This window comes from Drosophila kikkawai, chromosome 3L, assembly GCF_030179895.1.
Source record: "Drosophila kikkawai strain 14028-0561.14 chromosome 3L, DkikHiC1v2, whole genome shotgun sequence".
Taxonomy (NCBI): Eukaryota; Metazoa; Arthropoda; class Insecta; order Diptera; family Drosophilidae; genus Drosophila; species Drosophila kikkawai.
The window spans coordinates 9,250,745-10,206,530 of NC_091730.1; the positions used below are offsets into that span (position 1 = coordinate 9,250,745).

Below are 955,786 nucleotides of genomic sequence, written 5' to 3' on the forward strand. Positions count from 1 at the left end.
AAAACAATTTGGTAAGTTTTCGAATATTTGCCGAGTGTGCGAGCGAGAGACAGCATCTAATCCGGTGCAAGCGGGATGGCCATATTGTGGTCCTCCCTTTTTGGCCCAGAGTGAAGGCGTTGGCGGAGTGGAGTGGTAGAGTGGACTGGAGAGTGGAGAGTCCATGTACAAAGCTTAGAAATAGACAGACAATAAAAGCTTCATGAAGCGACATTGCCGACGCCATCATTTGAGTGAGTGTGCGAGCGAGAGGGCGCACGACAGAGCAAGTGAGATGGCAACAGGGACGAGGAGAGCATCCATGAAGTTTCTGTTGATTTTTATCATTTATCGATTTCGAATTTGTGTCGAGGGACAATTTAGTAGAGCGCCCAATCCTGCTCTAGTTCAAACACTTTAAAAAATGGTATTTTACAATATGATTTCGTGTTAAAATCAGTTGGGAATTATAAGAATTTCATTGGAAAATGATTTATAATTCAAGAGGCTATTTTTAAAAACATTATAGGTTTTTTTCAAGAATTTTTTGAAAGTTTTTTTTTTATTCAGATGGAATTTTTTTATTTTTATTTTTTAATTATTAAGTGGGATAAATTCAATAAAATAATCTTTAAGCTATTTTACATTTATTGTCTTTCAAAATAAATAATTTTCTAAATTTCTAAAGTTTCTAAATTTCTTGACTGTTTTTGTTTCGAGTGAATGTGTCCATGTTTTGTCGCCCATATTGCCTCCACTCCATGGACATTCATGAGGTGTCACCCCGAAATCCGCTGTCCGAAAGGGGTGATGGCTCCAGCTCCACAAAAACTCCACACTTCCCCGCTCCACAGCACCAAAACTCCGGCCTGTCATTGTCAGGCTAAACTGCTGCCGACTGGAGTACATTTTTGGCCAGCAATCCCGGAGAGAAGCCCTTGTTGGCGTGCTATTTATGGCCAGCACACATTCGAATGCGAATACATAGCAGCCCGTCCTGGTAATTCCCCCGAAAGGGGAATTCCCCCCATTTCAGTGGGTGCAGCTCCTCCAACTCGCTATCGTATCGATTTTCGAGGAGTGCTCCTTAAAGGCTGTGCCGTCTTTTTTAACTTTCTTGAATGCTGGGTTGAAATCATAGGAGACGCAGCGATTTTCTTTCTTTAAAATGTGTTTGGAATAATGTTTAGTACAAATTTGAATGATTTAAATTCTCTAAATGTATCAATATTTTTAAATCACAGTTTATTAAAAAAGCAACTAACGGTTTCTTTACAGCTTTGCAAGTTTCTGATTCAAATTATAATACCCTGTAAGAGATATAAGTGTACTAGAATATTGTTTCCTTAACATGTATTAATACGATTAAAACAACAAAACATGCATAAATCCAAAGGCTCTGAAACATTCCTTTAAAATCCAAACCAGATCAGCAACTAAGCCTGATAATACTTAAAATCCTTTTAAGTGTTTAATTTTCAGAGCTCTATAATCTTATGCAAGGCCAATGCTGTTGAGCATTCTACCAAAATCCTCAAAAACAATAAAGCAATTAATCAAATTATATTTGACAGGAAGAGAACACAAACAAACCGAATTGGCAAGCCCCTCGTTCTGGAAGTCAGTTTGCAATATTTCAGCAAGGAGATTAACACAGGCCTGAGGTCCTAAGTCAAATTGTCCTCCTGGGACACGTTCGCACACAGTCACAGTTTATTGTGTTTGCTTTCTTTTTGCCCGAAATTCTATTAACCTCAGCGTCAATAAGCGGCTTAGACGGGATTTACCTGAAACCCAGCCGATCCGATCCGAAATCGATCCTCATCCGAGTGCCAAAAGGGAAACCAGAGACGAGCACGTTCGCAGGACGCCTGCGCAGCTGGCAAAAATAGAAAGAGAATAAGTAAACCTGATCTGAAATGGCAAATTCAAAGGCAATTCACACTTGGACGTCAATTGCTGGAAGTTGACTTTGGGCGCGTACTCAACACAAAGGTGAAAGAAATACTGCGGAAAACTCACCGGAACTGTGCGGAAGTTCATCCCAATTGAAGGGGGAAACGTGCCAGGTTCAATAGGTTACATGAGTTTGCAGAATTCGCATAGAAGAAGCCGCCGCTCCATTCTTCTTGTATTCGAATCACTCCAAGACTCATCTCTTCCTATGAATATCACGTAATACGGCTGCTGTTTACGGAGTTGCCGCTAATGGCTCCCCTAGGTAATTATCGCCGGTATGCTAATGGCATTTTGAATCGAAACCAAAGCTATACCATTCCCCTCAACCCAAGGAAAATACAGAGAAGAGTTACGATTGTTTGCCATTGCACTCGCTGTTTAAAGCATGATTAATGTGGGTGCTCCATTAGATGCGAGTCAACAATGGCAGTTCGGTAGTTGCAACAGTCAGTGCCCCATAGAGTCATTAGCCAGTTTCAGTTCAATGAGTCGCGGATAGGCCAAGCTACTCACTCGAAATTCATTTGAAATGGTTGCGAGAGAGGAGAGTCGTTGGTGGTATTTAGAAGCAAGAATAACTCTCAGATACATCACAATTTTATGGGATTTCTGGGTGACTCTTCTTTTTATATTTTAAGTTTATAAAAGTGTCTTTATTATTCATTACCTTAGTCACACTATAAACTCCTTATTCACGCTTTCATCCTAGACTTCCCATCATTACTATATCAGCTTGTTGCATTCCTACTTTGTGTTACCACATTGAAGGGGCGGCATTCATAATTTAATGATATTTATTGTTATTTCGCCCCGTTGAACCTGCTTCGATTCCATTCATTTGGCTGTCCCATGTCTTCTACTCATATGCTCACTTGATTGACAGTTAATCAATCTTATGGTTTTTGGTTTGATTCTTTTCACACATTTCCCTTATTCTTCGGTGACGTTCATTCATACATTTTTTCCGTTTTCGGTTGTTTGTCTGCACCTTGTTGGCCAGAAGAAATACTTTCGAGTTAATCCTTTTGACTTTGTCCGCTTGACGGATTGTCGTTTGACTGACTGACTGCAGTAGAGGAGTGCCTAAAGCAGATTTCCGGTCTGTAATTGTTATGAGTTTTAAGCCGTAAGAAGAATCACTTCTTAATTCTCTTGTAGGAGTTGGCTGATCGGATTTAGTCGAACAATTCATAGGTCATTCTTGGTCGTCCTTGCACCTTACCAAAATTTTTGTGTCGGAGGTAAGGGTTTAAACTTGGCCTGATTTGAATAATTCATTAAATCAGTAGAGAAAACTAGAGTTTAATTTATATATTATAGTTGCAGATTCAATGATATATTTATTTTAGAAAATATTTATAAAAACCCTAGACTCTACAATTCATTAATTTATATTTATTCCCTTTTCCAACCCATTCAAAAAAACTTTTCACTTTAAATTTTATATTTTCCTTGCATTTTATTTTGTTTTTATCAATTCGAAATAATTAAAATTACAATTTAATTTAATTTAAGTACATTTTACATATTATTTACTGCAATAGTTAATCAATCGTCTTTCGCGTTCAGTGTCATCATCATCAATATTGTGAATATTGTGTGGCGCAATCTCAGTTAGCATAGTTAATCGTTAATAGTTTATATATATATATTTTAAATGTATGAACTAAGGTCTCTTCTAATGCACGAAATTACATTAAAGTTAGGGTTTAAAAACTAAACATACAATATGTAATAAATTCAGTTTAATTTTTTGTGCTTGTGCCTTACCAATTAGCGACGTTAATTAAGCTTCATATTAAAGGTAATTCTTTTTTTATTTGTATAAAATTAACATAAATATTTACACACCTAATAAACAAAGGGGGGAAATTATCAAGAGACAGAGGGAAAAAATTAAGTCTTCAGAAGACGGTAAAGTGGCAAAACCTTAAAACTCAAACCCGAATAATTTAGCTGCAAGTGTGTTTAGCTGCTGCTGCTGCTGCTTTTGGCTGCTGGGTTCTCTCTAGCTAATTAGCTGGCGCTTTGAAATTTATTTTAAGTGTATTCCATTCCATTTCATTGCGAGTTTCGTCCGTAGTTTGTAAATTCGTTTTAATGGCGATAATTATCCTGCTGCTGCTGCTGCTGCGAGGAGCCGGAGCTATTGCTGCGACATCTCTTGCTCTGGGCGGGGGACTCCCCCAAGTCGATGCTTTCGTTATCGCTGTCCATGGTCTCGCTGCAATCGCCATCGTTATCGCCACCCATGTCGTCCTGTTTCCTCTTCGCGGTGGCCATTTCCGCCGCATGCCGCTTGCGCCATTTGGTGCGACGATTCTGGAACCAGACCTGCAAAACGAAACAAAGAAATTTCAATTTAGTGGGTTTCCAGCAATTTAGGAAATAGGGATGGACAAATATAGTGAAACAATTTGTGTATCGATAAGGATTTTTAATCGAAAAAATCGTTTGAACAACACATATTGACAGGGAAACAATTTTTAAATTATAAATGAAAGGTGTAAACGACATTATAATTGTAAATCGATACATATTTTATATTTTTTGGGGTCTTTTTAAACAAAAAACGTATTCGATTAATATTAAAATATTTAAAAAATGATCGAAAGTCCCTGTCAATAAATTTTGATCGATTAATCCGATAAATTAAAGTACATTTTGATTTCTATAAGTGAATTGCCATAGTTCGACACATGAAGTAAACGAAATTTCCTTATAAAACTCTTATTCGAAATTCAATTTTAAACATCTATATTTCTAGTCCATCCCTAGAAGAAACTCAAGTTTTAAGTCGAAAGCTCCCTGCATGTGTAATTAGGCGAGCCACATTGTCAAAGTCATTAAGTGGCCAAGAGGAAGGGATCGTGGACGAGGGCGTGGGCATGTGGGCCCATAAGTCGCATCATCAACGCCGGTTAACCCTCAATTAAGACAATATTAAGCCCTGGGCAGCCAAATGGCGAAATGTTGCCCGGCAGCAGCAACTGTTTCAGCGGCAAAAACTATGCACAAAACCATGACTAACGTCTTTGGCTGCGCTTCATTTTGCCCGGCCTCGTTTTCCTCGCTCTGTGGCAACATATGTTGGCCAAAAACCCGCCTCATTTCCCACCCTCCCCCTCACTCTTTCTCCATCTTCTGGCTGTTTTAAAAGGGGATTCACCAACACACCCCAAGGCCCAGTCACGTTTTGCAGCTTGTTCCTTGTTCCTCGAAAGCGTGTGCTGCCTCAAAATCGGCATAATTTCTACATTTGCCTGATGATGGAGCAGATTTTTGGTAGCTGTTTGCAGTTAGAATCATTAACAAAGCCTATAAATGGGCATTTAGTGTTGGAGTTTCTGTTCAGATTTGGGATTTTATGAATTTAAAGGGAATTATTTGATTTAAAATTATGTAAAAGATATTTTAGAGAAGACTTTCTTCATCTATATTGTATATTAAATATGTATTTTCATTTGGAAAAGTTACCTTAAGAGTTTATTGACATTTCAGTTAATTTCCATTATGCCCTATCAACAGATCAACGTAATTACCTATCCCAGACCATGGTCATAACCATTTTTGTTAAACATTTTCCTGCCCCCCCGAACCCATAACCTTGACGAAATCAACGTCGAGAAAACAACAGCCCAAAGGTGCAATTAAACCAGATACTGGATAATTTACAACTTCATTTGCACATTTGTGTAATTATTATTTGCAACATTATGCGAAATAAAAATACAATTAATATTTTCCGTGTGTTACAAGCCGCAGTGGAAAAGCAGACAGTGCCTGCCTGTGTCTTGGTCCTTTTCGGAAAAACAACAGACAGCAGCCAACACGGCGGCAACAACAACATTAGCCGGCATCATTAAGGCTGCTTTTCATGGTCATTATTTTTTGGTAACATCTGTGTCCATGTTGTTACGGGATTTGCCACTGAGCCATGGGTAAAAACGGAATATTGAGCAAGTTGTGGGGCAAGTGGCGGGCTTCCTCTAGCATTTTCCTTTAGCTTTTCCCTAGGTTTTTCCTCTCCATCTCCACTTCCACTTGGTCGTCATCATATTGCGAATGGTGAGTGCGTCATCTAGCACCCACTAAAGCATAGTTGATGTGGCCGTTGGTTGAGTGAGATTCTTTGACAACAGATTGCCAATGGTTTTCAGGGCAAAAATATTGAAGTTGAGAGGCATTAGTTGGGTTTAAATTTATGGAGATACTTTAAAATGTGTCTGAGAAATATTTATATATATTTTAAGTAAGGTTTTTGTGGAATATATATTAAAATTGTAGCTAAGAAAACAGGTTAATTTAATAAAAAAATGTTTTGGCAGGCAACTTAATTTAATTATTTACTTTTATTTACCCTTTTCTTCATTTAAATGTATTAAATTCACTTTATTAGAGTCCCATTTTCATGTCTTAGGTGTTCTAAGCCTTATAATTCCTGACTGAAATTTCACAAATGCTTGCCACAAAATGTTTATGACCACAAAAAATCGGCAAAGAACTTAGAAGCCGCCTTTGCCAGGTACAGACAGGTACAGATAGCCAAATTCTGTTGGAACCAGGAGATGGTCAAGGGAACAGCACACAATTTATGACAGCCAACATGTCAAAGTCAATCAAATATTGTGGCAATCAATTTGACTTGGTCACGTTACGTTACGTTACGCTTCCAATTCGTATTTGGGATTTATTTATGGCGGCAGGATCGGGATAGCACCTCCACCTTCTACCAAAAAGGGAAAATGTTATAAAACATATTCGATTTTGGCACCACAGCGGGAGAGGAGTTTTGGAGTCGGCGGTGTCAGAGTCGGAGGTCCGGAGGTGCCCTTTGTTTCCTGGGCCATCCGTCAGGTGGGCACCACAGATAAGGATAAAAAGTGTTATGTAAATTTCGTAGGAACGGACAGAGGGGAATGTCAAAACCAAAAACCCTCGGCATCGAAATATATGACTCTTTGGGCAAATTGGAAATTTATTTGTTTACGCGTCCTGTGCGGGGAGGATACTTAAAAGTCATGAAAATTTACAACATGGCCAATGCACACACACACACACACTCTGCGCTTGGCCAATGCCTTTTTGGTAACATCGACCCTGACAAGTTGGCTTCTACCTCGTTCACCTTTTTCCTGTCTCACTCCTGCTTTTTTTTGTTTTATTTGTTCCTATTGGTCCACAGAGTTTTTTATTTATTTATTTGAGTATTTCTGAGTGTGTGTGCTTTGTAGTTCTGGATCGTAAATTTTCGAATTCGTATGGCCGGCTCGCCCTCGCTCCTTATATGGGCTCGCTTTCCGTATTTATGTGAGTTTGTGATTTATTTGATTTTGTATTTTGTAGCCATAAACTTGAAGCCAACTCATGGTTCGAGCAGTGCCATAAAAATGTATTTGATTTCTGTTGCTCTTTGGTTTTTTTTGAATTTTTTCTGGGATATTTGACTAATTGTTGGGCAACCCTAGAAATCGTCTTCAAATATGTAAATTCCAAAAGGTAACCCCCATTCATTAACACACAATCAAATCCATTAGACGGCCACAATGGAATTCTTGTTGGGTTTGCCGAGGAAAATCAATTAGAGATTATTTTCAAATTTCTGTCATAAGTTTTTATGAACTGGCCACACCATTGTTGGCCTGTCACTTCTCGTCGGGCATTGTCATTGCCAAAACTGTCACTTCTGACAGTCGCCTCGAGTTCGGTTCCATAAGCTTTCATTATTCTGGTGCTAATTATGCGGTCCGCTCTTTGTCTCATCGAGAGTAACAGATCGTAAAGAGGCATTTTAGCCATAATAAAATATTGTTTCCTATTACGACCGATATCACTTAGCTGGATTCCTGAAAATAGTCTTTTATGGCAGCCTGATGGCTTCCTAGAAATGCTGAATAGAATCTTGATTTGGATATATTTATGCTAAAAGCTTTGAATTTTATACTTCAAAGTGTTTATTTGTCAGATTTAGCTGATTTCCAAGTTGATTTTATGCAGGGTGAAATCGATTTATAAATCGTTTTTAATTGTGAGCTTAGCAAAGTCGATTGTAAAGTTGTTTTTAGATATTTTTAATTATTTTAAAGCCTGCATTTTGTAGGTTTACTAACAAAGTCAGCTTTGAATTTGCTAAAGAATTATTTAATTTATTAAAATACATTCACAAGATTCTTATTTAAAGACAACAAAATTCCAAACCCCATCTTTTCTTATATTTCCATCCATTAAAATTTTCTGAAATATTTCCCCATTCCTCCCATTTAATTAATTCCCCAAATTATCTTTTGCTTTGAGCCAATTACACATAATGGCAGCAGGCTCTCTCCCTCTCTCTGGCCATTATTCCCAACCCACCTACCGTGTACTATTTGCAAAACAATCCCAATCCCAAAGTGTTTACATACATTGACTGAACAATCAGAGAGGAACCCGGACCCCAAAAATGCCATTACATTTATGCAAAACAAGAGTTGAAAGCGGGCAAAAATCACGAAAAAGCTATAACAACAAAGCATGCAATAATTTTATTGCCCGGAGTGGACCTCTTCCTAACTATAGCCACACACCCACACACACACATGGTATGTCATTAATAATGGCCACAGACGCTATAATTCACTGGGCGGCGGAAGGGAGAGTTCGGGGGGAAGAGCAGCACCGGATTGGGGCTCCTCTCATAAGAGCGTACAAAATGGCGACCATTTGCATTAAATGATTGCTAAAACGAAGGACGAAAGGAGTTCGCTCTCGGCCCCCCTCTCTGGCTGTGTCCAAAAACGGTTTTAATTATGATAACAGCGCAATTATTCTTGTCAAGATCATTTGGCCAACCACCCACGTCCATATGCAGGCACTGCAAGAAATTAGTTTTTGAAGTTAAGAAAATAGAACTAAGAAAACACAAAGAAAAGATTTAGGGAGGAAGCTTATATTTTAATTTTAGGCAGATATATTTTTGAGATTTTTAAATAAGTTTTAAAAATATTTTTTTTATAAATCTTAATTTTAGAAATAAAAATAAAACTCCAGAAATTTCAGAATTTCTCTCAAAATAAATCTAATTTAAAACTTTACACAAAGAAAATGTGAAATAAATATTTAAATATAAGGAAAATGTAGTTCCAAGATCTTTAGATTACTTATAAATATTTTTAAAAATATATTTTTATTTAAGGAATTTAATTATAAGCACCGAAATGTAATGCAAAATTCCCTTAAAAGTGTTTTTTAAAAATGTATAACTTATTTATTTGTTTGATTTCAGAAATATTTTAACCTTTGGCAGTTATAAGTCTTATTTTACTTCTTAGCATTTCTTAAAAACCCTCAAAGACTACTCAATTTCTCTCAGTGCCCTCGTCCACTTTGCATTTTGTCTGTCTGTCATAATTTGGCTTGGCTTTTGGGGGCGGCTGTTGTCCGGCTTGTGCCTTTTTGTTTGTCAATTTGCATACTATCATCGTCATGGCTGTTTTTCATCCTTCTCTGACTCTGGCCAACACACACACACACACACATATGCACGCACACTAATTGAATATGTATGAAGCTGGCAGGATGGCTGGCCATCATGGATCCACCATGTCCCCTTGTGCATTTCGTGCCATCCCGGGTCCAGAATTTAATTTACACTCACCCAAAAGTCATGCAGTCATTTGGCATGTCTATCAGGGCGACGAGACGAGGCAAGTTGAGACAGCGCGAAGAGAAAGCGAGGGGGGGAAATTGAGGGGGAGGAAAATTGAGAGCCGAAATTCAACCCGAAATCCTGCAGTTTCCATCCATCTCTCTGTCCATTTGTACTCGTCATCAGCGCATTCTCCGCTTTCCCCCGTGGCTCCATCCAGCATCTCCCTGTTTAGTCCTTAGCACAAAATGACGCATATTTAGCTGCAGCTCAAGCCATCAATCCTGAATGTTCATCTATCTATCTCTATTCCTGTCCCTGTTGCTGTCTCTTTCAGTGTCTGTGTCTCTCTCTCACTCTCACACTCTGCGATGTGCCTCATTCTTTGGCAATTAATCATTTTTCCTCATCATAAACGTGATTTCTTTTCCACTCCCAAACTGCGCCCAGTTGTGTGGCGAGAAAAGGATTTCCCTTTTGGTGGGGGGAAATGGGAAATCTAGGGGGAAATGTCGCCCAAATGAGGCAATCATGTCCTTCTAATCAGAAAATCTTATTGGGAAAGCACGGTCAATGATAGTCAAGTGATTTCGAGGAATTAGAGTAATTACAGGGGGTTTTTTTTTAAGAAAGTATTTAAGAGTAAAATCTAAAGGGTTTTTATATTTATTTAGCTTTAAAACTAAAGTATTTTAAATACTTTTCAATATTTTTTAGCCATATTTTCTTGTTAGTTAATTAAAGAAAATACTTTAAACTTGTATATTTTAATATTAAAATAGAACATAACACTCCCCAACTCTTTCCCTCACAATTTACGATTTAAAAACTCACCGCAACCCAATTAACTTTTCCCGGCTTACAACTAATTCAAAATTAAGGGGCCAGCGTGAAGGAGACCAACGCTCAGATACAGATACAGCTACAGCTATAGATACAGATACAGATACGGATGCTGAGCGGTGGAAGATACGAAATCCCGAACGACACACGCGACGGAAACCGTGACACGTGCGTTTCCCCGGGTCGGATTACAACAAAAGTTGATGACAACAAATTTGACGACACAAAGGATTTATTTGTTGATAACATTTCCCTCGTTTTTTCGTAACCAAAAAAAAAAAAATGGGAACTTTAAAACGGTGTTTCCAGCGACACATTGCACTAAGCCTTTGGGACGAGGTCCTTTCCCGGAGGGGGGAATGGGCACCATCGAGACCCATTGGCGCCATTTTGTATTTCGGGGTAAGGCTGGAAATCCATGAGATTTGCCTTTCAATAAAAATGTAAATTTTCGAGAAAAGTCAGGGGTAAAATAAGAGGAGTTTGTCTTAGTCCCGTCTACCTTTTTTTTGGGAGTCAGTTTCTCTTTTTTTGTTTGGGATCCGCCATTTTTATGAGTTTTTAATTGCATTTGCCAGCGTTTTGAGTAGAATCTCTTTTAAAGGATATATCTTTTGCTTACCTTAACCTGCGACTCGGACATTCCTAAGGCATAAGCGAGCTTGGCACGCTCTGGTCCGGCCAGATATTTGGTTTGCTCGAATGTCTTCTCCAGGGCGAAGATCTGCTGACCACTGAATGTTGGGCGGGTGTGTTTCTTCTTGCCATCCTTGTCGTTGGAAGGATGATGCTGGTGAGACTGGGACAGATTGGCGGACACTGTAAAAGGGTTAAAAAATTATTTATTATTATAAAAACGATGCTTATTTAGCTTACAATCTCAAAAATATATTTAAATTTTTTGTTCAGTTAATTTTTCACTTTATTCATTCTTTGAGTAACTCTCTTCTCCTTTCAATAATGCTCCAAAAACTTTTCATATTTCCACAATTAAAACACTTTGAGTACCTTGTTTACAAGCATTTCTCCAAAATGTGTACACCTCCCCCAAAAAATGTGTAATTATGAATTGTTAAATAATGTCGCATCGTAAAGATGTGGACAAAGTTGTTAGCGCATCCTAAGGGTGGTTGCAAATCGGTTTCCTTGTTGCGGCAGAAAACTTTTCCTGACATTTATTAATTGTTTACGAGGCGACAGCTGCTAATTTGAGAAGAAGAAAGTTTTTGGGCGACACAAAGGGAGACACTGGAAAAGGTGTTTAGGGGTTGTTAACTTACATGAAATGATAACTGAAATAGTACCCAAAATTATATCTAAAATGTATATTTATAAATTCTTGAATTCTTTATATTTTATTTAAATAATATTCAAGAGAAACTCTTATTTCTTTTATAATTTTAATATATAAACTCTTGGATTCCTATTTCTAAATATTACTTAAGATTCCCAAAAGTTTTACAACATCTTCCTCTAGCTCATATTATTTTTTCCAACCGTATAATAATTGCACACTAATTAATTGGTTACAAAATATATATTTTGCTTCCAAATGAAAGCAGAAAAAAATCCCTATGCACACGTTTGCCCAATTAACAAACCGAAATTGACCGCAGCAATTTATGGTAGGACGACAAGCGAAGGATGAGGACCAAAAACTTTGCCGTCGAGGGTCGTCGTCGTCGTCGTCGGGAGCCTTCATTAAAATCAATTAGCCAAAGCGATGACGACGACCCCGCCGCAGCAAGAGGCCAATAAAAGAGAGGCAAGTGGGCCAAAAACAGACCACGCCCACTCCTCCAGAGGGGTATTATTCAGGGGCGTTGGCAGGGGGAGCTACGTGCCCCGTTTGGCTCGTAAAGTCAGTCAAGTGGACATGGGCGGTGGAGGAGGAGAAGGAGGAAGAGGAGGGTGGCCATAAAATTAAACGGTAGCCGTGGGAATGGGCAGTGTAAGGGGGTGGCTACTGGTGGGCGGTGGTGGGTTGTGTGTGTGTGTGTGCTTTCAATTAATGTCACCCCATTATTAAATGATCCCTAATTATGTGAAATGATTTAACTAAATATGCACGACGCAGCGAACCCAACCCGGAAGGGAAATGAGTTCCGGTAAAAAGGTAAAGCCACAGACAGCCGTTGTCCTCAACACACAAAAAAATAAGGGTGGGGAGGAGAGGGTGTGCTGGGCTGGGTATGTGTGTGCAAACTCTGGGTCTGAAACTTTGTGTCCCTTTATGATACTTTGGTGCCATTTGCTCAGAATTATTAATTTAAATTGTTATTTCTAACAGCTTTCATATAGATAAGGTTATTTTTTGTATTTTTGCTTAAACCCTGCACTATGAAAAATGGTCTTGAAGGGTTGAAAGAGTGGGGAAATGAGGGATAAAGTAATGTAATTTAAGAAAATTTTAAAATTTAAAGGTGAGAAAATGTAAAAACAAGTTTAAGGAATTCAGGAAAATGTGAAAATTAGTTGGAATAACTTTTAAATATTTTAAAAATATTTTTCAAATTGGATTTTAATGAAGAAAATATAAGAATAATTGAAAAAACTATTCATTTGTTCAACTACCATTTAGAGCATATTTATATTCTTGCGGGATATTCATAATTTCAGTCAGAAGATAAATATATATATTTCTAATCAGCAACAACAGCCGAATAAATTTAGCTATGTCCAAAGGATTTTATTTTGATTTTAACGATTATTTAACTCAAAAATCCCTAAAGCCTAATGTTAAAGTGCATCCTGCATCTTATCAAATCTTTATTCTTTTTCCACAAAGCCAGCTTTTCCATTTCCATCTCAGCTGCTACTTCTGTCCCAGTTTGATTGTCCTGCTCGTCGAATTATGAAAACAAAAAGCCCGCTTCAAATAAAAATGTGTGTGACATTAAATATATACGTCCTTATTTGTTTTGTTTGGTTTTTTCCTATATTCATTTATTTTTTTTTTTAGCTTTTCGCAGACAATTCTGGAGCTTAACAAGTCTTGTCAATAAAGGGGGAGAATAGGATGTCCCTTCGGCTGTGGGGGGTCCTGGAACATCCACATTGTAACAAGCGTAATCCCTTGCAAGAAAAATTGTAGCAGTGATAATTTTTTTTATTCTCTTTCGGCAGCACAGCGCTGCTCGGCGGTTGGCAGCTGCGTCCTGCAAGGACCCTCATAAATAACCGACAAATATGAAGCGTTTATTTGCTCATGTCACGGCCCTTAAAAGCAATGCTGCAATGAAAATGGAAATGGAAATGGTAGCGAGCAATGTGGCCTCCTCCTGCTGCCCCCTTTTTATCTGCTGAACGCCCCGCTTTTCCGCCGGTTGACTCAGTCAGCGGCAGTTGTCTATAATCGCATAAGTCACCCTGTTGGCATCGCTGCATTTGCACTTTTTCCAGTCGAATTCGATGAGTTTTTATACCCTAACTTTGATTAGAGTCCATACTTGACTATATAGTTTTGATCAATATAAAGTTGATAAGGGAAAATAATTAAAATAATTAATTTTCGGGCTTATAAAGAGAAAGAATCAGTTTAAGAAACATAAAAACCTTCTACAATTTAAAGTTTTTATGCTGGAAATATTTTGTGGTTTGAAAATATATTAAATTATTGTATAATTTATTTGATTTATCATTTTAAAATAATTATATTTGTCTTGATATTTTATATTCTATTATTTCTATTAATTCCTTATTTTAATAAGCACAGTGAGTGTATTTACACTTCGACTTCTTACACTAATCCTCTGTTTCCGTATTTATTTCCTCTCTAAATCCAATATTTTTTATCGGCATTAATAATTTTTTTTCTCCGGGGTGGTAAACTGAAGTCAAGGTGGGCGTGTGCTGTTTTGTGTAAATGTTTCCCTTATTGAAAATATTAAAATGTCATTTATTATCGAGCGTTATGGCAGGAAAATTAAGGAAGGCATTTATAACATTATGAGATGGGATGAGGGTATTTTCTGACTCAAAGCAAGACAATCGTTAACAACAAATGTTGAGAGAAAAGAGATCATTTAAAGAAAATATAGAAGAATGAAAAGGAATAGCTAAGGGACTTTTGTGTAGACTCTACAAAAATAATAATAATTTTCTTCTTAAATTTGTTTAATAAGCTTTAAAATTAAATTCAAATTGCAAAACATTTTACTTGTAATCTTGGCTTGCAAATATCTTCGAAATAACTTAAAATTTTAATAAGCAAAACCATCATCCTGGCAAATAGTTTAAGCACTCGTTAAAATTGTACAATAAACCTGCGAAATTACCAGCCAATTAAAATGTTTGTCCTTGTTATAAATCAATGTGAAAAAGGAGGCTCCTTCTGGCAGCCAGAGACCTTAATCATTTCCCGCCGCTTCTCACGTTGATATAACAATCTTGTAAAATGTTAATGCCAATCTGGTTGCTGAGCAGTAAAATTCCACACTCACTCACAAAAATACACAGACAGACACACGCAGAAAAGTTGTGGGGCGGATAATCCGCACCTTTTTATACACCCCACAGGTAAGGGATATACATACATATGCGAAATACAGGTGGTCTGCTGCTGGCTCATTAAGTGCCACTGTTGCCGTCTCAGTCTGGTGGAGCCTTGTGCAATGTTTTATGGCCTGTTTTATGCCCGATTATATGCTTAAAGCACAAGTTTCACCGGGTTCCGAGGGGAAACTCCAGAGGGGATGACACAGAAAATGCCACTTGAATTTTAATTAAACGCAACAGCTAGACAGCAGGCTCGTGCCGTCTCACTCGGCTGTCTTCATTAAGCTTAATGAATTGTGTCAAACGCCGACTGCGGTTGCTGTTGCCATCCTGTTCTGGCAGGCTTTATGGTCCATCATCCCACCAGCCTCCCCCCCTGTATTTACTTTTTATGTTCAAGTTAATTATTTCATTAGCAGAATGCGGTTGCCTCGCTTTATTTTAATTTTGTTTTTAATGAATAAAAGGGAAGCGAGTGAGAGAGAGAGTCCTGTTTTGATAACAAAATGTGGCAGGAATATATAAATAAATGTTTGAGTACACCAAGGAAATTTAGGGAATTTATAATTAAAGGTTTTTTAATATAAATAGCATTTTGCAAATTAAACTCTAATTTAAAACTATTAAATTTCTAAATTTATATTTGTGATGACTAATATTATCAATACTTTCTTCTACTGACCCATTTGATAAATAATCGATATACCCACAACGATAAACTAACCCTTCTCTTTCATGAATAATCACTGATAACAATTTCAATGCGTTGTGTAAGCCAACTTAATCCATTTCAATCATTATGAATATGAGAATTCCGCAATGAACTTGCATAAATTGAAAGCCCATAAATTGCCATTAATGAATTGCCTGGCAAATATTGATAATAAACAATCAAAATAATCGCAACGATAACAATAAACAGGTGGAAATAAGCTCAGGCAATTGCAACCAAATGAAATGAAAAATTCCGGGGCTTAATCAAAGAGTAAATAATGCCGCAAAAAGCTAATCAAATGCAATTGCATTATTAATAACAAATAAAATGTGTTGACAAAAAACACAAAAAGAAGGGGAAAATAAAATAAAATCATAGCACACTTTCGAGGGCAGCAGGCAATACAAATACAGTATTTAAATATACACGGCCATGTTGGTAAGCAGGAGGTGTGTTTTGTGTGTGTAGGTTGTGCGCACACGCTGGAAAAGCTTTCTTGTTTCTTGTTAACATGACAGCCTACAAGCACATAAACACACACACCCAGGGAGACCTATATGTTGCTCCATTTCGGGATAGAAAAAGGACGAAAAAAAAGCTGAATAAAATAAAGCAAAAGGAAACCACCCCGTCCTCGTCGTCAGATAATAATGTGGCAACATATTCTCCCCAAGTCTGTGTCTGCCCTTATCTTCCTATATACATTATATATATACAAAAAAAAAAAAAAAAATGTATATACTTTTGTATATGTACAGGCAGTCTGCTTTAACAGCTAGGAAAACTTCTTTCCGTCTGGAACCAACAGCTGTCGCATCTTTGCAGCCATAAATACGTATATACACAAATAAATAAAAAATAGATATATGTATATACAAGGAGAGGAATAAATGTTTATGTAAATAGGGAAAGGCGAGAATGTTTTACGTGGGCAACAAAGTTAACCAAAACAGAAATGATGTGGAAACAATGAGCCCGGTTGCAAACATGACAATTGAAACATGCTTTTCAAATTCTATTTTATTTTTATGGCTTGTTATAGTCTCAAGTTGGGAATCTTGAATACATAAAGGTATTGATTTTTATGTGGAGGAAAAGAGAAGGATTTAACATCAAGTTAAGAGAGAGAAGCTTTAAGGTTTTAGATAAAAGTATAAAAAGTATCTGCAAGAAGGATGAATATTGAATTTTATATTGATCTTGATTTAAAAGAATATTTATTTATCCATGTAATTACTTCCCTACTCTTGTTATTTATTTTATAAATATTTTTATATATATCCCAGAACATGTGCTCCTTTTAGTCAAACTCCCTCACTTTCAGCCTCCTTTTCTTTACTTTTTAAAGTTGCTGCTCTGTTTAGCAAATCAATTAAATCAATATTTGCTTTATGTTGGCCACGTAGCTACCACAAGCGTGAAAATTCCACAACCACCTAACGACACACTTCAGAAATCAAATCGAACACAAGATAAACATAAACACGGAGGCTGTGCCATGGATCTCGATGAATCTCTCTCCTCCTCCTCCTCTCACTTTAGGTGTAAAAATTATGAACGATTTCCGAGTTTCTGTGGTCAAGACACGACCTTTCTGCCGAGTCATGGCCGCAATTAAAAGGCAAACAGCAGCAGTAGCCCCACAGCACTAAATCAAATCAATTGCCAATGCGAACCAGAAGGCGATAATGACGATCATGGAGCTCGAGCTCACTGCTCACTGCTCCCTGCTTCCCCTTTAAACAAATAAATAAATAAAAAAAAGGAAAACGAGTTCCATTACTTAATGAGCTTAGCGCGCTCTCTCGCCTATAAATAGATGTAATAATGAAGTAACCAGATCAGAAATCAGAAATCAGGGGACCAAGTAGTAAATTAATTTTTCATATGTGCGCGGTGATGCGGTGCCATCATTATCGACTTTTGTGTGGAGTCATTCTGCGAGAGCTCTCCGCAGACCCTCTCTCTGATCGTGTCAAAGTGATTCCTCAACACTTATTAATGAGTCGGACAATGGACGAACGGACTGACTGGACTGCCTGCAGCCTGCCCCCGTTGTAAGCCATATTGGTGGTAATCACTTGAGATCAAGCCCCTGATCATTAGTTGGGCATTCGCTGCGCTTTGTTAACGGTTCCCGATCGATGGCAGTTCAATACCCATTCCAAAACCCCCTTTTTTTTCTGAGCAGGAAGTCCAAATCGCAACGAGGCGTGGCGACTGCTGATGACAATTGTAACCAAATTACGCGCTTGATTCAACGCTTTCTGATTGCATCGATTTCCGATCGATATCTGATCAATTGCAAATTAACGGTTGTCCAGTAACGATTGCCATATATTTTTGGGACAATTTACAAGGGAAGGAATATTTATATGCCATATAATTTTCTAAAAGCAATTCTCAATTTTCCCAGTATATATATATTTTTTTTTAATATTTTAAAATAATCTAATTATATATATATTTTAAATATTTTAAAATAATCTTAAATAGACCCTTTTTCTTCAGTGTACTTTTATAATTTCCCCTCGCTACTCACTTGTATTGGAAAGTCGCTCGCGCCACGCAATCGGATTGGCCACCAATCCCTGCAATCCCGGCCAGTACAGGTGCGTGCGATCCACAATGTGGCCAGCATGGGTCTTCAGGGGGGCACCTTGGCTCTGTGAGAGATACTGGGCCATGCCAGCGGCGGCGGCGGCAATTGAGAAGCGGGGTATACCAGCTATAAAGGATATAGGAAGGAAAATTCATAAATTAGTAAAAAAATTAAAAAGGAAAAGAAACAGAATTCTACAGCTTATACAAATTTGTTGAATCTTATATTATAGGAAGTTAAAATAATAATATTTTGGTGTTGATATTAAAATTTATTTATTATTATAGTAATCAAAAGTCTTATTTCATTTTTTAAAATCAAATAAAAATGATTAAAAATAATATAACAAAAAATATACCCGAAAGATCACCTTCTCTTCAAGACTCTATCAATTGTTATTGTCACTTTTAAATTGCTCCACTTCATGATCGGTTATATAATCTCTATCAAGCCATTAACTAATCCTCTAAAAAAGAGGTTTGCGTTTCCCTTTCATGAGATTTTCGCTCAATTTGTTCTCAGTTGGCCAAATTTTGTGCCCACTCATTCGGAACTTACACACACAATGCGGATTTCTGTTCGAATTAATTAAAAGCCATTAAATAATTTGTCATAAAAAGAATGAGAAACATTTTTGTTGACCAAAAAGCATTTGAAAAAGAAAAAACGAAAAAACTATTGACGAATCAAATCACATAAACGCCCTCGTTAAAAATAATTAAAAATGTTATGGCAAATTGTCAGCACCCTGTCGTTGGCCGCCCCTCTAGCCCTCCTTTTGTCATGGCTCACAATTGGTCCACATTTAACTGTCAAAAAATTCAGAGACCCAAAAAGGCAGAAAAAAACAAAATCAAAATCATTTTAGTCACAAATACACGTAAAGTCCATGGTAGATTGCCCACGTTTTTCGTGTGTCATTTTGATTTAATTACAAACAATTTGACAACTAATTGCTGCAACATTTAACGTTAAAACGCGTATCTTATTACGTTTTGTGGTAATTTTGCAATTGGATATTATAACAATTTTCGGCTGTGCCCAATAACTGAAATTGGCCTGATTAGGTAAAAGGGTTTTTCTGGGGGGAGCAACAGCAGCAGCAGCAGCAGCAGCAGCAGCACATAATGACCAAGGGGGAATTGGAATTGAAATTGCCTTTATTGAATCATATGGAATCATGCCAAACCGGATTCGTAAACAAAACACACACATTTTCTTTCTTTTATATATACATATGTATAATTTTTTTGTTTGGTTTGCGAAACGAGTTTTTGAAGCATTTAAAATATTTCGCGTTTTGTGTGTCTGCTATCTATTGATTCGTATATAATATATATATTTGTTAATGTTGCATAACAATTTGTTGAATTGAATTGGGTTTATGAGAGTTAATTGTAAGAGGTTGTCGGGGTTGGTAGTTAAGAGATCCTTTGAAGCGTCATTTGAAATTATTAGATCATTTAAAAAGGGTTTAGACAAGTAATTTGAAATAAAAGTATTTGAGTTAGGCGATTTTAAAAGTATTTTCTAAACAAAACTATCATTAAAAATTATTTTTATAAGGATCTTTTTTATACAGTCTTAGAAAAATCTACAAAAAAGGTTTTCATCAAGTAAAAAAGTATCGTAAATGTATCAAAAATAAGCATAAAATGAGCTTTTAATGTGAGTAAACAAACCTAATATCATTAAGTAGCAATTTTCTTACATTTTGTTGATGATATTTGTCATAAAAGATTATGAAAGGCAATCACTTTGAACTATTACTTATAAAGTTAAATATAAATCAATTATTACCTGTAATTTTATAATTAAATCTCAAACTAAATTATAATTTAAAAAAATCTTTTATAAATAAACATCTTCTCTCACCTCCCGTTAAAGCACTTAGACCCGCCGACGTGACTGGCGGCGGTTTGGACAGGATCGTATCGATGCCATGCGGATTGGCCGCCCCCTGGCTATTCGTGGTGGTGGCCGTCGTTGAAGAGGACGAGGAGCTGCCTCCCGAACCCCGATCGCTGATCAGATGCGAGTTGGGACTATGGCCATAGGACAAACCATTGCCCGACGAACCCACACCCCCGCCCTGGCCACCCTTCATTTCCGTGGTCATCGAGTGAAGAGCGGCCAGCGGGGGACCCAGGAAACTCAGTGGCAGCTTGTGATCCATGCTGCTGCTGCTGTTATTATTGTTGTTATTGCTGAGGTGGAGGTGATGGTGTCCAGGATTCCCACTGTGGTGGCCCAGCGGATTGACGCCATGATGGTGATGCTGGAACTTGGCCCGCTGACTGCTGAGATTCTCGGGACTAAAATCACCCACTGCCTGAGGCGGCGGACTGGCTGACTCGCTGTTCTGGCCAGGATCCTCACCACCACTGCTCCTTTGGCTGAGGGCATACGACTTGGCACTGTCCACACCGGGACTGGAGTTGTGCTCATAGCGCGGCGATGGCGAGGAGTCGGAATGGAGACGGGAGGAGGCAAGCGGCGGCGGCGTGGTGGATGGTGAGTCCGAGTCCTTGCCATGTGCCGCCTTCAGCAGCATCAGTGGACTGCTGTTATTGTTGTTACTACTATTATTATTATTGTTATTATTGTTACTATTATTATTATTAGCATACACGGCCGCAGCGGCGGCTGCACTGTGATAGTCGGCCAGCTGCTGCTGGTAATCCGCCGCCGCCATCGCATGGGCATGGACATCGGCGAATCCATTGCTCATGGCCGCCGCCAAATGATGGTGACGTTGCGCCGCCGACGGAGGACTCCCCTGGGCGGCAGCCGCAAAGCTGTGGTGTCGCATATACGGATTGATTAGGTCCATTTCCGGCGTGTCGTGGTTGTTATAGTCCAGGCACTCCGGGAGCTGTTGCGGAAGCTGAATCTGCTGCTGAAGCTGCGGTAATTGCTGTCTGTAGAAGCTCGGCGGCAAAGCCAAGTTAAAGGCTGAGTTGGCGGACAGCTGGAAGCTCTGGGCCAGCTGCTTGGCCGCCACCTTGGCGTCCAATGAGGCCGCTGGAGGCGTGGATGTGGGCGAGGGCGAGGGATTGCTGCTGCTGCCACCCGCCGGCGTGGTGTTCAGGAATGGACTACCCAGCTTGGGATCGGTAAGGGCAGAGTTTTTATATATCTTGAATCTTAAATCCTCTGGTTTTTCCAATGGGGATATTTAGATGGCAGATCTATATTAATATTTGATCATTTGTTGAATCTATAAGGTGGTTTTCCGTATTCCAATTGCAGATTATTTATAAATGTATATTTATTTTTAATATTATGTTTTATATTCCGACGTATTAGATGATTTTCCAATATTTTTATAGTCTTTCAATGTGTTTTATTTTTGTTTTTAGTGGTTCTAGGCTTTCTTATTTACAATCTCAGCAGGTTTCTTCACAGATTTTAAAGCATTTATTGAAGAAATTCAGATTTATTTACGAAAGTTCCAAGTCTGCGAATTATCCTTTGCAGTTTAAGATGAATTTTTTAGGTTTTGCTCTTTAATTTATTGTTTCTTTCATAATGATCTTGTTAATGGGCACTTTTAAGTCTTGACAAATAAAAATCTAGGTTTTTTTTAGTTTTATTTTTTAGATTTTAAAGTTAATCATAACCGATCAAATTAGTTTTCAAATAGACCAAAGATCACAAGATCTAAAGTTCGTAATTCACAAGCACTTTTCGATAACGACTTTCGATAACATTTCACGTTCAGTTCGTAACTGTGTTTGGTTTCCTTTGGAAAAACCACACTAAGATCCACCGATCAGATTCTCGCTTTGGTATTTCCCTTTTTGGAAAAGCGCCGGAAAAGTCGGCTTGAAGACCCGCGTGTGTTTAGGCCTACGAGAAAATTTCGACTGACTGGCCAAGCGGGCGAATGATTTCGAAATTGACTCAGTCGCACAATCTGGGCATCGTTTCAATCGTTTCAACCCCTCGCAGCATCGCTGGGCTGCCCAGTGCGAGTGCAAGCGAGATGGTCGCCTGGTTAACTTACCTGCTCGCACTCCCTGGTGAGTAAATCAGGGCATCGCTCTCTCACTCTCTAGCCACCGGAAGCAGTGTGAACGAGCGGAATGCAGACGGGGAACGGTGGCATTGGCACAAAACGAATGGGAATTTTATTATGTACATCATTAAAATCAACTATTTCGGATTCGGATTGGAGCCTGGGACTGAAACGCCACTGATCCCGGCACTGGCTGTCTCTCTCTAGCCCCCTCCCACTCTGAGTGCATTTTCATGGGTTTTTCCGTGAGTTTCTCCTGCTTTTCCCTGGGATTTTGTGGGTGGCCTTTTTGCCAGCGAACTGCGAACTCTGTTTATTTGTTTAAAAAGCTATAAATATTGAGAACGGGCTCTGCTGTTGGTTTTTTTTTCTTCGTTTGGCTTTTATTCATTTAAATAATTAAAAATTGTGCTGGCAATAAATGAGAGTAATAAATGTTGAAGGAAAATGGAAATGTGGGTAGTATAAATTGGTTATTAAATATTAAGAGCTGCTAGTTATAAGGGGTTTGTAATAAATACGATGGTAGGGTTTACTAAGGAAGTTTTAAATAATTTTTAATAAATAAAAAAAGTGATATTACAATTGGTTTTATAAAATATATTTTTAAGTTCGTTTAGTTTTTGTTGTAATTACATAAATCTTTACTTTCAACAGAAAATTACGGTATAGATAATCATTCTCTGGAGGACCATGTTGTTTTTATAGTTTTTATTATTATTATTAGTTTAACTAATTCAAATGCTTTAAAATTAATATCCCTAAAATGGCATCCCCCTACTGTTCTTTCAACGCCGAACTGAATTAATACGCTAATTAACATTTTAATATTATTATGTGCCTTATGTCTGCGGGCTTGCGTCCAAGGGGGGCACTCTTAACCCACCGACGACCCACGATTTATTTTATGTTTATCTATATAAAAATGCCGCTGTTGCTCACAATGCCCACACACACACACATACAAACTGGCACACAGACAGACGGACATTCAGACGGTCCACATACAAATACAAAAATGCGCTTCATTTAATAATAAACTACACCAAATTTTAATTTACTCAGTCAAAGTGGTAAGCGGCCATAGGAACGAAATGGTAAATGAAACCATCGACGGAGGCCACACCCACAAGAGCGAGAGAGCAAGCAGACCGTTAACCATTGATGCCGCCATTGTTGAATGAGTGCATCAATGTGAGTGTGAGTGAGAGAATGGAAACTCAACGCTTGAGTGAGTTTTCTCTATGAAGAAACTTAATTTTCCACCACAGCTTGTTGATTTTCGACTGTGTTCCCTATTTAATTGACTTTGCTCCTTCCATAAAAATGTTAACTGCTAAAATTTTAAATCCACTAAAGAAAGTTCCACCTTTTTCTTTGTTTTTCACTATTTATGTTTTTCCTAAGCAGCCCGCATCTTTAGCTTTGATCTAGACAATTCAATATTAATTTATGCATGGCAGAAAACATGTCATGGAATTTTCTTTTATCGCACTTAACAGATCTCAAAAAGAAAATGGGGAAAAATGTACACTAAGATTATTTTGAAGAATTTTATTGATTAAAATAAAAACTAGTTAAATTAATATTAAAATATATTTTAAAATAAATAGTAATTGTCCTAAAATAATAATATTTATTATAAGAAACAATCAGCAAAATGTTAATTTACTTTTTTAAATCTTGTACTTTTCTGGTATTATTTGTAATTTATTATTATACTTAATATTATAGCAAATTAATGTTTATTTTATCCCCAAATTTTGTCCAGTGTTATTACAAGGCCTTTTAAAATTTGAGCCCTTAAAAAAATCTAGCAAGACACTAAAAACTTGGTTAAAGATAACAAAAAAACACAACACACAGTCCTAACTGTGATTGATTTATTGTTTTATTGTGCCAAAAAAAAAGAAGAGAAGATAGAAAACCAGAAAGAGGCTGGGGAGAAGAAGAAATTACAATTTACAATAGCGATAAGCAGAGAAAAATACTACTTTTGAGGCCTACACTTTGGCTTTAACTCTCGGTCCACAACCTCTGAGCAACTCGAATCAAGCGAGGTTGTGTGTCGGGGTAATTAATAAATAATTTGTGAGATTTTTATTTTCTTTCACATGTTGGCCCTAAAAAATCGGAGCTCGTCTGTAGCCAACTGAAAAGTAAATAGCCATGGCTAATGTCAGGGGATTGGGGTTTATGGACGGGCGGGATATAGCCCCCCGCACTCTCAGTTCATTAAACTGTATGTGGAGGAAAAGAGTTTACTTTGGAGGCAGCTGAAATCTTTATGATTTCATTGTTGCATGTTTCAAGGTGGACAATGGCTACTGGGCATTGTAAATTTTGAAAAAAGATGGTCTTGGAAAGAAAACCTTTTTAAAAGTGTTGGGAAACATAAATAAGCTTTGAAATATGAATACAAAGAAAAAAACAGGAAAATAAAAAGGACTGCACTATAAATGAAATATTGATAGGAAGGTTTTACCTTTTTTTTAAATATTATTTTAAAGTCTACTTGCAATACCTTAATTATTTTCCAATGAAACCCTACTTAATATATAAGGTAATTAAGATTAAGAATACTTTAATTTGACATTAAAATTAATACAACACCAACTGTCTTAAACAAAAGCGAATTCAAACACTTAACCCACCCGGAGTCTCAATCTCAAGACTTAAGCAATCCCAACCAAAATCCAAGCCATTCCACCCCAGAAATGCAGCCAATATTTGGTCAATAATCCTTTTCCAAATTTGAATTTCCCATTGGCCACATAACATCTGTGACTTTGTAGCGCTTTTAACCCAAATCCTCCCACCGCTCCCAACTGCTGACCAATCTCTATACACAACAGAATTTTCATTTCACACCTATTTGAAATTTGCTGTCATCTTTGCTTACTGTTATTATTATTATTATGATTATAATGCGATTCGGGATTGGAATTGGGGCAACCGCAGGCGAGAGACGAAGACAGGAGGAGCAGCTGGGACACACACACATGTGTGTGTTTTATATATATATATATTCGACTTCTTTTATACTCTGGTTCGGTCAGCAAAACAAATCTCAACATTTGGCATACAATTTGCATTGTTTGAGATTGTTTTTTCAACCGTTTTCTAACCTTTTTTGTTTTTATTTTTTGCGCAAAGTTAAGTCTGGTTGATGTATGTCAAAGTTACGTGCGCGTGTTAAAATCCTGTCTAATTTAATATCTATAAATCCCCGGCTATGACAGGAGAGGGCCCAAGGGGCAAAGGGTTACAAAAAAACCAAAAAAAAAGGGTTATCATCGTTGGAGGGTTGCTTATCAACGTGGCAAATTGATTTGCGCTCGTTATGCGGTCACTTGGGGTACATTTTTGTTGGTCAAAATTGTAAAACCGAAATTGGCCAAACGTGCGTTACAAATTAATGTTTGTTCGGGATTTTGTTTCTCTCCTTTCACTGCGCTATTATTATATTTATTTATATATATATATTCCTTTTTTTATTATTGGTTTTTGTTTGCCTTTTTGCAAACACGCCATAAACCCTTTTATACTTCAACAGGATGTGCACGGGATGTGCCGCCTGATGCCGAGTTATGTGGTGCAAATGCCTTCGTGGGTGCAGTTCCCTTGTCCAGGGGTTGGTCAGGCAATCAATATGGTATTAGTTGGGCTTGTCATTCAATGACATCGATATGGCTTATTGATATTGATAGGAAAGCGAGGGGTTAACTTGGCCACACATGGAAGCGTAACCATACTATATAAGTGTATCTAGTTATTGTAATGGAAAATCAATCAATGGAGTTTAGATATATTAATTTAAAATTTTCTGGAGATTTTTAGTCTAAAAGTTGATTTTTAAAATGTTATTTTAGATGTTGTTCTATTTTATTTAAGAATAATATTTTAATTACGAGTAAGTAGGTTTCTTTGATAAAATGTCTTCTTTTTTGGGCAGATATAAATATTTATTTAGTTTTAAATTTATTTATATTTATTTTCACTCTTATTTGTTGTATTTACGGAGGTTTTTCTGATAGTATCCTGGTTTTTAGGGCAGCAATAACTATTTTGTAATCTATCCATACACATATTTATATTTTGTATAAAGAAATATCAATCTAATTATTATTATTTTACTTATTTAACCTCTTTTATCACTTCTTATTTGAGCTAAAATATCATAAAATAAACATTATCTATTCTCCTCCTGCCTTTAACCTCATTTTAGTACAATGTGAACACTTCTTTTAGCAACAATTTTTATGTGCAATCATATTATTTTCCACATGATACTCTGTGCCACTTCCGCCCCTCCTTTATCCATAGCGCTCAGTCGCTCGCGTCATCATATTTTTTATAGCATACTTTTGTGCGCACTCACGTTAGGTTAGAAAATGTCGCCTCTGATTGTTTTCTTATTTGTTTACACATCCGGGCTATTGACACACGCCAAAAGTACAGGAAACAGTGTCACAGAGAGATGGAGGTGGAGACCAAGGAGGCTGGCTGGCTGGCATATAGAACGTGCATGGCATATCAAAAAATCGAAAATGCCCCCCAGGACACATGTTTCAATCATTTTCCATTTTTATTTATTGTCAGCATTTATTCTGCTGACACTTTTCTATCTCCATCTCGTTCTCTGGTTTTCCTATCCTTGTTTGTGTGTGTGTGCTTAGAAAACAATTTGCAAATTGGTTGAAAAATCTGCCTTATGCCAAGTGGAAATCTTTGCATGAATCACTAAACTAAATGGAAATTTATCTGACTGCCGAAATGAATGGGTTTCTATGTATATTTTTCTGCCGCAGTAATTAAACAAAAATTTTGCCAAACTGTTAATCAGTTTAAGAAAATGGCAGCTGCTGCAGATTTAATTTCTTAAACATGGCTCATAAATTTCCTGTCTACGCCTGTTTGGGGGAGGGTAACCGAAAAAAACGTATTGAAATCCATAAAAAGTCAAAGAAGTAAACAGAATGAAATTGGAAAGAATTGGAAATATTGCAAGGGGGTAGGTTAACTTTTTTAAGAGTGTTTGGACTTGGAAGTGATTGTTTAAATAAAATACAATTAAAATATTATATATATTTGTTTAAGAGTTTTGATTATGAATCAGGGTTATTTTGATGTTATTATTATTAATTTTTCTAAAAGCTTTTAAACATTTTTTTATATAATTTCTAAGGCAATTACTTCTTACCTTTATGGAATATTTACATTTTGTACTTAAACGCTATTGATTTGATAATGTTTTAACCAGTAATAGTTATTTTTTTCTTAGAATTTTGGATTTAAAACAATAATATAATAATTAACAACATTTATTATACATTTTTTGACTTCAAAAAGACTATTCAGTTCAGGGTTTTTTTAAATTAAAATTCTTATTTAAAAATAGAGTATTCCTGCTTCCACTTTCTTGTTAATTTTCCCTCCACTTCCGTCGCAGTGTTGCCAATTTATGTGTAAAGTAAGCAAACGGCGGCTGATTGGGGAAACTGGGCTGTCCACTGGCTTGGCTCTCCTCCATTTTGGCAGTGCCACTCCACTCGGTTTTTCACCAGCCTCCCTTTAGCCCTCAAGCCCCAACAGTTTTTCTTTAGCCACCGCACATTGTTGCTCATGCAATTTCAATTACGTTTTCTGTCGATTTTCGAATACGTTTCGGCGTTTCAATTCGATTTGCAATCCACCCCGGCAATCAACTTTTACCCACACCATTTTCACCGCCCCCATCAGACCCATTTTCCAGCTTTCCCCCTTGCCACTTGATTTCAATTAAACTGAGTTGCCATTGGCGCTGACGCTTTTCGACGTGTCGCAAATGCTGCATTCAGTTTTCGCTTTTCCGCTTTTGCACTGACTTCACTCCCCCACCTTTTCCACGCCCCAAAATTTTCCAAGTTTATTCGCTTGTTTTGCTTCTGTCGACTGTTGGCTGCCGCTGCTTCTTGCCATTTAATTGTTTTTCTTCGTTTTTCATTTCGTGATTTCCTCTTTGAATCTTTGCTTCTTTTGCCATCGAGCTCCTCCACTTGACCACTTGCATTTTATGGGCGACGCGGAAAAGCTGTTTTTCGCCTTCAGTGGGGTGATTGGTGAGGGGAAGAAGGAAAAGCCATGTATTTGATGATGTTATGTTGGTGTTAGTTGGGTGGGGCAGATGAACAGTGGATAGTATTGATATTTTCAGTGTAACTAACAGTGTCATTTTATAGTTTTCCTATTCACTAACTTTATCCGTCTTGCCAAGATAAGGGTGCCGGCTTTCTTATTTGTTTTTTTAAGAAGGCAGTATAGCCCTCTTTGTTTTCTTTTAATTGAATTTTTGTGGGGTAATTTCCTTATGTATTTACAAATATTAATTCTTCATATAATTTCCCAAAAATAAACCCATTCCATGCCATAGTACACCCCCAAACCCTAACAAACTGTCCGAAAATCGCAGCCAATCGGGCGCTTTCCAATCGCCAATCGAGCGTCACAAATAAAAAGCAATGCGCTGCTTGTTTAAAACAAAGAAAATTGCCATTGTAAATAAAATAAAACAAAAAGAAAAAATACAAAAATCAAAAGAATGAGCAAATGGAGAGAAGTAGAAGGAATTGAACACCAAAGAGCCAAGAATAAAGTTTTTCAAAAGCGATAAAAACGAAATGTCGCATATTTTTATGACAAGCAGGGGGGAAATTTTCGGGGGTAGAAATCGAGGTGAGAGGAAATTCCTACGCACATTGGTGCAAATTGAATTTGTTGAATGGGAAACAAGGGTAATGAAATGAATAAAATAAGGAATTTTATAAGAAAATTTAATGAAAATTAAATTCTTAGAAGTATTTTTGATTAGTTTTTGCTTAACATGATTTAAGGTTCATAAAATACATTCTATTTGAAAGTCTAAAAAATCATAAAAAAGACTATTGCATTAGAAAACACCACTCTTTGTGAAAAAACAAACATTTTATTATTATTTCCCCATTTCAATTACAATAATTTAATAAATACAATTCATATTTTCTCGCTTATTAAGCTTATAGCTTATTAATTTCAACCAGGTACGCTCCACATTAGTCATAATCCCCTAGACAGTCACTCCTCCTATAATTATCTCTTATCTATTAACCCACATATATCATTATCAAATTGCTTTCATTGCCGCTGTGGCACTTGTGGTCTAAGGAAACTTTGCCAACTATTCCAAGTTCCTTGACTTGGCATAATTCACAACCACATATACATATGTACATCTTTATATATAGAGTATATATGGAGGCTATAACTCACTCAGTCCGCTCAGTTCAAGTATCCACACCCGGGCACAAATCATAATCCTGATGGCCTCAGATAGAGATAAAGTAATGCGGCTGCCTTCGCTCGCTAAATGGATTTCCCAAAACATTTGCCAAGTTTATGAAAAATAATCACAGAAACAGTGGGCGGAGAGGGGGGAAGGGACTGATCTATATCTATATCATGCAGCGTGTGGCTGGCGTATAAAGTGCTTTTAAAAACATCCCAACGATGTCGAGTCCTGGCCAAAAAGTTTTTGGCCAGAGCTTCTAGCATCTAGCTCTGGGCTGGGATGAGTGAGAGTTCTTGCCTTGCTGGAAAAGTGTTTTTCATAAGCAATAATAATAATTTCGAGGCCGAATTTTAATTGCACCCAATGGACTCGTTGAAAAGAGGACGGGTCAGAAGAGGGAAGCCTCACGATGAATGGCAATATAAAGTAAGCAATGAAGCGGGTAAACAAAAATGGGTTAGTTGCTTCTGTGAAGGAGTCTTATCGGGGAAATGTACTGGGAATTTTAAATATTTTATTATATTTTATAAATATGATATTACAAATAGGATTTCCTAATTAAATTGTGTTTAAAGTGCTTTATTTATGAATTATTGAGGTAAAAAATATAATTCCAATGATCTTAAACACTCTTAAAAATATTTTCCGATCTAAGTTAAAGCTTTATATATTTTTATTCAATTGTTTTACCTTCATAAATCGTTTCTTTAATTTTTAAAAATTTAACTTCACTTAAATTCTCTTAATTTAAAAATATCTAAGCCTTCACCTTACCCTCCCTAACAATTATTATCCTTGGAAAAGGCTTTCATCAATCACATTGGGATTTTCCAGCGCTTTTCCTTATGTCTACCAAACGCAAATCCATTAAAATACAACGAAATTAATTATTATGTAGGTCTGTCTCGGTGCCTGTTTTGTGTGCGTCAGGTGGGTGGTGGCATGGGTTAAATGGGTTAAAGGGTTCGGTGTCGGTGTCGGTGTCGGCTTGTTGTTTTTATGGCCACGTCTATTGCCTTGTCGCGTTTTGTTTCAACGGCGCCAACTTTCATGCTCAATTAAAACGTTTGTTTAATGAAAACAAATGCGCTTAATTAATAAACACGCATTTTGTGGTTCTCCCAGGCCGGGGGATTGCTGAATCGAGGTTGTAAACGGGGTTTTCCCTTCTATAATATCCCATGAATGTTTTTGGTAATGCAGAAATGTCGAAAACTGTCGCAGCTGTTTACGCCGCGGTTGTTTGTTATAATGGTTTGCTTTCGGTTGGTATTTTTTAATTACATTTTGTTTTACTTTTATTCCTGCGGTTATTGTTGGTGAGATTTATAAAAATTAAGTGCCAGCCAACAGTAGGAACAATTTTAAGAAGAGCACCCTGTATTTAGGGAAAATAATATTATAAATATCAAATGCATACCTTGAGGCGGTCATGGAAAATCTGTTTAGTTCGCAAAGTAAACGTAATGCTGGTCAGGCGCCAGAGTCTTGAAATAAATATAATAAAATAAATAAATAAAATTTATAAAAAATATACTTTTCAAGGCCTTATAGGACCTTGATTCGTCAAAACATTAATCTATTCACACATGGATATATTTACATTTAAAGAATTAAAATATTTTCGGTTTTCTTGAAAAGGTATTATGATTTTAGTCAGTGAAGGAGGCATTTCCCACCCTATAATTCATATATATTCTTCATCAGGAATAATAGCTGAGTAGATTTAACCATCTCTGGAAAAAAAATACAATTTTTAAATTTTGGAAAATTTTATAAGGGGTTACATCGTTAAATTTTTGAAAAAATTGTTAAAATTTTAAATTTTTTTACATTTAAAAATTTAGTATGCAGATTTAATAACCTTACAAAATCTAGCATAGGAAAGTTTTCAGAACTAAAATTAATGCATATTTAGCTTAGCTATGATTGTTTTTAAATTAAGTCCCTTTTTCATGCTTTTATTTTTTAAATTTAATTTATAACTGCTCTATGAACCTACATACTATTTATACAACTCCCTATACCATATATATTCTATGTACATAACTCCCTATAAACTAGATTGCTCAACTTCCTTTCCCTTGCACCATTTTATATCTGTCATATTTGCAGCAATTCTATTAATACTTGTAAATTAATAAACCAGCAGACCCCTTTTTATTTTTCTAGTGTCCCTGTTTTATTCGAGGCATAAATGCATTTCCGGAACTCAATATCTCCCCCAGTTTTTGCCCAATTTGCGGACTAGACGAGGCCTAGGCTATGACTTTGGCTTTGATTGCGAGTGCGCGACTGACGAGTCGATGGAATGGAATTGCATGGTCGAGGGCTACTCATATTTATTCGTATTTTTTACCCACTCCGCAGTTGACACATTTCTCGCTCGACTATCGCTCAACTTTCCCAGACTTTCTCACATAGGTCATCAGAAACGTTGCAAAATATATATTCGGTGAATGTCTAGGTGGAAATTTCGATAACATCTCGTATTACCCGAGCTTATTGCCAACCCCGCTTCGGTCTCGCTTTGTCTACAATTTCAGTGGCGCTATTTTAATTATGTTTTTTTTTCTGTTGCGGTTATTTGGGTTTTTTTCGTTGCCCCTTTTTTGCAATTGGTACCTTTTTTTAAATTAAAAATTTCGTCATAGGCCCGCACACGTGTCTTATGGGTGATAAAATTGGCGGGCCAACAGTGCGTATGCATAATTGATTGTGACTTATTTGGGTGCATTCTATCAGCATTAAATGTTATTTAATTATATTTATACATATTTTTTCAGACAAAAACAGCTCGAAATCTTATATATATACCTTTCCATCTTAATCATTTTAACACCTATTAAAAAGTCATGTAAACACCACCGAAAAATTCGTATTTTTAGGCTTATCACCTCGAATAATATCACCCACAGTCCCCGCAGAAATCTCTTGGCCATTTCCGTTGCTCATTAAACGATAAGCTGCAAAGCCCAATTAAAATTCATTAAAATGTAAGACGTATTTCGACTTCTTATCAGGCAAGGTGTCGAAAAAAAATGCTTAATGCGCAAAAAAACGAAAAAAACTGTGAATGAATCCGAGAGTAAACATTATGGTATATTACACCAGCTGAAGATCGGATCCGCTGAGGGGGAGACCCATGGAGATCCCACTCAGACGCGCTCCGCGGCCACTGATTAATTATAGTGGAGCACTTGTGCATATAGTACTCGTTACTATAAGGCATGATAAAGCAAATAAAGAGAGAGAGAGAGAGAGAGAGGAGAGCATAAGGAGAGATTGTGGCAATAAAGGGCAGATCGTCTTGGCTGCCACAGCTGTGGCTGCTGCTGCTGCTGCTGGGTCAAGTTCAAGGACAGGCGGCTGTTCGTTCAACAATAATAAATTGAAATGAATGGAGGAGGAGGAGGTGGAGCAGCCAGAAATGGGGGTAAGGGGTAATGGGAGCATGTGTACAGGGAGAGAAAAACTACAGAATTTTTATTAAATATTTATAATTTATTTTACCCAAGTAAATATATTACAAAACATTTTATATTTAGGTTTTTTAATTACTTACGATGAAAATAAATTCTAAACATATTCAGAGTCATATAATTTAACAATTTAAAAATAGTTTATAAATTCTAAATTAGTTTACTTAACTTTATAAATTAATTAAGAGCTCTAATCTATTTGATTTCACTTTTATTTCATCCATCTCTTTCCTGTTCGACTCCCTATCTATCTCTATCCCTGTCTGCCTTGTTATCTTTCGGAAGACCGCGCCCTTTGTAGATCATTGGGTCACTATGCGTCCCTCAGCGTCACTTTACCGCTTGCAACTGGAACACAAGCAAAGGCGGCAAAAAAAAAAAAAAGTAGCAAAAAAAAGTAATAATAAAAGAATACTGACCACAAGAGGGCCCCCGAAGGCTGTCTTCTCAACGATTCTGCGAAGAAAGGAGGCGCAGAAATGAATTTGCAGCCTCGTGGGGTAATCAAGTGAGGCAACTGGTAACGATGCCACTTGTGCTTGTGCGCTCACTCAGACAGCGTGGAGCTTCTTCCATTGTGAACGGTGTCTCGGTGTGTTGTTCTGGGTTGGCGCAGCTCCTGGTACCCTATATAAGGGAATATGAATGTATGAGAGAGGTTTTGGGGTATACCTAAATATATTTAAATATTTATTTTTATATTTTAAATAGAAAAGAACATTTTTCTAGGCTTTTAAAGGTTTAAAATCTATCTGATTCCAAGTTCTAAAATTTTCAAAAATTGTTTAAGTAATATTTTTACAGAGCATTTGGGTTACTTCCCTATTCAGCAGCTTCAGGCGACTTCTGCTTCGTCTTCTGCCGTAAGCCTCACGTTGGAGTATTCTTACTTGTTATCAATTGTTGTTGTTGCAGTTCTACACCCTCCTCCCCAACACCCCTTCTCTTCCTTGACTTCCCTGGTTGTTGTTGTTATTGCATTTAAGTGCAGCTTGTTAATGCTCATTAAATGTTAAGGGAGCTGTGAGCTGTGGAGCTGTTGGCTCTGAGCCGCAGCTCTCCAGCTCAGCTCCATGGCACTTGTCAGAGCCTGAGCCCTGCCACAAATTGTGGCAGAGTCGGATCCCCGGAGCTGTGGGCTTTAGTTTCATAAAATGAAGCGAGCCAGAAAGTCGCGGCGGGCGCGTTGAAAGGAAAACAATTTTGCCTTTCGGCATTGAAAAATCGGAAAACAACCGAAAAACGATCAATGTCAAAGTGAATAAAAGTTGAAGCTATAAAATCAATAAGAAAACAACAAACCAAAAAAAGGAAAATAAGCAATTGAATATTCAAAGCAAGTGTGCTATCTTTTAATGCACAGAGAAAAATAGGTTCAGTAGAAAAATGAAAATAAATCTTTACGATAATAACGTATTTTTGTTATATTTTCTAAAAGGCTTCAAGGACTTTAAGAGCTTAAGGAGAGCCTTAGTTCACTATAGAGTCTACTTTTAGGCACTTGGCAAAGTGATTTGAAATTCTCGCTTCCAAATCCTTTTTCCTTTAGAACTTATACTTTAGCTTGTACTTTATTCTCTGTGCATCACTTCATCATCGTGATCAGTTCATCATTATTGTGATCATCAACATTGTTGTCGTCGCGTGAAAAACCTGTTCGCTTGGGAAAAGGCTTCGTGTTGTTGTTGTTGCTACATCTTGTGGCTGTGTGAAGCTAATTGAAAAGAAGTATTAACAACGCTGCCTTTTGTTTTTATACCTTTTGATGATTGACTGACCGACCGACCAACACGAAGGAGTCGCACGAGTAACAGGGGCAGTCCAGTCTGCCGGCATTCTGGCATGGCATAATTGTGGGATCAACCGGCAGCAGCAGCAGCAGCAGTGGCAAGCCGAGCCGGGCAACTGCCCAGCTAATTAGTAATGCAAAGCCAATGCCTACTCAGTCACTCAGGCAGGCAGTCATTCAGTCATTCAGCCATTCAGCCATTCAGTCACTCAGTCAGTCATTCAGGCAATTGCTTAGAAATTCGATTTGTATTTCCACTGATCGACAGGATAAGAATTCATCCGTCTCGGAGGAGAGCGTGTGAATCCCCCGACCAGAGATGAAGATACGCGGGAATCGTATCTAATGTGACAGCTGAGGGTAGCCAGATAAGTATCTACAAGATAATAAGAGGCGGTAGGATGTCCAAACGGATTTATATATTACGAAGGGGAATTGAATTGACAGAAGGTGAGGCAGGTAATCTTCAACGATGTGATTTAATAAACTGGATTTTCTTAAAAATAAAAGATTATATTTATAGAAATATCTTAGATAATTGTTAGAAGTATGTAATAAATATTACAAAAATGTGAAAATAATTCAAACAATTTTATATATCTCGGTTTTAACTTTTATTTAATTATTAAATAAATCAATACGCATATGTATCAATATTCTTCCATGTATCTTCTTAAAATCCTAGAAAGTCTCTCTATTGATTTTATATCTCTCACAACATATCCTTACCCATTTCTTTATAAGCAACCGATTGCTCCATAAACAACATCCATATTGTTGTGAATGAGATACGTCTATTTCCATCTTTATGCATCTTGTATCTATATATCCTACACCGATCCAGACGAGCGTGTACACATGCGCATTGTTTGGCTTTAAAACAACACGACCACAACTCTAATTCGCATTAATTTAAAACTCAATCAAGGCAATTAGCGCGCACACTGGAGCGACACTCACGATCACTTTGGCTCCCAGCCCCTTCTGGTGTTCCTGTGTCCCCTCCTTGATCCACGTCCCTGCCCACACACTGCACACGCATGCGAAGGATTGATGGGTTAATAGAGGAGGAGTGTCCGGGCTATGGGATATCCTGGGAGATGGTGGTAACTTATAATTGTTTGCTTAAAGTTTGGATTTTTAAATATTATTTTTATTTAAAGGGTAATTAAATTATTAAATTTTTTTTTCTTTTGATTATAAAAATCAAATCAAAATTCTGTTTGTAAAAAAACCTTGTATACTTTCTGGGGGAGGCCACAAAAATAGTCCTTAAAACTATTCCAATGGAAAATAAAATTAGGTTGGTTTAGAAAATTTTCAAAAAGGCTTTTAAAAAAATTAGGAACATTTGATCGGGACCCTGATATAGCAAATATATTTCAAATAAATTAAATAATTTTATAGATATTTTTTTAATCATGGTTCCTAAGATATAGTTGATTTGACCAAACTAATTTCCCGATTGATGTGAATTTTGGTATGTAAGGAGGTAAACAAATTTGTAATATATTATTAACTGCAAAATATAATTAACTTTAAAACTTTAACTAAACAAGCAAAGTATAAAGCGTGAGAAAAATTTAAAAAAATCAATCAATCCGCTTTAGAAAAACTCCCAACTCCTTGTTACATACACTGCCAGCATACCCCTGAGCTGCTTGAGTGGCCGAGGTACTTACATAAATCTCAGCCAGTGGCAACATTGTAACATAGTCGACTCTGTCGGATCAGACGGAGCGACATCCGGACAGCCGGTCGCACAGCTGATTTCGGTTCTCGAGACTCGCTCGACACCGCCGCCGCCTGGGCGAACCAGTTATATCGTCGCACTATACTCTATATATGCTATGTTATATGGAGTGCAACCTACCTCACGCTGACAAGCTGACACAAACACACGCGAACAGCGAACACACCTCCCTCTATCTCTCTCTCTATCCCAAACCACACATATGTACGTACACTCGGAAAAATTATTATTATTTTCAGTTTTGTTTTTGAAATACATCGACAAAAATATTATTATTGCTTATTTACAATTATTTATATAACAAATATATTATTATTGTTTATTAACAAAAGCTTAAGCCACAAAATAAAACAAGAGTTTCCCTAAAAGTAACTCCATTTTTCCTAATTCATGAAATATTACCCTAATGTAAGAATAATGAACTTAAATATTTTTATGAAAAAAAAGAAAAGTTTTTCCCATATTTAGGAATTTAAAATAAGATTCAACAAGATTCCTGAAACATCCTTTCTAAACTGAATTTATAAATGTACTTACATTACGCGACTTTTTAAGGTCGTTTTTAGGTAGCAATTTTTCTGAGTGCACGTACTACGTACAGCTGCCGTGTGTGGTTGTTGTGTTGCATAAATTTGCCAGAAGTAAACATTTCAATAAGCCTTGAGGCATTGTTTCTTGGCAAACTTTCATTGAGATTCTATATGCGAAAAGAAGAAGAGGCGGGCGAAGATTACGCGCACACATGGGTTCTTATCAGCGGCATGGGGAATACGAGGAAGAGGAAGCAACGGGAGAGCAAGTGTACACAGAGAGCGAGAGTGATCGATACAGTGGAGATTCAATAAATGAAATTTAGAGGAGTTTTTGCAGATTAATAAATTCATAATTAATATTAATTTGATATCTAATTAATATTTAATAAAAACCTCGCGTAGTTTATTTTTATGAATTAATTTAATATTAAAATTATATCCTAATGCCTTTTAAATTACTCTTAATTGTTATATAAAATTAAGAAAATTCCAATGTTTATTTATATGAATTTATTTGATATTATTGATATAATATCTCAACTATTATCAAAATTAAAACATCCTAAAGTTAGGAACTGATATTTACTTTAAGGACATTTTCAAACAATATTTAAAAGGAAAATAATTTTCTTGATATTGTATAGTCTCCTTAATTTTAATTTCCATAAAATCATAAATAGCCACATATCTGTGTACTCATTACCGAAGTTCTACTGTAAATCTCTCACACAGAGAAGAACGTCAGGGGAACCCGGCAAGCGGGAGCAGCAGGCATTAAGAACCTTACTCACTGCAAACGGATTCGAACAGCTGGTCCGAAGATCGGTTCGAGATCGGCCACAGATCGATCTATTGATTCGATGGATGGATCGATCAGCGGAGGCACTTGTTGCGTGGTTGGTGGCTCGGTTCGGGTCCGGGAAATGCGATGGTGTGCGAGTGCCGAGTGCTCGAGCTATATTGGTGTGTGTGCCTGCGTTGGGCTCGGCTCGGCTCAGCTCAGAATTTCCCCCCATTCATAGTCAGTCTTTGACTTGACGTTGCTGTCGTCGCAACAAGTGACGCAAAACAGGGATCGCGGAGGAGCTAGGCGAAGATCGGAGATCGCGCTGGGACTGGGATATTGATCGGGATTAGATTCCGGGAGTCGATTTTTTGGGACTCTGTCCGTACGGAAAGGTGTCACGTTTTATGTTGATTAATATTAAATATTAATTCCATTAACAATTATGATTGATCGTCAACGAAAACAACAGAGTCCAAAAGTGCAATGTCTGTCTGTGATTAGAAGTTTCTATTGTGTTTTCCTCACCGCACCAGAAACTGCGATTAAAGGTTGCTTGGAATGCCAACGACAAAAGCTTTAAATAACAACAATCCATAAATGTGTAATATAACAACTGAAAGTGATGTTGAAATATTTTTAAAATATTTGCAATGTTCTAAATCTAAAAAGTTCAAAGTGATAAGCCAAGCATAAGAGATTCAGTGTAATTAGAAATGTCAACGATTCGGATCTAGCCGGTAAAAGGATATAACTTATTGGATTTAAAACGAGAAAACCCTAAAGTGGTAAGTGGAGTTAGTTATGTGAAATGTTTAGATGCTAATTAATTAAAGAATGAGGTTTTAGAATAAATCTTAAAGTCATGGCTTTGATTTAAGCTACTTTAGTGGTGTGATTCCCAGAAATTAACAACTAATCTAGATTTTTTTTACTGATTTCTTCTAAATCCGCTGACTTGTGACAGTCACCGAATATCAAGTAAATTTTTAAAATATTTACACAACCGCAGTAGTTAATCTTAAAATGCAATATGATTAAAATAACACCGAATCGAACTTCAACAAAATATATATCATATGTATAAAAATATACACAGGTGTGTGTTCGTGTGTATATATCTTGGAAAAATAAATCGTGTTATACTTCGGCAAACAAACGCATTAAATTGCAATTATCCGCCTCTCAGCTCCAGTTCTCTCTCTCTCCTCCCTGCTCCCTCCAACTCTTCTCACGGCTGTCTCGGGGCTCCATTTATTTATTTATTAATTTTTTCTCCATTATTATTTCATATTTATCAGCGAGCACGAGCGTTTTCAAGTGTAACGCAATGAGAAGAAATAATAATAATAATTTTTTGATGATTTTCTTTTGTTATCAATTATGTGAGAGAGCTTCAAGTTCATTATCATCGTTAAAAAATACAAAAAAAATCAACATCAACAGCTGGAGCCTCTCGTTTTTTTGTTGTTATTTCATCTGGTTAGGGGAAAAAACGGATTGTAAAATCATAAAATATCTCCTCTTCCCAAAGTGAATGTCAGTCGATTACGTTTTTATTTGAATTTTTGTATTTTTTGTTTTGTTTGTTACAAATTGCGAATGCAACGTGCATTGACCGAGGGATTATAATTATTTTGGGGTCGATGTCGATGATGATACATTTGCCTCTGGGTTGGGTTTTTGGGGAAACAGTGGCTGCAGGTTTTGGGGTTAATATTTAAAAGTTAATAAAGGAATTTATAGGTTTTTAATGAGATATTATTGTAAAGAAGATGGAAAATGTTTATGTTTATTAATAATAAATTCTGTTACCTCTTTACCGTAACATTTATTGATTATTAATTCCAAAAATCAGTACAATTTATTCACTTTTCATTGGCCTGGTTCTACTGTGTTCAAGTCGCACGCCTTCTCACCTTGTCCGAGTGTTATATAAATATCCCTCCTGTTTTTTTTAACCGAAACTCCACGCGAATTCCGCGACATTGTTCTGCGATCATTTTTCACCTTCCTTTTTCGATTGGATTTCGATCGGAACGCATTTCGCTGACACATCAAGAACCCACCTTGGGTGTTGGGCCAAAAACTAAATTTCAAAAATATATTCAACCTTTTGGCGACAGGCTGTCCAAAAAGGCACCTGCAAATAAGGGCTAGAAGAAGATATTCCAGTTAACAATATAATTAAACGTAAGTGCGACGTTGCCAAAAAAAAAAGTAAAGAAAAAACCACGCGACGACAGGCCAAAAAATGTGACACAAAAACGGAAAACTGAAATAATTTCTACCAACTTTTTTGCAAAATAAACAAGTTTATGTTTTCATCAGAATTTACATACATCTATATATAAATGTACATATATATGCCGAGTGATTCTTAATTCGGCATTTATCCGTGGCTATTTTTATTGGCACATTTTTCACATTTATGCAAATCGAATCGAATCGAGAACCCATATCGTTTGGGCCACTGCTGCGCAGTTACAGAAGACCCAAGCTCAGCTCAAACGCTTTGCCGATCCGCGATTCGCAATCCGGAGACCCGACATCAGCAGATTATGTCACTATATATATATACACGTTCATATATAGAGTGCACGAACGCCGCACGGCGAGATATCGGCCGCGATATGCTGGCTTATGGCTCATGGTCACGGCCACCGTCGACAAACGGGAAACTTGGCTTAACAATTTCTTTCCTCGGTCAGCTGTTCCCGCCAACGTCTCCTGCTCTTGCCAAAAAAAAAATACAAGTACAACAAATAGTTGGATAAAAAGAGTTAACAGAGAGTGGCATACAGAGGAAGAAAAAAGCTTTAAAATTTAGAGAGAAATATTAGCTATTTTAATCTTAGATTTTTCAGGAAGAAATAAGACTTTACTTGCGATTTTTAAAATTTTTATTTATTAACCAAAACTTCATTCTTGAAATTTTGTATGTTTTAAATAATTTACAAATTGTTTTATTCATATTTAAATTAATTTAATGCTCTAAAATAAAGTCTAAAAAATTATTTTAAAAGGGTTTCTATTTCCCAATGGCTGCTTAGCTTATCCATTATTGATTTAAACATAATTTTAAATTAACTAAAATATTTCGGAGTCTCTTATTCATTTAATCTGAATTTATATACAATATTCTCCGTGTATCTACCATTATCTAGACTTTGGCTTTAGCCAGGTTCAATGTACGGACAACGATGTGCCAACGTCGAACGACAAAGTAAGCCTCGCAAATAGAAATAGAGAAATTTTCTCATTAGATTTTTGCCATTTTGCCGCACTTCTATATTTCTTTTTCTCTTTTGCAAAAAAAAAAGCCTTGTCCAAACCAACAACCAAACTTGCTTTCCATCCTAGAACCCGCCGAAGAACCAAGTTTGGCTCAAAAGCTGGCCTCGTACATTAGAAAGGCATTAGAAGTTGGCTTGGCTAAAGAAAAGTGAAAGAACTAGAGAGAGAGAATTATATAAAAGTCTGAAAACTAAAGATTATATCTAGATTTACTCTGTGAAATGAAAACTTTTACAAATAATTAAAAGTATCTAGGAAAGAATGCTTGCTGAGAACCTAAGGAAACCATTTCTTCAATCTCTAAATGTAACAATTTCAATTCAAACTCTTAAAGAAAAACCTTTTCCTTAAAAAACCCTCTTTCCAAGCGCTTTTTTTTTTTGGCCATAGACAACATATATTTAAAGTCTTTCACATAACCAAAATCCAAGACCGATTCGATAACGCCCAAAACATTCTCGTAGCCATAAACTTCGTTTTCTTTTATGTCATTTTTGTGTTTTTGTTGTGGTAAACAAAAAGCCAAGTTAATGACTGCAGAACCATCGGAATAATCAATAAGAAAGCAAGACAACAAAATCAAAAAAATCGAAATTTTTATTTGCGTCTTAACCCAATTAGGGGAACCTGGAGAAATGACGGCCAGATATTGTGAAATTCCAAGATCAAAACAGAGCCAAGAGAAAGACAACAAAAAAAGACGAGAAAGAACTTTCCCATCGATTCTCGCTTTACATAATAATCGGTTACATAATATGCTTTCTACCCACCGCTGGGTGCTTTCTTCTCCTTCTTCTTTTGGCCTGGAGCTGGTAGCTGGTTTCCAAGCCGGTTTTGGCCAGATGCTTCCTCCTACCTCGCTTCTTCTAACGCAACTCTAACGATGAGAATGGAGTGGAGCTGAGCTGGCGGTGGATCCATCTGCATATTAATCAGAGAGTTAGCCGGAGCGAAGAGAAGGGAATTCGCAAGAATTCTTATTAAAAAGCGAGTTTGCGGCTTTGTTGTTCTAACCACGTTGGAAAAGTGAGAAGCGCAAAGAACGGCGCACGCGTCGCGCTGAGAAGCGATCTCATGATGAGATGAGGAAGTGATTAGGCCCCCAAGAAGGAAGTGCTCGACGCAGATGTCTATGATTTGTATTTCCAGTTTATTTTCTTCTGTGTTCTCTATATCTTTTTTTTTTGCACAGAGGCCTATCATCGAATTTGCATTAATAGCCATGGATTTGCCACACCTTTTCCCGCCCAAAAAAAAAAAAAAGAAGTCCATGTGACGGCTTCACGTAGATAAAGACATCAGTTACCTGGCTTCTTATCTGGTTCTTTTGCAAATACCAACTGCTCCTACCAGTTTTTCGGTAGCCCAAAGTCACCATGAGGTTTTCTTTTCGTATTCCGTATATATATTTATATTTATTTGCCCATCGATCGTGTGTCTGTGTGGCCCGGGCAAATATTAGAATCGATCATCTATCTGTTTTCTCATTTAGTTTTTTTTTTCTTATTCATTAATCACTGCGAGCAGGTAACCCCCTCGAGCTATAAATTGGTTACCAGCATATTTATTTAGTTTCGTTTTATATCCGGTTGGCAATAGGAAAATAGAGGAGAAAAAGGGTAGAGTCTAATAGGAAAGGGGAGAACCTTTTCCTTTTTCATATCTGTACCTTATAGAAACCCAATAAGAAAAGTATTCTTGTTGCGTTTTCTTTACCTTGAATTTCTGGAAAAGAAATGAAAAGAAAAGGGATTTATTGTGATTTATTTTTGGGTATAAAATAGTTAAGGTTAAGGTAGGCCTACAACTGATGACTTTTTGATAAGATAAATACTAGTTTCTTGTTAAGTATACTTTGATTTGGTTTTACTTAAATATTTAAATTAAAATTCCATTTTTATTATTATTATTCCCATATTTTCATTAATTTTCTGTTCATTTGTATTTTTATACCTTGAAGACTTTGTGGAATTTCGGTCTTGTTATTATTATTCCAGACATCTAAGGCTCTATAAACTTTATATTATATAGACTTTAGCAATCTGACGAAATTCGCAACGCAATCATTACACAAATTTTTGGGTTATTAACCTTGAACTTTATCACACCTGCTGGCTGGGCTTTTTATCTTATCTTGGTGTGGAAACCACGCATAAAGCTTGTTTCTTTTTTTCTCTGTCTTGCAAAAGAACCCGAAAACCGAGAACGAAGTGTTATCGCTTGCCTGTGTTGGCAATTATAATGCAAAATCGATGATCAACCAACGGGTGGGTTGGCCAAAAAATAAAAATACAAATTAGTCGACCGGTTGTCTGGCAACGGGCCGAAACGTATTGAATTTTAAGGCCAGACTTCAATTAAAGGCCTAGAATCAATTAGCATAGCATAAGTCTGGGTCAAGTGGATTAAACAAGTGAGACCCCCCGGCTTCCATTTCCATTGCAGCGTCCCCATGGTAATGGCCGTGATACTGTTGCTGGCCCTGGCACTGGTACTCGGCTGCTACTGTGTTCTCCACCGTCAGAAGCTGGCCGAGATCTATCTGCGTCCGCTGCTGAAGGACACGCCTCTGGAGGACTGCTACCATGCAGCGCCAATAGAGTCGCCAGAGTCAACCAAAAGAAGGCGACGCCGTGGCATCTGGGATATTCCGGGACCCCAGAGGATACCCTTCCTGGGCACCAAATGGATATTTCTTGTATTCTTCAGGCGCTACAAGATGACCAAGCTGCATGAGGTCTATGCGGGTAAGGTGCCAGGAATTTTAAAGGATTGCAAGCATTAAATCTATATAAAAATAATATCATTACATAAAAATTAAAAATTCTAAAAAATAAATAAATATCTATTCTCTACTCCAGATCTCAATAGGCAATACGGCGACATAGTCCTTGAGGTAATGCCCTCGAATGTGCCCATTGTCCATTTGTACAATCGCGAGGACTTGGAGAAGGTGCTGAAGTATCCCAGCAAATACCCCTTCCGACCGCCCACCGAGATCATTGTGATGTACCGTCAATCCCGACCGGATCGCTATGCCAGTGTGGGCATCGTCAACGAGCAGGGACCGATGTGGCAGCGCCTACGATCCTCGCTAACCTCCAGCATCACTTCGCCAAGGATTCTGCAGAACTTTCTGCCCGCTCTAAACGCAGTCTGTGATGACTTCATAGAGCTGCTCAGATCCCGACGAGATCCGGAATCCTTGGTAGTGCCCAATTTCGAGGAGCTGGCCAATCTGATGGGTCTCGAGGCTGTCTGCACTTTGATGTTGGGCCGAAGGATGGGCTTCTTGGCGGTGGACACCAAGCAGCCGCAGAAAATCAGCCAACTGGCGGCGGCCGTCAAGCAGTTGTTCATCTCCCAAAGGGATTCCTACTACGGACTGGGCCTGTGGAAGTACTTTCCCACCAAAACCTACCGAGAGTTTGCCCGGGCCGAGGACTTGATCTATGAGTAGGTACACACACCTATCTTGGGCTTTTATAAGATTTTCCCTGAAACTAATCCTTCAATCAAATAACTCCAGTGTGATCTCCGAGATCATCGATCATGAGCTAGAGGAGCACAAGAAGTCGGCGGCCTGCGAGGATGAGGAGTCAGCCGGCCTGCGCAGTGTCTTTCTTAATATCCTAGAGCTCAAGGATCTGGATATAAGGGACAAGAAGTCGGCCATTATAGACTTTATAGCTGCGGGCATTGAAACGGTTAGATCATATTATATACTTTGGGAATTTTCTATAATTAATTGGTTAAATTTTCAGTTAGCCAACACCTTGCTGTTTGTGCTAAGCTCTGTCACTGGCGATTCTGAGGCCATGCCTCGCATTCTCAGTGAATTCTGCGAGTATAGGGATACAAATATCCTGCAGGATGCTCTCACAAATGCCACATACACCAAGGCCTGTATACAGGAATCTTACAGACTGAGGCCCACGGCCTTCTGCCTGGCCAGGATCTTGGAGGAGGATATGGAGCTGTCCGGTTACTCGCTAAATGCAGGGGTGAGTTAGAGTATTTAATGTAGGTTTAGAACCTTAAACTCTTCAATTAATGTATCCTTAAGTTAAAAATTATAATATAAATATTTTCTTTATAAACTTTTTCTTTTTAACCTCCCCAGACCGTAGTGCTCTGCCAAAATATGATTGCCTGTCACAAGGACAGCAACTTCCAGGAGGCCAAGCGTTTCTGCCCGGAGCGTTGGATCGATTCGGCCACGGAGAACTTTACGGTCAATGTGGACAGTGCCAGTATTGTGGTGCCCTTCGGAGTGGGTAGGCGGACGTGTCCGGGCAAGAGATTTGTGGAGATGGAGGTGGTCCTGCTGCTGGCCAAGGTGAGTTGTAACTTCAATCACCAAAGATCCCTAAGCTAGACTCACGAGCTTTCCTTTCAGATGGTCCTGGCCTTCGAGGTGAGCTTCGTGAAGCCCCTGGAAACGGAGTTCGAGTTCCTGCTGGCCCCAAAGACCCCGCTCAGCTTGAGGCTTAGCGATCGCGTCTTCTGATGGTCGCGGAGCTGAGGCTCAACTGTCCCAAAACATTGCCTAACCTTGGGCGTTAAAAATAGCTAGGAACTGAACCACTAAGTGAAGTATAGTGTAAAATATGAATAGAAAACTGCGCACATATCCCGTATATATCCTTGATGAGCCCAGCATCAGCAGCAGCCTAGTCCTGTGAAGCAATCTAAAGCAATTAATTAAACGCAATCAATATACATTTACATATTTATGCTGACTGGATGTAAGTAGTTCTGTATATGAATGTCATGTTTGTTTTTAATAATTACGTAAAGTTCTTTTAGTTATTGTTAGTAGCTAGAGCATAAGTAGCAGCAATTGTTTTTGAAAGACTGTGTTTAAGTTTTGTGTTTTGATATTAACCGAGTTCTTTACATGCCTCTATTTCCTGTATATAGTCTTGCAAATTTGAACATTCTATGCAGTGTGTATGTACAGCCTAATTTTAATTGTATTTATTCAAGTGTTTATACTATAGCAAAGTTTTTATTTCGTCTCTGTATCTGTGAATATTTTTTGTTAAAAAGAGAGAACTAATATTCAAATGAATTGAAATTATAAGAAATCAAAAAGTTAAAAACGAAACTATGAAGTGTCTATTTTTCTGGGATTAACTTTATGTATGTATATATATTTATTTTAAAGGGTCTACAGTTCAGTCCTCTATAACAGGTTTGAGAATAAGATATTTATGTAATTTCCTGGGATTTATTTTGCTGACAAAACTGCTGACATTTGCTTGAAATATCCCTTTGTTTTTACAGTGCCTTCCTCGTATATTAGTAACTTTAGTGAGGTGGTTCATGACTTTACTAAAAAACCCCTTGTGCTGAATGGCTTTTAAGTTTTTAATTTATTAGTAAAATAATCATAGATCAAGATTCATAGTCATTAAAGTTTTAAGTAAATTTATATTTTATTTTTTAAATATAGTTACTTCGATTTAATTATTTAAATAAATCCCATCTTTATTTGGTTGAAGTCTCCAATACTTAGGGGAATTTTTATATGTTTTATATACAGTCGTGTCCCATAAAGCCTTTCTTATTCCTTTATTTAATCGGTTAAAATTAAAAAAAAAAAAATTATATATAAAAAACAATGAGGAAGTGGAAGCAGAAAAAAAAATTCACACTTTTTATTATTACATGTTCTCCTTCATTTTTTGTTTTCCTAAATTTGGTTCAGGTCCCTTCTATCAATACAGGGAATTTACATATAAAGAACAGTCGCTTCCCAATAAATCCTAAATGTTTAACTTGATCAAGAAATATTTAATTTTATTTTAGTTAGAATTAAAACAAAACCCACAGTTGAATTGTTTTATTTGCGTGACATGCAGGTGTTAATTTGTATATCCCCATAATATTATTCAATATTTGCTTAGTGTTTGAAAAGAGAGTAGATACACACAAAAAATATATGAAAATACCCATTTTTTAAATTTAATTTTTTATTTATCATTTTCTGGTTAAAAGTAAAACATATCTTGGGTTTTGTAAGCCTCAAGTAAATAATTTCTGTAACAAAATTAAATTGAAAAAGTCAAAACTTCACTATAGATTTTACTTATTTTATTCCGAATTTCTTTTACTGTGTAATTTTTCTCTCTTCGCTTAAATAATATGCTCTTTCATGAGCTCATTTCGCTCTTATTTCTTGGGCTGTGGCTGTGGCTTGTTTGGCGGGCTTTGAGATACAACAGTTGTCGTTGGCGTGTCGTCGGTTTCAGAGCGTTTCGAAAATCCCAATTTCCAAGTCGCAGTTGGAAAAACAGAGCTGAAAATTTAGAAAAAACTATTTAGCGCGCGCGGAAATTACTTGAAAATACTGTTTGTGCAATTTTAGTGACGGAATAAATAACTCAAAAGCTAACACCCAAAACCTTTAGCTGCACTTGTGTTCGCACCTTTCGCAAACTAAACGAAAATATTCTGAATTTCTGAAAAATGTAATTAAACAGTAACCCATATTTAAAAACGAAAAAAAGATAAAAACTAAAACCAGTTTGTCATTTGCTCAGCAATAACTAATTTTGTAGTAGAGTTGGAAATGCACCGAAGCTCCGCCAAAGGGAATTAATCATCTTCAGAGTCGATCTGGAGATCTGCGGAGTCTGTGAGGTCGCAGGGCCCCACCCAGAGCTAATTGTACAATAAACAGGGGACAACAAAAAACTATATACATACAGCAGCAAGACGATCGCAGCACTTTTGTTGTCGTTGTTCTTTTTGTTAGACATGCTAATTTTGCACAAATTACACAGACACTGGCTAACACACAAATTAGTTTGTTTAATGTGACTCACTGACAATTTTCTCACCGTCAACACGGCCCCTCCCCTCAGATGCGACAGCTTTAATTAGTTGACAAATACTTGGGGTTAATGCAACATATATATAGAGATATATATTTAATGATTGCATTTGAAATATATCTTGAACTTAAAAATTATATTAGGAAAACCAAATATCTTACTTATTTTTCAATGGAAATATAAGCAATACTCTTAAGTTTTGCCAAAAAAAGTTCCTATCTGTTTAATATGTTAGTATTATTAGTTTTTAAATTAATAATTATTATTATAACTAGAAGCCATAGAAATACAGACTAATTTTTTTAAACCAACGCATCGTAAGCTTATCTCTGGCTAAAATACCTTCTGATCTCAAGTTTATCAAGCTAAGAAACTATTTTTTTATGAATAGCATATTCCTTGATATGCTATAATTCACAAACAAATATTAGTTTGCTTAACACTCAATTACAGGACCTGTCCCCCTTGGGAACTGAACCCTTTTCTATCCTATACCAATCCGCTTTATGGACACTGACCTTCAATGACACCCCCCTAAGCGAACCCCTCTGACACTAAGGTAACAACAAAAAGCGAAACAAAACAATAAGAGTGACAATAACCCCAGTGTGCCTGTTAGTGCCTTTAGTAAATCCCGACCAGCCTTGGCCAATTGCTTTGGCATTGAATTCGCCAGTAACAACCCCCGAGAGAAACTCCCTCGCACAGGCAACCACCCCCAGGTAGGGGACCCATCCCGCCCACATCGCAAATGTTGCATGTTCACAGCTAAAACAAAGCTCAAGTCGGTGGCTAAAAGCGGTGTGGGACTGAATGAGGTCAAAAGCAACAACAGTAGCCTGCGCCACTATTGGCAAGAATATATGGAAAAACCATTGCAAAAAAAAGTGCAGCGTGAGGTTGTTAATTAGACAATGACACTTTTAGATACCCTTTAAAAGGGAAGTTTTTAAGAATAATATATAAAGGATTTTATAGTCTTAATTTAATTCGAAAAATTCGAAAAACAATTAAGCTCAAACTAACAAAAGTTAAAAATTTTAGTGAAATTCATATAATATTCTTGATCAGCATCAACAGGCGAGTTGATCTGGCAAAGTCCAATATTTAAACATTGTATAATGTTGTCAGAAATTGATAAAAATTTTAATTCAATTTAAAATATTTAATATTTGGCTTAATTAGGATACATACATCGGCTTTTCTAAGCTAGCTTCCTTTCTTGTTTTAAGTCTTAACCTGGCTTAATAATTTCTTTAGTTGAACCAAACCCTTATTGCCCAATAGATACACCCCTCCATTCAAGGGGTATTTTCCTTGTTAAGGAAAATGCAGCTGGAAAATCGCAAGCTACGACTGCCCTTTCGATGGGTGAGAAAACTTGGGCGCTGGATGGATGACCAGAGTCAAGTACAGTAGGCGCCTTACATGTGTACGTGTGCTTCTCGCGGCTCTGCAACCAGTTTGCCGTTGTGCATATCAATCCGAGCGTGTGAGGGGGAGGCGAACGCAGAAGGCGGGCTGAAAACGAGTTTTGTTGCATTTTTCAATTGCCCAAGTTGGCGGCGATTGAGCGCTGTAAGAAATACAAAGATACATTCTCAGATCTCTCTAGTTGGCAGGAAATTGCAAATGAGGTTTAATTAAAATGAAAAGCTCCTCAAAGGGGCCCCCTTGGAGAAGCCAGGAACCAAAACAAAACCGAGAACCGAGCTGCTGGCCAAGTCATTGACCCAAAAGTCGGACGCAGACAGACCAGTTATAGGGCTGCTTTAGCTCGGAACAAAAGGAAAAACAAGAACAAGAGTTCCTTTCGAAACGAGGTTAATTCACAGTGAGAGCCAAAAAGTTAGGCCCACCTTTTCCTTTTCAGAGAAAATTCTCTCTGAGGGCGCGCAAACTCAATACAGGTGTGGCAGGTATTAAAGCCTCTCTTTATGACTCTCTCGATCTCTCTTGGATCCCCTCTCTTAGCCAAGTTCTCTTTGGTTTCCCAAAAAAAACCTGTTCTTCTTGGCCAATACAAATTTGTTTACATTTTTTTTCGTGCTTCGTGGCTTGTTGCGTGTGTTTTGTTTGGTTTGTGCTTTTTTTAGGCTTTCTTCTTCTAAGCGCCGCCAAAGAAAACTTGTTTTTTTGTTTTTCATTGTGGGTTTTTTGGTTCAGGGGGGTCGTGGTGGCTTGAGTGTGGGCCAAAACGTGAAACATTCGTTAGCAGCAACACGACACACACATATCAGTTAACACGCAAGCAGCTAAGAGCTGGAATTCCAATCTTGGAGAGCCGCAAACCCGAAAATTAGTGAGGAGTTTCAGTTTGAGTTTTTTATGGGGATGAAGTTATGGGTGGTTTTTTTTTAATATATATTTTTTAAGGGTATGTTCTTTTTGAGGTATTTTAAAGCTAAATTTTTCATAAATTTGTAAGCTTTCAAAATTTAAAGAGAATAAACTAAACCTCCTTTGAAAATGATTATAAATACACCCTAATCTTCAGTTCCATAAATACAAGAAACTAAAAGAAATGTTTTAGATTTTGTATCTTTATTTATTTATTTACTTAAAACCCCTCCTTTAAACAAATAATTACTTAGGTTTATATTTATTACTAGCACGAGCAGTAGTCTCCGTAATCAATTAGTGTTTACCTTTTGCCAACCAGAACCTAGACACTAAAATGTTTATTAACTTCAGAACCCTAAGTTTATTGACAGGGAGTGTCTGTCTTGTGCCCACTTTTCCCTTTCCTATCCCAATGTTTGGATATATCTTTCATTTTCCCATTTTACTACCGACTTTTTACGCAGTGAAAGTTATGCGTGACCCTTTTTTAGGGTTTGAGCTTGGCGGTTTCCAGTTTCGTTTCAGGTTTGACTTATTTTTTTCTGGTTTTCTGGTTGCATTTTAATTGTTGTTTATGGGGTTACACATCGCGGGGTTAACTAGTCCCCACCTCCGCACGTTTATTGTACGTGCCTCTGGCTAATTTCTGTTTTTTTTTTTATATTTTGTTCTTTATGCGTTGCAATTAGCTTCAATCAATGAGGGGGACCGACGGACGACCCAACCATGGAGTGATTCCATTGTTGGTTATGAAGTGCTTGAACAACCAGTTCTCCCCCTTATATACACAGAGAAAATAATTTGTTTTATTATTTTATTATAATTTAAAATATGGGTAAATAAAAAATACATAAAGTTTTAACAACGCCAAATTATATAAAATTTTCTAAATATTTAAAAAAAGTGTTTGTTAAACTATCGCTTCGATGGCATATGTAGATTTTATATTATTTATCATAAAGAACTCGAAAGTAAGTTCAAGATACACAAACTTTTTGTTATCTCAAGTTCAGATATAATCAAATTTATCTTTAAGTTATATATTGGAATGTAGAAGATTATAGATCAGAGGTCGGCTCACATACCTACAATAAATTAATAGCATTCATTAAGCATTCCAAAAACAATCCAAAGACGTATATTTAAGTACCAAAGTATCGTTATGCATCTTAAAATTGTATTGTCTTTGCACGTTCTGGGCTTTAATAAGCAGAACGCCTTCCGAAGTCTTTTCCATTTGACTAAAATTTAAAATCTAAAATATTAGTATGGAAAAAGTATAAATTCTCTGTGTACAAACTACACATATCCAGCTGGCAGAAAAGGTATTCAATAGAAACCAAAAGAGGTGACAATTGAGATACACTATTGTGTCCATTGTGGTTTGCCTTTAATTAATAACTGAATTGTTATTGGAATTATAGATTAAGTGTGGCAGGCCTGCAATCATAGGTGGTCTTAAATATTCATAAGCAAGTAGGTTGCTCGCGTTCCCAGCTCGAATTTGGTATGCATCTCAGAACCTCTATGGTACGATAGAGGATAGACCCCACCCAAAAATTCCCACACATCCGACCGATCGGATGAGATCATCGCCCATATATATGCCCTTAATCAGTTTGGGCTGCACTTCTCATGCCAGAAGTGGATACATTTTTCTCATGTGGGAGACCTTCGGACATCAATTGACACAAATCCACAACAGAACGTAGTTTTATTTTATTTTATTGCACGCTCCACCGAGCATCCAATAACACACATCCGATAACCCAGAGTCGGCGGCCAAATAAGGTCATTCATTAAGTCCGGACTCTAAAGTTCCACCAAAAATAAACGTTCCAAAACTGAAGATGCCGTTTCCTTTGTAGGTCGAGAGTGTTTCCAACAGAAGACAAAAATGAGTTACTTGCGTTCGATAGGTACATAAAAACACAACATATTCGCGAGCAAATGCCAAAGTGGCCCCAAAATTCAATTGAATTAATGTTGTTCTTTAATTAATTAATTAATTAATTGTTTAATAATTGTTTTGTGCAGAAATCTCAAGGGTGGAAATGTCGCCGGCAGATGATAACTCCTTTGCCACAACGAGTGGCAACAAGAAGGCCACCTACACGCTGATATGCATTAAAATTGTGGAATTGGTGGGTGTTTTTACTTGGATTAATTAATATAAAATTTATTTTATTTTATTTATATATTTTATAGTGCCTGCTAATATGCTGCCTGGGTTTGATCGACGAGCCGGCCACCAATTCCCACCTGCGAGTGTTCATCACTCCAAGGGTAATGGCTTTGTGCTATGTGACCTTTGGAGCCTTGGTCATCTACACTGCAATCTATCTGATAATGGCACTCTTTGGTGATTTGTGAGTTCCCGAAATTATTTATATAAATTTATTATTAACAAGTAATATTCTCCTTAAAGGACTCCCTGGCGCACGGCCACCCTGTGGTCCCTGGTCGGCTTCATTCTGTTTGTTGCCGTCACCGCTCTGCTCTTCCGGGACTGGAGCACCACCAAGGATCGCAACTACTGGCACCCGAACATGCATCGTCTGGACCTTGTGATGGCCTCTGCCTCCATTTCCTTGGTCACCTCGCTGGTCTTCTTGCTGGACATCCTCATCACCATTCGCTTTGGCGTTCATGGAGATCTGGAATGACATGGACGGACCTGGTCAAGAGGAGCATGGCGTGGACTGTAATATTTATAGCTCCAGCTTAGTTGTAAGGACACACATACCCCCCCAGTCTCCCAGCTAATTGTAATCCCACGAAACGAAAGAAAAAAGAAACAAGAAAAATCTGAATTGCCATCATCGAATCGAAAAATGTACAAAAAAGACGACGTCCGAGGAGGTTTAAAGTTTTCTACGCATCGCCTGCCCTGTTTTTTTGTTTTTCTTTTTATTATTTAGCTTATAAAGAAAGCATCACGAACGTTTTATCTAAACCAATTAATAAGTAAGAACCCAACACGAGTAAAATTTCAACTATTTAATGTGCAAAATGAAAAGCAAACAGAAATCGAATATATTTTCTTAATGTTTTATTGATAAATTACTTATTATTATATACAAAATTGAAACATTAACGATAAAAAAAAAATTCTTTAACTCTTTTAACAAGGCGAAAAAGCACTTTTCGTTGTGTGTCGAAAAGTCACTTGGATTCAATGAAATATTTCTCAATATCCTGATCGTTGTTGATCATATCCAGGCCATGGAAGGTCTCCTTGATGTAGCATTTACCAGCATCGCCGTCACCTGGATTAATAATACAGATTTAGAGGGTATTATTTAAAGGGGATTATAGTTTATAACCTACCCAAACTGCCATCGCAAATCCGTTGAGTTAGCAATTTCGCCAGGGCCTTGAAGAGCTCCTTGGTGGCTATCTTTCGTTTATAATAGGGATTCAGCCACTGAACTACGTTTTTGCTTACATCGTTCTTTAGCTGGTTCTTTTCTGGTTTTCTCTTTGAGTTGGAAGAGTCCTTGGAGTCTTTTCCTTCTGATGAAGAGTCTTTTGAGGGTTTCTTTTCTGAGGAAGAATCTTTTGAAGGTTTCTTTTCTGACGAAGAGTCTTTCGATGCTTTCCTTTCAGAAGAATGGTCTTTCAAAGTTTTTCCTTCTGATGAAGAATCTTTCGAAGCTTTCCTTTCCGTTGAAGAATCTTTTGAAGCTTTCCTTTCTCCGGAAGATGACTCCTTGGCAGTTGCTTCCCTTTCTCTTTTGTAGTCTGCTTCCTCCTTTCCCTCTTTTCTGTGGGAACCCAAGTCCTTTAAATGCTTTTCTGTTTCACTGGACTCTTTCCCCTTGTCTTTGCTTTCCCCTGATCTTGACTCCTTTTGGAAACTCCTGTCCCCGTCTTTACCCTCTATTTCCTTACCTTCTAACTTTTTAGGCTTAACTTCCTTTTTATCCAAACTTTCCTCCTTAAGTTTGTTATTTTCCAGCATTTCTCGGGCTGAAATGAAACCCAGGGTTTCAGTTTTGTTATTTGACTTTTCCCTCTTCTCGTCGTTTTTGAGTTTGTTTTTCTCCAACATTTCCCGGGCTGAAATAAAACCTATATTTTCAGGGGATTCCTTGCTTTTATCTTCCCTTAATTCTTGTTTGCTTTCCAATTTAGCCTTCTTTTCATCAAGAATTTGTCGAGCAGTTTTAAAACCAATTGCAGGCTGATCCTGCTCCTCTTCGGATTCACTTTTGAAGGAACCGAAGAGATGCTGCATGCTGGTCTTGGCCGTTTTCTTGGGTTCGTGCTGATGGGAAACTCTTTTCCGGCGATGCGTGTCATAGCTGCCATCGCCATTCGGCATCAGTTTGTATTTTCTCTCGCCGATTATGCTGTCGGGTAGGGGATCGAGTTCGGAATCAGGCTCAGTGCTCTCTTCGTCCATAGGTTCATCTTTGACGGGATTGGAAGAGGGCTCTTCTGGTTTGTTATTATCCAAATCCTTCTCAGCTTCTTCAGGTTCTTCTTGATTTGAGGAATCTGATGTTGGTTCCTCTTTCAGCTCTTTTTTGAAGAAGGAGGAAATGGAAGTCTGCTTGCTGTTGCTGCCGTCCTGCTTGAAACCCTTGCGCTCCTTCAAGGCTTTTGGTACTTCCTTGAGACTCTGTGGTCTCTGCTCCTCCAGTTCCTTGAGTTTCCGCTCAAAGTAGGCCACACTACCACCGGTCCAGGCGCCTTTTGCACTCGTTTCCGGCTTGGGTATATAATCAGCCAGCAGAGGCATCAGCTGCATCTTTCCCGTGAGCTGTTTAATAATGGATATCTGCTTGGTTAAGGCATGTCGGTACATATTGGCCACTTTCTGCTGGCGGAACACCTCGTACTCCATGTCCACGGCAATGGCTTCGTAGTCATTGTATTTCAGGACACTTTTCGGCTGCTGTTCGGGCTCATCCTTGCACTTGTCCACATTGGCTTTCAGGGCATCGATAATGGCCGTTAGATACTTCTCCCTGTGTGTGGCCTGGAGGCCAGCTATTTTCTTTTCCGTGGCCTCCGCCTGACGGATGCGAGAGATTTGGGCGGCTGTATCCTGTTCCAGCTGACGGGCGGCGCTAATTTGCTTGCGCAACTTGAACTGTTGCTTAATGAAATCTTCCGTTTCCTTTTTGGCCTTCTTGGCCATGGAGGAGTGGGAGTCGGCGCCATCCGAGTCGGAATCAGCAGCTGCATAATCCTGGGCAGCACGCTTCTGACCAGGACGACCTCCTAAATAGAAATTAGAAATTAATAAAGAGAAGAAATAACCTTAAATCTCACCCACCTTCGTATAAATCCGCGCAATCCTGCAGCGAAATGTGCGACTTGAAGGTGTCGTCCATGCACAAACGATGAAACATCTCCAAAGCCTTCTCCGCTTTCTTGGGTCGCCGGCAGACATCACACTGACCGCTGCAGTCGGGCGCCGGATCCCCAAAGAAGTCGGAAAACAGCTTGTGTCGGCACGTGGTTCGCTCGCAGAATTCGGTGATCTTCTCAAATTGTTTGAGGGCTCTCGCCGTGAGCAGTTCCTTATCGCCGCGACCCCGCGCCCTGTTCGCATCGTTCTGCAGCAGAAATCGTATACTCCGCACGTCTTCACGGCCGTAATATAATCTACAGAACGAGGGCAAGCCGTCGCGACCAGCGCGACCCGATTCCTGGTAATAGGCTGCCACATTTTGTGGCACATCCCAATGGATGACAAATCGCACACTCGCCTTGTCCACACCCATGCCAAAGCTGTTGGTGGCGCATATAATGGGCTGATCGCCGCGCATCCATGCCTCCTGCACCTCTGTGCGTTCCCCCGTCTTAAGGCCAGCATGATAGGCCACGGCTCCAATGCCCTGCTTGGTAACGCCAATCGCCATGCGCTCCACTTGCTCCCGCGTGCGACAGTAGACTATGCCACAGCCCCGCTGGGCCTTTGGCTGCTCCTTGAACTCCTTGGGATCGCCCAGGCAATGCCTCGCAAAGTCCGCCAAGTGCTGGAAGTCATCCTCAATGGAATTCTTGTAGACAATGTCGTAGAAGAGGTTCTTCCGGAAGCTGGGCGTGCTGAATTGTGCCACCGGCTGATGCAAATGCAACTGCTTATAGATATCCTCCTTGACCTCCTGGGAGGCTGTGGCCGTTAATGCTAACCAGGTGATGTCTGGATATTTGGAACGTAGTTCGCCCAGCTTAAGATAGTCCGGTCGGAAGTCGTGACCCCATTGGCTGACGCAGTGGGCCTCGTCCACCGCAAAGTAGGCTAATTTCTTGTGCTTGTGTAATGTCTGTAGCAGCTCTTGAAAGAACTTGGTGGCCGCCTGTTCCGGTGTGATGTAGAGGAATCTCAGACTGGTCTTCACCGCCCGCAGATCCATAATCACGCGATCACGCTCCTTGGTGGTCATCTTGGAGTTCAGCGAGTCAGCCGGCACTTTCAGCTTGGTCAAATGGTCGATCTGATCCTTGATTAGAGCGAGAAGCGGCGAAAAGACAATGGTTATCTGGTTCTCGGACATCAGGCCAGGCAGCTGGAAGCACAGGGATTTACCCGAGCCCGTCGGCATCGATACATAGACATCCTGCTTTTCTGAAAGGCAAATTTTCCGGGGTTTATTATTATCTTCGAGATATTGGGTAAGACTTTTGTCCCATATTCACTTTTCACAGCACATCGCACGGCCCGCTCCTGTAGCTCGGACTTGAACTTCGAGTGGCCAAAATGCTTCTTCAGCGCCTCGGTCACCGCGCTCTCCTGCATCATTTTGTATGTTGTTTGTTGCCTAACTGCGTTGTATTTCAAATAAACAAAAACTCGGACCAAAAACTCGTTGCCGCCAAAACAGCTGGTCGAGGGTGGGACAGTGTGACCAGTGGCGGGCGTGGCAAAAATGCCGTAGCCGGCATTGATATCGATGTTTACCTAATTCGATATTTCGATGTTTTTCAGAAGAAACATCGATGTATCGATACATCGCCCGAGTTTTTCCCCAGCTCTAATTTAAGCGCCGCGCGCGACGAATAGAATTTAGTTTTTCGAAAAATTTCCACGCGTGAGCACCTCTGTGCTGCTTTCTCCGCCTCTCTGCGTTTCGCGCTTCGTTTTCAATTCGCCTTTCGTCGCGGGGTGCGTGCGTGTGAGTGAGTGTGCGAGTGTGCGTGTGCCGCTATTTGTTTATAAAATCGCCAGCCGAGAAAGCCATGTTGCACTTTAATTGTTTCCAAGCTCAAAATGCACACTGATAAACAACGACCACAGCAGCAGCTATAATGCCGGCAAACAGCCACAAAGCGGCTTATTAGTGTGTGGACGGACGACCGGTGCGTGTTTGTGGGGGTGACGAAAGTATTTACCGCAAATAGCAACAAACATAACCAAACAACAGCAATAAGCAGCCGGCGCAAATCGTATCTAGCTCTCTCTGTCGCTCGCCAAAAACAAGAGAGTTCGTGATTCTCAAAATGCAACAACAACAACAACGCCTGCCCTGCAGAAGAAAAGCGACGAAAACAACAAAAACAACCGCCTGCCTTGTGATATGTAGCAGTTATCTACTCCTCCTGCTCGCCACCCACTTTCCGCCCAGCGTGCAAGCGGACGATGGCTCCCAGTCCCTCCTGCCCGCAGTCGGCTATCTGGCCGCCCCCAATCCGGCGGGGGGCGGTGGGGGAGTCTCCTCCTCGATCATCGATCAATTCAGTCCGAATTGCAGTGCGGTTACGCACATTTTCCAGGCGCGAGGAATCGATGCGAGCGAAATACCACCAAAGCCCAGTAACGGTAAGTGTAGTAAATAATATTAGGGATTTTAGATACAATTTAATTTTAAGAGTGGGTTTGTTGTAAAAGTTATGGGAAGAAATTTTGGAGTCAAGTTAATTAATAAACAAGAATTTTATACTACATATTTTAATACTATTTTGAAGAGCAAGTTACCTTTGGTAAAATTTTAAATTGATTTGATTTATCAGACAGTCGGCTTTATATTGTTTACCTCAATAAAATATTAAAATAAAAGTCTATAACTTTATTGTTTTACCATAATTTTGCTCTTAAGCTAAAGGAAGTTTACGTTTTTATTAAGCTAGTTATCCGTTATTGCTGACTCTTGTAGTTGTCAATAAAATAGTACAAATTTTAATTTGAACAGATAAGAAATGAGGACTTTCCATTGATCAAAGTGCGAAAATATTTGAAGTGGTTGTCATTTATAGAGAAGGAAATAAAAATCAAATCATAAATAAACCGAAAGATAAGTTTAACATTTTAATTAAATCAGGGACAGTATAATGTTATGTTATACAGCAAAACGAATAGGAAATTTAACTTATTATACCTAGAAAATACGTTTTTTTTTCTATAGAACCCCTGCATAAAGGGGAAATTATAAAACATAAATGAAATATTTACAAACTTTAAAATAATTAGTCTGACATCGCGGAATTCCATAAATGTCTACATCCCTCATAACCAAATGCATTATATTCAGACATATTTGCATATTGATTAAAATCAAATAAAAAACGAACCTTTTTTTCAAATGTGAGAAGATAATACGAATTTGTGTTCATATAAATTCCTAATATTTCATAACATTGCTAAATCTGCAAAGATAACAAACCAGTCTGAATCACGGCGGAACAAAGGGAACTCGGGCTCAGATGGGACGATTCCATGATTCATGCCGCGCTCCTTCGTCTTGTGCTCTTTTTTTTCTGCCCTTTTACGCCTTACGCCCCTTGAAGGAAAAAAAATTCCACGCAAATCAACTCGAAGAAGCGAATGAGAAGCAGCCCAAGGTAGGCTCTAAATAAAAGAGAGTCCATGGCCGAGAGCGTGTCCATCCAAGAGATCTTGGCGCATGCGTCTGTTGCTCATCCGAATCCCAGGCTCTGCCCCTTCAGCGTCCAGCTCCGTGCCGCATCAAAGGGTTCCAGTTTCCAAGACCAGTCCAAAAGGCAGAAGCAGACGCAACGAAAAATCTCAAGACATTCCTTTTTGATGAACAAAAAAAAAAAGGAATAAAACGAGAAAAGAGCAGCTATGCATACAGTTGAGCCTCGTTAAGGTAGACTTTATCAAACTAACTTTACCAAAGATTTTTTGATAATTTAATAATATAAGATTTGTTATCATATTTAAAGTATTATTGCACAGATTCTTTGAAAGATCTTTGATACTTTTAAAAGTACACAACTTCTTACAATAAAACGTATAGGTTTTCGAATATTTAGATAATATTTTCGAATATTCTTGATCTTTTTAGGGATAGATTTTCTTGTAATGTATGGGATTTAATAAGCCTAAGTTTTAAAGGAAGAATTTATTAGATGTTAGATTTTGTTTATTTATTATTATAATTTTTTAAATTGCTTTCCAAAAATTACAAAAATCCGAAAATAAAATCAGGTTTTTTTTCGAATACTTTCAAAGAAGAAATCCTTTTCTTTAGGGATGTTTGCCTGTAGGACACACTCACAAAAAGGCTCTTTTGGCTGGTGCAAGAGCAAAAATGTTGTCACACCGCTTTTACACACTGTTCTTTGTAGGGACAGGGGGTGTGCGATGGAGGAGGGACCTAGTCTCGGCCTCGATCGGTCCACGGTTTTAGTTAATTTGTATAAATCCTGAATTAATCACGCTTAATTGCAATAAGTTGCTCGCTCGCTCCCTCCCTGGGCCCTTCTGTCTCTCTGTTTATCGTGCTCCTCGTCGCCTCTCTTTGGCTCTTTGTTTGATTTGTTGCCAGGTAAACTGTTGTTGTTGTTGTTGTTGCAGCCTCTGCCTTTTGGCCGCTTCTCATCTACCTCTCCCTTTTCCCCTGGCCCTTTACCTGCGCCTTACCTTTGTTTATTTTTGGTTTTCAACGTTGCTTGATTGGTTTTCTTCTCTTTCGCTCTCACACATCTTTCCCATATTCTTTATCTTCATTTTTTTTTGGGCAAATGCATTGCGCACTGCGTTTCGTTCATAATTTCATGGAAATGCAGGGGGGTAGGGGCAGAGGGGTCCGGTGACGGGGGAGGTGGGGCATACACACACACAGGTAGAGTGGTCAGTTCTTGAGTTCTCTTTTGTGTTGTCTTTGATATTAATCAAGGTGTCATTGAAATCGTTTAAATTATGCAGTTCAGGATTTTTATTCTCTGTCGGCATTTTTATGTGAACCTTTTACTTCCCGATCCGATCCTGTTCGCCCTCTCTCTTTCACACACAGTGGTGTGTCTGAGGTGCACTTGAAATAATAATTTTAATCCTTGTAATACGAAGTGAATATAATTATGATTAAGAAAGTTGGTGAGCATTAATAGAGTAATAAAATAGTTACAATATGGATATGTATATATAAAAACTATATTTCTATAGTTTATCAGTTATAAATGGAATTCTTAAATATCAAAATAGTCAATATTAGATTTTTGTTACAACATTTTAGATATTTTCTCCGAGTGCCCCAGACTCTTTCTTCTTTTTTCGCCGTGTGACTCATAAATTCTTATATTGCCTACTTTCTTCTCATTCGCTTCTTCTCATTCTCATTCGCTTCTTCTCATTCTCATTCTCATTCCCAAACCCAATTCCCCTTCCCTTTTTGATTCCAATTCCCTTTCTCCTTTTCATTCACCTGACCCCCCGCCAGCCTCGCCCCTGCCCCTTACACCTTGTCCGCCTGATAAGCGCCAGCATTTAGATAAAGTATCCGACCTGTGTTCCTGTTCCCACACCGTTCGAATTGCTTAACCGGGAACTACCTCTCGGCGATAGGTGTTTATAGGGTTCTCTGTCGGTGCTCCGTCGGTTATATATAGGTTAGCTAACCGGTGAGGCTGTGCTGACTGATAAAGACCAACTTCCAATTCTGATAAAGTTTAAAAAAAAATGAATTGACGTAAGCAAATAGAGAGCGAAAGAGTTTTGTGATGATAACCAGACTTTTTGGGGCCCCTTATATTGTCTAAGGGAAGTTATGAGACTTTAGTTAGGTTAAAATCTTTATGAAAAGTATTGTTTTCTTAAAAATTTTGAAACAAAAAATATAGAAAAATTTAATTCCAAACCATCACTACCTTTATACATTTTTTGTTCATCTACTCAAAGTGAAATTTTAATCAGTCACGATAAAGTGTTTTCCCAGCACATACATCATCACATCTTTAGGCGAATTCCTTTCATTGAACCATGAAAAACGCCAAACATTGAACCCAAAATCACAAAAAAAAGCAAAATACAAAAGATATCATATACCTTCCGTGCTGCAACAGCAACTACAACAACAGCTGGCACTTAAACGCTTCATTAAAGTTGCACTTCCTGTGCCACATCAAAAAGCTGTGAGCGAAACCCACTTTAACCCCCTCCGACTTGACCATTCACCATCATCATCATCAACATCGTTGGTAGGCAGGCACTTAGCTGAAATTGTTTGCACAATTTAAACAGTTCACAAAACATTAAATCGTTAAAAATAATATCAGAGAGTCAGCCAAGAGAGACTCAATGGAAAAGCCAGTTTTTGAATACAATGATCGCAGTGGTTATACTCTTACTAAAAGATCTTACTTGTTATAGGTTTTAATATAGAAAAATGTCTAAATTCTTTTATATTTGAATCAAAGGGTAAGCTTTTTATAAAATCCCTGTTTATGATCATCATCTGTTTATTTGATTAAAGCAGAGTATCCCCAGCAAGTGTATGTTTATCGTAAATTCGATGCAACCAACCAACCATTTCTCACACAGAAACGCTCAACATTGCTTCCTCTCATTCTCTATCTCCCTCGGTCAGGTTACCCATCTTTGTCTGTCTTTTGCCAAAAGAAATTTACAGCGGAGCTGATTTTTCATCGGCTGCTGTGGTTGCTGTTTCTCTGCACAGCAAAAAATTGGGGTAGTTAAGGTGCATTTTATATAAAATAAACTAGGAACAAGTCCACCAAAGATCTCTTTATATTTTAGATACACCACAAAATTAATAAATATTTTTTAAACTAAATAAATGTTTCCATTTTGTAACTATTCAACTTTGAGATACATTTTAAAAGATACTGAATCTTTAAGATACTTACATATATATATTGGTTTTATTTCTGTTCACTGCTGCTCCACTTTGTTGGCGTCTCCACTGGCGGCATTGCATTCGCCGTTCCTGCCTCTGATCTCCTCTTGCCTTGGCCTGCAAGGCAACCACCGCATGACTATTAATCATTTTCCAGCAACCAAAACTAAATGGTTCCATCTCTCTTACTCTCAGTTGGCCCTTTTTCTCGTTTTATTATTATTTTTTTGCATTGTCGCATTCCTTGGCCGTGTAAAAAGAAGAAACGAGGCGATCGGTTTATATGGCACTATATCATCATCATCTTCATCGGCGTCGTCGGCGTGTGATCATGTGATATATACTTTTGCAATTGTTGACCATTGTACGGAGGCTGGGTTTTGGGTTTCGATTGGAATGCAGATTAGATGGGGGATGTTGGGTATATAGAAAACGAGTAGGAGAAGTTCGCTGTTCTGAGTTATTTTATGAGGTTGTAAAGTGGAACCTCCTCTTTGGGATATTTAAGATAAAATATAGCATTCGTATATCATTTTAAAAGGGAGATAAATATGGTTTGAAAAGGACTTAAATACATTTTTTTTAGATGTATAAAAAAGCTCTGAAATAGATTAACAGATTAACAACCACTGATGATCCAATAAACTAAATCGTCTAGCACATGGCCTAACCTAAGGCCCCACTTGAAAGCCATGATCATGATCGATATCAAGCTATTTCACCATTAATGCGCCATAACAATTACTCGGTGTCTTGGGGCTGCTTTTAACCTATCGAGATCATCATCAGCGCCTGGCCAGCGATTTTGAAACCAGCTGTGTGCTGCTATCTGATCCATGAATCGGCCCGAGCATCCCAGACATTTCGCCTACAAAGTCAACACTTGCCAAGATTTCTCGCACCAGCGGATCGTCGGAGGAGATCTGGGCAATTTCGCGTAATTAGCTGACGATGCTGACAGAAATGGGATCTCCCAGGCTGCCGTCTTCTTGTTGTTGCTGTGACAACAAAGGCCGCGTCGTCAGCAAATTTTCTAAGAATGAATCCTGCGGATTGTGGATGGATGGATACCAGGCGAGGGATGAAATGAAAACGAAACCAAAGCGGAGAGGAGCTGAGCTGAGCTGAGCGATCCAATCCAACGACTTAATTGCCGGCAAGTGTCGGAGGAGGATACCAAAAATAGGTAGAGAAGAGAATCCCAGACTCTCGGCCAGCATTCCCAGCCATCCCGAGAGCAGGTCAAACGTGGCCACTTTATGGAGCGAGATAACATTTTGCTTGTGTGGTCTCACCTCTGTCTCTGTCCCTGTCGTTGTCGTTGTCCCTGTCTCTGGATTTCAACTCCTTAAACAAGTTCTCGGCGCATGCATTCCGAATCCATTTCGTGGCTTCATTCCATCGGAACAGTTGAAGCAATGACTTTCATATATGGCCAGCGTTGAAATACCTTTTTCGGGAGTGCAGTCAACCAAGTAAAAAAGAAAGAAAAATGAAAAAAGAAGAGATATTCGACCTAACCGAGCTTGCTTGCATTTTGTTGTTAATTTATTTTTGTGGTTTCCCTGGACCAACTTTGCCTTAACACCTTAGTGTAAAGATCGACAAAATGCCTTTCAAGGATATTCCTTGGTCAACAGATATTTCAAAAATCTTGTAACATTTTCTCACGCTCTGATTTTCGTTTTTGGAGTGAAGTCTAGGAGAAGTAATGAGTAACTTTAAATAGGACTTCAATTAAACTTTTCTTGGGCTTGTTCAGAAAAATATATTTTATATTTTAAATAATAAATATCTTCCCTTCGTATACTATATTATTTTCTCACGCTTTGATTTTTAGAGCCAAAAATTGCTTCGTAAAAGCTTTGGTAATTACGCAAACCCAAAGCCCAATAATTAGAAACGCCCCGGAAAAAACGGCAGCTCCGAATAACAATTACATTTAACATGTTTATTAATAAGCCAGAGGATAGATGGGAGGGGAAGTCTCTTTAACCATTTGGCGGCTTCATTTGACCAAAAAAGATAATTAAGCAGTTAACCAGCCAAGAGCCAGAGATGTGAAGCTGCGGCCGAGTCTCAACTACCTTGTTTGGTACTTGACTTGGGGGGGAAAAACTCCAAGCGTAAATCTCCAACCTTTTTAGCTTCACCCACTTTTGAGGCTCGAGCAAATGAAGCATTAAATCGTGCAAACAAACAAGCGAAACAAACTTACAACTACAACACAAAGTTATAAATGCCGACTCTAGATAATAATAGTAGGCAAAGTGCACGAGAGGCGACGCCAGAAATGGGGGAGTGGCTGCAGGGAGGAGCAGGCGGCAGAGCATTTACATAATGAGCATGTTGTGGGTTAAGACTCTTCCCCCGAGTTCTCCAGTTCTTCGGCTCTCCAGTTCTCCGGTCTAGAAATGCCAAGAAAGCAAAGTTTGCGAAAGATTAAGGCGGAGTGGAACAGGGAAAAACAGAGTCTGGTGGTTGGGAGCGGGGTTAAGGCAGTGGGCGGTTCTTGAAAAACTTTGCTTAGACATCTCAACTTGGGAAAAAGTTAAAAACAGCAAGCAGCAGACGTAAATTAAATGAGTGGAACAACGATTCTTGGGAAAATTTCTTGTAAACTAATAACCAGAGAAATGCAAGCATTATAGGGTTTAAGTACTTTAGAAAATCATTAGAAAATGTAGTTAAAGCTTTTAAAATACAATCTTTGATAAAGTAATTTTAATATATTTTTTTAATTATGAGCAATAATTATTTATATTGTATTATATAAGTGTTATCCCGTATTTATTCCCGTATTATTCATGTTGTGTGCAGTTTGCTTAGATATTTATCTTAATGAACCTTCTAAATAAGTCTTAATATATGAGCCGTACTTGTATATTTTTTTTCTATATATTATTTAATACTTTAAAAAAAACTTTGTGTCGTATATATCATATTTCAATTTAATTTATTATATATAAATATTTTATCAGTGCTTTTTCTATTGAATATTCTGAAAATATTACTTGGAATGCATTTTTATCAGTTCTGAAAATTTTAAGAGAATGATTTCCTATTAAAATCTTTAAAAATAAAAAACGGATTGAATTCATATAAAATTCTTTTGAATTGATAAACTTAAAAAAGTCCTTCAAGCAATATTTTCTGAGTACCCCATAAAAAACCCACTGATTTGTATACCTTTGCACTTGATCTAGAAAATAAACCCCTCGAATTAGTTCTCTGTGGCAAATCACAGACTTCTCCTTTAGTGATCCTCATTACCCATTTCGATGCACCGACTCCCTCATCAACCTCCAGTTGGTCACAGACGGTCCTTGGCCTTAACTGCAGAACAGATGCCAAGGCTTCCCATGGATCAAAGCACTGTGAAAAAATTAACCCTTATTTAAGCATAATTTAAAATGCATTTCAGACCTTAAAAACTTATCTTACTATTTGTGATGTTAAAATCATGTATTTTTTCTTATAAAAATATCTGCTTAGTTTTGCCCCGAATATAATTTCCTTATAAAAATTAATGCATTAATTTTTTTTGGATTTTCTGACGCCAAAAGCATTTATAAAATTTTATAAATAATAGTTTTAAATATTTTCTAGCAAACTTTGACATAAAATATCCTTAAAGAGGTCAACAAAAATATTTTCTTTAAACATTTTAGTTATAAAATGTTGTTCTCTGTGCACATCCATTATCCAGACATCGGCGAGGAGTGCCTTCGGTTATTTTCATTGCCTGGCGAGCATGACGAATGCCAAATTGCCGGGGCCAGCGGCTGGCGAGAACCGAAAGCCCAGCTCGAGAGTTGATTTAATTGGGTCACATGAAAGATTTGTTAATTTGCGCCACCTACTTTGATGGCGCGTTTGCAGATAACACGGCCCCGGCAAATGGATGCGGATGCTACGCCGGAGAATGCCTGGGTTGGAATATCAAGATCCCAAGCCCGAACTCCGACTCCGACACCGACATCGAGTCTGTAATTAATGCCGGGCCACTACGTGCGTGCCTAAAAGTTCATTAAAGACCTCGGGTCCGAGGAAGGGCTCTCCGTTCTGCTCTTACCCAAGACACAGAGACCTCGACTCCATCAAAGGTCGTTTTCCCAGCTCTGTGATCTGCTTTTAGTGTTTCGCAATTACAATAAAATGCAATTGCCTGGCCTGGCTTCTGGCCAGCTTCTTCTTCAATTTCCTACAGTTCGTTAAGGGTTCCTCTCCATGCAAATCCGCTCCTAACCTTGCCCATTTGTTATGCGTTGTCCTAATCTGGCAAATAATGGTATTCAATTAGTTTTGGTCCAGTTTCTGTTTATTCTTCTTCTTGGGCTCGGGCTCAAGTGGCGAGATGAATGTGTGCTGTGTGTATCGAGGGCAGATTACCCTGGATCAACTCAAGGGGATTGCTTTGGTCAAAGAGAAGAAAATAATGCTCCTTAAGCTGTTTCTCCTCTGCTTCTCACACACTGCGACACGCCATTAAATCTGTTGACAATTTCATTATGCCCCCAAAACCACCTCCAAGCCAAACACATTAAACGGCCGTTAAGAAAAAAACCCACAAAAAATTGAGAAAATTAATTTTTGTATATAAAATATTTTACAACGAACAAAACCACCGGCGACGGGTCGCACACAGCATTATTCAGAGGTCATAAATTTGTGGGTTTTATTGACCAAAAGCTACCGGAAACCCGTCCGTCGTCAGCGCCTCCTCTATCTCCCTCCAAAAAAATGGTATAGGTGCTGATAATAAAATGAAAACTTATTTTGACAAAGGCAAGGTAACAAATAGGTATAAAAAAAAAAATATTATAAAAAGGCAAAACCTCAAATAAAAATCAAAACATAAATGCGTAGAAGTCGAAAACGATGAGCGATAAATTTCAGAGACAACAACCCACATGAATATGAGCCCAAAAAAAAGAGTGAAGAAGACTCGAAATTCGAATCCGGCGGCGCTTGGAATTATAGTTTGAGTTGTTGAACTGAAACGGGTTTTTGAAATCCATCCTACCCACGCATCTACGAAATGAATGCGGAGATTGTTTTTTTTTCTCCTTCTGTGGCTGAGGTTTTGCATGAGGAAGCCGTCAAACAATAATCAAGTTATAAAAGTAAATATTTTAAATTGATATAAGCGGTAGTGGCTACCAGACGGAGGTTGTCCTGTATTAAATTATGATATTGGATGTGGTGGGTGAATATAAGGAAGGCTATAAGGGTTTTAAATAAACACTTGGCTTAATGATAAGTATTGAACTTAAGATTATAGAAAATATATTAAAGAAAGATATATTTCTATATACTTTCAATATAAAAATCCCTTTCAAAATCTTTTAATTATTTTTATAAAATTTCTCCAACCAATATCTCGTTCGCCTTGCCAACCTACAGTATCTGCCTCTCTTAAAGGCTTTTAATAAACTTTCAATTGAGCTTGTTGGATAACCCAAGGAAATAGTAAAGTAGGAACTAAATCCCATAAGCAGAATGACACATAAATTACACAAACGACTGCCAGCGGTCGTGGTATTGAATTCAAAGGCAAATAAAGACATTTCCGGCATCCTTAGAAGAGAAAGGAGATAGACGGAGATAGAGGATATTAACTATATAGAAAAGTTGCTGACAAATGGTTTACAATTACAGCGCAAACAACGAGAAGATTGTCCTTTTTTGTCCTATTGATTTTGGTATTAGGCAAACTAAAGTATCAGTTGTCCTGTGAGCAAGGCTCGTCCTTCTCTCTCTAATTTTCCAGCATACAGATACATCTACAAATTTGGTTTGGTTTTTTTTTTTGGTTTTTATCAGCTATTTGTTTTGGCTGTTGCAACATTCTGCGGCCAAAGAAAGGCAGTTCATTGAAATCAAATGAAAGACCTGAAACGGAATCAGAAAAATCTCTTCTTTCTCCTCAATGCAAACACAAAACGCAGGCTCGAACTCCAACTCAAACTCAACTCGAACGCGACTCGACTCGATTCCTTTTTGTAGTTTTACCGACGTCTGCTCGTATGTCCGCATCCTGTCCATCTGTCCGCCCGTCCGCCAGTCCGTCCGTCGCCCTCCTTCGGGTTACCTGTTTCACAGTTGAGTGGCCTTCCATAGTGTTGGATTCTTTATGGTCCCAGGGCCCAGAGATTCAGTCAGAGAGAGGCATATCTTTTGTCGGCATCATCCATCGTTGTAACTCATTTCCATTCATTTTTGCCTTGTAAATTGCACAAAAAGGATAGCGACTCATAAAAGGATATATTGTGCAAAGAAGAGAGAGAGAAATATAAAGAGAGCTTTAATGTCGATTTGGCTCCTTGATTTTAAAGTGTTTGAGGGTTATTTGAAAAAGAAGAATAACTAACTATTATTTGTTGGAAATTTAAATATTAAGGATACTTTCTAAAGCATCGATTAAATTGAATACTAATGTACTCATCATGGTAAAATTTCATTCAAAATTTGTATAACATTGTTTGCCCTCTTAGCTTTTTACATTCCACTGTAAACCCCCGAAAATCAGCTTAAATCTCTCCCCGACTTGGCTTTGATTATTTGGTAATTCAGGCAGCCAAAATTGCGGTTAATAAGCGAGTGAGGGAAAATCGTTCGTTGGAACACAACGAAACTGAATGAAAACAATTCAAAGAGATATTTTTTTAAGTAAACTGCTCACGCTCACGAGGCGATCGAAGAATTGCCAAGATATGGCATTAAAGGCCTTCCAGGGGCAAGATGTGGCTCCCAAAAGAGAGGTTGTAATGGAGGCTCACCCAAGTCGACTCTGAGGCGTTCGGCAGGAACTCAACCTGAATTTATGTGTTTCATTAAAACCGTTATAAGACGCGTGTTTTGCGGCCATTAAGGATCGCAGAGAGCGAGGTGAAATAAAAAATAAGTAAAAAAAAAGGGAGGCCACATTACAATGTAATGATGTGGCTCCTCTTGTCGGTATATTGCAGATTTCCTTTGAGCTCTTGGCCATTGCTTAAATGCCAGCTCTTGGCCCAGTTTCACTTTAGGGTTTCAATTATCTGAGATTTTTTTTTCATACGTTGCTGCCCAAGACAAGTTTTTGTTTAATATAAAAGTATTTCTTTGATGAAAGCTTACTTACTACTTAAATTCATTTAACGTAAGGCATAATTATTATCATTTAAATAATATATAAATCCCTGTAACTCTCCTGTATCAACCTTAAGGTATTTCCACACAATTTGTTATTCGATTTGCGGTCGCCGCCGCGTCTTGACTTCCTCTATTAGCAGTTCCTCTTACAAATCCCCCGACAATTGTCGGCTTCTACACAGAGTGAGAAAGGGCAAGGAGTATAGTTTTTACCTTATTTTGTAGGGACAAACATTCATGTTAATTTCACACAAGACCCCGCGATGGCAGGAGTTCAGATTTGAGAGTCAGACGGCAGCAGTCAATTGACGCTTTGTTTTATAACTTCCAAGACGTAAGACAATAAACAACAGTCAGACTCTCAACGCTTACCGCAGCCACTCCCCCACCTGTGCTGCTCCTCTCTCCCCTCCTCTCCTCTCCTTTCCCTACAGAAGGGTTCTCCACATACACACATATCCCCTGCCTATATCTCGGTTATTTTCGGGCTGCTTAGGTAGTTTTCTGGTGAGCCGGAGGAGAGAAACTTCTCTTCTCAGCAGGTTCACAGGGCGCCGACGACGACTGGAAACCACCAAAGGTGATGACTGCTGTAATTGTTGTTCTTGTTGTTGTTGTTGTTTCTTGGTAAAAGGTGTTGTGCACACACACACACACAAACACATCATAGCCACATGGCACTTGCATGGAATTGCTGTAAAACGCAACTCTCTGTGGGACTCTCGTCTGTGCATATTTCTTTTCCTCTGAACTTGGGTTTTTCGACTCTTCACGTCGAAGCCCTTCTTGGGCGAAATGGAAAACGGAGAAAAAATCGAAGAAAACATGAAAAAAATCAACCAGGAGACGCCGCCCCAGACCCGGCTAGACTTTTGAAGTTCTCTTAAGGGTTTTTTAGCTCAAAGATTGGTTGGCCCGCGACTTTGAAGGGCAGTCAATTGTCGGAAAATAGATGGTTAGAGAACATCTTTGTTAAAATTTCAGGGAAATAAAAGTCTTCGAGCTAAGAATCTAGGAAAATATATTGGCAATAAGGAATAAGTATTGAAATTATGAAATTTAATATCCAAACATAAAAAAATGTATAAAAATCCATAAAAACCATTAAAATTAGTTACCAAAATACACAAACCTTTCATCTTATTTTAAGAACTTCCCATTGCATGATCTTTTGTACTTAAAAATAATTTCTTACAATTTCAACATCGAGTCTAAAACAATTTTCTCTTGCTCTCTTTACAGGTAAGTTTCCAAGTTCCCAAGCTATCATCGTTACTTTCGATCCGATCCCAAGACAGTTTTAAGTAAGTCTACCATTTCCTGTGATCTATCAGCATGTTGGAGCCCCTCCGGCCCCGTTCATTAGCAAATCAAATAGGAAGGGAAAACATTTTTGGCCTGCGGTTGAAAGGCATTCTCATCAAGCCCAGACTTCCCCGCTCATCATCCAGTTTTGGGTCTGGGGTTGGGGCTTTAAACCTCAACGCTGGCGGCGTCTGCAAATTAATAATAATCAAGCCCAAATTACACAATGACACGCACTTGATGATGTCTCATCTTGTCGGGGAACGGACTCGTGCTCGACTATCAATTAGGCACATCTTTCAATCAACTGCGAGACACTCGACACTTGACGCGACGAGGGCTGGGATTTTGTGTTTTTTTATATACAAAGAATTAGCGCTAATAATTCCCCAACCGGGGGAAGCATGAGTATTTTTACCGCCAGCAATTACCACACGCCAACGCTTACCCTCGCTATATGTCGACCATCCAACCATCCATCCATCCCTTCTTGTTTGGTCCGATGTCAAGTGCATAATAATCATAATTTGTATTTTTATCTTCACTTTGACAGGTGCGCGGGCTGCGCACTTTTATTCCCTCGTCTTCTTGCCCCCCTTTACTTTGTTGCGGTCCATAAAATGTTCGAGTTTGCCCCATCGGATATATCTGAAAATTTATGTTAATCTCGAGCTTGTTGCATGTCATGCCGGCAAATGTCGCTTAATTATGAGGATCGCTCTGTCTTGGTCCCTCTCTAATCATAGTCAGTTGTTCTTCTCTGGGTTTCCCCTTTAGGTGTTTATTATTTATGGGTTCCTTGATATTGTTGCTATTGTGGAATGTGGAAAATGTTAATTAAATAGTAATTTATGGAGGTCTGGGAATAGGGTAAGGAGTAGACCTAAAAAAGAGGAAATTAGCAAAAGGGTAAATTGTTGAGACAGGTTGGAAGTGAAGAGAGGATATCGCTAAAATGTATCTTGACTTGTCCTATCTCTAGCTCATAGTCTTAGCTCTTTATAAATTATGTTTCTTAATTACTCAGGCAATGGAAATTACTTAAACTTTGTACTTTTAATATTCAACTTTATGCTTTATTTCTCCTTCTCACTTCTTTATCTGAAATGAATCAGATTGTATTTGTTCCCCCCAATAAATCATTTGATATTGGGTTACTAACCAGCAAACCAGCAAACAAAATGCGATAAGATAAAATGGTTTCTTGTCAAGTAAAAATTTTACTCTTTTAATGCATCATCTTTGGCTATATGGTTATATATTTTCCCTTGACAACTTCCAGTCGCATTCCACTCTCACGCATTCTCCACTCCTCAGCGATTTCAATGCTAATTTGTCATTTGCCATGGAAGCGTGTCTCAGGTCTCCCTGCTCATTAACAAATTATGCAATAAATGCAGGATCCCAAAGCTAACGATGTGCCAATAAAACCAGTTCAGTTCTCCCCATTCTGGAGCCCTTTTTTCTCCTTTCATTTTTCTCGCCGCCACTCGCACTTAATTAAGAACTTCATTTAGCACCTTTGGAGCAGGATCCGGTTTTTCGGTCTCGATGCTAAGGAATTTAATCGCGCTTTGCATATCGCGGTGCCCTGGTGCTCCTGCAGAACTCTCCCAAGTCTCCCTGAATCAATATTTTGCTTTCTCACGCTATTTTTTTTTTTCGGACCCACAACTCTTAGCATACTCTACTCCCAGGCAGAAGGCGAAGAAGAAGTCGAGCAGGCTCTCTGGAATGCAGAGCACAGTTGGCAACAATTTCGCCTGATTGCAGCCGGACCAGCATGCCACATGGTCCATGGTTGCCATGGAAGACCACGTTCCGAGCCCAGTCGACGAGAAGTCCAAGTCCAGAGTTGCAGTCCCCCAGGTTTAAATGGTATCACATGTCGACGTCGTCGTTGGTTTTTGCTTCTCAAGTGCATTTGCATGGCAGCTATGCCATTGATACTCTGCTTTTTAGGGCAGGGGTACTGTGAGTTTTTCTGGTGTTTGAAATCGATCATCATTATCTGAGGGTATCTAAGTCTAAGGCATAAATTTAATAAATTTCTAATGTATATTACTTTCATAGAATATAATATTTATCTACTAAAAAGTTTTGGTGAATGATTATAACCATTTATTGTGCTTAAAGATTGAAGGGATAAATACAAGTTGCTCTTATATTTTTCTGAATTTAATTTTATTAAAAAGAAATACACTAATATTTACCTGATAAGTTAGGGCATTCAGAAATCTGTTTTCTAAATATTTCCCTTTGCCTTTTAAGCAGCTGTCCCCATCCTTCTTTCCTTTTCTCCTTGTCGACTCCTGTACTCCATCTTTCCCTGCTGCATTTGATGATAAATAGGCGCAAAGGTAAAAAGCCAAAACGTGAATGCGAATTTCGTAAGTCTCGACTCATGTTCAAGGGGCAAATAGAAGAAGGAAGCCGGCAGGGAGAAGGTGGAGAAGGGTTCTCAGATCCGGGCAGGTGGGGCATATATATGCCGGCAGTCGCCTTTTTTCAAGTGCAACCCGGAGCATAAATGGAGGCGAGAAAGGCAGTCGAGGAGGCGGCGATTCAAGTGCTTCTTTTCCTGACTTTGACTCCTTTCGGAGCTGCAGCAGCTACCTTTTCACTGAGAAAAATATTAAGAAATGTTAAAAATATAACATTTTTAAAAAAATTATTAGTGTATGACATTATAAAGCTTATTTAGCTTGAAGATTTGCTAATTAAATTATACAAAATACCTTTATTAAAAGAAAAAACCTAGAGTTCTTTTATAAATATTAAAAAAACCTTTAATACTTTTTATATAAATATTTTTTCACTCTACATTCTTTGGCTGTTTCTGCGGGCTGTTTTTGTTTTATGCGCTGGCATGTTTGTTTGTCAACCTACACCAACAACACATCCCGACAGCAGCAGCAGCAGCGGCAGCAGCGGCAGCAGCTGTTGCCGGCAAACATTTGCAATTCCACGGGGCAGGAGGCGGGCACAGGTGGGTTAACCAGGGGCGGGAGAGATTGGGAGCCACATAGGTAGTCAGTCAGGAGGCGCAGGCGCTGGCACATGGCAATATTTCATTACCCACGGGCTACTTCTATACCCAGGATCGGAGGGAAGCCAGCGATGTCGCTCTGTCGTGTCGTAGCTGCCTCCGCTTTTTATACGACGCTTTGTGCCGGCATTTGTGAGCCCTTCCTTCCCCATGACCCCCTTCTACTATTTGTGTTATCTGTTAACTTGGCTATGAAGATGCAACGCTTACGCACACGTAAGTAGGGGGGAGGGATTGCAGCTGAAAAGCAGGCAGGGGTTTCCTCCTTTTGTTGCAGTGGGAAGTTGCAATCGGGGATTGTCAATGTCGTCGCCGGGGCCCACGATTTCTGAGTCTCTGTGTTTGTGTGTGGAGTCAAGGAATGCCAAGGGATTGTGTCAATGGCTGTGTTGATAGCAAATTTATGGTTTGTTAGGTGGAAAAAGATGCAAGAGATAACCATGGCAATAACAAGAATTTACCATAAACGAGTAGAAATAGGTATATTGAAGTTGGGTTATGAAAATAAATTCTTTAAAAATTGTAATATCGATTTTTCTTATTGGTATTGCTCTTTTAATTGTTTTATATTTATTTTTATATTTATTTTCTATTAATTACTTTTAATATTCGCCATAAAACTGACATTCTATGCACTGTCTCTGTTGCAGCTTCAAGTATTTAATTTTTTATGCCTCCTTTTTACTGCTTAAAGTAACTTTAAATAAACTATCATTAAGAAGATATTTTTAAAGTTACTTAATTAATTTCCCCTTTTAATGCTGCCATCATTTTTAATTTTTATTGATATTTACAAATTGCCTTCTGTTTCTGCTAAATCTTTACAAGTTTTCCCTTCACTTCCCTTTGAGTTATTTGAAGCTTAACTTTTGAAAATTCCGTCGTTTAATGTTCCTCATTCTTTAGCTTTATTGATATCCCTTGGATTGCCGCCTCTCTCGGCGCTTCTCATCCATTCAAGTTGGCAACATTTCAGGCTCTTTGCACCTGTCGCAGAGACAGGTGGTCGTCGTCGCCTCGTCTTTCTCCTCTCGGGCTTCCATCTCCCCAACACTACATACTATGTACCATATTGCCACGCCCCGTCTGATGGCATGACGGCTGGCATAACTTTTGCCACTTGCGAATAATCTCCATACCATATCCATGAGGCGGCGACAATAAAAACAAAAACGAGACAGAGCGAACCAACGAACAGATGCAAAGTTTTTCTTCCCACCACAGACTCTGTTCTCTGTTTTTTACGCGCATCTGCAAATTAAAAACGCATTTTATTTTATGTGTGGCAACAGCGGCAGCTGAATAAAAAAAAAAAAAAGAAACAGAAACAGAGGACCAGGGACTTTGACAATAAGCAAGGTGACTACACTGGGAATGTAGAAGTTATATGAGATTTTAAAGTATAAATATGATCAAGTATGGCTTTCCATTTGAGTTGTACATTGTAAATCCCATATATTTTCCTTTAAATAAATTTTATACATATTTTAGATCATAAAAACTGTCTAGATCTTATATAGTTTTATTTTCTTGTGGTTTAAATAACCTTTTAAAATCAATTCCTTTTTAATAATCACAATTTACATTTAAATTTTAAATTTCCCCTTAAATTCCTATACAAACTCTGCTTCCTGAATATTGCATAAAGTCCCCACTTACTTTCATGTAACATGCTTCCTTTTTTTGTGTGTGCCCGCGAGTGTACAAGAGGAGAGGCTTAATTGTTAGGTTGTGTGTAGGATACACGACACAACAACACTCGACAACAATGAGGATGAGACTGAAGGGCCACCAGAGGCGGGACGCATTGGAGGGAAGCCCTGTTGAAATCAAAGCTTTGTGATGCCGACACGATGTGTGGATGATGATGACAGGTAGCCGAGTGTTTAATTTATGTCTTTTTAAGCACTTTACTTGCTCGCCTCGGAGACATATACTCGGATACCTTAGCTTGGATAGCAACCAACCAACCAACCAACCAACAGAATCCATAAGTTTTTTGCCTCTGCAGTTTCAAGTTGCATCCATCTGGGTGGGTAGATGATAAAAAAAAAAACACAGCTGTAGCAACAACAACAGAAACTTTGCCTCAGCGAGTGGGTATTTTTCTGTTAATCAAAGACGCTGGAGGCCGAGATACATTTGTATCTTTTGGCAGGCGAGCGATAGACGCGGCCAAGATATTGATTAATAGTAATTAGTTTGACGTTGAGTCCTCAAATATGCAGCGTTGATGGACAGTTATCGCGTTATAGGTATTTAAAATTCAAGGTTTATAGTTGATGAAAACAAAAAACTGACCAAGATTTATAGTTAAGAATGTTTTCCAGCATTTCATTCTCCCTTTAAAATATTTTCTTCATAATACTGCTTATTTTGTAAGCATAAATCCTCCTGCAATCTAAGATCCATTTATTATATTTTATCCTGACCACTAAAAGCATTATTCCCTCCTCAAACGAAATAGAGGAAAATATAAATTTCTGCCTTTACTTCCGCTGGATAAATGTTACGACTCCTTCACCATATCCACCTTTGAATATTCGAGATATCCTGGGGCCATTAATAGGCGCGTACTCAATGTTCGGGTCTGGGATTATTAGGCCTAATCATGCAATGTTCCCAAAAGCGACGAAGGGCCAACGGGCCGAAAGGTGTGCTAGCGCTACGAATCTGTAACAAAAAGCAGGAGTTTGGTTACCAGGAAGAGGCGTTACCCAGAGCCCAACAATAGGAGTTGGAAGGGATAATGCGTAACGCAGAATAGAGAGCAGGATGAATGGAAACGGAGCGTTTAATGCGCTCATTATGGGAATCATTATGAAATCGTCCAGCAGCTACAGCCCCCGCACACAACATTTCATCGGGAACAAAAAACACAGAGAAAATCCAACTCAATGCGGCGCAACGAATCCACTCGAGTTGACACTTTTCCAACTTTTCCAACTGCCAGTGACAGCTAAGAGGAAAATGTGTCAATTTGCAGTAATCTAATCTGTGTGTGCGGTCCTCTCCTACTGCCACTTTCGCCTCATTCCTTTTCCAACCCGAATTCCATAGAATTACGAGTAGTTCGATAATGTGGCGTTTCAATTTTAATCAATTATTATATATTACATTGTTATCTTTTTTTAGGTATTTTGTTTGTACAAATCGATCAAGTGAAATGGAAGTGGCACACACACATAAAAATAAGGGGAAATGGGTTGAGTTTACTTTGAAAATCCTCAATTAGTTGTACACATAAATCACCTAACAAGTTCCTGTAGCATTTTTTCTAGAAAACTTTGATTTGGGTTAAAGATTTCTTGTCAATAAATAAAGTGACAAGGAGGAATGGTAGGGGTTACTACTGATAGCCAGAAAAGTATTACAATTGGGAATTAAGTATAAAGTTCAATTGGTCAAAGAAAATCATTTGCTTAATAAAATAAGCTCAAGATCACCTAGGTTTATTACGAGATTATTGCAATTTCCTGTTCCATTAAATATACATACACTCAAGTGCCTAGATACATTTGTAAATATCACATCTATGTGCCAGAAATGATTAGATCATGGCTGCCCGGCGACGACAGCTAAATATTTTCTATAAAAGCTTAAAAGCGAACGCTGAAATTGGCAAGAAAGTGCGAGTGTTTGTTGATTTCCGTTTATTTGAATTACCTTAGATCACCGCCATTAGATAGATATTTAGATACAAACAGCTGCAGCCAATCGATTCCCTTTTCAATTTGTTTATTTCCAAGATTTCCCAAGACCCATAACCACCGATGATATATATAAAATGTGCTAATGGATTAATTAATTACCTGTCCAAGGGAAATGGATTTCAAACCCCAAAATTCCAGTTCCACTCGATTCTGCTGAGAGCAAGAACATGCTTCGGTCTGTTTACATTTCCCAAAAAAAAAGTTCTCCAGCATCATCTCTCGGGACAGGGACAGGGACAGGGGCAACAAATATTATTTGATTTTTTAATTGTCGACATAAAATTGTCTGAGCGAGAGGCAGCAGAATGTGTTAATGGTTATAATCGGATCCGAGAGATCTCAACGAGTCTCTGACTGGGACTCGGTCTCAACCCGGTCTCCCCGGTTCCTATAATGCACGCAATTTGCCAAGTCATATCCTAAAGCGTCGGAGAGCCATCATTGCCTGTTATTAGTTGGCAAGGCGATGATCTTATCATTCCTGAACACAGAGTCTGGTCTGGTTTTCTTCGTTTCGGGTTCGGGCTCAAAGACTACAACTTAATTTCTGTTTGGTCTGTGGGAGCATCTCTCTCCCTGAATAGCTTCATTGATTGCGATTGTTTGATTGTTCAGTCCGGATCGAAATAGTTGTATATCATCCAATCACGTCCGGTATTTCTGTCCAACCAGTTTTCTAGTTTTTATTTCTCTGTGGATTTTCATTTCCCCCCACCTGCTTTTCGGGCAACCTGCGAATTAGACTGGTTCTTAATGGCTTTTCAATTGAGGCATTAAATTATTATTATTACTGCTGTCGGTTTATTAGGTGGATTTTGGTTGGTTGACATCTTTATGGCGTGAGAGAGTTGAGGGCATGACTAAGGGAGTTTTGAAAATATATAGGAAACTGTTTTGTAAACCTAATAATTAGCGTACCAGCATTTTTACCTGTATTTATTTATCTTTAAACTCCCATTAACTACTCATCAGTAGAGTTTCCATTCAATCACGTCTAGGTTTCGTCTCTTAACTTCCTCCAGACTTGGACTCACACTTTCTGCTCAAGAGTCTTGGCATCCATTCCATTCTCCCGGCAATTTCAGTTCACCCTGGCATATTTGAGGCCATTAAAATCCCACTTTAGTCTTAATAAACTAACACCCAGACAGATCAAAAGGCAGACGGATCGGCAGGGAGTTGGAGCTAAGCTAATTATCCTGCCAGCACGTAAAGCACACACAGAGGCAGTGGGCTTGGGATCAGGAACTGCAAGGCGATGGCGATGGCGATCTATTGCCCCCACATGCATGTCCAGCAACGCCCCAAATGCTGTCATAATTGCCCCCAGAGAACCAGCTGGGCCAAGGGGCTGCCTAGAGAGTGCGAGAGAGGGAGAGAGAGAATTCGCCTCCTGATCATTTTATAATACCAACACGTACAAACGTCAATTAAATAAATACAAGATACCAAAAGCGTTGTAAACGCCCCGAAACGCCGGCCAGATCGTGGGCCATGGCCCAGACAGACACCCAAGAAAAAGAGATTCATTCTCAAACCGGCAAGCGATTCATAAATGTATACACTAAACGTAAAATTACAAGGATATTAAGAGCAAAAGAGCCTTAAAATAAATTTAAAAGACTTTATAGTTACTTTTAAATTAATAAATAATTATAACTAAATCTTAAGACTCTTCACAAAATGAAGAATTCATCAAATAAGTTGCCCCAATTGAACCTAACCAAGTGCTCTTCTTAAACCAATAAAATCCCAGAGTTTCCAGTGTAATTTTCCCAGTTCTGTGACTCGCTGAGGAATGTGCTCCGGCTGGAGTTCGCTTCTTTCCCCCTTTCCTCCCCAGTTATTTTTGGTCTAGAACTGGTTTTCTTTGGATGCGGCTCCCCGTGGCGAGATGTGTTGCATCTTGTTCGGGACTTCGGACTCGTATCTTGCAGTGGCAACTTCCTGTGGACGAGTTCTGAGCAACTGGAGAGCCACAATCCGCAATCTGCAATCCGCAATCCACGACTGAGAGGAATTGTCATTTGGCAAAATTTAATCAAAGTGCTTGGGGTCAGGAGGAGAGTGGCCAGTGGCCACTCGAGGCTTTTCATCATTTTACTTGCCCACTCAATTAGTCCGTTGGTACCTCTCCGGCCGATCATCCTCCAGTTTGGCTTTGTTCTCCTTCAGTGTTTATTTGGTTTATCTCTCCACAAGTACCATCCAGCAGCCCCATCTTGGAGGGCCTTCTGGTTAAGATCCCAAAAGGCAAAAAATACAAATTTTTGCATTCCCTCCGAACGAAATGATAAATGGTGGACCAACTCTCGCATAGAGAACGCCCCATTGATTATACGATTCGAATCGATTTGATTATTCGATCTTCGATGTCTCTTAATTGTCTTGATTCGCTTCCTAATGAATTTTTAATCATTTTTCATCCAACCATCATACCCGAACCTCAACCTCCCCCCGAATCCCCCTCGTATGCAAATTAATTTGACACAATTCATATATTATTTCTGTGGTCAGAGAGCGGTTGGGATTGCTCAGATTTGTTCCGCTTGCGTCATGCGAAATCGATATCGGGTCAATATATGTATTAAAAATTAAGTTACTGAACTGTTTGCTGGAAAATATACACGAGTGGGTGGGAAATCGGGGGTATATATTATAAAAAGAATTTAAGGAACGTTTGGTTTAATACTTATACAATTTGTAATGCATTTTTCCAAGATGTAAATTTCTCTTCTCTACAAAATAAATATTTTGAATATTCCTCCATCAGATTTTTAAGAACTTTCCGGGCCTCTGGCCTTCGCCCCGCAGTGCAACCACCTCGAATCTTTTAGCTCCACTCGCCGTTATGGAGTGCAACACCATTCAATTCCGATCAATTGCCATTGATTGATATCAAGAAGCCAGGGAGTCGATCTTGCAGCTGTTGTTGCCTCGAATCGATGGCTGCTGGAGTTCGCTGCTGGCTGCTAATTAAAACAGCTGCAATTTGCGCCCCAAAGACTGACTGTGGGCATTTTGTAATAATACATAGTGTGCACCCCAAGGAACAATTGTTCAACACCCAGCCTCCCCCGCCTGTGGCTGTTGCTCTCTTGAACGGTGCTAAATTATACAACAATTTATGTGCAATAAATTTGCCTTTAATGCTCACACACAGAGGCATCATCGACTCGCTGTCTATGGAGTTTCAAGAAAGAAAAAACTGCAGGCAAATTCATCTAACACGAAGGAGTGCAAACAATGTAGTTACTCCATGAGGCAGACCTCTTTTGTATAACTTCTTTGTTGCATTTCAATTTAAATAAATGTCTTTGGTCTGCATTCGAGTAGAAGCTTTATGAAGAGGCGTCCCAACAACGGGAACACAAATGATGATGACGATGCGGAGAATGCCATTTCTCTTCATTTGCATCTTGTCAGCAGCAGCAGCAGTTATTTTTTAAAGAAATTCGAGAAGTGGGAGCATAATAGGAGCAGCTTAAGTTAGCTTAAGGAGCTTAGTAAATAAGACGAAGGATTAAATTGCAAGAGAAAATAATACTTTAAGCTCAGAGATAAGAGTGCCAAAATGCCTGCTAAATATAAGCTAGCTGTAAAGCCTTAATTAATGAAATTTACAGCCACTTAACTATCCTTAAACCTAAATTTTATGCGGTAGCTATCAAATATTTAAAAAATTGTAATAAATTTGTTACAAATTTGCTCGCTTGTCGCCAAGTGTCGCGATCCATCACCATTGTAATCCCATGTTCCCTCTGTAAGTTCGCCCCACACACTCATGATCCCTGCTCTGGCATATCCATAAATCGTTTAAACTATTTTCTTGAGAATTTACAAGCAGGGCAGAGACGGGGGAGACGGACAACGCCCACTTGTGGGCCAAAGGAGAATTACGTTATTAAGTCGGCAACAATTTATTTAGTTTAGTGCACTTGTCATTAAAGATAATTTATAAGTGGTGGCAGACACAGACGGCAGGCAGAGTCTGTACATATAATCACAAGAGTATCTCTCGGATGGAGGGAGCGTGGGCGTTGCAGCAACCAAAAGCGTTGTCTAAATATAATTGGGGTTTCGGTTTCGAACGGGGGGCAAAAGATACAAGAATAAGAACAGCGACGACGTCAAGTATTTGTGGTTTCTGTTGCAACTCTCCCAGTTGAAACGAGCCTCAAGTGATATCTTTATTTGATGGGCTTTTAAGTGCTATAAAAAGCGGTTGTCTGCGACATTTGACTTTTGCTTCGGTTGGCCAAGAAGCTCTCCAATTTGCCCATGTTAATTTATTCCCCCCGTCTGGAAAGGCCCGAATTTCTCCTCTCAACATTAAATGGCCATAAACTGTCAAATAAAGCCCGGTTATTAGTTGTTCGAAGCTCATTAAGTATGCGCCGGCCAAAAAGACAAACACAGAAATGTGTATGATTAATAATCATCATCGTCATCGGGTCATCGGGGGCTCATCAGCAGTGGACCTTAAGACAAAGTAGGGCCAAGCCCACAAATTATGTTGTCACATGCAAACATTCGAGCGGAGACCCGACTTTGGCATTCTCGTTCACGCGTCTCTAACAGGATTATGTGGCATGCAACATTAGCATTTTTCGGGTGTCGTCTGTGTTATATACCATCCTATATATATATATTCCATATACCGGACCCATCCTTTCCCTACTTTTTTCCACTACCTGCTCAAACATTGCCTAATTTGTTGTCGTCTCCCATATTTTTTCGACCTTTTCACCGCTTTGTTGCCACTCACAGCTTGACTCTTTGGGTTGCTTTCCTCTCATTTTCCCTCCTTCTTTTTTTTCTGTTTTGGGGAATTTATGCTCGATTATGTCCACATGGATTTTATAGAATTTATTTCTGGACTCCTCTGGGCTGCTCTCTGGCATCGATTATTGATTTAATTAATTATTAACGCTCCGTGTGTGTCTCTCGCTTGGTTGTTGTTGCTCTAATAAATGTTAATAAATTCCATTTAAGATTTTTCTTTATTGAAAATGGCTCTATATGGCATTGGGAAACCCCCCGAAGAGGGTCTCTTTAATGGCTTCTCAAGAGCGAATCAATTGTTACACAATCGAAATCGAAGTTCACCTGTTTTTCAGGTTCAAGAATTTATTAAATTTTCCCTAGTGTTCTAGTTCAAAGAAATGAGATCACTATAAGTGTGATTGTGTGTACTTCATGACTCATTTGTGAGATATATTTCCTATCCCAAAGATGCCGTATCTCTTACCAAAACCACAAGACAATAGTGGGCCCTTGTCTGGGCTTGGCTTTCATTTGAGCGATATTGAGTGCAACTCTTTCCCAGATTCATTACAAAAAGAATGAGGAAGAGAGGGAAAAAAGATCGTGGATCCAAGAAAATTAAATCATTTATGGGCTTTAAAATTTAGGCAATTTATTTCGCTTCCCCGACACTAAATTGTTTTGTGGTCAACACAGCAATTTTGACCAGGGGTAGATTTGGTTATTATATTTTTACGTCGGCTCTTTTTTGCGCTGTAGGTATAATATAGAAGAAATCTCAGCTTTTATGGATTTTGCGGTTGGGAGAGCTCTTGTGGTTTTGCCAAAGGTTGGCTGGCGGCTAAAACGGGGTAAGAGCCCGGCTTAAATGCTCTTTTATGGCTTAAGCGCAGGCTGCCAATTGATTCGATGACTCGTCATTGTTAACATTTTTAATTGGCACACAAAATATGCTGCTCGTGTTGGCTTCGAAACAGAGAGAAAAAAAAGGAAAAATCACTCAACGGCTGACAGCGACACGTAGTCAATGTCTTCGGCATTGCAAAAAATACAAAAAATACAAAACTGAACCGCAGGAACGTGCTTTGAATAAACACACACAAACTGGACGCTGGCTGCATTCGGTAAATCTCTGTCTTTTCTCACCGTCTCCCCGCGATTCGCTGGGTTTTTATCTCGTGTCCAAAATCGAATTTAAATCCAGTCAAAACATCAACCAGGCCATAACGTGTCTGAATTTGGCTTTGCGGCACTTTTGACCGTGGCCTAAGCCGTTTCTCCCAGTTCCCAGTCCCCAATCCATCTCTTCCTTGCTTTTCTCCCCAATTTAAATTGCCGCCCGATGGTGCAAGAATGTGAATTGAATAAAATTGAAATTAATGCTTATTGAAACACTGTGCAAATGGGGCTATAAAAATAAAAGGTTATAGGAAGGAAGACATCAGCTTTTGCAATTTACATGGAATTTATTTACAGATTGTAAAGGTATTTTATAAATTCGTTAGCTTTATTTGTTATTCAAACCTCCTCAAAAATTCTCACCTAATGTGATCCAATCAAATGTCTGATCCCATTCCATAATTCGATTAATAAAACCCACAAAACAGCAGACAATTTTTCCCAACTCACAACGGCGACCATGACAAATCATCGGCTGACAAACAGAAAGAGCGATGAATAAATTGCAAATAAATGCGAGAAGAGGAAGGCAATCCGAATACGAAAAAAAAAGGAATAATAATTGTCATATGGCGAGGTAAACAAAGACAGAATTTCGAACCTTTGCCAAGTTGAGCGGTTGGTTTCCTTTGAAATCGAACGTATTGAATGCCATTTCTCAGCTATTTCTGGCTGATTTGTTTGTTTTGGCCGCTGGCCCACCGCCACTGCCACCTCATCACCTCGTCCTCCTGCCCCTCCAGTGGAGTTTCGGTTCATTCAAGCGAAATTAATTAAACAATAAAATTTGATTAATGGCATTGTTGGGAGCGTGTGTATGTTTTGGTCTCTGGAAAGCCTCTGTTTAACCTGTTTGGCTGTTTACGCCGCTGCTGGCCCCAAAAATTGTACAACGAGGCGTATGAGCAATGTGCAAAGAGCCAAAAAATGTCGCCAGTAATTAGAGCAAAGCAAATTTAGTGGAAACTTGGGGATAAAGTTCAGCAGGGAACTAAAAAAAAGGAAAAATGTTGCTCTCTAGGGAGAGTCTTAAAGGAGGCTTTGCATTCTTTATAAGAAATTCTTATACATAAATTCCAATTCTTTTTCGCCACATGTTGTTGTGGAAGTTGTTAGTTAGATTTTCCATGTTCTTGGAACTTTTCTGCTTGGCTTGTAGTTTTAATTCTCCCAACTCCGCCCTTTTTGTTTCCCAATTAACAGATGTTTCAGCCGCCTAATTACGCCCAGGGAAAAATGTTTGTTTTGTTTTGCGGCTATTTCTGTATGCTCCTCTCTCGCATTTTCTCGCGATGGTGATGAAAAATCTTTGCACATTTCAAAATTGTCACTCAGCTGTGATGAAGATGGAGAGAGGTGAGTGCTGAAAGATGCAGCTTGGCCGCAGACATCTTGGCAGCCAAACAAATGGCTGAAACATGTGCAAAACTTTGCAAGTCCCGTCCGACGAGGCGTCGTCACTTCATCAGGCAAAAAGCCTGACGACGACCTCCAACCCCATCGACCAGGAAGACTTCTGGAATCATTTTTCTGATACCCTGTACTTTAAGAAAGGGTAGGATGTTTTGATTTTTAGATATTTAAAGTAACAAAAAAGAAGGCTAACTTTGAAACGCTGAAGTCTGTAGACCCTTGCATTTTGACATTGGAGATTTTTAGAATGGGTCCAGGATATTTCATAGTCGGATTACTTGGTTTCCCTTCCTTCATCTCCTTACTTCTCTCTCTGTTTACATGAAACGTGTTTGCAACATAAACATTCCGTATTCCGTACTGCGTACTCCTATTCCCCGCCCCTTGGAGTAATTTTAATTACGCCTAAAAGAGCCGCCTAGCAGCACGTGAAGAAAGCTGAGAAAGAGCGAAAGCCAGCTGCGAAGAAAGGAAAAAAATCTCCCATGCAAGATTTTAGCCTACGTTTTGTGTAATTACACATAGTCGAGGCTACGGTGGAAAATGTGGAGAGGGGAATTACGGGAAATGTGGAGTTTTCGCAGGCAGCATGAAAAGGTGGAGCTGGGCTAAATGCTGCACATGCACCCGGCGGATACAGAATTAACAGTCGACGCCTCCGCTCAGTTCATTATTCATTTGAATGTTGCAAAATGAACGGTTTTCACAAAACTTTTCAAAACGGCAAATAGTCCACAGAGAGACCTATTATGTCTAGGCGGAGATTATAAATGAAGGAGATTTATAAATAGAGACAGTTGGTGGAAGTTGTAATTAAGACAAGGAAAAAAGAGTTTAGACAAGTTAATTTATAGCGAGAAAGGTGTATTCTTTTTAAAAACTTCTTATATTATTAATTTTAAAAAATATTTGTATAATGTTATATCACTAATATTCATCTGAACCCTAGTATTTCCTTGATAAACTCTTAAATTAAATTATAAATTGGTATAAATTCATATCTGCCCCTTGAAACAGACGGGTGGCCGTGATCCCCTTACCAAACCCAATCTGATTTCCAAATCCCAATCCCAAAACGCCGAAACTCTGTTAAATTAATTAAGTGCGAGGCAATGTGGCGATGGGCGAAGTGTGCCAGAGGAAGTAAAGCCAATATCCATCGCAGTGGTTCAATATTTGTACAAATTTCTGCTTCGCTCCGCGTTTTTCTTTCGGATTTCTTGTTGTATTTTTTTGGTTATATCTCTATTTGCTTCGATCTTGGGTTCGCGGCGGGTGGCGGCGATTGAGTTATATGTGTTGAAAGTGCGGTCCACATGCAGTCCGAGCTGGAGGAGAGTTGTCCGGTTCCGCAGTGAAATAGTGTATGGACTTCCTCCGACATTTGTTTGTTTCTATTTTCGGGGATTGTGGAGTGCAGTGAAAGAGCCATAAAAAAAAAAGAAAATAATATAGGAAACCGAAAAAAGCCAGCCTGTTCTCTTTAAAACAATTGAGATTTAATTGCATTTGGCTGACCTGAAAAGAAATATAAAATAAACGCAAGTTTTTCACTAAAAAGGGAGAAACTGCTGCTGTAACGAGAGAAACCTTGCTGTGTGTTGACCCAATAAATTACACCTCCCCTCCCGGCTCATTATACGACTTTCCGCCAGATGTTGCTGCTGGAATTTGAATAATATCCTAGGAAAAAAAAATCATTTTCAATTTACGTGCGAATTAAAAACAGAAACTTTTGCTGCCGCTTAAAGACCGCCGACGACCATGGGTGGAAGGAAAAGCCCAGTGGGTGGTAGGTTTTGGGCTGAAATGGTGGTGGTTGTGATTCCTTTTTGCCCTTTTTGCCTGCTCTCGCTTGCTGGGCGCCTAATTAAAACTCATTACCATAAGCATAAAACTTGAGCAAGCAAATTTCCATCATCAAAACTGTTGGGCTAAAAAAATGGTGAGCAAAACAAAGGCAAAGCGATGAAGAAGAAGCTAGCTTTAGCTGGAAGTGCACTAAAAAAAATGGGGTACATTTAATGAAGGCAAATAATTTATTAAAAAATCGTTTTTATGATAAACTATTCAGGGTATACAGAAGAAATTATTCTGAGCAAGCAGTTATTTACTAGAAATCTCGATTTTGGAAATGATACTAATGGTATTACAATTATTTTTAAAAACAAAATCATAAAAATCTAAAAATCATAAAAAAATGTTATAATTTTATAAATAAAAAAGTAAATATTTTAACATTTTTATACTACTAAATTCTTACCTTATATTATATTTATTTTATATTTTAATATTATTTCTATTTATTCATTTCATTTATTTAATTTTCCTAATTTTACTTAACATTTTCCTTTTGCCAAAGAAATAAATTCCAGACAGCAAATTCAAGTCGAAAAGAGAGAAAATAGAAAAGCCAGTTGGCCGGCAAGACTCACAGGTTGTTTAACCTTTTCTTTGGCTAATGCAATTTCCTTGCCAGACGGCGACAAATTTTAGTTGTTTCCTTTTTTTTTTTGTCCTTTTTTTGAGGGTGACTCTGCTGAACTATCCCCCTGCTGGCTCCTGCCACCCCATGTCCTGGCGGAAAGTGAAAGCTACATGCGTGCAACGACCCCTTTCGCAGGCTCTTCTCTGCGCGCTCTCTCTCTCTCTCTCTCTCGGTCTCTCCTGCTCTCGTCTCTCTCCTGTCTGGCTATCCATTCTCCCTTTTTGCCGCACATTTACGAGCACATTTTTCTTGGCTGAAAAGTTTTCGTGCACGTGTGTGCAACAGTTTCGAAATCGTCCTGCGGCCGAGTCCTGGGCGCCTGGTCGCGTTGCCGGCTCGCATTTTTGTGCCTCGTCAAAAAGGACGAAGCGATGAGTGAGAATAGAATCCTTCTCTCTCTCCGCTGGCGCTCTCCTCTTCGCTTTTTGTAGTGGCCATTGAAACTCGACTCAAAAGTAAAGTTTTCCCTGCATTTTCCGACCATTGATAATGCCCAGATATGAAAAGGTGAATGAAGGGGTGGCAACCGGGTGGTTGAGTTTTAGTTTTTGGCGTCTGCCTTTTGTCCTGTCTGCAACTGTTGTGTTTTTTGTTGCCTTTTTGCCGGTTTTGGTTTTGGTTTTTGGTTTTCCACTCGCACAACAACCGTTTCAAATGTGTGTTTTTGTTGTTTTCTGCGCTTTTCATCTCCAAGTGGAGCACAAAGAGTAGATAGGGACAAAAAGAGAAAGAGAGAAGGAGAACGAGTGAGAGAGTGTGGTGGGGGTGGAAAAACTTTGAATGCACAAGTGTGCGGGCCTGGGAAATGGAAGTGGGACATTTCCGGCAGGAGTTGTGCAGCGGAAAATGCATATATAGTACATATGCAGCATAAGTGTATTTATTGATGATAACTAAATATTTTATTAGATGTTTAAAGTGCAGATAAGAGAGAATTTAATGTTTCTAGAAACTAATTCAATATTTTTTGAGAGTAATAAATTACTTTACACTTCCTAAAGTAGGTTTTCTTATAAATAATAACTAATAGAATTAATAATATTAAAGTTTAAAAAATATTTAAAAATTAAAAAGATGTCTAGTATGATTATTAATGTGATTTTATCATAATTAAAACTCTTAAAAATTCCTCTTAATTAAGTTTTTTATTTATTACAATTACTCTTCAGTTTCAAATCAAGTTTCTTTAATTTAAAAATAATTTTAAAAAATGTAACGATAGTCCTTGCTCATCTCGCAAACTACTTCCGCAATTAAAATTCCATATCTTAACACAAAAAACCCCACACACCCATGGTAAACACACCGTCAGTTTCGGTTTCTTTGTTTACGAAAACTACGACGAGGGTGCAGTTTCCCAGCCGGGTTTCCGTGTCAAGCATCCTGTTGAGCATCCCGGTTAGGGGCAACTTTTCGCACTCTTTAAGAGTCCTTCGCCCGAGAGATAGGCGACGGTGGCGATAAGCTTAAAGTTAACCTTGGGAGAAATGTCCGCCTACTGAGGGATTCTGAGCTCCCGTTCCCCACTCACCCCGAACTTATCGCTGCTGGATATGCGGGATATATACTATATACTATGCTGCATATTGACTGCGTTACGCCTGCTAAACTTTCGCACCCTTTTAAGCGACGCCCTTAGGGGGTTGACTCGTCGTCCTCGTGCTCGTCCTCATCCTGGTCGTCGTCGTTTGTCTGGGGCAAGTCCTGCGTTTGTTGATCGTTACAGTAAATCATTTGAAATGAAATTTCACTTCCACTTGATGGGTAGTCCTGCACGTAGAGAAAAAAATGTAGAAAATTATGCTATATATTATCTTGAAATTTTTAATAATTTTTATTATTTAAAAAAAATATAGAAAATGTTAGGTAAACTTGATAACACAGTAATCTTTATAATAAAAATATTAAAAACTTGATTTAAAGAATATTAATTATGCATGATATATGGATTTATGTTTTCCAAATTTTCACTTCATTTTCTATCTTAAGGGGGGGGTAAGGTATTTAATTTTTTTTTTCGTAAATTTTTTTTTATTTTTTATTTTAAAAGTTCAATATCTTAAGAATATTGTGTCCAAGTTTTACATCAATCAAAGTAAAATTGACGAAGTTATGCGGAGTTGAACGAAGGTCGTCTGGTGTTCAATGCATGAGAATCACAAAGTTTAAAGCGCTCTCCTGAAAAATGCCATTTTGAAAATCGGTGTACACGATAACTAAAAATATACTGAACCAATCGGTTTGAAATTTGGAACATAACTTCTTTAGATAATTCTACAGGTATTCTCGTCGAGCTTTTTTTAATTTTTAATTTTCTTATATTTTTTATTTAACAAATTTACTTAATTTTTTAGTCAAAAATCGAGGTTTTGACTTCAAATTTTGATAAAAAATAGGGAAAAAATTTTAAAAATAAAAACGCTTCGAGAATACCTCGGGACACTTATCCTTTAACGAATGAGGTATAATTTTTGTAGATCGGATGATTCTGTGGACAGTTAGGATGTACACCGCAAACCAACTTTTTTTGGAGGCGACTCGGGAGATTCCCTATAACTCCTCTACCTCTAAATATTTTTCAATACAAAATTTATCACAAACTGTTCAAATGTTGTGTTATTATATGGTATTTAATTCGTTAAGCTAGCTTTAGCCGTTTCGCCACAACATTTTTTTGAAAAGTGGGCATTTTTGCACCGAATTAACCTTACCCCCCCCCCCCCCCCCCCCCCCCTTAATTAAAACACTTTTCCTCACGATTCAATCCTTTTTTTCCTTTCTTATAATTTAATTTGGAAGCTTAAATACCACTCTTTCCCTCAGTGTTTAATCGCAGTTTTCCCTGGCCCGTTGCCACCCTCCTGGTAACTAAGTGGATTGCGCGTGGAAATGGGAAAACATGTGACCGGCTCACCCACAGGGGATGGGTGGTGTTTGTTGCTCCCAAACCTTACGCTTTTCCTGGGTGGTTTTTCGGTTACTTGTATTTTTTTGCTTGCTGCCAAAGTTTTCTATTAGACAACGGGGTGATTTTCACAGCGTCAGCTATAATAAAAAGGGAAACTGGCTCTGTGTGGCGGCATATCGGTAAGTTGAGGTCATTTATTATGCTCATGACACCTTCCATCCTTCGCCGGTTGGGCTTCCTTTTTGGGTGATTCCCCCCGGCCATCGCCTCTGCCGCCTGGCAACATTTGTTATCTGGGATCCCCCGCTGCTGCTGCTGTTTTCCCCCACATTTTCCATTTCCCACTTCCCATTGTTGTCTGCCAGCCAGCAGGGCAAAATTATGCAGCAATTCATAAAAATGGCTGGCAGAAGAATCCCCATTGCCGTTACTTTAATGCCGTTATGTTATTTTAACATAGATTTTAGCTACGGTCTATCGATTAGATCCAGGAACCGCCAAGAAGGGGTGACCAAACCAATCCAAACCGAGCTCTATGGCTGCTATGTGTGTTGGGTTTTTGTTTATGGCTGTCATTTTGCGTGGCATTTTAATGGATTTTTTATACTTTGGCTAAGGTGTAGGAATTATGGTCCTGTGGGGTTTTTGGGGGGAAAAGTTTATGGACTGATGATGGCCTGATTGAAAAGCGAAATATGGTTGTTTTATGGGTATTTATAGATATTAAGGGAACTTATTACTTATTTAATATGAGTTATAAAATTTTATTACAATTTATTTATCAATTTTAAAGTGGTTTTGACTAATAAAAAAATAAGTTTCTTAACAATTAAAGCATTCCAAATAAAATATATATCTCACTCAAAATAATATATCTCCCTCTTGTCAAAATCCTCAAAATATAAACCCATTTCCCACTATAATCTCCACTTATTTATTCCATATTTCAATTATCTGCTCAGTGTGATCTCTATCCCTTGTCCCGTATCAAATCTTAAGCCCTTTTATCTGCCACAATTTCAATTAACTCAAATGGTCTTCAGAACCACAAATCCGAGCCAAAACAGTTGCCATGCCAGTCACATAGTCGCCCCCCGCGACAGACAATTAAAAAGGGAAACCACACAGACTGTGGGCCAATTTAGATAAGCCCCAGGATCTGGGGAAACAGGACTCGCAGGACTGCGCGACTACTCCCCATTCGAAGCTCTATCTGTGCGCCACACTCAATTCATATCTTGTGCAACATAACAATTAGTAGAGGCCATAAAGCGGAGCAGTCGAGCACAGACAATAAAAGGAGGAAGTTGGGGAAAATTGTGGGGGGACTCGATGGAAGTAAACTCTGTTTACATTCGGCCGTCGAAAAAATGTGCACTAAAGTATCTAAATTTATAAGGGAAATAAACAAACGGAGCAACACTCCATATACTGCCCGGTATGTGTGTGAGTGTGCACAGCAGATGATGCATTTAACTGGGCAGCGGCAATTTATGAGCGCACAAAAAACGAACAAAATATAAATACAAAAATTCGGATTTAGATTCGAAACGAAACGAACTGAACTGAAAAAAAAGAACTTCCAACTTGTTTGCTTTCAATTAGTGCCGAACTTTCGGCTCGTCGATCTGGCCCCGAGAATTATCTAAATAAACACGGAACACAGAGCGTCTATAAAAAAACCTCACATAAAGCTGAGGGGGAAAATAGAGGTAGTCGTTGCAGGGAACCAATGCATATTTTCCTCTAATTTTCTCTCAAAAAATGTGTTAAATGTTTGCGTAAATAAAACAGTCGGCCAGAGAATGGGAACTCTCCAGCCAGCCAGCCTCTTCTCCAGCTACTGCCACGCCCGTATCCCAGCTCGGTTTTAGGTTTGAGTTGGAGTTTGAGTCTGGTTTCAGGTTCTGTTTCGGGTTACTTGCATTCGCCGGTAGCCGCGCTTCGTTTGTTTTTTGTATTTTTTCCAATGAATCGCTGTTAGCTGTTTAGGCTTTGGTTTTCACTGTTTGGTATTCAGAATTTGGTATTTGGTTACCATGTCAAGTGGCAAGTTGCACTTCTGAGCGGCACAGTGTGTGAGTTCCCGGAATGTGGAAGTGGATAGAGATGGCTGCCTTGTTGCATCGTTAGACTAGATCTGGAAAATGGGTCTAAAGTTTAAGAAAACAAATTTTAGTTGAGAAAAACAGATTGTACATAGTTGTAACTTGAAAAGTTGTTAAGTAAATGCTAAGTAGAACTAGAGAAGAAAAGCTAAAACATGCTTTGAGATAAAGAAAAAGTCACAGGTTAAGAAAAATTTATATAAAAAACGTTACGAAATTGTCTAGATAATAATTTTTAATGTAGCTACATTTATTAGATTTTTTAAACATACTTAAAATTCCTTAGTTAATAAGCATTAAGATCCCTTATCTAATAATTTCTTTAATATTTTCTCTTTTACAGAACGCGTCCTCCGTTACTGTGAATCACCCTCGGTAGGCACCTGCTGCACCTACGGCATGGAGACCCGAATGGCCATGCAGTCCCGCCAGCAGCTCGAGAGTCATACCAAGGACCACATCTCTAGGATGTCGGGCATCCTAGGCAGCAAGGCCACCAAGTTCAAAGGTAGGTTACGTCAACGATCCACTTGAAGATGTCACAGAAGCCAACGATTTGGGATTTTCTTTTTTTTTTGTGGAGTGTCAAGTGGTTCTGCCCGCCAGATTTGAGCTATAGATTCCAGATCAAGATACAGATGATGACAATGATGATGATGCGGGCCTCGAGTTACAGACAATGTCAAGTGGCAAGTGACTACCGCGACAATGCGGATGTGGCAATGAGTTCGTTGAGTATTTTTGCCATTGAAGCGGATGCAGGCCAGAAATAAAATCAAACTCTAAACAAACTCTAATTGTAGCGGATGTAAACCCCAACTCTGTGAAAATTCCTTAACTAATTAGAGGCTTCCCCTGTTTTGCAGAAATCTTCACCGCTTTGCTGAAAGAGTCCAGGACGCAGTTCAACAGCATGTTCATTCGTACCTATGGCGTGATCTATGAGCGAAATTCGTATGTCTTTTCCGATCTGTTCAAGGAGCTGGAGACGTACTTTGCCAACGGGCGAGTGGATCTACTGGAGGTCATGGATAAGTTCTTCAACACGCTGTACCAGAAGATGTTCACCGTGCTGAACACGCAGTATACCTTTGACGAGAAGTAAGTAACCCAATCTAGACGTAATCGAGACCGAAACTTCCAAGCGAATCCGATTTTAGAGGTCTAAAGCTAAAGACAAAACGTGTGAAACCGCAAAGTGTCTCTGCTGAGTCTGTCTCTGACTTGACTGGCGGTCGAAACTTTGACACGGCCTGTATACGATTTCAGTTAACGATTCCTATATACGATTACCTAACATATATCCTATAGAGAGCTCTAAAGTTGCTCTGGTTTTTGCTAGATTTTTTGATTGCGGTTGAAACGATTACAGAGATGAGGAAATAAGGAGTTGAGGAGAAGTTATTAGGCGACTAGGGAAATACTCTTTAGAGATGAAAAAGAAAGGATAAAGAATATGTAGGAAACTAAAAGATGAATCTACATCATAATACCATTTATAATCTAAAACCCTATAATCTTTTGATAATTAGAAATCCTTATCATGATCTTTTATACACAGGAACCTATCAAAGTATCTCAATGAACTTCTATCTCAGTCTCAAAATCTTCATAGAAGTCAACCTATATCCATCTCCTCACAACCCACTATATTATACCACCTACTACCTTATTTCCGCCAACGATTTATTCATCCCAATCCCATATAACCCACCACCACCACCTATGCCTGGCCACAGCAACTCCCCTTGCCAAGCCAATCCAATCTCATAACGCAGCCAAAACCAAAAACCGCACTTTATGCCAGTTCCTGTGTCAGCTGCTCGCATTTCCGCACAAAAATGAATGGCATAGAGCGAAAATTGCGCCCACTTGGCTCATTGCCCTGGAACGGGGAAGTCTCCGGTAACCGGCGACGACGACGACGACTTGGCCAAATGACTTTTGGTCGGTCGCCTGTCCTGGGCTGTTCTCCTGGCCCACCTCCTTGTAGCTCCCCCCCTTTGGGCTGGGCTCGTGTTACCCACGCGCTTTCCTTCAATTGATGCCCCGCTGCTGACTTGGCTCCATCTCCATCTCCGACTCGAAGTTCAACTCCAGAGATTCGCTTTTATTGTCATCGTTTTAGTTTGTCGTACGTGCTTTGGCACGTCGTCCGTTTATTGCCATTGGACAGCGGCGGCGGCAGCAACGACAACAACGATGTCGCGTAATTGCTGCCTCTTGCCCGGTACCCCGGCCTCTTTTGCACTCAGAGAAAATAGGGTATAAACTTAAAAACAAATTGCGGGATGAGAAAGAGCTATGATGTTAAAAATACATAAATTAGTATTATTATTAAATGTATTTAAAAGAGTTATAAGAATCTCCTATTATATTTTATTATCAAAATCAAATTAAGAATCATTTTATTTATGAATTTTCCCCAGTGTTTTACCCCCTCTTATTTGTTTGCGGCTGATGTTTGCTCTGTGCGGTTGGTCGGTCGCTTGAACGGCGCTGGTTTTGCCATCAGAATGGATCACATGCCTCATGGCAGAGCCCCCCAGTTCCAGCTGGACTTGGAGCTAAGGGGCTCTCCTGCTCGCTCAATGAGGGGGTAGCTCAAGCAGTTAGTTTTCGGTGAGGTGAGGGGAAAACTATGGGAAATCAACGGGTGTCGTTGTTTGGGCATAACTTTGATATGCGATATGGCCAAAATATGAAGCGACAAATGGAATGGCACATAAAGGAACGGATATCGTGCCAAGGGGATACATATAGGAGCTCCTGTAGAAGCTCACAAGGATGTTTATTTAGGAAGTATTACTTTACTACTATTTTTCAAGGTATTATTGTAATTACAGCAAAAAAAAGAGAGATAGAGTAGAGTATTTACTACTTTTTTTAGTTTACTAAATACCTTTTAAGACTCCGATAATCCCCTCATTTCAAACTCCTCAACCTGCCCTCCCATCAAGGAGCTACAGCAGCTGGTGCTGCCGCTTCACTGATCTGTCACCTCGGCGAATGCAACTTGCAGTAATTTCTAAATTGTTTAGCCTAAGTAGAGGGGGCCAAACTGCCAACTGCCAACAACAGAGGCAACAACTGCTGCTGCTGCTAGTGGTGGTGACTCTTACCGGCGACTTCTTGACCATAAGGCCGAGGGCAGCCGTACAAGTGCAATGACTGTCATGCCTGATGGCCAAGTCGGAGCATACACACTCTGCCACAGAGGTGCTATTGGGAGCTGCCACTGCAACAGCACATGGCTGGAGCAGCAACTATTTTTATGACTTTTCCGCATAAAAATTTTAGCTGTTGCTCCGCAGAGAGGAGAATGCTCTAAAGTCGAAGGCAAGGCATAGCAAAGGCGTTGAGCCGTACCATTTACAAGCGGAGATTTCCGCCACCGCACACTCAATGAAAAATTAATGAAAATATTTTTCCCAAAACATTCCGTACTTATTTTGTTTTCCCCTCTTTTTCAGCTACATGCGATGCGTCAGCGAGCACATGAAGGAGCTGAAGCCTTTCGGAGATGTTCCAGACAAGCTCTCCGTCCAGATCAAGCGCTCTTTTGTGGCCACTAGGACCTATGGTCAGGCCTTGGCCACGGCCTCTGAGGTGGCCAAGAAGGTCTTGAATGTAAGTAACTAAATTTTAATCTCTCTTAGCTTTTACTTTAATTTTTAATTTATTTTCCAGGTGCGTTTAAATGCCGACTGCACGGGTGCCCTGACCAAGATGCAGCACTGCGGCGCCTGCAAAGGCTACACGGAAAAGCCCTGCACCAACTACTGCGTGAATGTGATCAAGGGTTGCCTCCATTACCAGCACGAGTTCGATTCCGAGTGGGAGAACTTTGCCTTGGCCATGGACAAGGTGGCCGAGCGCCTTCTAGGATCCTTTAACATTGTGATGGTGGTGGAGCCCCTCAACATTAAGATCTCCGAGGCCATCATGAACTTCCAGGTGAGTGAAAATATTTAAAATTTATAAATTATATCATTAGCATTAGCATAAACCAATAGCAATTTGTAACTCGTTTTTTGGGGGCCCAGCAGCAGCTGGTACGCCTAAGTTATGAGCGCATAAAACTGTCAGTGCGTGCGAGTGGTTTATATGCGTGTTGGTTCTTTAATTCGCATACATTTTAAACGAGTCTCCCCGAGAAAAGAGTAATAGTTGGGGGAAACCCGCTCAGAGATGGTGGCAATTGATAGGAGAAGTCGGTGTCATGGTCTGGGTAGAAATTTATGGAGTTTTGGGAGCTGGAGAATTAAAGAATTATTGGATTGGAGGGAGTAGAAAATAGTTGGGAGTTTGGAGAGGAAATTAATATATCTAAGCGTCTTATTAGAATGTTAAATCCTTTTAAAATATAATTTTTTAGCTTCTTATCCTTTGAATATATCATTCCTTTTAGTTTTCGCTGATTCATTTCTCCTCAATCACATAAATTTCCTCTCAAAACTAACACAAATATTTATGCTTGACATATTTACATGGAAAGCTAAAGAATAATTTACACTCGGATGGCCATAAGTTATTGAATTTTGATTACTGCAATATTTCAAAACCCTTGCTGGTCTTTCCCGCTCCCCGATTTCGTTGGAACTATCGCTTGACTTTTGTTTTGTTTGCCATTTTTACGATTTATTTGCCCAACATTTGGCTCGCATATGAATTTAATTTATATTTCCATTTAAAATTTATACATTTCTTTTTTCAACCGCTGGTTCTTCTGTTTGCCTGTTTGTATCTACATATATCTAGTGTTTTTGTTTGTGTTTCGCCGATGCTGTTGTTGTGCGGCATTTGGCTTTTAATGTGTTTACTTTTTGCCCGTGCTGACGGCCCCATAAAAGGCCAACAGAAAACAAATGCAAAAATGCGAAATAGTATTCAATTTTAATTCTGATTAGCTTCTTGACGAGAAACCGCTTTTGATGATTGCCATCAACTCGCCCGGGGTCGACAGTTATTCCTCTCCTGCCCTGACCCAAACCCCGCAATTAGAGGAACTGTAAACGGTTGGGAACTGACACGGAAGATATGGGTGAGCTGATAAGGAGAGGTGACTCTTCCCAGAGGTCTCTGCTCGCTCGAGTGGTCTCCGTTGGCCCATAATGAGTAGCCGCTCGAAATCAATTCTTATCTGCGGAATGGGTCAATAAAAAGCAGCTATAAATAGCCATTAAGGAGCCACACACTCGACGGGGTGTGAATGGAATTGCTGTTGATTGTGGCGCAACTGGTTTTGAGAGCTAAAATTAAAAGCAAGCTTTCTAATTTCTACAATAATTAAAAGATATTATTACACATCAAAAGCTTTCACATTTTTCTAATGTTACATTTTTGTATTTATTTGTAGGATTCTGGCCAGGACATTACCAGTCGCGTGTTCCAGGGCTGCGGCAGACCCAAGCTCAAGAAAATGAAGCGTTCCATTAACCCCAAGCTGCAAGGCGTCCAGGTGCTCAATGCCAAGAGTCCCGTGGAGGCGGACATCCTGGACATTGATGCTATGCTGGATGAGGCCATAGTTTTGAGAGAGCGCAGAGCAGCTGAGCCAGGTTCCCAGGAGAGCTCGGGTCAGCAGTCGCAGGAACAGGGTGGAGCAGGAAAGGGTGGAAATGGGGGAGGAAACAATGGAAATGGAGGAGGCAGTGGTGGCAATGGAGGAGGCGGAGGCAACAACCGGCGTCAACAACAGCAGCGTCGCAAGCAGCAGCAACAGCGACGCAAGCAACAGAACAACCGCGACGACAACGATGACGATGATAACGAAAGTGGCGGTGGACGAGAACCTATCCTGGACAGGATTGTAAGGGATATACGCCAGCGGGTGAAGGACTACAAGAAGTTCTGGTCCAACTTGCCGCACTCGGTCTGCAGCAATGAGGATATAGCCTCTAGTTCTGATGTAGATGGCATGTGCTGGAATGGTCACACCATTGACAGGTTAGAAGGGATATAGATATATATAGAAACAGCTTTATTAAACCCAATTTCTCCTTGCAGATACATGCACTCAATCACCACAGAGCATGGCTCTAATCCCGAGTTTAGCGGCAATCCCGCCAGCACTAAGCAAACTGCTCAAATGTCCTCGCAGTTGGCTCATCTAAAGAATGCCATCAGTCATCTAAGGAATGCCTACAATGGTCAGGATGTAGAGTGGACTGAGCTGGGTAAGTTAACCCAGAGCCTTGGTTTTGATAACCATTTTACTTATATTATATTTCCTCTTGTAGAAGAACCCTATACAGGCAGTGGCGCTGGCTCTGGCTCCGGCTCCGAAGACGACGAGGACGATGACGATGGCTCTGGTCTGGGTCCTTTCGAACCCAGCCACAAGCCAGACATTGATCGTCCCACAGTGGATGCCGATAATGATGACGACGAGGATGGAGCCCGGCCGCAGGTGCCCACGCATACCTCACGGCCCACGGGCGGAGTGGATGACAAGAATCCTTTGATTCACACCACCCACTTTGACCAGGACCACAACACCATCGAGGAGGATCATGGTCAGCGCGGCGGCGGCGACGATGAGGACTCGGATGAAGGCCATAACGAGGTCGATGATCATCGTTCGTCCAGCGCTCCGGAGAAGATGACGCTGCGTCGCGCTCTGGTTGTCTACCTACTGCCGCTGTATATGGCGTGGTTCGGCGGCGTCTGCGCCGATTTGCTGTGATTACCCAACGTGCGAAGTGCAACCCCCCTGCACCTACACCACCCACACCTCTCAGTCATTCATCCGTGAAGCAAAAAACAAAAAAAGAAATGTTATTAGCAGAACTACAAGCATACGAAACATACAAACCCTACCATATATACGAAATGCGAGTCCAAAATTTTATAAAAACTTTTGAAAGAAGCAATCAAAACGCGAAATGAGAAAGGTAAATCAGGCTCCAGGAATTAAAAAAGCTATATATTTGAATCCTTGACATTAGGCTTGTGAAAATCATGAGCTGAAATCTGGAAATTGGAAATTCTTGGCGTCCTGACTTGGAGCGTAGAGTAGAGAAGTTTTTGAGGAGAGAGAATACGTAACGAGCCCATATTCTAGTTTAGTAAGACCCCAAGAGCCCCTGTGTCCCGCCCTCCCTCAATGCCCCCTAGATCTAAGTGCGAAATTGTAATTTGTAAGTCGGAGAGCGAGTGAGTGGAGCGTCGAGTGTGTGAATGAATGTGCGAGTGCCACGGAGTGAGTGCCTGTTCAATGTGATCGTTTAGCAAAAATTAACTATAAATAAACACTTTAGCCCCTAGAATTGACACATAAATACAATATTTAATTTGTATTATATTTATATATACAAAAAAAAAACACACCCGAACACGAACAGCAATAACTAATGTCTAACTCTAACTGATAACGCCTAAGCCTAAAATTATTATATATACGTTTAACTTTTGGCCATAGAGAAAGCGTCCGAGCCACAGCTTTTGTTCTTTGTAATTTTGTATCCTTCGTAGACAACAGACCTTTGCAAGCCATTTGTAAGCGCATTTCAAACTGAAAACAACAACAAACAAACAAAGCACACAGTTTAAGCCCAAATGCATTTTATTTATTTTTGATTTTTTATCAGTTTTTATATTGTATGTATTAAAATGAAATGGAAAAAGAAAAAAATACAAAAAATAACAATGAATTATGGATGGTGTTTTATTATTATTGTTTAAATATTAACAGGAAAGGAGAGGAAGCGGTTATATTCTTAAGTTTGGCCCCCAAAATGGTATAAAACTTTAAATATTTAAATATATCATAATTTTTAATGATAATTTTAATAAAAATTAAAGCTTTAACATTTATTAACTAAGCTAAAAATGCCTTAATTTCAAGTCGGAAAACAGTTTTATGTTAGTTTTTATTAGGCTAACAAATCTGCATACTAAATTTAATATTTTAAAAATTTTAATTTTGGGCCCATTTTTGAAAATTTTAATGATGTAACTAACCCCTTATCAAATTTTTGAAATTTCGAAAAAAATTTTATAATTTTTTTTTCGTTCCGACATGGCTAGATAGACTCTCCTGTTGATTCTGAATCAGAATATATATGATTTACAGGATCGGAAATGAGTCCTTTGGCCGAGAGATCGAGCAGTGCTGTCAACTCGGCGGAAAATGCTATCTCTCTCTTGACACTGCTTGCCCAGTTGGAAGTAAGCAGTTCGCAAGCAGCTTTTTAAATTTAATTGCAGGAAGCTGCCAGGAACTCATCGGATGCCGATGGCGAGACAGAGAACGTTGGCAAGGAGGATCAGAACGAGGAGGAGCAGAAGCGGACCAGGTGCTGATGCAGCACGACGAGGGTGCCACCAAGACCGAGCCGAAACCACTGGACACAACCTCTGACATTTCCACATACCTCACCTTTTCTTCTTTTATTTATTTAAAGCTGAAGTAAATAAAAAACCTTTAAAAATTTGTTATTTTTGACTTATGAGGAGGATGCGGTTTTTTTTTCGGGTGGGATAATTTAAACAGGCTCAATAGAAGGGCATCCTTGCGGTGGACAATGGAAAAAACATCAAATATTGCAAAATTGCTAGATCAGCATCACTGGCAGTTAGTGAGATGCCATTTTGCCTAAATAATGCAAAATAGCTAGATGAGCATCGCTGACAGTTAGTGAGAAATAAATGCAAAAAATTCAAAATAGCTAGATGAGCTCACTGGCAGTTAGTAGATGCCTTTTCGTCCCAATAATGCAAAATAGCTAGATGACCATCACTGGCAGTTAGTGAGATGCCATTTTGTCCCAATAATGCAAAAAAGCTAGATGAGCATCACTGTCAGTTAGTGAGATGCCATTTTGTTCCAATACGGCATAATAGCTGGATGAGCATCACTGGTAGTTAGTGAGATGCCATTTTGTCCCAATAATGCAAAATAGCTAGATGAGCATCACTGGCAGTTAGTGAGATGGCATTTTGTCCCAATAATGCAAAATAGCTAGATGAGCATCACTGGCAGTTAGTGAGATTCCATTTTGTCCCAATAATGCAAAATAGCTAGATAAGCATCACTGGCAGTTAGTGAGATGCCATTTTGTTCCAATACGGCATAATAGCTGGATGAGCATCACTGGTAGTTAGTGAGATGCCATTTTGTCCCAATAATGCAAAATAGCTAGATGAGCATCACTGGCAGTTAGTGAGATGGCATTTTGTCCCAATAATGCAAAATAGCTAGATGAGCATCACTGGCAGTTAGTGAGATTCCATTTTGTCCCAATAATGCAAAATAGCTAGATGAGCATCACTGGCAGTTAGTGAGATTCCATTTTGTCCCAGATGAGCATCACTGATGCAGATGAGCATCACTGATGCAGATGAGCATCACTGATGCAGATGAGCATCACTGATGCAGATGAGCATCACTGGAAGTGAGCATCACTGAAGGAAGTGAGCATCACTGATGGAAGTGAGCATCACTGATGGAAGTGAGCATCACTGATGGAAGTGAGCATCACTGATGGAAGTGAGCATCACTGATGGAAGTGAGCAAAACTTTTCATTCAAATTGGCCGCTTTCCAAACTGAGGTAACAGGCGAACAGAAACCAGCAGCAAGCAACTGAAAACTGGTATAAACTGTTATAAAAACATTTGGGCAAAAATAATAATTGGTATAAACTGTTATATTTCATTTTATGCATTTATACCTATTTGTTGCCGACAACAACAGCTTATGGCAACAACAACCTTTTTACAACAACATCCCTACAGCAGCCCATCCAAATTTCCGAACATTTTCATGCAAATTGCCCGTTTCCCAAATTGGGGTAACAGGCGAACAGAAATCAGCAGCAAGCAGCTGAAAACTGGTATAAACTGTTATAAAATGTCCAAGTTCCAAACCACTTAGGAGCCGGCGCAAGTTAGCGTAGACTCAAACCTTTTGAATCCAAATTTAGGGGTTATTTTACAACTGCACCTGGGCACACTAAAACTGATCGTTGTTAAATTCAAATTTGGCAGTTAAATTCAAATTCAAATTTGGCAGTTAAAATATTTAAAAAAAAATTGTTTAATTCTAAAAAAATTCTAAAAAATTTTAAAAATTCAGAAAAAAAATTTTACAATTCAGAAAAATTTTAAACATTTAGAACAATTTTTTAAAAATTTAGAAGAATTGCGCCTTCACAAAAAAATTGCACATTGATTTCACCATCTTTTTTTGATTCATATTTGTGTGTTCCATCAATTACATTTACATATTTAAATTGCATTTATAAATATTTTAATTATTTACGCCTGCTGCAGGGTTTTAACTAGTCCGGAGCCAAGATCCGATCACCGTCCTCCACTGCCATCGGGTTGAGATCTGTCATCCCAGCTGCTCGCTCCTCCAGCTTCACCTCTGCCGATCAGGTGATCATCAATCAACAATTACAATGAACTTGATGAACTTGTGCTTCCCAGATCCCTGCGCACGCTCTCGTTTTCGTTATTGGAGTGCTGTAAATATAAGAAATAAAGCTATGTAAAATTAAATTAAATTATAGGTAAGTTTTTAAGAAAAACTGAGTAAGCAGTTTTGTTAAGCGGAGAAATCCCAATTCAGAACAGCTTTCCGAATTGAATTTCATGAATATGTAAAGCTGGGAATGTAAAACTGAAACTGTCAAACTGTAAACATAATAAGTATAGGTAAAATTTAATGAAACTCTGTTTTGTGAGTGTTTTCAGCATTTAAATCTATAATATAAACATCGAAACCAATCTGCAAGGGTATACAAACATCGGCGTGCCGAAGTTAGCTTTCTTTCTTGTTATTGATAATTTTAATGAAAATTAAAGCTTTAACATTTAATAACTAAGCTAAAAATGCTTTAATTTCAATTCGGAAAACAGTTTCATGTTAGTTTTTACTAGGCTAACAAATCTGCATAATAAATTTAATAATTTAAAAAATTTAATTTTGGGCCCATTTTTGCAAATTTTAATGATGTAACCCCTTATCAAATTATGAAATTTCGAAAAAAATTTTATAATTTTTTTTTTTTGCTCCGACATGGCTAGATTGGCTCTCCTGTTGATGCTGATCAAGAATATATATGATTTATAGGGTCGGAAATGATTCCTTTGGCCGGAGAAAGCCGAGGGCTGCCCGAGTAGTGCTGTTAACTTAGCGGAAAATTCTCTCTCTTGGCACTGCTTGTCCAGTTGGAGTAAGCAGTTCTCTTTGCTTGAAGGTTCGCGTCTGCGCTAATGCACTGCTTGCAATGCTTCCCTTGAGAGCGGGGAGGCGGAGGACAAGGACGAAGCGGCGGCGACCGCTGTACCGGGGGAGGCGGCCAACACGGATGCCCCGCCCGCCCTGAAGTACAATGTGCACAAGACCAACTTCGAGAAGGACATCTGTACCAGTCCTCGCGCACCACGCTGCTGCCCTAGCAGCCTTAAGATGGAGACCTGGCTGCTAGATTAATGCTACCAATTAACGAAAAACCCCTAGAAAATAATATGTTTAGCACAATATTTCATAAAAATGTTACAAAATGTTACAAAAACGCAAAGAAATCATTTTTACTAGTCTTCTTTGGCCAAGTTAAAGTCGTCGCCAAGTGGCGAGTCCTCTCCGGCATCTGCAGCAACATCGTCTATCTTACTCTCCTTTAGGATGTTATCCTCAGAAGCTAGGATTAAATGCTTGGTTACCAAACATCGTGAACTCACCACCATACTTACCATTATTAAATTCGATTTCTTTCTGAATCTTCTCTAATTCTTCCTTAGAATCTGAGATATAAGATTCGGTTAGCCGATGTCTTAAGCTATTTTTATTTGTATCCATGCTTACTTTTAAGATCGGCAATTGCCGAATATATGGTTTCCCGTAGGTCGGCAACTAGTTTCTTCCATTTAATTAAAAATGGTACGAATAACAGCATCTCATTCTCCACAACTAAAATGGTTAAGCGATCGACACCTTTCTTTTGTTCAATGTAGAAATTAATAACATCATTAAAATATAATTTCATGTGATGTAACATATCCATGGCTTTCAAAACAGAAGAATGAATAGCCATGGCTTTCAGAAAAGAAAAATATATATTTTTAGTAGGTGAAAATATGTTTCGGTTTGGAGGTAAAATTTCAGACTTTGTTTGGAAAACTTATTCAAGTGAAATGCTGTACGCTATGGTAAAAGCACTGAATACGTTGACTCAACAGGATTTGCTATTTTCTGTGCACAACAATTTGTATTTTTCAAAAATATTGTGTTTATAGCTTCCTTTGATCACAATTCCAATTTGGTGACCAATTTCGTCTAAATTTTTCTCTATGCACCAAAAATTAAACAGAAAATTCATTGATGCCGGCTGCCGGCTGCCGGCTAGCTGAAGAGCATGAAAACTCCAAGATCGCGGAGAAACAAAACAATCTCGAGATCTTAGCCGCTCTGTACCCTCCGTTGGTATCTCGTATCTTGTGCTCTCCGCGCTTCTTTGGGTGCGCGGGGAGCTTCGTGGCGGCTTTTTCAGTGAGCGGCCGAGCGGCGAACGGTAAACAACAACTGCTGGCAGCGCAGACGCGAAAAATAGACGGCTGAAAAGAAAATTTCGAAACGAACGCAAAACCTGGAGGCCCCAGCCCGCCCACCCGTTGCTTGCACTCGAAAATGTATCTATGAGATGCGCGAATCTCAAGCCAATGCAAAAATATATCAAATTTGAATAATTACGCAAGGCGCACCGCGGCACACGTGAGTTCGGTCGGTCGGGAGATTAATGGAAGTGAAATGAAAAGTGGAAATTAAAGCGAAAGTGGAAATTGAAGTGGAATCTCAGCTGTGATCATCACCTTGATGACTAACCAATTAGTGCGAGTGAAAGACGAAGATAGATAAGAATATCAGCTATCGTTCGACCGCAATTCCGGGAAGTTTCATTAGGTAAAACATTTAAATTTCATATACAAATATTTGAACTTTTTTTCGGTGCTCCACCGGTGCTGTTCCACTGGCCAAGTTAACGTTTGACTTTTAAGACCCCCATCACCATCTCCATCGCCATCGTCCTCTCCGCAGCGCCGTTCATCTTGTATTTACAGCTGTTCGATAGAAACCAGTTTGCGGCCGACTGACTACCTAGCTAGTGTTTCTAATGATATTTGCTTTTTGGGCCGCATCAAACCGCTGAAAGTCTCTTGGCTTCTAACTGCAGTAAGTTGCGGTTGAAGGTTGTTGCTTCTCATGGGCCCAGACAATGGGGCCTCACAATTGATTTGGCTGTGCCTCGTTACCCGCGCAATTATCAGACAAACGAACAACAGTTGTCAGCTGTATCTTCTTTTAAAAAGAAATTACTGACATTAAAATAAAAGAAAGAAATGAAAAAAACAAGATGAAAACAGCGTAAACATTTCTTAGTGATATTATAAAACATGTTTCGCTTAACAGAATAATTGAATTTACCTTCAAAGGCTTTAGTTTAATTATTTAAAATATAATTTTAAATTAAAACGCTTTTATTTACAAAAGAAATACTTTGAAAGGGATAAAACAACTATTGCCAATCAGACTTCCACCATTAGAGCTCACTTATTAGTACAAAAACTTGTTTAAGAATTCTTAAATTAAGATTAATATAAAAAAATTAGTAATAAAAAAATTCGCACGCCACGAATTTACCTCATAGCAGAGCAAGGTTTCGATCCTCGGACCTCTGGGTTATGGGCCCAGCACGCTTCCACTGCGCCACTCTGCTTGTTGACGAAGTTGTGTCTAAAGGTACTTATACTATAAGGGGTTGAAAAAAAAACATAGTTACACATTTTTGGCTGCCATAGAATTTTATGCATATTAAAGCGTACAGATTGAATCTTTTTCATTTTTTGCAACCCTTTCCACACCCTTTTTAGCTGATAATCAAAATTAGTCTTAAAATTCAGATAACAATGTTTTTCTTAAACAAAAAAAGATATCTGATAAAACGGAAAGATAACGTTTGATTTTCAGCGTCAATGCAAAGCAAATAGAGACTGAAACACTCCCACTGAGAATAAATCTATTTAACAGAATAATAACAGCAAGTTGAACTGCTTGCAAGCAGTAAGTCACGATATCTGTTAACTTCTCTGCTGCTATGGTGCCGTTATGTTTCACCAGCTTTAGACACAGGGTAGAATACAAGCAGAGTGGCGCAGTGGAAGCGTGCTGGGCCCATAACCCAGAGGTCCGAGGATCGAAACCTTGCTCTGCTATGCAGTACGTTCGCGTTTGGCGGCTTTTTTTTTACTCTTTTTTCTGATTTTAAATTAAAATTAAAGATTTTTATTATCTTGCAGAGTTTTTCTCATAGTTTAGATCACCCCGCAATTAAATTTTAAATATAAAATGCTGTTTATAGGATATCTAACCTACTGCATTGTTTAACTTTATTCAGTTTTAGTATAAAAGTACAAAATATGAGCTAAACTACTAAGGGTTTTCACTAACAACTAAGGCGAAGAATTGTCCACCGCTTCCAGCGCGCTCACCCGCGTTCAGTAGTCCTCGTCGCAGAAGCACCCATCCCGCGAATTCTCCACGATCCAGTCCAGGTATTTCGTCACCCGGGTATACACCCCCGGATAATTGGGTCTGGCACAGCCATTGCCCCAGGATACGATGCCGATCTGCTCGAAGCGCTTGTCATCGGGCCGAAGACGCACCAGTGGACCACCGGAGTCACCCTGGCAGCTGTCCCGCCCACCAACTCCCGGATAGCCCGAGCACATCATGTTCTTGGTGATCATCTTCTGGGTGTAGTTCGTCTGGGCCACGCACTCGTCGTTGTCCAGCACGGGGACCTCAACCTCCTGCAGCAGGCATGAGGGTTTGCCATCCTCCTTCAACGTGCCCCAGCCGGTGGCAATGGCCTTGGTGCCCACGAAAAGGTCCTGGCGTTGCTCTACCCTTGGCAGGCAGATTGGCCGGATGAAACTGGTGATGGGGACGCGGTCGTTCAGACGCAGCAAAGCAATATCATTGTCAAAGTTGGAGAAACTGAACTTCTGGCTAAAGGCGCGCAGCACAAATCGCGTCTCTGGGCGCTCCTTGTCGTTGCAGCGATCGTGCTCCCCGAAGGTGACCTTGATCATGAACCACATGAAGCCCTTGACGCAGTGCGCCGCCGTCAGCACGTAACGATCATTGATCAGGGTGCCGCCGCAGTAGAACCTATTGAAGTAGCTTAGCCGGGCCATCCAGGGGTATTCACTTACACCCGTTGTCGTTCCGCCCACAATTCGTGATTCGTCGTTGCGTTCGCCGCACCTGAAGGGGAAACATAGGAGGAATTATACATTTTAATTCGGTATCATTTGACTTTATAGAGTTTTATCATTCATTTTAAGTCATATTCTAACATATCTGTACAACAGATTATAAAATTATAAACTAAAATAAAGAAAAACTGGCTGGGCCACCTCATTAACAAGTTCATGTTCGAGAAATAAATGGTATGGGTCAAGGGTGCCTTTCTCTACCGATTGGCAAGTTCAGAGGTCAGCAACCCCGGCCACAAAGAAAATGTTGGAAGTGTTTTATGCGACGGACATAAAACAAATGAGCGATTTTTGCAGATTTTATGGTTGTCCCACAACGACTACAACGCTTTACTTTAAACAGGTTTTTAATTACCTCCGGACACAACATGCAGCCTAAAAAAAACTTAAAAATTCTTCCACTGGGTCGCAAAAGGAAGCGCATCAGGTTATCCCTCTCTCTGTGTTTATTTTGGCCAGAAAATCAATCGTTTCGGCCGCAACAAGTATTTGGGATTCAGATTTTGTGTGTGTTTAATCGTGTCATTGCCCCAAAATGGTGGCCAGGCCAGTCGAGAGGCGTCCCGAAACAAAGAAGCAAAATGTGCGACGGCGACCCACTTAGGAGACGGAGACGGCCTGGCCAAAAGCTGAAGCCAAAGTCGAAGCCAGAGACAACGGCCACAACGGCATTCCCCTGCCGCCCGCACACACATTAAAATGACATGACGCATTGAGCGTACGCCTTCCACAGTATCTGCCTTCCCCGATATATACTATACATGTACATATATCTATATCTATAGCTGTATATCTGTATCTCCTGTATAAACACAGGCACGTTCTGAAAGGCAAACAGAGACTGTTATCAAATCGTATGCAAATCAGTTTCTTTTTTTGTTCTTTCATATGCAAAAAAAGAAAGAAAGAAAAACAAATAAGAAAAAAGTAAAAATTATATATAGAAATAAAACGGGTTTTAGGCCTTCATTAACAAATCGAAGAATTGGCTGCGTCTACATAAAGTTCCACTAATTTTACGGCTAGATTTTGATGCATAGGGGGAAGAACTAAATGGGAATAAATATAATAAAAATAAATAAACAAGAAACAAGATACTTTTATGCGAATGTTACGATCAGTTACTATAAAAAAATAAATAAATTAATATCTGATCAACAGACTTCTTCACATAACTTAACTTGGTGTCCATATATTTCCAATTGTTATACTATTTTTATCATATAGAAGTAGCTCCCTTTTAACTCCCTTAAGAATCCGCTTCCTTTTGATTTATATTTATACTCCCGACTCCATAAATACCCCAGGGAACTGGCCTCTGCTGAAAGCCAAGTGCCGAAAGCCAAAGTTCAATTCCCAATTGGCAATGCAATTTGTTTAATGGCCACATAAGAAATGCCTTTCGAGTGCAATTCTTCAGAGAGAACCTGACTTTTGGGGTCACGCGGAGAATTGGTATTTCAAAACGGCTAACAAATGGGCAAATGAATCTTTTGGACCCAAAAAGAAGGGGGTAAGGAGGTTTGAAGCCATTAACTTTAAAGAGCTGTTGTTAATTTAAGTTTACAAAAAATAGAAATATTATTAACTTTAACTTTAACGATTTAAAATAAAGAGCTGTTCTTATTTTAAATGTACAAAAAATAACAGCTTCATTTGTTCAGAAATTAAGGAAGTCGTAAACGGAGTGGACAGATGATTTAGTTTGATAAAAGCCATGGCCAAGTGATTCTTTAGAAAGTTGAAATGGGTTTAGACTGAGGCTTTAGATATATATTAAAATTATATTAGTCATGCTGACTTTAGGAAAAACCCAATTTGTTATTTTTAATATTAATTAAGCAGCTGTCTTAAAGGTTTATATTAATTGTAGGGATCTTTTAACAGAAACTCCCATCCAAACTATTGGTTTCTTTTCATTTCTAAGGCTTGTTTCCCATTGACAGCTTCCTATAATTAACTTTGAGGTGAGTTAGAATAGATTTCTCTATGGATATATCCCGTCGATGGCGTGCTCCTCCTTGCAGGCACTCGAATCTATCTGTAACTTTAACTGTTTGTGCCATTTGTATGCCGTGACAATGACAACGCCAGAGTGGTTTATCACCTACCCGGCCGTCTAACTGGAAGTTGTCATCATGACCATGACAGCTTTCGTGCATCTCTGGATCTTGAGATCTTTGCATCTGTAGGTATGAGCACACACACATAGCATATGCGAGAATGTGTCTCTGGGGGATGGGGACTGGGACTGGGACTGGGACTCACCTGCAGGAACATGTCGGCGACGTTTGGTTTTGAGCTGCCGGCGAATTATTGCGATTGAAGGCACCGAACCAATTCTTGATCGGATTTTGCCGGAATACAGGTTTGTTGCCATTGCCATCCCCAGAGGAGGTGGCAGATGAGGCGGAGGAGGAGGAGGCAGCTCCGATTTTCAGCTTCTTTGGCTGGTGATGGGCTGCACCCAAGGCCTGATATTTGCCCGGAATGGAGGATAACGATGATGTTGTTGATGTCGTTGTTGTCGTCGCTGCCGCTGCTGCTGCTGCTGAGCAGGAAGCGATGGCCAGCACGAGTGGCCAGTGACGTAAGTGGAGCATCATCTTCTCTTCTGGTTATGCAATCCGCTGCATGTAAACTTAATGAGTCTTCGCCACGAGCAGTTCCGTTATCGGAATATATTTCGATATTCTTGCTCGGCTTGTTCTTCGTTCTTTGCTTATAATTCTTCGGAGAATCTACCTCTGAGTTTTCGAAATCTCCGTTCGCACTCCACCACTTGTTAATTATGTAAATCAAGCACGGTTTCTTTCTGTCTTATTGTTGTTGCACTAATTGAACCACTTCACATGACTGCAAACTGTCAACAAGTCGCGCCCTAATCTCAGCGAATTTCTCGATCTGTTTGTTTGCAATTCTCGAATCGGATCTCGGATCCACAAATTCTCAGTCAATCCGCTCCAAATCGTGGCTATAAGCTAGTTCGCACCGCCGCACACGCGAAAGTCTGCAAGCCGACTGATACGGCGCCGAAGAGCGACGGTGCCAAGAGCCAAAGCCAAAGCCACATGCTTACAGCCAAAAGCCATTTCCATTGCCAAGGCCCGAACCGTAGCAGAGGCGTCGACGCAGACGCAGCAGCAGACGCCGACGCAGACGCAGGCGCTCGTTGAGCAAAGAAAGTTGCGCATGCGCAGCGCCGCTGCGTGCGTTGGCAGTGACGCGGGCAGAACAGAACGCAGAGAGGAAAACACTGAAAGAAAACACAAATATCAATATTGATTTGATATTTGATTAATAAATTAAAATAAGCCCCTAAAAACCATATGCAACCATAGGTATTTAATGTATTTAACAAAAAGAACTGTGGTAGATTTTTGGGGTTTGCCTTTGCTCATCGCATCGACTCTTAAAATTCCCAAAGGGTTCTGGTTCATATGTGGGGTTAAGAACCATACAAAATTTGTGATAGCAATTGGTTTTTTGGTTTGGGTAGCAATCGTAACCACAGCTGCTATTTAAAAAGTAATATTAAATTTCCAGAAATTTAATAAAAACGGCTCAAGATTTTTCTCAAAGTGCAGAGAGTGGGCCAAGCAAGAACGTTGAGGGCAGGCGTATTTTTGTAGGCTCCCCAGAGTTCCTAATATGCTAATGTGACAGTTTGCTTTGGCTGGGCTTGTTTCTTTCTTTTTTTTGTTGTATTTTTTTCGTTACCAATGAAGTGTGTGCGTTGGGGAGTTCTTCTCGATTCTGCCTCTTTTCTTCTGTCGCCGACATCGTCTGTTTAACGTTTGTTTATTATGCTCGAAACGTCAATACACCGTAAAAATTACAATCAATGATGGGAATTGATTTAGGCATTTGCCACACAGATAATCAGTTTAATCTTTGAATAAGAAAGCTGACTTGGAGGAAATTGGCTAATCAATAAAGCAAATAAAAGCCTTGAGTTCTTTGAGAGTTTTATTTGGAATAGGAAAATATAGGTTCTTATTACCTAAGTGATTGATATAAAATAAATATTTAAATTAGGTTAATAAGGCTTTAAAATAGCCTGAATATTTTCCCAATTTAATTCATTTTATTAGTAACTCTGTTAAACATTAATATTCCTCTCAGTGCACTTTTAGCAAATATTTTTCTAATAGCTCAATAGCTTACAAACTGGAAGTGGAAACCAGAGTTCACTCCCAACAGCCAACACAAACATCCTTTAGGATCGGCAAATATGAACTTAAAATGTTAAGTGGGCGAAAGAGAGATTTAAATTATATATTTCTGATCGGAATGATGTGCAGCTATAAGCCCACACACAGACACACACACTCGGCCACTCAGTGGTAGGCTCGTGGTATTTCACTTTAGTTTTTCATCATTGCCACCCTTTCATCTTTACCGACGCCTTTTCACTTGCCCAGAGGAAAGAGAGAGGGAAAACTGAGTTTTCGCATTTTCATGTTCATTTACCGCTGCATGAATTAACAAAAAAAAAAGACAGAGAGAATCAGATAATTTATGTTTTTGCATTTGTTCACCAAGTTGAAGTTTAATTTAAATTACTTTAAATGTGCAGCCACTGAACTCGACACCGACCACCGATGATGGGATGACCCAATTAAGTTAAATGGAAATTCATTAAAAATGTCGCCCCGTCAAATCATTTAAACACATTACGAGATTTGGTAATGTATCGAGTGTCGCCTGACATTCATTTCATTTGTGAATATTAATCGCTTAATTGTCATTAAATCGATTAATGTCTGTTAAAATGAATGTGATGTGCGAAATGGAAATGCATTTTCAGCTAAGTGGATTGAAAAATGTAGAAAATTATGACTGGCATATCAGTTTACTTTAACTATGTAACTTTTGATTATTTAAAATTAAATCTTTATACATTTTTAGCTTTTCTTATATGTAAATACCCAACTCAGCTTGGAATTCCACTTAAAATTCATGAATGCACCCAAGCAATCTTCCTTGAATAACAATTTTCCAAACCATTTGGACACACCTTATCCCTTTGCCTCCCCACAAAAACCCGTAGTGCAATTTTCTTCATTTCCATATGGGAAAATCGCTCACTCACTCACTCTCCTAATCAAAAGTCAACAATCCGTGCCGAAAAAAGAGTGAAGGAAAACTTTGCTTTTGATGGGCAGACTGAATGGGGTTTTTTCCTTATTAATTGAAAGCATGCAAATTTTCCCTCTTCTAATTTTCTAATTTCAAACTCTGATTGTTTCTTTTCGGTGCGGCAGGCAGACACCACCGGCACTCGTAATTGTTAATTGGAGGGAAGCGAACTGAGACACCACCGGAGGAGGCGGAGGGGGCGAAAGGTTAGCCACCAGAACCAGGGGACCAGAAAGCGATCCACCTGACATGCGAGGCAGCGCTTTGAATCCGTGACGACAATCATTGCATCACCGAGATTAACGAGCATTACCGGGAGTAGCCAAGCAAGGATGAGTGCCGCCGGCTGGCTGGACATAAATGCAGCTCTCCAGAGTCTCAACGAGAACCCAGAACCAAACTCAAGGCCTGGAGCAAGGCAGAAGCGAAGGAGCAGCTATGCCGGACGTAGTGCTGCCGCCGCTGGTGTCCATGGTCGTGGCAGCATTGGCAGTGTCAGTGCGGGTTTGTACAAGGCATTCCGAGAGCGTTTCCTCAGCAGCGATGATTCCTCGGGAAACTATCGCAAGCTGCGACAGAGAGACGCGGAGCTGGGACGTAATGCCTCCAGTTCCACGGACAGCTCTGGCGAGGATGGAGAGCCCAGCAGCAGCAGCAGTGTGGAGGATCTGTTTGCCAACGAGGCGGACCGACGCAAGTGGCAGCGGAAAACCTCAGAGCAGAGACGTCGGGCGGCTAGGAAGAAGGTAGGTGGTTTTTGTAATGGAAATTTGAAATATTTCCTTTTAAAAATATATTTAAAATATCATTGACTTTAATTTAAATTTTATAAAAATTTTATATATTCTTCTTCATACTTACTCCATTTTTACAACCAATAAATTACACATACTTTCTTGATATGCATAAATTGTAACAATTTAAGACCTGTTCACATATTTTCTACCTTATATTTAAAGAGCTTTCATCTTCCTCGGAGTTGCAGTAAAAGGTTTAAATTACCTGCTTTCCATTTTGATTTTCGCTCTCAGTTGATTTTTGGTATTCCCATCAGGTCTTTCCCCAAAAACTACAGTTACGTGTGCGAGTTTATCAGGCATTGATTTAGCTCCGAAATTGGTTCATTCTCAGCACGAACTGTCGCGTGAAAAACTATAAACTCTAAACATTCCATTTTCAAATTCATTTTGTATCAATTTCGTTTTCGATTTCGTTCACTGGCCCGGCTAATTTGCATTAAATTTTATCTAGTTCCCTCGGTATATTAGATAATTGCATTAATCGCTGTGGTGTGGTGAGGCTGGTTGGTGGGGTGGTGGGGTGTAGTGGTTTTTTTATAACTACTTAATGAGGAGTCATTTCACAATGGGGTTACTGGACGCCATGCTCTGTTTCTGGGACATATGGTTTCACTTTCGTTTGTCTGTTAAACCAATTAATTTGTGGGGGTTTTATTATATTATAGTATTATTTACATTTATAATTTCATTTTATGATGTGTAGTCAATTTAAAAATTTATTGGAATTTGTGAAACATTGATTGTAGATTTAGATTTAAATTTAAATCAATCAAAAAGTGGTTTATATTTTATATACACTTTACATATTTTGCATATATTTTCATTTCCAACCTTATATGTCATCTATACATCAAAAACCGATCTAATAAATTTAATTTAATTTGTTACAAAATTTTAAAATTGTCAAAAATGAATGAATAATTTAATTTTTTTTTTTTTTATTTTAAATGCCGAACATTTAAACCTAATAAAAACAAATTCAGAAGAGTTTACCAAATTTAACTTTGGTTCGGCCTAAATATAATCATAAAAAATGTATAAAATAAAATATTTAAAGAATATTTTAAGGCGTCTTGAGGGTTACTTTTCTTTCTTGTTTCATTTAAATTTCCTAAATTACCTATTTGTCCCACTGTATTCCACATGCCGCCTAACAGCTGTTGGAAAAGCTTTCACTTTGTTTACAAACAGCCGGCGAAAAGCTGCCCCATTCTCTCCCTCGGAGTCTCAAATTCTCAATTACTAGTCTCTTGGCTCTCTCGAGTGATTCTCCCAGTTGGCTTTCCGTTCCACTCAAAATCTCAGCATTGTCCCCCACTAAGCGACTTAAATCTGGTTGCTGGTCCAGTTTTAGTCTTGCGAGGATTTTGGCTTAACTCTGTTAAGCTGCGTTCTTCTGGGATTTCCCATATATATTTTCCATTTTTCTCTTTTTGTATTGTCACGTTGCGTTGGCTACCATTTCGTGGTCCAGTGGACTTTAAAGTAGCCACGGCTTAAAGTAGCGGCGCCTTTTTTTTTTGGCCCGTGTCTGTTTGCTAGGTTGCTTGTTTGTTGGTTTGTTGTCATTGCTTAGCCGCACCGTATGCCATGTTAGTTTTATTTTTACGCCGCTGCTCCTGTCTCGCTTGACTGCACATCCTGTTCATCCTGTTTTCCCATTTTGGCTCTGTGGCCATGCTCCTATTTTTTTTCGTTTTTATTTTTTGCGAATTATTCAGCTAGGCGCATTCTTTTTTAAGGATACACAAAGGGAAATGGGAAGACAAAGTGTGTTATCTTTATACAAATTGTAATTCGGTTAAACTAGACTTTTTTTTAATGAAAATGATTAAGTGTAGAGTATACTTTTATGTAGAAGTACAAAAAAATATCCAAAATAAATATAATAATATATATTAGTAATAATGTTAATAGGAAAAGGCTCTCTTTTCAAGTATATTAAAAATAATTCTTATATTTAATAATATTTTTTCGCAGTGCTTTTCTATAAGCATTTTGCAGCTGTGTTCACCAAAATAAAATGAGCGAAAAAAAGGAATATATAAATAAATGGCCAAAAATTGTGCGCCGCAGTGTCGCCAGAGGAAGTAAAAAAAAGGCGAATGCAATCAGTAGACCCAGATCTATGACCGGAACTTGGCCCCTGCTAGCTCCTTCCAACTAACAGGCTCTTTTCTTCCATCTCCCCTCTTACATAACTCCAGTTTTCAGTTTCCTAGAACCTAGAACCCAGAATCCTGCCCAAACCAGACCACTAACCATCTCTCTGGCATCTCGAACCCCCTGCCAGGTGGTGCCTTGGCCCGTCCACACATGTGGCCCCAATGATTTATGCACGCTACTTAATGCCTTCTTAATTACATTTTATGTTACAACCGAAAAATAATAATATCTTGCTGAAAAACAGCAGACAAGGAAGAGGGAAAAGGAGAATAGGATGCTGGCACACAAATCACATTCCTTTTCCTGGGGGGGCCGAAACAGGCGGAAGGACACGTCCCAGCTGCCAACACAATGCGGAAAACGCTTTCACTTTCACTTTTTCGGTGCAGCTGCTGTCCCGCTTTTCCCCCTTCGTCACACTCCTCTCTCTCTCTTATGCCCATCATATGCGACTGAAACAAAAATCTATTTGGCAATGGCCTTGGGCTTAGGGATAAAAGGGGGGTTTGGGAGGAGCTCCTGGAGAGTCCGGGGGACAGACTTTCCGTTCTTGTGTATTCAGTCAACACAAATTTGCGGGGCTTTTTTTTTCCGGATGGGGCTCCCGACATTTTTTTGTTGTTGTCCCCCTTGCAGTTCATTGAAATGTGTGCGACAGGCAAAATACAATTACACCATGGATTCATGTTCATTGTCTGGATGCGTGACGTCAGCTGGGAAGAGAGCCACGGGGGGGACAGGACTCGTGTCCTGGGGTGCATTCCAATGCGCCCCAATACCCTCCGATGACAGCGATAGTTGGATTGCATGGCGGGCCCAAGGTGAAAGTTCAGTTACGTGATGTTTGCGTTGCTTTCGATGGCAACAGATTTCAATTTGGACTTTTTGTTTTGTGTGAGGATTTAAATTAAAAATGGTTTTTGGGGGAAAATTGAGCTCTGAAAATTGTGGATGTATAATATATTAAACTTGTCAGTTTTTAAGTGAATTTTAACTAAGAAGCTAGCTTAATTATTTATATTTAACTCGGGGCAGAAATGAAATAAATATAAAATAAAGTGCTTAAAAATTTTTAGTGAGTTTTGAAGCATGGAATAGCTCATTTTCTAAACAAATATGATTACTTTTCATAAAGTTTAATCCCTTAAATAAGCTCATTAATTATAAAAAAAAGCTTAGCTATTTAAAATATGAATATTCTATATTAAAATTCTATAAATTCGGCTTTTAAGACAAATTAATATTAGTTAACTAAGAAATCTCCTCTTTTATTTACTTCATAGAACGAACAACCCAAATGGGATTCTTAAATAAATTTAAATATAATATGTATATATACATTGATGTGTTTTTCTTGGCATAAAGCTACCTCAAGCTCACCCAAGCTGCAAATGACAAAGCCAGGATCCTTGGACCCATAGACCTGGGTCGCCTGTCAAGTGCTTGCCATTGAGCCGGAACAAGTGGCGAAATTCCTTTTCGAATGAAAAACTGGGCTTATACATTTTTTGTTCTGTGCTTCAACAGTTCGTGTTTCACAAATTAAACACGTAGCCACGGCCCAGACCAGTGAACACCGAAAACTGGAAGCTGCAAATCCTTTCTGTCGAATGCCAAACTGGGACCCCGCTGTGGTCGTGGCCATTGTAACTGAGCCACGACTTTGCCCGGCCAGAACCGTGTTGTTAACTCGGCCCTCCCCTTGACTCCCCCTTCCCCAGATTTTGCCAGAAAGTCAAATTAGCGCTTCCCGTCCCTTCTGTTTCGCGTGAAAAATGCAAATTTTCTGTACTGTTCGCCGTTGTTGGCTGTTCATAATTCGCACTGGCCCTGACCGAAACGGAAGGTCAAGCCTAGAACCATAATTACACAATTTATAATTCACAAAACAATTGTTTCTGACAACTGAAATATTTTTGTTCGAGCCCTGTTCTCGCTTTCGGGCAAAAAGTTTCCCACTAAAATGGGTTTGGTAGTTCGGCCCAGTCCAGCGCGCCCAAGTTTTTAATTGAAATGCCTAAAGTGGGACCTCATAGTTTTCCATGCCAGTGGAAAGTGAATTGTCGCCAAAGGCGGGGAAAATGTTGTTGAATAGGGTAAAGGTAAATTGGAATGGGGACACCGCCCTGGAGCCCCTGAAGCTCCTGAAAACCCTTCAACCCTGCGTGGACCTTAGACTGCAGGGAAAAGAGCAGCTCTCTAGAATTTTCCATGTTACCTGGGAAATGCAAAGCCAAGTTGCCAAGGCAACAAAATAAACAATCAACTACACTTGGAAAACTAATTAATTATGGGATTCCCAAGGTAGCAGCATTTATATTTGGCAGAAAATTAATCACATAATACTTTGTAGAATGTTTGTGTTCCTTGTTTTAAAAGTTAAGCAAGAAAAATTGTATATATTATGCAAATATTACTATATACTTTACCATTTCCAATCCTAGTTTTTTTTGTGTGTAGCGTAGACCTTGGAAATCGTCAATATATCAATCTAGTAGTCTAGGAAATCCAATCTAAGCAGCTGTCAGCTTTGTGTGCTAGACGTTGTATTACGAAATCCTCATTCATTCGAAACCAGCCGAGCTAGCCAGACGCAAGCATCAGTTAAAGTGTTGAAAATTACTTTTCCAAATCTAAGAAAAAGAAAAAAAGTAGTAAGGAAAACCTAGTGATTTTTAATTTATCAGTGCCTTCAACCCGCCTCGCAAAAATGTCGATCTTCGACAATCCCGAGCAGCTGCGGCAGCTGCAAAATCTGCTAAATCCCAACCAAAGGAGACCCGGGGTCGACTACAGCAGTAGTGAAGATGAGGACGAGTCCATGGTGGTTCACAAGATGAGTGAGTAGAAAGAATCTTTTCTCTTCTTGGGGAATCGATTAAATATTTATTTGTTGCCAGCTCCTGGTGGCATTGGTCCCTCCAAGACCCCAGGTGCCTCTGGCAAGGCAAAGAGTAAAAAGAAGCCAAATCCTTATGCCACACCTTTGGTGGAGGAGCAAAAGAAGCTGCCGGAGAGCCTGGAAGAATGGCAACAGCAGCAGGAACGTGAAGACAATGACATACTCGAATCCCGAAAGACGCCAGAGTATACGATGACCTATCGCCAGGCAGTGGGCACAGAAGATGTCTTTCTGCAGGTGAAAATCTTCCACCTATATTTACATAACATTTCTGATTAGTAATAACTCTTGTAGATGGGAAATCGGACGGGCTCTTCGGCCAGCTGTGAAGATCTCATACTGGAGATCTCGCTGCCGGATGAAGCTATGACCTCTGATAAAATGTCGCTGAGTCTTCAGGAAACGGAAGTGGATCTGGGCACCAGCTTGTACCGGCTGAGGTTGCCACTGCCTCATCCTGTGGATGTGGATAGGTGCCAAGCCAAGTACGACAGCGAACAGAGAAAGCTCAGGCTTACTCTGAGGCTCAGAAGGGAGCTAGATTACGTTAATTTTTAAGAAAAAAAAGTTAGTTAAACGGTTGAGAACCATTATTGATCCATTCAAGTGATTGGACCTAAGCTATCCCAATACTCTTCTCCTGATCACATCCAAGTCAACATGAAGACTAGTTTCCTTTACACAATTCCCACAGTATACCATATTCCAAGTAAGTTTAACTGCAGTAACAATATTCAAATTGTAAATTAAAATCTTACAAAAGTCAAAGCTACTCTACGGGGATATCCATACCTGTCACATGATATGTTCTCTATAATCGTATAAAAACCAGATTTAACAACCATGAACAGCATTACAAGATTCCCACAGCAGAACGATTTTAGTAAGTTAATTGAATTTACAATATTAGAATTTTAAATATTTAATTACAAAAACTACAGCACTGGCAGCCCGGATTATATATATTCGATGCCCTTCACCTGACCACGGAAGATATATCAGCAGCCCCACATTAAAACAAGACAACTAACATGGAAAACATAACACCTATCCTCTAATCAACCCTACATTACATTTAAAACAAAAAAGGAAGGCAACACTAACACAAAGGTCGTCTTCATCATCGTTGGTAATTTAAGCAATACAATATTAACAATATTACAATTATAAATACGAATTTAGATCATTTTCATTGGACATTAACAAGACAATATTAATATTAACAATATTACAATTATAAATACGAATTTAGATCATTTTCATTGGACATTAACAAAACGTTTACACCAGCGCCACTATATCTATTTATCTATATCAGTAACACCGCAGTAATATTACAATTATAAATACTATATCTATATCTATATCTATATCTATGTATCAGGGTATATCTGTATCAGTACCTTTAACACACAAGCACAACAGTAACAATTATAGTATAGCAAGTATTGTAAAAGTTTAGGAATAAATTATCAAAATTTACAGTGAACTTAACAAATTTGTTTTATTTAATTTATAGATTTAATAAAATATTATAAAAAATAAATATATAAATAATTTAATAACAATATTTCCTACAAAAGCTAGTAAAAACGGAAGAAAAAAGCTATTTAGGTACTTGCACCAGAATATTCGGGAATAAATGATCAATATAAAAACTTAAACTTATCAAATTTGTTTTATTAAATTTTATAGATTTTGCATATAGTCCTTAACATTTAAGGAACTATACAACTATACAAATTTGTAATTCATTCTAAAATATAAAGCTAGATACTTGCAACAGAATACTCAAGTACCCATCAAACGTGAATCGTTCTATCCCAGATATGTTCAAAATTAATTTAATTCACTGACCCCCCAAGCTCCGTTAGACGCAAATCCTGAGAAAATATTTTGACGCTAGAGCATTACTCGAATTTGGCCGCAATTCCAATTCAATTGTCGGCACTTTGGGCTTGTTTTGCTACCAAATTGCGCATACGCCGCATGGTCCTTGCTGCCGGGTCAATCGCAAATTACGCTCAAACGAAGCATGAAGTATTCCTTGGGCGCTCGGGCAGCCTTTATTACGGCGCTGTCAAAAATCACTTTGGCTAAATATTTGTCAAGCACAGACAAACCAAAGTCAAATACAACACAACCCGAGGGGAAAAGTTGAAAATCGAGATTTTTACTTCCTTTTTTTTTTTTGTCCTCTTCGAGCCCTAATAGGCCATCCCGATTGTGGGATGTATTGGGAGGATTGAGAGGCTGAGGAGGGGAATTTGTGTTGTCGTAGGATTCGGGGCACACAATTACGTCCCGCCGGGTCTGCGGCTGCGTTTTGCCTCATTTACCCTGACTGACGCTGGCACATTTCAATTTGGGCGCTCCGGGCAAGCTGGGCCCACTTCTCGGCACCCGGGCCCGGTCACCGGCAGAGACATGATAAAGTGTCGTCCTGCTCGCCAAAGAATAAAAACATATAACCATACATATATATTATACATATATATTTTGTATGTTGAAGTCAAAGTTCAGACAGGCACATAGAAAAGTCACAAGGGCGAAAGATGAAAACTCACAAGTTTTGGGCAGTTTTCGGAAAGTGCGTGCCTGGCCTGGCGACCTCCTCGTTTTTTCCTAATGAAAGTTTTCGCCCAGGACTATGATGATAAATTATCAGACAAGGACTCGGCGGCTGTCAACGTAAAACTTTCCATTCAATTTAAATGTCTAAAACCCCCCTGGGCAGCCGGCTGTAAAGGGAAAGTGAATTATTTTTCAGCAAATTAGGTGCGGGTGGATTTTCAAAGAACAAATTATTATAATACCAGGGCTTACTCGCAGCTCAAGCAAAGCTTCGAGGATGCTTATTCCACCCACAAGGAACCAATTTCTCAGCCAGGCAAACGTTTGAAGACGCCAAGGTAAACAATCCGAAATTGTATCAGCAAAACTCCTTTTTCGGCTCTCTGGTGTTCGATGACATTCAACAGGGAAAACAAACAGGAAAATGAAAAAGAACGAAGGAAAAAAAAGAAAACAAATTACCATGTGTTGATGTTAGACTTTCCAAACAAACAAAAGGGAAAACTCTTCCCCAACCTAAAAAATAGAAAAAACTACGCAAAAACCAACAGAGAAAAAGGCTGACAAAAAAAGAAAACCCACATTTTTTTCAGCTCATTTACACAAACGCACGTTCCAGCATCCGTGATGATCATCCCGGCCAGAACCACACCCTTTTTATCATCTCTTAGAAAAGTTTCCATCAACACAAATACATGGAAATGGGAACACACAAAATTCAAATGCAAATTGAGCGCATTTTCCCATGTGCAATGCGGCCAAGTTTTGTGTTTGGGGTTTTTTTTTTTTTTTGGGTGGGAAAATTCAACCACCTTGGGGGCAGGAAAATTGCCAACTTTTTAATATGTGTAAAATGCCGTGTGCGAAATACTTTAAACCCCAACATATTTATAACCGAACCGGAGAACGCTTGTCCTTGGCTGTGTTCTTCTGGTCAGCAATAAATAATTGTTGCACTTGGCCACACTTGAAAAATGCAATAACCCAAAGGCCACACTTTTTCCCCTCAGCGATTCATGAGTGCCAAGGTTGAAAATCACGATTCTGATGAAAATTTAAAGTGAAAGACACACCCCGCTTAACAGTTTTTTCCCCCCTATAAGCTACGCTTTTCCACTTTCGATGTCATTCAGCTGGCTCCTTTCCCTGCTAATTGCCATCTGATTAAAGTTAACTCGGCTTACAGCTTACAGCTTTTCCGGCAACAAGTCACCCACCCGGCTGAATGCAACTCTCAGGGAACGGACGACTGTCGTTGTACTCGCCCATGTTGGTCACTGAAAGATTTTCCCTGGTTTTTTTGTTTCTTCCGTTCCACATAAATCTGCAGGTTTTATTTTTAATTACCAGTAAAACCATTTTCATGTCGACACAGTTAAAAAGTTAAGCCTCGAATAAATTTCAATGAAAAAGAAATGATAAACACACGGGGATATTTTTTGGGGTGAAAGTCTTTTAAGTTGCTGTCCATTTAAGTGAAAATTGGAGAGTGTTTAAGGGAAAGTATTAGGAAAATAAATATAATTATTTAAAGGTTAATTATTTAAAGTCAATATCCAAGTAACTATTCCTTACTTTAATAATCTTTTAGTCCCAGAAAAGGATCCCCTATAATTTCCTTAGCTGCCTGCACCCATGACTTGAAAACTTATTTCGGAATCATCATTATTTTCTCACACAGTTTGCTTCAACTGCCACAATTTACCAATTTTCGCACAAAACACTTTTCACAGCTCATTAGGGCTGGCAAATTAAATGGGGAAAACCAGGAAAAACACAGAAAGTTGGAAGTCAGGCACTGAAGCTGCAAGCGTTTAAAGGAAATAGCAGGGCGAATATCACACATACGCCATGTGGTGCTAGGATCTTTTGCAAACCGTAGTTAGGCAAGAAGATGCCTTGTTGCTACATGGCGAAATAACAAATTCATTGTGGAATTTAATTAAGTTGCCTTTGGTCGGAAGACGCAGTTGGTGCCGAGCAGAACAAAGCCCATTAACACATTTTTCAAGTTTAATTCAACGTAATAACAAATTTTCCTAGGCTGTAGGAAGAGAAGGAGTGTTGTGCGGCACTCAAGCAGCCATATAAATTACAGACAGACATGAGCAGCATATACGAGGACTCTGAGGATGCGAAAGTGTTGCCATTAAGTCGCACACGTGTTCCCCCAAACAGCGCAGGAGAAAGTAGAGAGAGAGCAGAGCAGAGAAAGACAGGAGAAAGTCAGACAAGTCAGTGCCAAGTGCCAGCGGCAGCTGATGGCCCTTCAAGCACATTTCTTCAAGTGGCTTCTATCCCTTAGACCGACACCTCCCCTAATTAAGACAAATGTAAAAACTAAAAACAAAAAACCTACCTAAAAGTTAGGAAGGAAAGTGAACACAAATGCAGGGAGGAAAATGTAAGAACTAGAAATGCATAAATATATTAAAAATGTTTTATAAGAAATTAGTAAATAGGAAAATCTTTATGTTGAGGTTCATAAAATACATTAAATAATGTAAGGATATTTTGTAAATATTTAATGTAATTTTTTGTTGTAGAATTCTAGAAACTACCACAAAATTTCTTATATTTTTCAATTACAATTTCTTTTCTATATTTTTAAGGTACTTTTAATACTTACACTCATATTTCGTAATAATTTTTAACCAAATTTTTCCCACTGTGCACATGTCAGAACCTCTCCCGAAAGTTGATAAAAAGACATTTTCACTTTAGTTCTTTTTGCGACCTGCATGTTGACACACGGCATTTATGTTTGCCCCGACATTGTCACGTGTCTCATCTGGCGCGTCGTCCTGCGGCAGCAGCAACAACAATAGCAACAACAACAAACAAATGTGAGGCAGCAGGACACGAAACAAAAACAAAGGAAAATGACAAACGGCAGGGAAAGGAAAGACGGCAACGGCAACGGAAAGTAAAGGAAAAGCCAACAGCAACAGCAAATGTCAATGTCTCAGCAAAGTGAATGGCTTTCACCTCCTCTGAGGAGCTGGGCGTGACCTTTTCGCATTAATCTCCAGCATGATGGCATTTTAATGCAGGAAACTCAACTATAACTATATGGTTATTTATTGTGATGGCTCTGACAGATGCTTCGCCACGCTACGGGATATGGGTTCATGATATATGTATATGTAGATGTGTGGAACAGGAACCGGAAGAGCACTGTGAAATGGTCTCGGAACATTCAATTAGATCATCAATTAGTTGTCTGCGTTGGTGGCGGAGGGAGCAACATGTTGCCAAGTGATTTGGACAGAGGATTAGGCAACAGCTCGGTCTCTGAGTGGCATAAGAAATGAGTGGGGATTCAAAGAGGGTTATTCCCTGGTAATTCGACATCGCACTAATTTAGATTGATCGAAGGGCGTTAAGTTTAATGGTCGAAGTGGGGAAATTTATTAGAATATTATATTTAAGGACTAGGTTTTTATTATATTCGGACTCCTGTATTGCTTTGCAAGCTTCTGAATAACATGCCTCGGAAGGGTATAAAAAAGTCTTCTATATGGTCTAAGAGTTTCTGATATTTATTTACTAATTAAGTGTATTAAAATTTTTTCATAATTTAAGTAGTTTTAATGCCAAATAATTTTTTTTTTCAAGGTCAGAAAAACCCTTTCTTTGTGAATCCATTTAAATTGCTTTGTTATTTAATCTCAAAAACTATTTTTCAAGTTACTTCCTTTTCCGTAGTGTCTCCCCACCAGTATATTTCCCACTACCAAGGACAGATATCACAGCCAGATAAAGCCCTCTTTTCGTGTGATTTCTACATTAGTTTCTCCCCTACCAAAATTCAATTTATTTCAAGCTCAAACTCTGCCAAAAAGTGCCAAGAGAGCGCTAGAGACAAACAAATAAACAAGGCCCGGCTGAAAAATGTTGCCTACTTAGCAGCGCAACGAGTTTTCAATAGCAAAAGCCACAAAGTGAAAGACATCGCAAAAGTCAAAGCCCGGCCACAAGGCAAATGCCAAATGGCATTATCAATAGTGGATTCAGCGAATCCCAGAAGAAATAGGAAGTCAAGAGTGTGCTGCGGCTCTGGGTGCAGCCATAGACATGCAAGCGCAAAAGGATATACATATACGAAGGAATATATGCCAGCGGTATATATAGAGACATGCCATTTATTCCATTGAACAAAAAGTCATTTGTAAGTGTTTTTGTGCGTAAAGGAATTTATTATAAAGGAGGAGCCGTTCCGCACCAGATTTATTGCTTTATTACGATGGGGATCGTGGGGGTATGAGAATGGCAATGGCAATGGGAATGGGTATGGGAAGCGGAATCCAGTTTGGCGACAAAGGCCAGAGTAAAAGTAAAGAAATGGCACTGGCAAATATTTAGCACATGAAGGCGAAAATAAAGGCGGCAAGGGAGCGAGGAAAATGGCGAGAGAATGAATGCTGCATTTCCGTCTTTTTCGGCTTTTGTCTTGGTCCTCTTTTTTTCTGCGTTCTGCTTTTCCAGTGGGCGTTGGTGTTGGGTGGGCCTTGAGGGCGTGCCACATTGTCGACATCGTCATCAGCATCATTCTCATTGCAGTCGTTAAGTTATAGACTTTGATTTCGTTCGTGGGACAACTTGCCATCCTCCAAGGCGAGAAGGAGAGACTCGTTTCAGAGATTTATTTGCCTTGTGCCCTGGCAACGACTGCCGACGACGACGACGACAACGACATCCATATCCTTGCGCCGTCTCGTCCTTTTAAATGGCTTTAATTGATTTCTGATTTTATGACCCTGCCGGACACATTTCACACTCGATTACACGCCAAGTGGGAGGCGCTGGCTTAAGGGATTTTGCATTTTCTTAAGACTTGAGACTTTGATCGTTAAGTTTATGGGAAATGCTATAAATATTCAAATATATTTCAATTAAATTTAAGTAAATAAATAAATAGGCTCTGTTTTTCTTGTCATTGCTTAAACTACAATCTCTCTCTGAGGTTTATTCATTAAATTCAAACTTCGTAACAACAAAAATTTTATATAATTTATCTAAAAATGTCTGACGATGAATTCGAAGAAGCTCTCAGCTGGGAGCCCATGGATGTGAGTCAGGACAATGCGGTCGATTCTACTGTGGTGCCTTTGGATCGCTCCGAAGATGCCCAGTTTTCGGAGCAGCAGTATAACAATATACAGGATCGACTGACGCGTATCAACAGACGTATTATCATGGCCAATACCGCCTTAGCCCAACTGCAGCAAAAAATCAGGGCCAGAGTCTCACAGCCTCCAGGAGTACCAACTGCGGCTGATAACTTGGCCGGAGGCGATAACCCATTCCGAGGGGATGAGACTGAAACCGGTGAACAGAGCCAAAACTAATTTAAATAAAACTAAAAACACAGAGATGATGATTCTCACGGGACCATTGTTTAGTTGAATTGTTGCTAATTAAAAATTGCCAAGCAGCTAAGTTAAAATACTTTTTTTTCTATAATTAATGGGTACTTAAAACACTTAAAATATAGCTTAAAAATATGTTCTACCTTTTCACAAATAACCCTTATAATTTATTCCAGCTTAGCCTAGAATAATACCCTAAAATTGGGATAGAATAACATTCTGCTCACATGCATCCTTTTCACCATAATTTCAGGCCACTTTGCCAGAGCTATTTACAATTTATTTGGGGTTTTCCCACACACACACACACACTCACTCGCACACACAATTGCCAAAAGGAACTTCCGCTGTGACTTCTTTTCGGGGCACAATATACTTTTCATTGACCGCCCTTCACAAAATGTTAACCCCCGAGCGATTCTGAGGCAGCTGCACTTTGTCAAGGGCCCCTTTGTTTTCGGCCAAGAAACTTTTGCCATGAGAAAACCCAAATGAAAGACAAAGTCGGAAAATTTGAGACGCAAAATTTGCATTCGCACACACACACACACAAAAGACAGATTGCCTTGGGGCCAAACAAATATGTTAAAAGCAATAAATAAGGAAGGACATTCTTCAAGTTCGTCGGCTGCCGCTCTCGACTTATTGCCAAAAAAAGGAAGTAACAAAAAAGCTGAAGAGTCAAAAGCAGAAACCGAAAATGAAGCTAAAAAGCTATGACTGAACATGAAACTGAAGCTGAGAGCTAAACTCTAGACGAAGTCAAACATAATTTGCCATAAAAACGGCGATGCAGCAACAGCGTTAAATTATATGAAATATTTTTATTGTTAACTTGCAAAAATGTCAGAAGCATTTTGTCAGCTGGCAAATCTCGGCGGCAGTGGCGGCAGCAATTGTGCAGCGCGTTTATCACTCCAGCTGGTGCAACTGTGGCATGTTGCAGCTGCTCCACGGATCCTGCGGCAGTTTGTCATAGTCGGGGGAATGTACTACGCAGTCCGGAGTCTGGAGTCTGGCGTCTGGATTCCCTCATTCCTTAGTCCCTCGGAGTCCCTTGGAGTCGCATTTTGTCGCAAACTCTCAGCTTTATGCTCAAGTAAACTTGGCCTCAATGTTGCGACTACGCATTGTGTATGAGATAACCGAGTTGACTGAGTGAACTCACCCGGCTGACTGAATGAGTGCCTGGCAGAACTCACTTCAAGTGCCAGGATAAATTCCAAACTTGTACGGGGAGTTAGAAGGCAAATATCGCAGATGAAGATATCATTAAAAAAACGAGATTTCTCACTTTGTTGTTCAAGAACAAAGTGCTGGAAATGTGATACATTTTAATGGGTAAAAAAATTAAAGCTTTGATCTGCTACTTTTTTTACTAAGAAAATAGTGATTTAATATTGTATTATTTTGTTTTTGATTGCTTTATTAATTTATTGAAATTGTAAACTAATAATGTTGACAGTTTCCTGCCACTGAAATTTGTTTTAATTTAAATATTCAATTTAATCAAAGAAACATATTAAACTTTGAGGAAAAATATGCATCTACTGTTGAAATAAACATTGATTAGTTTTAATTCAATTTAACAATGTTACCAAATCAAAGGCTTAACATAATTATAGGAATAACTAAAAACTTTGAATGCCAAAACCGAATTTTTAAGTATGCTTACATATACATTTATATTACTATAAATTAAACAAATAAGAATTTTCATAGCTAAGACAGTTTTCAGCAAAATAAAATATGTTGTTAACTATATACAGCTATTGTTCAGCAACTTAAATCCACTTTAACAAAAAGAAATTAATTCCTTTGTAAAATCACTTTCTTTCTGCATAATTCAACAAAGCAAATGGCAACAATTTAACCAAGAAACCAAGACCAGTTAAATGCACAAATTTCAGCTTTTAATTTCCGATTTGAAGCTTTGAAGTCTGGCCTGACGTCATCGATTCATTAAAATTTCAATATGAGCATCGAATGAAATTCAATTACAAAATGCCACAAAATTCAGGCCTGCTCCACGCACTCTCGTCGTCACCCTTTGCGACCTCAAAACAATTTAGAATATGGGGAAAAGCACCGGGGAAAATAAGCCGGGGGAAAATCCCAAGTTCAATGTAAACCTGTGTGTAACCTGTCACTGACAGCACAGACAAACTAATAATGTTGCCCGGCGATAATCGCAGCTGGGAAAACTGTTTTTGGGTGAAAACGAGGGGCATTCACAGAAAATCAAAAGCATTGAAAATGAAAACGAAATTGAAACTGAAACTGAGGCTCCTGCGGCTGATGGGTTTCGACTGGGAAGAGTGTCCAGTCATTTGGTCCTCACTCAACAGATATTTCGATACTGACGATAATGGTGATGATGATGATGATGACGATGACTAAGTCGCGGGGGCACAAAAGTCCCCAATGACTGGACATCTTTTAGAGAGTCGAGTTGAGTCGAGTCGAGTTGAGTTGAGCATTCTTTTTCCGCTGGTAATCTGTGGAAATTAGCATTTCAATCAAATCTACTTTTATGTGTCTGACTTGTTTTATGCCTCAACGACAGCTACAAAAGCCCCATCATCATCGTCATCACCATCATCATCATCCATTCGGGGCAAATGAAATTGTATCCATTCTGTTTATGCATTTGACGAGCCCCGAAAACGAAAACGGAAAATTGTCGAAATTGATTGATTAAATATTTATTCATACGGAAGTGCTTAGCGTGTTTTCTTCCCTTTTTTTTTTTCTTCTTTCTCTCATCTGGATTCCTACATATTTATGAACTGCGGCCTTTTCTGGGTAAATTTTTTCTTGTTTGTTGTCTACTTTTGGCATTTTTCTCCCTCTGGTTTGTGTCATTAATTCAGTTAACATGGAATCCCTTTTTGGGGCCAAGGCTCAGATGTTGGGATAGTTTTATTCCTTTAGCAAATAAGGATTTACTTGGACTTTAATAAACCAGTCAAGTGGAAAATAATCTAGAGAATATTTTGTAATAATTATTGGGTACACAAAGTAACTTAATTAGTTTTGATTTCTATTAAATCATAAGTAGACCCATTAAAGGGGAGTTTTCCCTAAAATTGGTCTAGCAAATATTTATTCATTCATTTCCCGCATTCTCATCGTTGACTTGCGGATGAAATTTCCCCAGGCGGAGGAGAGAGCTCATCTTGCTCAGCCCCCAGGGGGTCTGGGACGTGGCTCATTAATTCGGTTAGGTTCCTGGCACTTAAAGTCAATCAACTGGCCCGCAGGAAATCTTAATTAAACAAACTTGTTTGGCAAATCTTTTATAAATGGCCGCCCGACAACAAGAACAACAACTGCTGAGGCAGCCCACCAGCTCTTCAGCTCAAATGCCAATGGCCAAGCTCCGGATACACTTAGCCAGAGCTCATGGTGGCCGGAAGTGGGCTTCCACACACACAAACACAAGCATACACACACACCATTCAAGCCGTTTTCGACTTTGATTTTTGGCCGCTGTTTTTAGTTGGCAGACACAATGGCTTGGTTTGTAGGCGGCAGCCTAGGGTCCTTCACAAATTGCTAGAGGGTCTGGCTTTCCGGGGGCACTCACAGCTGCACTCGGTATTGCCTTGTGCTCCTGGGAGCATTCCACATTCTGCGATAGGTCTGCTACTCCTGCTGTTGCTACTTGCTGCGACTGGGGCCATTAAAGGGCTAATAAATTCTCATACTCATATCAATCGATGGCCGTGCGGAGACGTAGGCCCCATAAAGCGCTGTTTAATGGGCGAATGTTTGCTCTTGGCCCCCGCCATTGGGCACAGGAGCACGAGCTGTGTATAAATAACCAAAGGGAACTACAATATGTATATAGTTGAGTGCAACGAATATGGGATACTTGGTATATACATTGTAAATTGTATTAAAGTAAAGATTTTGGATGAAAATATTTTAATGAAATATTTGTTGTATTCTTAATTAAAAGGTAAACTAAATTGCACACAGAGCTAATGATTTTGTGGAGTGCTATATATTTGGATTCTGATTTAAAATCTGATCTATGATTAACCCCTTTTGTGACATAATAAAATGTGAATAAACGTTTCTTTTTAGCAGACTCTTTCATCTTAAAAATGTTGAAAAACCAATAAAATTTTTAAATTTATATAAAACCCTAAAATACCCTTTGTATTCTAAAAATACCTATCACAAAACCGTAAACTCAGGCGAATCGTCGTCATATTCGCCGAGGGAGAGCTGCAGGAAATGGTGCTAGCCAAAATTTATGTGGCGAATGCACCGGAGAGTCATTGAAATAATGAACCGATTTAAGGTGGAGCCCTTTATTGCAAGCAAACCAAATTAAGTTCAACTAATTCCGGGCTCAAGCTGCAGCCATTTCGAGTCCTTTATGCCAGCGTGAACTTGGTCCTTTGCCCCGCCGCCTTGGGAGTGACCGCAGCAGCATTCACTCAATGAACACCTTTTGAACCCAAGCCAGGCTCATGATGATGATGCCTTTATTCAATGTTCTACTTCGTTCCACTTCTCTCTCCCCCCTCTGGGGTAATAAAGCACAAAACAGAAAAAGAAACAAAAATAATAATAATGAAAAAGAAAAGTTTGTTTTCCCCTTGATATTACTTTAAATATGCAAAACTTCACTGTTTTATGTCCTTGCAGCTGTCCAGTTTGGCCGGCCACGACAAGGTCCTTGTTTTCTCTCTCTAACGAAGTGCCGGGGATTCCCCTTTTTGGTGAGGTAGCAACAAAATGCTCACAAATATTATGTTATACAAACAACAAGAAAAACAGAGAATAAAGTTGAGAAAACAGCGTTATGGAAAAGTTGCGTCTGGTCCTGGGCCACTTTTGCATTACATTATCTCAAGTTTTGCGCTGGCAATTTCTCATGTTTTCCCCTCATACTTATACTTCTCTCCTCGCATGTCCGTATTTGTATTTACCCATTGTCGTGCACATAAACATGCAGCTGACTTGTTACTGTCCTATCACCATCATCATGCTCAACGTCAGGCGAAAAAAACTTGTGTGTCGCGAAGACAAGAGGAAAAAGTAAGGAAGATGTGTCTGGGTGAGATGATAGACTAAAGGATACCTGGTGATTGGAAGAGTAAGGGGAAATTTAGAAGAAATTGAGATTAAAAAGGATACATGTCTATTTGTTATTCCTTTGTTCTTTAATAATTATCTTCTCTATAAGTAATAAATATCTGGTGTTTCTTAAGGGACTTCTTTATAGAAATATTGCATTATAAACTCTAAAATATATATCTTAAGTTCTCAAAGCTCCTTACATATTTTTTCTTTCTGTGTATTACCTATTTATGCACGACTGCAACATGCCCTTGTATATTTCTACAAGCTCTGACGGTATAAAAAAAACAGAGACTCTGATAAAAACTTTGCCTCATTTTCATGTCAGGCCAAATGAGTTTTGGAAAGTTGCCCTCTTGCCCAAGCCCAAGTCCCTGTCCTGCCTGGAAAGTTCCCTGTGCCAGTCGGCTAATGGTGACAGTAATTTTTAATAAAAGCTGCCAAGTGTCGACACAATTTGCAATTTGTGCACGCTCTCGGACTTTGACGGAATAGTTGTCAGGAATTATTTCATATTTTTGTAGTTTTCTAATGTCTGCAAAGGATTTTCTTGCGCTTCTTGGAGCTCTCCAGCATGTAATGAACCACGCGCTCCTGACGGTCTGCGGTATCTGCCACACGCTGGCAATGGATTAAGGTGCCATCTAGTTCCAATTTCATCTTGATGAACTTGTAGCGCACATCCACATAGGATTCATCCAGCTCCTGGGCACTACGAGCTCCATACAGCTGGGTGAGTATCTCCAGCTCCCAATCGGCAGCATTCAAAGATGAGCTATCGGTGCCCGAGCTGGCCACCACATAGTCTTCGTTGAAGGGTGGCATGGAAATGACATAGCGTCCGGGGGCATTGTACTTCTGGTTCATGCCCTCCACAACGGCCAGGCAATCCGCGAGATCGTCTTCAATCGAATGACAAATCTTCAGGGCATCGTCGATCTTCGGGGATTCCGTCTCAAGCATCGGTGTTTGATCCCAGGTGGGTTTCATTGTAGATGATCTCGAACTGAATTCAGAAGCTGACAAGTGTGACAGGGAGAACTGGCAGCTAAACTCTTTTAAAAGAAAATTTTGTAAAACCAAAATTATTACAATTTATTTTCAAGATATGTTTAATACAAAATTTAATAATAAAAAACCTAAAGTTAATGTTATTAACCTTTCTTCGTTTTAGGCGCAGGTTTCTTTGGTATGATCTTCTTTGCAGCAGGCGTTGGTTTGCTTGGAATCTTTAATATGTTACTGACTTTATCAGTTGTTGCAACCCTCAACTTGCTTGTGTATTTAATAACTTGGATTATATTATTAACATTTTTAAAGAGTTCATGCATCCTGGACACTACCTTGCAAGCGTCTAGGCATAAAGCTAATTGATTCTCCAGTTCTTTTAGCTTGTCCTCCTCAACATTATCCTGCTTTTCATGTTGCCGAATGTCTTCTAACCTTAACTTGGCTTTATCGAGGCTTTTCTGAAGATCATCTAGCAAACTATATTGGTTTGTTTCATTCAAGCTTTGGCCTTCCAGGTCAGATAATTGTGTATCCACTTTAACCCAAAACTGGTCGAGTTCCTGGACCGTATTCTCCCCATCATCAGTTACATTATTCTTGTTCTTTTTATTTATCAATTCATTAAGCTCGTCCTCTTGAACCTTTAATTCACTCTTGACCTTTTCCAGCATTGCTTGGAGATCTTTTAGCTTTTCTAATTCCTTTTGCTTATTTTTCATGTCAGCCAAAGTTTCGTTAAACTGTTTTTTAAGATCTTCAAGTTCCAATTTGTTTTGTTTTAAAATTTCCGGGTTGCTTTGCTGCATCTGTTTAATTTTACTTTGTAAATGCTCGACAAAGGTATTGATTTTGGGAATTTTATCACAACAAATCTGGGAGTCGTTGGCAGCTTGCTGCAAATTTTGTACTTCTTGTTCGAGTTTGTGAATTCGAGCATTTGGATTTGCATTAGGTAAAGCTGATTTCATTTTTATTACAGAGGCATTGTCAGATTTTAAGTTATCCAATTGGTCAGTGAGATCCTTGATCTTGGCCATTCTATTGTTATTTTCCTGGCAGTTATTACTTTTTACGGAATCCAGCTTATTAAGAAGAGACTTGACGCTTTCTTCAAGTTCCTTAAGTCTATCTAATAATTTATCCAAACAATTCTCACAGCAAATATGATTATTATTTGGTGTCTTGGTTAATTTTTCAAATACTTGCTCGCAACTTTCCAGCTCATTTTCCACAGCTTCTCCTTGAGTCTCTAGAGTGTTCTTGGCACTCTTGACTCTATTCTTCAGAGCATATAGCATAATTTCCATATCCTTAAGCTGACTCTCAAATTGGTTGGATTTTTCTATGGTTTCATTTCTTGCAGCATTTATTTGATTTTCCCAGTCTTTAGTTTTTGTATATAATTCTGCACAGCAGTGGTTTTGGTGACCAGATCTCATTTTTTTATTATCCAACGTATCCAAACGATCTTTAGTATCGATTATTTTTTCCCTCAATTTTTTGTGTTTTTCCTCCAACTCTTTTCTGTCTTGGTAAAGCTCATCGCTTGATTCTGATTTTAATTTCTCTTTGACATTTTTCAACTGTTTCCAGAAATCTTTTTTGTTTTTCTTTAGAGATTCTTCCATTTCTGAACAGCAATCTTCAAAACCCTTGGTGACGAACTTTTTAATCCTGGGAATAATTTTGTTTAAATCTTTTCTCAGTTTACCGCTGGGAATTAATGTTTTACTTTCATTATCACCATTCTGCTGGTCAATTTTCTTGACATTATCCATAACTGATTGCATGAGATCTTTGTCGTAGAAACAGCAATTTGTTGAAGTACCAGTCAGGCTTTCCAGTGCCTCCTCTATGTGGTTGTAATGTATTTTTAAACTACTGGCAGCAGCATCTTGCAGATCCAACCACTTGCTGATAACTTTATAGTCCGGGCAGTTTTCCATTGATGACTCTCTCATTTTATTGGAGTATCCATTAAGAGGATTGAATTCCATCGAGTTAATTGCAGATAAGAACGCCAGTTGCAGCAGTGACGCTATTGTAGTTGTGACCTGATATTACGATTGTTGAATAAACTGTGACTCTCTCCAACACCTGAGCTCACCTTCAGTTTCATTTTTATCAAGGTTGCTGCACTCCACGAACCTGATACGCCGCTGTGCCTAGTAAAACTAACAGGGTCGAGAAGGCAGCACTATTGGCCCCAGTTCTAGCCAAGTAATTGATTTGCATGCTGCGTCTATTAGGCATACGGGGAGGGTCAAGAAGTTTACAGAAATCTATGCTAGTAAGGTTCTTAATTAAATAGGTTTTTGAATTTAAATTTTCAAGTATATTATGGACTCAACTGTTACCAAGTTTTAAATACAAATGAAATCATATTCAAAGTATATTTATATATATTTATAGAAATACATTGTACATATCAATTACTCTTTTATATATTAAATTTCGTTTTATATTTCATCCATTCTAAAAGTTGAAGTACCATAGAACCGTAAAAAGAAACTCTCTTTGACACTTAACGCCCGAATACTATTGTCGGGTCCGTTATCTGCTTTTGGAAATCTACCCCACCTACTTTTACCCCTTCATCTTCTGGGCTGGCCCTATTAATTGTTACTCTTTTTGTCGGTTGCGTTGTAATTGATAATTTTACTTTAAGAAACAGTTCCAAATCCTCTATGTCGTCGAGAAAATCATCCAGTTGGTCTAGATCTTTGCAGGAGTCTCGGCACGGAGTAATTTGATTCTCTAGATTCTTTAACTTTTCCAAACTGGCCTTGTTGTGCTGCTCGGTGTTTTCTAGCTGCCCGATTTCTTTCTCTAATTTATCTATATCCTGTTCAAGTGGCTCTAGGATGTTTTTTAGATGATCCAAGCTTTTATTCGCAGCCCGTTCTTCTAAGAGACTCAATCTTTTGTCCGCTTTTACCCAGTTCTCATTGAATTTTTTCATTTGTTCCTTTAAATTATCGTTTAAATTATGGTTTCCAGAATTTATGGGTTTATCCTTTGGCAATTCATTAAGTTTATTTTGCATATTTTTTAAGTCATCCTTGGCCTTGTCTACCTCCGATTGGAGGTTTTTTAATAGATTTTGGAAATCTTCTCCTTTTGTTTGGCTTTGTTTGTTATCTGCAAGATTATCCATAGCATCCTTCAGCAAACTTTTAATTCCATCCAAGTCCGAGGCACTCTTTTTGATGTGCTCATCGTAGGTGTTATTCATCAAATCTATTGATTTCATTAAGTTGTCGGCGAGGGCCTGAAGATCGTCAATTTTTTCACAGCAAGGCTTGGAGCTTTTAAGGATTTCTGCCAGTTTTTTAATGCTAGCTTCGTGGGTTTCAAGCGGAGATTCAACTGTATTATTAGTTGTGGTGCCTCCTTTGGCTTTCCTTCCCATTTGTCTAATAACGTTCTTATTTTGCAATATTTTTTCAAGCTCATATTCAATTTTGGCCAGCTTTTCGCCATTTTCTTGGCAGAGAGTTAAATTAAGATGGTCTCTTGAGCCATCTATATTATCGGCATGTTCTTTAACTCGTTTTTCCAATTCATGAATTCTTTCTTCCAATTCTAGCTCTGAACAAACTGAACCTTTAGATCCCTTTTCAAATTTGTCTCCCATTTCTTTAATATTTTTCTCTCGCTTTTGCAGATTTTCATTCACTTCCGCTGCCTTTTTAGCCCTGTTTTCCAGCTTATCTTGAATTTTCTTCAGTTTTTCTTCAACTTCTTGGGTATTTTCATTAGCTTCCATGTTCAAATTCTTTACGTCATTTTGCAAGCTGTTAATTTTTCTATAGAATTTTGCACAACACTTGGCTTTAGAATTAGATCCCGATCCATCTTGAATATAATCTAATCGATTCTGTAAGTCTTCTAGTTCATCTACTAGGCTTTCTTGTTCTTCCTGCATTTTTTCTTTGATTTTGGCATTCTCTTTGGCAATATCTTTTGATATTCTCTTTTTGAGATCCTCCCATTTATCCTGAAGATGTTCTTTTAATTCACTAAGATCATTTTCCAGATCTTCACAGCACTTTTGCTTCTTGAAGCCCTTGGGTACTAACTTCTTGATCCAGGGTAAAATTTTATCCAAATCTTTTCCCAGATTGCCGCTCATTTTGGGAAATTCTCTTGATTGGCTTTCGTTTAGATATTTAATTTTTTCCACATTTTCAAATATTGATTGCATGGCATCTTTTTCGTTGTAATCGCACGATTCGTCTAGCAGTGTATCCAAATGTAAAATGTTTTGTTCCAGAATATTACTCAGTTTTAACTGCTTACTGAACCACACGTTGATTGTATCGTATTTATCACATTCTGAATGTAAGTCCTGAATTGGGGATTCAATTTGAGTGGGAAAACTACTGGACATAGCCCCGATATATGGGGATTCCACAGTGGTTATTGTAGATAAGAGAAGCAGTGGCAGTAGTAACATCATTGCAGTAGTAACCTGTTTTTTATAATATATATACATAAATATATATATTTATATGATAATATTGTTGAAGATTAAACTCACCTTTGGTTTCATTTTCATCACGTTTTTTGCGGTCCAAGAATGTTATTCGCCAGTGTGCCAAGTTGAACTAACTTGGCCAAAACCCGAGCAATATTGGTCACCTTTGAAGTCGAGTAGTTAATATTAATCGATTTGCATGCTATACCTATTGAATGCGTAGGGTAGTTTGAGAAGTTATAAGAATATTAAGGGAATCTAATATTAATATAAAACTTATTTATACAATTTTAAACTGAATGCTTTAAATTTAGTTCTAGAATACATTATTTTTTTCATATTTTAGTTTAAAATAATGAACCCAAACTTAGCTTGTAGTTTTTATAGTTGAACTTTTACTTCCATATTTATTTTACTTTCCCAAGAAGAAATATATAACCATCTTCTAAGCCTAGACCTAGAAAATGTACATAATATCTGCCTGCTAACGATCATTTATAGGGGCACAGCAAAGCCCAGATTATTTACGATATCCGCCGCTGTCGCCAAAACTCATTCCAACGCTTAAACATCCCCGAATGAAGCGGCATAAATTTGTGGGAAACCCAATGCAATTCGCAATGCCCTGAGCAGCATTTACTCGTTATCATCGCACAGGTTGCGGCTACAGTGCCACTTGAAATGGGATACCCAACAGGGAGCCGCAGTGGCGACTCCCAGGCATCCAGCTTTCAGCTTCCAGCTCCTGCTTTTCGGTCCCCGCGGGCGGGCGGAAAACCTGAAATGGAAAACAATTTCAGCTACGCAAACACGGCGGGAAAGCCAACAAAAAAAGGAGAGGAGAAAGAAATAAGGGAAGAACAAAAATTAAATTGCTAAGCGAAAAAAGCTGTGGAAAAAAAATGAAATCACAGCAAAAGTTATACCGCAAAAATAAAGTGAAATATATATACAGCCATTTCTGTGCAGGGCTCCTGCAGGATGTTGGGGGATTTTCGAATAATTTCAGCTCAAGGTGTGTTTGCCCAGCCATCGAGGCAAGCGAGGAGATTAGTTTAATTAGTCAACGTGGCGTATGCGTGATGCGGTGGCAAAGCCACCAGGAAACGTGCCACATACGCCGGTAGACAGACGCCACCCCGCCAAAAATGCAATTGAACTTTTCGCGGTCGCTCGGGAAAAGTCTGCGGGGAAAATGGCAGGAAGAGCCAGCGGAAACCAGTGCAAACCAAGGGACAAGATGCAAATGATAGGTGTTATGGCCTCGGGGAAAAGTGCCGAGCCACAAACTTTTTCGCAAGTAGTTGGGCATAGTTGGGTCTAGCTGCTCCGGGAAAATTGGCAAGTGGCGCTCTCAAGCCTGTCGAGCGTCAGTTAATAGTCAGAATAATGAGAAAAAGTTCAAGGCAATCTTAAAGATATCGAACGCATACTTTAATTTATTACCTCAACAAAATCTTCTTAATGGAAAATAAGCAGTCAAGTGTAAAATTCTCCACCAAAATATATTCAGCAGCCAATCTAAGCTCTTTTGTTGGAATTTCATATTGAAAAGGAAGTAGCTACTTAAGCTAAATGGTTTATGTTATAAAATTTCATTGAAGTGAAAAGGAAAGCAAAGATCTTTGAAAAGGAGCTTGAAATACACAAAATGTTAATTTATACTGATAGACCTTTTAATTTACTTTTTTTTCAGGTGAGTTTGAAGAGAATTGATACATTTGGGAGAGAGTGAGTAAGTATTTAGAAGATACAATAAAAATTTAAGTAAAATATTAAAAGTGTCTCAAATATTTCGATTAATTTAAGTATTTTTGAAACATTTAAGTTTAAACTATTATAAATTATTAAGTTAAGTTAAGATCCCTTCACAACACTTCTACTCAATTCCTTCTCGTTTATGATTTATTTCTATTGATTTTATTTCAATTAAGTTTTCTATATTCTATCATCTTTAGTATTGACCCATCTCAACCTTATTTTATTTATTATTTATTTTTTTGGCGACCTTTAACATTTAGTTCTCGTCATCAATTATGCTGGAAATACTGAAAAAGGTCGCCTTGATTGAATTACAACATAAAATTCAACAAAATATATATGTCGCATAATGAAAACCCAACCGAAACTTGATAAGCAAACAACGCAGACAGAGAAATAGAGTGTCCCTTGCCCTGCTCCATCCCGCAATAAATCACCTTTTCAGCCGCACATCAATTTCCAGAGGTTTTTGTGGAGTGAAGCGGGGCTGGATGGTGCTGGAACCTTAGTTAACTGCCGTATTCCGGCCAATCAATCAAGCTCCTGCTTTCAATTATTTTTTATTTCTTATCAAAAATGCCGTTTTTACTGCAAATATGTGTACAGTATGGCTTGAACTTTAACTTGGCCTGAATGAAAAATCTCAGCCATGTCCTTTGTTTATTCCGGATTAAAGTCAGTGTCAATTAAGGGCTTTGTTGTGTGAAAATTGCTTTTAATTTTCCATTTTCAACATTTCAAATATGCAAAGGCAATAAAGACAACACTATTTAGTCAATACTCTTATAGAATATTCTTAAAAAATGTTTGCTAACATAATTTTATTTATAAAAAATGTGAATTAAATTCCTAATTTTATTTAACAGCAAAAAATGCTACAGCTTGACTTATTTCCTATTAAAGAATAAAGTATAGTTTTCCTGATTCATTTATATTCACATAAGTTGAACGTTGAAGTTAAAGAAAAAAGTTGCGGAAAATTGGCAAAGCTTTTTCCTTTTGGCGATAAGACCCATCTCCCTCTCCCTGTGAGTGTTCAATGTGTGTGTTCGTGTGGGCATTAGTGTGGCAGTGTGAGTGCCTGCACTCATGCATAGGAATAAGCCGATAAAACCCTGACAATTGTGTCATGGAGCTGCGTTTTAGTTTCGGGATCGGACTTAATGCCTCTTGACTTCAATTTGCATAGTCGGCTTAGCAGCGTCAGAGGAAATGATTGAATGACAAATTGATAGAATTCGGCATTTACCATTTGACAGATGGGATGTTTGCAGGGAAATTAAACTAGAAGGAAGCCATTTAATGATGATTTTGGTTGGTCCTGGCCTGTGTTTGCTTTCGTTTTAATTATCCAAGTAGTTGAATATGATTTGCGGCGTGTATGTAGAAACCAATTCCATGGTTTAAATTCTAAAATAACATTGCTTTTGATTGGATTTGTGGCAAAGGGTAATTAATATTTGTTAAAGCAAAGTTTAGAAGATGGTTTTACACAAGTTATTGAAGAGAATTTGTACAAGGAATTTAAATAGCATTTAATATAAAGGTTAAATTTACATAAGAATTAGGAAAAATAAGTAAAAACCTCCTTTTACTCGGTTCTTGGATTTTCTATTTATTTTTCTATCCTTCTGCCTGCCACAAAGCTATCTGCAAATCTGACCTTTAACCCGCTGACAATGCAAAGGCTGACAGAGTAATGTGACTCTGACCCAGACCGCAAAGTAGCTCGGAACCCGCAGCAGCATTGACAATTAATCCAATTAGGACAAAACGTATTTGCTTCTCATTAAAAATGTAGGAACCTTGGACTTTGACCAATTACCAAGCATTTTTTCAGACACTTTGGCACATTTAAAAATTAAACAGAAGGGATGAGGGGATAAAGAGGAGTTAAAGAGGAGATAAAGAGATTGTGAAAGCGGCTTAGGAATTAGGAATCCCTTTGCCAGCAAACTCAAACGAGTATTAAGCCATCTGCCTTCATTTAGCTTAAGTGCTTATCCGGCGAGAGGACCCTGCCGAAGGACACGTTTGCCCACAGGACAATCAATTATGAATGCAACACCAAGCAGCAGCCTCCAGAGAAGCAAAAGATTTAGCCATAAAAGTGTATGAGAAGAGGCTGCCGCTTTTATGGGGATAATGACGATAATTATATGTTTCCTGTGACATTGATTTGTCGCCCCTAGGTTTGGGGCAGGGTGGAAAATTCTCATAATGTTTAATTCATTAGCCACCTAATCGGCTTACTCTGATAATTATTATAATTGATGTCAATCATCTAATTATGGCAACACCCCAGCAAGCCTTGAATCTCGCCTCTCTTTCAGAGTTTGCACAAAATCTCAGTACAGTCTCCAGACTGAAACCAAATAGAAATTATAGAAATTTAAACTCCAATATATAAAAATATATTATATTTTTTACATTCCAAATGAAGATGAACTCAAGCCCCGCCTACCGTTCGGTAGTCCTTGAATGTCTCCGTGAAAATGCAAGCAATATGCGAGAGGAGCACCAGAATCTGGCCACGCGCATTAACATTGCCTTGGCACATTCCCGAGCCAATCTGCTCAGTGTGGAGAAAATTAACCAGGAGCTAAAGAAAATGAAGGTAACTGTCAACGAGGCCATTCTGGATATACGCGGCACTAAGGGAACTGAATATATGAAAGTCGTATGCGGAAATATCTTGAGCAATTTAATCAATGCAACGGTCGAGTTTAATATGATGAGGGGTTCTGTGCCCAAAAATCAAATCACGGAGGCTGATATCAGAGAAACCATTCTAAATGTTTTGGGAAAAGATGCGTCTATTGAAGAGGTTTCTTGTGAAGAAGAAATTGATGCTGGTGAATCTACATATAACTCGGAAGAACTTTCAAACTTTGAATCGGAATGTAATGACGAATACGCTGCGGAATAGCCAATAAAATTTTTTAGAGGTTTAAAGTTTAAATTTATTTGTTCCTTAACACCATTCAAGAGCCTGAGTCAACTTTAATTGAAAAACTTCTGTATTTGTTAAGGAATTTTTAATACAAATCGACTTGAAAGAAGAAAATGATTCAAAGGTGATTAAACAATGGTTTAGAATAAAGAAACAAAACGTTTATTTTAGTTATATGTGAGCAATGCAATTCTAAAGTGCTTTGAGGAAAAATGAAGTGAATTTTAATTAGGCCAACGATTTCCTAAGGCTTAAATTGGCTTTTTTATGAGGTAACGCTTTCAAGGAGAAACTTGAACTCAACTACAAAAGAATGATTCAGGATTTGAGCTTATTTTCAAGACTCCAAGTAACCTTATCAAGGAAAACTCATGAACTGGACTTATATACTTAATAATTCACTTCTTAAAAATCCAAAAACCCTTAAAATAAATATAAAAAAGTTCCTTCAACTTTTCTATGTATTTTCCTCACAAATTATGTTTTTCTTTCACAAAGAAGTGTAATGCCGTGTTAACCCCTTGAACCAAATACCCAGGCATTTTCATAAAAACATCTAAATTATGGGCAAACTTTGCACTTGGCACGCACATTCGTGCAAATTGCTTGGCCGCAGGAAAGCCAAAGGCGTGAAAATTGCGTATACGCAGTGTGACACACAGCACAGGAAGAACGAGGGCGAGAAACAAACCCAACTGGTAATCCAAGTCACAGCTTCTCCATAGCCATAGTTACTAAACAATTTGTCGGCGATTTGCCGCCGCAAGCACACGCATACATGACACCCACACACACACACACACACATGAGCTCTGCATGAGCCGCATTACACATACGCCCCGTGTGACCCACAGAGAAGCTAACGAGGTTAAATGACCAGCAGCCGAGGCAACCTGTTGCGCTCTCTCTTTCTGTTTTCTCTCTGTTTTTCCCTCTTCCACTCTCAGTCACTCAGTTTTCGCTCTTTGTTTTGCTCTGCTCTTTCGCCGGCAACAAGCAACTGGCCCCCATTTCACTCGAAGCTCCACTCACTTCGAGTGCTTTTGGCTTGTCGAGGTTTCTCCAGTCGCAGTTGAGTTCAGTTGCCGCTTGTCAGTCGCCACGTGCGGTTCGGTTAAAACGTTGCGTTGCGTTACGTTACAGGCAGTAGCCGTCGCGCCGAAAATCCAGTTTACGTCGCATTCCGTACGTGGGAGTCAGTCAGCAGCGTAAGTGGCGTTCGCGTGCCTCGAGTCAGTTCCGATGGGGAGACGGATAGAGATACATTCCGATAGAGATCAATTTCGCCAAAGATTTATTTTGAGTCAAGTTTGTTTATGGCCCTTGGAATTTTAGCCATAAAATACTAGCCAAGTTACGAAGAAAAAATAAGGTTAATTTGAAATTATTAAGAAGTAGAGTTTTCTTTCGAGGAAAATTAAAATAAAAAAGAGGCACAATTTTTGTCTTTAAAATCATTGATAGTTTTGGTAAAGAATAAAGTAAAATGTTAATTTTATGCAAAAGTTTCTTGATGGAGCATCAGTACTTACTACTTATTATTATAAATAATATTAAATTTTGTAGGAAAAATTTTAAATTAAATACAATTTTAACAGATTTCCATGTGTCTACATTCTAAAAAACTCAAGTTTTAATATTTTTGTTCAACTTCTATAAATTCTTAACAACAAAATACATTTTTTTAATATTTTGAAAGCTATTTTAAATTATAAATAAATAAAATATTTCTTTGACAACATTTTAGAAACTCTTTTGAATATCTGTCTCCTATTTCCATCTCCCCAAAACGGCATTTATTTTTATTGTGCCCTCCGCCCTTTCGGATTCCATTCAAATTAACTAGTTCTGCAATTCTCATTTTGACTTCTGACATCGAAAGTAATCAAATTTTGCCGTTCATTTACAACTTGTTATAATTCCGTTGCCGTTCGCAACCGGAAACGTGCTCGCCGCCGTTTTGTCTACGCCACAAAATAGGAAAAGCCAACTGAGGAGAAGTGAAAACAAAAAAAAAACAACAAAAGCAACACAAAAATCTAAAACAAAACGAAACAAAAGAAAAATAAACTTTGCCAGCGAAATATTTCTTGGGCATTTTTCTTGCAGCATTTTCTTGTTTACACAAAAAATAACAAAAAAAAAAACAAAAGCAAAAAAATAACATGACCGAAAAATAAGGAAAAACCAATGCATGTGAAGACATTTTTGTCCGCAGTGTTATGAAGTGGTTAGAATCTTGGCTTGCACTGGTCTAAACAAAATACCACATACTCGTTTCTATATACATATATAATATATGCTGTGCATTTATGAATATAATATGTGCAGGAGGATGGATCCTTGGCTGGCTGCCGAAATGACAAAATGATGCATTAAACTAATTGGAAAAACTTTTTGGGGTATTTGTGCAAGTGCTCCGAGGAGCTGAAGAAAGGCCAAGTGGAGTGATGAAAAGAGTGCCTAGAATGGAAAGAATTTACACAGTAGATGTAATTGATTTTCTAGTAAAAACAAAATATAAATTTACTTGAATAAAAACACAATTCGTTCCATGAAAGTGGTTTTAATTTACCCAACGTAACAATCGCGTGTTAAAATCTAAACGGAAATGTGAACCACACATTATAATTTATTAATAAACAAAAACTGACAGCAACGGGAAATAGTTTAAAAAACGTAAACTAGTAAATAAAATAAATTAAAAATCAACTGTTAAAAAAATAAACATAAATAATAACTGTCAAAACTGGCACAAAGTTAAACATAAATTATTATTTTGCACAGATATATACGTAAGCAATTACAGCCTCAAAGTGGCAAGTAAAGCCACTTGTTTTCCCATCAATTTCCCATATAATTATGGTCCATGTTAATTTGTCACTAGCCTTGGCCTAAGGTTTTTGCATATATATTTACACAAGAGTGTCAGAGTCAACAACAGGGCGAGAAATAAATATTTGAGCAGAAATTAAAGCAATCAACAGGCCTTAGAGAGGCGGATATCTTGCAAAAACTTCGTGAGAAAATGGGCAGTTCTCCATGGCAATTGATTATACAAATAAAAAGGTCAAGAGACCTAAACAAGCAATGCAGGTTGAGTGCAAATTAGGAGCAGAGCCGAGATAAGGCAGTTGATAATGTTTATTATTTATTTTTTTGAGACGCGGAATTCTCAGAGGTGAGGGATTGTTGGGCGGGGGAAACCTGCGTGTGTGCACACATAATTGAAAAATAGATTTCTGTACACTCGACTGGGAATTTGTGAATGCTTTCAACAGCCAGCTGCTGTCCAAGAAAACTAGGCCGTATAAATTGCTCCACGTTCTCAACGCTTTATACACATAAATATATATCCCATGGCTATATTTTTAGACTTGCTTGATATGTACTACATGGCGTATGAGTAATGTTCCAAAACTGATTGGTTGTTAATGCGGTTGAAGCCTTCTTTTAATTTTATTTTTGTGATAATCTAAGCTAGTGGCTTATGAGGAAAAAAAATCCCATGGCAACAACAGAATATAAACAAATATAACTAGAAATTCCCCCAAAGGCAGAAAGTCATGAAACAGCAAAATAAAATAAAGCACAGACAAATGCACACACATGTATGTATATATGTATGTTTTTAATGCATGCACATATACGTTCTTCTCGCAGCTTATCAAAACAAAAACAAACATAAAAAACAACAACTCAGATTTGCTGTGGCACGCAAAGTTACATTTTATCAGTGGGCTTTACTTTTATGGAATGGATTTATTTTGTAAAAATCAGGCAACAATTGAACTAAAAAAAAGGAATACTAGGCTTTATTAATTAAGTCATTGTTTATATAATGTAATTAAAATAATATATGTTTTTTATTTAAAATCGTTATATCAATGCAATTAAGTAATTTATGGAGCGTGAGTAATTATTATGATTATTTCAAAAGCCAATTTTTTAGGTTTTTTATTAGCAAAAATTAATTCAAGGTTTGAATGTCAAAGAAAGAAAACTAAAAACCTCAGGGTTCAAAGCCCTTTTACTAATTACATTTAATTCAATAAATTCACCAATCAAGTTTCTTTATTACTATGTAAAAAAAAAGAAAACAAAGTGTGGCAATTGAATTTCATATGCAAATTAATAAGTGTCGGCCCGCCACGTTAAAACATAATAATAAAAAGGTAAAAAAAAAAATATTAATGGGAAGAAATTAATTGATTTAATTTAATGAGATGGCCAGAAAAGCCAACAGCACTCGACACAACGTTGCAGAATGAGCGGAAAACCGAGCGGAAAATGTGAAAATCTGACAAAATAAAAATGCACAGGGAGAGAAGAGAGGGAAAAATTATAAAAATAATTAAGCCGCCAGCAGCTAAAACAACAGACAACGATGGCCGAGGGCTTGACAAAAACTTAACAACTTTATGCTGCTGGTCCTGTCGTTCTGTAAGCTTAATTAACACTAGGATTGCGGTTGGTTCGGGGGCATTTCCGTGGGCGGGCTGCCTGCCTGCCGGCTCTGCTAAATGTCAACAATAAGCTCGAGTGCGGCACTGTTGCACTTTCCCTCCATTTTCCGGCCACATCCCTACCATTTCCCGCCTTCCCCCTGTTAACGCCCCACCGCTTTCGTTTCGTTTGAATTGTGTGAATTTTGAGCAGCTTTCGGCTGCAGAGACTCTGTGGCAACAAATCTCCCAGCGATAGTCGCGGAAATCGCTTAAATTGTGCAACAAAAAAACATATATATATATGTATGGATGGTGCGTTGAATTTATGCAAAATAATAAAAACTTTGCTGCGCTCTGTCCTTTGAATCCTTGTTGCTTTTTGACTCCGCTTTCGGTAGCTTCATTTCGCATTCAAGTGGCCCCGTTTCCCCAAATGAAAATAAAACCGAAAAAAAAACTTGGACACACCATGGCGCGGCGCTGTCCATGCCCAATTGAGTTTGGTTCGGTTTCGTTTTTGGTTTTAGGTCTGGGATATTGCCCTCGATTTTTTCTCTTTTGATTTGACAAAAGTACTGCATTGGTTTTTCTACTTTTTAGAGGTTTGATTCGCGCCTGACTGGCATAGTTTCTGGTACCTTCCCTGGGAAAACACACAAATTTCATAGCCTAATTTTGAGGCGTCGAAATTGCGTATGCATCGCGTGTGGCGAGCGTAAAATAAAAACACGCCAAGCGCGTCCCATTAAAAGGGAAATAAACAAGTCTGAGACACCCCAACCACATTGGCAGAAAAAAACAGGAGGACAGGAGTGCAAAACTCCTTTTTGAGTTGCTTCTTCACACGAAACCACATAAAAGTAAAAGGGACACGCAGGGTAACTAGGAGAATGGCAATTACTCTATGTTGGGAGATTAATAGTTAACCTAATTTAATATAATAAATATAATAATTATAAAAATAAAATATAAATATAATATAGTATGCTTAACCATAGATTTTTACACCTTTTTTTTTTATTTAAAAAAATGATTAGGCTGTCAAGGAACGTCTAAATATAACTCCTACTCGAAAATATATTTTGATATATATTTTTAAATCTTTAAATTTTCTGCTTCTATTTTTTAATATATTTTTTTTTTAATTTTGTAAAAGTTTTTTATATCATTTTTTTATGGCAAAGAAATCTAAGTGTATTTTTAAAACTATTTTCAGAAATTGTAGAATTTCTAAAAACTGCTATTTTAATTTTATATATTTTAAAATTCCCTTAGGCACACCTCTTCATATATTTACTTGATCCTTTCAAAAGAGCAACCAAAAAAAGGGAAGTTGGCCCGGTAATCAAGCCTCGCATTCCGCTTGAAATGAGCTAATTAAAGGACCATTTCGAATGGCCAACAAATTTTCGGTGAGCTCTCCGAAAAACCCACTTCCTTGCTGAGTGATTAACTTTCATATTTATAATAAAACGCTGAAAAGGTTGGACAAGCCAACAAACAAACAAACACAAAAACATACACAAAAAAAAAGAGCGAATAAGAAAAACACAGCCAAAAGGAGAAACGAGCAGGAAAAATAACAAAATGGCCTACACAAATGCCAGCAAATGGCTTTACAAGAGGGCTGGCATATGGGGAAAATCTGTTGAAAACATGCTCACTTTTATATGGTTTATATGCTCCATGGATCCCATATGAGCTGCATAATGAGTGGCATTGGGAGTGGTGGCAAAAAAAAAAAAAAAAAAGGAAAACAGAGGCGAGTATGATGAGGCTGGGGCCCAACAAGTATAATTAACATTGAAAGCCAGGGCTTGCGGGGGCGGGCGAGTGCGTCAAATGAGAAATGTGCAAACAAGTGCGGTTCGGGGGGGTATATATGTATGTATGTTTTAGGGGATGGAAGGGAGGATATATCAGCACTCAGTCCAACACGCCTGCTCAATGGCCTTTCACGCACACACACCTTTTGGTATTTAAATTAAAATGGCACACGCTCTGTGTCCTTCGAGCCGGTTAGCCTGATTAAAGTAGTTATTTTCATGGTGCAACAATACACTACTCTCACTACATTTTTTTTCCCCTGCCAAATTGTGCGTAAAATCCTAAATCACATTAAGGCAAACGACCTATGATTATGTGTAACATATATATTTTTGCCACTGCAGCAGCTGAACTGGGCTTTTCCATTTGCGGCTTTTGCGGGCTGCGGTCTTTCGGGTGATAGATTAGTTATTTACAGTCTGGGCGAATTTTCGCTTATATATCGGCTGACCCGAGAATAGTTAATCACATTTGCATATTTGCGGTGTTTTGTGTGAAATTTTCAATTACCTTGTATTTATATTAACTTGATTAGGATGTTAATTAAACGTGAACTAAAATATTTACTGAATAGCGCGAATTTATGGAATGTAAACATACTTTTTGTTTGACTTTCTGAGGTAATTTAAATTGAATTTGAATGGAAATAAATTTAATTAATTCAATAAATGATTTTTTATGGGATATAAGCTTTAGTACGGTTTAAATATTACTTTAAATCTTATTTAAAAATTATAATAAATTATTTAAAATGTAAATAAATCATTTTGTATGGTAGATAAGCTTTAAAAGGTTCGAATATTATTTTAAATGTTATTTAAACAAGAAAGGAAGCTAACTTCGGCACGCCGAAGTTTGTATACCCTTGCAGATATTATTTCATTACATTTTACCTATACTTATTATGTTTACAGTTTGACAGTTACAGTTTTGCATTCCCAGCTTTACATTTTGTATACATCTACCGATCGGTTTATATGGCAGCTATATGATATAGTTGTCCGATTTTTATGAAATTTATACCAAAATTCTAGAACAATAAAAAAAAGCCTATATCTCAGAGTAGATACAAATACGTTGAAAAACAACGAAGCTATAATTTTTTTCCTATTAATTTCCCGATCGTTCCTATGGCAGCTATATCATATAGTCGTCCAATTTTTATAAAATTTTTACCAAAATTCAGAAATAATATAAAATGGCCATATCTCAAAAATGGTGCAAAAATATTGAAAAACAGCAAAGTAATAATTTTTTTTCTAAAAATTTATCGGACATTTGTATGGCAGCTATACGATATAGTCGTTCGATCCGGCCCGTTCCGACATATATAGCAGTGAGAGTATATAGAAGACTATATGCAAAGTTTCATTCAGATAGCTTTTAAACTGAGGGACTAGTTTGCGTAGAAACGGACAGGTGGACAGACGGACAGACGGACAGACGGACAGACGGACAGACGGACATGGCTAAATCGACTCGGCTGTTGATGCTGATCAAGAATATATATACTTTATAGGGTCGGAAACGTCTCCTTCACTGCGTTGCAAACTTCTGACTGAAATTATAATACCCTGCAAGGGTATAAAAATGATAATAATCTATTTAAAATGTAAAATAGCCTTCGTAAGACTTTGCTAATGCCTTTTCTAGCTCAGTAACAGTTTGAGACTCCCCTCAGCGGATTATATAAGATATACCAGCTGAGTAAAATGCATTTAAACTAAAACAAAAACCGCGAAGGGCTCTAATGTAATACTATTTGGCAATTCCCCTTACTTTTAGCCACTTGAAAAAGCCAACCCAAATGGTTAGTGTTGCATCACAGCAGAGCAGCTCTTCCACAAGATTAAATACAATATATATAATGCTCTAACTCAAGCTCTGGACAATCTGTGGAAGCTTAAAATCCCAAAGTAAATACCAAAAACTAAAAACAATATCTGAAGCAGTGGGCGCGAGCCAAAAACTTTTTATTAAGCGCTTAGTGGCACATCCGACAATTGAGGGACATACAGGCAGACAGAGACAGACAATGGGGCAGCAAAAGAGACGGATAGATGCCAGCAGAGGGAGAGGGAGGATGGTTCATTCTCAATGGGTTGGATTTGGTTGCATGTACGCAAGTGGCACTCCAATTAAAATGATTGTCTTAATGCCGCGCAGAGCGTCAGTGGCTATTACAACGCGTCGAGTTGATTCATTCAGTCTGGTTCTCTCTCTATTTTTTTTGAGAGTGCTCCATCCGGTACCTAATTTACCCCTTCATTCATTCTTTCATTCATTCACTCACTCACTGGGCACAAAACAAAACTAGAACCATCACTTAATGCGCTGAAAATAACGCACTTGCACGTACTCGACTAATTTATTTGATTAGCCCTACAATTACGAGGGAGTCTACTTTTGTTTTTTTTTTGTTGTTAAGGAGTTCTCTCGAGAAATTCCGAAGGTGTTGAGTGAAGGGTTGACTAATTTGTTTTTTTACTCAGACTTTCTGCCGAGTTTTTCACTCTCTCTCTTTGGGGTGCCTATTAAGTCTAATCGGATTGTCAAGTTTATGGCCAAGTGCAGGGCAATTGTTCGGGTATTATCTAATCGTTGTATTAGACGAAATCCCATATAAATGTTACGAACTTTATTTGGAAATGTGTGCGGGTCATAATTTTAGAACGCTGTCGATAAGTGGAAACTTATTTATGGTTCTTACTTTGGGTGTAAAGTTTAACCAGAAATTTTTAAAGAGTTTTTAGAAATACCTGGGAATTTCTCGAAAAAATTATTTAAATACAATTTTGTTGAGGGTTTATCTAAGCATTTACCATTTAGTTTAGTTAGATATTTACTTTTGTTTATTATATTTAATTAAATATTTTGCCTGGCAACTGACTGTTTGAAACCTTTAAAAAGTGCTAAAATAATCTATTAAATATAAAAAAGAAATATATAAAATATTTATTTGTTAAAATGAAAGTGTAGTTTCTTTAATTTCTTTATTAATACATTTTTATACCCTTGCAGGGTATTATAATTTCAGTCAGAAGTTTGCAACGCAGTGAAGGAGACGTTTCCGACCCTATAAAGTATATATATTCTTGATCAGCATCAACAGCCGAGTCGATCTAGCCATGTCCGTCTGTCCGTCTGTCTGTCTGTCCGTCTGTCCGTCTGTCTGTCTGTCCGTCTGTCCGTCTGTCTGTCTGTCTGTTTCTACGCAAACTAGTCCCTCAGTTTTAAAGCTATCTGAATGAAACTTTGCATATAGTCTTCTATATGCTCTCACTGCTATATATGTCGGAACGGGCCGGATCGGACGACTATATCATATAGCTGCCATACAAATGTTCGATATATTTGTAGAAAAAAAATTATAACTTGGCTGTTTTTCAATATTTTTGCATCATTTTTGAGATATAGCCATTTTATATTATTCCAGAATTTTGGTAAAAATTTTATGAAAATCGGACGACTATATGATATAGCTGCCATAGGAACGATCGAGAAATTAATAGAAATAAAATTATAGCTTCGTTGTTTTTCAACGCATTTTTATTTACTCTGAGATATACGTTTTTTTTATTATTCTAGAATTTTGGTATAAATTTCATAAAAATCGGACAACTATATCTTATAGCTGCCATAGAAGCGATCGGTAAATGTATAAAATATATAAAGCTGAGAATGTAAAACTGTAACTGTCAAACTGTAAACATAATAAGTATAGGTAAAATGTAATGAAACTCTGTTTTGTGAGTGTTTTCAGCATTTAAATCTATAAAATAAACATCAAAACCAATCTGCAAGGGTATACAAACTTCGGCGTGCCGAAGTTAGCTTCCTTTCTTGTTATTAATGCCTTCTATTATTTAATTTGTTAAATTCCAATTAGGAACTCTTTTCTATTATTTTTCTAAAACTCCGCCTGGACAATATAAAATTTCTCCAGCAGTTTCTTTATTAGATCCTTTTCCTCTTTCAAATTACACTCATTATGCCAAACTTGTCTGTCAAAGTTGCAGCTAATTCGCCTCGCCCCCAGCACTCGTCAGAAGTTGGCAACTTAATTAACTCATTGCCCAACTATCCGCTCCCTCCTGTTACCCCTTTTTCCACTGAGTCATTTGAATAACGTGGCTAATTCTGGCACATTAAACGAATTAACTAATGAAATTGCACAAGGTTTTGTGCTAAAAAGTTGAAACAAATGAGTGGGCAGAATAAAGACTGGGCATTGGTAATGCCAATCAAGCTGGCCATATAAATCACATGTCTTGGCCAATCATCATCGATAGCGCCAAGACCAACTTGAGCCCATCGATACGGAGGAGAGCGTGATTATCGACAACCGTCTGCAGTACTTGCTTATGGAGAGTTTGCGGTTGGATTATCTAATCAAATATAGGACCCATAAATTAATTCATTGGAGCCTTAGTTTGTGCTTTACTAATTCCCAGAAATGCAGACAAACACAGACACAACAGGCATTAACTTCAAAGGGGCTTTCCCCCCTCACTGCCTTCGACTAATGCCGATTAACTAGATGGACAAGGCACAAATGTATCTTGCAGCTACTTATTTGCATTTGGAAATTTCCATTTGAAATTTTCATTAGGCACGCAAATTATGCTTGAAATGCCTAGCTGGGCGGGGGGAAATGGAAATGGAAATAACTTGGGTGCGAGCAAACAAAAGTATCTTGAACATGTTTGCCAATGGCCGAGAGACAAAAGCACAGCCTTATTTGATGACCTAGCCCACAGTTTTTTTTCTCTCTGTCTCTGTCTCTGTATCTCACTCTCTTTCTCCATCTCCGTTTCAGCTTTCTTTAGAGTCTTCAGTCTGAGTTGTAAATATTTGCTCAAAGCGAAACTGGATGCGACCCAGTGAGCGGGCCTAAAATCAATATTTAAATTGCAGGCAACTATTTTTGGAGGCCCTCGTAGAGCCTGTAGATTGTATTGGCTCTTCATAGTGCACACAAAAAAATTCTGTATCGATAAATATGTAATAAATTATATATAGTAATTTATCGATATATTATTGGACAACATCTGTGGGAAAGATTTTATTTAAATATTTAATTATTATGTCTTCAAACTAACATTCCAAAGGAATAGATAGATAAAATATTATTTATCTAATTTATCGATATTTATTTATCGAACATTAAAGCCATTAATCGGTTGTACTCCTGTGAGATGTTTTTATAATAATAATTTGAAATATTGTCTCGAATCTTTTAACCAGAACTTAATTTATTTAAAAAAAATTGATAAAATATCGATACTCTCGATAATTGTTTATGCTCCATTTTTCCTTTTTTATTTTTTCTCTCTCTGCATTCCTGGTAGCCCAAACCATTATGGATATGTAGGTTTGTGTTTGCCAAGAACAAAAGGAACTTTGCAGCAAAACCTTGTAACAGTTTGTTGTGCGAAAGAGAGAGTCCCAGGGCGAAAGAGAGAGAGGGGAAACGTCTCTTCTAACGACTGTTGCTAATTTGTTGTTCGGGCTTTCGTGGTTTGTTTTGATTTGGTTTGCTTTTATTTGTATTCCCTTGTAGTAATTTTTTCAGTTTTTTTTTTTTTTGCATTTTTCTTTTTCCATATTAATTAATAGTTTTGTTTTTTTTTCTAGTCTCCCATTGTCATTTTTTGGCAATGAGCTTGGGGCTCTTTGCCATGATTAGCTTGGAAACTGAATATCAAGGATTTAGCTGGGATTTTATTCCCTTTGCCAGAGCTCTTTGAATGTTTTCCCTCTGGCTTAAGGTATCTTTCAATTAATCTTGCAATTTAATTTGATTGAAAATTTTCAAGTTTATAATCCTTTCCGGCAAACTTATAATCTGCCAAGTTTTACCAAAAGTTTGTCATGGAACGCGTGCTTGAAAAAAAATATGGGTACCAGGAAAACGTAACTCAGCAAAACTTTCTTTCTGGCCGAGGGAAACCTGTGAAAAAATGTTTATTCAAAAGTAATAAAGTTTTGAGAGCAGCATTAGGCCAATCAGTTGGTAGTCCCAACTCGGTGGGTGCCTTTTTTTCAGGGCTATGCCCTGATTAAAATGTGTCCGTGATCTTTGTTCCATTGTTTCACTGTTAGTCACTCGCTTATTATTATCGTAATTATCAACTTGTCAGTGTTGAGGGGTCTTTTCGTCCAGCTGGGGGAAACTTTTTGGCTCCGTTCTATTGAAAATCTTTTTGTTTTTGTCAATTTGTTGACAGCTCCGAAAGATAAACTCGGCGTGGGGATGATGGTGCAGAGCCATAAATTGGCCAAGTGACTTGTTGGCAAGCTTAATTATGGCTTTATCGGTCAGGCCATATGACTTGGAAGAAAACTGAATAAATTATAAATCAAGAAAGTTGTGAGGAGCAAGTAAATAAAGTCGACCTAATTTGACTTTATCTCGAAGATAATACCACTGGAGCCTGTTACCATCTCCTTTGAAATGGTATATTTACACACATTGGGGAATTCGTATATTCTCTTTTATTTTATTTTAATGTATAAACTCATTTATAATGTTTTCTCAGTTTGTATTTCCCTTCAATTGGAAATTTGATATCCCGTAATTTGTTTCTCTCACATTTTCCTCCCTCTTCGCTCTGCTCGATTCGATTCCTTTAATCTCCCGGAGAATCCCCAAAAGGACATTTAACCTGAGGTGGAGCTCATCTGGGATGTTGTTTTTCCTCTCGCTTACATCCTTATCTCAACAAGGACACTGGCACAATTTTCCAGCTTTCCGCTTCAATTATATGAATACAGTAAATATTTGATTTTATTGTCGGTGTTTCTTCAGCTGGCTTAAGGATTTAAGTTTCGGTTTTGGTTGTTCTTTTGCATTTCCCGCTCCTTCAAAGTTCTGCAAGCCGAAAATTGGCAAGTACCTTCTAGCATGATACTTCCTTTTGGGCCAGCTTAGTTGTTGGCATTAAAACTAGTTTAACTGCTCGTCTAGAACATGGCGGGATTAATTTTTTCATTTCGCCATGCCCAACTTGACCCAAAGTTTGCCACTTTTTTATTACCCCTCGGCTTGGTTATTAAATGCAATCTCCTTTATGTGTAGGCGACATTAATAAGCTGAAAGTGTGCGTGAGGCTTGTACTTGAGATGGTACATTTTTCGATATATCGTTGTTGATGTCGGATTTTTATATAACTGTCGTTATTATAAATATAGAAGTTGTGACATAAATCGAATCACTAAGTAGTGATCATTTTATTGTTTGTAATATCGAATTATATTTTTTATAAGAAAAATCAAGAAATTTTAATTATCGATACTTTTGGTAAATTTTAAAGTTACAGTACAAAAATCTATACATCGATACTGTATATATTTGCATGAAAAAAATATATTTAAATACATTTTTTAACGTTGGGATATTTTTGGGATATATTTAGATATTTGGTTTAATATATCGAGAAAATAAAGATATAAATTAGATAAGATATTTCTGAACATTTTCAAAATATATCGATATTTGTATATATTTCGATATAACAAGTTACGAATTTTATCAAAATTTACAATATTTATAGAATATATTTTACCGATAATGTCTTATCGAACTTTTCATCTCAATATAAATCTTTAATACAGCATATCGTTTTTAGCTATTATATGTTCATAAAAGTAATTCAAGTAATCTTTATTTCTTGCAAGCAAACAACGATTTTAAATCGATAACTTTCGATATTTTTCCATCTCCAATGCACATCCCTTGCGCGTATTTTTATTTACCTCCGACACACACGCCTGTACACTTGTATGTGCGTGTGCAGCAAAGGAGGACATTGTTAAAGTTGACAGCACGCCTAGATCCCTGCTGCCTTACATTAAATTAAATTTATATGCTTATTTATGAACTTGCAACAATGAAATATTTTTGCGACAAATAAAACTTGAGCCCAACGAGGTGGAAGAAGTGGCGAAGAGGAAAAGGAACGCCAGCTGCTGCGCTGTGGGCCCCAAACAGAAAAAGGAAAGGTAGAGCCAGACCGACAGAGAGGGAGAGAAGGGATCCTTGGTAGTTTTGATGGGTTTTGTGAATGGCGTCGAGCAAAAAAAAAATGTATAAAAATAAAGAGGGGAAAGGGAAAGTTGGGTGGCATTCATGGACAGCTGTATGCCTCATAAGTGTGCTTTTGATGGCTATTTAAGTATTTTGTATTATTGCCTTTTTCCCGAAACGAGTCTTTGACGGACTCCTGTCATCGTAATGAAACTCCGATATGAGGCGAAATACGATCATATTTATGTGCTCAAGTAATAAACGGAAGCAGGCAGACATTAAAGGTGAATATGGGTTAAGTAAAGTGTGTAAAAAATGCTGTAAACCCCGGGTTATGGTTTCAATTATCCCTAAATAGGATTCTGGAATTTTAAAGCCAACATTATATTTTACAGGAGCTTATAATATCAGCTGAAGAGGTTGTTAAAATACACATATTATTAATATGCTTTCAGGATGAATGGTTTTGATTATGATATTTTTAAATTAACAAAAATATATTACAAAATATAAATCCTTCAACAATTTAAATTCCTAAAAACCTCTGAACCCTGAGAATTTATCCCCATTCGATTTGCATTCTAAATAAATGGTTATGGAAGGAAATCAATAAGGGATTTCCACCCTGCTTTACATTGGAGCACCTTGAAATTTAATTAGATTTCACACTTTTGCCGCATGAAATGGCCACGCCCCTTTAACCCCTTTTTGCTACACACACACACACATAACTCAATACCACAAATGCCAGAGTGGAGCCTAATTGAGCCATTTAATTGTCATATAAATCTCAAATTTTATCGCCCTGAGACAGCCGAAGGAGCAACCGCAGGGCCGCAGAAGTTACCCATGGGAGGGAGGATGGGATTGGGTAGGAGGTAGGGTGGCCATAACAACTCTCATTTGACTCCAGTCAACTCGAATCTGGCCATAAGAAGTGACTTCTTGTATATCGTAAACATTTACGATATTCAATAAACTTTTATTCCCAACTGTGGAAGGACATTTTAAAGTTTTTATTTTGGTCCGCCGCCTTTGGACAAACTGGCGCTGGTAAAACAGTTAATTGAAGTGCGTACTTGAGAGCAGGAAAATGGCTCAGAGGGTAGGAAAACCGTTGGCCACAGACAGGGAAAAGGGTTTGGGTGTGGGGATAGAACAGGAAAAGCTTTATGGACTCTTGGTCAGTAGTAGGCTTCTCCAATTTCTGTTTTTTATTTTTTGTCGTTGGTTGGTTCCTCTAAGCCGTTTTTCTGCCCCCTTTTTGTCCCACTTTTCTTTTTTTTTTTTGAGCCCACTAAGCTGCAACTCATGAGCGAACAATTTGCAGCCGTCGAGCCAGACTCCCGACATTTAAAAATATTTTTTTGTTCTAGCTCGTTTCTGGTCGCCTGCCTTACTTACAAATCCCCGAAAGCTGTAAATGGAATTCGTTGCAGTTTTTATACCCTTGTTAGAGGTATTTTTCTTGCGAAGTGGATTGCGATGCAGTTAAGGAGACATCTTAATATTTACAGAGCTTCAAAAAGTCCTTCAAGTACTCTGAAATTCTAGATGTTTGTCAAGCAAATCAAGTAAAAATTCTCTAGGGATTCCTTTAGCCACAAACTTGGTTTATTATTTTCAAGGAGTAAAAGGGTATCACTTACTCCTTTCTTCGATTTTAATTCTTGTTTATCCTGCTGCTTGAAATAATTTCTTTCTTGTGCAAAATTCGACTTTAAGTTTAGCAATTTGCTTTGACTATGATTCCATTTACTGAAACCGACGACAATTTCCATAGATTGTGGTTGTAATTGCTGTACGTTTTTGCATTAGCCTCATTTGGCTCGTAAGGCTCCTTCGGCTCGGCTTCCCCATATGAAATGTGTTCCAGCGCCCAAAAGTCGGCTGCAATTTCCAGCCTCTCTGCGCCTTGACATGTTTGGTCTCCTTTTAGCAACTTTCTATCTACTGCTCCTCCTTCTCTCCATCTCTGTCTGTGTCAGCAATGTCCTGGCAAACATTTTAAACTCTTGGCAGGCAAACAGAAGCCCGAGGAAAAGAAGGCGCTGGGCAAGGGGGGCACGGCAGAACCAATTCCAATGCTCATTGCCAGGCTGTTGACATTTTAATAAAAATTATTCGTCGCATTGCAGGGGCAGCGGTCTGGAGGGGGGAAAAGATTGCATTCATGGGCGGACATAGTCGCGATGAAATAGGGGTTCGCATTAGTGCAAATATATAGGAGGAGATGGAATGAAGCTGGCTATAAATGATTCCAAAGCGCATTCATTGCCAACTAAAATGTGTGTGCGAAAATTAATGCGAGAAGGCAAACCATTCAAAGAATCTAAAATGAAAAACCGATAAACATTAGCGATGCTGCATTCCAAGCGAATGGGCGCAATAAAGAGCCATGCCAAAGGCTGCAAATTGAAAATGTATATTTCAAAAGGGAGCATTTACAAATCAAATTGTAGACCTAGAAATATTTTATATACTTTTGCTTAATATACTTTTGCTTCTGACAACTAAAGCCTTGAAATAAATTAATTTTCCAAGTTTATTTTATAATAAAATTGTTAAAAACCCACAAGAAGTCACATTTTTCTTTCAGACCCCTACTGAAATATAGTTTTAATGTCCCTTAGCTTTCTGCTACCCTTCTCCGTAATTTGTAACACTCGACTAATTTACGACATAATTAAAATACAACACTCACTGGCAGCCAATATTTATTCATGTTAATATTGACAGCCGGCGACAGCAAAAAATACAAATGGCGGAAGCCAAAGCCACTTAAATTATTTTTTTAAAAAAATATATAAGGAAATGGACACTGAGGCTCGTAAATTTTCGCACAAACAGCGCAAACACATTGAACTGCAATAAAAAGAACATTTTTTCCCATTAAATGAGAGCAACGAAAAGGCAGCAAAAAAAGCTTTGACCGAAAGGCAAATATTCCAAATGCAAATGAAATAAATAGAAAGAGTGAGAGGCAGGCTCGGAAGACAAGAAAAAATAAGATGTACGCAAATAAATTGCATTATCGTTGATTTGCCCCAAAAATTTATTGCATATAAACAAATTGCCAAGGCAGCAAATCTATTGTTTGGATATTTGTGTCTGCCGACGAAAATTGCGAAAGCGACTACAACGAAATCAAAAGGCAATAAAATCCTCATATAACCCCCAAAAGCTGGAATTTCGTATAATATAATTCACTTTTACTATAGGGTCGTCGACGTCGTCGTCAGGCATAAAAAAGTCATGAAAAGTTGCAGGAAGGAAGGACCCGCTGGCATGTCTGCATAAAATATTGGCAATGTTGAGCTTGAAAGGATTGAAATTAGTTTTCCGTTCTATTTGGCCATGAAAAAATAGGTGAAATGCAAAATGTTTTTCCAAATAAAATCAATAATTGGATTCAAAAATAAGGATTTAAAAATATTTTTCTAAAGCAAATGGGTTTTTCTTTCAATTTGGATTTAAAAAAAATTTATTTTTCTATAAAAATAATAATTTGTATTATTTCATTATTATATACATCTAAAATATTCATCTTTATATATTATTTTTCAAATTTTAAAAAATATCACATTTTGTGTTAAAGTATTGATATTAAAAAATATCCGATTAATGTTATTTGTCCCTATTTCCGATTATCTCGGTCCGATACATCTACCAAAATATCGATATATATTATCTAAAATATCAAAAAATTCTCTATAGACTCTAGTGCATTTTTTAAAGTGCTTTCATAACCAAATAACTTCTTGACGGCCGCAGTTATAAACAGTAAAATTTCGCTTTTACAACTGATAGTTGAAATTGTCGCGTCATATCGCTTCGTACTATATATCTGCCATAAAGATTGTGTACCTGATAGAATCGCTACGACAGCTCCCTATCGGGAACCCAACTTGAGGTAATCTACGCCATACCGAGGCGTGTTCCGTGTAGATTGCATGGCCCAAGCACCTCCAATTATCGCAAACAGCACTGGAAACCCGTGAACAAACGAGAACCGGAGAGCTCTCCAGTCCTTAAATATTTCCGCACAGTTTGCTTTTGCAGTACTTGCACTTTTCGATGCCCCCGGGGTCTCCGTGTAGCCTCTAACTAATTTTTGCTTTTACCCCTTTTTTTTGGGGATACGAATGGGGGTTGGGGAGGGTGAGCCCAAGACCAAACATAAATTCTGTTGGGTCAAGCACGCACCGAAATTAAAAAAAAAGAAAGAAAAATTAAGTGAAAAGAATGGTGGAAGTTGAAAAATTGTTTGGGTTCCGTAACAGACTTTAAGGGTTCTCAAGGACCTCCTTCTTCTCGATGCTGCCTTAACCTTGCCGCCCACAACTAATGGGTTAAGGTGAAGCCTCTGCTTGGCAACGGATTCGTACATTCGGATTCAGGCAGCATCCGCGAACAATTCTCGTTAGGCGGGCTACCAATTGACACTGAATTTAATTCCGCTTGAAGTGTTTTGCCATTGCCTGACATTTGAATTGGTAATTCCTGCCACCGCGACTTGGAAGGCATTCAAGCCTCTTTGGGACCCCTTCAGTTACCCCCTTTTTTTGCCCTCCCTCCCACCGCACAACGGAAATTGCCTTTTTTGCGCGACTTCCCACCAACGGAGTTTTGCCAACCAACAGGGTATCCAGAGTGATACTTCAGTAAGTGACAGCTTGCCATTGCCTCATCATCGAGCCGCTACAGCTTCTACACTTGGCCAAAAATTATAGAAAATTGGGATAATAATAATAAGGGTTTCTAGAAATTATAAGGAGGTTTTAAACCCCTTTAAAATGTTTTTAAATATATGGAATATAACTTTTAAGGTACCTAATTCAGTGTAAAATTTGTTATCATTATTAAGGACACCTTTTTACAAATATATTATATTAAAAAATATATATTTTCAATATCTTAAAATTTTTGTAAATGTATTTTTGCTCCTCTAGCATGCTCCTGTATTGGCGTAGTCCTAGTTACAGCGACACTTGGCATGCCACCACGCATAAAGCTGTCAATGTCAATGTAACGTGTTAATTTCAAAGTGGTTTAGTTTGTTGACGCAGCTTGTTAGGCAGCTACAGCCAGCTACTCAGCGCAGAACCAGAAGCAACACCAAGACCAGGACAAGGGCAAACCATTTGGGAAAAAGAGCTGCTACTGCTTCTGCCATCTGGGGCATAAAATGTTAAGGCACATGTGGTTTTTATGCCATTCGTGAGCTCTGTCGGGAGTTACTCAACAGCCTTTATCCTTTTTGCCTTCTGCTTTTTGCTTACAGACTGCTCCTGCTGATGATTTCTATCGTGGCATTTGATTGATTGAAACTTTAGCCAAGTTAAGGGGTTGAGAGGGTTGAGAGGGAGTAAGAGCCGGCAGGAAAGCTGCTTGGGGGAGACCCAAGTTGCCTGGTTGTGGCATTTAGTTTATTGAGGCGTTTTGCAAAGCTGTCGGCTAAGTATTGGCAAAATATTTGCATTTTAAAGTGATTAATTATGGGGGTAACTCTGGTCTCAGAAGAGCAGAGCGATCTGCGTCACGTACAGTCATCTGTGAAGTCAATTTCGATGGCTAATAATTGAAATTCAATTCAATATCTGTGGGAGAGGGTTAAGAAATTCAGAAAAAAATATTATAAATATTATAGAAAACTCCTGCAGAAGACAGGATATATATTGGATAAAGAAAGAATATAAATTAAATAGAAAGAGATTTATAAAATGCATTTATCCACTCTTTACTATATTTTTAAGTAAGAAAATATTAAAAATAAGAAGCCTTTAAGATAGCAGACACACCACAAGGTTATATTCAAATACAAAAATATATATTATATATTAATAATACCCAAAGGACCAGCAGCTCAATTAGCTAAAATTAAACTCAAATAAATCAGGATTAAAGGGGAACCCCAAGTACAGTACACACCCTTCTTTGTTAGCTCGCTAAGTACAACGTAAAGTCAACGACAGAATGAAGCAATTCCAATAAGGTGCAGGCCCTCCAATTTGCTGATTCTCCGGCAAAGCCAGGACATAAAAGGACTACTTCTGCCGCCTGCCAAATTCAGCAGCAGGCGAATGCAAATCCCATTCACACGGAGAGCCCCCACATTAGCAGCTTGTAAAAACTGTGGTGCTGGGCGTGTGTTTGGTTGTCCTGTTTATGCGCCAACGCCTTCTGTTTGTCCTCCTACGGACCGCCTTCCCACACGCCCAAGCTCATTACAAGGCTCAGCACCGCCAAATGCCAACTGTCATGTGGTTAGGGGTGAGCCCCAGGAATATACCAGAACCAAGACCAGCATCAGCATCAGAAACACTGCGAACAGAAGCTGGTAAGGCGGGGGAAACACAAGAGCTCGCTGGAGCTGAACGAACGCCTGGGAAATGGGGAAAATCTCTTGCTTTCGGTTCGAGCATCAAAATTTTTGGCAGCAAATAAAATTTGCTTGTGTTTTTCGGAGAGATTTTCGTTGCCGTTGACAAAAGGCGAGCGTGGCAGGCTGAAATGGCAGCATATTGTGTGCGTTCTGGCAGCCAAATGAATGTGCAATGGCAAACAGAGTAAGAAATTTGTTCTTAATTCGAGAACAAAAGAGATTTCAGAAGCGCCAGGAAGTATTTATATTTAATTTATAAAGATTGAAAAAAGGGGGTTTGAAAATTATTTACAATTTAAGAGGGAAAATACGAAATAAATATTTTTAAAGCCACTAAAAAATCTATAAATTACTTTTCCTTGTTTGCAATTTCTTCTAAATTCAGATTCTAAGCTGTTTTTGTGCTCAGTGCCTCAAGACATAAAACGGAAATGAGCGGCACAACAGGAAGTGGGGGCCTTTGGCCCAATGTATTGTACAACGCACTCTAAAATCCAAATGCAGACTTTCATTGTCGCCCCAAACGGAGCTCATAAACTTGTTAACTGAAATTGCCGTTTTGGTGTTGGAATTTCAACTCCTCCTGCGTCCTGCGTCTTCTGTCTTTGGTGTGCTCTGTGGTGTTTTGTGTTTTGGATTGTTCATCATTTTGTCAGCCAGCATCTGGCATTGACATGCTTAAACGTGTTCCAAAACACCGAAGCTCCTGCTGCTGTTGCTCTTGTTTTTCCACAAAACAAAAGCCAATTATGTGGCCTGGAACTCAGACAAAAACCGCTGCTGACCTGAAAGACCAAAAAGCCAAACTGCAGAAAGTCATCTGCCAAATAGCATACTTTCCCTGCAGTACCATTCATCAACAATTCATCAACGTTTCATCAATAGCCGAAGGGGTGTTGTTGATGATTCATCGATGAATGGCCATACAAATTACTGATGAATTTAACATAGGCATGTCATAGGCATTCATCAACAACAATTCATCAACAATTAATCATCATTTCATCGATGAATTGTTGATGAATTACTGATGAAAGGCTGAAGAAATGTTGATGAATTGTTGATGATTCATCAACAATTCATCGATAAATCATCAACAATTCATCAACATTTCATCAGCCTTTAATCAACATTTCATCATCAATTCATCGATGAATTGTTGATGATTTTTTTTTTCATATATATAAATAAAACTTAAATTTTTATTAATATTATTTATTCTTACTAATTCCATATATTAAAAGGCCTTAAAGTCTTTTTGATTCTTGGTCTTCCGCTTTCTATTCATGAAGACCAAATTTATTGCGCAGTATCTTCTCTGGAGGCTCAGTTTTAGTCACTTGAGAAATTGCATCTACAGAAAAAATTATAATTAATCAAGGGAAAATATAATTTAATTAAATAAAAATTACCCAAAAGAGCCTCGTTTCAATATATTGGCCATTACTGCAGTCTGAAAAGAAAATACATACATACATATAGAAATATAATATATTAATATATTATATACATACATATAATAAATAAAATAATATATGTACATATGTACATTTATAGGCTTCTATTTAATTAAGAACAATCTTTTTACTCACCTTTTTTTATATTCCAATATGGCCCGGAACGTAATTATCGAATTATTTGATTTCTTAATATTTTAAACACACGACACTTCTGCAGTGGAGAACACTTCAACTTGTAATGCAAAGGGAATAAGAAGAAGCAAGACGAAACCGAAAACCGCTGCTCCGAAAATATGGAGTCGAACCTTCGAGAATCTATTTTAATTGCGTCTTCTACTTTGTTTCGGACTTCAAAAAACGAAGCCCATGCAAATTGTTTTTGTTTTTTTTGCATGCACCGACAAATCGGACTCGAAGGGAGTTCGGGTCTCCGAAGGGAGTTCGGGTTCAAGTAGCAGTCGGCAGAGCGTCGATTCTGTCGACGTCGCAGTCGGCGCGTTGATGAATTGTTGATGAAAAGGCCTATTGATGAAATGTGGTACTGCAGGGTTAGCTGTGCGGCGGCTTTATCTAAAAACTTAACACTATGACGGACAAATTTCATGGATTTTCTGGCGGTTTTATGGCCACTAGGACGCAAGCCAACTACTAACCATCAACATCAAAATTGTTTGCACTAAATCCAGGCGGAAATCCAACACGAACGGACGCCTGATCTTGTGGAAATGGATATGACAGTGTCTAGAAATTTGATTTCTGTGACAGGAGTGACAATAATCTTAGCCCCCATTTCGACCCCATTTTGTAGTTGACCGCAATATATGCACACATATACATACATGTATGTATATATACATTTATTTCGCATGCCATCCACATGGCGTATGCGCAATAAAAATAACTGTCTAACCGCATAACTGACTGGCCCGAGGAAAGCCAAGTGAGAGTGTTCCACTTGCACTTGAAGCAATTTGTCTTGCCAGCTACGTGACTTATTCCACTCGCCTCAGCACTCCATCAAAACCACGGATAACCGAATGCCGGTCCAAAAAATATTTTCGCTAGATGCTAGAGGTTACTATATACAATATATATATAAATTCCCAGACCGCCGCCCGCCTATTTCCATTACCTTACCTTTAGCATGCGTTACGGGGTCAGCCTGTCGCTGCTGTCGCTGCAAACGAAAATCCTTCGCGACGACCGGATGCTGAACTGATTGCGCAACAGCACACTGCAGCTTGTATATGTATGTGTACATGTGGCAGTCATTTCCGTTCCATTCCATTTCGTTTCGCGGCCATTGCCGCTAAGCAAAGCGGCGCTCATTAGGTTATGCAAGCTAAGCACGTAGATAAGGTGAAAAGAGCAGCAAAGGAACAGAATGAAAAATATAGTTTTAAATATAAAATAAAAACCAAAAATCAAGCTTTATATTATAACTAGATAAATCTTACTTAACCCAAAACATTTATCTAAAATTCACCCCTACAAATTCCAGTACTTTTCCTTGGATTATCAATGACTATCTCAATGTCAAGTGGCAAAAGCTTAAACAAGCCCAGTTGACAGAATTTTAGAATCAACCGAGAGATACACTTGAAGCTAGCTTAGACCGCAAAACAGCCACGTGAACTAAAATCCCACACAGAACACAGAGAGGTGAAGGGGCAAAAAGACAAGAACCAAAGCAAAAGTAAAGCAAAAAAGGCTTAGGTAAACACACTCAAGAGATAACCGACGCCCGCATTGTGGCAGGCAAACACACGCCACACAAAATGGTGGGCGAGGCGCTAGGTGGGCGTGGCAGCAAGCTTAAACACACTCAAGATACTGCGATGCATTTGTCTTAATTTGTGACAAATGCAAGAAAAGACAAACAAGCAGGCAACACTATGAAAAATGGGAAAGGAAAGGATGATCGAAAGCTTAGATACCCTTGGATTTTGAGATTTTATTTGGGTTTTATTTTATTACCTTTTTAATCGGTGTTTTAGCTTCATTGACAATGGGGTTTGGTGCTTAAAATGATATAAAAATAAAACTAGAAATCCTTTCTTTTTAACTTCCTTAAAAATATTGTCAAAAATATAAAACAACTCATCGTATTCCAAATATATAGAGGAAGAATAATAATAAAACTAAAAATAATAAAAACAAATACATCCTTTAAGTTTCTAAGACCTCTCTCTTATAACCCATAACTCTTACAAATTATCCTTCAGATGTCTCTTATTTACTACCTATCCTGGCACACCATATTTTAGGGTATCTTAATACAAACCACTTTGCTGAAAAGTGCAACCAAAGCTTGGCCTAAGAAATAAAAACCAAGACACAAAAAAAGGCTGACAAAAAGTAAGATACATGTGTAAACGCCCACGAACAACACAGAGCCAGAAACAAAGACACCTCCATTACCGCAGAATAAAAGGGCACATGCCCTTTGATTCGCAACTAGCTAAGAACCTATTGTCACTTTAATGCCCCTTTAAAAAAAAAAACTTCAAAATTATTCGTTGCGATACAAATTGTTGGAAATTCTTTTAAACTTTAGCTGGGTACTCGGAGGCGATGGCTGCGACTCAGAAAAAGGTTATAGTTATCGACTCGAAAAGTGTGTTTACCAAAATTCTGGAGGATGCTGGCAGCAAGCACGTCCTTGTGGAATTCTTTGCCACCTGGTGTGGTCCATGTGCGATGATCGGTCCTCGACTGGAGCAACTTGCCAACGAATACTCAACCCGCTTGATTATCCTCAAGATCGATGTGGACGAAAACGAGGAACTGGCGCTTCAATATGATGTCACAGGCATGCCCACGTTTGTGATCATTAAGAATGGGGTCACGCTCATACAGTTCGTGGGCAGCAATCCGGAGAAGATCGTCAGTGTTGTGGAGAAGTATGTGGGCAAGGTGGAGGACAATAAGCCTGGAAAACCATCGTCCGCCACGGGTACGGCGTCGGTGTCGGCACCGGCGGCCAACCGAGGCAGCTCAAACTAATACTCAAGTCCTCGCAGTAAATTCAAATTTCAATATCAATGTGTGATTTTTAATTAAATACTAATGACTTGGCTTGTGACATTGACCTTAAACCTTGACTTAAAGTGGCGTCCATTAACGAGATTCCCAATTAAGTTGATTCCCAGCTTGGCTGTGCACTTCAAGTTCTCCCCGCATCTTAGCACCCCGAAGACAAAGGACCTTTTGTGCTTCACCAGCATTTGTCCCCCCGTTGTCCCGTTGCAATCTGGGATCTCCTCCAAGCGGATCTGGCATTGTCCTAAGCCATTGTTAGGGCCGTAAGCCGGTCGGCCATATGTGTGACTCTCGCCTGTCGCTGGCATTATTTCAATTAGATTAATTAAGCCCGACCCGCACAGCTCGATGCCAGTGTGTGGGTCGCTATTTCTGCAGTGATGCCAGGCAACTATTTTTAAAGGGCACATAGAAATAATGTAATTAAATTAAAAGCCTCATTAAACAGGGCTGCATGTTGGCTGTAAATCGGATACAACTATATATTATTTGTAATTTAAAATTAATTAAGAGAAGTACCCAAAAATAACGATGTTTGCTAATTCCCCTGCTTCCTGTGGGTAATCCTTAAATAACACAGATTTTAATTCAAAATATACTTTTTAAGCATGCCATAAAATATTATTAATTAAAATTTCGCATTCAGATATTCTGTGTTTTAAATTATAATCGCTAATACCCCTACTTCCGGTGGGTACAAAATTTAATAAAAGCATTTTAAATACAACGAGTAAGCTATAAAAAATTGTTTATTAAAATTTCACATTCAAATATTCTCATTTTTAAATACTAATCGTATTTAATTACTTTAATTTCTCCCAATAAATTTCAAAATTCTTTCCAAAATCCCCCAAATTATCTGCTCTGCAATGCAGCGCCATCTGCTGGCCTCGACTGTAAGTGCAAATCAGCAACAGGACCGGAAAGAGTGAGACAGAAAGAGTGTGAGCGCGAGTGAGCGAGGAGGCTTATGTCCCTCGGGGAATGACAGCTGTAAACTGACACTTTGTTTTACTCAACCTTCAGGCTGGAAGTGCAATCCTCTATTTTTCGTTCCTTTTAACATTCTTAAGGACCTTATTGAAAACTTATTTGTCTTTTGCCGATTTTTCGCCTCTTTTCTTTTTATATTTTCCAAGTTCTTTGCCTTGCCTGCAGCCAGCAGAGTGGTAGTTGCCTTGCAGTTGCTTTCTTTTTCTTTTGTTTTCGTAATACCGTAAAATCGAAAAGTTTGCTGGCGTTTAATATGAGGCAAAAGGAAAGCCAGGGTATCAAAAGGAGCGGAAAAGAGACGGCTAAAGCGATAACAGAAAGAGACAGCTCTAGCGATGGCAAGCTTGACTTTCCTCAGCCGGAGACATTTGCATTTTTATTAAAATGAGAAATTGCAGCAGTTGCAGTTGACTGAAAAGCGCGCTCGCTCTCAGGTCCTTTTCCAGGCGCCACAAGGATGGACAGCGGGCTATTGGAAAAGGTTAACCCCCCTTTAACGGGGGTTTAAGTAGAGGGACGTTCCCTTGAAGACTAGGACACAAACTGTTAAACATCTGACAATAGAAAATTTTATTTGACAGCATAACAAGTAAAAACCAATAATGTTGAATTCCCATTTTCTCTTCTTATGGTTATTTCAAGTAAATATTGCAAATAAAGGACACTTGAGCTGGTATTGGAATATGAATATGTTATTTATGGGAATTTTTAAAGCTGATAAGAATAAGATTTGCTTAACATTTCTGCATATTTATTTGGTATAACGATTTTAAGTAAGATATATATATTGATTAATGCTTTTAAAACGTAATTAATAAACTAAAAAATTATAAGAAGGTTGCTAGCCACATCCGAAATCAAACTAGATTAAAACTATAAATTAAATTGAGTTAACAAACTTAATAACTATATAAATAAATAACAATAAGCAATAACCATAAGCAACATAATTCATATCCATAAAAAAGCGTATATTATTTGCTTACAAATTATCTATTAAAAGCTATATCTCTTCCCAATTTGCCATAAAAAAAACCTTAACGTTTAAATAGCAAAAGTTGAGAGGCAAAACCTCAGATAAACAATGGAAAGCAATTCCGAAACCATATGCTGGAATCTTGGTGGGCAAGGCATAAGGGTGTGAGCTATAAATTTGGAACTCGACCAATGCCGAGTTGAAATTTATATGCCAAGCTCTGGCCTGGTCCAAGCTGCAAGCTGCACACCCGCACCCGCCCCCAATCCGGCACCCCATCTCCTTTGTTATGCAAGTTAATCCTTTTTATAGCTATTGTTCAGCGCATCAACACGCCCCCTCTTGAAGGGAGAGGGAGCACACGCAGCCGCCCACATCCTGGGCATTTGTTTTTGTTTCAAGGGGGTGGGAGAGCCGAGATGCTTTACAGGGGCGTGGAAAATAAAGGGGGTTCCAGGGGGTAAGCAGCAGCTGTGGCACATGTCAGTGCATTTTTCAACGGCTCCAAGAGGCGACACTGCCAAGCCAACATATTAGCTGCCACACATGCCGCACAGTGGGTTAAGGAATAAGCGAGTGAGGAGGAAAAGAGATTACACTGAAGGGAAAACAAAGAACCTAGAACAATTCGAAAATCTATAAAAATTTCAAAGTTCTCTTTTAATTATTAACCTTGAATCCTCCTTTGTAAGCCACCTTTAAAGTCATGAAGCTAAGAAATCTGTTTCCTTTTTTCATACAGCATTGCCCAAGTTTGGTTTGTGTAATCCCCAACAGGTGATTTCGCAAACCCTTAAGGGCATTACTTTCCTAAGCTCTCCAGGAACGATCAGGTGTAAGAGGATATATAGTACTTGGGCAGTCTCAAATGTAATTCACAGATTTATTTCTCCGTGTGGGATTGGACTCCCGGCTGTGGAGCGCTGATGCATGTGCAGCTACTGCTGATATCCGGGGCTAAAATCTGGCGCATGTTGCGGCCGCAGCAAGTGTTTGTGTGGCATGCCGCAAATTCATTATTATTTTCAACTTGCCGCCGCCATCGCCGCCACCTCCCTCACTCAGCTGCATATAAACACTTTGCCCGTATGAAGTGGCAGCGGCTGCTGCTGTTGCTGCTGGGAAATCTAGGGAAAACAAAGATGAAAAGAAGGAAAAGCCCGCCCCATATCCCAGATGAAAAGGACTTTAAAGAGTTTTCAACAAGTTGCCGGGGCAAGAGAGTTCCTGGGAGTTGTTAACCATTTTTATGAGACCTACGATCTCTGTTGAACTTTTATGGCAATTGAGAAGATTAAATCAAGGCGAGGAGAATTTAGTATAATATTTACAAAAATGCATTTAACATTGTAAGCAAATATTTTCTATTATGTATTTCCATTTCTCTTTTAATTTCATAAAAACAAAGACTCCTTTTCCATTACCATGTCAAAAAAAAAATACTCTATAGTATATATAAATTTTAAAAATCAAAAACTATGGAAATTTAATGAATATTTAAATTAATTAGTAGGCCCTGGATATGACCACTCCAACAGATGGCTGGGAATTATGGGAGTAGCGATGCCATCCTCCTCGGCGCTGCTGCATTGGCTGCAATCGCTGATGCTGTTGCCGCGACGCATAACCTCGGCGTAGGCATTCGGTGGCACTTGCTCCGTCTCATGGTCATGCTCCTCGAAGCGAACACTTCTGCGTCGACGATTGCGACGATGGCGACGCTCGCTGATTGATGGCAGGCTATCCTGCAGATCCTGGATCATGCTATTCAGCATATCCAGGCGCCTAAGTCTGGCAGATCTCTGGTCAATCAACTGTGAGATGGATGTCGATGGCGAAGCCGAGTAGGTGGAGGATGGCGAGGGGGAGCGACTCATCGGAAGGATGCGACGTGCCTGGGGCGTGGTCAAATTAGTAGTTGCCGGCACTGTTCTCAGGGTCGAGCGCCAATCCGCCAGAGATTGAGGGACTTCAGCGGCTGCTAACTCGGCAGCGAGGGCCTGTTGTAATTCGAGTTCCGAATCGGAATAAGATTCCTGGCTGCCACCGTCCAGTGAGCTGATCGAGGAGGAAAACAGCGGCGCATAATCGCCCATTTGGAAATTCGGATTGGGACTTACCGGCCCCACAACGGGAATACTGGTTCTGGCCGAGCCCGTCTCTGCTTCCTCCTCCTCCTCCATATAGGAATCCGTTTCGTTGTCCGACATTGTGAGCTTGCTTTTTTCACCTTTTCTAGGAAGTTAACTTGGGATTTGTGAGGAAATGTTTATGAAAATGTTGAAAGTTTTGCCTACTAACCTTTTTTCCTGGACAGTTTGATATGAATTGTCAGAAAGTTAGTGATACTTTTTAGCTTGAACTATAAAAAGAACTTGTATTTGTGGCTTAGTGTCTTCCCTAGTTTTATTTTAATTTAATTACTTATCAAATACCACATATTCTCGGTCTTCACTTAATTAACTTCTAGTTTTAACAATCTGCTTCTGGCGGAAAAAGGAAATTCAAATGAATTGAAAGACTAAGTGGGGGATTCTCGTTACCCTTTCTAGGATTTTCTCTTCCTGTGACTGACGACTGCCTGGCCTTTCAAGTTAAGTGGATTGTGTAAAATTTATGAAACTTCTGTTGGTTTTCTGCGCTTTTCCCTGCGATGCGATGCGAGTATCATTCATTCCGCCTTTCCCCCAATGTTTGTTTGTCCATCGCCGCCTGTCGGTTGCCACTTGCAATTCCTTGTTCTCGCACTTGACAAATGCACAAATGAAAAATCAAACAGTCCTGCATCTGTTGGATTAGCAGAAAAGTCGGAGGGTTTCTCTTTCCTTATCCCCAACTAATCCTGGCTTCTATATCAATAACCCGGCGATTTGTTGGTTGTGGCTCTTATCCTGCAAAATGCTGTAATCCCTCATTCGGGGACAACAAATTACTTGCCGCTTTTAAACTCATTAATATTTAATGCATTTCGGCAGCAGGGACAGATGTGACCGCCAACGGCGCTAAAGGACATCAAATTCCAGGCTCAACCGCAAGTTAAGAAACTCAAATAAGACTTTGGATTGGTCAGTTGTAAAGTTACTTAATGGATAGTGTGTCGTTAGGGCTTAAAGTCAGGGAAATTTATTTGCTGAAAAGGCCAGAGACAAGCGTTTTTTTGTCAAAAGAGAGGAATTAAACTGCTGAGGAATGAGATTTGTCAAGGATCTCGGCAAAACAAAAAAGCTTTTAAAGCAATTGAAGACACGGGTTCAGCATCGGCGAATTTAGATAATTGAAATGAAAGCACATCTTAAATTTTTTGCTGCTTCATGAAATTGAATAACTTCAAAGTTGAACTACTTCTTTAGAAATTTTTAATCTAGTTATTTCTTTGAATTAAGCTAGGGATATAAGAATAATGATTGTTTTCTTTAAGTTTATTCAATTATTAAATAAATTAAATTATTAATAGGTTATTAAGCTTTTTTAAAATATGGTTTGTCCTACTGTAAAACTATATATAATAGCTACTTACTATTAAAGTAACTCCATTTCATGTACTATTACATAGTGACTTACCCTAAAAGTAACTCAATTTAAGGCTAAAATTGTTATGAATGTATTAAACTCTTTTAAATGTTTTTCTTTTACTATTTTATGCCTTCAAATCCCCTCAATGCCAGTATTTCTGTTGAAGAAACAAACCATGGTACATATTTTTGTACATTTTAGGAAATCGAAACTCACTTTATCTAGAGTCGCAAAGCAATATCCAATGGCAGTGCAGATTTGTCAAGAATATCAGGCCAAAGCCGTTAAGGCAAGGGAAGCCAGGATTCGATGACAGGGCTTTCGACATCTGCTCCGAATCCGAATTGAAACCAGATAATCGAAATACAAGCGCATCTTATATGCTGACCTCTTTTGCCAGCTTTAAAAGTTCTCTTTTTCTTTTCCATTTGACAATTTAGTAAATATATTTTATGCACATTACCACAAAGGGCGGCCCCTCGCATTTATCACATTTGTTGTCCTGTGTTTTTGTTGATTTTTCTGTCTTGTTTTGACTCCATTCCCCTTTGGGGAAAGGACAACGCAGAGGCTGGTCTTTTATCTCCTGTTCCAGTTGGCTTTGCTCCACTCACCTACGTTGGCTGTCTCTTTATAGTCGGCTACGCAATTCAATTTATTTGGTATTTCTTATTTATTTTACTTTTTACTTTTTGTACTTTTTGCCGCCCCCCTTTTCGGCTCTTGGACTCGCTTTGGCACTGACAATTGAAAACCGCAGCCAGGCAGCCAGCCAGCCAGGCAAACCAAACCGTCAGACAAACAAACAAACAAACAAACAAACTGGCAAACAAACGTTTTATAAACGCGGCCATTCTCGTTGTACAACGGGGCGTATGAGTTACGAGTTATGTGCAATGCGCACTCAGTGCCTCTGTATGTGATTGCATGATTGTGTGTGTGTGTCTCGGCCACAAAAACTTGTTCTTAGGTCTTCCATTCTTTCTTGCTTCCTTGCTGAATTTCGGATTTTCTTGGTTTGCTTGTTTGCTCATTTAAATTGTTTAATTTGCATTAAGTGACAGGCAGCAGTTATTTTCTTAGGATAAATTACACGGGATACCATGTGGGGCATCAAAAGAATGGAAAAACATTATTAAAATGTAATCAACGAGGCAGATCCCTCTTTTTAACTCGTAAAACTTAATTAAAAATAGCTTGGCTAAAGTTTTGCAGCAAAAATAAGCCACAAAAACATTTGAATCAGGACAGACAAGTTGCCTGTATGAACAATGTTTTTTTTCAATAAACCCACGCATCAATTAGAATGCAAATAAAAACGTTTTGAAACAGATGAGAACATTTTTGAAAAGTGTGTGAAGTGCAAATAAAATGTGTGTGCCATAAATCATTGCTAAAATGTCGGAATAAATACGGAAAAATGCCGAAGAAACGCGGAATGCAAATAAAAAATAGAAAAAACGGAATAAAGAGAATTGCCGAACTGGAAATTGAATGGAACAACCATATAAATCAAATCTATACAAATCAAACAAACATTTTATTATTTCTCTTTAATGCAGCTCTTGAAGAGTTGAGCTTAATGCAAGGTTAGAAGCGGAAAAGCGTGTAATTCAAATCAGATACAATGTCTGGTAATGATGTTTCGGTGACTGAAACAGCACAGAGCGATCAGGTATGTTGTCTATATAAACCTATATTAAATATTTACTATTTATATATTTTGATGCCACCAACACAAATAAAAAAAACAAGCTGATCCGCATGCATTTAAAGCTCACACAACTATGAATATTGTAATGAAACCCTTTGATCCCACCCAATTTAAGTATCAACGTTTATTTACATACTCAATGTTTGATTGCTGGCATGAGATATTACTATACTATACTCATATTTGCTATGATTTTCGCAAACCGATTTTTGGTTTGCATTTTGATCCGTATATTTACCAAAAACAATTGTTTGTGCTGCATATTTTATGGTTGCCATTGCCCTTTCCCAGTAGAGATGAGAGGGCATGATGAGGAGTGGCTAGTGTTGCCAGTTTTCCTCGTCCTTTTTACATTTGAATATTCATTTCTATGGGTGTGTGTGTGTGTTTTTTTTTTTTTCTTTGCATAAATTACGAGCATATTTAAGGCATTTCTGGGCGTTATTCACGTAGCACTTAAAACATATTTATGCATTTGGTTATTTTGTTGGAATTTTATTGCCTACATTTAGGTGTTGGCCACACGTACACGCTCTCATCCATACATGCGTGTCTAGTATGTGTGTCAAAAATATAATTTATTACGGCCACGCATTATAATTTTGGTGTTCCTGTGTTTAGAAATGAAAATGTTTTCAAAAGAGTGAAATTTTTCCTAAGGGAACCAGCCAACCAGCGAAGTGGATTAAACAAGGTTTATGGAGCGGGTATTGAGTCTCCATTAAGAATAAGAATTCCTTTCATATATTTTAAATATTTCTTTAACTTTTATTTAACTTGTTATACAACTTGATCCCCCTTGTCTCTAACTCTATTACGTATCAGTTATGACTACATTTTTGGCTCTGCTAAGCCTCAATTAAGTTGACTCGTTACAATCGTCCTTCCTCCTCCTCGAAATCCTTCAGTTTGGCTGCCAAAAAATCAAGCAAACGTTGCCTACTTTTTGGCGCACTGATCAAGCACTAATCAAATAAGGCCTCAAAGCAGGCATCCCAGCCTGCCAGCTAGCTCATGGCAAATTGTTTGGTATTTACATATCATTTGTGTGTGTAGACCCCAATCCTTTCTCTTTGCCGGAGAACTGAGAGACTGCTCATTACGCCAGACGACATTGGCGGCTTCGGCAAACGACAAACGGTGGGCAAGATTGTGGGGCGTAGCGTAGGTCGGAAAAGTGGAAAGCGACCGGAAAGCCTGGAGACTCGGAGCTGGAGAAAGAAGCCGTGACATAGTTAAAGGGCGAGAGTGCACAAATTTTTGCTGGTGCCCTGCCAAGTGGGCTAACGATTTTGTGTCCGTTTTGTCTGTGTCTATGAAGGGATACACTGAGAGAAAAAGAATTTATAGCTGGCTGTGGATTGAATACAAATTGGTTTTATTTATTACCACAAATTTTTGTAGGATTTGTATTTCTATGAAAGACAAACTGAACTTTAACGAACTCAGGGTATACATGGATTTATGCGCGATTTAGGCGGATTTTCGGCTGCTCTTAGTTTAATTTTATTGTTTTGTTCATCACTATATTTATTTATTTTTCATATTTCATTTTCTGATTATTATTTAGATTATTCATTCATTTTTGAGTATTTCAAGTATCTCTATTTTGTTTTTATCACCTTTTTCTCTCAGTATGTTTGAGAGCAAGTCGACATTTGGTCGTTACTTGATCATCATTAGCGATACGAATCGGTAAGGGTCCGTCCCTACGTACTACGTAGCTTCAAACTACGTAAGTATCGGTGAAAAGGGTGGCCTGCATGTGGGCGCCACCTCATTGTCCCCTGACCTGCTGTACCAACGGCAATTCCCGGCACCTAGCTCCATTGGCCGGGTTTCGGGGGTCGCGCCTCGATTTGCTTGGCTGCACCGAAAAGTTGCAACAAAAGTTTGGTTTATTCGTTCATTCGCTGCTGGCCCGGGTTTTTCTCTCTCCCTTTTTGTGTGCTGTGCTTGACTTGGCTGGCTCTTTGATTAAACCCCAAAATCCGGGGGGAGTTGGGTGAGGATATCCAGGGATCAAGGGGAGTGCACACACACACAGAGTGGCAGAGTGTAATTAAATAATTGCGGTGAGCACGGCACTCGCCAAAAACCCGAATCGAGCTAATGTATTTGGCGCAAAAATCTCTCTCGGCGGGGTCTATTTTCCCCCTAAGGTTCTACTATTTCGTTTTATTTGGGTTTTTCATCTTTTTTTTTCATAGTTTTTGGCTCGCTTCAAGTTTGATTTTGTTATTTACTTTACCTGCGACTTTGGCGCAAATTTCATTTCATAACTTAGTTTTGCGGGGCTTTCGGAATTGTTGTTGCCTGTTTAAGCAAGACTTGATCTAATTTGTTGAGGTGGAAATGTTGAGTGGAACTAAGTAGTTGGCCAAACTTTCTGTGAGCCAGTTAAATGTAGTTAACGAAATTCTCCATTGTTCAAGTGTTTATTTTATTGCGAATAAGTTTTAAGCATAATTTAGTTTGTGTTGTTATTTAAAGCTCAAAAAGCAGCTTAAAGTGCTTACAAGTATTGTTTTAATATAGAATAAGTCTAGTTTGTTTCTATAAACTGCACTTTGTTATGTCTTATTTATAATTAAACTTGCTAAACACTATATAAACTTTGTTATCTTACTTTTAAGTAATAACTATAATCCTTTGTTTAGTTTAAAGTATTTATTATAAAGGCACAAATACAAAACCTATAATAAATATGTGGTCCTTATAAAATAAGGTATTAAATGTAAACGATTCTTTGGGAAATTTTAAAAGATGCTCAGGAACTATTTACATCTTAATAAAGATATGTTATATTTTTCAAATATTTTATTTTTTCTTCTGATAATCCTTTAAAATCTCTTGAAGAATCGTAACTTAGACCTCTATTAAATTCTATTTTTCAACCTGAAAACTGGTTGCAGAATAATTGATTGCCTTTTGTGTTGCCTTACGTCTTGTAGTTAAAGCTTGCTCCTTTGTTGCTGCCTCAATTTGTGTTTGCCGTTCGATGTCCTTTTGCTTTGAGACCTCCCCACGTACACACACACACTTCAGCACAACAAGAGCACACACAAATGCCACCCATACCCCTGAGGTGATTTTACACACAGAAAAAAATATATATATAAAATGAGCGGTAACTTGTGTTTATTTAATATGGAAATAAAACAAAATTTGAAGCAATTCTTATCTAAATAAATATTACTCTTTCATTAAGAAATCAATTTCTAAATTAAATTTAAATTGCTATATTTAATAAAATACAATTACCAGCTCTTTTATAATATTTTTACTGTGTGCTTGGCGAAAAAAGCGATCTACCAGGAAGCTGTCCACAAACCAATTTTATGTGTGTTCCCTCTCTCTTTCCGTCGACAATAAAAAAACAACAAGTATCATCTGCCAACCACTGCCAATGCAGCTGCACATCATCAATATTATCGCTACCACAAGCAACAGCAGCAGCAACAGCAGCAACAATTGCAACAACAGAGCTGCCTGCGACAAAGGCAATTGCAGTGGGAGCAACAGCAGCAGCAGCAACACCAACAGCAACAGCTGCAACATCAACTCACCAATAGCTCCAGCGAGTTCGACGAGTTCCACTGGCCCAGCAAGCAGACGGGCGGCGAGAGCCTGGGCGGGAAAATCTATATAACACCCGCAGACATACCGCCACCACCTCAGCCGCCCCATCATAGCATCGGCGGCGGCAACAGTCATCACAGCAATGGAGGCAAGAGCCGGCAGCTCCAACAGCAGCAGCAGCAGCAACATCCCCACCTGCATCCACACATCCACTCACACCCGCATCCGCACCACCAACACGGACACCGGACGCCGCCACATCGCTGTAAATGCGAGCATCCCAGTATCGAGCTGATGGGTTACGAGGACGCGGCCATTGCCACTGCCACCGCCAGCAATACCGCTGCCAATGTGGGCGGTGGATCTGTTGGTGGAGTAGGAGGAATTATGGGCATTGGTCGCCACCAGCATCCGCCGTACTACTACAAGGCAGCGGTGGGACGGAGGCCGAGCGCCAAACATCACGAGTCCATGCTGGGCGGCGGAAGCAGTCTGGAGGACGATGATGTCGCGAGTGCTGGTAGCTTCGGGGAGGGAATGTCGCGGTTTAAGGTAAGCCAAGGGATACAGTGATGAGCAGAGTTTGCAGGAGCAGGAATAGCTGGGAAATTATTATGGTTAAGTGAAAATTTAACTTTGATTTGGGAATTCTTTTCTGTTTTCTTATATATTTTTTTATAATAAATTGGTCATCATACAATTATACAAATGTCCCTGAAATAGAGTGTAGAATAAGAATTTCAAAAGATTAAAATTGATCACAAAGGTGGTATTTAAAGTCTCACTTATAATTCCCAACTGGTTCTAACATTCCTGGAATGATGAATGGCAAGCACATATGGATATATTCTTATGTTGCTAATAAATATGTTCTATTACATAGTTATTAACTCTAACTCAAGTAATAATTTCTCTCATCTAAAAAAATGTAAAGCTAAATTGTCACCTCTATAAATCCCCTATATAAACACAAGCTTATTGTGTTGCGATTCAAAACATTGGCGAAGATTTCGCTTTGTGCTCGGCAGCCTTGGATGTGCTCTGTAATTAATTTGATTTGTTCATGAGTGCGAAAATGAGCCGCTGATTGACCGCAATGGCCCCACCCGATAAACACAAGATGAATGGGGGAGATGAGCAGCTAATATATCAATCGAATATGTGGCCATGCTCTGTGGTTTAATTGAAGCTGTTGGGTCATCCTCTTCATCGTTTGGTGGTTGCAGATCAACAGGTGGCTGATAAAGAGGAGTGTTGATTGCTGAAATTACCACAATGTATGGAGTGTATGGTTAATGGTATTAATGAACTATGTGTTGGGAAAAATCTGAAATGGGTCCTATTTACTTGGTTTTTTATTTGAATGAATATATAAATAACTTTGACATGTATTTTAAGAATATAGAAAGTCTAAAGAGAACTCCTTCTTTACTAAAAAAATAACCAAATTAACATTGTTTAAAGTTTTCAAAGAACATTTTCTCTTTAAACTTCTTAAATCAAATACCCAAATACCATTTGAAACATGTGCCATCTCTTGAGTATTTTATTTCCTCAAATAAATCATCTTTTAACAGCATAAAACTCCCAATTCTCCACTCCCTAAATGATTGACTCCACCCAGATTAGAAATTCCCCGAGACATTAACTAATTATGTCAAACCCCGAGCTCAACTTACGTGTATGCATTTGTAGCTCATTAGTTAAACACGATAAAATGTGTGTACAATTAGCAGAGTAAAAAACAGAAGCAAGAGCTGGAGTCCCCTCAGGAGCTAAACACACCCAGGACAAAACAAATTAATTAATTTTAGGACAGTTTAATGAAAAACCATGCGACAAATGAACAAGCTGCTGCTGGAAAAAACCCAGACTTCACCCCTAAGGCAGGGAAAAAGTAAAATGGCCAGACGAAAAGTCATCAATTTTTTTGTTCTTGTTGTTTGTGGACCTCAAAATAGTTGTTAAAACCCCCCTCACGTCGCAGCGATTATGTCCTAACAGCAAGGAGGAGGCTCAAGTAAGAAGAGGCTAAACAAAAACAAGTATACGACATGTGTACCATCAGCAGCAACACAAGTGCAAAATCCTATTGAACTCGGGGCGGTAAAAACTCCAACTAATTGCCGGAAGTCCACCCAAACCAAACTAATCCTGTTCCTGTGCTGAGGGATCTGCCTAAAAACAGAGTGCTCTCAATAACCTTTCAGTTTCATATTTATTAAATGAATCGAAGATTGCCGGCGGAGAGTACAGATACAGCTGACTAATTGCGCCACATTGTTCAGTGAATTCAATGGGAAATCCCAAAACAATCAATCTAGAGAAAAAAAAAACGTTGCGGGGTATATGAATAGTGTGAATGGACATTGATATGATTGGAGTTGTTCAAGCGTTAGTCATTGGAGAGCCAAAAATGGCCAAGAATAAACGGAAAAGTGTAACTATAGTTTATTTACGTGGAAATTAAAATGCTCTTACGGTTTTATAGTGAATAATATTTGAAAACTGTTTAGCAAGGAATTGGAAGTAAATTTATTTATATTTTCTAGATAATAGAATTCAGGTTAAAATATGAATGAAGCCTTAAAATTGTGTCATTATTATTTTAAGCATATTCAAATATATTTATAATTTATTATAATTTTTGGAAATAAGAAATTTCTTGTTTTATTTAAAATTATATAAAATAAATCAATACTGTACGGTAAAAAATTGATATTTGTAATTGTTTTATTGTTACGTTATATTTAATTTATATATTTAAAGTAACACTAAAATTTCCTTAAAATTGTTATAATTGTAAGCTGCAAAAAATCCAGCTATATATATATAATTTATATTTAAAATTTTCCTAATTTTTTCTAAAAATAAAGTGGCTTTCCAACTATTCATACTTCCCAAATCCCAAACCTCTCATAATTACACCTCACCTTCCCTATAATGTCTACATAAAATATAATTAAAGAAATTACAAGTCATAAAACCTTTATAATTTGAATAAAATCCCCATGGCTTTTTCGTTTTCACCAACTCAAAATCCCCAATGGCCCCCATGCAAATCCAAGAGGATTCATAAATTTCGTGGCAAAGTTGTAACTAACATGTCTTCGACGTTGTGCCAGTTGTGCCTCCATAGGGCTATATTTTATCCCAGAGATTTGCGGAACACGGGCTTACTCTACGTGGTCACTGGGGAATCCCCCACACACGTGTTCTTCTTTTTCGGGTTCGTAACAAATGCGATTTTGGCTCTCTTCCTTCGACAGTTTGATTCTAGTTCCGGCGTGGGGATTTCTGTGCAAAGCTTCAATAAAATTCGAGTATTAAGTCTATGCACTACATATACATATATATATTTGTATGGAAATGTGCTAATGCCAAAAGGTGCAGTCGAGTTGAGTGTGTTCGGAACTGGTTTTTCCAGAATTCTGGGTCGGCGCTCAATAATAACATTTTTTATATTGTTGGACTTAACATGTCGTATTTATTGTGCTTCTGTGGAGAGCCCAAAAGTGGTGGGAAAATGCCGATTAAGGCTTTGAAAAGAGCTTTAACTAAGAAAATATTCAATAACATGAATGAGAATAATTTAATTTTTTATTTAAATAAATTATTAAAAATAATAAAATACTAAGGCTGCATAAATGAAACTAAAAATAAAGAATCACCAAAGTTATAAAGCTTTAATTATAAAATAAAAATGAAAACACTTTGATTTCTTTGATATAAAATTTATTTTTATACATTTATGTATATTGTTCCTTCTCTTAGATATTTAATTCTAAAGAAATACCTACTTATTATTAAATTTTGTTCAGTGAACTGTTTTATTTTGGGATGCAGATATTTTTACAGCTGTTTAAATTAAGTTAATATGTATTATTCATTAACTCTTTAACAGAATTATCAGTCGCACTGCTCCATTGGTTAAATATAAACCTATAAAATGTATATAACGATAAAATTCCTGCAAAAAAATAATAAGCTGCACACAAAAGCCAGACCCACAATTGATCTCACCCCATAACCTTGAGCTCTAACAAATAAATCCCATTAAGTAATCACAAAAAACTGTCACGCTCCGTCAAAAATCCATTGGAGCAAAAAAAAAATAAAATAAATAAAAACAAACCAACTGAAAACAGAAATAAATACAACATAAAGTGCAAAAACATTTTCGTTTAATGATAGATTTCAACAGCTCAATTAACACATCGAAGTTGGGTTTAAAAACAAACAAAAAAAAGTAACAAAAAAGTGAAAAGACTAAACAAAAGCCCCAAATTTCCTTGTCTTACCGAGGCGTGGACAACTTCAATTATTTTTGTCGCGTAATGTTAAATTATGTAAAAGAAACAGCTCACAAACTTGGCGAAAATAAGAAACCCCAGACAGGTCCCAAATAAACACTCGATACGTAAACAGCAATTTCTGATTGTATTTTGCTTGCGTCATGCGGCAATTGAGACCCCTGCCAGCCCCTTTGTACCCCTTTCTATCTGCTCATATATATATTATATACTATATACGTACATCTCTGGTCAGTAGCATAAACCAGTTGTCGGCGACCCAGTCTTAACAAAAAACTACTTTCATTTTCGCTCTCCTCCAGCTTTTTGGGCTCACACTTCCAGTAGCCCCTTTAGGCCGAATCTTTTTGAGTGGAACGCGTTGAGTGAAGAGAGAAAGAGCAAAAAGAAATAGTCATTGCGCATGCGCAACGCCACTTTCCATATATATACAGACATACAGACGTGTCTGGCTTATCCGATTAGGCAGAAAGATCGTATCCAAATTGGCCAAAAGTGCGCAATATATAATTTAACCTGGCCAACTTGCACTTTTTTGATCAGCCCAGAAAGGTGCCCGATTCGTGAAATGTGAATGGAAAAGGAAATTGAGGAAATGAAAGCCCATTTTCCCTGCATGGAAAAAAGGGGGGTTAATGAACTTGATGGTTTTCGAAAGTAAATGAAAAATAAAACAAATTTTAGACACATTAATTCGTTTGGAAAGGATTATTTTTAATCGTTTTGCTGGTGATAAAAGAGGAAAAGCATTAAATTAAAATACTCTTACATATTTAATTTATATTTAAGAGAATTCCTAAAAGAGAAATTTATAAACTATATAACTTAAGAAAAAAATCAATTTGTTAAGCTCTTTTTAAAGGCTTAGACTTAATTTAATATATTTTGTAATCTTAAAATAATAAAAACTTAGCTTTAGTTACAATAAAATGTATAGTTTACATTTCTTTTAAAATTATTAAAATTTTTCTTATAATTAAATTATAATTTCTTTGTTTTTCCCACTCTAAAATAGAATCTAATGCATTCCAAGGAGAAAAAGCGCCGTATTCGAATTATTCTGAGCGTTGTGACCGCAGTCATTGCCTTGGCTCTGCTGGCCACTGCCTTGGTGTTCATCCTTCGGACAGATGAAAAGGATAATTCCGGTGATTCGGATAATAATAACAATAATGCCATTGATCTGGAGGATGTGCTGAGCGGTCAACTATATGCCAAGCGATTCAACGGCAGCTGGAGCAATGGTGACAGTCTGATATACAAGGAGAATGCGGTAAGGGAAACAATTTAAGTATTTAAATATGCAAATATTATTAAATTATTCAAAACAAGAGTAATAGAGATATAAATTTTGTTGCCCAGTCTCGTTTTAAATTGTATTTTTCATATAATTTTTTCCACAATACTCCTTTCTACCCCTTTACAGTCCATCATGGAGTTTGATGCCAAGACAGGAGCTCGTAGCTCCCTCCTCGATGGTGCCTCCCACTATGTTCTGTATGAGAAGTCCGCCGATGGACAGTATCTGCTGCTGGCAAAGAACTACAAGAAGAACTTCCGATACAGCTTTCTGGCAGAGTATGACCTGTACAATCTAAACACAAAGTCATTCACTCCACTGACCATCGAGGGCCAGCAGCTCTACCTGAGCATGGTGCAATGGGCGCCCGTGGGCAACGCTCTGGTGATCAACTTCAATCGCAATCTGTACTACAAGGAGAGTGCCACTGCTACGGAGATTGCCATCACCAGTGATTCGGAACAGTCGGGCGTACTCAATGGCATTCCCGACTGGGTGTACGAGGAGGAGGTGTTCAGTTCCAATGTGGCCACGTGGTTCAATCCGTCTGGAACCCAACTGGCCTTCATTAAGTTCGATGATTCGACCACGCATCAGATTAACTTCCCCTACTACGGCGATGCCGGCGATTTGCGCTATCAGTATCCTCTACACCAGGTGATTGCCTATCCCAAGGCTGGTTCCTCCAATCCTCGCGTGGAACTGGTAATGGTTGACCTGAAGAGAGCAGTTTCTGGTGGAGATTTCATTACTGTGATGCCCGTGCCGGCGGCTTTGAATACGGAGACGGATTACATAGTCACCGTGGTCAGTTGGGTGGACGATGCCAATGTCCTGTCCATTTGGATGAACCGCATTCAGAATGCCGCCTATGTGGTAACCTTTGATGGACTCAACAGGCGGGTGGTAAGTGATTCTACTGAAATATACATATATGAAGATTGCAGCTGGTTATATCCTTGATTCCTCTCTGCCTATCAGATCTACAGCACCGAATCAAAGACGGGTTGGGTGGACCTCTATACCGCTCCCTTCCGTAATCGCAATGGCTCCCGTTTGGCCTTTGTCCTGCCGCACAACAACTACAAGCACTTGCAGCTCCTTAACTCAAATGTGGCCAGCGCAGAGTTGCAGGTTCTGGAACCTCTGACCGAGGGCAAGTATGTGGTGGACAGCATCCTTCACTGGGATGGCGCCACCGATGTCATCTTTTACACAGCCAACACAGAGGATCATCCGGAGCAACTCCATCTGTATGCGATTCGAGCTCTGGCCAAGCAGAGTCCCAAGTGCCTCACTTGCAACCTGATCAAGTCCGGAGATGTGCAACAGACCTACTTCTCGGCGACATTCAATGACAATAACCACATTGTGATCACCTCCCTGGGACCCGGAATACCCACCACACACATTTACGAGTGGAAATTTGAGAACTGTAAGTTTTTAAAGATTTTAATTATATAACTTAAGTTTATATTTAAATCTTATTTTTCAGCTCAAGTTGTCATCTCGAATGTCCTGGATTGGGAGACCAATGAGGGCCTGCGTGGCAAGCTTAAGGGCGTGGCCCTGCCCTCTCACAAGATCCTGACATTCAATATTGATGGTGGCTTCCAGGCCAAGGTTCTGCTTCAGCTGCCACCCAATCTGGATACCAGTGGCAATACCAAATATCCCATGCTAGTGGATGTCTATGGCGGACCAGATTCCTATTCCGTAAGCTTAAAGATAGAGAAGAATTTAAATTCACCAGAAATTATAACCAACATCCTTTGTTTAGGTAACCAACAAATGGATGCTGGACTGGGGCACATATCTCACCTCAAATCAGTCTGTGATCTATGCCAAGATCGATGGTCGTGGCTCTGGACTCCGCGGCGAGAATCTTTTACATGCCATTTACCTGCAGCTGGGCACTGTGGAGATCACTGATCAGATCAAGGTTACGCAGTAAGTATGGTTTTCTTTTAATATTTTATATAAGTATTTAGAATACTCATAAAAATATTTGTCTATTATTTCTAAAAAATGAAAGAGAATATACAATTACAAATTTAGAAATTGCTGAACACGAATCTAAAGTCTATTTTACTTCCCTACATTTGGGTTTCTCATTTTTAAAAATATTAATAAATTTAAAATTAAATTTTTGTTTTTATAGAAACATCACTCAAATGTTCAACTATATAGATAAGGATCACGTTGGCATTTGGGGCTGGTCATATGGTGGCTATGCCGCTGCCATGGCTCTGGCCAATGATAACAGCCAGGTGTTCAAGTGTGCCGCCTCCATAGCTCCAGTCACAGACTGGGCTTACTATGGTGAGTTTACACTGTAAATTAACTTTTTAGCAGAAAATTTATTAAATATTTCTTATACAGATTCCATTTACACGGAGCGCTACATGGGCCTGCCCAATACAAACGAGATGGGCTATGCCAACTCCAGACTGAGTACACAGGCACAAAAGCTGAGGGGCAAGAAGTATCTGCTGGTCCATGGCACCCTCGATGACAATGTTCATTATCAGCAGGCCATGATCTTGGCCAAGAATCTGGAGCGTCACGATATTCTGTTCAAGCAGATAGTAAGTTCACCTTAAAGCTTCTCATAATTATATATTATTAAAAACAAAAAACTCTATTGCAGAGCTATGCCGATGAGGACCATGGCCTGTCCAATGTGCGTCCGCATTTGTATCATTCGTTGGATCGCTTCTTTGGCGAATGCTTTGCCAGCAGTCGCCTCATGAAAAGTGCCAAGTAGATTGGGCCAAAAACCATAATAATAAAAGTAATTCTAATAGCAAGGCAACATTTTACAGCTGCAACTAGCAAAGGGAAAAATTAAATACAACAAAAATTGGTACTTAAAAAGTTAATAGATTGCCAAATTAAACGGAAAACTTTAAACAAAACTAAATAATCCGAAAATTTAAATTGATATATAAAGTTAAAAACGCTTAAAGAATAAAACTAAATGAGAACTACATATAAATCAACATAAATGCAGGTCCAAAAGTGTTATATAAGATCAACTTGGAACAATAATCTTTTCAATTTGCATTTTAAAACATTTTAAAATTATATAGAAAGCAAAATTAGTTGAGATAGCTGTGCAATTGAGGAGAGAAAAACATTGTCTAGCTAGTGCCTGATTATATAAAGTGTATTGTAGATATATTGCAATTCAATTACAAAGCTACATATATAATCCACACTTTTTGCAAGCGCTCCTCCAATTTAAGCTTCCACCCGAACTCCCTATAGGTCCGAGAAATTTAATTTGTAACGAACCTTCCTGTAAATTTAATAATAACGAAACGAAAACCTATAGTAGTACGTAATATTTTTTTAGCACTTTAGTTTGCTAAAAAGAAAAACCTGTAAATAATTAACAAAAAAAAACAAAAGATTAGTTGTTAAATGGCTTTTTGTAATTTAGAGAAGACAAACATTGTGTATAGGCAACAGTTAAAAAGGCAAACAAACAATAAATAATTAAATTAAAGGTTGTACTTGTTTTTGGGGAAACACTCGTTTTTGGGGAAATAAAAACACATTTCACTGGTTCACTTTCAGTACACAAAACCGGCTCGCTTTTATTGCCTTGGCCCCAAAAATACTGGGTTTACATACTTGACAAATATATGTTTTCCTACGGATGGGATATATCCATCCCATTGATAATTCTAAGGGGCCCTTCTTCCGTTCTTCAACAGTTTTTTAAACAATCAGAATTGAATACGTTTTATGTGCGAACATTTCTTTTTGTTTCTAATTTGAAGTCGATATATATTACAATTTATTATTAGGTTTTTTTGATCTGCAAACTGACAATAATCACTAGTAACTACTGTCAGTGATTAATTATTTAAATATGTGCAGTTATTTTCTCAACTAGAATTTTTGATATCTGTATATTATGGGTTTAATTGTGTATGGTACAAAAATAATCTTTATTTAAACACTAATTAATTGAATTTGCCTTCAATATATATATGTAAATATTGTTAGATATATATTTTCAATGGAAAATATGTACTTTTTACCGAGAAAACTATGTACAAATTGGTAAGGTTTCAAATACAAATTTGGAGTTATGTACAATATTTTTCTGTTTGGTTTTTTCCAAAATGTGTGAGCAGTAATTTATAAAAAGCTAAATTTGATTAACATTTTGCAAAATATTTGTCTTTTTTTTAGACTTCAAATTGTTTGCGATTTCTGTGGTAGCTCTGATTACACGGAATCATTATATTTCTTTAAAATGTTAAGAAAATTAACAATTTAAGGTCAATATTTTGAATTAAATCATCACACACTTTGGGAATTTCCAAAACCTATGGCTTATTAAATGGCTAAAAACTTATCCTGCTAATGCTTAACTCTCGGATCGGATCTGTCTCTCTTACTGGAGATAAACCTCTTGGACAACGTCATGATGCTGCTGCTGGTGTTGTTGCTGTTGTTCCTCCTCCTGCAGCTGCAACTGGTGATGATGCTGCTCCTCGATCGTTCCGCCATCATCGACGTACTCGATCAACTGGTCATCCTCCGTCTGCTGCTGATGATGATCTATGATTATGTGCTCCTGTTCCAGCTGATGGTGTTGGTGGTACTCATGTTGCTGCTGCTGCTGTTGATGATGATGATGTGGGTGATGGGTAAATACTAGAGGCGGCGGCGATGTTGACGTTGCTATATGCTCATGTATAGCCGCCGTTGTCCCGGTCGAAGTCGATGCTGTGCTGGCTGTGGTCGTGTTCTGGTGATGATACGTGTTGGCTTGTTGCTGTTGGTTCCTTACAATATGACCGGCGGCTGTGACACTGCTCACGCTGGCGCGCTGATTAGTGCGCGTCAAGGTGACGGTCACCTCGGAGCCCAGGCCGGCAAACGAGACAGCTGGCGGGGAGCAAGAGGTTGTCCCTCCTCCCCCGCCGGATGATGATGCTGCTGCTGCCGCCGCCGAGGCTCTGGCCTGGAGAATCTTACGGGTGGTGGGCAATTGAGTTGATGTGCTCTGAGTGGCTACGGAGGATACGGATCCGGAAGCTGTTGCTCCCGATCCCGCTCCCGTGCCCGACTGCGGCACATAGTTAATGAGTAGGACACGCTCGCCGCTGGTGGTCTGTGCCGCATGACCGCGCAGAATGCGACGCTGGAGCGTTGATGTGGCGCCTCCTCCAGTTCCTGTACCAGTTCCAGTCGATGATGTTGATGTGGCTGGCGTGTTGCTCCTACTATTACCGCTGTTGCTGCTGCTTACGGTTGCCGCTGCCGAGGCACCGTTGTTGCTGACACTACCGCTGCTCGTGTTGCTAAGCTGCTGCTGCTGTTGCCCGCTCCCGCCTCCTCCTCCTCCTCCAGGGCCGCTGGTCATATCGTTGGCTCATCATTACGTATTATTACCGCCTTTCAAAATGAAAACCTTCTTTACCAAAATGTTCTTATTGTTGCCCTTTAGTTTCGATTGTTGCAATGTTTGGATGGATATTACAATATGGATTGATTGATTGATTGATTGATTGATTGATTGATTGAGATGCATTATGAACACATATATATTATATATTTGATTGGTTAAATGGTGATTTTATTATTTAGCGTGGCAGCGAGAAAGAGAGAAGAAGACAAGATAAAACGATTTGTTAATGGTTTAGTTTATGTGCCTCACAAAAAAATGGTTTCAGGTGTAAAAATGAGGTGAGACAATGCGTCGTGTGGTTGTGTTTTTTAAAGGTTTTAAAGCAATAACTCTCAAGTGCAGCTTAGTCACAAGGTTATGAATATTTGAGAGTATGGTCCAGAGTCTCTGTTTAAATTGGTCAAAAAATTTAACACAATATATTTTACAACAAATAATAAAGAAAATATTAAGCACATGCATTCAAAATGGTAATAAAAATACGTCATAAAGCCTTTATACACTTTGTTTTGTAAAGAACACAAGCAACTTCAACCATAAATTTTTAAAAATTATATAAAATTAAAAACAAAACTTAAAAATTACTACTTTTACTTTCTAAATTGTTAAATTATACATCTCCATCACCAAATCAAGCATTTAAAATAAAAAGAAAATACTTTTGGGAAAAGTTTTTATGTAAACAATTTTCGGTTTATTATTTTTCCTTACTATATTATTATTATATATAATATATGTTTTTTTTTTAATTTTAAATAAAATTAAATTTTATTTAAGTATATTTAAAAAAAGACTAAAAATAAAGTCACTCATCTTCAGATATATGGAATATATTCCTCTTGCTTTCTAATTTATACAATTAAATCATAATTTCTACGAGGCAATAAGTCTTCCATTTATCTGAGAACGAGAACGTAGGGTTTTGGTTTCCATATAATTATTTAAAATTTCCAACTATTAAAATTAAGAAATATACATTATTTGATTAAAAATGTACAATGAAAACGAACTAAACCCACAGAAAGAAAGGGGTTTTTTGGTGAGCGAGCTCTCTCATTTGATCAGTTCAACTCTCCTTTTTGAGCTGTATTTTTTTAAGTAAATATGGATTATAATCTGGGTTTATCGGACTAAACTAAGGTGTGTTTAACGTATTTATATTTAACTAAAGTTGCCATCGCTCAGGGCCAGCCCAGCTGGCAAAACGAGAGCAAGAGCATCTTTCACTGATCACGACACTAGAGAACCTCTGGGGCATTGGGACATGGGTTTAAAACTATACAAAACAGAGCTAGTAAATAACAGTTGAAAAATTTTCAATTAAAATACTCTTTCTGTTGAAAAATATATTTTTAAAAAGAATCTGTAAATTAGACCTTTACCGAAACAATTGTTATTTGCAAGCTCTGATACAAAACAAATATATATAATTGTATAAAAAGATATATATGTATATGTTTAAAAGTTATGCATGTGAATTCCAATAACCGTGGCGCACCTACAACATTAAACTCTAGCAACAAAACTAAATATAATATAGAGAAAATATATTGTAGGAGGAAAATCAACATGTAAAGTCAATAAAATTGTACAACTAAAGATGGTTCAACCAAGATATCAGAGGATATCAAGAGGTTTTTTTTTTTTTGTATCTTCAATTAATTTGAAGAATTCATTTAGAATTGGTCTACGCATTACTTAAAGCGTTTGGTTTGGCAAATCCAAAAATAATAATAGTACATAATGGATCTAACTACGTTTTTCCGTCCAATCAAAGCGTCTGTTGTGGTTGTTGTGTTTGCTGTTGTTGCTGCTGCTGCTGTTGTTGTTGTTGCTGTTGGAAATCAGTCATATTCACCTGATTGATATTGCCTATGATCTGATGACCCTGCAGCGTTTGCACCTGGGCAATGGACAGCGGTGTTCCGCCGCTCTCACTGCCATCGCCGGACTGCGCCACCAGCTGCTGTTGCTGTTGTTGCTGCTGTTGACCGGCGGCTGCCTGCTGTTGAGCTGCCGCCGCCGCTTGGGCGCTTGTCGTTGCCGTAGTTATGTTGCCGGAGGAGTCAATGATTTGGTGATGCTGTAGCTGTTGCTGCTGGACTTGCACCTGTTGCACCTGCTGCACTTGTCCACCCGCCGAGCCGCTCACTGCCATTGCCTGTTGTTGCTGTTGCTGCTGTTGTTGTTGCTGCTGCTGCTGTTGCTGTTGTTGCTGCTGTTGTTGTTGGGCATCGGGATCCTTTTTAACCTGCACACCCTGCAAGGTATGCAGCGACTGCACTGCCTGCACCTGGGGTACCCCACTGCTGGAGCTTAGTGTGCCGCCACCAGCTGATCCTGAGCCACTAGATCCGTTGCCTGATTTCTTGCCGCTGGGTGCTGCAAGGAAGGAAGCATTGCTGGTGAGTCGAGGTGCCGCAGAAAGGGACCAAAACTAGGCAAAGGTATAGGATTGATAGTACTAAGAGAAGCCGAGAGGACGACACTACTACGGCAACGTTGCAGGCCCAACAACTATAGAGACAAGACGACCTTCAGGAGACTACAACAAGTGAGAGAATGTGAAGTTGTGTGTGGAGGAGATGTAAGCATGAGAAAGTGTAGAAATAAAAGCACAAAAAAAAACAAAACAATGTTAAATAAAAATTAAAAATAAACAAAAGCAATGTTAAAGAAAACAAAACATTTAAAATAGATTTAGTTGTAAAATAAAAGTAAAAAGTAGTTAAAAAAAAATTGTTAAAAGAAAAAAAAGTAAAATCTATAAGATGTTATGGAATAATTCCGAAACATTAAAAATCCGAACAACTTTCGAAAGAAACGAAAGAGTTCCTTTGAAGAATTAACAACACATTTAGGATGCAACTTCCTCGAAGAAATGTTAGTAGCTTAGGAAATCAATCCACCAACAACAACAGTATTTTCTTGCAACAAAGAGAAACGATAAACGATAAACGAGAGAACAGCCAATTGGAATAAATTATAGAGTTCGTGCCACAGGCAGAGATTAATTTCGGGTTTTTCGGTTTGTTTTTTGGTTATATAAAAAAATATATAATATTTTATTAATTAAACAATTCGTAATATAATATTTAAAATAGAGAAACTTAAACTGATTGCGATCCTCGATTGTAATTGTACAATTATTAATTTTTACAACAATTATTTGCGACACTAATTCGATTATTAAGTAAATTATTAGTCGAGTATTTATTTACGTGGAGATATTATTTGCTTTCTCTGTCTCTTTCTATGCAAGAAAATACTGCATAAGAAAATTGGATGTCATGTTATTTATGTGAAAAAAAGCACTCTACTATCGGAAATCTTTTTTTGCAAATTAAAAACAAACTTACGCAGCAATTAAGTATGTGGAAAAGTTAAAAATGATACGGAGGGAAATGAACACAAATCATTCGGATCAGATCACGGGGAATTTTGTTTGTTATTTACAAATCGTTTCAGTGTGTGTGTGTGTTATGCGTATGTGTGTGTGTGGTGTTGGAAATGCGAATGACGGTGTCGTTGTTGGTGCGTTGGAATGATTGAAGGCTCGGGCAGGAGGCGCTGTTGTCGCTGTTGCTGCTGCTGCTACTGCTACTGCTGTTGCTGAGGAAAGACGACCTGATCGCCGACAATATGTATGACGTTCTGCATTCCCTGCTGTTGTGCCTGCTGCCCAGCACCTCCTCCGCCGCCGCCTTCATGTTTGATGTATGCCTGGCCGCCACCCGCTAACGTTGCCGTGGTCATGTGCTGCTGCTGATGTTGCTGTTGTAGTTGCTGCTGCTGCTGTTGCTGAGGCAGAACCTGCTGGAGTGTCTGAGTTGCTGATATCACTCTCGTTGGCGTTGTACCAGACGATGCTCCGCCAGCTGATCCCGCTCCTCCAGCTACCGCTCCTTCACTGCCCACCGTAGTGTCGCCCTCCTCAGCCGTGGTGTTCAGTTCCATACTGGTGTCTAGGGTGGTATCATTACCGGACTTACTTTTCTTTTCCTTTTTGACGCCCGGCTTGGCAAAGTGCCGCAGCTCAAGATGTCGTCGCAAGTTCCTAGATTGTCGAATGACAGCATAACAAATGGGGCAAGTGGCTGGTTGTTCCGATTGTGATCGCGACCGTGGTTCTAGGAGGAAAAAAGGGAGATGTCATTAAGGAAAAATCTTTACCAAATCTATAAACAAAACTCACTTTCCGTTCCAGGCGGATGCTTGGTACGTTTTGCCTTGGGTGTGGATGCGCTGCCGCTGGTGTTGCCACCGCCGGATGAGCTTGTGGTTCCTTGAGCCGTTGTTATCTCGCCCGTGGCCGCATTGGCTGACGTTACCGGTATCATATTATTGGGGTCCATGGTCACAATTGTCTCCACCTTTTGTCCTTCGCTCTTGATGATCGGTGTCGACGTCAGAAGTTGGCCTTCAGCTCCATTTTCGCCCAGAACCTGTTGTACTGATCCTTGTGCCGAGCCGTGCGAAGAGGTCGGTGTGCCCATAATTGTATCCATTCCGTCAACTTTGCTGATTTTCGGTGCCGTGGCTGTGCATGATAAAAAAAAAATTGGGATTCATTATAGAAAAAATTAAACATATTTTTTTAAGGTTTATTATAGATTATTATCGAACGTTAACTTACGTGACATTTTCTTAACACGTGGCTTCCGCTTCCGTGCCGGGAGGAATGCCTGAATCACTGCCTGGTCGTGCTTAGCCGCGTCCGTTGTCACAATCGTTTGCTGTTGTCCTGCTGCATTGGTCTGGGTTGTTGCCTGTAGAATCTGTCCCTGGTGATGGATATCCTCCACCACTTGGGCATGTACCGTTTGTTGGGGAGCGGTGGCAATCGTGGCAATCAGTTGGTCCTGGTCATGGTGTTGCGGTATCATGTGCTGTAGTTGTATCGAATGCGTGGTGTAGTCATCCTTGGTCACCGTCTGCGGTGCCAGTCCCTGGATATTGAGGCACTGGGCAGCCTGCAGCAGCGACGGCAGCTGGGCATGGTCAACGCTCACCTCGCCGCGATAGACAAACTCCAGCAATGCCTCCAAATCGTTGGCATTGACGCCGGCCAACATCACAACTGGGTGCTTGCATGGTGTGTTCTGTAATTAAAATGAAGGGAAAATAAATATTTAATAAATGGTAAAAAGTCAGAATAATAATTATTTCCAAAAATTAAATATATTCCAAATACTAATAAAAATGTAATAACGTACATTTCCCATATGTTTTGAATCTAAGCAACTTAAGAGGTTCTTTTTCTCAATCCTATAGCGGGATTCTTGTTTTGGTGGCTCTCTACATTTGGCGGATGAGAAGCGTGGTATAGGCAAACAAACAAAAAATAAAAACAAAAACAAACCTAGTCGGAGATGGAGACAGAGATGGAAATGGAAACTCACCGCCGCTCACGCACACAAGTGCCAAGCGCCAGCGACCGGCTTTTACTTTTCGCGCTCTGCACATTCTGCAGCAGGATTGGCGGAGATTTCGAGGAGGAGAGATGCTCAAAAAAAGAAAACAGAGCACAGCTCAAGAAAGAAAGAGCACTCACACACATCTACCTCCACTTACTCACTAGTACCGCTCAGCCAGTTCTCCCGCTCCCACTCTCACTCCCTCTCTGGACATTTAATTAGTAAGCGCTGCTCAGAGTTGAAGAACAACAAACCAACCAACCAACCACCCTCTTCTTCTTCTTCCTCTTAATAAAGACCAATGCCAATCTCTTCAAATGTCATCTACAACCTCCTCCCCTTTTCCTGCTCCTCTCACTTCGCTCTTTGAACTCTATCGCTCACACTCCCTTTGCCGTTTCGCTCATCGATTTTTCTGTGAGTTGCATTCTGAGTCTCGAGTCTGTGTGTGCGTGGGGGAGATGGATTGGGGGTGGGGTTGGAGGAAGCGGAAGAGGGAGCGGGAGCAACCAAGAGCGACCGCCATGTGTTTTGCGTGCGTGTGTGAGTGTAACGAGATCAGTACATCTTGTACATTTCGGACTCTTGCAGAGTTCACAGCCGCATTTTTCTTTTCTGTTTTTGACATTTTCCCCACCGCCGACTCTGAGCGGCGTTTTTAAAAATTACGCTCTGTTTACTTTTTTCAGCACCAGAGAGAAGAGGAGAGGACAGGAGAGGAGCGGAAAGGAGAGCTAGAGAAGAGAAGAGCCGCGTCGCCGGCGTCACATCAGGTGTTTTTATTTCGCTGGCCGCGCTCTGTTTTGGTCATCATTTCGATAAAAACCACGCAATAGGAACGGTCTATATAATGTCCGAATCGGATAAATATTCCATTTGGTGTGCATTGTGCACGCATCCATTAGAAACGTGAAAGCAAAGTGCAAATGCAAATCGAATCAAACAACTAAATAAAAAAGTACAGTATCGCAAATGTTCTACAGAATATAGGGAAAATAAAGAAAAAATAGCAAGCTCCACCGAAAAACATTCCCTTCCTGATATGAAATACTCCAAATACAAGCACAGGATGGAACCTATGAACGGAACTAATTTTATAATCACTCTTTTTTGGAAATTATAAAATCATGGAAAGTTCACCTGTGGAACATTATTACATTTAAAACACACTCATTTTAGAAATGTTTTTCATATTTTACAGTGTTTTAATGAGTTGGAAATTCCCCCATATCCAGTTTCAACTGTACAGTTCTGCCAGCGAAAAGAGGTCGCGCTCGTGTGCACCCAAAGCAACAACAGCAAGAACGGAAAGCGAGGCAAAAGCTCCAACAAAGCAGCAACAACTACTACAACAGCTCCACGCTGCCTTTATAGCGCTCTCGTTTGCGCTCGCTCTAACACACGCCAACGGAAAGTTGGCGCTGCGCAGCTTTTGCTTCTCACCCTCGCTTTCCCCCCAGCCACCCACCCACCACTGGCTCCGTCTGAACCAACTGGTTCTCTCGCTCTCTCACTCTCCATCTGCGCTCTGCGCCTCTCTCGTTCTCCCTCTCGCCAGTCACTTTTGTGAAACTTTACAACAAAAACGGCAGTATTTTTGATAAGAGGTGGCAAGAAGAAGGGGAGCTGGTGCCAACTCATTCAGCTCAATTGACAGTGGAAAACTTGTACGGAAATCTCTAGACAACTTTTGGAGCGGAGCGTAAATCTCCGAGATATTCGTATGCGAGTGTGAGTGTGCAAGTTTCTCTGCGCTCCACACATTAACCTATTTCTGCCATTGGATTTCTCTGTTTACAAACTGTACAGTGTACGCCACGTTTGAGGTTATGCACGACAGCGCCACTCTCTTTTTTCACCTTTTGGCACGATGCACTTCTTACACTCACCTTGAGCAAGTCCAGAAGGAAGGGGGAGGCGGCACAGAGGACTATCTTGTGGGCGGGAAAACTCCGCCCGCCGGCGGCCAGCGTGCAATCGACGAGGTCGCCATGGCAGCGCAACAATTGGATGGCCGACACGAGACTGGTGCCGTAATCGCCCCAGGTGAGCGAATACAGCGAGTTCATTGGCAGCGACATTAGGGCCGTCGCGTCCAAGTCCAACAATTGTTGTTCCTCTCCAGCGTTGCTAGCGTATTCGTTGCTATTTGTCTCCAACACGACGACGTTTTATTACACGGGTCTGGGGATAAATTCTCTCTTCCAAGTCGGGATTTCGCACAAATCCCGTCTGCTCCTCCTCCTGCTGCTGATTCTGCTTTTGCTCCTGCTGCTTCTTCCTTCTTCGCGCGCTGCTTTCACGAAACTGAAACGGTGTGCAAAAGAGAACAAGAGTTAGCTGGCTCGTACTCGTGTGCTCTCGCTCTCTCGCCCGTTCTCCCGCTCTCTCCCCCTCGGTTGGGGCCAGAGCGAGACAACACTGCTGCTGCTCACAGGAATTTTGTTGTTGGGGGGGCAGCAGCTAAAAAACTTTTTGTTTCAAAATTTGTTGCTGGGAAAATCACACAAAAATAGCGCGCCAACTGAAACACATTTAAAAACGCAGCAGAAGACACACACAAGCACACAAGGCACGCACACAGCCGCAGTCACATATTTAATACACAATTGTACAGTCAATCCATGAGACACGCATTTCGTTTTTTTTTCTCCTTTTTTGCCCCCACTCGCTCAGTTCTTGGTTGTTTTATAATCTCGGCCCTCTTGGTAGCGCTTTTTATTTTGTTATTGTTTTCCCGCTCGCGGAGCGCACTTTTTTGTGTGATTTTGGTGTGTGAAATTATCTTCTCACCGGAGCGCAAAAGAAAATTTTACTGCTGTGGGTGATTTCCCTTCTCTTTCTCTTGGTGCTCGCTAACTCGCTCGCTGGTTTCTCCTGCTGTCCGCTCGCCAACGTTGAAAAACTCGAACTGAGACCCAGCCAGAGCTCTTGTGAGAAAATCGCTTCGATCGAATTACGCTGCTGCCTCTGCTTCTGCCAGCGCGGCGGGTTTTCGTTTCGGTCTCTATACGGGGGAGAAATATTTCTGGTCATGCGCTCAGCTCAACACAGGCGCGCGTGGTGGTGTGTCGCCGTGTCGGTGTGGTGGTTGCTTTGCTTTTTGCCGTATTTGTGTATCTGTGAGAGCACTGGGCTGGCAACGCTCTTTGAAGTACAGTTGTCAAAAGGCATTGCCAGATGGAGCGGATTTAAGTGAGACGTTGTTCGTGGAAGAAGAGTATTTTCGGGCAGGCAGAGGAGAGGGAGAGAAAGACAAGCAAGACGGCGTAGATAGTAAACAAAACTATAAAAGGTGGTAAATATTGAATAATGGAAATATTCTGGTCGGAAAACACAAGCCCAAAACACATGTGGCCATCGCATCGCAGCACTGGGCCCGGAAAATGGTGCTTCTGGTTGAATGAGGCGATAAGAAAGGTCCAAGGGGTCTGGGTCCAAAACTATTCGGATTCGGGTGCAAAATACATGAACCTACAAAGACTTTGTCCCAATGTTTAATTATTTTTTAAGACAATAACAAGAAGTTATTCAAGTTTTTCAGGTCGCCTTGGCACTGCCACAGACAGAACAACAAAATTAAGTTAAAAACTTAAAAAATTTGGAGTGGTAAAGTCAAATAGCAGGAATATCTCCTACTTCTTTTACATTTTATTTCTATAAAACGAACGTAATTTTCAAAAACTTTCGAGTGGATTGGGATTGAATACTTTATTTCAAACAATTGTAATAATAATTGCTTTCAAACGTCAATAAAATTTTATGAAAATCATCCTAGTCTAATTAGTCAATTAATTTCACAAAATTTGATGAAGGAGATAAACCGGTTAAATTCACCAAGTCATTCGAGTATCAATAAATGTGCAAATTGATTTTACTATAGTTTCATGCTGAATAGATAGATAGAGCCAACGCGCACCTAAGGGTTATGGGAACCAAATGAAATAAGAAATTTATCCAACCTGTGAATTGGACGGCTCTTTCTTCGCTCTTTGGCTTTGATATCAACAGATCCTGTAAATAATAACAACAACTGGGAGAAAAGCCGGCTCGCTCTTGGACCCACTACTCCGCTCTACATGCTCTTTTCTCCGCTCCTCTCTCCTCGACAATCCATCCAATCACCTGTTACTTTTGACACATCTCAGAGACTCTGTCTGACCTATTCTCGCATTCTCATGCGGCGTATGCAGATCAAGTCCCGCTTAAGAGCGGAGACCAGAGACTGCTCCGGACTTCGGTGCCCGTGATAGGGGAGAGTGGATGTGGATAGGAGTCCAGGAGCGGAGCGGAGAGGAGAGTTCTATCCAACGCTCAGAGAAGGCAAGGTAAAATAAGTGAGCGGCATGCATGCGAGTGTCCAAAAAACAGCGCCAATTCAAGATTACAAGTTTCTCTGTTTTGATGCTGGGACCATGAGAAATGCCGTTCGAAAGGCCCCTTTAAAGTTCCAATCAGCGTTAAAGCAGTGAGCGTATTTCGCAGCTGGCAATGCCCGCCACCAAAGCATGGGTGCCGGTGGCAGGGGAAGAGCACGAGCAAGAGGCGGAGCGGAGGGTGGTGGAGCATGATATGGGTGCGAGAGGGAAGGGAATAGCGAGAGGCAGCAGAACGAGCGCGAGCAGAGGACAGTGGGACACAATAAGGACAATAATCAATATGCAGTTCTATTAAGAGGATTTAAAATAAATAATCAATTAAGACAAATATGAAATTTTATAAAGCAAGCCTAAAATACTCTTATGGTTTTTACATTAGGAAAAACATGTTAACCTTCTAATTGGAATACCCCATTAATACATGAGTTGAAACTGAAAAATCGTATGCAGCGAACGAAGCTTTTTCGCCCCACTGTACGGACTGAAATTCGAACGGCATGGCACGACTTTTGCCTGGCCTTCCCCACCGCGCCTTATCGCAGTTGTTGCTTCTATTTAAATAAAATAAAAGCAAAAACAACAACAGAAAACTGAATATACTTGAAACGAACGCAAAACATGAAGAATTCAGCACAAATTTGTTGAAAACAAATACGCAAATCGTTTTTGTAGTTTGCCCGTTGGTTCTGTGTGCATGTGTGCGCGCCTGGTTGTGGTTGTGGTGGGGCCATAAAATTATAACCTCATTTTGTATCACTAATTAATTGAACAAAACTCTATTATTACGCCCCGGAACTCAGAATTGGGAACTATGGAACCAGACAACTCATGTTGAATGTCGTGGTCGAAATAAACCCATTTTAGCTTGTGTACTGGCCACCATTTCCAACTGTGAGTGGGAGAAATTGTTGTTAGTGCTCCCCGGCTCTGCTCTGAGCAAGTCAGAGAAACGCGGAGAGGAGAGGCCGTCATCCAGAGAGGAGAGGAGATGGAGGAAAGTGGGAGCCAAGTGGCGCTGTGTCTCTGTTATTGTATCCAAATTGCAAAGAAAAAAAATTAAACACGCTTCAGCGCCCAAAACTACAACTCACTCTTCTAAACTTATAGAAAACGTATTTAAAAATTCCTATGGGTATCAGGGGGAACTAGAAAAATAATTGGATTTAATGAAAAAATTCCAAAATAAATAAGTTTTTTTTTTTTTTGTTTTGCATAGGCGGTATTACGTTTACCCTTGGCTGAATCATAATAGAGTTTTTAAATCATATTCCCCTGGAAATTAAATAAAGTAATCAAAATGTTTAGTCATCTGATTTGAATACTTTTTGAAGAGCTTTAAGGCTTTAAAAAAACGTTGTACAGATAACGTTACAGCACACACGCGTTACAGTGAACTAAAAATAATTTTAACAAAAAAACATTTGATTAACCCATCTTTAAATTTTTATATTTAAGCTCAATTAAACATGATTAATAGAAATTGCTTAATTTAGTTTTAAATTAAAAAACTGTAAGGCTTTTCGCCCTTGGAGTATCTGCAACATTTACTTACTTGCCATTGTGTTGTTCCTCACTTGCTAGGATTCCACCAGGACACCGTTTGGTAATGAATCTCCTTGCTATCTTCGCTATCATAAGCAAAGACGCAACTCTTGTTGACAATCACAGACAAGCGCACCTTTGCTACCAGTTCCAGGGGCTTAATTACAGGTGTATCCTGGACAATTACGATGTGCGAGGCGTGATATATAAGAGGATCTCCAGGATAGACCAGAAAGTCCGCTCCAAAAGCATCGCCAGAGGTCACAAACTTTCCACGCTTCCAAAGATCTTTAAAAATTCTATATTTAAGGGAGTTGGTGTCCACCAGGGGTCCGTAGATTTTTTCCCCAGCTGCAAATAAGATAAAAAAAATGGATTTAGTACTATATTACTAAGGAAATCCGATTGATTATATATACAATGCTCTCTTAAGTGTTCGCAGGGCAGCTCCACCAAGGCATTTTGACGATCAAACTTGAAGTTATCCGACATTTCTTTCAGTACATCTTCAGCGGTTAAAGCAGCAGCTGGAAAGTAAAATATAAATTTTAATTAAAATTAATTATTTAATTTTTGTTATATATTACTCTATTTGAAGAATTTAAGATAATTCACCTTTATCCATGTTTCCTTGCTTCAACAACTTGTTGCGCTTCCCTGTCAGTATTTTATCCATATATCGCTCTGTTTCCCGGAGCTTTTCCCTCTTGAGACTGGTTTCTTGTGCCACCAAACGTGACTCGAAATCTGCCTGATATTCTTGTAGTTTTTCTGGTGTGGGTGGAGCCTTCAGAGCCTGAGATTTATCCACCAATTGGGCTATGTGCTCATCCAAAACCAATTGAGTTTCGAATTTGGACAGTTCCACGGGGAGAGCTAAAAGATGTGAGTTTATAATATTGTATTTAGATAATTGGGCATTCCTGGAGCTAGTCTTTCTTTATTAAAGAAAGAAATCCAATCAGAAAACGCAAAACTCACTCGACTGATTGGGACTCCAGCCCTTGGTATTTGCCGTGCCCACAGGAGCACCCATTATTCGGTGTTTGCTACGCAGTTCCATGTAATCTAACCAAAATACATTTATTTAGTTGGTTTTATTATTATGTTCCGTAGTTAACAAGCTCACCATTGACGTTGAAAATGAAACCGGTGCCATTTAGCAGAGTTAAAATCATTTTTTCGCGAAATATCTTTTGTTGTTTTAATGCAGCCGCTGCCGGAGTGGGACCAGAGTTTTATACTAAAATATACCATTTCATTTTAAGATAAATATTTTTAAAATTATCCATATATAAATTATAAATTAAGCGCCCCCAAAGGGAAAATTATATAATAAAAATGTGCAATAGGATAAAATACACAAATACTCGACCCCAAAAACCCCAAGATGTAAATTGACATTTTACTTTGAAAGTCAGAGTGACCAAGGGAAAAATATCAGAAAATATCAAATGAAAATATCGCGGTTTCGGTATTTCGGTATTTTATCAACAACCAGTTGTTTTTTTTGCTCGGGTTTAAACAATTTCCCCTCCCCGTCGCTGTACATAAAAAATTAAACAATCGCGAGCTGCTGCAATAATTTACACCGCCTTTACATAACGCGCAAAGATGTAACAAGAGCCAGGCGTGGCGAAAAGTGCGAAACGTATGGCCAAAAACCGTGGCAGCACGAAATCGGGGCGAAAACGACGAACAGCAAAACGGCGTACAAAATCCATAAATGGATAAATAACCGACGACGAGACTCTACGTTCAATCTGTGTTCCTATTTAGTGCTTATTAATTTTGCAATTTCCGAGCTGCAATCAAATGTGAGTTAAATACATGCAAGGGCTGCGCCCGTGTGCGTATTCGTTTCCCCTTCCCCCTCCCCTTTGTGGTGTGCGTGCGTGGGTGCGAAGTTTTGGGTGTTGTTGTTTATTTACCTATTTAGCTTTTGCTACAATAATTGTTTACTTTCGCTCCGCGTTTGCTAAACGGAGTGTCAAGATTGAGATCCCAGCCCAATGGCATTGTTAGGGTTCGCACATATTGAACCGAAATCGATCGCTGATCTCGAATAGCCGATACCGCGGATAAACAAGGATAAGAAAAGGTCAATTCCGGATAACGGGATATTTCAATGTATAGTGAGCGCTAGAATTAAGAAGCTTTGTAAAAATACATTATTTTATTTATTTTTTAATAGATTTTTAATAAATAAATATTTTTAATAAAAATAATTTTAATAATTTAATGAAGCTGAACGCCAGAATTAAGTAGCTTTGTAAAAATACATTATTTTATTAATTTTTTAATACATATAATTTTTTAAAATAATAAGAAAAGTATTATTTTTCAAGAACCGTAAAAACACCAATATTATAACATTTTTTAGACTCTTTTTTTGAGACTCTTTTTATAATTGACCCATTAAAACCCTAGTTTTCCCATTAAAACCCATTAGATTAGGTAACTAATTAATTTACACATTTCATTAATGGCTTTAGAGCTTAGCACGATCCCTGTGGGATTTCTAATGGTTAGCCCTAATCATAGCTAAGGGAATCTAGCCTCACAAGTCCGCAGGCATGGATAATGATTTCCCTAAACGAACAGCATTCTCCTCCATTTTGCAGAGTCCCACCGATCGAACGCAGGCGGCGACGGCGCTGGAGGATAACAATAGCTTCCTGCGGGGCCCTTGGCCATGTAAGTCTCTAAGTCAACTACTATCATCGTCTTGAGTGCTCAGTATATAACAATTATTATTCCACCATCCAATCCATACCCACGGCCAGGTCATGTGGCGAGAACTGCGACAGCTGCTGCCACCATCATCACCACCGACGACGTCGACGTTGTTAATCCAACTCGGGTAAGGCAGGGCAAGGCAAGGCGGCCGTTAAACGGTGCGACCTTCAGTGCGAACCCCACCCCACCCCAGCCCACAACACTTGAAAGAAAAGTACTTTCCCAAGAACACAAATGTATATCGAAACCAGAGCTCATTATTGCTTGATTTCGTAAACATTTCTTTCGAATTTATGGGCCTCTGGTTTGCAGTTGAAAATAATATTTTTAAAGCTGTTAGTTTAACCATTTTTTTTTTTTAATGTGTATAAAAAACTATAAAAATTGTTTCTGTTATTGCAGTACCTGCATTAGTCATAGGAGGAATGAGGATGACAGCCGGCCCAAGGGAACGGCGACAGCACAACAACGAACCACCAGAGAACGAAACAGAAACGGAACCAGAAGCAAGAGCCAACCCAAAGGCGGAAGCTAAGCAGTTAGCTTAATTAAATATAATAGTGGTAAACCATGTTCAAGATTAGGCAGCGGAACTGCATGCTAATAGTGACGGCCCTGGTGCTGGCACCCTGCATAGTTATCCTGATGGTAATGGGACCGGAGCTATCCACCGAACAGTCGCTGACCCAACGCCTGGCCGAGTGCCATATGCGGTTGCAGTATCTAGAGTCCATGTATCGGGCCCGGCAGGAGGATGTGGCGCTGCTCTCTCAGTACCTGGGTCAAATACAAATCATTAATGGGAATGTGACTGGAGCTGGTACGCAGCCGTCGCCGCCACCTCCTCCATTGCCTGTGATTAATCTGCTGGATGGCCTGAGTCCCGAGGCTAGGCAGCTGCTAAAGAATGCCTCGCACATCAGCAGAGGTGGCGGTGGGGCAAATGGTTCAATGATTCGCGGCCAGAACATACGTCTGCCCAATGCCTATCACTTTCTGCCGCATCTACTGGATGATGCGGGATCCCTGCGTCCAGCCTACTTGCAAAGCAAAGGTCGTACGGATGTCAGCATTGTACTGGGAGTGCCCACGGTGAGGAGGGAGAAGCAATCGTATCTCCTTGGAACCCTGCACAATCTCATCGAGAACATGAACGACGAGGAGCAGAACGAGACGCTGATTATTGTGTATATAGGTGAAACGGATCTGGAGGCCGTGCAACTGATTGCCCGGCAAATCGAGGCTAGCTTTGAGCAGTATTTGGACAGCGGACTGATTGATATCATAGCCCCGGCGCCCAGTTACTACCCCAACTTTGAGCGCCTTCGCATCACCCTAAACGATCCGCTGGAGCGCGTCAAGTGGCGGAGCAAGCAGAACCTGGACTTTGCCTACCTAATGGCCTATGCCCACTCAAAGGGCACCTTCTACGTCCAGCTGGAGGATGACATCCTAACCAAGCGGCAGTTTATCACCACAATGAAGAAATTCGCCCTGATCAAGAGCGCTCTCACGAAGCCCGATCAGCCGGCCTGGTTTGTCTTGGACTTTTGCCAGCTGGGCTTCATTGGCAAGATGTTCAAGAGTGCAGAGCTGCCCTATCTGATCACCTACTTCCAGATGTTCTACAATGACAAGCCTGTGGACTGGCTTCTCACCTATTTCATCGAATCGAAAGTATGCCGCACGGACAAGGATCAAAAGCATTGCAATCAGGAGAAGGCCAAGTACTGGCAGCACTTTCGCAAGTCCCTGTTCCAGCACATTGGCACCAGTTCCTCTCTGAAGGGCAAGGTGCAGAAGCTGAAGGACAAGCAATTTGGCAGCAAGGTGCCGCAGTATTATGCCCACACCCATAATCCCCCAGCCTTGGTCAAGTCCAACATTGCTCCGTACAAAAATTACATTCTGAAGCGTGCCTATCGCGGTGAATCCTATTTCTGGGGCCTGCTCCCACAACCCGGTGATCTTGTCCAGTTCATATTCGAACGACCCACCCAGCTGCGTCGCTATCTCTTCCGCAGTGGAAATTCGGAGCACCCATCGGATAGATTCTACAACACCACCGTGGAGCTTCTGCCGGCGGATACCCTCAGCGAGAACTCGTCCGTTTGGAGTAACTTCAATACCACCACGGATGGGTATCTGGTGGTCGGTGCCTTCGATAGCCTAGGCGTTGCCGAGGGTCAGCTGGATGTGAAGATTGGTGCCATCAAGGAGCTGCGCTTGCACGTGCACAGCGACAGTGAGAATTGGGCTCTGCTCAGCGAGATTGAACTGCAGGAATGGGGGAGTGATCCCAAGTCGGAGGTGAATGCGGCGAAGCCCAGGTTTGTGGCGGGCAGCTGATTGCTACATCGCCACAGGGAAAGGCAGATGGACGTCTGGGAGGATTAGGAAGGAGCTAACAAAAGATCGCTGATCGAATCCGCTTGCCCATCCACAATTTGTCTATATATCTGTCTAGGAATGTGGTGGATTTTGTGGACCGAGAATCGTTGTGAGAGCAGAAAATTATATTTAAATTTCATTCAAGAATTTGAGAGCAGAAAGTTAAATTAAATTATTATTATAATTTAAAATTCAACATTCATTCTTTTTTTGAAATTTATAAATTCAAAAATGTAATAATTCTCAAAATATTTTCCGCTCTCTCTACGATTTCTCAATGTTTTTTGCATTCATCCCAAAATCGATCTATATGACCTAATGTACTGTACACATCTGTATGTATATTTTTTGAAAGATGCTTTTTACACCCCCCCCCCCCCTCTCGATTATATATCTAAATGTGTAAATAATCTCCCAGATAACTCTCTATCTCTCTCTCTGTAACCTAAACTGTAAGTGATTCTAGGACTATATGTTTGGCTGCTGACTAAACTTAGATGTCCAAATGAATTCCCAGAACCAAATTTGTTAAGGTTTCTTCAACTCTTGAATAAACTTTGTTAGTCAGCAGCCAAGCCAAGCTCTCATATCCCAGTTATGGCTATGTTATACATTTTACCCACTGCTTTAGTTTGTTAAGTGTTAACTTCTTTTTATATTGGCAGCTAAACAAAAAACGCACATTCCAATGAATATTTTGTTTTCCTTATTGCTGAATCTTCACAAAGAATCCCGAAGAATCTCGAACTACACAGCTGAAATCGATATATCTATAAAGCAAATGTTTAATATTAGTCCATGTATTAATTGGTTCAAGTATTCCTCTTTACTCTCTAATAATTTATCTTAATTTAGTTCAGATCATCCAACATATATCCTTGAATATGAAGCCATAAGATACATATAAAGACCTTAAAATAACGCCCATACACTTGAAATATACAAAGGTCTTTGATACATAAATATCATACATAAACCTATGCGAATGGATTTTTAGCATTGTTGCTTTTTTACTGTGATTTGTTGTTAATAGTTTTTTGTCTAAAGAACAATGAATGAACTAAATAATATATACGCAATGCTGATTAGCAAATTGTCTAACGAAATTCCAAAAGAACACTTTTTTATATACAAAACACACACGACAAATTTAATAATAATTGGTTTAACTAATTGGAAACGCCAAATTTTTTATGATAGTCTATAAACAAAAAGAAACTGAAGAACAAAGAAGAAACGAAGAATGATAAATATTTAAAAACTTGGTTCCTGTTGAGTAACGAGAATTGTAATGTGTATATAGTGGCATAGATTTGGTTCTAGCTATCGAAATATATATATATATATATATATATATATATATCTTGTAACCCATTTTGTGTTAATATGCCGCTATATATATACAAATAAAGGTAGACTGCTTTCAAATAAACTAAACATTAATTAAACAAATGTTTTGCATATATTTTTATATATGTATCCCTGTGTTATATGTGTGCAACAATAATTTATCGCTGCTCTCTCCAAAAAATCACACACTCACTCATATTTGGCCAAATTACGAACAATTATTAGCAAGCAACAATAATAGTTGATAGTTAATCAAAACAACTGAATTGCACAGGTCGACAATATTTAAAGAATTTGTAGAACTAACAACTGGAATACACGTTTTTCGATTGTTTTTGATGCACTGAAATTAAATCCAAAACATTTTCTGAGATTGGATTTGAGTTTAGCGCATCAAAAACTATCAAAAAAATGTAAACCAGTTCTTGGTTCCAAAAACCTGTCGTCCTGTGTTATACATTAAACATAGCTGGCAATATTATAGGCTTCCTACCACCACCACCCATTCAAATTGTAGCCGAAAGTTATTACAAATTATTTTTACAATATTCATAAGCCCTTGTTGGTTGAGAGAAAACTACAAAAAAACTTAATCGAAATCAAACAAAGAACAACAAATATATATATATGCGTGTAATGTGTGTGTATAAGCTTAATAAATAATTCAAAAATATTTCAAAACTCAAAAGTGTTTTAATAACCAAAATTAAGCTATATATAATAATAAAGCAACGATTTTTTTTACAAGCCAATCTAAGTGTGGCCTTCCACTGGCATTTTTAGCCCAAAGGAAGCGACGAAACCAGCTCAGAGTATCCTTCGAATCCTCTTTTATATAGTAGAACATGAAGTTGTCACTGTCTTTCATGGTGTGGCTCATAACAAACCCACAGAGTTTGGTTGAAGTGGCATTCTTATGCAAGATGGGCAACTTCTCCACCAGTTGCACACTGAACTCGGAGAGGGTCTTGGCTGTTTTATTGTGATTTCTTATGCGAAGCTCTGAGCTTGTGTACTGAGTTGTTATCAAATTCTCGATTATCTTGGGCATCTGCGGCATGTACATCCAAATGAAGGTTTCGCCTGGTTGCAGGTCGAGATTCTGTCGCAGGAGGGAGTTGCGATGGGAGACCACCAGGTTGAGGGGCTGCCGCAGATGTGGCAATCGTTGCCTTTCCAAATTTTGATTGAAAAAATGATCCTTATGATGCTGCTTCTTTCGCTCCAAGGAAGATAGCTGGCCCATGTGCTGAAACTGGGACTGGTCCACCCGGATTATCCTCGACTCAAATTCCCGCTGGCAGTCCGGTTTCGATATACTGTCCCAGCGGCAACTCTGCAGGGTCAGAAAGCTCTGGAGCAACCAATCGATGGGTTGGTGGTCACAAAACAGTTTCAGGTAAGTCACAAACGAGTGGAGCACCGAGCTGCGGAAAAGCTTCCCGATAAAGCCCAATTCAGAGAAGCTAATGACGATCCAATCGGGCTGCTGGTCAAAACGAAAGCTGCTATGCATGAACTCTGTCTTCTCCATGTAGTCCAAATAGCCCTCGTTGGGCATCACATCATCCTCCAGCTGCAGGTAGTAGGAACCCTTCGGTGCGGCATAGGACATTAGGTATATGTAGTCCAGGTTCTGTTTGGTTCGCCACTGAACTCTTGGCAGATCGTCGTGGAGCGTGGCATGGAGCTGCGTGAAGTTTGGATAGTAATGCAGATGTGGAGCAATCACATCTATCAGCCCCGACTTTAAATGCTCGGCGTGGTTCATTCTCAGTTCCCTGACTATGTACTTGCCGAACTCCAGGCTGGTCTCCCCCACATAGATCACAATCAGGCAAATGCTGTGCTGTTCCGGCGACATTCTTTGAATCAAATAATTGATCGTCTCCAGCACATAATTTCCCCCCGTGGCCCGCACCACCGTGGGCACTCCAATCACGAACTTTGCATCCTTACGGCCACCGTTATACAGAAATCGTGGTGTTAAATCAAATTTAACCAATGAAGACAGCTTCCAGGCACTGATTGGCGGCTGAGAGCGGCGGATTTCTGGTTTGTCAGTTGTTTTAAGCTTGGAATGTATAGGTTTTGGTTTGAGCTGGCTTGTTTGCGGCGATATTGGTTCACTTTTAGATATATAAAGGCCAATGAATATCAGTGTCAACACGAAGTAAATGAGCGCAATGCAAAAAATCAGGCAGGATTGCCACCGAATATTGATCACATTCATTGTGAAAACTAATAATATTTACAGGTGGCAGTTATAACTAAGATTACTTGGAGCAACAAGAGTTCTATTCTTGAAAAATTATACAAAGTTTGTATACCCTTGCAGGTAACAATTAAAATATATCATAACTAAGCCAAAAATGATTTAATTTCGATTCGGAAAGCAGTTTTGTGTTAGTTTCTATTAATTTAAAACAACTGCATACCAAATTTAAAATTTTAAGAAATCAAAATTTTTGGCCATTTTTGCTAATTTTAATGATGTAACCCCTTATGAAATTTCGCAAAAATGGCAAAAAAAATCGATTTCTTCCGGACATGTCTAGAAAGATTCCCCTGTTGATGCTGATCAAGAATATATATGGTTTATGGGGTCGGAAATGATTCCTTGACTTGGAAAAATATTATTTTGTATTATAAAATCTGATTTTTTATATTAAAAAACTTCTTGATTTTTTTTTAATTAAAAATATCATAACTCGACCAAAAGAGCATTAATTTTAAATCGGAAATCTGTTCTGTGCAAGATTTTCTACAGTTAATAAATCTGCATACTTCATTTAAAAATTTTGAAAATTCCATTTTTTATCAAAATCAAAAATTTTAATGATGTAACCCCTTATAAAATTTTGCAAAAATGGCCAAAAAATCGATTTCTTCCTGACATATCTAGAAAGATTCCCCTGTTGATGCTGATCAAGAATATATATGGTTTATGGGGTCGGAAATAATTCCTTCACTTAGAGAAATATTATTTTGTATTATAAAATCTGATTTTTTATATTAAAAAACTTCTTTTTTTTTTTTTTATTAATTAAAAATATCATAGCTCGACCAAATGAGCATTAATTTTAAATCGGAAAACTGTTCTGTGCAAGATTTTCTACAGTTAATAAATCTGCATACTTCATTTAAAAATTTTGAAAATTCCATTTTTTATCAAAATCAAAAATTTTAATGATGTAACCCCTTATAAAATTTTGCAAAAATGGCCAAAAAATCGATTTCTTCCTGACATATCTAGAAAGATTCCCCTGTTGATGCTGATCAAGAATATATATACTTTATAGGGTCGGAAACGACTCCTTCACTGCGTTGCAAACTTCTGACTGATATTATAATACCCTGCAAGGGTATAAAAATTTAAAAGCTTCAAAAAATTATTAAAAATTATCTTAAATAATATTTAACATTTTCAGTTTTAAACCTTTTTAGAGATTTCAAACCCCCCAGACGTTCTTAGAAGAAATTCAACCAAACTGTTATATTTTATGCATTTTATTAAGTGTTATAAATGTTTGACAATAATATCCAGTAGTGTCCATTGATATATATAATATTTAAATATACTCGTATAGAGTGGTTTGAAACGCTTGACAAATATCCCACATTAACATCACGATCACGATTCGTTTAGCTTCGAATTAAATTTCATATAACAGTTGTTAAAGACAATATTACAGTTACGATATATGATATAGATTACAAAATGATTTCGATATCCTCTCAAATACTTTTCATTTGTTTTTCTTTGCTTTAAATTGTTTGCAACAATGTCAGATTTGTAGAAATAGATCTTTTTTGCACACACAGTTAAATAGTTGTAAATACTCGATAAATCTTTAGTTATCTGCCACAATTGGTTGGTTCAGTTCAGTCAGTTTATTTAAGCTTCCAAAGGGCATCCAGTTCGTTAAGCGGATCCTTGGTTTCCTGCTGCTCCTTGGCAGTCACCTGCGGTGCCATTTTCATTTGATACGATGTCATTATGCCACCTTTTAAAATCATAAATAATACATTTAATTGGTTTTTGAATTTAATTAGTTAATTACTGGGTTCTTACGCTTGTTGAGCACATTATGGGCATTGCAGAGCACAATCTGCATGGACTGCTCCAGGATGGCCGAGTCTCTTAGAGAGTTTTGACGCTGGGCACAAATACGGGACCAAACATCCACCAAATCTGGTAAGAAAAGTAAAAGAAAAAGGTTTACATAATAACATTAATAAGTTTACCATTAAAATCTTCTTACTTATCAGCATAGGTTGCTTGGTCTGGGTGGCTATTTCGGCGCACACTCCAATGGCCACCAGTTCGGAACGCTCTGAGCCCGTCAGGCAGTTCATAATGAGCGGCGAATGTGGAGCATTAGCTGCCTTACAACGCTGGCGATGAGTCTCCAGGGCATTCTCAGCCACACCCAGAAGTTGAGCAGGTGATCTAAACAAATAATACATGAGTTATAGATTCAAATTCAATTCAATTTCCAATCCTAACCCCTTGGTCCACTGCTTCAACTGCAGCAGGGATAAATCCAAAACAGCGTCTGCTCCGTGCATGGACAACTTCAGTTGATACTCAGAACAGTGGCTGAGTTGCTGAATTTTCACACAGGTCACGCTGTAGTCATCATAATGCGCAGTCTGATCCAAGCTTTGTGGCCAGAATGGATCAAAGAGCTAGAAAGGAAAGGGGAGATTTCAATGGACATTAGTTTCAGTTTGTGGTAAAGCTAAACAAAAGCTAAACTCACCTCATTGGTGGTATGCAAACAGACCACTGTGCGCGACTTCTCCGACCAGATCATGGACCAAAAGTCGTTGATGGTATTTGCCTGCGGAGTCTGAGCAATGATGAAGTTCGGGCAGCCGGCACTCAAGTTCTGGTTTGAAATTAAAGGGAAATTTACAAATTATTTCCTCTACTAGTTAAACCATAAAACCACAACTCACCTTCATGTAAGCAGCATTGATATAGTCATCTGTCTGCTTGTCCAGCTTCACTCGGGCATGATCGTAGGGCAGACAATCGAGGGATCGATTCTTTTCGGGAAACAACTTAGCAATCGTGGTGGATCGCTTGCTGGCACTTGCCTCCTTGTCCAGCTTCTGCTGCAACTCGTGCCACTTGGCCCCCAGCTGGGTCTTTCCATTCAGCATTTTGACGTGGAGATTCTCCAGCAACTTTTCGTAGCTTTCGACCTCCTTTTGGAAATATTTTGTAGTCTTCTCATCGGTGAATGTTTCGGCTTGGAATGAAAAATTGTTGGGATGGCCATTGGCTCCAGCTGTTGCCTTAAGTGGCTGCTGCTTCTCGCTGGCGGAATGTGTGAGTGAAACCGAATCCCAATCAAAGTTCTCCAGAGAACTCAAATCGGAGCAATTGGAAAGATTATCCAGACTACCGGACTTGAGATTAGCCACTGGCAAGGGTTCAGGAATTGGGGTGATCTCCTCGGGAACTGCTGCTGCTGCTGGGGGAACTTCAGGCGTTGCGGGAGCTACGCTCTCCACCTGGCTGCCTGGCGGCGTGGGCTGCAGCACGGGTTGGGGCATCATAGGTGGCGGCACAGCCACGGATAAATCAATGTCCAGATCACTTAGCAGGTCCACATTGCTACTGGATACCTTGGGTGGGATTGCCTCCACCTTGGTCTCCGCCTGCGGCTTAACCGAGGCAGTGGAGGAGGCATACGGAGGTCCACTTGTGGTGGTCTGGGTGTTGGCAATGCTGCTGGCTCCGCTCTGCATGTAAATGGAACCCGATGTGGGATTCGTTGGCGCCAAAGGAGTAGGCTTTAGCTGCGTTTGCGCCTGCTGCTGGTAACCATAGGGAGTGGTGTAGTATTGGGACGACTCTGAGCGATTTCCATCCGCCGCCATGGGGTCCTGGGCTGGCAGGTTCGCCTTGGTGTGAGACACAATGGGCGACTGTTGAAAAAAGCGTTAAATTAGCTTTTGATTCCTCTAAAGAAAAAGTAAGCCTTGTACTTACATCAAATCCTGTGGCCGGATTAGTGCGGTTGGCACTCTCCGAGTCTGTGGTTCCAACTGCTTGCTGCTGGCCACTTTGGCTGAACTGGTAGCTCTGGGATCCTTGGGTTCCCTTCACCGAACTGCTGTCCTGCTGATAGCCACTGCTGTACTCGTACTTGCCCGTCTGGGGATTGAAGCTGTAGCCGGGATGATTGGAGTAGCTGCTGTACGTGGCTGAGGGTTGAGGTGGTTGAGCTTGTGTGGGAACGGGAGGATTGTTGGGAACTCCAGCTGGTATGGGTGCAGGAATGGGAGATGCCTCAGGAGCCGGAGCAGGAGATGAACCTGCCTGGGGATACTGCAAGGATTGGCCAGGATTCTGGGGCATCACAGGAGCTGATTGCGGCGAGGCTTGAACAGCCTGGGAGGGATACAGCGAGGGCTGTGCTGGATAACCCGCTTGTGGTTGCGTGTAAGCCTGGCCCTGTGACTGAGTCTGGGCTTGAGGATACCCAGCGGCTGCTTGGGGATGCTGTGGAGTCTGTGGATATCCTGCCGCCTGCTGTTGCGTTGTTTGAGTTTGAGAAAAGGTTGGAGCTTGTTGCTGAGGTGTTGGAGCTGGCGGATAACCCGTAGCCTGTTGTTGCGGCGTCTGGGATTGTGGATAACCGGTGACCTGTTGCTGCGGCGTCTGGGACTGAGGATAAACCGAAGGCTGCTGCTGCTGCTGTGTCTGTGCCTGCGGATATCCTGTAGATCCCGTCACAGACTGCGGATAACCCGTTGATATCTGCTGCGAAGTTTGCGTTATAGGATAGCCCGCCACCTGTGGCTGTTGATTCTGCTGCTGGCCATATCCTCCAGGTTGCTGCTGCTGATTTGGAGCAAATCCCATTGCCTGTCCCGCTGGATAACCCGTTGATGCCGCAGGATAACCCACTTGCTGTTGATTTTGACCAGCCTGTAAGTATGCCCCTCCCGGATAGCCTGCTCCCGCCGTTCCCTGGTAGGTGTTCCCCGCATAAGGAGCCTGGAGAGATGAGGGCACCTCACTGGAATTGTTATTCCCCGATGTGGCCACATACAAGGGCTGCTGGTAGCTAAATCCCTGGGAAGCAGAGCTAGCTGGGGCTCCAGGACCCACACCCGGCGCCGCATAGGCCAGCGGAGGTACCGCTCCACTTGGAAAGCCATAGCTATAGCCCAATCCCGCTTGATTGGGGTCCAAGGTTTGTGCCTGCAAACTCATTTGCGCCAAGGCTCCATGCAGCGTCTGGGAATTGGGTGATGCCTGAGCCTTGTAGGCCGGCGGAGCAACGTTCTGCTGCTGCTGATACATGGGATTCGTGTAGCCAGCGGCACTGGGATCAAAGTACTGCTGCTGGGTCAAGCTGTATGGCGGCGGTGGCTCATTTGGCGGTAATGCAGTGGCATAGGAACAGGCGGCCTGCGTGGGATTCTCCGAGCCCACGGGCACGGGACGCACTGTGGGCACATAGCTGGGATTTGAGGCATCCGCCATGGCTGCCTTGGCCTTTAGGTAATCCCTCAGCTTGGGCGTGCTGCTGCTAGTGATCGTTGCTTCTGCTAGGGATTTACTCACCGCAGGAGGTGTGGCTGCCGCCGCCTTAACACTCTGCATTCGCTGCTGACGCTCCTCCGACTGCACATCCCTGGCGGACCTAAATCTGGTGAGTAGCTTCTGTACGTTTCCTGCCAGCTTCTTGTAGAACTCCAATCCCTTCGCCGACTTGGCCATCAGATCCCCGTACACATCATAGGAGACGGCCAGGGAGCTGTAAAAGTGCTCCCTCTTCTGCTTCACATCCTGGAGGGTCTTCAGTACCGGCGCCGCCTTGGCATAATTCTCGGTGAGAGCCTGCAGTATGTTGGCCTGAGCCTCCATGTTCAGATCCAGCAACTGCGTCAACTTGTCGTGTTTACTTAGTTCTGCGGCAAAGAGAGCCTGGAGACCTTCCTGACCCCCATGGGCTATCACCTTGGTGGTTATGTCATCCTCGTTGATGGCAATCCTTAGATCGGCATGGAACTGAGCTCGCTGAGCCTTCATTTCGTTCACCTTGTTGACTATTAGCTTGACATCCCTGAAGATTTCCGTGGTGTTCAGCTCTGAGCTCAGCTTGGGCATCAGTTGCTGGATTTCCGGCAAAGGTCTGGCCAGAATCTTTAGGTTGTTGACGTGCAGGCTCATGGCATTGCGCAAAGTGTTGTTGGATTCACCAGCTCGGGCATGGGCCTCACTGTACTTTTGGAATTCTCTGGTCAGCTCGGTTATGTGAGCATTGGGGGTTCTTTGTACTCCACTGGCTGACTGGAACTCCTGTTCCGCCTTGGCCTCCGCCTCTAGCATCTGAGAAATCTCCCCTAAATTGGTCTCAACATCCGCTGTTATCTCCGCCAGCTGCGACATGGCCTCCACAAGGTCACTAATGGCGGTTTTGTTGGCATTTAGAGAAGCACAACGATCCACTATGCCCTGGGGCAGCTTGTTGGCCTGCTCCTCATTAATGTTCAGATTATCCAGGGTTAGGGAACTCATATAAGCCTCCAGTTGGGTGTCCTTCTCCTCCAGCAAAGCCCCATACTTTCTCAGCAACTTGGCCTTCTCCTCGCTGTACAAAGAACTGGCCTCATGGGCCTTCATAGGCACCAGTCTGGCAAAGATATCCGGGCCAGAGTGCTCTTCATCGGTGACTTGGAAGCCAATGCCATTGACCAGATTGGCACCTTGGACTGCAGCAATGGTGGAGAGTTCCGGCACTGCCTCGTGGTAGATAAACTCATTCTCATTCTTGGCATTCTTGCGCTTGGCCTCGACGACATCGGCGGTGAAACTGAGGGATTCATTGATTTCCCTCTGGTCGGGCAGGCCCTTGGACTCCTTGCGTGCCTCTTCCAACTTTTCCCAGGATGCCTCATACAAGGTCACACGCTCGCCCATCTGTCGCTTCTCCTCGGCATGTTGTCCCTGGTACAAGTACAGGATGCAGTTCAGATAATTGATCTTGAAGCGCACATACTTCTTCCACAGCTTGTAGACAGAGCTGTCAATGACCTGGGCCACGGGACCCTCATCTCCCCCGGTGAGCAGAGCCGCCAAAGCAGCTCCATAATAAACCACTATCTGGGCCGTAACCTTGGCCACAATATGCGGCTTTCGGTTGTCTATAAGCGACTTCTCCAATATGCATTCCTGGGCCTGGGCAAAGCACACCTGTTGCTGGAACACCAGCAGCTCCTGGGTCATGAAATCACCGCCACTATTGACATTGGCATAGCGCTCCCTCAGCTCTCCATAGGCCCAAGCAGCGGCCTGAAAGTGAGTACAGGCCATCTTCATGCCATCTACATCGCCACGGGTCACCGATGCTCCGGATTGTGTGTGTGAGGCGGCAATGTTGAAGAGAACAGCAGCACGCTCAAAGCGCAGATCGCTAACCTCGTGCACGGCACTGTGGTAGAGGTCCTTCCACGTAAAGGTAAAGATGCCGCGATCCACCAGCTGGGGAAAACGATTCTGGAGGGCGTGAAGCTGGCAATAGTAGCGCTTCATCACCGGTGCTCCATCCTTGGTGGTGCGCATGGCCTGGTTGCGCAGCGTCTCCAAGGCATGGACCTCTTTGGAGTAAGCTTCGGGATCTTCATGGTAGAATTCGGCAATGTACTGGGGGGAAAAAGGGGAGTATTATTTAATGTTCAATTATTCTTTTTTGAGCGTTATTTTTTTGCTTAAATGACTTTAGGAAGGTTTCTGTAATTATTCAGAAATTTATCTAAAATAATTAAAGCTTAGAAAATCCAAGTTAAATAAGATAATCCTAAGCTTCTTTTTCAAGTGTAAAATTAACAAAAACCCCAAAGTTCAAGTTCCCATAACTTCAAAAAGAAATTCACATATAAATATATAGCAATTTACTCCCCCACCATTGTTTGTTTATAACTTTTTGTTTAACAGCTGTCTGGGGGGGTCAGATGATGGCGGTGACTCAGCCGCCCCACACAAAGACAGCTTAAAAATGGTGAAAAGGCAAAATTGGAGGAGCCCCAAAGAATGCAATTGCAGCCAGAGGAACCCCGAAAAACAACGCAATTTTCCCCGGCATTGACTGATAGCAACTTAATTATAATATGGGCCACCTCTTTGTTTTGCCAACTCTCTTAATTTTCTTTCGCCTACTCCCCCTTATTGTCTCGTCTCTCTCTTCTTCTCTCCACACTCTTTACCTTTTTCAGAGCCGAAAAGGAGGTCCCTTCGGGACTCGATTTGAGGGCGAACCACAGCATATGCAAACGCGGCACCGCCTCCATTCTGTGTCTGCCGAGTTGCCGCTATTTTAAACGCACAATTTAAGCAATTTTCTTGCAATTTAATTAGTGGAAACAAAAAACAATAATTCGGCTACGGGTTAGAGATGTGAAAACTGCGATGGCTCATCATCGATAACTATCGTTGAGGCCGGCACGATTGGTAGGACTATCGCGAGGGCTAATTTGTGATCGATGATTGCGGATATCGATATTATATCTATCAATTTATTTAAATTTAATTTTTTTTAATGTTAATGACGGTTTATTTAACCATAAATATAAATAAATGAGGGTTTATTTAACCATAATTATTTCCAACAATTTAATCTTTGGAATATTAATTTCAAATGGTTTCTGAACTGAACTTATTGCATTTTTGGCTTATAATATTTAAAAATCTTTTATTTACCGAAACAAATATTTAAAAAATATATCGAATGATTAACAAAAGTCATATATATTTTGAGACGTTATTAAAATATAAAAAAAAAAAATTGGAAATATTGAACAATTAATTAATCTTATTTTTATATTTACTGAAACCCAGACTCCCATTTCTGCTTTTAATCTAAACACTCGACACTTTATAAAATCATTTTTTTATTATTTATTTATTAATTATTTATACATTATCAACTTAGGCCTAAACACAGATGGGATCTAGAGATGATATTACATGTCATGCGAGAGGTGAATATAATAACAAGAATGCAATTATTTGCTAATTGCCGCTTACAAAACTGACGATGTTACAATGGCAGCATTACGGCTAATTTAAGTTAAGGTACATACGTTGGTCGTACTTAAAACTAGTTACATAAGCTAATGGAAACGCTACTAGGCTTTGCCGCTTTGGAGATGTTTCGTTACAGTTCCTAAGATGAGACGGGACGTGTCTCCTCCTCCTCCCATTGTGCTCATTCAATTTCTATATACATATCGCTGTTGGGCGTAATGCTGGTGCTAAAACTCTGATCAACCTCAGGATCACTGAAGACGCTAGCATCTGACTCGGCCTCCAGATCAAGGCGGGCAACGAACTGCGGCGCTATGGATTTACTGTCCTCATCCACAATCGGTGTCTGCGCATCAATGAAGAAGTCTGTAGAGGATTGGGAAAAGAATAGAAATTAGTCAGGTTCCAAAATAAATAATTTCAGGCGAAATGAAATCGTAAAATTCGATGGGTGTTTGTGATTTACAAAATTTTGTAGCATTTACCTGCCAATGATATTTGAAAATTTGAAGACTAAAGTGGGTTTTATGAATTGCGTGCATTTTTTATAGTCGTTTTTTATAGATCTATTTTTTTAAGTGCTTTAAAAGGCTACGTCGTGAAGTTCAGGTGTCGTGGGCATAATTTGTACTGTAAAAAATGTTTCGGTGTTTGTGATTCAATTTATTTGTTTGCAAAAATGATAAATAATGATTTGTGATTTTTTGAAAAAAGAAATAACATTTTTTTTTAAACTACTAACCTGATTCGACGCCATTCCACTCACTCACCACAGTATTGTGGCTGTGCTGATGTGGATTAGGATGATCCTCGACGGAACCCTCGTATATCTGCAGATCTGTGGCCAGTTCATCGTGCTCCGTCATATCGAAAATCTCGGTCACTTTCACCTTGTTCGTATTGTTGTCGGTGTAATAATACGCATAGAGAGCATCGTTATGCGTTGTCATTTTGAGGACATGCTCAAAATTATCCACATCGTCCTCCAACGGGGTAGCTCCACTAAAATTTAATTTAATTTATTAGCAACTTGATTTGAAAATATATTTTTAAGTTTCCCGCTTACCATTCATCCACTAGAATGGATACCCGAGGTCCATACAGCCGGCTAGAGTGCAGGAGTCCAGTGGCATCAAAGTGGGGCTGATCATAGAGCTGCAAGAAAAATAATTCATTCATGAGTTTGAATTATTTTACTGATTGTCTTCTTAGTCTAAACAAAAATTAAATGAATGAGGAAGAAACAGTTTGGTGATTTATGTCTAGACAGTTGTAAGTTTTTTGTCCATTAAGGTTTTCATTAGGGTTAAAAACCAGGTCGTTGATTTAGAATAACATTTACATGACATTGAATTGTATTTAGCATTGAACTTACCGTAAATTTATTGAGCAGCCGTATTTGCATGGCATTATTCAACTGAACAATAAAGTCCTCCACCATTATTCTCGCTTGCTTCGTCAGCTTTGGCGTCAAAGCGGTTATTCTGCAAAAGGAAAATATATAAATAAGGATTAGTTAATAATTCTAGATGACTTTCCAGCAATATAAAAACCTACTTGGTAATGGTGGCCAGCAGAAAGTCCATTGGCACTGTGGCGGGCAGGGAAAGCAGCTTGATGCCGCGATGCTTGAATATCCAGTTGGCCAAACCCTTGTTGGCCTGTTCAATACAGTCCTTAATCACATCCAGTACTGTTTGTGGCATATTTGAGCTTAAAGCGTCCTGAAATTAAAAGTAATCATTAATATAAGTACATTAAATATTTCCTTACTAAATTTTAATAGATTTATGCCTTACCTTTCTATGCTTCTTGCACTCCCTGCACTCGGGATCAAACTCCTGGGGCTGGGCAACTGTTTCCGAGACCACGAACGTGGACTGAACCGCCACACAGCGCCGGCAATTGATGAGATTGTTGCGATGCAGAAATTGCAGGGCATCGTCGAATCCCTGCTGGCAGAACTTGGACAGGAACTCCGGACGTGGCGGGAACAGGATGCGTACAAAACGATTAATATTCTGCCTCGAGATCTCGATACTGGTGTTGGCCCAATTCAGATGAAAGAGCTGTGAGCTCTGGTCTCTCGGGCAAATATCACTTTCGCCACAGAACGGGCTCACCGTAATAGTGTTCTCGTCCAGAATGGGCAGGTTATCGGAAAAGGCACCATCCATGTAGCGAACACCACGGAATCGTGGTGGCAAAATGCCAGAGAACCCGGGTATAAAGCAGGCACACAGCAAGGCTTGAAGCACCTCCTCGCGGGACTCGAACTCCGAAATGATCACATTCTTGCCGTCATAAACACGGGTCAGTGAGATGTGCAGGCGTCCATTCACCCGCTTGTGGGCATCGTCCGGCAGATGCTTCTGTAGGCCCTCCAGCAGGCAGGTCTGGATATTAAAAGAGGGACTGAAGGGGCCCAGAGAATAGCGACGGGCCTCGTTTACCACCCTGAAGAAGTCGGAGGTCATGCTGCCTGTAAAACGAAATAAAAGTTGAGTAATTAGTAAAGATAAACTTTTTAAAAACGAACTTAATTATTATCTAGCTTATAGAAACCCGTTAAAAGGGTCACGCCCTCCATATCGCAGCTTTAACTATTTAATTCCTCTTAAGTTTAAGTCACTTTGAAAAGGTTAACGGCAAGTTTACTCATAATCAAGTTTTAGAAATGTTCTCTAAAAAAAAAGGCCTAAACCTATATTAACCTTTATTGTTAGTAGTATTATTATTAGAAATTATGACAGGGAAAACCAACTGCGTTTATTCGGCACCCTTGCTAATCAGACTTATACAATAATAATATTTATATTCATGAGTTCACATGGGCTATCTCCCATCGCTCTTCCCCCGATTTGCTGCTTCGCTGATCTGCCTCTTATGATGCCCGCGGCTTTTGCGTCATTGTGTCAACCAAAGGGTCAAGTGGTGCTCTTGGCAGTGCCTGTTATTCCCGCCCCGGTTATGGAGGGGAAATGACGTACAAACCTTGAGTGGTTTGGAGGTGTTTGTTTTGTTCTATTTGCTAGTCGACCCCCAACACAGTTTATGGAGCTGATAAGAAATTATGGATCCCACCATATGGCATAACTAGAGCTCAACAATGAAACGTAAAAACAAAATAGAGTGCGTTTCATAAGCGAATTCCACATCGTACGATGTGAAAATGAATGAAATTTATAGGACATTAATTTCCATAGAACCTCATGTTAGTAATTTAACCATTAGTTACATTTAATTTAATACAAAAAAATGATTAAAAAGGTGGTATTTGTAGAACTTCCTCCTGTATTTAACTAATATAATGCTTTTCGTAATAGAAATTTAAATATTTCCATTCACAAATAAATAAAATTGTATAACCTCCGGTTAATACTTTGACCCTTGGTTAAATTCCTTCAACATACTACATAATATTTTATTGTATGCTTTCCTGTGGGTATAAAAACCTATCTACAAACCTATGCTCCCATACTATATGAGTATATAGTATAAACTCATAAAAAAAAAGTAGTTTCTCGTGTGCTTCATACCATATGTTGATAAGAAATCAACCTCCCGGCAGTGCCACACGCTAGCACTTTCCAAATATTTCGATTAGATGGGAGCGGAAAGGCCTAAAGCATTGATAGTGATAAGGTTAGATGAATATATTCACGGAATCCGAATCGTATGTCTTTTTTTTTTCTTTTTATTCCAGAAATTGACGTAAAACGAAATCAGGCCATCAGACAAGACTGCAAAACGCGGAATAGCTAGCGAAAGCTAAGGTTAGGACCTGTCTCAAGTCAATGGGGGAAAACGATAGTTAGAAAACAAGTGACATAACGCTCCCCCGGGTGGCCGCTTATCGGGCCAAACTATTTAAAGCCGATATGACATTGAACACTACTAGTTTTTTTTTTTTTTTATTACGGGTGGAGTTTGGAACCATGCTTAAGAACCCGTGGCGGAACTCGTGGGGGTTCCAATTGCCCCCATCTCATATCAAATTTTGTTTTTGCTATTCGAGTGCTTTCATTTGTCAACAATAACAATAATGAACTAGGGAGGAAAATGCAAATAAACAACGCTATCGCATTACGTGCTGCCTTCTTAATATGGCTTGTTTTGCAAGCTTTTCTTGGGTAAATAACAAAAGTGCATGTGCAAAACAAGAGTCATTTTATCATTTTAAAAAAGTGGGCATGGCATTATTAGTGGGGTTAAGTCAATTGATTAGGCCCCTATTAAACTTCAATGAAACGTATAAATAGAGTCAAAGTCGAAATTTACATATATTCGAGAAACCATACAAACATATCAATTATTACATTTTTTTTTATTTGTTTAAATAATTTATACCAAAACCGCTTTAAATTCTTGGTCCCCACTGTACCTAACGATGTTCACTTGTCTGCCGTTTTACGTTACGTCAAACGTAACCGCAAGTCAAGTGCATCTAACACCCCAACTTGGAGGCTGGGCGGATAACGGCAAACCGAAACCATAACGAAACGAACTTGTAAACAACAGAAAGAGGAAAACAACACACAATCTATATATAGACAAACGAGAGCTGCACCAAAAATACAATATCTTTTGGGGGCTCGACTTGAATGGATAAATAAACAAGTTCCCAAGGCGCACAAAAAGGAGGAGGGGAAGTGGCATACACATGCAGTTGTTGCTTTTAGCGGCAAAAGGAAAGGCAACAAACTTTCAACGCGAGGCAGAGGCAGAAAGAGAGACAGAGAGAGCGACACACGCACACACCCCCATTTCCGTGGTCTGACCCCCAAAATCTCATGTACCGCTCTCTCATTCCGCCCTTTTTGTGCCCTTCCTGCTCTGCTCTGGCCCTGTCTCGCTCGCCCACAAAAAGGCCTCATCACGTGATATTGTGGTTGTATTCGACCGAGCACAAAAACAAGAATTCATGAATTTTCTGCTTCTTCCGCTTGCGCATAGTTTACGAAGCATTTCATACATAAATATGTACATACATACGCGCATATGTTTACAGTGGGCATAGTAATTATGTTTACACAGTTGGTTTGTTTATTCGGTGACTTGTAAGACTTCTTTGTTTCAAAATTCCCGATATAGCATCTGTCAATATAAGAAGCCCTTTACTTTCGGAGAAAACTAATTGGGGAAAATTAAATATATTTTAAGGGTTTGGGGTATTACTTCTTGGAACATTTCTATATAAATACAAACAGGGAAGAGTTATTAGCTTATTTATTTTATGACATTTTAATATTATAATAATTGGAAATTATTATCTAATTTTTTTTAGATGGTTCTAATTTCAAATCTACTCTTAATCCAATAATTGGAATATAATCCATTCAAGTAATTACTATAGATATCATTTATATATTTCACCAGGTGGTCATGATACTATTGGCCCAAACTGTAAAACTTTTCTGTGTACGCTTTATATAGGTCACATTGCAATGCCGTGAGTTCCCGGCGCATGGGAATATGGGGAATCGTTCGTAAATGTTGCTTTCATTTCTGTTTATGTTTTTATCGTTCTTTTTGTTTTATTCAGGGTGAGTTTTGGGAGGACGTTAGGGAGAAAGGAGAAAGGTTGGCTGGAATTGGGCCTTATGCAGCTGCCCTTCAGCTGCTTTCTTTCGGTTCGATCCATTGGCTACGGAAAATTTCTTATAGCTACCTTTAGGCACGAATTCTGAACTGTAATTTTCAGATACTAGAGAAGTTTCTAGATTGCTGATACATAAATAATTTAATAATGATCAAAAAACCCTATAGCTCTTCTCCAGGAAAGATAGACCTAACAATTTGAGATACTACAAAACTTTTGAATTAAGTCAAAGCTAAATTACTATGTCATAGAGCTTTCTATGGAATAAACAGACAAACAAGGTTCCTTTTAACTTTAACCTCGAATCAAGCCTTCCTAACACATGTTCAAACTGATTCCATTCGAAACTCGGCTTGTGGCCCACCAAGTGTCATCGTGGATTAGTTTTGTGTGCCGCAGAAACTGTGTCAATCAACAATAATGATGCTTCAATGATGATGAACGGCCCCATTTGCATTGGCGATTGATTGAGCGGAGGAGGATCATTGAAAGATACGCCACATATACGAGTATAGAGGACCCCGCAGAGCTGATAATGTGTCCAATACATATACAGGGTGTAAAAGCCCAGCTGCAAGTCACATGTAAATATATGCAGATATAGTATTTGCTTTGTACTCTAATCAACTGAAACTAGGAAACTAAGCCCAATGCAAAATACGTCAATCGAATGCACAACTACGGCCAGGCCATGTAGATGGATAGATAGCAATCGATTTGAAATCAAACAAAGAGCTCCAAGATGTGCGACTCAGAATGCTAAACTGCACTTGACTCATTTTGTACGTATTGCCTGCTGCAACGAAATCGAACCACCGCCATTCAGAAATATATATACTACGTAAGCGAATATCTGATACCACCCTCAACTTGGACTTTAAGCGACGGAAATCGGCCACAAAAAACATGACTCCCCCGTGATAACGATGTGTCCAAGCCCAATAAAGGTAAATCAAACCGATAAGCAATGAATATATACATATTATAAGAAGTGCTCGCCATGCGAACAATGAATTGCAGTTGAGATTTCTAAAAATTTCCAGATAGCCGTCGGCGGAGGGAACTTTACTGAAGGTCGGGCATTGGCTTTTCCTCTAAAAATAAACACATTTGTATTTACGGATTTGCATTTAGAAATGTTTGTAGAAATTTAGCTTATTTAATTTAGCGGCCTTTGATCCTTACCACTATAGCAGGGAGAATCCATCACAACAGGGCAATTTTCATCAACTGATAAGGCAGCTTGTTTATAACGTTATAGCTTTGTAACTATGCCCAGGATGAGGTTTTTCAACGTGATCGTAAATAAAAAACCCAATCATCTAAGAGGGGATTATGAAGGCCTTTCGGAGAAAGCTGTAGAGGATGTATAGTTTGAAGTGCCGTCATACGATACGATGACAAGTTCGCGTGGCGATCCCCACTAATCAACGACTAAAGTGCCATTTCTGCTCGTGTTCAAGTGGTTCGAGTACCAACAACAAAGAGGAAGTGCAAAATATCAGCTGATAAATGGGGTCCATAAAAGATCGTCATGAATGAATAGGTCTATAAAAGAGCTAGCTCCAAGAGGTTTTTTTCCAACACTATATCTAAATAACCCCTTTTGATTGAAGTTTGGACAATAGAAATTTATGACAATAGTGGGTTTATAATGGACACGACTTATAAATGGAAAATGCAATCATAAAAGATATTAAAAGCGTTTTAAATAGCAAGGGGTTTATAGAGAGTAACGTTTGAAATGAAAATATATTAATTTAAGCCCCTTGTTGCTTAGGGTAATGATGTATTGACCATTTCTCTTATTTAGGATACCCGTTTTTAACACGAAAAACAAGTAACAACTTTCACAAATCTAATCTGCCGGCGAAACAAAACGTCTTTTGTTGGTGTAACGCTACTGTACCTGTTGTGTACTTAGAACCCGAAACCCCATGCAAGGTATAACGACTTTTAAAGTCCACATTAGACACGCTCCGGGGCTGAGTAATCATTAAACAGGCCTAGATCAGAATGCAACCGACCAAATTTAATTGCGGCAATTAAAGTGGAAACTGAAATTACATAGGCGTTGCAGCGAAAAGTCTGGTTGCGCAGGTAAAACACCTGGCCGGGCTAACGAACTTTCTAGTAAATGGATGAGTGTTGCAGATCAGGTAGGTAAGAGAGTTTGCCACAAAGGCGAAGAGGTTGGGAATGCAAAAAGGAATTATCCAGAGCGGACGAATATAAAAGGTTCATAGAGTAAGTAACGATCTCTTGGAATCTCATAAGATCAAAATTAAGTACGCAAAGTTTGTAGCTCAGTTTAAGCAAGATTAATTAAATTCAACGCAGTCTTTACATTAATTGATGATGTCATGCCAAGTTTCGACTATTTCTTTTCATGAGTAAGAAAGATTTGTGACTGCTTTCCCTTTGTTTATAGAACAAATACTCTTTTTAATCCGATTATTTTAAGGTTTCCAGAAAAAGCAACCAAATTGAAAAGGTATTTTTTCCCGTGTGGCAACTTCAATGAAAGCAGAGTCAGTGGAAATTGAGCATGTTAAGCCCCGGGGGTGATGATCATCCCATTGGCACAGGAACAACAAAATCGCTTGATTATTTTAACGATCGAACGCTGTTTCTGCTGCTACAGCTGCTGCTGACGTTATTCCAGATTATAGCTCTCGATTGCCCTGGTCAAATGATAAGCCCTGCCGATCTGCATACTGCTGCAAAGTAGCCATGAGTAATCCAGCTGACATTTGTTTTTCTCTCTCGCTAGTTTTGTGTTCCCCCCAGAGTTTGATTGACATGTTTATACCCACGATACAAACGAAGCGTTACACAGAAAGATCGAAACGAAAACAAGAACTCGTGTTACACAGGCCTATATATATTTTATAGTTTTTATATATAGCCCCGATTCCACAATAGCACAGCTTTTGCCTCGCATTCCTCGGCAACTTTCGATGAACGCGCCTCCTAAGCAAAACAAATACATAAATAGGCACTCGACCTTCAGCTTCTTGATCAAAATATATGCTTGTATAGGTACAGTTGGGGCTAAAGTACTAGTATCTTTTCGTATAATTTGGTTTTCAGGAAGATTAATAATATTATTAAGTCACCATGACGAAAAATGTATTATCAAATATGTTATATAACCTTTATAAATCCCATGAACATACTATATCTATTCGATTAAATACGATTATTAAACTCTTTTTTAATTCAGATAAGATTATAACATTTAATTTATAATTATTGATTATACATATTTCTGCTGTAATTAGTTTTCTTAAGATGAAGCTACATATTTTCGCGCCCGCTGCTGTATTTTGTGTAAGCGTGTGTTTGGATAGCCTGTATATTTTCGGGTTGTCCCGCGGCCCGGTCCCCGGCCTATGAAACTTGTTTTTCTGTTTTCGTTAGGTTTTTCAACTGCGGCGTAGTTTTCCCCCAAACGGACGAGCCCCCACGATAATTTGACAAACCCACCGCTCACACACACACTCTGTCACGAACACAAGCACAGAATTATTAAGAAAGAGACCCCCATTGACTTCCTTGCGACCTACAAACGCAAAACAAGCTTATCAATTCAATGCGTTTTATATTGAGCCTCGCAGCATCTCGCTCTGCCTCCGTCGCTCCGTCTCTCTCCCGCCCACTAACAAAGTCACTGAACTGCCCAGTGGTTGTTTTTGCAGTCAGCTGTTTCGTCCGTATGTATGTATGTGTTTCGAGAAAGGGGGAGAGAAGTGGCGAAAATACCAGAGGAAGATGCAACAAAATTTTTCGAGGGGTTCTTTTTTTTAATAAAATATAAAACCTTAGGAAAGGCCATCAAATAATACGAAAATTGTATTATTTAACAAAAAAGATTATTTTAAATCTGATTAAACCCGAACAGTTAATAGAAATGGGTACTATTTTACAGGGGGGAGTTCAGAACCCCAAAACCCTCCTTGCACAGCCACTGTTTTCACGGGTAAAAGACTCACCCAATGGCAAATCGCAGAGGAGACAGCAGGCGGCCAAGGAACCGGCCGATGCGCCTCCAATCTTCTCCAGCAGCAGATGCGGGGCATATTTCTTGAAGCAGACGGCCACTCCGACGTGGTAAATGCCCAGAAATCCGCAGCCAGCGAATGATAGATTCATGCTTTGGATTCTATGTAGGTTCTATAAATTGGTCGATGACGATGTTTGCTCGCGTCACTTATTTTTTTCTGGCGGCCTCTCGCACTTTCCGCAGATTTGTTTCCGGCAATCAATGGCAACTTTTCCGATGTGTAATATGTGTTAAAGTGGGAAATTCGGTGTTCTAACACTTTTCGTTAATTTTGGAAATTCTCTTCGCGCACTCTGTACGATTTTACGTTTTTACGTCGTTGCTTTGCTTTTGCTTTGCTCGCGAACCGTTATTCGTATGCGCTCGCGGCGGCCTTTTATAGGTGTTGTTATCAATATATCAATATATCCATCGAAATCGCGATATTTTGTTTGATATTTTTAAACTTTTGTTCCTTGGTCACTCTGAATTTCAAAGCAAAATGTTAAAATGTCAAAACAAAGTTTTACAGGCTTACAGAATAACAGTGTCAAATTTGTTAGTTAACATTTTTTTGGGGTCGAATTCTCGTTTTTGGTCGAATTCTCATGTAGAATGTAAAATGTAAGTAAAATGGTGAGAGAGAAATTCTGGCTATCAAATTGAGAGCGGCTCTCTGGCTAGCGCTGAGCGAATCAAAATATCAATTTATCGATGGTGGATATCGGTATTTCGTGCTTTTTGTAGACCAACACTGGAATTGAGATACCGATATTTCCCAGCGCCGCCTGGCCACCACCAGCGAGTACACATCTAATCATTTCCCATCGCTAGCAGTATTCGGTTTGCAAAAAAGTAAGTTTATATGAAAAAATGGAATTAGCCATGAAACTACAGGAGAGCGGCTGGTAAGTTGAGCGTAAAACAATAGCGAGGGTGGTGGAGTAACCTTTATAACAGGCACCTGACAGAGGACGGCCTCAAAACCCTGACATCCGCCACTGGCAGCGAGGACCCCAAGAAAATCATCGCCGAGCTATTGAATGTATGTATGAGAATGAGGAGGCGTACCGGCGTCATCACCCATCTAATTGTGCGTTCTTACTTCTAGAGAGACATCCGTGATATAGGCGGTGGAGCATTGCCCGCAAAGCGTGAAGATGCCACTCTGCCCGGGAAGATTGTGCTGCAGGTGCAGAGGGTGCGAAACATAGCCGCTCCCAAGGCGAACGAGGAATCGAAGGCGGCGCCGCGTCTTCTGCAGCTGGAGCTGAGCGACGGCCAGAACTCGATCCAGGCCTTGGAGCTGGAGCCGGTGCCGCAGCTGAATCTCAATGTGGCGCCCGGCAGTAAGATCTACTTTAAGGCCGAGAAACTGCAGCTGATGCAGGGATTCCTGATGCTCCGTGCCACTGAGCTGCAGCTACTCGGCGGCCGGGTGGATGCCCTCTACGAGAAGTGGGATCTGGCCAGGACTATGCTCAAGTATGCTCGCAGTGGCCGCCCTCTGAGTGGGAACACAATGCCACCGCCATGGGTGGCATTCGGACGAAAAATCGACACCACCGCGGAGCGCGAGCGGAACTTTAAGAGTCTGGGATCATCCGGCGACAAGGACAAGCCGGCAAAGGAGAACGAGGAGTTTAATGCCATGCGCAACGAGGCAATTGCCGTGGCAACGAAGGCGGGCGGCAAGAAGGTCTTTGGCGGCGGTGGCCAAAACATCGTCGATCACAACATAAAGAAGATCCTGGACAAGGGTTTCAGCGAGGAGGAGGCACGCAGTGCCTTGCATGCCACCAGGAACAACCTTGAGCGTGCTCTGTTCAACTTGAAGCGACGCAAGGAAGCTGGTGGCGTGGGTCCCATTGAACCAATGGGCCGCCCGGGACGCGGAGAACGACCTGGCCGAGAGGGCAAGCGTGGTGCCACCGCCAAGGAAGAGGCTGAAGCGGCAAAGCCAGCAGCTAATGCCACGCTGTTTGATTTTCTTACTACAAAACTGCCCGCCACAGAGACTCCGGCCGCCAGCGTTGCTGAGACCTTTGCTCCAGCTCCAACTGCCCCACCTACTGCCAATCACTATAATCCTTTCAAGCAATACGGAAACTCAAGGTTCGGCGAAGCCGATAGCAGATCTTCAGCTCATGGCGGTGGCGGAGGCGGCGGCGGAAAGTTTTCGGATCGCTCGAGATTTGAGAATAATGTTTCGAGCAGCTTTGCTGCCCATCGCGGTGGTCATGCTGGTTCCTCTAGGGGTGGCGGCCGCAATCGAGGCGGAGGAAGAGATGACAGACCACCGAGAGAGGAGAGGCCACCGAGAGAGGAAAGACCTCCGCGTGAGGAGAGGCCTCCCAGGGAAGATAGACCGCCCCGCGAGAGGGGAGCAGGATCCTACAATGAGCGAGGAGGTGGAAGAAATAAACCGGAGGCCAAAGGATCTACGCGCAATGGCCCGGATAACGCCTCAGCCAAGAGCCATTCCGAGGTGAAAGTCGACCAAGAAGCAACCAATGGAAAAGATTATCCCGGCAATCGTCGTGGCAGCGATCGAGGTAACAATCGCGGAGGATCAAGTCGCGGAGAGAATGGAAATGCTAATGGAAACAAGCGTAAGCCGCAAGCAGGCTCGAATGTATTCAATGCAGCTGGTGCATCCAGCAAGCCCTCGACCAATTCTGGTGAGGATTTCAATGCACGTTTGAGCAAGGTAACCGAAGAGACGGCCAATCTCAAGGTGAGCAGTGCGCCCAAGCGAGAGAATCGCCGCCGTCAGGCAGGCAACCAGGGACAAGCCAATCGCCAGTCGGGATCAGGAACGGGAACGGGAACAGGAGTGGAAATCCAGCAGCAGCAGTCAGCACAGTTGCCTTCTCAAAAGCCAGAAAAGGCTCAGGCCACTCAGAAAACTCAACAGAATCAACAGCAGCAGCATCAACAGCATCACAATCCCCGGAACAACTCGCATCACAACTACAGTCAATTGGCGAATGGATATACATACGATCCCAGCAAGATTATGGGTTTCCAAAGCAAGGAGGCCAACGAGTTTGCCATGAGCCTACTCAAGAGTCAGGGCGTGGGCCTGGCCAATCAGGAATCGCCATCAACGCTGCCCTTTGCCTCAGCTTCAGCTTCAGTTGCAGTTCCCCATCCTCAGCAGCAGGCGGCGCCAAGGGAGCAGTACGGTATGACGCCTGGCGATGCTTGGATGTGGCAGAAGGGAGACTTGTGCATGGCCAAGTATTGGGACGACGGAAGAGTAAGTAATTTCTACAACCAAAAATAAGAAGTCTAATAATGATCCTCTAATTCTTTTAGTATTACGAGGCTGAGATCACGGGTGTTTCGGAAAAGACTTGCGTGGTCTTCTTTTTGGGCTATGGCAACCATGAGGAAGTGCTCCAGGTGGACATACTGCCCATTACAGATGCCCAGAACAGGCCGCTGAGCAATGCTCCACAGCGTCAACAGCAGCAGCAGCAACAACTCCAGCAGCAGCAGCAGCATTCACGTTACCGCGGCGGGGATCGCCAAGGGCAGCAGCAGCAGCAAGTCTATGTGCCGCCCCACAAAAGGGAACATTGAAAAGTGGCCGGGCCTGAATTCAACGTAAATCAATTGAAGTAATGTTTCGAATAAACAACTTTACATAGTATGGTTTCGCACCCTTTTCCCATGTACTTGCATGCGTAAAATATATGTAAAAAAAACAGTGCTGCCAGACTTTTCGGTCCCAGCGACCAGTGTTGCGTAACTTATATACGTAACAATTTTTAACCCTTCTTCTCGGCTAATTTTCGGCGTTACTCAAAACTCATCCACATCCACAGATGTGCATTTTTTCTCTCATAGTTTTGTGGCTTAACCATGTAAAATATAATTAGCCGTAGTGTATAAACAATAAGAATAAGTGCAAAGGTAATACCAGAGCGTAAGGGCCAGTGAAAAATCGAATTGGGCAACCCAAATTCGCCAAGTGACAGCTGGCGATGGCCGACATGCGATTATTGCCTTGAAAATGTGCAGCCGCCGCTGCTGAAGTCTATGTGAAATGATTAACGAGCTGTAAAAATAACCGACTAATCAGATAAAAGTGCATTGCTTTTGCAAAAAAATATATATATGTACAATTTATATATATGTGTGTATATATATTTGCCGTTTCATATGGCAAAATCATCATCAGTGTTGTTTTGTCAAATGGGCGCTCAGTGTTGGAAAACGCGGCCAGCCGATAATCGTGTTTTGTTTTGTGCATATAACTGGTTCTAATTGAGGAAAATAACCAAAAATTTGCTCTGTATTAAATTATTCCAAACTAGTTAACCTTATATTTTGACAAACCGCGTTAAAAGCAAATAACTATTGCCACATGCGATACTCGGCAGCGAGCGCTTCGGGCGTTGCCCAACACCGTCGACCGTCTGCTGTTTCAGCACGTAAAAGCAGAAAAATGGTAAAATAAATCCTTCGCATTTCGCGTGCATTGTGCAAAAACTCAATTAAATACGCTTAATCGCTGCCCCTAAGCTTAAACTTTGGAATAACCATGAGTTGATTAAGAAAAGTGCACGTATTTCGGCTGCAAGCGGCTAAGAACGCAACGCCTAAGAAAGAAAATTGTCCATGTATACAAAAAAAAAAGTGTAAAAGAGGCGAGAAAAAAAACAACATTAAATAATAGCCGAAGAATATTCTGTGTTTGCATTTTGCCTACAACCCACACGGATCGCCATTTAATTGTAAATAATTCCCTATTCGCCGCGTATAAATAAAAACCGCACAACAACAAATCGCACACACTCACACACACACACAAACAGAGCAACAAAAAAAAGTAGCAGAAAAAACCGAGAGCAAGCACCTCCAAAAGGAAAAAGAAGAAACGAAAAAGAAGCAAATTGAAATTTCTTTTAATTATGCTTGCAAATTTTCTCGCTTTCGTTCGAGTGCGTATGTTCTCGGCAGCCAGTTGGTTTTCCCCCCCACCCCACTGTTTTTCCTCTGTTTTTCCCCTGCCCGGCGGCTGGGGGGGTGGCCGGTGCGAGAGTGAAAATGACTTATGAAAATTTTGCGTAACCGATTTAGAAGAATGAAAATTGTGTAAAACGCGAAAATGAACACACGGCAAGTAGCACTTTGGATTGTTTACGAGATACCTGCGCACCCGGCCGGGCACCCTCCATAAAAATCCGAATATATACACAATTGTTTGTGATCCGATAAGCCGACCAATCGACCCACCGAGAGATATGTATGTACAAACATATATAAACAACTTCTGTTTTTGGCCCCAAAACAATTTTGGGTAAAACCAGGGAATTATAATCCTTTAACATTGATCGATTTGGTGACGATCTGGGATGATCTAGATCTTTGAAAGAAGTCAGGAAGATGGGAAAGACTCTAGGGAAACTCTAGGGAAACCTAGGGAACAGCTACTTATCACCAAAGTGATAGATTACAAATCTTGATTTAATTATTGTTCAGCAATGAGGAAATAATAATCTAAGATTGCACTTTCAAGATTTCTAAGGAGGGGATAGAATTTTTTTCCAAGAGTCACAGGGGAATTCCCCAGAAATTTTTGGAATTTTCTTTAGAAGAAAAATCACAGAAATCTTTCCATATTTAAAAGACATTTTTAAATACCTCATAAAATAATAGAAAAATAATAACAATAATATAATAAATTATAATTTACAAAACAAACAAATTCAAAATACATAAATATTTCAAATCAACAAATAATATACATAAAATATAAACAATATTTAAGATATAAAAATATAAATAATAATGTATAACAAAAAATAATACATAAAAAAGGTACATAATAACTTAAAAAAAGGGAATAAATTAAACAAAGTAATTCTACGGTATAAATAATTTTTAATAATTTATATTAAATAATAATATAAGAAAGTAAATAAATTAAACAAAGTAAATTCACAGCATAAAAAAACTATTTTAAATTGATATTCTATATTTATATTTAATTTCAGTAAACATAATGCCCGCAAAAGTATATAAATAATGAATTGTAAAAAAAACGCAAACAGATTTCTTTAATATTTAACCAACCGAAAACTTGTTAACTTATGTAAGTACACACTAAAGTGCAATTATTTAAATCAAATTAATATTCTTATTAAAAACTCTCCCCCAAATAGAATCAACCTAGAAATTAGACGAGCGATCAAGACAAGAAGGATCCAAAGGATCCATGAGTAACCAACAACAAACAAGAAGAAGAAGAAGCCATTAACACACACACACAATGGCCGCCGAGAAGGAGATGCAGGCCCACGACATGGTCCGCCGTCGGAGCTGGGCCCGTGCGGTGGCCCTCTACGACCAGCTGATAACCACGCCCGCTTCCAGTGGTGGAACAACGCGGGCACAGAAGGATCAACAGATTGCCTGCCTGCTGGGCCGTTGCGAGTGCCTCCTGGAGCTGGGCAAATTCGAGGGTTGCCTGGCGGATGCTTACAAGGTGCTCACATTGCTCTCCGAGCAAACCGAGTGCCTGGCCAGCGTTTCCAGGGCGCGACGATGGCTTGTCCACGCCCTCTTCAAGATGCACAAGTATGGGGTGAGTAAATACATTTGATTTTCCCCTGAAAAATGTCTATAAATTCCTGTTTTCTCATCCTAGGATGCTGAGATCTTTCTGAGCAAGTGGATCAATGAGCTGAGCGGCCAGCAGATATACTCGGACATATCCAAGACCCTCGAACGCTACAAGTCCATCATACAGATGATCATGAATGGCCAGCACAAGGCACAGGCCCAAAAGATTCCGCATGCCCGTCTCGAGGACGAGATGGCCATTTTGGACACCAAACTGGATCATTGGGCCACCAACAATCTGCCTTTGGACAAGTACAGCAAATTGCTTAGCAATAAGGGTCTGAAGAAGCGGGAACAGCAGCAGCAGCAACAGCAGCAGCAGCAACAACAGCAGCAACAGCAGCAGAATGGCAATGGAACCGGCAGTTATGCCAGCAGCAGCAGTAATTCCAGCACTGGCAGCAGCAGCACCATGTCCAGCTCCAGCACCAGCCTCCACAAGACCAACGATCTGCTGGCAGCCATGAAACTAACAGCCGGCAAGCATCAAACAGGCTCCGGCGATGGCTCCAGCTCGGATGGAGGCGACCAGGCGGCGCCATCAACCACCTGTAGTTACTGCGCCATCACCTTCCAGACGAGAAACGAGCTGCGCCAGCACTGCCAGACCGAGGCTCATCAGAAGGTGATCATGAGTGATGAGGGTGAGTATAACAATGTTTAGTAAACATTTACACATATTAAGTAAACAGGGATAAACAGTTTACATTATATTTTAAAGCTCACATATTTAATTTCATATTTTTAAGATACATTTTAAAAGCTAAAACGATTTCTGAGGCACCTCAGATAGAAACTGAAACACAAACTTCAACTTGACGATCTTGTTTATGAAATCTATACATTTTAATAATGCTTCCACACCCTAGACTTCTTTAAAAAAACGAAAAAAAAAATATATATATATAACATGAATACTCCATCACTCCGAAAAAGTAAAAATATTCCATCAATCTTTCGTTTAGGACGCGACTGGAAGTGGCGACCGCCGCCCCGAGGCTACACCCTGGACACCTATTCCCTGTGCGAGACATTCAGCGAGGCGCACACCTGCCATTACGGCGCCCAGTGTGTGGAGGCTCATGGCCAGGACGAGCTCAACGAGTGGAAGGAGCGCTTCGAGTATCGTAGGATGCGGGTGCAAAAGGCCTGCGAAAAGGAGCTGTATGGCAAGTCGTACACGGAACAGGTCCTGGAACGTTGGATCCAGGCCACGGCACCGGAACGAGTGATGTGCGAGCGGGTGCCGGATATGGAGGCGCGATGCGAGCAGCAGCTGGTCACCAGCATAAGTTCGAAGACCTCCAAGAGGGAGTGGCTTTTCCAGTTGGAAACTAAGAAACCCCTGAAAGCAGTGGCTTTGCTCCAAGATGCCCATCGGAATCACTTTGCCTTGAAGTCCATCAGGATGATGAAGCCCATGGAGACGGTAATGGAGCTGAAGTCCGATCAGGAGTGGGTGGCAGGCAGCAGCAGCAGTAGCAGTTCCTCAGAAGCTGGAGGCGAGGAGTCTTCTCCCACGCTGAGCCACGAAATAACTGTGGAATTCCAGACGGAAATCTATGGAACCTTTCGCCAGGCCATCTGCTTCGATGTGGGCCAGGAGCCGCTGCTGGTGCGTCACCTCTGCGTGGATGTGCTGCCTGTGAATGATGCGGAAAAGATTGAGGAGATCAAGCGGGACATAATCAACAGCTCGGCCACGCGCTGGGATGTGGCAAATACCCAGCTCACGCGCTTTGAGACCACCATAGGCACGCACTTGAAAACAGAGGCCTATCTCAGCGATCTGGAGCATGAAAGGGAGTTGTTGGAACGTTATCCCTGCCCCCGGGCGGCCACCTTTACGCTGACCCAGTCCACGATTGTGGAGAAGCGTTTGACGCAGAACAACTATCGTTCCCGCATCCACGAGCTGTTGTCCGTGGAGGAGATAGCCCGCTACGAGCAGATAGCCAGATATAATGTCCGAACCCGTCTCACGGTGGCCTCCAACTATATCCTAACTCCAGCTGGGATGGCCACCAGCACAGCGAAATATTCCCTGGCTGGCGAGCTGTTTGCTTTGATGCGCCTGGGCAAGGATATCTCGGAGGATACATCACCCGGCCGCCTGATCCTGTCCAATTGCAGCAGTGTTTACATCTCCAAGCCAGAGGAACCGGACTCCAAACCTAATCCCGATCAGCTGCGTCCCGTCTACGAGGCTCTCATCGAGGACAAAGGCAAGAATGTGATTTATTTGAAGCTGTCGGCCAAGTGCGTGGAGGCCATGAACCTTCAAGCGGACACGGAACTGGATGTGGACATACAATTCCAGCTGAATCGAATGCCCTACTGCGAGTGGCACAATGCCGTGGACAAGATCACCGATTTCCGACTGATCTTTCCCGCCACCGAGCTGGAGCCGAGCATACCCTGGACCCCGAAGAAGCAGTGGGCGGATGCCTGTGAGCCCAAGTTGAATGCCAAGCAGAGGGAGGCAGTGAATGCCATTACCACGGCACTGAGCATCAAGTTACCTCCCATCCTGCTGATAGGACCCTTTGGCACAGGCAAAACCTATACTCTGGCCCAGGCTATCAAGCAGTTGTTGGCCCAGCCGGAGGCCAAGATACTCATCTGCACGCACTCGAATTCGGCGGCGGATTTGTACATTAAAGAGTACCTGCATCCTTGGATCGAGGAGGGTCTGGAGGAGGCCACACCGCTGAGGGTGTACTACCACAAGCGATGGTCCGCCACGGTGAATGGGGTGGTCCAAAAATACTGCATCACCGATGGTGCCGGCAACTTCAAGCGACCCAGCGTGGAGGATATAATGAGGCATAGGATCGTGGTGGTCACTTTGAGTATCAGCATGGAGCTGGCCACTTTGGGTCTCCCGAAAGGACTCTTTACACACATCTTCCTGGACGAAGCTGCTCAGGCCATGGAGTGCGAGGCCATAATGCCTTTGGCTTTGGCCAATGATTCCACGAGGATTGTGCTGGCCGGAGATCACATGCAGATGAGCCCGGAGCTGTTCTCCGCCTTTGCCAAGGAACGCAAGCTGCATATTTCCCTGCTGGAGAGGCTGTACGATCACTATCCCTCGAATTTCCCCTGCAAAATCCTGCTCTGCGAGAACTACCGCGCCCACGAGGCCATCATACGCTTCACTTCCGAGTTATTTTACGAACAAAAACTGGTGGCCTCGGGCAAGCAGCCGCGGCATGAGCGGTTTTACCCTTTGACCTTCTTCACCACCCGCGGCGAGGATGTTCAGGACAAGAACTCCACGGCTTTTTACAACAACGCCGAGGTCTATGAGGTGGTGGAACGTGTCTCGGAGCTGAGGAAACGCTGGCCCAGTGCCTGGGGCAAGCTGAACGATACCAGCATTGGCATCATGACGCCCTATGCGGATCAGGTATTCCGCATTCGCTCGGAGCTGAGGAAACGTCGCATGGGTGGAATATCCGTGGAACGAGTGCTCAATGTCCAGGGCAAACAGTTCCGAGCGGTCTTCCTCTCCACGGTTCGGACGCGACGCACTTGCATGCCGCAGGGCAGCGCTCCGGGTGGTGGTGGTGGATCAACTGCCTCCTCCACGGCCAGCATTGGGGATGCCGACACGGACTATGGTTTCCTGAGCAACTCCAAGCTTCTGAATACGGCCATAACACGTGCCCAGAGTCTGGTGGCCGTGGTGGGTGATCCCGTGGCCCTGTGCTCCATTGGACGCTGCCGGAAGGTGTGGGAACGCTTCATTGAGATCTGCGATGAGCACAAGTCGCTGTTCGGTCTCACCTGGTCAAATCTTCGCTCGCAGCTGGATGGAGTGGAGCTGAAGCGGGGATATGTCTTGAATCCTCTGGCTCCCGAGTTTGTGCCGCGTGCCCTGCAGCCGGAGGCTTACCTGCGCGAGCAGGCTGCTCTCTATTTGAATGGACCCCAGCATGGACATGGCGGTGTGGGTGGCCATGGACCGGGTCCTGGTCCGCCGGCACACTTTGCCTCTGCCGGCATGCTGGGTCCCGGACCGGCGGCTGCCGCCCATCAGATGAACCAAATGGCAGCCGCCATGGCGGCCAATCAACAGCTCTCCCACATGTACTCCACCCACATGGCGGCCATGATGGCTGCTGCAGCGGCCGTGGGCGGAAAGTCTGGTAGTGGTCCTGGGGCTGGAGGTCCCGGAGGACCTGGTGGTCCAGGGCCACCACCCCACTTTGGTGGTGGCGGAGGCGGCGGAGGACACATGGGAATGCGTGGACCACCGCCGCCAGCGCCACATTTACGAGGAATGCCACCCGGTCCCGGTGGACCGCCGCCCGTTCAACAGCCAGGAGGAGGCGCTGGTGGTGGGGGAGGCGGAGGAGGTGGAGGAGGACCACCGCCACCACCCTATGGACAATATCCGGCCATGCAGCACTGGCGGCCACCGCCACAGGGTCAGAATCAAGGCCCGGGACCGGGACCAGGACAACAGCCACCGCAGAATCCCAATGCCAGTCTCTGGGGGCCTCCACCGCAAACGAATCCTTGGAGCGTGTTGCCACCAAACAAGCAGCAGCAGCAGCCCCAGCCGCCACCAGTGAGTGCTCCCGGACGTGGTCCAGGACCCCCACCGCTCAATGCAAATCCCTCACTTCCGCTGCGCGGCGGAAGTGTTCCTCCGCCGCCGCCAAATGCCTCGGCAGCCGCCCAGCAGCTACTGAGGAATCCCAGCGAACTGGGCTACCTGGCCAAGAAGACGCTGTACAATCATGGCCAGGCCCCGCCACACCATCAGCTTTATGGACCCGGCCAGCCACCGCCACCATCTCAGCAGCAGCAGCAGCAGCTGCAGAGGGGCGGCAGTGTGCCCAATGGACCTATGTCGCCCATGGAGAATGGACCACCGCCGCCGCCTTATCTGCGGCACAATGGAAGTGGCTACAATACGGGAGCCCCACCGCTGCCTCAGCAACAGCAGCCGCCACAGCAGCAGCCACCGCCAAATCCCTTCATGTACGGAGCTGGAAAGCAGCCCTCGCCGAGCTCCATGCGGTTTGGTGGTCCCCTGACCCATGAGCTACTGCCTCCGAATGTCAGCATCTATGAGATGGCCTTCAACCCCAAGGAGGAGCAGTACAAGTGGTACCTTAAACTGCTGGAAACGGTGGGCCAGGAGGGAGCCAACAAGTTTGCGGACATGTTGCGCCAGGTGATGAACTCCATGCAGCAGCAGCAGCAACACAAGCCTCCGCCGCCTCAGCAGCAGCAGCAGCAGCAGATGGTAAACAATCCCATGCTGAACAATCCCCACGTGCAGCGACCGCAGTATCCCATGATGTATCCGCAGCAGGGCCAGCAGCAGCAGCAACAGCAGCCGCCGCCGCAGCAACAGTCCGTAGATGCTTCACCGCCGCTGGAGAACTTCAACCAGCAGATTGATCTGGTCTTTAATTCCATCATGAATGGAGCTAACGACATTGCCCAGCCCATTCTACGGGATGTGCTGGGCATGGTGGCCGGAGCTGGGAATGCCCCAGGTCCTGGTCCCCCGCCCCTGGCCAATGGCCTGAATGCCGCCGATCTCCAGCAGCAGCAGCAAAGTCGTCTGTTTGCCATGATGCAGCAGCAGCAGCAACAGCAGCAGCTGAAGCCACCACCAGGACCGCTCTATCCGAATCATATGGGACCTGGACCTGGACCTGGTATCCATCAGGCTCCGCCCAATGGCAGTGGCAACACCAACTTTATGGGCAATGGTAAGGCAACTCGGATATGAAGATGAAGGATCAAATAGGATCACTTGTTTCCCTTGTTTTTCTCAAGAATACTCGGTGACACGTTATACAAGTTTTGTGTTTTATATTATTTTCGTATAATTATTAGTGCATGTGATAAAGTTGTTGGGTCATTAAGTACCTCTCCCTTTGGTTTTGTGTACAAAAATTGCCAACTTGCAATAAATGTTATTGCTCTTGTTGAAAGTAGGAAATGTATATATTTATGCAGATTTTTAAGCCTTGGAAAAGAAAATAACGAAGAGAATAATGAATGAGAATAACGAATAATTCAAGAAACTATTTGCTATGGAAGGAAAGCTCTTTTATTTGATATTCTACAGAGCTGAAATCCTTTAAAATTCTCAAGTAAGAATTCGACAAGAAACTCCAAAAAAAAAACTAAAACTAAAAAACTATATGAAAAAACATTTAGGAATATTTTAAAACTTGAAAGAACCTTCAAAGATCCGATTCTTCTCTTCCTTCCCTGTACTTATTTTAAATTACTTTATTTTATCCTTTTCAGCTGGCAATTCTCTGCTCAATGACAAGCCGTACAATAACCTGAACATGCATAACAACGTTGGCTTGAACAGCGCAGCAAACATGGGTATGGGAGGTGCAGGAGGAGGAGTTGGTAACCTCAATAACAGCAACAACAACAACAACAACAATGGACTGCTGATGAATGGCAACAACTCGGTACCTTTGTACCGCCGTCAAGCTTTGGCTGGGAATGGAATCGGAGGTGGCTACAACATGCCCGGCCTGGATACAGGCGCCAATTTGATAGAAGCCCTCTTCCAGGCCAACAACTCGGTAGTAGTGGATCATTCGGTGAAGTCACAGCCTTCGGATCACATGCACGGTTTGCTGTACAACAATTTCAATGCGATGAAGGGTGGCGGCGGTGGCCATGATATGGACCTGTTTCAGGCCATGCCGCCCAGCGTAGTATCTCACTCGGAGGCAGGCGGCAATCACCATCATCATCATCATCAGCACCAGCAATCGTCGGGTGGAGGAGGAGGCTCCTCCTCGGCCGCCACCACATATGCGGCTGTGCTGAGCCAGGGACACCAGGCTGTGGGTGGAGGCAACAATGCGGGACCTTCGCCGGGGCAATCGCAGGGTCAGGGGGGATCTGTTACAGGTGCCGGCATCGGTGGGGGCGGCAAGGCCTCGCAGGCAGGTGGCGGCGGAGGTGGCGATCTCCTAGAGAAGGATCCGTTTGCGGCCATAAGGGAACTGGGACAGGCCACCACCGGTTTTTACAATTATTTTCAGTGAGAGGCGGCAGCGACAACATCTCAAGCTGTGGCATCAAAGGGTCTTAACCTAAATGCAAACAAAAAAAAAAACAACAAAAAAACCTTAAAAAAAAATACAAAAACTAAAAAAAAAACAGAAAATTAACTAGAAAAAAAAAATGGTAAAATTCTTAGCTGAACAAACAACAAAAAAAAAAGCGTAAAAAACGTAAAAAAATACCCCAGACATTGGGAAAACAGAGGAAAAAGCTAAAAACAAGAAAAAGAACTGCTTCTTAATTATAGTTGTGCCCCCCTTTCCCCCCTCCTATATCCCTATTATCCTTATTATTGTTTGCTTTCGTTTAAATTGCAAATTATTTAATTACGGTAGCCTTAAGTTCAACGTGTGAATTATTATAATTAATTAATAATATACATAAATACCAATTTAGTTAATGTTTAGTAGGGTTACTAAAAAAAAAAAGAAACGTTCTTATTTGCCCAAATGCCGCAGCCGCTGGGATGTGTTGTTGTGCCACCCTGGCCACCTGTTCCGCATCCTCGCTCCTCCTGCTGCATCCAAGGGGTTGCTCTAAGCAGCCGCACCACAGCCTCTACACAGACACAAGCAAAACCTTATCGATTAGAGACTCTTGAACAACAAAAAATTACAAAAAAAAAACTAAAAAAAAAAAACAAAATTAAATAAATATAAAAAACGCAAAAAAAAAGAGAGATAATTATTGTAATAACTATAAAACTGCAGAATGCATAAATTTAGATTTAGATATGTAAGATATATATATATATATATACTTTGAGAAAAAATTTGTATTGTACATTTCTTTCTGTAATTTTTTTTTAGGCCTTCAGTTTGTTTGTAACTTTTAATTATTCTCAAAGTTATTAAATTGTAAAACTTTTCAATTTTGTACAGCAAACGTTGACGACGACTATATATTATTAACAACAACAAAAAGATATAAAAAAAAATCATTAAAAACTGAAATTTTGTCATGCACTCAAAAAAACATAAATTATTGTCCTTCAGATAATATATACCTATTATATATATATATTTAATTAATGGCTATAAGGGATATATGAAACTTTTTGTGTACGAATTAAACATATACTTACACCTACATATATATATATAGATATGCATATAAATAATAACATTTTGTGCACGAGTTATATTTGTTCCTTTTTGCCTGCGAATCCCCCGCCCCCCCCATAAATTGTCTATGTGAGTGTGTAAATTATATTACGATTGTTAAAGCCCCTCCCCTGCATCCTCGCATCCCCCTTTAAAAATTATAAAAAAAAAATATACAAAAAAAGAACTCCCAAAACATTAAAAAAAAAACAATAAATAAGAATCCTTTTTCAATAAGAGAGTACATATATTTAATCGATCTTTGAGTTTTATCGTAGTATTTTTGTCTAGCGACTTGGATATAGCATATATACATATTAACTTTATATATAACTGTAATAATTTAACCATCAAAAAAGAAAGAAAAAACAAAAAACGAAACAAAAATAACGAAATTTACATTTAATAAATCGCAAGAAATTGTACTTTTAATAATCCATCATCGCCCTCTCCACGCCAATCCACGTCTCATATGTCATGTTTGTTAAAAAAAAAAGATCTAGGAAATATATATACACCAGACACCGACTCTCACTTAGTGTTAAATTATATGTAAATTTAGACACACAACCAACTAACTAAAAACAATAATAAATACAACAGACACACACACACACACATCCACATTCTTCATAGAGCAAAGAAAAAACTAAGGAAAATTCCCCATTTCAAAAACTGTATTGTATATGTAAACCCCATTTATATGAAACCCAGCAGCGGCGCTGAAAATCCTTATAAAAAAAAAGAAATTACAAAAAAAGAGAAAACTAAAAAAAGATCCCCAAGGGACAGAAAAAAAAATCAAAAGCAAACTTTTTTTGGTCAGTGTGTTGCTTCATATCAATTGTCTTCGTGGTTTGAACTAATTCGTCTTTATTGGAGATTTCAACTTTGAGCTTTGTTTGTAAAGGGGACTCCGAAATATTATTTGGAAATTATAAGACTTCGTTGGGTATACCTCTTCTATTCGTTTTTGATATTATATCGGAATTATGAAGAAAATTTTGATATGCCTGGCGATATTGAAAACATCTTCTAGCATTTTTAAAAAGGTCTTCAGAAAAGTCTCTTGGGAATTAAAGGAATTTGTTGGTTACGGCTTTTGTGCTATTTTTCTATCGAAACTTTTAGAAGAAAAGGGTTTTATTTGTAAGCAGCAATTTGAAGTCACTTAAAAAAAGTGTAAAAAGTCAGACATTAAAAAATTTCAGAAAATGCCTTTTATAAAACTGAAAAATAACGTTTTTTTCAATATCGCTGAAAAAATAATTAGGAATTATAAAATTTTGTTGTTTCAAGTAGTTTTTACAGGATACTATTGATGTTTGAATAAAAGGGGGTACTTGTATTCTTAACGATGGTGCCTCCAAAATATATGTATATTAAAAATATATTGGAAAAACTGTACAAAAGTTAGATACTATTTTGATAACATTTAAAAAAGCATTTTTATAGAGTGAAAGAATTAGGTTTTGTTCGCGTTTATTCAGCAAACTTCTGTTAACTTAACTAGGACACTTAATTAGCAAACGAATCTACAACTACAGGAGGTCTTCCCTTAGATGGGAACATTCAATCCGGACATCTCCTCCTTGACCTCATCGTACAGATCCTTGTAGTCTTCGTTTTGCCGGATCAGCAGGGCAACTGTGCCGCGCTTGACACCCATAGCAGCTCCCAGATCAGCTCGACTGGGCGTGTAGGCATAGGGAATGCCCTTCTCCTCACATACAGCCGGCAGGTGGCACATGATGTCCACGGGTGTCACATCACCAGCAAATATGCAAATGCTAGGGTGAGCCAAAGAAATCATTAGTTTGTATTTACTTTTGACGAAATTTTTGAAGAAACTTACCCAGTTTCTCCCTTGCGCAGGCGAGTCTGAACATCCTTCAGTCCATTGCGCAGGAAGGTCTTGTGCTTCATCGCCTTCTTGACCAGCTTGTAGCACTTCTTGGCCAGTTTTTTACCTGCCATGGGCTTGGCAATGGCATTCACGAAAAGCAGCTTGTCGTCGTAGGTCTCCTCTTCCTTGATGGTCACATCGCCGCTGGTCTGCACGGAAGTGTCGGCGTCTTCTACTTTCACTTTGCCCATTGTTTTTTTGTTTAAAAATGTGAATATTTCAAGAAAACTGCGGTTCTGTGGAACAAACACGTGTTGGTAGTTTGCTAGAGATGGTATATCGTTAATAAAACTATCGATACCATCAATGTGTTTACAAAATGCGATATATCGATTGTTCTTTCTAAGCATCGATTAACGATTAACAATTTCCTTTCACACAAGGGCGGTTAAATCTAGGGCTGCAGTATTTATTTGAAATTATTAAAATTTAGTTTTAAGTGGGTTTTATATTTTATGAACGAGATGTATATGCATTTGTGAATATTATTAGAATAAAATAATTTTTTGTAAACTAAAGTGACATCTCTCATTAAACATTTATTATAAACGCACATAAATATTAAAATACACATGACATAGAACATTAAAAAAGGCTTAAAAACTCACAGGACACATACATATTAAAAGAATTTCTTGGCCAGCTGAATGATTTGCATGGCAACCTTAACCTCTCGGGCGCCGCGAACGCCCAGCGCAGCCAGATCCTCCAGAGTCATATGGATGAGCACCTCGATGTCGATCTCCTGGCGGGTGAACAGCTCCGTGAGATGCTCGTTACCCGTGCGACTTAGCAAAGATCGCACGCGAGGGCTCAGCGAGGGGTGCTCCACCGGGGAGCCTTGCTTGAAGCGCTGATGGTTGGGACTGCGGGCCGATTCCTCCGCCTCTTTTTTTACCTTGCTCGGCTCCTGCTTCACCCGGATATGTGGCTTCACCCGGCTCTCCTGCATTGTCCGTGATTTTGGGTCAACCGGAATGGACTTTTCCCGAGGCAGCGAGCTGCCTTCCATGAGGGTGCTCTGACTTGAGGGCGAGAACACGGATCGCGTGCGCATAAATGCTTGCGAAAAACGCGTCGGCTGACGGCGACTTCCTGTTAAGCTTCTTGCGGACGTGGCTGGTCGACATCCTGGCACCTGGAGATGATGATTGGCTTTTGGGATACCAAAAAGTCCGGTTCTAGTGCAGCTCTTAGTGCCACGAGGCCCGGTGGGCGTGACGCTGTCCTCGGTGGTTTCAAAGGTGAATGCCTGGGTGCTAAGGGGCGTCAATGGCGTCAGGGGAGAACCGGGATCTGGAAAAATTACAATTATTACATTTTGAAATATGGGTTTATATGGGGTTCTTTGAAATTACCTCTCCAGGCGCGATTGTAGCGATCCATTTTGTAAATTTTACAGCAAGTACAAGCACAAGAGAACATAAACGATTTACAAAATGCTCGCTTTCTACGAAAAGTGCGAAAAAAAGATAACTGTTAATTGCAGCTTTCACAAAGTGACCACTCTTTGAGCTCCAAAAAAACTCCAAATTAAATTACAAAAAAATATTAAATAATTTGAAAAATCTATAACATTTTTTTTTTAAACACTTAACAATATAAAACAATTAATTTTGTTATTTAAAAAATTATATTAAATTAAAAATAGTCCCCTTTAATTTTAATACAAATTTAAATTAACAAGAAATATATCAATTAGTAAAAAGTCTTGTAAACAAAATCCAAATTTCAAGAATATGAATCCCATTTTAATAAAGATGAATATAAAAAATCAATAATAAAATTTAAATAACCCAATATTTGTCTAATCAAACTGGAAATCTTTGATGTTATCCACGTGATTTGGTTGAAATCAATAAATATTAACGAAAGTTCAAGGAACCCACTACGCATTAATATTTAGCTTTTGGCATGTCTAAGTACCAAATGTGTCGTTCTTTATACTTTCTACATAATATTATTTAGCTTCTCTAATTAAAGCGAGTTTGGCCAGTTTCCAATTTTTGCGACGAAGTTTTTTGTGACGGACGTTTTTTTTTTTTATTTTTTGTTTTGGTTTGGTTTTCGAATTAGCAATCAGCAGATGAACCGATAAAAAGTAAACAATTGCAACACACGACGACGCACAATGATGCCAATAAAGTGAACAAAAATAATCAATTAAATTAATTTTATGACTGATGAAAATGCACAAAATTTTTAGTGATAAAATAATAATAATAAATACGAGGTTCCAATAATTGCAGAGAAAAAAATATATAACTTATGGGAAGGGTTAAAAGTTAGTTAAAAATTGAAACTTTAAGGTGGGTAAAAATAATGTTCAAATATGTATTTTTAAAAATGTAAGAAATTTAAATCAACATTTAATTTTTTATTATTTAATTCATTTATTTTATTAATAAATAATATGAAGAAATTTAATAGATTATGTATTGAACTAATTTTAGTTTATTAAGTTGTTGTTTAATATATAATCTTTAACAACTATTTAGTGAGTTTAAAAGGAAGCCATTTTCTGTTTGAACAATTATTTAAAAATATTAAAATAACTATTTTTATTTTTATAAAAATTCCCAGAATATAAGGATTACTTAAAATATTTTCTCTATAATTCATTTGATACTACAAAAATAAAAAAAAATTAATATAATACATAATAATAGTCTTTTTAAACTTCCTTAAAAAGCGTAAAACCTCTAGAAAATGTGACAAAAATTATGGTACGATACCCTAAAAATTTCATTTAATTTTAATATTTTTTGAAAAGTTACATTCAATTTTATTTTAATATTTTAAAGTGTTCTTACAAAACTCTAGGTCTTTTTAAAGCACCCTAGATATAGTTTTATAGTGTTTAGTACCCCCTTCCAGTAAAGTAAACCATTTTTCTCTCAGTGCTGCGAAATCATGACATTGCCACCTGTTAAAGCTGCGACTAGATACTCGTATTATTGGCTGCTGGCTGCTGCTATTTGTGTTTTATGCGCTTTACCTTGCTTTATTTGGTTTTTCGTGGGCAAGAACAACATGCTGGCTGGCTGGCTGGCTGGCTGTGGGTATTTTGTTATTGTTGTCATTGCGCATTCGGCATTGCCGAAGCTTTGGACATAACACAACCCCCCCGTCATGGTTACCCCTAAAACCGCCCGTCTTAACCTGGTAATAAAGCCACATGTGAAGGCTTGTTGTTGCCGGCTTTTGACCGAAAACAGCTGAGTTTGGGGCCAGCAGCTGCTTTGTGTTTATATTTTTTCCACGAGCAGAGTCACTGCCAGAGCGGAGGCAGCGTTTGCGCAGAAGCTTCAGAAAACCGAAGCGGAAAGCCGAGCTTTCGGCCGGAGAACGGACGTATAAAATAGCGATTCCCCGCCGCTGGGCGACTCAGTCGTCTAACGGAGTTCAAACCAAGCTGAGCTGGAAACTAAGGTTCTTCAGGTGCTAAAAGCCCCGTGGAAAATCCAACGAGAAGTCAGTCGTAAAAATTTGGAAAAATCATACCAAGTCATAAACAAGTGCGTTCGAATATATACATATATATATAAATATAAAAGAGGAAAAGTAATAATAATAATATATACATACGTGAGTGGAGTGTGGCCCCAACAGAAATTGTAAATCAATAAGGCACAGAGTCAAAGAAAAATATAAAATAATAAATCGCCATTCAGTTGGGCAGTGTTCTTGAGACATGCAAAAGTAGTAGCCAGTGGAGTGTTAAAAATTTACAACAATAAAGCGTCAGGCACTTGCGAAACGTATTTTTTGCGAGTGTTTTTTTCTGATATTTTTGCTACTATTTGCCGCCAACCTACCGACCGACGACGCTGCCCCATCGCCGCCGCCTCAACAAAAGAACTTTGGTAGGTTTTGCTTTTGTTTGCTTGCTGGATTTCATGCAAATTAAATTAAGCAATTAAATGAAAACACACACAAAAATTGTATTTGCTGCTACTGTCGCTACTGCTGCTGCTGCTGTGGTTCTTTAGATAGGTTTTTGTTTGGTTTTTTGGCGATTGGATTACCTCATGGTGTATGATTAGACCTCACCAGGTGATTGCAAAAGTTTCGTTATTAATTTTTTCTCTCTTGCTTTGGATTTGCCAATAATTACTGCCAAATTTACCCAATCGGTCAGTTATTGCAGTTGTTATCTGCACTAGTTTTCTTGCCTGCCCTCGTATGAGAATACACTTTTTACTGTTTTTATTTTCGCGCTTTTCTCGTCTCCCATGAAAATTCAAATAAAAACTCACAAAACTTTTTTAATAACAACAAACGAAACGAAAGCGGGGGTGGAGGATGGTTGCCTGCACTGGAATATATTTAATTGAACAACAAAAAGAGAGCCAAACAAACAATCATAGGCAGGGCAGGAAAGTGGATTGTTGTTGCTCTCTTTGCCGCTCAAACGATTCACAATGGATCAAGTGTACATAGTACGGCTGCCCACCTAGAACATAATAAATATTTAAAAAATAAATAATGTCAAAAAACGGGAGGGAAAATGAAATATTCACAAGTTTTTGAAGAGTTGACGGGGGAAATATGATTTCAAAAATAAATAGAAGGTTTACAAATTTTATTAAATATATTTTTAAATCATTGAAGCATAGGAAAGTTATGGAAAATTGTTAAAAAATACATACAAATCAGTAAAAGTAAAAAAATTACAATGAACAAATTGTTAATAATTACAAATTCTATTTAAAATATTCTGTAAGTCCCTTTTTATTATTATTTATTACTAAATTTGCTAAATAAAGTTGCTATAATCAATGTAAACAAACTAATAGTGTTAATAAATCCGCTTAAACAAGTTGATTTCTTAAATAAATCAAAACAATTATAGCAAGTGACTTAATTTCAATTCTAAAAATACTTTTTATAGCCCAAGAGATTGGCGAAATTTAATCAAAACAAATCAAATAAATGAGTAACCCAAAAAAATAGACAAACTCAAATTAAAAAGGTCAACATTCATAGAGTCTATGAACCCCATTAAAAAATATATATATATGTTTATAAGGACCCTCATTCTGTTCAAAAAAAAAAGTACAAAGGCATGTAAGCAAATTTGGAAATGTGCAAACAAAAATTGGCTTTGGCAAACAGATTTGAAAATAAACCAAAACAAACCAAAAAAGCAATAAAAGAGCTGGAAAAAGTACGGGGCAAAATTGTTGAAAAATGTAACAAGTCAAAGGAATTTTTTTCCACGTCCATCTCCCCAGTTACAGTCCCCCTTCCATTTCATTCTCTTTTCGCCAGGCCACATTTTTGCGATAATTTAAATAGAAAAGTTAACAAAAAAATATAAATAGAAAAGAAATTTTGTGTGCTCTCACTGAAAATGTAAATAAAACTTGAATATTTGAAAAAAAAGGATTGGTATGCATCGTATAAAGTTTTGTGGATTTTGTGAATTTGAATTTGATGGAATTTTTAAAAAGCCTGAAAGAAAGATACCCCCGCACTAAGCTTAAAGTTAATCAATCAAAATGATTTCAAAATAAAAGCAGATATTCTCTATGTCTTGCCTTGCTGTTTCCACGATTTTCCCCCCAAAAAGTTCACAAGACTTGAAAAGATTAGAATAAATGCAAAAGGAACTTTCCGGCTTTTTGATTTGGCTGATTTTCAACTTTTCTTTTAATGTCTTCCTGCTTTTTCCCTCCTTGAGCCAGGCAAATATGCAAATGGAATGCGTTCAAGTATTTGTTGAGAATTAAACGGAAATAATTGAATTATGCTTAAATCAAATGAGAAGCATTTCGATTCGATTCCAGGGAAAGCCAACAGATTGGATAAATAAACACGGTGGGAGATAAAAAACTAACCTACGGTAGGGAAATATAATGTAAATATTTGCATCAAAGGACCAAGGGAAAATTCTGAGAGCGAACAACTTATTTCTCTCAGGGTTTTGCTGTTTTCAGACCTGAAATTTTCTTCAAGTATAGTGTTTGACAGGCTGCAAGAAAAGCTGCCAATTAGAGCTGGATTTTCAGGCTGGGCTTAAGTCACAAAAGTGCACAAAAATGAAAATCTTTTAAATAAATGAAAACTAGATTTTTGGCAACACGAGAAGAGCAAATAAATCTTCACACGCTTCGGGCACTTGAAAAGATTTTCTGAAAAATAAAATCCATAATTAATGGCCAACATAAAAACATTTAAATCGAAAGAAAAGTTGAAGAAATGTGTGTGTAAATTTCGAAATTAAAGGATAAACTCACTTTTGTGTGGTAATTCCCCAAGGATGTGTTTCCACCCCGAGAACGAGAATGAATATGAATGTGCATCGTATGTTTGGGTAGCTTGAGTCGCCTGCATTGGGGATTTACCAGACCTCCAAAAAAAAAAAAAACCAAATATAAAATGAAACAAAATTGTTCAAGCAAAATTTATTCTGTTGTCGCTTTAGAATAGAGCAGCCACCAAGGACCAACTAAAAAAACGAAGGATAAAACACATAAAAATACAGATACAATTTGCCAGAAGCCAGCCAGCCAGTTTGTTGGCCGAAAAAATTGTTGCTGAAGGACTGCAGTCACTGTGGGCAAAGGAGGGGGATCTTTATTTTAAAAATATAATTTTTTTAACTCTTAAATATTGTGTGGTATTTTTATTGGAATTATATAAATACTGAGATTTTCTAAAGATGAGTTTGAAAAGAGCTTAAATATTATATCAAGTAAGAGCTAAAAATATTAGGATAGTTTATTTTATTGTAGCAAAAAATGAGTTATAATCCTCGATAAGGCAACGATAAATTTAATCCGATAAATAAATCTAAAGATATGGTAGAATTTTGAATATATATTAAGGTAATTATAATTGTTAGTAAATATACGTCGATTTTACATCATTTTAAACAAAATAAACTTGTTTTTTAAACATTTTTTTATTGATTGAAGGCGACTTTTATTGATATCGATTCTTTTTCTCGATTATTATGATAGGTCAACCGATAAAACTCGATTTATTACAATTTCTTAGGCATATTAAACTTATTATTAATTTTAGTAGGTATTTCATATCTCTGTCCACGACTTACAATTATTTTTTTATACTTGACACCTTGTTAATATCCGCTTTCTTTCTCAAAATAATCTATAGCCAAACCAAACCTCATTAAATATCATGCGTACCCCATCAAAAGGGTATCAAATGATGCTTAGAAGTCTTCTCTTTTGACAGCTTTCCAGCTCATTGTGTGCCCATTGTATGGGCGAGTGGAGACGAGCGTCAAGTGACTGAGCCAAAGTCACATGAGTGCAATTTTAAAACAGTGAAAGATATATAAAGCAAAGGCAAACAACTGATCAAATCTCGCCGCTATTGCAATGGGCGTCGTTTTCCGAAATGACAGCTTAGATGTACTCCCATAAAAAAATATAGACGAGAGAGAAAAGAGTAACCTGGCTGACTGGCTGCCTGGCTCGCTGGCTGGGTGGCTCACTGGCGACGAGGGCCAAGAACGAAGATGGCAAACAACTGAGGTTGCAATAAATCCCCGGCAAGACAAGCAAAAGGAGCTGCTGCAATTGAACCGCCTGCTCCTTGGTCCTTTCGGTACCCTCCTTCCAGTCGTGCACAATCCTCAAACGACCGCCATCCTTCGTCCTACGTCCTGGGTCGAATAGCGCAACAGAATGTCAATTACTTGAATGTGAGGTTAGGTCAAAGCTATATAGCCGAGGCTTGATTTTCATTTGGAAAATTCCCTGCCCTGGCCCTGGTCAGTGGGAAAAACTATTGGGAGCTCCTCTGATTGCCTCTCGGTTACTTTGACTAATTTCGGGTTTGTTGCAGTCGGAAAGCAAATCGTCTTGCGGAAAGCAATAAATTTTTGTTCAGGAAATTTAATGGATTAAGGGATGTGAAAAATTTTCCCTTGATTTGAGGTCTGATTTTTCATATTCAAGCTGCATTTCTTACCTCACCACCATTACTCCCAGCATTGCACTTCGTTTATGCACTTGGAGAAAGCGAGATAGTTTTGAAAATAAATGGAAACTTGGCAAGAAATTCTTTTTTTCTGTAAATAAAATTCTTAAAAGAAGCTCCTACAAATTTAAATTGAAATCTAAATATAAAAGAATATTCATTGGAAGAATTAAATAAAGTTTATGGCTTTCTAAAGCTAAGAAAATATTTTAAAAAATAATCAATAATTTAAATTACCTAAATCAAAATGTAAAAAACCATAATCTACCAAAGAAAATCCATCATGTTTCAGACTAGACTTCATTTTCCCAGTGTATACGGTTCAGAAAAAATAAGCTAAAGTTGAGCTTTTCGTTCTTGGTCCAAGTCCAAAGCGTTTTTCAGTGGGTTTTCCCCATTTATCGATGGCCTGCTTGCATGTTTGTCTGTCAATTGGATTTCGTACTGGAAGTGAGCTTTGAGTTTTGAGTTTCCTTTTTTGAGGTCCAAAGCCAGAGTCGTGGCATGGCACTTGGCCGCCTTTGAGCTGTGAACATGCAAGGGGCTGGCCTGGTCAAATGCCTCCTCGGCATCCTGGCTGGCTGGCTCCTCGTTTGCAGGTTTCCTTTGTGCCTGGGGGTTGGAATTCCGGCTTAGAATTGGAGTTTGAAAATTGTTCGCATGCCTTAAAATCGCTTCAGTCGTTGAATATCTGAAATATATATAATCTTAGGTTGAAGAAAAAAATAAACCTTGAACAATGGCGTGAATAATATTAATTAGCCAGCTTAGCTTAATCATTAAGTGGAATCAGCAAAGGGTTAATGAGGTGGGCTTATTTGAATAATAAAACCAGTAATTGTGGTTAATGTATAGGCAGTCTTTTATATAATTCTATTTATAATTTTCTAGTGAAAATGGAGACGAATTTGAATTGTAATTTTTTGTATAATTGTATTTTAATTCTTGTCTCATTAAAATATTTTAGAAATCATTTGGAAATAACAGAAATAATTACAAGTATAACTATTAAATAAAGATGTACTTGGTTTATTTTATATAAATTTCCAGACCAGTTAAGAACTTTCTGCTTTGGTAAATCTGTGCTCAACTTGATAAACAACGACAAAGGAACATAAACACAAAAAAGCCAGACCGAGAAGGACTCAGACTATGACTATAACAGAATTTACTTCGCGAAACCGCGCTATAGTTACACTTTCATTAATTCGAATGAACTTTGAATGAAAGAATAAAATATATAGAAAATATTTAATATTGATTTATAAATAGAAAAGCAGGGAATTGTAAGCCACAATAAAATATTTGAATATTTTTAGGGTAAATAGCTTTCTTTCCTTTTTATTTTCTATTAATTTATAAATGAATATTTACATTTTGTATAAATAAATTTTTAATATACAAAAGTTCTAAAAGCATTTAATGATTTTCACACCAAGAAATGAGAAATTAAAAAAAATATAACAAATAAAATCAGAGTTAATTTTCTTTTAAATATTTCCTTTCTTCAAGGCTGGAATATAATAGTTATATATTTTTTTTCTAATTATTTAACTTTAGCTTTAAATATACTTTTCCTCAAGTGCATATCCAGCTAGTGACGTCTTCTGACTGTGATGGAAGCAGTCGTAGAAGTCGTCGCATCAAAATAAATGGATATAGTTTAAGTGTATGAAAAACATGCCCGAAACGGAAGAACTAATGGATGGATGTATGGCTGGCTGGTTGGCTAAAAGATGGACTGTGACAGAAGGCCGAGGGAGGGCGGGCAGTGGTTTATATAGCCAGAACTGTCAGATCTGATGGGACTACTATTGCTGCTGTTGTTATTTTTGTTGTTGTTGCCGACTTTATTCTATGAACTCAGAACGCGTCGCGTCATTCGCAATTTTTCTATTGTTTGCGCAGTGTTTTTTGTTTTTGTTTTTTGTTTTGTTTTTGTTCCTTTTTTGCACGTTACGTCTGTTTGTCTGACAGCTGAGCACTGTTTATATGCCAGACATATACAGATATGTATGTTTGTACCTAACGTTCATATATATCCGGCTATATACGCATACATACAGACGGGTGTGTGCTCCGACGACTCCCTGTCGACGGAGTTCGCTCGTATTACCCTGTCAATCTTTACGTGAGCTCGTTTGTAACGTTTTCGCACTGCAAGTGAGTGGGGGAATTTGTGGAGGTGTTTTAGGCTGTTCGTTTTTCTCCCTTTTCGTCGAACTATATATAGTTCTGATACGGGACATTGACGGACAAGTGCGCAGCAAACTATTTTGGCTGTAGTTTGACAAGAGAAAAGTTCGACGCAGTAAGGAAGTAATTTTTGATGGAAAATTCTTTAAGTAATTACATAAATTATATGCTTAGTTCTTGCTTAAATTAGGAAACTCTTTAAGAGCTTTAGAAAAATATATAAACTCTTAATAGTTTTCATCCATATGGACATATTAAAAACCTTCCCAAAAACAAAGCCCACAAAAAAAGAGCAAATAGCGACAAGCCTTTGTCCATGTTCGCTGCTGGAGAAATGAGCAAAAATTCCACCGAAATGGCAAAAGGAAGGCAACAAGGACTGGGACAAGGGACTTGGGGGACAGACATGCACACACACTCACTGCCTTGTGTGACACAAGTGACACTATTTTCTGGTGCTGCCACCACAGTGCCACAAGTAGAAATTCGCTAATGCTCGCCGTTGCAGGCGGCACCACTGGGGGATGCAGCGCCATGTTGCAATTATTATTTCCGGCTGGAAGCGAAAAATAAAGTTGGATATGCAATGAGCAGGAAGAGCAGCAGCACACGCCAAAGCACACACAGGCGTGGCGTGCGAAAAAATGAGGCCTGCACGAATAACACTCATACGCAGCGTTGGCCAGCCACAAAATCGTATCGGTGATGAGAGCGTGAAAAAGGGGGATTAACATATAATGAGCTTGTACGATTTTGTTAAATGTTATGTTAGCTTAAGGTAAGGGAAATTTATTGGAATGATCAAGATTTGAAGAAAAAAGTGCCTTAAAAGTGACTTACAAATAGATTTAAGATTACTTCTTATTTTTGCAGGAAAGAACAAATCGATGTTTTATAGAAAACAAATTGCCCTCATAGCATTTTTATTATATTATTTATGATATCTTTTAACAATTGGAGATTTCCTAATAAATGTAGATTGACTTTAAAACCTACTTTTCTTATATTTTTATTTTTTATTCTGAAGATTAGAGGTAATCATAAATTCCCCAAAATTTATATTTTAGTTTGAGTTTTTATTTTCGAAGGCAGCTTAGTCCTATCCATCACGAAGATATCTCTTTATCCTGGGCCTTCACTGTCCTTTCTTTTTGCCGCGACTACTGCCTGGATTCCGGCCCATCATCAGAGGCAGCGAAAAAATAACCGTACGTAGCTGGTTCTGCGACGCCGTTTCCTTCTTTTGTTTGTGTGCAGCGCATAATTTGCGAGACAAACATGCAAAAATGCCCCAGAAGTGAAAAAAATATCCTCTACATCCAACCTACATCCCAGGATCCATGCATATATACATATACATATATGCACTGCGCGGCCCGAAAAGGGGAGAACAATTCCCCGGCAAGTTGAAGTGCAAAATGGCGGGAGCAAAGGACTCGGAAGGGGCGGTAAAAACGGAGGTTCTTCTCATGGAGGGGCCGGGAAAATGGGTTGTGCCTTGTGTGCGGTTGCAGGCTGAAGATTTTGAAGTTTTTTGCCGCCCAGTCTCTAGGCCGCTGTTCGTTTCGTTTCGCTTCAAGACGCAGAGTTTATCTTGCGCTTAGACGCAACGGCCGCGAGTTGCAACCAACGGCTTCATCTCAAAGGCTCTTTGCTGGTTCCAAGTAGTAGTGTATGTATGTGTGGTGTGGAGCACTGGAAAAAAGATTAGGCAGCTAGAAAATATTTATTAAAATTTTGGGGAATGATAATCAAAATAATAATAAAGTAAATAAGTATTAAAATATTAATAATTTATAAAAGAATTTCCAAATACGTATTCCACCGTTTTTTAGTATCCCTTTTACAAATTAAATAAATATATACCGAAAATTCAATAAATTAAAGTAATTTATAAACTTAATTCTAATGAAATTCCCTCCTAAAATTTACATATAACCTTATTGTTTCAAATGCACTTGATTATTTTCACCTGCGCTAGCTATGGGTTTTGTACCTGATTACCTTTCTTTTTTCTCTGCCGAGTGCCCATTCGGTGTGGCAGCTTTTGTGGGCTTTTTGACTTGTTTATGGCCATAAGTTGATTTCGGAAATGGAATTCTCAAAAAGGGATTTGGCTGCCGGCTCGGCCCGAAACCTCATTATGGGACTTCAAAGCGAATGTTAAATCCCGCGGCCAAAAAACCCGGTCAAAAATGGCCTTCGTTTATTTAAAGGAAAATAAACCGCACCGCCGGCAGTCAGTACACACACCACACCGCCATTATCTCCACACACACTTACCCAGACACAACAAAAAATTGATCAATTTTTTTTTATCCTGTTTCCCCTCTTCATTGTCTCGGTTCCAAGAGCAGAGGAAGGATATTATTGACTAATGGCTGCAGTCGAGGGAAATTTATGGTCCTCAGATGGATGGCTGTGTGTGTGTGTGAGTGTGTTGTGTGTGTACTTGGATGTGTGCGAGTTAATGAACATTTTTGATGGTAATTGAATGGGACGCTCGGGTTTGCCGCCGTAGTTATGCCTGATGTATTGCACGCCGCCCTCACCTCGGGGCATAAAATATATAATTTATACATGCGATTGATAAGCGAAATGAATTTGTCATGTCTCAGAAATCTGATTCCCAGATGCTGATTGCGGGTTAAGCTGAATAAAAAATAGAAAAAATAACCAAAACAAAAACCAAGTAGTAAGTAAATAAATAATTATTCCGAGGCGTTTCGTGCCTGTCACCGCAATGAAATCCAAAACTTTCAATTTGCTAGAGAATTGCACAGAAAATAATACAAATGAAATGGAAACGTAAAAATGGAGACAAGTTGCAAATAAACAAAAAGCCAAATCCCTTGTAGCAACAAAAAATACAAAATACAGCGGAAAGAAAACAGAGAAAAGGGTTAAAGTAGCAAGTGAAAGAAAACAAAAGAAAAACATTTGTTTAGCACTTGAAAAATGTGCTCGACTGCACAGGGAACGGCGAAAATTCTGCGGCCCCTGATCATGTGGTTCCCCTTTTTTCCACCCCATCCCTTCTGCCCTTTTCAGACTTGTCAACCTTTATATGAACATTTTTGAGGGTTTTTTTTTTTGGTTTGGTTTTTCCTAGTTAGACTTTGTGAACCCAAAAGGGGTCTGCGTGTGCCTGCATTTGTCGCTTTTCTATATGGGTTAAACAGTGGGCGGGGTTTATTTAGTGTTTGAATTTATTTTTAAAGGCTTTTATTTAAAATATTACTTTGGACCTAATTTTATATATTTATTTTATTTTATTTATTTATTAACAACATTTAAGAAGTTATATTTGCAGACGGAATGAGTTTTTTAGACATTTTACTTTAATAATTTATTTTAAAAATTTAAAACTAGATTAAATGAATATGTATTTCTACATTATTAATACACTTTATTATTTATAATTTCTAAATCATTTAACTTAATTTTTAAACATATAAAACATTAATTTGTAAATAATTAAAAAGCTTTTCCTTGTGTTTTCTATTCTTTACAGGTAAGATCTTAATTGAATTAAAGTATATATTTACCCTCAATATCCCTCTTTAATTAAAATATTTTCTTTCTAATCAAAACTAAATATTTAAAGTCCTGTTGACGCCCCCAGAGACCACTGTGACTGCCCATTTTATTTTTTTGTTTTTTGTTCGTTTTGTTTTTGTCACTGTGGTCACGCCGCTGTCATCAAGCCAGATGCTCCCCCGTCTCGAAAATTCCATGCCTTGTCCCTTCATCGGGCAAACACGCCAGCGTAAAAGGGAAAAGGCGGGAAACTGGGCGGGGAAAACTTTAGGGAAAACCGAGGAATACAACATAATTGCAATTTGCGTAATTGTGCCCCTAAAGCTGAATGAGAAATGAGCGGCAACGGAGTCGTGCTCGGAGTAACTGAGAGGCGCTTGCCGAGTTGAGTTTGCTAAGCGGCACGGATGACAACACGGACGGACAGACGGACACTACGGACAAGGGAGTCCGCACTCACCACTGAGCTAAAATATGAATATCCGAATGTACTTAATAAACAAAAATACAAAAGAAAAGCAGCCAAAGTAAATAGCATGTAGTATGCATGGAAGGAGCTCACAATGCTCGCATTTTTCCCCCTTGAATTTTCCGAACCCACAATATTTTGTGGAAAGAAGACCTCTCCTCCACCAAAAGGGGGTTTTCCGAGTTTGGTGGCTTCCGTATGACACCCATGGAAAACTGCACTGGAGTTTATTTGGTTATTTTTCGGGGGGGAAGTGCGATGGTGGGAGTTTGGTGTTTTTGGTTGGGAATATTTTTAATTTTAATATGCATGCCGGACGGCGCCCGGAGGCGTGGTTTTGGGTTGGGCAACATCAGCTGGAGTTTTCATGGGTTTTTGTATCTGTTGATGTTGGTTTTTTTTTTCCAGCTTTCATTGTTTCATACAAATTCGAAATTTACTGGGGGATTTGTATATTTGCCCGGGACTTCTAATTGAAAAATATTCTAAAGGGTTGGTAAAGGTGAAAATGAATAGGAAATCAAATATAGACTGGTTTTTGTATATACAATTTTTTTTAAATAATAAAATGATGGTATATAAAATATTTTTAGCTGGAAATCCGTAGAATATTCGAAAGATTTAATGGAATATCAAATTATTGCATAAATAAAAATATTTTGTTTTGTTTTCCAGAGGTTTATATTTAGTTGTTTGTTTAATGAATAATACAAATATATTAAATAAATTTATTCAAGGGAAAAATATACAAATAAAAAATGGTTTTACATTTTTTTACAAGACCTCTCCCATATTTTTTTTTAATTTGAATTTTGTGAAAAAGAAAAATAAATACGAATTATTGTAATCCATTAAAATGAACTCGACAGCTTTTGGAAATATTTTTTTAGGGGATTTATTTTGAAAGTTTAGACACTTAAATTAAATTATTTGTTAATAATATTATTTTACAATATTTTTAAATGTATAATAATCCTATTTGAAATAAATAAATATATACCTTTTTATTTTAAATAAATTTTAATGAATAGTTAATTTTATTTTATTTATATTAATTCGAATTTTTTACCAATTTCCATAAGAGTTTCCATTAATAGTTGTCTAAAAAATGAGTTTAAAATCACATATCACCTTTTAATCAAACAGGTATTTTTCCCACATTTTTCACATTTAATGTGACAGTTCATAACTTGGCGGCAAACAATGTTTGGACTCATTACACCTGCCGCATGAACCAGCCCTCTTAGACGTCAATTTGCCGCTTCGCCAGAGTTGTTGCCTTCACCTTTTTCTGGTTACAGCCATGTGTTTATTTGTGTTGGCCAGCACTTTGTGAGCCACTTCGCGGCAAAAGCCAACTGGAAAAAAAAAGACAGGTGGCAAGCAGCAAACAGCAGGCGGGCGGCAAAAAATAAAATTACTCACCGCCCCCGCCAAAGCAGCTGGCCAAAAAAAAAAAAAAGAAAAGGAAAACTCGTTGGCAAGCTTATTGTCAACTATTTAAATGCTGCAATTTCGGCCTTTTGTGCAGGCGGAATGTGTGTGAGGCCCGAGCAGCCATTACACTTGTGGCCATTGTTTGCCTTTATAGCCTTTTGTTGCATAAATCGTTTACAACAATAAAAAAAATAGTACAAAAAAATGGGAAAAAAGTTACTGCTGCTATCGCCACTCTGCGCTTCTTGTACTTGTTCTTGTTGTTCTGCTGGTTGGCCGTGTGTAATTTGTCATTCACACCACGTGCTTGGCTGAGAGCAGGAAGAACCACTGCAGTCTGCAGTTCTTCACCCATTTCTACCCCTACTTTACCGAGAATTTCTTTCTTTCTTTTCTCCCCCATTGCCAGCTCTACTTTTCCAACCCACTTTTCCAGCCCACTTTTCCGCAATCCATGCCCCCGCCCCCCACATCCAGCATTTTTAATGGCAGCGAATACACGCGTAAGACGCGACCATTTCCATAATGCAGCACAAGAGCCACCAGCATCTTCAGCTCGGATTGGTTGCACGTTGCACTGAACAGTGGTTTGGGATATATTTGAATTGGAATTTTGAGATAAAATATATTCAAAAGAATATACATATTTTTGAAGTAGAATATTGTTGATAAAAATATGGAAATAAATAAATAAAGTCAACATAATTTTAAGGGAAATTTTGATATAAAATCAAGCACTAAATAAATTTCTTACTATTACTTCTTATTATTAATAAATAAGTATTGAATAAATAATAATAAAATAATTTTTGTAGCAAACTTTCATAAACAAAAATTTATCCTTTTGTCTTTCCAAACTAATAATATAAATTTTATAGAGATTTGTAAGTTCATAATGTTTTCCTTCTTTTTTAGAATATATAAATACTTTAAAAAAATATATAAACCATTTAAATACTCGTTATTAAATTCATTAATTATACTTCATTAATAATCGTTGACTTCAAAAGCTTCTTAAACTTATTAATGATGATCTTATGATACATGATTTGATGTCTGAACAAATGCGGAAGTCTTCTTTTTGGTATTATTCTATATTTATATATCAATAGGCTTATTTACTTTTTTATTAATTTTTTTAAAATTTATTTTTTATGTTCTATATTTTTTAAATACATTATAACATCACACACTGTTCATTGGAACAGAAAAGTGCAAAACTTTATGCACTCGAGCTGTATTTAAATGGTGTGTGAGCATTCGGAACCCTTCTCTTCGTGTCGCAGCATCTTTGAGCTCTTTTCTTTTTGTTCTTCTTCAGCTTGGCGCACTTTTGTTCTTAAAATTCTGCGTACGTGATCGAAATGTTTGGCAATGTAATACATTCACTACTTTCAGTGCTTATATCCCCCTCCTCTTATAGCTGGAATAGAAATTTATTTGAACTTTTTTAGAGGAATATGTTTGGGGAATTTATGTGAATTTATGTAAATTATTCAGTGCGTTTTTGGCGGGATTTGATGGAGTGGAAGAAAAGGCTTAGGGGTCATTAAATATTGAATATAATAAAAGGTATTATAATTTTGAAGTTACTTAAAAATAAAATAAATAAATCTTGGAAATCTTTATTAAGTATATACAAACTTTATTCACTTATCAACTTTGTTTGTTTGCCAAAATTTAAAGTAAACACAACGTCTTGATATCACGTATACGCCACCGGTGGTGTACCTAATTTTATTTATTTAAATGCTCATGCTTGGCCCCCCTGTTGAAGATGATTAATATGCCTAATGGGTATTGTTTAGAAATAGGCCTATGAATAGACACACCAGGTGTAGTACCGTCCCGATACCAGATCGTCGGGCTTGGGCTCACCAGTGACCTTTTGTCTTAATTACAGACACACACACACACACCCAGAGACGACCCATTTCAAGGCAAAAACCCCGCCAAGAGCTGGTCTCCCATGCAAAGAAATATTAATGAGCTGCTGGCGACTTGGAGTGTTGAATAAACAGAAGGAGAAACAAAAACAACAACCGGCTGGGCGCAACGGCAAACAACATTTTGTCTGCTCATAGATTTTTGATTCAAATTTAATTACTTAAAGGAAATTATACTCAAATTGGCTTTCAGCCTTAGCTCACGCAAGTGGAAAATATTTTCATCTTCATCAAGATATTTTTGGTGTGTGTGCCTGAGTGGGGGATAAAGTGGAGTGGCTGGGACGACGATTGTTTTTGGGGGCGCCCTTTCCTCTGTGTGTTGTTTAATGCTATTAAAAAGGCTTTCAAGAGAATATATATTTTTCGGGTTATTTTAGAATCAATTAATCTATTAAATTGTATATATTTAATGGCACAAAATGGTTGTTGTGGCTCCCTTGCTGGCCATTTGCCATTTGCCCATTTTGGGCCTTTTTTGGGGCCAAATTGAAATGGATTCTTTTAAAAAGATTATACATAATTTGGGGGAATGTCCTTTTAGATTTAGCTTAATGAGAATTATGATTTAAAAGGAAAGAAAGCTAAGAAGTTTCTATCTTAATATTTACATTTATTTTGATCTTTAAAATGTGTTATATATCTTCTATAATCCTAAAATCTCTTCCATTCAAATTTATTTATTATTTATTTCATTTTTCCCCGATTCTATCTCCATAATTCATTGAAACATTGACAAGATTATCGGGGCAAAAGCCAATTTAGCCAAAAACCAAAATCAAATATACGATTTCAATCAGTAGAAAAGTGTCAACCGAATAGAAAATTTGCCAAAATTTATAATTGTGCCAAGAAAATGGCAAACAAATATAAGTAGAAATGTACGTTATATTTACCATATGTTTGTATACCAAGAAAATCATAGTTCAAGGCTGCATTTAATGCATTTTGCAGCTCGAGATGGCTTAGTTACAAGGGCGAAAACCACTTGCGCCTGCCAGAACTGAAATAAAAATGCAATCTTTTTTCTTATATATATGTGCAAGTGTGACCGCAAACAAATGTATATGTATATATACAGGACCACATTTAATACAAAAATAAATAAAAACGGATCTAGGTTGGCCCCCAAGCCAAGTGAGGGACAAAAAGACCACAGGGCGGGAGGGTGCAAAAAGTTACATCAGAAAATAAGAGCCATGCCTGACCTTGACTTATAAACACTTTTATAACAATTATTTTTGCATTTTTCTCGCCACTGCTTATAATTCCAACTCACAGCCATACAGAACAGAAATCATTATAGAAAAAAGAATGAAAAAAACGTAATAATAAAGAAGCGAAGCCCACTCGACTCGATGCAAATAAGCAAAGCAGCAGCAGCTGAATCGTTTGAGTGATGCTTGCGAAGCTCAGACCGCTGAGTGGGTCAGTTATGCCAGGCACATGCAAGCACAGTGGGCACTGGCTAAAGGGGATCATAAAGAAATGGAAATTATGGGAATTTTTATAAAAAGTTTTCAAGTAAAATTTTTAAAATATTTTTTTGAGCATTCTAACTATTCATCATTTACTTTTTGATGAAATAAACAATAATAAGATAATAAATAATAATGTAGAAATGTTGATATAAAGTTTGTAAATTTTTTTTATATATATTTTTCAACGATACTTTTTTTTATGTATTTAAAATCAAGTCCATTTTTGATAATAAATATATTTGGTTTAATTTTTAGTACATGATTAACATTCAGTTATTAATATTATTATATTATTTAAGAGAATGTTTGTTTTTAAGCTATTTATTTAAGGCTTTCAGTACTTTAAATAAATATTTAAAGCTTCGTAAACACACTTCTGACAAATTACCCTTAACAATTGCCATATTTAACTGACAATTTATCATCATTACAATCATTATTTTACTAAAAAATAATTTTTGAAAATTAAGAAAGCTTCTTTTTCGACAACAACAAGTGTCTTCCGTACCCTCAGACCTCTTATAATTGCACACAATCAGGTGACTCTCAGCTAGTTAAAGATTTGCCCATGTGGGTAGGGCCCACTTCGCCCCACCCCCTGGCACTGCCACTAGATGACTTTGTCAGTACCCAGAAACCCCCTTTGCCAGTCGGCATCCACAATAACTATGCATGAGCTGTATGAAAGTCAAATAATAATGATTGGAACGAACCACAAAAACCGACTGCGCCACAAAATCAATAATTAAAATCGCTGCAAGGTGCTTCTCTTGATTACACCAAAAGATACAAAAAAAAAAAAAATAATAAAAACCAAAAAAGTATATGCTAACTCAAAAGGCAGCCACGAATATCAGCAATTTAAAAAAGATGAGTATTAAACAACACAAAAAACATGATTCAAGCCAAGACAGAACACAGATGAGTAGTCAGTGATAGACAAAAAAATATATAGCTATACAGCACCATAGTTAGAATGAAAAAAAAAGAAAAGATAAAGCTTAAACCGCAAACAAAAAATGAGAAAAAATATCATCGTTGGATGCGCCTCAAGGTCAGGCGAGCATTTTTTATCGTATTGAATTCACGGCGTTGAAAATGAGATAAAGAAAAATATGAAAAAATAATCAAAATAATAACTCTGAGCAATTAAAGTCGTTTAGGAAAAAAAATAGCAAAGTGTTGCCATTAAGCGATGCTCTGAGAATGAGGCATTGAAAGTGTTAAATGGAGAAGTTTAAAGAATTAAATATAATTATATAGAATTGTATTTTTTTATATAGAGAACTTTATACTATTTGTTTTCTACATTTTTATAATATTAAATATTTACATCTCTAATACTTAATAATATAAACAAGTTAGAGAAAAAATAATTTAAAGTACCCTATGTAAAAAAATATAATTTAAAATCTGATAGTGTGAAATTCTACTATCATTAATAAGTACCTTAGAAAATGCATTAATAAAATTAATTAAATATAGAAATATAGGTATATATTAAATATATTTATTTATCTTTTAATACTTCATTAGCAAATAAAGCTGATTAATACTCATTTTAAAATAGAAAAGAGTATTTATACTTGAATCTATTAGTACTTAAGACCTTTTCTTAGTGTAACGAATTAAAATTAGTTTGTTGTGCCGTCAAGCTAAACAAAAGTTTTAATCTGTTTAATTGGTTTAATTTGCAGTTTTAAATATTGCATTTGAAATGCAGCTGACCTAGTATCTTTTACATTAAAATTAAATGATAAATGTATAGCTGTCACTTGTCCAAAACATAATTGTAAGCTGTGTGCAGAGATACTTAGATGCATTTTTAGGCCATTAAATACCCTTTATTAGATACTATTTTTACGCTGAATAACAGAATATTAATTTGTATTATTTATATTCCATAAAGAAGGGTAAATAATGCTTTGTATAGGGAAATATTAAAGCAAACTACTTAAAAATTCAAGCTAATTATATAATTAACATAAATTTAATACATTTATAGCCCAATAAATTTAAATCCAACAAATTTAATGAGATGTTCATTATATTATATATCTTTACACTTAATTTAACTTGGATAACAAAGCCTTCCCCTTAGAAGTATATCTTACAATAACTAGTGCAAAATCTCAAATTAATTGGTTAACTTAAAACTAATATGCTTGTCGCTTAGCATCGCATGTATAACTGTCTTAATCATGCATTTGACTTGGCTTTCATATACAGAAATTAAAGCCTCTCTTTATTTACCGAAGAATTACCCTCTAGGGCAATACAAATAGAGCAATCACTCATCGAAGACCCCGAAGCAATTGCATCGTTTTATGGCCCTGACATGTGTAAGCCAAAGGGCTTACAAACTTGTGGCGGGCTTTATGTTCTTCTCACATCTTGTGTACTAGAAGTTATAACTCTCTAATCTGTTGTTGTTGTTACGCTCTCAGGGTTGCTTTTTGTTTATCTGCCAACTTTGACAGACATTCGAAATGGAAGCCCAGCGAACGGAGGAGAGTGTCTTTTGGCAGCGACAAAAAAAAGTGTGACAGCATCCTCAAAACTATTTTACTCAGCCCAAGTTCCCCTCTGGAGGCTGGGCTCTCGAATCTCGGTTGGAATTCTCCGTCCTCTCTGAAGATATTGCAAAATTTTTCGCACTCCCAAAACGAAAGGCGAACAAACGCTATTGACACAAGCTGGATAAGCTGACAAAGGTGCTAAAAAATGTGAGAAGATTAAACGCTTGAACGACTCACCTGACTAACTGACTAGCTGACTGACAGACAGTTTATCGAATGATGAACGGCTGGCTACACTCAAAGACAAGTCTGGGGAACTCTCACTTAAATCAAGTAGAGGGGGCAGAATAATAAGAAGCAATCTTGATTTAAGTTTTCAACAATGCCAATGTAATTTGACTTGAAAACAAAGGAAAAATCAATTGAAACTAAAAGGAAATTGTCTAGGAATTCGCTAAGTTAAATTTAAATTGAATTTTAGATAAAGGAATTATTTTTAAAATATTTTTTTAATTAGAAAAAAAGGTTGCTGGAAGTATAATCTGTATATTTTCTAAAACATTTCTTTTGGTGTATTCCCCTCTCTTGGCTTTTACCGACTTTTTTGTTAGTCTAGCCCAGCTGCCAAGTAACTGAAACTGGAATTAACTGAAGCCATATTGAGTGACAATTAGTGAAGACAACAGCAGCTTAACAATTTTGAATTCAAGTACAAGTATTATGCGCCGAAAATGTGTAATGTGACACAGTTTGTGAAATGCGAAACTCGGCAAAAAGTTGACAACTTTATCTTAGGTAGGGGGGAATGTGTCGTGACACTTGGCACTCTGAAATGCAAATTTTGAAGCCGTCTCCCTGAGGATTGATGGGCTGAGCAAGTGTCAAACTAAAGCGGACCGTTTGCACCATGTAAATATGGGTTAAGCGAAGGCTACAGTATTAAATAACAATTTTCTTAAATATATTGAAAGATTCCAGGAAAAGCCATAATATTTACGTGGCTGCTTTTTTGCGCCATAAAATGTGGCTATAAAATAAAATATGAAGGAATAAATCTTTTCAGAGTTCAGCGAAATATAAAATCAATATAAAATATGGCAGGGAAAATACGGCAACCATATGAAAATTTATAAATCTTATACAAAATAAAGACTACGTGAAGCTTGAAAAGACTTCTTTGGCTAAGTAATTAGTGGGTTTCCTATAATCAAGTGTTAATTGATAGAAAACTTGAAGCTATATTTATACCCATTCATACATTAGATATATCTCCAAGTAGTTCGTGACCTAAAACTATGAAAGAAACTCGTAAAACCACCATAACTGAAGCTATCCAGTAAAACCGCCCAGTCTAATGATTTATTAGCCAAACACTTGGTATTCTGCTGTTGACCAGAGAGCAAAAAAAAAAAAATATAAATAAAATCTGTACCACGTTCATCTCTAATGACAACTGACAAGCGGCTTGTACTACCACCGACTCGGTCTCTAGCAAGTAGCATTGAGGCATTTAACGCGTTTATATTTAAAATGTATAGTATGACTACGCATATGGTGTCTGGCTAAGTACATAAATGTATGGGCATGGCCCAGTGTGTATGCATATATGTGTGTGTCGAAGCCGCTTCTGCTTTTGGCCAACACAGAGCACACACACTCGCAGTGCATACATAATTAATTTATAAATTGTTAAGACAACCAACGATACAACACTTGGCCGTACAATTCTTTTGATGCTTTATCAACTGACTGACATGGGGGATGGAGGATGGGGACTGGGGACTGGGACTCGGCATTGAATGGGGTGCGGAATGGGGTGGCACTGGGTGGCGAGAACTGACAGCCAACGTAACGCTTCGTTTGGTTTTGCCTTGACAGCTGCCCGCCTACTGGTGGAGGTTGGGGATTCCGGGTATCCCAACGATGGGCTGTACAGTCAGCCTGTCTCAATTAAGCGCAAATTGAATTAAATACTTTCACATGCGAAAACAAAGCTGGCCAAACACGCACACTGGCGGCGGCGGCGGCCAAGGAGACTATGAAGCGAGACGTGTTTTTCCTATTAAAAAGAAAAATGTGAATGGAGAGGACTTGAAAGGCTACCCAGGTTCGGGTCCAGCAAGGAGCTCTTCTGCCTTGAATCTGTGTGAGATGAAATAATAGCCTGGCAAAGCCAAGAGAAACAATGATAACAAATTGAACGTGTGTGCCAGTTTGGGGCTGATGGTCTATCATTTCTTATAGACTTTAAGGAAATCAGTGCTTGGATAGGCTACAAACTTAATTTTTGACGTTTTCTGGTACTATCCTAGCTTAGAAATTTTTTTAAAATATTTTCAACAGGTTATTTAACCAAAGTCTGTGGAAAATGTATACATTTATTATGTTAAACTCATTAGAAAATCTTTAAAAATATACATTTCATCTACAATTAATTTTTAAAATTGTATATATTATTTTTCACATCCCCTGTGCTTTTAAAATCAGCTTTTTATTTTGTAAGGGGCCATCAAATTTATTGATTTATTTTGTTGCCATCGTATTTGAATTTTAATGTTATTTTAAGAGGCTTAAAATTAAACTGGCAATCACAAGGCAGCGGTCTTTGTATTTATAAATAATCTACTTTACATTAAATTGTTTCAATTTTGTTATTAAATTCATTAAAATCAAATTTATATTATATTTTTGGGGAATTTATAAAGCCAACTAATTGGAGTGTTAACCAAAAAAAACAAAACTTTCTTTAAAAATTGAATTTAAGATTTAAATTTCTTAGAATATTATTAGGTGATTTTAAATAATGAAAATTATTGATTATAATCAATTGATAATTAATAATAATTATTTATTGTTTTAATTTTCCCAAGTTAGCCAAGTTAGGAAGTGATTTATCAAGGTTACTTATCTTAAATGAGGCTCGTGGGACTTGAGGCAATATTGTTTTAATTATACTCAAGGTGAATGTATACAAGATACGAATTAATTGAATTCATTTAAGGAACTTATTTATTTTTTTATTGATCTGCCTTTTTAATATATTATTTAAAATTTTTAAAATAAAATGGAAATATTATTATTATATTATAAATACTTTAAATATGTTTAAGATCTAAGTCCTTACCATTAGTCAAGTTTAAAGCCAATTCAATTAGAAAATGTAGTTTTCAATGCTCGAAAGTTACTTAAAAGAAAAATATACACTATAAATTCTACTTTTAATGTTTCAAAATTACCTCATGTTGCTCAAAATTCAAAAACTTGAAATATTTTCCCTACTCAATTTAAAGCAAATTATGTGAAAATCGAGACGATTGCACAATTTTCCTTAACTCAAGCCTAGAAACTGATTTAAAGCGGCTTATAATCTCAACTGAGACTCGCCCAGAGACCTGGACATACCTTTATTCCCCACTCGAGCTCAAATTGGTTTAATTATATGGCTACGTAAGGCCTTTAGGTTCGCTTCTGGCCCCACTGTGCTAAGCCCTGACTGCTGCCGTAAATCCGCAGAGCCGCCGAGACTATTACGTGGTTAAACGCACCATGTCCACATAGGTCTCAGATGGCAGATCTGCTCCGGCCAGTTATTCGCTCAGGCACACACACAATCAGTTGACCCACACCATGCATGGGCCAGGGCAGAGGGGTAATCCAAGGGGGACATCCAGCAGATACACGGACATAGATACAAATTCAATCTTTTACTGCCTGTGCTTTTTTCAATGGCATCGTTTCACTTTTGTTCCTACAATTTTGCACTTGCCTTTCCCTAGCATCACTCCATATACTACATATGTATGTCCTTTTCCTGAGTTTTCTCAGTTGCTGTTGCTGTTTTAAGCCTTGTTTTGTTTTGTTTTTTGTTTTTGCCTTTGCTCTGGGTTTTGTTTTTGGTGTGGCACACGTTTTTCCAACAATCTTCTGGCTGGCATTTAGTGCTAGTTTTCCATTTCCCACATAGGGGAAAAAATTAACAATTTCCCTTCCGCCTTGTACTGGGACACCCTTCACAAGTGGACATGATAATGATTTGGAAACTGGAATTTTATGGTTTAAGTTAGATTTTCATTTTACTTTGGTGATATAAAGTTTTAGAAATCTTAAGGATTTAGAAAAATATATTTTTATTGCTTCTAAAACGGATAAAAATATTTTTTAGAATTATTTTAATCAGCTATTAAGCTGAATTTGATGTTCTTGGCCTCTCCTCTCTCCTCTTTTTACAAATTCCTTAAATTCCCAGTCTAAAACTTTTCTCTCAGTACAGAAAAACGTTCGTTGATTTTTCTGCGTTGATTTGTCTTGGATTTCTTCGTCCGTGTGTGTTGGTTCAGCCTTTAATTCATTAGACCACAATCGTATTAAGTCTGTAGTTGGGGCTCTGGGCCTGCAATTTCATTTCATTTCAGCTCAGCTCACAGTTCGTTTCAGTTCAGTTCAGGTTTTTTGCCTCCTTTCAGTCGTGACACTTTTTTTTTCCCAGGGCATCGCTTACAATATCCGCACACACACACACACACACAGCTGTGGGACATGACAGCTTTTGGCTGTCATGTTTAGTCCGCGCGTTGTGTTGTGATTTCCGTTTCCGCTGGCAATCCGGCAAATGCATGCGGTTGTCTCTTTCACGCTTTTTACGCACCGCACGCTACGTGTCGCCGCCAATAAAAAGTACAAACAAAAAAAATATAACAGACAGCCGGCGGGAAGTGGGGTGAAAAAAAGAAAAAAATAAACGGAATTACAAGTTATCCCCCACTCAAGCACACACACACACATTCGCACGCAGGCCATAAAAGTCAATAACGTCGTTAGCAAAAAATAAAAAAGTCAAATTGAAAATATAGTAAGACAGCTGAAGAGAAACGGAAAATAAAATAAAACTTGAGACATCGCCTCGCTAATAAATTCGTCACCGGAATAATTTCGGGGGAAAAAAAAACAAAAGCAAAAAATACGAAAACAGCGAAAGATTAAGGCAAATCGAGGAGAGTTTCGACATTTAAATACTTAGCGGGAATGTTAAATTATATTGTTGTGGAAATCATGACAGTTTTTACTAGTAGGAAATTGAAGGTAGAATGGTACAAGTTCAAAATAATAGGGAAGGGATATTATTGTTTTGGTTTAGTTAACTTTGATTGATTATTGAGAGCTTGTTTATTTTAAAAGGGAAATTAAATATTGGTTATAGATTATTTTAGAATATTTTCTAGCTTACTTAAGGTAATTTTGATATTTTAATTAAATAACATTATTATTTTAATAGTAAATACTTGCTTAATATCTATTGCTTTTCTTTAAACTGTGCTGGCATTCGGCTTTTAAATTTATTTTCTTATTTATTACAATAATTTGTTTGAATATATTAAAAAAAGTTATTCTTTTCTATCCCTAATTACCATAAAATTATAAATTAGACTAAAATTATCTGTCTATAATGATATTCAAATATTTTATGAAATATTCTATTTCCTAAAACAAAGCCTAAATTTCCCTAGCTCTTCAAAGCTTTCATAGGACCCTAAGGGCTATATAAACCCTTGTCTGCTCTGAGATGTTTATTCTCTCAGCTTCAGGCTTTTCTTGCACAATTTTCATTGGTATTTTCCCCAGACTCCCCTGAGTTACATGCCCCACCACATAGCTGGGCATACCCTGTTCGGATTGCTTCTGGGTTATTGGGTATTAAAAATGTAGAGTCTCTAAGCGGATTTCAACATGCTTCATCCGCCGATTGAGATTGCCTTTCGTATTGGTATTGCTGCTTCTGCTGCTGCTGCATGTGCCACAAAGTGTGTGTGAATGTGTGGCACTATGTGTGTGGGAGTAGTATCTGTGTGAAGTGAAGTAGTATCTGTGTGAAGTGAAGTAGTATCTGTGTGAGAGAGGCGACGACTTTGTCGACGCCAACGCTTGCCTGTTACAGGAAATCAAAGCTTATCAGCGACTACAAGGACGACTGTCGTTGCGCTGATTTCGTTTGCGTGGCGTCCTCAGGATCTCCCATCCTTAAATCCCTCCTTGAACCGCTCTTCTCCCCCACCAAACCCCCCTTAAATACGCCCCCGCCGACACGCCACGCCACCCATGGCTCTTTAGGCCTCGCCTCGCCTTGCTATTTCAATGCCACTCGAACTGCCACCCAGAATTGGTGGATTCCCTCCCATTAAATTACATGACGATGGCATTTCGAGCATTTGCTTTTTTTTGGAGGAAAGATGCATACACACACTAGCATATCTACACACACACACCCCACGTTGTGGTAATCGCAGAGTGTGTGTGTGGAAATTGATGTCAACAGGTTAATAAGATCTATATTTATGGCGCATTTATATACGTTTGTATGGGTATATGTCTCCTCCAAGTGTTTTTCCCCGTCTCTTTGGAGTGTGTGTGTGTGTGTCTGTGTGTGCTGAGCAGATAAAAGATTATAGAGCTTCGCTTGAAGGGGCTTGAATGTATAATATAATACGCCACACACACGAGGTAAGTGGGCGGTTAATTAAGGAATGTTTTTTAAATACGTGAGATCTGGAATTCTTTTGAAATGTATATTCTCAGATACGTTTTAATTCGCATGATTATCTGCAGGGAGACGGAGGAGAAGGAGGAGGGAGTAGAAGGGAATTCCCCAGAATTTGTGGCTTAAATGGCTTAGAGTAAATAAATGCCAAATATGCAGATGGGGTTTCCCATTTCGCTTGTTTTATCGCGAAAATATTTCATTTAAATGCTTTACTTATTGGGTGAACATTCAAATAATATTAATGCTGTATATTTTCATATAATTTCAGTGCCTGAAATTAGATTAAATTTTATTTCTTATTATATTCATTTGCAATATTAAATTTAAATTGTATAATTACAGCCTCAGGTCTTAAACAGATATGATTTACTTTAAATACTTTTATTATACACCAGCTTAATGCATTTAAAATGATAAATGCAGGGGTATTATTTCATAATATCTCAATTTATCATTCAAATATAATTGAATACATTTCAATTCGCATGTTTATTCCTTGAAATTGTGACGCTTAACTGAATTATAGCAATTATTTTGGGGAACGATATGGTATATCTCATCATTCGAGTTGATTTCATGAAATTATTTAAACAATTACACCACCTTAAGGATTTATTTTAATCAAATAAACACATTAAATGACAAGTCAGTAAATGGGATAAGCAATTAAATATAATTTGATTTCATGCACACTGCGAATTTATAATAAAGCCAGTTGACATTTACATTTATTTGTGCATTTTGTCAGAATATCTGAATATCAGGCCAAAGGACATTTAATGCCCTCGAGCATACACACACACACATACACACATGTACCTTAATCCCTTTTAGTGTCAACGCTTGATTAAATAATGTTTACATCATTCCGCAAAATAAAGTACTCGACTTAAAGTCCGAACAATGGATTACAGATTTTTTTTAACATTGTAATCCTTAAAGTGAAGTTTGAAGCGCTTTATTTGGAAAAGCCACATCATAAAAAAACATTTTTAATTACAGCTCCCCAATCGACTTTTCCCTTGGCTTCCTTTCACTTCCTTTATAACTGGTGCTCCTCCCTCCCACTCTCCCTCTCGTCAGGAAACTTTAATATTAATACTTTGTTGAAAAGAAGCGATGGACGAAAATGAGGGGGAAGGACGACGATCATCGTTGGGGATATTGAGCAAAAATTTTTCACAGTCCATTTAATTTAATTAATTTTCATTCGTAATAAATTTTGTTTTTCTGCTGTGGCGGACATTCTTTCAGAAAAGCACCAACCAAAGACGATGACTACATCAAGAAAAAAATACTGTTAAATTTAAATAGAGGGAAACGGCAATACTGATTCGATATGACTGCATACACACCCGTCTATGATTGACTTTTCCACTTAGTGGGCGGTGGTATGGGAAAATCCAGGGAGACGGGGCATAGAAACCGGGCTATCTATAATCAATTTACACAATTTCCTCGTCATTTCCGCGATGCCGGCTCAGATCCTGGTCCAAACCGAGGCGGGCTTTTACAGAAGTAACTTGAATTAGTCTCTGCTGATTGCTTTCAGCTTTTAGTCCTTCGTTCTTCGTCTCGTCGTCCTCCTCCCTCTACATCTCCGATCCGTCTCTGTCATTTGGTGCCTTTGAGCCAGCCAAACAATGTTCCCTGTCAGCAGAAGTACTTCCATACACTAGACCCAACGACGGCCAGCAGTTTTTGTTAGCCGCCGCTCAAAATAGATTAACATCTTCACGCAGCGGCAATTAAACATGTAGCAGACACATAGATTTTCCCCGGCACAAGTGCTTAGCTCCATTCAGCTAAAAAATGTTCAGGAAATATGGGGAAAAACGAAGAAGGGGATACTCTAAGGGTTACTATTTGATATAATTTTAATAACTAATTTTAAAAAATTTATTTTAGGTGGTTTAGGTTCGGGTTTATGTTTCAGTTTGTCTTGATTTATTTATTCATTAGTTTATTTGTTTATTTAAATATTAAATAATTTAGTAAATTATTTATATATCTTAATCTTACCCTTTAGAGTGAGAAGTTTTCATTAAAAATAGATATTTTCGGAGCCCTTGCCTAAGCAGATCCTTTTTGAACCCTCAGATCTTTTAGCAATTTTAGCTGGGACTTTTACCACCCTATAAAATCAATAAATACAACAAAAATTGGCTATTTTGTACTATATATATAATCAAAAAATGTTGAATAATTTTATTTTAAATTCACACATCTCTCTAACATCTAAATATGTTTTCAAAACTTCCCAAGTTATGACTAATGAACTTCTTTTCCCTAAATAAAATCCTTCTTTCAACCAAAAAAAAGTTCGTCATCCAGTACTTCCCTTGGAGCGACCACTTCCGGGGCTAAGCTTACCCCAAGTGAGGGTATCCAAGACCAAGTACTGACCCCGCATATTGATACACAGACGCCGACGACGTAAAGTCGACTTAAAGGACAAGGGAACTCCGCCCCGTCCGGATGTGCGGATGTACGGATGTTCGGGGAAGCAAAGAAAAAAGGCATAAGACGACGGCAAATTCTTTTTTTTTCTTATTCGCCGGTCCTGGTAGTTGTGGGTTTTCCTTTATTTCCCCCGTTTTCCATTCTATTTTCCCCTAATTTTTTTTTTTTTTTGTTGAGCTGTACGTTCGGTTTAGTTGTGTTTTGTGGGCGGCGCACATGACTGAATATTATTATTATGACTGGAAATTATTTAAGCAGCTGTCAGCTTTGCACCGTCGCGCTTTGCCAGGACCAAAATGAGGAATCGGGGGATATATATGTATGCTATATATGCTATATGTACGCATGGGTCGGGTCGTTGGGGGTTAGCAAAAGACAGTCACAAATTGGCAGGCTGCCTTCGATGCTAGTTTGCTCCGTTGACTTTTTAAGCGCCAAGTGCTCACCCTGAACGCACCAAGATAAAAAGTGCGGAAATAATCTCTCTCCTTCAGTGTGCGACTTAACTACCCGTATGTCTGCATAAAAGTGAAGTTTAAGGATACGAAACGATGGTTGTCTGCCAAGTTCAAGTCTCTCTCCCGCCGCCCCCCAAAACTAAACCCAAGCCCGAAAAAAAAAGAAACCCGACTGAAGCTTGGAATTCAATCAGCCAAGAGTTCGAAGGGTTAATTGAAAACTTGGTTGGTTTGGTGCTGCTGCTGCTGCTGATGCTGTGCCATCACCCAGTGCTTACATAACTTAAATTGAAAATTCGGGGATACTTGAAAACAGTTTGGAAAACTTATGGTTCATTGGGATTGTTGAGATTTCAGGGGTTTCTAGTGGAGATTAGCATCTTTAGGAGGTTTTCTTTGATTATCTTAAGATTTTCTAGAGAAAACTGATAAGTTTACTTACTAATAGTAAAATAAAGGAGATTGTTGTCAAATTTAAACAGATACTCAGTTGAGTACTGACATATTTCCCTCTTGTAACCCCTATAAACTACTTGGTTAATGCTTAACATTCCATCACCTATTCCAATTCCATTAGCCCACCTATGTGTAATTGAAACCCTGTATCTTTATCTTGCCAAGATAAACCTTCCAAAAACTATTTTTTCCAGCTTTTAAGGTAAAGAACATTTAATCAAATAAAAGCTTCCCCAAACTCCTCTTTCGCTCCTTCAAAAAAAAAAACTTTCGACTTAAGGACTTACCATATGCATATTGCCAACACGCCACATCCTGGACGAAGGCGAAAAATACTAAAAAAAAAAAAATGTCAACCCAAAGGAGCCAGAAAAAATAGATGGGATAACTTGGTGCAGTGTGGTTAAAGTCAAAGTTGCTATCCACTTTCCACTGCCGCTGTTTGTTTTGGGGTGTTTGCGAATTTATTTATTGGCGCAGACTGGCGTCGTTTTTACCCCCAACTTTGGGTGGCTTTTGCGGAGGCAGCAGCCGGAGCCGGAGTCGTTGGGCAACATTTTAGTGCTGGCTTTATTTACCTGCAGCCAGAGTAATGGGTTAAATAAAAAGGTAACTGCTACCTGCTAACTGCTGGCCTTACGTTGCAGTACGAGCCACTCGCCGAGACAATGTTTTAACCATGGCTTTAAATGCTTAATTGTAAAATAGTTTTCCGCTAAGCGAGTCTGGGGGAAAAACTGTTGGAGAAGGAGAGCTACTACGTCTCCGCACAGCTGACCTCCTGTTGTTTATTCCTGTTTTCTACTCCGCCGGTCGCCTCGGTTCCGTTGGGGTCTAATAGGGTTTTAATGTAATTTGTGGATCTCTGGCTGGTAGAAAAGCTGACTCAGGCGGTGCTGTGTTTATTTATCGATGGAACCTTCGATTTCTTTGCTTGCATTAATTAGTTTTCTGGAGGAGGAAAGCATAAATATTGGTTTAGAAAATCCTTAAATTCTAGGGAATAATGTCCTGAAATGTTTATGTTAACTCTTCTTAATAATAAAATGATCGCTTTTATATAGTTTAAAAATGTTCAGAACTCTTATAAGCCTTTACCTATTTCAAATTAATGAATATTAATCTAAAGTGTCTGAATTGTTTAATTAACAATACATTTTAGCTCTAAGTTTGCTTTTTTTAATTATCTCAACTATAAACTTTATTACCCTATCATAATTTCCCACAAAATGAAATAGCTTTTCATCCTGTTTTCCACCACATTAGTAATTATCATAACACCTTATAATATTGAATTATTTAGAGCTCCAAAAATACACACATACAGACAGATGTTGTTCCTAGAAATTTTGATATCGCACACCGGAAGCCGCCGTGCTACCTTTTCAACAATCTCACCCCCAATTTTCTCCCACAGAATTTTTTAGCCTGCCACCACGGCAACAGCAGACTAAGAGCTTGGTAATTAAAGCGAAATAAAGTGTGGATGGGCGGGCGGCATCCTGCTGGCAATCCTTTAAATGTTTGTCTAGCTGTTTGGAAGTCATCCTTATCCTTGGTCTGCACCCTTTCCGCTTCCCTGTTGCTCCTTTACTCACTCCAATACTGAGGCCCATTCTCATGTAGATGTTGGAGTTATGGGCGTGCCCTGCATAGTTCTTGTTGTTGTTTGCTATTCATCGTCCTCGCTGGGAGGTTCCGCTAAAGCACTGAAAACAGTTTGTATTGAAAATGTAAAGTTGAATAGGTTGGAAAATATTTTTATAAGATTTTTAAGACGTGAGATAATAAAGAAATGTACAAAATATTATAAACTCCAGTTGTTTGCACTAAAATTTCCCTTAAAATAATTTACCTTGAAATTAGTTAATAGTAATACTCCCTACTTTTTCTCCCAGTGCTGTCACAAACGCAGTTACTTTCTGTTGTTCTTGTTACTGTTGCCATAGTTGTTGTTGTTCGTACAACGTAAAATTAATTTGCACAGCCGTTTTTCATTTCGTTTGTCGCTTCAATGTTTAATGTCTGCGAATGTGTGTGTGTGCCTCTGTGTGTGTGTGTGAGGGGTGTGTCTGTGTGTGGAGCGTTCCTTGCATATTTTAGCAAGATTGCATTCATTCCAAATTCATCGCTCTTATGCCCAGCCCAGCCCCCCATCTATCCAAGCCCACCAGTCCTTCCTCCGCCGGCACACCTTTCGCTTCAGCGCCTCCATTTCGCAAAAGGAGCTACAATCACTTACTACTTCACCTGGCGGCGTCAGGATCTGGAGCAGGCTCTAGGAGCAGGTTCGAAGGGTCGTCCGTCGGCAGGGTAGATTTATATGCGCTTAGTTGCCTTTGGAACGTTTACCGGCGAATTTATAACATTTTTAATGCAAATTGGGACATGAAAAGAGTTAATTTCCTTTATGAACAAAAGGCAGTCAACATTTTTCGGCTCTAAGAGTCCTTCTGCTCCTTGGCTTTTCTTTAGCCAAGTTAAATGAATGAAAGTCTTGACTTGCCTGGGCTAGATTTAATAGTATTCACTTAAGGGAATTGGTTCGTTAAAGAAATCGGTGGGATTTTGTTTTACTTAAAGAAAGGTAATTAAAATTAAATAAAATGTAGAAGCTACTGGAAATGATGTATTTATTTATGGTTATTTTATTATCTTGTTAAAGTGGCATAAAACTATAATTTTAATTAGAATTTTTAAGTGAAATTTATCAGTAAAATGCTGCAACATGTGGACATGAAATTTCTATCAATTTGATACAGATTTAGTTTTTGTGACTTAAAATCTAAAAAAAACAAGAAAGGAAGCTAACTTCGGCACGCCGAAGTTTGTATACCCTTGCAGATATTATTTTATTGCATTTTACCTATACTTATTATGTTGAGAGTTTGACAGTTACAGTTTTACATTCCCAGTTTTACATTTTCCCTATACCTACCGATCGGTTTATATGGCAGCTATATGATATAGTTGTCCGATTTTCATAAAATTTTTACAAAAATTCTGAACTTATAAAATAAGCTTATATCTCAGAGTAGATAAAAATAGTTTGAAAAACAACGAAGTTATAATTTTTTTTCTATTAATTTCCTGATCGTTCCTATGGCAGCTATATGATATAGTCGTCCGATTTTCATAAAATTTTTACCAAAATTCAAAAATAATATAAAATGGTCATATGTAAAAAATAGTGCACATATGTTGAAAAACAGCTAAGTTACAATTTTTTTTCTAAAAATTTATCGAACATTTGTATGGCAGCTATATGATATAGTCGTCCGATCCGGCCCGTTCCGACATATATAGCAGTGAGAGCATATAGAAGACTATATGCAAAGTTTCATTCAGATAGCTTTAAAACTGAGGGACTAGTTTGCGTAGAAACAGACAGACGGACAGACGGACAGATGGACAGACGGACAGACGGACATGGCTAGATCGACTCGGCTGTTGATGATGATCAAGAATATATATACTTTATAGGGTCGGAAACGTCTCCTTCACTGCGTTGCAAACTTCTGACTGAAATTATAATACCCTGCAAGGGTATAAAAATTCCATAGCCAAAATACAATTAATATTTAATCGAATATATTTTGAATCATTGTCCATAAATCAATATAATCTTTATATCTATAAATATATTTTGTTATATTTATTTATATAATTATTTAAATGTTTTCCTCTTTGCAGATTTCCCTCGATTGTAACGAATGATTTGCATGAATTTGGAGGCAAATTTGGAGCTGAAAGGATTAAGCAGTCGCATACTTTACGAGCCCAGTGAGTGTGAGAAACGAAACTCATTAACATTGTATAAACCCTCCCCGAATCGTGATATAGAACAGTCGATATATCATTTTACGGGGCCGCCGCCGCCATCAAAATAAACAACTTGACCAAAATGATACCCTTAAGCGGGCTGCAATAGCTGGCAATTTACCTCCTTTTTTTTGGGGGCTCGTAAATTCCAGACAGTCTGTAGAGAGAGAGAGGAGGAGGCGGAAAAAAATTTATAGACAAACTTGTGCTATTGCAGTGGGTCTGTCGGTCGGGCTTTTTGGATGGCAGAACTTTTGCTTGAATATAATATTCATAAATTTAATCCGAGCAAACACTTTTCGCGTATTTCGTGAGCTTTATTTTGTTTTTTTTTTTTCTATCTTTTTGCTTGTGCCCCTCCTATTTTTGTTTCTATTTTGCCGCCCACGTTTATCACTGAGACGACGTCAAGTATTCCACTTTTGCAACATTTTCCGGGTTTGGTTTGCTTACGCCCCTTTCTCTTCACCTCCCAAACCTCCCTCCGCTGGCTATGCCTTTGCCTGTATCTGTGTTTTCGTGGCGAAGAAGAAATAAACAAAATAAATAATTCATAATGCAAATAGGCCAAAACACACAGAGACAAACCGAATGCCAAGGCAACGGGGCAAAATAAGAGCCCGAGGCAGGATTGCAGCCCGGCTCGGACTCGGACTTGGTTTTAGGGATCCTGGTCCTGGCACTGATTCTGACTCGGACTTGGAGTCCTTCATCTAGCCTCCTCCAACTTGGGGCCAACTTTTGGAGGCAATCTGGCCTGTGTACATAAGCACTTTCAGGCGAAAGGATTATCAAACGAATCAGGTATTCTGTCCATTGTTGGCATTGCCCAAATGAGGGATCTCTGCCTGGGCACATAAACCAGTGAAACAATCACAAAAAAATTTAGGAAAATATAAAAATGTCAAGTGAGGGTGTACTACTAAACACACTAAAAGAAAATAGGGTAACTTTCAAGTGATTTTTTGAATTTAAAGGAATTTGCAGGAAAGGGTTCGTAATATTTTATACAAAATAATTGTATTACTAATTTTTAATTAAAAAACAATTGCTGTTATTAATTTTTTCGTGGTTTTCTTTTGTTAAAGAATAACTTTATGAATTATTTATAACAGTCTTAACTTTTATTTATCTAAAAACTAGTTCTAAACCTTAATTTTCTCTCATGTAGACTCTCTAAAAATTATATTAAATCCTACAAATACATATTTTTGTCCCAAGTTATTAAAAAATAAAGTTAAAGTCAGTTTAACACAAGTTTTCTATAAATTAACACCCCCTTTGTGTTAGTTTCACACCACATTTTCCCTGGTATGTTCCCCCCATTTCGAAAAAGCGTGTCAAGTTCGATGAACCTTTTTTCTCTGTGCACTCTCATTCCGGTTGAACTTATGGCCCATGTGGCTAAGCCACGGTTAAGGGTTTTACGGCTTTAAATAGTCAACCAAGGCTAAGCAGGGGCCGCAACATCAAAGTGATGGAAAGGGAGGAGAGTGAAAAGCGTAGGGAAACACCGCATATATTAAATAAAAAATGCAAAATCGTTAGGGCCGTCGTCTCAGGGTGATGAGGGTGACTCTCTCGCTCTTGGCCAGGGCGTGTGCAACTAAAATAATCAAAAAAACACAAAAAAATAAATAAAAAAAGGGTAAAAGTAGGTGGAAAAGCCAGAAGAAGCAGAAGAAGCATTACCAGTAGTACAGAAGAAGAAGACAAGGCAGGCGTAATCGCCAAGCAACACACACACAGGCACACACTCAGCATGGTAAAAAATGCAACAAAATCGGATTAAAAAGTGCTCACGGGTTGAGCAACCGAGCAAAAGACCAAAGCCAAAGCCAAAAGCGGCTGCCAGAACCCCAGAAACAGTAGTAAAAAAAACAAAAACCCTAACAAAAAACAAAGTTTTGTCAAAAAACTGGAGACTAGGAGATACCTAGTAGTTTTTTATTATATAAAAAAAATTATCAGAGGTAAAATTGTGTTTTAAGCTAGAAAAATAAGTCATACGATATTTCGTTTTGTATTTAATTTTATTCTTTCAAATATCTCGGAAAAACTATACTTTTTTCAAAGGAATCAATACAAATTTTATTTTAAAAATTAGTTTTATTTCTGTAAACATAACAAACTTAAACCATTCTTATCTATAAATATCCCTAAACCGTATACCCCTTGTACCCCTACTAAACCGCGGTATTTGCAAAAAACCCCACCGAAACCTTTGGCCCAAACCCGCCTCAGCAAAAGAGATACAAATTGCAGTAAGACGGTTTTTTATAGTTCAACGATGGATTTACGATGTTGCACGACTTTGAACTACATTTGCAATGCGAGGCGGGGGGAAATGGTTTTAAGGTTGAGGATGGAAAGCGCCCACCCACAGCGGTTGGAAAATCCCCGCGGACTGCTTAAGTTCGCGACTAGGGGTGCTGAATAAAACTGTTCACTGTACCACTATATCTTTCTATATCTAGAGCCAAGCTAGTTTGTTAACAGCTAACCAGTCGGGTGTGTTGTTCTGTTCCACCGGGTGTAACTGTACTTGCCTGCCCGTTCGACCGTTACGGCTCGTAAAAGTTGCAACTTTTTCTCCGGAAAATCGTTGGAGGGGGAGTAGGAATGGAAGGTCTTCCTTTGCCCCCTTGCAATTTTCCTCCATCCCTTCAAAACACTCGATGAACTACAAGTAGATGCAAAAAAGGCTGAGGCCAGGCGGCAAGGAGCATATAATACGGCCGTAAACTGGAATGCTACGTCCGCTGCAAGTTGCAACAAAATTGCAGCCATGTTCTAAGCCGGTTTACGGTCGCACCCACTGGGTAAATATTGTGAAGAGTGGGTGGAGAACACCCACTCTAAGGATGGGTATCGTGGGTGTGGTGCATGATGGCCTCCCAAGGAAATTACGGATTCAAATTAGCGGCACTCAATCTCAATCTGGAGAGAGTTCGGGCCGCCCACTCAACCGCTGGCTAATGCGTTTTATGATGCCCACTTTATAGAGCCAACTTAACCCAGTGAGAGCACTGAAAAATAAGTATTTTTATGTGGAAAATATCAGGATATTAAATTAAAATAAAAATAATTAAATAAACTAATTAAAACATTTGATTTTTCATTTAATAATGTTATTTGAGTATTGTACAAATTGCAAATTTATGATATTCCTTAATTATTTTGTTAAAATATGGCCAATTAAGAGTATTATTAAATCATATAATCTTCAAATCAAATAAAAATGTTGCGTTGTAATTAAGTTCAATAATATATATATATATTTATATATTTTCTTTGATTTTTGCGTACTAGAAATAATCTTTCGACTTCTCCAGACTGTGTTTTTCCTTAAAAATAAATCAGTTTTTAAAATCCCGACTCGTGCCTTTAGCCCTCAGTGTAACCAGCTTATAGCCCACTCTGGCTTTCGATCCATTCGGCCCACTTTTATGCAATTTAATCAACTTATCGCGTAAAATGCACAAAACGTTTTTCTTTTAGTTCTCCCAAACCTCCCTCATATCCTCCCCCAACCGCACCGCCCCGCCAAAAACAAACCCTCGCCAAAAAGTAATCAATGATTTTTCAGTTTGTGCATTAAAATGCAACCCACACCAAGAGGCCCACCCAGAAGCCCAACCCATTTTAGCCACATTTTACTCATTGGCTCTGTTGCTTATTTAGGGCTAATTAAGTTTCATTTAATGGCTGCCGTTGAGCGCGAGGTGCCGAGGTCACAGGGTGGTTGGCGGTACTTTACAGTTTAGCAGTTAGTTGTTGATGTTTTGCCATAAAAAAAAAACAGAAAAAATACAACAAAAACTGAAAAAAACAAAAAGAAAATAGAAAATTTCCGCGTGCCGCTTTTAAACTTTTCCCCGAGTTGGCAATTGAAAGTTTCTTGCGGCTGTGGAAAGGGAGCTGCGGATTGGGGATTGGATTGTGGATAGTGGATGAAATGCACCCAGCGGGTGGGTGTTTCATCTATATCCATATCTATCCCCCTTATGCAATTTAGGGATTTTAACCGAACTAGATGGCCAACTTTTGTTTGAATGATCCAATGGCTCTTATTTAGACAGAGTTTTTGTTATTTACACAGCTCTGGCTGAGTGTTTTTATCGTTTAAACTTGACTATCGCTTATAGAGCTTTGAATTTTGTGATTAACGTGGGATTTTTTGAAATTTAAAATTTTTTTAAAATTATTTAGGTGTTAAAATAATAAAAATAAACAAGATCTAAGAGCGGCAATCCAAATACTAAATAAATTTTAAATAAAAACTCCAAAGGGTTGTAAAATATTAATGAACTTAATATACATTTCTTGTTTGTATAGTTTTTCTCTATTTTCCGGCAAAAAATCCCCCTAGCAAGGTATTTATTTTGAGCTTGTCCTTAATTTATACGATTTATGTAAATAAAAAGAGATTAAAACAATTAAAAAAAAAGACAGTTAAAGGGGGGAATAAAATTACAAAGTCTGCTTTAAATAAATACCTAGAAAAAATTTTAAAATCATAAATATCTCATTAAAAAGTTTTTTTTTTACTTATTTTTAATATACATTTTTTATATCCTTTTTTTATTTCCTACTTATCGGCTTACATCTCCCTTAATTTACTATAATCTCCCTTGTAACCTCCAATAAATCCAACGACCACACAGAAATAAAAAAAATACGACTGGAACAGAACAAAGTAAAACATTTTTTAATTAAATAAATTAGCTGGCCACAAGCCAACCTTGTTGTTTCCTCTTCGGTTGCCATTAGTCTCTGTGGCTGCGATTCCATAGAACGAGATTAACACAAATAGCTGGCAATTTTCGATGGGCATTTAATGTCTGGCTTCAGTACAAGACTAATGACGACCTTCGAGGGGGTCAAATCGGAGAAGCCCTCCCTCCACTGGCTTCCAGCAATTATGGGTCTATCTCTCCCTCTCTCCCTGACTATAATGATGGTTATCTGTCGGAGTGAAGTGAAAAGTGCTCCAACGATTTCCCTTCGTGATTTGAATCATTCATGGCGATGATCTGCCATATAACTAACCGAGTTTAATGATTTATAATTGACAGAAAACACTTTGTTCTAAAACAAAAACCGAACCGATAGTCAGGTTAGCCAGTCGTCGTCGTCGGCGGTTGGTCATTATTCATTATACTTAGTAGTATATACACATATGACTAGGGGAACCGGTTCCTGTAAGGCATTTCTTTCAAGTGCACATACTGTAGGTTCTCGCTCACCCTTTACTGCGCGAAACCCATTCGAAACCACACTCGGACGAAACAAGTTTTCAAACAAACTGGCTCGGCTGGCCATTTGAATATTTATGAATTCTAGTGCAAAAAAAATTAAACAAAAAATAAATAAAAAAACCCAAAAGAAGTAAGAGGTAATAGGTGACGAAGTAATGTATACACTTTCCATAGAAAAAAAGCCTAATAAATGGTAATAAAATATTTAAAAAAATAATAGTAATTAAGGCAAGATGATCCAAGGTTAAACTTTTATAAGCTTTTTCTAAATTAACAAAAAATTAAATAAATAAATCTTATTGAAAGAAAAGTTAGAGGATTTTAATAGCTTCCTTAAAAACCGACAGACTTAATTTATGTTTAACTACAATTAATAAAAATAATTTATTTATGGCTCAATATATCTATAGAAAATATATACAACCCCTTCTGAGGGTATTAAAACCCCATATTTAACGACTAACCAAACCAAAAATCAACAATTGTAACTCATGTACATCTTTATTGGCTTACCTGTGGTCTCATATTTGACTTCTTCATTCACACCTCTGTTGGAGAATGAAATCATAAGTTATGGAGGCACTTAAAAGTGCCCACAAAAATGCCTGGTAAATACCGCGAAAAAATTAACCGAGACAAAGTACTTTGAAAACAGTTACAAGGTCAAGGCAGCCGCCGAGCCAGTCACCCACCAAACCACTTGACGAAAAAAAAAAAAATAAATAAAAACAATTCAATTGCAATTCAAACGTCAATAGCTTAAACAGCTGTTTTTTCTCTTATTTTTTATTTAACCATTTGACGCGGTACGCCTGCGCACAAAATATGCAAATTTCTGTGAATAAAAGCTGTGCGAAATTGCAGAAAACTTGAACAAAAGACAAGCGGCAACAGCTGACTCTAAGTACAAGTTTTATAATTTTAATGGAAATTTTGTGTGATTATGAGGGAATTAATTTGTAGATGTTAAAGTTTTCTTAGAGGTTTTAAAATTAAGCTTAAATTTATGGAAAAGAATTTCTCTGCTTGGAATTTAATGGCAATTTTGCTGCCAAATTTGTTAGAAATATTCGGTTAAGTCTGTAGCAAAAAATTCTCAGAGGAATGTCAGCTTCAGCCTAAACATTTCCTAAGAATTTAATAATTATTAAAATACCTGTAAGCAAAAAAATTCTAATCCAAATATGAAACACAATCCGAGATTTCTTGTTTCCAGCTGCAAACTAATTATAAAATCCTTCAACAAAATGATAGAATTTCTCGATAAATATAATTCAATTAGCAAATGTCTACAATCTGTGCTAAATCAAACACTGCCTGTGCATATCAAAATGTCTTCAATGACAAACTAATTGAATCTTTGTGTCCCAGACAAAGTGAAACATTTTGGCAACATTGTGGGCAAGGTGAAAACGTTGTTATTTTACACTTGAATTACATATGCTTGTAGATACATGTGTATCTGTCCGAGTGCAGGCAGTGGACAACAGTGCGTATTAGTAATTTATATGCTTTACTTCACCCAATGTCTGGGCTTGTTCACTTGTGTTTGTGCGCTTGAAGGATCCAGATTATCATCGGGCACAGAGTGAGCATCTGGCTAGCCCAGATATATTGGCCCTGGTGAAATATTTGTGCTCATACGGGAATTACTTAAATTGTTCATCTTTAATGCTGTTAATAGTCTGCAATCAAGCGGTTATTTGTTGTTCTTCTTGCTGTTGTTGATGTCCTCCTTTCCCCCTCCCCCCCTTGCATATTAATGCAATTTATATTAGGGATGGCGAGGGAATCTAGCTTCATTTCCCTAAGCCAGAGTTGTCTGGGACATGGACCAGCACCAACACCACTAACATCTTGGTTGTCCTGGTAACTGATGTTCTTTGGTTTCGTCCTGGGCGCGCACCTTGATAATTCTGCATTTATAATGCTGTCAAATGCATTCAGTGTTGTTTCTGGCTTTCACATAATTTAGTTTGGGGAGACGTGAAAGCGGTCAGGTGTATGGGAGATAAGTGACAGGATTTGTGAGCCAAAGACAGCTTGGAATAGATGTTGGGCTTAAGTACGTGATTATTTCTTTAAATACTGAAATAATTTCATAGGAAATGTATTATATTTGAAATGATTTTAATTATTTATAAATTAAAAATGGGGAATATATGAATATATTCATTGCATACTCTCATTGATTGTCTCTTCCACAAGTTACTCTGCAAATTACTGGGCAATTTACTGAATTTACCATAGCTATTTGGGCTATAATTTTGTGCAGAATCGTTTGTCAGACACTTGAGCGCATTTAATTGCATTTTCGTTACCTGTGATCTGTTATTTGCCTGGCAATTGTCGATAACTATGTGATCTGGCTGGGAATAAAATAAACGAAACCGGTTTTAAATACGTTTCCGACCAAACACTAAATGTATATATAAGCCTGTCTGTCAAGCTGTCGATCTGTACATCTAAACAAAGCCTACAATTGTATTCAATACATTATATCTGCGTTTATTTATTTGTTGACTAATTTAGCAAATAAGCCCGGCCAAATTAGCCTCGCACATCGCAAAGCTTATTTTTATTACTCATCAATTATGGTGGCTATAGAGCAATTCGATTTGATTCCATGTTATTGAATCTAATGTCTTACTCGGAGATGAAGAGGGGGAAAAAAAGGCAATTGCCCAACCCTTTTTTTTTTTTTTGGAAGTAGTGCCATAAATTCCTGGCCATATCTGCAGCAGCCATGTCTCAGGCTTAAAGGGGTTAACCGAATGTCTGTGTGTAATAAACATTTATGGCTGCTAATATTGAGTACATTGAACCGCCGCAGCGGAATGAGACTCAGGCAGAGCCAGAGCCATTCATAGGGCCAAGTTCAAGACACATAAATTACATTTGATTATCAAAAACAGTTACCAAAACTACTTACAGCCATTCTCATACTTTCTGCCATAACTTTGAGCCCAACACAACAGGGTACAAGAAAACAGAAAAAAAAAACACAGAATAGATGAATATACAAAGGAGAGACGCCCACAAAACTATGTCAGTCAGTATCTTCCCCTAGATTTTCCACCACCACCACCCCCCTTAGGTTCGATGTCAAGTTGCCTTGTCAACGGCAAAGTTTTCCCCATACACACACGCCATGCTGGGGCGATTTTCTTGGGGCTTTCCGCCGGGTTAGTGAAGTGTGGCGTCTGCATAATACGTATTTAGGTTTGAGGCGGACGGGTATAAATTTCACTTTGTATATTTCGTTGGGCCCATATTTATTTCACCCCCTCCCTACCATTCCCCTCCCCCCCCCCCCTCAAAGTATTTTCAATTATATACACACATTTGTACACATATCCACGCATGCATAAACAAAGTCACAACAACAACAAAGTCGACAGGTTGAAGCAGAGCGCAAAAAGCCAAATCGGAAGGCGAGGGGAGTGGGCTGGGTCTGAGGTCCTGAATGTTCTGAAAGGCAGCCGTGGCAGACAAAAGTTAACAAAACACAAAACCAATTTAACTTCTTGATTTTTGGTTCATTTTCATAAATAAGTGAAAAAGCGGCAACAGCAGCAGCAGCAGACGGAGCAGTCGGAGCAGAAGTCCCGGCATTTGGATATATCCTCCGAACAGGACGCCCCCTTCCCCATTTCAAGCTAACCTTAATGCCTTTGCACGCTCTTACGCCTTGACACAGGAAAATCCCCGATCCCCAATCCTCAATCCCCAATCCTTGCTCCCGTTCTGATATCTCCCCCAATCCGAAAAATCCCCAACCAAGCGTCCTTGACTGCAGGAAGAAAAATAATATGTTTGCTGTTGAGTTGAAAGAAATTTGTTAAATATTATAAAAAAAATACATTTTTCTAAAATTACAAACTAAAATAATAATTTTTTATTGTCTTAAAATATTTTTTAATGAATTATTTTACATAAAAAATACAAAACTAAAATTTTGAAGCTCTCAAGAAAATATTTCAACTTTGCTTTTAAATGTTAAATAGTATTATACTTTTTATTTAGTTATTTGCTTAGGATATTTTACTTTTATAATTATAGATTTATCATTTATTTAATTTCTTATAATTTTAGTTGCTCCGCTTTTCCTCTCAGTGTTCTTTTTGCAAGCATCATCAGCTGCTTTTTGTGTGCTCATTACGGCAACTTGACATTAATAGGCAGCAAACAGCAACACAAACACACAGCGGGCATAAATATATATTACATGTGTGTGCGTGTGTGTGTGGAAAAACACACGCAAAAATACACACCCACAAATACAACGAACAAATAAGCCCTGCTGGGCTTTCCTTCCCATTGAAAATAATTAAATTTTCAATTATAATCAGAAGTAAATGTGGGAATTTCTTTATATTTTTTATTTTGTGGCCTTTTTATTTCACTTTGTTCTTTGATGGGTGAAGCTGGGATTATGACGGGAAGGGTGTGACATCTTTATGAAATGGGAACATTTATTAATATATATTTAGATTTAAAAAAATCTATAGAATTCAATATGATTTTTTCTTTATTTTCACAGAGAATAAGATTAACTACTTATGGTCTTAAATAGAAGAATAAATTAATATTTATTCATCTAATATTTCTTTATTGGTAAATTCTAAATTAAAATTATATCTTTCAGATTTAATTTTACTTTGTAATCAAACTTGAACACTTTATGATCCTATAAATATGAGTTTTCTTGTTCCTTTTCCCATTAAATAACTCTATATTCATAGTTGATCGAAAAAAAGCTCATTACCATTCACAGATTGATTTAATTAAATATACTGCAACATAGTCAGACTGGTCTTTTTGTGATAAATGTAAACTTGATTTTGAAATTGAGTAAACTGCTAAATTAAGCAGAAAAAAAATTACCATAATTGCAAACATTATTTGCTTTTTGTATATTTAGACTATGATCCCTCTGTGTAACAAATGAATACCATGAAAAAAGGCAAAATTTGCAGTTGAAAAGTTTTTGCTAAACCGATTTCCATTTGTAAACAAAAACCTTAGTTGCCCCGTCGTCTATGCTCTAAAATATTATTTGCATTTTGTGCGTTTTTAGTAGTGTGTGTATATACGGGACAAAGTTTTCTGTCGATTCAACTACAAAAACACGACGCTTCAGCATATTTCCCCCACATAGAGTGGAAAATTTAATTTTCTGTTAATTATTATTCGCACTTTTATGTATGTGGCCAAGAGCAGGCACAGTGGCAGGCACAGTGGCAGGCACAGGAGCAGGCACAGGAGCAGGCTCAGGAGCATTGGCAGGATCAGGGGCTTTCTGCCCTTTACTCCGGTCTACTAAAGTGGTCAAAGTTTTATTGGCTTCTCTTTGGTTTTTGTTTAATTGCAAAATACCATGGATGCTGTGGACCAACTTTAACTGCAGACCAGTGACCAACGTCATCTGCTTCGTTGGCTCGTCCAAGACAAGGAAAGTTGTTTATGGCGCAGGTTGAGTGAGGCAAAAGTTTTCTTATTTACCTGTTGGAGCCCGGAGATGGGAGCTGAAGCAGACAATACTTTATGGCCTGATGATGATTATAAAGCTGCTGGCTTGGCCACCATCGCCTCCCGGATTTATGAGTCCTCCTGCTAAGCGGAAGTTGATCCAGATTGGAAGCGCGGTTAGTTGATTGTGGCAGGTGCCATAGCTAAATATCCTCCCTTTTTTTTATGGGGATGAAGGGGATTGGCTTAGTTTTCTGTGTAGTTTCAGGGGCAGAACCTAATAAATGTGCTTGTGTTGTGGTCTGTGGTTGAAGATATTCTAATGAGGAAGGTCCTGGGTTATAAGGAGACTTAAAGAAGGCTTTAAAGGAAGGGGATAAAGAAAATATATAAAATACATTTTGATTTTCAGATAGAATATATTAGATATTAAATGTATTACAAATTAATTTACTTCACGTTTTTATGGATAGAAATCCTTGGTTTAATACCTCATTGGTCTCCGAATTTATGTATTTCCCTTCTCAGAACCATTAATCGTTATACAAAAGCCTTAATACACCCCAAGAACTGTCCATCTGTCGTGGAATGATTCCCCCATCGATTATGTCTAAGCTCCAAGATGTCCAAATGGCTTATCAGTGTAAATATTCCGCACAGACAGCAGGATGCGAGGACACAAAACAATCGAAAACCATTTCGTCAACGTTCATTTGCCATAATAAGTACTCAATTCAAGGATATACTCAATATAGGGATAACTATCGGTAGCTGTATGGCGGCAATATCATTTAGCACTAATCCCCGATACAATTTGGCCATGTTAATGCCCACGACAGCTGACCCGAAAGACTATTTCAACACTTTCAATCAAGCGGGGCCAAAAAGGTTTCCCATTCATTTTCATTTTAAGACGCCAGACATCAGCTGTGCTCGCTCCCCTCGGAACTTTTCCTTGGGGCTTCATCTCTGGCCAAAATTGTTCGTTCTGTTGTCGGTTTTGTGTTGGCTTAAAGCTGCTTTTCAAGTGGCTTTCGAAGAGGAAGGGAAGGGGAGCCTAACTTTTACCCCGAATTTCTGCCGGTCTCATTGGTTTGCCTGGCCTGACCGTTTATTCGTTCGTTTTGAAGATATTCTTCGCTTATAAGTTGGAAAATTACAAAAATTTTTGCGTATTTGCCTCGGTTTTTTTTTGGCTGCTTTGACTTGGTGTCTGCGGTACACATGCTCAACTCTCTCTTGTTCTTGTCTCTGGTTATAGAGATGAAACTGAGGCTGGAGCTGATGCTTAAACTGGGATCTGGGATCTGTAGCTGAAGCTGAAGCTAGAGCAGTGTTGGTGCAACAAAAGCCAAAACGAAAATCAAATAAGCAACAGCCAAAACATCTTTTCTGCAGACTCCGAAAGAATAAAACTTGGGACAGAAGACGTAGAAGAAGAAGAAGGCTAAAGAAGCATGCAACCCGGCCATCAAAAGCCGGAAACTAAAATTTTGTGGCAGAAGTTAAGGCAGCGCGCACAACTTGTCGATTGTGCGTTGCTTTTGCTTCCTTGCCTCGCTTTTTATGCACTGGAAAAAATATATAAAAAAAGCTGTATAATATAGGGATATTAATTAATTAGTATTATTATTCTATTCTAAAATTAAAGAAACTATAAATATAACCTTATAATTTTATAAGATTTTTAAAAGTTTCTTTAAAGTTTTCAAATGTATAATGATAATTTTAGTAATTTATTCTTTACTTTTTCTTATATTCTCAATTTCTTAAATATTATTAAATTTTTTTCTTAATATAACTCCGTGTTTTTTTCCACTCTCCGTGTGTTTTTTCGTGTGTTTCTCCACTCTCTTGGCGGCGGCACCGAAACTTTGTTTTTCCTTTTTTTATACGATTTTCCTTGTGCTTTTTTTTTGCGATTTATTTTTGCTTGCAAAAATCGTGCCAACAACTGATTTGACTGAGGACTTTTACCGCACTCGCTGAGGCGGTGAGTGGAAATTGGGAAAGCGGAGTGTGGGCTGGTCTCTGCTCTGATTCGATGGGTGTTTTTTCTTTGGTGGGTGAGAGGCGGCTCTTATTTAGTTCTTTGCAGCTACTTTGGCACTGAGCGAACTGTGTTGGGGATTAAAGTGGAAATATGATGGGCCAGTGCCAATTCTTTAGCTTGGAATAAGAAATTTATGCATTAAGGGGCTAAAAAGGTGTTTATATGTTTAAAGGAAATACTAAATAATAAAATAAATAAAAATAAAAACAAGAAAGGAAGCTAACTTCGGCACGCCGAAGTTTGTATACCCTTGCAGATTGGTTTTGATATTTATATTATAAATTATAATGCCGAAAACAGACACTAAACAGAGTTTCATAACATTTTTTCTATATTTATTGTTTACAGTTTGACAGTTACAGTTTTACATTCCCAGCCTTAGATTTTCTCTACATCTACGGATCGCTTCTATGGCAGCTATATGATATAGTTGTCCGATTTTCAAATTATTGTTAACAAAATTCTGAAATAATACTAAAAGCTCATGTCCCAAAGTAGATGAAAATACGTTGAAAAACAACGAAGTTATAATTATTTCTATTACTTTCCCTATCGTTCCTATAGCAGCTATAAGATATAGTCGTCCGATTTTTTTGAAATTTATACCAAAATTCTAGAATAATAAAATAAGCTTATATCCCGGAGTAGATGAAAATACGTTGAAAAACAACGAATCTATAATTTTTTTTCTATTAATTTCCCGATCGTTCCTATGGCAGCTATATGATATAGTCGTCTGATTTTCATAAAATTTTTACCAAAATTTTGAAATAATATAAAATGGCCATATCTAAAAAATGGTGCAAAAATGTTGAAAAACAGCAAAGTTATAATTTTTTTTCTAAAAATATATCGAACATTTGTATGGCAGCTATATGATATAGTCGTCCGATCCGGCCCGTTCCGACATATATAGCAGTGAGAGTATATAGAAGACTATATGCAAAGTTTCATTCAGATAGCTTTAAAACTGAGGGACTAGTTTGCGTAGAAACGGACAGACGGACGGACAGACGGACAGACGGACAGACGGACGGACAGACGGACAGACGGACAGACGGACAGACGGACATGGTTAGATCGACTCGGCTGTTGATGCTGATCAAGAATATATATACTTTATGGGGTCGGAAACGTCTCCTTCACTGCGTTGCAAACTTCTGACTGAAATTATAATACCCTGCAAGGGTATAAATATAACAGGATTCTAAGAGACTTTGCTTCTAAAAAAGAACATAAAATGTTTGTTTGTTTTTACTCTTAATACAGATAATATAATGAAAATAAAAGGTTTAAGAAATATTTAAAATTAGTTTACTTTTTATACAAATTGAGAAAAAATATAAAAATAAAATATTCTTAGAAAATAAGAGTTAAGTGTATATAAAATTTTATTTTTTTCGATATTGATAGGTTTTTCTTACCCCCCAAAAACCCTCCCAAATATCGTAACCCAATTATTTTTAACCGCAAAGAATCTACTCCTCCCGTCGCTCAGTGATCTTCCCCCCTACTGCATTCTCTGTGCATATTGAAGCCATCTATCCAGACACCAACTCCGTGACGTGGCGAATGACTGCGATAGGAGGAGTGCTTGGCACTCAACTCAACTACTTTATTTGTGCTTTTGTATCTGGTCGCGTTATTATTTAACTTGTGAATGCTCTCTCAATGATGTGTTTTTCTCTGCGTATTTTATGCTGATTTGCCTCAACTCTCCGCTGGAATCTATTGTGTATTTGGGATTTTCCATCCATACAGAGCAACACCCAAGGATCACGCGCCACAGACGGCATCTGTTGGGGGGAAGAATGGTTTGGCGTACTTTTAACTTTCGTTGGCCATTTGGCGAGCATGTTTTTCTTTTCCATTTGTTGACGGTCCGAACACAACTTTGTGCCGCAAAAGTTTGTTTATAAATCAACTTTTTCGTTGGTGCTCCAGGCTGCGGAGGAGGTGGGAAGTTTTCTTTGACTACGCTGGCTCCTTGGCTGCTTGGCTCCTGGACTCCCTCTGGTAGACTCCCTAGGATATACTCCACCATCCATTCTACATCCATCTCTCAGTTGGATAGTTTGCATACTGGTACAACGCTGCGTATGCGCAACGTCAGCAAGTCCAGCGTAGTGCATCTCGGCGTTTGGGGAATTTCTGTGCGAAAATTTACATTCATTTCGGTGCAAATTATTGAGTAAACAGATTGCACCTCAGCACCTAAGAGGGTGAGAGCTCGTTTTGTAAATTTTCGCGCATTTACTGGAACTAAGCAGCAACGTTCCACGGTCCAGCATTTCCCCCGAAATCTCCCCACCCCTCTGTCTCCGTTGGCATGCAACAGTTTTCCCACAGGCTACGTCTACACACAGACCCTTGCATTGTTTTTCCGTTTTTAGTTTTCTGTTTACGGTTTTCAGTTTTGCCGTTTTTAGTTTTGCAGAAAAGTTCTTGTTCAAGAAGATTATGATCTTTGCTTAATGTAGTGTACTACCCAAAGAGGTTTATCCTCTTAAAATGTCCTTGCCGCCATGAATGAATGGCACCAAACCGCATTCAGCATTCAGCATTCGGCATTTCGCAACATTTTCTTTTGGAATTAAAATCTAATTTAATCCCTCAATCCTGTCTGTATAAATAAACCATTAGTTTGCCACTTTGACTGATGGCCTGTCCCTCCGGTTTTGTGATTAAACCCCCAGCCAGAATAAAAGAAAAAAAAAGAAGAACCATCAGGGAAATAAAATAAACCCTTTTCTCATTAAAAATCGACGAGCAAACGAAATGTTTTGGCAAACAGAGAAACAGAGTAAAACGTGTTAAAACCAAATGCTATTGGCTTTGGCCCCGTCCAACGAGTCTGACAACGCTGACAACTGACTGAAGATGGCCCGCAGGCGGAGTGGGTTTTCAGTATTCAGTTTTCAGTTTTCAGTTCGGAGTGGCATCAAATACAGAAGTATAGATACTTCCTACATTGCCAAGCGGGTCGACTGACGTATCATGATTAATTATTTGCAGGGTTGAAGTGTTTCTGAATCAACAATTTCGATAGGCTGACATTTGTATATACTTTACAATGGGCTTTAAGGTGGTTATAAATGTATTTTGATGTCTGGTAAAAGAATTGTAGTATATCTTATAAATTTTAATACCTTTTTAATGCTTAAATATTATGTATAATGTATAATTTCCAAATTTAAATATTTATTTTAATTATCTAGCTAGTTAAATACAATTTTATTTATTAATTTAGTTCTTAAAATTTGATATTGAATATTATTTATCATTATTTTTTTCAAAACATTTTGTTTGCTAGTATTTTTCTTCATTTTCCCCAATTTCCAGCTTATTATTAATTAAAGAATTCTTTACGATTGCACTTTTAATTGCAAGAATTTCCAAAGTTTCCATTTCTTATTATTTTCATCAAGTTTTTATGTTGTTGTTGTCAACTTCATAAAGTCTGTAAAGTTGATAGTCATTTGTTCCTAGCGACGCCATCTTTCCTTCTTTTAATTAAAAACATTTTTTTTATGGCCCTAACAAAACTTAATGCTCAGCCAAGTTGTATTTACATTTTTCATTCTGTTGCGCTCACTCATGTATTTATTTGTTAATTTTCTGAAATGGCTTTTTCCAACTGATTTCAGGCAAAGATGCCTGCCTCATTTTGTTTTATGTCAGGCAGTCAGTCCTCCTCGCCTGTTAAATTGTAGGCACAATTGTTGCTGACAGAAAATTAATTGCATTTAATCAGTACAAGTTCAGGGTGGACCAGGGGCCCCTCGAAAAAATCGTTAATGGGTTTTTGATTAATTGTGCAGACGGGGCCCGGACAATGGACATTGATTTGCATTTTCACAGATTTAATTAATAACCCAAGAATATGCCTATGGAGAGGGGTCAGGGCCGATGGTAACAAATCTATTTGTGTTGTTTATTTTTCATTTAATTTAAAATCAGTTTGAAGTATGGATTTCATAAATATCATAGTTGCATATTTTTGTTTATTTTAAGAGCATTTCCTGGCCGACTTTATTGAGCGTTTTTAGTACAGCAATAAAAATTATTTTAATTAATTTGATTAAGGTTTATTTTTTCATATGTTTTCATAAAATACTTTTGTCCCTCCACCGTTATGTTTGCTATTTGTTTATTAAACAATTGCTTGGCGGGAAAAAAGCAAATATCTGCAGGGATTACATTATTAAAACGCATACTCTCAACATATATATAAAATTATAAAAACAAAAGAGTTGGGCAAACATTGGCCGACGGCAAAGTGAACAAAAGTGATGTCCGCCATTGGATTGACAATAAATTTAATGTTTTCTCGGGGCTTTTTAATTGCCTGGGCAAACGGCACTTATCAAATATGAATATAGGTTGCCTCTCGAACATTAAATATTCATTTGGGAGTAGAGGGACTTTATTAAATGGAAATAGTTGAGGGAAAACCGAGAATCTTTTAGCTCAATGTCATCCCCGTGATTTATGATTGCATAAAGGAATAATCCCAACTGTCTCAGATGTGAACATAAAAGTCGATCAACGAATTTCCCTCGCTGTTATCGCCAAAGCGAGCAAAAACTTTACCATTTTCCGTATTTTAATTGACGCGCATCATGTCAGCGGAACAAAAACCTGGCAATACAACACGGAAACTGGTGATGGGTAGGAGGTGGGTGATGCTAAATCCGTTTCGCTGACAGGGTGCCCTGCTATATAGTTTCACAGTTAGCAAAATCATCGATAGATGACGCGCTTTGGCGTTGGCGGATGCTTGGACTTGATAGATTGGCACAACGGGAAAAGCGGGAAAATTGCAACAAAAAAGCCGATGGCAGGGGACAAGTTGATGGGTCGAGACCCGTTATTTTGCAGTTGCCATCGCAAAATGCAGCTGACAGCAACCCCGCCGACATGAGCACGACGACAACCGTTGGCGGGGAGTAAAAAAAATATTAAATCTACTTCAAAGTTTCGACTATATCACACCCACTAAAATTATAACTAGTTGTGGGTATATTTTAAAAATTAATTGGCACTCTTCTAACTGAAATAAACATTAACAAATTAAAAAAAATAATTGAATAAAATGTTGCATCTTATCTTTGGTTCCTTTTTAAGACTTAAAGCATTGATTTTAAATTAAATAAATTAATATAAATTTTTTAATACATTTTATTAAGCTTTAGATCGGATAATATTAATTGTTGTAAGACTTAATAGGACCGTTTAATAATTAATTTCCACGTTTTATAATATATTCCCTTACCATTCAACTTTTGTATTTCTCCCAAATGTTTATGTGTTTTTAAAAGATTTAATATTAAAATAATAATTCGGCACCCCAACATAAGTATATTTCTAATTACTTTAATAATTTATAGTTTGAAAATATAATTTCAAACATTTTAAATGAAAATATGAACCCCTCTTTTGCCATATATTTTCACATAGAATTAAAACCCATTGAAATTAATTTTCTGCACGAATGCAGTATACCCTTATAAGCCGCAAGTGTTGGGTGCAATAAGAAGAAAAACCCCCGGCCGGATGCTCGTTGGCTGAGGAAATGAGAAACTCATTCATTTGGCAGCGGCGGTGATGGCGACCCACCTACGCACACACAGTCACCTTCGAAAAATCGTTGACATGTGAAATTTTAATTAAAACAAAAATGAAAATAATGCAGGGAAAAGAAACAAAAACGGCAGAAGCACTAGCAGTAGCAGCAACAGCTCTTGTATAAAGTGCAGTAACAATAACGAGAATGCCAAACGAAAATGTCAAAAATATCAACAGCATAAACACACGTCACCAAACAAGGGGAGGGGTAAATCTGGTGGGTGGTGGAATTACACTGAAAATAATACATTTGGAAAGATTTTCAAGTTTTTAAATATTTATTAGAACAAAAAGGAAAGTGAAATGCAGAAAGGAGTGTGTATGAATAACTAAATAATAATAAATTATATTTATAAATTGTAGATTAAATAATAACAACTAAAACTCGTAGTTTATATTATAGTTTATTTAATATTACCAATAACTTGTTAATAAATTTGCAATATAATTTTTTTTGTTTAATATTTTAATGATGTGACTTTAGAGGAAAATTACTTTGTCAAGTATGACTCTCATTCCTTAATCTTAAAACATATTTCGAAAACCCCTTCATAAAAATTGTTATAATTTTTCTTGTAGTGTAAGTGTGTGTGTGGCACAAAGCTTTTAAGTGCTGTCAGCACGGAAAAGAGCCAAAGTTGGCAACAGCAAAATGGCTGCCTGCTAACATCTTCAGTGACTGCAAACTGCAGCTCATTAGCACCTCGTGGGCTCACACAGATACGAGGAGGAGGAGGAGAAGAAGGAGGAGGATTAGTACAAGGACTATGAGTAGGAGTAAGAGGAGCTCGAGCGGTAGAGACCACCATCACTGGGACACGAACTTGGCACTTTTGGTCGCGGTTGACTTTCCACCGATGGCTGCACTGCCTCCAGGCTTCACCTTCAGCCCGGTATTCGGCTCTCTGCATCCTGGTCCTGCATCCTGGTCCTACTTTGGCCCGACTGCCGCAAAACTCTTTGCACATTGGAGCGGAAATTTTGTTGCAATGAAGTTTAGCGCTGAGTGCATGTTGCACTTGAGTAAAATTAATGTAATTGCTCTTTGAAATCAGGCTCGCTTTTTTGCCTTTTTTTACCCTCCAGCACCAGCATTTTGCACGTGCGGTGTGCTAGAAATTATGACAGAGGCTCATAATTAGATTTTCCATCTGCCAGAGCAGATTATAACTAATTTATTTATGAAGGTGTTTTTTTTTACAAAGGGAATTAGAAGGAGGTAGCAGTAGGTGTTGGTTTAGTAGGTGTTTTTTGTTGGGATTCATGAAAAAAATAGTTCATATTTAAAATATAATCAGAGAGGTGACAAAAAACCTCTTCCTATTTAATTTAAAAATCATTGAACTAACTTTCCACATAGCTTAACTTTTCCTCCATTTTCCTCTTATTTTTCCCAGCCAACTGCAGTAATATTTGTTTTTCTTTCAGCTCTATAAACTTTCCTCTCAGTTTTGCAAAAGAAAATAGTTGATATAGCATACAGTTTATCTATTTTGATGTATAAATTCTTAATATCTCACTTGATTTTCAATGGCGAAATTAGGCCATAAAAGTTTTGAGCGAACTAACACCGCATTGCGACCGAGGCTGACCCGTCCAATTGGACCACTTAGAAGTTGCTGTTCTGTCACAAATGTCCGTAATAAAAGTTTTCGTTTCTGGCAAGTATTTTTTTCTTTCGTATTTTTCCTATCCTTTAACTTGGCTTGCCTGATGACCATAAACTTGTAACACTTTGGTAACAGAGCCACCCACCACTGATATTTCCGAGTGATTAAGTCGTTCAAAAAAACACAGAGAAAGAGATATGATGGAAAAAGAGGGCAATATTTTTTATTGATATCCACAGTGTCTTTGTCTGTGTGTGTGTGTGTGTTTGTGCAACCAATTTGGTTGGTGAGGGCGAAACAACAAAAGTGTTGAAACTGCCCCCAAAAAGCCAAAGAGTCAACACGGTCCCATGGGTAAATTTAATAGTACAACGGGGTGTACGAGCTCTAAAGTGCCGCAAGCATTTGTTTTACTTGGTATCTTTTTTATGATTTTTCCTACGTCTTTTTAGATTTTTGTTGTATTTTTTTTTTTGGGGAAAAGTTCCCTGGCTTAGATGAAGTTTTTCGGTACTTTTCAGACGGTTGAGACAGGGAGAGGTTGCCGGCTTTTGGGGTTTGTCGGCAAACTAGTAAATCTAATTTCTAACCACACACATAGACACATATACAGGCAGCAGCCATGTAACTGCAGCCGACATCCTTGGGAGGTCCTTGTCTGGAGCAAGTTCGTCAGCGTTCGTCAACTGCAGCAGAAGCAGCAGCAGCAGCAGGTCCCCGCCGGTTGTTGGCATTTTTCGAGCTTAGCTTACCGACTTAGCCAACTTGTAGCTGTTGGCCTGTTAAGTACTTCGGTTATCGCCCACACATGTTTGTGGCCTGTTTTCCAGCGGAGCTCTACACATATGTATATATTTTACTTGTTGCCAACTACTAGAAACAAACTGCCAAAGCCAAAAACCAGAGAAGCCAAAGCCAAAAGCCAAAGGAAAAGCCGAAGGCAATTGCAACAGCAACTGCAATTGCAACTTCTACTTCAACTGCAACTGCAGGCTGCTCTGCCATGCTCTTTACAACTTTGTCGAGACTCTCAAGTGGCAACATCTATGCTCTGCTCTGAATAAAGTCGTAGGAAAATATATAAAAAATACAGCCAACATGTGTGTGTGTACATAAGTGATAGACACTTTGAGCGGCTTTCAGGTAGAGGAAAAGGATGAAATAAATGTGTTTGCAAAGGTGCAATCTCCTTTGGCCATATGAATGGAGTGATTTCGATCGTCTGTTGAGTGAACATATTTTAAGCAATTACTTTACTTGAAGTGGGAGTTTTTAATGGGAATTAAAATGGGTTATTTATGGGGTTTATTACTATTAAATTATAAATGAAAACTGTGATGCTAAGTTTAGCAAAGAATATTTTTAAAAAAGTTATCTAAAAGTCTATGAAATGTATGAAATTTAGGCATATCAGCTAAATTTAATACTAATTATTGGAAAAAAGTTACCTAAAGAAATTATATAAAATCAAAGATTGCAAAAAGCTTATTAGAAACATTTATATTAAATTTAATAAAAATAAAGAAACAGTTTTTATATTCAAAAACATTGAATAAAAATGAATTTAAGGAAAACTTTATAGTAAATATTTTTAATAAAAACATAGAATAAGAAAAAATTAAACCAGGAAATTTATTAAAATAAATAACTGCAAACTAACAATGAGTGTTATGGCTTATGACTTTGAATATGGCTTTATAATACAAATTATCTAACAATTAATATGTAAAATATTAAAAAATTAACACGACAAGCTTCTTGACTTCATTTAATAATAAATAATTAGTATAATATTATTTAAAAATGTTTAAATACATAAAATACTTCTAAATAACTCTTAAAGGTTTAATTATTTTATTTTCTTTTTGGTAACAAGACTTTTGCAATTAGTATATATTAAAGTATAAAAAAAATATAAAATAGAAAACCTCTTGATTTAATTTTTAGATATTTTGCTAACCCACTTGCCTTGCCAGGACATCTTTAGATGCGCATCCTTGCCTGCCATTGAAATGCATCTGTCGCTCGTTTGTTCTGCTGCTTGCAATCACAGCCCCCAAAAGACACCCACAGCAGCATGGGTATTTGGGTGTGTGTGCTAGTTGTGTGTTGGCATATGTGAATGCGAAACAAAAATGTGTGTGTCTGTGATGTGCAGTGTGCACTATGCACTAGTAGTAGTGGGGGAAACGGAAGTTAGCAGGCAAAGCGGCGGAAATGTAAAATCAATGTTGTTGCTGTCGCCGTAGAACTGTAGCTGGCAGTTCTTCAGTTGGATAGGGTTCTACACAGAAAGAAAAGACATAGATACACTTAAGAATATATATAATACATGGGTTTATCACTAGGAAAGACAAGCTAAAGGTAGTAGCCAGAAAATATTGTCTTGAAAAATATAGAAAAATATTTTATTTTAAAATCTAAAGTTCAGTGTAGTACAGCTCCTGTTTTGTATAGTTATCTTCTGTATTTTTGCCTTCAACATGGCGAATTGTTGAGGCATTGTTGTCACTGTTCAGCTGTGCATTTTGTTGGGATTGTTATGGCTGTTTATGCCGCCTTTGTTGTTGCTCTTATTATTATTATTATTATTATTGTGCATTTGCGCTTGAAGCGAATTATGTGTATGAAAAATGCATAAAAAGTTTTTGCTCCTTTGCCCAGCGAAATGTGCAAACAAAATAAACAATCCGAAAAACAAACTCCTGCAGACACACACTCAGACACACACTCGCACACACATATGGGCATGCAATTATGTCAGATTTACAAATACTCACATGCTTGCTTAGACACAACCAAAACGTCCTTCATCCCACCGCCAGTGTCTTTCCCTTTTGGCATTTGCATATGTAAATATATTTTAAAGTAAATCTTTCCTCTGCTCTTCATCCTACCCCCTCCCTTGTTTTTCAGCTGAATTATTTTTTATCTTCGCTTCGGTTTTTGTTTTGTTGCGGAATATTTGTTTAATGTGCCGCTTCTGTTATTGTTATGCCTGAGCATTCATTTTTGCTCTTTTTTTGTTACCAATTTTGTTGAAGGGTATTTAACGGGGAAGTTGGGTATATTTAAAGATATCTTGGATTTTTTTATAAGAAAATAATAATGAAGGTTTGGAACGTCAGAAAGTAGATTAAATAAATTTGTATATAAAATATTTATGGGGTTCTCTTGTGGAAATGATTCAAATTCAAATTGTAATATTTAAAGAAGAAGCCTGTTTTTTTTTAAAGTTAAATTTAATTATTGAAAGAATTGTAATAGAAAATATGCTAAAGAATTATAACTTTTACAATGCAAATCAATATTTATTGCAAATTTCAAATGTGAATAGTCTTAGTTTATGATTTTGTATGGTATTATATGGTATTGTGAGCTTAGAACAACCACAGTAAATTATTATTCGAATTTTTTAAGTCAAGTGTTTTATTTACATGAAATTTCTAAATAGTTTTGAGGCATTTCTTTAGTAGAATTTGTAAACTAACCAAGCCTAACGATCAAATATACCTTCTATATATTATATTCTTTTAAAAACCTGTTGCTTAAAGTATAAATATTATAACAAAATTTACTTTCACCTACAAAAACATCCATTTAAACCTTAAACCAAGATAATAATCATAACAAAAAAGCACTCCAAGAAGCATCTTCAAGTCGAGCAACTAATCTAAGCCACACTTTGGCATTCTGCGGCTCTTATTGTTATTGTTCATTATGTTTTGGTCCTTTGTTGTAACATGTTTTGCTTATTCGCCGCTACCCCTGTAGCCACCCCTCCTACTCCCCAACTGAGCTCTTTCCGGCATCTGTGCATCTGTGGGCCTGATGCCCCATCTTTTTTATGCCTCTTTGGGGAGATTTTTACATTGAGGTGTGTTGATTTTGTTTTAATGCTAAAACAAATTTCTTTTTTTTTCCCTTTACCGCCGCCCTTTTTTTCCGGGCTTAATGCCACAAGCCGATTTTCGCGGTTGTTTCTGGCATTTGTTGGGGTTTTCTTGCCGTTCTGCGTATTATTTTTAATTACAAAATTTCGACTAAAGAAAGGGGGTTCCTGAATAATTTAACACTTGCTTCTTGCTGTGTATCGTTGTTCTTTTTTTAGATAATTTTCTTGGGTTCCCAGAATCAGGGAATTAACTTTTTAATCAAGGTGTGTGTTGTCGCTATAAACTAACATTTCCATTTCCCCTTTTTAGTTGAAAACAAAACTTTTAGCCCAGTTGTTTTTAGTTTGGGCTTTTGTCGCCTTATCGCCCCGTAAAACCTAAAAGTTTTATGTTCCTACAACTTTCGGCCACGCGGTGTATGAGTAATTTTTTTTTTGTTTTTTGTTTGATTATCATATTTCTCACTCAACCCGTATACCTTTCTCGGCCTCGGCAAAGAAAAACAGGAAAAGCCAAACAAAAGGCCTAAACATACTTTCACCTTTCCGTTGGCAAAAAGGTTGACAATGTTCTTGGCTTTTTTCTGCACTCAAGTTCAAGTTTCCCGGGACAAGAGCAAGAGCAAGAACAGAAATATGCATAGCAACGAACATTAGTTTCAATTTGTGTGTGGCCATTAGAAAAAAGTGTGTGCTGGTGTGTGTATTTCCTAGGTCTCACTGGCTTACCTTGTGAGCACTCACTCACCTGGCCTCCCTGTATTCTCTCAGTGTGTGTGTTTGTGCGTTGCTAGAGCTTGTCGCCTCTGGTAAGTATGCAACACTTTTACTTTTTGCCTTCGCCTCTCCCCCCGGGGGCCGTGTGAAAACATGAAACGAACAAAAGCTGCTTAAAAACACCAAACCATAACAATGTAAAGTGTTGTAGGGGGTACTGTCGAAAAATATTTTACACCTTTTGCGCTGGAGCGCACAATCTATGGGTTGCCTTTGAGGGATGCTCACCTTATCTGGGGCTGCCCGAAAAATATATACATATATATACACCCAAAGCCAAAGCCGAGCAACAAGGTAAACATTTTGCGGTAATTAAGAAAAATTACCTTGCCCAGCAGCTCAGACAAAAAAAAAACAGCCGAACCAAAAAACCAAAAAAGAAAAACAAGAAAAGCACAACAACAGCAGAGCCCATAAAGTAGTCCCCACACCGAAAGACAGACAGACGGACAGACAAAGTTGGCCAGAACGGAAAGACAGTTGCGAGGAGCTTCGCTACGGCTGTGGGAAACCCTCGTTCAGTTTTCCCCAATGCCGGCGCCCTCTCCCCGCCGCCTGTGTCTTTCACCATTTTCTAGTGGCTGCGACTTTTTGGTGTTAACTTTAAATTAGCAGCAAAGTGGAAAGTGTTGTCGGTTGGCTTTTAAAATGTTTTGCGGTGTATTTTATTTATCACGGAGTAGATCTGGTGTGGCAATTGCCAGCCAGCAGCAGCACCAGCACCGCTGTCCACCTTGTCTCGCCTGTCATTTGTCTGTCTTGGCCATGTTATAAAATAATGTGTAAATGTCCCTTGCCTTTTTTCTGTTTTTTGTTTTTTTCTGTTTATTCCGCCACTTTTCTTTTTTGTTTTTTTCGCCGGGGTTCCTTTTTTTGTGTTTAATTTACTTAATGTGCTGCCCGGGTCCTTTTATGATGCCTTCTTGGGGACTATTTTTCCGGCTTTTCTTTTTTTTCCTTTGTTGTCCCTGCTTGGGCTCATTTACCTTGAGAGTTGAGAGTGTCCTCCATCTTATCATTAATGTGTGTGCTCACTTCCTTAATTAGTGACGGAGACTGGCCCAAAAAAAGTATTGGGGAAAGGCAATAAAATACAAAAGTTGCCCAGGAATATACATAACTTCTAAAAAATATGAATATATAAAACAAAAGGTGCAGAGATATGCTAATTTATGCAATTGATAAATATTTAATGGTATTTCAAGGGCCTCGTCTCATGGGTAAAATTGCTGGAATATGAAAATTTGTACTTAGATTATAAAGTTTTTAATGGCCAATTAAACGTTTTGAGGGCTTTGACCATTAATGAAAACTTTGGAAAAACAGTTTTAATAAACAGTTTATAAGGTTTTTGATTTTTGTTCTTTTAGAAGTTGATTATTAAATCGTTTTATTTGTGTAGAATTTGTATATCAAAACAATATTAATATTGTAATTAATGTAATCTCTTTAATTTTCTAATTTTATTCTCACTTATTATTATTCAACCCATAATCTTCAAATCTTCTTACCTTTCGAGAGGCAATTATAGCTAAAGGCGCTCTAATTCCTTCCTCCGAAAAGCCGCTCAAGGTCTTCTTCTAAAATTCGCCACTAAATCGCTATTACCCTGAATTGCTGGCAAATTGAATTAATTAGGATTTTACACATTCCGCTTGAGAGTTCAACATTTTTGACTTCCAAATTTGGTTTTCGGTTTCGCTCTTTCGCAACATTGTCATCCAAGGAAATTTAATTAAGGAAAGCGCAACTAAGCGAACCATTTACTGCTGCCGGGTCAAAAACGTATACGTAATTTCATTAACAATTATGACCCGGGCGTTGCGCATCTTCCATCATAACCCTTGGTGGGTATGGTGGTAAGATTGGATTGATGTGTGCCACTTGACATGCTCAGAAGTTGAGGCAGAAGCCAGGCGTGGCATCGTAAAAAAAGATTCAGGGCGCTTCCTCTTTCAGGGTGGTGACTGTCTGTGGCAGCTCCTTCGCTGTTGTGCTAATAAAATCAAAACTGATTACCACATCATCTTCAACGAGCAGAGCAGAGAGCAGGGCCTGAGAACACAGCGTAACGCTTGGAATCGAAGCATGCATATCATATTACTCATACGCCACGTTATACAATTTACTTACATCGTCAACGAGCAGAACATTGACAGCGAACCAAGACGAGGCGAGATGAGACGCGAGACGAGACGGTAGTTGTGGCCCAGATGAAGACAAATAGATGGCACAGAGGCAAAGGCACTGAGAGAAAAAATGAGGATATTAGAATATATTTGAAGCCAAAGATAGTTGATAGAAATTACGTTTAAAAGCTACAGTTTCTTAAAGTTTAGTTTACCATAACTAAAGATTTGATGTAGGTTTTAACTTGTATTTTTTCCAAGTGTACTTGGGCATATGTGTGTCTGTGTGTGTGTGCAGGATGTGCGTGCCTGGATGAGTGCGCAAAAATGGCAACGGCAAAGAGCAAAAGCCAAGAGCCAAAAGCAAAAACAATTAATTGAGTGGGTGGCAAGCGACACCAGAGCCACCAGAGATGCTACAAGGGAGCAATGCTATGCTACAGCAGCGGCAGCCAAGTGCAGCGAAAGATAAATCGTTTTGCAATAGCGCTATAATTTAATCAAATTTGTCACTTTTGCAATTGAGCAACTCCCGCGCGCGGAGATCCAGCAAGCGAACGAAGACAACTCCACTTGCTCCTCTGCCCTCCTGTTGGAATTTATGAATGGAATTTTGCAGGCGCAGCCATAGACAAAAGGAACCCCCAACATCTACCCAGTACACCTGCCCCCGCGCTCAGGTAACTCAATCTTTGCGTCACGGGTGGCAAGTGCGTGCCCGGGCATCGCGTTCGCACTTTGTAAATTCAATTTGAAATGCGCTTGATGCGCACAAAGGCAGGTACAAGCCCACCTTGTGCACCTTATGCTCACGGATGGTAGTACTAACCCTCCCCCCTCTGTTGATGCCCTACAAGTGCCGTTGAACGGTGATGGCCAAACAAATGCCAGTGCCAAGCTAAGCGGTTTGTCAGCGCAAATGGGGGTCGCGTTAAAAAGGGGGTAGGGAGTGTAAACGTCATTGATGACGACCCCTAGCCCTTCTCCGACTCCCACCGATTAGGTGAATCGATTAACCGTTCTTGTAATTGAATACAAGCGCACATCAGCACCGCACGCACTTTTTTCAGTGCAGTTTACGCAATTTGTTGTTGCCATTACCCCGTGGAATGGTCGCTAAAGCTGCCAACAAATTCTCAGTTACGCGCTCACGTTCACCGGGGCCACTCACACAAATGCGAAAGCAAACACGGCCACCAAACGCACACACATACCAAACACACACACACATACAGACACAATCAGCTCGAGCACCTTTCACAGAATGCACGAACCAATTTCAACAAATCTAGAAACCCCCTTCGGTACACTGCGAAAATCCTTAAGGATGCTCTGAAGTGTCTGAAAGGGAGACTGGGAATAATTAATTTTAGGGTGGAATATAAATTAAATATTTATGGAAATATTTTAATATAAATATATAAAAGCCAATAAATAAGCCATCAAATAAATAATTATAAAATAAGTAAAGAAAACCTTTGAATTTATGGTAAACTATCAAAATTTATTCCAAGCACTTCCTAGTTTAAGTTTTTTTTAGTGATATTTCCCCTTGTTATATATTAAATACTTTACAAAAATATTTTAAAATTACCCTTGACAACTCACCTTAAAATTTGTTCCAAGGCACTTATAGTTTTTTAAGGATATCTTTCCTTAATATAGATTATACAATAAATATTCTTTAGAAATATTTTGAAATGACACTTGACAAAACATTGTAAAAAAGGCTTTCCAAACTCCATCTACTTCCCTAAATCAAGGTTAAGCTTATAAAAAAGTTACTTAAATTACCAAAAAAAGTTGAATTTATATTCACTTATATTAAATCAAAGAATCTAATAAACTTAAAATATTTTCCCACAAAGTTATTCAAAGTTACTCTCCATCTCGAGTTTGCAAAACATTTTTCTTGGTGTAACCTGCCACTGCAATGTTAAACATTTTATCAACGCTGAAAAAAAGGAAACGGGAGAGAGAAGAGCAAAAAACTCGTTCGAATTTTTAAACAAAAATCCAAAAACGTTGGCCATAAACGGAACAGGTAACCAAACCAGGCATCCAACCCACGGCATGCGGGAAAACGGCAAGCTGAGGGGCAAAGTGAAAACGGGGAAATGTGAATGAAAGAAGGAGGAGGTGCGTGGGATGACGCTTTTCGAGGGGGTTTTGTGAATGTTATTTTTCAAACATCAAATGTTCTGGCAACGTTGACGTCAACACGGGGTCCAAGGCAAAAGTGACGCTACTTTCAGCTGTTTGTGCTTCCTTCCTTCCTCCCGTCCAAACGGTTCCCAATTGGCTGCATTTCCCAGGTCAGCCATCTGCCCCTCCCCCGCCGACAGTCCCACCTTCTACTCTTTTCCCTGGTTTTTCCCAGAGCCCAATCCCCATAGTTGCCACTGGCGTTTCACCTCTGAGCGCTCGGCCATTTATTGCAATATCAAAAATGCTTGCCTTCTGCCGTTGAAAATGATTGAAAAATATTCGTATTCGCTCTTTAAAGTTTGCCCAGGGATTTTTGTTTGATTTTTTTGTATAACTGTGTGTGCTTAGTTTTTTAGTAAACATTTCTGTTTGCGTTTATATATTGCAGGTGATCCTACAAGGAATAATGCTCAGGCTTTTGCTGGTCCATATAATAACGATATGTGTGCTACTAACTAATGTTAAGTCTGGTGTGCCTATTGGTAAGTGAGACTTATTTATAAATATATTTTAATTTGTTTTTTTTATTAATAAATAATTCATTTTAAAGAGATTTTTTATTCAATCATTTTCGGCTTTACTTTTACATTATAACTTTTAATTTATTTATCTAAATCAAGGAACCGGCGGACCATCAATTATATTGGAGAGCAAAGATGCTTTATTAACCTGCGTAGTGTCTGATAATTCCTCAAACAACACAGTAATATGGAAGAAGGGTGACGAGATCCTCACCGCCGGCACAGTGCGGGTTACCAAGGATCATCGTGTGCGAATTCTTCATGATGAAAGTGGGTTGTATTAATGAATTAGAATTTTAAACCACATTTTAAATAAATTATTTTGAATATTTATACAGATCCCAAGGGTAAAAATCTGGAGACGGGTGGTGAGGTTTGGGTTCTTTTGATTAAAACCCTCAAGCCCAGTGATTCGGGGGCGTATATATGCGAGCTTAACTCAGATCCTGTTCTGCGCAGTATACACATACTAACTGGTGAGTAAAAATGAAAAAAATTTAAGAAGAAATTTATAATAAAAGGTTTAATTAAATATAAACCAACAAAAGTAATCTTAAATACCTAAAATATATTTTTAAATGAATTAAAATGAAAAAAATAGTAATTTAAGTTCAATATTTTAATAGTATTCTTTTGTATATATTTATTATAGTCTTTATACTTTCACAATTGCTAAAATTTAAAGCCAGACTTAAAACTTTCTTCCAACTTTTCCCTCAATTTTTTCTCTCTCTGTTCGAATGACAATTAATTTCCTGCCTTAACCCTCTCACCTCACACAGTCAAGGAGCTGCACTCATCAACGGGTGGTCCCAACAACTCCACGGACACCTCGACCGCGGAGTCGAGTGATGTGTTCCTGCTGCCACCGCCGCTGGACGCGCAGGACAATCGCAGCTTCTGGCGGCCGAGTCAGGTGCCGCCCCTGATCACCCATGACTTCACGGAATGCTGCGAGCGGGCCAATGTGTCCGCCCAGTGCATGGGCTTTTGCAACGTGCACAACATCCTGGACGGCACCACTGGCGTTGATCCGGAGGCCTGCGAAAGGGACTTTCCCGGCATTGTACGCTGCATGGCCGATGGCCGCAACCATGTGCCCTGCTGCGTGGAAAAGCAGATTCCGGATTTGTGCCAGGACATGTGCCGCGGCGAGTATACCCCGTTCACGGACAAGCTGAAGACGCGCGTCTCCTGTGTCCAGCACACGCTCAGCGGTCTGCAGTGCATCCTGAAGGGTGTGCAGCTCATACCCAGCTCACCCACCTTTCTCACCATCGAGAATGTAAGCGAGACGAGCGTGAGCGTGGGCTGGACGGCGCCGGAGAAGCTGCCGGAAAGGGTCTCTGGCTACACCATCAACGTGACTAAGCTGCATAGTTTCGACGAGGATGAGCTGAGTGGCGAAATCATTCACCGAACAGCCGCCGATACAGCGGAGTCTGTTGAGCTTCACAATGTTTCCGCGAATCAGACCCAGTTGGTCCTGAGTAACCTAACACCGCTGGCCATGTATGCCGTGATAGTTACGGCCACCAATGAGTTTGGCACGAGTTTGCCCAGCGAAAGGCTGAGATTCTTTACGCATACCAGTGCCTCGGCGGCGGAGTCGCGAGCGGGAACTACGGACAAGCAGGCGATGCCTCAACTTCCGGATACGCGGCAGTGCTGCGAGGATAATGGCATGACCCACAGGATGTGTCTGGATAAGATGTGTGATCCACAGAAGACCGATCAGGCCACGTTGCCCGACTTTATGGTGTGTGCTCCATGGTCGAATATTACCTTCAATTGTTTGGCCAACAATATCGATCATACGCCCTGTTGCCGGGCTAGGGGAATACCCTCGGCCTGCTTCCCACTGTGTGCTGGCAAGTTGCAGTCGTTGGACTTTAGTTTGTTCAAGTAAGTTAAAGGGAAGGGGATAAAATCTAGGAGCAATACGGGAATTAAATTCAAGGCTATACTTAACATTTTTTATACAAAAGTAATCATGAGTTCGCTTAGAATATAATTCTATAAAATCCTGAATCCCCATTACCTTTTTGCTTTACCCAACAATCCTTATAATAAAGCTTCCCTCAGTCCAGGACTTAAATTAGAATCAATAATTATCGATGCTTAGGAGCAGCTCCTAGTTACCCTGTTAATCACTTCCCCAGGCGCATCCTTATCGCTCGTCCTTGTCCAGGAAATCCATAGGCCGTTAAGCCCTAATATCAAACCCGTGGCCATATCAACCGCACTCTGTGCACCCCCCCCCCCCCAAAAAAAAGCACACACAATACTACTTGCTAATGACTCCGCAGGATGGGTTTTTATGCCGAATGCCAATTACCAAAGCCTCCCTTTTTCTCTTTTTTGTCTTCCTTTTTGTAGATGCCTGCGCTTCATGCCCGAGTACAACAGCTGTCTGTTCCAGGGATATGGGGTACTGGCCGATCCGCCGTCTAAGCTACGGACGGTGGCCAAGACGGACAGCTTCGTGATTCTGGACTGGAACAAGCCGAAGCGTCTGGCGGACACCGTCAGCACATATCACGTCAAATTTCGACGTTTGGGCGTTGGCGATGACTATCTGAGCGTGGAGAAGGTATTACACGGGGAGAAAATGGGATGATCAAGGAAGTAAAGGGAGCTTAAATATCAAGGATGAAGTTAACTGGAGAAATTATATATTTATTAGTATTTTTAAAATAAAGTTTTATTATTAATATGAATATTTAAAGGTTTTTACGAAAGATATAGTTTAAAATTTACGACGTTTTCGACATAGAAAAATTATAAAATAATTGTAAATTTAAAGGTTTATTTAGTACCAAGAATTATCTATGAATTATGAAATATTTTAAAGTAAATTAAACGCATTTAAAATTATTTGTACACATCTTTAGAAAGCTTTTATCATAAATTTAATACTTAAATTCTGTAAATAATTCCTGAGAACTCCCACTGTTAACCAACTAAATCCTAGATGCTTAGGCTCCTCATAGTTTTCCCCTCAGTGGAGTAAGCTCCTCCGCCAAGTGACCACTACTCTCCCCCTTCCCAATTGTTTGGCTAATTCATTAAGCTTTGCAGCGCCAGCCACCGCTGATTCTCGAGGGTCTCGAGGCGGACATCTACTACGAGTTCTACGTGGTCTCGTTGAATGCGTATGGAAAGAGCGAGGCTTCCCCGCGTCTGATCACCCGCACCCTGCCAGCGGAACCGGTCCAGCCAATGGCCTCCAGATATAACATGACGACCTGCTGTCAGGCCTCCGGACTGCTGCCCCAATGCGCGCCGCTCTGCTCCTACAACATCCGCCTGTCCGATATCGAGCGGTTGGGTCCAGCCTGTCGAGCCCAAATGCGTGAGTAACAGCTGGAGATGGGGATTCTGGGGACTGGAGACTGGGGTAGATTTTAGGAGCTTCCCCCTTGATACACAGTCGTCCATGGAAAACACTAATTAGCGGCAGGATAGAGACAGCCATTGTCCTGCGGACTTTTGTTAATTTAATGAGCCCATTTTGCATTTTTCGTTCCGTCTGGCAAATGCAATTTCGAATATTAAGTGAGTGAGGCCTTCGCCTGCTCATTCAAGCATAATGAATTTTCGTACTTATGCAAATCAATTTTTAGTTAATTAGTAGCAAACAATCCCCTGAAAACAGTAGCCTAGCCGGGGATGTTTGATGTTGGCTAAATGCATGAGAATTTACCAAAATGTTTTCATCACCCCAAAAACCCTGTCCGTCCGTTGCCAGGAAAGCTCTCTGTGTCAGTCAGTGTTTGTTCCCGGCTTATGTAATTTGGGAGGCAGGAGCCACTGTGTAACGTTGTTTGGCAAAGCGTTAGTCAGAATAAACAAAGGGCTTCTCAAATGATACCAGAGTGTACTCCCAGTTTCGGAATATAGACATATTTAATGCCAAATGGTTATTATGCAGCAATATGGGGTAATTATCATATCAAATTGATAAGTTACTATACAGGGAAGAAGCTTTTAATGTTGATTACTGTTAGCTTTAACCTTTAACTATTTATATTCAAGATTTGTTACCAAAAAATATGTTTATATCGAATTTTTCCTAAATTAACTTCTATAAATTCTTCAAGAAATAAAACCCACATCATAATCTTTGCAATCAAAACAAATTCTCATGCGAAAATTCCAAGAAACCTGACAAACATAAATCTTTAAATAGAAAAAAAATATTCATTTATTTCAAGCTTAAGTTCTGATTTCATAGAAATTTTACATTAACTTGATTTTATGTTCCATCGAAAACACTTAGCACCGAAAAAATGCTCAAGTCATTCTTCTAAAAAAACATGGAATTGAATGCCAACGATGACTTTACAGGAAATCTGGCCCCAATTTACCCGTCACCTAGTCAATGATAGGAAATCTTTTGGTTAATTTCCTGTAAATTGCTGCCATATTGTCGACTCACGACGAATCCTTTAAATTATCATCTCAACTCGAGTGGCAACGGGCCAAAATTGATGAGTTCATGTCACAAATTGCTCCATAACAGAGCACAATGAGCCGTATCTGGGGTGCACACAGGAGGGGCATTTGGGGAGTTCGAGTTTATGCAAATTTTCACCACAATATTAACCATTCCCATCTGTCCATCTCCGCTCTAATCCGCAGCCATCCTGGCCAGATGTGCTGCCGGGGGACGTGATCACAGTCCATGCTGCAGTCGCCGCGGCGTCATTAACGCCTGCATGCCCCTCTGTCGTGGCGTCATGCCGCTCGCCCTGACCACCAAATCGGCGACGGGAGCAGCAACGGGAGCAACATCATCATCGGCAACAGCTGCGGCAACGCCATCCTCATCATTGTCCTCGTCGTCGTCGTCATCGTCGAGCAATGTGCCCGATTGTTTATCATATGCCGGCAACATTCTGCAGTGTTTCGAAGAAGGTGAGTAGTTACCATGGCAGCCGCTGGTTTCTGTCCATCCCATCCTGTCCTGGCCTTTGTCTCACTCCATCAGCGCAGTGCTGTGGTTGTGCCCGGCCAAAGCAGTGACTGCCAGTGAATGAAAATCAGCTCATTACAATTTTTGACGAAGATAAATCCATTCAATTCGCTCTTAATTAGGCGAGTAGCATTAGTTTCAGGGGAAATACAACGAGAATAGGAAGGATGTTTTCGAAATTACCATTGTCCATATATCCTTTAGGAATTTTAGTTTTAATAAATGCTTAAAATTTCAATAAAGGCACTTTGTTTTCTATAAAAATTTTAAATATATTAATCTATCATAGATTTATGTAACAAAATTTATCAAAATACGCCCTTAAATGCTTCTAAAAATTTCATTAATTTTTATCTAAAATAATGCATAAAATTCTCCATAATTTACTAAGTCAAATTCCAATTTAAATACTGACAAAAACTCTCTATAAAACTTTTTTAATATTCTTTTAAATACTTTTTAAAATGCTTAATAGAATATTCAATTCAGAAATTTAGCGCTATCTTATTTCCAAGTCAATTTCTGCATTCAGTAATTAATTAAAAACATTATTTTAATCAGGTTTTAATTAAGTTTTCATTTCAATAATTATTATTTAAACTTTTCATCTAAATAGGCTTTGCTTTTCTCAAATTTCAATTCAATTAATTAAAGTGTAAAAAGCTTCTGCTTTTGAGATGATCCTTCATCGTAAATCATTCACCATAAATCAGTTTTGCAGCCGTCACTAGAGGTCACAGTCACTGGAGGCCGACACCGAGGCCAGATAGTTGCATCACTGGTCACACCCTGTGGTGCATCCATCTGTGTGTGTCTTTGCCAATGGGCTGACGTTGCTGTTGCCGTTTCAGTTGCCGTTGGCTTTGGTTTTGGCCGGGCTTGTGTTTGCAGCTAATTCTGTTTGTTTAATTGCGTGTCTGTGCACGTCGAGTATACGCACTGTTGCACGCCATTGTGCGCTAAATTATTTGGTCAATGCTTTGGGCCAACCAACCACACAGCCCGAGCAGACAAAACCAATATTGGCCAATTAAAGTTGCATTATAAAACAAAACAAAGCAGTGCGGTGTATGGCGAACTATATTCCGTTTATTCCGTTTACTCCTCCATTGAACAGGCACCCAGAATATCCCAGGGCCACCGGAAGATGTGCATGCGACATTTGTGAACCAGAGCAGCATCAGCTTGGTCTGGACTCAACCGGATGCGGATGGTGGCAGTGGTGGTGCTGGCAACAACGGCAGCAGTTCAGTTGCATCGCCAGGTGACATGATAACCGGCGATGAACTGGCAGCCGGTGCCGTGGATCCTACAAATGGGAATCCGGCCGTCGCTGGAAGGGATGTGCCTTCGGTGGATGCCACAAGTGGAGCGACAACTGGAACGGAGGATATTGAATTCATCGTACAATATGGCAAAGTCAATAACATGACCATGTACGAGACAGTTGCCAAATTGGAAAATGTGAGTATATATCGGGGTATGGACAATGCCAGCGACTCTATCTGCGCAGAACTTTTGCACAGCGAAACTAAACTTGCTCCCTCCTCATTTTCCCCCATTTTCTCCTTCACCTGTAAGTTGGCAGGCAAAAGTTTTTTTTTTCTTTTTTTTTTTCTGCTGGACGGGCTCAGGGCTCAAACTCGAACTCAGATTCAGATTCAGAGTCAGATTCACACACACAATGGGGCACTTCATTTGCATTGGGGACTGCGGGCGGTCGCCTTATTACGATTTGCCTTTTGGGCCAAAATGCTGACATTATATATATTCGAGTGCCAATGGAATTGAAAAGAGCTTACAAATTGCCTTGTCTGAGTCCGCCAGAGACCAGGGGGGCGGCGGATTCAGGGGAGCCAGGAGCCAGGAGCCAGGAGCCAAACAGCCCAACAGCAGTCAGGACAATAACCATTTCAACAACTTTCCGACGGGGGAGAACTTAAATTGGTAGCACAGTTAATGAAGAAGTTCGGGGACAGGAAATTGCTTTCATAACAACCAGTCATATTAGCAGATATTGTGGTCGTTACCGCCTGGCGTATGAGTAACCTCAGAGGCGGGGCTAATTGTTCAACTTCTTTATCTGGGTTGAGCATCAGTCATAGAGGAAATTGTAGTAATTGCTGAGGAAATATATAGAAAGGAGAGAACATTTGTTATTGCAGAGTATAAAATATAATTTAAGTATTTTTACATTCCTAAAATAATGATAAGCAATTATAAACTTAACTGAAAGTTTATAAATAATTTCTGATATATAAATTCAAGAGTTTCAGGACTTTCTAAAAACTAAAATTCATATATAAAATAATTTTTAGTTCACAATCTAAAGAGTTGGCCATAAAAGCCCTGTTGATTCCATAAAAGTTTACCCATAAAAATTACTTTTCAACTTCCTTTTTTTCTTCCATTTTTCAACTATATCCTGATATTTATTTTTTTATTTCCATCAATTCTTATATACACATCGGTGTAAAGTCTATTATGATTATAAACTTTTTATTTATTTAAATTAATTTCTGCCAAACAATTCATAGAAGCTTTTTGCAACAAAAAAAAAAAAAAACTCCAAACACACATGGCGTATGAGTAATGTTTGCAGTTAAGCCAATTATTCAATTATTTATTTAAATCCTTTGCCAACGGCTAAATCTCACTAAATGCATATATCGATGGCCCATTGTTTATATAGCGAATGAAATCAATTGAAATTCCCGCTGACGCCATCACAACGAATTTCAAGTGCAAAACCGGCATATATACAGCTTAAATATATATATATTTTAGATATACTCTCGAACGCCTGGCGAATATTTTTTGGTTTACCCAACTCTAATCCAATTCAGTGTTATAATCTTTGAACTCTGTCCAAAACATCGACCAGGTTTAGATATATATATAGCGGGTATATAGCGAGCTAAAGTTTTTGACGCCTTTTCAGCGGGCTCAGTTGAGGGGGAATGTGTACGAGAGGGGGGACTTATAGACGCCATATGCATTGGCAACGGCCAAAACGTGACTATAAACTGGTAAAAATTGCAGGCGGTCCAAAAAAAAAAGGAGAGAGAAAAAAATGGCAAAAAAAAAGACGAATAAAGAGTAACCAAAACCAAACAACGGGCCAAAGTTGGCTCAGGCTTTGCCATTGGCATTGTTGTAATTGCATTTGTTGTTGTTGTTGTAATTGTTGTTGTTATTGTTTGCATTTTGTTGTTGCATTTGTTGTTGTTGTTGCTATTGTTGTAGTTATTGGCTGTTGTTGTCACACATCAACGCGCTTTGCTGGCAGCTGGGCCTGTTTGCATTTGTTGCTGCTCTCACCAATGCTGCTGCTGCTGCTGCTGCTGCTATTGCTGGTGTTGCAGCATCAGCCATGGCCATCAGCAGAGTTATTGGCCTCGAAAAACTTGCAAATGCTAAAAAATACAGCAATAGCAACAACCAGCCAAAGCCTGGCCCAAAGTTTTGTCGCGTGTTGATGCGCACAGAAATGTATTTAAAGTGGGGTTGGTGTTGCTGCGTTGCTGCTTTGTGTTGCGATGCTGCTGCTGGTATTGCAGTTGCTTCTGCTACTATTGCTGTTGCTCTAGCTGGCGGACATTGCAACCTGTCGTCGACGACCTGCCAATGATGCTACGCCAGCAGCAGAGTCTATAGGAGCTGAGCACGTGAGGTGTGGGTTTAGGCTTTGGTATTAGATATTTAAGGGTTTTACTAAGAAGTTATAGATTAAAATAAATATTAGTTATAAAATTAAGTATTTCCTAAAGAAGTTTGAATATATAAGAGCTCAAATTTAAACAGCAAAGTCATCTTTATTTACAAGTAAAAATGTATAAATTTAAACCCAATATCTTTTTTTTTTTGCCCTCTTGTTTTGCTCTTAAAGATTCGTTGGCCATCCATTTGATTAAAAATATATGATTGATCATAAGCAGGGGGTATTTGGGAAGCACCGTTTCTATTGACAGCTCAAAGAAAAAAAAGAAGAATATACAAAAAAACCCCCCAGGCAATCGTGACAGTAACTTTCGTCACGTGAGCAACTCTGCGGCCGAGAGGCAATCGATATGGAAGATACTGTGTGGTGTCAGCTTTGCTTCCAGTTCTTTTTTTTGTTTTTTTTTTTCTTATATTCTGAGCTGTTTTTTGTTGATTGTGTTGTGGAAAATTCATTCGCCCTGTTGGCTTGAATTATTCTTTTTTGTTTTACCATTTTTGTAGCTGTTGTTGTAGTAGCAGGCTTGCTTTGGTCAGCAGCGTACGCAGCTGTTGCGGTTCATGTTGTTGGTGTTGCTGGTACTGCTGCTGCTGCAGTTGCTGCTGGCTGATGCTGTTGGCTTAACTTGGGGCTGGCTTCGGCTTGGCTTAAATGCTTTTCAGTTGGCGGTTTTTTGTGGTGCCCACGGTGTCAAATGGTTTAAACGCGCCTCGCGACCCCCTTTGAATGGGTTATTGTATCGCAGATATGTACGTATATATGTATATATATATATCTATAAGTTCGCTGCTATCGCTGCCTGCAATGCGTTGACTCAGTGTGACACTTTTATGGACAAACTTAATTGCTTTTGGACGTGTCAGAAATACAGACGGGGTGGAAATATCGCTGGCCCAAGACTAATGGCCCCATTGCTGGTCACGGTGGCTGCGGGAGAAGTTTGTACTTAAACTAGAAAAACGGTTTATATTAAAGGTAATTTTGCCAGCAGGCAAGGGAACCCTTCCTGATTGAATCAGTGCCAATAATTTGGCAATTTCTATTCGTCGCCATTGCACGGCCGGCGTTGTGTCACCAGCAGCAGCAGGAGGAGCATCGACAACAACGGGTCCCGCAAAAACATTATTCGACTCTACAGGATATTACATGCCATCAGGATGAGCAGCGGGTGGGGGAAAAGCGGATGGGGTGGCAAAAGCGGAAATAAAAGGTTTCCCCGCCACTGTCGCCCTGATTTCCAAATGATGTCTCTTTCTCTGTGTGTATATGTTGACTCTGGCCGAAAACAAACGTAACTTTTGTGATGATTTTTAGTGCCGCCGCGTTAGTTCGAGTTGACTTTTATTCTTTATCCCTATTTGTGTTTGTGTTTGGCAAACACACGGCCATAAAAAACTTTTTAATATAGCCGGGAAACACTGAAAAGTACAGAAGAAAAAAATGGCACAGGACCACTGACCACCACGATGCCAGAAATTAGACACATTAAATATTCTGATATAGCTGTGATGGAGCCAAAGGGGTTTCGGTTTGGGTTTTGGGCCTGGGCCACGGCGATTATGTGCTTTGTCACTGCAGTGGAGTCCGGGCCAAGACAACTGGCAAATGAGCAACCAGGGACCTAGTTTTATGGCCGGAGTGTGACTCTCGTTAAGGGGTAGCAGCTCGAGATACAGGAGAGGCACACCGAAAACTAAAAGGTTGAAAGGTTAAAAATGACTTATTAAGTTGGAGAAGTATCTATAAGATTTTTCAGATATTTATTGTTTTCAAGGGAATTAATATTTATAAAATAATATTGAATTTTGTATGTACATTTTAAAGGTGATCTTTAGTCCTTGAGACCATCCATGGTGCTACAGAAATCACAAGGGTTTATAAAACAAATTGACAAGTTTCCTAAATAAAGCTAAAAATGTTTCAATAATTAACAACAAAAATTTGCACTAAATTAGGACCTTAAAAAAATATAAAAGCTTCTTATAATTAATTCCCTAATAAACTTTGAATCATATAAGGTTTCCCTTATTTTTTATTTGATTATAACAATTATTATTATAACATTTTTGTTTCCAGTGCATTAGCTAAGTAGCCAAGGACATGGCGCTATGCATTTTGATCAGCTATTCGCTCAAGTAGTTGCTGGGGACTCACCTCTATTTCACTGGGGGTGGTGGTGGTGGTGCCACCCCATTAATTATTCAGTTAGGACCCGCTCGTCATGCCAATTGTGGCACATTTAAGTTGCGGTTAATGTAATTACGAAAAGGGGACCGAAAAAGCAAAGCCAATGTGACACACGAAATGCTCAACTAAGAGTCCTTTCGCTGCTATTAGTATTGCCTGCCCTTTTTTTTTATTTTGCTTTTTTTTTGGGACCGAGTCCCTCCCTGTCGAGAGCATAATAAATCGTTTTTCCCTCTTTGCCTTGACAATCTATTCGGGCTTTGAATTTAATGCGTTTTAGATAAGTTTCTAATGGAAGGAAATTAGTATTGAGCCGGGCAATTTATTCTCTCTCGGGACGCTGGTCACTAAATTATAGTTAGTTTTATCGGACTGCCAGTACCTGTGTCAAATGGAAGCCTCTATCTGCAAATTAACCCCTGCTCAGTCTCTGGTTAGGATGGCTTCTGGGTTAAAATGGGTCCAGTGCTCGTCATCATCATATTTGACACAAGTTGTCACGACCACACGACCGGGGCAATGGGTAAGTTGCCCCCCCCCCCCCGAAAATTGAGATTTACGACTTACGACCCGGGCCAGAAAATCATAGAAAAAAATAGAGAGAAATACCTCTAACCATAAGCGAGATGGGGGCTCCATACATATTTAGAGATGTTGGCCAAACTGGCTCCACCAACAGATGTCCAACATCGCTCTGACATTGACTTACATACTCAAAAGTGACTCGTTACGTCGGAAAATCGGGGTAGTAAGGGGGCCAAGGGGAGGCGTGGCACTCACATCAAATAATTTCAGCACTAAGTAGCTGAAATAACAAACGCTGATGATGCCAAGAGCTGATGCTGCTAATGCCACTGAGAAAAAAAAACAAAACAAGTTAATGCCAGAACTAAAGCTGGCTTTAAAAAACAAACAAAGCGCTCGGCCATAAAGCGAAATAAATTACTTAACGCGCCGCATTTTTTCGCACTGGCCACGCAGCCAAAAATGCAATTAAAGGCCAAAAACCGCACCGAGACTGCGACATCTGCAGGAGATTAAAAAACGACACAGAGAGAGCCAAAATAACACAGCAGCAACATCGGCCCGGCAGCAACATCAGCGCAGCAGCAACATCAGGCAGCAGAGTGCGATTCAGTGTGTAAATGATTGAGTTGGGTTTTGAGATTGTAGGGTGTGCTGCGGTAAAAGCATTAGGACATTTTTTAAAATTTACATAATTACAAAGAACTACAAAATATTTGCCTAAAGAAACGATATTTTGAAAGGGCATTATTTAGGAATTTTCTTTAAGCCTTTAACACTTAATTTTAAATTTTAAAAAATGTTTTCTATGTTTCTTTAAAAACCAAAACACCCCAAAAATTAAAATCCGCATAGCGCATTTATCTGCCCCCGAAGCCGTAACACCAACAGATTACGTTAACGATTTTTAATGTGGATTTGCACCATGCGGGGCTGTGGATTTTGGATTTCAGAATGTGGAGAGTCAGAGAGATGTGGTGTTTTGTTGGGGGCCACCATCCCTTGCCCATCGTCCTTCGCTCTTCGTGGCAAAAGTCCATGCATAGACTAGCAGAGTGTCCGAGATATAGCTGTCAATTTCGAGGATGGCTTTTGAAACAAAATAACGTCATCGTGGCTGGGGAACTAGGAACTAGAAACTACACAGGGAGAGGGAGAGACAGACAGACCCGCAGATGAGCTCCGATGAGTTGAATGACTGCGACAATGGCATCCTACGAATGACTCTGATGATGCAGCCAGTTGGCTGATTGGGTAAAATGAAGAACATAGAGAGGGTAACGCAGGGAAACGCAAGGGGAACACAGGGTGCGGTGTCATTTGGTGGGCTAAATACCGCAAATTGCGCTGCATGGCAGCAATTACAAAAAGTACTAATCATGGCGACATGTCTTTCAGCGAAATCAAGCCAAGCCACAGCCAACAGCAGACTTCAGCAGAACGCAGACTGGTCTCCGGGAATGTTGTCAAAATTTTTTAATTCTTTTTAAAGGGTATTTTCGAAATGGAGAGTATAGGGATTTTGGGGATAACAAAAAAATATAATAAATATTGTAATAATTTTTGACTGAAATCTTAAAAATTGAGAAGGGTTCCTTCTTCGAGAAACCAAAATTTGTATGAAAATCGATCATAAAGACAATTTATTTCCATTCAGAAAGCTTTTCTTTGGGCAATAACTGGCTTTTTGGCCATAGTATGCTTTCAAAAAGACCTAAAATATTAAACATTTTTTTAAATAAATATTTATCAATATTTTATACGAAAATTTTCTGAGTGCAGACTAAGAATATAGTACCTTGCAAATGTCTAATAACAGGACTATTGTTATTCTTTCTTCTTAAACATTTGCAAAATAATTCAAATTACATTTTCCGTTATATGAAAGGGTATCCCCAAAGTCTACCCTCCAACGTTATTGTTTTGATTTCACTCTATTCATAGCAATTTTCGCACATTTTTTTCTCGTTCTCGTTAACGTCTCGCTTGCCATTCGCCATTCGTCATTCGGATGCAATTATACACTTAGGAATTGACCACCAATGAGACGAGTATCGATTTGACGAATATGGATGCGAATGCCTTGTACCGCATTACGGTTGTGACGCGGGGCAAATTTGGCACATCGCTGCCGGCATCGATGCTGCTGCTCAACACCACGGACCAACACCGGAGCAGCGAAGGTGAGTTGGCTAACTAACTCCACTCCACATCATTCCCCCACTCCAAAATGAGTTGATTTAATTGTTGTGTGGTCTCTTTGTGTGTGCGTGTGTGTGTGTGTGCAGCGGGAGGAGAGGGCGTGACCTGGGGCGCACCATCGCCACCACATTCACTGACGGTGGTGGCACACAGTGCCACCTGGATGCAGCTCACCTGGCAGCCGCCTGAGTATGCCCATCCGCATGAGAGGATTACCTACAGGTGAGGAGTCTTTTAATAAAAAATAAATTTGTTTATAAATAATTTATAGAATTAGCAATTAAAGGAAAGCTCCAAGAAACCATATACAAAATGTATATTATTATTTTTCTAAAAGCATTCTGATAAATGCTGAAAATTAGAAAGATTTTTCCATATTTAATACTATGTAACTTTCTATCTAAATTAGTAAAATTCACAAAGTTCCATTTCTTCAGTAAAAAATATATAAAGAAGTCAGCCTTAAGCCCCAGGAATGAATTTATAATTTCCACAACCAATTGACAAGCCTCTTATCCCTTTTCCTAATTGCCCTACCTGGCTTTGCTTTTCCTTTTTTTTCTCATCCTGCAGAGTCTACCACAAGGCCATGAGGGCCGAGCATTTCATTAAGATTGAAACGAAGCTGGCCTGGCTGCGGATGAACAACCTGAAGCCGAGCTCACAGCATGTGCTCTACGTGGAGGCGGTGGGCGAAAGAGGCGACTCGTTGCCCTCCGAGACGCTGGTGGCCTGGACGGATCCCGCCCTGCCAGCCTTTGTAGATGTAAGTGTTCCTCCGGGCTGTGTGTGTGTGAGGTAACTCAACTCTTCGCTACTTGCAGCCCCCCACTGTGCATCCGGCGGACAATATACCGGAGGGCGGGTCCATGACCATTCTGTGTCTGGCCTTGGGCAACCCGGCGCCCACCATCTCACTTTACGTGGGCGGACACCTGGTGCGGCAGGATACCTCGCGGCACATGGTTACGGTCATTCACAATGTATCCGCGGATATGGAGCACGTCTCCTGCTACGCCGACAATGGCTATGGAGTACCCATGCAGGCCACCAGAAGGGTTAACATATGCTGTAAGTAATTGTGCCTCAGGGGGGGTATAATAATCCTGTAGCTTCTTTTAACAATTGCCCTTTAAATTCTGACACTTTGTATCCTTCAGATCCTCCCAAAATTCAAGCAGCTGGCATCACTGTGGCCTCCATAGGCGATGAGATTGAGCTGCGCTGCACTGTGGACTCTAAGCCGGCGCCCAAGACGATTTTCTGGCGAGAAAAGGATGGTCGAGTGCCCGTCATCAACGGTGGCAACTACTTTATATCCGTTAAGACCAACGAATCGCGTCCCTCGATCTATACCATGTCCTTGAGGATCAGCAAGCTGCAGGCCAACGATGTGGGTGACTATTTCTGCCATGCGGAGAATCCCTTTGGGGCCACCACCACACCGGTATCGGTGCGTATACGCAATACGCCGGCTCTGAATCACAATGTCTCCGAGTGTTGTGCGGAGCAGAATGTTACTATGGCCTGCAGGAGTGCCTGCAGCTACTATGTGGACTTTGATGCAATTGCCGATCGTCCCGAGTGCATTGTGGACTTTGATAAGCTTATGCGATGTGCTGCCGATGGATCCGATCATCGTTCCTGCTGTGCGGATGAGCATGTCCCTAGGAAATGCCTAAACTGGTGTCGGGGAGAATCTGTGCGCTCCAAGGAGATCTGCAGCCTGCAGTATGCCCGCACTATCGTGGGCTGCTTTGAGAAGAATAGAGATCGCCTGCCAGGACCGCCGGAGAATATAGTGGTCAGTGTGGTCTCCGACAGCGAGGTGTCCATAAGGTGAGTGTTCTTATATATTTATAACTAAGCGGAAAAGAGGAATGGAGGTTTAGGTTTATAAAGATTTATTAGTTACTTGTAGTATTTTATTAAATATTTCATTATTTTAAATTAGATATCTAAAATATTTAACAAAAAAATTAATGGTTGTAATAGCCATTCAGTTAGGTTTTTCATTAACCCAAAACAAGCTTTTACAAAGCCTATTAAGCTTGCTAATATTAAACATATTCAGTTACTTTCCTTGCTGATTATTTTTTTGAGTGTTTTGTCCCAAAAAAAACAAAGTTAAACCGAGCAGAAGCCATTTGGCTTTGAGCACCCCAAACCATGTGGAACACGTTTCAGCAGCCCCTCCGGGCTAAGCTCTTAAACACTTTTGTCCGAAGCGGAAGTGGACTCATCCATTTAGTGCACCAAACCCAATACATTCATTATCCTTCCAAGCGCCATATCCTCCCACACCGTGTGGGAGTGTGTGTGTGTGTGTGTGTGGGCCACTAATAGACCGCAAATCCATTAAAGCCGAGATTTTTATCTCACTTTAATACACTCGGTCAACGTCAAAGGTTGACGCAGGGGAAAGGATGTTCCGGATAAGGGGAAGTAGGAAACTGGAAAAACTGGGGAAAACTCGAAAGCGGGGATAGCGACCCCTTGAACCTGGTGCCGCATTAAATTTATTAAAATTCCAGACAAGTTGTGCGCCTGCAACAATATTACCAAGCACTCATAATGCGGCGCCGTCGCTCTATGAAAACTATTTCATTACAGATGGGATGCGCCGACAAAGAATCCAAATGCCGTTGACGGCTATAGAATATTTTACCACGAGGCCGCCGTTCTGCCGCCAACATCAACGAGTTCGGGTTCGGGTTCGCAGGACCATGCTGCCTCCATGGAAAACTCCGGAATGGATACCCTGGCCGCCATGAATAATGCAACAAGTATGGGTAGCGGTGGCGGCAGCAATGCGATGGCTGCTCTCGAGATACGACGCATCGACGTAAAGGACACAACAATAAGCATTAATGGCCTCAAGAAGGATGTGCTCTACGAGCTGGTGGTGAAGGCTGGCAATAGTTACGGTGAGTTGAGTTTACTGCCACTAGACTCCTAGAGTTCCCAAGTCCCTTCCCTTCGTATGGATTTTAATTTGCCGGCTTGTCTTGCAGGTGCCAGCGTGCTCACAGATCCGATTAGGTTCACGCTCGGCGAGCACCATGTGACCTCGGCCACCAGCAGCTATTCGAGCGCCGTGGGCACCATCAGCGGCATTGTGGCCAGCATCCTGGCCATCCTTTTGGCGGCAGCCGCCATTGTATTCTATCGCCGGCAGCGCTCTAGCTACGGAAAGTCGGCCAACGGCAATGTGGCATTCGAGAATCCCACCTATACCAGGGGCCTGGAACAGGTGCAGGTGTGTATAGCGATCGATTTTGGTCTTTATTTTGTTTGTTTTTGATGTTACAAGGGTGTAGCCACGCAGGATGGGGGTATGTCAAGTTTAGAGGGTTGAGAATTCAGGGGATTTTTAATAACAAAATAAAGGTTTTAAAATTAAGAAGAAGTTCTTGTCTTTTAAATTATAGATTATTCCTTTTTAAAAGGTCTTTGTTAAGAAATAAATAATATAATATATTGGTTTAATAATATAAACATTTAATCCTAGCGTTAGGCATGACCTTCAGTCATTTTAGGTGTGGCAAGATCTAGGAAAGACTCCAGTTATTTTATTAAAAATAATATTAAAATGTTTCAAAATAAATTTTCTATAAATTCTAACACATCATAAAATGTAGAACTACAATTTTAATACATATTTCATAACAAATTATTTTGATAAAACAATAAACATAAATCCAATATTTATTCTCCGATTTTATGTCCTTGCTTTTGAGTTCCCAAATCGATATTTCATAGTCGGTTTATCCGGACTTTTACTTATCCCACCTGTTTGTTTTTATTGCTCCTTTCGCTGTTGGCCAAAAGTTAGTTTAGTGATATGATAGCTATTTATCCTGTTGTGTGTATTAACGTAGGCGTAGGTGTATGTTATGTATTTACTTATTTTTTATGTTATAACTGTCAATGTGTGTTTTTTTCCATCCTTGCCAACCCCGCCCGTCCTGAAACTCTACAATAACAACACACGCGGTCTTGGGTATATGAATAACCATGCCATAGCTGCCTACTGTCACATCGGCCATAACAACGCAAAATGGCAGCAACAGCAGCAGCAGCAACAGCAACAACAGCGGGAGCAACAGTCACAGCCATGGTCGTAATGGCATTGCAGCCACAATGACGACATCCACGACGACAACGGCGCCGACAGCAGCGGCCACCTCGGCAGGTGTTGCTGCGGGGAAGCAGCATCATCAGCAGCAGCATCAGCAGCAACATAAGAGTGCCGCAGATGCGGCGCATCACTTTCATAACCCGCTCAGCAATACGCAGTGCAATGAAGTAAATCCCACAATTTATGAAGAGCTCAAACTTGGCCAAGAAGGTGCTGGATTTAAGAAACTTGTGCCATAAACGAAGCACACCAAACAATAACAATAACAACCACTGAGACGACAGTACACACACACAGGACAACAACAACAACAAGAACAACATGAACGAACAAAAACAAAAACCAAGTATAGCTAGCGAACTTATATATATACTATATATATTATATATATAGAAATATATACGCTAAATGTAGACATAGGCCGTGTAAACAGCGCGAAGCGCAACCTCAAACAACTACACTTACACAGAGACACAAACACACACACAAACACACCACACACACACACACAAAGCACAGACAACACACACACACTCACAGCGTGTCCTGTGACATCTTTACAGAATGCATTGCGAGAAATTACTCGTACTCGTTGGGTAACACTCACACAAAACACACGAAAACACACACAATTTTTGCTTGCAAAAATCTTTTGGGTAGCGTGTAATAATAAATAAATTTTTAGTATGTAACTGTGATTCAACCAGACAAAACAAAAATTAAAATAACAATACGAAAACGATGTAAAATAATTAAACTAATTGGTAATGAACGTAAGCTATAAAAACTAAAAACAAAAATGAAAAAACTGAAAACTGATTGAGAAAAAAAATACCAATGATTAGTAAAAATCTATATATGCTAAATGTGTTTTCATCTTGGCTTTTGTTGGGGCTATAATACGCTTGAAAGTGGTTTTTAAGTAGAGATATTATTTGATATCATTTACTTTTTAAATATTTCAATTTTAGGATTTTAGTTTGGTATAATTTTAGAGGTAACTTTGATCGAAATGCAAGAGATAAAAACAATTTAAAGAAATGAATTAGAATTAGAACGAATAGAAATACAAGCATTTTATTAAATATTTTTTATTAATATTTCTTTATTACTAAATTATATTTTTTAATATATACACATTTCTTATCCTTTTTTAAATATAGTTAAAATTTTTCCAAGTGCTCTTCTTCAAACCACAATTGTATGTTACTTTGCTCAGCATTCATTTGAACCTGGTCTTTGTTGTATATGTTGGCTTGCCTGCTTTCTCCCGGTGTATGTAAACAACGGTTGAGTACAATATTAAAAGATGCCAGTGTGCAACCTTCGTCCTTGGTCCTTGCACCCTTCATCCCCCCATGTTTACGCCTTTCTCGGTTGCTTCTCATTTTGATGAGGACGAAGATGGAAGCTCTCGGCTCGCCTCATGCCGTCAGATGTTTGTTCGTGTAATGTTGCATACGTTATAGCGACTAGCACACACACACACACGAGCTCCATGGTCTGGTACCTCTTCAAACACACACAGACACTCTCATACACTGGCATTATTAGCAAAAGGACGCATCCGATGAAGGAGAAAACAGCCAGCGAGCGATATATGCTGCGCACAAAGTTTAACTTTCATATGTAAATTCCTTTTTATTACGAGTACAATATCCGAAAGAGATAGATACGAGTGTGGATGGAGGAGTTTTGCTGCCGCTCGACATGATACACTCATAATCCGTTATGATCTGATACTGATACGGATGATGCCATCATAGTGACAGCCTGCGCCACCAGAGATTATTATAATTTAGTTACCAGCGCACCGAGTGCGGCGGCCCCTACGACGACACTTGTGCGCCATTCTCTTTTTTTTTTATGCAAAATAAGCAAAAAGTGAAGAAAAAATAAGCAAAGCGGAAAGTAAAATCTAGCAGATTTCTCGTATGATTGAAGCAAGGCGTGTAAACAGCGATAGAGTAAACTTCATAAATGTCAAACAACGGAAAGGCTTAAAATGCCTGTGCATAATGGTACATAAGCTGTCGCCAATCCAAGCAGAGGTTACACTGAGGGAAAAATTGATCTATAGGATTTTTAAAAAATTTAAATAGAAATTTATTAAACTAGATTTTCTAAGTCCTATGATCTAAATCATTTAAATACCTCTCATATAATTTTTAAACAAACTTGATTCTTCTTAGGGATTTATATATCATTTGGAAAATATCGTGGACTTTGATATATTTTATTTATAAATATCTAAAATTATTGAAATTAAATTTAAAATATTAATACTTTTTAACAGAAGTCAAGCCAAGTCGATATCGATACCGATATTTCTGTTCAGGAGAGATAATTCTTACCTAGGTTTATATGAATTAATATTTTTACCAATTCTTATATTATTCTCAATTGGAAATACACATTTTCCCCCCGAGTGTAGCCATCATTCTCCTTTCAAATTCCACTTTAATAAGTTAGCAGGAACCGAGAGTTCGGTGGAGCTCATCAAAATGTTGCTGCTGTTGCTGCTCTTGAGCAACTTCCGTTTTTTGATCTGACGATGGTTTGCTGAGAAAGCTGCCAGTGTGCAATGGCTCTGAATAAACGCCGCCTGAATTATGCAACACGTTTAAGTGCCTGCATTCTTTGTGCCCAAACACAAACACACACACACACATGTGCATCTTTTGTGCCTTTTCTGTTTACTCTTCTTGGGTTACCTGGGATGCTGCTGCTGCTGCACCTGCACCTGCACTCGCTGCCGATGCTGATAAAAATGTTGACAGTCGCCAGATAAAACCGAAAATTTACAAGTAAATGATATTGTCTGCTGGCAAACCAGCTGCCCACTTTGTGGCTGATTGCACTCCAGTCTTGGTCTGGCGATGTCCTTGTCTAAACAGAGGAACATCTGTGCTTACCTGCTGCTCGCACCTGTGCTGCTCATAATGAGTTTTTCGCTGCTTTGCAACTTTTCCGTTATGCATAAATTATAAAAATACATTGATGAATATAGTGGCTACCGGGAGAAAGTTTTGTGCATCATGTCGCGGAAAGGATATTAAGTAGGGGACAACAAGCTTAGGGAGGATTTTGATTAGGGAATTTGAATAATGGATGGTTAGGTATATAGTAGAAAAGATTAGAAGAAATTAAAGGGAAAGGATAAAGCTATTTTATATTATATTTTATAAATCAGTTAAAGGTAGATTATTCTTAGAACAAACTATCAGATAAATTTCTTAAAACCTCTTGTAATTTTCTTAAAGTTAAAATAATTATTTTAATATTCTTTTGAAGAAGAATTTTTCATAATTTTTTTAACTTTTCAGGATCAATAAGCTATAAACTGAATAGAGATTTTCCTTACGTATATTGGTGTTCATATTTTCACATTCATTCATCTCATCAATTGTTCATTCGCTGCTACTTCACATACGCTCTCCATATTGGTTGTCAGGCAATAACTTCAAACAGATATGACATAATAGATTTAGATAGAAAAAAAGCTATTTTAAAATTTAGATCCATTCGAGAATCACAAATGAAATGAAAGCAATGCCCATGGATGGGGACATAAAAGCCAATTTCACAGTATGCCAAGTGATTTATTGAGACAGAGCGTTCACCTCCCCGGCTCTACCATTCTCCCTTCCCATCTGATGCTATGTAGAGCGGCTGCTTTTATTTATCGCTAAACTAATAAATCTTGGCATAAAAATGGAAAATATTGTATACGCCATGTTGTGCCGAGTCCCCTGAATGGCCGGGCTAGAAAAAAGACCCAAATAGAGGCCATAGTCAAGGCAAAAACTCATAAGTGGCAGCGGTTTAAGCACCACAAAAAAACTTACGCACATATAAATTTCATATATTATATAATGGTTTAATGATATTATTTGTTTATTTTTTTGTGCTTCCGGCTTCCAAACAATTAACCACTAACGAACTGCCAACTACGCAATATGCTAAAAATAAAAAAAATAAAACCAAAACCAAAACGAAAACAATAATAATCATGAAAAATGCACAGACACGCTGCGTGTCAAAGTACAATGGGTGAGTGGCTGTTATTAATTTTTTAATGTCCTTGTCCTACAAAATTTTATTAGGGGATTGCTTCCTTCTTGTTTTCTTTTTTTTCGGCCGTTTCCTTTACGATTATTACGTGCTGTTTGGCCAGTTGAAATTATATTTAATGAATTTTTACAGCTTCCCGAGCCAATCACAAATCACTTTTCTTACACTTATATTTTGCATATTTTGTTGCCTACTTATCGGGGTCGTGTGCCTTGTGCCTTGCGAAGGCCTTCGAGTTTTAATTGCCGCCGCGTGGACAGGCAGGTTGTCGCCTTCGTCCGGCCGCAGAACCTGGAGCAGCACAAAATTTGGGTTTAATGGCAATTGCGTGAGTTAATCGCATTAGAGCAGAAATGCAGAGCAGAACAGTTAAAGAGCAGATCGCACACGTAAGTAAACTGCTCTAAAATAATATTTATATTTATAATTATGTTTATATTTTTATGTCTGCCCGTTTGTTTGGCAGTTTTTTTTCCGCGTACCCGCGGACACACATTATTGTACTTGTAATAACAATTAACAATTAACTTTTTATGGGGTCATGCATGTTGTTGGACATATAATAAATGTTTGTTTATTCCTCCTATCGATTGGTGTTTTTTTTTTCTTTTTTTGCTTGCTAATTATATAATTTACAGACACTGGCATATGGCTCCCGTTAATATCCCTGTAAATATGAGGCATTAATGTAAATAAATGTGCCAGTCGGTGGGTGGCCAGCGACTTAAATCAGTCGTAAGGCTCAGGCAAACATACAGACACATTCGTATTAATGTGTAAATCGATGGGCGGTAAGTATGCTGCATCAACATTCAATACATTCTTGTTGATTTTATTGCCATCGCTCCAGTAATTCTCCAGTAAACCTCCTCCTCCCTGCTGGTATGCCCCCCCCTCTGTGGCCTTATGTTAATTGAGCCTGATTGACCCAGGCATATTGAGCATCTGATGGAAGCGATTATCCATTCGATAGGTTTTCTGTAATAAAAGGGGGAATTTTCCGAGAATTTAATACACATTTCTGTGGATAACAATCGCTTTTAGACTGCTTACGGAATTTATATTTGCTGCATAACATTTATGGAAATAAAATGAGAAATTTACAAGCAGGCAAAAGGATTATTCGAAGCAATCTTACAAATTTTTAATAAATAAAACAGCATTAAACATCTCATTTCAATAATTACCCATTTTCTGCTTGCAGGAATTTAATATCTGCATAATACTCATCTTAATATCCACCTAAGCTTACCCCCAAAAACACAAAAGAATTTGTATAAAATGTATCCCACAAATTAACAGCTGCCAAAGAAATTCCTTAATTTAATGAAGACATTTTGGCACACCATCCGAGCAAAACAGATGCCTGAACCGAGGCATTTATGCTTAACCACCTAATGAAAGACATCTGGCCGGTGACCGCAAATGGCCAGAGAGCCCAAGATGGCCAAGATGCATTAACTAAAGATGTGCCAGGCCAAGTACTATATCCAAGTGGAGGCCACGCGGCGTATGCGTAATGTTCCATTCAACAGTCAGCCAAGAACATCTGCCTTTTACCCTTTTTGGCAGTGCGATGTGTCAAAAGACAGCACAAGAACCGCAGGTGCGGTGTTTTTCCCCTGCCTCCCTGCCTTCCGGTTTTTGTGTATGTTTGTGTCTGTTCTTTTTTTTTTCTTTTTTGGAGGGGGTTCTTCAACCCCTTTTGCATACTGTAGCAGGACGAGTAACAACATGCATACGGGGCAAACATTTTTGTAAACACAGTTTACAGTGCGGTTAACAAATATTCATGGCGCACATGGCGTATGAGTGTTGCCCTCGTGGCACTTGATAAAACGCGAACACTTTTGGTCCACGGGGAGATGGTGCAAATTTGCGGTGGAAAGCAGCAAAAAGCCAACGGAGAGATGCCACGCAAATGAAATGGAAGGCAGCTGCTGGGTGGTTCAGGGTTGTGGTGGTTGTGGCATTAGAGGGCACCGAGGTGTGCCTCCGTCTGGGTGAGATGAGACAAACAAAATATAAAGGCAAGTCTCAAAACACTTCATTATACTTTCTAATTTCCCTTTTTTATCGTTCTTGGGTTAAGGGTTTTCATTACAGTTGAGAAATAATTGATCGAGATTAAATCTTTTAAGTGAATCGCTTAGAGTTCACTAAAAATTTTTAAAATATATAATTAAATACATATTGGAAAGTATTAAATTTTTGAATAATTTTCATTAGAAAGTTCTAATAAGAAACATTATATTTAGGGCAGGAATGTATACATCTTATACATTTACAGTATGAAAATAATTTAAAATTATATATTTATTATCATTAAATTTTGTTTAATAGAATATTAAAGTTGATTGTAAAGTTTTTAAATTACAGAAAGAATAACTTTTTCAAAGGTTTTCTTAAGATTTATTCGGAATTTTTTTTTTTTTATAAGGAAACTCTTTTTGATGAAAAAGTAAATCCAGACAACAAAAAATTTAGGAAAACAAACAAAAACAAGAAAGAAAGCTAACTTTGGCCAGCCAAAGTTTGTATACCCTTGCAGGTAACAATTAAAATATATCATAACTAAGCCAAAAATGCATTAATTTCGATTCGGAAAGCAGTTTTGTGTTAGTTTTTATTAATTTAAAAAAACTGCATACCAAATGTAGAATTTTAAAAAATCAAATTTTTGGCCATTTTTGCTAATTTTAATGATGTAACCCCTTATCAAATTTCCCAAAAATGGCAAAAAAATCGATTTCTTCCGGACATGTCTAGAAAGATTCCCCTGTTGATGCTGATCAAGAATATATATGGTTTATGGGGTCGGAAATGATTCCTTGACTTGGAAAAATATTATTTTGTATTATAAAATCTGATTTTTTATATTAAAAAACTTCTTGATTTTTTTTTAATTAAAAATATCATAACTCGACCAAAAGAGCATTAATTTTAAATCGGAAATCTGTTTCTTCCTGACATATCTAGAAAGATTCCCCTGTTGATGCTGATCAAGAATATATATACTTTATAGGGTCGGAAACGTCCCCTTCACTGCGTTGCAGACTTCTGACTGAAATTATAATACCCTGCAAGGGTATAATAAATGATTAAACAGAAACAATATCTCAAAATCCCAAAGAAGAAGAAACCTATTTATATTTAGGAAACGTTTCAGCAAACTTCTTATTTTATTCAGAATAAATAAAGCTTAAATAACAATATTTCTAAAATATTTTCTTTAATTTGGGATCTTATTAATACCTATAAATTTTAATTTAATATCTTAATTTAACATGTCTTACTTAATCGTTGGAAACTCAAATTACCTTGACCCAAAATCCCACCGCTCAAACATTGCCAACCGAAATTAATTGCACAAGTGTGAATGTTGTGAACTTGCAGAGAAATGTTAAACTGGCTTAAGCCGAGTAATGAGATATCATTCCGATGTCATGAGCAGGACTCTTTTTTCTGGCCGGATATAAGCCGCCGAACAGAGGGGACAGAAAAGGACAGGGTTGAAATGCTTAAGTACGAGTGGAAGGGAGCTTAACGCATTTTTACAACCGGCACACACACACACAGAGACCGCACAGAGAGAAAGAGAGGAGGCCAGAAGGACATTCAGGCAGACAGTGAAAAATATGACACCCTATTTCCGTTTCCCGTACGCTGACAATAATGGCAGACAATATGGCGCAGCTTACGCTCAAAAGTGATTGCCACACCAGCCGACAGCTAACCAAAGTTTCGTTGAATGCAAAAACAAAAAAGCCCCTCGCACACACACACACACACACACACACATACAGAGGGAGAAAAGCTGGCAAAAGATTATATGTCTGGGATTTTTGGGGTAATTTAAGCGGCTTTCTGCCAGCAACCAAAAAGAAAATCCCGAAAAAAATTATGTATATATGTAATGTAGAGGCGCCTATGGCCGCCGTGCCTTCGCCGGTGCCAGCTAACCCTGTGCAAGTTTTAAATTAATTTTCATTAAATGTGGCGCACACGAAATTGTTTTAAAGTGATTATGGCCGTGGAAAATTATGCTTCTAATAGAGGCAGGGGCTTTTGGAGGATGGGGAATGCGGGATCAGGATGAGAGAACAACGGAGGCTCTAAAAGCAGGCCACGGCTGTTGACAATGATGGCGCATTTAACGGTATTAGACAGGATGTAGCTGTGTGTGTGTGAGTGAGTGTGGAAAACTAGGTGGAAAATCGTGCTGAGACCGAGGAGAATGGTGGCCCCAATCAATATGCATTGCACTGTTGTCATCCCTTTTTTAATAAATATCTTTTTAATTATGCATAAATTATAATTAACTACTCCGGGCTGCTGCTCGCGGCCACAAGTGCCAGATCGGGTCGCAGTTGAATCGCAGTTGCTGCATAATAAATGCCCGGCGCACATAATTAGTGTTAATTATTGAATTAATGCACTCGCCATTGTAATTTCCACATCCACGACGAGATGCACTCGACTATCAGCTCTCCTTTTTGCCTTATCTCTCCGTTTTAACCGAACTGTTTTGACTGAATTTTTTTAAATGCTTCAATATTATGAAATATCGCACATTTTACCCGCTGCGAATATGTTTTAATTATGCCTTTAAGTGATTTACATTGATATTTAACGCACAAGTGTGAGGCACGAGTGTGTGCTTTAAAAAAAAAATATCAAAGACTAATGAGCCGCACTCCAGGCTGAATGGGAATGTGCTAAATGAATTGATTATTCACATAAGTGCCGCATGTTGCAGTTATTACTGCGAGGGCAATATGTACATTAATAATAATTATAATATGCTTATATTTATGTATAAATATACATATGTATGTATATATGTATACAAGATAAATAGCAGAAGGATTTGAGGAAGTTAACAGAGAAACAAGTTTAAACTATGTATTTTGTTATATGTATATCTATACTTCTAATAATAAGAGTTCATATCTTTATAAGTATATATGTATACTTTTAGATATTGACAATACTTTACATATTTTATAGTCATTAAATTTGTAAAAAGTTTTGTGTAATAAAAGAGTGGTAAATAATTAGAGGGTAATGAGACCTTTGTGGAAATATTAAATATTATTCTACATATAATTATTACAGCTATCTAAAACCATGATTAACTCTACTACTTTACTCTTAAACATCCAAAAATAATTCCCTAGAAATAACCTAATATATTCATATTATTATAAATATTATTATTCCTTCAGTTACTCAATTCCTTAAGCTCTTCCCACATCCTTTGGGCTCAAGTTCCCCAATTAACCTCTTCCCATATCGATTTACAACTTTACAATGCCTCAACAATTTTTTCTCGTCTACCCAAAAGCCCTCAGAGTGGCAGTTGGCAATTCCGATTTTATTTCACTCGAAATTACCTGCTGTAGAAATATAATAACCCCGACCATTAGAAGACAAACAAGCATCCCGAGCACCGCAATTGCCAGAGCGAGTGTCCTGAGAGAGTCTGTCTCTGGCTGGGCGTGTTTGTGTTGGGCTGCAACCGCCACCTCCCCCCCTCGCATGGCACGCCCGGGCAACCTTTCAACTTTATTTATTAAAAGTGCTTATTACTTTAACACTTGAGCGCGATTTAACACGATTTGCTCAAGTATTTTCGTACGACAACGAGGACACATTCCGGCGTTCTCGTTCTCGTAAGCCAAAGAGCAGGGAGCGAGTGTCAAGGTATGTCTCTGTCTGGGCCAACTGTCTGTCTGTCTGTCTGTCCTGCCCCTGCTCGAGTGTCCTGTGCCAGGGTCCTCGTACTCGCACTCGTACTTGTCCTTGTCCTGGTCCCCGCGCTTTCCCCCTTTTTGGATCCTTGAGTATTTAGCTTACCTACCAAACACCGAAAGCAGTTTCATCTTTTTCATGTGCAGCAAGCAGCTTCGCCAAAGAAGCAGCTTCATCATTTTTACTCTTTTTTTCACAGTTTACACTGAGAAGAAAAGTGAGGGAATTCAAAATGATAGTTAAGTTTACAAAATAAGGACTAGCAAAAGTTTGGTAAATTTATAAAAGAATAAGAAAGAATTTACTTTTCAGAGTTCTGTAAATTCCATAACAGGAGAATAATAGTTCCTTTCCTTTAATTTAATATTAATAATTATTCTTAAATTTACTTTAAATTTTTTTCAGTGCACCCACACAGTTGTCCTTGGCTGCTGGCTGCTAGTGTGAGGTGGGTCCTTGCTTGCTCTTCAACGCCTGACTGTTGGCTGTAGATCGACTTGACTCGGCTTCAGCTCCTCTGCCTGTTCCAGCTTCTTTTAGCCCCTTTCCGGTGCCGCGCCCCCTTTCCCGGGCTGCTATCATTGCCAGCATTTTGATGGGGTTTTTTTTCTCGGGGGTTCTTTGGGGTTCTCGGGGCCTGCCCCTAATATTGCCCTTGACTGTTGTCAACATGTTCAGCGTATTTGTTGTTCAAGTTGCTGCTGCTGCTGTTGCTGCTGTTGTTGCTGTTGACTTTAAGTGTGTTGATTTCATACAATTAACTTTTTGTCTGTTTGTTTTGTGCGACTTCTGCCGGCGTTCGCTCTAATTTCCTGCTCCGGGAAAGTCACTGACATCGTTTGACAGCCACGTGAGCTTTAACAAGCTGGGGGAGCCAAAAGCAAAAACAGCAACAGCGGAGCGACCGCAACGTGGCGGATACGCAATGTGAATTGTTTTTGCCCTCCAAAAGCAAGCTGGTTAAATTTAATATTTATTTTTATGCTTTTTGATTTAATTCTTCTCGGTTTCAACTTTATTGTGTGTGTGTGTGTGGTCGCGTTGTTACCGCTTTGGGGATTTATGAAAAATTTAGTTTTCCTTGTTATTTTTATTGCTGCTCAGGTGATTTTATATTTTTATTTTCATTTTTATTTTTATTTCCATCACGGGATTCGCATTAAGTTGAGGCTTTTATATATTTTTACGAGGCTTGTGTGACGAACCGTGTGAAATGTCATTTGTTTTAATTTGCCCGCGGTACGTGAAGCGGATTATTTTAATTTATTTCGCACTTGGACACGCTTGCGCCTTTCAACAATTTCTCTTCCAGAGCCTTAAAGCGCCTTTCATAAATGTTTGAAAATATCTTGCAACTTAAAATTAGCATTGCAAACAGGAGCACAAATCTTTGGCAATTTATAACCTTAGCATGTAGATATATATATGTTTATATTTCGAGGCCATAAAAAGCAGATACATAAACTCCTTGCTCCTTGGTGATTAATGCGTCATAATTAGAGTTGCTTGCCGGGTACATGCATAATTCCACGTGGCAGCCCTGTAAATCATTCGTGAGTATGTGTGTGTGTCCTAATCTAGCCACCGCCAAAATTTGGAATTCGGTATACCCGGTATCCCGGTATCTGTCTGTCAGAGACACTTAACTTTCGGCTGCTGGCAGGTTCATCGCCAAAGTGTCGTCGCCGGCAAACCCAGAAACGCCTCTCTGTCAGCCGGAAAATAAATGCGTTATGCGTGCGCTTAAGTGCTCATTAATTTGGAATGTCAAACTATGTTGACTAACGCAAATGTTCCACGTTTAATCGCTTCGAGGAGGACCTCGTTTGCGGCCTTGATGAGTTCCCGGCATGCTCTCTATGCCGCATCCCTGTCAAATTGATTTAGAAGAGCCTCATAAAAGCAGTCCGGTCAACATTTAGGCCCCACAGACTCTCATCCTCTGGCGTACTATAGCATCCAAACCACCAAACCCACCACCACCAGACATTTCAGCCAAAAATAGAGGCCGTCATCAGGTGGAGGACTTCACGTAGGCAAGGCATTTTCAATTGAGATATTTCCAAATGTTGCTGCTACTAATTTACAGAGAAAAAAACAAGGTAATTGGGGGAAAAGCTTCTAAAAAATATTTTTAATATAATTTTTAAAACCAGAAACATTTAAAAATATGATTCTTAAATATATAAGTTTGTGTATTTTAATTTCTTTATCAAAATTTTTATATTTTTCCTCGTGTACCTTTCGATTTGGGGCATTGTTGCTCGTGATATCCTGAACAGGACTTGCAGAATAAAAAGGAAAAAAAAAACAGAAACGACTGGCCTAAAAGAGATGCGGGCTGTCTGGCCAACGTGGCCATTGGGCAACGGGGCAACGCAACTGGAGGCTGCCGACGTGCCTTCCTTGCGGTCAGTTGTTGCACGTTGCAGGGTCAGAAGTCATTCGGCCTCTATTAGCCTGCTAATTGAAATACCAGCAGCAGGCAGGACTCGAGCCCAGCAATGGGTTAACTGTTGCCTGGCTCCAGCTTCAATCCTGGCAGAGCTAAGCGAAAGATACGGAAAGTATAAACTAATTAAGAGTTGCCAGCTGGCCAAAGGTAAGTGGAAAGTTCATTAATTAAATAGTGCACTGATTTGTGACTCCTCATTGATTTGGACTCTTCAAAGAAAAAAGAGTATTTGCAGTGAGTCAGAGACCATGCATTTTATTTACTATTTATTCCAAACATTAGTAATTTCCACTCCCTGGCTCATAATTATTCTCATCACATCACCGCCATCAGCATAATTATCTCACGTTTATTGCGCAATCCTTTGGCAATGTTCTTTATATACATTTTTTTTTACTTCGCGCTCTTGTTTACGTGCAATGCAGTTGGGATTCCATCATTAGGAATTAAGCAAAAGTCAGTGGCGGAAGTTAAGTACTTGTCAAGTGACGATGATGCCGGAGTTCTTGGCAAGGCCAAAAGTTTTAGAGTATGCGGGTTATTTCCCCGCTCCAACTTCCGCCGCCGTCGTCGTCGACTCCATTCAACTTTGCTCCGCTTCGCTTTTTTTTATTCATTCCTACCAGCTACTGCCGCTGCATCCTTAAATATTTTCCCTTTAATTAAAATTTCAACAAGCCAGACTCCGGGCGCTAGAGACAGGGAACACTGGCGGAGAAACACAGAGACGGAGAGGAAGAGACAGAAGGCAGAGGAGGAGCAGACATGCCCGCATAAATTAACTTTTGCGTAGGTGACTGTGTTGTACGGTTTTTGTATGGGAGTTTCGCCGGGGTCTTTGGAATACGGAACGGAATACATAGAGAGTGTGGAGCCTCTGGTAAGCCGGGCGTAAGTGCCTTATCTTAATGCCTCGCCATATCTGGGGCCTAATGCATATAATAGGCCAGGCCTGCTATTTAAAGTCTAACAACCCTTTTTATATGCAAATTGTTGCGCTACACGTACACGCCCTAGCGCCCTTTTTCACTCCCACCCTACCCATCCCTTTAAACCTCCTCCTGCTGCTCCTCCACCGGCAACTTGACATTTTTTTCTAGATATTCCACGTGGCGGTGGGCTCTACACCCCCTTTTTAATTTCCCTCATTTAAACATTTTGTGAAAAGTCATATATACTCGTCGTGGGTGGCGACCGTGTGCGTGAATTACGTTTCAACTTTTTACACGACTTCGGGTCTCCGGCTGTGTGTGTGAAAAACGTTAAAATTTGCAATTTAAATAGTTTTAATTAACTTTCACTAATTTGCTGTCGCTCAACTAGCACAAGTTGGCAAACTAATTTTAAAGTAATTTATTATTTAAACAGCTTGATGATTGGCAGTGCCTGCCACAAAAAAATTTAGGAAGGAGAGAGAAAGCCCAACTGCCTGCGGCCTAATTAGCTAAAGGTGTAGGACCTCCTCTTCCCGCCCCCCATTTGCGGTCTGTCCTTTGACTAACTGAAATTGGTGTAAAAATGCCGCTGGCTTTTGGCCCAAAACATTTGCAGATTCTAGTTTGTGGCTGCGTTTATTGTCCACAATCAATTGAACAAAAGTTTGCGGGGGGCAGCATTTGTAAATAGGAATCCTTGGCTTCAGGTCATTATCTGGCATTGGCCCCAAAACATGGGCCACAAACAGCCACCGGTTCCATAGGCATGGGCTAGATTGTAGCTTCGGACCAGGAAAAGCACTAGAACAAGTATCAATAGGATCATTAGGATAAGGACGCCAGTGGCCAAGTCATCGAAGGTTAATCTTTTCCAGAAACTAGGGATTGGAATTTAGTAATTTATAGAAAATTATAGTTTCATTTGATGACTTCTTACCTTGGCGGATGAATAGGTTTCCTTTTTAGAGGTTTTATTTTTGAGATTGAAGAGGTCCTGCAATGGAATTCCTGGTTTCGTTTCTTGGCCAAGTCTATCACCTGCCGAGCCCGGTTGCCCAGTTTTTTTCCGCATTCAGCAAAGATCTCTGTCACACTATCCCGGTTCCGTGCCAAGGACACTTGCTCAGGTGTGGTTGGTTCTGAGCAACAGCAATCGCTGGTTAAGATTATTTTTTTTTTAATCATAATTAAGGCAAAATATAGTAATATATTTTATATAAATGACAAGCAAGTGATGTATTTTTACATGTTAACTTGAAGCCTTGATTCAATTAAAGCTTTTCTTACAACAATTTCCAGCTTCTTTGTTAATTATTAAACAAGGTTTTAATTGTTATTTTAACCTCTTAAATGCCTTCTAATGTTTATGCCAAATAACAATAATAATCACGCATTTTACAAGCAGCAACAAGACCTTGAATAATATTATCTTTACCAGGTTTATTATCATTTATTAATTTATTCTCTCATCTTAATTTCTCACTTTAAAGTGCAGCGCCCCCCGGGGGTACTAAGATAATTTTGATTATCCATTCAGACACTGCGGCCATCTGGGCCATCTTAAGCCATTTCAACGCCTGAGCCAAATTAATAACATTATGCAAATTTTAAAACCGACCCATAAATCAACGCATTGAATTTGCCATGAAATAAATGCGTGCCCAAAAGGCAAATAATGGCAGAGTCATTAGATAAATTTATATCGAACGACAAACAAACAGCGGCAAATTGAAAGAGAACAGAGCGAAAAAAAAACACACACACAGACAGCAACAAAAATCGATAACAACGGGCAAATTGAAACCGAAAATTTACAGTAATCAGCATAATATAGAAAACCGCCATTAAAATCATTATGTACCAAGTTTAATGCCTATTTATGGCTGATTTCAATTTAAGTAGCGCCGCCACCAGCCGCCAGCCACCAGAGGGGGAGTCCCCCTATACCAAAAAAACAAATATAGAATACACACAGAAATATACCAAAAACCTGCTGGCGTTAATTTCCAATAAAAAGCCGCTCTGCAAAAAGTAATTAACAACAAATTACGAAACCGTAGCAGGCAGCAACAACCGCCGCAACCAACACACTTAAAGCTAATTAAATTTTACGCTGATTCCCATTGCCCCCATCTCTTCCCTCTCCAAAAACCAAACCCATAACTGATTGTTGGCAATAACGACAGCCGCAGAGAGCCGAGAGCCACAACACATTTGCCATGGGTCCCCCAAAATAATATGTATTGGTAAAATAATCCTATCAAAGGATATAATCAAAATTAAATAAAATACGATAAATATAAATTAAAATAATTTTTTCTTGGCTGCTTTCTTCTTTTTTATACAATTTTCTTGTTAATTAAAAACATATTTTTAAAGTTTTGTCATAATAAAACTGATTTTCCTGTTCTCTTTCTTTCTATAAAAAATTATCAAAATGAAAAACCAAAACATTTAATTTACAAGAAAGCTTCCTTTCCTATTTCCTCTGCTCTCTTGCCAAATGAAATCAAATAAATTAAGCGCTGACCAGCAGCCAAACACAATTTGAAGCCACCTAATTGATTTGCCAATAAAATTCACAAAACTCTAGCCGCAGTTGCCGCCAAAAAAGGACTCGGAGCTTGCCGCCTGAAAAGGAAGGACCCGTAGCCTGTAATTTGTAACTGGCCAGCTGCAAGAGCCAAAGTAATTGACACACACAATCCACGCACACACTACACTACACTGCAAACACACACTGGTGAGCAATCATACATATGCACATTAATTACCACAAAGTAAAAGGAAGGCGAAAAGGTGGGAAAGTCTGGTAGGTTGCCGGGAAAACTCAATGACGACACCGAAGCCTGGCCGAAAAACCATTTGAGACCAGCGATGCGAAACTAATGTGCAGCAGCGGCCGATGGAAATGTCATTTGAGTGCAATTGTTGCTGCGGCCTCATATTACTTTTGGTCATTTTCTACATTACAGAGCCTTGCCATTATTGGTTAGATGGGAGTTTTCTTTGAAGGGGAAAATCTAGAGAAATACTTGGTTATTTTAAATATTTATTTAAATTTCTATGAGATCAATTTACAAGGAAATAAGTTAGAGAACAACTTGTAATTATTTTTAGGCTTAAAATGCTTAGAACGAAGTTTTGTTTTGAATGAAATCTGTAAAATAAGTAGACAAGAAACTGCCACATTTTACTAACAAACTTGTTATTAACTTAATTAAATATTTAAAATTTAAACTTTCCTTTTTAAATTATACACACTCTTGCCAGGCCAACAAAATATTGCCCAATAAGAAACTACCGCCATTAAGCCACCAAAATTTGGCCCAAAGCTGCCAAAAAGTTGACCATTCATTCGTGTGAATGCCACTGCGAATGCCTTTCTCCGGTGCCCTGCAGCGCGAATTGCAATCATATTAAAGGCAGAGAGAATTTCCCCCTCCTCGTTGGAAAAACATTTGATGCCGAGAAGCGCGAACACAGAGCGGAACATGTGGCCGCCTGAATGCGGCAGGCGGCATGACCGGGGTATACCGATCCCCCAGACCTAAACTAATCACGGCTACCCATCAGCTGAGCGAGAAAAAAATAAAAGCAAACCAAAAACCCTGAAAACCGTAACACTTTGCCCGCCATTTGCATTTCCCCAGGAAAATGCCGGGCAGAATTTTTCGGAAAGAGCCAGTGGCTCAAAGCGAAAAGGCTGCCAAATGCTAATTTCCTGGCTGGAAAACTTTTTGGTCATTTGCTTTATTAACGACAAAAGATGCAGGAAACGTCAGGCCACAAAGCCTTAACCCATTTAAAGTTAAAGGAAAATGCAGAATAATGCCTGGAAATTATTTTAAATATTTTAAACAGGAAAATGTAGCAATAAATGGTAAAAATATACCCAAAAAATGTTTAATAAAACTAAGGCTCCTTCATTTTACCTTTTAAATTAAATCTAAATTTTACCTCAAGCTAATCAATTCTTCCAGGGGGTTAACCCAAAAACTCCCAAGTTTAAATTAAATTTCCAAGATGCAGGATGTGGCGCTAAGTGCACTCCCGTTTCCACTTGAGCTTTGCATAACTCATTAATGGCGAAAGTTTCTCTGGTGCTGACACTATCTGAGATGGCGATAAGACCCCCCTTTGGGGCCACAAAGGACATTGGACACGAACCAAGTCCAAATTCCAGATCCCAGATCCAGACAAGGAAAGAGACCGTCCCAGGCAGGTCAAGTGGGGCATTTATCAGGGCTGCAGGGATTGCACAATATGGACGCATAAGGCACATGCCCATCATCATCAGCATCATCGGCATCATCATTATCTTGGCGATCATGTGCTGCTGCATGTAAGCAACAAAAATTAATTGTGCCCACATGCAACAGGAAGCAGGACCGAATCGGATCCAAAACCCTTGCCGCAAATGAGAAACTTGGACAATCGCATTCACACATTCTCGGCCAGAGACAATTGAAACTTTTTGTTCGAGGACGAGAGCACCAGGATGGGGAATGAGAATGGGAAATGGGAATGGGAACGACTACGACAACGACGACGAGGACGAGGACAATTCTAGTCTCATTCACATTTGAGGACATGAGCTTTTCTTCTTGGCCGGCCAGCTTGACATGCGTTGGCAGGAGCCCCCTGTCTCCGACTCCACCTTTCTAGCTAACCATTCTTATGTGTCAAAGCATGTGTTTCTGCACTTGAAAAAAATACAAGAAAATTGTATAAATATCTTTAATAATAACCAAAAGAATTGGTAATTCTTTGAGCTTTAAATTACTTAATTTAAATAACTATTGAGAACGTACAATCGTTTTCTTATTAAAATCTTATAAATATATATCTATTAACTTTTTTAACATCTCCTTCTTTAATTAAATTAAAACACTAATTCTAAAATCCTAAAATTTTGGTTTTTCTAGTGCATTTGTGTGTTCATATAAGTTGGCCAAGCTGTTGGCCTGCTTGTGGTCGGTTTGCCTTCCAGCCATATACCCATCCATTCATTCATTTTGACATGGCAGCTGCCTGGTCGGTCCCCCCACACTTTCAACTTCCAACTCGATTCCTTTTCATTCAAAGAACTCTTGTTATGCTCGCCCTGCTTGCGGTTTTGAACATGGCCAAATGCAACAGCTTCGATGGGAACACACGGTGGCGGTTGGAGTGCAATGGTTGCGAGTTCGAGTGGCAAGACAAAGCTAGGGTACATTGAGGGAAAATATTCTGGAAAATGTATTATATATTTTAATGAATATTTAAAATATGCAGGAATTAGGTAAGGTTATTCTCTGATATTAGAAAAATATCTACAAAAGTAAATACATATATAAACATTATAATTTAAAAGGTTATATTCGATTATATATTATACCAAAAGGTTGCAAGATATTATTACTTTACTCATTTATTTTAACATTTAAAATACTCTTCTTGATTTTACAAAGTTTAATGTAGAATCTAAATAAAATTTACTAAGCTAAAAAAATAATTTAATTATTAGAAGAGCTCTATAAACATTCGAATATATTTAAAAATCTGTTTAATCTCTGTATTTATTTTAATTTTTGTAGAAACGTGTTGGAACGCCTTAAAGATTGAATTTTTATATCAATTAAAATATTCATAAAATACAATATTTTCTTATTTATAAAAGTAGCTCTTGTAAATGTAATTATTTTATTATCATTACCATTTTTCCCTTGTGCACTCATTGTCGCAGACCATAGCCGTGGCTGAAGTCACTGCCGTTGCAGTCGCTGGAGTCGCTATCGGAGTCAGTTGAGTGCCTTTGTTGCGGTTCATTCAGTTGTATATGTATGTATGTATGTATGTGACTCGGCCAAATGTCCTTACCGTGGCTCGTTTCTTGGCTTATTGCTCCTGGCCGGGTCGGGTCCTCGGCTATACTCTCTGTCGGCACTATTCTGCCGCCTCATTGGGGCTGTCGCATTCTTCAATGTCTCCTTTTAGTAGCGTCATGGGCTTCATACTTTGTATTGAAAAGTTTTCGCGCGCGACTGACAGCAGCTGAATGCGAAGTCTGCCTTTTCTCTTTCCCTACATATACGACTATATAGTTGTATATACATATATATTGGCGCGACTTGGGGAAACTTTGGCTTGTTGCGGATAACCCAATATAGTCACTCGAGTGTGCAACAAGGAGGTCGTCTTACATTGAGATGGCAATTTGAACACATTTTAACCGCGGTTCTGATTTCTATTTGCATAGTTTTTGATTGAACCTAATTTGTTTATAAAGGGAAAGGTGATTACTTAGAGTTATTAACTAGTTTTTGGGGGTTTATATAAAGAAAAAATATATTTGTATTACTAGAAATTAATAAAAAATTCTTTTTGAAGGTTAAAAGGCTTCCTTTGAAAATATTAAATGTCCATTTACTATTTTTTTTTAGTTTGTAGAAAACTTAATTTCTTTATAAAAACATTTAGCTATTTCTTTAAAAATATATATTTATTCTCTAATGTATTTGTTGTTTATTTATTTATAATGTAATAAAAGCAAGCCTTTAAATTCCTTCTTAAAAAACCCAATTCTCCTCTTCCAAAACTTTGTGTGTTGGGTTTCATTTTTGGACATTGCTGTCCACTGCAGTCAATGCCCCTCATTTGCCCCTCTTTCATTCTGATTGTGTGTATGTGAGTGTGTGTGTGTGTGTGTGTGTGCATTGTCCTCGTTGCCATTGTTTAATGGTCACATTAAAAATGCCTCATTGTTGGCTCTGTTGTCGTTGTCAACTTCTGACCGCGCCCTTTGCACAATATTTTCCACTGCATTTTCTCCGGCCAACCCCCTGTCCCCCATGTCTGTCATCTCCCCTTGTCCCCCCTCCTTGCTCCTATGGCGCTTTTCTTTTTTCCTTTTTCTTTTCTTTCGGCCGCGGCGCAGAAAAGTATGCAATACAAAATGCATGCCGGCGGCATTGGACTTTTTAGTGGCTTGCATTGCACTTTCTGTTTACTCGCACACTCTCTCTGTGTGTGTGATGTGTGTTTGCACGTGAGTACATTAGCTGAAAATTTAAGGTGAGCACGTGTGTGTGCTCAGCCGCCGCACAGTGGGCATTTTACAGCAAACAAAACATCCTTTGTGGCCATCGACTTTCCGTGGATTCTGGCGCAGTTGCAGGTGCCGCTGCAGCAGCCGTTAGATACCTTCATGTGAACACAATGCCAAAATGGCAACAAGGGGCTGCAGCCTGCACTTTTCCACCATCCTGGTGCTTGCTATTGGGGTCTCTGCTAAGAGCTTATTATGGCAGATGGCTTTTCTCTAGGCCAGGCAGTGATGCTGAAAGCCTAATCCTAAGTCCTGAACTCAGTTAAGAGTCCTTAAAATCTAGTTATATGAAAGCTGGTTGATTTTAATCTATAAAGACATGTGTTCCTTATCGGGATATATATATTTTATTGAGTATTTTTTGTGTGTTCTTATATAAAATATAATTATGAGATCCTTATCAAGGTTTTATATATTGTATTACGTACTTTTTAAGCATTTAACTATTAATATAAATTGTCAAAATTCGAAATAACACATTTTCCATATAAATTTAAAAACCGGAAATACCCAATCCAACCGGAAACGATCTCTCCTTCCGGCCATACTGCCAGCACAGCTCCCAAGAACCCTTAAGTTTGTATGTACTTTGATTGTGTTGGCCCAAAGAGAGAAAGTCGGTGGTAAGAGGAACTCCAATTGGCAACAAAAAAGGAAGCTTATTTGAGTTGTTAACTGATGTGGGCGTGGCTGTGCTGGCTCCTCTAATAGTTTGTTGTTTGCCTGCCTGCCTGCCTGCCCGAGTGGCCGCTGGGGGAAATTAGATAATTGAAAATGAAACTGCAAATAATGATGCTGCTGATCAGAGCTAAGTAAGCTTAAAAGCCAAGAGAGAAAATTACGGCGAAATTGCCAATAAAGAATGTGGCGAAATTTCGATTTATCGAAGCAGAGATAATACTCAGCGAGTCAGCCAATGTCGATGATTCAATTGTGGGTGCTGGCGGCGGCACTCGGTTGCTGAAATAATTAAACCGAAATATGGATTTTCATTCACAAATCACGCAGCCAGCCGGAAATGGCATTAAAATAATACATTAACTTCACCAAAACGTTGCGTCGCCCCCTCACTATGAAATACAAAAAAATGTGATTAATTTAAAAGAATGCGAGGGCGGCCAGGAAGGCAACGTTGAGAGCTCACAAAAAGTTATTAACGGAGAGTCGCCTACGCCTAATACAAATCACGAGTAATAGCATTGTAATAAAAACAAATTTCCCCAAACGTTTGGCCTAATTGTACGGCGATAGCAAAAAAAAAAAAAGACGAAAAAACTTTGGAATGAAAGAATTACCACCGAAAAACCCCCGCCAAGTCGGCAAAGGAATTTCCCCTTGCGGCTGGGAACGGTGCGGGTGCGCGTACTTTTCGCGAGGACTGTTGCTCGTGCGGCCAGCGTGACACAGAAAATTTCACAGCCCAGCCGAAAGCAGCAAGAAATCCCCCTCAAATTGTTTTGGCCCGCTAGTTGCATGTGAGTGGCGCATAACCATCACCCCCGGTGGACCCCTCTATGCCAGGACCTCCTCTTCTATAGGGCTGACGTTGCTGCCAACGACTAAGGCGACGACAAAACACACGAACATAAACCCAAGTACACAATCGCTGGGCCACACACAACGACAACGACTACGACGACGACAATATAAACACGATAAGCAAAAAGCTGCGATTTCCCCTCAGGGGAGAGGGTCTTTCTAACAGCGGGTCATGGGGGGAGTTAAGTAAGATCGGGTTTGGGTTTACCTACTGTGGTGAAGGTTTTCCTAATTTTCTAAATAATTTGATATTTAATTGGAAAATTTAAAATATTTTATATAGTATCTTAATATTCTTAGTTCGGAACTAACAACTTCTTAATTACATTTGTTATTCGGTTTTATGAATATATTGAAATTCAAGCATTTTTTGATTAGTTATGATAGATTTCCATGATTGATCCTCTAACAAATTGTGTGTTTAAACTTTGGCTTCTCAAAGCTAGCTTAGTTTCCTGTTTATTCTTTTATATATTGCACTTTATTTTTAAGCCAAGAAAATATATAAAATAAACCATAAACTTACTAGAATTAGTTAATATATAAACCTCACCACAGAGCCCTGTGTCGAGGTGTTCTAATGGGTTAATAGGATTTTCTTCAGATGGGCCTGCGGTGTCATCGTAGTAAACTTTTTCCTGGCTCCCTGGAAATTGCTTTAAACAGCCAAGTCTAAGAATCCCCTTAATCAATCGGTTAGAGCCTGAAGAAGAATTAGAGGAGCTGGGAAGGGTAACCACCACCCATCCTGCTTATGGCTACGCCCCTGGTCAACGGGCAATGGTGCAATGAGAAAGGTGAAGAAGCCAAATGGTTAAGAGAACCCAACAAATGGCCCCCTAGGACTTTCCTCTACACCAATATGTATGTGTGTTTGTGTGGGCTTGCGGTTTTCCTAAGCAGGGCACAATTAGTGAGGAAGAAGGGTAGCCCCCCTGCTAGCGGAGTTGGGCAGTTAGCCCCATAAGTCAGTCACTCACACAACAGGCCAACGTGTAATTCGATTCGCGCTGAAGGCGGGTGAAAGAGAAGGCAAAGGCACTCTCTAAGAAAATTGGCTGCGTCGCCGAGGAAATTTAGAGTGGACAAAAGGCAGCCAGGGCAGCACGGAATGTGGCAGTAGCAGCGGCAGCGGGAAAAGCAGCCAAAGGCAGCGCAGCTCGAAACACAATTCAAAAACACTTTGACCGGCAAAGTTGCCACACGGAATTTCTTCTTGTGCATCGCGTTAAACGCCAGAAAAGTAAGCAAAAGTTTCGCACTTTTGTTTTGCGCCAAACTTTCTTCTTACCAAAAAGTAAGAGAGAATAAGATGTTTTAATAAACTGCCAGCCATCGCCATCTCGAGTTCATTAAATTTGATTCAAGTAAATGTGTTTATCCGTGAGTGTTTTCCCCGATTCGAAGTCCGCCCCCCGAAAACAAGTGGACACAATTGGGGCTGATTGATAGGCAATTAGCGGAAGTGGCAGAGAGGCTGAGCCCGAAGAGGGGGTAGGATGCTGCTTGCAACAACAACAGTTTGTGCATAAATAACCCCAAGCAACAACCCAACGCCGGACCCAAGTGTCATTAACCTAATTGCCGCAAAAGAAGCCACAGCGCCACTTTCGCCGGATGAACCAACAAAACAAAAAAAAAATACATAAAAAATCGTCCACGGCCATAAATACGCGAGGCAAAGGGAAGCAACGTGCAACGTGTTGCAATAACAACAAATTTGCATAAAACAGGTAAAACCCACCAAAAGAGCCACCCGAAAAAAATAAAAACAGGTGAAAAAACCCCAACAAAAAATCGGTTTGAAAAAAGGGCCCCGCCAGCAAGAATTCCCCCGCTGCCAACAAATATTTATTTTTTGTTGCAATTGTAAAATACACGAAATTCCAATGCAGTGAAAAGGACTTGGATCCTGGATTCAGGCCCTGTCTGTGTGTGTGTGTGTGAGTGTGTGTCTGAATGGTTGTTAGTGAGCTGAGGGCTTCTGTATGTGTGTGTGTGTGAGTGCGGAGTGGTCAAAGACACAGGAGACCGATGCCGATGCCACTTAAGCCGGGAGTCGTCGGCTTGTTCCCAGCCGTCTGCAATTTTACGGTGCTTACCACTGAATGCACTGTTAAAAAAAAGGGGGTTAATTGAAATCGAAAAAGAATATATGTAGTACATAACTACCAGATTTTTGTTAAATATTTTTTACTTACATAAAACTAATTTGGTTTGATGTATCTTTCAGATATTTTCGATTTCGCAAAAGTAGATTTTGGTTCTCATTTAATGAAGCTGAATTCCCTTTAGCTTTTCTCTTCTATATTTATATTTGTTGTACTTCTTATTCTTAGCTTTTTAAAAGTATTTTACTCTCTGATAAAAAATTAACAATATTTTTTTTTTAATCAACACAAAAGCTATTTTAAAGTAGCCTGAAGCTTAAAATTAATTCAAAAAAGAAAACCCTTTAAATTTCTTCTCTTAAGACTTATAATTACTCAATTGAATATTTTTTTAAATATATTTAAGACATTTTAAAAATTAAGCTTTATTAATTATCTCTTAATATTTTATATTCTTCATTTTTTAGTGCACCTTTTTTCCCCGTGTAAGCACAGCAAATAGCAATGCAAGGCAAGGCAGGGCAAATAATACGCGATATTTTCGGCCTCTCCAGCGAACGTGGAGCAGGTCTGAACTCTGAACCCTGAACTCTGTCCGGTGTACCACACCCCCTTCCCCTGCCCTCTGCCATTCCATATATCCCCATCCCTTTGGCCCGCAGAAGTGTGAATGTTTGTAGTGCCCACGCCGAATGGTTGAGTGGGGCTCTTCGGTCTCCGGTCTGTTTACCGGGACAAAGGCAGTGGCAAGTGCTGCTCGCCGGACAGCCCATTGAATTGACCCGTGGAGCAGGCAGCAGGCAGCAGGGAGCAACCAGGAGCAGGGAGCTCTGGGTGCAGAGACCCGGATTCGAGAGGAGGGACTCTGAAGAGCCCCTGGGCAATGGGCAATGGGAGCATTGGACACATTGCATCGAGAGCTCGTGGCATATCGATTGAGCAAAGGGTGAGAGGACATGGTTCACAATTGATATTTCTAAGTGCAGTCCTTGAGACTTGGACAAGAGCATGAACATATGTACGATTTGTTACCGGGTTTATGAATGTGGCAATTAGGGGTGGCATCGATCAGAGAAGAAGATGTTGTCATTGAATTTGATAAGATATAACAACAAAATATAAAAATATAAAAAATATAACTTGTGAATATATTATCTTTTTCTAAACTTAAAATTATATTCTTTAAATTTACAAGCTTTTGAAAGCAGTAAAAGCGTGCTAAATATGTTCTCCCTTTAGTCTTTTAGGTGGGTTAGGTTAGGTTATGGTTTATTAATAGTGCTTAAATTATTTAAAATTATTTCTTTATATAAAAAAACAAAACCCAACCCTAATAGAAATTGGCATTCCTTTTAATTCTTACAAAAATACTTTAAAATGAGGTGAGAAATTCCCAAAACGAGTTGCAAATCACTTTCATATATTTCTAATTTGCAGCTAAGAGCTCCTTGGCTCCGCGCTGGACAACCAGCGACTGCGGGCGAAAACGAAAGCTGAGAAGAAAACTCCAAGAAGTGGCTTCACATTTCTTTGCGCTCCACATTTTTGCATTGCGTCGACGCGACGACGCTGCCCTTAGCGATTCCTTTGACCACAACAAACCAAGAACACGCAAGGTGGGCCAAGTGAGCCAAGTGAACTAAGCCAATAGCCAGGTGGTGAGCCAGGGAAAGTGCCTTAAGAGAACGCCGAAGTGAGTGCTTCTGCACACCAACACCAGGACAATGTCCCACGAAGAGAACGACGACTATATGACCAGCCTGAGCCAGGCCCATAACATGGAGGATGAGGTGGATGTCGGTGGTGGAGGAGGAGGAGGCGGGGGAGGAGGAAGTGAAGCCAGAGGAGGAGTAGGTGCTGGCGATGGCTTAGCAGCTGGCAGTAACGAGTCCGTTCTGAGCGGCCAAACAATGCCACAAATTAGTCCGAACGCACCGCTCGAGGGAAACGTTTCGCCGCCACCGACGCAGCCCCATTTGGATGATAATCTGCAGCTCAACGGCCACGGCAACAAGCACGGCAGCAACATCAACGGTAACGGGAACGGAAACGGACACGGACACGATAGCAACCGCAGCAGTCCGGCCAAGAGTCCCTCCAAGCGCCCTGTGTCCTCCAGCTTTCGGATTCAGAATGCCCATGATGACGAGGAGGAGGACTTAGCAGGCGGCGAGCAGGTGGTAGGATTGCCCGATCGCCAGGTGCCAGACTACTGGCAGCAGCGGAACGGTGGTGCAACCAGTGGCCGCCAGAGCCGTGCCATCAGTCCCGGCTATCCGGACAACATGAGCGAGACCTCGGAGCAGCCGCCGGTGGTGCCGCTGGTGCGTTCCAAGTCCCGGCCAGAGATCTCCAGTGCAGCGGCCGCGCGTTACAACAATCTCTCGTACTGGAAGGCACGCCGCGTGGTGTTCTACCGCAATGGGGATCCCTTCTTTCCCGGCGTCGAGCTGCGCTATCGTCCGGGCCGGGATGTGACCTCGCTGGACAACCTGCTGGACAAGATCTCGCCCAAGATGGACCTGCCGCGGGGTGCACGCTATGTCTTCTCCATGGACGGGGACCGCAAGTACCATCTGGATGAGCTGGAGGACGGGGCCTTCTATGTGGTCTCCTCGTTCAAGGCCTTCAAGGTGAGTCCCGAGATTCGCATGCATTTCTGCACTCTGCATTTTCCATAATATTTTTTTAAGTTTAAGTTTAAGTGAGTGTTTTCACGTCAGCGCAGCAAAATCAATATAAATTTGAATATTTTGGTATAATTTCGGTGAGTGTTCCGAGTGTGTGTATGTGTGTGTGTTCCATAAAACTATATACGAGGTTTTGGCGTTCAGCTTTCAGCGTTCTTTAGTTTTTTGCGGTCAGCGTCCCACTCCAAAATGGGTGAGAAACTTGGTCACTTGGCCTAAAAATCAAAGGCGTCGGCGCTCGCCTTTTGGCTTCTTTGTTTTGCTCCCTCTTCCTTGGACGTCCTTGGGGGGGTGCCGGAGAGTGGGCGGTGGGGTCGCATTTTTGCATGCAAGCACTTTCCATTTCTCTCGCTCTCATTCACTCACTCACTCACCCATTCACGGCACTGTGGGAGTTGCTGGCTAAGGGAAACAATACCAACAATTAGCACGAGCTGCGGCCTGGGACGAGAGGGCAAGTTGGGAATTAGGTCTTAGCTTTTTATGGTCGAGCGAGAGTTGGCTTACTCGAGAGCTTGCAAAAGTGGCTAAGAGAACGGGCTGCTCTTAGAGAACTTCTAACACGAGGTAACACACATGTGTGGGGGGGGGGGAAATAACTAAAACTCTTCAAGGAAAAAAGGGTCAGCTGGAAGTCTATCGATAGGTTTATCGTCACAAGGTGAAAGGACCTAAGGATAAGGATAAGAATTCAAATCAGAGTATTTTCTAAGAATTTTTAGAGACAAGCATTACTTTAAAAAATTCCCAAAAAATAAATATCTTTCTTAGCTATAAATTATACAGAATAATATATATTTAGGTAAAGGCTTTAAAATCTTAATAGTCATCTATACATTTTCCCTTTAAAAAAATGTTGCTAAAGGTATCCTAATCACTTTTAAATATAATATGAAATTACATACCAAAAATCCCCACAAAAAATACTATTTTTCATTGAATTATTTAATTTATTTAATCTATAAACCGCATACAATTCCCTTAGAAATAAAATCAGAAACCTATCAATCTACTGTTGATAATATTTTTCCTTCATCTCTTCTATAAAAGCCACGTCTTGGCCAGCTCCCTTGTTCAATTGTTGATTTTCGCATAAATTTCAATCATTGCCTTTGCTGAGTCTGTCCTTCGGTCCTCAGCAGATGGCTTAAAGGCCAGGCCCGGCTTTGACAGCTGGCCAAAAAAAAAAAAGGAAAAAAGAAGTCCGCACAAATCACAAAGCACATGGCAGCATGCGGGCGCAGCAATCAAGTGTCCGCATATCCTGCATGTCCTGGGAACAACTATTGAAAAAGTTTCCACCTTCTTTTGCCTCTTTTGGCCAAACCTTTTGTGGGCAAGCGGGGGCGTGGCAGCAAGCCATAATCGATAACGAGCAAGTCAAAAGCCAGCTATGCGTCTAATGCAGTCGCCAAAGTCAGAGAGTTTGCCAGTGCCCAAGACAAAGAGTGGGGCTGGGTTAAAAAAAAAAAGAAGCATACACACCACTCCAAGCATCCCCAGAACCACTGAGACCCGCTAGTTTGTAGATTCTCCTCCAGGCTGCTCCATAGGAACCACTACGACGGCTCCTCAACTTGCAAGTTGCAACGGCAAAGGCAATTCCGCGCCTGGCCCGCGGCTGGCAAACAAAAGCACAGCATGAAGCATGCAGCGTGCACTGAGGAAAATAACAGGGTTTTAAACAAGAAAATATAGAGATTCGACATTTAATTAAGTATTTTATTATAATTTTGTATAATATTTTTAATGGATAATTTATTCGCATTATTCGTTCAGAGATTTGCCTTTCAAGGCAAGTCACTGATGCTGTAAGGCAAGCTTAGGCATTGAGTTCTTAAAGCTTTTAAAATATTTTAAAATTACTTAATTGTAATACCAGTTTTCTCATAGTGTAAAGCCCCCCATCCTTTCCTAGCACTGCTCAAAATCAAAACTTATGATGAGCCAGCGGCGCTCTCCTCGGCAACCAAAAGAGGCTCCACAGCTCCGGCCCTCCGTTGTGTGTGAGGTCGCGATCCGCAGGCTCCATGCCATGGTACAAAAGGCCACGAAGAACAATGGGGGCGTACTCATATATACACATCAAATGGGGAAAATGGGAAAATGCATAGAAAATCAGCCGGCACTTTGGGCGAACTCACGCGAAAAAGTCCAATTTGAAAACTTGTGGCGTTTCACTTAGGGAAATTAAAAATGTATGCAAAGTCCGCTGGAGGAGGCCCAAGAAAAAAAGGCACAAAGTGCAGCTAATAATATAAAAATTCATTTTGTGGCCAGAAAAAACGTACTGTTTACGAAATCATTTATGATAATTTATTCAACCAGGCATGCGTGACGCCCACCTGGAAATTTTGAATGATTTTGGGTGCAGCAAATTGCATTAACCTTGTCAAGCTCACCAAATAATTGCTCTTCTTGGCGGCCAGGACACGGAGTGGGTGGAGTGCTTCATGCTTACAGTTTGTAATCAAAATTTAAATTTCCCCACCATCACGCTGCGAAGGTCGTAGGGAAAAACAGTGGGCTGCGACAGAGGAATTTCCACCAAGACAATGGGCGGAAAACTCTTTTGGGCGAAACACTGTGGATGGGATTAAGGAGCATTAATGGAATTTGTTAGCTTTCCCGAAAAGGAATTCATGTTTCCTTTCTCTGCTCTCAAACCATTTTTAATTTCCATATTCTTATAATTTGTTTAGGGCTTTATATCTTTAAGGGAAAAGCAAAGGTTTAAAATGTTTTAATAACAAAAATAGAAACCAAAAAGGGAAATTGTTGAGATGCTAGAAATTCCTGGGAACCTTTAAACTTTTAACTTTTTGAGAATTTTATTGATATTTTAGTTCAAGCAAACTTTTACTTGCTTGATATATTTTTCCAATATTAAAATAGCTACAGATTTCTTGCAAAAATATAAATTTCAATAGAAAAAATTCTATCTTTATTTATTAGCCCACAAAAAGTCAGCCTAAAATAAAAAGATTTATTTTTTCTATATTTATTATAGCCACAACTGGAAATGTAAACTTTCCCAAGGGCAGAATTCCATTTGAAACCAATTTTGCAGTGAAAGTACAAGGGAATCATGCAATTTAGTTATTACAAAACGGAGAGCCAATGTTTGGGCTTTCTAGAAAATGAATTAAGATTGCATTTGAAGAGATGGATTTTTTTTTTATTTAACTTATTTTTCATGCTTTACGCCACACCCTCCCCGAGAATGGCTGCAATGCAATTTATAAATTCCTCTCTTGACCCCAATATAAACTTCCATTTAAATTCCCCTCTGCTGACCAGTTTTGCTATGAAATTGGACATATATATCAGGCAATTTAGCAGCCAGTCTAAGGCAGGCCCGATAATGCCACTGTGCCATAAATACGCCTTAAAGGTGCAGCACGCCAATTATGAATGATGGCCAGGACGGAGCTGCACCCCAAAAAAAAAAAAAATAGAAAAGAAAATGAAACGGTGTTGGCCAAGAAAACGGACACGCAGAGCCGCAGAGAAATTAAGATTTTTGGCACAGACGTGAGCGGCATGCCAAGAGAACAAAAGCCAAAATGCGGGCATGCAGCACGCAAGGTCAGCGCCGCTGTAATTAACTGCATATAAAGTGGGCGGCGGTCAGTAGTGGAGTGGGTGGTAATCGACCAGATTTCACGTCAATTATTTTTTCTATTTCTCCTCCTCCTCTTGCGGCGGCCAGCCAACTTATGACCAAACAAGCTGCAGTGACATGTGAACAAGATTAAGCCCAACAAACCCACGTGTGTATGTGTGCCACTACCTCAGCCTCTTTTATTTTTCGACTTTTCCGCACCACACCGCACCGCAGCAAGCCAAAAACTTCGGACTTGCCTTCGGGCTATAAAGCGTTTGATAAATTTCGCTGCCATTTACGTGTTGCACGCGCCAGAGATGTGAAATGTGGATGAACCGGTGTGCTGAGGGAGCTGGGTAAGGGTGTGGGTTCAGATAGTTGGCTAGCTATAGCCAACTCGGTTAAGGGGGTGGTGAAATTGCGCCTCCCTCCGTTATGGGCAGCTCTAGGTGCTGACGAGGGGCCGGGACAGCTGTGTCCGTTGACTGCACCTGACGACATAAATTGCGCATTTGCGTGGTCGTGATCCTTTTCACTTACAACGCCACGACAAAATCTCAGTTGCCGCCAACGCCACTGCCTTTTTGCCAGCCCAACCTCTTCACTTTCCTCTGCTCTACCCTCTCCTTTACCTTTTTCCACCTGAATTTCCGCCCAGCAGCACTCGCAGTCGCTTTAACAAAAGGTGCAGCAGGCCACCAGGGCGTATGAGTAATGCGCGTTTGGGTGTATATGACGCGTCTGCTCTACAATTACAAGAGCATTTTATACTCAATACCCATTGAAAGGGTAACAGGAAAGAAGGATTTATATGTACAATGTACAATTATTTAAAATTGATCAGTAAGTTTTATTTAAATTTAAAAATATTTCAAATGAAACGTAAACTATGTACAATCAATCGTTTCTAGAAAAACTTTCATTAGAAATTGACTGACATTGACATTGAAACATGTTTAAATTGCTTACTTTAAATATATAAAATCTGTTGGTAGGATTTTTAATTTAAACCCCAGCTTCAATTAGAATTTATTTCCATTTTAGTAGGCTTGTAAAACTAAATAACATTTCAAAGTTAAGCATCACTTTATAGTCCATCACTCCGATGGTTGCTGGAAACTTATCCCGGTTGTTTGCTGCTGCTGCTGCAATGATTTTTTAATTGCTTGACACAAATATAAACACAGACTCACAGACTCGTCCTTTTTTATTTTTTAAGCCTTGCTGTGCTGTTGTCCCTGTTGTCCCTGTTGTCCGCTGCTGACTCTTCGCTGGCCGGTGCCATTGTGGGCTCATTTTAATGATTTTCTGACTGCGTCATCAGAGGCATGCTTGATTTACATTTTTGAGTTGTCCGCCCGGCCAGCATTACGGCTACTGATTGCATTGACAGTTGGCACACGTAACTGCTGCAGTGCATCCAGGATATTCAGGGGATTCTGAAGCAGCAGCAGGAGGGGATGTCTGGGAAAATCGCATCCTGGCCACTGGATTTTTACCGTTTAATTGCCGCCTTTCATCGCATTCTTAATTTGTTGTTCGCTCCCAATTTTTTTTTTGTTCGCTGCACTTTTTCATTTAAAATTGTTTGCCAATCAGGTCGTCTGAATGAAAAGGCCCTGAAATAATTGCTACGGTCTGCGTATATAGATTCGATTATTGAAAAATTACATTACTTTGATTAAATGGCTTTCAGGCCAGGGAACAATAACAAACAATTTGTGTCACGCCTCGGAGACTAATTGAAGTCAAGTTCAAATTGAGTTGCCAAATTGTTGGACAATGAGAACGAATGTTTGCGGATATCATGGACAGAAGGACTATATATACCTACTATATATATAAATATATATATATATATATATGTACATCTGTTTGTGTTTATTTTGGTGAGCACATACATAATGAAGGTGAATTCATAGTGCAGTGGCCGTTAATGTTATCTCAGAAAGGTAGAGGGGGGATTGTAGAGTTGAAAATTAATGAAAAATAGTTTTTAAAATTGTTTATATTTAAATTAAGTTAGCCTACGATGTGAGGTTAATGATTAAAGAAGTGTACATGATTGATTTCAGAGGAGTAGAGGGGAGTTTGTAATGTTGGCAAATAACTAATAATAGTTTTTATAATTTCTGATTAGAGGTGAATGATTTAACCATAAAAATTCCCATTAATTATGGAATGATGATAAAGCAATACTTAGTTATTATGATAATATTCTGACCTAAATAAGTAATATAAAATATTACTCTACAATAATTTAATACTTCAAAGACTCGAAATACAAACCCTATAATCTTATCCTTAGTTCCAAGAAATCACCCCAAATTCCTCGTATTTATTACGCAATCGACTTTCCTTTTTCCATCAGCTAATTATCAAAACACATCTCTCTAATTATGCCTGGCATCGTCCTTGCCTTCTCACAATAGATAACCAAATTAATCCGTATTATGAAGGATCATTTAACCCCAAAGAAAACCTCCTCATTCTTTGGCAACTCTGAGGGCTACCCTCCGAAGTAATAATTATACGCTTACATATGTATGGACATGTGTATATAGGCTCGAACGCGTCTATAGCCTTAAGGCGTTTTGCAATTAAGGCAAAAGCTACACCGGCTATGAGCCATGGAAACGTGTAACGGGAAGAGGGGGCCCCCAGAGATTTTGCTTACGTAGACGCCTATTAATATTACGCATTCGCCGTGTTGCAGGCGCATTGGCTTGGAAAATGTGACCCAGACCGCCATTGTTGTATTGGAGACTGCTGAATGCCGTTGTCCTCGTGTTGTATATCCCGTTGAGCTGGCGTTGTTTTCCTTCGGGCAGGACTTACAATTAGGAGCATCCAGATGCCATGACGCAATTGGGGTCGGGATTTCGTAAGGGCATTAATAAAGCACTTTAATAAATTAGTCCAACCGAAGCACTTAAGCGTCTTATCAAATCAGAGCAGCTGCATTCCGAGGCTTAACGAACACACACAGAGTCGTTGATGCGGTGCATAAATATGTGAATATTCATATATATGTATATATTCACTCGATCCTCTTCATTGCGGTTGACATTTAAATTGCCCGTTGTTGTAGCCATTGAAATTGCATTAGCAATGCGAGAGGAGATGGGGTGAGGGGTATACAACCGCATGTGCAAATTCCTATGAAAATATGTAGGTGTTGAAATCGAAAAACAGCCCCGAACAATAATAACAATTATTAAAAACAATGAAACACAAATGTAAAACAATATTACCCGGCCAGCAAGCCAGCCAGCCTTCTGCCCATAAACACACACATGAATTAACGGTCTACCATGGGAAGATTTTGATATTAAGGCATTAAAATTTGTGGTTAATAAGCTGTTATTTATTTTTAAAATATTTAAAGAAAATGTAGTATTGTTTAAGGCTACTTGAAACCCTTCTTAGACTTGAAAATACCTTATCAATCTTTTTTCTTTATTATTTATTTTCTTTTCAATAAATAGAAAATAGATAAGCTCTTAAATGACTGGGAAAACATGTAAATTTATTTTAAATAAGCTGTTTATTTATTTTAAAAAAATTTTAAAGAAAATTAAGTATTATTCAAGGCAACTTGAAACCTTTTTAGACTTGAAAATCTCTTTTCTTGTCAGTCTTTTTTTAATGTTAACTTAAAAAATCCAAGTTTTCTATTATGGCTCTTTAATACCTTATTAATCATTTTCTGATTTTAATTTATTTTCTTTTTAATAAATACAAAATAGATAAGCCCTCTAATTGACTTGGAAAACCATATCCTTTCTCATTCCTCTGTAACCGTTTGTTTTGACTTCTTCAAAGCACTTTGCTGCCAGTAGAATGAAAATATAGTTGTGTTGCTTTATTACTCTCGATTTTCCCCCATTGTCCCGCAATCGGACATTAAGCCACCCACACACACGCACATAAAGGACGTGCCGTGTCCACAACCAGCCAAAAGGCTCGGTCCTCGGCCCTCGGCGAGCATTTTTCCGTATAAACATGACAATTTAAAACGCATTACAGTGCGGCAATTAATTAAACTGTCATTGGTTTGCAAGATTCTGAATCGTTTCGTTTCGTTTCGCCGCGCCACAGAGTCAAAATAAATTGTATACAAAAAGCGCGCGCAGGCGAACACAAATATTGCATTAAAAGCCAGGACGGGGACTGGCAACAGTAAAGCATTGCGTAAATTTATTGAATTGTAAAAAGAACATATATCAGCGTTTTTAATTGCAACAGCAGCAAACGAGGAGTTCGGGGGGGTTAAATAAATAGCCGAGGACAGTTTAAGCGACGCCTGGCCTGGCCTGGCCCGCGGAATATCAATTGGAGGAGCAACTGCCACAGTAACAGGAACTATAAAAGTTTATCGAGTGAGCAACATAAAAAGGGTTGAACTTATTTGCCTGCCCCTCAACCTCACCTCCTTCCGGGAAAAGGGTTACCCCTTGGATTGGCTATTTAAATCATCGACGAAGCTCTTATTTCTGCTTCCCCTCTTGATGAGGAGTCTGCCACTTTAACTGGTCCATAAATGGCAAACGACTTTTGTTTTGTTTAAGATGAGCTGTAATAATTTCACTCGTTTTACTACTGCTTCCCGCCATAAAACAAAATTAAAATATATTAACTTAATCAAAAACAAAGAGAGAAAAAGTGAAAGAGAGAGAGAGAGAAAAGGCAAAAGTTTTTGGCTGCATGAAAGCCAATTTATGCTGGCCCTTGGCAAAAGTTGCCAAGATCCGTAGCCGCAGCCGCAGCCGGCGAGAAAAACTTAAACCAGAGCCAAATGACAGTAATTAGAATTTGCAGAAAATATTTTTTGTTGCCCTTTTACTTATTTGGCTATTTGTTTATTCGTTCGCCCTACGTTTTGGCAACACGGACTCGTTTGTTGCCAAAAAAGCAAGTGGCCAACTGGCAGCAACTGTAATAAATGACAACAAATTCCCCGCAGAAAGGGAAGTCGACTAAACGTTGGGTGGGTGGGCTATGGTGGGGGCATAAATAAATAATTTACAGGCGCACCCAGCTTAGTTTTCCGGGGTTAGGAATGCAGGCGGGCAGAGCTTTCTCTCCCCTCTCCCCCGCCTTATGGTATTTTCATAATTCTGCCACTGACGTCACTCGCTTTAAACTATGCAAAACAACTCAATCCACCGGACCGTGGTGCTGTAAAGCACTCGCCAAACATTCTTGTCGCCCTCAAAGCGCACAGGGCAATAAAACACAGGCCTCCTTCAAGAGGAGGAGTTGGGTTGGGGAAATGGGAAATGAGAAAATGGTGGGGAATGTCTTCAACTCGAATTGATGGCGCTGACTACAAATTCGACTTGTGTGTGCCATATTGTGAGTGAGTGTGCTGGTGTTTGTCCGTTGTTCCGCTAATGGTGAAAGTTGTCAAGCGGCTCAAGTGGTAAAGTGGAAGTACTGGGCCAGAATAGTGGCCAAGGGACGAAGGGAGGGTGGCCAAGGGTTGAGGTTGTTCGGGGTGGCAAACTTCCGTTGTTTTTCCCATAGACAACAACTTTCACTTGGGCCAAAGCTGGCCCTTGTTGCACAAGGGAACTAAAATGTAGTTAGCCCGATAAAAAGCACTATAGCGTGGGTATTACTCTTCAAACTTTTTATGTCGTGCTGTAAAAAAATTGTTAAAATGTGGCTTATTTCAAAAAGTAATTCGTTATGGGAGGAAAAAAGCAGAAAAAGTGGGGTGAAATATTATATAATTTCAACAATTTTAAGCAGCTTTATAAACAATTATTGTTAAAGCCACAGAAATCTAGTGAATTTATAAGACACCAACTTCTTTTATAAAATTCAAGAAAAACTCCTTAAGCATAACCAACTTTAAATATTTGGATATCTTGAATATTCTGCTCTGAAATGTTTGTATTTACATAATCTTTATTCGCAGCCATCCATTATTTCCTCAAGAAAACTTTCTCGTTTACCTGGCGAATATACCTGGGCAACGTTTTCCACCTTCGCTTAAACAAGCAAAAAGTGTTTTCCACCCATTGTGAATGGCACACGTCGTCAAACATATTGAAAAGTTTTTAGAATTTGCAAACAGTTGTCCCGCGCTGTCAGCCACAGCGTGTTTCTTAGCTGCACTGTGGAAAATATTGAGTACTTGGGAAAAACATTATTAAAGTTACTTTTAAAGGGGTGAAATCTAGAAAATATTTGTAAATAATACAAATAACAAGAAAGAAAGCTAACTTAACTAACTTAACGACTTCTTCACTGCATTGCAAACTTCTGACTGAAATTATAATACCCTGGGAAAAAAAATTAGGAGAACATTTCTTAATAAGTTGGTTACGAGGGTAAACCTAAACATAAGCGTAGTTTTTCAAATTTAAATTGCTTTTAGCTGTCTTAAATAAATAGTTAAAATAAGTAAAAACTAATTTATTTATTTGGTATCTTAAAAATTTTAAACTTTTGTAAACCCCAGAAGAATTTAATCATTTTATTATCAACATTTGTAATATTTCCTGAAAATCTTTTCAATGTAATTCCTTAACTATATGAAATTTTCTTGCTGTGTAAGAAGAATAAGGAGGACCGGAGGCAGAGGAGCCCGCTGGTCACGTCGTCGTCGTCGTCGTCGTTGATGTCGTCTGAAACTTATGAGTTTTGAAATGAAAACTGGTACAAACGGAAATGCAATTGAAACGTCGCCATTGTTGGTGTAGCCTGTAGTCCCCGTTGTTGTTCCTGTTCCTCTTGTTGTTGCTGTTGTTGTCGTTGTTGATGGCCTGACAAGTTGAGAGAGTGTGAGTGAGTGTGCGTGTGTGTGTGTGTAAGAGTGACTGTTGTATGAAGTTTTTGCGCTAAGCTATTTGGAAATGCCATTAGACCATGTCACAAATACACACTCACACACACACAGGCTTGACGTGTCAAGACGCTTCTTCTTCTTCTTCTTGGCCGTTTTCCATTTTCCAACCAAATCGCCTTTTCCCCTTCCACCTTCCACCTCCCACCCCTTTTGTTTATGTTTATGTATGCAGTGCAATATTTTGCGTCATATTGTGTGCTGCGGTTTGGAAAACGCGCCGCTGGGAAAACTTTTCAGCGACTTTCAGGACTTTGAGAAGGACCGTAGGCACAGTTTGGTGTCTAGCAGCGGCTAATGCGGTTACATGGCAAACTCTCTCTGTCTCTGCGGCCACGAAAAAGGACAACAAGGACTCTGCTCCCACGCACCAGAGCAGCAATCGCAATCGCAATCATCGAGGCAGCAATTTAATTTCCGAAATTATGGTGCCTCCTCCTCCACTCGTCATATTAAACATTTGGGTTGCTGCGTTGTGTTGTTGTTTGTGCAAGTGACATTAATTATATCAACGGTGATAAATGCTTTTTTATACGGACATATTATTCAAATTACGGCCAAAAATAAAAATAGCATAAATAAGCAGCGACAAGGAACAACCTTGGCGCATAAATCAAGGCGCAAATTGTCACGTGCTCTAAATTCATTTATTTCCCAATCCGAAACCGAGTCAAGGCGTGTTGGCCCTGCCAAAAATAAAGCCGAAATATACACCAAAACTAGGCTAAGTAGCCAGTGCCCACTGTGTGTGTGTGTGTGTAAGTGTGCGGGTGCGTGTGTGAGTGTAATTGTAATCACAATCGACACCGATGTACGCCGAATCGACCACAACGGAGATGACCGCTTATCCGGGCAGGGAGCCACCGGAGAAGGCGACACTGCGGGACTTCTGGGCCAAGGAGTCGGCCGTGAATGCATTCCTGCAGACCTCACATGTAAATATACTCGTCGAATATATCGAATTGAATCGATTGTTGATCGGGGATGGGGGCAGGGGAAAACGGCAGCCATTATACTGCGTAATCAAAAGTGTCAACATTTTCTCTTGGCTCTGGCTACCCCAAAAGCAATCTAAAATCAAATGGCGTACACACAATCCAGGATATACACTGGTCTGCAAGCTAAGGAAAACATATATATTTGAAGCATATATAGTTATTGACTATAAATATGTTGAAATAAAGCAGCATTTCTAAGAAGCAGTCAAATATCAGAAGTATACCTTCATGTTCTATTCTTGTTCGTAAAGTCTCAAATAGTTTTTTAAACATAAATATAAATAAACATATGTATATAAACGATATTATGCTTTATTTTTGTAAACTTTTTTTCGGGAAATCTATTTTTAGATTTTCTTTTATGCTTAGATCGCTTAGGGCCTTCCCTGCACTTTGGCTAGCCGTTTTCCGAATGCCCGGCTAGCTCAGTCGGTAGAGCATGAGACTCTTAATCTCAGGGTCGTGGGTTCGAGCCCCACGTTGGGCGAATTGATTTTTTACTTTTTTTTTACATTTAATAAGTTACTACGATTTTTTTTAGATTTAGTTCCTAACATAAAAATAAATTGTAAATAACATTTGAAACATTAAAGAAAGAAAAGAAGCTTGAATAGTAATTAAAAATAAAACTATACAAAACTAACTCAATGTTATTAAATAACTTCTCACTCTTCTTGTTATAATTACCCAAATCTATTGTTTTTTTAACTTTTCCCAAGGCCATTTCCCGAACTTTGCTAACCAGTGCCTCCACCCAAAAATGATTGCGATTTTCTTCTCATGGCTTCTGTCAAAGTGTCTCTGCTGTGGCACTTCTCTTGCATTTTAAGTGCACTGATTAAGTGCATAAGTGATTTAAATGCTGGGGGAATTTTCATCTAAAGTCATAAATTGAATATGTTTCAACTTTTGGCTTTGCCTGGGATTCAGTTACGTTTTCAAGGGGGGGCGCAACGCTGCTAGGGAGAAACGGGAATGGGGACCATGGGCGTGGTTGGAATTGCTTAAAATTTTGCTGGCGCACTCAAAAAACTTTGCAGTTATAATTTATCAGATTTTCGAGTTCAGACATTTTACAACAATTATGCATAGTTATGCGCATTGCCACAGATAGTTTCCTTTTGCCATTCCCATGTCGAGTGTTTTTGTATGTGTTCGTGTGCGTATACGTAATATTTGAAATGGAGGCCATCACAGTTTACAGCTTTCACAGATCCTGTGAGCATTTGCAATCGACCGACAACGTTTTAGCTTCAAGATTGTTTCATAACATATAAATGAATGCAACAAATCCGGATTTTTCTGCTCCATGAATTGACAAGTTCCGCTTACATCATGCGTCAGGTGAAGGATGCTGGCTGCTCTAGCAGAGCAACAGGAGACCTTTCTGCGTGTGTTTTTGGTTCGCTTAACAAATTTGCATTTACAACTTTTGCAAGCTAATAAAAATTTCATATTCATCTTATACCCCCCGAAAACTGAAACCGAAACAAAAGCCGAAAAACTGGAGAATGGGAAATGGGAATGAGAGAATGAGCGAAAAAAAAGGGAAAACGGAAGTCAAATAATTCCGACACGTATGTCCACGCCACTTTGAAAGAGTGGAGCGCATACAAAACGAAGGAAAGAAATATGACTCTGTACGGAATATTTATGCGAGAACTCCTCCACACACACATACACACATATACACTAGCACTCACACAGATACACACATATACTGCGACATATTCGCAGGGCAAAATATTCGAAACTTTGCATATGCATGAGCCTGGAATAGGGACCAAGGAGGAGTGCCATAGTGTGGCGCATTACATTTGTAAAATCTGGCACACGAATGCAATAAATCACAACACAGCACAAAATACCCCACCAACACACACACACACACACTAAGGACACATACTAACGCCCGCACACAGACCCACGTGCATACAATGGCATTATTATTAGTAATGCAGGCTGCTCTCGGAACCTAAGAACTCGGGGAAATTATTAGGGTCACATGTGTAAAAGGATATTTCCTTATTAACTCACACACACACACATTAAATGAAATATGCCGGCATCCTGCCAGCCCCCCCTGTTCCCCCCCGTTCCGCCCTGTCCCCGGTTATTATTATTATAGCGTCAAATAATGAGGCAAAAAGTGTCAAATTTGCATGCAAAATATGTCTAGATGGCATTTACAATATTCCATCTCTGTATATTATTTTCGATGGCATGCAATTGCACCAAATTAATTGCATGGCATGTGGTGGCGGTGGCTCACAAAAAAAGGAGGGAAAACCACAACCCAAACGAAGCTCTGAAAATGCACAAGGACAAACACGGATTCAACAGTGAAAATTGTGGGAAAGTGAACTTAATTTGGGTGGAAAATAAAATTTAAAAGAAATTTTAAAGGAACTTATATTTAGATTGAGTTTAGCTTCAGTTTAAATTATTTAAATAAGGGGGATTGTATATTACTGACTTGCAAGTTAATTTATTTACATTTTAGAATATATTTAGTAACCTGCACTAAATATTTCTATAGCTTAAAATCACTTAATATCAATTCCCATTCGTTATACTCCCTCCTCACTGTACCTGGGCTTCACTCTGAGCTATCTCCTTTATTCCGAAATCGGACAGTCAGTGCAAACTCCATGGGCACACACATAAAACTCAACCTAAGTAGGGTATAAATATTTGCAATGCAAAATGCTGACTCGACCTAAGCGAATGAGGATGGTCTGAATGTGTGAGAAGGAGTGGCAAGGACGCTCCGGCGCTGTGTCCGAGGATCCTGAGATTCGCCTTGTGTGGGGTAATAAGCGGGTGTACGTAAGACCCATGGAATTCTTAGTTGGGTGTGAGACTGCTCTGCCACTGCTGCACACTCATAAACAGAGGCAGACGCGGCCACAGACACAGAAACAGATGCAGACACAGACAGATGCACGGGCCAAGGCACATGCAACAGGGAACTGCCACTTACGCACAGGACACGCACACACCACGACAATGGCATAATATATTGGTGTCTAACGCAGACACGACCAAATGGCCGACTTGGAGCACAAGGACATCGGGAGAGGGATAGTGGGAGAACGAGAGCAGCATAAGGATGACAGGGCATGAAGGAAAAGGAGTGTGGCAAGGCATCTTGGCAGCACTTTGCGGATGCAATGCACTTGAAGAAAACATTTTTTAAAGGTTAAATACAACAATATTTCAAAAAAAAATATAAATAGAAAAATAATTATAGACACAAATCAGCAGCATTTCGGACGGTTGAGTTGGAGAAGCTTCTTTAACTAAGATAATGCTATTTCAATATCAACTTTAAATATTTTTTAAAGATTTTTAATGTTTCCTAATTTTCTTTGATATATTTTCCAATGTTTCTTTAACTTAACAAGTTACCTATATAATTTGTATAATAATTTCTAATATATTCTATTTTCTATAATATTTTTTTCCCGTGTGCAGTTCATAGCTACAGTTCGGGTTACAGTTACCATACGTGTTACTGCGGGGGTGCCAGTGCCCCGGAAAAGGGGGAAAATGGGAAATGCGAGATGCGAGATGGAAAGGCTGGCGGTGTTAGCTGCCCCCGTTAGTTGCTAGTTGCATGTTGAAATGTCGTCTGTCAGACATGATGAAAATAATGGAGCAGAAAATGTCACTGGCTATGCTAAGGACACATCTGATATGCGAATGTGTGTGTGCAAAGGCCTCCCCCTCTTCACCCTCTAGCTATCCAGCCTCAGCATATCTGTGACCAGGTCCGATTCGCACCACCCACTGACCACCCACCTCCCCTTTCAGGCGAAACGTCAAGGCTGTGTTGGCCATTGCTTTTGGCATGATGATTTAGTAAGGCTGACATTCCAGCGCGTTTCGGTAGCGCTCATTAACGTCTCCCGTTCCCCGGCACGATAATGCAATTATACATCTCCCCCCCACACACACCTCTAAAGTCCCAGGGAAAACCCCGCCCCATTTTCGCCTCTTCCATAAGAAAAGAAAATATATATTCAACGTTCATCAACAATTTGTCAGCGAGAGTGGCAACAAAAAAGAAACATTTTCTTGTATTGTAAGTCGAAGCAATTTGCATAACGTTTAACGGTCGGACGGGAAAATAACAAAATATGCCAAGCAAGTAATTAAATTCAAATCAGTTTTGTGCTTTTGTAACGGTATTTCCACCCACATCCTATTTAGGGGGTGTGGCCGGAAATGGGAGAGATTGAGTGGGGGCGGCGGAAAAACTGCTGCGTTGTCCAAATGATTGAAAAATTTATGGGATGCAGTCTGGCAAGTGACATTTATATTAATTTATTGACACTGCGTGACTTCGGTGGCCAAGGGCACACAATTCTAAGGATATTGAATATTAAGCTCATAAAATAAGGCAAAACCACTACCTTACATGTAGGCACAGAGAGAAAATTAGAGTAGAAAGAGATAACATAACAAAGTTCTAGGAAAAGTAAAGCTTAAACTTTGGAAAACAGTTGAAAATATTTCTAAGATTTTTGGAAACTGAAATTAGTCAAATTTTAATTAAAAAATCTGATTATGCAAGTTTTTCCATTAGATAAATATTTAAATATTGATTAATTTTCAAATTATAGTAAAACCTTTTCTCAAAGTATTTAAAATTAAAATTTAAACAGAAACAGTTACTTAAATTGTATAAAAATAAATCCCAGTTATTTTCCTCCATGCATCCACACACTTTCTAGATCCTTGAAAGGTTATTGCCGTTCTCCCCAAAAGGGATTGTAAATTAAAGTCGAGAAAAAGGGGTCGGCAAACCTTGGCAAAAAGAGCGACCATAGCACGTGCCATAATCATTAACAAAAACTTGTCAAATGCAATAAATCTTTATGCATTTTTTCGTCCAACTAAAGACCTCCATTAAAAAGCAAAAGGAGACGGAAAAGCAAGTAAAAGCCGAGCTGAGCCTGAGCTGACGTGGCCATTAATAAACCGCGCACATGTAGGAAATAATTAAAATTATACCCCAACCCTCGCTTCACCCATCCTCCGAGTAGACGCACAAACAAACATTTTATAAATCATAAAAAATTATGTATTATATGCGTGTGCTGGAGAGAAATAAAAAAATATAAGAAAAAGGAGCCCAAGACCACACAAAAGGGGTTACCGAACAATGGCTGGAAGAAAGGACTCAAGAAGGAAGCGGCCGCAAAGGAGGCTCGTTTCATGCATGGGAATAATTAAGCTATAAACCTCGACCTCTTTTCTTCGGCCCGCTTCACTTGTGAGCTTGAAATATTTACACCTAAAACTAATAATAAATGCCCAACAAATTATTTATGCACGAAGACTCGTCGCTGAAAATGGCGACGATAAGTCAGCCCCCCCAGCCGCCCAACTTCCGTCGCCGGCGACCCCGTCATGACCTAACCTTGCCCATAATGTTTACTAATAATAATACAAGCAAGGGCCAAGGGATCCGAACGGGGAGAAAAAAGCACAATAAAAATAATAAAGACTTGTAGGAGTCGATGGCAGCTCAAAAATGCCAGCCAAGCAGTAAAATGCCGGGGCCAAACTATTTAAATCAAAAACTTCCCAACGTCCAGCATCGGGAAAGAGCTGAGGAATTTCCACACAGCAGCGGAAAAGCTGGACAGCAGCACAAAAAAAAAATATATAATATATATATGTATGTGTGTGTGTTTGTATAAAAAAAATAAAGAGAAAAAAATTATGCAAAAGGCAGAGGAAACAAAGGCAAAGGAAAATGCGCGATGGCAGGGCGGCGCTGAAAGGAAATTGCGAGTATTATTACGACTTTTATTAATTTTACCGCGCCCGCAACCACCGCATGGCGGCACACTTTTTGTACCATTTTGCGTTTTGGCCAACTGCGGTTTTCGGCCGTGTCCAGTTGAAGTTTCTCACTAAAGAACTTTGCACGCACCGGAGCGGAGGCAACTTTCGCGGACAATATTTTTTTGTGTCGCTCTGTCGTTTTTGTTGGTGAGATTTTCCTTGCGCCTGATTTATGTATGAGCGGGCAAAACTTTAAATTGTGTGCAGTGTGGCAGTAATCATTCTTGCGACGTCCGAAAATCGGTAAACTTTTATTAACAAGTTGAGCCCCAGCGAAGGGGCGGGCACTGTGCCCCAGACATGACAGCAACAATAGAAATTGAAAATGCGAAAATACGAAAATATACGATATATGGCCCCCAGGCAGCAAACAATTCCCGGGAAAACTATGCAACAAACACAGACCTATACGCTTATGGGAAAATTCTTTGGGGGCGGTGCTTGGGGGGACAAGTGTTCGGGGGACAGTGCGAGGGATGTCAACGCATGGCCGAAAATGTGAATTATTCTGGCCGATTGTGTGGCTTTTATGAAAATATTTCGAATTCCCCCCATTCGGGAAAAAGGCAACGCCGCCAGTGGCTAGTATTTCCACCTCTTTTATGTGCCCACAGTGAATATGAAAAACTCTAGTGGGAGAGGGAGTAAAAATAATTAATTTAACACAATTACCAGTTGTAAATATATGTCACAAAAATAATTAAGATTAGTTCAAAACGAAATGTGGAATTTATTTGAAGGAAAAAAATAATTAAATAAATATAATATAATATAAAAAAAAGTTTCAAGGCTATTTAAAGTAATGGAGAAAATTTGATAAAATTATAAACATGACAGCTTCAACAAAATCAATTTTAATTGACAGAAAACTCTTTCAAAAAATGCTTTAAAAAAATTTCTAAAAATTAAATCTTTAGCTTGTGTTTAACAATTAAACATTTGCAATACTTTTTGAGATATTTTAAACAAATAAAATATCAACAAATCGATTATAAAATATTCTTTATATTATACATTTTATCTTAAACTAAGCTTCATCCTTATGAGGCACGACTGTACTGTTTAAAACTCCCCAGAGAGACTGTCTGTTCAGCAATATTGTTGTTAACTTTTCAGAAATTTTGCACCACTGTCTGAACATTTACCTGGTAAAACGGTTTCACCTTTGGCTGCCAACTCACACTCCACTCCGTCCGCAAATATGACAGTCGTTAAGGTTGAACAAACTTTTCCCACCATGGTGGTGGTGGTCACAGATCAAACATCGAGTTTCCACTTAAAAGTTGTGTGCGCAGTCAATCACATTTGGGCCCACTGTCCACAGTCCGGACAATCACTGACCGGAGTCGCGCACAATGGCTGAAAATTGCAGTTTCATGTGCCATGGATCCAACTATCCGGCATCTGAACTTGTATCTATGTATCTATCAATTTCGGCGAGTTTTCATTTTCATTTTCGGTTCATTGTCCACGTTGAACACGCTTTTGTTATTGTTTTATGCCATAGAATGGCCATCAAATGTATCTGTATCTGTAGCTGTATCGGTGACGGAGTCACAGTCTTTGTGTTGGTGAGTTTATCCATCGAAGCACAACAGTAACAGAATGTCCTGGGTCCTGGAGTCCTGCGACGGCGGCGGCGGCGGCGGGGGTGTATTTATTTTCATAGCCATGTTTGTGACACAATTGATTGGAAAAACATAAACATCAGATCGAGTGTGCGGGAGCTCGGTGTGTGCGGAGTGTGTGCGTCTAATACATGTCCAAGTTGAGTTGATTGTCATGTCAAATTTGCGGTGCTAGGGGTTCGGATTAGAAAATTCTATTTATAAACATCAGGAGCCGGAGACGGGAGAAGCAGATCGCTCTCACCTGGCCTCGAAATTGATGACTGCCGGCTGGCTAGATGGCGAGCGTAGCAAAATCAATTTAATTCAATTAAAGTCAAAGCAAGCCAACACACAACTAAGACGATTTATTTCGACACGCTCCGAGAAACGAGAACCGAAAGCCAACAAGCACAAATGGCCAAAAAGGTCGAGCTAACAAAATTAATCTTGGCTCTCTCGCCTTGAAGATAAATGTGAGGTAAACAGAGTCGGCCTTAAATGCGGCGTTTATGCTATGGATTTCGGGAAATATCTGTGGAATAAATATGGTCTCAGGATTAGAAATACAAATTAAGTAGAAATAATTGTATTTTTATAACCTGAGAATAGTAATTTTTTCAAAATTGCATATTTCTAGCCAGCTTTAGCATAATCTCTAAAAATATACCTAAAAAATAATTAAATTAAAGTAAATCTTTACAATTGAAATTTGAATTTAGTTATATTTAATCAAACCACTCAGCATGACTTATGCTTTTTGGCATAAACGCAGCATCACACTCATACGCCCTGTTGCCCATCCCCAGAAGCAGGCAACACATAATTGCGGTGTCGCACATTTAGCATTTTCCGAGAGCCTAACACAGAGAAAGCTTTTCGCTTTTCGAGTTTTCCGGCCAAAACTTGTTTGAACAACCGCATTAAATGCCGGACCAAGTGACAATGCCAGGCAAACACAGGCAGAGATGGAGAGCAAACAAAAGAGCATAAAATATTTAATAAGCAGCCCCAAAATCAGCATCCCCAGTGCCACATTTGGCCAATTCATTTGTGCAGCTGTCGGTGGCCACAAACAAATATGGCAACGGAAATGACCGCAGGCAGGCGGCAGCAATCGGAATATGCAGGCAAATGCCTAGGTCGTTGTTTTTTTCCCGGTGCATGCTAATTATTTCCATAATTTTGCCAAACGAAGGACGAGTGACCGACCGGGTGAGCGGCCGCCCAAAAATCAATGGCCAATAACTGGCCAAGAAAAAACAAAAAATAATAGAAACGAAACCAAGCCACGTATTTCATGCGTTTTCATTCACAAACCAAACTTGGCGATGGGAAAATTGGAAAAGGCATAGTGAAGTATTACCCCTAGGCCACCATATCAAAGGCAAATACTAGAGCAAAAGGAAAGGAAAACAACGCCATAAGAAAAGCGGGGAAAGTGTGAGAAAATGAGAGAGCTGGCGCGTGCTTGGAGCCAGTGAAATTCAAATACAACCGACATGGTAATAAATATCCATATAAGCCACTTCAAAGTGAAAAGCAATAAGCTAAACTACCACATCAACTTGGCCAAGAACGGACCTGAATTTCCACCACCCCAGCTCCCACCTGCCGCAAAACTATACAACAACAACACAAAGCCGAAAGCGGGCCAACACCGATACCAACACCAATACCAGTGCCATAACAAACACAAACACAAATACCAATGCTTTCTTGGCAAAATGTGAATGTGTGAGAGAGAGTGCCAAAGGCGGAGAGCGAAAGTGGCCGTCTCAGAGGGCAAAGGCAGCAGCAAACAAGAACCACAACCAAAAACGAAAACAAAGCAACAACAAAAGCTGTGCTTGGCGAGGAAAAGCGGGGAAAACCCAGGCGCTTTCCTTTTGAGACGACTATTTTGCAAGTGAAAGTTATATGGCTCCTTTGGCACGCACACCAGTCCAGTCCAGGATATGTACATGTTTGGGCCATGCATACTTCATTTTGTGATTTAGCAGGGATAGAGTTGGGCATTTTTTTTTTTACCGGGGGAAAAACTACAACTAGTTCGAAAGGTAAAAAGGGATTTTTTAAAAATATTTAACTTGCTTATTATTAATTATAGCTGTGGCTAAATGAAGTACTTCATCCTTTAAACTCTACAGATCAATCTCAGAGATCTTTTAAAATCTTATAAGATCTTAGAGGTATATGGGTGTTACCTTTATTTAAATATTTCTTATAGTAAATACCTTAAGGTATTGTTTTTCAAACTTTATAGTAGTAGTCTCCTTCCATTAAAGACTCCAAAACACTAACAATCAACGAGTGTCTTCACAATAGTCTTGAGTTTCAACCACAAGTGTCCTTAATTATCTCAAAAGCCTGGGGACTCAAAAACCCACTCGAACTAGTTCCACGAGTGCCATATAATCCCGGGCATCTCTGCCCGACAAGGTGTGGATGTTTGCCCTCTGATGGATATGCAATATGGGCCCGGCTATAACTCGTTATTGGCCCACGGCCCAAGCGTTGGCCAATAGCTCATGCAGCAAATGTTTCTCTTAAGGCAAACAAATCAGCGGCGCGGCTCGGAGCCCGAGAATTGGGCTTAGACACACACTAACTCACTCCGGTGGCAAATACAGGCTAATAACCGAAGCCGGGCAGTCAGGCATGGGGATATGTGTGTGCGTTTGAGGGGATTTTTGGCGCGCAATTTCAGCGACGCCTTGTTGATTCACAACAGCAGCGCCGCACAGCGGCGAGCGGCGGAAGTACAAGTACACCGTAACAAAAAGGGGTTCAGAAAGCAGGCAGGCAACTAATGGCCGCGAAGTTTTTGAGATTGACGGCCCTGATTTGGCCAAACAATAAATAAATACAAGTACGAGTGCGAAGTATACAAGAAATATGAGCACAAGTGAGCCAGTGCCAGTCCTCGTGAGTGAGAGACGGGCGCCGAGTTGCCAATTTGAATATTCTTTATGTACACGCTATAGATGTATATATGTGTGTGTGTGTGTTTATATATATGTATGAGCACTTAAAGCTGTGTGCGTGGTCACTCCGGCGACTGAGGATAGCGTAGCGGAACATAACGTATACGTAGCGTGGCCGCCGCCATACTTCAGCCGTTCATTCAGTTGCTCAGCGAACGCCAACGAAACCAAAACGACATGTGAACCGAGTTTGCCGGTGTGAAAAATTCGAATCATTATAGTCAGAGCCAAAGTCCTCTAGCCAACTCCTGGCACTACTGACTGGCATAAATCAACCTTAGCGAATTAACTAATTTAAAGTGCAATTAAATGTAAATGATTTCAATTAACTCATTTGCGCGCAGAAAATTACATTTATTTTGCACTCTTCGCTCGACGCTTTTTATACACGGCACGGTTATACGGACTTAATGCTGTGCGGCGGATAAAACTGCAACTGAATTAAAAGTGCCTCACACTCAACACTCACACTCACGCGCGGAAACGAGAAAGAAACTTTCGCTTAAATGTACATCGACGAGGATAGCGAGGAAAGTTCGCCCTTTGTGATGCTCTCATCGCCAACGAAGTCTTGGGTCAGTCCGCACAATGTAAACAAAGAGTCCGGAGACCGGGCTCCGCACTCCGGAGTCTGCAGTCCGGGACATCACATCACACACATCTCCCTGTACCCTGTATCCTGGTCCCTCTGCCTTCGCACACATCTCTTAATTTCACATTTCATTCTTTTTTGTTCCCTCGGCGGGAAATAGAGGAGCAGCAACGTGCGGGTGGTAAAAAAAAAAAGTTGGCAAAAAGTTTAAATGACTTTTGTTGTTTTTCTAAGTGTTTTTTAATGGTCTACGTGTGCTGGCCGCCGAATCTAGTCCTGTCCTGCCCTTCGTTGATATATGCTCAATTTTAAATATTTCTCTTTGCCTTCGACAGGCTGCTGGACAGCTGAGGCACTGAGATTTAAATTCTGTTTGTTATTCATCTTGGAAATGGAGTTCCTCTAGTTCCATAAGAGATTATTATTCAGTCTTAAAAAGATTGAAGAATTCTTTACTTAATTTATACTTGTTTTCTAAGTTAAAATGCTATACATTTATGTTTAGTCGGAAGCCTTGCTTTTCCAAATTTCAAATTCATAAATAATAATTTCATAATTTCCATATTTCTGCATTTTCCTCCGTGCACATTTTGTGTGTGTAGGACATGTGGCATGTGCCATGTCAGCACAAATTTATGCTCTGCCCGAAAAAGTTCACACAACGTTGAGTAGATGATATTTACATTAGCCACTAACTGGCTCTAAACTGCTGATTAAGTGAAATGCGTATATGTCCGAGAGTGTTCAGTCTGAAATTGGTAAACGAAATAAATTGAAATCGAAATAAAAGTACAACTATAAATTCTCCACTTTCTTATTCCTATTTAAATTTAAGAAAATAAAGCTAAAAACAATTTATTTATGGCCCCATCATAAATTTCCAAATGCTACCTTTTAAAGCTACCTTCAGCTTTTTTGCTATAATTTTTCATAATTTTGCCAAATCCCAAACTAATCCAAACAAAACCGCAAAAGGTGCGAAACAGTAAATATTACGTATACGTAATAGCACGTAAAATGGCCCGTAAATTTTAAACCCCATTTAACACGCCAGCGGAGGAGAGCTAGGAGAGAATCCCTGGGGTTCCTAGAACCAGCATAAATGTCAATATGTATTTATTTGTTTATCAGTTTATTGGGCAAACTATTTTATTTGTTTACGCCAAAACAAAAACCAATTTGAGCCGCCACTCCAGCCATAATAATCATAAAGATTACAGAGTGAGAGGCTCGACTCCCACCGCTTAAATATGCGTAAAATGCGGCATCTTAAGCTGCCACTCAGACGCTGCCCCAAAAAGGGGAGCTACCCCTGCTCCGTCCCTGAAGTTGGCTTCACTGAATTTTCTGCGAGGCTGCACGTCAAACGTAGAAAGGGCTTTGAAGTTGCGCTTAGATTTTGCTAGCCCCTTTGTATTGAATTGGTGGCCTCTCTTCCAACTTGCTTAAAGTTTAATTGAGCGCGTAATTTAAGCTTTTGCCGAGCAGAGACCCCGCTCTGTAGCATTCTGGTGCTTATATTAGTTGCTAAGTGGCAGGTCCAACCCCAGTTTTCACTAGCAGAGTCCCAAGGGGATGTCTCTCTCCCTACCACCCAGCCTAGGCCAATTTTAAAGTCATCCCTATCTAAAAAAAAAAATGTTACAACAAATAGAAAAAAAGCTCTTATAGCCACATAAATAAAACATAATACTGCCAATCAGGACTTTTATTTTAATGCATTTCTTTTTTAATGTGTGGCCAACAAATCCATCCTGTGGCAAAAACAATTTTTAATTAAAAACCAAGCTAAGTAAAGTTTGTTTAGTCAATAAATACCCTAAGTAAACTACTTAAAATAGGTTTAAATTACATAAATAATTGAGAGGAAAACCCATAAAAATTAAAGTAGCTTAGTTTGTATAATAAATTGAATTTTTAAATATTTTATTACTGTCTTTAAAAGAAATAAAAGGTACTTATAGACTTTACGACTTTCATTTCATTTATTTTGGCTTTATTTCTGGCTTTACGAGAACTAAAGTTATTTTAAATTATATATATAATGGCTTTAAAAATCGTAAAAATATATATAATAAAATTCAAAGATCAAGAGTATTTAAGTTGTAATAAATTCCCTTTCATTTTCCCATATAAATCCCTCTAAACTTTTCCCTAAAATTAAAATTGTTGCTTAAAAAAACAACCAACACATCCTATTTTAATTTGATAAGCCTTTAATAATTCGAAATGAGAAGGAAATCTCTCAAAAGCGATAATCGCATTACCGGCAATAATTATAAAATTTGATTAAATTCGGGGAATTAGCAAAGAAGCCATTACCATTACCATTACCATAAATGTGGCGGGCAAAGGCAATTGAAAATTCATGCCGACACTGTGCTTTTAATTTATTTACTTGTATTTCACTCAAAACACCGCAGGAGATGAGACAAATGAATTCATTTGGTATTTTAATAGGTGGCAAAAACGGTTTGTATTTTATATTATGTTTTGGCGGAATTTTAATTGATTTTTCGGCCAGAAGGAAGTGTCCGCCCCCTGACAGCACCAACAATCATTGACACGTGCACCCGGTTTTCCAGCTGCTTTTCCGGCTTTCCATTTGCACGAGAGCCAAATCTCCGAAAACACACACACACACACACGATGACGAGTGCGGCATATTTGAATTTCTGCATTTTTGTTGAATTTCAATTAAAAGCCTTGATTTTGATTGTAACCTTGTGCACATGCTGGGCCCGGGCCCAGAATTTCTACTAGGTTCAAGTGTCTGGGCCCCCCAAAAACATTATTGGGGTCAGTCAGAGGGTTTCGGTGTGGCTTTCAGGCACTGGGAAAATTATTTAGGTATTTTAAAAAAATATATGAGAGCACAGGATTTACAATATAATGGTTTTAAATTACATATTTTGAAGTATCTTAAAAATAAGGTGTTATTAAAGGTCATTAGGGATTGGTTAAATTATTTTAAAATTTTTCATAAATGGAAAAAACCGTTCAACAATTTTATAAACAATTTTTAAAAGTATTCCCTAATCTTTTATTTATTTAAAAAATCAGTTTTAAATAAAATAAAGCGATAAAAATGAATTAAGGCATTGCAAATAAATAGTTATGAAAGCGGTATCCATATTTAATACTCAATTCCTCTTTGAAGGATTCTATCATAAAAATAATAATCTTAAAAATATTTTAATAATCTCTCAAAGACACAATCCCTTTTTAAGTTCAATATTTCAATGACTTTACTTTCTTTCGCTGTGCACAAAGCAAATGTAAAATTGCCGGCTGAGGAATTGTGTTAAAAACGAATTTACATTAATTTCAGTTTCCACTTTTTGTTTCGTCCTGTGGCCCCTGTTTTCGGTTTACAATAATTGTATATCCCATCCACCTTTTGCCGTGGCAAAGGCAAAAGCCTGGGAAGCAATCGTAAAAGGAAGAGGAGCAGAGGGCAGAGAAAAGGAAAATTAAATTGAAAATCCATCGAAGCCGAATGTGGAATTAAAATTGAATTTTCACCTACGGATCAAACGAAAAGAGTCGACTCAGGAGGCAGGAAGACGAAAAACAATTAAAATTAAACAATTTATTTATTTTGAATTATGGCCCCGGCTTCTGTTTGTGGCAGCAAACTGAAATATATGGCAGACGGAAAAATAGGAAAAATGCATTTGTCAAATTGAATGTGAGCGAACAACTCAATTTAAAGGCTCTCTTGGCACTAGGGCTGCCTGCAAAAACTGCAAAAGTGCCACAAATATTTGTCAAAGGACTCTCTGGCAATGCAATCCCGGAATGAAAGTGGCATTTTCCCTCGGGGCGGCACTCGATGATTAGGCAAATGGAAAGCTTAGGGAAGCTGTACATATAGTAAATATCCTGGCTCTACCCCAATCATTAACCTCGTTGAACGTGAGTCGGGGAGCTTTGGGGGGTAGAGATTGGGCTGATAATTTATTCAGGCTGTGGGCCAACTAATCTCGCACTGTCAGTGACTCTAATCATTCAATGAGATAAAAGCAAATGCCAATACGCAGACTCACACATACTGAGACTTGCGGGAAAAGAAGACTTTTCCGATTTGCGGTTTTAGGAGTTCAAAGAAGTGAAGTTTAGGAATAGAGATGAGATCGTGACTAAATGTTGGAGAGAGAATTAAAGAGCCTAGGAAAACAGTTTTAATAATAATAATATTCCTTAAATCACTTTTTACTTATTTTACTCATGGTAACCCAGGAAAATTTTACATTTTCCCAGCTTGTATTCCCTAATTATCTCTTAACATTTACCCAATTATCTAAATTAATTTATAATACCCCCTCAACCCTCAACTCCAACCCATCTTTGAGTGGATTGTCAGCTCTCTTACATGACTTATCCCAGCTCATCTTTTCCATTATAAGCTTGAATATCTTATGCCAAAGTCGCCCTCACGCTGCCATCACCCAAAAGTCGAGAATGTTTGATGCCTTCGAGCCAAAATAGTGTGGGCTTTGGATAAGTTCAAACAGAGGAGGAGGAGGAAAAACCGATTTTCCCCTACCCTGAACATTCAAAGCCAGATTCGGTTGATTTTGGCACTCGGTGCGTGGTCAGTTTGGGTGCGTGTCCACACGTCCACATTCACATCTACTTTTCCATGACTATTGCTAGGTCAAGCCATGGGTCCCGTGCGTGCTGCAAAACAATTTAATTAATTCCAGATTTGCGCGGAATTTTTCATGAAAGCCGCGATGCCAGCAATCTGTAAATGGCATATACATACGCACCGTATATATCGAGGGGTTTAAGGGGGGATGTACACTGGACAGTGATGACAGGTATCTGGAGGGTATAACCTCTTAAAGTATAAGTTTTGTATATATTCAAGGAGTATAAAATGTTGAATTTGGGCCTCTGCTTACTCGGATTTATATAAAGGAACATATATATATTTTTATATTTTCTTATATATTTTTATATTACAGGTAATAAAGCCTCACCTCCTCCATCACTGGTGGCAGGGCAACTATTCAATACCAAAAATGCAGCCATTTGCACGTACTTTTACTATTTATTTGTTTCTCACCTCCATTTTCTCTCTCTCTTTCTCTCTCTCTCTCTCTTTGCTTTTCCGTACATTTTCCGGACAGCCTGCCAGTTACGGCAAGAAGAACGGGATGTGGTATGCATCGCCTGGAAATCAGGGATGGGGCTCCAAGCCCGCCAGTCGGAAGCCCTCAATAATGGAAGCGGATTTGGGCACATTATCGACCACATCAGGCTCGATAAAGCGCAGCGCCGGCCGTGTGATACGCATCATCAATAATTTGGATCATTCGGTGCAGGTGAGTCTCATGAATGCCCGGGAATTTTAACCCATTTCCCCGTTGTTCGTTTCGATTTTCATGCGATATTTATTGTTTCGGTTCAACCCCCCACTGCAACAGTCGACGTCATCAACAATGCACAAAAATATTTTGAGAGGGAGCTGCGGAAAATGCACCTCTCGTTCCGCAAATTTTCCCCATCGATTGCGGGCATTTTCGCTATTTTCGCAATTTCGTTTGTATTTGTGCCCGGGCAGCGATGCGTTGTGCAAATGTTTTAATTGCCGCGATTAAAGCGCGCATCGGTCTGCAATATTTATGTAAATTTATGTTTGACTATTGCATTAGAGCCACCGGCTGGCCGTTCGAACGGTCGAGCGGGCCTACAAAGTTTATTGAAATTTATGCAAAGTGCTCGATGAAATACGCCAGAGCCGAGGACAAATACTTTGAGTAAATATAAAAAATGTGCTTAAATATTTAAGAGGAATATTGCAAAGAGCTCTGTGTAAACATATATGGTAGACACATATCTATGTGGCTGCTGTGGAGCCACCTGACCTCGCGAAATGCATTTTTGTTCAAGGTTTACTTTTCCGCTTCGCTTGTGGGAGTATAAAAAATACAACAAAAACAAACTGGTAGCTGAGAGCCAAACCGATTCGCTTTTATTTGTATAAATATTTGCCATCAATATTTTATGGTCAGCAGAGTTTATTTTCATTTTTTTCGCCACTGCAGCAGCCCCATGACCCGACGACACTGACTTAACTGTCATTAAAGGATCCAGCGCATAAATAATTTGACAATTTATTTTCCCCAATCCCCGGCGGAATAAAACCACTTTGATGTGTTTTTCAGCGCTTGAATTCTTGGATCGACCCTTGGGGGCCATCATTAGTTGCGGTTGCCATTTTTCAAATGAGTGTTTTTTTTCGCTCATTTCACTTTGTACTCTATTATAATTTACATTTTATTTATTCATTTTCTATTAAAATGTCCCAAGTGCAGTGATTAAAGTTTTATGATGGCTTTGCCCATAAAAAATCCATTCATTTTGACATTTCGCCCGAAAGTCCGCAATTAACCTTTGCCTACTTTTCGGGGGCTGCAATCATATGGAAAATCAATTGTCTGCAATTTGTATTTTATCGTATGCAGTCGGTACGGTTCGGTTCGGTTCGGACCGGGCCAACAGCCAGTCAGCCAGCCAGTAGCAACAAAATTGAAGCCACGGTCAATTTGGTAATTTCCGCTGACATACAAAAACCAAAAGAGTAAAAAATGGCGAATGGAATCGCATGAAACAAAGGATAAGTGGGGAAATCGAAACTATGAATGCTCTGTATTTACTATATATTTTTTTTTAGATTTTTACAAATCAATTAACAACCCATTTTTAATGTTTTTATTTACCTTTCTTAATTGGTTATACTTCAAGGCAGAAATAATATCAATTTAACTCCTTTTTTTCATTTTTAAAGCTCTAAAAATTAGCAACCATATACTAAATATTAGCAGTACTTATCAAACTTATCCTCAACTTTATAAAACCCCTTCTTGGCAAGGGCATAATGGCCTGAAGCCTGGCAAAAACTTTGCAGTCAGGTGTATGGCCCCATAACTCTTTCCCTGCGACCCCCCTCCTGCAGTCGTAATTTATGTTATTATTACGAAAATGCCTTTAAAATATGAATTGGCTTCGGCACTATAAACGGGGCTGCAACTTTCGCCCACCTGACCGTTGTCGTAGTAACGGTTTATGGTAATTTTCCTAAGTGCAAGTAACATTCCTCTGCAGCTCTCTTTTATTTTTTATTGTTTTGTTTTTGTGTTTTTTTTGCCGGTCGTGTCGGGGCATTCGTGCAGTTTTATGAATCAAAAGTACATTTTACGTCGTGGGCGTTTCAACGCCTTTCAGCACGTGGGCTGCAGCCTTGGCCAAGGCCAACACCTGATCGGGCCAATTAGGGGGCGGACCTTGGCTCGGTTCAGAGTGGATGTTGGCTAGCCCAAAATCGAATCGAATCTCATTAATGGCTGCCAAGACACAGCCAAGACAAAGGCGCGTGGAAAGCCCCCACAAAAACAATAGGCAGTCGTTTTTCCAACGCTTTTCCTTCGCTTTTCCCCCTCTTACAAGACACACTTAATGGAGTTTGCAATGCAAATTTGACCAAAGTACAACCGACAACAAAAGCGAAAGAGGAAATTGTAGAAGTCGTTGTTGTCGGACTCCACCATTGACCAAGGCCAAGGACATGGCGCGCCAACAACAAAGTCGTCTTGGCACAAAATATATGGTATATATGTATGTAGTATATAGACACGGGTGCTTTGTACTCCAATATGGAAAACACCAAAAGTACAGAGTGCTGGCGCCAATAGCTTTATGGGAAGATACTATTGCAACTCCCCAAAGGAAAAGAAGTGTGAATAGTTTAGAGCATTTTATGATTTATTAAAAATATATATTTATGCTTAAAATACTTCTTGAAGTTCTTAATTTATGTTAAATATTATATAAATTATAATTTAATATTCATTCAAGGATTTCCCCTACTCCCAAGCTAATTGCATGACAAACCACTTCTTCAAAAATACAACCTCATGGCCTTGAGTAAGGGAAACATGTTAGGTTTTCCCCAAAAAATTTACACATAATTTTTCCCTAATCTGTTGACACTGTTCACCTTTTTTCCACCCGCCGCCAATGCCTCCCCCACCTTGGGTTCGTCTGGGACTTTGTCTGTGTCTCGTGGCCTCTGTCTACGTGGCCTGCCATGTTTGTGTTTATTTGTTTTGTTTGTGTCTGGGCGACACATCCACACCTACGTCTACATCAACATCTACATCAGCATCAACATCAACAGCAACGTCTATATCTTGTATCGCTGTGTATCTGTAACTACACCAAGTGGCTCTGGTGGGTAATGCAATTGAAAGCCACAATAAATGGCCCTGCATAATGGCATGCTACTCAATATCGGCGGTAGTTTCGCTCCATCTACATGGCATATATATCACCCGATATATACACTATATAGTATGTGCTTTCGGCACACTGAAGTGCAACGTGTCGCATTGCATTCTGTTTTGCTGTTTGTTGACTTTTTCAACTTGCAGCTTACGTGTTTGACGTAATAGGCGAAACGTTGGGCATTCTTCTATAACTTGTGTGTTTATGAACACATACAAGTGCAGGTACACTATGAAAAAATGTTTAAAAAATTAGAGGAACCAGTTAGATATTAAGTTCTATATTTTTAGCCTTGCAGGGTATTCTAATCTTAGTCAGAAGTCTGCAAATCAGTGAAGGAGTCATTTCCAACCCCATAAACCATATACATATATTCTTGATCAGCATCAACAGGGGAGTCAATCTAGCCATGTCGGAAAGAAAATAAAATTTTGTAATTTTTTCCAAAATTTCAAAATTTGATAAGGGGTTACATCGTTAAAATTTTCAAAAATTGACCAAAATTTTAATTTCTTAAAAATTTAAATGTAGTATGCAGATTTGTTGGACTACTAAAAACTAGCAGAGAAAAGCTTTCCGCATTGAATTTAATGCTTTTTTGACTAAGTTATGATATTTTTTGGCTTTGAAAGGGTATTCCTTCTTTTTTAGTTATAGTAAGTAATTAGTATTTGGCTTAGTGATGCATTTTTGACATAGTTCAAGCATAGCTGCCTTTCTTAATTTCTCTTAAATTTTGTAATAAAAAATCCCATTAAATACTTTTCTTTCTGTGCACTTATGCAGTATTCATATCGGTTCAATTTTTTCATAACGTATACGCCACAGGGGCATCGAGCAATGGACCCTGGGAAAGAGCGGCGAGGAAGAACGGCAACAAAGGCACCAGCCTCACCTGGCACGCTCTCTTCCCATATCCCCGTTGTCCTTTCATATGTGTGTACTTTCGTTGAAGGCAAACAGAAAAAGGCAGAGAATATGTAAGCATGCTGGGAGCCAAAAAAAAAAAAAGAATGCAAACAAAATAAGACTCGGAATGGTTTCAGTTGCCATAGTCCAGGAATACGCTCTACGAACTTAATATGAGGATGATCCTAAAGGATACGAATTGTGAGGCCTGGCAAGGGAATTTTTAATAAATAAAGGAAAGGAAATATGTCATAGGATATAGGTAGTAATTTCTTAGTGCCTTTCTTTAAAGGTGATACAAAAATCAAAATAAAATTCCTATTGATTTTATAAACAATTTTAACTTGAAATATTCCAATCTTTTCATTTAAATTCTAACTGTATTTAATAAGTTTCATAGGCTCAAAAATAGTTCTTCAAAGTACAACAAATATTTGAATTATTACCTGAAAATCTGACCTAAATAAAATAACTTGCTTTTATAAAAACGAAAGTCAATGTTTGATGTATAAAAAAACAATTAAAATGCATTTTCTTAGGCCTTTGTAAACGTCCTAGTTAAATCTCGACGTACCGCACTTCAATCGCTTTCGGTTCTCGTGTTTTTCATTTAAATTACTTGTGTTCCCTTTATGCAACTCTAGGAACGTTGACGACAATAAGGACGACAGCAAACGGTCCTGCAGTTTAACGTCTTTTGTTTTATGCATGTTGGTGTTTTATTGGAATTCCATAGTGAGTTGTCCGTGTGTGCGTGTGTGTTTGGCTCAGGAGGAGTTGCCGCAATACGAAAATATTTGGGAAATTTGCATGGTTTTGACGTCACCAAGATTAAATCAACCATGCAAACGGCCGAGCGAGCGAGCGAGCGGGCAAGCGAACGAACGATTGAATGCCTGAAAAACCGGCACAGAGGTTTTCCCTCCAGACGAGTAGAAATGCTGACAATTTAAATCACACAGACAGACGACTGGGACTGGGATATGTGTAGGGAAAATGGAGGTCCTGGCCATTTCCTTCCGGCAGCTGTTTGCCGGCCACGCTGGCCTTCCTCCACGCCCAGCACACCCTCGAATTTCCCTTACATTTCCACAGTTTCCACCTGCTACCGCATACGAAAAGTGCACGTAATTGGCTTAACAAACGCCATTTGTTTGGGGCCACGTGATTGCAGCTGGCAGCGTAGCCGATAATGTAATTATTTGCTCACATAATTATATTTGTTTATAGTCCATGTCCGATGACCATATTGCCTCATCGAGGCGTCTTCAGAATGGCTCCCATGTGCATGGCTTTCAGTGTGTGTGAGTGAGTCTCAATGGGTGTGTGTGGGAGGACATATTCGTGCATAATTTATGGCATAGACATCGACAGCCCTGCAGCAGCAGCAGAAGTTAGGGTCCAAAATGCATTGCACTAAATTATTAAAAGCATCTTTTCAGCCTCTGGTCCTGTCAATTAATTTTCCAGTAAATTAAGTGACAGTCGATTGCCGAAAGAAAAGTTAGGAAAAGTTTACCCCATCTGCTGGCTGTGGATATTGAGTGGCAAATGGGGTAACAATTTGCCTAATGGACATTTGATGCTATTTTTAATTTAAGGCAACTTTAAAGTGCTTCGAGATTATTATTTATGGTTTACATTTTCTGGGAAAGAGGAGAAAATAACTTAATATTCTCTATTCTATTTTTAAAAGCTTTTTCTGAAAGCTAATATATTTTTGTAAAAATTAAAAAAAAGTCTTAACGTACAGCTCTAACTTCTTAATATCAATCTAAACACTTTCTAATTTTTTTGATTTCTTTTGGTTACTTTAATAAATTGTCAAAAATATAAGTTGTTTCTCTAAAGGTTTTCTTTTTATACACAAAACCAAGCTTATCGAAATACCCCTGCAGGCCTTGAATTTTCTCCATTTATTTGATGAAAGGCGAAACTCTTCCATCACCATTTGAATTTGAAAACATTTTGGCCGGACAATTGTGTCGCAGGTGTTACGCTTTGATAAACCATAAATAAATTGTGATAAATAGAGGCACACAGTCCATGGGGTCGGGTCCGTTTCAAATCGGTCGACACCTGAACCAGTCCACCTAACGACCCATAAAAGACATGCGTTTCGGTAGTCGAAATGGACGTCACTGTAAATCAAATGGCTAACCATAAAAAAGGGGGTCAGCAGCAAAAGGCTAGAGTAGTCGGAAAATGTTTGATAAAGCTTTTTAAAAAATTGACGTTTGCTTCTATTTAAAAAGATTAAAAAGGATTTCACTTAACATTCAAACAAGCCAGGCAAGATTTTTTAATAAATAAACGAGAACTACTTTTATTATTTTAATTGATTATAGAAAACTATAGGAAGCGAGTAACTTAGTTTAAAAATGAGTTTAAATATCTTGAAGTAATTTGGAATTCCTAAAAATCATTGGTATAATTTTTTAAATAATATATTTTCTGCTGAAAAACTGAAGTGGCAACGCAGTCATAAACTGTCAACACAACTTCCCCTAACACAGATATGTAGTTCCCGGCCTACTTCGATGATAATTATAATTGATTCAAAAAAATTCAACGAAAATAAAGTTGTTATAACCGGTCAGGCCTAACAAAAAGTCAAATTTCAAACTTTTCCCCCCGAAAACTTCCAAATGAGCTGGATAAATTCGCGGCTTTTGGGGAGGTAAAAAGTTGGAACCTGGCATTTATACTCGGATGGCGTTCCTTTTTTTTCTCTGTTTGCCAACAATCAGTCGGATGGCTGGGATGTGCGGGGAAAACCACTCAACGCGGACATAAAACCATTAAACGGACGCCTTTTCCGAAGCCAAACTAAATACATAAATTAAACCGAGCTTGGCCAGACAACGGCGAAAGTTTATCGCTGTCGCTGTCGCTTGGTCTTGGTCCAGGTCCAGGTCCAGGTCCTCATCCTGGTAAGCGTCCCTTTTTGCCAAATAAAACTTGGATGGCAGCTGCTTTAATTTTATGCGAGTCCCGGAATAGGGAAACGATGATGGAGAGAGAGATCCTGCCAGAAGTGGAGAGACAAATTCTTCTTTAACACGCGTGAATAACTGTTATCAAGGCCCTGAAGGTCATTAAAACTCAAGTATTCCACTTGAAAAATAAGCAGCGAAAGCAGAAAAGCCAAAGTCAAGCGCCACCCAGTGAATGCAACAAAGCGTGGCCTTCATTGTGGGTGGCGGGTGGTAGCTTCTGGGCTGTGGGTTGTGCGTGGGGTGCACCCAATTATGAGCGCAAAAGCTCGAGTGCAACAACAATAACAATATCAACAATGAGGCAAAACCAAACAATGAAGCTGCACAGCCAGGAAAATTGTGTGCCAAGTTGGATTTAATCAATTTAAAAATTCAATAAAATTTCACAGAGGAAAGGTTAGTTTAAATATATTTTATAAAGTTTCTAATTAATATTCTCTCTATTCTTTTGTATACATTTCTGTATTTTCCGCTTAAATACTTCTTTAAAATGTATATATTTATAACATTACCCCACTTTGCGAGTATCTTTTACTCAAAGAAAGGAATCTAACTTATTTTGGGAGTATCTTGGAGTAAAAGCAACCTCTCTAATTTATTTTTCTCCGAGTGCCAGCCACAAATAAAATGTATTAAGCATTAAAAGAAAACGCAAACTGGGTCACAGACTCGATTTGTGGGACGCGCGCGTCAAAGGAAAGTGGACGCGGACTTGGGATGTGGATGTGGCCGAGGATGCGGCGAGGACGCAAGGCGACGACAACATATAATTATAAGCATTACTCGAGGAAACGGGGTGTTTTTTTTTTGCGGGAGGGGATTTGGCGGTTGGCGGGCCTCTCGAAACGGAAGTTGCGTGCCATGACTAAATTTTTGACCGCAGGTCAAGCAAAATGTGTTGAAAGGCAGCACTCCGACCCCGGCCCTAGTACACGTGTACTATATACGTTCAGACTAATTACCCGACCAGATTTAACACGTGATTCTACGCATATACAAATCTATATACTCATGCCATGCTTTTTGCCTTCTTTACCCAGTGTCGCGTTTTGCTAAACCTACGCACCTCGCAGCCATTCGAGGAAGTGCTCGAGGATTTGGGTCAAGTGCTGAAAATTAACGGAGCAAAGAAAATGTACACAGGCACTGGCCAGGAGGTAAGTAGCACTATATGTTTGGATTCAAGTCCCGCGACCTTGACACGGCCTAATAACTTAATAAAGACCTAGGCCCCCATACGACCTAAGGTGACCCGCAAAATGATTTGACAAATTGTGGCCACCAACCCCTCCTTGGTGCGTGGCAAAAAAACCCAAATTGGTCATCTAATGTAGAGTTTTTTAGCCCTAGAAAAGTCTGTGATATATATAGATTAGATTTTGTAAACATTTAAATCTTTTGCTTCCCCTACAGGTCCGCAGTTTCTCTCAACTGCGTAACGAGTTCGCCGATGTGGACACCTTCTATCTGGCCACAGGCACAGCCTTAATAGCCGGCTCACCCATTCGACGCTCTCGCTCCCGCCCCTCGGTGGTGGCCGCTGCACCTATACTGCCCACGGATGAGCTGCCCAAGGTGCCGCTGCGTGGTGCCAGGCCGAGGAGCAAGAGCCGACCCAGGATCTTGTATGCGCCGGAAAGCGAGATCCTGCGGCCGAATGGGGAGTACACCATGCTGGATATTATGAAGGAGGAGCCCACCAAGGTAACCATAAGGGGACTAAGGCGTACCTTCTATCCGCCCGTACACCATGCACCGGCGGACAATTCCCCGCCGGATAAAAAGCTGCAGCTACAATGGGTGTAAGTGGGGGGTCTTTAATATATCTTAAAAGATTTTTTTAACTGGTTATTGATGTCCTTAGCCATGGCTATCGCGGCATAGATGCGCGACGCAATCTGTGGGTGCTGCCCTCTGGGGAACTGCTTTACTATGTGGCCGCTGTGGCCGTGCTCTTTGATCGGGATGAAGAGGCCCAGAGACACTACACGGGACACACCGAGGACATTATGTGGTGAGTTTTTAATACATACAAGAATTTATAGAAAAGTATTACTATATTAATTCATTTTCTCTGTAACATCAAGCATGGATGTACATCCCTCTCGAGAGCTGGTGGCCTCTGGTCAGAAGGCTGGCCGGGATCGCAAGTCGCAGGCCCACGTTCGCATCTGGAGCACCGAGTCCCTGCAGACGCTATATGTCTTTGGAATGGGAGAGCTGGACAGCGGGGTGACCGCCGTGGCCTTCTCGCAACTAGTAAGTGATGTCCCAGAAACACTAATCCCATTCAGGGAGTAACGTAACGTAACATTCCCTTACAGAACGGAGGCAGCTACATACTGGCCGTGGACAGTGGGCGTGAGAGCATTCTGTCCGTGTGGCAGTGGCAGTGGGGTCACCTGCTGGGCAAAGTGGCCGTAAGTCCGACTAATCCCCCCTTGCCTGCTGCTGCCCCACTTGAGAGTATAATCCCGCTTTGCTCAATTACAGACCCTGCAGGAGGGCCTTTCGGGGGCGGCATTCCATCCGCTGGACGACAACCTCATTATTACCCACGGACGGGGGCACTTGGCCTTCTGGCATCGGCGCAAGGATGGGTTCTTCGAACGCACGGACATCGTGAAGCAGCCATCGCGTTCTCATGTCACCAGCGTGCAGTTCGAACCGGATGGAGATGTGATCACGGCGGACTCGGATGGCTTCATTACCATTTACTCGGTAGACTCGGACGGGGCCTACTTTGTACGCACAGAGTTTGAGGCGCACAACAAGGGCATCGGATGCCTGATCATGCTGGGCGAGGGCACACTACTCTCTGGTGGTGAAAAGGATCGCAAGATTGCCGCCTGGGATTCCCTGCAAAACTACAAGAAGATTGCCGATACCAAGGTGAGATCATCTCTGGAAATATCTTTACTCCACTAACTCCTCTTTTTGCTTACCAGCTCCCTGAGGCCGCCGGCGGCGTTCGCACCATCTACCCCCAGCGTCCGGGCCGAAATGATGGCAACATCTATGTGGGCACAACGCGTAACAATATCCTGGAGGGCTCACTGCAGCGCCGCTTCACCCAGGTGGTCTTTGGCCATGGGCGGCAGCTGTGGGGCCTGGCCGCCCATCCGGATGACGAACTGTACGCCACCGCTGGCCATGACAAGCATGTGGCCCTGTGGCGGAAGAACAAGCTCATCTGGACCATCCAGACGGGCTACGAGTGCGTGGCCCTGGCCTTCCATCCCTTCGGCACTCTGGCCGCGGGCAGCACCGAGGGTCACCTGCTGGTCATCAACTGCGAGAACGGAGCCGTGATGCTGACGCTCCGGGTCTGTGGCTCGCCACTCAACTGTGTGGCCTACAACCAGGGTGAGCTTACATTTAATTAATAATTTACTATTATAGAATTTAAAATTAAATTATTATTTAATAGTTGGCGACATGATCGCCATGGGCTCGCAGAATGGCAGCATTTACTTGTTCCGCGTCTCGCGCGATGGCTTCTCCTACAAGAAGGTGAACAAGATTAGGGGCTCCCAGCCGCTGACCCACCTGGACTGGAGCATGGATGGCAACTTTGTGCAGACGGTGACGGTGGACTTTGATTTGCTCTTTTGGGACGCCAAGTCACTGTCCCCAGAGCGAAGTCCCATTGCCATGAAGGATGTGAAGTGGCTGACCAACAACTGCACTGTGGGCTTCCTGGTGGCAGGACAATGGAGTAACCGCTACTATAGCAGCGCCAATACCATCGTGGCCACCTGCAGCCGCTCGGCAGCTCACGATATGCTGGCCTCCGGCGATGCCGAAGGATATCTCCGATTGTTTAGGTACCTATTTCTTCTTAGGAAATTTTTGGTAAAGATTAATAATATATTTATTCACAGATACCCCGCCATATCCCCGCGGGCCGAGTTCCACGAAATGAAGGTCTACTCCGGCATGCTGGCCTGCGTCCGCTTTTTATGCGGCGACCACACGCTCATCACCGTGGGCGGCACAGACGCGTCCCTGATGGTGTGGGACATCGTCGAGGAATAGCTGAAATGGCCACCGTGGCACCGCACCGCCGCCCAGTACGAGGCGAGCTACTCGGATTACTGGCACCGCCGCGCCTCGAGGGTCTCATCCACGGTCCTCGACAGCGACTCGGTGGACTACCAGTGAATCCGGAGATATCCGGACTCAGACGAACAACAATTGGCCAGCGTTCCGTTCTTTTTGGTTTTAGTCCAACGAAATATTGATATTAGATAATTGCACCCTAAATACGAGAACAACAACAACAAAAATTCAACATTTTCGAAAAGGTTTTGAAAAAAAGAAAAACAAAAAAGGAAAGAAAAAATTGCACCAGCAACGAGCACCCGCAAATCGAAATCCAAAATCCAATCCCTCAGACGAAGGCTTCCACTCTGAAATTGAATCTTCCGTTCCTCCGGTCTTGCCATCCGCATTCTTCTATATATTTATATATCTCAGTTTGAGCCGACTCGAACCAACTCTCAATGCCACTGGTGGACCCAAAAACCCGTAACTCGTACAGCATCCAAGTATCTTCATCTTCCAGAACGTGGTCAGAAGAACTCTTCCCGATAAAATAACTACGAAAACGCAGCAAATCAGACAGTGAATGACAGGACACACACACATACATCTCACCCAGAATCAAGGACACGTACACGTACACGTGCAAGGATAACGAAACCCAAGTGCACTTCCAACATATATACTTATATATACATATATCGAATGTGTATTGTTATAGCAACTTTTATTATAAGCGTTGAAATAAATAAACAGTTTGAAACAAAACGAAAATTGCGGGCTTTTCACTGGGCAATCGATTAACGATTAATGTAATTGCTGTGGCAAGGCCAGAGGTCAGGCTCGTTGGTTCGTGCAATGCACACGATAAATATTTAGTTACGGCGCCACTGAGCCAAACCGACTTTTTGAAAATAGGGGTTTTTCGGCTCTTGGGTGAGGGTAAGGTCTTGAAATAAACATAATTTATGAGCATAAATAGAGAGAAATATATAGAAAGAAGTATAGAATGCAGTAGTTAATTAATGGATAAATTTTAAATACATTAAAATCTAAAAATATCTATAAATTTAAGACTGCTTTTGGTTTTCAAGATACTTTTATAGAAAATACATACGTTTTTATGAAATTTCTGAATAATCTTGTTAATAACAATGTCAAACGCATAACTAATTCTTAATTAAATATTTTGTTTGGCAACTAAATTTATAAGTTAACAAGAAAGGAATCTCACTTCGACACGCCGAAGTGTGTATACCCTTGCAGATTGCAATTGGATCACTAAACGTAGTATGCAGTTTGGTTAAGCTTAGAAAATCTAATTCAGAACCGCTTTCCGAATTCCGGATGCCGATGGCGAGACAGAGAGCGTTGGCAAGGAGGATTAGGACAAGGAGGAGTTATGAGGAGGATGCGTTTTTTTTTTTTTTTTTTTGTGTGGGATAATTTAAATAAGCTCAATAAAAGAGCATTCTAGCGGTGTCAAATGAAAGAAACATAAAATATTGCAAAATAGCTAGATGAGCATCACTGGCAGTTAATGAGATGCCATTTTGTCCCAATAATGCAATATAGCTAGATGGTATTAACCGAGATTTTATAGCCTCCCAATATAGCAATAGCTAGATGAGCATCACTGGCAGTTAGTGAGATGCCATTTTGTCCCAATAATGCAATATAGCTAGATGAGCATCACTGGCAGTTAATGAGATGCCATTTTGTCCCAATAATGCAATATAGCTAGATGGTATTAACCGAGATTTTATAGCCTCCCAATATAGCAATAGCTAGATGAGCATCACTGGCAGTTAGTGAGATGCCATTTTGTCCCAATAATGCAATATAGCTAGATGAGCATCACTGGCAGTTAATGAGATGCCATTTTGTCCCAATAATGCAATATAGGTAGATGGTATTAACCGAGATTTTATAGCCTCCCAATATAGCAATAGCTAGATGAGCATCACTGGCAGTTAGTGAGATGCCATTTTGTCCCATTAATGCAAAATAGCTAGATGCGCATCACTGGCAGTTAGTGAGATGCCATTTTGTTCCAATAATGCAAAATAGCTAGATGCGCATCACAGGCAGTTAATGAGATGCCATTTTGTCCCAATAATGCAATATAGCTAGATGAGCATCACTAGTATTAACCGAGATTTTATAGCCTCCCAATATAGCAACAGCTAGATGAGCATCACTGGCAGTTAGTGAGATGCCATTTTGTCCCAATAATGCAAAATAGCTAGATGAGCATCACTGGCAGTTAATGAGATGCCATTTTGTCCCAATAATGCAATATAGCTAGATGAGCATCACTAGTATTTACCGAGATTTTATAGCCTCCCAATATAGCAATAGCTAGATGAGCATCACTGGCAGTTAGTGAGATGCCATTTTGTCCCAATAATGCAATATAGCTAGTTGAGCATCACTGGCAGTTAATGAGATGCCATTTTGTCCCAATAATGCAATATAGCTAGATGAGCATCACTGGCAGTTAGTGAGATGCCATTTTGTCCCAATAATGCAATATAGCTAGATGAGCATCACTGGCAGTTAATGAGATGCCATTTTGTCCCAATAATGCAATATAGCTAGATGAGCATCACTGGTATTAACCGAGATTTTATAGCCTCCCAATATAGCAATAGCTAGATGAGCATCACTGGCAGTTAGTGAGATGCCATTTTGTCCCATTAATGCAAAATAGCTAGATGCGCATCACTGGCAGTTAGTGAGATGCCATTTTGTCCCAATAATGCAATATAGCTAGATGAGCATCACTAGTATTAACCGAGATTTTATAGCCTCCCAATATAGCAATAGCTAGATGAGCATCACTGGCAACTAGTGAGATGCCATTTTGTCCCAATAATGCAATATAGGTAGATGAGCATCACTGGTATTAAATGAGATTTTATAGCCTCCCAATATAGCAATAGCTAGATGAGCATCACTGGCAGTTAGTGAGATGCCATTTTGTCCCATTAATGCAAAATAGCTAGATGCGCATCACTGGCAGTTAGTGAGATGCCATTTTGTTCCAATAATGCAAAATAGCTAGATGCGCATCACTAATGCACATGAGCATCACTGCCATTATGTCCGATTTCATTGCCCCCTAATATTGAAATATAGCCAGATGAGCATCACTGATGAAGATGAGCATCACTGATGCAAGTGACCAAAATTTTTCATTCAATTTGGCCGCTTTCCAAACAGGGGTAACAGGCGAACAGAAACCAGCAGCAAGCAACTAAAAACTGGTATAAACTGTTATAAAAACTTTTGGGCAAAATTAATAATTGTTATAAACTGTTATATTTTCTTTTATGCATTTATACCTATTTGTTGCCGACAACAACAGCTTATGGCAACAACAACCTTTTTACAACAACATCCCTACAGCAGCCCATCCAAATTTCCAAAAATTTCCATGCAAATTGCCCGTTTCCCAAATTGGGGTAACAGGCGAACAAAATCAGCAGCAAGCAACTGAAAACTGGTATAAACTGTTATAAAAACTTTGGGCCACGAAAAACGTGCCAGTATGACCATATTGTAAATTTTGTCCAAGTTTCAAACCATTTAGGAGCCGGCGCAAGTTAGCGGGGACTCAAACCTTTTTGAATCCAAATTTAGGTGTTATTTTACAACTGCACCTGGGCACACTGAAACTGATCGTCGTTAAATTAAAATTCAAATTTGGCAGTTAAATTCAAATTCAAATTTGGCAGTTAAAATATTTAAAAAAATTCAGAAAAAAATTTAAAAATTCAGAAAAAAATTAGATTTGGCTTTCAACAGATTTAAATAAATGCCGCTTAAACCACACAATTTCACATTGATTTCCCTTTTTTATTGATTCAAATTTGTTTGTACCATCAATTACATTTACACATTTATAGTAGTAGTAGTAGTAGTTATAAATATTCCAATACTTTACGCCTGCTGGGCTTCAGCTAGCCCGAAGCCAAGATCCGACCACTGCCATTCGCTTGAGCTCCGCCATCCCAGCTGCTTGCTCCTCCAGCTTCACCACTGCCGATCCGATGATCATCAATCAACAATTACAATGATGACTAGGATGAACTTGTGCTTCGCGGATCGCTGTGTCGTTTGTCCTTTCCCTTGGTTTTTGGTCGGGGTGGGTGGTACTGATGAGGGATGGCGATGGCAATGACGATGGAAAGTCGGTAATTGAAATGAGAAAAACAGAAAATTAAAAACTAAAAAAGCCATAACTCTGTCAAAAATGCCTTAATTTGCATTCGGAAAGCGGTGTTATGTTAGTTTTTATAAGGTTAACAAATCTGCAAACTTAGTTAAAAATTCAAAATTTTATCAAATTTTGAGAATTTTAATGATGTAACCCCCTTATAAAATTTTAAAAAAATTTATACAAATTTTTTTTTGCCGGATATGGTCAGAAAGATGCGCCTGTTAATGCTGATCAAGAATATATATAGTTTATAGGGTCGGAAATGACTCCTTCTATGCGTAATGAGTTGGAATAATATAAAATGGCTATATCTCAAAAATGATACAAAAATATTGAAAAACAGCCAAGTTATAATTTTTTTTCTAAAAATTTATCGAACATTTGTATGGCAGCTATATGATATAGTCGTCCGATCCGGCCCGTTCCGACATATATATCAGTGAGAGTATATAGAAGACTATATGCAAAGTTTCATTCAGATAGCTTTAAAACTGAGGGACTAGTTTGCGTAGAAACAGACAGACGGACAGACAGACAGACGGACATGGCTAGATCGACTCGGCTGTTGATGCTGATCAAGAATATATATACTTTATAGGATTTATGGGGTCGGAAATGACTCCTTCACTGCATTTTAAGCTTCTGAAGCTTACCCTGCAAGGGTATAAAAATGTCTTAGATAATTAATTGATAATTTTGTTATTTTATTTGTAATTCCAACATTCTTAGCATATTCAATGGTTCAAACATAACAAGATTTGCAGTCTAAAAGTATTCTAATAAATAAAATACATATGCACTGCTGAATTTCTCAATTTTCTAAATATAAATTTTCCTTCAAAATACTTTCTAAAGCAAACGTATTAATATTATACATTTTTCTTGTCATATTTATAAGCTGAAAATTGCTTAATTCAACTTGCGATTTTATTTTGGTTTACTTTTTTTAAAACTGTTACTCATTAGAAGCCTTTAAAAACTTTACTTTGTTCCTGTTAAAAAACCTGAAAGAGTAAAATAAATAACACCATAAAGTTTTGTTTTTTTTTTTCCTCGAGGGATTTTTATTCTTAAGCTAATTTTGAACCCTAAACAAACAAACATGGAAGACAATGATTCGCTTAAAAACTAATGGAAGACAATGATTACGGCTACGATGATTACGGCTAGATTAAAGCATTATTGAAGACATTCTAGGAGCTAATTGGCTATGTACAGTTGGCGGAAGCGACGCAGTTGGACGCTTCCGAGGCACACAAGGCGGGATCAGTCTCGTGTTCTCGTCATCACAGTTGGAGTTGAAGGTTTAAAGCTGACGTGCCCATTTAATGACCTTGCAATCGGGTCACATCACAGATACTCGATGGGGTGAGGTGGGCTGAAGAGCCATCCCTGAAGAACTCAGTGCTGTAGGCTAATGATCTTGGCCTCCAGTTGCTCGTTGAGCCAGTTCTGGTGCTCCTCCTCGGTGTGGCAAGTGTGGAGGATAGGGATCGGCGTCTCCTTGGCGACCTTCGAGTTCCTGAAGATCTTCTTGAAGGACTTCAGCAGTTTCCTCATGTTGTTGGAGGCGCCGGTTAGCGAACGCTTCTCGGTCACTCCTTGGGTGTTGGCAATGAGAGCTGTCTCGGCGAACATTTTACAGGACGATTGCTGATGATCTGCTCAGATGGAAAACTGTGCTTCGAATGATGCTCTTGCTTCAGCCAGCTCGCTCTTTTATACCCTGAGCGGTGGTGGAGGGTCCTGATTCCTGCTACCTGCTTTGTGCCATCCCAAAGAGAGATGAGGGATGAGGAATGCGTCATCGCAGGTAGGGACACTTTTACCTGCAACGGATTTTCCCTCTGAACTAAACTGTAGCTGAACTTATCAAGGATGCTCTCTAAATTAATTGCAATTACTGCGGGTACTTATTCGGTTGGCTGAAACTGATTACTCTGATATATCCAACAAGATCCGAAATAAAAATAAAGAGTCACGACATGAGGCGGTTAAGATCAATAAGGGATTAGTATCCTTTTTAACAAATTACGATTACGTTTGGGTTTTTATGGATAAACATATATTTAGTTATAGAAAGTTTTTTCTTCGTATTAATCTTAAATACTTTTGTATGTTTATTTTATCAACAGTTTTTGGTTTTCTTGAATTAATATTTTGTAATAATATTTAAACCTTAGTTAACATTTATAACTAAAAAGAAAGCTAAGTATCTTTGAAAAGACGACGTTAAATTATCCTTGAAGTTTACAATTGAATGGATCTTAACTAAGCTAAAAACTTCATTAATTTCAATTGGGAAATGTTTTATATTTAATAATTTATTCAATTATACTATTAGGTTCCTAAAACCCTTGCAAAAATATAAAAAAAATACGGGAAAATATAAAAAATGTATTAAATTTTAGAAATGCTTTAAGAATTTATTACATTTTAGAAAATCTGTGGCTTAAAAATGTTTTTCTTTTACAATAATTATTCAATTCAAAATACAACTATATATTTTATGTTAAAATTTGCAGGGGTTCATTTTGATATTTTTATTATTTAATATATTTATTCATTTAATAAAAATTCATAAACGCTTACATCAAAAATTATTAAAGCAGAAAACCACATATTTTAATAAATATATTTGCTTTAAAATTATTTACTGTTTGAATTTAATAATTTAAAAATATTTTAAGGGTGAAAAGAGCTAACGAAATATAAATAAAAATATTATATCTTGAACCTAAAAACAAGCTTATTTCAAAATAAAATTAAGAGTGGCTACTTTAAATTTTTAAATTCCCCTTTTCAAGCCAATCAACCTATCCCTTATAATAATCTTCGCCCTATCTTGACTCTAATTGTTTAAAACCCCTCTAAGATATTTACTTCTTAACAGAAGACCTCCCCATATCTTATCTCGCTTTTATCATGACTCGAAAAAGGTCAAAGTCTTCGAGAAATAATTGAGCTCAAGGGCTCACAGGGAGGGAAAACCCACCACATCGGCATATCTTATGCTGTTTTCATTAAGATACCCACCCAGAAGGACTGATATCGAAATCGAATTCGTTCTAGCAATCCATGAGATACACCTTCAGTCCCGCCACACACTCGAATGGTCTTCTAATTAAGCAATTAAGTTCGAAGGATAATTAGGATGAACGTGAAAATTGCGATTTCCACCGTATCATTTTGTAGGAGTAGTTCGATTTACTTCGATTTACGCATAACCAAAACCCTCCACATTCCGCATTCGGAACTTTGTTCGCCCCGAAATGAGCGTAAAACACCAAATAGATCGTGGCGAACAGCTGAAACGAATCCTGCTGAATCCTGGTAACAGGATGCCAAAAAGCCAGAGGCCCAAGGATAAAAAAAAAAAAGGCAACTACCAATTCAATTGCATCGACTTGGAACCAATCGATTCGGGGCGATGCGGCCGACTTTTATTTCTAAGAAATAAAACGAAAAATGAATAATTGTCAAATGTCAAATGGGTTCGAATGCTAAAATCCGTGACGTGACTCGAACAGCAAGTACGGATCGTTTAAAAACAGAAGAAGTGTGCAGGATCCTTTTTGTCCCTTCGAAAAGGGCTCAGCATGGGTTGTCTGTGCGTCTGCAGTTGCATCTACACAAATACACCCCCGATCAGGATCCTCGGGCAGCATCCTGCAGGACACATTCCAATTTGCAACGCCTGAACATTCCTGTTCACAAATTTTTATTTTTCTTTCTCTATTATTTCTGGGCTCTATTTTCTTTAAGGTTCCTGCGAGTGAAAAGTCAGTTACGTGCCCGATGAATAATTGTATTTTGGCGACTTTGTCGCCAACGGCCAAAGGAAATCGATTCGTTCCAAATGTTTGCCGAAAAATGTAACCGAAGCAAAAGTTCCTTTACAAAATAAAACGAAATAAGAGTTCTTGGAACCCAAGCACGTTCTCTGTGCAAAATTGAAATTACTACGCCAATCTAAATTTGTCCTCAAATACTTAGGGATTACTTAACGAATTAATAATAGAGTTTCAGGGAATTTGGAAAGAAGAAAAGTAAGTGTAGGCTTAAGGCACTCTTCATTTTTTACCAAAGAAAATAAATAATTGTAATTGTATCTAATAATATATAGTGGCTTTATTCCAAGAGTTTATATAATTTCTGGATATATTAAAACAGGCTAAAACAGGCTTTCCTAATTTTATTTGTAAAGTCGAAAGTTACTAATTTACTTCATACAAAAAATAATACAAATACATAAATAAAAACATCTGCAAATATGCTACAAATTCCCTTAACGAAATATTATTTTTCTTAAATGTATTCCCTTTTAATAATAAATTTAGACCAATTCCCTTAGAAAAATAGATTATATTTTCCTGAAACCAAATATTTTAATGGCCTGAAATATGAAATTTCCATTTTGTCATTTTCAGGATTTTGAATTTTAATTATTTTTCTGTGCCTTTGTGCCGTTGAGGTGGCACAATGAGCAGTCCCGTGAAAAGGTTTTCCTAGCAGGCAAAGTAGCAAACAATACTAGTAATTATTCCAAAATATGCAGACGGGTGGGATTATGCTCTTTTCAGTTGTAGACACCCAAGTCAAATGCAGATTTGAGGGTAAAAGGTAAATTATTGTTAATAATATTGTTATAATAAAAGATCATAAATATCAAGTCAAATTGTAAAGAGATTTACAGATGTATGTACATAGGGAAAAGTTCACTGAGAAAGGTATTACTTGTGGGGGTTTAATTTAAATGTCTTTGTTTTAAAAGGGAATCTTTAGGAGTTATAAATAGGAAATGAATATAGATTGATATTAAATAAATTACGACTTATTTTAAGCTACGATGTTTTAGCTAAGTTTCTCGTGTATATTTTTTAAATATTAACAAAAAGAAAGATCGATTTAGGTACTACATACAAAAATATATAAAATAAATGCAGTAACTCTAAATCAATTATTGTTAAAATAAATGTGGTAAGTATTTATATAAAAAGAAGTATTTATCTAATGAATAATATACTTCCAACTTCTTAAATCTAAAGTTTTGTTTCTATATATTCATTTTTTTATGCTTTTTTATAGGCTTTAAAAATTGTATTTCGCTTTAAAAATTAAACATTTCCTTATTACCAGAGTTTTAAAATACCAAAATATTTTATTTATTACAAATAATATATAAATAATAAACAATTCCCCCCGAAAAATAAATAAAAATTTTCAAAATGTGTTATTTATTTAAAACCATTTATAAACATTTACTGTTGCTTTCTCTATCCAACTTTCCAACTCTTATATTCCAAATATTTGTTTTATTTATGTTCAAAAATGGCAGCTTAAGTCAGAAATTGGCATCATCCAATGCGGGGGCCAATTAAAATCCTAAATAAACATGGTAGCGGACAGAATGCCAGCGGAGAAATCGAAATTTCCTGGCTGGATTACCTGGAACATTGGCGAACGAAAACAAACGTACGTTTTCGATCGGCCAGATGAGCTCATTATTGAATCGCAACCGAGTGCATCGAATCAATTCGCAACAAGAAAGATGCTGGCAGGACATGAATTCTATTAGAAACCCAATCAACCGTTTCAAATGGGATACACGTTCCCTGATCCTGTCCCCGTTTCATTCTCTTTCAATTTTCGGGTCGAAGAATCCGAGAAGCGTTGCAAATCGTCCTTTTGGGAACCATATGTGCGCAAGGGATGAATATTTGGAGTAAAGTTATACCAACTATATTTTAGTCAGGACTCTAGTTAGAATATTATAAAGGTACCCAACGATCGGCATAGGTAATCATCTTTGGTGGCCCTCGCTAAACCCAATTTGTCGGCAATTTAAAAGCAAATTGAAAGTCTCTATGTAACAATTTTCGTTGCCCGTCGAGAGAAAGGACCTCGGCAAACACGTAGGACTACCCACATAGATCACAAAGGGCGGGTCGAAAAGCAAAGCGAGAAGAGGAAACTGCTACTTTTCGCACAATGCCCGGGCGCATGAAAAGAGACACCTCCGAACTATTCCCTTGTCACTACCAATGCATCCTCCACCTCCGATCCTCGATCTCTGAGCAGCGAACACCGAACACCGAGCTCCGATCCTGACAAGCCGACGCATCCGTCACCTGGTGCGATTAGCCGTTACAATGGCGAGCGGCCACGGCAGGATCAAAGCGGAAAATTCATTTGGCTTGGTGGTCTTCGTCTCGGTTTCGCTTTTGATCTTCGCACAAGCGATCCTTTATGTCGCTCAACACGGAATTTACTAAAACACCCTCAATCGCCCAGTTCATTAGACACATAATTGTATCGAATGGCATGGCGAAGGTTGGTCCTTGGCTCTTCAACAGATCCTGTAATTGGGTTAACAAGAGCTTGTTGGACCAAGAGGTGATTTCATCGGGTTGTTAACTTTCCAACAAACTTTATTTGAGTAGGAGATGGAGGAATAACCTTCCTTTGGGATATGTAATAATATACCTTGGAAAAGTTTAGAAATGAAATTATTGACCAAAAATCTTTACTTTTCATTTTGATATTATTATTATCCCTTTATTCCTAGAGGAGTCTATTACGGAAAGCCTTGCAGATAAAAATTAGAGTCAAGCCTAAAAACATACCTTATCTTAAATAGCAATAATTTAATTCGGAAAATATTACTATGTTGGGCTTTAGTAAATTAATATACCTGCATACTGAACTAAAAAATTTAAGAATTTAAATATTTGTGATTTTTAAAGAAATATTACATTTATTAAATTGGGTTAAACTCTTTTTTTATTTATAAAATTTTATTATTTATTAATTAGCATTTTAAGGACAAATCGTAGTTGGTTTTTTAACATTTTATGCTCTCAAGAATACCTGAAATGTTCGCAAACCTGAAATTGAAATGTTTCGATATTTTTATAAATTATTTTTCTTTGGAAAAACAAAAGATGATAAATCTGAATTTTAAACAAACATAAAGTCATAACTAAGTCAAAAAATCATCAAATTCAATTTGGAAAGCTGTTCTGTGCTAGTTTTTTGTAGGTTAACAAATCTGCATACTGCATTTAGATTTTTAAGAAATCAAAATTTTGGTCAGATTTTGAAAATATTATCGATCAAATTTTCAAATTTTGAACAAAAAAAATTAATTTTTTATTTTGTTCCGACATGACTAGAAAGACTCGCCTGTTGATTCTGATCAAGAATATATATACTTTATAGGGTCGCAAATTATTCCTTGACTGCATTACACGCATTTGGCTGAAATTATAATACCCTGCAAGGGTATAATGTTTATCTGAAAAGGCACTTGATTTAGAATTTATATAAATGTATTAAATATATATTTGTACGACAACTAATTACTTATTAGAAATTAGGTTGTGCCAGTCCTGCTGTTACAATTTATTTTGAGTACTATTTTATAGTGATAGATATTGTAGCTTCTGCTTCAATTGTCGACGTCTTTTGTTAATTTTTCAATCATTTGATAAACCAGATACCTTTAACTGAAATCATTGACAATAAAATAGACCCCAGTAAAGTTTCCATTATCCAGCATTACTTTCCCATTTTGTTGTTATTGGGATCTATTCTGAGTATTCTTAAAAAACAAAGTCCTTCAATTGACACCAAATTGCTATTCACTTGATTTCAAATAACGCGAAGCACATCTGCAGAGATTCGAAAGTACAGTCTTTACTACAATGAGGGATTTTTTTTTGGGTGTATACGGATATGTAGTACAATGTCCTTTAGAAATTGACTTGAAATTTATGGTCCTCCATTATACGATTATTAACAATAATTTGCCTTTTACCAGGAATCCGCAGCTGACTGACTGCCTGAAAAAAAAGAGCAGCTCTCGAGAAAGAGTGTGTTATATGTTTGATAATTGCCAAACTATTGTTTGCTACTTAGCGACCGAAATTGCTTTCAAAGGACTGCCCTTTGTCCCCATTAATGGCTGGCAGCACCTATGAGTAATTGAAGGTGGAAAGCAGACAAATGAACAACAAAAAGCCAACTGAACAATTAATAGCCTGGAAAATGCCGTGGATACTGCTTCAAAAATGGTGGACACTCTTTTTAGGGGGCAATGACGAAGGCGAAAGTTGGGAAAGCATGCTGGGGTATTGTTTGTAATTACACAGGGAAAAAAAGATGTATTTTTTGAATTGAGTTTTTGAAATTGAGAATTAAATACTTAAAGAATTAACAAGAAAAATGTTATTAAAAAATTCATTTAAAATAATAATATTTTTAATGGAAAATTTAATTTTAAATGTTTTAAAATTATTTATTACAATTTTTTGGTAACTAATATATACATTTAAATAAATCGATCACTTTTTAATATATTTTTTAAATTACAAAAAAATATTTATATATTTTTTTAGAAAAACAAGACCTCTAGATATATTTTCTCCAGTGTATCTGCTTTGCTACAACGATCTATTTGAGAGATCTATCGGAATTATGGCCAACAGCAAGCAGTAACATGTCCAGGACATGTTGGCCAGACCCTGGGACCCCGAGAGGATCGAGGACAAAAAAAAACACAATATTCGAGTAAGTAGACAATAAATGTATGTATAATTGGCAATGGATTTTCGTTGAATGGACCAGCGGAGCATTCGTTGCGCATGTGCATAGAACCGGGGCATTGTCTGCGGGTGCAACGAGTGCTGAATGAGTGTTGGCCTCTCAAAGGACAATGCCTTCTCACTCGACCGTCGAGTGTGAATGCCGGCGAGGAGTCCAGCATTGTCCTGCCCATTGAGAGGCACTCGTGCGTAGCTCCGCAGGACATCTCCCGGTCCATTCAAACCATTCGAAGATGGAACCAACCGCACCAAAGAAATACACAAATCGTCGCACTAAAATTGGTCACAATTGCACGCAAACACGGCGAGTGCATTTTACATGCGAATTCAATTCAGGAGAATGCAATTCAATGAATGCACCAACCAGGATGTCGTCCTGCATGGCCCTGAGCAAAGTCCTTTACAAACCTTTTAGCATTGAAATTACAGGTCCAAGGCCAATAAAAAAAAGGAGGATGCGTGGCTAATACAATTTATATGCAATTGTTACATTTATCAGGGCAACCGGAAGCTGATCTTTAGTCTGTAAACAGAAATACGATTTCTCAAGGGAGTGCTAATGGCATACAAAAGGAGCGAATCGAAACTTGCTTAGTTACACCCAACTTGCTATATCATGGAGGTCTATTTGGCCTTGGATAAACTGTACATTTTACATGGATGGTGGAATTGAACCTTAATTGTTCTCCAATTTCTTTATTTTCTCATCAATACAGCATTGATTCTTACTTCCAAGTTTAACCGAAATATTATTTGACATTCAGAATAAATAGTGTCACTCGTCTCGCTTCAAAAATCTCACAAATCAGTAGGTTTACTTTAAAAATAATAATAATAATATTTAATTATATAAATACAACAGATTTTTAAGCAAAATGGAAGACACTTCATTCCCAGTGGTATCAAAAACCAACCTTTTCAACAAGTTCAAGGAGATTGATGAACTAAAAGACTTGAAGCTGAACTATTACAAAAACCATTACGATTTTCATATTCGAGAGTTGCGAAAGGAAGAGGGTCTTGGACTCGCTTTGAAAATGAACAATGATCGCTTGGTGGTCAACATGGTGGGCAGCCAATTAATGGACGATGTTCTGACTGGACGCTGCGACACTATTGACTTTGAGGACTATATGAAACATCGCAAGCGGATCAAGATATCTGAATTAGAGAAGTTTCAAGAAAATATTACAGAAAATACTTTCTAGACTGAAGAATTTATATTTATCTTTCGGTCAGAGAAATTAAAACCTAAAAATGAACTGATTCAGACTAAAACATCTACTTATATGCATTTTTATATGCATATTTTCCATTGCAGCCTCAAAAAAACCCAGATAAATTAAGGTAAATAGCCTGTCATTATCGCTGCTGCCATTGATGCTGATCGTGCACTGAAAACACTTTATATTCGTGGTGTACCGTGAAAATGTACTTCCATCTCCACCTCCATTTCCCTATCCCTCCATTACACACGTCGTGACTTTGAAAAATACCCTCAGCAATCAGACCCAGACCCAGACACAGGGTCATCAAGCGTTGAAGAAGGGATCTAATGAGCTCTCTGTCAATATAGCTGGCATCGCCGATTAACACAAGGGACGACTCTCCGCTGGGCAAATAGAGGTTTTCTTTGCACTTGTACGGCAAATATTGACACAGGACTAAGCAAACGCACTTGGACGTAGAAGAAGACAAACAGAAACAGAAACGGAATTATTCCTCGGAGACGATAGCAAGTGGCCAAGTCGATTGGAACAATATTTGACATTCCTACTTAGTTGTATATATATGTACATATATATTTTCTTAATTTTTGGCGGCACTATCCCGAGACGCGTCGCCAGACAGAAGAATATTTATTGAAAAAATAGCTATGCATGAAATTTGAGGCCCCTACCATTGTTGATCTTATCGCTGGCCAGGGATCTTCAAGTGCTGTGACAATAGAGGAAAATATTTTGTAAACCAAGTACCAAAACAGAGTGCTAGTTCGGATGCCTTATCTACATCTCGGCCGGTGTTGGGATCACTGCTCGGAATAATCCCAGAGTATTTCTAGATTGCACATCACAGATAAACGTAAATCCCTCGCATACGAGTACTTTCTGAACAATGAATAAGTAGTGCCTAACGAATGTGAGTGATTGAGTTGCTCTTTGGGTGCACTCTGCCCTCGCTCCTGGGATGTCTGGATGGAGATAGCCACTCTGATTAGTATCTGCTGTCAAGTTGAAGTGGCTATCTCGAGCAGATCCCGTCCAGCCTGCTAATTGAGCCTTCGAGATAGAAGCTGTAACCAGGAATTGGTTAACCAGATTCCACTATCCAGGATCATGTGTGAACTTAGGACCTAGAAGATGCCATAGGTGATTGGCGTAATCAGTCGGGAGAGATTGGTTTGTCGAGAAACAGTTCTATCTTGGTATATCCCATTTCCACATGTGATAAATGATCTCAGTTTATGAGCTCTCAGGAGCTCCTTTCACCGGATAATTGAACATCTACGATAAGTTTTCATTCATATGTGATTAACGAAGGGAGAAGGTATGAGGCTGGTCGTGTGCTATGCAAATACAGAAGGATCAGATTACTTTTCTTTAAAGGATTTTGAGTATAAATGAGAAATTTAGGTATTAATTAAACAGATTATATGTACATATATTGTGCTTAAATGTTCTTAAATTATGTTAATTATCAACTGAATAATTATTAAACAATTATATCAGTTTAAAAAAGTCAGATGATGTTTATTTAAAAACCTAATTAAAAATACTTTACCAATAACAAAAATTCCAGAAATTCCAAAATATTACTTTCGAGTTTTATAAGCTTTAAAGACAGAGAATAAATTATTTTTAAAGCAAACAAGGCAATAAATTTAAATGCATAATAGTAGAAAGATTATTTCCCTAGGAACCAGATTAGATCAAAGCTTTAAAATCTTGTTATAAATATATTTTTATATATTTAAAAATGTATATAAATATAATAAATTCTGAGACCTTAAAAATGTTACACAGGGAAATTAATTTTTCCATTTCAAATCCTTTTGTTTTCATCTCTCTTTCAAAAAGTCGGAAGAGGTTTATAAATAAACCTAAATTAAAATCCTTTACCAGTATTAAAAATCCCACAAATTCTAAAATATTACTTCCGAGTTCTATAAGCTCTTAAGGAAAAGAGTAAATAATTTTTAAAGCAAAGACAGTAATAAATTAAAGTATTCGAAAGATTATTTCCCCAGGAACCATCGACTTCCTGTGCTCTACAAAAGCATTAAATAGTTACAATTGTTATACATATATCTCCAAAAGATAGATCATAGGGGACAATTCAGGAGAAAGATTGAAGGATTCACGTTCCTGTTCCAGCTGAATGGCTACTAGAGAAGGCAAGTATCTCGTCCGGACATTGTGCACTTCTGCACCGCCATAGAGACATCAACAAAGCGGCGGAGGCAGAAGAGGTAGGATCGGAGGCGAGGAGGAAGACGATGCCAACAAAAGAGCTAATCACCGGTGCCGAGAAGCCTTCAAGGAGATGCCTATCTTCGCCGCTCACATATATATACACCGAAACTATATCCTTGTTTACCTACATGTCGCCTACCGAACGCCCCGAGGAAGAAAGAGAAAAGCAGAAGTCGCTCCCTCGCACACAGACACCCATACTTAAAAGACGAGCCTTAAAGATCCTTTTTTAGATCCCATACACTTCGATCCGACTACCGTGGCAAGCCAACATAGCGGTTGACCATGGAAACCCAAGACCCACACAAGATCTGTGGTCCCATATATGGCCTCGCATGCAGTTCCCTTTCCATTTCCACCTCGATTCCTTTTCCTATTGATCCGTCCCATTGTCATGTGTGTGCCGTTGTGTTGTGTCCAGGCGATTTTTCAAAGAAACAGGAAACATAATCCTACAATAACATTTTTACGCACTGAGCTCCTTTTAAGTAATCTTTACGTATGAAATTTGTTATCAATGGCACTCCATCTCTCGTGTGCATGTTTTTTTAGGCAAAATTGAAATAACACAGCCGATATGCGTAGTGCATTCATCAAATTCCCGATAATATCCCCAGATAAGGTCCATGGAAAGAGTAATTTGCCCAGGATCAAGACGGAATCTATTATCCTAGGCATATAGGGGATTTGTAGAGAAATGTGCATTTATATGCATTTCAAAGCGAATTTTCTTAAAAGGAAATAAGTAAAGGACATGGAAATTAAGCGGGGGATAAATATTAAAATATTGAATATGGGAGATTATAATTGTAACTAAAGTATAGTTATATGGAATAAGATTACTACGAATTTCGAGTTTAAATAGTCAGAAAACCTTACAAAATATTATAGTTCCATAAAAAATATATGATAAAACTATTAAAATAAGTCAGGCAATAATGTATTATTATTTTTATTATATTTATAATATTTATTATTATATTTTATATATAATTCTTTTTAGCTCACAGAAAGAATATGAGTTCCCAGTTTTATACAACCGATTTTCTAAATTATAATTACTCGTATTATTAACTTACGAATAAATATAATTTTAAATAAAAAAATTTCAGCTGATATTATTTTTATTATTATACCCTTGCAGGGTATTATAATTCCAGTCAGAAGTTGGCAACGCAGTGAAGGAGACGTTTCCGACCCTATAAAGTATATATATTCTTGATCAGCATCAACAGGGGAATCTTTCTAGATATGTCAGGAAGAAATCGATTTTTTGGCCAATTTTGCGAAATTTGATAGGGGGTTACATCATTAAAATTTTTGATTTTGATAAAAAATTGAATTTTCAAAATTTTTAAATGAAGTACGCAGATTTATTAACTGTAGAAAATCTTGCACAGAACAGTTTTCCGATTTAAAATTAATGCTCTTTTGGTCGAGTTATGATATTTTTAATTTAAAAAAAATCAAGAAGATTTTAAATATAAAAAATCTGATTTTATAATACAAAATAATATTTTTCTAAGTCAAGGAATCATTTCCGACCCCATAAACCATATATATTCTTGATCAGCATTAACATGCGAATCTTTCTAGACATGTCCGGAAGAAATCGATTTTTTGGCCATTTTTGCGAAATTTGATAAGGGGTTACATCATTAAAATTAGCAAAAATGGCCAAAAAATTTGATTTCTTAAAATGTTAAATTTGGTATGCAGTTTTTTTAAGTTAATAAAAACTAACACAAAACTGCTTTCGGAATCGAAATTAATGCGTTTTTGGCTTAGTTATGATATATTTTAATTGTTATACAAACTTTGGCTGGCCGAAGTTAGCTTTCTTTCTTGTTTTAAATAAATTTAAAAATAAATTACTATAAACTTGAAGTTAAATATATTTGTTAACAATATATATTTAACAGCTTATTGTATCCAATCTATTATTCCTATGATAGATCCTTCGATGTCAATATTTCCACGATATTTTTTTGGCAAACAATAAACTTTATTTCCAAACAAGAACATATAAGAAAGAAAACAAATCTCGGTTTATTTACCGACCGACATTTGTTCCGAGCTCCAAGAAATCGCTCGGGAGGCAGTCAATAGAGGTATCTATAAGAACATACCAATTTATAGATATTGCCAACTACTCAATCATGAAGGATAATGAGCGGAAAAAAGTGAAACGAGAGGACGAGGCAACAAATAGACGCTTTGATGAGGATATACACGTATATGGATGGTACAGCCACAGTTATAGATTTGAAAAGAAGCAACAATTTAAAAAAGAACAACAGCCAGCGAGGAGGGAATAGATATTCATGGGTTGGTTAAAGGAAAAGTCATGCAAAATGCACACAATAGGACGACTCGGAGTCCCCCCGAGGCTGTCGCATTGTTTGGGCCGCTTTTGAAAATATTTGTAAACACGTTTTTGGGAAATTCGGTGTGTTTGCCAAGGCTAACCATTGTCCCGACGGAGGAGGGTTGGAGGCAAGGTTTGGCCAACATCACAGTGAGACGTCATGGAGTTTCACGTGTTGTCACCAGCCACCAACCGCCAGGCTTATTAATAGCCCCGACAACTCATCCTGGCCGGGAACACCGAGACCCAGCCCCTGCAGTAGAATCTGTTGAAACGTGATCTCCGACTGGGTCTCGGTCTCGGTCTCGGGCGGGGGTAATCCCCTGTCTCGACTCCGGCTTTTGAAACCAAAAATTCAAACCCGAACCCGTCTCCTCTGATCCCCGGGGCACACAGAGAGTGTGCCTTTTAACGAGCTCTAATTTGGTGCTGGACCATTTCGAATAGACGACAGCGGGAATAGCAAAAAAAGGTTCCATTATTCACAACTTATTTCCACAGAATAGCTAAAATAATGATCGGTTGTCTACTCGACCGAATCCGAGTCTCAATCCAGGACTTAACCTGGAGCCAGGAACACTGTAAAAAATACGAGTAAATTTATGCTTAGTATATAGAAAATATAAGAAACTTATTCTTCAAGCTTCGGAATACTGATCAGCGTTTTGCCAAATAAGAGATAAATATTATAATATAAATAATGTAATATAAATATTAAAATAATTTAATAAAATATATGTTAAACAAAAGTAATATAATTTTATAATATAACATAGGTATAAGTAAATATAAACTTCTAAAAAGTTTTGTAAAATTTATGGTTTCTATAGATATAATTAATACAATAGTTAAATTATATTTATTTAATACCCACATTTATTTTCCCCTAAGAGAAAAATTTTCCTTAAATAAAATTATATATTTTTCCCAATAAAATTTATTAAAGTGAACATATTTTTTCTCTGTGTATGTTTACACAATGCCCGTCAAACAAAGTCCATGTTTTTGTTCGATATTCGAGACAGATCCCTAACGTGATAATCTTTTAAATTGCTCAAATTTTACCTATGACTCGACCTATTGCTCTCTCTCCTGTTGCCTGGCAGCCCTTATTAGTTCGCTTCCCTTTTGGGAAATTGGAAAATGAGATCTTGTCGCTTATGTTATTTGGTATTTTGACAAAACAATGAGCAAATTTGAAGCGTTTTCAGTGAGATATGTGTGTGTTTTGTGTGTTACCTCGAGTCTTTGGCCAGAAATGCGCGGCTTGGCAGCCAAAGTCCTGTCTGGCCCCATTGTTCCTCATATGTGTACAGTTTTTTGTTTGGAAAAACGATTTTCCTTGCAAGCATCTTAAGTGAAAGATGCTGCTGCTGCTGTGCTGTAATCTTGAGCTGATTTGATGTTCATGTGATGTTTACAGGGGCTTTTGTCTGGGACATTAGGCGGTTAACTGGGTTCTCCACGGGGATTGATTTCTTGTTGCGATCTCAAGGAGATGGAGTTTGGGATATTGGGAAAAGGTCTTGAGTATGTGGATCAATAAATATTTATTTCGTGTTGATTATTGTCGAGATTTTTTTGTGGCTTAATAACTAAGATACGAATTTAGTTATTTGTTTGCGGTACAGGGTTTTATAAATATTATTAGTTGCTTATTTGATTTTTTATTTATATAAACAAACTAAATATTTGCCTAAAGGAATTACTCTTTGAACCGAGAAAATGTGTTTAATTTGCCTTAAAATATTCAATATTATTTAAGAAGATGAAGCAAATTTAACAACATTGTAATGTACAAAAAGTGTATTAACTATTTTTTAACGCTTCAAAGATGATGATTAGAATAGCTTAACATTTTTTAAATATGATTTAATCATGAATAGGTTGTAGAGATAATATTTTTTAATTTCTTTCTTTAATCTTAGTCTTCTAGACTATTAATTACCAATAGAAATTATGCAATGACTCTTTTTTTTAAGTCTACAAATTTCAAGGATATTTTTTACCCGCCTTTATCCTAAATCTGATTATGCTTTAGTAATCCCCTAATGAGATCCCGACCTGAACTCATTAAAAAATCGTTCAAAAAAATATCGACTCCTACAAGCCATCGAAAAGGTAATTAACGATGTCCCAACCCGATCGCGTATCTTATAGCTAGGTCCTTGAAGCGGCTCCAGATCCTTTTCATCTCAAAACTACCGACTCACTTCCTATCTGCCATCGTCCCGAAAATAAAGGTTCATTAGTAAATTTCCGAGCTAAAAAGGCTGCTTAGGCATGATCATCTTAAGTATATATACTCAGGGCAATCAAATGATGTTTTAGGACTCACTAGAAACACTTTTTCAGGGGAACACAGAGAGGGGCGGAAGGGGGCGATGACTACGCCCATGGCCGCCCGGATAGACCTCCAAAGTCAAAGAAAAAAAACAGTGTTAACAATTTACACCAGAAAGTCTGTGCCGCCATCAATCTTCCAACAATATCGTTTGTAGCTGATTGTCGGGCTCAACTCCCAAAAACGCCCCCCAAAAGAAATGTTAAAAATTTTCTAATCTTCGAATATATATGGACTTCCTATGTAGTACAGCTTCTACATGGACAATGCCCAAAGAACGCCCCTCAAGAGCCCAAGATCGGAGAGCGAAGAGCCAGGGAGAAGAAGAACAACAAGATTGGAAACCCAAAATCAATAAAATGCAGCGCCGCAGGGGACACTGGCGAGTCATGGGCCAGGGGAAGGGCCAAGGGCACTGCAGTAAGAAAGAAAATAAAATCAAACAAAAGAGACCCTGCACACGTGTTCACAAAGGAAAACTGACCGACACAATACGATCGATCGAGCGACCCTAGTCCGAAAATGTTCCACTAAAATTCGGTTTAAATTTGTTTCATTTGCTATCCCCTTTTTTTAACGATGCTAGACCGCTTTTTGGCCATAGATTGGTTATCCGTTTTAACAAATAGGTGTGTAAAATATTTTCAAATGTCCAGACCCTTGCCTCAAGGGATAAATCGAACATTTACTGTGAAATTGAAAATTGGGAAGAGTCATTTGAATAATTTTTCTTGTTTCTTTTTAGTTTTTAAATGAATTCACCTTGTAATTTTAAGGGAAAATGTGAAAATGATATGGAAGAGTACTTAAGGGTTAGCGAAACGAATTTAAAATATTTCAGAGATTACAGAAACCATTAATAGGCTTGGTTTTTTGGTTTTAAAATGGGCTGTTTCATTTTATATTATTTGTCTTGTATATTTATGTAGGGTCATTATAAAACTATATTATTTATTTCATTAAGCAATAAATAATTTATGTAATTTAAGAAAATTCTTTATAAATCCTCTTTTTATAAAGTTGTTATTCTTAAAAAAAATGTAATGAAGTGAAAATTAATATTTGTAGCATACTTTTGGACCAATTTTTTCATTAAATTCTAATTATTTTTAAATTATACAAATTCAGCAAGTATTAAATATATTTATATTTATATTTTTTTCAAGGTTCCTCCGTTAGTAAATGATAATATAAGTATTTAAGGTTCAATTTAATCTTAAATTCTAACTACATTTAGGGAAATATCAATTAAAAACAATTTGACTTAAAATTAAAATTAAATGACCACTCGGAATAATTAATTAATATAAGAAATAATAATCAAATATTAAAAATACACATAGCTGCATTAAACAATATTTTTTATTTTATTATTTAATGCATTTTGAAATTAAACATTTAAACTAAATGCTTACTCGAAAATATAATATAAATACAAGAACTAATAAGAAATTATTCAAAGTATAGCTGCATTAAACAATACTTTTTTTTTATTATTTATTGCTTTTCAATTTAAAAGTCTCATCCTCCTCCCCTTACTTTAACGACCTTGTATATAAAGTGATCTTGGTGGCCGCCATGTGGCCTTAGATTGGTTTTCGATTTTAACAAATAGGTGCCTCAAAATATTTCACAAATTGTCGGCTGCATATGCATATCCATTAGTCCCAATGGAGCATGGATCGTAAATAATGATCCTCGGCACCGACAACACTCGAGACTCCACAGCGAGGCGCAAGGATCGGGTTTCAACGAGGGTCCTGGCACCGAAAAACCCAATCCCTGCGCCGATCCCTGTTATATTTGACAACACGGATTTCATCTGTGCGTGTCTTTAATTGTCAAGTGCAGTTTCTGACACAAACCCAGGGACCAGCTCCTGAAATTTAATGCCCCCGACATGCAAGCCGATCGATCTCGTGTTCGAAAGTGCAGTTCGGGCGTTGCCCCGCCATCGAAATCAGGTCCTTAAGGGCTCAGGATCTGGCTCGCAGTCGTTTCAAGTGCCGCATTCGGGGCGAGGAGGCGCAAGTGTTTACCATGCCACAATAATCTTTACTAATCAGCTATGAAAACTACCCCGGCGGAATGTTATCGGCTGTAAAATGATATTTGTGTCTGGCACTGAATCAAACTCAAGCATGACCAAACCGACCAAACAAATGTGTTCTTCGGGAATATGGAGAAATTAAGTTTCCATTTTTTGGGGGGCTGGTCCAGAGCCACTTGAGAGGATCGTTCGGCAGAGTAAACGATAACTAACGATCCCTAAACTGCTGATTGAGCCAAGCCGAATTGTCGACAAGATAATGCACTCTCTCTTCAAAATATAAATATATTTTTTTTTCGTTTGGATCCTTAATGACTCTGGCCTTGTCTCTAAAGTAATTGAAACGGTGACGCCATTTAGAATTATCAACCAAAAAAAATAAATGGTTTTCTTTAGCGACAGTTCGGTCGATAAGGTTTTAGGTTTTAGGGGTACAGGTAACACTTTGGTTTAGGGCGGAGGTACAGGTAAGCGTCCCCGCAAGGCGTCTCGAGTCGTTAGGAGGACAATAAACGCCAGGACGCCGGCGCCAGGAAAATTAACCATCGTCTGGCATTTTTGTCATTCGGTTTGACATTCCTGGAATTGGCAGAACCTTTCCAGAATTTATATGGATTTTTCTTTTGTCCCAAAAGAGTGCGATTTTTCACACTCGACAGGAAGGAGAACAACTAAGGCACACACAACAGGTTGATGTCAACCATTTTTGGGAGATGTGAAAGTTGCAAACAAAACTCAAGACGTTTGTCACCTTTTGGTGCAGTAAATTCTTTTTCTTTTTCTTTTGGGAAAAAAGTATTAAAAGATTACAAAAATAAAAATAAAATTTTTATTTATAAATAAAAAAGGACAGAAAAAATGCAAAATTCAATGACTTGACCAAATTCAATTTCAGATACCCATCTAACTCAGCAATTTCATTCCAAACACTTCAAGCCCCTTTTGTAAAGTAAATAAAATATAAATAAAACCAAGGCCAGTCCCGTTCAATTACCCAACCATGAAATAAATCCCCACACTCCATATAAAAACCTTTAAAGGACAATTTCAATTGCTCAACCCCAAGAAACAATCTTCCAAGGGATCGTCTCATTTGATTTTATAATTCGAACCCAACCCATCAATCAATCAACGTGGCGAGTGCACAAAAACATCACCTTCAAAAATTCAAATTCTATTCAAAAGATTATTTTTGGGGATTCTTCTTTGCATCTCCTTACAATTCCGAAACATTAACATTTTTTTCTGGGTACATTTTTTGTCAAATCGAAGTGAAACCAAACTCTTTGCGTTTGATAGGACCCTTTTACCATAATGCCAAAAGAAGAGTTTCTGATTTCGGGGCAAAAAGAGAAAAGAAGAAAACCAAATCGACGTTGGACAATGGCAATCTTTAATCCCTTTTTCCGGAAGGTCACAATTACGCTGGATTGGAGTGGCATTCGACGGTCATATTGGGTATGCCCAGCCCCCTCCTCCGCCGATTGTACATTGTTGCATTTTTGGTTTAAAGAAAAAGGGTCCAGCGCTGCACACGTGCAAGGGTCAAAAATACTCGTCGGCAGCATCGGCGGCAGGTAGAACGGCGGAACACAAAGGCCGACCCCAACGCACATCATCAGAAATGCAAGATAAAAGAGGATTAAACGAGACGAGAACGAAACTAGCCGAACCCTAAAATGACCCAAAACTAATGCACCTCACGGAGGTAGTGTTAACGGTCCACTAGTCGGCCATCAACAGCCATGAAAAAGCAATCATCATCGCGAGAAAGATCCCCTAGATCGTCTCCATGATGTTTGCAGATAAGATTCAAGAAAAAAAACTACCTTTACTACTATATAGTAACTCTAAAGCACTGATCCCTTTGGCAAATAGGAGACCTAATTTCTACCGAATGTGGGAGAAATTTGGTCCAAGTGATCGTGTCTAGACTTGCTCTGGGTTTTTTGAGGATCTTTTCAGGATCGAAAACTGTTGCACGTGTGCAAACACTGAAATTGTGGGATCGGTGGCCTTTCTCCCTTTCTTTTCTGCTGCTTGGCAGACAATAAAATGTTCCCATTTGTTAATGACAAAAAATAAGGAAAAGAAACTGAACAAAAAATATATGCAAACAGAAACAGACACTTTACAATAGAAACCAAATATTCAAGAGTTTTCCTGAGTCGTTTAATAACGAATTAAAAATAGTTTAATATATAATTTAAATATAAATATATTTTTAATGTTGATATTATAAAAAATATGTAAAAAACTATATATTATTTACTGCCTTAAGATTAATGTTGGAATTATAAAAAATATATAAAAAACTATATATTACTTACTGCCTTAAGATTAATATGAGTTTATAGTTTGAACTTCTTTAATAACGAAAATTAATTTAATTTATGATTTTTAATTAACCATTAGGAATATTAATTTTTTTTAGATTAAATTATAATCGCAGGCCCTTACTTTGTTTTAAAATATGTGTTTTGAAATATATAAATATATTCAGAAACAAACCTGGTAAAAAAAATAATAGATGCCCGATAAAAATGACAGCGCTCTCAAATTCTATAATAAAATATTTAACAAGCTAAATTTTACAAAAATATACATTTTAAGAGCTGTAATCTTGTGTAATCTTGATTTGTGATATTAGTTCCCTAAAAAACGCATTGATTATATCGGCCACTACTTGATGATCCAAAAAAAAACCTAAACAAACTCAATAAATTCACATTACCTGTCCCATTTACATATCACAGCCATTATTAATTAGTACACCTGAGAAAAGTCATCGTCAAAGGTTGAACAATAACCCAAAATTAACATAAAATCAACGTGATATGCCTTTCATCGATAAACCATAATGGGGATCAAAAGGGTAAACGGAACGAGTTGCATGTGGAGAGGGTCAAATCGGGTCAAGCACGTCTTCGGGCCAAGTGAAAAAGCCCCCTGACAGCCATACAAGTATTTTAACCCCTTTGACTTTAACCACTGCAAGTGATACAGATATTAACAGCAGCAAATTGGGGCAGAAACAAACAGGTTTAGTCCCAAATAAAAAAGGGGAACCTTAAGCTAAAGAAGAAGCTCTGCGTAATCAGGAGCAGAACCATCACCAGGCGGGGGCCAATTAGGGACCCTCTTAATGATGGCCAGGACAACATCCAACTAAAGAAACGGCCGTTACAAGAAACCCGAGTCCCGGAGCCGTTACAAAATTATGAAAGTAACCTTCGGGGGGCAAGGGAAAAGGGCAAATAACAATTAGGAGGCGACTCATAAACGAAGTGCCGACGAAATTCCAGTAAAATGCGTAAACCGAGCCAAAACCAAAACTCTCGGATACAAAGATACGTATCTGTCTGAACGTGCTTCTCCCGCGTCGTAAATTTTTCACGCATCAACAGAGTGAGCAGGTCCCTCGAACCTTGGAAAGAACAACAATGACAAACAAATGCGATCGGAAGGAGCTGAAAAGGACCTGCCAAGATTTCCCAAAATGCGGCATTAATGCATATTGACTAACCTTGAGAGTCCTATTCCCGAGCCCATGCAAGTACCCGAAAAAATACGTTACTTTCCCAAACTACCTACAGGTTGGGAAAATGCGAAAGAGGAAAAATGTTAAATAGGGACGGAAAAGGACGTCGGAGTGGACGGACAGAAGGGCACTTTCGGGGCCGTCTCAATGAAATAACGGACAAGTCCCTTGTCCGCTTGGGTATTTCCAGCGGCGAGATTGTATCTCTCGGATGCGCAAACCTATTGTTTGTCCATATCCTCCGTCTTTTTTTTCGGGACACTGTGTCGAATTTTAAAATCTCTCTCCCCCCTCACACCAGGACTCGGAATTTTTCCAACAAGTTACGACTTGTCGGCTCTGTACTCTCTTGGAATTTTTCGTCTGGGATTTAGGGATTTCAGAGATATTTGTTTTTGCATCAGAATCGAGCAGGTAGCGAGAGGAGAGTCTGTGCAGGGGAGGGTGAGAAGTCTCTGCGGGGGACAAAAAAAGAGAACTCGAGAGCAGAGCAAGATCAGAGAGATTCTCGAAAAATCCGTTAAAAATCCAGCAGAGAAAGGAGGATGGGAAAAGTTATTCGAATAGATGGTACCTAGTGTGGACTTCTCCGTTTACTATAATATTTCTATATTAAAATATATATGTTTTTACTAAAATATACATTCTTTCTATATAAAATAAAAAATATATATTATTTTATATTATTTTGCTAATGTTATATTATGAATCGTTCTAATTTAGCTTTGTTAATTATAATTTTCCTTACTGTAACTATTTAATTAATAATTTCTTAAATATATCCTTTAAACTTAACCTTTTTTATAGTCCATGTAATGATATTTATATTTATAAAAATATATATTTAATACTACAAGACTTAACATTCACATTCCTATTCATTTTCTACAAAAAATTCCTCTGAAATCTTATTGCTCTTACTCAAACCCAGCATACCCTACCTGCTCAAGGGTAAGGATCTTCTTCTGTCAAACAATACCAGAGACCGGTCTCCATAGGCTCTCCCTCTCTCTGGGTTTTGTGCAACCACCTGCCTGCAGTCTGGCCTCCGATTGGTTGAACCTACGATCGTGAGAGTCACAGCTCTTCAAGAGAACTCTCCCCCGCCGCGAGAGCTCATAGAGCGCAGATGGTATAAAAGGAGCCGGGCCCAGAGCAGGGAAACCAGATCAACATCAACCTCTCAACTGCAACAGTTCAAGTTAAATCCGAGAACTCCAACAACCTAACTCACAATGTCGTTCATCACTCGGGAATACAAGTTTGAGAGCAGCAACGTGATGCAGCAGAAATCAGATCAGCACACGATGGCCATGCGGAGTCTGAAGAAACTGGTCAAACCCCTTCTGCGGCTGGTGCGTAGGAAGCAGCTACTCCGGAAGACCCTCGCCGAGATCCAGAACCAGAATGCAGTCAATGCCTCGCTGGAGGACATGCGCCGCGATCCGGCGGCCAGTTGCGATAACATGGCCAACGAGGAATTGGAGCAGCGACTCTACAGTGATCTGCGCCAGTGTCCCAACAATGTGGCCATGATCGTCCAGCCGGGTCAGCAGCAGCAGGCAGTGGTGCCAGTTCATCCAGAGCAAACCTTCATCCCGGTTCACTTTGCACGCACCAGCAGCGGCACCTTCTTCTGGACATCGGCCGAGGGCGCCCGCCAGCATCACGAGCAGCAGATGCGCCAACAGTTCGATCGCTGGGTCCAGGCCTAGAGTCTCCATCGGATCAACCATCGATCCTCATCCCAACTCGGCAGCTTTAAGTGCAAGTGTCTCCCATCCATTGGACGTCGGATGGACGCGGGTTCAGCTTCGCATGTTCGTAATCTCAGGGTGATATTAGGCATAGATTGGATCCCTTGGGCAGCCGCCCAAAGGAGACGCAACTCTAATTGATATTCAATTGTCACAATCAAGCGTTACTACACGTAAACTCATTGTGATCCCTTGTGTCTTATTAGCTTGTTAGGTTAGTCTAAGTCGAATCATTGTCTTCCATGTTTGTTTGTTAGGGTCTTTCGAATAGGTACCTAGGCTAAGAATCATTGTCTTCCATGTAAAATTCTAGATATAAGAACAAAATAAAATACTGAAAAAGAAATTCAACTTGCTTTATTTATTTCTCTTGGTAAATTCTATCCACAGAAACGCTAAAGAATAAGATCTTCTTAATATAAATATGTAGATGTACCTTATCTCCACAGAAACAGAAAGGAAAATCCTTCTTTCATGAGGAAAATTCAGAAAAAGATTGCTCATTGGAGGTGTCCTCTCTGGGTTTCACTTCTGGTTTGAATAATTAGAAATTATATTGGATTCTTCCTATGCTGGTAACCGCATGCCAATCAGTGATTTTATTGTTTCCTATTTGAGCATCAGTTGGAGTAAATAGATAATGCTGGTTAGCAATTGGAACTGGAATTGGGTTAACACAAAGAAAACTATTTGTTTTAATTTATACATTTTACTTTAAAGATTTTTGCAGCCACCGAAGATTGGTGCTTTGTTTAAATATGCATTTAAAAAAGCAAGAAAGAAAGTGTTACTTTAAAATTGAAGTACTTTAGGCATTTCTTTTGCGCGGATTTTTATCAGAAATTTAGCATTATGGATTAGATGGCAATGAATAAGCCCCTTATTTATGTATTAATTTTATTTCTTATATAGATTTATTATATCCTCTCCTTAACCTTTCCCATAAAAAATTCCAGACAAATTACAATTTTATTACCATTCCATCCACAATATTTGGTTTCACTTTGTTCAGAAACTAATTAGCTTGGAATGGGATTTTATGCATTTTATGCAGGCTTCATTCAGGCGCTTGGATTTCACGAAACCTGACACTGACAACTACACTTGAGACGCCACGAAAATTGATTCTTCAAGGGTTTATGGGGAATTATGCCTGCGGAATAGTTAAGCGAGCCACAAACATGCAAGATCCCATAGATTTTCACCCCCCAAGTGGATAGAACAGGATCCTAGCCAACGACAAGATCCTACTTGACTGGAATACGGAATGGTTCCCAAAATTACAATTACCAAGTATTTCAATAGGAGACGAAATCTGAATTTCAACACGAAACGAAATGTAATTTTATTTCTGTAAGAAGAAGGGGACAAGCCAAAGGAACAAGTGTGAGGACAGTGAAGACTGTCACGGAGAAATATAGTTAATGCCTTTTAAATTTCAATACAAAAATGCATAGGTAATCTTTATGATTTGCCAGTTGGCAAGAAATATTGTCATAAACTTAAATATAATATTTATTAAAATTAAATAAATAATTTAATATAACAATAATAATATTAAACTTTAAAATTGCAAGTCAAACAGCAGTGAATTAATAATAAATATTATTTATTTGTCCTCGGATATATTAGAAAAAATATATCAAACACTCTACTGTCCTTCCCTAATTTTAGGACAATACACTATTCCTATTTTTATTTCAATCTAAATTTCAACACGAAATGAAATTTACATATTTCCCCTACGAAAAAATAAAACCCAACCAAAAAACAAGTGTGAAGACAGTGAAGCCTGCGCCATAAGAAATCTCCCGAAAAATCTCTCCCTACTTGCAGCAGCCAAGAAACCTAGAAAAATCTTTAAGCAATCCCATGGATTCTTCACTGTATTCCAAAGGATACCTAAGACCTACCTGTACCTATCAAAAAAATGAAATGTTGACGTGTAAATATTTCTCGACAACATGTGTTCAACGAGGGTCTGTCACTTTTATCCTCCACTGTCAGCCTATTAACAATTAATAGCCAAAAACTAATCAAGGCATAAATTCGAGCCGAGTCCTCCGCAAACAAACCACTCAAATTACTGAACCGAACCCATGAAAAGGGATGGTTTTTCCTCGCTCCTCGATTCTCCCTCCACGATCCTCGGTTCTCGTTTGTGCATGCTTGCCGCATCGTCCGATAAATATTCGACTGAAATTATACTCTCCCACGACGAGGCCAAGGGAGAGATTTATTTAGGATCATCAGCGTGGAGGCCTCACTTTCCACACGTGCAAGGGTCGCTCGAGGAAAAAAGGGACCCAAACCGTAGCCGAAACTACCTGCCGAGAGTCGGGGAATGCGTGACTCTCATATTTGGAGAAACCGAGAAACACCTGCGCCAGGACGCTACCTGATTGGCCACGAATAGGGGTTGGTTTCGCCAGGATTGGGTATAAAAGCGAGGCGACATTCCGAAGAGGACATCACATTCAATCGCAACGTTGAACAGTCAAGATCCACTGAACTCTACGACTTCAAATAAACTGCAAAAATGGCCTACGAAACTCTGCTGAACACCACCTACAGCCCTGTGGCCTGCCAGAAGAAGACCTACACCCCCAAGAAGGCCGTGAAGAAGCTCTTCAAGGTGGCCTGCAAAATCTTCAAGTCCTCGGGACACCAGTCTCTAAAGAACACCAGCATCACCGCTCCCGTTCCAAAGGACCTTCCTCAGCCCGCCTCCGATGAGGAGTTGGAAAACTCCCTCAATGAGCAACTGGAAGCCGAGCTCGTCCAACTGTGATCGCGGAACTGGACCAACTCCAGATCCCACATCCTGAACAGCTTTAACCAGACTCCTCCGGAATCGGTCTCTAAACATCCGCATCAGCTTTAACTCCACGATCCAAGTGGAAATCTTAAAATGCATAAACAACCAGCTTTAATCACTGTCTTCCATCTATGCTTAAGAGTATGAATAAATACATAGCATTAATATTGAAAAACTTGTTGGCATTTCATTTCGGAACTCGTATTCGAGAACTTTCCCTTTGTCATTGTAATTTCCTTAAAGGTTTTCCAAGAATTTGTAAACCAAAAACCGTTCTTACCCCTTCCCTCCTTCCCAGGCAAGACCCTAAGAACCTTAACTGGAAAAAACTAAAACCTTTACCTGTTCCCTTTTGATTTAAACCTGTTCGGAACCTGTGGATTCGAAAAACTCGAAAAAAAATCAAGCTCAGGGAGGGAACCGAGAAAACCTGTTGTCCCGCGGCGATTTCTGATTTTCGTTTTCTGCGCTCCTTCTTAGGGTTGGGCCCTGGACAAAATAAATCTCGAATTGCATCGGAACAGGTAGAAAGGGACTGCGTCGCCTGGTCCCCGGGATGATAAACAAAAACAAGGGCCGGCAGATCCAGAGCCAAGGCAACAAACAACAACAAAGCCAATCCTATCTCAATAATAAATGCGAAAAGGCCGCACGGATCAGTTCGATCTTTCAGGCAGTTTCAAAAAGGGGGAATACTCGTACATAATGCTGTGCGTGTATTATGTAAATAGTCCAGGCTTATATAGCAGTTAATGCAGATTCCTTATTGAAAGCATACATCTAGGTACAGTTGAGCGAGGGTTTGTTTGGGTTCATGAGTTGCACTTTAGAGGGATTTAAAGTAAAAAGCAGATAATAAAATACATTTATTTAATTAAAAAAAATGAAGTATTTGAATATTAGCATATATTTCTGCAGTTCTAAGTTTTGTTTGGTTGGTAAATCAATATTAAATATTTAATATATAAAAAAATATTCATACAATATTTCTCAGAATTCGTTGGAGATCTGTAAATAATTCGATTATTAATGCAAATATTAGGGGAAATATTTAAATATTTTATTTTACAGAAATCTCCACTTATAATGAATTATTATATTATTTTATATTATATTATAAAAAATAACAACCTTAAAATTGTATGTTTATTTAATGGTAATAAATAATACATTTTTTGACACATTACACATTAGTGAGGATAGCTCTATAATTTAACAAAAATTAAATAAAATACAAAAATTATATTTTCGAGGTTTAACATTTCAAAATATATTAGAGTCTTAATAATATTATTAAAAATAGTAAATAAACAGTTAAAAAATAAAAAAAAAGGTATTAATATAAATTTTAATAAAATGTATTATAAATTAAAATATATAGAAAATGTATTTAAATTTGAAAATATTTTTATGGAAATAAACTGAATAAATTAGCGTATGTAAAATATTTGTAATATTATATTATACATTGAAATCGGTTTCCCAACTTGATATCTTCACCAAAAGCAAGTCTCATCTTGGTTTCATCCCCTCAAATCAAAATAATAACACTTTTAATATCATATTTCTATGCCAGGAGCAATTAAACACGAGTTAGGGATCCCCCTCCCAAACTATAAATATAAATGTGAGGCCAAACCATCAACGCATCTCACAATAAATGAGCTATAAATGCGATACATTCACATTCAAAAAAACCCTCATCCAATTAATTGAATGGGTGTAGCCACAAAAAACTGTAGACTAGAGATGATCAAGGAGAGGAACCCCCTGGCGTGACACGAAAACCACTAGCAGGTTCATAATAAATATTAACCGAAAAACCCAACAATTGCCCAACTGAACGTGAGAACCCAGAAGATCGTGCCTCAAAGGACATTTCGGCAATGCCATCACTAATCGGGCCAACAATAAGCATAATAAGAATGAAAGTGCACGATTTTGTATAAATTTGGCTTAGAATGTAGCCGGTTTTTGGGTTACAAGATCGACAGGATCGACAGATTTCTGACGAACTGGCAAAACAAACCGAACCCATCGGATCCGATCCGAACCGAAATCCAAAACAATAATGGGTCTCTACGAGAGAAGGCCAGAAATGTGCTGTTCCCACGCCAAGGATTCCTCCGGGGGATCATAATTGTCTTGAAAGAAGGAGAAATGGTCCCGAGATTCCCACGCTTTGCACAAGATCTCGGGATTTTGGGACTCAGGTCCTGCAGGACCTACCTGCTGCCACCGAAGAACGTGTGAAATTTCGGATCCTTGCACCTGCCTGCCTTTCCAGGCCTGTGATTGGCTGAGATGCTGCAGGATCGCTCACAGCCCCCGAAAATGTATAAATAGCGCCTCCGGTCTTAGAGAGAGCATCACACAGCATCCGAACGTCGCAGCGAGCACATCTCAGCACGCATCTTACGCACTCACAGAACGAGAAAAATATCTACAAAATCCAAATGTCGACCATCAGCAAGCAGAAGAACTTCAACACCATGTACAAGTCCAAGGTTTCGCCCTCCCGCCGCCTCAAGAATCTACTGAAGCCCCTTCTGGGGCATGTCTTTAACCTGAAGAAGGAGCAGCAGCCCAAGCGGAGCTCCTACATTGCCTCCGAGGAGAAGGAGTCCGAGTTCGAGTGGCTGAGCAACGACATGGACAACATGGCCAACGAGCATCTGGAGAACCGCCTGCTCGACGAGATTCGGCAGTGCGCCAAGGAGGATGCCGTCATCGTCTACAACGAGAACGGTTCCGGTGAACTGCAGCACATGGACCAGGAGGACTACTACGTTCCGGTTCACTTTGCTCGGACCAATGCCGGCACCTTCTTTTGGACCTCCATCCAGCCCAAGGCCTGCGAACCCTACGCTATCGAGTGGAACTTCCTGGACCGTTGGGCTCAAGCCTGAACTAATCCTCTGGAGCTTCCTTGGGACATTCGCGACCTTGAACACTAATGGGGTTTTTCAACTTTCGCTTGGGACAACTTCACTGGACCTGTGTACTGGAGCTCGGTTCTCCAGCGGGATGGGTACTCCAGAGTTTGGGCACTTCGACTTTGGGTTTCATCGGACTAGGACGGCGCGCTTCTGGGATTTTCCGACTCTCTGGAAATTCCCAAAGAAGCAAATTGGGTAACCACTGCGGTGGCGGGAGGTATTCCAAACAATTAACCCATTTTTTTGCTTTGCCAAAATGGGTTTTAATTGTTATGTATTGGAAAAGAAATTTGTTGTTGTTAACAAAAACTAAAATAAACAATGAAAACTTATTTGAATTTCTTATTATTTATGAGGGAAGAAAACGGGGAATGTTCAACATGTGGTCCTGCCCTGTGTAAACAAGCTGGAGGTCCTGCCTACAGATCCTTTCAAGATGTGGGACATTCCCACGGCACCGAACACATGTGTGTGAGGTTTCTGTTTACTGTTACCCAAAAAGATCTGGCTGGGTTTTGGGAAAACGTGTTGAAAATAGTGAGGAAAACTGCCGTCAGGGGTACATATCTGAGTGTTTAGATAACAACTCATTGGTCACGTTTTAGGAGAGACAGATAAATATTTTATTTATTTATTTTATTGCTTGGTTTTTAGGAGAAACAGGAGCTGAGCTGAAGGATAAATATATTCAAGTGAGCTTATCTTATTGTTTTTATTTTTATTTATATTACTATATTATATTTCTATTAAATATACCATTTGCAGGGTATCATAATTTTAGTCAGAAGTTTGTTACGTAGTGAAGGAGGCATTTCCGACCCTAAAATCAAATATATTCTTGATCAGCATCAACATGCCAATCTTTCTAGCCAAGTCGCGAAAAAAAAGATCAATTTAAAAATTTTTAAACAAATTTATAAGGGGATACATCAAAAAATGAAAAAAGTTTAAGGTTTTAAGAAAATCCAGTAAATGCTGAAAATAAAAATAAATTTCCAGGGAAACTATTTTTGTAGAATTTTTTCTTAATTTTCCCCAGATCCCCAAAAAATTTTACAAATTAAAAAACAAATCAGAGTTTTTTTTTTGTTAGCTTTCCAATGAAGAGCTGTTTTATTTCAACAAAGGAAAAACTATTTTGCTTACAAACTAACATTGCACTTAAGGATAATGGAAGACGCGAACGACTTTGTTGTTAACCAAAACGTAACGTAAGAACGGTAACGTGGCAGTCTGGAGTTTTGATTTTTAGTTATAACAACTACGAGAAGGTCAAACATAACAGTGGGTTTTTTAACAATTAAAGATTAACAATCACAGCTTACGTTCTAGGAACGTGGAACCAACAACAACAAATCTGTTAAAATATTGCACATAAAAATTGTGGGGTGTATTGTCCTTGGGCGAGAGACGCTGTCCAAACGTTGAAGTGTACCTCCTCGGTTTGCGTGTGTGTCCCGCGCCAAGTCACCATTGCACTTTCCTCCAGCCCGGTCCTGTTGTCTCCTCCGCATTGTCCATCCTCTCCAGGCGGCGTTGCGGCGGAGCCAAGCGGTCTTTAAAGCTTCTGTACCAACCAAGGTTTACGACGTGGCGCGACGTAAGGCGCTACGTTGTGGGGGGGTTGCGCTTGGAGCGCGTTTAAAGCTGCAGCCTGATGATCCTCCCTCACTCGCCGCCCACGCCTCACAATCGCTGGAACGAGAGCTTGAGTGGGCGTGGCAGAGTGGCGGCTGAGATGAGGAGAGAGATGTGATCGTTAACGGTTTTCCTTGAGCACTGACTCTTCCAGCGCTGCCGCGCCGGATTTTATACAACTCGCGGCCGACGTTGACGTTGACGCCGCTGCCGCGTAAATAGAGATAAACAAAGCGTACGCACACACACGCACAGCAGTCGTCGTCCTCGTGTCGGTGTGTTTAGGTTTGTGTGTGTTGTTGTTATCATGCATTTATGTACGCCTGGGCCCTTTTCCAGTTATCTCAGCTCGTCGCCGGGCTACTAACCATTTTTATGTTTATCACTTTTTTTTTCGTTATCCCCGTCCCGCCGCCGCCACGCACGATCTTGTGTTTACTTCAGGTCATTCGTTCCGAGTGCACTGGGAGAAAATGTTAACAGGATCTAGGTAAAAGCAGACAATTCTTCATTGAACAAAAATATATATATTTTCTTCAATGGTTTGCCAAAAACTATAGCCTACATCCAGGAGCCTGCTTAGCTCTCTTTAGAAAACCACAGTATATTTTCTTCACACTCCTATTTTCTTTGAGTGTACTGGACGTTAAAAAGTCTTTTGACTTTGGCGTTTCCTTTCTGTTCTTGGTGCGATTTGTTTTCGTTTAATCTTCTTCCACACGCACGTTCGGCAGCCTCTCTAGGGTCCGCTGCCACCGCACCTCTTGCTCTCACACCATCGCCATGGCCCAGCTCTCGCTCACTTTTAACGATCTCGCGGACCCCAAAACAAGAATCCCTCGTTCCCTTTCCAGTGTGGAGCCCATGTAACATGCATTCAGCACATTAAAAATACATACAAACGGAGTACACACATGTGGATGCAGATATCCAGAGACTCGCGTGTAGTACATAGGGAGCGAGTGAGTGGAGGCAGCAGCACGCCCCTCTGGAAATGCAGTTTAATGACCGTTCATGACCAAGTCAATCAGATGCGGGACTATTTACGCATAGCAAAAATCGGGGAACGATTTCTACGACGAATATCGTAGACACAGCCCCGGCATATACGAAGGGAATCTTTAGCAGATAACAGGGCTATTTAAATAGCTGTAGTGAATGGAAAGTAACGAATATCGGAACAGCAGACTTATGCTGGTTAATTTGATATTTTGTCAGCAGTAATAGGGTTCCTATCTTAAATGGAAAATGGTTCTTATCTTAAATGGTAAATGGTTCTTATCTTAAGAAATAGAAGTCAAATCACATGTGTATCTTTGAAATACAAGTAAAATAACATGTGTATCTTTGAAATACAACTACAACCACATTCTTAACTTAAAAACCATTTTGTTTTTTTGAAATATTCCAACCTTTAAAATTGGAAAATGAGTAAAAGCAATAGATATTCATTTAATTCATATTCAAAATGAATAAAAATGCATATATACAGTAATTTATAATAAGAATTCCCTTTCAAACAAAAACCACTCTTAAATATTTATATAAAAGAAAAGAAGCATATAACAAAATCAACAAAAATCCAAAAAAGTAACGTCTAAAAACGGAATATAGTAAACAAAAGAATAACCTGTAAATAGGAAAGAGTATCTTTTCTACCCCCATATTGGCATAAATCTCTCTTTTGGCCGTTACTGTTTATCCTAGACCTTATCAATAAAAACCTCTACAATTACCGAGGGCAGCAGGTAAGGAGGTCTCCTAGAATTGTTTCCCCTAATCATTTCCTTTTTTTTTTCTCCCCTCTTTTTCAGGGTCTTCTTCAGCAGATATCCCTACGTGGAGAGGGATCATGGGAACGCACGTTATGCGTGCGCTCCTCACGCGCAGGACACGTTCGGAAGGAACCGTGGGAAAGGCAACCAAAGTGCATGGAAGAAGGAATAATAAATGCACCGGACCCTCTAGGGACAGGGTAACAAAGAACCCAGGCCATTTCGAATTGAATTAGAAAAGGTTGCCCAAGGTGGAGTTGGGGGCGAGTTATCAATAGGTTCCAAAGAATGGAAGCAATCAGATGTAAATCAAGCAGCCAAGTTAGCAGTCAAGTCATGGTAAATAGGCAACCCCTCAAAGTAGCAAAAGAATAGCTTCCCCTTACGAAAAAAAACATTTGAACAGATTTACCACCTGTGTAATTATATAGAAACCAAAAAGAGAGGTGTAGTAATAATTGTATTTCCAAATTAAAACCTTTTCTACAGAAAAATGTAAATTAAAATAAATTATAATTATTTTATTATATAATGCAGATTTCCGTTGGTCTCCGACTTATACTCCTAGTTGTGGGGGCTTCAACCGAAAATGCCATAAAAAAATACCAATCAAGTTTTGCCCAAGAGTTGGGTGAGTACGAGTTCTGTGTTAAGATGATCGTGGCTTGCGATAAACTCCGGGATACATTTGATCCCCCTTCCGATGAGGATGAGTTTGAAGAGAACCAGGCGACAATCGATGCTGCTTTGGAGAAATACAGAGAATGCTTTCCGAAGGGCCTATCGCTGGACGGATTACGATCATATTGGAACTTGGTCGCGAAATGGGAAAGTCAGGTCCACGAATTATTTCTCCTTGACAATTTGTTCGGCGTAGCCGAGGTGCGTGAGCACGGGCAGCAAATGATGGTGAATTTTGGCAAGAGGCAAGGCTGGTGTCCTTTGTATGATGAACCCCCAGAGACCACGACCACCGACACAACGATATTAGACGACGATTATTCAGATGAAGAAACCTCATCCTTAAATCCTGAGCCAGTAACCACCTCAAAAAATAAGAATAAAGGTGGTTCAGTTGGAAATATCAAGGATTCTTGCAGAGTTCCGAGTGATTTCGATCGATGGGTTCACAACGAAATTTATGGCATCCGCAACATGAGTAGTCTTAGTGAAAGATTTTCCGATTTCGAAAAATTGCTGGGGAAGTACAGCAGCCATAGCTGCTGTCCATATAAATCGATTAGGGATCGTATGGAAGTCATAAATGATGGAATTGATATTCTAGAGGATATGCAGGTTCAAAAACCCTCCGAGAAAAAGGATTACACGGATATAGAGTCTGATTTCCACAATTTGAACAGAAGATTGAAGCATCTAAGAACTGCCAATGGCATTTATTCATCTGAAAAATGTTGCCCAGATTGTTCGGCTCAATTTAAAAGTTTCCAAAATAATTTCCAAAGTAATCTTAAAGATTTCAATCCACCGCAATCGAATGTTACATTAAAGGATCTTCTTAAAAATGTAACAGCCTTAGAGGACACTTGTTCTCAACAACAAAATCAGTTACAGAAAACTCTTTACGGTCTAAACCATAAAAGAGATAAAACCGAAAAAACCTGCTGCGGTGACGAGGAAAATAAAATGAAATTAATTGAAGATTCATTAAAGGATATGCAAACTAAAAACTCCCAGAAAGATGTATCTGAGAAAGTTAACTCTTTAAGAGAAAAACTGGAGAAATCAACTAAAGCCCTTTCACATACGGAAAACATGCTCGGCTTGGAGGCCAAAGAAATTGAAAAACTGAAACAAGAATGCAGAAAAGTAAGCCGAATCCAGGCTACTAAAACTCTTATCGATGGCCTCAGTTCGAATGTGAGTAAACTAGTTAATAAACTTAGCGACTTGGAATCAGAAAGAACCGTGGACATATCAAAACTCAACACACTGGTGGATAGTTTAAAAAATGAAAATAACAAATTTACAGGAATAAATACAAGAACTGCAACAAGCAATACTGAGAAGCATAAGCAAGATATTGCAAACTTAAAGAAGACATTAAAAAATGTCAACCTGAAATATAGCAACTTTCACGTTTATCATGAACTTTACCAGGTGGCTGTAAAACAAATATTTGAAAAATATCAAAAACAGCATGATGATCTTAAGAAATCCGTCAAAACAAGTGAGCCTTCTTTCCGCAGCAAAGTTGGCGAAACCCTAAAACCAGTTATGAATAAATTGGAAGAGGACCTGGTGGACCTAAAAGATACTGCCTTACCCCAGTTGGCCCAGGATATCAGAGACCGCAAAAAAGACACCGCTGGCAAAGTGGAGGAGAAGGATCAACAAGAAATAACTTGGTTCAATGAAGAGGTTAAAAGGAAAAAGGACCAGATTTTGCAGCGCCTCGACAGGTTGAATCAAAATAAAGACCCTGAAAAAGTGCGTCAACTGGAGGCACATATCTCGCAGCTCTCAGATCGACTTGCGAGCCTGGCAAAGAAAGTAGCAGATCGCCACGAAGTCGTAGGGCAAAATGTAAATGAATTGAATAAAAGGATCGCAGCAGCATCGTCGGCTGCTGCTTCATGTCCCAACGACTGCGACTTGGGTGACTTGCCCACCATGGACTCCATAGCAAATAGGGTCAAGGTTTTGGAACAACAATTACAAAGTTATTTAAAGAAATTTGGAAAGAATGAAGTTTAAATTGAGAAACAATTTAAAATGTTCCTTAAACAAAATAAGCTGAAAAATTTTTGTAAATTGTAAATATAATTTTATTAAGTTATATCCTTATTCAATTAACATCAACAAAATAAAATATATCAAATTTGTGGAATCATTTCATTGGGGTAGTAACATTTTTTAAGAAGAAAAAACTATTAAAAAAATGTATTTCTTTTGAAACAGAAAAAATTATTTAAAATTTAATATAATATATATTACTATTATCAAATTTTTAAATTTTATATGAGTTATAAAATTTTTTAAAAGGAAAAACTATTAAAAAATAAAAAATGCTTCAAAGCTGAAAAATTAAAAAAAATATATATATAAAAAAATAAGTTATAATAATACTAGTCCCACTTTTATTATTTAAATTTAGTTGCTGTTTTTGGAAATTGTTGTTTTCAAAATTCCCGCTAACGAGGCACAAAAATGGGCACACTAAAATGCTCAGGAGCACGAGTCCAAAAAGTCTGGCAACGATAGACCGAGACATTGGCGTTGCCAGATTTTCCTATCTAATAAGACAAAGTTGCCACACTTTGAATCACCTGGTGCTGCCAGACTATTTTCCGGCCACGTGCGGCTTTTGTTAAACTAATAACAAATAGTTAACAACAAATAGCTGTCAAGATGCAGGACAACACGCCGCCGCACCGCCCAGATATCGAGTACAGCGACGACGAGGTTCTGGAGGAGATCGAACTGGAGGACGGAGGGGAGGATGAAGAGTTCGACGAGGTGACACTGGAGCAGCTGGAGGAGCGCCTGGGTGGACTGGGCGATGACGACGACGAAGATGACGAGGAGGAGCGACGTGACATGGAGCGCATAGCGCGCCTGACCGACCAGGCGGAGGTCACCTTCCGACAGCACAAGGCCCCGGTCTTTGCCTGCAGCCTGCATCCGACGTACAACTGGGCGGTGACCGGCAGCGAGGACGATCGTGCCTATGTCTGGGACACCACCACGGCGGAGGTGCTGCACGAGATCACAGAGCACAAGGACACCGTCACGGAAACTCACTTCAGCCACGACGGCGCCTACTTGGTTACCGGCGACATGGCCGGCGAGTTGTTCGCCTTCAAGGTCAGCGAGCAGGGTGAAGAGCGGCCAATTCTGACCAAAGTCTGGGAGTACTCCATGAGCGACATGTCCTGGCTTTTCTGGCACCGGGCTGCGCACATCCTTCTGGCCGGCAGCGACAGCGGCGACATCTACGTGTGGCGCATTCCCGGTGGCGACTGCAAGATTCTGCCGGGTCAATCGTCGCGCTGCGAGTCCGGGGAGCTGAGTGGCGACGGCAAGAAGCTGTTCACCGCCTACCTGAACGGGCATGTGAAGCTATGGGACCTGAAGACCTGCCAGGTGCTGATGGAGGTCAACGAGCAGCATCCCCTTGGTTTTGGTGAGATTACGCACGCTGTGGTGGCCTGCGAAAGGGAGTCGCCGTTCTACATCTGCGCCGAGGGATCGGGTGAGTTTGATGAAGAATCTGTGATAAGAATTCCAAGTAAAGAAGTATTTCCTCCTTAGGCAAGATCCTGTTTTGCACCAACAATGGTCCTGTGAGCACAGTGCAGTCGGAGCATGGCGTGGAGTGCCTGGCCTTTGCTCCCGCCAACTCGGATCTCAAGCTCTTTGCCTGCGGATCGCTGGATGGAGAAATATCCATTTGGGACTATGCCAAGACATCGCTGCGAACAGTGTGCGAGACTCCAGATAAGAACGATGGTGTCCTTCGGTGAGTATCTTGTGAAATTAAATGTAGCTTAGATCCTTATTTCTTGTTTGTTTTCAGCATAAAATGGCTGAACGACCACACCATATTGGCAGCCACATCGCAGGGCAACCTGAATGCCTTTGATGCTCGCACGGGATCCCTCAAGTTCAAGCTGACGGGTCACCATTACCACATCTACGAGTTCGTTTACAGACCACAGGATAACCTACTGCTTACGGTCTCCGAGGACCAAATGGCCAAGATATTCAGGGTGCCACCGCTGGGCGATTAGTTAGGACTTTTAAATGTTGGACATACATACATACTGTATATGTAAATATAGGAAATACATACAAAAATTAAGTTCTTTTGACTCGACAGCCAGGAGCAACGACCCCAAGGGGTGGTCCTGTTCCACTTGTCCTATTTGCAGACGAATGAAAGGGTGTGCGGGAGGCAGAAGCCGACTAAAGATAGAAGAAACAAAGCTGAAACAGCAGAGGGAATAATAATAGCAGGGCAAGTGCCTTAAGATTGTTCTTTGTTGTAAAACAAATTTCTGCTTTATATACAATAATTACTTAATTGTTGCCTTGTTAGTTACTTAGTATATCAAAGAAACCACCTAGAAGTGTACATATTTTGTCCTGAATCTATAACAAAACGCTATTATTTTGAGCTCCATTGTAACCAAGAGAAAAGTGCATTCCAAGTGCAACTTGCAGCGCCTTCTCTTTGGTCTCTGGGTGATTCGTTCTCTTAGCAAACAGGGAACATGCGTATTGAGAACGTTTTCCAAAAAAGAGACAAACAATTGTTTATGTTTTTGTTTGTCAGTTCCCTCACTCACACAAAGGCCAACAATTGTCTCTAAAAAATAAAAACAAATGCTCTGATTTACATATTTATTTATTTATTTTATTAAAGCTTTTTTTTTTTGGGAACATTATTCTCGCTCGAAAGAGCATTCCGCTTGATGGGGAAGTGAGGACTGTCCTCAGTCTGTTTCGGGTTATCACGGCGAATGGATTACGGTTCTCCCTGTGAAAGGGTACAAATTTCAAAACGGATAAAGACGTAATATTCTTAATGTGAAAATATACAAAACGAATTAATACCAAGGATATTTCAAACCAAATCCTAATTAATAAAATACAAAGTTACAAAGTTTCTTATTGAAAAATTTAAGTGCATATTTACATTTACACTATAAATAAAGATTAAATGGATGATCATGAAAACACTTGACTCGTGGCATGATATGATGGAAGCAAAGCACCGAAATATTAACGAAAATTGCATATGGAAGTGATCCATCATATTTCTCCTTCCATCTGAATATATATTTTGTGTGTTGTGTGTGGGTGTGTGCTGTGCTAAACTTACAAAAATTAAAAATATAACAAAGAACGAAGGGAATACTCTTTTTCCAGGAAGGATTAACTTCTTATGGAGGTTTATTTTTAAGAATTTATCTTTGGAGAGTAACTTTTTTAAGTCATTTTGATATTGAACAACAATATATCCTTTTATTACAATTAAATATTACATAAATTCTACTGAAAAGTAAATATTATATTGATTTTGAATAAAAGCAAACTGCTTTATTAGTAAATTCGAAATTCCTCACATGATAATAACTTAAAACTGGCTATACTTTGCATGCTTTTTATGATATCACATGTAAACTATTATCTGAAAGTCACACTACCCCCAAGTAAGGGTATAAAAGCTGATATCCCGCAGCTCCGAGGCAACTATAAAAGTCACACGAAATCACAGTTAATCAACCGCAAACGGGGGCCCGAACGGATCCGCCGCCGAACCACAGTGGTTGGACACCACTATGGATAACCAGCACCCCGTGTGTGTGTTTGTGTCTTTTACAATTAGATTACCGACAGCGGAGGAGGAGCTCCACGGATCCCAGCTAAGCTGATCCGAGAGCGGAGCTACTGAACCGGCGATGCAGAGGCGCTACACACTTGTTTTGTTTATTATTTGTATTATTTTTTATGGCGACCCCAGAGGGCGGGAGACGCTTGGAAGCTAATCCATATAGCCGGGCGGACACTAAAGGTTCACGATTCACACAATTGAATTATCACAGTTTGAAATGTCAAATGCACGCGCCTGGCAATGGCATCTGGCCCCCGCTCGCGTTCTCCCTGCGAGGAACTATCTCTGAATATTTCATGATGATAATCTGCTCAAGTGTCTAACAAAAAGTCGCTCCTCTATAGCACACACACACACACACATTAATGAGACCACCGAATCCGAATCCATTGGGAGTAAATTGCCGTCAAATGCGCAACAAAAGAGGCACGATTAGGCTGGGAAGGAAGCCTTATAGAGTGGATTACCCAAGAGGTGGCTACACACTCCATCAAAAGTCGGTTAATCTCTGCAACTGTGGTTAGCCCTTGGGGCCCTTATGCCTCAGACAGTAAAATTAATTGACATTTGATTCACTGATATGTCTGGCAGCTTTATAAATCAAAGTTATAGTAAGATTAGGGCTTCTTATCGCAGACTTCCTATATTTCAAAAATGAACCTAACCGGAAACAAGCAAGGTAGAGACAGTGGGTATTGGTTAAGAGCGATTAGGAGACATATGAAAGCAATTTAAGATTATATTAACATTATAATTTAAAAATAATGTTTAGTAGTTTAATAATCTTTTTTAATAGACATTAATAAGATCTTTAAAAATTTTTTCAATATATTCTATGGTTCTTTAAAAATTTTATATTGACAAGAAAAATTAATGTCCACGTTAAAACCTCGATCAAAATCTGCAATTTTGCAAGTAGAAAATCTATATTTAAATGTCAATAAATATATATTTTTACACGATCAAATATAGCATAAAATAAGTACATTTTTCCTCTATTTATCGGATAAATGCACTTGCAGAGCAATCTTTTCCAACCGTTAATAGCTTGTGGCAAGTTTCACTTGCAATAAATGTCACATCGCTTGGAATTACAGATCTATTAATACCAGATAGCTAATAGTTTTTGGCACATGCCTTGGCCCTAGTTTGAATAAAATGACAACAAAGTTGCTAGAAGATTATCAGCTGCCAGAATATGAATTCCATTTGGACACCGCCAGCACACACTGACTGCAAAAGGTCAATGACTAAGGTGTAAGAGAAACCACTTTAAGAGCGATATTTATATCTCTGGACGGGGAGTTTCTCTTAGCCGGCTACACGTGCTTTATTTTTGGCCACAAACTTCTTTCTAGCGAAATGTTTGCGGCTTCTTGCATCATGCGGATGCCGCCGTGGAAAGTGTGTGAGCGCTCCTTATACAGGTAACACTCATGCGGGGCGACAGGTAAGAGCGCGAGAGAGCAGCTGCTGTCCGTCCATAAAATGAAGTAAAATAAAAGAAACCCAAATAATAAAAAAAAAAAACGGCAAATGCAAAGCCCAAGTTGAGGCGACGCCGGCAGCGACGGCGACAGCAGACAGACAGCGCTCCATATAGAGGGGTAAAAAATATATTCCAAACTTAGTTTCAACTCAGAGCGTGTGGCGAGCGGTCGGTTCGCTTTGGTGATATTTTGTTCGAAAAGAAAAATTCAGAGACACGTTTTTCCGTAACGCAAAGTTCCCGAAGATGCCTCTCCATCGAACTCTATAAAACCACGTGTGTTCCTACAGCTTATCTTTGGATATATTGATATAGTGTATGTGTTGTTCCACCCTTCAGGGCAGAGTGTGTGTGAATAAGTGAGCATTGAAAGCGGCGGAAAAAAAACAACAGAAAAACCATGTGGACTGAACCGAACTGAACTGTATACGAAGCTCCACGCTGGCACAGAGAGAACGCTGATAAAAAATATACAACAAACTCAAGACAAAACCAATGTTTAAACCAAGATAAAATATAAAAAAATAAATAAAAATTCAGAGAAGCAAATCTGTAAAGTGAGAACCTTGAAAGGAGAGCCAGGATCAACCTAAATATCACCAAAAATAAAAACACAAAAAGTGCCCAAATATCAAAGCTACAAGCAATGAACTTAACTAAAAACCTGTATCAATAAATAAACAATAAAAAATATATTAAAATAAATACCAGATCCTTGATCCTCGCTCAACAATATCCCAAAAATATGGCTCGCGTTCAGGCCAGCGACTCCCTGATTCCCCGCCAGGTCTTTGAGGTTCCGCCGGCGGAGCCCAACAACTCCACGGCAGACAGCGGCAGCCAGGGTTCCGGTGTCAAACTGAAGAAACAGATTGGCCTTCTGGATGGAGTGGCCATCATTGTTGGCGTCATCGTGGGCTCCGGCATCTTTGTCAGCCCCAAGGGTGTCCTCAAATTCTCTGGTTCTATTGGTCAATCGCTCATCGTCTGGGTCCTCTGCGGTGTCCTCAGCATGGTGGGCGCCCTTTGCTACGCGGAACTGGGTGAGTAATGGGCCATGTAAAAGGGGTCACTTGTGGAATATACGATTTTTTTTTTTTTGGGAATACATTCCCAGTCGATAATGAGCCCACGCCCAGTGTCAACAAACTTGTGCGGCGCTGGCAGTTATTGCTTCTGGCTGATGACAGCACTTCATGGGTCAGCATATGGCGCATATGGGAGGCGGGGGAGGTTGTTTACATAGGTGTAAGACAAGCTTGAAGCACCTGTGGCAAGCAAAGCTAAAAATAAAGGGGAAAAAGAACTAGAACAAGAGCTCTGAGAGCATTCCACAAAAGTGCTTGGGTCGGAGGAAAATCTGCAATTCCAAGATAAAGAGGTTAAGGCCTGAGATTATCTGCAAATCTAAAAGAGATTGTCATGCACAGAGAGAAATATAAGAATATTTATTTGAAATTAAAAGAAGTTTACGTAAGGATATTAATCAAATATAATTGGAGACAGTCCAGGATAAGAATAAATATTTGTACAGCTTTAAGCTCATTTCTAAAGAGTCCTTTTAAATCTAAAGATTATTATTTTCTTCTTTTAAAACCTTGAATATATTTTTTTAATTTTGAGTTTAAATACACTTAAAAAGTTATATATTGCACCCTTTCTTTAACTTTAAACTGATCTTCTACACAGAATAACATATGTTCCCCTGGTAAATCTAAAAATAACCATCCAGCATTTTGTTGTCACTAATTTTTGTAGGGAGAAAACCAAGAATAATCCGCTTCGTTCCAATTAAAATCGGCTCAGATCTAAGACAAAATTAAACGGAAAATCACTATGAACTTTGAATTGGCTCTCCCCCCAAGTGAATCTGTTGAGATTAGCCATTGTACTCCAGACAATTACCCTGGAGACAGCAGATTTAAGCATGGAAATTAGCTAGGGGCCCATCAAGATGCCCTCTTCAAGGGGCAGAATGACTATCTTAATAAACAAAATCAGTTCCCAGTGATGAATGAAAGAGGGGAATCTGATGGATCTGTTAGGAAGAACAACCAACCAAAACAGTCAATTATCAAAGAATTAGCATTGATCTGTTTATATACAGTGGTAATTCGGTATGCTGTATTTGCTTTACCTATTTAGGTGGAATTTTCAACCCTTTTTTAATTCAACTTTCAAGGTTAAACAACCAGAAATTAACCCCTCAGTTCAAGGGCTACAAGGTTAACTCTCTTTTGAAAGAGTTGAAGATCTGCGGAAGAGAATTTATATGATTAGCTTGTTCTCTTTTTTACGTCATCTTTACTTAGTACTTCTTTATCAAAGAAAACACGTTTTCTTGAATTCAAAACCTGGCAGACACTAATTACCATAAATTTGTCGACAGACGTAAATTTACATAATTTTTGGGTGCGAAGTCTAAGAATAGCGAGAGGTATGCTTATGATTTCTCAAAAGGTTTAAAATAGTGATCAAGACATTATATGTTTTATAAAATATTAAAGACTAACTATATTATATAAAAAATAAATAAATTAGTTACATTTTTATTTGTAGTATAATTTTTTGATACTCATAAACTCTTAAAAATTATCACCTCTTAGTTAAGCTGTGGGAATTTGTTATTTAAAGTGATTATTTCTTCCATATAAACTTAGTTAGCACAAATGCCATCTAATCTGTCCAAAATGACCACTAATTGTTTAAGCAACCCTCGATAAATAGGCAAATATTTCTAAAATGGACGGAACTATGTCACGCTTATCAGTTTGGCAATATTTACTTGGCTCATAGCGAGAGAACGGCTCTTACATTATCTTTCTCTTATTTAAAGATTCATAAAATTAAGATAAATGTGTTACCGATATAAAGACCTCACATTATAAGCAGCATGTAACTGTGTAACCGTCAAAACATTGACACTACTCTTATCATACTAAGAAGATTGAAGCTAATGCTGAAATTTATCCCTTTGCAGGTACAATGATCCCGAAGTCCGGAGGAGATTACGCCTATATTGGCATTGCATTTGGTCCCCTGCCTGCCTTCCTCTATCTGTGGGTGGCCCTGCTGATCCTGGTGCCCACGGGTAATGCCATCACTGCCCTGACCTTTGCCCAGTATCTGCTGAAACCCTTCTGGCCCTCCTGCGAGGCGCCCATCGAAGCAGTTCAGCTGCTGGCGGCTGCCATGATATGTAAGATCCGTTGATAATCAAAGTGAAAATGCACTGACTAATTGTTCGATCTTTGCTCCTCCTAAGGTGTGCTGACCGTTATCAACTGCTACAACGTCAAGTGGGTGACACGTGTGACGGACATTTTCACCGGCACCAAGGTGCTTGCCCTGCTGGTGATTGTCGGTGCCGGTGTCTGGTGGCTGCTGGATGGGAATACAGAGCACTGGGATCAACCATTTTCCGGAAGTCTGCAGACACCTGGTTACATTGCTTTAGCCTTCTACAGCGGTCTGTTTTCGTACTCCGGCTGGAATTACCTGAACTTTGTGACCGAGGAACTAAAGGATCCATACCGGAATCTACCCAAAGCCATCTGCATCTCCATGCCTGTGGTTACAATTATTTACATGATCACAAATATAGGTTACTTTTCGGTGCTGTCGCCGGATGAGATTCTGTCTTCGGATGCAGTGGCTGTCACCTTTGGCGACAAGATGCTGGGCTACCTTTCCTGGATAATGCCCTTTGCCGTGGCTTGCTCCACCTTTGGTTCCCTGAATGGAGCGATCTTTGCCTCCTCGCGACTATTTTTTGTAGGAGCAAGGAACGGACATTTGCCGGCGGCCATTTCACTGATTAATGTCAATTGCCTGACGCCAGTGCCGTCGCTGATATTCCTGGTAAGTCATTAAAAGAAACCCTATCTCTCTTATCCTTAATTTAACTCTTTAATAATCTCTTCTTCAGGGCGTGATCACTCTGCTCCTCCTGTTCATCAAGGACATCTATGTGCTAATCAATTATGTGAGCTACGTGGAGGCCCTGTTCACGCTCATCTCGGTGTCCGGGCTACTGTGGCTGCGCTACAAACAGCCCAAGACGGAGAGGCCCATCAAGGTTAGCCTGGCACTGCCCATTATCTACCTGATTGTCTGCCTGTTCCTGGTGATCTCCTCCTGCTCGCAGTCCCCCTATGAGGTGGGCATCGGCACGATTATCATCTTGTCCGGCATTCCAGTCTACTATCTGACCATCCACAACCCGGTCAAGTGGCTGGCGGACACCTCACAGGCAATTAACCTGTGGTGCTCCAAGTTTTTCATCTGTATGCCCAACCAGGAGAAGTTCGACTAGGACCCAGCAGGGACTCGTGAGATAGAGGAGTGCCTTCTGCGGATGCCTCGATCAATGCAGTCGTCGAGGGGAATACCTTGTAGTTAGCCTAAGTCTCAATTTACAAATAAGATAGGCTTAGCAATTGAAATTCGAAAAAACCTACGCACAACATTACAAAAGTGTTATTGTAAATAACTCAAATGCATTCTGGCGGGAAGAGAACAACTCCCTGCTTAACTTTTATTATTAATATTTGCTTTTATATTACAATTGTTGTATATTTCACCCAAGAAAGAGTTCCTCGTCAGCAACACAGCAGCAACAAAAGAAGAGAAGACACATGTCTAGTATACAAAATTGCGAACCAATTTTTACACATTATACACGTAACTAGGAGCTAATTTAGTAAGTAATAATTATTATTGAAGCAACTTTTGCGGAATGTATAAATCGAATTTGTTTTGTATAAGAAACGTTAATAATAAACCAACTAAATATAGCAATCGAATGGTGTTATTTGTTATTGAATAAAATGTATTTTAAACTGGATTAGCAAGGGGATGAAGTCGATATACAAATCGATATATTGCGATAAATGGGCGATACATTAAATCAATATAATCAAAAGAAGCCAAATAAATACACTTTACCGATATTTTTTGATCATTTCTGTATCTTAATTTTCTGAAATTTAAACATTGATATAAATTTATCGAAATTTGCGATATTTTCGATATGATATTGAGCTTTTTCGATATATTTTCTAACGATAAACATCCCAAGTTCGATTATATTCAGCTCAGAGGTATTTCAAACTCTATTTTTAACGGTTCCTTAGTCCGCAAAAGCTTTTTTAAGCTCATACGCTGTGCGAATCGTAGTTAAGTTTACAGCGAGTGCGCAGAGTAAGGCAACCGGCACACAGGTGGAGAGAGAGAAAGAGAGATCGAGCGAGAAAGGAGAACGCTCTCGCCGAAAGTCGTATAAAAACGTTGCGTGGGCGAAACTGTCATTTCAAAAGACCGTTGAACGGGATCGGTACTGGGCTGCAGCGGTACGGATAGCTCAAGTCTGTGAAAAGTGTCTAAAAACTCGAAAGAAAGTAAAAACCCTCTGGAAAACGCCGAAGGAACCTCCGGGAAATGATATAAATAAATAAATATTAAAAATCATACCACAATCGAGTGTTCAGTTCTTTTGCTAAGATGGCCAAAAGGCAAGTGTTAGGCATCTTAAGCCTCCTAAGCCTGTGCTGCTCTTTCGGAACCGTGCAAGCATCCACGGAATATAATAAGTATCTAACCCAGATATTTCAAAAATACGGCAACGGCGGGACAATCAACTTTGAGGTAATAACCAATAAACCATCGAACTAGCCTTGTAAACACACACACACGAAGAGTAATTTGAGCACAGGTAAACATGGACAAAGCTTTTGCGGTTTAATGTTATGGCAAAAAATTAGTGAGTTTGTCTTTATTTTATTTTTTGGGGAGGGCAGCAACAACAACAAAAACAAAGGGGACAGAGGCTTATATAAATTGAAGTTAATCAAATATTTGTTGTATTGTGAAAGTGTTTAGTCTCGGTGTGTTGTTCTGGCCAAGTTGGCAAACAATACACTTTTTAAGAGCCATAATCGCGTCACTCTTAAAAGGTTGTAATCTTTATAAACGCGCGGGGCAATTTTTTTTATAACCCGGAGAAGCTCTCGTCGTCGTCTTGTTTGGAACTCATATGATGATAGCCGACGGAGCGTAGTCTTTATTGCTGGCATTATCATAAATTTAATCAAAATCCAGACAAACGTACATTGTGATATATAATAGCGACTCGAGAGCATCCACATGGATGTCGTTGCAGCCTCCCCCTATTGTATCATCTCAAGATTAAGAGATTAGACCGTTGATAAGATTCTTTCTCCTAATGAGGAACCACAGCTGACTATGAAACCTGTCATATAGCCCTCTCTATAACTTTCGCAACAAACCCAACACGATCGCTATGCTTGTGGACTCGAAAATTATGGACAGACAGACAGACAGACTGACGACTGACTGAGCCAATTGACATTACTCATGCGTACAGGCTACGCAATACGCCGTGTCCATTTAAATGGCAAAGTTACTAAAGTGATTTTACTATTTACGCACTCGGCATACTAACATTGGAGGTGCTAGACCGCCACCCGCCACCAGCCTGTTATTCTATTATGATTCTAATATCCCAATCTCCAGTTACATAGTATATATAGCACATTTTTCGCTGAATGAAAGTAAAATCGTGATTTGGCGGCGACGACTTCATGGGCTCCATAATAATTAGTTTGGTTTTTTGTTTATGCCAGCGCGTGGCAGCCTAATGTTTGTTCATATGCTAATTCTCCTATCCTGATCTCGGTTAAGGGAATGCCTTGGATCTACTCATCACCGGCGACAGGTGTCTATCAAGGCAATTATCTGGGCCTTTCCCCAACCCCCCAGCTTACTCCTACAGCAAAAAATTGCAAAAAATACAAATAGAATGCAATAAACACAATGAATTCAGATGTAAATATAATTGCTTTGGCACGTTGACAAGTAAATCAAGTAATTATCTCTGATAGATGAGATTGAGTTTGAGTTCCTTTTGACAAATTAGCGGAGAATTGTGAGTGTGAGAATTGTTGTGGGCGGGAAAGTTAAGATTTTCATTCAATTGAGGTTTTTGGGACAATCTCTGACTAAAAACAGCTGACAGTTGGTCTTCGAAACGGTTGAGCTAATAAATAAATCATAATAAAGCTGCCCTTGCATCTCCAGCAACTTCGAGGAGGATCTTTGTGGGAAAAATGATTGTTATTGTTGAAAATTACTGTGACACTTGACCATGTTCAAGGTTGAAAAGAGTATAAATAATAACAGGGAATAGCAAATAAAAGCACTAATATGGGGTAATGTTATATAATATAATAAACAAATACCAAAACATACATTAAATCTCTGAGTCACATTTAAGCTTATGTTATGCCTCGCTGCAGAGTTAAAAATACATTTTAAACCAATATTATGAATGAGTAAATCCAGCCACGAAGGCAATGAAAGGTACAAACATATGTACATTCACGTTAAAAACAAACAGCTTGTCTGTAATCAGAATAAAAATATATGAAAACAAATCTTATTTCCAAGAAACAGACCTTTTTACTAATTGCACATTAATGAATTCTGAAATGCTAATAAAATTCTTCTAAACATCCCCATTCCAGGGTCTTGAGCATTTGATGTTCAGCTTGAACTTGGGTCAAATTCAATTTGAACCCTCGCACTCCCTCGAAGAGCATCGACCGGAAGGATATGCCAAGGTTATCAATGACAGCTCTAATATAACCAGTAACTTCCTGGAGGAGCCGACACGCGCCAACTCCACCGATGAGGAACCTTTGGAAGTTGAAATTTCCACAAGCAATTTGACAAAGTCAGAGTCAGGGCCAGAGATACCGGAATTCCTGGAAATACATGACCCCAGACATAGGCATCCAAGGGAAAGCAGTGGTGAGTGTGTGTCCAGACCATAATCTCTATATTTTACAGATGTCCCGCCATTATCTTTATGGTAGGGACTCCGCCTAGGTGCTGGCCATATTATTTATTTACCGATGCCTAAGATAGCTCAAGAAAAACAGAGACAACAGAGTCATAAACAGTAGGCTAGATCTTTCTCAGACACAGATATCAAGTATCCGCAAAAGCTGAGAAATTCCAAGAATACATGGATTATGGCTTACTTGAATGGCAATTATAAGCGTGCAAATATGATAAAGCACTCACTATATACCTGATGGGACAATACCCATTGAGGTCGGTAGAATGGCGTCGTCGCAACAGAATGAAAATATAAATAGCTAAAGCCGGGCCTCGATTGGCCGATTTCCAAGTGCAAGGCGACCAGCGAATGGCGACGGCGGTCTATGATCAATTCAATTATGCCATCCCATTCTCCCATCTCATTTGCCTGATAGGAAGTTCCGTCTGTGGCCGTGGCCTTGTCGCATAAATTATCATCAATATATATAGATGCATTATCAGATGTACCTGTACAATATCTCTCTCTACTTTTGGGTCGTAAATGTACCCGTAAATCACTAGGTAGGAAAGATCATTGTCACGACGAAAACAGGGCGATAACACGATAAACGAACGCGTTATGGATGCGGAAATCCAAAACAACAACAAATGAAACAGATACAAGACAGAATGAGAAACAAACAGGCCTCAATTCTTTCGTTTGTTATTTTTTCTTCACTGAGATTTACAGTTAATTGAAGTGCACACAGTCATTACAACGATGTCCCATATAAAGTTAACACTAAACCGACGACGACTGAGTACTGACTTTATGACGAATTCGCACATGCAAATTGGATAACAATCAACTGGTGGGAAAGACAACGTGCCGGCAGGCGAGAAATGTAATTGGTAAACTGCCAATGCCTGAAAAAGGTAAACAAAAGGCATTCTAAGGGTCTGGAGAAAATTCCCCATAACCAATGGATTTACCCAAAAGAAACCCAGAACAACTGGGAAAGTAGAACTGAATCGGGAATTCTAAATAAGAATATTTGATTCTATCTAATTCATTTTATATTCTAATTTTCAGATCCCGTGGCTGCCTGCTTATCGCCCAAGTCCTTGCTATCCCTTTTAGTAGATCACAATGATCTGCACAAGAACACAGCCTATCGAAAACTGATCAACAAGGAGGGTGTAGTCTCCGTTGATACCATTCACAACTCCGAGGAGGAATATAATCAATTCATCAACTCGGTTAGGATAACCCCGCGAGCCTTCATGAAACTCTGTCCTGCTTTGCTGGCTCAAATCGATAATGGAGTTTGCAAGCAACCGGCTCCAAAGTCCAGTGATCTTGAGGAAAAGAAGCAGAAGATTTGGTATGGTAAGTGTCCTTAGAATCCTTTCATTCCCTTCATCCTTTAATTTCCAATTTTATTTCCAGCTTGGATAGCCGCCAGTATCTCCATGATAATTCTCTCCGCCTGCGGCTTGCTGGGAATTCTTTTAGTTCCTTTGATGAAGACAGCTGCCTACCAGGAGATACTCAAGTTTCTGGTTTCCATAGCCGTGGGCACTTTGGCGGGCGATGCTTTGATGCACTTGCTCCCTCATGCTCTTTTCACGGAGGAAAAACATGAAGAGGAGGTGACTGGCATCAATCCCTTGGAATCGGATCACAAGCATAGCAACGAGGCAGCTTTGCTCTGCGGTTGCACCTTCCTGGCAGCTCTTTTTATGTACATGCTGGAGAATTTGATTCCCATGCTCAAGGGAGAGAAGTCAGGACACGGACACAGCCATGGACATGGTCATAGTCACAATCACAATCACACAAAGCAACAGGAACTACCCGATCTCCCAGCGCCACGCGAACTCAATGTAATGCTGCAGGAGGCCAAGCTGGATGAGAAGACACCCGAACGCCCACTCACTCCGGTGGCCTTTATGGTGATCATTGGCGATGGCCTGCACAATCTTACCGATGGCCTGGCCATTGGTGCGGCATTTGCCACGGATCCAGTCACAGGCTTTGCCACAGCCTTTGCCGTCCTCTGCCACGAGTTGCCCCACGAGCTGGGCGACTTTGCACTGCTCCTCCAAACTGGCGTGTCTATGCGCAGAGCGATCTACATGAATATTGTGAGCTCAGTGCTCAGCTTTGTGGGCATGTCCGTGGGTTTGTTTATTGCCGGCATCGGTGATGGGATGACCCAATGGATTTATGCAGCCACGGCTGGTTCCTTCCTGTACATAGCCTTTGCCGATCTGGTGCCCACGATGAGTGTGGCCCACAATCCGGAAATGGCCACAGATGTAAAGGGTATTATTATACAAATATTGGGTATTCTCCTCGGCGGACTGATCATGTTGGTTATTGCACTGAAAGAGCACGATTTGCAGGGTCTGTTTGACGTTTTTTCAAAGAGTTGAGTAACTCAAGGGGAGATTTGATAGCTTTTCCTTTTTGTTTTTTGTGTAGATAGTAGCTTAAGCCAAAAGTTTTTCCTAGAATCTCCATGCTTTGCCTTCTCCTAGCATTCATTTTAAATATAAATACCTTAAAGATATAATCGCTACCAAATGCAAAAAAGTCTGTGGTCAAAGTTTAAGAAAAACAAACTTATTCGTGCTCCAGAAATATTAAAAAATATAAATAGGAGAAAATTGTGCAATTTTTTAAAGCCTTTGAAGGGTTTTTTTAACTGAAAAAAAATCTAAAGAGTTGGAGTGAAATATTAAAAATGAGAAATTAATGTAATTTTTAAAAACCTTGTAGGAGGTTCTTTTTAACTGAAAAATATTACCAAAAATGTGTTCCATTATAAATAAATGGAAGAAAATATTGTAATTTTCAGAAAACCTTTTACGGTTTTTTTAACTTAAAAAAAAAGTTACCAAAAAGTGTTCCATTGCCAGTAAATTGTGTACATCTTTTGAATTGTATCTCTTTCCAAAGTTGCATTCCCTACATTAAGTTAAAAGATAAGTTTATAAAAAAAAAATTGATTTCAATGTTTGTTTTTTGTAACAAATGAGGACGCTCTTTAATTGTTTACCCTATTATATAACTTTAAATATTAAAGAACGCTTTAAGATAATTGCAGTTGTTGTTGTTCCTCGAAGGGTTCATTGGGCAGGCGAGCGGGGCTCTATAAAATGTAGTTTTTTTATATATATAAAGAATAAAATAAAATTCCGACAAACTCACCGGTTTCTTAGATCTCTCCTCGAGTACACCAAATGCCACATGGTTAAGCTGGAAGCCACTGGGCAAGGCAACGCCTTGAATACGATAAAAGGCACCGGCAGCACCTTCCTCTGCCACCTTGTGGGCTGCCGAAATTGTACACTTGCCGAGAAAACTGGTAGAACCGACCATAGGACCGCGCGAGATATCGATATGATCACCAAGACGATAGAGGGTTACTCTGCCTTGAGTCTGCTGTGCAATGCTGGGCAACTGTTCGCTCTTGTACTTGGAATCCTTGAACATTTCCTGGGCAAGATCTTGCTGGACATCCAGGCGTTCAATACGCAGATCTTGGGCGGCCAATTTAACCATCTCAGCGGAAATGGCGCGCATCTCCTCCTTGGTGGGCTGCCAGTTTTGAGTTTGCAATACAATGTCGTGCACAAAGCTCCCAGATTTAACTAAAAGAAAATTATGATTATAAGTCGATTTAGTAACAATATTATCGAAGAATTAAGCTCACTATTTGGTCCAGGAAAGCTGTGCAGCTGGAGTCCAGCCTCTGGCTTGAAGGCCCTGTTCAAGGCGGCGCCCAACATAAAGCTGCAAGTGCGCCAGAAGGCTCTGCAAGAAAAGAGCAATCAAATTTAAATAAGAAGAAAGTAATTAAGAGTAGGTACACCCACTTATTGACTGGATGCGGCTCTGAAACATGAAAGTTGAGCAGCTGCAGGGTGCAGGATTCTTGCAGTGGTCGATGCATATCCCAGGGCACACTGCCATCGATCAGGGCCAGAGCCGAGCGCTTGCAGTGGCCCTCGCTCAGGTGCTGGGCACAGTTGTAGGGCGTGGAGATGTTGCTGTTCATCACCAGAGTCACGTCCTCGGGCAGGCCCAGGTACCGCACCTCGATCTTGTCGATGCGGCCCACGGCATCCCGTTGCCGCCGCTGTTCTTGGTTGAAAAGGTCATTCCGCTTGGCAATAGAGGCAGAACTACCGCTCAAGGTGGCTGTAATAAAAAATAAATATATTTAATTTAAATTTAATTATTTTAAATTTAGCTATATTCTCTAGTTTTCAGCTTTTTCTTTACACCTGAGACTCCGCTAAGCTGTCATCACTGACACTGGCGCTCCGCTGAACGTGAGTGCCCACCGGCATTATGTAAACAACTTTCCACGCTGTTTTTCAATTAAAACTTATTTAATAACGCTTACTTACCCTTAGTTCTGTATTGTTGCAGCTGCCGAAGCGCGCACCAGCTGGTTTTATGTAATTTTGTGGCCGCCGACATGGTAAATGATCAAAATACGTTCCCAGGGCTGCAAAAAAACACTTGCGATGACCGATATGCGATAGATTACCGTAAATCCTATCGAAAGTAGAGCCGATTGGTATATTTTCAAGCCCGAGATACGGTCACACTGTACCAATTTTGTTTGTCATTCCGCTGGGCAAAAATTCATAAAACTTAACTTCATTTTGCGATTTTAGTTGAAAATAAAAAGCACAAATAATGGATTTGGATATTAACCGCGATATGCCCCGTGCCGGCTTCAACTTCGACAACTGCAAGCGGTGAGAAACGCCCGCGGCTTCCGGTAATCCTCAAGCGGCTTTTACTGACTTGCTCCTCTTGTCTCGCTTTCAGCAATGCGACTCTTCTGAAGGGGGGCTTCAAGCCGCCGACCACCACCAAGACGGGCACCACCATCGTGGGCATCATCTTCAAGGATGGCGTTATCCTTGGCGCCGACACCCGTGCCACCGAAGGTCCCATTGTCTCGGACAAGAATTGCGCCAAGATCCACTACTTGGCCAAGAATATATAGTGAGTTTCCAGATCACCCCGAGATAAGCAGTACCTCATATTTAACCCAAATCCCTCCCTCGTACAGCTGCTGTGGAGCCGGCACCGCTGCGGACACTGAGATGACCACCGATCTGATCTCCTCGCAGCTGGAGCTGCATCGCCTGGCCACAAAACGCGAGGTGCGCGTGGTGGCCGCCAATGTGATGCTGAAGCAGATGCTGTTCCGCTACCAGGGTCACATCAGTGCCGCCTTGGTGCTGGGCGGAGTGGACAAGACTGGCCCCCACATCTACTCCATCCATCCGCATGGTAGCTCCGACAAACTGCCCTATGCCACAATGGGATCTGGTTCGCTGGCCGCCATGAGCGTGTTCGAGAGCCGCTGGCGTCCCGATATGTCCGAGGAGGAGGGCAAGAAGCTGGTGCGCGATGCCATCGCCTCTGGTGTGTTCAACGATCTGGGCTCCGGCTCCAACATCGATCTGTGCGTCATCCGCAAGGGCAGCGTAGAGTATCTGCGCAACCATGAGTTGGCCAACAAGAAGGGCGAGCGGCAGTTGGACTACCGCTTCAAGCAAGGCGCCACACCCATTCTGCACACGAGCGTCAAGGATCTGCTCATCACCGAACGCGTCCAGGCGGTGGTGCCCATGGAGGTGTCTTAGAGGACACGGTTTTTTCTACATTTTCACGTACATTTATTATAACACACGAGCTCAGGGCTCGTCGGATCTGCTTGGAGTGGTTCAATAAAAGGAAGCCATGCTTCGAATAAAGTGAGTTTTTATTTTGGGTTTTATATTAGACTAGTGGTACTCCTAGACGGACGATGCTTTGGTCAATAATGAACACGTAACCAGGGATTGAAATAATTAATTCGTTTTTTTTTTCAGAAAAAAATAAATAATTTCAAATTCATAAGAATTAAATTAATTTTCCAGAGAAAAATAATCAATAGTAAAAGTAATTAATAATACATTTTTTAGTGAAAAAATGAATTTATTTTTCATGCATTTTGAAGAATAAATCTTGTTTTAAATTAATAAATTTTTCATTATTAATTATAAGCAATTATTAATTATTCTTCTCTGAAAAATAAATTATTAATAATTTTTTTTCTCTGAAAAATAAATAAAATAATTATTTTTGTGGAGACCAGGAATACTCCTCAATGGTATTGAGTTTTTAAAATTAAACATTTACAAAATTAAGCATAGCTAAGATACCTTAACCGATTTCGAATAGCTTTAAATAATGCCCATAAGTAAGCTACAAAATGTCTTACAAAAGAATGCTTTTTGCATAATTTTAGGTGACTTTTAATTACCTTTAAATTTATTTAAAATTGGTAACGACTTCTGTGGCATTCCTGATAGACTAGAAATTATAATCAACTTTAGAATGGTTCCCTAAAAATTATAGCATTACCATTGAGTGAAATTCCTCCTGCTCTATTAAGTAATTTAATCATTCCTGCACAAAAACTAAACTAATGATAAAGATAAAGGCTTCATCTGCCCCTTTCGAGCTTAACAATTAATTTTAGCTAATATCACAAGGTTTTAGAGGGGTCAATTCCTAACAAGTTGAAGGCACTTTCCATCTCCTTATACTAACCGATTAATTGGCACCAAGAATTCACTTGATTGAGTCAAATCATACAGGCTCCTCTGCTCCCTAACAGCCTAGCCTAAGCTAAGATTAATCTAAAAGCTAACAGAAGTAGGGGGAGCACCAACCACGTGGTGTGATAACCACTGCTGGCGGTTGCTCCATTTGGCGTGGGTTCTAGTAGGTGTGACACCGTCAGGCAGGATAACGCTAGATTCGTGGTGATCCTGGGTGATTGGGCGTTGATCAACGATGATATCTTCTCGGCCTCGCGGGCACAGGCCTCTAACTGGAGACGCGACGGTCGCTTGACACTGCTGGCTGGCACCAAGGCCACAAAGATGCCCACTTCCATGGTGAGGAACCCTGTCATCTGGCACTCGCTGACCTGAACCAGGCCATCCAGTTGCTGAAGCACTCCATGCAGGGTCAGCAACGTGGTGCTCTGCGCTCGCAGGCCATACATGGCGCGATCAAACTGCTTCCTGGAGTAAATGATACGAAAAGCTCCTCCAGCGCACAAAGGACAACAGGCGCCTGGGGGAACTATCAGCCGACAGTGCTTGGACACGGGAGCTGGACACACCACAGTTCGGCAGCGTCTGCCCATGTCGCTGGCCAGCAAACCGACCTCTCGACACCTTCCCACATAGTCAACCATCACGTATTCCGCGCGGGCAGCAAAGCTGCTCTTGTAGGTAACTCCATTGATGCCGCAAACTGGTGATGCTGAGGCAGCCGTCCTGCTGGATTGACAGGCAGACCAATAGGCTACCTGAGCCTGGGGATTAACTCGCAGCATGGCACAGGCATTCGGATAGGTGCGTCCTTGGGTGTCGCACACCTCACCCTGGTGGAAGGAGGAGCAGTTCGAGGCGGTGGCGTTGACTGTAAGGGAAAGAAATCTGTATAAACTCAGAATCCACAAAGTAAACTCCCCAACTTACCACACACATACTGCAAGCAAGGCCTCTGCATGCTGGCCAGGCACACCTTCCTCTTGTCCAGGCACTGAGTTCCCTGGGGACAACTATTTGGACCTGCTGCCTGGCAGGCATTCCGGGCATTGCAGGCCCCATAGACATAGTCCCCCTCCGGCATATGGCACTTGGCCACGCAGGCCGAGGGATAAGTATTCCCATTAGAGCCACAAACGGGAACATAGTGAGCAGGACAATTACACGGGAGACTGGTGTAACTGGAGTCTGCGAATCCCGGCAGGCGACACTGCTGCTTGGTGCAGGTGATCTCGCCGGCAAAGCAACTGCAAAGATTACATTCCAGGTAAAAGGAGGAGCCATGGCGATAGCTTCTGCCTCCTGGCAGGGTGCAATGGGCGTGACTGTAACTCGGTAGAGGTTGACACTGCTCCAGGCGACCTTGTAATCCGCAAGAGCAGACTATGTGCTCGGCCAGCGGCAACTGACCCACCTCTATTTTCTTGTGGTTACTCTTTCCCAGCCGCACATACGAGCCGAAGGGCACAAAGAACTTTGAATCCTGTCCCAGGTTACAGCCTGGTATGCAGGAATATCCTTGGTTTCCGCCCCGCTGCAGGATGCACACCTCGCTGCCGTTGCAGGGTTTCTTGGAGCATGGCGAGGTGATGCCCTGGGATTCCTCGGCAGTGGAATCCCCCGGCTTTAGGTAACCCTCCAGGGAAATACACGGCAATGGGTCATCTTCATCCTTTTCCTTCAGCCTTGAGCAGATATCCTTGGGTCTCTGATGCTGTCGCGTCCAGTCTAGGCACTCCTCCAGGAGCTCATGGCAATCCTCGCTGCAGATGCCATTGAAGAGATCCACACGAGTGCAGGGCCTGAGTTGGAGGGCACACACCAGAGCCTGCCACTTTTCCGGGGCACAGCGACTGGTGTTTTTGATGAAGAGCTCTTGTCCAAGGACCCTCACAGTTCCTCGCTGCTGTAATAGCTGCAGATCCTCTCGAGCCGCCGCATCGTGCTCAGGCGTGCAACTCCGGAAGAGTTCCGTCGGTCGGTTGTTGAAGTTGGAGCAGAAACTGAGACCCTGGCACCCCAATTCACATGGGGCATCCACACTGTCAATGCAGCGACGCAGGTTCCTCTCCCCTGGCTGATCCATGCACTCGTTCTCAAAGCTGGACCTTGCCTCCCACCAGTTGCTGGTGAAGATCTGGTTGCACAGACGCCGGCACTTGTGGCTGCTGGCCTGCTCGCAGCACTGCCTCTTAGCTGCATCCATTCCTAAATGATTGGGTTCACCCAGAGCTCCTCCCTTGCCTCCTAGGCGGGTGTGGGAGGGGGAACCCCCTGCTCCTCCAGATCCGCCTGGTACATACAGTTTCCCTGTGACCGTTAGAAAGCACTGCCAGAAGGGAAGTTGGGGGAGAGGAGAACCACATCCCGCCGCCTCTAGACGCGAGAAGATCACCTCACTTCGCTCCATCCTCGTGGCGTTCTGGCGAAGAAGATTGCGGCAGGTGTGCCGGCAGTGCTCCTTGTTGCTGTACTCACAGCAGGGTATATCTGTGAAAGGAGTTTGGGAATTACTTCATGATCAACAGTTTCATATTTCCGAGGAAACTTACACTGCTCAGCATTAGCCAGCGGAGTCATGTCCGTGTGGTTGTGGATGCACTGCACCACATCCAAGTTGCGCTCTCCACAGGCTCCATTTATGTCCACATGATCCTGGTTGTCATTCGAGGGCTCAAAAACAGCCCGACAGGCCTGGAAATATTTATTTCATTTTATTTAAATTTATTTCTTTAGTTAAGATTTATTTTTCATTTAATTTCCCACCTCAAGACACTCGGAAGTGCGCGCCTGACCGCAGCACTGATCCGCCGCCTCCTGGCGCTCCAGGCAGTCGTACAGCGTCTGCTCATCGCTACGCCGGCAGGTGTGCACAGGTGAGCGGCTGGAGGAGGCGCAGGCATTACGACAATGTGGCAGAACCCCAAATTGGCAGCAACGCCTGCCCGACCAGTCAGCACCACGGGACACCGCTGTAGGATGAGAATTAAATTGAGTAAAAGGAGTGGAAGAGTAGAGGTAGTGGCACTCACCATCGAGGGTCTGGTTAACGCAGGTCCAGAACTCCACCTGGTGGAGTTGACAATATTTGCGCAGTTCCTCGCGACTATCCCCAGTGCCGCCAGTGGCATATTCAACCAGAGATAACTGGAAAAAATATGCATAAATTGCCATAGACAACAAGTTATTAATCGCAATCAGACTTAATCATCGGCAAAGCGATTAACCCGCTCCTGACCCGCAACCTGTTGGGGTCTCAAGTGCTCTCAGAGGTCTGCAGTATTTCAATTTGAACACTTGAAAAAATGTCAGTAGAGAAAATGCATTTTAATGAAATCCTAGGAAATTATTCATTATATTTTGTATAGACTTCAATCTTCTTGCTAAGTTTTAATAATTATGTTCAGTTAACATTTTTAAATATTTTTAAACATTTTGTTGTACTTTAACCCATTTTCTCGTGAATGCCTGGGGTTAAACTGAGGGTCGAGAGTCTCAGGTTTGCAGTTTTGCTCTAAAAACATGCAGGTTGCATTTTTGTGCTGATTTCTTTTCCTTTTCTTAAATTTTTTGGGGTATTATGTTACATTTCTGAATGCTGTTCTGCTCCTGACACCATCATAAATAACATTTTACAGCCTTTTCTCTCTATCTCACTCTATCTCTCTGTCTGTCTCACACTCTCTATCGATAAAGAACCGGCCCAGGAAACTTCAATAACAAATTTCCAGGCTCATTCCCATTTCAAGTCTGAGGCGGGCATATCTGCCACAGTAATCTGAGTAAAGCGATGTCTATCCCAGATACTTCGTGTGCTTGTCGTCCTCAGAAACTTGTCTGGATCTTGAGCCTGGTGGCATTGCCATAAATACAAATTAACATAAACATCGGGGCGTGGATAGAAAGGGGTTTTAGGTAAAATTTTAAAAATAAGAACCTTTAAATTCAGGAAAACAAATTAGGAAATTAGTAGAATTTAAAAGGTTATATTGTTCTATTTTTAAAAGGTTTCACAAGATTCCTAAGGGTGAAAATATATAATAACCATGTCCCTCTACCCTGGCATACCTTAATTTCCCTTTCAACGCTGTTAATATCACCATTTATATGGGGTAATTGTAGTTGTCCGATTTAATTACATGTCTATATGGTAGTTCCTCCCTCTGAGTTTAAACCAAATTGCATGTTACCCTTTTACAGCTACGCCCCTGGTGGGTACGCACTTCTGTGGCATGTGTGTTCCTGGCTGAAATCCCCTCCTCGAGCTCAAAGCTCTCAGATCTCGGCTCTCGGCGTGTCTGTTGCAGTTTTGTTAATGAAGTGTCCGTGGCCATGTCACGCACTCCCACACACAACATAGTGGATAAATACAGGGCATCCCACCGGAATCCCGAGGACAACCTGCCCACCTAGGCACCGGGAATACCACCATCAAGATTACGGACCCTGCTGCAATTATCAGGCCTCCAGCCACAAAAGACTATTTTGTTAATAATAAAATGAGCGTAAATTTTCACTTATCTCGGCGAGATCGTCGTCGTACGTCTCGGGTTCGACTTTTCACACATTCAAGGAATAATTTTAGAGTGGGGGAGAGGAGTCAGGTATTAAAGGAGGGGGTCTCATATTTCTGATATTTCTACCATTTCTACGACACCCACTTGTAAAAAGCAATTCAAAAGTGGATTTAGGGGGAACGCCCATGGGAACCCAACCGGTCTCAGTCTTTCTGGGCATTATCCTGTTTGTCAGTTTCAATTTGGCCAAAAGATTTAATGCCTTCATTTGCATTTCTAAATGAAAAAATTGGCAAATCCCCCAGCCCACTTTCGGCTGAGAAAACTAATTGGTTTTGGGGGGAAAATTGTTATGATTACAAAGTTAAATGATGTCAGTGATTTGATTGCCGGCATTGCCTCTAACTAAAACGGGGGCTAGGAGCTGAGACCAGAGCCGACCAGGCTACCAACTAGACATACACACACAACCAACACACACTAGACACTCACTCTTCATAGACAACAAATTGATTTTCAGCCGGCTTGGGTTTTATGAATGACTTTGAGTGGCAAACTGGTTGGTCTGGCTCTTTATGAGCACTGGGAAAAAATGTTAAAATGTTTCCCTTTAATAAAAAATGTAAACAGAACCCTCTTAAAAATTTTTTAGTACTATTTTTAAAAATATTTTAAGTATATATTCATAGTTTCCTAAAGCATAATTTGGCTCCCTTCAATGAAAAGTTAAAAAAACCCATCTTAAACATTTTTTATCACTATGAAACTATTTTAAATAATATTTTAAATATATATTTATAGTTTCCAACTCTTCGACTTACATACATATTTTTTTCCTCTCAACTTTGTTTGATAATTTCTTAATTACTAGTTATTAATTCTTATGCAAAAAAAAACTATGGCAACAATGTGGTGGTTTTCTTCACTGCATTAGACTGTGCCTTTGGCCTGAGTTTGGCTTTTGAGCCGCAATTACTTGTTGACCAGTTTATGCTAATTAACAATGCAATTTGTACGGATTTTTCTCTCCTTTTGGGCACAAGGCTCTAGCTCAACGGATGTGGGGATATAAACACATTTAAAGTTCCACCGAAAAAACCTGTCATAATAATTCTCAATGGCTTTTCTTCGTGTGACAGTCCGTCGGATCAACGCTTATTGAATTCTAAATGCATATTACTTAGTATGCACCACCGATCGCACCATTCATAACGAGGCAAAAGGAAGAACCACGAGCACATTAAAATACCAGGAAATGCATCACTCTGGCTCGATCGGTAGTTTTCCACCTTATCGGCTTGTCCAATCTGTATCTGATCTGCTGTCCGAGGTGTTCATACTGCCCCGTAGATGGCTGGCTAGCTATGCCCCTGGCTGGCGTTTAATATTTATGACAGACACACATCATTTCCCTTCGAGTTGGCTTTGTACTCCGGCTTAGGCGCCTCGCAGCACCACCGTATAGGGTAAAAATAGTTATGAACGTAAATATTTTGATATATATTTTTATAAAAAAAAGGCTTAAGGAAATTTATAAAAATTATGTGAGATAAAAATTGTATATACTTTGATTTATTTAATGTTTTATAGGTTTACATAACACTTTTTGAAATGGTATGCAAGTTGCTTGGATTTTTTTATTATTATTATTTCAATAATTTCTTAAAATCTTCAACCATTGAAGGAAAAAAAGTAAAAATATTTATATTTATATATTGATATTGAAATTCTAAGATATTTTCGATATATATTGAATCATACCACTTCCTTTTATCGATTTTCCCGATATACCTTCCTATAATAATATTATTATTTATCATTCTATATTCTTTAAATATAATTATCCAAAAAATATTCCCAATTTTCTAACATAAATCTCCGTTTTTGTATATTTTTCACTTAATAAACTTGATAATTTAATGTCTTGTAATAAAACTTATGCCTCGAGCTGTAGATACCACCCGTTGCATCCACTGAAGCTGCACAATTCTTACGCATTTTTTGATATACGAGCAAATGCAAAGACGGACTTAAAGTTAAACCCCCTCTGTAACCGATCGTCATACTTACATTTTCGCATGCTGTGCGACATGAGCCGAAGACCTGATTGCAACATGTGAAGATATCTGCAAGAGACGCAAAACAAACAGAAAATGAGCATGTTTCGAGATTGAGGAAAACAACAAGTAAGTGAGCAAGAGTGCATCGTATCAGGGTTTAATGGCTTGGCTCACGCATTTTGACACCACTCAGTAAATTAAAATTTAAATAAATGCCACGGCGGAGGATCGTTAAAGGAGCAGCGCGATCAAGATCGCCACATGTGGGTCTGCAGATGCACTTCCTCTGGGCACAAATCACGATGCTCCTATAGAGGGGCGGGGATTCGGTTTTCGCACTAATTAGGTGGCAGGGTATCCGGCTTATCTACAAGTTTGCCTGGTGACTGATTACTTATTAAGCACTTATTGCTTGTTTTTCTCTTATTTTTTCCTCCCCTCATTGCTTTGGTTCATTTGGAAGATTGCTCATTGGGTGTTGGACTTTTCTGGCGAAAAGAAATGGGGAGATCTTGTGGTGGGATGCGGTCGGAGATGACAGCGTGATACGATGGATGAGTAAAGGGAAGATACTTAAAGGAATATCTATATATTTAGAGGATAGTAATATATATGAAGATATGTACATACAAGGAAATTATAAATATTTCTTACAAGTTAAAGCCTTTAAAAATATATTTTATATTTAATAAATGCTACCTAACACCAGGTATACCTGGTAATTGACATCATTCTGATTGCATTCCAGATTGAACAAGTAGATAAGCCACCAAGTCCTAGCGAGATGCATATGAATGAGTTTTTAGCTCGAAGAGATTGGTTAATCGTGGCTCGAATAATGTAATTAATTTTATACAAAGATCTCCTATAATCCCTTCTTCACCATCTCTAGCTGGAAGCGCTTCCCATGTCTGACATGTGCGACACATGTCCCCGATTCTCCGTGCTCCAATCTCCGGATCTCCCGGATCCGGGACGTGTGACAGGGCGCTGGTGGGGCCTGGGGGTTCAAAGAGTTTCGTTTGAGTGCGTGAAAAATTTGAGTTTTTGTCACTTGCGAATGGAATTGGGGGGCTACTGAACTTCACAGAAGATCAAAAGCAGTGCCCATTAATTAAGTGTGCAATTGCCAACGGAGGATCCGGCTAAGATCTCCCCCTTTTCTACTACCACGTATTTTTGGCCCAGCCATTTTCATTTCGGCCAAGCGTCTCCGTATAGTTTGGTTCTTTCTTTTTTAATTTTTCGTGTTTTTTTTTCTCTCGGGTTGAGTGACTAATTTTAGCGGAAATTTACTTTGAAGTCCACCGAAATAAATGTTGGCCGCGGCCTATGAACATTGATTTTGGGGAATATATGGATTCAGATATGCAAATGCGAATGCGAAATGTGTGACAAATGGCTTGGAAAATGCCATTTTGATTTGCCGGGCGTTGTGTTTTCATTCAACCCCATTCGATTTTATTCTAATTCTGATTCAGTTTTTTTCAGTTGCCATTTATTTATAAAACTGTTAATGTTTTCATTTGTGCTTGCTACTCTCCGGCATAGTGTGCCGTTGAGTGCTATTTTTATTATCTTAGTTTCAGTTTTAGTTGCAAAGTTGCGCAGTCTTTGGCGGTTTCTTTCTTTATTTGTTTTTTTTTTTACTGTGGCCAATGATCTAAGTTGGCTGTCAACGTACGAGAAATAATATTTTGAAATTATTAGGATTACTTTTAAATGCTTTAAAATATTTTAAACAACATTTTGTAATAATTAAAACTTGAAAATTTAAGTTGTTTGTTGTTTTGTCATGTTGATTTTATGAAAAAAGGATCTTTTTAAATTTTTCTTTAAAATCGAGACTTTTATAAAACCAAAAAACACTGCATATAGATTTTAAAAAATATATTATTATAAAATTATTTAATTTAAAATTATTAATAACCCATTTTAAAATTGTTTAGCAATATTTTGCAAATATCAAAACGTCAAATTCTAAGTTGTTTGCTGACTGGTCACGTTTTATTATAAAAAACGCATCTCCCTAAAGTTTTTTTCAAATTTGAAACTTTTAGAAAACCAAAAACACTTCTCCTTAATTTAAAATAATATATATTTATAGCATTTTTTAATTAAAAATTATTTATAACCCATTTATTAACCCGAATATCATCACATATATTCCCTATTCAAATCTGATTTCGCTTATAATTTTTCCCTGTATTATTTCATATCATAAAACAACTAATTTTGATCTCAAAGTGTATCTATCAAGTTGATGACTATTACAAATTTTTCTTTACCCCGAAGAGTCTATGGAATGGGGCGTCTTCTATAAATAAAAGAAATCCCCTGAATGGCGGTCTCCGATTCCGATTCGCTGGCTCATGTCAAGTGTCACAGCTGATTTGTCGCTGCAAAGTATTCCGACATTCGCGTAGATAGAGATACATACCTACGAGATACTTCCATCAGAAACCCAGTGAATGGCCGACCACCCGTTTGATTAACGTGAATGCAGCAGAAATGAGTGTTTAATGGGCCTTTTTTTTATAGACGCAACGCATCTAAAGACACAATCGAGGGTTATTTGTATGCAAAGCATTTCAAATGCCGCGCAAATCAAATGATTTCGGATGCACAACACCACTCGATGTGGACCCAAGGAATTTCCTTTTGCGAAAAGAGCCGGCGGCAATCAGTTAAGCAGCGCGGCGGCGACATATACGAGCAGGCCATAAAATTTCATTGGAAATCTAACACATTTATCATACACACACATCCCATTCCCCCTGCCAGTCCATAATTCACTCGGGCTTGGGAGTTAATAAAACAAGGCAGGGGAAAATCAACTGAGTAGGGAGGCGGCTCAGAGTCCAATTCGAAATCCCAAAGCCTTATGCTGGCGCCATCAGGCAGCAGCTGCCCAGCTTTGCCGCAATTTAAACTAATTTTTAACACAGTTCCAATTTATGCTTGATTCCAACACGCATTCGCCAGATACATTTACAGATACAGATACAGATAGAGATACACTTGTATCTGAAACAACAGTGGCATCATCATCAGCACTTTCAATTAAAACATTTCGCTCGCGAGCAGAAAGAAAATTATTGCTTTTGATTAAGTGAGTGGCTGCGGTTCGGAGAGAGGAGTGTGCTTCCATTTAAATGCAAATCCAAGTGGGCGGGGTTCGCGACTAGTATTTATATTCCTATAGCTATAGCTGACCAGCCCTAAAAATGCGGGTCTTAGGGGAGAGCATAACGTTGAAATATATCATATATGATAATGTGAAATAATTACATTTTTGGCTTCGATTATTAAGAGGAAAATTAAACAAATTAAACCAGGGGAATTTATAAAGACTGATAAGTTTTTATTATATGTGAAGATAGCTGTGAAATATGGCATATATTTTTCATAACATTTCATCAAAACAACTTGCAAATTACTGCATTTCATTAAAATAAAGATATACGAACGAGTAGCACACCTTTATAAATATGTTTTCTATCAATCAAACACGTATTTTTTACAGTCAATCAAATAAGTGTCAACTTGTCATTTATTATTATTACCTTTAGAGAATATTAAAGGGTATTCAAATACTGATTTTATTAAAAAACTGTGGCGATTTAGTTAAGAAAATATTATTTGAGAATTTTATATAATTTGTCAGCTTAATTTTAGAAAATATGTAATGCATATTAACTCTTTGATAGATGTTAGTATAAAATACGAACACAACCCTATTAAATCTATTTCTATCTAGAAAATCTGCAGGGAAATTTCTATAGAAAAGTACAATTTTTTGTGCAAAGTAATAATATTATATTCTATATATATTTTATTTATAAAAATTATAATTCAGTTTCCCAACTGAACCCTATCAAAGCCATTTGTCATACATGATTTTTTTTTCTCGCCCCTGATAAGCGGCTGCCTTTGAAGGGACCGCCAAGGGTCACTTTACTGGGTCACTACTTGCTTATCAACTCACCAGGCGATTCTCCGGATGATTTCACAGTTCCCAAAGCCGCCGTTTCGGAGCTATCGATGACCTCGCTGGTGTCCGCCTCCAACCAATCGTAGTCATCCGAGTCCAGGCTCACCGAAGATGCCTCAGTTGGTCGCCGGCTATTTTTCCTAGCTCCTCCTCCTCCTCCAGCCAGGTGACGCTGATGGTCCACCGAGGCATTGCTTTTGTTGGTTCGCCTTCGCACCTGACGCTCCGTGGAGTGCAGGTGATCGTTCTTGGTGCTCTGATTCTCCTCCAGCTGGCGAACAGCACTCACCACGCCAAAGGGCAGCAGGAGCAGCAGGATCGCCCAGCCAATCGGAAGCATTTTTATCACTATTTCCTTATGGATTTTCGCTCACTGATTCACTTGGTCCGTACTTTATGCCGATTGTGTTGAGTGCATTTTGTGCACACACACTGATAAGTCAATGCGATCAAAAGGAAATGGAAATGGGCATGAAAATGAGTGTGTCACAAGTGCAAGTCAAAGTTTCGCTGGGTTCAGCTACATGGCCAACGGGCATCCGTTCGATAACGCACAGTTTAAAAATATAAACAAATGGATTTTTCCTACACAGGGAAAAAGTTTATATATTTATGAAGTTTTTTATTAAGAAATTAGTCTAACAATTCAGTTACGTCCTTTCTAAGAGGGACCCTAGTTAAATATATTTTTATCTCGACTTTAAAGTTAATTAATCTTCTAAATGTTTTTAATTTTGTTAGTTTTTAAATTTATAAATTAATACATTTTTTACTGGTAAATAAGAATAAATAGGACTTTCAGCAATCACTGGATTTTTTGGTATCTCTTATGACCTCAAGAAGACCTGAAGAATCGCTTTGTCTAAATCAAAATTTTCCGATATTTTCATAATGTTTATTTTTTGAGTGTATATATTTATGAAGACTCTGCCTGCGATGCTCGTTACTAGATAGTGATTGGAAAAAAACACAGACAAATAATGAAAAACGATTAAAGTTAATGTTCTTTATGGCCGGGACAAGGGACTCTATTGATAGGGAGTTGGGCTATCTGCTGAAATATACATAAGACTGAGTGTGGAAACATTCGGATTCGGAGCACGCCTTCGCCTCCGCCTGCGCCACTTGTCCACTTGTCCACAAAGCTGTCACACAGTAATTAAGCCAATTGACCTCGCTTGGCCGGCAGGCAGTTTGGCAAAGCGTTCCTTCTTTTTCACAAAGCAAAGTGGCAAAGGCGAAGGCAAAGGGAAGGGCAAAGGCAACGGCAATGGCGACAACATTTTATTAAAAGTGAAAAAATATAAATAAATAATATCAAAAAGCGCCAGCAGTGGTAGCTGCTGCCGACAAACAAAGTGACACAAACGGAGGGGGTCGTGCACTAATGATGAGACTCGTTTCGGGTTGGGTACTTGAAGAACGCCCCTCGCCCAGACCCCAGCGCTTACTCTGTATTTTTCGCTTAGTGTCCTTGCAGTTTGCACTTTAAAAAAATGTCCTAGTACTTACTGCACAATTGTTTATTATTGTTTTATGAATTTAGACATTTTCTTCGACTAGAAAATAAACAAATAAATATTTTTAACACTTAAATAATAATAAAAAACTGTTATAATGAAATATAGAAGTGATAAAGTCTGCATTGAAGTATCATGTTCTTCCCTTTTGGTTCATTTAAACATTTTAAGCCACCGCTTTTTATTCAAAAACACCTAGAATATTACTCAAACCTTTACTAAATATTTTTTAATTTATTTTTTTAATACCCAGAGATTTTTTTAAACCCACAAACAATTTTTCTCACAATTATATGCATTGGATTTGGGGCTTTCTTTGCTTTTGCCAGTGCTTGTCGTCTGTGCTTGTGTCAAAGCGCATAGCAAAGCAAGCGGGCGGCGGCGGCGACAGTGAAAGCGAGAGAGGTTCTGTGGGGGAGGCAAAGTAAGTGGTGGGTGGTGCCCGGCTATCAGCGTTGAGTTGAGCGGTGACTGTGCTTTGATGTCTTTCTAATTGCATATTTTACAGCGCCAGGGAGTCGGCGCTCACACTCGCATCCCAGCCCGATGCAGTGCTGCTATCCTGCAAAAAGGATAGCACTTTCGGCGAGAGTGGAAAGTAGAGCTATTTGCTATGATGTGGATGCCTCTGCTACCGCACCGACCCCCGCCCCCCCATGGGGCCCGCCCGCTCAAAGACGCTGTCATCCAAAGTGGACCAGGACCTGGTTGGTTTGTCAACTTCAGCGTCAACGTCAGACGAGTGTCTGGGTAGGAGGGAGTCCTGAGTATGAGTAGGAGAACGAGTGCGAGAACACAAAGGCTAAGACAAAGGCGGCATGTTCAAAAACTAGACAAATATTAACTCATATGCAGCTTGAGGTTGGGCGGGGATTGGATGCCTTTGTCTTTGCAGAACTACAGGCCAGCTTCCCATAGGTAGAACTTGGCTAAGATAGGTTTAGGCTTTGAAGTTAATTTAAAGTAAATTTTGCAAATGTTCCCTAAGAAAAAAAATACATCTTCTTTCAGGAAAAGTCACAACTGCTATTAGAAATAAAATAATAATAGTTTTCATCAGTAATTTTATATTATCATTATTAATTTCTGAATTCTGGCAATTTCCTTTGATAAAAATAACACAAAAAATAGATAACTATTTCTTTCTTTTATATTTAAGTTTTTTTGTCCCCAAAATCCTTGTTATTTTTACGGAAGCTCCACTGTTTCTTCTGATTGTGGCTGAAACTCCTCTTTGATTGCAATGGGAGAACGATATGCATCACACAGAAAATGGCGCCACTTTGGCCAAAGGGATGCAAAAGGAGCCGCAAAGGACTCCACAACAACTACACCCACAAATTGCACTTGCACACACACACCTATACACCGGATAATCACTTTGATTTGTTTGCCGGGTTCACTGAGCTTTTATAGTAATCTCACATTTTAGTTAAATTTTCTTTTTATAATTTCAACTGACTGTTATTTAGTTTCACTTTATCTCAGTTAAATTATATATTTTAATTCACGTTTAAAAAACTTTACGCGCCGCATTTAAAAGACGTTCCGCGGCACAACCGCTTCCGTTGAAATTTTGGAGCAGAATGTTTGAACCAGGGTGGGGGCGCCGATAACAAGCTGCCGATGCAATCGATAATAATACATCGATGTGGGGAAAATATCAATCGATGAACCGATAGTATTATCGATAGCTGTTTTACCACCCCTAGTAGCCGGCAAAGTTTGCGTGCTAATTCATTTTATTTAATTATTTCATTTACGCTCGCCACTTGACAGTAATGCCCATTACGTAATGGAGGCTATTACCTTTGGAGTTCTGACCATCAGTGACACCTGTTACCAGGCGCCGGCGAAGGACAAAAGCGGCCCAAAGCTGGTGAGGCTCATTGGCGAGACCTTCCAGAATGCCGAAGTGATTGCCAGCATTGTGCCAGACGAGCAGGAGCTCATCCAGAGGGAGCTGCGCAAGTGGATTGCTCGGGAGGATCTGCGGGTGATCCTGACCACCGGCGGGACTGGTTTTGCCCCGCGCGATGTGACCCCAGAGGCCACAAAGCCGCTGCTGGAGAAGGAGTGCCCCCAACTGGCCCTGGTTATTGCCCTAGGATCGCTGCAGAAAACCAAATTTGCGGCCCTTTCCCGGGGAGTCTGTGGCATTGCTGGAAACACGCTGATCCTTAACTTTCCGGGCAGCGAAAAGGCCGTGACCGAGTGCTTTGAGGCTGTCAGCGAGCTGCTGCCACATGCCGTTCATCTTATCGGTGACGAGGTGGCTTTGGTAAGGAAAATTCATGCGGAAGTCCAGGGAACCCCAACGCAATCCGCATCTACAGTCATCGCACGCACAGCCCATGTGTGTCCCCACAAGACGGGAGCTGGCAGCGACTCGGATCGCAATTCTCCCTTTCCCATGTTGCCCGTCCAAGAGGTGCTCTCCATTATCTTTGACACGGTGAAGAGGACCAGCGATCTGGAGAAGCTACTGTGGCAGCAGACTTCGCCGGTGAACATACCGCCCTTCAGGGCTTCCATCAAGGATGGCTATGCCATGAAGTCAACGGGATTCTCTGGAACCAAGCGCGTCGTGGGATACATAGCTGCTGGATCTGCACCTAATCCTAGTCCTCTGGCGGAGGATGAGTGTTTCAAGATAAACACAGGAGCACCGTTGCCTCTGGAGGCGGATTGTGTGGTGCAGGTGGAAGACACCAAGTTGCTGCAGCGGGACAAGCACGGTCAGGAGAGCCTGGTGGACATTCTGGTGGAGCCACAGGCCGGCCTGGATGTGCGGGCCATTGGCCATGATCTGAGCACCCAGGATCGCATCTTCCCCTTTCCAGATGCCTCTCCTGTAGTGGTCAAATCCCTACTGGCCTCCGTGGGCAAGCGGTCGTCTGTGCGACGCCCCAAGGTGGCCATAGTGTCCACCGGCAGTGAGCTGTTGGCTCCGCATGATCAGCCTGTGGCGGGCAAGATCTACGACTCGAATACCACCATGTTGGAGGAGCTGCTGCTGTACTTTGGCTTCGATTGCATCCAAACCACCGTGCTGAGCGATAGCTTTGATGAAACCAAGCTGGCTTTGGTGAATCTATTCGAGACGGTGGACTTTGTCATCTGCAGCGGTGGTGTATCCATGGGCGACAAGGACTTTGTGAAGCCTGTGCTGGAGCATCTTCAGTTCAAGCTGCACTGCGGCCGGGTCAACATGAAGCCCGGCAAGCCCATGACCTTTGCCAGCCGGGAACAGAAGTACTTCTTTGGTTTGCCCGGGAATCCCGTCTCTGCTTTTGTCACATTCCATCTGTTTGCCCTGCCCGCCATCCGCTGGGCAGCTGGCTGGGATCGTAGCAAGTGCACCCTGCCCGTACTCCAAGTGAAGCTGTTAAATGAGCTGCCTTTGGATGGCCGTCCGGAGTACGTGCGCGCCTCAGTGGTTTCCAAAAATGGTGAACTCCAGGCCAGAATCGTCGGAGATCAAATCAGCAGCCGCTTGCAGAGCATCGTCGGCGCTGATGTGCTCCTTCATTTGCCGGGACGCACCTCGGAGCGGACGTCAGCTAGAGCAGGCGAGGTTTTTTCGGCCTCTGTACTACGCTACGACTTTATCTCCAAGTACGAGTGAGATCATGACAATACGATGCTAAAAAACTGGTGCTGGGACCCCTCGAATGTTAGAAAGACATGACAAGATGCCTTCCTAGATTAGCACAAAAAATTTATTGTTTCATCATATGTCGCAACCATGAAGTCTAGAGTGTTCAAAACACTTCAGTGCTTATCAGAGCGAGGCATATGTATGTACTATAGATTTTTTTATTTATCTATAAGTACACATAATACCTATACATACATATAAGTATGCTTCTACACGATGTTATCTGATTTTTATGCAACATGTTGCACTGATTTTTACTAAAGTTTATTAAAGAAACAATTATTATCAGCTAACTGCTACGTATTTATACTTCTGGGTGGGCTTAAAATTGAATCTATCATGAGATTGAATGCGAATTTATAAGATATGTACTGGAAGTTAGTTCTTGGAGACTACAAATAAATAATTAATAATCATTTCTTCCATTGTAGGATTAGAAAATTAAATTTTAAAATGTATTAAATTCAAAATTAAGCAATTTTTACTTTGTAAAACGATTCTACTATGATTTTCTATACATTTTTCAGTCAGAAAATGATTATATTTATCTAAAACTAGAGTAATTTAAAGCCAAAACAGCCTGGATTTTAATTAAAATTCAAAAAATGTATTAATAAATTACGGCTGCCATATTTGTTATTTATTAAATTTACATTTACAATTTAAATCCAACCGTCAAGTGTTGGCAACCCTACACTGCTTGTATAGAACTGCTTTGCCACAGAGTTGCCACAATTTTTGAACACTCCAACTACACTGAAATTTCCGTTTCCGTTTCCAATCAGAATTTACAAAATATAATGTTCTTAGAGTTAATTTATTTTTAATATTGTTTATATCATTTTAATTATTTTCATTTTGATGGTTTTGGTTTCGAAATGGTTGTTTTGGAATATTTTCCTGGCTTTGGTAAAGAAAATTTTAAATAAATGTAAAATTATTAACAATTAAAAAAATCGAAAAAGTCAATAAGTACTATTTGGTTATTTTTCTTTTGTTTTTAGTTTATTTATTTCCGAATAATTTAAATTCACATACATATAAGTTTACATATACATTTTCATTCATATGAATATAGGTTGTTCTGTAGTTCTGTATGTGTATATTTATATTTTAGGTGGTGTTACTCCTCAATTTTAGGTTTAGCTTCCAACAGAGTCCCCGTAAGGCTACAATAAATAAACACTATCTGTAGGAAATATATTTGTATATATATGCAGTTTTGTACATTTCGCTTTGCTTTCGTGTTATTATTTTGCTTTGCATATTTCGTGCACATTTCATGTCCTTCTAAGAATTGTAAAGTAACAATGTTTTGCTTAAATCGGAGGTATTTCAGCATTTATCCTGTTGTGTTGTTATTTGTTGGGGTTTTATTCGGTATTTTCTCCGTGTCAGCAATGTGGTTCTGTGATTCGCCGGACATTCGGACAAATTGAAACAATTTATGTATGTAGAAGGATTTTTTTTATAGAAAAACTTTGTATAAGTATAGAGTGTATAATATATAGTATGTATATATATATTTTATTTATATGCTGGCTCCCTAGAGTATGTACTTGTTTTTTTGTCTAGTTAACACGTGCAGTGCTATGTATCCTTTATTTTTCAAGTCTTTGGTAAAGTACACACACACATTCAGTTTTTGTATTCGGCTGCGATATTTATACGGATTAAGTAGCATATTTTACACACATTATAAGGACAGATTTCCCATAATTCGTACGACAACACCAAAAACACACGCATAGATTTATGTGAAAGAAATCGTCAAACCCTCTTAGCTCTCAGTAGCAGCTCTCCACCCGTAAATTCTTATTATCCTTGCAATACTCGTTGTAAGCACATACAAAATAGTAGGCTAAAGTGCTCGAGAAAGGCTCCCTGGCATCCCTCGATAGACGTACTCAGTTGGAAGGAATATTCAACTTAACAATTAGCATAAGTTCTCTCCTTTTTTCTTGGTGCTCGTTCGCTTCTCCCCCTTGGCTCTGTGGGAGAAACTGTCAAACAGTTGACGACAACGACGACGACGACAAAACACACACAGGACTCGGAACGGGACACGGCAGGATCGAATGGCAAAAGGACAACAGGACGATGGCAATTTGTCAACTGTCGCCGTCACAAAAGAGCGACTCCTTCTAGGTCCTGGCATGATTGACGACCATTCACCTATACGAATATTATTCCCCGCGCGGTGTATTCATAATTATTTAAGAAATGCACACTTGAATACCTTACGGCGGATAAAAAGGAGCAAAAGGAGCAAAGGCAGGCGGCTCCTCAAGTGTCTGGTAAAGTCGTGTTTGAAATGTCAACAAGTCTCGGTGACAGTTTGTGTGTGCACCCTTGCTGTTTTATCCTTTTAGGTTTCTCCCCCAGGAACCGCTCACTCTCGAGAGATTGCACAAAATGCACAGTTTAAGGAACAACACAAAAAAATCCGTTAAATCAATTGCCCACAAAAACACATTCAATTAGCAAATGTCGTGGGCAATTTTCGAAGTTTCTGTCGTTGTGTAGGAACTTTTGATTGAGCTTCTTGGAGGGCAAGTTAATGCTTAGTTAAGTAGCTGCAGCCAGTGTATATATATATATTGTATACTCATATATATATATCTATATATAGGTGAGATTTTTTTGATTTCGTTATAAGCTTCAGAAAATGCAAATGGAAAATTCACACAGACACACAATTGGTTACACACGGTTACGGTAGAACACCTATTATCAGGGGTGCCCAAAAAAAACTAAAAGAAGACTTGTTCCATCCTTGTTTTTCCACAGCAAATAGAGAATCAAAGGAGCAAGGGAGCTAGGGGGCTAAGGAGCTGGGTAGCAAAGGTTTCAACTGGGCACCCCTGATCTATTAAGCAAATCATAACCCCTTAAGTGCCTAGCGAATGTAGTGCCACATGGCCGTCGGTTTCCGGGCATTGTTAATCATGTCGTGCCAGTGCTGGCACCCAGTTCCACTCTCCTGGGGCCCCAGGCCGCAGCACCCAATTTCCGTGGCCTCGCTCCCGGCCCCGACCACGTAAATCTGCAAAGATAAGCAGCCAAAGAAAAAATATAAAAAAATAAAATCAGATATCAGGTGCTGGCGAGGGAGTTTTTCAATTAAAACACACAACGATGGGCCAGCCATTAAACCGTGGCTATGGCCTGGAATTAGCAGCAAGGCTGTTAAAAACGGCCGAGGCCAGCGGTTTATGGATGCCAAAAGGTTAAAGGTTATACGTTACCTCGATGGCTGCATTGTGGAGATAATTTGATTGCAAATTAAACGTGAATGCCTCATTCCAGATGGGATTGGTGGGATCGTCGGACTTTGTGATGCTCGTCTTCTTTTTCTTGATGCGCTTGCCGTTTTGAATCAGGTAAATCTGTGAAGGAAATTCATTAAGTTTATGAGGCTTTGCTACACAAAGAACAAATTTTTTAATATTTCTAGGGTTAAGATAAAATAAATAATTTCTTTATCTTAGTAAAACTCTAAGGAAATTCCAGGAGAAAGCTGTGAAAGTTGACCGGCAACTGTCGCTTCATTTTGGTGATGTTAGAACCAGTTGGGAATTATATTATTACATATTATGTAATAATTTACCAGTAAAATCAGTGATATTTGCCCTTATATTAAGAAAGTAACTAGACGAAGCGAATCAGATACGATCTTTCAACTATTCAATTTTAGTTTTTAAATATAAATATCTATAATATTTCTTGTTTTATATATATTTTATTATTATATATTATTTTTCCAATGCATACCTTGACATAGGGTTCCTGAACCGTGTCCAAATTCCTTGCCTTCATTATCACCACCGTCAAACGCTCGGCCTGTGGCAAATAGTTCAAAGAGCAGAGCAGCTCCGGTCGATCCTCCTTGGGCTTCTTGGTGCGCAGCAAGTCTCCCCAAATCTTTAAAATATATTTTTTTTAATTTAAAGCATAAATAAAACTCACAAAACTTACCTCCACCGACTTGGACAGATCCAAACCATCCACTGAGATTCGAACCTCTCCAATGATATCATTGTGCGAGTAGCGATCATAGTCGAGCACCTGGAGAATCAGCTCCTTGCCTTGAAGCTGGTCGCGGGAAACCGGGAACTTGAAATGCTGGTCAAAGTAGGGGTTCGACTCGCCACGATGGATGTGAGTCTGTCGCTTTCGGCTGTCTACTTCTGGTTGCAGCATAAGCCGAACGTAAGGATCCCGGAAGCCGCCCTCTTCAATAGGACTGAGATTGTGAGCTAAAGGGTTAAGAAGTTAAGGATTTAAAATTACAATTTAGATTTAAAATAAATCAAAAATAGAACCCACCTTCAATCAGATGCACCGTCAAATCAAACAGGTGATAATCGTACTTTACACGCAAATGCAAGCGTCCCACGGCATGACTGGATTCAGGAGCTGTCAGATACACAGGACCATCGGGCAATCTATAAAGATCCGGCTGTAAAGCACCCAATGGCGAAGCTGGACCCATGGCGGGATCCACTCCAGGCTGTGATCTTGGCGGTATCAGCAATGGCGAAAGGCAACGACCTCCACCCACGCCCACACCCTTGCCCGAGCCACTACCCGAACCACCTGCCAGCGAAGCCAAACTGCCTTGCGAAGGACTGGGCGTTCTCATATCACCCGGATCCACCGAATGGGCAGGACTGCCACAGCGGGCATCCAAAGAAATGGTTCGCATGGGACTGGGTGACCTGGCCAAATGGTGGGGAAATGCCGGCTCACTGGGCAGCGAGCTGCGTCCGTCCGGTCCGAAGGTCCTTATCTGTGGAGAGGAGCCGCGATGACCCTGCCAAGCAAGTTCACAAAATTAAGAAAAATAATAAAAGAAAAAAGAAGGATAAATCCAACTCACCGAATGCCTGGATGGGGCACTGTCCACGCTGCTCTGGCTGGAGATGGACGGTGTGCGTTGGAGGCGCGGCGGGAAGGAGCGGCTCTGGTGATGCAAATGCAGCGGACTGTGGAACACCTCAGCGGGTCCGCGTAATATGTCCGTTCCAGTGGCCGAGACGGCGCCCATGTGATGATGATGATTCATGCCCATCCCTCCATGCATGCCATGCATATGGGTGGCCGGCTGGATGGGCTGGCACTCCTTGGCAATGGCCACCTCCTGGGGGGTTAAAAAAAGAAAGGATAAAGCTTTTTAGTAGGCTTTGCCAAGGGGAATTTTCGCGCTGCCATAAGAACCTCCGAGTCCGTGGGCAAATCACAGCTATCGCTGACACTACCGGCCGAAACGCTTCCAATGCCGCTGGTGGTCGACGTTACCGACGATGCCGATGGCGGCGGGGTCATGGGCTGTGGCGGCGGTGTGGTGGAACTGCCCGAGATACCATCTCCCGTTGGCAGGATGTGCACCAATCCCGGGCCACCGGAGCCATTACCACCGCCCACGGCCGATGTGCCGGAGGTGCCACTCCCACTGCCGCTGGGAGTGCCCTCATCTGCCGAATTCCGGTCGAGCGTTACCCGACGCACCGCTCCCACGCGCTCCTTGGCCATCCGGGACCAGGATTCGATGCGCTTGTGGGCCAGCCAACAGGCTGCCGGACCCAGGCCGCTCATCTTTTTCCCAATTACTGACGGAACTGTGGCTGTGCGAGAGCGCTCCTTTAGCTTTATTTTACTTTACTTTATTTTTCTGGAGGGAAGAAAGGAGATGCTGTTGCTTGGATACCTTTCAAAATTTGGTTGGGCAAAAAAAGAATTGTTGCTTCAATGCTTTTTGCTTTCTATACACTTGAAAAAACGAGGAAAGATATTTCTTTTAACATGTTAGAAATTTTGTTTACAAAAAACTAAGACTTTTAAAAAGAATAAGCCTTTATTTTCCTTGTATAAAAATAACATAAATCATTTCTTGATTTCCCACTCCTTTACAAATTAATCTAAAATTTTTCTACACTTAATAGATCTTAATTTTTCCCAGTGCATCCACACAATTGGTCGCTGTTAATCCGCTTAGGCAAATACACTCACACGCCATTGGATTTGTGTAAACCACCAGAGAGGAAATGAGGTAATGGACAGGATGAGATGAGTTGATGCCGGGCACGAGTGCGGTTTCAGCTTGAACTGGCCTTCAACTGGCATTAATTATGTTTCAATTTTGTTGCAGATCTTGGTACTAGTTATTTTTGAGTATTTTATTTTTTCAGAAATATTTTCTTTGGAAAATGAGCAGAGCAGCCGCTTATTTATTGCTGCTGTGACGCACTTTGCGGTTGAATGGTCACTAGTTAGTGGCTTTATTAAGCATCTGAATGGACCAAAAGCATCAAAAGGGGGTTGAGAGGGTATAAATACTAACTGTATAACCATGGCAACTGCACTAACGAACATTGTGCGTCAGAAGGACGCTACCGAAGCCGCTAATCAGGCTCTAAGTAGCTCCTAGCGTCATTATAATGGTGCCAAGGTGTTCTAAGAGGATAAGGACTAATTATCAGGCAAGAAAATTACTAGGAACATTAAACTATGATTTGTATTCTAATTTAACTTATGATAGCTTCAAGAATAAGGCCTTTAAAGTATTTTGGCATTTTTAAAAGATTTTTATAGCAAAGTGAAATATTTTTTAAGACCTTCCTTTAGTTTTTAAACATTAAAAATTACTAATAAATTATAAAAATTAATTTTTGGCTTTTGTTTACTTTAAAGTTATCTTCTGAGAAGCCTTTAAATTCAAGAAAGTAAAAAGTATAAATATGCTAAAAGCATCTTCTGCTGCTAATGAAAGTTTTATATTAACCACTTCCTGCTGGCAATTTCTGGCCAACTTTTGGTTAATATTAGACCAGAGTCTATGCCTATCTGGCAATCCTATAAATATGCAGAAGAAGCCTGCCCTCGTATCATGAATATGCAGACGAGGCATTCTCCTGGCAAACCTCACAATTCCCCAGCGGGCGATTTGTCTTGCAGTCCTCGCAGCACCTCTCCTATATAAACTTGGTCTTTTGCATTCCATTCGATTGCCACATCCTCATCCTTAGCCTCATCCTTATCCTCATCCACTTAAACTCCCCGAATTCCACGTTTTTCGTTACGCAGCGTGGCGAAAGGCGAAATGCGAATTCATTGGCATTCGTACACGCCCAAGTGCCGTTAAATAGAGGGGATTCCCAGGGATACATACCCTCTATAGAGTATAGGGAATGCATGAGAGGGGTGGTGGTTGTTCAATACAAAAGTAAACAAAAAACTTATTTTTCAAGTATTAAATAAATTAAATGAAATTAAGCACGTGTAGCGAATGACATCAAAACATGGCAACAAGGATAGGAGAGAGCGAGGCAGGAGATGGAGAAAAAAAGGAGGAGACGAAATCAAGGACCAACCCTCAAATTAGTTTGGGATAATAAAAATGTGCTCGGTCAAAGAAAAATGTTGTCCAGGTCGCACACACACACACATACATTTGGTGTGTCCCAAATGTGCTTGTGTTTGTGTGTGTGGTATGTCCTAGATCTTCTAAAAGGATTTTTATTGATTTCGTAACATTACTCTGAGTTATTCATCACTTTCATTGCTCTGACTGTCGCCGATTTGGCTGTAGATCCTGACAAGGAAGCAGCTGTTTTAGGAAATTTGAACTTTACAAATAGTTCCGGAAGAGCTAATGTTTTTTTTTATTTTGGGGGTGTTTAGTTAATATAATAACAAGTTAAAGGAGTAACTAGAAATTCATGAAAACTTTAAGGACAATTAAGTAAATAATATATATTTTAATCAAGGGAATATTTAAGGACGTTCCTAACGAAAGGTACATTTACCCTCAACATTAAAAAACACAAAATTGGGGTATAAAATTCAGGGGTTCATTTTTCTTTATTTCAAACCAAAAACTACCTCAAAGAAGAGATACTTAAACCCAACATACGTATTAAAATCTCCCCCTCGACATGTGCCACACTTAAATTAGAGTGTGAAATTAATACCAGAGATTAAAATGTGTTACAAGCTCTTCTAGGGAATTTTCAACTACAAAATACACTCTACAATATAGACACACATAAATGGCAACATAAACTAATAATTTGGGTGTCAGTTTCGAAGCTGTAAAGTGTCCTAATCACTAATCCCCTCAACTGTCCTCTGTCCGAAGGGTGGAGAAACTGCGAAAACATCAACACTAATTCCATTGAAATGCAGCCAACCGCACCGTTCCTAATTGACACCTATGTAAACTGCAATCAAAGCGACAAACAGCCAAGCCCACACTTGGGACACACATTTTTCTCACCCCCTTATAAATAGAAAATGAGCGAAAAATCCCAGTGAAAATACCCCAAAAAAAAAGTGGAAAGAAAAACTAAAAGCGGTTCGAACTCAAAGGCAGCCGCACCCATGGCCATGCATGCAACCTATCATCATTGCAACCCCCTCGCAGTACCCCTTGTCGTGTGGATAAATATGAAAATGAAATTTTCCAGCTTGTTTGGTATTGCTGCAGGATTGATTAATGGGATTTTCATCGCCATTCTCCTCTTGATGCTAGAGCATTTCCACTTCGTTGTGCAACGGCGAGCTCAACTTTCAACTTTGCTCGGTCACAGTACGAATTTTCTTCCCTCAGCCAGGTTGCTATTTTTCCTGGAAGCTTTCGATGGATTTTCCTGCTCTTGACTGTCAGTTATGAGCTTGCCTCACTAAGTGCTAAAACATTGGCTGTGAACGTAAGAGGGTGATGTGTGTGTTTGAGAGTATATATAAACACGGTAAAGCTCTCAGGCAGCTCAGCCCAGACGAATCTGACATACTTCAAAGATGTTGCCTTAAACTAGAAATTGCCCTGAACATCCTTGAGATACTTATGGATTTTTAGGGATGGATACATAGAAGAAAGCGGGGAAATCAAATGTAAGAAGGATTAATTATTAAAGCATTTTAAAGGGGGAGTTTGTGAGGTTAAAGTAAAGAAATTGTAGATTTTTATTGAAGCTACTCTTTGAAAGATAGGTTTATATAATGTAAATAAATTGAAAAAAATATTTTAAAATATTTCTAAAAGGTTTATAAATATTTAACACTCAGTCTCTCAAGTATACCCTTAAATTAAAATCCTATAAAATCCTTTCAAGCTCAAATTTAATTAAAATCAAACTCATTTTCCATATTTAATCCACAAACTAGTTATGCATAAAAGTTAAGGCCATTCTGAGCCAACTTTTTCGATTAAAATGCTTGCATTTCGGTGGCCAAATGCATCGTAATCCCCGCCGCATTCTAATTAGTTGCTCAAAGTCATTACAAACTTGTTGCTGCCAGTGGAAAATATTGGTACACAACTGCAGTTTGTTCTTGGCATGTGGAAACTTCAAGGGGAAACTTTCGATTAGCAGGCTGTGTGAGTTGTACTCAATCTTTCTCAGCCTCAATTTCTGTTCGACATCGTTTTAAAAATTGTTTTTGGACTACCAATTTTTAGTTGAACTCTTAATTCCTTCAAACGCACAGCCATGGTTGCCCGCCTCATCATGAGTTTTCTGCTGTTGGGCGAGCACATCCTGCCCAGAACTAAATTACTTCATCAATCACTGATTCCTGTCCGGGGAATGGCCAGAAGGAGGGGCCACAGCACCGAGAAGGGCAAGAAGATCTGCGAGAGGAATCGGTTCTTTGGCGGCTGCTTTCGGAGTAAGTTTTGCCAAAACACTCATTAAGGGGGAGTTTCATTTCCATTTCCTAAATTTTCCGATCTCTTTTTTAGCGAATCAAGCTTATAGGAAGAAGCAGAAGGGCACGTGTTGTAGGGATCCCTGCAAGGATGGAGCCTGCCATCCCGGCAAATAGTTGGCATTAACTAAAAATCACTAAGTGTCAACCACCAACTTCTGGATTCCGTTTACATATGTTGGAAATAGTTCATTTTCTCCTGGCAAGGAAAACAAAAGGTTGGTCGATAAACAAGTCGAAAATATAAAAATTAAAAAAGCATTTTAAAAATAACTCTAAACCAGTTTTATTTCATTTATAATATATTTTATATTTTAATAAAACACAAGATACTGTATGGAAATTACTTTTAAATATTCACCCATTCTCCCTAACAGAAAATGTAGATTTTCCCAACTTAATTTCAAAACTTATCCCAGCTCAAAGGTGTGGGAGTTGCTGCACATTTCCTTATAAATTTCATGTGTACTTAGTGGCTCTTTGCATGTGTGGGTGTTATCTGTATCTGAAAGTGCAGCGCACACCGGAGTCACTGGTAATGTATCTACACAAACAAAAGATACGTGAGGTAGTCCGGTGAAAAACGCTCAGCATCTGTTGACACCTGTTTGTGGGGAGGCCAACACCACCCACCCAACCAGTTTTCCACACCGCCCGCCCGTCTTATGGGGCTGTCATCGGCAGACAGGACCTGTGTCCGTCCCTCTAAAGCTGCCATTGTGCGATGCATACATTTTAATCCTATTAGCACAATAGTTACTGTTATTTCATATTGCTGTAATTTTTCTAGATTGCTCTCCCTGCCACAGACACGCCAGCCAGCAAGAGAATAAAAAAAAACGCACAAAACCAACAACGCCTGTCACTCCAGCCGAGCGACGTCCTTGAGCTTGACCACCATCGCCACCGCCACCCCAAAGTCCAAGGCCAAGCCAAAGCCATTCCCACACCCACACACACTCGCACTCACACTCACCCTCACACCTCTGGGAAATGGGGAAAATGGGAAATGCAAAATTAGAAATGGAAATTGTCATCGCCGTTGTTGTTTCAGTTTCAGTTTCGGTTTTTTATTGTATGCACAAATATCCTGCGGTGTGGTCTGCTTTAGAAGTCCTGGCCAGAATACTTAGGTGCGGTCTACTGCAGTCTTCGAATTCGCTGAAAGCTTCTCTGCGTGTTTCGTCCAGGTGCAAAAGGCTTCAGCCGCTTAAATGCAGCAAAGACGGGGATGTTGGAAAAATGGAAAAGTGGCCACAGATGGTCAGTGACTGACGACGAGTTGGGGCCAAGGATTTGACTCTCAATGAGAAAGGTTTTCGCATTCCTGAGTACGGATTTACGGGGCTCATTTGAATTCCAAAGTGAGTGAGGAATGAACGGGCTAAAGTGCCTCTATAACGCTTCACCTGTGGCTTTTATGTTGCACTTTGTTAAAACTAACGATTTTTTGAGGAAGCCAAGAAAGTTGAAGGATTTCTGGGAAGGCAAAAGTAAATAAATCTGCATTTTAAGTTTACAATTTTTGAAATACATTTTTGAAGTATTTTTTAGGAATTTTAAAGGAATAAGGTATAAGGCTCTAAAAAAATTGCAAAATATACAAATTTATAAGATCGAAAATAACTTCTACACTGCCTTGCAAATTTCAGACTAAAATTATAATATTCTCCTAGGGTATTAAAAAACCTCCCACAACAAATTTTGAAAACTACTTCTAATCCATTTTTAAGTTGTTTAAATTTAACTTTAACTGCAACTTCCCCCACATAGCAGCTGTCCACTTAGATGCTTATTTATTTCAGTTTACTTTCAACTTTGGTAAATGAGCCATGTCCCTGGCGGAAACTTTATAAACTGACATGTGTCCGCTTGCCAGAAACTACTGACGAACTCATTAGGACCTTGGGATGGCCAGGCTAAAGGATAATCTGGCTGCCAAAAAAAAAAAAAAAATGGGAACAATTAACAATCAAATTAGGTATGCACACGACTTTATTGTAGTTTGGACAAAAGCCAAACAATTGGCCGGGATAACTTTTGACACACGTCGTCTAAGCCGTAATGTGAGCCGGGGCCAAAAAGGAGGATAGGTTCTTCCAGCAATCCCTGGACTCAGGAACAAGGCTGCCGGAATCAGGAACCACGAACAAGGAGTCCCGGCAGCCGACAAATGAACAGCAAACACACATACAATAAGATTTCCGCTGCATAAGTCCTTTGTAATCTCATTTAAATAATTGCGGCCAACAAAGTGGAAGTGAGAGGCGATGTCTGCTCGCCGGCAGACAAAAACCAAATCCGCAAATCTCAGCTTCTAGCCAAACAGACGGACGGATGGTCGGACGGGCAGTCAGCCATTCCAAACGTGGCCGGAAATTAAAATGTAAAACAGCAGCTCATTATACGCTCACCTACACACGCTCACACAAAGAACAGAGAGAGAGAGTGGGCGATTGAGAAGGACGAATGACTGGCAGGACTTGGCTTATACTGCACAACGGCAACGGTAATTCATCTTGCACTTTTTGTGGCTTAAAGGAAATTAGGTTGCTCACCAGCTCGTGCACTTTATGATCCTGCCACGCAATTTGTGCTGCCTGTTATTGCCCCGGACATTTATGGGGCAACTCCATTTGTGGCACGCTGCGGGGGCAACTGAAAACGGCCAACTGGCATGCCAACTTTGTACCCCGGCCTTGGATGCACTTTATTGGCCAACCTCGCATAAAACTAGTCTTTATGGCCAACACCTTAAAAATGCAAAGGACACGAAACAGAGATGGGTTTCGATTACGATTCGGCTGCAACGATGCAACGATTTTAACGAATGTTAAATGTAGTAGAAAGTGCAGTCAAAGTATTGCAATTGTAAATATAATAGGAGTAAGGATACTAATTTCCACTAAAATCATACACTTATAAGAATGTTTACCTAAAATCGCTCTGAAAAAGCTGCTCTAAAAAGTCAGTTTAAAGGATATACTACACCATAGGTTAGGTTAGGCTAAACCAAAAATATTATAAAAAATAATATAGTTTAAATGTTAAGCGTGAATGCCCTCCAAGTCGTCCTGAAAGAACAGTCCTTAAAAACACAGTTTCCCGCAAGGATTTTCAACAGTTTCGCGCACATATTGTCGAAGGAAATCAGTGGGAAATGGCGCAGTTATTGTGTGGCGAGAGAAAAAAAATATTCCGATCCAACACTTGTCCCGGGACAAGGGAAAACTGCCGATGATAATCCGCTCATCAAACGTCAATACAGCCAGCTCCCAACGAACGGAGAAGGGAGCTCCGAGCTCCGGAGCTCGGCGGTGGCCGGATGCCTGTCTGTCAACTTGTTTACAAAGCCGAGATGCGAACGAACGAGTCCTGGCCGCAGTTCTGGTGAGTAGAGACAGGACATCATCATCTGTAGCCACCCGGAGGCAAGAAATTAATCACCAATACAATGAAAATTGTGCGGCTGCAGTACATCGATTGCACTTAGCTGTGGCAGCTTTTCCCTGGTCGTGGTCGTGATCCTGGTCCCTTTCCCGTATCCTTTCCATCCTGGTAAATAGCCCCGCGGCCACACGCACACAGTGGCTCACAAAAGGGTTTTGCCTGGCGGAATGTGTTTAATGCTATTTGCTCTATTCTATTCTAGGGTTTTTATTTGGTTGAGAAATGGGGAGAGTAAGAGCCTTGCATTTGGTGGATAAGTTTCACAAAAAATGATTTCAGATCGGTAAGTTGATTGAGATCTGGATTATAGGTGATTATAGGAAGAATTGTGGCACTTGTTGGGTTACCCTTATGAGCATGTGAATTTTCTAATTGAAGGTTTATGAGTTTTTTAAAGAGTTTAGGGATATTTAAGAACAGAAGCGGAATGGAGAATAATTCACAATTCTTGTTATTCATTGAATATAAATTTTTTAAAATGAAAATTGTATATTATTCTCTAAGTAATACAGTTATTTCTTCAATTAAGAAACCCTTTAAATAATTTAATTAAAAATTTAATACACTTTCCTCCATTAACAAGCCATATTCACAGTCCAGTTAGTTGTCAAAATCTGTTAGCAAACTTCCTGCCATTTGCTACCTTTTTACTATTCCGACAATGTCCCCCCTTCCCCTCTTCCTTTGCGGTTTCAATCAAAACAAAATCAGACTCAATATTGCCATAAACAAATACAATGTAAGCCGAGAAATGTTTTTGCAAATCGCTGTGTGCAAAAGGAGCCAAAAATAAGGAAAACTGAAAATAAGGGATCAAAAGGAGTGCCCGCCTCTCGACAATTTGGCCATTTAACCCTTCGCAAATCAAAGGACTATTGTCTGAGAGCGGCAGAGGGGAGCAGAAACTGCACTGGGATGCATTGACATGATCCGATTTGCCATCTATTCAGATAATTCAGATATATAGAAATGCTGATGGCGATTGAAAATGCATGTTGCATGCAGGCGAATTATTCGCAATTCAATCTTGTTAAGGGACTTGAATTTGCTCAAGGACATTCACAGGACCTCCACTCCACTGCGCGAATGTAAATGTAGTCCCCCGATGCCAGAAACTTTTCTTCAAGCCCCTCAAACATTGTGACGTCAATGGCCTCGACATCGTCTCGGTTCAGCTGTTTATTTGTTGACTTTGCCCCAAAGAGTTTCAATTAGGCGCAGCATTTTCTGTTTTCAAAGTTTTAAATATAAACAAAGCCCATCTAAATTTCGGATGTGTTGTTGTAGAGGTTCTATATATATTCTTTTTTTTTTAGGTGATCTCCCAGCACAGCGATAATTTCATTGGGCTAAGCCAACTTACATTTTGTTGGACAGTTGATTTTTGACAAGGGAATGACATTGGGCGGCCATAAACTTTGGCTTAAAAGTGTTTAGGCTCAAATTAAAGCTGAAGGTTGGCGGGGTTTATTGAAATTAAATCGTTGTGAAAGGGATTATGGTTCATTTTTAAGAAATATATAAAGAAACCTTGGTTGGAAATGTAAACTATACATAGTGTAGATAATTGTACATAATTATTAACATGAGGAAAGGAAACTCAGACTAAAAAATATGTACCTGTCATTAAATGCAAATATTAGTTTAATTCTTAAATAACATTTTTTCACTAACCCTTATTCACTTAATTAACTTCACTTCTCTCTATTTTTTCCAACAGTTTTTATCATCTCGCCCCCACCTGATGGACATTTCAATTGTCAGTTTCTGATGGACAAATTAATTATTGCCTGAAATTTGATTGCCATTTGCCCGGGCAACAGGGCCCCAACTTTTTGCCCTCCGCCGGGAATTCCCCATCCTTCCCCCCAAAATGTTTTACCATCCTGCAGAAAAGGTCCTGACAAATCGATGAGTCGGGTTGTGTGAGAGGAGTGGCTGAGTTCGTGTGAGCCCCAGAATCGTTATCAGGGCATCATTTTTGGCTTTCATCTCTCTGTCGCTGGGATTTCACCTCCTCCTGCGTCTTGCCTGACTTTACCTCTCATCTCCCCCTGCTTTCTGGCTATAAAAAATATATATTTTTTTGAAAACTTTTTGGCTTGCATAAGTCTGCCTGAGTGCTCGATGTGTGCTATATGGATTTTAGCCGCGGGCACAGACACCCGGAGTCAGGTTTCAATATCTCGAATGTCGCCGCAAATTGCCTGCGAAAAATCTATTGCAAAATTTTACGTAATTTTTTTTTTCTGCGTTTTATGGAAATTCGTTTTGTTGAAAAAATGCCTTGCTCTTTTATTGCATTCAAACTTTTGTGTTATTCTTTAATTTGATTGCGTGTCTTCTTTGTAAATGAAAGCCACGGATAGCTGGTGGATTTTCGTTTATTTCCTTGGAAGAAATGGAAATATTTTCGCTTGGCTTTTGTGAGTGAAAGAAATTTGAAAGTTCTGTTTCGTGGAGAGAATTCCACGAAAGCAAAATTAAAAGTTTGGAGAGTCTTTGGATATATATACTATTGATTTTGGTTCAGTGCACTCTCAATCCTTCCACCCAGCCTGCTTTACGTGATTCCATTTCCATTTCGATTCCATTCCAAAGGGGGCGGCTTTCACTGGACGCCATCATGCATCTTAATTGCATTTGCATATTGCACTGACCATAAGTGCATTAAGCCCGGCCCGAACTTCCAGCTGATGCTGCCACACATCCGCATCCGCAGCCACTTCGTCATGGCCATTGTTTATTGTTTATTTATTGCGCTTTTAATTAACTGCCGGAGCAGCTCTGTGTTTCTGTGTCAGGTTATTCGCCACGCCTCAAGGCCACCCACCTATTTTACTTTTCCGCCCCAGTGTTTGCCCTTTTTTTATGGATGACTTGGGGCCTGGTAAACAACGCATGCATATTGAAACAGTGAATCGAAAAAGTCTCTGGCTGAAAGTTAATGAAATCAGTTTGTTGAAAAGATTCTCTGGGTATGGTAAAAAGTATATAAATATATTTAAAGCATTAAACATTCCTTTTGAAATCAGAATACATTTTAATAAAGCCTTTGGCAATCATAAATCATGTAATGTGCTTTAACTATTATTAAATCATAAGAATTTTTCTGAAAAATAAAAATCAGAAAGCCAAAATTCCTGGAAAATGCAACATACAGTATTTTCCATTAAATATTTATTGGCCGAAATCTCATTCATGCAACTGTTTAAGCCTTGAAATAAAGGGATTATGAGAAAAAATCGCTTGGTATCAGTTTTAAAGTTTTTTTCATGGCGTTGTTTTATACGAAATCAGATCAGACCCAGGGATTGTGCATTTTTTCAGCTATATTTATTTTTATTTTATATTTTTCACCCTTTCGCCGTTGGCAATCAAATCCAAACCAGCGAACCGACTGTCCAGCGGAAATCAAGTAAACTAATTTAACAGGACACAAACACTGAATGAAGGACAGGGTTTGTGCAAGAACAACTACACATACAAATACAAGTGCAATCATTTGAATAAATCATATAATAAACTCAATTCTCCTACTCATACACTTGTAAAAATACTATATACATAAGATCTATATATATATTTAATTAACACTTTTTGCAAGGGAAATTATTTTAATAAGGGTTAAATTGTAAACTTTGAATCGATAATAAAATACTTTTTATTTTCTTTGAAAGCATTATTAATTTATTATTAATTTTACAACATATTTAAAAATAAATTTTATTTTTAATTAATTTAAAATTTAAAGGATAATTACAAAACATATAAACATCTTGCAAATTTTATTTAAGAAATTTTACCCACAAAATAATAACTTTTAACGAGAGTTTTCCAGTATATATTTAATTTTGACATAAAATATCTTTGGTTTTACTATAAAAATATACCTATATTTAAAATATGTTTAAATCCTTTAGTAATTTAACAAATTCTTTTTCCAACTGCATTTATGTGCCAGTTCCAGCTTGTTGAGCTTTTGGCCGGAAATGCATTGGCTAACCAAGAGGGAAATGGGGAGTTACGCCAAAAGGGGGCAGAATCAGTAGGGTCCTGCGTGGGGCAGGATAACGCAATCAAGTCATACATATGCAATTTGTATGCATGAGCACTCCCATCTATGGATATGAGTATGAGTATGAGTGTGCGTGCATATCTGTATCTAAGTAATTGCCAGAGCTGAAAGATATTTGGCATAGAAGCATCGGGAGTGCAGCTCTCGTGCCAAATTTAGATTTACGACTTTCCAAGCAAGCAGTCAGCCGGAAAGCGAAGAAAAAGGCCAAGAAAAGGAAAAAATATAAGACCAATAGATACCCGACTATCACCTATTTTGTAAGAAGTATTAGCAGCTTTAAAATTAAGTTGAGACCGACAAAAAAAATGTATTTAGGGATTAATTATTATATTAGACGTTTTAAGAGCCAATATAGTAATAAATACATATTATCTTACAAATTTCAAATATTGTAAATGATATTAGAAAATTTAAAAGAAAATATCATTTCTCTCAAAAATCTATAAAAAATGTTATACATTTTTATATTTTGAATATATACTCTCTACTTCAGATCCTCATGACCATTTCTATTCATTTATTGCAACATTATAGGATCACAAATGCAATCATGATCCCATTATACCCTTGTATAAAAGGAAAATCGTAACCAACTGCAACTGTTACTCCTACGCGGACAGCTGAAGATCCCCTCTTGAAGTCAGCCCCTCCTCCGTTGCTTTGTTTGGCCAAATCCTCTCTGGATTTTTTTGGCCCGTGACTCGTTGCAGCCATTTTTGTCCTTCTAATTGTGACAAATTGTGTGGCACATGCAACATGCTCTCGCACACATACATATGTGTGTGTGTGCCAACGCGTGTCACACACTCACTGTCTTCCTCTGTCTCTCCCGCGGGCTGCCATTTATTGTTATCCACAAAATGCTGACATATTTTTCTATTATACGCTCCCTCATTGATATAATTTATGGACTCCCAGCCAGGCAACCATATATGTATGTATGTATATGGAGTGCGACATAGAGAGCCACAGCTCCCAGAAGCCTTTCGTGTGCGTTTTTAATGGGAGAGATGAAAGGACCGAGTGGTCTAAGGATGGGCATAGGGATATGAATAAGGATGGAAATAGGAACAGCAACAGGAGTGCTAGGATGTTGTGGAAGCACGTGAATAGCAGCGGGAGCAACAATAACATTTAATAGGCGCAAGGGGCCAAGGGATATCAGACTAAACATGTCCTGATTTGACTCCTCATTGTGCACGGTAAGAAATTTAATTTGCTAAGTCCGAATGAAGAATTTATACATTTATTTAATAAGTCAAAAATTATAAAAGACAAAATATTAATACAACATAGAAAACATTAAAATATGTGTTGACTAACTGAATAACATAAATAAGTGTTTAGCCTAAATACCTAATTCCTTAATTGATTTCTTTAAAGTTTTTCTATAAAGATAATTTTAAGAATTTTGTTTAACCTTTTTAAACTTTTTCTGATAATTATAATCTTACCAATTTTAAAATGCTTAAACATTTTGTATCCAAATAAAAATGCATTAATAAACTCGGATCTATTATATATATTTCAAGGTAAGTAGAGCAGCAATTCTTTCCATCTCTTTTCATAAATATAAAATATTAAAAATATCCTTTTATTTCAAATAAAAACCCTATCTATATCATAAATTAACATTAACATAAAAAACCTAATGTTTTTCTCAATAAATTTTAAATGAGTGGCATTAAGTGAAAGTGTTTGTGGCATATGCAACATATTGGTTTTTTTACGACCCTCTCACACCATTATAATACTCATATATGTATGTTTTTTGTTTTAGTGTAGGAGGGTCTGCCATCTTCTCTGGTTAATAGCGAAATTCCCCTGCCACAAAACCACACAGCTGCTCCATTAACGCTCGCTGGCAGAGCGATGGAGACAATCCCCCCAACGAATTTGTGCACTCGCCTGATTCGTTTTCTATAAATAATTATATTAACTTTGCTTTTTGCTCTTGACTAGGCCCAAAAACAGGGCAAGGACTCCGCCAAAGGACTCATCAGTCAGTGTGCTGCATTTTTGGGACCGCGCCTAGAAGCTAGCGAGGAGCACAGGGCGCATACGAAATTTTTGTGGCAATACCTCGGAAAAATGAAATAGCAGAGAGATGGGAAAAGCGACACAGGTTCACACAGAAAAGACAGGAGGAAAAAACATTTGCTAATATTCAACAAGGAGACACTGTCAACAATTTATAAATATGAAAAGCAGAGAATTTAGTACCATATGCTTATGAAAAGTACTTAAACAGGTAAGAATACCTTAAGTAACTTAATCTTTAGAAGAAATGAAAGCATTAAATTCAATAATTAAAAATTTAATTTTTATTTTTAAGTTGTTAATTTGTAAACTATCTTGTTTTTCAAGTCCCTTAAAAATTCTTCAATTTTTCTATCTGCACATCCTGGCTTATATTTTCAGCTTTGGGACAACATTTTCAGGTTTTTGTTTTTTTCCGCTTTGACATGGGGAATTTAATCGAAATTCCAAAGATTTTCCAATTGCAATTTTGGCCAACGAATGCCGCCCACCCACATCTCTGGCATAGAGGGTCCTGTCACCCTGCTAGCCCCGCGGAAAACCAAACTAATTAATGCACAATTAACTTTCCATCGCCGGGGGCTCAATTAACTTTCCAATTAGCCCAAAGCAAACAAGATGCCAGGACCTCACGAATCTATCTATATGTATATGAATATCTAGGATCAAGGCTGGCCTTAGCAGCTGCTGACACATTTGATTTGCTATGAAAATTAACAGGTAAATAATAAATGAGACGAGATAAGTTTTTGCCTCGAAGAAAGTGAGAGAAAGCAGCGAAGCAACAGTTCCAAAAGGACTCCTCTTTACCTACTTTATATATTCTCTCTTATTTTATTTTTTTTTTTACAAAACAGAAAGGATTAGAAAGAGCGCGCGTCTGGCGTTAAATTTGGTCAACACTTTTCACCCAAATCACTGGGCCATATTGCAGGAACACGCACTCGGCCGCAAATAAGTGTGGCAACAAAGCAACAAAGTGACACGAAACTCAATTGAAAGTTCTGGCTCTTGGTTCCCATTAATTGGCGATTTCGGTTGGTCGCTCGGTCGGTCGGTCGGTCGTCGCTTTTGCCCGCTGCGAAAACCGTTCCGCGAAATGTCCTTCGCTTGGGAGCTGTACGCGTGCTACTGATTTTCCATTTTCACGCAGAGCCAACAAGTTGCAAAAAAGAATGTGAGCAACTTCATTCGAAAGCGCTTCGTCTTCGGCCTTGCCACCGCCGACAGGGGCACCAACAACGACGGCGAGTGTTCTATTGCCCCGAAATTGATGAGAGTACACGGGGGGAAATAAGTACTATTTAGGATATAAGTACTTTCTAAATATATATTTTGTGGTTTAAGAATAATACCATATAATTTAATTGTTAAATTGTAAGAAAGGATATTTTTAAATAATATTTTAAACAAACATTATTTTACATTCAAATTGGGACAAAAATACAATTTTAAAAACTCGAACTTCTATGTAGATCAATAACATTATTTTAATAGTTTTCTTTAGCTTCATATTTACTAGCCCTAATATTTCTTGCAGTGCAGACACACCAATTTCACTCACATACACACCGCTGAAGGGCAAACGAGAGGGAGAGGAGAGCGCGAAGATATCGTAGAAAGCTGCTTTTGGCATTGAATTTATTCAATGCGAACATCGAAAGCTTTTTCGCAACTTGTTGCCTTGTCCCTTGTCCAATCAGCTGTTGCTCTCTCGCTCTCCATATCCATTTCCCAACTTCTTAATTACTCTCTTTTATACCATATACTATCCCATATTTTCCGGGGAGTGGTTCTCCTAAGTAGGCTATAGTTTTTTGGCTAAAGAATTCTGGAGTTATCTCTGCAATTATACAGACCGTTGAACTCGGGCCAAGACAAGAGAGGACAAAAACAACAACAACAACAAACTCCAGGAGAAGACCGAGTTCGAAAAAGCTTAGAGCCAGCTTTTAATGGTGTGCGTGTGTATGCGACTTCACCTTGAAAGCTCCTCGCCAAAGAGCCAGAGATAAGAAATGTATATATCTGTATTATGTGTAAGTGTGTTGGTGTGCCAGTGATTCAATTTGTTGAATACTTTTCGGCGTTTTTTCGTCTTAATGACCGGCCATAACTGCGGCTCGAGTTACCCATAAGCGACCTTAATTGACGCACACAAGTGCGCCCCAAACGCAACCGACACAACTTTTTGCTCTCTGCCATTGCACGGTACCTTTAGTCAGCACCGCCCCCTTTTCCTCACCCGCCTTATTTACCTGTTGTCATCTTTGCCCCTGAAAAATAAAAAAAAGAAAAATTAAGCACAAAAACACGAAGCCACGGCGAGAGCCAGAGCAAAAACAACGACAATAACGAAGCCGCTGACATTGAGCAAGCTGCAAAGTAAGTTTACCCATGGCAATGGCATCGAGCTGCTACTTCCCCCCGGGATTTTCATATAGATACCCTAGGAAAGGGTATTTACGTTTTCTTGACATCGCATAATTTCATAACTAATAGGATAATGGCGTTTTGGCGGAAGCTTTCTTATACTTTCTGCTAAATTTTAACATAAAAGAACGCTAAGCCTGCCCAAGTTCTTTAAAGGATAATTATGACATATATTTCTTCATATTAAAGATTTGTAGAATTATCTCAATTCGTATAAAACTAAAGTCAAAGGTAGGTGTATATTTTTTTTGCAATATTAATAAAAAAACACTATCCATTTAAAATTCCTTTTAAGATCCCTGTGAAATTCAATTTCCTTAGTTTTCAATAAAATTAACCCACCCTGACACACCTAAAAAGGGTATTCCTGTCGTCCCTTGGCGAATCCTGGCCTGGCCATCTAGCTTTGCATTGTGTTTGCAGCAGACAAACACACCGCATATAGCACGGATAGTGTAGGGGCAGCCTCAAATGGCGTTCCTAAATGTGCGCATATATTTATGTTTGTAAGTCAGTGTGTCTGTGGATACTTTATGTGGACAGGAAACTTTTCAGGCAGACTACTTCAAGTCGAGCAGGGCGGGTCGGACAAAGGCAAAGGACTCCTCCGGCTCAGACATGTACAGACGACTCGTCGTAGGTCTCTCTTGAAGGCAGGATATTCACATAGACAGGCAGGTAAGGGGCGTGGCAAAAAAAGAGGCGTGTTGGGTAGAAAGGTGAGAGAAAAAAATATGGAATCGTTTGCCAAAACTTTTAAAGTTATTTATAAGATAGACATTACAACAGGATGTGCCAGAGGGCTTAAGTCAAGTTTTAGCATTGAATTGTTCGAGGAAAAGTTAATGATTCAAAGAAAATTTGTTTGGTTGTTGTGTTTATATATTTATTTGTACATATTTGAATTAAATAAAGCTTATTTAAATTTATCAAATAAATTATGTATAATACCTACATATATATGTTTTAAAGGAAAAGAAAAATCAATTACTTTAGGTTACTTTATCTTTAGTAATCTAGTAAAATTCTTGAAGCAACCTTTTTATATTATTCCTCTGGAAATTTAAATAAATATTTCCTATAAGTATATTTTTGGCTAATTAAGAAGTTTATAAACTAACTTTAAACCAATGTCCTCCGTTGGCAACTAAAAGTTATAATCGTTTTGGATCAACGTAGATCGCTGGCCATATTTTTAACCCAGACCTTAGTGCCAGTTTTCCTCTCTTGGCTAAATTATTCAAACCCCCTTTTTCCGCAGAGAAAAAGTTCTGGCCCGACAGACAGCTTGTTGCACACAGCTATATGTTAGGTACTATACCCATCTCTTGTTTCCTCTATTTTCCATCGCTGTCGCTTTCATTTCTCTGGCTTTTCCTTACATTTTTTGGGATTCTGTTTCAGCAACAAGTTGCTTACATTTCGTAAGCCCCAGAGGCGGCCACCTGTGCCAGCGACTATAACCCATTTAGGGATGGAGGATGGTGGATGGCGGGTGGCAAGGGGGCGCAAATTGTCAACCTCGTCGTGCCCTGCAGATATGCTGGCATATTTATTTATGTGCTCTGCCAGTTCGCTGTTCTCGACTTGATTTCATTTCATCTCTGGTTGCTTTCTTTCATTCTTTTTTTTTGTTTTGTTTCTTTGGTGCCTCTTTTAATAACAAAAAGCGATGGCTCTGGCTCTGGCTCTGTTGTTTTCTCGTTTTCGTTATTTTTGTCGTATTTTTTGACTGAATTTAGGCAGTTTGTTGTACTTCGGCAGATGTTTTCCTCCAAGGGTTTCGCATTCGCAGCCGACCGACCGGCCTCCCTTTCCCAGCAGCTAATATACAGCCCTGACTTTAATCTTAAAGATTAGCCGGCAAAGAGAAGGGCATTTTAGCATTGGCACCTTGCTCCTTGGGCTTAGACACAACCCATTTTCCATTTTCCACTTTTCATTTTTTTTTGTTTTCCGCCAGCCCATTCAGTTCATTCACTTTAGGCCCATCTTTGCGGGGGCGTGAGTGAGTGAACTTTGTCTTTGTTTTGATTTCATTTGGGCCAAAAGTTGTCTAGCTGGCTCAGCAACCGTTTAAATTTCAAACTGCCAAGGCTTTAATGTCCCTATATAAACATATTTATATATATATATATTTAGGTGCCCTGCCTGCCTGTGCCATATGCGATTGTGTGTGTTTTAAGCTTTTTATATAATTGAAATCCGGACACGTGCCACTCAATGCGTATGTTGGCAATAAATTCAGTTTCACTTGTAATCTATACGCACATAAACAGATACAAAGAAATAACAATATATGTATATATAGATATAAATATATATTTCTGTTGATTCCCATTTCCCTTTTCATATGTAAATTCACTTGTCCATCGAGGCTGGGTTCCATTGGGGCCGGGGTTCCGGGGCCCCGGCGACAGGACATTGTCCTCACAGTGTGTAGGCGCCTCCTGGCATATGCTACAATCATAATTACATCGTCCTGAGCAGCTAGTCCTGTGCGTATGTTTATTTCTTTTCTTCTTTCTATCTTTCGGTGTCAGCGACATTGAGAAAAATTATTTTATAAACAATATAATATATGGGATTTATATTTTAAAAATTGCATAAATATTAAAAACTAGATAAAAATATAGAAATAATATTAATTTAATAACTGTTAATAAGCCAAAGCTGTTTCAAGAATAATTTAAGTTTTATTAAAGAATTTCTAGTGGCTTTTAGTTTCTGTTCTTAATAAGTTCCAAGCTCATCATTTTCTGAATCAATTCACTTCTATATCAAACCTAAATTTCCCTAATAAATCAAATTTTCTTCAAGTGATTTTCTCTGACAATATCTATCTTGTAGTACATAGTCAGTTGCATAACGAAGCGACAAAACTCATTTTAAACAGGCGCCACTCGACGACTGTGGGGCGCCACAGAAATTGCCCTTCCATTCCGTTCTGCTCCGCTCCAGACCAGATCCCCAGAACCCCAGAACCCAGATCCCTGGCCGTATTCCATATCCCCGGACCCAAGTCAATGTGCGGATGATGATGTGACCAGAACGGTTGCCAACAAGTTCATTAAATACAATGCACAGAGTGCCCAAGGACGATGACGTGCTGGCTCCATCGCCATCGTCATCTTCACGTAGCCTTCGAGGGAAAACCGATTACGGGGCGGTGGAGGAGTATACCGTATCCAATCCCGATAGGGGACCGTCCACCGCTGCGGGATGCTCAGCAAATTGAAATCTTTTATGAAGGCATAATTATTGGAAACTGGAATTCTGCGAAGGCATTGTATGCAGTAAATTTAGTTAACGTCACACAATAGGAAAACTTTAATGAAATATACGGGAAAGAGAGCTTAGCCTGAAAAGGGTTTTCTGGTTATCAAAGCAATATTAGTTCATAGTTAGAACTACAATTTTCGTTCCTTTCTGTGATAATTTATATGTATTTCAATACACTTAAATTATTATTTTTAAAATAATAAAAATATTTCAAATAAAATCTTTATAATTAACTAAGATTTCGCTGTCTTAAATTATCCCTGATTTTTAAAATCGATTTTTACTAAGAAAAAGCCAGAAAATAATCAAAAAGAGTTGTGGCAGCGCGCTCCAATTTTATGGCTTCACACATCCTGTGACCTAAAAAGCACTCCAAGGAGCAACAATGTTTAGAGGCCGCTTTAATGGGTCAATTAGCTGCTTCTCATATGGCCAACACATATAAGGTCGAAATCCCCTATTGCGTGACCCGTGAACATTGGCATGATTCTACGGATGAATTGCCATAAATATGTGTTTAATCTAGGTTGAAAAAAAAGTGGAACTAATTATTAAAAAAATAAATACAAGAAAAACACAATTTGTGGAAAAGTGAAAACTCATTTTGGCCATGTTTACCTTTGCTTGACCAGCAGAAAAGCCCCACAGAGTACGTACAAACACATAAGCATACACAGTTAATTTATTTATTTTGTGTGCACGCTTTTATTTGCATAAGCTTAAAGGATTTCGAGACGGCGAGCTTAGATTTACCTCGGTCTGCAGTTGTTTTATTGCCCATCCGCCCCGTTTCCCCAGACAACCCAGTGGCCCCGAAATAACGAAAGTTTAACCCTGAAATTGAGGTGAAAGGTGACTCTAGTAAAGAGGCAAAAGCTTGCAAGCTTTTGGGGGAAATTGTCCAAGGCCAGAAGTCCAGTAAGCTTTGTGTTTAGTTTTCTTTTGAACAGAGCTTTGTTGGGGGAGGTACTAAAAACTTGGGGGGTTAAGTATTGAAAGCTTTTAACGTTTTCTTGGGTTGGGAAATGGGATGTAAATCTAAAATAAAACTAATCAGGATAAATGACTTAAATAGTGTGGAACTTTCTTACAAAAAAAAATTAATAAATATAAAATAAGGAATCTACATCTGTACCTTATAAAAATATTTAAATATCCTCCATCTTTAAACCATACAAATTGAAGAAATATTCAAATTAAACACTTGAGACCACAACCGTTGCACCACAGGGAATTTAAGGAATTCCTACGCCTTGGCGACACACTGTCTAGACAGTTCAAAGTCGAACACCTGACAAATTTCTCTCCATTTCATCCGCCATTCAGGTAGGCGGGCTATTTTCAACGGAATTGCATTTGTTCCAGCCAGAAGCGTTGGGCCTAATGATCTTTTAACAGGCCCAAAGGACCTTAAGGGAATTTCCCAGCCTTGAAATAGGCAGTGCAGCGCATTCATTCATGAGAGCGATTGAAGAAAAAAAGATTCCACTTTAAACTGAAGAGGTTCTGCACTTGAGGCTGTATTCATTCATGAAGTGTCTGCCAGGCGGGAGATCAAACTCAGCGAGGAGTTTCTACAAATTAGCGGGGGGGCATTTGCAGGTTGCTAGGACATCTGGCTAAAGGTATTTGAGAAGAGGAACCCTCGGGAGAAGAGGTATATGCAAATTTGTTTACGGCAACGAAGTTGGAAATTTTAAAACATTTTTAAAAAGCAGAAAGATATCTGCTAGGGTATTTATTTAATTCACCCTTGAATTAAAAAAGAAACTATATATATTTAACAGTTCCAGTAATTGTTTAAACCAATTATATAATTTCTAGATGCCTTCTGAATCCTATAATTAACCTCGATTTTACTCATCTTTAAGTTCCCATGCTACTTTCCCAGCATCCACTCGACTAACTCCAAATGTTATCAGTAATTTTCTGAAAATCAAATCACAGAAAATCGATAAGGATCCAACAGCCTACGCAACACACACATTTTGGCACAACATTTTCGCTACGCTCCTTGAATGAATTGGCAAACATTGCAGATCCTTGAAAGGAGTCAAGAGTCCTACTGAGAGATCCTACCTGCTGATGCAGCACTTGAAACTGAAGAGGACGAGCTCTTCAGCTCAAGTGGAGGAGGCGCACACTTGAGCCAAGGCACCGAGGATAACGATCAGGATCGAAATCAGGTAAGGAGAGTGAGTCCCAAAATTTCAAGAATAGAGCCAGAGGGAATTGATTGTCTTTCGAAATTCCGTTTAAAACCGCCGACTGGGCTATTTTGGCCATTCGCATTCCGATTTCCATTTTCGGACCGAAGGCCCAGAGGGGCGTAGGTGCAATTGCGTTTATTAGCACCGCACCCGCACCCCTTGGGATCGCACACACAATGGTTGAGTTACTACGGATGAGTTAGTCGGTCTCCGTTTCGGTTCCAAGTTCAGAGGTTCCTCGGTTCCATTGAGGAATTGTCCGCCGTTGAATGAATGCTGAATGAGTCGGCTCGGGCAGGTTTTTGTTGCGCCTGATTCGTTTCGGGTTTGTCACTCAACTTCGATTTTGGACAAATCGCTGCCATATCTCAGATGATAAGCATCTCGGCCCAGCTCTCTGACATCATCAATTTGTGCAATTTGAAGTGTCGTGGGAAATGCTAAAAAAGTATCTCACTCCACACTCCTCTCGAAATGTCCCTTAATGTCCTTGATTAATTATAATTTTGAATGATGCGGCAGTTATGTCGCTTTGCGGTTGAATATCGGTTTCAGACCACACAGGGTATCTTTTAAATCCTTGTGGAACTAATTCAGTAACGGTATTGAATGTAGTTTGTCATGGAAATATCATAAGAAAATTCAAAAAAATAGATTATCTTCGATATATTGAAAGAACAATTTAGCTTAGATCCTAAAAAAAAGGTTTAATTATTAAAATTAAATGAAAATTTCGAACAAAACGACACAAGAAAATAATTTAAAAGCCAAAAACCTCATTCTCCGAATAATAAACATATACATATATCCTTTAACGATCTCCTCCAGCTCCTCCTAACTGCTTTCCTATGAAACCCATCTGCATAACTGGCATCCTATATCATCACCACTCCACTAAGCCCAAGTCTAACAATTATCCTATGACAGATTTGCAAACGAGATTTTTCCCAACCGACAATTTGTCAGGCCCGTCGACTTATGGGCCCTTCGAGCAACTCAATTTTTGCACATTTTATGCCAAAAAAAAGAAACTCGAAATAAAATAAAACGAACGAGACACACTGCTGAGATGTGTGAAAAATTAAATCTGACAAATTTCCGGTTGCCGCTTTACTGAATTTCTTCCAATGAATGTGTAAATTTCGGACATTATTTTCTGCTTGAGTGGATTAAATATAACAATATCGGGGGGAGAGCTATTTCTATCCACTGCTCAAACGATTTTCTCCAACTCCTGGGCATAGGATAGATTACAACTGGCTATATCCTTCGCCGAGACCTTCTCCACCTGCCTGATATTGAGTCCGGCAAAGTCATAGTTCCCTGCATCGTCTACATTCCAGAGACGCCGTTCGGCCAGGTCCGAGAGCTCCTTGCTGCCAGTACGAAAACCCAGCCGCTGGGCAGCCAGTTTGGGTGCTATCTTGTCGTAGGACTTCTCCAAGCAGGATGCTATCTCATCGCGAGCAGTGTCCACCAGCATGTTCATGAAATTTGTGTATATCTCCGCCGGCAGCGACTTCTTGGCCTGCAGAATCTTGTTGTATCTGCCCTCCATGAAGTAGTTCTCCAGGTTCAACACCGGCTTGATGAAATTATTGTTGGTCAGCAGAGCCATCGGCAGACGTTCGAGTTCAATGTGGAAATCTGCAATCCGATTGGTGGCCAGCATGTAGAGCAGATTTAGGCCCATGAACTTGTGCATGTGCACCGACGGCACCAGGACCTTGTCATAGTCGAAATAATAGGTATTCAGCTGGGCCATGTACCGCTCAAAGGCAGCATAGTCCTTGGTGGCAATGCTGTGCTCCACGGCGATCTCCAGCATCTCCCGGTAACGAACCAGCTGCTCCTTCTGCTTTGAACTGGACGATGCCTGCGGCGAGCCAAAGTTAGAGCGCACTAACTCCAGCTTGAATCCATCCAGCAAGGTGGCACAGTGTTCCAGATTTGGAGCATACTTGCTCCACTCGGTTTTCAGTTCGTTGTAGAGATTGGCCATGGTGGGAGGTTAGGCAGGAATTCAATTTATAGTTTCTGAATTTTTTGGTGATCAAAAAATGACAGAGCTAAACCAAAGCTGCTTAGATTGAATTATAAATTCTAAATAAAATTTAGAGTAGCACAAAAAAGGCTAATAATTATTTCTTTAAATTAATCAGGTTTTGTTTTATTTTAAATTTAAATTTATTTGATTTTAACATAATTAAAACTAACAACAGACTAAGTTCTACTGTACAATTGTTGACTTCTTTTCATCGCTTTTCCTACGCCTCCACCTTTAGCTCGTGGATCTTGGCCTGGTGCGCGGATACCGGCGATGTTTGAGGACTACCACTACCAGAGTTGGTGGACAGATTGAATGTGGGACTCTCGGAGCCGCCTTTCTTCTGCTTGACGCGTCGATTCTGGAACCAGATCTTCACCTGCTTCTCGGAGAGACGCAGCCTGTTGGCAATCTCAATGCGCCGCAGGCGGGACAAGTAGGCATTGTGCGAGAACTCACGCTCCAGTTCCAAGAGCTGAGTGCTGGTGAAGGCCGTGCGGATCCTCTTGCTGGAATCAGCATAGTCGTTGATCAAAGGCGTGATATCCTGGGCAGCACCGGTGGAAGGCATCTTCAACGGCGAGCTGTTAGGCGAGCAGGAGGACTCGTGCTTAAAGCGCTTTCCCTGCGGCTCATCGTAGTTGTTGGCATAATCCTGGGAGGCGGAAGACGAAGCCGAAGGCGAAGTGCAGAAACTGCCGGGTTCGGGCAGAGGCAATCCATGGACACCTGGAGTTCCGTAGAGACTGTGAAGAGGCAGCTGCTGAGCCTGGTGGCTATTGGGATTGGCAGACAGCGGTGGCGAAGGATAACAGCTCTCGTAATTGCCAAAACCGCTGGACTTGCGCTTCGGGGCAAACAACTGGGCGTATGGATGATACAGCGAGGTGGGACTGGAGCTGGTGGTGGCACTGGAGTGGAGCGTCTGCTGCTGGAGAGCAGCTGCTGCGGCGGCCTGTTGCTGCTGCTGCTGAATGCCCAGGGAGAAGAGGTAGCTGCCCACATAGCTGGCCGGATACGGAAGCATCGGAATCGAAGGCAACATGGCAGCTGCGGCCACGGCGGCGGCGGCGGTAGCGGAGGCTGAAGCGGAGGGACTTCCACTGGACTCCTTCTTCAGATTCGGTCGGTCGCTGAGCAGGGAATCCATGAGAAAAGAGCGTGACATCTTGGTTGGTTTTTTTTTTCGGAAAGATCTACTTGAGGAGCTAGCAGTGAACACGATCGCTGACTGTGCGAGACTGTCTGGCTGCTGGGCCCGCTCTTCTCTCTTATATACCTCAAGAACCCGGCCGAGGGTTGGTCCTGGGTTCACCCACCCCTAAGCACCAATTCGAGGGTTGTTTGGCCCGAGTCGCTCCGGCCATTTGGTCACCATTTAGCGGCAACTGTTGCCATTTACGCTCCGCCCTTATTCCACGTTCGATCACTCACAATGGCAGGTAAGCGATGCCTCACTGTATTCGTATCTCAGCTTGTGTTTGTGTAAGGAACAATGGCGGAGCAGAGTGTACGTGTGTGTGTGTGTGTCCTGGCGGAACGAATCCTCCTTTTCCATTTCTCATTATCACTCGAGTTTAATTGAAAGTTGAGGCGAATGCGTAAAAGCTTTTTAAATGAAACTGAATTAGTTCGAGCTAAATTAAATTAAATTACTTCTAAGAGATTTTAATATTGAAATAATTTTGAAATAAAATATTCAAAAATTATATTAAATATTTAAAAGATGTATTTACTCAATATAATATTTATTTCTATTATTTTTCTATGTAAATAACTTATATTTTATTTAAAATTCAGCTTTTAAACCCTTGGTAACGTAAACAAAAATATGGCCGAGCTAGTTTGAAATATTTTACTTTTAAAATGTAATCATAAAACTAGAGTGTTTTTATATTTATTAAAAAGATGAAAATAGTAATATCCTAATATTTTTTAAGAGTTTATACAAACTGATTTAGTGACCGAAACCAAAATAACTATTCAGAAAAGTTTAAGCCTATAAAATTATGTTGTTTATTTAACGAAAATATTATAATTGGTCTTTACCATTATTTATAATAAAACATTAAAAAAAAAATCATAAATGGAAAATACAAATCAATAAAAAAAAACTATTAGGTTGATATAAAAATTAACAAATTAATTTCTAAACCATTTAAAGTACAAAAACTATGCTAATCTTTATCTATTTTTTTAAGTGCTTCGGACCTGTTAATTTACAAAAGTTTATAGTGATATTTATGAATCTAACTTACCAAATTTATAACAAAAATTTAAAATGTATTAAATCTTAACAAAATATTCTATAAATAGTTAATATTCTATTCTATAATTCCTTCGTTAGTTTTACCTATTCCTTTGTAAGTATGCCCCTCGGCATGTGTCCTTTTTAAAGATATAAAATAAAATAAACGAAAGACAGAAAACCTCTCCAATAACCCTCCACAATCGAATCGATTAATTTTACAACCATTGAAAACTGCAAGCCCTCGAAGCGTTTAATGCCAATTTCATGGCAACTTATGGCCCAAGTGGTAGCCGCTACCTCTGTTTCTCCAACTCCAACTCCAGATACAACTCCAACTCCTGCGATCTCCTCACACATTGTATATCTTGTCTCCTTTGAGTCCTTGCCCTGGCGTAATTTTATTGATGCATTCTGCTGCTTGTGCAACTTCGGGGGAACAATGCGGCAGGGATCATCCATTCAGACGCAGTCCATTCATGGATGCAGTTGTGTCCTTTGACAAATCTCAGATACGACGCACGTTGTGCCATTGTTGGTATGTCTGTGTGTGTGTTTTGGGCCAGGTATTAGAGGTCTGTCTGGGCCAGACAGATCGTCGCCCAGAGCCGTGTTTTTGGGCTACATTACACAGAATTATGGCGGCAGTTTTATCATTTGTTAACTGACTTTAAGGATTTACCTATAATTGTCCTTTTCACGGCTTTGTCCGTAGGTGCGGCTTTGTCGCCTGTAGTCCTGTCCTGGCAGTTGATCATATGTTAAGTGGCTATAAAACGGATCACAATTGCTGACGTTAATTGTTGACCCCTGGCTTCTACGTAGGCGATCCTTTGAGTGTTCGCCTACTTTTTAAGGTTCTTTTTTTTTGGCTTCTGCTTAATTGGCGGGCCGTGCAGAAATGGGATTGCAAAAGGATCAAGGATCGATATTGGTCAATATCGAAATCGAGAGCAGCTGCCTGTTGTGTTGATATTTTTGCCGGAATTTCTGCTCTTTGGGCGTTGCGTTGGTCTCGTGCGAGAGGTCCTTTTGACCGCCTTTTACCAATTGTTTCGGGGCCTTTGGCCACTTGAGATTTTCTCCATTGACCACTTCCGTTTTTTGTCTGCGATTATTTCATGCTCGATTGGGCCGAGGTCCTTTTTTCCCTAATTTTAGATCGTGCTATTGACTTGGGCTCTGTCTTGGAACAACAATTGTTACGGATTTCTGAATATGGAAATTTGAATTTTTCTTTTTTTAACAGAAATTTGTATCTCTCAGATAGCATCAGAGTTCATTCAAGCGCACAATTTCATTTTAATTGTGAACAAAACTCGCTTAAACACTGAACAAATGAAAGCATGACGAATTCCTCACTTCCCCTCACTTTTTTGATATGGATACAACGCAAAACTAACTGAGCTGAGGGAAAAAGAAAACTTTGAAACCGGATTTGGCCATCAAAGGGGTGTTTCGGTACGAACAACCACCATTGAGAGGGTTTTTGTGATATATATAAAAAAAAACCCCTATGTCCGGGTTAATCATTTATTGACATTAATTGGTTGTGACATTTGCATCTTGACGGATTGTTGTAGTTGCCATTGTTGCTACTTTGCCGAGGGTTTGTTTATCCACTCGCTCTCTTTATTTGGTTTTGTATATTTATTTGTTGATTTTACAAATATGACTTCATTATAGCTGAAGCCGTTTCATATGCCCAACGAAATGATTTCTATTTACCCCTGAATAATTTACGAATGAGCTTTGAGGTTGCGTCTGACTGCTTTGCGTGTTACTGAGTCAATAGGCCTCAGGTCCTGCTTAAGGATACTTTATTTAGGTTGGTTATAGGTCGGTTTTAATGGCCGTTAATTGGATGTTTAATTTGTTATTAAATTGAAAAATGTTTTGTAAAGATGTGAGTTGAATTATAATTTATAAAAATATATTTAATACCAGAAAGGAGAAATTCCAATTGTTTAATTGTTTAAAAATTTTTAATAATAACAAAAATAACAAAAAGCTATTTAAATAATACAAAATACATCCTGGATCCTAAATGTATAATTTAATTTTACTAAAAAAATTCAAACGCCACTCGATTTGTAATTTAAAATCCCTTTGCTTGATATTCTTCGTTTAAAAAAAAAATAAAAAAGATAAATACAAAAATATGAAAAATGTGTGACATCTCCTAGCGAAAGTTACCTTCTTTGTGAGACGTATTCCTATATGTTTTCTATATCTTACACTATAGAAAACAAATATCAAAGTGCTGCACCGCCAAATGCCAAAAAAATGTTGACCAAAACAAAGGAAAAGTTCTTCATTCTTTTGCTGAAAATAATACTCGAATATTTTCATGAATGAAAAGTCAGTGCCTTGGACAATGGACAAAGGACACCGGACAAAGGACCCACACACGATCCGCACTTGCAGTGATCTGCACTTTTGTTTTGTCCTTTGTCCCTGGAGAAGAGTGATCGTGATCCTTGCTGGGCAAAGAGGGATCCAGGTAAGGCGAAATGTCCCTTAAAAAATAGAGAAGACAACCAAGCCCGCCGTTTAAATGGAGGTTTATAGGTTTCTTTTTTAGCTGTGGTCAAGGCCGCCGGACAATGCTATTAATCAGGACCCTCGACTCCTTTTCTATCTCTGTTTATTGTGGTCAATATTGTGGCCAGTTTGAAGGGCCTGTCTCGGGCTTAGACTGTAAATTGTAAACCTGGGGAATGATGGCAGTGCCACCCCAAAAAAAAATCCCAAAAAAGGGAAAAACACTTAAACACTTAACGTCTAATCAAATTACATAATAAACGGCAAACAAAACGAAACCAGAAACGCTTAGCACCCTTAAGGCCGCCACTTACCCCGCTGTCAGCGAGCAAAGCCAGTTAGTTAATAAAAACGACATTTGCAATCATAAAACGCTTCAGCGATCCGATCAGATCCGAAGCCTCCCCTTCCCGCCAGCACGCGTTGGGCTAGGTCACCATGGTCGTCCATACACAAAGAGAAAATGCCTCATACAATTCAGGAATTTACTTTGAATTTAAATAGAAAGAACCCAATATTCAGCCAAGACATTTAGAAAAATGCAAAGTTAGAAATATTTTAAATATTTCAAAATCAAAGAATTAAATTAACAACTAATTTGTGCAATTTTCCCCAGTGTTTTCTTCCATATCAAAACTACCCTCGGCTTGGGTTATATCAAATGCATAATGAAACAGATTTTGATACGGCTTCGGGGACGTTGCCATCGTATTCATTGGATTGCAGCCGCTCGCACGAGCGTCAGATACATTTGTATCCTTGCGGTTGTCAGCGATCCCTTAATTTCCCAAGGATTCAAGATGGCAGCTCGATTCAGTTGACTGCCCTATGATAAATAGATACAAATCAGATCCTCCATATTGGCATTTTTATTCGGAAAAGAAGATTCTTTAGACCTAGAAAATATTCGATAATTAAATCCTAAAAATCCTCTAACTTTCATATAAAATTATTAAAAATTATTTATGAGCACTTATGAAGACGTTAATGTCTTATACGAATATAAATTTTTGTACTAAGCAAAAAAACAAAATTGGGAATTCTTAATATCGTGATAAAATTTAATTCTGTAGAAAATGTTATCATAAAACAGGAGATAAATCTACTTAAATAATTAATTTGATTTATTTATGCCAAGAAATATAGAAATACAGCATTCTACCTAGGTTTTTTTTTCAATAAGTTGTTCACTAATATATTAAAAATAAAATATTATAAAGATTAAAATATTTCTGTAAAGTATTTTATAGCTTTTTTGAAAGATTTTTTATCAAAGAGCAACCCCTATTCTTAGACATGTATTTAAAGACCTCAAAAAAACCAGTATTATTTATACACAGATGTAAAATACATGTATTTTACTCTAGTTCCAAGAATAGCCGCTGCATTCGCTTGAAATAGTGGCGCCACATCAACCAAAATGTATAAAGAATTTTACATTTCATGTCGGTTAAAACAAATAATTAAAAAATTATATAAAAAATATATATTCTGAGACTATTTAATATATAAGAATTACTTGAAAATTATGTATAGTCTTTCACATTTATTAGAAACCTTAACCACCTCACCCTAACGGGGTTAGTAAAAAGGTCATTGGGATTTCAGATAAGTTGTTTTGGCTTAAATGTGTATTCTTTTTATTTAAATGAATATTAAACCTGATTCGTTATTTGTTTTTTTTTTAATTTTATTCAAGTTATCGCAGAAACATTGAAATGATATATACTTCTCTTTGCACTTTTACAATATGGCACGTATTTTATTTTATTTACTTCCGTTTTGTTTTTTTGGTTTTTATAATTATTGAGTTGTCGCACTGTTGGCTTCATTTCTATTTATATTTGGAGTTTATAAGTCTCACGTATTTCTTGAATTGTTAACGTCAGACATTGGCGATGACTGTGCGTCATTCCACCTACCTTCATCTGCAGCTTCCGCATGATGCGGGTCTCCTCCCAGCGATCCAGTTCGTCCCACTCCTTGCCCCGCTTGCGCAAGAGATAGTAGCGGTACATGACAATAGTCACGGCCAGGAGCAGAGCCAGGCCAGTGCCGGCTGCGGCTCCCAGGACCGCTGAGCTAACCATAACCATTTTTGGATAGAGTTTGGTTTTCTGAAAGGAGAATTTCGATTTAATTTCATTTCATTAATTTATTTTTGTAAGTCTTGAGCTTTTAAGAAATATTAAATACAGCTTTAATAATAATAATGGTTTCCCTTTTACTTTTTGAATTTATTTAAATTATTTCAAAAAGCTTTTTCCTGATAATATTATTTATAATTGTTATTTATTTACATTCTCTTAAAGATAAAAATATGAAATTTGATATAACATATAAGATATAATTATTTACTTATTAATAATCTATTTTATTTCCAATCAAATTATTTTGACTTAAATGGCAAATCGAAATGTCTTTCGCTTTGGATATTCAGTTTGTGTCTCCCTGCAGGTGCTATACTCTTCCCCACTCTCGGCACTTTCACAAGAGTTAAGGCTTTCGTTCTCCAGATCGAAACGATCCTCTCGATTTCGCGATTTTCCTAAGGATTCTGCAGTTGTGATCACCACAAGAATCGCCACAAGAGTCGCCAGAAACCAAGCTCCAAAGGTGAGACGCATTCTGACCATTCGAGTTAAAACTATTCAAATGTGTGGTTCGGAAAAACTGCCTCCACCGATAGGCAGTGTTGAGCTACAGAAAAACAAACTCTTGTTTAGAGATACCCCAGATCTAGCGTCTCTGTGGACCTTTGTCTAGAGTCACAGCTGTGTAAACTTCTCTGATGCCGGAATTACCCCCATCTTGCAAAACAATCCCACATTGTGTTAAAGAACACGTCATTATAGTTTATTTTCTGACTGATGGCGTACATTGGAGATGTTAATCGATAAAGATATATATTAAAAAATCGGAAATATCGATTGGCAATACAAATTGAAAAAGGAAACATTTTTAAGTCAAAATTTCGATTCAACGTCGGAAAAGTTTATATTTAATATTTAAAAGTGAATTTTCAAACATAAATTTATATACCAGAGACACTTTAGGATCTATAATCGATATTCTTATCGAAAATATATCAAATTCGTCATTATATCTTTAACTAAAAGTCCAAATTCATGTGATGTACATAACCATTTCGTAGGATAGCAAATCGTGGATATGGCTTAAAGTCCTCTACATATTCGGGATATTTAAGGAAATTCAAGGGCACAGCATCAGTGGGTTTATCCACAGTGGCTTCATCCTCTTCCTCGTCATCCTCTTCAGCAAGAAGCTCCTCCTCCTCCTTTCCACTAATACCAGTTGCATCTCTTGTCTGCTCTGCAGTAGGATCTTTAGTTAGATAAGTTTCCTCATCCGTAGGATCCTTGCTTAGATGAGTTTCTTCATCCGTAGGATCCTTGCTTAGATATGTTTCGCCGCTCGTGGAATCCTTGGTTTTATATGTTTCCTCAGAAGTGGGCACCTTACCGAAATAAGTTTCCTTTGCCAATTTTTCTAGTAACTTTGAGTCCTCTATCATTTTTGCCATATCCGATTTATTCAGTCGCTTTAATTTTGCCCGATTAGAAGACTCTCCCAATAGCTTTGAGGAGGCTAGGCTAATGCCCAAAAAGACGATTAAACTGGAAACAAATACCAGTCGCATTTCGTTGACGTTCTAACGAAAACTGTTCGGTTCGACATTGAAAACAACTGTTTTAATCAAGAAATTTTGGCTTAGAAATTTTCGGTTTCTTTATTTGGAGAAGGAGAAGTTTTATAGTTCATAGAAAGTATTTTAGAAATGTTGAAGAATCTAGAAGACTTAGGCCCTGCGTAGCAGGAGACCACGCCTGCGGACCACGACTGGACCGTGACCACCGAATCTGGGCCAGAAGGGACGAATATGCTTCCTGGGCTTAGCGGTGGTGGTTGTGGTTTCATCCTCGGAGGAATCAGCATCGCTGGACTCTTCATCAACAGAGTTTTCTTCAGTTTCACTGGCAGCATCTCCTTCAGTTTCACTGGCAGCATCTCCTTCAGTTTCACTGGCAGCATCTCCTTCAGTTTCACTGACAGCATCTCCTTCGGTTTCACTGGCAGCATTTCCTTCGGTTTCACTGGCAGAATCTCCTTCGTTTTCCTCGCCAGTTGACTCCTCAGCATTGGTATCCTCAGCATCAGAATCTTGAGTTGCCTCATCACCAGTGGAAGCCGCAGTATCCTCTCCATCAGCCACTTCCTCGACAGCAGTATCCTCATCCTCGGCCGGGCGGGCAGCCACGAAGCCAACAGCCAGGAAGGCCAACAGAGCAACAATAATCAGGGAACGCATTTTGAACTTGAAGTCAACGAAGGTACTACTTTCCAATTTCGCTCAAGACCCTACCTTTTATAGGAAAAGTCGCGCAAATTTTGTTGGCCGATTATTACCAAAAATCTTTATTTACCCATTTTGGTTGTTTGGACAATTGTCTCAGTGGAAAGTTTACAAGCTTTTATTTTTTTGGTTATTCGCGTCAGTAGAGCTTGAGATAGCTCTACAGAGTTCCCAGTCTGGTGGGACGAGGGATCAAGACCACAGGACCAATGCCGCCCCATCGGGGCCATCTGGGCCTGGGTGAAATAACTGGATCATCGCCGGAAGCTTCTGAATCATTTTCACTTTCTGTGCTGTTGTTGTTACTGCCACTCTCAGCTGAACTATTATTATTGCTGTCACTCTGATCAGCAGGCCAAGCTGCGGCCAAGGATATGGCCAGGAAGGCTACCAAGCCCAAAATTATTAGAAAGCGCATCTTTTTTTTCAGCTTTTTTTCACAGCAACTAATGAACAGTTTTGCTTCCCTTTTTATAGAGAAAAGTGACCACTTTCTTTGTTTTATTTTTATTTGTTTAATGCTTTTGTAAAAGTTGTAAGCCACAAGCTGAACAATCTTTAGATTATATTGTCAGCAAACACTTATTTTAATTGCAATATGTGAGAGCTTTCCCTACCGATGAATAAACTTATTAACTAGTATTATTTTAGCACGACTTTATAGCTTTATTTAAATATAATTATAAATTGTTTAACCTTGAAAAATTACATCTGGTTAGAGGTGGCACAAACTGGGTGGTGCTAGTGTGCAAAGGCCACCCAGAGCCACCCTGGGCAGGATCTTTATTTGGAGAATCCGTTAGTGGCAACATTTGCTTAACTGGCCATGTGGCTGCCCAGGAACAGGACAAAAAAGTCACCAAACCCAAGATGATTAGAAAGCGCATATTCTCTCCAGCTTATATTCACTGCAACTTATATGCAGTATTGCTTACCATTTTATAGGAACTACTGACCACTTTTATTTGTTTTCATTAGTGATATTTAATTATTATTAATTGCTTTAAGCTACAAGCTGTTTAATCGGTATAATGTCATTAAAAAAGTATGTGTTTATATATATATTACAGCTGCAATATGTACACTTTCTAAGGTGAGGATGGGATGAGGTGAGGAATTTATAAATATTTTATTTTAAATATTCATGGATAATATAAATATTTTTATAAAAAAAAATAATATAAATAATAATAAACACTTAAAAAAATTTTAAACCACACTTTTCATTTATTATTTTATTCTTCCATTATTTTAATTATGTCAATGAAAAGTCTCACAACTTTTTTATATATTTCTTAAAATATACTTCCTTCATGTAGCAGGTCTCTTGGTGAGATAGTACCAAAGATAGGGGTAACCCGGAAACGGTTTCAAAACGCTGGGACATTCTGGAGTACCTCCATAATAAGGACATGGTTTGCCACTCGAATCAGTTGGCAATGTCAAGGCGAAGGAAATACCAAGAAGAGTAGCCACCAGGCCAAATACGATTAGAAAGCGCATCTTTAGTCCATTTACTCTTACTGACTGTAGTTGCAAGTCAGGTTTGCCTTTTATAGAAAAACTTAAACATTTTTATTTTTATTTTTATTTTTTATTTTTTTTTTACACTGTTTAAGCTACAAGCTGTGTAATCGTAATAATGCAATACTAGCAAATAAATACCTCAGTTACAATATAACACAACAATTTAGAAAATATATTACATAAACCTAGCTATGTCGATCTTAATGAATTGTAAACACCATAGAGCTTGTTTTAAATTTTTTAGAATTTTGCATAATATTTACATAATATTATTATTAAATTTATTTCAAAGGAAACTTAAATCCATGCCATGGAAACCATTTGTATGGACATCCTGGAGCTGTTGCATTGGAAGAGCAGTTATATTTTATTCCACTTGAATCAGTTGGCCATGTTTGGGCTAGGCAAAGTTCCAGGAAAGCTACAAGACCAAATAAGAGTAGAAAGCGCATCTTTAGTCTATCTTTAGTTCACTCCCACTAATGTGAAACTTTCCTTTTTATAGAAAAAAAAATACTCTGTATTTGTTCAAGTTGCAAGCTGTGTAATTTTTATATTGCAGTTATACAAATATATACTTTAGCGTCAGAAAGGCTTGCCATATTCTTCGGAATAATTTATAAATTTCTAACATTTGTATATTTTTTAAAAAGTCCCTTAATTACTGGTGTACCTAGTCACCATATCTGTTGAATACTTTTAGGCTTTTCTTAAAGACACTAAAATAAATTGTTTAATGCCACTCCCTTTCTATATATTTATTTTTTAAAAAAGTAAAACAACACTTAATTTTCGGGTTTCAAGGTCACAAGGTCGGTGGGTGAAATGTGCCAAATAAATGGAAAGCCTTTCCATGGATACGATTGGTATGGACATCCTGGCGCACTTGGATTAGAAGAGCAATTAAATTTTTCATTCTGATTGACTATCAGATAGGCCAGGGAAAAAGACAGGAAAATCGCCATCAGGCCAAGGATGATTAGAGCGCGCATCTTTAAACCACTTTATTTTACTGCAAATAATAAGTTAGGCCGCTTTCGCTTTTATACCTACAAGTTTTATTTATTTAAGCCACAAGCTGTTCAATTGCAGTAGCAATTAATATTTTACCTACGATGTATTTCCAATGCATCTAAACAGTAACTAAGTTTTAAGTTTTAACTAACTTTCCTTATTATTTTGTAAGCCTTTCTTTATGTTCTGGCAATTTTAAATCTAATTATTAAATTGAAAAAAGCTTTATTTTAATATCACTTATTTTATAATAATGAAGATTTCTGAAAGTGCAAATATATTTAAATCAAAAATATTTAGTTAAATTAATTTATGTTGGCAAGGAAAAGAGGCCTGGCATGGATAAAAACTGGACCGTGATTGCGTCTTGACCAGAAGGGACGTGGACGCCTCCTGGGAGGACGATTCTTGGATGGACCATCCTGCTGATCACTGTTATCTTCGCTATTATCTTCGCTGTTATCTTCGCTGTTATCTCCACTGTTATCTTCGTTGTTTTCTTCATTGTTTTCTTCGTTGTTTTCTTCATTATTTTTTTCATTATTTTCTTCATTATTTTCTTCGTTGTTACCCTCGTTGTTTTCCTCTCCGTTGTTATCACCAGAGGTTCCATCTTCGTTGTTTCCTTCATTGTTATCATCACCAGAGGTTCCATCTTCAGAGTCACCTCCATTGGATCCCTCTTCTACAGTAGTTTCAGCATCGGCATTATCTCCTGTGGATCCAGTTTCAGACTCAGTCTCTGAGTTGTCTCCACTGGTTCCATCTTGGGTCTCAGTCTCGGAATTACCTCCACTGCCCTGCTCCGACTCCTCATTATTATCAGATTCCTGGTTTCCATCGGTAGATTCTTGATCCCGCAAAGCAGCAGCTCCCCAAGGCTGTTCGTCTTCGCCCTCATCTTGGGACACCACAGGTGTCTCCTCGTCCTCAGCTGGTCTGGCAGCCACAAGGCCAACAGCCAGGAAGGCCAACAGAGCAAAAACAATCAGACACCGCATTTTTGGAAGTGAAGTCTTTAAGAAATTCAAATGATAACTGGTTTTGGATTTCGCATGTTCCTTCGCTTTTTATATGGAAAGTCTGGCGAAATTTTGAGCGAAATCGTTTGTTATTTTTATTTTTGAAGCTTCAATTACGCATTATATATTTGAACAAATGCTTCAGAGGGGAATGGGCTTTACAATTATTATTATTTTAATTTATGACGCATATTAATTGCCAAATGTGCCCAAAGAATTGCTTAAAACGCGATCAGGCTTCAACGAATTTAATGCGTCAGAGTTTGTTTTTGTTTAGAAGACCTCTTAAACAATGGTTTAGAAAAGTTCTTAGAAGAGAACTAACAAATAGTGAGTGTTTTTTTCTGAAAATTGATCTTAAATAACTGTCAAACTCTGCAAAAATATTATTATTGTGCTAATAAAATATTTTGAGTGATTTATTTACCATATAACAAAATATTTTTAAAAATGATTATGGATGAAGGGATTTATATAAATATTTAAAATAACGATACTACTTAGAACCTTCTCTATTTTTGAATAAAAACAAAAACATCTATAGATAGAATATATAGTTTTTTCTTGTTAATTTCAATAATTATATATTTAATTAACCAATTAAATGTCTATTCTTTTAATACATACCCTGCATTTTATTAAATATTAAGGAGCTCCCTAATTATAAAAACGGTTTTTTTTAAATTTAATTACTTTTTTTTAATAATCGAAAAATTAAATTGCAATTGTTTTTTGATTAAACAATACAAAACGTGTTAATTGTCTATATAATTCCCAAAAATTTACAATATAAAGAAAACACCAAATTTTGTTTTTAACCCAAGGGCATTACCAGAGTTCCAAGTATTTATTAAAAATTAAAAAAACGTTGGCCTATTAGGCTATTGTTATTGTACTTTGTATCTATGTGTGAACAGGTGTGCTGCAAACAGCTAACGAACGGCATAAACAGGTAATATTAATATTGAATCAACTTTTCGGTTGATAGAAAAGCCTCAGTGTAAATTTCCTTTACATTTACTCTTCATCTTGGGGCTCTTCATCATCGTTCTCATCCTGAGAATCATCATCCTCATCCTCCTGCGGTTGGTCTTCTCCTTCATCCTCCTGGGACTCGGATTCTTCTTCATCATTCTGATCATCGCTAGAGTCTTCATCTTCCTCCTCCTCCTCAGGATCATTCTGTACGTTCAGGTCCTTTTCCTTCTCAGCAGCAATTCTCAGATTCTCCTCCTCGTCAACAACATCATCAATCTCGACAGGATTGGCGGAAACAGTGGCCAAAAGCACACAGCCAAAGAGAGCTAACAGCAGCAAGACACGCATGGTGGGGTTTAGTTTTTAACTAATTAAAGCTCCGCTTTTAAAAAAGGTTTTTATAGCAAAATTTGCTGAAAAAATATATTAGAGGGTGACAATTTCTATGTCCCATTTTGTGTTTACTCCACGACAGCTGTTGCCTTGGTTTTGCGGCTCGAAAATTGGCAGAAGTCGTGCGTAAACATTTGGTTGAGGGAATTTGGTGTACAAGTTAAAGAATACAGTGGAAATTAGTTAATTGGGATTTATAATTATAGGAAGAAAATAAGTTAAAATAACTTGGATATGTTATCTATAAATATGATAAAGATAGAGCAGAGATAGAGAGCTCCCATTCATTATATAGTAGTAAAAAGTTTTATTAAAAACAAATAAGTTTACGTTTTGGATCAGAAATAAGCATATTTTTAAGAATATATTTTAGAATGTTTTATGAAATATCAACTTTAAGGAAATTTTACTTATAAGTAAACTTCCCTGTTGTTATTATTTTACTAACATCTAACACTTGCTTCCTTTAAATTTCAGAAAAAACATCACAACTACAGATACTTCATCTCTGCACACCTCTCAGTTATCGAATGATATGATTCATATCTTATATATACCGTGCTCTTTCCGATTTCTAGAGTTTTCTAAATATTTAAACAAGTGTTTCGCTTTTGAGAGTAAACCGAAAATAAAAGTGAACCTCCACGAAAAGTTGTTAGAACCAACGAACCTTGATGCTTGTTAGCTCAGTGTAATCATGTCCCAATCAATCGATCGATTTGTACCACTTATCAAAGATATAAAAACAAAGCGAATCGTACTACAAATCATAGTCTCAGTTGCACTCAGCCTCAGTCTAGTTTTTGGTAATCATGCGCTCCATTGCCTTTGCCATTGTGATCTTTGCCGGTATCCTGGCCTGCAGCAGTGCAGCTCCCCAACTGAATCGCTTCGATTTGGGTTGGCTGGATGCGATCCTCAGGGAGGCGGGTCAAAGGAACAACACGGTGCGATTCGGCAATAACACGATTATCGTCTCGGGCGTTTCCAATGCCGTTGCTAGTGCCAATGATGGAACCATCAACCCAAAACCACCAGCGAACCAATGGAATAACCAGGGATTTAACCCATGGAACAACTACAGGTATCCTTATTACAACGGCTACTACTATCGCGCCTCACCCACTGAGGATGGTGTAGAGATTGTGGAGGTGCCAGTGTCCAGCAGCGAAGAGTCCCAAGAGACGGCCTACGATATCAGTGACGACCAGTCCGAGGAGGATGTTTACCATCAGGAGGATCAAACTGCAGAAGACGAGGAGGATGAGGAAATGGATGAGGCTGAGGAGGAGATGGACGAAGAACCTGAGGATGCTGAAGATGCTACCAACGAGCAGCCTGAGGAGGTTGAGGATGAGGTGATTGATCCCGAGGAGGAGGCTGTTGATGCCGAGTTGGAGGTCATTGAAAAGGAGCTGAACGACGAGGAAAGCAATTAAATTGTTTGAAATATTCACGTAACCAACTCAAAAATGCAATAGAATATTTATAAATCAACAAAAAAATAGCAAAATCTAAAAAATTATCATCAAGCAACAACCTGTTATAAAACATTAACTTCATTTCATATTTTTGGGATTATCCATAAATAAAAAACGTATATACAAGAATCGAAATTTGTTTTAAATTTATCTCTAGCATATTTTGCAGCATAACATACATAAAATAAAAGAAATGCGTTAGAAAAAATATATTTAAAATGCCTTATATATTTTTTAGAAATTGAAGAGCTTTGTTAGCCTTTAAATTGTATAAAACTTTTAACATCTTTTCTTAAATTTGTACTAAAGAAGTCCATTGAAATCTTTTTAAACTGAACTAATAAATATATCATAGAAATTTCTAAAATACCAAAGCTTCACCATCATTTAAACTTAAAAAAGCCTTATATATTTCCTCTTAAATTCTTCCCACAACTTCTTAAGACTTCCTTTTATATTAAACAAAAAATTGAAAAATACCATTCTGATGCTGTTTATTTGCTGGCGCCCACTAGAAAAATCTAATGATGTTTATTTGAATGCACAAGCTGTGGAAAATCTAGGCAGCAGTGAAAGCACTTTCTGTTTGGGTTCCCATTCTCCCACCAGATTCCAGGGACAAGGACAACAGCCATTGACAACTTGTGCGCAATTGTAAACAGTTAGAGGGAAAAAAAAAGGCGGGGCGGTTGTCTTGGCTAAAAGGAACGATATAAAGGCGCGATGCCAGCGAAGGAGAAGTTAACACAAGTCAGGTGCTCGACGACCAAAGGTGAATTGCATTATAATGCGGCGCGTGTTTGTAATTTTTAATGGCGACAATGAGATTAGTTGGTCGGCGGTTGGACTTGTCATGGCTTAAACGGCATCCACATGCGCTTAACTCGATTGCTGGCGATGGCCCAGAGTGCTGTTCCGTGTTGGCCATTTGCCTATGTCGACCTTTCTTCACCCACCACCACCCACCGCTCAATGCCAATCAATGTCACGCACACAGCCATACTGATTCGAAGGGACATATTCACGCACGCATTCCCCTGACAGGCGTCCGTAAGGACTTAATCATAATTTGATTCAAGTTCGACTTGGCCTCGTGCCACTGACGGAAATTGTAGCATACATTTCAGCGCGCTAAAAATAAGCTTCCCCCGAGACCCAACCGCTTCGGAATTTAAGTCAAAACCTGCCATAATTGCCATTCTTTTTTCAATTACGCAGCCTTGGGTTCCGCATAATTGAAGAATTTTTATTGGCATTGAGTGGGATTTAGCGGAAACACCTTTAAATTTTGAAATTCCTAATTACCGATTAGCTGAGCTTCAAATAAATTCATTGAGAGGAGTTCAGGTGAGAGAAATGTAATTATTTTTGTGTATTTAGGTAGACTTTTATGTATTTTTAAGGGAGAAGAGAATGATTTTAATGTGGGTATAAGTTTTTGAGATACATTACCATTCGAAAGAGCTACAAAAAATCAAAAAGGAGTGTCTCTTTATTAAATTAATTATAAGTTATAAAATTCTTTAAAAATAATTCCAGTGAATAAATTTTAAAAATAAATTCTTCCCTTTTAAGCTCTTAAAATACTTTAATAACTTCTACAGAAATGAATTAATTCCTCAACTGAAACTCCCACAAAGTATTCAGTAGTGAAAAATCACATTCAATAGCATATTTTCTTTACGCTTTAGAAATGTCCGCTTTGATTGAATTTCCATAGAAAAAAATACAACACTCAACCCCTTCGAACTGGCTTTCAATGGAATTGCATTAAATTTTGCCTGGACTCCGTTTTAATTAAAACAGAAACCTTTTTGTGATCGAGCTTAGGCCACAATATGAATCGCAGACAAAGAGAAATAAGCCACGGGAAGCGCCCGTTTCCTTTGCTGACTCAGAAGACAATTGCTCCATTTCCACATTGGTCTTTATGTGTGTGTGTGTATATATGGTCAACAGTCCGTGCCTCGGAATGGCATCACATGTTCACGTCCATTACACTTGACCCCCTGGCAACACCTTTCCTCGATAAATCCCGAAAAAAAACCCTCCAAGTCCCCCCTTTTGCCCAGCAATGACATTCTTGCTTGCAGTCTTTATACGTTTGGGGTTCAAAGCAATTCGCTTTATGGCCGTGATTGCAATCGATTCCTTAGCCCAGTTAATGGGCACACACATCCACACATGCACAATTCCCATTCACTTTCTTAGCCACTGACCCCGTTCGATTGTCGACGACCTTGTCCCGGCTGCCGTCAATTAAAGTAATTCTCTTGGCGGTTCTATTGGATTATATGAAAAACCATAAATAAAACGAGTAAAATTTAACAAAATGAAGAGATAAATTTAAGAGAAAATAACGAGAGACTTTTCTGGACGAAACAAAGATGGTCTAAATCGAAATTTTTAAAGGAAAAGATCATAACTTATGAGTTCCTTATTCAAAATTTGGATTTCAACTGATGAAAACACTAATACAAATATATTTTAAATATTTTCATGCTTAAAAAGAAACGAACAAAATATGAAAGCAGTGCGCAAAGCTCTTTAAATAATATAAAGATGTTTATAATATATTTTTTATGTTGTTTTTAAAAGCATTATTTTCATGCTTAAAAAAAGAAGATAATTATTATTAGCAAACCCTAAAACTTTATAATTAATACGGAGAATTTTTATAATTTAGTAAATGTAGTTCTTGGAATTATTATTATTTATTTTTCCAAATAAAACCAAATAGTTTAGTAACTAATTACCAGAATTACAAAATTTTCCAAAAACAGACTTCCAATTTAGTTCCACGGAATTTTCTCTATTTTCGAGCTTTGCACAGGTCAAATTATTGCAATTGCCGCACCAAGAACTCAATTGCTATAATTCCTGTTGACACAGTTGACATGTTTTGGTCAATTTGACATGGTCTGGACCCCATGCACGGTAATTTGCATACAAAAAAATTACGAAACTTTGTCTAGTCCCAGAAGGGAGTCGCAGACGAGGCAAAGGCAATGTCCCGGGACACACACTGCGGGGCGGAGCAAGATATGCCATGTGTTGACTTTAAATTATTATTTGTTGATTTTGCGGGTTCACGGCTTATGACAGGACGAAGAAAAAAAGGAAGGAAAATATAGAAAAAATAGAAAAAGAGAGTGGCAGTGAGTTTGTGGTTTTAGAGGTCAGTGGCTTAGATTAAAAATGTTGTTGAGGTTTAAGAAAAGAAATTAATTTTAGGGGAAAGAATATAATAATATAATATCGTATGCAATGTTCTACATTCTTTCCTAAAATAGCCCTCAAATTGGTTCATTCCACTACTCTTATATCTTAAATTAATCTTTCCAACCAACAATAAGCCCCAAGCTAAACAAATTCCTTAAGTTTTCCAGACAAAATCCCTCCCATAACTCTTACTTATCCCTGCTCCTGTCACACACAAACACACACACATTCCATAACTAACTATGCTGCTCATCTCCTGGGCAATCATTTCCTTAAACGTCGGACGCTAATTTCTGTTTGCTCACATTTTTACTCTGCTCTCGATCCCAGTCCCAATTCCGCCCGGAATACCAACTCTTGCCCACAAATAAACACAGCCTGTGGGTCTGTCCATGTGGAAACGGAAGTGTTGCCAATTGTTATGTCAATGATGGTGATGGCTGAGCTCTCATCAAGTCAGTTGAATGTCAAGAGGAGAAAGTGAAAGTGCGAAAGGGCCAGCGGAAGACGAGATTAACCATTTCGTGCAGTGTACGTACACATATGCTGTCATGTGCAAGGGATTATTAGGGCCAGGCCTTTATCATATCTGATGTTTATTCATTACTTTCGGCTTATTAAGCTCGTCATTGTGTTTGTAATAAAGAAATCATGCTTAAACAGATGCAAAACTGATGAATATGTTTCACTAAAAGAGCAGGTCAAATTAATATTAAAATAATATAGTTTTAAAGTCTATATTGTGCGCTTTCTAAACCTAGATCAAGCTCCAAGGCGAAAAAAAAACTAGAAATAGTCCAACTTTTGACATTTACAAGTATAATTGATGCAATTTGGGGAAACTGCACAAGAAGAACTCCCCGTCTGATGGGCCGTGAACTTTCGCGGGCATTAATTCATTTGCATAGCTGCCGTTCAAAGCTCTCTCTCCCTCTCTCTCTATTGAAGGGAAACCCACCCCCAGGTTGGCGATGCGTAGTGGGAGTGGTCCGCTGGCGCCAGTCCCCTAAGCCCCGGCCAAAACCCTAAAAATAAACATGGAGCAAAAGCACGTCACTGCCAAACCGGCCCACCACCACCACCACCAACTCCCACTATTCCCGGCGAGCATAGATTGTGCCTCAATATGCTCCTCCGGTTACATAGACAAAAACAAAAGCGGGTCCTGTCCAAACTGCGGGAATAAAAATAACAATAGACCCCTTTTTTCTGTGTTGAGTATCCCATCTTCATAGCATAATGAATCAACAAGTGCAAAAAGGTTTCCTTTTTTTTATTTTTGTTGGGAAATCCATCTCTTGCGCCGCTTTGAATTTGCATAAAAGCCCATCAAAATTTCAATGAAAATTGCACCTGAAACGAGTCGATCGTTCGTTCGAACTTTGGAACAATGCCCGAGAGTTCCTTTGATTTTCACTTTGCCCCTCCGCTTTTATCCTGGAATTAACATTTTGATTGGATATTTCAATATTGCGCCATATGGCAGGTTGTTTGCCGGCTGGTTACATCTGGGTTTGGGGCTGGTCAGAACTGGTTGTCCACGCTAGTTGATTTCGCACCTTTAATGCCGCCACAGAGCCCTCTGTTTGCACTCTACTCCAGCCAATTATTATATAAATCTCGATAAGATAAGGCGGGAAGTACTTACTCGTTCTGGTTCTGGGTTGGTAGAGAGTTGGCCATAAATTAGCACTTAACTTGGGTGCAATTGTTGAAAATTTTCATCAAGAGAAAATGAAGAGAAAACCCCGCTAAAACACAAAGAGAAATTCCAACAAATGCTCTATATATATACACGAAATTTATTTAACGAGTCCCTGGCGCTCCTTAGATCACCTGAGTGGTCATCAGTCCCTCGTCTTCGACTTGGGGAAGCACAGCCAGCTCGGGAATGGGAACGGGAACAACATCGGCAACGGGCAGGACATCGGGAACAGCAACCACATCGGGCACCACGGCGGCACTGAGAGTGGCATCCACAGATGGCTTATCCTCAGACACCACACTAGTGGTGGTGGTGGTGGTGGAGGAGGAGCCAGAGCTGGACGAGGAGTCCACTGGAGCAACCACAGGCTTGACAAGACGGCGCCTGGGCAAGAAGGGAGGAGACTGGTAGTTGTACCAGCTATTGTCCCAGTACCTAGGACCAGAGTTCCAGCCACCGGGATACCAGCCATCAGAGCCATAGTCGGGCCAGTAGCGAGGATAATAGGGATAACCAATGCGGCGCTTGCCCACCGACACTTGGGGCAGGATGGCTGGGGTGGCCACGGCTTCATCCAGCTGGACAGCGGGCACAATGCCGGCGTTCTTCACCAGCAAAGTGGGTGGCACAATGCCGGCGTTCTTCACCAGCAAAGTAGGAGGCTCCACAGCCAGCTTCATTTGGCCAGAACGAAGGGATCTGCCACGGATAGACACCTGGCCGGAGGACAGGGCCACCAGGGTGACGCAAACGAGAGCAACAAACAGACGCATTTTTCACAACGAGTAACTTCTTTCAACTGACTTTCTCTGGCCTTTGCTCCCACTTTTATAGCGGGAATAATTTACTTCTTCTCTTCAATAATATTTCATAATAATATTTATTCAAATATTTATCCATCCGAATTTCGTCTCTGCAATTAATTTTAGGGGGAGTTTTGACACCTCCCCGGGCCTTGGCAATCCGTGCAAATTATTTAACCACGTTTGCGTAGTTTCATGTTTGTTTAGTTGGGTTTCTCGGTTCTCGACATTTGGGGAATCGAAAACAGATTTTCCGCTGAATAGTTGTCATTAGCGGTTGCCAAATGACTTCGTTCGCCAGCTGTTTAATTGTTTCACACAATTAGGTAATTAGAAGGTTAGATTTGCATATGAATTACGATTCCGGTTTCCGAATTCGTTGAAACGAAATTAGGTTTTACAAGTTAGCAAAGTAGACAGCTTATTATATGGCTTCACATTCAAATTATAACTGATTTCTTGGCTTAAGAAAAATTCTGAACCTATAATAATTACACAGAACAGAACCAGAAAAAAATGGTTTATTAAACAGAATTTATTTATTTTTCAGATTTTATATATATATTTTTTTATTATCAAATAAAATTTAACTTAAACCAGAAAATTGTCAATTCATACCAACTAATTTTTCAATTTTAATGCTAAATATTATAAATAAATGAGTCTTTTAAGCTAAACGGATTACAACTGGTCGAATGAGTTATATTTTAATATGCCCATATAGGAAAAATATAAATATTAATTCTGTACATTTTCTTATTGGAGTCATAGCTTAGCAACTTCCAAATGTTCAAATTGAAAGTGAATATTAAGTTAATCTCTGCATTTTCGTTCTGTAAAACAGTATTTCTATATATTATATATACCAATCAGCTTCACTTTAAGATAAATCACGTTTTATTCATCTTGTGATAATATATTTTCATCTTTTTAAACTGTATTGCAGTTGGGTTTTCGACCTTGATTTAAACACGAGGAGCTAACGGCCTTTATGAAAAATTTTGATTTGCATACAACCCACTATATAATTAACATTTATATATATACCAAAAGTACCAGGCTTTCAGCTTAACTTAAAGTTAGCTACGTGCACTTAAGCCCACTCCTCTTCCTCCTCATAAACCACAGCGTGCGACATTGCTCATACGCCATGTATGCCCGCCTTTAAAACGGATTAAGCCAGGGTCTTAGCCAAGCGGCGTAATTAAAAAATCTTAAAGCGAGTGCTCAGGAGGGGATTGAAAACAACAATAAAGAACTTGTGTGCCAGGCGAAGGAGCGTGAAAGATGAAATTTAAGCCATGGACATGCCAGTGACAAGCTGTCTCGCCATCGACTGGCTGTCTTTGCTCCCGTTCCAAGACCAGTGCCAGTGCCAGGTCCTACTTTCTGCTCCTTCTACGCTTTCGTTCTCCTGGTGACAGTGAAGCCATTCAAGCGTGCACACACAGACATCAATGAAAGTTTGTTGCCGTGGTCAAGTTTTGGCAGCTGAGCTGGCCTTAATTTCTTAACAACTTATAAATTCGAAAATTGCCACAGCAACTTTAACCAATTTGCCGCCAGTGGCCTTGTCTATCCGTTACCTGTTGGCCATATCCAACACGCACATGTATATACACATATATATATCCTTGACGTCATTAGACAAACCAAATAAAAACAAAAACAAGAAAGGAAGCTAACTTCGGCACGCCGAAGTTTGTATACCCTTGCAGATTGGTTTTTATATATATATTATAAATTCTAATGCTGAAGACACACACAAAACAGAGTTTCATTACATTTTACCTATACTTATTATGTTTACAGTTTGACAGTTAGAGTTTTACATTCACACCTTTACATTTTCTCTACATCTACCGATCGGTTCTAGGGCAGCTATATGATATAGTTGTCCGATTTTTTTGAAATTTATACCAAAATTCTAGAATAATAAAATAAGCTTATATCACGGAGTAGATGAAAATACGTTGAAAAACAACGAATCTATAATTTTTTTTCTATTAATTTCCCGATCGTTCCTATGGCAGCTATATGATATAGTCGTCCGATTTTCATAAAATTTTTACCAAAATTCAGAAATAATATAAAATGGTCATATCTAAAAAATGGTGCAAAAATGTTAAAAAACAGCAAAGTTATAATTTTTTTTCTAAAAATTTATCAAACATTTGTATGGCAGCTATATGATATAGTCGTCCGATCCGGCCCGTTCCGACATATATAGCAGTGAGAGTATATAGAAGACTATGTGCAAAGTTTCATTCAGATAGCTTTAAAACTGAGGGACTAGTTTGCGTAGAAACGGACAGACGGACAGACGGACAGACGGACAGACGGACAGACGGACGGACAGACGGACAGACGGACAGACGGACATGGCTAGATCGACTCGGCTATTGATGCTGATCAAGAATATATATACTTTATAGGGTCGGAAACGTCTCCTTCACTGCGTTGCAAACTTCTGACTGAAATTATAATACCCTGCAAGGGTATAAAAAAGGACAGAGCATAACAACAAATTAGGCTTACAGTCCCATGTAACGCCTACTAACTGGCCAAAGCGAGTGAGCTGCAGAGGCGTAACGAATATGGAGAAAAATTGTACATTGAATACCCGTAGATTGTTCGTTGATAAGGGACAACTATCTTATCAGATACAGATACAGCTGGAGATACCGCCGCAGATACACAGGAAAGCGAAACGAAAGCCCAACTTTCACTCTCAGGAAATGCAAAAAAATAAAAATAAAAACCAGGAGAACCCAAATCAGAGAGCTCTTCAAACTAGTTTGGCCTTTGACCTGGCAAACTTTTGTATATTTCTGTGGTGCCTGCGCCCCACCAGGCGGCAAGGGCAAACAATCACAGATTTAATAAGCCAAGCCCTAAGAATGGAGAGAAATATCAACTTGAATGGCAAATATTCAACAGGCGGCAGTTGGGGACTGGCTCTGCTTGCCTTTTGCCTGCTTTCTTTGGCTTTGACTTTGGCTTTAGTGTTTAAATGGCTGGGATTAGGGCCGAAAGACGCTTTAACTGCGAATTTCCAGGCTTTGGCCTGATGCGATTACTTATCAAATTGGATTTCTTCATCGCCTCCCTCGGCTTTCCATTCAAACTTGTTGCGGGTTTTTGTGGATGGCTTAAAGTGACATCAGACACGTCTTTAAGGGGAACGTTATTTTTAAGTGCGAAATTAGAGTTGAGTTTGAATAACAAGAAAATGTGGGAATTTAAAACTTATTAATTGATATTTTATTAATGATAAATGATCAATATTATTGTTAATTTAAATGTATCATTAAAACCTTATATTCTGGGTGGTTAAAGTTGATAATGTCTGAGAAAAATATAAATATAAGGACCTATAACAATTTAAATGACTTTTACATGCTACAATTGAAGACATTATTTAGCCAATAAAAATATAAATAAATAAAATACAATCGATTGATTTAGGAGTACCTGTAATACTCATAAAATTTTCAATTTATTAAAGAAAAGATGGATCTAATCGTTTGTAACACGTTTTTAAAACGGGTATTTTTCTTTTATTTAATTTATAACTTATTTTTTATTATTATTATTATATCTTGGAATCATATATTTTTAAATTGTGTTACAAAATCATTTAAACTTAACTTCAGCTTATAAACATCCCACCAATCTTTACCTCCATTTTCCCCACCAAAACCCGATTAATTAATATCTCAAGCTTACCTTGTCACCCCTGAATTCTTTCCAACTTGTAGAGCACAAAACTTGACCGTTATATATTGTTTTCGAGTGATTTTTGATTGTTTACTTTTAGCCAAAGTCTGGATAATTAATCATCTCCTTTGCCGCACAGATCATTAATATTCAAAGCAAAACTTTGGAAACACACTTTCAGCAAATATGCAAATCCAGCGAAAAAGTTAAACACCGGCCAGCCGCCGCAATAATCGAATTCAAGGTCTTACTTTTCCAAATATTTTTGTTTGTTTTTGTTTGTAATATTTATGCGCGAGACAATCGAATGAATCTCATTTTTAATGCAAAGTCCAGAGACACACACAAGACACAAAATAAAACCGGGATCCGACAACCGAATTTTTGTATGGAAATCAGCAAACAAAACTCGCAAATCACCGCCAAAAAAGACCGCTTGGGAGCTGCTAGAAAGGACCGCTTGCCACAACGACAGGATAGCCAATGCTAGACGATGCGCCATTCAACGCTACCATATGTTAGCAATTCCTGCCTGTCCGCGATACCACGGTTGTTGCTGCAGGGAAAGCTCAGCTTCGCTTCGGACTCGTCCTGCTTCGGGTGTTTGAAACGACGGACAGACGGAAAGCTCTCCTTCGACCTGTGTTATCAGTGGGCGGCGTGCTGTGGCTGATAACGAGCTGGCCAGTAATTATCAAGGGTATGTCAAAGGGAAGTGTCCACTATGCCAACGGGTTGGTTGAAAAGCTTTTCAGCGAGCACAGGAAATCAGGAAAAATTCAATTAAATTTATGAGAGAAAAGGGTGGAGAGGAAATTGTGTGTGTTTGGGAATTTTATTGGATTTTATAAGATTTTTTTATAATTTAGGAAAAAGAAAAGGCAACTCTTGAAATTATAATTAATAAATTTAAAAAAATATAGAAATATATATAGAGTACAGAAGTATTCTCTTTACCTGTGAGGGAGGCACTGCTTTTACTCCCCCTGACTGTGGGTGGGTTAAGGACAGGCCTTCCTTTAGATTGATTCCCTGCTGGACGTGCGAAAACATTGCAGCTTTTCGCGTTCATTTGACGTAGAGCTGCCCTGAGGCGAGGTACTTTACTTTACTTAATGCTCGCCAACCGGCTTTGGTGTCCTTGGGCAGCAGCAGCACTTGACATTTGCCCGATCAACCAACCCACTATTCCCTCCCTCAAAACTTGTTGAGCTTAATACCAGCATTGGACAAGACTGGCACAGCTCTGCAATCCGTTTTGTGCTTCTGGCATATTGTTGAGGAGCACTTGTGTTTATGTCCGTATGGTGGAGTTGGTTATTAGCTACCTCTTGGTTTTCAAGGACATCAAGTATACGCAATGGTGACTAGGTAATGGGGAAGGTTTAGTCAAAGATTAATATCACATCACTTACCCCTAGTTTAAGTTTAATTCCTTATTAACCATTTAAAAACTGTTTTTTCTACTTCATTAACATGTTAACTTTTTATTTGAATGATTTTGATGTGAATTGAATTCTTAATTGTCCATTGAATCCTCTCACCCATAAGGCACATTCCATATTTCTGTACAGAAAACTTTCAAAGGAAATAACTCAAAAAACATAATAAATATAAAATCAATTTCGGTTTAATCAAACTTATTAAAAATAAACTTAGACAGTTAAATCCAAATTAAATAGGGTCTCTGCTTAAACAAAATTTAAAAAATACTGGGACTTGGATTGGGTTTATGCTTACGTCTACACTTGGGCGGTAATAATACAAATAACACTTACAGACGATCAATTACATGCCTAAGTTTGGTGTGGTTTTTGCGCGAATCCTTAAACTAGGTTACACAACAGCTTAAAACATAGTTTTTCAAGGGGAGAGAATGGGGGATTTACAGGTAATTTTTTTAATCTAAAAATGGATCTCATGCTCTTAGAAAATGTCTTCGATTTATGGCTTTACTTAAGTTAAGGTGGCTTTCCTTCACCTCAATGATGCCGCGCATGCGCTCTTTTGGGCTTCTGCATCGTTGGCCAGTCTAATCTGGCCAAAGAAGGCAGACCATTGGCATCATTACTATTATTATTTGAGATAGAATTCTGCAACGATGTGGTTGGCGCTTGGAGGTTAAAATCCGATGGCAACACTATAGGCTGCAATGTGCTGTAGTTGACCATCGGTGGCGAGACGGGTGCATAGCTCAGGCGTCCCGTCAGGCTGTGGCTATTATTATTGGTGGGTAGGTTCGAGGAGTTGGGCACAGGCAAAGGAGATGGCAGAGTAGGAGCCACATTCATATTGAGTCCAGGACTTCTGGAAAAAGAGCTAAGATTAGTTGTCAAATCTAAAAAAAGACACTTTTTAAATGGGTGATTTTAAAATATAATTTTAGGTGAGTAATAAAATATAATTTGTGGTTTTTCAAACCCTTTAAAATATTTGTTTTAAAAAAGAAACCCAAAACCCAATTGATTTTCCGTTAGTAAAATTTTATAAACTATTTCTAAAACTACTCTTGTTCTTTCTAATTTCTAAAAATGTTGGTGAACCTTTAAAAAAAGAGATGTGCTTTCATTTGTAAAGCCCAGACCTTGACTATTTCTTGGCTGAATCGCCCTTGCTTAGCTTAACTTTCATATTGACCGTCACTAGGGGCATCTTAGAGCTTAGAGGGGGAATGAGAGAGAATGTTATGACATCGAGGCTTTTATGTACAGCAAGGTTTCTATGTTTTAGAAGATCTACAAGTGGATTCCTTACCTTTGCTGAGTTATTGTAAAGACGGACTTGCTTACAATCCGCTTGCCCGTGTGCCAAATGCGTCCTATATACTTGATTCGCTGAATGGCAATGATGGCCAGGGCAACAGTCCTGCAAAAGGGTAAAAGGATATCAAGTTAAGTAATATTTTTTTTATATTTTATTATTCTATTCTAGTTACTCACTTGAACTTCTTTTTAATATTCCGCTGGCTACCAGTCTGTGCTCCTCGCAGATTCTGCAATGCCAGCTGCTCACTGGCCTGGTAACCCTCCAAGGTGAGCTTCAAATACCGCTTCTGGTAGACCAAAGCCTTGCGATGCGACTCTACACGCAGATAGCGACCTATCAGCTGCCGGCAGCGCTCCTCCAGCTCGGTTACATTGGTATTCCCAGAGCCACTCATCAGCTCCTCGCACTTCTTCTGCAGCGCCAGCCTTTCGCCCACCAAAAACTGCACCGTCTCGGCCATTTGCTTGTTCTCCTGCGTATTCTCCACCAGCAGCGTGTTGATCTCCTTCATCTTCTGCAGGAACTGGGCCGGCACAGTGTCATCGGTGGTGCTGTGGGCCAAGCGATCGTTGGCCTGGGCCAAAGCCTCGGCCAGCTTGGCTTCCCTCTGACCCGAGCGACTCACATCAAAGCGGAGTTGGACGATCTTTTGGTCGAGCGAGTCTTTAGCTGCTTCGGCTGCTAGCAGCTTAGAGCGCAGCTCATGGATCTCGGCCTGAAGCTGAACATTCTCCTGATGCTGGCGGGTGCGAGTGGTGGCCCTGCGGGTCTCCGCCTCTTGCAGGGTGACCAGCCTTGCCTCCAGACTCTCAACCTCGCTGGCTTGGAGGGTTAAACGCTCGTTGAAGTGTTCCAGTTCGGCTTCTGCTGACTCCTTGTCCCGGGACAGCTTTTCCATCTCCTGCTTGAGTCGCTCACAGTAAGCCACTCGCTCTTGGAGCTCCGTTTCGTAACGCTGGCGTTCCCGCTCGCTGCTACGCTGGGCATCCGCCGATCTCTCACGCTCTCGTTCGTTCTGAGCCACGAGCATCTTGATCTCACTGCGCAGCCGGTCGCCAAGTTCCGACTCGAAGTCAGCACGCGGGGATTTGCGTGGGGAATCTCCGGGAGATTTGAGCAGCAGAGAACTGTTCCTTCGACTCTCTGCTCTTTGCAGGGAAGTCAGCTGTGTTTGAAGACGCTCGCAACGCTCGCGTTCCTGGTCCAGCTGCTTGTGGAGCTCATCTTCCGCATCGAGAGCGGTTTCCAAACGCTTTCTCATGGCCTCAATGATGATTACATCCTGCTCTTGGATGTCTTGTGAATGCTGCTTCTCCCCAAGCAGCTCCTTGCTCATGGTCTCGCATTGTTCACGCTCCACGGCCAGCTGTGCACGGAGTGCCTCCAGCTGATTCAGCAACTCCCGTTCGCCGGTGAAGTTCTCATCATCAGTGCCATTACCAGTGCCAGGTAGCAGGTGCTCCTCCTCCTCCGTTTGGACCTCCTTCTGCTGCTGTTTCTTGTCCAGATTGTTTTCGTCTTCACTTTCAATGGCCTTGAGTATATTCGAGTCCAACTGGGCGGAGTAGTTTAGCTCTTTTTCCACCTGTTGGGCAATCTCATCCACGGAGTACTGCTTCGAGCTGTTCTCGCTGTTCTTGAGACGCTCTAGATCCCGCTCTAAGGTGAGAACCTGAAGTTCCAGCTCCCCGCAGCGTCGGAGAGCAGCCTGCAACTGATCAGCCTTGACTTTTACCTCCGCATTGAGAGCTTCAAGCTCTCGCTTGCGGGCAGCAGCCGCATCCTCACAGTGGCCATGGGCAACGCTTACGTAGTTGAGCTCCTTGCGGAGATTCTCACGCTCGGCGGCCTCCTGGGCAGCAGCCTCCAGGATCTTGGATTCCAAGGACTCAATGCGAAGTCTGTATTTTTGTTCACTTTCTTGGTGACTTTGTGACTGTCGATTGACTTGCTCCTTTTCCTGCTCTAGTTGCATTTGCAGATCCTGCAAGTTCTTCTCTGATTCACTCTGTTGACGCTGCTTCTCCTGCTCCAAAGTGGACACTTTCTGTCGCAATTGGTGTACTTCTGGTGGGGTCATGGGCCTGGGCATCTCCGGTGTGCGCATCACCATCATGCTGGGTGTCTTGTTGACCTTGGAGTCTTCTGTGAGGTTCGAGAAGTTGATCTGCCGCGGCACCAGGCCAGGTGTAAGGCCATCGCTGCTCTGAGCAGTAACCCCCAAGGCCTGGAAGTAATGGGGATGCTCAAAGGTGTTCACCGGATACGGGGCCATAAAACCACTCAAGTCATCGGTGCGCTTGTGGGTTAAATTAGCCACAGCCTCCTTGGAGGTCTCCTGTAAAGGAAGGAATATCAATAATGAACAATTTTATTTATTGAAAACAAAGAAAACCCACCATTGTCTGATGCAGGAAGCCGCCCGCACCGTCTGTCATGTGTAAAGGAGCATTCAGGCTGCGCATGGCCGCTCGCCGATCCACATCCGGCTCGGGGAACTCGGTAATCGATCCTATATCGCTAAGAGTGCGTGCACTTAGCTTTCCACCCGCTCCTCCTTCTCCTCCTCCTGCCGGCGATGAAGCCGGGCTGACATCCTGTGCTTGAGTAGCCTGCAGCAGCTCCTTCTCCTTTGCATCCAGCTGATCGCGTAGGTGATCAATTTCATCATTTTTGTCCGCCAGCATGGTCTGCATGAGATCCGGCAAGGCCAGGCGATTGATCATCTCCGTGCGTATCTTCTCCTTGAGCTTGCCTATCTCGGCGCCCTTTTGTTGAACCTCTGCCTTCAGCTTGTCCACCAAACTGCGATCTGGCTGGGTGCGCACTGTGACCTCTGCTTCGAGTCGCATGATCTCCTCTTTGCTGCGCTGCAGCTGCTGCCGCATGGTGGCCATTTGTTTGTCCCGTGCAGATAACTGCTCGCTAAGATTCTGGACTTCACCCTGAAGTTCATGGACTTTGGTGGTGAGATCAGAGGTGCCAGCACGATGCAGTTGCTCGGCCCGCTGGCGTTGCTCCTCCAGGCGATTCTGGAGCGTGGATATACGATGGGTCTGCTCATCCATGCGACCCTGCAGCGAGTCCCGCTCATGTTGGAGATCCTAGAAGGGATAGGGGATTGTTTTTAATTGGGAAACATATAATAATTTTGTTTAAATTGCAAGAAAACAATGTTAAATAATTTTTAAACTATTTTATTTGTATTGAAATTCTAAAATAAAAAATTTTAATAAAATCTTCAAGTGGCTCTGCAATAGATCTTCCTTATATATATTTTATTTTGTGGGGGTGCAAGTCCAATGACCGACCGCTTGACCGTTGGCTTCATCTGCATTTAACCCTTTCCAACTTCAATTAAAGTGGAAGTATTCCATATCTCTCCATTGCACAGTAGGTTGTGTGTGTGGGTAATATTTTTAAATTGTTTAAATTGAGCCATCTTTGCGGGTAAATATGAAAAATAACAGTGAGTAATGCTGTGAACGTTATGACGTTCTTATCTCAATTTAATGAATTATTAAATGGAATTATTTAAAGAATTTTAATTTTAAGAAAATGTTTAGTTGTATTTATTTTAATTATTTAATTAATATATTTTGAATTTATAATATATTATTGATTTTTAATTATTAGAATATGAAATTGAATTCATTAACTAATATATTATTCATTTTAAGCCTTAAAATTTTAATTTAAAATGTATTCCCCACTGTTCCTCAGTATCTCTTTGCATTTCTTTGCTTTTCGCCTCTGGTGTTTACTCGTTTTTGATCCATTTAAGTATATATTTATGCGGGCATATGAACGCAGCTTCCCCCAATGCAACCGCTCCAGGCCCCACCTCCAACGAGTATCCAGCATCCCGAACGTAGCAAATCACTCTCCCCGTTCTCCAAACAACGCAGCGGGATGCGTGCCATAACATAATGGAATTTATTGAGGCATTACAGCATCATATTAGTGTTTCAATTGTGGGGAGAATGCACATTGTAAACAAAGCTGCACTTCTACGCATTCTATTTCAAGGAGTGACAAAAGGTCCAGGAGCTTACTCTGAGGATGACGGAAATGTGGCAGGTGCCAACGAAGGCGCCAAATGATTTGTTTTTATTATCATTCGATGTTTTCAAGTGGAAGGAAAATAGTGCCTAGGCTATTTTTGAAGTGGAACGAACCGGGCAAAATGGGAGAAAGGGAACAGGAACAGCCAACGATTTATTTATGACATCGAGTGTGCCAAATTCCCGCAAAAATCACAAATATCTCAGCCACAACAAGCCCCACAATGACCACGGTGAATGCATGGACAAAACATTATGGCAACGGGCGACCACAACAAATTCAATTATATTATTTTATATTTATATTATGGTTGCCTTGAAAAAAACACTGTATTCATCAAAACAAATAAACACTAGCTGCCACAGGCACATCAATTGTCACACAGAGAGCTCAGTTTTTGGGGGAACCTTGATCTGATATTAAGAATATTCACTTGAAAAACTCACTCGCAAGGGAATCTTTGGATACTGAAACATTTCCGGAACCTGTGCCACTTGCAGTCTTTATTTTAAGCAGTCTTTTATATTTTTTCTATATAGATTTATCTCTTGGACAGCCATATATATCTTTATTCAGTTGCGATAAAAAATTATATATAAGATAGCAAACATTTCCTCCGCTTCTGCCGTTCACAGTGCCATTCGGAAGGCAACTGAGTGATGTTTTTGATCGAGAAAGCCAAGAGAATTTGTGCAAGGGCAAGGGGAGAGCAATCAAGAGGAAAAAGCAGAGCGGAGAAGCATCTAAATATAAGAAAAGAGCATTCGTTGAAATTTAAAAACAGCGCTTGAGTAGAGACACAAACCCAACCGAATCTTTCTCGAAAACTTGAACTAAAAATTGTGTTAGATCTTAAGCTGTGACACAACCCACTCATTCGAATTATACAATGTATAATTTAATGTTTTTAAATTAAAGGAACCTAATAAAAAAAATTTAATAATTATAAATTTTGAATATTATTAATAAACAAAACAAAAAATTCATTTGAGTAACAAAAATATGAAAATGATATTATATAAAATTAATATTAAAAAAAAATAAACATTTTAAATTAGAATTAAATTTATAAAACTTAATATCAACATGAATATATTTAATAAAATATCTGAAAACATTCAAGAATTTAATTTAAATTCACCTCAGAATCTAAGACTCAAACCCTTCCCCATCGAATTCGAACTCGACTTAGCTTAAGGGGGGGGTAAGGTTAATTCGGTGCAAAAAAGGCAACTTTTCAAAAAATTATTGTGGCGAAACGGCTAAAGTTAGCTTAATGAATTAAATACCATATAATAACACAACATTTGAATAATTTTTGATAAATTTTGTATTGAAAAATATTTAGAGGTAGAGAAGTTATAGGGAATCTCCCGAGTCGCCTCCAAAAAAAGTTGTTTTGCGGTGTACAACCTAACAGTTCACAGGATCATCCGATCTAAAAAAATTATACCTCATTCGTTAAAGGATAAGTGTCCCGAGGTATTCACGAAGCGTTTTTTTTTTAGATTTTTTGTGATTTTTTAGGAAATTTGAAAGTCAAAAACCCGATTTTTGACTAAAAAAAAAACGTTATTTCTTAATTTAAAAATATATAAAAATTAAAAATTAAAAAAAGGCCGACGTGAATACCTGAGGAATTAGTTAAAGAATGTGTGTGCCAAATTTCAAATCGATCGGTCCAGTAGTTTTTCTGTAATCGTGTACACCGATTTGAAAAATTGAATTTTTCAGGAGAGCGCTTTAAACTTTGTGATTCCCATGCATTGAACACCAACCGACCTTCGTTCAACTCCGCATGACTTCGTCAATTTCACTCTGATCAATGTAAAACTTGGACACAATATTCTTAAGATGTTAAACTTTAAAAATAAAAAATAAAAAAAAATTTACAAAAAAAAAATTAAATACCTTACCCCCCCCCCTTAAACACAAACCCCCAAACATTTACTCACCATAAAGCCGGTACGCATTTGCTGCGCCTGCATTTCCAGATCGCGTATCCGCTTGATAGCCGCTTCCTCCACCCGGGTGTGCTTGTCCAGCTTCTCGGTGACCCGTTGCACATTCTCAATAGTTAGCGATGTATGGGTTGGCGAGCCCTCGGCCGTGCGATTCTTGCTGCCATGAACAGAGACATCTTCGGTGACACTCAAGCTCGTTGAATTGGAGGCCGTGTTGGAGTTGTGCAGTGACTCCAGGACCTTGGTCTTCTGCTCCAGGGTGGTCTCAATGTCACGCAGCTTTTCCGCCACTTGTTTGAGAACCTGGCCCTGCTCAGCAGTGGGTCTTCCCAGTTGCAGCTTCTCCTCCAGCAATCTGATGCGTGATTGATAGCCCTCTCCAATGTCCGTTTTCAGACTATGCACCTCCTGCTGCAGGGCATCGGTTTCCTTGATCTGCAAATTGACATAGTCCTCCAATTGCTTGGTCTTCTCGGTCAGGACCTGTTCGTTGATGGCCTTGGTCTGGACTTGGGTCTCCAGTTCCGAGATGATTTCCCGCAGGACAAAAATCTTGTCAATCGAAGCTTTTAGTTCAACTTCAAACTTGTCCCGTTTGGCATTCGATTCGCTGAGCTGGTGGCTCACCTCACGCAACTGACCCTCCAGCTGGGCGTACTGAATGGGAATAATAATAATAAATTAAATATTACATAAAAAATTAAATAAAATATTCAATGCTTGGTAAATGAAGTTGAATTGTGGTGACTGTGCGGGTCCGAGATCATGTCCAGGATTAGTTACCAACTTACATGCTTATTTTTTGCTAACTTCAATTATTTTTGTGTGTGTTGTGCAGGCGCAGTGGGGGAAAAAGGGGGAAAGGGTGCACAGGTTTTTAAGTTGTAGTTGATTTTTAGTTGTAGTTTAGTTGCAGTTTTATTTATGGGGTGCATGCAAAAAGAGTTACAAATATATTGTTTAGATCCAATTAGTATTATTAATACAAGAAACATTTAAGGCTTTCATTTAAAGAGGGCCAAAATACCAAACTTAAATAATAATTATAATTTATAAATGCAAAATAAGGTTGTAATAAATATAAATATACATAACTTGATCTAAATATTTGGTTTTATTAAGAAGAAACTATAGTTCCATAAGTAAAATGTGACTTTAATTTGAATAATAAGATGATAATTAGAAAAGCTTCTAAAAAAAAATATTTTTTTTAAGAATTTATAATTTTTAAAATAGAGTTAAAATCTATAAAATAGTTTTTATCAATGATTTATTTTTTAGAGCAATAAATTAGATTTTAGATCAATAAATTATGGATAAAAACAATTTTATTATTTACAAAATGTATAATTTTTAAATAGATTTTAAAACTATAAAATAGTTTTCACCAAAAATTAATTTTTTAGAATTCAGTTTTCGTTGTTTAATTATTTTTTAGAAAAAATACGTTCAAATCTTGTAGCTCCAAAAATGCCGTTTAATTTTTAAAATTTAAATAAAGCCTCATAACGCACAAAACATTTTGTAAGAATAAAAATCCCCATAAAGCACATTAAATATTTTGTAATAATCTAAACCAGAACAAATTAATTATTACATTATCATTTCCCACTGGTAAATTATCCAAAAACTTTTATAACACTTCCTCATAGATCATTTTCGTAACAAAGTGCCTGCATATATCCGAATGACATTGAAAAAGTCTCTCCAATCCCGCTGAGATCTTAAACTTGAGGTAGCTTTGCTAAATGGAATCCGAATGAAAGGCTACGACTGGCACAGACACTTAAGTGTATGTATGTATACTTCTCCGGGTCTATAAATATGTCGGCACGTTCTTACAAAAGATCTGGCATATACATACATATATACAAAAAGATACAGATACAAATACAGATATTGAATGCTGCCCTTGACTTCCCCCCTATGGGGATTTATAGTGGAAATTATGCCCAACAGGTGCCTGCCTGAGGCTCGTGCGATTTTGTAAGCATTTTCAATGCTTTCCCAGCGATTTTGTGTTTATATTAAAATAGAGGTGCATAATTGTGTCAGTTAATAAAAAAGAGGAAACATTCAGAGGAAACTTAAATAAGTTAAAACTAAACTTATAACCAAAACTAAAGCTATTATAATAATACCAAAAACAAATAGGAAAAAGTATACAAAAATATAGAAAAAAAGAAAACAGAGATATAGAAAATCAGAGAGAAAAAGACTTGGTAAACCAAAAGGCAAAACGCAAAAAACAAAAGTCAAACCAAGCCCGAAAATCAAGACCAAGCAATCCCAGCGATCGTACGTATGTAGATGTGAGATAATCGTGGTCAAGGACTCACCTCCTCGGAGGCATTGGCATAGGAGCTATGCTCCTTCTCCTTGTCACGCAATTGGGCCTTTAGCCTTTCAATTTCGCGCTGGAACTCGTCGCGTTCCTGTTCGCGTTCAGCGGCCTGATCCTCCAGGAAACGCCTGGTGTCCTTCAGCTGCTTGTCAGCGGTATCGATCTGTGTTTTGGTTGTGGGGTTAGGAGCGGGTATTGACTTAACATAAAGACCTGACTTACAAACTAAACGAATTTATTTCGGCTTTTGATCAAGTTTACGTACGGATCATGCGTTTAGCACTTGGTGGGAGGAAGGGGATAACTTCTGTGGGGGACAGGGGCAGAGGGAATATTCATCTTAAACTCACCTGAGACTGCAGATCCTCGCGATCCTTTTTGCCGCACTCCACCACTTTGTCGCCCTCGCGGCAAAAGTCTTCAATCATTTGTAAGAGTATGACAGTGGAGTTTCCTTGATCTCTGATCAAAGGTTGTGTGTCCTTAACCGGCGAGGATGAGGAGAGCAGGTGACGCGCCCTCTCCTGCAGGGCCACAAAACTGGCGGACGACTGATCCAATCCCTCCTGCTCCTGCAGACTTTTCAGTCCAGGTCCCCCCAGGCCATAACCCTCGTTGTAGTCTGTATGATTCAAGGAGTTTAGCTGGGAAAGCTGATCCCTCAAAGCCTGCAACTCCTGGCCCAGCTCGGCATTGCGATCAATGGTGTGACTCAGTTGCTGCTGCAGCTTTTGGCGATCAGTCTCCGATTTAATCAGCCTGTTCTTGAGCTCCACCAGCTGGAAAGATAACTGCGAGGCATTGCCCTCCTGCTCATAAAGATCTGGAGGCAAAGAGGTGTGGGTTTTTCCTGCCTCCGGACTGCTGCTCTTGCGCTGATTGGCCACGCCCATTTGCTGGTCATTCAAGGAGTTGGTGCGCAGAAATTTAGACAGCACAGCTGCTGTGGTCTTAAGGCCATCTTCCGCCTCGCAGCAGAGTTCGTGCTCTTGCTTCTCCGGCTCATCTAGAGCTTCCTCTGAGGCCTCATCCTGACCTCGTGGCCTGTGCAAATCCTCCGACAAGTGGAGCAAGTAAGAAGCCTCCAACTTCAGGCGCTCCAAGCAATCATTCAAATCAAAATCCTCGCTAGCCTCCTCATTGCTCTTGCTGTCTATAAACTGCACCAGACTGGGATCCTCCACCACCTCCAGCAGACTGTGAACATCCGGCACACGGAGCAACTGCCTGGTGTTATTCAGGGAACCACTGAGCGTGACCTCCAGCTCATCGGCGGCATCCTGGCTGCGGCTGTGAGGCAGCAAGAGACGTTGCACTTCCTCCGAGAGCGTAGAGTTCAGATCCTCCTCACAGTTGGCCACACACTTGGCCAACCGGCTGAGTACGCTGCGGAAGCTCTTTGAGAGCTCCTTGAGGCCATCCCGTTCGCAGATCACCTGCTCCAGGTCACGGGCTGCATCGAAGGTGGAATGGCGCTTGTTCTTACGATTCAACTGCTTTTCGAATTCTAGTTTCAGGCGCGACATCTTTGAAATAATTTTAATAAATTTTCTGTTAATTTTCTACTCTTAAATATATTTTTAAAAATGTTCAAACTCACCTCGTCGGCATGTTTAATATTCAGCTGAGTGATCTCCAGTTGACTTTTGGCCGTAAACTTCTCGCGCAGCAAGATCAGCTCCTTGGGCCAATGCTGATCGTCCACGGTATTCTCCGACAACAAATTCTGAAAAAAATTAAATGCAAATTGTTTACAAAGTTTAATGTTTTGTTTACGGAAAATGTGTGGCAACATTCGGTTGCATATTGCAGGCGAAAGGCCTGGAACTCGGAGACAGATCAGAGCTTTCAATGGGAAACTTTTCCCGCCTTTCACCAGAGCATAAATATTTATGGTTTCAAGTGAAAATATTTACATGATATATATGGGAAATGATGTGTGTGTGTTGTTCTTTTTTCTTTATTTTTGATCTCTATAAGGGATCATCCAAAGACGGAAACTCCGAGCCAGATACATAAATCTTAATAAAGATTCTCCCCCAACTTGAATGGGGAGAAAAAGAGGAGAGGGAGAGAGAAAGGCAGGAGTGGGTGAAGTTGAGGTTTATTTTTGGCTGGTCTGGCACCCTCTTGCTCACTCTTGAGAAGCAACCATAAAAACCACATTAAATACAATTAAATACAGTTGATGAATAATGATTTGAAAGTTAAATAAAATGAATTATCATGGGCAAGTTGTGTTATCTCTAAAGTTCTTCCTCATTAAATCTGAGAGAAAGAGAGAGCTTCTCTCTATATGTCTCTCTCAAAAGGGGTCGTGATCCCGGCAGATAACAAGTTTTCTTTGTTTTCAATATTTTCCAATATTTACTTGAGGCTTTTGCGTAGGCAGACAGTCCGTTATAGATTAATAAAATTAAAATAAATTTATAAAAATATTTTAAGATCAAAATTTCATCTTTATAAGATTTTTCTATAGCTTTAAAACCCTGAAACGCACTGTTCTACGCCCTCTGTTTCTCCCTTTGTTTATTTGGGTAAATGACACGAATTTTTCCCGTATTTTTCCCCAGTGAAACTTTTCCCGCGAGTCAAATCTGAATTTTATTTTCGTCACTTGCAATTTTCTACATTTCATGTGCAGCAAACATGTAGTACTTGATATATATATATGGGAATACGTGTATATTTCGTGCAATGCTACAATATATTTTTAGATTTTTGCATAACAAGACGCAGCGGCAATAAATCTCCAAACGAACTGTGAAATCTTCTCGCTAATCCAAAATAGAAAGCACAGTTTGTGTTTTCTTTTTTTTAGTTTCCAGAACTCTTTTTTCTTCTATTTGTTCATGTTGAGCAGCAAGGCTAGGATGCTATAGGCCTGATTCATGGTCTGAAATTAAGATATGTTAAAGAAAGGATCTCAAATTTCAAACTTTTTCCCCAATAACCTTGGTAAACAATGGCAAGCCGACATGAAAAAAGCCACCAGCTCTCAAGGACAAAGGACGATTTAAGTACACCATAAACATGAGAATCAGGCGACGCATTCGAGGATTCATATCTGGCCAATCGGAATGGTAAAGACAACTTGTCAAGGAATTGGCAGAGTCAATAACAGCATTGCCATAGATGCTGGGCAACAGGATTTGCGTGATCATGGACAATAGATACTGAAGCATGGCGGCAAATTTGTTTATATCCTGCATCACGGGACTCTACAAGGATTATTAGATATATATATAAAGAAATTTTTGTAAAAAAGAGCTGCCCAAACAGTGCCTCAGAGGGACTCGTCAAGTTTGACAGACTGAATTCCCTTAAGAAATCTGTGTAGACAGCCCAGCTTTCTTTCTTCTAAAAAACTCACCGTCTGTATGGTATATATGGTAAAGCATATGGTCAAGGAGCTGACCAAGATCTGGGTAAAAGTGCTCTTCGAAATGAAGGTCTCAATGTCCAAGGCCTGTCGCTTGAGGCTCTGATGTATATGCACCAGCTCTAGGAATTTCTCCTCCAGCTTATCATTGTCCTTACCATTTGCCCTTAACTCACTCAATCTCTGGCCCAGCATTCTCAAACAGAGGGACAAATGAAGCATCATGTACCAATTCACACCATCCAAGAAGATGTTACTTAAACAAACAATGGGAATCGTTATAAGCTGATAAATAAATGGATACCAGAAGTATGCTGTTTTTTGCCAATCAAAAGGTGTCCACATCCAGAATGGCAATCGATTGGGAATATCAAACAGAGGGTGGATCACAATGAAGGGTATCACACCCGCACTGCACATTAAGTAGAAAATGAAGACCCGAGTGTAGCGACGATGCTGAAACTGCCACATGTCCACTTCCCTTTGACTCCGCAACTCAAACTGATCGGAGGTACTCCATTCGGTTAGGATCCTCTGGGCCACTTGGGCATATCTCCAGTTATTCACCATTTTAGCTGCCAAAGCTGTGGTGCTCAGGCCAATCAGTAGGACATCGGCAAGATGCTCAATGTCCTTGCTCATCATGGCCTCCACCCACAGGAGAACCATGAATAATATGGAAAAGGGAGCGTGCATTAGATAAGTCCTCCAGTTGTTCCAATCCTGCCTGGGTAAGGGTCCATCTCTTGGCCAGAGACGACAGAAGCTCAAGAATCCTGTCAAGAAGCGCACTGGTCGAATCCGGTCGTAATCCATGGCACAGGTTTTGAACACTTATTAAACTGATTTGAGGCTAGGAAAATCCTTATAAAGGCTTGCCCTAATTGATTGGCTTGATGACTTAATTTTAGGGGCGTTCCTGGTCGTTGGCGTTTTTCAATTAAAATTCACTTAGTGAGAACAGTTGGTGAACTTTACAAGGAGGTTTTCGAAGGCTAATAAGCCAAGGGAATATACTAGATTTACCTTTAGCTCTTTTCTTTTAATTGTTTGCTAAATGTATGTATATTTATATGATAGTTGATTCCATAAGAATTAAGAAAATACATATTCCCCTTATTGAATATCAAAATTCACTTAGTGAGAACAGTTGGTGAACTTTACAAAGAGGTTTTTGAAGGTTAATAAGCCTTGGGACTACAAGGTATATTATAGATTTCCCTGTAGTTCTGCTGTATAAATTATTTGCAACATATCTGTTGATAATTAATCCCATAAGAATTCAGATAAAATATTTTTCTTTTGCAGACTTCTCTTAATAATAATGTAAAACTCTTATTACTTAAACTAAGAACCACTTTCTCTGACTGAGTGCATCTTTATGGACCATCCCGGGACTTTGACTAAATATAAACCCAAAAATAAAGATTCGTTCGAAAATTTTGCGCCTTTAAACAAAAATAAACTCCTGCCCTGGAAATGGGAATTCTTTGGTTTTTAATTTCTGTTTTTTCGGGATGGAGAAAGGCCAATGACTTTTCCAGTTTGATGGGGAAGAGAAGACGTCTGTCTTTGACAAAGTGCAGGAAGTTTGTTTATTTAGAGTCCGGTTGTTTTTTTGGGTGACTTTAGATTGATGGACGAAAGACACTCAAGTAATTGAGTTTGTTTAGTCTTTTTTCCTTTTGCTTACTTTTAAAGTTCCTTTTTTAGATCCGTAAATTCCTTTAATTTGCAGAAGAACCATTAAAAAAAATCCGTTAGGTTTCAAATCACACCATCACTCGCACAAATTTCCAATTAATGGACACAATAAACACAACTTAATTTAAATATTTGTTTGTTTGTATGATTTTTGGCAATGATTTGCCTATTTTTCTTTCTTTCCACGAAAAAACCACTTGAAGATCTTGAAGATCTCTAGAAGAATTCTCTTCTGCGCTCTCAGAAAAAGTCTCTGAATTTTTGAATGAATGAATTATCCGTTATATACGCTTCACGTACGCACGCATTGAAGTAACGGAAAAGACTGATCGGTCCAACTGAGGCGGGCAGGCAAATATATATAGAAGATCGGAGAGAACGCTTTGCTAAGGGAGAATCTGAGAGAGCGCTGAGAGTGAGGGCTTCCTCTCTTTCTTTGCCTGCCTGTGTGTGCGTGTTGAAATTAATTCAAATTTATGAGCGTTAATTTTCAAAAGTTTTTTGGTGGGCAGAAGAACTGCATATGCTGCATGTAGTTTCTATATATTTGGGGGTGTTTTCCCCCCCTTTATTAAACCCAACTTAAGCCGGTCTACACACTTCCGACTTTGTCTCTATTAGAGCTCCATTTCACGACTTTATTAGAAAAGTGTGAAATAAATGAAATATAATGCTGTGACAACAGGACAAGAGCACATGTTTTTCGTTCAATTAAAGTTTTTGGCGCGCTGGTTTTATGGTATTTCTATATGTATGCTTAGACATATATCTTTGTTTTGTCAAATCTTCGGCAGAATGTCTGCGAAATTTGCTGAACGTTCGCCAAGATAGCCAACATATGATACATATAAAGGAGACTATTTTTTGACATCATAAGTGGGACGGGAAATGTCTTTGGGGGAGCAACAACAACAGAGACGGGTGTTTATATCAAAATGATTCGGGTATTTTGTATTTGGAATAACAAAAATTACAGTGGATTAATTTTTAAGGGAAATTATTAAAGGAAAATAAAGAGTTCACCATTTTGAGAACCTCTTTCCCAGATTTTTTTTGTAACAATTATTAAGAAAAATATCTAAGGTATTTAACATATATATTTATTTAACTAAACTTTGATTCTACATTTTATTAATATTTATTTATATTTTATTTTTAAAGTCTTTGTGCAATTTAGTGGCAGATTCTAGCATATTTCATAAATATTAATAAAATTTTAAAAAGTACAATTTAATTTTGAAAAACTCTTTCCTCTTGTTTTTAGTAATTCCAAACACCTTTCCCTTTCCTATAAATATATTATTTTCCTATCTAAAGAATACTTCTAACCAATCTCCACTGTATAGACAATGGTACAAATATCCAGTCGTCTTTGACCTTCGTTGGATTTATTTTGGTGTTCAACAATAAGAACAACAAATACTTGCCTTTGTGTCAAGCAAAATCGAAAGGGAGGTGCAGGGTCTTTATCTATTTTTCACGACGACACGTGGCCACCATATTTGGTGAGCCAGAAAGTGGGGATTGCTGGAAAGGATTGGGGCGCCGTCCGTCAACGCCTTGAGAGGGGATCATTGACTGCCTTCGTCAGGTATAAATAGATGGATTGCCCAGGTATCAAAGTGCACACAGATTTAATGCTACATAAATTCAAAGTGAGTTGAAAGTTCTTTTGGCACACGTTCGTCGTTGCCAGCATGATTTTCATGTTGCTGCTCTTATTTTTATACCCTTGCAGGGTATTATAATTTCAGTCAGAAGTTTGCAACGCAGTGAAGGAGACGTTTCCGACCCTATAAAGTATATATATTATTGATCAGCATCACCAGCCGAGTCGATCTAGCCATGTCCGTCTGTCCGTCCGTCTGTCCGTCTGTCCGTCCGTCTGTCCGTCTGTCCGTCTGTCCGTCTGTCCGTCTGTCCGTTTCTACGCAAACTAGTCCCTCAGTTTTAAAGCTATCTGAATGAAACTTTACATATAGTCTTCTATATACTCTCACTGCTATATATGTCGGAACGGGCCGGATCGGACGACTATATCATATAGCTGTCATACAAATGTTCGATAAATTTTTAGAAAAAAAATTATAACTTGGATGTTTTTTAACATTTTTGCACAATTTTTAAGACATGGCCATTATACACACCTGATCATATTAATAGGTACATACACAAATTATTTAATTATAGATGGTTTTTTCGTACTTTAAGTGTTGACATCTTTAAAATTTTTGGTTATTTGTTATGGTCAATATCTGCCCACACTGTGACAAAGAGTTGAACGAGGGGAATCCCCGAATATCAAAGCTTTTCTATAAATTGTGAGTCAACCACACATTTCGCCTGATCATAATAATAGGTACAGTCTCCGTTTCTCATAAATAACAAGTGAATAATTTTGTAATCAGTGATTTTTTGGCAACTTAAGGTAAATTTCGTATAGCTACTATCAATTAAGAGAATTAAATATTTATTTTTTTTAGAAAAAATGGGTCGAAATTCTTATTGTACTAAAGAAGAAGCTCGATTGGTTCTTAGTCTGAGAAAAGATGGCAAATCTTTACGAGCTATTGCCAAATTAATGAAAAGGTCCCAAAATTTTGTTAAAAATGCATTAGAAAGGAAACCAAGACAGGAATCCCGTGGAAGGCCAAAAAAAACAACGGAAACGCTTGACCACTACATAGTATCTTTAAGCAAAAAGGACCCATTTAAGTCATCGAAGGCTATTGCAGCAGATATTGGGAATTCAGTTAGTGCTCCAACTATCCGAAGACGACTACAAGATGCCAACCTACCAGGAAGAATTGCCAGAAAGGTTCCACTTATGCGCAAAAAAAATATCACCATGAGGCAAACTTTTGCAAGGGACCACAAAGACTGGGTAGGATGCATCGGGGAGAAAAAGTGGAGAAACATTTTATGGAGCGATGAAACCAAGATAAATTTATTTGGGAATGATTGTGAAAGGAATGTTCGACGCCCTAATGGAAAGGAATTTCATCCACGGTTTACAAAGAAAACAGTCAAACATGGAGGTGGTAATATAATGGTATGGGGTTGCTTCTTCTGGTATGGCGTAGGTCCAATTTATCAGACTACGAACAGAATGACTGCTGAAGAATACAAATCCATATTGGAAACAGTTATGGTACCATATCCTGAAGAAAATATGTCATTACGTTGGGTATTTCAGCAAGACAATGATCCTAAGCATACATCAAGGCTTTTATCTAAATTCTTTGAGGACCGAAAAGTTGACATTCTGAAGTGGCCAAGCCAATCCCCCGACCTAAACCCCATAGAAAACTTGTGGGGAGACTTAAAAAAGAAATTGGCAAAGTATTCATTATCAAATAAAGCACAATTATGGGATGGTGTCCAAAAATTGTGGTATGAAACACCAGTAGAAACCTGCCAGGCTCTTATTAAAAGTATGCCAAAAAGAATAGCAGTAGTGACCAAAAATAGAGGTGGATACACTGGATACTAAGTTAGTAAATACAAATTTAGAAAAAAAAAAACGCAAAATATATATTTAAATTTATTTTTCTCATCAACACTTGAAGTGTACCTATTATTTTGATCAGACTGAAAACGTATCTAAGACACAAAATGATCTCCTTTTTGTTATATTATTAACCTATGTTACAATAAAGTTTATTTGATTAAACACAAATAGTTTAAGAACCAATGAGACCAAATTTTAAGTTTAAAATAATGAATAAAACTATTTTCTGTAACCTTAAAGTCTGAGTTGATGTATGTACCTATTATTATGATCAGGTGTGTATATTACTTTTGAATTTTGGTAAAAATTTTATGAAAATCGGACCACTATATCTTATAGCTGCCATAGGAACGATAGGGAAGGTAATAGAAAAAATTATAACTTCGTTCTTTTTCAACGTATTTTCATCTACTTTGAGACATGAGCTTCTGGTATTATTTCAAAATTTTGGTATAAATTTAATGAAAATCGGACGACTATATCTTATAGCTGCCATAGGAATGATAGGGAAAGCGATAGAAAAAATTATAACTTCGTTGTTTTTCAACGTATTTTCATCTACTTTGAGACATGAGCTTTTAGTATTATTTCAGAATTTTGATAACAATATTATGAAAATCGGAGAACTATATAATATAGCTGCCATATAAGTGATCCGTAGATGTAGAGAAAATGTAAAGCTGGGAATGTATAACTGTAACTGTCAAACTGTAAACATATTAAGTATAGGTAAAATGTTATGAAACTCCGTTTAGTGTCTGTTTTCGGCATTATAATTTATAATATAAATATGAAAACCAATCTGCAAGGGTATACAAACTTCGGCGTGCCGAAGTTAGCTTCCTTTCTTGTTTGCCTTGTTTTTTTTTATTTTTCGGTTTCTTTTGCTTTCATTTGAGTTTTTTGGCTGCTTGACAATTTTTGCACGTTTTTTTCGTGCAAGTAGCGTGCGCCGATTTTAAAAATAAATTATGCTAAAGGGAAAGGGATTTTACGCTAAGGAAGATGTTTTAAGATTAGACCCTAAAATCAAGGGAGTGAATCACACAAACTACGTTTGGGTGAAAAATAAATAATTTACTATATAAAATATATAAACATCGGCTTACCGAAGTTAGCTTGATATTTTGTTATTTCTAATTTTAAAATTTTTAATTAATTTTGTTATTCAATTATTTATCTTTTTGTTAAAAATTAATAAACAAAAAACGAGCTGTGAGTTCAAACAAACTCATGCAATTTTGTATTAAATATAATAAATGACATTTAATAATATTAAATATTATATTTAAGCTTTGCCTGTGCCGACGCTCACCTGAATCTGTTGCTCCAACTCGTTGGCTATGTCCTGACGGGCCAAAGCAAGTTGCTCCTGCAACCTCCTCTCATACTCCTCAATTATACGCTGGATCACCTGGGATTCGTTGTTCAAATTCAGCTCATCCTCATCGATGATGATCAGCGAGGTATTCGCGGGCCCCTCTCCGGCGCCACAGGTACGCGCGGGTGATTCGCTTGCAGGCTGTGTTAGTTATTTTTGGGTGTCGGAGTGTTGCAGGTAGTTACAATTGTTATTAGTCCGTTTTATTGGGTTATTAAGATCGTAGAAGAGAAACAAGAATAAACATGCAGCAGTTAGCTGAGTTAGTAGAGACAACAAGCTTGGATTGAGGAGTAGAAATTGCCAGGATATAAGAATGTGTACCTTGTAGTCATCGTCTCCCTGGCGACGCTCATAGAACTTGACACGGTCGCTTAGCTTGCGCACCTGATCCTCATGCGACCGCCTTAGCTCCTTGATATGGGCTTGGTAGAAGTTCTTCAGATCGGTTATATCCTGAGAAAGCTGGAAAAGGAAGGGAATCATAATATTTTAGCAATGCATATGTAATGACTGATTAAACTCACATCTTTGGCCGCTGCTGGGTTATCTCCTCCCAGGGAGTCCAGGCCACAAGGTGTCATCTGCCTGTGACTCGGACTGAGCAGGAGCTCGGCTCGCTTTCGTTTGCGTGGCGATGGCTCTTTGGAGGAAGCTGCAGGCGCCGCCGCAACAACCACCTCATCCTCCACCAGCTGATCCATTTCGGAGCACTCCGAAGAGCTATCGCTAGCCAGATGCTGGGACTTGTGCGAGAAGACATCGTCCGAGAACTGTTTCTCCAAATCAGCACACTTGTTCTCAAAGTACTTGCGCAGCTCCTCCATCTGCTTGGCATGGGCTGCCTGCTGAACCTGTTCGGCGGTTTGCTTCTCGCTCTCCCACTGATCCCGTGCAATCTTTAGCTCCTGAACGCCCTGATCCCGACACGAGGCCAGCTGCTGGCCCAAATAGTCATCGAATTTGCGCTGAACCATAAGGAATATTCTCTGTTCCGTGGGCAAAAGGTAAGTGTGAAATTGCTCGATTTGCTTGCTAAAGGCCGGTGTCCATTCCGGCTGCAGTTCATCATTGATGTTGGCTGGGAACTGAGGCAACTGTCTCTCTCTAGAGCTACGCGATACACGCTCCTCGTTATCGGTGAGAAAATGCCGATCCAAGTCGTCGTCACTTTCACTGATCAGATCCATGGAGATCTCTGACAGACGCTGGTTAGGATTCTCCTGATCCTGATCGGGCCAACCAACGCTGGAACGTTTCATTGACTCGATGGCATCTTGAAGCTGACGGCGTAAGTTCTGTACTTCTCCGCCCAGGCGATCTGAATCCATTTGAAGTTTCTCGCGCACAGTCAGGGATTGCTGCAGGGAATCCGTGAGCTTGGCTATCATTTCATCCCGCCGGGACATCTCCACATAGATGTCAAGGGTCTGTGGGGATAAAAAATAAAATTTTAAATGTTTATTTAAAGTTTATTTAAAGTTTTAGTTACCGGTCCACCCAGCTCATCCTGGAGAGTGCGATACTCTGTGGAGTTGGTCATCATGGAGCTGGAATCCCTGGCTGAAGCTGGGCCCGCACTGGATTCCCTTCTGGCCGCCTCCAGTTGCAGATTCAAGGAGGCCAAACAATTGTCTTTGGTCTCCAATTGAGTGTGCAACTCCTGGACTTTGGCCTCTAATTGTTGCATTATACTGGAGCTGCTTTCTACGGCTCCGGGTTTATGTACTCCTGCCTGCAGGAGCAGTGTTCGTGACTCATCCAGGGACAGAGAAGGTGGTTCCTGTTCTTCTTCAATAGTGGTGCTCATGGACAGCTGTCGTTCGCTTTCCTCAGTGATATCCTCCAGAACATCCTTGGAGAATTCCGTTAGAGGCACACGCTCCATTTGCTTAAGTTCCAGGCTAGTGCTAGTGCTAGTTACTTGTGCCTGCTCTGCTTCCGTGGGCGAAAGCTTGGGTGCATTGTCTGTGATTATCTGCTGATTCATGGCCATCAAACGCAGCTTCATTAGCTGCAGAGAACTCTCTTCATCGTCCTCATCATCATCTTCGTCCTCTTCTACTTCCAAAAGGGTTAGTTCCAACGGCTCCATTAACTCGGGCTTTAAACGCAGGGTGGTCAGAGCCCTAGCCACTTTGTTCTCCACCACTTTTGGCTCCTGGAGCGGTGGCAATATTAAAGTTTCCACTGTGGATGTGAGTCTTGCCGGTTGCTGCTCCTGTTCCTGCTGTTCCTGTTCTTCTTCATCCAAGTCCGTGATTAACTCCACTTTTTGTGAGTTTGTATTGGCGGTTTCCTCCGCTTCATAAGTGACCTCAATGGATTCATTGGTGGCCAAAATTTCCTCCATTGAATGATCCTGCTCTTCGGTCATTTGGCTTTCATCTACATGAGTTTCCTGCGGGGCATCATCACTCTCCTGGGTCTTGTCTTCCGCTTCATGTGGCGGCTCTTCAGCCAACTCAGAAACATCATCCGTGGTGCTTTGGTTACTTAAACTCTGATCCACAGAGTCTTCTTCTTCGTGCAGGGAATGCACTGGTTTCCTCTGCTCCAAAGGCAAACTAATGTCAAAGTCATCGTCATTGGAGGAGAGAGTAACCTCCACTTTGGAAGCGGGAGCAGGTAGATCAGATTCCTCTTCGCTGTCATCCACCAAAAAGTGCTGGGCCAAATTGCCACCAGACAGCTCGGCATCATCAATCCGAAACTCATCTGCATCTTCATCCTCATCATCCTCATTAACTTCTTCCTCCTCCAGATTGCTATCCAAGCTTTTGGCACTCGATGGCTGCTCTTTAGGCCGAGCAAAAGCAGCTGCCTCCGACAGGGATTCGAGTGGCGAATTCAGTTGCTCCTCCACCTCACTGATCTCTATGGCCTCCTCGATATCCTCCTCAATGCTACTACTAGTTGTTGTAGTTGTAGTCGTCGTGGTGTTTGCAGCCACCACATCCACACTGCTGGTAGTTGTGGTCGTTGTTGCTGTCGTCTGCTGATCAGCCATGTCAATGGTCATGGAACTGGTGGGTTGTTCTATGCTAAACGATGACACTGCCGACTGGTCCTCCTCCTCGGTGAGACTGAGATTGTTCTGCCTCCTGATTAATTCGGCGGTATCTGTGGAGGTGACCGCATAGGGTGTACTGCTCGATGTGGCTGGAGTCCAACTGCTCCTGGAGATTATGTAAGTGTGCGTGGAATCATTGGATTCCTCGGAGACGATGGAGGTGCAATCATCTGCAGGTTCATCATTATCCGCCGCGTTGGCAACATGTTGTGTTTGCTCGGAAAACTGTTGCGCATCAGAAGATGTTGCTGCTGTTGTTGTTGTTGGCTTCTCGAACAGAAAATTTAGCGTGGGCACAAACTCAACATCCACACAAGTTTTTTGTGTTGTTCCAGCGTCGTGGGATGTTGCTGGCTGAGATGTTGTTGCTGGCTGAGATGTTGCTGCTGGCTGGGATAATGTTGCTGCTTGCTGGGATAATGTGACTGCTGCCTGGGATGTTGTTGCTGCTTGGGATAATGTTGCTGGCAACTCCTCGACTGCTGCCGCTTCGATTGCCTTGTAGCTAACACTGGCGCTGTGCGGTCGGAGCAAGGATGTGATCTATAATGTAAATAATGATATATTAAAGGTTATTAAAAGAAGTAAAAAATATTACATTAAACCTAGAAATTCAGGGTTTTAAACCCAAAATCTTAGGTATAAAACGAACAACATTTTAATATCCTACAGTAAAAATCCAAATATCCTAAAATAAAAATATAAAATAAAATAATAACATCCAAAAGAATGTTCCCTTTTCAACCATAACATATTAAATTAATAGACTGATAAATTCCACAAAATAAGTTGAACATTCCTTTTATTAAATTGTAATCTAAAAACACTAAAATTTGTTTGAATAACAACTGAAAAGCAGAGCAAGCTTTGGCCCACTTGTTGTGCCCACTACCAAAGAGCTAGCCCCTGCCATTTGAGTTTGAGGCAAGCACGCGTCGTCTGCCGCCATAAATTTATATTCTAGATTGCGATACGATTTAATGATGTCACCCAGTTGTCACCGTCGAAGGAGAGACGCATTGTGAGGATTCTTTAGGGGGTCTCTCTGGTCTGCGGCCCACTAAACTTGGGTGAAAGGTATTAAAAAAGCGGCGACTTTATTACGTAAATAAAATGTTGATTGCTATATGTGTGTTTGGCAACATCAAATTTCAAATTGACCTGCATCTCAAGTGTTTCTATCAGAGAAGGGAACTCACTGCCCACACCGATTCCTTGATGGATTGCAGCTGTGGGTCGGCTGTCTTGGATTCCCTTTAAAAAATATAATTAGAAACATTTGAAGCATCTTTATGCGTTTGGTAATAAAGTTTGTTCCTTGGCGTTTGGAGTTGCATATGCCAGAGTTATTTATTTTTAGGCCCTGCCCACATTAATTAAGAAAGACGACTCGGTGTCCACTTGAGTGATCCAAAATACATATACATATATTTACGGGTGGGAAGGTGTTCGAAACGTGTGCCACACATGCATGATGCATCCGTTCCCGAATTGAGTGAGGAAATATTTAGGCATTTTCCAATTACATTTCCACACAGCTGGAGATCTAATTAGATCTTGCAAGCATCTTTATATAGGCATGTGCCAAGGCAATGCATTTGACGTTAGAATAATAAATTTGTTTGAACTTATGAGACGATGGGTACAGTAAGTAATGGTTATAAGGGAATGTGGGAAAAGAGGTATAAGGAAAAACCTATTAAGATTATATCATGATGGAATATTTCCCAAGAATGAATAGTTGTTTTGGGAAGTAACCTTTCCTTTCCTTAGTTGAATTTTCTGTTCTCTATACAATCGCCCTTATATTCAAGACCCACTGTAATTGAACATCTGCCTAAGACAGTATTTTCCATATTGCTCATACGCCATGTGGGTCAGTTCGTAATGCTTGATAAACTATTCAGATTAGCCGGAAAATATTTGTGCAAAAGTTTTCCCATTCCTCCCGCAGTCCTCCTTTGTTATTTGAACGTCCTTGAACTTGTCAGGCAAAGAGACAAAGCCAAAACTTTAGGACTCCTGAAAAGAAAGTCCCAGTCCCAGCTGGATTCTTAAACGCATATCGGGATAACAAGTTTGCCATCATAGCCATGGCAACATGGTTAGTTTTCTTCTTTTGAGTGTGCGTGCTTTCTTGTTTGGCGGAAAAGCGAAATCGAAAGTTTTCCCACCTCCTCGCAAAAAACAAAAAGCAAAAATAAAAGTTCTATTTGTTGCTATAGTTTAGTCCCCTATCGAGGGGGCCGTTGTTTGGGTGTGACACACATTTCAGGTGGATCGTCGGCGTCGTCTGGGGTTTTTGCACTTCGCCAACTTATAAAACAGCAACAATGCCTGCCACTCCCGCCGAAAGGCTGAAGGATGGATAGGGTCACAGGACCTAGCCCAATGTCTCAGTTAATGGTAGCTGCTGTTTTCCCTTTTTGATTTTTCATAAGATATTGTCAATATATAGACCTTCAATAATAGCACGCATATTGTCGAAAATGATTAAATTAATGGCTTTGCCAGGCAAAAACTCGGCAATGAAATGGGAAAAGTTGTAAGAGGGAAGGAAATAGATTTTCTTGGGCGTTAAAAAGGTTATATAATTCTTGAGAGGATAATATAAATGTAAGGTCTTTATTACTGTTTTCTAAACATTATTTGGAATAGGTTTTCTAGTTATTTGGATATTGAAATCGAAAGGAAGTTATTTACTTATTTGTTATATTTTATACTACAGTTTTTAAACCTCTTAAAAAGGAGTCTAAAAGTATGCTATAATATTTATAAAGTACCATATTTGGTGTAAATAAAAATCCTCTTACGATTTAAAATCTTTTAGCATACTTTTGGACGCCTTTTTAGGGATTTTATAAACTTAAGCAGTATTTGTTTTTTTTTTTAGATAATTAAATTTATTTTTTATAATTTTTATTTTTTATTAATATATTATCTTATTGATCCCATAATAAGAAACACAGCTGTGATACTATTATTGCGCACTAGTTTTAATATTCCAGATAAAAAAGTAATAAATAAAATGGCAGGAAGGAAATACTAGCTTAAAAAGCACACTTTTAATTTAGATTCTACACTTTCTCTTCTAATTACAATATCATTTTCACCAATACTATTAAAATCCAATTATCCAGAGGTTTCAAATGATTCTAAACACATGAGGAATGAAGAATGAGCCAAATGTCAACCCGGTTGATGCTAAAGATCACTCGCATCCGACGTCAAATAACTCACATGCAATTTCCCCATTTCGACGCCTCTTTCATCCGATTCGATCCAACGATAAAGTTATCTCAATTAAATGCAATTTACAGTCACTTAAAAAAGTAAAGAGTCCATGTATTGACAATTGCCTATTATGTGTCCGCGTCACATTGTGAGTTTCCACTTGTATGCAAATTATTCTTCAACTTCAGTGCACTTTTTTATCTACTTTTCTCAGAGCTATAAATGTGCGGGGAGGAGCCGCCGCCACAAGACGCACGAGCGACGCGACCGCCTGCAGTGCAAGTTCTTTTATAAATAAAACGCCAGAAGAGACATTCAATTGAAATCAGTCACTCAATCCGAGGAAAATCAAAGGAAAAGCGATGGAAAAGAGCAGCCCGCCGCCACTGATGAGAGCGAGTAGAGAGTGTGCCGCGGAAATTTGCAACGCGGTTCCAAGCGGTTCCGTGCACCGAATCAATGTGCGCTCCCATTTTTTATTTATAAACAAAATTTATATGTGGAACATAAGCGATGTAAGCAAGAGTACATATGTGTGTGCCAGTGTTTGTGTTTGCGGGCAACATTTGTTGCCAGAATGTTGATGGCGCAATGTTGATAAGACAAGGAATTCCTATATACAGTTGATAATGCTTTTAAAGGGCACGTGAAATAAATTTTTACAATTTATTTAGTGGAGAGGAAACAAATTCTAACACACTTAAACAAATACCGAAATTCTAGCAGAAACCCTTAAATAAATAGTTGAAGCTTAAGTTATACCTCTTCAGTTTCTTTTTAATATTAACAAAATGATTGTTTTGTATGGAGTTTGCTTTATATTTGTTTAAACAGGATGATTTTCCACACATTTTAAATTGTATTTATATATATAACAAGTTAATATCTTTCAAAGACAAACAATATCTACAAATTGAACCTTATAAGTTTGTATAAAATTTCCTAATAATAATAAAACTTGTCTTAATAAGTTTCCACTGTACTTGGTTGTAAATATTTTGAAGGGCCTTGTGGTCGTCTAATCGAAAGTTCAAAGGCGCATTCAATTTCGATTTCATTTGTAAACAACACACTTCTTCTTGGCTCTCTGCTGTGTGTTTGTGGATTGTATGTGCGGCAAGAGGTGGATCCTATTGAATACTTTGTATTTCCCCTTGCGATCGCCACACACATGAAAAATGATGGATGTTTGCCGGATTTCTAGCTCTCCAATGGGTTAAAATGTTAATACTTTAATGGATTCCTGTGCTTACCCAATCGTATAGAGTATACAGATTCATGGCGACTCTTGCTGCTGCACTTGAACCAAATAATTTATGGCCTATTCCCGGTCTTCTCTTGGCCTGGCCGCCTTTGTTGACACTTGCGCCTGCCTGTCAGTTTCGAATGAATATTTCTATTTATTCTAGATGTGATCCATTTTCCTGTTTGTTGTTTACATTAGGATTTTGATGACACGATGATATTTCTTTTGCCACTTTTCGGGTTGAATACGCGCACAAAAAAACCAAATAATTTTGTAGGTTATGTGGGAAAATTTACGTAAAATTTTCAATATTTTACAAACACTTTTTAAACTAAGAAGACAGCACAGAATAAGGGAAAAAACTAGCTACTTAAACCGCTCAACTTAGTCAAACATTATTATATATTTTTTTGATACTCCGCGAAGGAGAAAAACCGCAAAAATAAAGGGTAAAAATCTTAAACTAAAAACCGATATAGTGCAACCGAAATGAAACAGTTGCACGTAATCGCGAGCGCGATGCAACTGAACATCAGATCCAAACGAGAAGACTCTTTTATTTTTGGGTCTTTTGGGAGAATTAACATACTGTGACGCTCAGTGAAGCGCAACACGAGATTTTTGTTTAAAAATAATCAATCGTAAACAAAAACTGTTGCATGGGGAAACCGAAATAGGGAGAGTCTATCCAACGAAACAGAGAGAATTGGAGAAACACAGAGAACTAAGATAAGGAGGGGAAAAAAGGGAGGTTTTATCGCCCAGTTCTATAAATAGGTTTTAAGCAGAGATTTTGGGAATTCTAGAGAAACATTTGATAAAAGAAAAAAATAATAAAAGGTTCAAGATAGAAAATAATGTAGAATTGTAGATTTTTAATCTTTCTAAACTATATCATTATATTATCACCTTTCTAACCTTTATTCCTCAATAAAAGTACTAGTATTTCGTGTACATTTTAATATAAAATATTTATTTATATTTGTTTTGTTATTGCTTGTTAATAATAGTTAGTCTTAAACGCTCCATTCTTTTATAAAATATTTGCATCTGTATATTTATATAAAAAATATTGTTTTTGTTGTGTAAATATTCAATTTTATACACTGTAACAATTGCTAGTCCGTTTTCCTCTTAGCTATGGTTGGGCTTTTGTAAATGCTTTAATATTTCTAAAGTACTTTCATACTTTCTAGGCATCTTGCCATAAGGCTTGTTTCATATTGTTCTTTGTTTTATCAAAAATGTCATTACGAATAATAATAAATTGCTTTCCATAGGTCAAGTATTGAAATTTTGGCAAATTTGTTGAGCATTTTTATGTTAAATATTCGATTAGTCTTGATCTTAAATAATTTAGCTAACGAACTTTAAATTTGTAATTCGTGTCCAACGCTTTTAGTTTAGTTAATCACAATAAAGGGGAGGGAGAGCATGATGTGTTAGATCCCATGAAACCTTATAGGTCAGTTGGGATTGCCGCTCTCCTTTTGTTTGAACTTGGTGGAGTATTTGTAGAAATCGGACATCTCGAAGGGCTTGGTAACCTCCTTGTACGGCTGAAAAGTGGCCTGCTGCACTACGGTCATGTTCTTTGGCGACTCGATTCGTATATCCGGCGATAAGCTAGCCGTGGCCACAGTCAATGGCGGTGATACCAGCGCCGTTTGCAGAGCACTTCCGTGACCATGTCCACCGCTCCCACTGAGATTTAAATTTAAGCTGGAATTCTGATTCAGATTCTGCTGGCTGGCGGCCGGTGGAGGTCTGGGCGGCGGCGTAGGCTGCTGCATTTGACTCGGCTTGGGCGGTAAGTTTCGAAACGGTGGTATGTCCAGCGGTTCCAATGGATACGATACCGAAATGCCCATCGTTTGCTCAATGGCATTGAGGTACGACGTGGATTGACTTAGCAAAGCCTTGGTGCTGGTGTTCACCGCATAGCTGGCATTGGGATAGTTCTGTGTTGGTCGCTGGTTCCCAGACATGGAATAGTGGCGTCCCGATACCGACATGGATTGTGAGGAGAGCTTGGCGCGTGGCTTGGAGCTGGCAGCCATGGCCCCTGCCTGATGATTACTGCTTCCATTACTGCTACTCCCAGCTGGACTGTGGGGCTGGGAATCCATTTGCCTTATAACCGCTGGTCCATCTAGAGATGACTCTAGCCACTGTTTGGGTTTGGGTTTCTTTTCAATGTGAGTTGTGGATGAAGATGACAGGGAGATCTCGTCGTGCATTGGATAGCGACTAGGTGGCATTGGTGCCGCCAGCATATCGCTAGAGTGTGATTTCACCTCTACAATACCCAGTTGTGGTGGCGTTAAGGGCGGCGCTATGTGGGTTTGGGAACGCCAGCGGTATTGTTGCTGTTGTACAGCCGCCGCCTCCATGTCCACGGAAACGTAACTGGGCGCCAGGGATATGGCATCTAATTGCCGGAGCATGGGATTACGCTGCTGCTGTTGCTGCTGCTGCTCGTAGCTTAAATTGCTGGGCGATGCCAAGGGCGAGACATACTTCTTAATGTTTTGACTGGACTTGATGAAACCCCCTTCGTTGTAGCTTTGATGAGTGGGTGATAAGTAGTATTTGTCGCAGTGTACGATAATGGGCTGCTGCTGGGGTGCCACCTGTGGTGGTTGCCTCAAAGTGGCCACATTGGAGGAGTTTGCAGAGTACATGGATATGACATCTGGCTGGGATCTCTGGTAGTTCATATTCATTAACAAATGCGATGATTGTTGCTGTTGCTGCTGCTGCTGCCGCATATATTGCTTTTCTCTCAGAGTCGGTGTGGGTCGCTTTTTCAAGGCACTCTTCACTAGCGGCGGTTGCTGTTGAGCCTGCTGCTGGGCCACGCCTATCACCAGCATATCTCCGCCTGCATTTACCGAAGAGGGCGAAGGCTGATAATTATCATATTCCGAACTGCGGTTTGACAAGGTTTCCGACTGTCGATTGTTGTTATTGTTATTACTGTTGGTCATTTGACTTTCCCTGCTTTCCCGGCTCGTCGTGCTTTGTTTTCTCCTCAAAATGGAATTGTTTTCACGAGCCAATGCCTGAAATTGCTGTTCATGCTTGTACTGTTGGGCCAACTGGGCAAAGAACTCGTTAATGCTCATCTGCTCGTAGTTGCCATTGATAATGGCCGTCTCTTGTTTTTGGATTTGCTGATATAGCCAGCTTTTTTCGCTTAATCGTTGCTCCAGAGCCAACTTTCTGGCCTCCAAATTTTCTCGTCTAGTCTTGGGATCATCTTCGTTGTTGTTATTGTTGTTGTTGTTGCTCCTACTGCTACTGCTGCTATGGTTATTGTTAACATTATTTGTGTTGTTGTTGTTGTTGTTGGAGGTGTTGCTTGTGGTTGCCGCTTGTTCCTCATCTTTAAGACTGGCCATTTTTCTGCTCTTGAGGGGCGCTTTCAATTGCATCGCCAGAGGTTGCTTTGGGTACTTCGTTGGCTTCGTTCGTTCGGTGGTGGTGGTGGTGCGGATATGAAATTTTACAGGGTTGGGAGGGAGATCCTAGAAAAGACAAGCAGTCTTTGATCAGAGTATGCCTCTTGGAATCGATCTTTTTTTAAGGTATTTAATAGATTTTGTATTATATTATTTTTTGTGAATTTCCAGCTCTGTTCAATAGTTTTTATATTTTCATTAAATTTATATAACTATAATTTTTAAGGAATTTACATGATCTTAAAAAAATTAACCTTGAATTTCTTATTAAAAACATTTTAAATCAATAACAAAAGGTTTTGTTTTTATAGAAAAATACAAAAAAAAATGTATTTAGTTAATGTTTATATTAATTTTCTTGCATTTACTACGGTATATTTTCATAATTTTAGCATTTTAACCTTATAAATCCGCAACTTTGAACTTTATAGTGAACTTTTGTACAGATTTATATCAATTTAAGGTTTTTTTTAACGTGTTTTAGGTAATCCTTAACTATTTTTTATCTTTAGCAGAGCTAGGAAATTCACTTGTTTTTAATTTCCTTTTATTTTTTAGTCCCAAGTTAGCAATATTAGAAACGTGCACTAGTTAATTAGGTTTTTTTAAGTTGGTATGTATGTACAGACTTAGTTTTTGTTTTGTTTTATAACTTTGGCACCCATTATATCACGCACCACAACCACCGGACACCTTGAAGCGAAATCCCGTCTCCAAAATATGGCCAGAAGAACCTTAACCCGAACATAGAGTTGTATGGCGGTGTTTTCTATTTTATGTGTGTTGTATTTCTCTCTGTGTACAGTCTGGCGAATGGGCGATGACTTAATATATCGAAGGCTCTGGAGTAGGCGCCCCTACAGTGGATGCTCGCTGAAAGGAACCAAACTGGTTTCCAGGCCTTTCCACTGCTAGGGGTAGGTTTCTAATTAAAAATGAAGCGTCCAAACGCAAAACTACACTTATGACTAACAAATGAGGAATTATGCATAATTAAAAACAGATCGATTTAAAATATATCCCAAACACACACAAAAACACACGCAAAACAAACAAAAACAGGTCAAGAACAAGAACGGAAAACGGTGAAACAAAAACAACTTTTAACTCACCTAGAGGCGCCTTTGTTGCTGTTGGTGTTGTTGTATGTGTAGTTGATGCTGTTTTCTTATTGTTCTCTTGGGTTTTGTCGTCGTAAAAACAAAAGTCCCGTTATGTCGGCACCTGTGAATGAGTTATTCGATTGCAATAAACATTTCGGCAAGTTGGCCTTAGTCTTACCTCTTACTCAGGTGAGAGAGTGCACCCACACACACCTTTTATCGCTCAGAAATGCGGACACATAGCGTCGCTGTTGTTGCAACGCCGCCGTCGCCGCCGCGTCCTCTCCCAAAAAACAGAAAAAACAAAACTGGAACTCGGTTATCCGCTTAAAACGCCTTGCGTTTAATTTGAGCTTTGCGCGTTTGAGCAATTAGTGAGTGCAGCACTTGAGATTGGCCTAACTAAATGGAAAATTTGAGCAAATTAAGGCAAAAACACGCGAGAAAAACAGAAATGCTGCGCCTACATAATTAAAATACAAAAACAGTGTGACCAAAAAGCACACAGATCGGAATACCTTCACAGTAAGCCAAGTTTCCCACCACAACAGCGTGACCGAATTTTTAGGGTTTTCAAACGGAAAACCTGGCAACCCCACAACTCTTTCATCCAATTGCATCCTAGTAAAAGGTATTTCATCAATTCGGCCGGTTTTATTACATAAATTTGCTTTCTGCCGGCAATAGAATAAATTCGGCTTTATGTCATTGCAGTTGCTGAAAGCGCTACCCCACCTGCGCAGCGCCACCTTAGCCGTGAGATCTCAGTTAGCGAGAAAAACGTGGAGCGAGCACATTGCCACGAAAGTGTTTTTTACCACCGCCGCTGCATCACCCTCTGCGTCACCCACTCAGCCACCCACTTGGGGCGCCAAGAAGCAAAAGAGAAAGGTTAACCTACGATCCGCAGCTGCCGAGTTCATCATGTCCAATCCGGAGATTGAGGCACAGTTGGCCCCCTTGCGGGAGCGCGTGCAGGAGCAGGGCAATTTGGTGAGGGAACTCAAGGCCCAGGGAGCTGCCGAGCTGGATGTGAAAAAGGCCGTGGCCGAGCTGAAGGCTCGCAAGAAGGTCCTAGAGGAAAAGGAGCTGGCACTGACGCCCAGCGTGGTCAGCTTTGACCGTGCCAAAATGGAGGATCTGCTGAAGCGGCGCTTCTTCTACGACCAGAGCTTCGCCATTTATGGTGGCATTACCGGCCAGTACGACTTCGGACCCATGGGCTGTGCCCTTAAGTCCAACATCCTGGCCCTGTGGCGGCAGTATTTCGCACTCGAGGAACAAATGCTGGAGGTGGATTGCTCGATTCTCACGCCGGAACCGGTTTTAAAAGCCTCCGGTCATGTGGAGCGATTCGCTGACCTGATGGTCAAGGATGTGAAGACCGGCGAGTGCTTCCGCTTGGACCATCTCATCAAGCAGGCTCTGGAGAAGCTGTCCAAGGCGAAGGAGGCCACGCCGGCGCTGCAGGCCGAATGCGAGGACATCATCATCAAGCTGGATGGTCTGAACAAGCAGGAGCTGGCCGATGTCCTGGCCAAGTATAACATCAAGTCCCCCCTGACCGGCAACGATCTAACCGAACCCATCGAGTTCAATCTGATGTTTGCCACGCAAATTGGACCCACTGGTCTGGTCAAGGGATTCCTACGCCCGGAAACAGCGCAAGGCATCTTTGTGAACTTTAAGCGATTGCTGGAATTTAATCAGGGCAAGCTGCCCTTCGCCGTTGCCCAGATAGGCAACTCCTTCCGCAACGAAATCTCGCCCAGATCGGGACTTATTCGTGTGCGTGAGTTCACCATGGCGGAGATTGAGCACTTCTGCGATCCCGTGCACAAGGATCACCCCAAGTTTGGTAATATCAAGGCGGAAAAGATGACCCTCTACTCGGCCTGCAATCAGATGGATGGAAAGTCCGCTGCCCAGGTGGAAATTGGAGCTGCAGTCGCCTCCAAGTTGGTGGCTAACGAAACCCTCGGCTATTACATGGCTCGGATCCAGCAGTTCCTTTTGGCCATTGGCATTAAGCCGGAATGCTTGCGTTTCCGCCAGCACATGTCCAACGAGATGGCTCACTATGCCTGCGATTGCTGGGATGCCGAGATTCTCACCTCCTACGGCTGGGTGGAGTGCGTTGGGTGTGCGGATCGCAGTGCTTACGATCTGGGACAGCACACGGCGGCCACTGGTGTCCGCTTGGTGGCGGAGAAGCGTCTGCCGGCACCCAAGACCGTGGAGGTCAGCGAAATTGTGCCCAACAAGCAGGCCTTGGGCAAGACCTTCAAGAAGGAAGCCAAGAACATAACGGATGCGCTGGCCAAACTTTCGCTTGAGGAGATCACTAAGGTGGAGCAGCAGCTGGCAGGCGATGGCCAGTACAAGCTGACCCTGGCCGATGGTCAGAGCCACGAGCTTGACAAGAACACCATCAGCGTGAAGCACTCCTCGAAGACCGTCCATGTGGAGGAGTTCATCCCGAGTGTGGTCGAGCCCTCGTTCGGCATTGGACGGATCATGTACGCCCTGCTGGAGCACAGTTTCCAGTGTCGCGATGGCGACGAGCAGCGTTGCTACTTCACCTTGCCCTCCCTGGTGGCGCCCATCAAGTGCTCCATCCTGCCATTGTCGAACAACACGGATTTCCAGCCCTACACGCAGAAACTGTCATCTGCACTGACCAAGGCGGAACTCTCGCACAAGGTGGACGATTCCAGCGGCTCCATTGGCCGAAGATACGCACGAACAGACGAGATTGCTATTCCCTATGGCATCACCGTGGACTTTGATACCTTGAAGGAGCCGCACACTGTGACTCTGAGAGATCGGAATACCATGAAGCAGGTGCGCGTCGGTCTGGAGGAGGTGGTCGGTGTGGTCAAAGACCTCTCCACGGCGAGGACCACCTGGGAGAAGGTAACGGAGCAGTATCCACTCTTCGAGCAGCAGGAGGCCAGCAGCAAGTAACCCGATGGCTGAAGAGCAAGGAAATTCTCACGCTTGACACACGCATTTTCTATATTATTTCTTTTTTATACTTTTATGCCTAAAAGTTGAATAAAACATGCAACATTTAATGCTTCGCACCAGAAACCGAATTTTCTTGTTAATGAATTAATAACTTTCGTATATTAAATAAAAATTTGAATTTTCCCGGCACCCGGTCACCCTAAAATCGCTCTCAGTACGCTGGAGTTGCCAGATATTTAAAGAAAAATACCGGCATTATAGTTTAATCACAATTAATGTTATATTTCCGTTCCTAAAAACCCTCGAGTTGGGTGCATATTCTTTAAAATTACAATCTTCACGGAAAAACGTCGGAAAAGCTATATTTTTTCGTTTTTTTAACAAATGGTATTATGCCAGTTTATTATAATGCATTTTAAATAGGCCAGGCTGGTCACACTGACAGACATACCGCGGCATACATATACATATGTATATAATATAACGCAGATAAATAAGTCAACTCGCGGTTCGCGATTCGCGGGACCACGTGTATTTGTAACAGAAAACCAAAATAAACGGCGCAATTGTCGCTCGGCTTGGCTCCTATAAGTGTAGACTTGGTGTCGACTCCGCGAGACGGTAATCCGCGATCCGAAATCCCAAAAAGATGAAATACATCCTGGTAACTGGCGGCGTCATCAGCGGCGTGGGCAAGGGCGTGATAGCTTCCTCGTTCGGAACGCTGCTCAAGTCCTGTGGCCTCGATGTCACCTCGATCAAAATAGATCCGTACATCAACATCGATGCTGGAACCTTTTCGCCGTACGAGCATGGTGAGTTCCTCGCTTTTTGGCTTAACAATGTGTATACGGGGGCTATATAATATATGGATATACGCGATAGTGCTCGCGGCAAAGCAGGAAAATCTGTCTGCATTTTGTTTTTGGCAAATTTTCAATATTGCGCGTTAGTGTTGGTGTGTGCAGGTATGTGCATGGTAGCTGTAACGGGTCTTGTTGTTGTCAAAGGTCACGCGGCATGTTGTAAGCCACATGGCATGTAAGAGAAAGGGAGAGCGCAAGTCGCGGAAAAAGCCCACTCTCCCGCCAAAAAGTACTACACAGAAGGGGCCAAATCGAACTTCAAGAAAATGATTAAGTATGGTAAACAAATTGTCCCTTAAAACGTTTGCCAAATAATGAAGAAAAATTAATACAAATCGTGCCAAATTCTCTAACTGTATATGTGTTGCAAGAAAATACGAAGTGGCGTGTTTATTGTGCGGTGCGGGTGTAGGAAAGAGATGACCAGACAGCACGGCCGCACCGTCAGCTGTTTTTCCTTCCCTCTCTTTCTCGCTCTCTCGCAAACAACAACAAGTAATTGCACGTGCTTTGCCGGACTTTAGCAAGTTTTGTTTATAAATAAATCAGCCTGAGAATGAATATAATCCATACAAATATAAAAATATTAGCCATCAACAATTGTTTACAGAGCTTACAATGAAAATTCCCTTAATGATACCAGAGATTTGTCAAGCGCTCTCTTCTGCCCACTCCTGTTGCTCTCTGTTTATGCCTCTCTTGTTACAAAAAAACCTCCCTCAACCGGCAGACATTGTGTTGTCGTTGTTGTTGCTTGACATTGAAAATGAAAGTTTCTGTCTCTCCTGTTTAAATGGCTTTGCTTTGCCCTTTTCCTTTATTTTTGTTTTGTTTTTATTCACTTTTGGTGTTTCTTTTTTATCGTCACAGGTTGTTTGTTTGATTGAAGGAAAGGGAAACTTTTCACGTGGCGCACTTTAATACTATTTGTAAACAACTTAGAGATAAGCCAAAACAATAATAATCTGTATGTGGCTTATCGCTGTGGTGGTTTTCATTGATTAACTGTATTTGTTGCCACAGATTTACTGTATTTTTCGTTCAGTTCGCTTGTGATCGGGTTTTTTCTCACCCACGGTGTCACTGTATTGCGCTCACCCACAATCGCTCCATCTCCGCCTCCACTGCACCCCCTCTTATGCAAAAAGAACTTCCTCGGCCAAAATGGCGCCAGCAGCAGCAGCAGCAACAACAACAATAAGAGTGAATAAACTGCAGCAGCGGCACACAAATTTATTTATGCAACGTGCCAATGCAATTACGGTGTGCTTGTATGGGTGACGATGGGGAGAGTTTGGGGGGTGGTGTGTGAGGGAGACATGTGTCGCAGTGTTGACCTGCACGATTCGCGAGGCCGATCTACACGTGCGAATTAATTTATAGGTGAAATGGAAAGTTGCATGTTAAAACTGTTTTGTTGGGAAACTAAACAATTTGAACTTTTGGGACAGCTATAATTCTTGAGCTCTCATGCGTGTCAAATGTTAAATATTTATATTATTTAAGCTTAATTCTGTTTTATAAGAGGTGCGAATATGGCCAAACAAATTCGATAAGTTGAAACAGAGGACAGCCTGTCGACCATTTCGCCCATATCTCTCGCCACCCAACTCCCCCCCCACTCGCGGGGGATTACTGTCTGCCGCCTGTCATTTGCATTTTTGCGCCCAGCTTCGCTTTTTGGGGGTCGAATTGCACACAGAATGCATTTCTGTGTTTTCTGCTCATTTGTTGTTGTTGTTCTGTTTGAGTTCGCTGCCGGCGTTGACGTCGACGTCGACTGCGGCACATGCGTGTGCTTCATTTGTTTTGCGTTAATTCCCGTGGTGTGCGAGTGTGTTAGTGTGAGTGGGCGAATGAGAGAAGTAGGAGTGGAATGGGGAAATGGCAAGGGTCGCCATATTGGCCGCTCGCTGAGTTCCATCTTTTCGGAGGGTGTCTCTTCTTCCAGCTATGTGGCGAGTGCCTTTGTTGCTGTTGTTCTGCCGCCGCTGGGCTCTCAGCTTCTTCTTGCCCGTCATATTCAGCTTGGGCTTTTGCGTGTTTTGCGCTCTGTCACGGCCCCCCGCCCTCGCTTCATCGCAATCGCCACATTAGCGTTTTTAGCCATAAAAGAGCCAGCAGCTCCTATATACATCTGTACATATACTACATATTTCTCTCTTGTGTGTCTGTTTGGTTGTGTGGCCGTCATCGGCGCGTCAACATCGTTAGCAGCTGTTGCTCTTTGCCTGTGCGCCATTAACTGCCGCCGCCGCCGCCTCCTCCGCCTTCCATCTTTGGTTCCGAGATCCCCCTTACGCCGCTCCTCTACTTCCCTTTTTGCACCTCCTTTTTGGCCTGCATTTGCTTTGTTGCTGCCTTTCTGCTTGCGCATTCGTTACGCTCACGTTTCGCGACGACAATAATGCTTGGGCCTCTGCTGCTGTTGCCACGCTGCTGCTCCTGCTGTTGTTGTTGTTGTTACTGCTGTTGCTGCGGGCACCTCTGCCTGCGACTCGTCCTCTTCACTTCCTCATGCTCCTGCTCTACCCGGTGCGTGTGCTGCTAAGTACAGTGAAACCTAACTAACTAAAAAGAGAAATAAATATTTAATTATCGGGAGCACCAATCACACATAGAACTGTAGAAATGTTGAAAGCAAGAACTACAGAATGTTTATTTATTGCAAGAAAATCTAAGATAAGCTTGCTTCACTGTAATCATATACATACATACATATGGCAGCGGGTGCGTGCGTGCGTGTGTGAGTGTGCAAAAATTAAATGGAAAATACCATTCCGTTGTGGCTGCTCTCCAGCTCCCCAACTCTCCAGCTCTATCCAGCTTTCCAGCAGGATGTGACCGTTGCTACGCGTAGCTGGCGATTGAGGCTGAGTGGCTGCCAACCTCCCTCCCCCACCCACCCACTAGCCTCCGCCTACTTCCATCCCTCACGCCCCCGCCCCACACCTTGTGTGCTGCCACACGCACACACATACACACAGTAAAGTTTACTGATGGGCCCGCACGTGTCCGTATATGCCTGTATGTGTGTTCTATGGCTTCATAAGCTTCAATCGTATGTCTGGTCAAAAGTTTTCCCACTTGGCATAACTTTAAGCATCGCTTTAAGTAATTACATTGACGAGCAGAGAAATTAAGAAACTTGCTGAAAACCTATCCATCTTCCTTCTGGTCCCTAATACCAAGTTTAAACTCTTTTGTAATTTTGCTTAGTAATCAAATTAATTGTATGATCTTCGGTATGGCTATAACGAACGGAACACCTATCATTTGTAGGCTTTCGTTAATCTTTTATACCGGAAGAAGCCAAATTCTCTATATGGACTTTTATGACACCAAAGCTGGCAAGTGTTTTTAAAGGTTTATCGAAATATTCAAGGTGGCTAAAGGCAATCAAGTGAAAATGACATTTTATCATTATTGTATCTTTAAGGCATCCCTATCCCTGTTAATACAATAGGTCCATTTTTGTAGCAACAGATCTGATATTCTGGAAGAGTTTTCTTGTTCGTTAGCTTAATTGTAAGAAATTAAATTCGGGTCTGGTGGCCAATCGCACGTCTGCCCCTCATTATATTTCACAGCCTGGTTGGCCACCCTGCCGCGCCGGTAGTGGGTGGTAGCCTCGCCATAGTGCCGTTTTAATTTCCCCACCTTCCTCCCCCATCACCTCACACTTGGCATGTCTGAGCGACGGGCGCCGGAGCCAAGGGAAGTCGGAAAAGAGAAGAGGAGGAAGAGCGGTAGCCGGAGCCACAGCCAAATTCACATCGATTCGCTTTGCCCGGCTTTTGTTGCACCGCCCCCGTTGTCGTTTCTGCTGCTGCTGCTTCTTCTTTTGCTGCTTTTGCCTCCTGTCGCGTGATTTTAACGAGCCTCCTCTTCACGCCAGCCCCTGGCCTCCGCCTTGCCCACTTCCACCTCTTCTCTCTTCATGGTTTATGCTTTTCGCTCGCTAGCTACTAGGGCTCGCTCGCTTCCGCGCGTTGATTGTCGTTGCTGCGCGCATGCAGTAGGCAGCAAAAGCAGCGGAAGAAGAGGACGTGCGACAGGAGGTCCGCGAGGAGAGCAGGCCACCGGCTCCACCTCACTCACACAGACACCGCGGCTGGCTGGCTGGCTGGCTCTCTCCCGCATGTGTTTGTGTGCCTCTGCGAGTGTAAGTGTAAGTGTGCGTGTGCTGGATAGCCGGCAATAATATGCCCAAAAGCAGCAGCAGCAGCAACAACAAAAGCAGAAACAGTGAGCAGAGCAGAGCGAAGCAAATGGCGGCGGCCGTTTTTAGCGTTTGTGCGCGCTTCTCCACATCCCCAAAACCCCCCGCCACCTCCTCATCCTCCTGCACACACACATTATATATGTATGGGAGTATGTATGTATGTATGTGTGTGTGTGTCGCGCCGGCAAAAGCAAAAGCTTGTGGCGTGGCTTTGGCTTTGGCGTTGGCTCTCGCCTGCTGGAACTGCCTGTGCCAGCCTGCTGACTGCTGCTCCCTGTTCCCCATCCCCTTGGCACAGTCCTCGTCTGTCCGACCGCCCCGCCAGATGACTGGATGGCCTGGGCCTCCTCGCTGGCGTTTTTTGCGTTTCAGTGTGCGCTTCTCATGCCCTCTCCTTTAGGAAGGGCATTACGATTTATGGCTTAGGTATGAACTCCTTCTTAATAAAAGCAAATATTAATTGTGCATTCTTCAGATTTGGCATCTTAAACTAAATAAAATTGGTTCAATTTGAGATGTGAGTTGATATTCATCTTAAATTATCTATTTGTAAAACTGATTGTAGGTATTATATTTGATTTGAACATCTTTTGTGATGAATGCAAGGGTTATATGTTCAATCTATTAAATGAGAATCTTAAATCAGTAAAGATAATCAGTTTAAGTTTCCTCTATCTTAACTTTAAGGGGATCTAATGGAACAAAAACTTTAGATTTCAGTGGCACATGCTAATGAAATAGGGTGTTCCCATCTTCGTTCTCTTCTAGCCTGCCTTACTTTAGTACTTTTTTTTTTTTTTCTTATATTATTTTGCCTGCCTGCTGCTGGTGGCTGGCTGGCGTCGTTTCAGCTGCCGCCGCTAGTTGGCACGTTTTGTTGGCTGGCTCTGACTCTGGCTACGGCTATGTGGCTATGGCTCGCTTGGCTTTTGGGGGGCTTGGACCCGGGCCTGAATACACGGCCTGTGCTTGCCCTGCCTGTTGGCTCACGGCTCATGGCTCATGGCTCTCGGCTGATGGCGGATGGCTGCAGCCTGTCGCAGTGGCAGTAGATGTGTGTGGAAGTGGTGGCGGGGGCAGGGCAGCGCGGACTGTGCGGCGGCGGTGGCGGCGCGTCAACGGCGGCAAATGGCAGCCGCCGCGGCAGCAGCAAAGGCAGCAGCAGTGGCGGCGCTTCGCACTTTGCTCTGCTGAATTTTCAATTTCAGTTGTAAGCTGACTGCAATCAGCAGTGGTTCGCCTTTTGGTTCGGAATTCGGAATTCGCAATTCGGTTTCGGTTTCGAGTTCGAGTTCGGATTCTCGCTTGTTCTCGCTCGTGAAACGCCACGCTACGCTCTCGGGATATAACGGAAAACGGAATATATGCGGGGCCGCTGTCCGAGCGCAAAACTTTTCGATTATTATAAACTTTGGCGGTAATACACGACCACCCACTGGGCCACCCACATTCACCGTTAGTTGCGCCTCCTGGCGCGCTAATTTTGCATACATGGATGTATGTGTGTGCGAATGAAACACACGCACATGTGTGCGTGTTTTATTGATTTTATAGAGCAGCAACAACAAGACAGCAATCGTCGTATAGTTTATCCCTTCCTTACTCCCCCCTTTCATGAGCCTAGTTGACTCTCTTCCTTTCCTCTGCATTCCCAAGCTAATTTCAATGACAGTTAAAACGAGAGGGAGCGGGGCTAACATTTAAGTTATGGGCGCGAAAGAAAAGAACTCTAGATATGGGGATTTTAGCAGATGGGGATTCTGGTAAGGAGAGGTGTGGAGCTCGTTTAAAGGTGACGGTAAAGAAGCAGATGCTGATGAAGCTAAAAGGAAATACAATATTTTAAAGCTGTCGCGTTTTGCCAATAAGAAGCCGAGTTTTAGCATTGAATCCATTCAAGTAGATGCTAATATAGGAAATGCAGTCTAACAAGTATGAAAGCTTTAACTTTAAAGTTTAAACCGTTCAAAGCTATGATTAGTTTCAGAGTTAGTAAATTAGATAATGGTACAAAAAATGCTTAACAATTTCTATTAGCTTGCCATAATTCGTAAATTTATTTTTGTTTTTATTAAATATGCGTTTGTTTATCATTTTGATCCTTAATGGGTTAAGCTGGAAGAGATGGAGACTATCAATGAAATTAGCTCTTTTTTTCTCCCTGTTCAATACCCTGCCTTTATTACAAGATCTGACCTATAAAAAAGGCGAGGAGCATAATCTTATCTCGTTTCCTCCTCCTCCTCTAGCCGATAAGCTAAAGAATCTCTCCACTGTGCGAGAAATCAAAGTTAAGGAAGTGATTTCCAAATCTCCAATGTTAGTCCACTTAGCTGCCAATTTCCCAGCCAGCAGCTTCCAGTTTAGAGGAGTGTGTAAGTGCCGAGTGCGAGGCCTCATAACTTTCCACGGCGGGTCGAAACTTGTGAAATTCTTGGCTGGCAGCAGAAGCAGAGGAGCCACCAAGCTTGAGCACCTCGCGAAGCAGCTGGGCCAGCTTTTCACCCTCCCCCCTCAACTGGTCCTACCCTCCTTCTCTTCACCTAACAACAACAACAACAACAACACTGTCGCCGGCAGTTTTTGCCCATAAAAACGGCAACGGCGGCAACGGCAACGACGAAAACGAAAATTTAACGACTGCGCAACGTGACGCATTATTTGTCTGGCTTGGTCTCTGGTCTCTTGTCTGCCTGCAGCAATAGCTATAGCTGCCGCCAGAAATTGCTTTTGCTCGCTGGAATACAGTATGTGTGTGTGTGTGTGTGCCCGGCCTGGCTCGGCCTGTGCCTCCGCATTCGCTCCGCTGGCCCCCCCACATGCCAGTTCTCCCCACAATCGCAGTCGGCTGTCTCCACACTCCACACGCTGCCGTTTTTAGTATTTCGCACTCTGTGCACGGCAAACATTTTTGCATGACTGACTGAATGCCGCCGCCGCCTGCGCCTGACTCACTCACACTTACTTGCAGACGCACACAAACACACTGAAACTGATGCACTGGGGCCAGACGCTGCACTGGGAAAAATGGGGGCTAGTAGGACACGTGATAGATAATCGTTATTAGTTATTTTTAAAAACTGGAAACTCACTAATATTTCTCATTTGTTCATTTGCTCAATTCACTCATTAGTAACAACTAGTCTAGTAGTTAATTTGATTTTCCTCCTCGGGAATTGTCCCGAAATGTATTTTACATATTTTCTGCAAGTGTGCTCGGTGTGTTGAGGAAGTGAAGAGGGGGTCAGGCACAGGCACAGGCAGTGGATTCAGGAGCGAGAGCGGGAGCAGGGCAGCCAGGCAGGCAGGCTCATGGAGTAACTGTTGGCTGGTCTCTCGGTCGTCGCCGTCTGTCTCTGTCTCACTGTCGCTGGCCTGGCGTGTTTATAATTTGATTTTGCTGCTTCTTTCCTGCCTTCGCCTCGTCTTGCTGGTGGAGAGATGAAGGAACTGGGGAGAGATGGAACCGATGGAGAGCAAAGCGAATGGCGCAGAGCAGCATTTCCTGTCGCTCGCTCGGCTTGTTTTGGGCCTAGGCATAAGCCCGAGGAAGGAATCTTAATGAAGTTATTGTGTTAAGTTTGTTGCTGCCCTCTCTTGTTGTTGTTGTTGTTGTTGCTGCTCTTAGGGAGCACCCATTGATGGTCACGGATCGCGGCTAACTGTGATGGTGTGGGTGGAAGCCGGACGAAGGGAGTGTGGTCAAAGCCTAATGCTCTTCATCCTCTCAGTGCTCTCCTCTCAGCGCTGTGTGTGTGTGATGGGGCTGATGTTGGTGAAGGTGGCGTGTGCTATTTGAGCATGCATTTGGCATTCACCGTTAGCTGGCGGACGGACAAGTGAAACGGGAAGCGCAGGGTCGGCTGTGCATTAAACCAAGTGCGAGTGAGATAAAGACAGTGAGAAGAGCGGGCATCGTTTGAAGAAGATGGCGCCAAAAAAGTCTACAATTGTGCTCAATGTGGAGCAGTTCATTCACGACATCGAAGAGCGTCCGGCCATCTGGAATCGCAATTTCCATTGCAACAAAGCCTTCCTCGAGCAGATGTGGGACGAGTTAAGCGGAGCGCATAAGCTGCCGAGTAAGTAGTACATTCGTTTATAAGCATATGGCCAAAAAGGAGTTTGTTCCTTTGACAGTGATGCCAACTGAGAGAGGGAAATCATTGTATCAGAGTTTTTAAACTACTTTTATAAGTTGCGAACTTTTAATTTCTTTCCTTTATAATTCCTCCAAAAATAATATTGTAATTTTTTAAACTTTATTAGATACAAATTAAATTAAATTCTTTAATTTTAAAGACAAAAAGTAGACCAAAAGTAAAGCTTATTACAAATTATACAGTTACCTGTTCTGATCAGACTTTTCGTCAAAGCTTAGTTTACATCACTGGCAATGGTTTATCTCTTTATCGCTTTCGCTCTCTAATTTACCCCTCCTTCCTCTACCAGAGATCGTGCTCAAGGCCAAGTGGAAGGGATTACGGGACAATTTTCGTGTGGAGTACAAACGCATACCGCGGGCGGATAACGGTGACTTTATGGTGGACCCGGCAACCTTTGAGTCCAAGTGGCTCCACTACTACGCCCTGTTGTTCCTAAGTGAGTGGTCCTGGTTATTAATCATCGGTTCAGTTATTTAACTCGCTCCCATTTCCAGCTGATCACATGCGTCATCGACTACCGAAGAACGAACAGGATCAGTCGTTCTACTTTAACCAACAGAGCGAGGATTGCGAGAAGACGGTGGTGGAACCGGACTTGACCAATGGCCTGATACGCCGACTGCAGGACAGCGACGAGGATTACGAGGAGGAGGAGGACATGGATGCCGAGGCGGAGGCGGATGGGGATGCTAGCCAGGCCACTACAATGGAGGATGTAATGCCCACGCCGCCGGCTGCCCATCAAATGAACCAAGTAAGCACAACGCCATTGGCCACCGGCGCTCTGAAGGCCCAAGAGGAGGCTCATCAACATGCTCTGCTCAAGGCGGGATTGCTACGAGCTCAACTTCTGGAGCTGGCGGAGAAGGAGGCTGAAGATCTCAGCAAGAAGCCAGCACAGCAACAGCAGCCGGTACAAGTGCCATTGCCGCTGCAAATGCATTTGGTGGAGCCGCCGGCTGCCCACTGTTCGCCACCGCCAGTGGTAACCACTACATCCGCTCAAGTCCAACAACCCGAACCAGGTGCTGTTTTGGCGCCCGCAACCACCACATCCGCATCATCTGTGTGCTCCAATGGAGGAACACCGATTGGCATGGGCAAGAGATCCGTATCGCCGCCACCGTTGTACAACAAAGCACACCATCCGCTGGCCACATATGCGACCAAGGAGCGCACCGAGGACTTTGGCTCATCCGGCGCCCCAGTGGGAGGTGCTCCTGCTGCAGAGCACCTAAGCTTCACCCAGCACTCCTACGCCAATGGACTGATACCCGCCCTCAAGCTGAAGCGGCCGCGTCTCTCCGAGGATAGCAACTTCAATGGCTCCTCGACAATGGACACGCCGATGGTGCCCGAGGACGATGACTACCACTACTTGTTGAGCCTGCATCCGTATATGAAGCAGCTAACGGCTGCCCAGAAGCTGCGCATACGCACCAAGATACAAAAGCTCATCTTTAAGGAACTCTACAAGGAGGATCTCGAGGAGTCCAAGTAGAGATATATGTCTAGAATAAGCCGAAGACTGTACATACTCCCAGCAGTAGGTTAGACCGTAAGGATTAATGCTTAGTTTATGTCCATCATGCCATGCTACTTTTGATTCGACTTCTAGTTGAGTGCTCACTCCGAGGAAAGCTTGCGAGTGTGCGCCATTTATACCTAAGCACAATAATTACCTTGGAAATAAAACAGAAATGTAAAGATTCAACGAGAGAAGAGTTTATTTAAGAAGGAAAAGGGTTTTTTTTTTTTCGTATTTAAAAGATCGTTTTGCTAATTAATATTAAATTGTGTTTTAGGTGAGGTATACGTTTTGGATGATGGCGCCGAGGTGGACTTGGATCTGGGTAACTATGAACGATTTCTGGACATCACCCTGCATCGGGACAACAATATAACCACGGGAAAAATCTACAAGTTGGTCATTGAAAAGGAGCGCACGGGCGAGTACTTGGGCAAAACCGTTCAGGTTGTCCCACACATCACGGATGCCATCCAGGAGTGGGTGGAACGTGTGGCCCAAACACCTGTCCAGGGCTCATCAAAGCCACAGGTGTGCATTGTGGAATTGGGCGGAACCATTGGCGATATCGAAGGCATGCCCTTCGTGGAGGCTTTCCGTCAATTTCAGTTCCGTGTCAAGCGAGAGAACTTTTGCGTGGCCCATGTATCGCTGGTGCCGTTGCCCAAGGCCACAGGCGAACCCAAGACGAAGCCAACCCAGAGTTCGGTGCGGGAATTGAGGGGCTGCGGCCTAAGTCCCGACTTAATTGTCTGCCGTTCAGAGAAGCCCATCGGTCTGGAGGTCAAAGAGAAGATCAGCAACTTTTGTCACGTGGGTCCCGATCAGGTGATCTGCATCCATGATCTGAACTCCATCTACCATGTCCCACTTCTGATGGAGCAGAACGGTGTGGTTGAGTATCTCAACGAGCGACTGCAGCTGAACATCGATATGAGCAAGCGAACCAAGTGAGTTGGGTCTAAAGAAAAGTTTTAAATGTATAAACTTTATTTCTAATTCAATTTTTAGATGCCTGCAGCAATGGCGCGATTTGGCCCGTCGCACAGAGACCGTTCGCCGGGTGGTGACCATTGCCATTGTGGGCAAGTACACCAAGTTTACGGATTCATATGCATCCGTGGTGAAGGCTCTCCAACATGCCGCCTTGGCTGCCAATCGTAAACTGGAGCTGGTCTTTATTGAATCGTGCCAGCTGGAGGAGGAAACGCTGCAAACGGAGCCCGGCAAGTACCACAAGGAGTGGCAAAAGTTATGCGAAAGTGATGGCATACTGGTGCCCGGTGGCTTCGGTTCCCGTGGCATGGAGGGCAAGATTCGGGCCTGCCAGTGGGCCCGTGAAAATCGAAAGCCACTGCTTGGCATCTGTTTGGGCCTGCAGGCGGCAGTTATTGAATTTGCACGCAGTAAACTTGGTCTGAAGGATGCCAATACCACGGAGATTGATCCCAATACGGCCAATGCTTTGGTTATTGATATGCCAGAGCATCATACGGGTCAATTGGGTGGCACTATGCGTCTCGGTAAGCGAACGACTGTCTTTGCCGATGGTCCCAGTGTGATACGTCAGCTGTACGGGAATCCAAAGACCGTGGAGGAGCGACATCGACATCGGTATGAGGTTAATCCCAAGTATGTGCCGCGCCTGGAAGAGCAGGGCATGCGCTTTGTGGGCACGGATGAGGACAAGACCCGCATGGAGATTATCGAGCTGAGTGGACATCCGTATTTTGTGGCCACTCAATATCATCCGGAGTACTTGTCCCGTCCTTTGAAACCCTCACCTCCCTTCCTCGGCCTGATCTTGGCCTCTGTGGATCGTTTGACGCAATATATCCAGCGTGGCTGCCGCCTGTCGCCCCGCCAATTGTCCGATGCCTCGTCGGATGAGGAGGAGAGTGTCGTGGGCTTGGCCGGTGCCACAAAGTCCCTGAGGTCCTTGAAGTTACCTAGCACGCCCAAGAATGGGCTTTCGAATGGCTGCAATGGCAGCTCTAGCACTTCCGATGGAGAAGGTGCCTGCGGTGGGGTGGGCCACACCAATGGCCACGAATAATGTTATGACAATGAACTGATGTACCCGATGCTTGACTTGAACTTGTTTGAGATACTGTGTATAGAATGGGGTGGCGTCGATTTAAATACAGTTATTTCCCTTTTCCCAGTAGTTTTTCTAGCATGAATGGTAGTTTTTGTTTTTAAGTTCCATTAAAAAAAACTATATACAAACTGTATTTTTAGGAGAAATTTGATAAAATATTTCATTTCATATTCTCCAATGCTTAAAAGAGTTAATTGTTTAAAATTGTCAAAAGTCAATTTGAAATAACTCAACTTTATTTTGTATTCTTTTTTGGATTTAAATATGATTTTGAATTTATTAAAATCGACTCCACCCTGATTTTTGTATAGCCCCGGATATATGTAGCTTGACGTAGCCTCGCGTGTCTCTTTCTTCATCGACAGTGAATTACTAAAAAGAAAACATAGTTTATAATCTCTTCCCAAGAAACATCTACTTGTTTAACTTGCTAATATTCTGGTTAAAAAAAAGTTTGTCTTAATTTAAATATTAATTAAAGCAAAAAAGAAGTAAGCAAATTACCCTATCCATATAAATATATTTTTTAGATATAAAAATATGAACAAATTCAAATCTAACTGTGTTTTATTATTATTTTTTGTGACAATGAAATTCTGGCATGAGAACACCGCCAAATAGAGAAGCTTTTATTGTAATTCTCTGCTCTGCTTGTTGACGCAATTAGTCGGCTAAGCGAATAATTAATCAAAACCGTAGTACTCTTCGTGCATTATTCCGAACAACGATCCTCCTAGCGCCCATGCGGCAGATTCAGATGCCGGCTGGCTGGCGGACTGCTGGCTGGCGTTGTCAGCCCAGAGGCAGGCCCGTGTGCTCTACAAAAATAGATAAATAAGACAGGGCATACATTTGGGCGAGCCGATGCCACGAGATGAGATGAGATGGCTGCTGGCCAATTGAATCGGCGGCAGCGGAATCGCTATAATCTCAAACCACGAACAATGCGCATTCTTCATTGTTCGTTCAATTGAGTTACGTGGTCTAGTAGCTCTAGGTAATTTCGTACACAAAAATAGAGATCCAAATGAATCACAAAAAGAAGCCAAGGATTCGGAATCGTCCAAGGAATAAGTGTAACAATAAAGTGCAGGAGGATGATGCTCCAGGAGAAACTCCAGATGAAACTTCGGGGGGAAGACCCCCTAAAAGTGATCTCTCTGCTCAATCTACAACTGTTTCCAACCAGTTAGAGACTCCCCCAAAAAGTGCTCTCTCCCAGTTGAAAACTCCTCCAAAAAGTGTTTCCTCCCAACCAGAAACCTCCAAGGAAAACGAAACCATTAAATTTATACAACAATTGTTGCGTAGAAAATTGTTGGCCAAAAATAATGCAAATTCAGTTAAAGAACCAGAAGACACAGTGAGCATTAATCAACCCACCGTAGTAAAGCCATCCAAGGAAGCCAAAACTGAAGAAAAGAAATCAAAGAAGAATTCTCCAGAGCCCATTAAGAAGACACAAACCACAACAGCAACAGCACCCGGCAAATCTTCAAGAGAAGTCAAAGCAGATGAAGTGGACGAGCTGCTCAAGTGCTTGGGCAGCAAATTGCAAAAGGGTTGGTTTCGTCTCGGTTTCATTTATCAAATGTATTTTAAAAATATATATAATATATACCCAAAACGTAGGATCGGGTGAATCTCCCGCTGCGGCGCTATTTAGCAACCTTGGAAAGCTTTTTAGCCAGGCGCCGCCCAGCGATGTGGAGTCCTCAGATGATGAGGCCGAGTACATTGAGTACATATACAAGCCCAGGCAATATTTTATGGCCTCCTTATGCAATGTAAGTAGGTAGATTATCTTGTAGATAAAGATCTCGTAGCACTTTGTACCCCACCATTAAAGTTTTGCAAAGCGGATTTGTGTGGCCAAAATCGAATGCCCTGTTCCCGCTGCGGTCTTAGCTACTACTGCAGTGGCGGCCACATGAGGGAAGACCAGGAGCACCGCCAGCTCTGCTATGCACTGCGTCAAACTGTGGACCACAAAGGTGAGAGGGGATGAAGAGGAGTCTCCTGTCTGTCAACGAACCATAAATCATTCTAATGGCCAATTATCGGTGCTCAAATCCAGGTCACGAAATGTTCTACAAGTGCGGTGACTTTAGTGCCGAGCAGTTCCGTTCTTACCGAATTGTGTGCATCCGGCAGGTGGAGAAGGAAATGAATCGCCCACTCTCGGCCACGGAACAGGAACTGCTGCTTTTCCCACTCATTTGCAGCGAATCCAAGTGCCGGGAGCATCGTCTGAAGCGTCTGTCCATCTGCGGTGGCTGTGGCGAAGTGGCTTTTTGCAAGGATAAGCCAGAGCATCTTAGCAAGGAGCACACCAAGTGGTGTGGTTCCTATCGCCTTTTCAAAGCCTTTGTCATGTTCCAGGCAAAGTTTGGCAGGATGGAGCCATCGCTGCCGAATAAGGTATTGAAAGAACTGCCCATGGCCTGCTCTAATACCAGACAGGTGATGAAGAAGCTGAATTTCAGTGAGTATTTAATATTCTTCCATGATCATAACTTTATATTTAAATTCAAATTTGTTTTAAAGATGTTACCAATGAGTGCGAGTATGCGGCTCTTACCCAGGTTTCCACAGGACCCTTGACTGCCTGGTTTGCCCTGAAGCTCTGCGAGCGTCTGAGGGACTGCGAGCAGCTTACTCTTCATTTAATTGGCGCCGAAATCGAATTTGAGGTGGATATCCTGCAAAAGTGGGAGCTTTTCCTGCTGCACCTAATGCCAGCAGTGAAAACCCTGAATGTGGTGTTTATAGGACCTGAACTCAATCCCAATAACATTTCCTTTGAGCAGCTGAAGAAAATCAAGTAAGACTTTAGAATTTGTATTTAAATTTAAACATTTAAGCTTTATTTTTTCTCTTCAAGATGTTGTCTCTCTTGCCGAAAGGCCAAAAGGACGGTTAATTATCACTTTGAGAATCGTTTGTATCATGATTACTGCAAGCAGTCGGAGTTTCTTCAACCAAATTTAAGTGAGTTTCTGTTTTTTAATTTATCTTTTTTGTATTATTCACTTAATCCTCTTTTAGTTTGCTTTTTCAACTCGGGTCTTTATCGATCCACTGGCTTTGGTTTTGAGGATACCTGGCCAGATACGATTCAGGCTTCTCTAAACCTCAAATGCCCTGTGGTGGTCACTTCCTATACGAAATATGAGGCTCCCTTGGATCTGGTGCATTTTGTTAATCAATCGAATCGGCATATTAACGTTGTCCTGCCACCCACAACAAATCCATTTTCTTCGGAAAAGCCAGAACGCAATTTTATATCGGACAACGAAGCGCCATTTATGTTCAAGAACTTTTATTGTTTTGTTGTTGAGTGAGTTCTTGAAAAAGACACATTATTTTTTGATTGAGAAATAATAAAGAGGACTTAATATTCAATAAAAATATTTCATAAAATGATTTTTAATTTAAATTTAAAAATAACGCCTTTTTGCATGTTCAGCGGCGCCCCTAGTTTCATGTGCCAGTGTTAGCCAACTTCTGATAATTTATTTCCATCCTTAATTTTTTTGGTATTTTTTTTTAGTATTTCCCCAAAACCAGTTGGCATTTCTCACCTGACCAGTTGCGGTCACACTGATTCGGTTTGACTCTTGGCGGCGTAGTTTTGTTTATTTTATTTATTGCGTGTTCTGTAAAGTTTTGTAAGCCTTTTTTTTAGTAGTGTGTTTACATCCATGAATTTCAACGATGGCGACTTCAAGGATCTGCGCTCCAAGCTGGACATTATGGGCTTCACGCAGACGCTGCCTGTGCTGGCCATTCCGCTCGTCCAGGCGATCTTTGGGGATTTGATCAAGACGACGGAATGTCTGCGGGACACCAAAAAGCAGGTTGCGTCGTTGCTGGAGGTTTGTATATACAAATCAGGGAGCGTGTCCCCATTAAACCTTGGTTGCTAAGCACTCCCTTTGTTGTGGTTCATGCAGGACAAGACCTGTTGGGAGCTGGGCGTTGAGCCCTACAAATGCGACAATGCCCGCCTGCTGGCCGAGTGCAACGAACTCCATTTGCAGTTTCTGCGGGACCGGGAGGACTACGAGCTGCGCCTGTGCGGTAAGTCTCAATCGATTCCCGATTATTTTTATACCTAAACTCTGCCTTAGAATCCCAGCGCAAGATACGGAACCTGGAGACGGACAGGGAGCACTTGCAGAGCCACAATGTGGGGCTTCAACATCAACTGGATGCCTTGCTCTCCAAGCAAATGGTTTCATCAACCGCAGCCAAGAGAACGCAGATAGGAGTTAATCGTCAAGGTGGGTAAAAAAGTCAGGAAAAATCCTTTTCCTTTCTTCTAAAATGAAATTCCCTTCTCCCTTTCCTTTTAGCCAAAAAACCATTTATAACCACCGTTCGTTCTGGCAATGTTTTGCCCTCTGTTCTGGGCAGCAGCTCCTCCGCTGCTTTGAAATGCACCAAATGCAATGCTGGTGTCTTCCAAAAGACCACCACCACTGGCAAGGATGGTGGAGTGACAGTCACCCAGACCAGCGGCCAAGAGGAGCTGGACAAGATCCAAAACGATCTCATTTCCGCCGGCGAGCAACTGGAGTTTTACAAGCGCAAAGTGGAGGCCAGGAATCGGGAAATACGTCGCCTGAATGATATGTTAACCGGTGGACGACCTCCAGCAGCTTTGGCCAAGGATTGCTGTTACAAGGATGTGGGTGCTCTTTCCCAAGATATCGACCTGCTGCAGCGGGAGAAGAGCGAACTGATGCTGCAGGTGCGCGATTTCCAGGACAAAATGCACGATGCCATGCAAAAGGCATTGGGATCCGAGGAGGAAAAGCGCAAGCTGCAAACCCAACTGGAAGAACTCAAGGAGGCTGCCCTGCAGGTGGAGGAGCAGGCCAATACAGAGATAGAAGCCAGAGAGCAGGAAATCAGGCAGTTGCAACAGGATTTGAAGCACCTGCAAAGGGGCAAGCATAACCGACTGGCTGGAGGTACCGCCTCCAACCAAGCAAGTGACAAGCATAATCTCAACGAGCGTCTGAATCTGCTGACACGCCGCGAGGAGGAACTGGAGGCCACCAATGAGAAGCACAAGAAAAAGATCAACAAAATGCAGGCCAAGATTCAGGAGCTGGAAAAGGAGCTAAAGGAATATAACCAACATAACCCAGTCATGCTGGATGAGGAGAAGATTCGCCTTGCATCGGAGCGTGATTTCTTCCAGAAGGAATACCTGCGCCTGATGAGCAAATCCGGTTCCGAGACGGAGATAGCCTTCTTGCATGCCCAAATCAAGTCCAAGGATGAAGAGCTCAAAGCTCTTCGATTTGAGCTCTTCCCCAACAGTTGCAAATTGCAGTTTTCGCCTCAAAAGAGTGTCCAGTACGAGACTCTGCCCCGAGTTACAGTTTCCTCCTCTTCCGAATCCACTCGTCCCTCCACAGCCAATACCAATCAAAGTGAATGCGTTCAGGCTGCCATTTGTAGGGCAGAGCGAGAGCGGGATTGTGCTAGAACCGAGCTGGAACGTGTGCGCTGCGAACGGGATGGCCTGAGGGAGAAGCAACTGTCCACTGTTCAGCTCCATGCCGAAGAGCTCAATGCTCTGCGCATGCGCAACGAAGAGCTAAACGATCGATTGAGGCAACTGGAGCGGGATAAAAGGGATCTGAACTCGGCACGCATTCCCGCTGAAACCAATCTGGCGCTGCTCAAGGAGGATCTGGTTCAGATGCGTCAACGGGTGACCTCCCTGCAAGCAGAGATTGAGCAGCTAAAGGAGGAGAACAGTCAAGTCAGGTGAATTATTTAAAGGTTATTTTCTGATTTTTAAATGCTTATGAAAATGTTTATTCTGTTAGCTTGCTTAATGAGCAAAATGATCGCATTATAACCGAGTTGCAGAGCAAGCTTTTGGTGGCCGAACGTCAGCGTCAGTCGGCGGATGTGCGAGCCAGCACCTTGGATTCCAGTCGGGAGTCCAATCGCAATGAGGTCACCCAGCTCCGGACTGATATTGGAGTTTTGCGGCAGACCTTTATATCACTAGAACATGAAAAGGATACACTTTTGGTGGGTATACAAGTAGGAGTAGTTCTTCTTTGTTAATGTTACTTTCAAGATCTCTTTTATCATAATATTGTATACATTTTTAATAATCTTTTCAGCATCAATTGGACAGCAAAACAGAAAGGACTTATAAGCTGGAATACGAGCTAAAGGATTGCCAGGAGAAACGCAATTCCCTCGAGCAAAATGTTAGGGAGCTAGAGGAACAAGTGCGGTGAGTAAAAGGGATTTAAAAATATATAATCTTTACAATATTTAAATTAGTAAGCCATTTAAATGATAAATACTTTGATTCTGTGGGTTTTTTATTAAAATTTATATTTTCAAAATTCCAAAACAAAGAAAATCCCCAGAAATTCTTATTTTATTATTATTTTATTTTGCCTTATCGGGAGCATTCCCTTTACTACACTTCATACATTTATTAGTCGATGTAATACATTCATGGCACAATCAATCTCTTCCTTACGGAACTCACGTTAACCGAATATCTCTAAAAACCACCTAGAAGAGAATTAACAAAATGGTTAAAATGGAATAACAAGTGATCTTTGGGTAGATCAAACAAAAATAACACATAAACACAGCATGCAACACAGAATTATCAGAAAAAAAAAAAGAGATTCTTTGAAGTAGTCAGGGGGAGAGGGAGGCATGCGTAGGATGACAGAGGGAGGAAGGATCCATCTCAATCAGAAGACACAGAATAGCTTGAAGATAACTTCCTAGAAGGCCCCACCAAAGTGCAGATCATTGAGAAACTTTGAGTTGAGTCGCTCGTTGGTTAAATACCTCGCCAGGCTGACACTCGGAGCGCTGCAGTTGCTCATGCCACGCTGATCCCCTGCTGCTGCCGTCTGATCCGAAGGCGTATAGCCCGGGCGGCAGACGCACTTGGCCCGACTAGCATGGGCCAAGATGCCCGTCTTTGTGCCATTTGCTGTCTGAGTTTTTAGTGGCTCCAGCCACTGACCAGCACCGCAGGGTCCACGACTATACAGCTTGTGGCACTGTCCATTGATCTCCACCATTCCCGGCGTGGACTCGCATATGTTCAGCTCTTTGTCCCCGTTCTCGCCGGAACACTGCTGATCTAGATTGGTGAGGACGCCGGAGCAACCACACATGCCATTGTAGGAGATGCCATCGATGGATGGCCGGGCAGTAAAGTCAAAGATGACCACCTGGTGCAGAGCACAGGGACCCTGAGATCCTATCCTGTAGCAAGAGTCTTCCGCTGGGAAATACAGACGATTCTTGCCACAAAAGTTGCGCACACAACTGGTGCCATTGACCAGGAACTCATTAGGGCCACAGGGACCTCTAGTATACAGGCGATAGCAGATGCCATCGCTCCAGGGCACATAGCCCTCTTTGCACTGGCATTGGCCACGTGGTAAAAGCTGGAGGGAAGAGCTGCCTCCAGCCTCCTCCTGAATAACCTCATCGGGTATGCGGAAGATGTGACCGGGTGGACAGGGACCAGGAGTGTCTGAAAGGGAGGAATGTAATATAAGGAGTACTATTTTAAGGAGTTTTTTCTTCAATCAATCAAATCCTACCCAGCTCGTAGCACATTTGCTGTGGAGCATGATAGTGCGGCAAATGTCGCTGACAATCACAGCGGCCGCCGGGCAAGAATATATGACCCGGCGTGGAGCAGGGTCCTTTGGTGTAGTGCTCGTAACAGGACTCCTCCGCTGGGTAATAGAACGTAGACAACTCGCCCTCATTCTCACAGCGACACTCGGCCAGTCCATCCTCGTTTCGGACGAGCAGTTTGCCTCGGCTACAGGGTCCCTTGGAGTGACGGCCATAGCACTTGTTGTCTCTAGGCCAGAACACCATATTCTCCGGGCAGTGCAGGGGTCGCTTGCAAGTGCCCCAACGATTGCCAGATCTGGAATATATATATACATTTCCAGAATTAAGAACTGATCTCTTTAGGGGTTTTTACCCACCTCTTGACCTGCTCCGGCATGGGCTGGAAGTACTCCTCCGGCTGGCAGGGTCCTCGCTCATACAACTTATAGCAGACATTCTGGTTCAAAGGACTTAGGGCTGTTCCCGGTGGACAACGGCACTCGGCAGCTGGTAGATCCTTTCTTTTCGCACTCACTGCCGTGGGACTTAGCTCCATGGTTTCCGGACAAGGATAGCCAAGAGTAAAGATCTTAAAGCACTTTTTTAGAGGAGTCCAATACAAAAGCTGCCAGCCACCGGCCATGCTGGCACAAGGATTCTTAGCGGGATCACTCCAGGGAGGAGGAACAATCCCACCAGCCACCTGATGCGGATGCTGGCCAGTGGTTAGTAGGAGGAGCAGGCAGGTAAGGATGGAGCTGCCCGCCTGCAGAGCAGCCCAGCAGATGAGCGCTTTCCGACGTCTCATTATGGAAGAGCTTAAAAAAAGCGAAAGTAAATCAATTAATTACAGGCTAATCCGCAGTGAAACTTGAAGAAATTAGTTAAATCAGATGGATAAATATATTATTAGTAATATATTATTAAATCATTAGAGGTTTATATACAAAATTAGCTTCTTAAAAAGCAGTTTTGATATTTCTGAAGGTCGATTGTTTCACTTCCATTTTGACAACTACAAATTAAACATAAAATTATATAAAATTAAGTGTCAATTAAGTGGAATTAAGTTCGTATTAGGGAAGTTCCCCCCATAATCATTTATTCATTCTCCTAAAAATAGTAATATTTTATGGCATTGGGGAGAAGGAAGCTCTGAGCTCTCAGCTCTCATTAAACCGGATGATGGATGACTTTTCCATTGTCGTTTAAAAATCAATTCGCCGCTGCAGCTTTAGGAGGGCCTAAAGCGGGTCCAATTCGAATTAGCCAACCCTTTTGGGGGGCAACTGATTATCATGTTGTGGTCACCGCAAAAAAACGGCCGAAAACCCGAAGAGCAAAACCGAAAAAAAAAAAACTATAAACAGTCTGAAAACCAGTAAACGGTTCGCGCGCGGTTAACCATGACCCAAATACCCATTTATCTTGACTTCTTTTCGCCTCAGCCGCTCAGGCGCTGTCCAGAAATCTTCTGCTCCAGCTGCAGCCACAGCTACAACAACAAGCTCCAGCTACAACTCCCAGCTGTTGGTCATAATCGAGAGGCTTCTTATGTAAGCGGCAGAAACCGCAAATGACGAAACGCTCATGTGGCAGCAACGGCAACGGCACCAACCTGCCAGGCAGACAGCCAGCGAAGCGATTCCGCCGCCGGACACGAAAGGTGCCACACACTCTGGGTTGGCTTCCCCCTTTGCCAGACAGCTCCAGGAGCTTGGAGCTGCCGTTACCGGGGGTTGCGTGATTTGTGGCAACTGGTTTTTGGGGTTTGTGTTGCCGTTTTAATTCTGACTTTACTGGGATTCTTCGGTCCATTTGTTCGCACCTTTCGTCAGGTTTTTGGTAACACACAAAGTGGCTTTTGTTATAAAGTATTTACATGTTTTTTTAATAGTAGAAAGCGTTCTGATTTGGGTTTTCTTCTAAAGATTATTTATCTTTGAAAATTTTGTTGGATTTTTTTGTCAAGAATTTTGTGGAATTTTTTGTTAGAAATTGTATTATTATAATCAACATTTTTGTTGGTTCTTATTAAAAAATAATATTGATTTTATTAAGATATTTCTTTATTCAAATATGTTTTCTTTATAATAATAAAAACACTTTTTTCATCGTGTAAAAGTCTATAATAAAGCATTTCCCTCAAAGGGAAGGTTTTGTTTAGGTTCTTATATCAAACACTTATTTTTCAGCATTGAGATTTGATTTGATTAATGCCTTTACTATATTTAGCTTTTTTGATAAATATATAATTTAATTAAAACCACAAAAAAGATATAAAGATGAATTTTTCATGTTTTTATATTTTTTTTTTGTAATACATTTGTTTTATGATAGTTTTATTTGTTTTTAACACCTTTCGTAAGCTTTTTGTTAAAACCTAAAACTGGATTTAACTCACTGCTAGTCTGTTTTATTTAAATTTTAAATCAATTAATCCATAGACATGGACAGACAGCTGTTGTAAGCCACAAAAAGCATTCGTTTTTATTTGTACTATTCCAGTTTTTAGCTTCGTTTACCTTTTATAAAAACTTGGTATTTAATGAGATATATGGTAATTTATTTTTATATATTTTTTTTTTAAATCAGCAACCTTGATTTATTTTGTGATATATTTTATAACATTTATTTTAGTTATTTGTGATACTATTTATACTCTTTATTTGTTTCAATAAATCTTTGTTTCTTTACAGTTATTTTTAATTGTTTTAAACTTTATATTTTGCAATTTTTTAAACTCCCATTTAATTTGCACTTTTAACCTTATAAACTTGATTAACGGTCTATAATTGCCACTTGCAGATTTAATGTCTTAAAAGTTGTTTAAATGTTGGGAAAGATTTTTTGGTAGGCTTACACCTTAAGCCTGATACTTATCGTAGAAACAAGCCCACTAATCCCATTTATTTAACTAATTAATCCAATTAATTTATGACCCAAACGCAGTGAACACAAATCAGATTGAAGGCGAGCATTTTTCGCTTAATTCTTTGTATTTATTCTGGGTTATTTTTTCTTGGGATTATCCCATTCCGCCCAGTCATTTATTTCGCACCTTTTGCAACTTCTTGGTAATAACCACAAAAAATAAAACTGGTTAGCGAGGCGGTTGAGGAGGAGGGCTCAATTTGTTTTGATTTGGCTTCGGCGGCAATCACACACAATAAACATAAAAAAGAAACAGAAACCGAAACTAAACTCCAGTTCGCGTTAAATTGAGACGATTTCCTAGGGCAGAACCGTCGCGACGACTGACTTGGTCAAGTAAATGAACCGATCGCGAGCGAGCCAGGCGGCGTCCGTCCGTTCGCCTGAACAGGTAACAAGCATCTGAGCCAACTCCTCAACGGTTGGTCTCTGCCCGCTCTTAGACTCCGCTCTTCCACACACACACACACAGAGGCAGGCAAGAAAAGGTGAAGCCAAGTCAAGCCGGGCTCATACAAATGTGTTAACCACTTTGGCCAAAAAGGTAACAAACGAAATGTCAGTGATTGTGTCTCTGTCTGTCTGCCTCTTAGCCTCTCTTAGCCATCCATCCAACCATCCGATCCGATCTGATCCGATCCGAGTTCTGCGTCTGCCTCAGCAGCAGTGACGACGGGTATTTGAACTTTGTTTAGCCTTAATGACTGACTGACGGACAACGATACGTTGGCTGCGATGGATACTCTCGGACAACGACGGCGACTTTGACTGCCTCTGTTGACTGTTGTGTGTTCTTGAGCTTCGGGCCAAGTGCGGATGTGTGTGGCTACGTGCCTGGCATCTGTAGTTAATGCTAGACACTCTAGACCCCCATTGTGCACTGACAGACAAAATCTTGGCTCATAATTGATTTAATCTTGGCTCATAATTAAAATTTACTGTCTTAAGTTAAATGGTTTGTAGTTATATTTTTAATTAAAATCATTATTTAATTTAATAAAAATAAGACACGATTACTAGTGAGTGTTAGATAACACTTCTGCGTCTTGAGATCAAAATGGCTTTGCTAAAAATAAAATCAGAGATCTGTCTTACTTTATAAAGGGGCTTCTGCAGCATAGGCAAACTTACCACTTGCTGTGGCACTAGAATGCCCAAGGTACTGATGAGGAAGACGGTGCTTTTATCTGAAAGATTTGTATGTCCTAATCCGTCATTGCGTTCCAAGCTTCTGAATAAAATTATAATAGATATTACTTTAAAAATCGCTTTTATTTCCTAACAGTGTCTTATTTCAAGAGCACTTTCTTTATGGAATAAAATTCTTTTTCCCCCAGTGTCGGCTTCTCTGCGGACACTGAGTGACCCCCTCTCTTTTTATGGCCAACTCGGAAGAGGGTCAGGTTTTGTGGCCTACGCGCTGGCATTGATTCCAATTGATTTCCTCACCATATATCCACTATTTATTCTCTCTGCTCTTCCGTTCCCCCCCAGCAAGCTGACCAGCAGGAACCGGCAGCGAGACTCAGAACTGACGGAGACCTCCACGGAAAGTAAAACGCTGCGCCAGCAGATTGTGGCACTCAAAGCCAGCCGCGATGAGGCAATCGCGGAGAATGGGTGAGCGAAAAAAATAAGTCATTAGCGCGGCGAAGAGGAGCAGCGAGAACTGCTTCCGCGCTGAGGCAACGCTTATGCCTGCCACTTTGATCATTAGCAGAGTTTTTATAATAATCTTGCAATGTTTGTTGCCACAGCCGGCTGATGGACAAGCTGAGCGACGCCCAGGTGGAGGCCAGGACGTTGCACAAGAAGCTGAAGGATTCAGAGCAGCAGGTGGCCAACATGAAGCAGCAGCTACACAAATACGTCCAGGAGGTGAAAAAGGCCGAGGATCTGCTTACCCAGAAGGTCAGTCTTAGCCCTAAAACTAGATACATAAGTGCATGAGTTCAAGTCGCTTATACAGGTGCCTTCTAAATTAAAGGAAAAGGAGCGCGACGAGCTGCTGGATCACTACCACTGCCTCAGTCAGGACCAAGTGGCCCTCGAGGGCAACAATCAGAGTCTGGAGTGCGAGGCAGCCGAGTTCCGGCGACAGATCTGCGACCTGGAGTGCGAGGTGCGCAGCCTGAAGGATCAACTGCAGTGCCGACAGTGTGCTCTTGACGAGATTGAGGTGCAGCTGGCCGCCGAACGACAAACGACGCGTTGCCTGCAGCGAGAGCTAGAAAATGCTCGCGATGATCTGCGTGTTCAAAAGGTTAATCTCGAGGCGCGCCAAGAGCTGTGCGACAAACTCGATGTGGAGAAGGACAAGCTCAATGCCGAGCTCAGCGAAGTCAACGAAATGCGTAAAAAGGTGAGCTTTCGCTCCGGTCCTGACCAGTATAAGTATCTGTATCCTAGTTAGAACTCATCTCCAGAGTAGTTTTCTTCGCTTTCTAACACAATTTTCTAACTAACTTTTTTGTGAGTGAGTAGCTTTTTGGTTTTAAAAGTAGGGATTTATTTGTAACTTAACACCTTAATCTTCTTGGCAGCTGGAAAGGCAGTGCGAAAAGCTGCGCGATGAACTGCAGCAGTCGAAGGCTGTCAAAAAGGTCACCACCGAAACCACTGACCAAATGATGGATCGCTTGCACAGTGACCAACAGCGTCAGGCTGATGCTGGAATAAGATCGAAAAATGAAATGGATCGTCTGCAGCGTCTTTACCAAGAGACTTTGGTGAGTACTGACCATCATTTTTTAATAATTATAATTTAATAATAATTATAATTTAATTTGTTATTTATTTATTCCCGAAAACAGCGTGAATTGCAAGAAGAACGCGAACGCTGTAGACAACAAGAGGACCTGGCCAATCAGTATGAAGAACAGGCCCGCGATTTGCGACGAAATCTCACCGAGGATCGCTTTACGCGGGCAAGGACGCGTGCTGTGAGTCCCAGGATTCCCTCAAAGACACTTTAAACTTATTAGATGTACTTATGTTTTTATATTTTAACTCAAATTTAACGTTTGGCTGGACAGACTGTCGAAATATTGTACAAAACAAATATATAAATATTTTTAAAAACTCAAACAATTGTTGAAACTCCGGACTTCTTTGGACTTTTGGACTTACTATCTATAGTAGGGACTTTTGCTTTGGCACAAGGCTGCCAGCTGGCGATAGGTCTCGTACATACAGGGACAGGCATTGAAGGAAGGCTTCTCTTCGTCCCTTGGGGATAGTGTTTCGAGGCAGCTATCGTAGGCATCCTCTTCCTCCTCTTCCCAGCTGGACTCTAGGCAGGTGTGCTCAGCCGAACTGCTGGAACCTGTTTATTTAAATTACCTATTATTTAATATTTTTATTATTAAGTGAAAAAAAAACTTACGTGGAGTATAATTATCATTTGATAAAATCGAATCAGGCTGGCGATACTTCAGTGCCTGCTCCCAATCAATATGGTTGCGGCACTGTTCCTCCACATGGCTACGCTTGTTTAGGACACCATCCTCATCCTTGAAGGTCACTGTGCGTGTTCGCTTATCGCAGACAGTGGCATAGCTCTTGTTTCGTGAGGAAGACATGGCCGATAGTAAATGATGATGCTTGCTAGAAGCCATGGATCGCGCCGTTTCGTAGCCATCGCATTCACATCCCGACTGAATGTCATCTGAACGATTTGAATAATCCTTTTTTCTATTTAAAAACTTTGTATCCTCTTCTTCCTCTTCATCCTGATTTTGAGCTTGAGAATAATGCGTTTTTCTATTTAAAAACGATGAGTATTCATTGGCATCCTCTTGGTCTTGATTTTGAACCTCTGAATATTCATTTTTTCTCTTTAAAAACTTGGAAAATTCATTCTCATCATCTTGGTCCTGATTTCGAGCCTCTGAAAGGAACTGCCTAAAAGAAGAAACTTCTCGTTTTCTATGGAAAGTTTTTTCGGTATTCTCTTCGTCATTTATTTCAAAATCTTGAGAATTCTTAAACCCTTTAGACAAGGGTTTTCTGAAGCTTTCTTGCGTGGAAGTTCCTCCGCTTAACATACTGGAAGCATCCTTGAGTTCCTTGTTTTCAGTGGAATTTTTTAGTTCTTTTTTTAGCCGAGATTCAAGGAGGTTCATATCAAACTTCTGGTCTTCATTAGAAACTTGAAGATCCTTGGTTTGGTAATGGCTATTATTAGCTATGGTTTCAGTAGAAACCGAAGTTGGGCTTTCCCCCCCAAATGAAATTGGACTTGGATTACTTCGCCGATGGGAATGTGTAGTTGGGCTTGCCTGGTTTCGAGACAATCCTTCTACAAGCGAAAAAGAACTTGGTTTACTTTGACGATGGGTATCTACAGTTGGGCTTTCCTGGTTTCGAGATAATCCTTCAACATGCGAAAAAGGATGTGGGTTACTTTGCCGATGGGAATCTGTACTTGGGCTTTGCGGCTTTCGAGATGATTCTGCTTTACTACTCAAGTTACTGTGACGACCATTAAATACTTGGTTGGAATTCTGAGAGCTGCGTGTGGGATATGTCAGCGAGGATCGCTCAGGCCTGCGCTGAGTCTCTGTCGTGGTGTTTGCCTGCCTCGTTGGAGGAGAAACGATTTGGTGCTTGACAGGAAGGGATGCATAACTGACGCTATCTGTTTCTAAATCCCTAGGCAAGGAAGATGGGTCTTGATATATATTCTTTGCCACAACAGTCTCCTTGGTGGACTTTGCCCTTTCTTGTCTCAACCCTTGGTGCTTTGAATCCTCAACGATTTCTTTGGTGATCTTTGACCGCTCTTGTCTTAACCCTTGGTTCTTCGAAACTTTAGGCGCCACAACCCTCTCTTTTATCCTTTCTTGTCTCAACCCTTTGCGATCTTTATCCGGACAGTTGGTATATTGTATGTCTGCTCCAGTAGCGCCACTCCCACTGGGATAATGGAATCGGGTTTCTTTGCAGTTGGTAGGAGGAGGAGTAGGAGCAGGAGTAGGAGTAGGCGAAGGAGTAGGAGTAGGAGTAGGAGTAGGAGTAGGCGAAGGAGAAGGAGAAGGAGAATCGCTTACTGGATCGGTTGTGTTGCTATCCAAAGGAGTGGAGCCCCACTCGTCGAAGCAGGATTCATAGGTGAATGGAGCTGGAAACATTTCTATAGAACATCCTGGGTCATGGTATCCCCTCCGTTCATGATTACACTGATCCAATATTGGAGTTTTAACTTTCTGGCTATCCCTACATACTGAGACTCTTTGCCCTTCCCATGAGTTGATCTGATTTTCAGGACATTCTCTTCGATCTGTTGGTTTAACATTTTCCTTTCGCAGTTTTGTGTATGTGGGAATAGGCTTTACACCTTCTCGGAGATCTTCCTTGGAATTTTCTTGGTAATACAATCTCAAATATTCCTGGTACATACGTTCATCTTCCTTGCGAGATTGACTTTTTGGAGGAACTACTTCCGTTTCTTGCTTTAAATTTTCTGGATACTGAAACTCGTTTTTCCACGGAATCTCTGGACTGGGTACCTTTCCCTGCTTTATATTTTCCCGACTCTCCACTATACGTAGACTTCCCTGATCCCTACTTTTTTTCTCCTGACTTTCCACCTTCGGCAACTTCTCCTGATTTCGCATTTTGTTCTTTTGCCGGTTGTTTTCATTCGTTAATATTTTTCCACTCCTAATTGGACTTTTCCTTTTCTCCCTTGGACTCTCAAGGAAAGACGACGGCGACACCGTCAGCTTAGAACTTCTCTGTTGGCCGACCGTCCTACGATCCGGTGATACACTGACGCACCTATTACCGCAAATTTCCTGGGTATTAAGATCAGTGACCCGCCTCCGTGCGGTGCAGTAAGGTATACCATGCTCAATACCCCGGTTGAAGGCGATATTATAGCAGCAATCTGGTGCTCCATAGCTTGTGGGGTAATGGCAACAACAGTTACAGCAGCCACCACTCAGTCTGGCTGTGAGTTCTTTGCACCTAAGTTCACTTTGCCTGGGTTCCTCCTTGGGTTTGGGGTTTTCTGTTTTCAGATCTTTGGGAGGGGGTTTTCCGGGCTTAAGTTCTTTTTGAATGGAACTATTTGCTGGGGGTTTTCCGGGCTTAAGTGGAGGTTCTTTGGACGGAAGATCTTTTAGGGGAATTCTCTTTGGCAGTGGTTTTTGTGGAGTTAATTCTTTAGGCGGAAGTCCTTTTGGAGCGATTCTTTTTGGCGGAAGATCTTTTGGCAAAATTACCTTTATAGGTGGTTTTCTCGGATTGAGCTCTTTTAGAGGAAGTCCCTTTGACACGAATACCCTTGGCATGGGTTTTCTTCCAATGAGTTCTTTAGCTGGAAGTTGCCTTGGCTGAGGTTTTTTTGGCGGAAGTTCTTTAAGCGGAAGTTGCCTTGGCGGAAGTTCCTTTGGCGGAAGTTCTTTAGGTGGAAGTTTCCTTGGCGGAAGCTCCTTTGGCGGAAGTTTCCTTTGATAAAGTTCCTTCGACTTGATCTCTTTGGGAAATTCTTTAAGCGAAACCCCCTTTGGCGGTGGTTTTATTGGCGTGACGTCTATCCGCTTGACTTCTTGGGACGCGGGCTTCGGAAAACCATCTTTTGACGAAGGCCTTATTTCAACAGTTCGACAATGTGCCCTACATACTTTACCCGGACATGCACACCGTCCACCTCCACCCTGCTGTCTGACTATTGGCCGATTGGCTTTAAACCTCTCGGCCCAGGTCATTCGTCTTTCTTCCTTCCTTTTTTTAAAACTGTTATTAACTTCCTTCAAGCGATCTATTTCATGGTTAATCTGATGATTCAGGCTCTCCACCCGCTCCCGTGTGCGATGGATCTTCTCGATTTCATCCGACGAGGAGGTAGTACGGGCTGCAATCACAGAAGGATTTCGGTAGACCCTGCGGCCTTGTAGGTAAATCCTTTCGCTCGTCTGAATAGAAAAGCGTTCCTGCCGCTCCAGGACAATGCTGCCACCTGCGGGAGTAGTTTCATTTTTATATTTATTTTTTTTATTTATTCTCTACCTAAGATGGGTCGATTCTTGCTCTCCATAGAGTTTTCTTCGCCTGATTTGGAATCGGTGAGCTCGTAAAAAATATATACGCATCAAGAGCTTTCGATGTTTCCATATAGGGAGACGTTGAGTGTTTGCTTTCACTTTGATTAATTTTGACCAACAACTTGGATTGCTAATTTGGAAATATTTAAAAATACATAGTTCTTTTTATTAACCTTACTTATATTCCCACAAAGTAAACAAAACTGGGTTTGAAACAGTTGCTGCTTAGATTATATATTTTACTCGCATTAAAGAATATTACAATCATTTTTTGTTTTTTGTTAAATTGACATTGCTTAATGCCAGGGATTTTGGTACGCGTGTAGACTCGAACCCGAGTCGTGTGTATTGCAAACAGAAAAGAAATACTAAACATAAATTTTTAACAATTTGTAATTTTTACTACAATAGAAACTACGTATAAGAACTGCTTTGGGCAATGCCATTTCAGAGCGAACACAAATACTATTATAGGCCAAGGACAAGGCCAAGGACATGGGATGAGAGCTTATGGCGTTACTCATCTTGCTATTATTAGGTCTTTGAAAGCAGGGGGACTACGATTGGAATTGCATAGCACTGGGCCTTGGTGGGGGCTTCCTAATCTCTAATCTATCCATACCTTTTATGGCTCTGAACCGCTGGCACTACTAAACTGGCTGCTAGAGAGCGGAGTGCTGACATCGCGACTCTCACCGTTGAGCAAATAAACCGGAACACGGCTGGTCACCAGCTCGAGGTTATGCGACGGCGATAAGAGGGCTCCAGTATCCTCCCCATCCTCCGGCTCGAGCATAGGAGCTGCAATAATCTCCAGTTCGTTGCCAACCTCGGGCACTAACTCCTGATCAAACTCGTATGCAGAAGGATCTGTTGTTGTTTTTGTTTGTTCGGGAACGGGAACGGGGTCGGGGACCGGCACTGGGTCCGGTTCTACTTCCGGTTCTTCATCTGGCGCTGGCTCAGGGTCTACAGAGGCTATAAAACCAACTTCGGTTACATCTTTCAATCCTGATTCCATAGCTGGACATGAAGTTTGCAGGTAGCTTTTCTTCAATTTATTCTTGATGTGCGTCCAGGCAGTTCTCTTTGTTTTCCTTCGCCGCCTTCGCTTTGGCTTTTTCTCCAGCTGCGGCTTATCTTCTTCGGTTGGGGATTGTGTCTCGCCATTCGCCTGATGAAGATCCTCTTGATGCTTCTGCAGCTGTTTTTCCAGCTCCTCGAGCAAATGCTGCAGCAGTTTTTCCTCCTCTGCCGCCGGATGTGACACTGGAGCAGGCTCCAGCTCCTGCTGATTGTCCTCGTGCAGCTGTTGCTGTCGCTCCTTCTCATTTTCCGTCAGAGGATCCTGATTTTCCACAGGCTGTAGGTCATCCATTTGCTGTTGCTCAGCCAGATCATGTTGCTTCTTGGGTTCCTCCTGTTGGTTTTTCTGTGAAGGCTCTTCTTGGGGTGGCTGCCTTTGGTCATTGGGAACATCCGACGACTCGTGACCCTTGAGATTTATACGTTTCAGTCTTACAATGGGATACCTGTCCTTTGCCTTCGCGGATTCCTTGGCCCTGGGCGTTGGCTGTATAACCTTCAGTGCCTTTTCTTCCCTCAGCAACTTCCGCTGTTGCTTTTTGGACTGCTTCCGCTCCTCCTTCATCACATGATTGTCGATTCGCGTCATCTTCTCTTGCTTTATCATCAGCCGACGTTCTCGAATCTTCTCGCGCTGCTGGCTAAGCAGCTCATTGTATAACCTTACTTCGGCATCCGTTGGCCACTTGGATTTCTGGTGTCGGCTGGTGGTGGTTACGCTTTGAACATGGCAAGGACTACTGGAACTGTGCGTTGAGGCTGGCGGTGTGGGCAAGCCAACCTTCTTGTTATGGCTAGATGTGACCGGTTGTATCCGGGTGGGTGTACCACTAGAGGCGTTGCTGTTGGTGGGGGTTAAATGGTTATCGCAAATAGTTTGTTGGTTCTTGGCTTCCAGCTTGGCGAACATTCTCTCGCTGGCCTGAAAGTGCTCTGTAAATGTATAACTCTATTAGTAAGTTTTTGAGAGGGATCAGTGGAGATCCTCTTACCATTTCGCGCCTTCCGACGTATCAACTCTAGGTGTTCTGCCTTGGATGTTCTCCTCTGACGCTTGATCGAGGACTTCTTTGTTGCGGCGGCTAGTGCTGGCGAAGACGAACCCTTTGGGGCAGTGGCACCCAAATGCTGGGCACTAAAGGTAACCTGTTTCTTCAGAAGCGACGTCTCGCTGGTGTTGCTGCTGCAGTTTTGACTAGAAGATTGACGGCAGTGATACAGCGGTGTCCGCTGACCGCTGTCATCATCATTGTTGCTGCTGCTTCTGCTCCTACTCGGGAAGAGGCATCTGTACGGGTCGAGATCCTGCTGCTCCGGCTGCTCCTCCGCCAACGTTTGTACACTTTGATCGACCAGATGCGGCGCTGTGGTGGACACCAAGTGTAGGCTATCCCTGCGGCAACTATAGCTATTAACTATGCGCGGTATTGTATAGGTGGCAGTAGGCGGTATCGGGGCTACTGTCCGCTCATAGGTGCGCAGGTTGCTGGGATATATGCGAGTGACATTGACGGAGTCATCCTGATTCCCAGCATCGTTTGAGTTTGAGTTGGAGTTGGAGATAATACCATCTACGCTTGCGGGCACATTAAAGTTTACAGAGAACATTTCCATCTCGTCGTCGGAATCTCGCAGATCCACTATCTCCACAGAGCTATCGATGCCGCTAAAGAGAGCATTAGCCCGCTTGCAGGGCTCCAAGTGGCGGGCATTCCGGCAAAGGTTTTGCAGAAAAGCAGGCGGATTATGCTGCGTCACAGGGGGTGCTGCTCCCATGACGGTACTCCACATTGGGCAACTATCCTCATCATCTGAACTGAGCACCTGTGGAGTGAGTTTTTACGAAAAAGATTTGATTAAAATGGTGATAATTCCGGGTCAAGGGAATCTATTAGGGTATATGGGACTCAGCTGAGGTTTTAGTCATTTTTGGGACAATGGAATAGAGCTGGCCAGTGTCTTCTTGCGCGACTAACTGCGCCGACAGAAGCTTTGGCTCTAGAGCGCTTATACCAATCAGACCTTTTACTAAGACATCATAGTTAATAATTGATGAAAATATTTTTTCCTTGCTAAAACAAACCCTTCAGCTTCACTTACCACTTCGTTGGCTTGCGGCGGTCGGTTATCCATTCTGCTGGCAATGTGAAGGCTGGTGCAGCTGTTCTGCCTCAAATAATTTAAAATGGCGCGCGTGGCCGTTGTCTGGACGGTTATCTTAGGCAGGTAGGCGGCATACATACTCCTCGTGGTCAAAGATTCCGATGGTCTCATAAACTTATCGGCAAACGTCACAATGCGTTCTTTAAGGGACTCGTCCGGCTCCAGGCGGTACCAGTAGTAGAAAATGAGTATATATTCGATGTACAGCTTGTCGGGCAACTCGGCTTGGAGCATAATACTGGGCATGGACCAGTGGGGAAAGAGCCGGCTTTAGCAGAAAGATATAAATCTATTATTTATACTTATATTTATTATATATATACATACCTGTATAGTACAGACAAAATACTGGCTCTATTGAAGAGTTTAGGTGCCGCCAGAAGAGTGCGCAGCACATGCTCCTTGTGGACGCCAGGACCACCCTCTCCATGCTCCACATACAGCTTGAGGCAGGTATTAATACGATTAATTATGCACTTGTCAGCCTCGACCGATGCCTGGGCGGCGCACAACTCGCAGGATATGTAGTAGCCAACAATCTGGCAAATGCGTTGCCAGTAGTTCTCGTCCAGCTGTAGAGCCCGGCCCTGCATCATGCTGTGCACGATGTCCGTGAGTCCAATTATGATGCGCGCCAGCTGCCTACACTGGGGCGGTGAATACTGCGCCCGCTCAAACTCCTCCCGAATGGCACTGGAAAGATGTTTATGGTGAGTATCAGATGCAGCGGTGTTAGTCAGCGGGACTTACCCCTCGAACTGCGCCAGCAGGCGGGCCATGCGCTTGTCAAAGCCATCATCATCGTTCAGGGCCGCAATTGCCTCGCGTATCTTGCGCCGCGTCTCAACCAGATGACCAAACTCCGCCGGCTCCGCGTCCTTGGGTTCATTGTTGTCCATCTGTTGTAGACCTGTATCCGGTTCCGTCGATATGGACTCACTATCGTCTGCATTGGCCTCGATGCTGACCTTGTCGAAATCGTCCTCAGCAGCGCTGCCGCTGTTCCGCCGCCTGTTCCTCCTCCTCCCGGAAGCCTGTTGTGGCTCGCAAAGGCAACTCATGCCGCTGAAAAGTGCGAAGCGAAATGATAAATGCAAATGCTCGCATGCAAAGATTCGCGATGAAAGAAACTTGTTATTCCAGTGAAAGTCAGCCCCCCTCCCGACCCTTTACGCGCAAAATTAAAAAAAGAAAAAAAAAAAAAAAAGGCCAAAAGAAAACATACACATGCATGTATGGGATGGTATGTATGTACATGTATGCGCACGTACCTGTGTAAATGTTCGTTTTGGAGGCTTTACGCAGGAAATTTCACAAGTCCTTCACAAGACGCACTGCAGCACATTGGATTGCGCGGAAACATATTAACTTTTGCAATTTTAATATGCGGCGCACTGTTTACATATACTTTTTATACATCGAGCAGGAGCAGCCAGAACCGATTAAAGAGCTTCCGTCAGATGATGGGTTTATACCACGCGCATCTGCGGTATATCGCGTTTATCGCACATCGTGAAATGCCGCCCTCACGCTTCATATTAAATTGTTTTGTAATTTTAGCTGAAGGCACCGGCCAAATAGTTATCCGTTTGTTTTTTGTGTGTAGCTGATCTGTATGCCTCGTGGCTCAGTTAGTTTAAACTAAATTAAATCAACAGCTCAAGTCAATAAATCCGAATGCGTGATTAAGGACAACGTGGGAACGAAACAGGCGCGAAGCCGTCGCGTTTCGTCAGTGTTGGAAAGAGAAGTCCTGCCGCCGTTAATGCGTTTATGCGGTTCTATTAAAATAAAATGCATAAAAGAGACTAGAAAGAAATTAAAAAAAAAAAAAAAAAATGATATTTTAATTTTTTTTTAATATTTTTATTCTTGTTTATTTAGTTTTGATGTTCAGATGTATTATTTAATTTTAAAAATGTCATTCAAATTTTTTTTATTTTAATTAATCATCATATCAAATATTGGCGTTTAAAATAAGTGTCTCACAGTGAAGAACAATATAAGCACTTGTCTCCGCCTTTAATTTATATACTAGTTCCTAGTTAATTATATACTAAATTCCCGTGAAATGTGAAATCACGAATAACGAAATCACAGAGTTATTTGTTCCTCAATTGAACTGCACGAACAAGGTAATACGATACCACTTCAACTTGTTCAACACTGTACAAGCTGCCTAGACGGGATACCTATCGATATATGTTTGGAAACTATCGAGTTGCACAAGATGTTAATTATTTATCTCTTTTGTGTATTAAAAATAGTTGCATACACTAAAAAATGCTTTATAAACTTGTATATACCAATTTTTTTTTAACAAACAATAATGGCCGCCAATATAATTGTTATCAGACTATCGCGATAGCCCTCTAGTGATGTTTTTACACAACGTAAAATTGCGTGTAAAGCTGTATAATTTTGAAAATGACAGCTTAAAATTTAAGATTTAATTTTTTTTTAATTACTTATCATTACTTAATTACTGTGTCCAACTGTCCCTTTCCTTTGCTTCCACAATAAAGACAGACAGTATTTTAAAAAAGTTTGAAAATTAATTTTAAAAAATTAAGATTAAAAATTGTTTTTTTATTTCCTCTACATTCAGAGAATTTCTCATTAACAAAAAAAAAGTAGATTACGAAGGCCATTACTTAATTACTTTGCTCAGAGCACCCCACAATAAAGACAGTTTCTTGTTTTAATGTTGTTTACCAACTTTATTTGTTACGTTCTTAATCAGTTCTTTCAATGATTCTAAAAATTCCAAAATAGAAAACTTAAAGAATTACATATTAAAATTTATCGCTCTTCTTCATTAAAACTGAATTGTTGTTAAGTTTCACGCAAATCGACGGACGTAACATCGCGCAGAGAGCGTTAAATAAAATCTGGAGTTGCAAATACATACAACAAACAGAAATTAGTAAGTATTGCGAATTAAAAACCGTGGGCGGGAAAAATGCTTTGATGGCGCCGCAGCCGGAACGTCGCCCCCCTCCCAGCTGACCCCATCGCCCCAATGACTGACAAAAACTCAGCCGGGGGATGGGGAAACTCTGGGCGGGGGCGACAGCAGGCGAGCAGACGACGCCGGAGAAGACGTTGTTAGGAATAAACTACAGAATGTACGTTGCTAGTTGTGGCATTTTTGTTGTTTGTTGCACGGATGTTGCTGTTCATATTTGTTGGATTTTCTTCGTTTGTTTTGTGTGTTTGGGTGTGTATGTGTGTGTGTTGGATTTACAATTCGTCCTTCTTGGGCGCCTCCTCCTCCTCCTCGGTCTCCTCGACGGGCTCAGTATCAGCCACATCACCGTTGGCATCGAGGAACTTGACGAAATCGTCGAGGGTCCTGTCCAGATTGTAATCGATGACCTTGTTGTCATCCTTGCGGAAGTACTTGATCGTGGGGAAGGATGAGATCTTGATGCTCTCAAGCTCGTTGGCGGTTGAGTCCATCTTGGCAATGACGATGTCCTCGTTGTCCTTGTACTTCTCGGCCAGCTGGTCGTAGATGGGGGCCAGCTGCTTGCAGTGACCGCACCATGGGGCGTAGAACTCAACCAGCACGCTCTTGCTCTTGTCCAGGGCAACGCTCTCAAAGTTGCTGGAGACCAGCACCTTGACGGGGTTCTTATCCCAGTCCTCGGGCAGATCCTGGGACAACAGGTGCTGCTTCAGCTTGCCGTCGAGGAACTTCTTGAGGAAGGCTTCGATGGTCTCGGCGGACAGATCATTCGACTCGGGCTTGTACTTGGCCATGTCCTCCTCCAGCTTGATCAGACGGATGGTGGGCACCTCCTCCTTGTTCATGCCGAAGAACTCAAAGATGCGGGTATGGTCCTCCTCATCGGACGAGATGGTCACGAACAGGATGTCGTTGCGGTACTCCTTGGCGATCTCCCTCAGAGGATCCACGTACTTCTCGATGTGTCCGGCCTCCTTGGAGACGAAGAACAGCAGGTGCGACTTGATTGAGCCACCGAAGATCTTGGAAGCAGACTCGTGGTTGAAGTCAACGATCAGGGGCAGGGACTGCACCTGGGCGAACTTCTTCAGGCTCTCCTCGGTCAGCTCACCCTCGAACACGGACTTCTTGTCATCGAAGGGCTTGAACAGGATCACTCCGTTATCGCTGGCCTCGTACTTGGCAATCACGTCGGCATTGCTGCTCACACCAAAGACGAACGAGTCCAGGGCGTTGGCGGCCTTGGTGAAGGTCTTGGCCTCCTCCGACTCGGTATCCTTGAAGAATCCAATGATGGCGATCTCGTTGTCCTTAAGGAACTGCTCGGCATCAGCAACGTTGGTCAGATCCTTGGCCGGAGGTCCGGTCTTCTTGTTCACCCAGGCAATAATGTCAGCGGCCTGGCGACCACCGCTGTACTCCACGGGAGCACCGCTGCGGAAGAACTTCAGAGTGGGATAGCCGCGCACAGCATACTGCTCGGCGAGCTCACCCTCAACGGTGGCATCGACCTTGGCCAGCTTGATGGGCGAATCCTTCTCGGCCAGCTGTTGGGCAGCCTTGGCGTATTCGGGAGCCAGAGCCTTGCAGTGTCCGCACCATGGGGCATCTGGAAGAATTTAAGAGAGGAAATTGAAATTAGAATTGAGTCTGGAGATGAAAGGGAACTTTACTTAGTTCTAAAAATTTTAGGGAATTATTAAAGCTAACGATTTATATTTATTTATATCTACATATGTATTATTGTTTGCCACAAGCCTTGTGTGACCTACACGTGTATGTTATGCTCCTAAAAACTATTTATAGACAACATTCTTAAATGCTTCCCATTTAATTGTCAAGCTTGCTAAGCTGACAGTCAAGAACTTGATTTTAATTATCAATATTTCGCAGAATATTTTAATAACCTAATTTATTCCGAATTTTTTTTAAATGATTTCCCGGAACTTGACTTATTTGAAATTACCAATACTGCACAAGAAATGTTTTAAATTATATTCAAAGTTTTGGAAATGCAAATTGACTTCGTAAAACTACTTTTACTAGAATTAAACAGGTTTTATAAAAACTGGAAAATTAACATATGCTAATTAAAACACATTTGCTGAAATTTATTTACATATTTGCACTAGGTGAAAATGGGTTAATGGCAGTTTCTGAATTAATGTCTAATTGGGAAGAACTGATGCTTAACTTTTTCTGTTTTAATATTATTTAAAACAAATTATAAAGGAAACAAAAATGTTGGAAGATAAAATGAAATTACAAAGTCAGGGCGTATAATTAGAAATATCTTTAACCCATGTTTACAGTCTAAAGTCTTTAGCTTCCGTTTACTTGAACTGTTATTATTGTTTTAATTACAAATAATTGCCAAGTGCCATTAAATGGAATAAAGGTATGTATATAAAAGAACTGATTCATTCTAATAGATGTCAAAATATGTATATAAACCTCTTGTTTACAACTGCATAGAATATTTATTAAATCGCCAGCATTATTTATTTGTACCCCGCTAACCGACTGTGAAATTCTAAATTTAGACCAACAATTATCTGCGCTAGATTTGCCATGGATCTGGAGCAAGGCCCCCACTCTCAATATGGCAGGCTCTTGGCGTTATGCAAAATCCACGTGTCGCACCCACATTGTCCCAAGTGCAGCAGCAGCAGCAGAGGAGCTGGCTCCTTCGGAGCCACGACTGCAATCTGGCACGCATCCACGCACACGAATGAATACTTGGAATCGCCGGCAGATGACATAATGCCCCCAGAGCTTGACAACGTCTCCGTCTTCAGCTTATCGCCAGCTTCTGACGTGGCCCTGGCATTGGTTCCGCTTCTTGGGACTACAACTACGGGAGATAAGCATTGCGCTACGCCGCGGATGAGCAGGCAATTATCGACTTAGCTGACGTTGTCACCTCCGCGTACACGGTGAGGCAACACCAACGCCAGCGAAAAGTGCAAAAATTTAATTAAACAAATAAAAGAGAAACGCTGGCATAAACAAAGAGTCCCAAGGGCCGCCATACTTGTTGGTACCCAGAGATGGCAAGCATATCTGTTGATTTAAGGCTGAATGAAGCACGATATGGGGGGACTTTTTTTGTATCAATATTTTCTTCGATTATCTTTCAAGTGGGTTTTCACTTGTGAGATAAGAATGGGCTTCAGATTTTGATTTTGTGCTCATCGGGGGGAACAACAGTAAAATTCATTGAAGATTTCTAGCTACTGAATTTTTTTAGGCATAGTGAAAAATAACTTTGTTAAATTTTAAGTCTAATTATAACAAATATCCTATTAACAAAATATTTCTTCATTTTCAAAACGTGAGAGTTTTCCTTAAAAAAAATCTTTTTTTTTTATATTTTTTGGCTTATTTTTAAAAAATTCCTTTTAACAAAACTGCCTTTAATTATTCATATTTTAAAATCTTCAAAATAGATCATTTTTACTTAACTAAAATAAATAAATAAATTTCAAAAAAATAAAATTGCTCTCGAGATAATTAATTTTAAAAACTTAGCGATTTAAACGCCGAAGAAATCTGTTGCTCGTGAGCAGCACTGGCGGCGGCACCGTTAGGCACGCGCAGAGGAAAAGAGTTGAATGAACTTTCCACGCTGCCGCGCCGCCGTGGAAAAGGGACCGAAACCAGATTTGGAGTATTAGATCCGCCGAGTCAGAATCTGAATCCGACGAGAAATAGGAATCAGAATAGAAAGCAAATGGCAAATAAAAAGTGGTTTGCTTTGGCTAACCTAGATTCGTAAGAGAAAGAGGGAAGAAGAGTTGCCCGACGGCTTTTGTTCTTTTTGTTTCAACTAACATCGAGAGATTCATTCTCCCCGGGAGATTGGTGAAGCGGATGTGGCCACGCCCAGGGTTAGAGTTAGAACAAAAACTAGAATTACTGATAAAAGTGAAGCATATGGAGGCGGGAGCCGAGAATAAGAATATTAATGCTTACTGCGCACAAGTTTGTGTCTCCTTGGCATTTCGAATTTATAGCAGGTTTATGGCTGCGGCAATAACAACAACTACCACTGGAGCTACCTCTTTCTAATACACACGGCTCCCACAGGTGTGCAACAGAGACGGCACTTGCACGCCACACCAGAGAGCACGCTCTCCGCTCCCATCGATGCGAGAGGGAGATAAAAACGGTTAAACAAACGATAAATTTGACGAAAATCGTCCAAACAAATGTCCATATGTCTCACACGGAAAACAATTGTTTCAATTAGTGTTTGCTTATATCGCCACACACGGCGTACTTGCCCTGCTTTAGCCGGATTTTCCCCCGGAGCTTACGACTGCCACGCAGACAGATTTTCTCTGACGCCGCGAAAGACCACGTAGCCGCTAAACAAGCAGGCATGAATCAGCGAGAGCGAGCGAGAGGCAGAGAGCGGCCGGCGCTTCCTCAGATTGCAGATTTCGCCGAATTTCGGCAACTTTTGCAACTTGGTACTTACAGAACTCAACCAGCACGAATTCGTTGTCGGCAATCAACTGCTTGAAGTTGTCCACCGTCGCCACCAGCACTCCCTCCTCCACCTTGACCTCCTCGGAGGACGCGGCGGCCACGTAGGACGCCGCCACTAGCAGGGCACAGATCAGGAATTTCATCGCGGGTCTTCCAAGTAGCCGACTATGTGTCTGGAGCAGCAGAATCAAGAACTGGGATCGCACTGCGCTGAACTTGCCCGGTAACAAGTAAAAATCGAAATGAAATTTGTCGCTTGCCTGAATTGAACAACTTGAATCGAGATGCGAGCAGTGTGGCCACTAATCAATTCTGCCATAACAATATTTTTTGCCCAAATATCGAAATCGCGATATTTTTGTTTGATATTTTTTGATATTTTCCCCTTGGTCACTCTGAATTTCACAGCAATTAATTGTTAACAGAATTTTCTGTTAACGAGAACCTAACAGAATTTTGTCTATGGAATCGCAGTAACAGAATTTCTGTTAAAACAGAGCTCTCCTAGAGGTGGAAGAACATCGATGTTGGCATTGATGTTATCAAAACATCGATATTTTTCCTGAAAATGATATCGAAATCGTGATATTTTTGTTTGATATTTTTTTGTATTTTCCCCTTGGTCACTCTGAACTTCAAAGTAAAATGTCAAAACAAAGTTTTACATGCTTGGTCGAATTCTCGTGTAGAATGTAAAATGTTCGAGAGCGAACCCGAGATACCAAAATTGTGGGAGGATGGTTTTATTACCAGCCCGTGCGGTCACACTGTGGGTGTTCACCCAATTGGAAAAATACCGACTAACTATCGCGATGCTTTGCCGATATTTTTAGTAATTCTGTCAACGGATTCCACTTTTTGGATGATGACAAAATTAAATTAAATTAAAAAATTGGGATAAATAAAAGAAAATAAAGAAATGGAATTATAGAAAGACAATTTTCATATCCTTCAGAAAATACTCGGTTTTCCTAAAACTGAATTTGTAATTACTTTATTTTTATTATTAATAAAACCCATATGGCTAAAATAATATCATTAACCTCAAAAACAAACTGTTTAAATATATTAAAACAATGTTTAAACACTACACACACGTCGTCTTTTGTTTTCTTTAAAATATGTATTCAAAAGAGTACTTTTATTAAGTTTTAAAATCATTTCCCTTAACTTCAATACTGTAAAACACGGAAAATGGAGACAACGATAAAATGCACAGTCCTTTGTAATAATTAAAACCTGTAATTAAGAGCTGCATTCACAGGCGACCACCTGTTGAACGCATTGTTCGACTATTTTGAAAAGAATCTCTGAGGTTTTCTCGCTACTGAAAGGCCTGTCTATGGGCGGCACGTGAACGAACAGACTCCGCTTGGTGTCCATGTCCAGAGACTTTAGATAGATGTACCCACAGAGGAAATCCCCTACGTTTTTGGAGGCTTTTGTGGCGCTCAGTGTCTTTGGGTTATCATTATGGGGGTTGTCGGTGGGATTAGTGGGAGCCACACACTCGTCGCATGTTGCATTTACGGTCGCCACAATCTTATCCACATCAAGGCCACAGCGCAATACATTCGCGCGGCCATTACGCTGGAGTTCACAGCTGCCGTTGGGCAAATAATTGTCGGAGTTGTCCGGCCGTCTGAACTTGTGGTTATACGCCAATTTCTCCACATAAACGCACTTGGCGACGCCCGAAACGCCAACGTGTATAACCAGCTGTAGGGGGAGAAAATGATATCATCACGATGGCTATTTACGGTTCAATTGAGATGTGGGGTATTCTTACATATGGCTCGCGGCTCCATATCTCCGTCACAGCATCGTCCACGGCCGAGTACTCGACGGGAACCAGGCGCTTCTCCACGTCGTAGTCCACGCCATTGTAGCTTAAGATATCCGGCAGGAGCTTCACAGCCTCCCAGCTGGCGTTGATGGATTCGTGCCCCAGAAATGGTCCAAATCCGGAGACGACAATAAGCTTTCGATCTGAAGACATAACAAACCGCCCACGCAAATATTACGACTAAATTACTATAAGTTTGTTGATACACACAGAAGCTGAGTTGTATGAAACTTCTAAGCCAATCAAACGAATTTAAACGTTTTTTCTCATTTTTGGGGGTCGATTGTTGAGTAATCTGAAAGAGATGCACAAATTAACAAATTAACTAGTTTTTTAAAATCATTTTTATATGCTTTTTCTATAAAACATTTGAATTGTTTACTTTCCTACTTAGAATCGATAGCTGGCTATCGCTATCGCTGCCAAAACTATCGAATCCCAAATCACAATTTTTGCCCAGCTCAAATGTAATTTGTAACAACAACAAAGATATACACATACATTCCAAACCAAAATCCGTGCAGATGCGCCAACAACGCGCCATTGTCGAACGAGACTCCAAAAAGCAGCAGTATCGAACCGGAACCAATCTGAGGAATTAGGTGAGCATTTGTGGTTAATCTAATCTCGCGGTTGCCGCTTAGTTAGGGCGCTACGCTGGCAGCGACGCCGGCAGAGCCAACGCACACAGGTGAACTTTGCACATTAACTATTTATTAACCTCTCGAGCAGGGTGCGCCGGCGGAAGAACGGAAGCGGCGAAAGGAAGACAAGTGGCACGACGAGCAGTTGTCACTTTTCACACACGCACTCCACGTAAACCACCACCGTCAACCACAAACCACTGTCCAGTTGCCATCATGCTGTCGCGGCTACAGGACTTCTTGTCACGCCACCGGCGAAAGTTCATCGTGACCGGCGTGCTGGTGGGTGGTACCATCTTTGCGGCAAGGTACGCCCAGCGCCGCCTGGTGGAGTTCCAGGAAAAGCAGGCCCGCGAGTTCTTCGAGCGGACACGGCGAATGCATCATTTTGAGTCCACGGAGAAGACCTGCAACCAGGTGATACTCGGAATGGGCGAAGAGATGTGCCAGGCGGTGCTGAGGGAGTGCAGCACGGACGAGCTGCTCGAGCAGTTGCGCCAGAACCCAAAGAACAAGCTGGAGTTGTGGGAGGACATGAAGATCGTGTCGTTCACCCGGCTGGCCACCTACGTGTACGCCTCCTCCATGCTGGTGATCGCTCTGCGCGTGCAGCTGAACCTTCTAGGCGGCTACATCTACCGGGATATTATGACGGAGCAGAAACAGATCACGGACGAGCTGAAGCAGCAGTATCTCTCGCTCATCCGGCACTTTATCACGGAGTCGGGCATCCAGGATCTGGCGCGATACATACGCACTCAGGTGATTGCCGTCACAAAGTCCATGCCGCTGACCCAGCAGCTCTCGCTGACCGACATGGAGCAGCTGTTCTGGTCGCTTCAGATGTCCATTAATGCGGACACGCGACGGGATCCAAATTCGCGGATGAGCAAGTATCTGCTGCCCAGCCAAAACCCCAGCCACTCGCCGCTTCTGCAGCAGATGTACAACGAGACGCTGGACCTGCTGGAGAGCGAGGATGCCATCGGCGTGTGCTCGCACAACGTGAGCCGGGGCTTTGTGCTGGCCTGCGACGCCATTGCCGAGTCCATGGGCCAGACGCTCCAGCACCTGCCGCCGGGCGAGTTGGCCAAGCAGCAGGAGAGCCAACAGCCGCTGAAGTTTAACCAGCCAGGGAGCAGCACTAGCTCCCAGAACCAGGACAATCCCACGACGTCGACGGCAGCAGCGGCGGCGACGGCTGCGTCGGAGAACAACAACTTGCTGAACATCAATCGGGTGCTAATGGCACTGGCCAAGCTCATTCCGATCATCAGCGGCATCACCTCTCGGGGCTTTGACAGCACGGCCCGACCCCATAACCTGCCCACCCAGCTGCTCACCTTCTACGTTGTCGCGGAGAAGACAAAGACGCTGGGGGCCAACGTCTACGAGACCTTTAGCTCCGCTTAGGAGCAAGCGCTTGGATAATGCTCTATGGATTATGCATAGGCTAGGGACTAGGCTAAGACCATTTGGAACATTATAGTTATTGTGTACATGTATATTTTAAATATGAACCCCTCTGAAGCGTTGTTTGTCTGTCTGCTTGATCATTACTCCACATCCCGTACTAAGTCTAGCTCCTAAGAATATTTAAACGAAAGCGAATGTAAGGTATATTGTTTAAGCTGATATATAAATGGCGTCCAATTGAGGAGACCTTTTAAGACAGGGACAAAACCAGAAAAGTAACGAAGGCCTTTTAAAATAAATGGAGTGTGTAATTTGTGCATAAGAACTAAGAATTAAAAGCTGCTTTTTGGTGGTTATTTGGTATACAAAAAAAACTTAATGGAAACAAATTATTTGCAAGCGCCATACAGATCCAAACTAAAAGCTTATTTTCCATAAAGAATTTATGTTTATTTGACACTTTCAGACTTAAGACTTAATGTACCTACTTTAAAATGGATTGTATAATAAATGACATATACATTAAAGTTTTCTACTAATTTTTTTTTGTAAAGCATTAACAGTTTTAAACAATTACTACGAGTGGTTTAAGTGGAATTAAGATTCTATCTGAAGATTAAGATGGGAAGATTTCATCTGAATGTATGTACATGTGTATGAAGTGGAATTTTAAAGAAAAGAAGGTAAAATAATTGGGTATCCTGGACCATTTATACTTTTTTTGGTGCTTTCAAAAAATAGTTTAATTTTTTATATGTGGAGGTAAGCCATAATGTTCAGATGCAAAATTAAAATTTATTTATAATTTATTTTTCATCTATATCAATCAAAAACTGCCTTAAAGTGTGTAATTATTTATTTTATTTATTTATTTAGAATTTAAACATAAAAAATCCAACTTAGCCTGGACACAAACCAAGCATAACGGCTGCCCACAGCTATCAATGAAAAGGGGGTGGCAAAAAACCGCCCTGCGAGTTGATAAGACAGCTGTGTGTGCCTCTGCTTTTGTTTGTTTGCCATTTCTCTTGTTCTTGCCGCTCTCTCGCTTTCCCACTCTCCCAGCACTTGCGCAGAAATGCCGCCAAACACAAAGTGCTTAATATTATTAAAAAAATTGCAACATTTTAATCAAGCTTCAGGCCCCTTACTAAATTTAAGTTAAAACCCACAATTAAATGCAAATAAAGTAAATGTTAATCATTAAACAGCTGCTTGTAGCAAAAAATAACGGCACTTTATAGTCGCTCTCTCCGATCCTGCCGCTCTCTCGCACTCCTTTTGGGTGCCCAGCTGTCTAGTAAAAGGAACACATTTACATTTCCCATTTTTGGGCGCAGTTGCAAAAGTTACGTGAAAAGGCGAAGGACAACAGTTACTACTTACAACAAACCGTGTGTGTGTTCGGAAAAATAATTGTAAAAAAGAAAAGAATTTAATAGCAAAGAACAAGGATTTTGGGCGCATTGGAAAAAGTGCAAATATGACAAAGGCTGCAAAATGTGTACAAATTAGCAAAGCCACTGGAAGAAGAAGAAGAGCATAAGGAAGAGGGTGCAACAATAATAAACAACAACAACAACAACAACAGACTTCATTGTGTAAGTGCATCACGTTTGCAAACCGTTTATTGACCGCGACTCTTGAGCTCGAGGGTTAAAAGCCTACTTAACCCATCAACTTTTGAGTAACGGGCCACGATTTTTATTGATTAAGACACAAAAAAAAAAGACCAAAAAGGAAGCCAAGACACATAGGACACACGTGTGAGAGGAGGACAGGCATAACAGCGGTAAAACGGTAACGGGACAGACACACAGACAGACGATTGCGTGCGTAAAAAGTGGGGGGTGGAGGGTTGGAAAAATGTGGGAACACAGGGAATGGAAATATGGAAATGCCACTCATCATATGAGGCCTAAAAATATGAACGATTTATTATTAGGACCTATTATTGGGACCACAAGTGAACAGCTACCCAAGTAGCAAAGATATGCCGAGTACCAGGGAGTGACTTTTTCCAAAAGGGGTTGGGAATCCTAAGAAAACAAAGGAGTGCAATGTAGGTTTATAGACCTAGGCTTGAAATTATTGGGTGGAGAAGTCCAAGATTCACTTCAATCTGGGCAGGATCGAACTTTATTGTTAAAAAACAGATTTATATTTGATATTTAAAATTTCTTTGAGGCCCAATACTATGTAATATTGTTTAATTTATAACGATACAACATTGTTAAGGCATTCCTTTCTGCCAGAATAATAAAATTGTAGCCAAGAAAGTCAAGTGCGACAGCGTGAAGATAACAAAGAAATGACATTTCCCCCCAACCAAAAGTCCATGTTGAATATTCAAGGAAAACAATGCATGCAAGTCAGGCAACCAACCAACCCAAGCTCTCTTCTCAACGACCTTCCCTCCCACCTCCTCAGACACTATACACTTTCCCGAGTGCTTTGAGCCCCTATATTGTATATATAGGCATATTGACATACTAAAGGCATAGATCAAGTGCCTTGACAAGAGGCCACAGCACCTAACTAAATATAAACACATAAATTAAGGAAGTGAAAGCCGAAGACACGATTCGAGTGTTAGGAAAAAGAGTGCGTCATGGAATTTCCAGGAAAAGCAATTAAGTGGAGGATAAAATGGGAAATTTCTGGGATACAAAAAAAACATGCGGTGGTAATTTGAAGACTTAATTATGGCCTTGTCCAATCGAGGACAGCTCTAATTATCATATTATCTTAATTAAAATTCGTTGTTAGAAGCTAGGGATTATGAATTTGGATTAAAAAAAGAGCTTGTTATTAAAAGCTTGTTATTAACAAATTGACCCAGTTCTTTTATTTCCAATTAATTTTACTGATAAACCAACCTGATTTATACACACAAGCTGTGGCTAATAAGCATAGTATTAACTATAGATAACCTCCTTAAAAATATGTTAGTTATGCAGGAGCTTTTAGTCAGGAAACAGGTCACTGATAGTTATAGAGTTTCACTTATAAAACCGTGTGATAATCAATAGAGTGAAATGAAAAGGTGGACAAATAAACTCATATAATGTCCCACTTGGTATCCTTGCTTGCAATGGAAACTAGGGAGTGCTGTGGTCGTTATCCAGCGATGAATTTAACTCAACCCTTCCGGCCACTAGATGTCTTTGCATGTGGTTCTGTTTGCATACGCCACAAAAACCCATCCCCATCTCGGTCGTCGTAGTCGTCGGTGTCCCCTCTTCATCGGAGTCCTACTTTTGCAACATGAATGAATGACTCTAACTACATTTCCCATGCAAGAGCCGAGGGATCCATGCTTGTCCGCTATACCCACTCCTTATTCCTGGCGCCTCCTGCTGTTTGCTTGTCAAAAACGTCAAAAGTGCGATAGTGAAGACCCCAATGAAGAACAGAATGGGTTACACTGGGGGAAAAAATCAATATAGAGGAAGCTTGTTTTCTAAAAGTAAAAAACAAGAAGGGGCTTCGAAAGCGACGCCAGTTTCCATATTCCGCGAAAAAACCTTCTTGAACCGGATTTATGACGAGAGTTTTACAATTTCTTTAATATTTAATATATTTTCTCCGAGTGCACAAAGCTTGCCAGCGACGACTTAAGGCTGGTGAAGGGACCAACCACCTCCTTATTTGCATGGTTACCAAAGTAGTCCGGAAAAGCTCAGACCCCAGTCCCCAGGACCCTAAATGATGTTGCAGTAGCCGCCGGGCGGGATGATGCACAGAAACCCTCCCCCCTCAAACGCATGAAATAGTGCCATAAATGACATGTGATAGATGGATGGATGGACACTTGGGTAGGGCTTTGGGGGATTAGCTCGGAATGTGGCCCAAATGAGGCTGCACCCGCACCCTCACTCCGCCCGCCTGCCGGGCCTGCTACTCCTGTAATTAGGCTCCCCTTCGAGCCGGGAGAGGCCATAAAAATCCTTGATAGTAGCCAGCTTTGACTTTATCTATTGCCTTAGTCTATAGCCATCCTCAATCCCACACTTTTTTTCAGTTCAGCCACTTGAGTTGATTCTTTTCGGCCCTCCGTTCCTTTTTATTACGTATACGCCCCGCTGGTTGATGTGGCACAGCACTCGGGGCGAGACTGCCAGCAAGCCAGTCAGCTAGTCAGCCAGAGCAGCCCCGGCCATCTGCTTCAATATTTGGTCTGAGCAAATATGAAATTCCCAATTCTGACCGTTGGAGTGGGAGAGAGTGAGAGTCTCCTATATGTAGGTTTAACAAATTCCAAGTTGGGACAATCATTTCACGCCCTGCCTCGCCAGTTGGAACTAATGCCATCCGATGCATTCGTTCAGCCGTGGCTAATGGGAAACAAGTGGAAAATAATGTAGATCATCATTATATCGATCCCTGCTAAGTGCTAGCTTACTCTAAATTCTGAGAGGCTTATCAAAAAAAAGGCCTAGGTTTTTATTTATCAAGAACTCTGAATTCACTGTGGGAATTTACATATTAAAAAAAAAGCCGCCCCTCCATTTGCTTGCAATTATAAAAAAATACTTTCAATATCGAGCGCAGTTTCCATAGAGAGTGCAAGCGATCCACACGAATCGAGTGAGAGAGAATCTAGAACCAAAAGCAGTGACGATCATCGGTCCAAGATAATTAACACGGGCAATTAGTGCTGGATCGTTCAGATAGAGAGATAGAGAGTACGAGTTGTAGAATATTTTTATGAATTTATAAATTATTAAAATGTTTGTTTATTCTTCTTCTCACAGCAACATGACAAACGCCAGCTGAAACGCTACGTGGAAGACGCTAAAGTCGGCGGTGGTTTGGTGGTTTATTAGCATTCCCCCCAAGAAGACACCCGTAGGTTAGAGAGTGTGTGATCACCATGCGACGTCCAAAAATATCCCTCAAGAAGTACTTTTATTTCACACTGATCTGCGCCCTCCTCCTCATATTCGGTTTCAATATCAAGTGAGTAAGACAAGACACACCATCATAGCATTAAATATGACATTAAGTTGAAATATATATAATACATTTCTAGGTTTACTAATAATGATGAATTAAATTATTAAAAATTTTGAGCCTAGTCTCATGATCATACATTTATTTATTTTGCTAGGAATAATAATAATGATGAACTTAAAATATAAAATATTTGGTTTAGACTGAAATTACTTCTTTAAAGATTTTTCAATTAAAAAGTGGAGGAAGAAAACTATAATACATTTTTTAACCAATATTTTACTTAATAGGGGCGACTTCCTTTAAACCATTCTTAAAATTGCACAAATTTAATGAATTAATTTTAAATATATTTCTTAACAATTTCAAATTATTTTAAGATAAGACTATTTCCATAGGTAATATAAGCTAAAGCAAAAGCCTTTAATCAGTACGAAATATCGCAAATCATATAATCAAACAATCTGAAATATAATCATAAATTCTATGCTTTATATTTCCCATTGTCACAGCAATTTGTATAAAATTGATAAGTTATTATCACCTTTATCAGGGAGAGGCTCTCTTTATAATATAATATAGAAATATACAGCCAGAAAGATTCGACACCTAACAAAATATATCAGTTCTTTTATTTGTTGTTAAATGATATGATCAATAAGGTTTTTATTTTTTCTGATGGTAACAATTTATTTTTTAAAGTGTAAACCTTTATATTTGTTAGTATTTGTATTTGTTTGTATTACTCATAAGCATAGTTTTATTTGTTATTATATTTACAAAACGTTTTGATAAGGCTGCCCCCAAGGGGCAAAGATTGCCCTACCTCAAATGGGTTCACTTGATTTCAAGTGAATTTACTAAAAAAAAATCATAAAGTATATTTCAAGAGAATTTTTTAAATGAAATAATAAAGGTTTTTCACAAAAAATGCATCATAATATAATTTAAAAAAATAAAATTAAAATAAAAAGCGCTGTTTACTTACTTTTTAAGTCATAGAAATGTGAAATATAATATATAATTAATTTATAAAATTTAATTAAACACTACAAATTATCTTAATTTTTTCTCATCCCCAGAGAGCACGAAATATGGAAGACTCGGACTCCCCGGTCTGCCCTTATAACCACACAACAGCAGCTGCATCAACTGCAATCCCTGGATGAGGAGCATACACTGGCCACTAGCACCACACCTCCACCAGCAGCAGCTGCCACACTGGTGCCCGAAAGCAGTGCCAATCTCGTCGAGGAGCCAGAACAGGCGGAACTCCAGGATGAGGGGGATTTAGAGGAGAGCGAAGCGGATAGACAACAGGAATCAACACTGGCTAAGCCTTGGTTCTTTAAGAATGGCGAATACTATCCAAAACCGGCCAAAACCTACAGTAATCGCAAGGCCCGAAAGCGACATGCTCCCCGACTGTTGCCTCATCAGGATCCTCACTCTGATCGGATCACCAATCAGCTGATGTACGTGCCGCACAACTATGAACAGATCAAGGAGAGCGGCAAACTAAAGACCATCCTGCTGTTCAATGGCCTCGGTCCCTGGAATGTGAAGAAGGGTCGTGATGTCTTCCTAAAAGCCAAGTGTCCGGTGGACACCTGTGAACTGACTGCCAATCGGGATCTGGTTAGCACGGCCGACATGATCCTGTACAAGGATCATTACATACCCACGGGCATAAGGAGGCCCAGCAACTCCAAGCAGGTCAGCATGCTGTATTACCTGGAGTGTCCTTATCACACGCAAAATGTCAAGGTGCCCGATGCCATCAACTGGACGGCGACCTATAGGTGGGTCTCTTAAAAAACATATAAATTAGATAATTAATATATAAATTATACCCCCTATTTGTTACAGACGTGACAGCACTATAGTGGCGCCTTATGAGAAGTGGCAGTACTACGACACCAAAGTCCAACAACAAGAGCAGGATCAAAATTATGCGGTCAACAAGACCAAGAAGGTGGCCTGGTTTGTGTCCAACTGTGGGGCCAGAAATGGACGGCTTCGTTATGCCCATGAGCTGCAAAAGCACATAGAGGTGGGCATAAAGCCTTGAGTCACTTTATCCTCAGTTATATTTATAAACTTCACCTTCAGGTTGACATCTATGGGGCATGTGGCAACTTCAAGTGTTCCCGCAGCACGGCGGACAAGTGTTTCGAGATCCTCGACAACGACTACAAGTTCTACCTGGCTTTTGAGAACTCCAACTGCAAGGACTACATCACTGAGAAGTTCTTTGTGAATGCCTTGAATCGTAGGGTTCTGCCCATTGTGATGGGCGCTCGACCCGAGGACTACGAGGTGAGTGCTCCGCGTCGTTCCTATATCCATGTGGACGAGTTTGCTTCGCCCAAGGAGCTGGCGGAGTATCTGCGGATTCTCGATCGCGACGATGAGCTGTACAACTCGTACTTCAAGTGGAAGGGCACTGGTGAGTTCATCAACACGTACTATTGGTGTCGCGTCTGTGCCACCCTGCACAACGAGGAGCAGTTGCGGAAACCGCGATGGTACAGTGACCTCAACGACTGGTGGCGGGGAGCGGGCGTGTGTACAACGGGTTCTTGGAGGAACTTTAAGGCGCGCAAGGATGTAATCAGCGATGACTGAGTGCGAGTTGAGGAGGCCATACAGATTGTGGGCATGGCGTAGATCACACATTTCATCATCATCACATATTCAGTGAGTCCCTTTTCGCTTCTGAATTGTTTTTGTTTTGTAGAGGGAAAAACAACCCATCCCATCCCATCCCTCCCTTTGCTAACCATGTGTAAAGTGTCGCTTCGTTTTAGCCGGAGTTTAACGTAAATGTTTTTGTAGTTAGTTAGTAAGTAAAGCAGGGATGAAATAAGGAGGAGAAACGTTTAAACACTAGCCCCATAGACTAACGAAGATCCCGGTGCAGATCGTTGTAACATATACAATATACCAAACCAGAGACGCATAAGAAAAACCTAGAAACCTAGCCTATAGTTATTATATACGGATATACAAATGATATACATAGATTGATAATTTATATACATATATAGTTGTTTAATTACTAAACGCAAGTCCAACATAGAGCATACAAAATGAGAGGCAAGCAAGTTACAAGTAGTTCGATATTAAATAGCTTAACTGAGCCATCAGCTATATAGCCTATAACTTTTGTAAGTGTTTTTTTGTAAGCTGCAATATAATTACTATTTTTTATTATAATCGTTTTTTTTTAGTTTATGATTTTCCTACCTAGTCCTGGCAGCTGTAGTTAGAGCTACTTGAAACGGTTTCCCCGGCCTGTTGACTTAAACTACTTAATCTAGAATGGATTCGCACAAGCCAACATCTATTATATAAAGATATATATCTGATCTAATACAAATACAATCTGCATTCCTATTTTGTCACAAAATATTCTACATATTAATGGCGTGTTACTTACGCTTAAGTGTATGTTTTTACACATTTTTTTGTTAGCAATATTTGTGTATTTATTTTATAAGTATTATGGTATAATAATAAATCATCTGTGTGTGTATTTTGATTGTGAAACTTGTTTAACTTTTCATTTTTACTGTGATACAAAAACATAATAATAATTATAATAAACAAGAATTAAACAAAGGCAAATGTAATTTTAGTTATTTGTTAAAGGAATTTTTATTGGGAATGGGACAAAAAAAAACTTAATATAGGCAAAAAAAAAAAGTGAACATTCGATTCATTAAGGAAATACTGAAAATAAGCTCAAAAAGCCACGTATACTTCAAAGAACATCAAGGATGTTTTAAGACAAATTACAAAATTAGACAACATAAAAGGAAATTCACTGAAAAATTATATCCTTTATAGAAAGCCTCAAAAGGAGCATATCATTTCAATCTCTTAAACATGACACATTTTCAGCTGCTGCAATAAATCCTTTAAAACATTTAATTTTTCCTTTTTGGCTTCTTCTTTTCCTGCTGCTGCAGCCACAATTTTTGCTGTAATTTTCCGCTGCAAAGCAATGGCTTCCACTTTCTTGGAAAGCTGCAAAAAAGTTATACTTTTTTTTAGCAAAAAGATATATGAAAGATATTTAAATAAAACAACCCACCTCATAGGCTCTCTTGATGATGCCATGCGGCATGCCCGCCAGCTTGGCTGCATTGAAGCCATAAGACTTGGGACAGGCTCCAGCTGTGTATTTGTAGAGGAACGTAACCGTTTCCTGGGTGGGATCTGCATTGTCTTCGTTTTCCACCATGCAGGCCATGTGGCCCAGCGTGATCCTTTTGTCGTTGTGGAAAAAGTCAATCAGATTGTGGTAGTGAGTGGAGAACAAAGTGCGACACTTGAGGTTGGCCAGGAAGTTGACCACAGAGGCGGCTATGGCAGTGCCATCATAGGTGGCTGTGCCGCGTCCTAGTTCATCAAGTAAAACCAGCGAATGGTAGGTGGCATGCTTGAGAATCAGCGAGGTTTCATTGAGCTCCACGAGGAAGGTACTGTGTCCAGCTAGGATGTCATCCTGGGCACCCAAGCGAGTGAAGATTCTGTCTACCAGGGAGAGGCGGCAGCTGGCAGCGGGAATGTGTGCACCCTAAACAAAAAGGGAATTTTTAATAAAAAATATATTTAGGAATCTTTTAAAACCCCTTACAATTTGCGCCATGATCACCAGCAATCCCAGCTCTCTCATCAGCGTACTCTTGCCGCCCATATTGGGTCCTGTGAGTAAAGACAGCGGCGCCTCCTTTTCCGTGCCCAACTCCAAGCCATTGGGTATATAAGTGGAGGCATTCACACACGGATGATAGCCCTCCTCCAGCTGTATGAACGGTTGTTCCGCGCCAGAAACCAGCTCTGGCACACAGATGGTCATCTGTTGTCCTGCATACTCCGCCAGGGAGCCCAGGACATCCAGATTGGCCACACAATCGATGCACTGCTTCCACTGTTCGTAGTGATTGGAGAACTTTTCAAAAAGGCGACGTGCCAAGTCTTTTAAAACCATATTCCGTGTATCCTCCGCCTGCTGCATGTCCTTGAGGAAGGCACGCGTCTCCGCGGTGGTGTAGCGTCGTGAAGGCTTCTTGCCTTTGGTTTGTCCCTCCAAGGAATAGGATTTATTGGCCTTATTGGCATGCGTCTCGGGCACCTCCAACTGATAGCGTTTCTTGTCGCTACCAAAGTAGATGACACGACAGCCAAAGTGACGCTCTTGCTCCACCAGATAGGTCTTCAGGCGTCCCTCTATTACCTCTATGGCATCCATGGCCGAGTCGTACTCCGCATCCATTCCCGCTTGAGGAGCAATCACTCCTGTCTTGCCTGCTGCCTCGTGATCAAAGGCGGTGGCAAAATACTTGAGTTCCTTGCTAAGATCGGGAAATGTCCCCCCAGATTGCGGAAGCTGGGTAATTCTCTTTAGCAAAGCCGACTCGCATTGATGGAAAATCATGGGCAGCTTGGTCAGGGAATTGAAGCCGTTCAAAACGCTGATAAAGCCACGCAGCTTCTGCTTGTTGTAAAGCTTTTCCTCGAAAAGAATGGCCCGAGAGTCGGGATGATTCATATCCTTGATTTGCTTGTTGCCAAATAGGTGAATCTGAGCCAGATTCCTCTCGAAATCCGGCATGGGAGCCAGCAGGGCTCGCATCTCCTGCAGCTCGCTGGACATTCTTATCAACTCCCCAATGGCCTCTTGGCGCTCCTCAATCACAGCCACATCGCAGCTGGGGGCACAGAGCCAGTGATGCAGCAGACGCTTACCAAACTTGGTGCAGCAGTGATCCAAAGTGGAGAGCAACGAGTGATCCTCGCCTATAATTCTGAGATTGGACAAAGTTGTGGCATCCAAGACCATGTGGGAGCGTCTTAAGGAGGCCTTCGGTTTGGCAGCTTGCTCTTCCGCCAACTGATCGGGCGGCACATAAAGCTGATAACGCGCCATAGGCAAAACCTTTGGTTCCAGCTTGCATTTGTGTATGAAGAAGATGCACTGACCCAGGGCCTTCAGGGCCAGCTTGTAGTCCTCGTTGGGCGTGAGACCCAAGTGATCCAAATCCGACTGCATGGTGCGCAAGACCAGCGGCCAATTGTCATCAGAACCATCAGCCTTGCCGGCATAATAGCGCTCGGCCAGGAGTTTGAGGGTTTTCTCAGCATTGCAGCCTTGGGGTCCATTGCTGGGCAGCTGCTCGCGGAGGATGCCACCCAGGACTGTGCGCACAATTTGCTGAGAACGCTGACTTAAAGAGGATTTCTCATTGAGGAGCTGAGGGAAAAGATAATTTCATTAAATTTAAAGTTTAAAAATTCTGGGAAGGATCTTGCTCACCAGCACTGGCATATGATGGGAGAGCAGCGTCAGCAGCCGAGAACAGTTCTTGTCATCCTCAAACTCCCCTAGATGGAAATCCCCAATGGAGGTGTCTATGAAGCACACACCATAGCGACTCCAAGTGCCCTCATCCTGCTCGACCAGGGCCAGCATATAATTAGGCTGATGATTGGGTCCAATTTGGCACTGGGAACCAAAGACCTGGGTGCCGCGATTGGTGATTTGACAGATCTCGCGGGCCACCACCTTGTCGAATTTGGTGGCCTTTATACGCTTGCAGCGTTCGGTCATCATGTCCGGGGTTTCCGTTTGCTCCACGCGAGCCACCTGCCAGAAATCAAGAAGTTAAGATTTAAAAGGAAAAGTATATTAAATTCAAGACCTCACCTTGTATCCCCTGTCTATGAGAATGGTAGACATCTTGTCGAAGGATATCTCCGGGAAACCCGAGTGTGCAAACTCCCCCCTCATATAGGTGAAGCCCAGCTCATTGACACCCACATCCGCATCGCCATGGTAGAGCTCATAGAACTTGCCCACCTTGAAGAACAGCACACAGTCGTAGTTGTCCGACTTGAGGACCCACCACTGGCGTACACCCGGCGACAGGCTGTTGAGGAACTTCTCCGGCACATGCAAAGTGCTGCCGTCGTAATCCGGATGATCTGGCCTTCGCCCCGCCTTGTCCTTGATTTTGTCGGGCTGCAGGAACTCCAGTTTCTGATGTGGCCATATCACAGGCTCGTCCAGGTTCGAGGTGCTGGTCACTATATCATCGTAGGCGGCATCCTTCTTGGCATTGCTCTGCAGGTTCTTGAGCTTCTCCTGGAAGGTGGATCCCTCGGTCAGCTCCAGCTTAACCTTCTTGGTAGATGGCTCAATGTTATTATTATTGTTATTGACGTTCTTGGCTTTCTTGCGCGACTTCTTGACCACGGGACTGTCTACGGAAGTGTCCATGTCGCTGGATTCCTCTACTTCCTCCTCACCGCTGCTGACGCTGTCGTCGCTGGCTTCATTGGCATCCGGTTCGTAGTCGGAGGCGCCCTCGGAAAAGTCCTCCTCGGACTTGGTCTCTTCCATTTCCTCCTCGCTCTCCGATTCGGGTTGAATGATGCGCTTTCGCTTGTGCTGGCCATTGGTCTCCTGCTCATCCCCGGACATGGGCAGCTTCCTCTTGGCCGCCGGCTTAGATACCGCCTTTGGTGTTTCCACTTTCGGTTGTACATTCTTGAGGTTCTCCTTTTCGGTGGTGGTCTCTGGATCGGCTTTTCCGCTGGGCGTCAGCTTTTTCTTGTCGACAGCCGGCGATTTGCTGAAGTAATTAAACAGTGTGTTTGTGGGCGTTCCACCCACACTGGTGTTCAGCTTCTTGGACATGTTTATGGTCTCCAAATGACAGCCAAGGGTCCACAAAATCAGGATAAAGACGCCAAGATATGCGCCAAAAATCTGTGCAGGCTGCCAGATGTAGAAAGTCAACCCGCGAAAAGCAGCTGAATGGAAAGCGTTGCCAGGCGGTTCTTAAAACAGCTGTCAAGAAGTTAAGCCCTATATGCACTGCACAAAATAACAAGATGTTGACAGTCTGGCAAAGCCGGACCATTCTGTCCTGAGCCCTTTAGTGTGCCCAGGTGCCTTGAAAGCGGTAATACAACCTTTTTAGCATTATAAATGAAAAACCCTGCGAGCACACAATCTTCTGTTTGCATTTTCTAAAAGTTCACAAATTTAAGCAAAATATTCATTAAAACATAATAAAATGTCGCTAGCGGACGAACTTCTGGCCGACCTCGAAGAGGACAATGACGACAATGAAGAGGACGAGGACGATGCGGAGATGGCTAACGCCGAGGAGGAGAACGTAAGGAGTAAACAAACCTTGCCGGTTAGCTTTTTTCACTTGGAGAACCCCCATTCCACCCACAGCTCCTGGCCGAGAAGCTGTCCAAGCCGGCTCCCAACCTGATGGATGTGGATGTGACGGTCCAATCAGTGCGGGAACTCTGCAAACTGCGCGACTCCGAGCGCCTGACGAATATCCTGCAGCAGATCGAACACTATGCCAGCCGTCAGAGGACCGCCGCCGAAATGTTGGGCTCTGTGGAATCCGATCCCGAGTACTGTCTCATTGTGGATGCGAATGCCATTGCCGTGGACATTGATAACGAGATCTCCATTGTGCACAAATTCGCCAAGGAGAAGTACCAGAAACGCTTCCCTGAATTGGACTCCCTGATTGTCGGTGAGATTGAGTATTTGCTGGCGGTCAAGGAGCTGGGCAACGATCTGGATCAGGTGAAGAACAATGAGAAGCTGCAGGCTATACTCACGCAGGCCACTATTATGATTGTGTCCGTCACAGCGTCGACAACACAGGGGTGAGTTCTTCTTAAGGGAATCTTTTAATTAAATTCTTTAAAATACATTTTATTTTTAGAACCATGTTGACGCCTGCAGAAAAGGCCAAGATCGACGAGGCCTGCGAAATGGCCATCGAGCTAAACAACTTCAAGTCCAAGATCTACGAATATGTGGAGAGTCGCATGACCTTCATAGCCCCTAATCTTTCGATGATTGTCGGCGCCTCCACAGCTGCCAAGCTTCTGGGCATCGCCGGTGGCCTCTCCAAGCTCTCCAAAATGCCCGCCTGCAATGTCCAGGTGTTGGGTGCACAAAAGAAAACCCTTTCGGGCTTCTCACAGACACAGATGCTGCCCCACACGGGTTACGTTTACTACTCACAGATTGTCCAGGACACGGCTCCGGATTTGCGACGCAAGGCGGCAAGATTGGTGGCCGCCAAGTCAGTGCTTGCTGCCCGCGTCGATGCTTGTCATGAGAGTGTCCATGGGGAGATTGGGCTGCGGTTCAAGGAGGATATTGAAAAAAAGCTGGACAAACTGCAGGAGCCGCCACCGGTGAAGTTCATCAAGCCGCTGCCAAAGCCCATCGAGGGCAGCAAGAAGAAGCGAGGAGGCAAGCGTGTTCGCAAGATGAAGGAGCGTTATGCCCTCACAGAGTTCCGCAAGCAGGCGAATCGCATGAATTTTGGCGATGTAAGTGACTTGAGATTTTCCTTGATTTTTATAAAACAATTACTCCTTTTCCCCAGATCGAGGAGGATGCCTATCAGGGAGACTTGGGCTACTCGCGAGGAACAATTGGCAAGACTGGCACTGGACGCATCCGTTTGCCTCAGGTGGATGAGAAGACCAAGGTGCGCATTAGCAAGACGCTGCACAAGAACCTGCAAAAGCAACAGGTTTATGGAGGAAACACCACAGTCAAGCGGCAAATCTCCGGAACAGCCTCGAGTGTGGCATTTACACCCCTGCAGGGCCTGGAGATCGTAAATCCCCAGGCGGCGGAACGTTCCCAGACCGAGGCCAATGCCAAATACTTTTCCAACACCTCCGGATTTCTGTCCGTGGGACATCGAACCACCTAAGCCAAGCAAGCTTTCTACTTTTACCTATAAATTAAGCACTTTTATTTGGAGATTTGTCGAATGTAGAAGTAAAAGCTGCTATAAAGCTGCAAGAGAGATTCCAATTGTTGTTAGCTGAGCTTGCCCACCTCCAGTTTGCGCTGAATGGCCTCCCAGGAGTTGTTTAGCAGCACGGCCAGAATTCCGGCCACCGTGAAAACGCCGCCAATGATGGAGCAACAGTTTGTGGCAAAGTGCCCAAAGGAGCTGTGGATAAGGCCAATAAAAATTAAAATTTAATATACAAAATAGGTTTATTTTTTGGGATTTTACTGACTTGCGCTTCTCAGCATATTTCACCATGAGTGGGGATAGCTCGTAACTGAAGAATATGCCTGGCATGCCCCGTTCGCGATCCGAAAGATCCTTGCGGTAGCGCGTCACGGAGAATTGATTCGTGTAAATGGGCTGGCCATCGCTGCCACCCCTCTGGTACAGTGTAGGCACAATTTTTAAATAGTAATTAAACATTTCACTTTTGGATTCTGAAAGCAATAGCAAACAAAAACCAATTAGAAAACCATTTAAGGCAAAAAGTTTAAAATTCCCGCTATATGGGCCTGAGCTTAGCGCCCTCTACCGGAAATTTAAAGCACTTCACCCAGTGGCCCAGGGCTGGACAACAAGATGGCAGCTCCGATTGCAAAGGACTATACACAAGATATATTCATTTATTAATAATATATAAATATATAATTTAAATGGAAATAAAATGATAAATTAAAAACTATATTTTGTTCACAAAAAAAAAGCAAAACAACCAATAACATCAATCTATCTCCTTTTTAAATAACGTCATTACTATCGATACTGTCATCGAAGTTCTCGCATCCCTAGCCGATCACATCGACACGCGACGTTCGACAAGTCCGGAAAATAAATAGAAAATTTCCCAAAGTTGACGAACTTTTCGGCATTATCTACTTTTAATCCGGACGCGAGTCGAGGCGTGAAGCTTGGTGGAGCATCAGACCAGTCAGACGGAACAGAGCAAGCGGAAACAAAGGATACAATTGAAAGATGCCACTGCCCTCGAGCTCGTTCTCCCAGCAGGGACCCACCTGCTTCGACAAGATGAAGACGGGCTTCATTATTGGTTTCTGCGTGGGCATGGCCAGCGGAGCCCTCTTCGGTGGCTTCTCCGCACTCAGGTGGGTTGTGTTAGACTTCGCACCCTGTAGATGGGGGCACTCCGCCGGCGTGACGCAAGGCGGAGAGGTCATTATGTAATTTATGCCGGCTAACAACTAACTAATGAACCGAAACTGAAACTTCACAGATACGGACTGCGCGGCCGGGAGCTTATCAACAATGTGGGCAAGGTGATGGTCCAGGGCGGCGGTACATTCGGCACGTTCATGGCCATTGGCACTGGGATACGCTGCTGATCCGCCTTCAGCCGGCATTTTCAATTAGTTACTAAAAAACCCAACCTAAACCTTACTCCAATCTTGTTTAAATTACGCTAAGTTATTTTCAATAATAAGAGATGTTAACCGAAGTCGAGTTACGTGTGTTGACTTACCCGCGACATCCACGCGTAGTCCATCCAATGGGTGGGTTTTGGCAAACTCAATCTTCTCGCCAAAGGACAAGTGATTGATGGTGTGCGATAGCTTAACGTTGCTAAACTGGAAGTCATGGATGTGAAACTGACGAATGGAGAAGCTCTTCCCGGGGGCAAAGTGAAAACTGCCGGCCATGCGATTCACCTCCAGGTGGCCCTGGATGCGGCAACCCTCCTTGAAAGCGTCCTCATCGCTGCGCTTGTACTTTCCCTTGCACTGCTCGATCTTGTCCACTTGGACGTTCCACTTGCGCAGCCGGTAGGCGTCAAGCACCTCATCGCAGGTGTTGCAGCAGCTGGAGGAAGAGGATTACATTAAGGATACAGATGTTGTTGAACATCATCCAGGTCTTACTGTGTGGCATTGTGCTCCGCCCCGTAGCAACTGCCACAAGTCACGTTCTTGTTGGGCGGCGAGACAGCCACAATCTCCTTGATGGGCGTCTCCTTCAGGGGCTCCCCATTGAGGTCTAGTCGGTGCTTGAAGACATCGTGATCCACCCGCAGGTGTGTGTCTCCCGAGGAGTCCATTGCATCCAGGGAGATGTAATTGCAGGCCAGGTTGTGCAGCGTTACATCCAGATTGATGCGCAGCTTGTGACCACGGGTGGTGTCCACGAAGAGCTCCTCATTCAGAGTGGGCTGTATGTAGCTGAGGAACTCGAGGAAGATGAGCAGGCTAATGATGCTGGTGCTAATTATCGTAACTGAAAAGTCGGGGGAAAAGCCGGTTGTTAGGTTTTTCCTATTGTCAAAATCAATTCGGAGCACCCACCTGCGGCGCCGCCCACTGTCCGCACGCTGAAGTCGTCCAGGGTCCGTGGATACGCGTCCAGGCGTCGCAGCACATCGGCGAACTTCATTTTAAACACAGAAAAACCCACGAAAAGACGTACTCTAAACGTAAACAATAAAAATTACATCGTTTTTTTCTGGCGGCGGCAAGTGACGTGGTGCTGCGCGCCTTGCCAGATGGTTGCGGTTTGCCAGAAACAGCTGTTAGCGGGTGATATTATAGTGCTGCCGGACTAATGAAAAACTGTGGTCAACGGTGTTTCCGTTAAATTTGAAGATTTTAGAAGAGATTTTGAACTTATCGGGGAATTCCCGAAAATGTTTATAATTTTTTCTTAAATATTAATTACTACTAAAAACCTTGTAGAAAAAAAGATGTGTTTAATCTGTACATATGATCAGATTGCAGCCTTTTGTTAATTTTGCATTGTTAGAAATTGAAAATCTATTAGTCACACGCTTGAAGGTGCAGTTTTAATCTGGATCTGGATATTAGTTAGTATTGATTTATTTTATAAATATATTAAAAAAAATTATATTTAGTTTGGAAGTAAAGTTTCATTCATCATTTTTCATTTTTTGAGTTCATTATTATTATTATTCAATTTTTTGAAACTTGAAATGTCTTCAAATAACCTTTTAACGATTTAATTTTATTAGTTTTCTTAGTTTTAATTTGTCTGAATTTTTTTTCTTCCTTATCCTTCATTAACTGGCTACTTTTCCCCATTCATTAGGCATACGTCACGTTGGCCCGCCGATAATTACGACCTCCGCGGCGTTTGCCCGCCCTTTCCAATGGCCGCGCATAATGTTTAATAGTGTTGTCATGTCTTGGGGCTGTGGCTGCGCATACATTAAGGCCAAAGCTATCCCGTCCGCCATTCTTCGGCACCCTTAACCCGTTGCTCCGGCTGCTGCTGTGGTCCAGGAGACCGCGTCTAATTTTATAATACATGTTAAACAGATGAAAGGTTAATTGAAAGGAACCACAAGTTTCGACAGCCCACGCTTGGCTTTTAAGGGGTTGCAACCCCCAATGCCCCCCGTCCTACTCTCCTTCGCCAAAGGCAAGAATAATAGGAGCCTGTGGGCACATCCCCAGGGGATTTTGGTTAGAGTTAAAAGTTTTCGCTTAAATATAAATCACCAAATGGCTTGCCGCTTGACTGATTGAAGCCAAAAACGCAAAACCAAACCCAAAACCCAGAGGCCCAGGCTGATGAACCCTGGAAATCCATGCAGGGTCACAAATAATTGCGTGTGTAGGTGTATAAGAACATGCCGCGACTTTGTGTAATTACCAATTAAGTTCAAGACCCGGCAGCTGACTTGCTCTGTTACTAAAGCACTCTTTAGTTGCCATTGTATCTCTTTTTTCTCGCCTTTCTGACCTTTTTTTTTTTGCAATTACCTGAAGGAGAAATCTGTGAAATCGGGCGAGGCAGGTGGAGCAGATGACAAAGATTAGCCAGCGGTAATTTTTCTTATTTCTTTCTAAATTGGAGTAAAGGGATTGGGAAGGGTATGAGATGGATTATATGACTGAAGGATAATTATTTGAAGGTTCTGAGGATTTTATATTATCATTGAAATATATGAGGATTTTGGATCTATTGCAATTGCGTCAAAAAGTATGCTATAAAACATTACATACCTTGAAAATCCTTGAAAAACATAATTATAGGAAAATTATCAATTATTTCAACGATTTAGACTTTAATATCTATAAATTACTGCCTCTCCCTTTCTTAAAAATATAATTCTGTATTTTTTCCTTTCATCCATGAAAGGTCATAGTCCTTTTCCTTTATATTAGACCGACTTATGGCCACAGGGCATTCGGGTTTTTGCCATGGCATCATTTCGGCCATTTGCCTCGACGCCACCCACCATAACACCCAGTCACCCAACCACCTTTCCCCCTGTTCTTATCTCCCCGCTAATTTGCATTTCTAACCATTTCGCTCTAACCAATTCGCGTCATTTCTTATTTGAAACAATGAGCCCAACAGCAGCCAGAACAAATAACGGAGAAGGAGTCATTGTGCTCCGGCTTTGCAGGCAATAAAAGACTCCGGAGACAAAAGAGCCGGAGAGAGCGTGTCAAGAAACTTGGACCCGGACAGAGGATGGAGTGGGTGGCAGGAGGAGAAGGGTAAGAAGAAAGCAAAAGAAAAGGCAGAAAAGAAGTTGGCGTAAAGCAGCTTAAACAATCAGGACTGCCTAATGGATATTGACACTTTAATGCCCTGGCCACCAACTCAGGCTCCAGTTTGGATTCTGATTCTCTCTTTGAATCCAGCACTGAAAATACAGAAAATAAGTATTTACTATAGGGATTTTTGTTTAAACATAAATATAGTGGTTAAATAAATCATTAAACTCTTGATTGGAATATTTAAAGAGAGTCTAAAAAAAGTTTATTGGAAAAGTTCAAACGTATATTCATATTTTTCTACTTTTGTTTAGAGAATATAATTGCATAATTTGGTTTATATGAGAATTTAAGGCTTAAAAATAATTGTAAAATAAGCTTTTATTTTATCTAAAAAATTATATAAAGGTTCTGGCAACAGTATCAACAGAAAGTCATCCAAAAAACTCCGCAGGCCTAAAAAAATTAATCGTAAGTTTAGGATTTACAAATTTCCAATTACAATTTTGGAACAAAAAAGTGTTGGGATAGATCAGATATTAACACCATAATTTATAATAATTAAATTCAAACATTATTTACCTCAGTGTAAATTTTAAATTGGTAATACAGTGGTGGGGCATCCCTGGGAGCAGCAGCAGGATCCATCCGTGCAGATGTCCTGCTCTAATTCGCTTCGGTTTTCAACTCCTTGGCGGCATACACATTTTTTTCCATGGGCCGCACATTCTTTGGTTTAAACAAAATTGCAGTGCCGAAATTAATTATAGAGCCGCCGCACCCGGGCCATATTTAATTAAACGTGGACATTTTAAACTTGGAACCAAACGGAACCGAACCGAACCGAACCGAACTGTGCCGCCCAAGAAACGTGGAACCAAAAGGCGTAATTAATTAGTAGAGACGTGCCAAATAATTGCGGGCAGAAGTAACTTTTTCCCGTTTTTTTTTTTGTCAGGGACTCCTTTATTATTTCGCTGGTCAAGGAATGTTTCAATTACGTGTATTGCTGGGCTTTTTGGTGGTCCTGCTGCTGCTGCAGGACTAAACTTTTGTGGGGGTCAGGTGGAAATTAATTAAATTAGCAGGCGCACGTCATTACGGAAGAGTGTCGCACAAGGACTTGAAATATTTTGTAACGTTGCCATTACCTTTTTGGCCGGCATTTCCTGTGTCACTCAAACCCCAAAAACGCCGTTCGAAAGCCCCAAAAATTGCCGAAAATGGGCGCTGTGAAAATTCGCATACATAACCTTACTTCCGCTGGCTAAAACCGAAAACGTCATTTCCGACAAATTAGTCCAGTCAACTGTGCCACGATATATTGTGCTGGGAAATATGTGCAATGTGAGTGGGTGTGTGAATGTGTGTGTGGAATGAGCAAATTCCTGTGTTTCAGTGAAACGATTTCAAATCGCTGGCCACGTTTTAAGCATATTTCCTGGTTTTAGGATGCAAAAGCATTCGCTCTTTGCAGCTCCATTTGGCGACAAATGTTTCGAAAGCGTTTCGAAAATTTACCACTTTCCTGGCTCTTTATGGCATTATCATTTATGAGCAACCCATAATGGTTTCTTCGGCTCGTTACTTTTAATTGTCGCGCCTATTAATTGCATTTGCAATGTGTTATAATTAGTGGCGCATTATGGGAACCGTATTCTCCTTTCCCCCTGATATCAATCGATTTGTCCTAAATTGGCATCGAAAGGGAGGAGTGTGGGAACAGATTTAAAATGTAAATGTCAAATGAAGTTAATTCTGTAATATGAAAGGTATTTAATGACAAAGAATGGGTGGGCGGTCTTAAAGGATAATGGTTAATGGTTTATTTAAGGCTTTCAGAAAATGGGTTTTGAGGAGAATTTAAGTTCTTTAAATTGTAATTTTATAGTTTAAATTCAATTCATTGATAAATTATTAAGAAATAAGCATTTAAGCTTAGAGATCTCTAAAAACCAAGATGATATATCAGCAAATATATCACGTTTAACATCATTTTGAAAATATTTTACAGGTAAATGTTATAGTTTATAGCATTTCATTTTAAAATATTAATATTACCAGAAAAATATTCGATAAAATCTATTTAATTCATCTGAAAACAGATTATATTTAACACATTTGTATCTATGAAAATATATTTATATTTATTTATATTTAGGATCTTCTTGGGGACAATTCAATATTTAAAACAGAATATAGATTTATTATCTTGCACAGCAAAAATATTTATTTATATAGCGGCCTTCGTGTCAATTATCGTTAATAGTTTTACTGTATTCATTTATTTTTGTAGCCACACTTTTAACTTTCCTATTATTTATTTGTCTCGGATATAGCGTTTTTAATAAAATAATTGTAATGCATTGATTGTTAAGACTGAAAAAAAATGTGCAGCTTTTCCATATTTCCGGACTCTTTTTAAGCCCATCTGGAAATCGGTATGGTTCGATCCTTTCACAAGGCCATTGCCTGCTGCACTTTAACCATTTTGTGGGCTGGACCGCAACGACAATGGGTTCTTTTTATGCAGACAACGGCGGGGGTGAGAAATAGATGAATGGGCGCTCGCAACCCTTAACCCCCTCTTGTGTGTGGCCTCCTCGGGTTTTTCGCCTATTTTTGTTTATTCGGAGAGTGCAAAACAATTTTTTTTTTTTTTTCGCAACCGCCCGGGTCACGTCAACAGAAGTGCATACTTTTGTTGTCGCTGGCGATGCTGCTGCTGCTGCTGCCGACCAGCAACATGAAAAATTATTTACATAAATATCCGCGCTGTCAATTGTGTGTTGTGGCATGTAAAGTGACAGTAGCAGCGCAAAATGGCGTCTCTGCCACGGCCGCTGCCCTCAGCCTCAGTCGACGTTGTACGTGACTGCACATTTTTTTCGCCACTCGCAGCCCCCGAAATGTGGGCGGGGTTATCAAATGCAAATGCAATGTACATGTCGCTGCAGAGAGAGAAATAAATAAGCATATTATAATATATTTTCTTAATTAATTATTTTATTTAATTAATCTAGTGAGTTTAGAGATCATTAAAAAATATTTTTTAACTTTTAAGTTAAATAAACAAAGTAATTAAATACATAAATAATGGTAATATAGTTTATAAGATTTTTATAAATTATATTCTACCCCAAAAACCCTCTTCAAATATCTTCTTTTCTTTAAATACAGCCCAACATCTTTATAAAATAATTTTAAAATATTTTAAAATATTTTTAACTGAATTATCAACTTACTAATTTAATAAATAATTAATAAATAATAATTAAATAATTAATAATATAATTCCAAATCTCAAAAATCTTAACCCATAAACCCTTTTTAACTCTCTTCCCTTCTTCAACCCCACCATCACCATTAGTATAAATAATAAATATTTCTCCAAGTGTTTCTCAATAATGGTCTGTTGTTGGGGGTTGTGGGTGGTTTCAGCGGGGATGCGGTGTGTCAGTGGCGGTCAGACGTCAACGTTATGGCTGCCAAAGTTTTCAATTTTCCACTTAATTGCTTTCAATTAAGCAAAGAGTCCTCTTTAGTCCCCCACACGAACTCAACTCAACTCAACTTGACTCGACTCAAGCCCGACCCACTCCCCACAACCCACTCTATATACATATGTGTGTGTGTGTGCTTGTGCGCCTCGTTATGTCCGTTCAATTAAATTACACACCAAAGCACTACGCTGCACCAGAGTCCTGCGAGTCCTGCCCGTCCGTCAGCTTGCATCAGTCCAGCCCGCTCGTGTCACAGCCTCTGGAAAGGACCTCGCCGCATTGTTATCATTGTCAAGAAGCTGCAGTCCTGCCCCTGCTGGAAAAAACCTTTTTCAAACGGGTTGACAGTGGTTTAAGGTTTATTATACATATATAACTTGACCCCATGTCTTACCTAATTTCTGTACTTTCTAGTAGATTATCTAATTGGAAGTTATTTCTACTATTTACCTTTACAATTAAACCTTTTTGATCTAGTTACAAATACCCAAAAAATAACCAAAAAATAAAGCCAGTTTTATGTTCGTTCTACCCAATCCCTTGTTGACCTTCTTTAGGCCACTGTGCCACCGTTTTCGCCCGCACCGTTGAGCTGGCCTTCTCCATGGGTTTGTTGTTTGTTTGCTGGTCTGTTTGTTTGTTTGCCGGGGATGTTGCGTTGCTGCGCGTGTTTTTGACAGTAAGCGGGAGCTTGTGGGTGCCTTGATTGTTGCACTGTTGCCACCGTGTAGAGAGAGAACGGGGTTAAAGGTCATCGGAGAGCAGCGGAGCAGCGAACAAATGAACAAATAAACAAGCAGAGCGCGTTCCGGGTCCCAACTCCTTTGAGCCATACCTTATCCCATTGCACAATATGCAAAAGAGCGTGTAATGCGACTGTCTGCATTCCCAAATTCCCATTCCCAGTTTCACTTTTTTTTTGTATTTCTCACAGTGTATAGCGGTGCTGGGAATGGTAGATGCTTAAAGGGATTTCTTTAGTGCCCAAAAAAAATTAATAAAATTAATTTTCTGGGAAATTTATTATAAAATATTATATTTTGTAGAGAAATCAATGAATTTTTAAAATAAATAACCTTTTTTTAAATATTTTATATTAGTATATAATAAATAAAATTAAATAAATTAAACATATAAAATATATAGAACATTGTTAATACGATTTTCCTTCTTAGCTTGCTCTTAATATTATCTTTTAATCTATTCCTAAGACTATAATTACGTAAAATTTATAACCAAATGCATAAAAAATATAATTTTAATTTACTTTTTACTGTAAATATTAAAAACCCTGCTATTATGTTAACCACAATTGTCTGTGAGGTGTACTTAACAGCAAGTGCTGCATGTATGCGGTTGGCTAATGCCAGGAAAAGTCTCACACTCTGCAGCCAACAACTGACCAGGCCGAAGGCCCGGAAACCATGCTTTTGCCAGACCCAAAATCCACCCAACATTCGCACCCACACTCATACACAAACACACACACACACACAGATTTCGGTGCCTTTGCCAGAAAGGGCAAAAGGATATTTTAATTACATTTACGCAAAATTGCAAAATTGAATAAAGCCATGGTCGTCAGGTGAGAGTGCGGAGTGTGTGTGCCTGTGTGTTGTGGTGAAGGGGAAACTGAATTGGAGGCCCAATCCCTTAAGCTGCAATGTAAACAAGTGAAAAGCATTACTAAGACAGCAGGAAATCTGTTTAAGGTTATTAAACAGCCATGACTGAATTCCCCTAGATGCATTGCACTTGGACTCCTACTCCGCCTTCTCCTTCTGCACATTTTGCATTGTAATTACACTTGCACTTTGGGTGGTGCGGGGTAGTCCCCGTAAATTGCTCATTTACTGGACACTGGGACGGTTGTCTGGAATCCGGTCAAGTGTGGATAAGTCCCGGACAATGAACAGGTCTGGGATTGATTTGTGTGGAATGCGGAAGTGACACTCCAAGCAGGCTTGGGAGGCATTCACTAGCTTAAGCATTCCCTTTAGGAAATATTACTTGGGAGTTACCTGTAGACGATTCCAAATGGGTTATATAATTATTATTTGAATTATATTGATTGAAAATAAATATTTATTTATATATTTGAATCTTAATTATGACTTGTTTTATACCAAAAACATACTCATTTTATATTTCATTAGGTACCCCCAAAAATATATATTTTCGTAGCATATTATCTACTTCAATGAAACTATAAATCCTTTGGCAAATTTGATTTTAGTCCATTTTATTGGCTCGCGTAGGTAGGACACATTTCAGCACTTACCTCTGGTCAGAAGGGGGTCGGATGGGCTCTTGGCCAAAGCCCACTGCCCACTCCAGGGCCACCTACATGCGGCACAGCAGTTGGTCGAAACCGAGAAAACCAAAGCGTTGCGAAATGGAAAGCACACAGGAAAAATAGAATTTTAGTTCATTATAAATAAATATTTAGTATTTAGAATTGTATAAACTAACAGCTTATTATTGATCGTATATTTACTTATATACAAAAAATTATAAGACCAAACTAAACTTTAAAATATGATAGAAAATATAGCAATAATTTAAGCAGCAACTAATATTTTAATATATTTTAATCTTTGATATTTAATATTTTGGATTATAAATCTTTGATATTTTACAATATTCCTTAGAAGAAAATAATATAATATTTTATATAATATTTAATAAATAATATTCCTCCTCACACTTAACAAAATATATTAGATTTGAGGTTAAATATTATTTTAAATAATACCAATTTTCCCTCAGTGTGAGGAGGATATATAACTGAACTGCTGCTGAGAGGCCGAAAGCCTAATCGAACACGTTTCATATGACTCCGGCGCTAAAGATTACATTTTAATCTCTATGTATCGCCATCTCGCTCTTGTTTTAGCCTCTTTTCCCCCCTGTTTTCCTCCCTCTTCTACCTGGACTTGTGCCTTGGAATAGCAACTAATCAATGGCCAGTACTTGATTTTAACTTGCTTGTAATTGGGCGGCGATAGAGAGATTCGAATGGCGACGACAGCCCCGGCGATAAATGTCCAAAAAATTCTAGACGCGTACACTGTATGCCCCTCTGTGTGTGTGTGTGTGTGTGTGTCGTACGGTGTGAAATTACCGTTTAATGAAAAAAGCTCCAGCAGCTTTCCCCCGTAAGGAGAAAAAAAGGAGAAAAATAAACACAGGGAAAGATAAATACTTTGGCATTTGTGACCAGGTGCGTAGTCGGAAAACTTTAACTGAAGAGAGAATAATGCACTGTTAAAAAATATGGGGATTTCAGATTGCAATTATCTAAGCAGATAACTCTGTTAGATTCTGTTAGAATTCTGACTGATAAAAATATATTAGTTTGTCCCTGAATTCGTATTTGGGAATTTTAATTGTTATTTTTCAACATTTTTATTTTATTTAATTTTAATTTTTTTAGTACACCCAATTAGAATGAAGAATATTATAATATAAACAACAATTTATCCCTGTGCTCGATGTTCACAATCTGTGAATCCTGTCTTCATCTGCCGCCGATAAAGTTATGCAACATTCTTGAGGGGGCTTGGCCAATATGCACGACGCCCCTGGCCACAATTTTTGGCCCATAGTCTCACAGTTGGTAATCGCCATCGCCATCGGTTTCGGGAATAGGAATAGAAATAGGAATCAGAAACTAGAAGAGCTCAGCGCGTAGGTAGCCAGATATTTTCCACTGCAAATGCTGGAAAATTGCCACCGCTGCAAACTCACACACACACACACACAGCACGTGACAAGGTGAAATAAAATGAGAAGCTATCAGCGGATGGCCGCAGGTTCACAGTTACAGATACGGATGGCACACACAGCGGAAGATACATGACGATACAACATCTTATTAGTTTTTAGTGCGGCCCAGTCGGGCTGGTAGATGGTTTTAGCATTGAGCAGCCAACGGTAGCAGTTGCAGTTGCGAAATTTGCATACCAGTCGGAGCGAATATTCCACGGGCTACCTGTGACATCTTATTGCATTCCTCAGTGTCAGAGGCTTTATTGGTTTCGCCGAGAAACCACAGGTTGGGGTTTACAGATAGTCTATAGATTGAAGGATTACCTTTAAAGTTTAAGCTATGGGCAGGGGTTTTGCTTTTTAAAGAGTTTTCCTGAATTTATAAACTTTGTCAAGGTAAAATTTTAAAAGAATCTGTATATTAAGACACTATAAAAACTTAGTTAAATATTTCTATTAAATAAATACGATATAATTTAGAGACTGAAAATCTAATCATGATAATAGAAAGTTAATATTTTCCAATTTTATGGGAAAAATTAAAGATAAGACTCTAGAAATGTACCTTACTTTATTTATTAATGCTTTACATTACATTTAATTAACTAATTAAAGATTACTTATATATAATTATCTTATAAGAAACTTTACACCAAAAAGAAAATCGTCTAATCAGAAAATCCAAAAAACAGTTGACCCTTTTGCAACCTTGATTACCAAGACCCCTCTTAATCGGCTACTGCCACACTCTTCAATGACAGTTAACCCATGGAAATTGCATTACCCGAAACCGACACCGTTGGCCGACAGAAGGAAAAACCCTATTAACCTTTGGATCTGCCAATGTTAACTAGAAGCTCCGGGGGGGCACTTCCTCATATCATCATCCTGCTGTTGCGATTTCGATCCTCCTCGGTGTTGCTTTTATTGCAGCTGCCTTCGTCTTCGAAGCTGAAGCTCCAGCGGTCGCACTTTGCACAATTTACGTGCACATAAATTACCATTAATTAAATATTTCTGCGCTAATGCCGTCGGAATGGAGGGACCCAGCAACGTTCTCCCCCCCTTGCTGTGGTAATCACGGCAACTTTTGGTCAGAAAAGTGGACTTCTTTAAACCGACAAGTGACACGGACACCGAGATCTGAGAGAGCACTGAAAGAAAATGAACAGAAATTAAGGTTTAAGGTTACAAAATTAAGTATACATTTAATAACTTAACTAATAACCACTCAATATTATTTGTAAATATTTAAAAAAATATCTATAAATTAGAGAAAAGAATATAAAATATATTAATTTCTCCTTGTGGAACCTTCAACCCATACAGCTAAAGACGTTCATTAGGCTTAATGTAGCGGAGCAGTCGTATAAAGTGGGTTTCCCCTGGCCTTTCCCTTGCCTCGGTTCCTCTCTTTTTGCATATGACAAACGCGCAGGCGCGTGGCCTCAACGAGATACCGGGGCTACCACCAGCTACCAGCTCCTTGGGGCCTTTAAATTTATGGAATTATGAATAATATTTTAAGAGGGCACCGAGGGCGGCCGCCACCGGGCACTGTGACTTGGGACTGCAACTGCGACTGATACTTAAGCCCAAAGCCCGAGTCAAGTCAAGCCAAGAGGAGGAGGAGGAGTCGGACTGTCCGACTGAAGTCGGCTTCAAGTCCAAGTTGGGTTAGTTCTGCTGGCTGATTGCTTGCGACGGTGACGAATCGATTGATGTCTCGCTTTGAGTTATCACGTCGCTTGTCTTCGGCAACTTTTAACAAGGCCATATCCCGTGAGCACACTGAGCGAAAAGTGTGGTTTAAAATGTGTTAAAAAAAGAGATTTTAGTAGAGAACGGCAAAGGGTGGTATAACGTACATCTACCAAATTATTGCGATCAATATCAAATTTTACATATAGAAAAAATATATAATTATTAAATTGAAAATATAAAAAAATCTTATTTAATTTATTTGTTTCTTTTTATAATTTTAGATATCGAAATACATTGGATTTAATATTTAGTAATCATAAGTGATCAGAAAAATTGTATTAAATTTATTTTTTCTTTTCCAATTATAATAGCTTGATACATCAATAGATGTATCGCACAGATATCGCAAAATATCGATTTATATATCGAAATTTAGGTAAAACTATCTTCAACTGCTCACAAAAGAAATAGCATAGTTTTTAAATACATATTTAAGGTGGGAAAAAATAATTAATAATTATTTCTGGGGTTTATATAATGTTGGTCTATCTATAATATACATATATAGTTTCTGTAGCCTCTATAGCCTCTAGATTCGTGTTTCTAGAGCTAGAAACCCTCTCTAATTATTCCTGAATATTTTTAAAATTTTTAATAATAATAATCCTACTTAAAAACTGTCACACAATACCTTAAAACTTTTCTTCAGTGCCTCCCCACATATATAACCCCATAGATGCTATATCTGTTCCTGTCGTGCGCTGCATTTTTGATGAAAATCACTTATAATCCCATCAACATTCCCCATCTCGCTCTCCAATTGAAAGTTAATGTCTTTGCCTTCCGGGGAGTGGGAGTTGCCGAGTTTTTGGATCTCTGGAGTTATGTTCGAGTTATTGGGGGAGGGAACCTGGAGTTGGAGGCCCAAAACTTCGACTCTGTGTGTTTGTGTTGGCTTCGCCTCGTCTGTTGCTTTTTATTGATGATGTCTTTGTTTATTTGTTGTTCTCATGTTGTCGCATTGTTTGTTGCTTTGTTGTTCTCGTTGGACGCGCTTCACCAATTTGTTGTTGTATATATACTATAAGTATGTATGAAAAAAAAAGCAAAGAAAACACATCAAACGCCAATGCCAAGGCGAGCAGTGAGCTCTAAATAATTACCAAACAACATCCGGTGCTACGCCAAGGAGGACATCAGGGGGATTCCCCTTCCGCCCGCTCGTCGGGAGTTGACAAAGTGCTTCACTTAATATCGCATGACGCCGCTGGCATCCAAGGAGAAAGACTACGCGCTTGATTCTTCTCTTTTCGGAATTATAAACACATTTACTTATTGGTGAGATGAGGGCGCAGAGAAAGCGAGAAAGATCTTTCTTGCCGAAGGGATTAGGGGGAATGTTTAGTGGCAGCAGATGGGACCTGAAATAAACTGAGACTTGGAAATTTTCGAATCAATTTAGTTATATGATCACTGGGAAGTTGTAATGTCTGTCTGAGGGTAAAGAAAATAAATAGAATTCGGAAGTTATTATTTGAGAAAAATTATCATAATAATAGTAGAGAAGCTTAAGCTTATTTCGATTAGTTTTATAAGGATTTAAGGGAACTCTAGGTATATTCAGCTGAATTATAAATAAGATTTTTAAATATATGCCAGATTAAATCTTTAAAAACTCTGCAATTTTCTTACTATAAACTTCATAATTGCCTCCCCTAATATACCACTAATCGCCAAATAAATCACCTTTTAAGACACAAACCACGCCCCCTTAAAAGCACGAAAAAATATATAAAAAATAAAAATGCTAAGCGCAAATTCCTTTGAAAAAATCCACGCCATATAAGCTAGCATGCCGTGTATTTTTCTTGTCGGTTACGGTATTTGTTTTTCGTTGACATTTCGCCATATGATTTCCATAAGCTGCCACAGCCTCGACGGCGACGGTGGCGGATGCTTTAGACAAGTATTTGGACCCACTCGCGCACATCGCACATCGCACATGTTGCTGCTTATTTTTGGGATGCGATGTGCGGCCAACATACAACAACAAACACACACAACAATCACAACACGCAACAAACACAACAACAAATCCCCGACACCGCAACGCACTTAGTTAACGACGGCAACAGCGACGCTGACGCTGGCCGAGGCAGCGATTCCCGGCGTCAGCTTGCAGTGACAATTGTCAATGAAGTTTCCGTAATAAATTCTCGTCTTTCGGCTGTCTGTGCGACGTCGAGCCCCTCCTCTCTTTTCCCTTGATTTTCCCTGGTTTTCCTCGGGGTTTTTCCCCTCTTGGAGCAGGCGACTAACTTGACACGTTTGGCGGTTCCCCAAGTGACAGAGATGCTGGGCTGTTATTTTGAAAATCTGGACGATCTACTTAAGTGAAAGCTAAAAGGTTAATGAAGGATAAGTAAAATAATTTAAATTTTAATTTAAAAATATATACTAATACTTTAATTGGATGATAAACAAAGGAGCTATAAGATTAAATGTAATCTAACTAAATCTAAGACTCTTTTTCTATATTCTTTTATTTGTGTAATATTGTTAATTGATTTTTGTTTTATTTTTATTTTTAAAGTAGATTCTTAAGAGTTTTTGATACAATAATATATACTTTATTTTATATACTTTATTTATTATATTTCTCTAAATAAGTAAAACTGTCACAAGAGGTTAAGTAAGAAAATAAATATTTCAAGTTCTCTTTAAAAACCAATTAAAATAAAATAATAATAATAATCTCATATTAAAAAATATTTAAAATTTTTATAAACTTTATAAAGAACCCTTAATCTAGCCAGAAAAACCCCCAATCAGTCTGCACTAGAGAAGTATCCGTGTGTGTATCTCTGAATTGCATGCAACATGGATATAGATGGATCGCAGGGAGAAGAGGAGTAGTCCATGGATCGTTTGCCACGCCACGAGGATTTGGTGTCGCGGCTTTTTATGAGGATCAGCTGCAGTTGTGGCCACTATAAAACAAACACAACACGATGGCTGAAATATACAGCCTATGAGCCGCCGAACAGCATATACCCTCTACAACCCAAGCCATATAGGGGGGGAGATTCCTAGATTTGAGTCAGCTTTGAGTTGTTTACGAGGCTGTAAATCAGGTGACAGATATGTGCGAACTATAGTTCCGGGCTAGTCGGGTTAAGAGGGTGTCTACATAGGTATTTTTGGATATAACAATAATACTTGAGAACTATTGGTTTATTTTATGAGAATTAGATAAGATTTCACTTGGTTTTATAAGTTTTTGATTTTCTATTCCATTTAAAACTGGTTTTTAACTATTTAAAATCTATTTTTTTGACAAAATCTTCCCTTAAGTGAAGCCACCCCTTTATATAGGGTAAAATAAACACTCGACTGGATATGCTTGGCGGCTGAATGATGGCAGAAGTTGGTCTTTTAATATGCAAAATTCACAGCATTAATTACACTTGCTGCGAGTCGTTCGCAATGTCTTTGAAGCAGCTAACAACATGGCTGCCTCCTTATGGTCTCCTTATAGCCTCCATATATATGTATGTATATACCAAATCGGGGATGGTAAAGGGGTTCCCGGCCAGCGTTTCCCACTCAATTACCTTGACGCTCTGCGCCCGCTGGTGGCATAAATCATTTACCATAAAAACGTCGCCTTGTCTACACTTTTCCTTTTCGTGTGCCAAAAATAAGCAAAGCCCGCTTACGAAACACTCAAAAACCCGAGAGATCGAAGGAGGACAAGGAGGACGTGGAGGAGGAGGACCCAATGGTCTCCTCCATTCAATAATAATACCAATGTAGCATGTTTCCAATGTCTATTTTTGGGCGTCGCACGTTTGTGTTTTACTCTTTTTTTGGGATAAATGTCTGAGGCGGAGAGTCTCGAGTCTCGGCTTGTGGGTCCCCTGTCTCCGGTTGTGGCATTCATAAATATTCCCAGGCGAGCGTTGAAAAGTTGCCGCGACCAAAGTTGGCCACAAATTGTTTTCCACAACTGTCCGTTTGTCGGGTGTGTGTGTGTGTAGTGTGTGCCCCCCTTGACGGTGATTTTGCGCAACTTGGATGCACGCTCCATAATTCAATCAATTAATATCATTATTATTATTGACTGGCCATTGTTTGCCCGGCCCTGACTCTCGGGTAATTAATTACAATAATTAGAATTTAACAAGCCGTGTTTCGGCCACCCACCTCCCAACATTCCACCTCTTCCTCAACCTCCTTGAACAGCTGTCAGCCATCATCGTCAGGGAATTCCTCTCGGATTTCATTTGTTTTTTGTTTCCCTTTCCATTATTTTCATTTTTTTTAAGGGAACCACATTTGCAGAGCTCACAAATTTGTTCAGTGAGGCAGGCAGCCTTCAATTTGTTTATTTATTTTCTATTTGTTTTTTTGTTTTTTTGGGGGGAGACAATGTCTCTTCTTTTTTTGGGGGGTGCCTTGAGTAGTTTTCCCTGTGAATTTATGGTGGGAAATACTTTGGACCTAGTGGCTTTGTTTATATTTTGTATTTAGTTTGCGACAAATCAAATGCTTAAGAGATTGAAAAAATGTGTTTATAATAAGGCAGCTAATGGGCTGAAAACCACGAAAAAGGGGTCTGGGGATATCACTTACAGCGAGAGGGTTCTTTAGGGGTCGTTGTGTTCTTTTTTAAGAAATATGTTTGGCATTATAGCTCGTGGGAAGTGGAGAGCTAAGAAATCGAGACGAGGGATTACTTTTAATCTATATAAATTAGAGTTTAAATAAATTCTAAAAAATAAGTGATTCTTGAGAAGTTCTTAAGGAAGGTACTTAGGGTTTTATTTAAAGGTGCTTTAAAGTACTTATAAATAAGATAATTTATAAGACATTTTTAAATTTTATTATCAAATTAAACTCTTTCCAAATCAGAAATTCCTATCTTAAAAATGAAATTGATACAACTTTCCTTTTCAATAAAAAATATTCTCAAATAATTGAGATAATTCCAAAGAATATCCCAACCCTTTAATATCTTAAACATCTGTTTATATGTTTCGTTTATCGTTTCCCTTAACCAATTAAAGCTTCAGCGGAAAACCCCATAATCCTGCTGTAAAGGATCTCATTAAGATAAGGATCTTTCATCAAAAAGGCATTAAGGAAACCAACAGATTTTAAGTGACTTAACCCCAAGATCGATAGCTAACCGTTCAATGCCATAGGATTGGGTTAGGAAAGGTTAGGTCCGTTTAATGATATACTCAGTGAAAGGTGGTGGAAGGGGCAAACCGAACTTCATTTCATTTCCAGAAGGTTTGCCTTTGCCCAGAAGCTATAAACTGTTTTGAGAAGGGACAGAGGCAACAGCTGGCAGCGTGGTCTTAATGGCCCTGGGGTAGCTCTGTACCCGTTACGCCCCAGACCGATCCTCGATGGCCAATTGGCCACTGCTACACTCTACTCTGGCTGTGGCTAGGCCCCGGGGCGTATTAATTTATGTATAACTTATAAACTTGAGGGCCTTGGCCAGGGCCATTAACATGTCCCATTGCCGCAAGCGACTTCCGCACCAAAACGTCAAACTCCGGGCGACACCTTTTAGTTGAGATGAGAACTGGGCCCTGATGTTAGGATATATATACTATATACATATATATATATGTTTGTGTGGTTATTTAAGCCATATGTTCGGGTGAAAACGACAAGACTTTGCATTTGCTGGCTCTCTCTCTGTCTTTCTTTCTCTCGTAAAAACTTAAAAAACAGGCCGCGCTAAAAGCAAAATTCGATTCTTTGCCATTTCCATTTCCACAGAGTAACAAACAACCGTTGCAAGATGGAACTGGCCATGGCAATGGGTATCAAAGTGGGAATGGGAATGGGACTGGGAAGTGAGAATGGGTATGGGGTTCGGGATGTGGATGTGGATGGGAATGAGACCAGGGCCTGATCCCGGTCTCGATCCCCAAACCCAGACAGGAACACAGAGCCGAAGACCATGACCAAAGACCAAATGGCCCGAGTCGTTGCATGTTTCTTACTTGATTTTCTGCTATAAATTAAAGGACTTTAATGACACTTTGGACGACGACGACGACGACGATCGCCAGGCGAAATTGTTCGCCCAGAGTCTGCGTTTGCGACTGCGTCTGAATCTTAGGCTGTATGCGATGCAAAGTCATTCTCCATGGGTGCGAAAATGCCACGCAATGTTCAATAACAACACCATTACACTGAGCAAAAAAAACCAAGATCCTTTAAGAGAGAAAATAAAATGTAAGGTATGGATTGTTTTTATTATTATTCACCTGTGTTTTTTCAGTTTTGTTTTTAAACTGTGTTTTTTTTTATTATATTTTTCTTCAAGTGCAGCCCTCGGACCATTGTATGACCAATAGAATGTGGCTTTCAGACGTGGACAGCTACGGAGACTGAGACTGAGGCTGAGACAGAGACTGAAACTGGGCTCGGAACGCGGCCTTCCTTCGTTCGAGTGCAGGAAATTCATTAAGTGTATTTATTGCTTCGATTAAGATGGACACTTCTCACCTGCAAAGGAGGTCCGGGGATCCGGGACCCAGTACCCAATACCCGAGATCTGGTCCGGCTTGGAGCTTTTGGCCCGGCCTTCGATTCGATCCGTTTGGTTTGGTATGGTTCTCGGTCTCCATTCGGCTGGGATTGTACATAAATTTCAGGTCTCTCTCACAATGTTTACACAATGTCGCCGTCGTTTTTGTTAAGATTGGCACCGCGCAGTGCCCACTCCCTCGGGCTGGGACTGCGGACTGGAAATATGCAGATGAAATCACCCAAAAACATTATGCGTTGATAATTAAGCCAAGGAATCTCAATTCTTAGTGTCAGGCTTGTCTTGTCGCCTTTTAAGTATTTGAGATGCAGGCACAGGCACAGCCAAAGGCAAAGGCACAGGCATCGCCAATTCACTCATTTCAATTTTATTGTTATTTTCGCCTCTTTTATGGCCCTGGCTACAGTGGGAATTGGTTAAGGTGCAGGAATTTATTACAGTTACTGTTTACAGGATTAGCCAGTGAGATTCGCTCTGGCCAATACAGTAGCCGGGGCCAAGTGATCCGCCTGGAAATGGCATAAGATAATGGCCAAGAACGCTCAGCCTTCCACTTGCCTCAATGACCATAATCTCTTAAGATCTCGCTCTCTCTCACCAGCTGGAAAATGAGCTCTTTTGATGGCGGGAAACCTGATTAAGGTAACTTAAGGGGGTCTTCTCATTCAAAAGCTGTTTTTTGGACCCTTTTTAAAAAAATTCTTATTTGAAAACGCAAAGAATAATTGAAAACTTTTTTTATTTATTGTATTCAAAAATGTTCAAAGTAACTAAAAAAGTTGTTCTTGCCTCGATACGAGGGTTGTTCAAAGAGTAATGAGACTTCAAACTTGGTGGTCGAAAAAAAAGGTGTCGTCCTGGCGGCCACGATTCAGGGTTTCCAGAGCGTCCGAAATGAAAAATAACAAGAAAGGAAGCTAACTTCGGCACGCCGAAGTTTTGTATACCCTTGCAGATATTATTTCATTACATTTTACTTATACTTATTATGTTTACAGTTTGACAGTTACAGTTTTGCATTCCCAGCTTTACATTTTGTATACATCTACCGATCGGTTTATATGGCAGCTATATGATATAGTCGTCCGATTTTTTTGAAATTTATACCAAAATTCTAGAATAATAAAATAAGCTTATATCCCGGAGTAGATGAAAATACGTTGAAAAAAAACGATAATATAATTTTTTTTCTATTAATTTCCCGATCGTTCCTATGGCAGCTATATGATATAGTCGTCCGATTTTCATAAAATTTTTACCAAAATTCAGAAATAATATAAAATGGTCATATCTAAAAAATGGTGCCAAAATGTTGAAAAACAACAACGTTATAATTTTTTTTCTAAAAATATATCGAACATTTGTATGGCAGCTATATGATATAGTCGTCCGATCCGGCCCGTTCCGACATATATAGCAGTGAGAGTATATAGAAGACTATATGCAAAGTTTCATTGAGATAGCTTTAAAACTGAGGGACTAGTTTGCGTAGAAACGGACAGACGGACAGACGGACAGACGGACAGACGGACAGACGGACATGGCTAGATCGACTCGGCTGTTGATGCTGATCAAGAATATATATACTTTATAGGGTCGGAAACGTCTCCTTCACTGCGTTGCAAACTTCTGACTGAAATTATAATACCCTGCAAGGGTATAAAAACGGGGTTATAATCAGAATAGATGTCATTTTCGGCTGACGGAACAGATTTTTTTTTTAAATTTTTTAAACAAAATGGCGGCCATTCAAAAAAAAAATTTCGATTTCGGGCGTTTTTTTTGTAGTTTAGTGTAAAAAAAAAATAGAAAAAAAAATTTTAAAAAAAATCTGTTCCGTCAGCCGAAAATGGTGACAATTCTGCGTCGATTGCACTTTGTTTCATGAAAATCGGTTCAGTTGAACTGGAGATATCATGGCCGCCAGTTCGAAAAACGTGGTTTCGAGATAAACGCGTTTGAAGTTTGAAAAAAGCTCATTTTGCATAGATCTTGCTTCACAAAAAAGGCTGTATCTTCTAAAGTATTTCGAATTTCTTAAAATCCTTTTGGGGACATATACACACCATCCCAAGCTATAAATAAATGCAAAAAAAAAAAAAATCGAAAAAAAAAAGTTGCCCAATGAGAAGACCCCCTTAACTTAAGTAGTTAAATTTTGTGGAAATATAGCGATATGGATTTTATTAATGCCTGAGTTTGAGCATGATTTATCTGATTACTTAATAGTAGACAACAAGAAATGATTTCTTAAAGGGAAATTATTTGAAATTGATTTAAAAAATACACATAAAAGCATTTAACATCTGCATAAGTTTAGAATTGTTAAGAGAGAATACTTTTATTATTATTAGGTAGTAAAGTTTATTGCCAATAAATTAGGAGCTGCCTTTTACTTTTCTGCACATCCACCAATTGGCTTTTTTTCAAAGCGGAAACACTTGGCTAAATGCAGTTTAGTTCCTGAAATGGAGCCTCGCGCCGTAGGTTCCAACCTCTCTTAAAAACAATCAGGTGACCCACCTGGAGCATCCGGAGCCAGACTTAATGTCCATGTTGTTGGTTTTATGAGTCAGCAGAGTAGGAGTTTAAGTCAAAGCAGGAGGGGGAGTCGTCGAATGCCTGAGCAGCCGCCGAGGCTGCAGTAAATTTTAACTTGCAATTGTTTTAATTGCCGCCCGGGCCTGTCGTGTTCCCATATTTATGGCATAACGGAAATGAGTTAATAACAAAGTACGAGGCAAACAACAGGACGGAATCACTGTCCACTGGACGCCAAGGCAAAGATTTAATACCTGACAGGGATAAACGTTCCTGTCCAACTGCGATTCCATCTGTGGGGGATATTTTTCCATCCTCATCGTAGAACTCGGCGTGTGCCGTTGTCATTTAAATGAAATTACTGTCAGATTTTACACAAATAAAATTTCGAAATTACGTCAGTTTTATGTACTTCTATTCCATTCACTTCACTCTGCAGCTTCTAAGATTTTTTCCGTTTGGCACAGAGACTTCTCTGTGTTCCTGGTCATCGTGCTCGTAAAATTTACGACCATACGTACACAGTGGACAACATAATTCGGTGGGGATATAGCCAAAGAGCTTTCGTATCTGGCGGATTAAGAACGCGTTGTTGATGTGAAAGGCAGCAGCAGCAGCATGAAGGGGATAAGTTGCAGTACATACACGTGATATGTGGGTTTAAACCCCTTTGGATTGTGGGGGGTTGTGTATGGGAGAAGGACGAACATAATGGTTATTCAATTGTTAAGGGGAGTAAATCAGAAATATAAGTAAAAATAATAAAAGAATTAAAAAAATGCTTTAAATTAACTTGAAAATGTGAGAAATATTAAATATATTTTATATAGGATTTTGAATCTTTTAGACAGGCAATTTTAATGTTAAAACCGTACCTTGAAAGCCTGTCAAAGAAGACTCTTACCCCTGGTGAGGGTTTCATTATCTTTTCCTATGCCTCAGCATATTCTATATAACTTTTTGCCAATTTTTTTGTCCTCCTATATAACCCATTTCCTGACATTTCTGATCAAGTTATCGTATTGTTTTGGCCAGAAAACCATCAAGTGTCGTAACAGGATTGCGGCAATTGAACGCCGCTCGTAGAACAATCGCTTCACGTGCCAGATTGAATTTGTCCCATCTATTTTTTTCCCTCTCAATACAACGGTGGACATTAAACAAATCCACTGACCGGTGGTGGTAGTAACCAGGAACAGGAACAGAAACACACGCAAATCTTGATTGAATCAACTTAATTTAGATCAGAGAGCGGTGATTCGTGTGTGGTCGTAAAAAGCGCGACATATTGCAATTGGTATTGGTATTGGGATCGAGCCCTCGGACTTATCACACGTCCGTGTGCCATATCCTACCACCAAATATAACATACATAGGTAGGTGTGTGGGTGTGTTTTGTGTCTGTAAACTTTTATGACACGTGGTGGAGTTGCCGCACAACAAATAACAGCAGACAACAGGCAACATTGGACAAAAGACAACGAACGAACGAACAACGGGAACAACAAGAGTTGTTTAATAATAATAAAAACAAATGAAAAGAGCACGTAGTTGCTTTGGCAGCAGCACCGCAACAAAGGTGCCCGCCGCCACACGGCTATTGCTCGAGGGGGTCGGAGGTCGCAGTGGTCTGGGGGCTGGTAGGTGCCAAGAGCGGCGCAGAGTGGATTGCGGCTTGTATGTGATAGGAATGCCATTTTGCATGTGGCTCGCTCGGTGTGACAAAGCAGCAACCAATTACCAAATACGAAAAATGACAACTTGCAACAAAAGAGCAAACAAAAAAATATATAAGAGAATAACGAATTCAGCAACACTGGGGGAAAATATTATAAACATGAGTTTTTATTAAGAATTAGCTTGCTTTTGGCTTTTCAATTCAAACTAATTATAAAGTAGAATATGTAAAAAAACCCTCAAGGGATTTCTTCAACATTTACCTTTGTACTTTTTACTTTTATGCTAAAATTTGCAAATTGTTCTAGCCGCAACTTAGGGGTTATAAGGCAAAATGTTGTTATTTTATTTTTGTATGTAGTCGTGACTGGATGAATTCTTATAAAATAAAAAGGAAATGAAAGAAATAAGAATACATTATATATAAAAAAATGTATATATCATTAAATATTATGAAATAAATAAAATATTTAAACCCAACCTTCTAATATGTAATTAACCAAGATTTAAGGCCAGACAGAATGATTTCTAAATAAATGTCTTATTCAGCCCGCAAATGTTTGTGAAATGTTAATTTATAAATATTTTAAGACTTCATATTATGGGTGAGAGTGTTTTTTTTAAGTGTATCTCGAGTAATGGAAAGGGTAAGCTGGGTGTTAGTAGGTGTTGCTGGGACACCTAGCTGCACCATCAGCAGCCGGACAAAACTTCCACTAACCGCAGCTCAAATAGGCTTGATAGTTGGCACAGCCTTTCCCCTCGGCTTTGCAAAGAACCAACCCAACCCCCTCGGGCAGTCGGCACTGCACGCCCCTGGCAATTGACACGTTAGCTTGGGAAGCTTTGGCAGCAGCCGGCACAACAACCGAATATCCACTTTGGCCAGAAGCAGCCTCTCTTCCCGCTCCGATTTAGTTTGGCTTGGTTAGGTTTGGTTTGTTTGTTTTACGACCATGTTGCACCTACGGACCGAACCGGGAACCTGGAATCTCGCTCCGTTTGGATCTGAGAGCGTGAGGCCGGTGATCGTGACAAGGGATTTATTACTTATCCCTTAGTATATGGTTTTTTATGGGTTTTGCTTTGTTCTGTTATTTTAAAGTACTTTCAAATTATATAAGTTAAAAAAATAATTGTGTTGTAGCAATTATAGTTATAATTAATATAAATAATTAATTGATATATTATAATTAATATATAAAGACCGTGAGTAGAATAACAGTTAAAAATTCCTTGTAAGGATCACGATGCCATCGCTTCACTCAAATCCCACTCAAATTTGTTTGGCCCAGCCGCAGAGCCGTTGGTACGTGATTCCATCAAACATAAAAAGAGAAAATTTACCAAAATAAACAAGACTTTGTGCAAACCGACAAAAAATAAGAAAAAAATACAAAAGCAGCAAAAAAGCAGACTCGAAGCCGAAAAGAATTTTCAAATCGAATGCAAAAATTGTGCAAACTCGTGAATACAAAATGCTTTTGTAGCCCAGGAACAGTTGGAGACTAAACTAAAGCTACAACTAAAAATTTTATTTGTATCCCACCGGGTGGGATATATCTATCTATCAGGAGGGGAGATGCCGGGAGAAAGGCGGAAAGGAGCCGGCGTTATCTGTCGAAAGTCGGAATGAAATCACAGACATCGAGAGAGAGATGAAATGGTTTGAGATGGGGAAATGCTCCTGTCTCGCCTCCGTTTCTGGTTTTTTGGTCTGACGACCAATTCCTGGTCGGTGGCAAACTGAATTATATTTTGAGTGGTGGCCACTGCCACTGCCACTCCACCACCACCACCCAGAGATTCCCCCAGTTTTTATGTGTTTTGATGTTGTCAAGCAATTAAAAAATGTTGTGCCAATGCCTTTAATAGACATTTTTGTTTTGTATTTTCTAGTTTTTACTTGTGACATTTATGCGAATTTTATTTCTGGCAAAGACGAGAGGGAATGCCAATTCTGACTGTGTGTGTGGCATTTATGGTTTTTTTTTCGTCTTCGCAAGAGGAGGTCGTTGTTTTAAGGCCCAAGCAACACATAAGTGATACAAATTGGCAGTAAATAATTGAAAAAGCTACAGCAAAATGTGATTTCAATGGAACTGGAAAAGCAAATGAATGACAAAAGGATAAATCGCACACAGATAACTGAAAGCAATTTGCCTGAAACTTCTTTAAACCGAGGATTACCTGACTGCCATACAAATTGGCCCAAACATAATAGGATAAATGTTTAGCTTGTGTTTTTGGAATTTTTCGTAGGAAATAGAGAATTTAAATATGGGTTTGATATTTCTGTTTGACTTAACTTGACCTTATTGAACCAATTTAAATGACTGATGAATATAAACTGGAATTGGAAATGTAATGAATGGCTAACAAATTGGACACAAATAAATGTTTGGGAGATGCTAAAAAGATTTTGTTGGAATATTGTGAATTTTAAGTGTAGGTTAAATATTAAAGAAATTTATATAAATTTATAGAAATTCTCACAAGTAAATAAAGGTTTATATTAGGTCTTAAACAATATTTAAAACTTTTATAGGTTTTTTATTTTGTTGTATTTATTTTTAGTACATTCCTGACCTTTTCTTTAATAGAAATTTGGGCTTGGTTCATTTTAATGTCCGATTATTTTAAACCCAAACTCTAATGGCTCCACCCTAATGAACCAAAACTTTAATAGACACTGAAGAAGTTATCCAGCTGGTAATTGCAATTTATACAAATGTCTGAAACTGTGTGGAATTCCCTTTTATATTAGCCATCAAAAACCTCTGTCCTCTCCTGAGTCTGGTCATTAGATCGACCCAATGATCGTCGTCTTTGGTCTTGGCAATTAATGTGAAAGAATGGCAATTCGCGTTAATGTCGAGGAAATCGTTTAAAAAACAGCAAAGCATCGACAATAACCGTATAAACAAGCGTTCGCCTAAATAGATAGATACGCATAATTTTCAAGGCAATCCAATATTCAGCGATTTCTGTTGGCTACCTACAAGATCATTTATGGGTATACGATATACGGCGGCCCCCCCATGGACATGGTTGTGTCTTCGGTGTGTACGGGGTGTTGATGCCGGCGATGCGAGACCTGGCATTACTATGCGTTTTGCCGCTGGCGAAGTCGTTACACTTTTTACGAGTCGCAAGTCTTGCCATGGAAAATCGCATTAGTTAATCCGACAGATACATATGCAAAAAAGTCGAAAAGAAATAGTTCGAGAAAAGGAAAGGAGAACTCTCTGAGCTGAGAAGTGCACTGGAAATTATAATTTTTTAGTATTTGTATATATTTGGAAAATTAATTAAATATTGTTTTATATAAATTAGAACATATTCGTTTATGATTTTAAAAACGATAGTTTTACGTCCGATTTAGAATCGTAAACGATAATAAAGTCATGGGTTTTATAGCAGCAAATGGTCTTATTTTCGGAACCCGATTAAGATTTCAGTTGCGGATCTTTATACGACATCATTAGCGGTTACAATCCTGAGAATTCACAATACTCGTCCGCTATTCGTCCGTTTGCGCGTCCGTTTTTGAGCATTAAGTGAAACTAATGCGGTAAGTCCGATTCTTTGTCTGCTGCGTTGATCTTCAATTTAAGTAAGAGGTGGATACGGCATTAAATAATTTTTAATAATAAAATCATTCATATAAGATATTATTAAATATCCAATTTTAGTTATTATTTTTGCTTTCAATTAAAGTGTCATCTTTTTTTCTCCATGTGCTCAGAGCTCTTCATATGCGAGTATGATAATTTCATTGGAGTTTTTCCTGTGCCCTCTCTTGGCTGTGCTTATTTAACTATTACCACTTCCTTTGCCGGCAATGGTCGATGGTTTCAGCTGATTTATTGTTTGTCATACGCTTTGAAATTGCGCTTTAAATTTTGCACCGCTTCTTGCAGCTAGCAACTTGCAACGTGCAACGTGCAACGTGCAACTTGCAACAATTACATGGCCATGGCCATGAGGCCACTGCCATTGTTATCTGTGTTTTTTTTTGCTTTCTTTTATTTTTTTTTTTGCATGGTTAGAGTAGTGTGTGGCTGGCAAAGTTTTGCGAGGCCCCGCGCGCTATTGACTATTTTTTTTCGCGCTTAAGTTGTCGTCGTCGTTATATTCCTTCCTGTCTGTCAGCCGCTGAATTCCTGAGCCGGTCTCCTCGCCGTGGCTCTGGAGCAGAGCTCCATCTCTTGTCGTCGTTCTGTGATTTATAAAAGCAAGACTCCTCGACTGCTGCCGGAATGATTCTTCGACGCTTGGGCCCCAAAAGAAGAATTTGCAGTCGCGAGACAGAGAGAGGATGACGGCAAGAAACATGAAGAAGCTTTTAACGAACTCTTTTCATTTGTACTTTGGTACGTAGTATGATGACAAGGTTTTTTTTTCATTCTACCCGCTCCCTTCTTGCCCCTTTGAATGCCCTGCGAAAGGGTATAAAAACGAGGTAACTGAGCTTGGGAAAGGAACTAGAGATGCTGGGCAAGTTTCTTTTTTTTATGGCATTTTAATGGTTTTTTTCTCATTTCGATTGTGCAGGATACATTTCACTGGGAGTTCTTCATGATTTTGATGGGTTTTTGTTAGGGCATTATCAGATTTTATTGAAAAATGTGCCTTTTTTAAGATTTTAATAATGAAATTTAAATATTATTTATCTTTACTATATATATTTTACAATTATTTTATTTTTAAAATTAGTAAAATTAATACAAGTACTATAAAAGATTAAAAATTTTATGAATTATATACAGGACAATCTCTAAAGATTTAGAATCTTTTGTAAACGCGTCTAAAAGTATGCAATGAAATGCTTAAATATAGCTTGTAAATATTGCAGCATAGTTTTGAGGACTTTTCTAAGTGATTTCAATACCCCAATTATTTCTGAGGAACCCTTGTATTATTTTCTTATAGAGTATCCACAACCTTTGTAAAAAATAAAAACCACACTTACCTTATCGCTTCCTTTACTTTTGTTTATGCATATGTATCGTCTCTTAGGATCGTTCGATTCGGTATTTCTTTTGTCGTTTCCCTTGATTTCGTCCAGGTTGGTTGCTTGCCTCGTTGGTTGTATTAAAATTTTGCTAAACTAAAATTTGTGTGTGCCGATGGCTCAGTGTCTGGGGTCTGGGGTCTCGTCTCCCAATGCCTACCAAGTTCCTCCTTTAGACGGCATTCGGCATCGGCATCGGTTGAGACGACATATCGACATATCGACATCGGGACTGGGTGCATCGGTGAGTTGAAGAAGTGATGACAACAACGACGTATGAGCACCCGGGTTTGTGCCGCATTTAAATTTCAAATTGGTTCGTTAACATGAAGTTAACATATCTGCTAATTGCTGATTGCCAAAGTCGCTCGCTGCCGGAGACCCAGAACCAGACCCAGAACCCAGAACCCGAGCTGGAGCTGAAGCCTCGTTGAGAGGCAGGGAGTGGAGCTGGAGATGCCCCCAGATACTCGCGTTCGGTTAGTAGCTACCAATGTAGTCCGGCCCCGGTATCTTGATGCCTCTGTGCAGGCAACGGCAGCATCCCAGCAAACGGTAACAAGTTGGGGGCAAAAAGCAGATGAGTACGAACTTTGAGATACTCTGCAAAGGTCTTAGACTAAGGTGTCGAGGGGAATTAGTTGTTTAAGAAGCAAATTTTAATGTTAATAAAAGCAACTGTTCAGTATATAAAATTTTAAGCTCTATAAATAAATTATACCCTATGTAAGGTTACAAATATATTCCAAAAATAGTTTATCCCTTTTAAAATATGTAAATAGGTTCCTAAAACTACTACGCCCTAAAACTCTAAAGAATACTGGGTATAACCAGAACAGCAGCATCAACAACAACAAGTGTGGCAGGTATATTGCACCGGCGTCCTCCTCGCAATGAGCGTATCTAATAGATACTTGCACACGCAGCAGTTGATGCAACAGCAGCAGCAGCAGTAGCAGGAGCAGAAGTGGAAACCGGAGAGAAGGCAGCTCCTCTACTTTACCATCACATTGCTAGTTGCAATGCCCATCCCCAGAAGCTTTTCCTTTTCTGCCTTTCTTATGGAAATTTGATGTTGTTGGAAAGTTAAGTTCATTAAGTGTTAGTATTTGAACCTCTGGCAGACAGCCTTGCCATCGATACCAATCTCAGGTGGCTCTGCTGCTCCTCCAACTGCTGCTCCTTCTCTTGCTATTGATGATGAACAAATTCAAGTGTTTTTGGCCAGCCGGTGGGCTTGGCCCGATCCTCCTTCTCCCTCCACTTGCTGCTCTGGCATTTGGGCATTTCGGCATCTACCGGGGAACACACGCACGCAGCAGCGCAGACACCTTTGATAAGCAGCCAATTGAGGCACACACGCCCATGGGTGCCAGGCTTCAGCTTCAGTTTCAGCCTCAGCCGCAGCCTCAGCTCTGGCTTTAGCTACGGCCTCGGCACATGGAAAATTGTATTGGAAATTAACTGACACATCTCGGGGCACGACGGGGGGGACTCTGGAATATGAGCAGGCACAAGACTGAAGCCACCTTGCGGCAATCCCCGTCTGTCTGCCAAGTTTTGGAAAAACCCCCAAAAGTGTTTTCTTAAGAGTTAGAGAACCATAATACAAACGTAGCAATGATTAGCTTGGTTAATTAAATATATAAACAGATTAATTAAGTTTTTGTATTACAAATTTCTCTTTTTAAGTTCAAATTTTCGAAGTCGAAATCTAGAAAAAGCTATGAATTTTAAAGTAAACGATGTATATCTTTATAAAACTAACAAATTCATATTCTATATTAAAGAATGACAAGGATGTTCATAAATTATATCCTAGTACATTTTAAATTTGTTTTTTCATAAACAAAAATATTAAAAATATATAATTTCAATATTTATAACCCACTTATACACTTCACTTAACTTGCAGTAAACAATTCCCAAGAACAAAGCTTAAATATCATAAACAAGTAATTTTTGGGTCCTTCCTGGTGGCTTTTGTGCCAAGTTCCATGGGAATGTGACTCCTCAATGTCACCGCATTGAACCGCTTCCTGATTTCACCAGAATCTGCAAGAATTTCGACGCAAAAACCATCTGTCAGACAAGGCACACATTCCCCATAGCACCCCCAAAAAATATATATTCTCATTCGACCATCCGACACTTTCAACTAACACACAAGGCCAGCACCCAAAAAAAAAAAAAATTCGCAAAAGCCTTACAATAACAAACTGCTAAAATAACAACAGCTTCAGCTCAGAGCAACAACAAACAAGGCAACAAAAAATTATGAAATATGCAAAGCAATAAACAATTTAAAATCAAATAAAAAGACAACTTCATATGCAACCCGAATCCGAGAATCGAAATCGATTGCAGCTTAAACTTGGCTGTGGGACAGCACCAAAAAAAAAAAAAAATAAAAAAAAAGGAGAACAAAATAAATACAAATAAAAAAGGAGAAAAAATATCAATATTTTATGCTTTAAGCATTTGTTTGCTTAGAACGACCCCCGAAAAAAAAAACAAAAACAACAACAGCAACAAAAACGAAAATTCAAAATCCGCCAGACGAACTGGAACGGCGATCGGAGTCGTAGACGGAGTCGCCGGATTTCGATACTGGAGCTGGAGCTGGAGCTGGAACACATGGCGCACTCGGACTTGTAGCTCCTCGTGGCGACTTTATCCCCCCGAGGTGCCCTCGTCCTCTGCCCCGGAAAACCCCGATGCGATGGTGCCTACTACTGTTGCGGCTGCCGGTTCGTTGTTGTCTAAATTTATGATTATTGCCCTGCCAAGCGTCTTACGAGCAACGGCACAAAAAAAAACATAACAGCGGCGGACTCAATTCGCCTTGGCTCAGCCGAAAAAAAGAAGAAAAATTGCAATAAAGCGAAGTGGAGGCAATAGAAATACCCTTTTTGAAAGGATTAAGAAATAAAAAATATATACAAAATATAAGAAAGAATTTTACTTGAGTAAAATGTGATTAATTAAAGAATAAATAAATATAAATTAATAAACGAGCTTATTTTAACAGGTCGTAAATTAATTTGTTTTGTTTGTTATAAGTTTGAATCACCTAACTAGCCATTGACCATATTGACTATCATTTCTCATTTAATTTTCTTAAAAATAAATAAAAGTTTATAGGACTAAAAATGTTCTATACCCTCCTTTATAGGATATCTAAAATTGCAGCAAATATGCGGAGAGGCGGCGGGTGGACTGAGCGGGTCCAAGTGAAGTGATTCTGCAGTTATAAAAATTGGATTTTGCGCGCAACTTAATCACATTTTCGCCTCCAACTCGAGAGACTCTCAAACTTGTGCTTTTCCCTCGTGCCAGCCCACCTCCTTTACCATTTCAGCTATTTTATTGCCGTCGACTTTAGTGTGACGATTTTTTTTCAGAGTGTATATATGTGTATGTGCCTGAGTGAGGTTCGGCTGGAGATTCCTCTTTTGCGGTGGCTCCTTGTGAGCTGGGCGAAAATTTACGATTATATCGAAATCTGATGGTTTATATGCCAGACTCTCTGTGACCAAAAACAAAAAGGAAAAACAAAAAGCACACACCCATAGAGCCAGCTACTTTGTAAGTCCAACTAGTAACTGAAAGACTTAGGAAAAAAAAATGTATTTACGATTCCAGCGAAAATTAAATTACGTAGCCGCCGTGTGTCTTCAGTGAAGCGGCAACAAAGTTTTATTTAAATTAGAGTTCCGTAATTAATTTTCTGACTGCTGGAAATCGAGACGAGTTAGGAAGAAGGGAAGATCTGATCGCAAGTGGATTAAGGCACATGAGATAAAACCCGTTTAATTTCGTTTAATGTCTAGGCAATGATTAACCAATAATGATAGTGGTTGGTAAGCGGGGTCCAGGGTAAAACTTTATAAATGCAATTGCACTTAATTTGTGGCTTGGGTAACTCACTTTTACGATCTTCACAGGGAAATGTACCCCCCGTAGAAATTGTATTGATAACCCACTCAAGGGTTAGATAATAAAATTAAATAAAGTTAGGTCACTGTGAGAACTGCGTAATGAGTCTTGGAAACAGTCATAAAGAATGCGTAATCCCAAGATCAACGGACATAAGGGAGTCTTTCGTGTGGGAAGCTCTCCAATCTGACGAAATGTCTAAGAAAATTCCAAGTAACGTTAGGGATAATTATGCAAGAACTCCCCTCTGTTTTCTAAGATTCAATTATGAGTAACTCAGGCACCTGAAATGAGGGTTAAACTGAATGAAGGCGGACTTAGCTTGATGTTTCGTAAAATGATAACAGACGTCATTCCCTTCGATCGTTTACAAACGATAAATGCTTACGTACATGCAATAACAATACTATATGCTAATGATCAAAGATAACGTAGCCATTCTTACGTGATCGGAATATACACAAGAAATGTTTGCAATGGGCTTAAGAGCGGGCATTGCAAAAATTTATTTTAAGCAATGCAAAATGCAAGAAGAACCTGTTTCACAAACGTCAGGTTTAAAATACAAATTTTAAATTATAAAAAACTATAAAAAATTTAAAACTTCAATTTCACTGACATTAATAACCTAATTTAACAAACTTTTTATAAAAGGAAGGAAATATATATCTAATGTGTGTAAAATCTTTATTATATATAGAAAATGTTTATTATAAATTAAAATTGAAAGGGGGAAATGTATAATTAGTTTACTATTACATTTTTATTTTAATTGCTGTACTTTCACCTAGCTTTCTAGTGTTTTAAATAATTACAAGTTAAGGATAAACTTAAGGGGCCAACTTAAATGCTACATGGACTTAGAAATATCTTTAATTATCTTTAAAATATGTACATTAAAAAAGAAAAGAATAAATGTAAAGTGACTCACTTCAGTTCAAAGTATTAAGCGATTACTAAACATTGGCCTTAAGGGTCATCAACTCTGACTTTTCCACATAAACGGCATAGCTAAGCGTTACACCTAATTACGTAAGACCCAAGCACCAGGCACCAGTAAACGATAAACAAGTGTCGTAAAGAGCGGCAAAAAAGAATAAAATAAAATATGAACAATCTAATCCAATAAAATAAGAGTTGTAAATGTGCCAAGCGAATGTTCGAACAAATCCAAACAAGCTGCCAACGAGTGCGTTATATGCCAATTTCGATGCAACCAATCCCCTGTCATATATGTGTAGAGACTCTCTCATGAACTTTACTTTGCTCTACACTTGATGGTTATGCAACGATATATGTAGTTAATGCCGACATATATATTTAGATGTTTTTGCACTACAATCGTGAGAATGGCTGAGATGAGTGCTCTAACGGGGTTTATGCAAAAGAGGGAACTCCCCCCAACGGCACAAAAGGAGCCAATTAGCATGCAGTTAAAGTGCAAAATGCATTCGCAAGCCGGGACATTACATTTCATTACAAGCATTCTGAGCAAGGCGCGACGGGGCACGCATTGTAAAACATGAACCGAGGAGGGGAAATAAAAATAAGGGAACATAGTACCTATACCTATATGGGTTTTCCGAAAAGTTCCCAAAGTCTGCTGACCATTTAAATGAAGCCACGTTAAGAGACAGAGAGAGAGTGAGAGAAATGGTAAAAGGTAATTGAAATGTGCGACTGGCTGGGAGAGTGCAACTATAAAATTAGTTTTCATGGCGTTAAGAACACCGTTTCCAAGTAACCGAGTAAGTAACCCATGGGCCGAACCAAGAATTCAATTTAATGCATTTCTCTCTTCGGGGTTCTTTAATTTAATGGTTGCCGAGGCGAGCGCATAAAAAAGGTTATCGGCATTTAACTGAGGCCAACTATAAAAAAAAGAGCCAACTCCAAGCTATTAAATAGCATTATTTATACTCGGGGAGTTGTCCGTCCCTCTGTCCGTTGCATGGGAGAGGGCCGAAAGTGCGTGCAGTGTCCGCGTAATTGGAACAATTTCAGCTCTAGTCGGTTCCTTAGACAATGATAAGCATTACTCGGGCACGGAGAGACCCAGGGAGTCAAGTGCACTGCCTTTTCTTTATTGACATAGAGGGACAAAGACTTCACATTTTAAATTCTCAGCTGGGATTAGACCCGGTCAAGATTGCGTGCCAGCGGAAGCCTCCCGGGCACGATCACAAATAAAATAATAAAAATATAAGCACACTCATATTTTCATAATTGGCCAAACTGCTCCGCTGGGCAATTATCATAATTGCATAATTTTCGTTCTAAACAAGCCCGAAAAGAGCAGACATAAAATAAACAACACACACATGACAGCCGATGGGTGAGTTTAGGTGCACTGGAAGAAATCGAGAAGAGGCTTAGGGAATTGATTTTATTTATTTAAAAAATTTAGGAAATACTGAAAAGAATTTTTCTAAAAATAAGAGAACATTTTTCTAATAATATTGGAAGGTAGAACCATTAAAAAAATGATTAAACCCTAGGGAATTGATTTTATTTATTTAAAAAATTGAGTAAATTCTAAAAAGAAATTTAAAAAAATAAGAGAACAATTTTCTGATAATTTCTGAAGGTAAAACTGTTGAAAAATATAGCTCTTATGGTTTGATAAGTCTCCAAAATTAAATAAATCAAATATATTTAGATATTTTAGATTCTTTTTGATATTTTAGATTCTTTATGATATTTTAGATTCTTTAGGATCTAAATTTCATTAAGAAAATTTCCTCATTAAATCTAGTCATTCTTCTTTTTATATTTTAAATATAACTTACTCAACTTGACTATTTAAATTATTATTTTAAGAAGAAACTTCCTTCTGACTTTGTTCTTTGCTTTAAAAATCGTTATAATTCTTTTAAAAATACTAATAATATTTATCTTCCACACCTGCTCTTTTATTTAATTATTTTACTCCCTTAACCAACCCCAATTTTCTCTCTCTGCACTGAAATTTAGCTAAATTTATATGTTTACTATTGGATTTATGTCTCTCAGACGCCGGGCACAGCAGCCGCGAGCTCAGAGGTTCGGAAACTGATTCAGATTCAGGTTCGGTTTAGGGTTTTCAGTTTGAGTTTCAGGCTGGGGACTGCGACTGGAACTGTGACTGGGCTATGGGGCCTGGGGTTTGGACTGGGTCTGGGTCTGGGACTTGGGCTCTCGGGTTACCGCTCGTCCAGGAAACAATTATCCACATGCTTGTTTGCCCGATTGGGGGAGCTGCTCTCAGTTCTCTACGGAAGCGCTGTTTCCAGGGGCGCCGCAAAGGGGGAAATTACCAGTTGGCCCCCAGGGATCCCAGCTCCAGAGAGTCCCAGCTTACCGCTCCAGTCGCAGTCGCAGTCGCAGTTTTAGACCAGTTCGATCGCCGAGCATGCGCGTTTAATTTGCTGCGGCGGCCGCCTGTTTTCGGTTTCAATTTTTTATTTTTTTCGGGACAGCGAAAATGAGCGAGAGGCGGTTGATTCAAATTAGCCACGTCTCCTCGGAGGAGAAATATCAGGCAGCAAGACAATGGAATGAGCAGGCGTTGCCCGGAGGCGTGTACCGGGCCAAAAAGACCAGGGTAGCCGGCATTTCGGAGCTGGCCAACCAAAGCAGGCACCCGGCCAGAGCAGCCAACCAACGAGCCACGACTCCATCCCCCATTACCATTCCCAGCAACAGCAACAGCCGCAGCTCCAGCTCCAGCTCCAGCTCCGGCTCCTCCTGTCCGCCAGTCTTTATGTGCATATGCGTTTCACTCGCTGATTATAGGGTCGAAATTGCCGGGTTCAACAAGATTATTAATGTGCGCCAGCTTGTTTATACAGATGCACATATGCAGATACCCATACAGTGGGGGTTAAGATAATACAAAAGGGGTTTGGAAATATATTTAGAACATTATATTTATATATAAAACCATTTGGAAGATTTATGTTTAATATAGGTTGAGATATTCTATAATACCTACATTTTTATACATTTTATAAATCTTAGAAAAATCTTAGTATTCTATGACGAGGTTACTAATTAATGAAACACTTGGCTTAAAATATTATAACAAAGGCATCTCTTAGGATTTATATACTTTTTATAATAGAAAGTCTGATTTAGTACCTAATACTTTCTGCTCAAAGTGATAGACTATAGTAATAGGAAGAAATTAAGTCATATTTCACTTTTCTAAGTGTTGTAAAACGGTTGAACTAGTTTTGTAAGCAGTAATTGTATAACCATTAAATAATTAATAATTTCTTTTTCATAAAATAATATATTAAAATATAAAAACTCAAGGTTTAATCTCAGAAATAACAAAGATAATTAGGCTTAACTTAAATTTTAATTTTATTTATTTTAAACCCCCATAAAACCTTATAAACTTGACCTCATCTGTACATGCGTATGTATATTTTGCACCTTTGTTCTTGTTTCGTATTCGGAAATAAATTGGGGAATGGCTGCAGAGCCCTAAAATAATTTACCTCTTAACTGTTGTTTGTTTAACCCAAAAAAGCAAATTAAATGCGAATGACAAACAAACGAGAGGAGCGAACGAACAATTTGGAATGAAAACGAAGTGGACAGCGGGCAACACATTGCTGGAAAGGCCAACAAATCAACGACACCCACACCCACACCGGACTTGAGTGCGAAAATAATGTTATAAATACTGGTGATCCCCCCCGATCCCAGAAAGATATATCTCTGGATCAGGCAGCAGCAGCAGAAGTGGATCTGTGCGAAGAACGGCTCTTTTGCGTAGGCCGAGACTCGGACTTGTGACCGAAAAAAAATATCTGTTGGTTCTGTTTTCTCTCTTTTTGTCTTTTTTCTCTTATTTATATATATATATAAATATTTTTGTATTTTTTGTTTGAGATACATATGTTCATATGCTGACATATCCGCAATGTGGCAGCATAATATAAATTGACATTGACAGTTGACATTTGTGGTACATAAATGTTAGCCCAGGCCCGTTCATATATCATGATGACCATCAGCACCGGGAACAGAAACAGAAACAGAAACAACAGCAGGCGGCGTCTTACTTATAGACCCGACCAGGTTTTTTAGCTTTCTTCTTTTTTTTTTTGAGATACTCTCGTCGTTGTACATTTTTTGTTTTTGTTTTGTAAGTTTTCAAGTTAATTTGTTGTTGATAGGTTGACATTTTCAATTGGGGCAAACAAGGCGTTCGCTGCATGTGGTAGTAGAATTTTCAGTGCTCACTGTTCACTCGAGAGAAGAAATGAGATGAGGCGGAATGGCATTCTAACATGTGGTGGTGTGGGGTTTTGGGATAGGATAGGTGACCGCAATTCAATTTGAGTGAAGGAATTGTGGCCAAAAATAATTATACACTAATGAGGCACGGTCTCTTGGCATCACATCGAAAATTGTAATTGATGAAATTGTAAGCTTCTTTCTGTTGTGTTTTCACAAATTATAATTGAATGAGCTGTGTGTGTGTTGTTTTTGTGTTATTGATAGAGTGGAGTGTTTTGTGGTATACTTAAGTGACGTTGAGCCGGTCCACTGGTGGGTAGATGTCGGTCAATGGCGTTATGTCAGGGTAGCCACATATGTATATCTGCTGAGACCTTGATAACGTCTCTTGGAAGTGAAGGTATTGGGATCTGGCATTACACAAATATTTATGTTTATGTTAATTGAATGAGAAGGAAAAATAGGGGGAATGCTTCTTAAGTTATTAGAAAAATATAAATTAAAATGTAGGGTTTTGAGTCATAAGATTGAATGAGTTATTAATATATTTTAGACATATTTTAAGGTCAATTTTTGACTTTAGAAACAATTACAAAATACAAACTAATTTCAGGACTGGTTTTCTATAATATCCATACATATTTTTGTATTACCTAATTTCCCCCACTTACACCAACAAATTCCTCAACCTTCTTTGATTTTGCACTTAACAATTTTTTGGAAATTTAATTCCCAACCCCCAACCTGCTTGTTACTTTAAAAAACACCGTGTTTTTTCGAGCACGTCTGGCCATAAAGAAACCGACTTTAGTGCTTCCTCTCTACCCAATTGAATCGAACCGAGTGAGAACGATCCCAATCAAAAATCAAATCAGTGCTCTCACCCCTTCCCCAAAAGTCTTTTCCCTGATCCGATCTAATTAGTATGCCCGCTCATGCCTGCATATATATCAGGGCGATGGAGGTGCGTCCGGAATCCCAGGGCCAGGATGATGAGCGGACCAGAGAGAGAGTCAAGCAGTCTGCTCCTGGGGAGACACTCTGTCTAAGCCACGGAATATGTTAATTGCATGCCGGGGATTAATGTTATACCCTTGCTTTCGGGGGATCTCTTATCGCTGCATGTTGTCCATTATTTAACGCTCTCCGTTGCCTTGATCCTTTGACCCGCAGTCTCCAGTTGTTCTTTTATCCACCGCTACATGAAAAAAAAAATATATATAGTAAGGGGTAAAAAAGGAAAACAAGGAAAAGCAAAGGAAACCCAATTTGATTACATTTCAGATAACAATCAATCGCTTCACTGATGGTGCTCTTAAAAAATTATTTTAAAATACAAACATGCTAGGGCACTAAGAGAAATGTATAGTAATTTGTTTAAATATATTATTTCTATGTTAAAAATATAGTAAAATAAATTACAAAATTATTTAAAATTGGCTACTGTCATGGAAAACTATTTTAATTAAAAATTAAATCTTTAAATCTTTATTTAATCAGAGATGTATAGTCTTGACTATTCCTAAAGTAATTTTAAAATGTTTAAATATTTTAAAGTATTTTAAAAATATTTTATAGTATTTATTAAAAAGGTTTTTGACATTTTTAAGAGTTTTTTTTTGCTCATAAATCTCTTTTTTATTTTTTAATTGGCTCTTTTCATTCTTAATCCTTCACCCACTGCCCCAATACTTTTCCCTCAGTGCATGGAATTCAGAAGAGTCTGGCTAAACTCGAAATTTATTCAAATTAGGCTAGGGTTAAGGTTATGGTAGAGTAGTTCACAGTGCGCGACACCTTGCGGCATCGACAACAACACGCACATTGCACTCAACGCAACAACGCACACGGCAACAGCAACAATGGCCAGCAACAACAAGTACCATACAGATACAGATATATATATATTTATATATATATATATATTGGAGAACAACAATGGAACATACTAATGCTATAATAACCCATTCCCATTCCCATACCCATACCCAGACCCTGGGCATCGCATCTGACCGGTCAAAGAGTTGCAGAGGTGTTCCTCCCTCCCAGCGGAGTTTTGTGTCGCTGGTTATTGTTATTTCGGTGCTTCTCCTTTTGTTATTGTACGAAGCGGGTTCGCTGTTGTTATTGTTACTTTTTTTGTGAACTTGTTTCGTATCGTAAATTCAATAATTTTGACATTTTATTGCATTTTTATTACGTTTTGTGACATCATTAAACGTTTTTATGAGTTTTCTTTGTCGCTATTTGCTGCCCTCAAACTTTTTTCTGTTCTCCTTATTATTTCGATTGTGTTTTTTTTTGGATGCTCTTCAGTTGAACATAAAGAAAGAGTTGAGTCTCCGTTTGAGTTTTGAGTGGGTTCTGTGTTGTTTTTTTGAGGTTTGTTTGGATCTGATGGATGCATTTGTTTCCGATAGGATTTAATGGAGATTAGAAGTCACATATTTATGGGACTTTGGTGATGGGGCGAAGTAATTAATGACCTGGCTGATTGATTTGTCAATGAAGTTGAGGCTGTTGAAGTTAATCTCTTGCGAGAAGCTGATTAGGAAGTCTTTTTTTTAAAGAAGGAAATGCAAATTAAGACAAGGGAAAATAATAATTTAATTAAGAATTTCTTTTAATCGGGCTTGTGTGAAAAAATAAGGAAAAAATATTTGAGTGTAAATATTTATAATTTTTGTAGACTTTCTTATTTACTTAAATTTTGCTTAAGCTTGTATTATTAAATAAAAGCTTTATATATTTTCGGTTAATTTAGGAAAGGCATATTCCAACTTAGTTCTTAGCCATAAATTTTCACATCTAATTTTGTATAATAAAATTAAGAAGATATGTTTAAGGTTTTAAAAGTTGTATCTTGTAACATAAACTTTCTATTTTTAATGTAAATATATTGTAAACATATTTGATTATTAAACAATTTATTATTTAGAAAAATAGCTAGTTAGAGTATTAACTTTTTCATGTACATGTTACCCCTTTTTTTTAGGAGGGATCACATTACGTTCTCGGGTCATCATTCTTGTGCTGGTCGTTTGTTGTCAATAATAAAAGCCGTTGTTTCTAAGGAGAACCTGGCATTCAGGCTGAGGGGGAGATGCATATTAAATGCCTGTCTTCCGCGACCTTTTCGGACCTGGCCCTTTCGGCTAACAGCCATGAAATTAGACGCACACACATGCGACCGACGGTGACCGGCGAAAGGGTTCAAATGCTTGTGGGGGGAGGAGGTCAGACTCAGATGGCTGATGGCCCATTGAAAAGTAAAATTCGAAACTTAATTACCTGGGGCAGGTTCAACTTGAACTTCCCTAACAAACAGCTGACAGTTGGGAAACACCCGCGCAGTTTGGCCCGAAATGCGTTTGGATGAGCTGAGGTCTGTGGCGGAGGAGGGAGGGTTTCCGAGTTAATGGCTAATGGTCTTCGATGCTCTTCGATTTTCTCATGTGTAAAATTGTTGTAAGTCCCCCCGGTACTCTGTTGTTTTGTTAATTTGTTTAATTGTCTTGCATTTTTTCGGGGCGTCGAGTCATGTGAACGAACATCTTGTGCGGTTCAACGGCGAGCGAGAGAGAGGTGAACGCAATGAACCCTAAAAACGCCGGCACATCCGTCTCAGTGAGACCAAAAACCATTGTGTTGCATTTGGTTTCGTTTCATTTTGGACTTATTCAAAATAAAGTCTCCTGTGGGCCCATCCATTGTCCAGAAAATGCACACACACACACATCAGGTGTACCCAGAAAAACGCTAATGAAACTCTTTGGAAAACTTTTCTTTTCTTTTAGTGGAAATATTTCAACGATTCCAAATGGATCGTGAGCACTCTCCGCTGGAGACGAAGATCCATCTTTTGTGCAGAGCTGTGAAAAATACCAAACAACAAGCGGCTTAAATGGCGCTCTTCTGGGGGCCCCACTCTCTACCCGAATAATAATAATAATAGTCACAAAGGCGGGGGCACAAAGGGTTCTCCGCCTCGAGCCCCACCTGCCCCTAAACCTTAAGAAACAAAAAGTAGAAACTACAAAGCCATGAATAAGTAACATGTGTATACACTTGTACAATGCTCGCGGGATTCCGATATGGTAATTCACGGCTTTCGGACGTTTTTTTTTCGGTGATTCAAAGTCTTGAATGGGTGTTTGATTGAAGGTTTGAATATGTTTTTTGATTTTTATTAAACAGTTGGTATCTACATTTGGGCAGCGATCATGGAGTTTTGGTTTTATTGCATTCGAAATGCTGTGAGTCTGTAATTTTCCTTAGGAGGGATTACATTTAACTTGATTTTTGTGGTCAATTTTGATGATTATATATTGCACAATAGTGTTATTTATTATTTGAAATTAAGACATTTTTGTGGGTCTTATTATGCATTTTGAATTTTTATTTCGAATTATATAAAATCAGAAAAAAATACAAGTCAAAATTCCTACATTTCAGGTGTATAACTAATATTGTTTATTTATTTTTCAATAAAAAATACCAACAAAATATCAAAAAGTAATTTTAATTAATATAAAATATATATATATATATATATATATATATATATTTAAGGGCTTTCCTCTAATTTATTATACATTTTTTTAAGAATTCTTATATTTATTAAATTAATAATTTTGGCCTGAGTAAAAATTGGTTTGAAAACCAAACACACCTGGTGTCGCTCCCCCTTATTGTCTTTTCAGATTAATAGTTTATATTTCTAGCTCTATCTATACCCAAAACAGATTAATAAATGACAAATTCTTATCTTTATTTATGCATTACCTGTAAAAATAATATATACCACCCAAAAATTAACACATTCATTGCCAGTACTGTATTCCATTGTTTATAATTAAGTGCGACATGAAATAACAAACCACGACATAAAACTGATATTTTTTACAGGCATTAACCTAATAAATATTCGTCTAGGGCTGGAGAAGCAACCCCTAAACTCAACACCCCCCTGACATTAGCACTAGGACCCCCTGGTCCAGTGTTCTAATTAATACAACACCTCCTATTCCAACAGATATACCCATTAATTGTCAAGCTTTTTATCATTTGTCAAGGGAATTGGACAAATTAATAAATTTCCACGGCCAAATGTGGACAGTTGAGTGAAAAATTAGACAGTTAAGCGGACGGAGCCCACCCCTAGGCAAACACACAGCCCCTATAACTATGCTAATTATGTGAGATATACCGGAGAGTGCACCAGATATACTACTATCCAGATGCAAGGGCATACTTTAATAAAAACGTTATAATAATTCACTTTCCGGAGGAATTTATTGAGCCAACCGACAGGGACAGAGATGCAGATACGAGTCGGTTAACCTGAAAGGCTGCACATGCTCAATGGGCGACATGTGACGGAGATCCGGGGGTTACTTTCGCATACCGCAGTCGGCTCACGCAACCACATGGAACTGACATGGGGTTCAGAGTGCGAAAGAGAGGGTCATACTCCCTGAGAAAGAGATGAGGGAACTAGACACTCCTAGAGAGAGAGATGGGAAGAGTATAAAGAGTCGGTCGGTCGGTTGGCTGTTTGCGCCTAACAATTAAAAGGCAAACTTCAACTAGAAACAATTTTCAAGATGAATACAAGCAGATAAGGCACGAGGGGCACCGGCACAGGCACAGGCAACGGCCAGGCCATGGAGGGACCCAAGACGAGGGTCGCTGCTTTTGGCATTTACGCATGGCATCCAGTTGACGCCCAGCACTCTTTGGCCCTAAATGTGGACTTGGCCAGGTCTATGCGCCGGCGTCTTTCCCTTAGAACGGTTTGAACCCTATATTCCATGATCTGCTCTAGCCAGAGGTGCGATAAACTATCCGAAAAAAACTAGCTGTATTTAGTATTTGTTAGATTAAGAGAGGGAAATAGAATGGAAAATATAGAGTACCATTGTTGAACTATAAATAAAACAGTTTTTAAAAACGATTTATAGTTATAAATTTGTATCTAAATAAGGTGAGCTTATTGTAGAAATTTATAGAAATATATAAATGAAATTAAGAATATTTTTAAATATAGTAAAGTATGTTTTACAATAAATATATTTAAAATCAATGCATATTTTTTATAATATTTTTGTTTACTTGGATGATTGTTTGATATTTTTTAAAATTTAGGTTAACTTGTTTTAGAATTATATAGTATGGATAAAAAATATAAGAAACCATGAGAAAGATTTATAATTTAGTAAAAAAATAAATAAGTATCTTCCCAAGCTATGTATATTTTTAAAAAAATATTTTAATTTTTATCTGTAAATTTTTGTTTCCATTTTTTATAAAATTTATTATGACTTATAATTTATTTATTTACTGAATTTTTTACTTGATAAAATAGGGATTAATTTGAAGTAGGTTTTACTTTCAAAAATGATTTTATCATATAAAAATTATTATTATTATTTTTTTTAATATTTTAAATCCTACTATATAGTAAACCAAACTCTAGAAAGTCATATTCAGGATAGGTTCACCCATTTTTTAACCAAAAATTTTCCAAGTTGGCTGCACTGACACACTCCACTGCAGTGACACAGCAAATGCGTGTCCCTCTACTCGAATACCTGACGCAAAAAATGTTAATAAAAATCATTTAGACAAAAGAAACTGAACGAAAATAAGGGAATCGGCGGGGGGAAGTTAACTGAGGCAGGGGCAGTGGCTTTGGCAGTGGCTGTGGCAGTGCCAGTGTGTTGCAGTTCAAATTGTGTGAGACCATTTCTCAGCTCGTTTCTTAAGCGTTTCAAATTTACGGAATAAAAAAAACACAGAAGAAAAGAGAAGAATGCTGAAGCCATGGAATATTAATTTGGGGCAGGTAGAGATATGCAAATGAATTCGTTTGAACGTTAATGAGTTGAAAAACGCCTCCTGTCTTTGTTTTTTGTACGAGTTATATATATTTTTTTTTATTTTTTTGCTGCCGCTGTCGGTTCGCTACTGAACTTCGGTTCGGTTCACTTCAATATTAATTAAAGAAAAAGATTTTCGTTCGCCTCGCTCTTATTTTCCTGCTACTCATTCTCTGGTGGTTCTCTAGTGGCCCCGTCGTCGTCCGTCGTCAGCATTTTATTTCCTTTAATTAATCATATGCAATTTGGAGTCTGAGATCTCTCTCAAGTTGCTCGGCCCGGTCCGGCCGTTGATCCACTTAATTATTTAGCAATTTATTCTCACAATTGTTAACAATTTTTTGTTGTTCGTTTGTTTGTAGCAGCGCCGTCACGTTTTGCGTAGTTTGGTAGCCAAAGCCATCGGTTCGGCTGCCCTCTTGTTGGTTTTTCCACAGTTTTGTGCCATTAAACTAATGAAATTAGGAGTGCTGGCCAGCGAAACTCTATGCTGATAAGGCGAAAACTATTAAGGTTTTTTTCCCCATGCGTTTTTTGTTTGTATTTTTTCTCTCCCCTGGTTTTTCGGCTGGTAATTAAAGCGTAATTAATGGTCGGGCTTCCGATTCGATATGGGGAGCCTGCCTGCCGCCTGCCGCCTCCTTGGTATTTATTTCAGTGTATGTGTGTGTGGTGTGCGATTAATCAAGATCAATTAAAAAGAGTTCAAACTATTGAACTATGCGCGTATAAAAAGGCGTTCCATGGGAAGCGAAATAATACGAAAAGTTAAAGACTTTTCCAATCCATCATGATTGTTTTAAGGGGGGGCTGACTGACTGGGCGTGTGATTGTAATTTTATTTTTATATTTATTTTTTGGGGGGTTCAGTTAAGTGGCATATTCCATGCATCGTTAACTGGGCTATACAAAAAATTGAAAGTAAGCTTGTGAAACGATCAGGGTTTAAGTGTAATTTGGGTTTATTTATTAATTGTTGGGGGTCCTGATTCAAAGAGATAGAAAAAGAGCTTTTAGGTTTTGTATTAATTGATTAGTGTTTAAGAAATAATACGAACAACATTAATTTATTTATTTAGAAAGAATATTAAAAAAAAAAATTGTCACTGAACTCCTACTTGAGAATTTTAAGGATCATTCTTTCCCATGCTTTTTATATTATATTATTTACTTATTTAAACTTATTATAATATTTATACTATTCACTATTTATACTTCATTTAAGCATAAAAAACCAAAGATAAAAATATGTTATGCAACATTTTTACCCAGAATATCTTCTGTTTTTTATTACTTATTTTTCACTGTGGCAGGTGTATGAGAAAAACATATATATCTCACGTTTCCAGCTTAACCATTTCACAAAAAAAACCTTATGTGTTTTTTGCTAACTTTGAATTTAATTTTTTGTGCCAAGACTATCTTTTAGTAGATATCTTAATAAACTAAAAAAAACAAACATATCTCATTAAACACACTTTTTTGCCAGAGAAGAACACCAACTCCCCTGCAGTGTGAATAATTATCTTATCAGCGTTTCATTTAATTTACTTCAATTTATGTTATCTCTGAATTCGAAATCGTGTCATGAAAATGTCAAGCCATAAGCAGGGCCATAATTTAACCAAAAATTCATCCATTCTCAATTTCCCTATTCAAGATAACACCGGCCGTAAACCAATTCTCAAAAATATTCGCATTAATTTTCAACACAAAAAGCTAACCAGAAAAACAAAAACAAAAGGCAAAAACAAGAACAAAATTATAATAAATGCGTATAAAGCTGAAAATCAATCAATTTGTGTATTTTATTGTGCCATCATGTTTCCGTGGACGTGTTTTTCGGCATTTTCAATTGCCATTTAATTAATTAATCGACTTTAAAATTGTCATTTCAAATGTTTATCACTTATTAAAAATCTATGCGCAGGCAGCGCGCACACACAAAAGGCCGGACGACAGGCGCATAAATTTCCCATGAGTCGAATCAAATAAATTCGTATAGATATTTGGCGAATAAATTCGGGTGAAACATCGTACCGACGACGGATCAACTTGGCTCAAAAGCGGGCTCCAGTTCCAGCTTAGATCGCCTGACAGTGATAAGCTGGGGGCGCTGCTGATGGCGTTGGCCCCACACGCATTAATTTCGCTTTTGGCATTCATTAACCAAGCTCCTCCGGCCCAGACATGAAGACAGGCCGGCCAGGCGGTCAGAAATACTCGCAGAAAAGCACCAAAAAAATAATACAAATCTTGAGCGAAAGAAAAATGTTTTTTGTGATTGCGTTGGCCAGAGGTTTTTGGCTTTACTGGGTCCAAGTTGTTGTATCTTGTCTGTATATTTTTTTTTTCTGGGCCTGGGAGGCGACTCGCTAAAAACTCGGACACGCCACAATCGGTTACAAGGAGTTGGTGATGGTAACGTGAATTTATTTTTAGGAAATAAGTTGTATTATTTATTTTATATTCTATATTTTTTATACATTTAAAATACAATTTATATATATTTTATTTGTAAATATTTTTGTTGCAATTTCCTTATGCTGCAAGCCTGGGAAATATAATGTTTTATTTTATTTTAAATAAAACAGTATTAGTTATTTTCTTAAATAGAATTTATAATTGATTAATTACAGTTCTTGGTATATAAATTATAGTTTAAATTCGGAACATTTCTATCTAGATTTATTATTCTCCTAGCACTAAATATTTTTCTATTAATTAATTTCCAAGGGAAATGATATAAATTAGGCCTGTCTTAATAATTTTACTGGGCTTAAACATGTTTTTTAATATTGTTTCATATAGGAATATTTCTATATATTTTCTAAATATTTTCTGTGGTAATAAAACTCTTTGAAATAATTCAAAATATTTTTTTAAAATATGATTACGGAAAAAACTCACTACTTCCATATGTATTTTTATTTTCAACTATTCAATCTATTAATTACAATATTGTTGTATAACAAAGTATACTTTAAACAATCTCCCTAGAATTTCCCAACCTTTTTTTTTGCCAAAAAATTAGCCATTTAGCTCTCACGTTTCCATCGCCAGATGGTATAACCTGGGCTAGCTGGTTCGCCCCGCTGTTACTGTTGGTTTGTCTTATGAGTTGTCCGACGCACGATGACGTTTAAATTTCAAATGATTGATTCCCCGCTGGCAAAAACTTTGATTAAAGCCGCAGCAGCTCCGTTCCGAGGCGGACACGCCCAGTTGAGTTTTCCCGCAGATCTCCCCCGTTAAGGAGGTACCAACGTAGACGTGGCTAATAACATATAGGGGCAGACGGGATATAGCCTGGCCGAAAGGCAGATGGAGGAGAGACAGGCCTATTTGCGTGCTTAAATATTTTAATTAAAGAAAAGGCCAACACAGCCGAGACAGCAAACTAAGCGAGTCAAAATATTTTGGAGTCGGCCCCGCCCCATTAGCTTGTTTTAATTGCAGTTTACATGTCTATTAACAGGCATCCATCCATGTTGACTGGCCAACTACGGGTATTTCTACCCCCTTGTCTGGGTTTTGGGTTTTCGTGTCTCCGCTTTTTAATTGCAACTGTCATCAGGTGGCTAGCGGTAATTGACGGGCCTGCTAAATCGCCACCAAATATTTCAACCAAAAAAAAAATATACATAAAAAACCGCACTGAATGAGCTGTCAAGGAAACTCGATCCGCAGATATGAAAAAATTCATCGACGACGCCTTCAATCGATCAAAGCCAATAAACCGCATAAAATGCTCGAATTTCCCTGTCGTCGGCGTTGGTCGTCGGTGTCATATGCGAAAATTAACACAACAATCATTTCACACGCCCATCCATCCATTCATTCAGTCCCCGCACGCAGATGGTTCACATAATTGAATCGGATTCAATTTAATCGATTGCAATTCGGTTTATTTTTGGAAAAGCCAAGCTCTAATTGGGAATGATCGTGTTACGATTGTCGGTTAGATATGAAACGGGGGAAATTCGAGTGGAAAATTTACGAAAATTGAAATAGAATGACAGGGAAGAGGGGTTGAGGAAGAGGGGTTGTGGAAGAGGAAATAAATGTAGTAATAAATTGCCAAGTCAATTTGATTTGAAAAACTAAAACTCCATTCAAAATAAAATAATAATAAAATACTATTGAAGAGCAAGACTACCATGAACGTAAGCTAAACATTTTGGCAATTTTATGCAACAATTTGTACAAGATTTCTCTTTATTCAACTAACTTTGCAACATTTAATAAAAACAAAAAATCCCATAAAATCTTTTAATAGAAATTATCTCATTTCACTTTCGCTTAAAAAATAAAAAAAACCTATCGTCTTTTCTTTCCCCAAAACTAATCGGCAATCAGTTAAAGGGCAGCTTCAATTTTTATTATAGGTATAAACATACCAAAAAACAACATGAAAAATAAAAAAACAAAATTAATAAAAGCCAGAAAACCGCTGCTAAAGGCAAGAAGCAACCAAAAAATTGTATCTGAAATGAATACTTATTATTATCGCACGAAAGACTTGCCGCCGTTTGTCATCAAGGTCTTGCTTAATGGATGTGGTTAAATTTTTTTTCCAACTTATATAAAATATTTTAGCTGCTGTTGTTGTAGTTTCTGTATTTTTTTGTTGTATTCCCGGGCTACCGCAGAGTCTGCAGTGAGAGGAAGCAGTTGGCGAGGTGCGATCAAGTCTGGCTCTTCTCCGTTTTTTCTGTACACAAAGGAAAATATTTGATAAACTAAGGAAGAAATATTATACATTTTATAAGGATTACAATAAATTAAATTAAATAAATATAAACACTATACTTGAAGTGTATTTCTTCTACATTTTTCATAGATCAATGTCTCTTTTTTAGAAATAAATATTAACAAAATAATAACAAAACTTTAGATTAAATTTTAGTGAAATTAAAAGAGTATTTCCAAGTTTTTAAGATTACTTTTTGTGTATAAATCTCCATATATTGGATTCGTAAAAATCAATAGGAAATACCAAACTGTTGACAGATTTTTGTGATATATTTTTCTCTCTCTGTGACTTGGTGTCTTCTCTGGCGGTGGTTTTTTGTTTTTTTTTTTCCACCAACTTGCCGACTTGCCAGCTTGTTGTCGCCTTAGTCATTGGCGGCTGCTGTGGTCTCGCTCCGCCGGACAACCTCAATTGGGGCCACCGACTGCGCCCTCCTCGCAGCAGCCACTTCACAACTTTGCGCGCTTATCTTAATTGTTGCTCGCATATTAATTTCGTACCTGCTGTGCTGACAACAAGCTGGCCGGGCTCCCCGATGGAGATGGAACTGGAGATGGAGATGAAGATGGAGTCAAGAGAGAGAGCCCATCCTGGTCCGGTGTCGCCAATCAATGCTCTCATTCGGGAACGATGTCGCCTGTCGCTGTCTTACTTTATTGTTGACAAATTAATAGATTGTGTTGTCCATATTAACACGTTTACGTGTTGAGCTTCCTTCCGGCCACAAAATGGGGGCATTAAAAATGCATGAGCATTCCGGCGGCTATCGCTCTGATTAGTAATGAAATGTGTTTCGATTCGAATGCATTTTAATGGCTCTCGGACATTTTATGTTGTTTCGTTTTAATTTCAGTTGAAAATTTCGTTTACTGAGTGTAGAGAAGAAGAAACTTTTATATATAATGAGAATTTTTATATTAATAAATAAAATAAAGATTTTACCTATTATTTTCTACCACCAACGAGTCCAAAGTGTCATGGCTGCAATTTCCAAACCTTCTGTGTCCTGAAAGCCTTCATCTTGTTCAATGTTTAAATAAGTTAAATCAAGTATGTTTAACTAAAATAAATCATAAGAAAATATAAATATGAAAATATATAAATATAAACATATGAATAATATTTACTTACCTCTACTGGAAAATCTGAATCCTTTGGTTGAGCTTTGAGTATCAAAGGACCCTGAATGCTGGGCTCCCTCACTGATTTAAGAGTTTCTAATAAGGAATCTATGAACTGCTGACTCAAATTTTGAGTAAGAAATATATTTTTGAGTTTTTTACATGTTCTTAAAATGGGCATTATTTTGTTTACAATATTTTCGTGAGGTGAATTTATATGCAAATCCCTCAGCTCAGTTAATTTTGTGAGCACCTGAAAGCTATCTTCATTGGAAAATCCCACCAGCAATTTTTCAAGATTTTTCATTCGACCAACTTTTAGAGTTTCCTCGTGATCAATATATGTTCTATTCAGCATAAGGCTTCGGAGTAGCAAGGAAGACTGAAGTAAGTCCAAGAGATCACTTAAAACATATCCTTCAGAGTTCTCCAAGTACAAATCTGTTAGATTTTGTAGAAGACCAATTTGTTCAATAATCTGATATAGACTCTCTTCATCCTCGGGACGCTCGGGATAAAGAGTGAGGGAAAACTTGGAGAGTTTCTGATGAGATAATTTCTTTAAAAGATTTTGCAGGCACTCGACCTTAAAGGAGGTATTTAGGCTTAGTTCCTTTAGATGGGGCAGATCGGCCAAGAGTTCCCAGTTATTGGCACTCTTTGATGAATATCCCTGAAAAACATCCGAGTATTTAGAAGCAACCAACTCGGCCTCATTTATGTTTTGACTACAACTTGTTTCGAGTTTCGTATCATGTGGCTGATCAATGGGTTTTTCAGGAGATGCTAAACACTTTTGGCAACTTCGTCGTTTTAGGCACTTTTCTGTAACCCAAGGATTCAGTTTGGTAAACTTTTGACCCATTGAAACGCTCTCCAAGGATTTAATGCGACTTACTTGGTAAATCTCTTCAACTGTGAGTACAATATTCTGAATATTTAGACTTTTGAGTACATGATCTTCCTTGGAGGCCAGCAACTCGAACAGGGTTTTCAAAGAGCCTTTGGGATGAACGGTTAAGGTAAGGGACTCGAGTTGTGTCAAATCGGCCAGATTTTCTATATTTCGAGAGCAGTATAAGCCACAGCTTAGGACTTTTAAGCTATTGATTTGTGACAAAGCCCGAAGCTCTTCGGGGTCAACTATGGGGATTTGAAGTTCCTGAAGATTTTGGGAAGCCAAACTCTCAAAGAGGGTTCCTAAAGAACCATCTCTCAGATTCCCTTTGACCTCAACTCTTCTCAATTTATGCAATTTTTTTAGGGGAGCAAAGATGCGGTGGTCAATTTCAATGCCGGGAAAGTCAAAAGTTAGCGTCACTTTATCATTGCTGTCATGGATAAAGCGAATTTCCACCTGTTCAGTTTTGATTTTATCAACTCTTTTGGCTTTTTCTGTAAGCCCATTGAGTTGCTGTATCTTTATTGCCATTATACGTTCCATATGTTTAAACTTGCAAAGTGTGAGCGATAAAGATCGAATGGCGGCAAGTGCATTAGCTTCCTCCACGCTTGGGGGACTATCCCGCATGAATACAAGTTTCTGCAGAATTTGTGGCTTCTTAGAAGCTAAAGTATGAAACATTGTTTGTCCTAAGATAATGCTAAAATCTCCGACTAAAATCAGTTGGCTTATATCTAATCGCTGGCAAAGATAAACTATAAAACGAGATATTAAAGCATCACGTTCGCGTGTACTTCCATCTTCTTCAAGATCTTTAGGAAGATCAAATTTCAAACGGAGGACACCATCTTCCTCGGTAAACAACATAAGGAATCCAAAGGAATCTGATATGATTTCAACACAGGTCCTGGTTACTAAAGGTATTAAGGGTTCTAATAAATCAGATTGCCCTGATTGAGTTTTAACAGATAGATATTGTAGCCTTGGAAGCTTTGCCAAATTTACAATACTCGGTATATTCCTAAAGGCACTTTTGATCATAATTAAAGAATTTATTTCGGCCAGCGTTTGAGTCTCCTCCTTACTAAGGAAAATGTCCGGGATTAATATTCTTTCCAAGTTCTTCAATTTGAGGCCTTTGAACAAGTTAACGAGCGTACCCTCTTGGTGGTGTCCAATCAGACTTAGTTTTTCGAGTCGCGGTAACTTGGCCAATGGGGCATATTCCACGGCATCCACCTCGGGCTTCGGCGTAAAGGTCAGCTTCTCCAGACTGTTGCAATAAGGCACAATATCAGCCAAGCGTCCATATAGCTCAGTACTTTTAAATTCGAGGGAGCGTAGCTTTGGATTTGATTTACAAAACTCGATCAGATCATCAGCATTCATACGCACATTGAGACATAAGTCTCTCAAGTTGCTCAACTTTGGAAAATTCTCAAAGGTATAGCCTACAATACTCAGGGGTATTTAAAAGTCGAAACTATAATGTATTTTGCAGAAAAACTCACCCTGCATTTTAATGTCCAAATGTGTAAGGGTTTTCTTATCTTTGAGTGCATTTACTAAGGCCGCGAATCTATCGAAATGGTCTGGGTAGAACTGCTTTGGCTCATATCTGAGGGTTACGCTTTGCAGCTTTTCATTCTCCTCGATGACACTGAAGAAGGATTTCCAAAATAAATCCTTGTCCTTTTCCGAAATTTTCTGCAAGGCCTCATAACGACTGCTGAAATCGATTGTTATCCAGGGCGAACTATTTAAAAAGGTGTTCTCGATGTCAAGTTCTTCGTAGAGCTGCGGGCTCCATTCCTTGAAAGCTTCTGTTATGCACTCAAGAGTTATGGCAAAGTTGATGAGATCCAAGTACTTGACCAGGTTATATCTGCCTTTTAGGCTGTCGGTTGTCTCGCAGCTTAGTTTGATATGTTTAAATATCTCGAACCAACAATAGAGGGTCAGGTCAAAGATTCTAGGTTGGCTCATATTTTTTTTATTTTGTTGAAAATACGCCGCACTGGCAGCGGAAAATCGACGCAGTTGTCGAGGTGATACTAAAATAAGCATTTTAATTCTGCAATCAACAAATTTAATATGGATTTAGCAAGTCGACGTTTGTATACCCTTTGCTGTTAGTGATTTCTTTCGATACAGCTTTAAAAAAATAAATAAATAATATAATATATATGTATATATCTGTAACTTAAAATAAAATAGATTAAATAAAGTCATCAAGGCCTTAATCAAAAGGGTGGTCATAGAAACTATCTTTATTATGTTTGTTTAATAAGTTTGACAAATAATATATGCACGTATATTTATCAACAAACTGCAAGAGTGTAACTTTAAGACGGAAAATCTTGATCAAATTTCAAAAAAAGTTTTAGCATATTTAAAAGCACATAAAACACACTGTAACTATAGGGTATACACGTATTTTTCTTATCTTCCTTACAGTGTGACAAGCTTCTGCTCATATATACTATAGTACCCTGTAAGAGTATGAAAAGCTCGCCTTATCTTAATATTTAAAGCTATTATATGGCTTTTAAAATGCAAGTGCGATGACTTTTAGATTAGAATTTTAAGGTTTTCATGTTAATAATAAATTCCAAACTATTTCTTCTGTGCCAAAATGCATTTAAAAATAATTAATTTATTAAAAAACTGAAATAGTAAAATATTCTTCTGGGATTTTGGTTTTTCTAGAATTTATATTTGCCGAATTTTACAAAAAATGTATTCTATTTCTGGTAAATTAAAAATATTTTAAATAACTTTACCATTACAAAAAATATACCTAAGAAAATTCGAATCTTTAAGTGCAATAATTAAACACATTTCATTTTTTTTTTTAGAAAACTTTCAACTTTAAAAGAGAGCGACGGCTTGTTTAAGATGATTTTAATTAGGCGCGTGATAAGAGGCCAGATGCAGAGTCCGCCGGAAGCGATTTACGTGCCAGCCGAGAGACTCCCCAACTACGGATCAGATAAGCCCCGGTCCACACGCTTGTAGCTCGGCCCAATGATTGATTACGCTAGAGCGTCTGGCTCCGATAAACGAGTTGATTAGCAACTGCGACTAGATCTTCATCTCCATCTCGATCTCCATATCGATCTTGATCACCATTTTCAGCTCCAACTCCAATCTGAAAAGTCGAGGCCTAGAACTGTAGACGTGACGCTCTCTGTGTCCAGAACCCAACCTCAGCGATGTAATTGCGGCAGATGCGGTTCTTTCAGCGCTGCTCGCTGGCGCCTCGGAACATAGCGACGTGCTCTTTCTCACCTGGCCCAATCCCCGCCAGCACCCGACCCCGGGGGAGACATGCCTCATGGGTTAATCAACTCAATGGAATATAGCGGACATCGACAATGTGCGTACAACGCATAGGAAGTTGGTCTGATAATGGAGAATACGGGGAAATGCCATTCGCCAATGCCTAGTAAATGACTCAAGAAATGACCCTGGTTCACAGAATTGGTTAGATGCATTTATGAAATTGGTTTCTTAGACATAAGGAACTTCATTTCCAGAAATAAGCCATAAGCTTTAGATACTCTCTAAATGTATTTATTACTTTTTTGTATTGCTCAAACTTTCCTTGCTTATTTTTTTGTATAATTAATACAACAACTGGCCAAAGCAGGTGTGAATCTTGCCAGTGGGAAACAATAAAATAAATGAAGCATTTCCTCAGGCCTGGGAAATGAAATGGGGGAAAAGGCCATGACTAATAAAATCTGGAACCAGGAAACGAATGCCACAACCGAAATCATTCGACACTCAACTCAACCATCATCATCAGAGCCATCATCCCGTGGCATTTCTACTCCCCAGGAACTGTCCGTAGAGCCCATCAGCATAATCATTGGGATGTGCCGATCCCCCGCAACACATTGCAAAACACATCTGAGAAATCATCCGGCGCGATGATATGTGGATAATGGCTTTCTGGGCACCATCAACAACAGTTTATCTTGCCCTAACCTTCAACCTTTTGTGGCGGCAATCAAGTTGTGCAGTTGCAGCCACCCCTCTTCAACCCTCCACCCTTCTTCACTCAGCTGTTCAACACCTTTTCCCAAATGCTGCTGTAGACTTGAGACTTGGGGCTTTTGGCCAACAACTAGAGAGACGACGGGCCGCCAAGAGTGTAGAAGTGTAGACAACTTAAATCAAAGTGCTAATTTTAAAATAACAACCCTGCAGACAGCCTAAACACACAGGCCGGCCAGCAGCACGGCCTTTACCGGAGAGCTGGTGAGCTCATATTGGAAAAACGTTTACGCGAAACTGCTTAACTAGCTGCCAGCAACAACAGCAACAACAACAATAATAATAACAACAACAAAGGTAACAAAGAGACGGGGTCCCGACAATTGGAGAGACAAGATGAACGGCACGAAACAGGATGTTGGAACGTGGGGCAGAAATTTGCAAAGCGAAGCCCACGGAGGGGTTAAGGCTGGGGGAGGGGGTAGAGAGGATGCCTACACTCTGAAAAAATTTAATATAATTTATTTTAGTTAAGTAATTTATTCCTTAGTTAGCTTAGCTCTGCTAAATAAGCCTTTGGTGAAGTAAATCTTTTAATTATTTTAAAAACTTTAATTGAAATCTATTAGATAGTTGCCAACTAAATACTTTAAAATTAATTTATATCAAAATTTGTTTATGGAATTTCTGAATAATACAATTATTAATTAAGTTATACCCTTAAATATTACCCAATTTTTTGATCGAACAACCCTTCGTTTTCAGTGCACATCACCATCTCCATGGCCCCGGCATGATGTTGATGTTGAGTTATCGCGGGTATATTAATTTTAGCTGCCGTTGATGGTTTCAGGGCTTCCCAAAAAAAAGAAAGAAGCCCAGGCCGAGGACGGGGCCAAGCCAGGAGTATATGTATATACTTGTACAAAAGAAATCTTCGCACATTCACAGCTTCCTTTAAGGAGCGAGCGCGCCCTGCTCAGCCGCTCATTCTAATTGACGAAAATCAGAGAAAAAATACACACAGACTGGGCAGACAGACGGATCTGGATCCAGGAGAAGATCTCTCCTTCACTCGGTCTCGTTCTCTGAAGCACGTAATTGTTTGCACATATTTCTGAAACACCAAGTTGGAGCCAATCTCGAATCGTTTGGCTCCTTGGTATGCGCTTCGTCTTTCTTAGAAAATTGCCGTCTTCCAGTTGGGACAGCGAATTGAAATGAAATGATGATCACGGGCCGCATAACCTGGGGAGCCTGATCACGTTTTCTTTTTCGTTTTTTTTTTCTCCCGCTTTTTCGGTGATTTTCACATTGAAATACTTCTACATTGGGGCTCGGTGCGAAAAATGCCACAGACCACGGTGAAAAAGAGGTGAGGATGCTTCCCTTTTCAGGCTGCTTTTTTTTATACATATATATAAACAATAAAAGGAATATTTGTTTGTCTTGCTGGGGGACTGGCGGACTTGATTTATTATTGGGTAACAATTCATATGCCTTTATTGATATTTTTCAATTCCTGAACGTCCCAGCGCGTGTGAGACACAATAAATTTTGAAATAAATTGGATTTCTCAGTTTTAATCAGCCCAAACAGCAAAAAATAAATATCAACCGAAGGGCAGACCTCGGTCCGAGCTTCGAGGCCTCGGATCCTTCTCTCACACCAGACGCCACAAGTGGAGCGCTGACAGAGTCGCCGATCCGAGATGGAGATGGCAATGGAGTTGGGCATGGATGGGGATGGAGATGGTGCTGAAGCTGGTGGTGAAGGCTCGGGGGCTGGAAATTGGTAAAGATGCTGCCGCCTAGGTATGCTGGGGGCCGCATAAACGATGTGCAAAAATAACCCAAGGCGATGAGAGGAATCGAAATTGCAACTACCCTGTGTCTATGATCTCAAGTCGAAATAATTTAATTTAAAATGGGATACATTTTGATGTGGTATTTAAATTGGTTTAATAATATATTTTTAGGTAAAGGAAAATAAGAATTTATCTGAAGAGGTTTGAGCTGATCAAATATTTGATTTTAGCAATGTTTATGTACTTTAAACATATATTTTTTCCAAGTTTATATGAAGAATATATTAATTTAAGGATACCTATTATTTCAAAGCAGTTTTTAGAACTTGAATTACATTTATTAAATTATTTATTAAATAATATGGATTTTACACAAGGTCCTATAATTTATTTTAGTTAATAATATTTCCTATAAAATCTAAATATATATAAATATATGTTCCCTGCATGCACAAGTACATAATATAATATAATACAATTATCCAATCTTCTTCTTAACCCCTTCAAGTGTTAAGATACACATCCTATTATAAGTATCAGTGTGCATTTTGCTCCTCAGAACTCATTTCATTCCCTCTGGGCGATTGTTACCAACTCGCTGTCCATCTAATTATACCCCATTTAACCCATTTGGCATTGCTTATTAAAAGTGCGTTGCTTTGCGTTCTCCTTCGTCATCATCATCGCAGTTTCTTCAGCCTCCATCCATCCTTGCTGCTATCCTTGGACTTGGACCCAGGACCGTGGGCTTTTTGGAGAAGTGTAAAAATATGCTGCCAATGTTGCAATTTATTTATTTATTTTTCCTTGACTTTTTTGTTGTTTTCGTTGTCTCGTCGAGCACAAAAATGTACATACAAGCCAACACATGGGTGTTGGGGCCACAAAATGGGGGATGGGGGGGACAGGGACGACGTGTGCACATTGTTTATTTCACACACTTATTGGGCCGCGGGCGCTACTGTTCAGCCGCTCCTCCACTTCGTTCCTCCCAGCTTCTCCAGTACCCTCAACCCTGATCCCGGCCTGGCTTAGCTCCAGTTCTCCAGTTAGCATTCCCAGCTCAGCTTGGCGCGGTTCGCTTCACTGCGCTTCCAGCGCTCAGCTTGTGCACTTGAAGAAAAATTATATTAGGGTAAAATCAGGAGCTTTAATAATATATTTGTATTTTTTTGCATTTTGCATTTTTTAAAGTTCTTTAAGTCTTTATAAGTAAGCTTTTCTATAGAAAATATTTAAAAGTAAGCTTTATATTTTATTTCAGTGCATCTCCCCTCGATCCCCGATCCCTCAGCGATCCAAGAGTGGGGCCAGCAATTGGCTTGTCTTGTCTTGTCGTACGTTTTCCAGCTAAGATTGGCGACGCCATGTAGTTAACGCGTTCGCACTTTTTTTTTCTGCTTCCTCAGCTCTTTGTTGTAGTTGCAGTTGCAGTGGCCAATGGTTGGTACTTGTTGTTGTTGTTGTTGTTGCCGATGTGGCAAGTTGGCCCATGGAGAGGAGTCCTCGACTCGTGTCCAGTCCATTGAGTTTTCATGCCACGCAACTGCAGCGAAATTGGCTAAAAATGACACTCGTTTTCAAGGAAAAAAAAAAAAAGAAGGAAACCGAAAGAGGTTTATGCATATAGTATAGACCGTATAGTACAGACGGCAGAGGTGGGCATGGGCATGATTTCTGATTGGCCATAAACACACAAAAGTATTGAGTTTTATCAGGCTGCGGGCTATATGGCTGGCTATAAGGTGGAATCTCGTGTGGAAGGAAGGGTATGGTATCCAGATCCGATCCGAGGCATAAACTTGTACCTCATATAGTCGACGCAGCAATTGGCAATTACTTTGATAACCGGGCCCTGGCCCAAGCTCTTTGGTTTTTGTGCTGAAAAGTTGATTTGCCTTTTCTCCTTCGATTTGTCTTTGGCTCCGAAGGCTTCAAGGTTTGACAAAGCAATTGATGGCACTGCGGCGCAGGTATGAGAGTTATCTGGGGGAATCACAGCTTCCAGCCCCAGTTGGTAACTGAAAATATGAGTAGGCTAAAGGTTTATCAGCACCATAAATAAGCAGGGTTTCGATAATGCAAATGTAATCTCGGCTAATCCTGGCAATCTTAATTGGTCCAAGGCGATTGGCCAAGAAATTGGTCTTTATAACTCGGGGCAGTAGGAAAAATAAATTGTTAAGAAATAACATTTATTTTTAGTTAAGAAATGAAAGATATTTGGAAGAATTTTAACTTAGCATTTTAATAAATTTGATTATAGGGAATATAATTAATTTAATTGTTGTGTTACATTCCTCATTTAGTCTTCAGGGCGTTGCAATTACTAATAGCTCAATTAATATTAATGGAATGGCCTTTAAATTATTGTTAGAATCACTAACGTTCTCTTGCTTAAAAGCGGAAATTTTCTATTTGAAATTATTGCGGATCCCTCCTAATCTGAATCTTAACATATTCCGAAAGTCAAGAACAATTAACTTCCTCATTACCCTCCCACTTTTGCCAGCATTTCTTTCCCTTTTGTGTCCGCGGTGGATGGATGTATCAATCTCGTGATTCTCTCCCACTTATAATTACTCCGCTGGATATGCCTATCTGATGGTATTTCACTCAGGGCTGTGCCTCACCCTCAGAATTCAGGAAAAAAAAAAACATGACAGTTTTTCCCAGTGGCCAAAAGGGAGTTGAATACACGGAAATAAATTATATATTTAATTTATGATAGACATTTGAAATAAAAATTTCTCTACATATAACATCGGATTTTACCTCTCTAACTATGTAGATTCGTATTTTTTATTATAGAAGAATTAACATTAAAGATTTATTAGCAAAGGCTTTAAGTTGATGTAAAATAATATCATCATTTTATATTCAAATTAATATTTATTTCTCTGTATGAAATAGCCATACCTTCGCCTTCAAGTATCATGCCAACACCATCGATTAAGATGGTCACCGTTCCCGGTCCGCCGGTATTATAAGGTAGTTAGCTGTTTTGGTGGCAGGGATTAAGATTAAGACCTGCTGCTACATCAAATGGGTGTGAAAAACGCAAATTACAAAGAATTTCCTCGGGGATCCGGCGGAGTAACTGCAGGAAACCGGGCACATAGCTGCTGTCGTCGGTCTTTCGGTCTTTTCCGTCTGCAGATGGACAGACAGTCGACGACGACGACGACTAACTAACTAAGGGCGTGTCAGGTAGAGGAGTTGGTACCTCACCCCTTTTACCTTTACCACCGGTCGTGTAACTTTGAAATATGTTGAGCGTGGTGGCGATAACTGGCCAAGTAACTAACTTGGCTAACTTGGCTAACTGGTAACCGGCAGCGGGCTATGGGCAGACTGGCAACTGGCCGCTGCATATGCATATTTTATGCCATTTAAGCGGCATTTATGCAGCTTCGCGTGTTGACAAAAGTTGTTGGCTGCTCGTAACTCAATCTCAATATTTCAGAGCCCCAACCAAGCAGGCAGGCAAGCTGGCAGGCTGCTAGGCAGGCACTCTGGCAGCGTTACATTAAAACGTGACTTTGACAGTAGCAGTTGAGGCCTCTCAGCAGCAGCAACATCCAACAGCAGCAACATCCCATACCCAACAGCAACCAACATCTAGCAGAAACAGCAGCAACATCAACGCTGTACGTGCCCCAAACACCAGGAAGAGTCATCGCCATCGATGCTGTGTGACATTCGTTAAGCAAAATATGTGTCATCCTCCAGCAAGAAGCCTAAAAAACGGGAATGGGCACTCCGATTGGCCATGGATGGGATATTAGCCGACGGCACAGTTTCCCAAGGGTATCGAGGGGTGTTATAAACAATCCTATAACTATAGAATTTTAGAGTTCGGAGACAAAAGCAAGTGTTTCCCAGGATCAATAGCTGAAATACGTGTCCTTAGAGGTGGAATCATAAAATATGGTTTTAAGATCGGAGAACCTGGCGCCCTTAAAGCCTAGAATGTGTGTGGTTTGTAGAAAACATGGGATAAAGATCGGATTAATTTTTATTATGGGAAGTAATAATAATAATAAATTTTAGAAAATAAAAACAGGGAATTTTATAAGGGAAATGAGCTCTTTTTGATTTGAAGAAATACTACATCTTGAAGGTATATTCCAGTTAAAATCTTTTGAGTTATCTATTAATATCTTATAGATATAGAAACATCTTCCTCCTTAAACCCCTTTACTAAGTACCCTCTAGTCTTTACCTCATCTACAAAATTCCTTCACATTTTTTAGGGAGGAACGGGAACAGCCAGAGACTCCTGATCTATTGGTTTTTGCGTGGCAAACGTTTACAAGTTGAACATATTTTCGTGGTCGACGTCGTTGACTGCCTGCCATGGCTGATTGCATGCATATTAGCCAAGAAGTAAGAGCCAAGAACCCAGAGACTAGAAAACGTAGGCCAAGAGCTAGGTGGAGTAGGGGGGCCTGTTCCCAGTGAAAGACGCCAAAAAGTTGATCTGCGTTCTGAGGCTGATGCTAAGGCTTAGCTTAGCTAGGAGCGGCAGTCCTTCTCCTCCCTGGACTCCTCACGAGCTGCTGCATATTTTTGCTACCCTTTTGTTTTGTGGCAAAAGCGAAGCAGCCAACAAGACACGATTTTTAAAACGAAATCCATGTTCTTGAGCCGCACTACGAGCAGATCGCACTTTATTCTTATATTTATACCCTTGCAGGGTATTATAATTTCAGTCAGAAGTTTGCAACGCAGTGAAGGAGACGTTTCCGACCCTATAAAGTATATATATTCTTGATCAGCATCAACAGCCGAGTCGATCTAGCCATGTCCGTCTGTCCGTCTGTCTGTCTGTCCGTCTGTCCGTCTGTCTGTCTGTCCGTCTGTCCGTCTGTCTGTCTGTCTGTTTCTACGCAAACTAGTCCCTCAGTTTTAAAGCTATCTGAATGAAACTTTGCATATAGTCTTCTATATGCTCTCACTGCTATATATGTCGGAACGGGCCGGATCGGACGACTATATCATATAGCTGCCATACAAATGTTTGATAAATTTTTAGAAAAAAAATTATAACTTTGCTGTTTTTCAACATATTTGCACTATTTTTTAAATATGACCATTTTATATTATTCCTGAATTTTGGTAAAAATTTTATGAATATCGGACGACTATATCATATAGCTGCCATAGGAACGATCCGGAAATTAATAGAAAAAAAATTACAACATCTTTGTTTTTCAACGAATTTTTATCTTTTTTGAGATAGTGTCATCTTGTATTATTTTATAATTTCATATTTAATTTTATGAAAATCGGACAACTATATCAACAACTATATATAGAAAAAAATTATAACTTCTTTGTTTTTCAACGAATATTTATCTTTTTTGAGATATGGCCATTTTGTATTATTTTAAAATGTAATATTTAGTTTTATGAAAATCGGACGACTATATATTATAGCTGCCATAGGAACGATCGAAGAATTACAAGAAAAAAGTCGAACTTCGACAATTATCAACATATTTCACATTCTTCGAGTATGGCATTTTTAGGATTCTAAAATTTTAATATTGATATTATGAAAATCCGACAACTATATTTTATAAAGGGCGTATTAATATTTTGAATATAAATTAATACTTTTTTAGTATTTCATATATGGGCTTCACATTTTTTATATTACTAATATGTTTTGAATTTACATATATAGCTGATGTAAGATATATCTGACCAATTCTGCAATTGGCAATTGACTTCTCTTAGCCTCTGCTGAATTGCAGACTCTCCAATAAAATTAAAAGGTTATCGCAAAGGTTAATATTTCAGACCCGATATACATATATCTGTCACCTGTTATTAAGTTAAGAAACGGTAACATTCGAGGGATACATGCTGAAGTTGGTGTCAGGTATAAATGCAGCGCTCGCATAACCCTTAAATCATAACCTGATACCTGTTAGCAACATAACACGTGATCAATGTTGCACAATTGCATAAGCAAACAGGTATCAGGTATAAATGCAGCCCTCGCATAACCCTTAAATCATAATTTGATACCTGTTAGCAACATAACACGTGTTCAATGTTGCACAATTGCATAACCAATCGTATTACCTGATATATACCTGAAGTAGAGTCAAAAGGGTTAACCCTAAAGGTTGTTAACAGGTAATATAAGGTGCCTATTTATTTGCGCACATTTATAATCCGCGGATTAGTATTATCACGACAGTGACAGTGACAACATATACCAGTGCATCGAGTATTTTTATATTGTGTGAATGTATACTTTTAATCAGTGTAAAGACAAATAGTGTGTGTGTGTGTGTGTATATATATATCTCTATATATATAAAAGTGTACAACTATTTTTGGTAAGTTATACATTTTGTTTTTAAATTGTTAAATTTGGCCACAATTTTAGCAAGTTTTGGTTTGGGCATGTTTTGAAAAATTTGCCTCAATATATTTCGATTTCCTGTGGATACCATCGTTAGAGGGATTAGCTTTTTCAGCGTATAGTTTGTTTGAGTTTTAAAACGCCGTTAAGTTTATAGCGGCGTTTTAAATCTCACAAGCTGAACCCCCTAAAAGAATCTACGGTGGAAATCGAAATATAATGAGAACAATATTAAGTAAGGACATGGAGGCCCGGAGCACAAAATCGATCTTAATACATTTCAGATTTTAGAAACATACATTTAACCATATTATCTAACCATTTTTTAACAGGAACGAAAAGAAAATGCCACGCACATCTTCTTTATCTCAGGAGCAGCGTCGCCAAGCCGCACTTAGGAGAAGTCGCGCTCAATACGCTCGAAATGCTACTCAAATTAGAGCCCGAAATGCCGAGCACAATGCCTTTGTCCGCTCAGTGAATCCGGAGGTTGCACAGGAGGCTCGCGCTCGAGATACCGCAGTACGCTCTCAGAGAAGGCGTAGTGAACGAGTCCGAGCGCGGGAACGATTAAATGATGCAGCATCTCATGCACTCGCCAGGCAGAACTCTGAGGAGCGACGACGACAGCAGTCGCAGGATACTGCGGCTCGGGCTACCTGGAGATCGCTCGAGGAAAACCGCGGTCCAGAACGTGCACGGGATGCTGCAGCGCATGCACTCGCCAGGCAGAACTCTGAGGAGCGACGACGACAGCAGTCGCAAAATACTGCGGATCACGCTACCTGGAGATCGCTCGAGGAAAACCGCGGGCCAGAACGTGCACGGGATGCTGCAGCGCATGCACTCGCCAGGCAGAACTCTGAGGAGCGACGACGACAGCAGTCGCAAAATACTGCGGATCACGCTACCTGGAGATCGCTCGAGGAAAACCGCGGGCCAGAACGTGCACGGGATGCTGCAGCGCATGCACTCGCCAGGCAGAACTCTGAGGAGCGACGACGACAGCAGTCGCAGGATACAGCGGCTCGGGCTACCTGGAGATCGCTCGAGGAAAACCGCGGGCCAGAACGTGCACGGGATGCTGCAGCGCATGCACTCGCCAGACAGGACTCGGAGGAGCGACGACGACAGCAGTCGCAAAATACTGCGGATCACGCTACCTGGAGATCGCTCGAGGAAAACCGCGGGCCAGAACGTTCACGGGATGCTGCAGCGCATGCACTCGCCAGGCAGAACTCTGAGGAGCGACGACGACAGCAGTCGCAAAATACTGCGGATCACGCTACCTGGAGATCGCTAGAGGAAAACCGCGGGCCAGAACGTGCACGGGATGCTGCAGCGCATGCACTCGCCAGACAGAACTCTGAGGAGCGACGACGACAGCAGTCGCAGGATACTGCGGCTCGGGCTACCTGGAGATCGCTCGAGGAAAACCGCGGGCCAGAACGTGCACGGGATGCTGCAGCGCATGCACTCGCCAGACAGGACTCGGAGGAGCGACGACGACAACAGGTTCAAAACACCCTCTCTCGCTCTAACCGGAGGGCACAAGAGGAAAATAGGAGGGCCGAGAGAGCACGAGACGCCGAGGTCCACAGAATCACGAGGAACAACCCAATAACTCGGGCACGGGAACAACAAAGGAACACAATGCATCATCGGAACACCAGACTTCAGAGGAGACTTCGGGAGCAGCAAATTCAGGAAATGGCTGAGGAGCGGCTCCTCACATACAGGTCTATTTCCCAAAATCGCCAGGCTGAATCTGCAAGGCAGTCTCAGCGGAATATTGCTTCTAGAGCCGAACTTTCCATGGATGAAAGACAGGATCAACGGGAACGCCAACGCCAAAGGAACCGAGCCACTGCGAGGGAACAATATCGACGGAATATCAAGGATGGACCAACTGAATGCTGTGTATGCTGTGGAGGAACATGGTTTCCATCGCAGGTAAGTGGTTTAAACAAAATTTCTATATCTGCTAAGTATCCTGCTTTAGATGTTGACAACGCATTTTATTTAAGTAGGAAATTTCCAAGTCCGTCCGGCAAATATCAGTTTTGCAGCACATGTCGTCAGAGTGTTTCAAAGGGTAAATTACCTTCCCTTTGCCTCTCTAAAGGCTTTGACTTCCCAGATATCCCCGAGTGCCTTAAAAATTTAACATGTCTTGAGGAGCGCCTTATTTCTCCACGAATTCCTTTTATGCGCATTATCTCCCTAGGATATGAAAGGCAATGTGGAATTAGAGGTGCAGTAGTAAATGTTCCGATTTCGGTACCTGATACTGTAAACGCGCTTCCTCGTTCCTTTGATTCGACTCATGTCATACAGGTTCACCTTAAGAGGAAGCTAGAATATTCTCATAATTTCATGACAGAAACAATTCGACCCGCTCGGGTCCTTGAAGCTGTTCGTTATTTAGTTAACACTGAGCTTTACAGAAAGCACAATATTGCTTTTAATGGGAGTTGGCTTACTCAAATGGGAGATCGAGAAGAAATCCCTTTTATCGCAGATGAAGCCGACCGAGAGGAGGTGGAACAGCTATTACGCCAACTACCCAATTCTCAATTAAATCGACCAGAAGAAGATTTAAATCCAGGCGGTCATGAAACCCTTTTAGAAAATAATGACACTGCTCTTCAACGTATAGCTTTGGCCCCCGGAGAAGGGCGCCTGCCAACTAATTTAACCCTCGATGAAGATGCAGAAGAACTTTCGTTCCCAACAATCTCTTGCGGTGCTGTTTTCAAAGCAAAAACCACCTACGCAAAAAAAGCAAGATCGCAAATTCGTTTTTACGATCGTCGTTGTGCAGTAGTACCTAAGGTACTTTATATGTACAAATTTTACGAAATGCAGCGAATTCAAAATTCAATCTCCATTGCCCTTCGTAAAAAATCAGGTTCCGTAACTGCTGCCAATGTGATGGATAGTTCGTTTGTTGACAACCTTGTACAGCATGACGACGGATATCACATTCTAAAAGGTCTTCGATCCGCTCCAGCTCACTGGGAAGCTGAGAAAAAAAAAGTCATAGCTATGATAAGGCAATTTGGGCTGCCTACTTTTTTTATAACTTTTTCCGCAGCGGAATCCAAATGGAATGAACTTTTGGTGACTCTTTCTCGTCTATTGGATAATAGAAATATTACAGAAGACGAAGCGGCATCTCTTTCTACAGCCGAAAAAGCTAGATTAATAAGATCTGACCCAGTAACATGCTCCCGATACTTTGACTTTAGGTTTCGACAATTAATTAAATTGTTCAAAAGCTCCGAAATTTTTGGCGAGTTTACTCTGGTCCATTATTATTGGAGGATAGAATTCCAGCACAGAGGATCGCCCCACTCTCATGGAATGTATTGGTTTTCTGGCGCTCCAAAGCTAGAAGGACCAGAAAATTCCGATCAAGTGGTGAGTTTCATTGATCGTTTTATTACAACCACAGGGGACGATCCTGAATTGCAAGAAGTAATTCAATATCAGCGGCATAAACATAGTTCTTCGTGTTTAAGAGAACTGCGTGGCCAGGAATTCTGCAGGTTTCAAATGCCATACCCTCCAATGCCTGAAACAATGGTTTTGTTTCCGTTAGAAGACAACGAACCCAATGTTGAACATTTTAAAGAAATGTTTAAAAAAATTAAAGAGCTTTTAAAGTCAACTTCCGATGAAGAAGCAGCCGTCTTTAATAATTTTGAAAACTTTCTTACCCATCTACAGATAAGTTTTGAAGAGTACAAGTTCGCCATCCGATCAAGCTTGAAAAAGCCTCAGGTATTTCTTCGCCGCAAATTTTCCGATAGGTTGGTAAATGCTTATAACAGGGATATCCTGGGCCTACATAGGGCAAACATGGATATACAGTTTATCTTAGATGCATTTGCCTGTTGTAGTTATATAATTAACTACATAAACAAATCGAACCGTGGGGTGTCGCAACTGCTTCGAGAAGCCATGACTGAAATAAGCCATGGAAATATTTCAGTAAAAAGAAAGTTGCAGCATCTCGGGAGCAAATTTATTAATGCTACGGAAATATCAGCCCAAGAAGCAGCCTACAACATTTTAGGCTTACACATGTCTGAGGCAAGTGAAGGAAATATTTTTGTAAACACTTGCCATCCAGATAAAAGAGTTCGGATAGTGCGATCTAATAGAGAATTAGAGCAGCTTCCTGGGAACTCAACTGACATTTTCGAGCAAAACTTGCTTGATCGGTACGTACAGAGGCATGGAGACTTAGAATCGATATGCCTTGCAGAATTTGCAGCTTGGTACAAATTTTCCAAGGTAAACGCACCATCAGAACCGTCCAACGAAGATTATGATGAAGCGATCGACTTGGAACTAAATGAACAAAATCCCATTTCTAACCAAAGCTACCAACTGCTAGATGGAACTGGGAGTGTCAAAAGACGCAAGCATGCCTTAATTCTTAGATGGGTTCGCTTTAGCATAAACTCTTCCCCTTCTGATTATTTCAGAGAGCACGTAATGCTTTTCTTCCCATGGAGAAATGAAGAGACTGAACTTCTTTCGAATGACAATGAAATGACATTCAGAAATAATCATGAAATCATTAAGCGCAACAAAGAGCAATATGATGTGTTTGATGATATGGAACTAGAGAGAGTTCTTCAAGATTTGCAAAATTTTGAAAGAGAAGATAATGGGCTTCTACCTCAGGAACCTGCCTCTCAATATCTAGATGAAGAATTTAGGGCCTTGGCGGTACCAAACGTCGGACAAAACGTTAATATACTCCAAGATGACAATGCTGTAAATAACACAGAAGATGGCGAACTTCAACTAATTAGACTTCCCCCGTTAGTTTCTGATGATAACCTTTGCTCGCTGTCCAGGTCGCTTAACGCAAAGCAACGTCAGTATTATGCCCACGTAATGCATAATATAGCAGCCAAAAAAACATTTTATGAATATGTTGGGGGAGGTGCTGGAGTTGGCAAAAGCAGACTGATTTCAACTATATATCAGTCTATAACTTGGCGAGCTAATAAGCTACCGGGAGCAACGGATTCTGCAAAGGTCTTACTTTGTGCTCCTACTGGAAAAGCAGCTTTTGGAATTGGAGGACTTACACTTCATTCCGTTTTCTCACTTCCAGTGAATCAAACATCAGGTCCTTTAAGACCTTTAAGCAATGACTCCATAAACACAATGCATTGCAAGCTAATAGACCTCCAATTAATTATCATCGATGAAATCTCGATGGTCGGATCTAAAACGCTAGGATATTTAGATCAAAGACTTCGACAAATTTTTAGAAGCCAAGACGTAGTTTTTGGCGGTAAGTCTATTATAGTGTTTGGAGATCTGAAGCAGCTGTGCCCAGTAGGAGATCGGTGGATATTCCTAGAGAATATCTCAAATCCGTATAACATTCTGGCTGGCACAAACCTGTGGAGTAATTTTAGGTATTTCGAGCTAACAGAAATAATGAGGCAACGGGACGATCATGCATTTGCTTTGGCTTTGAATAACATGTCAGAAGCTAACATGACAGATGCAGATGTGGTGCTTTTTAGGCAAAGAGTTGTCACGCCAAACGACGTTCCGGATGACGCAATCCACTTATTTGCTTCCAATGACGAGGTTAATCAGTACAACGCCTTAAAGCTCGCTCAAATCGCCACAGAAGAGTTTGTTTCAACTGCCATAGATACTGTGAAATCAGCTAATATGTCAGTAAGAAATAAAGAAACAACTCTCAGAAATGCCCAAAATATGAAAACGTCCGAAACCCAGGGACTGCCATATATTCTGCATCTAAAAACAACAGCAAAGTATATGGTTACCGTCAATATAGATACAAATGATGGACTGGTAAATGGGGCAACAGGCCAATTAATGCAGATTGACAACTGCATGGTAAACAACGTTAGGTTAGTAACAAAACTTTGGATTAAGTTTTCAGATCCTACAGTTGGTGCCATGGCCAGGTCAAAAGTTCGGAGAAATGATCATCCAGATTGGACTCCAATTGAAAAAACAGCTCGAGTATTCCAATGCGGAAGCTCAGGACATTCTTCGGTTGATCGAAAACAATTCCCTGTTGTTCCTGCTGAGGCTATAACTATACATAAAAGCCAAGGAGCAACCTACAGCAAAGTCGCAGTGCACCTTAAAAGGGGCATTAAGCGAGCTTCGCTTTACGTAGGTTGCAGCAGAGCAACAAGCGCATCGGGTCTTTTCCTTTTAGGAGACTTTGTTCCTCCAACTAGATTTGGAGCTACAAATGTCCAAGCAGAGCTAGAAAGCTTAAGAGGTGAAAAGGCCTTGACTACGCAGTATGAATTATTGATCAATGGGGATAATGCCATCTCCATGTATTATCACAACATTGAGTCTCTTCGCGCTCATCGCGAAGACATTGCCAATGACAACATTATTTGTTCTGCAAACTTTTTATGTTTTGTTGAAACCTGGACTCTTCCCCAGGAAGAGTACAACTTAAGGGATTTCGACATTATCAGAAGAATTGATAACAATCGGTTAAATGGTATTGGGAAAAACGGAATACTCATATATGCTAAACAAAGTATTTCGTCAAATGTGCAATTTCTTTTTGAGACAAAGAAATCGCCAAGTCCCAGAGCAACCTATCAATCGATTGTTTTTAAATATCTTGACACGTCATTTATAATTGTGTATAGGAGTCCCGGATTTCCTATTGCAAGATTTCGAAATGAAATTAAATCTGAAGTTGAAAAAGTACGCAGAATGGATAATAATAAAGTGGTAATATTAGGAGATTTTAATATCTGCAGATCCTCAGCGAGCGATGTTTTGGAGGAATTTTTGAATGGACATAATCTTTTGTCATTGAATAATTCTGCAACGACAAAACACCAAACCCAAATTGATTGGATATTTTCTGACTCTCGAGTTCCAGAAGCTGTTGCCCTTACATATAAAACACCTTATAGCCATCATGATGGTATTTTTTTTAAATATAGCTTGTAAGAGTGTATACTTAAGTTATTTAACAAATTATGGCTATAAGTAGAATTTATTGTAAATATAGTATTGTAAATATATAAAAAAAATTGAAAATATTAACAAATTTTCCAATATATTTCATATTTAGCTATAATTTCCCCCTCGTGGATTGAGACCTTGTCGTGGTGTGGGGGCTTAGTACGTGAATTTCGAAAAAAATAAAATTTACTGAAACTAACCGCAATCCTTACTTAAACTTAAACTCTTAAACTATTTTTTATTTTTTTACTTACTGCAAGGGTATTTCAACTTCGGCTAGCCGAAGTTAGCTTCCTTTCTTGTTTTTTCTTTTATTTTTCTCTTCTTTCTCCGCTCCCCTTGGCTGTATGAGTAGTTTCAGTTTGAGTTTCGAGTTTGAGGTCTGGGAAGCGTTATTTATAAAACATGTTCGAAATGCAAAGCATGCGACACGACGAAGCTTTCATGCCCTATACACAAGTGCCGCATATTTGGCATAGCTCACAGATTATTCAGATTTTTCCGCTCTTGTCGTCAATGGTGTTTTTCCGATGCTGTGTGGAGGGGAAAATCAGGGGATAATGATTGAAATTATCTAATAAATTTATTTATCATTTAAAAATATTTGTAAAATAATACCCCTTTTACTTTGCTTGTCTTTTTCGATTGATTGATCATCTCTCAATTATCTTCAATGCCAGACACTTGCTTATTGTCACTTTGTTGTCGCACTCGATCATTGCCACTGATCTTCATTTGTTAACACTTTGGCTGCGATCCGAGTCAAGATCATTTCATTTAAAGATCACTTTGTTTCGATCTCTCTCTATATATACATTTAAGGCGATCGCCTATCTCGGCATTTGTGTGTCGAGTGATGTACAATTGCTCTTGATCGGGGTATTTTGCCACGCGACTGATCGCATCTTGTTTAGTGATCTTTAAGGAACGATATGTAGCAGTTGTTGATGGCTTAATCATTAATCTTTCAGGATTTATTTAGGGAATATTCAAGGAATTGAAATATTGTAGATCAATTCAAATCCTTATACCTTTAACCTTTATATATAATTAAATATAAAGTATTTCTTTATGAAGATTCAGAACTAAGCCTTTCAGGAATATAGCTTTTCTTCTCCCAAAAATCCTTAAAATACTCCCCGCTTGTTGAAACCTTCTCATCCTTTTCAAACAAACCCAAACTTGGAGATCAACCCAATCGAAAACCGCCGCCAAAAGGGCAATTCTGAGTAACCAACAAGTTGGCTGGCCCATTGAGCTTACCATTTTTGCATTCGGTGGCATTTTCAATGGTCTCATAACCCAGGGCCAGACAATGAAACCCCCTGAACCCAAACCCAAACCCCGGATCCCCTTTGAATGTGCTGTCAATGTGCGTAACAATTAAATCGTGTGGCTTCCTCTTACTGTCTGCAGACAATTTGCAAATGATCGGTGGCTCCCTTTGGCTCCAATGGCTCACAGGATGCAGTGCTCAGTGCTTAGTGCTTGGTGGGATTGCGTGGCTTGTGCACCTAACTTCATCACGATCCGCGACACGAAAATAGTTGCACTCCTTTGCCACTTCCAACCTCCCTTGAAAGACGGCGGCGCTCAATGCGAAGGAGCCTATTTGGCCGCGGAGTGGGAAGCGTCACATCACGAAGTCGACGCCAACGCCAGTGCTAGTCAGTAAAGCACTGAAAAAAATATTATTAAAAATAAAAAAGTATACAGAAAAAATAGGAAAAAGGTTCTTAGGATATATCAAAATTACTTTGAGAGGATTTGGAGATATTACCTTTAAGATTCATGATGGTTTCTTAGCTTTTAATAACTCTTTTTCTACAAGAATTTTGTTTACCCTTTTTCTCATTATTTGAAGGATAATTTAATAGAATAATAATAAATTTTTTCAAGTGCCATAATAGCAACTGGCAACAGGGACTCTCAACTGCCACCAGGTTGGCTGCCCCGGCAAGTTCTTGTGCTTTGCATATTTAGCAAACACATTGGCAGTGCTCGTAACGAAAAACGGTTTCATTGTTGCCGACAACAACATAAAAGCCTGCGCTCCTTTTGGTGGCCAGTACCCATACCCAAACCCAATCCCAATCCCAAAACCCATACAGATAATAACAATCGACACACAGAGAGACCACAGAGGAGGCTTGGCGGAGAACTGGAGGACTGGAACTTGGTCGGTCGGCTGGGAGAACTGTAGGAGAACCCGGGGACCCAAAAGAGCTCTGGCCAAGAGCAGCCGACAAGAAAATAAGTTGAATAAAATTATTGTGAACACGTCTCGTTGATTTATTGTGAAATCGCGCATGAGTAATGATCGCATATTTGGGTATGCTTGTTGTTTTATCCGAGGAGAAGGTCGCTCTCGTACCTCTATCCCTCGATTGGGCCACAGTATAATTTCTGCCTTCAGTGTTTTTCTTTTACTTTTTTTGTTTTTTGTTGCCTTCAGCCTGGTTATTGCTCATTTTCGTATCGATACGTAAGCCGGTGTTTCTGTTTACATTTTACCGGGCTTGTGCTCTCTATTGTTGCTCTAAATGGCATCGAATGAGTTGAACATTTTTGGTTGTATTTTCTCGTTGTCCAAAAACAGTGCCACATTCGAGCTAAAGCTGGGTATGGAAGAGGGAGCAGGAGCTGGAGCTGGAGTTGGAGCCGGAGCCGGAGCCGGGAGTCTCTGGCAAACAATAAAACATGATGATGGGCAACTCGATGGGATGCAGGAAACCCATGGGGATCGGGGGTATGCTTGTATCTGGGGTTCCTCTTTCTGGTTATCTAATCGGGCCTTTATAATTGGTGGGTAACCAGCCAGAGAACCCGCGGTGAGGAGAGATTCAGCCCGATCATTGTGTAACAATTAAGGTAAGGAATCAACACTGATCAACACAATCTCTGGCATGGGGCGATCGTAATTGTTCTTTAACTTTTTTCCTTAAATCTTTTGTTCTTTTTTTTGAAGAAATCTCACAGGTACATAGAATGCATTTGAGATAGAAAAAACCCTGGAATTAAGGCATGAAATCGAATTTGAAATCAAGATATTGCTTTTCTAATTGAAGGAATAAGAAAGTTGAGTGACCCGAGAGTAGAAAATATTTAATTTCAATTTATAAATATATTTCAACAATTTCTAAACCCTTATATGACAAGGAATATAATACAAAGTAACCCAAAAATAATAAAATAAAGTCTCAGTTAAAGAATAAAATTCCTTTTCCTTTCTATTTATCGCATAATCGTGTTTAAGAATAAAACAAATTGAAACTGGCTTTTCATGTAAGAATTCTTCTGACTTTCTCTCCATTTCTCTCACATATCAATAACCATTATCTATCCACACATATTAACCCAAGCGATTTTTCTTCTTGTCCCAAAAATAATAAAAATAAGGAAGATGCAGACGCTGAAAGTGTATCTGGCGGGTAGAGAAAATGTATCTTGCAGTACGCATGCGGCAGTTACGGGGCCAAAAAATTGATGATCGCGTGCCAAATGTGCATGTTTATAAACATATTTCTTGGGCCCCGCTTGGAAGAGCCCCGGAACCCAGTAAACTCCGACTCCGACTTCGACTCCGACTCTCCGCTGGCCGTTGGCTGTCCCATTTGGATGATCTTGCATTTGATCAGTCGCTTTGTTGATTGCTTGAAACTTGTGTCCATGCAATAAAACACTCAAAATGCCAACTTTATTTTGGGTCAAAGCCGGCCAAACACGCAACGTTGCCTGAGAGTTTGTTGAGTTTCTGGGATGCGATAAACTTTTGCCTTGTTTTCGGAGTTTTTCCCCTCACTGCCCCTGCGACCATTAAAAATTGTCTGCGGGCAGGCACTCAGATTGTGAACGAATTTTGCGTGCGTTTGACCTTTTTCGGTTAACAAATAAGAAATATGAAATTCACACAAAAATAAAGAGCAAAGGGGAGCCTCAAAAAACCTGTAGGAAATGAGGTTATGAAGAGAGGTCTCTTATAAAAATTCCAAAATTCCCCCCTAAACCGAACCGATCCGAATCGACCGACTACCAACTGTGCATTTGGCGGAACTTTGCGCCACATGCGTCGCATATCTTTGACACAATCCGTGGCGCCCACCCGTTGGGAATTCGAGGGCAACCTTTTCACTTCTTTACCCCGTCTCTCCTTGCCCCTGGAGTCGCTCCACCATGATCACAAATTAAATTAATTCATAATGAACAGAATTATTAGAGCCTAACCGCCGCTGTAAAATGTCCAAAAGAACCGACCTGCATCATTTATTTTGAACCTGACAGAGATGCTAAGAACAAAGTTACATAAAATGGGGGAAAGGAAATAATGCTAAAATAATTTTATTTAATATTTTAAATATTTATTTAAAAATATTTATAATTTAAAAGAAACCTCACAAAAGGTTCCCTAAACATCCCTCGTAAAATATCAATACAAATATTACCCAGAAAAAATAAAAGACTATATTTTATATACCTGACTTATTCGGGATTATATTTCTATTCAACCAGAAAAGGTCCAGAGTTGCATCACTGGTCCCAAACACAGAATTTAAGACAAAAGCCAAGCGAACACTTTACAAGGGCGTTGTCAAGCAGTTAAGAAAAGAATCCAAGCCAGAACCAGAACCGAACTGGAATCTCTGGGGTAACCCAGGGATTAATGGTTGCGCTGACAGAGAAAATCCTGCGGTTGTAATTTTTATGACCCTTCCCTTCTATACCAGGTCTCCTCCTCCATATCCTCCTCCTTCCTTCAGCAATTAGAGTTGTGTGAGCGAAGGCTGCCTCCTTGCCCACTTGGGTGCTGATCGTAAAAGATCTTACCGGGAATTTGCTGTCGCTCCGGCCGCGGATCATTAGTTATCCAGGAATCCGGCGTGGGTAGTGAATCACAGGATCACCTTAGGGATCATGGGATAACTTCACCGGACTTTTACGCCGGCCCAATTACGTGCCATGATCGGGGGGTGTCGTAGGCCCTTATTCAAGGAAGTGATCTATGCAAAATGCAGAGCCTTTGGTCAGCGGTTGGGTTAAAGTCAACAAACAGTTAAAGCAAGGTCCCGGCAAGGGTTTATGTCTATATACCTGCTCGATTGCTGGAGTGTATATAAAATTCCCAGACCAAAGTGATCAGTAGAGGATCAGTATGCATATGTTATGGGTAGCTGCAGGGCTTTATGTGTGTCATAAAGGCACAAAAGGGACTATTTCTCGTTTTTAATGGGTTGTTGTTATGATCCAGACAATGTAAAGTATGAATCATTATGCAAGGATAAGGTATTTTCAAGACATGATGAGTAAATACTTGAGAGATGTAAGCTAAGCTAAGCCTGAAATGAGCAAGTGTTATGTTTATTTTAAAATACATTTTGGGGGATTAAATACGCTATTTATGTGGAATAGTAAATTTATATAAAAGAGAATTTTTTAGAATAAAATTGTTAAAGTAAAATTTCTTACAAATCTCAATAATCTTCTTTAGAACGGTTATTCCCATACCGTTAATTCCTAATTTCCTCAATATCAACAACAATTAAGCTGTGCTCAATCAAATCGATCAAGATCTCTCGCTCTCCCTCACTCCCTAGTTAAAGTTGACTAATTAATCAAGCGAAGATCCACTGATCTTTATGAATCAATATTCGTTCACTAAGCTCCCCCTCAAAAGAAGAGGTGTTCTTTGCCGAGAAACACGATTCTTCACTTCCTCCAGCCTCTGCAGCGTCTCCCAGAGATTTCCCTAATGATCAGAGCATATATCTTTGGCCGGAACAGCCCACAAGAATTCAACCACATATTTCTGGCTCTGTCTGGGTCCCCCAATATGATTAATTTTTCCTTTAGGCCTCTGACAGCACAAATCTCTCTCTCTCTCTCTCCGTGAAGTCATGCCCATTGCAATTGGCCCGGAACACGTGTTTGTTTTGCTGGCCAGCCGGTGGTTCTATTTCTCTATTCTTCGTTCTCCATTCTCCCGAATCGCTGCAGCAGCAGCAGCAGCTTTCACTCATGCGTGGTGGTTTCTCTGGAGAATCGAGAGTCGGGAAATGCGCATGCGCAAACGCAAATGTTGCATGGAACGCGGCGGAGAACCAACAAGCACTACATGACATAGTGCCTGTCGTCTCATTAGGATTAGACCCACGTTATTTAATTGCATGTTAGGGATGTTAGGGATTCCTGCCTTATAATGAGTTAGTCAAACACACACACGCACGGACAGTGAATAGTAAGCAAATGATTAATGACTATAGACCTCCTCTGTTTATCTCACTCTTAGACGGGTCCGCAGCCTAACCTCTGTTGGTTTTCCACATGAATTTATTTACAAATAAAATTATAGTCTCAAAGTCAAGGCAGCGGTAGCAACAACAAAAGCAACATAAGCAGCAGCAGCAGCAGCAGCGGCAGCCATTTAAACACCCCATAAACAATTTGCCATAATTTTGTTGAACGACGAGGACGACGAGCTTGGCGGCGGCGACGGCGCTCCCTCATTACAAAATGACGGCAAATTGCAATTTTCAGAGCCCGCATGCCGATCCGAACTGAAGCGATCCCATCCCCATCCCATCTCAGCCCATTCCATTGGAGATCCCATCCATCCAATTCGGTAGCCAGCGATGCAACGATGTGACAATCAACGGCACGTCCACGGCCTGATGTGATGTGATCTGATGTGATGAGTGCGTCTATCATATCGTCAACGTGCGTCGTTGCAGTCATCCTACCCAGCCTCAGCCCCAACCCCTTCACCATCCACATACCTATCCCCATATCCATCCTCATCGCCATCGTCATCGTCACTGTCAACCGACAACATCATCATGCCGCAGCAGCAACAAAAGCAACTACACCAGCAGCAATCACGCAAAGAAAATAATTTTTAAGTCAAGAATGAGATTTTTTGGGTCAGTTTATTATTATATAATTTGTATTAAATATTTTTAAGTATTTTTCCACATTTTTATTAGCAGTTATTTGAAGTCATAAAGCTTGCTAAGCCAGAACCAGTTTATAAACAATGTCAGCTTTAAGTATTTACATTAAGAATAATGATTTAATTGGATAAATAATGCCTTAAATATTAGACATTTTATTTTAATTTTAAAATTTGGCCAGCAATTTCCGTTAGTTAAATTCTTAAAAAGATTCAACAAGATATCTGACCCACTTAAGCTGGTTTTCCATACTTTAAAATTGTCATTTAAAACTAAAAATCTCTTATATCGATTACCACTTCTTCTTCTCAGTGCATCAAAGCCTTCCCAAGGCTGGACCCCTGGCTATATCCCCTTGATCTTGATCGAAGCCAAGCCAAGGCTCAACTGAGGAGCTGGAGCTCCACTGAACTCCGCTCAGCTCATCATCGTCGTCATCGAAATTGTCATGTCACGAAAGTTAGCTCCCAGCTGCCGTTTGCTGCGGCTACTGCTGCTGCTGCAGTTGCTACTGCGGCGGATTGCTGCTGCAGCAATCCGTTGGCGGCTCAGCTTTATTGTGGTTCTCATTTTTTTAGTTTTTAGTGTTTATTTGGCCCTTGATCCACTGGGCACGGCCACTTTATAATTGGGTTTGGCTTTGTGCGGCAGTTTCCTTCGCTTTTCAATTAGCATAATGGAAAACTGGCCATATAATTTATATAGTTTATGGTTTTATAATATGTTATAAAGATTTTTTTTGAGGTAGTTATCAAAGGAAAGTCTTTGTAGGTTGGTTTTTAATTTGGTTAATAATATTTACAGTGGGAATTTTCATGTTTTATAGCATTAGTAAGGCCGCCCACTAATTTTCTCAGGGAATTAAGACTAATTAAATATTTTTAAAGAAATTTTACAACTTATAATTGTAAGATTTTAATTAAATTTGGTATTTTCTTTATTCTTTTTTACTCTAAATAATTTCTTCTTTTATTTATAGTTTTTTTTTTGTGAATTAAAGAGTTTAAATTTTACAGAAATCTTTTAAAAATCTTTTTTAGAGTATTCCAGCTTTTCCGATCAGCTTGAATTAATCTCCCCTACTTGCTGTAATTGTTGCTGGCTGTTGTTGCTGTTGCTGCTTGAGATTTTGTGGCTTAAATGCCTTTTAAATGCAGCTCCCCACGGGAATATGCCACCGTCGCCAGTCTGGCTGTCTGCCTGTTGTTGTTGTTGCTGCTGCTGCTGATGTTGTTGCAGCTACTGTTGCTGCAGCTTCTGTGCCTGTTGCTGTTGTTGCTGCAATTGCTGTTGCTGTTGCAGTGGCTGCTGTTGACATTGTGATCAACGATAGCGGCCTGACAACTGATGGCAATCACTTGTCGCGCTTCAGATCATCCGCCCGGCAGCAGCAACAGCAGCAGCAACAGTCGCTGCAATGAATGTTGCATGTTGGCCCCATGCCTTGACACAGATTTGTTGGCCAAAGTTGGCGACAACGTCGTCGCCTTTTTTGGCCCAGGCGTCTAAGCCGGGACTTGTAAAGGATCCAGGGATCGCCGGCTCCTGGGCCAATTGACAATTGACGCAAACATCAAAACTGTCTAATTAAAAAGCATTGCCACAGTGCGTAACAGGGAATCAATGGGAATGAGAGTTTGGCGGAATGATGATGCCGACAAAAGCGTTTTGACTTTATGACATCTGAAGATCTGAGACGTGGAAAGGGGACCGAGAGCCGGGTAGTGGAAGAACTTGCTATTTATTTTGTAATTTTTCTGGAAACCTTTAACGCGGCTTCTTTCTGGGCTCTTCTGGCTAAATTATGGACTCTCTGTGGCAGACTATAAAACAACAATGATTCGTATAAATTGGAAACATTAAAAAAGCAATCAAAAATGTTCGGGCCAAGGCAACAGTTTGCGGTCTCTCCTCGGGTCAGTTTAACCTGGCGTGTTAACCTGTTGCCTCTCCAAATCAGACACAAAAATAAGAAAAAAAAATAAGGAAAACAAAATAAAATTTCAGCTGATGCAGCTTCACACGAAACGGCGGAGGAGAGAGATCGAGCTGATGATGATGATGACGGCGATCGAACGGCGATCGAGATATACGAGCTGCTGGCCCAGGTCTATGGGGCAACCTCACTCAACGTTGTTTCACGTTCAACATTTTGGCCTTAACGCCTTGACTGACTGATAGCAGCAGCAACAACAATACCCGTCGATTGTTAATCAATTAGATATAAAACAAAATAGAAAGAGAGGAATCTTCTTCTCTCCTACAACACCCAAAAAAAAAAGAACAACGAAATCTCATCGCGTATCTACGACATGTTAATGATGTTTCCACTCCCCACAAAAGACTATGAAAAAAAAAAACACAAGAAAAACGTTTGCTTTGTGGGCCCTGAGATCCAAAATTCCTAGAAGAAGTTCGTTTGAGAGTCGCCTGCGCTCTCGATTGATGTTATTTATGTGAAATGTCTGTGAAATTATTACCCTTTTTCCCATTCCAGCCCATGGGGGAATTTATTTTATTTCGTTTGAGTTTTACTCGCTTTTAATTAGCAACCCACCAGCAACAACAGGGAAAAGAAACTTCAGATCTTTTCGAAACATGGTAATTTAATCTCCAGGCCATCCAAGGCTGATCCCAATCTCGATTCACTTTGACCACTCATCAAGTAGTCTTTGAGATCGACTTTAAAATGTGATTCTGATTCCAGTTGATTGTTTCGGTTTATTTTTTTTGTATGAGTATTCTTATCGCCCGCAATAGATTTGACGCTCTTTTGTCTTTGTGGCCTTTTTTTAATTGCATTTAGTTGCAAATAGATGACATATTAGTGAAGATATAGGGCTATATCGGGGAGAGGCATTAATAAAACTGGAATAAAACTGGCGTTTGTGGAGGTTGTCTTATCCAAAGTAGGTGGAAGATAACCAGGTTTATGGGTTCGGAATTCGCTTTCGAATGGGGTTTTCTTTTGATAATGAGAAATTCCTGTTCAAATTTGTATTTAAATGTTAGATTAGGTATATTTATCATGAACTCTTTGATACTTGAGATCGATAAATAAAAAGATAGCCCTGTATGTTATTTAAATATTTTAAATGGAAAAGAAAGAAGATCTTTTGGGTAACACTACTAGGAAATAAATTGTGCTCTGGGGTTTATTTTTATCTATATTATGATTTGATCTTTTAAATAAAGTTTTAAATAAATTATTTGTTTCTAAATATATTACTATTATTCTGGTAAAATCATAAGATATTTATGTTAAATGATGTAATATTTCTTTAACTGATTTAAATTTAACAAATAAGGCTGTGTTTTGTCTAAAGATTAATCTGCTTTTGTTGACTAACCATGAGGTTAATTTACTAAGCTTATTTCTTGGCGACAAAAAGTCCACATTTAACTATGAAAAAGTTATATAGTATAGTAAGCCTTCCATTCAACCTAATTGAATAAAATGCGAATTATTTATAGTCAAGCGGGACTAATTCCAGTCCATCGTCCCACAGAAGCCAAATGTTTGCCATTGTTCTCCGCACTCCCAGTTTCAACTTCCTTTTCAGTTTTTTTTTTTATAATTTTTTCTTTTATTTTTTTTACAAAGCACGAGTCGCGAATGGCGAGAACTTATGAATGGCCAGCAGAAAACTATATATATACAGCTAAGGAAACGCCAAGTCGGCTGTCATTTGCCAGTCACCATTAAAATCAGTTGAGTTATAATTTGACTAATTCCAATGGATTGCATGAATCAACTTTTGGTCTTATGCTTATGCTAATTCGCATCGGTCTGGTGCCCAGCCTCACTCAGATCGAGTCAATTGTAGGCCCATTTGGATGGACTTAAGTAGTTTCTTTTTTATTATTATTATGAACTGGGTTGGCCGAAAGGCAGGGCGAGTCTTTAAGGCTGGTTTGCATACTGTTTACACTGGGGGAAAATTTGTTTAAATTGGGTAAGAATTATTTAAGCAAAGTATATAAAAAAGTAAGGTAATTTTCTATCAAAACTTTGCACTGAAAGATTGTGCCAAGTTATCTTAAAGCAGCTTAGGTTGAGCTAAATCCTTTGTACAGAGCCAAAGGTCTAGATCTGGGAGCTTGAGGCTTTTTGGATGCTGTACTCTTATCTCTTTTGATTTAAGTTAAGAAGTTTAAAGAAAATTGAAATATTTACAGCTTCCAAAACATTACATAACACACATAAATTTCCTTAACTTTATCAAATCTCTCATAATTTATTTCTCCAAGTGCATCTATGTAGATGATTAGCTCGGGAGCTGGGTTCGGGGCATGTCTTGGTCCAAGGTTGTCTGCCTGTCTCTTGTTTGTTCATCAAATTATATAGAGCTCGTCTGCCCGGGTGAACGACTACCGACTTCGGACTACTGCTCACTGCCATCCTCCTTGCATTGCGTAGTATATCCTTTCAATTCGTCGGGCCCCGGGCACAATACAATTGGACCTCACTGTGGTATATGTGTGTTTGCTGCTGCTTCTGTTGTTGTTTGTCCATGTCCATGTCTGACGTCGTCTATGGTCTTTTTGATGTGCGTCCAGTCGGAACGCAAAAGTCGATCCCCACCCCTTAACCTCTCATCTCTCCCTCCTCGAGAGCCTGTCGTGCTGCCAAGTTTTTGGAGAGCGTTGTAGGTAAACACTCGCGCCTAAAAATATCTACGATACGAGCGAGGCATAAGCTCCTCGGTCTCCTCGGGATCCCCGAGAGCGTGTATCGTGCCACAACTTGGGCAACCAAACCACTTTGACTGCGAGAAACCCGAACGAGGAGGCAGCTGCAACGCGTTTCGATTAGTTGCCGCGGCGGCGGCTGTCTGTCAGTCAGTTCAGCTCACTCAAGACCCAGCCCAGTCCAGCCCAGCTCAGCCCGACCCTCCCTGCTGGCCCTGCTCCTCTGTCCACCGGTAGTCTCGGTCCACGTTTTAGTTCCAGACCCAGACTCGGGGTTTGGTTGGATCGAGACTAGCCAGTTTTTTTACCTATTAAACAGATTTTTTACCTAGTTTTTACCAGGGGTAAAAAAGGTGGCAAATATTTTATTTTTACCCTCAATAAATGGGGATGAAAGGGAAATATTAATGAACAATGTGGGACTAATGAATGAGGACACATGTTTTTTTATGGTAAAGATATAGATGGACATGGGTGATATTTTATTTGTGGTTTTTAAGCAGGCAACTTTACTGTTTCTAGGGCTGATTTTATGCTGCAATTGAGGCGCGTTATGCATCTTATTTATTATATTCTCTAGTAAATATTATCGAGACATAAAAATACGAATATAGTGTATATGTAATATAAGTATTTTTTACTTAATTTGTCCATGTTAATGCCTAGAAATTTATGACATGCAGAAGAGGTGTTTACGTTATGCATCTTATTTACTATATTTTCCCTGTCCAAATGCATATAAACCCCTTATAATGCTTCCCATTTCCCTACATTGTATGTTCTTCTACCTCATAAAACCTTTTCCTTATAAACTGATCTTGTTCACCTAAATACCCTTCACCTATTTACGATTAAAGGGTATCAAGAACGAAACGCTGACGTCGCCGTCGCTGCTGACGCTGTCTTGTTAATTTTTTGAGCTATTTATTTTGATGTTTTCGCTTTTACGCTCTCGTTAAGTCGCCCAGACGCAATGCCAAAGTTCTTTAGTGGCTTGCAAAAAACTAAAGAGAAGCCGAATGAATGGCAAAGAATGAAAATAAAAAAAAAGAAAAGAAAAACTCTGCTGACCGTCGCGAATGTGTATATTCCCCATCATTCGAGGGCCAAAAGAGGGGGTCTATTTCGATCTTCGAGGGGCTTACCAGGGGCTTCCAAGGGGTTAAGGCGGCCACATCGTTTGTGTGTGCAGCGTTGCATCACGAGATAGTTAAGAGAGATATGCATACGAAATTGGAAATGCTAATTAATATGTTTTGCACAGCAGATACGACGGCGATATCCACACATCCTCGGCGACTTTGTTTACATAAGCGTTAACTGCTCGCCCGCACTTGCCGCCTCTCGGTCCCAGGAGTCTCTCTTTCTCCGTCTCTCTGTTGGAGATTATTAAATTAATTTTTATTAGGCGTCAAGCCGTAAAGAACAGCTGAGATGGATCGCCAGACCCGGCGGAGCGAAGTCGCGGGACTGCCTGACTGAGTGAATGAATGAATGGCAAGCTCACATGACAACGCGTTATAATTAAGAACAATGGCAACTTATTCAACATAAAACACACTTATTCAGTGCCCAAGCAGGAACGGAACCCAGCCGCAGCTGAGAGGGATTTCTTAGCTCGCCGAAGTCGCCGCCGCCGTCGTTGCCGCTGACACTTGACGGATGCCATCGCCGATTGCCGTGACATGTCATCGCCCGGGAATTTAATTGCAACGCCCTCGCGTCTCAACAGCGGTAACACCATATCCCCAAAGTGGGTTTATGGAATTTTCTGGCTTGAGAAAATAATGGAAGATGCTTTTTGTATAAAGAAAAGGTTGTGGAATATGTACAGAGAAAGATTTGGGAGAGTAAAGAAATCTTGGAAAGGTATAAAATATTTTAAAAATTTAATTTGAGTTATACGTTTTTCCCCTTTAAATATATTTACTATTTGTCTAGGTATTTCTTTTTCAAAAAATTAGCTAAGCTTACCCAATAAAATCTCATCCAGCTGCCACCTGTTTCTCAACTCATTCAATCCCTTCATTAAGATCCGCAAATATACCTACAGTAATGTAAGCAAAACAGGAAGTTCCTCCAGGAGAAGATCTTTTCAACATATGGAGGAATTCTATATCCTAATCCCACTCTTAAGGGTTTTCCATTCTCCCTTTACCGGGGGCGTCCCTTCAAGCGGTCATTGTCTCCGGACAAATAAAAAAAAGCAATTCCAATTACAAGACAACAAAACAGACGAAATTTTTCGCAAGCGGCAGCTGGCGCAAAGAAAAAAATATATACAGTACGGGTATCTACAAAAGAATCATTGCCCGTGACTCATGTGACTGTGACCCAATGAGCAATGCTCGTATAAGCGCCCAGCACCCACAAGATACAGATACCCAAGCCATACACGTCTTTGGCAACCCAAGACAAGCGAAACGATTACAAAGAAAAATAATTTGCGCAAATGAAAATGAAAATGAAAGAGAATCGAGAACGATCAGTCATCGTAGGGAAATGTTGTCCCCCAACTCCGCTCACAGGCACTCAACTAATCTAATCAAATCAAATCAATGCAGGCAGGACCGCCCCTCATATACGGTTACGGATCCTGGAAATAACAATGCTTTGAGATGGGTGTACACTAGGAGAAATATAAGTTAGAGAGTGTGAATATATTTAGGAAATAAACGAGAGTTTTAGGATTAAAAATGGTACTTTAAAATTTATGAGAAAATATTTTAAGAAAATTTATTGTAAGAGGAAAAATTTAAAGAGAACATATTTTGGGCTATTATGATAAAGTTCAACTTATTTTTAATTTTAAGTATTTTACAAATTGAAAGAAAATATTTTAAATGAATCAAAAAATCTAAATATTACTTCAATCTATTTTCTATTATAATTCACATCTAAAAATAAATTCAAAAAAATTACTTCAAGTGCATTTCCCTGTCAGGACTGCAACATATTGTGCAATTCGAACGACTAAGCCAATTCTTTCTATACCCAGGCACTTCCTGGCTTACACCAACTGGCCTGATCGATCGATCTGACGCGATAAAGAAAATCATAAGAGCGGGGAGAGAAAGAATGAAAGAAAGAAAGGTACAAGGCAGGAACAAACAATTGAGCGAGGATTGTAACAAAATCCTAGCCAAAGATATCGCTCCTCTTCCTCCTTCTCCCTTGGCAACCAATCTGTTGAGCTGCTGTTTACCTGAGGACCAAGGATGAGCCCGACGATATCCCGATCCCAATTCCAATTCCAATCCCAATCCAGAGGAGAAATAAGATGAGGTGAGAGGGCCAAAAGACGATGTTTGCACGGTCAACTTTCAACACAATTTGTAGGCTACCTGCAGTTTGCTCAGACGGAGGCTTGGGTGCGGGTTTTCCTGAGAACAGGGCCCCGGGAAAAAAGGGAGAGATCTCACATCCCATTCCAACGTGGCCAAACAAGCTGCTTGGCTAACTGGCTGACTGATACGCATCGCCTGGGATGTGTTTGGTTAATCAGCACCTGTCGACTCAACGGGCGTCGACAGGTACAACTACAACTTGCCAGAGAGTAATATACAGTTGCGATCGAAATAATAGGAGAGTAAATCAAGGGCTTAGCTCTCGAGGGGTTTTATTTTGTCAACTTTGAGAGGGTATTTTAGGGAAAATAAAAACAAGGGAAAGATATCTATGCTGAAACTTTGAACTTGCAACTTTAGCTAAATAAAGTACTGATTAGTTAGATCAAAATAAACTTTAAGTCATCATATCATCACCAGCATATATTTAATTAAATTAGAATTTATTTTCGGATTTATTCTTATTAATCCCACCTTAACTGTCCATGTTCTGGTCTATATACCTTTATAGCTCAGTTCAGCGATTCGTTTTGCTCGCTTTCAGCGATTTATATACATTTTTTGGGAAAGTTTGAAAGTGCGGTTACAACATATGCCAAGCCAGAGATCATGCGAAAAAAATACAAGATTCAGACTCCATCTGCGGCTGAGCCAGAGCCAGAGCCACATTGCCTTATGGCCACCTTGTCGTAATGAGTAAGCCCCAAACTCAGACCGAGATCTCCTCAAGAAATCTCGATTGCCAGCCGGTCCGAAAGAAGTGGAAATAGCAACAACTTCAGGCTGCTCTCATAAATCAAGAAAAATCAGTCAATTTTTTGTCGGTTCGAGCTCGACTTTGCGTGTATGTATGCGTGTGTATCAAACTGACATTGGCTGAATTAACAATTGATTTCAATAATTTTTTATGATTATTCCCCGCAGTTTTTTTTTCTGTTCAGTTTTTTGTGGCTGTCTGCAAGGCGAAGCAAAGAAAAGCCGCAGATCAGCCAGCCACTTGCACTCAATTCCGGCTTATTCAGCAAATAAATCCACTCTCCCAATGCTGAAAACTCTCATCCGCTGAATACGAAAAGTCACTCAATATGGAGAGTCTTCCGCTGAGAGAAAGAGAGCGAGCGGAAAACTCGTCTAACCGGTGTGACGAGTGTCAATGTCTCATTGGAATTGCTTGCTCCGCTTTGAGGCTCAGCGGAACCGACAGGCGGAGGCCGGGTGGCGGGGTGGCTAGGTGCCCACGGTGCCGCACAGTGGGCCCATAAAGCAGCAAGGTGCCAGGTGCTGTGGGTGAGGATAGGAGGATCTCTGGTGGGCTTGCCGAGTTTTTGTTTCAAAATCAAGGCCCTTTGGCGTGACAAGTTGGCTAATTCGATTTGAATTGAAATTTACCACCGGAAGTCATATAGGAAATTTTATAGCTGTCTTGTAGAGATTCTTAATGAGTTTTTTTTAACATTTTAACATTAACTACATTTTTCATTTACTTATATAAAAATGTCTCAAGTTTATCTGGCGTATACGTGATATTATGGGTTTGAATAAAAATTATTATGTATACGTTTTATATCCAACTATTTTTTTTACGTTTTTTTAGCTTAGATAAACCATTTAAAATTACTCTAAAAAGTTTACCTAGATTTTAAAAAAAAAAAGGTTTTAATCTCCTCAATATGTCATCCTTGAGGATTATTGTATTACACTTGCTCTCGTAATATTACCTTGCCTTCTTCCTGCTTCCCTAGGGAAAAACTCTTTATCAGATCCCGGCGGACCCCTTTGATCTATATCTCGAACCATATCATGTTACTAATTTCTGCCTTGACCCTCAAATGTTGCAGATTTCTACTTGAAAACATTACACATGTTTCTGTGAGCCAAAACTCACCTGCCGACCATCTCCCGCGATCTCATTTCCTTATTTCGCATCTGTCATTCGTTTCCAATTCTACCTGCTTGACTGTGCAGCCCACTGTGCACTGTGGGCTATTATCGTGCGTTGCGTTTGCGTTTTACGTTTGCATTGCATAGCTTTGTTTACTTTATCCTCTTTGCCTCATCGATCTCTCGCTCTAGTTCTCGGTTCTGTGTGCGTGCTCAATGGGTGCGCGCTCACCGAGTAGGTTTTCACTCAGTTGCTCTCACTTACACGGGGAGAAAAATAGTGGTTAATAATAAAATTGGATTATATATTTTAAAGAATTTTTTGGAATTCATTAATAGCGCTGGAAATTAATTTAAATATTTATTTATATTGATCTATAGATAAATCATTAAAAATAAAAATGAAAAACCAATGAAAATGTATCTTAATTTATTTAAATATGTTATTTATATTAAAACATATTTTTTACCCACGGTAATTGTTAATCATTGAACCTCCTTACTAGTTTTTACTATTAGAGAAAATGTATTTTTCAAAATTTAATAATTATAACAAAAAAAGTGATGTAAATAAATTATGTGAAAGACATAAAAATACATTTTTCGACTTTAAGTAACAGTCTAAAATATGAAATTTTTATTTAACAAATTATTAAATTACATTTAATGTATTTTGATAGAAATCTAATGATTTAGCATTGAAAAATAGTTTTTAGGATTACTTTATAGACAAATATATATATTTTTTGACTAGAAACTGATTTAAATAGAAATCTTAAATTTATTTTAGACTCATTTATTTCACTAAGGATTAATTTTTTTCACTGTATCCATATTCACTCAGTCTTGCAACGGCCACCTACTCGATTGAGTGCGGCACTTGCTGCTGACTGAGCGGCACGGAGAACGATCAGTTTTAAAATTGACTTCGAGCCGAGCGGACGCGCGACTGTCGTTGAGCGGACCCGAAAGAGAAATAGTAAAAAAAAAATCAGAAGTATCGCCTCGAGAAAATTTAGAACACAGAAATTTATCAAACGCGCTATCGCTACCCCCCACTTGGATTACGGTCAACGCGAAACTAAAACAGATATTGAGAAAACCGACGAGAAATCGAAAAAATTTAAACATAAAAGCACGAAAGAAATTAATAGCGCCAGCGGGAAAAACAAGAAAATCGTATTAGATAAAAAAAGGCATTAAGCATTACAAAATCTGATATGTGGTGATGTGTGAAAAGTGATTTTAATTTAATTTGAAACCAAAAATCTAAAATAAAAACGCAAAACACAAAAATGGGCGAGAAATAGAGACGGGAGAAAGGGAAGTGTGAGTGTGTGAGAGAGATCGTCGAATCGAGAGAAGAAGCCCCCGCCCGAAATCCCCGCAAGAAGCTAATTTCAAGTCCGCATCACCAAGATGCTGGCCACCAGTCACATGCTCTACGTCCTCATAGCCACCTGGGTGATGCCCATCTTCGGGGCGGCCCTGAGTAAGACGGTGTTGTACCAGGCTCCCGATGAGTGCCGCTGGTCCGGCGGCGGGGAGCACGACATCACCCTGGTGTGCCACTTGAGAACCATCAATTCGGAGCTGGAGAATACCAACTTCAGTGTTATACAGCCGCACAATACGGTGCGCCTGCGTTTGGAGTGCAACGATGCCCTGTTCTTCCAGAGCAGCCTCAGTCCGGACAGCTTCCGGTCGCTGGTGGAGCTGCGGGATCTAACCATCGAGTACTGCAAGCTGGGCAATCTCACAGACGGCTCCTTCCGGGGCCTGCACGAGCTGAGGAATCTCACCATTCGCACACACAACGGCGACTGGTCGACGATGTCGCTGGAGATGGCCTCCAACAGCTTCGTGGAGTTCCGGCAGCTGGAGCGGCTGGATCTCAGCCTGAACAACATCTGGCTGATACCGGACGGCATGGTTTGCCCACTCAAGTCGCTGCAGCATCTCAATGCATCCTACAACAAGATCCAGGACATCAGCAACTTCTACTTCAGCGCCTCGCTGAGCTCCAGGAAGGCCCGCGTCTGCGGCTCCACTTTGCAGAGTCTGGATCTCAGTGCAAATAAGATGGTCAGCCTGCCCACGGCCATGTTGTCGGCCCTGGGACGCTTGACCCATTTGAATATGGCCAAGAACAGCATGAGCTTCCTGGCGGATCGCGCCTTTGAGGGTCTGCTATCCCTGAAAGTGGTGGATCTGTCGGCGAATCGCCTGTCCTCGCTGCCGCCGGAACTCTTCGCAGAGACCAAGCAGCTGCAGGAGATCTATCTGAGGAATAACTCCATCAATGTCTTGGCTCCGGGCATCTTCAGTGATCTGGCCGAGCTCCTGATTCTTGACTTGGCCAGCAATGAACTCAACTCCCAGTGGGTCAATGCAGCCACATTTGTGGGTCTCAAGCGGCTCATGATGCTCGACCTTTCGGCCAACAAGATCAGTCGCCTGGAGGCGCACATTTTTAGGCCCCTGACAAGTCTGCAGATCCTGAAATTGGAGGGCAACTATATTGACCAGCTGCCGACGGGGATCTTTGGTGATCTTACCAATCTGCACACCCTGATCCTCTCCCGCAATCGCATTTCAACTATCGAGCAGAACACACTGCAGGGTCTAAACAATCTAATGGTGCTCTCCCTGGACTTTAACAGGATATCCAGGCTGGACCACAAGTCCCTCATGAACTGCAGTCGGCTGCAGGATCTGCATTTGAATGACAACAAACTGAAGACAGTGCCCGAGGCTCTGGCCCATGTGCCCCTGCTCAAGACATTGGATGTGGGCGAGAACATGATCAGCCAGATTGAGGATACGAGCATCACCCAGCTGGAGAATCTGTATGGTCTGCGGATGACGGAGAACTCCCTGACACAGATCCGGCGAGGAGTCTTCGATCGAATGAGCTCCCTGCAGATCCTCAACCTCTCTGGAAATAAGCTAAAGTCCATCGAGGCGGGCTCTCTCCAGAGGAACACCCAGCTGCAGGCCATCCGTTTGGATGGCAATCAACTCAAGTCCATTGCGGGACTGTTCACCGAGCTGCCCAATCTAGTGTGGCTAAACATCTCTGGAAATCGCCTGGAAAAGTTCGACTATTCGCACATACCCATCGGCCTGCAGTGGCTGGATGTGAGGGCCAATAGGATTGCCCAGTTGGGCAACTACTTTGAGATCGAGAGCGAGCTCAGCCTGAGTACCTTCGATGCCAGCTACAATATGCTGACGGAGATCACAGCCAGTTCTATACCAAACAGCGTGGAGGTGCTTTACCTGAACGACAACCAGATATCCAAGATCCAGCCATACACCTTCTTCAAGAAACCCAACTTGACCAGAGTAGATCTGGTGAGGAATAGCCTGACCACCTTGGAGCCCAATGCCCTGCGACTGTCGCCCATAGCCGAGGATCGGGAGATCCCCGAGTTCTACATTGGCCACAACGCCTACGAGTGCGACTGCAATCTGGATTGGTTGCAAAAGGTTAACCGGGAGTCGCGCACTCAGCCCCAGCTGATGGATCTGGACCAGATCCATTGCCGCCTGGCCTATGCCCGTGGTTCCTCGCACGTCTCCCTGATCGAGGCGCGTTCGGATGACTTCCTCTGCAAATACGCCTCGCATTGCTTTGCTTTGTGTCATTGCTGCGACTTCCAGGCCTGCGACTGCAAAATGGAGTGCCCGGATAGGTGCTCTTGCTACCATGATCAGTCCTGGACCTCAAACGTTGTGGACTGCAGCCGGGCCACCTACGAGCAGGCCCTGCCCTCCCACATACCCATGGATGCCACCCAGCTGTATCTCGACGGAAACAACTTCCGGGAGCTGCAGAGTCACGCCTTCATCGGTCGCAAGCGGCTAAAGGTTCTGCATCTGAATCACTCCCGTATCGAGGTGCTCCACAATCGCACCTTCTACGGCCTGCTGGAGCTGGAGGTTCTCCAGCTGCAGAGCAACCAGCTGAAGGCTCTCAATGGCAACGAATTCCAGGGCCTGGACAATCTCCAGGAACTGTATCTGCAGCACAATGCCATCGCCACCATTGACACGCTGACCTTCACGCACCTGTATCACCTGAAGATCTTGCGACTGGACCATAATGCCATCACCTCATTTGCTGTATGGAACTTCCTGCCCAGTTACCTCAACGAACTCCGGCTGGCGGGTAATCCTTGGAGCTGCCACTGCGAGTTTATCGACAAGCTGAGGGACTACATGAACCGCCACGAGTATGTGCAGGACAAGCTGAAGATGAAGTGCGATTCGATTAGTGGCAACAACACCCAGCAAATGGTGGTGTATCCACAGTCCGCCGAGGCCACCTCCCTGCCCGTGGTGCAGTGCAGCCAAACGCTGCCCTTGGGTTTGGATAACAACTACGACTTTGCGGAGCAGGCTGGCGGCGAGAATGCCTCGAATGCCACCTCCACGAAGATGATCTTGAATCAGCCGCCGAAGCAGGACTACATTCCCATCCTGGTGGCCATCCTTACGGCCTTTATATTCGTCATGATCTGCACCCTGCTGGTGTTTATTTTCCGCCAGGAGATGCGCGTTTGGTGTCACTCGCGCTTCGGCGTAAGGCTCTTCTACAATGCCCAGAAGGATGTGGACAAGAACGAGCGGGAGAAGCTCTTCGATGCCTTTGTCTCGTACTCCTCGAAGGATGAGCTGTTTGTCAACGAGGAGCTGGCTCCGATGCTGGAGATGGGTGCCCAGCGGTACAAGCTCTGCCTGCACCAGCGCGACTTCCCCGTGGGCGGCTACCTGCCGGAGACCATTGTCCAGGCCATCGACAGCAGCCGTCGCACCATCATGGTGGTCAGCGAGAACTTCATCAAGTCGGAGTGGTGTCGCTTCGAGTTCAAGTCCGCTCACCAGTCGGTTTTGCGCGATCGACGCCGCCGATTGATAGTCATTGTCCTGGGCGAGGTGCCGCAGAAGGAGCTGGACCCGGATCTACGCCTGTATCTGAAGACCAACACGTATTTGCAGTGGGGCGACAAGCTCTTCTGGCAGAAACTGCGATTTGCCCTGCCGGATGTGTCGTCGTCGCAGCGCTCCCCCAACGGCGCCGGAGGCCAAAGTTGCCATGTGCCGATCAACCATGCGGCTTACCACCATCACCATCATGTCCACCAGCAGGCGATGCCACTTCCCCACCAGGTGCACCACCACCAGCAGCAGTTTATGTTGCCACCGCCGCCCCAGCAGCCGGGCAGCTTCCGCCGGCAGCCATCGTTGCATCAACAACAGCAGCAGCAGCAGCAGCAACAGCAGCAACTTCGCGGAAATAACAACACCACGCAACAGCAGCAGCAGCAGGCGGCCTTGCTGATGGGTGGCGGTTCGGTGGGTGGCAGTGGAGGGCATCCCCAGATGATACCCCTGGCGGGTGGCATCCAGCAGCAGAGCCTGCCCCTGCCGCCAACACAGCCAACGCCGGCGTCTAGAAATCTGCACATGTGAGTGGGGTTTTAGAGTTAAGTAGAGGTAAAAAAAAAATGGTTAAAGACAAGGTCAGGAGAGCTGGAGATGGTTTTCTAAACTATATTTTTGAGGTGAATAATTTAAATTTATTTTTACGATGACCTTAACATTTTTTGTCCATAAAAACATAGAGAAAGAGCACAACCCTGACCGCCGTAAGATCTTGTTGAGTTATGAAAGGTGATCTAGAATATCTGCAGACCATTTGCTTAGCCTCAAAAAACGAAGAAAACAAGTTTAACTTCCTCGGGTTTCAACAAAAAAAAAATTACAAAAAAAAAAGGGGAATTGCATTCAATATGCAAATGCGAGCGTTTAGCGATAAAAGCCTAGTTACATGTTAAAATAGCAAAAGTAAAAGAAAAATCGAGTGGGGAAAGAACCCAGAACCAGCAGCAACAACAACAGCAACAAAAGACAACAGTAAAATAGCTGGCGAGCCAGGCAATTGTTGTTTGTTGTTGGCCCTGTTCTGTTTTCTTACGGCCAGCTATTTTCAGTTTCCTGGCTCGCAGCTAGATTCAGAAAATTGATGTTGCATGCAACACACCGAGCAGCAACTACAGAGAAAGAAATTTAAGATATTTCAGGTTATAAATTAAATATTTTTTAGCTCAAAAGGGTCAGCTTTATTTAGAAAATTCCTAATTAATATTTTGATATATTTATTTCTGGCCAAGATAGATTCATAGATTAATTTCTGTGTAGCCACAACACCAACCAGTCAGTCAGCAACAAAAGGCAGCTCAGGCCCAAAAGTATTTCCTTTGGTTTTTTGTATTTTTTTTTTGTCTGTTCATTTCGTTCCTCCTTATTTTTCTCCTTTATTTTGTCGTTTTCCAGCATTTTTTGTTGTTGCTGTTGTTTTTCCCTCGTTTTCCCTGTTTGCAACGTTCAGTCGTTACGTTCATCTTAACTGCTGCATTATGCTATAACAAGCCCGACGTGTGTAGAAGATACACCCGTGTATCTGTATCTGCAGCAGCTGTAGCTGTAGCTGCAGATGTATCTGTATCTGTGACTGTGACTGTGAGGCAAACGCAAAACATCACAGAGCTCATGTCTGGCCAAAGGAAAATTGTAACAAAAAGCAGACCTTAGACGTTAGACAACCCAGACCGTCTACAGACACTGGCTAAAATTGGTTTTGTTTTAGGTTTTTGTTATCTGCTTTTTCTCTCCCCCCTTTGAGCCACAATTACATGTGCTAATCAATGGTGGAAAAGGAAAATAGATGGAAACATTTTCCCCTGCATGCGTTTGTGTATGAGAAAGAAAAACAATTGTTAAGAGGATTTGACTCTGATAAAACCAACTTACAGGTAACAATTAATGCCAGTTAATTTGAGAAGATAAGGTAGATGTTGCGAAAAATATTCTGGAAACATTTCCTAAGATCACGCCATGTCTAGATTTGATTGGGAAAACAAGGCTTTCTTTTTTTTCAAGTTAGCTAGTCAGAGATTAGGAGGAAGGTAGTCAGAATTTCCCAAAGTGAAAAGTGCTGCTGCTGGCTGACCTTGCTGCAGAAACTTGAAACCGAGAAAGTCCCAGAGCAAGCCAAGGAAAGGCGTAGGAGAGAGATCAGCACGTGTGTGCCTTGGCTGTGCTGGTTTTTCGGCCCCCAAAAATTGTGTTTTGGCCAAAATCGACAAGGCCAGAAAAGGAAGAGGAACATGAAAACAGCAACAACCGAATGGAACACAGAGCTGTACAGATTAGTTTGGGTCTTCTTTGGCGATTAAAATCTACCAGGTTGTGTGTTACGCCCTCTCTTTCCCAATTCTCTATTCTTTTTTTTCACTAGACTCCATCTCCATCTCCAGCTCCACTGTCTTGCCAATTTGAAAATGCATTCCAAAAGCAAGAAACCAGAAAACTAGTTAACAAAGTAAAGAAACAAAACACTCTACACTGAGCCAGAGTGCCAGAGTTAAATGTAAATAAGTTAAATGTTAATCGTACGTTAATCTGTTTAATCATTGTGATATTTTGTTTTAGCATTAAGCGCTAATTAATTTATTAAGACGAATTACCAATTTTCCTACCAACCTATGTCTAGCCCTAAGCTTATCCTCATTAGTTAGTGTATTTTGTAAGTTAATAAATTGAATCCGAATCCACCACAGCCCCCGCCTACCAGATACAGCCATATTAATTCTATGAAAATTATCAAAATATTGTAAATAATTTAAACAAATGGACTGTATGCTCACGCAAAAATACATTTAAAAAAAAAAAACAAAAAACCAATTGTAACAACACGAATCATGCAAAATTGAAAACATAAATCGACTGATTACATGTGTACTATATATAAATATGCATAACTTTTTATTAAGATTTACTCGCCCCCCCACCCCCCTTGTTGTAAATACTGTAACCATTCGGACAGCACATATATGAATATGTATTTTATTTTGTAACTTTATGTTTTCTAGTTTATAGCAACAAGAAAAAAAAAACGAAAAGAAAAACCGAATCACAAAAATATATAAATGACAAAAAATTGATAATCAAAACATACTCCGAGTTTTTATTCACATTCCCACAGCCTGGCCGGGACTTGTGCAGAATTGTTATTGTTATTTTTTCGTCTGCCGCTGATAAGCCATAAACTATCTCGCCTTGACATTTGATATGGATTCTTGATACGGACTGCGAATTCCAATGCCAGCAGCCGTATTTCTCTTGGCTTTTTCTACATTTTCACAGCACTATTGGGTTTTGTTTTAGCTCTGGTTTTGTTTATGTCAGAGCGGTGTTCTATTACGTCCGAAAAAAATCCGCAAGATAAACATTAAAAGCGCTTTGGCCATTCCATGACGGATGCAAGAAAGATTGAGGTTTAAAAATGGAAAAATTCATGGTTGAAACATGTTAATAACTATATTTTTAAATATATTTTTTTTAGCTTACATTGATTTTATTTTAATAGAGAAAACTGTACTTTATAAGGTATTTTGCTTTTAGGATTTTTTTATATTAAATCAAAACCCAGAGTTTTCTAGATTTATTTTATGTTTACTTCTTAAATAAAAACCCTTAAAAATATCTAATTTTCTTCTGACAATTTCCACACTTTCTGAGGTTCTAAAAAAACTCTCCAGCCCAACCTCGCGCCACACTTACCACACACACAGTCACTCATCGAAGCACATCCCACGATTGCTCCATTTGAATTAATTTTAAACTGAGAAAAACCCCTCCGCCAGCGCCTTTGGTATTTATGCGACGATATCTACTTCCCATGCATATTTTAAAGATATCTATATGGCAGTCGTATATCTCATCTTTGAAATCGCTGGCCTGGCCATCGTGTAGTCATGCTGCCTTTATTTGACTCAATGAGCCCCACCACAGTTGGCATTTTTCGCTGCTGGCTGGCTGGAAACGAGTTCGCTGAAGCTCCCGATGAATGAATAATTTTTATGATCAATTAAATGCGCAATAAAATTGATGGGGCCCCCACCGCCGCCGCCGAAACATAAATTCGCATTGCTTAAATTAGCGAATTTTACAATCAATCATTAGCGAGGCAAACTGGCTCCCAGCAGCAGCAGCAGCAGCCTTTGATGTGCAACTTTAGAATGCGGGGATTCGGGAATGGGAATCAAGGGAAATTGTATCTGGTGGATACACACATGTCTGTGGCCTAACCAGCGGAGAAGTTCAAGCCCGGGACTTAAACCCTTTTCAATATTTTCTTTTCCCTCATCTCGATGCGGTGCGAAACGGAAAACGAAAACCTAGAAAACTTTGCAAAAAAACACGTCAAATATTAAAAACTTTTCTTTGCTTTTACTTTCTCCGAACCCGCTGGCACATATATATCTAACGTACAGCCCACATCCCACATCCACATATATCTGTTCCCCCTTTTTCCTTTATTTTATCAATTTTGCCTGTGGGATTTGTTACAAAGTAACGGATGAGTTGAAGTGGGAACGGAGGAGACGGTGCAGACACCGCCAATCCAAGAGGCAAACTTTCAATTGAATTTTTTTGTTCACGTTGTTTCCTTTCGGGTAAGGAAAGTTTAGAGGCCCGTTTGGGGTCGGGGTTTCCTTTTTTTTTAGAGACCCTCGGATTGGGGGGTCGTCTTTGGAGGGTTCCGTCTGTCATTTGGCATACGCAGCGAAAAGAAGTCGACGTAAATATTTCGGTTTACAAGTCAGTTTAGTGTCAAAAGAGATGCCTTTTATTTATAGATTGCCCTCGCAGAACTTGGGCTTTAACAGAAGCTAAAATCAGGGGGGTAGTCATAGAATGGGGGTGGAATTTTTTAACATTTTCTGGATTAAATATATTTTTCAAAATATTTTTTAAATATTTAAAAGCTTGTAAATAATAATAGAATAAATACCTGTTTAATAATTGAATAATAATATTAAATCTAAGTAACTGCTATTCTTTTTGTATATTTTAAAGATTCTTTCTAAGCTAAAATTTTACCCCTTGCTGTAAATTCCCAATAAAAGCCTACCCTTTGAGCCTCCAAACCGCTCCTGTGACTCCTCCCAACACAGGTTTGCTTCTTGGCCGAAAACCCATATCAAAAATTTCCCTGACTGCAGTTTAGAAGTTTTTTTATTCGCTCTCGCATTTTCTGGTTCTCGTTTCGGTGCTTTTTTTTCTTTCGATTTTCGGTGCCCAAAGTCAAATCAAAGTGCTTGGCCCCGGCTGAAGCTTAGTGCTAATGCCAGAGCCATCAGTCTGAACTTTTTGGCCATCTATCAAAGGTTGAAAGGGAAAGGAGGTAACGCCATAGAGAGAAAAAAAAAAAAGAAAACAGAAGGAAAATCGAAGAGGCAATCTCATTAGGAGGCGGCAGAAATATATTTTTCCCATGTGCAACCGCCGAGCAGCCGTCAATTAGGTAGCCACCCAATCATTGCACCCACCACTTGCCTCATTAGACTCCAAACGAATCGAGGGTCGTAAAAGTCTCTGGTCTGGTCCCCTCAGCGCTTTCAGGTTCCCAGTTCCCGATCACTGGGCCTGTGTATAAATAAATATGCTTTTATTGGAAGACGACTACAACTGTTTGCAATAAAAGCAACATTTTTCTTAATTTCCATTTCTTGCTAATTTACCAGCCATAAATTGTGCCGCGGGCAGTGAAGTAACCAGAAGGATGGAGGGGAGGATTTTCCGAAACAAGCGGACCTGAACCGACCGAATCGACGGTAGACACATAAAATTGACTACAAATTATTGCACATTGTCAAAACAACATTGGTTTGCAATTTTCGCGCTTCAACGCAGATGCAAAGAGATAGTCGCCGGCGATTTTCGTTCATGGCGGGAGGATCGTGAGGGTGAGGAGGGGTTTTTAGCCGAAGTAATGCCAATTTGGTGAGGGGATAGACAGACAAGCAGGGGAGTAGCAGGAACAGAGTATAAAACAATCAGGCAGAGGTGGAGGGAAATAATCGCCATGTGGAAATACTCTTCATGCCGGGGATGTATTTCATTTTGTGGCCATTGCCATGCTTTAGTCGGAAAATTGGTCTTTTCACAGTTGGAAATCGGGGAATTTGGTTTGATTTATCGTTTGGAAATTAATAGTAGTAAACCGTAAAAAATGTGCTAAGAGGAGGGAGGGTTTTCAAAAGAATTTAATTGATTAATCATAGTTTTAGGAATTTTTAAGGGACAATTTGTATATTCTCGGGTAAATAAATAACAGTTTAACTTAATTTTTTATATTTCCCCATAGAGTAATTTCTATTCGGTCAAACCCTCTTTATTTAATAAATTTTTTACAGTTACCTTCGATAATTTGCGCTGCCAAACGCTCATATGCAACTGTGAAATTGCAAATGGAAAATGGGTTTAGGTTTATGGTCGACGACCCACCCCGTCATCATCATCATCATCATTATTCCCATCATCATCGTCATCATCGTCATCATCAGGCCCATCGACAACCGAAGGAGAGCCTGGGTTTTGCGGGGACCAAGGTGAAGATATATACGACGTAGTGCCGCGACATTGACATATTGCCGGCCGATTAATGAGCCCACAAGAGCGGGCCTGGGCCTGGGCCTGGTCCCGGGCAGCCAGTCAGTGCTGATTGTTTTCATTGAAATAAATGACAGACACCGGCCCGTTGACACACGCGTTGAGGGAATATTTGATACCCTGCATAAATAATAATAATCATTTTCACTTCGCCCCAAAGCTGCCTCACATCCCTGAGATCCCCCCCAAAGCATCGGCAAACCCTGACTCCGCATAAAAGCAAATTTGTATGCAGTTTATCTTATCGCGATCACGTTGCATCTGACGACGATGAGGCTGTGAGGGAAGTAGGGAGCAGGGGAAGTCCCCGAAGACGCGTAAGTTTCACGTATTTTCATGCACGATTAAAGCCTTAATTTCGACCGAACAGAGAGCAGAGTTACTGAGAGAGAGAGAGGGCACTTCCACAGGTACACACACTACACACTACACCAGGTATCTGCAGCTCCTAATTAATGGTTTTGCATCGGTTGCTTATCGCACCGCACGCATCGGGATCGTCTTCGTCCTGGTTATCGGAAGCGAGCAGGGGGAATCTTCTTGAGCATCATCTGAACAGAGAGAAAATATATGAAAACTTATAAATATTTTCAAGTTTTAGTAGGGGAGTTGAATTTAATATCCTAATAACGAATTCTCAACTATTAAAATCATATAAAAAATATTTCTAAATTTAGTAAACATTTCCTAAAAAACTCTTTATAGTCTTTTTTTACCCAAAAAAAGTCATTAATAAATCCCATCATCATTTAATTAATTCATTTGTAAATATGCTAAATGAGCAAAATCATTAAATTAATAATGATTGGCAAGCAAACAAAGAGAGTGGTGTCAGCTCTTAAAAGGCGTGAAATTTGTGATGACAAAGCTGCTTAATTTTCAGCTCTGCTTTCTAATTAAGCTTAACAAATTCTACGCTAATTATTTTAAATAAATTTTAATAAATTTAAGCTCTGATTTTCTCTCAGTGCCTTTTGCAGGAGCCTCTCATCTGTTGTCCGAGCTTTGCTTTGCTAAGTGTTCGCTGGGGATCTACCTTGGCGGCACCTGATCAAGGCAAAAAGCCATCCGATCCGATCCGATCCCGGCCGATCCCGAGCTGCAGTTCGGTTCAGTCCTCTCCTTGGTCAGCGTAAAATATTTAATATTTTTGCTGGCTGCATTTTATGAGCTGTAGCATTGCACATTATTGATAATGCGCGATATGAGTGCGAATACGAGGAGTATTTCCGCGGCCTTAGCAGGGGTGTTGTCAAGGCGCTTTCCCCTGCGGAAAACCCTCCTCCCCTGTTTTTTTTTTTGCTGGCTGATAAGACAACATTGTTTTTCGGGGTGTTGCAAGTTTCCAGCGATAAGCATCGAAGCAAAGAGAAAGCTTGCGACAGGAGGCGCTCTTCAGTCCTGTCTCGACGTTTTAGCGCTCGATTGGGCAACTGGAATTTGTGATCGTGCGCAGAGATCTGCCTTGCTTCAAGGTTCTTGGGCAGCATCCTCCTCCTTCTGCCGATGTCGGGTAGATGGTCAAGAAGCCTCTGACCGATAAGGTATGATTTTGTTTTCCGCTGAAGCTCAATTTTAAATGTTTTCTCCAGATTTTATGCCGTTAGATTGAAGAGATTATTATCAAATGTTTTAGGGATATTTAAGTCACTTAAAAATACTTGAATATTTGGGGTTTAAAAACGTGTTTAATAAGATAAAAAATATAATGAAATAGAAATTAAAGAAAGAAATAGAACAGAGTAACCTCAGGGTACATTTTATAGCATTTAAAAAGTAAATTTTCATGATATACATATCATTTCAATTCATTTCTTATATAAATAAATAACACAAACTGTAATGAATTAAACGTCACCTTAATTAAGCTTAAAATTTCGCCCTAAGAGACCCCTCCCGAGGTGCATATCTTCAATCACACGTTAAGCCTGTCCATTTGTTAAAGCAACTTAATCATACTCTGCCATTGAGCAATCATAAAATCAGAATGTCCGACTTTTCCCCACATTTAATTGTCCGTTTCGATCAGAGGGAGAGCGACAGTGTTGTTGACTCATTCGGGCCGAACAATTGATTAGCTTTCGATGCTGACCATAAAACCCAATTCATTTAGCCATAATGTTGACACCGAAATGCAGTTAACAGCTTTAACTTTTAACTGGAATTTACTTAAATGTCCCACACCTCCCCAGTTCCCTGTCCCCTGTCCCATTTCGCTTTGTTTCGTTTGTTTGTGTGTTTTTTGGGGGGCTTTTTACACAGAATCGGGCCGGCGGAATGCACAGAAAACCTGGCCAAGAGATCCGTTGGCCAGTTTTCAAATTCGGCACGATCAAGCATCGCGATCGGCGATCAACGATCAACGCTCTCATCTTCCCAGCTGAATTTTATATATTTTTTCAGTCTTCTTGTTTTTGTGTTTTTTTCGACCGATTCTCGGCTGTGGCTTTTTTGCGTTAACGTTTTAATTGATCGCTTTCAGTTATAAACAAGTTGGCTTTTGATTTATGAGCGCGTGCGTGCAGCGGCGACAGTGGAAAAATGCGTTTTAGGAACCGACTCTGACTCTTCCCCAGTCTTCTTCGCTGATGGGTTTCTTTTTGGCCATCATCATCGGGCTCGGTTTGGTTTTTGGTTTATGTATGTAAATGTAAATGAACTGGCTTTCGGCGTTGGGCTCTCGGCTTTCGGGCTCTTTCAATAGCTGTTGATGATGTTGTGCCGCAGCGGCGACAATGTCTCTATTTCTCTAATTTTGGCCCCGCCATCGTGGCTGATTTTTAATATTATTTGTCTAACGGTCACGAGCATTTTGGCTTTGGCTTTAGCTCTGGCTTTGACTTTGGCTTTGGCTCTAGCCCTGGCTTTGTCTGTGGTTAAACGTCAAATTGCTGTGCTTTGTTGTTAGAATTTCCCGCATCGTTTAAGCCCAGCCAATGTTTTCTGGCAACCGGGGGACAAGCAAATAAATCACGGCCTAGGCTGAGTCTGGTTTTGAATAACCATCTTTACAACATTTCTCTCCCAGCGAAGAGACGAGGCGACAAATGTATTTGTTTTATCAGCTATTGTTGTTACTACTTATATACCAGAAAGAAAAAAAAAAAAAAGGTTTATTTTCTGTTAAGGTTTTGTGTCGATGCCTGTGAACTTCACTTTCTTCTTCACACGATCTCCAATGCCCGATGATGCTGTGGAAAAATGTTTGTTGAAAACGAACAAACAGGGGGCCACATAAAGCCAGGCCTGCGAGATTTCACTTTAGCCTGGGCCTGGGAGTTGGATTTTAGAGCTTTTTGCGGTTCCATAGCCGCCGATGTCAGCCGGGCAATTAATCAACGCATCTCCAGGTGACTCACACAGATCCAATGGGGGGATCTCGGATTGTATCGGTTTTTGGATTGGAATGGACCTCGCAGTGCGTTTCGGTTGCTTCGTTAGCAGATCGTCGCGTTCCGATTCCGATTCCATGCCATTGGACTCAAGCTCGATTCGATTTGTTTATAGAAAAACAAACACTTGGCCAAAGTACTAGACGCTGGCCATTTGCCTTGCCTTCCACCCGTCCCGTCCCGGCGCCTCCCCTCCCGTTAGCGTTACGTTACTCATGGCTGGCTAAGTGGGTCGTGACTTTTCAAAATGCAAACGTGTCGTCGTCGTCGCAGTCGCAGTCCGAGTTGCATCTCTGCCATCGGCCACTGAGGAAAACATCTTTTGAATCTTGAAAATATATAGCCCAAAGATTGGGAGTAAGCAATATAGTTGAGATCTTTTAGTAACTCTTATTATTGTGGTGTCTTTAGAAAGACAAGAGAATAGAGTTTGAATATAATATTTACATAATTCTAGAACTATTAAAAAACTATTCACAGAATTATTAAGGAAGCTTGAAGCTTTGGATGAATTATTATTAGATTCCTTTTACACCTCCAATTTTCCCCCAGTGTCTGCAATGCTCAGTTTGTGTTACTTATGGGAAGTCCCCGAAAGTCTGGCTCCCCTCCCAAAAAATAAAAAAGAGTGGAGGCTACGGCGGGGACACAGTCACAGAAAAAAATCCAAGGCGCAAAGCGCACACGTACGGAGTACGTAATGAAATTCTTACCTCAAATAGCACTTAACTCCAGTTTAAAACGAGCCAAAAGTGAATGGTACTGACCCCAAACCGTTGCACGTTTGTCTTAACACTTTGTTGCCTGGGTCTTGTTTGTTTTTGTTTGGTTTTCCCCGCTCTTTTTGTATTTTTTTGGGGCCAAATAGAAAAGTTTTTGGCTCGCGAGAGAGCGGGCCAGCCAGCCACCGACCGACCAGAAATTTGTTTAATTGAATTGAATGTATGAAAAGGCAGCGGACAAGTCAATGCAGTTCGCCAATTCGAATTAGAGTCTGGGTTAACTAAAGTATAAAAAAAAATAAGACACGAAAGAAAGGCAGACAGTGAAGGTCGAAGTGGGGATTACCCTTTAATTAGATTTTAGATGGAGTGATTAAGGTATTTAGTTAAGATATTAAGGCATTAGAAGATCAAGGAATTCTATAACATTTAGTGAATATACACAGAATACTCTAGAATTATAAAATATAATATCTAAGACTGTTGAAAGCTTCTTGATTTAAGTTTAATAATGAATTTTTAATGAATTTAAATGAAGAAATTTGAGCCAGATTCTTAGCAAATAAATATTTAGAAACATAAACAAAGTTGCATTCTTATTTTAATTCTTGAAGTTCCCCTATCCCTTTATCTATTTACCATGACAATATTATGTTTTTATATATTCTCATTACTTTTTTAATTTTTAAATTAAAATACCTCCTCATACCCCAAAAAGGGTATTATAAAAAAAGGGGGACTGCAACATGCGAACTCATTTAAAGTGGAAGTCATGAAGGAGGCCAAGGCACCGATCACCGATCACCAAAATCGCGATGTCGATGCCGATGCCGATGCCGATTCCCGATGCCGATCCTCGATCACGGTCATGTTCAAGATCAGAAGAGCGGGGAGAGTCTCATGTCTGTGGTCTTTTGAACCGCAGATCACCGGCTGCAGTTACTTGTAAGATTTTTGCATTTTGTCGCATGACAATTAAATGCCTCAATGAATGGCACAACACACGATCGACGATCGACGATCCACTGCTCCTTGTCATCGATCACAGGGGAATATATTTTAGAAAGCAAATTATAGATGATCCTTGAGTCATGAACTTTTCGGGAGCCGACAGGGCATAAATGAATAAATGATCTTTGCCTAGGCGAACGATCAATCAAGATCAATCACAATCCGTCGAAGGTTTTGCACTTGATTTCACAGTTTCCTTTCACGATGGTTACCTTCATTTGTTTTGTGAATTAATGGTCGATGAAATATATTAAATACAGCAACTTTAATATTAATCATAAGACACAAAAATAACCTACTTAATATATTATATATTTTATACTTCCCCTCTTTTGATTTAAAATATATATAGTTATTTAATTAATAGATATCTCTACCACATACTCCACTTTAATATGGGTATTGGCTTACCTTTTATTTCATTTTCATTTCTTAAATAAGCTTTTGCATTTGATTTCACGCTTTGGCTTGCTCTTCGCCTTAAGATCACCGTAATCAGAGATAAGATTCAGCCATTACATGCATATTTCTGGTGAAATCCCGCTCTGATCAATATTGTGCACCATTTATATGATAATGGACAAATGTGATCTCTGCCTGGGTATCTTAATACAGCCGTCTTATGATAATTCAGCATAAAATTTTGATTTGAGCTGTGTGTTGGGCAAACCGCTCGCTGATATATGTAGGCCGGTCATATAGATAAACATAATTATGTAAATCCAGATGCTAATGCAATGGCTGGCGTCCCCACACGTTGCAGATGGAACACCTGATACCGAGGTCCCAGTTTCCCAGTTTGAAAAACAAAAATTTATGAAGTTTATGACAAATATGATGACGGTCTAGGGCAATGCGGCCAGCACTTTGTTAAACGTCTTCAAGAAACTGAAAAAAAAAGCATTGCCAGTGTCCAACTTGGCAGACGACGCACACACATTTTTGAATGAAAAACGAAAACAATGCCATTTACAAGACACTTAACGAGATGTCGAGTGAAAGCCAAAAGCTGCCCGTTCGTTGTTACTGTTTTCAGCTATGGCCAAGAGAGATGGAAGCTGCACAGGGAGAAATGATCAATAAATGGAAATAAAAATAAAGAAAATAAATAGAGCGAATTTCCTATACTTGTTACTTAGACTTTCATGAGATTTGCTCTCTGGAAATAAATATTAAATATTTTTAAACTAAATTCTAAATATGTTACATGATCTTACATCTTTACTTATTTATGAATTATTACTTAGCCAAGTTTTCAAATTTTTTGCCGTGTGTTTTTGGAACTCCTCGCGATTTGATGTGATGGCCATTCGCCGATGATGACGCCGCATGTGAGTTGCATGGAGTGGATTCGAGTGGTGCGGTGGTGCGGTGGTGCTGCTCCACCAGGGGTAAATGGGTACGGGAATGGCGGTGGAGTGGCCAAAGTGACGTGGCTTGTTTTGGCGTACAAGTGCACTTGAGCCGAGTTTCGAGTCCAATCTAAAGAAGCACAAGTGAGCGTAGACTTTCGGTCTAGTGTCTCTCCATCCGAACGCTCGGATTGGGATCTTTTCTTTCCCAACGCGACTCTCGGCTCTTTCTAATGACAGGCAAACAAACAGACCTGCAGATCCGCAGACAGCGGCTACTGCTCCCCACATACTTTCTCATGGATTCCCTCCCCGCACTCTCTCCTCGCATTCGAACTCCAAAGAAATAAAAGATTTATGGCCAGCCATTCACCAATTGTTCAAAAACGTTTTGTGGTTGCAGGAGCTATTGGCACACGGGCGACAACTAGGACAAAACTGTTTTTGGTCACATGACTCAAATTAGAAATGCGCCTGGCATTTTCCATAATAAATGAAAATTTAAATGCGCGCTCACAGCGAGCGAAGCGGTTAGCCGAAAGAGAGTGAAGGAGGCAGGATGCACAGGGAGAAAATGGAGGCTAGTGTCCTAGTTTCTAGAAGAGGATAATGAATTTTAATATCAGTTAATTAGCTTGGGTAGTTTTTAAATATATTTATAATATATTTATAAAGAAATTATTGATGACAGAAAATATGTATAATAAATATAAATAAGGAAAAGTTATTAATAAGAGTTTTAGGTATTTTATTATTAGGTATATTATACATCAATTAAAAATATATCTAACAAACTATTTTATATAATTTCAAACATCTTCCTTATCATTATTAAAACCCAATCAAGTTCTAACCAAGAACACCTCAATACTTTTCCCCAAGTGTAGGCTAAAAACAGGTTAAATGGTTAACAAGGCAGCGAACAAACGAGACCGAAGACCCCGAGTAACAGGCAGGTACGATGTAGAATGCTGGTGAGGTAGCTCTTGGTATCCTCCTCTCCGAAAAAACTCAATACCAATCCCGACTCCCAGTCCCAGTCCCAGTCCAAGTCCAACTCCAAGTCCCAGTCGGAGACGCAAGCGCGTTGACCGCCCGCTGAGCGTACACATTCTGAGAACTTTCCACTTCAATTAATAACTAATTTGATGTGTGCCGCACGGATCGCGGTGCATTTTATCGATTCGGACAGCGATCAGCATTTGGAGCAGGAGCCCCGGATCCCCTTCGATCTCCAGCGATTGTCGGATTGCTCCGGAGCACCTTAGATGTTTGCTCGCTCATTCGATTTGTGTTTGCCTGCAGTTATGTTACCAATCGAAATTGATTGAGAAGGGTCTAGGCGATGTGTGACAGTGGATATATAATTTTTCTTTTTTTTTCGGAGCATCAGAGGATCGTGGGGAAGACAGGAGGCGTGAGAAGGCATTAGCATGAGAGATTATCTATTGAGAATTGATTCCAGGGGCTGTCGAGGACTTCCAGGTTACATAAGCTAACCTATCGGAAGGTAAAGGGACATTTATTCAAATATTTAAGGCGATTTGAGGTCAAATTTTGAGGGGTCATTTCAATCGCATTAGTAATGAGTATTTTAAGAGGGATATCCGTCTAGAGAAGATACGCTAAAGAACAAGTTAATGAAGTTGATGATTTCCTGGAATTTTTCTAGGGAAATTCGGAGACCATTTTCCTCAGAGATTTACCAGGGAAATATAAGAAATCTAATTAAAAATACATTTTAAGGTTATAACATATTTTAAAACGTTAACTTAAGACTCTTAAATTAAACCCAAACGACTTTAAATCAACCCAATTTCCTTAATTGGTTTGCTAATGAATTAATTTCTGATTAATAAATCCTTCGCATCCGTGTGTCTTAATCCGCTCCGCCTTTTTTGTGAGCAACCTTTTTTCTTAGCCCCCCAATTAATAATCCCGTGTGTACCCAAATCTTCTCTAATTTTAATGAATTATGATCCCTCTGACATTGGCAATTGGGCCCCGAAACACATATATATATTTTTTGTGAGATTCCCAGCCGAGAAGAGAACACTCGAAAGCCAAAAACCGAATCCGATCAGTTTGGCATTTGATAATTATGGCTTATTGTAGTCTGAGCCCGGTTGTGGATGGATTGGCTTGGTGGCCGGGTAATGCATGTGGCATGTGGTTACCCCGTATTCGCTGCAGTTCAATACAATTTGCGGCGTCGGCGGCGGCGGCTGTGTTGGATTTGTTCGCACCGCCCGCCGAGTTGGCCAAAATAAATCACAGTCTAAATACCCAAAGCTGAAGTTTTAGGCCCCCTTTCCGCTTTTGCACTGCAACACTTCAACAATAAATAACCAAGTCATATTTTTCACCTCCACCGCTGTTGTGCTTTTTGTGTTGTTGAGTCACTTCCTGGTTTTTGAACCCGGTCGAGGGAGAGAGCAGCGGGCACATTAACGAGCATATTACCCACTATCTTGCCGGAGCGGGCGAAATATGCAAAATTGCCGCTGCTGACCGAACCGTCCAGCGTCTGGAGTCGAGAGCTGCAAATCATTAACATCTCTGGGGAGCTGTGGATCTGAGGAGGAGCACAGTGCTGCAGTCCAAGTCCAAGTCCGAAGCCAAAGCCGAAACCACCACGAACATATTTTGCACGTGACCTTATTTCCCCCGCACTGTCAGAATTGCTGAGATGCAGATGCGGACTCAGGACTTGGAGGAACTTTAGAGCTCGAGAACTTGAGACGCTGGCCAAAAGTTAGGAAAGTTGCACTGAAAGAAGGGAAGGGGACTTAGAGCTTGAATAAAAATTTAGGAAATTCTTGAGAGTTAAAATGTAGCTTCCTTAATAATATAGGATTTATTTAAGGTTTTGTTTTCTTAAATCAATTATTTTAAAATATTTCCAGGCATTAATTGCTCTCTTTTTCTCCCTGTTTATGATGATGGGATGCTGGGGTGTTTGGGGAGCTAGCTTGCGGTTGGGGCAACATCATTTTTCGATCACGTTTTAAGTGTCTTGCGCCTTCCTTGGAGTCGTAGCCGTAGCTTGGAGTTTGCAGTCTCGTCATCATCATCGTCGTCATCGTCGTCGTCGTCTCCTAGGCAAGTTAAATGATTTAAAACCAACAGCGAAAAATATCGTGCCAAGTGCTGCATATTGCACGTAGATCTAAGCCGCGGCCAAGACCCCTCCCCTTCCTCCCCTTCCTCACCCCCTTTTTTTAGGTGTTTCTCCCCGCCCCAGTGCCTTGAAATTCTGCAGCTGAGGCGGCGGCAGTCAGTCACTCAATCCGTTAGACGGCGGAGGCCACGTAGCTGTGACTGCGCTGATTGCCGACTATCGATTGCACTGGGAGAAAAAAAAGGGGCACAGAGGCAGAGGCAGAGAGACAGGACAGGCAGGCAGCAGCTGGCGGCAGCGGCGGCCCATTAGCCAGGAATGGCGAGGAGAACCCTATTTAGTTACTCTCCATGGCCATAACTTGGCGCTGGCTCGATTGATTTTGATTGATTCGAGGCATCACTGAAATCTGTCGTTGACAAGAGCGGCGGTTACTAAGAAAGAAAGAAAAAATAAAAATAAAAACCAACAAAGCCTGATGATTGACCATTGAAAAACTGAAGGATTGAATTATAATTGATTAAGCACATTTGTTAACTAAAGTGGTCTAGACTTTTGTGGCAACCTTGAAGGGAAATAAAGAGAGAAGGGCTTTATTTTCTTAGGTGAATATTAACTATATATATAAAATAATATAATTAAATATAGATATTTATGTATTAGTAAGCAGCTTATAATATTAATTAAACTATCTATTTTAAGGGCAAAAACCCAGCTAAAGATGAGAATTTAAAATTTAATACGATAAAGTAATAGGATATTTTTTAAATAATTTTTTTTTGACGGTAATAAACTAAATAAAATATTAAATATTATTAGAGAGCTTATTTTCTTGTCAGAAAATTTGATTACATAATTTTATAAACTTTAAAGTAATATAAAAAAATATAAAAAATGTTTTACTTAAAGAAATACGGTTAAGAACTATTTTTAAAATATTTCTTCTTGTCGACATTATGTAAAAACTATAAATATTATTCAAAAAACTTAAGTTATTGTATGAAAATTGAATAAAATAATTTGATAAGCTTTGAAAAATATGTAAAAAACCTAACCTAACCTAACCTAAAGATGTAAAAAATGTAAATAATTTAAACATATATTTCAAGGACCTTTATAAATTCTAGTCATTTTCCCTAGTGTACTTGCTCTGTTCCATCTAATGTTGATTTTTTGTTGTTCGTGAATTTTTTTTCACTGACTAACGACAGTCGAAGAGCGTTGTCTTCCCCTCCCGTCTCGTCTTTCTGTGGCCAGCACCCCCAACTGGAGATTGCGGCAGCAGTGACTAAACTGCATTATCACGCCTCTCCATTGCATTATTGGCAGCCGGCACTCGGCAGTCGGCAATCGCTCCACGCTCCCCGCTAACCCCCTTTATGATCCGTTGCTAGGTTAAGGTGAAAACAAGGCAGACCCGTCTCCAGGCTCTCCTCCACCATCACCCCCTCCGATCCGCCCAGCTCACGATCCAGCCGAGGCATCCGTCCATCGATCCTAACTACACACTCCTCTGGCCGCTAAGCAGGCAGAAAAATATATATCTGACAGATGCGATGCGCATACTTGCTACGATTCGTTGCGCTATTCACATTTAGGTGTCTACTTAAGCAAGAAATCAACGGAACAGCAACAGCAAGAAATATGGTAAAATAACTATACAACACGAATAACAACAACCATAAAAATGCTTGGTAAAAAATCATCAAAAAGTTATACAACTCCAAGACAGGCTGGCATACTGGCATCTGACTATAAACCGCAAGTTAACCGAAAAAAATGACGTGGCAAATAAAACAGAGCGAAGCCTGAAAAGGAGTGGAGGGTTAAGTGAAGGGGTAAGGGATACACAGAGAGAGAAATCCATTGTTTACATATTTTTTTAAAATTTATTTTGAAAGGTTATAAATTAACAGATACTATTAGAAAAGCTTTTAAGTAATGGAGACTGGGTTTTATGGTGGCAAAAGTTTGAACTCTTCTATGTCAAATGTCTGGGTTTTTTTTTATCAAAATCTTAGTAAATTCTGTATTATTAAATTTCTAAAAAAAAGTTTGAATAATCTTATTTTAAAATATTTTTAATATATTTCTAAAATGCCATTTTCTTTGTATAAACACTATAATAGTTTTGGTTTAGGAATAAGCTTGAATTATTTTAAGTGATTTTTAAGACACCTGTTTATATGTATAAAAAATATAAAAATATATTTAAATAATTCACCTATTCCAAGTAAGATTGTACCGTCTTCAGATGGAAACATAAGCCCCTTTTAATGTTTATTTTTCGCACTGTGTAAAAGCCAAATGGACATTGGGATCCGCACCCAAGCCGGGGATTTCTTTCTGCTCGTCGGTTTTCATTGTGTGGTGTGAATGTTATGGAAATTTGTTAAGTTCTGCATACGGACAAACAAGATTTGCACGAAACTTTTTTACTTTTTTCTTTTTTTTTATTTATTTTCCATTTTTTTCGGGGAGATTGTCGATTGGTAAGGGGGTGTTAGGGGCATAACCAGCGTGTACATGTGAAGTTTCTTTTCGATTTTCACACCAAAACAACAAAATGAGCCACAAGAGCCGGGCTTCGTAGCCAAGGCATCGCTGGTCACATGTGACAGCTTTATTGGATTCCGATTACAGAGAGCTATTTAACCAACTGCCGAGTATGCTGGGAAAATGATGATTTGTCAGCTGGGAATGGGCGGGGGGGCGAAAACACAGGCACGGTTCAGGTATCCGCCGAATGCATTTTACCATTCAATAAGTTGCATTTAAGTTTCCTCTTGCCTGATTACAATTGGTTTAGCCAGCTGCTGATTGATTGAGTGATTGAGGGAACGAGGGTCTTTCGCAAGTCCACGATGACGTGGATGAGTGGAGTTGATGAGCCGGGGTCCTTCTTTAACCCCAAGTCAGCTCAAGTGTTTAGCTAAAAATGTTATTTGTTTGCCATTTCGACTTCGAGAGGATAATAATCAGCAGAGAACAGAAGGGAAGCAAACTCCAGGAAGCCGAAGTTTGAATACCCTTCGAAGTTTGGGCAGGGATCGAAGCGTAAATCGGTCATGTTTAAGCCTAAAAGTCTTTAATTTCAATTTGGAAAGCTGTCCCGTGTTAGTTTTTATTAAATTTAAATAATTTATAGGGTAGGAATGACTCCGTCACTACGTTCATACCCTGTAAGGGTATAAAAAAGGGAAAAATTCGATATTGATTTGGAGTAAGTATGGAAAAGGATATAAATAAGGAGGGGTTTGGACCATTAAGTATCTGAAGATCACTTGACTATTTGCATTGATCGCTCAGGTCTCTTCAACTCTAAGTGTATAATGTGGGATAAAGAATATTTTACTATGGCTCTTTAGGGTTTTATTTTTTATGTGAAAAGCTATTGATGTGATAATAGAGATGATTTTTCATTCATACATATATATTTAAGAATTTAAACTTATATTTCTCAATACTGTTTATAAGAAGTCCTTGAACTTAACCCAAAATAATAGTAAAATCAATTAATATCCATTTACCACTTACTTTTAAAAGTAATTTCTATCAGAAATACTTTTAAATTGCTTGCAGAAACTTTGAGTATTTATTTAATGCCTTCATAACTCCTTTAAATTCAACTTTGTAAAAGTCTGCAAAGTCTTAAGGCTTTTAAATTGAACTCTATAATTACGGATACATTCTAAGACAATATAAATCAACACTGATGCCCTTAAAATTTTGCCCATAATCGCTCAATAATAATTTTGCCATCGAAACTTATTTGCAAGCTGTTGCAAATTGTGCCAAAATGTGCTACGTCAGGAGTAATCACTTAACTGAGCAAAATATAATTAAATTCAATGAGTTTATAAAGTTTACATAAAGTGTAAGCGTTCTGAGAGGGCTTTAAGGAATGAATTTATTTTTATAATGAAAATTTTAAATGAAGTTCTTAATGTTCTTTCAAGAGAAATGAAAAATTAAAATATTTAAATTATTATTTTTACTCTAAATTAACACTGGAAATATATTTTAAATCTTTCTCTCTTTTAAGAAATCAAAAACTTAGCATATATATATTTATGTATTGTCCTCATCCTCATTCCTGCATTTAATTTAATTTATTTCCGACCCCCTGCTAATTTGAGGTATTTCCTCAATCAACTTTCGGTGACCTCCGCTGGCATTGTTCACACTTAACCGACAAAAAAATTAAAATAAATGGAAGGAAAACCAAGAAACCGACAACTGCTCGTCCTTCAAGGCTGTTAAAACAATTTACACCTCCCCCGCCCCCTGCCTCGCTGAATTTGTGCATAACTCTTCGATCTTCGGCTTAACGATCGTCGTCCCTTTTTCTTATTTATTTATTTTTTTTACCTTTCGGCTTGCGAGGCGGCAGCAACGGCAGCAACTTAATCGACATCGTTTTCACATTGTCAATTGTCTGCCGGCCACTCTGCATGTCTCACAACCTTCACCCAAAACAACAAAGGCATCCCAATCCCCATCTCCTGCCCATCTCTCGGATGGCATCCCGAAAAGCATCTCCTCAACTTGAGTTGAGCCTGTCTCGCTGGGCCGCTGCCTCTCGACTTCCTGTCAAAGTTCAACAAACCGCCCCGACAAACCGACTAAAAAATAAAAGAAAAACAAAAAAAAATAAAGCTAAAACCCAGCTCACTATAATTGCAGCCTGCATGTGTGTGAGTGGAAAAAAGCGAGCAGCAGCCCGTGGATCGGGCCAAGATTCAGATTCAGCCTCCGACTTTGGGATCTGCAGCAGGAGCTACACAGGGAAAATTATAGTAAAAAAAAATATTTAAAAAGGAAAAGTAAGAACTTTTATATAAAAAATACATTTTATAAGAAGTTAAAGATAAAAAAATGTTATAAAAATGTTAAGAAACATTTTTAAATAATTATTTTATAACAGTCCAAAAAAACGTTATGTCTAGCACCCATTTCCTGTACTATTTATTATATTATTTTATACCAGACTTTATTTGTAAAATAAAAAATAAATATTATTGTAAACCAAAATAAATATTTTATATATTTTTATAAAATCTACCCTTTTCTCTTATGTAAAAACTGCAACAGGAACAGCAGCCGCCGTTGGCTTTCTGCCTACGTTTCGTTAATATTTTTGCAAATTTTTTTAACCTCCACTTGGCCAGCTCCTGCGGGGGAGGGTGCCGTGTAGGGGGAGGCAACTGTGGCATGCAACACTACCAAAAACGTACGTACAACGATCGTTGCAAGCTGAAGCTCAAAGGAAAGAAAAAACAAAAACGAAACAAAACAAAATCTCAGCCTGGGTCGCCACCATCAACCATTGCATGTGTACGCAGAGTAAACCAGTTTGCAGCTAACCAGCTCCTCATTCAACCTGTACAGTGGGGATTGGGTTAAAACAACCTATTTATGGGGGAAATTGAAATGAAAAATACAAGGAAAATTAAACATATTTAAGTATATATCAAACTTGCTTTAGTTAGATTTTTCTTATATTTTTCCAGGAGCAGAAAATAAGAGAGGCTAAAGGTAAATGCTTAAAACATTTTAAGACATGTTGAAAATATTTTAAAAAAATTGTAGCAAGTATATAAAATTATTTAAACTCTATAAATATATTTAAAAATTTATAAAAATATTTCTAAAGATAAGAGAGGCTTAAGGAAGACCCTTAAAACATTTCTAGCCTTGTTGTAAATATTTTAAAAATGTTTAACAAGTATATTAAACTAGTAAAAACCTTTGAAAATATAAATAAAATATTTTTAAGGATAATAGAGACTTTATGTTGACCCCTAAAACATTTTAAACCTTCTTAAAAATATTTAAAAACTATATTAAATTATTGAAAATATTTTCATGGATTTCCTGTAACCCTTTTTCACTGTGAACCAACTTGGTGAACGGTTGATCGCGTTTGCTGGCCAACAACTGCTGGTGTGTGCCAGTGTGTGTCTCTCCTCGTTACCCTTGTTGTTGCTGCTGCTGTTGCTGTTGTGATCGATTGCTGTTTGAGCATGCAAATGTGTAAAGACGCCTCCGCCACCAAAAAACTGAAAACCAGAGGAGCAAACCGGCTAACTTGGAGGCTCGGAGACCGAGTTTGGAAATCAGAGAACCGAGAATCGAGAGAAGCCCGGAGAACTGGCGAAACCGAAACGTGTCCAGCTGCAGCGACAAAATGCTAAATATATTTGTAAGTTTTCTGTTTGACGATCAACTGGCATTGATTTTTTGCAGCGTTTTTTTTTTTTGTTTTTTTTTTTGTGGCCCCTTCTTTGGAGGATCGTGAGATGCTGGCTGCTGATTTTTGATGAATTTATTAAGATTTTCTTCGTGGCGAAAAGCGCTTGCTTGGCCAAGACGAGCACTCTAATGAGTTAGGTTGAAAAGTTGAAAAGTTACCTGAAGGCAACAAATCAACGCCTTTACGCCTGATCTATGATAAGAGTCAAGCGGCGGTTCGGTTGACCCGAGAACCGCAGGTTCTGGCCATTGATATATGGCCGTTGCGACCGCGACCACACAATTTCGTGTTTATTCCGACATCTATAATGCTTTTTGTTCCGCCATCGATCTTGGCCGCAGGTCCTTTCTACCTGGCCCTAAAGGACACCACAAATTTTCAAGCAATTGGCCGTGTCTAACAATGGGTCAGCAGCGTCTCGTCCCGAGGGGGTCTCGCCCTAAGAAAAAAAAAAAAAGGGAATAAAGAATAATATATAGGAATCCCGCCAGGCATTTCGATATATCGCATATATGCAGTCAAAGTCACAGCACGGCGGCAGATGTTGTCCTTTTTTGTCAGGACCCCTGCAACTGGACTGGGTTAATGTGACCTTCTCGCCCTGACAGCTGCCTTCAAAAATGTACAAAAACCTTTTCGGGCCGAGGCAATTTTCTTGGCCTGCATTTCCCTCTCCTTTGTTACGCAAAAAAAAGAAAAATAGAAGAAGAAAATCGTGAGGGAGAAATGTGAAAACGTTTGTTTACCCAAAACACACAACACACACACACACCAAGTGTGAGGAAAATTGGAAAATTGTCTGTGCAATTGTAAGGCTTTCATTTCCTTGGCCCTGTTTGTGTTTGGCTCCCATTTGTGATTTATTTTGATCGATCGTCGCTACGGCTTAGGAGCCTTCTTTATGCTGTGTCCCTTCCCTTGTTTATCCGGAGAGAGTCTTAATATTGGTCGCTTTACTTTCTTAAGGGAATAAATACCTCACAAATAGTTCCAGTAAATTGCACATGTCCACACAGACAGACAGAGATGGCCTAAGGATTTCTTTTGGATAATGCCCCGGCTTCTCATGACAATCCAGGTGGGCTATGGTCTACGCTGACATGCTAAATGGCCAGCAACTACTGTGGCCCACTTGGCCAGGGAAAGAACAGAAATTCAGTCAAGTCAGTAAAGTGGAAGGATGTGGCTGCATCTGTTTTGATTGTTCCCTGACACGCAATTGAGGGAGAGAAGGGAACACCCGCATCGGTAGAGGAAATGCATACAAGTTCCCATAGGTTGGAAAAATTAATTAGAATTTTGTGTCTAGGAAATGGACAACAATGCGTGGGAATGAGGTTAAAAAAGGCGCTTAAATATTGCATAGGAAATATGTCTAAAATAAAGAAAGAACCTTTACTTTCTAGCTAAGAATTTCCTACCTTCCCTTACTGATACCCATCTGTTCCGATCCGATCTGATCTGATCTGATCTCGATAAGACCGTTTTCGCCACATAGTGAAACAGATCGTGTTGGCCAGATTTTATGGATCCTCTGCTGCGGCTTTAATTTTGTAATTACTATAATACACAACCCCACGAGCAGTTGGAGAGACCTGGGCTACGCTACCTTTCGATTTGGACGCATAGCTGGGTGTAAACGACTGGCATCCTTAACGGCTTTCAATCCTCAAACAACTGCGGGGCAAAAAAGCGAAAAAAAAAAGCTGAGAACTAAACTCTCCTTTCGCATGGAGAACAAAAAAAAACCAAAGAGGAAGGGGATGATGCAGCAAAAGAGAGAGAAAACATGATTGAAAACTAACTGCTGCTGTTCGCTTATAATATTACATTTCATGACGATCATCAGGGTACTACACTTGGAGAAATTGAATAAATTTTTTATCTATACTTTTAGTTCTAAAGTAGAAAAGATTTGTGGGAAATTAAGAAACCTTCTGAGTTTGAAATCCCATAAAAAGGTTTTCTAAAAATATGATTTAATGTTTTATCCAGTATCTTCTTTAAATATATATTTTTTAAGTTATTTAAGCAATATTTTAAAAATGTATTCATTGAGTTTAAAAGTTTCCGTATAAATTATTTTTTATCTTTTTTTTATCTTAATATTATTTTCTTTTAATTCTAATTACCTAGTAATTATTCCCAATTTCTCCCAGTGTTCCCCTGGGTGTGTGTCTCGGCTTAAAAGCGCATCGTTTTACTTCAAATAATTATGGAAAATGCCAAGTTAAATGAGGAAAACTGGCAAGCAGCAGGAGAAGGCGGTGCAACCGAGTGAGTGAGTGAGTGATCGGGGGAGCTGCTTCCTTTTTACCTACGCGCATGGGCATGGTCATGGTCATGGCCAATGAGCCTAGGATGAAAAACAACAAGATCATAATAAATAATAACCAGGCTGAACTCAGCTGCGTTAGCCGCAAGACTGCCTAAGAGGCAGGAATGGAGAGCGGCGGCCCCGAAGGGGCAGGGCAGCGGTAACAAGCGCTAATTATCGACAACAAGCTAAAACAGCGGCCTACAATTACGCAGCGACGCCAGGCTAAAGTAGCCAAAGAAGAGGCAGAGAAGTGCACTGAGAACAAAGAGGAGCTTACTGGGTTTATAAAAATATTTTTATAATAAATTTGGTATTTTAAAGAAATATTTTAAGGTTATTTATCCATTAAATTTAATGTTATTTTATTATTTAAGTTTTAAGAAAGGTTTGTTTTCTTATAAAAATGTATAAAAAAGTTGAAATTAAATGTATTGGAATTATAAAGATATTTATTTCCAACCAATAAACCTTTTGTTTATTAAAACAAAAATCGTGAAAGAGAAATTCTGAAATATTCATTGTTCATTTATGGCATTTAAAATGCCTTAAATATTATAATTTAAGCCTTTGTTTGTTAAAATTCTCTCAGTGCACTAGAGCCCTACGCAACGATCTTGGCTAGAAAATTTGCTGGCTTATGGAAAGGGGGTCGTTGGCGAGCGGGAAAACTCAGCGCGGATGCAGCAACTGCCATGGCCATTAAAATTTACACAGGCAACGCAGCAGCAGCAGCAACATCAAAAACTGCAGCAGCAACATCAGCAGCAGCAGAAACTGCAGCATTTTTGCCTTCGTCTTCACCGTCGTCGTCGTCGTCACCATCGTCATCGTTGTCGGTATTCATCGCCGGCCTTTCTCCCATTTGGCGCAAACTTGTTAACTTCTTGGCATGGATGGTCATCATGCAAGCCAGCCTGGCCAGCAGCAGGAGTTGCAGCCAGGAGAGCCAGAGGGACAGGGGAGTACGAGTGTGTGTGCGGACAACATATGCATGCAACGCAGGAAACAAATATGAAGGAGGCTCACGAATATGTAATTCCCTCTGAAGAGAGAAGAGATGATCAATTTTTTTTATTTTTAAATTGATAGAAATTATTTGTAAAATATTTTATGACATACTTTAAGTCTAGTTTTAAATGAATTTTTGAATTTATTAAATTATACAAGACTTTGAAAAGCAAACAAAAATATTTATAAAGATAAAAGGGCAGCAAACTCAGCCAGTTTTAGATCAAATCAAAGGTTTATATGGCTCTGATTTATATTTTATTAAATTCTCTATATAAGGACTATAATTCCTTTTGGCTTTCTTACGCCAGAGAACCCTTCTCTATCTTAATGCTTATCCCACTTAACACACCTGGAAAGGTAGCCCTCAAATAAACCATCAAACGCAAGCCCAGCCAATTATCGAGTTATCCAGTGCCCAGTGCCCAGTGCCACCAGCATCTGGTCTCTTTCACTTTAATTTACACTGTGCCCCCTGGACGAGGTGAATCCCTCAAATGCGCAAATGCTCAGCTCCCATCCGCCTGCCCGATCTCCCGCATTATAAACCAAAAACGCGGCAGAGACTTTACGATCAACTGTTCTGGTATAATCAATATACCCCATCAACATATCAGGTGTATAACAAGCAGCCGCGGGTCTGTCGCTGCGGCTTCTGCTGTATTGGTTGCAATTTATAGGCGCAGGATCGCTTACAAGCCAACGAGTTGGTAACACAAACCGGCGGCACTCACGGCCAGTTATATGCAGTTGTTGTTGGTACTGGGATGCTATGCTGCATGGGCGCTGATTTTTATGCTCAAAGATCTTCGAGGAGAGGACACGGACACGGACTTGGACGCGGACGCGGTCTGGGACTCATGGACTGGTACCGAGACTGGGCGTTAACTGCGAAGTAATTGCGTTTGGGCTATGCAAGTACATAAATTGGATTTGAAATATGTACACATGTTGATGGATTCCTCTCCAGCCAGGCCGAGTGCTGTGGGTAAGTCCAGGGGAAGATGCACAGGGAGAAAATATATGAAGTTTAAAGGGTATTTGAAGAGAATTTTTGTATCAGATAATAAAAGTTCATACATACAAGTTTAAACACACATAACAATCTTAATTCAGGATGCAAATAAGGATGCTTGGCTATTTGTTTAATAACCTTGTATATTTTTATTATTTTTTTTCCATTTAAATCCCTAATAAATCCCAATTTCTCCCCGTGTGATCTTAGACTTATCGCATCCATATCCATCCTGTCTTGGGACTGCCGCTGCGATGGAAAGGCAAACGGAACGGTGCGGCAAACGGCCAACCATTTGTCTTGCGATAATTATCATTTCACTATGATAGCATCAATTTTGAGGAAAACATTTGATGATTTCTGCTGCGTGTGTCGGTCGTTAACGAGGGAGATCCACAGCAGATCGTAGCCCCCCTCCGACTGCTGGGCAGCTGCAAAGGCCGATAAGTAAATACTCGCCTGCAAAACGGTAGCGTTCGTTGGCCATCATAACAAGTGGTTATGCCGACAAGGTCGTAAGGAGTAGGCTCCCACAGAATAGAAGAGAAGAATATATGCCCGATCATCTTTGAAGGCAGATGTGCGGGGGATCTGACGGTGGCTAGCAAATGCCATTTGATGATAATCGATGCAGGCAGAAATTTCTAATTAAATGGCAGGTAAATGATAAATTAAGATAGCTGCTAAAAGGAGTTAGAACGAGTTTGCGAATAATTAAGTTCAAGAAATTATAATCGTATGTATAAAAAAAATTAATTTTAGATTTAAATATAACATTATAAACACTCACAAAACAAAGATTCATTACATTTTAACTATACTTATTATGTTTACAGTTTGACAGTTACAGTTTTACATTCCCAGCTTTAGATTTTCTCTTTATCTACCGATCGCTTCTATAACAGCTATATGATATAGACGTCCGATCCGGCCCGTTCCGACATATATAGCAGTGAGAGTATATAGAAGACTATATGCAAAGTTTATTCAGATAGCTTTAAAACTGAGGGTCTAGTTTGCGTAGAAACGGACAGACGGACGGACAGATGGATGGACAGACGGACGGACAGACGGACAGCCGGACATACCCTGCAAGGGTATAAAAACCTAGCATACTTTCAGTTGTTCGAAAAAATAATAGATTTTTTTTTTTTTTTTTTTCCTATTATTTATTAAGGCATACGGGGAGTACTGTTTACCCCTTTGTGTCCTTAGTGTCTGTTAATTCAACCCTAAAGCGGGCGCGCCGGCAACCTTATTGGTTAGCATTTTCATAATTACAAAATAGCAGAATCATCACATTGTAGGTCGTCTACTTCTGGCCCCAGGCGACCGAAAAATAATAGATGGCAAATAAGAATAAGAGATGGCGCTTTATACCCATTGCAATTTAAACAAAAATTAATAGTCTGAAATTAAACTCAATTTTTTGTTTCAAACACTTGATACCCTTTTTTTTAGCCAAATAACATGTGTATTTAAACTTTAGAAGAGATATTTCAATAAGTTTATGCTATGTACCTACAGATCTTGTCTAAGCTGAATCTTAAATGGTACCAAAGTCCAGACACGAACCCATTTATGGCAACAGCATGTGTTTTCGTGTACCTAATATTCGGTAAGTTGTATCGTTAAATTTGTACAGCTCAGCAAAGTAATACACCATAAATTGGATCTTGTCACTATTTAGGAACAATGCATTTAAAACTATTTCATTTGTACAAGTTTCTTATCGTTTTAAGCATTGCTTTCAAAGCTGAATAAACAATAAATTAATTAAATTAATACAGCAATAAAGCATAACAATAGCCCTAAAACTGTAAGCATTGAACGAAACAGCTTAACGAAATCGAACTCGAAAAAGCAGCAAATGCAAGATCCTTAAAATCCAGCATGTGCTGAAACCACAATTTAGCATTGTTCAGCACCCATTCCACTACACTGATAAAAAAAACTTATTTTAAGATTTTGTGCATTCTTAAAAAAAAATTCTTAATATTTGCCTCAGTGTACCAATTCTTCACAAAACTTCAATTTTTCGTCGCCACAATGTACATAAATATCATTTAAATTTTCAATAAATTCACCACCAACGAAGCAGAGCACATAAAAATGAATATTTTATCGCTGAAACTTTCCCTGGCCAAACTCTCACGCGGCCATCAGTCTAATCGACTTCCTTTTTGCCGAACTGAGCCCCTCAATTGCTCCATATTTCATGACCAAAAATTAACCAATAAAACAAAAGAGGAAAAAACAACAAATGTTATCACAAAGCTGCCACACAAACACACACACACACACACACAAAATAACACAAACGCTGACAAAATGTACGACTTTTCCCAATAGCCCAAGCAATAACATATAAAAGCCCACACCAATGGCCATGGCAGCAGCAATTTTCCCATAGCCCAACGGTACGTATGCGCAATGTGTGTGTATGATCTGCTGTGTTTGTTTGCCAACCTGAACATGTGTAGCTATCTGTAACTGCGTGAAGGGGAGTTAGAGGAGGCGGGACAGGGGGCAACACATGCAAAACACAGCAATAGAAGCAACAGCAGCAACAATAACAACCATGGCAAACGCATGTACTAGATGTCAGAGATATCGAAAAAGAGATAGAAATGAAGGTGGAGGGGGTGGGGGTGGTGCACAGAGAACAAAATTGATCGTGAGAAAAGATCAATTGGGGGTTAGGATATAGGTTTTCTCTTAGGTTCTTTTAAATCTTTTAATTACTATTTGTAGATTTTTCTAATTTTATTAAGAAAAAAAAGGACTTGTTTTCTCTTTTTAATAATTATATTGTATAATATTGTAATATTATAAGCATATTATGCTTATTAATAATTTATTAAATAATATTTAGCTGTATATATTTTAAGCCATAATTTATTGATTAAATATTATTGTGTCCTTTCAGGTGGATGCTTTCACTGACTTTACAGGAAAATTGTATTCAATTGTTGCCCAAAAGTATGCTTCTTTATTCTTCCTTAATTTTAATATATATAAAATATTTTATTCTATAAGAAACAAAAGCTTAATTAATTTTCTTAAATGATTTGTAGATTTAATTGTAATATTCTTTATATTTTTGTATGTAAATAATATCTATCTACCTTAAAAAAATTAGTAAGCACTTACACTTTTCTCTGTGTAACCGTTAGACCAAGCGATATACATTTCAAAATTTATTTATTTACATTGACATTTTGTGCTACTTGTGCACTTTTCTTTACCCCACCCATACCCCCTTTGCTGCCAAACTGTTCACTTGAAAAACTGCTAACAAAGCTCTAAGCGGTCTACTTTCCCTCAGTCTTTACTTGGCCCTACCATTTCACCCCATTTCCCTCACTTCCCTTACTTCCCCTTCCAGAGGCAGGGACGACAATGTATAATATATTGACTCAACGGAAAATACGGACATTGTCATAGCAACCGGAAGAGGTGGGAGAATAAGGAAAAGCCAGGAGCGGACAAGGAGGAACCCCGGAACGGAAGGAGTCGGGTCAAGGGAGAGTTTATTTCCGCAACCGAAGTGAGCCGAAAGCGGAAAGATGCCAGAGCCAAGCTAGGGGAAAGTTACAGGTAGCTATTGCCAAAGGTAAAGGTAAAGGTAAGGGTAAGGGTAAAGGTAAAGGTATAGGTAAGGTAAGGAGGCTAACGGGAACTGGGGATTTATAGACTGCTACGGAAATGTTCAGGTATCAACGGTTCGAGTGGGGCTTTATGCCCATATAAATAATCGAATTAATCCCGGAAAGCAGGGAATAGCAGCCAAGGGAAGTGCATTCAAGTTTATTACAGGATTTTTTATTAGAAATTTACTTTAAAACAAGAAAGAAAGCTAACTTTGGCCAGCCAAAGTTTGTATACCCTTGCAGGTAACAATTAAAATATATCATAACTAAGCCAAAAATGCATTAATTTCGATTCGGAAAGCAGTTTTGTGTTAGTTTTTATTAATTTTAAAAAACTGCATACCAAATTTAAAATTTTAAGAAATCAAAATTGTTGGCCATTTTTGCTAATTTTAATGATGTAACCCCTTATCAAATTTCGCAAAAATGGCAAAAAAATCAATTTCTTCCGGACATGTCTAGAAAGATTCCCCTGTTGATGCTGATCAAGAATATATATACTTTATAGGGTCGGAAAGGTCTCCTTCACTGCGTTGCAAACTTCTGACTGAAATACATACTGTAAGGGTATACAAATCTTTTGTGCTTAGAATCTTTTATAACAAATTTAAAGTTAAACAAAATACAAATAAATACAAAAATTCCCAGATCAATCCCTTACAAAATCCACATATTAAGCTCTTATCCTCTTGGATGAGACATGAAGGAGCTTCAATTGAATGTAACTACAGGCATTTTTCGATAGGGGAGACACATGATAAGGAGGGTGGCTGGAAAACTGAAGGGGAAAAACTGTTGGGGAGGTCAACCGATTGAAGCGCACAAATGTTTGCAAATGTTAAACATGCCCGTATTTTGTATATGTATTTACAAATTTGATATTTACAAGCCCTTCGACAGCAGCTCCCTCTAACCAGTTACGTTCTCATTTCACTCGTTCTTCCCTGCGTCTAGGCAGGATTCTTCTCTTGACGATGATGCCAGCAACAAATATTCAAGAGTTCACTTAACAGTTTTATTTGTCTTTGGAAAACTTTTGTTCGTCCTCCTGCCCACCAACCTCTTTTCCACCCAGGACATGCACACACACACACTTGGATGATTTCTAAGGAAGGTAGACTATATATGTGGGGGTGGGGTTGGGTTGGTAATACCAATAGATGGTGTCACAAATATAGGAGATGGTAATTTTCAAATATTTTAGGTAATAAAAGATAGCTATATTTATTGCTTAAAATCCAAAAAATCCATTTTTTTCCCTACAATTTCCCTATTATTCCCACCTCGACTGTGGATCACAGGCATGTGGACAAAGGCGAGTGGAACAAACGTGGCCAAGACAAAGTCTCGTTGGCCCCCACTTTTCCGCTCCTTTGCCAATATCAGGCGCACTTGAACAATTTGTAACATGATAGACTGGAAGAAGAGGCAAACAAATCATTGGGGGTGTGTGTGTGTAGGAGTGTGGTGTGTGCGTCTGTCTGGGCTGTCAGTTTTGTTTATATTTTTCTTTGCTTTGCATTGACTTTATTCCTCGGGCTTGTCGAGCAAAAAACATTCTCCGGCTGTTTGTCTAAAATATTTGCAAGAAAATGGCAAACAAAAGGCAACAAAATGCGGACAGCGTCCACTCAGCAGGGAACGTGGCATTTCGGGTAAAAACAATTTCACTATTTTACTATACTTATATACATATATTTTTTATTTTTGTTTATAGTTGCTCTTTGTTTTAACCGGCTCTCATATTGAAAATCAAACAATGACGGCCACTGAAAGTTGATGCAGTTGAACTATATTTTATGGGGCACTCAACCGGAAAAGAGAATAAATATAAACAAAACATTGAACTAACTGAGCAAATAAATAAAACAAATCAAATAGTTTTTAAATGCATTTAGGGTTTTATTGCTGGCCAAACTTATTTACCAATGGAAATGTTTTGAATATTTAAAGAAAGGAGTTTAGGTAGGGGGTATTGATAATAATAATATTTATAAATTAATATCTAGTTTAGTAAATATTTTCAACCCTTTAAACGAGCTAATTACTAGTACTTGCCATCATTGGTTTACCAAATTAATTGCTTGTCAAGTCCTTTGTTCACAATTTCTGGCATCAAAATCCAAACAAGATTTCCCTCATTTCGAGCCATCAAATCCCCGTTTCAAACATTTCCATATTGCATTTTGACAAAAGCGGAAATTTCGAATATCCTTTTACCGAATCATGCCATGCAAATTGAAAATTCCCCAAAAAAACAATTCGCTGCCATATTTGCGTCCGCTCAACTGCTGATGAACATGAACTACATTTTATGCGGGATGAATCAAACACAATGCCGAAGGAACAACAAATCAAAATCAAACCCAAACTCAAAAGCCTCGCCAACGTTTGGGCCGCAAAATATGACAAAATATGAATTGCACATTGCACAATAAACAATAAATTTCGATGTGACCCGCACACGCAAAAATTCAGTCCACAATGAAAAGGGAAATGAATGAAAACGAATTGGAAATGCTCTCAGAAATATGGGAAATATTTAATATAATTTTCTTTTATTTATAGAAAGCAAAATACTGCTTTGGATGTTTATAACCTGAAGAAAGTAGGCCGAAATATAAATTTAACTCTGTAAACAAAACCAACATTGCTTTTGTACAACTTTCTTTCGTTTTGAAGGACCCCAGGGATATTTTCCAAGAACTTCCTTATATTTTATTTATTTTTTCAATCAATAAAAAAATCTAGAAAATTCCTTACCAACTTCCAGTAACTTTTACAATTGTCTGTAACTCTCCTGAGGGTTTTCCCCAACACCCTTGGTGTACTTCCTTATTAAATTTTTATGCTGAACCCATTTATGAGCATCCCCACATGCAAACCACCTAGGCAGAACCATTAACCTCTTATCAACCTGAGCTGCTGGAACTAACCCCTGGCGTTAAACGCTTACAAACCCCATCACGTACCCATTATACTCCCCTGGAGAGCGACCCCCATATCGTTCTTCGGCACTTCTCTGGGGCATAACAATGAGAGGCTGCATTCTGTGTGCCATAAAACAAATTGGGTGGCCACAACTGCCATTTCCAACCACCGGAGAGACCAAGGATCGGGCTGGGTATATGCCCCATATAACATATACATATATATGCACATATCTGGTGTGGGGGATTGGATGCATGCATTTATGCCAAAAGCGTTCGCTGGACATTGGCATCATCGGATGAGAAAACAGGAACGGCGGCGGCCTGCACTGTCACATCCAGTCCTTGGGTGGGTGGGGTTGGGTGCTGCACCCCAATGAATTCAGGGACATGCAAGTGGGTTAAGCCCAAAACCAACAGAACGCATTTCTGGCTGCATTGGGGCAGTTGTGTAGATTTGTGGCTAAAAGAGTTAACAGATAAAATCAAATATGCACTGTGTCCTGCGGTGGCAGCAGGCGACAGGCACATTTTTTGGCCTAGTGTGGTCAGGGGTGCCGTGCCCCTTTTGAATAAGTGGGGTCAAAGGGGGGTTTGGGGGCAGGCGGCCAGGCACAAATTTTTAGTTTGGAAAAATGCAAGCGAATTTATTGTTCGAGACGTTTGCATGCAAAACAAACAGTAAAAGGGTTGAAGTACAGTGGGGTGTCGGTAATAAGAAATCCTAGAAAGGTGGAATATATATGAAGACATAAATAAGGAATTAATGAACTAGGAAAAAGTGGGAAATCTTTATAAGAAATCAGACGTATTTTTATTAAATTGTTTATTCCGGCATAAGATGAGTTCGTATTTGGCTAATTAAAGGTTTAAATTATATCTAAAATAATATATAAATGTATTCTTAGTAAGAAGAATATTCTAAATCTTCATAGGTTTTTATACAAAAATATTTAAAAATATATTTGCTTTTCATGTGCACATTTTTTTACTGATATTTTAATGGAAATACTTCTTAACAAGCCTTCACTGTACAAGGCAATGGCGAGTGTCGCATAGAGGAGATTGCACTGCATTTGGCATGACAACTGGGGGTAGGCGTGGCTGACTGGCACGCCCACTGTCACAATCACATTTCCATCGCCCCTTTTTCCCCAGCACTTTTCCCCCGTTTCTTTTCCATCGCCCCAATTGTAGTGACGTGTGTGTACGAAGAACGCACATACGCAAAAAAAAGAAGAGCGAAAAAGAAACAGCACGATTGACCTACAATATAGGAGAAAGAAAGAAAAGATAGGGAGAGACTTTACAGGGGAAAAACTAGAATATTTTATTTATTAAATCTATATTTAATATTTATAGTTGTGACATATATATCCCAGCTCACTGTGAAGATTTCTGAAGACAAAGAACTTATTTTGTATTAAATTCCTTATGGCAAAAGAGGTTTTTAAAAAAGGAATTGACATATAAAATAAATTTATATAATTGTTAAAACTCTTATAAAACCAATTCTTCACAGAATTTAATATTATATATTGATAAAATTTACTTGAAATTTAATTTTCAGTGTAGAAAATACGAGCGAAGGAAAGGAGAGTGTTCAAGGGCCAGATTCGCCCAGGCACACAAATCAAAAGAAAATTTTTGCAAGTGAGTTTCGGCACAGAGCGAATCACATAGATTTCCCCCAAGCCGAAAAAAAAGTGTTTGCACTCAAATTACACAGACGGCCTAATGGCCGAGGCCTGCAAGAGGGACACGGAGGAGCCCGGGCAGAGTTGGGATCGGAATTAGGACGGAATCGGACATTGAGGTCGGGAAATGCAGGCGCAAAGGCAAACGCAATCGATTGGCGATTTGAATGGCATCCAAGGAAAATGGAGTCTGGGGAAAATACAAGAAAACCAAACAGCAGATGGAAAAGCAAAGGACAGGCGAGAGGGAAAGTGTTTGCCCGAGTGGTATGTGATTTTAAGAGTTCGTTGAGTGATTTGCTGGGGTCTAAAAAATGCTGGAAATTCGGACAAAGATCAAAAATAAGGATTACAAGGAAAACACCTGAAATAGAAGCACTTAAACTCGGAAATTTTAAAGCAGAGTCTTATCTTTTTCTTTTAAAATCCTAATAAATATTCTAACTTGTTTTGCGTATGTATTTTGTATATTTTTTCTCTTCCGATCAAATGTGTAACATTTCGCTGTATTAGCTTTTTAAGTGTAAATGTATTTTGCTTCTCCAATCCAAGTGTAAAGCTCGATAGCAAAGTCTGTATATTTTTCTGTTCCGTTCGACCTGTTAAGCTCGATATTAAAGTGAGTCTAAAGTGAGTCTAAAATGAGTCGAAAAGTGGCGTGAAATGCGAGCGTGGTGTGGCGTGTGTGTTTAGTAGCAGAGCTTGTAGAGTTCGTAGTGATTCGTGTAGATACTGGCTTCTTTTAAAGGGCACCGCAGTCTTCGATTATGATCTTCTTGCTGGTCTTGCCATTGTTCGATCCATAGGACTCCACCTTCTGGACAATGTCCATGCCCTCGACCACCTGGCCAAACACAACGTGCTTATTGTCCAGCCAGGCGGTCTTGTCGGTGCAAATGAAGAACTGCGAACCGTTGGTATTGGCTCCGGAATTGGCCATCGAGAGGATGCCCGGTCCCGTGTGCTTCAGCTGGAAGTTCTCGTCGGGAAAGCTATTCCCATAGATGGAGCGTCCTCCGGTGCCGTTCTGTCTGGTGAAGTCGCCGCCCTGGCACATAAAGTTTGGGATGACCCGGTGGAAGGGACAGCCCTTGTAGCCGTAGCCCTTCTCGCCGGTGCACAAGGCCCGGAAATTCTCCGCCGTCTTGGGCACCACATCGGAACGCAGTTCCATCACAATTCGTCCGATTTTCGTGTCCCCGGCGGCGATGTCAAAATAAACACGTGGCAGCGGCATCTTGGCAGATGACGAAAGTTTACGAAAGAAAGCCAGATCTGTGAGAATTAATACACAAACTATTATTTTTATGGGGAAATAAAATAATCACATTTACCGGTGGATTTCTTTTATATTTTATTTGTTTGTAACTGGTCAAAAAAATCACCAAACTTGCTCGCTCAAGCGTTGAAAATGAACTGAACTTTTTTATTTGGAGCTGTACTGATATCTGGTTGAAAATGGTTTCAGAACCTACTAGATTGGGATAAAGTTTAGGTTTTTAAATTTTAGATAATGTCACAGGTTACTTTGTTAATTTTATAAGTAATTTTAAATAGATTAGAGATATTACTACCGTTTTTTAATGGATGTTAAGTCAAATAAGAAGCTTAAACCTTTGTCAGAAAATGTTTATTATCAGAAACCTATAAGAAAAGTTATTTTATTTAGGTAGAAGTAGGATAGTTAATTTACAAAACAAGTGCTTAACTTTAATTAAATCATTTCTTGCTAGCTTAACAATTATTTGTTGAAATTATAATAATATCCTAGTACCCCTACCCCATCATCATCTTCTAGGCTTCCTGCTGATAAACACCAGTCAAATATTGACATTCCGGATATATTTCTAATTGGACTTGGCTACTGCTCAATCCCAGTCCTTCTATTTGCAATTCTATATCCCAAACTCTGCGAAATTCATGCTGAATGCTAAAGTTTTGTGTTACTGGAAATGCTTGCCCCACATAAACACTGAAAGTTTGTTGGCCGAAATGCCTGTCCCATCATATACGTATGAATAAAATGTTATCAAATAGTTTAAGGAACAGTTTCGTGTAAGTTATGTGCGCCGCCATTCCCCCCTCTCCCTGTCCCTTTTAATAACAATTATACAGTTGGAAGCCCGGAGCCCAGAGCTCCGGTGGTGTGGTGTGTGTCCCAATTTGGTTTGTTGTCTATTTTGTGTGCGGCGTTAATTGCAGTGCATGGGTCAAATATTATTACTAATGCTACACACCCTCCGCCCCATAATGCTGACTTCCCTCGGGGAAACATATGTGCCGGAGTGGGGTTTTGGTGTGTGTGTGTGTGCAATTTAGCACTCTGCGGCGGCATTCAAGAAAAGGGAAGATGAAAAAAATGATATGCCACCCACAGGACCCGCTCCCGAAAACCCAAACAGCAGGGGGTCCGCCGGGGAGGTGGGCTAACTGCATTCGCCGCTATGAAAAAGAGTGTGCAAATTGGGGTTGGGTTCTTACACTGTAGAAAAAGTTGTCTTGTTTAGATGCTATTTATAAGAAAAATATTGTCTAAATTCTGAATTATATGAATATTTCATTATTAAAATAACAGTGTACTTTTACAATTTAAAATCTATGGGTGGAAAAATGTTATATTTACAAAACAAAGTCCATTTTTTGCTCTTCAACATTTCCTTGAATAGTTTTCTGTACCTTTTTTTTATAGTAATAAAAACTAGAAAGTTTAAATATTATTTATGATTTTTTAAATATTTTAAAGATATTTTTTCAGTGCCCAAACAACAACAATAAATGACAATAAGAGCGCAGTTCAAGTGTCAGCCGTGGCCTCTTATTGTCACGCATTGTCGTCTGCCTGCGCCTGCCACTTCCCCGCCTCCCCCTTTAGCCCCTTTACCGACCTCCTTCCACAACGGATGCCCCAAAGGAATCCCCACACTCTCTTACACACACACACACACTCATATATGGTGGCATGGTGGCATTTCCGGTGCTCGTTAGAGGAAAGGGAAACGCCTGGGAAGAAGCAGCAGTGAGAGGAGTGAAGCCCAATGTGCTTTTGGCATAAATTATGAATAAAGCGAGCGGCACACGTGTGTGTGTGGAAGAATGTTTGGTTGTATGCCTTGCGTGTGCGTGTGCCAGTGAGTGTTAGTGAGTTTTGTGGTGAGTAAAATGAAGTAAAAGCGGCAACGGGAATGAAATGAAAGCAAGTGCCTTAAGGTGGCTCAGCAGGGGTGGTGGGGTGGAGCACGGTGCACAGGAAAAACTATCAAAGGAAAGACGAAGTTGGTCATACTCTAAAGATAACTCTTAATTTTTTAAAGTATTTTTTTAAGAATAAGTTGTATAAAAAATAAATAAATGAAGTCATAAAGTAACTTATTTAATTTGGAAGCTTGCAACGCAATGAAGGAGTCATTTTCGAACCTAAAAATATATATATATTCTTGATCAGCATCATATATTTAGTTTTCAAGCCTCCATTTAAAATATATATATATTTTATAGCATACTTTTTGGATAAATTTTTAAAGAAAACTCTTATATCTTCCAATTAGAATGTTTGTATTTATAAATTATATAAAATTAATGCATTTTCAAGAGGTAATATAAAATCTCGATCATTTTTCATACAGAGTTTAAAATTTAAATATTTATAGATGCCTCTTTGCACTTGTTTCCAAAGAATCCAATAAATTTTCCCTTTTGCTGTGGTAAATTGTGAATAAAGAATTTCCTGCAATCCAATTTTCTATATTTCAAATTCAAAACACTCCGTCATGCCAGAAAGGGCATACAAAAGAAAAACTGTCCACTTTCATTTGATGGGTGGAGGCTGGAGGCTGCCCCCAATGGGGGGGGGGGCTGGTGTCTGGGATGGGTGGTTGCAAAACATGTCTGGGCTGTAGGCAGCCGCAAACGAGCTTGACTTCGTTTCCAGAGCAAAGGGAGCCGAGACAGGGGGCTTCAGCTTGTTTATAGTATCTCAATAATTAATGAGCTCTTAGGAATTTTTGTGGCAAACAAGGACAGCGTCGAGGAGCGAACGAGAATCGGGGCCAGGAAGAGGCGGCAGTGGCGGCGACGGCGGTGGCCACAAGGATGCTGAACAAAGTCAACTGCCGCGGATGGGAAAACTTAATGTACAAATATAATTTGCCGCACACACAAACACTTATGTGGCTAGTGCCCCTCTGACCCGCCGGAAAACCCATTTTCCCCCCATTTTCGCCTGCCCACAAAACCCCGACCAGCATTTTGTTAGCCCGCAAGACGCTTCAAAAACGCCACTGAAATACAAAGCTAGTTAGCAGTCAGCAGTTGGCAGTTAGCGGAGAGCTCGGTAGTTGTCACCCGGAGTCAAGCAGGGAGTTCATATTTTATGAATATAACCATATTATATGAGTCCTAATGTCCTCGCCGCCATTCGCCTTTTGGGCAAAGTGGAGAGGCCAGCCAGGCGAGGAACCAAACCGGCACCAGATGGACCTTCCACTCAGTCGGACAAATACATCAAAAGGTTTTTTCTGGCCGTGCAAAAGGGAGTTCGAAATCAAAGGGAAGTCTAAGGGACTCTAGGATATCCTAGAATATATATCCTCAATAACAAAATAATGATCTAAAATAAATCAAAAACTTTAGAAAAGGCATTCAAAATTTCAAAATTATATCAAAGATATGGGGGTTTTCCACCTCTTTTTTTAGGGTACGTACCATTTATAAATTTTAAGAACGCTTAAAAATACTTACTAAAATGAATTATATTTTTAAAAATATTTTAAAACTGTATTAAATCACTTTATATAATTATAAAATATTTTTAACTGACTTGTATTTATTTAAATGTAAAGTATGCATGTATATATTTATTTTATTACTAAATAATGACTAAAAAATATTAATAAAATAAACAGTAAATAAATAAACTAAATGTAAATACTCTCAATTGTCACCTTCTAATGATACCCTGTAATTCGGCGTAAAAAGTGACTCGCTACTTCCTGATTACTTATTCATTTGCCACGCTTTTAGCGCCGACTGCGTTACGTTTGGCCCTTTGACCCTCCCACCTGCCACCTGCCACCGGCACTGACTTTGACTCCGACTCTGTTTGCCCACCAAAAACCACCCACCTTTGATTTGCTTAATTTGCAAATTTGTTTGGTAGCAGCTACACGCTCCCCAGATATGGTTTTAGATGCCTTTTCATGGCTTTTAAACGCTTTCGCTGCCATCAAATTGACCAAAGCGAAAAAAAGCAGAAAGAAAGGAAAGGAAGCGCACTTAGGACTCCGAGCAAATGCAAAATGTATGCGGTTAACATGTGTTTTAGTACCATAAAAGGACACAATGCATGACACATGCATATTTTATGGGATATTTTATAATCTAATTACCGCTGTAATATCGTTCAAAAACAGAAACAAAAGAAATATGGCAACAAAACACCCGAGCAGACACAAATGAGAAGCGATCGCACAGCTGGGACTTCTCCAAGGATATGCGAAAGGGGGGGTAGGGTGGATGGATTCCTTTGGGGGGAAGGGGGGTGGCATAAAAATGCCACAAAATTAGCTCGACGCGCTTGGGGCATTAAAAGCGGTTTTCAGGGTCCAAAAGCGTGAGCCGTTAAAATAAATTGCACAATACACGCACACTTGCAATGGCACATGAATACACATACATATACATATTTTGTATAGGTGAGGGATGAGGGTGGCGAGAGTAGGGGGTGTATGGTGTACGAAGGAGGGAGCGGCCACCCCCTGGAAGCGCAGGTGTAAACGCTTTCAACGCCTTTTATGGGCTATCAATACACTGAAAGTATTGTTTATTATTATTTATTTGTATTTAAAGTTAAAAAATTATTTTAAAAATTTAATTAAAATATAAACAATTAAACTTTAAAGTCCTGAATAATAGCATAATATTTTTTTCTTAAATAATACAATATTTTAAATGTAATATTTAAAAAGGAAATCATAAAATTATTACTGGAAAACGAAAAAAAATAATATTATCAGCAAATCTAAGCTTTATTCTTTAACCCTTTCAACATATATTATATTCATTTCTTTTTTTTCCAGTGCCATCTTCGATTCAAGTCCCACAGACCACTCCCTTCAACCCCAGACCCCCAAAAGAAAGTGTCATATGGACGCGGAGAGCCACAAAGTCTCTGATAATAACAAAACACAATTTAACGCATTGGCGGCTACTTAAAACGCGTCGCATGGCCGAGCGATAAGAAAACTGGGTGAAAAAAAGTGGAGGGATTCCACCCAGAAAAAAACAAAAAAACAAATAGGGAAGAGGGGTAGTTATAAGGGCAGGGCAGTTGACCAAATGAATGTTAAGCAGCCTCAGGCCTAAACGCATATGTATAGCCTTTTTTTCTCATTTTCCCCGGGTTATATTATCCAACCGGGATAAGGCGAAGACAACAAACGGGGCACGTGCAAGACAAAAAGCCAAACAAGGCAGTTAAAGCTGTTAAACTGCCATTTGACAGGCTCACATCCAGGCTCACGACCAGGACATGTTAAATTTAAATGTAGCAGGCACAAGTGGAAAACAATTTGGCAGTCATTAAAATGGGTAAACAATTGCATATAAAATGAAATTGAAATTTAATTCGAGCAAAAGAAAAAGGAAAGCAAACGGAAACGGAAACGGAAACGATATAAAGTAAGTGAATCCTTTTTCCATGGAAAATGGCGAGAAGAAGCGCCAAAAAGCCGCTTAACATATCATTAACACGCACTCTGTGAGTGAAGAGTTCTTAAAAGGCACTTTGAAGAAAGGAAAATTACTTCAAGAAGCCAACATTTTGTATTCCCTTGAAGGATCATAAAATCGTATCATAACTAAGCCAAAAATTAATTTATTACATTTAATTTAAAGTCTCATTTCAATGCTTAATATTCCTAATTAAAATTTGTATGTCAATTGCTATAATTGCCCATAAAAATAACCACAAAAGATATGCATTACTTATATTTCTTAGGGGTTGCAAGGCACTAAACTCCCCACATTTATGCATAATGCATTTATTCTTCACTGATTAGGGCTCAAAACCCGAGACCTGCTTAATATGCAATTGCCATTCTTCAGCTCAATTGAAGCCGAAGACGAATCGAGAGAAAGGTAAACACTTTTCAGACAAACAATGCCCATATCTGGCCCTCTCACACACTGGCATTTGCATGAATTTATTTATTTTATGTCTCTTCTATTATAGGTTGTGTGTGTATCACGATGTTTGCCCTCAGTTTATGGCGGCCAAACAATAATAACAACAAAAACCGTAGACTCAAGAAGCAAAAACTGCACAATAAAATACCAAAATGCGTTTAAAGGAGGGGGAGAAGCTCTACTACAATATTTATTGGTTTATTTTATGATCCTTTTTGATATGTACTTAAAGGAAATTTTACATTTATTGGTTTGACAACAAAATGCCCAACGAGGACGACCTTGTTTCTTGGGGTCACCCAAAAGGGAGAAGAGAGCATAGTTAAGAGGGGTTGTTCTGGGGGTCCTTTGGTCCAAGAAATATGCCATTTTGTTGGTTTGTAATCTGCTCATTTGCTTATGAAATTATCCACCTCATTTGTTGCCCCTTTTTCTGCTTGCTTGAAGCTGCCCAAAACGATTTTCTCCTAGCCACCTTCTTGTTTTCCTTTCAGGGGGTTTTGATAGAGATGAAAATGTGGCCTTTTTCTCAGTTTATTTGATTTGAATCTAAATATAAGATAGCTTTCAGTAAATAATTCAAATATATATTTTCTTTAGCTTATTAAAAATATATTAATATGTAATTTTGATTTCTAATAATTATACATTTTCCATATTTATAAACACATTTAGGGTAAATAAAATATCACAGACAGTTCCTAATATTTTTTGGCTCCTAAAAACTGTTAAATTGCCATCTCTGTGTCTTAACCCTGTCTCTCTGTCTTATGAATTATGTCCCATGTCCATGGATCATGTTTTTTGTGGTCGTCTTGGCAGCTGTTTTACGCTCATTTTGTTTTTGAAAATTGTTTGCCATAAACCGCTGGATTTTCGAGTGTGGCAAACGTTTAATGCCGCCCAAAATGGCAATTACAATATACGAGAGGGGGGAAATGTTGTAGCACAAAAGGGTTTCCCCAAAACGATGGAAAGACGGAAATAAAGGAACCTTTCTTCCAGCCAAACCACTTGTCAGGCAACAGCCCTCAAGTGTCAATTAGATGCACTTCTTATGGCTGCAAAAGTGCGGGGAAACTGAGAGAGTTCCTTAAGGGAAGTTCCTTGAGAGACTCGACTACTTCAGTTCCTCCTCTAGAGTTGCTCCCAAGATATTCCATTTCCCTTAACCCTCGAGTGTCCTTAAAGCTGACGTCATCAGGCGAAGTTAACTTCCCGCCTGCCTTCACAAAGGCAAGGTTACATATGTAGTGGGTTAAACAAAAGGGGGTTGCCAGCAATTTCAGTGTGAAGCTTAGCGAAGCACAAATTAAATCAAGACCCAAGGACTCGCTCGTCCTGGCTCATACCAAAGGCAGGATAGAGTTACGCTCCTAATGAGCAATCTATATGTAGCTTATGGCTAACAAAAGGCCAAATGCGAAACCTTCGAGTCACCAGCAGTCAATGAAATGATAAATCTCTTCATTACGTGTCCTTCGCTTCCGTTGGCCTGCCCTTCCCTTCCCCTTAGCTTCTTGGTTAATTGCCAAAAAATAAGAAAACATTTACAAAATGACTAAACAAAAAATTCAATAACAAACTGAAAGAGTGACTAACGAAATGTAAAATACCCTGGCTTAGAGAAAGATTGGGAATTGGAATAAGGCAAGTGTTGTTTATGAAGCTTATTAAATTATTTATAGTATAATTTCTTATTAATTAACTTGGTTAAAATAATAATATTTTATTATTTTCCCTAATTTTGTCTCTTTCCATACTTTCCCCACTCTTTCTTCCTGTTTCTGCAACTTTCCCTTTTTGGCCTTATAATTCTCCTCGCTTCAAACTGACGCATTGATGCGGAAGCGGCGATTGCCGCTTAAGGCTCAGCGGACAGGATGTGTGTCTGTGTATCTGACGGATGAACATGCACAGTAAATTATTACAGGATTTTTTAAGGGGAAAGTTTCAGAATTTAAATATTTAAGGAATTAATTTTAAACAAAAGAAAATTCATACTTTTGCACATTTTTTATGATTGATTCTTTATCCAAGAATATAGTTTAAATTAAGAAACATTTACTAAAACAAAGGGTATCTTAACAAATCAGTATTCACTTAATAAAACCCTTAATTTATATAAATTGTTATTTATTATTTACAGCTTTCTTTTTCAGGGGAAGACTGACATTAAAGATTGAAAAAACCTTCTTTATTTTTTACAAATGTCTAAATACATTTTCATTGCAAATAATTTTCCAAGTGTTTGATGTGTGTTCTTAACCCACCAGAAGGCCTAAAGTCTGGCCCTTACCCCCCATCACATTTTCCTGCATTTTCCCCCTCCCTCGCCTGAATTTTCTTTGACATGACTTAAATGTTGGCCGTGGGACGCCTTGTAAATTAGCTTCATCTCGCTGTGTTTTGTTGTTGTTCCTCTTCTATGCTTTGTGACGTCGCAGTTTTCTTCTATTTTTCTGTTTTGGAAAGGGGTTTTCTTTTCGACTTTTCCTTCACCCCCTCCCGCAGTATTGTCCTCTTCTTGTTGATTGGAATGACAGACAGAAAAAAACATTATTTTATACGAGAATGAGCACGCTAAAATTTCACTTGAAGCAGGTTTTATGCTTCAACAATTTTGTGAAATTCAATTTATGTTACCCAAGGACATAAAACATACAACGAATCATTACACATACACACACACGTACGAGGGGTACGGGGGGGGGGGGAAATGGGTGTGTGGCACGTAAAATATCAGTTATACACAGACAACTACACACTGTATTCAGATAAATATAGCAAGTATATAGATGTAAATGTTCACAGAGAAGAGGACGTGCAGTGACGCAGTCAAAGCATCAAATGCAACTTGAACAATGACTATAAACGGATGGGTTCCCCCTGCTCCTAGCTGTATCCTTTCCCTCTTCCTGTCTGGGACTTATCCTTTCGTTTTCCATGGCATTGGGCTCCAGCTTCGTCTCCGTCTCCTTCTCCCAGCAAAACAACTTCAAAGTGAAAATTCAGCAGCCTAGCTTAATGACAACTTGAAGTAAATAGAGGGTATAAAAGGTGCATCAGGATACAGTGGAGCTTCAATAAATAAATACAAAATTAAGATAAATTTTCTAAAATATTTAAGCTATGAATTACTTTACTTTTATAATTTTTATAAATTTTTAAAATAACTTTTAAGATAATATTTCAAAGCAAGACTCCTTTATCCCAAGTCCACCTGTAGTTATAAAGATACAAGTCATAGATTCAGATAGTTAGATGGATGCCCGGTTGAAAAAGTAACCGACCTTGGCGATGTTTTAAATCCTTTTTTGGGGCACCGACCGGATCTTCCTTGGCCCACACACGTAGCCGACATAAATTTCACTTTATGGTTTGTTAACGAGTTAAATTCGAATCCAGAGAGCGCCGAAAAGTTTGTCATTTGTTCTCGCCCCATTGGCTGGGTCGTGAAAATGGAAAATGGAAAATGGGAGGAAGCCAAGGCAAGTCCTAAGCGTGCTGGAGTGTGGAGCGTGATAAGCATTATAGTTATAGTTATGATGCCAGCGAATGCGATGCGTGCGGCGTCAAAACGTTAATGGATTTTGCCTTTTGTTTTCCAAGGCAAAGGTGTCAAGGCAAACAGGGGGGGTGAACTGGTTTCAAGTAGGTGGGGTTTTATGGGTGGCAATATAACACCAACGATTTGAGTTGTGGCGGGGAATTAGCCGAGAGTGTTGGTAGTGAGTCGGCAAAGGTTCTTATGAAGTGAGAAGTTAAGAGTAAATTAAGCAACTGAAAGAAGTGGGAACTTATAAGGGAATACCTTTTAAATACGCTTATGTCGTGGCTTTAATTTTTAAAACATTAAAATTAGATTTTATAGCTTCCTCTTCATAATTTCTCTTTAAACTTCCTTTAAATTTATTTCCCCCACAAACGAGATAATATCATAAAGCAACTCTGATAATTGAATGCTTAAGATGTGATGTGCCCGGGACCTCGAATCCGCCTCCGAATCCTCATACCAATCCCAGACCGTATCCGAAACCGAATCAAAATCAGAGTCAAAGCCATTTGCCACCATTTGTGTCTCCAGACATTGCACATATGACAATGTGCAGCGGCGGCAGGACAAAGGCCAAGGCAGAAGATGGCTGAAGGGGGGCGGCGGCAAGTGGGCGGTGAAGGGGGCGTGTCTGTGATTGCCATACGAGCTGTCGCACAGGATGTGCATGTGAGTGTGAGGGAAGCTGGATGGCAGGCACACACACATCCTTCCATCCTGCTGCTGCAGCAGTTGAAATCAAATTTCCAGCGCGCACTTTGCGAAATCAAATACATCAGCGAGGGGGCGGCCAAATGGGGGCGTGGCACGCGAGGGGATACTGCCAAAAAGTATGAAGTGTTTGCCAAAAAAATATAAAATGGGCACAAAGCTCCCTGGGAGCAGAGACATCGAATCTGAAGTAGAAGTGGAAGAAGATTCACCGAGCCAAAGGACTTTTTCTTGCATTGTAAAATAGATTTTCGACTGCCAAGAGGGGGGGCTGATATGTCAGCGGGGGGGCATGGAATCGAAGGACCATATAGCCTAGACATAAAGGAAAAGAGAGAGAGAGAAAGCGAGAGAAAGTGGGGAAGGGAGAAAGACCAGAGAGCGAGCGCCAAGTGCCAGATGATTGAAGTAAGCGATGTGTCTCGCCTCCTCTTTCTTCTCCAACTATTTCTTGTATTCCTAATGCACTCTAAAAAATATTAGAATCTTTCTATGAAATTGTATAAAAATTAGAGAGCTACTAGAAGAAAATCTGGCCTATACATAATACACAATAAATAGTTTCTGCAATCTCAAAGCCTATTTAATAGAATTTTTTTAGGATTAGCATTTTTTAAAATTATTTTTAAATATATTAAGACCCATTTTCCCTTACTAAGATGTTTCTGAAATATCTTAATCTTAATTAATTCCAGAGGGTTAGTTTTTTCTAAGCGCATCCTTCCGTTTGCTCCCATTCTATTCCCGCCTCCTGCGGCGCTGGCCAAAGGCAACTTACTTGTTTGCTAACAAACAAATGCGGGAGCAGCGTTGCCGGGGCAGTAGCCAGCAGCCAGGATCCAGAGACCAGGAGGATTGGGAATGGGAACGGGAACGGGAAAGGAAAAGGAGCGTCAGCCAGGACATTCATACATATATGAGGGCAAACATCGCTCGAGAGCAAAGCAAATAGACGGGAAAATGCTAAGGAAAAAATGGTGCAGCATCCAAGGACAAACGCTGCCATGTTTGACATATTTGCTTTGACAGTTCCAAGTTCCAAGTGCACATTTTAGCCACGTTCCGCTCTTGGCCATGTTTTGTGCCTGGCACAGAAGAAGATATTTTCGAATGGGTTTTCGTCCCCCAGATCCAGACGGTGGATTCGCTTGCTTAAATAGCCGGCGGCGGCGGCGGGGTTGCCTCCACTTTGAGCTCTGCCTGCATTTGCGTCTAATAAATATTAATGCAAATTAATCCAATTAAAGGCGGCGTCGAAGTCGTAAAAGACTTTCATGATATATCTGCATGTAAATGTAAATGGATATAAATCAACCCCGAGTATATGATGCAATATGTGCATTACTCTGGTGGTGGCTCTCCTGCTAATTTGCCAAATTGAGGGGAGTGAAACAGCCCTCTCTCCCCTCGGCAGACAAACAAATAAGCAAACAGCAACAGCAGATTCCCCTTGGGATTGTCTTAATCAAATTTATGAAACGCTAATGAGCAGAGTCAGGGGGAAGGAGGGGTAGGGCGAGGCGGAGAAAGCGAAGGTCCTTTCTGGATTATAGCCATATAATACCCAAAACATCGGCTTAACTGTTTCGAGTCCAACAACAATAAGATATTTGGAGCAGATGTGTTAGGCCGAAAGGCTTAATGAAGAGAATTATGCACGGGATCACGTGATGTTGACTCTATATTTAGTTGGATTTTCGGCTATTGATTGATTCAAAGGGAATATCAGTAACTTTAAGAGTTAGAATGTTAGAAACTATGGGTTAAGGGAGTAACAAGTTATTCTATTTTGTAATGGAATAATATATATACTTGAATATTTTAAATTAATCATTTTAAAATTCAATAAAAATTCTAAAAATTCCTTCATATATAAAGTAAACATCTGATGAAATTTTAAATTTCTTGTTAATTAATTGTAAGCAGAGCCAGCTCTCTTTAGTCAATTGTTCCGTTTTAATTTAACAATAGCTCTTCAGACACTCCACTCAGCTATTCAATGAACTCCGCCAAATCAGGAAATAAAAAATTCTTACCTATAAAAAATATGCTCGACGAACAACTTAGCAGCAAATGAAGCATTCATCATCATCATGGCTCAATCAATTATACCGAAAGAGAGCTCGAAATCCTTTCGCTACTCCAGCTCCTTTGAGTGACCTTTGCAATGGGCAAATTCCAGCTTCCCGCTGACCTTTTCAGCGGGAAATAAGGGGAATTACCCCATTTTAGACCACGACTCCTACGCTAAATATATATTTGCCATACCAGAAATCAGTGGGAAATCTTATGCCTTGTTGAGCATTAAATGTGGGCACTGAGAGAATACTACACTAACTTTTAAGTAATATTTCATACGAATTAAAATTATATAGATTAATATATTTAATAAAATATACTTTATACATGATTCTAAGATGTAAAATTGATTTTTTAAACTCTTTCTTTCCCTTCTTACTTGTTTTATATCTTTTTTCAAGGTGCATCTGAGGGTCAGCTTAATAAGCCACGGGTAAAAGCGTTTCCACAATTTAGCTCTACCCTATCCCCACTCCTCTTCCCCTTTCCCGAACAATGCATACTATAATAATGAAAGTGGAAAGAAGCTGGGGAGAAAGCAGAAGTCAAGCTGCTCTCATCATTAATATTCCAAAAGTTGTGGGCGAAGCGAAGCTTTCAGCAAAACACACGCAAAAAACCAGAGAAAGAAAACAAAAAACTTTTTAGCAGTAGCATAAAAATTTACCCAGTTTCAAGTCGAGTCCCTCTCCCCACTCCTTACTTCTCCCTCTCCACCTAGTTGGTCTATCTTCAATTAATAATGAAGGTGTTAAATTGTCGAAATCTGCGCTGCAATGTGCGGCTGGCGCCACCTAGCGACCTACATAGGAAGCGCCAAAGGAGAGAGTGAAAAATTCTGGTTCCGGTTTTTAGTTTCCCCCGGATTTTGTTGTGGAATTTAATGTTATAGTATTTAAAATATGTAAATCTTGTGTGGAATTAAACAACAAGTTTTGCTGTAAAATTATTAAATTTTTGTTGAACTTGAAAAATGGAAATATTAAAGGAACTTGAGGGATATTAGAAATCAAAAGCTCGTACTATGTTTTGAGGGAGATTCTTAAATAAATATTTAAGTTAAGTTAATTAAATATTTTATTAAATTTAACCGGAAAAAGTATTACAGAATTATCTATACTGATATTGAGGTAATTAAGTTAAATAAATAAAAAGGACATTCGAAATTGGACAAGTGTTAACTACATATCAGGAGAAGAAATAATGTTTCACCATTTAACTTTAATATTTTAAGCCGGAAATAAATTTTAAATAATATCTCAAATATTTAAAAAATATCTCAAATAACTCTCTTGAGAAATACAATAGATTTTAAACCATTTAAACAATTTTAAAACCCAGAACACTTTCGACGGAAGTGCGACTTCTTCTTCCTTTTCCAGCTGGGAGTTTTGCTGTTCTTGCTGTGCAGGAAGCTAATTAATGAAAACGCTTTGAAATAATTATGCATAATTTTTAGTGTATACATTGAGCAGTTTATGGCTGAGTTATTACAACAGCTGCTGTTGCTGCTCGAAAGTAATTAGCATACGATCTATGGCGTGCCGAAGGAGTAGAGGTGGTTTAGTTGGCCGAAAAGTTTTTGGGGCATTTTATGCAGAAAATCAAAATCCATTGCCCAGGACTCGCTCCATTCACTAACCGAAAAGCCAGACAACTGGATCTCAAAGTCAACAAATGAGCGACAGATAGGGAAGAGGGAGAGGGGAGTGGCACTCCCTGCGTATGTGTGACGTTGCGTTGCACAACATGTTTTCCATTTCGAGTGTAAACAAAATTCTAATACGTTCAACATATTGCTGGAAAATTGCTTTCCTTTCGGCATTCAGGAAAGGCAGCAGAAAGCAGCCAAGGAGCAGCAGCAGCCAAGCCCGAAAGTATTGTTAACCAACAATAACAACAACGCCACAAGGAAGAGGAGGGTAAGGGAGCGAAGGGGAGTGGAGGGGTGATGGCTGCTGCTAGGGTGGACCTTGTTTGGGTGGCAAAAGCGAACGGAGAACGTCAAACTTTTGATGTTGCAATTTGTAATTCAAGCAGAAAACGAAGCGAGCAAATTTTTTTCTGGCTCCTTTCTCTTCTTTTCTTCCGCTTTTCCGTTAAGGATATTTTCTTTGTGTGTGTGTGAGTGTGTGTGTGAATGAATGAATGAAAAGCTGCCAGAGTTTCGTGTGTGTGGAGAACTCGTGTGAGGGAATTTTATTTCCAGGTTTGTCGGTGGCTCCGGACAAATGACGACATAACGAAGTTGAAATTTACTATAAGAAAATTGTCCAGACGGAGGACGAAGACGTGGCAAAGGGGTGGGGCTGGTTGGTCAGGAAATATGGCAAGCGGAAGATCAATTTGTGATCTGTGTGGGACACAAGTTGGTACATTATTTGCACACTAATCGGTTGATTCAAAGGGTGACAGGTTTAGGGGGTGAACTAACGAGAGAAGTAATTCTGAAGAAATTTTAAAATATTTTTTTAATATTGGAAGCTACATCCTTAACAGTTTTACTATTTAAAGTAGTGTATTTTATGTATTTTCTATATAATCTATATTTAAAGGCATATTATAGGTTACTTAATATAAATAAATAAATTCTAGTTAGCGATAGTATTCCCCTATTTTCCAAATATTTTATAACAAACCCCTATTAACTGCTAGTTTTTCCATAGAAACCTGTTCAAAGTCTCCCCTTTCAAGCCACCTTAGGTGAAAACTCCAAACTCACTTAACTCGCAAGCAGATCCGGTAGTTGGGGCACCAGTTTTTCCCATCCTTTGTTGTGGCCACCAACCGAGACTCCTTTTGGCGAACGAGTACGAGTATTTTCGCATTCACATTCGAGTTTGCTTTTCATTTTTCCTTTTTATTTTCTTTGCACTCCCTTATTTTTCTTACCCACATTTTGTGGGCCCATTGTGTGGGCGTAGGAAAACCGGAGGCACGGGAAAAGTTTGCAGTTTGAAATATTGTTAAGCGTGGCCCGAAAATCAAGAGCAAATGAACTGATACCGAAGGGGAGAGAAGAAAGCACATCTGGCAGGAAAAAAAAGAGAAAAAGAAGAAATGCTCAAGTTTTCAATTTTTCCCCCAACAAGTACATACTTTCACTGGATTATCCTTGTTATTCTTTATTACATTTAGAATCTCCTCGGGGCCCCGCCCCTATCATTAAAGACCCAACGTTAATTGTCACAAGATTAAGATCGTTTTAGCCCCGGGCCTTCATCTTTTGCGACTTTATTGTTATTTACTTAGGATCCTTCGGAGAAGAACCCTCCCTATAGGCTAGGCTCCTGATCAATGGCTTAACGCCTGACTGCAACTCCAAGGAGCATTATTTAGAGCGATGAGAGCAGCTGTCGCCGAGGGCATTAAATTCTCACCCCTTTTCCCTTTTTATAGCGGCGACGAAACCCTAATTTTCTATTCATTGCCAATTTAAGTGCGATATAAATAATTTGGCAGTTACCAGGTAGAATTGTCGCTGACTTTGATGGAGCATCGGTAAGGGATAGCAAGGGGTAAAGAGGGATAGTTTGGTCCCCAGGATAATGCATTATCAATTTGCTAGGGTTGAGTTTAAATTCTTTTGGTTGCTGTTTTTGGTCTGCTGAAGTTCGGTTTTAGGGGTAGCATCCCCTGTGTTGGACTTTAATTGATTATGCACGAATTTTTCACTATTTTGATAGGGTAGTGGTTTTTGTTATTCTATTTTTTTTTCAGAGATAAGGGCTTCCCTATAAACTGGCTCTGAATGGTAGGTTTTTTTAAATGCTTAAGTGGCAGAAGTAACTAGGGATTTTGTATTCCTGTTTTTTAATTTATGCAATTTTAAAGCAACCCTTAACTAAGATTTTGTTTTGATTAGATTTTTTCGTTGTTATTTTTACTGGAATTTTAATTTAAAGTTTTAATATTTTCATAGATCTTTCATACGCATTTTTGTATTAATTATTAGCTTTCAACTCTTATTTCTATTTTTAAGCTCTTCTTCTTCCCTTTCCAAAACCTAGTTAAAAACCCCCCGGAAATTCTCAGCTAATTTATTAACGCTTCTTTCATCTTTTGGCTTACAAATTTTCATCAAATTCCCGTCCCTTGTGTTCTGTTAACCAAATCAGATTACGTTTAATGCCATCTTGATTGGTGCTGCTTCATCAGCTTGGCTCTCTCTCTGCTAACCCAAATTTCATAATTAATTAAATTATTTAATTTACTTTGTAGAAGACACACATATTTGAGGCAAGCGGGACCCTGCCACTCTCCCCGTCTCATTTGAGCCAAGTTAACAAAAAACCTTGTTAGTAATTGCGGTAAATGTGATTAGAAACTTTGCTGCCTCATCCCGCATTTCGCGCTGTTTTCCCCTATTTGATTTTTAGCATCGGAAAAAGCGAAAACTTTTAACCTACACAGAGATACACACGCACACACACACACCCAGCACCCCCCACCCCCTATACCCACACAAATAGAGCTGAGACCCGTAAATAGTTAGTTCACCTTTTACGTGCGTTAATGATGTTTTCTCAATCAAAAAGTTAAATCTTTCGCAGCGTTAGAAGCGAAATTTTTGCACGCAAAGTTTTTTGGTGGGAAAATTTGGGGGGGAGGGGAAAGCGAGGGAAATTTTTGGCTAGGACAAGCGTTTTTTGGCTGCTGCTGCTGCTGCTGCCAAACGAATCGAACAAGAAAAGCTAATTACAAGTAGCTCGGAAAGTTGTGCGTGTTTTAGCCAAAAAGGGAAACCGGAGGATAAACTGGGGGCTGGGGCTGGGAGGGTGGAAAAACACCTGTGCGGCGAAAAACTTTGATTGGTTTTTATATGATTTTGGCCAGGCGTAAAATTTCTCGACGACTCTTCGGTTAAATGTGTCAATAATTGGCCTACAAAATGTATCTCCTGGCTGGAGAGTTTTATAATTTGGGATCCTTATGTGGGTGAGAGCTTCCCTCAAAGTGGCTGTAATGAGAAGACGACGAAGCAGGGATATTTGGAAAAATAAATTGGATTAGGGCCTAAATGAAGCAGAGAACTTAAGGCTAAAAGAAAGCTTTGAAGTCAAGCGAAATTTTATAAGCGAAGCTGGAAAATTTGTCCTGAATTTTTAGAAAGAAAATAAAATCTAATAAAAAATTAAGATATTCTAAAATGGTTTGAGAAGTTTTAATTTCAAATAAAATATTTTTTCAATAACCACAATTTCCCTAAAAGCAATTTCTTTGCAAAACTCCATCCAAATAAGTTGAGTTTATACCTAAAATATAAATGGTTTCCCCTTGGTCAACTTCATTTCATTCATAGGATCTCGGGTTTATTCATTTATTCATTTGAAGCTCTGCCAAACATTCCAGTTATAGTTTCCTTAGACTCCGAAACTGCCAAAGTCTTTACTTCGCAACTCGAATGCCAAAGAGTTTTGATCCTTGAAAAATAAGGGAAAACGAGGGGCGGAGAGTTGCATTGAATAACTAACCCCAACACTTACTTACAAAAGTATTCTACCGTCGCCCCTGTGTTTCATAACAATGGGATTTCCCCCAATTTCTGCACTTTTTAGCTTGGCACCCAAATTGTTCCCAGTAAAGGCAAAGGGTAGATGGGGCGAATTTTAATATTAAGCTAAGCTTGTCCTTGTTCTCCGGCAGCTTCAGCTGCCCCCTCATAAAATCTCTGGCTGTGTGTGTGTGCGAGGAAAAGTTTTTATCTACAGCTAAATAGTTCTGGACTATTTCTCCATCAATTTTATTGGTAATACTTAGACGAAACTTTGTCCAAAGGGGGACAGGCTGCCAGGGCTTTAAGTGAAAGGATTCAAAGCGTAAAAAGTTTGTTTGGTGAGTTTCTCCTTAGTTTTTTTTGCAGGGAATTAGAGAAGCGTTTTGTACATCAATTTTTTTTGTCTTTGCTTTTCTTTTTAATAAATTCCCGAAAAATACTTGCAACTTTTTGAGTGGAGGACGCCGGAGAGGGATAAACTAATAAAATGAGTTCCCAAATGCTCGTCGGCTTAATTGTAATTACTTTTTGCCAAAAGCTGAAGCCGTCTGTCTCCTTCAGTCTTCTCTTTGCCTCTGTGTGTGTGTGTGTGTGTGAAAAGTTTTGCCAACTTGTAATTATCACTTACAACATGGAGCCGCCCCTTATCCCACTTTCCGCATTTTCCAGGTTTAACAAAACTGCCAACCACAAAGGCGTAACTCCGGGGAGGGGGCAGGCCCCGCCCACACACACATGCAGCTTAATTAATAGACATCACAAAGTGCTGGGAAATGCCGCCCCTCCGCACTCCTCCGCGTGGCATGATGTAGCACGATTCCTGGCCGCAATAATAATTTACATTTTAAGCCAATTTGAAACTGGCCAGGAAAAAAAGAGAGCATTTCCATTTTCACAGTTAAATAAAAATTAATTACAACAATTTATCGTCGTCGTCGCAGCAGCCACAAAAAATGTTTGAAAATGTTTAAGGTTGGTGATGCGACCAAGGGATATCCTAGAATTTGAGAAAGAAAATAAGTTAAGAGAATATAACATAAAAAGTTTTGAATTATGTTCTTTAATTCATTAAAATTTCATTATTATATATTAGAAATATAAATTAATGATATTTCTTTCACAAATATTCTTATGAAAATGTATGTTTTGGCTTATATTTTAGTCATCAATGTGTTAAAATTGTTTTTAAATAAATATTCAATAAACTCCCTATTAGCTTATTATACACAGAGTGTCAATATATTTTTCCTATTTTTATAACCTATTTTTATGAGCTTTCAAAACAGTAAAGAAGCCATTTCCGACCCCATAAATCATATATATTCTTGATCAGCATCAACAAACGCGTCTTCTTAGCCATTTCCGGAGGAAATCTTTGTATAGAAGCATTTAAAAATATTTACAAATTTGTATTATTGTTTAAAATTATAATTTTTTTTAGAAATTATTCAACAACACTTTCCAGAGTCATCATACCCCTTTCAGTTTACGATCAACCTTTTGCTGGGTACCAAGCGAAGCGAATTACAAGGCGTACAACCCTCAGGACAACTGTCCAACTTGGACACGCCCCCTTGACGCCCCCCCGCGTTGCCCAAAAGACCGGTCGTAATGTGCGGCTTGTTGTTGTTAAACGTCGGCTAAAACGCAAATGTTAAACCCTTTCGTTAATGCAAAATAATTGCTCCGGTTCGTGGTCCGAGTTCTCAGTGTTCCGTCCAAAAAAAAAAATCTACCAAAAAAATAAAAGTAAAACGTCAAAACGGTATTTTATTCCCTGCCTTCCTCCTTTTTTCCGGCTTTGGTGGGGTTAAAAATTAGAGCAACGTTCGTTACAAAAAAAAAAAAAAGTGAAAGAAAAGCGAAAAACGGGGGGCGTGTGCCGAGTTCCGTTTCATTTAGTTTTCAGTTTCCACCTAATTTACCCAATTGGGCAAAAGTGCTTTGTCATAATCAGGCCGGGAGCAAGGTTCGCATATCTAATGAATGGATAGAATGCCCGCAGAGGAGTCTCTTCCCTCCTCCCACAGAGCAAACTTTTCAGGGCGGGATTTCACGACGGCTCCTCCGCTGGGCACATATTTATCGAGTTGCTAATAGGCTGTCACATAATTAGCTGTCTAACAACCAAAATCGGACTGGAAACCTTCCGCAAAAAAGAGAAGAGAGAAAAGGTTGGATGCCCCGAATGACGGACATTAGCCCGGGCTTAGATGAAAGTCAAAGATGGCCGGAAACGATAATGTCCAAAGATGTCCCAATGCAATCTTGGCCTGGCCCTGGTCCGATTGGGTTAAAGATTAGCCGGGGTTTCTGTTTTGTGGCAACAATCTAATCTATAAAGCCGTTGGGTCTGTTCATTCCGAATCAAGATTCCGGGTGACGGATGAGGTGGAAGGAAGGAGGGTTTGGGATGCCAAAAAGTAGGCTTAGAAGGAGTGTTAAGGATAAGAGAAAAAAGGCATTTAATTTGTAAGGATTTGTGATAGGGATATAATTTTAAAGATTTTTCTATCATAATAAGAACATAAAAACATTACCAATATATAGAAAAATATATATATATTAAAAATGATTATAATGTTTATAGCAACAAATATTATGTTTTTATGCAAAATTAATGCAAAGTAGAAATTCCATTTCCACAAAACCCTTATCTAAATTTTATTTAAATTTAAAAAATCACCACAAAATGTAAATATGCTCCACCTGGACTTACTCCTCCATCAGGAAATCAGGGTTAACTCTACAAAAAAATAGATTTTAATATTTCAAGGAATTACGGTATGATTCCCCGGGGGTTACACAATTTTCAAACACAACCCTACCTAAGGGCAATCCGCATCAATTTCCGCTTGTTGAATGCCTTCGAGCCTCCTCTATTTCGACCTCCCTACCATTCCGACCAACCCTCATCATTCCTAATCAAGCGATGGAGAGGACGGGATCGAAATAAAAATACCTAATGTGCCCTCCCAATGGTCGCATTAAAAATCAACCAAAATTGACTTTGAAAAATGGTGTGAAAAATGCAAGGGAAATCCCCAAAAGGAAAAAAATAAAGTTTGCATTAAACGTATTTTGCATGACTGTTTTTGCAATTAAGGATAAAGAGCAGCTGCAATCGGGGGAATGTAAAAATAAACAGTTATGGGAAAATACATATATACACATTAAGAATATATATTTTAGTGAATTTCTAAAATAAATTTCTCACTTAAAAGTGAGACCTTTTAACTACCAAATTATATATTAATTTTTATAAAACTTGAAAAGTAAAGACAGAATTGTATTTTAATAAATGCCATGCTATTTTTTCAGCTAATAATTTCTTAAGAATATTTAATAAATAATTTTTTATATGCTGCACTGATTTATTAGCCAAATATTAATTTAAATTAAATTTAAATGGAATATACACATTATCGCTTCTTGTGCATATGCTCGCGGTTCTTGCACTTCCAGGCAGCTTGCCTAGATCCTCCAATAGTCTGAGAGTATCCATATCCCTTGCCAATACCACGGGAACTCTTGCCGGCTGATGTAAGACCGCGCAATTCACGATGCTTATGGACATTTTTGCAGATCCAGTTAATTTTTGGATCCCGCCGAATGGCACTGTGGTGAGTGTCAACCAGGATTACCTCAAAATATTTGTATGAAGCATCTTGGGCAATCCAATACGTATTTAAAACTCGCAAGCCACCGAGTCGACGATCCACACGCTCCTCTGCAATCGACTGCAGTCCACGATAGGGTTTCAGTTGGTTAACGCCATGGCTCTTGGGATTTCCATAGGTGCAGCCCTTTGGCACTGGGCGTTTTCGGCCACCACGGCGAATACGTATTCTATAAATAACGAACAAATATTAATAATATTAATAATAATAACAATGTATTCTATTAACTTACCTAACACTGTGGCTAAAAGTACAGAAAGATCTACTCGATGATTATTGTTTCAACGCCTCAATAAATCCTGAATTTTTTATTTGCATTTTTATTTTTCCCTCTTTTTTTTTTTTTATGAAAAATTGTCACAAAAAACAACAAGGGCCAAGTGGAGAGACAACCATCGGGCAAATATTTGTTGCCATTGGGCAAATGCAGAAAGGCAAACTCTTTGCTGTTGCAGAGCTGTGCTGGCCATGCTGTAAGTTGACCGTGTGAGATGATGATGGCCAGAACGACGGCGATGATTGCCATGGCTCCGCTGAACGAACATGTATATGGCAATGGTCAATGCTAATTGCCAATTATGGACAAATTCGCCAGAGCGCGAAATTAAATTAACCCCTTTTTTTTTGTACGGCAACAACGGGAATGGGAACGAGAGCGAGAACGACACAAAAATGCGCATCTGCAATCCTCGACCGCGTCATCAATCAGGAGCAGCAGGCGACAAAACACAAACTACGCGATGTGCAAATATGAAATATTTATGGCCACATATCTGCCTGAATTGTTGCCGAGGACACGGGGCATACGCGAATTGGTTGCGGCCTTTGGTCGGGAAAATAAACAAATTGATGAACGGAAGGCCAATTAGCTGGGACCAGATTGTAGCAAGTTTAAATAAATATAGTAAAGTGTATGGGATATATATTGAATATTAATATATTTTTAAAGAAATTAAATATATATATTCTTAAATTGGAATAAATTTGAAAAGACATATGCCGTTTTAAAATATTAAAAAATATTCAGAGAGAGTAAAGTAACTTTGGTAAGCTCGCTTCGGTTAATTAAGTTATTTTAATGATTATAAAATTCATAAAAAATATATTTAATTCAGAGCAAATTAAGTTTTCTGTACAAAAGTATATCCTTAAGGTCGGCTATTTCTCCTTTACCAGGACACTTGCTTATGCTATATCTCGACTGGGAAAAAGCACTACCACTTTAATGCAAACTTATCGATCTGCAATTATAAATTGGAAAGCACAAAAGCAACGGGGAGAGCGGCGAAAAAATACCAAACCGAACCCCAATAATGCCCCAAATGAGTTAAGTGGCGGATGGAATCGGAATTACTTTACCCTTCAGCCGTCCTCAATCGAAGCATTAAATATGTTATATAATAAAATTTTGTTATAGTTTTCTCTCTTCGCTCGCTGCTGGCGGCGGCGACGGATGCCAATGTAATTTCATTTGGTTTTTGTCGCGATTTTTCCAGCGGCGGAAAATGCTGTCAAGTGTAAAAAATAATAACACGCTTCGCGTCAGATTTTCCATGTTTGGTTATGATAATGGAAGGCACAATGAAAGCTCCACGGATATTCTCATTTTTTTGTTCCCAGCCGCCGTTCGTGTGGTTTTGGCCCTGTCAGGAAGGACTCTTGTGGCACATGGGTATTGTGGCTTATAAATGATTCACAAAACTGATGTACGTATTGTCTTAACGCATCAAAGGCAATCTTTGTCACAGGAAGCAATGGATTCGATTCGAATTTTCCAGCGGGAGGCCTCGAAAAGGGTAAATAAATACGAGAAGGGAGTGGTCGACAGCGAGATACTTATTGGTTTTATTTTGAAAAATTGTAAAGCCAATAAATACCAATAATACAATATTAAAATATATGATAATATAGAGTTCCTGAGCAGACCGTATACATTTTTAATTCCTTTAGTAGTACGTAGTAGTAGTAGTAGTAGTACGTACGTAGTAGTAGTACGTACTTGAGCTTCTGATTTTCACGGGACATACTCTCCCCTTTTATAAGAAAAAAGCTGGGTACTCGAGAAAAACAAAATGGAAAATGGTTTTCTGGAAACTTGAAATTATAAAGGGAATACATTTTGTTGAGGGGGTACAAAAAACACATTATATTCACCATTTTAATCAAAACCATTGAATTATTTTCGGAAGCAATTGGTTTAAACCAGCTGACAGGTTTCTCGCCATTTTCTTGTATTTTCTTTAAATGTACCAAGAAAAAGTGAACATGAATTATTGATGTTGTTTAATTTGCAGTCTTAAATATATGCTCAATTTTGTTTATTTAAGAATGCATTTATATAGCAACCTTTGAATTGTTAATCAATCTCTCAAGCTCTGGGGAAAGAAAACAGTTTGTTCTCTCATCAGAAACTGATTAATTTAATTAATATTAAAATTGTTCCATAATGACGGTGACCTACACCTCCAGTGTGAGCACTTCGAGTGTTGTGAGCAATTTCCTTGGCTTGCTGGTCAGGTGAGTAGCCAAATGTTGTCCTTTCCCTGTAACTTTCCTTAGAACTTTCTTGCATTTAGGTGGCGCGGCAGTATCTACAAGTTGGTGTGGCGGGATCTGTTGATGTTCTTAGGAATGTACACCATGCTGGCCATAATCTATCGCCTACTAATTAATGAAGAGGCAAAAAAGTGGGTACATTGCTTAAATCTTTTTGGGTTTAATCTGATCTCCTGATATTAAAGGTTATTTGAGGCAATTGCTCTTTATTGCGGAAATAATACCTCACTCATTCCGCTGTCCTTTGTGCTGGGATTTTACGTCTCAATTGTGATGAAGCGCTGGTGGGAGCAATATACCACCATTCCCTGGCCGGATCCCATTGCCATTTTGGTCACCACCAGTATCCATGGCTTTGACGATCGAGCCAGGGCCATGAGGCGAACGATCCTGAGATACGTGTGCTTGTGCCAGGTGATTGTCTTCACCATGATCTCTCCGCGCGTGAAGCGGCGCTTTCCCACCTATGACCAGATAATTGAGGCTGGCTTCTTGCTGGAGAACGAAAAGAGCATTATAGACAACCTGGACTTGGCCTTTCCCCATTATCCGAAGCACTGGATGCCTATTGTCTGGGCGGCCAGTATTGTGATGCGGGCCAGGAGGGAGAACAAAATCCGGGACGATTACGCCGTAAAGTCCATCATCGATGAGCTGAACAAGTTCCGCGGTTACTGCGGCTTCCTGCTGTACTACGACTGGGTCAGTGTCCCGCTGGTGTACACCCAGGTGGTAACCCTGGCCGTCTACTTTTTCTTCCTGTTCAGCGTACTGGGACAGCAGTGGACAGAGCAGAAGGAGGAAGAGGATGGATTTAGTGTGGTCAAGTGGTTCCCGATCCTCACCATCCTTCAGTTTTTCTTCTACATGGGCTGGCTCAAGGTGGCCGAGAGCCTGATCAATCCCTTTGGAGGGGACGACGACGACTTTGAGGTAAATATGTGGCTCAGTCTGTAGACAAGCATTTGATTATTTCTTAGCTCAACTGGATTATCGATCGAAATATTACGGTTTCGTACTTTATTGTGGATGGGATGCATCAGGAACATCCCGAGCTGGTCAAGGATCAGTACTGGGATGAGGTCTTCCCCAATGAACTGCCGTACACTGTGCAGGGCATGCGAACCAATCCGCCAGAGGCCTCGACTGCCAACATGGAACCCGCAAAGGTATGGCTTCACTTTCTTCTTTCTTTATTTCTAAAATGCATTTATACAGGCCCCGAAACGTCGTGGATCTCTTTTGTCCACCCCACCCAGTGGTGTTCGTTTGCCGGATTTAAATAATTCCTTCCTGGGCAGACTCTCCGTCAGCAGAAGCTACACGGACTCGTATACCGTGCAGGAGACTCCTTCCCAAGTTACCTTTAGTGGTCGGTCTACTGTATCGGAACGAACTGACATTCAAAGTTCAGTCGGAACTTCGCAATCCACAAGTGAGTCTACATTATACCCTTCTTTTTTGCAATTTAATATTTATAATTACCATTTTTAGTTGATTTCAATGAGCTTATTGAGCAGCGTCGTCGGGAGCGAAGGGACCGAATGCGTCACCGCTTCCTAGACATAAAGACCACCCAGCTGCTATACGATCCCTCTGGAACACCCTACAAGATCACCGTGCTGCGTCCTCCGTCCGAGGAAGTTATTCCGGAGGAGGAAAATGAGACTTCCGAAGCGAACACGCCAAGGCCGAAGAAGTCAGATTAATGATTAATTGATAATTAATTTATAATTTTATTATAAACAGAGATACTAAAATATATCTCAAAAAACTGGACACTATTATATGCCTTATTTTCCTTCCTTGGTTTTATAAAATGAATTACAAAATCTACTTATTCTGGTCTTTGTTTTGGTCCTTATCATTATCCTCATCCTCAGTGCTTTTCTCTTTGGTCTGGCTAATGTAACTTTTGTCCGTCTGGACTTCTTGGTTGGACCCAGGCTCCGATCCAATGCTCGAAACCATTTCATCTTTCATCAGCTCGTAGGTGAGGGCGGCGTGTTGGATCTGTCGGTTGACACGTTCTCTTTCCCGTTCAATACGCAGAAGATCAAAATCGTCCTGTTCAAGGTCATGCTCCTCGTCCTCCAGCTCTTCGCCGTCAAAGGTGTTCCGGCTGGACCTGACCGAGGAACGTGTGGTGGCAAAGGAGCTGTGGCTAAAGCTAAAGTCTCGCTTGGCAAAGCGGAGCTTCAGCTCCTGACTGTTCTCCTCCTCTGCCTCGTTTTCGCTATCATAAGTAGAGTAATCCTCATCGCCCTTGGTTGACTTTGAGCTAACGGACTTGGGCTTCAAAAGGCCCAGCTTGGCGGTGGAGGCTTCCGGATGCTCGGCCCTCTCGGCCTCGACCAGGTAGGGCAGTTCGTTGGGGAACACCTCGTCCCAGTACTGGTCCCTCACCAGCTGCGGATGGTCGTTGTGCATCTCGTCCACAATCAGATAGCTGACCTGCAGGTTCCTATCGATCAGCCAGTTTAGCTCGAAATCGTCGTCGTCGTCGCCAAAGGGGCAGATCAGGGTCTCCGCCACCTTCAGCCAACCCATGAAGAAGAAAAACTCCAGGGTGCTGAACAGAGGAAAGTAATAGTCGACTATGTTATTGTACAATTTGCCACTCTTCTCCCGATCGATCCACTGATGTCCAAAAATAGCGGCTATGAAATACGTGTAAACAGCCAGGGTCACCACCTGTACAAAATCGAAATAAAAAAAGCTTTTCTTCTTTAAAACTGTTGATCCCTTCCACCCTCACCTGTGTGTAAACCAAAGGCACCGATATAGTATCATAGTGTATCAGCATATTGCAGCCAGCGCGAAACTTGTTCATCTCATCGATCATGGACTTTAGCGAGAAGTCATCCCAGATGCGACCCTCCTTCCGGGCCCGCGTCACAATACTAGCCGCCCAGACAATGGGCATCCAGTGCTTCGGGTGCTTCGGAAACTTGGCATCCATGGCCCTAATGATGTTAGCCTCGTTGGCATTGAGGAGGCCCACTTCGATCAGCTGATCATAGCTGGGAAAGCGTCGTTTGATCACAGGGGATATCAGGGTTAGGACCATAGTCAAAGCCAGGCACATGTAGCGCATAATGGTGCGCCGCATCAGGCGACCGTGCTCATCCTGGCCACGGACCAGGGAACTCACATATACCGCCAGGGCATCGGGCCAAGGCACGGTGACGTACTGACTCCACCAACGGTCAACGATAATGCCCACATAGAAGCCCAGAACGAATGAGAGTGGAATGAGGTTGCCATAGCTGTGGCAGTACATCACGATAGCCTCAAAGCAACTGAGGTTGGGATGGTTTAAAGAGGTTAATTCAAATTATAGGAGTCGGAAATGCAAGGATTAGTCAAGAAAATCTATCAAAATCATACAAAATTACCCCAAAATATATGCTTTATAAAGAACCCCCAAGATCTACTCACGCTTTATCGCTTGGTCTCAGTGCAAATCGATAGATTATGGCCACAAAATAAAAGCAGCCCAGAAAAGCCAATAGGTCCACCCAGATAATCTTGTAGATGCTGGCACGCCATCTGTATTTTTTTTGTTATATTTCAAGGATAATAATATCCACAACAAGAGAGGGTTCTCACCTGATCAAAAGCCTCCAGAAGCAACCAAAGTGACTGCAAGTGGCCACCTCGGCGGTGTAAGAGACCGTCATCACCGACAATTGGCGATTGGAAAACTTTATACCGATAATAATAATACCGAACAACTGGGAAATCGGCTTGGCAATGGCAAACGGTTAAATGGGAAACTGGGAAATGGGAGGCACTTTGTGAGGCCATAAGCAAAGCCAACTTTGAAATTAGTTCTAGTCCTCGGCCTGGTTGGGGGGTAATTTTCTCACTCAAGCATTAAACGAAGGCAATTCGGTAGGCGCGTCACATTTTGTGGGCGTAATTATTTAAATTAGATCATTTATATTTGCCGCCAGGCCGGCAGACAACAAGCCGCAAAGGCCAATTTGCCACACGCTCCAACTCCTCGCACATGTGATGAAGTCGGTTTCAGCTCAGGCTCCTACTCCTGCTCCTGCCATTATATAAACGTATATATGTTCGTCTGCTGGCATCAAGTAGGTGCAGTAAAATTTTAATACCCCAGCAAACATTCTCTGCGGCATTGTCGTGATTTTTCCCCCTTTCCACCGATGAAAGTGTGAAGAGCATTTTGAGTATCTTATCAGCATTTATTTGTTGTGGCTGAATCGGTCGATTCCATCACTAAATACCAATTTTCCGGGGAAGTAATTGGGATAAAGACAATATAAAACGGATCTAAATCGATGGGTTTTCGCAACTCTTGAGGTAATTTTATTTTATATATATTTTTAATTACCTTTATAGTGCCTTTGAATTTTATAAATATTTTAATATATTTAATTGTAAGCACATATGTATATAATTTATATATTTAAATTAAATTAATTAATATTTGAACCAAATAAAATTCTGAAATCTAAATGTAACCTCTATTATCTTGAATTACCTGACATAGCCACTTCAAAAGAGTGAATAATTCCACACGTGACGCATTCAATATAATTTGGGTTTGGTTTAATAGCATTCCTAATCAGTTTATAGATAATTAAACAACTGGTAATGCCCGAGTTCTTGAAAGTTTTGCAAACGAATTAAAAATAATGTTAAGAAGTGGTTAATGAAAATGTGGAATTTCCAAATGAAAAACCGCTGGAATGCTGGGGTTAATATCAGCGATTCATCAAGCACAATTATAACGAAAGCACTTACACCTGCGGAACAATGCAATCAAAGCAGATTTGTTTAATCGGCTTATCTCGTATCAGCGAATCATATCTGCAATTATGAAATAAAGCCATTCATTCACCTTCTTATATAGCGAGAGTTTTACGTAATTGTAGATTACAGGGAGATAGGGTTTATATAGTACTAGAGAAGGGTTATTCATCAAATGGAATATAAAAGGTACATGGATTCTTGTATTTGATATTGATTTAGTTAAGCTTTATATATTACTTTTAGAAAATATATAAACTTTTTAAATAGCAAACATTCACATTAATGACCATATTATTTATATATTATTTCCTGATTGTTTTATTTGTATATATTAAATATTATTTATTATTGTCTTTCCCATAAATACTTGTTTTCAGTTATATATTTTACTTTTGAAATCATATAAGGCGCATCCAAGCTTATCAACCGCCTTAACCACTTCATAAAATCTACAAATTGACACTCGACAGCTAACGACAATAAAAGCAGCAACAACTAGACCGAAAAAACACTGAGAACAATATTAACAAACAATAGGAAGACGGGCAGCAGCAGCAGCAGCAAAAGCATTTATAATTGTGTTCGTCTGTGCGATATTGTTACTGCATTCCGCTATATAGTCGGCCAGTCGCTCTCTCTATATAGCGAGCACCATATTATCTTACACTTTCAGTTAACGTTATTCACCGAAACCGTCAACAACCGAGCTGCGTGCTGGCCGTGTGACAAAAAGAGAGTGAACGTTAGCAGTGTAAGCGAGAGGGAGAAATATATGCGAACGTTCAAATCTAAAGCCAAAAAAAACACAAAAAACGGCAGATCGGAAATGAAGTAAAAACGTGAATACAAACATGGTCTTATCGGAGACAACATAAATAACAGAATTCTGGAATTGCTTGTGTAGTGGCGGCAGAAAAAAAAAACCCAAAAAATGAAACTAGAAAAAAAATCTGTTGTTTCGCTATCGCAAAGATCATAAAACCGAAAGTCGGAAAACAACAACAACAAACGCACAGCAGCAGCAGCAACATCAAAAAAACAGCAGCCAAATGCGACGTCACACAGTGTGATTCAGCCTCTCCCTACCCCTCCCTTTCGCACACCTCCCTCTCCCTTTCTCTAACACACCTGCTAATTTGTATTTTTTTTTTGTATTCGCTCTAATTACAACCCAGATCATCTACAGAAACCCTCCTCAGATCCCCCGGACTCACGTTATCTCAAGTAAATCCAGCCGATCCGAGCGGGATTCGTCTTCGGTTCTTATCAGTAATGCTTCGTGTGTGCACTGTGAGAAATTAAAGAGTGTTTAGTGATTAGATTAGTGATGATTAATACAACAGATAACATAAAGTGGAAATGATATAAAATTGTACATAAAGACTGAATCAATAAAACTTAAAAAGAGGCATAATAACTAATGAAAAAATAGAATATGAAATAATAAGATATACTTACAGTGTGGTTTAATATTTTAAAATTAATTCTAAGCCACCGAAGTGCTAACTAAACTATAAAAGAAATTCTAAATTTATTTTCTTTATTTACTCCGTAAATATTAAAAAAAGAGAATGATGTTTCCATAATAATTTCATTCATTTCAAATTTACACTTTCTTTTTTACCTCACTCAGTTCAAGCCCATTTTTTCTCGCCGTGTACCCCGTTCTCCGCGCCCATGGCTGACACTAGCTCTCGTCGGACTGAGGAGGAGGTTCGAGTTCGGCTCCCTGGACTGGTGGTCTTATCTTAGGAGGAATACACACGGTGAATTCGCGGCTGTAATACGACACCAACACCCTGCAGACGCAGACGCTCCGAGATCGCCAAGTATGTCAGTCACACGTTTGTTGTCCGTTTTTTTATAGTCTTGTGTGAACGGGAATTAATAATAGACTTACAATTCATTAATAAGAATCGGACAAAGGCGAGGAGAAAATATTTGCACTGCCTCAACAACTGCAGCAGGAGAGGCGTACAAAAAACCCAGAAAAACTGTTTTCCAGTTGGTGGTGAGTGAAGTTTACCATAATTATATAAATACAGCATAAGTTGCCATTCGACAAGTCCGGCAGACTCACCTAGACCCACTTAATTATCTCAGTTAAGCGCAGAGCAAAGCGAGTTATAAAGTTTAATAATAGAAGGGCAAACAAAGTTGGAGGGGAGACATTATAGGCCAGAACTTGAGCATCTGATTCTTATCAAAGTGGGGGGAATATGGCTTTTCTTTTTCTGCGAAAAGGTGTGGGTGGTTAGTCACCTGTTGGGGAAAAAATAAATAATTAAGTGTTATTTATGGGGTTGAAAAAGATTCATCAGGTTAGCCACAGAATTTATTTGGTTAAGTTATTTCATCATCAATGTAAATGTAAAATAACCAAGTAGTTCGTAAGGTTTTCTGACTAGACTTTGGCTTTAATTAAAAAAGATTTGTTTAGTGAAAGGAAGTAATTGTAATTATCAAAGAATATACATATATTTTCTTAATAATAACCTCACTCTTCATAAATGTTATGACCCTAACCCAATTTCCTCAAGAAAATTGCCCACCAAAAACATTTCCATTACAACCTATAGAACCCCGAAAACCCTCCCATATATAGCACTCCCCATACACATAGACAGATTACCTACATATACCCAATTCTAAGTGGAGCAATCGAGTTCAAACTCGCAGCTGACAATAGCCTCGCCATTTACGATTACAATTTGAGCTCAATTATTTGCATTATACAATCGAACGCGCGGCGTCGTCACAAGATAAGCCCCCTGGAAAATACGTAGATCCGAAGTGCATCATGATCTTGGCTAAACCTGTGTCATTTGCAATTGATTCTTTCCAGAATCCCAGGGTTAGTGAACTTCCCGTAAATCCGGAGAGAGCGATACGCAGCAGATATGGTGCGCCAAGTCTCGCCCTGGAAGGTTCTCACACGGCGTAAACATCTCCAGGCCGATGGCAGCGAGGGAGAGACGAAGCTGAACCGAGTGCTGGGATTATGGGACCTCACGGCCCTGGGAGTGGGTTCGACCCTGGGGGCAGGGGTCTATGTGCTGGCTGGACAGATTGCCAAGGATCAGGCGGGTCCCTCGGTGATGATATCGTTTGCCATTGCTGCACTGGCCTCGCTGCTGGCGGGTGAGTTTTATAAAACAATTAACAAAATATTATTTAAATATTTCTTACAACTTTTTGAATTAATAAATTCATTTCTTATTTTCTATAGGCGTTTGTTATGCTGAATTTGGAGCCAGAGTTCCCAAGGCTGGCTCGGCCTATGTCTATAGTTATGTCTGCATTGGCGAGTTCATAGCCTTTGTCATTGGCTGGAATCTCATTCTGGAATATGTAATTGGTACAGCGAGTGTTTGTAGGGGTATCAGCCTGTACCTGGACTCCCTGCTGAATGATACCCTGAAGACCACATTTGCGGAGGTGGCCCCCATGAATGTCAGCTTTCTGGGCAGCTACTTTGACTTTCTGGCCTTTGGGCTAGTGGTTGTCTTTGGAGGTGGGTTTTCAAATAATTCTATAAACAATTTTAAATAATTAATAAATTGATTTTTTAGTGGCCCTGGCCTTTGGTGTGGAGACCTCAACAATGGCTAATAATTTTGTTACCTGTCTAAACATCTTTATACTGGGATTTGTAATAATTGCAGGAGCCATTAAAGGTAAGAAAAAAAAAATCTTTACAAAATATATTTCCCATGAAATCAATTTTAAAATTTTATTATTACACTTTTAGCTGACTTCTCTAACTGGACAGTGGATCCCAGCACTGTTTCGGCCAACTATACCATAGGATCGGGTGGCTATTTTCCCTACGGATTCGAGGGCACTCTCCGCGGAGCCGCAACCTGCTTTTTTGGTTTCGTGGGCTTCGATTGCATTGCCACCACCGGGGAGGAGGTTCGAAATCCTCGCAAGAATATACCCCAATCGATCCTGCTCTCCCTGCTGATCATTTTCCTGTGTTACTTTGGCGTGTCCACGGTCCTGACCCTGATGCTGCCCTACTATCTCCAAGATGCCAATGCTCCACTGCCGTATGCCTTCGAGTATGTGGGTTGGCCGGTTGCCATGTGGATTGTGACTGTAGGTGGCTTAGTGGGTTTACTGGCGAGTCTGTTTGGAGCCCTCTTTCCACTGCCCCGAGTCATGTACTCCATGGCCCAGGATGGGCTTCTGTTCCGGTTTCTGGGCAAAGTGAGCCCCAGATTTAGGGTTCCGGTCACAGGATCCATTGTGGCCGCACTGTTCACGGCCGTAATTGCCGGACTCTTCGATTTGGCCCAGTTGGTCAGTTTGCTGTCGATTGGAACTCTGTTGGCGTACAGTGTGGTGGCCATATCCATAATGCTCCTCCGATATATGGACTATTGTGAGATGGAGGAGAGTTCGGGACAGAGGCAGGAGAGTCGGGCCTCGGAGACCACTTCCTTAACGTCCAGAAGTGAGAGATTCACTTGTGGTTCTGTGTGCACGCAACTCTTTAATGTCCATCGAATGTCAGAGCCAAATGCGATATCTTCAAGAATTGTGGGAGTCTTGGCTACCATATTTTGTGAGTAATAACACAAAATCTTAAGTTATATTATTAATATTAATTATTCTCTATTTTCCAGGCCTCCTTTCCTTGGGTCTTGGTTTGCTGATAATGCAGGCCCATCCTTCAATCGCCTCTCAGGAGCCCTGGGCCCTGACCCTCCTCGTGGTATTAATCCTGCTCATTGTCCTGGTTATTCTGCTGATTTGCCTGCAGCCCAGAGAAGCTCGTGGTCGCTTATTCCGAGTGCCCTTCGTTCCGATTGTGCCCGCCATTAGTATCTTTATCAACATTTATCTGATGCTCCAGCTGGACAGTTGGACCTGGATTCGTTTCGGGGTCTGGATGATAGTGGGTGAGTTGGTTTTATCTATAGAATCTCACTGCATGTGGTAGAAATTAATGCATGTTGCACTTTGCACTAACCTAAATGTCCTAGGCATTCCCATATTCCTTGCATGCTGGTATCTTTACGATTGCAAGAACCCCCAGAAGAGGAATCCCGAAAGATTAGCTTTTTACAAAGAGCTGAAGGGATCAGAGAAGAGCCTAGACAAGGAACAAAATTGTGTGTCCAAGGAGAGTATTTTAACCGTTGAAACTCAGCTGAAGAAGAGTCCCAGCAGCAGCCTGGATCAAATCCAGAATCTAAGCGATGTTGGCGAGGACTTGATTGAGGTGAAGCATGCCAATGGCAAGCTGTTCTATGTGGAGGATACCAAGAGCGAAAACTCCACGGCAACTTTGGGCAATGAATCCCCATCGCGGGATGATGAGCAGTCGGTTATTGCCATGCTGGACGATGTTCTCGATGCCGAGGATATTCAGCAGAGCCAACACGAGCTGGAACAGCAGCTTATATTCGAGCGTCATTTCAGCCTGGACTCCGAGATGTATCCGAGTGTCATAGAAACAGTAATTGTGGCCACCGTTCACAGCAGCAGTGACGATGATGAAGCCCAGGATGGGGTTCCTCTAGGCAGGAATAGATACGAGGAGTGTAAAGTGCTAGCCCAGCAAATGCTCGATGAGCTCTTCAATAGCGAGGCCTTTTATGAACAGCTCGAGACAGTCAGAGCCGGAGGGGATCAATTAAAAGGGGATTTCCCGGGAAGCCAGGAACCACAGCCCCTGGTGCTGCTTAGACCTACCTTGCAGCGTCCGTCCTCCCAGACATCCCTTAAGTCGCAGGCCTCCGAAATTGAGGATCCCCTGCATTCGGCCAAGTTTAAAGACCGCCTAAGCCACATCATTATGAATGCCAATGTCCACAAGGTGAAGGGGCCGGTAAAGAGGAACGAGGAGGAGGCGGAGGAGCTGGTGGATCTGGAGCAGGACGAGGATGATGAGCCGAAGGCAAGGCCGCAGCTAAAGCAATCGAAAAGCGAAACCGATGTGCGTCGCCTAATGCTGAAGGCCATCAGCGAACTGAAAATCGACCATAATGAGGCTGGTAATGCTGATGAGGTCTCCGCTGAAAGCCCCTTCAAATCCCCAGCAGCACCTGCTCCAGTTGCTCCAGTTGCTCCAGTTGCAGGTGCAGTTGCAATTGCGAGTGCCAACAACATACCGCGTCCACCGAAATTCGATCCGGTGCTCTACAAGACCATCAACAGCATTAGTTTGCGCAAACAGCGACCCAGTTTGAGCCAACAGCAGCAGCAACATATCGTGGATGCCAAGAACCCGGCACTCCTCCACCACCACCTGCCACCGGAATCGCGGCCGGAGACGGAGACGGTTACGGGCCCGGATCCTGGCCAGCAACCGGAGTCGGAGCCTTTGCCATTCAAAGCGAAATTGGAGGCCATATTGCAGCGGGGTCCCTCGCACCGAACCCAACAACATCCGGACTTGGTGCGTCGCCATCGTCCGCAGTCCACTTACCTGGAGGCGGAGGAGGTGGAAAGCTGAGGGGGTCTCATTCCATAAACCAAACCCCCCTCCTGGTGAAACCAAAGAGGGTGCCATTTTCCCCCCAGTTAAAAGTAGTCGAGTCCTGCATGCGAATCGGAATGCAAATGCAGCTTGCCTTGTACATAGCCAGCATAGCTGTAGTTACTAGTAGTCACTAGTTAGTTAGTAGGGAATGCAAGCAATTCTAGTTGATAAGGACCAGGTGGATTGTGAGGGAGAGATAATGGGAAGGAGACTTCTAGAGGGATTGTTGAAAAGAAATGGGAGAAGATTTCATTGAGAAGGAAATTAAATTAGTCACACAGGTTTAAAGTTTGCAGTTTAGCAAGATGTTGATAAAGATATAATATACATAATTTCAAAGTTTAAATAATATATAGTGAAACTTCTTAAAAAGCAATTAAAACTGTGGACTGAAACATCATCATAAATCACTTGAAAATCTCTTTTTCAACCCCAAAACTTTACAGCAATAAATTTACAGAAACTAAACACATAATGACTTGATAGGATTTGAGTGGATTTTACAAAAATGGGTCAAAACTATACTAGAAACTCTACCTAATTATTTATAATTACTTCCCCAAACCCCCCCACAATCCACCTTTAATTAATGTGCATGCTTAGCTAACTCAAAGCTAGTCGGAAAAGTATTTAATAAAACGGTATTATAGTCGTCAAAACTAAGTGCTTAAGATACCTCCTGATAAACTAATCGGTTCTCTTTATACACCACACACCCATATAGGAATGTCCATATACTTTTTCTACGGCCTGCCCAACAGCTACCGAGAGCTGAAGCGCCAAAGGGCTGGCTGGCAGAAGCTCAAATATAGCGATCGCCTCTGAAGGAAGGAGGAAACATCGAAGATAATTATTTGTCTATATAAATGTATATACCCCGAATGCGTCACTAAGCCAATTTGATAAATTGTCAACAATTTGTTGGTTATAAATAAAAATCTAGTTGTAATTAATAAAAGTCAAGCGAGCGTTTACCTGAGGCAAGGGAAAAGAAAGGAAAGAATGGGAAGAAAAGAAATGTTGAGAGCAACTGCAGCCGCTTCCGGAATCGATTCCCCGATGATCGCCGGCAGAGTGTGCTGTATTAATAACCCAACAATGAATTGGGGATCGTCCATTGTCGTTTAATTCCCAGTGGCCTTGTCTTGAAGATGCTTCTGCCTCCATCTCCTGCGACTGCACTGACTTTGATAAATTAATTGGCATCGGCTGATCGTTGAGCGAGCATCTCTCGGGGAGTGTGTTTCCCCTTTGGCCTCATCGAAAATTTCCTTGGTGAGTTTAACCCCTGCACCTGCACTGCAAGAAAATGTAAAAAAATTCTAGATAATGTATATAATTTAATTTATTTAAGAGGAAGTAACCAAGCAAGCAAGCCTTCTTTTGAATTCCTCTACAAACCCTTACTTGTTTTCAGTTCCCAATTATTACTCTCAGTGTAGTGTTTTCCCCCTTTTGCCTTGATTTTGATTAGAGAGAAACATCCCCTTGGGCTGATGCCTTCCCCCTTTTCGCTGCTCTGTTCCCAAACTATGCCCTGATTTATGCGGACATTCGTTTGGGCATTTCTTTGGTCAGGTTGCTGCTGATGCTGAGATGCTTCCAGTTGCGCTACTCCTGATGCCAGTCTGGAGATTTGTATAACCGCAAGACGAAAGACGAAACAACTGGCGACTGTTTGGCGTCCCGGCTTCTCCGTGGAGATGGATCCGGGGTTGCTCAAGACTTTTGTGCTGCGTAAGTGTAACAAATTGTAATCGTATTTGGCGGGGACTTTGTCTGGGGCGTGCCCCTGACTTCCCCCGGCTCCGGCTTTATTATTATTAACTTTGTTATGGGCCGGCGCGAGAGGAGTATCTCCCAGAAGTCCCAGGGTCTGGTTCCGTTCTGGTGGTTGTTTTGGTTCTTTGCTACACTTGCTCGCCGACTGTCCGCCCCCTTTATCTAGTCGACCGTTCAAATAGTTTTATGGCATATTTATGGGCGCCAAAACTTAAAGTCCCTCCAGCTAAGACTTTAAGACTTCCGAAAACGGGAGTTTCAGAGGGGGGTGGAGCTCCAGACCTCGCCCCCGCATCATCTCCAAGAGCATTGACATCAGGGCTCTGTGACAAATTGGCAAAGAGCGAGACTAATTAATGCAAGGGGAATACGACAACTTTGGATATTGCATTCCATTGGGGGGAGAGAGGAGAAGATAATGGAAGATGTACTCGGTAAATATTCATATGGGAAAAAGATGCTACTAAATACTACATTTTATAGAATTTTCTGGCTTAAAAATCAGTTAAGTTACCACATTTAAATAAATAATACTTTTTTGACCTTTTGTTAAATGAATTACTTTTTTAAAAACCTAAAACTTGGCTTCCTGCTTTTAAACGTCAAATAATTACAGTATTCTTCGGTTTCTTAACCGATTATTTCTCACTTCCTTTTTTCCTAGAATTTTCCTTTTGATTTTCCCAGCCACAAATGAGTTAAGCTCTATCTCCGTTAGTAGTCCCACAGTTTTTTTCCTGAAACAATTTCTTTTCAAATTGGTTTTGGTTATGTAATCATTGCTCAGCTCTAATAACATTTTCACCCATCCTAACTCCATTTTTTTTGCCCCCTTCAGCCACGTTTTTTTTTGAAGTTGGTTAGTTTGTTATTATTTCCTCTGCTGTCTAAAGCGGCTTTTCCATATTCATAAAAATTGCGAGTTTTACCCCGGCACATCCTCATTCACATTCGCATTCCGACAGGACATAATCCTCTTAACGTGGGTGGACAGGACAGGACAACTCTCGGCGTACTCCTGTTCGTGGTGGTCTCTCCTTGATTTTCTCGTATTTTGTTTTGCTGAATTGTTTCGAAAATTAAAATATGTGCCGGGTGACGGGTGCCGGGTGCCGGGTACCGGAGCTGGTCTGAGGGTTTTAGCCAGCAGCGGAAGTTGTCATCATCATTTGCCAGGCAACAAGGTGCACGGGTAAATGCGGGCGCTGCAGTTGCAGTCCGACGACTACCTACTACTACCAAAGTCAATGGCACTCGACAAAAACATTTTGTCAAAACAACGGAGGCGGCTGCTACTGTACGCAAAGTGGATCAGTGGATTTGTCCGTTCCGAAACACACACACACACGGAAAAAAAAGGAAGGGAAAAAGTAATTCTCGTAGCAACAGCTGCACAAATGCAGGACTTCCAACTCAGAAAAAAAACGGAAAAAGGATTAGCATTTCGGTTTAGCTGTTTGCTCAATCGGCCATGACAGCCAGCCACGGATATGGTGCATGTCAAGGCTCTGGCACTGTTTCGGTTTTCTGTTTGCTAGATTTTGGATTTTGGGAGGCTGCCTCTGCGGTCTGTGCATACATATGTTAAGCAGGAGATTGCATTCGGATGAGATTAACCCATTGAGGAGGTTCGAGCCGTCCTAAATGAATTACTCTTTAATGGGATTGAAAAGGTATCCTGTGGCTGTGGTGCTGAGGTCAAGTCAAGGGAGATTAATAGTGCAAGATTCATCTTGTGGCCCAAGAAAAGAAGGATTTCCGGTGGCTCATTTTAAAAGGGAATTTTTAGAAAATGATTGTAAAGGTTTATTTAAGGAATTAGTTATGGATTTGTGTATTGTATTTTTGGTAGAAAAAGATAGGGTAAAGATTAATGGCTTATAATTTTTAAAGATACCTTAAAAAGGAATTCTCTACTTTGATATTTAAATTCAGCCACAAGTACTTTCCTCTCAGATGCTATGAAATAAATTACTTAGGAATCAGTTGCTCAGAAATTACCTTGAATTTTATAGAACTCTTTCTCTAAAACTCAAAAGAAGTGTATTGTATTTTTCCTCTACCCACCCCTTACTTAACTTTTCAATTACATTTTCAAACCCTTAATTCATTTACCGTAGCCAATGCCAATTGAACACATTGTGTGGCCTCACACCCTCTGAAAAACCCATCTGGCATTGTTCTCATCGCTGGAAATTTACCTGGAATATGTACTATGCCTTCACGTATTGATCTCTCAACTGCGAAGACACCTTGCGAATTGTTAATCACGATTTCGTACGGAATTGCATTACAATCAGCCTGATTTCTCAGCACTTTCTGTGCGATGCTGCTGCTGTCCCTCCATTAAAATCTCGGTCTTGAGTATTCCTTCGATGTGCATCCTTGGGTGCTCCTCATAATTGCTCCTTTGTCATTTGCCACAACGCACAAAAGGTCTTAGAAAATGGTCGAGGGAAAATAATACGCTGTTGATTCTCTACTCGACTTCAATTGATTTCTACGAGCTATCTCAGTGCCTCTAATTTTTTCTCATTTATCTTGTTTGGGACAAATGGTTTGTGCTTGTCATAACCTCTCCTATTTTTACAATTTTCTATTCTTTTTTTTTTTTTTTTTTTTTAGAAATAATTCTCCCTTTCTTGGTGCCCTCTTCGGGGCAGCCTCGGGCATTCGACAATTTTTAAAGAAGAATAATATTTACCGAGCCACGCACAATGGCAGGACGACACTGGAGAAGAGGTCCCTGGGACAGGGCATTGTTTTCGCATTCAATTCCCTGACAATAAGCATTATTGAGAATCTGAAATGTGGCCGGCCTGCACACGTTCGCCCTGTCTCTTTCGGCGCCCCTCCAGCCGTCCCTCTCTAAGTGTGTGAGTGCGCTTAGAATGTTAACCAAGCCAACCAAGCAATTCAAATTCAATTTGCCCCATTATGTGAGGCCCATTGTTCCTGGCAAAATTCTAAGGGGCTCCGAGGCATTCTCCAAAGAGAAGGGAATGAGCGGGAGGGAGGGGCAGTAGGAGGAGCGGTGTGCAGCGGGCCAAGACTGCAAGCCAAGTTAAGTGCAATACAAAAGGCAGACAGATTAAAAATGTGCAAAAGACGCATACACAGGGAAAAAAATGTCAAAGGTCTAGAATATTAAAAATAGTTTTTTTGAATTAGATATTGGATTCTCGAAAAGGGTTATCTCACCTTAAGATTGCACCAAAAAGTATGCTATGATTTTATGCCAGGATATTCTATAATCAACTACTTTTTCTAAAACTTAATATCACATTTTTTAATATTTATTTCCTATTTAAAAAATTAATGTCTTAATTATGCTCTCTCTCTGTACTGCAAAGGAGACATTGAGTGAAGAAGTGGGAGGACATCTTCAAGCTAAATGAATGCAATAAGTAAATAACAAAATGTCCTTAGCATTTTGTGACACACTCACGCTCTCTCTCTCTCTCTCTTTCTCAGTCTCTCTCTTTTCTCCCTCGCCCAGTCTCTTCCTATTTCTCTGACTATATCTTTTCAGGTCTCCAGGACAATGGGAATGTCAGCAGTTGCAGTTGCATTTGCCGTTGACATCCTGGCCTGAATGCGGAGACAGAGATGGCAAAACAAGGGCAGAAAGGGATAGAACGGAATGATAATCGAGAAACAGGAACAAATTCTCCCATTCTCCTATTCCTCCTTTCTCACAGCTGTCAGCGGCAACAAATTGCGCGCAAAGTTGGCATTAGAAAATGTGGGCGGAAATGGAGGTGAGCGGTGAGAAAATCTATGAGGAAAACAAACCTGACTAAAACACGAAAGTTAAATGCACTCTTTGAATGGCGAGTCATTAGGCTGAATTTTTAAGAAATAATTTTGTAGAAAGAGGTCTCTCTTTTGAATTATTAGAGATTAATTTGTGGAAAATTCACCAGTAATTTCTGTTTATGTATATTTTTTAAATATTTGTTATCATTGCCAAGACCTCTTATTTTTCTTTTATCTCCATCATTTTAAGAGGTAATTGTCCCTTAGTTTCTGTAATTGTTGCAAAACAATCTCCCCACTCGATGGTGCACTTAGGGTATAGTTTTTGGTCTTTCATTTTAGGGCCGCATTGCGTTCGCTCATTTTGTCGGCCGAAAGAGAGGGAGGACATCAGCCACATCTGCCTCGTCCTGCAGGAAACCATCATCCTCCTCCTCCTGCTCCTCCTCGTGCTCATCAGGAGCCATCATCAGTCGACAGCCAGCAGCGAGCATTCAGCATCAGCACATCAAGTGGCAATCATATTAACCGGCTTAATTGTCAACATACAGCCAGCAGGCCTCCCCCTTTCCGCCCGCTTTTCCTCCCAATTTCCCCCATTTGGGCCGGGAGCTTATTGCGGGTGCCAGCTTGTTAACAAGTTGCCAGGAGCTTTTAACGGTTGCTACTAGTTGTAAAGGAAGAGTACACCAGGGAAAATACTTTTCCATAATAAAGAGTTTGATAGAAGTTTATTTTTAAGAAGATTTTTATTTTAAAAAATGTAAGAATTCATTTATTTAAAGGGAAATTAATGAGTAAATTTAACTAAAATATAGCTCAATACTTTAAACTAATTTCCCAAGTGTAACACGTACTGTGAACCTACAGTTCTAGGGTTATAGTCGCAAATGTGCGTATTTCAAATGCTCATTAGCCACAATTTTTCGACACTAGACACTCGTGTCGGGCCCTTGTTTGCCATTGGCAATCGTTCTGGACCATGGTTAGTTAGCAATTGGCCCAGTTCAAAATTACAGGCCATTTTCGTCCATTTTTCCCTGCTAACTAACTGCCTAACTAGCTGACAAACTAGCCAGTCCATCATGATGCTAATCAGAATCAGGTTTACAGTCATTATCAATTCCTTTTTAGTATCCCACCAAAAATGCTCATTTTGTTGCGGTTCTATGTGGAAAGGGGAGGGAGAGAGAGGGAGTTTTCTTTGGAGGAAAGCGCGTGAAAACCGCGAAATTAAGCAACGCCAAATGACAGGAGAGGAATGAATGATGCCATGCAGCGCACTTGTCAACAAAGGGATCCTTCATCCTTGGCAACCCGACCAAAAACCGAATCTCAGCAGAAGCTCTCCGTCGCCATCATCATCTAAGCCACCATCTGAACCACCACCACCGGCACCACCATCATCATCATCATCATCAGTGGCGCTGCTTGTCTTCCTCCTGCTCGTCTCTGTCAAGTTGTATGCAAACTAATCACACGCAAGCATTTGATGCGTTTAAAACACACACCCGCCTCAGGATATATACCATGCTCCGCAGTTTGACATACAGACTGATGCTGGGATAGACACAAAATGCTGGGTGTTTGCTGGGGAGGCTAAAGGAGTATCTACAGGGTGTATCTAACTAGGAGATATTTTAGAAATTAATTTATTAATTTGTGAGTTGAGACTTATTTGGTTCAATAATTTAGTAATTTTTTTTGGAATTATATTATATTATTATAAATATTCTTAAAATACTTCTACGACTTCTTAGTTTATCCTCCCTTTCAATCCAGGGTGAAAGTGGGTGGTAATTGGGTGGGGAAAGGGAAACTTCTGGTCTAGCAAGTCGACTGTTCTGTCTCGCTCTGCTGTTCATCTTTTATAATGTTGGTAATTTGAACATTTCAAATCAAATCTAAACGTCAGTTGGTTACCAGCTGCGGTTGCGTTCGAGGAGCGAAAGAGAGCACCCCGATGGATCCAGAGGGAGACAGCTGGCGGGAGTCGCCAAATGGAAATTGTCAGCAGCGTTTCAAATGAAAGTGCAGATTGGAAAATGGCAGCAGCAGCAGTACGAAACTAAAAAAGAAAGTAAAAACTGAAACCCAAAGACAGTTTTGATGCGAAGCAGCTTTACCAAAACATTGAGAAAAACTAAAAGATCGCAATATGTATCTTTTGGGTTATAAATATATTTAAAAACAAATTTAATTAATTTTTCTGTAATCAATAAATTTGTTATGAAAAATTGAATGAATTTTCTTTTTAAAAAGAAACATCTTTCGATTAGAAAAAGTCTTGGTAAATAGTATTTACTATCCTTAAGATAAATATTGAGTTTTCTAAAATTTATCAAATAAAGATTTAATATTTCAAAACATTTCTCCCCCTGTAACTTCTCCCTCCCCCATTGGGCTGCATAATAAATCGACTTGTAAATGCAATAAATTTCCTATCGAATGGGGGGCGGGGCGGAGGGCGAGGCGTATTGAATTTAAAACGCTTTAAGTCAACTCAGGACTGCAACCTAATGAAGAAAGCCCCCTAAAACATTCGTCGTAGTTCACTCGTGGAATGCCAAAAATGTGCAAACATCCTGGGTGGGATGGGTCCAGGATCCTGGGCCAAGTGGAGGGAGCAAGTGCTAGGCGAAAACAAGAAAACAAATCACGTTTTAATTTTGTTTAACTAAATACGAAAATCGCACACAGAACAGGACGAGTAGCGTCGGTGAAGGCCAGGGAAGGAGGTCTGTTCAGGGGGGCTAGGGGAGTGGTTGGGGGGGGAGTGGCACTGCTGCCTGATGACGTGCAACTCTCGACGCCATTTTGTGCGCTGTCATGCCATACACAATTAAAGCGCCAGGATCTGGAGAGCAGAGCTATGTCTTGTCGAAAAAACAGTTGTGGAAAAAATAATAGCAATTAGAGTTTTTGAAAATGTTTATTAAATCATAATGTAGAAGGGAGATTATATGTTAAAATATTTAAAATAAATATATGAGTATTATATTTACTATATTATTTTATATATTTATTTAAAAAACATTTACTTTTATTATAAATATAAAATATCCTTTTTAACTGTAATGCAACTTTTTAAATATTTTTTAAATAGATTCATTTTGTTTTAAAATCTATAATTAACATTTTAACCCCCACTGTAAATTTTCCAGGAGCGAGAAAAGGGAGGTATTTGGGGGTCGGGCAGTGGGAGAATTCGGGAGGAGTGCTTGCTCGCTCAGCTCACGTCTAGCTCAACGTCTAGTTGTAGGGAAATTAAATTAAAATTCACTTGTACGCAAAAAGTCAGGGCCAAGTGGCAGGGCAGGGCAAAGAGGTGATACAAGGGCGTCGAAGGGGGGTCAAATTGGTAAAAGAGATTGTACAGAGATGAGTGGAAGGGAGCCGGGCTTGTTGGTTAAGTTAGTAAGTCAGCGGGGCGGTTGGAAAACTGCGCAGATTTTTCGCTTTTTCGCTTCTCTTTTTCTTTATATTTTCGGTAGTGGAGGGAACAACAAAATTAATTCGTTGAATTTCAAATAAAAAAGGAAAAGATGGTTGAGAGGAGGAAAACTATGCTAATGATATACGAAAATTGAAATTTCAATAAAATAATTAAATTTGGCCAGCAGCCCCGAAGGGAAAAAGGAAAGCAAAAGTGTGTAGACAAGCAAAAAATGTGCAAATTAGCAATACAATTTTGGTATTTATCGTTATTATTATGAGGACAGTGGATTTCAGAGTGATTAATTTGATTTTCGTTAGAGATGGCTTGGTGTTTATGTATTCTGATGAAATTAAAATATATATAACCCTTATTTTTGTTGTTTTAGATTAATAATGTAATGGAAATAGTGACCCCTTCTTCAGTTTTGAGTTATGGGAGGTCGGGATATTGTATATCATCTCTTAAAATAAATATTTTTGGTTATTTTTCACGCATAGCGACAATGAATTCTGACCTCCCTTAAGATCATCAAACTTTCAGCTAGCTGATTACTGTGACGCAGCTCAAGTACTTCATGTACATCATCACCGATCGCATTATCTGTATAGCCCTTATTTACTCACCCCAAAATCAAGACCGATGCTCTCCATCATGACCAACTAGATCGACTATTTTTAGTGCGGCTGAAGGTCATGATAAATGACACCGAAAGTATCAAAATACAAGAGGAAATATTTACACGGAAAGAAAACAAATATTTTATTTATTTTGTATAGTAATTCGATCATTAAAATATAGCATAAATTCAGCAAAAATAAACTCCTATTAGATTTTAAAATATTTTATTCCAGAAAATTCCATTATAAAATATGCTTATTAGAACAAACTATAATAAATTCTCCTAAGTTTACACATCAAATATTTTCTGTGTAACAGCAAGGGACAAACCAGGAAACACGCTGAGCTAAAGGACTCGGATCCTTGGAACACTCGGTTTTGTGAGGCAGCTGGCGCTAAGTGCTCTAGATTCGAGGGCGTTAGATTTAGTGCCTGCACCGGGAGACATATGCAGATTATGCTAAAGACATGGGACAAGCAACCAACCAACAAACCAACCAGACACCCGGAGAGCTGGATGGGGGGGCATGTGCCCGCCAAGTCGGTGCAAGTTTTATGAGTTTGTGTACAGGGAAAACCTTTTCCAGACAGCAGTCCGAGGTCTCGGGCACGCCCTTCACCTTGGCAATGTAGCGGCCCAAAAAACACGGCTGTCAGCATCTTATTGAGCGTACATAAGCGCATTAGCTGCGGCCGCATCCATGAGATACATTCCGTACTAAGGCTGTGCAGTTTTGCGGCAGCCGCTTTGGTCGGTGCAACAAGAGCTGAAAATGGAAAAAACTGAGACTAATTTTGGGTTAAAAACACTGAGAGAAAAATAGGAATTTAAATTCAATGAACTTCTTGAAAAGAGTTTTACATTTTTAAAATATTTTTCTTATTTCCTTTGGTTTTCTTTTGTTTCAAATATGTTTAATATTCTTTTCCTACTTGTACTTTTTTCCAGTGCACACCAGAGTGAAGGATAATTACCGAAAAAAAAGGAGTGCAGCATATGGCATAGCCCAAAGTCAGAGGCGGGCCCTAAAACTAGACAGGGGTTGCCATATGGCCTCGTGGCGGTTCCTCTGTCTTCCCTTAGCGATCCCTATAACGACAGCCGGCAAAGAGTTTTCCTATTCGCTTCGCTTTGGTTTTTCTTCGGAGTCATCTCCTGGGAGTCGTCAGTCAGTCAGCTGACTCCTCCTTGGATCTTTCACGATCTCGTTTGATCTGGGCCTAGCCCTAGCCCTAACCCTAACCCAATAACCGGATTGATAAATAGTTTCTTGGGTTTCTTGTTCTATTTTTTCATTGATTTTTTATGGGTTCGCTTTTCGTTGAGGGATCAAATTATAGGGCAAGACCTTGTAGATCGATACAAGAAAAGTGTTTAGTCATTTCCGATAAACCAGATTAGTTCGATCCGGCGATCTAGTTAAGGAAAATCTGTATCTGTGGGATGATTTTGTTTGGGTTTTGTTGTTTTGTGGATCAGCCAGATAAGCTACCAGATGGTTTTCTGAAGGTGTGAAGATCTTCTTGGGCGAGTTTTAATATTCAACAATTGGGAAATGAAGGCTTGGACTTATCTGTTGTTGGGAATTTTAATTTTGTTTATTTCTTAAGTTTATAACTATTTTATGGACAATTAAACTTGGAAGCCATCTTGTGAATATTTTATTTTAATCAATAAAACTGATAAGAGGGTATGATGTAAAGATTTTAATGTGTAAACATAAGATTGCTCTTTGTTTTTATTGGTATTCAAATTGTTTTAAGTAAATGTGTGAAGATGAAGAAAAACAGGAAAGAAAGGAAACTGAAGCTGGAATAACTCACAGAAAATCGATCATAACTAAGCCAAAAATGTTTTGATTTCGATTCGGAATGCTTTTCCTGCCTAGTCTTTAGAATGTTAATAAGTCTGCATACAAAATTAAAAAATTTTAGAAATCAAATTTTTGGCCAATTTTAGGAAATTTTAATGATGTAACCCCTTATATTTTTTTTAAAAAATTAAAAAAAAAATTTTTCCACGGGACTTGGCTAGAAAGACTCTCCTGTTGATGCTGATCATGAATATATATGCTTTATAGGGTCGGAAATGACTCCTTCACTAAGTAGCTTACTCTTTACCAAAATTATAGTACCTTCCAAGTGTATAAATAGTCTAACCTTGACTTGATTTATTGAATTTTTAATTAACACAATAAAAATCCTTTATTTTTCTATTAAAATTTCTTTTATATCAGTTGGTTTATCTGACATTTGACAGCAAAGGTGTGAACATCCGTTCGGACTGTCCAGACTTGATCGGAAATTGGTTTAATTTCAGGGGCCAAGAGATCGATCACAGCAATCCATATAATTTTCCTCCTCAGAACCGTTGACAGCATCGATGGCTGGCAGGCGATCCTAAGCCGATTATGTTGCAGCTTCAGTTTGGATATCCATTCAACCTCTTCGAAGGCCGTCACATGTTGCAGAGGATCTAATAGGATTTACGACCTATTCGCAGAAGGGCGGGCACTTGAAGAGCCTCTCTCTCCTCTAACCATTCAGGCCAACTGTTGTTGACACAACAAGAAATTCGAGACCCAAAAAAGTTGAATAGAATATCTTTAGGCTTAAGTAGAACAAAAACTAGAGTGCGTCAGTTAGAGGGAAAAAAAGATGCTGTACAAATAAGTAGTTCTTTATAAAATCTTTCAAATGGCTACTGGATTTTATTATTTTTTTTTTTCAGAACAAACTTGATACCCTCTTGACATATCCCTAAGACATGCCAAACAAATCAGTCAAGGTTTGTGGAAGTAGGAAAATTACTAACGAGTTTCTTGTTCTTAGTTTTACTTTATTTAACAATGTAATTGTATTGTTTAGTATTTACTAAAATATTACTTTTATAGCTTATTTTATTTCTAGCTATTGCAACCATTTTAACGGATTCAATCATATCCAACTCATTAGTTAAACATCTGTTTGCACTTGTCAAACATTTCAAAGCTTTTTGCATCGCATCTGTCAATGGCAAATTGGCAACTGACAAAAATTTCGATTCGGTTTTTGGTTTCAGCTCGATTCATCTGCGTTTTGTGGCCAACTGAATTTGATAATCCGAAAACCAATTCAATTTGGCTATTGTTTCGCCATTGACCATTTTGGGAGATATGCCAGTGCCAAAATACAATAACCGAGAAGTGTGTGTGTCAAAATGTTGGGGCACCAACAACTCGGAAATGTGTCAAATCGATAATTGGCAAAACATCAGTTGGTCTAGATCCCCAAAGGGGGTAAGTGGGTGTGTGAGTGTGATGCCCAGGACCGACCACAGGACGACACTTGGAGACTCGAGAAATCGAGGCAACAGTTGACAACACTCACTGGCCATTTCTGGAGTGACCAGAAACTGAGATTTCGGCAAAGGATGAAGACTACTACATAAATCGAATTATGTGAGGAGGTACTTAAGTGTCCTTTTCGGTCTTCATGTGTGTGCACTTTAAATTTTGTCTCCACATTCGAGACTCAACTTCATTTGTCTAATTCCATCGTAGGTTTCGAAAAGTAGGAGACCGGCACGCACTCCTTGCACAAATGAAAGTAAATCCTTGGCCTAAGCCCGGCGCACACAGTGCGAGTGTGTGGGATAATCTGCATTTGAATAAGAGCATTTTAGTGTTTTTTCAACTATATATATGTCCTCCACTCAGTCTCTGTCCGCAGGAGTGTGTGCGTGTGTGCGAGAGAGCCTGTGCGTCTCTGTGTGACACACCCATGTGTTGGCAGGCCATCAGCCTTTTTGCTGTTTTCGTTTTTTTTTTTTTTTCTTTTTTTGGACAGGATACTCTGCTAAAGGAAGTGGGTTTCATAAGCTTGAAACTTGAATTTTTGTATGATAAATATTCTAAATTTAATAAAAAGCTCATAAATATTTTATTTATATTTAATATTATGTTCTAAGCACAGGAAATCAAGAGCAATTAGTTGCTTTGGGTTTAAAAATCCATAAAAATAGTTTACAATCAATACAGTTTACTTAACCCTTTATGATTATATTATGTAACAATTTTTATATTTAAAAAGAGCATTCCCCTTTCTCATCTCCAACTTACAATCATTTTCTTTGTAGCTTTGCCTGCCCTATAATTTGAGTTTCTGCATTTGTCCCCACTCAAGTAATCTTTTTTCCGTACATTTGCTTGGGCAGTTGTCTCTGCCGTTTGCCAAAAGTTCTGCCCAAACATAACCAGAGGACCAAACGGGAAGGATATTCTCGGTATCCCTGCTCTTCCTTCTCCCTTACCCTGACTCGCATTTTCTCCGCTTTAAAATAATCGATTTTCTGCGTAATTTTTTTTGTGGGCATCTCCCCAGCTGGGAGGCAATCCAAACGGAGCTCCTCGTGTCAGGCGAATGGGATCTGACAATGTGGGAAATTAATATAATTTGCCTGATTTGCCACTGTCTGAAGTTCTCAGTGTCTGCCGCAAGATTGGAAATGTTCTTTTGCGAAATCAAAATCAATTTTAACGATTTCTGGTGTCGGCAAAAGAGAGAGAGAGAAAAAAAAGAAAAACAGCAAAAGGAAAACTTCTGTCAACTGTTTGGAGGAGGCCTGATAAGGGGGAGCATGGGGATGACTTTTCCTTCCCCTTGGAGCAGAAGATTAAACTAATTGATAAAAATGTTGCACGTTGCCGGGAGGGAATGGGCATGGCAATGGGATTTTGTGGGTGTGTTGGGAGTTTGTTTTTCAGTCGGTTGTTCTTTTGTAATTTATGTAAAGTAGAAAACAACGTGTAGGTCGCAATTTGTTGTGTGCCCGGGTCACACTTCCCACTCCCTGGGCTTCGGCTTGTATATTTTTAAGGCCAATCCCTGGCAACGCAGCATGTCTTGACTTTTAAATCCAAATGTATTAAATTTCGCCCCGAACTGAAAAGAAGAGTCATGGCCATGGCTCTCTACATTGTTGGCTTCCGCTGAAAGCGGTGGGGACGATGATGGCGATGGTAATAATAATGACGTCGGTGGTACAGGTAAAGTGCCATTGGCATTGCCATAAATGCGCCATATATGTACGCTTTCCCTGCTCCATGCTGGCTGATGCTTTGGCATCTGGCATGGCAGCAATTATTCAACAAAAGCTACTGACAATTATGGCACACCAGCCATACATACCACCAAAGAATGCCATATCCTTCCACCAACCGCCCCGAATGCCCCGTTCAACCATCCAAAACATAGCTCAAATGATGGTGCTGACGGAAGTTGGGTGTATTTTAAAAGTTGTAAGTTTAGCGAGGCTACATACCAAGGATTTAAATATAAAAAATATAACTTTTACATTTAACACAATTTTTGTTAATTTAAAACTGAATAAAGTATCTCTCAAATGTCACGTCACCTTTTAAATATTTTCAATTCAAAGATATTGTTTCAGCTGCTTCTTTCTGGAGCCGTTCTCAGACTTCATTAGTTCTTGATCGGAATAGAAAATCAGTCGAATTCCATGCGGGCTCCCCTAAGATATTTCATTCGATAATTAAGTGTAACATTTTTCGAAGTCACCCATGCTGGTAGCCCCGGAGAACTGCTCACCCTGCCCTCGGAGCGAGGGAGAGGGCGAGTTGCTTGAAGAATGAGACAGCCACATATGCAAACACACACCTGGCTGTTAGATTTAGAAGGTAAAACCGATGTAACAACAAGGACGAAGCGGAGGAGAAGGACCTGGCGAGCACAGCTGGCACATATAACCACCGAAAACCCCCCTTTAACCCCTTCTGGCTCTTTCCCCAGATTGTCTGCGTATGCAAAAATATAATTTAACACACATTTGCGCAATTAGATTCATTCGTGCAGGATGAGTGGGAACGGTGGAAAAGGAGGCTGGGAAAAAGAGAAGCAGCCGACTGACATACAAATGAATATCTATGAGTGCTACCCGGAAAATGTACAGAGGAGGCCAAGGAAATAGCTGTGTGAAAATGTAAATAAATGTTTAGTTCCTGATTAAATTTAATATATTTTAGGAACAATGAAAAATATTGGAATAAGAGGAGCTAAAACCATCAAAACCACCGTATATTACCTATAAGTTATGAAATAAATGTATAAATATTTGTATTTCTTCTAATGTTAATATTAGTTTCCTTTAACTAAATAGCTAAATTTTGTTTTTAAAAATATTCACAAGTTGTTTAACATTTTTCACAATTAAAATGTTGACCCCAACTGTAAGAGACTCTTTCCAGAGTGCCAGTGTATGGGATTGCATGTGTGTAAATGTCACAATTTGAATACATAAAATGCAAATAACGACACCGACAGGACCCAGGGACCCAAGGACTCCTAGTCTACCTTCCCCGTTCGCCATACCTCAACTCCTTTTGCAGATTCCTTGGCTAAAAAAGGAATATAAATTGCTTCCAATGCAGAGACATCTATTAAAAGGACATAAAAAAGCATAAAAGCGGAAATGATGTATGGAAAGGCGGGCTGGCAGCAAGCCCACCCAAGGACTCTAGCACATCCTCCACCCTTGCCAATTTAGCGAAAAGGAAAGTAGAATTCCACCTACCGAAAGGAGGCGGCTGCTCCTGCCGACAACGACCTGTTGCCCCACATATTTTTGGCAGTGCTAATTTAAGCAATGCAGGTAAGTCAGCCTCCGTTCCTGCTCCTGCCTCCTGGTGCCTCCTGCCCGCAGAAATAATAAAATTTACACACTTGCAAATGCTGCTTGCTAGTCCCTGGATTTCCTCCTTTTTTGCAGGTCCTTCTGCATGAAATATGCTGGGCCAGAAAATGCTTACAAGTGTAAACCACAGCCTGGGCACATGTAGACCTGTCAAGGTTCCTGGGTGCCAGGGGGGAGGAGCGTGCAGCGAAGGCGTGTCCCTGCCTCTCTCTCTGTAATTGTTTTTTATAAAATTTAATTTATGGCATTTTTGCACAGGCTGGCAAAAGGGGTGGCGGGAGTGGCGGTGGCGGCGGTTATGAAATTGAGGTGTACTGCACTTGAAACTTTTCCAGAATATTTTTTCACCGTGTGTCAGCATGTGTGTGTGTGTGTGGTATTAAAATTTATTTGTATGACATTTTCTATATGCACAGGGAAAAGCGAAAAGGACAGCCCTACGCATATCCCCAGAGGAGAGCAAGCGAGAGCCCTGTGACAAATTTAACGCCCTGCACATCAAAAACTAAAAGCTACCTAAAAAAAAATATACAAAATATATATACAAATCGACTGGCAGAATCAGGGCAGAGGTGTGAAAGAGAGAGAGAGAGAGAGGGAGTGATGGTATAAAAAGAGACAGGCTTAACTACGGTCACATCCAGGCTTTGCCCTCGTATTACAATTGACATGATTTTAATGGCGTTTCGCATTGAATTGTTCAAATTGGAGGGAGCAGACTTAATGGATTTAAAGCAGAACACATATTTTTTTGGGGAAAATAAATGTGTTGTATTTCAGTGAAAATTGTAAATGTTTTAAAATATATATAAACATAGAGATGAGTCTAACATCCTTGATTTGTTAAACCAGCAAACAAATTTCCTTGATTTAATTTTATATAATTTACGTGTTTCTTTTGTAAGAAAATCCTCTCCAACAACCTAAATTCTCCAAGATAAACATTTTCTCTTACCCCTTTTTTTTAATGAGGGATAAATATTAAAGGATTTTGCGCAATTATTGTCCAGATAGCTTTCGAATTTATATTTTCATTTTTGTACTCCTCTTTTCCGTTTCTTTTTCCTGTATTTTTCCCTCTTTTCCGAGCCCAACTTAACCTAGACCATGCCATCATTTGTTGTGGTCGGTAGAGCAACAATAAAAAAAAAAGTTGAAGGAAATAAATGAAATCTAATTGCCCTGCTCTGCGCCTCCCACCACGCTTTTTTTTTCTTCCTTCCTTCCGGAATATTTTAATTAATTTCCCTTAGAGCCCCCCAACCATTTATTTTCAGCTGCCTTCCTCCTGTTGGGAAAATTTGATTTCTAATTGCTCTGTCGCCTGTGTTTCAGTTAAGAGGAGAAAATGCTGCAAAACAGGGGGGGGCGGGAGGCAGAAAAAGTTCTTTCATGTTATTTATTCACTTTGATTATGGCAGAAAAATGTTGACGGCATGCCATCGCTCGGTTGCCATTTCAATTGTTTCCATGACAGAGGGGAGAAAGGGATACAACCCTACTGTTTGTCACAGCCCTGGCAACCCTAGGAATACCAAGAAAATGGGGGAAAATTAATGCTAAATGTTTTCTGTAAATTATTTTAATTTATATAATTATTTTAAACTATAAATAAATTTATAAATGCATTTTAATATCATACTTTTGCAGATGTAAACTTCTTTTAAATAAATATAAATCAAATAAAGTCACTCAATTTTCCTTTCAGTGCATTTACCTGACAATTGTTGAGGCAAAAACGGAAGGGGCAAATTATTGGGACACACGCACCTTGAGGGCTGAAATCAAAGTCGGATGCCTCGCCCGCAAAACAGCCGAGAGGCACTTTAATGCTCAGGTTAAGTCACTTTCACCTAACCCCCGCCCTCCTACGCCAGCCCACTTTTACCGCCCATTTCACCCACAATTTTCCACCCAGCGCCCAACATCCTTGCTGCATATTTGCGGTTGCAAAACTGCTGCCTTGCTTTCAACTTCGGCGCTTTGCCTGGGGTTGGGGTTTGGGTTTGGGTAAACTATTTCAGTTCAAGCGAGCATAAAACTGAAACTCGCCCCGGTAAGTGTGTCAAAAATTGAAGAAGCAACTGTAAAAATCCGCACACTCGACGGAAGATACGGGCTGGAGAACATGAAATCTTGAGATACTCGTACTGGCGGATGATGTACTCAACGGGAAATGTTCAAATGGGCGAGTAAACCGTGAAATATTGATGATATTCTTGCTGTTATTTAAGAGAAACTTTTATAAGAATTTAAGTAAACACTTATAATATATAATTTAAATGATTTTTATATTTTTAAGAATTTTTTATAGAAAGTATTGATAACCAAAAAACACTTTAACGCCTTTAAAATCACACAAGAGTTCCAATTACTTTCCAATTTCCAATGATATTATGAAGACATAAATTAAAACAACATTTATGTTTATAAAATCTATGATACCTCTATATAATAACTATATCTATCAAACCGCCACCCATATCTTGGCCGAAATGGCGTTACCTTCGGTATTAAAGCCACATAAAGTGTTTTCAATCATAAAACCCAGCCCAGAAAACAAGACTTTAATGGTCGGGCGTTAAGATAGCTCTGCTCCCACATAAAAAAGAACGATATGAAAATAAAAACTTGCAACAGATGAAATTGCCAAATAAATATGAAGGAATTTCGAAAACATGTGCACAATCAGAGGGCGAAGAAGAAAATAGCTGGGAAAATAACAACAATGCCGGCATTGACATCGAAAAATTGTTCAGCGAAAAGTAAGTCACGGGGAATGCATTGCAAAAAAAGGAAAGACAAGGAAAATGGGAAAAGCTGAAGAGGAAGCACAACAGAAAGCATAACAGAAGCCAAAGAAAATTGCAGAAAACAGGAGGAGCGTAAACAGTGGGCTTTAAAAGCCAGACAACACATATATTTAGTTATTTGTATGTCTAAAGTGCTCCTAAAAATATCTATTAAAACAAAAAAACCCTAATAAGCTCTCTATTGATTAGCCTGCAATTAATTAAAATTTATTTTAGTTTAAGACATAAAAAAAAAACAACAGACACAAATTGGAGTTCCAAAAAATGTGTCACCCACGCACCCAGAGAAATGGGAGAGAAGCAAAGTCGGAGAGAGTGGCGGAGAGAATTTCCCAAACTGACCCAGTGAGGAAAATGAGAGTGAGCAGCGGAGAGAGCTGAGAAATGGAGAGAGTTCAGGCCGTGGTGAATTCTAAAGTCTGCAAAGCCACCGAGAAAACTCACCACGGGCAACAGCTGTCGCTGTTCTCTCGAAAATCTTACCTACAAACAGAGACACACACACACACCAATGTGAATGGAAAATAAGGAAAAACACTGAAAGGACTGCCACAGTTTTCCTCGCTCTCTGCATCTCATGCGGTGCATTGTTCGACTGACTTCACTTTTGAGGGTTTTCTTGGCCGTCTCGAAACAGTTTTCGTATTTCGAATATACATCCCAACGGTTCCCCATTGCCTGAGCGCTGATTTAATGAGTTTTCCTTATTTCGGCGTGAAGTCCTGCGGCGCTCCTCCAGTGACTTTCCCGCTGAGCCTTAGGGCATTATGGTAGCCGTCAAACTCGCACCTTCCCAACGCGAATCGCAACCGATCGGACAGAATCGACTCGTTTCGAGTCACACTTCACGGCTGCTGGACAGGACATGCACTGGGAAAAATATTATAAACTATAATATATATAAGGGAATTTATTACTATAAGATTTTCTTAACTGAAATTAAGTATATAAAGAAATTTTCATTAAATTATAGTAAATATTTGGAGCATTCTTTTTACAGGATCAAGCTTAGATTTATATTACCTAGAACTCCTTTAACATCAAATAAATTATAGCTTCCCTGGCATCCTTATGGTTTCGGGTTAGGAACTTATTCCCTAATTTTCCAAGCTAGTATATATATTTTCTCCGAGTGCACTTGCACACACCATAACACTAGCTGTCGCAAGGACTCACACAGAGGACAGCAAGGAGTCCAACAATGCCAGAGTGCCGTCTTGATTGACAGTTAAATGTCAAGCTAAACAGTGTGAAATCTCCAGGATTGAGGACAAAGGCAGCACTGATTGCTAGGCGCATTGCCAAATGCCTTCGTATTGTTTTCCCACCCCGCAGCACCCCACCTCCTGCCTGCAGGAGCAACCAGCCAGCAGAGCCTTTTGTTTCGATCGCAATTTTCACGAGAGCGAACGGAAAATCAAGCCCAAAGGTGCTGGCAACTATATAGCCATGGCCCAGCCATAAAAAAACCAACTGTCCAACAAGCAAAGTTAGATTGAATCGTTAGGAAATTGACACTTTCTCTTCGGTCCTCAGTCCCCGTCCCTTCGAGGGTTGCGGGTATTCGAAATTTATGAAATTCGAGTAGCCTCTAGTTATGAAGAAAATGCTACCCGAGAATTGTCCCGACATTGAAAATTGCTGGGTGATTTGTGGGGCAGGATAACGAGGGTTTCAGCGGGGAAAAGGTGCGAGGGGAGCGAGAGGAACTGCTTTGACAGCAGGCACAGACTAAGAGTCAGACTTAAAACTCCAGGGAGCTCGAAGCGGAAATGAGAAGATTATAGAGCAGCGAATGCTGAATAAATTCATATTGTTATGGATTAAATTTCACTTTTCACTTTCAATTGTTATCAAAGGACTCTTCAAGATGCAAACAATACAAAAAGGTGTCGAATTTGCGATAGGATCTTTATTTATGATTTTATAAAAAATTTCACACAATTCTTTAAGGTCTAAGGTCCTTGATAATTGTAATATTTTTACCTGAAACCTTCGAATTTCAATTCTTTATATATTTTCAGTAAATTGTTTATATAAAATATTATTTATTCTTTTGAATTATTGAATTTATGGGCATTTCCCTAGGAAAATATCACTCTAAACCATCTCCTTTAATCCTTTTATCCTTTATCTACCTTATTTTACCTGGTTTCCTATTTTATCTTTACCTATAACAAACTTTCCCATGCCAAGATACTTTTTAGTTTTAAAATCTCACTAGATCTTGCCAGCATTTTTCCCACTGCTGATACAGGATATAGTCCCATCTCCAAGACAGTTGCAAGTGCTAATCCAACTTGTAGACATCTTGAGAGTTAACCATCTCATCTTCATCAGCTTAGCCTACTTTTTCCTTTTTTGTCACTGCAACTGCAAATCCAAGCCACTTTGTTGGGTAAACACAGGCAAATTCTCAACACTTTTATCTGAGATTGAAGGGGGACACATAAACAACCTTTGAACGGAAGCGGTGTACTCCTACGTATCTCTTGGAATCTCACTGCAAAGTCCGGCCCCGGCCCCTGGGCTGTCATCTCGATGAAGATATTATCTAATTCCATATTCCCACCCCCGGAACCGCCGGCTTCCTGCAGAGTAAAGCAGATCTCAATGCAAAATCCAATAGTCATGCACACATACAATCCACAATTGAAGAAGATTGAGGGGATTGAGGAATTGAAAGGAGACTCCAAGGTAAACACTTGCGGATGTTCGAGATTAGTTGTGGTGGTGGTCCAGTTCGCCAGTGTCCTTCTGTATTTGCTTTAAAAGGACATTTTACAGCCATCGGCAATTCATCTTGTCCTTTCTTTGCTCCGGCAAAGGAAATAAAAAATTTGTTTGTCAGCTCGCTAGCCGATTCCCAAATGTCTTTATGAGCCCTGTGCATTGTCCTTTTTTTCCTTTTTTCCGCTGGAGCGGAAGCAGGAAGCACTAGCATGTAGGTAAATGTCAAGTCAGCCCAGTTGGCTGCATTTTTCTCGTACTTTTTTGTCCATCGATTGTTTACTTTTCGGCGTATTTTGACAACTAAATTGGTGGGCGAAGGACTTCATCTCGTTTTCCACTTCGCATTTCCCACCCAAGGTGAGCCACCCAGCCAGGCTGCCCTGCCTTATAAATTAAATGTCAACCCCTCGCCCTTCCGATTTCGGCTGAGGCCACATGTTCGATTTCCGGCTGCCACCTTTTCATAACCCACAGAACTGTGGCCAGGACTTTTATGTGAACTGAACTGAACTGGACTGGACTGGCTGTGGATGTGGATGTGGACCGTCTTGAAGGTCGACCGGGCAATTACTTGGGTCAGAACCCAACTGCTGCAATTCCAGCTACTGCTTTTTCCTCCACGCTTCCTTTTTCGACTCGTCGTCCTTGGCTTGTGCAATTTTCTTTGGGCACAACTGTCATTATGGACTTTGGTCAGGCTACATTCAAGATTTGTTGCAATATATTTTTGCCCAGGCTGGGAGGGGAAGGGGAAACCGCAGCCTCCTCCTGGGCCTGGCATGTGGAAAGATATTTTCCAATAAAAATTGGGTTAGTTGAGGAATGTACGTATAGTAAATATTATTTATCTCGGCTTTACAGCTTCAACTTGTTCATGAGAGAGATTTATTTTTAGTAAAAGTTTCTAAGGGGAAATGTTTTTATAGAGAGCTACTTTATGGCTTATAATTGTTTTTCCATTTGAATAAGATATTTCTTAAAAATCCAACTTGTCTCAAAGAAGACATAAAAACAGTTGACAGCTACGCCTTGATATGTGTCAGCCAAGTGTCACTATATTCTATTAGACATTTTTTACAAGTGTATTTAGAGATTAAGGGGGACCAGCAGCAGCATCCAGCATATCCTCGAACCATCCCAAATGACAGACACTTTTTATCCTGTCTGTTATCTTTCGGATACGAATACTCGGGACTTGTAGTTCGGACAGATAGCCTAGGAAAATTTTTAGCTTTAGTTTGCTGCTAATGAGCAATTCATGTCAATTGCTAATTAGTGCGCTGAAGATTCCTATCCGCCTGTCTGAGCTGCCCGAAATGCCTCACTGACTGACTTATCCGGCTATCTGGCCATTTTTATGGCCCAAAGAAACTCCACGACTGCGAGACACAATGGCCGAGAAATTAGCAAACCCATGGCAAGATAAGTCAATTAGGTTTGGCTTTATAGCCGCTGCTAGTGAAAACAAAAGGAGCAGAAAAAAAAGAAGGGCAAGGAGGCCGAAGGAAGCCCAGAGTCGAAGGAAAACCAAATCAAATAAAATGAGGCCAAAATAAAGGCAACAATTAATAAACGCAAACAGAGTGAAAGAGAAACGACAAACGAGGACGAGCCAAAGCTGCCCGAAAAGGATAGTGAGGATGTCTGATTTCTGTGGGGTGGGGATAAGAGGTATGGCATTCAGTGGGACTGCTGCTAGCTGGCTGGGTGGAAGGAAGGACAACCTGGGGCTCGCCTGGGTGGCTGTGACGTGTATGGGCAATTTAAGCTGGCATCGGACAAGCAACTGACAGGAGGCAACCGAGTCTGATGCTCTTGTTACCGAGACTGAGACCTGCGGCCCCCAGAGACGCAATTGTTACATTTAATTGTGATTTTTGTCCTGGATAGAGAGAGAGAGAACGATAGGGAGATGTCCCCTGCCCTACCTCTGACTACATTGAGAGGAAATCGAAGAGGTTTACTAAAATTTACTGAAGATTTAGTACTGAAAAGTGAAATCCTAGGAAACTTTTGCTATAAAGAAATATTAAGTATTAAATAAATATATATTTTCGAGTAATTCTTCCTTTATTTGGTCTATGTATTTTTTCTCAGTGCTCTAGTAAAGCTGCTTGGGCACCATAAAATATGCAACCGCCTTTTTTTCCAGGCTCTCTCCCTGGGCTTTGAGTGAAAGTAATCCGAAATGCTGTCATTAGGCCGAGTCCAGAGCACAGAGCCACAATTAAGATTGACTTGAAAGCCGTCCAGGCGTCAGGCTAATACCACGGCAAGGACATCCTCCACTATATATCCACCAGCAAACCAATCCAATCTCCAAGCCTGAGAGTTATGGCTTTGTCGAAAAGTGGACTCCGATTCGGCTCCGCTCTTCGCCCAGACTCCGGTTTTATCTTGTGGGTCATTTCTCATAATTTTCCACAGCTCGAGAATTATTGCAAAAGTTAATATTAATGACGTTGATGAAAATCTTGTCATTCGTGTGACCAAAAAAAAAAAAGCGAGCGAAAGAAACCTTCGTTATGGAGCACATAAATAAAGGAGCTGCGACCAGGACCACGGACAAAAGCCAGAAGCGTTCACCAAATTGATAACCACCGAAAAAAAAAGAATAAAACCGGCGAAGAAATATTCCTCCTTGGTTGCATGTGCCGCTCTGCCACCACACAAAGGAAAAGCGAGCCACAAAAACCTCGTCCTTGCCGCCATTTACATTTGAAAGAGCCTGCGAAAGCCCGAAGGTGAAGAAAATGAGGGTCACACTTGGGAAAAACAAATAGTAATTCTTAAAAAATATATTGGGAATATATAAATACTATGAATATTAATTAAGAGAACTTAAAAAAAATATTTCTAGTAAGTAATTTTTATCAAATTCTTCTTGAGCTTCAGTAAAATTGAAAGGTTAAAACTAGCGTTTCCTAAGAACAGTTTAACTTTCTATGTATATTTATTTTCTCCCTATATTTACCCATCTTCTTACTCTTATATTGATATCTAAAATTAAAAATTATAATAGTTTTCAATTATAAAACAAATCCTAAAACATTTTTCCCTCCGTGCAGGAGGCTTATTAGACTTGGCTGCTGTTCGTGGCGCTGCTGCTGCTGCTGCTGTGCTGGTGATATAATTTTAATAACTTACATAATATATTCTTTTGTGTGGGCAAGCCACATAATTGTTAGAAACATTAGGCAAATCATTAGCCCAGCACGAAATGTGGGTGGCGGCGGGGCGTTCGGTTGGCTGACGCAATTTGCTAGAAATGTTTTTGTGTTTGCTTTCGGTGGCGACAAAAATATCCGTACCCACATACCCCTGGATATGGGTAAAGTTTCCAGCCAACTAAGGAAAATTACTCACAGATAAAGTGGCTGCCCAGGGCAGCTGTTTTTCTTGGGAATTAGTCGTGAAAGACGGAGTGTTTCATCAAGGTTACTGAGCGCCCAGGCAATCGCTTTTCAATTTCATTGCGGTGATCCATCAATATATTTGCTTTCAAACAAATATTAAACAATTCGAATAAAGCAGGGCAGAGGTTAAAAAAATCGGGAACAAAGAAATGGGAAACCATTATAAATTAACCCTTGGAATATATTTTTGATGGATGATTTTATTTGGGAAATTACTGACATTTCTTGAGGCGTCACAAGCAGGTGAGGTGTCCTGTGAACAATTGGTTTATCCAGCAAAGTATACAGTTTATTTTGTTTTAAAATATTTTATAAAATTAATATTTACAATTTTTAAGAAATAAAATGTAAATAAGAAAACTTCACATACGATTTTAAAGAATATTTTACATTTAAGACCTCTTCTCCGAAAGTAACCCAAACTTGCGTAACTTTTTAAGCCAACAAATCTGCCTAAATCCACACAAACACTCACAAGGACACACTCTGAACAATGGCCCCATAATGCGGATCCATAATAATTATCATTAACCTGATGGGAGAGACAGTTTTTTGGCTACCGAAAAAGAAGTCATGAAGCCACAGGAATTGCTACATGGGGCGCAAACAAAACAGTTTAATTAAAATTATTATTGTAATTTAATGGAATGTAAGGAATTATTATTTTTATGCCACAACAGGAGCGAAGAGAGTCGAAAACTGGCAGAAGGACCTCCTCCGCACACACATGCACACGGCATAAAAATAAATTACGTTTGTATGAAGATTGGCGCTGGCCCATGCACATCATATATTTTCATTATCAAAACAGAGACAGCAGCGAAGTCGCCGCTCGACGGGTGCGGCGGGGGGCTATATCTCCGATTCGGCGGCAAAAAAATAAAAGGATATACGAAGGAAGGACGAACACAAAATACGAGAAAAAAATCATAAATGAAAATACGAACCAACGCCAGCTGTTTGATGCGATTAGATTGAGGCGAGAGAATAGCAGTTTCCCAGCATCCGTTCAGGCAGAGCGAATTTCCCTTTAGACACGCTCTCCGCAGAGAGACTCTCGCCGGAGAATTTTCCGACTGTGCAGAGCCGAAAGGCTCATATTTTCCAGAGCCCTTCGGGGCGGACTCGGCTCTTTCAGAGCTCGGGCGCTCGTGTTCTCTATTTAAAAGAGAAGTTGCGCACGTTGCGGCAGTCAGTCGAAAATCAGCCAACGTGCGCGTTACATTACGAACCGGATAACCATCGGCGCTGCACCACTCTCGAGTCCCATAGAAAGAAAAAAAAAAACATAAGAAATTGGGTTCAGCCGAAAAAGTGATAATAGAATTCGCGCCCGCAGCTAAATTAAAATTCATCAGAGGTTCCTACAGACGCGACGCGAGTTTCGAAACAAAAAACCCGGAATAAACCGAACAAATTCAAATTGAGAAAACGAATAATCAAACGCAAAACGAATAGGAAAATTTAAAATTTTAAAAATTCAACACCAAAAGTGCTATAAAATGTGCCGGGTGTAAAACGAGAGAGAACATAATTAACTAACGAAAGAAAATTGGGAAAATCTGGCCTGAAGCTGAGGGAGCACAAGCCGAAAATATGTGCGCAGACTTTTCCTTTGCCAGCCAGTGGAATTGATTTTCTTTTCGTTTCTCCCACAATCCCACAACAACTTCCCTCCTCCGCACCTTTTCTGGTCCAAAGAGTTCGAGTGGCCACCATGATCTACTATACGCTCCTACTCCTTCTCGCCCTGCCCTCGGTCCTGGCCCAGGATCAGCAGCAGCAGCAGCACACCACGGAGTCCCTGTCGACCAAGCACCAGCAGCAGTCGCACTCCAATGCCATTATGGGCGAGGCCGGTGTCTCCAACACCCAGTTGATGCAGCCCGCCACTCCGGCAAGGACTCTGCGTCCCCTGAGCTCCGGCTCTGGCGGGGATCAGGCCCTGTACGACGCTCCCGATGACTGTCACTTTATGCCGGCCGCTGGCCTGGACCAGCCGGAGATTGCGCTTACCTGCAACCTGCGGACGGTGAACAGCGAGTTCGACACCACGAACTTTAGCGTGATTCCCGCAGAGCACACCGTGGCCTTGCACATCCTCTGCAACGACGAGATCATGGCCAAGAGCCGGCTGGAGGCCCAGTCCTTTGCCCACTTGGCCAGGCTCCAGCAGCTGTCCATCCAGTACTGCAAGCTGGGACGCCTGGGTCGCCAGGTGCTCGATGGCCTCGAGCAGCTAAAGAATCTCACGCTGCGCACCCACAACATCCTGTGGCCAGCCCTCAACTTTGAGATCGAGGCGGATGCCTTCTCGGTGACCCGGAGGCTGGAGCGGCTTGACCTGAGCTCCAACAATATCTGGTCCCTGCCGGACAACATCTTTTGCACGCTGTCCGAGCTGTCGGCTCTGAACATGAGTGAGAACCGCCTGCAGGATGTCAACGAGCTGGGCTTCCGGGATCGCAGCAAGGAGGCCGCACCGACTGGCTCCACCGAGGCCAGTTCCACAACCGAGTCGGGCAAGAAAGCTGGCAGCAGCAGCAGTAGCTCCAGTAGCTGTTCCCTCGACTTGGAGTACCTGGATGTGAGCCACAATGATTTTGTTGTCCTGCCAGCCAATGGTTTTGGCACTCTGAGGCGCCTGCGAGTCCTGTCGGTGAACAACAATGGCATCTCGATGATAGCCGACAAGGCGCTCAGTGGTTTAAAGAACCTGCAGATCCTGAATTTGAGTTCCAACAAAATCGTGGCCCTGCCCACAGAGCTGTTCGCCGAGCAGGCCAAGGTCATCCAGGAGGTGTACCTGCAAAACAACTCGATTAGTGTCCTGAATCCGCAGCTCTTCTCGAACCTGGACCAGTTGCAGGCTTTAGATCTCTCGATGAACCAGATAACGTCCACGTGGATCGACAAGAACACCTTTGTGGGCCTGATCCGTCTGGTCCTGCTTAACCTGTCACACAACAAGCTGACCAAGCTGGAGCCGGAGATCTTCAGCGACCTGTACACCCTGCAGATCCTGAATCTGCGCCACAACCAGCTGGAGAACATAGCGGCCGACACCTTCGCCCCGATGAACAACCTGCACACGCTGCTGCTGTCCCACAACAAGCTGAAGTACCTGGACGCGTATGCCCTGAACGGGCTGTATGTCCTGTCGCTGCTCTCGCTGGACAACAATGCGCTGATTGGCGTGCATCCGGACGCCTTCCGCAACTGCAGTGCCCTACAGGACCTCAATCTGAATGGCAATCAACTGAAAACGGTGCCCCTGGCCTTGAGGAACATGCGACACCTCAGGACCGTGGATCTGGGCGAGAATATGATTACTGTGATGGAGGACAGTGCCTTCAAGGGGCTGGGAAATCTCTACGGCCTCCGCCTGATTGGCAACTATCTGGAGAATATTACAATGAATACGTTCAGGGATCTGCCCAGCCTGCAGATTCTGAATCTGGCCAGGAATCGCATTGCTGTTGTGGAGCCCGGTGCCTTCGAGATGACCTCAAGCATTCAGGCTATCCGCCTGGATGGCAATGACTTGAACGACATCAATGGACTGTTCAGCAACATGCCTTCCCTGCTCTGGCTGAACATCTCCGACAATCGCCTGGAGAGCTTCGACTATGGCCACGTTCCCGCTACCCTGCAGTGGCTGGATCTGCACAAGAACCGCCTCAGCTCCCTGTCCAATCGCTTCGGCCTGGACGCCGAGCTGAAGCTGCAGACCCTGGACGTGAGTTTCAACCAGATCCAGCGCATAGGGCCCAGCTCCATACCCAACTCCATAGAGCTGCTGTTCCTGAACGACAACCTCATTACGACCGTGGATCCGGACACCTTCATGCACAAGACCAACCTCACGAGGGTGGATCTCTACGCCAATCAGATAACCACGCTGGACATCAAGTCGCTGCGGATCCTGCCCGTGTGGGAGCATCGGCCCCTGCCCGAGTTCTATATCGGCGGCAATCCCTTCACCTGCGACTGCAACATCGACTGGCTGCAGAAGATAAACAATGTGAATCACATCACCTCCCGCCAGTATCCCAGGATCATGGATCTGGAGACCATCTACTGCAAGCTGCTGAACAACAGGGAACGTGCCTACATTCCCCTGATTGAGGCCGAGCCCAAGCACTTCCTGTGCACCTACAAGACCCACTGCTTCGCCGTGTGCCACTGCTGCGAGTTCGATGCCTGCGACTGCGAGATGACCTGCCCCACGAACTGCACCTGCTTCCACGACCAGACCTGGTCCACGAACATTGTGGAGTGCTCTGGGGCCGGCTACTCCGAGATGCCGCGTCGCGTGCCCATGGACACCACCGAGCTGTACATTGATGGCAACAACTTTGTGGAGCTGGCGGGCCACTCCTTCCTGGGCCGCAAGAACCTGGCCGTCCTCTATGCCAACAACTCGAACGTAGCCCACATTTACAACACCACCTTCAGCGGGCTGAAGCGCCTGTTGATCCTGCACCTGGAGGACAACCACATAGTCAGTCTGGAGGGCAACGAGTTCCACAATCTGGAAAACCTGCGGGAGCTGTACTTGCAGTCCAACAGGATAGCCAGCATTGCCAACGGCAGCTTCCAGATGCTGAGGAAGCTGGAGGTCCTGCGACTGGATGGCAACCGTCTGATGCATTTCGAGGTCTGGCAGCTGAGCGCCAATCCTTACCTGGTGGAGATTAGCCTGGCCGACAACCAGTGGAGCTGCGAGTGCGGCTACCTGTCGCGGTTCCGCAACTACCTGGCCCAGAGCTCTGAGAAGATAGTGGATGCCCCGCGTGTGAGCTGCATCTACAACAATGCCACCAGCGTGCTAAGGGAGAAGAACGGCACCAAGTGCACCCTACGCGACGGCGTGGCCCACTATATGCACACCAACGAGATTGAGGGTTTGCTTCCGCTGCTCCTGGTGGCCACCTGTGCCTTTGTGGCCTTCTTTGGCCTGATCTTTGGACTCTTCTGCTACCGCCACGAGCTGAAGATGTGGGCCCACTCCACCAGCTGCCTCATGAACTTCTGCTACAAGACCCCGCGGTTTGTTGACCAGCTGGACAAGGAGCGTCCGAACGACGCCTACTTTGCGTACAGCCTGCAGGATGAGCACTTTGTGAACCAGATCCTGGCACAGACTTTAGAGAACGACATTGGCTACAGGCTGTGCCTTCACTACCGGGATGTGAACACCAATGCCTACATCACGGACGCCCTCATCGAGGCCGCCGAGAGCGCCAAGCAGTTCGTCCTGGTGCTGTCCAAGAACTTCCTGTACAACGAGTGGAGTCGGTTCGAGTACAAGAGCGCCCTCCATGAGCTGGTGAAGCGCAGGAAGCGCGTGGTGTTCATCCTGTACGGGGATTTGCCGCAGCGTGACATCGACATGGACATGGGACACTACCTGCGCACGAGCACCTGCATCGAGTGGGACGACAAAAAGTTCTGGCAGAAGCTGCGCCTCGCCCTGCCCCTGCCCAATGCCCGGAGCAACAACAACAAGCGAGTGGTGGCCGGCTGTCTGTCAGGACGCACTCCCTCCGTGAACATGTACGCCACGAGCCACGAGTATCAGGCCACGAACGGGGGCGTGATTCCGCCGCCCTCGGCCCGCTATGCGGACTGTGGGGGCAACAACTATGCCACGATTAACGAGTGCGGAGCCACCGCTGGACGCGGCTACAAGGCCATTCCCACCTCGGCCTCGGCGGCGGCGGCTGCCTGCAAGTTCAACACCATGAACCAGCTGTCCAAGAAGCAGCAGCGGGAGCTCAGTGTGGCCGGAATGGCCAAGACGCTGGAGCATCAGCACCATCACCACCACGCCTCCGCCATTGGTGGAGGCCACCAGGCCAGCCAGAGGAGGAGCCAGCACGAGTACGCGGTGCCCAGCTACCTGCCCAGTGTGGGCGGCGCAGCGCCCGCCTACGACAGCGTGGACTATGCCAAGCAGCAGCAGATCCGCAACAATGCCAACTGTGAGTGCATCAATCTGGGCAGCGGCACAGGGAAGAGGTCACAGCTGGTGAAGAGCGCCGCCTCCGGGCTGCCCTCCAGCTTCAGCTCGAACTTTGTGGCGCCCGGAGGAGCCGTGGCAGGGGCCTACAACTGCAAGAAGGCCTGCACCTGCAATGGCGATGACGACCTCCTGTGCAGCTGCGGCGGCGGAGGCGGCTCCATCGGGGTCAACCTGCTGGAGAGCGGCACCCAGAGCAGCGTCACCATGAGCAGCAGCAGCAACAACAGCCGCCAGCCGGAGCTCACGCACTACGAGTCCAACTTGAGCCTCAACGACGACGACGAGGACGAGGATCTGGATCAGCAGAAGAACCTGTGGGCGTAACGGGGTTAAGTCCAGGTTCGAGGAGAACGAACAAACCAGCAGGAGACAGACTGCGCAACCAGTGAATTTATAAAACTTAAAAGGAAACTTAAACCCTAAAGCATAAACTATAAATAACTCTAAATTAATGGGAATACGAGGCGTTAGCATACTTTTTGGGATGGTTCAAACAGACTGATACTTTTAGTTCTTTGCATAAATTAAAATTGATAATCCTGTGTAAATACTGCCCAAGGTATCCTTGAGATTTAAATAGTTTAACCCATGTAAAAATTACACGAAACGGTTTTTATATAAGGGCCTGTACATAGTTACGAATATAATAATATATAATAATTTCCTAATTTATTAAATATTACATAAACAGATACTACGTAAGCAAACCATGTTGAATAAAAATAAAAATACGAGAAGAAAAACCAAACAAAACGAGAACAAGAATCCCCAATCATTTGCAACTCTCCACAGACTCCCCAAAAACACCACCACCCGCCATCATCAGATAGCCAGGAAAATTAATTAGCATGTAAGGAAATTGTACGATAAACATCAAACAATGCCAAAGGACGAGCAGAAATTCGCACCCACGGTGACCGCGTGAAAAATAATGCTGCAAACAATAAAAAGTCATAATAATAGCTGCGACGAAACACGAAACACACACTCACACCGAAGGAAGGGAACTCTATATGCATAATAATAATAATATTAATAGCTGACACTCAACGAATTGAAAATAAAATTATAGTAAATCGTACCCACATTCTGACTCGGCTCTGGCAATGCGATAATGATGAGCCGCCGATAAGGCTGCCGTTGATAACAATTAAGCTCCCAAACGAGGACCGATCGGGGAAATATGAATACGGATACAATTCAACGCAGTTTCTGGCTTAATGGTCTCGTATTTTTTCATTTAAATAACACCGCACATGCCACATAAAAAGTAGGGATTTATGGACAGCCTGGAAAGCAATTACAGTTTACAACGACTCTGTCACTATATTTTTTAATACAATCCATAGTTTTGCAACAATAAAATTAGCAAAAAACTTGTATTAATTTCATTAGAATATCATTCTTTTCTTTTGCATTAATTTCCAAAGTAAATTCGATATTTGTGCATTGTAATTATTTATTTGCCGCATCAATTGGTTAAAGAAACTGTCAGGAAATGCGAAATAAAACCAAACAAACAATCAATGGAGGAGCATATTTTCAGGCCGCCTTTTTTTATATTTTTACTCGAAACGTTGTTCGTTGTCCGTTGCCCATACAAAGCATTTAATGAAATTATTTAATGGCATGCCATTAAAAACAACAAAAGAGCAAATAGGAACAACGGCAGTGTATTGATTGAAACGGAAGCAAAAAGGGAACATTATTATTATTTTTTCCATATTTTTTCATTAAGCAAACAATAAACAAAATATACATGAATAAATAATATTTTCGCATGTCTGACTGCGAAATGTACATATATAAATACTTATATAAATGTACACAATAAAACACAAGTTTCATGAATTGAAAACAAGAAAAAATACGCAGATCCCCAGAGAATTTATTAAAAAAATAAAACAAGCAAAAAAAACACCAAAAACAACAGCAAAGCGAATGGCCTAAAACAATTGAGATACTACTAATAAATAATCACTAAGCATTACGAAATATAAACCTCAACAAAAAACGGAACAGGCAGAAATTATAAAATAATATTCAATTTATTTTTTAGTTACTACAATAAGTTTTGTACAGAATAAAGTCCCAGCAAAAAAGTTACTCGCAAAGTTTTAGCTAAATTTAAATAAGCAAGAACATCCGATGGCAATAAATTGCCATTAAAGATAAAATCTCACTTAAAACCAATTAAGCCCAATTTTAAATCTCCATTTTATAGAATTCACACTCAAAACGAAATGAAACCAAATATTACCATTTAAAGTTTGAGCATTTCAAGTCACAATTACCAACTAATTTCCTCAGACACACATTTCATTGCCACTCACTTACCACACACAACGATGTTAGACCAGCGGAAAAGGGTCAGAATACCGATAGATACGGCTAAAATACTTTATAAGATTTTTGTGTTCCTAAATGCCACTTATGCAAATTAATAACAATTTCTATGTATACATAAATATATGCGGAATATTGAACGGAGGCAGAGAGCAGGTCTGTGAAATACATTTCTCATTTGAAATTTTTTGTTTTAAAAATGAACAAGGCCCATTATTTAGTGTGTAAGTGAAGGTTTATTTTAAATAATCGCAAAAACTAACTGAACAAGCGAAGGATAAGCGAGGAAACATGGACTTAATGAAGTCGAAAAAGAAACAAAACAATATGAAAGTCAAGCAACAATAATAAACAAATTTATTTCAAAAATTGAAATGGAAAGAGTGTTGTTATTTCAAGAATGGGTAACTGAGGGAGACTTGAATTATAATTTGATAAATATTTTAGTTATTTCAGTAATTAATCCAAATTTATTGAGACATTTTTCAATGTTTCAGCTAAGCTCCCTGCTGCTCTTTGTGGCTTTAATTCACGTCACAAACATTCGAGCCAAATCTTTTGTTTAGCTTAATTCCCACAATAAATCATATATTGGTAAGTGAGCTGGTCATCAGTGCTAAAATAATAATAAACCCCCCGATAAATGAATCCCCGAGCACAAATAAAGTCTGCTCTCTGTCTGCGACTCGCTTTTGTGTCTGGGACTGTGTGGCGAGTGTGTTTGAATGCACTTCGAGTGCATTTCGCGTGCCACTTGATGCAACCGCAAGCAATTCATATTCATATGAAAAGTGCTCAACAAACGCACAAATACACCAAGGAAAATTCAAGGAAATAGTTTTTATTATTGATTAAAATAAGCTTGAAATTATATAAAGCGCTTTTTATATGATAATTCATTTATTTTGGGAAAATCTAAGCTTGAAATAGACGCAAACTTCTGATTAAAAATACAATTCTTTAAAGGGTTTAAATATATATTTGTATTCAAATGTATTTTAAATAATCCTAGACATTTTTTCCTGTGCAACAACACGCATTACGCAATGCCATTCCCCTTTTTTCCCCCTCCTTTCGCCAGGCACTTGGCTCCTGTTCCTGTTCCTGTTTATCCTTCCTGTCCAGTCGAGGTGTCGGCACGCACTTTTACATTGAGTGGACGGTAAAGTGGAGACGGGAACAGGGACAGGGGACTGTGACCACACCCATTTTGGCCTGGCTGGCGTTATCCTCGCAACAGGATAACATGCACTATGCATGCAGCTCAGTGCGGGATTAAGAGACACACACACAAAATTTAATTTCACATAATTGCTTTTTCCAAAGTCCATTTAAATTATAATGCCTGCAAGGGGGGCAAAGAGGCGGCCTTATAAAGGGGGGTTGGAGCCTGGCACTGATGCATATTTATGGCATACGCAGACAGTCGTCGATGAATTGGTATTCCTTTGATTTGTTGCTCCTGCATTCCTCGAATGCAGCCAGCGCCATTGCAGTTGCAATTAGACAGAATTTTCCATCATCGACCATAATTCACAGAGCTGGACGACATATTTTTTGCGCAGTTGATTTTTTGCCCAGCAGCAGCAGCAGCAGCAGCTCTGTGTTTGTGTTACAGTTCAGTTTATTAATGCAATGCAATTAGTGAAAATTTGTCAGTTAATGGCAGCCAACAGCAACCAAATAAATAATCCCGCCCGCCCGCCGTTTCAATTTTAATGCGTTTTAGCCATAAATAATAAAGCACACAAACAAACAAACAAACACGCAGGAGATAGCGAACAAATTAATGCATTTTCTATGGCAAAAAGCTCATTAATAAATTGCCAAAATTAAAAGCTTTTTATTTTACCAGCAGAGAAATGCTAAATACATTATGTGGGTGACACAAATTAAGCCAACTAAACAATGGATGTTTTAAGGAAGGAGAAACTACAAACCAAACTAAAATAATTACAATTTCAGTTGAACAATCTCTTCACTGGCTGCAAAAACATATTTGTGGCAAAGGCTTCAAATGAAAAAGGATGCTGAAGAAGGCCTGGGAAGTCCCAAAACTAAATCCTAATGAAATGCAAAATGATAAATTCCAGTGGATTTGACTTATAAAAAGACAAAGAAATTGAAGTAAAACAAATACTTGCATGGTTAATTGAATTAAAATTATTTGTTTAGCTTGAAACCTCTTTCTTTTACCAAAAACAAACACATTCTCTGAGCAAGTTTATGCCATAATTGCCTGCTTTATTTCTAATTAATTTAGAGGACATCCTGCATACCTGCAAATACTCATCAGCCAAACTACTGTCACTTAATTATTTTGGTCTACTTCAAAACAGCACTCAAACAACATTGTCCGCTCCTGGCTCCTACACTCTGAGGTGCAAAAGTCATTCATTAATTTGATTTGAATCTTCAGCCCGAGCTTGGCAATCTGATGAGGTCACAATGAGGCAAAAACAAAAGTGAGGAGTGTCCTGTTCGCAATTCCCCAAGATCCTTCTGGCGTTCTAGCACAGTTTTGCCTTCGTTTTACCACTAAACAATATATATATATAGTGTATAGTATAGTATAAATCCAAAAGAGAGAGAGAGAGCTGGGCATAATTATGTCATGTGCTTATGTTTTATGCTTGCGTTTGCTTAATTGTGAATTATAACCTCATAATTTAGGCCGAGATAAAGGTGGGGAGTGGTTGGGTTAACAGCCTTTTAATACTCCCACCCGGCGAGGCTATATATCAGCTGCCACGCCCACACCCACAATCACACCCACACCCCCTCTTGACGCTCAAGGTCCTTTTGTGTTCTCAATAAAAATCTCATTCGCTGACGCATAACTTTTACTTTTAATTAGTTGTATTATCTCCCTTGTCGGTTGCTAATTGCTTTATTGCTCGACTTGTCCTCCATTTTCTTCGAATTTCCCAGCTCCCAGCTTTCGATATCAGTTGAGTTTCGTTTTGTTTTCCTTCCCATCGCGTCCTGTCGCTTAATTTGAAATCTTTTTGTCGCAGTTTTATCAGCGGCCCCCTTTGGGGCGCCCGCTTCGGTGTCCTTGCGGACAGTTATTGATTTTTAGTCGTCTTGGCTTTGGCTTTGGCTTTTTGGCTGCAAACTGAAAACCAGAATCTGCTGCCATCAAGTCAAGTCAGCTGCTGGCAATTCATAATAGCCCCGAACATTCGCCTGACCTACATACTCGATGGCCATGTGTCTGTCTCCGACTGCTATCGGTTGTTCTCCTTGCGCAAAGGGCGGCAATAAGGGGTTAAGGGTATAGGGAGTAGGGAGAGGGGCGATGGGTAATGGGAGTTAAGAGTTGGAAGCTCGACTTCAAGTCTGGCTATGTCAGAACAATGCGAAAATGGAGGGTACATATTCCAGCAAATAAAAGAAAAGTACAGAACGCTTTGCAATGCTCTTTAAAAAATATGGAAACTGATTTTTGAGGCAACAACAGAACATAGTTCATGGTGATAAATTAACGAGTTTTATGTAAGATACATCGATAGTATCTCTCAGATACATTGTATACTCTTCAGCTTTAAACTCAGTTATATTAAATTTTTCTTGAAAAATTTAAAACCTCATGCTCCTCCACCTTCTTAGGTAACTCTTCCGTTCGCCTTTCACTAAATTAAGCCCCAACCATATGCATTAAGGCCTCTCTTAGCTCCTTGCCAGCTTCGAGAACACGACCCACATGCCATTCAGTGGCGATTAGAACCCTTTTGTGTCTTTGGGTATATTAACTAAAATATACATTTTTGTGGCTAGGGATCGGGGGGACCCATCCGGAGTGTCTGTATCCGTATCCGTATCCTTGTCTCAATGCTGTCATCGTCTTGGCCCGCGTCTCGTATTTTATTTTATCACCAATATTGCCCCCATTTCGGGGGAAAAAAGAAAGTAGAAAGATTTTCGAAAGCAATTTCTTCCCTCGCTTTTCGGTTGTCGCTTTTAGGTTTTAGTTTTTCCATGTCTCGGGCATCCGTTTCTCTGTTTGTCTCTTTGTTTGTTTGTCCGTCTGTTTGCCAGTTTGTTGTTTGTCTGTTTGCTTTGCTTTGCGTATGAGTGCGTTGTTGTCCTCAGCCACGCCCACATGCGATGGGCGGAAGTGGGCAGGAGCAGGGGGGCAGCAGCAGTGGCAGTCGACAGGAAGAAGCAGCAGCGGGGCAGCGTACTCTCATTTCATTCACGAGCAATTTATTCGTCCATTAGAGCAAGGACGAGTGGAGCAGGACATGAGAGCCGGCCGCTGCTCGCCCTTCTAGGATTTCATCTCTGCTTGAGTGTGTGTAAAAGTACAGTGGGGGATATGAAAGGTAATGATCTAGGGAAAATGGTTTAAGGTATACAATTAATTCTGAAACTAATTGTATTTATTTATTTATTAAATTAAATTCCAAACTAAATTTTTATGCAATGAATTTTTATTTAATTTTATTTGCAACCTATTTTCTTGACCTTAACTGTTGGTGTGTGTGTGAGCCAGTGAGTTTGTTTTGCTTTTATTTATTCTCTGTTGTTGCTTGTCCGTTGTCTTGTGTCCTCTTTGTTTCGCTTAAGTGTGTGTTAGGATTTCCCAGGTCCACTTACTCGCCCCCCACTCCTGCTCTTTGGGTATTACTTTACATGTGTGTGTGTGTGTGTGTCTGTGGGTGTGTTTCGTGTGTCGTTGTGTAGTGTCTAAATAAGTTGAGAGTCAACTTACAAAGTAAACCAAAGATTCTTAATTGGAATTTTACAAATTCGTTGGTTCGTTCGTCCTGCTTGGCTCTCTCTGTGTTGCTCAAATAACTTATCTGTCGCAGGCATAGTTGCATAAATGAAAACTGAAGTCAGGAAAATGCGAAAAAATAATAATCATAAAACAACAAACAAAGTAAAGGAAAGTAAAACTTAAATATGTAACTTGTACTTGCTTTCGACGTCGCCATCGCCTGTCTCTTTCGCTTGAAGGACTCGTCGTCCCCTTGGGGGATAAGTGAAAAATTCCTCAAGGATTACAAATTCGCAGCATCTTTTGCAGTTTTTGTCTAATTTCCACAAAGGGGACGCCGCCCAGAACGGGGTGGAATTTTAAGTCTTCAAGGGTAGTTTTCCGTGCCATTCTATGTCCCCCGGATTGACTTGGATTTACACCAACAGAATGCAAGAAATAAAAAATAAAGAAATAAGGCAGCAAATAGAAGCCAGGGGAAGCGGAGGAGACGAAGATGAAAATGTGTGACAGCTGAGGAACTCTATACAGGGATTCTGATTGATTGAAGGACTGCCAGGGACTAAGCTCCTTGCCGCCTCTGTGTCGGTTCACAAATAGATTAGAAAAGGTTATTTGCATGAAATTTGATTAGGGTAGGTCAAAGAAACTAATCTGATTAGGATTGAGCCACGAGCGGAGCATTTGACGCATTTCAGGAGCTTTCTTTCATTTGAGATTGTAAGGATATACATATGTCGGATGCGGAGATGTCTGGAAAAAGAGGGGAAATTTGTCAAGACAAGCTTATCGGTTATATCTCAAGGTGAAGCTATAATTGGAGGGAAGACTGTAGAATTATGACATCGTAAATCTTAAATAATTCACTTGCAAAGGTTTTTTTTTATGGGAAAAATGTAATTAAAGAAGTTAAAATGTAAAATTATTATTTTAAAATTGTATTTAGGTCATTAGAAATTTTGCTTCATTTTAATGCAAATTTAAAACTAATCTTAAATATATTTAAAAACTTATTTAAGCTAAAATCCACAGAAATAACCTATTTTAAATCTTATTTAATAAAAGCTTACTTATTCTTTTAAAAATAAAACCTCTACTTTAAGTTTTCCTTTTAAATAGTCAAAAAAAATATTTTAAATTAAATATTACACCCCTCCAAATATCACTATTGGCCCCCATTTCGGTTTATCTTTTCATGCGGCTCTCAAAAAACCTTTAAAAATTTCAATATATCATCCGAAGATCAATCACCGCTGATGTCAGGCAATTACTTCCAAATCATTTAAGACAAACTCTTCTGAACCCCAATCCGCCATAGTCCCCATCCACCCTCTACCCCAATACTTAAGTCATTAGCAATCTTAGCCACCACCCTCATAAATATGGGATAGAAAAGATGAGGAAAAATAATCCAGCAACTGTCATATATTTTATGATTCATTTAGCCCCCATTCCCGAGTTAAGCAGGAGCCGCCACAGCAATTTGATTTAATTAATTTTTAATTCATTTTTATTTAATTTTTTCGTTCTTCTCTTTTTTTTAATGCCTGTTTTCCCAACTTGTATGCAAAGCAACCGCAGCCAGGAGGCGGAGAGAGAGAGAGCCCAGGCCGGAACCCATCAAAATCAAAGCGTTTTTCAACCCGTAGAATTTTCCAAAATGAAAAACCGAACTCTGGATCATCCATCATCATTGCCAACAGCATTCCCCCCCGCAACTGTCTGCTGCATATAATTTAAACAGGGCGGAGGGGGGAATATATATATACACAATATATATATTTATTGTCAAATGTCACAAACACGGCGGCTTCAGGGGTTGGGCCGCAATTCATTTTTTAAAAATTTATATCAATTTATAATTTTTTTCCCTCCCTATTGTAGGCTTGATTAGGTAAGGGAGTCGCACTCCTCCCCTTTGCTCGCCATTCGGGTCTTGGGTTTCCCCCTTTTGGCAAAGAGTTGAAATTTGAGTTCTTGATTAATTGTAGTCTTGGGCCTTACAGCGTCGGGTCTCCCATAAATTCGTGTGTGTATGTGGTGTGTGTGTGTGTGTGAGTGTACCCTTAACCCACTGCTGCCAGCGAGAGGCCAAAAGGATAATGATGCTGGGATATTGTGGCGGCAAGTCGAAGGACTCGCGTTAATTGCCGGGCTCTTCTCCTCTTCTCATGGCCCAGTGAGCGCACGAGTTATGAAACTGGCATTAAAACTGAATGAATGTTGCCAGTTGGCTGTTGCCTGTTGGCTGCTGGCTGGCAGGATGCAGGACTCGAGACCCTCGCAAAACAACATTGTCCTTGCTGGCACCGCTCTGATTACGTACTATGCGATTATGATTCTGTAGAAAGGATTAGGTGCATATTACGTTGGAGTAGCTAGAAGCAAACGAACCGCGAAACCTCGAGACAGAGTTGGGTGGGGTCGGGCGTGGGAGTAGGAGGGAGGATTAGAGCCAGGATATATAAGGCAAGAAAGGCCAAAGTTGCTCCAGAGACGGTGGATTGAAGGGCTTGAGCAGTGGCAGAACATCTATAGTAAAACAGCAGTGACTTATGTTTTATGTATATTAAAAAGGGATTAAATATTTAAATATATTTTATATATTTTAAATATAAGTATTTAACCCTTCGGAATTTCTTTCCTTTTCATAAAACCCCCTTCGGTCCCCACCTCTGCCTCAACAGCAGAGAACATGAGACATCTGTTCTGTCAGAGATTTGCTGTACAACAATTTTCCAGTAATTATTGCCCGTGTATAATCTTTATTATTGCTGTTCCTTGTTGTGTCCGCCTCCCCCTTCCATTTTGGGTCCAACTTTCCTGCCCACTCCCTCCCCCCGATGATGGAACGCTCCATTAAGCTGTTAACAATAACATTTTTTGCGGGCAGAGAGACTATACACAGGATTTTCGTCTAAATTTTGTCAACTTTTGCTGGATTTCTTGACACTCAAAATCAGGACTCAATCTGGCGTAAAAGCTCAGGAAATTTTCTGCGATAAGCGGACTAAGTATAGGTCTAAAAATAAGGAAAGAAAAATTCTTTGGGGAAGGCAAGAAGGTCTTTAATTCAAACTAAGCCTTATTTGAAATGGGAGAAGTTTTGTGGGATTTGTGGAGGAATTATTTAAGATAATATTTTAAAGGGAAATGATTAAGAAAAGGAATTTCAAATACCTAAGCTGATGGCAGATAAAATATCATTTCCTGTTCGCACTTCCTTTTTATGGTAAGACCACCAAGTGGCATGTTTTAGTTACTACAAATTAACGATCATTTCGGCTATATATATTTCCCAACCTCTACCAGCTGTGCATAACTAAATACCCATTCCTTTCCCTTCGGAATGCTTTGCACGCACTCTTTAATTCTATTTTTTAATAGTCGCCGACCGCCCGCATTGCTCTATAAATTTAGGGAGACAAAGGGAATTTAGGAAATATCTCACGCAACAATGAATTCAATTAACCAAAGAAGACTGCAATTTAAGATTTCACACAAGGAATGAATCGTTATAACACCTTTTTCAGAAACAATGCAAACCGCATTGAGGGAAACTCATGAAAACAATAAATTATGCACGCAAGGATCTTTCAGCGAGCGGCCCCAGAAAGTTGTAAAGCGTAACAAATTAAATAACATCTATGGATAGATATTCCTTCGAGATATCACCGATGTTGCGGTATTGCTTTCGTTTTCATTTTCGATTTCAGTTTCTACCTGCGAGCCTGAGGAACCCAGCTCAAATGTCAGGGACGTCGGCGCTCGTCATTGTCCAGACATTGATGGTGGTCTGTCCCCGTCCATTGGCTTCCACATCCACATCCACATCCCGCACACTTGCCGCCGAAGGGCTCCCGGGCATAATTTGTAATGTCCGACACGTCAGGGGTCCGCGGATCAGGAGGAGGGTTTTCGGTTAGGAGCTGGAGTGCGGTTCGCGGCGCAGACCTTGCAGGTGCACTGAGGCCGAGCTCTGAAACAGGTCTCAAACGCAAACCAAAACCACACGTGGAGAAATTCAATTTCATGGCCTAAACAGAAATTTAAATTGAAATATAATATTTGTAAATTAAATAAGCTCCTTTAAATAATAAGAAAAGCAGGGTAACATATTTTAAATTTTTTTTTAAATTGGATCACACTGCCTCCCGGAATTAAACGCCTTTTTGGCGTGAACAACTTGCATGTTTATAAAAATGTATTTATTTTGTTCATAAATAATACAAAACCTAAAAAAAAAAACCTAAATTATATTTAAAAATTCTTTAAATATTTTTCTATCCTTACAAAATTTTCCTGCATTTTCTCTGACTGCTTTTCCCAAGTTGAACTCACGCACTTTCCAGGGATTCGACACAGGAAGCAGCGCAGCGCTAGTTGAATATCAAATGAGCCAAGGGACAGGGCATGGGGGTGGCTACTCTTTTGAGGGGCGGCAAGTGTAGCCAAGTCTCGGTCTCATTATGTAATAAAAAGGCGTAGCATTTTCAGTTTTCTGGCAGAGCATGTGTGCAAGCATTTACAAGCTTTTTATTAAATTAAAGTGTGTAATAAGGCGCCTATGAACTTGGGACACGCATATCTGAGCCCCCTCAATTGGCCAGAGTTCTGAGGTGGTTTTTTCCCCCATAATCCAGTCTTATCGGCTACGTTCCAAGGAAGAAGTCGTTATGGAAAAAATGTCGTAGTAATTATGACGTTGGGTTTATGGAAATTTCCTTTTTCGTTTTGTATTTTTTGTCGAGTCAAAGGGAGGAGCCCCATCCTTGGATGGTAGAAACTCATTTTGAAAGCGTTTTCATTTTAAAGTTTATACGAAGGGAAGGTGTTGGAAAAAGGGATTTAAGAAATTTTAGAATTAAATTAAAACGGTTAAAGTTAAAGTGTTTTAATTATTACATATATTAATACAATTCCTCAATATTTTTCTAATTTCTAGAGATTTTGTAAACTTTAGATTATGATATTTTGGCCTTAAAAATATTTTAAATGTTTTCTAGACTCTAACAAAGAGATTACAAAATGATTAAATAATTAACTTAAACATTCCCCGCATAAACTTATGAATTGAAAATTCTCTTAGAACTTTTTAACGATCGAAAATAATGCGTGTGTGGCTGCCTTTGCTGTGTGTATGTATAATCATAAAAGGTAATAAGAGTAGCGCCCCCAACGTTATCATTATCTTAGCTGGGAATTACCTACACCTCCGCCTCCCTCGCCGTCACATTATCATTAACTAGAGCAGGCGGCATTAGAATAGACCGAACGTAACCCAAATTATCTGCCACCAATGTCAGTCACCATATAAATTCTCCACGCCCATTGCATCAATGCCAACTGGCTGACTTGACTGACACATTACTTAACTTCCGCTTCCGCCTGGCATACCCACACATACAATTCAAATAGAATATACTGCTGATGCGGTCATAAAAGTAGTTCAGGTTCAAATTTTATGGTTTTTTGGCTTGTTTATAATATTTTTAAATATTAATTTGTCAAAAAAAAAAAAATCATATAAAAGTATGAATAAATATTCATTGAAGAATTCGAATATTTCCGGTTTTCTTGAAGGGTATTCAAGATTTTAGTCATATATATTCTTGATCAGCATCAACAGGCAAGTCTTTTTAGACATATCCGGAGGAAAACCATTCTCAAAAATTGGAAAAAAAAAAGGTTAATTTCCTAAATAAATGTGACGGATTTTACATTCTTAATGTATTATAAACATTACTATATTATTAAATTTATAATTAACATTGCTATTTCTATCCCCTCAACTGTATTTATGTAGATAATTTCACAGTTCTTTGGCCAGGGACCGTAGAACACGCACTTCTCGCATCCATTTTGGGCTGGTGAAGCGAGTGCCAAGGCGCCAAATGTCAGAGAAATTAAATTTAAACGCAACGCAACGCAACAATCCATCATCTGGTAATTACTGCGTCAACACGCCACGCACACACACACACAGAGAGATGCAGACACAGACACAGACAAATGGAAAGGAGGCCGTCAAGTCCTAACCCGCCCACTCTCTCATCCTGGTAGAAGGGGGCGGGATGATAATGACTTGACTTGTCATAGCTTCCGCCAAATTAAAGGGATTTCTGCATTGGGACTTTGGCAAAGGGGATTAGGACCATCCAATAGAAATCCTAGATAATAAAGATAATGCTCAATAATCCTTAATTCTGTAAGTAAAAATATAAAAGAAACAAGAAAGGAAGCTAACTTCGGCACGCCGAAATTTGTATACCCTTGCAGATATTATTTCATTACATTTTACCTATACTTATTATGTTTACAGTTTGACAATTACAGTTTTACATTCACACCTTTAAATTTTCTCTACATCTACCGATCGCTCCTATGGCAGCTATATGATATAGTTGTCCGATTTTCATAAAATTTATACAAAATTTCTAAACTAATAAAATAAGCTTATATCTCAGAGTAGATAAAAATAGGTTGAAAAACAACAAAGTTATAATTTTTTTCCTATTCATTTTCCGATCGTTCCTATGGCAGCTATAAGATATAGTCGTCCGATTTTCATAAAATTTTTAAGTAAGCAGTTTTGTTAGTTTTTGTGCATGAAATTCAATTTGGAAAGCTGTTCTGAGTTGCCCTTTCTAAGCTTAACAAAACTGCATACTCAGTTTTGCTAAAATACTTACCTATAAAAATGTGAACCACACAAGTCCTAGTATCCTTATACCCCTGTAGGGTATTTTATTTCCAGTCCGAAGCTCATTACGCATAGAAGGAGTCATTTCCGCCCCTATAAACCATATATATTCTTGATCAGCATTAACAGGCGCATCTTTCTGGCCATGTCCGGCAAAAAAATTTTTTTATAAATTTTTTCTAAATTTTATAAGGGGTTACATCATTAAAATTCTCAAAATTTGATAAAATGTTCAATTTCTAACTAAGTATGCAGATTTGTTAACCTTATAAAAACTAACATACCACCGCTTTCCGAATGCAAATTAAGGCATTTTTGACAGAGTTATGCCTTTTTTAGTTTTTAATTTGCTATTTTTCTCATTTCAATTACCGACTTTCCATCGTCATTGCCATCGCCATCGCTCATCAGTACCACCCACCCCGACCAAAAACCAAGGGAAAGGACCAACGACACAGCGATCCGCGAAGCACAAGTTCATCCTAGTCATTATTGTAATTGTTGATTGAGGATCATCGGATCGGCAGAGGTGAAGCTGGAGGAGCAAGCAGCTGGGATGGCGGAGCTCAAGCGAATGTGCAGTGGTCGGATCTTGGCTCCGGGCTAGCTGAAGCCCAGCAGGCGTAAAGTATTGGAATATTTATAACTACATTTTAAATGTGTAAATGTAATTGATGGTACAAACAAATTTGAATCAATAAAATAAGGGAAATCAATGTGAAATTAAATTTTGTTTCTAAATTTCTAAAAGTTTTCCTGAATTTTTAAAATTTTTTCTAATGTTTTAACATTTTTTTAGATTTACAAATTTTTTTTTTAATTTTAAAAATTTTTTTAAATATTTTAACTGCCAAATTTGAATTTAACTGCCAAATTTGAATTTGAATTTAACGACGATCAGTTTCAGTGTGCCCAGGTGCAGTTGTAAAATAAAACCTAAATTTGGATTCAAAAGGTTTGAGTCTCCGCTTACGTGCGCCGGCTCTTAAATTTCTAAAAGTTTTCCTGAATTTTTAAAATTTTTTCTAATGTTCTAACATTTTTTTAGATTTACAAATTTTTTTTTTAATTTTTAAAATTTTTTTAAATATTTTAACTGCCAAATTTGAATTTAACTGCCAAATTTGAATTTGAATTTAACGACGATCAGTTTCAGTGTGCCCAGGTGCAGTTGTAAAATAAAACCTAAATTTGGATTCAAAAGGTTTGAGTCTCCGCTTACGTGCGCCGGCTCTTAAATGGTTCGAAACTTGGACTTTTTATAACAGTTTATACCAGTTTTCAGTTGCTTGCTGCTGATTTCTGTTCGCCTGTTACCCCAATTTGGGAAACGGGCAATTTGCATGGAAATGTTCGGAAATTTGGATTGGCTGCTGTAGGGATGTTGTTGTAAAAAGGTTGTTGTTGCCATCAAGCTGTTGTTGTCGTCAACAAATAGGTATAAATGCATAAAATGAAATATAACAGTTTATACCAATTATTATTTTTGCCCAAAAGTTTTTATAACAGTTTATACCAGTTTTCAGTTGCTTGCTGCTGATTTCTGTTCGCCTGTTACCCCAGTTTGGGCAACGGCCAAATTGGATGGAAATCACTTGCATGACTGATGCTCATCTGCATCAGTGATGCTCATCTGCATCAGTGATGCTCATCTGGCTATATTTCAATATTGGAGGGCAATAAAATCGGGCTTAATGGCAGTGATGCGCATGTGCATCAGTGATGCTCATCTAGCTATTTTTTTGCATTATTGGTAGAAAATTGCATCTCACTAGCTGCCAGTGATGAGCATCACTGATGGAAGTGAGCATCACTGATGGAAGTGAGCATCACTGATGGAAGTGAGCATCACTGATGGAAGTGAGCATCACTGATGGAAGTGAGCATCACTGATGGAAATGACCATCACTGATGGAAGTGAGCATCACTGATGGAAGTGAGCATCACTGATGGAAGTGAGCATCACTGATGGAAGTGAGCATCACTGATGGAAGTGAGCATCACTGATGGAAGTGAGCATCACTGATGGAAGTGAGCATCACTGATGGAAGTGAGCATCACTGATGGAAGTGAGCATCACTGATGGAAGTGAGCATCACTGATGGAAGTGAGCATCACTGATGGAAGTGAGCATCACTGATGCAAGTAGCAAAACCTGGGCACACTGAAACTGATCGTCGTTAAATTCAAATTCAAATTTGGCAGTTAAATTCAAATTCAAATTTGGCAGTTAAATTCAAATTCAAATTTGGCAGTTAAAATATTTAAAAAAATTTTAAAAATTAAAAAAAAAATTTGTAAATCTAAAAAAAAATTTAAAATATTAGAAAAAAATTTTAAAAATTCAGGAAAACTTTTAGAAATTTAGAAACAAAATTTAAAAATTCAGAAAATTATGTTAAAAATTAAAAAAAAAAATTGCATTTGGCTTTCAACAGATTTTTCCCAAAACAATCCCAAGGCCCCCAAATAAATGCCGCTTAAACCACACAATTTCACATTGATTTCCCTTTTTTTATTGATTCAAATTTGTTTGTACCATCAATTACATTTACACATTTAAAATGTAGTTATAAATATTCCAATACTTTACGCCTGCTGGGCTTCAGCTAGCCCGGAGCCAAGATCCGACCACTGCCATTCGCTTGAGCTCCGCCATCCCAGCTGCTTGCTCCTCCAGCTTCACCACTGCCGATCCGATGATCATCAATCAACAATTACAATAATGACTAGGATGAACTTGTGCTTCGCGGATCGCTGTGTCGTTGGTCCTTTCCCTTGGTTTTTGGCCGGGGTGGGTGGTACTGATGAGCGATGGCGATGGCAATGACGATGGAAAGTCGGTAATTGAAATGAGAAAAATAGCAAATTAAAAACTAAAAAGGCATAACTCTGTCAAAAATACCTTAATTTGCATTCGGAAAGCGGTGTTATGTTAGTTTCTATAAGGTTAACAAATCTGCATACTTAGTTAGAAATTGAACATTTTATCAAATTTTGAGAATTTTAATGATGTAACCCCTTATAAAATTTTGAAAAAATTGATAAAAAATTTTTTTTGCCGGACATGGCCAGAAAGATGCGCCTGTTAATGCTGATCAAGAATATATATGGTTTATAGGGTCGGAAATGACTCCTTCTATGCGTAATGAGCTGGAATAATATAAAATGGCTATATCTCAAAAATGATACAAAAATATTGAAAAACAGCCAAGTTATAATTTTTTTTTCTAAAAATTTATCGAACATTTGTATGGCAGCTATATGATATAGTCGTCCGATCCGGCCCGTTCCGACATATATAGCAGTGAGAGTATATAGAAGACTATATGCAAAGTTTCATTCAGATAGCTTTAAAACTGAGGGACTAGTTTGCGTAGAAACGGACAGACGGACAGACAGACAGACGGACAGACGGACATGGCTAGATCGACTCGGCTGTTGATGCTGATCAAGAATATATATACTTTATAGGGTCGGAAACGTCTCCTTCACTGCGTTGCAAACTTCTGACTGAAATTATAATACCCTGCAAGGGTATAATAAAATTAATTTCTATATATATAAAGCATTATTATTATTTATTTACTACAAAAAGCATACAAAATACTGATTTTAAATTTAAAAACCTTGAATACATGTATACTAAATTATTAATTAATATAAAAACACCTAATATTATTTCTTTAGAATTCCTCTCTGGTAATCTCTGGAAACATTTGTGGACTGCAGCTATCGCCCATTCCTAACCACCCATTGATTATTAATTTCTTTTTCATTCCTTGAATTACTTTTGGCTTTCCCTCTGAGCCGCTTTATTTGCTCGGCAATTAAGTTCTTAGCCAACTCGAAGGCGGCAACTGTAATTGACAGTCTGCAATTTAGTTTTCACCAACACACTGAGACCCAAGTAGAAAGTGGGGCGTGGCCGGGCGGTTGAAGCCTCCCTAATGGAACATCGTCAATGAGGGGTGGCGGCATTCGTTTGCCAAAAATCATGTATAAACACTTTTGGTTTTCCACACTCAGCCTCTACTTCTTCGGGGTGGTTCCGTTCCGATCAACATATTGCAGGGTTCCCTGGCCCCTGGCTCAGCGGGCGATCCACTCGCTCTCCTGGGCGGTCCCAGAAAGTAGGTAGGACATTCGCAGAGTAGGTAAAATCATCACAAGGGTGCCGGCGAACAACAGTTGCAAAATTACTTTCAACTACAAGCGACAGCTTCTAATTATGTTGATGAACGATGGATGTGGCTGTGGATGTTGACATGGAGTGTGTGGAGTGCCAGAAGGGTATGTCGAGCTACAAAAATGGCAGAGCAAAAAAAAAATAGAGCTGATTATCCGAATAATCCGATGGGATTGTTCAAAGAGGTGAAGCCCGAAGCGGGGATTTCAGCGGTAATTCGATATATCAATGGCAGGAATTTTTTAAATATTTTTCATTGGCTGTTAAAGTATGTCCAGGTGTGGCTTTATTTGAAGATGATTTAATTTAAGTTTTGAGGTAAAATTCAAATTTAAAAATAAATATATAAATGTAATGTTTTTCCTTCTTCCTGAACTCTCATTTCTGTACAAAAAACACCTCTCACTAAGCCCTTTCATCGCAAATTTGTAGTGCATAAGCTAGGAGGCTTCGACCCAGCAACCCAACCCACACTCACAGCACAGCAGGACATATGGCGTCGCACAAAACTTCTGGTAAATTATGAAATTATAAACATGCCCAGCATATTCAACTACCGCACACCCACAGCGAATGTCTGGCCGAGAAAAGTAATTTAATTGTCGCAAAAATGTCGAAAACAGCTTTAGTGCTTTGCATTAACATGAGCCAAAAACAAAAAAATAATACAGAACAAAAAAACAAAAACCCAGCACGAGAAATAATAAGTGGAAATTATAATTACAAGTGCTCACATGTGGTAAGGCCCAAAATCAAGTCGAGTTGAAATGGAGTTTTGTGCTTCAGCTTTGGGACTGTAAAATGATTAAAGTTTAACCGCAGTTCCCAAAAATAAAACGAATAATTTCAAGTTGAGTTGAATAATTAATATGCGTCCAAGGTTGTTTATGGCCAAGTGTTGGTTATATGATATTTAAATATTGCCATAAAATGTAGATGACTTTTTGGGGAAGTTTTGGAAGATGTTCTGGTAAGCAATTTCGCAGATTTTTAACTGTGAAGTAAATAAAATAAGTATATTTTATAATTAATTAATAAAATAGAGAAATTATTAAGAAGACAAAAGGTAGCTGCATTAACCACAAAAGTATGCTATACTTTTTTCTAAAAAAAACCTTGCCAAAACTTTCCATTTTCCTTTCTATATCTAAACTTTATTTTCCCAATTTTTTATTTACTTGCAGCAACAACTAATTTAATGCCTGGCTTAGCTTCTAGAGAAACTCTCAAAAGAACTCTTCAACTTACGAGCAGGGAGCTCCCCTCCAAAACTCTAGGCCACTGGGAAATCTGTGTTTGTTTTGCTTGCCAAATACAAGAACACTCCCCTCTTTTGGGTATCTGGTTTGATATGAATTTTAATGGCCTTGTGCATGGTTGAAACGATTTATGATGCGCCACGCACGCGGTTAATTAGACACAGCGAGGCAAAAACAAAAAAGGCGAAAAACAAAAACAAGACCAGAATTGAGGCCACAGCTGAGATGGGGCTGAATCTGGTGATGTGTGTGTGTGTGTATATATATATCCTCCCTCTGTTGTTATCCTTTTCAATGTCACACACATGTACATATACAGACAACGCACATATATAACGCATCATGTGTTTTATCTATGGCGCTCAGATTTCACTCTTGGTGGGTGGAGTTTCTGGCTTGGTTAAGTTTTCTGCCTGTTTCGGCGGAGTTTGCTTACTCCTCCACCACCCCTCAAGAGATGTTCCAACGTCAACTTGCCGCTTATATCATTTAATCTTTAATATCCTTTCTTAGCGTCGAATTTGGTCTTTTGGCGTTCGCCGCTGTTGTTTTTGTTATGTCCTGTGTGATGTCTACAGCTGAGGTTAGGAAAATAAAGGTGGGGTTTTGAAAAGGGATATTTTCTATAAACCTTAAATATATTCCAAGTATAAGTGATATATAAAATGTATAATAATAATACTATTTATTCTCTTTCCATGATAAATATAGATCCTATTATTTTAGTCACAACTGTTCTTTGCTTTTGGTTGGGGTTCAAGAAAGTCCTGCCTAGATTTATCACTTACCAGACATATATGTACATACATGTTGTCTCCTTTTTTGTTGTTGGGGCTTCCACATCATGGCCACATGGCTTGGTATGCTCTGATTCTCATCTTCATCTCGCATTGTCAAGCATTTGTTTGTGTGTGCGCGGCATTAACGGGGAGCAGCCAAAAAATATCTTTATGCCTCATAAGTTTAATTTGGCGCAAATTGTTTTTATTTGCCCAGTCGCCAAAGCCAAAGCCAAACAACGACAACAAAAACGTTGGTAAAAACGCTCATTCTAGGAGCTAGGACGAAGGATGTGAGCAGGGTTCCCACATGCATGTGTGATACAACAAAATGGCCGCCATGGGTTCTTGCCTGTCTTTTTTTTTTCGGCTACATTCTGGCATTTCTACAAATTCTTTTTGAATGTCATTAGTATAATTGAAAAAGCCATTGGCAAAAGGCCAACAAACCTCAAAAAAGGGGCAAAATCAACGGGAAAACAACAACCAAACCAAACCGAACCGAACCGAAAACTAACTGCAAAACCGTTGCCGATGCGACACGCGAAATCCAATAAAAATTGTTGTAGCATTTCTCTCTCTGTGTGTTTGTTGCCATAGTCCTGAAAAGTTTAGCGACTTTAGCTGCCTTGATAAAACGACAGCCGCAACAACAAGAAGGAAGGGGAATACCCAAAGGACACCCAAAGAGTTCCACATATGTACATAGATGTGCATAAATTTTGCAGTTGACATCGGGCAAATGTACATGAGATATTGCTTAGAATAACTATCCGCATGAGTTATAGAGTTTACATCTATGTGGAGTTGTTTATACAGAGATTGCAGCGCCAGGATATGCAAAGTATCGAGCCGGCACAGAGAGTTGTAGAAATCAATATTTAAACTAGAAATGTGCTCTTATGGGTTATATATCACATCATATAGTAATAATTTAGGTTGTCTTGAACAATTTTCAAATAATCCTGGACATCCATTTGTAACTTAAACTGCTTAAGCTTCAATTAACACTCTTCTCTGCTACTTCTCTGCTATATAACTATACAAATAAAATCCCTTAATTAATCATGTTTATGTGCTATTCGATTTCGGGAAATGTTTTCGCAATCAACTCGCTTTCTCTCGCTATTAATTAGAGCTCAAATGGCACAACACTTTTGCAACAATTGTTCGACATTAAACTCAGACATAAATTCCAATTGATTTGTTGATTTAAATTAAACGTCTGCCAGTTAAGCGGGGTTAGAACAACAACATTACCTACTTTCGGAAGGACAGGCTTGCATAAGCACACAATTTATGGCTGCCATGCAGATCGACATTGTTGCCTCACTCTCTGCTTCAACATTTTGCAACATCAAAAAGGATGAAAATAAATAGAATTTTCTGATAAGAAAATATGTGATAGACACAAGGAGAGCCAAGCTGGAAAAACTAATACATTTTAACCCAAATATGCAAGACATGAAAAGCAAAGAGTGCTTCGAGTGCTTCCGTTCCCCTTTGACTCTCCTTATCCTCCCTGGCATCCTCTTCAGGTTTTTGCCATAATATTATTAGAGAAAAGTTTTATGTAAATAGTTGGATACAAGTTTATTACGCTCTTTATCAATTGATTTGATCTTAAGCACTCTTCTGTATATTTATTACACAGCCTAGCCAAGGAAGCTGCCCGGAAATCACAGTACACAGTATCACTTCCGGCCGCCCCGCAATTTCCTCCCCCACAGCCATGCGAGTATAACCCAAAAATGTTATGTAAGTTCAATAAAAAGAGTGCAAAGCATCTCTATCTGTCCCTGTTGCCCCCGTTAGGCAATGTATCGTCTTTCGCAAAGCTCTTAACTGATTGTTTGTCTTGCCAAATGCCTCTTCCCTCTGCATCTTTCGCTCTGGCTACTTGGCAAAATATTTCTCAACTATTTTCTATATTAGAAAACACAATCCAAACTGGGCACCACACACAAAGGTGCAACTATGTGTGGGGTCTCAGTGTTCCTCCTTGTTGATATTTATTTGAATCTTGACTGTCTCCTGCAATCCGTGTGGCAAACTCATTCACCAGATGGCACAGCAAGAAAGGTGGGTGTATATGACTTGATTAAAGGTAAAGAAAATATTTAATTTAGATATTTTTCAATTTTTGTATATTTAAAAATATTTTAGGAAATTAAGGATTTATTTTTATACCTTAAAATATGATAAACAATTAATTTTCTTAAGATTTTACTAAAGAAAACTTAACAATTTATTTACTTTAATAATTTCCTAATTAAAATTGAGGTCACTCACCTCTTTTTTCTTGCCGTGCCCACATGTTTATCTTGTCTTCATGTGTGCTTGTGTCCCTGGCTCCCTTTTACCGAAAAGCGAATTTCATTTGAAATTGAACTTGTTTTTGCGCCAATAAATTGCATAGCCAAAGTATTTTGATTGCGTTCGAGTGGGGTTATCCCAGTAGAGCCCAGCAGAGACCGGCAACCTGCGCTCCTGTGTGTATTTCCGGTTCACAAATGGAACAACACGAAGAACTAAAAACCTAAATGCCAAAGCAATAGGCTAAAGTAAATCAACAGTAAAGGCAGCCAAGCAAGCAAAAGAGGGGGAAAGAGGGGAGGAAGGCTTGTATGAGGTTAGCAAGTTTAACTAAAAGTTGTTCTGTTTTATTTTTTGTCTGGCTCTTTCATTCGTTTTATTGGTGCCGAGGATATGGAGAGTAAAACTCGTTTGAGCAATTCAAATAAATGCCACCATTTATTTGTTGGGGGCGTCAAAGGAAAAGTTAATGCACTAATTTCTCAATTGCGAATAGGAAAAATAGAGGAAACAGATGGGACAAGATTACATGTATAGTATGTGTCTTCGAATATTGGTTGCACTTTATTTTTAAGTAACTTTAAGTATTCACTGTCAGACACAAAGTAAAAGCTATCGAGCTATAATTGAATAACCAAAACATCCGCCTAACTTCATCCAATTAAACTCGGCTGATCATCAAAATTTCGTTTAATAACCATTCAATCAATTCGGCAAACAAACTTTACACTCTGCACAAAATAACCAATTGAACTCTTTATATTTTTGGCTATCCTAAATACCCATAAATACCCTTACCCTCTCCCTTTCCCTGGAAAAGTTCTGTGCATCGGGAAAACTTTTCTGCTTGTGGCTTTAAAACTAAACAGCGCACTTATCTTATTGAGCAGCAGCATCCTCATACCAATACCCGTCATCATCATCATCATTATCGTCATCAGCCAGAGCCACATCGAAAACTACGCCAAAAACTATAAGGCAAGAGAAACATTGAAGAAACTCACCAAAAACTTGGCCCCGGAGTAGATCCAAAGGCGACTTCAATGGGAGAGGAGATGGAGAAGCAGTAGAGGGCCCATAATAATACTCATTTACAGCATTACCGCATTTTCAAGGACCAGGCCAAGGGAGAGGCAGGACCTACGTTTAGGGCTGACTCTTCGATTGGTATGCTTGGCTTTTACGCTTTGTTGGCCTGGTGCAAACAAACAAATCAACTTTGGATAATTATTGCACATCAATCGTAGCCCCAACCAAGTGCACTCAGAGAAACAGAAGCAGGTTCTATTGGTTTTAATTTATATTAAATTTATTTATAAGGAAAACTATCCAAATAAAAAGTAACAGAAAGTTGTTTAGTAAATATAAACCTTTTCTTGTTCAATATCTTGTCTTGAAGTTAGTAAATCTAAATAAAAATTCGCAAATAAAATTAAAGACACCTTTTTTTAGAGTGTACCCACCGAAGTTCCGGATGGAACACAACAAGCAGGCCGGCAAAGGATGCTACAGAGAATAGGGTCAGGGGCAGCACTTTCAAGTTTTGCCTTCCGTTGAGTTCCAATGCAGCAGAGCAAATGTCCCGAGGTGATTCCCCAAAACTTCCCTCCTCCTCCTTCCTCGCCCTCATATCGGTCTCTTTCGCCTTTGGTTCCATCACTTGTGCATTGGCGAAAAGTTTTCGGTGCGGTTTTTGCGTACATTTGTCTGATTTGCAGTCATCATCAGAGCCAGGCAGAAGAACACTCTCCTTGGCAAGTGACTATCCATCAGAGATGGGCTGATATGGAAGTCGGAAAAGAATAGGAAAATAATAAAAATTAGAAGGAAAAATAAGAATCAAAGTAAAGAAATTATGGGGGTATACTTTGGAGCTAGGAATACAATTATAAAATTTATTTGGGTAAAGTTTTAGATGGTTTTTTCTATTTAAAATGATTAAGAACTTTATTATACAGATGTTTCTATAAATATATTTAGTTTAAATATTTTAGAACTTTGTCATTTCGCAACACAGCCACCTCTTCAGTTCCTGGAACATTCTCAAACAGCATCCGCACCATCACCATTGCCATAACAATCCCCACCAGCAGAGGAGCAAAGGCATCGACGATGTCCTAGTTGGTCGACATGTCCATGTCATCTCTTCATTGAAATCGTTACGAGCTGTTTCCGTTTCGTTTACAAATTTTCGTGCGGCAATAACCGCAGCAGTGCCGCCTCTTTCGGGGCCCCATTTCTGGCGTCTCTCCTCTTTTCGGCGCTGATTGTTGCTATATGGACGAACTTTAACTAATGCAATGCTGCAGAAATGGCACATAATTTGAGACGATTCCGAGTTTGGCCATAACTCGCACTGTTAACTTTTACAGCAATGCCATCTAATTGGTGAAATGAAGTCATCGAATGTTTGTCAATGGCAGAGTATTGCATTTTGAATTGCTAATGAGGTTTCGCAATGGGGATGTTAGGATATGCAGAGCAATATTCGATATGGGTACATAGAGAATATATGTAATGCTGAAGAAAAAATAGAATTTGAGCTGCATTTAACCTAGTTTAATGCTGGATATTGCCATTTAGAATCAAATGCATTTGAAGACCCATAAACTGGTATCTCTATTTCTAGAAAAAAAGTGTTTAATTAAATATATTCTTTCTTCTGACTCACCAAAGGATTTAAAGTAATTATCACAGGTTTTTGTCAGTATAAAACTGATGTAATTTTCCATTAATTCCGCCACAGGAAACACATTTCTATTAAATGTTTACTTTAAATTGAACTGCAAACTTTTTTTCTTCACCCTAGTTAATCAATTTATTTGCAGAAAAAAAAGTTGAATGTTCTTTTTAGTTTTTCCTCTCTGCCTATTTATTTTTTTTATACCTACGAGACCAGCTGCAGCACTTGGCCTAACATTTTTCATTCCCTTTATGTCCATGAACATGTTTAAATAAATTACATGCCCGCTGCAAACCGAGTTAAAACTTTCCCCTGTGACCCACAAACCAAATCAAAAATTAAACGAAAATACAGAAACAGAAACCGAAACAGTAAAAAGCTGAAAACAAAACTTTGATCTAGTTGCTAAACTATTTAAGTAAAGGCAGCTCGAGAGAGAGAGGAGAGTGAAAACCAGAGCTCAAACGCACGTCTCTAGTTTATTAAATTTGTGGCAACACTTGGCACCAGCAAAGAGGGGTCACTGGGGGGGAACGGGTATACCCGGCTGGGGGATAGAGGATGTAGGATATAGGATGGAAGATGGGCCAGTGGGGGCGGAACACTTTGGATGGTTAGCGGACTGCCCCTGACATTTCTGCGGCTCGACGCAGAGTCATAAAATGATTGCATGCTCTACATAACAAAGCACACAAACCTCATACACAGGCGCACGATGGGAATTTATATATATACAAACGTACATATATAATATAATATATATACTTGCAAAACACTTAGCGGCAGGTAGAGCTAAAGAAAAGATTCACTGAGGAAAAACTAAGGCAAAAAAATTGTTTAGACTATTTTTAGATTTGATGGAATGAATAAATCATATTAAATAATGTTAAATAAATATTTGAAAAGCTATATTAAATATAGTCTTTCAAAAAGAAAATTATTTAATATATTCTTTAATAAAATGTAATTTTATAATATTTTTAAGAGGAAAAATTAGCAATCGTTTTCAATGCATAAAGATGGTTTTAATAGCTCTCAAAATTTAATATTGCTTCTCCGAAAACCTCCAAAAGCATTTTCCACATTTCATAACTTTAAACTCAACTATATTTATTATCCCCACATTTTTATTCTCAGTGCACAAGCTGAGAATGTTACAGGCCTTGCCCAAAAACTCCCAGGCGTCACCATAAACATTACCAAAGCCAACGTCATCAGCATCATCATCATCATGATCATAGTTCTACCGACCATTAATGATAACATGCCGTTCCCCCCCGATTTTCCCCACCACCACCACCTCTCCACCACCTCTGCACCTTCCTGTGGCTGTGTGTCCTGTGTGTGGGTGTGTGTGTGTTTGTGTGAGTGTGGCAAATATGAAATTTATAGTTTTATGATGACTGCTGAGTGTGCCACTGCCAACGCCTTTTACGGCTTCTGGGTTCAACTAAACTTTACGAGCCAGCACAGCAGCCAGTGAGCAGGCAGAGGATGCGAACTAGCAGAAGAATCTGCCCCCTTTTTTGCCACCCCCCCTTGCTCGCCACCTATGTAGTGGTGGCATAAATAAAATCATACAACTTGGTTCTTTGCTCGCCTCCACGTTTATTTCCGCCTACTTGGGCGCCATTGCCGTTGCCATTGCCGATTGCTGTTGCAACCTCTTCCCCAGAACCAACAGGCCCCTCTTTTTAGTCTTCCCATTGCATTATTCTTCCCTGGGTGGTTTTCCTCTTTAAAACACTATAAAAAAAATAGGGGAAAATCTAAAACAATCAAAGATTTTTTAATGCTACTTAGAAGTTTATTTGTATTTGATAACTTATTTTAATTAGATTTCATTATGAGTCATATTTTTAAAAACAAAACATTTAGTATTAGTTTCCCTCTATTTTTTTGTTCAGTGCACTTTTTCAAGCCAGGCCAAAGTTGAAGTTTTATGGCTGAAGGAAAGGAGTAGACTAGGGGGGCACATGCCGCAAATATGTTTTTGATTATTATGACTCTTCGAGATTATGCAATTTTATGAATATGAATGGTTTATGTGCAGGTATGGCGCGAAAAATGAATTGCATTTCCACAGCTCAGCTCAGGTGGAGTTTGGTTTCGTTCTGGCTTCCATCTTTTTGGTCCCTCTGCCTTGCCCGATGATGATAACGATGTTTTGATGTTCCCATACATTGGGAATAGAGAGAGCGAGCGAGCGAGTGGGATAAAAGGAATTTATAAAGTCGCTAGGACTTCACTTCACTTCACTTCCCTTCACTGGCTGCTGCTGCTGGCTGTTGCCTTTAAGCAGATTTCGAATTTAAATCTAATTCTCCACTCTCGACACTGTCAGCCGGCATGAGTGACGCATCCTCTGCTGAGTGACAGCACCGCACCAGGACACTAAGGGATATGGAACGGGCACAAGCAGGCGGCCATCCTAGTTGGTAAGCAATAAAGTATGGAGTGAGTGGCTTTGATGGAGCTGCTATAATGTCAACGGCATGGCCAAACGGGAGGGCGATTGGGATTGGCACAGAGGGGAATGCAAAAGGATAATTGATTCGGTTGTGCAGAAGTCCAGATGAGCTGCTAATCCAAAAAGGGATTAAAAAGTGGTACAAAGTGAATGTGAAAGTTTAAAAGGGAAGAGAATTATATGTAATAATTTAGATTTTACTAAGAAATATTTAAAAAGTATTAGAGATGAAAATAATCAATTTAATTATTAAATATTTCATATTATTTATTTATCCTAAAGTGTATGCCCTACAAATTTGTATTCTCCAACTATTAGGCTCTACCCTGCAAACTCCTCCTGAATCCTCCTCCTATACCATTCAACCCATTTCACACACACAATACACAAACAAACCAAAACCAGATGATAACAAAAACGAAGGAGGAAAAAATGCCAGCAAAATGACTGCAATCTGTCGTCTCAACGTTGATGACATTTTGAGTGAATGAACCAACGAACGGGCCTATGCCGCACCCTCCTTATCAAACCATCAGCAGCATGCCCCCATGTCCCCCCGGCTGCCCCGTTTTTTAACAAATTGGTGTGATCCCAGAGTGACGCGTCATATTCGCAGACACTTTAGCAGGACCCCAGGATCAGGAGGAGCAAAACAGGAGAACACTGGTCAAAAAATATGGTTTACAAATTTATTTTAGTCAAGATTTTTAGATGATAAATTTGTATACTTAAAGGTACATTCGTGAATATAATAATTATTATTTTTATTGGGTATTTTTATTTTAGTCAAAAGCTTGGAAAGCAATGAAGCAGCCATTTCCGACCCCATAAACCTTATATTTTATTGATCAGCATAAACGGGCGAGTCTTTCTAGCCTTGTCAGGAGGAAAACCATTTTTCAGTAATTTTTTCAAAAAAATGAAAGGGGTTACATCGTTAAATTTTTCAAAAATCGACCAAAATTGTGAAATCCTGAATTTAGAAGTTAAGTATGCCAATTTGTTAACATAGAAAAAACTAGCACAGAAAAGCTTTCCGAATTGAAATTAATGCATTTTTGGCTTAGTTATGATAGATTTTATTATTTTATATTATCTAATTTTAGAGAACTATTTATTTTTATCTACTTTTAATTCAAATTTACTGTTATTTTCCCCAGTGTATTACTGAAGGGACCTCGGCTGATAGAGCGACAGCAGAGAAATTGCAAACGAGTTGAGTCGTTGAGCCAAAAAACCAAAACATACGCAGCATTTATAAGGCAGCCAACAATGAATGCCCCTCCGAGTCCCCTTTTTCCTTCTTTTTCGTGCCCCACCCCTGCCGCGAGGGGCGTTAGAGATTTCAGGCGGGGGGTGTGGCATATTGTTAACGCCCACTCAACTCTATGCCATTTTGTATTGATGGCCTGTCTGCCGCACAGCTTTTATATAAAGCCTCCCAGAGATTCCGCTTTGATGTGGGCAGAGGGGATGCTGCACGGTTTACGAGGAGGCAGGAGGGGTCGCAGCCTTTGGCATCGTATTTCGGTTTCAATTTTTTTTTTGTTTTTTGGTTTTCGTTGTTTTTTTTTCCCCCTGTTGTTCTGGTTGGGGTAAACAAATCACTAAACAAAAAGCTCACAATGCAGTTAAAGGCAACGCTCGAGATAAAGAAAGTGCGAAAAATCATCAGCAGAATTTTGGGTTTGAAAATATTTTAAATGGAATGTACTTTAAGGATTCCGTAACAGTTGGGTTGCGTAGAAATAAAGAGAGTTTTCAGGCCAAAAATTTAAATAATTTTGGACGGCTTTTCAATATATTAAATGAGTCCTAAACAATTTGAAAGCAATATGGAATTCAGTTAGTGAGATGAATTTTTATCCCAATACTGCAATATTGCTAAAAAAGCATCATTATTTTCCAAAAAATGGCTTTAATCTAGACATTTTCAGTACAAATGCATGTACCTTTCGATTTCTCATTTCGTTTATAATAAAGACATTATATAGGAAAGTCAAATTCTCCCTACGCATCTTAAATATAAACATTTATATTCAAGTATATCCATATTTATCCTTTAAAAGGGATTATTCGAGTGGCTGGAAAAACAAGGCGTCTATTTCCGTCAACACAACACTGAAGTGAAATTGCTGTAAATTTAATCCGTTGGCGTGTGCGTCTGTCTCTTTGTGTGTTTTTGTTTGTGTTTTGTGGGCCTTGTAGTCCTGACTCTTTCTAACGCCCTCTCAATCTTTCTCTCTCTCTCTTTCGTCCTTTGGCAGGATCCGTCAATTTGCACGCGTAAAGTGCGCCATCTAGCGTCGTTTATGCGCACATTCGGCTCACATCAATTTGCGGTGCAGACATTAGCCTTTGCATTTTTTATTAAACGACAACCGCGCGACATACGCGGCGTATGCGTAATGTGGCTGCGCGATGTGTTGACGCTGCTGATGACTCTGACGATTCTCTGATTTTCCGAGGCAAAAGGGCACAATATTAATTGTTGCACATGCCAGGCCTCTCATTCCAGGATTCTCTTTATGCTGGAATAAATACGTATGGTTAGTTACAGTGATCTTTGGGAAAAGCTTAGATTGAAATAGAAATATTCTTTAAATTGGTTTCTGTAGCTTTATTATGAACTTAATAAAGTATCTAAGACAAGTATATCATCTTTACTATTTCTACTGGGATAGTACAATCTCCTTAAATTCAATTAACTTTCAAATTAATCTCTTTTAAAGCAGTTATTTATATCTAAACATCCTAGATTGTCTTTCTGTGGCTTCAAAGAATTAATATAGCTATTTAGTTTTTAATAAAATATGTGGCAGACCACTGTGTCATCAGCAGCTTTTGCCTTAGCATCTGTGATGCGTCTTTTTATGCTTTTACAGGGTATTCTAATTTTAGTCAGAAGCTTGCAAAGCAGTAAAGGAGTCCTTTCCGACCCCATAAATCATATATATTCTTGATCAGCATTACCAGGCGCGTCTTTTTAGACATGTCCGGAGGAAAACAATTTTTAAGCCATTTTTTCAAAAAAATGCAAGGGGTTACATCATTAAAATTTTCAAAAAATGGCTTAAATTTTGATTATTTAAATTTTTAAATTCTATATGCAGATTTATTCGCCTATTAAAAACTAACATAGAAAAGCTTTCCGAATTGTAATTAATGAATTTTTCCCTTAGTTATGATCTATTTTATTGATTTTCATTTGGCAAAGGGTATCTAAATTTCAGCTTCCCAAAGTTAATTTCCCTTCTTGTTGTCTTTGATTAGCCGCAGACATTGGCAACGGCAGACGTACTACTATGGCGTACGGACTCTGGTCCTCGACATGAAGTCAGCTCATTGGAGAAATTACATTTACATATTAAAATATGCCAAATGCAAAAGCCAGACACGGCCGGAGCTTTATTCTGGCTCCAGAGGCAGGGGGCTTCGAGGCCAGGGACTTTGCCTAGCCCTTGGTCAATCGTCCAGTCATGTGGTTGGGGCTTTTGTTGTTGCCCCGCTGCCGTTGTTTATGCATAGGCCATATAGCACTATCTATCTGCCGGTACTCTTTGAACCGATATCGTCCTTTAGGAGGCGACGGCGGCCAAATTTCTAGTCATGCATCTGGGCAAACGGTAAGGTAAACATGCAGGGAACCAGTAAAACAGTAACAGTAAGGTGTGATTCAACAGTTAACAAAGGAGGCTTAAGGGGATAAATAAAGGAATTGTATTATAAGTTAAAGAAAATTCAAGAAATATAGAAAATTGATTTTTATAAAAAATATCATCAAATATTTGTACGAAATTTAGGTACATTTATTATATATTGACCCACAAAACCTCCTATTTCAAGTCTTTATTATTTAAACAACATCTACAAAGTATCTTTGTTACTTTAACGATTTATAAATATTCATCAATTGACCCTCGCCGATATTGCATTTACCCTCATGAACATTTTGCCTGTTTCGACTGCCGCTTTCTCTCTCACTCGACTATTGCGCATATTATGCAAAATTGTTTATGCAAATATTGCAAAAAAGAATTAATTTATTTGACTTGCATGCTAATTTACGAGCCAATAAATGCAGGCGACACTGGCCAGGGAGGAGGACGATGACGCCGCTACATGGGCCATGGGCTATTGTTAATTTATTGGTATTTTCCCCCTGATTGCTGGGGACAACCACCGGTATGTGTAGACACATACACACACATTTTAAAATTTAAGTCCTGCGAACCATGAACCATGCAGGGGAACAGGCAAAAATATACTGTAGAAAATTATAACGCATTGGCCCCGAAAAATCAACAGCTGCCATCCCACAAAAACCAAACAAACCGCATGTCCGCAGACCCCTCTCTTCGGCCAAATTCTAACTGAGTTGGCTGACCGAACGTCTAAACGGCATTGACCGCATAAGAGAGAGAGAGCGGAGGCATCAAAGGGGGTAGAGTGGAGGGGGATTGCTACCAATTTAAAAATTTTCAGAGCCGCCAAAAAATCAAAGTTGAGAAGCAGCCAAGCGTTTGACGGCGTTCCGTAGGCGGTCAACCCATGGGCGGGGTTTTTTTGAGGCAACGGCCAAAAATCAACATCCAACAGACCATCCCTCGTAGGCCATGAAATGCGGTTTTCAAGCCGAACCGCCATTCGAAATTAAAACGAGGCTGCTAACCGTAGTTTAGCACTACAGAGGACATTGTTGGAAACTCCACTTGAAATGGGTTAGGAAATCGGTCTCAAAACCTGTTGAGATTCATTCCAGACAACTTGAGAAGCGGATGAAAGGGTTTCTAATAAATTGGCTTCAGGTAACTAGTTTTTAAAACAATTTTTTATATTTTTAATCAATTAAAAACTTTAAATTTATCAAATAAATATTAAGAAATGTGTAGAATTGTATGTTTTTTTACATTTTCTTTACGAAAACATCGGAATAACTTAGTTTAAGCTAACATGAATAAAAAATAAACCGTAAAGAAACCCTAAAATATATATTTTCTATTAATTCCCTTGTAACATTTTTTAAAGTAGTTTTCATCCTCTAATTTCCACTATATCCCCGACACTAAACTGCGTCCCAAATGAAGTAAAACTTAATTACACAAAATTTATATATATCCTAAATCTCGCCTGCGGTTTTCGGGGGCTAACTAATTCTTTCGCTGGCTATAAAATGTGCATGTGCCACGCCCCCCTCAACCGTTCACACCCGCCCATATTCGCGGTTCTCTATTCAGCAAATTGTTTACAATTGTCAAACAGGCTGGCCACGGTTTTTGCGGTCAGCGCAGCTTTTAATAAGGTGAAAAATGGCGAGCACAAATGTCGCCGGGGTTCAGTGCCTGCGACCGTAGGTACCCTGCTCCCCCTCCTGCTCCCCCCCTCGTGTCCCTTTCACACGCCATCTTTTGCCGGCGGTTTTTGTTTAATGCTGCATAATTTTAGGCGTTAAAAAAACAGCTGCAAAAGCAACAGCAGCAGCAGCAGCAACACCACCACCACACGACAACAACAGCTAAATAAAATTGCCGGTGTTTGTGCTTTCGTAACGCCCTCATCAAATATTCAAACGGTAGCCGGGTTGTGTCCCTTCCAAACACAGCAACAAAGGCACAGGCACTGAGAGAAAATATACAAGAAAAATGGTTAGTAAAAAGGCTTTTCTTGGAGAGAGATTTTCAAAGGGTTTCTATAAATCTTTTCTGCATTTTGTATTATAATGATTTTAAAAATAAATAAAATAGTAACTTGGATAATTTTTGTGAGTGTACTAGCGCATGGTCGGTTAAAAAAAAAAACGGCGTCAACAAAAGCCATCATAACAATTAATTTTGAAAACACGTGTAGATTGCTTTTTGCGGTTAGCAGCAGGACATTCTCGTCCAAAGGAGAGAGAGAGAGAGAGGCGGGAAAAAGGGCTGGGATCCAAAGGACTAAAAATGCCAACGCCGCGACATCTCGACCTCTCGCATGGGTGGGCAATCATAAAACACTTTAAGCATGTTTTCCTGCTAGTTTATTAGTGTAAAACCCCCTTTTTCTGTCCGGTCACAGACCGCCTTTCAATCCTCTTAATTCAATGTCAACGGAAGTGTCCACTTTCTGATGCTCTTCTTCTGGTTTTCATTCGGCCATTTTGTGGGTTTAAGACTTGGAATTGAAATGAATTTCGGGGAAATGTTGTCAAGACGGGAAATCCCAGAGAAATCCTTCCGGCAATCTATTCTTAAGCGTCGATTGTAAAGGTTGGTTGCCTTTGGTTAATTAACAAACAAGTCCCAGAGCCATATTCCAAGCATCGGTTAGCTTAATTGGAATAACATTTCCACTAATGGTTTTCTGAGAATAATTAAGAATATATATATACATCTTTGGACTATAATTTGTTTGTGGTTAACGCAAGTTGTGGCACGTGCTTCAAGAATACTTCATTAACTATTTAAAGTATTTGAATATTCAAGAAGAAAGTTAAACAAAGTTACATTATATTATTTTAAGCTATTTAATCCAGAAATCACCTAAGAGAGTTAAAATAAATATAAAATAATTTAATTTCTCTTAGTTACCCTCCAGGTTAATACTTTTTCTAGCACGTTTTGTAGAGTGTTTAATCTTCTCCGCCAGTTATCCAGCGTAAAATAATATTTCTCCAACTTGTATCATTAAAATGTCCAGCTCGGACCGCCCGTGGCGAGTCGTCTGTGTTTTCTGTCCGCTCTGAAAACGCTCCAGTGCTTCCGTTGACGTCTGGTCATGGCATCGATGACTCCTACTTTCAGATTTATTATAATAATTTTCCCTTAAACCCCCTGTAGCTTTGCTTTTTCTATGTTTGTTAAATAATTAATGCGTGTTGTTCTTTCTGCACATTCACTCTTTGGCTTTGGCTAAATAATTTTTCGGCACATATTTCGGGCCTATTGAAATAATTTACATAACATGGCCAAAGGATATGGAATGGACAAACAGCATATGCCAGAGGACAGACGAACCAGACGGACCACAAGGGGCCAGAAATGCCAGACAGACGCTCCGTTTCTCTGGTCTCTCGGTCGCAGTCCCAGTCCCAGGCTCAGCCAGCTGCTTGAGGCATTCCGGTGGAGGCCACAAAGTCAACGGCTACGTATAATTTATATGCAAATACACACGGTCCAAGTCCGAGCATACAAGCCACTGCACACACACACAGAAACAAAACAAGGAGGAAGGCTTTAATCAGAGGATAGGAACTTTATATACCCAGGATATCAATAAGTACATTTCTTTATATTTAATTTGTATAAAATCTATAAGATATAAGTCTTACTAATTATTTATTCGTTAAAATCTGTATACATTAGACAACCTCAAAAAAATATATGTACTTTTATATTCTAAGAATGTACTCCCCCATGACAGGGTACCAACAAGGATCTACGAATGGGTTGAGTTATAAGAAGGAGTCGCCCAACTATGACTCCGAATGTCTATTAAAATTTATTCGAGCGTAAGTACTGGCAAGCGAGAACTGAAAGCTGAAATCATGTTTGGCTCACTCTTACAGAAATGGAAAATATATGCAGAGGCAAAAGGTGGAGAGGTACATCCAGGTGGGTGGAGGCAGCTAAATGCTAAATAATCAAATGTACGCAGGTAAGGTAAATGCAGTAAAAGAAGGTCGACAACAAGCCAAAGGAATATGAAAGGCATAGAGCATGGGGAGAATGTAAAATTTCTATGTAAAGGAAAAATCTCTTAAAATTTTTAGGGTTGATTTAAGAAATAAAATATTTAAGATTTTAAAAAGATTTTAAGATGAATATTATTTTTAGTTTACTTAGAAAATTCCAGTAATTCAAAGTGTAAAGTTTTCGTGATTTTAATTTGAGAATTTATATAATATTTATAACTATATCATTTACAAGCAAATTAAAAATATTAAAAATTATTTTGTAGCACCTATAATCTTTTTAAAGGCTTTATTTTATATTTAACAACTAAGAAACCCTTTAATTAACCCACTCTTTGTCAAATGGCAGCCACAACAAAGTGCTGTTGCTCTCCGGCCAAGGCGAGTTAGGTGCTAAACAGCGCATGGCGAGGCTCAGTCGAGTTCAACTCATCCCAGCAGCTCTCAGCTCTGGGCTTAGAGGCTACTGCTGCTGGATGCTAGCTACCACACTGCAAGAAAAATCTATAAAATTTAGGCAACAAATTATAATTAAAATCTGAATACAGCAAATTATATCTTATAGATATCTAAGCCATATATCTTGGCAAGTCTAAGCACCTTTATAATTCTTTTGAATACTAATTTCATTCCTTTTTTTTCTCTCTCTGCATGTAACTGTACCAGCAACTACACATACATATATACATTTGCATGAACATCTCCACGTTTTTGTTCGCCTGTCGCACGAGGGGTGAGGGGAGGAACACAGGCTGGACAGCCGTGGATGGCTGGGGCTACAACTTTGTAAGTAGTTTAATTAAATTAATAAAACTTAAAGCTCGGCCAGAGAGGGCATCACGGTGTGCTCTGGCGAACCGCTGACATGCTGAAGTCGGGCGTGGATAAGGCGCGAGTCCTTCAAAAGTCGCGCAGGACATACGCTGAAAAGTTGGCTTTCGTGGCAAGTGGTGGAGGAATCACGGGGAAAAGGACAGCTGAAGACGGCAAACAAATGCAAGCAATGACGGGTAAAGTGCTCGTTGCGTATTTTAATTTGGTTTAAAAACATTGTTTCGCACAAATCCCTCAAGTGTACGTCATTCCACCTCTGACGTCACGTCACAACGTTGAGTAACTTTTCCAGAGCAAAGGAGCGCAAGAGCTCTCACACCGAAATGGGTCTTGTTTGGTACACTTGTAAAGGGAATTATGATTTTCCAGGGAAATTGTCACATACTGAAAAAGATATTTGAGGCTTAGGTTTTCTGCGGGAGTTTTTGAAATATTTTTAGGGATTTACAATAAAGAGTATCGGTGTTTTGAGGAGGTTTCTTTGATTTGGAAAGGGGTTTTGGGGTTGTGAAAAATCTTTTTAAATAGTTAAGACTCTCCAATTTCTAATTGAACATAAAATACTACAAGAAAATACTTTAAATATATTTTTTCTTTAAAATTCTTCCTTAAAATTCCATAAGAGTATATTTTATTCGTTAACTCTGTACACTTATGACTTCTTGTTCCTTTTATCTGTTTGTCTTTTTGTGTGTGTATTGTGACAGCAGCGTAAAAACCGCGCTGACAGCCCAGTCAGGGAAATGGGAATTGGGCGTGAGGAAAACCTAAGGGGTACGGGGGGACGGACACCAACTGCAAATGTAAGAAATGTAAATTGTGCAGCTTTCGGCGTGCACTTTATTCGTTCTTGTTGCATTCACGTGCAAAAATGTTCATGAGCTCGAACGAACCCCAAACAAAAGCTGACAACCAGGGGAAGAGGGTGGGTCTTCCAGGGTTTTAGCTGCTGCTTCATAATGAACTCAAAAACCAACTCATAATTAAACGGGGACTTATGCGACATGGACCAACGGTCGAAGCTTGGGGTCATGGGTCATGGCTGGAGAGCATTTGGATTTCTCTACCGAAAAGTCTCGTAAATACTATAGAGATACGAAAAAGCTGGGGAAATTGCTGTTTGCTTTATGCAGCCACAGAGAAGATTGACTGGAACAGTCCCAGAAGCAATATGTTTTTTGGGGGGCTGGGGTATATCTAAAATGATTGTCCAGTTAGTTGGAAGTAATTGTGGTCCTTAGAGAAGTAGTTCTGGTGAATTTTAAGCTGAATAGAGAGTTTGGGAGCTTAAGTTTAGTAGAAAAGGAAATTAAACCAATTTATGAAATATAAAAAAAGGTCTTAAAACCATAAAGACATTAAGAATTGACCGAAATTTATGTTGAAGAAAATTCAATACTAAAAATAACAGCTTAATAAATTTTCCATTTATACCAATCAAAATAAATCCATTCATTTAGTGGCAATTTTCATAATCTTCACTTTGCATTTAGTAAATATCTCGAGCTAGCGGAATTTATGCCAATTTAGTCTATTATATTCGGCCATCTAGGAAATCTCTAACCAACCCAGTTGGTAACTGGCACTTCACCAAAATAAAATAAAAAAAGATGGAAAATCCAGCAAGCGACTAACAAGCGAATCCACTTAAGTTACCAAGGCCAATCCCCCAGAATTCGAATTCGCGATGAGCGTGCTCTCTCTCTCTCTCTTCAAATAAGCATTTTCCACACAGCACAACAGCCTGGCGTAAAATGTGGCAATGGAAAACTCTGAGGGGAACACAAAAGCTTTTCTCTCGCCTTTTTTCATACCATTTCTCCCTCTCCACTTTTTTTTTGCTCGTATTATTTGTGCGACCTCATTTCACGGCAAAAGGCGCCAAGAAGAACTTTCGCCAGGCCACAAAACGCAACTCATTAAAAAGATCACCGCACCGGGCGGGCAACCGACGGAACCGGCAAAGGACCTGCAAATAAAGGGGCGACGGTGACGCCGCCTCTGAACAATCGAACAATATCAGTGCAGCAGCTCAAAAAAGAGCAAAGGATGTCAAGGAAAAATTCTAGCAAAATTTAAATACTCTTCTTGGGAGAATTTAGAAAAGATTTTATTTTCAGGCATTTCTATAGAAGGTTTAAAAATTCAAAGATAATTCCCAGATAAGCTTAAGTTTAAACAACAACATCTTTAACTTTTCCATTAGTTTTGAGTTTATTTTTTCTAACTTCCCAAATAAAATCATAATTGTAAACAAATAACCTTCTATTAGCTGCAAAAATCCTTCTTAAACACCAACTCTTCCCCTCCAATTTCCAGGGTATTGAAATCTGGTACAAAGTCACAGACAAAGGTCCACAACCTAGAAAAGGGGGACACGGCATCGAGCTGAAACAGGACACACTGCCAGCTACATAAAAAAAAAAAATTAGGGCACTTACGCGTGTTGGCGTAAAAAAGCAGCAAACTTTTCTTGAACCAACCGACCAACCCCAACCTAGCCCGGCACTTTCAGCGCCGCGCAGCTCTTGAACATGGCAAGTTTTAAGCAAATGTCAGCCAGCCCGATGATGACCCTACTTTTTTGAAAATGTGTCAGAGCTACAAGTGAAGAGCAACTGTTGCAAGGACCCCGCCTCCCGCCGCCCGCCTGGATCGTTCGTCTGGTTGCTGCTGTTGCATAAATATTCAAAGCTTTTACATGGCTGCAGGCTGGCTAAAAATGTGCAACAGCGAAAGGGGTGGAAGAGGGGGGGGCTGAACTGTGGGCGGTGGTTGGGCGGGAGTGGGTGGTGATGAGTGGGCTTAGTGGTGAGGTTGGATGATGACGATGATGACTGCATAGTCAACTCTGACCCCACCCAGCAATAGGCTACTTGTTAAGGGGGTTGTTAGGCAAATATCCTGCATTACTTGAACAAAGTGCAAAAATAAAGTTTAAATAAATAAGGGAAAGAGTTTGACCTATTTCAAATGGAAGTCTAATAAAGGATCTTTTAAATAGTATATAATTGGGAAAGGGAAAGGATTTGTATAGATTTTAAATTGAATTGAAAGGAAAATTACTCTATGACTTGAAAAGCCTTTAAAAATCTTTCAAAAAAGTAAAATATTTGAGGTCCCGAATTCCCTATAAAATTTGCTGTATCCAAACCTCTAAGATTTCAGTCTTAAAACTAGTAGTAAAAAATTTCTAAAAATTTATTTAAGCTTCCCATTTTCAAGTACAACTTTTACTTTGACCCTCGCTAAGCCCTGGCGTAAAATTGTGTTCCTGTGTACGCGTTCTAGCAATATAAAAACGCAACAGCGGCGGCTGCAACTACAACTATCGCGGCTGAAGAGGGACAGCGAGGGAGACAGGGTTATGGCAGAGGAGAGAGCACTAATAACAAGCTGCGGCGGTAAAGGACACAACGACCGTGGGACAGGACGACAGACGGGGGACTCGCAGGACTGACAGCCTTTGCCGTCTGTCCGCTGGCTCTGTCAGGAGCAACTGTCAACGAGCTGGCAACCACTTAAAGCCTTCAAAATGGCGCAAGTTTAAATTAAAATTTTTTGAAGTACACAACGCCGACACCCAGCAGCAACCAAGTGGCAGCGGCAAACGCAACAGCAACAGCAACAGCAACACCCAACAGCACAGCAGAGCAGAGCAGCAGCAGCAACATGGCAACAGCAACACATCACAGCAGCAACAAGGAGAGGCTTCGGCAGCGGCTTTTTTGGATAGAAGGCAAAACTTTCATGTAATTTCGCGTTGCGTTTGGAAAATTGCACTGAGCCTACAAATTTTCTCAGAGATCCAAAACAATAAGGAAATTTCACTACAAACTATGAAAATATTGTATAATTATATACTTAAAAAATATATAACTTAATACAGACAACACTTTAAAGAAACCTAAATCGTTGTATTTATGTCTAGAAATCAATTGGAATCATAAATTCAGCATAAAAAAAGTTTCAAAAAACTATCTAGGCATTACAAAATATTTAAAACAATTAATTTTCTTCTTAATTTATACAAAATTCCACCACTTTTCTTTAGGTGCACGTTGTAGTTTGAGGATTTTGGGCGCAGATCTGCCGCAAGTGCATTTGTGAAAAACTTTAACGATTTAGGCTCAACATGTTGGCCAAACAACAGCAACAACCAGAGCAATTGTTTCAGCTTGCAACACATTTTATGATGGTATTTTTCCCTACTTCTTTTGTTGTTGTTGTTTTTATTGCCATAGCATGTTCCTCCTGCCGCTTGTTGTCCTTGGACGGCACTTTTAGTGCCACATTGCTGGGAACCGCATTGACAAAAAGTTTACATCTTTTGGCAGTCTCGCGACCCGCACAAGAAGCAAATGTGATCTATGCTTTTTGCTCCTGCCCCATGGCCCCATGCCTCTCTGCCTCAACATTTTTCCCAAGGACGGCGACGGCAGCTAAAAACAAACTGGAAAATTTCAAATTCAAGCCGCAGCCGCAGAAAACAGGCTGCACATGCGTTCCCCAAGCTCCACATCTTGGATGGCAACTTTACCATTGCAGCGCTGAAACTTTGTCTTTTGTGCCAGCATTGAGGGGAAACACTCAGGGAAATAGTTTCAGGGTAAAGAAAAAATTTTAATTAATTTTAATAAGCTAGAAATATAATTTTATAATTAAATATGATTTATGGGGTATTTTAATTCCATTCAAATAGGTTAAAAAATATGTATTAATAGTTATTACAATATTTTTCCAAATTAAAATGAATTTCTTGTCCAATCTATAGCTTAAAAATCATTCAAGGCTTCATTTTAAATTATTAAAACCTTACAATTCTTTCTTTTAGTGATCTTTTGAGCACTGAGAGTATGGGCAGTTATGTGCCAGGCGGAGGTCTCAGGTCTTTATGCCACCGCAAGTTTTTACTGCACTTTCTGAACTAACCCGAACGACCCCAAAATGATGAAAGGAGCGGGTGAAAGGCGGCGGTGAAATGGTTGCAGCACCAGTAGCAACAGCAGCGGCTAAGGATAAGTAACAACAACAAGGCGGTCAATTCAAATTTTCCCCAGCTCCCAGTCATACCCAACCAGTCACCGTTCATTCTCCACTTTCTTGCCCCATGTTTTTCCCCACGTTTTCTCTGCTTTACCGCTGACACACTCGGGGGCTTTTGTGGCAAAGATTTTCGTGCCGGCAAACTCGCAACTGTCGGAGGAATCACAGTTTATGAATTTACTGGCCACATGGCTAAGCACAAAGCGCAGAGCAAAGCAGCAACCAACCAGCTACCAACCAGCAGCAATGCAGTAGTTTTCGGAGCCTAAATTGCAAAATGAGTTTCAGGACCCCGGTTGCACACAATTTTAAGGAGGCATAAAATCAAAAAGTTAGCTATAGAGGCTAGAATCTAATATGGCTAGCAAAAAAAGTCATAATAAATGTAGATAAAATAAGATTAAGCCAGGAATTGTATAGGGTTCTAAAAAACAGAAACTCTTTCTAAAGGATCTTGAAAGCTAACTAAAAAATAATTCACAGCTCTCAAACTTTATACTCTATATCTCTTAGTAATCTGCCAGTGAGCCACATTTTGTTTTCTATAAAACTTTGAGCCCATCAAGGGCTTATAAATTGGACAAAAATCGAGACCAAACAATAGCTCCGTGGCAACGAAATTTACTTTACAGGGTTAAATATTTAATATACGGACTTGGGGCCCCAAACAATCGGCTAGCCGCATGTGTGGTCAACAGCCTCGGATGGACAATATCGAGATGTGTGTGTATATGGCAAACTTCAATCGTCGAGTTCAGGGCAAACAATCGAAAGACACATATCAAACTAACATAATGCGTGGAGCGCAGTCTCTCATTGTTCCTACAGCCAGGAGGAGGTTACTCCTCATCCACATCATAGCCGTCGTCGTCGTCGTCGTCATCATCATCTCTGGAAATTCTCTCTGGCAGGCGAGTAAACAAAGGCCAAGCAGCCTGGGCACTGATAGGCACACATGCTGGCACACAAGGTACACAGAAAATTTGTTTTAGAGACACAACTCTCCAAAGCAGAAAGCCAAAGCATTAGCGTCCATCTCTCTACTCCTCCACCGACCGCCCACTCACCCCAAATTTAAAGTCCTTCATCGCAAAAGTTTATGAACTTTCCGTTGGCCAAGATAGAGGGCCCCCTAAAAAAGGTAACAAGCAAAGCAGAACACAGACCAGAGGGCCCCTGGAGAGATCTCTTCTCGTCTTTTTCACCATTTCTCCGGAAGTCGGGACGCAACTCTCTGCCGAAGAGCAGTTGAGAAATTTGCAACACCTGGCAAAAGTTTTTAATTATATTACGGAAGCAAACTATACATAGGAAGGGACATTTTTGGCATCCCAGATGTCAGCTTACACGGAAAGAAATTAAGAATATAAAAATTTTGGGGAATTTATAAGGAATTTTAATAAGTATTTTAGGAAATTCTTTTATACAAGAAATCTTCAATGAAATTGTATTTTAAATCCATAAATTTATTATTAAATACCCCCATTTTGTCTTTTATTTTCCACCCTGTACCTTTTACCTTCACCATAAATAAGGGGCGCTGAGACTGGGCGTGGCATTGTCGTCTCAGGCAAATTAATTGACACGAATTGATGGGTTTCAATGTCAGAAAGTCCAAAGCAGACGACCGCCGTGGCGGTGTGCAAGCAGAAGAGCAAACTTTTTTGATAACTTTTACCTACATTTTGACAAGACGAAGAGACAACGCTGCGAATACGTTATGTAGCGCCAGGCTAGACCAATTTGAGGACCGACGCCTTTAATTGGCGTAATTTTGTCATCGATTTAATTAAATGCCCATACAATGATCCATCGTTTCGCCATCCCTCTGCTCTGGTCCAACGGAACCCCCGGAAGCATCAACAAACGGAAGTTGGCATGAAGAAGAAGAGCAAGCGAAAAGGGAAGTGACTCTGTGGATGTGGATGTGGATGTGCGACGGCTCGAGGCGAGAAGTTTGTTTGCAAAGAACTCTTGTGGTTTCCATTGCCTGTTGTTAAACAATTGATTTCTCAATAAATCGTGCATTGCACTGCAGAAGTCCCGAGAAGTAGACCGAAAGGGCTCGATTGATTGAGTGGGGTAGGTTGGAGTGGAGCAGAGTGCCGTGGAGTGGCGTGGAGGGGGATGGTGGAATGGGTGGGTCCATGGCGAGCTCCATCAAGCAAAAACAATTAATTACAAATAGCATGTTGACTCGCAAACAAAAAAGGAGTAGAATATTTGCCAGAGACCGGAAATGGGCACAAGAGTGGGTAAGATCTCTGATATAAGAGCAGTGGGGCAGAGGTAAGGAAAAGGGGTATTAAATTAAATTAATTTATAATGTTCATAAGAATATATATTTTAATAAATCTATAAAAAACAAGTGCATTTTGATGGCTTTTTAAGGTTTAAAAAATTACCAAGAGAATCTGTTTTGGTAGTTTTATTTTAGGGATACATTTTTATTGAAGTTTTCCAGTGAGTATGCATTTTTAAATATTATTTTGTAGTATTTATTCAAGCTTCTTTGTGTTTATAAACCTTTAAGTATTCATTTTACATACTTCTAATATTTCTCCGTTATAAACAAATCCTATTTCAACTTTCTCTAACAAGATGCATGCTATTCAGTTCACATACTCTTACCCACAAAGTTCATTCATTTCAATCGAGTTCACTCAAGTTCACGTCCAACATCCATCAATTAATTGGACACATTTTGCATGACCTCGGAGCCACTGTCCCCCGGGAGGGGGAAAGGTAAGGAAAGTCTGTTTCTGAAACTGGCGACAATGTCGAAGGCATTTAAAACAAAAGTCTAAATAAACTGCACTCGCAGGCACGTAGCCAGGACATTCAGCCTTCGATGGGATGACTGACTAAGTGACTGAAATGACTGGCAGACAGGACAAAGTCATGCGGGCTTTAGGAGAGGGAAAGCGGGACAAGGGGCTCACGACTCCTGGCTAGACAATAAACAATTTCGAATCCTTTTAATGCCAATAATGATAAACAAATTCAGCAGAAGCTGAAGTGGGAGCGTTCAGTCGTTCCTTCGACGTGAAAGGCAAACAAAAACAGAAGCTGATTCAGAAGCAGAGACACACCGAAAAAAAAGAGATTAATGATTGAAGTGATATAGTAGAAAGTCTACATAATTTATGTAAATACTTTAAATATATATTATATTTTTAGCAACCCATTGAAGATTTTTAAAACTATTTTGTTGGCTTTGTTGATAGAAATTTCATACAATTTATATTTATTTTCAAAGTTTCGGATTAATTTATCAATATATTATGTTTTTTTATATACATAAACAATTTTCAAGCATTTTTTTCTCTGTTCAACCAAAAGCAGCCGAAATGAAAACGGACTTAATGAACGAATCGAGTGAAGTAGTCGAGTGTTTGAGTAACTGCTGCGGGGAGTAAGAATGGAGCACAATGCATCAATATAACACAAAAGTCCTTCAAACAGATTGCTTGCCACTGCTGGGTGGAGCCCGTCTCATCAACTTAATTTAATCAGACACTCGGTATACGAAAAATGCAGCAAAGAGGAGCACCTACCCCCCACACCAGCCCACTCCAAGGCCACTTCCAACCCCTATCCTAGCCACCCGTCCGCCCTTCCATCTATCCTGTATGCCTACGCATGGACTTACAAAGGGTAGCAGACTGAGGGGAGGTGGGGCGTAAAATACACCAAAAGAAAATTTAATATTTACTTAAATTAAAAAATATATTAAATAATTAAGAATATGAATTTACAAAGGGATTTATATTGAATCAAAATAAAATTATATAAAATAACATTTAACTATTATTATGAATAGTATTTAAATTGTATTTTTTCCAGAATTTATATTAATATCTTGTTAGCTCTTAGCTAGAATTGTAGAAATGGATATTTAATTCACATTTTGGGACTAAAGATTAAGATCTAAAATAATTTAAAATGCTACAAAATATATAAAATAAATAATATAATACAATGTAAAACTATAAACATTTTGTTATGTGTGAAATTATTTAAGAGAAGGGTAAACTGGTGACGGAAAAGCTGGACCATTGTTGTCTCCTTTGCTTTTGCTTTTACGATACCCTGATTACAGGGTATATTCAACATAATAAGGGCTTAAAATTCAGCTAATTCATAGTTTAAACGCTTGAACGGTAATTGAATAGATGAATAAAATAAAAAGTATTTTAAATATAGATTCAATTCTTATTTCGAGGCCGAATTCAAATATATTTAAATAAATTTGTAATAGTACCGCTTAAAGCCAGTAATCACAGTTTTACAACAAAGAGCATCCCTCAATTCGGTATCACCGAATGGTTAATCCTCCTTTCTTGGTAACCTTCTCGTTTCTCTCGTCAAGTATTCCAGCAATTTTCCAATTGAAATCATTAAACAATTTGCATTCCACTTGAAAATTGCGTTAAAATAACAACAGTTTACTGGCACAGGACCCGCCGGATAGGACTATGCTATGTCCTGTTTTTGCCATTCAGCCGGGCGTACGTACGGACAGTCAGTCTGCCAGGCAGCCAGAAAATGGCCAGGACAATGCGTAGCACATTTCAATTGCTGGCAAAAAAATGTTTGGACTGTGCCTTTGTTGGCCGCAAATTGAGCGACCGGGCCAGACTTTGAAGCAACAAAGTTTAATTACGTGGGTCCGGCAACGGCAACGGCATTGGCAAGGCTGGAACAATAAGAGAGAAATTTGTTTACTTTTGAATGCAGCAAATGCGAAATATTGTGCAAATAATGTGTAGACTGCTGGGCATGGGGAATTCGCTTATTGAAAATGCAAAAATCTCCTGGTTGTTCTTTCAATCATGAAAGATTGCAGCTGGTGGTTTGGGTGAGGGAAAACTTCAAAAGAGACAATACGGAAAATCGGTCTTTTGTTCTAGAAAATGAAATTGGTTTCGCGAAATATTAATAAGCTGAATGAAAATGAGAAATGAATTTGAAAGTATGTACACATGTTATGAATTTAATTTTACAATAAAAAACTATTACATGAATTAAAAATATAACAAAAATACAATAACAAAGTATTTACCCTTAAAAAATATTTAGAAATGTATTAATTAAATATTTCCTTCCAAAAACAATCTATAGATATCCCCATGCTCTCACCCAAACTGTGATTAACTTGTATTCCTATGTTATCCCTTCAACTAATTGATTGTCCCCCATTCCGGTACTCAATTATAGCAGCCTTTATAATGCATAAGCCGGCCAAGAAGAGTTTCCTGTGAAAGAGACGAGAGAGTGAAAGCGCCTTCAGTCCATCATCAAAATTAATCAACATCGACTGAAGCCCAAAATCCTTGTTCCCCGAACAGAATTCCATTTAGGCAAGACCACTTACTTGTATATGATATTATTAGAGTACCTTGAGCTCAGGCAGCAGCATCTGCAGCCTCATCAGCTCAAACTCTTTGACTGCCAAACTATGCATAACTAAGCTGGATTTTAGGGGGGCAAATCGGGGTCACCCGCTGGACAGGCCACCCGATAAATCCATCCGCCCACACAATCGCGGCACTTGGGGTCTCTGTGCATTTCCAATCGAACTACTCTGCAATTCATCAACTGTCAAATCCCATTTAATTTTAGATTATAGCAAATAATTATAGGGACAGGTCCAGCACGAACACAGAATGCACTGGGAAAGACCAAGGATAATGTAAGGATAAAGGTAACGAGTATATTAAATTTATTTTATATGATAAATAATTTAGAAAATGTGTGCTTGCCAAAGAAGTATATTTTATATTGATAAATACAGATTAAAGAATATGTATTATTCTTATTGATGATTCCTACGTTTTCCTTTGGCAATTCCATATTATTTAATTATTTCTCTTTTAAAGTTGTCTTTATATCTTTATGAAAATTCTATTAAAATCCTCTAAGCTTAGTTTTATACATTTTCCCAGTGCACCCACATACACAGAACCCCTATAGTGGCTATGGCCAGGTGAGTTGGTCCCTGCCCTATCGGGCACTTATCTCCCATGACAATAACAACAACAACAAACGAGGCAAGCACTCAAAAGCCACTTGGCTTGACCAATACAGAGGAAGAGCAAGAAGCCCAACCCCCCACACTTCCCACAAGCCACCCAAAACCCTATCTATCATCCATTAACCAACCCCCGAGATGGCAGTCAAGGTTGCAATTGTTGCCTACTACTGGCCATCTTCCAAATCGGAGACTCACCTGGACAATGGGAGAGATTAATCAAAAGAATCTATATAAAATTAAAGAAGTTAAGGTGTAATTTATAATATATAAAAATCTAAAATAAATCATATATTCCTACTTTTAAAAGAGACACTTGCAACCTATAAAAAATATTTATAAAATCTCTTTAACCTCATCTTAAGCTTTCTTGAATTTCAAGATCTTAAATATGAAAAGATTTTTAACAATAAAAGCCTTTCTTTACAGGATCCTTTACCTGTGCTGTTCCACTGTTCCATAGCCTCAGGAGACAACAATGTACCAATTTGCTGGGCGCACTGAGGCTCAAAAGGAGGTGGGGCTTCCCCTGGGTATGCACCTCCAGTTTCGGTTGCCGAATTGTGCTGAGTGCAGCGAATATTCCAAGAGCAGAAAGCTGCATCATCGGTCCAGCCGACCAGTCGACCAGCCTGCCAACCGACCAGCAAACAAACAAACAAACAAACTTTTGTCCAGGCGATTGAAAATTGCTGTGGCATGCTAACAAAACACTTGGCCATATCCCCAACCCCACCCTACTTTTGGGCCAGAAAGCAGGCTCTTCTAGGACGAACTCCCACCACACTGGCCCGCCCGTCTAGATTTATTTACATTTGAATTTTTGAACAAGTTGATGAAATTTCCGCACACAGCCAGAAAAAACTATGACCGTCTGCATCCATCTGTGTTTTGGACTCCTCCTGGGTCTGATCCTGGCTGGCCCGAAAAATCAACAACCAACCATCAATAAAGGTGGCGAATTGCTTTTGTGGCGGCCTTTTGTGTGCATATAATTAAAAATGCTGCAAAAACTACCTCGAAAAGTAAACACAATGAGAGCGAGATGGAAGCAGATAGAGAGTCCTGGCACAGGAACGTCGGCTGGGTAGGAGGGGGGTTGGGCAAACAGACAGAGCGAGCAAATGCAGACGGGTTTTGCAGTTCGCAGTTACCAGTTACCGCTTTTCCAGCAGCCAAGTGCTTGCTTAAAAAATTTGTTTGGCCATTAGAAATATTCATGGCTGAAAATTATTCAATTAAAGTTCAGACACAGACCCAGACTCGAGTCGGCAAGTAAAATACAGACGGGCAAATACATAAAGAGCAGTCAGGCGGTAAGGGAACACACACATATTAACATATAGGCAAATCGCACACAGAGATATGGCACTGAAAAAAATTAAGATCGATTCTATATTCATTTTCTAAAAGTTAAGATTTAGATAGAGTAAAATTAGACCTCAGTACTCTCCATTTATTGACCATATACCGACTTTTTCCAGTGCACACATGCGTGGGAAACCGGATATCCGGGCATGTGCGCGTCGAAAGCTTTGCCAACGCAAACGGCCTGGCAAAATTAACAGCAAATGCGCTTTAAATAGCAACAGCCAAACAATGGCAGTCGCCTCCATAGCCACCGTCACCCATTGCCGTCTCTTTCTCATCCGCCAGCTCGCTCTATTGACCCAGTCAGCCAGCCTTTCTGTAGTTAGATAGTGAGCGGCATTTGCCACGGTCCACTGTGGGGTCTGATTGGTATTTTATCACATAAAAACAACTAGAAACTTATTGAGAAACTCACTAAATTATTTAGGTTGAAATTAGAGCACTAGAGAGTCCTGTGAGACTTAAATGCAAACAGATCTTTCATTATTTTCCTTGTTTCTTTCTTAGATAAAAGTTATTTCGAGACTTAAATAGTTTTCCCATATCTATAACACTTGAAAATATTTTTAAACTATTTTAAATTAGATAAATTAATACTTGTCCCACTGTGCTGCCTGCGGGGCGTCAAACGGAACTTCAGTTAGAGCGGACATGGAAATGCGCACGAGAAGAGGAAAGGGGGCCTAGGAAAGGGGGTTCAAAAGGGGGCTATAAAGGGGTTTTCCAGGAGGGAAAGGGTGAAAGAGGCTAGGCAACAGGACGAGGCCCAAACCAGCAAAAGGAAACTGTAACAGATTAAACTTGGCACTTGGAAAGCTGGCATCCACTGATGATGGGTGGGCTTTTTGGTATATAGTGCGATATAGACGGGGTGAGAGAACAATAGGAAGCGTTGGGGTTAAGAGGGAAAGGGGTCAGTGGCTGCGTAAAGACTGGCAGATGCAAAATACAAGCCAAGCTGATGCCTGCCAACAATTGTGTTGGCCGCTTCAACAATGCATTTTCAAAAAAAATCAATCGACTTAAAATGCAAAGAAAAGTAGCTTCAATTAAAGCAAACAGAAAACTTTGGGATATTTCTAATCACTAAATATTAATTCTTTTGTGTGATTTAAATATTTGTATATTTAATTAATTAAAAAAGGATTTCTTAATCTACAAAATGAATTATTTCTGCATGATTAAAGTGATTGTGATTTAAATCTTTAGCTTCAAGGCTAGTTTCCCTGAAATGTATTATATTTAAATTTATCTTTAATACCTTTTGTTTATCAGAAAATATATATTTAAAATATTCATTTCTCTTCACAAATTCAGCTTGACTAACACATGAAATGAATTTTATTTTGGCTATTAATTAAAATGTGAAATGGTTGCCATTAATTAAATCGTAATTATGCATTGTCAACTATAAGTAAAATGTTTTTTCGGTTCGATTTTATGTGACATATGCATTAAGCTTTATATTTAGTGTTGTTTTAAATCTATAGTCAAGATGTTAAATGGCTTAAAGCCAAAATAAAGCGGATTATTAATCGGAAATGAAATGAAAAATAGATAAAGATATACATAAAATAGCAGTTTTAATTATTCGCATTTCATTTGACTTTCTGGCTTATTCTTTTAGCCTTCGGCTGTGCCAGTCAGTCAGTCAATACAGTTGCCTTGAATATTGCTTACTCTTAGCCAGAATATCACAATAGAAAATAGTTAATATAAACGGGAACAAAGACCGACTCTCGCGGCTCTGTTTCGTAATCTTTCTCTTGTTCGGAATATCTGTCAGATACTTTTTGCGATATGAGATTGCCTGGCAGTGGCATTGGTAATGATATTTCTGCCGCGTAATTGCAAATACCATAATGCCAACGAACATATATATGTATATACGACGGATATGAGCAGTTTTTAGATTTACACACATATAAGGGACATATAAAATATTATATGTGAGCAAACAATGGGATGTGAGAGAGTCAGGCATGAGTCTGCTGGCTGCCACTGTATATGCATATATTAGTTATTAATGCGTACGTGTAACGCATATTGAAAATGCCGCAGCTCGGCACGGATCCGTTCCCTCCACATACTATATAGCCCGCAAATTTCTAGGGGTTGTTCGTGGCAGATTTATGTGGTTTTTGCAGCAAAGAATGCATAATGCTTGCCCCCCCTAGCTCAGTTTATGTACGAGATTTGTGGCGCGACGACGTTTGGTCTTTGGACCCTATTAAAGATTCATTCATTTGGGGCCCAACCCCTTTTCCAAGTCCTAGACTTTGACTCCTCCTTGGCGCTGCGGTTGCACTTACCACTCTGGAAGGAAACTGGGGACGTTGCGACTAGATGGGAAAAGTTCCTTATACAGAGGATGTGGTTACATAAGTTGAAAGTTGGAGATTCCCAGCTCGGTTGGGGCTTTGCAGTCAATGGTCGCCTTTGATGGACTCCAATGGCTTTCATTTTCTTAATATTTTGAATTTCAAACTTTAACTTTAAGTTGCTCTTTAAAGAGCTAAGAGCTGAGAGGAACTTTGATTGATTATTTCAATTTAAGAACAAGTTTTCTTCACTTTCGCTGAGAGCTTCACTATGATAGATGAGTTTCGAAAGGGATTACTTTCACTCTTTTACGATGCGCGGGTTTTTAATTTAAAGGAAATTAAACAAAGGATACTTTAAGCCTTAAAGAAAACTTTAAAGAATAGACAAAATACCTTCAATTCTTTGTAAATATTTTATAAATAATTTATGTAATATTCCAGAATTTGTATTATTTTATTTTAAATATAGCACTCTTTCTATTTTCTCCCTTAAATTCCCAACTACTTTAACTTTATTTTTCTTGTCTGAACCCCTTCCTCATTAGGATATCCTTCCCTTTGGCGAATTCCCTCTTCATTTATTGAATTTTTCAACTTTTGTAAATTGAAATCGCAAAAAACGAATCCTCATCACTTATTAGTTTTTCATATAATTTACAGAAAGCAAGCCAAGACCGAAAAAAAAACTTTTGCCAATTATGAAAACTACAATAAAAATGCAAATTTCAAGCAACTCAAGCAAAATTTCATGACCGCCAGACACAAAATAAAAAAAAAAAAGGAGCGAAGCAAAACTTTCAAGAGCAAAGGGAAACCCAAAGTTGGCGGCTGGAAGGGGTCCAGAGGCCCAGAACCAGATAAGCCTAACAAATTTTTTAAAATAAATTACAGAGTAGAGCAAACAAATTTGCATATACAAGCGATGGGCCAAAAACCGAAGGAAAGAAAGCCAAAAAAAAAAAAAGGTTTTCACGCCACAAAGCAAATCAAGGCATTTTTGAAAGGTTCCCCCACACAGAAATGAGTTATTGCACATGTTGGAAAGAGTGGAAAGAGTCGAAAAAGTAGAAGTTCAAGTAAATGTCTACATGGAAAGATAAATTTGGATACATAAGAAAATAATTAACTAGAAATATGTGTATTTAGGGAAATATTTAAATGCCTAAAAGCTAAAATCAGAGGATCCTAGAATTAATTTTCTTGGAAAAAGATTCATTTCTTATAATTTTGTATATAAAAAGGTAACTCATAATCGAAAAATATATATTTAAATAATATCTATAGAATAACCTTTCACAAAAATATTTTTTAAAATTATTAATAATATTTCTTATACAAAAAACCAATTTACTTTCTTTACCTCTTAGTTTTTTGTAAAAAAAAGATAACTTCTAACCGAAAAATATATTTTTAAGTAATATTTATAGTACAAAAAATCTATTTCAGAATTATTAACAATATTTTCCCCCAATAAACCCATCTATTTTCATTACCATTTTCTCCCCGTGCACCTAGACCCAGCCACAATTTTGATTATATCAGGGCGAAAAGGATTTTGGCTATATCTAAAAATGGGTAGCTTCCAAGCCCCCGAAAAAGAGCGCACAAATTTCAAGCTATGCGCTTAATAAAGTGACCAAGTGGGTGTCGGACAAGGGTCAGGGGAAATGCTAGGGGTCCCCGGGATTTTGGGTTGCCCACGAGGGGCTACAGAGGGTCAGGGAAATGTGCTCGAGCACAAACTTTATTAAAACTCTTGAATTAAATGAATTAGTCAACCATATAGCGGGGGGGAAGTCCGGGCAGCGCCCAAAAGGAAAAGTCGCTTAACCCGCTCCCAGTTTCCTTTCCTTCATCTTTTCCTTGCCCGAGAAAAACCCCGCCTTATCTCTCTCTCTCTATCTGTTCGTGGTGCGGCTTGAAAAACAATTTTCGTAAGCAAAAGTGTAATGAGCGTAGAAATGAACTTTGGAGTCGGGTCTGTGGCCCCAAAGGGGGGCGGAAGTCTTAGGCAAGTGGGGGCGTGGCTGGGGCGGGGGCAGCAAATTAAATGAAATCCTTGTGGAAGCAACGTCTTTTGGTGGCCAAAAACAGAAAACGAGCAGCGCAAAAACAAAAAAAAAAAAAAAAACGAAAATGAAAATAAAATAAAAGGGAAACATTAAAAAATATCAGTGCAGAAAAGTAGGAAAAGGTCCTAAATGGTTCACACAAAAAGCAAGGGCGAGAAGAAGACGCAACCAAAAATCCTGTGAAAGTTTCTCATCTTTTTTCTGTGCAACTGATTTGTACAGTTTTTTTCCTTATGATTTCTCTTTTATATTTTTTAACTTAATCCAAAAGACGTTTGCTAAATTGCTGGTAAAAATCTGGCTGGCAAAAAAGTTGGAGTGAGTTTGTTGAAAGCAGATATAGAAGGAGGATTGAGGAAAGAGGAAGAGGATGCATCTTAAAAAGGATAACACTAAGCTGCAAAATATTAAAGGGGCTTACAAAATACAAAAAATAATATGTTTTTAATAAAAAGAATATTCTTGAAGAGATTTTTTAAATAAAAAAGTAATTATTTATTTCCTGACATTGTTTAGTTTGAATTTCTGCATATTTTGTGTCTAATCTCCCTTAGATTTTTTAAACTTCAAATAAAATATAAACTCTATAGGGTAGTGTAATTACGTCTTGGCCTTTGCCTGCTCAACAGGGAAATCCTGGCAGACGCCACCGTTGACAACTGTTGGTCAGGCTTCAACCCACAAGCCTGCCTCCTGCTCTTTTTCAGACTTTTACATAGTTTCTGTAAAAATTTGCAAAGCAACAACTGGAAATTGAAACTTGATTATGTGCAGAAGGGCAGAAAAAAGTTCAAAAAAAAGTGTGTATTCCTGGAACGATTCATTGCGTGTTGTCCAAGCATAGAAATTTATGCTCTTTGCCAAAAACTTTGGCCAACGTCTTCTGGCCTGGCCTGGTCTGGTCTGGTGTGGTCTTCTGGCTCTGTCTGGACAGCAGCTCCTTGGTAAACTATTTACTGGAATTAAAAGCAACTTCCTTGCATATTTCGGGCGTGAGTGTGTGTGTCGTAAAAGTTGATAGTTTATGCCTTTGGTGATGATGAAATAAACTACACAACACTGTAAAGTAATAATGCTGCAGAGCGACGCTCTTTATATGCATATTACTTATTCATGGCCAATGCATGCGCAATTAAAATTTTGTGAATTAGTCACAAAATCGATTGGGCCAAGCCAGAAATTGCCGCAGCTCAAATGATGCAATGCAACTTCGATGGGGGACAAAAAGTTTTCCACAGTCAATAGTTTCAAATGCCACAATACTCATTTTATATATGTATTTTTCATCATATAAACTTCATAACATATGTATTCATACAGTGTGTTTGTGTGTTTATTTTTCGGTGTGGATGGATCTGCGCCAAATTTAATCCGGATATGGTTTTTATTGACGCAAAAGATATTCAAAACATTGATTTCTGTAAGCTGAACTTGATCAAATGAAGCATTGACTAATCAAAAATGTGTGGCTGCGATGAAGAATATTTGCCTGGGGATTTTATTTTATTTTAGAAAAATATTTGAACTATGTAGTCGGATGAGTGTTTTTTTTATTAATAGCTCTTTGAGGGAAGTATAAAAATTTAATAGAGTTGTAGATGCAATTTTTATTCATTTAATGGGATATTATAGGTCATATCAAATTTTAACCCTCTAAGCCCCAAGCGAAGAAATATTAAAAAAAACGAAGTGTAATTATATTTTTTGGGGTAAATGGTAGCTTTTAATTTTAAAAATGACCTCAAAAAGTGTGTACTAACTGTAGTTTACCTGTAAATCGAACAGGGGTAAATAAGATAAATCACTGCTACAACGCACTATTTCTATAAAATTGCAAATATGCAACTTGATTTGGATTATTTAATATCTTACCTTCTAGAACAATAATTTTTATTTGGCTGATTTTGAAGATATTTCACTTTTATTGATAGACAAAAAAACACTATATGAAGCACACAAAAATTTTTGCGCGCGAATGCATGATGCATGTAAACAACACGAAAAAAGTCCTGTTATAAAGCTTCAGAGAGCTTTGAAACCTTCTACTCATAAGTTCACATGTTTATTGTGAATTGACTAGTGTAATTAAAAAATTTAAAAGGCTCCCCGTTTTTTAGATAATACAAATTATATAATAAGTGCCTTGAGGCACTCTTGGGTCTTAGAGGGTTAAAAGGAGTTACTATTGAGTAATTAATAAAACAAACAGTATTTATATTATATTCACCAATAGAAACCTTTTAAAATATTCTTACAACAAGAAAGGAGGCTAACTTCGGCACGCCGAAGTTTGTATACCCTTGCAGATATTATTTCATTAAATTTTACCTATACTTATTGTTTAGAGTTTGACAGTTACAGTTTTACATTACCAGTTTAACATTTTCTCTCCATCTACCGATCGGTTTATATGGCAGCTATATGATATAGTTGTCCGATTTTCATAAAATTCATACGAAAATTCTGAACTAATAAAATAAGCTTATATCTCAGAGTAGATAAAAATAGGTTGAAAAACAACGAAGTTATAATGTTTTTTCTATTAATTTTTCGATCGTTCCTATGGCAGCTATAAGATATAGTCGTCCGATTTTCATGAAATTTTTACCGAAATTCTTGAATAATATAAAATGACCATATCTAAAAAATGGTTTAAAAATGTTGATAAACAGCCAAGTTATAAATTTTTTTCTAAAAATTTATCGATCATTTGTATGGGAGCTATATGATATAGTCGTCCGATCCGGCCCGTTCCGACATATATAGCAGTGAGAGTATATAGAAGACTATATGCAAAGTTTCATTCAGATAGCTTTAAAACTGAGGGACTAGTTTGCGTAGAAACGGACAGACGGACAGACGGACATGGCTAGATCGACTTGGCTGTTGATGCTGATCAAGAATATATATACTTTATAGGGTCGGAAAGGTCTCCTTCACTGCGTTGCAAACTTCTGACTGAAATTATAATACCCTGCAAGGGTATAAAAAGAACTCTAGTTCTAGAACTCTTAATATTCTTCTAAAAATTCCTCCAGGGATAAATAGAAATATATTTTTATGAATTTTCACTGCACTGCTTGGCTCTTGATAATCTTTTCTGAATTTCCATTCACTCCATTTTCACCTTCAGTTTTATTGTTATACTCGTGCCAGAGCCAAAGTCAAAAACTTCCCAAAACACCCGTAACCAAAGTTTTCCCCGCAACGAATGCCCGGGCACATAGCGCAGAAATATAATTAAAATTGATCCAGTGCAACCATTAAAAAGCTCTCACGCACTTTTGCCCAAAAACTTTGACTTCCCTTTATGGGCAGCTAACCCATCATCGTACCCATTCCCGGCCTCTCGCCCCCGACTTTCTCATTCCAGTCGATTTATTGCTCTGACAGCTTCAAAAATATAAAAAGAAGTAAAAGAAAAAATACATACAGAAACGAAAAGGAGCAAATTATAAGGGGAACTTTTGTTGGGGGAAAACTTTTGCATAATAGACTCAAACTCGCTCACAGATGTGGATTCATTCCGTGGGAACGGGGCGAGTTTAAAGTTCAAAGCTTTTGTAGGTTATGCAAATTAGAAATTAATAATACACCTGACACACGCACACACGCACACACACCCAACTAATACCAATATACACATAAATTAGGCCCGGTTCAACGTTTTTATCAGCGATTTAGATGGCCGATACCGAAAAGGGGGGGCCGGTCTTTTGGCCCACACTCGATGCCACAAAATTATGATAAATGATTTGGAAATGCGCACAAGCAGGCAACAGAACAGACCACCAGCAACATAACCACAACGCAGAACCGAACACATCCTTTTCCTGTGTTGTCCTTGTTGCCTCCTCTCTGGAGCTGCTCTCGAGCCTCGAGAAACTTTTCGAGTTGAAGGAAATGTAATTTTTTGCAACTCTCCCGTTCCTGTTTCGCGCCGGGGAAAAGGATCGAAAGAGGACCCAGGAAGTCGCTGCCTAAAATCACTGAACTAAAACCTTAAGAGGTCGGGACCAGGGAGCGAATATATATATATATATCAACTATATAACGTACAAGGGAAAACTATTGCTACAAGTGCATGCTGTGCAAAATAAAATAGTTTATATTGAGAGGTATAAAGTTGAGAGCTAGATGATATCCTGGATTGAAAGATTATATTTGAAATTTATAAGTATAAAATCAAACAGAAAATATTTCAGGAAATGGAAGTAATCATTGGTATTTTGACTTAACTTTTTATATAAACTTCATATGTTTAATTGAAATATATATATTTATTATTTCTTTACTAATCACAGATCAATCTACTTCCTCTAAAACTTAAATTCACTTCTCCTATTCTTTATATTTCCCATATTTCTTCTCTTGAACCATCAATCCCATCATCCCCTTGATCTTTAACCATTTTCCAGGGCATCAAAGAGCACCGCATGACTGGGGAAATCCTTGTCGTCTGGCAACAGGAAGCGTAGATCATAAAATATTGATATTTTCTGCTTTGATTTTTCAGCGCACTGTTTAAGTAATGGCAGCACTGCGACACAGAAAGAGATGGCACCAGAAACCAGACAGACGGCTAGATAGAGACAGAAAGAGAAATAAAAAGAGATGGCAATGTCGGGAGACTGGGACGACGACAATTCTCATTCATGCCATCCGCTTTGCGCTTTTTTGTTTAGGGGAAAAGGAGAGAAAGGATGAGGGGAATCTCTAACCTCTGCTCCCCCCGGAAAAACCTCTGAAACCGAGGATGTCAGTAGAAGGCTAACCCCGTACAAAACGCCAAAGAGCGCAACAATCCACGAATTTAGTTTCCTTTTGGGGCCCACACAAAAACTAGACGTGGCATCCAACATGAGGCGAGGTTAGAGGCACAAGCTGTGTTCTGACAGCACAGTGACCGGGATAGGCTTGGATTTTGGGAAATTTTAAGATCAGCGAATAGAGAAACAATATAAATAAATACTAGAATAATAGAAAAATAAACTTTGCTATTTAATTTAAATAATTTCTTCACCTTTTGAAAAGCATTAAAGGAGTTTTCTTTTAGTTTAAAAGCTGGTTTGTTATCTTGTTTCTAAACGTTATAAAAATTCCCATTCTGAATTAATTTTCAAGTATTCTTTTTCAGTTTTGACCACTGTTCAATGGCAGACACTCAGGCGGGGCTTTAACGGGTGCAGTGCACCAATGGGGGCAACAACCACAGCGGCAGAGCATTCAAGTTGTATTGGTTTTGGTTGCTCGCTGGGGATCGAATATTCAATGAAGAAATTTTGAATTTATCTTCTCCAAGCAATAAAAGAGAATTGTGGAAAATATCAAAGGACTGAAGGAGATTTTTTAAAGGATGCATAAACATAAACCGCTATTTATTCAAGAATAAAATTATAATATAAAATTCCGTAAATAAAATTATTTTATATATATTATCAACCATTCAAATCCCAATTTTGAGGCACTCACGTTAACATTCTCATATCAAATTTATATAGAAAATTACCTGTAAAGGGCTCGACATCTCCACCGGCATATCCTATGCATATTGGATTCCCAAATGAACTCCCACAGCAGATGGATCGTAATCTCATTATAGTATTGCAGTTGCCCTAATTGAACAATTAAATATGTTTATCGTTACAGTTAAGCAGAACACATCAGTGTGCAGCAGCACTCCACCTGACCATCCATATTGGATTACGAAACCCAAAACTTTCATCCTTGTTAAATGTATAATTGTATTTATTTGCCAGCAGTGTTTCAGAGGCACAAACAGAGGAATTTGGTCAGGATATCGAAAAGGGGATTTAAATTTCTGGTTAATAGCTAGCAATATTAATTGGTACAGATATGTTACTATGTTTCAGATTAATAAACACTTGAAAGTTATGCCACAATTAGAAAGGAGGGTTTACGTAAGCTATTAATTGGTTTGCTATTTGGTTTACTATTATAAAAAAAAATATTTAAAATGTAAGAAAACATTTCCTGAATAGTAAAAATATTTAATCAAATTTTTACAAGGTAAAGCCTCAATATTCTTTTAACTCTCACTACTAATTTTGTCTGTTTTTTGTTTTTACACTCTTTACAATTAAATTAAATTTCTTTGACATTATTTCCCCAGTGCCTCTGGCTATCAACAACATTTAATCAAAATCCAAATGAGCACAACTACCACAAGTTCGTATGTGATATGTGTGTACGCCGGGGTAAATCAGCTCATTTCGACAACATTTCCGGCAACGAAACCATGCTGAGAATGAAAAATGAACTCGAAGCTGGAAAAAAAAAATCTATAATATGACATAAAAATGAAAACCGAAATGACAAGGGTACGGCCTTAAGATTCTGTGACCCCGGGCAATGCGGTTTGGAGATATGCCAACTATTACAAATTGATTCCCTCAGTTCGGGATCCGTTTTTCCGTTTTTCGCTCGTGTTGGCTCCCCTGTCGGTGGAAAAATCTATTTAAAATGCGTGACTGCAGTGACTTTAAAAGTTCCATCCCAGAGAAGGGGGCAGCAGCGGAGCTCTTCACCCAACCAGGATCTCTCGTTTTAATGTCCGTATTTTTTATTGACGTCAAAGGTTTCTGCTGCCGTTCAGTTTTATTGTTCAGCAGGGGGTGGTGGTGGTGGTGGCCATAAAGCCAACAATACCAACGGCAACCGGTCTCAATTAAAGACGTCTCGGGGGCCTAGTAACCGAAAAATTGACTGAATGGCAAAATGACAACAGCGACAAAGGCAACGGCAGGTGGATGGGCGGGGGGTTTTTGGCCAAAAGGAAAATACTCAACAACAAGTGACAAGCTGTAAAAATTACGGCGCCTGCAATAACCAAAAACCATGTTGGTGAGTGTACCGTCAGGCAAAAGTAGTGTTGGTGTTGGTGTGGAGTGTAGGTGTTAGCCTTTGGGCCAACGTCGATTTGCAGTCTTGAACGTGACTCACTTTGCTAAATGGTGCGCAGCCAGCGGGAGATGATGGCCAAAAGGGGCGGTGGGCGTAAGGGGCGTAGAAAGATCGGAAAGGTCTCGGCAACAGTAACAGGAAAAACAATGAAAACTTTTATTTGTCAACTACCATGTTGCTTTTTGCTCTAGGAGAAGAGGTTTCACTTACTTCGGTGTTGAATTTGGTTTCTTAAATTAAATATTGTTAATTAAGAGAGTTTAAATTAATTTAAAAAAAATGTATAAACAACAAAGTTAATTAACTAATTCGATAATAATTTTAACAAATAGCGAATCCATTTTAAGAATGTATGTATTAAAGAATTTATATTTTTAATAGAGGATAAATTAAAAGAAATACGAATTTAATTATAAATTTATCAAGATACTTATTTTTATAATTGAAAAAAAATGTTAAAAATTTTAATGGCTTAATTATTAAATGTTAAAATTATTGTAATAATACATTGAATATTAAAATATGAGATTTCACTTTATTTAAATATGAGACTGCACCTTTTTAATTCAATTTAAAATAATTAGTAAGTAAAATTAAATCTCAGCTCATTAAAATATATAAAATGAATCTAAAAAATATACAAACAAAATCATAAAAGGCATTCAACATTCGACTTCCCGTTAGTAGACAACCATTGGCCTTATTTTAAAATCTCCCTGAAGCATAAAATATTCAGTTACAGAGCCATTCCCCCCAGGTTTACCCCACTGCCAGCCCAACAATTGTACAATTTGCTCTTCATCTCCATGGGATGTGCTGCCACTTTGTTGTTCTTCAAGTCTAATTAACCACATCAAAAAAAATCTATGGCAAATTTGCGTGGGTTGCCATTGGTGCTCCACTCCTTGTCATTGTCGATATAAATGCTGCAAGTACGTGTTTTATACAAACCAGACAGCGTAGAAACAAAGGGAAACGGAGGAAAGTGTCTGCCAAACACGTGTCGAGCACAGCCGCGGGCCCAAAAAGGGCCAAGATTTTGGCTGAGGAAAATCGTTGACTCGAAATCGAAATCAATATGAAGGCAAAGGCGATTGAAATCGAACTTCTTGAACTTTGAAGTGCTCCTCAAAATCGAAATGATACTAATTACTTGCCGCGTGGAGTTCAGTCCCCAAGGTCTACAATGAAATATTGAAATTCTCATAAATTGCTGTCACATAAAATGTATATTATTTTTTTGTGCTGTTTTCCCAGAGATCCCTTTCAGCAAACGTGCTTGAGGGCACATTGACCTCTCGTTCAAATTTATAAATGGAATTTTTCACTGCCTGCTTTTTGGGTCATGTACACTTTAATTATGCATGGAAACGTGTGCTATAATTTCGGTTTTTTTTTTTCTTTCCCATGAGGGCTCACATTTTAAGTGAATTTTAGTTGAAACATTTTTAGGTTTTAAGGTTTTTGGGTCAACGAAAAAATGCGAGCCGGGGGCCAAGCCTAAGCCTTCAATCAACATTTTGTGTCCACTATTTTCGTTAAGCCTTAAAAAGGGCTTATCAAGAAATCTGAATGGGAAACCCAATGGTGGCAAATAATCATATTCAAAATATAAGAAAAATATAGAATTTACCATAAAATAGACACTGAAAAATAAAGCTTAACATAAATATTTAAATGAATAAATAAAGAAGTAATAAAGTGATGGGAGTTTTAAAGATGATTTAAGAATAATTCTGATCAATCAAACAAATATTTTTAAATTTATTTCTTATTCATTACAATTTACATTTCCTTTTCATATGGTTTTTATGATACTGTACACATTTCTTTCTCTGTAACCCGGCAATGTCATCAATGAAAATGAAGCTGTATCTTTCTTCAATTGGTGGGCGTTCGTGTGGCAAGGGAGAGGCAAAAAAAAAGGGACATTTGTTCTAAGCAATTTTCATTCTTTATATATTTTTTGTTCTTGCAACATTTATTTACGCCCCCGAACATTGCGCCACGTTGTTCAATTACCGCCAAGAATAATGGTTGCAGTCAATAGAGGAAACAAACCCAATCAAAGGCGACCAATGCGAAGGCCAAGAAAATGAAATAAAAACCAAAATGATCTTCGATGGTTTCAATTGCTGCTGCTCAGCTCCTTGTTGTGTGTTCAAAACAAAAACCAAATTCAGGAAAAAAGGGTTTGTGTTTAGTTCGTTTAAAGGTAAAGAAGAGAGCAACCGTTTTGTTGTTTTTTTGGTTGACCTTTACCCCTTTGCCTTCATTTTGCATAATTCTTGGCATGCAAATTTTTCAATTGAGTATAAAAGAAATCAAGCAAAAATAAAAATGTCCAAGAAAAATACAGAGTGGTTGCCCGGGAAATCGTTGAAAAAGTGTCGAAGCTGTTTTGCTACTATGTGTCCCTTTCACAGTGGCGTTGTGAAACTTTTGTCCAATATATTTTAGCCAGTGTTGGCAGGCTAGCCGAATTTTTCCTCGATGTTTTTTTTTTGTACTCTGCCAAAAGTGGGTTTACTGGGCAAAGAGAAAGCTTTTGGTTGAGGGAATAAATGTAAAAGAAAAATCGAATAATTTATGAATATTATAAATGATTTAACTAATGTCTTAAAATTAGAAAATCAATTTTTAAAATATAATTTTAAAATCCCTTAATAATTCTTTAGAGCATCCCAACTTCTATCCTAATTTCTACCAAAATCCCCTTCAATTTCTTCAATAATACTTTTTTACATTCCCCACTCCCCCTCCAAGTGCAAAATGGCAGGGAATGCAAAGAGAATAAAAACAAAAAATACCTTTTTTTTTGGCGGTATCGAAAAGGAGAGTTGGGTGGGGAATAGGTGGGAGGATGGGTTGGGCTGGCAGGAGGGAAACGGGACACCGGCGGTCTCCTCGACGACGTTTGGGTTCGTGCGGCGTAATATTATTATTTGATAAAGATGCTAAAAGTAACGAAAACACATTTTCTCAGTTAAAAGGGGTCGTTAGGGAATGAAATATGCGCACGTACGCACCGAACAGGACTCGAAAGGGGGTGGCATGGGGGGGGCATTGGGGAAATCGGAGAGTGGGACTGCATATATGGATGGGTGTCTGGGTGGGCGGGGGATTTTCCTGCACAGCATGCGAGTTTATAGTCGATTTTTATCACAGTATTTGAATTATTATTTCAGGAAGCGCGCTATTTGCGCAACGCGCTTTTTGCGGATACGCTTTATTCTTTTTTTTTTTACCCACTCTTTACTTATTTTTACACCCATCCACCCACACGCTTTTCTGGCTGCGCCTTTTATGTATTTGCATATGAATGCGGCTCGACGACGATGGCAATATTTTCTTTTTTTCACCCATTTTTTTTCGGGGGGTTCTTCTACGTGTGGAAAAATCAGTAGTAAGGCTAAAATATTATACGTGGACCCGCCGGAACCGAAGCCTTTTTGGCCAAGAGCCTGAACATTTTTTCAGGGATGTCGACAGATTGATTTGAAGTGTCTCTAAATCTTAGATGAGGTCTTTTTTAGGAGGAAAAAGGGATATTTAAAATAGAGGATTTCTTTAGAGGTTTAAGGGGGAAAATCTATGTTGAAAAAGTATCTCTAAGAAATTAATTTAAATTGATATAGCAAATTTAATTAATATATTTTAATATAATAGAATATTTAAATTTATCCTTAGCTTAAAAATCTATAAATTTCACTTAAATCAAATTATATTCTTAACCATATTTCCCCTGAAGTGATCAATTTCGTAACCCTGATTGTTTTCCGCTTTTACCTTTCACCTTTTTTCTGTTCTTTTTTTGACAAATTAATAAAAAGGAAAATGGGTATGGGGAATGCAAAGTAAACCAAGCTCAGCAATAACAATCGAGTCCGGGGTATGCCTTTTGTGAGGGTCCTGGATTGGAGTTGGTTTTTAAGTAGCGGTACGCCGGCAGAGGTTCATTGCCAAGCATAACAGTTATTGTAAGAGATTTCGTGTAAATATTGCATGTAAACGTCGTAAATAAGGCGCTTTTAGTGCCCGGATTCCTTGTTGAGGCTGAGATACTGTAGCCGTAACTGGAGAATCGGGTCGGGTGGTTTATTGTTTGCCTGGCCGACAGACAGCTCCCTCCCCGCTCTCCTGCCAAAAAGGTAAATAAAAATATTTTGTGCGTGAGTGCGGTTTTTAAGCTGCGTGAAATTTTTTGCCCCCCTTTTTTTTTTGGGTATGGAAATTCGATGATGCCAGTGTGTTTGTGAAAATTTCGGCACCTTTTTTATATGCATTGTCTGTTGGCCGTCGCGCTTCATGTTTTGTTAGCAATGCCTGCGGCAAATTGACTTTTAAGGCAGGCCCCCTTTCCTTTTTTCTCTCCCTCTGTGATTTCTCGCTCTTTGTTTTCCCATTTTTGCCTTGACTTTGTTTTATTTTCCCAGCTTTTCCTTTTTCTATCATTTGCATTGCTCTGGGCCAAGTTGTGTCGGTATGTCTGAGACCTTTGATTGAAGTTTATTTAGAATATGTTTGTAAATGTCAAAATGGCAATTATTCAGACAACGTACACACACACACGCATGTTGAAATATATTTTGTGGGGTTATCGGGGGTTAAGTGCCCTACTATTAAGTTAAATTTGTCTAGACTTGTGTATTGAAGTTTGAGTATTTTTTTTGGGTCCTGCTAGGTAATGGTTTTTGTTTGGCTTTTAAACTTGTTTAGTGAGCCAAATATTTAAATAGGATTTGCATAGTTGACAAGGCAAGAGTTTAAGCGTGTCTTTGAGGTCTAGTATTTGGTTAGCCATCACTTGACCTAGTTTTAAATATTTTAGCGTAAAAAAAATCCATGAAAACTAGGCAAATTGATAATATTGGGAATTAATTTATTGTTACAGAAAATATTAAGATAATATATAAGAGTAATCAATCTGACTAAATAGTTTACAAAATATTTGTTTATTGTTAAAACAACACTCGCTTGAGGCTTTCAAAAAAAATATTGGGGAAAGCCACAGGCAAGTTATGGGCCTGGAAAAATGCTAATTAGTATTGCCTGCTAACCTCGTGGAAATCCAATCATGCCGCTTGACCGCACTCTCAATTTTATTGGCTTCATGGCAATATTTCCGCATTAAACTTTGCTAATTGCATTCAGGCAACAAAAACCAGATAAGTACAAAGAAAACCCAACCAAGCGCAGCAGCAGCAACAGCAGCAGCAGCAGCAGCATATCGAGGCCAATAAAGAAATTTTAATTTAATCATGGCATAGAAAATCATAAACAAATGGTAGTACGCCCAAATGGACAATAATTTGGGGGCTACAACTCCAATTTGCTACCCTCAGGATCCTCTAGTTCCTGCTTCTCCTGCTCCTCCTGCTTCTGGCTCATAAAAGCGTGAATGCATATTTAAAATTTCCCCAACGGCTGGCAGGCAGGGCAGCCCCCGCTTTTCGCTAGCCCCTCTTTGAAATACAAATTCATGAGTTATGAAATGAAATATTAAAAGTAGCTTGAATGCTTTTTAGCACTCAGTCAGTCATTCAGTCAATTTTCGTAAAGCAAACACATTCCCTGTCTGATACTTCATTTGTTTCCGTTTCCAATGCTTCGATGTCAGGGACCAGGGACCAGGGACAGCAACAACAACAACAACAAGTCAGACAAACAAACGGCCCAAATAATTATGAATGACAAAAGTTACACAAATAAATAAAGTCAAAAGCAACAAGGGATATGACAAATTAAGCCAAGTAAGCAGGGGAATACTCTAGAAGATACTATAGTATCGCCTAGGGATTTTCATATAAAAAAAATATTTAAAGAAATTCAATAAGCTTGAAAATAATAAGAAGAAATAAAGAATAAACCAAGAAAGTCTTGTGATATTTTGGTTGAAGAATTTACAACTTAAAATAATTAATTTACTAAGACTAAACCTAATGAGAGAATAATATTAGTCTAACTTTTATATTCTTCCAATTATTTAATTTTCTTATCCAGTTTAAATTGACTTCTTAAGTTTTTTCTATTCCTATTAACCAATATCAATACGAAAAGTATTTCAAAAATTTGTAAATACAGTATTCATCCTAAATAAACAGCAGGACACAGCCTGGATACCCTTCAATCATCTCAAATTTCTGTCAAAATAAATGAAAAAAAAAAGAAATGATGAGTGCTTTTCAAGGCAATCTCCTCCGTCGCCAGTTCCCTATTTTCCACTGGTTTTTCCTGGCCCCCCAGCCCACTCTCTCTGCACCACCCATCGGGTTTCAGTGTCGTCGCGGCTCGTTTCGCATTTTACAGTCGCTGGCTCATTTATAAATTTATGAGCTCAACTGCCAGGGGAGTTATCGCGTTAAAATGCTTCGCTGTTCCCGCTGTATTTTCCCCTGACCCTCCTCTCTGGCTTTTTTCAGCTGCACTGAGAAAAAAATTTATTAAAATTTTTAAATGGAAGAAACAAAAGGAAGGAAATTGTGAAGTTTTTTGGGAACTTTTTAGAAGTAGAAATCATCTACAAAGTTTTATATTTACCTAAAAAGCTTGTTTAAAATATATTCCACTTTTGTAACAAATTAGTAAATAAATATTTTTAGTATATAAACTTTAATTTAATTTTTCTAGCTACACAATTTTCTTTTCTGTGTAGCTTTCGCCCCCAACCTTACCGTTCTTCCCCCACTCTCATTGCAGTGAAAGATACAAAAAAAAAAAGTATAAAATAAAAATTAGCAATAAAAAGTAGAAAAGCGTGTTTGTTTGTTAACAAGTGCAGGGCGAGAGCAAAAGAGATGGCAAGGCAGCGAAGGAAAGAGAAAGAGCTAGAGCTGAAAGCTGGGAGTGAAGATGACGGCGGCGACATCAAATGGATTTCATGTCACGTTACACAAATGTGCCAAGGAATTAAAAATGTGAGGATAGCAAGTTGGAATAGCAACTGTTGCTGTCTTGTAGTTGTTGTTGTTGCTGCTGCTGTGGCTGGTGCTGCTGCTTTTGTTGCTGTTGTCCCATTAGCGTGCTACTGCAGCAAGCTTAAATGCGAAAAGTGTGTTCATTACTCCCAGCTTTTCCCACTCTCTTTATCTCGCAATGAAAATTATTTTCATTTTCGCTTTGGTGCGCTCACTTGCCCAAAAGCTAAACACACACACACACAACTCTTTCTCCAGTTCCTCAGTTGCTTTCTCCACTTCACTGGCATATCCTTTTTCCGCTCTCCCCCTCCCCCTGGTTAACCTTTGGCTCTGGGCGGAAATTTCAATTATTTATTACGCATACGCAGCGTTGTTAGCTTAATGACTAGCTCCAGCAGCAAAACCCGAAACTGTAAGCCAAAAACCAAGCAAATGTGATTTAACCAAGACCAGGATACACCAAACATTTGCCACAAAATTGCATATAAATCATGGGGGATTTACAGAGGGCAGAAATATTAAGTACTAAGTAGGAAGAACGTTGGGAGTAAGTTATCTGAGAAATTGAGCTTTGGTTTTGGCCTAAAATAAATAATAATAAATAATAGAAAATCTAGCTATAATTTTGATGTAAAATTCTAAAATGTTAAGCTTAATATATCCTTTTTTTCCTACTTTTAACTTCCAATTTGAATATCCCAAACCTTGTTTGTGTCACCTGAACCATATTTCCTTTATAAATAATTTCCATATGCCAAAGGCTACAATTCCCCCTTTTGAGTAAATCGCATAATAAATGCACTTGTACACATAGCTTCCTATTTTCCAACATCCTTTTCCCTTTACCATTTTCCATTTATCCTTTCCCCGGGTTAGGACTTCAAACTGTGTGGCATAAAAATCGGTCTCATTTTGATTGGCATCATTGATTGAAACAACACGAATCGCTTTGCTCACCAAATTACTTGCAAAAAAAAAAAATAGAAAGAGAGGAAAAGGTAGAAGTGAGCTTGTTGCCACCTCTCGTCCCTTTCCGAATCCTGGCTAAATTATTGAGTGAGTGAACGAGTGAGTGATTGTGTCACGGACTAAAGCGAATCGAGCTGGGGCCAACAACTAATTGGATTTGTGCCGACAGAAGGAGGATCCAGGAAGTGTTTTGACAATTGTCACAATTAAGTTCCGGGGGACTGAGGACCGAGGACCGAGGACATGCCAATGTCCTGGACAAGGCCACTTTGCAAGTTCATTGCACCTCGAAGGCTAAACAAACGTCGCGCAATTGATGGACTGAGGAAGGGCCCACGAGGACAATGTTATGCGGCATAATTCACATAAATTATGCAATTTATACGCGACATATGCAAAGCCTCAAAATGGACACGACAATGCAAATGATATGGCAAATGTAGAAAGGGCAGGAAGTGTTGTTCTTACACTATGAAAACAAAAGGGGAATATGACTTGGTTTTAAGGGAGACTAAATCTCAGAATGGGAGTTTATTATTTAAATATAAGAAAATATTCCAGAGCTAGATAAGTGAATTTACTTTCCCATTAAATAGTTATTCATGTTTCTAATTTCTATGGAATATTTTTAGCTCTCTTTACCCAATTTTTATTCACAGTGATAAGCACATCAACTACATAAAGAAATATGTAACAAGTTGTCGTTGGCCAAGAGAGGTGAAGGACTTGACTTGCTGCTGCTTCCACAATTCCATGATGACAACTGAGAAAAGGGGTGACGACCAAGGGGCTCCAGGGGAGTACAAAGCTTTGAGCTTAGACATATGCACCAAACAAACACTCGTACAAACACACACATTTTATATTGTTGCAGTGTAAAAACGTCAACGTGGCCCATTAGAAAGTGAATAGACAAGGTTCAAGGGTTGTGCGGTCACAAACACACACACAAAGGCTTTAGACTTTAGGGGGTGTAAAGCCCTTAGTCCCAAGTCCCCCCTCAAGACCCTATATATCCGCAAAACCCTCTACTTTTTAAGCTGACAAGCGGAAAGTAGTTGACTGCAACGGAAAAGCCCTGGGAAATGGGGAGAGAGATCAGTATCTAACAGATACATATTGTATATGCAGGTGAAGGTATTAGCATTTAATGATAGTAATCATTTTAATTTGTTTAAGGAATATAATATAATAAAATATGAGATAGAAAGATTGCTAAGGAATCAATTTCTTCGAGAAGTACAACTCTCAGCTATTTCTTCTAAAATTCTATGCTTTCAAAACACCTACCAAAACTAATATCCTAATCTCCTAATACCCTTTTATTTATTCCCTTTCATTTTAATTAAATGTAATTTATTTTTATATATTTTTTTCACCGCTTTTCCGCTTCACAATTGACTGACTGATTGAATCTCTTTGTTCCGCTTTAAGTGTTTAACAGTTCCCTGGGGTGTCGCTCGCTTCGAGCCAGTTCCATTTGAACAAAACGTATTCTCATTTCCTCCTAATTCAGATCCACACACATGCACACACATCCTCCACGGATGCCCCGCTAGAGTTTTATAGATTTATAAATTCAAATATCATGGCCACTGCATCCGAGGCAGACAGAAAGACAGACAGACAATGGAGTCAAAGGAGGCGAGTTGCTCCTGCTGTTTCCACTGCAGCTTGTTGACAAAAACAACGAGAACAATGCACGAGCAGCCACACATGGAGTTAAGGATATAGTCCGGGGGGCACTGGGAGGGTTAAGGGGCGGTCTGCTCTCCCTCTCTGTCTCTATCAGCAGCTCTATCTGCTTCGTAGTGACAGCGAAACACTGCAATAAAAGTGGTGGCACGTTGGCGCGGAGGGGTGGAATTTACATTTAGTTTATGAGTAGACAAGCGACGACAATAGTGGGGAAGAAGCATCCTGATGACCGCCCCATCCTTTGCAGACCTCTGCCCCACATAGTGCTCCTTGTGCGTCTTCTTCAGCTGTGACTGCTACTGCTCTGCTGAGCTACTGTTAAAATCACTGAGGGAAATTAGGGGTTTTTAAATAATTAAACCTGAATTAAGGTTCGTTTCCCTCATATACAGTAAACTATATAATTTTCCTAATATTAATTACTTTTTAGAACTTTAACTAATCGAAATATCTTAAATATTTTCAAATTTTCATGTATAATACTCACCAAAAATAGTTTCAAGTGCTCCATTTCCGCAGCTGTTGTTGTTGTGGTGCGCCGAAAAGGTCATACACAATGAAATGCACAAATGTCAACATTTAACGGTCAAAATGGTCGCCAGCAACAGACAAGGGGAAGCACACACACACACGCACACACATACACAAAACTGGTGTCCAAAGGGGATATAGACTGGGCATTGTGACTGCCAGGAAGTGGAATCCCCACAGTAGACCTTAGCCAGCGTTTGCTGGCTTAAACTTTATGGCCCAAAAGAAAAGTCGCCGGACACAATGGCCAGAATAGAAGCAACAGGGGCGGCCAAGCCAGCTTTGGCCAGCTTCTCATTTGCCAAGCCAACTAATCAGGTTGACAGAGAGGCCAGTGTGCTTTGGATTTGGAGGCGGAGGCAAAAATACAGAGTGAATAAAAGAAACTTGAAACAAAGTATTGGTTTAAAAATCAAATAAATATTAAATTAAATTAAATAAATATTCAATTAAAAGGTTGTCATAATTGTAAGTTCAGGAAATGCTTATAAACAAATAAATAATAATAATAATAACTTTTAGTATTCCTTAGTTCTTTCATCTTACAAGATCTTCACCTAATTTAATCTAAAAATGTGCATAAATAAATATTTAAATTCAAGAAAATAATAATATAATTTGGCACAAGACATAAATTTGTATTATTATTCCAGAAGTCAACTTTTATAGACCTATTAAGATAAGTTTTTAAGCCTTTTTGAGTCACTAGGTCAACCTTAAAGATCTTAAATCTTAATAAAATAAATAAACCACATTTCAGGTTAACAAACCAGAACATAAAGCCATATCAAACCCAATTAAAAAAGTGTTTTAAAAAATATCAAAATAAATATGTCTCTCTCTTTGTTCCCCTTTTGCTATCTCATTCTGGCTCAGGTGGCCATTCCTGTCACAGGACCCTGGCAAAGGACCTTTGTGGCAGTTCAATCGTAATGAACTATGCACAAAACTGACCTCGAGGCATAGTGTGAGTGTTTGGTGGACAACACAGACCAACACAGTTTTTGCTCCACCTGCATAGCTCTTACTCTATCTTTGTGGCATTGTTCTTCTCTTTTTCGCACAAATTACATTTTTTGTTGGAATGGACCATGTTTTTTAGGGTTGCCTGTGGATTTTCATCCGCTCCCTTTATCAGGGGGCGTGAATGGCATCCCCTAAAAGTGCAAAGAGCCCTAAAATTATGTCTAGCCAGGAAGCAAACTTTTTGTCCTTTGTCCAAACACTTTATTAGTGCTACAGTTACAGCCGAAAAAAAAAATGTATAAAAAAGGATTTGAGAAAAAGGCTTTATTCAGCGGAGAATGATTCAGCTGAGATTCTTAGCGGTTGTAATTAGCAAAGGATTTGAAGAGATTTTACTTAAAAAAACAGCAAGAGAAATAACCGTCAGACATTGCTTACTCTCTTGGAATTATATAATCAAATTTAAATGTTGTTAAATAATGTTTTCTAGCAACCCAAAATGGAACCATTTTTATGGAGTGTGTTTAATGAATTTAACCTTTGTTGTTTTACTCTCGCTTACTGTGTTCAAAGTTTCTAAAGTGCAAATAGTAATAACAATAATAAATATTAAACAAACATTTAATTTGAATATATATATTTTATAGAGAATACGTTTATTAAAATAAAAATTATTTAATTTCCTCAAAAACGCAGGGACTTATTGAAAAACAGTTAAAATTCGAAATTTTAGTTGTTCCTTTTTTTTGAACAACATCTTTAGGGCAATCAGATCGCAAGACACATGCCGGAATCCTTTCGTCAATTACATATCCTTTCTTACAGGCACAAGGACTTCCACACATTCTATTGCACGCACCTACACCATTAAATTCACAAGTTTCTGGACAAGCGCCTGGACACAAGTCCACTGTGCCATTAACAGTGCAGTCCACATCGGGTAGAAACATCCAACAAGGACTGACGAAGATCAGGAGTCCAAGGAGAGCGAAGATTGCCGGTTTCCACATGTTTAGTTATTAAAAGTTTATGGAAGTCTAAATAGTTCACCAAAGACAGCTTTCTATTTTATTTAAATTCAAGTGGAACCGTTTTAGTCGAGTGTGTTTAATGAATAATAAGCTTGACTAATGCAAATGTCAAATACTTTCACACTCGCTTAGTTTATTGCAAAGTCTCTAAGTTGATCTACAAAAAATATATTGAAAAAAATCCAAATTTCATTTATTGATCGCAGGGACTCATTCCAAAGCATTTGAAATTCTCAACTAAAAGTGTTCCTTTTCTTTGAACAACTTTTTTCGGGCAATCAGATCGCAAAACACAAGCCGGAATCCTTTCGTCAATTACGTATCCGTGCAAACATACACAAGGACCATTGCAAGCACATAAGCCACCACCACTCCATCCACAAGTTTCTGGACAAATGCTTGGACACATGAACTGAGTTCCATTAACAGTGCAGTCATATGTTTTCTTTGGAGCAGACATCCAACAAGGACTGACGAAGATCAGGAGTCCAAGGAGAGTGAAGGTTGCCGGTTTCCACATGTTGGTTTATTAAAATTGTATGGAGGTCTAAATAATTATCCAATCAAAGCGTCTTTTTATTTAGTTTTAAGTGAAACCGATTACATTAAGTGTGGATAATGATTTTAACTTCAGAATGAATTAACTTTGGTTAATGGAAATGCCAAATACTTTTATTCTCGAGTCTCTAAATAGATCTCCATGATCTCCTTGTGAATCAATTGCAGGGACTCTTAGAAAAGCAATTGAAATTCCGAACTACAGTTGCTCCATCTGCTTGAACCACATCTTTTGGGCAATCAGATCGCAAAACACAAGCAGGAATCCTCTGGTCAATTACGTATCCTGGCTTGCATACACAAGGACCTCCGCAAGATCTATCACAGAGGCCAACACCATTAGATTCACAAGTTTCTGGACAATTGGGGGGGCAGCTGGTCTGAGTTCCATTAGCAGTGCAGTCACGAATTGGAGGAGACATCCAACAAGGACTGATGAAGATCAGCAGTCCAAGGAGAGCGAAGATTTCCGATTTCCACATGTTGGTTTACTATGGAGGTATAAGTAATTCCTCAACCAAAGCGTCTTTTTTATTTAGTTTTGAGTGGAACAAATTGCATTAGGTGTGGATAATGATTTTAACTTTGGGTTAATAAAATATAATTTAAATATATAATTGTTTTATGTTCGCTTCTTTTTTGTAAAGGGCTCTTAGCATTAAACAAAACATAGTTTTAACCTTGGTGAATAGCCACAGAATTCAACTCATTCCTTTGTTTTAGAAATTTTTAACTCAACAGTATATTTTTCAATTCTATTTTTATATCTACCAGTTTTTAGCTAATTTTCTTAAACCTCTTTCTATTATTTATTTATTCCAGTATCATTACATTCAATTTTCACATGACTTTCGCACAGGGAAGTGGACAATTTGCATGCATTGCCATCGACAATTGTTCTAATACTTTGGACCCTGTTTGTCGGGAGTACCAGATGTTGCCTCTTTGGCTGGGATTCTGCAATTGCAGTTACTGCATTTTCGAAGTGAATGCACTGATAAAAATAATCAAAGAACAATAGAAACAAGTTCTGAATGAATATGTTAAATTAAGTATATTTTAAAGAACCTAAAAGTAATAACATATTGAATAGTATTTCACTAACTAGATAAAGAAACATATGCCCAAGAGAAGTCTTACTAAAGTAGTAGACAGGAAGAAAATTTATTAATTAATTAATAAAATTTAAGCTTAAACTGTGGTATAAACTCCTTTAAATATTTTAAAATAAATATCATTTCACACTTTTGTATCTTTCCAAATAAAATTTATTAGAATTATATCAAATCTTTGCCATTTTAACAACATTTTGTTAGCCTTACTTAGATGACCCAATTTCTATGAATTTTTCTTTCTCTGTATGCTCATAATTATGGCAATTGGCAGACTGGATTGCAATGCAATGTGCGCCTAAAATTCTGCAGTAGCAACACTTTGGCGTGTAAGGGAGGGGAAATGGGGTTGCTGCTGCAGCAGCAGCTGCGGCTGCCATCAGTTGCTGTTGCTGTCGTCGTCTTTTTGGAATTTAATTAAAGTTTACACAAGTAAACAAATGACAGTCTGCAGCCGCCAACATTGCAAGATATTTGTCTGCATTTGTGTGTATCTGTATCTGTATCTGTGTCGCTGTATCTGTCTGTGTCACATGGCCACAGTACGAATGAAAAACCAAGAAGTCGGACTAAAATTTTATTAAAGAAAACTCACAGAATTGCTAGACGAGGTAAAGTTTTCAGTCAGACAAAAATTCTTTACATTTTGGTAGGCATTGAAATGAATAAAAGTTTCTAACGAGGGTTGAATGAAGAGATTTAAGAAATTATTATTATTAATATAGAAAACTACGTTAATAAATGTAAATATTTATAATAAAATAAATAAACATTGAATTAAGAATTCAGATATATATTTTCCAACAAACTTTAGTAGCTACCTCCGTTAGAAAACTATTCCAACTGACTGTTAATGGTTTCACGTGTGCGGTGGCAAGTTTGTTGTTTTCAATGATGGCAGCTAGTGCCGTAACAACAACCACAAACTATTTTGGTATTTTTACTATTTTGCAGCAGCGTAAAACTAAAATCTACCGAATTATGCAACAAAAAATTAATTAAACACAATTTAGTTTGGCCTGAGCCCCGAACCTACCCATGAGATGAACGTGCGCCACAAAAAACCGCGTTGCGCGAAAATCGCTGCGGTTTTCTTTTTTATATATATAGATTCGTAAAAGTACAGTGGAACTTCGACAGTAACTAATTAATAAATAGTTAAATATTAAATAAATATTAAGTAACTAAAATCATTTTATTAGTAAACTTTATATATATAAATTATTTGAATCTTTAAAACGTTTATTATGAAAAAAAGCTAATAATATTCTTTGAAAATTATATGTAAATTCAATAACCTCTACTTTAATTTATCAATTTTCTATTATTTATATTTATTTACTTAATATATTATTTAAAAAAGGCTGTACTATGCTTAACTCTAGGTGTAAACAAAAGCCTTATTTTGTTATATATTCTTAACTATTTTCATCCCAAAAATAATAATAATTTAGCATCATAAATGTCACTCTTTAAAAGCTTGACTGTAGTAAAGAGCGACAGTAAAATTATTGTTATGCAAAGCCTGGCGAAAAAAAGGCCAATGGAAAAGTGACCACAAGCTGCAGAAAAAAAAGGGTCCTGGGGACAGGGGCCACATTCCCAAGGGCGGGTTTGGGTTAGCCGGGGGGGAGGTAACGAGAGCTCTTTGCGGCTACTTGACTTAATACCTGCAATAATTATTATAACGATGCAGGACAAAGACAGGAAGGGCATTAAAGCGGCCAACAGCCACGGCAAAGAGAGCAAATCTTTTTATGCAATAAAAATATATATGGCTCGGCAACAAACAAAGTTTGAAACGGGCCCATAAAAATGGCCAGGATAAGCACTTGGACTTTGCATCGAGCGATTTATTTTTTATTTATTTTCATTTATTTACTTCGTTTTTCTCATTGCTCGTACACACAATAGAATTTATTGCGGCAAGGTTGTGAGGTTGCCAGGGTGTTCTGGCTTCCAAATTCTAGAAAACAATCAAATTTCATAATTTTAAAATATTTTAAATAAATCTAAATAGTATATTTTATGTATAGGTTGGATTATTAACTTAATTCTAAACATTTCAAATATTTATATTTATTTTCTCCACAGTTCAAGTCGTAAATATGACCTTTAAGTCGAGCATATTTTTCTGATCGTTTCCTATAAGTTTATACCAATATTTTAATAACACAAATATCGTAAAAGTAAATTTATTTTCTTCTATTTATAGGCGAATCTTTATGGAAAACGATTAAGGGAATCCCTTTTGGCCAGCAAGACCGTATTTATTTGAAAATGCCATTTGAATATGGCGCGTCCCGTGGGCGCTTTTCCCTTACCCTCAACTTTTCTACTCTCTCTTTGCTCACGCCTTTCATTAAATTCAATTTAAAAAAGAAAATTTTTAGTGCCCTGCCATAAAAATAACAGCCAACAAGCGAAAAGGAGCCAGAGGCAAGGGCCAAAAAAAAAAAAGGATCTACGGATGACGACAACGTATCGCGAAGGTCATCAATTACAGGAGGTCCACCTACCCCGTACGCCCAGTGATCCCCTTAACAGGCCCCACCCCCTAGGGAGAACCAACAACAACAACAACAAGCAGTTGCAAATAACTTGGCTGAAGCCTCACATTATCCGGCCATAAGCACAAGTAGGAAGCTGGTCCTTCAGTCTGAATCCCTTTTATTATTTCTCCTAATACCCTAGATGAAGGTATATCTATTTTTACAAGGATTATATATTTTAAAGAATAAAACTAGCTAAGGGTTCCTGAAGTTATACCAACCATTACAAATTTATATATCATTTATTTTAAATTTTAAAAAATAAATAAAAGGAATATTTGCTCAGAAGCACGGCTAGATTATTAAAATTCAATTTAAAATAATTTAAAAAATAATTATAAGTAAGAGTACCCAAACTTTTACTTTCCCAAACAAAACCTCCTTTTGCAATTTGATTTTTTCCGGCTGGTTTTCTTTTTTTTTTTTTTTTGGGAAAAACAAAAATGGAATCCTCTGCAGATATTTCAAAAGCCATTGACACCCTTTTCGGCGAGGCGTGGCTTGGCCAGTGTGTGGGGTTAAAGGCAATGCCTCGGCTTGGAGGCCTGCCTTTGAAAAGCTGAATGACCAAATAAATCATATCAAAGTGTCATATAAAAATCGTAATCAGATTTTGAAGCGCACACAGGGGCCAGTGTCTGGGCGACAGAGAACTGGGGGGGGCAACGAGACGGGACAAGAAATATGTTGCCGGGCTTGGCATGCCCATGCTCTTACGCTTTTCTGTAAGCCAACTCCATTAAAAGTGCTTATAAATAAGGTGCTTGAAAGGCAAGTGCATGGAGAGACACACAGAGGCCCAGGACGCACACGGATACACACAATGGCCCTAGGTCTGGGGCCATAACCAACAAACGTTGCACCCAATGCTGATATATCCTCAAAAATGGGCACCGCAACGGAGAGATGACAGCGTGACAGGACATTTGGGAGACAAGGGAGCACGAAGGGAATTTTTGTATATTTTTTATAAAGAAAAAAAATATATTTGGTAAGCAGTTTAAACTAGATTTTTGAGAGGGTTTTGTTTCTAAGCCAAGATTAGTTATTTATTTAATAATTTAAATATAAAATTAATATATAAAAGCTCAAATATATTTAAATGTATAGATTTTCCTTTTAATTTAAATTTTAATGTTGATTTTATCTTAAGCTTTTATATCTGTATCTCAAAAAGTATCTACCACAGTCTCATCTTCTCTTCTTGACCTTCTCTTGTCACAATGCAGATACTTCCATCATTGTGCCATCGCTATTGGTAACCCCCAAAAATGGGAATCTCGCAACGTAACCCATTGGCCGCCTCTGTCGCACAAAAGTTTTTGAGTGTGTAAATTGCAAAAGACTATTTGACAAACGTCGGTCAAAAGCACAGGACATGACAGAGTGCCAGGACATTGGGCGAACTGGGGAAAGGGGCAGGGGATCAAAGGCTATGACCGTAAGGACAACCTGCTTGGGACTTGGGCACAGGGCCCGCTCCTCGCTGAGAAGAGGGTTTACCCTGCAGTTAATAAAAAATAATGTGCTTCAATGCGGTTTATTCAATTTTATGGTTCGGACTTTTCAAAAAGCCAAGCACACACATAAACACTCACTCACACAGACACGCACACTACTACAGACAATGATTCTCATCATCTTTGAGACACTGGAATAAATTATTATAATTTTAAAAGCATATTTATTTGAGATAATCTTCTGTTTTGACAAGTATCTTATTTTTCTATATTAATAAAAAATATTTTAATATAAAACAAGACTTACTTTTGTCATAGAAATTGAAAATAAACCTTATAGTGGCTTGAAATATATATAACTATTTTTTTTTTACCTTATTTATTTACCAAATTTTTACTAATTTTTATAATTTATATATTAAATATATTTCAGTGCATGAAGTCTCCTTCGCTTTCCCTTCTTTTTCGAATCTTCTGGTTGTATTAAAAAGAAAATCGCATTTTTGGCTGGGCGTGACTGCTTTTCCCGCCCCCCCATGTCCTTGCTTGTAGTGGGTGAATCATATAAAACACACATAGATACCACCTCACACACACACACATACAACATACAACAATAATGCGACGATGGACGGTGCCGCCTTTTTCTTTTTTGAATATTTATGAGTTTGCTTTTCAAATTATAGATGCAGAGAGCAGGGGAAAGTTGAGAGGAGGTGAGAGGTTTATGGTAAGGGATATGGCCATTTGCTTTGGGTGTATGTGTGTGTATGGGTCTGGTGGTGGTATTAGTGAGTGTGTGTGTGCCTTGAGGGCATATCACTTTCCAGCTATTTATAAAAATGTGTTCCGCGTCGATTTTTATTGAAATGTAGGCGGGAGAAAGCAATAAAAGAAAGAGTTTATTGATTATAAATGTTGTGCTTATGTTCAACTATGATTTTTAGAGTAAATAAAGTTGTATATTTATTAAATTAAATAGAAAACAAATTTAATAGAATCGAAAAATCAAGAATATTGTTACGTAGGATAGACTTTTGTTATAAATTAACTGCTGTTAGGTATTCTAATTGTTAAAAAAATTAAAATAAAAATAAAATAAATAAAATCCAACCTTCAAAATAGCAACATGTATACTTCAATTTCCAAAACATTTATCAAACTTCACCCTTAACTTCCTTAATTCATTGTAAACCCTAAATTAGGCGCCAAACCTATAATACTTTAACACTTTGCTATTCACCGCCCTCATCACAGGACCCAGGCTTTAATTCCAGCTACGAACATCAATAATTGCCTTCAATTACATTTATTTATTTGCACAGGACACGGGACCCCCACACCATTCCTTTAATTTTATACACAGACCAAACCAACCTCATCCTAGATTGGCTTTGGTCATTGACCATTTCAATTGGGTATCGCTTTGATTCGCATTTCATTTATGCATGATGACTGGACTCGGTCGGGACCATAGACCACGACTGCCGTCGACTACTATTTTATTTTTCTCGCAATTTATTTATTTTATATGTATATATATAGTATGTGTATATATAGTATGTATGCGTGTGTTTTTTATTTGCACGAGACGCACCTCCTCTGTCCACCGCTCTGGTTTATTATGATTATCATGTTTTATTCAACAATTGATGCGCAAATTGGCAGTTGTCTGGATCATTTACAACTCTACACACACGTAAAGAGCGACTCGGGAAAGAGAAGTGGCTACCAGAGGCCTCTATGACGGGTCAAGTGAGAGGCTGAATTAATAGGGAAATGTGTTCCTGAAATCAATATCTATAGAGTTTACTTTGAGGCTTTCATTAAAGTTTTACTTCAAAGAAACCTAAAAATAAAATACTTTTGTTATAAACTAGTCACCAAAAATTTAATTTTAAACTCTTTTCAATACCATATAGGCTTAAAATACTGAAATTTATCTTTAAATTTAAATTTTTAATTTAATAAAACTTACAAATATTTGAAAACATTTCACGAAAATCAATCTGAGAACCGTTTGGATTTATTTTTCCTGCATTTAACGCTCGCTCGATGCTCGTCAGCTGCGTCGAACGGGGCGTATGATTAATTTGAAATACAAACAAACCAAAATGGTGAAATGGCGAGAAAAGAGAATTGTAAACCGCAGTCAAGGGGTGTGGCGGATGGAGGTTGGTTGTGCAACCGGTCATGGGCGTGGCAGAGCGTAAATTTGTAGAAAATGCTTGATTTCCGCGCACGTAATTAAGTCCATTTGTTACCTCCTCCCTTCCCAGGAGCAGCCATTCCAGCCCTGTTAAATCTTCCTGTTCTGCCGCAATTGCATTTGGCGAGTGGGGGGTTAAAATACATATATGTATAGGGTTAAGGTTGGGTTGGGGTGCAGTTGAGAGGCGACAATAAACTTATATGAAATTAATTGCGCATGCAGCAGCGACGGTAGGAGCTAGAGATGGCAGAGCAGTCGATGAAAAATAAGAAATAAAATCGATAATCGAAATTGAAAATAATAGAATAAGATTTTAAAGAAAAATACCATCAATATTAGTTAATGTATTAAACAAAAAGAGTTTTGCTATCTTTTCTTAATACAAAATACAAAGAGATATATTTTATATATTTTTTCGATATATTTCCGATGAAGTACGCTCGATACGTACGATATTATCATCTTTCTACCCCAGCTAAAAGTGAAGGACAGACAGCTGGACAACTGGGATCGACTGTCGTCTGCCATCGTGGAGCGAAGCTCATGCATTAATTAACAGTCAAGTGTCGATGGAGGCTGCCGTCATACCCCTCCGATTCAGGGGAGATGGTGCTGGGGAGTATCACACTTTCAACTAATTAAATAGCTTTTGATTTTTGCACGCCCAGATGAAATTTCAATATTAAAGCACCTGCTGGGCTGGGGGGAAAGCAGCAGGCAGTCACCGAATCCGGCATATGTTCAATATTTGCATAAATATTTTAATAAAAATTAAAAATGAATGCCCAAGCAGCAGCAAACGGGAGCAGCAGCAGCAGCAGTGGACCCTCGATCCCAGACAAAAAGCAACCAAGGAAAACATTTTTTATTAAAAAATAAAAGAAAGAAGGAAACATTGTAGGGAATTTATGCACAAAACGAGAAATTAAGCACACTAAAAAAAGGAAATTTACAAAAAATGCGGATAAAATATGTAAACATTTGTTTTCCCAGGAGATTTAAGGATTTAAATCAGAAACAAGATGTTTAGTTTGTATAATTTCGACTTGTTTTTACTTATTTTAAATATGTTTAAAATGTAGAATAAATATTTTCTTTTGTTAATTATTTTTTATAATTTTTATTTCATTCCTTAGCTGATGTACCCATAACCTGGAACTACATTCCGGTTGACAAACCCAGGCAGCGACTGCTAAACCGCAACGCGTTGTAAAAATTTGCGCATCGATTTGCGGCCAGACGACGGCCTGGCTCTCGTCCTGTGACTCCTGTGTCCAGAGTCCAGAGGAGAGAAGTCCCAGGGACACAGGACTCAGGGCTCGTGGTCCAAAACAGAACCAAAGGCGGACAATGCAAAGGCCCCGACAATGGCAAGGCCTGGAATGGAATCGTCGGAATCACCGGCCACCATTATCATCCTCATCAACGCCATCGCGGCACTGTGGGCTGAAAAATGCAAATGACAAGACACACGGCTGGGCAGCGCTTTGATTAGCGGCCAATTTAAATGCAATTGCGTTTCGCAACACAAGGTGCAAAGCGTTCAAAATTGCTTTAAAAGGAATTCCACGATGCCCAGTTACGGCAGTTATGGGGTCCACGGTGCGGATGCGGATGTTGATGCGAATTGCACATTGGCCATGTCTGCAGTTTGTCAAGAGGTCTGCGGGAAAAACCCCAAAAAAAGAGGAAAAACAAATCCCCAAAGAAGATGAAAATGAAAATGAAAAAATACAGCAAAAAATGCAACGGGACTGCAAAATGGAAATGGTAATGTACGCCTATATAGACAAAAGGACAGCGAAGCAGAAAGGTGCGCTTGAGATGTTTTTTAAACAAAGTAAATTTTAAAATTATAAAAATATATAAATTATAATAAATAAATCTAGAAAAATACATTTTTTTTTAATAATATTACGCTTAAATATATTTTAACAGAATTTTTTTGTAAATAATTGAAAAATTTATTAATGAAAACTTGCAAAATTTCAGAAAAGGTGGTAAAATCTTATATAATAAAATTAAAAAAAATATATATATATATAATGAATTTTTCATTTAAATATTTGTACTTATTTTAAAGCCTAAAAAAAATTTAAAAATATTTATTTACATATTTAAAGAATTATTGAAATAGATTTTTTCTTATTTTAGAACAAATATTTTCTCTTTCTCCTCTTTATTTAATTATATTTAATTTATTGCCACTTTCTAAAATTATTTTTAATTAAAAATCAAAATTTTTAAATCCAAAAAAATTATTTAAATGTATGTTTACTTATTGCTTTCTAGGTAAACATATCATTCAACCTTCGCAACAGGCCAGACTTGCCGCCCATAAGTTGGAATCATATTTTAGCAACCGCTGTTGTGTGTGTGTGTGTGTGTATTTGTGTTTGTGGGTATTTGTGCATTTTGTGTATGTGCGGGTGTGTGAACGAGTGCGGTCTCGTTGATGCCCGGAAATTCCCGACGCGACGCGCCAGTTATTGTTTTGCCACTTCAGTTTCTATTGTTATTGTCAGTTGGGGGGAAAAGCCGGGGAAAAAAGAGGGGGAAACCCGGGAAAGAAAGGGGGGAAATGCAGCGGTTCCACAGCTGCAGCATTTTGATGGCAACGACTTTACATCCGTGCATTTTTCCAGCTGCAGCGGTGCTTAAACAATTTAATTTTGATTTAAGTGCGATATTAAATGTCAGGCAATTCCCTACTTTTCCCCACTCACACGCACACACACACTTCACACAGACAATACACACACACAATACACACATTTATATATCTCTACTGCAATTTTCAAATGTTCAACCTGTGCTGTGCTGGTGGGGCAACAACAATGACAACAGAACTAATTCTATTGACTTTGCTAATGACGTAATTAAGCGCATTTGGCAAACGTTGCGTATACGCAACGTGCTCCACTTGCCAGCTGCATTGTGCTTTTAATTAAGTCCATTTTAATGATGGCCATGGCCACAAAAGCTTTTCCAGCGACGATTAAAAAGGAAGCCCCCGGCAGGACGAAGAGTTCTAAGCTCGCAGGCACTGGAGGCACTGGAAGTGAAATATTTTGACAGATTGCGAGGCAAGTGTAAATTTATGCAAATTACATCAATAAAAACATTTCGGTTTTTTTTCTTTTCGGGCCAGGCTTTGCCTTTATGATTCGGCCAAGATGGCTGGCCGCAGCGTTCAGCTCATTTTCTATTAACAACTGCGTCCATAAAAACGACAATGACAACAAGAACGCAGGCAACGAAGGCTGTCGGCTGTTTGGCTGTTGGAATCCTGAAGACTAGCTGGAGGGGGCTGTGGGGGGTGTGCGAGGGAAAATGGCTAAGCAGCGAAGCCAGCGAAGCGTCCAAGCGGAAAACCAACTACGGGACAGCCTCATTTGCATGTTTCTCAGTACTCTCTCCGCGCTCCAGTTTTCCCCTCCATATATCCTGATGAGACCAGCCGTCAGTGTCCGTCCGTCCGTCCGTCGTGCGTCAGGACGTCACAGTCGTCACCATGTGGTTCCGTCTGCGACAGTGGAAATAAGTCCGGCGCAAAAACCCCCAGCCACAGTGGCAGAAAATGGGAAAGCAATTCCCTAGAGTTATGAACGAAATTTCGTGAACACTTCTTTGTTAATGCGGAACACATTAAGTTTGGAAATTTATTCGCTTTTTAAATTTACCTATTATTAAGGGGGTTTTTGAAAAGCTGCAGGATGTTGGGGAAAACTTTTGGAAGACTTAAAAAGGGGATGTTTTATTACAAATTACTTTAAAAATTGAATATTTAATGTTCAAAATACATTTTAAATAATTCTTGAGATGGTAGTAACTCCCAAAAAAAATAATATAAAAATACAGAATAAAAATATTTCTGCAGTTATTTCTAGAAAGTTAAAACCCCGTTTGCTAAACTAAAAATATGTATAAATACACCTTAAATTGCATAAATAACAGTAAATATTATCGTATATTTCATTGAATTCCTTCCCAATTAAAAATTAAAATATTTCAAATGCCCCCACAAATCATTAACTTACCCCACTGTACCAGCTGCGACGCCTTTGGCTTCAAGTTTCGCTTTTGGGGCACGTTTTTGTCTTTGGCCCTAATTCAGGCTTCAGCACAGAGGCTAATCAACGCCAGCCAACTTGGACGGGAATCGTTAGACAGACCATAAACAGAGAGACCAGACCGAAGGGCCAGCGATTTTCCGCAGTTCCTGGGGGTCGCAGGTCGCCGGTCGGGGGTCCTGAGTCCCGTATCCTGGGCTCTTAGATCCTTGGATGGATGACTGCTTGGCGGCTGCGTGGTGGCTTTTTGGGGGCGACCAAAGAAGACCGCTAAATTTTATTTAATTTTTGTTTAGCCGCGAAAAGTGGCGTATAAAATTTACTTTGGCTTCAAGGATGAGCGATAAAGAAAAAGGAGATGAGGAGGACATAAAATAATGGAAATTGCCAAATGTGACAGCCACAAAGCTGAGGGGGGATGGGAGGGAAAGGCCAGCACAACGAGTGCTGATCGTATAATGCTCGTATAAATTTACAAAAAAATAAGCGAACATTTTCAACGTTAATGCAGCCGCAAAATAGAATTAGCTTTTTTTCTTTTTTTTTTTTGCTATTTTTGGCTGCTGGTAATCGCCGCCCACATTTAAGCGGGCAATTTCAAGAGGGAGCACTAAAAACTCCGCACCAGCAGCAGCAGACGCAGCAACTCCCATATATGAAAAGCGAAACCGCAACAGTTGCTACTGCTTTCTGTTCTGTTGGTTGGCTCGATGCGGCCATTTGGGCTCTTTCAAAATTGGCGTTGCTATGGCCAAAATGGCCAACAATAAAAAAGCCGTTTGCTGCATTCTCATGCACGACCAGCCCAGAGACCGAAGAGCCAGGGCCAAGAACAACAGCAGCAGCAGCAGCAGCAGCAGTAGCTTGGGGGTGGTTGGAGTTTTTCGGCGGGGCTTGTTGGCCACTTACACCAAAACTTTTGCGCCACCGCAAGGAATAAAGCAAGGAGCACCAGGCCCCACAAAAGTCCTTGCAGCGAAACGCATGGAAACAAACGAGCATTGAAATTGAATTTAACAGCAAACGGTTTTAAGAAAAGATCCGCTGGCAACATGTGCACTTGAAGAAAAATAGGGGTACCTTAAGAAAAGGTTAAATATTTCTATTTTGAATTTATATTAATTCAAAACAAAATTAAATTAAATTGAATTCTTTTAGAACTGAAATAATATTGCTTAAAATATTTCCCTCTATCTCTTTTAACTTTTCTTGTGCTCTTTATTTTATAGATATTTTTTTTAAGTGATTTGACATTGAACAAAATTGAAACGATGGCAAAGGACAAGACATTCCCGCTAGTGGCAAACTTTGTATGCGCTAATGGAGATGGATGTGCAAAAGCCACACTGCGTATGCGTAATATATCTGTTTTGTATGTATTTGCAGTTAAAGCGGCAGCAAGAAGGCAGCAAGGGTAATTTTTCAATATTACAGCAGGCGACATCTGCAAATTGAGTTGATCAATTCGAGACCAGAGATATATTTCAAAAAAACTAAAAACAAAAAGACACTAGGCGAGTTTTAAGAAAGTTTAAATTTAAAGCAAATTGGAAAGATGTATAAAATTTGAATTGTGAAACAATTCTAACGTCAAATAAAATTAAAAAATATATATAAATGTGTAGAAAGGTGACAAAATCTTGAGAATTCAAATAAGGACTCCTTTTAATATTTTGTATTCATTTTATGCAATCAGTCTTTCCTCCTTTACTAGCTATTTATCTATAATTTCCATTAATCAATCATTTAACTCATATAATTGATTAACTTACCAGTAATTCCACAATGCAAAATGCCCTCTCATCTCACTCCCCCAATCGTGATCATCAGCTAATTCCAAACTTCCCTGGGGCTCCTTTAGGATTCTCTCTCTGTCAACACTCAAGCCATCCTCCTTCGCCAAGCAGCTTAGCTAATCCCCTTCCCCGGGACGAAGTTCTCCTCGAAAGCAATGGACCTCGAAGCCAGCATATCAATTTGTACAGTGTGCAGTGTGCAATGTGGCCTGGCTTTCCAATGGGATATCAGCAATAGCGTCATTTGCCACGTCTGCGACTTATCGCCCCAAGAAATGTGCAGCAAAATAGATTTCAACAGCAGAACTTATGTTGCGGATAATACAGCGGATTTCATTATTCCGGCACTTACGAGCGAATAACCACTAAGCAATTTCAACGACCGAAAATCCTTTCGCCTGAATGGCAAAACAAACCAAGGACAGTTATATAAGCTTTAAACCTGAACATAACTTGCAGGGAATGAAAGGAAACGGCACGGCATTGGGGAAAAAAAAGGACAGAAAAACGTGGCAGATTCAAGTTCGAACAACGAGTAAATGAGCTGTCAAAGTTTTTAATGCAGCAGCCGCAACAGCAACAGCAGCAGCAGCAGCAGCATCAGTAGCAGCAACAACTGCTGCAACAGCAGCAGCAGCCACAAAAGCAGCCAAGAGCACGAGCTAGACAAGTAAATCTTATTGTGCAGAAAATGGCAAATTTCCCCAGACGGCCAAAACCAGCCAAAGCAGCCAGTCAACGAGGGTTTGGGGGTGATGTAAGATGGCTTACTGCACTGCAGCAGTATACACTAAAAGAGGTCTAAGTTTTGAAAATAATATTCGAATTTCTAATATAAAATTAAGTACAAGACATTATTTTTGTATTTTTTAAAACATAATTATGGTTTTAAATATTATTTACACATATTTGGAGTGATTTTTGTATCAACTACCTAAGATTTTCCATCTCAAAAGGTAAATAGAAAATATTTAAATTACTTTTACCTTCTTAAAACATTTTTCCCTTTAATAACAATTTTAATAACATTTTTTTATCAGTGCACTATCTCGCTTTCGATGGATAGAGGATACTTAGAAGTATTTTCGCTGCATTGAGCGAGCGTTTGATTGAGAATGTATTGTATAATTTCCCGAGCGTATTTAGTGCCAAGACGCTACAAGAAAGGCAACCAAAAATGCGAAAAATGAACAACGGCAACAACAATTTGAAGTCTCAATAGTCTGAAAACAACAAAAGAGGAAAAAACGTATAAGAAACCCAGCGGCGGAGACAACGGAGTTTGCCATGACAAGTGTCAAATGTTAAATAGTTTATTAAGACTTTTTATTTCGTCGCGAAATCAAACGGAAACTATAACGGAAATGTTTCAATAAAGTGAATTTAAGATGAAAAGTAAAAAAAGGAGGAGAAAGAAGGAAAATTCTTAGGGAAAAAGTAAAGGTAAAGAGAAAGAATTTTATTAATTGAAAAAGTTGGGTTGTTATATAGAATATAAAGAATATTAAAAACAAATTAGGTATAAACTTTTATAAATAGAAAATGTATATATTTTATAATCTAAAACTTGAATCTCAACTTTATATTTCTTAACATTATGATTTGTAATTTTTAAACATTTTTACAGCATTTTCTTTACCAAATATATTCCCCTTCATTTAATTAAAAATAAATTTCTGTACCTAAAAAATACTGTTTTTTAAAGAACTCAACTCCGAGTTCTATGGCCATGTCCTTATCTTTCCCTGAAAGTCAAAATCTTTAGCTCCCGCACCGCGCCACACCATCAGCTTAAATTACATTTTTCTCAGCGAGTCAGAAACAGATTCATCATTTGGCTGGAAAAACTCTCGCCTCTCGCCATTGTTGCTGCGCTTTTACGACCCCTCTTGGCCATCGTTTTGGCCGTGTCACTTAATCAATTTCGCGTTAATCAGACGAATGTCGCCAACGGCATCCTGAGAGCAAACAAAACGCTCGACGAGCAAACTCGTTTACTGGCGTAAAATTTCTTATCTTTCCAGCGCGAATCTTTTACAGCTCTCGGAGCTTGGGTGCGGCTGCTGCTCCTGCTGCCCTGCTTATTGCTATAATTTTTATGTCAAAATATAAATTAAATTTTTTTTTGGCTTCACACGCGATTGTCGTTTTGATGTCACACACACTCACACACACTGGGATTGAAGGGTGTGTGGAGTGGGGGAAAAGGATCAGGGGCGAAGGAGGGGTCTCAGGTCGGAGGAGGTCATATAGTCACGTCTTGTGAATGCCAGTCGAGCTGACACAGTTTGTTACTTTTCAGCAGGAGCCTGGACGCCCTCACCTCTAAAGCACAGAGAGAAAATTTTAAATTAATATAATAATAAAAAAAAGGAAATTAAATACATTTAAAAATAGTTTATAGAATCCACAAGAGGGATTTTGATATGTATATCTGGGATTTAATCACAAGTATTAAGGATTTGATTTAAAAAATATATAAAATATATTTAAGAAAATTAATTAAAAGGTTAAAAAGGTTTCTAAGCAAACAAAAATTACTAAACTAATTTCCATACATTTTGTAGTATTGAATTTAATTTCTCCAAGTGTATAAACGGAAGAGCGACGTCGCCTGCAGTCGACACCCAAAAAGGTTGCCACGAGGAATTCCGCAATTCACCCCTCGGAGGACTTCCTTCTTGGGTGACGGGAGTTGAGTTGGAAAACTGGTGGCTGGGAGCTGGAAGCTAGCCGCTCACCTTGCGGTGTGGCCTGGCATTTTCCGGCGAGAAGTTCATTACTCATAAATGCTGCACATGGCAAGGCAACCCCAGAATGGAGGATGGAGGATGGAGATGTCGGGGGTCCCCATACCCCCATTAAAAGAACAACATGGGGAACAGCTTAGTGGAGTGGGGTGCCATCTCGCCTCGTTATAAGTACGGAGAAATCTGCAGTGCGCTTTAAGTGTTATCGGCAACACGCACATATCCAAAAGCCACGCCCTCCCAACGCCTCACACCCTCGATTTTCATCATCTTACTTTACTTTTTTTTGCTCTTTTGCCACCCAGAAAATGTGACGACGTGGAGGACATTTTCATTTTATGACAACGAGAAAGTGAGGAAAAAATTGTTGCCGTAACCACCGAATGCTTCTACGTGTTTGCGGCTGAGTTCAAAGATTTATCAGCATCGGGAGTTCGACAAGGCGCTGTCGTCGGATTCGGGCGGAATATCTATATGTAAGTATTACCTTTACCTGTTCCCCACGACACCCCACACTGTCTACCATTCCCTCTGTTATGTGTGCGGTTATTTGAACAGATTTAATACCCACACAAACGTGTGGGAACTTTAAGTGCTGCCCCTCGTCACGAGGAGTCATCTAAGCCGAAAGGCAGAGCGTCAAAAAAAAAGGAAGGTAAAGGGACAAAAATGTTCCAAGTTCAAAGGAATTTGGCTTTCTTTATGCATAACGTAGGGGGTTACGTTGGCACGTACATGGAGAAAAAAATACATAATTGTTATTGTGCAGTTCAAAGGAATTTAAACGGTTTAAAAGGCAAATTAAAAATTAAATTTAAAGCAAAGATTAATCTAGAAATTAGCCAGATAATAAAAAAAATAGGTAGCTGTTGTATTCAGTTCTCTTAATTTTCCTTCCTAAAACAAACTCTAATTTGTATATAATTTTTCTTCTCTGTGTACTCATCAAAAAAGAATCAGAAGTGGCAAAAAGTGGTATTGCCAATTTGCGTTATTTTCGGTGCAAAAGCATGCAACGGAGTATGAAGTTGTTGGACCCCATACTCAAACTCTACTTAAAAACTGCCAGCAAACTATGGCAAGAAAAAAAAGTTAACTAGGTAGTCCTGGCAGTTCTGGTAGTCCTGAGGACATGCCAACCAGTTACATGTGACTCAATAAGTCAAAAGAAAATGCAGCTGAGTATGCGAAAAGCTGAAGTTTGATTAAGAGTCCTTTGAAATATGTCCCAAAAGGAATGATAGGCAGGAAAATTAATTGCCAGGAAGAAGGAGCAAAGAGATATATGAAATTTAAAAAGAAAGTCTTTCAAAAAAGAACTTTAAATTTGTTATTTCTATGAAAATGTAAAGAAAACTAAGTTTACTTCATATTTTTTTGGATTTAAATAAAACAGAAAGTTATTAAAAAATGATTTGGGTTCTTAAAACCTTAAGAAATTACTTAAAAACTAGAATTTGTTCCTTGAAAATCTATTTTATATTTATAGACTCATTTCTAAGTGTTTCAAAAACCCTATTAATTTCCGAACAACCTAGTTTACTTCTATAAAGTAAAATTAATAAAACCTTATTAAATTCCCATTTGATTAAATTGTGATTTTCCCCGAAGAAAACCTTTTCAAATGAAATTCCCCTGAATTCTAAATTCATTGCAAGGCCATTAAACTTTTTTTTCCACCTCATCCATTCTCACCCGACTTGCCGAAGTACTTTTCCATGGGCCTCATTTAATCGCCTCTCCATCCGCCAAATCGAAATCAGTCCAAAACACATTCATATCCCATCCTGGCCGGGCAAAAGCTCTCTTCTTATTTGGCGGTCGGCTTGTAGGCAGCAATTACTTTTATATCGGATTCCTGTTTGCTCTCGGTTTTCTCAAATAGCAATAGCCTCCATCGATAGCCTCTCAATGTTTGCCCAACTGGCGCAGGACTTCACTTTTCGATGCGGATCCGTTCCGTTCGATTCCGAGCGATTCCCATTCGATTCGATACGATTCGAGCTGAATGCTCGTTCGGCGGCTGTTGGCTGTTGGCTGATGCTTCTGCGGCCATTGTGCCAATTGCTTCTGGTCGAGTTCTGTTTTGGCCTGGTCTGGAGTTGAAGTTGGAGCTGGAGTCGGGAGTCGGGAGTCTGGAGTCATCATCTAGTCCTTTGGCAGAGTTGGATCGAGTGTTGGAATTTTAGAGATTTTAAAGCTGGTCTCATTTTAAATTTAAAATAAATTTGGGAAATCTGAGAACGATTTTATATTTGTTATAAATATTTGTAAGCCTTTTAAAGAACATCCAAGTTACTTATTTACTTTTCTTACTACACAAAAATATCTTTAAAATATTTTAAGACATGAAATCATTTAAATTATGACCAAAAGAAGGCAATAAAATTCATTAAAACCACACTTCTAGGCACCTTTTTACTTAATTTTAAATTCCTTATATGTTCAAACACATTTTAATATTAATCGTTTTAAAATCAATTTAAAAACTTCATAAATTTTTCAAAATTATTTCTAAACCTTCCTTTTTTTTCTCTCAAATTCCGTCAACACTGACCAACAGGAAAATCCTGGTGTACACTTATATCGATGCCCCCTCCGCGCACAACCGCAATGGCAATGGCAATCGCAATCATTTCATTTCCCTTTTTAATATACGCTGCACAAGCACATTAGAAAGCGGACTGAGGGGGTTTAAGGGGTGCTAAGGCAAAATTCTAACCAAACCACGTGCCAGACCAACCAGACAACTAACCCAACCCCCCTTTCCGTATCCTTTTTCTGGCCAGAAAATCTTCTCCCTTGCTCCCCAGTGCAGTTTTTGGTTTGTATAAGTAGTCATCGGAGGCGTTTCTCTTACCTACAATTACCCCCCTAGCAATCGCCGTCCGTCTCCGTCTCTCTCTTTCACTCACTCACTCACTTTCCGTCTCTCTTTTCAGTCATGTATGCGAGTTTTGCTTCCGTTTCCGTTTACAGTGTTTGCAATTTTGCCTTTAGTATTAATGGCCTTAAATTGTATTGACGCCCATTCGAGAGGCCGTCTATCAGCTAGCGATGACCAGCAAGAAATTTAAAGGAGGAACACATTTTAGATTTAGTTTTAATTAGTATTATTAATATTAATGTACATTTTATAAGTTTCGAAATCTGTAGCGTTGGGATAACACTTTTTATAATGAGTAAAAAATCAAATATAAATATTTCTTATAGTTTTTTGAAATATCTTTGATATCTATATTCTTATATTTATTCCTCTTTTATTATTTATACAGTATTTAGCAATTTTTAAACCAGAAAAAATTTAAAAGCAATGTTTTCCCCAAACAAAATACCAATTTCAAAGCACAAATTAAAACTGTGTCCATTTTTTCTTGATTAAAATCATCTTAAGGATTAGGATAACATAGATACCATTTTATCCTTAATATAAAATAAAGTCCAAGTATTGAAACTTTTTCAAGAGTTTCGTGCTTCAATCTAGGTCCATCTCTAAGCCCTTTTCCCACTCTCCCACTCAGCCCCCCTTCAGCCCGTTATGTTATTCGACACTGTTCGAGGTCGACCAAAAAAATTTTCACGCCGCACACGCGCGCCTAGGCTAATTTTGCATGCAGCTCAGGACAGCTGAACGTCCGTTAGTCCTGCCAGCCACCCCACTCTCCACCCAACTCTCCACCTATAGCTTTTTATTGAGCCCAAACAACAAGAAGATCGAAAAAAAAGTAGGGAGAGGAAAGTAAGGGGGGCAGTGGACACACCCCGCGGGTGGTAAACGATTTTGCACTCACATTGATTGGCTCGCGTAGTTTTATTTATGCTTTTTCTGCTAGTGTCGGCCTGTGCTGTGCTTTCGTTTTATATGGATATACTGATATTTATATTTATTTGTAGGCCACAAAGTGCATATTAAAATCGGGCACAAAAACCGTTAAGGGCTAGCAATGGGTTAATTATTGGGTTGGGTTCCGGAAGGTTAAGTGAGTAAATTATTAAAATGGAAATGTTGCCCGAGGCTAATATATAACACTTTCTGTGATTAATCAACTAACAACATGCGAAAAGGGGGAATATATTTGTTTGTTTATTCTGACATTAATTTTCTAATGGAAAACCAGAAAACTACAATTTTAAATTGAGCTTTGAGAGGAATGTTTGCATAATAATCTAAACATAGAATTTATCTTGCTAAAATAATTTATTTGCTTTTGTTTTTAAGGTTAATTTTTTGATAAATTTTACTATATAAATTATTAAGAAATTAAATACCTATAATATATATTATTACCCCATTTTCTTTTTATTTGTAGAGCCTTCAGATTTGTCCCCTTCACTTAAAGTTGTTTCCCATTACGACTCCTTCTGTTCGCTGCACTTTGCTGATAAACAACAAAAAACACAAATTGTTAACAAACACATAGCAGCAGCAACAACATTGAAGTACTATAACCTATAAATAACAACTCCCAGCTGATAAGGGCCAGGGAAAATAAATAAATGAAGTCAGCATCTTGGGTAGTACATAATTTTCTTCTTTTTTTTCACAAAGTTCTTCACCCTCAATTGTGCGGTGTGGTCCCCCTTTTCCGATTCCAGACCAGCAAACAGCGTGGAAATGTAATTTTCCTTGACATTTTCCGGTTGGCAATCATATCGCGCCAATGCCAGGAAAACTGACCAGACAGCGCCACCAGACTCTTGGGGACACTCTCCGGACCGGTAAGGGTATGGAGAAGAAAATGTAGAGTACACAAAGAAAAAATCACATTTTTTGATTAATTATCGAAAACTACAATTTAAAAATTTCGATAAATGTAGTAGGTTATCGATTAAATAGATAGTAATCATCATATGTGAATGTTTTTTAAATACATTTAATTTAATAAGAAGCGAACAAAAAATAACGCTTTATACGATTAACTTCGAAACATAGATACTTTTCTTTTAAATCGGTATATTCTGATACAACGATAACCTGAAAACCCGATAATTTCTATCAATTGAAGTTTCTTTCTATTATTTTTTTTACATTAAAAGGCTTAGGTTTTTTTCTCAGTGTTAACTTGAACCTTAAGTGTGAAATTAGTCGGCGACAACTTCGGTGGTGGCGGCATCGTTTGATTTAAAGCATCAGTAGCATGGAGATGGCCATTGAGGGGAGGAAAGAACAGCACTCCGGACTTCCCTTTTCCCCTACCCCCACTCTGGTCCAGGGTATTACTCTCTACCCTGTTATGAAATCAGCTTAACGAGATTGGAAATCAGAACAGAGGCCAAAAGATTGAAGGTGTAGCGGGAGCAGGGAGGATGGATTGTGGCTGGTGGACAGTCCGGACAATGCTTATAAGATGGTCCAGTTCAGATAGCCCAGTGCCAAGAGTACACTCCATTAATGCTCCATGTTGCTCTTTGGGGGTTGGGTCGTCAAAGTTCGCTGGGTCCATCAGCAAGCTAGTCAAACCAATTTGCGGGGATCAAATTAAAGCCACATCAAATGTTTTGGGGGGGAAATGGTTTTATATACAGGGAAGGGATGTTGTCCTGCAGCAGAACGTTGAAAAAAATGGAAAAACTTTATGCCATGTTGCATTTTGGAACATAAATCGAAAGCGTCAGCAGCAGGAAGTAAAACTTTGCAATCAACGTCCGATTTTAGTGAAATTCTATATATATGGGGGAAGTTTTCTACTCCAGTTTCGGTTTGTAAGGTATATTCCAAGTAATATACTAACCAATTGAGCGTGAAATAAAATCAGCTCAGCACATAAATATAGAGGATCAATAAATCATAAGACTTTGGGAGGAAGTTAAAGCTGAATGAAGTATAGAGAGGTATATATTAAAAGATTTTTCTATAGGCACATTTTAGGTCTTTTAAAAAATACAACAAATCAAGAAATATCTATAGTATTCCCTTCTTATTACTGGGCAACAGCTGAAGCTTCAGTTATGCATGCACTGAATGTTGTTACTTTTCCCCGTCCTCCGTCTTAAGCCCATCATCCTTTTACAGACGTGCACAGACGTGCACAGACGGCAAGGCATAAAGGTTTTATGTAGATATATCTGCTGGGCAGGACTACATCTGGCTGCATCGGCATCGATATATATATATTTCGAATGCGATACATGACGTTTCCATTGTTTCCATCAACGCGGATGCTGCTGATGCACGCCAATAATTGATGATGAACAAATAAGATGGCTTCTTTTGGTTTGAAACGTTTCGCAACGGAATGTGGGCATCTGTCTGTCTCGCTTTTACTTTAGCTCCGTCAAGCCATCACATTCGCACACCTTAAGCCCACACACAGGGGAAAAAAATGTTAGAAAACAAATATTAATATTATAATATTCAAACTGCAAAGAGTTTTTAAGAATAAAATGGTTTTTGTTAGCAGCAAGCTATATTTGCAAGAATATTCTTCCTCCAGACTCAAGATCAAGCCACCTTAGGTTGTTTTAATTAAATTTAAAATATTTAGGATTTATAAAAATAATTTAAAGTTTTGTTTATCAAAGAATACCCTGTGCTGGGATTCAATGCAATTAATAGATTACTTTTAGAGAGCAAACAAGTTTACTGTGGAAGTATATTTATACTTATATTTCAAGAATTTTTGTAATAAGGCACAGAAAAAATTGACTAATTCTGAAAAAAAAGGATTCCTTTTACCTTCGAAAATGCATTAAATTCATGAAATGTTCTAAGAAGTTCGTGTACATTTTTCTGCCTGCAGCACTTTCAATCCCATGGGCCCAACGTTCGATAATGCAATTCCATTCTGGCATACGAGACAGCCAATCTATCCGATTCACCATCACACTCATACTGACACTCATACTCACACTCAGACACACGCACATTCATCAGTATGCAGCAGAGAAAAGCTTTCTCCAACTCTCATCCTTCATTCTCCCGTCTCGCTTTCGTTTCTGGTCAGTCAAAAAAATCAAACAAAAGTTATAACTTTTTACAATTACAAGGGATATTTTTGACAGTAGTTACACTTCCACCTTAAATATTACAAAAATCTCTTTAGAATTCAAACTGTTAAAATATAAAATATCAATTAACCATTATAGAAATTAATTAATATTTAAAGAGCCTTGAAAGACCATCTTAAAAATATTTACACAACACAATCAACATGATTTTAACTTTTTTAAAGGAACAATTTTAACTTTCAGGTATTTTTCCATAACATTTTCAGAGCATTTCCCGGCCTGTGCAATTAACGTTGGCATTTCGCCCAATTCTTGCCATTATTTCCAATGATTATATCAAAATGAAAGCAATCGTTCGATCGTTTTCATTTATTGTCTGCCAGTTAATTGCCGTTTGCTGATTTTCTCACAAAGTGCGATGCTCCAGCGACTTCGCCATCGTCCCATTCTCACATATCCTATTATCAACCCCATCACCGTGGCCATCCTGGGGCGCTCCTGCCTCATCGCATCATTAGCGCCATCATTTTAAAATATTATTAATACTTAATGGTCCTCGCATGCCCATGAGAGTGGTTGTGTGCATCTCATGCATTGAACAATTTATGGCGCGGGCCAAATGAATTTCCTGCTCAGACGACGCTCGGACGACGACGTCACGTAAAAGAAAGAAAAACGGTAGACGGCAACGGCAGTGGCAGTGGCAGCGGAAAACGGAAAATTTGCCTCTCACGCTGCGCGCTAACAAAACAAAAAAATAATAATACAAAATGCAGGGAAAGCGGAGAGTAAGTGTAAAGCATATTTCCAGACGACGTTCGTCAACGTCAAACGGCGATCGATAAAATATGCTTGCATGTGAATTATTTTAATGAGTTCCGTTTTGTTGGAAAAGGAAAATATGAACGATAAACTAAATACATCTGGATAGGGGTCGAAAGACCGAGGAAAAAAAAAATCAAAGAGTGTAAGCAGAAGGCACAGGACCTACCTGCCCCGCCATTAAACAATGGGTCTAAAATCCAGAAGGAAAAAGTTAAATAAAACAAAAGGCGATTCCATTCGCATTGGAGTTGGAGCCAGGACACGAAACCAGGAAGCAGGAACATGAACAAAATATAAAATATTAATTTTTAGATCTCTAAAAAAAATCTACAAAATTAAAAACCTTTGGTTAATATATATATAAGTTCAAAGAAATATTTTATATTTATATTTAATAAGAAATAATATTTTTCCTTTATTTATTTTAATGTTAGGCATAATTTTTCCCTGTGTAAAAGACATTGAAGGCAAGAGGTCTGCCAGCCAGTTGGCAAATAATTATGTGAAGTCAAGCAAAAATCGCACGGGCGAAGAGGGCTAAGGTGCAGACGATAAGAAGAGGGCCCAGATTAGCCAAAGATGGAAGGAAATTGAAGGTAAGGAGCTTTCAGTTTAAATATTTTTTATGGCTACTTGGCTAATTAAGAGTGAAGATAAGTAAAATGGACAAAATTAGGGACTTGAAGTAGGGCTACAGCAAAAATATTTATTTATATTTAATAAGATACATTTTATATAAAAAGAAAATTAACTAAATTATAAAAGAAAATATATTTGGTTTTAGGATATAGAAATTGAAATTTCTAAATTTTATGTATATTTAAAATTTTAATTTTAAATTATTACTTTAAACTTTAAAAATCTTAAGCTTGTTACAGCAAAATCTCATTTCTTCTCATTTCAAAAAAACCTAAAGACAAATTTTCTTTGTCCTTTAGAAAATACGAAAATAAACCATAGATAGCCGCCGACTCTATATCTCTACGCTAGACAATCTCAATTTCTTGCTGGCTGTGTCTGCTAATGGGCTCTATGCCTTTGGATTACCCTTTAATTGATTCACCAATGGCATTATGGGTTAAGTCAAAGGCAGCATATATAACACAGAGATTCCTGAGAAACTTTGGCCAAAGGATATCGGTTAGTTGAAAGCCTCGCGAGAAAGTTAACCAACGCCTGATTTTGGTTTCTTTTTTTATTTTTGTTCTTTCTGTTTTCCCACTTTCGGTGTCTCAATCAGATACCAAAAGGATGGCTTCGGCAAAAAAATAGAGAACAGAGTTTCGGAAAGGGGAGGTTAGACAACAAAAGTTGTCAATTGACGCCAAAAGTTGATGCCAAAAGCGTCGCCGGCAAACTGTGCAATACCGAAACTGGAAAAATCAAGAAGGGTCGAAAGAGGCGAGAAAAAAAGAAGAAGCGGAAGCAAAACAAAGAAGGTGAAAAATGCAATAACAGTTAAGTCATTGCCCTTGCCAAGAGCACCCACAAACCACCCACAGGTTTACAGGGAGGAAAATATTATTTAGATTTGGTGGAAATTATTAGAAGTTTTCTTTATTAAAAAAAATTAATATTAATTCTTAATAATTAAATGTTTTAATGCTCAAAATGAAGAAGATATTTTCACTGGTTAATATTCTTTAAAGAAGTTGATTTTAAAGAAGATTTTAAAAATACGTATACTTAATATTCGCGCGGGGTCCCGCTTCCACCTCCCGCCCAACCAACCGAGGGGCGCAGCCGTGTGACGTACGGCACGAATCGCGAACTAGATAGACGCGTTAGAAGGACAGACGAAATGTACGAGGAAACATTAGTAGATAATATAATAAACTATAAATATATAAATAAATAAAAACACATGCAAAATAATGATCTAATAATAAAAATATATAACCATAACCATAATTTAATAAATAAACAAAATATAAAAAATAAAAAAAAAAATAAAATAAAAAGAAAAACGCATGCAAAATAAGTGCTACTCTACGATATAACAACTACAAGTCATGCAAGAATAAATAAATAGGTAAAATAAAAAGAAACGCATGCAAAATTAGACTACGGTGCTACACTACGAGCTAACTCTACAAGTATTAAGGTTTTTAATATAGAAGGGTTATCGCTACGAATTATAATATCAGAGAGGCGGTTGTAATCCGTACATAAAACCCTAAAGGGTTCATGTACTTCAAACTCCCGCCTACAGTGATTTACTACTAAAGGGATAAGGGTTCTAGATGTTAGTCGGGGAACGTGGAAGTTAAGCTGCCCTAAAAGAAAGGGGCTCTCAACCACACCATTTATAAGGTTATGAAGGAATACGACACCAAGCATTGTTCTACGGTTAGCTAGGGAGGGTAAGTTAATTAATAGGAGTCTACTTGTATAGGACGGTAGCCTCTCATCAGCATCCCAAGGTAGGCCACGGAGGGCATATATAAAAAATATTACGTATACGCATTTTCATTTATTGCTTTAAAACTTAAAATAAATTATAAAAATTAAGCTCAAATTGTAATTTAGTATTAATATATAACATATTAATTCCCTTAAATTTATGAAACATTTTTCTTGGTGCTCCCACAATAAAATGAAGTTGAAAAGAAAGTAAGAAAGGCCACCTTCTACTAGGCGGTTATAAATAACGTTTAATTGCAGGAGAATGCCAATTTGGAAGCTGCTCCAGAAGCGCCTTATTTTCCACGAAGGGAAAATAGAAGCACAGCCTTCTCCCTTCTTGGTTGTTTTCGGGGCATTATGAGTAGTTAATTTACAACAAAGTTGTTAACTGTCGTTGGCCCAGCTGGTGTGCCACGGCTCCTCGACTGCTCAACTCTCCTGGGTCGCTACGGCCATCTTCTAGTTCGCTTAGCCCAAATTGCCCAATTTTAAATTAACAAATTCCATTTCAACATTTTAATTAGGTTTTAAAATTTTCATGCGCGCTGCCTTATTTTCGCGGCCGACGCGTTGCAGTGCCTGTGAAAATGGAAATGGAAATGAAAATGGCAGCGGCAATGGCGGTAGCGGCAACGCTGGCGATTTCCTCTACCGAGCAGCTTGCGTATTAATATGCGCCATTTCCGTTTCCGATTAGCATAGCAGCAGCTGGTGTACGAAGAGCTCTCCGCAGCAGCAGTAGCAGCAAACAGGAAATGGCGCAAAACTGTGTCTCCAGCTTGCTGGGCCTTGGCATTTCCCCTTCTATGTGTGTGTGTGTATTTGTGCTCGTTGCTGTAGGCCAAAGTGTATTTCATTTTACTTTAATTTTCATCATCATTGCCCCAAAACTAGCACAGAAACAGCAACAACAATGGCCAGCAGAAATGTCTCACATTCAAAATACAGAACGATAAAAATAACAAGTAGAAAGTTTTGGGTAAGGCAGGTTATGGGGAGTCTAGGGAATACTCTACTTCATTTAAATAAATAATTAAGCAAGAAAATAGTACATTCAAAGTAGTCTATTAGATAATTATCTTTGCACTATTTTATGTTTTATAAATAAAGATTGAAATATGAAAAATCCTTTTTAATTAAAGAAAAAGCCATCTAGACAATGAATATTACCAGATTTTTAAGGGAGATATAGTTTTCAATCACTTTTTTTATTAATACTATTATTATTTAATTTATTAATACTGTTAGTAACAAGATATTAAGGTGGGGTTCATCATTTATTTAGATACAGCAGAGCTTCCTACAAAATATATATCAAACTCGATTTAGTTCATTGAAAAATGAGAATATGTATGTATATTTCATGTAATATTCTAAAAGTTATCCCTAATTCAACCCTTTGACCCTTCATACCAAGTGTACCCTTAACAGTAGAGTATTTATAAATCCTCTCGCGCTTTCTGTTTGTTGCAAAAGCTGCAGTTAATTTGGTGCTTCAAATTTTAATGCCAGCGGTAGTGGAGTTTTCGGGGCAAGGCAAAAACTGAGCAGGCCAACAACAACAAGCGCCGTAACAGCGGCAAAAACAAGGCAGTAACAGTAATAGTAACAGTAAGAGGCAAACAAGGACCATGGACTCAGAAATGGTGGGCCAGGGCAAGGACTCCCGACGAATCGCTGGGCGCCGCTTTTATGGTTGGACCCAGGCACCGAAGCGTCGCCGTTGAGATAATGACACTGAGGAAAAGTTACTTAAATACTTTATAAATAAAATAAATTACTCTGAAAATATATAACACGAAAAAGAAAAATTTTAAATAAATTTTTAATCACTGATAAACGTTTTTGATGAAAAAGAAACTGAGTTATTTATTATTTTTAATTTTTACAACTTACTACGATGTTCTATTTTAATTTTTAGATTTCTCTTTGTGCACTTTACCCTGGCTCTGCTGTTTTGGGCGCTTCATTGGGCCCCAGACTTCCGTCTTAGCCAAAAGCTGTTTTGCATAAAATTCTCACATTACGCATACGCAGCGGTGTATTTACAGTTATACCAAGCATTTTATTTCCGGCAGCCGGGCGGCCCATTTTTGCTTTGGATTTGCATTTCGGCATCGCCATCGCCCATTGCCCATTGCCCTTGCTTGTTTTTTGTTTATTGTTATAGATTTTATGGCACTCTTCGTGCTGGAGGCACTGAGCTGTTATTATTTAAAGCAACCAAATATATATTTTCAGCTTAATTAAACTTAAAAATCGTCAAGCACCCAAAACGAGATTCATGGCATCTGCTTTTCACTCGCACTTTAACTGCATCACCATAAATTTCTGTGCATAAAACTCACGTTTAATGCCACAAAGTATGCAGCATTTTTTATGGTCCGAATACAGCCGTGCCGTTGCTCCTTTCTCCTCTCTCTCTCTCTCTCTGGCACGATGGTCGCCCCATTTATTACTGGAGAATACATCACACAAAAGGCCGTGCCCTCAATTTATGTGCCGTAGGCAACAAAAATTTATTGTCAACTGATAAGCAGGCCAAAGCAAAGTAGCCCAAAGGCGGAAAAACACTTGAAAAAAGGGGGGGCAAGTAAAAGGGTCTTTTGGGTAGGGTGGTGGCGAGGGGGTTGTGGGTGGTGAATGCGCCATTGTGGGGGGCAATGTTACGATACCCTTTTGAGAGATTTTTGGCAGCTGATTGGTTACGGTTAAGATTTTTTGGGGTGGGTCATCAATCAGTGATTGTTGTTGGCCTTGGATTGGGTCCAAGGAATTGGCATGCAAAAAGGGGGTATATAGGGGCGATTATAAAAAGACTTTGATTTATCTGGAATATGACTAGTTTAGGAGTTATGAATGTTTTTTAAAGATCAAAAGGTATCTCTTTAAATAGATGAAATTATTTACTGGAATTCCTTAGGCTTTAAGCAAACACTGATTTCATTTATTTACTATTTAGTGTTTGAGCCTCCACATTAATCAAATAAATTCAAATAACTAGACATTATATTTTCTATATAAAAACCAAATATTTTATTATTAAGTAAGTTTTCTTCTGGCTTCCTAAATTTTCATGCTTTGAAAACACATACCTTACAATACTTTAGTTCTATAAAAAATATTTAATCAAAAAATACTTTACAATTCCACAAAATGTAATCCTTTATCAAAATTGAAATTCATTTTCCACCTCAACTGGCCCCAAACTTGAACTTTAGATATGAAAATATCAATGATGAGCCTCACATTTTAAAAACCGAAACCGGTTCATCAGTTTATTGATTTTACGTTCGGCACATAAATTCCAACGATGGAAAAACTTTCGTCAAGGGAAGGCGGGCAGCCTACCATATTCCTTTTTCTTGTTTATATATATTATTTTGGGGGCTGCGCATTTTTTTTATGCAAATGCATAAAAAAAAGTGTCATGATTGCCGTGTTTGTTTGTCTGGGCCGGGGCCTTCGTCCTTAAGCAGGACCTGAAATGGACCCTTTTGCTCCCTATCGCCGCAGATGTCTGGACGTCGTTTATTTCATTTGCTTAGGTTTGTGGGCGAGGCATGTATGTGGCGAAAAATGAAAGGACTGAGCTCCATATTTGAGCATATGTTGTGTATTTTTGTCTTGGGTTTGCTTTTTGGTCTGGTGTCCTGATAATTGAAATGTCTCCCCAAGGGCGCGTTAGGCAGGGAAACAAAACAAACGGAAAATGTCACTGAACCAATTTTATTTATAACACGATTTTAATGTACATTTATAGAACTGCTTGTATAGGTTATGTTGAGGGTGTATTTGCATTTATTACTATTAAAAAGTTTAAATTTAGATCTATTTACCTGAGGCTTGTAATTGATATTTATTTTTGTATGTTAGAGGCTCATAAAGTCACTCGTAATATTATTTTCAAATGCCCTGAATTTTTTCGCATATCTATACTATATTGCGTGGGCTTAATATTAACATTTTGATCCTGCCCCTCTTTGGAAAATTATCAACGTAAAATCATTTTTCATCTTTATGCTTTTCTTCTCATTTTCTGTTTAGCCTGCCATAAAATATTCTCACACGCTTCCGAAACTACTCCCAAATGGCTGGAAAAGCGGGGTCCCGCGAGGGGAAATCAGCTCTGTGAAGCCGCCGTGCCGTGCCTTGTCAACTGGTTTGAAAAATAGATTTTTACGGGCTTAGTTGCGCATCGTCAGCCACGTTGGCTACACCAACAACAACAACAACAACAATTACAACAGTAACAACACCAGGAGCAGCATCAACTATAGGATCTATGGCATCTATAGCGACACCAGCAGCATATTCTTCATGGCATCGCATGGCCACGGGCATCCGCATCCGCATCCCTCTCACTCGGCTTGGTAAATCCCGCGGGGCGTTCCCTTTTGTGTCTCACTCGCGTCATTTAAAAGACATTTGCCTGTCATTTTATGCCGTGTTTGGCACAGTTTTCTCCCCCAACTTGGGGCACTACACTGAAGGAAATTAATATTAAGAGTTGAAATAAAGAATTGAATAAAGAAACTCAGGAAATCTGCTGAATTCTTAGATGAAAATAGGTAATAAAAGGTGCATCTGAACATGGGAAGAGAAGATCACAGACTGAGGTCAGGTGCAGCGACAGTGCCTCTATTTATAGGCTGCCAAGAAAGAGAGAGCTAGTGAGATCGAGTGGGTGGGAGAGAGAAAGGGCGAGGGAGCGAGTGTGCGGGAGGGCGAGAGAGCCAGAGTTATGAACAACACACACTAGCGGCGGAGAGCGAAGATGAGAGCAGAGCTGATAAGCAAGATGATAAGCGAGATGATAATTGCGAGATGATAAGCGAGATGAGTGTGCGCTCTCTCAAACAAAGAGAGAGAACACGTACTGTATGTGTGAGAGAGCGCACACTGCAGTGTGCACTGAGAGCTGAGCTGACTAATTTGCTCTGAAGCCGCTAGTGTGTGCCTGGCCTAACTATCGCCCTCTCCCTCTCTCTCCCTCTCTCCCCCTCTCGCTCTTCCACCCACTCGATCTCTCTCACCCTCTCTCTGCTTGCAGACTATAAATAGAAGCACTGTCGCTGCACCTGACCAGTCAGTGATCACCTTTCCCAAAGTTAAAATGCAAAAACGCGCCCTTTTATTTTCAAGTGACAATATTTACTTCCAAAATTTCTCTCAGTGACCTCTTTGTCTCTCTCATCCATCGCCAAAGTTTTTCGCTTGCCAAACAACGTAGGCGGTGGGTGGGGCAAACCATTAGTTTGACATTGGCAACACATTGCCAATACATTTGTAGCAGATGCAGTTTACCAAAAGGACCTCGGGAGCACAAGGAAAAAAGTAAAAATAGGAGCCTCGCTAATGATCAATTCGAAATGGTGAACAGAAGGAGCCCGAGGCTGAGGGGGAGAAGGTCCTTTTAAATTAGTTTAGTTTTAATTTCAATTGGCCACCGTACGGCGAAAATGTATGCAAATTAGAAAAGCAGCCGCTGCGGCTGCTGCTGCTGCTGATGCTGCGTTAATTCACCAAATCGAATTGCATTGCATTAAGGTTTAATTAGACCGGCTACAAATCGCATAAACCCACCAGACTTCCACACCCTCCAACGCATATGCAAATGCAACTGGCTCTTTTGTTGTTAAACAAACGAACAAAAAAAAGAGGGAAAGTTAAATTTATTAAAACCCATTTGTACAATGCGGCTCTTCCAGGCATAACTTGGGCTTTGCTTTGGACCCGGGTTGGTCTTTTTTTACAGAGGGTGGGGTGGGACGAAGTCCACACTGGGGTTACGTAAGCAAGGGGCTTATGGAGCTTTGTTGGAGCTGCAATGAACGCGAAATGCACGCAGCTAAAACTTCAAAAAGCGCCAAACCCTTTTCCCCCACCGTTTTCCTCTACAAATGCCCGAGGGGTTTGATGGTATATGCGTTTGGAATCCATGGCATAACAGTAAAAGTTTTTTGCAAAAGTGGCATTAACTTGAGTGGCCAAGCACACGGCGGCGTATACGCAATTTTTTATTATATTTATGTATGTTAAAAGAAAATGTTCGAAAAACGAGTTAGAGTGGAAAGCTGATGCATGTGTGTGCATAAAGAAAATTGTGGCGTATGAGGAAATGTTGATTTGCTTTTCACTTGGTACTTAACTTTAATTGGATTACACAAGTTTTTATGATTCAGTTAAAAGGAACTTTGAAATATTATCATTTTAATTTCTATGTAATTATCATACACCGGTTACATGTATTTTACTGCTTGATTTCTATAAAATTAGTATTACAAGAATATTGAATATATCAAAAATACAAGCTTAAAAATGTTTATAATGGGATAACGTTAACTAATCCTAATACAATACTAATCCTAATACAATTCAAAATATATCCTTTCAAGTAATGTATGTTTATATATCCTTATCTCTTTCTCTAATATTACTCATCCTTCTCATTATAATCCCATTTTGGTTGAGCTCGTCTGAACCCATAACTTCCTTAACTAACTGCAATCAGCTCTAAAGGGCTGAAAAGCAAAACTTTTCCTGTGGAATTTTTGCTTGGGAAAAATCTAAGAAAATTCCCGACTTAGTTACAAAGCTGCCACATATACTTATGACCCTGCTTTGCATGCGATCTGCGAATGTGTGGCAAGTTTTCACTTACGCAGAGCCATTAAAATATATAAAAAAAAAGCATGTACAATGCAATTTTCATAGCATACTTTTCTGCTGCCTCTGTTGCTGCCCAACTCCAGTCCTATTTTTTATGCATAAATATTTGTGCAAATATTTTTTTTTATTTTTAAAGTGCAAAATGTTCTTTTTTTACTGTTATGACCGTTTAAGCAAAACTTTGCAGAAGAGAGGGCAAAAAAAGCGCGGAGGAATAACGTTCGTTGGGTAAGCATAAAATTATTATCAACCGGCGTGAGGAGAATCCCAGCGAAATGGAGACCCCCGACGTAGGAAAATTGCCACGCAATGGTATAGCAAACAAAAAAAAAAATACAAACAAAAAATAAAAAAAATATATAAAGTTTTCAGCTGATGTTTTTGCTTTTTGTTTTTTCTGCTTGTATATTTTTTGGTGCTGCTCTTTGGCAGACATTTTTTCGGACACATTTTGCATGGCGACGGCGTTTGCTAAATGAACCGAAGCGACAACAAAAAGAAATTATCCAAAAAACAACGAAAAAAGGTGATGGCGAAAAAAGGGAAAGTTTAAGCTGACACGCCGAATGGGAAAAATACTCTGTTTTTCTTTTTTTTTTTTAATTTTTACATAATTGAATTTTGAGAAAGAAAAACTGATGAAGATTAAAATTGAATTTCTTACATAATAGCTTTTAAAATTGAATTAATCTATGGACATAAACGGATTATCAAGATTTTTGTAAGATAGTGAAAATAATATAATAAAATAATAAAAGTGTTGATGATAAATAATATTTTTTTAAACCTTAAAAATAAATTTATAAAGGCATTAAAATAAAATAAAAAAAATACAAATATTTTAAAACTTTCCCCCGGATTCTTCACAAAGAAAAAACTTATATAAAAATAAAAATAAATTAATATAAATCAATACATTAACCGAAACCCCTTTATTAATTATTTTCAGCCACAAAATGACCTCAAATTTTCTTATAAAAGCATGCTTTCTCTCCCCTATAGTGTATTTTTCCATTTAAAACGCACAGTTTGTAAAGTTTTGTGCGTTAAAAAAATATATTTCAACACTTGGCGCACATGGTGTCACAACATCAGCGGCAAAAACAACGACAGCACATGACCAAAGTGAAGGCACAACACCCAAGACCACAAAAATAAAAACCACTTTCTGGGGGTTTTTCTATCCCATTTTTCCCTTCTTTTTTTGTTTATTTTTTAAGTGTCCTTGTCCGGGAGCTAACGTTATCCTTCCTCTCAGCATTATTGTTGTGCAGTAATTTTCATAAATTGCGTCGCCGTCGCTGTCGCCGTCATCGTCCTCGGCTATTAGCGTTAACATCTAAATGTCGCCGCTGAAAGCATTCAACTTCAAATTGTTGGTCAGCAAAAACAAAGGCAACACTGAGTCAGTTAAGAGAAGAAACAAAAAGAGTGGATCGTCCAGCGATCAAAATAATAATAAAAAATAAAAAGAAAAGAAAACAAATTTATTTATCATGCAAATGTCGCAGGAGGAGGAGGAGGAGCAAAGGCGTGGTGACAGACAATCCCTGACAGTCGTCAGTCGGTGATTGAAACCGCTCGACGGTATATGAAAATATTTCGGTTGTTAACTCTCGCAGCTACCAGGAAGTGAAGGTGCACTGGGAACAAGTAAAGAAATATATAAAAATATATTTAAATATTATAAAAACTAGTTCAAAATAAAATCTACATATATTTTAATCTTCAAATATATATTTTCCTTTTATTTATTCGCTTAATTTTTATGTACTTCTTTTAGTTAAAATCCCTTTGTTAATTTATTATATTTTCTCCCGTGTTGATTTTTCAGGAGACACAGGACGATTTGTCCGCAGGCCCCCCCAAACACACACAATTTGCTGAAAAGTGGAGCAGAGCAGTTTGTCTCCACCCCTACCCCCCCTTTTGAAAGTAAAAGCTGCATAAAAATTGCATTGCTCCCAACTAAAAAAAAAAAAAAATAAGAGAAAAGTTTCCCCATGGAATTGAAGTTGCTCCAGAAGTCGGGAGATTGGAAGCCAGCACTGGGTTGCAGTTTAAATTGAAACCCGGAATGCGGGAGCAAAAAATGAAATACAAAACTGGAATATTTAATGCGTTATGCAAAAATTTCATCCGATGTCTCGTTTTTTGCTGGGGTGAAAGCAAGATAGTGAAAGAGAAGACAGGGAAGGCAGAGCGCTGGCTGGGAATGGGAGTTTTGCAGTAGAAGCGGCAGCAATACGTTTAAAATAACAGCAGTTCAGTGTAATACTGGAGAGAAAAATACAAAAAAATATATAAAAAATGAAGTAAAAAAGAAGTTAAAAAAAAGAAGAAAAAAACAGAAAGTAAGCACTGACGTGCGATGCGAGGGAATGGAGCGAGTGACACAATGAAACATCGAAAGAGAGTGGCTACTGGAGTTGTTGCAAATAAAATATATAAAAAAAATATTAAATAATATAAATTTCAAAGAAAAAGTAATGTTAGAATATTGTTACAACTTTACAGCTTAGAATATATAATAATATAGATTTAAAAAATATTTTTTGACAGGTTAAAATCATCCTTGGAATAAATAAAGCCTTTTATTAACTTAAAGATTTAATACAATAGGTTATAATTTAATTAAAAAATCTTTAACAAATTATATTGTATAAAAAATAATTTTGCCTTTAACTTAGTTTATTAAATATTTAATTTAAATTTTAAAAAAATTAAGAACTCCCCCAATAACTCCAAAACCTACCCCCTCTTTTTTGCAACATAAGCTGCCATAGTTTCAGCGGTGCTATCGCTCACTCTTGCGCCTCCCTTTGGCTTATCCGCCTCCATCTGCCCCGCTCCATCCCCCTCTGAAAGCCTTATCCAACAGGGGGGACAAAAAATAAGAAAAACAAAGATGTGTTGCTGCAGCTTCGTTGCATTTTTATCAGCAGCAGCAACATGCAACTCGCGCTGCTCTCCCGCTCTTTCTTCGTGCCGCATGCATAAATATTGCACATGCAAAATTGGAAATAACTGATGGATGCCGTCAAAAAATGCTGCTGCCACAACCGCTGACTTCCATCTCCCTGTATATGTATGTATGTGTGTAATATGCCACCCGTCCCATCTATATTTTCCGACCATTTTCCGCGGCGGCATTGCCAAGAGGCAGAACAAAAAATATTTATATATTATATAGGCGTGGCAAGAAGTATGTTTGTACATTCCTCTGACATTAATAAATCGATGTATGAAAAATCCCCCACCTGTACGCATATAATAGAGGTCACAATAATAGGTTTTTATAGGGAAAATAAATTAGACATCATGGATTTTTGTGTTTTCATTAAATGATTAATGAGAAAGATGAAAATCGTATTAAAAAAATTTAAAAAAATATATTGGAGATAATTTAATTTTTTGTTACAACCTCAATTTGTTTTTTATGTCTTAAATATTGTTTTGCTGCTCTCAAATATTTTTAAAGTGTACGTTATATATTTCTTATAATTACTATAAGTTTTTGAAGGTGTTTTTTAATTTTAATAATGTAAAAAAAAGTACAGTACTTAGTTTTTTATTTTCTTATTATTTTATTTTAATTTTAAATCAAAATTACTATTATTTGGTTATTATGTGTTACTCCCCTTTTTTTCTTCGATAAAAACTGCTACCCTTTTTGCTTCTTGCAACAGCCTGTGGGGCACTTTAGGCCGCCCATTTGACAAAAGCATGCCGCAACACAGTCACACTCACACTCACATACTACCAACGCCCCAATTTCCCCTATTTTCCCCCTCACCACACACATACACACTTGCATTTTTAATTAATTTCATGCAATTTGTACAACCAACAACAACAAAAACACCAGCCTGCAAAAAAAAAAAGGAAACGAGGTGTGTAAAACGGAATGTGGAAAAATAGAGGGGCATTTCCACGCATGCAGGAAAATGGAACAAGGGGGGTTGCCGAGAGGAGCCGAGGTGTCGCTTTGCCGCCATGCAATTTGCCAGAGTTAAGCCGATAAGTGCATTTTTAATGTGAACCCAATGAATTTTCTATTACATTTTAATTTAAAATAACAAAAACCCAGCAGAGCAGAGAGTGTGGGAGAGAAAATCCGGACGAAAGGACCAGCAGAAGCTCAGTGTAATTCGATTTAACATTTAGATTAATTATATTCATCGATGGAAATTTTAATAGCCGGATAAATCCTTTCAATTGTGAATCAATCATGACTAGAAAATTATTCTGGCGCGGCGTATTTTTTTTTTCTATAAATATATATAGAGTTTTATGTATTTGCCACTGGAGAACTATCAATTAGGTTAATGGGAAGCTTATGTAGGGAGGGCAAGGCAGATAAATGGAAGGCGAAGGCCGCTAATGAATGGAGATTATGGAAAAATAAATTGAATTTTGAAAAGCCACACATACACACGTGGAGAGTCCATGTTAAGCTTATGGTGTCATTGAAACTTGGGATATTTTTATGAATATATTTTTAACATGAACAGAATTTATTAGTATTGAAAATAAATTAATATAAAATGTTAGAAAATATATAATAAAATCATAAGAAATAGTAAATATTACAGAAACTTCAAATCATTATTCAAAAAATATATACCAAGACCTTCTTTGAACCTAAATGCAAGAAAAACTTAACTTAACCAAAAAAGTAACTCACAAAAATATTTGAAATAAGAAATTTAAACAACCTATGCTTATCCCTCTTCTTAATAATGACTAAACTTTGAGTTAAAGTAATATAAATCATTTTTAAAAATAGCCACTAAGAAGTTTCCTCTGATAAACCCAAATATAAATGACATTGATGAATCAATGCCTAAAGAAACTTATAAATACATTCCAAGACCCTTAATACAAAAAACAGTTCTAGTCAATCCACAAACAAAACTTCGATCCCAGCTGTAGATAATAAAAAAACAAAACAGATTCATCAAAAGATACGCAAAGATGGCCAACTTCTTTCACGATTAAAACCAATTTTTATAACCAATTTTTATGAGGATGCCCAACAAAAAAATATAAATAATGGACTACATTTTTTTAAATTCCAAACTTGTTTACAAACAAATAGCTGCGATATTAGCCAGGAAACTGGGGCAAAAACAAAAACAAATTTTAATCCCAGCCAAACACTTGACTCTGTAATATTCCACTCAGCTCCAACCTCTCCACCCGTCCTTGCCAAGGTCCCTTCTTCACTGCTTACGCCACTCCCCGACCCACACAGATTTATCTCGCTTAATTTACCGTTATTTGGGCATCAGCTTTGCAACAATGCAAAGGGGCGATGAGGAGGTAGAGGCGGCACACGAAAGCAAAATAAAAATAAACCTTCGCATGGCCCATAAAATTTCATTAGCGTCATATTTTCAAATAATTTTCTTCGTATTTTTTTTTCGCCCAGCTCCCTTCTGTTTGTGAGTTTTTTTCTCTGTTACGCTGTTGCTTTCCTTTTTTTTTAGGCATCCTAGGAGTTCTTTTCCGCCTGTCCCCTTCGAATCGTCGCGGCTGACTGGTCTCTGGAGAAGTTTTCCCACCTAACGAAGGTATAATCATAATTTGAAATTGCTCATTCGAATCTTAGATTGGATTAAGTGCGAATTAGAACATCAATAAGCGGAGGATGGAAGGGCGTTGAACGTAACGCAACATTGACGACAACTTCCCTCCCGGAACAAAGGGATCAAAGCGGGATTTGCCAAAGGGATATGCGAGGAGGGATCCAAGGAGGAGGTGAGGTGAGGCAACGACACAGGAGCAGTAGGTGCAAATGTGCCAAAAGTGTTTGTCGAGGTGCTCAAGCAGGCAACTTAATGAGCATTGACAGTCGTCGACAAAACTATGGTCGCATTAAATCGTTATAGAGCCACAAAAGCTTATCGGGTATTATGGGTTAATCAACGTGTTTGTAACGGCCAAGAGACGAGGTATAGAACCAGACTTAGTCGGTGTTTAGTTATGAGAAATTAAGGAGGAAGAATCAAGGCCTTAAGGATTTAAAAAAGAAAGATTTGTATTATTTAATTATAATATTTTACTAGCTATTCTTATATAAAAATGAATACAAATTTTAAAAGAAAAGTCGTAGTAGAACGGTTAATAGAATGTAAGACTTTTAGCCATAAAATTGTGTATAACCAAAATCCTTTACATTAAAGTAAAGAAGTCTTAATTTTAAGGCAGCTATTTTACATATTTCTTTAGCACTTTGCTGTAATTGCTAAGAGCATTTAAACTTCGTTAATCTATTGTTAACCATTCATCTGATCTCAATGCACAAATTGCCTGAAATAGCCCAACAAACGTTACAAGCTGGTAAAGGCAAATGTTGTGTAACTTTTTTAGCTCATCAAGCTGGAAACGTTTGGACAGAAGCCGCTGGCAGATGGACGAAGGCAGGACTTACAAGAGTTACACTTGCTAACAAAATTAATATATTAAAATTAATAAATAGATATTAAAAATATATAAAATGAAAAGTATGTAGTTTAATTAAAATTATTTGTATAATTAAATATCAAGACTTTTATATAACAAAAATATAGTTTTAAAATCTCCGCTCACAAGTGTTCTTATCAATGCAGCGCCTGAACAAGACAGAGGCAAAAGTTGGGCGACAGAACACGCACATTGGCAGGACAAAAAGGACCAACTCTGGAGAAGGATGAGCACAAGCCTTTGGGGCTGCAACCAACAAATTATCCCTAGCCAAGTGTGAGAACTGTGCGTGTGCATCACTCAAAATGTGTCGCTACTTTGGGGGGAAATGGCAATGGAGTTGCTGGAGAACTGGAAGTGGAAGTGGATGCCATCTCAAGCATGTGGTCATCACCAGGCAGACACACAAACAACAAAGCCAAAGCCCTGGCTGTTGTCTGGGAAATTAAGAACAATCCCCAGCAATTTCCGGTACGAGGAACTCAAAAAATGTTCAACTTTCAGCTTGGCTGGTGCTTGGGCTTGGGCTTGGGGTTTGGGTTTTGGGGACTGTTGACTGTTAAATAGAGGATAAAAGCGACTTATTTTCGAGTGTAGAATGAGCGGATAAAACTTTGGACTTTCTGCAATCCCCTGCAGGTATATGACATGGAACGGAAGTCGTGTCCTCGCAAAGAAAGTTGCAATATGAGCTGAAGGATTGCGACAGGACTAAAGGACGGCAGATACATAGAAAGACGACGAAGCTCTCTCTCTCTTGATAACAGCCTCCTGCCAAAACCCGAGGCCAAAAGGAAGTTAAACTGGCTTCAAGGTAGTGCTGGAAAAACATCGATGTTTGCTTACATCGATGTTTGTGAGTACTTTCATAAAAAACATCGATTAATAATCGATGTTTATAAAAAAAGGAAATCTATTTTGTTCTGCCTAATTTTATTTGATATTATTTAGGAAATGGTGTTGGCTGCTCATCGCTGAAGTGTTTGGATAAATAAATACTAATAAAGCTTGAACTCCAAAGCAATTGCTGCCTGCTCGGCATTCCGGCTTGAAAAAAATACCCAATTTTTTGATCTAGTATGCCAATTTTGCCTTCTTGCTCGGTTTTCAAGTGACAGTTAAAACTAATCGATGTTTAACAAGTAAACATCGATGTTGGACGATTTTTTAGAAACATCGATTGTATCGAATAAACATCGATGTTTGTTCCAGCACTACTTCAAGGCATCTCTAGCAATTTTGTGCATTGTATCTGAGAGCATGAAATTCACAAAAGTTCAATATTTCGAGTCCCCAAAGGATGCTTCTGGGCAACAGTAAAAACTTCTACTGTGATTTAATTGGTTTTTAGAAGGGGGTTTTTTGTTCTTTTTTCTTTAATTATTGCAGTGAATACTAGTTGTTCTTTAGAATGTGAAACGGAGTTCGTATAAAGTTTTAGTAATTTCTAAATATTTCTTTGTGAAATAAATAATGGATTAAAGTGTTTATTTCTTTTATTAAAATGGTAAATATTAATAAAAACAATAAAATAAACAATTCCTTGACCAATGAGCTCAACTTTAAGCTCATTGTTTAAGCCTCCTCAGCCTAACCTTAAAGGCACCCTCCATTTGCATCTCCTCCCTCTCCTATGTTCTACATGTATCCTTAAGCTCCTTGCTGATTTATTTTTCATTCAAAGTTAATTTATTAGAAAATAGCCGGACAAGTTATTATCTAACCGAAGCAAAGTGTGTGAACAGCGCAGGGTGCAGGGTGAGGAGGTGGCCCAGAGGCGACCCTATCTGGATTTGGGCCTAAGCTTTATCTAAGGCCCAAAGGCATTCGATGTTGTGCGTGTGTTTTCCGACTTTAAATGAAGTAGAAATTTTCTGTAGCCCTCCCTTTCCCCCCGTTTACCTCTGCGAGAAGTCCCTGTATCTTTGCCATAAAATTACGCGCATCGTTAGTTGACGATTTGCACTGGACAGGCCAGGGACAGACCAGGACATGGCAGTGTCAAAGATGGGCGGTCGAAGGCCGTTCCGGGGGGGCGTGGTGTGGCCAATGCAAATGAATGGACATTCGGAAAATACGTTTTGGGAACTGGCCTCGATGCTGAGCAAGAAAATTACGTAAATTTCTCTTCGCAAGTCATTTAATTTATTTAGTAGAAGGGGCAAGACACCGAAAAAGTAGTGTGAAAAGGGAATTTTAAGATTTTAATTTAAAGGAAAATAATTTTACATATATGTTTTTACTGAAATTATGTTAATATCAAAAAAAAACTATTAAAAATAATATAGATAAATTGTATTATAATTTTATATTGATTTTTAATTTAGAGTAGGAATGTTTAGAGAAGAAAAACTTCATTTAATTATTATCACCTTAATTAATTTTCATTGTAAACTTGATTTTAAAAAAGTTCCTGTTTTTTCTAAGTGCCCACAATCGTGTCCTTGATGGGAGGCAACCTCAAGGGCGTGTCCACGAAAGAAGAAACTGGAGCAGAGTCTTAAATTACCAAAACCACACACACAAACTCCGCTCCCTGCCTCCTCTCCCTTCTCTTCTCTATCTAAAGTAATGAATTCAATGATTTTATTGACTTTTGTTTGTAATTTATTAGTGATGGCAGATAGAGCAACGGAGGGGTGAGGTGCAGACACGCCCCCATCAAAGGTTGCCTGGCCAGGGTCGCCTTTTCCACTTCAGTCTGTTTTCCTTTCCCATTTTCGGCAACATTTTTTTCTAGGGCGTCCATTTTTCAAACAAGGTCCAAAAGGAAATTAATTAACCCAATGTGCACTATGAAAAAAAATCGAATTGGAAATATAAAGAAAATAAGGTGACTTTGTTTCTATAAAAATAAATAAAACAGGATTTTGTATTATCTAATATCTTCGTTGGGTTTGTTTTTTGCTCATTTTTCAAGGCCAAAAACCTTTTTTCTAAAATTTAAAATATATTAAATTAGGAAAACTATTCTTTCATCAATTTTTAAATTATTTTTTATATAAATTTTAAAGGTAGTAAATCTTAAACCTATTCCCCAAGTGTAAATAGATACATATATCCAAAAAGCAAGCGGATTAAAATCCCCAATTTTACTGCATTTAATGCCGCCCCCTGACCTTTCCGCCCATCCCGTGACCTTGTCTGCCAGGCAAAGAACATGTGTCCGGGGTCGAAAGTTTTCACTTTTCTCTCCCACGCCCTTCGATTGCATCAATCAAAGGCTTCGCTTAGCGCTCAGCCAAAGAAAACTCAATTAAAACAAATAGAAATTAATTGAAAGTCTGCGGCAGGAATGCACATAAACACTCCGATTTAACTGAGGGTAAATCGGGTTAACACACACCCACACACAAGCACACACTCAGGAACTGAAAAACGTAATTGGCTCGGGTTGAGGGTTAAAGGAAAACGCATTGTAAAAGGATTTTCCAAGGAAACCAAATCCCCGCGTTATGTAAACAAAACAAATTGCGAGACAGAGAAAGCTGAAGGAGTTGGTGCTCCATTAATTGATATTTATAAATAACGAAGCTCCAAGAATATTAAAAGGAAAGGGCCAAGATAGAGTGTGTTTTTGTCTGCTTGGCAAAGTTTACCGAAACTAATTGAAATAACTTGAGTTTATGCTTGCTTTTAGAGAGAAAATGGCTTTTATTACAGAATTAGAGAAAGGGTTAGAGTTTAATGTCTCAAGAAGTACAGTTTGTACAGTATTTGAGAGATATTAACAAAGGATGTTACTTTATAAATAATAATGTCCCAATCAATCCTTAATTTTTTATAAAATCGAAATCAACAAAATGCATATCAAAATTCGACTCAAAGTAAGTGCACCCAAGTAAGCACTTCGGAACCACTTTTTTATGTAATTTCCATCCTCTGACAACCATTTTAAAAGCCATCCATCAATCCCACCTTTACACACCTGTGAGTGGAAAACAAAGACCTCAGAGCTGTAGCAAAAACGCGATTTATTTAGCTACTCGAAACGCACTCAGCTTAACCGCAAAAAGTCGTCTAGCATTTTCATCCTCGAACTGCACTCATGTAAATGGATATTGATATGGGTGTGCCACACCCTCACCCTTTGATGCTTTGGCACCTTGACAATTTGTTTGGCAAACCACCGAAGAAAACTAGCTAAAAAAAAAATACAAAATAGAAATAAAACCTCCCCAAAGTTGTAAACAACGAAGCTGGAGGATCAGTGAGTGTAAAAGGTAAATCGCTGACATGCCATGCACATTTTTCAAACACAAGTCACTAGCTCCTGGCATTAATATTGGCGAATTGAGATATAGATACTATCCTTATATAGATACTACCCGTAATTTGAGAGAACCCGGCAACAGTGTGGCACTGAACTGAGACGAGATGGAACGTTGTACACAAATTGCCATTTGGCGTTAACTGAGAAATGCACTTTTAAGCTATCGCAGTTTCCCTCCAGAGCTTGGCAGTCCTTGAATGCAATCTGTCAGGATATTCGGGGTGTGTTTGAAGCGATTTGCAAGGTGGCACAGCATTAAACCGAAAGATGCCAGGGAAATACTCTTGTGTCTAGGAAAATACACAGCTAATTTGTGATTATTTCTACTGATTAAAGTAAAAGGTAACAAAGAAGGGAAAAATATGCATTAAATTATACCAATTAAAAGCTAAATTACAGTTTAAAACAATTACCAACAAGCTCTTAAAATTAGCAACTTGACAATTATTAGCACTGCGTTTCTCACGAATATGTGGTAGTTACACACTTTCAGTTCGTGTGCCACCCCATCAAGATTACCATATTTGGCTTGTCAAACAATCGAGAAAGTCAAGATACTTTTGCCCTATAGCAGGGCATTAAAAACACAACCCCATAGTGCATGTTACCCCCCTTAGTGGCATGCAACAATATTTTTTTCTTTCGAAACTTGGCAACTTTTGAGTGAATTGCATATGGCAGAAAAGGGGGTGGGGGATTTTTATGTGTGTTTGGCTTAGTTTTTCCTGCTCTTTTTTTTCTCCCTTCTTAGTTGGTTGCTCAACGTTGTGCTTCTCTATAAACAACAGTTACTTAGCATTAGCGTGTAGCGCAACTAAAAGCAAACGCCATGGCACGTAGTCAAGGTGGAAAATCCCAAAGCGCCAGCGAAATTCCATGGCTCAAAAAGGGGGGGAGGAGGGAGAGAACTGAGACTAAGACTGAGCCTGAGCCTGTGATGTATGTGTGTGGTGCTCCTTCTTCGTTTTTCTTTCTCTCTCTCTCTGCATGTCTAAGTACTAAACCAATAGCAGGTGGAGCAACAACTGGCTGCCACCTCGTTGAGGCCACCTGCTCCTCCTGGGCGCTCCCACCTGTTCGCTCACTGGCTCACTGCTCCATCACCTGGAGCATTCAGTTGACCTCAGCATCGACAGCTGGAGCAACAAGCAGCACTTAACAAATGGTAAAAGCATCAACAAGCTTCCGCATCCGCAACGGAACGCGATGTCGAGATGCGAGCTGCGAGCTGCGAGCCGAGGGATGCGATCCGAGAGATGCGGAGCAATGGCGAAGGCAGATAAAATGTCTTAGCTCTTGACGCTCTTGCGAGCTTGCTTCTTCAGCTAGCTGAGAGCAAAGGCACTGGGAAAAAATTCGTAAAGCTACTAATTTAAAATATATATTCCTATAAAATGAAATTAGTGGGTGCTAGATTATTCCATAAACTTTTCCTCCTTATATACTTTCCCTTCAAAAACACCTATTTATTTTTCATTGTGTATTTTCCGTAGTTGTTGTTGCTGCACTAGCTGTTGAGCGATTATGCCAAGGAGCCCCGGCAATGTCGTTGGCGCTACCTTTACCGTTTCACCTTACCTTGCCCGTACACTACCTTCACCGTTACCTTTGCCAGGCACTTGAATGGCATGGAGCACGTGTAAAGCGTCTGAAGTGTGTCGGCATGGGATTGAATCAAGGGAACAAGGATTCCAAAACGGGGGAGATGTGTAAGTGAGGACTCCTCCTATGGCAGTGTATGTGCGATAGTCGTCAGGCGACACAAAGCTAAGTGAAAAGTGTAAAAAGTAAACATTTTTTAAATGTGTGTATAAAAGTAAACTTCCGTTGGCAAAGAATTAGCAAAGAATTAGAGAACAAAAGATAAGTAGATGTGAAATTGACAAATAAAATGTTTTCTCTAAGGGATTTAATAGATGAAGGAGGGGTTTAGGGATTTAATATAAAACATAAGTTTAATGCAAGTTTTTTTGGTATATAATTTGTATATAATTTGATTTAACATTTTCCAGGAAAGTTCTAAATAAAAAAGTAGCCTCAACACCTACTAAATTCATTAAGAAATTGACTGGAAAATGTTTTTCTTATAAAAAACATTAATAGATATTTAAAGAAAGATATGCAGTAGTAAGAAGTTTGATTCTCCAAAGTGTCCCTGCTCCTGCCACTCCTATGGTACTTCTCCTTCCAAAAGCTCATCCAAGTCTTGTGCCAATTTTCATTCTACTCCAGAGTCTTTGTTTTGTTATGTAATGCATGTTTATGGTTTTTCATCATTAATTTGTCGATGAAACTTATGGCAATATTCCCAGGCAATGTTTGCACAAGCATTAAGACTAAGAGAGAGTGTGTGTGGAGCAGCGGAAAACTGTGTGCGCAGGAAAATGTGTGGATGGATGCTTTCTGTGTGAAAGTATGGGTAACTTTTCTTTGGAATTTGACGATTTTCTGGGTTGCGTTCTGTGTTATTGTTTGCCAAGTTTTTGCATATTATCAACGGCAGCAGCAGCAGCAGCAGCAGCGGTAGCGCGGCGGCAGCAGCCGAAATGCGTTCATAAAATAATGTAATCTGTTTAAAAACAAACATGTCTTGAGCAATTTCGCGCGACTAGGGACATATTAAAATGAGAGGCAGTGGTCCCTTTCCCCCAGCCAACCCCGCCTTATTTTGGCCCCTGCTTCTTCCTTTTTCTCTTACCACAAAATTCTTGTCCCACCTAAAACAACAAACCAGAAAGAAAAACAGCAACAACAACAACAGCAGCTATGGCAAGAGTGATAGCGGCTAAAAGTAGCGGTAGCGGTAGCAAAGAGCCGTTAACAAGAATAAGTTGGCAAGAAAATGGGAGGCGAACGGCAATGAGAAAGCAACAACAAAACAAGCCACAGTAATCTGTAGGTAGTGGGAAATATAAAGAGTGTTTAGAAAATAGTATAGTATTATTTGAAATACATTTTTGAAAAACAAAACAAACTGCAGTAATCAGTTGGTAATTGGAAATATAAAGAGGGTATTCGAAATTATATAATATTATTTGAAATAAATTTTTAGAAATTAAGGACAACCTATTAAAAAATTAAAAAAGTGGTAAGTGTATAGAATGTTGTGTTTGAATTTGCCAGGATTCTTTCAGGTTTCCTTGAAATTCTTTTGACAAGGCAGAGAAAGGAGGTTAGACGGCGATGCTGATGTCCTCTCAAGAATTCTAGATCTGCTTGTCTGTTAACATTTTTACTGGTTTTGTATTATTTATTAATTTTTGTATGGTTTAAAATGTTTATATTGTCTTTGGTAAGATATATTAAAAACAGGATAATATTTGCTTAAATAAAATAGAACATTAGAAACGAAAATATCTTATTTTAAACCCAAATTTTCATAAAATAAAATTCTCCACAAATTTATAAACAAACTTTCCAAGGACTACTGTACACCACCCACTCGTTCTTTTAGCCCCACGCTGCGCGTTGTGGAAACAAATTTTATGCCAAGATAAGTGAGACGGCGAATGCGACGGCGACGTGGAACGGCGATAAGAACTTTCCCGTTGCCAGCGTTGTGCTGCTGCTGCTGCTGCAATTTTAGCGAGTGAAGTTTTTGAAAATTCATGATGAAAACCAAACTAAAAGGAGACGCGCGACACGGACGAGACGACGACGAGGACGACGTCGACCAGCCATGGGTTTAGCCATAGAAAAGGGGGGAAAGTTTTGACGGCATTTAGACGATAGAAAGAAAGAGAGACACAGCCCCAGCGACCAACATTTTATGTATGTATATTGACAAGTTATTAAAGTGATAACTGAGCAGCTTGCCATTAAATCAAAACAAGCGCACAAGTGCAATAACGCAATATTCCTCCAGCAGCGGGATAAATCAACATTTCAGGTGCACAAAACTCCGGAGCCAAAAGATAAATTCATAAACAGCAAAAGTTTTTACTTTGCCAAGAGGAGAGTACATATTTTTTAACTACACTCTGTGTAAAACTTAAGTTGATGCCATGATTTACATGCAGTGATATTTACCAACTTTTCTTTGGTTAAAAGGAGATAAAAGGGGTATTTTTAAAAGGATTTGGAGACAGCAAGGAAATAGGGTATTTTATGATTAATATTTTGAAATTAAAACTTAAAAACAAAAAATGTAAATAACTAAGATTAGGTTTCTTCTCATACTCTGTAAATTTGACTATATATTCAGCTCTTCCTGAGTTTATTTGATTTTTAGAAGGCGAAAAAGGGCTAAAAAATAATAGAATAAATTTATTACTATTTTTTAACCTCATATATCCTCTATAAGAAGCTTAAAAATATTAGTTTTTATTAAAAGCACCAAATCTAAGACCCATCCAAGTGTTCTTGACAAGAAAAAATACATGTCCTGTAACAATAAGTAAGATACGTAACTTTACACGCTTCTAATTGGAACAAAAACAAAGCAAAAGTCCAAAAAAGGATTCTCGTTTGAGCGGAAGAGAGCTCAAGAGAACACCTACACCTCCTACACCTCTCTCTCTTCATAACTCTCTCCAGGGACAGAAGGAGAACAACAAAAACAACAACAACATAGAAGACGCACTGTCCCTGTCCCGTCAGTGCAAAAGTTAATTGCTGTTTTTTTCGCCAGCGCAGTTAAATAAAAGTTGTTTAAACAATAACTATAAATGCTCCACTCACCCCGTGTTATTGCCTTTTGTGTTTTAACATTCGGCGAGCACTGGAATTTGTTGAAAATAGTTAAAATTGCTTTAGATTGCCGGCAGCGTTAAATTTTCACAAGTGACCAATAAAAACACACATACACTAATTGGACCGCCGCGTTGTTTATTGCAAAATGCGCATTATGACAGTATTAATACGTATTCTCACTTTTTTACACGTTTGCCAACCTAATTTGTCCTAATTATAGCACTTAATTAGACTTTATTTCGTTTGATTTGTTTTGGTTTTTTGCGTTGCCGATCGATAACTGGCCTGCGGCCGATATGTTTATCGCCTATTAAGTTAAGTTGGCAGCGCCTGCCAATTGCCAGGCAATCGAATTTGAAATTTAAATGCAAATTGAAGTGTGCATTAAGGCGAGACGAACAATGTGCAGTAATTTAAATTTTGCAGCCACTTTGCTAATGCAATTACACTTTAACTTGAGAGTAGCATTCCATTCTCACGCACACACAGGCACACGCACACTGGCATTTGGTCTTTGTCGTAAAAGCAGACAGTTGTGGTAAGAAAAATAGGAATGATTTAAGGGAGTTTGTGTTTCTAGCATTACAAAAATAACAAAAAATATATTAATAAACACATTTCCTCCGAATAAATTATATTTTAAATAAATATGGTTAAAAGTGTTATTTAAAAATTTTTAACATCTTTTTAGGATCTTATAAATACCAGAAACTTGCATTTGAATATATCTTTTTTAATGAACACAAAATAAATTAATTAATAAAAGCAACGACAAGTCAAAGATATTTATCAGCAGCTTAAAATCTTTTCCTATTGTCAAAACAACATTTTTATTTTCTGCTAAAAGTCTCCTAAAATTTTATGTAAAAAACATGGCAAAATTCCGAAATGTTTGACTGTAACTCCTATTATCTTAATCGCATTTGTACATCCATATGTATAAGTTACAGTCAAGGGAGCTTGTCCTCACCAAAGCCCAGTCCCTAATGCGCTCCATCCAGAGTAGGATCTTTGTTGAAGCGTAACAGTAAGCAACTTTACCCACTGCCAGCCACTACTTAAAATATGAGCACCCATTTCCTTTGGTCAAGCAATTGAAAATGATTTGAAACGCCGGCAATAGCAACGACAACGACAACAAGCAACTTCGAGTGACAACAGCAGCAGCAGCAGTAGCACTGTTGCCGAGTCAAAACAGACAAAATTTGTCGAAAATCCTGTGAACAAGCGGAGGACAAAGTGCTAGGACACTGCCGGCCAAAAAGGATTACGTCAAGCATATGTATTCTATGGCTGGCTGAACTTCATCTCCGTCTTTTTCGTCTCTCCGGCCAAACTTATGCGTTTGACTCGGTCGCACAGATTTCAATTTGCCGATACGAATTCGCTTCCAATTCTCTCAGCTCCTTCCTACTCCTCCATGTTTTTTGCCCTGCCAATTGTCCTTTTGGCTAAGGGGATTGGCCCAAAATCCGAAAACCATCTCTCCCACCCAGCCTAATATGACATTTGAAGTGATTTTTATGGGAAAGTTGCTGATGCTTCCTGAAATCCGGCGTCGATATTTTTTACGACCGCTCCGAATGTCCTGTCTATATCCTGTTTGGCGAAACTCATGCCATTTTGGCCAAGTGAGACAAAGGACAAGCACAAGCACACACACACACACACAGGCATACACCGATGATGATGGGTGGAAAAAACACCCTTGAAAATTTCTAATCTCTTAATGGATGACAATCTGCGTTTTAAATGGTTTGCACGAGTCCCCAGGAAAATGGGAAAAGCACACAGCTCACAAATACCAAAAAAAAAGAAGAAGAAATACAAAAATAACAATAAAATAAAACTAATTCCATCAAGCGTCGCGTCCTGCTTTTGTTTGCCTAATGAAAGAACGCTGTTTGGGCAAGTTTTTAAAGGATTCCTCGTTTTTTTTTTTCCGGCTCTCCTTTGGCATGTGTGTGTGTTTGATCCTTTGTTTGATTTCTGGGAGCGAGCAGGAGAAAATGATTTGGAAAATTGACATAACATGTCAGGGCTAATCACACGGCCCGCTGATTGAATGACTGAGCCACTGACTGGACCGACTGACAAGTCGCTATAACAAAAGGCGGCAATCATAAATCATTGTGTCTATAATCAGTAAATAAATCTTTTTTTTCCCTGATTTTATTCGCTTCAAATATTTATGATGATGTCTGGAAAATTTGGCTGCAACTAATCAAATTATGTAACTTAAACCTGAAAGGCAAAGGAAAATTAAACACTGACAAAAAAGAGAGTATAATATGTCAAGCAAAAAGCATTTTATGTATATATATATATAGGGTAAGGTGGGGTAAAGCCAATAGTGTGGGTAAACCCGACCTCCCTCTGTTATCGAAAATCGGAAGCACTACGCTTATATATGTACTAAATCAACCAAAAACATAGGCGGTCGGGTTTACCCCTTCATTTTTGAAAATAGCAAAAATAAACTTTTTCGTAAAACGCTTGTATCTCAAAATTTTTCAAAGGTATGAATAAAATGCTATGCATAGAAAGTTGCCCAAAAATCTAAACTTTAATTTGGTATGTATAACGACTTGATCCGATGTAAAATAAGCATTTTAGGTAAATACATAATAGTGAAAATAGAGACTTTCTGCGGTAACTATTCTGTAGTTAAAAGAACTTTATAAGAACCATTGTAGTTTTCCCTTGATTTTCGCTGGGTAACTGTGGAGCTGTGAATTTCTGTGGGGCGGCGGCCCAATCTCAGACATGCTGGCGACGCAAACATGTCATCAATTTGGTGATGTCGAGGGAGTTCTCAGGATTTCGTGGCAACAGAGCAACAGAGCAGCACATCGCCTGGCACTTCAATACCCGCAGGATAATCTTGAATAATAAAGGACAAGCTCGCCACAACAGGCACACCTTAGAAACACGAGCACACATACACACAGGAAGGCTCACACACACATTCTTGGTAAATTTTCATAGTGGAAATGAGACAGTTTTGAAGTATTTTGTTTAAAAATTTATATAAAATTGTATTATAATATTAAACTAATTCAAACAATTACTATACCAAATTTTAAACTATGGGAATATTAATTTTTAAATATTTTACCTAAAATAAAACAAAATTCTGCACAAAAATTCTAAAAGCACTGAAATTGAATTAAATGAATTTGTTTAGCACTTAAAAATCCACTTGTTGGTTCATTGATAAACAAATCGGAACAATTTGTTTGCTTTCCGTGCTTTTGAGGCCCTAAAAAGTTGCTTTAAAATGCACAGACACAGATAGAGATAGCACACACACAATCAACACACATACAGCCACAGATACTGCACTGAAAAAAAATATTTAGACATACATTAAGTATTTTAAATTTAAGATTTTCGTTTGTATGTATTATTATAAACTTAAGAATGGGCATATATAAACTAAGCGACTTTTTTTAAATAAATTCCTTTCGTATTTTAGGCCTTTTTATTGAAAAATCTAAAGCCTCTGCTTACAATATAACAAATACCTTCGTACCCAAATATTTTTCTCAGTGCAGCCATGTCGCTTCTACACGATTGTAATGCCATTTTGTGTGTCGACGCATCGCGAGCGCCATTTGAATATTTTACAAAGCAAAGTTCGGGAGATTCCAACCAGACCAGGAGTAAATCAAATCCCTGGATCGTCTAGCTTTACTTGCCTGCCTTCCCCACCCACCCACTGGGTGCCACTGTTTTGGTTGCTTTTTAATTATAGCTTTTAAATGCCGAACCATCTAACGTGTATTTTATTTATTTCACAGCTACGGGTTGTGCCCTCATCAGACAATCAGACAATGTGCCGGAAAAACGCGCCATGTTGTGGTGTAGAGGGATATATGGTAGGGAAAATCCCGGCCACCCCTCCCCCTGGCTCCTGGCAAACTTCCGTTTCCCCTTACCTCCTCTATATCCCAGCTCTCTCTCTCTATCCATCTGAGAGTCTGTGTGGAAAGCGCTAAAATTACTCGGGCGCTTTTAATTTGATATGCAAATACAGCAAAAAACGAAAGCAAAGGCGGCGCAAAAGGCTGTGATGATGGAAATGTGAAAAGTGAAAAGCAGATGGGACACCACCCCTCCACCTCTTTGGTGGATCTGCTGCTGCTGCTGCTGCTGTGAAACACGTTTGTCTATTTGCAGTTCAAAGTCTCAAATGAAGTGCGGTGCGAGGATATCAAACGGGGAATAGTGGGGGTTAGTGTTGGGTTAAAGTGGGGTTAGACAGGAGTAGGGGTTAACAAGGGGCCAGGGTTAGCGAAAAAGGGTTAAAGTGAAGGGCTAGTGGGGGGTTAAAGCCAGGTAGGGGACGTGGCTTATGGTTACCAACTGTACAGGGGGAGAAGTGATTGGTTTCTAAGGTGGCACTAACTTTTACAAGGTTAAATAATTAACCGAGAATTTTTATATATTATTTTTTTATATATTTTAAACCTATTTTTATATTTTAAATATTGATTTTCTAAAAATAATTTAATATTAAATAATTAAACATTCTATAAGCTAGATTTCCATGAAAGAATCATAGATAAAATAACACAACTCAAATTATGGATTATTTAATTATTTCCTAAATTAAAAAAATATAATTTCATACCCCTCTAACCCACCTTTTCCCCCAGTGTGGGCCATCATAACCGGAACTCCTGGCTGCGACAGCGCCTGCCAGCACTTTTTATGATGTGGCTAAGTTTTCGAGGATAGTTCTGATGGCCTGGATCAAAGCGGTGGGTAGGGTAGTACAGTGTGCTGGGTGTCCAAAGAGGAAACAGGAGCAGCAGGGAGCAGGGAGCAGGGAGTGGGAACAGGATAACGAGAGAGATTGGCATACGATGTCATTGCCATGGCAATTAAAAATGGCGGGCTTTAACTATCACATAATCTGTTGATAGTCGCCCAAGACACTAGAGATTGTTCTCGACAGGTCGCTGGAAAAGTTGGCGGGGCGGCGAGGAAAACCCATCGCAAGAAAGACCATAAAAGTGAAAAGCAAAAAGTGAGAGAAAAGAGAAATCCGTTTCGGGAAGCTGTGGAATATTTATAAAAGAATGAATGGCAAATGAGCATAGACTATGGTGGTGATACAGATAAAAATGGAAAACTAAGTGGAAAACTGAAAATAAAAATCCCACAAAGGGAAAAATTAAGCAGCAAAAAGTCTAGGATAAAAAATTAGAGAATATAAGAGAGATAGTAAAGCAAGAAAATTTTATATAATAAAAAATGCCAAGATTATTATTTTATTTTTTAAAAATGTATAAATCCTCAAAGAAACTTATCTTTAAAGAAAATGTAGGCATATTTTATGTGCTAAACTTGTATATTAAATCCACAAAAATTTGAAACCCTTATAAATGTGCAATTTTGGCATTTCCCCCTTCATACTTGAATACATTTCTCACCCTGTTACATTTTATTGCTAACCAGTGCAGTCGTTTGATGTGATTCCTTTGAACTACCCGCAGCAGCAGAAGGAAAAAAGTGGGAAACACCTCCCCAAACTGACCAAACACCCCCCAGAATGAGCATTGAATAACAATTCACGCCCAAAAAAAATGTAATTTGATCCTTTTTTTCTGCTGACGTAGAAAGCGAGTGCCTGGCATATCTAAGGCCGTGCAGCAAATTAATCGGCACACGTTCGAGATTCGAGAACTAATCGCTTTATGAATGCGGCTGATGAGGAGCCACGAAAATGACACATCCCCAAAAATGGAACAGCATCCAATTCAGTGCTGACAGCAAGAAAAAAATAGCTACAAAAAATTTAAGAACCTTTAAAATCAGTCTATTTAATTTTCTTAGTTTGTTTAGAGAAAAAAATTATTATTATTTAAATTATCCCTTAAAAATTAAATATTGAGTTAAATGCTTAAGAATAATACAACTAATGATAATATCAAACTATAAAAATCATTAAATATTAAAAACTTGTTATTTAAACTATATTAACTGTTGTTAAAATATAAAATGAAATTGTAAATTATTTCTGAATATTTAATCCACAACAAAATATTTTTAAAATAAACTTTATGACCTGAGCTCTTCCTAATTCAACAAATAACTTCATAAATATCTAAATATCTCCCCCAAAAACCAGCTGAATCATCGGCACTGCCTCCATAAGGCACTGCGTCATCATTGCGACGTCATTGCAGGCATAGCCATCCATCGCCGCTCTCAATCGCTGTGCACTCAATCACATGCCGGAAATCAAACGGAGCGGATGTCCGTTGGGTTGCCGATTGCTCAATGGAATAGAGGTGGCTATATATATGTATATGTGTAGTCCTGGGTCCTGCTGATGAGGGGTGGCGCAAATGTCCCTGGCCTGTTGCAGTTAACCGCAATGTGAAATCGAAAGACCGCTGATTAAAACTCGACTACCAGCAATTGTTCGATTGGTTGACAAGTTTCAGGAAATTTATGCAAATCAAAACGTAAATTGATTTTCTCAACTCAAACCAGCAACATTTTAGGCTTTTGCATTTTCAGTTAGAATTCATTTTCAAAGGTTTCAAGGATATTTAAATTTAATGTTAGTTTTTAATTAAGCTAAGCTCACAACTAAATTTGTTATATTTAATAAGTGCCTAATAAATGTGCCTAATAAATTTATTTAAATAAGTATAAATAGAAATAATTTTATTAAATAAATATTTAAAAATAATCCTTACGAGTTCCCCCTATTGATTATGTTTCCAAGCTATTTCATCGCTCTTAAATTCCGTACTTTGAGTTTTTCTTCCTCTTTTTTTCAACATTTTATTACCCATTTTGCCAGACAAAATTGCTACTAAATCCGGCGCCAGTTTCCGCATAAACACAAAGCTCAAAAAAGGATGAAATTGAAGAGCTAAAACCAAGGTTGGGGTTGCTCCAAAAGAGGAAACTACACACGTTCCCATTTTACTTGGATATTGATTGTTTCCATGACAGCCAGAGCCCATTTGGATCGAAATTCATCATCATCCGCATTATATGAGGGAATGCGAGAAATAAGAAGAGATAGCAGATCCCCAGACATGGGAAAATATTTTTCAAAATAGGAAAATATGTTACTAATAATAAAAAGGGAAGCTGAGGTGTAAGCAAAGAACAATTAAAGAATGAAAGGAGGTTTTAGAAATATTATTTGCACAAAAAAATTATCATGTTTTCCAGGTTCTTTTATTAATTTTATTTTCACTTATAATAAACGAAATCTTCCTTAGAATGTAATTCGTCACTTAAGTTGCCCTATCTCTTTTAAATTTTACAAATCTGTTTATCGAAAATCAAATATATTTTTAATAGAACCCTTAAACCCTTCCTTCTCTATAGCATTCCTGAGCCCCTTCTACAAGCTTACACTTCAAGACACGAGTCGAAAATAAAGATCGTAAAATATCTTCGTTTTTTTTCTTTGCTTGTGACATCAACTAGGATTGTATTGGAGTCCTTGAGTAGGGTGTGGTCTTGGTTGGGTCTCCGCTGTAAGGGTTGACATTTGGAGCTTCTACGACTGACTGTCTGGTGTATAGTTTCCTTCTTTTTCCACGCTTGTTTTTTTTTTATTGTTTATACGTTCTCGATAACGCAGACGGAAATTGCCAGAGCCCCCCCAGCCCTTCTCCACCTTTCGCCACTTGTCTTCTCCTATTGTATTTCCTTCCAGAGGGGCAAAGGCAACCAAAAACGAATTAAAAAACTGAAAGGCAGACACCCGGGGGGACAGGGAAATCGAGACAAACAAAATGCGTGAAATGCCTGTACACATAGCGAGTAGAATACCAGCATAGCACAAAGATCCACACATGGGATATAGTTTACTGCTTGTCCTGGTCATTTTTAATTTGAATGTGAAAGAAGAAACATTGAATTAGTTTTTTTTATGGGCTTACAGGGGTTTGGGCTTAACACTCTGATTGAAATTGGTGGACAAGAAAAGGCATTTTTTGTCGAACTTTTGGCCATAAAAAAGTATATATGGAAAGCGGTTTTTATGGCTGAGAAAATTTGCAAAGAAATGGAAATGACTGAGGAACTAAAATGTAAAGTTTGTGATTTTTGGAGATGAAAATGGTTAAAAATTAAATTTTAAAAAATTCATAGACACATAGTATATAGAATATATTCTTCTTAATTCTTTTATTTTCTCTTTGAAATATATTTTCTACTATTTTTCTCTACTAAAACCCTTTCTTTTCACTTCCAATCCCACCTTAATGCGCCATAGTTCGCATGCTTAGCAACACCACATTTTCTGCTAACGCCCATTAGACACGCCCCCCTGTATTTTGTTGGGAGGACCAAAAGGAAAACAGGGAAATGCCCTGCCATAACGCTAATTACGCATTTTGTAACCATTTCCAAACACACCAAGCACACGGAGATACTGAGGGCCGGCATAGCGATGTAGAGATGGATGGCAGACACATGACTCACCGCAGGAAAACCCACCCATCCTGCAGCCCAAAAGGCTGCACCAAAAATTGTCAGAGTGGAAAAATAGGCTGGGAAGGTGCACTAAAAGAAAAATAAAAGAAAAACTACAATTTCCTTAGCTTTTTATTTTTATTAATTTACAAGTAACCCCTCACTTTCTCTAGCTTCTTGTTTTAATAAGCCTTCAAGACTTGTTATATTATATCCTAACATATTACCTTTATATTTCTTTCAGTGCCGCATCTGCAGAGTAAAACTCTTTACACAAAACAGACGACAGGCGACAGACAACGATGACGATGGGTGGTAGAATGGGCATGGGCATGGCGATAGCGCTGAGGCTGGCGACTTTGTAACATGAAAATCGCCACGGCAACGGCGACAAACGCAACATCACGTGCCCCAAAAACTGCCTGCCACCCACCTTCATCTACCGAAATTGTCCCCGGGCACCTGTCTTTCCCCCGGCTTACCTGACTTTATAGCCTGCGCAACAAATTTCCAGCCAGCAAAGGCAGACTGCGAGGCGAGAAGACAGGGAATCGGAGTCTGGGAAATGTGGTTCCCCTAGAAGTTTGCAGGATCACGACAGGGCTGGAAAATATTTTTTATATATTTTATAAAGTAAAATTAAATATATAATAGAAATATATTTATTTTAGATGGAATTTTACTACGGATAAATAGACTTCGCCTTCGAAATTTCAAAGGAAAACTTAAACTTAATTCTTAGACTAAACATTTCCTAAAGAATAATCTAAATTTATTAATTCAAATAATTTTAAATTAAATAAATTATAGCTTTAGATTTATGTAAGCTTAAATAAAAATAAATTGCTAAAATAAACTTAGCAATATAAATAACAAAATTATATTTTTCATAAAATAATTGCTAAGTTTTGTAGTATTTTATTTTTTTTTATTTAATTTAGATGCATTTTCTATTAATTTTCTATTTATTTCTCTATTAATTTTCTATTATTTAAATATTTGAATTTTTGTTTCCTATATTCCATCCCTGTTGGAAGTTTCTTTCTTTTTTTTTTGGCTTAGAAGTCTAGTCCGTCTAAGCTGATGCCACCGTTTGCCATTTTCCAAGCGAATGCGAAACCAAATTCCAGTCGAGGTGGCGTGGCACAAAAAACACGCAACGCATCCTGACACATTCCCCCGGGCACTCTCCTAGAACCCCCTGCTCCCTGCTCATTGGTGCTGGGCAATCGAAAGTATTTTTTTAAGATTTAAAAATGTCTCGCAGCTTGTGCAGACATTGAGAACTAAAAGAAGTCGCGAAAGGGGCAGGGTCCACTTTGTGGCACATTGGTGTGACTTTACCAGTTGGTTTTTTTTTAACACCATCCCCAAAAAGGATCCTAACAGTACACAAAATGAAATTTATAGGAAAAAATGTAATCTTAAATATTAAAAAAAAATTTAGAGAGACTAAAATATCTCCTAGAGACTTAACTCTTTTGGTAACATTATCGAATTCTCAAGGCTTATAAATAATTATTTATATTTATGTAAAAAATACCCATATTTCTTTAAGTGTAGTCACGCTTCGGAACAGCGCCCGCACAGTTGAATGTAGTGTAATTGAAAAATTCTACCAAAGTCAAGTCCAAAGTGAGAGTGACAGGCCAAAGGGGGGCAGAGCCGAGACTTCTCCAAAAGTTACGCTGCAGAAAATTCGCAAATATATAAAGGAAAAGTGGAGGAGGCTGCTCGATGGGGGGAGGGTAATGTGGGGATGTAACCCAAGTTGCAGCTTTGGTGGCAAACAATTTCTATTTCATGGCACATTATTTTGTGGCTTTTGTTTCGACTGCCAATGGAAGAAGTTGCCAAAGAGTGGAAACGAATACGCATATGAGTTGGTATCTGAATGGTTAAGGATAAGATGATGTGCAACCAAAAAAAGGATATATTTTAATGATATAAGATAAAGTTTTAAATAGGCATTTTCAGCATTTTTCCATTCAATGTTTCTTCTCTTTTTCCACTTAAATTTTACTTTGAAATCCACATCCCATTTTTATAATCAAACCCTCATTTTTCTGACTGCATTGATCTCAACTCCATCTCGTTTTTTGGGAAAACCCACAGAAAGTTGCAAAGGTTTTCTGGCTTGCTCCCGAAACCTTGAGTGTCTTTGCTCAACTGTTCCCAGCCATTGTCTCCATTGATTGATTGTGGGTCATGTGTACTTTGCGGGCGAAGGAATCCTTCGTGGTTTTTGCTGCATCTTTCAGTGGCTTTAAATTTTATATAACACGGTGCACGAAGTGTATGTACTACTACTATATAACATCTCTCAACGCTTCAAGATCCCCTTGTCCCGCAACCCGGAGCAATTCATTTCATTAAAGCAACACAATGGCCGCCTTTTGTAAAATGTTGCCGCAAACCACAAACTGCAAATGAGAGGGCGGGGAAGGGGGATGCCAAAGCCAGAAAAAGGAGGAAAATTACAGAGAGAGAAAAGAAGATATATGTAAGATATTAAAAGATATCGATCATCTTCCCAAGATTCGTTTTCGTTTAATAATAGTATTATTATTATTATAATACTCTTTCAAATCTCCTGCCATAATGTTTTTTACTTCCTAAACTTAATTCCGAAAATCCCAAAATTGTCGTTCCCTTTTCTCCCTGTGCATAATCTGCACCCTCAAGCCTATGAGCTCATCCTGAGTCCTTCTTCCTTGCAACGTAGCGTTGAGAGAAGGCTCGAGGCCTTGAAGTGCGCCAATGCTGACGGCGTGATGTGCGTGCGCTTTCTTTATTATGCTTCAAGGGGCTTCCCCGTCAGCTTTTCGCCCTCGTTCTCCCTCTCTCCCTCCGCCCACTTTTTTCCCACTCATCATGTGCACTTTTCTGTGAGCTAATATACCCAAGGACCGGAGTGAAGCCAGCGATGACTGCAATGCGGCCCAACTTTGTCTACGTAAATCCCTTTTGTCGCATTAACTGCTAACTTTTTCTCCCGTTTTCCAGTTTCCCCCCTTCGCTTTTTCTCTGCCAAGCGACAAACTTTGTTAACAACTCTACGGGAAAAAAAAGATAGAGTGGAAAACTCAGGTAGGGCTTTCCAGCCATGATCTCTCAGTCTCTTCCCTCTTCACTTCATTGGGAGATGAGTTGCGTTGAGATTTCCGCGTGCCCTCAAACATGCATTTTGTCAAATCAAAAATTTTATGGTTTTATCACATTGTTGCCAAGGACGCCAAAGAAAGAAAACAGACTCGAGTGCAGTTTTTATGGCATTAACTAAGTGGACAACTGGGTGAGGGTATACCAGAAACCTGATTCAAGGAAACAAAGGAAAATCTTGAAATTACTCTGCAAATTTTGAAGTGGTTCTCAAGTTCTGGTTTCTTGATTTTCCATCTTAATCCTTTAATAATTACATTTTATTTTAATATAAAATTATAATGAAAACATCTTGTAGTGTAGACCTAAAGTCTGCTTTCTGTGAAGTACAATTACCCTTATTTTACTCTTTGGTTTATGGTTGCTGCCTTGACAACGTTGGCTCGATGCTTTCTTAAATGGCAACTAATTTGCCAGCGCAATTTGCTTTTTATAACTAAATTCGCATTTCGGCTTTACCCCCGGGATGGATGCTGGCTGGAAGGATTCATCTTCGCTGGCGTCTTCGAACCAACTCGACAATGACAGAGCAATTATGCGAGAAAGCCGTAAAGCTACCAGGGAATCCTTCTGCCAGCTACCAAAAGTTACGACAGACAGTCAAAAGTGGCAGCAGCAGCAGCAGCAGCACGGAGTTGCGTTGTTGCTCCTCATTTTGGCCACGTTTTCACTGCTTATCTGTGAGCATTTATCAAAAATCGTCGTCGTTCCGTTGTTGTTAATTGCAAGAGACAATAGTGCGGCAAATGAATTTGTACAAGGGATAATTGTAGCCTCGCAGTTGGCAATGCGTTTAATTTTGTGCAAATAGAGAGAAAAACATTTCCCACTCCCCAGACTCTGGAGAGTTTTCCTCTGCCGCCTTTCAGCTGTCTAAACAAATGTCATGAACTCGTCCTCCTCGTCGTCGTCGTCGTCGTCGTGGCGCTCATATTTCAGAAAAAGGGGCGCATAAATTTATGCGAAATCTATTAGCAAAAGAGCAACCCTTTTCAGCGACGTCCACGGATCCGGCACCCCCCAACCCCCGCAACCCTTGCCCCCTCTGGGCAAGAGACCGGCTAAAAGTCCGGGATCCCAGACAGCGGATGATGTTTGCTGGCCTTTTTTTTCCTACTGCCGCTGTGCGGGGGCACAGATGGATTTCATTTTATTTTGTTTCATTTCCATTTGTAAGTAAAACTTAAATTAACTTTTCATATTTCGCATTCTGTATGAATTTAAATGAAAGACGGGGCAGCAAAGACCTGGGTCCTTGGACCTTCAAAAAGCAAAATATAGAAGCTTTTGGCATCTTGATGGGTTTGGGAAAAGGGTTGGATTTTATTAGACTGGAAACTATTCTATAAGAATAAGCAAAGTCCTTAAATAATATTCTAAAGATAGGTTAAAAATGCTATATTTTTGGAATTTATAAATAGATACAAGGTTATTGGAGCTAATTAATTAATTATATGAAGAGTTTCAGCTGTGTGAATATTTGTTTTTAATCTTAATTGCACATATTTGTTTTAATAATTTAATGATATATTACTTAATTTGATGAAGCATTAAAATATAAATTCATTAATTACAAAGATGCCACAAATAAAAATTTCTAAACGCCAAATAATATAATTAAACACTTAAATCGTACAAATCTAGCACCTTTCCAAGCAAAATAATTAATAATAGATACATTACACCCAACTAAACCCACATAAACTAAAATTTAAATATAAACAAACAATTACATTATTATTTCCAGCATTTATTTATGCATAAATATAATTAACCCATAAACAAAAGCCGCCTAATTTCTTTGTTATTCACTGTAAATACATTTATTGACCCCAATTTTCTAGGCCTTCACACAAATTGATGACAATTGGCGAGATAGCTTGGCTTGGTAACAAAAGGAAAAATGAATTCCAAATCATATTAGAGGACAACGGCAACATAAATTTCAGATATGTATCACCTTACGTTCGGTACTTCATCTTCAACCCCCTCCCCCAAAAAAAAGAACGCCATCTAATTTCGTACAAAGGTCATGACAGCATATAGGACCCATATATTATGTCTGGTAATTGAAAAAAATCGGCCTGTATTTTATTTTGTTTTGGTGCCAAGGTCCCCACCACTCATCTTAGCAATTGCCGGAAAGTTGGCAGTGATTTTCCAGTCTGGGCTACCCCGCTAACTCCCTGCCTCTCTCTCTGACCAGCGTCGCCAAACTCCGAGGACGAGGACGTAGAATGCCATTGGAACTGAAACCCCAGCCTCAAACTAAGCCCATACACACTTTTACAGTTGATATTAAGGAAATAGTTCTAAGGGTTTAATTTTGGGAAAGCAAATAAAAGTAAAATTAAAATTAAATAAAGATAAATACAATATTATATTATAGATATAATTCTTAAAATTTTTTCCTACACTTTATTACATTGTAAAAATATAAGAATTTATTAAAAGAGTATTAACCAGCTTAGAAAATATTAAAAAATAAAACTTTCTGGATATTCCTTTAATTACTATTCGAAAATATTATTTTCTTTCAAGACCATATCCTATTATTTTCCCAAAAATATAAGCATTAATATTACTTCTAAATTAAATATCTATCCTATACCTATAAAAATATATATTTATATTTTCTCCCTTAAAAACATTTCCCTATTTTTAAGTTCTCAACTGTTTGAGTTAGCATTTTACTTAATTCTCCATAACTTTCTTTCAGGATCTACTCTTTCATTTTGACTTTGAAAAGAAATATACCTATATCTTACCTACAAAAATATATATACATCTTTTTTCCTGGAAAATCTGGAAATCTATTTTCTTGACCCCTTCTGTAAAGTCTCATCTCATCTGTTCGTTACCGCCAACGCGACGCCAAACAACATTTCAATTGTTGTATAATGATGTACACAGTACGGCCATCCAGCGAGCATACGATAATAAAAATTGTTGTTCTTTTCAGAGCTTATTGTTGTTTTATATATATTTTTTTTTCTTGTTTTTGGGGTGAAAATGGAGTTAGAGGAAACATAGGGAGAGAGAGAGGGGGAGGTGGGTGGGGTCATACACACACAAGCACACACAATGGCGGGACACTCGTAAATAAATCGTGTCAGTGGGTAACAAAAATTCATTCATTTCATATTTGGCTTTATTTTACAACATATCCCATTTTGGCCTGGAATGGGGGATTCCCTCTTAACCCCCACCCCCCGTTCCGCGTTCTTATTTCTTAGCAGCAGAAAATGTTAGTAAGCCACATTTACTGTTATTTTTGTTGGCGAACAAAATATTTTTGGCTCGACAGGAAGCCAAATAATAATAAAAAATATATATATATAGAAACATGTTACAAGAAAGAAGAGTTAACCGTGAAGGCAGCGAGGTTATAAGAACAATGAATATCCTGTTTGAGGATAAGGAGGAGAAAAATATTAATAAGTTATTAAGTTAAAAACAACAGGCTCCTGTTAATGGAATTTCTCAATTTAAACGTTATTTTAAAACCCTAAAATACCTTAAGGAAAGTTTGTAAGTTATTTCTTATAAATACTTTAACTTGAATTAAAAATAATCTTAGGTTCTATAGAGTTCCCTAATATTAAAGGGTATTTCTTTAACATACAATGAACAAACATCCTTATAAACATATATGTTTTGCTTGTACATTTGTATGCGTGACTGTGCACATTTTTATGTGTGAGCGGCGAAAACATAAAAGTCAAAACTAAAGGGCAACGACAGCCAACAGCCGCTCGCCTTGCCAGAGTAGCCACAGTGGTCAGGACGAAAAATCAACAAAAAAAAACTACAGTACCAATTAGCAAAAGACAACCCTGGCCGAAACAGGGTTGCACCCGATAGAAAATTTAGGAAAAGGAGACGTGACTGTACCCAAAGTCAAAGTACAGTCGAATTGCCAGCCTAAAAGCCTCATTTTCAGCCTGGAGTCAATTTCCTTGCCCACTGTGCTCCATATATTTTTGCTCGGTTGTGTCGGTGCTATATATTTTTTTGGGGATATACAGATATATACGCGAGTTTGTGTGTTGGTTTTTGTTGCTTTTTTGATAAATGGTGTGCTCTTTTATCATGTTGCTCCTGAGCTTTGGTTCGCTTTTCGCGCTCGCCTCTCGCCAGTGGAAAGATAAAATACGTTTTTCATTTCGCTGCAGTTCCTAACTTCCCCACACACACCCCAAAACATATATCTGCCCTGCTTCCAACCCAAAAATTTTTGTTGGCTTGATTTTGGCGCTGGTTGTGTTGATTTTTTAGCCCCGGCTGTGTTTCGTACACTTGCCTGCGATTTTTTTCTTATTTTCTGCAGCGAAGCGCAACTGAAACAAAAGCTATATGATGGAATACTGGGTTTAAGTGTCACGACTATGGGATACCTGGTGGTAGCAGTTGGAAGTCTAGAGGTTTATGATTAATTTTAAAACTTTATGAGCCTAAAAATTAAAAAATTAAAGAGATTTCAGGGACAAATAGACAAACATTTCCTCTAAAATGTTCCTTTAAATCAATCAAATTTAAAAAAATTACAACAAAATAATAAAAAATTCAACTTTTTAAACAAATATTTCAGTGGGAGAAGAGTATATTTATTTTAATAATATTTATTAAATATTTTAAATAATATTTATTACATTTTCCCTGAAACTTTCCTGCAAATCAATCAAATTTCATTAAAAATTATTTTTAAAAATACTTTACTAATGAAAATGTAAAGTGTTTTTTATATTTTCTTTAAAACTAATTAATAAATATATTAAAATACATTTTAAAATTAAAATCAGGAACCATTACTTGTTATCTTTACCTCAAAAAAACATAAGAATATCCCCATTTTCTCTCAGAAAAAACCAACGGTATTAAAAGTAGAGAAAATATTATTTTCGGTATTTTGTGATTGCCTCCGTCCGTTGTTCCTGTTGCTCCTGCTGCTGCTGCACACCCCCTGCCATGCCCCCCCTGTTTCCATTTCCTCCTATATTATCCTGGCAGACACAAATCCTATGTAGACATTGGACATGACAATCTTTTGCCTCAGTTGCTCCGACTCACTGCCTCTGGCTTATGGTTTTGTTTTACTACTTAGTTAATCAGCTAATTTAAAGTTTCTCCTCATGTGTGCACGAGTGTGTTTGTGTTTTTGTTTGCTTTTCTTCTCCTCCATTTTGTTTTTTCTTGTTTTTTGTGGCTTGTCAAGTTACAAATTGAATAATTTTCTTTGCTTCCTTCTTATTTCTTGGCCGGAAATGTTGCACAAATTGAATGGCTTTTTTCATATTCTTGGGATGAATTTTGATTGGAATTTCATACATAATTATGGATCAGATTTCTTGGGTTTACTCTTTCAACCCCAAATTGTGATTGAGGTTTTGCGAAGAGCAGGAAAAAATCAAGGTTGAATTTGTCATGGAAATTTAATTTTAAATTTTTGCATAAAAAATCAAGAACAGTTTTTGGAGTTACATTTTAAAATAAATAATAATTTCCTAAGTCTATCCTGTTACAAAAAAAAAAAATCCATACATTTTCCTCTCCTTGTAATCCCATAATTAAATCAAATTAAAAATTAACAAATTTCCTTTACTAATTACTTACTAATTTGTTTGGCAATTAGAACTCCTTTAACTTAGTTTAACAGTCTGGAGAGCACAGAGATCTCAATCAAAAATACATTACAAAAGTTGTCTATCCTTGTAGAGAAACCCAAAGCATATCCTTTTTTTAACCCCAACTACCTGGACATAATTTTGAATTATGTTTATTATGTTTGCCGCAAAAAGTTGCCTTGCATTTTCTTTTTTTTTTGTAACCAAGAAAACGACCAAGAAGAGGTGGCGAAAGAGCATTCAACATTCCCACAGTCTAGACAACTTGTTTATGGTTAAGTTGCGTGCAGATCCCGCCCACTATAGGACCCTGATTCAGCCCCATTCAAGGAACAATGCGCTTTGACTGCGCCCTTGCAGCAAATTTATAACTATACCCCTGGACTTTCTTCTCATCTTTTTATTTTTTTGTTGTATACACATTTTTATTAAAAACGTGGGAGAAGCAGCGAAAAAAAATGGAAACAGTCAACCAAATGGCTAAAAGCTAAAAGGCAAAGTAAGCCACAAAGTAGAAAAGTAAAATGCCAACTTCTTCCGCTCCTTCTACGGGCAAAGAAGTCGTGCAGCGGAGTTTAAGTGGCAAACTGAGCCGGGCCAAGAACAGGGCTAAGAGCTGGAGCTGGCGGTGGAGCTGGAGCTCTGGAGAACCGAAGAAGCTATATATTTTGCATACGTATTTGCGTTGCGAAATATTTTCATTTTATATTGCTAGCTGGCTTTTGTTGTGCAATTTATTTAGCATGAATTGTTTTCTTTCCCTGGCCCTCAGTCCCTCGACTCCGACTCTGACTCCGACTCTGGCTTTGGCTCTGTTTCTCCTTCTGTTTCTGGCGATGACTTCTGCGTTTTGTGACAAATTAAGTTGGCAGCAAATAAGATATTTTTATAGGTGCTTCAGGATATATTTTTTGCCAGAGTGGGTAGAGTAGTTTCAATGGGGGATTTTATAGAAGGAAGTAGGTACTAGCTGCAGTGGAATAATAAAGAAAAATAGTTATTTTTTTACTATTTTAAATATTTAATAAATTTATATATATATATAGAAAAGTTACTTCAAATATATTTATAAAATTCTTGAGAGTTTCATTAATTTTGATACTTGAGAGTATACAAACTTAGGGTTTCCAAAGTCAGCTTACCTTATTGTTTTAATTTTAAATCCTTCAATATAAATTCTCTTAAATATGTAACCTTAAGTTCCAAGCATAACCTTAAGTAACCCTAAGAGTATATGAAAAACCAGCCCGTCAAAACAAATATACTTCTTTTTCTTAACTTTTATTCATTTTATGAGTCTTGCAATCTTTGCCAAAGTTTGCACAAATTAGAAATAAATTTTTATTCTCTCAGCAAAAAAACCTGGGAGAACATTTTAATCAAATTTGGCAAAAAAGTGTTTCTAAATTGGCAGACATATGCGAACAGACATGGCATCCCCGAGGCCTCTTTCTCAAAATTTTTAGCCCTCATCACCCTCACCCTTAATTTTTCCCGTCATATTTTTACCCACTGCTCACATGTCGTAATTTGCACCAAGCCAATTTGCGTTTTGCCTTTGAACTTGGTTCCAAAAAATTGCTTAACCCCTACATGGCTGAAGATTCACCCTCCCCCAAAAAAGAAATTTTGGTGTGCTGTCTGTGAGAAAAATGATAAGATGACAGGGCCATGAAGAAGGCAAGTGCAGGACGTAAAAAAAATATGGCAGCTCATTTTTTAATATTTTTTTTTTTTACTTTTCGGGACACAGACAGTTGGCAAACAGAAGCTGCATAGATAGAGCGTTTGGCGAGAAGACGACGACGACGACGACGACGCGGCACCTGTACATTTTTCGTCCGGCGACCAAGAGGACTAAATAAAAATTCAGTGCCTGGAAATGGAGGTGGGCCAAGGGAATCCCGTCGAGTTTATATGTATTTTTGTGAGTCTGCGACACGTAGCCTTTGACATTGGCCCCGCTAATGAGCGAGCACTTTGACAAACTGCCACCCGGCACTTGCCACTTGGCACTGAACTTGGGGCAATCGAAGGGTAGAAGAAGTAATGATACTAGGAAAAATTAAAGCTATTATAAACGTCTTTTTTCATATTTTTAAAGAATATTTAAGCTTACATTTTATGGAATAAAAATATCCCCAAACCCTTTTAACCATTTCCAAACTTATAAAAAACCAAACGTAACCAATTATTCCACTTATTGATTCTTCCGAATAACTAATAGAGACCTACTATATATATTTTTTATACAATTAAACAACTACGACACAAGCTGTCACGAAAATTCGGCGAAAAGTAAATGCAAAACCTATCGAAAACCAATTTAAAACCCCTTCCAATTAAGCCTGGGAAATGCATAAATAATTACCGGACAGCTGTCCGCCGAATGAGAGAAATCAAACCGAAAATCGAGGGAAAACTTTAGACCCATAATTGAAGGGTTAAACATAGACCCGAAAGAGGTATAGCCCTGGCTTAACCCATTAGAGAGGTTTGCGGGCTTTGCCAATGACGATGATGATGGGTAAAGTAATTCGGCGAGGGCATCAAAAATTAATGCAAAAATAAATAATAAAATAATACACCGTTAAATAATCCGAAAACCAACACCATTAATAAACCGAGCGACAGGACAGCCAGCGCAGGACGAAAAACAAAAAAAAAACGAGGAATGAAGAACGAAGGACTCGCTGGCGCACAATGAAATATTGGCAAATAAAACGATTTTGACGCTGAATTTTAAAACAAGTGGCACGTAGCGGCGAGTCCTGCTGGCAGGACCAGCAGCAACCACCCCTCCAAACGCCTTCCTAGAATAGACTCAAATTCAAAATCGCATTTATTATACTTACATTCCAAGTTTTCCGCCCTGCCTGCGTACGTTTGTCAAATATTTATTCTCTGGATTGGATCGCTGGATTTACTTATTAGCATGCGCATGCCGCCGCAGCCCCCAAAAAAGGTCCTTTGGTCCGCCTACCCAACCGCCCCCTTTGGCTAACGAGAATGCCAACAACAGCGAGGCCACTCTCGGACTCCGGTTCGGCGCAGGAAACGGGAAATAGGCTAAAGAGCACGTGAAAGGCAGCCGGGACATACCTGAAGTGTCGCGCTCGAGTGTCCTCCAGGCAACTTGTCAATCGTCCTTGCCGCGAGACTCGAGACTCGCACACTAACCGAAATCAATTGCGGACGGACGGTTCTAAAGGAGCCAAAGCTGAAGCCAAAGCAGGGATATCTGCTGAACAGAGGGGGTAGGAGGAGCAGGAAGAGGTGGAGGAAAAATTACCAATTAGGTAAAATGGCAAAATGAGTGAGTGTCGAGCGGGAAAGAGAAAGAAATGTGAGACCAGCAGAGGGGTAAGAGGAAAAATCCCCAAAGCAGGAGCTGCGGCAAAACCAGGACCTGCAGGAAAAGTGAGAAGAACAATCCAAACCTGAACACTGAAAATAATGGATAATAATTTGGTAATAAAAGGAAGTTCTTACAAAATTATTACAGAAGTCTTGCTAGGAATAGGATATATTTTTAAATTTATTTTAAAGAATTTTTAGAACTAACGTTTTTTAG

General features: G+C 39.6%; 79 protein-coding genes, 3 long non-coding RNA genes and 3 other non-coding genes across 124 annotated transcripts; 40 read left to right on the plus strand and 45 right to left on the minus strand.

The window, feature by feature from the left end:
• Positions 1-3,628: 3,628 nt before the first annotated feature.
• HGTX (HGTX homeodomain transcription factor) lies at positions 3,629-21,055 on the minus strand. The gene is made up of 4 exons (XM_017164067.2): positions 20,098-21,055; positions 18,163-18,348; positions 11,031-11,227; positions 3,629-4,272 (listed from the first exon to the last, which is right to left on the minus strand). The coding sequence occupies exons 1-4, from the start codon at positions 21,053-21,055 to the stop codon at positions 4,036-4,038; spliced, it is 1,578 nt and encodes a 525-aa protein (XP_017019556.1). The 3' UTR covers positions 3,629-4,035.
• A 182-nt stretch (positions 21,056-21,237) lies between these two features.
• On the plus strand, positions 21,238-46,241 carry shd (cytochrome P450 family 24 subfamily A member shade). 3 transcript variants are annotated; one of them, XM_017163877.3, is made up of 7 exons: positions 38,151-38,678; positions 43,633-43,934; positions 44,049-44,643; positions 44,717-44,894; positions 44,952-45,191; positions 45,311-45,526; positions 45,587-46,240. In XM_017163877.3, exons 2-7 carry the CDS (start codon positions 43,640-43,642, stop codon positions 45,695-45,697), a joined length of 1,635 nt encoding a protein of 544 aa, XP_017019366.1. In that variant the 5' UTR covers positions 38,151-38,678; positions 43,633-43,639; the 3' UTR covers positions 45,698-46,240. The 3 variants fall into 3 exon arrangements, with proteins under 3 accessions (XP_070141411.1, XP_017019366.1, XP_070141410.1); XM_070285309.1 differs by lacking the exon at positions 38,151-38,678 and having other exon boundaries at positions 45,587-46,241; XM_070285310.1 differs by lacking the exons at positions 38,151-38,678; positions 44,952-45,191; positions 45,311-45,526; positions 45,587-46,240 and adding an exon at positions 21,238-21,338 and having other exon boundaries at positions 44,049-44,647; positions 44,717-44,845.
• Positions 46,242-47,408: 1,167 nt separating this feature from the next.
• Positions 47,409-53,427, plus strand: LOC108072780 (uncharacterized). 2 transcript variants are annotated; one of them, XM_017164060.3, is made up of 4 exons: positions 47,409-47,663; positions 52,410-52,516; positions 52,581-52,741; positions 52,801-53,427. In XM_017164060.3, the coding sequence occupies exons 2-4, from the start codon at positions 52,427-52,429 to the stop codon at positions 53,036-53,038; spliced, it is 489 nt and encodes a 162-aa protein (XP_017019549.1). In that variant the 5' UTR covers positions 47,409-47,663; positions 52,410-52,426; the 3' UTR covers positions 53,039-53,427. The 2 variants fall into 2 exon arrangements, with proteins under 2 accessions (XP_017019549.1, XP_041631301.1); XM_041775367.2 differs by lacking the exon at positions 47,409-47,663 and adding an exon at positions 52,247-52,291.
• RecQ5 (RecQ5 helicase) lies at positions 53,403-57,229 on the minus strand. Its single transcript, XM_017164059.2, has 4 exons — positions 57,030-57,229; positions 55,660-56,958; positions 53,703-55,604; positions 53,403-53,641 (listed from the first exon to the last, which is right to left on the minus strand). The coding sequence occupies exons 1-4, from the start codon at positions 57,130-57,132 to the stop codon at positions 53,538-53,540; spliced, it is 3,408 nt and encodes a 1,135-aa protein (XP_017019548.1). The 5' UTR covers positions 57,133-57,229; the 3' UTR covers positions 53,403-53,537.
• A 185-nt stretch (positions 57,230-57,414) lies between these two features.
• On the plus strand, positions 57,415-100,147 carry dlp (glypican dally-like). The gene is made up of 8 exons (XM_017164010.2): positions 57,415-58,149; positions 92,836-93,000; positions 93,359-93,593; positions 95,966-96,122; positions 96,183-96,449; positions 97,852-98,441; positions 98,502-98,671; positions 98,735-100,147. The coding sequence occupies exons 1-8, from the start codon at positions 57,831-57,833 to the stop codon at positions 99,178-99,180; spliced, it is 2,349 nt and encodes a 782-aa protein (XP_017019499.1). The 5' UTR covers positions 57,415-57,830; the 3' UTR covers positions 99,181-100,147.
• Positions 100,148-105,042: 4,895 nt separating this feature from the next.
• ome (dipeptidyl peptidase 4 omega) lies at positions 105,043-187,130 on the plus strand. 2 transcript variants are annotated; one of them, XM_017164011.3, is made up of 10 exons: positions 105,043-105,404; positions 113,047-113,667; positions 183,335-183,592; positions 183,746-184,525; positions 184,601-185,054; positions 185,115-185,335; positions 185,400-185,569; positions 185,781-185,941; positions 186,002-186,207; positions 186,270-187,130. In XM_017164011.3, exons 2-10 carry the CDS (start codon positions 113,254-113,256, stop codon positions 186,384-186,386), a joined length of 2,781 nt encoding a protein of 926 aa, XP_017019500.1. In that variant the 5' UTR covers positions 105,043-105,404; positions 113,047-113,253; the 3' UTR covers positions 186,387-187,130. The 2 variants fall into 2 exon arrangements, with proteins under 2 accessions (XP_017019500.1, XP_017019501.1); XM_017164012.2 differs by lacking the exons at positions 105,043-105,404; positions 113,047-113,667 and adding exons at positions 143,126-143,245; positions 174,273-174,385.
• Positions 106,147-106,218, minus strand: TRNAM-CAU (transfer RNA methionine (anticodon CAU)). Its single transcript has one exon. It is a non-coding gene; the product is annotated as a tRNA-Met (tRNA).
• On the plus strand, positions 106,643-106,714 carry TRNAM-CAU (transfer RNA methionine (anticodon CAU)). The gene has a single exon. It is a non-coding gene; the product is annotated as a tRNA-Met (tRNA).
• Positions 106,959-110,738, minus strand: LOC108072745 (trypsin-7). The gene is made up of 2 exons (XM_017164013.2): positions 110,048-110,738; positions 106,959-107,768 (listed from the first exon to the last, which is right to left on the minus strand). Exons 1-2 carry the CDS (start codon positions 110,383-110,385, stop codon positions 106,997-106,999), a joined length of 1,110 nt encoding a protein of 369 aa, XP_017019502.1. The 5' UTR covers positions 110,386-110,738; the 3' UTR covers positions 106,959-106,996.
• Positions 118,452-120,278, plus strand: Dnaaf6 (Dynein axonemal assembly factor 6). Its single transcript, XM_017164016.3, has 5 exons — positions 118,452-118,727; positions 118,788-119,026; positions 119,084-119,498; positions 119,553-119,672; positions 119,731-120,278. Exons 1-3 carry the CDS (start codon positions 118,598-118,600, stop codon positions 119,345-119,347), a joined length of 633 nt encoding a protein of 210 aa, XP_017019505.1. The 5' UTR covers positions 118,452-118,597; the 3' UTR covers positions 119,348-119,498; positions 119,553-119,672; positions 119,731-120,278.
• Positions 126,295-126,814, plus strand: gdrd (goddard). The gene has a single exon (XM_017164020.3). It carries the CDS (start codon positions 126,388-126,390, stop codon positions 126,712-126,714), a length of 327 nt encoding a protein of 108 aa, XP_017019509.1. The 5' UTR covers positions 126,295-126,387; the 3' UTR covers positions 126,715-126,814.
• LOC108072749 (uncharacterized) lies at positions 132,242-132,871 on the minus strand. Its single transcript, XM_017164018.3, has one exon. It carries the CDS (start codon positions 132,820-132,822, stop codon positions 132,361-132,363), a length of 462 nt encoding a protein of 153 aa, XP_017019507.1. The 5' UTR covers positions 132,823-132,871; the 3' UTR covers positions 132,242-132,360.
• Positions 132,943-135,084, minus strand: LOC121502285 (putative leucine-rich repeat-containing protein DDB_G0290503). 3 transcript variants are annotated; one of them, XM_070285324.1, is made up of 3 exons: positions 134,951-135,084; positions 134,576-134,897; positions 134,388-134,517 (listed from the first exon to the last, which is right to left on the minus strand). In XM_070285324.1, exons 1-3 carry the CDS (start codon positions 134,960-134,962, stop codon positions 134,456-134,458), a joined length of 396 nt encoding a protein of 131 aa, XP_070141425.1. In that variant the 5' UTR covers positions 134,963-135,084; the 3' UTR covers positions 134,388-134,455. The 3 variants fall into 3 exon arrangements, with proteins under 3 accessions (XP_041631447.1, XP_070141424.1, XP_070141425.1); XM_041775513.2 differs by having other exon boundaries at positions 132,943-134,897; XM_070285323.1 differs by lacking the exon at positions 134,951-135,084 and having other exon boundaries at positions 132,943-134,517; positions 134,576-134,706.
• Positions 135,368-137,442, minus strand: LOC138928337 (myosin heavy chain, clone 203-like). Its single transcript, XM_070285322.1, has 2 exons — positions 137,387-137,442; positions 135,368-137,317 (listed from the first exon to the last, which is right to left on the minus strand). Exons 1-2 carry the CDS (start codon positions 137,402-137,404, stop codon positions 135,368-135,370), a joined length of 1,968 nt encoding a protein of 655 aa, XP_070141423.1. The 5' UTR covers positions 137,405-137,442.
• LOC108072748 (uncharacterized) lies at positions 141,395-142,489 on the plus strand. The gene has a single exon (XM_017164017.3). It carries the CDS (start codon positions 141,522-141,524, stop codon positions 142,011-142,013), a length of 492 nt encoding a protein of 163 aa, XP_017019506.1. The 5' UTR covers positions 141,395-141,521; the 3' UTR covers positions 142,014-142,489.
• On the plus strand, positions 166,648-167,284 carry LOC108072750 (thioredoxin-2). The gene has a single exon (XM_017164019.3). It carries the CDS (start codon positions 166,761-166,763, stop codon positions 167,190-167,192), a length of 432 nt encoding a protein of 143 aa, XP_017019508.1. The 5' UTR covers positions 166,648-166,760; the 3' UTR covers positions 167,193-167,284.
• LOC108072746 (uncharacterized) lies at positions 170,652-171,491 on the minus strand. The gene has a single exon (XM_017164015.3). It carries the CDS (start codon positions 171,405-171,407, stop codon positions 170,700-170,702), a length of 708 nt encoding a protein of 235 aa, XP_017019504.1. The 5' UTR covers positions 171,408-171,491; the 3' UTR covers positions 170,652-170,699.
• A 67-nt stretch (positions 187,131-187,197) lies between the features above and the next one.
• LOC108072740 (sericin-2) lies at positions 187,198-189,005 on the minus strand. The gene has a single exon (XM_017164007.3). The coding sequence runs from the start codon at positions 189,003-189,005 to the stop codon at positions 188,031-188,033; it is 975 nt and encodes a 324-aa protein (XP_017019496.1). The 3' UTR covers positions 187,198-188,030.
• Positions 188,948-196,548, minus strand: Trl (Trithorax-like). Of its 6 annotated transcripts, none has more exons than XM_017164004.3 (6): positions 196,357-196,548; positions 193,687-194,152; positions 193,246-193,590; positions 193,043-193,180; positions 190,909-191,432; positions 188,948-189,083 (listed from the first exon to the last, which is right to left on the minus strand). In XM_017164004.3, the coding sequence occupies exons 1-6, from the start codon at positions 196,546-196,548 to the stop codon at positions 189,021-189,023; spliced, it is 1,728 nt and encodes a 575-aa protein (XP_017019493.1). In that variant the 3' UTR covers positions 188,948-189,020. The 6 variants fall into 6 exon arrangements, 5 of the variants coding, with proteins under 5 accessions (XP_017019493.1, XP_017019495.1, XP_070140970.1 ...); XM_017164006.3 differs by having other exon boundaries at positions 192,911-193,180; XM_070284869.1 differs by lacking the exons at positions 188,948-189,083; positions 196,357-196,548 and adding exons at positions 194,267-194,348; positions 195,033-195,058 and having other exon boundaries at positions 189,722-191,432.
• An 89-nt stretch (positions 196,549-196,637) lies between these two features.
• On the minus strand, positions 196,638-201,726 carry Tsen34 (tRNA splicing endonuclease subunit 34). Its single transcript, XM_017164008.3, has 6 exons — positions 201,518-201,726; positions 201,370-201,456; positions 201,004-201,264; positions 200,808-200,915; positions 200,399-200,739; positions 196,638-196,774 (listed from the first exon to the last, which is right to left on the minus strand). The coding sequence occupies exons 1-5, from the start codon at positions 201,564-201,566 to the stop codon at positions 200,417-200,419; spliced, it is 828 nt and encodes a 275-aa protein (XP_017019497.1). The 5' UTR covers positions 201,567-201,726; the 3' UTR covers positions 196,638-196,774; positions 200,399-200,416.
• Positions 201,727-201,890: 164 nt separating this feature from the next.
• Positions 201,891-206,498, plus strand: Mgat4a (alpha-1,3-mannosyl-glycoprotein 4-beta-N-acetylglucosaminyltransferase a). 2 transcript variants are annotated; one of them, XM_017164051.3, is made up of 4 exons: positions 201,891-202,205; positions 203,013-203,085; positions 203,175-203,251; positions 203,530-206,498. In XM_017164051.3, the coding sequence occupies exon 4, from the start codon at positions 203,698-203,700 to the stop codon at positions 205,474-205,476; it is 1,779 nt and encodes a 592-aa protein (XP_017019540.1). In that variant the 5' UTR covers positions 201,891-202,205; positions 203,013-203,085; positions 203,175-203,251; positions 203,530-203,697; the 3' UTR covers positions 205,477-206,498. The 2 variants fall into 2 exon arrangements, with proteins under 2 accessions (XP_017019540.1, XP_070141251.1); XM_070285150.1 differs by lacking the exon at positions 201,891-202,205 and adding an exon at positions 202,471-202,489.
• Positions 206,499-207,547: 1,049 nt separating this feature from the next.
• Mgat4b (alpha-1,3-mannosyl-glycoprotein 4-beta-N-acetylglucosaminyltransferase b) lies at positions 207,548-209,147 on the minus strand. The gene has a single exon (XM_017163872.3). It carries the CDS (start codon positions 209,099-209,101, stop codon positions 207,575-207,577), a length of 1,527 nt encoding a protein of 508 aa, XP_017019361.1. The 5' UTR covers positions 209,102-209,147; the 3' UTR covers positions 207,548-207,574.
• A 1,213-nt stretch (positions 209,148-210,360) lies between these two features.
• mop (tyrosine-protein phosphatase non-receptor type protein myopic) lies at positions 210,361-217,304 on the minus strand. The gene is made up of 8 exons (XM_017164034.3): positions 217,102-217,304; positions 212,876-216,541; positions 211,834-212,811; positions 211,635-211,763; positions 211,379-211,560; positions 211,134-211,321; positions 210,944-211,063; positions 210,361-210,875 (listed from the first exon to the last, which is right to left on the minus strand). The coding sequence occupies exons 1-8, from the start codon at positions 217,183-217,185 to the stop codon at positions 210,763-210,765; spliced, it is 5,460 nt and encodes a 1,819-aa protein (XP_017019523.1). The 5' UTR covers positions 217,186-217,304; the 3' UTR covers positions 210,361-210,762.
• A 473-nt stretch (positions 217,305-217,777) lies between these two features.
• Positions 217,778-228,073, minus strand: bmm (brummer). Of its 2 annotated transcripts, XR_001770629.3 has the most exons (8): positions 227,519-228,073; positions 219,721-220,403; positions 219,479-219,645; positions 219,297-219,405; positions 218,988-219,076; positions 218,664-218,923; positions 218,407-218,551; positions 218,150-218,287 (listed from the first exon to the last, which is right to left on the minus strand). XR_001770629.3 is itself a non-coding variant. In XM_017164044.3 (7 exons), the coding sequence occupies exons 1-7, from the start codon at positions 227,676-227,678 to the stop codon at positions 218,103-218,105; spliced, it is 1,653 nt and encodes a 550-aa protein (XP_017019533.1). In that variant the 5' UTR covers positions 227,679-228,070; the 3' UTR covers positions 217,778-218,102. The 2 variants fall into 2 exon arrangements, 1 of the variants encoding a protein (XP_017019533.1); XM_017164044.3 differs by lacking the exon at positions 218,407-218,551 and having other exon boundaries at positions 217,778-218,287; positions 227,519-228,070.
• A 79-nt stretch (positions 228,074-228,152) lies between these two features.
• Positions 228,153-231,226, plus strand: Tdrd3 (Tudor domain containing 3). Of its 2 annotated transcripts, XM_070285034.1 has the most exons (5): positions 228,153-228,192; positions 228,406-228,476; positions 228,529-228,613; positions 228,680-230,830; positions 230,890-231,226. In XM_070285034.1, exons 2-5 carry the CDS (start codon positions 228,442-228,444, stop codon positions 231,154-231,156), a joined length of 2,538 nt encoding a protein of 845 aa, XP_070141135.1. In that variant the 5' UTR covers positions 228,153-228,192; positions 228,406-228,441; the 3' UTR covers positions 231,157-231,226. The 2 variants fall into 2 exon arrangements, with proteins under 2 accessions (XP_070141135.1, XP_017019468.1); XM_017163979.3 differs by lacking the exon at positions 228,153-228,192 and having other exon boundaries at positions 228,209-228,476.
• A 130-nt stretch (positions 231,227-231,356) lies between these two features.
• Helz (Helicase with zinc finger) lies at positions 231,357-242,288 on the plus strand. Of its 3 annotated transcripts, none has more exons than XM_017163976.3 (6): positions 231,357-231,489; positions 233,577-233,674; positions 233,745-234,166; positions 234,230-234,848; positions 235,170-239,942; positions 240,490-242,288. In XM_017163976.3, exons 3-6 carry the CDS (start codon positions 233,852-233,854, stop codon positions 241,251-241,253), a joined length of 6,471 nt encoding a protein of 2,156 aa, XP_017019465.1. In that variant the 5' UTR covers positions 231,357-231,489; positions 233,577-233,674; positions 233,745-233,851; the 3' UTR covers positions 241,254-242,288. The 3 variants fall into 3 exon arrangements, with proteins under 3 accessions (XP_017019465.1, XP_017019466.1, XP_070141134.1); XM_017163977.3 differs by lacking the exon at positions 231,357-231,489 and adding an exon at positions 231,837-232,027; XM_070285033.1 differs by lacking the exon at positions 231,357-231,489 and adding an exon at positions 232,296-232,313.
• Positions 242,289-243,821: 1,533 nt separating this feature from the next.
• On the minus strand, positions 243,822-244,561 carry NHP2 (NHP2 ribonucleoprotein). Its single transcript, XM_017163980.3, has 2 exons — positions 244,231-244,561; positions 243,822-244,165 (listed from the first exon to the last, which is right to left on the minus strand). Exons 1-2 carry the CDS (start codon positions 244,470-244,472, stop codon positions 243,934-243,936), a joined length of 474 nt encoding a protein of 157 aa, XP_017019469.1. The 5' UTR covers positions 244,473-244,561; the 3' UTR covers positions 243,822-243,933.
• A 239-nt stretch (positions 244,562-244,800) lies between these two features.
• On the minus strand, positions 244,801-245,789 carry gnu (giant nuclei). The gene is made up of 2 exons (XM_017163898.3): positions 245,640-245,789; positions 244,801-245,577 (listed from the first exon to the last, which is right to left on the minus strand). Exons 1-2 carry the CDS (start codon positions 245,704-245,706, stop codon positions 244,904-244,906), a joined length of 741 nt encoding a protein of 246 aa, XP_017019387.1. The 5' UTR covers positions 245,707-245,789; the 3' UTR covers positions 244,801-244,903.
• A 1,873-nt stretch (positions 245,790-247,662) lies between these two features.
• Positions 247,663-327,722, plus strand: LOC108072777 (Ig-like and fibronectin type-III domain-containing protein 2). Its single transcript, XM_017164058.3, has 18 exons — positions 247,663-248,147; positions 279,431-279,520; positions 308,981-309,074; positions 309,213-309,383; positions 309,452-309,589; positions 309,896-311,018; positions 311,493-311,706; positions 312,195-312,468; positions 313,758-314,033; positions 315,209-315,555; positions 322,554-322,707; positions 322,813-322,948; positions 323,300-323,492; positions 323,551-323,797; positions 323,887-324,565; positions 325,340-325,653; positions 325,741-325,985; positions 326,753-327,722. The coding sequence occupies exons 3-18, from the start codon at positions 308,999-309,001 to the stop codon at positions 327,104-327,106; spliced, it is 4,941 nt and encodes a 1,646-aa protein (XP_017019547.1). The 5' UTR covers positions 247,663-248,147; positions 279,431-279,520; positions 308,981-308,998; the 3' UTR covers positions 327,107-327,722.
• LOC138928310 (uncharacterized) lies at positions 315,848-320,106 on the minus strand. The gene is made up of 2 exons (XR_011444814.1): positions 319,967-320,106; positions 315,848-316,214 (listed from the first exon to the last, which is right to left on the minus strand). It is a non-coding gene; the product is annotated as an uncharacterized lncRNA (long non-coding RNA).
• Positions 327,723-337,961: 10,239 nt separating the features above from the next.
• On the plus strand, positions 337,962-393,017 carry DCX-EMAP (Doublecortin-domain-containing echinoderm-microtubule-associated protein). The gene is made up of 14 exons (XM_017163915.2): positions 337,962-338,797; positions 338,978-339,297; positions 351,293-351,771; positions 352,263-353,458; positions 381,160-381,354; positions 389,265-389,381; positions 389,638-390,026; positions 390,089-390,238; positions 390,312-390,483; positions 390,549-390,644; positions 390,718-391,116; positions 391,173-391,590; positions 391,655-392,051; positions 392,109-393,017. The coding sequence occupies exons 4-14, from the start codon at positions 352,550-352,552 to the stop codon at positions 392,260-392,262; spliced, it is 3,396 nt and encodes a 1,131-aa protein (XP_017019404.2). The 5' UTR covers positions 337,962-338,797; positions 338,978-339,297; positions 351,293-351,771; positions 352,263-352,549; the 3' UTR covers positions 392,263-393,017.
• Positions 365,391-365,463, plus strand: TRNAK-CUU (transfer RNA lysine (anticodon CUU)). Its single transcript has one exon. It is a non-coding gene; the product is annotated as a tRNA-Lys (tRNA).
• A 3,290-nt stretch (positions 393,018-396,307) lies between the features above and the next one.
• On the minus strand, positions 396,308-450,060 carry mRpL39 (mitochondrial ribosomal protein L39). Of its 2 annotated transcripts, none has more exons than XM_070285005.1 (5): positions 449,914-450,060; positions 449,377-449,701; positions 449,214-449,314; positions 448,709-449,151; positions 396,308-396,428 (listed from the first exon to the last, which is right to left on the minus strand). In XM_070285005.1, exons 1-5 carry the CDS (start codon positions 449,984-449,986, stop codon positions 396,354-396,356), a joined length of 1,017 nt encoding a protein of 338 aa, XP_070141106.1. In that variant the 5' UTR covers positions 449,987-450,060; the 3' UTR covers positions 396,308-396,353. The 2 variants fall into 2 exon arrangements, with proteins under 2 accessions (XP_070141106.1, XP_017019573.1); XM_017164084.2 differs by lacking the exon at positions 396,308-396,428 and adding an exon at positions 448,515-448,649.
• On the minus strand, positions 397,665-398,167 carry LOC108072686 (uncharacterized). The gene has a single exon (XM_017163924.3). It carries the CDS (start codon positions 398,129-398,131, stop codon positions 397,895-397,897), a length of 237 nt encoding a protein of 78 aa, XP_017019413.1. The 5' UTR covers positions 398,132-398,167; the 3' UTR covers positions 397,665-397,894.
• LOC108072697 (uncharacterized) lies at positions 405,769-406,361 on the plus strand. The gene is made up of 2 exons (XM_017163934.3): positions 405,769-405,907; positions 405,962-406,361. Exon 2 carries the CDS (start codon positions 405,975-405,977, stop codon positions 406,305-406,307), a length of 333 nt encoding a protein of 110 aa, XP_017019423.1. The 5' UTR covers positions 405,769-405,907; positions 405,962-405,974; the 3' UTR covers positions 406,308-406,361.
• Tom (Twin of m4) lies at positions 420,055-420,744 on the plus strand. The gene has a single exon (XM_017163908.2). It carries the CDS (start codon positions 420,111-420,113, stop codon positions 420,588-420,590), a length of 480 nt encoding a protein of 159 aa, XP_017019397.1. The 5' UTR covers positions 420,055-420,110; the 3' UTR covers positions 420,591-420,744.
• Positions 423,129-423,554, plus strand: Brd (Bearded). The gene has a single exon (XM_017163925.2). The coding sequence runs from the start codon at positions 423,172-423,174 to the stop codon at positions 423,421-423,423; it is 252 nt and encodes an 83-aa protein (XP_017019414.1). The 5' UTR covers positions 423,129-423,171; the 3' UTR covers positions 423,424-423,554.
• On the plus strand, positions 425,847-426,359 carry Ocho (ocho). Its single transcript, XM_017163919.3, has one exon. It carries the CDS (start codon positions 425,907-425,909, stop codon positions 426,357-426,359), a length of 453 nt encoding a protein of 150 aa, XP_017019408.1. The 5' UTR covers positions 425,847-425,906.
• LOC108072662 (uncharacterized) lies at positions 430,091-432,634 on the plus strand. The gene is made up of 2 exons (XM_017163897.3): positions 430,091-430,141; positions 430,340-432,634. The coding sequence occupies exons 1-2, from the start codon at positions 430,091-430,093 to the stop codon at positions 432,515-432,517; spliced, it is 2,229 nt and encodes a 742-aa protein (XP_017019386.1). The 3' UTR covers positions 432,518-432,634.
• LOC108072760 (angio-associated migratory cell protein) lies at positions 433,078-434,620 on the plus strand. Its single transcript, XM_017164033.2, has 3 exons — positions 433,078-434,015; positions 434,075-434,282; positions 434,340-434,620. Exons 1-3 carry the CDS (start codon positions 433,172-433,174, stop codon positions 434,551-434,553), a joined length of 1,266 nt encoding a protein of 421 aa, XP_017019522.1. The 5' UTR covers positions 433,078-433,171; the 3' UTR covers positions 434,554-434,620.
• mnd (L-type amino acid transporter minidiscs) lies at positions 437,754-442,450 on the plus strand. The gene is made up of 4 exons (XM_017164032.2): positions 437,754-438,692; positions 440,630-440,848; positions 440,915-441,510; positions 441,578-442,450. The coding sequence occupies exons 1-4, from the start codon at positions 438,395-438,397 to the stop codon at positions 441,962-441,964; spliced, it is 1,500 nt and encodes a 499-aa protein (XP_017019521.1). The 5' UTR covers positions 437,754-438,394; the 3' UTR covers positions 441,965-442,450.
• On the plus strand, positions 442,976-448,598 carry Zip71B (Zinc/iron regulated transporter-related protein 71B). Its single transcript, XM_017164110.3, has 4 exons — positions 442,976-443,295; positions 445,194-445,479; positions 446,585-446,881; positions 446,942-448,598. Exons 1-4 carry the CDS (start codon positions 443,152-443,154, stop codon positions 447,928-447,930), a joined length of 1,716 nt encoding a protein of 571 aa, XP_017019599.1. The 5' UTR covers positions 442,976-443,151; the 3' UTR covers positions 447,931-448,598.
• A 40-nt stretch (positions 450,061-450,100) lies between the features above and the next one.
• On the plus strand, positions 450,101-451,286 carry Prosbeta2 (Proteasome beta2 subunit). The gene is made up of 3 exons (XM_017164087.3): positions 450,101-450,270; positions 450,344-450,523; positions 450,591-451,286. The coding sequence occupies exons 1-3, from the start codon at positions 450,209-450,211 to the stop codon at positions 451,168-451,170; spliced, it is 822 nt and encodes a 273-aa protein (XP_017019576.1). The 5' UTR covers positions 450,101-450,208; the 3' UTR covers positions 451,171-451,286.
• Positions 451,272-465,785, minus strand: Reck (Reversion-inducing-cysteine-rich protein with kazal motifs). 4 transcript variants are annotated; one of them, XM_017164049.3, is made up of 8 exons: positions 465,650-465,785; positions 462,699-463,136; positions 458,721-458,776; positions 455,166-455,280; positions 454,900-455,105; positions 454,686-454,827; positions 453,064-454,623; positions 451,272-453,004 (listed from the first exon to the last, which is right to left on the minus strand). In XM_017164049.3, the coding sequence occupies exons 2-8, from the start codon at positions 463,042-463,044 to the stop codon at positions 452,196-452,198; spliced, it is 3,234 nt and encodes a 1,077-aa protein (XP_017019538.1). In that variant the 5' UTR covers positions 463,045-463,136; positions 465,650-465,785; the 3' UTR covers positions 451,272-452,195. The 4 variants fall into 4 exon arrangements, with proteins under 4 accessions (XP_017019538.1, XP_017019537.1, XP_017019536.1 ...); XM_017164048.3 differs by having other exon boundaries at positions 465,586-465,785; XM_017164047.3 differs by having other exon boundaries at positions 462,699-463,289; positions 465,586-465,785.
• A 142-nt stretch (positions 465,786-465,927) lies between these two features.
• Positions 465,928-468,178, plus strand: cin (Molybdenum cofactor synthesis protein cinnamon). The gene has a single exon (XM_017164106.3). It carries the CDS (start codon positions 466,020-466,022, stop codon positions 467,850-467,852), a length of 1,833 nt encoding a protein of 610 aa, XP_017019595.1. The 5' UTR covers positions 465,928-466,019; the 3' UTR covers positions 467,853-468,178.
• Positions 468,179-470,248: 2,070 nt separating this feature from the next.
• Positions 470,249-504,027, minus strand: Sytbeta (Synaptotagmin beta). 2 transcript variants are annotated; one of them, XM_070286016.1, is made up of 7 exons: positions 503,854-504,027; positions 472,768-473,028; positions 472,215-472,701; positions 471,864-472,144; positions 471,660-471,809; positions 471,134-471,274; positions 470,249-470,931 (listed from the first exon to the last, which is right to left on the minus strand). In XM_070286016.1, exons 1-7 carry the CDS (start codon positions 504,025-504,027, stop codon positions 470,785-470,787), a joined length of 1,641 nt encoding a protein of 546 aa, XP_070142117.1. In that variant the 3' UTR covers positions 470,249-470,784. The 2 variants fall into 2 exon arrangements, with proteins under 2 accessions (XP_070142117.1, XP_017019586.1); XM_017164097.3 differs by lacking the exon at positions 503,854-504,027 and adding an exon at positions 473,106-473,551.
• LOC108072809 (uncharacterized) lies at positions 477,261-477,869 on the plus strand. The gene is made up of 2 exons (XM_017164102.3): positions 477,261-477,557; positions 477,631-477,869. Exons 1-2 carry the CDS (start codon positions 477,380-477,382, stop codon positions 477,711-477,713), a joined length of 261 nt encoding a protein of 86 aa, XP_017019591.1. The 5' UTR covers positions 477,261-477,379; the 3' UTR covers positions 477,714-477,869.
• Positions 496,163-497,162, minus strand: Rpn12R (Regulatory particle non-ATPase 12-related). The gene has a single exon (XM_017164101.3). It carries the CDS (start codon positions 497,092-497,094, stop codon positions 496,306-496,308), a length of 789 nt encoding a protein of 262 aa, XP_017019590.1. The 5' UTR covers positions 497,095-497,162; the 3' UTR covers positions 496,163-496,305.
• Positions 497,342-498,607, minus strand: ind (intermediate neuroblasts defective). Its single transcript, XM_017164099.3, has one exon. The coding sequence runs from the start codon at positions 498,305-498,307 to the stop codon at positions 497,360-497,362; it is 948 nt and encodes a 315-aa protein (XP_017019588.1). The 5' UTR covers positions 498,308-498,607; the 3' UTR covers positions 497,342-497,359.
• A 142-nt stretch (positions 504,028-504,169) lies between the features above and the next one.
• Positions 504,170-504,597, minus strand: LOC108072704 (uncharacterized). The gene has a single exon (XM_017163941.2). The coding sequence runs from the start codon at positions 504,565-504,567 to the stop codon at positions 504,331-504,333; it is 237 nt and encodes a 78-aa protein (XP_017019430.1). The 5' UTR covers positions 504,568-504,597; the 3' UTR covers positions 504,170-504,330.
• Positions 504,598-505,043: 446 nt separating this feature from the next.
• Positions 505,044-505,593, minus strand: LOC108072694 (uncharacterized). Its single transcript, XM_017163932.3, has one exon. It carries the CDS (start codon positions 505,590-505,592, stop codon positions 505,044-505,046), a length of 549 nt encoding a protein of 182 aa, XP_017019421.1. The 5' UTR covers position 505,593.
• A 74-nt stretch (positions 505,594-505,667) lies between these two features.
• On the minus strand, positions 505,668-506,744 carry LOC108072676 (clumping factor A). The gene has a single exon (XM_017163914.3). The coding sequence runs from the start codon at positions 506,259-506,261 to the stop codon at positions 505,752-505,754; it is 510 nt and encodes a 169-aa protein (XP_017019403.1). The 5' UTR covers positions 506,262-506,744; the 3' UTR covers positions 505,668-505,751.
• Positions 506,745-509,157: 2,413 nt separating this feature from the next.
• LOC108072644 (uncharacterized) lies at positions 509,158-511,232 on the minus strand. The gene is given in 3 exon segments (XM_017163874.3): positions 509,158-509,412; positions 509,414-509,885; positions 510,891-511,232. Coding segments are annotated over 3 exon segments (1,032 nt in total). The 5' UTR covers positions 511,196-511,232.
• Positions 511,233-512,030: 798 nt separating this feature from the next.
• EAChm (Enhancer of Acetyltransferase Chameau) lies at positions 512,031-512,772 on the plus strand. The gene has a single exon (XM_017163926.2). The coding sequence runs from the start codon at positions 512,053-512,055 to the stop codon at positions 512,677-512,679; it is 627 nt and encodes a 208-aa protein (XP_017019415.1). The 5' UTR covers positions 512,031-512,052; the 3' UTR covers positions 512,680-512,772.
• Positions 512,773-517,770: 4,998 nt separating this feature from the next.
• On the minus strand, positions 517,771-518,432 carry LOC108072645 (uncharacterized). The gene has a single exon (XM_041775270.2). It carries the CDS (start codon positions 518,419-518,421, stop codon positions 517,771-517,773), a length of 651 nt encoding a protein of 216 aa, XP_041631204.1. The 5' UTR covers positions 518,422-518,432.
• Positions 518,433-523,785: 5,353 nt separating this feature from the next.
• Positions 523,786-551,124, minus strand: Plp (Pericentrin-like protein). Of its 8 annotated transcripts, none has more exons than XM_017163966.3 (13): positions 550,849-551,124; positions 544,781-546,904; positions 543,816-544,718; positions 543,613-543,753; positions 543,223-543,429; positions 534,911-535,036; positions 533,661-534,836; positions 533,306-533,473; positions 530,958-531,623; positions 527,337-528,041; positions 525,111-527,275; positions 524,926-525,036; positions 523,786-524,475 (listed from the first exon to the last, which is right to left on the minus strand). In XM_017163966.3, exons 1-13 carry the CDS (start codon positions 550,873-550,875, stop codon positions 524,154-524,156), a joined length of 8,841 nt encoding a protein of 2,946 aa, XP_017019455.1. In that variant the 5' UTR covers positions 550,876-551,124; the 3' UTR covers positions 523,786-524,153. The 8 variants fall into 8 exon arrangements, with proteins under 8 accessions (XP_017019455.1, XP_017019454.1, XP_017019456.1 ...); XM_017163965.3 differs by having other exon boundaries at positions 523,786-524,478; positions 550,849-551,123; XM_017163967.3 differs by lacking the exon at positions 550,849-551,124 and adding an exon at positions 549,602-549,785 and having other exon boundaries at positions 523,786-524,478.
• Or71a (Odorant receptor 71a) lies at positions 535,902-538,353 on the minus strand. The gene is made up of 3 exons (XM_017163975.3): positions 536,684-538,353; positions 536,265-536,531; positions 535,902-536,206 (listed from the first exon to the last, which is right to left on the minus strand). The coding sequence occupies exons 1-3, from the start codon at positions 537,506-537,508 to the stop codon at positions 536,153-536,155; spliced, it is 1,146 nt and encodes a 381-aa protein (XP_017019464.1). The 5' UTR covers positions 537,509-538,353; the 3' UTR covers positions 535,902-536,152.
• A 669-nt stretch (positions 551,125-551,793) lies between the features above and the next one.
• On the minus strand, positions 551,794-555,885 carry sstn (stepping stone). Its single transcript, XM_017163974.3, has 3 exons — positions 555,587-555,885; positions 555,418-555,529; positions 551,794-554,371 (listed from the first exon to the last, which is right to left on the minus strand). The coding sequence occupies exon 3, from the start codon at positions 554,276-554,278 to the stop codon at positions 552,308-552,310; it is 1,971 nt and encodes a 656-aa protein (XP_017019463.1). The 5' UTR covers positions 554,279-554,371; positions 555,418-555,529; positions 555,587-555,885; the 3' UTR covers positions 551,794-552,307.
• A 17-nt stretch (positions 555,886-555,902) lies between these two features.
• On the plus strand, positions 555,903-558,501 carry GlyRS (glycine--tRNA ligase). Of its 2 annotated transcripts, XM_017163973.2 has the most exons (2): positions 555,903-556,039; positions 556,123-558,501. In XM_017163973.2, exon 2 carries the CDS (start codon positions 556,333-556,335, stop codon positions 558,373-558,375), a length of 2,043 nt encoding a protein of 680 aa, XP_017019462.1. In that variant the 5' UTR covers positions 555,903-556,039; positions 556,123-556,332; the 3' UTR covers positions 558,376-558,501. The 2 variants fall into 2 exon arrangements, with proteins under 2 accessions (XP_017019462.1, XP_017019461.1); XM_017163972.2 differs by lacking the exon at positions 555,903-556,039 and having other exon boundaries at positions 556,051-558,501.
• Positions 558,502-558,840: 339 nt separating this feature from the next.
• Positions 558,841-571,824, plus strand: LOC108072752 (CTP synthase). 3 transcript variants are annotated; one of them, XM_017164023.3, is made up of 4 exons: positions 564,695-564,886; positions 567,201-567,551; positions 567,922-568,071; positions 568,130-569,313. In XM_017164023.3, the coding sequence occupies exons 2-4, from the start codon at positions 567,398-567,400 to the stop codon at positions 569,134-569,136; spliced, it is 1,311 nt and encodes a 436-aa protein (XP_017019512.1). In that variant the 5' UTR covers positions 564,695-564,886; positions 567,201-567,397; the 3' UTR covers positions 569,137-569,313. The 3 variants fall into 3 exon arrangements, with proteins under 3 accessions (XP_017019510.1, XP_017019512.1, XP_017019513.1); XM_017164021.3 differs by lacking the exons at positions 564,695-564,886; positions 567,201-567,551; positions 567,922-568,071; positions 568,130-569,313 and adding exons at positions 558,841-559,193; positions 569,441-570,113; positions 570,175-571,824; XM_017164024.3 differs by lacking the exons at positions 564,695-564,886; positions 567,922-568,071; positions 568,130-569,313 and adding exons at positions 569,441-570,113; positions 570,175-571,824 and having other exon boundaries at positions 567,243-567,551.
• A 411-nt stretch (positions 571,825-572,235) lies between these two features.
• On the plus strand, positions 572,236-574,652 carry LOC108072685 (uncharacterized). The gene is made up of 7 exons (XM_017163923.3): positions 572,236-572,826; positions 572,897-573,051; positions 573,114-573,258; positions 573,342-573,749; positions 573,812-574,088; positions 574,149-574,255; positions 574,313-574,652. Exons 1-7 carry the CDS (start codon positions 572,292-572,294, stop codon positions 574,606-574,608), a joined length of 1,923 nt encoding a protein of 640 aa, XP_017019412.1. The 5' UTR covers positions 572,236-572,291; the 3' UTR covers positions 574,609-574,652.
• Positions 574,653-574,857: 205 nt separating this feature from the next.
• Cep135 (Centrosomal protein 135kDa) lies at positions 574,858-584,929 on the plus strand. Of its 2 annotated transcripts, none has more exons than XM_017164040.2 (11): positions 574,858-575,142; positions 575,221-575,347; positions 575,398-575,550; positions 575,623-577,051; positions 577,114-577,324; positions 577,420-577,535; positions 583,334-583,459; positions 583,597-583,750; positions 583,809-584,201; positions 584,383-584,568; positions 584,653-584,929. In XM_017164040.2, the coding sequence occupies exons 1-11, from the start codon at positions 574,969-574,971 to the stop codon at positions 584,812-584,814; spliced, it is 3,231 nt and encodes a 1,076-aa protein (XP_017019529.1). In that variant the 5' UTR covers positions 574,858-574,968; the 3' UTR covers positions 584,815-584,929. The 2 variants fall into 2 exon arrangements, with proteins under 2 accessions (XP_017019529.1, XP_017019530.1); XM_017164041.2 differs by having other exon boundaries at positions 583,827-584,201.
• On the minus strand, positions 577,704-582,332 carry LOC108072766 (uncharacterized). The gene is made up of 5 exons (XM_017164043.3): positions 581,967-582,332; positions 579,283-579,723; positions 578,884-579,221; positions 578,114-578,813; positions 577,704-577,825 (listed from the first exon to the last, which is right to left on the minus strand). The coding sequence occupies exons 2-5, from the start codon at positions 579,711-579,713 to the stop codon at positions 577,801-577,803; spliced, it is 1,494 nt and encodes a 497-aa protein (XP_017019532.1). The 5' UTR covers positions 579,714-579,723; positions 581,967-582,332; the 3' UTR covers positions 577,704-577,800.
• On the minus strand, positions 584,853-589,038 carry LOC121502201 (serine/arginine repetitive matrix protein 1). 2 transcript variants are annotated; one of them, XM_041775208.2, is made up of 4 exons: positions 588,854-589,036; positions 588,474-588,803; positions 585,225-588,419; positions 584,853-585,164 (listed from the first exon to the last, which is right to left on the minus strand). In XM_041775208.2, exons 1-4 carry the CDS (start codon positions 588,879-588,881, stop codon positions 584,968-584,970), a joined length of 3,750 nt encoding a protein of 1,249 aa, XP_041631142.1. In that variant the 5' UTR covers positions 588,882-589,036; the 3' UTR covers positions 584,853-584,967. The 2 variants fall into 2 exon arrangements, with proteins under 2 accessions (XP_041631142.1, XP_041631141.1); XM_041775207.2 differs by having other exon boundaries at positions 585,225-588,803; positions 588,854-589,038.
• A 65-nt stretch (positions 589,039-589,103) lies between these two features.
• Positions 589,104-593,738, minus strand: LOC108072813 (uncharacterized). 2 transcript variants are annotated; one of them, XM_017164107.2, is made up of 6 exons: positions 593,409-593,738; positions 592,888-593,202; positions 592,465-592,830; positions 592,075-592,405; positions 590,967-591,798; positions 589,105-590,907 (listed from the first exon to the last, which is right to left on the minus strand). In XM_017164107.2, exons 2-6 carry the CDS (start codon positions 593,196-593,198, stop codon positions 589,514-589,516), a joined length of 3,234 nt encoding a protein of 1,077 aa, XP_017019596.1. In that variant the 5' UTR covers positions 593,199-593,202; positions 593,409-593,738; the 3' UTR covers positions 589,105-589,513. The 2 variants fall into 2 exon arrangements, with proteins under 2 accessions (XP_070142219.1, XP_017019596.1); XM_070286118.1 differs by lacking the exon at positions 593,409-593,738 and having other exon boundaries at positions 589,104-590,907; positions 592,888-593,292.
• Positions 593,739-594,829: 1,091 nt separating this feature from the next.
• On the minus strand, positions 594,830-599,883 carry Pdi (protein disulfide isomerase). Its single transcript, XM_017164046.3, has 2 exons — positions 599,592-599,883; positions 594,830-596,717 (listed from the first exon to the last, which is right to left on the minus strand). The coding sequence occupies exons 1-2, from the start codon at positions 599,743-599,745 to the stop codon at positions 595,381-595,383; spliced, it is 1,491 nt and encodes a 496-aa protein (XP_017019535.1). The 5' UTR covers positions 599,746-599,883; the 3' UTR covers positions 594,830-595,380.
• An 822-nt stretch (positions 599,884-600,705) lies between these two features.
• LOC108072790 (pyroglutamyl-peptidase 1) lies at positions 600,706-601,689 on the minus strand. Its single transcript, XM_017164071.3, has 2 exons — positions 601,392-601,689; positions 600,706-601,321 (listed from the first exon to the last, which is right to left on the minus strand). Exons 1-2 carry the CDS (start codon positions 601,599-601,601, stop codon positions 600,848-600,850), a joined length of 684 nt encoding a protein of 227 aa, XP_017019560.1. The 5' UTR covers positions 601,602-601,689; the 3' UTR covers positions 600,706-600,847.
• A 188-nt stretch (positions 601,690-601,877) lies between these two features.
• Pex3 (peroxin 3) lies at positions 601,878-603,627 on the plus strand. Its single transcript, XM_017164070.3, has 2 exons — positions 601,878-602,050; positions 602,181-603,627. Exon 2 carries the CDS (start codon positions 602,309-602,311, stop codon positions 603,503-603,505), a length of 1,197 nt encoding a protein of 398 aa, XP_017019559.1. The 5' UTR covers positions 601,878-602,050; positions 602,181-602,308; the 3' UTR covers positions 603,506-603,627.
• Positions 603,628-605,090: 1,463 nt separating this feature from the next.
• Positions 605,091-612,025, plus strand: FucTA (glycoprotein 3-alpha-L-fucosyltransferase A). Of its 3 annotated transcripts, XR_011445040.1 has the most exons (6): positions 607,896-608,196; positions 608,266-608,470; positions 609,547-610,266; positions 610,334-610,517; positions 610,577-611,164; positions 611,698-612,022. XR_011445040.1 is itself a non-coding variant. In XM_017164103.3 (5 exons), the coding sequence occupies exons 2-5, from the start codon at positions 608,385-608,387 to the stop codon at positions 611,090-611,092; spliced, it is 1,506 nt and encodes a 501-aa protein (XP_017019592.1). In that variant the 5' UTR covers positions 605,091-605,109; positions 608,266-608,384; the 3' UTR covers positions 611,093-612,025. The 3 variants fall into 3 exon arrangements, 2 of the variants coding, with proteins under 2 accessions (XP_017019592.1, XP_017019593.1); XM_017164103.3 differs by lacking the exon at positions 607,896-608,196 and adding an exon at positions 605,091-605,109 and having other exon boundaries at positions 610,577-612,025; XM_017164104.3 differs by having other exon boundaries at positions 607,897-608,196; positions 610,577-612,023.
• A 168-nt stretch (positions 612,026-612,193) lies between these two features.
• Positions 612,194-616,409, minus strand: Msh6 (DNA mismatch repair protein Msh6). The gene is made up of 5 exons (XM_017164054.3): positions 615,180-616,409; positions 614,790-615,119; positions 613,110-614,726; positions 612,564-613,049; positions 612,194-612,496 (listed from the first exon to the last, which is right to left on the minus strand). The coding sequence occupies exons 1-5, from the start codon at positions 616,170-616,172 to the stop codon at positions 612,350-612,352; spliced, it is 3,573 nt and encodes a 1,190-aa protein (XP_017019543.1). The 5' UTR covers positions 616,173-616,409; the 3' UTR covers positions 612,194-612,349.
• A 42-nt stretch (positions 616,410-616,451) lies between these two features.
• Prp31 (pre-mRNA processing factor 31) lies at positions 616,452-618,531 on the plus strand. Its single transcript, XM_017164061.3, has 4 exons — positions 616,452-616,656; positions 616,722-617,173; positions 617,233-617,851; positions 617,908-618,531. Exons 1-4 carry the CDS (start codon positions 616,555-616,557, stop codon positions 618,241-618,243), a joined length of 1,509 nt encoding a protein of 502 aa, XP_017019550.1. The 5' UTR covers positions 616,452-616,554; the 3' UTR covers positions 618,244-618,531.
• On the minus strand, positions 618,269-620,820 carry LOC108072782 (endoplasmic reticulum-Golgi intermediate compartment protein 3). Its single transcript, XM_017164063.2, has 5 exons — positions 620,625-620,820; positions 620,205-620,556; positions 619,808-620,145; positions 618,560-618,767; positions 618,269-618,489 (listed from the first exon to the last, which is right to left on the minus strand). Exons 1-5 carry the CDS (start codon positions 620,710-620,712, stop codon positions 618,354-618,356), a joined length of 1,122 nt encoding a protein of 373 aa, XP_017019552.1. The 5' UTR covers positions 620,713-620,820; the 3' UTR covers positions 618,269-618,353.
• Positions 619,093-619,783, plus strand: LOC108072783 (reactive oxygen species modulator 1). Its single transcript, XM_017164064.2, has 2 exons — positions 619,093-619,433; positions 619,562-619,783. Exons 1-2 carry the CDS (start codon positions 619,303-619,305, stop codon positions 619,668-619,670), a joined length of 240 nt encoding a protein of 79 aa, XP_017019553.1. The 5' UTR covers positions 619,093-619,302; the 3' UTR covers positions 619,671-619,783.
• Positions 620,821-668,446: 47,626 nt separating the features above from the next.
• Positions 668,447-672,462, minus strand: LOC108072682 (uncharacterized). Its single transcript, XM_070285912.1, has 4 exons — positions 671,937-672,462; positions 669,532-671,876; positions 669,343-669,460; positions 668,447-669,269 (listed from the first exon to the last, which is right to left on the minus strand). The coding sequence occupies exons 1-3, from the start codon at positions 672,409-672,411 to the stop codon at positions 669,353-669,355; spliced, it is 2,928 nt and encodes a 975-aa protein (XP_070142013.1). The 5' UTR covers positions 672,412-672,462; the 3' UTR covers positions 668,447-669,269; positions 669,343-669,352.
• A 34,961-nt stretch (positions 672,463-707,423) lies between these two features.
• On the plus strand, positions 707,424-714,514 carry Tollo (Toll-like receptor Tollo). The gene has a single exon (XM_017178760.3). The coding sequence runs from the start codon at positions 707,911-707,913 to the stop codon at positions 711,967-711,969; it is 4,059 nt and encodes a 1,352-aa protein (XP_017034249.1). The 5' UTR covers positions 707,424-707,910; the 3' UTR covers positions 711,970-714,514.
• Positions 714,515-746,939: 32,425 nt separating this feature from the next.
• On the minus strand, positions 746,940-747,986 carry LOC108083001 (peptidyl-prolyl cis-trans isomerase-like). The gene is made up of 2 exons (XM_017178625.3): positions 747,829-747,986; positions 746,940-747,769 (listed from the first exon to the last, which is right to left on the minus strand). Exon 2 carries the CDS (start codon positions 747,729-747,731, stop codon positions 747,237-747,239), a length of 495 nt encoding a protein of 164 aa, XP_017034114.1. The 5' UTR covers positions 747,732-747,769; positions 747,829-747,986; the 3' UTR covers positions 746,940-747,236.
• A 20,886-nt stretch (positions 747,987-768,872) lies between these two features.
• LOC108082987 (large ribosomal subunit protein eL15-like) lies at positions 768,873-769,725 on the minus strand. The gene is made up of 2 exons (XM_070285018.1): positions 769,640-769,725; positions 768,873-769,368 (listed from the first exon to the last, which is right to left on the minus strand). The coding sequence occupies exons 1-2, from the start codon at positions 769,723-769,725 to the stop codon at positions 768,942-768,944; spliced, it is 513 nt and encodes a 170-aa protein (XP_070141119.1). The 3' UTR covers positions 768,873-768,941.
• Positions 769,726-771,550: 1,825 nt separating this feature from the next.
• On the plus strand, positions 771,551-773,524 carry Best4 (Bestrophin 4). The gene is made up of 6 exons (XM_017178607.3): positions 771,551-771,716; positions 771,776-771,886; positions 771,941-772,688; positions 772,736-772,924; positions 772,974-773,190; positions 773,250-773,524. The coding sequence occupies exons 1-6, from the start codon at positions 771,646-771,648 to the stop codon at positions 773,462-773,464; spliced, it is 1,551 nt and encodes a 516-aa protein (XP_017034096.1). The 5' UTR covers positions 771,551-771,645; the 3' UTR covers positions 773,465-773,524.
• On the minus strand, positions 773,472-775,542 carry Best3 (Bestrophin 3). The gene is made up of 4 exons (XM_017178636.3): positions 775,368-775,542; positions 775,197-775,307; positions 774,514-775,057; positions 773,472-774,449 (listed from the first exon to the last, which is right to left on the minus strand). The coding sequence occupies exons 1-4, from the start codon at positions 775,436-775,438 to the stop codon at positions 773,589-773,591; spliced, it is 1,587 nt and encodes a 528-aa protein (XP_017034125.1). The 5' UTR covers positions 775,439-775,542; the 3' UTR covers positions 773,472-773,588.
• A 1,651-nt stretch (positions 775,543-777,193) lies between these two features.
• Positions 777,194-783,996, plus strand: LOC108083108 (cationic amino acid transporter 2). Of its 3 annotated transcripts, none has more exons than XM_017178768.3 (9): positions 777,194-777,291; positions 778,174-778,369; positions 778,455-778,551; positions 779,386-779,681; positions 779,770-780,054; positions 780,113-780,217; positions 780,292-781,110; positions 781,172-781,447; positions 781,532-783,996. In XM_017178768.3, the coding sequence occupies exons 4-9, from the start codon at positions 779,441-779,443 to the stop codon at positions 783,004-783,006; spliced, it is 3,201 nt and encodes a 1,066-aa protein (XP_017034257.1). In that variant the 5' UTR covers positions 777,194-777,291; positions 778,174-778,369; positions 778,455-778,551; positions 779,386-779,440; the 3' UTR covers positions 783,007-783,996. The 3 variants fall into 3 exon arrangements, with proteins under 3 accessions (XP_017034257.1, XP_070141377.1, XP_070141376.1); XM_070285276.1 differs by having other exon boundaries at positions 783,758-783,996; XM_070285275.1 differs by lacking the exons at positions 777,194-777,291; positions 778,174-778,369 and having other exon boundaries at positions 778,376-778,551.
• Positions 783,997-809,494: 25,498 nt separating this feature from the next.
• Positions 809,495-816,991, plus strand: Toll-6 (Toll-like receptor 6). Its single transcript, XM_017178763.3, has one exon. The coding sequence runs from the start codon at positions 810,002-810,004 to the stop codon at positions 814,634-814,636; it is 4,635 nt and encodes a 1,544-aa protein (XP_017034252.1). The 5' UTR covers positions 809,495-810,001; the 3' UTR covers positions 814,637-816,991.
• A 20,926-nt stretch (positions 816,992-837,917) lies between these two features.
• Positions 837,918-935,227, minus strand: LOC138928336 (uncharacterized). 2 transcript variants are annotated; one of them, XR_011444859.1, is made up of 4 exons: positions 935,083-935,227; positions 934,958-934,997; positions 838,094-838,410; positions 837,918-838,038 (listed from the first exon to the last, which is right to left on the minus strand). It is a non-coding gene; the product is annotated as an uncharacterized lncRNA (long non-coding RNA). The 2 variants fall into 2 exon arrangements; XR_011444858.1 differs by having other exon boundaries at positions 934,958-935,227.
• LOC108082984 (accessory gland protein Acp62F-like) lies at positions 885,762-886,189 on the minus strand. Its single transcript, XM_017178606.3, has one exon. It carries the CDS (start codon positions 886,149-886,151, stop codon positions 885,813-885,815), a length of 339 nt encoding a protein of 112 aa, XP_017034095.2. The 5' UTR covers positions 886,152-886,189; the 3' UTR covers positions 885,762-885,812.
• Positions 886,728-887,245, minus strand: LOC108083016 (accessory gland protein Acp62F-like). The gene has a single exon (XM_017178644.3). It carries the CDS (start codon positions 887,210-887,212, stop codon positions 886,889-886,891), a length of 324 nt encoding a protein of 107 aa, XP_017034133.1. The 5' UTR covers positions 887,213-887,245; the 3' UTR covers positions 886,728-886,888.
• A 563-nt stretch (positions 935,228-935,790) lies between the features above and the next one.
• On the plus strand, positions 935,791-936,832 carry LOC138928343 (uncharacterized). The gene is made up of 2 exons (XR_011444864.1): positions 935,791-935,996; positions 936,061-936,832. It is a non-coding gene; the product is annotated as an uncharacterized lncRNA (long non-coding RNA).
• The last annotated feature ends 18,954 nt before the right edge of the window (positions 936,833-955,786 follow it).

Coding starts and splice junctions, on each gene's coding strand:
- HGTX (XM_017164067.2), bottom strand. CDS start 21,055: ATGGACCTAATCAATCCGTATATGCGACACCACAGCTTTGCGGCTGCC. Junction 18,349..20,097: donor TCTAAGTGCTTTAACGGGAG/GTGAGAGAAGAT, acceptor TATCCTTTATAG/CTGGTATACCCCGCTTCTCA. Junction 4,273..11,030: donor TGTCCGAGTCGCAGGTTAAG/GTAAGCAAAAGA, acceptor TTCGTTTTGCAG/GTCTGGTTCCAGAATCGTCG.
- shd (XM_017163877.3), top strand. CDS start 43,640: ATGGTAATGGCCGTGATACTGTTGCTGGCCCTGGCACTGGTACTCGGC. Junction 43,935..44,048: donor GCTGCATGAGGTCTATGCGG/GTAAGGTGCCAG, acceptor TCTCTACTCCAG/ATCTCAATAGGCAATACGGC. Junction 45,527..45,586: donor TGGTCCTGCTGCTGGCCAAG/GTGAGTTGTAAC, acceptor CTTTCCTTTCAG/ATGGTCCTGGCCTTCGAGGT.
- LOC108072780 (XM_041775367.2), top strand. CDS start 52,270: ATGAGTTACTTGCGTTCGATAG. Junction 52,517..52,580: donor GCATTAAAATTGTGGAATTG/GTGGGTGTTTTT, acceptor TATATTTTATAG/TGCCTGCTAATATGCTGCCT. Junction 52,742..52,800: donor ATGGCACTCTTTGGTGATTT/GTGAGTTCCCGA, acceptor TTCTCCTTAAAG/GACTCCCTGGCGCACGGCCA.
- RecQ5 (XM_017164059.2), bottom strand. CDS start 57,132: ATGATGCAGGAGAGCGCGGTGACCGAGGCGCTGAAGAAGCATTTTGGC. Junction 56,959..57,029: donor CGTGCGATGTGCTGTGAAAA/GTGAATATGGGA, acceptor TTTGCCTTTCAG/AAAAGCAGGATGTCTATGTA. Junction 55,605..55,659: donor TTGCGCGGATTTATACGAAG/GTGGGTGAGATT, acceptor ATTTCTATTTAG/GAGGTCGTCCTGGTCAGAAG.
- dlp (XM_017164010.2), top strand. CDS start 57,831: ATGCAACAACAACAACAACGCCTGCCCTGCAGAAGAAAAGCGACGAAA. Junction 96,123..96,182: donor TGGCCAAGAAGGTCTTGAAT/GTAAGTAACTAA, acceptor TTTATTTTCCAG/GTGCGTTTAAATGCCGACTG. Junction 96,450..97,851: donor AGGCCATCATGAACTTCCAG/GTGAGTGAAAAT, acceptor ATTTATTTGTAG/GATTCTGGCCAGGACATTAC.
- LOC108072745 (XM_017164013.2), bottom strand. CDS start 110,385: ATGATGCTCCACTTACGTCACTGGCCACTCGTGCTGGCCATCGCTTCC. Junction 107,769..110,047: donor TCGCCGACATGTTCCTGCAG/GTGAGTCCCAGT, acceptor TTTCCCCTTCAG/GTGCGGCGAACGCAACGACG.
- ome (XM_017164011.3), top strand. CDS start 113,254: ATGAGTGCCGCCGGCTGGCTGGACATAAATGCAGCTCTCCAGAGTCTC. Junction 183,593..183,745: donor TGATATACAAGGAGAATGCG/GTAAGGGAAACA, acceptor ACCCCTTTACAG/TCCATCATGGAGTTTGATGC. Junction 184,526..184,600: donor ATGGACTCAACAGGCGGGTG/GTAAGTGATTCT, acceptor TCTGCCTATCAG/ATCTACAGCACCGAATCAAA.
- Dnaaf6 (XM_017164016.3), top strand. CDS start 118,598: ATGTCGATCTTCGACAATCCCGAGCAGCTGCGGCAGCTGCAAAATCTG. Junction 118,728..118,787: donor CATGGTGGTTCACAAGATGA/GTGAGTAGAAAG, acceptor ATTTGTTGCCAG/CTCCTGGTGGCATTGGTCCC. Junction 119,027..119,083: donor CAGAAGATGTCTTTCTGCAG/GTGAAAATCTTC, acceptor TAACTCTTGTAG/ATGGGAAATCGGACGGGCTC.
- gdrd (XM_017164020.3), top strand. CDS start 126,388: ATGTCTGACGATGAATTCGAAGAAGCTCTCAGCTGGGAGCCCATGGAT.
- LOC108072749 (XM_017164018.3), bottom strand. CDS start 132,822: ATGAAACCCACCTGGGATCAAACACCGATGCTTGAGACGGAATCCCCG.
- LOC108072748 (XM_017164017.3), top strand. CDS start 141,522: ATGAAGATGAACTCAAGCCCCGCCTACCGTTCGGTAGTCCTTGAATGT.
- LOC108072750 (XM_017164019.3), top strand. CDS start 166,761: ATGGCTGCGACTCAGAAAAAGGTTATAGTTATCGACTCGAAAAGTGTG.
- LOC108072746 (XM_017164015.3), bottom strand. CDS start 171,407: ATGTCGGACAACGAAACGGATTCCTATATGGAGGAGGAGGAGGAAGCA.
- LOC108072740 (XM_017164007.3), bottom strand. CDS start 189,005: ATGACCAGCGGCCCTGGAGGAGGAGGAGGAGGCGGGAGCGGGCAACAG.
- Trl (XM_017164005.3), bottom strand. CDS start 196,548: ATGTCGCTGCCAATGAACTCGCTGTATTCGCTCACCTGGGGCGATTAC. Junction 193,181..193,245: donor GCATCCGCCTGGAACGGAAA/GTGAGTTTTGTT, acceptor TTTTCCTCCTAG/AACCACGGTCGCGATCACAA. Junction 191,433..192,910: donor AGCTGGCGGAGCATCGTCTG/GTACAACGCCAA, acceptor CCTTCCTTGCAG/CACCCAGCGGCAAGAAATCA.
- Tsen34 (XM_017164008.3), bottom strand. CDS start 201,566: ATGATTTTAACTCTGCTAAATGGCACCGGTTTCATTTTCAACGTCAAT. Junction 201,457..201,517: donor TTTCATTTTCAACGTCAATG/GTGAGCTTGTTA, acceptor TATTTTGGTTAG/ATTACATGGAACTGCGTAGC. Junction 201,265..201,369: donor CTGGAGTCCCAATCAGTCGA/GTGAGTTTTGCG, acceptor CACATCTTTTAG/CTCTCCCCGTGGAACTGTCC.
- Mgat4a (XM_017164051.3), top strand. CDS start 203,698: ATGTTCAAGATTAGGCAGCGGAACTGCATGCTAATAGTGACGGCCCTG.
- Mgat4b (XM_017163872.3), bottom strand. CDS start 209,101: ATGAATGTGATCAATATTCGGTGGCAATCCTGCCTGATTTTTTGCATT.
- mop (XM_017164034.3), bottom strand. CDS start 217,185: ATGGAGGCGGTGCCGCGTTTGCATATGCTGTGGTTCGCCCTCAAATCG. Junction 216,542..217,101: donor CCTTTTCGGCTCTGAAAAAG/GTAAAGAGTGTG, acceptor TTTTCCCCCCAG/TACATTGCCGAATTCTACCA. Junction 212,812..212,875: donor ATCCGGCCACAGGATTTGAT/GTAAGTACAAGG, acceptor TTTTTTCAACAG/TCGCCCATTGTGTCTCACAC.
- bmm (XM_017164044.3), bottom strand. CDS start 227,678: ATGAATCTATCATTCGCTGGCTGCGGATTTCTGGGCATTTACCACGTC. Junction 220,404..227,518: donor CCTCTGCGATTTGCCATTGG/GTGAGTCTTTTA, acceptor TTCGTTTTACAG/GCAGCATGACCTCCGACTTC. Junction 219,406..219,478: donor CTGCTGGCCACCATTACCAA/GTAGGTTTTTAT, acceptor TTCCTTTTGCAG/AATAACCGCTTTGACGCCAA.
- Tdrd3 (XM_070285034.1), top strand. CDS start 228,442: ATGGAATTAGCCATGAAACTACAGGAGAGCGGCTG. Junction 228,614..228,679: donor TCATCGCCGAGCTATTGAAT/GTATGTATGAGA, acceptor TCTTACTTCTAG/AGAGACATCCGTGATATAGG. Junction 230,831..230,889: donor AGTATTGGGACGACGGAAGA/GTAAGTAATTTC, acceptor TAATTCTTTTAG/TATTACGAGGCTGAGATCAC.
- Helz (XM_017163976.3), top strand. CDS start 233,852: ATGGCCGCCGAGAAGGAGATGCAGGCCCACGACATGGTCCGCCGTCGG. Junction 234,167..234,229: donor TCAAGATGCACAAGTATGGG/GTGAGTAAATAC, acceptor TTCTCATCCTAG/GATGCTGAGATCTTTCTGAG. Junction 239,943..240,489: donor CACCAACTTTATGGGCAATG/GTAAGGCAACTC, acceptor TATCCTTTTCAG/CTGGCAATTCTCTGCTCAAT.
- NHP2 (XM_017163980.3), bottom strand. CDS start 244,472: ATGGGCAAAGTGAAAGTAGAAGACGCCGACACTTCCGTGCAGACCAGC. Junction 244,166..244,230: donor CTGCGCAAGGGAGAAACTGG/GTAAGTTTCTTC, acceptor GGCTCACCCTAG/CATTTGCATATTTGCTGGTG.
- gnu (XM_017163898.3), bottom strand. CDS start 245,706: ATGTTCTCTTGTGCTTGTACTTGCTGTAAAATTTACAAAATGGATCGC. Junction 245,578..245,639: donor CTACAATCGCGCCTGGAGAG/GTAATTTCAAAG, acceptor TAATTTTTCCAG/ATCCCGGTTCTCCCCTGACG.
- LOC108072777 (XM_017164058.3), top strand. CDS start 308,999: ATGCTCAGGCTTTTGCTGGTCCATATAATAACGATATGTGTGCTACTA. Junction 309,075..309,212: donor TAAGTCTGGTGTGCCTATTG/GTAAGTGAGACT, acceptor ATCTAAATCAAG/GAACCGGCGGACCATCAATT. Junction 314,034..315,208: donor TCTGCAGTGTTTCGAAGAAG/GTGAGTAGTTAC, acceptor TCCATTGAACAG/GCACCCAGAATATCCCAGGG.
- DCX-EMAP (XM_017163915.2), top strand. CDS start 352,550: ATGTCCCACGAAGAGAACGACGACTATATGACCAGCCTGAGCCAGGCC. Junction 390,645..390,717: donor ACCTGCTGGGCAAAGTGGCC/GTAAGTCCGACT, acceptor GCTCAATTACAG/ACCCTGCAGGAGGGCCTTTC. Junction 391,117..391,172: donor AGAAGATTGCCGATACCAAG/GTGAGATCATCT, acceptor TTTGCTTACCAG/CTCCCTGAGGCCGCCGGCGG.
- LOC108072686 (XM_017163924.3), bottom strand. CDS start 398,131: ATGTTCGCCGAGACAGCTCTCATTGCCAACACCCAAGGAGTGACCGAG.
- LOC108072697 (XM_017163934.3), top strand. CDS start 405,975: ATGGAAGACACTTCATTCCCAGTGGTATCAAAAACCAACCTTTTCAAC.
- Tom (XM_017163908.2), top strand. CDS start 420,111: ATGTCGTTCATCACTCGGGAATACAAGTTTGAGAGCAGCAACGTGATG.
- Brd (XM_017163925.2), top strand. CDS start 423,172: ATGGCCTACGAAACTCTGCTGAACACCACCTACAGCCCTGTGGCCTGC.
- Ocho (XM_017163919.3), top strand. CDS start 425,907: ATGTCGACCATCAGCAAGCAGAAGAACTTCAACACCATGTACAAGTCC.
- LOC108072662 (XM_017163897.3), top strand. CDS start 430,091: ATGGAAGCAATCAGATGTAAATCAAGCAGCCAAGTTAGCAGTCAAGTC. Junction 430,142..430,339: donor AAGTTAGCAGTCAAGTCATG/GTAAATAGGCAA, acceptor TATATAATGCAG/ATTTCCGTTGGTCTCCGACT.
- LOC108072760 (XM_017164033.2), top strand. CDS start 433,172: ATGCAGGACAACACGCCGCCGCACCGCCCAGATATCGAGTACAGCGAC. Junction 434,016..434,074: donor CATCTGCGCCGAGGGATCGG/GTGAGTTTGATG, acceptor TTTCCTCCTTAG/GCAAGATCCTGTTTTGCACC. Junction 434,283..434,339: donor AAGAACGATGGTGTCCTTCG/GTGAGTATCTTG, acceptor GTTTGTTTTCAG/CATAAAATGGCTGAACGACC.
- mnd (XM_017164032.2), top strand. CDS start 438,395: ATGGCTCGCGTTCAGGCCAGCGACTCCCTGATTCCCCGCCAGGTCTTT. Junction 438,693..440,629: donor CCTTTGCTACGCGGAACTGG/GTGAGTAATGGG, acceptor ATCCCTTTGCAG/GTACAATGATCCCGAAGTCC. Junction 441,511..441,577: donor TGCCGTCGCTGATATTCCTG/GTAAGTCATTAA, acceptor TCTCTTCTTCAG/GGCGTGATCACTCTGCTCCT.
- Zip71B (XM_017164110.3), top strand. CDS start 443,152: ATGGCCAAAAGGCAAGTGTTAGGCATCTTAAGCCTCCTAAGCCTGTGC. Junction 443,296..445,193: donor GCGGGACAATCAACTTTGAG/GTAATAACCAAT, acceptor TCCCCATTCCAG/GGTCTTGAGCATTTGATGTT. Junction 446,882..446,941: donor GAAGCAGAAGATTTGGTATG/GTAAGTGTCCTT, acceptor TTTTATTTCCAG/CTTGGATAGCCGCCAGTATC.
- mRpL39 (XM_070285005.1), bottom strand. CDS start 449,986: ATGTCGGCGGCCACAAAATTACATAAAACCAGCTGGTGCGCGCTTCGG. Junction 449,315..449,376: donor GAGCCGCATCCAGTCAATAA/GTGGGTGTACCT, acceptor CTTTTCTTGCAG/AGCCTTCTGGCGCACTTGCA. Junction 396,429..448,708: donor AGGAGAGATCTAAGAAACCG/GTGAGTTTGTCG, acceptor ATCCCTCATCAG/TACCACCCACCCCGACCAAA.
- Prosbeta2 (XM_017164087.3), top strand. CDS start 450,209: ATGGATTTGGATATTAACCGCGATATGCCCCGTGCCGGCTTCAACTTC. Junction 450,271..450,343: donor AACTTCGACAACTGCAAGCG/GTGAGAAACGCC, acceptor TCTCGCTTTCAG/CAATGCGACTCTTCTGAAGG. Junction 450,524..450,590: donor TACTTGGCCAAGAATATATA/GTGAGTTTCCAG, acceptor TCCCTCGTACAG/CTGCTGTGGAGCCGGCACCG.
- Reck (XM_017164049.3), bottom strand. CDS start 463,044: ATGCTTCCGATTGGCTGGGCGATCCTGCTGCTCCTGCTGCCCTTTGGC. Junction 458,777..462,698: donor ATCATCCGGAGAATCGCCTG/GTGAGTTGATAA, acceptor CGTCTCTTGCAG/ATATCTTCACATGTTGCAAT. Junction 454,624..454,685: donor GCTGGCTAATGCTGAGCAGT/GTAAGTTTCCTC, acceptor CTCCTTTCACAG/ATATACCCTGCTGTGAGTAC.
- cin (XM_017164106.3), top strand. CDS start 466,020: ATGGAGGCTATTACCTTTGGAGTTCTGACCATCAGTGACACCTGTTAC.
- Sytbeta (XM_017164097.3), bottom strand. CDS start 473,483: ATGAGCGGCCTGGGTCCGGCAGCCTGTTGGCTGGCCCACAAGCGCATC. Junction 472,145..472,214: donor GACGGTGCATCTGATTGAAG/GTGGGTTCTATT, acceptor TTAACCCTTTAG/CTCACAATCTCAGTCCTATT. Junction 470,932..471,133: donor TCCACAATGCAGCCATCGAG/GTAACGTATAAC, acceptor TTATCTTTGCAG/ATTTACGTGGTCGGGGCCGG.
- LOC108072809 (XM_017164102.3), top strand. CDS start 477,380: ATGGTTGCCCGCCTCATCATGAGTTTTCTGCTGTTGGGCGAGCACATC. Junction 477,558..477,630: donor CTTTGGCGGCTGCTTTCGGA/GTAAGTTTTGCC, acceptor TCTCTTTTTTAG/CGAATCAAGCTTATAGGAAG.
- Rpn12R (XM_017164101.3), bottom strand. CDS start 497,094: ATGGCCAATCTCTACAACGAACTGAAAACCGAGTGGAGCAAGTATGCT.
- ind (XM_017164099.3), bottom strand. CDS start 498,307: ATGTCACGCTCTTTTCTCATGGATTCCCTGCTCAGCGACCGACCGAAT.
- LOC108072704 (XM_017163941.2), bottom strand. CDS start 504,567: ATGGTCAGAATGCGTCTCACCTTTGGAGCTTGGTTTCTGGCGACTCTT.
- LOC108072694 (XM_017163932.3), bottom strand. CDS start 505,592: ATGCGACTGGTATTTGTTTCCAGTTTAATCGTCTTTTTGGGCATTAGC.
- LOC108072676 (XM_017163914.3), bottom strand. CDS start 506,261: ATGCGTTCCCTGATTATTGTTGCTCTGTTGGCCTTCCTGGCTGTTGGC.
- EAChm (XM_017163926.2), top strand. CDS start 512,053: ATGCGCTCCATTGCCTTTGCCATTGTGATCTTTGCCGGTATCCTGGCC.
- LOC108072645 (XM_041775270.2), bottom strand. CDS start 518,421: ATGCGTCTGTTTGTTGCTCTCGTTTGCGTCACCCTGGTGGCCCTGTCC.
- Or71a (XM_017163975.3), bottom strand. CDS start 537,508: ATGGATTACGACCGGATTCGACCAGTGCGCTTCTTGACAGGATTCTTG. Junction 536,532..536,683: donor CCATATATACCATACAGACG/GTGAGTTTTTTA, acceptor TAATCCTTGTAG/AGTCCCGTGATGCAGGATAT. Junction 536,207..536,264: donor GCTTGCCATTGTTTACCAAG/GTTATTGGGGAA, acceptor TCTTAATTTCAG/ACCATGAATCAGGCCTATAG.
- Plp (XM_017163965.3), bottom strand. CDS start 550,875: ATGAATCTGTATACTCTATACGATTGG. Junction 533,474..533,660: donor GCGAGGATCTGCAGTCTCAG/GTGAGTTTAAGA, acceptor ACCAAAACACAG/ATCGATACCGCTGACAAGCA. Junction 531,624..533,305: donor ATGCCAATGCCTCCGAGGAG/GTGAGTCCTTGA, acceptor ATTCCCATTCAG/TACGCCCAGCTGGAGGGTCA.
- sstn (XM_017163974.3), bottom strand. CDS start 554,278: ATGCAATTGAAAGCGCCCCTCAAGAGCAGAAAAATGGCCAGTCTTAAA.
- GlyRS (XM_017163972.2), top strand. CDS start 556,111: ATGTCATTGCAGTTGCTGAAAGCGCTACCCCACCTGCGCAGCGCCACC.
- LOC108072752 (XM_017164021.3), top strand. CDS start 559,028: ATGAAATACATCCTGGTAACTGGCGGCGTCATCAGCGGCGTGGGCAAG. Junction 559,194..569,440: donor CTTTTCGCCGTACGAGCATG/GTGAGTTCCTCG, acceptor ATTGTGTTTTAG/GTGAGGTATACGTTTTGGAT. Junction 570,114..570,174: donor GATATGAGCAAGCGAACCAA/GTGAGTTGGGTC, acceptor TTCAATTTTTAG/ATGCCTGCAGCAATGGCGCG.
- LOC108072685 (XM_017163923.3), top strand. CDS start 572,292: ATGAATCACAAAAAGAAGCCAAGGATTCGGAATCGTCCAAGGAATAAG. Junction 572,827..572,896: donor GGGCAGCAAATTGCAAAAGG/GTTGGTTTCGTC, acceptor CCCAAAACGTAG/GATCGGGTGAATCTCCCGCT. Junction 573,259..573,341: donor TCAAACTGTGGACCACAAAG/GTGAGAGGGGAT, acceptor GCTCAAATCCAG/GTCACGAAATGTTCTACAAG.
- Cep135 (XM_017164040.2), top strand. CDS start 574,969: ATGAATTTCAACGATGGCGACTTCAAGGATCTGCGCTCCAAGCTGGAC. Junction 575,143..575,220: donor AGGTTGCGTCGTTGCTGGAG/GTTTGTATATAC, acceptor TGGTTCATGCAG/GACAAGACCTGTTGGGAGCT. Junction 577,052..577,113: donor GAGGAGAACAGTCAAGTCAG/GTGAATTATTTA, acceptor TTATTCTGTTAG/CTTGCTTAATGAGCAAAATG.
- LOC108072766 (XM_017164043.3), bottom strand. CDS start 579,713: ATGAGACGTCGGAAAGCGCTCATCTGCTGGGCTGCTCTGCAGGCGGGC. Junction 579,222..579,282: donor ATGCCGGAGCAGGTCAAGAG/GTGGGTAAAAAC, acceptor TATATATTCCAG/ATCTGGCAATCGTTGGGGCA. Junction 577,826..578,113: donor CCGAGTGTCAGCCTGGCGAG/GTATTTAACCAA, acceptor ATTCTCTTCTAG/GTGGTTTTTAGAGATATTCG.
- LOC121502201 (XM_041775207.2), bottom strand. CDS start 588,881: ATGGAGAGCAAGAATCGACCCATCTTAG. Junction 588,804..588,853: donor CAAGAATCGACCCATCTTAG/GTAGAGAATAAA, acceptor CTACTCCCGCAG/GTGGCAGCATTGTCCTGGAG. Junction 585,165..585,224: donor AAATGATAATTATACTCCAC/GTAAGTTTTTTT, acceptor TTAAATAAACAG/GTTCCAGCAGTTCGGCTGAG.
- LOC108072813 (XM_070286118.1), bottom strand. CDS start 593,198: ATGAGTTGCCTTTGCGAGCCACAACAGGCTTCCGGGAGGAGGAGGAAC. Junction 592,831..592,887: donor CTGCTGGCGCAGTTCGAGGG/GTAAGTCCCGCT, acceptor ACATCTTTCCAG/TGCCATTCGGGAGGAGTTTG. Junction 592,406..592,464: donor ATTTTGTCTGTACTATACAG/GTATGTATATAT, acceptor TTTCTGCTAAAG/CCGGCTCTTTCCCCACTGGT.
- Pdi (XM_017164046.3), bottom strand. CDS start 599,745: ATGAAATTCCTGATCTGTGCCCTGCTAGTGGCGGCGTCCTACGTGGCC. Junction 596,718..599,591: donor ATTCGTGCTGGTTGAGTTCT/GTAAGTACCAAG, acceptor AAATTCTTCCAG/ATGCCCCATGGTGCGGACAC.
- LOC108072790 (XM_017164071.3), bottom strand. CDS start 601,601: ATGTCTTCAGATCGAAAGCTTATTGTCGTCTCCGGATTTGGACCATTT. Junction 601,322..601,391: donor TATGGAGCCGCGAGCCATAT/GTAAGAATACCC, acceptor CTCCCCCTACAG/CTGGTTATACACGTTGGCGT.
- Pex3 (XM_017164070.3), top strand. CDS start 602,309: ATGCTGTCGCGGCTACAGGACTTCTTGTCACGCCACCGGCGAAAGTTC.
- FucTA (XM_017164103.3), top strand. CDS start 608,385: ATGCGACGTCCAAAAATATCCCTCAAGAAGTACTTTTATTTCACACTG. Junction 608,471..609,546: donor ATATTCGGTTTCAATATCAA/GTGAGTAAGACA, acceptor TCTCATCCCCAG/AGAGCACGAAATATGGAAGA. Junction 610,518..610,576: donor AGCTGCAAAAGCACATAGAG/GTGGGCATAAAG, acceptor CTTCACCTTCAG/GTTGACATCTATGGGGCATG.
- Msh6 (XM_017164054.3), bottom strand. CDS start 616,172: ATGTCCAAGAAGCTGAACACCAGTGTGGGTGGAACGCCCACAAACACA. Junction 615,120..615,179: donor TCATAGACAGGGGATACAAG/GTGAGGTCTTGA, acceptor GATTTCTGGCAG/GTGGCTCGCGTGGAGCAAAC. Junction 614,727..614,789: donor CCCATCATATGCCAGTGCTG/GTGAGCAAGATC, acceptor CTTTTCCCTCAG/CTCCTCAATGAGAAATCCTC.
- Prp31 (XM_017164061.3), top strand. CDS start 616,555: ATGTCGCTAGCGGACGAACTTCTGGCCGACCTCGAAGAGGACAATGAC. Junction 616,657..616,721: donor CTAACGCCGAGGAGGAGAAC/GTAAGGAGTAAA, acceptor TTCCACCCACAG/CTCCTGGCCGAGAAGCTGTC. Junction 617,852..617,907: donor ATCGCATGAATTTTGGCGAT/GTAAGTGACTTG, acceptor CCTTTTCCCCAG/ATCGAGGAGGATGCCTATCA.
- LOC108072783 (XM_017164064.2), top strand. CDS start 619,303: ATGCCACTGCCCTCGAGCTCGTTCTCCCAGCAGGGACCCACCTGCTTC. Junction 619,434..619,561: donor GGTGGCTTCTCCGCACTCAG/GTGGGTTGTGTT, acceptor GAAACTTCACAG/ATACGGACTGCGCGGCCGGG.
- LOC108072782 (XM_017164063.2), bottom strand. CDS start 620,712: ATGAAGTTCGCCGATGTGCTGCGACGCCTGGACGCGTATCCACGGACC. Junction 620,557..620,624: donor GACAGTGGGCGGCGCCGCAG/GTGGGTGCTCCG, acceptor CCGACTTTTCAG/TTACGATAATTAGCACCAGC. Junction 618,490..618,559: donor AAATATGCTGAGAAGCGCAA/GTCAGTAAAATC, acceptor CCTTATCCACAG/CTCCTTTGGGCACTTTGCCA.
- LOC108072682 (XM_070285912.1), bottom strand. CDS start 672,411: ATGAGCCAACCTAGAATCTTTGACCTGACCCTCTATTGTTGGTTCGAG. Junction 671,877..671,936: donor TTTGGACATTAAAATGCAGG/GTGAGTTTTTCT, acceptor TGAGTATTGTAG/GCTATACCTTTGAGAATTTT. Junction 669,461..669,531: donor ATTCAGATTTTCCAGTAGAG/GTAAGTAAATAT, acceptor GATTTATTTTAG/TTAAACATACTTGATTTAAC.
- Tollo (XM_017178760.3), top strand. CDS start 707,911: ATGCTGGCCACCAGTCACATGCTCTACGTCCTCATAGCCACCTGGGTG.
- LOC108083001 (XM_017178625.3), bottom strand. CDS start 747,731: ATGCCGCTGCCACGTGTTTATTTTGACATCGCCGCCGGGGACACGAAA.
- LOC108082987 (XM_070285018.1), bottom strand. CDS start 769,725: ATGGCAATCATCGCCGTCGTTCTGGCCATCATCATCTCACACGGTCAA. Junction 769,369..769,639: donor CAGCTCTGCAACAGCAAAGA/GTTTGCCTTTCT, acceptor CGTTATTTATAG/AATACGTATTCGCCGTGGTG.
- Best4 (XM_017178607.3), top strand. CDS start 771,646: ATGACGGTGACCTACACCTCCAGTGTGAGCACTTCGAGTGTTGTGAGC. Junction 771,887..771,940: donor ATTAATGAAGAGGCAAAAAA/GTGGGTACATTG, acceptor CTGATATTAAAG/GTTATTTGAGGCAATTGCTC. Junction 772,689..772,735: donor GGGACGACGACGACTTTGAG/GTAAATATGTGG, acceptor ATTATTTCTTAG/CTCAACTGGATTATCGATCG.
- Best3 (XM_017178636.3), bottom strand. CDS start 775,438: ATGACGGTCTCTTACACCGCCGAGGTGGCCACTTGCAGTCACTTTGGT. Junction 775,308..775,367: donor TTCTGGAGGCTTTTGATCAG/GTGAGAACCCTC, acceptor AAAAAAATACAG/ATGGCGTGCCAGCATCTACA. Junction 775,058..775,196: donor CTGAGACCAAGCGATAAAGC/GTGAGTAGATCT, acceptor TCCCAACCTCAG/TTGCTTTGAGGCTATCGTGA.
- LOC108083108 (XM_017178768.3), top strand. CDS start 779,441: ATGGTGCGCCAAGTCTCGCCCTGGAAGGTTCTCACACGGCGTAAACAT. Junction 779,682..779,769: donor ACTGGCCTCGCTGCTGGCGG/GTGAGTTTTATA, acceptor TATTTTCTATAG/GCGTTTGTTATGCTGAATTT. Junction 780,218..780,291: donor AATTGCAGGAGCCATTAAAG/GTAAGAAAAAAA, acceptor TTACACTTTTAG/CTGACTTCTCTAACTGGACA.
- Toll-6 (XM_017178763.3), top strand. CDS start 810,002: ATGATCTACTATACGCTCCTACTCCTTCTCGCCCTGCCCTCGGTCCTG.
- LOC108082984 (XM_017178606.3), bottom strand. CDS start 886,151: ATGTGGAAACCGGCAATCTTCGCTCTCCTTGGACTCCTGATCTTCGTC.
- LOC108083016 (XM_017178644.3), bottom strand. CDS start 887,212: ATGTGGAAATCGGAAATCTTCGCTCTCCTTGGACTGCTGATCTTCATC.